The 876,559-nt window shown below is 39.2% G+C and overlaps 11 protein-coding genes, 3 long non-coding RNA genes, 3 other non-coding genes and 1 pseudogene across 29 annotated transcripts in view; 7 read left to right on the top strand and 11 right to left on the bottom strand.

Annotated features, from left to right (window-relative positions):
* Positions 1 to 68,858, bottom strand: part of GDPD4 (glycerophosphodiester phosphodiesterase domain containing 4) — a 145,371-nt gene extending 76,513 nt beyond the window's left edge. The window contains exons 1-10 of the mRNA XM_036861288.1: positions 68,673 to 68,858; positions 66,830 to 66,933; positions 56,925 to 57,018; positions 54,070 to 54,129; positions 47,077 to 47,175; positions 46,909 to 47,002; positions 45,985 to 46,062; positions 45,036 to 45,181; positions 44,555 to 44,637; positions 23,039 to 23,195 (exon numbers count right to left, since the gene is read on the bottom strand). Coding sequence (XP_036717183.1) covers positions 23,039 to 23,195; positions 44,555 to 44,637; positions 45,036 to 45,181; positions 45,985 to 46,062; positions 46,909 to 47,002; positions 47,077 to 47,175; positions 54,070 to 54,129; positions 56,925 to 57,018; positions 66,830 to 66,933; positions 68,673 to 68,858 — 1,101 coding nt within the window. The remainder of the gene's footprint in view (positions 1 to 23,038; positions 23,196 to 44,554; positions 44,638 to 45,035; positions 45,182 to 45,984; positions 46,063 to 46,908; positions 47,003 to 47,076; positions 47,176 to 54,069; positions 54,130 to 56,924; positions 57,019 to 66,829; positions 66,934 to 68,672) is intronic.
* Positions 68,859 to 84,751: 15,893 nt separating this feature from the next.
* Positions 84,752 to 236,866, bottom strand: LOC118898862 (serine/threonine-protein kinase PAK 1). Of its 6 annotated transcripts, none has more exons than XM_036859570.1 (17): positions 236,228 to 236,866; positions 154,715 to 154,925; positions 143,020 to 143,120; positions 142,366 to 142,513; positions 138,536 to 138,573; positions 123,651 to 123,698; positions 122,681 to 122,731; positions 121,560 to 121,676; positions 118,577 to 118,751; positions 116,421 to 116,484; positions 113,783 to 113,831; positions 108,555 to 108,667; positions 98,416 to 98,533; positions 94,709 to 94,808; positions 93,471 to 93,667; positions 90,540 to 90,677; positions 85,927 to 86,080 (listed from the first exon to the last, which is right to left on the bottom strand). In XM_036859570.1, the coding sequence occupies exons 2-17, from the start codon at positions 154,902 to 154,904 to the stop codon at positions 85,994 to 85,996; spliced, it is 1,734 nt and encodes a 577-aa protein (XP_036715465.1). In that variant the 5' UTR covers positions 154,905 to 154,925; positions 236,228 to 236,866; the 3' UTR covers positions 85,927 to 85,993. The 6 variants fall into 6 exon arrangements, with proteins under 6 accessions (XP_036715470.1, XP_036715465.1, XP_036715467.1 ...); XM_036859572.1 differs by having other exon boundaries at positions 154,715 to 154,922; XM_036859571.1 differs by lacking the exon at positions 236,228 to 236,866 and adding an exon at positions 217,503 to 217,524.
* Positions 176,633 to 177,555, top strand: LOC118898865. Its single transcript, XR_005020843.1, has 2 exons — positions 176,633 to 176,735; positions 176,856 to 177,555. It is a non-coding gene; the product is annotated as an uncharacterized LOC118898865 (long non-coding RNA).
* An 18,899-nt stretch (positions 236,867 to 255,765) lies between the features above and the next one.
* LOC118898866 lies at positions 255,766 to 331,927 on the bottom strand. The gene is made up of 7 exons (XR_005020844.1): positions 331,841 to 331,927; positions 323,430 to 323,696; positions 318,401 to 318,526; positions 295,792 to 295,895; positions 294,845 to 294,918; positions 290,663 to 290,925; positions 255,766 to 255,939 (listed from the first exon to the last, which is right to left on the bottom strand). It is a non-coding gene; the product is annotated as an uncharacterized LOC118898866 (long non-coding RNA).
* Positions 331,928 to 332,163: 236 nt separating this feature from the next.
* AQP11 (aquaporin 11) lies at positions 332,164 to 344,265 on the top strand. 2 transcript variants are annotated; one of them, XM_036859578.1, is made up of 4 exons: positions 332,451 to 332,872; positions 333,014 to 333,096; positions 340,491 to 340,607; positions 343,925 to 344,157. In XM_036859578.1, the coding sequence occupies exons 1-4, from the start codon at positions 332,478 to 332,480 to the stop codon at positions 344,002 to 344,004; spliced, it is 675 nt and encodes a 224-aa protein (XP_036715473.1). In that variant the 5' UTR covers positions 332,451 to 332,477; the 3' UTR covers positions 344,005 to 344,157. The 2 variants fall into 2 exon arrangements, with proteins under 2 accessions (XP_036715472.1, XP_036715473.1); XM_036859577.1 differs by having other exon boundaries at positions 332,164 to 333,096; positions 343,925 to 344,265.
* A 9,740-nt stretch (positions 344,266 to 354,005) lies between these two features.
* On the bottom strand, positions 354,006 to 373,075 carry CLNS1A (chloride nucleotide-sensitive channel 1A). 3 transcript variants are annotated; one of them, XR_005020842.1, is made up of 8 exons: positions 372,869 to 373,068; positions 367,579 to 367,715; positions 363,375 to 363,476; positions 362,609 to 362,716; positions 360,673 to 360,846; positions 357,190 to 357,279; positions 355,374 to 355,425; positions 354,008 to 354,761 (listed from the first exon to the last, which is right to left on the bottom strand). XR_005020842.1 is itself a non-coding variant. In XM_036859579.1 (7 exons), the coding sequence occupies exons 1-6, from the start codon at positions 372,991 to 372,993 to the stop codon at positions 357,212 to 357,214; spliced, it is 714 nt and encodes a 237-aa protein (XP_036715474.1). In that variant the 5' UTR covers positions 372,994 to 373,075; the 3' UTR covers positions 354,006 to 354,761; positions 357,190 to 357,211. The 3 variants fall into 3 exon arrangements, 2 of the variants coding, with proteins under 2 accessions (XP_036715474.1, XP_036715475.1); XM_036859579.1 differs by lacking the exon at positions 355,374 to 355,425 and having other exon boundaries at positions 354,006 to 354,761; positions 372,869 to 373,075; XM_036859580.1 differs by lacking the exons at positions 355,374 to 355,425; positions 360,673 to 360,846 and having other exon boundaries at positions 372,869 to 373,065.
* A 221-nt stretch (positions 373,076 to 373,296) lies between these two features.
* LOC118898933 lies at positions 373,297 to 467,508 on the top strand. The gene is made up of 3 exons (XR_005020859.1): positions 373,297 to 373,582; positions 373,826 to 374,127; positions 467,218 to 467,508. It is a non-coding gene; the product is annotated as an uncharacterized LOC118898933 (long non-coding RNA).
* On the bottom strand, positions 382,507 to 568,890 carry RSF1 (remodeling and spacing factor 1). Its single transcript, XM_036859776.1, has 16 exons — positions 568,499 to 568,890; positions 524,345 to 524,436; positions 457,252 to 457,344; positions 455,712 to 455,917; positions 435,032 to 435,186; positions 417,407 to 419,172; positions 415,447 to 415,653; positions 411,145 to 411,249; positions 409,828 to 409,907; positions 405,008 to 405,062; positions 403,940 to 404,049; positions 397,910 to 397,977; positions 396,583 to 396,790; positions 394,685 to 394,905; positions 392,232 to 392,420; positions 382,507 to 390,130 (listed from the first exon to the last, which is right to left on the bottom strand). The coding sequence occupies exons 1-16, from the start codon at positions 568,683 to 568,685 to the stop codon at positions 389,562 to 389,564; spliced, it is 4,311 nt and encodes a 1,436-aa protein (XP_036715671.1). The 5' UTR covers positions 568,686 to 568,890; the 3' UTR covers positions 382,507 to 389,561.
* TRNAG-UCC lies at positions 392,528 to 392,600 on the bottom strand. The gene has a single exon. It is a non-coding gene; the product is annotated as a tRNA-Gly (tRNA).
* Positions 568,891 to 569,072: 182 nt separating the features above from the next.
* On the top strand, positions 569,073 to 600,005 carry AAMDC (adipogenesis associated Mth938 domain containing). 2 transcript variants are annotated; one of them, XM_036859707.1, is made up of 4 exons: positions 569,073 to 569,219; positions 577,773 to 577,922; positions 597,964 to 598,059; positions 599,829 to 600,005. In XM_036859707.1, exons 2-4 carry the CDS (start codon positions 577,791 to 577,793, stop codon positions 599,967 to 599,969), a joined length of 369 nt encoding a protein of 122 aa, XP_036715602.1. In that variant the 5' UTR covers positions 569,073 to 569,219; positions 577,773 to 577,790; the 3' UTR covers positions 599,970 to 600,005. The 2 variants fall into 2 exon arrangements, with proteins under 2 accessions (XP_036715602.1, XP_036715603.1); XM_036859708.1 differs by having other exon boundaries at positions 569,085 to 569,161.
* On the top strand, positions 571,529 to 571,635 carry LOC118900318. The gene has a single exon (XR_005021098.1). It is a non-coding gene; the product is annotated as a U6 spliceosomal RNA (small nuclear RNA).
* A 5,465-nt stretch (positions 600,006 to 605,470) lies between the features above and the next one.
* On the bottom strand, positions 605,471 to 743,200 carry INTS4 (integrator complex subunit 4). Its single transcript, XM_036859703.1, has 25 exons — positions 743,083 to 743,200; positions 726,405 to 726,545; positions 725,644 to 725,886; positions 719,744 to 719,938; positions 704,677 to 704,794; positions 685,342 to 685,448; positions 671,264 to 671,449; positions 670,568 to 670,618; positions 666,851 to 666,939; positions 665,578 to 665,698; positions 659,815 to 659,886; positions 657,894 to 658,068; positions 653,178 to 653,383; positions 643,416 to 643,558; positions 640,683 to 640,798; positions 638,333 to 638,466; positions 636,181 to 636,338; positions 628,160 to 628,253; positions 625,256 to 625,336; positions 623,280 to 623,410; positions 617,830 to 617,889; positions 615,909 to 616,068; positions 615,540 to 615,683; positions 610,883 to 611,003; positions 605,471 to 606,770 (listed from the first exon to the last, which is right to left on the bottom strand). Exons 3-25 carry the CDS (start codon positions 725,695 to 725,697, stop codon positions 606,592 to 606,594), a joined length of 2,895 nt encoding a protein of 964 aa, XP_036715598.1. The 5' UTR covers positions 725,698 to 725,886; positions 726,405 to 726,545; positions 743,083 to 743,200; the 3' UTR covers positions 605,471 to 606,591.
* Positions 630,802 to 631,270, bottom strand: LOC118898912 (annotated as a pseudogene).
* LOC118900342 lies at positions 709,411 to 709,517 on the top strand. The gene has a single exon (XR_005021119.1). It is a non-coding gene; the product is annotated as a U6 spliceosomal RNA (small nuclear RNA).
* On the bottom strand, positions 736,506 to 743,215 carry KCTD14 (potassium channel tetramerization domain containing 14). Of its 2 annotated transcripts, XM_036859705.1 has the most exons (3): positions 743,083 to 743,215; positions 737,790 to 738,374; positions 736,506 to 736,992 (listed from the first exon to the last, which is right to left on the bottom strand). In XM_036859705.1, exons 1-3 carry the CDS (start codon positions 743,152 to 743,154, stop codon positions 736,987 to 736,989), a joined length of 663 nt encoding a protein of 220 aa, XP_036715600.1. In that variant the 5' UTR covers positions 743,155 to 743,215; the 3' UTR covers positions 736,506 to 736,986. The 2 variants fall into 2 exon arrangements, with proteins under 2 accessions (XP_036715600.1, XP_036715599.1); XM_036859704.1 differs by having other exon boundaries at positions 736,506 to 738,374.
* Positions 742,656 to 783,612, top strand: LOC118898909 (thyroid hormone responsive). The gene is given in 6 exon segments (XM_036859706.1): positions 742,656 to 742,903; positions 745,585 to 745,684; positions 757,544 to 757,632; positions 759,105 to 759,451; positions 778,362 to 779,256; positions 782,009 to 783,612. Coding segments are annotated over 2 exon segments (504 nt in total). The 5' UTR covers positions 742,656 to 742,903; positions 745,585 to 745,684; positions 757,544 to 757,632; positions 759,105 to 759,451; positions 778,362 to 778,766; the 3' UTR covers positions 782,023 to 783,612.
* A 319-nt stretch (positions 783,613 to 783,931) lies between these two features.
* On the bottom strand, positions 783,932 to 791,406 carry NDUFC2 (NADH:ubiquinone oxidoreductase subunit C2). The gene is made up of 3 exons (XM_036862273.1): positions 791,079 to 791,406; positions 785,970 to 786,113; positions 783,932 to 784,114 (listed from the first exon to the last, which is right to left on the bottom strand). Exons 1-3 carry the CDS (start codon positions 791,245 to 791,247, stop codon positions 784,065 to 784,067), a joined length of 363 nt encoding a protein of 120 aa, XP_036718168.1. The 5' UTR covers positions 791,248 to 791,406; the 3' UTR covers positions 783,932 to 784,064.
* A 14,672-nt stretch (positions 791,407 to 806,078) lies between these two features.
* ALG8 (ALG8 alpha-1,3-glucosyltransferase) lies at positions 806,079 to 833,884 on the bottom strand. 3 transcript variants are annotated; one of them, XM_036861771.1, is made up of 13 exons: positions 833,747 to 833,884; positions 828,988 to 829,066; positions 822,744 to 822,937; positions 819,632 to 819,741; positions 818,350 to 818,417; positions 814,922 to 815,048; positions 814,557 to 814,660; positions 813,632 to 813,752; positions 811,255 to 811,394; positions 809,903 to 810,042; positions 808,459 to 808,556; positions 808,065 to 808,137; positions 806,079 to 806,709 (listed from the first exon to the last, which is right to left on the bottom strand). In XM_036861771.1, the coding sequence occupies exons 1-13, from the start codon at positions 833,839 to 833,841 to the stop codon at positions 806,478 to 806,480; spliced, it is 1,581 nt and encodes a 526-aa protein (XP_036717666.1). In that variant the 5' UTR covers positions 833,842 to 833,884; the 3' UTR covers positions 806,079 to 806,477. The 3 variants fall into 3 exon arrangements, with proteins under 3 accessions (XP_036717666.1, XP_036717667.1, XP_036717668.1); XM_036861772.1 differs by having other exon boundaries at positions 806,552 to 806,731; XM_036861773.1 differs by lacking the exons at positions 806,079 to 806,709; positions 808,065 to 808,137; positions 808,459 to 808,556 and having other exon boundaries at positions 809,922 to 810,008.
* Between the last annotated feature and the right edge of the window lie 42,675 nt (positions 833,885 to 876,559).

Genomic DNA, 876,559 nt, shown 5'->3' with positions numbered 1-876,559 from the left:
AAGAAAAAAAGAAATAACAGAGACAAAAGAATAGGGACGGCACCTGCACCAGTGGGAGGGAGCTGTGAAGGAGGAAAGATTTCCACGCACTAGGAAGGACCTTCGTGGGCAGAGACTGCGGGTGGCAGAGGGGGGAAGCTTTGGAGCCACGGAAGAGAGCGCAGCAACAGGGGTGCGGAGGGCAAAGCGGAGAGATTCACGGAGGCTCGGCGCCGAGCAGCACTCACCAGCCCGAGAGGCTCGTCTGCTCACCCGCTGGGGCAGGCTCGGGCTTCGGTCGGATCCCAGGGAGAGGGCTGGGGTTGGCGGCGTGAACACAGCCTGAAGGGGTTAGTGCACCACAGCTAGCCGGGAGGGAGTCTGGGAAAAAGTCTGCAGCTGCCGAAGAGGCAAGAGACTTTTTCTTCCCTCTTTGTTTCCTGGTGCGTGAGGAGAGGGGATTCAGAGCGCCGCCTAAACGAACTCCAGAGACGGGCGCGAGCTGCAGCGATCAGCGCGGACCCCACAGCAACAGGGGCGCAGAGGAAAAAGCGGAGAGACTCCCACACAGAGGATTGGCGCCGAGCAGCACTCACCAGCCCGAGAGGCTTGTCTGCTCACCCGCCAGGGCGGGCGGGGCTGGGAGCTGAGGCTCGGGCTTCGGTCGGATCGCAGGGAGAGGACTGGGGTTGGCGGGTGAACACAGCCTGAAGGGGTTAGCGCACCACAGCTGGCTGGGAGGGAGACCGGGAAAAAGTCTGCAGCTGCCGAAGAGGCAAGAGACTTTTTCTTGCTTCTTTGTTTCGCGGCGCGCAAGGAGAGGGGATTCAGAGCGCCGCCTAAACAAACTCCAGAGACTGGCGCGAGCCGCGGCTATCAGCCCAGACCCCAGAGGCGGGCGCGAGCCGCGGCTAACAGCGCAGAATCCAGAGACAGGCGCGAGCCGCGGTTATCAGCGCGGACCCCAGAGACGGGCGTGAGACGCTGGGGCTACTGCTGCCGCCTCCAAAAATCCTGTGTGCGAGCACAGGTCGCTCTCCACACCGCCCCTCCCAGGAGCCTGTGCAGCCTGCCACTGCCAGGGTCCCGTGATCCGGGGACAACTTCCCCAGGAGAACGCACTGCGCGCCCCAGGCTGCTGCAACGTCACGCTGGCCTCTGCCGCCGCAGGCTCGCCCCGCCTCCTCTATACCCCTCCCTCCCCGCGGCCTGGGTGAGCCAGAGCCCCCGAAGCAGCTGCTCCTTTAACCCAGTCCTCTCTGGGCGGGGAACAGACACCCTCAGGCGACCTACATGCAGAGGCGGGTCCAAATCCAAAGCTGAACCCCGGGAGCTGTGCGAACAGAGAAGAGAAGGGGAAATCTCTCCCAGTAGCATCAGAAGCAGTGGATTAAAACTCCACAAACAACTTGATGTGCCTGCATCTGTTGAATACCTGAATAGACAACAAATCATCCCAAATTCAGGAGGTGGACTTTGGGAGCAGGATATATTAATTTTTCCCCTTTTCCTTTTTTTGTGAGTGTATATGTATATGCTTCTGGGTGAGATTTTGTCTGTATAGCTGTGCTTTATAATAGCTTTATTTTACTTCACTATATCATAGCCTCTTTCTTTCTTTCTTTCTATTTTTTCTCCCTTTTACTCTGAGCCGTGTGGACGAAAGGCTCTTGGTGCTCCAGCCAGGCATCAGGGCCGTACCTCCGAGGTGGGAGAGCCAACTTCAGGACACTGGTCCACAAGAGACCTCCCAGCTCCACGTAATACCAAACGGCAAAAATCTCTCAGAGATCTCCATCTCAACATCAAGACCCAGCATCACTCAATGACCAACAAGCTACAGTGCTGAACACCCTATGCCAAACAAATAGCAAGACAGGAACACAGCCCCATCCATTAGCAGAGAGGCTGCCTAAAATCATAATAAGGCCACAGACACCCCAAAATACACCACCAGACGTGGACGTGCCCATCAGAAAGACAAGATCCAGCCTCATCCACCAGAACTCAGGCACTAGTTCCCTCCACCAGGAAGCCTACACAACACACTGAACCAACCTTAGCCACTGGGGACAGATACCAAAAACAACGGGAACTACGAACCTGCAGCCTGTGAAAAGGAGACCCCAAACACAGTAAGATAAGCAAAATGAGACGACAGAAAAACACACAGCAGATGAAGGAGCAGGGTCAAAACACACCAGACTTAACAAATGAAGAGGAAATAGGTAGTCTACCTGAAAAAGAATTCAGAATAATGATAGTAAGGATGATCCAAAATCTGGGAAAAAGAATAGACAAAATGCAAGACATTTAACAAGGACGTAGAAGAACTAAAGAGGAATCAAGCAACGATGAAAAACACAATAAATGAAATTAAAAATACTCTAGATGGGATCAATAGCAGAATAACTGAGGCAGAAGAAAGGATAAGTGACCTGGAAGATAAAATGGTGGAAATAACTACTGCAGAGCAGGATAAAGAAAAAAGAATGAAAAGAACTGAGGACAGTCTCAGAGACCTCTGGGACAACATTAAACGCACCAACATTCGAATTATAGGGGTCCCAGAAGAAGAAGAGAAAAAGAAAGGGACTGAGAAAATATTTGAAGAGATTATAGTTGAAAACTTCCTTAATATGGGAAAGGAAATAGTTAACCAAGTCCTAGAAGCACAGAGAGTCCCATACAGGATAAACCCAAGGAGAAACACGCCAAGACACATATTAATCAAACTGTCAAAAATTAAATATAAGGAAAACATATTAAAAGCAGCAAGGGAAAAACAACAAATAACACACAAGGGAATCCCCATAAGGTTAACATCTGATCTTTCAGCAGAAACTCTGCAAGCCAGAAGGGAGTGGCAGGATATACTTAAAGTGATGAAGGAGAAAAACCTACAACCAAGATTACTCTACCCAGCAAGGATCTCATTCAGATTTGATGGAGAAATTAAAACCTTTACAGACAAGCAAAAGCTGAGAGAGTTCAGCACCACCAAACCAGCTTTACAACAAATGCTAAAGGAACTTCTCTAGGCAAGAAACACAAGAGAAGGAAAACACCTACAATAACAAACCCAAAACATTTAAGAAAATGGGAATAGGAACATACATATCGATAATTACCTTGAATGTAAATGGATTAAATGCTCCCACCAAAAGACACAGGCTGGCTGAATGGATACAAAAACAAGACCCATATATATGCTGTCTACAAGAGACCCACTTCAGACCTAGAGACACATACAGACTGAAAGTGAGGGGATGGAAAAAGATATTCCATGCAAATGGAAATCAAAAGAAAGTTGGAGTAGCAATGCTCATATCAGACAAAATAAACTTTAAAATAAAGACTATTACAAGAGACAAAGAAGGACACTATATAATGATCAAGGGATCGATCCAAGAGGAAGGTATAACAATTGTAAATATTTATGCACCCAACATAGGAGCACCTCAATACATAAGGCAAATACTAACAGCCATAAAAGGGGAAATCGACAGTAACACAATGATAGTAGGGGGCTTTAACACCCCACTTTCACCAATGGACAGATCATCCAAAATGAAAATAAATAAGGAAACACAAGCTTTAAATGATACATTAAACAAGATGGACTTAATTGATATTTATAGGACATTCCACCCAAAAACAACACAATACACATTTTTCTCAAGTGCTCATGGAACATTCTCCAGGATAGATCATATCTTGGGTCACAAATCAAGCCTTGGTAAATTTAAGAAAATTGAAATCGTATCAAGTATCTTTTCCGACCACAACGCTATGAGACTAGATATCAATTACAGGAAAAGATCTGTAAAAAATACAAACACATGGAGGCTACACAATACACTACTTCATAACGAAGTGATCACTGAAGAAATCAAAGGGGAAATCAAAAAATACCTAGTAACAAATGACAATGGAGATACAACGACCCAAAACCTATGGGACACAGCAAAAGCAGTGCTAAGAGGGAAGTTTATAGCAATACAAGCCTACCTCAAGAAACAGGAAACATCTCGAATAAACAACCTAACCTTGCACCTAAAGCAATTAGAGAAAGAAGAACAAAAAACCCCCAAAGCCAGCAGAAGGAAAGAAATCATAAAGATTAGGTCAGAAATAAATGGAAAAAAATGAAGGAAACAATAGCAAAAATCAATGAAACTAAAAGCTGGTTCTTTGAGAAGATAAACAAAATTGATAAACCATTAGCCAGACTCATCAAGAGAAAAAGGGAGAAGACTCAAATCAATAGAATTAGAAATGAAAAAGGAGAAGTAACCACTGACACTGCAGAAATACAAATGATCATGAGAGATTACTACAAGCAACTCTATGCCAATAAAATGGACAACCTGGAAGAAATGGACAGATTCTTAGAAATGCACAAACTGCCGAGACTGAACCAGGAAGAAATAGAAAATATGAACAGACCAATCACAAGCACTGAAATTGAAACTGTGATTAAAAACCTTCCAACAAACAAAAGCCCAGGACCAGATGGCTTCACAGGCGAATTCTATCAAACATTTAGAGAAGAGCTAACACCTATCCTTCTCAAACTCTTCCAAAATATTGCAGAGGGAGGAACACTCCCAAACTCATTCTACGAGGCCACCATCACCCTGATACCAAAACCAGACAAAGATGTCACAAAGAAAGAAAACTACAGGCCAATATCACTGATGAACATAGATGCAAAAATCCTCAACAAAATACTAGCAAACAGAATCCAACAGCACATTAAAAGGATCATACACCATGATCAAGTGGGGTTTATCCCAGGAATGCAAGGATTCTTCAACATACGCAAATCAATCAATGTGATACACCATATTAACAAACTGAAGGAGAAAAACCATATGATCATCTCAATAGATGCAGAGAAAGCTTTCGACAAAATTCAACACCCATTTATGATAAAAGCCCTGCAGAAAGTAGGCATAGAGGGAACTTTCCTCAACATAATAAAGGCCATATATGACAAACCCACAGCCAACATTGTCCTCAATGGTGAAAAACTGAAAACATTTCCACTAAGATCAGGAACAAGACAAGGTTGCCCACTCTCACCACTATTATTCAACATAGTTTTGGAAGTGTTAGCCACAGCAATCAGAGAAGACAAAGAAATAAAAGGAATCCAAATCGGAAAAGAAGAAGTAAAGCTGTCACTGTTTGCAGATGACATGATACTATACATAGAGAATCCTAAAGATGCTACCAGAAAACTCCTAGAGCTAATCAATGAATTTGGTAAAGTAGCAGGATACAAAATTAATGCACAGAAATCTCTTGCATTTCTATACACTAATGACGAAAAATCTGAAAGTGAAATTAAGAAAACACTCCCGTTTACCATTGCAACAAAAAGAATAAAATATCTAGGAATAAACCTACCTAAGGAGACAAAAGACCTGTATACAGAAAATTATAAGACACTGATGAAAGAAATTAAAGATGATACAAATAGATGGAGAGATATACCATGTTCTTGGATTGGAAGAATCAGCATTGTGAAAATGACTCTACTACCCAAAGCAATCTACAGATTCAATGCAATCCCTATCAAACTACCAATGCCATTTTTCACAGAACTAGAACAAAAACTTTCACAATTTGTATGGAAACACAAAAGACCCCGAATAGCCAAAGCAATCTTGAGAACGAAAAATGGAGCTGGGGGAATCAGGCTCCCTGACTTCAGACTATATTACAAAGCTTCAGTAATCAAGACAGTTTGGTACTGGCACAAAAACAGAAATATAGATCAATGGAACAGGATAGAAAGCCCAGAGATAAACCCACACACATATGGTCACCTTATCTTTGATAAAGGAGGCAAGCATATACAGTGGAGAAAAGACAGCCTCTTCAATAAGTGGTGCTGGGAAAATTGGACAGGTACATATAAAAGTATGAAATTAGAACACTCCCTGACACCATGCACAAAAATAAACTCAAAATGGATTAAAGACCTAAGTGTAAGGGCAAACACTATCAAACTCTTAGAGGAAAACATAGGCAGAACACTCTATGACATACATCACAGCAAGATTCTTTTTGACCCAGCTCCCAGAGAAACGGAAATAAGAACACAAATAAACAAATGGGACCTAATGAAACTTAAAAGCTTTTGCACAGCAAAGGAAACCATAAACAAGACCAAAAGACAACCATCAGAATGGGAGAAAATATTTGCAAATGAAGCAACTGACAAAGGATTAATCTCCAAGATTTACAAGCAGCTCATGCAGCTCAATAACAAAAAAACGAACAACCCAATCCAAAAATGGGCAGAAGACCTAAATAGACATTTCTCCAGAGAAGATATACAGATGGCCTACAGACACATGAAAGAATGCTCAACATCATTAATCATTAGAGAAATGCAAATCAAAACTACAATAAGATATCATCTCACACCGGTCAGAATGGCCATCATCAAAAAATCTAGAAACAATAAATGCTGGAGAGGGTGTGGAGAAAAGGGAACACTCTTGCACTGTTGGTGGGAATGTAAATTGATACAGCCACTATGGAGAACAGTATGGAGGTTCCTTAAAAAACTACAAATAGAACTACCATACGACCCAGCAATCCCACTACTGGGCATATACCCTGAGAAAACCATAGGTCAAAAAGAGTCATGTACCAAAATGTTCATTGTAGCTCTATTTACAATAGCCAGGACATGGAAGCAACCTAAATGTCCATCGACAGATGAATGGATAAAGAAGATGTGGCACATATATACAATGGAATATTACTCAGCCATAAAAAGAAATGAAATGGAGGTATTTGTAATGAGGTGGATGGAGTTAGAGTCTGTCATACAGAGTGAAGTAAGTCAGAAAGAGAAAAACAAATACAGTATGCTAACACATATATATGGAATCTAAGAAAAAAAAAAAAAAAAGGCCATGAAGAACCTAGTGGCAAGACGGGAATAAAGACACAGACCTACCAGAGAATGGACTTGAGGATATGAGGAGGGGGTGGGGTGAGATGTGACAGGGTAAGAGAGTGTCATGGACATATATACACTACCAAATGTAAAATAGATAGCTAGTGGGAAGCAGCCGCATAGCACAGGGAGATCAGCTCGGTGCTTTGTGACCACCTAGAGGGGTGGGATGGGGAGGGTGGGAGGGAGGGAGATGCAAGAGGGAAGAGAAATGGGAACATATTGTATATGTATAACTGATTCACTTTGTTATAAACCAGAAGCTAACACACCATTGTAAGGCAATTATACTTCAATAAAGATGTTTAAAAAAAAAAAAAAAAGAATAGAGAGCCCAGAAATAAACCCACGCATATATATCGAAAGAAAAGGAAAATGCTCTTTTGAAGAGATACATGCACCCCAATGTTCATAGCAGCATTATTTATAGTATCCAAGATATGGAAGCAACCTAAATGTCCATCAACAGATGAATGGATAAAGAAGATTTGGTATATATATATATATATATATATATATATATATATATATACACACACACAATGGTATACTCTTCAATGTGGTATATTGGTATATATAATGGTACGCTCTTCAGCCATATAAAAAGAATTAAATCTTGCCATGTGCAACAACAAGAATGGACTTGGAGGGTATTACACTAAGTGAAATAAGTCATACAGATAAAGACATCTAGTGTATATTTTCACTTATATGTGGAATCTAAAAAGTGAAACAAACAAATGAACATAACAGAAACATTCTCACCCTAAATGCAAATGAATTGAACTCACCAATCAAAAGGCACTGAGTGGTTGGACAGATTAAAAAACAAGACCCAACAATATGCTGCCTTTAGGACACTCATTTCAGCTATAAAGTCACACATAGGCTCCAAGAGAAGGGGTACAAGATGATACTCTAGGCAAATGATAACCAAAAAAAAATGGGTGTAGCCATACTTATGACAGATAGATAGACTTCAATCCAAAAATGATAACAAGAGATAGAAGTAAATATATATAATGATATATTTATATAATGATAAAGGCGTCAATACCTCAAGAAGATATAGCAATCATAAATATATATGTTCCCAACACCCAAGGACCCAGAGGAGAAATAAAGAATAATACAATAAGAGTAGGGGACTTCAGTACCCCGCTAAGAGCAATAGATACATCATCCACATAGAAAATCAAGAAAATGTTGGAACTGAACCACACTTTAGAACAAATGAATTTAACAAACATATACAGAACATTTCATTCAACACCAGTAGAATACAAAAAAAAAAAAAATATATCATTCTTGAAGACACTTGAATAAATGAAGAATTCTTACAAAAAAAAAAAAATTAGTAGAATACACATTGTTCTCAAGTATACATAGAACATTCTCCAGGATAGGTCATATCATGGGCCACAAAACAAATCTTAGCAAATTTAAGAATACTGAAGTAATACCAACACTCTTCTCTGACCACAGTGGTATGATATTAGAAATAAGCAAAAAGAGGAAAGTGAGTAGAGCTACAAATATGTGGAAACTAAACAACACACTTCTAAACAATCACTTGATCAAAGAAATCAAAAAGTTAATAAACAATTATCTCAATACAAATGAAATTGAAAATACAACATATCATATTTTGTAAGATGAAGCAAAAGCAGCTTCAGGAGGAAAGTTTATATCAATAAATGTATATATTAAATTAGAAAGAGCTCAAATAAACAACCTAAGTTTACACCTCAAGTAACTAGGAAAAGAGAAACAAATTAAGCCCAAAGTTAGCAAAAGGAAGGAAATAATAAAAAATCAGAGCAGAAATAAATGCAATAGAGACCAGAAAAACAATGGGAAGAAAATCGATGAAACTAAACGCTGGTTCTTTGAAAAGATAAACAAAATTAACAAACCTTTTGCTAGACTAAGAAGAAAAGAGAGATGACTCAAATAAATAAAATTAGAAATGAAAGAGGAGACATTACAACTGATACTACAGAAATACATAGAATTATAAGAAACTACTGTGAAAAATTACATGCCAACAAATTATATAACCTAAAAGAAATAAATACATTTCTAGAAACATACAATCTGTCAAGAGTAAATCAGGAAGAAATAGAAAATCTGAACAGACCAATAATGAGTTAAGAGATTGAGCCACTCATCAAAAATCTCCCAATGCAGAAAACTCCAATACCAGATGACTTTAAAGGTGAATTCTATCAACTATTTAAAGAAGAATTAAGACCAATCCTCTTCAAACTGTTCCAGAATATCGAGGAAGAGGGAACACTTCCAAACTCATTCTATGAAGCCAGCCTATACCAAAACCACAAGAAAAGAAAACTATTGACCAACAGCCCTGATAAGTATAGGTATAAAAATTCTCAACAAAATAATAGCAAACCAAATTCAAGATACATTAAAAGGATTATACACCATGACCAAGAGGGATTTATCCCTGGGATGCAAGGATGATTCAAAACATGCAAGTCAATAAATGTAATACATCACATCAACAAAATGAAAGATAAAAATCACATGATCATCTCAAAAGACACAGAAAAAGCATTTAACAAAATACAACAGCCTTTCATGATTAAAAAGGCCCTTAACAGATTAGGTATAAAAGGAACATACATCAACATAGCAAAGGTCATATCTGACAAACCCACAGCTAACATTATACTCAATGGAGAAAAACTGACAGTGTTCCTCTAAGAGCAGGAATAAGACAAGGATGTTCACTCTCACCACTCCTATTCAATATAGTAGTGGAGGTCCTAGCTAGAGAATTAGGCAAGACAAAGAAATAAAAGGCGTCCAAATCAAAAATGGAGAAGTAAAATTGTTGCTATTTGCTGATCACATGATCTTATATAAAGAAAATCCCAAAGAGCCCATCAAAAAATTGTTAGAATCAATCAATGGTTCAATAGAGTGGCAGGATGTAAAATCAATATACAGAATTTGGTAGCATTCCTTTACACTACTGATGAAGCATCAGAAAAAGAAATAAAGAAAACTATCCCATTCACAATAGTGTTACTAAAAACAACAGAATACATAGGAACAAAATTTAACCAAGGAAGTGAAAGACATACACAGTGAAAACTATGAGGCTTTGCTGAAAGAAATTGAAGAAGACACAAACAAATGGAAAGACACCCTGTGTTCACAGATCAGAAGAATTAATACTGTTAAAAAGGCCTTATTACCCAATGAGATTCAATGGAATCCTCATCAAAATACTAAAGGTATCCTTCACAGAGACAGAAGAAACAATCCTGAAATGTGCATGTAACCACAGAAGACCTTGAATATCCAAAACAATCCTGAGAAAAAAAGAACAAAGCTGGAGATATCACACTTTCTGATTTCAAACTATACCTCAAGGCCACAGTAATACAAATAATATGGTACCAGCACAAAAATAGATAAATAGACCAATGGAACAGAATAAAATGTCCAGTATTAAATTCTGAAATATATGGTCAACCAATATTCAAAGAACACTCAATGGGGAAAAGATAGTCTCTTCAACAAATGGTACTGGGAAAACTGGAGAAAAACATGCAGAACAATGATACTGAACCCCTATCTCACAGCACTCACCAAAACTTACTCAAAATGGATCAAGACTTAAACATAAGACTGATACCATAAAACTCCCAGAGGAAAATGCAGAGAAGAAGCTCACCAATATTGGTTTTGGCAATGACTTTTTGGACATGATGCCAAAAGCATAAACATCAAAAGCAAAAATCAACAAATGGGACTACATCAAACTCAAAAGCTCCTTTACAGAAAGGGAACAACACAATGAAAAGACAGCCTAGAGAATGGGAGAAAACTTTTGCAAACCTTATATTGGATAAGGGGTTAATTTCTAAAATATATAAAGAAAGTATACAACAACAACAACAACATAATAATGAATGTGATTAGAAAAATGGGCAGAACTAAATAGACATTTTCCAAAGAGGATAGAAAAATGGCCAATAGGCACATGAGAAGATGCTCAACATCACTAATCATCAGGGACATGCAAATAAAAACTACAATGAGGTATTACCTCACACCTGCTAGAATGGCTATCATCAAGAAGACAAGAGACAACAGATGCCATCAAGGATGCAGTGAAAAGGGAACACTTTTACACTCATTGGTAAATTAGCCCAACCACTACAGAAAACAATATGGAGTTTCCTCAAAAAAATTAGAAAAAGATCTATCAAACGATCCAGCAATCCACTTCTGGGTATATACCCAAAGGAAATGAAAACAGGAGTTCAATGAGATATATGCACTCCCATATTTATTGCAGCATTATTCACAATAGCCAAGATATGGAAACAACTCAAATGCCCATCAATGGATGAATGGATAAAAATTATGTGGTATATATACACAATAGAATATTACTCAGCCATGAGAAAGAAGGATATCCTGCCATTTTTGACAATATGGATGGACCTTGAGCACATAGGCTAAGCAAGATAAGTTAGACAGAGAATGACAAGTACTGTATGATATCACTTATATGTAGAATCTAAAACTATCAAACCTGCAAAAAGAAAAAAACACAGAGTAAATCAGTGGTTACCAGGGGATGGGGATTTGAGGATAAGATTGGTGGTGTTGAAGGGTACAAACTTATACTGAGCACTAAATAAGCCATAGAGATCTAATGTATAGTATATTGAATATAGGTAATATTTTACTATATGCATGTAATATGATAAACATTGTTACAATGGCAACCATATTCAATATACAAATGTATCAAAGTAACACTGTACACCTTAAATTCACACAATGTTATATATCAAACTAAGCCAACTAAAATAAATTAATTAATTAAATATTTGGGAAGTTTTCAGATATCCTTCTACTAATGATTTCTAGTTTAATTCCACTTTTGTCAGAGAACACCCCTGGTAAAATTTATATTCTTTTAAATTTGTCAAGATTTGTTTCATGGCCCAGAACATAGTCTATCTTCTATATATTTGTTGGTTTTCCTGTCTATTTGTTCTGTCAACTACTGAAAAAACGTGTTAAAATGTCTACGTATAATTTTGGATTTTTCTATTTCTCCTTTAAGTTCATCAAAGGTGCTTCATGTAATTTGAAGTTTTATTATTCAGTGCATACACAATTAGGCTACTATGTGCTTTTGATGAATTGACTCATTTATTATTATATAATGTTCCTCTTTATCGCTAATAATTTTCCTTGTTTTTGAAGGTTATTTTGCCTGATATTGAAACCAAGCAGGATCCTCTCAGGCCCTCCTGGGTACAAAACCCTTTCCGTGTCCCCCATTTCTTGTTTGTACGAAAAACGTTTCAGTCTCCTAGACCTTCCCTGAGTTCCAAGTGTCAGATTCAGTTACTAATTAGCAGGGTGAGAGAATGTAAAAAGAAAAAATAGTGCAGCATGGGGCAGGGCCCTGGATCCTCCTGGGGTGGGATTGGGGGGGGGGGGATGTGCATAACAATTTGATACATATCTCTGAGTTCTTCTACAGGAACTAGGGCCCCCACACAGGTGGAGGATGGTAACTTCAGGCTGAGCACAAGCACATGGACCCAGACTGGTTAGAACCAGAAGGCTGATGATTGAGATTCCTGGAACATCACCCTGTTACCTCACTAGCAACCAATCAGAGGAAGGCTATAGACCCTGCAGCCCTCCCTCCAAATTTTGCCTATAAAAAGTCTTCCCTGAAAACCATCAGGGAGTTTAGACTTTTGGAGCACAATCTGCCCTTTCTCCTTGCTCAGCCCTTCAATAAACCTTTCTCTGCTCCAAACTCCGACATTTTGGTTTGTTTGGCCTCACTGTGCATTGGGCACATGAACTTGTGTGCGGCAACAGTATCAATACAGCCACTCCAGATTTAACTTGATTAGTGTTTGTATAGTATATATTTCTGCATTATTTTACCTTTAACCACTAAAACGTATTAAAATAACATTGTGGTTATAGTTGAAATGGGGTTCTTATAGACAGCATGAAGTTGAGTTTTTTATAATCCAACCTGATCATCTCTGTTTTTAATTGGTATGATTCAACTATTTACCTTGGTGTAGGTCTATTTCTGGGATCTCAGTTCTGTTCCATTGATCTTCGTCTATTCTTTCATCAATATCATAAATTTTTGATGACTTTACCTTTATAACAATTCTTAAACTCAAGTAGTGTGAGTTCTACAACCTTGTTCTTTTTCAAAACTATTTTGGCTCTTCTAGTTCCTTTGCCATTTCATAAAATTTTTATAACCCTTGTTAATACCTTAATAAAATAGCTTGCTAGGTTTCTTTCATCTGGGTTCTGTAGTTTTCAGCATACAGATCAGGCACACATATTTTCTTTTAGATTGATGCTCAAGTACCTGATTTATTTTTGGATGCTATTATAATGGTGCTATTTTAATTTCAAATTCCAATTCTTCATTACTGAAATATAGGAATACATTACTGGAATATAGGAATACAACTGATTTTGTATATAGACCTTGTATCCTGTGACCTTGTGAAACTGAGTTATTAGTTCTAGGAGCTTTTTTGTAGATTATTTTATAACTTCTACATAGACCACCAAGTTGTATGTGAATAGAAATAGTTTGCTTTCTTCCTTTCAAGTCTATTTGTCTGCATGCCCTTTATTTATCTTTCTTTCCACAATACATTGCCTTGGACTTCCAGTATGATGTTCAGTAGGAGTGGTAAGGGAGGTCATTCTTTTTTAAAAAATTTTTATTTTATTGAAGTATAGCTGATTCACAATGTTGTATTAATTTCTGCTGTACAGCAAAGTTATAATATATATACATTCTTTTTTATATTCTTTTTCATTATGGTTTATCACAGGATATTGATACAGCACAGGTCCCTGTGCTATACAGTAGGACCTTGCTGTTTATCCATTCTGTATATAATAGTTTGCATCTGCTAATCCCAAACTCCTAATCCATCTCTCCACCACCCCTCCTCCCTCTTGGCAACCACAAGTCTGTTCTCTATGTCTGTGAGTCTGTTTCTGTTTGGTAGTTAAGTTCATTTGTGTCATACTTTAGATTCCACATATAAGTGATATCATATGGTATTCATCTTTCTCTTTCTGACTTCACTTAGTATGATCATCTCTAGGTCCATTCATGTTGCTCCAAATAGCATTATTTCATTATTTTTTATGGCTGAGTAGTATTCCATTGTATGTATGTTCCACAGCTTCTTTATCCATTCATCTGAAGGTAGACATTTAGGTTGTTTCCATGTCTTGGCTGTTGTGAATAGTGCTGCTATGAACATACAGGTGCATGTATCATTTTGAATTATAGTTTTGTCTGAATATATGTCCAGGAGTGGGATTGCTGCATCATATGACAACTCTATTTTTAGTTTTTTAAGGAACCTCCATGATGTTTTCCATAGTGGCTGTACCAATTTACATTAGGGAGGGCATTCTTGCCTTGTTCCCAATCTCAGGAGAAAAACATTCATTTTTTCACCATTAAGAACAATGTTAGCTACAGGCTTTTAAAAGTTCTCCTTTGTTAGTTTAAGGAAGCTCTCTTCTATTCCAACTTTGCTGAGAGCTTTTAGTCACAAATGGAATTTTTGTTGAATGTTGTCAAATGCTTTTGCTGCATCAATTTAAGCGATTGTGTAGTTTTCTTTAGACTGTTGATACAGTAAATTACATTGACTGAATTTTTTAATGCTGAACCAGTCTTACACTCCCAAGATGGACCCCCACTTGGTCACGATATATTCTCTTTTTTATGTACTCATGGATTTGAGATGCTAATGTTTTGTCAAAGTGTTTTCTGTCTATGTTCATAAGTTACAATTATCATTGATACAGAGGGACATTATATTATGATTTTCTATTGTTACTGTAACAACACAAATTTAGTGGCTTGAAACAACACAAATATATTATTTTATAGTTTTGTAGGTTGGAAGACTTGTCTGGGTCTCACTTGGCTAAAATCGAGGTGCCAGCAGGTCTGTGTTCCTCTCTAGAGTTCCTTAGGGAAGGAAAATCCATTTGCTGTTCATTCAGGTTGTTGGCAGAATTTAGTTCCCTGTAGTTGTAGGACTGAGGTCCCCCATTTCCTTGTTGTCTATCAGCTAAAGGCCATCCTCATCTTCTAGATGTCACCAACATTCCTTGGCTCACAGCCTGGTTTCTTCATCTTCAAAGGGAGCAACGGTGGGTTGAGTCTTTCTCATGCTTTGAATATTTCCTGCCTTTTCTCCATTGCTGCAATTCTCTGACTGCAGCTAGGAAAGGTTCTCTGCTTTTAAGGACTCATGTGATTAGATTGAGCCCACCCAGATAATCCAGGATAATCTCATCATCTGAGGATCCATAACCTCAATTAAATCTGCAAAGACCTTTTTACCATGTTTGGTAATATATTTACTGGTTCCAGGAATTACGGCATGGCCATCTTTGGGAGGCCATTATTCTGTCATGAAAAAGGCAAATTCTCCAAGGACACATACTAATACTAAATATGTATGCTCTTAACAATGGAGCTTCAAAATACATGAAGCAGAACTGATAGATCCAAAAGAAAAATCGAAATCAACCATTATGGTTGAAGACTTCATTACTCCTCTCTCAGTAATGGATAGAATAGGCAGAAAATCCTTAAGAACAGAGGCAATCTGAACATTATTAGCCAATTTGACCTAACAACATTTACAAAACAATCTCCTAAACAAATGTAGAGTACACATTCCTCTCACATGCTCTTGGAATATTAAGACAGACCATATTCTGGACAATAAGATGAATCTTAGTAAATATGAAAGAACAGCAATCACACAAAGTATGCACTCAGATGAGAACAGAATTAAACTAGAAATCAATAATAAGAAAATAACTGGGACATCTGCAAATATTTAGAAATTTGAAAAAATATTTCTAAAAAACCCATGGTCAAGGGAGAAGGCTCAGGGGGAAATTTTTCTATATTTAGAACTAAATTAAAATGCAAAATATCAAAATCTGCACAATGCAGCTGAAGCAGTGCTTATAGGTAAACATACAGTATTAAATGCTTATGATAGAAAGAAAAAAGACTTAAAATCAGTAACCTAAGTTTCTACTTTACCAAACCAGAAACAAAAGATAAAAATCAAACCGAAGGCAAACAAAAGAAATACAATATAAAGATCTGAACAAAAATCTATGAAATTAATAACAAAAAACAATAGAGAAATCAATGAAACCTTACTGTTCCTTTGCCAAGATCAATGCAATTGATATATCTCTAGCCAGCTGAACAAAAACGGGAAAGAAATACAAATTATGAAAAGCAGGGATAATAAAGGAAATACAATGACTAATCCCACAGTCATTAAAAGGATAATTTAAAATATTATGAACAACTCTGTCCATAAATTCAACAACTTAATGATACAGACCAATTCCTCAAAAGACACAAACTATCAACAACAGCTGAAGAAGAAAGATAACCTGAAGGCCATGTATCTATTAATGAAATTGACTTTATAAGTAACAACCTTCCAACAAAGAAAACTTAGGCTCAGGTGTGATTACTGTTGAATTCTACCAAATACACAGGAAGAAACAATACAAATTCTACACAGCTTCTTCCAGGAAATAGGAGAGGACAGAACGTTTTCAACTCATTTTATGAGGTCAGCATTATCATAACACCAAAACCAGATAATGACATTACCAGAAAAGAAAAATGTAGACTAATATCCCATGTGAAAATACTCAGAATTTTAAATTTCAAACATTATAGTTTCTTAGTTATAAAAACTCTATTTGGTTCTTTTTATATCTTACGTATCTCATTATGTTCTTGTTTTCCTTTAAATCCTTGATACATTTGTAATAGCTTTTTAAAAAAATTTTACACAAGCTCTTTTAAAAATTTTTATTGGAGTATAGATGATTTATAATGTGTTAGTTTGCAGTATAAAGTGAATCAGTTATCCATATACATATATCCACTCCTTTTTAGATCTTTTCCCATATAGGCCATTACAGAGTATTGAGTAGAGTTCCCTGTGCTATACAGTAGGTCCTTAGTAATTATTTACTTTATATATAGTGCTGTGTATATGTCAATCCCAATCTCCCAATTTATCCCTCCCCCACTTACCCCCTGGTAAGCATGTTTGTTTTCTACATCTGTAACTCTATTTCTGTTCTGTAGACAAGTTCATTTGTACCCTTTTTTTTTAAGATTCCACATATAAGCACTATCATATGGTATTTGCCTTTCTCTGTCTGACTTACTTCACTCAGTATGACAATCTCTAGATCCCTAAATGTCCATCACCAGAGGAATGGATAAAGGAGATGTGGTACATATATACAATGGAATATTACTCAGCCATAAAAAAGAACAATATAATGCCATTTGGAGCAACGTGGATGGACCTAGAGATTGTAATAGCTTTTTAAAAGTCCCTTTCTGTTTAAAACATCCTTTCTATCAGTCTGTCTTTTCTGGATCTTTTTTTTTAATGAGTAGTTTTGTTCCTGGTTTTAAGCCACATGTTCCTGCTTCTTTGTATACCTAGTAATTTTATTATTGGCTGTTGGACAGTGTGACTGCTGCACTGTTAGAAGCTTGACATTGTTGTCTCCTTTAAAGTGCAGTAAAAATAATTTTGGCAGGCATTTAGATTACTAGCAAATCAACTGGATATTTTTTAGAGCAGGTCTAAAATACCCTTTAATCTAGGGCTTATTTAGCCTTATTACTGAGGTGTGACCTTTCTGGGGTTTTTACTGAAGGCCCCATAAGTCCAACAAAGTCTAGCTTCCAATATGGCTAGTTAGAACTTGAATATCTTCCAGACCTATGTGAGCTCTTAGAATGGTTCAGCTAAAAGCTCCCTAGTAGTACTTTGCCCAGGCTTGTGGCGCTTCACCCTATTTGTGTACCTCTTAGATAGCAACAACATGCTCAAGCAGACCCCAAGAAGATTTCTGGAGGTCCTTCTCTGGAGAGCTCTCTCCCTTTTGGTATTCTTCCCTCAAAATTACTGCCACCTTGATCTCTCAAAAATCCAATCTCTCTCTCCTCAATTTCACAAGATTGCCATGCTTTGCTTAGGTTCTTCCTGCTGTGTGATAGTTAGAACATGCCTCCAGGCAGAACATGAGGGCAATCATAACACTCTCCTATTATTCCCTTCTTTCACAGATCACAGTTCTGCATTGACTGCTGTCCAGCATCTGAGAATGGATATTTCATATATTTTTTCTGATTTTCTAGTTATTTATGTCAGGAGGACACATCTAGCACCTATAAATTGTCATGGCCAGAAGTAGAAACATCAATGTTTCATATACAGTTCAACACTGTTATAAAAACTGCCCGTGTATTAAGCCTGTAATATGGTAGGAGCTGTAAAATATAAAAAGGGAACCTTTACTTTCCCAGTCAATATTTCGCAGGTAAAATAATAATGTAAATATGTTTCACAGTTTGACAATTTTTTAAGTTTTAAAGAATGGATTGGAAGAACGAGGAGAGCCGTTAATATTCTCAATGCCCATAATATGTCTTACTCTTAAGGGAAACAAACCAAATCTTCTGAAAATAGTTATGTATTATACCATATTAAAAGCATTTTTATTCTCCTTTCTGACATTGTTATTTACTATAATAAATTAATCAAACAAATTCAGTTTAATTATCATGTGGTTTCTGCTTTATTCCCATGTTTGTCTGAAGGTTTTTTCTGCAAGATATAGATCAGAAATTGGAAAGGCTAGACTCAAAATCTTGTTTGAAAGGACTGTACAGATTCTCTCTTATCTACTGATATGCAAAGAATAAACTCATGGAAACAGGCTTCCCAGTGTAAGCTGACACCATCATGTCAATCAGACACCAATCCATCTGTATCAGGGGACTGAGTCAGAATTTCCAAGATTAAATTTTAGTGCAGGAGCAGGTAACTTTGTGGAAGCACACTGATAACCTTAGACATAGCAGGGCATTACCTATGCCAGATTTAATGAACTGATGAGAGCAATATAATCATGCTTATTCAGTTTGGAATTTTGTTGGTACTCTTTTTAACATTCTATTTTCTGATGGGCATATGAGAAAACCCATTCTCTTTTGACTTTTCTCTAACTCTTATGCTTATGAAAAACATACTTTGTATTGAGCATCTTGTTCTCACCACCCCTCAGAATTCAGGTACAAATACTTTTTACCGAGTCTCTATGTTTCATGGCAATACAGTCATTTGCATGTGTTGAATAAAAATCTGTCCTCCTTTCACTGGGATATTATTGGACAAATTGATTGTGTAATCAGGCCATTCCTAAAGGATCATATTTGAGGATACATTTCATTCAATCTGATATGACAAGCCTCCAGTCCCCACTAAGGACACAGATCTAATTGGCATTTGGAAGCAATGTCTACAAGCCTTCCTAGGCAAACTGTCTGGTGTCCGTTGTTGTACATTGTCCCAGCATTACAAGTAGTAAGAATGGCCACTGACTTGCAAGAAAAGGAGAGAGGAATTTGCCCACATCTGGAAGTATACAGGTGAAACCTGGCGCAAATGAATTTATTTTGTAAATAATAGTGATAAAAAGAGTTCTGGAAAGATTTTATTAAAAATGAAATTCTAGATTCCATACATACTCTCGGGACAAAACCTAATTTAATGGCCTTAGCAGTTGTCTAACGTGATTGGATTCTAGATTTGCTGATTATAAACAAGGAACCTAATGTGTGTTAATTGACCATTCTTACTGCAGTGATGTAAATTAATAAAGCCAAATAATACAAATCACAATGAGACCAGTCTCTAAATAATCCACAGAAGTTATTTATGATCACAAGAGGAGACTTAAATTATTCAAAACTTAGCAATAAGGCAAAAGGTGATTTCTGGACCCTGTAATCTCATGGTAGCACATTGTTTAAGGGTTGACCTAAGGGTCATCTGACTCTTATGGGAATGTAACTTTCCTTGAACTATCAATATTATTTACTATCGATTAGGGCCAGACTATGTAAAGTTAGATGTTGAGTTGTAGAAAACTAATAAAAGTGGAAATGATTTTTGTACAGTAGAGATGCAAATGATTTTTGATAGAGAAGATAACTCCAAAGGTATGTTTTCATTGCCATAGAGTATATTAACCAAGTTAACATGATAGGTTTATATCCAACTTAGCAATATAGTTTCAGCATTTCTTTGTTGCTCTGATTATACGCATGTTGGTTTCTCACTTCTCTTTTGAGTGGGTTTTGTCATCTTGCTTGTTCCTACATTAATGTGCTAAACAAAACTTATACTCTGCTCACTATCTATATGCATGAGAATTATACTTTTTGAGATTTATACTTTCACAAAAGGATATAAAAATGCTCCACAGAAATGTTGGTTTTACTGGAAAAAGAGGAACTCAGCTGATCTTCTAGGGGCAATTCCCAGAACTTATATATCTATTTTTATTTCATTATTGATCAGATTAACTACTAAATTTTCACAAGTAATCTAAAGAGTAATAACTATACTGACAAATAATAATCAGCTCACCACTACCATCAATCCATAACTACACCCAACCAATAAAGAGCAACCCAGAATAACCTTCACAAACAAAACCAATTTCTTTGCTATGAAAAATTACCCAAACATCCAAATCTTTTAAATAATGTGCCACCACTTCAACCACTTCTGACTGCGCAGCATGCAAGCAAAGAAAGCTCCACAATCAAACCTAAAATAAAGCCCCCTAGATAACCATATTTGAAGTTGAGGTTTCAGGATACTATTCAGTAACCAGAGTAATAGTATAACTAAACACTGCAAACATACCACCTAAATATGCTAAAATAAAACTATTAATCCTAAAAAATACACAAAAATTATTAAAATAACAAAGCCAACCCTACCACTTACAATAAGTAGGACTTTTACAAACCATACATTACACATCAGATACAATAACAGCCTTTTCATTTGGAATACACATTTGCCAGAACATTACCTATGACTAACTAATCTGATGTATATATATACTAACGAAGCATCTCTAGTTTGTACGTGTCTATTTATTCATGTATGGTGAGACTTATATACAGAGCCTACATACACACAGAAACCTGGAATATCAGATTGATCCCATCATTTTCACATACGGAAACAGTGTTTATAGGCTATATACTCATATGAGGATAAGTATTCTGAGGTGATACAGTCATTACAAATCAACTTTCAGCTATCCCTTATATTAACACTAGTTAATAGAATGAATTTAAGTGGATAAGTCTATCCGTACACAGTTCTTTACTTTTTACTTTTTTAACATGAAAAAGGATCAAATCAGTCTTCAGGATTAACATCAAATATAAATAAAATCCCATTCCACCTCAATACATAATCAAAATACCTGAAGATTTATTTCCCTAATTACACAATTACCTGATTAGAGAGCTATTACCACAGCTGACCCCCAACCATGCTAGCTCTGCTGCCATAGGTGCTGGCAATATGAATGCCTGCTGTCTGTCCTGCTCAGATGTTTATTGTCAAAATCGAAGACTCAGGGCTTCCCTGGTGGCGCAGTGGTTGAGAGTCTGCCTGCCAGTGCAGGGGACACGGGTTCAGGCCCTGGTCTGGGAGGATCCCACGTGCCGCGGAGCGGCTGGGCCCGTGAGCCACAGCTGCTGAGCCTGCGCGTCTGGAGCCTGTGCTCCGCAACAGGAGAGGCCGCGACAGTGAGAGTGAGGGGCCCGCGCACCGCGATGAGGAGTGGCCCCCGCTCGCCGCAACTAGAGAAAGCCCTCGCAAAGAAGCGAGGACCCAACACAGCCATAAATAAATAAATAAATAAATAAATAATTAAAAAAAAAAAAATCGAAGACTCAGAATGAGTATATCTGATTGGTAAAACCTAGGTTACATGATTCCCTCTAGATATATGATAACCTGGAAAATGTAAGTTGTTTTGTTTTCTTTAATCTATCTTGAGAAGACAGGCTTGAATTTTATCAAATGTAAAAATGACCTTTTGTTTTACCCACTTTAAAATATTCAGGATAATTCCAAACTCTCTAACTTGTTATTTACGCATTGTATAGTCTTCTCATAACATGTTTTCCCAGATTCTTCTCCCAATCTATCTCCCATCTCCTCCCTACCCCTTTTTTCTCTCTATCCTTCTCTTCATCCTTCATCCTCTCTTTCTTTCTTACACACACACACACCACATCCCCTCTTGCTCCAGTATACTGTAATCTCTGAAACAAGCGACTATCACTGCCCATGGTTCCCTTGAGTAATGACCTTCCCTCAGCTCAAATGATACCTTTGCATGAAGTAATCTCCAACTCTCTCAAGTAGAATCATTCACTCTTGTCTCAAAATTACATTGTACACAGCTTTCTATTTTTACCATACCTCTACTGGCCTATACATCTCCTTCTTCCAGAATCCCCCATCCCTATCCCTCAAACTGAGTTAGAAATTGTTCTTGTGTATTCCTGAGCAATGTCAAATTAACTTTAGTTTAGCACTTATTGCAAAGTATTACAATTGCCTCTTTCTTATACTGTGAACTCCAATAGGACTGGATGTGTGTATATTCACCATGTATTCCATATGCCTAGTGCCCAGTAGGTACTCAATAAATATTTGTTGAATGGTAAGAAAGAATCAAGAATAGATGTTTCCTAGTCTGCCTCACTGATGATTGAGCTACTCAAAACACTGAGGAAAATGCTATTTACATGATGGGTACACTTAAAAGCTTATGAAATTCTTAGATAAAAAGAAATTAAATGACAAGAGTAAGTTTACAAGTTTGTCTTCAGAATTTCCAGTGAATGTAAAAAGCAGCAATTAGACTGACTGCATTACTGGAACAGCGTTCCTGCAAATGCTATCAACAGTCCTGCTACCAAACGGATGAAATTGTGTGTACACTTGCTTATCTTCATCTAAAGCTTTTATCTCCAGGAGCAGCACATGACCTCATACAGAAGAGGGTCAGTGCAGGTTTCTTGAGCTGGGGAATGTGTCTTACCCGTGGATGTGAAAACCATTTGCCTGCATTCAGAGTCGACAGGAAATCCCAATCAAATAAGGAAGGGTGGGTCAAAGAGGCATTTGGCAGGACCTCATTGATATTGGTTGTTCTTCTCAGGTCAGAGTCATGCATGAGAAAAGGCACATGATCATAACTGCAGGCAGAGAGGGAAAAGAGGGGAAGAGGTGGATAGGCTGAATTCAGCCTCCCTGGCAGACAGGGTTCTCAGTCCATCAAGGTCACAAGTCTTACTAGGGCTCCTTACTCCCTCCCAAATCTTAGCAAAGGAATAAGTACCAGTAATTTATACTTTGATGTCAATATTTTTCTGCCCAAGAAAGCAATCTTTTGTGGTGTATAATAACCATGTTAGCTATGGTGAAAGAGTAGCTTTCCTATCCAGGGAATTTATGGATCAAGAAAACAACAGGTAGAGTGAGAGTGATCTGAGAGTAAAGTGAGTGAGAAGTGGATGGGGCAAGGCCCTGAGGTCCCCAGAACCATACTAAGCAGGCATCTACACAATCTCCCTGTGTTTTTCTGACTCATTTCCCAGCTGACAACTGCCCTGAGTATTTCTAGTCCTAGATCCTTCACATCAGATGGCATCATTATTATCTGAAGTTTATTATCTGAAAACTTCTGTTATCAGCTATTTGCCTTGAAGAATCTCCGCTTTTATGAAAATCTCTCTTCCTTTATCATTAAAATATATATGAAGAGAACTCTGTAATGACCATGAAGGAGTAACAGGATTGAGACTTAGCCTCCTGTCCATAAACAAATCTAACTGGATAAAATAAGAGAATTAACTTTTTTAGGAAATGGACAATGGGAAGCACAGTATAATTATCTGAGAAAAGGCAAACAAATGAAATAGGCTCTACCATTACCCTGGCTTCATTCTTGCAGGTAAATACTGGAACGTGGCATGGGGCAAGGAGGGGGGCATCTAAAAAGTACCCAGCTATCGTACTGAAATTAGGAGAAGGAGATAAGATTAAGGAGAGGTCAAGACAGCTAGAATTTGTTGGCTAGAGTCCCAGAGACAATGGGAGCTATGCAAAAAGAAAGCATTCCAGGGAAATATGTACAGAGGTCCCTTGAAGTATGGTTAATATCAATTTGTAAAAAAAAAAAAACAAAACAAAAAAATATAAATTTGTACATGTGCAGAGTAAAACTCTAAGAAGTTTGCCAAGAACAACTTCCAAGAAAAGAAAATTACCAGAAAGTTGTAAGACAATTTGCAGAGCTCACACAGGGGTGTAACTCCTTCAAGTTCTATCAGTGGAGTGACCTCAATAATTACATGGGCACACCTTTGAAATGGGAATAATTTAGAACTAGAATTACTTTAGAGCCTCCATAAAAGAACTTAAAAACAAGCCTCCAAAGGATCAAACTAGTCTGCAAGTAACTTAACTGCCTGCTAGAAAAAGACCAAAATTATTTAAAGGAATACAAAAAATATAGCACCCAGAATGGCAAAATCACAATGTCTGGCATGTAACCAAAATTCACCAGACGTGTAAAGAAGTATGAAAATGTAACCATAACCAGGAGAAATTACTCAATAAAGACAAACTTGGAAATGACATAGGTGACAGAATTAGTAAACAAGGATATTAAGTCATGTAAAACAAAAACATAGATGATGCATAAAATAGATGCAAAGGAACACATGAACATAACGAAGACATAACTCTGAGATATGAAAAAGAAATAAATGGAAATTCTAGAGATGAAACAATATAATAACTGAAATGAAAATTTCACTAGATGAATTTAACAGCATATTTGATACTACAGATCATGTAAAGAATAGTGAATTTGAAGATGTAGCAACAGAATCTATCCAAATGAACTGTGAGACAATATCAAGCAGTATTATATATGTGTGGTTGGAGTACTAAAAAGAGGGAAGGAACAGAAAAAAAAAATCTGAGGAAGTGAAAGTAAAAATTCCAAAAATTAAAAAAAATTGTGCATCAACAGACCTAATATTAATGAATACCAAGAGAAATAAATACACATACACATGCACATACACCACAGTAAGAATTATAATAACCAAATTGGTGAAAAATTGATGAGGAAAAGAAAATTATAAAAGTAGACACAGGAAAAGAAAATACATATTTAGAGAGAAATAAAGATAAGTATCCAGTGGACTTCTCAACAGAAAATACGAGACACAGAAAACAATGAAACAACATATTTTAAATGGTGAAGGAAAACAACTGTCAACTTAAAATTCATCAAAAATGAAAGGAAGAAGAGATGATGCTGGGAAGATAATAGAGTAGGAAGCACTAGGAATCTGTCTCCCCACCTAGACAACAACTGCACTGGCAGACTCTGTCTGATGTAACTCTCTTGGAAGGCTGAAGTATATTAAAGGCTTGCAACTTCCAGAGGAAAGCTTACATTTAAATTCGGGTTAATTTCAGTCAATTTCAGCTCTTAGCACAGTAGCAGGTACCCATCACACACCCCCAGCCACATGGCAAACAACTGCCGACAGGTTCCTGGAGTAACTTGCACAGCAGTTGGTGAGAGCCAGGGTGGCGAAAAAGATCCTGTATTCCAAATACAGGAGTTCTCTACTCTGGTCACTAATTGCTGCTTCTTTTCACAAAAGAGCAAAGAGGTGGGCGACCACTGTTGTTGCACCTTCTTCCACTGTTGCAAAGCCCTCGCCCTCTAACTGAAGTGACTTACACAAGATTTAAAGGACCAGCACCATTTTTAACCGTCTATTTTTCTCCTTTTCTCTTTTGGAAGCCAGACATTAAAGACCAGCATACTAAAAACACCTGCACATACAAGGGAAAATTAGAAAGTGCCTATATATGCCCAAGGATAGGATCAGAAAAACCTGAGAAAACCTTAAGTTTACACCTCAGGCTGATGTATGGCACAGAGACATCTTTCAAAATTTTTTAATTAAAAAGAAAAAAACAATAACAAAACCCATCAAACCCCAGAGAAGGGGGAGAATCTGATTTCCAGTGTTACCACATTATTAGATTCAAATGCCCAGTTTTCAACCAAAAAAAACCCCAAAAACCCACAAGACGTACCAAAAAAAAAAACAAACAAAAACCAACCAAACAAACAAAAACTAAGAAAGTATGGCCCATTCAAAGGAAAAAAATAAATCAACAGGAACTGTCCCTGAAAAAGAGCTGATGGTGGATATACTAGTCAAAGACTTTAAAACAATCATCTTAAAGATACTTAAAGAACTAAAGGAAGATGTGAATAAAGTCAATAAAACAATGTATGAGCAAAATGGAAATATTTAATAGAGACTTTTGAAACCCTAAAAGGAAACCAAAAGGAAATTCTGGAGCTAAAAAGTACAATAACTGAAATGAAAAACTGACTACAGGGATTCAAAGGCAGATTTAAACAGGCAGAAGAAAGAATCAGTGAACTGAAAGATAGGACAGTACAACTTATTGAGTCTGAGAATTAAAAAAGATTGTAGAAAAGTTAACAATCTAAGGGATACCCCAACACCAAAGCCAGACAAACACACTACAAGAAAAGAAAATTATAGACTAATATCCCTTATGAACATTGATGCAAAAAATCCTCAACAAAATACTAGCAAACAGAATTCAGGAGTGTATTAAAAGGATCATACACAATGACCAAGTGGGATTTTTTCCCAAAATGCAAGAATGTTTCAACATAATGAAATCCATCAATGTAATACATCACATTAAGAGAATGAAAGAGAAAAATAAAAACATGATCATTTCAATTGATGCAGAAAAGGCATTTGACAATTCAACACCTTTTAATGATAAAAATTCTCATCAAACTAGAAATAGAAGCAAACCACCCCAAAATAATAAAAGACAAATATGAAAAACCCACAGTAAACACCATATTCAATGGTGAAAGACTAAAAGCTTTTCCTCTAAAATTAGGAACAAGGCAAGGATGTCTGCTTTTGGCACTTCTATTCACAGTGACACTAACAGTTCTAGCCAGAGCAATTAAGCAACATGGAGAAATAAAATGCATCCAAATTGGAATGGAGGAAAATAAAATTACTTCCGTTTTCAAGTGGTATAATCTTATATGTAGAAAAGCCTAAAGTTTCCACAACACCAACAACAAACAGAATAAATGAATTCCACAAAACAGCAGAATACAAAGGAAACATTCAAAAATCAGTTGCATTTCTATACACGAACAATGAAGAATCTGTGTACAGGTTCATGAAGTAACTTGCAAGGCATCTGGTAAGACTCGGGATGGCAGAAAAAGATCCTATACTCCAAATATAGGAAATATATATAGGAACTAATATATAGTTAACTATCTTTATCATGTTGCACATTACATCCCTAGTATTTATTTGTCTTATAACTGGAAGATTGTATATTTGACTACCTTCGTCTGATTCCACCTCTCTCACCCACACCTGTTCTCTGTTAGTCACAAATCTGACCTTCTATGAGTCTGTTTGTTTGCCTGCTTGCTTTTCAAGTATAATTGACCTACAACTACGTTAATTCTTGGTACACAACACAGTGATTCAATATTTCTATACATTTAATAATAATCACCATTAACTCTAGTTGTCATCTGTCACCATACAAAGATATTACATAATTATTGACTATATCCCACACTGTACATTTCATATCTGTGATTCATTTTTGTAACTGAAAGTTTGTACCTCTTAAACTCCCTCACCTATTTCTCTCCTTCCCTCCAACCCTCTCCCCTTCTGGCAACCACCTGTTTGTTCTCTGCCTCTATAACTCTGTGCTGGTTTGGTTGTTTGTTCACTTGTTTTGTTTTTTAGATTTCACATATAAATGAAATGATACAGTATTTGTCATTCTGTCTGACTTATTTCACTTGGCATAATATCTCTAGGTACATACGTGTTGTCACAAATGGCAAGATTTCATTCTTTTTATGGCTGAGTAATACTCCATGGTGTGTGTGTGTGTGTACACACACACACACACACACACACATACATACATACCATTTCTTCTTTCCCCATTCATATATTGATGGGCACTTAGGTTGTTTCCATATCTTGACTATTGTATATAATGCTGCAGTGAACATAGGGGGGCATATATCTTTTCTTTTTTTTTTTAATTTTTTTTTTTTTAGATTTATTGATTGATTGCTATGTTGGATCTTCGTTTCCATGTGAGGGCTTTCTCTAGTTGCGGCAAGCGGGGGCCGCTCTTCATTGCACTGCATGGGCCTCTCACTCTCGTGGCCTCTCTTGTTGCGGAGCACAGGCTCCAGACGCGCAGGCTCAGTAGTTGTGGCTCACGGGCCTAGTTGCTCTGCAGCATGTGGGATCTTCCCAGACCAGGGCTCGAACCCGTGTCCCCTGCATTAGCAGGCAGATTCTCAACCACTGCGCCACCAGGGAAGCCCACATATATCTTTTCAAATTGGTGTTTTCATTTTCTTCAGATATACACCCAGAAGTGGAATTGATAGATCATATGGTACTGCTTTTTTAAATTTTTTGAGGAACCTCCATACTGTTTTCCATAGTGCCTGCACCAATTTACATTCCCACCAACAGTGTACCAGGGTTCCTTTTTCTCCACATCCTTGCCAACATTTATAATTTGTTGTCTTTTGGTTAACAGCCATTCTGACAATGTGTGAGGGAGTATCTCATTGTGGTTTTGATTTGTATTTCCCTGGTGATTAGTGATATAGAGCATCTGTTCACATGTCTGTTGGCCATCTAAATGTCTTCTTTAAAAAATGTCTATTCAGTTCCTCTGCCCATTTTTTAATTGGGTTGTTGTTTCTTTGATATTGATTTGAATGAGTTCTCTACATACTTTAGATATTAACCTCTTGTCAGATGTATCATTTGCAAATATCTTCTCCCATTCCGTACACAGCCTCTTCAATTTGTTGACAGTTTCCTTCACTGTGCAAAAGCTTTTCGCTTTTATGTAGTCTTTTATTTTTGCTTTTGTTTCCCTTGCCTAAGACCCCATAAAATATTGGTAAAACTTATGTCAAAGAGCATACTTTCTATGTTTTCTTCTAGAAGCTTTATGTTTTAAGAACTTACACTTAAGTCTTTAATCCATTTTGAGTTTATTTTCGTATACAGTATGAGAAAGTAGTACAGTTTTCCCAACACCATTTTTTGAAGAGGCTGTCCTTTCCCCATCATATATTTTTGCCTCCTTGATCATAGATTAACTGGTCATATAACTATGGGCTCATTTCTTGGCTCTTTTTTCTGTTTCACTGATCTGTGTGTCTGTTTTTGTGCCTGCACCATCCTGTTTTGATTACTGTTGCTTTGTAATATAGTTTGAAATCAGAGCATGTGATGCCTACTGTTTCATTCTTCTATCTTAAGACTGTTTTGGGTACTTAGGGGTCTTCTTTGTTCCCATACAAGTTTTAGAATTATTTGTTCTAGTTCTGTGAAAAATGCCATTGGTATTTTGACAGGGATTGCACTGAATCTGTGGATTGCATTGGGTTGGTATGGTCATTTTAACAATATTAATTCTTCCAATCCATGAGCACGGTATATCTTTCCATATTTCTGTGTCATCTTCAGTTTCCCTTATTATGTCTTACAGTTTTCCAAGTATAGGTCTTTTAGCTCCTTAGTCAGATTTATTCCCATGTATTCTATTTTTTTGATATGATTGTAAATGGGATTTTTTTCTTAATTTCTCTTTCTGATAGTTCTTTTAGTGTACAGAAATGCAACATACTTCTGTATATTAATTTCATATCCTGTGACTTTACCAAATTCATTGATGAGTCATTGACAGGTTTTTGGTGGTTTCCTTAGGATTTTCTATGTATAGTATCTTGTCACCTGCAAATACAGTTTTACTTCTTCCTTTCCAGTTTGTATTTCTTTTACTTCTTTTCTTGTCTGATTGCCATGGCTAGGACTTCCAATATTATGTTGAATAAAGGCGGTGAGAGGGGGCACCCTTGTCTTGTTGCTGATCTTAGGAAAATGCTTTCAGCTTTTCACCATTGAGTATGAAGTTAATTCTGGGCTTGGCATATGTGGCCTTTTTTATGTTGAGTTATGTTCCCTCTATACCCACATTTTCAAGAGGTCTTATCATAAAACTATGTTCAATTTTTTCAAAAGCTTTTTCTGCATCTACTGAGATGATCAGGATTTTTATTCTTCAGCTGTTAAAGTGGTGTATCACACTGAATAATTTGTGGATACTGAATCATCTTTGCATCCCTGGAATAAATCCCACTTGATCGTGGTGTATGATCCTTTTCATGTATTGTTGAATTCAGTTTGCTAATATTTTGTTGAGGATTTTTGCATCTATGTTCATTAGTGATATTGGCCTATAGTTTTCTATTTGTGTATGACATCTTTGTCTGATTTTGGTATCAGGGTGACACTGGCCAGAACTGTTCTGAGTCAGAATTTTTCCTTCCTCAGCAATTTTTGGAATAGTTTTAAAAGGACAGGTGTTAACTCTTCTCTAAATGTTTGGTTGAATTAACCTGTGAAGCCATCCGGTCCTGAGCTTTTGTTGGTTGGGAGTTTTTCAATTAATGATTCAATTTCAGTACTGGTAATTGGTCTGTTCCTATTTTCTATTTCTTTCTGGTTCAGTCTTGGGAGCTTGTATATTTCTAGGAAATGTATCTATTTCTTCTAGGTTGTTCATTATATTAGTGTGTAATTGTCCATAGTAATCTCTTATGATCCTTCATGTTTCTGTGCTATTTGTTGTAACTTCTCCTTATTCATTTCTTTTTTTTGTTTGTTTCTTCCTTTATTTATTTATTTATGGCTGTGTTGGGTCTTCGTTTCTGTGTGAGGGCTTTCTCTAGTTGTGGCAAGCGGGGGCCACTCTTCATTGCGGTGCGCGGGCCTCTCACTATCGCGGCTTCTCTTATTGCAGAGCACAGGCTCCAGACGCGCAGGCTCAGTAATTGTGGCTCACGGGCCCAGCTGCTCCGCGGGATCTTCCCAGACCAGGGCTTGAACCCGTGTCCCCTGCATTGGCAGGCGGATTCTCAACCACTGCGCCACCAGGGAAGCCCTCCTTATTCATTTCTGACTGTATTTATTTGGGCCTTTTTTTTTTTTTTTGGAAGAGTTTGGCTAAAGACTTATCAATTTTGTTTCTCTTTTCAAAGAAGGTCATAGTTTCACTGATCTTTTCTGTTGTTTTTTAGTCTCTATTTTATTTATTTCTGCTCTCATCTTTATGATTTCTTTCCTTCTACTAACTTTGGGTTTTGTTTGATCTTCTTTTTCTAATTCTTTTAGGTGTAAGGTTATGTTGTTTACTTTTTTCTTGTTTCCTGAGCTTGGCTTGTATTGCTATAAACTTCCATCTTAAAATTGCTTTTGCTGCATCCTATAGTTTTTGGATCATTGTGTTTTCATTTTGCCTCCAGGTATTTTTTTTATTTCCTCTTTGATTTCTTCAGTGACCCATTGGTTGTTTAGTAGCATATTCTTTAGCCTCCACATGTTTGTGTTTTTTCCAGTTTTTTTTTCTTCTAATTGATTTCTAGTCTTACAGCATTGTGATGCTTAATATGATTCAGTCTTCTCAAATTCACTGAGACTTGTTTTGTGGCCTAGCATGTGATCTGTCCTGCAGAATGCTCCATGTGCGCTTGAAAAGAATGTGTATGCTGCTGCTTTTTGATGGAATGTGATACTGCTGCATATATGTATATATACACACTCTAGAAATAGTTAAAGCACGAGACCACTGTGATCTTAGAATATCAAGACAAATGCTGCCATTATTGTTAGTATTTGGATAATAAATTCTTGCTGTAAATCCAATCTTAGGTGGTTTGAAGGGGTAGTTTGTAGGAAAATGAATTGTACACCACCTTGATATGAGCTGTCATTAGGTCCCATAATTGTGGTTCGCCAGTGAAACATATCATCCTCAACTGGGCCTGCAAAACACTGTGCTGGAGGGTCATGGGCTAAGTCACTAAGTTCCTTATTAATCTGTTTCAGCACCACAGTCTGTGCTTTTCATCTGGCTCCCCACTATCTTCGTATGTGCTCAAAGGTCTGGCAAAACTCTTGGTTATCCCAGTGGCTGGGAAGGACTGTCTCTTCATCTCACACTGGCTCTGCCAGACACAGGTAGAGAGGAGCTAGGGCCTCCCCCAAGCTGCAGCCTCGGCCTCCTCTCCATGCAGCAACTGGTGCCTCCCCAGCCCTATGGGGCTCACATGCATGACACAGCCACAAGATGCCTGCTCTTAATATATTTTACATCTTTTTGTTTTGTGTATCCCTTAACTAGTTATAGTGGATATAGATGATTTTATTACTTTTGCCTTGTAACCTTCCTACTAGCTTTATAAGTGAATATCTTCTATCTTTACTGTATATTTGCCTTTACCAATGGGTTTTTCCTTTCAAAATTTTCATATTTCTAGTTGTGGCTTTTTCCACTTAGAGAAGTCCCTTTAACATTTCTTGTAAAGCTGGTTTCACGGTGCTGAATTCTTTTACCTTTGCTTGTCTGTAAAACTTTTGATCTCTCCTTCAAATCTGAATGGAAGCCTTGCTAGGTAGAGTATTCCTGGTTATAGATTTTTCTCATTCATCATTTTAAATATATTGTACCACTCCCTAATGGCCTGCATAGTTTCTGCTGAAAACTCAGCTCAGAGTCTTACAGAAATTCCTTTGTACATAACTTGTTGCTTTTCCCTTGCTGCTTTTAAGGTTCCTCTTTATCTTTAATTTTTGCCATTTCAATTACAATTTGTCTTAGTGTGAACATCTGTGGGTTTATCTGTTTGGTACTCTGTCCTTCTTGGACTTGGATGTCTGTTTCCTTTCCAAGATTAGGGAAGTTTTCAGCTATTATGTCTTCAAATATGTTCTCTGCCCCCCTTTTTCTCTCTCTGGGACCCCTAAATGTGAACATTAGCATGCCTGATGTTGTCTCAGAGTTGTCTAAGAGTTGTCTCTTAAACTGTCCTCATTTTTTTTGTTCAGCTTCAGTAATTTCCACTACTCTGTCTTCCAGTTAGCTGATCTGTTCCTCTGTATTGTCTAGTCTACTGTTAACTCCTTCTATTTTATTTTTTATATCAGCTATTGTATTCTTCAGCTCTGTTTGCTTCTTCTTTATATTTTCTAACTCTTTGTTAAAAACTCCTAATGTCTCCCTTTGTTCACCCCTTCTCCTCCTGAATTCTTCGAGCATCTTATTGGTCATCACTTTAAACTCTTATCAGGTAGATTACTTACCTCCACTTCATTTAGTTCTTCTAGGGTTTTATCTTATTCCTTCATCTGGAACTTATTTCTCTAGTGCCTCATTTTGCCTATTTCACTGTTTTTATTTCTATGAATTTCATAAGGTGGTACATTTCCAATTTTGTATAAGTGGCCTGATGTAGGAAATGTCCTATAGGGCCCAGCAGCACATTCTAGTCTGGTCACCATAGCTATGTGCTTTAACAGTGCCCTCTATATGGGTTGTGTGCATCCTTCTGTTGTGGTGGGCTGACTACTGTGGGCACACTGGTAGGCATGGCTGGCCTCCAGTCTGCTTAGGTGCCAGGCCTTGCCTTGTGCAGACTGCTGGCCACTGGTGGGTGGGACCATGCCATGGCAAAACTGCCTGCTTAGCTAAGGGAGGCCCAGCCCTGGTGCTGGCCCACAGGTGGGTGGGGCCCAGTCACAAGACAACTAGCTAAATACCCCATTTAGCTCTGGCCCACTATTGGCCGGATCCTGGAGTGGCTGGTTGTAGGGCCAGGGCTCCCAGAACTAATGTCACCCTGCTGATGGATGAGGTTGTGGCCTGGGGGTGTCCCAGGGCTGGTGTCAGCCTGCTGGGGGGGGGGGGGCAGGGCCAATATTTGACATGGCTAGCTGTAGGGTCTGTGGCAATCTGGAGCTGATGATGGCCCACTGGCAGGTGATACTGAATCCTGATACAGGAGGTTGAGGCATCCAAGGTGTGCCATAGCTGGTACTGTCCTGCTGTTGGGTGGGGCCAGGACCCAGGTCAACCCAGGGGTGGTTCTGTTCTGCTACTGAGTGGGTCTTGTCTTGACAGAGCTGGCTGAAATGCTGGTGTTGGCCCACTGGTGGGAAGGGCCAGGACCCAAGGTGACTGGGGCCTCAGGATGCCCTATGGCACCTGGCCTACTGGTGGGTGGGGCTGTGTCCCCAACCAGCTAGCTTCCTGGTCTGGGGAATCCCAGAATTGATGTTAACCAACTGGTGGGCATGGCCAGGTCCCAGAATTAATAAGCTAGAAGGAGGATTTCAAAATGGTGCTTACCAGGACCAATGTCCTTATCCTTTAGGGGTTGGGCTCCCCAAAATGCCTGCTGCCAGTGTCTATGTCTCCATAATGAGTTTCAAGTGTCTCCTGCCTCTCCAGAAGGTTCTCCAAGTCATCAAGTGGGTCTGACCCAGGCTCCTTTCAAATTACTGCTTTTGCCCTGAGTCTCAAGAGTGTGTGAGATTTTGTGTTTGCCCTTTAAGTGTGGAGTCTCTATTCCCCACAGCTCTCCAGCTCTCCCCAGAGTAAGCCCTACTGACTTTCAAAGTAAAATGTTCTGGGGGGCTCATCTCCCCAGTGCAAGACCTCTGAGCTGGGAAGCCCAATGTAGGGTTTGGACTCCTCACTCCTTGGGAAGAACCTCTGCAATAATAATTATCCTCCCGTTTGTGGCTCACCTACCTGGGGGTATGGGTCTTAACTATACCAAATCTTTACCCCTCCTACCTGTCTCATTGTGGTTCCTTTCCTATATCTTTAGTTGTAGATCTTTACTGCTAGTCTTCAGGTAACTCTCAGGATAGTTGCTCTGTAAGTAGTTGCAATTTTGGTGTGCCCATGGGAGGAGATTAGCTCATGGTCATCCTACTCCATTATCTTGGCCTCCAATAACATTTTTTGAAGAAAGAAAAACTCATCCTAAAATTCATATGGAATCACAAGGGATCCCCAATAGCCAAAACAATCCTGAAAAAGTAGAAAAAAACTAGAAGACTAACACTTCCTGATTAAAAGCTTAATACAAAGCTACAGTAATCAAAACACTATGGTACTGGCATAAAGACAGACAAAAAGACCAAGGAACAGAACAGAGAGCCCAGAAATAAACCCTTGTATATATGGTCAAGTGATTTTTGACAAGGGTGGCAAGACCACTCAACAGAGAAAAAACAATCTTTTCAACAAATTGTGCTGGGAACACTGAATATTCACATGTAAAGAGTAAAACTGTACCTTTGCCTAACATGATATACAAAAACTCAAAAAGGATCAAAAACCTAAATTTAAAAACTAAAACAATAAATCTCTTAGTAGAAAACATAAGGGAAAATCTTCATGACATTGGATTTGGCAATGATTTCTTGGATATGAAAACAAAGATGCAGGCAACAACAACAAAAATAAATAAATTGGCCTTCATGAATATTTAAAATTTTGTGCATCAAAAGACATGATCAATAGAGTAAAAGGCAACCTACAGAATGGGGAAAATATTTGCAAGTTAAATATCTGATAAGGGATTAATATCCAGAATATATAGGGAGCTCCTAAATCTCAACAGAAAAAAGCAAACAAAAAAACACCCTGGAAAAGAATCTGAAAAAGGATAGCCATATAGATAGATAGATCTGAATCACTCTGCTGTACACCTGAAACTAACACAATATTGTAAATCAACTATACTTCAATTTCTAAAAAATGAAGTTCAGAAAATTAAGAAACAAAAAACAAAAGAAAAAAAATATTTGCCCATCAAAAATGGGCAAATACCTTGAGTAGACATTTCTCCAAAGAAGATTACGAATGGATAGTGAGCACAAAAAAAGATGTTCAACATCACTTATCAATAGGGAAATGCAAATCAAGATTATAATGAGATACCACCTCACAGCCATTAGGATGGCTCCCACCAAAAAAAACAGAAAACAAGTGTTGGCAAATATGTGGAGCAATTAGAACTTTTCTGTACTGTTAGTGGGAACATACGATGGTACAACTACTGTGGAAAACTGTATGACAGTTCCTCAAAAAATTAAAAAGAGAAATATAGTATAACCCAGGAATCCCCCTTCTGGGTATATACCCAAAAGAACTGAAAGCAGGGTCTCAAAGAGATATTTATACACCCATGTCCAGAACAGCATTATTAACTATAGCTAAAATGTAAAAGCAACACAAGTGTCTATTAACTGATGAAAACAAAATGTGGATATATGCATACAGTGGAATATTATTCATCCTTTTTAGGATGGAAATTTTGAAATATGCTGTAATATGAATGAACCTTGAAGACTATAGGCTAAGTGACATATGCGAGTCACAAAAAAACCCAAATACTCTATGAATCATACACTTATATGAGGTACCTAGAACAGCCAAAATCAAATACACAGAAAAGTAGAATGGCATTTCCAGGGGCTGGTGGGGAGGAGGGAATGGGGAGTCATTGTTTAAGAGGTATAGAGCTTTACTTTTACGAGATGAAAAGAATCACAGATATAGTTGGCTGAAAGTTTCACTACATTAAAAACATATATAATACCACTGACCCATACATTTTAAAATGGTAAAGATGGTAAATTTAATGTTTTATATTTTACTACAAAAAAATTTTTAATTGTAAAAAAAAAGGCCACCTCAAAATATTTACTTGGCAAAGCAACCCCAATGACATAATTGTTTTCTTGGTAAATAAGTACATTTCAAAGTAGACAGCCAAAGAATTAAATATATGTATGTTTAGGAGATTGGTTCAAGATGGCAGAGTAGAAGGACGTGCTCTCACTCCCTCTTGTGAGAACACCAGAATCACAACTAACTGCTGAACAATCATCGACAGGAAGACACTGGAACTCACCAAAAAAGATACCCCACATCCAAAGACAAAAGAGAAGCCACAATGAGATGGTAGGTGCGCAATCACAATAAAATCAAATGCCATAACTGCTGGGTGGGTGACTCACAAACTGGAGAACACTTATACCACAGAAGTCCACCCACGGGAGTGAAGGTTCTGAGCCCCACGTCAGGCTTCCCAACCTGGGGGTCCGGCAACGGGAGGAGGAATTCCTAGGGAATCAGACTTTGAATGCTAGTGGGATTTGATTGCAGGACTTCGACAGGACTGGGGGAAACAGAGACTCCACTCTAGGAGGGCACACACAAAGTAGTGAGCACATCGGGACCCAGGGGAAGGAGCAGTGACCCCATAGGAGACTGAACCAGACCTACCTGCTAGTGCTGGAGGATCTCCTGCACAGGTGGGGGGTGGCTCTGTCTCACCGTGAGGTGAGAATGGCAGCAGAAGTTCTGGGAAGTACTCCTTGGCGTGAGCTGTCCCAGAGTCTGCCATTAGCCCCACAAAAGAGCCCAGGTCAGCTCCAGTGTTGGGTCGCCTCAGGCCAAACAACCAACAGGGAGGGAACCCAGCTCTACCCATCACCAGTCAAGCGTAAAGTTTTACTGAGCTCTGCCCACCAGAGCAACAAACAGCTCTACCCACCACCAGTCCCTCCCATCAGGAAACTTGCACAAGCCTCTTAGATAGCCTCATCCACCAGAGGGCAGACAGCAGAAGCAAGAAGAACTACAATCCTGCAGCCTGTGAAACAAAAAAACACATTCACAGAAAGACAGACAAGATGAAAATGCAGAGGGCTATGTATCAGATGAAAGAACAAGATAAAACCCCAGAAAAACAATTAAATGGAGATAGGCAACCTTCCAGAAAAAGAATTCAGAATAATGACAGTGAAGATGATCCAGGACCTCGGAAAAAGAATGGAGGCAAAGATCGAGAAGATGCAAGAAATGTTTAACAAAGACCTAGAAGAATTAAAGAACAAACAAACAGAGATGAACAATACAATAACTGAAATGAAAAATACACTAGAAGGAATCAATAGCAGAATAACTGAGGCAGAAGAACAGATAAGTGACCTGGAAGACAGAATGGTGGAATTCACTGCTGTGGAACAGAATAAAGAAAAAAGGATGAAAAGAAATGAAGACAGCCTAAGAGATCTCTGGGACAACATTAAACGCAACAACATTCGCATTATAGGGGTCCCAGAAGGAGAAGAGAGAGAGACAGGACCAGAGAAAATATATGAAGAGATTAGAGTCAAAAACTTCCCTAACATGGGAAAGAAATAGCCACCCAAGTCCAGGAAGTGCAGAGAGTCCCATACGGGATAAACCCAAGGAGAAACACGCCGAGACACATAGTAATCAAACTGGCAAAAATTAAAGACAAAGAAAAATTATTGAAAGAAGCAAGGGAAAAACGACAAATAACATACAAGGGAACTCCCATAAGGTTAACAGCTGATTTCTCAGCAGAAACTCTCCAAGCCAGAAGGGAGTGGCATGATATACTTAAAGTGATGAAAGGGAAGAACCTACAACCAGGATTACCCTACCCGGCAAGGATCTCATTCAGATTCGATGGAGAAATGAAAAGCTTTACAGACAAGCAAAAGCTAAGAGAATTCAGCGCCACCAAACCAGCCCTACAACAAATGCTAAACGAACTTCTCTAAGTGGGAAACACAAGAGAAGAAAAGGACCTACAAAAACAAACCCAAAACAATTAAGAAAATGGTTATAGGAACATACATATCAATAATTACCTTAAACGTGAATGGATTAAATGCTCCAACCAAAAGACACAGGCTTGCTGAATGGATACAAAAACAAGACCCATATATATGCTGTCTACAAGAGACCCACTTCAGACCTAGGGACACATACAGACTGAAAGTGAGGGATGGAAAAAGATATTCCATGCAAATGGAAATCAAAAAAAAGCTGGAGTAGCAATACTCATATCAGATAAAAGAGACTTTAACATAAAAAATGTTACAAGAGACAAGGAAGGACACTACATAATGATCAAGGGATCAATCCAAGAAGAAGATATAACAATTATAAATATATATGCACCCAACATAGGAGCACCTCTATACATACGGCAACTGCTAACATCTAAAAAAGAGGAAATTGACAGTAACACAATAATAGTGGGGGACTTTAAAACCTCACTTACACCAATGGACAGATCATCCAAAATAAAAATAAATAAGGAAACAGAAGCTTTAAATGACACAATAGACCAGATAGCTTTAATTGATATTTATAGGACATTCCATACAAAAACAGCAGATTACACCTTCTTCTCAAGTGCCCATGGAACATTCTCCAGGATAGATCACGTCTTGGGTCACAAATCAAGCCTCAGTAAATTTAAGAAAATTGAAATCATATCAAGCATCTTTTCTGACCACAACGCTACAAGATTAGAAATGAATTACAGGGAAAAAACCGTAAAAAACACAAACACATGGAGGCTAAACAATATGTTACTAAATAACCAAGAGATCACTGAAGAAATCAAAGAGGAAATCAAAAAATACCTAGAGACAAACGACAATGAAAACACGACGATCCAAAACCTATGGGATGCAACGAAAGCAGTTCTAAGAGGGAAGTTTACAGCTATACAAGCCTACCTCAAGAAACAAGAAAAATCTCAAGTAAACAATCTAACCTTACACCTAAAGAAACTAGAGAAAGAAGAACAAACAAAACCCAAAGTTAGCAGAAGGAAAGAAATCATAAAGATCAGAGCAGAAATAAATGAAATAGAAACAAAGAAAACAATAGCAAAGATCAATAAAACTAAAAGCTGGTTCTTTGAGAAGATAAACAAATCGATAAACCATTAGCCAGACTCATCAGGAAAAAGAGGGAGAGGACTCAAATCAATAAAATTAGAAATGAAAAAGGAGAAGTTACAACAGACACCACAGAAATACAAAGCATCCGAAGAGACTGCTACAAGCAACTCTATGCCAATAAAATGGACAACCTGGAAGAAATGGACAAATTCTTAGAAAGGTATAACTTTCCAAGACTGAACCAGGAAGAAATAGAAAATATGAACAGACCAATCACAAGTAATGAAATTGAAACTGTGATTAAAACTCTTCCAACAAACAAAAGCCCAGGACCAGATGGCTTCACAGTTGAATTCTATCAAACATTTAGAGAAGAGCTAACACCCATCCTTCTCAAACTCTTCCAAAAAATTGCAGAGGAAGGAACACTCCCAAACTCATTCTATGAGGCCACCATCACCCTGATACCAAAACCAGAAAAAGATACTTCAAAAAAAGAAAATTACAGACCAATATCACTGATGAATATAGATGCAAAATTCCTCAACAAAATACTAGCAAACAGAATCCAACAACACATTACAAGGATCACACACCATGATCAAGTGGGATTTACCCCAGGGATGCAAGGATTCTTCAATATATGCAAATCAAACAATGTGACACACCATATTAACAAATTGAAGAATAAAAACCATATGATCATCTCAATAGATGCAGAAAAGGCTTTTGACAAAATTCAACACCAGTTTACAATAAAAACTCTCCAGAAAGTGGGCATAGAGGGAACCTACCTCAACATAATAAAGGCCATATATGACAAACCCACAGCAAACATCATTCTCAATTGTGAAAAACTGAAAGCATTTCCTCTAAGATCAGGAACAAGACAAGGATGTCCACTCTCACCACTATTATTGAACATCATTTTGGAAGTCCTAGCCACGGCAATCAGAGAAGAAAAAGAAATAAAAGGAATACAAATTGGAAAAGAAGACATAACTGTCACTGTTTGCAGATGACATGATACTATACATAGAGAATCCTAAAGATGTCACCAGAAAACTACTAGAGCTAATCAATGAATTTGGTAAAGTTGCAGGATACAAAATTAATGCACAGAAATCTCTTGCATTCCTATACACTAATGATGAACAATCTGAACAAGAAATTAAGGAAACACTCCCATTTACCATTTCAACAAAAAGAATAAAATACCTAGGAATAAACCTACCTAGGGGAGACAAAAGACCTGTATGTAGAAAACTATAAGACACTGATGAAAGAAATTAAAGAAATACAAACAGATGGAGAGATATACCATGTTCTTGGATTGGAAGAATCAATATTGTGAAAATGACTATACTACCCAAAGCAATCTACAGATTCAATGTAATCCCTATCAAATTACCAATGGCATTTTTTACGGAACTAGAACAAAAAATCTTAAAATTTGTATGGAGACACAAAAGACCCCGAATAGCCAAAGCAGTCTTGAGGGAAAAACACGGAGCTGGAGGAATCAAACTCCCTGACTTCAGCCTATACTACAAAGCTACAGTAATCAAGACAATATGGTACTGGCACAAAAACAGAAATACAGATCAGTGGAACAAGATAGAAAGCCCAGAGATAAACCGACGCACCTACGGTCAACTAATCTATGACAAAGGAGGCAAGGATATACAGTGGAGAAAAGACAGTCTCTTCAATAAGTGGTGCTGGGAAAACTGGACAGCTACATATAGAAGAATGAAATTAGAACACTCCCTAACACCATACACAAAAATAAACTAAAAATGGGTTCGAGACCTAACTGTAACACTGGACACTATAAAACTCTTAGAGGAAAACATAGGAAGAACACTCTTTGACATAAATCATGGCCAGATCTTTCTTGATCCACCTCCTAGAGTAATGGAAATAAAAACAAAAATAAACAAATGGGACCTAATGAAACTTCAAGGCTGTTGCACAGCAAAGGAAACCATAAACAAGACGAAAAGACAACCCTCAGAATGGGAGAAAATATTTGCAAACAAATCAACGGACAAAGGATTAATCTCCAAAATATATAAACAGCTCATGCAGCTCAATATTAAAAAAACAAACCCAATCCAAAAATGGGCAGAAGATCTAAACAGACCTTTCTCCAAAGAAGACATACAGATGGCCAAGAAGCACATGAAAAGCTGCTCAACATCACTAATTATTCAAGAAATGCAAATGAAAACTACAATGAGGTATCACCTCACACCAGTTAGAATGGGCATCATCAGAAATTCTACCAACAACAAATGCTGGAGAGGGTGTGGAGAAAAGGGAACCCTCTTGCACTGTTGGTGGGAATGTAAATTGATACAGCCACTATGGAGAACAGTATGGAGGTTCCTTAAAAAACTAAAAATAGAACTACCATATGACCCAGCAATCCCACTACTGGGCATATACCCAGAGAAAACCATAATTCAAAAAGACACATGCACCCCAATGTTCATTGCAGCACTGTTTACAACAGCCAGGTCACGGAAGCAACCTAAATGCCCATCGACAGATGAATGGATAAAGAAGATGTGGTACATATATACAATGGAATATTACTCAGCCATAAAAAGGAACGAAATTGAGTCATTTGTTGAGACGTGGATGGATCTAGAGACTGTCATACAGAGTGAAGTAAGTCAGCAACGGAAAAACAAATATCGTATATTAACGCATATATGTGGAACCTAGAAAAATGGTACAGATGAAGCGGTTTGCAGGGCAGAAATTGAGACACAGATGTAGAGAACAAACGTATGGACACCAAGGGGGGAAAGTGGTGTGGGGATGGGGTGGTGGTGTGATGAACTGGGCGATTGGGATTGACATGTATACACTGATGTGTATAAAATTGATGACTAATAAGAACCTGCTGTATAAAAAAATAAATTAAATAAAATTCAAAAATTAAAAAAAAAAAAGAACCACTGATAGTCTTGGATTCTCATCAAGGTTCACGAGTGAGACTCCTATGTGGTTCCTGCCTCTTGGGCATGAAGCTAAAACAGTGATGTCCCAAAGTAGCTATTCAATGGACGGGGTATTAACAGCAGCCAGCAGGAGAATTCATGACTCTGCTTTTCCTCCTTTAAAAATGAGGTGATCTGGGACTTCCCTGGTGGCCCAGTGGTGAAGAATTCGCCTGCCAATGCAGGGGACACGGGTTCAAGCCCTGGTCCGGGAAGATCCCACATGCTGCGGAGCAACTAAGCCCGTGTGCCACAACTACTGAGCCTGCATGCCACAACTACTGAGTCCGTGTGAGTCTGTGTGCCACAACTGCTGAGGCCCGCACGCCTAGAGCCCATGCTCTGCAATGAGAGAAGTCACTGCAATGAGAGGCCCGTGCACCGCAACGAGGAGTGGCCCCCACTTGTCGCAACTGAAGAAAGCCCTCACGCGGCAACGAAGACCCAACGCAGCCAAAAATAAATGAATAAAAAAAATAAATTTTTCAAAAAGGTTTAAAAAAATTTTTTTTAATTTAAAAAATTAAAAAAAATTAAAATGAGGTGATCTGATATTACCTCTCAAAGTATAGACCAGTCATCCTGGGGAAATTCCTTCCTAATTAAGCATGTTTTGCTCCACAAATTTGCAGGATCTGGTTTCTCTCCGTCACTTTATTATACATAACTTTTGTTAAATTAATTAGACAAGGAGGCCATTGGACTGCGGGGACTCGAATGCCGGGCAGCCTACGTAAGCAAACCAAAATCTGAGCCTCAAGGTTACAAAAAACCAAAACGTAAGGACATCCAATCACAGACAGTTACCTAGGGTTTAAGCTACAGTCAATCAAATAATGTCCTTTCTTGGTTTCTGTACCTTCTCTCTGTAAGTCTCTCCCCTGGTCCTTAGCTGAGGAGTGTTCCTAATAACTTCTGATTTGGTTCTGCCTGATTCAAATCAATTTTTGTTCAAATAAACTCTTAAAATTTAAAATTAATTAATTAATTAATTAAATAATAACGATAATTTGGCAAGGTTACCTTTGTAAATCCAATTTAAAATATGGAATTGAGTAACTGATCTAGATTTGATTATAAGTTCAAATCTCATTTATAAAAGGACTTGAAATATATCGAAGCATTTAAGGTTTACACAGTTATACATTTAATGTGTTAGATTTATAAGAATTACCCAAGTATTCTGAAAAGATTTAAACAACTGCAGTACCTAAAAAAGAAAACACATTAAATGCATAATTTCAGTTTAAAATATCTAAAGTATTTAACTAAATGCATTAAATATTATTCAATGGCCCTGAAAAACGCTATTTAAAATGTTAAACTTATAAATGGAGTAAGGTTATTTGTAAACATGCCATGCCTCCTTCACTGTCCAGGAACAGCTCTTAGGCAGGGCTCTGTCTGACTCATCTGCCTCTCCCCAGAACTCAGAAGAAGGATATAGTAGGAATATAGTAGGTTCCCAGGGAATGTTAGTTAAACAGATTGCTAACGTAGGGCGTGGGGATAAGTTGTATGCATGTTGGCAGGGGGGACAAATTTGAATTAAGTGTAGAGACTACATAGCACGTGTATGATTTATGAGCCTGTGATTGAGAATGTAGGGGTGCAAATATACGGTTTGTAAAGGAGAAGTGGTTCGTGTATGTATGTCATGTGCAGATGTGCCATCTGAACACAGGAGAAACTCCCCAGGGCTTGCCCTCTCTACAACTTGGGCCAGGTTGGAGTCTTCCATGGCATTGGTCTTTTCTCCTCCCACCCTGGCCCCTCCTTTCCTACCTCATTTGTACATCACTTTCCAGCCCAAAGGCCCCATGTTCAACAGCTTTCTCAAAGGCCATCATGGTATTCTCAGGCCCCAGCTGTGGAAGAAAAGGACACCAGGCCCTTAATCTCAGAGTGTTTTCTGCCAACATCCCTTTTAGGGTAGGGAAGGGGCCCAGTAACAAAAGGACTTCAGGAAACAGAGTTTGGCTCCCTTGGCTCTTTTTTCAAAGAAGCTGCCTACATTTTGCTCTACCCAATCTGATGTGGGGACTCTGCTCATCTGACACAATGTCACTGGGCACAATAAAGAGAAATGGACAGAGAATTAGGTGACCTGGGTTCGAGCCCAACCTCTACAATTAATTCCTTATTCTTGTCATCTCAAGCCAACCCCTTTACTTCTCCAGGAGTTCCTAGGATCTGATGTGCCCTTGTCTCATCCACAAATCCTTGAATACCTGTACTCACCCACATCCATCATGCTCAGACCTACCATGGGTGCACCTCTATGTCCAAAGAAGTTCGGCTTGGGTCCCAATTTATCCTTCTCCTGAATACAGGGAGAATAAATCCCCAATGGAAGCAAATAGAGACACAAGAGGATGAGAAAAAAAGGAACTCCAATAGCCACTTGTAGAGCTGAAAAAGTTGGAGGGAAGGGGAAGTAAGAAAAAAAAAGGCAAACAGGAATGGAGAACCATCCCAAGCAACTAACTATCCCAAAGCAACAGTCAATAAATACCCAGTCCATGGGTTCACTGACTCTGTGGACTCACTGATTTACTCTATATTTCTGTCACATCCTTATGTTCTCTCAATGATTTGAAAGCAAAAGAGTATCCAAATATAAGCATTATTATTAAGTCAATATTATTACAAATGCAAATTTACAAGGGAATGAATTGTACAAAAAGTGGGAAGCAAAGGAAAGAGAGGAAATGTTAAGGAATACCTTCTCAGAAGGAGTAGTTTAGTTGCCTCTGAGAAAGCCCTGAAGCCCTTTAAAGATCAGCCTAAAATGCTGCTATATTGAAGGCAGTGAGGTATAGCAGAAGGGATACTAGTTGACAGAAATCTGACTTCAAAGCCAGACTCTACCACTTTCTAATTGTGTGACTCAGACATGTTGCTTAACCTCTCCATTCTGAAAAATGGAGCTATCCTGCTACTAACATCTATCTCATAGAGTTGATATAATAGTTGACATCACAGGTACTCAATAAATATTGAGTATTTCTCTCTCTCTCTCTCTCTCTCTCTCCCACACACACACACATGCACACACACACACACACACACACACACACACAGCCTGACCACAAAACCTGTTATCACTTGCCATTGCCCAACACTTACTATTTTAGACCTCTGAAGATGTTACCCATTTGTACATTTTAAATTACTACCGATATCACTTTCAAATCTAGATCTCCAGCTCTAACCTCTCAACTTTATAAGCACATTACACCTCTTGTTCCTTTTTCTCTCATAACACGTCATCTGGTATCTTCTGATTCTACCTTAAAATTTAGGAAATGAAAAAGAAAATAGTGCATTATTGTCCGCTTTAAGATCCTGCCCCCAGGAACATTTCCTAAAATTCACCCTCCACCTACACACACACACGTGTACAAACACACAATGGCAATACTGCCAACCAAGTCTTTCTCTTGCCTGCATCCTCGCACAAGTCAGGAAGCAAGCACTCCTTGTTTAACCAGTAGTAAAAAAGAGACATAGAAAAATGTCCTACTGGTTTATCAATAAGGTGCTGAGAGATAACTCCACTCTCAAAACAGTTTCATGTATAGCTCTGATTCTTGTTTGTTTCCATGATATTAGGGCAAAGAATGAAGAGGAAACGAGTGGCAGAGGTAGACATTTCTGCTGCTGGTGGAAGTCCCCCGGCGTGACAGGGACTAACCAGGGCCTGCTTTGAAGTACTAAGATGTATCCAGGGATATCTGCACCTGGTTCTTGAGTTTAAAATAGTAATATTTGAATACAAACTAAAAGAACTGTGACTTGTACCATCACTGGTCAAATAAAATTAAAATTGCCTCTACCCTCCCGCCAGTTACTCCAATCCATTCCCAGACAGTCAATGTGTAACAACAGAGAGAAAATTCTTATTTTTCTAGAAGGAGAATCCCTCTTCGGAAGAAGGACTATTTGGCCAGGGAAATGCTATGACAGGCCATGTAGGGTTGTGAGTTTGACCACAAGGATCTTGCTTGAGTAACCAGCTAAATGAATTTCAAAGAGGTATAGTGCTGGCTATCTACCAAGCTTGTTTTACTGAGTGGAGTATGGAAGTTAAAGCCAGAGCTGAAAGAATCAGGCAAGGTTTCACCCACAGGACATACCTTCTCCTTCCAAATAGATCAAGTAGAAGGCCACAGGCCAGGAAAGCATAACCATCACAGATATGCTGCTCAGGTGTATGTAGGGAGCAAAGACCTGGGGGAAAGCCAAAAGTCAAGCTGAACACATCTGAATAGACAGGGCTACAGCTAAGGATGGACTGTGCTTACCTGTAGTGACAGCCCAACGGTGAGCCACCTGTCTTTCCAATAAGTGAATAAAATCCAGAAAAAGAACGAGCATGTCAGAATCACCAGCAGAATCAGGATCTGGGGACACAAAAAGAATCTCCTAACTTCCAAGCACTAATCTTGGATGAGAACCGTCCTTAGGAAATGTGTGTGTCCCTATAGTGTCAGGGTCCTTGTTTCCTCATCCTTTTAATTTAACCATCCTGCAAATGCCCAATATTAGATGGATCCGATAACTTACCCTCTTTGTTCCCAAGTCTTTGCTGTGTATCATGGCTGGAAAAAAATTACACAGCTGTGTGGTCTGACGGCTTTACTAATTTATCATCTCCACCTCAGCTGGGCCCTCAATATTGCTTGGCATGTCTTACTCAGTTTCAACAATGGCCTTTATAAATATTCACTACTTTTTTTATATGACTCAATACAGTCAGAAGTAAATAATATTTTGTAATTACCCTTCCAGTGCATGTTTTCCCCAACAGACTGTAAGCTTCATGAGGTCAAGGACAATATTTGTTTATAATTATATCTTCACTGCCTTGCAGAATATGTCTGATACATAGTAAACATCCAATAAATATTTGTTGAACAGATGAAAAAACTCTGCTAGCCAGAACACTATTTACTTTATAGAGAAAGAACATTGAGACCAAGAAGACACAACTTTCACTTCTTCCCCTTCAAGTGCAGATTTTCTACATTTGTTGCCCTCTAGAGAGTTCTTGGTTCCCGCCCTTTCATAATCTCTGTATCTATGAAAGCAATTGAATCCATAATTAAACCTTCTCACGAAATAATTCCAGGCCTTACTGCCTTCAATAGTTAATCTTCCAAATATTTAAGGAAGTAATATTTCCACTTTAACAAACTCTTCTAGAGAATAAGAAAGAGGGAATGCTCTCTAACTTGTCTTATGAAGCCAACAAAACATTGATACCCAAACTCAACAAGTACATTACAAGAAAGCAAAAGTATAGGTCAATTCCTCTTATACATAGATTTTATATAGATGCAAAAATCTTAAATAACCTATTAGCAAACAAAATGCATTACAACACAAGGGTTTAATTGTCAAATTAGATTCACATGAATCTTATGTGATTCTGTGATCTTACCCAACACCAAACTTCACTAACGATTTAAAGGATAGAGTCAATTATAAAGTACAAGTAAAATATTATTCTCATGGATAAATCTCATTCTGTCAAATGCAGCTACTCATAAAAAGGTCTTTCCTCTCCTGTATTAGGATACATGCTGACCTTGGACTTAAAATGTGAGGTGTGTTTTTTGCAGCAATTTTTTGGATCTGTCTCCTCAAGTAATGGAAATAAAAGCAAAAATAAACAAACAGGACCTAACTGAACTTAAAAACTTTTGCACAACAAAGGAAACTATAAACAAAATGAAAAGACAACCTACAGGAGGGGACAAAATATTTGCCAATGAAGTTACAGACAGGGCTTAATTTCCAAAATATACAAACAGCTCATACAGCTCAATATCAAAAAAAACAAACAACACAATCAAAAATGGGCAGAAGACCTAAATAGGCCTTTCTCCAAAGAAGACATACAGATGGCCAACAGGTACATGAAAAGATGCTCAACATCACCAATTATTAAAGAAATGCAAATTAAAACTATAATGATGTATCACCTCACACCAGTTAGAATGGCCATCATCAAAAAGTCTACAAATAATAAATGCTGGAGAGGTATGGAGAAAGGGGAACCCTTCTACACTGTTGGTGGGAATGTAAATTGGTGCAGCCACTGTGGATGAAGGTTCCTAAAAAAACTAAAAAATAGAGCTACCATATGATCCAGCAATCCCACTCCTGGGCATATACCTGGAGAAAACCATAATTCGAAAAGATACATGTACCACAATGTTCACTGCAGCACTATTTACAACAGCCAGGACAGGGAAGCAACCTAAATGTCCATTGACAGATGAATGGATAAAGAAGATATGGTACATATATACAATAGAATATTACTCAGCCATAAAAAAGAATGAAACAATGCCATTTGCAACAACATGGATGGACCTCGAGATTGTCATACTATGTAAAGTAAGTCAGAGAAAAATATCATATGATATCACTTATATGTGGAATCTTTAAAAAATGGCATGAATGAACTCATTTACAAAACAGAAATAGACTCACAGACATAGAAAACAAGATTATGGTTACCAAAGGGGAAAGGGGGATGGGGAGGGATAAATTAGGAGGCTGGGATTAACATATACACACTACTATATATAAAATAAACAACAAGCATCTACTATATAGCACAGGGAACTATACTTAATATCTTATAATAACCTATAATGGTAAAGAATCTGAAAAATAAAATATATATATATTCAGTTTTATATATATATATATATATATATGTGAATCACTTTGCTGTACCCCTGAAACTGACACAACATTGGAAATCAACTATACTTCAATTAAAAAACTTTCTTTAATGTGAGGTGTGTTTTGAGCAAAGTGTGTAGAAACTCTGTTTCACAGAAGGAGCCTTTTGGGTTATAGAGCATCCTTATCTTATATCCCATTAATTATACAACTCGAGCCAGCCATGTCTCCCACCCTACAAATCTATAAATTCCAAGCTTATTTACAATAAGCAACCCAGATATATCAGGTTATATCCTGCTAGAAATCTTCATAAATAAGGATTCTCCATTATCGTTTGCCTAATAAATACCTTTAGTATGTTTATAAAGAGTTTCGATTGAGGTCATTCATTCCTCTCTGAATATCCTTAAGTAGAAGGAAAATAGGTTATAGGCCAGGTGCTAACCCTTTCCTTCTGGGTTTATTCTTTGTACACTAACACTGAAACTCGAAGCCCTACAGAATCTCTGTTGTCAACTGAAGCAGTCTCTCTTCCCAAGTCCGATAAGCCTAATCCTTCATGGTTTGAAGCCCCAACTAAGGTGGTCACCTTCCAAGGGGATGCCCACTCTTCTCATACCTCATCTGCATTACTTCCCCTTGCCCACAGACTCATAACCAGAACCAGATCCCAGAATGCCTCTAGAGATGGTTTTGTTAAATTTACTTACCAAACTCTGTAGAATATATGTGTGGGAATGAATCCTAAGGTTGTTAGACAAGGAGAAAAGAATTTTAGATTGGGCTACATTTAATGATATGTGTGCACTTACCAGAGATTATGAAATTCAATATACCAGAATCCAGGTATTATACGTCTTAGAGTGATTCTAATTGCTTGTTTCATTTTCTGAAACTGTAGCTCAATAGTGGCCTATGCTTGCAAAAATATACACTGGGGAAAAGACAGTCTCTTCAATAAGTAGTGCGAGGCACTATATACAATAGCCAGGACATGGAAGCAACCTAAGTGTCCATCGACAGATGAATGGATAAAGAAGATGTGGCACATATATACAATGGAATATTACTCAGCCATAAAAAGAAACGAAATTGAGTTATTTGTAGTGAGGTGGATGGACCCAGAGTCTGTCATACAGAGTGAAGTAAGTCAGAAAGAGAAAAACAAATACCGTATGCTAACACAAATATATGGAATCTAAAAAAAAGTGGTTCTGAAGAACCTAGGGGCAGGACAGGAATAAAGACACAGATGTAGAGAATGGACTTAAGGACACGGGGAGCGGGAAGGGTAAGATGGGACGAAGTGAGAGAGTGGCATGGACATATATACACTAACAAATGTAAAATAGATAGCTAGTGGGAAGCAGTAGCATAGCACAGGGAGATCAGCTCAGTGCTTTGTGACCACCTAGAGGGGTGGGGTAGGGAGGGTGGGAGGGAGACGCAAGAGGGAGGGGATATGGGGATATAAGTATACGTATAGCTGATTCACTTTGTTATACAGTGGAAACTAACACAACAATGTAAAGCAATTATACTCCAATAAAGATATTAAAAAAAAAATTAAGATACCTTGAAAATGTTCTTTACTTAAGTGTCTGAGAATATTGCTAAATAAAATACCATCTTGCCTTCTGTCAATTAAAAAAAAAATAAGTGGTGCTGGGAAAACTGGAGAGGTACATGTAAAAGAATGAAATTAGAACATTTTCTCACACCATATATAAAAATAAACTCAAAATGGATTAAAGACCTAAATGTAAGACCAGAAATCATAAAACTCCTAGAAGAAAACATAGGCAATAACATTCTTTGACATGTCTTAGCAATATTTTTTTGGATATGTCTCCTCAGGCAAGGAAAACAAAAGCAAAACTAAATGAGACCTAATCAAACTTAAAAGCTTGTGTCCAGCAAAGGAAGCCATCAACAAAATGAAAAGACAACCTGTTGAATAAGAGAAGATATTTGGAAATCATATGCCTGATAAGCGGTTAATATCCAAAATATATAAAGAGTTCATACAATGCAACCCAATTTAAAAATGGGCAGAAGACCTGAACAGACATTTTTCCAAAGAAGATATACAGATGGCCAACAGGCACATGAAAAGATGCTCAACATCACTAATCATCAGAAAAATACAAATCAAAACCACAATGAGATATCACCTCACAGCTGTCAGAATGGCTATTGTCAAAAACACAACAAATAATAAATGTCAGCAAGGATGTGGAGAAAAGGGAACCCTAGAACACGTTGGTGGGAATGTAAATTAGTACAACCACTATGGAAAACAGTATGGAGGTTCCTCAAAAAATTAAAAATAGAACTACCATATGATCCAGCAATTCCATTCCTGGGGATATGCTGAAGAAAATACAAACATTAATTCAAAAAGATATATGCACCCCAATGTTCATAGCAGCTTTATTTACAATAGCCAAGATATGGAAACAACCTAAGTGTTCATCAACAGATGAACTGATAAGATGTGGGGCTTGTGTGTGTGTATGTACATACACACAATGGAATATTAGTTAGCCATAAAAAAGAATGAAACTTTGCCATTTGCAACAACATGGAGGACCTGGAAGATACTATGCTTAGTAAAGTTAGTCAGACTGAGAATGACAAATACTGTATGTTTTCACTTATATGTAGAATCTAAAAAATAAAACAAATGAATGAATATAACAGAACAGAAACAGACTCACAGACACAGAAAACAAACTAGTGGTTACCAACGGCAAAAGGAGTAGGGAAGGGGCTAGGCAGTGAAAGGGGACTAGGCACTAACTACTAGGTATAAAATAAATAAGACACAAGGATGGAATGTATAGCACACAGAATACAGCCAATATTTTATAATAACTTTAAATGAAATATAATCTATAAACATATTGAATCACTATGTTATATACCTAAAACTAATATAATACTGTAAACCAACCATACTTCAATACAAAAAAATAGTGGCCTATGCTTTATAAAATTTGGATGCCAGCAATTTCTTGGTGTAATATGGAAGAAAGAATCCAGTGATTTACTGAGAAAGGTTGCTGGAATGCTATCACCTATGATGAGCTAACCCACTCCAGGTCACGTTCTATGGGAGGAATCAGAGGACACTGAAAAATACGTTGCTGAGGAAAAGTGTCAGCATCCTTGAAAAGCACTGTAGTGGCTATCCTTTACGCCTGGATAAAGGTGAGAGGTGCTGCCACTGAAACTGGCTTCCTGATTTCAAAGGCAATGATGAGATTCTGCTGTGGCAGAGGCCAAGTAGCAGCACCCACTGCCAGAGGCAAGGTAAGCATGGTTTCTATAAAAGGCACAAGCCTGAAATGATAATCAGAATGGTATAACCCATAGAGTTATAACTTGGTAGTAACTAAGTGATCATGGTGTCCCAGTTCCAAAACGGAAGGTGATCTCAATAAGGCCCGTTTGTTCACTTCTCAATCTACATTCTTTCTCTATAAGATCTTACAAGTTCAATTTCCATCTATTCTAACTTTTAAATTTATATTTTCAGTTCATACTTCCCTTCTGAGTAAGAGGAAATTTAAGGGGATCATTCAGAGAGTTTGACATGTTCCTGTATTTGAGGAAATACAAGGAATAGTAACAAAACCATGCTTGCTATAAATACCAAGAGGCTATGGCTGGAGATGCTCAAGCCCATGGCAGAACAAAACGAGGAAGGCTATCTTGGAAATGAGCTGTATGTCTTCAGATGTTGGGTCAGTGATGCCTGCTTCCTTGGACCAGATACGGATCCTTTGTAATTGCCAGTATAACTTTAAAGGGCTCCAAACTAAGGGAGAGTCAAAAGGACCTCAACATAGAAATTTCATGGGGTATATAGGAAGACAGGCAATGACATCACCAAGAGAACTGCAGTCAAGGTTCTCAGCAGAAAGATCTCTGAAAATACACATTGAAAAACCTGTGCGGTAAAGAGCCAACAATTGTGCATTTACCTGGTCTTGATGGGCCCTCTTGCCCCTCCTTGGGGGACTTTGTTCTTTTATCCTATCTCCCCATCTCCTGGGCCCTACTCTGGTGGAAGAAAGGTGGACAATCATGCTCTCTCCACCACTGCATGTTTGCAGGCCTGGGTCATGTGAAAACAGGGGAAGGGAAAAGTCTCATAAAGTTGGAGTTTGGTTTATTACAATGAACTGAAATTTTTAATGATTGAATGAGAATGTCCTTTTGACTATAAAGGACTGGGCAAATAATGGAACCCACCTAAGGTTTTATGGGGATGGGAAGAACAGAGTCACAGAGTGAGTTTAACAAGGAGTAGTGAGAAAAAATAAAGTTTGGATTCAGCTCCTTCAGTAAATCAAATTTACAAATTACAAATTTACAAATCAAATTTACAAATTTACAAATCAAATTTACAAATTAAATTTGTAAATTACTGTTACAAATTTAATGACTTCAGTTAAAACAGTGTAAGTAGATCTTTTTCATAAGGGGAACAATGAAAGAAAGGGCAACTCTGTATTCAACACAATGCTAAAGAGGCACATTCAGTCCTGGTATAAGGTCTCCTATGAAGGAAGATTCAGATGTCCTACCTTATGACACCAGTGCAGGTACAATTCTATCCCCTCCCAAAGCAACAAAGATCCAAGTACCTGAAAAAAACAAAGAAGAAAAATGAGATTATTTTGAAATCACCAAGATGTTACCCAAAACACTGTTCTGAACTCAAAATTCCTTTCACAGTCTGGCATTACATTTACTTCTTGCTACACCTGCAGTTTTCATACTCTGGGAATTTGCCATTCTGTTTCTCTGCCTAAAAAGCTCTCCCTCCCCATGCCACTGACCCTTCAAGGACAGTTCAAATGTCACCTGCTTGTACCTTTCACCAGCAACCCCAGGAAGAATTTATTATTATCTTCTCTGGGATTTTGTAACAGTCAATACACTGATATCTTTCCTGAGTTTCTACCAATTTCTTGGTAGGTATTACTTAGAGCCACTTGTTGAGAACAGAGGTCAGGGGCCAGCCCTTCCAAGGGTCACTTAAAAGCTCTTTCTTGAGGAACCAGTGCCATTGTTATAACTGCTAACCACTGTTGTTAACATTGGTATTTAGTCAATAAATCTTAGATAGAATTTGAATCTAAATCTAGCCAGTCACCAAGTCAGTGTGGAGATAGGAACTGAAAATCAGAGTCCTCAGATGCTTAGGATATTAATGAGAGTTTGAATGTATAAGTCACTTAGATTTTTATCAAAACAATTTTATGTATATAATTCATCTGTTCTTTACCCAGCCCTATAAAATACCATTTTATTAAATATTATTATCATTCTCATTTGAAAGAAAAGAAACTGAGGCTCAGAAGAATTATATGACTTGGTAAAGGTTACAAGGTAACCTCAAGATAGAGCTAGGAATAGGACCCAGGTCTCCCTCTCTGTTCACTGTTGTTACCACTATATGTATCCAAAAATAGGTAGGGTAGAGTAGAAAGTTTGTGAAAATACATTGCCTTATTGGACACTAGAACTCATTCACACCTTAGAAGCTAACTATACCATTTCATGTTTATTGTGTATGAAAACAGTACAATTCAGTGGCCAGAGTCTGGTCCAGAGAACACCATTCATCTGTTTTTTTCCCCATTAAAAAGAAAAGCTTCTAACTGGTCTCTCTGCCTATAGCCACCCTCCACACCACAACTTCCAGGATGATTTTCCTAAATAGAAATCTGATTTATGCTAAATGTATTAGCCTACTTTTCAGGCCTTCCAAAGTCTGTCACAAGCCTATCTAAAAAGAGGTTACCGATTTTTCTTCAATATCCCCTATGTGCTAACAGTACTGATTCTTCCCTGTTACCTAGTCACACCCCATACATAGCTCTCTTTTTTTTTTTTTTATGGGAGTAAAATTGCTTTACAATGTTGTGTTAGTTTCTGCTGTACAATGAAGTGAATCAGCTATATGTATACCTATATCCCCTCCCTCTTGGATCTCCCTGCCTCCCTTCCCCCGCCCATCTAGGTCATCACAGAGCACTGAGCTGAGCTCCCTGTGCCATACAGCAGGTTCCCACTAGCTATCTATTTTACACACGGTAGTGTATTTATGTCAAACCTAATCCCCCAATTCATTCCACCCTCCCCTTCCCCCCGTGTCCACATGTCCATTCTCTACATCTACGTCTCTATTCCTGCCCTACAAATAGGTTCATCTGTACCATTTTTCAAGATTCCACACATATGCGTTAATATACGATATTTGTTTTTCTCTTTCTGGCTTACTTCACTCTGTATGACAGACTCTAGGTCCATCCACATCTCTACAAATGACCCTGACTTTGTCATGATGTTCCCACAGTCTGGAACTTTCTTCCCCATCAGCATAAACACATGTCTAAATCCAACATCCCTCCAAGACCCCACTCCTATTCCACCTCTTCCAAGAAGCCTCACTTAATCCTCTTGGCTGTAAGTCACCTCTTCCTTCTCAGAACCCATGCAGAACGTTATTTAGGCCACTCTAATGACAATTATAATGCTCTCCCTGTGTTGGTTATTTTTATCTATGACTTAGTTCCCTATTAGATTCTAAACTCTCAATGAGTTAGAATTAAGAATGACTGTAACTTTATATCTCATAACTATCACTTTGAAGTGCCCTGCATGAAAACAGAAACTGCACATGTCTTGTTGATTTCTGTATCTTCAGTACTTATCACTCATATAATGATCAATATATTTTGTTGAAAGAAAAATTAATGCAAATGTCAACTGATTTGGGGGTTGGATTCTTCTATATCAGACAGGAAATCAGTGGGGACAAGGAATCATGAAATCAGAGAAAGATATATATGCCCTATGTATAACTGGACACTGAAAAACTCCAGTTCCTTAAAAGTTAGTCTCTCACAAGCTTTCCACTTCTTCAAACTCCTCTATTTCCTGGCCTGAATTTCTCACACTACCTGACACTACTATATGTCAGACAACAGAGGCAGGGTCACTAGTGCCTAAAGACTTTCGCTAAAATGTACTTCACACCTGGACTAAGGACTAGCATTTGCACATTAGAACAGGTTTAACACACTAGCTAATTTGTAAGGCCCAGAAAGACTGATTCTTAGGAGATGGGCTATAAAATTCAATATGCAGAAGTACTGCCATTTGAAGGTGTAGGTGTCTAAAATGACAATACTGAGTGAACCAGAAAATAGGCTATGAAACAGGGGAAGGATGTTCTGCCACCCCTCCAAAGGGTCAAAGTGGTAAGACACACCCTCTAACAGCACAAGCCTTTTTTCCTCCATCTATCCCTCGTGCCTAATATTCTTGGCTGATGTAAACCCCAACTCTACCTCTGGGAACCATACCACAGACAGAGCACCTCATGAGCCTACTCAGGAAAGGAATGGGAGAAATGGAAAACATTACTCACCAAGAGCAATGATGTGTAGGCAGCCAGGATCCCAAAAAAACTCAGCAAGACAATGGACCAGAAGAACCAGAATCCTGTACCTAGAAAAATGACCCTGCAAAAATGTGTTTCAATCCTTAAAATACAGTAAAAAATTAGTAGCATCTGTGTCAAGGATGGGGGGAGATAAGACTGGACTAGATGAGGTAAAAGATAAACAGAGGGAGATAAGAAGAGAAGGCAATTTGGGAACAGATGTGTGAAGAGCTTTGGGGATATTCAGTTGAGAAGTTCTAACTTTGTCCTACAGGCAATTGGGTACTTTAATGGGGCTCTGTATGAGTGGTATGATTCTTTAAAGTTACTCAGAATATATCAATATATGCAAAAATTATGTTCTCTTTAAAAAACAATATAAGACAGAAATTCTGGAATTCCAAAAGAGAAAAAGTCCACTGCCTTAATAAAACTAACACTTTCCATTTGGGCAGGTTCCTGGTCCACATGAATATATGTTTTCTTACATAACTGCAAGCCACCATATTAATTTATCTATTCTGTGTAAGAGATTTGGCCCCTTCAAAAATAGTCCTGATGTGTTCTGTTCCTAAAGTAGTTTATGAGGGAAAACTGCTAATAATTCGCTAAGAGAAACAGTGTTACACTTGGTCTACATATTGTATGTCAAAATTGTTCTAGACCGTTCATTTCAAGATAACAGAAATTACCTTCTCACCATATAAAATCTGGAGAAATTATATTTTAACAATACAGACATACGCTTCAAAGATACTGCATTTTTTACAAATTGAAGGTTTGTGGCAACCCTACATCAAACAGGTCTATTGGCACCATTTTTCCAACAGCATTTGCTCACTTCATGTCTCTGTGTCACATTTTGGTAATTCTTGCAATATTTCAAGCTTTTTCATTTTTATTATAGTTGTTATGGTGATCTGTGATCAGTGATCTTTGATGTTACTACCACTACTCACTGAATGTTCTGAGGATGGTTAGCTATTCAGCAATAAAATATTTTTTAACTAAGGCATGTATATTTTTTATAAACGATGTTATTATACACTTACAGACTACGGTATAGTGTAAACATAACTTTTATGTGCACTGGGAAACCAAAAAAATTGTGTGACTTGCTTTATTGCTATATTATTCACTTTATTTCTGTGGTCTGGAACTGAACTCCCAGTATCTCCAAGGTATGCCTGTATAAAATATAGATTGGTGAACACATAACCACATTACAAATAGGAAAGGAAATTCTCTTTGGTCAGGGCTATAACATACATCAAGAAGAATGAAACAAGCAAGCAGCCATCCTAGCGAGAGCTATCCCAGATCAAGATACTAAGAGTACTTTCTAACAGATGAGCTCACAGCCAGGAATCAGAAAACATGTAAGGAATGTCAACAAATTCACCCAATAAAGCCAACTAATACAACAACTTGCACACAAAAAAATATAATTAATAGAACGATCAGAAAAGAACCACAAAAATAAATATATTCAAAAGCTTCAGAAAAATAAAGGACTCACATCCAGGTAACAAGAATAGATGTTTTAAAACAAGCACATTAATTATCAAAACAATGAAACAGAGATCTTAAAAAACATGCAAGATGACCTATAACGGAAAAGAATCTGAAAAAATAATATGTGTGTGTGTGTGTGTATAGCTGAATCACCTTGCTGTACAATTGAAACTAACACAGCATTGTAAATTAGCTAGACTTCAATTTTTAAAAAATGCAAGATGGACTTAATAGTAGCCTAGATACAGTCAAAGAATTTATCAAACAGCTTAACCAAATAGTGATTTTGACTTTGCTTTCCAAGTGAGTAAGTTAAGGTTTACCATTTAATGGTGCCTTTATTTTTCTAATCATTTTTCTGGCCACATTTGATTTTTTTTTCACTCCCTTTTAACCTAAAAGGTCTTCTTTTGTACATTCAACCACACATAAATATTATTATTAGCTTAGTTCAGCTCAAAACCCTCTCACCAAACTCAGGTGAAGTTCCCACCCACCCACCATGAACTGCAGGAAGAATTTTGAATTTTTTTCTCTTTTTCTCTTTCCCTCTTCTACTTCTTCTTGTCCTATTCATCTGTACTCACTCTAGGTGGTGGTAGTGAAAGCCCTCGCACAGACCCAACACACCCCTAAATAAATAAATAAATTTATTAAAAAAAAAAAAAAAAAGAATTCTAGAAGGGAAAATACAGCAGTAAAAATTAAGAACTCAGTGAATGGATTAAATAGCAGGTAAAACAGAGCCAAAAGGAATTTGCTAAACAAAAGACAGACCAGAAAAAAATATCAAGCATGAAACAGAGACACATGAAAAAAATACATGAGAAATACAGAAGAAAGAGTAGGACACTTAAGAGGATAAAGAGAAAATACCTAATATAAAATTGAAGTAGAGGCAATAGAAAATGGGGTAAAAGCAATATTTGTAAAGGTAATGGCTGAGAACTTTTCCAAAATGATTAAAAATACTGTATTGGTCTGGGACCACTCAGAAAAGGAATTATTGTAGGGATTAGACCGTGGGCTATTACAGAAGCTGTGAGAGAAGGCTATGTAAGACTGTTACATCTGCTCCAACACTTGGCCTAAAGTTGTAGAAGTCAGACAGGCCAGAAGTTGGAAAGTAAAACTGAACACAATATATAGGGAAACTGAAACCCATGAGGAGGAACTAGAACCCTCAAGGACAAACTGAAACACGTAAGGATAGACTGGAACACATGAGGACACACACAAACCATGCAACCTGTGTCTATCACTGTGTCAAGGATTTAGCTAAGTTAACTCCTATTAGCTAAGCTGTAACTCCATGGTATTGCCGCCGTGGCACCCATTTTGTTTGTCCAAGTGGACCACAGTGACCTTAAATTGACACTAGCACCCTCAGGGAAGCACATGACCTAGGAGCCCTCAGTCATAAGCAAATATAAGGTCCTGATATGACTTCCACAATAGCCCTTGTGATCTACAGTCTCGCATGCTTCCCATCACCTGTATGGCTCATGTGACCCTTAGACAAAACTTCCATGGGGCTTACAAAAACCCTACTCTTATAGTTTGACTTAATCAATCTGGCCCTAGCCCAGGAAACCCAAAGCACTTCAGCCATGGACTGTAATAAAGGCATGTGCCCAGGTCCTGCCTCACTTTCTGTCTACACTCTGCCTTGACCTCCCTATGTGGGCCCTAGAGGCATCTGTGTACTTCCCCCAGTACCTCCAAGTAATAAACTTCTATTTTAATTTCTCTTGCAGTCTGTTGGTGAACCACCACTCACCATTGCTGTTGCCTCAATTGACCATCCAGCACCCTGTGCTCCACATAACAAATGTTAATTCAACAAAGTCATAACACACTTCCTCCAACCTTGGGTAATAACAGTGACCTGCAGGAAAAGTTCACGCCTTTCATCATTTAGCTGCATACTTATCTGACCTAGGACATGAAGAAGCTGAAGAAGACCTGGCAGGAGCAAGAAGAATGTGGGCCCAGGTGCTTCCCCATGGCAACTAAGTGAACTACCAGATATTGACATTGCATGAAGGCTGTCATAATGCCTGGGTCCATCACTGATCTTCAGAGTATAAAGAAATAGCTAACGATTCACTTCCTACTTCTAAACTGTATACCAATTTTTCTTGTAATTAATCCTAACCCAATCCTATACTGGGAATGGAATTGTGAGAAATGTAGTTTCAGTTTAACTAAGTGGACCCAATTAGTACACTACCACAATCCACTCATGAGCAACTTGGTATTCATACACACCTCTATTAACCATCCTTACTTTCTATCTAACATGATGCGATTACCTCTCATACAACCAAAAACACACCAATCCTCTCCCCAAAAAAGGATACAAAGTTCCTTTATCGCCTCTATGTGATGTTTATACCTCTAATTTAAGTACTGATATATATGGTCAACTACTATTAATACATCTTATTTTCAATGGTAGAAGAATGGGAGAAGAGAAAAACATGTAGACACACACACACAGAATTCTGGCTCCCATGATCTCTGTCATTTGGTATCACATGAGTGATGACGTTAACCGTTTCAACGGTTATGTTGAAACACCACTGCTAGCTTTGAAGATAGAGAAGGCCACAAGCTAGAAGCTGAGACCAACTCCCCTCTGACAACCACTAAAGAATGAGCACATCATTCCTACAACCAGAAGGAACTGGATTCTGCCAACAACTTGAATGAACCTGGAAGTGAATTCTCACTCAGAGCCCCAGGTATAAGCTCAGGCCATCTGGCACCTTGATTTCATTATGAAATCCTAAGCAGAGTACCCAGCCAAGCATGTCTGACGTCTGACCTACGGAACTGAGAAAAAAATGGGTATTGCTTTAGGCCATTGAATTTGTGATAATTTGCTATGGGAGCAATGGAAAACTGCCCACTAACTTTACTTGTGGCTTTAGGACCAATGGGAACTCACTCTTATGTTTACAACTTTTATTTGATGATGGAGTATTGCTGTGAGGATTCTGCCTGCTTCTGAGTATGTTTATTCCAATTATGCATTCCAAAACTAGAGAAATAACTGCAGGGTGGGTTTGGGGACCCACTAGACCCACTGTAGAGATAGGTCTGAACCAAAACTCCATTGATTACCTATCTCCATTGATTACTCTGACTGGTGAATCATAGTGCTGCTTTATATCTCCAGGAATTTGTATCAGTTCAGAGTCAGTGTCCAGTAATTGCCCCAGAAGTATTTCTTCTGCCCAAGTGCACAACCACCCTGGTAAATAGCCAGATGTTCTTTGGGGGGAAAAGAGGAGGAAGACTGACAGTATACAGTTTTGTACAGGCAGGTTCTTTTGTATAGCAAGGTCCTTCCTCAAGGATTTCTCTTCATTCAAGAGCTAATTTGTTTGGTAAATAAGTAAAACAGATAATAGGAAAACAATAGAAAAAATTAACCAAACTAAGAGTTCGTTCTTTGAAAAAATACATAAAATTGACAAAACTTTTAGCAAGACTAACCAAGAAAAAAAGAGGATCCAAATAAATAAAATTTTAAATGAAAAAGGAGTCTTTACAACTGACACCACAGAAAGGAACATTAAGAGATGACTATGAACAACTATATGCCAACAAACTGGACAACCTAGGAAAAAAGGATAAATTTCTAGAAACATACAACCTACCAAGACTGAATCATGAAGAAACAGAAAATCTGATCAGAGTAAGATGTGAGTAATGAGTAAGGAGACTGAATCAGTAAACAAAAACCTCCCAAAGAAGAAAAGCACAGGACCAAATGTTTCACTGGCCAATTTTAAATATTTAAAGAAGAATTAACATCAATCCTTCTCAAACTCTTACAAAAAATTGAAGAGGAGAGAACACTCCCAAATTAATTTTACAAAGCCAGCATTTCCCTGATATAAAAGCTTGATAAGGACACTATAAGAAAAGAAATTACAGGCCAATATCCGTGATGAATATAGATGCAAGAATCACAACAAAATACTACAAGCCAAATACAACAGCACATTAAAAGAATCATATACCATGATCAAGTGGGATTCGTCCCTCTAATGCAAGGATGGGTCTACATACACAAATCAATAAATGTGATACATCACATTAAGAGAATGAAAGATAAAAATCATATGATCATTTCAAGATAGCAAAAATAGCATCTGACAAATTCAAACTCCATTCATGATTAAAAAAAAAAAAAACAAACTCTCAACAAACTGGGTATAGGAGGAATATACCTCAACAAAATAAAGGTCACATATCACAAGCCCACATCTAACATCTTACTCAATGGTGAAAGGTTAAAAGATTTTCCTCTAAGATCAGGAATAACAGGGTGCACACTCACCACTCCTATTCAACATAGTACTAGAAATCCTAGTTAGAGCAATCAGGGAAAGAAAGAAAAGAAAGAAAGAAAGAGAGAAAGAGAGAAAGAAAGAAGGAAAGAGGGGGGGGAAGGAAGGAAGGAAGGAAGGGAGGGAGGGAGGGAGGAAGGAAGGGCACCAGAATTGGAAAGAAAGAAGTAAAACTTTCTCTATTTAAAGATGACATGATTTTATATACAGAAAATATTAAAGACTCCATCAAAAAACTGTGAGATCTAATTAATGAATTCTAAAGTTGCAGGATACGAAATCAATATACAAAAATCTGTTGGATTTCTACACACTGATAAAAATATATACAAAAAAGAAATTAAGAAAACAACCCCAGTTACAATATCAGTAACAAAAATAAAATACCTAAGAATAAATTTAATCAAGGAGGTGAAAGAGCTCTCCACTGAAAACTATAAGACATGAAATGGAAAGATACCTCATGTTCATGGATTGGAAGAATTAATATTGTTAAATTTTCCATGCTACTGAAAGCCATCTACAGATTAGATGCAATCCCTAACAAAATTCCAATGGCATTTTTATAGAAACAGAACAATCCTAAAATTTGTATGGAACCACAGAAGATCCCAAATAGCCAAAGTAATATTGAGAAAGAACAACAAATCTGGAGGCATCACACTCCCTAATTTCAAACAATACTACAAAGCTACAGTAATCAAAACAGCAGAGTATCTGCACAAAAACAAACACCGTATCAATGGAATGCCATAAAGAGCCCAGAAATAAACCCATGTATATACGGTCTATTATTTTATGACAAAGGAGACAAGAACCAGGATATACAATGAGGAAAGGACAGTGTCTCCAATAAACAGTGTTGAAAAAACTGGACAGCCACATGCAAAACAGTGAAACTGAACCAATATCTTATACCATACACAGAAATCAACTCAAAATGGATTAAATATTTGAACATAAAACCTCAAACCATAGGACTCCTAGAAGAAAACATAACCAGTAAGTTCCTTAACATCAGCCTTGGCAATGAGTTTTTTGGATTTGACAGCAAAAGGAACAAAAGCAAAAACAAACAAGTGGGACTACATCAAACAAAGCAAAGGAAACCATCAACAAAACAAAAAGGCAACCTACCAAATGGGAGAAAATATTTGCAAATCATATATCTGATTAAGAGGTTAACATCCAGGGACTTCCCTAGTGGTCCAGTGGTTAAGATTTTGCCTTCCAATGCAGGGGGTGTGGGTTCAATCCCTGGTCGGGGAGCTAAGATCCCACATGCTTCGTGGCCAAGAAAACAAAACATAAAACAGAAGTAATATTGTAACAAATTCAATAAAGACTTTTGAAATGGTCCACATCAAAAAAATCTTTAAAAAGAGGTTAATATCCAAAAAATATACAAAGAATTCGTACAACTGAATACCAATTAAACAAACAAACCAGTTTAAAAATAGAGTATCTGAATAGACATTTTTCCTAAGAAGATATACAGGCCACAGGTATATAAAAAGGTATTCAACATCATTTTTCTGATGATTCACTAATAATCAGAAAAATGCAAATCAAAACCCCAACTAGATATCACCTCATACCTGTTAGAATGGTTATCAAAAAGACAAGCAATAACAAGTGTTTGTGAGGATATGGAGAAAATGGAACCCTTGTGCACTACTGGTGGGAATGTAAACTGGTGCAGGTACTATGGAAACTAGTATGGAGGTTCCGCAAAAAAATTAAAACAGAGCTACCATATGATCCAGCAATTCCACATCTGGGTATTCATCCAAAGAAAATGAAAACACTAACCTGAAAAGATATATGTACCCCTATGTTCACTGCATGATATAGAAACCATGCCATGATATAGAAACAACCTAAGTATCCATTGACAGATAAATGGACAAAGAATATGCGGTATGTACATACAATGGAATATTATTCAGCCATAAAAAAGAAGGAAATCTTGCCATTTATGACAACCTTGATGAACCCTTGAGGGCATTATGCTAAGTGAAATAAGTCAGACAGAAAAAGACAAATACCATGTGATCTCCCTTATATGTGGAATCTAAAAAACAAAAACAAAAACAATAAATAAGCTCGTAGATAGAACAGACTGGTGGTTGCCAGAGGTGGGGGTGGATGAAATGGGTTAAGGGGTTGAAAGGTACAAACTTCCAGTTACTAAGCCATGGGAATGTAACATACGGCATGGTAACTAGAGTTGATAATACTGCATTATATATTTGAAAATTGCTAAGAGAGTAGATCTTAAAAATTCTCATCACAAGAAAACAATTGTAATCATGTGTAGTGATTGATGTTAAAAAGATTTACTGTTGTGATCATTTTACAATATATATAAAAATATCAAATTATTACTTTGTATCCACCTGAAACTAACACAATGTTATAAGTCAATTACATCTCAATAAAGTTTTTAAAAACTGAGGGAAATTTTACTTTAAAATGAAACAGCTTTGTATCTCAAGTCCTGTGGAATAATTTAGAATGGGTCCATAAATAAAGACTGAATATAAACTGATCAAAAATTAGTAAAAATCCCACAAAATAAACAAAGCAAGAAAACTAAAAAGTAAATAAATAAACCAGTTTTGACACTTAATCAATGATTAAATTAAAACAAAATAAATTCCATCTATAAAATTAATAAAAATTATCAAAATTAGAATAGTTACTGCTGTCAATGGCAGGTTAAAATAGAAACTCATATACCTCTGTTGTTTATGGAAATTGCTAGACTCTTTTGAGAAAGTACTTTGGCAATAAGCATAATGTATTTTATTAGTGTTTATTCTTCTTAAATCAATAACACCATTCGTGGGAGTCTATTGTAAGAACATAAGTCAGAGCACAGAGATTTCTCTGTGCTTTCATGTTATCAAAACTGGAAAATTTAGAAACATTCATAATGCCTAACAATAAAAAGTGGTTAAGTAAGTGTATTAGAGTACCTTCATGTCAGGAAATATTTTTAAACCATTTTAAATGATGTTCATTAAGAGTTTTAACAATTTTTCAAAATGTGTGCAACCATTTTAAGTGAAAATGAAAAGCAAAATTATATATATGGTATGAGCATAACCATGTAAAAATAAGCATAGAAAAAAAGACTGGGAAGTATACCAAGAGATTGTTACTCAAGAATAAGACTAAGCAGATTTTTATATTTTCTATTTTCTGCATTTTTTACATTTAAAATAACAAACCATATTTTACTTCTATAAAAGGAAAAATAGGGACTTCCTTGGCGGTCCAGTCGTTAAGACTCCTTGCTTCCACTGCAGGGGGCACGGGTTCAATCCCTGGTCAGGGAACTAAGATCCCGCATGCTGCACAGTGCAGCCAAAAACAAAGGAAAAATAAACTGTATTCCATTTTTTAAAAAGACTCATACTCAAACATATCCCTTTCTCCCCCAAATACCAAATAATGGGTAAGATTTGCAATAATCAGGCCAGAAAAACTGGAAGAGCTAGGAGTAGTCCAGAGTAGGAATCTGGGTAGAAAAGGGGCTGAGATGGGACACCGTTTCTGTCTTTAGAGTCTTAGCCCAGTAAAGACAGAAGGAAGAAGCAGAGGCTGGAGGTGAGGCAGAGACATCAGGGTTCATGGACAGAGATCATGAAGACCAACTAGTGTAGGCATCAGTAACCCAGACAAAGAGACTGAGTAACAAGGTGTCAGGGAGTCATCTGAATAGAAGGACTGGGGACATTGGAAGCACAGAGAAAGCTTCCCACTGAGCCAGATTTGGTCTAAGTGTGAGAGTGAGCACAGGTGGAAGGGAAGTATAATAGCTGAGGGTGCTGAGCATCTTTACCCCTCCCCAGAGTCAGGCCTCCCATCCACCAGCTGTAGAACACCCGATTTTATCCACCCTCCCCCTTATGCCACTAGATCTTTTCAGCCTGATGTAGGATCCATGTGGCTATTAGACCAAAGAGCTCTTACACAAGTGAAAATACAAAAAGTGAAACTCACCAGTCAAAGCCAAAGTATTCGTTTGAGGATTCTATCCACACAAACAGCAAAAGCACAGACATGCAAAATGAAATAACCAGACATGGGTAAAATAATCGTTCTCTCTGGGAAGAGAAAGAAGCAGGTCTAATTTAGTTCCATTTATCCATGGTACCTCAGCAACATTTGTATATACTCGCCAAAGGTCTGCATGGTTGCAGTGCAGCATTACCCTGTAGAGAGGCTTGGAGATATCACGTATCCAGCCCAAAGGCTGAGTTGGGACAAGAACCAAAACATACTCCCAGGCTCTCTTCCAGGGATTTTTCCATTATACCACACTGCCTCCAACGTCAACTTTACCAGGAAGCCTCCCTTTATCTTTCGCTCCATGTCCTTCTCTATAGCTCTCGTGTGACTTACGACATCATCCCTAAGTAATAAATATCTGTTGAATCAATTTGCTCTTCTCCATTTTTACCATCACTACTCTAATCCAGGACACCAACATCTCTTACCTTGAATACTGCTGTTGCTTTCTCTTCGAAGGCAAAGACATCTCCCTGCATTACTCTTATACCGTCTAATGCATCTTCCACATGATCAAATAATCATTCCAAAACATAGCTCAGACATCAGTAGCTTAAAATCTTTAGGGAGTCTTTATCCCCTACATGGCAGAGGTCAAATTCTTAAAACCACAAAATATCTTTTCCCACTCCCTCTCTAGCTTCATAATTCCCCATCACTTCTCCATTCAGATCCTCTACTCCACTTAAAATAAACCTTATTCCAAGCCCTTTGACTCCTCCTCCAATACCTTTCCTTCTGCCATTCCCTGTTCTTTACCTATCCAACTCTTAATTGCTTTTCACATTCTAAGTAATTATTTTTGGCCCCCTCCCTTGTACATGAACGCATGCGTGTGTGCATAAGCGTACACACACACACATTTATAACACTTCTCTCACTATGTTGAGAGTAAGTGTGTACTTGTCTTTTCCTCCAGTAGACTGTGAATTCCTTGAGAGCAGGAACCATGCCTGAAGAACCTGTGTTATCCCCAGTCACTGGTATAGAAGCCAAATATCTGGGCAGGAAAGATACACGAACAGGAGAACACTCCTGCCTAATCCAGGGAAGCCTCCCATTCCCGCCCCTTTCCTTGTGCTCCCCATCTCAGACATGAAAAATTAGTAATCCAATTGGTCAGAATCTCGGACCCAGCTAGACCAAGTTTATGATTAAGTGAAGGTACATGATATGGCTCTCCTCTTCTCACTTCAGTGTGCTCATCATTTGGTCTCATATTATATTGCCCACCAGAGAGGCCCAACATATGGCTTAAAGAAAGAAAGAGGCGCTCAGTGAGGCTAGACCACATGCCACCACTCAGCCTTACCAGCAATCTTCATTAGAGAAAGTCAGATACTGGCCAGACCAATAATAAAGGAGCACCTTGTTTCCCACTTGCTGTTTTTCCTCATATGTGTAGCTCCTTTGGGAAAGTCATACTGAAGAGAGATTTAAAGATTCAGGTATTCCTGTAATCCCTAGCCAAAAACAGCTAATTGTACCTAAACCTCAATTTTTCTTCAAGGTTCACTTATTAACAAAAGCAGAGGTGAATAAATGAATAATAGAATGACAAGAAAGAAGAGAAATGAAGAATAAAAGTGAAAGAAAATGAGCACATGTTCCCGTAAAGTTAACTTTGGCTCCAGAATTATGGCAGAACTTTCATGAAGAGCTAGAGCCCAAGCCCAGTCCTGAAGACTCTAGTGAGCCCTCATGAGGGCAGGGACCAGCCCATGTTTCCCATATCTAAGAAAGTGTGGTCCAGCTTCTTCCCATCTCTCCGTACCCAAGAGCAGTAGGGTCCACGTTTAGATTTTTTCTCCTGTTTGATTTTCCACTGGCAGCTGTAGCAGCCAGTAATGGAAGTAACACAGCATTTGTGGTTGAAGATGTGTAAAATCCATGGACTATCCTTTTTCCATCTTTTGGTCTTCTGGCTCCTAGGTTCAATCCTGTTGGCCTTCATAGGCATGGTTCGCCTTTTTGCTGTAATGACAAAACAATCAGGATCTAGTAGTTCCTTCAAATGTTTCCTACCCCACCATTCTACAGAAAGTTCCATCAAAATAGATGGATTTTAACATTTTTTATAATCTAGGATAATGCACTGGATTTGGTGTAGAAGATTAGAGATTCATCCTATCTTTCCCACTAACTAGTTCAGTGTTTACTGCAGTCATTGCACCATTCAAGGTTTAGTTTTCTCACCTCTAAAAACGGTACCATATTCTCTGTCCTAGCCAACTAATATATACTGAAGGCATCAAATTAGATAATATACACAAATGTGTTTTTTAACTGTATTATGCTCTTAAAATAACTTGAAAACTTGGAGACACAAAGGAGGTATATGAAAAATATAATCTTTGACTAATATAAGTGACTCAGACACACAGCTGCCTGCCCCTTTATAATCCAGATGCTTAAAAACACTGGTAAACAGAAAATCTCAAAACCAGCCAGAGAAGAAGACATATTACATGTAGAGGAATAAAGATAAGAATGTCTTCTTGATGTTCTTTGAACAACAATGATTTTTTGTTGAAAACAATACAAGCCAGAAGACAGTGGAGCAACATCTGTAAAGAACTAAAGAAGACAAAACAAAGCGTGTTAACCTAGAATTCAGCACTCAGCAAAAACAGTTAGAAAAAATGAAGTGAAATAAAGACCATTTCAGATATTTGAAACTGGAAGAATTAATCAGGTGATTTACACTATGAGAAATGTTAAAGTCATTCGGTATGAAGAAAAAGGTACCAGGTAGGAATGCACATCTACATAAAGGAATGAGGGGCACTGGAAATATTTAACATATCAGTGGACATAAAATAATGTTTTTCTTACTTAAAAAATTACTTCAGAAGTTTATAACAACTGTAGAAGTAAAATGGGGACTTCCCTGCAGTGGTTAAGATTCCACGCTCCCAAAGCAGGGGGCCCGGGTTCAATCCCTGGTCAGGGAACTAGATCCCACATGCATACCGCAACTAAGACTTCATATGCCACAACTAAGGAGCCCGCCTGCTGCAACTAAGACCCGGCGCAACCAAATAAATAAATAATTTTTTTTTTTAAAGAAGTAAAATATATGATAATAGTTCCAAGTCCAGGGGCAGGAAAATGAAACTATATTGTTATACAGTTCTCATACTGTATGTAAAGTGGTATAATAATACTTGAAGGTAGACTCTGATAAGTGAAAAAAGTATGCTATAAACTTCAAAGTTACCTCTGGAAAAAGGTGTACATATATAATAAGTCAACAAAGGAGATAAAATGAAATCATAAATATTACTCAATTAATCCAAAAGAAAGCAAGAAAAAAGTGAAAAAGATACATAGAACAGGAGAACAAATAGAAAGCAAACAGTAAATGCAAGATTTAAGCCTAAATATATCAGTAATTTCTTTCAATGCAAATGGACTAAATGCCCCAATTTTAAAAAGACAGCAAAATTGTCTAACTGGATTAAAAGAACAAACCCAACAACACGCTCCTTACAAGAGTTTGGTTTGTTTAGATAGAAGGTAAAAAGAAATGGAAAAAGATGGGGAATTCCCTGGCGGTCCAATGGTTAGGACTCCGTGCTCTCACTGCCGAGGGCCCAGGTTCAATCCCTGGTCGGGCAGCTAAGATCCCACAGGTCATGCCATGCAGAGAAAAAAAAAAAAAAAAAAAAAAAGGAAAAAGATATACCTTGTACACGTATCAGTATTCCATTACCAGGATAATGCCATGTACCAAGCATGGACAATGGACAAAACCTCAGTCACATATAACAAAAAGCATCTACTACTCACACATCTGAGTTGACTGGCTCTCAATTCTGCTTATCTAGACTGGCCTCAGCTAGAATGACCAGACAACTCTGCTCCATGTGTCACTCAACCAGGTTGGCCTGAGTATATTCTCATGGTGATGGAAGTTGTCCAAGAGAACAAGTCTCAATGTCAAGCCCATTTCAAGCTTCTGCTTCAAGGGATGTCTTGAAGTCAAAGTCAACTCATGGTAGAGGGCACTGTAAAGTTGCATGGCAAAGGGTGTGAACACAAAGAGTGTAATTAAAGGAAGGGTGAGAATTGAGGCCAAATGATATAATCTACCTCACTATATTATCAACAAATCAAAAAACCTTGAGGCAAAAAGCATTAGCAGAGACAAAGAGGGACATTTCATAATGATGAGAAATTATTTTTAAACAATTTTCCATTCATAGGCACCTAATCACACAGCCTCTGAAGAAGAAACAGACAAATCCACAATCATTGTGGGAAATTAAGCACACTTCTCTCAATAAAAGATATAATAAGCAGATAAAAATGTCTATAAGGATATAGAAGATTTTAACAACTTGATTAATAAATTAGTCTTAATTAACATTTATAAAACACTGTACTCAATGACTGCAGAATTTATATTCTTTTCAAATGGAAATGAAACACTTACCAAAAGTATAATTAAACCAGAAATCAGTAAGAAAAAGAGAACTAGAAAATCCCACATTTGGGAATTAAACACCATATTTATAAAAACCCATGGGTCAAAGGAGAAAGACCACAATTGAAATAAGAAAAGAGTTTGAATCGGTTGATGATGAAACTACATGAACTTGGTATGACTAGCTGCAAATATTGGAGCGTCTAAGAAATATGTTGTGAACAGAAGTTCTGTGACTGGGAGGAAGGTAAGCTGCTTGAATACTGAATAAAAGGGAGCATTTAAACCAGAATCATTACCATAACCATTTTCCACATATCTACAGATCTCTCATTTTGTGTTCATCAGCCAGAGTAGCCAAGTTCACATGAAAATCAACAATATTCAGGGAAAGATCAATAAATATTGTTTCCCTGGAAGCTCCTTCTCTGATTTCCAAACCCATGTATCCAACAGCCTACTGAATCTCCACCTGGATTTTTCAGAGGAATTTCAAAATTAATACGTCCAAAACTGAACCCTTGACTTTCCCTCCAAAACCTATTCCTCTTGAAGTCTGTCCCATCTCAGTAAAGGGCACCACTCTTCACACAGTTGCCTGAGGCAAAAGCCCGGGCTTGCCTGTCAGGATTAAGATACCAGAAAAAGACTCACTCTCCCCCCATAAAAACCAGAAAACTGGACAAAATGCATGAAACAACTTTCAGACATTGAAACGGCAGCCATGAGCAGTGACCCTCAAGAAGAGAAACAGACGAGCGCGCCCTTCACACCTGCAGGGACTTCCAGATAAGCCGAGCCACCGGGCCTGCCCAGGGGGTGCGGGGCTTCGTACCGCCGTGCCGGATGGGGACTGGGGGCCGGCTCAGGTGGAGCCCTTTGTTCTCAGCGTCGTCCCTCGAGCAGGGGTGAGCTGACTGGGTAGAGGGCCTCAGGTGTGCCTGCCAACTTGAGAGTATTAATGTATTAGAGTATTTTCTAGAGATGCTTACGGGGGAAGCACGGTACTTACGGTGACTTTACAGCCCCAGACCTAAACCTGGAATTCAGGCGGGAGAAGCCTGCGTCTCTCAAGATGGAGGCCAGGCGGAAGGAAGCGCCCAAGGCTGCAGGAGCGGGTGGGCGTGGCCAGGGGCCTGGCCCCAGATGCCCAGTCCGACACTAAGACTGAATTTAAAGGCGACACTCGACCTTAGCTCCGAGCAGCACGCTTTAAATGTCTTTTAAGGTTTACCCCGTTCGTTTTGTTTTCGTTCTTCTAAAAATAACATAAATATAAACTTAGTTCTTGTTAATCATTTAGTTCAGGCATTATTTTCCAGCTCACTTATTCATAGATCGTCTTTTTTTTTTTTTTTTTACTATTTTTTCTTCCTTTTTTTCCCTAAGCTGCTTCAAAAATAGACCTGTTTTAGTCTTGTTCCTTTGTTTAATCTTTGATTCATACAGCTATTTCTCTAGCTCTGACCTCATTTCTGAGCTCTAGATTCTTGTCTCCAACTGCCTGCTGGTCATCTTCGTCTGAATGTCCTGCTGTAGACACACCTCAAACTCAGTAAACCCTAACCTGAATTATCTTTCCCTTCAAATCCGTTCCATCTCCTGTGGCTCCAAATTGCTAAATAACAAGATCTGAAACCTATTCCTCATTCTTAACTCCTCCTTTTCCTCTGCAAACCCCCCTCCCACCTTATACCAACCAAATTCTGCTTATTATATTTCCTATTCATTTCTCCTAGTCATTCTCTTGTTGATTTCAATGCCCACTAGGCCCCTAATCATCTCCCTGGGTATCAACTGCTTAGTACTGCTATGATAAGCATTCAGGTAGTTACTACAGTAGACTCCCAAAGAATCTCACTGCTTCCAGTTTATCTTTCCCAAAATCTACCTTTCAAAGATCAGGTAGTGATCTTGTTAAAATGCAAACCTGAACATAGTTAAAATTCATTCCTAAGGTTAAAGTTTAAGCTCCTTAAATTGGATCCTGCCTTTCTCTCCAGCTTCATCTTCCGCCTACTCTCCTTCATGCCCACTCATATTGAAACTCCAGCAAAACCAAACCACTTGTACTGCTCCCCTACACCATTATGTATCTTTCTTCATGTTGTCCCTACTGCCAGGCTGACCCACTTCCCACCCCCCAGCTTTCACCTGTTAACTCCTCTTGTTGATGGAAGACTCAGCTCAGGAAGCCTTCTTTGATCATCGCCACCCATTCCTCACCACCAGACTCGGTTAAATACTTCCTCCTCTTGTCCCATATGTGCCTCCAAATGATTGCACCCACTGAAATTAGGTAGCAATCAAGGGATTAAGCAATCTTTTGTGATATGAAGATTTTCTGAAACTTCATTCTGACTTTTTCTTTAGACACCTTTTCCTCTTATCAACAGAGAATGAAACAAGTTGTAAAGGTTGGTCCCATGTTAGGGCAAATACAGACCTGATCCTATCACTCTTGGTTTTAAAGCAGAAGCAAGAAAAAACTAAAGCATGCAATACAGAATATAGAAAAGGTTACCAAAGAGCTTATCAAATAAGTCTAATTATCACATTATTATTTCAAAGAACATAAGTATTCAATTAATCTCTGTGGGAGGCTTTAACTTTTAACTTGCCTGTTAAAAATCAGTAATGAAAGTTGACTTGGGGACATGAAAGTAAGAAACCACAGGTTTCCCATTGATATCTGGGAAGGTTATTTTCCCAGCTTTATTGTCCCAACAAAACGGACTCAATTTTGTAAACTCATTAATCTAATTAATTTGTAATGAATATTGTTTTAAGTGTGGTGGGCCCTATCTGATCCTAGACAAAAAGTATGATGAACTCAAACAAGACTGTGTTGGAAGAACTTAGGTTTTTTTGAAGACTCTTTCAAAACTACAAACTGAAAGTTTGTTAGTCATTTCTTCAAAACTCTATTTTCCTTCTGTAGAATATAGATTCTTAGTCCAATAGCTTCCATAAGGAGCAAGATGAACTGAGATGGTTTTTTCTAGTGATCATTGTTACACTATCATCTAAGGGAAAATTCTGCTTAAAATGACATAAGAGAAATTGTAGTTTGCTATGGACCATAAAGTCTAATTCAAATACTTTGCAAATGTATACTCTCTCTCTCTCTCTCTCACACACACACACACACACACACACACACACACACAAAGCTGTATGCTATTTAAACATCTAGGATGGCACATGGTCTCCTAGGCCTTTGCATATAGGAGAGGTTTCTCAGCAAAATATAAGAAGCTAGTAGTAGTATAAAAACACTAGCAAATTCCTAACTTTGCTGGCATCCTGAAGTCTAGTCAATATCTATGTCAACTTTTTGTTTTCTAATTACTGTAAAAGCAATTTTATTGCTCACTGCTTGGACTGAAGGACGAGTCAGGGGTTGTTTTAAGTACCAGTTACCTAAATCTGAAAAATGATAAAATTGACAGAAAGAAAGAGATAAATTTGAGACCTATAGATAAATGTCACCTCATCAGCTGAGTGCCAGCCTCTGATTCCTCTTTCTTGGCAGCATGCTGGGGCTTGATGCAGATTCTAGTCAACTGTGCAGCAGTGTATCAACCCCAAAGTTTGGGCCTTATCGCTGCTAAATATATATGGCATTCCTGTTGTAACAAATGTCCTTATTAAAAGGAATGAATCTCCTTTTAAGTGGAAGGTCACTGAAATTAATATTTTGCTTTTAATACACCCATAATAAAGAAATATTGAACTACAAGTCTGAAAGAGATACTAAATACTAACATTAGGGCTTAATCCCTTAGCAGCTTGGCAAGAAAGAAAAAGAGGTCCCTGCTTTTGAACAGAGTATCCTCAAGCAGCCTCAAGTGGATACAGATTTTTATCAATGTTGACTGGCCTTTGATTCTGTGGACCGAAACCAGTTACTGGCTAACATGCTCAAGCACAACTTAGACTCCTAGTTGTTGGCTCTTCTATAAAACCTTCAATTTAGTGCCAATAAAAGAGTAAGAGGCATAAAGTCTCCTGACAGACCAGGTAATTCCAAGCATTATAAACTAGGACTGCGTTTGCTATGTGACAGGGATCGTGTTAAATGCTTTGCACACGTTTTATTTCCTCAGGGTCTTAGAGTTAAATACTATAATTGTACTCATTTCACAGATCTAGAAACTGAGGCTCAGAAAGATTAAGTAGCTTCTCCACAGTCACACATACCTCTGACAGAGCCAAAAATTAACCCAGCCCATTTGACTCCAATTACACTGTGCTATTTTATTTCCTTAGACCTATGTGGTTCAGTTAAGTGGCTACTAGCCACCTATGGCTATTTACGTTTTAATTAATACAAATTAAATAAAATGTAAAAGTCAGTTCCTTAGTCACTAACCAAATTTCAAGTGTTTAATAGCTGCATGTGGCTAGTGGCTACCATACTAGACAATGCAGTTATAGAATTCATTATTGCAGAAAGTTTATTGGACAGTGCTGGTCTAGAGTCTCTGGTAACTGGGAAGCCCTCTCTCTTTTCTGATAATGAGAGTTACATAAATTACCTCGTTACTTGACTTCCAGGAAGTCAAGTATCAAGTATTGCTATACTTGAGCTTCAGTTTAAGCTCAAGTATAGCAATACTTTAGCCCCTGTGGTCAACATATTTGTGTTCACCTTTTCCTTGGTCCTGATTTTCTGCCTGTATTTATTTCTTATTGTTTCACTGAAAATGTTCTGTTTGCAGGTTTTCTTAAATTATTTGTGGAAAAGGCAGGATATAAATATAAATAAATAAAAATCAGGACACGTGACCTGATATTTGTATGACCTTTCTGGTATAAGGTGCAGAATAGGACTCATGAGCCAACTATATGCTGTCTTCAAGAAGCTCACTTCAAATATAACATTATAGGCTGGATTAAAGTAAATGCATGGAAAAAGTTTTATCATGTAAGTTTTATCATGAATCAAAGGAAAGCAGGAGAGGCTACATTCATACCAGATAAATTATATTTCAGAGCAAAGATAATTACTAGAAACAGAGAAGGACATTATATAATGATAAAAAGGTCAATCCACAAAGAAGATATAGCAATTCTAAATATGTATTTACAGCAGACAACAGAATTGCAAAATATGTGAATGAAAAATTGATAGAACTGAAAGAGAAATGGACAGATCCACAATAAAAGTTGAAGTCTTCAACACCCAACTCACAACAATTGATAGGACAATTAGACTGAGAATCAGCGAATATGTAGAAGAATTCAACAACAACATCAACCAGCAGGATCTAATTGATATTTATAGAATATTCCACCCAAGAGCATCAGCATATGCATCCTTTTCAAGTGTGTATAGAACATATAATAACATAGACCATATTCTGTGCTTGAAAACAAACCTCAACAAATTTAAAAGGGTTTAAATCATAAACAGTGTATTGTCTGATCCACTGGAATCAAACTGGAAATAATAACAGAAGGATAACATAAAAATCTACAAATATTTGCAAACTAAACCACATACTTCTAAATAATCTATGGGTCAAAGAACAAATCTCAAGGTAAATTTTTAAAACACACTGAACTGAATGAAAGTGAAAATACAACACAAAAAATTGTGGGACACACCTAAGGTTGCGCTAAGAGGGAAATTTATGGCACTAAATGCATAAATTAGAAAAGAGGAAGTCTCAAATCAATAATCTAAACTCCCATCTCAAGAACCTAGAAAAAGAAGAGCAAAATAAACCATAACATAGAGCAAACAAAGCCAGCAGAAAGAAGGAAATTATAATAAAGAGGTATGAGGCAGGAGGGAAGTAGATGTGGCTATAAAAGTAATATGTGGTAATAGAAATGTTTGCATTTTCATTATATCGATGTCAACATTTTGGTTGTGATATCATTCTATAGTTTTGCAAGGCATTACCAGTGGAGGACACTGGATAAAGAGTATGTGGAATACCTCTGTATTATTTCTTACATTTCATGTGACTACAATTATCTCAAAATAAAGAGTTTAATTTTAAATACAAGCAACAAAATAAGAGTATTTTATAACACAAATATAAAAAGAATAATTATCCAGAATATACAAAAAATTTCAACAAATAAAATATTTAAAAGATGACAAAGTAGAAAAAAATGAGGAAAAGATTTGAAAAGGCACTTCACAAACGAGTAAAAGCTATATGAAATACTACAGTACACATACCAGATTGGTTATGATGAAATAGTCTGACAATATCAAATGTTAGCAAGGACTGACTCAGCAATGTGAGCAAGGTTGAGCAATGTGTATGAACTCCAACACTGATGGGAGATTAAATTGGTACAACTTCTCTGTAAAACTCTTAGGCATTATCTTAAAATATTGAAGAGATACATGCCCTAATAATTCCACACCTAGGGTATCTTCTAGATAAATGTGTGCTTGTGGGCACCAGGATAAATATACAACATTGTTCATAGCAGCATTACTTGTCATAGCCCCAAATAGCAGCTAACTTAAATGCTCAACAGAAGAATGAATAAATAATATCTGCACATTCATACAACTGAATAACATAGGGCAAACAAAATCAGATGACCAGACAGCACACACACCAGGCCTTTAGAATAGGATTTATAGGAGGAAACCAACAGCAGGTTTGGAAGTCCCCTGTTGCTCACTGCAACTTGGAGTCAGCACACAGGGATGAAAGGGATCCTGGTCCTGGCATGAATATGGCTGTACAGTGTCTCCTAATCAACTCCCTCCTCTCTCACTGACAATAAGGAAGGTTGTTTCTTCACAAAGGAAGAGATTTAAAACCATAGAGTGGCTGCCTGACAAGGGCTGTGATCCAATAGATGCATGACATGGTAGAACCATGGCTTCTAGCCCCACTCACCACTTTATCATACATCAGGTAGGAGTGCACAGGCTGTTTCCTGACAGGACAAGGGGCAAAAGGCCATGTCTTGATATGGTAGACAAGCATTCCAGTAGAACTGATTTCCTTAAGCATTCAAATGTAGCTAGTTCCCATGGAGCTCAAAAGCCATGTCTTTTCTAGGATGCCAGCCTGCAGAGAATCTTGGGAAAGTTAGCCCTTATTTCTCAACCACTGAAGTTCTCCACCTCCAATCTCGGTGTGGCCTCTATGCATTATACCCCATTCCATCTGTAATATATACCATTTCAATCTATAGGCAACCCTGGAGAATGGTTAGTACAGTGACTAGGGCAGTGGTTCTCAAAGTTGAGCTGTTGGAATCACCTTGAGGGCTCATCTGCAGAATGCAGATCCACGGAGGTCTCTGAGAATTTGCAAGAGTTCTCAGATAATGCTAATGTTGCTGGGGCAGGTGCCACACTTTGAAAATCTCTGGAAAAAGGAAAGCCATGAATAGTCCTTTCCTAAATCAGGGGCTAAGGGAGCTTAGACAAGAAATGAGGTACCAGAGTTCTGACTGGGGTACATTGGATAACTATAGTGCCTTTCCCCATATGCAGAATACAGATTATTCTACTTGCCACTAATCATGATCCATAAAAACAGGATGTGTTGATTAGGGCACAGACAGCCCTTTGGCTATAAGATTATGAAGATCAGTTCTGTGATCTAAATCCACCTGGTTAAAATAACAATAATAAATAAAAATAAAATCATCCTGGCTAAGGAATCCAGGCTAATCCACTCAGTGACTAGAGTGGTCTCTTAAGCTATAGCATAACTGGCAGATTTCCTACTGTCTTCAGCCTCAATTACCCCCAACCAGGAGTAAGACTATGTAATGTCTCCTAGCCCTCCCCACCACTGCCAACTGGGAAGTTTTCTCCTTTACATCTCAGCCAGGTGGTGGCTATGGGCCTGAGAATCACAGAAAACATGAAACAGCTGGGTTATCACCTCAGGTTCTAGGTCATGGTCAATGGAGGGAAACAGGTGACAGCCATTTGACCACACAGGAAAATAGCCTAGGAAGGGCATATTATGCAGTCCATTGTTGTGTGTGTGTGTTTGGGTGTATGTGTGTACATTGTGTGTAGTTAAAGTTAACATTCATAGTTACAGGGCTTGAATAAAAACTAAGCAAGACCTGTAGGATTGCTCCCAAGGTTTTCCCAATCACCAAGAATCTTGTCATCCCAGGAGGTAGGGAAAGAACTAAACATGGAACTTAAGTGTCCATTGTTCACAGTCAATTTCATAGGCAGGAAGTGGGTAGTATAATTCAATGGAGTAACATAGGAAACTGGGAGTAGATAAGTGTTAGGAAACACTGAAGTGCTTCAAGCTCCCTTTGCTGCATCCAGTAACTGATGACTGATTCATCATTGTGACAGATTAGCAAAGGAGCCACTGTCAATAAGGGATGCATGGAAGAATGGGGTGGCCTGGGTGACAATCGTCCCGAAGGGATCCAAGTATAAGATAGTATGTACTTCCTCCAAATGCCTCCCATGGTTTCAGGTATTCCCTTATTTCTGGTGAGAGGCTTCTTCTGAAAACATCTATAACTGGCCCAGCATAATCACCTTAACAGGAACCCAGGAGTAGCCCCATCACCACCAATCTCCTTGCTCCATGGTCCCATAGTAGTTGGACTGCATTTACTTACACCCAGAGGTGAGGACACCTAGCACAATGCTAGGTGGCAAGGTTTACAATAATATCAAATGCAGGATAAAGATATTACTGTGACCTCAGTTGGACGGGCCACCACTACCCAGCCTCATGGCGTAGCAGTGCCTTCAGGTTGGATCTGCCCACTCTTAGTACAGGGTATTGTGCAGACTTCCCAACTACCAAGAGAATCAGGGTTTAGGAAAAAGCGCAGAGGTGTAGAAAGGAACATCTAGGTTCAGGTCCATGTACTACTCCAGTTATTTCCCCATCCCCTAACTCCTGGGTCCCTAACAGATGGCTGAGAGCATATAGACCCTTGCAGGGTTTGCTGGGCAGAATTCTAAGATGGCCCTTCTATGGTCTGAATGTGTCCCTCTCCCCCAAATTCATATGTTGGAATCCTAATGCCCAATGTGACGGTATTAGGAGGTGAGCCCTTTGGAGGTGCTTAGGTCATGAAGGTGGAGCCCTGATGAATGTGATTAGTGCTCTTATAAAAGAGACCCCATAGAGCTCCCTAGCCCCTTCCACTATGTGAGGACACAGAGAGAAATTGGCAGTCTGCAACCTAGAAGAGGGCCTTCACCAGGACCTGACCATACTGACACCATGATCTTAGACTTCCTAGCCTCCAGAACTGTGAGAAATAAATTTCTGTTGTTTATAAGCTACCCAGTCTGCGGTATTTTGTTATAGCAGCCCAAACAGACTAAGACAGCCCCCTAATATTCCCTGCCTTTGGTATATGTGTACCTTTTCCCAGTTGTTCAAACAGTAATATACGTACTATAGTGAAGGGATTTTGCAGGTGTAATTAAGTTCCCAAATCAGTTGACTTTAAGATAGGGTGATTATCTAAATAAGGCTGACCTAATCATGTAAGCCCTTTAAAAGCAGTTTTCTCTGGCTAGTTGCCAAAGTGGATGTCAAAGAGCTATGTTCTAGCTGGTATAGAAGAAAGCAAACATTCATTTTATGAATTGCCTATGGGGGCCATGTGGCAAGAAACTTCAGGCAGCCTCTAGGAGCTGGGTCCTCCGCTGACAGCTAGCAAGAAAATGAGCACCTCAGGAACTTCCCTGGTGGCGCAGTGGTAAAGAATCCGCCTGCCAATGCAGGGGACATGGGTTCGAGCCCTGGTCCGGGAAGATCCTACATGCCACGGAGCAACTAAGCCCATGCGCCACAACTACTGAGCCTGTGAACCACAACTACTGAGGCTGTGTGCCACAACTACTGAAGCCCACACGCCTAGAGCCCATGCTCCACAATGAGAAGCCACAGCAGTGAGCCCATGCACCGCAACAAAGAGTAGCCCCTGCTCGCTACAACTAGAGAAAGCCTGCACGCAGCAACGATGACCCAATGCAGCCAAAATAAATAAATTTAAAAAAGAAAAAAGAAAAGAAAAGAAAATGAGGACCTCAGTCCTACAAGAAAATGAATTCTACCAACAACCAGTGAGCCTGGAAGATGACTCCAAGCCCTACGTGAACTACAGCCCTGGCTAACACCTGGACTTTCAACCTGATGAGACCTTGAACAGAAAAACCAGGTGGAACAGAGCAGAACCCCGCGCCCCCCTCCCAAGTACAAATCCCCTCTATGTCTCCTGCCTCTTCTTTATAGAAAAGCTGAAGTCTCCAGGCCTTCCTGAGTCACAAAAGAGTAGGCTCAAGCAGCTAATGATTAGGACAATAGAATCACAGACTCAGTGTCTGATGCACATTCCTGAGTTGTTTTACAGACACTGTAACTGCCACCAGAGGGAAAAAGCTAACTGCATGATGATCAGACTGCAGCCATGACATAAACTGCTCCATCTTGAGCAATATTGAATCTATGGCTAGCACAATTCCAAGAACTGGCCTTAAGAGAATGGGATTAACACTATTGCTCATAATAATCTATATCTTTGTGGGCATCAAAATAATTTAGTTTGTTCTGCCTTTATATGTAAATGAGCAACTACAATGGTCAGCAAAGAGATGGTACAGACCCACGTCAACATCTTCCACTCTAAGAACATGATGCCCTATGTCAGCGTGAAGAAGTTACAGAAGCCCGACCTTCACTCATAATCCCATAGAAATGGAACGATGTTCTGACAAGCGGGGATTTGTAAGCAGCTTTTGGCAGGAAAGAGCTCTTTGCAGGAAAAAGCTCTCTGCAGGAGGCACCCTTTTGTCTTGTCACTAACCTTAAACCAGGCACCCCCATGCTCTACTCATCTCTGGCCCTAGCACACCTTTCAAATCTTTTGATCACACAATACCTTGTCTAATCTGTTGGTTCTTTCTGTAGATCAAAGTAGTAGAAATGAAGTAATTAACAGATGACCAGATCTCTTCCCTAGGTTCCCCTTCAGTAATATTGTGAACAAACTCTGTGAACAAGATAGCATCTTAAGAAAAATCACAAGAAGTCAACAAGCCAGCACACAAGCCTGCACAGTGTGGGATGGCAACGACTCTGACCTCCATCTCAACGATTAACTGAGATTACGTCCCTTTTTCCCTTTAAAAACTTTCATGGCTGAGCAGAATCTTTGGAGATGGTTTTGGGGGGGGACAATGAATCCACCAGCTCTCCGGATTGCTGGCATTCTGATTAAAAGCAACTTTCCTTTCTACCAACATCTGTCTCTCTCTCTCCAGTATTGATTTTTGAGCGGCAACCAGACGGACCTGATTCAGTAACACAGCCACATCATGCTCCAACTTCTGACCTATAGAAACTGTGAGATAATTTGTGTTGTTTTAAGCCACGATGTTTGTGGTAATTTGTTATGCAGTAATAGAAAACTAACACATAGGGGACAGATGTGTTCAGTACTCATATAGAATTAGACAAGCAGCGATTGTCTATGAGTAGAGTTTCAGAGTTCTGTTTCCACACTCTGCAGGCAAGGAAAGGCATGGAAATATGCGGTTAAGCTGCATGGACATGAAGAATATTCCATTATCTGAGTGGATGGCTAGATATAGCAGTAGTAAATGTTACCAAATAAAAGCCTGAGTGCCAGACACACAGTAAGGCCAAACAAACCGAAACATCAGAGTCTGGAGCAGAGAAAGGCTTATTGCAGAGCCAAGCAAGGAGAACGGGTGGCTTGTGCTCAAAAACCCCGAACCCCCCAATGGTTTTTGGAGAAAAGTTTTTACAGGCAAAATTTGGGGTGAGGGCTGCAGGGTTGTGTGACTTCTTCTGATTGGTTGGTGGTGAGGTAACAGGTTGATGTTCCAGGAATCTTGCGCTCAGCCTGAACCATCCTCCACCTGCATGGGGGCCTTAGTTCCTGCAGAAGAACTCAAAGATGTTGTTATGTATATCCCTTGAGGAGGAACCAGGATCCTGCTTTAATGGCTACATTACAGTTTCTTTGTTTTTGGCTGCACTGCACAGCATGTGGGATCTTAGTTCCCCAGCCAGGGATCGAACCCACACCCCCTGCATTAGAAGTGTGGAGTCTTAACCACTGGACCGCCAAGGAAGTCCTTCACTACAGTTTCTTGATTGTTCCTCCTTTGTTTCTGCATTTCCTTACTTCACTGATTAAAACTGTTTAATCCGCTCTTTGGAACTCAGTAAGGTCTAGAAGGCTGAAGCCTTGATCCTGCAAATAAGAAAGGAGAGGACATGGAACTGCTTTTGTGCCCAGGTGGGCCCCATAAACAGTCATTCCCTCTAATGCTTAAATTGAGTGTTGGAAATTTCACAGGACAGCCAATGCTGGGGTTTTAAAACCCAACCAATCAGATAACTCTAAGATTCCAGAGGGGTAATTAACTAACAATTCCTCAGCCCTCATCAGACTAATCAGTTTACTTCTGCAATCTCAAAGTAAGGAGGTACAATCTTTGGGTCTTCATCATTCCTGTCTTCTGATGGGCCATACCATCATCTAACATTCCTTCTACCTTATACATAAGCAATCCAATTGTACTTGTCCTTTCAGTAACTGCATGGAGGATCTCCTGTGCCTGTGTATTTTTTTTCGTAAGACAATATCGGGGGTCACCAATCATCACTTTTGACCCCTTAATCTAAAAGCCATAACCACATAGCAATTTAATAGTTGTTGGCTCACTCAGTCCTTGCTGGAGTTACCTCCTTCACTTGGAGGTGGGGATGGGGAGTGTGATGGTTAATTCTGTCAACTTGTCTGGGCCATGGGAAGCCCATTATCTGGTTAAATGTTATTTCTGGGTGTGTCTTTGAGGGTGTATCCAGAAGAGTTTAGCATTTGAATTGATGGACTGAATAAAGCAGATGGCCCTCCCCAATGTGGGCATCATCCAATTAGCTGATGGCCTGAATAGAACAAAAAGGGAGAGGAAGGCTGCTCTCTGCCTGACTATACAGCTGGGACATTGATCTCTGTCTGACTATACAACTGGGACATTGATCTTCTCCTACCCTCAGTGCTCCTGGTTTTCAGGTATCAGACTTGGACTAGAATCTACACCATGGCTCTCTGGCTGTCTGGCCTTCAAACTACACCACTGGCTTTCATGGGTCTCCAACTTGCAGATGCAGATCATGGGACTTCTCACCCTCCACAACTGCCTAAGCCAATACCTTATAATATACGAACATTTTTGGCCCATTTCTCTTAATTAAATTATATTTTAAAGTATTAAGAATAAAGAATACACATTGAAGTATATAGTGGTAAAGGGGCAGCTTATCTGCAACTTAATCTCAAATGATTCCAGAAGAAAAAAAAAAATTTTTTTCTTAACTTTCAAAATATCAAAATAAAAAATTAGAAAAGGAAGGGGAAAAGGAAGGAAAGAAACAAAGAAAGGCATACTCCAAGTAGAATATTTTCATCTCCTTTTATTGAAGGAAGTAAAACTTGTGCTGCAGAGGCAGTAGTACCTCAGAGCATGACAAGGTAGCCATTGGGGATGACATGACAAGCCATAATGCTGGCCAGGGGTCCTACCATAATGGGAGGACCAAAACCACAAAGATAGCAGGAGGTAGCAAACATCCCCAACACCCAGTGCAGGCATTTCCATTTGCAGAGAGCTTGGCCATGCATTGTAAAAACAGGGTCCCCTCACAGCTGGCAGACTATCATCTCAGGCAAACAAATCCATCCAAAACTAACACGTAGTCTCAGGTTTGGAGATCGTTCCCTTTGACCCAAAGATTCAGGCCATCAGAAGATCTGAGTTAATCTTTTAGCTCCTTATTGCTGATGGAAAAAGAGGCTGAATTCTTGAAACATCACATTGGTATAGCTGGACAGGTGCTAATGCCCAGCCTTGTTCTAAAAGCAGCTAAATTTTTTTTTCCTGACTTTTCACACTGCTCTCACCCAGCATGTGCCCTAGGAAACCTCTCAATGTTCTAAACAAGGACAGAATGAGGGCAGCAGCCTAGGGGGATTTAGGGAGTCAAAAGCTGCTACATAGCCAAGACTATCTCACAAGAAATAGCGTGGGGAACACTATTGGGTCAAGATCCTCCCAAACAGCTGCTAGAAGCATACACAAAGAAAAATGTGGTAGCTCTCCCTCCCATATCAGGATCAGCTGTGCCAAAGTCATGGTCCAGAAAAAAGAGCCATTCCATGTCCCTGGAAGAATATCAACCCCCATGGCATTCCTCAAACTGTTCCAATTTTCAAGTACAACAGTGTGTTTGGGCAGTTTTGAAATAGAAAAGCAAGCACTAAAGAAAAATCTCAACCGACTGCAAATTGATGTTATAAAGCCAAAGATTTATACAGTCAAGAACTGATTGGTGGGGGGAAGGATTTTGCTATGTAGAAATAGGAGTCCAAGGGTTTATTCATATAAGCCCTTGATCATAAACTACCCTCACATCCATAGATTGGGAGCAAATTCCTTATTTTAAAATGGCCATCATCCGATTAGTCAATTGCAGTTCTCTTCAATGCTGGACACATGGTTTTCAAGGATCAAAGTCTTGAGAGCACTAGATCAGGAAAGGGGAGTAGCAAGACAAGGAAGAGCATCAGGGGCTGGAATTTCCGAAATGAGCATTTATTTCACAGAAGCCTTGGCACAATGAGGCTGGGGTGACGTGGTTTTAGTGATTGTTCTTGGTTGCCTCCTTTGCTGCAGCGATCAGTGGAGTGAGGCTGGAGAGGGGCTTGGCAATCTTCAGGAACTGATGCTAAAGAGGAGAAAAAGAACAAAAGACACATGACAATTTACCATTCTTCCTCAGCAACCATTACAAGATGTTAAGGGCATCCATGTTTGCACAAGGTGCTGCCTGGAGAGCTTCAGATCATCATCCCCAAATTGAAGGACATCTTTAAAAGATAACATATCATTTTGGAGAACTGTTTGGCAGTATGTACCTACAGCTAAATACACGTCTATCCCAGCAATTCCACTTCTAGATATATTTCCAAGAGAAATGAGCTTGTGAATCCACCAGAAGACACACACAAAAATGCTCATAGAAGCTTTACTTATGACAGTCATAAATGAAAAGAACCCAAATGTCCAAGATAATGGAAGAATGAATAATATTATATTTATATAATACCACACAAAAATTAGAGCAATAAAAAAGAATAAATAATTGATACACTAACAACAGGATCAATCCCACAGACATTATGTTGCATGAAAGAAGCCAGACACAAGAGAGTTCATATTGTATGATTCCATTTTATATTAGGTAAGACCAAACTATGGTGATAATCAGAATAATAATCAGCTCAGAGGGAAGGTCATTAATTGATCATGACCCCATGGTACCTTGCAATACTGCATTTCAGGAGCACTGATCTAGGAATTTGTTGTTCTAGCCTTGAATCTAGTAAGGCTAATTGACCCAGGAAGGACTTCAATGGCTTGGTTCTTTCCCGAACCACTTTCACTGGGCTGTCCTTTGGGCCACACCCACAACTATTAAAGAAGACCATTTTGGAGAAAACACCATATGAAACCTATTTTTATGTTTTCAGTAAAAAACATTATGGAAAACAATTCTTTATATAACTCAGAGCCTCTTAACTAAAAATGACTTCTCTTACATTTACTAATGAAAAAGCTTTGTGTCTTGAGGATGCAGGATGTTTCTTCCATTTGATAAGAAACATAGGAACTAACATATTTCCTTTTCTGTCCTCGCTACCAGGAAACTAAGAACCAAATCTGATGTTTAAACAAAACTATTTAACTGAAATGATTAGCAGATTTGATTCTTCTGCCATCCTAAGTCTCTTTTATTAATCATATTGTATATGTATACACACACACACACATATAGACATATTTACACATATTCTTTGCTGGAAGTGCTTCAACTTCTTTTTGGACAGGGATAGGATATAAAGAGGTACTGAGAACAAGAAGTTACTATTACTACAAAAGGAATAAAAGATCTTGGCTAAATCATGAAGATATGAATTCAAACATAAAACCCTATGTATTTCTGTCCACATATGTGTTTTCACAGGAGACAAAGATGTGAAGCTTTCGTGATTTGAGACTCTGAAAGTCATGGTTTTGAATATTTACAATGTACAATAACAAATTAAAGAGTCAGTGTTCTCAGATCACATGTTTATACAACTCCCCTCTCAGTTGAGAAAGCAGCATGATCCAACACCCAACTGGGAGGCCTCAGTTTCCTTCTCCGTGTAATGAACAAAGCAGACGAGATAAGCCCTAAGGTCTTTCAAGTTTTAACACTCTCTGAGCCAAGCAGTGGCCAAGAGCATACACACTTGAGAGCCAAACAGACATAGGTTGAAATCCTGGATCCACTGCTTATCAGCTACATAATCATGGAAAAGTTACTAAACACTTGAAACCTCAGTTTCCTCAACTGTAGAAATGGGAAAACAAGAATCTATTAACTCACAAGGTTATTAAAAAGAATAGATGAAAAAATATATAAAGTGCTTAGTGCCTAGAATATGGTAAAAATTCAACATAATGTATTTATTAGTAGTTATATTATTATATCAGGAAGGAAACTCTAGAAGGCATTCATCTTTCAATAACTATATTTTAATACCTAATTAACAATATCATCTTGAGGCTTAGAATAGTATTTGCACATTTCCCAAAGCTTAGGGTTTCCAGAACAAACCTCATATAAAAGGCAAAGGATCCTATATTATACTGCCTGTTATAAGGGGGTTTTATTCCCAAAGGATGCTAGAAACTAATGGGTTACACTTGGCAGAACTCAGATCTCATATCTAATAGACCAGTGCTCTGTAGTCAGTTACTCTGATTACAAAGAGGTGCTAAATATATTCCAGAGGGTAACATTTCAATGAAGGTTTAAGCAATCCCATTTAATTCAACAAGTATTTTCTGAATACCTATATTTTATTGAAGTATAGCTGATGTACAATGTTATATAAGTTACAGGTGTACAATATAGTGATTCACAATTTTTAAAATATCTTTATTGGAGTATAATTGCTTTACAATGGTGTGTTAGTTTCCGCTGTATAACAAAATGAATCAGCTATACGTATACATATATCCCCATATCTCCTCCCTCTTGCGTCTCCCTCCCACCCTCCCTATGCCACCCCTCTAGGTGGTCACAAAGCACTGAGCTGATCTCTCTGTGCGATGCAGCTGCTTCCCACTAGCTATCTATTTTACATTTGGTAGTGTATATATGTCCATGCTACTCTCTCACTTCGTCCCAGCTTACCCTTCCCCCTCCCCGTGTCCTCAAGTCCATTCTCTATGTCTGCGTCTTTATTCCTGTCCTGCCCCTAGGTTCTTCAGAACCATTTTTTTTTTAGATTCCGCATATATGTGTTAGCATACGGTATTTGTTTTTCTCTGACTTACTTCACTTGGCATAGTATCCTCCAAGTCCATCCATGTTGTTATAAATGGCAAGATTTCATTCTTTTTATGGTTGAGTAGTATTCCACTATATGGACTATTCTTTATCCATTCATCTGTTGATGGACACTTAGGTTGCTTCCATATCTTGGCAATTGTAAATAATGCTGCTATGAATATTGGGCTGCATGTATCTTTTCAAATTAGTGCTTTTGTTTCTTTCATATGTATACCCAGGAGTGGAACCACTAGGTCATATGGTAGTTCTATTTTGAGTTTTTTGAGAAACCTCCATACTGTTTTCCATATTGGCTGCACCAATTTACATTCCCACCAAGAATGTAGGAGGGTTCCCTTTTCTCCATACCCTCTCCAGCATTTATTATTTGTGTTCTTTTTGATGATAGCTATTCTGGCAGATATGAGGTGATATCTCATTGTGGTTTTGATTTGCATTTCCCTGATGCTTAGCGATGTTGAGCATCTTTTCATGTGCCTGTTGACCATCTGCATTTCCTCTTTGGAAAAATGTCTATTCAGGTCTTCTGCCCATTTTTTAACTGGGTTGTTTGGGTTTTTTTTTTGCTGAGTTGTATGAGCTGTTTATATAGTTTGGATATTAACCCTTTATCAGTCATATCACTTGCAAATGTTTTCTCCCACTGAATACCTATTTTGAGTCAGGTCTCAGGTATAAGAGGAGATAAGAGATTAATAAGATAGAAGTTATAATCTAGTAAGAAAGACAGAATTGTTCATAGCTAACTTTAATGTGGTGCAGTATGGTAGGTCCTGCCCTGCCCTGACCAGTTGCTCTTAGTCCTCATAATACAAAAGTAACTGACTATGAAAGCCTACAAATTAATCACTGTCATTAAGTTGCATGTGATACTTATTACATCACCAGTTGGCACTGTAGTAAAATAACACTAGTAATGAGAAATTGTACCCAAGACATAAATGTTAAATACAAATAATGTGGTCAGCTAAAAGCAGTTTTTACAACCATATGAAATAATTATGCTGTAATTTCAGGATTAAGCTGGTGGAGTATAAAAGGCTTGGTAAACCCCCAGCTCCAGGTTCCCCAGAGCCTGGCAGGATCTTACTCCAAACAAGCAGACTATATGGGACTTCCCTGGCAGTCCAGTGGTTAGGACTCTGTGCTTCCACTGCAGGGGGCGTGGGTTTGATCCCTGGTCAGGGAACTAAGATCCCACATGCTGCGTGGTGCAGCCAAAAAATTTATAAACAAACAAACAAACAAAGAAGCAGACTATCATCCCTACCATCTGAGAGGGTTTCCAATGAAGAAACTGGGAAGACTTGAAAAGCTGCACTAACTATCCTCTAAACTAATGCCCTCTGATATCCTTTACTGAAAATCTATCTTTTGAGCTTATCCCAGTAAAATATAACTTGTATAAGATTTGAACATCAAAGAGTTTCTTCTCATTAAGACTCACTCAAACTCTGCCAGACTAATTCAGGCAGAACAAAACAGGCACCAAAGGAAGATACAAGCAAAGCTCAACAGGAGCTCAGAAAGTAACTCTATAAGATACAGCCTAGGAGAATGTACAGAGTTTTAATAGGCTGAAGAAGAGCCTGAGGGAATAACATGAGCAAAGGCCCAGGGATAAAGATGAGGGAACTAGGAATACAAATTGAGCATGGGATGTGCTAGGAGAGAAGCTTAGTTCTATAACAGCCAGTACCTCACAGACAAAAATGAAGCAAAAAAAGCCTTGGTTTAGTGATTTCTCGAATTAGGTGCTTCCCTGCATAGGGACAGTTACCTGCAATAGCTCTTTAGCTGAACCTCTCTTCTCCACATCCATTTCAAGACAGCGGTTCAGAAAGTCTCGGAAGATAGCTGACAGCTTCTCTGGGTTCTGAAGCTCCGGGGTCCCATTGGTGGCGATGAGGTACAAGGCCTGGCAATACAAACAGAGAATTGCCTTGGGATCCAACTGAGGTTCTCTCTTGGTCCCCAGACAGGCCCTCTAGAAATATGGTCAGCTGCTTTCTGCCTTCAGAACACAAAGAGGCAGCTTTGGTATACTGGAAAGAATATGAGTTAAGGGTCAGGTTTAACATTTAAAGGCCATGTAACCAGGTGCAAGCCAGTGAACTTCCAACTTCCTCATCTGTAAAACAGGGATGATAATAGTGCCTATCTCACATGTCTGAAAAATAAAACAAGATAGTATATTAAAAGCACTTTGTAAGCTTATGAAGTGTGTTACTGACCCAAGGGTTTATTATTATCCTTGATTATAGATCTAAATGGTTTATTATTCATTTAGCCTGATGAGTTAAACACCTGCCCATTTGCTGAAGGAAATTATTCCTGGTGCCATCACTTCAGTCATCTAAAAACTGATCTCTTCTAGCAGGACAGAAATATATATAAAGGAAGTGTTCTGTAAAGGAGCAACCTGTTTCACTGTTGCCATCCTGGTCCCCTAACATGAAGCATCTCCTGGGAAAGGTAAAGAAAAACACAGTGAAACTAAACCTTTTAAAGCACTCAGCACTTTAATTCATAAAGTGTTTACACAAATACTGTCTCATTTAATGACCACAATAACTCTGGGTAATAGGCAGGGCAAGAATTATCATCCCCATTTCACAGATAAAGTCCAGAAACATAAAGAGATATGCCTGGAATCATGCTGTTTACACAAGTTCATGTCCTCTGACTCTACTCCCAGTCTTATTTTTGTCACGCCCTACTGATACCATTTTCAAGGCCATTCTAAGGTGAAAGAAGATGAGTGGCATGTGGATCCACAGGGCAAAACTGGGGGCCGAGGGTAGAAACTACGAAGGTAGTTTTAGTTTGGTACACTAAAGCACTTTTCAATAATCAGAGCTATCGAAGAGGTATCCAACTAAGATTAGATGACCGCCTATCAATGACAATGCACAGGGAATTCCTGCACTGAATGGGAGGTTGGAATAAACAACAAAATGAAAGCAATAAAAATAACTCTCACATTTGCCCATGATCAAAATTACCAACCTACTTGCATCTGTATTCACATACCCTGCTTTCCCTCTCCTATTACAATGGATAAATTGTGCATATTCTAATCTAATGCTCTTTACTTCAGTACTTGATCCAACCCCCCTCATCTACTTAAGGACATCACTCTTACAGATGTCACTTCTCTCTTGTACATGACCATTTTCCTCTCCACTAGATCAGTCCCATCTGCACAAAAACATGCTATAATAATATCATCTTAAAAAAAAAAAAGTGATTTTGCTGGCGGCACAGTGGTTAAGAATCCACCTGCCAATGCAGGGTAGACGGGTTTGAGCCCTGGTCCGGGAAGATCCCACATGCTGCAGAGCAACTAAGCCCGTGCGCCACAACTACTGAGCCTGCACTCTAGAGCCCGCGAGCCACAACTACTGCGCCTGCGTGCCACAACTACTGAAGCCTGTGCACCTAGAGCCTGTGCTCCGCAACAAGTGAAGCCACCCCAATGAGAAGCCCACACACCACAACAAAGAGTAGCCCCCGCTCTTTGCAACTAGAGAAAGCCCACGTGCAGCAACGAAGACACAACACAGCCATAAATAAACAAACAAACAAACAAACCCTCCCCCAACTCCACTTTAAGATATTGCTCCACTGTTACCTTAACAAAACTCCTTACCTTAAAGCAAAACTCCTTTAAAAGAAAACAAAAATGAAAAGTAAAAACTAACTGCTTACACATGCCATCTCAACTTTGCCCACTCTGGTGAATTTACTCTAATTAGGCTTTCATTCCTATCACTCCAGTGAAACTGATTGTCAAAGTCATCAATAACCTTCACACTGGCTAATCTAATGATCTTTTCTTAGCATTATCTTAAATGCAACCTATCAGTCAGGTTTGACACAGTGATCCATCCTCCTTCTCGAAACACTTTGTCCTCTTGGCCTCCAGGACACTTCTCTCAGTTCTCCTACCTGGAAGGCTACTCATTGGCCACTTTGTTAGCTCCTCTAACCTGTAAACATGACAGTATCCCAGGTCTCAGTACTCTCCCCTCACTCCCTAGGTGAGTGATCTCATTATCAACTAGCTCTGATTTTTAAATAAACCAACTATATAATACCTACTAATAAATTTATATCTAGAGTCCTGACCTCTCACCCTTGAACTCTGAACTCTTATGCCCAATTCTACTCAGCATCTCCACCTGGATGTTTAATAAACATTTCAAATTAACACAGAACCTTGTCCACTCTGTTCACTCACTTCACGGACACTGGCCTCCTTGGTTTTCCCTAGGATGTATCAAGCACGTTCTCAAAACAAGTTCTTTATATACTTGACACCTGGAAAACTCTTACGTCAGATTAATCTCATGGCTCACTACTTTATTTTCTTCAGATTTCTCCTCAAATAACTTATAAGAGAAGACTTCATTCTCTACCTAGACTAAAATAGCACACTTCTCCCTCCTTCCCCCCTTACTCTCTTAAGCCACTTACTCTGCTTTTTTTCACAGCTCTTATCTTCTGTTACTATATATTAATTTATTATCAGTAGAACAGTTTCTTGCCCATGATAAGAACTCAAATAATCATTGAATAAATGAATGAATGACTGCTAATATACCTTTTCTTTAAGCATTTATACTTTAAATTCAACAGTGCCTAGTTTTATCCAGAAAAGAGAAATCCAACAGCCCAAACATCTTGATATGGGCCTAGTAACACTCACTCTCAGAGGATTTTCATTAAGGTATGGGGGCTCCCCTTCAATCATTTCGATGGCCATGATGCCCAGGGACCAAATGTCAACCTTAGGCCCATAGGCCTTCCGTGTCACAACCTCTGGTGCCATCCAGTACGGTGTTCCCACCATAGTGCTCCGTTTGCTCTGCTCTGGGGTGATCTGGGCACAGAATCCAAAATCAGCTAGAAAAAGAAAAGACAAGACAGAAAGGATATATATGTAGGGTATTCCTTCTGTAAGTATTGACTATGTGCCTACCCCTAGGTATCAAGCTCTGCCTGCATCCTAGCCACTGCATCCCTTGTCTCTCCAAAGCTAGAATCACTTAACTGCCACCTTCAGCCCTTAGCCTGTCTCCTGTTCAACCCTGAAGGAGGAACATAACATATATCATCTCTGGCTCCCTTACCCCTCCTCAAACCAGAAGCACTAGGCATTAAAGTCCAAGCCGCCCCCATTGACCTTGATTACTTGCCCCAGTACTGCTTTCTTCTTGAAAATCATTCCCATACATCAGTATCTGGTAACTAGGTCCTTGCTTTATTTCCTGGGCATGAGTCCTGGACTTAAACCCTAATCACCTACAACTAGGCATGGCCCTGCTTTTAATAAGTTCCTCACCCTGTGCCCCAAGACAGAGACTGCTAACAGTCTTCCCATAAGCAGCCCATCCACCTGTGACACAACCTGTTTGTCTGGACTATTGGTCCTTACACATTTGAACAAAATGTTCTGCCTGCAGTTCATTCCCATTATATTGCAATTATATGTTTATTTAATTATGAGGCCTTCAATAAGAAGGACTATGTCTTCTTACTCATTTTTTTCATTCCCAGAGGGCCCAGCATACAACAGACATTTAATAAAAGTTTGCTGAATGAATGACTGAATGAAAGAAGTTACACTAAACTCTTTCTTCTAATTATGTATTTTGTGTTCCCCATACTAGATTGAGAACTACTTAAATACAGGCAAAAGTATCCTCAGTGCCCATCACGGGTCCTAGCACATAGTGGGCATTCAGTAAATTTTTTTGGCTGAATGTATAAATGAGTGGAAAAAAAAAAGAAATGTCATCCTATACAGTACCGAGTAATATAAAGTGCTCGCATATCCAAGGAAATACAGATTCTCTGGTGAGTCTTGTAGCTACTCTTATATGATTATCATCCCAGAGGAGACAGGGTCCCACAGGGAAGAGAAGTATTAGCACTCCTACTCACTTAGCTTGACAGAGCCATCCATTCCCAACAGGATGTTGTCACTCTTGATGTCTCTATGAATAACTTGGCTCGAATGCAGAAACTCCAAAGCCTGCAGGCACTATTGAAGTGGTGTGGGCAGAGGGAGAAAGAAAGGACATATAATATGAAGACTTACAGAAAATCACTAATCCAACCTGCTCATTTGATGATAACAAAAGTGAGGCCCCAGTGAGTAAAAGGACTTACTCCAAATAAGTGGAAGAGGCAGGTCTGGAACCTAGTCTCCTGTCTCCTAGTTAATCATTCTTTTAACACTCCGTGCTGCCTTATATCTTTCTTATAATATACTTGACCATATCGTATTACAACATAGCTTATAATAGTTTTCTTTAACTACAGGAGTTCCTCCAAAGTATTTTAGAGTTGTTTACAGAACATCAGCACCTTGACAAAGAACCCGAGGCAATAAAAAATAAATAAATACTGAGGAAGAATGGAAAGGATTTCGTAATGAAAAAACTGGAAGAAAGTGACAAATAAGAGTCACATTTGGGAAACTAGACAAACGGAAATGATATTAGAAGTAGTGAACTTAGGAGGATAATCTTATTTTGGTGAGGAGATAAATTTGTACTGTTTGGGGTATGCTGGTTTTTATATTCCTATAAACATTTGCAGACTAATGTCTGGTAGGCCACTGCAGATGTGAATCTTGAGTTCTGTAGAGAGGCTGGACTTGAAATAAATGTTTACAAGTCATTCATGAAGAGGTGATTTTTTTTTTTTTTTTAAGTTATGGTAATGGTTGGAACTGGCAAATGCTATAGGAGATAGAGGAGAAAGAAAAGAACCTTGGAAAACACCCAGACTTAGCAAGCAGAATGAGTAACATAGAGACTGAATGGAACAATGAAAATGCATGGTTCTGACCAACAATATTATTCCAGACAAATCTCTTACTCCCTCTGGGCTACTGGCTATCCCCCATCTGTAAAATGTGGGGATCAGAAAAGATACTCTCAGAGTTACTACTAAATCTACTAGTTTAAGTTCATAACCGAAAGCTAAAATTTTAGGGGCTTCCAGTGATTAAAAAACACTAAAAATGCAAACCAATTAGAAAATACTATTTAAATATTCTCAACTTAATACTTCACTTTCTAAGAACATATCAATGGCTAAATTAAAAACAAACCAATATCCAGAAGCGGCCTTTCCCTGGAAATGTATGACTTGCTTTCCTAAGGAGGCTAGACACTTTGGCCTCTGGATGTAAAAAATTATGAACAGGGACTTCCCTGGTGGCGCAGTGGTTAAGAATCCGCCTGCCAATGCAGGGGACATGGGTTCGATCCCTCCTCCAGGAAGATCCCAGATGCCACGGAGCAACAAAGCCTGTGCACCACAACTACTGAGCCTGTGCTCTAGAGCCCGCGAGCCACAACTACTGAAGCCCACGCACCGAGAGCCCATGCTCCACAACAAGAGAAGCCACCGCAACGAGAAGTCCGTGCACCACAATGAAGAGTAGCCCCCACTCGCCGCAACTAGAGAAAGCCCACGCGCAGCAATGAAGACCCAACGCAGCCAAAACTTAATTAATTTTTTAAAAATTATAAACAAAAAGGATGATTTCAAGAAATTGGAACCCTCATGCATTGCTGGTGGGAATATAAAATGGTACAGCCCCTGTGGAAAACATTTTGGCCAGTCCTTAAAATATTAAACATAGAGTTGCTGTATGACCAGAAGTTCCACTCCTAGGCATATACCCAAGAGAAATGAAAACATACATCCAACCAACAACTTGTACGTGAATGTTCACAGCATCATCCACAACAGCCAAACAGTGGAAATTACCCAAATGTCCATCAATTGATGTAAAGATAAGTAAACAGAATCTTATTTGCTACTAAAAGGACATATGCTATAACACAGATGAACCTTCAAAATATTATGCTAAGCAAAAGAAGCCAGTCAGATGCACATATTATATGATTCCATTTACATGAAATGCCTGGGACAAGCAAATATATAGAGACAGAAAATAGATTAGTGGTTGCATAGGGCTGGGAGGGCTGGGAAAGAGGGTGGGGGGGGGGTGACTCCTAATAGATATGGAGTTTCTTTTTAGGGTGTCAAAAATGTTCTAAAATTGATTATGGTGATGGCTGTATAACTCCATATACTAAAACCCATTAAATTATACACTTTAAATGGGTGAATAATATGGTATGTGAATTATATCTCAATAAAGGTAATTTTAGAAAGGGGAACTATCTCTATGAGAACTTAAGGATAATAGTAATGCCACCTATTTAGTTAACATTTAAATGTTTCTCCAAATGCTTTTTGATCCATATGGTACCCCTAAGGCATATACAGTGTGAATGTTGCAATTTCTAAGATAAATCACTTGAGGCTTATTGATTTCCCCAAGCATACATCTGCATGTATCTCAACCAGTGAAAGTCAGTCCCTGGGGAGACTGAAAAACATCTTAGATATTACAATGGTTGTGGTTTTCCAAAGGTCCCCAGTATATAAACAGATATACAGTTTATCCATGGTATCAAATTTCATGAAGGGAATGTGATTAGGCAAACATGTCTTAAAAGGCTTCTGGGTGGGGGAGGGAAGATAATGAAACAAAAGTTGAGAAACACTGCCTTAGTGGTACAGCAAAGAAAAGAAATCAGATCTCCTAAGACTCCCAGGCCTGTGTTAATTCCATTAACCTATGTGTGTATGTGTTCTAAATCCCAGGGTTTTTAATGAAAAGGTGATCATATTTTCTAGGACAGTATTGATTTCACATGACTTTATCTTTCCTAATATTAATATAAAACTACATCGCTATGCCTCCAAATCTTGCATCATCAAAACCCAAGCATACTGATCCCCATAAAACTCTGAACCTAATCTTCTAATCACTTAAATCTTCTACTCTCCCTCATTCCCAAACTTTTCTATTATTAGGCTATCAGAAAGTTCCAGTCTCTTATCAGCAAAGCACCCAATATGCTCAACTTCTTCTAATACTCCCCTCATCTTCTTGCTCTAACGAAAATGTGGCTATCCCCTGAGGACACGCTTTTCATGGAGGCCTTGCAGAGGTATTTATTTTCCTTTCTTACACAAGCATTTTACAGACTTGAGACATATAGTAGCAATGAGGAGAGAGGAGAATACCTATTTAAGCTTTGTTTCCTATTTCTTTTGCCTGGAAGTATTTTACCCTAGATTTTTGCTTGACTTACTCTTTCATACCATTCAGATCTTTATTCAAATATATGGCAAAACCTTCCCTGACTACTCTGTCTGAAATAGTACCTCCTCTGTCACCATCTTTTTACTCTACTTTATTTCCTTCATAGCACATGAATAAAGTAGGAAAGCAGAATAAAAATATGATTAAAATATATACCCATATAAAAGAGGTAAAGGAAAATAAGTGTTCATGCAGTTATTTTTAAGAGGTTGAAATTATGCGTGATTATGCATATACACACATATGTGTGTATATATATATATTTTGGAACTTTCTAACTTTCAGATATAGTAATCTTTAAAAACAGGTATAAAAAGAGGATGATGGGAGAGAGTACAACTAATTTCTCCCACCTCTACAGTGCCCAGGCTGAGATTCCATCAGATGCAGAACTTGGAGATATATGGATATGGAAGCCATGTCCTGCTCAAGTCTGGTTGGCCACTTGCCTTACCTCACGGCACACAGCTGCAATCTGGCCTTCATCCATGCAGGTTTCTGTTACCACGTCTGTCAAAGAACCTCCAGCCAAATATTCCATGACAACCCATAGCTCATCTCCCACGAGGTAACTGTAGGAGTAAAGATAAAGGGTGAGAAGGAATAGAGTACCCTGGACCATAGCAGTGGCTTTCAAAGGACAAGCATATACCAGAGTGACTGTGCATTTCCCTCAGTTCTGGAAGAGTCTAGGGTTCTTTTTTCTAAGGAAAAGCAGAATCTGTGGGACAGAATAACTAACTTGACATCTCTTAAGGATTCGCCTGGGGAAAACAAAGCACACTGTTCTGTGAAGCCCCAAAAGACAGAACTACAATCACTAGGCTGAAGATATAAAATTATTTTATCACAACACAAAGTAGTACTTCCTAAAATTAGGCATGATTCCCACACCTCTCTGCATGAAAGCAGAGAGCATCCAAACATTTGACAAAGATGGGATTTGGAGTCCATCTTACCAATATTAGGGAAAGTCACTAAACCTCCTTTAGAATTCTATTAGATTTGAGATCCATGAGACCCATACTGGGTCTTGTTCAAGATTCCATTCCCAGAAAGTGTGGCACAGTAGATGTCAATATTTACTGAATAATTCAATGAGGAAAATAAAAGATAATTGTAAATGCAAAATGAAGTATTGACTATAAGAGCCATTGAAAAGCTGTAGAGTTTTATACACATAGCCATTATGCTGACAATGATCTCCATTTTGAATGTCTCTGATTCTAAGAATGGAATAAATTCAGTAAAGGCTGTAGAACCAAAGCTGCTTCTGGAAGCCAAGGGTTCCCAATTAGTACTGTATCCCTAGAGAGATTATGGGGCTGACATGAGTTAAAACTGATAGTCTCACTCAGGGACTGGATCACTCAGCTCTATTATGTGATAAACAAAAACGTCACCTAGGAGAGACCTTCAAGATGGTGGAGGAGTAAGACATGGAGATCACCTTCCTCCCCACAAATACATTAGAAATACATCTACATGTGGAACAACGCCTACAGAACACCTACAGAATGCTGGCAGAAGACCTCAGACTTCCCAAAAGGCAAGAAACTCCCCACGTACCTGGGTAGGCGAAAGAAAAAAGAAAAAACAGAGACAAAAGAATAGGGATGGGACCTGCACCTCTGGGAGGGAGCTGTGAAGGAGGAAAAGTTTCCACAAACTAGGAAGCCCCTTCACTGGCGGAGATGTGGGGCAGGGAGGGGGGCGGCGGGGAGAAGCTCCGGAGCCATGGAGGAGAGCGCAGCAACAGGGGTGCAGAGGGAAAAGCGGAGAGATTCCTGCACAGAGGATCAGTGCCAACCAGCACTCACCAGCCCGAGAGGCTTGTCTGCTCACCTGCCAGGACGGGTCGGGGCTGGGAGCTGAGGCTCGGGCTTCAGAGGTCAGACCCCAAGGAGGGGACTGGGGTTGGCTGCGTGAACACAGCCTGAAGGTGTTAGTGCACCACAGCTGGCCAGGAGGGAGTCCAGGAAAAAGTCTGGACCTGCCTAACAGGCAAGAGACCACTGTTTCGGGTTGCTCAAGGAGAAGGGATTCAGAGCACTGCATAAATGAGCTCCAGAGACGGGTGCGAGCCACGGTTATCAGTGCAGACACCAGACACGGGCATGAAATGCTAAGGCTGCTGCTGCAGCCACCAAGAAGCCTGTGTGCAAGCACAGGTCACTATCCACACCTCCCCTCCCGGGAGCCTATACAGCCCGCCACTGCCAGGGTGGCGTGATCCAGGGACAACTTCCCTGGGAGAACATATGGCGTGCCTCAGGCTGTGGCAACGTTCACACTGGCCTCTGCCACCGCAGGCTCGCCCCGCATTCCATACCACTCCCTCCCAACGCCCCAGCCTGAGTGAGCCAGAGCCCCCTAATCAGCTGCTACTTTATCCCTGTCCTGTCTGGGTGGGAACAGATGCCCTCAGGTGACCTACATGCAGAGGCGGGGCCAAATCCAAAGCTGAACCCGTGAGCTGTGCAAACAAAGAAGAGAAAGCAAAATTTCTCCCAGCAGCCTCAAGAGCAGCAGATTAAATCTCCACAATCAGCTTGATGTACCCTGCGTCTCTGGAATACCTGAATAGACAACGAATCATCCCAAAATTGAGGCAGTGGACTTTGGGAGCAACTGTAGACTTGGGGTTTGCTTTCTACATCTAATTTGTGTCTGGTCTCATGTTTATCTTAGTTTGTATTTAGAGTTCATTATCATTGGTAGATTTGTTTATTGATTTGGTTGCTCCCTTCCTCTTCTTGTTTTTTTATATATATATACATTTTTTTTTCCTTTTTCTCTTTTTGTGAGTGTGTATGTGTATGCTTCTTTGTGTGATTTTGTCTGTATAGCTTTGCTTTTACCATTTGTCCTAGGGTTCTGTCTGTCCGTATTTTTGTTTTGTTTTGTTTTAGTACAGTTTTTAGCGCTTGTAATCATTGGTGGATTTGTTTTTTGGTTTGGTTGCTCTCTTCTTTCTTTCTTTCTTTTATTACTTTTTAATTTTTAAATTTTTAATACTTTTTTAAAATGTTTTATTTTAATAACTTTATTTTATTTTTTTCTTTCTTTCTTTCTGTCTTTTTTTCCTCCCTTTTCTTCTGAGCTGTGTGGCTGACAGGGTCTTGGTGCTCCAGCTGGGTGCCAGGCCTGTGCCTCCGAGGTGGAAGAGCCGAGTTCAGGACACTCGTCCACCAGAGACTTCCCAGCTCCACGTAAAAACAAACAGCGAAAGCTCTCCCAGAGATCTCCATCTCAAAGCTAACAGCTCCACTCAACGACCAGCAAGCTACAGTGCTGGACACCCTATGCCAAACAACTAGCAAGACAGGTACACAACCCTACCCATTAGCAGAGAGGCTGCCTAAAATCATAATAAGGTCACAGACACCCCAAAACACACCACCAGACACGGTCCTGCCCACCACAAAGACAAGATCCAGTCTCATCCACCAGAACACAGGCACCAGTCTCTTCCACCAGGAAGCCTACACAACCCACTGAACCAACCATACCCACTGGGGGCAGACACCAAAAACAACGGGAACTACCAACCTGCAGCCTGTGAAAAGAAGATCCCCAAACACAGTAAGTTAAGCAAAATGAGAAGACAGAGAAACACACAGCAGATGAAGGAGCAAGGTAAAAGCCCACGAGACCAAACAAATGAAGAGGAAATAGGCAGTCTACCTGAAAAAGAATTCAGAGTAATGATAGTAAAGATGATCCAAAATCTTGGAAACAGAATGGAGAAAATACAAGAAACGTTTAACAAGGACTAGAAGAACTAAAGAGCAAACAAACAGTGATGAACAACACAATAAATGAAATTAAAAATTCTCTAGAAGGAATCAATAGCAGAATAACTGAGGCAGAAGAACGGATAACTGACCTGGAAGATAAAATAGTGAAAATAACTATCACAGAGCAGAATAAAGAAAAAAGAATGAAAAGAATTGAGGACAGTCTCAGAGAGCTCTGGGACAACATTAAACGCACCAACATTCGAATTATAGGGGTCCCAGAAGAAGAAGAGAAAAAGAAAGGAACTGAGAAAATATTTGAAGAGATTATAGTTGAAAACTTCCCTAATATGGGAAAGCAAATAGTTAATCAAGTCCAGGAAGCACAGAGAGTCCCATACAGGATAAATCCAAGGAGAAACATGCCAAGACACATATTAATCAAACTATCAAAAATAAAATACAAAAAGAAAAATAGTAAAAGCAGCAAGGGAAAAACAACAAATAATATACAAGGGAATCCCCATAAGGTTAACAGCTGATCTTTCAGCAGAAACTCTGCAAGCCAGAAGGGAGTGGCAGGACATATTTAAAGTGATGAAAGGGAAAAAGGTACAACCAAGATTACTCTAACCAGCAAGGATCTCATTCAGATTCGACGGAGAAATTAAAACCTTTGCAGACAAGTAAAATCTAAGAGAATTCAGCACCACCAAACCAGCTTTACAACAAATGCTAAAGGAACTTCTCTAGGCAGGAAACACAAGAGAAGGAAAAGACCTACAATAACAAACCCAAAACAATTAAAATGGTAATAGGAACATACATATCGATAATTACCTTAAATGTAAATGGATTAATGCTCCAACCAAAAGACATAGGCTGGCTGAACGGATACAATAACAAGACCCATACATATGCTGTTTACAAGAGACCCACTTCAGACCTAGGGACACATACAGACTCAAAGTGAGGGGATGGGAAAAGATATTCCATGCAAATGGAAATCAAAAGAAAGCTGGAGTAGCAATTCTCATAGCAGACAAAATGACTTTTTTTAAAAAATTTTTTTAAATTAATTAATTAATTAATTTATTTATTTATTTATTTATTTTTGGCTGTGTTGGGTCTTCGTTTCTGTGCGAGGGCTTTCTCTAGTTGCGGCAAGCGGGGGCCACTCTACATCGCAGTACACGGGCCTCTCACTATCGTGGCCTCTCTTGTTGCGGAGCACAGGCTTCAGACGCGCAGGCTCAGTAGTTGTGGCTCATGGGCCTAGTTGCTCTGCGGCATGTGGGATCTTCCCAGACCAGGGCTCGAACCCGTGTCCCCTGCATTAGCAGGCAGACTCTCAACCACTGCACCACCAGGGAAGCCCCAAAATGACTTTAAAATGAAGACTATTACAAGAGACAAAGAAGGACACTACATAATGATCAAGGGATCAATCCAAGAAGAAGACACAGCAATTGTAAATATTTATGCACCCAACATAGGGGCACCTCAATATATAAGGCAAATGCTAACAGCCATAAAAGGGGAAATTGACAGTCATAGTAGGGGACTTTAACACCCCACTTTCACCAATGGACAGATCATCCAAAATGAAAATAAATAAGGAAACACAAGTTTTAATGATACATTAAACAAGATGTACTTAATTGATATTTATAGGACATTCCATCCAAAAGAACAGAATACACGCTTTTCTCAAGTGCTCATGGAACATTCTCCAGGATAGATCATATCTTGGATCACAAATCAAGCCGTGGTAAATTTAAGAAAATTGAAATCATATCAAGTATCTTTTCTGACCACAACACTATGAGACTAGGTATCAATTACAGAAAAAAATCTAAAAAATACAAGCACATGGAGGCTAAACAATACACTACTAAATAACCAAGAGATCACTGAAGAAATCAAAGAGGAAATCAAAAAATACCTAGAAACAAATGACAATGAAAACATGATGACCCAAAACCTAGGGGATGCAGCAAAAGCAGTTCTAAAAGGGAAGTTTTTTGTTTTTTTTTTTTTAAACTTTGCGTTTATTTATTTATTTATTTATTTATTCATGGCTGTGTTGGGTCTTCATTTCTGTGCGAGGGCTTTCTCTAGTTGCGGCAAGTGGGGGCCACTCTTCATCGCGGTGCGCGGGCTTCTCATTATCGCGGCCTCTCTTGTTGCGGAGCACAGGCTCCAGACGCGCAGGCTCAGTAATTGCGGCTCACAGGCCTAGTTGCTCCGCGGCATGTGGGATTTTCCCACACCAGGACTCGAACCCGTGTCCCCTGCACTGGCAGGCAGATTCTCAACCACTGCGCCACCAGGGAAGCCCCTAAGAGGGAAGTTTATAGCAGTACAATCCTACCTCAAGAAACAAGAAACATCTCAAATAAACAACCTAACCTTACACCTAAAGCCGTTAGAGAAAGAAGAACAAAAAAACCCCAAACCTAGCAGAAGGAAAGAAATCATAAAGATCAGATCATAAATAAATGAAAAAGAAATGAAGGAAACAATAGCAAAGATCAATAAAACTAAAAGCTGCTTCTTTGAGAAGATAAACAACATTGATAAACCATTAGCCAGACTCATCAAGAGAAAAAGGGAGAAGACTCAAATCAATAGAATTAGAAATGAAAAAGGAAAAGTAACAACTGACAGTGCAGAAATACAAAGGATCATGAGAGATTACTACAAGCAACTATATGCCAATAAAATGGACAACCTGGAAGAAATGGACAAATTCTTAGAAAAACACAACCTTCCAAGACTGAACCAGGAAGAAATAGAAAATATAAACAGACCAATTACAAGCACTGAAATTGAAAATGTGATTAAAAACCTTCCAACAAACAAAAGTCCAGATGGCTTCACAGGTGAATTCTATCAAACATTTAGAGAAGAGCTAACACCCATCCTTCTCAAACCCTTCCAAAAAATTGCAGAGGAAGGAACACTCTTAAACTCATTCTATGAGGCCACCATCACCCTGATACCAAAACCAGACAAAGATACTACAAAAAAAGAAAATTACAGACATATCGCTGATGAATATAGATGCAAAAATCCTCAACAAAATACTAGCAAACAGAATCCAACAACACATTAAAAGGATCATACACCATGATCAAGTGGGATTTATCCCAGGGATGCAAGGATTCTTCAATATACGCAATCAATGTGATACATCATATTAACAAATTGAAGAAGGAAAACCATATGATCATCTCAATAGATGCAGAAAAGGCTTTTGACAAAATTCAACACCAGTTTACGATAAAAACTCTCCAGAAAGTGGGCATAGAGGGAACCTACCTCAACATTATAAAGGCCATATACGACAAACCCACAGCAAACATCATTCTCAATGGTGAAAAACTGAAAGCATTTCCTCTAAGATCAGGAACGAGACAAGGATGTCCACTCTCACCACTATTATTCAACATAGTTTTGGAAGTCCTAGCCATGGCAATCAGAGAAGAAAAAGAAATAAAAGGAATCCAAATTGGAAAAGAAGAAGTAAAACTGTCACTGTTTGCAGATGACATGATACTATACATAGAGAATCCTAAAAATGCCACCAGAAAACTACTAGAGCTAATCAATGAATATGGTAAAGTTGCAGGATACAAAATTAATGCACAGAAATCTCTTGCATTCCTATACACTAATGATGAAAAATCTGAAAGGGAAATTATGGAAACACTCCCATTTACCATTGCAACAAAAGGAATAAAATACCTAGGAATAAACCTACCTAGGGAGACAAAAGACCCGTATGCAGAAAACTATAAGACACTGATGAAAGAAATTAAAGATGATACAAACAGATGGAGAGATATACCATGTTCTTGGATTGGAAGAATCAACATTGTGAAAATGAGTATACTACCCAAAGCAATCTACAGATTCAATGCAATCCCTATCAAATTACCAATGGCATTTTTTATAGAACTAGAACAAAAAATCTTAAAATTTGTATGGAGACACAAAAGACTCCGAATAGCCAAAGCAGTCTTGAGGGAAAAAAACGGAGCTGGAGGAATCAGATTCCCTGACTTCAGACTATACTACAAAGCTACAGTAATCAAGACAATATGGTACTGGCACAAAAACAGAAACATAGATCAATGGAACAAGATAGAAAGCCCAGAGATAAACCCATGCACCTATGGTCAACTAATCTATGAAAAAGGAGGCAAAGATATACAATGGAGAAAAGACAGTCTCTTCAATAAGTGGTGCTGGGAAAACTGGACAGCTACATGTAAAACAATGAAATTAGAATACTCCCTAACACCATACACAAAAATAAACTCAAAATGGATTCGAGACCTAAATGTAAGACCGGACACTATAAAACTCTTAGAGGAAAACATAGGAAGAACACTCTTTGACATAAATCACAGCAAGATCTTTTTTGATCCACCTCCTAGAGTAATGGAAATAAAAACAAAAATAAACAAATGGGACCTAATGAAACTTAAAAGCTTTTGCACAGCAAAGGAAACCATAAACAAGACGAAAAGACAACCCTCAGAATGGGAGAAAATATTTGCAAATGAATCAACAGACAAAGGATTAATCTCCAAAATATATAAACAGCTCATTCAGCTCAATATTAAAGAAACAAACAACCCAATCCAAAAATGGGCAGAAGACCTAAATAGACATTTCTCCAAAGAAGACATACAGATGGCCAAGAAGTACATGAAAAGATGCTCAACATCACTAATTATTAGAGAAATGCAAATCAAAACTACAATGAGGCATCACCTCACACCAGTTAGAATGGGCATCATCAGAAAATCTACAAACAACAAATGCTGGAGAGGGTGTGGAGAAAAGGGAACCCTCTTGCACTGTTGGTGGGAATGTAAATTGATACAGCCACTATGGAGAACAATATGGAGGTTCCTTAAAAAACTAAAAATAGAATTACCATATGACCCAGCAATCCCACTACTGGGCATAAACCCAGCGAAAACCGTAATTCAAAAAGACACATGCACCCCAATGTTCACTGCAGCACTATTTATAATAGCCAGGTCATGGAAGCAACCTAAATGCCCATCGACAGATGAATGGATAAATAAGTTGTGGTACGTATATACAATGGAATATTACTCAGCCATAAAAAGGAACGAAATTGAGTCATTTGTTGAGACGTGGATGGATCTAGAGTCTGTCATACAGAGTGAAGTAAGTCAGAAAGAGAAAAACAAATATCGTATATTAACGCATGTACGTGGAACCTAGAAAAATGGTACAGACGAACCGGTTTGCGGGCCAAAAGTTGAGACACAGATGTAGAGAACAAACGTATGGATGCCAAGGGGGGAAAACCGCGGTGGGGTGGGGATGGTGGTGTGCTGTATTGGGCGATTGGGATTGACATGTATAGACTGATGTGTATAAAATTGATGACTGATTAAAAAAAAAAAAAGAAAAAGAAAAATCATGAGCAAGTGAATAGGAAAAGAATCTCAAGGCCAGGAATTCAGTGGATATTTTCAGTCAGCTTAAAGACAAAACTTGGGTTTTCCCTTAAGTGGCAAGTGACTTAGTCAGTGGCCATCATAGGCAGAAAGTTAAATTAGTCCCTCTAAGTGTCTTTATCTTAATGAAGCTGTTTCACTATGTTGGCAAATAATGAAATGAGGCAAAAAGGCAAGAAAGGAGAAATCGAGAAGAGGGTGAAGGGATTCCAAACATGGATTAATGAGCAATAGTAGCAGTACAAGAGAATTCTTAGCAAATCACAATAGACCAGAGGGCTAAGAATAATCCAGCGGCAGAAGAGGAAGCAAAAAGAGAACATTATTTAGCCTTAAAGCAGCTTCCCTTGTCCGATTATGTTTAATGGAAGCCTAAAATCTACAGGCATGTTTATTACTGACTCATGTTATTCTACTCTTTATGTCACACATTTTAAAGTCTCCATCTGATACAATAAAATCAGTGACCAATTTTATGATCTTTCATGACATGATGGATACTTTACTTTTCTTCCACAGGAGTTGTGAGGGTCGTTTCATTTTTAAACTACATGCAGAATTCTTAGTTTGATCTGCAGAATTCAGCACTCAATTATGTACCATCTTGTATAGTTCAGTAGATTTCAAAGTACTGGAGAATGTGTACCATATGCTTCCTTCTATCTCATTGCATTTTTCTTGGTGCTAAGCATGTATTAAAAGCTTAATAACTAAAAAAACAAAAACGAAACAAACAAACAAAAAAAAACAGACCAATCACAAGCACTGAACACGAGACTGTGATTAAAAATCTTCCAACAAACAAGGATCAGAGATTTGAATTGACTACAAACTTACCAGGGGTCAACAATGAAACAGAACTCTTAAAAAAAAAAAAAATCAAATCAAGTTCTGTAGAGTTTAGAACAAAGGAGGGGTCCCAATGTCTCCGTACCAGTGATATCTCAAACGAAACTACTGAATGCCACATTTTAAGAGAATGCAGACAAACTAGAAGTTATTCAGCAGGGTAAGCAGGATAAGGAAAGATTTGAGATGCAGAATGATTTAAAGACCTACATGTTTGACTCAGGCAGATGGGCTGAAGGCGTTCCCTGGGGTAGAACAAACAGTATCAGGACCAGCTGTGAGAAGCTACAGGGTGGTAGGGTTCAGCCTAACCCAGAAGACTGTACAGCAATCAGAGGTGTCCACCAACATGCAGGGTCATTGGCAGAGAGCCAAGCATCATAGACGAATCTTAAATGGAGGCAGTTCTGAGTGCTAGTGTTGCCTTCTCCCCTAAGAGCTCTACCATCCATCCATCCCAAAGACCCTATCTCTCTGACAGGACTACCACTCCATACCTGTCCAAGTAGTTCACAATATTTGGGTTCTTGTTTTCCCTCATGACCAGGATCTCATTAATAATCAGCTCTTTCTTCGGCTGCTGCTGAAGGTTCATCTGCTTAATGGCCACCTGAAATTAGAGTACATTCAATGTACAACCAGAGTCACTAAGCATTTACTGAGCACCTACTAAGTACCAGACATAAACACTAAGGAGATAGAAATGAATAAGATATGGTCTTAGCCCTTGAGGAAATCACAGTTCATCTCTGGAGACCAGTGGTACTCAGTGTGAGGTCCCCAGACCAGCAACATCAACATTATCTAGGAATGTGCTAGAAATAAAAACTTTCAGTCCCCACATAAACCTACTGAATCAGAAATTCTGTGGGTTGTTTTTTTGCACAAACTTTCTATTTAATGGAAAAGTTCACTTGCTAAGTATAAGGATCATTTATTACTTGGCATTGGTACTGGTGTCACTGGAGGTGAGGATAAGACATAGTTATGAAGAATTTAAATGAGGAAGTGAAAGAATTTAAAAACTGATCTTTCCATTCATCTCTCTACCTTCTTAGATCTCTACTTAATCCAAGCCCAAGTAAATAGGGACTTCCTTTTCCTCAGAAACTCTGTACTTTAATAAGCCCTCCAGGCAATTCTCATGTGCACCAAAGTGTGAAGATCAAACTTGCTACTAAATAAAATACTTATATTAGAAAAATACTTTTAAAATTCACAATATAAAAGAGGTATGCTATAAGAAAAGTCCCTACAAAGTGTTACAGGAACATAAAACTGGGCCAAGAACTCTTTCACACTATCAATGCAGAGGTTTCATAAAGGGGAGATGAGTTTTTGAACTTGTTGTGGAAAAATAAATCAGAGTTGACCAGGTTAAGAAAGAATAGAAAAAGGGGATCCTTAATGTTTATGTATGAAAAAGATATTGATAGGCTTTTTGTCTACAGAAATAAACAAATTTTCACATAATACAAATTTAAGGAACACATCAGTTTCCAAGGCACTTTTGAGACCTTTTTTATCTGTCGGGTACTATGTAGGGTATTCTCAAATGTATTTCATTTAATCCTCTGAGACACGTTATGAGTTAAATATTACTATTGACCCCCTTTGACAGATAAGGAAATTGTGATTAGAGAGGATATGTAACTTGCCTACACAGCTATTCAGTAGCAAAGTCAGGATTAGAATCTCAAAAGTGACGCCCATTTATCCTGCACACACAACCAGATTAATCTTCCCCACAGTACACATTTGGTGACTCTCTCCCCTGTTCAAAGCAGAAATGGCTCCTGTTTGCCTAGAGATGCTCCTTGGCCCAACATTCGAAGTCCTTATGATCTGACCCCTATCTTACTTCTTTCTCACTGTATTCCTTCATATACTACAATCTGAGCTTCTCTCCATTTAGAACATCTTGCTCCACTGTTTTTACATGTTCCAAACCTTCTTATACTTTGTATCAGACCAAAAGAAACCTCATTCTCCAAACCAGATAGGCTTTTTGCCTTCTTTAAAGCCCCATAAGATTATACTTATACCTCTCTTGTGGAACTCAGCACATACTGAATTGTATGATGATTAGTTAGGGTGTGTCTCTCGAGAAGCTTGAGAGCTCATTTGAAAGCTCAGAATCCCTGGTGCCAAGCACAGGGCCTGACACACAGTGGGTGCTCAACAAATCTTTTCAGAAATGAAGAGGAAAAGACAGAATTCAGTGGGTTGATAAATACTTTGTTTTTAAACCACAAAGAGCATTAGCAATAGGCTGCTCTATCCCATAGGAGTAGACCTTAAATTATTTCCTAAATGTTTATTCCCTAGAAATAACAGCCAAGAACATGAACACCTAACAGAACAACTAAAATTAGTCTTTCCAGAATCAGCAAGAAGTGTAGAGGATGAATAATTCAACTTGTATGGGAAAACTCCAAATTCTATTATTTCTTCAATCAAGTATGGACAATCTTCTCCCATGAGCCAGTTCATCAGTAAGAATAGAAATGATTTTTTAAAACATTTTGATCACCTCCATTCCCTGCCCCAAGTGAGAAAAAATTGCTTTGGAGTGGAGTCTCCTATCAGGTTAGGCTTCTGGTCTGGCTGCAGCTTGCTATAACAGCTGATGTTTACCTTTTTCTAATGTCTAAAGAGGAACACATTGATCTAAAGACACATTACATTAAGATTGCAAGCCCTTACAAACATACTAAGATCTGGAGCCTTTGCAGTTCCTCAGGCCATCCTGGAAGATGGGACAGTGCTTATGAACCTCACAGAGGTCACTGCTGGCAGCAGCAAGGGAAAAAAGAGGCAGGCCACGGATGACAGAGGGGGTGGCAGGACACCAGGAATTCTTTACAGTAGTCCTTAACTATGGGCTAGGCTAAATGCCCTTCACCTAATCAGATCCCTCCTATTCAGGCCAGCAGATGGCACTTCTATAACAGAAAAATAACTGGACTTGAACCCTGAGGGCCTAAGCTCTGGGGCTGAGTCTGTCACTTACTAACCTTGACCAGTCACAAGCTCTCTGAGCCTCGGTCCCTTTATCAGTACTGAGGATAATAATCCCAACCCTGAATCCCTTCCTCACAGGATTGTTTTGAGAACTAAATGAAACAGTGGTCAATGTGTTACTCATACATAAGAAATGTAAATAATACAGTAAGACAACAATGAAAATGCTAATCATTGTCATAACTGCATTTGACGAGTAATTGGCACAGAGCAGCAAGAGTGACAACGTTATCAGCAGGAATGACAGCAAAAACAAACCACCCTCCCACCACTACTGTTTACTGAATGCCTACTCTGTGCCAGTGCTGTGTTAGGTGCTCTACTGACATTATCTCTGTAAAACCTAACAACAACCCTGTCAAGCAAGAATCATTATCTTCATTTTCAGGGAAGAAAATGAAGACTAAGACTTACAAGAAAGTTGCCCAAGGTCATAATCAATGCCTTCAGGTTCATACGACTTCAAAGCCTCTTCCAGTCTACTCTTTCTATTACACACATTCCCTCTAAAAAATGGGTTTGAAAATTAATTGCTGGATCTGTAACTGGAAGATTTCCAGCACTAATATGCTAATCTTCTTACATATGACAGACAATAGCTCTCCTCTTCTCAGCTGGATAACCCCCAATAAGCACTCGCTCACAAACAAAGAGTATCTCGCTAGCTCCACTAAAGATTTACACTCCCTGGGGGAGGAAATGAGGCCTTCCTGGCTACACTGCATTAGCCACCCTAATGGACTCCCTTCCATTCATAGTTTTGTAACCACAAGGCAGGCACATAGTGAAGTCAAGTTTGTTTCCCGTGGCCAGCTGCTCACACATGGAGCCTCCAGGCCTTCCAGGAACCGGCCAGCACCAGCCTGCCTCCCATCAAGGGCTGTGAGGCCCCAGAGGCCAAAAACACGACAAGCGGCCACGGTGCCTAACCTTGGCTCTGCTGCGGCCTTGCAGCCCAGAAAGCACAAGTTAAAATTTTAGAATCAAAAGATTCTAACCCAGCCCTTGCTAACTGCTATTAGCACAACCCTGCACAAGTTACTTAAACTCCTGAGTCTCAAATTCCTCACCAGTAAAAAGGAAATAATATTACCTACCTCATAGGGTTCTTTTTAATATTAATATTAATATTTAATAGAACCTCCTTTTTTCTATCTCTACCTCCAATACAGCATATTTAAAATCAGCAGAATGATACCATCCTTCCTTCTTTACCATTATTTTATCACAGGTTCCTGTCAGCATTATAAGAGTTTTATATGTACACAATAGAAAGTATGGTTTCTTACATTTATATATACGATTTTAATGCCTGAATCTTTCACATAGTTCTTAGCACAAAGTGTAGCATAGAGCAAATGTTCAGTAAACATTCTGTAGAATAAATAAATACATACAAATAAAAATTAATATATATGTAATTCTTGGTTTATGGTATATTTTCACACACATTATTTCACTCAACTCATTCACATTTTGTGAGGTATATGTTATCATGCACATTTTATAAATAAATAAAATTCAGGCTCAGGAGGTCAAATGACTTGCCCAAGGTTTTATAAGTAAGTAAAGGTAAACATCTAGGTTATTGGATTCTCACATCAAATAACAATTAATAAATCTTCAAACATAATAATGTTTGGGTTTTTTTTAAGTTGACTTACCCTTGATGGAGCCTCACTATTTGGCTCAGACACTTGTAAAAGCCTCACAAGAGCACAGCGAGGTACGTGCTTTCCCTATTAACCATGACTTCTCCAGTACACCATGGGGTTTCAACCACCAAACATATACAAGCAGGTCCTAGTAGCCTCCCTCAGGAGAGCCCAACTCTGTTTTCACTGGAACAGGAGGTGCCTCTCTTAAGCTCTGAGCCCCATTAGTCTTTTGAACTAAGATCTTCCCCAGGCAACTCCCATATATAACCCACCTTCCAACATTCCTGCTCTGCAACCAAAGAGTACAATGCAAAGAAACTTCAAGCATTCTAGATTCCCTTCATGGCTTCCTTCTGCTGAAAATAAGATCTTAGGTATCAGGCCTTAGCAATAAGATCAGAGCTTTCCCAGCTTATGAAATGTGAGAGACAAAGAGGTGCCTCCAAATGAGGACTTCAATGTCTACTGGAATCCTGGGCACAGAGTAATGGAAGGACCACTAGATTGGGAGGCAAGAGACATATGTTTAAATCTCTTCTATATCAGATTTCTCTCCCAAGCACCAGACTTATAAAAATAATTGTCCACCAGGCAGTTTCATAAGAAAGTCTCTCAGGCGACATCTAACTTCCTCAAATCTGTACCTCCTCCTTTGTTCTTTCTCCTTGACTAGTACCACTCACTTGTGAGCCATCCTCACATTCACCAAATTCTGTCATATCTACTTAAGTACCTCTCAAATTCATCCACTTCTCCCCATTCATACTATGCTACCACCTTGGTCCAGACCATCATCTCTCACATGGAATTACACAGTAACCTCCTGACTCATTGCTCCACTCTTATCTCCCCGAATCTCTTCTCTACACTGTAGCCACAGTGACTTTTTCCAGAATCTGTAAATCTCATCATGTTAAGGAGTTCTAGTCTGCAATACTGAGAAACCAGAAGTGTCCCTATTGAGCTAAGAAGGGCAAAAACTTAACAAAAAGGAAAAAGAAACAGTGGAACTGAAGGAGTAGTAGTTGGTGGTGGATACTTACCTCCTGTCCTGTGGCCACATCCATTGCAGTGTACACAGTGCCTGAAGCACTGAACAACAGGTGGGGGAAAGAAAAAAACAGGTGTTAGATGAAGTGACATTTGTCAAGTGAAGCTCTACACACATCTGGCAATGCAAGTGTTAATAAAAATAGAAGCAAAAATAATCCTCCCCATTGCCTCTCCCACTCCACTCTCATGAGAGGCAGTATGTAGTAGTAAAGAGAATATACGCTCTAGTGGCCATCAGGAAGTGAGGGAAGAAAGGAGGGACGGAGGAAGAAAGGCAGAGAAATACTAGGAATAATGCTAGGAAAGTAATCATGTCCATTCTAAATGACTAAAAACCACACTTTATGCCTATAACCATGAACCCTGTGTGTTTGTAGATGAGTGATATGCAACAATATTTGTAACCTTATATGTCAGTATGTCAGATTTATATGATGCGATTGAAAGAAACTTAAAATTCTATGTACTGCAAAAATGTATTCTAGGCAAGCTCTGTGTTTATGCTTCCCAGGGAAGTCAGGTCAATTCGGGGGAAAAGTCACTTGTAAGTTTGCCTGGAAGACAGAAATTATGGTCACCAGCTTCCCAACTACAACTCTTTAGTTAGGATCCTAGCTACATGTCAGGAAGTTGACATCATAAGATATGGACAATCAAATAAGGATGGGATTCTTTGCATTGGCAGTTATTTCCCCATTGCCTGATCATCCTACTTCTAGACATCTTCTGTCATAAAGCTGATGTCTATATTCCTGTCCCCATTCTCCCCTATCCCACCAGATATACCATTCTTAAAGGGCCAATATGCCCAGTCCTCGGGGAACTGGACATTTTGAGACTGTGTCTCCATGATTACAGAGGCTCAGAAGCTACTGAGGCCCACTGGTTAGTTCCTGATTGTTTCTGCCTCAAATAGACATATGATTAGACTATGAATTCCAGGTCAAAAAAACCTTCAGGTCTTAAAGGGAAAAAAAAAACCAAGCAAAATTATAATAGTACTAATTTATCTTATTTGTGTGCCATGTACAGTTTTAAAATCATGGAATGTGGAAACATCAACACAGGTGCTTAATACATATTGCATTCCTCCCTTAGCACTAACACACCTGTCAAGTAAGCAAGGAAAAAAACTTTTGCAGATCATGCCTATTTATGGGCCTCATACATCTGAACACACACATCAGCAGTTTGGGAGGTGAAAGACCCTGAATCCACAACCCCTCTCACTTAAATGAAGAAACTGAAGTCCAGAGATAGGACCTGACTTGCCCACACTTGTCTGTGTACCTTGCTGCTACATTCTTAATATCTCAATGTAATTATCTAAAGGAAATACCAACCCAGATTACTCTGAGGCAAGCAAAACAATTTCTTCTCAAGGTGTTAACTACCTTATACCAGTTCAGACTCACAAAAGCACCAGACCAGGAAAAATTGAGATCCACTCAAGTCCAGGGTTGTTTTGAGGATTGAATTAAACAACAGATGCAAATAACAGATGTAAGCTGTACAATACTGTACAAATACAACATCAGGATATTATGCATTACTTTATCTTATTTCAGAAGTTCTTGGATGCATAAAAAAGAAAACTAAAACAGAAAGCTTCAATGACTTCATTAACAACAATGCTTTCACTCAAGTAACACTGAGAGCTTTCTACAAGCCAGACACTTCAGTTTCTTTTTAATTTTAGCTAATTGGGTATATCTGTAGAAATCTTATTATTTTTCTTTTTTATACGAAGGTATAACTTACCTAAAGTAATCTGCGCAAATCTCAAGTATACAACTTGATGATTTTTCAATATGTACACACCTACATGTTCACCATCACGATCACCCCTGAAGGTTCTCTCTTGCCACATCCCAATCAACACTCCCCTCCCAGACGCAATGAGTATTCTGACTTATATTAGCATTAGTTTTGCCTGTTCTTTAACTCCATATAAATAAAATCATACAGCATGTGCTCTTTTGTATCTGGCTTCTCTTACTCAAAATAATGGCCACTTTTAAGACTTATCACAGTATATTATAATTTTTTGTTTGACTCTCTCCTTCTGTAGACATGGGGTCTCTGAAGGGAGAGACTGATTCATAGCTGTATTCACAGTGCCTAGCACCTAACAGGAATTCAGTTAAGATTTGCTGAGTTCAGTACATTGAGGGCAGTATACAAGATGCAGAGAAGGAATCAGAGAGCAAGAGACATGAATTCTGGCATCCACTAGAAAAACAGATCCCATTATACTAGCAGAAGAGTCTGCAGTTCTGAGTCTTCCATTTCATATTAGTGCTGGTAGGTCTCAGCATCAGGTAAACGGGGTTAATCTGGAAAAGCAGAGCTATAATTTGGGAAGGTTTTGTGCTAAGAAAATAAATGGGTTTTTCACCCTCACCACAGGTATATTTTTAGCAACCATGTCAGCTAATGGCACATCTCACATATTAAACATAATTCTGTAAACCTGAGGTCAGCCTAACAAAACACCTTCAGATGGGTGAGGGGTGAGGTGGAGAAAGAAGAACAAGATTTATGAGAGGCAAAACAAAAGCAAAATCATATATAACAGCACACACAATTTTAAGTCATTTTTCTAGGGAAGAAAATGCCCCTACTAACCCTTGTCCAATCTTCTCAAACCGTGTGTATTTCTTCTTAGGATCGCCCACACTCACTATGCTCCCTTTGAAAGAAACAGAGAACATGAATCAGTTTTTCCCAGATCAACATACAAAATAGGCCCCATATTTCCCCAAATGCTGAGCTGGAAAGGATTAAAGAACTATCTCCAATACCTAAAAACCACACTAAGCAGGTCCTTAGTTTTCCCTCTTTAAGTATCAACCAGAAATTTCATCTCCTTACCGCTTTTATTCATAGTACTCTAATCCAATTCTAAACTCCTAAAAGTTATTCATTCATTTAAAATCCATTCATTCAATAGACATTTACTCATTTTAACATGCTCACTTACTATGTACTAAGCTCTATGTTGAATGCAACAAATAAAGAGATAGATGAGACACAGTTAAGACAGTCTCTGCTCTCAAGAAGCTCTAATCTCAGAGGAGACAAACAATAAGTATAAAGTTCCATGAAAATATAATAATTGTGGTGATACAGAAAGAGGCAAAAATATAGACTGGAAAGGCTTCAGAAGGGAAGTGATATCTGGACTAATTTTTACAGGGTTAGTAGGAATTAGCCAGGGAGAGAAAGTCAAGAAAGGGTTACAACAGAAAGTACTTCAAGTGCAAAGACACAGAGGTATGAGAGAGTTGACAGTTTCAAAAAAAGTATTCTGGAGATGGTAAAACTAAGGCCCACAGAAAGGAAGATACTTCCCCTCAAGGTCACACAGCAAATTGGTGTCAGAGCTAAGATTAGGAGCTTGGTTTTGGTCTCCCAGTCCAAAGCACTTTCCACTAATACCAATTACTAGGATTTGGTACTTTTCACATACATTATTTCATCTGACTTACAAATGAGACAGGTATTAACATCCCTATTTAAAAGATGAGAAAAAGGAGGCCCAGAGAACAGTAGGAAATCGCCCAACATGCAAGTTAGTGGCTGTGCTTCAACCCACGGGTCCTTAACTCCCAGGCCAGTCTGCTTCCCATAATTCTATGTTCTAAGTATTACTGTTTAAAAAAAAAAATCTGGTTCAGAGAAATAGAATACATACAAGAGTAAACAGATGGCTAGGTAAGTGGCTTTTCTTATTTCATCATTTCATAAGGGCTCTGGGCAAGGGCAACTTTTAAAAGAGTGAAATTTTTTTAAAAAGTCAAGTAAGAATTATCAGGACAAAATCGAGAGCTGCTAAGCTGAGGAACCAGAAACGTCAGCTTTAAAAAGCAATGCAGACTTGACCAAATCAGTCACATCAAATCCTCTTTAGAAGTAGATAAGTTCAAAGAATAAATCAAAGGCCTTGTCAGATGATTCTTCCAAGCCTACAGACCAACCCAGTCCTTTCTTCTCATATGAATTCTCCTGCAGATTACTGAAAAAGAGAAACAAGCTACCCTAATATTTCTGGTCACAAAAAAAAAGTAAAATGGAAGTTTCCACCTGACTGCAAGAAACAGCATGTTCTGATTACAGGAGCACAAGTTGCGCTCTAACCCCAGCTCTGTCACTTCTTGGTTGTGTGAATTTTCGCAGAGTATTTAGCATCCGTAGCCTCAAATACCTTAACTGCAAAAAATGAGGATTATAATGTCTGTCTTCAAGGGTTAAAATGAGGAGTAAATGAAAAAAAAATCAAGAAAATGCCTTGCTTATCATTTGGTACATAGCACAGGCTCACAAAACGTTAGTTTCCCTTACTTCTTTTCCTTCAGCCAAGATGGCAGATCCGTCTTCTGTCAACAGAAACATCAATAATCAACATAGCAATCTTTCCCACCAGGTTTAGACAAGGCCTCAGTCTTTCTCAACACAACATTCCAGACTATTCACTAGGTAAAAGCTATTTGTCATCTCCATAACCCATGCCTAGTGGTAAGTGATTTCTAGCCCTTCAAGTGGGCTATCCACGCTATCATCACATTCCCATCCCAATGTTGCATCTAATCAGGGCTGGTGAGACAGAGGAGGTGGGTGCAAGGACAGGTGAAGAGAAGCACAGTCTGGCTAAGATATAAAGCACAGCCAGCCAGCCACATACACCTAGCGCAGAACCGAGATCTTTATAGCAATAGAATTCCAGCTTTGTGCTTGACCAGTCACATACCAGAGGGAAATTCAAAAACCTGGAAAGTGCTTACGTAATTTCTCCAAGATCTCCTCATCAGACATTTTAGGTTTCTTCTTCTGCTTCTCAGTATTCCGGGTCAGAGCATCTGGCGGAGTGGCATTATTCTCAGTAGGTGAAATGGGAGATGTAGCCACATCCCGAGTTGGAGTAATAGGAAGTGGTTCAATCACGGACCGTGTGTATACCTGTATTGTTGGTGCAAAAATTTGGCAAGGCCAGTCTCTCTTAGATGTGTGTGTTAGAACATCCACAGAAGAACAAATCCCAGTAAACTCATCCCTTCTCCTAGGTCAAAATCTATGTTACTCTTCCTCTATACTAAGGCTGTGAGGATGGAATGGCCTTCCTTGCTCTCACTATACACAACAAGGGTTAGTGAGAGTCTGAGCACTTAAGATATTCAGTACAAGTTAGACAACTCTCATTATAAATAGTTTAAAGGACATTCTATCATTAGATGGGAATCCCCTTCATCGGTAAAATTCTATTCTTTCCCAAGCTGAAATGAATATCCTGTATTCCCATAGTACTTCCCACGGCTAATACAACACATTATCTTCATTTGAGTTACTGCCCCTTTAAATCCTGAACCCTCACAGAGAAGGAACTGCAATTGTTCTTCTTTAAGAGGCAGTAACAGTGTAGTCATTTAGATCACAGACTCTGGAACCTGACTGCCTGGACTTAAATCCCAACTCTTATTCTTACCTTGTATGACTTTGGGCAGATTATTTAACTTCTCTATGCTTTAGTTTCCTCAATTGTAAAATGGTGATGTTAGTGATACCTATCTTATAGAGCTGCTGTGGTAATAAATTAATTAATGTGTGAAATGAGTAACATCACACCCAAAAGACACTAAGCCTTCAAATTTTGGCAAATATTATTATATTTCCTATTCATTCATTTACTAAACATTTACTGAGAATCTATTCTTTGCCTTGCTGTACAAAATGCTGCCCCATCCACTATTCCTGTGAAGGAAGTCTTGGAGAAAGTCCTAACTGAAAGGCAAAAGGGATAAATGTCAGAAGATACGAGCAAACTGTATACTATTAAGGTACAGAAGAAGTGATCATACATTATACTGCCTTTCCCCAGGAGATGCATCAAGGCATTTATCACCTTTTTTCATAAAAATATCACAACAAATTTTTGGTTAGTCTATAAGCTCTATGAAGACAGGGAATCTGTGTCATTCATCCCTGAGCTCCTATATCTAACCAGTTGCCCAACAGAAAGCAAGCATTCAGGAAAATGTTTGATGAATCGATGAATAAATAAATAGGATTCTTCAGCTGGATCTTGAAGGATGGACATGATTGTAATAGGTAGAAAAGGGAGAGAACTTTCCACATAGTGGAAATAGCAGTAAGTCAAGACACTGAGATCAGAGACTACAGCTTCTTTCCTGACAATTCCAGCGTAATGATTTCTTAATTTTCTATTCTTGTACATGTAGACAAACTATATCCCTGGCACCTAAACCTGTACTTTCATGCCTTCTCCTCCTCCTTTAGTTCTCTTGACATGCCTCCTTAAGGGCACGAACCCTGCCTTTTCCTTCTCTAAAATTCTCTTTTTCTGGCTCCCAGCACAGGTCTGCTCACATAAAAAGGCCACTGTGCTATGTTGGAATACAACCTGGACCTGGGGTCAATTACCTGCTTTCAGTTCTAGCTCTTTTGCTTACTTAGAGACTTTGGGTAGATCAATTTACCTCTCCAAATCTCAGCTTCTTCTTCTATAAATTAGGAATTAACAATGTCTTTTTAGAAAGGAATGCTATCAAGATCAAATTTATCAATTCATTCAGTACTAACTGCCTTTCTAAAACCTTCCAAGAGCTATGTTAAGCACTGCAAATACACACATATATATATGTATTTGCATATATATGTATTTGTATAAATATATGTGTGTGTATATGTATATGTGTGTGTGTGTATACACACACACACACATAGGAGTTCGTGGTTTAGTGGGAAAAATTTTTAAATGAACATACTTGTAAAACAAAAAAAAATACCAATATGAGATATCCTGAGAACTCTCCAATTTTGAAGCTCATTTTCCTTAAAGTGACTTTGTAGCCTACAGAAAGGCTGATTCCACAGATTCTGCTTATAAATTCTAATCCTAAAAGGTCATCTAATCCCCTTGAATTTCCTCCACAGCATCTCCATAGTCAGTCAACCAACCAACATCTGCTTGAACACTTCCATGAATTCTCTAATCCAGGGACAATCTTTTTTTTGTATTATCACAGAGTTTAAGCCCTAGATCATTCTTTCATTATGAAGCTCGTGTCATAATAAAAAGTCCAAACAAAGAAACACTAGTAGAGTATCATCTGATGAGAGATCAGTGCACAATGATGCTAAATCATGTAAAAGGCAGATTGTGCCAAGTGAGGGCAGAGGGACCTGGCTATTCAGAGATGCAAAAACCTCAAAAGAAGTTAAATAAAAATCACTGCCAACATCCAGCATCAAAATGCACTCCTGATGTCCAGCGTATTAATAGCACTAATGTTTTTATAAATTCTCTTGAGTCTTACAGTATCATCAATGATGTACTAAGAGGCTGAACACTGCACATTTAACAGAGAAGAGAAGATCTATAGCAGGCTAATATGCTGCTTCCCAGGAGACTGGAATAACTTATGTTAGTCTTGCACTAAGTAACATTAATTCTGTATATCTTTCTGTATGTGAAGAACAGGCTAAGTAAACTAGGCCTAAGTTGGTACAAAGACCAATTATCTAGGACACTTTGGGACTATCTGCAAACTAATGATAAATAAATACACCACTTCTTGTCTTTAATCATACAGAAAATACCTTTCAATCAAGGTAATTTGGTGATTTCACCACCTGCAAAATCTAAGGACTGCTACCAGATTATTAAACCTCTAGGCCTCAGCACCCACCCCTCACTCCCCCTCCAAACTCTAATAAATCACAAAGCTGCCCACGTCCCCAAAGACTCACAGATTTTGTGTGCTCTGGGCGTGGAGCAATCACTGGAGGTGGGGTAGCATCATCATCATCATCTTCATCTTCTGAAACTGGTAGCACTGCAGGGGTCTCAGACACCGTCTTCACGTTCTGCACAGTGGAGAAAAGCCAGATTCATCATGTCCAGCTGATATGCAACTTAAGCTACCAGAGTCACCAATCTCCCAGAAGAAACCTTCTCCTGACACCCCTTCTGAAACACACATCAGCCTCAAGATCTCCACCTTTGTGTAGCCAGTCTCAGGAACTCAGCCACCTTCCCTCTCTTCTTTTAGATACCACTCCCCACTCAGGCCCTTGGGGGCTTCCTTCTCCCACTCAAAGCCTAACTGTGGATGGGGAAACCAGCTTACAGCTTCTCTACGTGCCTAGCCCAATCTAAACTCTGAACACAAGATCATAGTTCCTTCTTCTTCTGTGAATTTTACTCTCTATGCTAAAGATAGGATAAAGTACAAAATGTAGGAGAGGGATCAAAAGTTTGGGACTTTACAAAGTTTATCATTGTAATTCCTTAGTCCTTTTTGATACGGTAAGTGGAAGTCCTAAGAGGCCTTTGCCTCTCCTTTTCCTTTCTTTACGAAAACCTACTGCAACCATTATGCCATCAGGTGCCCTCGCCTCAACCTGAAGATACAGAACATCAGGAGACCCTTGTCTCAAGAAGACAATGAGTTTTTCCCCAGACTGGATGCTATCTATTTCACTAAGCTTTTGCCCTGTCCTGGAATGCAGCACCACTAATTGAATATGCTATAATCTCAGCAACTTGATTTTCCCATGTAAACTGTACCAAAGCTGGGCTAAGACTGGCAGGTTTTAGGGCAGGTCCAGGCAAAAAGATCATACCATTACTGTTTATAACACATATTCAAGAGACAAAATAGCTCCAAAACATGAGATTTTTGATAGAGATTAAATGATTACAGTGTAGGGCCAGAGAAGCAAGGGATTTTCTGTATATATTGATATAATTCAACAGTTTCAGATATTTTCAGAGCATCTGCTTTGTGCTCAGTAAGATACTATGATGGATGCTTTTGATATAAATGTACAAAAATGAAAAAGATGGCCCATGTCCTAAAGCAGCTCACCATATGATGCAGGAGACAGAGGGACAATTCCCTTCTGCTGCCATTTGGGGCCTATGGAGAGCAGAATGTCAGGAGTCAGAATGACAGGGGATAAGTGAAGGAACTGTCTAGTCAAATGCTAGTCTAGAGCTACTGTGTGGGAGCCTGGTCTTTACTACATTTGACATACTAAGATAAGGAAAACTGAAAGCTCATAGATTCTAACAGGACCTCCAGTGCAGGGCATAACTAGAAAACTGCCAGTGACAGGCATATGTAAGCAACTAGCTTTGGTGATCACAGGCAATGAATCCATCCTCTGGGTCTCAAGTTTCATCATTCGAGGAACGTGGAAGAATAGGACAGGTATAATTTGAGGGGTGACCCTAAGTCACTTTCAGTTCTAAAATCCAATAGAGGTTCTTCCCTTGTCAAAGCACATATTTTGATATTTTTCTGCTCTAATTTCTTTTCTCCCCAATATTCCACTCAGCAAAATTTAACTAGGAACCCAAAATGGGAATGAGGTTAACTCAGCAGCCTCTTCATCATCAGGTGAAGAGGCCCTAGGGCTGACTAATGTAGACTATAAACACTTGTTTGTTGCCTCCTAAAACTCTATAAAGAAGGGGATTTCATCACCTTTCTTAGCAACACATTCTGTTTTCCACAAAGTGATGGCTTTGTGTGGTAGTATTAACAACTACCAGAATCAAGAGATTTAGGTTTTTGTCCCAGATTTTTATTTCTTATCCCTGTGTTCTTTGGCAAGGCTGTCCCACTCTAAGCTACAGTTCTCATCCATAAAATGGAGGTGATGACAGAAGCTCTCTGCCTACCTCAGAGGGCCACTGGGAGGAAGAAATAAAGTGATGTGAGTATACAAGCACTTTGTAAATGGCAAGGGGCTAGAAAGATGTAAGGAATCAATTAAATTATCATTATGTTTAATAACCACAAACCTCTTTTTTAAGAAGTGACTTCAACTCACCCATTCATTCACTGTGTACCAGGCTCGATTCAAAGCTCTGGGGCTATACTGAAGAACAAATTAGATAAAGTGCCTGGTTTTATGGATTACATTTTAGAAGAAGATACAGTCAAAATTAATCACCAAACTGCCAGGCAGTAATAAGATAAACATAGGAGAATAGAGATTGGTTGAGGGTAGGGAATTATTACTTTACATAGAGTAGTCATGGAAAGGCCTCTCTAATGGCCTGAATGAAATGAGAAAATGAGCCATCAGACCCTCTGGGAAAAGAATATTCCTGGCAGATGGAAGAAATACAGAGACTCTGAGAGAAGGGGACATGCTTGGTGTATTCCCAAAACCTCCAAGTGCCTACCTATACTACAGAGAACTGCTTATGATTTTAAAACTGCTGAACTTTGGGTAAAAACATAGGAATCTCTGACGTTCTGGCCCAGGATTGCTCCCATCCATCCCACCCTAGCTCCATCAGAGGAGGGGTTCTTCCAGGATGAGGCAGGCTGTAACTACGGGACCCAAGAGGGATTATATTCATTTGAAGCAGTGGGCAATGCCAGGCCCAGTGGTGCCATCAGTGGAAGTGACCTCCCAGAGGTAGTAGCAGGAGAGTGTCAACCACTACTAGCCTGGGGTTGCAATCCTGAATAAGGCAAACAAATTCTGGCCAAAGGTACAGCAGACACTAGAGAGAGGCCCCATACTAGTCATACATGCCTGGCTCTATGCATGTACATAAAAACTTCAAGGGCTTCCCTGGTGGTGCAGTGGTTAAGAATCCCCCTGCCAACGCAGGGGACACGGGTTCGAGCCCTGGTCCGGGAAGATCCCACATGCCGCAGAGCAACTAAGCCCGTGCGCCACAACTCCTAAGCCCGCGCACCTGGAGCCCCCGTGCTTCCACAACAAGAAAAGCCACCGCAAGGAGAAGCCCACGCAGCTCAACGAAGAGTAGCGCCCACTCGCTGCAAGTAGAGAAAACCAGCGTGCAGCAACGAAGACCCAATGCAGGCAAAAATAAATAAATAAATTTATTAAAAAAAAAAAAAAAAAAAAAAAACTTCAAAAGAGCCAAGCAGAAAGTAAAAGTTTCTGGACAGCCCTGAAAGAGGTCTCAATAATTAGCAAGGATATAGATTTTAACAACACTATCAATCAACTCAACCTAACTGACATGTACAAAACTTTCCACCCAAGTTCTACAGAACACACATTACTTTTAACCACTTACGGATAATTATTCAGATAGAACATATGCTGGGCCATAAAACACATCTCAATAAATTTTGAATGACTGAAAACACACAAAATGTATTCTTTAACCACAGTAGAATTAAATTAGAGATAAACAACAAAAAGGAAATTTCTCCAAAGAAGATAAACAAATGCCAAAAAGCACATGAAAAGATGCTCAACATCATTATTAGGAAACGCAAATCAAAACCACAATGAGATACCACTTCATATCCACTGAGATGGCTATAATCAAAAGACAGACAATAGGGACTTCCCTGGTGGTCCAGTGGCTAAGACTCCACGCTCCCAATGCAAGGGGCCCGGGTTCAATCCCTGGTCAGGGAACTAGGTCCCACATGCCACAACTAAAGATTCCACATGCCACAACTAAAAGATCCCGCATGCTGCAACTAAAAAGATCCCGCACGTGGCAATGAAGATCCCCCATGCCACAACTAAGACCCGATGCAGTCAAATAAATAAATAAATATTAAAAAAAAAAGGACAGACAATAACAAATGTGAGGGAAGATATGGAGAAATTAGAAGCCTCCTAACGTTGGTGGGACTGTAAAAAGGTGCAGCCACTGTGGAACACAGCCTAGCAGTTCCTCAAAAGGTTAAACATAGAGTCACCATATGACTCAGAAATTCTACTCCTAGGTATATACCAAATAGAAATGAAAACATAGATCCACACCAAAACTTGTACATGAATGTTAGTATGAGCATTATTTAGAATAGCCAAAAAGAAGAAACAAGCCAAATGCCCATCAACTGATGAATGTAAAAAATGTAGTATATCAATACAATAGAATATTATTCAGACATAAAAAGGAATCGTGCTGATACATGCTACAACATGGATGAACCTCGCAAGCTTTTAAGTGAAAGAAGCTAGACACAAAAGACTACATGTTATACAAGTCCATTTATATAAAATGTCTAGAAAAGGTAAATTTATACAGACAGAAAGAAGATCAGTGGTTTCCTAGGGTTGGGCATGGGAGTTTGAATGAAGTGTAAACGAGTACAAGGGAACTTTTGTGGTGGTGGCAATATTCTAAAACTAGACTAGTGATAGTTGCACAAGTCTATAAATTTAATAAAATCATTGAATTGTACAATCAGTATGGGTGAATATTATGGTATGTAAATAACACCTCAATAATGCTGCCTTTTAAAAGTTAAATTTTTAAATTATATGTAAAACCAGTAGGTTCTCATTATACATTTCATATAATATAGATATATAAGGAGTTAAAAGTGAAAATTCCTCAGGAATGCCTGACAAAGATGGCAGATTGAACACAGGCATCTATTTCTTAAAACCTCACTAGAACTATAATAAACGAATGGCCTTTTAAAGGCATTAAACCTGAAGGTTGGAGAGAACAGGATAGGAGGCAAGATTAGCAAAGGAGGCAATGACTGATGGATGAGCAGTAACTGTCAAGGAGACTGAATCCAAAGCTGATGGTAGGCAAACCTGAAAACCAATCTACATATCTATGCTGCAAAATCAAGGCAAGGAAAAGCAGAGTAAATATTTTTAAAAACAGAGAATCAGTCTAGGAAGTCTAAAAAAACAGGAGTTCCAGAAAGAGAAAACAAAGAAAAGAGGGGAAGACATCATCAACTAAATAATTCAGGAAAATTTCCTAAAACTGAAGCCTTGAGTTTCCAGGTTGAAAGAGTCCACAAAGCTCCTCACAAATTAAGTAGGTGAATATAGGGATGTAATTATGAAATTTCAAAGCAGTGGTGACACAAAGATGCTACAAACTTCCCAAATGAAAAATAAAAAATAGGTCAGAAGCAAAGATGCAGGAATAAATAGCTTTGAACTTGAATAGCCAATGCTGAAAGCTAGATGACAAAAGGGCAATGTTTTCCAAATACTGGTGGAAAATTATTTTCAACCCAGAATTCCATATTCAGCCAAATATCAATCAAATGGTAGAGTAGAATGGAGGCGCTCCATTTTGAGACCTCAAAGATATTAAATATTTACTTTCTCAAAGCTACTGGAAGATGGACTCCACCAAACTGGGAAGCCAACTAAAAATGAAGAAGCATTGCACAGAGAAACTCCAATACAGAAATTTCAAAGACAATAGTCTTAACCTTCTAATCCTCTAATTCTTCCTGAATCTCCTTGAATAATCTTCTGTGTCCCTTACTCTCATATTTTCCATGTGTTTTTATATTTGATATCAATAATCTACTCTTACATGCATTTTTTAATCCTTGGGAATTTGTTTAACTATATTTTTAATTTCTAAGAATTCTTTTTTTATCCTCTGATTGATCTACCTGCAGTGTGTTTTTGTGAATGCAACATCTATAGAACCTCTCAATATATTAGATTTTTTAAAACTTTCTTTCCTGAATTATCAATTTTCTCTGGGGTCAGTTTTATTTCTTTTTCTTGGTCCTTCTCTTTAATGCTTTGTTTCTCTCAAATGTCTAGAGATCCTTGGGTCTCCCCTCATATTTATCAGTGAAAAACCATATTAATTAGTGTATGCGACTAGCATGAGTTTCCTCTGTAGTTGTGTAAGTCTATTTCTCTGCTGTCCCCTCCTCTGAATGGGAGGTCTGATGCAGTCTGTACGTGAGTTATACAGATGTGGTAACTGGCAAGCACCACTTTAGGGTGAGCTGCCATGGAAGAGTATGTATGGTATGTATGGTATGTATACCTCTACTCCCAGTTATCAAAAGCATCAGAAATTTATCCTTGGGATGCAGAAATTCAATGTATTTTCTTCCACTGCAGAGCTACTTCTTTTTCCTCTACTTTATGCCTGTTTTAGAGATCTCCAGTTAACTCCAGCTCTGCTCTGCTTCTCTCTCTTCTCTCCCTGTACCCACACCAGGCATTTTTCTCAAGTAGGCTGTTTACTTTCTTTAGAAAAGTATCTGGCTTAAGCTTAGGATCAACCTTCTGGTACCTTTTGCTCACTGTAACATGGACACTGCCCCTGCTGTTTCACTTACAGAATTTAATTTACTCTTGAAGATGACCCAAGACTCCTTCCTGTTTTTTATATATATTCTCTCAGACCATTTTCTCGAGCTACTCTTATCTTCCTAGGATATTTGTCTTCCACATACATACAGCAGCTGTGCTTTCTGCTGCTCCAATCAATCTGATCTTATCTGCTTTCTACCTTCCATGAATTGCCGACAATGGTTTACTAATGTCCTGTTTTTGTTTTGGAGCACTGTTTTGAATTCATTTTTTATGTATCTTTTCTGAAATTAAGAAATTTAGTATAGCAGGAGAGGTAAACATTTGAATTCACCCCACTACACTGACCCAATTTCCAGAGGAATCTTTCTAAGATGGTAGTTTAGACTAAAATGCACATCTAACTATCTCACTTAAAATACTTCCGATTTAAAATACTTTCTTAGGAGACCTTCAAGATGGCGGAGGAGTAAGACATGGAGATCACCTTCCTCCCCACAAATACATTAGAAATACATCTACATGCGGAACAACTCCTACAGAACACCTATTGAACGCTGGCAGAAGACCTCAGACTTCCCAAAAGGCAAGAAATTCCCCACCTACCTGGGTAGGGCAAAAGAAAAAGGAAAAATCAGAGACAAAATAATAGGGATGGGACCTGCACCTCTGGGAGGGAGCTGTGAAGGAGGAAAAGTTTCCACACACTAGGAAGCCCCTTCACTGGCGGAGACGCGGGTGGGGGCGGGGGGGAAGCTTCAGAGCCACGGAGGAGAGCGCAGCAACAGGGGTGCGTAGGGCAAAGCAGAGAGATTTCCCCACAGAGGATCAGTGCTGACCAGCACTCAACAGAGAGGCTTGTCTGCTCACCTGCTGGGACGGGTCGGGGCTGGGAGCTGAGGCTCGGGCTTTGGAGGTCAGGTCCCAGGGAGAGGACTGGGGGTGGCTGCGTGAACACAGCCTGAAGGGGCTAGTGCGCCACAGCTAGCCGGGAGGGAGTCCGGGAAAAAGTCTGCAGCTGCCGAAGAGGCAAGAGACCATTGCTTCGGGGAGCGCGAGGTGAGGGGAGTCAGAGCACCGCCTAAACGAGCTCCAGAGACAGGTGCAAGCCACGGCTATCAGCACGGACACCAGAGACGGACATGAAATGCTAAGGCTGCTGCTGCAGCCACCAACAAGCCTGTGTGCAAGCACAGGTCACTATCCACACCGTCCCTCCATGGAGCCTGTGCAGCCCGTCACTGCCAGGGTCCCGTGATCCAGCGACAATTTCCCCAGGAGAAAACACGGCACGCCTCAGGCTGTTGCAACGTCATGTTGGCCTGTGATGCCGCAGGCTTGCCCCACATTCCGTACCCCTCCCTCCCCCCGGCCTGAGTGAGCCAGAGCCCCTGAATCAGCTGCTCCTTTAACCCCGTTCTGTCTGAGCGAAGAACAGACACCCTCAGGTGACCTACATGCAGAGGCAAGGCCAAATCCAAAGCTGAACCCCAGGAACTGGGAGAACAAAGAAGACAAAGGGAAATTTCTCCCCGCAGCCTCAGGAACAGCGGATTAAATCTCCACAATCAGCTTGATGTACCCTGCATCTGTGGAATACCTCAATAGACAAAAAATCATCCCAAAATTGAGGCGGTGAACTTTGGGAGCAATGATAAATATATTTTTTTCTTTTTTCTCTTTTTCCCGTGTGCCTGACAGGGTCTTGATGCTCACACCGGGTGTCAGGCCTGTGCCTCTGAGGTGGGAGAGCCGAGTTCAGGACACTGGTCCACCAGAGACCTCCCGGCTCCATATAATATCAAACGGCAAAAGCTCTGCCAGAGATCTCCATCTCAATGCTAAGACCCAGCTCCACTCAACGACCAGCAAGCTACAGTGCTGGACACCCTATGCCAAACAACTAGCAAGACAGAAACACAACCCTACCCATTAGCAGAGAGGCTGCCTAAAATCATAATAAAGTCACAGACACCCCAAAACACACCACCGGACGCGATCCTACCAACCAGAAAAACAAGATCCAGCCTCATCCACCAGAACACAGGCACCAGTCCCCTCCACCAGGAAGCCTACACAACCCACTGAACCAACCACACCCACTGGGGGCAGACACCAAAAACAACGGGAACTACCAACCTGCAGCCTGCGAAAAGAAGACCCCCAAACACAGTAAGTTAAGCAAAATGAGAAGACAGAGAAACACACAGCAGATGAAGGAGCAAGGTAAAAGCCCACGACACCAAACAAATGAAGAGGAAATAGGCAGTCTACCTGAAAAAGAATTCAGAGTAATGATAGTAAAGATGATCCAAAATCTTGGAAATACAATGGAGAAAATACAAGAAACGTTTAACAAGGACTAGAAGAACTAAAGAGCAAACAAACAGTGATGAACAACACAATAAATGAAATTAAAAATTCTCTAGAAGGAATCAATAGCAGAATAACTGAGGCAGAAGAACGGATAACTGACCTGGAAGATAAAATAGTGAAAATAACTATCACAGAGCAGAATAAAGAAAAAAGAATGAAAAGAATTGAGGACAGTCTCAGAGACCTCTGGGACAACATTAAACGCACCAACATTCGAATTATAGGGGTCCCAGAAGAAGAAGAGAAAAAGAAAGGAACTGAGAAAATATTTGAAGAGATTATAGTTGAAAACTTCCCTAATATGGGAAAGCAAATAGTCAATCAAGTCCAGGAAGCACAGAGAGTCCCATACAGGATAAATCCAAGGAGAAACATGCCAAGACACATATTAATCAAACTATCAAAAATAAAATACAAAAAGAAAAATGGTAAAAGCAGCAAGGGAAAAACAACAAATAATATACAAGGGAATCCCCATAAGGTTAACAGCTGATCTTTCAGCAGAAACTCTGCAAGCCAGAAGGGAGTGGCAGGACATATTTAAAGTGATGAAAGGGAAAAAGGTACAACCAAGATTACTCTAACCAGCAAGGATCTCATTCAGATTCAACGGAGAAATTAAAACCTTTGCAGACAAGTAAAATCTAAGAGAATTCAGCACCACCAAACCAGCTTTACAACAAATGCTAAAGGAACTTCTCTAGGCAGGAAACACAAGAGAAGGAAAAGACCTACAATAACAAACCCAAGACAATTAAAATGGTAATAGGAACATACATATCGATAATTACCTTAAAGGTAAATGGATTAATGCTCCAAGCAAAAGACATAGGCTGGCTGAATGGATACAAAAACAAGACCCATATATATGCTGTCTACAAGAGACCCACTTCAGACCTAGGGACACATACAGACTGCAAGTGATGGGATAGAAAAAGATATTCCATGCAAATGGAAATCAAGAGAAAGCTGGAGTAGCAATTCTCGTATCAGACAAAATAGACTTTGAAATAAAGACTATTACAAAAGACAAGGAAGGACACTACATAATGATGAAGGGATCAATCCAAGAAGAAGATATAACAACTGTAAATATTTATGTAACCAACATAGGAGCACCTCAATATATAAGGCAAATACTAACAGCCATAAAAGGGGAAATTGACAGTAACACAATCATAGTAGGGGACCTTAACACCCCACTTTCACCAATGGACAGATCATCCAAAACAAAAATAAATAAGGAAACAGAAGCTTTAAATGACACATTAAACAAGATGGACTTAATTGATATTTATAGGACATTCCATCCAAAAACAACAGAATACACTTTCTTCACAAGTGCTCATGGAACATATCCAGGATAGATCATATCTTGGGTCACAAATCAAGCCTTGGTAAATTCAAGAAGACTGAAATCATATCAAGTATCTTTTCCGACCACAATGCTATGAGACTAGATATCAATTACAGGAAAAAATCTATAAAAAATACAAACACATGGAGGCTAAACAATACACTACTAAATAACCAAGAGGTCACTGAAGAAAACATAGAGGAAATCAAAAAATACCTAGAAACAAATGACAATGAAAACACAATGACCCAAAACCTATGGGATGCAGCAAAAGCAGTTCTAAGAGGGAACTTTATAGCAATACAATCCTACCTCAAGAAACAAGAAACATCTCAAATAAACAACCTAACTTTACACCTAAAGCAATTAGAGAAAGAAGAACAAAAAACCCCAGTGTTAGCAGAAAGAAAGAAATCATAAATATCAGATCAGAAATAAATGAAATAGAAATGAAGGAAACAATAGCAAAGATCAATAAAACTAAAAGCTGGTTCTTTCAGAAGATACACAAAATTGATAAACCATTAGCCAGACTCAGCAAGAAAAAAAGGGAGAAGACTCAAATCAATAGAACTAGAAATGAAAAAGGAAAAGTAACAACTGACACTGCAGAAATACAAAGGATCATGAGAGATTACTACAAGCAACTATATGCCAATAAAATGGACAATCTGGAAGAAATGGACAAATTGTTAGAAAAGCACAACCTTCTGAGACTGAACCAGGAAGAAACAGAAAATATAAACAGACCAATCACAAGCACTGAAAGTGAGACTCTGATTAAAAATCTTCCAACAAACAAAAGCCCAAGACCAGATGGCTTCACAGGTGAATTCTCTCAAAAATTTAGAGAAGAGCTAACACCTATCCTTCTCAAACTCTTCCAAAATATAGCAGAGGGAGGGACACTCCCAAACTCCTTCTACGAGATCACCATCACCCTGATACCAAAACCAGACAAAGATGTCACAAAGAAAGAAAACTACAGGCCAATATCACTGATGAACATAGATTAAAAAATCCTCAACAAAATACTAGCAAACAGAACCTAACAGCATATTAAAAAGGATCATACACCATGATCGAGTGGGGTTTATCACAGGAATGAAAGGATTCTTCTATATACGCAAATCAATCAATGTGATACACCACATTAACAAATTGAAGGATAAAAACCATATGATCGGGCTTCCCTGGTGGCGCAGTGGTTGAGAATCTGCCTGCCAATGCAGGGGACACGGGTTCGAGCCCTGGTCTGGGAAGATCCCACATGCTGCGGAGCGACTAGGCCCGTGTACCACAGTTACTGAGCCTGCGCGTCTGGAGCCTGTGCTCCGCAACAAGAGAGGCCGCGATAGTGAGAGGCCCGTGCACCGCGATGAAGAGTGGCCCCCACTTGCCGCAACTAGAGAAAGCTCGCACAGCAACGAAGACCCAACACAGCCATAAATAAATAAGTAAATAAATTAAAAAAAAAAAAATTAAAAAAACAAAACAAAACAAAAAAAACCATATGATCATCTCAATAGATGCAGAAAAAGCTTTCGACAAAATTCAACACCCATTTATAATAAGAACCGTCCAAAAGTAGGCATAGAGGGAACTTACCTCAACATAATAAAGGCCATATATGACAAACCCACAGTCAACATCGTTCTCAATGCTGAAAAACTGAAACCATCTCCACTAAGATCAAGAACTAGACAAGGTTGTCCACTCTCACCACTATTATTCAATATAGTTTTGAAAGTTTTAGCCACAGCAATCAGAGAAGAAAAGGAATCCAAATCAGAAAAGAAGAAGTAAAGCCATCACTGTTTGCACATGACATGATACTATACATAGAGAATCCTAAAGATGCTACCAGAAAACTACTAGAGCTAATCAATGAATTTGGTAAAGTAGCAGGAAAATAAATTAATGCACAGAAATCTCTTGCATTCCTATACACTAATGATGAAACATCTGAAAGAGAAATTAAGGAAACACTCCCATTTACCATTTCAACAAAAAGAATAAAATGCCTAGGAATAAACCTACCTAAGGTGACAAAAGACCTGTATGCAGAAAACTATAAGACACTGATGAAAGAAATTAAAGATGATACAAACAGATGGAGAGATATACCGTGTTTTTGGATTGGAAGAATCAACATCGTGAAAATGACTATACTATCCAAAGCAATCTACAGATTCAATGTAATCCCTATCAAACTACCAATGCCATTTTTCACAGAACTAGAACAAAAAATTGCACAATTTGTATGGAAACACAAAAGACCCCGAATAGCCAAAGCTATCTTGAGAAAGAAAAACGGAGCTGGAGGAATCAGGTTCCCGGACTTCAGACTATACTACAAAGGCTACAGTAATCAAGACAGTTTGGTACTGGCACAAAAACAGAAATATAGATCAATGGAACAGGATAGAAAGCCCAGAGATAAACCCATGCACATATGGTCACCTTATTTTCGATAAAGGAGGCAAGAATATACAATGGAGAAAAGTCAGCCTCTTTAGTAAGTGGTGCTGGGAAAACTGGACAGCTACATGTAAAAGAATGAAATTAGAACACTCCCTAACACCTTACACAAAAATAAACTCCAAATGGATTAAAGACCTAAATGTAAGGCCAGACACTATAAAACTCTGAGAGGAAAACAGGCAGAACACTCTGTGACATAAATCACAGCAAGATCCTTTTTGACTCACCTCCTAGAGAAATGGAAATAAAAACAAAAATAAACAAATGGGACCTAATGAAACTTAAAAGCTTTTGCACAGCAAAGGAAACCATAAACAAGACAAAAAGACAACCCTCAGAACGGGAGAAAATATTTGCAAAGGAAGCAACTGACAGAGGATTAATCTCCAAAATTTACAAGCAGCTCATGCAGCTCAATATCAAAGAAACAAACAACCCAATCCAAAAATGGGCAGAAGAACTAAATAGACATTTCTCCAAAGAAGATATACAGATTGCCAACACATGAAAGAATGCTCAACATCACTAATCATTAGAGAAATGCAAATCAAAACTACAGTGAGGTATCACCTCACACCAATCAGAATGGCAATCATCAAATAATCTAGAAACAAAAAATGCTGGAGAGGGTGTGGAGAAAAGGGAACACTCTTGCACTGTTGGTGGGAATGTAAATTGATACAGTCACTATGGAGAACAGTATGGAGGCTCCTTAAAAAAAACTTAAAAATAGAACTACCATACAACCCAGCAATCCCACTACTGGGCATATACCCTGAGAAAACCATAATTCAAAAACAGTCATGTACCACAATGTTCATTGCAGCACTATTTACAATAGCCAGGACATGGAAGCTACCTACATGTCCATCAACAGATGAATGGATAAAGAAGATGTGGCACATATATACAATGGAATATTACTCAGCCATAAAAAGAAACGAATTGAGTTATTTATAGTGAGGTGAACGGACCTAGAGTCTGTCATACAGAGTGAAGTAAGTCAGAAAGAGAAAAACGAATACCATATGGTAATACATATATATGGAATCTAAAAAAAAAAAAATGGTTCTGAAGAACCTAGGGGCAGGCCAGGAATAAAGTCACAGACGTAGAGAATGGACTTGAGGACACAGGGAGGGGGAAGGGTAAGCTGGGACGAAGTGAGAGAGTGGCATGGACATATATACACTACCAAATGTAACATAGATCGCTAGTGGGAAGCAACCACATAGCACAGGGAGATCAGCTCAGTGCTTTGTGACCACCTGGGGGGGGGATAGGGAGGGTGGGAGTGAGATGCAAGAGGGAGGAGATATGGGGATATATGTATATGTATAGCTGATTCACTTATAAAGCAGAAACTAACACACCATAGTAAAGCAATTATACTCCAATAAAGATGTTAAAAAAAAAATAAAATAAAATAAAATAAAATACTTCCTTAGCTCCAGCACAGAGTCCAAGTTCTTTCACCTGACATGATGGATCCTTAACAACTTGGCTTTTGTTCATGTTACCTCACACAAGAAAGCATTGATTGCCCTTTTCTCTGGCTGGTATCATTGCCTATGTTTACCTGAAACTGTATTATCAATCCTTGTTTACGTGTTCTGATTCCTCACTAACTGTGAGATCAAGAGCAATGACCTTACCTGCCCTTGATCTTGGGCACTCAAAGAGCCTATCACATAATAGGTGATCATTTTATAAATGAGAATTCAGGTACTTAAGTGCTATGTAATCTGAGAGATGGATCTCAGACCAATGAACCACAAATAAAAGAATTTTAGAGCTAGAAGAAACCTTAAAGGTTATGTTTATTAAATGAACAAATTGTTAGGGCCCAAGAACCTTGTGCAAACTATTCTGTACTACCAAGGAGAATAAATCACTCCATCAAATATGACCCCCATTGTACATTATTCATGTACCCCTCTTGCAGCCCTTATCCTTCTATTCTGTTGTTAATTTTTTCTCAAGGACTAAGATAGTGTAAAATTTATCTGTGTATCACTAACACCTGGGCACAAAGAAGGTGCTAAGTAAATATTTATGGTATGAATGCATAAATGAATGCTGAGGAGAACTGAATTTTGTATTTGTTTCTACTACTAACTCATTCAAGGATACGGAGCAAGTCACATAATCTCTCTGAGTTCCAATTTCTTAACTTGTGTCATGGAGCTTACAATCTCATCCAATTATTTCCCAAATCAATTGGAAAGATCTGTGTGAAACCAATATGGAAAACAATGCCATGCTACCACAGTACAAACCATATCCCCCATGTGAAACTAGTAAGAAAATAAAGAGGACTGAGCCACAGGGAAAACTCTGAATTGGGGGAGAAAAATGTCCTTTACAGCCTGGTAAACCAGTACAGGTTTTTACCAAGCAGGTGTTATCCTCTCTGCCATATGGCATGAGCCCCAGGGCCCCTCCTCCTCACTAAGGAACAACAGACCTAAGGCTTTACTGCAGTCTCCTTTATAAGACCTCTCTGACATCTTCTTTCTCAGTTCCCTGCCACAGTGAAAAAAATCCAGGACAGGGACTCAGAAGACCCTAGTTCTAATCTGGTTGTGCCACAATAGCAATTATGAGCCTTCAGGAAAGTCTGTTTTCCTACCTGTGAAGTGGGGATGCTAATCTCTTCACAAAGTAATTGTGAGGACTAATTATGCTAACATACATAAAGTTATTAGCACAGTGCCTGGTACATATTAGCTACACAATAAATAATAGCTGTTACTCCTCCTATAAAGGCATAAAGACATTTGTGCCACAAGGCACAGCTCAGCCCTTGTTAAGGCCCCTTCTTCAATAATTTACAGTTCAATAATGGGGAGAAACTCCCAAGGATCTTAACATTAGCAAATTCTTCCCCACCTTTTAATTGTATCTATTCCATTTGATGAAAGAATGAATCAGGGGAAAGCAATGCAGACTGGGAATCAGATACCTACTGCCATTAACCCTTCTCAATTTCAGTTTTATCATCGATTATACAAGGATAATAACCCACCTCATTAAACTCCTATGAAGATTAAAAGAGGCAGTGAATAAGAAAGGACTCAGTATGCTACAAGGCAATGGACATGTGAACATTTTTTATCATTGATTACAGTATAAATGACTCAGAATAAACCAATCCCCATTGCTGGAAGCATGATTCAAAGTATTTGGATGGTCAGTATTGTGTTAGAATGTATGACTCCCCCACTTAAAATTCTTCAATAGCTTCTCATTACCTTTAAGATAAAGTTAAAATTCCTACATGATCTGACCTGCCTACCCTCCCCTCCTCACCACCCACCTCTAGTCCCTTCACACTTCACATTCCAATCATAACAAACCACTTGCAGTTCTCTGTACAAGCCTACCTCACGAACCTCCTTGTCTTGGCACATGCTAATTATTCTCTGTCGGGAATACCCTTGTCTCTTCATAATTCTTCCCCAAGATAACTAATTCAGCTCAGACGGCACCATCAAGAAGCTTTCTTTATACACCCAACCTTTTATTCAGTAAATTGTTACTTGCCAGATGCCAGGGATCCAGTAATTGACAAGTCAGACATAGCTCCTGGCCTCATGAAGTTTTAGCATGCTGCACTATAACTGTTTGTGCCTTCATGTCACTTACAGGATTGGGAGATTCTTAGGAGTTGGGACAATGTCTGATTCATCCCTATATTGCCACTTCTCCACACAGGACCTGGCATAGGGTAGGGGCTTTGCAAATGTTCAGTAAATCAACATGAAATAACCAACTTTGCACAAGAGACAACACTGGATATAAAGAATAGCAGTATTCTAGTATATAAGTCACAGCTTACTAGTCATAAGACCCTTTCGGATACATCAACATCTCATCTCATAATCTGCCTTGGAAAACAGAATTTGTAAGTTATGAAGGGCAGAGGGACCTTTGAGGTCACCAATGACTCCTATCACATTCCTTCAAGTGATAGGGCATTCACTACAACTTCAGAGGACAGAATGAATGATCTTAAATTAATAGAATCTGCTCCCTTCAACAATTAGCCCTAATCCTGGTTTTGTAGACCCAACCAACCCAAAAGAAAGAATTCTCCTCTAAATGCAGCTATTTGAAGACATCTCCAAGTAAAGTGTATCATTCTCATTTATTGATGAAAAAACTGAGGCTCAGAAAGGCAAACTGGTTTTCCTAAGGGTCAAAGTGAAAACTGAAAATTGAGCCTAGCAGCCAGTTCTTCTGGTTCCAGGGTTAGGATTTCTAGAGCATTCATAAATTAAAGTTGGAAGGTATGCCTATTGTTTATTAAGTCCAATTCCTTTACTCTGAGGCCCAGGGTGGGAAAGTGACCAAGATGAGTACCCCCCAGCCCAGGCTCTGCATCTACCACACTTGACTTGATCCCTAAAAAATCATACCTGCCCATATCAGAATAGAGGAAATAAAGGCTTACCAAAGTGTTAGAAGAATTATAATCCTCAGCTGATTTATCTGCAAAAGGAAAAAGACAAGGGACTCAGTCAGAAAACAATTACAGTTAATCCTTTCTTGAGACCTAAGGAAGCCTATTCAGTAAAGCATTTGCCAAGCTCAGAATAATAACAGTGTTACTGGTACTACAGGCCCAACACCATTTTAAACACATTATATACATTACGTCCTCTAATCCTCACTATAGCTCTCAGTACTATTAGTATGTCCACTTTCACAGATTTGGAGACTGATGTTCAGAGAAGAGAAGTAATTTGTCCACAAATTACTTAACACAAAGGTTATTAGGAGTCAAGATTTGAATCCTGGTCTAATTCTAAATACTAGGCTAGAACTATATCCACATCATCAGGCCTCAGTGATCAAGGAAATTTCCTGCATTCTAAGAGAAAGGGAAAGAATTCATGGCTGGCATCACCCTGAGCCATCTATAACAAATCATGACCAGCATGTGGCTTTAGCTTTTAGAAAGGATCCTTCTACATCCATGTCTATTCCCCACAAGGAGAGAAAGACTAAGCCTTAGGAAAAGAGATGCATTAGTCATGTCAAGTATAATTAAAGGCAGGGTCTTATTTCTAAGAATAGGTCCAAGCTCCTTCAATCAGAAAATCACCATATTTTATGAATTCTGAGACATGTATTTTTTCACATTAACATCTCAGAAAGAGATGTGTCCTACAATCAAAAGTATTTCATGATTTAATTGGCAGCTTCTTTTTTCTTTAGGGGCATGTAAAATAACGATGCATCTTACAATCAATGATATCTTAGACTTGATAAACTATGAAACAGACTCAATGGAAATCTTAGCAAGAAAATAAGTTTAAAGACCAAGTATTGTGTTTGGATTTATTCTTTAATTCCTAAAAGTCCAAGAAGAAATTGATTTCACCAGTTCACCACCAATGGGAATTAAGGAGAAGAAATATTATATCAAATCCTACATCCTCCTCACCAAGAAACAAGCCCAGAGAATGTCCAAGATCTCAATTCCATCATACATGAAAGTATCAGGTATAGTTTCTTTGGTCCTATGACAAATTCTGAACCCATAAACTGTGACAATATGTTCTAAAACAAACCCTGAATAGCCAGCTGTACTCTGGATAAATCAATTCAGGATATAGCTTAAACATAATTCACTTGTTTTTCTTGTCCAAAAGCACATTCTATACCAAGTGCAATACTATGCCTTCCTTACAACACCCCCAACCTTATGTACTGCTAGTGTTTTTGAGGACTGGGTATTCTGGTAATAAATATATCTCCACCATATAAAAAATAAGTATGTTTGCTCCTTTTAAATGTGATGTACAATTTCTGTATATAAAAATCAAATTCCATAGCACAGAATGACAGAGCAGAAAGTACTTCCAATCCCTTCATTTTACAAATAAATAAACTAAGGTTCAGAGGAAAAGAAACTGGTTCAAGGTTACATAAATCAGTCGCAAAGTAGGGCGAAAACCCAGAACCTGGCATTGTCAATCTAGTCTAGGCTTTGCTTATCACATTAGCTACTAGTTGGTACAGAAAATAAAGTGATGAAAAGACAGGAAACTTAACAAAAAATTGGCACAGAGGATTGTGCTTGGGCTTTTAGACAGCAAAGGATTTAAAGGCCCAAGCTGAAAACACACTTCCAACACTGGTATATCACTCAACTGATATGTTGAGGCTCTGTGAATAAGTCACTTAATTTCCCTGAGCCTAATTAATTTCCCTGAGTCTGCAAAATGGGGATAATGCCCTTGCGTTTCCAATCTCCCAAGGCCGTCATGAGAATCAAATGAGATGGTTTATGTGCAAGCATATACAAATTGAAGTAGTGTTATCATAATTAATAGTATGAGAAGAAAGGAAATAGGAAAATGAGAGATAGGACATTAAAAATAACTGTGCCATAAACAACAAGGTCCTACGTATAATACAGAGAACTATAATCAGTATCCTATGAAAAACTATAATAGAAAAGAATATTTTAAAAAAGAATGTATTTATAACTGAATCACTTTGCTGTACAGCAGTAATTAACACAACATTGTAAATCAACTATACTTCAATTTAAAAAAAATTTTTTTTTAAAGTGCCGAATATACAGTTTTGCTTGGAGTTGCCTTGGTCTTCAACTTACAGAAAACAAAAAATCCCTCACATGTGGGTGCATGTGCACACACACACACACATACACATATTTGCACAAATTTATACACACAGAAGTAGCTGTATGGACACATATCTATACATTCTATACATATACACTCAATGTTATTCATTTATGCATGCATGGAGGAACATATACACAATTACCTGAATGAGTATATCTATACCCATATTCACTCATAAATACTTAAGTGGACTTTAATTCCAAACATATGCAAACCCACATAGCTATGTTTCCATATACATTAATAGTATTTGTACACATCTACACACATACACATAAAAACAGATTCTTCGAAAGACTTTGTTGCTGAGGCTTTCAAAGCCAGCTTCTAATCTGAAGTCTCCACAACAAACTCTTGAAAACACAAGCCGTAATCTAGAAAACTTTCCTACCCATCATCCCTCAACCCCAATACTGCCTTGGAATGACCCAGTCCCTCGATGGAAGAAGTGAGACAGACCCAGCGGGGCCAGATATCAGGATGGAAACATGCTAGGAACATGTATGACACTCTACTGGGTACCACTATGCAGCATGAGCAAAGCTGCAGTCTGTCATCCTCACCATCTGTGCCTACTGCTACAAGCCAAATACTTGCTGGGGAAAGCATCCTTCAAAATTAGCTAGTTCATCCTGGTTCTCACCTTCGCCAGCAATACTGCCCTTTGAAAGAGACAACATGAACACCAGAAAAAGCACTGGACTCAGAGTTAAGACCAGTGGTTAAGAGATCACTAATTTAGCCACATTAGAAAGGCATTTTGGGCTCTAATGTTTGCAAAGAAAGGGGAAACTGTAAGTGGTATATACTAAAGATACTTCTTGCCCTAACATTCTAAGATGCTCTATAAAAGGCAAGTTTCCAGAAATGTAGGCCTTCTTATGACTTGCCTAAGAAAAGAAAAATCTCTCTGCTGTGGAAGGAGGTGCTCCAAATAGAGTTACTAGAAGCAAGCGGTAAACTGAAAAGGTACTGGTCCAGGAATTAGGAGACCTGGATTCTAATCCCAATTCTGCAATTAAAAACATTCTGAAAAACACAGTCCCTTATACATATAGAGAGAGTACATCTAAAGAACATTTATTATTACTGGCCAGTTTTTCATTGGACTGATTGGACTGATAAAAATTAGTTCCTTGAGGAAGAAATTGGGCTTGCCTACTTAAATAGGTTATCACATAACCTACTGATATTGAAAACGATGATAATGATGGCTACATTTCCATGGTGCCGTTTTGCAACCTATAAAGAACTTTCATATCAATGAGCTCATTTATCCTCATTACAACCTCTTGAGATAGGAATTATTATTCTCATTTTGAAGCTCAAAGAAATGAACTGACTACTAGAACATAGTATCAGAATCTAGATCTTCTAGCACAAAGTCTATGTTCTTAACATGTAATATCACAGTACTTTTTCAAAACATGCAGTTTCAGAGTAAAGACTCAAGTTTGATGCAAAAACCCATCATCTTGGCTCTCAAATTCCAAAATTCCATCTCAGTGAAAGTGCCATCTCCACTCTTTAGAAAACGTTCTTCCTTCACCCCACACCAATAGGTATCTACTAAGATGAAAACCTCTTTTTTCCTAGACTGCCCTGGACACAATCCCCATACCTGTAAAGCTCATGTACTTCTGGCTATTGGAGGTCTTCTTCGAGTTATAAAATTCTAATACATCCAGAACAGCCTGCGGGTTTTTCTTCTGCTCTGACTTAGTGATATTTGACGTCTGAAGCAAGCGGGCCCACTGCTCTGGCATCCCCTACAAGAGAGACATACAAGGCTGTCAGCAAGGCATAATCACAGGGGATCCTGAATGAAATTCAGAACTAACTCTGATAACTGATGGCAGCTAAAGATGGGTTTAGTCATTCCTTTCTCTCTCTGCCCTCAGAGTTCCACACAGGCCTCTCTTATAACACATATCTTACTATATCTGTCATTTCTTGAGATGTTTGCCCCTTCACCAGGCTATTCCTCCTTTAGAGCAGGAATCATGTCTGATTTGTCTCTGGATCATCAGTGTCCAGCACAGAGCCTGATGCCAAGGGGCCACTTAACTGAGGTCTATTTAAGGAATAGAGATTCAAAGGCTTCTCTAGTACAATTCTGGAGGGGAGGAACGTGTCCCTCTCATTACTATAAGAAGATAGTAATGAGGGTCTCGGGCAAATATAGAGGCATCAGGAAGTCTGGAAAGGATTAAATCTAACAGTGCATAGCCAGAACTCTGAAAGACCAAATGTCTTTCTGTGACCCAGGACTTACTGTAAACTCGCCTGTGACAGCGTCAAAACCAACGTGAATCGTGTGCTCAAAATCTGAAGGAAGAGAAATCTCTGGCCGTTCCTTCTCCTTCTTTTTATTTGCTGTAAGAGAAACAGGAAAAAGGAGATAAAAACAAGGACATTAATACATTTTTAGGCTTATTTATCTCTTTGTTGAGCTCTAAGCTCCATTTAGAGGCCAAGGACTGTGACACAAATTCACATGTGTATTTACAGAGCCCAATGCCAGACCTAGATTGGAGTAGATGCTCAATGCATGATTAAAGGCTTAATTTTTCATTGAACTAAAGTAAAGCAGGAGCAGAAAGAACATTCATTAGAATGTCCTGGTTCTACCACTAATGAGTCAGTTGACCCAGAGCAAGTCACTTCCTTTTTCCTGAACCCTGGTTTCCCCATCTGCAAAATGAGAAGACTCAAGTAGATGGTCTCTAAAGAGCCTTCCAACCCAGACATCCTACATTCTATGAGCTTATATAACCTGCTTCTGCCTGTTTGATCCTTGATTATGGACTACTTTAAGGTTCTCTACATTACAGAATTTTAGATTTGGAAGTTGTTTTAATTAAATGAATAGCTAATATTTTATCATGTGCAAATGATTCAAGTTCCTTCTTTTTTCTATTATAGTTGATTTACAATATTATATTAGTTTCAGGTGAACAACACTGTAATTCAATATTTCTATAGATTATACCATTTAAAGTTGTTATAAAATATTGGCTATATGCCCTGTGCTGTAAAGTATATCCTTGTATCTTATGTATTAATTCAAGTTCTTTATTAATATTCACTGTAGCCTCACAACAACCCTATCAGTTAGGTACTGTCATCCTTATTCTGCAGATAAAGAAACTGAAGCACAGAGATTAAGTTATTTGCCCAAGATCTAATGGTTAGTAACTGGCAGCAGTCAGACTCAAATCCAGGCAGTCTGGCCCAGGCCCTGAGCACTAAACCACTATACTATGCTGCTTCCCTAGGCTACAACCTTAAAGAATCACTAAGTCTGAATATTTGTAATCATCAAGGGTGTTGCATACAGTAGGTGTTCACTAAGGTTCTGCTGATCTGGCACAAAAAGCTTCAATATTTAAAGAGTTGTCGTGCCCTTGTCATACCCTTGTATTCTGCCAAGATTCATATGTTCTAACTCCCAGTACCTCAGAATGTGACTTTATTTGGAAACAGAGCCATTGCAGATATAATTATTTAAAATATGATTAGTTCGAATTGGAGTAGGTTCAGCCCCCTAATCCAGTCAATGTCCTTATAAAAAGGGGATGTTTGAAGACAAACGTACACAAGAACACCTTATGAAGATAAAGACAGAGATCAGAGCAATGCTTCTTCAAGCCCAACAAATCACCAGAAGCTAGGGGAGAGGAATGGAACAGATTTTTCCTCACAGCTCTCGGAAGGAACCAACCCTACAAACACCTTGATCTTGGGCTTCTAGCCTCCAAAACTGAAACAATAAATTTCTGTTGTTTAAGACCCCTAGTTTGTGGTAATTTATTGCAGCAGCTCTAGCAAACTAATATAATCCTTTTCCAACTAAAAAGAGTTTCTGGCCTTGGTATTAGCTAGACTTAGTCCACTGGAGCCTCAAAACAACTGTGTGACAACTAGGGTAGTGATTTTGGTGCCCATTTGACAGAAGAAGCCAGAGGTTCCAAGAAGTTAAGTAGCCTGCCCAAGGTTACAGAGCAAGTTAGAAGCAGATCTGGGGCCAGGACTGAGGTCTTCGGACTCCCAACCCCAAGGCCTTTGTATTGTTACACTACTATATATAAAACAGATAACTAATAAGGACCTACTGTATGGCAGAGGGAACTCTACTCAGTACTCTGTAATGGCATATATTACATTATATAATAGTAATATATATTATTACTATGCTTTTAGAAAAGAATCTAAAAAAGAATGGATATATGTATATATTAGATTCACTTTGCTGTACACCTGAAACTAACAAAACATTGTAAGTCAACTATACCCCAATAAAAATTTTAAAAATAAAAGAAAAGCTATAATTTCATACACACAAAAAAACTCAACAATAAGAAAACGCAATTAATGAAAACGCAAAAGACCTGAAGAGACACGTCACCCAAGAAGATATACAGATAGAAAAGATACTCAATATCGTATTTCATTAGGGAATTGAAATTAAAACAACAATGAAAAACCACTACACACCTATTAGAATGGCCAAAATCCAAAACTGACAACACCAAATACTAACAAGAATATGGGGCAACAAGAATTTTCATTCATTAGTAGTGGGAATGCAAAATGGTACAGTCACTATGGAAGACACGTTGGCAGTTTCTCACAAAATTAAACATACTCTTACCATACAATCTAGCATTCGCGCTCCTTTGTTATTTACCCAAAGGAGCTGATAACTTGTTCACACAAAAACTTGCAAGTGGATGTTTGCAGCAGCTCTATTCATAATTACCAAAACTTGGAAGCAACCAAGGTGTCCTTCCATAGGTGAATGGATAAGTAAACTGTGATACATCCAGAAAATGGAATATTATTCAGCACTAAGAAGAAATGAGCTATCAAGCCATGAAAAGGTAATGAGGAACCTTAAATACATATTACTAGGTGAAAGAAACCAATCTGAAAAGACTACATACCATATGCTTCCAACTATCTGACATTCTGGAAAAGGTAAAACTATGGAGACAGTATTAAGGATCAGTGGTTGCCACAGATTTGAGGGGAAGGAGGGATGAATTACCAGAGCATAGAGGAATTTTAGGGTGGTGAAACTATTCTATATGATACTATAATGGTGGATATTCGCCTTTATATACATACACTTGTTCAACTCATAGATGTACAACACCAAGAGTGAACTCTAATGTAAAATACAGACTTAAGGTGAATATGATGTGTTGATGTAGGTTCATCTATTGTCATGTACCACCCCAGTATAGGATATTGGTAGTGGGGTAAGTTGTACATATGTGTGGGCAGGAGGTTAATAGGAAATCTGTGTACTTTCCACTCAATATTGCTGTGAACCTAAAACTGCTCTAAAAAATAAACTCTTTTTTTTAAAGACTTTGAGAACTCTGCTCTACAGACTTACATCTTCTCCTTTATCTCCCACTACAGGCATACCTCATTTTACTGTGCTTGGAGTTACTGCACTTCACAGATATTATACTTTTTACAAATTGACGATTTGTGGCAACCTTGCATTGTCAGATGATGGTTAGCATATTTTAGCAATAAAGTATTTTTAATTAAGGTATGTATATTGTTTATTTAAACATAAATGTACACTTAATAGACTACAGTATAGTATAAACATAAGTTTTATATGCATTTGGAAACCAAAAAAAATTCATGTGACTCTTTTTATTGTGATGCTTACTTTATTGTGGTAGTGAGCAACACAATAAAGCTGGAACTAAACCCACAGTATCTCCAAGGCATGCCTGTACTTATGCTTCATACATTCTACACCAAATACACTGAACCAGTGATGGTTCACCAAACGTAATGGGCTCTTTCACACCTCTTCCTATTGTCTCAAGTTACTCCCTTTGCCTGTGAATCCTGCCTTTCCCTTTCCCTTCCCTTGCCACCTCACCACACAAACCCTTTTATTTATCCTTGTCAGGTCTCAGCTTAAAGGTTATCTCTTCTGTGAAGTCTTCCCTGATCTCTAGGTTGGGGAGTTCTTCACCCTCCCCTCTATTCCCACAGCACCATTATAGTAATTGCCTATTTTAAGGGTCTATTTTTTCCAACCAGACTGAATTCTAAGTTCAGGGGCCATGTCCAATTTATCACGAATCCCCAACAGCTAGCAAAAGCCAGGCATAAAACAGGTGCTCAGACACTGAGTGAAGAAAGGAACAAATGATCAGACACCTAACTCAACCTGACAAGGAGTCTAAGGAATCTGCCTAAGACATGCAAATTCTCTCCAGGGCAGGAATAAATGTTCCATTTTTATCAGCTCTGACATGATTTTCACAATCCCGTTTTAAAATCCTGCTCTGTGGTAGCTCAGCACACTGGCCAAAAGATATTCTGAGGTCCTAATGCCTCCACAGACCCAACATAACCCTGATGAAAGGCAGCAAAATGCAGGGGGGGGCGGGGGGGGGACACACAAGAAGGTCTAGAATCCAGGCCAGTTTTGCATCTACCACACCATATAGTCCAGGTGCTCAGCTTTCTCATCTGAACAATGGGGAGAATGAACTAGATGATCTTAAGTGCCCCTTCAGCTCCTACACTCCAAATGTCTTTGAAAACAGAAAGATCAGCACTCTCAAAGCCCTGTATCTACATTTCTTCCTGACACAGCATCCCACAGTTTTAATAGGTACTTCATATACATCATCTCATATAATCACCACAATCCTGAGAGTCAACTTTACTTGGCGATTAGGAAATTGAAGCATGGACCTGCCTACAGTTCTCGAAGTAATTCAAATTCAAAAAGTGTGGCGTCAAGAGCCAAGGCCCTTTACATTCTACTACTTTACCTCCCCTAAAGAATTTCAAGTTGAATCAAGAAAACATACTTTGTTATAATGAGAAGAAATAACATTAAATAAGAACTTACCACGTATAAGATACTATAACCATAAAATATTTTCCTTAATTCTTATAATCCTATGGGATACATTATTACTACTGTCATTTTACAGATGAGGAAACTAAAAAGCAGTTAAATAATTTGCTCAAGCTCATACAGCTAGTAAGAGCTGGGATTTGAACCCAGGTCTGATTCCAAAGGTTCTTTCCTTAGTATCTTAGTGAGAACCATTTGCCTACATGCCAATTGCTAGGGTTTAAGCTATTTTTACACTTGGCAATTTCCCTTCCAGAAGCAGCTGCTTTGAGAAAGGGAATGGTTTATTACGGTTCATAAATGGTTCATTTATGACATAAGTCCATCTGTCTTACTCATAGCTAGAATGCATGGGACATGTCGCAGGGCTTTGGAATTGCTTTCTGTTCCTAAATTTCCTCTGATCTAGTCAATTAAAAGATTGTAGAGAAGAACACTTATGTTATTTTTATGCTTTACTTAGATTATTTTTATGTTTTATTTAGATTTTTGTTTTATAGTTATATATCTTATATTTTATATATTATTTCTATGGTATGTTATTAATATGCCATATAATATACCATCACAGGCACGGAATGTCAAATACAAAACAAACTTCAGTAATGGAAACACAGAAAGAGAGTGGCTCAGAGGATGAATAGCCTATAGAAAAGAGCCCCAGGGAAATGAAATCACTTAACACATGAACATATAAAGAGTATCTGAGAGTTGTAGTTTTAAGAGGCTTACCTTTTTGGCCTCAGTTTCAAATAGAGTATTTGTTCCAGAGGTCCAGGCCCACGTCCAGAGCTTAGAATCCTGCTTCTGACATTACAGAGAACTCTTGAGAACTCCTTGGGAAACCTCTCCCTGGGTCTGTTTAGTCTCAGTGCACAAATTCTTTAATCTGGCCTTTCTAATAGCCCTATCTAAACCAACAGGAAATACAGGCTATATGTAGGAAGAGAAAGGTATTTTACCCCAGGACCATTCTTTAATTCTATCTTGGAGGAATCCCATTAAGAGTTGTTCTTTTGTAAATCTCATAACAACTCTTAAGTGTTAATCACAGATTCCAAAAGAAAACCATGACTGCAAGCAATAATAGCCACAAAATTACTACCAACTCTTAACAAAGCTGCAGTTTGCATAACCTTTTTCACATCTTTAGTCTTATAAATCCATTCAGCAACTCTATGAGATAAATATTATTATGTACCCATACTACGGGTAAGATAAGTGAGGTGAAGAAAGGTAGAACAACTTACCAAAGGTCACAAAATTAGGGATGGTCAATGGTGATAACCTCCAGTGCTTGAACTCCAATATAGCTGCTTCTACATGCACTATGCCTTCTGCAGACTAAGTGAATATGAATGGAGGTCATTAAATGCAAATTTGTTTTAAAATAAGTTAAAAGAACTAACCAAATCAGTTCTACTAAAGACATTAGTCTGAACATCTCTAGGATGGGAGCCTTCAAACAGTACATGGTGTCTGAAGACTTAGAAGAATTAAAGAGCACAGTCCAGAAGTCAAGAGACAATTGTTCAAAGGCAGACTCCATGCACTGCAACTATGTAGCATATGACCTTGGGCAAGTCCTTGACTCTCTGAGCACAAGAGTATCAGGGTTGTACAGTGGAAAGGTCCCTGGAATCACAGAAAAAAGCTATAATCGCAGATCAGCCACTCCTAACCAGATGACCTTGGGCAAGTTACTCAAACTGAACTACCTCAGTTTACCATCTACAAAGTGAAATATTTATCTCCCTGAAAAATTGGGACATTTCACAAACATCAAAGTTCCTAATATAATATGTGGTAACTAACAGGCATTCAATAAATAGTAGCTCGGTTACTGCTGTTACTGTTTTATGGTTATTACTATTGTGTTAGTACTATTTGTTATTACTATTTTTATTACTATTGTTCTTATTATTTTAAGGATTAACTAAGATAAAGAAAATGTACGTGCTGTGTAGAAGCTAAAGAGCTTTACAAACATGAGTTATCATTAATAAAAGAAAGTGTCAGAGTAAGATTTACCAACCCACTCATTAAGACAGTTTAGAAACTGTGGCTAAGGAAAAAGAAGAACAAATCATCTGATTTCATGAAACTAGAGATCACAGACTTGAGGAAATAAAGTGAAAAAAGAAGCCTGCAAACCCATCCATCCTAATATTAACCCTATATTTGGCCAAGTCCATTTGGCTTTCTGCTAACATGGGAAATGAGGCTGACACTGCAAAATCCCAGGTTGCAGTACAGCCATCCAAGTTTCAGCACAAATCATTGACCTTATTTTTTTTTTTCAAAGATTTATTTTTAAGAAGCCCTTCTCATTGGTTCAACTGAGCTAATCTAAGCTCAAGGCAGTAAAACACTCCAAACTTGGAGAGATAAACACTGACGTAGTCCAGTTTTAAAATTAACTTTGCTAAACTCTTCCCAAGCTTGGAGAATTCCACTTCGGTTGTGAAAATGCAGCCAGGAAAAGATTCCAAACTAAATGCTACAGGACTTCTTAGAATAAACCAAAGGCTCCAGATCCTAACCACAGGAACCAGGCTTTCCCACATGGAATTCTGCAACTCAGCGCCACCTATCACAGGCCCTTAATTACAGCTTCTTGCAATCATTTACGCATCCCCCCAGGCACACACTGAAGCCATGCTGGAGGTCAGCATTAGGTAATGCCCATAGACATTCTACCCATTGCCAGCTCAAATCTCAACCACTAACGCAGCCCACAGAGAGCTCTTCTTCCTCATCTCCCAAATCCCTTTAGACCCCAAAACTACCCCTCTGGAAATTCTGGCTCCAAAAGTCTGGGTAGGATCTGGGCAACTGTATTTCAGAAAAGCACCATGAGTGAGTCGGATGTGTAATCTGGGTTGGGAACAACTAACAGAGATAGTATGTTGTGATGTAATAGATACTTTAGGAAGACTTAGTTCCATACTCATCCCTGCCACTTTCCAACTGTAAGACCTTGATCAATTTACTTTTCTCTAAGCCTCAGCCTCCCCAACTGAAAATGAGTTGTTACAGATATCGGATCAAACAAGAAATGAGGTTTCCCTTAAAAAAAACAAAAAACAAAAAACAAAAAAACTTCATATTTGTATAGTGTTTTAGAGTTTAGAAAACGCTTTTACATCCACTACGTCAAATGACAAAAGCCTACTCATGATATGGGATGGATGGGAATTATAATCATTCCCCCACTTTACAGTTAAGGATACAGGGATTAAAATAAATAGGTAAAAGGGCAAAAAATCACAGAGTTAATAAATGTTAGAGGTATGACTCAATCCAGGCTAAGTCCAGTTCTAGCCCATTTCTCTGTATAGCTGGTATAAATTCTCAAATACTTCATGAAGGGCATACCACTTCAAAGACTGCCAACACTGCGGTGCATCCTTCTAGGACTAAGTTAAGCACAAAGCGGCAGGTCAACAAATGCTTATTGGTTGAATGATAAAATCAACAAGCACAAAATCAAGCTGAATAAAGTTTCCAAACAAAAGGAAAAAATTCATTTACTTCATTTTGATGTATGCATTAATTATAGCCATCTAAGGTCTTAAAGCAAAGGGGTGAAACCTATGTGCTCAGGGTATGTATAGGAAATACAAAACTAGGTGGTGAAAGAGAGGCCACTACATCGTTTCACAAGAACTTCTTAGAACTCTATGCTTTCTACATCTATGCTTTGAATTTATAGAGCTACAGCTTTGATCTTGAGCTATGAGACTTATTTTCAGACCAGATTTGGCCTAGGGTTACTCAGCGAGGATTTCCAGAAGAACCTCTTCATCTACAGCTTTATTGCTGAACAAAGTACTTCACAATGGCCTAGTTTTGTTTCACATACATATACAACCTGATCCAACCTCATCTTTATATCTCATTTATGTAATTATAGCATTTCAAAACTATAAAAGACTGTATATGTCTACTGGTTTGACTAATTTTTTTAAATTGTTTTTTATTGAATGAAAGATTCTTCAAATTCTAGAGTGCTTTACAATTTTCAAAGGTTTCACACACGATTTCTTTTTTTTTTTTAACTTTATTTTATATTGGAGTATAGCCAATTAACAGGGTTGTGATAGTTTCAGGTGCACAGCAAAGCAACTCAGCCATACATATACATGTATCCATTCTCACATGATTTCTTATAACCCCATAATAACCCTCTTTTTCCCATACCCCTATATTATCTCTTCCCCTTCCCTCTCCACACTGGTAACCACTAGTTTGTTCCCTATATCTGTGTGACTCTAATATTTTAGATGAAGGCACTGAAGTCCAAAGACAAGTAACTGACCCAAACCAGGCAGCCAATTTATGAGAGAACCAAGACTACAACACCGATATCCCAATTCCCATCTCCCCATTCAATACATAAGGTCATCCCTTCGGTTCCCAATGATGTCTAAACACTTCCATCAGCTGTTTTTTTTTTTTAACAGAGTTTTATTGAGATATAATTCACATACTATACAATTCACCCATAGAGTCCAAAATTCAGTGACTCAATACATTCACGGAGCTGGGGAATCATCTCCACAATCAACTTTAGAACATTTTCATTACCCCAAAAAGAAACCCCATACCTCTTAGCCATTGTCCCCTAATCCCATTCACATCCCCCTACAACCCTAGGCAACCACTCTTCACTTTTTGTCTATGAATTTGCCTGGATAATATGAATTTGCCTGGATAATTCATATAAGCAGAATCATACAGTATGTGGTCCTTTGTGACTGGCTTCTTTCACTAATAATAATGTTTTCAAGGTTCCCCCTTTTGTAGTATGGATCTGGACTTCATTTCTTTTTGTTACCAGCTAATATTTCTTTGTATGGATATACCACATTTTATTTATCCATTCATCAGTTGATGAACATTTGAGTTGTTCCCACTTTTTAGCTATTATCAATAATGCTGCTATAAACATTCATGTACAAGTTTTTGTGTGGACATATGTTTTCATTTTTGGTAATATAGTAACTCTTTATATTTTTGATATAAGATCCCTATCAGATATATGATTTGGGAAAATTTTCTCCCATTCTGTGGGTTATCTTTTCTCTTTCTTTCTGAAGCACAAAAGTTTTAATTTTGATGATGCCTATTGGTCAGGAATCTCATCTTCCTGGTTTGTCAGTAAGAACAATTCCAACTTTTTATTTTTTATTTTTAAAAGTCCTCTTTACTGCATGTAGAAACTTGGGCTGAAAGCCTACTTATTTATAGAGATCAAGAATTATGGTTGATAAAGCACAATATTAAAAATAAGCACACATCTAAACTGAGGGATAAACAAAGTGGCTATATATGTGGGAGAAGATTCTATGGTAGAGTAACATCACCTAGATCATAGCCCCTCACCTAGGAAGTTGGCAGCTACTACATAAATGAATTAGCCAGAAAACAAAAGTTAAGCAACTTATGTGTGCCTCTTCTATCTAGACCCCAAAAGAGCTCACAATGAAGGTGGGGTAGAGGAAAGGGTAAACACAAAGATGCACGCCCAATGTACTCAATAAAAGTCCTCAATAGTTCTCATTTCAGTTTTTCAACAATCATTTCCTATATGTAAGATCACTGCCTATTAGACATCTCTATATCAAGACGTCTCAAATGCAAAGTGTCTAATATTATCTTTTCACTTCAAACACAATGTGTTTAAGTCATCATCTTTCCTGCTCTCCAACCATCAACCTTCCTCACTTGTTCCTCTTCCTGTGCTTCCTATTTGGTTAATGATACTATTATCTACCATCTCCCCTGATCTGTAGTTATGCAGGTATATTTTTCTGCAACATATTTTCTGCAATTCACCACTGTACTTGGCATATTTGGCCTACTGTTTCAGAATCCCAATTCTGACTTTACCATGTAGCCTACTAGCTATGCCTCCCAGCTTCAATGAAAGAGTAAGAGAAAGGGTACTGGGACTTCCCTGGTGGCACAGTGGTTAAGAATCCGCCTGCCAATGCAGGGGACACAGGTTCAAGCCCTGGTCTGGGAAGATCCCACATGCTGCAGAGCAACTAAACCCGTGTGCCACAGCTACTGAGCCTGCGCTCTAGAGATCACAAACAACAACTACTGAAGCCTGCGTGCCACAACTACTGAAGCCCGTGCACCTAGAGCCCGTGCTCCACAACAAGAGAAGCCACTGCAATGAGAAGGCTGTGCACCACAATGAAGAGTAGGCCCTGCTAAACGCAACTAAAGAAAGCCTGGGTTCAGCAGCGAAGACCCAATGCAGCCAAAAATAAAGAAATTAATTAATTAATTAATTAAAAAAAAAAAAAAAGAATCTGGACACAAGGGACTTCCCTGCTGGTGCAGTGGTTAAGAATCCGCCTGCCAATGCAGGGAACACAGGTTCGATGCCTGGTCCGGGAAGATCCCACAGGCCACGGAGCAACTAAGCCCACAAGCAACAACTACTGAGCCCGCGTGCCACTACTACTGAAGCCTGCGCACCTACAGCCAGGGCTCTGCCACAAGAGAAGCCACTGCAATGAGAGGTCTGCGAAGCGCAACAAAGAGTAGCCCCCGCTCGACACAACTAGAGAAAGCCCGTGCGCAGCAACGAAGACCCAATGCAGCCAAAAATAAATAAATAAAATTTTTCAAAAAACAAAAAAAGAATCTGGAAAGAAGACATTCCAAATGAAACTAGTTTGGGGGAAAAACCATATCCAAATGAAGACATTTCAATATTTCTTATATTTTGTGAGGTCATAAACAGTTTAAGAACTTAAAAAGTAAGTAAATATATGGCTTCAGATTGCCCAAAATCTGGCAAGAGCCTAATTATTTTCCTAGAATTTTGGTCAGATATAGTTAATAGAGTGTAATAATGGGTCTATTTTCCATTTGACTTCACAGTCATTTCAGGAAAAGAAGATAAGGAATAAGGAAAATATTTAATGAGAGAAAAAGGGATTAAAGGAAAATTAAATCCAGGAAGGGACAAATATTTTATTCAGGTTACAAAAAAAATTTTTTTTAAGTATACAAATGATGAGAAAGAAATGAAATACTGTACTTTTATCACCAGGTAAGATGGCTCGGTAAAATCGGTCCTTCTTTTTCTTCTCCTCTGGGTTTGGAGGCAGAGGTTTGGAACCGTGGTTTAGGGTTCCAGCATCTTTGCTGCCAGCTCCAATCATAGTGCTGGTATTTCTCATCGGAGGGGCTGGGGGTTTGTCTTGAATGTCTAGGCCGTTATTTGACATTGTCACCACCAGCAGCAGCTACTGGAATCAGAAAGAAGAACATAACTCTTTTATTATTTTTTGAGCAAAAGGAAATATGTATTGAAAATTTTAAAGAAATCCAAATTTTACAACCCTTCCTCCAGGACCCACCTCAAGCCCTTCCACTGCATACTATGACTACTGCTATCTTATTCAGTCCACCATACTCAAAGATGTAATACCTACTCTGTGCCAAGCACTGCTGAAAATTCACAAGGTTCTTGCTTTTCTCTTCATTCTCCTACCTAAGGCATTGGAGAGCACAAAAAACCACCATGATGTGATTTAAAAGGCAGAAATTTGGCCCAGCTAAACTGAGTATGAATCCCTGTGCTACTTAACAAGCTTTAGAGAAATTCCTTAACCACTTGGGTTCCATTTAGTCGTTCACATGAAGATTAAATAAAACTGCCAACAGCATTCCACACAGTGAGTTCTCTGCCAAGCTCTAATTTTGTTACCTTAGGAAAATCATTCCTTCTCTGGTAGGAATTGTATCACTATACCAATGGTCAGTAAAGCTGCTGGTTTTGTAAACAGTTTTACTGGAACACAGCCACATCCATTCACTTACATATTGTCTATGGCTTCTTTCACGTTCCAATGGCCATGCTAAGTAGTTGCAACAGGCCTAAAATACTTAGGTTGTTCACAAACCTACAATATTCACTATCTGGTCCTTTACAAGAAAAGTTTGCTGACCCCTGGCCTTTATCATCTCTCCAGTATCTCCTTCCTCTAAAATTTGACCTTGTTCTAAATATATGATGATCAATGCATTAACCATCTTGTCCTATATGGTGCTGAATTTACAGGCAATTTCCAGTGTTTCTGGGAAACAGAAGGAATAAAATCTAAAAGAAAAGGAAAAAAAATCCCTATCACATGGAACCAGTAGTTTTAGTGAAGATAAATGTTCTTACCTTAAATAAGTGTGCTTGACAATAGATAAATAGGAATATATCCAGAGTTAATAAAGTTTCTCATTATTCTTCATGCTACCCTGGAAACTATATCTTTAACCATGACTATTTAGAATGTAAGCTCCTTAGAGTCAAACACAACAGTGCTTTTTAGACTGAAGTTTCTAATCATTAAAAAAAAAAACTGTAATAATCACCAAAACTTTTCAGAAATATAGATGTCCTTGTATGATCCTCATAAATTCTGATTTAGCATGGCTGGGTTAAGCCCAAAATTTATAATTTTAAAACTTAGTGATCCCAGTGCCTGCCAGAATTGAATACCACTGCTTTAGAAGTTAATTACTTAAATGCTATGGACAAAATCTTAGGAGTCTTAACATTTTCTAATAAATGCAGAGCTAAATGATCCCTTGCATCCATTTTTTCCCTCAATCCTTTCTCCACATGCCATCAGTGATCTTAAAACACTCATACCTCTACTTAAAACCCTTCAGTGACATCCCAGAATAAAAACTAAAGTTCCTTAGCTTGCTTTTGAAGGCCCTCCCATTGTTTAACCCATTCCACCATCAGCTTCATTTCCCACCACTACCACTCCCTCTAATTCCCCTTATACTCTAGCCACACCCAACTTCTCCAACTTCTTCAAGTATACTGTAGTTTTCACACTTTCATTCCTTTACACATGCTGTTCCCTCTGCTTAGAATGCCAATTTCCCTATCCTCAAATTCACTCATCCTTCAACTGCTATTTCTTCTATGAAGCCCTTTTGAAATGTTCTCACCTTTAAGAAGTTAAGGTCTCCTCCTCCACACTCCAAAGGCAATGGGTATATTTCCAGGTTATCACATTTATTTTTACTATGTTATAATTATCTTCACCAGGAAGAATGTAACCCAAAGATCAGGCACGATTTTGTCACCTTTGTAATCCAAAAGAGCCTAGTATAGTATCTAACTCAACAGTGGATTCAATCAATATTTCTATTAATCAAAAGTTTGACAGAGTTATATACCTTGCCTTTAAGGAATTCAGTACAGACGAAATTTTAAGGTCCTTTGCAATCTGATATTGAACTGCCTCACAAACTAAGCCACTGTACCTGGACACAGCTTGCATTCAAACCACACTTCAGAAATCTCTGTTCTCCTGAATTTGCCAAGTAGTCTCTTACCCTCCTCTTGCCCTACTCCCCCCAACCCCCAATGCTTCTTGTCAGTAATTTCTCCCTCCTCTGACTGATGAAAATCTTACTCATCTTTTAAGATCAAATTTAAACTTCATCTGTTTATATAATTCATCCTGACCTACCTCTGACAAACCAACTGCTCCTTCTCTTTTTGAACAAAAGAAATCCAGTAAGCAAGGATAATCTTGTTAATCTAGAGTAACTCTCTGGGTGGTGTGTTTTTTACCCATTTCTTCCAGTTTCATTTTGCAGATTTGTCTTTGCTTTCCCTCCCAGCCCCAACTCAAGTCCCTCAGCTCCCCCAAAGAGAATTTCTACTGGCCCAGCTCTCAAGAGTACCTTCCCACTCCAGACTGCCAGTTCCAAAATTATACCCCCTGCAGCCACCTGATACCCTAAGCAGGCCCTTCCTTGCCTCTTAGGTCCTTCAGCCAAAAGCTTCATTGAATATTACTCCTTTTCAGGATGACAGCCCAGGATTGCACCAAGAAAGGCTTCATCAACCTTTCTGATAAGGCTTTTCTTCATTTCTCAGTTCTTCCACTGTGTTTGAAGAACTCTAGGTGGTAGATTGCCACTTTCAAAAACAATTCTAAATTATTAAAACCTAAAATCTGTTGTTGGAATACAATGTTTGAATACTCTGTACCACATTCCAGCCCAGGTCATCTAGCCTGTGCTTGAAAACCTCCAGTGATAGGAAATCCACAGTTTCACAAGTCAGCCTATTCTATCTTTGGTGACCTCATTTAGAGAGTTCTCACTTATATTGTTTTATCTTCTCCCAATGAATTGCAATTATTTGTTTACACATTTGCCTCTCCCTGCACTTCCCTTCCCTGCCAGACTTAAGACTATGAACTCCTCAACAACAAAGTTCAGTCATCGCAATCCCCAACACCAGGCCTGGCACGGAACAGGTAATCAGTAAAGATTTGTTGAACAAATGAACAAGCAAATGAATAAATAAAAGAACAACAAATGAACAAACAAACACTGCTTCCCTCTATTATTTCTAAATCCTATATGAGGGCTACTCAGCGAAAGTCTATTGCCTCTTCCCAGACAGAACTTTATGTACCTGAAATCATCTCTCAAGACTCCCCCCACCGCCCAAAATCTATTTTCTCAGTGCTAAACATTGCCAGTATTTTCAACTATACTCACAGAACACAAGTTTGTGCCTTCTTGAACCTTTCCTTTGAACCTACTTGGACTTAATGTTTCTACACTACTTTCCAGTTTCTCTGCAGCCCTCCATCCAGTCCTCTCCTATGGCTTCTCCACAAGTCTTTACTCTCTTTACACTTTATAGATCCACTCAGAGGTCATTTTGTCCATCTATACCTAGCACAATAATTAGCACATTTTAAAACCTACACTATTCTAAACTTTGTTTATAGGAAAACAAGTCCAAAATTTCAATCCTGATAGGAAAAAGAAGAAATTCTTTTTTTTTTTTTTTTAATTTTTACTGGAGTATAGTTGATTTACAATGTTGTGTTAGTTTCAGGTATATAGCAAAGTGAATCAGTTATACATATACATATATCCACTCTTTTTTTTTAGATTCTTTTCGCATATAAGCCATTACAGAGTATTGAGTAGAGTTCCCCGTGCTATACAGCAGGTTCTTATTAGTTATCTATTTTACATATGGTAGTGTGTATGTGTCAGTCCCAATCTCCCAGTTTATCTGTCCCCACCCTTATCCCCTGGTAACCATAAGTTTGTTGTCTACATCTGTGACTCTACTTCTGTTTTGTAAATAAGGTTCATTTGTACCCTTTTTTTTTAGATTCCACATATAAGCGATATAATATTTGTCTTTCTGTGTCTGACTTACTTCACTCAGTATGACAATCTCTAGGTCCATCCATGTTGCTGCAGATGGCATTATTTTGTTCTTTTTTATGGCTGAGTAATATTCCATTGTATGTATGTACCACATCTTCTTTATCCATTCCTCTGTTGATGGACATTTAGGTTGAGTCCATGTCCAGGTTATTGTAAATAGTGCTGCAACAAACATTGGGCTGCATGTATCTTTTTTTGAATTACAGTGTTCTCCGGATGCCCAGGAGTAGGATTCCTGGGTCATATGGTAGTTCTATTTTTAGTTTTTTTAAGGAACCTCCATACTGTTCTCCATAGTGGCTGTACCAATTTACATTCCCACCAACAGTGTAGGAAGGTTCCCTTTTCTCCACACCCTCTCCGGCATTTATTGTTTGTAGATTTTTTGATGATGGCCATTCTGACCGGTGTGATGTTACCTCATTGTAGTTTTGATTTGCAAGAAATACACTCAGCTCTTGAATAACATGACCAAATATATAGTCAATCTTCTAGCAATCTCTGCAGGTCAAAGATTTGGAAGGATGAGAAACCAACGCCTTCTGACAAGCTGCAGAATAAAGCTAAGCCCGAGGCCAACATTTAGAATGATAGTTCAGATGGCACCCCTTTATCTATCCTAGATGACAAACTGATATAACATACAGAGAGAAAGACAGATTGACCATGTGTTACCAATGCCCCAGAGGCTCAGGGAGCCTAATAATTTATAAGCAACTAATTATACTGAAGTACTAATTATTAATCAACTGAATGACTCTATAATAAATGTAGGATCACTGTGAGGTTTCAAAAGGGCCATTGGCAGGGCGATATAGTAAAAAGATGAATGGAGTTAAAATCAGACAAGTTTAAGTCCTGGCTCTGTTATTTACTAGCTATAGTCCTAATAGAACTCTCTTCACCTGTGAGCTGCAAACTGTTGTTTCCTCCTGAGCAGTCAGTCTCTAGACAGACACTGGTCAAGAGGCAACCAAGGAGGGGAAGTGATTTATGTTTCTTTTTCTATAAAAAGCATAAAGATACAGTGCTAGAAGAGAAAAAAGGTAAAGAAAACACTTTTCAAGTAGCCACTATGTACAAGGTACTTTACATACTGAACAAAACCGGTCAGGGATTCAAGGGAGTATGTTCACCAACAACTACTTCTTTCTGCTTTACCACATCTGGATTCCACAGCCACGAGTATAAATCACAGCCAAGATAATCAAAGATTTTAAGATACACATAACATCAAAGCCAGAAGCAACCTCAGGGGTCATCTAATCTGACCCCCTCAGGTAACAGGAATACGGAGGTCCAAAAAGCAGAAAGAAATTGCCAAAGATCACACAGAAATTTAAAGGTGGGGATTGGAACTCAAGTCTTCCAATTCTCTGCCAAAGGATTTTCCAACTATACTTGAGGTAATCCTCACCTGGCTGTACCTATTCTGACCTAAACTATGCTACTTCTGATTTACATTTAGATCCATCAAATCTAGCCAATGGCAAATATAGAAATATATAAACATGTTTGGGCTGGACTTAAGATTGATATTTACTAAATGTCTGCCACGAGCTAAGCAACAGAGAAGATAAATAATTTCTTGGTCCTCAAATCAGCCATGTGAAAGTTATGTACACCTTTTACTGACGTTGCAGGTCCTTCATTCAAGTACAATTCAAATAAGTAATTTTTAATGAGTACTTACTTGTAAGGTGCTATGCCAGAAACCAGGGATATAGAGATAAATAAATGAATATGTTCCCAACTCTAGAGGTTCTCATGGTCTAGTAAGCAAGATAGACAGGACCTAGAAAACCACAATGTCAGGCCAATTGTGAACAGTGCTGTAGAACAGTACAAGCAGTAAAATGTCAGAAGAAACAGAAAGGAAAGACTATATTAAACTGAGGTCATCAGTGAGGCTTCACAGAAGTGGTGCTAAGAGTAGGGGCTTAGGAGAATTCCCTGGTGATCCAGTGGTTAGGACTCCACACTTCCACTGCAGGGGGCATGGGTTCCATCCCTGGCGGGAAACTAAGATCCCACATGCTGCGCAGTGCAGTCAAAAAAAAAAAAGAGTAGGGACTTAAAGAATAAATAGGTCAGACTAGTGGTCTTTGACTCTGGACTATTAGAATTCCCTAGAAGCTTTTTAAAACACCAGATGAAGTACTTAAGAGAGGAAGTATACTAATATCTGCAATTTACTTTGAAATGCATTTTTAAAAAGATACATTAATGGATGAACATAGGGATGTGATATAATATACATGTCAATATATAATATATAATGGATGTGATAAAGCAAGTTAACATGAAAATGTTAATGGGAGAAGAATCTACATGGCGATTACACAGGTATTCACTATAAAATTCTTTCAACTTTGCTGTATGTTTCAGATTTTCCTAATTAAAAAGCGGGGGCGACGGGGGGGAGGGGGGGGGAATACCACTGCTTTAACTCTGATTTTAATTGGTCTGGGATAGGCCCAGGCATTGGTATATTACCTTGACCAAGGAAAACAGACAATAAAATGAATGATTTTGACAGAGAATGATGACGGCAAATATATCCCAGACCATAGGAATAACATGTGTGGAGAGTACAGTGTGGTAGAACGCAACATGAAGGTGAAAAAGTAGGACACAGCAATCACAGAGGACCTTTCATTTTCTGCAACACATACAGCGCTAGTCAGAAAAATGGTCCTTTCTAAGCAGTTCTAGATCTGTACAATGAATGTCCCACGTTAAAAATAAAAGATGACGCTGTTGATTAAAAAAGGCTGAGGGATGACAATGAGAAAAGAAGTGTTGCCTGGAGGAGGGGACCAGCTGCTATCCATCTGCACTGACGACTCTGTGGTGCCCTGAGCTCACACAATGGGACTTGGAGTTTAGGAGAGTTCTCTAAATTGCCTAACAAAGTTGCTAAAATTCTTTTAAAAGTAACCCCATTGAACCTCCTGGACTAACCGTCTTTACAAATAGGGTTTCAGCCATCACCTGAGGCTGATGTTTTAATAACCACTAACATTAATGGAGTTTACAAGAAAACTTGGAAATCTATTTGGTTGGCATTATTTTTCTCATTCATTCATGTAAATATTTATTCATCACCTACTGTTTGCCAGACTGTGTTAGGTGCTGGGGATAAAAGAGTGAACAAATCAGAAGAAGCAAAATCTCAGAGATGCTGCCAGCCACCCAGGGTCACACAGCTAGTGGAGAGCATGCGGCAGGAACCTGAAATGAAGTCTGTGTGACTGCAGAATCACCTCTCTTTCCACTACACCATACCTCACTGTTCACTCTAGAGGCAAAGGAATTGGACTAGATGACCTTTAATATTACCTCAGGCCATTATTTAAATGAAGATGGGGAAGGAAAAAAGAAATAAAACCTATCTCATGTATTAATCACATTTCTCAGTTCCAACAACTCAGAGCTGCTAAGACTGGCATGATCAACACTCCACCCAAGACTGGGGAGTACTGCATGCCCTTGACACCTGGTTATGAGAATCTGATCTTTAATTAAATTGTGCCAGGAGGTTTTCTTTGGCAGAAGCCTGGAATGCTACAGTCTTGAATTTGCTGAGGGATGTCCTTCTGACAAGTCAAAGACATTCCCGCTATGCAGCCTCCAGCCACTCGCACTGGTTTAGCAACAAGAAAGCAACTGCTGAGGTAGCAGGGAGGAAAACTGGAAGCTCTTTCTGAGCTGTTAGGAAAGCTACTTTAATTATTGACCCTCAGTTTCCTCTTTTTTAAAATACAAATAGGATTGTCTATTTTACAGAGCTATCATGAGAATTGAAAAGCATATATAAAAGCCCCTAGCATGCTGCCTGACACAAAATAGATGTTCAAAAAACACCTGTTCTCATCCCCCACTCATCTATCCAGTTTCATCTCTTCTATCTCTAAACTTGTCATTCCAACCCAATCTGCTTTCAGGCTACTGCCTTTGCCCACACTGTTCTCTCTGCCTAAAATGTCCCAACTTGTCTGCCAAAGAAAACTCCTACTCATTCTTCAAGACCCGGCTTGATTCACTTCCTCTACAAAACCTTCACACAGCCCTCCTATTTCTACCTTGCCCCAAATTTAATAGCATTTTATACATAATTCTATGCAGCAGGTTCCATATTTCATGATATCAACCTCACCAGACCATGAACAAGTCAAAGGACAAAACTAAGTCTGATTAATGTCTATGTCCCTGAGTCCCACCCAGCACAGACCTGGCACAACTAGGTAATTAGTAACGGTTCACTGACTAAAAGGCAGCCTGGTTTAGAGAAGAAAAACACAGGAGTTGGAAGGATCTTGAAAATCAGCTAGTTCCAAATCTTTCATAGTTCTAACATGAAACCCATAGGGGTATGCAACTTAGCTAAGATCACTACAATTGGAGAAGTATGAGAGGCAGCAAAGTGAAATGGAAAAGGCAGAGAGATTTGGAGTCAGAGACTTAAATTAACTTATGCTGACCCTATACCTTCACCCTCTCCTCCCCCTACCAATAATACTACACATCTTCCTCACCCCATCACCCCTGCAGATAGTCACTAGAGTGACTCACAGAAACCAGCACCAAATGTCTTATAATCCTCCTCCTACCATCTTGGGAAATTCCTGACCTGTATTCCCCGTTGAGCTATTCCCAATAGTTAAGGGAAAAATTCAAATTTAAGCTTCAAACCTCCAGCCCTCCCCACGGATGGCCTGAACTGAGAAAATAATCACTAAAACCTGAGGCTCATACAATCTAAGAGCTGAAGGAACCAATAAGGTGATCTAGTTTAACCTCCCAAGAAACACTGGAATCTATTCTGCTGTCTCCTAGATGGATGATCTTCCAGTCAATCTGCCTGACCATATCCTATGATTTCCCACACTGCCACATGCTGCCTCAAAGGAACATATTCTCTTGGAAGTATTAGGAACAACAGAATGAAAATAGACTGCCCTCTCTCCTTTAAAAGAGAATCACGACTAATTTAATCAAGCTTCCAGTGTCCATTTACTTCAGACAGCCTTGACCACCCAAACTCTCATACCCAACCTTTTCTGTATGTCCTCTAATCTGACCAAATTCCTCAACCCTTTCCTGACTCTGGATCCCTCCCACTATTTCCTCTGGAACTTCCCATTTGTCATGGGCTCATTCCCCTTGCCTCTTTGCCTTAAAAGAAATTTGGTTATCTCCTGAGAAAGAGACTTCTCTAGCAGCCCTCTCAACTGAAGGCTGTTTTCTCTCTTACACCCAACCTATCAGTGTGGTCCTTAATTTTCAGTGCCATTTCCAAACCACTCCTTTTTCTTCCTCTTGTAAAACCTCTATTCCTTTGAGTAGCCTCCACTGGCTGCTATCACACTCCCTTGCTGCCTAATACCTACTTCCTGGACACTCCACTCAAAGGTCCCTAGATCAGTGTTCTTCTGTACTCTTCCAGTTATCATTCTAGGTGATTCAACAGCCACAATGATGCCCTTCCAACACTCTGGCTATTTCATTTGCTGAGCTATAGTCCAAGTTAACCAATACTCCCATGATCACACCCTGGACCTTATCCTCAAAATGTTCATTGACTCCAATATCTAAAGAGAATCATATATACTCCAAACACAACCTCCTATTCATGTAGCTCACTTGTTCAAGAACTTCCACTACAATTCCCAGACTTTATTTTGAGCTCCAATCCACTATCGGTTAGTCCCCACTACCGTCACTTCCTTTTTTCCCTAAACATAGTCCAACAAAATCACTTAAACATCAAAAACCATCAACCCTCTAAAATTCAACAACAAAAAAACCAAACAACCCAATTCAAATATGGGCTAAGGATTTGGATAGACATTTCTCCAAAGAAGATACATGAATGGCCAATAAGCACATACAAAGATGCTCAACATCACTAATATTTAGGGAAATGCAAGCCAAAACTACGAGACACCACCTTATACCCTTAGGATGGTTACTACCAAAAAAACCCAGAAAACAACAAGTGTTGGTGAGGATGTGGAGAAACTGGAACCCTTATGAATTACTGGTAGAAATATAAGATGGTACAGCCACTATGGAAAACAGTAGAGCGAACAGTTCCTCAAAAAATTAAAAATATTACAGAATTACCATATGATCCAGCAGTTCTACTTCTGGGGTATATACCCCAAAATATTGAAAGCAGGGTCTGTAAGAGCTATCTGTATACCCATGCTCATAACAGTATGAACAATAGTTAAACTATTGGCTCATTGGCTAAGGGAGGGGGTGAATGAGAGGCCCAGTTGATGCTCATTTGAGGCAAGGTAAATCTGATAAAAAACAAAAACAAGAACAATCAACCCCCTTGCCTTCTCTCCCTTTCCAAAATTCAATTGGCAAAATCCCAGCTTTGGGATGGTTGAGCTCAACTCTCTCCAAACTGTCTCTATACTGAAAGAGCTGAGTATCCTACAGAACATTACCTGGTTGACCGCTTTAGCTTGAAAATTATGAGGCTCTCCCTATTTATGATTACCTTGCCTCAAATGAGCATCAACTGGGCTTCTCATTCACCCCTTCCCTTAGCCAATGAGCCAACTTTCAATGAGAAAACAGAAATCTTTGCAGAAGAACTCTATCTTCCCACTCCTAAATCTGTATGCTTCCCTGCACTGTACCACCCAGTTACAATGAAGGAGGTGACCCTTCTCCCATCAAAAGCCATCCTCTCATTCTCTCTTCTCTCTCTACTCCTTTGCTTGTACTCCCTCCTCTCACCTGGAATGATCTCCTCCTTCAGCAGCTACATTAATCAATCAATCAATCAATCAATCTCTCTCTCTCTCTCTCTCTCTCACACACACACACACACACACATATTCAGTCATTCCACAAACACTTATTTAGCATCTACAGTGTACCAATACTAATCTAGCTGAACAGGACAAAGTCCCTGTGTTCATGGACTTTATGGATTAGTAAGAGAAGCAAAGAAATAAGCAAATAAATATACAATGTCAAGTCCATAATAAAAATTAAAGAGTAGTTCGTGTGAATATGAAGGAACAGGGATGGGGATGGTACATAAGATAGTGATCAGGAAAAATTTGCTATGGAGGGGAAAGGATTAGAAAGGCGAAGCATGAGAGGAAAGGGATTAGAAAGGGGAGCAGTAAGAAGGGAGAAAGTGGGGATGGGAGAAAAGGTGGGTAGGGGGCAGGACAGGAAAAATGATCAGGAGTAGGAAGTAGAAAGAAAAGTGGGGAGAAGATGATAAGGAGGTAGAGTCACAGAAAAACGGGGGAGGAAGGCAGTCCAAAATAATCAAGGTAGGTTAGTATCAGGCCTGACATCTGTTTCTTGGTTTCACATGATCAAAAAGGAAAGAATTATAGTGATTAAGACATTACACAGCCTCAAGGTCTGTCATTAGCTTGACAGAGTAAGGAGGAAGCTCCAGAGCAGACAGCCGAGTTTAAAGCAGCTTTATGCCCAAGTATCGAACAATTGGCCAGTTTGGAGAAAAACCACTAATATACCTTGATCTGCTTCTTCCCAACCCCATCTCCCTACACCCAATATACCTACACTAAACACTAAAATAATCAGCATTCTCAACCTCTGTCTTGTCCGTGAAGTCACTGGGTCCTGAGCAGCCCAGTAAGATGCCATTCAAAAGACTGGCTAGAAGACAGGGTACCAAGGTCTGTTTCCCAAGTTTGCCTCCAAGGTCTGTTTCCCAAGTTTGCCTATCTCCTACAGTGTTGAGGGGGACATTTCTGCAGTCCATTCTAGGGCTTTTACCAACTCACCTGTCCAAAAGGCAGTTTGACAGCCTGAAAATGCCAGAGTCACAAACAAAATGTCAAGCCCTTCATTGCACAGATAAGGAAACTGAGGCCCCACAGAGGCTGCCTGAACAGGACCAGCCCCCCCCACCCCACCCCAGGTCTCCTATCTCTCAGTTTACTCCACCTCTTAACAAGTCACTTATAATACAATGCCCCTCCCCAGCACCCAAGAGAAAAGCCCCCATGGTCCCAGCAGGCCAGCCGCTAATCCAAGGCTGAGGAAAGCATCACCCTAGCCGCCAAGCAGAAGGGTGCTTGCAAAGGGGCAAGGCTCCTGAGGCAGAGCAAGTTCCCCAAAAGCCAGCTTCCCCTTCACACCCTTCCCTAGCCAGAGCTCTGATTCCAGTGCTGGCCTAGGCCTGGGTGGGCTCATCTGGGGTTTCCACCCTAAACCCCTTCTCTCACTTAGGGTCTCTTAAAGGAAGAGACCCTAAATCTACCGGACCCGCGTCACCACTCCCCGGAAGCCAGCAGAGACGTCCCCCCGCCCCCCGCCCCAGCACCGCGCAGCTGAGCGCGCCCCAGGGTGGGCACGCATTACCTGGTGGCGGGAGATGGCCCCGGCATCTCTGCCTACGGTTTTTGTAGCAGAGCTGCACCTCCCTCACGCCTGGCCGGCCGGGCAGCACCCTGGGCTCCCAGGTGGCTCTACTTGGCTGGGGCCGGGCTCCCCGCAGCTCGGCCGCCCCAGCTCTGGCTCCGGGGCGCAGCACGCTCCCGCCCTCGCAGGGCGCAGCAAAAGCTCTGCTCCAGGGTTGGCGAAGCAGAAGGGGCGGGGAAATAAGGGAGGGAAGGAGGCGGGAGAAAACCGCGCTTCTCCTTTCTGCAAAGAGGCTCTGAGGGAAGGCGGGGAGACTACTACCTTGCCACCCTCTCAGCTATTCTCCCCAACCTAGTCTTCAGCAGGGGGTAATTTCTCAGTGAATCCAGGCTTTCCAGGGACTGTCAGAGCTTCCTGGGTGGGCCCCAGAGTCAAGGAAGAGAACCAGAGCTCCCCTGTGCCTTAGTTTCTCCAGCTGGGTCTGGACTCCAGGACAACTCAAAAATCAAACCTAGCATTCTATCAGATTAGGCTTCAAGGAATGAAATGCACCCACCCACCGCCTCCAACAAAGGTGTCAGGTTCTAATTCTAATGCCCTAGGGAAAACACTGGGTGGATGCTTATAGCTGCTTCTAAGCAAAGAAAGCTCAAGAGCAGCTACCATTTGTAGCTACACAGCAGGTACCTGTGTACCAAGTACTTTACAAAATCATATGTCTATCTCACCACAACCTTATGAAGTAGACACACTACCAATTCACATGTGTCAAAACTGAGTTCCAGGAAGAATATGGTTTTGTACAATAAGTATTTCTTAAACACATATTGTGAATCAGGCATTGTAAAGGGCCCTGAGCAGAACAATACAGAATATTTACCAACACTGGCCCAGACCCCCTAAATGCTAGTAGTGCCCCCCGATAATTGAAACAATAAAAAAACACCTTCACACATTTCCAAATGCTCTGTAGGACGTAAAATTACCTCGTCAACTACCCCTCTATGTCTTGCTCTTGAGAGAGATGTCAGGAGTCAGATTATGCAGGGTCTCTTGTGGGTCATAACTAGGAGTCTGGGTTTTGTTCTAGGTTTCAGCAATGGGAAAGCTTTGGAAGGTTTTAAGCAGAATGACAAGGTCTAATCTATATTTTTTAAAAATCACTGACTGCTGAATGGAGAACAGAGGGGAGAGTTATGGAAATAAGAAGACAAGTCAGTAGATTCTTTCAGAACTCCAGGCAAAAGAAGACAGTAATGATTTAGAATAACATACTGGAAGAAGAGATGAGAAGAAACAAGAATATTCTAAACATACAGCTTGGAAGAAGCAGCAGCCGAACTCGGTAAAAGACAGGATGTGATGAGTGAGAGAGGGCAGTGACTTCCCCAAGACCACACAGCTGGTAAATGGCTGAGTCATTCCAACTTTGGTCTGACTCCTAAGCCTATGCTTTATTTCTCTCTGCCCCGTCAGTCATCTTTGTATTGACTACCATATCCCTCTCCCTACAGCCTGGCAAAGAGCAGGTAACCAGCATTATGTCTGATCAATAATTTAAGTGTGCTAGAGAGAAATTTTCCCTGACAGATGTCTACACCTCCATTTGATATGCCCAAAGTAATCTAATTGCAGAAGGATGTAGAGGAAGAACTCCAGTAGGACAGAAAGAGCTCTTCTGTCACCTTTCCCAGACCCTGAGTACTTGTGCTATTCCAACTATCAAAGTCTCAAATTTGGTAGAGGAGACAAGAAATTTCTTGAAGATCCCCTTGCCCACACAGAGAATCGGCCAGTAATACAAACTGGAGGGATCTGCTGCACTACGAGAACTCAGCTTCAAAGTAGTTTTAGGATGTTCTTTTGGGCCCACACCCTTGTCCTTCAACTTATGAATGAGAGGAGAACCAAAAAGAGTCCGCAGTCTTGGACATAGTTTTTCAAAGTAATCATCAATAATCATAACATCTGACCTTACCCAACTTCCCATCCCATGCAGCATTTGCTCTTACAGATAGGCTCTGCTGGAATATGCAGGAACAGAAAGCTCATCTGCAACGAGCACTATGAGACAGTGCTTCCTAATATTCAGCCAGGTGCCTCTCTGTGAACTTCCAATTCTGGCTACTAGAGCACTCAAAAAACATCCTTCAACGCCAAATCATATTAAAGACTTTCAGATATGTGTATATGGTGATCTATCAAGGCCATGCACATTTTCTCTTCTCCAGAATAAATACACTCAGTTCTTTTAATCATTTGTTCATTCAATAACTATTTAAGCATCTTGTACAAGCCACGAGAGACATACACACCATCGAACAGGACCACACCTTCAAGAAGTTTATGGTTTGAGTATGGTGGTTTTTAACTCGCCCAGTGTATCAATATTACCAGGGAAGCTTTAAAAATATATACTGAAGTCCTAGCAGAGATTCTGACTCAACTGGTCTGGGATGTAGCCTAGGCAACGTATCTGATCAATATAACTATAGCTACATATAGATATCTATCAGAGGACTAACACTACCTGATTTCAAGACTTACTATAAAGCTACAGTGATAAAGGTGGTGTGTTATTGGCGAAAGGACAGACAAATATATCAGTGGAACAGAATAGAGACCCTAAATAGACATACACAAATACAGTCAACTGATACTTGACAAATGAGCAAAGGAAATTCAATGGAGAAAGAACAGTCTTTTCAATGAATGGTGCGAGAACAACTTGACCTCCATCTGCAAAAAAATTTAGACACGGACTTCACACTTTTCACAAAAATTAGCTCAAAATGTATCCACAGACCTTAATGTAAAATGCAAAACTATAAAATGACTAGAAGATAACAAAAGAGAAAACCTAGATGACCTTAGATTGGGTGATGGCTTTTTAGATACAACAAAACCACAATCCATAAAAGAAAAGGTTGATAACTTGGACTATTTAAAACTTAAAACTTCTGTTCTGCCAAAGACAGTATTAAGAGAATGAAAAGACAAGTCATAGACTTGGGAAAATATTACCAAAACACACATCTGATAAAGGACTTATATTCCAAATATACAAAGAACTCTTAAAACTCAACAATAAGAAAACAAACAACCCAATCAAAAAATGGACAAAAAAATCTGGACAGACACCACACCAAAGAAGATATAGAGATGACAAATAAGCACATGAAAAGATAATCAACATCATATGTCATTAGGGACTTGCAAATTAAAACACAACAAAATACCACTACTTACCTATTAGAAGGGCTAAAACCCAAAAGAGTGATAACACCAAATGTTGGTGAGGATGTGCAGCAACCAGAATTCTCATTCACTACTGAGGGAATGCAAAATCGTACAGCCACTTTGAGAGACAGTTTGGCAGTTTCTTATAAAGCTAAATACAGGCTTACCATAAAATCTAGCAATTGCACTCCTAGGTATTTATCCAAATGAGTTGAAAAACCTGTCCACAAATATTTATTGCAGCCATACTCATAATTGCCAAAATTCAGAAGTAACCAGGATATTCTTCAATAGATGAATGGATAGACAAGCATCCATACAATGCGTATTATTCAGCAATAAAAGAAATGAACTATCAAGCCATGAACACCTAGAAAAACCCCAAATGTATACTGCTAAGTGAAAAAAGCTAGTCTGAAAAGGCTGACTCCAATTATATAATAGTCAGGAAAAGGAAAAACTATAGAAGCAGCAAAAAGATCAGTGGTTGCCAGGGGCTAAGAAAGTGGGGGCAGGGATGAACAGGTGAAACATAGGGCTTTTTTTTTTTTTTTTTTTTGACTGTGCAGTGCAGCATGCGGGATCTTATTTCCCCAACCAGGGATGGAACCCATGTCCCCTGCAGTGGAAGCTCGGAGTCGTAACCACTGGACTGCCAGGGAAGTCCCCACAGGGCATTTTTAAGGTGGTAAAACTATTCTGTATGATACTATAATGGTGGATACCTGATATGATGCATTTGTTAAAACCCATAGAAATATACAACACAAAGAGCTTTAGTTAATAATAATGTATCAATACTGATTCATCAATTGTACCCACTGATACAAGATGTTAATAGAGGAAGTGCTGGGAGGAGTGGGAGAGATGGAGTACACGGGAGGTCTTTGTACTTCCTGGTCAATTTTTCTATAAGCCTAAAACTGCTCAAAAAATAAAGTCTATTAAAATAAAATAAAAAATAAAGGGCAAGTATCAAACAAACAAAAAAAGACATATAAGATAAACTTTATTTTCTTTTTCATTAGATTCATTAGACCTAAAATTACTCTGTCAAATTATTGTAAAAGTTTCTAAACTCTCTCAATTTCTATGCTTACCTCATTGCAGACTGGGAACAGTTCAAACTCTACTTTGAGTGATCTGGGCACATTTTACTAAACACAGTCCTGTTTGCAATGACCCATGCAACTAGGGCACCTTCCACTAAACACAGTACTGTTTGCAATGACCCTCTTACTGCCTGGTACCCTATGGGAAAGGTGATAGTCTAAGGGCAGTCTATCCCCTATAGAACGTAGTTGGACTATCACCTCCATTAACTATACTTTGTACTTCCAATAATTCAGTCTGAAGCTGCACTAGCTTTTTAGTCACTGCAGTGCCTTTGGCTGACACTGGCCTTAGGCAGCCAAAACCACAATTTTCATAAGAATAGCATCAGGCTAGGTCTCCTTTAGGCTCCCCATATTTTGCCATTTCTTTGAGACTTAAACTATTGAACTTCACTGCCATCCACTTTAAATTTCGTCTTTTTTGGCTTCAACCCACCTCTTCAAGCTCACTCGCTCTCTCGCTCGCTCATTCTGTCTCTCTCTCTCTGTGCCATCTAGCATAGTAGTTTTTCCTTCCAGTTTTCATCACCTGCAAATCTAGTAAGTATTCTATCTCTTCAAACATTTATTAAACATCTACCATGTGCCCTTGCCTGTACTTGGTTACAGGGATTAAAGATGACCTAGAAATGGCCTATGACTCCAGGAATCACCACTAATAAGGGAGAGTGGCATACATAAAACTGTAAAAGGTACTGCACTAGAAAACTGAATAAACAAAATAAACAGGATAAGATGGAAGACACTACAAAACATGTATCATATAGTATAAGGCAGGACCACTAATGTCTTCAGCAAGGAAGATCAAATTCAGGCATCTTCTATTCTAGTTTTCAGTTCTCAAAAACCAGATGCTGGTTTGGTTATAGAATGCAGACCAGTCAGCTCACATGCTATCTCTTTCAATGGTGGGTACTGCTATAGGAAGCTTTGCTAACCATGGCTTCCTCTGATGAAATACAAGACTCATGAAATTGAGGTATATTAATAAGAAGCCAGCATTTTATTTATTACTGAGGGCTAGTAAATTATAATCAAGGAAGAAACTATTAGCTAAAGAAATGAAAACGCAGAATCAAATGAGGTAGAAGGGACTTTAAAAGACTAAACTACATAGTCAAAGAAAGAAATAAAATCCTACATATATCAAATAACTGGCCCAAGTTTACACAACAAGTTAGCAGTTAACTTGTTTTAAGTGCAATTACTCCTTGCATTTATATAGTCCTTTGGTTTTCCAAAGTAAATAATTCACAAACTATTCATTCAACCCATGGATCTTGACCAGTGATGTTTTGTCTATGTAGTCATCTTAGCCTAATCAGGCCCTTTCAGGTCATTCAGCTGACTTCTACAAGCATATGAGCTTGCAACCACTGTTAACACTATATAAAGGCTAATGATCAGTAATAATTAGCAAATTTTGTTTAGACATTACAGGTTTCAACTGATAGTGGCTATAGGATTTGAAAATGATTGTTTTTATTTGATTCTCGTGTAACCACAAATAATTTAAGACCAATACATTTACTGATTGAGAATTACAACTTCTGATATTACCAGTTAAATGTAGGAAGAAGTGGGGACTTCCCTGGTGGTGCAGTGGTTACAAATCTGTCTACCAATGCAAGGGACACAGTTTCGAGCCCTGGTCCGGGAAGATCCCACATGCCGCAGAGCAACTAAGCCCGTGCACCACAGCTACTGAGCGTGAGCTCTAGAGCCTGCAAGCCACAACTACTGAGTCCGTGCACCACAACTACTGAAGCCCGCATGCCTAGAGCTCGTGCTCCGCAACAAGAGAAGCCACTGCAATGAGAAGCCCACACACCCCAACAAAGAGTTAGCCCCTGCTCACCGCAACTAGAGAAAGCCTGCACGCAGCAACGAAGACCCAACATAGCCAAAATAAAAAATAATAATTTTTAAAAATAAAGTCTAAAATAAATGTAGGAGGAAGTCAGTCAACAATGATGATTTTGGTTCTATTAAAATAGTCATCCAATATAGCATTCTTTCTTGTAATTACATGGCAGAGCCAGTTGTCTATTAAGGACTATGGAATGAGGTGGAGAATAAAATAAATAAATAACAATAATGGCTTACCAAAATACTTCAAGAAAAGAAATAAGCAATGGAAGGATGGAAAAGGGGGAAAAAAGGCAAAAATCTATTCAGTGCCAGTCAGATACAAAGCAACTAACTAAATCAAAATGTACACGAAGTTCAAACAAGGCAAAAAGTACAGAGAAGAGAGACACCAACTACATCTGTAGAGCTGGGGGAAGTTTTGTGAAGGAGACAGTATTTGGGTTGGGTATTAAAAAGGAGTAGAATTTTCATAAATAGAGGTACTGAGAATGGGGGTGAGGGTTGAGAATCCCCTTGAGGGAACCACAAAAGCAAAGGCCCAAAGGAGGAAAAAGCATGAGCTCTGTTTAGGAAATAATAAATAATCTAGACATTCAAGGAAATAGTAAATAATCTCATCATTCATTCACCATTTACTGAATTTGTTCTACATGCCAGATACAGTGCAGTCACAAAGGATGAAAATATGAGGAGACCTACTTCTTACTTTCAAGAAACAGAGCATTTTTAAAGACAACAGAAGACAAACCTGTGTCACTGACAGTCAGACTTAACAGCTCCAAAAATCTGTTCCTTCTTCACCTGTCCCCCTGTCAATGCAATTCTACTCTTCCAATTACCCAAGCCAAAAATCTGATTCATCTTTTTTTTTTTTTTTTTTTTTTATATTTATTTTTGGCTGTGTTGGGTCTTCGTTTATGCGCGAGGGCTTTCTCTAGTTGCGGCAAGTGGGGGCCACTCTTCATCGCGGTGCGCGGGCCTCTCACTGTCGCGGCCTCTCTCGTTGTGGAGCACAGGCTCCAGACGCGCAGGCTCAGTAGTTGTGGCTCACGGGCCTAGCTGCTCCGCGGCATGTGGGATCTTCCCAGACCAGGGCTCGAACCCGTGTCCCCTGCATTGGCAGGCAGACTCCCAACCACTGCGCCACCAGGGAAGCCCCATCTTTTTTTAATATATATAAATTTATTTATTTATTTTTGGCCATGTTGGGTCCTCGTTGCTACGCACGGGCTTTCTCTAGTTGCAGCAAGCAGGGGCTACTCTTTGTTGCAGTGTGTGGGCTTCTCATTGCAGTGGTTTCTCTTGTTGTGGAGCACAGGCTCTAGGTGCGTGGGCTTCAGTAGTTGTGGCACGTGGGCTCAGTAGTTGTGGCTCGCGGGCTTAGTTGCTCCACAGCATGTGGGATCTTCCTAGACCAGGGCTCGAACCCGTGCCCCCTGCATTGGTAGGCAGATTCTTAACCACTGCGCCACCAGGGAAATCCCAATCTGATTCATCTTTGACTCCATTTTTTCTATCACCTTTACCTCAAAGTCACCAGCAAATCCTAACAACTCTATCTTCAATATATATCTACGATCCAATCACTTTTCATCACCTTTACTGCTACTGCCTTGGCCCAAACCATCAGCAACTTTTACCTAGAATAGTGGTTCTCAATATTTGGAGGCTAGGGGGGAGAGATTTTTCTCCAAAGGAGAAATTTGGCAATGTCTAGAGAAATTTTTGTTGAAACAACTGTGGAGGTACTACTGGCATCTAATGCGTAGAGGTCAGGAATGCAACTAATAATACTATGATACACAGGACAGCCCCTCCCAACAAAGAATTATCTGGCCCAAAGTGTTAATAGTGGAGAAACTCTGACTTAGAGTATTGCAATAGACTCTTAACAGATCCACTCCTGCCTCCCAGAATGATCCTTTTATAATGTAAGTCTCAGATCACATCACTCTCTTCTGCTCAAAATCTTCCAGTGGCTTCCCAAATCCCTCAATGTAAAAGCTAAAGTTCTTATGAAGACCTACAAGGCCATACATGATCTTACCTCTATCCTCCTCCTCCACCCCCCATCTTACCCTGCTACATCTCTGACCTGGTCTCCTACTTCTCTCTCCTTCACTCACGCTGCTCCAGGCACAATGGCTTCCACCAACAGGCTATGTACAGTCCCACCTCTGGGCTTTGGTACCTATGGTCACTCTGCCTAAAAACACATTTTGCCCCAGATATCCATATGACTCCTTTCCTCACTTCCTTCAGGTCTCTACTCAAATATCACTTCATCAGAGGTCTTCCCTGACCACTCTTCATAAAACGACAGGAACCTGTCTTCACTCCATCTCAGCACTCTTTATTCCCTCCTACTCTGCTTTATTTGTATCCATAGCACTTACCATCAACTGACATATTTGTTTGCTTTTTGGTTGACTCCCACCAATAGAACATATGCCCCACAAGCAAAAACTTTTCCTTTATCCCCTGACCTAAGAACTATTCCTTGCACACAGTAGGAGATTGGTAAGTAATGGCTGAATGAAGGAATAAGTGAATGAATAAATGGAGCTGGAAAGACCAGTCAGGAAGAAACTAGAAAGACCAATGAAGGCCAGAAATGTGGATATAATCTTAGAATTGGTCTAAAGAAGAGATTGCCCAAGAGTGATTATCTTGTCATATGCCATACAAATCACCTTATCTTCTCCATCAAATAGAGACAGAGAGAGTAACGGGGAATTCTATTTTATATCAATATAAGAACATTATAATAATCAGAAGTATACAATAATGAAATGGATAATCTTTAAAGTATTAACACCCCCAATCAACCTCTCAGCACGTAGGATGCAGTAACAAACTACTCTTCCATAATTTTCCCCTCTGCTTATTCTTTTGGATTCAGTTCAAATGTCACCACCTCTACCAAGGTTTTTCCAAACTCCCTCAAACAGACTTAGCCACTCCTACTTATGGTCCTCAGAGCAATCTGCCCACTTATCCCAATTTACTAAAAGTGTTTGTTAATATATTATTATGACTGAATTGTGCCCCTCTTACCTCCAAAATACATATGTTGAAGCCCTAACCCCACCTGTGACTGTATTGGAGACAGAGCCTGTAAGGAGGTGATTAAAGTTAAATGAGGTCAAGGAAGTAACTTCAGAGGAGGATCTGATGGATATGGAAGTGGTCGTGGATTTGGGGATGGCTATAATGGGTATGGAGGAGGACCTGGAGGTGGTAATTTTGGAGGTAGCCCTGGTTATGGAGAAGGAAGAGAAGGATATGGTGGTGGAGGACCTGGATATGGCAACCAGGGTGGGGGCTACGGAGATGGTTATGACAACTATGGAGGAGGAAATTATGGAAGTGGAAATTTTAATAATTTTGGAAATTATAATCAGCAACCTACTAACTATGGTCCAATGAAGAGTGGAAACTTTGGTGGTAGCAGGAACAAGGGGGGACCATATGGTGGAGGAAACTATGGTCCAGGAGGCAGTGGAGGAAGTGGGGGTTATGGAGGGAGAAGCCGATATTGAGCTTCTTTCTATTGACCATGGGCTTCACTGTATAAGTAGGAGAGGATGAGAGCCCAGAGGTAACAGAACAACTTCAGGTTATCGAAATAACAATGTTAAGGAAACTCTCATCTCAGTCATGCATAAATATGCAGACTACACCAGAGTAGATGCAGAGAGCCATTTTGTGAATGGATTGGATTATTTAATAACATTACCTACCAGGGAGGAAAGATTGTAAAAACAAAAAATAATGCCTTTGAGACAGTTTCTTAGCTTTTTAATTGTTGTTTCTTTCTAGTGGTCTTTGTAAGAGTACAGAAGCAGTCCTTCTTTGATAATGTTAAATTTGTAAGTTTCAGGTGACATGTGAAACCTTTTTTAAGATTTTTCTCAAAGTTTTGAAAAGCTATTAGCCAGGATCATGGTGTAATAAGACATAACATTTTTCCTTTAAAAAAAATTTAAGTGCGTGGGTAGAGTTAAAAAGCTGTTATACATTTATGATTTAATAAAATAATTCTAAAGGAAAAAAACGTTAAATGAGGTCATAAGGGAGGAACCTTGATCAAATAGAACTGCTGTCCTTATAAAAGAGGAAGAGACACCAGAATCTCTCTCTCTCTCTCTGCCTCGAGGACAGAGTGAGAAGGCAGCAGTCTGTAAGCCACGAAGAGAGCTCTTACAAGAAGCCAAATCCCGCCAGAACCTTGATCTTGGACTTCTCAGTCTCCAGAGCTGTGAGAAAATAAATTTCTTTTGTTTAAGCCACCCAGCCTAGCAGATTAAAACATATACCTTTTCACCTCTAGACTGAAAAATTACTTTATGTCCCCATTTACTATTCTATCCCCAGACCAGAATATGGCAACTTTAATAAAATGTAGGCACCACTACATATTTTTATGGAATGATATAGAGTACAAATACATTTTTAAAAACCATATTAAAAAGTCATTAAAGTCAAATGACTTTCAAATGCTCAACCAATAACTATTCTTCCCTTCATTCTCACGAAATAAACCCTAATTTTGTTCAGGAAGGCAATGAGATAACTAAATATTCGTTTTCCCAGACTTCCTCAAACTTTGGTGTGCCCATGTGACACAGTTTTAGCCAGTAAAGTCATGAAAAGCTTCTAAGAATTCTGGGGAAATGGTTGCTTTAAATACAAAATAGGACATAGAAGAAGTGCTAGTTCTGCCTTTCCCCCTTTCTTCTTCCTCAAACATTCCTGCTGGAGCTACAGTAGCCGTTTTGTAACTATGAGATCATAAGCACAAAGGCTGAAAGCAAACACTCTAAGGATGCAGACTGGAAAAACAGAAATAGCCTGGAATCCAAATGGTATTGTGAGTATCTGAACCCATGCCAGCAACCATCCTTTTTCCTCCAGACTTCTTGTCAAGAAAGCTGATCCCTACATTTGAAGTCATTGTTAGGTTTTTCTCCTACTTACAGCTGAAGACATTCCTAATTAACACAAACAAGAAGCATACTAGAGAATCAAGAGGAAGAGGATTCTTACTAGTCTGAATCCTCTATTCCTTATCAGCCACTGGCCCCTAATCATACATGAATTTCTCTTATTAGCATGAGATTGGAGTTGATCTAGCTTAAAAATACAGAGTAGATAAAAGGAGGACTGCACAGTAACAGACACCAGACAATCACTCTTCCTAATAAGTTCTTATTTTTATAAGAATAACGGTATAACTCTGTCTTCAAAAATGGCTTTCAAGTTGCTTGCACATATAAAAGATAGATAAGATAGATAGACAGACAGACAGACATCCTAGGACAATAGTAATCATCAATGGGGTATAGGTCATAAAGTAGAAGAAAATCACAGCAAGTACCAAAAAACCCATACTGAAGGTAGCTATTGCAATTCATGACCAAATTTTGCTCTGTGCATCCTGGAAGACAAATCAAAATCAAAAGGAAGGGAGTGAAATTCAAACTATTAACTCTCATTGTCTAATGGAAGAGGTATATCAGTTTTGTTACAAAACAACCATTATCAGTTGAAGCAAGGATTGGAAAACTTTTTTCTGCAAAAGGCCAGACTAAATATTTTAGGCTTTGCAGGTCGTATCATTGCTGTCTCAACTACTCAACTCTGCCTGTGTAGCACAAAAAGAGCCATAAACAATATGTAAACAAATGAGTATGGCTGTATTCCAATAGAACTTTATTTACAAAGACAGTCAACTGGCCAGCTATGTCCTACAGGCTATAGTTTGCTGACCCCTAAGTCAGAAGACTCTTGGATGTAAGCACCAGACCTCTTCTGGCAGTGCAGGAATTTGGCCTGAGTGCAACAGCCACTAGCATCAATGCTACTTCAGTGACAGAAACTCAACCTTGCAGGTGATGCTACCTGCCTCTACAGCCAAAGAGAGAAAGTTAGCTCCCCATTACCTTCTCTCTCATGTCATTAAGTCCTAAATCCAAGTGTGGTGTGGGCATACGGTATTGGTGAAAGCTAGGTCACTGCCTGTGCCCTAGAAGCAAGGAAGTTTGAGAAGCCAGTATCTAAATTTTTATCTCCTTTAGGGGATAGCATCTTTGCCACCAAGAAGACTCATAAAACGGGGGACATGCGGCTTCCCTGGTGACACAGCGGTTAAGAATCCGCCTGCCAATGCAGGGGACACAGGTTCGAGCCCTGGTCTGGGAAGATTCCACATGAGCACGTGTGCCACAACTACTGAAGCCCACACGCCTAGAGCCCGTGTTCCGCAACAAGAGAAGCCACCGCTATGAGCCCGCGCACTGCAACAAAGAGTAGCCCCCACTCGCCGCAACTAGAGAAAGCCCGCGTGCAGCAACGGAGACCCAACTCAGCCATAAACAAACAAACAAATAAATAAATAAATAAACAAACTTTTTTTAAAAACGGGGGACACAAAATGCTGTGCAGTAAAAATAAATGACAACTATCCATTTCAGTTAACTCTTACTTATACCTTCCTTCCATATATAAATTGTTTTTTTTTAAATACTCCAGCCTATCATCATCACTAATCAGCAGGGAAATGCACATCAAAACCACAATGAGATATCACTTCACATCTGTCAGAATGGCCATCACCAAAAAGACCAGAAATAACAAGTGGTAGAGAGGATGTGGAGAAAACCATACTCATGCGTGCAGTATTGGTAGGAATGTAAATTGGTGCAGCCTGTGGAAAACAGTATGGAGGTTTCTCCAAAACCTAAAAATAGAACTACCATATGATCCAACAATTCCACTCCTAGGTATATATCTGAAGAAAATGAAAATGCACCCCAATGTTCATAGCAGCATTATTTACAATAGCCAAGATATGGAAACAACCTAAGTGTCCATCAACAGATGAATGGATAAAAATGTGATACACACACACATACGCACACACACACAATGGAATACTACTCATCCATAAAAAAGAATGAAATTTTTGCTATTTGCAGCAACACAGATGGAGGGTATTATGCTAAGTGAAATAAATCAGACAGAGAAAAACAAATACTCATACGTAGAATCTAAAAATACAACAAACTAGTGAATATAACAACAACAAAAAAAGCAGACTCACAGATATTGAGGACAAACTAGTGTTTACCAGTGGGGAGAGGGGAATGGGGAGGGGAAAGATGGGGCAGGGGATTAAGAGGTACAAATTGCTATGTATAAAATACATAAGCTATATGGATATATTGTACAACACAGGGAATATAGCCAATGTTTTATAATAACTATAAATGGAATATAACCTTTAAAATTTGTGAATCACTATGTTGTACACCTGAAACATAGACTATATACCTCAACTATACCTCAATAAAAAAAAGAACAGTAGAGAAAAAAATACACTCCAGCCTAACATATTGTCACTAACCCTAACAAACTAAAAATGCTCTCACTTTCTCCCCAAAAAAGGGACAACACACAGTCTCATTAGTTGCAACATCCCAGCATTAAATTCTAAGGAACTTATCTCTATTTGTTGAGTGCTTTAAGTACCAGGTACTACTCTAAGCCTTCATGCCTTTGTTCATGCTGCTATCTCTGACTGGAATAGCCTTATCTCTCCTTATCTCCCTTTGTTTCCAGGAAAACTCTTAATCTTCAGGTGTCCTCTCCTCTAACTGGCCATCTCTGATGCAGTCCTGCCCAAAAGTTTGAATAGGTCCTCCTCCCTTAGGATATTAGAGCACCTCATGAAAACTCTTCTCACCTTATTTACCACAGGTGTCTTACATTTCCAGCCAGACTATAAGTCCCTTTGGTGAGGGAATGTTTCATTCATTCATTTCCATTCCCTCAGTACCTAATCAAAGCCTCATACATAGAAGGTTCTCAACAATTATATCTACTGAATCCAAACAAATCTAAAAAATAAGAACATCACATATCTTTTGGTCCAGGCACCTAAGTTCCTTTTGTCTTGCTCTGATTCCTCTTATATCCCAGGATATATTCTTGTTTTCAAGGCTGCCTTAAATATCTCTCCTAAATATTTAAAATGCTGCAGCGACACAAGTGCTTCTTTAAAAAGATGATTATAAATAAGTTCTTTATAAACCCAAAAGCAGTTTGAAGGTCCACTGTGTCGTCAAAGCATAAGACCATTTTAAAAGGTATTTCCCATTTTAAGGACTCCTAGACTCAAAACACTTTTAGACACAGATTTTTCTTTAATGAGCTCCTATCTTTCTTGCCACTGAAACCTTTCTTCTCAATTAAGCTTAGACTCCAACTATAGTGTTCCACTGTGTCAGCCAAGGCTTCAGAAAAGAAGTACCTTCTATAAGATATGACAATCCCTAACATTTATGCAGTTCTTTACAATCAACAAAGCACAGTCGTATCCATCATCCAATTTAATTCTTGCATACAATCCTGTGAGATTTCTCCTCACAAGCAAAGCCCAGTCCCAAAGCCGTCTCTCGTGGACTACTACCACCACCAGGGCCACCCCCTAACCCCACCAAACACACACACACACACACACACACAATTTCCTATAGCTCTTCTCACTCATACAGATAATCTATTATCCATAGTGAAGTGTGAGCAGCCTAAGGGAAGGAACCAGGCCTACCACAGTGTATAGCACAGTAAATGTTTGATAATTGTCTGCTGAATAAACAAACCAAAGTGAGTTAGGCAAAACAGTCAGCATTTTTGTATCAATAAAGTAGAAACTGAGATGACTTTCCCAAATTTTCCTAGCTAAGACTATAATCAGGGTATTCTTGATTTTCAATTCAGGACTCTTTTTACCATGCTGCCCTCTCCACGGATTGGTCAGTGTACAAAAGAAGGAGTCCTGAACTGGGACTCATAAGTCCTGGTCCTCAGACAAGCCACTTAACTTCTCTGAGCATCAGCTTCCTCATTTTTTACAAGTGGGAACAATCATACAGTCTTTTCCTCTCAGAACACACTGTGAAGACTAATATAAGATAATGTGAGTAGAAGTGACTTGAGAAGAGTGAAATGATATACTAGGCTACAGACAATGCTTAGGTTGATGACTCCCACTGTCACTGACAAAGTCAAAATCAGTCTGCCCTAGAAGAAACATATTTATCCTAATAGCTAAAAAATCAGCTTTATTATCCTCATTTTACAGATGAGAAAACTGAGGCACAGAGAGCATAACACTTGCCAAAGACTGCAAACCTAGTAAATATTAGACCTGGAATTAGATAGAATTCTAGTCCATCACATCCTAAAGATCTTCCCATACTGCTTCGCCAACATTACAGAATAAAAGCTTTCAATTGCCTCTAGACTGATGGAACAGTGCTAATCTTGAGTTGAGAACATTTCATTGTCTCTCAGGCCAAATCAAACTAAGTTAGCCTTGTAGGTAAGCACAGCTTGATTGCAATCCCTGTGGTGCCACACCTCAGTAGGATGAGCTAAAAATTGAATATGTATATTAGAAAATGTTCTGACATGAATTTTGAAATTATTTTAACTAGACTGAAAATCTGACAGGAAAAGCAAAAGTGAACAATCTATTTTTTTTTACCATTCATTACTGTGATTATGAAACATGGAAAGAGCCCAGGCTTTGAAATCAGACAGTTCAAACTTAACAGTAGAAAAGAAAAACCTAGACAAAGGCCAGGAGGAGGGAATTAGCAGAGAGGATCAAGATATGACAACGGCTGGAGCAAGTAGGATTGGTAGTGAGATCTAAGAAAATACAGTCCCCTATTCTCTTCTTCCTCCCCAAACACCCCCACAACCTGCAAGAAACCTAACCTGTGATGCTTCTTTTCTCCCTACAGCACCTGAACAATGCAGATTAGTAAGTCATTGAGAAAGTCTAAAACCCTCCTTTGCTAACACTTCCTCCTAAATGCCTCTCCAGAGACAGACTGAATGGCAGACAGGCTGTCAGAAGACACATGTTGTCATCATACTGTCCTTCATACAGTTTGGGATAAGGTTTTTTTTTGGTAGTGATGTAGCTGCTATTACTTGCAGCTTTAAATAACCACATACGTGTAGCCAGCAATTCTTTTATTTGGGACGAGAGTGTAAAGAAATTTGTTTTAAAGAACATATTTGGAATTTACAAAAGAGGAAAGCCATGTGAATACATAATTTTCTCAGAAAGAGCTCTGGCATAAGGCAGGTATCTGACCCAGCAGTGCCATGGTCCAAACCCCTTCCTGTAGTTAGAGCCTCTTAGACCTCACCAAGGCCTATAAACAGATTTTAAATAAAAACAACAGACTCACAGTTGCTGTATGATCCAGCAATCCCACTCCTGGGCATATACCCAGACAAAACAATAATTTGAAAAGATACATGTACCCCTATGTTCAGAGCAGCACTATTTACAATAGCCAAGACATGGAAACAACCTAAATGTCCATTGACAGATGAATGGATAAAGAAGATATGGTATATATTCATCGGAATATTACACAGCCATTAAAAAGAATGAAATAATGTCATTTGCAGCAACGTGGATGGACCTAGAGATTATCATACTAAGCAAAGGAAGCCAGAAAGATAAATAACACAGGATATCACTTATATGTGGAATCTAAAATACCACAGGATATCACTTATATGTGGAATCTAAAATACAACACAAATGAGCAAATCTACAATACAAAAATGGACTCACAAATATAGAGAACAGACTCGTGGTTGCAGGGGGTGGGGGGGAAGGATTAGGAGTTTGGAATTAGCAGATGCAAACTATTCAATATTATATATGGGATGGATAAACAACAAGGTCCTACTGTATAGCACAGGGAACTATATTCAATACCCTGTGATAAACCATAATGGAAAAGAATATGAAAAATATATATATATATATGTATAACTGAATCACTCTGCTGTACAGCAGAAAATAAACACAACATTGTAAATCAACTATACTTCAATAAAAGTTAAAAAAAAAAAAAAAAAAAGACTCACAACCCAGAATTCATTCCCTCGACAACTTCCATCAGGTGCTTTCAAGGACCAGCCAATGAATCAGAGACAACAGATAAAAATTAATCATGAAAACAGGAAGAATGAGGTAAGTACTCCATCAGAAGAAAAAAAGGGATTAATTGTTACTGTGAAGGTCAGAGAGGCTTCACCAGGTAACCCCCTCTCCTTAAAAGTCCCCTCCACACTGTTCTCAGATTCTGACATCCCACACCAGACATCTGAAATAGGACCCCAAGGGATTCTGTCAAATTGTGAAGAAAGGAGTTGGCTAAGCCAGGTAGAGGAGAAGGCAAAGGCAAAATGGAAGAGTATATGTACTGGGCTATGTCTAAGGAATGGCCAGTGACCATGACTGGAGTGCAGGGTACACAGAAGAATAAATAAGAAATGAGGCAGGAAAGGCACATTTGGGTCAGATCTTAGAAGGCCTTGAATGCCAGCCTAAGGAACTTGAAATTTATTGTACAAACAAGGGAAACTATTATTAAGCAGAGCTATGGTGTTTGACATATTTTAGAAAGATCACTCTAGAAGTATGTAAGGTAAAGGAAGATTAGAAGTGGTAAGACTGTTAGGAATCTACTGTGTTATGACAGTCTAGTTAAGAGATGATAAGAGCAGCCCAACATTGTGACCAGAGCCTTAGCAGGGTGAGGAAGGTTTACACTGGGGAGGGGAGAAGGGAGAGGAAGCCTGGTAAGAAGAATCAGAGCCCAAGGTGGTGAGAAGGGCATCCACACATGGGGCAGGGAGGGGGACTGAGTACAGTGAGGAGGTCATCCATATTGGGTGTGGGGAGGGTTGCCTAATACAGTATGTCAGAGCCCAAGGTGAAGAAGTGAAGGAGTCCCAATGGTAGAGCAGCCTGGTTTAGGGTGTTGGAACCCACGCAGAATGAGGAGGGCATCCACACAGTGGGAAGAGCCTATAATAGGGAGCTGGAGCTTCTTTTCCTCACTATGTCTACTGAGAGAGCCTGGGAGCAGCACCAACCCAATAGCAATAAGCACACCCAGCAGCCAGACCTTGGCTTCTAAATACTACTAAACAATAAAAGAAACTATGGCTCCTCGGTGAAATGGATTATTCCAGGCCTGGGGCACAGAAAGCACAAATGAGTCTAGAATATCTTGTTTGGTCAGAAAGAAAGGGAGTGGTCAAAGAGTAATAGGGACATAAAAGTAGACAGAAGCCAACCTGAATGGGGCTCCTAGTAGCCAAATCAGGGAGAATTTGAACATCAATAAAAAATGATATAGCAACAGATTGCTACCCACTGAATAAAGTAGGAAGCCAAGAGTCCAAACAGATACAAATAACTAACTATATTGAAAGTTTGGCAAAGAGAAAGATATTTACATAGTTTCATAGTACCTTCCTATAAAATACTTATTAATTATAGCTTCACAGCGGAGAAGCCTGGCAGACACTGTCCTGAGCAAGTTAGCAAACTGAACATCAACAGTAATGAGACAATGGCAGCAAAATATAATAGAAAGAATATGGACTCTAGAGTTAGGTCTAGTTTTGATTCCATACTCTGCCACCTTGGGCTGGTTATTTAACCTTTCTGAACTGGAATTTCCTCACCTACCAAATGAGATAAAGTTGTTCTTGTGAAGCGTTGGAGAAATAATGCTTAAAGCACCTATCAAAAGTGCCGAGAACACTAGTGGCTTAAAATGTATCTATTACTTAGCTATTTTTTGCTACATTTTATAACATTTTGCTATTATTTACAACATTGACAATCATTTGCATTATTGTTTATATTTACATTATTTACATTATTTGCAACTCTAACTTCTGCAAATAACTCATGTTTATACCCAGTTCTATATGCATCTAGGATATCATTTACAACTAATATCAAGCCTATGAGATTATGCAATAGAAGTGGTATTCTCTTTTCAATTTGACAGATGAGGCAACTGAAACATGAAGAGAATGCATTGATGTGCCCAATGTTTAACAGTTAGCTAAATGTACATCTCAGTCCTGAAAGATACCCCCATCTCCCTCTCCAGTGGCCTTTCCTCCTCATAAAATTTATGTGTTACTTAGGGACATGGCCTTTTTCAAGGGAATTTGGAATAATATGAAAGAAAATAATATGAATTCACCAGAATTTGGAATAATATGAAAGAAAATAATCTCTCCGAGATGGGAGTGTGATTAAGGCGAACTAAGGAGGAGTAAAGAATCTTTTTACCACTCAGAACTAGAACATGAATAGGCACCTACCTAGCCACTTGAAACTTACCACAAAAAAAAAACCAAACTCTTCAGAAGGACTTAAGTGAAAGAAGCCCCACAAAAGGCAAGTAATTTCACAATATGTTAAAACTAGAAGGGATCTTAAATACCACGAAGTCCAACCTTCCCATGTACAGATGGTGAAGCTGAGACTTGGAGAAGGGAAAGGACATACCTCACAAAGAGTTACAATATGCCAACCCTAGGGAATTCCCTGGCAGTCCAGTGGTTAGGACTCCGTGCTTCCACCTCTGGGGCCCCAGGTTCAATCCCTGGTAGGGGAACTAAGATCCTGCAAGCCTTGTGGCACAGCCAAAAAAAAATGCCAACCCTATAATCACTGAATGGCCTGAAAATAAGGTCATTGTAGAGTTCATTTGGTAACTATTTATCACACATCAACACAAGATACTGTCTTTCTCACACTCTTGTGTTCTCAACTTTAAGCCTGTGTTTTTTTCTGTCTCCTCAATTACAGTGAATGGCCCCAACATCTTAGTAATCCATGTACTCCTACAGGCTTGGTAAGTAGTTGGTGCCCAATAAGTACCTGTCATAAAATACAGTATGATCCCAGGTAGCAAGGTTGGTTTAACATCCAAAAACATCAATCAATACACCATATTAATAGAATAAATGAAAAAAAGCTGTAAGATCATCTTATTGATAAAGAAAAGGCATTTGACAAAATCCAACACCCTTTCATGTTAAAAGCACTCAAGAAAACAAGAATAGATGGAAACTTCCTTATACCTGATAAAGGGCATATATGAAAAACCCACAGCTAACATCATATTTAATTGGTAAATAATTGAATGCTTTCTCCCTAAAATCAGGAACAAAACAAGGATACCTGCTCTTGCCACTTTTATTTAGCATTGTATTGAAGGTTCTAGCCAGAGCAATTAGTAAAGAAAAAGAAATAAAAGCATCCAGATTGGAAAGGAAGAAGTAAAACTTTTTCTATTTGAGATGACATGATCTTGTATACAGAAAATCCTGAGGAACCCACACAGGTGCACACATATACACATACACACAAACACACACACACAAAAAAACTATTAGAATTATAAAGTTCAACCAGGTTGCAGGATACAAGATCAATACAAAAATCAATTGTATATCTATACACGAGCAATGAATGATCCAAAAATTGAAATTTTAAAAAATTCCATTTATAATAGCATCAAAAAGAATAAAAGAAGTACAAGACCTGTACACCTTGAAAAATAAGAACAAAGGTGGAGGAGTCACACCTCCCAATTTTGAAACTTACTACAAAGCAGCAGTGCGGTACTGGCATAAAGATGAACATACATAGATCAACAAAACAGAATTGAGAGTCCAGGAATTAATGCTTATATTAACAGTAAAATGATTTTGACAAAAGTGCCAAGATAATTCAGTGGGAGAAGAATAGTCTTCAACAAGTGGTGCCAGGACAACTGGCTATGATGTTGGACCTCTACTTCATACCATATGCAAAAAGTAACTCAAAATGGATCCGACTTCTAAATGTAAGAGCTAAAGTTACAAAATTCTTAGAAGAAAACATAGGTATAAATATTCATGACCTTGGACTAGATAATGGTTTCTTTAGATATGGCACCAAAAGCACAAACAAAAGAAAAACTAAATAAATTGGCCTATATTGAAATTAAAAATTTTTATGCTGCAAGCAATAGCATCAAGAAAGTGAAAAGACAATCCACAGACTAGGAGAAAATATTTGTAAATCATATATCTGATGAAGGACTTGTAACCAGAATATATAAAGAACTCTTAACAAAAATAGTAAAAAGACAACCCAATTTAAAACTGGACAAAAGGGCTTCCCTGGTGGCACAGTGGTTGAGAATCTGCCTGCCAATGCAGGGGACATGAGTTCAAGCCCTGGTCTGGGAAGATCCCACATGCCGCGGAGCAACTAGGCCCGTGAGCCACAATTACTGAGCCTGCGCGTCTGGAGCCTGTGCTCCGCAACAAGAGAGGCCGCGATAGTGAGAGGCCCGCGCACCGCGATGAAGAGTGGCCCCCACTTGCCACAACTAGAGAAAGCCCTCACACAGAAACGAAGACCCAACACAGACATAAATAAATTAATTAATTAAAAAAAAAAAACTGGACAAAAGATCTAAATAGACATTTGTCCAAAGACATACAAATGGTCAATAGGCACATAAAAAGTTGCTCCACATCATTAGTAATTAAGGAAATTCAAATCAAAATCACAATGAGGTAGATGCCATTTCATATCCACCAGAATGGCTGTAACAAAAAAAGAGAATAATAAGCGTTTATGAACATGTGGAGAAATTAGAACCCTCATACAATGCTGCGGGAATGTAAAATGCTGCAGAGTTCCTTTGGGAAAAAGTCTGGCTGTTCCTCAAAGGGTTAAACATAGGGCTACCGTATGAGCCAGCAATTCCATTGCTAAGTATATACCTAAGATCAATAAAAATATACATCCACACACAAAAAATGTTCATAGTAGCATTACTACTACTAAAAAAGTGGAAACAATCCAAATGTCCATCAACTGATAAACTGATAAATAAAATGTGGTATATCCATACAATGAAATATTATTCAGCAAAAAATATCACCAAATATTACTCAGCAATAAAAAGAAATGATACAAGTTACAACATGGATGAACCTTGAAAACACACTAAATGAAAGAAACAGGATACAAAAGGCCACATACTGTATGATTCCATTTATATGAAATGTCCAAAATAGGCAAATCAAATTAAAGAGACAAAAAGTAGATTAGTAGGTGTCTAGGGCCAGGGTGATGAGAATGGGGGAGAATGGTGAGTGCCTACTAATGGGCACAGGGTTTCTTTTAGGAGGCCAAATGTTCTAAAACTATTCAACAGAACATGTGATGATGGTTGTACAACCCTGTGAATATCCTAAAAAACACTGGATTGTACACTTTAAGTAAGTGAATTTTATGGTATGTGAATTATGTCTCAATAAAGCTGTTAAATACACACACACTATGGTAGAGTGACAAGAGCATCCCCTGGTCTTAAGAGTCAGACCTAGGTTCAAATCCTGGTTCTTACTACTCACTACCTGCATCACGATGACTTCTCCCTGAACCTTATTTGCTTTATTTGTAAAATTAGGATAATAATAGTAATCACTACCTTTGCAAAATGGCTGGAAAATAAGGTAAGAAAACAGACATGAAAAGTGCCTTGCATACAGCTAATTTCCTAAGACAGTTACTTTCTCTTGATAGACATTTCTTGTCACTAGTTTAACTGACAAAAATATTTGAAACAAAGAGAGAAGGACATTTTTCTCACCTGATTTAAGTAGCTTTGTGGTATTTTCCTACAAGCTATTGATAAAAAGAAAATGAGCAGACCCCAAAATTTACAATGAAGAGTAAGAAAGTTCTAAAGTTATGAACATCGGCACTCAGCATGCAGTACTGAAGAAAGAAGGGGTATAAGTAGATACCCGATTGCCTTCTTTCCCTAGAACCTAAAACTACTTTGTTTCAATTCCTATACCCTGACCACTACATCACCACTGAAATATGAAGTCATTGTTCAGGAAAGAGAACATGATTCCTAGTTCTGGGTTGGCAAGGAGAATGAGGCTTTCCTGGTTCACAGTAGACACTTATCCTGTGGTTGGAGGCCACACCAGGACACCACTGGTGGGCACCCAAAGATGGAAAGGAGAAACGGGCAGCTGTTTAATACTTTTGTTTATAGAAGGGAACACCGAGGGATTTGCCACACAGCAAAATCATATAATCTCAACTGTATGATAGGTATACGGCAAGCAAAACAATGTTTTACAAAGAATTCTGGGCCTGAAGATAGGGAAAATCAGATCTAGTCCCAAAATTGCTACCAAATTGCTGCTTAATCTTGAATAAATCATTCTCTCTGACTCTGTTCCCTTCCCATGTGCCTATTAATTCAGAAATTTCACAAATAAAAGTAACTACTGCACACACGGCACTGTGTTGAGATAGTGTGTTGAACAGAGTCTGTTTACACGTAAGTCTGTATTTATGGAGTTTACAGAATAGAACGCTACAGAAGTCAGATATTAAAAAATAAATAAGCAAGCCCATTTTAACATAATTACAACTTGTGATACACAGCCAGTGTCAATCAGGAAGTAAGAAGTGGGTAGGAGAGCACATATGCAGAAGAAAATTTCATCAACAAACTTTAGATTACAAATCAGAAGGAGTTCCTCTCACCTCTCCCTCCATCACAAATAGGGGCTCAGTATTTCTTTGCCATACATGTTGTCACCTGACTGCCTGCTGCTTTGTGTGGCTAGAGTATCATGGTCAACCACAAAAAAAACATAAAACATATACACAATAAATGCCAGCTCCACCAGTTTCTTCTCCTTTCTCTGAGTCTCAGTGTCTTCAACTATAAAATGGCAATAATTCTATCTACTTCACAACACTATTCTGAAGATAAAATAGGAAAAAGTACTTTGGAAACTAATCTACTCCAGAGTGCCCCCAGTGCTCAGTACAGGGTTAGACACAGTACAGTTTCCCCATCTGTAAAACTGCAATAACATCTGTACCCACCTCACAGAGTAACTGTGAGGATTAAATGAGACAACATATACATAAGGTACTTAGCAGAGTCCCTGACACATAGCAATTCATAAAAACATTAGCTGCTATCAATTCACTTAACCTTATTCCCTCAGTTTAACCGTCTGTAAAACAGGGACAAGAAGAGTACCTAACTCATAGGATTATTATGGAGATTAAATGGGCTAATATATTTAAAGCCTTAGAACAGTGTCTGGCACACAGTAGGTGCTATTTGAGATTTTATTATTATTATTATTATCATCATCATCATTAAATTTATCTTTTAACTGTCCCTACAATTTGCATGTATGTAGACCACCGGTTCTCAATCAGGGCTGATTTTATTCCCTAGGCGACATTTGGCAATGTCTAGAGACATTTTTGATTGTCACAACTGGAGTGGGGGTAGATGCCACCGGGTAGAGGATAGGATGCTGCTAAACATCCTAGAATACACAGGACAGCCCCTAGCCCCCAACATAAAATTATATGATCTAAAATATCAATAGTCTCAAGATTGAGAAACTCCAATACTGACTAAACAAATCAAACAGAAGTTCTCTCTTCCTCCTCCTCTAAACTCCTAGAGTATTTTATTTGGATCTTTCTTCTGGACTTTATTAAACAGGTATAAAAGTTTTAGACCTAAAACAGATTTTAGAGAGCTCCTTACTTTACCAAGAGCTAAAATGGGCAAGTAGTTTATGAAAGAACAGAGATTCAGTGGGAAAGCCAGAACTGGAACCCAGACTGGTGCTCCTTCCACGAGCTAATTCACATACCTAGCAAGCACTTCCTCTTTCTCTTCCCCACTCCCTCCAACCCTCTCCCTCTTCATCTCTCCCTCCCTCATACCCAGGTTTGGAAACAAAATCTGTTTTTTTCTAGCATCATCAGAAGTCAGAGAAGGGCTGACCTTTCTCCCCACCCTTCCATTGCCTGCCTTCTCAAGGACATGCCCTTTAGAGCTCCAGCCTAGGCTTTGGACAAGAAGCCAAGATTTCTTCCTATTTACCTGCCCTGGGTCCTTTCTTGCAGGAGCCAAGCTGAAACTGCTTTGGTCACTTGCTCTCTCCCGAGGTTAGGCAGGCGTTCTGCCTGAAAGTATAACTTGGGTCAGACAACTTGGATTAATCTCCTTTTCCTTGTCTATGGGAATGAACTGGTCTCCGGAAGGGGCCAAAGGCAAGTTGTAAGAACTTACATTGGACTTTCTCCCCAGGAAGTGGTTTTGAAGAGAGAAACGACTGTGGTATCTTGGTGGGGAAAACATGGAGAAAGGATACATAAGAGAAAAACACTGAGAGCTTTAACAGAGTACTCTGCCACACACAAGACTTCTCGAACATTTCCCACATCTAATTCTTACCAGTACTTCAAGGACAAATGCCTGCCTCCTCAAAAAAGCCTCTGATGACCACTTCGGTCCATGAAAATATTAAGCAAGAGTTCATTATGAGCCAGCCACTATAGTAACTTTATCTCATTTAATCTTCACAACTTGAGGTAATTATTTATCCCCATTTTATTTTTTTTTAATAAATTTATTTATTTTATTTTTATTTATGTTTGGCTGCATTGGGTCTTCCTTGCTGCGTGCGGGTTTTCTCTAGTTGCAGTGAGCGGGTTTTCTCTAGTTGCAGCAAGCAGGGGCTACTCTTTGTTGCGGTTCGCGGGCTTCTCATTGTGGTGTTTTGTTGTGGAGCACGGGCTCTAAGCGTGCAGGCTTCAGTAGTTGTGGCACGCGGGCTCAGTAGCTGTGGCTCGCGAGCTCTAGAGCGCAAGCTCAGTAGTTGTGGCGCATAGGCTTAGTTGCTCTGCAGCAGCACGTGGGATCTTCCCAGACCAGGACTCGAACCCGTGTCCCCTGCATTGGCAGGCAGATTCTTAACCACTGCGCCACCAGGGAAGCGCTATCCCCATTTCAGAGATGAAGAAAATGAAGATAGCAGAGGTTAGTAACTTACTTGCCTATTGCCTTAGCCGATAAGTAGCACAGCTGCAATTTACCCCTACATCTTTCAGATACCAAAAACCTAAGCTCTCAACTACTTTACTAAGTTGTTTCTCAAGACAGTTTCCCCTTGCTTTGAACCTGTAACGCATTTACTGTCTGTATCATATATTAAGCAACTAATTTCAGGGTGCCTTTTCTTAGTTACATGTGAATCAGATTTGTTCCAGACCCTGTGCTAGATCCTGTGAATAAAAGATATAAATAGCAGTCTCTTCCCTAAAGCAGGGTTTATCAAACTGTTTTGACTACAATCTACAATAAGAATACAATTCAGATGGAATCCCAGTACATACACACACATGCGTATGTCCACACACACACCTGTAAATATAAAACTGAGACAAAAGTTTCAAAAGACAATCCTTGGGCTTCCCTGGTGGTGCAGTGGTTGAGAATCTGCCTGCCAATGCAGGGGACACGGGTTCGAGCCCTGGCCTGGGAAGATCCCACATGCCGCGGAGCAACTAGGCCTGTGAGCCACAACTGCTGAGCTTGCGCGTCTGGAGCCTGTGCTCTGCAATAAGAGAGGCCGCGATAGTGAGAGGCCCGCGCACTGCGATGAAGAGTGGACCCCGCTTGCCACAACTAGAGAAAGCCCTTGCACAGAAACGAAGACCCAACACAGCCAAAAATTAATTAATTAATTAATTTTTTAAAAATCAGCTATACTTCAATTAAAAAAAAAAAAAAAAAAGACAATCCTTGCTCTTTGTATATACAGTATATTCTGATATTTTCTCTGGTATATTATATTTGACTTTTTTTTTTTTTTTTTAACTTTTTAAAAATGCTGGTCCAGCGTACTATGTTAAATCTGCAACCCATGGGTTATGAGGTACAGCTTCAAAACAAAAACAAACACTTCCCTTGAGAGCTCCCAGGTTAAAGGGAGAAATAAGACATGCGTAACAATAAAAATAATTACAATAGCAGTAGGAAACATTTCAGGAACTCTTATTACGTGTCTAGCACTTTGATAAGCACTCTACATGAATTACTGGAGCCAAGATCCAACCCAGGTCTGCCTGTTTGAATCCAATATTCATATTCTTTTCACCATACTATATTGCCCACACAGCATGAAAAGTTCTATAATAAGGAACATTTCCATGAGGCATGGGGGTCAGGGGGAGGGAATGGTTTGGAAACCTCACAAACTAAAGATTTCTGAATTGTGACCTGAAATGGACATTTTCAAGAATGTGGCAAATGAGCTCCTATAGGTGCCCTATAAATATTTGTTGATGGAATCCTTCTACATTGTCTTGTGATGGGGAAAAACAGCATGATATTTTTAGATGGAAATCTATATAATTTTTAACTGATTCTGTCTCTCCTAATAAAAATCTCAAGGTACCCAGCCACATGGCACTAAAAAAAAAAAAAAGTTTTAGAGTTTGGTATAGCTTCTCTGTAAGAGCTGTCTATGAAAAGGCATCCAGGACTGGCTGCCAGGAAACCAGGGTCCTAATCCCAGTTCTATCACAGAATTTCTGTGTATAACTTTGGGCAGATGTCTCTACCCTCTGGAACACAGTTACTAATCCATAAAATGGTAATGAAAACAGGACGTCTGATCAGCAAGTTTCTTTCTAGTATTAATAAATTCTAATAATAATAAATTCTAATGATTCTAGTACTAATAAACTCAGCAAGCCCACAAAAAAGAATAAATAGTTTTAATAAAAATCACTCACCCACAAAGACACAAGGTTGAATCTGAGGCTCCAGAACTGAGCTCATGGGTCTCTGTCTTGCTTGATCCCCTTAGCTGGCAGCAGAATGGAAGATGCACACACAATAGCCTGATATACACCATTTCATCTGCTTGAGCCTAAACGCCCTTATGTGAGAGGCCAGTGATTAGAAGCCACAGAGCAGCAGATTTTAGTTTTAAGAGCCAAAATGTCAAGCCATGAAAATGACTGCCTCTAGCAATAGAGAGCTCTCCATCATGAAAGTATGCAAGCAGATACTGGAGAAATACTTGACAGGAACTTTGCAGAAGAAAGTTAAACATGGGGTAAAGGCTGTGTTAGATGCCCTTAAAGGGAACTTTCAGTCCTAAAATTCTACAATTCTCTCCTCACACAACAGAAAGATTAGCAGATTCTGGAGGGAAAAAAACACCCAAGGAGTTTTCTTTTCCATTCCCCTTCCCTTCTTCTTTCTGTGTTTCCATCACAGCACACTAGGTCATTCACTTCCAGAGACATCATGGCCATACTACCCACCCCTTTTCAGGATTTGTCTTCAACTTATGAAGAGGAAATGAGGGGTTAAGTTGTCAAGGAAAAAACCACGAGGTATATCTGCAGGGGCCCAGGTCCACACCAGGGAATACTTCTCTCCTAGGACAGTACGAAATTATGAGATTGGCTCCACCCAGCCATATGCAAACTCAAGGGAGCCACCGGTTTCTCAAGGCACACAGATTGCTGGTCCTCAAAGCATAAAGTTAGGGACCTAGTGTGAATATCTAACCTAGCCCCAGGCACCCAGATTGGCCTAAGATACTCCTGTCATTGGAGAATCACTTGTTGTAAACTGAGTCCCTGATGCCATCACTGGGTGACCTTGGGCCATTTACTGCTTCACTCTGAGCCCGAACAATTCCAACTATAAAATGTACTAACTGTAAAACAAATATATAAGATGATCTGTACAACTTCTTCTAGTATTAGTTTTGTTATTCTAACAAATTATAAGAAACTGGTATTCTTATAATTAGCATCTATTCTAAATTCTCAAACAGGTAGTACAAAAATAACAATAATTAAAAACTTACATACTAAGTTCACAGACACCCCAAAACACACCAATAGATGTGGTGCTGCCCACCAGAAAGACAACATCCAGCCTCATCCACCAGAACACAGGCACCACTCCCCTCCACCAATAAGCCTACACAACCCACTGAACCAACCTTACCCACTGGGGGCAGACACCAAAAACAATGGGAACTACGAACCTGCAGCCTACAAAAAGGAGACCCCAAACACAATAAGTTAAGCAAAATGAGAAGACAGAGAAACACACAGCAGATGAAGGAGCAAGGTAAAAACCCACCAGACCAAACAAATGAAGAGGAAATAGGCAGTCTACCTGAAAAAGAATTCAGAGTAATAATAGTAAAGATGATCCAAATTCTTGGAAAGAGAATGAAGAAAATACAAGAAACGTTTAACAAGGACCTAGAAGAACTAAAGAGCAAACAAACAATGATGAACAACACAATAAATGAAATTAAAAATTCTATAGGAGGAATCAATAGCACAATAACTGAGGCAGAAAAACGGATAAGTGACCTGGGAGATAAAATAGTAGAAATAACTACCGTAGAGCAGCATACAGAAAAAAGAATGAAAAGAATTGACAACAGTCTCAGAGACCTCTGGGACAACATTAAACACACCAACATTTGAATTATAGGGCTCCCAGAAGAAGAAGAGAAAAAGAAAGGGACTGAAAAAATATTTGAAGAGATTATAGTTGAAAACTTCCCTAATATGGGAAAGCAAATAGTCAATCAAGTCCAGGAAGCGCAGAGAGTCCCATACAGGATAAATCCAAGGAGAAACACACCAAGCCACGTATTAATCAAACTATCAAAAATTAAATACAAAGAAAAAATAGTAAAAGCAGCAAGGGAAAAACAACAAATAACATACAAGGGATTTCCCATAAGGCTAACAGCTGATCTTTCAGCAGAAACTCTGCAAGCCAGAATGGAGTGGCAGGACATATTTAAAGTTATGAAAGGGAAAAACCTACAACCAAGATTACTCTACCCAGCAAGGATCTCATTCAGATTCGACAGAGAAATTAAAACCTTTACAGACAAGCAAAAGCTAAGAGAATTCAGCACCACCAAACCAGCTTTACAACAAATGCTAAAGGAACTTCTCTAGGCAGGAAACACAAGAGAAGGAAAAGACCTACAATAACAAACCCAAAACAATTAAGAAAATGGTAACAGAACATAAATATCGATAATTACCTTAAACATAAATGGATTAAATGCTCCAACCAAAAGACATAGACTGGCTGATTGGCTACAGAAACAAGACCCGTATATATGCTGACCTAGGGACACATACAGACTGAAAGTGAGGGGATGGAAAAAGATATTCCATGCAAATGGAAATCAAAAGAAAGCTGGAGTAGCAGTTCTCATATCAGACAAAACAGACTTTAAAATAAAGACTCTTATAAGAGATAATGAAGGACACTACATAATGATCAAGGGATCAATCCAAGAAGAAGCTATAACAATTGTAAATATTTATGCACCCAACATAGGAGCACCTCAATACATAAGGCAAATGGTAACAGTCATAAAGGGGAAATCAACAGTAACACAATAATAGTAGGGGATTTTAACACCCCACTTTCATCAATGGACAGATCATCAAAATGAAAATAAATAAGGAAACACAGCTTTAAATGATACATTAAACAAGATGGACTTAATTGATATTTATAGGACATTCCATCCAAAAACAACAGAATACACTTTCTCCTCAAGTGCCCATGGAACATTCTCCAGGATAGGTCATATCTTGCGTCACAAATCAACCCTTGGTAAATTTAAGAAAATTGAAATCATATCAAGTATCTTTTCCGACTGCAACGCTATGAAACTACATATCAATTACAGGAAAAAAACTGAAAAAATACGAACACATGGAGGCTAAACAATACACTGCTAAATAACCAAGAGATCACTAAAAAATCAAAGAGGAAATCAAAAACTACCTAGAAACAAATGACAATGAAAACACGATGACCCTAAACCTATGGGATGCAGCAAAAGCAGTTCTAAGAGGGAACTTTATAGCAATACAATCCTACCTCAAGAAACAAGAAACATCTCAAATAAACAACCTAAACTTACACTTAAAGCAATTAGAGAAAGAAGAACAAAAAAACCCCAAAGTTAGCAGAAGGAAAGACATCATAAAGATGAGATCAGAAATAAATGAAAAAGAAATGAAGGAAACAATAGCAAAGATCAATAAAGCTAAAAGCTGGTTCTTTCAGAAGATAAACAAAATTGATGAACCATTAGCCAGGCTCAACAAGAAAAAAAGGGAAAAGACTCAAATCAATAGAATTTCAAATGAAAAAGAAGTGACACTGCAGAAATACAAAGGATCATGAGAAATTACTACAAGCAACTATATACCAATAAAATGGACAATCTGGAAGAAATGGACAAATTCTTAGAAACGCACAACCTTCCGAGACTGAACCAGGAAGAAACAGAAAGTATAAACAAACTAATCACAAGCACTGAAATTGAAACTGTGATTAAAAATCTTCCAACAAACAAAAGCCCAGGACCAGATGGCTTCACAGGCGAATTCTAACAAATATTTAGAGAAGAGCTAACACCTATCCTTCTCAAACTCTTCCAAAATATAGCAGAGGGAGGAACACTCCCAAACTCATTCTACGAGGCCACCATCACCCTGATACCAAAACCAGACAAAGATGTCACAAAGAAAGAAAACTACAGGCCAGTATCACTGATGAACATAGATGCAAAAATCCGCAACAAAATACGAGCAAACAGAATCCAACAGCACATCAAAAGGATCATAAACCATGATCAAGTAGGGTTTACCCCAGGAATGCAAGGATTCTTCAATATATGCAAATCAATCAATGTGATAAACCATATTAACAAATTAAAGGAGAAAAACCATATGATCATCTCAGTAGATGCAGAGAAAGCTTTCGACAAAATTCAACACCAATTTATAATAAAAACCCTCAAGAGTGTAGGCATAGAGGAAACTTACCTCAATATAATAAAGGCCATATATGACAAACCCACGTCAACATCGTTCTGAATGGTAAAAAGCTGAAACCATTTCCTCTAAGATCAGGAACAAGACAACGTTGTCCACTCTCGCCACTATTATTCAACATAGTTTTGGAAGTTTTAGCCAGAGCAAACAGAGAAGAACAAGAAATAAAAGGAATCCAAATCGGAAAAGAAGAAGTAAAGCTGTCACTGTTTGCAGATGACATGATACTATACATAGAGAATCCTAAAGATGCTACCAGAAAACTACTACAGCTAATCAATGAATTTAGTAAAGTTGCAGGATACAAAATTAATGCACAGAAATCCCTTGCATTCCTATACACTAATGATGAAAAATATGAAAGAGAAATTAAGGAAACACTCCCATTTACCACTGCAACAAAAAGAACAAAATACCTAGGAATAAACCTACCTAAGGAGACAAAAGACCTGTATGCAGAAAACTATAAGACACTGATGAAAGAAATTAAAGATGATACAAACAGATGGAGACATATACCATGTTCTTGGATGGGAAGAATCAACATTGTGAAAATGACTATACTGCCCAAAGCAATCTACAGATTCAATGCAATCCCTATCAAACTACCAATGGCATTTTTCACAGAACTAGAACAAAAAATTGCACAATTTGTATGGAAACACAAAAGACCCCGAATAGCCAAAGCTATCTTGAGAAGGAAAAACAGAGCTGGAGGAATCAGACTCCCTGACTTCAGACTATACTACAAAGCTACAGTAATCAAGACAGTATGGTACTGGCACAAAAACAGAAACATAGATCAATGCAACAGGATAGAAAGCCCAGAGATAAACCCACACACATATGGTTACCTTATTTTTGATAAAGGAGGCAAGAATATACAATGGAGAAAAGACAGCCTCTTCAATAAGTGGTGCTGGGAAAACTGGACAGCTACACGTAAAAGAATGAAATTAGAACACTCCCTAACACCATACACAAAAATAAACTCAAAATGGATTAAAGACCTAAATGTAAGGCCAGACACTATAAAACTCTGAGAGGAAAACATAGGCAGAACACTCTATGACGTAAATCATAGCAAGATCCTTTTTGACCCACCTCCTAGAGAAAGGGAAATAAAAACAAATATAAACAAATGGGACCTAATGAAACTTAAAAGCTTTTGCACAGCAAAGGAAACCATAAACAAGTTGAAAAGACAACCTCAGAATGGGAGAAAATATTTGCAAATGAAGCAACTGACAAAGGATTAATCTCCAAAATATAAAAGCAGCTCATGCAGCTTAATATCAAAAAACAAACAACCCAATCCAAAAAATGGGCAGAAGACCTAAATAGACATTTCTCCAAAGAAGATATACACATTGCCAACAAACACATGAAAGGATGCTCAACATCACTAATCATTAGAGAAATGCAAATCAAAACTATCTTTTTTAAAGATAGAACTCTGTATACTACAGTAAGAATGGATTGTTTACTTGGTAAGGCATCTATATGGAAAACTGTAGACTGTAGAGTATAAGCATTATATTACCTCTAAAAGAAGAAAGTAAGGTGATAGGAAAAAGACACACTAGCATATTTAAATGATTTTACTATATATCTTCTTAAAGCTAAATCCTGTGATTAAGCTATACTTTAACAGCCTATCATCAATGTCTTGTATAAACAATGAAAGCTAAAAGAAATAAATGTTTATGATTCTAATAAATTAGTGCATTAAATATTTAAAAAAAAAAAAACTACAATGAGGTATCACCTCACACTGGTCAGAATAGTCATCATCAAAAAGTCTACAAACAATAAATGCTGGAGAGGGTGTGGAGAAAAGGGAACCCTCTTGCACTGTTGGTGGGAATGTAAATTGATACAGCCACTATGGAGAACAGTATGGAGGGTCCTTAAAAAACTAAAAATAGAACTACCATATGACCCAGCAATCCCACTGCTGGGCATATATCCTGAGAAAACCATAATTCAAAAAGAATCATGTACCCCAATGTTCACTGCAGCACTATTTACAATAGCCAGGACATGGAAGCAACCTAAGTGCCCACTGACAGATGAATGGATAAAGAAGATGTGGCACATATATACAATGGAATATTACTCATCCAAAGAAAGAAACAAAATTGAGTTATTTGTAGTGAGGTGGATGGACCTAGAGCCTGTCATACAGAGTCAAGTAAGTCAGAAAGAGAAAAACAAATACCGTACGCTAACACATATATATGGAATCTAAAAAAAAAAATGGTTTTGAAGAACCTAGGGCAGGACAGGAATAAAGACACAGACATAGAGAATGGACTTGAGGACACGAGGAGGGGAAAGGGTAAACTGGGTCAAAGTAAGAGAGTGGCATGGACATATATACACTACCAAATGTAAAATAGATAGCTAGTGGGAAGCAGCCCCATAGCACAGGGAGATCAGCTGGGTGCTTTGTGACCACCTAGAGGGGTGGGATAGGGAGGGTGGGAGGCAGATGCAAGAGGGAGGAGATATGGGGATATATGTATATGTAGAGCTGATTCACTTTGTTATGAAGCAGAAACTAACACACCATTGTAAAGAAATTATACTCCAATGAAGATGTTAAAAAAAAAAAACTTAGCAACTAGTAAGCACGTATTATGGGGCAGGTACAGTACTTTACCTGCTTATCTCCTTTAATCTTCACAGCAATGCTAGTTTACATATGAGGAGACAAACTGAGAAAGGTTAAGAAACTTGCCCAAGGTCACACGGGTAAGTGGGAGAGCTGGAGTTTCACCCAAAGCTACTGATTCTTAAATCTAGGCCTCGTTCCACTAAACCATTCATTTCCAGGTTTCTTTTCCAAAAAGAATATTTATCTGGAAAGTAAGAGACCAAAGAATAGGGGAAAGATTGCTAGAGATTAGCTTCAATCAGCTGGAAAGATCTGCTTTCTACAGCAAACAGGAAAATAACAAAAAGTGCTGGAGTCTCCGAAAGACAAGAGCCCTTCTCAATGTTGGAAGCAAAATTCATCTCAATACCTCCCACCCCTACCCACTCCATTAGTTTAGTCTACAAAAGATAGATGGGCTTGGGGACAAATTATAGGCCAGGGAAAGTATGTTTACATCTAAATAATTCAAAGGAGGCAGAGGTCAACTTAGAAAACCAGCCCTCCCACTTGCTGCTGACTCATCTAGCCCCTCCTCTTCCAGGAAGTCTGTTCCATGACCTCTACCTCTCCAAAGAAGGCCTTCACTCTCCTAGATCTGGATCCTGATTCCTGAAGAAGCTACACCACCTTAGAAGTGGAAGATGCAGCCATCAGCAAGGAATGTCCACCTCTCCCAACACTGGCCCAAAACAAAAAACTAAAGAGGAAAGGGTGAGAAAAAAATCTAAGTTTCTTAGGAACTGCACTGCTAAGGACCAGTGTCTTAGGGAACAAATGTCTTAGGAGACATCCAGGCCCACTGTTCTGTTGTAGAAATGCAGAAGGGAGGGTACTCCAGCACCCCTGAGGCAACTGCTTACCCAGTGGCAGCAGATAAACCAACCCCTTTCTTTACACAGAGAAGTCTTTTGAGATCACTCAACCCAGGGATTTCCAAGCTTTTTTTTAAAGCCTCTCAACCTCTTCTTCCAATCAAATCTTATGGAAACACCAATACTTAAACAGATAAAAAGTAGAACTGCTCTGGCTGAAAAGGAGATGGGGAAGTTCTACTTCCTCAGCCTCTTTCCTCTTCCTAATCTCACCCCCATATTCTGTGAGGTTGCACTTCAAAACCCTGAGACTCTAGTTTAACACTACCATGCTACACTTAAGGAAACTAGGGTCCAGAGAAAACATGTCTTTGTCAAGATCACACAGTCAGTTAGTGCGAAAGCTGGAACTCAAATTTAGATGTGCTGACTTACAGGGCGGTCGATTGCCCATACCATCACACTACTCCTTTGGGATAATCACATGAAAATGAATATGAAAGCATTTTGAAAGGCACTAAGTGCACAGGCCTGTACAGTTCCCTCAGCGAAATTTCTCTAAGGGTAAAATAATTGTAATGCTCAGACTTCTAAGGACAATTTCACCACATACAACAGCATCCAACAGCAAAGAAATCCTCTCGTGTTCCCAACCCCTCAGTAAAGTGTCTGAATAGCTATAAAAACAGGCATGATTATGTCACCAACTTAGACTGACAGTAGATAATTGAGACTCAGGAGGCTTCTGAAGGATTCCCTGCTCCCTGTGTCCTGAGAAACTATTCCTTAAAGACATATGGGAATTCTCCTGGCATCCACCATGCATGAAACATGGAACAGAATCTGTACCTGTATATTACGGTTAACTCCTTAATAAATGATGTGTATAGGCTAGGCCTCAAAGATTTTCTACAACTGTGGTAGCTAGCCTCCAGGAAAAATACCCTGCCTCCTGGTATTTGCACCCTGTGTAACCTTTCCTACTTGGTAGAAGGGTCAGTATGTATGATCAAAAGAATACAGTAGAAGTGACGGCATGTCACTTCTGAAATCAGATTATAAAAGACATTGCACCTTCTGTTTTGGTTGTTCTCTCCTCTCTCTGATCACTTGCTGTGGGGAAGCCAGGTGACATGCTGTAAGCTGCCCTATGGAGAGGCCACGTGGCAAGGAACTGAAGATGTCAGCCTGTTAACAGCCAGCAAGAAACTGAGGCTGGCCAACAACCAGATGAGTGAGCGTGGAAGGGGATCCACTAGGCCCAGTTGAGCCTCCAGTTACCTGCAACCCTGGGTAACAGCTTGACTGTAACCTCATTAGAGACACTGAGCCAGAACCACTCAGCCTAGCCACTCTCAGATTCCTCACGCTTAGAGACTGTGTGAGATGATAAATGTTTATTTTTTAAGCTGCTAAGTTTCAGAGGCAATTTATTTACACAGCAATAGATAACTAATACAACCACAAAACTAAGGTTTCCTGGGTTTACATCAGAAAGCCCGTTATGAAACCAAAAGTCCCTCTGAAACAAAACCCAAGGCCTCAAGGGTTGGGGCATCTCCTTAAATAATAACTGTCTCCATTGCTTATTCATAAGGTGACCAGCTGCAAGTCACTTCATCTCTCTTACCTGTGATTTCCTTGTTGAATATACAGTGACATTTTCCTTGCAGAGTATTGTGAGGATTAAATGGGAATAGTTTGCAAAAGTATCTTTAAAATAGTTGGAACTATACAAATTAAAGTTGTTACAAAGACCCTGGAATGTAACCCACCAAGCCCACACCCAACAGCAACTAAAAGGACATGACTCTGCTCCATGAAGTCAAATGGAAAGGCCTCTTCTAGGCCACTTATCCAACTGTATTAAAAGTATCCCCTCTATCACTGCCTCTCATAATAACAATAGGAAAAAATTATCAGTGCTTGATACTACATATCAAGCATAGTGCTAAATGTTATCACATTATTTTCTCATTTAATGCTACATTTAACCCATAGAGAAACTGAAAGAGGTTAAAATGATTTGGTTAGTAATGGAGCCAGGATTGAACTTCATATCCATGCAACTCCAAAGACCATGTTCTTTCCACTAAACCAATATGCTGTTCACGACACCAAGGAGCCTGAAAGTATCCAATACAGAAGGCATACAGGCACAACTTAACAAAAGAGCTGAAAAAGTGAAAGAGACAGGAAGAAAAATCACCTTTCAAGTTAATGGGGAAATTAAAAGATTCAGGAGATGTAGAGTCTGGTCCTGTCTAGGGCACCAAGCAATTGTAACACCTTGGACAAGTTATCTGTCATTGAAAATTTTTAAAACCCTCAGATTTACATAGTACTTTGGAATCTACAAAGCATTCTGAAGTACCCATAAATATTTGATTGTCACAGCAACCCTGGAAGGTAGTTTTAATAATCTCCATTCTATAAATGAAAAAACTGAGACTAAGAAAGAATTCCAGTAATTTGCCCATGGTTATTAGACAGCTGGTACATGCCAGAGATAATATACCTAGATTTCTTTATTCTCAGAAGTACCTGAGACTCAAAAGGTTTAGGGAATGCTCAAAGGTCACAACAAAGACAAGAATCCAATTTACTTCTTATTCCCCTAATGCAGTGAGCTACAACCTGGATATACAAACCAGATATGCAAACCTGGAGAACTTTTAAAAAACTCTAATGCCTGGGCCCCATAACTACCCCTGCCCCCTCCTCCCCCCACAAAAAAATTTAATTTATTTGGTCCTGGGGGGAGGGGGGGGCAGGGATCTGAGTATCAATGTATTTTTAAGCCTTCTAGGACTAGCCACACTTGAGAACTACTTCCCTAACCCCAAGAGCCACAGGTTGAGAAATGTCATGATCCACCCTCATTTCCTAATGTGAAATTCTCTGAGTGAAGTCATCTACTTTTCTGTAAATTCATTGCATTTACAAAGCAAAACAACTTCTATTATTATAAACAACTATCTAAGTTAAAATAATTTAATTTCTGTTACCTAGAATAAATTTTTATGCACCACGCAATCAATATCTTAATGGTCAAGACTGGTTATGTGATATGCAGCAATAAAATTGCTTATAGAAAGAGAAAAGCTGCCCACAAGAGTATACTGTGAACAAAACAACTAAGAAAAAAATTGAAGTATGTTTTATCTCTAAATGTCCCTTCTTGGGGATCTCAGAACTCCTTGGTTCCACTAAGATGAATTTCCTGGAGCATCCTCTAATGAGGGTTTGGATACTGCAAAGAGTTGTCTCATAATATCTCCACTTCTCTCTGCTAATTCAAGTCTTACCTGACCAAGTTCTTTCCTTAACCATCAAGCCCATTGTTTCGGGTTTAAATCGTGTCTCCCAAAAAAAGATTTGTCGAAGTCCTAACCACTAGTACATCAGAATGCGACTTTATTTGGAAATAGGGTCTTTACAGAGGTAATCAAATTAAAATGAGGTCATGAGGGTCAGCCCTAACCCAATACAGCTGGTGTCCTTATAAGAGGGGGGAAATTTGACACAAGAGACATACACACAGAGAGAAGACTGTGAAGAGACACAGGGAGAAGATGTTCATCTACAAGCCAAGGAATGCCTGAGACCTCCAGAAGCTAAGGAGAGGACTGGAACAGATCCTTCCCTTGTACCTTCATGGGGAGCATGGCCCTGCCAACACCTTGATTTCAGACTTTTGGTTTCCAAAATTGTAAGGTTATAACTTTCTGTTGTTCTAAGCCAACCAGTTTGTGGTACTTTGTTACAGCAGCCCTAGGAAACTAATCATCTACCTTTCACTAAATTCTCAAAGTTTGTACCCAGTTTATTTGGTGGAACTGTTTAATTTTTTTTTTTATTATATGCATCCTACCTTCCTAATGAAAGCAAAGCCTCTCAAGGAGAGGAACACCATTTTATACATCTTTTGTATCATCTACCACTCTTAGGGAAAGACTGACCTCGGAAAAAGTATTCAGGAAACATTTGTTCACTTGATTACTTTCTGGAAAATGTTCAACAACCACTGCTGGTTGTTTCAGAATTTGATAACCAGAAAATCACTTTTCCTACTTCTATAATTCTGTCACATTGGAATTAGCTATTTTAAAATCAACATTCTTTTTCATGAGCTTTTTATATATCTATTATATAGATAATACCGCATACTCTCTAGTACCCATAAATAAAAATTTCACAAAATCGTAGAATCATGTACTGTTTGGGACTGGAAGAGAGCTTACAGATCATCTAGTGCAGTCCTGAACTAATATCTTCTTCAATGTATACAATATCATTTCTCTCTCTTTTATGGTAAATGCCACATTCTCCCTTGCCCATTGTATTAGTTATTGGTTTACAGGGCTCCTTCTCACTACCCACCCACCCACCCACCACTAGGCTATAAGTACATCGAAGGTTGAGAAAAAAAAAGTAGCAATATCAAAACAGTACCAATTTTTAGTCCAAAAAGAAAAATATACTGGTCAGATACTTTAACAGAATTAAACATTGAGGTACCTTAAATAGGTTAGGTCCTGAAGACCCCACAGCTGCCTGGGATGATAGGAAGTAGAGATTCCAAACAGTTCTCAGAAATTCACTCCAGTAGCTCTCAAAAGGGCAGACACTGCTTTCTGCTTAACTGACATAAATGTATTAATAGTACCCAAACCTCAGACTAAGAACAACAGTCTGGCCAAGTATCTTGTTGTTCCACGTCGCCACTAGTATAAAGAGAAGTCCAAGCCAGCATCAGAAAAACACTAACTCAGACTTCCAAAGAACTTCTCAGTTCCCAGTAGGCTCCAATGACTTCCTAAAGGAGTCCTCTAGGTTTGTGCTGAAGTCCAGAGAAAGGGCAGAGCAACACTAAAAGACATCAACACATTTTCAAACTGGTGAACTCCTGTTCATTTCACACTCAAGTGTCACCTCCTCTATGGAGTCTTTACTGCCTCTCCTCCTCCCTTCCCCCTTCTTGCTTAGATAATACTTCGTACATCCCTCTATTATATATTCAACACTGAATGTTACAGTAATTCTAGTGTCTCTCTCTGTCTTGCTAGAGCAGACACACAATAATCATGGCTGCAAAAAGCTGCTTCTTCTCATGCTAAGACCTCAGTTACCCTGGCTTATCTTAATACCAGGAGGAAAAGGAAAAAAAAGGTGAAATATTTTCAAATAGCTGCCTGTTTACTGTGTATTGTCTAAGAGCCATGGATTTCCACACTGTGATTCCTCATTTTTTTCAAGTATCATGTGGTGGTCGATATGGTAGGCCGGTTCAGACAGACTTTAAAACACCCAGTCCTGTTTGTCTGAGTCCTAAGGCCTTAATCATCCTGAACAAGGGGCTGGAAGTTAGGATTAAAGGATCCGTGCTCTTCAGGAATCAGGAAAATCTCAGACTCCTTAACTCAGAGGGCACCCAGCCAACTTCCTCATTTTACAGAGAGGGAAACTGAGGTCCAAAAAGGGGAAAGGATTTGGTCAAGGTCCCATAATCTGCTACAAGCAAACTCATGTTTTGATTCCCTGTTCAGTGCAACTTCTGATATAACTTTTCTCTTTTTAAAAAAATTTTCAATCTCAAAAATGAGTCACAGGAAGGTAACTTATCCAAGGCCATATACCTAGTAGATGTTGAAGCCAAGATTTGAACCCAGGACATCTCCTGGGAAGATCTATCCTCTCATTTACTCTCATGGTGAAGTTTTTGCAACTCCATATGTAAATGCAACTTTACGTTCTGTTCCTTTAACTTCCTTTGAAGTTTGCTTCTAGTTAAATTTGGCAAATTAAAAACACATTTACCTATGTTCTCCCCAAAAATCACACTAAAATGACGCTAAAGATATATATTTTTTAAAAAAGGTACAAACCTAAACAAGGAAGAGAATGGGTGAGGGGACATCAGAAGACGAGACATTTCAACAAAATTTTAGAGTATCCATAATGAATGGGGTATTTGTAACAAAAAAAGAATGGCAAAAAAAAAGCTTTAACCCAGAGCCTTGCATGGTCCCTAGGCAGCAGAGATGTGTGGTACCTGGACAGCAGGATCACATCCCCCGGAAAGAATCACTGGATTAGAACGCATAAAGGAACAGGCCTAGGAAGTATAAATCACTTGCTCAAACTCACATAGGGCTAACAAGAGCTTGAACCTTGGTCTTCATATTTTTGTTACCCTTCTGTAACTCACTTGCTATTAGTCAGACTTCAGAGAATAAAAGGATGACTCAATAGCCCATGTCACAAAACAAGGAGACAGAGGTGTTTCCCAAGGTCTACCTTTTGTCCTCCTTTACCAACTCCAAAAAGTACTTTGTGTTTAGGCTCTCCCTGATGAGAGCTTAGGCTGTTCAAACAGTTGGGGTAAGAACCCCATATTCCAATTCATGTTCCAATTGTCTGATTCTACAGCTCTGAAAATGTAGGTTACCAGCACCTGACAAAAATATGACAAAGCTTGGAAACGAAAGATTTCAAAAGCACTAACAGTGCTTCAGGTCAAATCTGAGCTCATCCCCCTTGCCTATGATAGTGTGAGAGAGGCAGCTTTTCATCCCTTTTTAGAACAGAACATGCCCAAAGGTAGGTGTTGTTACATCTGCCAACCAGCTAAAACAGTTTAATTTTAAATGCCAAATTACAGGATTGCCTACAGAACCAATTAAGGCATTAATGACTCTAAGGCCATTTCTTAATACAGCAATAATGTGAGTGCCACAGCTATTTGAACCCTACTACCATTTGAACTCGTGTCCATCACTGCATTAAACACATCTACATACTCAATTTGTGTTTTTCTGATGTGCACAGAAAGAATACTGAATTAGGAGTCAGAAGAATAGTTCTAAACACAGCTCAAGCTTTGGAGTCAGCAAACAAGTTTGAATCCCAGTCCTCTGAGTCCTAATCTCTCTGGGCCTCAATTACTTCATATGTAAAATGGACATAATACCTACATGAGAGAACTAGTGTAAGGATTGAGAGTATCTATATAAGGCAACTTGCACAGCAATAAGGCACTCAATAAACGTTAGTTTCTTCTTTTATTGATCAACTGGTAAATACCAGGTACTTCCAACCTTCGAAGGGCTGATTGTTTTCAGTAAATGTTTAGGGTGAGACAGGATAGATGAACAAATAATTCCAATATAATTAGTACAAATAAGTATAATACAACACAATAAATGCTGTTATAGCCATTGGAACATAGTATCACATAAACACTGGGGAAAAAAAAGGATACTAATTCTGTCCGAAACAGGAGGAGAGTATCAGGGAAGGTATGAGAGACAGAGACATCTGAACTGGGCCTTGAAGGTTGTTGAGTAGAAGCACAGCAAGCAAAGGAAAACATCTTAAACGAAAGAAACCATGAAAAACAAGTTAGGGAGATATGAAAGAGAATATATGGCTTATTTAAGCAACAGTGACAAAACTTAAGAGAGTAGAAGTGGATGGGTTACACAGGAGCAGAAGATTAGCATAAAGAAAGGCCTACCCATAGGAGTATTTTACTGAGAGAAAAGTGGTATGAGGGGCAAGGAGAGGTAGTCATCTGAGAAGCTCTTGAAGAAAATATTTACCAGAGAAGAACAGAAATAAAATCACCATTATGATTATAAAGGATTGTAATATGGAGGAGAGCTTGAATTTATTTTGTATGACCCAAAGGTCAGACCTAGGAAGGTGGATGAAAATTAAAGAGTGACACAAAATGGCCTAGGAATATTAATCACGTACAAAGTGAGCCATTTGGAATTGAAAAGGAAATGTCCATTCTTTAAGTGGTGAAATTAGCCCAGGGAGCTCAAGGAAGAAACTCTTATCTACTGGCTAAGGAACCCAGGCTTTCTCTTCCTCTTTGAGGACAGGACTAGACTTGATGGGCATTTGGTGCAACCAGGTTTGAGGAAGGTGCTTCCACCACTTCCTGAAGCCTTACACAATTCAGTTCAACCTCAAAAGGGAATGCTAGCCCACAGAGAAACAGCCTAAAAAGAAAACTAAAGCAGGCAATAGACTTTAAGGGAAACTAGGCAGTGGGCTTAAAGAAGAGGGGCAATGAGAATGCAGAACATCAGAGGCATCAATTCTCTGTTACCACGTTAATGGAGGAAGTAAGCAATGGAACAGCTGCAAGACCATTATCTACATGTCTGAGTTGTGGGAGCCATAGAGGTCATCCAGTCCAACACCTCATTGTACAGAGTTAACTGAAGCCCAGAGAAGGGCAGGGAGAGCTACGCCTAAAAACAATTTAACATACACTTTACACTTCACGCAGGCTCTTTTACTTGTATTATCTCAATTTTCCTCAAGGCAAAACAGTGAAGGAGGTGTTATTTTCCCAATGAGACACTAAGTTCTTTAGAGCATTATAAAGTTTGCGTCAGTTACTCTTATGGATTTCTGCAGTATATAATGCTTTCCTTTTTGATCCCATGGGTTATAAAAAAAATTCACCTTGAGGACTGGGGTTCTCCCCAGGCAAATAATGCAGACTAGGAAACAGTTTCTTAATACCTCATCCCTACTGCCCTACTCTCTGAGTCTACGACTTTCCAGTGTATAAACTGTTCAATAAAAATTATTCTTTTTCAGTTCCTGTACTGAGAATAGGAAACAGATTTGAATCAGATAAGACCCCTGCCTTCAAGAAGCTCCCATTTGGTAAGGAAGACAGACACGGCAATCAGTGATTATCTTTGAGTCATAAAGACATGGGTTCAAATCCTGGATCTACCCTTTGCTAGCTAAGGCAAGTCATTTCCTTTATCTAAACTCCATATTCTTTTTTTTTTTTTTTTTTTAATTTATTTATTTATTTATTTATGGCTGTGTTGGGTCTTCGTTTCTGTGCTAGGGCCTTCTCTAGTTGTGGCAAGCAGGGGCCACTCTTCATCGCGGTGTGCGGGCCTCTCACTATCGCAGCCTCTCTTGTTGCGGAGCACAGGCTCCAGACGCGCAGGCTCAGTAATTGTGGCTCACTGGCCCAGTTGCTCTGCGGCATGTGGGATCTTCCCGGACCAGGGCTTGAACCCGTGTCCCCTGCATTGGCAGGCAGATTCTCAACCACTGCACCACCAGGGAAGCCCCATATTCTTTATCTGTGTAACTGAGGGCAATATCATCAGCTTAACTCAAAAAGCTACTTGTTAGCATTTGGTAAGATAATGTATTTAAAGCACACAGAAGAATGTCTGATGGTGGAGCTGGTGAGAGATTAGGGGCCACCAAGGATTTATGGACCCCTATGGGTCACAGCAGTTCTCCACTTCAGATATTCATTCTTTCAATAAAAAATACATTGTATATCTACTGTAAGTCGGGTGTTCAGAGCAACAGAGGACTTAGATATGGTCCCATGACTTTGAGGCACTTATAGTGTCAGAGCCTGAGATCATAATGAAAAAAGTTTTCACCATTAAGGTCCTGACATACTGATATTCTGTGGGCTGCAGGCAGTGGTGACCAAAAATAGCACCACTTATCCCATTTCCATTTTTCCTCCCAAGTTTCCCAGCCACCAAGTTTCCTCCACCTCTTCTTCAATCAATTCACCATATTCAATGCCTGCCATCTCCAGAGGCCCTTCCCTGGACTGAAGAGCCTGACCATAGGCCACTACAGTTCAGAATAGAAACCTGACTAACAGCAAACCCCACACCCTACCCCACCTACAGCCTCTGAATCAGACTCTACAAAATAGTTTTAAAGCCACAGAATAAGTGCTGCTATATCTATATTAAGCCTTTAGAGGAACAGTTCTGAGAAGACAGAACTAAGTCATCTGAGAAGATCTCAAACACTCACTGAACACCTCTTATGTGCCAGGCACCATTTTGAATGCTTTACATATACTAATGCCCTCAAAACAACTCTGCAAGGGAGCTACTATTGTCCCAATTTTACAAAGGAAAAGCTGTGTTCACAGAAATTAAGTGACTTGCCCAAAAATCACAGTTTATAGGTGATGGAGCTGAAATTCATAAGCAAATTGGCCTTCCTTTTATCCACTGCATCTCACATGTTATTCTGATAATAACCCTGTGAGGCAGGTAAGAAAGTATCAGCATTATCCTATTTTACAAAGGAAGAAACTGGTGCTTAAGGAAGTGATATTACTTTCTCAGAAACAAGTCAGTAAGTGGCAGAGCCATGGCTTTTACTCAGATCTTTTGCCCTCAAATCTGTGCTCTTCTCACTACCCCACATTTCCTCTTTCACTGCCTTGCAGAAGCGTATAGTAGAAATATACTTAACAGAGTCAGAAGGGCTGAGATGTGGTCCTGACTCTGGAACTAACTTATTGTATAATTTTTTTTTAATTGTATAATATTAAGTGAATAATTTTTCTTCTCTTGGCCTCAGTTTTCTCATTCATAAAATAAGGGTATTAGATTGGATAACCCTTAGGTTCCCCTTCAGCTGGAAATCTAGGTTTTAATTAGTACCAACAAGACTAGAAGCAGTTTCTCTGGTATCCTTGCCACCCAACAGTAACTCTCTAAAAGGAAAAAAAAAAAAATTAACTGTTATTTGTAGTGATAAGGTGAGAAGTGCTCAGCACCACAGAGTAGAAATTACCCATTCAATTCCATTCCTTCCTTCTTCGAACACCCTACATGTAAACATAGAAAAGGCCACAAGCTACCTAATAACACAACACTGGCACCTCCTCTAAGTGGCACATTTAATAACATGCCAAAGTATGTCTAGGAGTGAAGAGTGTGTTCATGGCAGGGCCCTTCTTCCCACTGTTGGAGTCACAACACTTCTGTTCACTAGGTAATCTTCCTAGGTTGGGACATCAGCTCTGCTTCACTTACAGCAGACCAGGCTTATGACTTTAAATCCCATCAGATATAAACGATTTACAGTGACTCTTGACTATTTAATATTATAGACCAAAAAATGAAATTTAACCCCAGATGTAATTCTTCCATGCCAAGAAAACAGAAGAGGGCAAGAAGCAGGACCCAAGACTGGATAAGTCACTTCCCTGTCTTAGTTTCTTTATATATAAAGTAAGGGAGAGAGTCCAAACCAATCCTAAACACCTTTCCCATTGTAACCTAATATGAATTTATAAATATTCTATATTTAGAAAATGTGAAATGTGTAAAAAACAAAAAGTAGGAGGAAGAGGGCATAGTGTTACACATTAAAATGACCTCCCATAAGAAAATTCTAAAAAATGCCAAGGCAGAACATAAAATATGTATGGTCACATCACCCCCCAATACATAGTAGTTATAAAAGCAAAGAGAAAAATCTATAGCCCTGTGACAGCTGAAGTAAATAATTCACATAATTCCCTCAGGAAAAGACTGCTGAGGCAGAAAACCATTGCTCATGCAGTTAAACCAGAGCTGATCTGAATATGAATATGATCTGAATATGATCAGATCTGAAACAATTGGAAACTGTTTCCTGAAACCAGGAAATTGTCTTAAGAGGAAAGACAATCCTAAGGGAGCAAGCCTCCCTTTGACCTCGGAATAAAGTTCGTACTGCTTTAGCTAAGCATCATCATTTTCAGTAAATATTTACTTATTAATATGCTAAACAATGAACTAAGTGCTTCCACATACTTTTGTTCATTTAATTCTCCCAACACTCCAGTAGTTATAGTCCCTGTTTTACAGAAGAGGAGTTTGAAGCTCAAAGAGGTAAAAAGATGAGATGAGATGAGAACCCAATCTCTGACTCCAAGTTCAATGTACTTTCTACTTCATCACTATTATAATCTACCTCCTTCACTGTACAGGTCCCTCACACATCCCTTGTCTAGTCTGAAACCTCACAACAAGCTTGTGAGGCAGACATTCAAGATTCCTCATGAACTGATCCCTACTCACCTTTATAGTTTTGAAATGGATGCTACTGGCTAGCCAACATCCATTCCCCTCTTCTTCCCTCCCAATAGAGCCCTGATTTTTATCCAGTATTCATTCCTCAGTAGCCAATGTAACTAAGGCAGTTCTCAAATTTTAGCATATTGTCAGAGTCAAAAATCACCTGAAGAGCTTGTTAAAACACAGATTCCTGGGCCCCACACCCAGAGTTTTCGATTCAGTAGGTCTGATACCTGCCCCGAGAATTTGCATTTTTAACAAGTTCCCAAGTGACCACTTTTTGAAAACCACTGTCCTAAGGGAAAGCTGACCCCAAACCTAGCTCCAAGGGTAGGTCTTCATTCTACATCCAAACCAAATATAGTAATCCCATTCTCCTTGCAGTGATTAGCCCAAGAACTCAGGCTTAACCAATTGGCATCTGGCACATCCCTTGAAACTCTTGTAGTTCAGGGATGGGTAAGTGGCCTAAGGTGGTCCAATTGCACTAAAGAGGAAATTTTGTCCATTTTGGGAGATGAAGTCAGTGTCTGTCTCTGTCTCTCTCTCTCTGCCTCTTTCTGCCTCTCTCCCTGTCTCCCTCCCTTTCCCCCTACCCCTCTGTCTATGTATCTATATCCCTCTCATCCACTGGTTAACAAAGAAACTTAGCCCCTCCAACTGTTTCTATCAATTTACCACCATGACGGAAGGCAGCTTGGGGATATAAGTAACACAATCTTTTACTTTTGTGTTGTTATAATTTTCAATTTATATAAATTTCAATATGATATAAGCCAAATTTGAGTCAGAATTGCTGCTTACAGAATTCCAAATGATATAGAATTTGGTAATAGAAGATGGTACAAGCCACCTGAATACTCTCTACAGTGGAATCTGTAAATTGGTTTGCTCAACACTTATTCTAACCCCTTTCTAGCTTTGAGTACTGCAGAGATTGGAAAGCAAAAAAAACCTGTATTTCCCAGACTCCCTTCTAAAAGTCATTTAGGTTCTGCTAATCAGATGCTCTCACACTAGATACTGATTTGTAACTATGTATTAGATGAGTGGAGAGACTGGGCACAGGACACCCCTTTTGCTGGAACAAACTGCAAGAGAGGCAGCATAGTTCTAGATCTAGCAGTTGTAGCAACAGCTGCCTGATTCTGCAGCTTCTAGATCATGGCAAAGACAGCAGCATCCTTGAGAACTTTATTCTTTGGTGCAGTTTGGAAAGTTTATTCCTGGAAGCTCAGCCCGGGTCCATTTCTTCTATTCTCCCAAAGACTCTTTCATCTCTCTGGTATCCTTTAATAAATCAATTTTCCTTGAACTTGCTAGAGTGGATTCTGTTACTTGCCCCACTAATAAGTACCCTGACCAGTAAACTGCCCTACACTAAAGATAACATATAATATTTGCCATCATGTTCACATAACAACTGACCCTTTCCTTCCTTGTCTTTGCATCAACTCTTCCCTCAGCGTGGAATGTCCTCCTTCACAATCATCCCATTTGCAAAAGTTGCCCACTTCCTCCATGAAGAGATTTACATAATGAGGAATTAATCACAGAAGAAAGGAAGAAAACCAACTTGACAGAGGAAGACTGAGCCCTGAAGAATGAGCAGTATGACGTCTGGCAGAGAAGGGGCAAGGAGGAAGGAGGGAGTGTTTCAAGTATAAAGAATAACATTCACAAAGGCAATAAAGTACCTCTTGCCACCAAGGACTGACCTTACAAATTCACAACTTCTTAGAGCTGGGAATGATGCTATAGCATATACTGAGTTTTGCTAAAAAATTAATGTTGAATACAAGTGATTTTTATAGTCAGTTGTCAGTAATTAATAAGCACTAATAACTGTGTACAAAAAACTATTACATTAGGAGCTATAGGGAAATTCCCAAAGCAGAGATCACAGTCTTCCACTCTTAAAGATTTCCAGTATAGAGAGAAACAAAGACATCTGAAAAGATCAAGGATACAACACAAATACTACAAAGACAAGTGCAAATTCATATAAACAACTGTAAAGAAAAAAGTTTCAAGTCAGTAGAGTATCTAATAATAGGTGTTATTCAGAGAAAATTTTTCTAGAAGAATTCATTAATACACCAAATACTTACTAAGCATCTACTATATGCTAAAAATTATTTTATTTGCTGAGGAAACAGAGAAGCAAGCAGACAAGGTCCTTGCTTTTACAAGGCTTAAATTCTAACTGAAGAAGAATTAGGAACAAAGGTTTCAAGGACAGGGCTGTAAATTAAAGCACTGGTCATTAGGCTCATTTTCACTTCCCTATTCTGTAATATGGATAATTATGATAGCCAACATTTATTGAGCACTTGTTTTGTGCCAGAATCTGCTAAGTGCTTTACAATTATTACCTCATGTAATCCTGGTAACAAACCTATGAAGTAGGTGCTACTGTTAACACCACTTTAAGGATAAGGACACTAAAACTACAGAGGTTAAGTAACTGCCCCCAGATCAGAGAGGCAGGAATTGGCAGGGCCATAGGATTCCAAGTTAGGTCAGTAGCAGAGGTTTTTAACTGCTACACAATATAGAGGACAAAATTATATTTATATGAGATAGAGCTTTGTTAAAATAGGAGGCATGGAACTGTTAATGTGGCATGAGGTTGACCATCTCTGAGGGTTTTTGTTTCCTTATGCCATAAAATGAGGGGTTAGATTCCCTAAGCAATGGTCACTTTCAGCTTCTGTTTCTACGGTTTCAAAAACAATGTCAAAAAGTTTTCAGGTGCCTAGTCCAGTTGTTGTTAGTGAAAAGGTACTTTGAAAGCTGACACTATACTGTTCTTATCCACCGGCTAAGACCCTGTGTTTCCATGCTTTCATTAAGGGGCATATTAGCATTATATTAATTGGCATAAACAGCTGTAGCATAAACCTCCTGCAGAAAAGAAGGCTGGCAGCACAGAGAACAAAGGGAGAGGCAAGAAAGCAATGATTGGCTGACCTGGATTCATCTAGGTCAGGCATGGCATTTGGTCCCTCTGCATTTCTAAATTCTCCTGAATGTGGATGCCCAGGCAGCAGCCCAAAGCCTTCCTCATTTCCATCTCAATCTCTAGGAATAATTACAATGAGAACAGAGCTATTGAGGCAGAGACCAGACTCTGAATATTAAAGTACACACTAGGCAGGAGCTAGCAAAAGGAAGAATAAGAGATGTTCTCTATTTGGACATAACAAAGTATACCAGTCAAACCCTACTCACTCACCTGCCATACAAACTCTGTACCAAACAGTACCTTTTTTTTTTTAGCCACACAGCGCGGTTTGTGGGATCTTAGCTCCCCTCCCCAAACAGTACCTTTTCAAGACACTTTTCCAAATCTCTTCAATTACTGTTCACTTCTTCCTAACCCTTTGCTTTATTAGGTATCTCCTATGTGCCAGACTCTGAGCTAGGCCCCATAGGAATATAATGAATAATGCACAATCCCCAATGTCAGGGAAATAAATCTAATGGGGGACAAGTGCATACAAAGGGATTCTTATTATCTGGGTATAACTAATATCCAAAAATGCCACTTAAGTTAACTGATGAAGGACAAAACTACAATAAAATAAAATAAATAAAAAGTAGATGGGGCCTTTAATTTATCAAAATAAGTATAAAACAAAATTTTGTAATTTAACAAAATTTAAGCTATAATTGCCACTAAGGTAATTCTTAAACCAAAGAACATCGGTCATTTCACATTTGGCTTTCAGAACACGTTGACAAGAGGATCAGTTTTGTAAAAATATTCGTGAGCTTCACCAATTTTTGCCAAGGGTCTCTCTTAATCCTTTGTTACTCAAATCATTGTCCTCTGAATCTCCTATTATGACATTACTCACGTTAATTTTTCCTTCAATTTTAAACTGGTCTAATTTTACCTAATCCTCATTTGTCAATGACTTTTGTGTGTGTGGTTCAAGCCATTCTCCAATATCACTTTATTTAAAATTCATAGAATTCTTTATGTTTTGCAGAAATTTCAGTTTTCATTTTAGAATCTACTTGCATCATATTGTTAGATGTTAATTATCCTACCATTTGAAATGCACTTACTGCCAAGAAGAGTGAGGAGGACAGAGCCCAGTGGTGAGCAGGGAGGGATGTCTGAGTGGGGAGTAATTTTATAAGTGATCAGTTCCTATGGATAACAAATGAACATCTATATATCTAATTATAGTGCACAGGACCAAAAGAGTGCTATGGAAATTCAAAAAAGCTTAATAAATATTTGTTGAGTGAGTGGATAAATTATTTTATTCAATAATTCAACAAGCATTTATCAAGAGCCTAGTACATGCCAGACACTGTTCAAGATACTGAGTATACAGCAAGGAACAAAACAAAGTACTACCTGTCTTAGTCCATTTGGGCTGCTATAACAGAATACCATAGACTAGGTGGCTTACAAACAAAAGAAATTTACTTCTCACAGTTCTGGAGGCTAAGAAGTTCAAAATCAAAGCACCAGAAGATTCAGTGTCTGGTGAGAACCCTTTTCCTGGTTCATAGATAGCCATTTTCTCTCTCACATAGCAGAAGGGGAGAGGGAGCTCTCTAGGTCTATTTTATAAGGACACTATCCTTTTCATGACCACTATCCTTTTCATGACTTTCCACCCTCATGACCTAATCACCTCTCAAAGGCCCCACCACCAAATATTACCACTTTGGCCATTTGGATTTAATATATGAATTTGGGGGAGACATAAACATTTGGTCTATAGCATACCATCAAGGAATTTATAGTCATGAACGGGTGGATGAGGGCTGCAAGCCTACATGGAAGAAATGGCAGCCCAGTTGGATCTTGAAGAATGAAGAGCTTTAATAGCACAGAGGAAAAAGGAATTCCATGCTGAGGGAACAAAGTGATATAACATATGAAAGTGTAGTAAACTCAGTCTTTTTAGGGATGGACTTAGGGTCAAGAGAGATGAGGCTGAAGAAGTAGGTGGGGTCAAAGTGTAATGTTCCCTGAATAACAAACCAATTTACATGTTATCCTACCAGCAATGGGGATACACTGATAGCTTTTGAGAAAAACAGTAACAGGATCAGAAAAATTACTCCAGGCAGAATAATGGATGAATAAGAGGGCAGAAAGACTGGTGGCCAGCACTATGGAGAACAGTATGGAGGTTCCTCAAAAAACTAAAAATAGAGTTGCCATATGATCCAGCAATCCCACACCTAGGCATATATCCAGACAAAACTATAATCGAAAAGATACATGTACCCCTATGTTCACAGCAGCACTATTTCCAAGAGCCAAGACATGGAAACAACCTAAATGGCCATCGACAGATGAATGGGTAAAGAAGATGTGGAATATATATACACAATGAAATATTACTCAGCCGTAAAAAGAATGAAATAATGCCATTTGCAGCAACATGGATGGACCTAGAGATTATCATACTAATTGAAGTAAGTCAGAAAGAGAAAGACACATACCATACGATATCACTTATATGTGGAATCTAAAATATAACACAAATGAACTTATCTATGAAACAGAAACAGACTCACAGATATAGAGAACAGACTTGTGGTTGCCAAGGGAGAGAAGGGGTTGGGGGACGGATGGATTGGGAGTTTGGGATTAGCAGAGGCAAACTGTGATATACAGGATGGATAAACAACAGTGTCCTACTATATAGCACAGGGAACTATATTCAGTATCCTGTGATAAACCATAATGGAAAAGAATATGAATATGAATATGTATATATATATGTGTATAACTGAGTCACTTTGCTGTACAGCAGAAATTAATACATTGTAAATCAACTATACTTCAATAAAATTTTTAAAACTGAAAAAAACAAAACAAAACAAAAAGACTGGTGGCCAGGACACTAGTTAAGAGGTAATTTAAAAACCTAGAGACAAGATAATTATGGTCTAAACCAGAGCACAGAGGATAGAAAGATAAAAACAAATCTGGAAATAACTTCAGAGATAAAACTGACAAGGCTTGATAATTCTTGATAATGTGAGCTCATTCATTCAGCAAATATTTACAACACTTACTGTGGTCCTGGCACTGTACTAGGTGATGGGGTACAAAGGTGAACAAAAGAGATGATCTTTGACTCCATGGAGCTGAAAGGCTAGACATATAACAAACAGACAGGTACAAAATTACAGGTCATTATAAAAGCCATTACAGAAAATAACAAATACTGTAAGATGAAAATAGAGGGGATCTTCTTTAGATCAGATGGGTCCTGGCTCCCAGTAGATACCCAATATTTAGAAAGAAGAATATACTCAATTTTCTTAAAGAAGAAAAAGAGGGAGGCAGAGAAAAGCTAGACTTGTGAAGAAGCCAGAAATGGAGAAAAGCATACCAGGGGAGAAGAACAGGTGTGAAGGCCCTGAGGCAAGAAAGACTTTCTCAAACTCTGTAGAAGGGGGTTGGGGGGGGGGGGGGGGGCGGGGAAAAACAGTGCCAATCACTCTGAAGCACAGCCACTGAGGTGGAGAGTGGCACAAGATGAAGTTAGAGAAGCAAAAAACAAGGTCAGGTCACTCAAAAACTTAAAATCACGTTTAAGATTTTATATTGGGGGGGCTTCCCTGGTGGCGCAGTGGTTGAGAATCTGCCTGCCAATGCAGGGGACACGGGTTCGAGCCCTGGTCTGGGAAGATCCCACATGCCACGGAGCAACTGGGCCCGTGAGCCACAATTACTGAGCCTGCGCGTCTGGAGCCTGTGCTCCGCAACAAGAGAGGCCGCGATGGTGAGAGGCCCGCGCACCGCGATGAAGAGTGGTCCCCACTTGCCGCAACTAGAGAAAGCCCTCGCACAGAAACGAAGACTCAACACAGTCATAAATAAATAAATAAATAAATAAATAAATAAAAGAACGTGAATTTCTAAAAAAAAAAAAAAAAGATTTTATATTGGGGAATTCCCTGGCAGTCCAGTGGTTAAGACTCGTCACTTTCACTGCCGTGGGCCCGGGTTCGATCTCTGGTTGTGGAACTAAGATGATACAAGCCACGTAGCACAGCCAAAAAAAAAAGGAAGATTTTATATTTTCTCCTAAATAAAACAAAAAGCTTTTACAGGTTTCAAGCAAAGAACTCAGTTAAAAGATAGTCCAAGGTAGGAACTTCCCTGTTCCCTCGTGGTACAGTGGTTAAGAATCCACCTGTCGATGCAGGGGACACAGGTTCAATCCCTGGTCCGGGAAGATACCACATGCCTCGGAGCAACTAAGCCCGTGCGCCACAGCTACTGAGCCTGCGCTCTAGAGTCCGCGAGCCATAACTACTGAGCCCGCCTGCTGCAACTACTGAAGCCCGCACGCCTAGAGCCCGTGCTCCGCAACAAGAGAAGCCACCGCAATGAGAAGTCTGTGCACCGCAACCAAGAGCAGCCCCCGCCCGCCGCAACTAGAGAAAGCCCGCACACAGCAACAAAGACCCAGTGCAGCCAAAAATAAGTTAATTTTTTTTTTTTAATTTTTTTTAAAAAGATAGTCCAAGGTAGAGATGATGGTAGTTTGGATTAGAGAAGTGACAACAGAAATGGAGAGAGGTAGATAGATTCAAGCAATACATAGGAAGTAAAATTAACAAGATAGGGAGTGGAGTTATCCATATGAAGGACAGGAGAGAAGGGTGTCAGGAGAGAAGGAGGTGTCAGGGATGAACCTTAAATTTCTGGTTTGAGCAACTAGAGAAACAAAGATGCCACTTACTAAGACAGTGATAACTGGGAGAGGACCAGGTTTGTGGAAAAAGACCAAGAACGCAGTTTAGAGTATATAAAGAAGATGTTGTAAGACCTCAAAGTGGAAATATCAAGTGGGCAATTGAATATATGAGTCTAGAGTTAAGGAGAGAGGTTTAGACTAGAGATATCTGGGGAAATACAGAAGTTGAGAGCATATATATAGTATTCAAAGGTAGGACAATGAATGAAATCAAGTAGAAAGAGAGTACAGTGTAAGAGAAGAGGATCTCTCCCTTGAGGAATTCCAACATTTGAAATCAACATTGTAGAAAAAGGCAACAAATTAAACTGAGGAATGGTCAGAGGTAGGAGGCAAACAAGGAAAGTGATATCACAGAAGGCAAAGCATATTTTAAAGAGGGAGTAATCAATAAAGGCAAATATACTGAGAGGTCCAGAAAGATAAGAATGAAAAGGAAATTCTGTGGCTGCTAACAACACAAAAAGAGAGCCATCCAAGCACTGTGAGCCTCTCAGTGAAAGAACAACACACCAACACCTATAAAGTGGCCATGCAAAAAAAAAAAAAAAAAAAAAACCTGGATTTGATCAAGCCCCTAGATACTAACTTACAAATAATGTATAGAACCAAGGAACTTGTTAAATTATAACAGGGAGATGCAAAATCCAGACAGTGAGAAACTTTATAGGACAACTGGTTTCTTCAACAAATAATCTGAAAGGGGGAAAAAAGAGATTGAGAGGGAATTTAGAGATTAAAGGAGACATAAAAGACATGTCAACCAATCTCTCTGTGTAGCCCTTATCTGTTTCAAACTGTTAAAGAAAAAAAAAAAAACAAAGAAAGAAAGAAAAGTATGACATTTGCACCACAACTGAACATTTTGATGATATTAAGGGATTATAGGAAGGGGAGTGGTGTATGTGTGGCTACGGTTTTGGGGTTGTTTGCTTTTTTTCTTTTTTTTTTTTTTTTAAGTAGATTTGGCACCATAGGGGTCATTATGGGCCTTAGCACAAGCAGTTGTGATAAGGTGGGGGGATGGGGGTAGAAGCAGAGCGGAGTAGGCTGCCAAGTAAATGGGAGGTAAGGAATTAGAAGCAGAAGTTGTAAACAGCTATTTAAAGAAGACTAGTTTTGAAGGAAAGCAAAAATAGCGCTTAGCTGAAGGCTGACATGGGATCTCAGGAGCGCTTTTGTTTGGTGGAGAAGGGGAAAACTGTTTTCCTTTAAATAAAACATTTCAATGCTGCTTATGATAACTCAGTAAAAAGTAAAATGTAATGAGGTAGTGAAGTGAGGTTTCTAAGACAGGACCACAGGAAGGAATCTAAAAGCATATGAAGGATCAGGCCTTTCCTTAAAGAGAATCATTTCCTTCATTGTGAAAAAAGGAGCGAAGGCAAAAATGGGTACAATCCAAGTAGATTCTCAGATTCAGAAGGAGGAATATAAAGTTTCTATTTTATTTGTGATAAATGAGACAAAGTGAGGGGTAGAAGAGAAGTGAAAGCACAAAAGAGAAAGTGACAGGTGGAGACTGAGGGGAGAATTGAAGATAACCCTGAAGAAAAGCAGCTATTTCCAGAGCTAGAAAATACAGGGGGGAAAAAATAGGCTTTTGGAAATGGGAAATAAGTCAGTTGAACAGACCAACTCCTGAAGAAATCATTAAAAGAAAGGCTGTGGTGGTATTCTCAGTTTGCAAATATTAAATCCTGTCAAGAGCCTATTAGGTCTTCATATCACTTGATTCAGTAATTCCACCTATGGGAATTTACTCTAAAGAAATAAACTCTGAAAGTAAAAAGCTGTATGTAGTGTTACGATAAAATTACAGTGTAATTTATTACAGGGAAAAAAACCTAAATGATTGTGATGGCTAGTTTTATGTCAATTTGGCTAGGCTATAGTACCCAGTAGTTCAATTAAACACTAAACTAGGTGCTGCTGTGAAGGTATTTTATAGATACAGTAAACATCTACATTCAGTTGACTTTAAACAAGGGAGATTATCCTTCATAATCTGCGTAGGCTTCACCCAATCAGTTGAAAGACCTCAAGAGCAAAACTGAGGTTTCCCTGCTAAAGAATTCTACTGGTTCTGTTTCTCTGGTAGAACACTGACTGATACAATGGTATTAGGCAAATTATGGAATAGCATTCTTAAATTTTATAATGAACACTACACAGTAACATGGGGGAAATGTTTATAAGTCAAGAAAAAAAAAGGCAAACAACAAATGTAGGTCTACATTGTGATTATAATTATGTAAATAGGTATGTTTACATACAAGAAAAAAGGAAACAAGAGTTTATTCATTTGACTGATGGAATTGTGCCTGAATTTTAAATTTATTAACAGTATTACAAAATAGTTTGTTAAATAGAACTCTGTTATTTTTAATGGAATAAAGTTAGTAACATTGTATGTGTTAAGCCTTATTAGAATTGTGGCCCTATAAAGAAATTGATACTAACCTAAAAGAACTCTGCCAATTTTGAAATGTTGCCTGGGAGAGTACTAAAAAAAATTTTAAAAAGGAAACTTCTGGAAAGCAAATATGCCTAAAAGGGCCTTAATCCAATGCCATTTTTCAGTAACATTTAATTCTTCAACTCAAATAAAATGCAGAAAGACCCAGAATGGCAAAATAGCTGGTGATCAGCTTAAGAATTTTCCACATCCTTAGCTAGCACCAGGGCATGCATTCAACTTTGACTCAGGTCAGAGATATTTGTACTGGGCACCTAAATATTTAACACAGGGAGGTTTCTTCTCTCCTTGCCTCTCCCAACACCAGACAATTGAAAGGATTCTTGTATGTTAGCTAAACTTGAGTAAAGAAGTCATATGGACCTCAGTTTGAATGCTGGCTCTACTTTCATTCATTCAATCAAAAAACATTTATGGGATTTCCCTGGTGGCGCAGTGGTTGAGAATCCACCTGCCAATGCAGGGGACACAGGTTCGAGCCCTGGTCCGGGAGGATCCCACGTGCCGTGGAGCGGCTGGCCTGTGCGCCACAACTACTGAGCCTGCGCTCTAGAGCCCGTGAGCCACGACTTCTGAGCCTGCGCGCCTAGAGCCCGTGCTTCTAAACAAGAGAAGCCACCGCAATGAGAAGCCCACACAGCACCACGAGAGTGGCCCCCACTCGCCGCAGCTAGATAAAGCCCGCACGCAGCAACGAAGACCCAACGCAGCCAAAAATAAAAATAAATAAATTTATTTTAAAAAATGTAAAAAAAAAATTTATGGAGTAGCTACTATATGTTAGGAACTGTGACTACAACGCAGAGCAAAAAAAAAGATACTTTTATTTTAAGGAAAGGGGTACTATGTTAAAATTCTTTCTCTTTAAGGTGTCATGCCTTAAAGAAAAATGATTCTCTGGAGCATAGGGTCTAGTAGGGCAGACAGACATTAATCAAATAATGCCATAGAGTAGTGGGTAAGAGTATGAATGCTAAAGTGTTTAAGGGTGAAGTGTACTGACGTCTGCAACTTTTTTTGAAATGCTTCAAAATAAGATGGATTGATGAATAGATTAAGGGATGGATATTCAATAAAGCAAATATAGCAAAATATTATAGAACCTAAATGAGTATATTAGTGCTCACTAAACATACTCCCATCGCAATATTTTATTATAAAGAATTTTTAAACATACAAAATAGTTGAAAGAAGTGTACTGCTTCAAGAGGAGTCAGCCTAAAGAAGAGATTTTTCTTTTTTAATTAAAAATTCAGACTTCCCTGGTGGTCCAGTGGTTAAGGCTCTGCACTTGCAATGCAGGGGGCATGGGTTTGATCCCTGGTTGGGGAACTAAGATCCCACGTGCCAAAAAAATTAAAAAAAAAAAAAAAAGTTGAATAAAAAATTCAATCTTTGACAAAGAGTTCTACTTAGATACTATAGATATCCAGAGGCAATCTCAAAACCACTTAAAAACTTTGATTAGTCAATTTAATCAATTTACTCCTCAACATTTATTTGTTTGTTTGTTTTAGCTGACAATGATAGAGAACATTCTTCACTCAAGACACTATGCTAAAAGTGCTGGTTCATCTCCTCATTCTAGCACCAAGGGGTGGGGAGTGGTTTGGGCAGTCACTGTTTGCCTCTGTCTATAAAATCTGATTTATTCATCCCTTCTCAGTCTCTCAGGATTAACTAGGATACTGCACAGGGTAGCATCTTGAAAGGTCTCTTCCTACGACACCAGCTTCATCTCATACCATTCACTCTTGCTCCCTATGGCACATCAACCATAATGTCCTGTGTTTAGTTCCTCCATGTTGAGCTCAACCAGTGTTATCCAATAGAAATATAATGCAAGCCACTAACACAAGCTACATATGTAATCTTAAATTTTCCGGTAGCTATATTTTAAAAGTTAAAAAAGAAAAGCAAGTTACATTAATTTGAAAATATATTTAACCCAATTTATCCAAATATTAACATTTCAACATATAATCAATATAAAAAGTTAATTACTTTAAATTCTTTTTTCAGTACTAAGCCTGAAATCTGGTGTGTATTTTACACTTATAGCACATCTGTATATGAACCAGCAACATTTCAAATGCTCAGTAACCCCACTGGCTAGTAGCTACCATACTGAACATCATAGCTCTAAACTTTTACCTACTTTCAGGGCCTTTGTGCATTTAAAATGTTCCCTCTGCCTGCAATGCTCTACACTCCATTCTCTGCATGACTAGTATCTACTTATCTCACATATCTTATTTTAAAAGTATCATCTCCTCTATGAGGCCTTCCTCTTAGCACTCCAAAATTCTCTACACTACTCCTTTATCTTCTGTAGGACTTATCAAAACCTGCAACTACTTATTTGCACATTTAATGCTTTTCTCTTTATTCCCCTCTGGAGTGTAAGCTTTATAAGAGCAAGGACAAGGACCATTTCTCTATTGCTTATGATTGTACCCCTAGTACTAAGCACATGCCTGGCACATAGGAAGCGATCAACAAATATCTGTAGACTAATTAAGGGATAGATAAATAGAAGCACTATAGAGATGCATTTGGTTTGTATGCATGTGGAAGTGTATATGTTTTGTCCCTACTCTACCAACCCACACATAAGAATATTCTCAGCAGCCATTCCCAAGTGGCCTGGGGCCTTAACAAAGTAGTCAACTTCAGACAACTTTCTGGCAACTGGCAATGGATAGAAACAACATGATTTTTGGAAAAAGAATGAACTGCAAAGAGCTTTTAACATTCTCCAAGGAACCAGGATTTTTTTTAAAGTCAAGAGAAAATGAAGGAAGTGCCACTGGTCAAGGCAGCACCCAAATGATCAGGAGCCAACACCAGATTTGGAGACAGATGATATGGATTAAAGATTCCAATTTGCAAACTCCCAGCTATGTTATCATGGACAAGCCACTTAACTTCTTTCCATCTGTAAAAATATGAGGACAGAATTAAATGAGATTGTATATGAAAGTGTTTTGAAAACAGTAAAGCCTAAATATATATTAATTGTCTCTAGGCTACTTAGGAAACGTGGACCTACAAAAGTGTATCATAATGAATTTTTCCCCTTTGCTCATCTAGTTTCTTGTTTTAAGTTACTTTGCAGATTACATATAGATAACTTCTTGAACTGACCAAGCAAAATGTACCCAGACACCAAACAAAAATATCAGACTCTGGACCGGCCAGGTAATTCCAGACGGGAAAATAATCTTAAATAGAAGAAAATGTTATAAAATAGTAATTCTTCAACAGGTGACTGGGGAACTAAGAGTCCCTCCAACTATACCAAGTCCCTCTCTGCCCACGCCCCAACCTGGAAATTTAAATTTTACTCCTCTAGCCCACTGAGAATTGTTTCCATAGTGAAATACTGTTACTGATGGACTATGTGGATAATGGCCTATTTTACTATGGAGTAAGGGTGAGGGCAGGGGAGAGAAGAAGAGAGAAAAAAATTTTAAATAAATAAAAAAATTTAAAAACACTGTCATAAAATATTTGAACTAAGAAGCTGGCATCAAATTTAATACACCTAACAGGAGAAGCCACCGCAACGAGAGGCCCGCGCACCACAACGAAGACTGACCCCCGCTCGCCGCAACTAGAGAAAGCCCATGCACAGCAACAAAGACCCAACGCAGCCAAAAATAAATAAATACATTTATTTTTAAAAATAAATAAATACATTTATTTTTAAAAATAAATAAATACATTTATTTTTAAAAATAAATAAATACATTTATTTTTAAAAATAAATAAATACATTTATTTTTAAAAATAAATAAATTTATTTTTAAAAATAAATTTTAAAAAATTTAAAACATCTATGTGACAGCTAAGGAAAACGGAGGCTCAGGGTGGTTAAGCAACTTGCCGTAGTTACACAGTAATAATCATAAAAATGTCTTCAAATCCCAACTTGACCTCTCTGCTTCTAAATTTTCTAATCTGTAAAATGAGTATAAAACAGTATCTCTCTTATAGGATTATTCTGAGGAATAAATGAAAAACCAAATGTAAAGTACTTGGCACTGTGAAAGTCCCCAGTAAAAGGTCAGTTGTAATGAGGCTGAGGATGCTGATTTGTTCCTGATGTCATTTATCCCCAACATACAATGAGGCTAGGGGGAGAAGGTGGCTGGAAAACAGGGAGATCACTATCTCAAACTCATTTTTAAAAAAGATTAGAAGGGTATAGATGAAATGCTATAATACTTACTATTGGTTATCTTTCTACAATAAAACTCTGATAGATTTGTTGTTGTCCTTGTTTTACCTTTTATTCTTCTGTATTCTCCATATTTTCTACAAGAATCACATATTACTTTCATAATAAAAGAAACATAAATGTATTTTAAAAACAAACAAGGGGGTTTGAGTAAAGACATTCAAATTGGAAGAGTGACTATCTGACGCTATTTTAGCTTGCTGGACCCTGGTTACCAACTCCTGGGGAAAAAAATCTATTTAAATGATTAAGGAAAATCCGAGAAAATGCCCACAGAATCTTAGAGCTAAAAGCACTTTTATAGGTCACTTAGTCCAAACTCCCAACTAATAGCCAACATGAGTCAAGCACTTTACAGCTTATGAATTGCTATGCTTTTATCTATGGAGCTCACCTGATCCTCACGACACCATAAAAGTATAAGAGAGTTACAGTGTATTGGAAGAAGCACGAGCTCAAGAGTCAGAAGGACTGGTCCTCAAACCATAGCTGTGCTGTACAGCCTCAAGCAATTCAATTAACTTCTGTTTTCACTTCTATAAAATGACATAAAATAACTCCTGTCTTAGCTAACCCAGGGAGTTGTTGAAAGAATAAAGTGAGATAACATTAGTGAAAGTACTTTGTACACTATCCAAAAGGCCATTCATCATCATCTGAGCTTTGCTCTCCTGTCTGCTCTTACCACTCACCACCTTGCACCCCATCTTCTAAGTGTACTAAACTACTCAGTGTTCCCCAAACATGCTCTCAAGCCTTCTAGCCCTCATACCTCTCTCTTTCAGGAAGGTCTTCCTTCTCCTTCTCTTTCTACCTCTCTCCCACTGTCTTGGTTAACCCCTGCTTATCTCTCAAAATCCAATTTAGGTGTCACTTCCATTGAGAAGGCTTGCCAGACCACCCCTATCTCAGGTGAAGTAGATGCCTTTCCTCTGTCTTCACATAGCACCAGTATATATATCCATGTGTCATTTTTTTCTCAATATAGTACAGTTGTCTACAGACATGTTTGTTTCTCAAATATAAACTTAAAGGTAGGGACAAGGTATCATCTATCTGTTTCTTCACAGCACATGACAATGCCTGAGGCTTAATATGTGTTTAGCAAATAAAGGGACTTTAGATGACAAACAGTTTTCATATAATAAGTACCAAAGACATTTATGCAAAATATTATAAGGCAGTACTTTTCAAACTTGGCTGCATATCAGAATCATCTATAACTTTTCAATAGAGATTCCAAAAAAAAAAAAAAGAATAGAGATTCCAAGAGATTTTGATTAAGTAGACCTGAGATAGAGCCCAGGCAACTGTATTTTTTTTCACATCTTCACAAGTAGTTCAAATGCATAGCCAAAATTAAAAACCACTGCTATACATAATTGCAGTCATAAAATTATAACAATTGTACCTAACATCTATATAACTTAACATCTTACAATTCATTTTCACATATGTTATTCATTTAATCTTCACAACAACCCTGTGAGTTAGGTATTATTTTTATTTTCCAAATGAAGAAACAGAGATTTAAATAAGTTAAGTGTCCAAGTAGGTCTTTGGCTAACTTCAAATTTAGTGCTCTTCTTTCTACATCTATCTCCTTTCCTAGAAAAATGATAAATAATATTGCCATAATATACAAAGTCCTATGAGGCAAGGATTCAAATGAGAAAGCCATCAATCCCTTTGTGCAAATCAGGGAGAGAGAGAATAAGGAAAGCTAGGCCTTGAAGATATAGGCAGGCAGATGAGGGTGGAGGCCACATATATACTGTCACTGTCATTTATCATCCCAAGAGATTCAAAAGACAGAGTCTATAAAGGAGAAAAATGTCCTTGCAGCCTCAGTTAGTACTTACACAGTCTGAAAGGGAAAGGGACATTGGAGAGAACTGGAAGTAGAAAAGTGGAAGAAGAAAGCCCCATAAACAAGAATGAATTTCCCAATGCTGCCTGCAAATTACTACACCCTGACTCCATGAATAAGAGCCAAAACATAATGCACTTTTTATAATTAAGACTTAGATAAATTTTAGAGAATTAATCAATACCAAACAAAATCATATTTATGAGGGATCAATAAACCTCTGGTTCTTTCTTGACTTGTTACTACACTATTCCTAAAGAGGGGATAATCTGGAGGATCCTGGCACATAGAAGATTTCTCCCATCTCAAAGACTAGATGGGAGAGCGGAGGAAGTTATTTATGAGAGATAAAGCTTAACACTAAAGCAGAAAAATGTATTACATTATGTTAATAAATCTACATTGGCAAAGGAAAAATGAATATTCAGGCACAGGTGACTCAGAACACGGATAAAGTCTCATCTCTCAACTTCAGTAAAGAAGTGTTATCCTATAAGTCTGCAATAGCATGACCATCTGGCAGAGTTTTATCAGCAATTATTTTTTGGGGGTTCAAACTGTGGACTTCAGTTGGGATTTCTTAGTGAGAAGAGGTTAGAGAGATTAGAAAGCAATCTAAAAGGACATTTCTAGTGCCCCAAAGTTTAGCCTGATAGAGTTTAAAAGGCAATATGACATAGTGGCAAAAATAAAGTACATTTAGATTCAAAAAAATGTAGTTTTAAATCAATATTTAGTCATTTGCTAATGATGCGCCTTTGAGCAAGCCAATGGAAATATCTATTTCACATGGCTGTTGTGAAGACTGAACAAAACCAGGGAAAGATGCTATTCTTTTTCCTAATGAATGATAAATATAAATCCATGTAAGTCTTTCTTCACCAGTCTTTCTATGCACAAAAAAAGAGAGCAGGCTAAATGAAGAAAGATTTTAACTCTCACAGCAATATACTTAACAAAACATTCCTACACCTGCCATACAGAAAAATTAAAGCATCTGGGGTAATGAACATGCCACATAACTGCTGGTATCAGATGGATATAGAATGGAACTGAGGTTTGCCACTTACTTTCAACAAAAGCTTGAACAAGTTCCCTTTGCCAGTCTGAGTTTCAACCTCCTTATCCATGAAATAGAGATACCAACAATCTTCTTACATGCTTACTTTGAAGATTGGAAAAAATATCTCGCATAGTATCTGGTACATAACATTTGTTCAATAATGTAAGCTGCTGTTAATAAGTTTACCACCGCCTAACAACCAGCTAACAAATTATACTTTTCAAAAGTTTCTTTGCATTCAATGTTTTTTCAGTTGCTTCATAGCTGTAAGCTAGTCATAGCAACTGTTACTAACCCTATTTTACAGTTAGGACAAAAGGCACAAAGATAAAATTACTTCCATAAGGTCATGCAGTAATATAGAGACTAAATTAAGGTCTCCTGACTTTCTCTGGGTTTCATTACCCCCCCACCCCAAATTATAACATTAGTCCTTAGGAATTAAAATGAAACAGCATATTCTTTTTGATAAACTTAAACTTCCCTCTTTACTATTTAAAAAAAAAAAGTTTTTTCCCTACTTTCTAGTCATGATTTAGAAAGATAAAAAGGGGGGAAAGGAAAATTCATTAACAACAGAATTGAGAATTATCTCAAATTAGCAACTGCTGAGTCTACCTTGATTTTTGTTTTAGTTTTCCCCAGTAAAGCCACCGACCTCTTAATTAAAAGATTTTAAAGTCTGCTTATCAAAATGATGCTTGTTTGATAAACTATTCCAAAACTGAGAAAAAAAATTAGCAAGACAGCTTTGTCCCATCTTTATGAGTATGCATCACTTTATCCCTCTATTTAATTTCTTCATTTCCACACTTATCACATCATGTTGTAGTATCTTTAACTCCTTAAGGACTTGAACCACAGCCTATGTATATCTGAACATCCTGTCCAAGCATGGGACCTGGCATATGGTAGAGAAGGACTCAACAAGTGTTTACAAATAAATGAATCAACAAATGAAGCCAATCTCCCAGAGGGAAGTTAGGAAAGAAGAAAACTGGATATGGTATCTTAGGGCTAATAAGAAACTGAAAGAAACAAAACATTTTAAGAGCTTCACAAGGAAGAGAAACCTTTGTGTGGAGTCAAACAGGCCCTTGTATGGCTTTAAGTATCACTAGAGAAAGACAAAAACCACAGGAGATCAGGAAGAGATAGTTTCAAGTTAAAAGGGTCAAAAATTAGGGTGCTTATTTAAACTTGCAAAACCACATGCAAGTTCCCAAGAAACAATCCTGGCCTAGGATATTTTAAGTGCAATTTTAATGTCCTGGCTGAAAGAAAAAAAAAAAAAAAAAATCCTCCAGGCTTTGGTGGAGAAAGACAGATGTGAAAGGGAAGAAAAGCTCAATCTAAAATAAATCCCCCAAAATGTTAGAATCCACTTGGCTTTGCATATTGGAGTGTGGTTCCTCTTCCTACTGAGAACTATTCTTGAATAAACCCCCAACGTAGCAGCTGGCAGTAAATGGGGTTAAATCATTTTTATATTATTCATTCAACAAATATTTGAGTGCCTGCTATATACAGTCACGATTCTAGGCCCTGGGATTAAAGCAGTAAATAAAACAAAATTCTCTGCTTTCAGGAAGCTTTCAATCAAGTGGCAAAAATAGATGATATGGAATGGAATGGAGTATAATAGAATAGGATAGGATGGAATGGAATGGAACAGAATGGAATAGATGGAATGGAATGTCAGGCAGTTTGTGCCATGGAAGAAAAAGGAGGGAGGGGGGTGGGGGGGGAGGTGGCAAGGAGCTGGTCTTACCAAAAGCAGATCTTTTAACCCAGTGATTCTCAAACTTTAGCAAGTATCAGAATCACCTTGAGGACTTAAAGCAAATACCTGGAGTCCCCAACCCTAGAGTTTTTCATTTGTAGGTCTGGAATGGGACAAACAACTTGCAATTCTAACAAATTTCCAGACTGTATTGATGCTGCTGGTGCAGAGACCACACTTGGAGCTAATTATTCTAACCCACAGAATTAGGTAACCTCTAACTCATGGGTCTTGACTTGCTTCTTTATTCATACATTCATTTCAAACACTTATTCACTGCCAGAAATTTTGCTAGGCACTAGGACTAAACAGATCCTGCCCTCAAGAAATTCACAGGTTCATGGAAAAGATAGGCACAAACTCAAATATTTGCAATAGAGAGCTATAGAGACCTCTAAGAGTGGTCTGTGCATGAGCCAGAGGGTGGACGAGCAACTCATTCTATGGAGGTAATAGGAGGAGAAACTAAGGGACTGCTTCCCAGAGGTCCAGCAAGCACTTCTCCACAGGCAGGTACAGGGTGGCATTCCAGGCAGAAAGAACAGTACATGCAAAAGCAGAGATGAGAAGAGGGCGGCAGGGGAGTTATAGAAAGTGAGGCTGCAAAGGCTGGCAGTATTCTAATCTCTGAGAGCTTCTTACGTCAAAGTGTATAAAATTTTATCTTTAGGCAATGACTAGTCGGGGTGGGGATAAATCACTGGGTTTTGTTTTACAAAGATCTCTCTGGATACACAGGGCAGTCCTTTTAGAAAGAAAGCATTCCTTCCTCCAAACCTAGCACAGGGCCTCATAACATGTGCTTAGTAAATGTATACTGAATTGAACTGAACAAGCTCTTTGTCAAGGGCTATTTTATAGATGAGAAGCAGGTCACCATCTTCCCTGAAGGACTCACTTTGGCCAGGACAAGACCTGAAAAACAGGTCCAGCAGCCTCAATTATTGCACACTACTCTCTGTACAACTGGAGTAGAGACTAGGGAAAGCCTTCATTGTTTACATGTCTACCTCACCCACTAGACTTTGAGCTCTTTGAAGACAGGGAGTGTCTTAATAGATTCTAAATCTGCATAGCCCTAGCAGGAGACCTGAAACACAGTAGCTCTCCAGACTCCAGTAATGTTGGGTAAATGAATGACTGAATAAGCAAATTTACCAGATAGACCCATGAGCTAACGTAGGTAAGCTTCAGCGAATGTTTCAGGGTCCATCATTCCAAAACCCTTTTTGAGAAGTACAGTTTCTAGTTGAGGTGAGGTGGATTTCATATGCACCTGATTTAGGATTTCCCAAATAGGAACAAAAAAATGTTACAAGTGCTGTGGTAGAAATCCTACCAGGCCTCTGAGGGACCCAATGAGAAAGTTTTGCCTGAGAGGGGTATGGGGGTGGATGCCAGCAAAGACTTCACACTGGGGGTGGGGGGATGCTTCAGTAGAGTCTTGAAAACTAAGTCGGTGGTAGACATCTGCCTGTTCTAGGGCACAAAAGCAAACTCCTGCAACTTTAAGACTGGAAGTCACCTGCTCAAGGTCACACAGGAAGTAGATGAAGTCATAAGGTAAGACCAATGAGGAGGCATCTGTGTACTGCTGACTCCTGTTTTCTCCTGATAAAGTTGAGAGAGAGAACCCAAAGACACAGTAGGCAAAATTAAAGATTTTCCTCAGGAACAACTCTTACAATAAAGGCTAGACTAGTGAATTCGAATTTTTATTGGTAACCATAGTACTAACACTTCCCTTCACCTTTCACACTTCGGGGGGGGCGGGGGGGGGGGGAAGCATAAGACAGTTACCCAAAGGGCTTAACAAACAACAAGCACTTTGCTCCCAACACCCACAAACACTCAAAACTTCTCAAGTATTCTTCCAAAACACTCCCGGTAATGTTTGCTGTGAAAATATTCAATACAGTAAAGGCTATAATAATCACGTCTTTTGAAATGGAATAATGAACATAAAGTAACTCCAATTCTCCTTTCCCCGTTTGTTTTTAACTCCACGTTACAGAGTATTCCCGGGGTGGGGGAGGGGCAGCACAAGTCAAGCACTATCCACTCGTATTTTTCAAGGAGTTCAACTCTGTAGGTGATTCCCGCCCCGGCCTGGACAGGGGTGATTTTTTCGTGCACAATGAATCTGACGCCTCCTTGCTAGGCTTCCCCGTCGCGGGCCAGGGTTAGGATCGGAGGACCACAAAGTTCGGGAGGGAGTCGCTCCCGGGGCCGGACCTGTCGGATCTCCCGTCCCCTCCCCTGCCCCTGTCCTCCCCCGGGCCCCTAGGGGCCCCAGGCGTCCGAGACCGGCGGCTGCGCCGGTCAGTACACAGGGGGCCTTTGTTGGTCCGACAGAAGCGGCCAGCCTCGCAGGGGCCGCCCCCGCCTCGCCTCACCTGGCGCCCCCGTCCAACCGGCCCCGCCGCGGAGAATGAATGGGCCCCGGCGCCCCACCCCACGCCGCCCCAGCCCCACAGCCAGGGGTACCGGGCGGGAGGCCGGCTCTCACCTTCCACGCACGTTCGGCTCGACTCGGCTGCTCCTCCTTCTCCTGCTCGGTGGCGGCGGCCGAGCCCGGGAGTGAGCGCGCGAGTGCACGAGGGGACGCTTCACTTTCTCCCTCCCGCCGCCACCGCCGCTCTCTCGGCGCCTCCCCACCCCGCTCGCGCCGGGGAGTCCCTCAGGACCGGGCGGGGGTGGGGGGGTGGTCAGCGACCGTAGGGGGAGTCGGATGGGGGGGAGGCGGAGGGAGCTAGGCGACTCGGCTGAGGGGGGTGCGTGCTCCCAGGGTCGGGGAGATGTGAGGAGCTCGGGTGGCCTCTGGGGGAGGAGGTGGGGAGACAGAGTTCTTTGAGGGGCTCTCGCGAGCGCGGGGCTCCTAGAAAGAGGGGATAAGAGTCTGAGGGAAAGCGTCTGTGGAGTAGGACAGCAGAGCCGGGGAGGGAGGCGGCGGGTAGGCGCGACAGACGAGCAGAGGGGGAGGGGGAACCGTGAAGGGGCGTCTACGGTGCTGCCGACACCTTGGACTCCAGCTGCAGCTGCAGCCGCTGCCGGGCCGCCTCCCCAACCTAAGCCGAGCTATTGTACGCCGGCCCCCGGGCCGACCGCCTCGCCCACCGGCCCCCGCCCTCTCCCCCGCGAGGCTTAGGCGCCGACGGAGCCCGGCTCGGCCCGCCTCCCGCAGGTGGGAGGGGGCGGGGAGGGCTGGACAGACCCACGTGAGCGAGGCCATCCGGGGTGGGGGGCGGGGGAGCAAGCTCTTCGAATGACGTCATCGGTGCATGACGCAAGAGGCTGGGGAATCACCCGGCCTCCGCGTGACGTCATTGCGCCCGCGTCTCACCTCGAGCCCCGCACACTATACAGGGGCAGGCTCCTTCGACGCAGGAAGGCTTTGGTACGGTTTCGGGGGGCGTTAGGGGTGTGTCGAAAAAGATGGCTCATCCCCTAGTCTTATGGTCCTCTTCAGGTTATAAAGCACCACGGCATCTGCTAGCTCTTTGCCAAGTGCTGAATTTGGAAACTACCCCATCTCCTGGGACCTCAGAGCCAGACATTTATTATACTGTTTCTTTTTTTTTGGAGGGGGGAAGGGGGCAAAGAAATGATAATGGAGGTTTCAACTGCTGTTACAGACAGAAAAGAATGGGCTTCTTTTCCCGCTTTTCTCCTACCTGAAGGCTACATTCAACGCAAACCTTTCTCCTGAGCTCGGGTTCTGTATCTCCCAGTGCCTCTTCTATTTTCCAATGCAGTGCTTCCATACCCCACTGTACCTCAAATTCCACATGACCCAAACTGAAACAACATTAGTGACGAAGGGTTTGGAATCAGATTGCTTTGCTTCAAATTCCAGCTATACAAATGTTAGTGACAGGACCTTAACATTTCGAAGCCACAATTTCTCTATACGTGTGTATCCTTAACTTGATCTCTTTCAGCCTCAGTTTTACCATAATAATAGCAAGTGCAATTTAGCACGTATTTAGCACGTAAAGCCCTTTGAAATGTTGGCTATTCCTACTACGTTTTCCCCCCAAGCTTGCAACTCACGTTACTTTCTGGTCTTAGAGAAGGGACCGCCATCCAGCAGTCCACTGACCCAGAAACCTGAACATAGGCCCCATTCTTCCTCTCTCAACGCTCTTATCAAATTGGTCACCAAGTCCTTGTAGAGTATCCTAAATATTTCTCAAGTCCTTGCCCTTCTCTTCACTCACTACCATCACCTAGACAAATGGAGCAGCTTTCAGTCTCTCCGGATTCAACCCATTCTTACTGGTGACCAGAATGTCCTTTTAAAACCACAGATCTGATGTCTTCCCCTGTTTAAATACTCTGAAAGTGTTTTGTTGCTTTCAGGATAAAATCTAAACTCCTTAACTTGGCACTGTACAACCTTGGTGCTTACACCAGCCTTTCTAGCTTCATCTCACATGGTATATCTTTTGTTCCAGCCACACTGAAATGATACTTAATGTTCTTTGAACACACATTTCTTCATGTCTCTAGCCCTTCTCTCTTTATCTCACTGGCCAACACCTATTCATTCTACAAAGCCCAGCTCAAACGTCCTTTTCATTTGTTCATTAAACTAATATTTCTTAGGTTTCCCTGAGCCTTCACAGTGCTGTAATCTTATAATACTTCCATGCCTTTAATGGCATGTAGCAGACAGCATAGTAACTTTCTTTGTGTATCTGATGCCCTGAGCTCCTTGAGAGCAAGTCATATTCCTACCCGTGCTATCCATATCCCCAGTATCTAGAATAGTGCCTGACACATAGTAAGAATCAGTGTTATGAAAATGTATTTAATAAATGCTCACATAGTATTTACCTTGTGCCAGATACTGTTCTAAGCACCCTTTCTTTTAAACCTCTAACAACCCTTTGAGATAGACTACTGTTATCCCCCCATTTTATTGGTGAGGAAACTGAGGTATAGAGGGGTTAAGTAACTTAACCCAAGAGCATAACCCAGTAAATTAATCCTAATCTAAACTGTTTTTGCATGGTCTCAGTGGTGGGCAGAATAATGGCTCCCTAAAAATGTTCACATCCTAATCCCCAGAACCTATGAATATATTACCTTCAATGACAAAAGGGATTTTGCAGTTGTGATTAAATTAAAGATCTTGAGATGAGGAGGTTATTCTGGATTGTCCAGGTGGATTCAGTGTAATCACAAGGATCCTTAAACGTGGGAAAAGTAGGGAGAAGAGTGAGGAAGAGGTAGATTAGACTACATAAGAGGTCAGATGTGAGATGTGATTCAGTGTGAGGAGCACTCCATCCACCTTTTGAAGACAGAGGAAGAGAGCTACCAACTAAGGAATAAAAACAACTCCAAAAGCTGGAAAAGGCAAGAAAACAGATTGTTCCTTGGAACCTCCAGAAAGGAACAGAGCACTGCCAACATCTTGATTTTAGCTCAGTGACACTAATTTCAGACTTCTGGACCACAGAACTGTAAAATAATGAATGTTTGCTGTATTAAGCCACTACAGTTGTGATAGTTTGTTACAGCAGCAATAGGAAACTAACACAGTCTCAAGTCAAGGGTGACTGCTCTATGCTAACAAGTGGGAAGGGCTCCTTGTTAGAGGTGCCAGGTTCTCAGTTGCATCCACCCAAATGTCTCCATCCCAGGCCTCATCCCACTCCCTACCCACAGGAACGCTGACTTTAGCATAAGAGAACAGTCAAGGGGTATCTGACACCCCAACTATTACATTCTGGGCCTGATTTTCAGCAAAATCTGCTCTCTAGCTGCAGGAAACAAGGGTTTTTAAAAAATCTTCCACGTAGATCTTCTGGATCTCATACATGTCCTGAATTGATAGGTGGATGACCTGAGCCTGAAATTCTCTTTCTTCAGGGCTTTTAAGATAGTTCCAGCCAATTCAATGAATTATAATTAACATTACTCCCATACCATTCAAGTGCTAGAGCATGCATTCTCAATAATGACAATATCAACCCCCAAGGAAGTGAAAACTTGTTCTTAGGTGGGTAAAACCCATCTTAGATTTTATAATGGTTTGTGTCCTCCAAAGCTCAACCCTATTTGACAAAATCTTATTCCTTAGTATCTCATTTCCCTGGCTAGGGATAATTTATTGAGTTATAATTGATATACAACATATTATTCATTTTAGGTATACATAATGATTTGATACATGTATATATTATGAAATGATTGCCACCATAAGTTCAGTTAACATCCATCACCATATACAGTTACAATTTTTGTTTCTTGTGATGAGAACTTTTAAGATATACTCTCTTAGCAACTTTCAAATATGCAAAACAGTATGCTTAACTATAGTCACCATACTGTACATTACATTCCCCAGACTTATTTATCTTATAACTGGAAGGCTGTACCTTTTGATCACCTTCACCTCTTTTGCCCACCTTCCCCCCAGAATACTTTAATTTAATTTTTCTCCCTAGGGGGACAATATTTTTTTAAATGGCTGAGAACCCCTGTGCTAGAGCTACTACATAATCTGGTGTAGTCCTTCCATTTGTACTTCCAGTCTCCCACAGGTGAAGAGTTTAGTCGTTGTGACAGCACAGCATATCAGGGGCTATCACTGCTCAACTTATCATCAACAACAGAGTCCTTGTTGCCATCTGATCAGTGAGTGATTCAGTTCCAGAATCCATCCTGAGGGTGTTCACTCTGAGGTCACTCCTGGTATCAACTACCTAAGTTTAGATTTCCCAAAAAGCGGAGCCTAAGATAAATACTTGGGTTCAGGTAGTTTATTTGGGAGGTGATCCTAGAAAACAGAAATGAGACAAGGGGAAGGGAAAACCAATGTAGAGTGTGTTATTGAGGGTCTCACTTCTGCCATAACCTCAGAGAAACATATAGAATGTCTCCCAGATTAGAACCATCTGAGACGACTTCCCTGGTGGCTCAGCGGTTAGGAAACTGCCTGCCAATGCAGGCGACACGGGTTTGAGCCCTGGTCCAGGAAGATCCCACATGCCGCAGAGCAACTAAGCCTGTGCGCCACAACTACTGAGCCTGTGCTCTAGAGCCCACGAGCCACAACTACTGAGCCCACGTGCCACAACTACTGAAGCCCACGCGCCTAGAGCCCGTGCGCTGCAACAAGAGAAGCCACGGCAATGAGAAGCCCACGCACCGCAACCAAGAGTAGCCCCTGCTTGCCGCAACTAGAGAAAGCCCATGCGCGGCAACAGAGACCCAACGCAGCCAAAAATTAATTAATTAATTAATTTAAAAAAAAAAAAGAACCATCTGAGAGATGAGAGCTTTTATCCACAGGCTTCCATCCCTATTTGAATGATGATTGCCCCCAGGGCTGTTGATTCCCAAGGACCTTGTGACTTTGCTTGCAGGACTACAGGTATCAGAGAGGTCCTAAGGCAGAATAAGGAAAGATGTAAATTGTATACTTGAGGTGACACACTAGCACCATGAGGAGAGTTGGAACTGTTTTCCACAATTTCAGCTGAAATTAGATGTGGGTTAAAGGAATGTGACAAGTACCAGAGATATCTGCCACAGACTAAGTGGGTTTCTTTTATAGTTTCACATTATAAAACCAACTTTAGTAGATAACGCCAAACCTATGTTCCAAAATAATTGAACCAATTTACACTTCCACCAGCAATGAGAGTTCCAGCTGTTCCACATCCCCACCAGTACTTGGTATTATCAATCTTTATTATTTTAATCATTTGGTGGGTATGTAGTGATATCATATTTTGTTTATCTGCATTCCTTTGATTACTAGTGAGGTTGAAAACCTGTTCATAAGTTTGTTGGTCATTTGGATATCCTATTTTGTGAAGTGTCTGTTCAGATCTTTTGCTTAAGTTTTTTTTATCAACTTTATTGGAGTATAAATTACATGTGATAAAAATACACCTATTTTAAGTGTTTAGCTTGATGATTTATGACAAATGTTTATTCCTTGTAACCACTACCATACCCATTCTGACCCAGAAAGTTCCCTTGTGCCCCTTTACTGTCAATCCCCTACCCCCTGCCCCACCCTGGCAACAAATGATCTGCTATCACTGTAACTTAATTTTGCCTATTCTAGAATTTCATGTAAACGGAACCATATGTACTTCTTTGTGTCTAGTTTCTTTCATTCAGTATAATGTTTTTGAGATCATCCATTTGTTCATGTGTCAGTTGGTACTTCCTTTTTATTGCTGAGTAGTATTCCATTGTATGGCTATACTACCACTAGTTTATCCATTTAACTGTTGATGGGCATTTCAAGTTTTTGGCTGTTATGAATAAAGCTACTATGATCATTCATGTACAAGTCTTTATGTGGATATATATTTTCATTTCTTTTGGATATGAAATGGATGGGTTGTAGAATAAATGCATATTTAACTCTATAAGAATTGCTAAATTGTCTTCCAAAATAGTTATACCACTCAGTGTCCTTTTCACATGTCCCCATCATTCTTTGAGCACTTCCTTGCTTTTTGGCCCAAGATGTTCCAGGCTCTTCTTGCACTTTCTTTGACCCAGTCCTCAAATAAGTCATGTCTCCAAAGAGTTCTTATTCCTTTCATTGAAGAACAGTATTTAGAAGCCAAGATCTATGCACTAGCTGAGTTCATTACTGGGGAGAGTCACTGTTCCCAGGTGCTCTCGGTATATATAAGACTCCAAGCAGACTCACTCTCACTCTCCTTCTGGCCTTCAAAAAGCAGGGCACCAGGAATTCTATAGCCACAAGGAAATGAATTCTGCCAACAACTTGAGGGAGCTTGGAAGCCTCTGATGATAATGCGAACTGCCAACACCATGACTGTAGCCTTCTGAGACCCTGAGGAAAGGACCTGCCTAAGTCATCCACAGACTTCTGACCCACAGAAACTAAGATGATAAATATGCATTGTTTTAAGCCACAAAGTTTGTGGTAATTTACCAAGCAATAGAAAACTAATACAGGAGGAGTAGGAAAGAAAGCTCCACCAGTTAAAGGCACTCATGAAAGTTTGGGAAGGCAGAAGTGAGACAGAGGTCATCTTCTTGCTGCTTTGGCTACTGCTGCTGGAAAGAACAGTTACGGAGACTTCGGGTTTTTCTGTAACAGTATCTCAGTGGCTACTCACTAACTTTGTGCTTATCTAGAGGTAGTTGTTGTCGCAGCAGCAGCAGCATCCTGACCCCTCAGTTGCAGCTATGTTATATATTCTTGAAAATCAGTAGGTCCATTGGTGGGCTTCTGATCCCCTTGCTCCCTAATTGTACAAAAGGTGGCAGTTCCACTGGCAAGTCAGTTTGGCAGTGTTGTTCTGAGAGTTATTCCTGAAGGTCCAGCCTACAACTTACTCTTCCTAAATTTGCAACAACTTTAAAAGTACCTCATTTTTCTTTATATATATATATATATATATATTTTTTTTTTTTTTTTTTTTTTTTTTTTGGCTGTGTTGGGTCTTCGTTTCTGTGTGAGGGCTTTCTCTAGTTGCGGCAAGCGGGGACCACTCTTCATCACGTTGCGCGGGCCTCTCACTGTCGCGGCTCTCTTGTTGCGGAGCACAGGCTCCAGACGCGCAGGCTCAGTAACTGTGGCTCACGGGCCCAGTTGCTCCGTGGCATGTGGGATCTTCCCAGACCAGGGCTCGAACCCGTGTCCCCTGCATTGGCAGGCAGATTCTCAACCACTGCGCCACCAGGGAAGCCCCCTCATTTTTCTTTAAACCGTTTTCTACTAACAATAGCTTGGGCGCTTTTTGTTTCCTGCATCTAAAGCTTACTGATATACCCATCTTTGCTTGAACTAGTTTAAAAGGCTTCCTGTTCCCTGTAGCCAAGTGATCCCAATCTAAGATACCAATGGGGCCATTAAGAGTTGATGGTTGGCAATCTGTATACCTTCTTTGGAGAAATGTCTATTTAGATCTTCTGCCCATTTTTGGATTGGGTTGTTTGTTTTTTTGTTATTGAGCTGCATAAGCTGCTTGTAAATCTTGGAGATTAATCCTTTGTCAGTTGCTTCATTTGCAAATATTTTCTCCCATTCTGAGGGTTGTCTTTTGGTTTTGTTTATGGTTTTCTTTGCTGTGCAAAAGCTTTTAAGTTTCATTAGGTCCCATTTGTTTATTTTTGTTTTTATTTCCATTTCTCTAGGAGCTGGGTCAAAAAGGATCTTGCTGTGATTTATGTCATAGAGTGTTCTGCCTATGTTTTCCTCTAAGAGTTTGATAGTGTCTGGCCTTACATTTAGGTCTTTAATCCATTTTGAGTTTGATATACAGATTGCCAACAAACACATGAAAGAATGCTCAACATCATTAATCATTAGAGAAATGCAAATCAAAACTACAATGAGATATCATCTCACACCGGTCAGAATGGCCATCATCAAAAAATCTAGAAACAATAAATGCTGGAGAGGGTGTGGAGAAAAGGGAACACTCTTGCACTGTTGGTGGGAATGTAAATTGATACAGCCACTATGGAGAACAGTATGGAGGCTCCTTAAAAAACTAAAAATAGAACTACCATACGACCCAGCAATCCCACTACTCGGCATATATCCTGAGAAAACCATAATTCAAAAAGAGTCATGTACCAAAATGTTTATTGCAGCTCTATTTACAATAGCCAGGACATGGAAGCAACCTAAGTGTCCATCATCGGATGAATGGATAAAGATGTGGCACATATATACAATGGAATATTACTCAGCCATAAAAAGAAATGAAATGGAGTTATTTGTAGTGAGGTGGATGGAGTTAGAGTCTGTCATACAGAGTGAAGTAAGTCAGAAAGAGAAAAACAAATACAGTATGCTAACACATATATATGGAATCTAAGGAAAAAAAAAAAAAAAAGGGCATGAAGAACCTAGTGGCAAGACGGGAATAAAGACACAGACCTACTAGAGAACGGACTTGAGGATATGGGGAGGGGGAAGGGTAAGATGTGACAAAGAGAGAGAGTGGCATGGATATATATACACTACCAAACGTAAAATAGATAGCTAGTGGGAAGCAACTGCATAGCACAGGGAGATCAGCTCTGTGCTTTGTGACCACCTAGAGGTGTGGGATAGGGAGGGTGGGAGGGAGGGAGATGCAAGAGGGAAGAGATATGGGAACATATGTATATGTATAACTGATTCACTTTGTTATAAAGCAGAAACTAACACACCATTGTAAAGCAATTATACTCCAATAAAGATGTTAAAAAAAAAAAGAGTTGATGGTTGCAACAAGCGGGGGAGGGGAACTCAGGAGTTCAGTGAGGCAGGGCTAGGGCTAATTCATTCAACCAACACATCTCACCCCCTGCTCTGTGTTGGGGCCTGGAAATAAAGAGATGGATCATGAATACCCTTGCCCTCAAAGAGCACAAAATCTATTTGGGGAAACAAACACATATATGAATAAGTCATAGTACAACATGTTATGACTCGTAAAGGAATTAGTTAAATGTAGTGAGAGCCCAGAGAAGACAACAATAATTCTGCCTCCCCAGGGGTATTAAGAGATGGCCTTTGAGCTGGGTTTCATAGGATGAGTGAGTCTAAAAAGAAGGAAGAGGGGCTTCCCTGGTGGCGCAGTGGTTGAGAATCTGCCTGCCAATGCAGGGGACACGGGTTCGAGCCCTGGTCTGGGAAGATCCCACATGCCACGGAGCAACTAGGCCCGTGAGCCACAATTACTGAGCCTGCGCATCTGGAGCCTGTGCTCCACAACAAGAGAGGCCGCGACAGTGAGAGGCCCGCGCACCGCGATTAAGAGTGGCCCCCGCTTGCCACAACTAGAGAAAGCCCTCGCACAGAAACGAAGACCCAACACAGCCATTAAAAAAATTAATTAATTAATTTAAAAAAAAAAAAGAAGGAAGAGAAAAAAGACCCACTACCCACAAGCCTTGCTGAACCCAGAGTAAGTCAGTCACTTTGCATTCATCATTCCATTTAACCTTCACAACATCCCCATAGATAGGTATTATTATCTCTTTTTTATAAATAAGCTGGGCCCCAAAGAGGTTAATAATTTGACAGTGTCACACAACTGAATATAATAGGAAACAGTCCATAGGATCTACTGTAGATAATGGATAAAAATAAAGCATAAAATATTTATTTCAGTGTATGAAATCATTTGAAGAATCATTGGGAATGCTAAAGATAAGGACTTCAGGCTGAGCTTTCAGGAGTGACTCCCAAGTCCTACTGGTGGGAGCCACCAACGGAGCTGTTGCCCTCCCACAGAAGCCTATCTTAAGGCTGCTGGCTCCAGAACCGTGCCCTCTCCTGCAGTTCACACCAGCACAAATGGTTACCTTGTGCCCTGCCTCTCTTCTTACTTAACTCAGTTCCAAACTCAGGTCTTGCCAGGATACATCTTATTTGTGGATCCTAGTTGGAAACAAGTCTAGGAAATGTGATTTGGTTTTCCAGCCTCCAGTACAGGAAGACATACCAGAAGGCAGTTGCATGGGATGTTGAATAAATCAATCCATAATTTCTGCCACATTTAGTTTGATAGGCTTAAGAATATTGATTCAAAAAAACACTAAAATGGGGACTTCCCTGGTGGTCCAGTGGTTAAGACTTTGTACTCCCAGTGCAGGGGGCCCGGGTTCGATCCCCGGTCAGAGAACTAGATCCCACATGCCGCAACTAAGAGCCCGCATGTCGTAACTAAAGATCCCGCGTGCCACAACTAAGACCCGGTGCAACCAAATAAATAAATTAATTAATATTTTTTTTAAAAAACACTAAAATGATTAATAATGCCAATCATGTGGACACTCTTATGTACTATTGGTGGAAGTATAAACTGATACAAACTTATTGGAAGGTACTTTGAAAGCATCTAATAATATTAAAAGCATGTGTCTACTACGGCCCAGCAACAGCACTTTTAGGAGTCTATCCTACCAAGGAAAAAAAATAATAGCACAAATACATGAAGTTTAAGAATGCTTATTGCAGTACTGTGACTACATAAATCTGGAAACAACCTAATATCCATCAATAGGTGACTAATTAATCAAATGATACATCCATACAGCAGAATACTATACAGGCATTAAACAGAATTAAATGGATCTGTACGTACTGCCCTAAAAAGATGTCCTTTATTGTTGTTGAGTGCAAAAAAACAAGTTGTAAGAACTTTGTGTAATATAATCTCATTTTTTGTTTTTTAAAATGGAGGTAAATGATATATCAGTATAAGTATAGGAAAAATTGCTAGTAGTGCTTACTCTTGGGAATTGGAAAGGGGAAGGTAGGGGGACTGGACTTTTACACACCTTATATAATTTTTTAAAGCTGAGGATTAGAGGTAAGATTTGCTTTTCTTGGTTTGATTTTCAGTATTTTTCTTATATATATATGTGGGGTGTGTGTTGTGTGTCTTTGAAACTTTTTTCAAAGGATAATCTAATACATTTTTAAATTTTTTAATTGAAGTATAGTTGACATAATATTATGTTAGTTTCAGGTATACTACATAGTGATCTAACAATCAAATACATTACAAAATGATCACCATGACAAGGCCACTAACCACCTGTCACCATACAAATTATTACAGTATTATTGACTATATTCCCGATGCGGTATATTATATCCCAATGAGCTATTTATTTAATAACTGGAAGTTTGTATCTCTTAATCCCCTTCACTTATTTCGCCCCACTTCCCCACCTCTGACAACCACCAGTTTGCTCTCTATATCTGTAAGTCTGTTCCTGTTTTGTTTTTTTGTTTGTTTTGTGTTTTGAGATTCCACATATAAGTGCAATTATACAGTATTTGTCTTCCTCTGTCTGACTTACTTCACTTGATTTAATACCCTCTAGGTCCATTCATGTTGTTGCAAATGGCAAGATTTCATTCTTTTTTATGGTTGAGTAATATTTCATTCTGTATATATACCACATCTTCTTTATCCATTCAGCTATCAATGGACATTTAGGTTACTTCCTAGAAATAAAAATAAAATCTGAAAGGTGTGGTTCTCCAGATGGTTCTCCTGATCCTCTAGGTAGGTAGAAAGATCCATGCTGAGACCCAAATCTGCAGGGTCAGTAAGAGTTAATCTAGCTTGACTCTGCCCTGCTGGGTAGAGGACCAAGTTGGGGGTGATATGCATTTGGGAATTGAGTGAACATCTGCCAGTCCATGGAGGGGAAGGTGTGCCCAGGTCCTTATGTCTCCATAGAGATGAGTCTGCCATGAGGGCCTAGGCATGGTAATAGGCCCTACGGTTATTAAGATAAGTAATATAATCCTTGTTCTCAAAATGTTTACTGTCCAAAGAACAATAATACCAATGAAAATTTATATCTGAAATCATAATTTTTACATAGATCTGTATAGCCCTTAGCAATTTACAAAACACTTTTCTTCTCCCTTGATTCTCTCAACAGCCCTGTGAAGGAGCCATGGCAAGAGTCATGTCCCCATTTTACAGATGAGGAAACTGAGGCCCAGAAAAAAAAAAATTGCTCTGTCCTCTGACTGTTAGTCCTACAGTCCTACAGTCCTGTGTTATTTTGCATTTTCTGACTTTGCACTAGTGTTCACATTATTGTATTCAAGTGTTCTGTTTTGCGTCTCACTAGAATATTAATCTCCATAATGGCAAGCATGCTTAATTATTTGGTGTCTTCTAAGACTGTGTCTTTCTCTTTTATTACTTTTTTCAGCTGCCACCTTCAGTAAAACTACAATTTATACATGTAATGGAAACAAGTTTTATAAAACAGTACTTATCCTTAATCTGAGCAATGTACCCTGATATTTTGTATTGCATTCTATAGAATTTCACTTTTTACTAGTCTACTAAATATAATCCAGGATTGGATTCCGGAACAGAAAACACATTAGTGAAAAACAGGTGCAAGCCAAGTAAAATCTATAGTTTAGTTAATAATATTGTACCAATGTTAATCTCTCAGTTTTGGTGAATGTGCCATGGTTATGTAAGATGTTAACATTTTAGGGGAAGCTGGGTGAAAATATGTAGAAACTTTCTGAAGTATCTTTGCAATTTATCTGTAGATGTGAAGTTATTCCAAAAGAAAAAGTTTATTAAAAAAAAAAAAAACCAAATGTGTGGGGTAGGAGGTGGTGAAATGGGTGAAGGGGGTCAAAAGGTACAAACTTCCAGTTTTAAAATAAATTAAGTCGTGAGGTATAATATACAGCCTGGTGACTATGGTTAATAACACTGTATTGTATATTTGAAAGTTGCTGAGAGAATAAATCTTAGAAGTCCTCAATACAAGAAAAAAAAATGTATAACTACATATGGGGATGGATGTTAACTAGACTTATTGTGGTGATCATTTCACAACATATACAAATACTACAACATATACAAACACATTTCACACCATATACAAATACATATATCATTATACATGTATCATTTCACAACATATACAAATACATTGTGTGGTATACCTGAAACTAATATAATGTTATATGTCAATTATACCATAATAATAAATGAATAAATAACCTACATAACATGAAAAAAAAAAGTTCTAGCTTGACAATTTAAACTGATTTCATGACCCACTAATGGGCTGCAATTCACACTTTGAATGTTGTTGGTGTTTGCTATCATTTTATTTATTTATTTACTCCTTTTTTTTTTAAAGATAGATTTTATTCATTTTATTTTATTTATTTATTTTTGGCTGCGTTGGGTCTTCGTTGCTGCATGTGGGCTTTCTCTAGTTGCAGCAAGTGGGGGCTACTCTTCATTGTGGTGCGCGGGCTTATTGCAGTGGCTTCTCTTGCTGTGGAGCATGGGTTCCAGGTGGGCAGGCTCAGTAGTTGTGGCACATGGCCTTAGTTGCTCCGTGGCATGTGGGATCTTCCCAGACCAGGGCTCGAACTCATGTCCCCTGCATTGGCAGGCGGATTCTTAACCACTGCACCACCAGGGAGGCCCTTGCTATCATTTTAAATAATGCTGGTGGGAATAGTTGTGGTGATCTATGAAAGCCCATGATCGTGCTCTCTCTGACTCTCATCACTCCCACGGCTGACCTCTCTCCCAGCCCTTGGCCTTGTCTATCTTGTCTTATGCTCATTTTTGTCTATATGGCCTATCTTTGAAGGGATCTCCTTGCCTGAATCATCTGTGGACCTTCAAAGGGATACATGGTATATATTTGTTAAATAAATGTCTGAAGGAATAACTGTGTTTCAACACCCTTGCTTGGGAATTTTTCTGCCTCTTCAAATTGTAGGAAATTTTTGTGTATACATAGAAATCTAGTATAAAATCTTTTCTGAAAGCTTTATGTGAAACAAAAATTTCCAAACTTGGCAGAAAGCCTTTTCTGACAAATGCCTTCATGATCATCTTTGGGACTTTCTTTTCTTTTTTTTTTTTTTAATTGGGGCATAGTTGTTTTGCAGTGTTGTTACTTTCTGCTGTACAGTGAAGTGAATCAGTTATATGTATACATATATCCACTCTTTTTTGGATTTCCTTCCCATTTAGGTCACCACAGAGCATTGGTTTGAGTTCCCTGTGTTATACAGCAGGTTCTCATTAGTTATCTATTTTATACATAGTAGTGTATGTACATCAATCCTAATCTCTCAATTCATCTCACCCCCTCTTTCCTCCCTTGGTGTCCATATGTTTGTTCTCTTCTCTACGCCTGTGTCTCTATTTCTGCCTTGCAAACAGGTTCATCTGTACCATTTTTCTAGGTTCCACGTATGGGACTTTCAATAACAAAGGAAGAACAGCTCCTCTGAAAAAGGTTTTAAAGTTTTTTAAACTTTTATTATTATTTTATTTCACAAGTGACACGCATTTACTACTGAAAAAAAAAAGATAATAAAAATGGATGAAGGGCTTCCCTGGTGGCGCAGTGGTTGAGAGCCCGCCTGCCAATGCAGGGGACATGGGTTCGAGCCCTGGTCCGGGAAGATCCCACATGCCGCGGAGCAACTAAGCCCATGTGCCACAACTACTGAGCCCATGTGCCACAACTATGGAAGCCCACGTGCCTAGAGCCCGTGCTCTGCAGCAAAGAGAAGCCACTGCAATGAGAAGCCCGTGCACCACAACGAAGAGTAGCCCCCACTTGCTGCAACTAGAGAAAGCCCACGAGCAGCAATGAAGACCCAGTGCAGCCAAAAATAAATAAATAAAATAAATAAATTTATTTTTTTTAAAATGAATGAAAGTTTAAAATGAAATTCTGTAAGGTCACCTATAATCCCACCATAAATAACTATTATTAACATTTTAGTGTATAACCCCTTTCATATCATATACATGTAAACACATATACTTTTAAAATAAATGGTGATATTACTCATACAATTTTAGAGGTATCTTTGCTCAGGCTGTTCCCTCATCCCGGAATGCATTTCCTCCTTTCTGTTCTTCATCTGAATATTTCCTGCTCATCTTTCTAGACTCAACACATGATAACACCTCTGGGAAGCCTTTTCTTGCCCTCTCTGCTTTCCTCTACCCTAGATGGATTAGGTACTACCTCTTAGGTTTTCCAGTGAATCTTTAGTTCTTTCTTTTTTTTTTGCTTTTTAATTAATTTATTTATTTTTGGCTGTGTTGGGTCTTCATTGCACGCAGGCCTTCTCTAGTTGCGGTGAGCGGGGGCTACTCTTGGTTGCCATGCATGGGCTTCTCATTGCGGTGGCTTCTCTTGTTGCAGAGCACGGGCTCTAGTCTCGTGAGCTTCAGTAATTGTGGCACACAGGCTCAGTAGTTGTGGCTTGCAGGCTCTAGAGCACAGGCTCAGTAGTTGTGGCGCACGGGCTCAATTGCTCTGTGGCATGTGGGATCTTCCCGGACCAGGGCTCGAACCCACATCCCCTGCATTGGTAGGCAGATTCTTAACCACTGTGCCACCAGGGAAGTCCCTTTAGTTATTTCTTTATTACATTTTGTATCTTAATTCATTGTTTACATGTCTGCCTGTCCCAAGAGTCAGGGAGCTCCTCAATGGCAAGGATAATGGCCAGAGTAGGTTTTGTTGAATGGTGTGTGGATGGATGAAGGGATGGAGAAATAGGCGGCCAAGTGAATGATGCACAGAAAGAGACACGTGGTTTTTCATCTGCTATGGAGAGCATCCTTAGCTTTTTGGCCCTTTAGCCTCAGTGTCAGCTACGTTGCCATGGAAGAGTCATTGGTAGAGGGAATATGGATGATGCCATCACCTTATTACTGGGGCTACAAAGACAACTCGAGTGCTTGTCACCTCCACAAGGAAATCTTCCAAATCCCATCAAAGTTTTGTGCGAAGTCCCAGACTCTGGACCCTCATTCACTGGAGAGGCAGCAGACCTGCTCAGCCATCCTGAAAACTAAGCATCAGGAGACCCAACTTTCAGTCTCAGTTATGTGATAAACTTGCTATGCATGGCCTTGGACATGCTGTTCCCCTGCCACAGGCCTCAGTTTTCTCACTTTACAATAAGAGGAGTAGACTGGGTGGTCTCTAATTCTCCTTTCAGCACTCACTTTCTATGGTCTTATAATTTACTCACTGTTGATCTCACTCAGAGAAGAGACAGGGTAGAGAGCATTGCCCACCTTACCTAAACTGTGCTCACTGCCACTATCTCACCAGGTTCCCTTGGGCAAATCTCTACTTCCCAGGGCCCCAGTTTCCTCATCTGGAATGGGAAGATTGAGCCAGATTTTACACACTGAATTTATGCCCAGGGTGGCTATAAATGCAACTTATGGAAGTCCCCTAATACAAAGAGAATATTCCATTTAAAGATGAACATTCAGAGTCTCTGAAAATATAGTAAGATTGCATTAGTTGATGTTCTCTGCTAAATGTATCCTCTGAGGCCACCATGTTGAGCTGAAATAAATGTTTTAGCTTTTACAAAAATCACTCTGATTTTGGGCAAAGCAGTTCCCAAACTCATTGCAGAGTCAGATCACACTGATTTTCAGAGCTGCCAAAAAATAAGAAAATGGCTAACATCAATACTGCAACTGCTGCTAAGTTCTCAGTTGCTTCAGAACTTTTCACCTTTTATTCATAAAATGACACAATTTAGAGTTACCTAAAGGTTGGAGTTCACTATCAATATTATTATAATATCAAGCTTAGACCTACTTTTCCATTAGAAAAACACCATAGTTATTGCATTAATTATAACAGAAATTATTAGCCATCAATATGAAATTTCAGTAATGAGCAAAAATTTGGGGAAGCATTTTTTTCCCATATAGTAAAGGGTTAATATATACATATAAAGAACAGGAAAAAGACAAGAAGAAAATGCATAAAAATCTTAACAACATATGAAAAGTTCCTCAATATCATTAGCCATTATGGAAATGCAAGTTAAAACCATGATAAAATACCACTATATACTTTTTAGAATGTAAAATATTAAAAAGACTTACCAAACCATGTGTTGGCGAGAATTTAGAAGAGTGGTGATGTATACTAGATTAGAAAACAGTTTCTTAAAAAACAGTTTGGAAGTGTCTTAAAAAGTTAAATGTATACCTACCAAATGATCTAATAATTTTAATCTTAGATACTTACTAAAGAGAAAACATATGAAAGCTATATCCATAGAAGTTCTCTTACATGAATATTCATAGTAGTTTTATTTGTAATAGCCAAACACTGGAGATAAACTTTTGGTGGTGATGGGTATTTTGGTTGGAGCAATGGCTCCACGTGTGTATATGTACATCAAAACTTATCAAATTGTACCAATGTTCATCAACAAGTGAATGGATAAACAAATTGAGGTATATCCATACAATGGAATACTACTCAGCAATAAAAAAGAATGAACAATTTACGAATCTCAACAAATTATGCTGAGTGAAAGAAGACACATTAAAAAAAGAATATATAGCATATGGTTCCATTGATAAAATATGCTAGAAAATGTGAACAAATCTATAGTGACAGAAAGGAGATCAGTTGTTGTCTGGGTTTGGGAGAAAGAGTGGGAGGGAGATCACAAAGGGCACCAAAAACTTTGGGGGTGACGGATATGTTTATGATCCTGATTGTGACGATGGCTTATTAAAACTAAACTCAAGTTTATTTTATTATTAACCCTGGTTTAAAAACAAAAGACAAAGGGAATAAGACTCAACCATTCTCAGTGATTATTTGTGAGGAAAATACAATTAGGTTTTTGTGGAGGGCCTGCTCTATGGGAAAACTCACACATTGACTTATGAACCAGAAGTATTCATCAAACCAGCCAGAAGTGGGAATGTTAATTTATGTGAGCTGATATGGTCCTGAGTTCATCCTGCTCCCTAAAACATTGAGTTGATATGTGCTGCCACCACATACACACACACACCACTGAACTTTCTGGCATTTGGGGCTTTTACAGACAGAACAGACACATCCTCGTTGATGTATTTTGCCCTCTTGACTTTTTCTTGCACTCGCCTTGCAAATCCACTATCCTGCATCAGCCAGCACTTCCATTCTCTGCTTCTACACCTGGCTCTGAGAGTGACTGGAAGGCCTTTGAATGCACATGTATAAGATAAGTGAGTCTGACCGTAAGTGAGTGAAAGAAGTTTGTTCACTTGGAAAAAGTAGCTGTAATCACTGCATAAAAGTGAAAACCTGTGAACACAGATTCTTATAGCAAAGATGAATGTATGTAACTCAGTTCAGCTGGGGACCCTCCTCTTCTGAAAGGTTGAGATAAAATTGGCTTAAACTCCTCTTCTCTCCAACTCCCTATCTTGTGAAAATCCAAAGCCCTCTTCAAGATTTCAGTTTCTTCCCAGTGATCTTCTGTTATCATAACCACCTGGCCTCTAGGCTCCTGGCTCCACACCTCTTCCACTGTTCTGCAGTGCATGGATCCAGACTCAGTCCTATTCTGTTTCAACCCCAACTATTCTGACATCATCTATTGTGCTGCAATTTCAATTCTGACACTAAGCAACCAGAGTTATTGTCAGACTCCACAGCTGTAAGGGCACAGTCCCCAACAAGACTGCCCCCACTCCAGACACCAGGAGCAAGTGCGGGCCCAGGCCACCCATACTTCCAACCAACTGGCTACAAATCCAGAGGGTTCCTCCAACCCCCCTCAGGTTCTATAATTCAGCAGAATGACACAAAACTGAGGATAGCACTATACTTACAATTAGAGTTTTAAAGGATACAAATCAGACCAGCCAAATGAAGAGACACATAGGGCAAGGTCTGGAAGGGTCCTGAACACAGAGCTTCTGTGCCCTCTCCCCATGGGATGAGGGCACCTCATCTTCCCAACATGAGTTCACCAACAAGGAACCTCCACTGAGCTTTACTGTCCAAAGGTTTATTGGAGTTTCATTGATTAAATCATGGACCATGCGCTTGAACTCAATCTCCAATCCTTCTTCCCTCCCTGGAGGTTGGGCTGGCTCAAAGTCCCAACCTTCTAATCAGTGGTTGGTCTTTCTGGTGACCAGTCTCCATCTTGAAGTTATGCAGGGTCCCACCATGAGTCCCCTCATTAGCATAAACTCAGGAGTGATCCAAGGGACTCATGAATAATAAAGACACTTTAGTCACTCAGGAAATTCCAAGAGTTCTCGAAGCTCCATGCCAGGAACTCTGCAAATTATTTTTGGAACTTCTAAATGACTTGAGCAGGGCTGACCCCATCCTATTCCAGTGATCCAAACAAGTGACGAAACCCAGATAATCGGTACATTCCATCTCCCCGGCCAGACTGCTATTCAGGGATAGGCTTGAGGGAACTCTTGGTGAGTGAAGGACTCTTACCCCTGGGGTCACTGAGCTGGTAGAAAGGTCAGCCTAGCATTGTTAGCGCCCATCTTTGCCAGCACAAGTGAAGAGCCTGCTTGAGAGTGAATCAAGACAAAGGAAAACAGAATCAAGAGATGGAGAGAAAACGCAAATATGGATGACAAAGTTTGACTTCCTGAATCCAACCATGTCTAACTAGATATCTGGGTTTTCCCTTAAGCCACATTGAGTTAAATTTCTGTCATTTGCAATTGCAAGAGTGTTGACCAATACCTTCTTTCTTCCCCCTCTTTTTCACAAGCAATAAACCATATTCCTCTCTTTGTTTCATGCAAAACAGCTTCCCCTTGTCTGAGCTGGGCATCTGCTGACATCTGTGTCTGCAGGGCATTTCAAAGAGTTTTCACAAAGACAGTTCCCTCCATGTGAGATACATTGGTGTCATCCATTTTTTTCACTCTGTAACAAAAATATTTATACAATCAAGACTGTACTGTATGTATAGTTTCTTATCTGCTTTTTTCAATTTTCAGTCAACAAATATTTATATAAAAACTGTATGCTAGTCATATACTAAGCAACTAACACTCTATGTTGAGAATTTTCCCACATCATTAAAAAGATTTTGTAAATGTAATTTATTATTAAACAGCACAGAATATACAAGCACATAGACAGGTTTCTTTTTTAAGATTTTCATTTTTTAGAGCAGTTTTAGGTTCACAACAAAATTGAGGGAAAAGTACAGAGATTTCCCATATACCCCCTATTCCCTTATAGATAGTTTTTAAACTGAACGCTTATTGTAGAATATTTAGCTTGTTTCCAAGTTTTATGAATAATGATAGACACATAACACCATCTAAATCTCTCATCATTTCCTTAGAATAGATTCCCAGAAGTAGAATTTCCATAAGAACTTCATCTTTTACCTCCAAAAAATGCAGAAAAAATTCACCAATCTCTGTTGTAGTAAAGCGTCTATCCCCTCTGACCCCACCTTGCCTGGAGAGATCTGGCCTAAAATGCCTTCAGATAGCACAAGAATCATGTTCCTTGAGAGCTTCCTGTTTCCTCTGAGTGCCCCTCCTCAGCTGTCCTTAAAGGGCTGGGGACTGACCAGGCAGCAGGCAGCCTGTCAACCTGGCAGACCTCTGGAGGCATAGTACACATAACTGCTTTAGGAATTGCTTGAAAAAAATGGCATTCAGGGCAAGCCTGAAAGGGAGCTAGATGCCAAGACAAGAAAGTCAGCATTAATCATGACCCCATTTTCATTTTTAAGTCTCTTTTTCCCTACTTTATTTTCCTTAAGAAGCATATGTGATTTATAATGGAAAATTTTAATTTATTGGTAAAAACAACAACAAAATGAGTTTCTCAAATTCAGTGTGGGACTGGAGATAATCTTCTGGTTCCTGGAAAAGCAGTTGTGAGCTATCTAGCTTGGCAATGCTTCCTACAAATCACTGGCTGACTCAGAAAAATACATATGCACTTTAGTCACACGAAGGACAGGGTGACTCCCTCTGGGGCCACCACAAAGGGGAATTGATGACTGTCTTCCAGACCTGGAAGAGGGTTCCAAATTGCAATGTGTGAAAATAAGGGGTGGGTCTAAGAACTGTCAGTGGGAGCCTCCAAAACAAAGATTTTTGACTCATTGCAAGAACTTTCTAAGAGGCAGAGTAGCTCAAAGATAAAACCAGCTGCTCCAGGAGGTGATGACCTCCCCATCCTGTGAAGTGTTGAAGCACAGACTGGAGGCCAGTTGTCCTGGGTGGTGTGGCAGGGATCCAACTGCAAGGCAGGACAGTGGTTCTCAATCTTGTTGGTCTCAGGACTCCTTTACACTCTTAAGAATTACTGAGGATCCAAAGAACATTGTTTATATAGGTTCTATCTATCAACATTTACCATATTAGAAATTAAAACTGAGAAAATTTTAAATACTTACTAATTTATTTTTAAATAACATTAGTAATTCCTTTGTACATTAATATAAAGAAAAAGTTTTACAGAAAATAACTATATTTACTCAAACAAAAAAAATCTAGCAAGAAGAGTAGCATTTTTTAAAAAATCTTTTTACTATCTAGACCAATGGAACACAACTGGATTATTATATCTGCTTCTACATTTAATCTGTTGCAATATGTTCTTCAAGGTTGGTTGCAATGTGGAATCTGAAACCATATCAATGAACTGTGACAGAGATCATAGAGCCTGTGCCCAAAGAGATCACAACTGAACAATAATAAGGGAAAACACTTATTGGCTGCTTACCATTATCCAGGTTATATGTCAAGTATTCTACACACATTACTTCAAACAACTTTATAAAGGAAATTTACCTAATTTTACAGATGAAGAAACTAAAACATAGAGAAGCTGTATACCTTACACCAGGTCACACAGCCTGGTGAAGCCAAGATTTAGAGCAATTTAGCCTAACTGTTCTAATCTTGGCTCTAAATCCTGGCTTATTTTACCTAGCACAATGTTTTCTAGGTTCATCCATGATGTACTTCATTCCTTCTTAAGGCGGAATAATATCCCATTGTATGTATATACCACATTTCGCTTATCCATTCATCTGTTGATGGATGCTTCTTAGTATGTTTTAAATAAACAATGACTACATTCTGTAATAGAGGCAAGCACAGGTTCTAAAAGGGAGAGACAGAGGAGGAGCCACGAATCCAACTTGGGCTGAGGCAGCCAGGGGCTGGTGCCTGAGCAGAGACTTGAAGGATCGGTGGGAGACATCCAGGAAAAAGACAGGAAAGGGAGGAACCAAGGGACGTGTAAGAAAGAGAACCATAGCCAGCCCCATAGGGCTGAGTCAGGTTTGTGTGGAAGAGGGGCAAGAAGTAAGGCTAGAGAGGCAACAACATTGACATTACAGAGTATTTAAGACAGGCTGGGTGCTGTGCAAAGCCTCTTAGATGTTTTAACTTATTTAAACATTACAGCACCGTCTAAAAGAAAACCAGCCTTCTTGAGTATATACTGAGGACCAGGCACTGTTCTTAGTGCCTTGTGTGCAATAATAAATTTAATCCCCATAACAACTCGAGGTCAGTACTATTATCATTCCCATTTTATAGATGGGGAAGTAAGGCATGGAAAGGATAATACAATTTTGCCCAAGGTTATGCTGGTAAGCAGGGATGTGAACCCAGGTTTCAGCAGCTATGCTTATATCCTGACAGCCGAGAATATGAGAACAAGGTAAGGAATTTAGACTTTCACTGGACAGGTTTAGGCAGAAAGCAACTTGTCCTGATTTGCATTTTATAATCATTCTAGCGGCTGTATGGAGAGTGATAGGCAGGAAGAAGACTGGAGGCAGAGAGACCAGTTAGTAAGCCAAATGGGAAAGAATGAGAATGAGGCAGGGCAGTGCAAATACAGACAAGTGGAGGGTTCTGAGAGATATTCAGGACATGGAATAGTCAGCCGATGGTGATTTGTTGAAGCGGGGTCAGGGATGATTCCGAGTTTCTGAGAGGATGACAGTGTAATCACAGAGATGGAGGATGCGTGGGAAAAACAAGTTTGAGGTTAGGGAGAATCAAGAGATGAAGATAATGAGATCATTTGGGACATCCTGAGTCTTGGTAGGCCCAGGGAGAGCGATCTGGGCTCATAAGCTCCATGAAGGCAAAGATCTCTGTCTGTTTCATTGACTGACATGGCCTAGTGCCAAGAACAGTACTTGACATAAGACACCCAGTAAAGGCAACCCAGTATGTAGTTGTTCAATGAATGAGTATGGGTACAGAGGAGAAAAGGGTGTGACCTGGAGGTTAGGAAATTGTGCTGGGAGTTGGAGCTACAGAGATTGTCAATAGTACGTAAAGTGAGGAGAGTTATAAGGACAGAACTCTGGGGACACAATGCTTACAAGACAGGCAGAGAAAAGCCAACTGAACCTTAGAGAGACTGAGGAGTGGCCACAGAGAGGGAGAAACTAGGAGAAGGGAGGCTGTCAAAGGCATCTCAGATTTTTAAGGTAAAAGAGACTTTGAAGTGCTTTCCAGTTTATAAAACATACTTTCTCAGATTCTTCTTTTTCTCTTAATTTTAGTATAACGTACCTTTTACTAAATTTTTTATTGAAGTAAAAATTACTTTTATGATAAAGTGCAATCATCTTAAGTGTATATTGTGATGAATCTTTGCATCTTTATGCATCTGTGTAACCCCCATCTGGATCACAATAGAGAAACGCTCCAGCACTCAAATGTTTCCTTCACACCCCTTCTCAGTCACCACTCTCCTCTCCGCTGGAGATAAGCATTCTTCTGGCTTCTATAATCTTCCATCAGTTCTTGAACTTCTATCAGTTCTTAAATTTCATATAGATGAAATAATACAGTATGTATTATTTTGTGTCTGGCTTCTTCCACTCAATATAATAGCTGTGAAGTTCATCTGTAATGTTTTGAGCATCAGTAGTTTGTTCTCAGGTATTTTCAAAAATGTAATTCTCCTTGAGGATGATAACATCTACCTCTAAAGGAATTAAATGGGATCATGCCTAGTAGCCACCCTACAAAATGAATATTTATTGATTACCTAGCTTTGGTTCAATATCAAAACAATTTAATCCTCATAGAGGAATCATTATTCCTTTTTTGCAGAATTCGGTGATATTTTAGAGGGAAGGGAAGAATGAAACAATGGTATGCTGGTAAGCCAGTTTTCTGGGGGGTTGGGGGGAGTCCTTGACTTAGAGAATCTATAATAAATAGGCATTCTTCCAAAGAAAACAGACAGATGGCCAACAGGCAAATGAAAAGATGTACAACATCACTAATTATCAGGGAAATGCAAATCAAAACCACAACTGTTATAATGGCTATTATCAAAAAGACAAGAAATAACAAGTGGTAGAAAGGATATGGAGAAAAGAGAACATTTGTGCACTGTTGGCGGGAATGTAAACTGGTGCAGCCACTATGAAGGTTCCTCAAAAAATTAAAAATAGAACTACCAGGACTTCCCGGGTGGTGCAGTGGTTAAGAATCTGCCTGCCAATGCAGGAGACATGGGTTCGATCCCTGGTCCAGGAAGATCCCACATGCCACAGAGCAACTAAGCCCGTGTGCCACAGCTACTGAAGCCTGTGTGCCCTAGAGCATGCGCGCTGCAACTACTGAGCCCACATCCCACAACTACTGAAGCCCACCTGCTGCAACTACTGAAGCCTCCGCACCTAGAGCCCATGCTCTGCAACAAGAGAAGCCACCACAATGAGAAGCCTGCGGACTGCAGCAAAGAGCAGCCCCCGCTCACCACAACTAGAGAAAGCCCGCGCACAGCAACGAAGACCCAGAGCATCCAAAAAAAAAAAAAAAATAGAACTACCATATTATCCAGCAATTCCAGTTTTCCCAAGAAAACGAAATCACTAATTTGAAAAGATATATGTGCCCCCATGTTCACTGCGGCTTTATTTACAATAGCCAAGATATGGAAACAACTATGTCCAATGATGAATGAAGTGATAAAGAAATTGTTTTATATATATGGAATATATATAAAATATATATTTTTATATATATTCCATATATATGGAATACTACTCAGCCATAAAAAAGAATTAAAAAGAATGAAATCTTGCCATTTTTGACAAATGGATGGATCTTGAGGGTATTATGCTAAGTGAAATAAGTCAGACAGAGAAAGACAAATACTGTATGATTCCACTTATATGCGGAATCTAAAGACCAAAATGCATGAACAAATAAAACAAAACTCATTGATACAGAGAACAGATTGATGGTTAACAGAGGTGTTGGGAGTTGAGGAATGGGAAAAATGGGTGAAAGGGATAAGCAATATGGTGACAGGTGGTAACTAGACTTATTGTGGGATCACTTTGTAGTGTATATAAATATTAAATTATAATGTGCACCTCAAACTTATATAGTGTTATATACCAATTATACCACAATAAAAATATTTTTAAACCATCTAAAAAAAATCCCTGATTTGTAGTGTTTGCTGATTTTTGTAGTGTAATACTCCCATTGTTGCTGATATCAAGCTACCAATGGCTTAACAACTGGCCTGCAGAATTCTTGGAAATTTAACAATCAGCTCTCCAACACCGATATGAGCCAGTTCCAGCACACCACTGAGTGATTCGCAGACTCTCAAGCTCAGTCCAGCTGAGATTCTTGCTCAAGGTCTCAGACCTGGAAAGACCAGCCTTTTAAGACCAGCCTTTTCTGACCCTAATCCTCTCTGCTTTTTCCCCCTATGTAAAGGATTCTTTAAAAATGAGCTGGCATCTACTGATGGATGTGAGTCTTACTGCTGGGCATCAAAATGACTCCAAAATTCAAAATTTTATAAACTTTCATTTTCATTAGGCACCTACTAAGTGAATTATCCATTAATAAAATGTGATATTCATAAACTAAAATTGGGTGGCTACTAGAATTTATTAAAGAGTCTAAATTCAGTATTCCACTAAGAAGTCTGTCTGCCAGGCCAATCTTCACAGCCCTGATTTGCCTCCTGCCGCTCATTACCTCACCCAGATAGCTGGAACGCTCTTAATTTGGGGAACGGACTCTGTTATCAGAGTACTAAATCCTTGTTGTAGTATTGTCTTCAGTTTGTTGTGATTTTCAATTGCTGATATTCTTCCTCTTTAATTTAAAATTACTGTTAGTTTAGCTTCCCCTTTTTTGTTTGTTAAGGTTGTTAAGTGTTAGAGAACACGCAGTGACACATATTTGCACCAGCAGCATTTTTGTCCTATAATTTTCTAATAAGTAGACTTTAAGATATGTATACATCATGGTTCAATCATGACTCATCCATACCCTCATTGCTGAAGCTGATGTAAGTATTATCTCTCTAAATTTCATTTCTGCACTCACAGTTCTGTGGTGATGTGTGCGGCTGCCTCTGAAGTGGTGCTGTTTAAACAACTTGCAACACACTCTCAATATAAATGCAATTAAATTACTGGGTTATTATTAATTTACAAGGTGTTGTTTATAATACAAAATTATGTGAAAGTACATGTTCCCCCATATGGAAATAATAAATGTAAATCCAATTATACCTATGCCTATATTCTTATATGTGGGAACAAGAGAAACAGGGAAGTTTACTGAGGTTTAGGAACAATTTCCACATGCCATACCAGGCAGTAAGGTGATATAGTTGAAGACACAGGCTTTGGAATCAAAATGACTTGAATACATTTTAGCCATGTGACCTAGGGCAAAACATTTCTCTCTGGCTCAGTTTCCTTGAGTTTAAATGAAGCAAATGCCAACTACCACAGAAAGATATCTTAAAGATTAAATGCATAAAAACAGGCACATAGACCAATGGAACAGAATCAAGAGCACAGAAATAAACCCATGCACGTTTGGTCAACTAATATTTGACGAGGGAGCCAAGAATACTCAACAGGGAAAGGACAGTCTTTTCAAATAAACGGTGCTAGGAAAACTGGATATTCCCATGTAAAAGAATGAAATTGGACCCCTATGTTTACACCATTCACAAAAATTAACTAGAAATGAATTAAAAACTTAAATGTAAGACCTTAAACCATAAAACTCCTAGAAAAAGAAAAACACATGTGGACAAAGCTAGTTGGCATTGGTCTTGGCAACAATTTTTTGCATATGACACCAAAACACACAACCAACAAAAGCAAAAACAAAGTGGGACATCAGACTAAAAAGCTTCTTCAGCAAAAGAAATGGTCAACAAAATGCAAAGGCAAACAGTGGAATGGGAGAAAATATTTGCAAACCATATATCAGATAAGGGGTTAAAATCCAAAATATATAAGGAACTCATACAGCTCAACAGCAAAAACACTAATAATTTGATTTTAAAATGGGCAGAGATCCGAACATATTTCCAAAGAAGACACACAGATGGCCAACAGGTATATGAAATGATGCTCAACACTCTAATCATCAGGGAAATGCAAATCAAAGCCACAATGAGATATCACCTCACATGTGTTAGAACGGCTATTATCAAAAAGACAGGAAATAACAAGTGATAGAGAGGATGTAGAGAAAAGGGAACCTTTGTGCACTGATGGTGGAAATGTAAATTGTACAGCCACTTTGGAAAACAGTATGAAGGCTCTTCAAGAAACTGAAAATAAAACTATTACATGATTCAGCACTTCTACTTATGGTGATATGTCTGAAGGAAATGAAATCACTATCTTGAAGAGAGATCTGCACCCTAATTGTTCATCACAGCATTGTTTACAATAGCCAAGACATGGAAACAACCTAAGTGTCTGTCAATGGATGAATGGATAAAGAAAATGTCACACACACACACACACACACATTTTTTTAAAAATTCAACCATAAACAGATGAAATCCTGCCATTTGCAACATGGAGGGACTTGAAGGTATTACACTAAATGAAATAAGTCAGACAGAAAGACAAATACTGCAATATCTCACCTATATGTGGAATCTTAAAAATAATAAAGCCAAATTCATAGAAACAGAGAGTAGAATGGTGGTTGCCAGGGGCTAGTTGGGAAGAATGAGGAGATGTTGGTCAAAGGGTTAAAAAAAAATAATTTTTTTTAAAAAATTAAATGAGATAATCATAGGCCCCAAAAAAGTAAATGATGTTTATTATTGTTTTTCTCTGTGTGGCCTCCTATCAGGTAAAATCATAGACTTCCCTGCCCTATTGCTTCTCCAAGATTTCACCAGATACACAAATGTTATATTGGCAGTTTGACAATACAATCGGTCATGCAGCCAAGATATATCTTTTCTAGAAAATCTGAGTAGAATTCATTCTATTTTTAATAACTGGTCACTCTTGTGGACTTGTTTTCTTATCCCAAATTCAGAACTTAAAGGTCCTACTCTTTTCAGCTGGAAGATGCACTATATGCTAGATATAATTGGCAGAGAGTTAACTCTCTGAAGGAGCATTTTTTAAAGAGAAAGCTGTAGCTTCAGGAAAGAAAAAAAGATGGGTGGGTACTGGTTGTAAGGAGTGATGGTGCATAAGAAGAGAGTAACTCTGCTGAGCACAATAATATGGCAATTCAGAGTGAGGGTCATGGAGAGGAGAGTGGTGGTTACCAGGACTTGGGGGATGGAAGTTAGGGGGAGATATTGCTCAAAGGGTATAAACTTCCAGTGACAAGATTAACAAGTTTGGGGATCTAATGCACAGCATGGTGATTATAGGTAATAATACTCTATCATATACTTGATACAGAGTGTATCTCAAGTGTTCTCACCACAAAAAGAAAATGGTAACTATGTTACCGGATGAAGGTGGTAACTAATACTATGGTGGTAATCATTTTGCAATTTATAAACGTTTCAAATCAACATATTTTAAACCTTAAAATTATACAATGTTATGTGCCAATTATATCTCAATAAAGCTGGGGGGAAAGTTGTTTTTTTTTTTAAAGAGTGAGGGTCAAGCGAGGCTTGCACTTTTCACACGTTGCCTCAGGGAACACTAGCCCAGTGAAGAAGCTCAGGGTAAAGGCACCACCGCCAAAGCAGGAATGAGAGCGACCTGACACCAGGAGGGAGACCCCAAAGAGGCCGCAGCCACAGGAGGCCGGAGTCCTGGCCGCTGTTGCCTTCCCCGAGGGCTTCGACCAGGCCCCTCAGGTAATGCACCAGATGAGTGCCACCCACCTCATGGACCCTGTCCTGCCTTGTGTCGTCGACCCAGTTGCCCTGTTGCCAGAATGAGCTGAAGTCTGAAAATTGCTCAGCAGGACCAGGCATAGCACGGCCTCTTCTCTTGTGGTTTCACTTGCCAATGACCACTATCTTGATAATTCCGTGTGACTGACAGGGTCTTGGTGCTCTGGCCTGGTGTCAGGCCTGAGCCTCTGAGGTGGGAGAGCCAAGTTCAGGACATTGGTCCACCAGAGACCTTCCGGCCCCTCGTAATATCAATCAGTGACAGATCTCCCAGAGAATTCCGTCTCAACACTAAGACCCAGCTCCACTCAACGACCAGCTAGCTCCAATGCTGGACACCCCATGCCAAACAACTAGCAAGACAGGAACACAACCCCACCCATTAGCAGAGAGGCTGCCTAAAATCATAATAATTTCACAGACACCCAAAAACACACCACTGGATGCAGTCCTGCCCATCAGAAAGACAAGATCCAACCTCATCCACCAGAACACAGGCACCAGTCCCCTCCACCAGGAAGCCTACACAACCCACTGAACCAACCATACCCACTGAAGGCAGACACCAAAAACAACAGGAACTGTGAACCTGCAGCCTGTGAAAAGGAGACCCCAAACACAGTAAGTTAAGCAAAATGAGAAGACAGAGAAATACACAGCAGATGAAGGAGCAAGGTGAAAACCCACCAGACCAAACAAATGAAGAGGAAATAGGCAGTCTACCTGAAAAAGAATTCAGATAATTGAATAATTATAATGATAATAATGACAGTAATGATAGTAAAGATGATCCAAAATCTTGGAAATAGAATGGAGAAAATACAAGAAACTTTTAACAAGGACCTAGAAGAACTAAAGAGCAAACAAACAATGATGAACAACACAATAAATGAAATTAAAAATTCTCTAGAAGGAGTCAACAGCACAATAACTGAGGCAGAAGAACGGATGAGTGACCTGGAAGATAAAATAGTGGAAATAACTACTGCAGAGCAGAATAAAGAAAAAAGAATGAAAAGAATTGAGGACAGTCTCAGAGACCTCGGGAAAACATTAAATGCACCAAAGTTCAAATTATAGGGGTTCCAGAAGAAGAAGAGAAAATGAAAGGGACTGAGAAAATATTTGAAGAGATTATAGCTGAAAACTTCCCTAATATGGGAAAGGAAATGGTTAATCAAGTCCAGGAAGCACAAAGAACCTATACAGGATAAATCCAAGGAGAAACACGACAAGACACATATTAATCAAACTATCAAACATTAAATACAAAGAAAAAATATTAAAAGCAGCAAGGGAAAAGCAACAAATAACATACAAGAGAATCCCCATAAGGTTAACAGGTGAATTTTCAGCAGAAAATCTGCAAGCCAGAAGGGTGTGGCAGGACATATATGAAGTGATGAAAGAGAAAAACCTACAACCAAGATTACTCTACCCAGCAAGGCTCTCATTCAGATTCGACAGAGAAATTAAAACCTTTACAGACAAGCAAAAGCTAAGGGAATTCAGCACCACCAAACCAGCTTTACAACAAATGCTAAAGGAACTTCTCTAGGCAGGAAACACAAATGGAAAAGACCTACAATAACAAACCCAAAACAATTAAGAAAATGGTAATAGGAACATACATATCGATAATTACCTTAAGTGTAAATGGATTAAATGCTCCAACCAAAAGACATAGACTGGCTGAATGCATACAAAAACAAGACCCGTATATATGCTGTCTATAAGAGACCCACTTCAGACCTAGGGACACATACAGACTGAAAGTGAGAGGATGGAAAAAGATATTCCATGCAAATGGATATCAAAAGAAAGCTGAAGTAGGAATTCTCATATCAGACAAAATAGACTGTAAAATAAAGACTATTGGACTTCCCTGCTGGTGCAGTGGTTACGAATCCACCTGCCAATGCAGGGGACATGGGTACAAGCCCTGGTCCGGGAAGATCCCACATGCCACAGAGCAACTAAGTCCGTGCACCACAACTACTGAGCCTGCACTCCAGAGCCTGCGAGCCACAGTTACTGAGCCCTCGTGCCTAGAGCCTGTGCTCCGCAACAAGACAAGCAACTGCAATGAGAAGCCCATGCACTGCAATGAAGAGTAGCCCCAGCTCATGGAAACTAGAGAAAGCCCGCGCACAGCAACGAACACCTAGCACAGCCAAAAATAATAAATAAATAAAATAAATAAACTTATAAATAAATAAAAACAAAATAAAGACTATTACAAGAGACAAAGAGGGACACTACATAATGATCAAGGGATCAATCCAAGAAGATATAACAATTGTAAATATTTATGCACCCAACATAGGAGCACCTCAATACCTAAGGCAAACGTTAACAGCCATAAAAGGGGAAATCGACAGTAACACAATAATAGTAGGGTAATTTAACACCCCACTTTCACCAATGGACAGATCATCCAAAATGAAAATAAATAAGGAAACACAAGCTTTAAATGACACATTAAACAACATGGATTTAATTCATATTTATAAGACATTGTATCCAAAAACAACAGAATACACTTTCTTCTTAAGTGCTCATGGAACATTCTCCAGGATAGATCTTATCTTGGGTCACAAATCAAGCCTTGGTAAATTTAAGAAAATTGAACTCGTATCAAGTATCTTTTCTACCAACACGCTATGAGACTATTATCAATTATAGGAAAAAAAACTGCAAAAAATACAAACACATGGAGGCTAAAGAATACACTACTAAATAACCAAGAGATCACTGAAGAAATCACAGAGGAAATCAAAAAATACTTAGAAACAAATGACAATGAAAACACAATGACCCAAAACCTATGGGACGCAGCAAAAGCAGTTCTAAGAGGGAAGTTTATAGCAATACAATCCTACTTCAAGAAACAAGAAAAATCTCACATAAACAACCTAACCTTACACTCAAAGCAATTAGAGAAAGAAGAACAAAATAAAACCTAAAATTAGCAGAAGGAAAGAAATCATAAAGATGAGATCAGAAAGAAATGAAAAAGAAATGAAGGAAACAATAGCAAAGATCAATAAAACTAAAAGCTGGTTCTTTCAGAAAATAAACAAAATTGATGAACCATTAGCCAGGCTCAACAAGAAAAAAAGGGAAAAGACTCAAATCAACAGAATTTCAAATGAAAAAGGAGAAGTTACAACTGATACTGCAGAAATACAAAGGATCATGAGAGATTACTACAAGCAACTGTATGCCAATAAAATGGACGACCTGGAAGAAATGGAAAAATTCTTAGAAAAGCACAACCTTCTGACTGAACCAGGATAAATAGAAAATATAAACAGACCAATCACAAGCGCTGAAATTGAAACTGTCATTCAAAATCTTCCAACAAACAAAAGCCCAGGACAGATGGCTTCACAGGTGAATTCTAGCAAACATTTAGAGAAGAGCTAACACCTATCCTTCTCAAATTCTTCCAAAATATAGCAGGGGGAGGAACACCCCCAAATTCATTCTATGAGGCCACCATCAGGCGGATACCAAAACCAAAGATGTCACAAAAAAAGAAAACTACAGGTCAATATCACTGATGAATATAGATGCAAAAATCCTCAACAAAATAGTAGCAAACAGAATCCAACAGCACATCAAAAGGATCATACACCATGATCAAGTGGGGTTTATCCCAGGAATGCAAGGATTCTTCAATATACACAAATCAATCAATGTGATAAACCATATTAACAAATTGAAGAAAAACCATATGATCATCTCAAAAGATACAGAAAAAGCTTTCGACAAAATTCAACACCGATTTATGATAAAAACCTTCCAGAGACTAGGCATTGAGTGAACTTACCTCAACATAATAAAGGCCATATATGACAAACCCACAGCCAACATCGTTCTCAATGCTGAAAAACTGAAACCATTTCCACTAAGATCAGGAACAAGACAAGGTTGCTCACTCTCACCACTATTATTCAACATAGTTTTGGAAGTTTTAGCCACAGCAATCAGAGAAGAAAAAGAAATAAAAGAATCCAAATCGGAAAAGAAGAAGTAAAACTGTCACTGTTTGCACATGACATGATACTATACACAGGGAATCCTAAAGATGCTACCAGAAAACTACTAGAGCTAATCAATGAATTTGGTAAAGTAGCAGGATACAAAATTAATGCACAGAAATCTCTTGCATTCCTATACACTAATGATGAAAAATCTGAAAGAGAAATTATGGAAACACTCCCATTTACCATTGCAACAAAAAGAATAAAATACCTAGGAATAAACCTACCTAGGGAGACAAAAGACCTGTATGCAGAAAACTATAAGACACTGATGAAAGAAATTAAAGATGATACCAACAGATGGAGAGATATACCATGTTCTTGGGTTGGAAGAATCAATATTGTAAAAATGACTCTACTACCCAAAGCAATCTACAGATTCAATGCAATCCCTAACAAGTTACCAATCACATTTTTTACAGAACTAGAACAAATCATCTTAAAATTTGTATGGAGACACAAAAGACTCCTATACACTAATGATGAAAAATCTGAAAGAGAAATTAATGAAACACTCCCATTTACCATTGCAACAAGAAGAATAAAATACCTAGGAATAAACCTACCTAAGGAGACAAAAGACCTGTATGCAGAAAACTATAAGATACTGATGAAAGAAATTAAAGATGGTACAAACAGATGGAGAGATATATCATGTTTTTGGATGGGAAGAATCAAGATTGTGAAAATGACTATACTACCCAGAACAAACTACAGATTCAATGTAATCCCTATCAAACTACCAATGGCATTTTTCACAGAACTAGAACAAAAAATTTCATAATTTGTATGGAAACACAAAAGACCCCGAATAGCCAAAGCAATCTTGAGAAAGAAAAATGGAGCTGGAGGAATCAGGATCCCTGACTTCAGACTATCCTACAAAGCTACAGTAATCAAGACAGTATGGTACTGGCACAAAAATAGATATATAGATCAATGGAACAGGATAGAAAGCCCAGAGATAAACCCACGCACATATGGTCACCTTACCTTTGATAAAGGAGGCAAGAATATACAATGGAGAAAAGTCAGCCTCTTCAATAAGTGGTGCTGGGAAAACTGGACAGCTACCTGTAAAAGAATGAAATTAGAACACTCCCTAACACCATACACAAAAATAAACTCAAAATGGATTATAGAACTAAATGTAAGGCCAGACACTATAAAACTCTTAGAGGAAAACATAGGCAGAACACTCTATGAAATAAATCACAGCAAGATCCCTTTTGACCCACCTCCTAGAGAAAGGGAAATAAAAACAAAAATAAACTAATGGGGCCTAATGTAGTGAGGTGGATGGACCTAGAGCCTGTCATACAGAGTGAAGTAAGTCAGAAAGAGAAAACAAATACCATATGCTAACACATATATATGGAATCTAAAAAAAAAAGAAAATTCGTTCTGAAGAACCTAGGGGCAGGACAGGAATAAAGATGCAGACATAGAGAATGGACTTGAGGACACAGGGAGGGGGAAGGGTAAGCTGGGACAAAGTGAGAAGGTGGCGTGGACATATATACACTACCAAATGTAAAATAGCTAGTGGGAAGCAGCCGCATAGCACAGGGAGAATAACTCGGTGCTTCGTGACCACCTAGAGGGGTGGGATAGGGAGGGTGGGAGGGAGACCCAATACGGAGGGGATATGGGGATATATGTATACGTATAGCTGATTCACTTTGTTATACAGCGGAAACTAACACACCATTGTAAAGCAATTATACTCCAATAAAGATGTTAAAGAAAAAAAGGAAAAAAGAAAAAACAAAAACAAAAAAAGCACATTAATGCCTTTTATTTTATTACACGTTAAAGTGAAAATATTTAGGTTATATTGGGTTAAATCAAATATATTATTAAATTAAAAAAAAAAAAGACTGATGGTCACAGAGTCAAGTGACCTGGGTTGGAGTCCAAATATGTAAAATCTAGCCTTCTCTGTGCCTCAGTTTTATCACCTAGAAAATGGTGATAATAATACCTAATAGTAATAACTAATACAGTTGACATGAAGACTAAATAATTTAATATAGGGGTTCCCTCATGGCGCAGTGGTTAAGAATCCGCCTGCTAATGCAGGGGACACAGGTTTGAGCTCTGGTCCGGGAAGATACCACATGCCACAGAGCAATTAAGCCCGTGTGCCACAACTACTGAGCCTATGTTCTAGAGCCCGCGAGCCATAGTAACTGAAGCCCACATGCCTAGAGCCCATGCTCCGCAACAAGAGAAGCCACCACAATGAGAAGCCCAAGCACCGCAATGAAGAGTAGTCCCTGCTCGCCACAACTAAATAAAGTGCACAAGTGGCAATGAAGACCCAACGCAGCCAAAAATAAAATAAATAAATAAATTTATAAAAGAAAAAAATTTATAAAAGAAAAAAAAATCATCCCTTACTTGTGATTTGGTAGGTTTTGTTTTAAAAATAATAATAATAATTTAATACATGTAAAGCCCAATAGAAGTACCCAGGATATAGTAAACACCCTGTTAGCTGTCATTGTTATGCATCAGGTCTGTTCTAGGCATTAGGGCATAATGAAGTATAAGATAGACGAGGTTACTGCATTAATGAGCATAACTTCTAGGCAAGGGATGTGCCAGATTTCTTGTTTGTTCTCCAGATCCACTTTCCACACTTCTCCACTCCGCTCAGTGCCTCCAGAGCTGACTGTAAGACCACATGAATGAGTTCCCCTGTCTTCTGGCTTCTAATTGTGTGCCCATGCTACCCACATCTTTTCCCAGCAGATTACAAATTCAGGGGTTCCCACGATCCCCTGCTCAGGTTTGATAATTCACTAGAATGATTCATAGAACTCAGAAAAGTGCTATACTTTCTTTTACAGTTTATTATAAAGGATACAAATGAATAGTCAGATGAGGATACAAATGAATAGTACATAGATCAAGGTCTGGTACATAGGAACCTCTGTGCCCAGGGAGTCAGGCTTTTGCCATCCTCCAGAAACATGGATGTGCTCACCAACTCAGAAGCTCTCTCAATCTTGTAGTTCAAGAGTTTTTATAACCCAATCTACAGTCCCCATCACCATCCAGAAAGTCAGAGAGTGGGGATGAAAGTGGACATGAAATTGGTTGCTCTTTCAGCTGACCAGCCTCTATTCTAAAGCCATTTAGGGACCTCATTCTGAGTCATCCATTAGTATAAACTCAAGTGTGGTTGAAAGGGGCTCCTAATGAACAACAAAAGATAATCCTATCACTCAGGAAGCTCCCATGGTTTTAGGAGCTCTGTGCCAGGAACTAGTGACAAAGACCAAGTATATATTATACCATAGTCTATACGAAGTTGTATACACATCCAAATCAGGACTCATTTCTCGTTTATTTTATTGAAACCTTTAAAAACATCTTTCCAAATTTCAGTTAAAAATGATATATTAGGAAAAAATGATACATTAGAGTTTCATCAACTTTTTGAATAAACTTTCTTCATTTTGTTTGTGTCAGGTTTCTCGTCCAAGTTTTGAAAATATATTTTAGAATCCTTAAATGTTTCTGTATCTATATTGCAAGATTTGAACAATTTTATAACGGGTAAGCTCTCACTACCCTTTGACTCTTTAAAGAAAAATCCACATTAGTATGTGTGTTTAAACTACCCCAACTGCAAAACAACACAAAAAAGAAACTGTTATAATTCAAACCATTTAATTAGTATCCTCATAGAAAACAGAGCATCTACAAAATAAAAACAGGATGTTATGAAACGGAAAAAATATTGGAAATTAAAAATATAAATGCCAAAATTTTTAACAAAAGAGTTGTAAGATGGAAAAGAAATCTCCCATAAAGATGGGGGGAAAAACCTGTATAAAATGTGAGACAAAAATATGAAGTCTAACATTTGACTAACAAGAGATCCAGAAAGAGAACAGAAATGGCAAGGACAAAACTGACAGAGAACTAATAGAAAAGAAATACTTGGAGCTGAAGGACATGAGTCCTCAAGTTGGAAAGTTCACAAAAGTCTAGCACGATGAGGGACTCAAAGTCCATACTTAGACAGATTGTTGTGAAATAGGACCACAAGGAAAAAGCAGGGAAAATCAGGTCACCTGCAAAGGATGACCTGGATACCAGAAGACTACTGACAATGCCTTCCAAACTCTGAGGGAATCTGAATACAGTTATACAATTTAAATTGAAAACAGAAAATCACCGGGAATAAAATAACATCCACTTGTCCACCATTCAAAATAAATACATGTTAACATTTTTTCATTTTTGCTTCAGAAAAGTGAAAACAGAGCACCCCATACTCCAAAGCAACCATTCTCGTAAACTAGATGTGTACCTCCTAGTCTATGTTTTCACACTTTTACTACCTGCATGTGTAGCTATAATCAATAGATAGTGAGAGTTGTGTATTTGAAAGGTATTTGAATTGAAATCTTATGGTATATCTTCTTCTGCAGTTTGTTTGCCATCTTCTCTGTTCTATCTGCAAGCAATGCACTGCCAGGGGCAAATCCAGGCTTCGTGGGGCCTGAAAGTTAGAAAATTGGTGGCGGTGTGTGGAGTCAGGAAGAGGGAGGTCTCTTTAAGAAAAGAATATTAAATTATGAATACAAAAGTATATCTGACAATAAATTTTTATTTAGAGTGAGAAAAGAAATTACAAAAAATTACAAGTTTTAAAAAGCTGACACACCTCCATACACTTTTTCCCCTACAACTTTTAACTGTTTACTTTTTGATAACCTCTTCATAGGACAATGATCTTATAATTTTCAATAGAGAGAATAGAAAGATAACTCAGTCTTGTCTCTATGGTTGTATCAAAATTCATTCCCTGTAGCTGATAGTTTAGAAAAGTTTCTTTCTGCCTCACACATCATTATCGGTTAGGTCATATAAATTATTAGGATTATTGTCAACTTTGGGAAAGCCCTGATTTTGCACTCTGACATTTTCCTTTTTAATACCAAACTGTTCTTATTTTGTGGCTGCACCATCTTCTATGAGGATACTAATTAGATGATTCTTTTAAATGTTTATTTCATGTTTTGGTCTGTTCCCCTGAGTCATCTCTGCTTCCTGCAGTATTATTATTTTATGTTAGTTTATCTTGTCCTTTATGCCTAGTCATCATTGATTGTTTATACATGCTTGAGAATGAGGAGAGAGGAGAGCTTCCTGTGACTTCTGCGTGGGAGGGTGGTTAGGAGGCTGAAAGCTTTGTTTTATAATGAGCAGGCAGAGAACCAGCCATTTTAGACTTGGAAAGTCTAAAATCCAGACACAGGGACTTTCCTGGTGGTCCAGTGGTAAAGAATCCACCTTACAATGCAGGGCACGCGGGTTCGATCCCTGGTCAGGGAACAAAGATCCCACATGCCATGGGGCAACTAAGCCCGTGTGCCACAACTACTGAGCTCATGCGCCTCAACTAGAGAGCCCACATGCTGCAAACTACAGAGCCCACGTGCCCTGGAGCCTGTGCGCCACAACTAGAGAAGAGAAAACCCACACGCCACAACTAGAGAGAAGCCCGCATGCTGCAACAAATGACCCCACATGCCCCAACGAATATCCCGCAAGCCACAACTAAGATCCAATGCAGCCAAAAATAAAAATAAAATAAATAAATAAAACCCAGACACAGAGGATAGTCCTAATTCATTCTGTTTCTTTAGAATAAACCACCAACTTTCCTGCAAGCTTTGGGGAGTATCCTGGCAACCAGACCTTCTGTACCCAGGGATGGGATGGGAGGATTGATGATTAAGGTTTCAGCTCTATAGCTCACTTCTATCATTAGGCTAGTGGTGGCAAAAACATTGAGAACGCAGCATAAACAACATCCTCTCTTATTTACCTCTAAAACTCATCTATTTGTAGAGGTCTATTTTGCCATCTTCCTTTCAATATGTGAAGGTAAATCTCAGGAAGAGCTATGCCTCTGGAATTTTGCTTGAGAGCTGGTCAATGCCCTTAGCCACAATGCCCTTCCTCCTCCATATGCTCACAGCTCAGAAAACATTTCTCAGTGCTCATCCTACAAGAGTGTGAGCAAGGCGCAAAGATGTGACAAATACCAATGCCACATTTTTAATTTTTAAAAACTAGGTCAGTCACAGATGTGAATAGCACCAAAACACAGCTGCTTTCAAGTTTCTTTTTTTTTTTTTTTTTTTTCTGACAAGGTCTAATTATAAGCTGCAAGAACAACTAAATCAGAAGTGTGCGTTTGATTATAATATGAGCATCACCTATGGCAGGTGGATTTTGCCTTGACTATATGGCTCCCAGTTCAGAGTGGGAGTAGCCTCCAATTTGACTTAGAAACACAGAGCCCTAAATCTATAGAGTTTGCGATTTGCAATATGCATAAAAAGGTGGGGTGTTCCACCATCATCCCAACACAGAGGTCAGCTCAAACTGGTTCTGTCTATTCCCACTTTGACAGCAGGGTCAGGACTTCCTTTCAGGACATCATAACCCCTCCAGGAGGCCATATCCCCTCTCCCTATGTTCTGAGGCTGACAAGAGTCAACGTTGCTAACATGTGAAAGGTCAGATAGGGAAGGAAAGCTTGCCAAGTCCTCCAGGGCAAAAGAACTCATTCCAAATCAGATGCTCAGGGGCAGCCCAATTCTGTAGGCTGTGCATGGTCCCCTCTAGACAGCAGCATGAGGGACAGCTGGTCACAGAAGCAGTTCCCACTTCATGGTTCCTCCTCCCTTCAAACCTCCCTAACTACCTACCCCCATTTCAGATCTCTCCACATCTTCCTCTTCTGTGGTCCATAGTGAATGCCACCCCCACCCTTTTCTCATCCTACTCTGGCCTGTGGTCATTTATCTGGTCTCTGAGCAGGAAAATCTGCAAGGTTGCAAACCAAACTTTATGCCTGGAGCAGAATTTCTAGCCTTTGTAGGTAGGTGACTCATGCCTGTCATACGGGCCAGGAATGGGGATGGGAGCCACCATTACGGATGAAGTCAACAGGTTTGATTACCTCAGTGGTACTGGGAGGACATGGTGAGGGAAGGAAAGATTGTATCCTTTTTTTTTACGATTCCCTGCTTTTTTTAAAAAATTAATTAATTTATTTATTGGCTGTGTTGGGTCTTTGTTGCTGCACTCAGGCTTTCTCTAGTTGCGGCAAGCAGGAGCTACACTTCGTTGTGGTGCACAGGCTTCTCACTGCAGTGACTTCTCTTGTTGTGCAGCACGGGCTCTAGGTGCACGGGCTTCAGTAGTTGTGGCACGCAGGCTCAGTAGTTGTGGCTCGTGGGCTCTAGCGCACAGGCTCAGTAGTTGTGGCACACAGGCTTAGTTGCTCCTCAGCATGTAGGATCTTCCCGGACCAGGGCTCAAACCTGTGTCCCCTGCATTGGCAGGTGGATTCTTAACCACTGCGCCACCAGGGAAGTCCTAAGATTCCCTGCTTTAATCAACTTTTTTGATCAATTGACCAACTTCTAGTTAGATAAAGGCCTCCTACTATAATATAACTAGCCACAGTTCATTGAGTACCTGTGTCAGCACTCTTACATGCTTTTCATTATTTCTATTCCTTTCATAATTCTTGCAAGGTAGGCACTTATATCTGCATGTTATAAACAAACTGAGGCTCCCAGAGGCTGATTGTCTCACTCAAGACAACTCTGCAAGTTAAATAATGGAATAAGAATTTGAGTATTAGTCATTTCCACTGGAAGACTAAGAGGAGACCGTGTGCAGGGTCAGACCAATGGGCTATCCAGACTAGAGTCTTTGTGATGATAGCACAAAGGAAGTGTTGAACAAAGGCCTACTTGCAATTCCTTAGCTCATAGGTTAGCTGTGTGCCCACCACATTCCTACCTACTCATATTCACTTATTAGAAACTAACATTTATTAGGTATTGACTATGTGCCAAGTACTGTGCTAAACACTTGACACTTCATCTCTGTTTCTTGTTACTGCCTATGAAATGAGAATCATTACCCCCATTTTTCTGATGAAGAAATTGATACTCAGAGTTATTGTGTAAGTTTCCTGAGGTCAAAGAGCCATGATTTGAACCCAACTTGAAGAAATTCCAGAGCCTCCTCCATGTGGCCTCCGTGATTTGGAAACTGTTCCTCTTGAAGGCATTCCAACGGCCCCTTTATGCTTCAGGACAAATCACTTAGTGACTAAATATAAGACGATCTCTGTGCTGATGCATTCCAGGCCTTCAGGATGAGTTACTCAAATGCTAACTGAGAACTTGGATGACATAATGGTGTCAGTGTCTAAAAACATCTAGAAGAGTTTCCATTTACATTTGTGAAAATCTGCTTCAGCTCACTAAAGGGCAAGTGGAGCCAAAAGCAGGCAGAGAGTCCTGTGCTAGTCTTCAGCTTCTGGAGCCAGGGACTATTTCATTTATCTGTTTCCATAGCCCCCAGCAAAAGAACAAGCACACCATAATTTTTGCCATTTGTTGAGTACTTACTATGGCCCAGATAACCCCACGTAATTTCTACAACAATCCTGCAAGGTAGATATTATTATCTCTGTCTCACAGATACAGACTCTAAGGTTCAGAGAGATTAAGCAACTTGCTGCTGAGTCACAGAACTGGTAAAACTCAGGCTACCTGAGAAGGCTTCTCAGAGGAGATCGATCTGGAGGAAGCATTTGAAGGAGGAAAACATAGAAAAGAACTTCTAATTAGCAGCAGCAGGCCCAGTCATAGAGACAGAAAAGAGCAGTGGTCTTGCTCATACCTAATTCAACAGCTACCTTTTTTTGTTAATACATCTTTACTGGAGTATAATTGCTTCACAATGCTGTGTTAGTTTCTGTTGTACAACAAAGTGAATCAGACATTATCAAGCCTTTCCAAAACGTTCAATTTAGTTTTCATAGAAATAATAGCTCAATCTCCCTTTATACTCATATTTCACAGATTTGCACTTGATTTAATTAAATTATACCATGTGTGCCTGGCAAAAATTGGTTTGTTAGCAAACATCACTGACTCCTGGTAAGCATCTAACTAATTGGTGCTGAGTTATTTAACTTCCTCATGCTATATTTTTCTCACCTGTAAAATGGTGGTATTGTAAGGATTTAATGACTTAATCTATATAAAAAGCTTGGTAAGCACTCAGTAAATGTTTGGGTGCAGAAGCACACAGGTATGCCTTTGTTGATAAGTTTTCCAGAAGGAATGGAGAGCATCAGTTAATCCTATGAGTTGGTTACATGGAGGTACCTTAAGAGCTTCTCCTGTATTGGGTGTGATTTTATTAGATAAAAATGCCTGTTAGGGATCATAGAAATCTCCCCCACTCCAAATACTGCCTTTTATTTCCTGGTTTTCTAATTAAATGTGCACTTTGTCCTCAGTATACCTGACACATACCTTAACCAAGAGCCTTCTTATCCACAGATCTGGTCCGAAGGCAAAAACCAGAACAAAAGCAAGTTACTCCTTCTTCAACACTTGAATGGCTGCCACAAAAATAAACAAATAACATCCTTTTTATTCTCCCAAAGAGACGATGAATTTCTTAATCTCCCTCCACTCCAGCAGATATATTCTCAGGACTATCAGGTTGCAAGGTATACACAAATTCCAAGAGCACTGCTGTGAACAAAATATGCCACACTCTCTGGCATTAAAGGACTCCCACTGTTGGCTCCATTTCCCAGTCCCTGGCAGCCAGTCATAAGCATCCTAGACATGCCACAGCTCTAGGGGAAAAGCTAGAAGGTATGGTCCTTAGAGAAACATGACAGAAAGAGGAAAGCCTTTGGAAGCAGACATGTCTGGATCCAAATTTATGCCTTGCCATTTGTTAGCTGTGTGATCTGGGCAAGTCATTTAACCTCTCTGAGCCTCAGTTCCCTCAACTATACAATAAATAATCTTTGCATTAAATTCTTGAAAATATTTAATGTGTTAAGGCAGGAATGCACCTAGCACAGGGCTGGGCACATAAGAAGCATTCAGTGAATGGTGGCCATTATTATTGATTATTCTCCAGGATAACTCCAACATTGACCTTTAGGTATAATGAAGCTCTAGAATGTTGTGGTTAAATGCCAAGCTAGTTGGGTTTGAATCGCAGATCTTCTGTTTCTGAAGTAGGTAAACTTTGGCAATTTCCTTAACCTCTCTGTGCCTGATTTTCCCTATCTCTAAAATGGAAAAAGTAACAGAACCTTATATCAAAGGGTTGTTGTAAGAATTAAGTAAGTTAATATATATAAAATGTTTAGAATAGTGCTCGGAACATATTAAGCACTATGTGTCATCTATTATATTAGTACTGTATCATAACTGTCTCTTTAACTGTAGACACCTTGAAATAATGATTGTCTTTTTTTTTTCCCGTATCTCCAGGGTGTCAAAGTGACTGCAACACCTTAATAAATGTTAATGGAATGAATGAAGCATCTCACATGCCATGCTAATTAAGACTTTCCCTGGAAATGACAATAACCCAATTCAAACTAACTAAGGGAGGAAAAAAAGACAATTTGCTCATATTTAAATTATCCAGGAGTTAATCTTGCTTCTAGCACAGTTAGAACCAAAGGGTCAAATGGTTTAAGGACGACTTTCTTTTCAACTGTTTCCAGCGTTTCGGTTTTGTTGGCTCTCTCCATGTGAAGGGCACTGTAACCATCAGCAATCCAAGCTTCATAGCCAGCCACTTTATCAACTCAATGCTTTTTCTCCAACAGATCTGGCTGAAAAATGATGGCTAGAATTTAATGTGCCCAGCTAGAGTTATGTGCCCATCCATGTATTAACTTCTGTGTTCAAGGAAATGGGGTAATCCGACTGGCTAAGCCTGCTCACCCCATGTAGAAGAGAAGGGGCAGACCTACGCAAACAGACAGATTTCCTCAAAGTAAAGAGTATTCTTTTATAAGGAGGAGGGAAAAGGGATGCTGGGAAGGCAAAAATGCCAGATGCCCTGACATAGGCCAAAAGATGGTGCTCAACCTCATTAGTCCTGGACCACTCCAGACAATAAGAATCTGCCCAGAATTTAAAAAAAAAAAAAAGGAATTCCCTGGTGGTCCAGTGGTTAGGACTCTGCACTTTCACTGCCGAGGGTACACGTTCTATCCCTGGTCAGGGATCCCACAAGCAATGTCATGTGGCCAAATTTAAAAAAAAAAGAAGAAAAAAAAGAATCTGCCCAGTTTTAATAGGTCTTTTAAGAAAAATATCTTAATATTTCTAAGTAATTATACAGATATTTCAACCTCCTCACATGAGGCTCTTCCTCAAATCCAATCTAATCTAAATTCCTTGAGTTTCTAGTCAAAGTATTTTTCTTCTTGTTTGTAAAAGTTAAAAAATACAGCTAAGCAAATGCTTTACTCTGTAATCTAGTCTGAAGATGTTTTTGAGTAGGAGTTATTTTGTAGCCGAGCAGGACCCCATGCGGCCTTCCCAGAACAGGACCACCCCATCCCCCCAACATCCTCTCCCTGCCTCTTGTCCATAGAAAAACTTTAGCCTCCTTCCCTAAGTTTCAAAGAATAAATTTAATCAGAGAAGTGAGAAAATGCAGAAAGAAAGGAAAACAGTCAAGTAAGACAAAATAATAATAGTTTAGCCATTAAACAAAGTCAAGAACTTTTAGTTCCTCCTAAAGGGCTATAGATAATATTCTAAGCCATGTCCTTTGAGCTGTTTTGCAGATACTGATACCCCCACCAGGTGGAAGAAGTTAACTGGATGCTGCCCACAAGCATGTAGACCCCAGACCAGTTGGAACCAAAACGTTGATGATGTTGATTCCCAATTACCTTACCACCAACCAATCAGAAGAATGTCCATGAGCTGATCATACACCCCACAGCTCTCTTCCCTCCCCCATCTTTAAAAATCTTTCCCTGAACACAAGAGGGAGGGGATATGGGGATATATGTATACATATAGCTGATTCACTTTGTTATACAGCAGAAACTAACACAACATTGTAAAGCAACTATACTCCAATAAAGATGTTAAAAAAAAAAATCTTTCCCTGAAAGCCATTGGGGAGTTTGGGTCTTTTAAGCACTAGTTGCCTGGACTCCTTGCTTGGCCCCTGCAATAAATGCTGCCCTTTCCTTCACCACAACCTGGTGTCAGTAGATTGGCTTTACTGCATGCAGACGAGTGGACCCAAGTTTGGTTTGGTAACAATTTCATCAATATGGTGCTACCTGGAGTAGTATGGCAAGCAGAGTCCAGAGAAAAAGAAATCTGTGATCAATTTGTGATGTCTGCCTGCCCCAGGTTCTGGAAGGGAGAGGGGCCACACACTTGGCTGAATTTGCATCCCTGATTTTTGTAATCCTTCATCTAAAACAAAAAAAAATTTCTTCTTCCTTCACCCAGCACCCTTACTCAAACAGGGCAGGCATGTCAGGAAAAGTGGGATGTGGGCAACATGCTTGTTAAAATCTTCCAAGTTCCGATTTCAATCTTGAGATCTACTTACAGGACTAAAAATTATTCCTCAGTGAATCAGCAAAGGAATTGAGTGTGATTAGAAGTTTTTGGATGCAAAAGAACATTGCAAACTGCTCTATACTCTGCTTGGCTGTGCTGAGGTGCCACTTCAGGTGTTAGCAAAAAAAGAGAGGTGAGAGAGAAAGAACTGTCACACCCACCAACAGCCCTTCCTTTGGCCATGATCACATCATCCAAGGTGTGATCACTGACATCAGGTTGTTTTACCACATAGTGTGAGCTGACAACTAAAGAACAGCAAGTTAGTCTGTATTACAAAAACTTTTCCCATTTATTTGCTCCATTGACTTTCAAGGGTTAGGCTGAATTATCATCCAGAAGATTTCTATTTTGCCTGTTCCCACTACCTTTTTTTAATACAAAAAATTTCAAATAAATAAAATTGGAAAGAATATTATAAAAAATACCCATCATTCAGATTCAACAATTATTAGGATTTTGCCACACTTGCTTTATCTATCCTTCTCCTTTTTCTGTGGAAGTATTTTAAAGCAAACCCCAGCCCTCAGGACTTCCCTGGTGGTCCAGTGGTTAAGAATCTGTCTTCCAATGCAGGGGGTGTGGGTTCGATCCCTGGTTGGGGAACTAAGATCCCACATAACGTGGGGCAAATAAGCCTGTGCACTCTAGAGCCTATGCGTGACAACTAGAGAGCCCACGTGCTGCAACAACTGAGCCCACATGCTCTGGAGCCCATGCACCACAACTAGAGAGCCTGCATGCCACAACTAGAGAGCCCGCATGCCACAACTAGAGAGCCCGCATGTCACAACTAGAGAGCTCACGCACCGCAACGAAGAGCCGGCGTGCCACAACTAAGACCCGACACAGCTAAATAAATAAATTAATTAATTTTTTAAAAAATCCCAGTCCTCACTTTATTTCTTCTCTAGATACATCACTTCACGTCTCTCAAATATATGAAAGGATTGGTTCAAGATGGCAGGGTAGAAGGATATGCGCTCACTTCCTCTTGTGAGAGCACCAGAATCACAACTAACTGCTGAACAATCATTGATAGGAAGACACTGGAACTCACTAAAATAGACACCCCACATTCAAAGACAAAGGAGAAGCCACAGGGAGAAGGTAGGAGGGGCACAATCACAATAAAATCAAATCCCATAACCACTGGGTGGGTGACTCACAGACTGGAGAACAATTATGCCACAGAAGTCCACCCACTGGAGTGAAGGTTCTGAGCCCCACATCAGGCTTCCCAACCTGGGAGTCCGGCAATGGGAGGAGGAATTCCCAGAGAATTAGACTTTGAAGGTTAGCGGGATTTGATTGCAGGACTTCGACAGGACAGGGGCAAACAGAGACTCCACTCCTGGAGGGCACACACAAAGTAACGTGCACATGAAGACCCAGGGGGAAGGAGCAGTGACCCCATAGGAGACTGAACCAGACCTACCTGCTAGTGTTGGAGGGACTCCTGCAGAGGCGGGGGGTGGCTGTGGCTCACTGGGGGGACAAGGACACTGGCAGCAGAAGTTCTGGGAAGTACTCCTTGGTGTGAGTCCTCCCGGAGTCTGCCATTAGCGCCACCAAAGAGCCTGTAGGCTTCAGTGCTGGGTCGCCTCAGGCCAAACAACCAACAGGGAGGGAACTTAGCCCCACCCATCAGCAGACAAGCAGATTAAAGTTTTACTGAGCTCTGCCCACCAGAGCAACACACAGTTCTACCCACCACAAGTCCCTCCCATCAGGAAGCTTGCACAAGCCTCTTAGATAGCCTCATCCACCAGAGGGCAGACAGCAGAAGAAAAAAGAACTACAATCCTGTAGCCTGTGAAACGAAAACCACATTCACAGAAAGACAGACAAAATGAAAAGGCAGAGGACTATGTACCAGATGAAGGACAAGATAAAACCCCAGAAAAACAACTAAATGAAGTGGAGATAGGCAACCTTCCAGAAAAAGAATTCAGAATAATGAGAGTGAAGATGATCCAGGACCTTGGAAAAAGAATGGAGGCAAAGATTGAGAAGATGAAAGAAATGTTTAACAAAGACCTAGAAGAATTAAAGAAAAAACACGTAGAAGAATTAAAGAACAAACAAACAGAGATGAACAATACAATAACTGAAAAGAAAAGTACACTAAAAGGAATCAATAGCAGAATAACTGAGGCATAGAATGGATAAGTGACCTGGAAGATAGAATGGTGGAATTCACTGCCGCAGAACAGAATAAAGAAAAAAGAATGAAAAGAAATGAAGACAGCCTAAGAGAGAGCTGGGACAACATTAAACGCATCAACATTCACATTATAGGGGTCCCAGAAGGAGAAGAGAGAGAGAAAGGACCAGAGAAAATATTTGAAGAGATTATAGTCAAAAACTTCCCTAACATGGGAAAGGAAATAGCCACTGAAGTCCAGGAAGCGTAGAGAGTCCCAGGCAGGATAAACCCAAGGAGAAACATGCTGAGACACATAGTAATCAAATTGACAAAAATTAAAGACAAAGAAAAATTATTAAAAGCAACAAGGGAGGATTTCCCTGGTGGCCCAGTGGTTAAGAGTCCGCCTGCCAATGCAGGGGACATGGGTTCAAGCCCTGGTCTGGGAAGATCCCACATGCCATGGAGCAACTAAGCCTGTGCACCACAACTACTGAGCCTGTGCTCTAGAGCCTGTGAGCCACAACTACCGAGCCTGTGTGCTGCAGCTACTGAAGCCTGCATGCCTAGAGCCTGTGCTCTGCAACAAGAGAAGCCACCACAAGGAGAAGCCCATGCACCACAACGAAGAGTAGCCCCCACTCACCACAACTAGAGAAAGCCCGCACATAGCAATGAAGACCCAATGCAGCCAAAATTGAATTAAAAAAAAAAAAAGCAACAAGGGAAAAACAACAAATAACATACAAGGGAACTCCCATAAGGTTAATGCTGACTTCTCAGCAGAAACTCCACAAGCCAGAAGGGAGTGGCATGATATATTTAAAGTGATGAAAGGGAAGAACCTACAACCAAGATTACTCTACCCAGCAAGGATCTCATTCAGATTCGACAGAGAAATCAAAAGCTTTACAGACAAGCAAAAGCTAAGAGAATTCAGCACCACCAAACCAGCTCTACAACAAATGCTAAACGAACTTCTCTAAGTGGGAAACACAGGAGAAGAAAAGGACCTACAAAAACAAACCCAAAACAATTAAGAAAATGGTAATAGGAACATATATATCAATAATTACCTTAAATGTGAATGGATTAAATGCTCCAACCAAAAGACACAGGCTTGCTGAATGGATACAAAAACAAGACCCATATATATGCTGTCTACAAGAGACCCACTTCAGACCTAAGGATACATACAGACTGAAAGTGAGGGGATGGAAAAAGATATTCCATGCAAATGGAAATCAAAAGAAAGCTGAAGTAGCAATACTCATATCAGATAAAATAGACTTTAAAATAAAGAATGTTACAAGAGACAAGGAAGGACACTACATAATGATCAAGGGATCAATCCAAGAAGAAGATATAACAATTATAAATATATATGCACCCTCGATACAAAAGGCAAATGCTAACAGCCATAAAAGAGGAAATTGACAGTAACACAATAATAGTGGCGGACTTTAACACCTCACTAACACCAATGAACAGATCATTCAGACAGAAAATTAATAAGGAAACACAAGCTTTAAATGACACAATAGACCAGATAGACTTAATTGATATTTATAGGACATTCCATCCGAAAACAGCAGATTACACGTTCTTCTCATGTGCACACAGAACATTCTCCACGATAGATCACATATTGGGTCACAAATCAAGCCTCAGTAAATTTAAGAAAACTGAAATCATATCAAGCATCTTTTCTGACCACAATGTTATAAGATTAGAAATCAATTACAGGGGAACAAAACGTAAAAAACACAAGCACGTGGAGGCTAAACAATATGTTACTAAATAACCAAGAGATCACTGAAGAAATCAAACAGGAAATCAAAAAATACCTAGAGACAAATGACAATGAAAACACGATGATCCAAAACCTATGGAATGCAGCAAAAGCAGTTCTAAGAGGGAAGTTTATAGCAATACAATCCTACCTCAAGACACAAGAAAAATCTCAACTAAACAATCTAACCTTATACCTAATGGAATTAGAGAAAGAAGAACAAACAAAACCCAAACTTAGTAGAAGGAAAGAAATCATAAAGATCAGAGCAGAAATAAATGAAATAGAAACAAAGAAAACAATATCAAAAATGAATAAAACTAAAAGCTGGTTCTTTGAGAAGATAAACAAAATTGATAGACCTTTAGCCAGACTCATCAAGAAAAAGAGGGAGAGGACTCAAATCAATAAAATTAAAAATGAAAAAGGAGAAGTTAAAATGGACACCACAGAAATACAAAGCATCATAAGAGACAACTACAAGCAACTCTATGCCAAAAAAATGGACAACCTGGAAGAAATGGACAAATCCTTAGAAAGTTATAACCTTCCAAGACTGAACCAGGAAGAAATAGAAATATGAACAGACCAATCACAAGTAATGAAATTGTAACTGATTAAAAATCTTCCAACAAACAAAAGTCCAGGACCTGATGGCTTCACAGGTGAATTCTATCAAACATTTACAGAAGAGCTAACAACCATCCTTCTCAAACTCTTCCAAAAAATTGCAGAGGAAGAAACACTCCCAAACTCAGTCTACAAGGCCAGCATCACTCTTATACCCAAACCAGACAAAGATACTACAAAAAAAGAAAATTACAGACCAATATCACTGATGAATATAGATGTAAAAATCCTCAACAAAATACCAGCAAACAGAATCCAACAACACATTAAAAGGATCATACACCATGATCAAGTGGAATATGTCCCAGGGATGCAAGGATTCTTCAGTATATGCAAATCAATCAATGTGATACACCATATTAACAAATTGAAGAATAAAAACCATATGATCATCTCAATAGATGCAGAAAAAGCTTTTGACAAAATTCAACACCCACTTATGCTAAAAACTCTCTAGAAAGTGGGCATAGAGGGAACATACCTCAACATAACAAAGGCCATCTATGACAAACCCACAGCAAACATCATTCTCAATAGTGAAAAACTGAAAGCATTTCCTCTAAGATCAGCAACCAGACAAGGATGTTCACTCTCGCCACTATTATTCAACAAAGTTTTGGAAGTTCTAGCCATGGCAATCAGAGAAGAAAAAGAAATAAAAGGAATCCAGATTGGAAAAGAAGAAATAAAACTGTCACTGTTTGCAGATGACATGATACTATACATAGAGAATCCTAAAGATGCCACCAGAAAACTACTAAAGCTAATCAATGAATTTGGTAAAGTTGCAGAGTACAAAATTAATGCACAGAAATCTCTTGCATTCCTATCCACTAACAATGAAAGATCAGAAAGAGAAATTAAGGAAACAATCCCATTCACCATTGCAACAAAAAGAATAAAATACCTAGGAATAAACCTACCTAAGGAGGTAAAAGACCTGTACTCAGAAGACTGTAAGACACTGATGAAAGAAATCAAAGATGACACAAACAGATGGAGAGATATACCATGTTCTTGGATTAGAAGAATCAATATTGTGAAAATGACTCTACTACACAAAGCAATCTATAGATTCAAGCAATCCCTATCAAATTACCATGGCATTTTTTATAGAACTAGAACAAAAAATCTTAAAATTTGTATGGAAACACAAAAGACCCTGAATAGCCAAAGCAATCCTGAGGGAAAAAAAGAGGAGCTGGCAGAATCAGACTCCCTGACTTCAGACTATACTACAAAGTTACAGTGATCAAGACAATATGGTACTGGCACAAAAATAGAAATATAGATCAATGGAACAGGATAGAAAGCCCAGAGATAAACCCACGCACATATGTTCAACTAATCTATGACAAGGGAGGCGAGGCTATACAATAGAGAAAAGACAGTCTCTTCAATAAGTGGTGCTGGGAAAACTGGACAGCTACATGTAAGAGAATGAAATTAGAACACTCCTTAACACCATACACAAAAATAAACTCAAAATGGATTAAAGACCTAAATGTAAGACTGGACACTATAAAACTCTTAGAGGAAAACATAGGAAGAACACTCTGACATAAATCACAGCAAGATCTTTCTTAATCCACCTCCTAGAGTAATGGAAATAAAAACAAAAATAAACAAATGGGACCTAATGAAACTTCAAAGCTTTTGCACAGCAAAGGAAACTATAAACAAGACGAAAAGAAAACCCTCAGAATGGGAGAAAATATTTGCAAACAAATCAATGGATAAAGGATTAATCTCCAAAATATATAAACAGTTCATGCAGCTCAATATTAAAAAAACAAACAACCCAATTAAAAAATGGACAGAAGACCTAAATAGACATTTCTCCAAAGAAGACATACAGATTGCCAACAAACACATGAAAGGATGCTCAACATCACTAATCATTAGAGAAATGCAAATCAAAACTACCATGAGGTATCACCTCACACTGGTTAGAATGGGCATCATCAGAAAATCTACAAACAACAAATGCTGGAGAGAGTGTGGAGAAAAGGGAACTCTCTTGCACTGCTGGTGGGAATGTAAATTGATATAGCCACTATGGAGAACAGTATGGAGATTACTTAAAAAACTAAAAATAGAATTACCATATGACCCAGCAATCACACTACCGGGCATATACCCAGAGAAAACCATAATTCAAAAAGACACATGCACCCCAATGTTCATTGCAGCACTATTTACAATAGGCAGGTCATGGAAGCAACCTAAATGCCCATCGACAGATGAATGGATAAAGAAGATGTGGTACATATATACAATGGAATATTACTCAACCATAAAAAGGAAAGAAATTGGGTCATTTGTAGAGACATGGATGGACCTATAGTCTGTCATACAGAGTGAAGTAAGTCAGAGAGAGAAAAACAAATATCGTATATTAACGCATATATGTGAATCTAGAAAAATGGTAGAGATGAATCAGTTTGCAAGGCAGAAATAGAGACACAGATGTAGAGAACAAACGTATGGACACCAAGGGGGGAAAGCGGGTGGGGGTGGTGGTCGTGGGATGAATTGGGAGATTGGATTGACATGTATACACTAATATGTATAAAGAAGATAACTAATAAGAACCTGCTGTATAAAATAAATAAATAAATAAATAAAATAAAAAAAAAAGAACCTGAAGGTTTTGGGTTTTTATTTTTAAATAAAATAAAATAAAATATATGAATATTTTCTTATATAGCCATAGTGCCAGTAATACACCTAACAATAGTAGTAATTCCTTGATATCATCTGATTCTTAGACCATTTTCAAAGTTCCCTAATATCTAAAGAAATATATTTCTTATAGTTGGCTCCTTAGAATCAGGATCCAGGTGAGGTCCACACACTGCACTTGATGGTTATGTCTTTTGAGTCTTTTATAATCTAGAACAGTTTCTCCCCACCTTGCCCCAAGTTTTTATTTTTCTTTATGCCATTGACTTCTTGATTAAACTAGTTCAATTGTTCTATAGACTATCCTATATTCTGAATTTATCCATTTATGTCCTTGTGGCATCACTTAAACCTGAGCCTCTACCTCCTGTATTTCATGTAAACTGGAGGTTAGTTCTAAAAGGCTTGTTAGATTCAGGTTCTGTTTTCCATAAGGGGGCATCTCAAGAAGCACATATTTTCTGGTAGTCCCACTCTTAGGGAAGTTAAGATTGATCAGCAGATTCAGGTGGTGTCAGCTAGATCTCTCCACTGTAAAGTTCTCCATAAGCTGTTTTTCTAGGGAAGTGCCAAGATGTCAGAGTAGGAAGATCCTGAGGTCACTTCCTCCCCAAGGCACACCAAATTGCCACTATTTACAGAGCAACTATTGATGAGAACTACTTGAAGACTAGCAGAAAAGATCTTCTACAACTAAAGATATAAAGAAGGAACCACAATTAGACAGGTAGGAGGGGTGGAGTCGCATTATACTCAAGACACATACCCCCAGGTGGGAAACCCACAAATGGGAGGTTAATTACAATTGCAGAGGTTCTCCCCAAGGAGGAAGTGGTCTGAGCCCCTGCCCAGGGGTCTTGCAACAAGAAGATGGGGCCACCTGAACGTTTGGCTTTGAAGGCCAGTGGGGCTTACTTTCAAGAGAGCCAGAGGGCTCTAGGCAATGGAGACTCCGCTCTTAAAGGGCACACACAAAATCTCACATGCTCCGAAATGCAGGGACACAGCTCTACCCACCAGCAGGCCAGCTGTGCAGTTAGCTACTTAGCCTGTGAAATCCCAGGACTGGTGCCCACCAGCTGGTGGGCCCCTCCAGGCCCTGGGACTAATAAGCTATAGGCAGGACTCCAAAATGGTGCCTGCCAGCACCAGTGGCCTCTTGATAGAATGAGCTCCCAAAAAAGTGATGTGAGGAGAAAACCTACAACCAAAAATACCCAGCAAGGCTATCATTCAGAGTTGAAGGAGAGATAAAGAGTTTTACAGACCAGCAAAAGCTAAAAGAGTTCAGCATCATGAAACGGGCTTGAAGCCTCTCATCTAATGCTTTCATCCTTTATTGATCTTTGCCTTAAATTATATCATTAGGATTATAAAATGGTGATTTTTCTAATTCTGTCATTCCTTTCACATTTATTAGCTGGGAATTGTGTGTAAGGAAGAACATTTCCTCATTAATTAGGGCTACTTGGTCATCCTGAAATGCAGATTGAATTGGAAAAGCAGGATAATGCTTACTTATTTCTCTTAAATTGCCAGTTTTCAGAGTAAGGTCTGTGACCTACTTACCACCAATATTACCCAAGAGTTTGTTAATTTGTTAAGACACTCCTCCACCCCACCCACCCATGAACTCATTAGGTCTTTGCATATTCTATGTATTTCAATCAAATTCAATCACTACTTTTTTACATACTTGAATTATCCCATCTTTGACCATTTGGAGCCCCTTCATGTTGGCTCTTGAGTCCTTTTGATAAAACCCACCGATCTTTGGTAACTTCATAGTTTTGGGCTCCTCAAGATGTGTAAACCTTATCTTGTACATATACTGCCCCAAACTTGGAATCAGCCATGGAAGATCCTGGTTCTTTTAAATGCCGAATGTCATTCAGGGACCACAATCTGGGCACTAGAGGTTGCCCATTGTCCATGGGGTTTTAATGCTTCTAGGCCTTTCTGAAAAGTATAGAAATAGAAGAAAAAAATCATAAGCATATACTGATATTTCTAATTCAAATTTAATATTAAAATCTATTTAGGGACTTCCCTGGTGGCGCAGTGGTTAAGATCCTCCTGCCAATACATGGGACACAGGTTTGAGCCTTCGTCCAGGAAGATCCCACATGCTGCAGAGCAACTAAGCCCGTGCGCCACTACTGAAGCCCGTGCGCCTAGAGCCCCTGCTCCACAACAAGAGAAGCCACTGCAATGAGAAGCCCACGCACCGCAACGAAGAGTAGCCCCTGCTCGCCACAACTAGAGAAAACCCTGCGCACAGCAACGAAGACCCAACGCAGTCAAAAATAAATAAATAAATTTATTTAAAAAAAAAAAAAGATCTGAACTCCTCAGTCTGGCATTTAAAGCCCTCCCAATCCTGTTCAAAATAAATAAATAAATAAAATCTATTTATATTAATGCCTTTGATTTTATATTTCTCTTCTCTTACACTAAAAATCTTGGTTCCTAATAACATTAACATAATTACTTATTACTTTGTGCTACACTACATAAAAAATAGTTTCAAAATACTAATGTAAAGACCTACTAGTGACATAACTATTGAGTGAAGTGTTAGATTTCTTTGCAGCTCTATTCTCCCTTAAAATATATTCCACTATGTATGTACAGCAAATATACCATATTGTAGTCACTTGAAATAATTGTCTTCTCTGTGCAGCTACATAATTAACTTCATATACAGTTAAGTTCATTGTTTTTGGTTTGTTTTAAAATCTTAGGAATTGTCCTTTTAAATTAAATTTAATTTTGAATGCATAAAACACATTTTTATGATTCCAAAGTCAAAAACGCATAATAAATATATTCAGAAAAGTCTCTTTTCCATCCTTGTCTCCTCTGCCCTGTATTATGTTGAATTGTATGAAATTGCCAAAGATTAACCATTTTATTAGCAAAAATGGCAATTTCTGTGGTTGAACCATAAATATATCCCCACCTTTCTTACAGAAAAGACAGGTGCTATACATATTATTCTCTACTTTGCTTTTTTCACTTATATATTCTAGAGATCATTCCTTCCCCTTCATTCAGGTGCATTGTCTTCCATGTGTGTATTGAAGTTCCACGATTTTTATTCAACCAAACCTCTATTACTGAACATTTGGATAGTTTCCAATCTTTTGCTATTAAAAATAATGCCTCCACAAATAACCTTGTATGTCATTCCATATTATAACTCAGTCCATATTTTAATTAGAAGATATAAGGCCACCCTATCTATAAGTGACCACCCCATGCCATGCCCAGCCTAAGTCATTCATTCTGGTAAACATTTGTCCTGGTCTTGTGGTACCCACTGCCTTTTGAACACCCTTCTGATGTTAGGAGAATTTTCCCTTTCTGAGTCCCACTAAGTTAGAAGGCAAAATACTCATTCCCGTTCCCCTCCTTTGCAGTTAGGACACAGGCATGTGACTTGTGCTCCTCTAATCAGATGCATTTGTGTGAGATTCTGGTGAAGAAAGTGGCAGTGAGAGGGGAAAGGCTGCACGGTGCACTCCTTTTGCTGGTGAGGCGGGTAGCAGAGCTATGTGGTTTGGGGAAACTGGAATGGTCTGTAAGGTTGAGTTCCTGGTACAGAAGTAGCACTGATGCCTTTGGCAGCAGTGGCTGCGGTCAAATTGAGTTCCTGGCAGCATATAGTTACTGAGTGGTGACAGGGCATTGGCCTCAGTGTGCTTATTAGGCCAGCTGTGCTACTAATTTGGGGGGATTTTCTTGGAAACTTAGCCTCAAAATTGTTTCCTCCAGTCTTCCCAACAATTCTATGAGTTACCCAATATCCTTTAAATAAATCCCTTTTCTGCCTAATCTGCCAGCATCAGCTTCTGTCACTTGTGGCCAGGAAATAATTTATGCAGCAGATCCTGGGAGTCAGAGAGGGTAAAGTTTTAGCTACCACAGGGGCCTGATCATCCTCTGACTTGCACTTTCACCCTTCTTCCTTCCTCCTAAGAGTGCTTGTGAGTTCAGGGACAGAAGGTCTGTGGTCTAACAAAATTAACTGGGTCATGAGGGGCCCAGAAGCTCTCCTGCAGGAAGCTCCTTTGAAAGTAGTCAGTCATAAGAAGTAGAAAGTGTTTTCCTGATTGCTAGAAGAGAAGAAGAAAGACAGATGTCAGTGGTGGGAAGGAGGTCAGCAGTGGCCCAGCAGAGCTCCTGGGGTCAACAGAGCAGAAGGATGGTGAAACCAACAGACAGAACAGAGGGACTAAATGTGAGGAATCTTACCCTCACTCTTAAAGTTTCTCAAGTGAATAATTGGGGCAGGAGATCTAGAGAAAAAAATACAACTTCCAGATCATATGATATTGCTTATAGGTGGAATCTAAAAAAATGGTACAAATGAACTTATTTACAAAACAGAAATGGAGTCACAGATGTAGAAAACAAACTTATGGTTACCAAAGAGGAGGGTGAGGGAGGGATAAATTGGGAGTTTGGGATTAGCAGATACAAACTACTATATATAAAATAGATAACAAATAAGGACCTACTGTATAGCACAGGGAACTCTGCTCAATACTCTGTAATGACCTATATGGGAAAAGAATCTAAAAAAGAGTGGACATATGTATATGTATAACTGATTCACTTTGCTGTATACCTGAAACTAACACAGCATTGTAAATCAGCTATACTCCAATAAAAATTTTTTAAAAAAGAAGATAGAGTCTAAAGAATCTCGACTTGGTGTCATCTTGTGAGTGGACCCATCCAGACCCAGTGACAATCTAGACAAGACCATGTGTATTAAAGCTACTAAACTATTGTCTCTCATAGATGGTAACTATTTCCCCCACCCAGTTTATCATCTGTCCTTTCATTTTGTGTTTGTTGACCAAAAAGTTTTAACAGCATATATTTGATTTTATTGATAACTTTTCTTTGTGATATTTTCCATTGCTTTTATGTTTAGGTAACATATTCCCTTTCCAAAAATATGTTCAATATTATATTTTATTTCAGTTTTTTATGGTTTTATTTATTCATATGTAACGCTTTATTCCATCTAGAACTCATCTTGGTATATGGTGTGATCACCATGTGTCTCAGTGGTTGGATAAAGCTGACAGGATTAAAAAAGGCAACATTAGACATGATTTGCAAATTAAAAGAATGTTGTGTAATAATGAGATACAGTTTTGTACCTTAAAAATTATCAGGTGTTAAAAAAAACCTAGTGAAGGTGAGCATGAAGGAAAATGGCACACTTAAAGCGCTGTTTTCAACTTATCCATTCTGTTAAGAGCCTTTAGTTAAATAAATAACAAGCAAGGTAAGAAAAAAAAAGAAAAAGAGGGAACCTATTAATTAAAGAAAACTTATACAACCCAATACAAATGTGGACTTTAACTCATGATTCAAATAAGCCAACTTTAAAAAAAAGAGACAGTTGGAATTTGAGCACTGACTGTATATTTAATGACTGTAAAGAATAAAACTCCTTATTTTGTTAGTTGTAATAATTATGGATATGTTTTTAAACAAGTTCTTATCTTTTAGAGATACATACAAAAAGATCTGAAGTCTTGGATTTACTTCAAAATAATGCAGTGGTCGAGAAGAGGAAAGGATATAAATGAGACAAGATTGGCTGTAAGTTGTTAATTGTTGACGTTGGGTGGTAGGTATATGAGGGTTTCTTATACTACCCTTTCTATTTTTACATACATTAATATTTGGATTTTTCCATAATAAAAAGTGAAAAAAATGGAGATAAAAAAACATAGTGGCAATGACGCAGCAGGGGGAATTGTTAAATATTCCCAGTTAGGTAATGAAGCTCCAGTTTCTCGGAGTGGCACAATTGGGCCAGATCATGGCCTCACCTAAGCTGACTGCAACTTACCAGTGTCCATGGAATTTCAAAAACAGCAAATCTTTACTGAGAGACTTCTGTATGTCAGGTCCAATGTCCTTCCACTGTGAAGCAGAAAGAGATGTGCAAAGTACCATTTACAAAAATAGTATAATGAAATCATTGCTCCCACAAAAAGTCCATAAGAGTCATCTAAAATAAACATATGTCATTTGTGGAATTTTTAAAATACATTTTTATTAAGAAAAGAATAAAACAATCAGACCATGTCATATTGCCATTTAAAATGGTCCACAAATTTTCTAATTGTCATCAGGACAAAGCTCCTTAGCCAGACCTACCTCAAGCCCCGACCCTGTCTCCTTCCCCAGCCCCATCTCCTGCTTGTCATCCCCACACAATTTAAACTTCAGCCACAGGAAGGAACTTGCAGTTCCCAGAACATATCTCATGGAGTTTATGCTCTCCTGGGGAAGTTTCATTCATTCATTCAACAGCATTCATTGGTCTCCTCATCTGGCCTGGGCCCTATGCCATGCTCCGTCTCATCACCACCAGGTCTGCCTTTATCCCCCATCAGTTCATTCTTCCAGCCTCAACTTACTTGTTTGTTTACATGTTTCTCTGAGAAACATTCTTTGAACCACTCAACCTGAACGAGATGCCCCTCTTCTGTACTTTCTATATATGAGGGTATATGGCGGGCAGCAGGGGAGGAAAGGGGGCATGTCTTACTTCTCCCACTAGACTTTGAGTGCAGGGATAAAATCCTATTTAGGCACAGTATGTAGTTTAAGGCCTGAGTTGTATTAGAAGATCAATAAATGCTTGTGGAATGAGTGAATGAATGAATGAAGCTTCCCAACTAGCATGTAAACCTACAAAGGCAAGAATTTTTGTTGTTTTGTTCTGCTTTATCCTTAGCACCTAGGACAATACCTGGCACATTAAATATTTGTCAAAATAATTAAAGTTACCTGTCAAAGAAAAACAAACAAGGAGTTGTACATTAAGTCTCATGTGCAAACTGTCCATTTGTTGTGGTCGACCCATCTGTCGTTGGCAAAAGACTGATTCAGGACTGAAAAAGGAATTAGAGACAAAAAGTGTTCTGGAGGTCAGATGCAATGAATTGAGTTAGTACCTTGTATTTAAAACCTAACTCTAAGTCCAAGAAAGACTGGGACATTTTTTTTTTTTACATGCATTGTTTTAGAAGTCACTAAGCAAAATGTTGATTGTACTTCACCTAAAAAAAAAAGTCAGCATTTTTGGGGCTTAAGTAGATTCTCATCTGACACAGGTCATTTTCTATGTGCCCATATCGCCTATGGAGCTGGAGAAATATATCCAGCAATGGGGTAGCACATGATCTCCTACATCTGGAACAGCTGGGACCCAAGGAAAGCCATACGTCATGAATGATATCACCCTTATTGATCTAACTTTTAAAAGACAATGGAATAATTTCTTCTTGCCCAAACCTTACTACAGTGGTTTGGACCAGCAACTCCAAAGCGGGATGATGGGAGGGCTGCATGGACAAAGGACAATTGTTGAACTCCCACAGCAGAAGGATGGTTTACAAAGTGATCTTTCTTAGGAGTTCTGCCTGGGACTATTGTACACCACATGGCAGGTGCTCTGACATAAGTAAGGCCAAATTGGATTCCATTTGGATTTCTTTTCTTTTTGAAAGCATCCTTCTCTAGAATTGTCCTCTCTAAAAGTCACTAGAACAACAGGGGGGGGAAAGTGAGATCTTGAACTCCCCAGGGAATCAAGGCAGACATTCCTTCCCCTTTCTTTACTCATCACTTTTCCATGGCTGCCATTCACTGGGACCTCATTTGAGAGGAGGTTTTATTTCCCTGCTTTCTCTCAGGATTCTGCCTCAAATAATGTTCACTGGCTTTTCACAAAGAAAACTAGGACTCCCATTTATTTAATCCAATACACCACTACATTCCACCTTGAAAACAGTATGCAGTGCATTATCCTCTAACAGGAACAAATAGCAGAATGGAGCTTGACTATTTTCCATGAGGCTGATTTTTGCTAATCAAACACATTTATTCTCTGAACACTTTCAGTGCCTGTTGAGAAATAAGTGGTACCAGAAAGGACATATCTTCCAGAATGCAACTTAGAAATATATAGAAAATAGATAATATTGAGGTCTTCATGTGAAAATAACTCAGTAACTTGTAGAAGGGCAGTTGGACCATTTTGTAATACCATCAAGATATGCACTACACACACTCTTCCACCTAACAATTCTGTAGGATTCTATCTCACAGAAACGCTCATACCTGGGAGTAAAGGCATATGAATGGCACACTGATTGAATCACATGTAAGCACCACATGAACTGACAAAAAGAGACACACTATATATTGTAACATGATAAAAGTAAATTGCCAAATAATATGTAATATAAGATTCCATTTTTGTTTTAAAAAAACCCACACTGTATGTATGTAGATGCATATTCCTATATATATTTATAGATGTAAAGAAAAGTCCAGAAAGATACCAACACCAAACTGCTAACAGTGATTCCTTCCTCTGTAGAGTAAAATTGGGGGAGTATTACTTAAATTTATTTTTAAAAAACAATAAAGGAAATAACTGGATTAGTATAAGGTAGTTAACATTCACAGAGTATTTATTCTGTGAGGGGCACGTGATGGACACTCTGTATATCATCTAACTCATTCTGCAAATCTTCTGAAGTAGGTATTATTATCCCTGTTTGCGGATGAGAAAACAGATTCTGAGAAGTGAGTAACTTGCCCAACCTAACAGGGTTAGTAAGTAGCAGAGCTGGAATTCAAACCCAGGACTTTCTGACTCCAAGGCCCAAGATCTTCTCATTGGTCCAACAATGCCATCTCCTGTGACATAGTCTTGGCTCAGTAGATGGGCTTATAAACATTGCCACATGGCTGTTGAATGTTAGGTTTATTCTTTACAACTTTTTCTTATGGAAATTTTCAAACATACACGAGAGGGGAAGTAATAGTATAATGAATCCATGTGCCCATTATCATCCAGAGTCAACAATTATTAATATTCTGCATTATTGTTTCATCTACCCCAATACACACTTTTTAGGAAGCATTTAAATGCAAATTCAAGACATCATATCATTTCACCATTAACATTTCAATCTCTGAATATAAGAACTTAAATAAGAACATAATGGTGTGTTGTAAATCAACTATACCTCAATAAAATAAAAAATAAACTTTAGAAAAAAGAACAATGGTGTGATAATCACTGTTATCAAACATAATAGTTCACAATAATTCCTTAATAATATCAACACCCAATCCATGTAAATTTTCCTAGGTTGTCTCAAAAATATCTTTTTGCTTATTCAAAATTTATGTCTCAAATCTGTCTCCTTGAATTCTGATTTTCCCCTCCCTTTTTCTTCATACAACTTATTCATTGAAGAAATTGTCATTTGTCTTATAGAATTTCTCATCTTTTTTTTTTTTGGCCACACCATTGCATCATGCAGGGTCTTAGTTCCCTGACCAGGATTCGAACCTGTGTCCCCTGCATTGGAAGCACACAGTCTTAACCACTGGACCGCCAGGGAAGTCCCAAATTTCTCATCTTCTTGACTTGATTTCTCATACCTCAATGGGGTCATTTAACATGCTCCTCTTTCCTTTATATTTCTCACAACATGATGATTAGAGACGTTAAATTCAGCTTCAATTCTTTCAGCAAGACTGTTTCTTAAGCAGTGTACTTCCTACTGCATCTTATCAGGAGGCAATTAATGTCTGACTGTCCCACTTTTAGTAAATGGTAAGATTGAACAGTGGATTCAGGGGCTGCCAGCCTGATACATATGTTCCTCGTCAACATTTTACCTAATAGTTTTAGCAGCCATTGATCATTTTTTTGCCTAGATCCATGATTTCATTAGGAGCTTAGGTTCATTTAAAATCCTATAAGACTTAGGTATTTTTAAAAACCATCCTGAGATAGCAATACTATACTTAGTTTTGAGTCAAGGTATCAAAAAAAAAAATCTCTTTTTATCTATTACCTATCATGTTTTTTTTGTTTTTGTTTTTGGATTTTTTTTTTTATAAATTTATTTATTTATTTATATTTATTTTTGGCTGTGTTGGGTCTTCGTTTCTGTTCAAGGGCTTTCTCCAGTTGCGGCAAGCGGGGGCCACTCTTCATCGCGGTGCGCGGGCCCCTCACCATCGCGGCCTCTCCTGTTGGGAGCACAGGCTCCAGACGTGCAGGCTCAGCAGTTGCGGCTCACGGGCCCAGTTGCTCCGTGGCACGTGGGATCCTCCCGGACCAGGGCCCGAACCCGTGTCCCCTGCATTGGCAGGCGGACCCCCAACCACTGCGCCACCAGGGAAGCCCATGTTTTTGGATTTTTTTTTTTGCAAGAGTAATTGAGTTTTTAGGCATTTTCCTAAAACCATCAGTATTCTGCAACCCTCTATCCCCCATGTGGGACCATTTTGCTAATTAGATTGACATTTTTATTAACCTATCATTCAGAATTTTTATCATACTTCAATTCCTAAATAATTCATAAAAAGTAAGAAGAAAAAGAAAAGATATCCTCTTCCTCTATGATAAATACCATAGTAGGCCAGTTAAACATCTCTGAATCATTTTCAATTCCATGCCCAGGGTAACTACCTGTTTACATTAGAAAAGGTTGTTATTTTCAGTGATTTTAAGTCTGTTCTTATTCATTCTACCTTCATTGTGGCTTCTGTCCTGGGCCAACTTTTGAAGCTAAAGAGAGGAAAGGCCCAGGCCTGGTCCTCCAAAGATTCACAATCACCTACACTGATAAAATAAAGAAATGTCCAGAAGGTTCTTGGGGTATAAGGGAAGAGGTACCCAAGACTATGAAATCAGGGAAAGCTTCTCAAAGGAGGAGATGTTTAGCTGAGTTTTGAAGGTTGAGTGGAAACTAACTAGGGGAAGGGCATTCCAAGAAAAGCAAAGCCATACAAAGGCAGGAAAGAATAGGCCCTTTCAGAGCACTGCACATGGTTTTGTATGGCTGGAGAATAAGGTTTATAGGAAGGGGTGGCTGTGGCGGAGCAGCAGCAGGGCCAGGACGTGAAGAGCCTTGTTTGCCATGCTACAGAGTTAGGAAGTCCCTGAAGGATTTTAAGCAGAAGAGTGACGGAGTCTGATCTATGTTGTATGTTTTTCTCCTCAGTAGATTTTTTTCTCTTTTTTTTTGTTGAGGTGAAATTCATATAACATAAAATTAATCATTTAAAGTGAACAACTCAGTGGCCTTTAGTACATTCACAATGTTGTACAACCACTACCTCTATCTAGTTCTAAAACATTTTCATCTCCCCAAAAGGAAACCCACACCCATTAAGCAGTCACTTCCCATTCCTCCCTTCCTGCAGCCCCTGGCAACCACCAGTCAGCTTTCTGGTAGATTTACGTATTCCCTCAGTACACTCTTATTTCTAAAAATTATATAAGTAATATGGATGCATTATAGAAGAATCAAAATACAGGTGAGCAAAAGAGGAAAATAAATAATGCTCATAATTTTAGCATCTTAAGTAACTTTTGCATACTGTGTATCCTTCTAAAGAATTTTCTCTTGAGTTTCTTCATCGCATGTACTTTATGGGTCTCCCCAAACTTTGAGATATAAAAGAATTCTGCTCAAACCTCTGTCCTATGAAAGGGTGTGAAGCCCAAGTCCCTACCAATATCTCTGAGGGTTCTTGGGGGGTTTTGTGGAGGTGACAGTGGGGATATGTTTCTTTTGATTACCTCTAGCTCTGATTTTCTGCCTTGATCTCCACCGCTCATTTCACTTTCTGGGCATGAAATGTCCCTTCTACATTTCCCCAACCCCTTCTCTCCCCAAAATATGGCCTAAACAAGGTGGTGTTGGCAAACTTTTAGGGAAAATTTGGGAGCAAGAAAGGATGGCTCATATTGAAGCTCAGCTTAGAGAAAAACTTGAAACTGCATGTTAAGAGAGCAGTTCTTTTAAGAGTCCATTAGTCATTCATATCACTGGAAAATTCTCATTGACCATCCCTCCAGAGGCAGTACAGCAGCAACAGCTGTCCAGCTTCTCTCCCTGAGAAGGTAATGAATATCTTTTTCATTTTCCAAATTCAACCCCCTCTAGCTATAAACTCCAAAGCAATCATTTCCAGTTTCCATCCTCTTTTGCACAAGGCAATTCAATGCTTCTTCTGCTTTATTCTAAACTACAAAGAGATACGTCATTCTGCTAAATCAAAATAGTCCCTCCCTATCAGAACTCTAGTGTCAGGTTGTCAAAGTTACAACTTCTTTCCCCCTACTGGCTGCATTTTCATTATTGCTTTGTTATTTTAAATATCTTTCCTGAAATATTTTTTGTTCCTAAATATTCTTCTACATCTTTTGAAACGGCTGCACACAGCCCTTGTTTTTGGACACTTAGGTTGTTTCCAATTCTTTATTATTATAGAGAGTGCCATGTTATATATTAAGGAGACATATATATATACATATATATATATATATATATATATATATATATGTATATATATATACCCTTAATTATTTTTTCACTGTACATTCCTAGTAGTAGCATTCCTAAACTAAAGAATAAATCCTGTCTTATGGCTTTTATACCCTCTAGAAGAACTGTATAAGTTTATATATCCAGTAATGTTTGAAAGGGCCTGAATCTCCAAACTCCTCTTAATTATGGATATATTTATCCTTATTTTTTTCTTTATGGTTTAAATTTGTACTTCTTGACTGATAGTGAAGTTGAACTTTTTATGTTTATTGGGCATTTGAGGATTTTTCTTGTGTCAAATACCTTTCCTGGTCAGTTGTGTATCTTCACTTTTCTTTTATTGATTTGAAGAAGGTCTTTGAACATTAAGGATACAAACCTTTGGTTAAGGATACTTTCCTCCAATGTCATTTGTCTTTTAATTTGGTTTGTGGTAAATCTTCCTATATAAAAGTTTTATACTTTATATAATCACATCTATCATCCTTTATACTTTCTGCTTTTAGTTTCATGTGTAGAAAATCATTCCTTACTCCAAAGTTTTGTAAATATTCCTGTGTATTTTCTTCTACTAACGTTAAATTTTTTAATCCTTCTGGAATTTATCTTAGTGTAGTGTGTGAATTTGGGTTTATTTTAACAGTTAGACAGCTTTTTTTTTTTTTTTTTTTAACTTTTGGCTGCACCGTGGCATGTGGGATCATAGCTCCCTGACCAGGGATCGAACCCCTGCCCCCTGCACTGGAAGATGGAGTCTTAATCACTGGACTGCCAGGGAAGTCCCCTAGACTGTCATCTTAACACTCCCCCCACTGAATGAGGCACTAGCTTTATTATATACTAAATTCTTATATGTACTTGGATATATTTCTGAGCTGTCTATTTTTTTATGTAGAACAGTAATATTTTAATTACTCTATCTTGCTGACTTATTTTAATATCTGATAGGAAAAGGCCTTTTCACTACTATTCTTCCTAAAGATGTGCTTGCTTTCTTCATTTGTTGATTTTTCTAAATAAACTAAAAAATAGATTTATTTCACATTCTAAAAAACTTCCAGGTGTTTTTGTTGGGGTTTTGTTAAATTTATACGCTTAGTTTGAGGAAAATTAATATCTTTATAATATTAAATCTTCCAGTACAGTAATATAGAATGTCTATCCCTTTATTCAAATCTCCTTTTAGATTCCATGGCAAAGTTTTGAGATTAGCACATTTATCTTTAAGTTTATTACTGGGTACTTTGATTTTATTTTTGATTGCCATGATCTGGACTCTTTTTTTTCATTATCTTAACTAATTGTTGTTGATACATAAGGAAACTATTAATTTTTAAATATTGCTGTCATAATTGCCAATCGTTCTGAACTCTCCCACTAGTTCTAATAGTTTTTTAAGCAACCTTATAATCTTTAAATAATGATAATTTTGTCTCTTCCTGTCAGATATTTATACCTCCTTCACTTCTTTTTCTCATTACTGCATTGATTAGCACTTCTAGGAAAATTTTAAATAATGGTAATGACACTCAAATTATTAACTTTAATGAAAATGATTCTAATGTTTAACTGCTAAATAGAATACTGGCCGTTGGTTTGAGATCAATATTCATTAACATATTAATTAAGATTTGCTTAAATCAAAAATATATGGTGATTGTTATCAAAATATTTTGGCATTCTGTTAAAATGATCATATGATTTTTTCTCCCACATGCTACAGAACAACTAAGCCCATGTGCCACAACTACTGAGCCTGCACTCTAGAGCGTACGAGCCACAACTACTGAGCCCATGTGCCACAACTACTGAAGCCCGCATGCCTAGAGCCCTTGCTCCGCAACATGAGAAGCCACCGCAATGAGAAGCCCGCACACCGCAATGAAGAAAAGCCCACACTCAACACAACTAGAGAAAGCCTGTGCACAGCAACAAAGACCCAACGCAGCCAAAAATAAATAAACATTTTTAAAAAAAAGATTAAAGTGCTGATTATTTCTGGGTGGAGGGGTAGATACAAATTTAGGAAGGTAAAAGTGAAGAAGAAGGTAGTCAACCAATGCAGCCAAAAATAAATAAATAAATAAATTTATTTTTTAAAAAAAGATTATAAAGTACTGATTATTTCTGGGTCGGGGGGTAGATACAAATTTAGGAAGGTAAAAGTGAAGAAGAAGCTAGTCAACCAATGCATGTCCTAAGTGTCCATTGACAGATGAATGGATAAAGAACATGTGGCTCATATATACAATGGAATATTACTCAGCCATAAAAAGAAACGAAATTGAGTTATTTGTAGTGAGGTGGATGGACCTAGAGTCTGTCATACAGAGTGAAGTAAGTCAGAAAGACAAAAACAAGTACTGTATGCTAACACATATATATAGAATCTAAAAAAAAAAAAAAATGGTTCTGACTAACCTAGGGGCAGGACAAGAATAAGAATGCAGATGGACACACATATCCTGGCTATTGTAAATAGTGCTGCAATGAACATTGTGGTACATGACTCTTTTTGAATTATGGTTTTCTCAGGGTATATGTCCAGTAGTGGGATTGCTGGGTCCTATGGTAGTTCTATTTTCAGTTTTTTAAGGAATCTCCATACTGTTCTCCATAGTGGCTGTATCAATTTACATTCCCACCAGCAGTGCAAGAGGGTTCCCTTTTCTCCACACCCTCTCCAGCATTTATTGTTTGTAGATTTTTTGATGATGGCCATTCTGACCAGTGTAAGGTGATACCTCATTGTAGTTTTGATTCGCATTTCTCTAATGATTAGTGATGTTGAGCATCCTTTCATGTGTTTGTTGGCAATCTGTACATCTTCTTTGGAGAAATGTCTATTTAGGTCTTCTGCCCATTTTTGGATTGGGTTGTGTTTCCTTAATTTCTCTTTCAGATTTTTCATCATTAGTATAGGAATGCAAGAGATTTCTGTGCATTAATTTTGTACCCTGCTACTTTACCAAATTCATTGATTAGCTCTAGTAGTTTTCTGGTAGCATCTTTAGGATTCTCTATGTATAGTATCATGTCATCTGCAAACAGTGACAGCTTTACTTCTTTTCTGATTTGGATTCCTTTTATTTCTTTTTCTTCTCTGATTGCTGTGGCTAAAACTTCCAAAACTATGTTGAATAACAGTGGTGAGAGTGGGCACCCCGTCTTGTTCCTGACCTTAGAGGAAATGGTTTCAGTTTTTCACCATTGAGAACGTTGTTGGCTGTGGGTTTGTCATATATGGCCTTTATTATGTTGAGGTAGGTTCCCTCTGTGCCTACTTTCAGGAGAGTTTTTATCATAAATGGGTGTTGAATTTTGTCAAAAGCTTTTTCTGAATCTATTGAGATGATCATATAGTTTTTATTCTTCAATTTGTTAATATGGTTTATCACATTGATTGATTTGTGTATATTGAAGAATCCTTGCATTCCTGGGATAAACCCCACTTGATCATGGTGTATGATCCTTTTGATGTGCTGTTGGATTCTGTTTGCTCATATTTTGTTGAGGATTTTTGCATCTGTGTTCATCAGTGATATTGGCCTGTAGTTTTCTTTCTTTGTGACATCTTTGTCTGGTTTTGGTATCAGCGTGATGGTGGCCTCGTAGAATGAGTTTGGGAGTGTTCATCCCTCTGCTATATTTTGGAAGAGTTTGAGAGGATGGGTGTTAGCTCTTCTCTAAATGTTTGATGGAATTCTCCTGTGAAGCCATCTGGTCCTGGGCTTTTGTTTGCTGGAAGATTTTTAATCACATTTTCAATTTCAGTGCTTGTAATTGGTCTGTTTATATTTTCTATTTCTTCCTGGTTCAATCTTGGAAGGTTGTGTTTTTCTAAGAATTTGTCCATTTCTTCCAGGTTATCCATTTTATTGGCATATGTTGCTTGTAGTAATCTCTCATGATCCTTTGTATTTCTGCAGTGTCAGCTGTTACTTCTCCTTTTTCATTTCTAATTCTGTTGATTTGAGTCTTCTCCCTGTTTTTTTGGATGAGTCTGGCTAATAATGGCTTATCAATTTTGTTTACCTTCTCAAAGAACCAGCTTTTAATTTTATTGATCTTTGTTATTGTTTCCTTCATTTCTTTTTCATTTATTTCTGATCTCATCCTTATGATTTCTTTCCTTCTGCTAACATTGGGGTTTTCTTGTTCTTCTTTCTCTAACTGCTTTAGGTGTAAGGTTAGGTTGTTTATTTGAGATGTTTCTTGTTTCTTGAGGTAGGACTGCATTGCTATAAACTTCCCTCTTAGAACTACTTTTGCTGCATCCCATAGGTTTTGGGTCACCTGTTTTCATTGTCATTTGTTTCTAGCTATTTTTTGAATTCCTCTTTGATTTCTTCAGTGATCACTTGGTTATTTAGTAGTGCATTCTTTAGCCTCCATGTGTTTCTATTTTTTACAGGCTTTTTTCCTGGAATTGATATCTAGTCTCATAGCGTTGTGGCTGGAAAAGATATTTGATATGATTTCAATTTTCTTAAATTTACCAAGGCTTGATTTGTGACCCAAGGTATGATCTATCCTGGAGAATGTTCCATGAGCACTTGAGAAGAAAGTGTATTCTGTTCTTTTTGGATGGAACGGCCATTAATATCAATTAAGTCCACCTTGTTTAATGTGTCATTTAAAGCTTGTGTTTCCTTATTTATTTTCATTTTGGTTGATCTGCCCATTGGTGAAAGTGGGGTGTTAAAGTCCCCTAGTATGATTGTGTTATTGTCGATTTCCCCTTTTATGGCTGTTAGCATTTGCCTTATATATTGAGGTTCTCCTATGTTGGATGCATAAATATTTACAACTGTTATGTCTTCTTCTTGGAGTGCTCCCTTGATCATTATGTAGTGTCCTTCTTTGTCTCTTGTAATAGTCTTGATTTTAAAGTCTATTTTGTCTGATATGAGTATTGCTACTCCAGCTTTCTTTTGATTTCCATTTACATGGAATATCTTTTTCCATCCTCTCACTTTCAGTCTGTATGTGTCCCTAGGTCTGAAGTGGGTCTCTTGTAGACAGCATATATACGGGTCTTGTTTTTGTATCCATTCAGCCAGTCTATGTCTTTTGGTGGGAGCATTTAATCCATTTACATTTAAGGTAATTATCGATATGTATGTTCCTATTACCATTTTCTTAATTGTTTTGGGTTTGTTATTGTAGGTCCTTTCCTTCTCTTGTGTTTCCTGCCTAGAGAAGTTCCTTTAGCATTTGTTGTAAAGCTGGTTTGGTGGTGCTGATTTCTCTTAGCTTTTGCTTGTCTGTAAAGGTTTTAATTTCTGTGTCGAATCTGAATGAGATCCTTGCTGGGTAGAGTAATCTTGGTTGTAGGTTTTTCCCTTCCATCACTTTAAATATATCATGCCACTCCCTTCTGGCTTGCAGATTTTCTGCTGAAAGATCAGCTGTTAACCTTATGGGGATTCCCTTGTGTGTTATTTGTTGGTTTTCCCTTGCTGATTTTTTTTTTCTTTTTTTAAATTAATTAATTTATTTATTTATTTTTGGCTGTGTTGGGTCTTTGTTTCTGTGCGAGGGCTTTCTCTAGTTTCGGCAAGCGGGGGCCACTCTTCATTGTGGTGCACGGGCTTCTCACTATCGTGGCCACTCTTGTTGAGGAGCACAGGCTCCAGACGCACAGGCTCAATAGTTGTGGCTCACGGGCCTAGTTGCTCCACAGCATGTGGGATCTTCCCAGACCAGGGCTCGAACCCGTGTCCCCTGCATTAGCAGGCAGATTCTCAACCACTGCGCCACCGGGGAAGCCCCCCCTTGCTGCTTTTAATATTTTTTCTTTGTATTTAATTTTTGATATCTTGATTACTATGTGTCTTGGCGTGTTTCTCCTTGGATTTATCCTGTATGGGACTCTCTGTGCTTCCTGGACTTGATTGACTATTTGCTTTCCCATATTAGGGAAGTTTTCAACTATAATCTCTTCAAATATTTTCTCAGACCCTTTCTTTTTCTCTTCTTCTTCTGGGACCCCTATAATTCAAACGTTGGTGTGTTTAATGTTGCCCCAGAAGTCTCTGAGACTGTCCTCAATTCTTTTCATTCTTTTTTCTTTATTCTGCTCTGCGGTAGTTATTTCCACTATCTTATCTTCCAGGTCACTTATCCGTTCTTCTGCCTCAGTTATTCTGCTATTGATTCCTTCCAGAGAATTTTTAATTTCATTTATTGTGTTGTTCATCATTGTTTGTTTGCTCTTTAGTTCATCTAGGTCCTTGTTAAACGTTTCTTGTATTTTCTCCATTCTGTTTCCAAGATTTTGGATCATCTTTACTATCGTTACTCTGAGTTCTTTTTCAGGTAGACTGCCTATTTCCTCTTCATTTGTTTGGTTTGGTGGGTTTTTGCCTTGCTCCTTCATCTGCTGTGTGTTTCTCTGTCTTCTCATTTTGCTAAACTTACTGTGTTTGGGTCTCCTTTTCACAGGCTGCAAGTTCATAGTTCCCATTGTTTTTGGTGTCTGCCCCCAGTGGGTGAGTTTTGTTCAGTGGCTTGTGTAGGCTTCTGGTGGAGGGGACTGGTGCCTGTGTTCTGGTGGGTGGGGCTGGATATTGTCTTTCTGGTGGGCAGGGGTGTGTCCGGTGGTGTGTTTTGGGGTGTTTGTGAACTTATTATGATTTTAGGCAGCCTGCTAATGGGTGGGGTTGTGTTCCTGTCTTGCTAGTTGTTTGGCATGGGGCATCCAGCACTGGAGCTTGCTGACCATTGGGTGGAGCTGGGTCTTAGCGTTGAGATGGAGATCTCTGGGAGAGCTCTCGTCAATTGATATTACATGGGGCTGGGAGGTCTCTGGTGGACCAGCGTCCTGAACTTGGCTCTCCCACCTCAGATGCTCAGGCCTGACACCAGGCCGTAACACCAAGACTCTTTCAGCCATACAGCTCAGAAGAAAATTGAGAAAAAAGAAAGAAAAAAAATGTTTTTTAATAATAAGCAAAATAATATATTAAAATAAAAATAAAAATAATAATAATAAAAAGAAGAGCGCAACAAAACCAATAAACAAATCCACCAATGATAACAAGCACTAAAAACTTTACTAAGTAAAACACAAAATCAGAAACAAATCAGTTGCAGACAGCAAACCCCAAGTCTACAGTTGCTCCCAAAGTCCACTGCCTCAGTTTTGGGATGATTCGCTGTCTATTGAGGTATTCCACAGATGCAGGGTACATCAAGTTGATTGCGGAGATTTAATCCGCTACTCCTGAGGCTGCTGGGAGAGATTTCCCTTTCTCTTCTCTGTTTGCACAGCTTCTGGGCTTCAGCTTTAGATTTGGCCCCGCCTCTGCAGGTAGGTTGCCTTCAGGCATCTGTTCTCACCCAGACAGGATGGGGTTAAAGCAGTGGCTGATTAGGGGGCTCTTGATTATTCAGGCCTGGGGGGGAGGGGGGGTACGGAAGTTATAATTGGAATGCAGGGCGAGCCTGCAGCAGCAGGGGCCAGCGTGATATTGCAACAGCCTGAGGCACACCATGCGTTCTCCCAAGGAACTTGTCTCTGGATCATGGGACCCTGGCAGTGTTGGGCTGCACAGGCTCCCAGGGGGGTGTGGATAGTGACCTGTGCTTGCACACAGGATTCTTGGTGGCTGCAGCAGCAGCGTTAGCATTTCATGCCCATCTCTGGGGTCTGAGCTGATAGCCGTGCTCGCGCCCGTCTCTGGAGCTCGTTTAGGCAGTGCTCTGCCTTCTTTTTCAAAGTCTGAGGTCTTCTGCCAGCGTTCTGTTGGAGTTGTTCCACATGTTGATGTATTTTTGACGTATTTGTGGGGAGGAAGGTGATCTCCACGTCTTACTCCTCCGCCATGTTGTAGGTCCCCCCTACTTTATTTTCTTGAAAATTTTCTTTGATATTATCACAGCAATTTATCAATTAAAGTAAATATAGTACAGAACTAATTCTAGAGGAAAAACAAACTGATGAATACCCAAATTACTGCTATTGATTTTCATATGCTTTGTCATGTGTCCAAATTTATGATGGAAAAGCATTGACAGGAAATTTGACTTCTATAGAAAATAACAACAAAGAAATCACCCTATAAACTTAAAATTTAGAATACAACAGAGGGAATTCCCTAGCAGTCCAGCGTTTAGGACTCCGTGTTTTCACTGCCAAGGGTGTGGGTTCAATCCCTGGCTGGGGAACTAAGATCCTGCAAGCCATGCAACGCGGCCAAAAATAAAATAAAATGAAAGTAAAAATACAATAGAGAAAATGAGGGGTTTTGGTTAGAAAGCTTGAAGAAAGGCTTGATTTAAAGCAGTATTCATTCCAGACACACTACATGAAGGGACCATGATGTGCCTTCAGCTGTCCTACGGATTTTCATGTGATGCCCACAGCATGATGGGGAGGTCTGTAACCAGAGTCCAGCTCCACTGCTTACTAGTTATGTGTCCTTGGTCAACTTATTTAGGCTCTCTAAGCCTCAGCTTCTTTCTTTTTAAAATGGAGATGTAGATAACACACATCATGAGATGGTGGTAAGACTTAAACAATATATGGCAAGTGAAGCAAGCACCTAACACCTTGCCTGGTAGGCAGTCCATATTCAGTATGTGCTAGTTCCCTTATCTCTCCATTCCCTTCTCAGAAATCCACCATATAAAAGTGGATCTACCTTTGACTAAGTTAATCATCAGGTCATTAATACAGTAATACCATTTGCCACTTATTGTCTGTTTACTAGGAAACTCAGTGCCTGGCACATGGTAGGCTCCCAGTAAAGATATGCTTAATGGTTGGACAGTTGGATAAATGGATGGATGGAGGGATTGATGGCTTAATTTCCATCTTCAGATTCCTAGAGGAAGAGATACTGTGTTTGTTCTATATATTACTAAAGAATACAATTGGGACCAGAAAACACAGTGGCAGTCCCTATTTATTTTTTGAGCAGAAAAATTGGGTTTCGCTAAGCAACAATCTAGCTATTGGACAGGAGCCCTTGGGAAGAACAGAAGTGAAAAGGAGGCTTCTTTGAGCAAGACACATATTCTCCAGGTCTTTGGACTCTGCTGTAAAGAGTCACCCTCTTCATCCCTGGGTCTGAGAGGACAGCAGTCTGCCAGAGGTGTGTTGCTTCCTTCCTTCCTTCCCCGATGTTCTGAGGGTCAACAATGCTTAGGTCATAAGGGAGGGGCTGATGGGCAGGATAGCCCAGAGCAGTGGGGCTCCCACTGATGCCACCAACATCCTTGAGTAATCAATCTTGGGTAGAAGGCCTGACTCAGCCACAGCAGGCTTCTCACATGCCCAGGCCCAGATGCAGTGCATGTGTTGTTTTCACTTAGTTGCCTTGTAGTGAAAGCTAGAGGAGGCAGAGTTTCACAAAATCAAGAAGAGCATTCTAATAAAGCTGTCCAAACATTGAAGAGGCTACCTCAGAAACAGTGGGTTCCTCATCACCAGACCCTAGGCTGGAAGGAATGTTGCTATGGTTGTTGTTATGCTGGAGAGGGAATTCTAGCTTTAGGTTGATGATTGACATGAGAAAAAGTCCTTCTAGCCTGGGATTTTGATTTCATTTGAGACTCAATCAAAACTAGGCTTTCTACTGACACCTAGAGGCTTACTTATACATATTATTACAAATCTGAGCCCGAGGAAAGCTCTATTCCTTCTTAGTTCAAATTTTCAACTCCATTTGGGCCTATAGGCTCTCCCTGTCTCCAGATATTCCCAGGGGAGGAGTCTCAGAAAAAACTAAGTATTATGATCTTGCAATAGCACCATATCTTGACACAGCTACAGGACCAGGACAGAAACATAGTCAGAGGAAGATCCTTGTTCTTCCCAGCCTCAAGGAGAAGGAAACAGGTCATATACATGACAAAATAAGTTACCATGTGAGATGGACTCACCCAAACAGCTAATGTGGGTGATCAGTGCCATGAAAATTGAGTAAATAAAAAGATGGGGTGGAAGGGCTTTCAGGGAGGGTTTGAAACTAGAGCTGGTTCTAATGGAGAAATAACTCAGGAAGGTAAGGCAGGGTAGGAACAGATGGCAGTGAGTGTAGCTCAAGAGCCTGGGCTTTGGAGTCCAACAGAACTTTGTTAAATTCTTGCTTCTCCAGGACTTCCCTGGTGGTCCAGTGGTTACGACTTCTCCTTCTAATGTAGGGTGTGCAGGTTTGACCCCTGGTCGGGGAGCTAAGATCCCACATACCTCACAGCCAAAAAAGTAAAACATAAAACAGAAGCAATATTGTAACAAATTCCATAAAGACTTTAAAAATGGTCAACATCAAAAAATCTTAAAAAAAAAAAATTCTGGCTTCTCCTCACTAGCCAGTACTGCAACTAGTCTCTTAGAGTCTCTGACATCAGGTTCCTCCTCTAACAATGGGGATACTCATGCTTTCCCTGAAAGCTTGATGTATGGATTAGAGGTAACACATGTAATTTGGTTTGCTCAGTTTGGGCACATAATAAGCACTCCAATGGCAGCTTGTACTGCTGTGGATTTGACACAGGGATGGACCTGGTATGTTCAGGGAATATAACATGAGACAATTTGACTGGGACAGAGTGTTTATGTGGAAGCATAAGAAGTGAACCTGAGGCACGTTATGTGCTAGACAGAACCCAGGACTAGGAGTCAGGAGACCTCAGTTTGAGTTCTTGATCTCATTTCACCAGACAAGTCACTCTCACTTTCTCTGAGCCTCTCTTTCCCATCTGTGAAGTGAGATATTAGTCTAGAGAAGTATTTCTCTCCCTAGCTACATATTAGAATCATCTAGAATGCTTATAAAAATTCTAATGACCATGCTGTACCCCAGACCAGCTAAGTCAGAACTTGTGGGGCTGGGACTCCAGACAGCAGACTTGAAAAAAAAAACAAACAAACAGCTTTATTGAAGTATAACTGATATACCAAAAAAGGTACATATTTAATGTATTCAATTTGATGAGTTTGGACATATGCATACACCATGATATCACCACCACAATAAAGGTAATAAACATGTCCATCATCTCCAGAAGTTTCCTTGCGTCCCATTATTTTGTGTGTGTGTATGGTAAGAATGCTTAACATGAGATCTACCCCTTAACATTCTAAAATGCACAACACTGTGCTGTTAACTGTGGGTACTATGTTGTACAACAGGTTGCTAGAATTTATTCATCTAGCATAACTGAAACTTTTACTCATTGAACAACTCCTCATTTTCCCCTTCCCCCAGCCCCTGGCAACCACCATTCTATTCTCTGCTTCTGTGAGTTTGACTATTCTAGATACCTCATATAAGGGGACTCATACAGTATTTGTCCTTATAATACTGGTTTATTTCACTTAGAATAATGTCCTCCAGGGTCATCCATGTTGTCACAAATGGTAGGCTTTCCATCTTTTTTAAGGCTGAATAATACTCCATTCTATGTATACACCACATTTTCATTGTCCATTCACCTGTTGATGAACATCTGGGTTGTTTTCATATCTTGGCTACTGTGAATAATGCTGCAATGAGTATGAGAGTGCTAACATCTCCTCGACATCTTGATTTTAATTCTTCTGGATATATACCCAGAAGTGGAATTGCTGGATAATATGGTAGTTTTATTTTTAATTTTTTGAGGACTCTCCAAACTATTTTCCATAGTAGCTGAATCATTTAAATTCCCAGCAACAGTGTACAAGGGTTTCGGTTTCTGCACATCCTCACGAACACTAATCTTTTGGGTTTTTTGTGTGTTTTTTTTAAAGTTTTTGGCCATACCATGTGGCATGTGGAATCTTAGTTCCCCAACCAGGGATCAAACCCGCATCCCCTGCATTGGGAGTGCAGAGTCTCAACCACTGGACGGCCAGGGAAGTCCCGTAATCTTTTGTTTGTTTGTTTTTCAATAGCCATCTTAACAGATGTGAGGTGATTATCTCATTGTGGTTTTGATTTGCATTTCCCTGATGGTTAGTGATGTTGAGCACCTTTTCATATACCTGGTGGCCATATATATGTCTTCTTTGGAGAAATATATATATATATATATATATATATATATATTTGTTTTGTTTTAAATTTTATTTATTTATTTATTTATTTTTGGCTGTGTTGGGTCTTCGTTTCTGTGCGAGGGCTTTCTCTAGTTGCAGCAAGCGGGGGCCACTCTTCATCGCGGTGCATGGGCCTCTCACTGTCACGGCCTCTCTTGTTGCGGAGCACAGGCTCCAGACGCGCAGGCTCAGTAGTTGTGGCTCACGGGCCTTGTTGCTCCGTGGCATGTGGGATCTTCCCAGACCAGGGCTCGAACCCATGTCCCCTGCATTGGCAGGCAGATTCTCAACCACTGCGCCACCAGGGAAGCCTGAGAAATATATTTTTTAGGTCTTGTCCCATTTTTCAATCGGGTTATTTGTTTTTCTGCTACCAAGTTGTAGGAGTTTCTTGTGAGTTTGGGATATTAACTCCTTATCAGATAAATGGTTTGCAAATATTTTCACATTCCATAGATTGCCTTTTCATTCTTGTGATTGCTCCCTTTACCTTAAAGAAGTTTTAAAATTTGATGCAGTCCCTACTTTCTCACCCCATGCACAAAAATAATTCAAAATGGATTAAAGACATAAATGTAAGACCTGAAACCATAAAACTTCTAGAAGAAAACATAGGAGGTATGCTCTGTGACATCAGTCTTAGTAATATCTTTTTGGATATGTCTCTTCAGGTAAGGGAAACAACAAATAAACAAATGTGAATACATCAAACTGAAAAGCTTTTGCGCAACAAAGGCAACTATAAACAAAACAAAAAGCAGCCTACTGAATGGGAGAAGATATTTGCAAATGATTTATCTGATAAGGGGTTAATATCCAAAATATGCAAACAACTCATACAACTCAATATCTAAAAAACAAACAACCTGCTTAAAAAATGGGCAGAGAACTTGAATAGGAATTTTTCCAAAGAAGACATAAAGATGGCCAACAGGCACATTAAAACATCACAAATCATCAGGGAATTGCAAATCAAAACCACAGTAAAATATCACCTCACACCTGTCAGAATGGCAATATCTGTTATCAAAAAGACAACAAATCACAAGTGTTGGTGAGGATGTGGAGAAAAGGGAACCCTTGTGCACTGTTGATGGGAATGTAAATTGGTACAGCCTCTATGGGAAACATTATGGAGGTTCCTCAAAAAATTAAAAATAGAAGTACCATATAATACAGCAATCCCACTTCTGGGTGTATATCTGAAGAAAATGAAAACACTAATTTGAAAAGATATATGCTCCCATATGTTCACTGCAGCATTATTTACAATAGCCAAGATATGGAAGCAAACCTAAGTGCCCATCTGTAGATGAATGGATAAAGATACAGTGGAATATTACTCAGCCATAAAAAAGAATGAAATCTTACCATCTGTGACAATATGGATGGACCTAGAGGCTAAGTGAAATAAGTCACAGAAAGACAAATACTGGACTTCCTTCGTGGTGCAGTGGTTAAGAATCCACCTGCCAATGCAGTGGACATAGGTTCAATCCCTGGTCCAGGAAAAGCTGACATGCCGCAGAGCAACTAAGCCCGTGCACCACAACTACTGAACCTGTACTCTAGAGCCCGTGAGCCACAGCTACTGAGCCTGCGTGCTGCAACTACTGAAGCCCGCACACCTAGAGCCCATGTTCCGCAACGAGAAGCCACCACAGTGAGAAGCCCATGCACTGCAACAAAGAGTAGCCCCCGCTTGCTGCAACTAGAGAAAGCCCATGTGCAGCAACGAAAACCCAATGCAGCCAAAAATAATTTTTTTAAAACTTAACAAAAAAAGAAAGACAAATACTGTATGATTTCATTTATATGTGGAATCTAAAAAACAAAACAAATAAACAAACAGAACAAAACAGAAACATACTAATAGATACAGAGGACAAACAGGTGGTTGCCAGAGGGGAGAGGGGAGGGAGAGGAGAGAAATAGGTGAGGGAGATTAAGAGGTACAGATTCCAGTTACAAAATAAAATTAGTCAGAGGTATGAAATGTAAAGCCTGGGGAATATAGTCAATAATTATGTAATATCTTTGAATGGTGACAGATCATAACTAGACTTCTTGGTGATTGTTTTAAAATGGAGAGAGGGAGTTCCCTGGTGGTGCAGTGGTTAAGAATCTGCCTGCCAATGCAGGGGACACGGGTTCAATCCCTGGTCTGGGAAGATCCCACATGTCACAGGGTAACTAAGCCTGTGCACCTCAACTACTGAGCCTGTGCTCTAGAGCCCGCGAGCCACAACTACTGAAGCCTGTGTGCCCTAGAGCCCATGTGCTGCAACTACTGAAGCCCACATGCCTAGAACCCCTGCTCCACAACAAGAGAAGCCACCGCAATAAGAAGGTCGCACACTGCAACGAAGAGTAGCCCCCGCTCGCTGCAACTAAAGAAAGCCTGCATGCAGCAATGAAGACCCAACGCAGGCAATAAGTAAATAAATTAATTAATTAATTACACGGATAGAAATATTGAATCACTATATTATATGCCAGGAACTAACATAGTGTTGTAGTTCAATTATACTTCAAAAACAAACAAATAAACTTATAGAAAAAGAGATCAGATTTGTGGTAACCAGAAGTGGGGGTTGGGGAGAGGGGACTTGGATGAAGGTAGTCAAAAGGACCAAACTTCCAGTTATAAGATAAATATGTACTAGGGATGTAATGTACAACATGATAAATATAATTAACACTGCTGTATGTTATGTATGAAAGTTGTTAAGAGAGTAAATCCTAAGAGTTCTCATCACAAAGAAAAAATATTTTTCTCTTTTTCTTTTATTTTGTATCTATATGAGATGATGGATGTTCACTAAACTCACTGTGGTAATCATTTCATGATGTATGTAAATCAAATCATTATGCTGTACACCTTAAATTTATACAGTGCTGTAAGTCCATTATATCTCAATAAAACAGGAAGAAAATAAAAAGAAATTGAAGATGACAAACAAATGGAAAGATATACTGTGCTCACAGATTGGAAGAATTAATATTGTTAAAATTGCCATATTGTATTGGCACCTTTACAATAAAGTTGCACTTTCCTTCACCACAACCCGGTGTCAATAGATTGGAGGTTGGCTTTACTGCACATGGGTGAGCAGACCCGAGTTTGGCTCGGTAACATTCTCATCACAAGGGAAAAAAACCTTTTTTTCTTTTATTTTGTATTCCTATGAGATGATGGATGCTCACTAAATTTATTGTGGTCATCATTTCATGATGTATGGAAGTCAAATCATTATGCTGTACACCTTAAACTTATACAGTGCTATATGTCAATTACATCCCCATAAAACTAGAAGAAAAAATATTTTAAAAAATTATGTGCAATCATAGATAAATGTATTATAGCCATTAGCTATGATTGTATTAGGGTAATGCTAGTTCTGCCATAGGTAGGTAGATAGATAGATAGATAGATAGATAGATAGATAGATAGATAGATATTATATAATGGCTACTATTTATTGAGTGGTAAGTGTCAGGCACTTTACCAAGAACTCTTTATGTGCTATTTAATATTCACAATGAACTTAAGAGGTAGGGAATTTACCGATGAAGAAATTGCACAATACCATGTAGCTAAAGGTGAGAGATAGCATTTTAACACAGATCTCTCTGACGTCCCAGTGGAAACTTGACCACTACATTCTACCATGTCGCATAACCCCACACATCATTGGAAATGGTTTCTTTTATCCTGCTCACTTGGAGGCAAATGTCAAGATCCCAATGCCTATCAGTGGATGTATTTCTGGGAACTTAGGGACTTTTACACTATTTCTCGACAAGTATTTCTGGTTAAGATAGGTCAGTTTCTAAATATAATCTATAAGTGATATATTACTTTTTAGTCAATATTTTTGTAATGAAACAGTTGGCCACAGGAGCAGGAGAGGCCCCCAAACCAACGAGTAAGACGCTGACACCTTGTGGCCTTTTTTATAAGGCCAGGTGTGTAGTCCAACACTGAGGATTGACTGCCCAGGACAAAATTCTAACCATGCCGGCCACTTTGCCATCCTTCTATTGTCTTCCTACCTGTAACATCATTTTGTTTCTCCAAATATACTATTAGGAATGAATCAACACAGCAACATAAGAAAATAGTAAGAACTGAAGACAAAATAATAAAGTTATCCTCTCCTACTATTTACTAGTAGCATTATCACCTTTATCGAGTTACTCAACTTTTCTGGGCTTGAAATTTTCTTATCTGCAAGATGGGGACAATAACATTCATCTTGTAGTACTGCTTTAAAACAAAATTAAAATATAAATGTAAGGATCCTGGCAAATTGTGGCCATGTGACAAATATTAGTTCCTTACTCCCTCCCCCTCTTTCCTAATCCTTCTCCCTTTCCTTGATTTCTAAGCTCTTCCCATTTAAGATATCCTAGTCTTCTGTTTTCTATTCACTTTCCTAAGTATTTTCTCCATTGTTCTCTCTGTTTCTGACTCCACCCTATCCCCACCCCCTCACACACACAGAACAGTGTCCATTAGTTAACCCTTACTTGGGTAAGGTCTGGCTCGGTAAGCCTCTCTATATTATCCAGCTAATCATCACAAAACATCCCCCACTGGGTTTCACGGAGCAGTTTTCCCATTACTAACAGCATTTTATGACCCTGAGTCTGGTACCCTCAGATTCTGCTTGTCCCTTACCTCTGACTCTTTCAATCCAACCCTGGGAGACCTGACACACACACCTCAACTCCCTCCTGACCTCACTTCCCACCACGCTCCCTCTCTCATTATTCACTCCGCTCTGCTCACTGGCCTCCTTCCATTTGCTGCTCCATTTGGCTGAAAGGCTGTCCTGGATATTCACATGGTTTAATCCCCCACTTCTATAAATTCCTGCTCAAATATCACCTTATCAGAGACAACTTCCTTGACATTCTGTATAACTATATAAAATAGCACAAACACACAAAACCCCAGTTTCCATCCCCTTTACCCTACTTAGTTTTATAGTACCTCTTACCACCCATAATACGGGTACTGCACTAGAGCAAAGGTGAGTTGGTAGCTCCTTAAAGTGTTCTTCTGTGGGAGGCCAAGGTTCACTTTGTGGGGCATTGGGTCCTCAGTAGTGGATTATTCCTGGAAACATTAATTATTACATATGTTAGCTGATGATAACACATGTCAGATAAAGCTACAGAAACTCACTTTTCATTCTTGCTGCTGCCACTCCTAAGCACTTAGTCTACCTTCCCCTCCATATATCTTAGAATGCCTGCTTCTTGTGGTTTCATCCGATTTTGGCGTTTATCATTTAGGGTAGGAATTCTAAACCCAGAATTCATGAAAGGGCTTCAAAGGATCCATGAACAACTTAAAATTATTGGTAAGTTTTGAGGATATATTTGTTTTCTGGGGCAAGTGTTCATGACATTGACAAGATTCAAGGGGTCTATGACTCCCTCAAAAAAAAAAAGATTAAAAACCATAGTCTTAGGAATGACAGCACAATATTCTCCTAACTTAATATGCATAATATTTAATCATTATGTAGTATTATCCTCTCTTTCTCAATAGCCAAACACCAAGAGTAATGGGATAGTATCTACTCATTGCTAGCAGACTGGCTGGCACCTAACTGATTCTCAATAAATACTTATTGAATGAATGAAGACTCCATGGTGGTAAGAGCCTATTAATTAGCCATTCTGTCCATAATCTTCATTGAGCAAGACTTGTTCTGGGGTAGGGGTGTCTTGATAGATCCAGTTAGATTGTTCACCATCTACAGATAAGGGAAGAATTAATCCTACTGAAAAACACAAATCTCACTTTTAACAGGGAAGAGCCAGTCACAATACACACTGTAAGAGAAGTTGATTAAAGATGAAATAGCTAGTTGAACCTCAGAAAGGGAACAGTGAATGGGAAGTTAGGTGGAGTGAAATTCAGAAAGAGGTAGCTCTCATAACCAGAATTCAAAGAGTTTATAATCCTGGCAAGAATCAGGCTTGTCCAGTTAAATCCAATACTAGAAATTTAGGCATATGTTCAAACCACCAGTCCCATCATTAGAGACAAAAGGGAGTTGAAAAACCAGTTGGTTGAGGTTTATATTTCTAATAGATTAAGTATAATAAAAGGGATTTCTGGTATCTGTGTATTATGTTAGTTTTTAAGCTTTATATAAAAAAATACACTCTTTGACTCAGGTCATTAAGTTGCATTTACTGTGTGTGTGTGTATTTTATAGATTTTTATATTTTGCATTTTATATTGTACTTTTATAGCAATAAGTACCCTTATTTTGTAGACCCCAGTTTTTCAGGCAACAGCATCCTTCACAGTAAATAAAGGGCTGCAACAACAGCTACAAAACAGTGGTTCTTTGGCTCTGCTTCCATTCATTCTGCAGGAAAGCCAAACTTCCTTATTTTCTCTCAACTTGTTCTGTGAAGCCCCAAGTTCACCTGCAGAGCTCCTGTCTTCACCATTTTTTTCCAACTTGCTCTAGCTCTTGCTCTCTGCAGAAACCCCACTGTTTCTATTGAGGCTTAAAGGGCCGATGGACCTCTGGTACCTGCCCACATGTGCCTGCCCCAAGGCTATTAAGGTCCTACTTGAGGCCTTTCCTTTCTAAACCCGTTGCTGAGGACTTCACCTTCTCTTAACATTGCCAAAACCACCAGTGCCAACTCCAAGCTCTGCTGAAACTTCCTGGTGTTCCAATTTCATTTAAAAAAATTAAGAGCAACTTCTATTTTGTGTGTATGATATATTATTTATTATTATTATTTTTTTTTTAATTATAAATTTATTTATTTATTGGCTGCATTGGGTCTCTGTTGCTGCGCGCGGGCTTTTCTCTGGTTGCAGTGAGCGGGGGCTACTCTTTGTTGCGGTGCGTGGACTTCTCATTGCAGTGGCTTCTCTTGTTGTGGAGCACAGGCTCTAGGCGTGCGGGCTTCAGCAGTTGTGGCTCGCGGGCTCTAGAGCGCAGGCTCAGTAGTTGTGGCGCACGGGCTTAGTTGCTCCGCGGCATGTGGGATCTTCCCGGACCAGGGCTTGAATCCATGTCCCCTGCATTGGCAGGCGGATTCTTAATCACTGCGCCACCAGGGAAGTCCCTATTTATTATTTTTAATAAACTTTTTACTTAAAACATAGATTTTAAAAAACAAAAAAAGTTACAGATTTACAGAAAAATTACAAATAACAGTACAGAGAGTTCCTGTATACCCTATACCCAATTTTCTCTATTATTAACATCTTACATTAATATGGAACATTTGTCATAATTAATGAACCAATATTAATGTTATTAGCTAAATCCATATTTTACTCGTATTTCCTTAATTTTTACCTGATGTCCTTTAGCTGTCCCAGGGTCCCTTCCAAGATACACTACATTTAGTCATCATACCTCCTTAGGCTCCTCTTGGCTATGACAGTTTCTCAGACTCCCCTTATTTTTTACGACCTTGACAGTTTTGAGGAATACTGGTCAAGTATTTTGCAGAATGTCCCTCAATTGGAATTTGTCTTATGTTTTTCTCATGATTAGATTGGGGTTATATGTTTTGGGAAGGAAACCACAGAAGTAAAGTGCCATTCTCATTACCTCATATCAAGGGTACATACTATCAACATGACATCACTGTTGAGGTTAACCTTGATCATCTGGCTGAGGAAGTGTTTGTCAGGTTTCTCCACTGCAAAGTTACTCTTTTCAGTCTTCCTCTCTCCCCCTCTTCCAGACTAGTCTTTTGAAAGGAAGTCAATGTGCAAAACCCACACTTAACCAGTGAGGAGCTATGCCCAGCCTCCTTGAAGGCAGAGTATCTACATAAATTATTTGGAATTCTTCTACACTGGAGATTTTTATATTCCCTCCCATTTATTTATTTATTCAATTATTTATGTATATCAGTGTGGCTTTATGGATAATTAATGTATACTTTGGGTATAATCCAATACTACTTTATTTATTGTATTTCTTAAATGGTCACTTTGGTCAGCTCTTTCAGTTGGCTACCATGTCCCTTTGACATAGCGCCATCTTTTTTCTTTTATTTTTAGAACTTTTACTTTCTGGCACTAAAAGATGTTCTGGCATTACAGATGCTCCTGTATATTCCCTGCCCCAGTCCTTGAATCAGCCATTTCTCCAAGGAGTCCTGGTTCCTTTTATTGGAGAATGGTATTAGAAACCAAGATCTGGGCAGTAGGTACACCATTGCTATTGGGGTATTCTTCCTTCTAGGCCCTCCCAGCTGACAACGTAAGGAAATGTATGTGTGTATACTAACCCATATATATACACACATAACTATAAATATCTCTGTATGTAACATCTGTATCTATATTAAGCTACACATGAGTTCATACTGATATCTCCAACTGTAATTCATTACCATATGGAGCTTTCTAGCCTCCTCCCCTTGATTATCTGTAAACTCCCACTCCAACAGTGAGAAACCTGGCTCCCACAATCTGCCATCCATTTACTTAATTATTCAGTTCCAGTATATATATATATATATATATTGAATTCAGAATTGTTAACTTATACCACATGGGTACACAACTTTTTCAACTAGAGTACAGTGCTGATGTACAGTTCCTTTGGCATTTAATTTTACAGACTCCACTCATTTCCAAAGTTACTTGGGTCAGTACGTTTTCTCCCACCCCCGTCAGTAAGGCTGTTTCATAGATTGATTGAATGATTTATTTATTTTAAATAAATTTATTTATTTATTTTTGGCTGCATTGGGTCTTTGTTGCTGCACGCGGGCTTTCTCTAGTTGTGGCGAGCGGGGGCTACTCTTCGTTGTGGTGCGCGAGCTTCTTATTGCAGTGGCTTCTCTTGTTGCGGAGCACGGGCTCTAGGCGCATGGGCTTCAGTAGTTGTGGTGCATGGGCTCAGTAGTTGTGGCTCATGAGCTCTAGAGCTCAGGCTCAGTAGTTGTGGCGCATGGGCTTAGCTGCTCCGCAGCTTGTGGGATCTCTCCGGACCAGGGCTCAAACCCATGTCGCCTGCACTGGCAGGCGGATTCTTAACCACTACGCTACCAGGGAAGTCTCATGTTTCATAGATTTATAATATAGTTAGATTATTTTGTCCCATCCTTTATTCCATCTTGGGACCCTCCAATCTCCTAAATTATTTAAAAATTTTGCATATATTAAGGTTCTATGGGTATATGCATGGTATCATATATCCATCATTACGGTATTATACAAAATGGTTTCACCACTGTAAAATATCTTCTGTGCTTTATCTATTCAATCCTCCTCACCATTGAATCCCTACTGATCTCTGCTAATGTATTTTATGGCTCTATAGTTTTGCCTTATCTAGAATGTCCTATTAACAGAACCATATAGTTCATAGCCTTTCAGACCTGATTCTTTCATTTAGCAATATACATTCAAGATTCATCCATGTTTTTGCTTAGCTTGATAACTTATTTCTTTAAAAAAATTTTTTTTGTTTTAATTGTAGTAAAATACACATAACAAAATTTACCATCTTAACCATTTTTAAGTACACTTAGTGGTATTAAATATATTCATATCATTGTGCAATTCACCATCCATCTCCAGAACTCTTATTATCTTGCAAAACTAAAACTCTATGCCCATTAAATAATAACTCCCCATTTCTCCTTCCCCTAGTCCCTGGCAACCACCGTTCTGCTTTCTGTCTCTATGAATTTGACTACTCTAGGTCCCTCATGTAAGTAGAATCTTACAGTATTTGTCTTTTGTGACTAACATATTCCACTTAACATAATGTCCTCAAGGTTCATCCAACTTGTAGCATACGTCAGAAGTCCCTTCCTTTTAAGGCTGAATAATATTCCATTGTATGTTTTACCACATTTTGCTTATCCATTCATCTGTCAATGGACATTTGGGTGCTTCCACCTTTTGGCTATTGTGACTAGCTTATCCCTTTTTCTCAGTGAATAGTATTCCACTGAATGGGTGTTTCCCTTTAGTTTGAATTTTTCTTTTTCAATTGCAGCCCTTTTACCTTATGACAGAGGCATGAATCCATGAAGGCTGAGCTGGAGGCTGATCTAAATGACAGAGACCATGATGCTTTCACCATTTCTTCTCCTTTCTGACAGTGGCTCACATCCTTGAACCAGGCTTGGGGACTCAGCTCTCTCTTAGGATGGCTTCTTTCCTAAGATACTCCAGGAGCTACATATAAATAGAGTCCTGAAGTCCTGCTCTACCAGTCCTCCAGCAATGCTTGAATCCTAAGGACATACAGCATAGGCTCCAGCTGGGACCCCTGATAGAGAAAATGGAAGCACAAAGCAGTAGTCATTCCTTAGTGGCTGTTATAGACCAAATTGTGTTCCCTCCCCCCAAATTCATATGTTGAAGCCCTAACCCACAGTGTGACTATATTTGAGATAGGACCTTTAGGGAGGTAGTGAAGGTTAAATGAGGTCAAAAGACTGGACCTCTAATCTGATAGGACTGCTGTCCTTTTAAGAAGAGCAGAAGACACCAAAGATCTCTCTCTTTCTCAGTGAGAACACAGAGGAAAGCCATGTGAGGACAGAGTGAGAAGGCCACCGTCTACAAGCCAGGAAGACAGATCTCACCAGAAACTAACTCTGGCACCACAGTCTTGGACTTTCAGTCTCCAGAATTGTAAGAAAATAGGAACCTCAGTTGTTAAGCCACCCTGTCTATGGTATTTTGTAATGTCAGTCTTAGCAGACTTATACAGTGGCAGAACTGCACCTAGTACTCAACCTGATTCCAATTTCAGAGTTCTTTCCATCTTTCCATTCAGAAACTTTTTTTTTTCTTTTCTTTTCTTTTTTGATTTCTATCAGTTTACTAATCATTTATATATTTTTTAAAAAAGGCATATATGCAGGACCAGTGTTTCTCAGACAGATTGCAGTGACTGTGCTTGTGCTATCTCCTAATCCCTTTCATATCCTCTAGGATGATCAGAGAATCACTCCATAGGTGTCCTCAGACTATAGATGTCAGTTCCCAACATTGACGACAGGTTGTACAACATCGACATTAGCAAGCCCTGATTTTCTGCTGTCATGATGGACTGAGATGAAAAGATTTCCCTGCTCCCAGTCTCTATTTTACTGAAAATAGGGAAGCTAATTTTATTTTTTAAATCTGAGGTTGTCTCATTTTTTCCTCAGATATCTGTTTTATTTTCACTGAAATTCACAAAAACAAAGTTCTAAAATAATTCCACATCAACAACAAAATTCGTATTTATTAATTATTGGAGATTGTCATATTGAATTCTAAGAAGTTACAGAAACATTGCTTTTCTTTTCTTCTATTAGAAAAATATGAAAATAGAGATACTCACCTCTCCCACCCCCATGATACTAGATCACAGGGCCTGAGCACTTCAGCTGTTTGTAAGTTATCAATACTTTTTTTGTTCAAATAAATGTAAAGTTTGATGAACCTTCCCTCCACACAATGGGAAAAGAGCAACTTTACAGTATAGAAACCTGGCAGACACTACCTTCATCAGGAGCTCAAAAGTAATTAACATCAGTAATAGGACAAACTGAAATCATGTCATCTGATAGGATACAATGAGAAGAGCATCCCATCACTTCTGTGGTATTCCTGTCAAAGATACATAACCTGAAACTAACATCTAGGCAACATCAGACTAACCCAAATTCAGAGAGGTGCTACAAAATAACTGACCTGTAATCCTCAAAACTGTCAAGGTCTGAAAGTCAAGGAGGGACTGAGGAACTTTTCCAGACTGAAGGAGATTAATGAGACATAATGAGTAAATGCAATGCATGATTCTGAACTGAATCTTTTTACTATAAAGGACAGTGCTGGGACTATTGGCCAAACTTGAATCGAGTCTGAGGGATAGATGGTAGAAATGTAAACAATGTTAATTTTCTGATTTAGTTGATCTTACTGTGGTTACATAGGAGTATGTTGTTGTTTGAGGAAATAAACATTAAAATATTTGGGTTAATGGGACATCATAATAATATCAGCAACTTGCTTTCAAATGGTTCAGGAAAAAACAGTTCTTTGTATATACTTGCAACTTTTCTGTAAGCTTGAGATTGTTACAAAATAGTTTTTTTAATGTAATGACTCAAATCTCTTCCTTAACGTTCAGAGTTTTAAAGTTTCTGTCCCTGATAACATCAAGCCGAAGTACTTGCCTTTACAAGCTCTTAAACATCCTATCTCCCTCTCTGTTTACAGATGCCACTGTAACGTAATTCTAAATTTTGGTGAGGTTTTCTTTCGCCTTCATTTCTCTTTATCTTATGTGAGGCCTCAGTGCAAAATTCATCATTATATAACTTTCATCTGCTTGAACTCCATTTTTATATATTAGACTTTATTAAGCACTAACTATGTGCTGGCCATGTACTAAGTACTTTTTAGTACTTAACCAGTACAGCATTATCTCATTTAACCTTGATGTCTTGCTACTTCCCTCTTCACACCCCAGCCTAGAGTACCCTGACCACCCTGGGCTTTCTCTCCGGGATTTTACAAACTGCAGTGGCTCTGTCTCTCTTTCCTTTCTCTTGACCTTTTAGCTCCTACTTATCCTAAAGGGATCAGCTAGAATGACTCTTTTTCCAAGGAGCCTTTCCTTAAGTTTGAGTAGGAGGCCCTTCCCTGTGCTCCTACAGAGTAATGTCCTCCTTTAACCACAGTAGTTTTACACTATATTTTAGTTTTTCTTCTCCCTTTTGTTCCCTCTTGTAAGCTAGGTAAAATCAAGGACTACATCTTCACTGTTATTTCACCAAAGCTAACAGGGTATGCTACACTGAGTAGGTCCTCAAAAAAAACATTTATTGAGTGAATAACTGAATGTATAAGCAAGGGAGGCTAGATGACTGGTCTCTATTGAGGGTCACCTTGATGAATCCACCACAGTCTAGGGTTATTTCTCAGTGTTGCAGGTCTGAAAACACAAGTGGATCAGTATCCAGAGTTGAGCTCTCTCTTCTCCTAAAGTTAAACTTTATCACACTAATAAAATCCAATAAAGGCCTAAAGAAATCAATGAAAAGGGGCCCTCACTGACCTAACATAGAAATAATAAATAGCATATCAAAAATAATAATGATTAAATGTATTGAAACATATCAAATATATAAAAATCCATGCGTTCATCATGGTAACAAGGTAATTAGTCATAATTAAAGGCTGCTGGGGCACTAACTCATTATTCTGAATATTAATAAAGGATATTGATTAAATCCTGGATTTCCTTTACAAACTGAATTTTAGAGTGACCAAATTGTTACTAAGGGAAAATTCTTCTTTATAGAAGAAATTCAGCTGATAAAGGAAAAGGAATGAGGGATTCAGAAAATCACTAATTTTCAACCCCTAATAAGTTAATAGAGCTATGAAAATAATGGATACTAAAAAGTGGAAGACTGATGGTATATTTATAAACCACTTGATCAATCTTAGTATTACCAAAAGTAGGCATACATTATATGCCTTAAGTACACAGTGACACTTATGAAGTATTTTGCCTTAAAAAAATAGAAAAGAAAGAAACTAAACTTAATTAAACATTTAAATGTAGCCACCAGTTTGAAGGAAATGCAAGGGATAGAGGAAAAAGTTAAATGACACCATGTAGAAGCAGTCAGCCAAATCCAGAATGTGGGACATTTTACAGAACAAATGACTTGGTTTCTCCAATAAATCAACAACATAGACTAAAGAAAACTAAGAGGCACAATAATTTTTAAAGAATGGGTTTTGTTTGGATCTTAAACCAAAAGACATGTTTTTAGTCAATTGGAGAAATGTGAATTTGGACTGGGTATTAAATGATATTTAGAAAGTATCGTTAATTTGTTACATGTGATAGTAACATAGTGTTTACTTTTTTAAAAATAAATCTTTATCAATTAGGGATGCACCCTCAAGTATTTATGTGTAAAATGACGTTTCAGTCAGGTTTCTAGTAGAAAACAGTAGTAATCAAATCAGGTAATTTAAAGAGAATTTAATAAAAAGGATCCTTTTCAAAGATGCAGGAAGACTGCAGGGAAACTAGAAGGGATAACACAGTACCCCTGGACTAGTAACAACAACTGTTAACACCCCTAGGCCTAGGGGTGAGGAAAGGGTGTGGTTATCAGAACCCAGAGACAGAGAAGTCTTGTGACAAGAAGTTGTGACATTTGGTCCAAGGATACACCTGGCTGCCACAAACCCTCAGAAAGGGAGCCAGAAGAATAGTACCTCAAGGTATTAAGCTCCTGGTGATACTATCCATTAGCAGAACCCAACTAGATGCTATTGGGTAAGGAAGTCCTTATGCTATTGGGTAATGCAGTACTTATCTGCATTCTGTACAGATAAGCCTCAAGGGAATCAGAGCAGGGATGAGAGGCAGAGAAAGAGTGGACTGGGAGGGGGACACAAGAGATATCCAGGAAAAATGACAAGATGTATAGAATTTGCTTTAAAATACTCCAACCTCCTCCCCACCAAAACTTTGAATAAATGAAACAAAATTGGCAAAGTATTGATAATCATTGAATAGTATATATAGTGAAAACTATATAGGAATTTACTATATATTCCCTCTGCTTTTGTATATGTTAGAAAATTCTCATAATTAAAAGTTAAAAAAATGATTTAGTCCCTTAAGCATGAACTGAAATATCATTTAATTATTTAATGTAAATCATATTCTTTCCTGATAGTTGAAATTCTTGTATCCTCTCTCCAAGGCTCCTTTTTCCTGGTATTAAGAAGCATGGGCCAATGTTCATTGCAGCACTATTTACAATAGCCAGGTCATGGAAGCAACCTAAATGCCCATTGACAGACGAATGGATAAAGAAGATGTGGTACATATATACAATGGAATATTACTCAGCCATAAAAAAAACGAAATTGGGTCATTTGTAGAGACATGGATGGACCTAGAAACTGTCATACAGAGTGATGTAAGTCAGAAAGAGAAAAACAAATACCATATAGTAACGTATATATGTGGAATCTAGAAAAAATGGTACTGATGAACCAGTTTGCAAGGCAGAAATAGAGACACAGATGTAGAGAACAAAAGAAGCATGGGAAGTCAAATTAGTACATAAAATGAAATCAGAGCAAAAGGAAAAAGACAATCTAGAGGGCTTTTTCAAACAAGCCAACTTCTGTAAAAATCTGATCTTATCCATTATATGCTGATTCAATTAGTCCAAATTTAAAGCATTGGTGATGCCTTAAAATAATTTTAATTTACCTGCACTCTTCTTCTTCCACCATATTAAATGATATCTGCTCTATTTTTTTTTAATCCTCTCTCGACCTATGTAAAGCAAGGCTAATAATAATATCCAATGTTTGGCACAAAGTAGTGCTCAATAAATATCACATATTATTATAAGATTGTGTTATTGAGGCAGACTGTCTTTTTAATGTCTGTGGCTCAACAAATATTTTTTTTAACTGAAATTAGAATTAACAGGAAGATAGGGAATTCCTTGGCAGTCCAGTGATTAGGACACGGTGCTTTCACTGATGGGCCCAGATTCGATCCTTGGTTGGGGAACTAAGATCCCAAGCAAGCAGCATAGCACAGCCAAAAAGATAAGGAAGGAAGGGAGGGAGGAAGGGAGGGAGGAGTGAGGTAGGAAGGGATTGCGGGGAGGGAGGAAAGAATAAAGGAAGCAGGAAGGAAGGAAGGAAGGAAGGAAGGAAGGAAGTAAACATACTTACTGAGATAGAAGCAAAAAGTTCTCACAAAAATTTAACTGATATTGTGATAGAGCACTAGATAAGTAATCTTCCATTTTAGGATCCACTGATTGCTATGGACCTCTTTAAAGTTATAGTTTTGGGTTTCCTCTCCACATAGGAAGCAGTGTATATAATAATAAGACATAACTGTTTTCATATTATATTTAAATAATTCATGGCAAAGATTATATAGACAGTCGCATTATAAATTTAGGACTTCATTTCTAAGAATCCCACTCAAATAACTATTGATAATTTGTGGTTACACAACTTTGTGAATATAATAAACCACTAAAGTGTACACTTAAAAGGGTGAATTTTATGTATGTGATTACATCTCAATAAACATTTGTAATAACTCTTTACAAAGCACTTCATCTGTATTGTCTCATTCAATCTTTACAACAAAACCCTAGTTATTTACCATAATATTATGATGAGGAAACTGAAGCTCAGAGAAGTTTAATGATTTAACAATTTCCTCAAGATCTCACAGTAAGCATAGCGTAAGATGCAAACCCTCATTTTCAAATGCTAAATCCAGTGCTTTCACCAAACCTAGTATTATGTACTTCCTGCCTCACAGAAACATGATATCTCTGAAATGCACAGAAGCAAAGTGGTTAAAATGGGGCCAACATTGCTGAGGAAGCCAGACTCTTCTAATCTTCCAACCTATGGAAGAGTCGTTCTTCCTCATGAAGACACTGGTCTTAGAACTGGAATTTTGAGATCTGGGTTTGCAAGATGCAGCTCTGTCACCCATACCAACAAACATTTATGTTGAAGGAAATGGGGTGGATTAATTAGTGATTTTTTGTTTCTGAAAACAGAGATTCATGTGATGTGAAATAATCACAAGTAATTAATTGGGTTTATTTTCGCCTTGTTCTTTAATTGAAAGAATTACCAAAATCCTTTTAATAACAATGTATATTATAATGTTATTAAAATTTCTAATCAAAGTCCAAAAGGCTAGTTTTCTACATGGCTTGTGCTAGTAAAAGTGAATTATCAGCAGAGCAGTAAACAAAATATATTCACATTAACTAAAACTCAAGTGACTTCTAGTAAAGGGGAGCGATAAAAGCGTTACACTCACAGTATTGATTTAAAAGCAACCTCTTTCAACAGCAGTGAGCAGACAATAGTTTTAATTTACTCTAAATTCTTTCCTGTCAGGCACCAACACAGGAAAGAGGAAAGACTTCATCTTCTACACAGTTTGTGTGTTTTCTGAAAGAATTTATCTTTTTAATTCAAAGAATGCCTATTGGCACCACAGAAAACTTGGGAGTTATGAAGAGAACTTTCATTAGTTATTAGAGGACAAATTGAGATTGGGAAGGAAAGCTGAGGAGAATCAGCAAGAATGATAGGGACGGAGTAAAGGGACTAAGTAGGTAATTAAATAGTTAATCCCACTAGGGGATTGTAAGTAAAGAAAAAATATGGGAGACCCCTGTAAGTTAATGATCACTCAAGAAAGCAGGTTTGCTTAACCACGAAACCAAGCAGGCTTGCGTAGCAACAAAACCATGCAGCAGAAGCAGGAGACATGACCCAAAACAATAAAACAATGGTGGCATGAGACTCACATCCTGCCCAGTGAACTCAGTAAGTTAATGACCCCTAGGACATACTCTCTGCACACATAAAAAACAATACTTTATGGAAAAGTGACATTTCAAAGTGAAAGACCCTCACTGTACTGAGACCTGAAATAATTTTTCCATAGTGCCATGACAGTCCTGGCTTGACCATGTAGGGACAAGAAAACTCCCCTGCCCAACCTGCAGGAGGAGCTGATGATGGAAGCTTGGCGTCTACTGAAGAATGAGGAAGAAGGTGGGGTTTTCCCCCCTCCCCACTTTTCCTTTGATTATAAAATTGTAGCCCACTAAGTTCTCAGGGCACAGCATCCTCTCGCCTGCCCACTTGTAAGCCTCACAAGCATCCTATTCTAATAAATCACTTCTTATCTATCACTTTGCCTCTGGCTGAATTCTTTCCGTGACGAGACAGAAAGGACCCGGGCTCCTTGGAGCCCCCCAGAGATGCCACCTAGTGGTTTCAAGAACACCTTCCAAGCGCTCTATCACTTGAAGCTCGGGCTAATTATTCCTCTCATTTTAGCTCTTCTCTCACTTCTCTCCAGCCCTCAGAAATGTGGACTTGTGTCTCAGCAGAGCCCAGGGGAGGCAGAACTGAGGCTGGAGGGTGCTGAGAAATTTGCACCCCTCTCCCCCAACTAAACCATGACACCCATTCCATTAGCAGAAAACCACGACAGGTGCAAGGTCTGAGGAATCCCAGACATTCCCTCCCAGCTGCACCCACAAAGGGCCGCCCAAGGTGGGCGAGCTGTTGTGAGTGAGGGGTGGTGGCAAGATGTCCTCTTTCAACTTCAGCCTAGCACTTCTTGAACACTTCCTGTCTGCCAGGCTCTGTGCTACTTGCCTTCCATACTTTTTTAAAAACAAATCGATGAGGTGGGTCGTCTGACCCACAACTCTACGAGGTAAACGTCACAGGCAGGTGAAAAAAACTAAGGCTCAAGAAGACCCAGTTGCCTGCCCTTCTTCACACAGGTCAAGCCCTGGTTCGCTCTGAAATCTACTCCCCCCAAACCACCACCCAGCCCCACCCCCGACCTCCGCGCTGCACCTCCGTCACTTCCCGTCTTCTCAGTCGCCCCACAAATTAAAAACGAGGTGGTTGGTCGAGAAGAGCTTTAGCGGTCTTTCCAGGCTGCCGGCTTTACAGTTTTAAGAGCGGGTAAGGAAAACACCTCAAGGTTCCCACGTCAAAGCCCCTGTCAAAGCGCAAGGGGCGCGCTCCCTCCCGCTCAGCGCTGGGAGAAGCGCGCCCGGCGTCGCCGGGGGTCCGGCGGTCCCAAGCCTAGCCCCTCGCAAAGGCGCACGGGCCGCCGCGCGCATGCGCAATGGCCTCCGGACGCGCACCGTCCCTCCACTCCCCGCCCCACCCGCGCCTGCTTCCAGTCCCTGAGGGAAGCGGCGAGGGCGTGTCCGTGTCCGGCTCCTGCTGACCGTTGGCCCCTCAGCCGGTGCTCTCGCAGAGGTGTCCTCGTCGCCCCTCCTCCCCGGCTCTGGTAACAACACCCTAGCTCAGAGCCGGGGAGGGGGGGAGTCCTTCCGCATAGCGCCCCCGGTGCCTCCAGCAAGCCTAGAGTCGGCCCGCCCCGAGGGGCGTGAGGGGGCGGGGCTGAGGATTTAGGACTCCGGCCCATACACCGCCTCCTGCCGAGCCAGAGCAGGGATCCCAGCCTGGTGTTGAGAGAGCCATGACGGCGCTGCGGGGGCTCTGGCCCGAGATGCAGGACACCTGTACCTCGCTGGGGCTGATGCTGTCGATCGTGCTGTTCATGGGGCTGGCCCGCGTGGTCACCCGGCAGCAGCTGAACAGGCCCACTGCCCACGCCTTCGTCTTGGAGTTTCTGGCCACGTTCCAGCTCTGCTTCTGCACCCATGAGCTGCAAGTGCTGAGCGAGCAGGAACCCCTGCACCCCACCTGGCCGCTGACGCTAACCTACTTCTTCTCGTTGGTGCATGGCCTGACTCTGGTGGGCACCTCCAGCAACCCGTGCGGCGTGATGATGCAGATGATGCTGGGGGGAATGTCCGCTGAGACGGGTGCGATGAGGCTGTTAGCTCAGCTGATTGGTGCCCTGTGCAGCAGGTACTGCATGGGCGCCCTGTGGAGCCTGGGACTGACCAAGTATCACGTCAGCGAGAGGAGCTTCGCTTGCAGGAATCCCATCCAAGTGGACTTGCCCAAAGCGGTCATCATAGAGGCCGTCTCCTCCTTTATCTTCCACAGCGCTTTGCTGCACTTCCAGGAGGTCCGAACCAAGCTTCGTATCCACCTGCTGTCAGCACTCATCACCTTTTTGGTCTATGCAGGTTTGTTATTCCCACAAAACACCTGGCATGTCCGGAGCTTCTATGACTTGAGGCTCTAAGTTCTTTGCCAAGATACATTTTAAACCATTATGCCTCTGTGATGTCAAAATTGGTATCTCCGTAATTCTAATCATTTTGCAGCTCATTCTTTACCGATAGGGTCGAAATATTGATCCTCCATTCAGTGCTTTTTTTTTTTTTAACACCCAGAGAAAGCCACTTATGTGCTGAAAGTGAGATCATGTGAGATATTGCCAAGGGTTCAAATATCCTACAAAGGGATTGTTGTAATGGTAGAAAGGAAAGATAACGTCAGCTACCTCTTGCCAACTTGGTATAGATCCTTTCTGAGACTCTCACTGAAACATGATCCTGGGTGTCAAAAGTTCCTTCCAATTTAAAGCACAAGCTACCTGATTGGTTAGTAATAAGAGTGGGAAGTAGAAATTCTGTAGTTCTATTTCTTAGTTCTTTTTCTACAAAATTACTTAAAATCATTTCTTATCTCCTTAATAATTCATCTTGAGTTATAAGTGAATTTTTAATGGCCTATCAAGAAAGATGTGTTTTAAAATCAAAACGTGCTTGAAATCAAAGATGCTTTTTAAAAACTAATAATTCTTGAGAATCTGTTGATTTCTTGTAAACCATTTGTTTACCTTGACAGATCTCAGATTTAGTGGATAATCTGAATATTCTAAATGGGACAAGAAAATCCAAAAAACAAAAGTTTGATGATGAAGTGTGTTATTTTAAATGATCACAACAAAATATTTCATTAGGACTATATCTGAATTCTAAAATGTTTTGGAGGCAGGAATCTAATAAAAGGAATTAGTAGTAAGAGTCAGTCTTCTGCCCATTGAAAGGGAAACTATGAGTAGACGCAAACCTCAAGATAAGGACTTTGAAACATACGCTCGACTTCCTAGGTAGAAATGAAAGAATCTGCAATCCACTTCAACTTCTTTAGATCTAGTACCATTTTTTTTGGAGAGACAGATGGAAATAAATGGTATAGGAGAGAAGGAAGGATTTATGCGTATTTGAGGGGTTGGTGAGTAGTTTCTTATTAAAGTTTTAGGTTTGGGCCAAAGCAAAAACATCCCTTGAAAAAAGTTATGCCACAATTTAGCTCTGTACTTATATAATTAGAAGTGGTAAACATTTAAAAGATGTTTTAAGTTAATAAAATGTTATACACAGTTCCTCCTCCCTCTCTTGATTATCCTTAAATTAGTATTCTTCCTTTTGTACTTTTAATACATATTTATGATTTCATAATAATACTGTATATAATATTAGCCAATACCTATTTTATAAGTGACAAAGATTTTGAGAGAAGAGAAACAAGATAATAATTGAAGTTATACATAAATATAAGGAGAGTTATTAGAAAGAACCCATAAAATAACAATTTAAGGTGTCAAAAAACACTGCTCTCTTTCTTCCCCTCACATTATTGACATAGACATTGCTGAAATGAGGATACTAATTGGTAGGGGAGGAGGAGAGAGTGAAGGGATCACTACAGCAGTGGTTCTCAACATTCTCTCTGCGTTACAATCACCTAGGGAGTGTTTTAAACATACCCATATCTGGGTGCCAAGATTAAGATTTAATTGCTGTGGGAAGGGGCCTAGGCAATAGTAGATTTTAAATTTTCCCAGGTGATCCCAATATGAAACCAGGGCTGAGAACCACTGCTCCAGTCTAGACTTTGCTGGCCATTTCAGTAGCCACTAGTCACATATGGTTATTTAGGTATAAATCAACTAAAATTAAATATTTACTACTTCAGTTGCTATAGCCACATTTCAAGTACTCAATAGCCATATGTGGCTAGTGGGTACAATATTGGACAGTGCTGGAGACTGTTTGCAGGGACAGAACCTAACAATTATTTACTACTGTTACAGAAATTGATACCCTATTATGATCTTCCTTTTCTGCCAATATAAGGGAGATAAGAATATTCATTGGGCAACATGCCAAGCATGTAGGAAATTTATATGAGTTATCCTAGTTAATCCTTACAGCAACCCACTGATGAATACATTATTCCCATTTTTATGTAAGTGAGGCTCAGAAAAGTGAAATGACCTGTCCAAGGTCACACAGCTAGAATGTTCTGGAACCATGATTTAAACTGACACTAAAGCTTATACTCATTATCAGCATTTCTACAGCATATTCCTCAAAAGTAACAAAAATATATACATACAATTGAATGTTGTTCAGCCATGAAAAGGAATGAAGTTCTGATACATACAATAGGAATGAACCTTGAAAACATTATGCTAAGCAAAATAAGCCAGACACAAAGGGACAAATGTTATATGACTCCACTTACATGAAATATTCAGAATAGGCAAATTCATAGAGTCAGAAAGTAGAATAGAGGTTACCATGGGCTGGGTAGCAGGGAGGAATAGGGACTTTTTGTTTAATGGGTACAGAGTTTCTGTTTGGGGTGATGGAAAAGTTTTGGAAATAGTGGTGATGATTGAACATTGTGACTGTAACTAATGCCATGAATATACACTTTTAAATGGTTAAAATGGCATATTTTATGTTATGTATATTTTAGCATAACTTAAAAAAATTTGTTACAAAAGGATTCTGTTGCCAAATAAATTTGGCAAACACTGGATTAAACAGATTTTCTAATTTAAGACTTCACAGAGCCTTTACTATGCTACTGTTTATTGTGAAACTCCAACAAGAGGAGCATGTGGAACACAGTTTTTCAAACTTACGGAATCCATTTGTCTAGGAGTGTGTAGCAGAAGAGAACATACTTTGGGAAGTGCTGCACTAAGCCATGTCACTCCCCATTTTTTCTATGGATATAAGTCATAACTTTAGATCAGTTATTCTAAATAGAGTGAACTGTTTGGGGACTAGCTGAGTGTGTGTCTTACCCGGCAGAGGTGAGGCTTTTGTAGGAAGGAGTTAAGAATGGATAGGGAAGGAAAGTCAGGGGAAGCATCTGCTAAATCAGGCATCGTTACAAGTTACTTTGATATGTCTTTCTCTCTCTTTTTTTTCTTTAAATTTCTAAGATACTATTAGTACTGGTTTGGCTAAGTTGCATGCTGGGATATTTCTTTAATCACTTGCATTTTGAGGACACCCAGAAGTCACTAATACAGGTCACATCAAAAGAACTGATAATTTAAGATTACAGAACATAACTGTCCAGCAGCGTAGCCACAGGCCCCTTGGATAGCCAATGATCAAGCGTCTGATTGTGTATTTATTGATTTAGCATCCTGCACTTTGATGTGCAGATGGAGGCCACTGATGTCATTACCACTTATCATGTATTTATTGACTTCCCAAATAAACTGAAAAAAACTGTGTGATTTATTAACATATTAAAGCTGTTAAAACTATTAATGCAAATTTCAAGCAAATCTTCCTTAATTTAGGTTTTGGGAGAATTTGGTTCAATGACCAGGGTAAGAGAGAACTGCATTCATTTTTAAATTAATTACATATTGGGAAAAAAATCTGTTATTTTACATATCCAGATAGGTTGTCTTTATTACTGTACCCTGTTCATTTCCTTTGTAGAATTTTAAATTATATACTTGTTTTCTGATGTAATGCCTGTCTTCCTCCACCAGACAGTAAGCTTTATGAGTACAGAGACTAAAATTGTTTTATTCATTATAAGTTATAATCAGGACTTAGCATGGTGTCGCCTGTTACAAATAAATACTCATTATTTTTAGAATGAGTGAATGAATGAATTAGCAAATACTCTATTCATTTAAAAATAGAAAGAAGTAATACATATCTGGGTATTCCATATTTTATGTCTAAGAGCTTTCAAAATAAGCCTAATATATTGTTTGAAGTAACTGTATTTTTACTTCATTTCATTACTCCATTCAGGAGGTTTTTGTATCCTTCTAAGTCACAAAGAATTTGGGTAAGATTATTTGTCAAAGGAGAAGGGAACTAAGTCCTTTACATACGTTCATTTTTAATACAATAACCATATGAAATAGGTGCCAATTTACAAATGAAAACCAGCTTCAAACGAAGGTCCAAAACTTTTTTTTTTATCATGCCAGTATAATATAGTGGTTAAGCACACAGCCTTGGAGTTGGACTGTGTCCGTAGGAGAGATAACTTAATTTAGGTCTGTTTCCTCATCTTTAAAATGGAGAATAATACTATCTATCTCTTCAGACTATGATGAAGAATAATGTATTCCAAGTTCTTCCCACAATAACTGGCACAAATGTTCTGGTCACTGGAAAGGCCTAGCTTCCATTATAAATTAGTTAATTGACATTCTAGCTTTTACACGAGTCTTACATGATTTTAACTAGTGTCATTCTGTCACAGAGAATTTGATTCCCTTTAGGAGTACTGAGAAACATTAGTGCCTATAATTACCAGATTTGGGACTCAGTCTTTGTGGTAATTTCACCAAGGTCATACTGTCTTCTAAGACTCTTGGCAGTCAGCCAGCTGGATCTCCCTGTTGATACCTCTTCTTCAACATATGTTATGGCTTCTCCCCTCCAGACATCAATATATAGTAACTTATGTTTCAAAGCCATTTTCTGTAAGTTCTGTGCCTGATGGATGATTCTTACTTTTTAAATAATTCACATTTAATTACACAATACATGAATGTGTTATTTTTGTAAAAAATGGAAATATTACCAATGAGACTTTTGATTGCTAGCCTTCATGCCTGTCCCCTCTCCTTCCCTGCCTACTCTTCTCACCAGTGTAGTCCTGTGTGTGCATATGTGTGTGTCCTTCCAAATTCTTATGTGCATTTATTATACATATTGATAGGACCCTATAGAAACTATTATATGTGTTCATGTTAACATGAAAGGTATCATACTTTACTTTCTGCAATTTGCTTTTTTTAGTGGTGTGGTTCAATGATATTATCTTGGAGATCTATATTAGTAAAGAGATTTCGCTTGTTATTTCAGTACTGAATGGTATTCCAAATTAATAACAAAGTTGTATATGTAGCTACCTTCTTCTGAATAGACATTTAGGTTTTTCCCAGTTCATTGCTACTATAAACAACCTTATGTGTGTCTACTAGTATACAAGTACCAGTAGTTCTCTAGGACAGTGGTTTTCAATGGGACAATTTTGCCCCCCGCCCCCCCAGGGGACTTTTAGCAATGTCTGGAGACATTTTTGGTTGTTACAAGGTGGGAGATGGATGTGCAACTGGCATCTAGTGGGTAAAGGCTAGGAATGCTGCTAAAAATCCTACAATGCAAAGGACAACTCCCAACAAAGAATTACCCAGTCTAAAACATCAAAGCCAATGCCACATTTTGGGCCTTTTGCTGACACAATGGATTTCTGAATCAGTTAACTTATCCTTAAAATAACAGTAATTTATTATTTTTCATGACTTTGTGGATTAGATAGGAAATTCCTGAGATCATATAGCTGGACAGTTGGTATGTCTGGAAGAGCCAAGGTGCTTCACTCGTGTCCAGCAGTTGGTACCAACAGCCATCTAAGATGCCTGTTTTCTTCCCTGTGGCCTGTCATCCTCCAGCAGCCTAGACCAACTCACTTACATGGTCAGGGCATTGTTCCAAGAGAGTAAAAAGTGGAAACCGACGATGGCTTTATTGAGACCTGAACCTAGAATTCACTCAGTGTTGCTTCTCACACTCAGAATTCACATAGCATCACTTCTGCTGCATTCTATTTGTCAGTGCAAGTTGTAAAGCCAATCCATATCCAAGACAGGGGAATAGACTGTACCTCTGGGTAGGAGGAGCAGCTTCTACCAAGTCACACTGAGCAGAATTGGTGATGTAAGGGTTAGAAGATAAGTGTGAAGTAGTTGGAGTTTTAGAATGGTATAAAACTGACTGACAGTGTTCTTAGACCTAATGGAAATACCAAAGACCTAACGGGAAAACTGAAGCAAACTAATTATGAGGGCAATGATTCAGTCTATTTTTATTGATAAATGCCAAAAAAGAAAATCACAGGTCACTTATATTATCACAGCACATATTACATTATATTTTATTATAAAGATCTGTGTGAATCCTTATCTTTTTGTCCATGGTGTCTAGAACATAAGAACTCAATAATTTTTTGTGGAATTAAGCTGAAATGACCACATGCCAACCAAACAATTCTGTTGGCCCTTGGCAGTTGCAGGTTTAACATTCCAGGATTTGACTATTCAAGAGTGGTCCATGATGTGATGTCATTTATAATTGCTGAGGCATGAATATGAATCATGCTGTGAGGCTGGTATGCTCGGTATGCTAAAAAGGACTCTTAGCCATGGAGTGAACTCAGTTCAGTGTCAACATCTTTACCTCAACACAGCTTCAATGTTTTCAGCCTATCAGGAGTGAAATCTCATTAGTGAAATCTTATGAAAGGGTCTCTTAATTTTCAATTTTACTTCACTGCATTTTATAAAGACAATTAACATGCTATAGTGGCATATGTCCATGTAAAATTTGTGAAGATCTCCGGATCTGTAGCTGTGGCTGAGTCAGAGGCAGACAAGTGTGCCCAAGCTTCCACATGGAACAACCACCAGAAATGTCTCTATCTCAGGGATACAATTAGAGTATGTTTTGAAAAGCGGAGCCACAGTTCTGGTGAGTACCACTGGACAGGCAGTCCAACCTCTTTTGCCTTTCCTTACTTGCTGTGTAGCCAGAACTATAAACTCCTGGGCCCCATCTCAGAGAGAGACCCTGTGTGCAGAGCTGGATCATGAATCCTGAAAAGTAGTCAACAGTTAGAATTTGTGCTTATCTTTCACGACTACTCAGTGACTTCTTTTTTTATTTTTAAAAATTTTGTAACCACGTTGAGATATAATTCACACACCATTCAGTCACTTCTTCAGGGCTCTGCTGCCAAGTAAAAATGGAGTCAATGATAATGCTTTGGTCCATTTTATTTTTTGTTTTCAAAGCAAAGGTACTTCTGCTCAAGAGGATCCTGGGGTATTGTACCCATTTTAAATGTACTTTCGTTTTATTTTTATTATTATTCATTTAAGTTTATGAATGTTAAGGGCAGCCAAATCTCCTGTTTTATAAAACTGTAGGAACAATAACAGAGCAGGTTAACTTTCAATGTGCATTTTATAATATACTATAGGAAAAGCATTGGATTAAAATTCTTAATGTCCTTTGTCCCCCCACCCCCGCTTTTTTGCACCTGGCATATTATAATCTATAATCTATTTTTATTCTCTATGCCAGGTGATTCTGCAAAGGAAGATTACAGAATAAGAATACTTAAATACCTAAAATGAAATAGTTACATTTAGTAATCCCTGTATTTCTAGTTGCAAGAAAATGTAAGATATATGGTTTGGTATCATTCTGTTTAAAATGTATTACAGGAGGAAGTCTAACAGGAGCTGTATTTAATCCAGCTTTGGCACTTTCACTACATTTCAAGTGTTTTGATGAAGCATTCCTTCAATTTTTTATAGTATATTGGCTGGCTCCTTCTTTAGGTAAGCATATTTTTATTTAATATGATTAAAAGATTAGAATCTTTTAAATATGATATGGAATGTCACTGTAACATGTCAATTTCCAAAGCCAGAGTAGGAACAGACAGAAAAGAAAAAAGGTAGGAAATGTTATGCCTGAAATAACATTTTATTTTGTGCAGTATCCTTTAAAACTTCTTTTATCTTCAAAGAAACAAATTACCTAGTTAAGGATAGTCAGTTTGAGGTCTGATACCACTTTAAGAAGCCCTCAGATATGAGGGCAAAAAAGTGAGGAGTAATTATTTCCATTAAAAAATAATCTTTTTTTTTTGCTAAAGGAATTTGTTTTTTTCAAGTGTGTGAGCTCCAAATAAAATACTATTTAGTTCATTTGACTCATTTTACAGAAGGGCATCTCATGAAACAATGCAGAACTATAATAAATGTAGTTTTAAAATTTTCCACAAGTTGCATTCCTATTATCTCTATCTGGATCAGATATGTAAAATTCCTCTTTTCAGGTAGGTCAAATAACATAAAAAAGTTATAACTGTAATCATGATATGCATTTCCTTATGTAAGTTATCAGCATTTCTTGATTTTGTTTAGTCATCTGTTTTAAGCCTGACTATAATTCATAACTATAAATGAATATGAGGATAGCTGGCCTTCTGTTAGTTCATCCTTCTTTTTATCCAGTTTGCATTTTGTTTCTTGTTGCTCATTTCTTTAAAAAAAAAAAGGGGGTGGGGAGGAGGGTACTTATAGGAGAGAACATAGGCATAACAGGTTTGAATAGCCATCATACTTCACTCCTTCCATTCACCTTCCATTCCTTTCATTTAGGAATTTTCCTCACATTTAGTATCTGTTACGCTCAGCAATATCTATAGGCCTAAACATGAAGAATATCAGAGAAAACCTGTATTTTAAAATGCTAATAATGGTAGCTTTTTTTCATCTATTGATTACTAGTATTTTCCAATAAGTTCTTTAAATTTTCTCTGCTCTTAACTTTTAAGAAGTAAAAAAGGTCACTGAAGTTCATGAAGAAGTTAAAAAGGTCACTAATTGGACCGGTCTACTTAAGTTTTTATGTGGAAAAATTCTCTTAATATGTCTTATTTGAAATGAACATATATTATTAACATTATATATTTGTTAATGTGCTCCAACTACAATTTTAACAGTAGGCCCATGATACTAAGGAATTATGTCATTCACTACTTGAAAAAAACCTAAAAAGTAGGCCTTTCCAAAATAATTTTAAAAGAAAAAAGAAACAGAAGTCATTGCCATTCTCTGTAAAAAGACCATGACTTTTTTTTCATTAAACACATTTTCTAGCCTAAATCACTTGATAACTTCTTCCTGGAAGAACATACTGGAAAAAAGTCTCATGACAGATTAAAAAAAAAGGAGCAATCACTTCTACCCCTTTGGCAAATATACAGACCAGAGAGTAGTAGGGTAGGAAAACAGACTATATTCTCTTCATGATAGTGTGGTGCAAACAGGAAGATAACATTACTTGTTGCTGTTACCAAAACATTTTAAAGAACCCCTTATCCAAAAAACAATCCAAATACGCAAACGAAAAACAAATATACTTTTATTTCTTTGCATCCTATTCAAGGGATCTTTTAAAAATGGAATTGGGATCAAACTTTTTTGCAATTATGTATGGCCCTAATTAGCTTGTTGAAAATATACATTCAAAGATTCTTCCTTTGTTGACCTAAGGATCTCCTAGCTTTTTCTAAACAGACCCAAACAAAATTTCTGTTCTAGTTCTTCATTTAAAGAGCCACATTCCTATACTGCTTTAAGAGGTTTGTGAATGAGAAACAATATAGAAATAATTCGATAGATGTGGATAAAAGACATGTGACTAAATGGCAGTTTTTAGAATACTAAATTCTGGCTTGCCACTGACTTTTGTCATACACTGAAATTACATTCCCACTGGGGAAAAAAATGGCCTCAAATGAACTAAGGTCACTATTTAACTCTAAGAAGGATAAGAAAAATAAATTTTATTTTTACAAGAGTCATTCAAAGAGCTAAGAGATGAGGAGTCGAAGCAAACAAACACTAGGCAGTGCCACAGAGTGCGACAGAGGAGAGTAATCGCAAGATACCTATCTTCTTTCCCTTCTTGACCAAGCAGGGAGCCAACTATTCTTGGAAGACACGGTCCTTGTTCTTTCTTGTTTCTCTTCATAGCGGAGATAATTATAATTCCTTTAATGGGCCCTGCCATCTTCCCCAATTAATAAAATGTTAGAAATGTGACTATAAGAATGTATATAAATTCTCTAGCTTACACATTTCATATAATAAAAATTAGCAAATTCTATTTGCTTCTATGAAACTGCAACTCCATTTTTAGAAAGTTTTAAATGTAATGTCTTATTTTCTAGCTCTGACTTTATAAAGAAAATGTCAAATTTTGTGGATTTATTAACAGATTGTTTCTGACTTTTAAAAAAATCTAAAGCCTTTGGTTGCAAATCAGATTAATCTTTCAGAAATATGTTAAGCTATCCAAATGCTAGTCAAACCTTAAGGTTTCCTCTTGTTAGCAAACAGGAGTAAACTATCAAATCTGCATGTGACAAAAACACATTCTTAATCTAAGTTTAAACTGATTTAGAGCTTTAAGCCTACATACCTTCAGATAAAAACATTAACCATTGCAGACTTCTCTGTTAAACAGTGATTTGAGTCCTGTGCCTAAATCTCCTCTGTCCCTATTTCCCACTGAAAAATTTTAAATCTTAAAAAATGTTTTTAAAAAAAATCACATTTTTTACATATATATATATATGCTAGTTTAGATTTATCTGGCATGACCTCAAAAATGAAGATTTGCTAATATGTGATTTTTTAAAAAACATTTATATTTAAGATTTAAAATGTCAACTGAAGTTTTCTTTCAGATACTTTGCTTATTAATACAGCTCTAAAAGCTATTAATGGTTGAGACTAAAATGGAGACCCAAGTCCAGAGTTTCTTACTCAGCAAGTCAGTAATGGAGCCAGAACTAGAACTCCAGATCTATTTTATTTATCCTTTGAATTCATTGTTTAGATCCTACTGGTTTTTCCAAGTACATACTGTTTTTAAGGATTCATGGTTGAAGAAAAATAATACGAGAATATTATATTTTAAAATACCTACATGTTTCATGTAGAATTGATGTAGCTAATTCTTTTAAACGTAGCTCTACAAATCTCTAGGTATGTAATTGTATATAATCTTAAATTATAACCACTGAATGATTATGAACTTCCTTAGGGATTGTTTTGTTTTTACTGTATTTTTCTTTCAGGTATATTGCTGATGATTTTGATGTTCAGTTTTTTCCTTCCATGGCTGTATAACAACCATACAATTAATAAAAAGGAGTAACTATTCTAAAAGACTAAGTTTCAGGACAGTCAAGATGGATGTGATAAAGATTTTATCACCTAATACTCACACACTGGCTGCACTGGATTCGTCAATGTTATCTTCCTTTGAAGAAACTGCCTTAGAGTTTTCATCACTGGGACTTAAAAAAAATTACTGTGAAAATAAGGTATCCTGTGTTTTTCAGTTAAGACTTGTTCTTTTAAGCGTGTATTAAATGCTGCTAGAAAAGACTCTTTAAATATAAATCTCAAGTGATAATTGTTAATTTTGATGAAAAAGAAATTGAGTACAGGGTGAGAAGGGAAGGGAAGGTGATGACAGGACCAAGAAAGAGTATGTGTATCATGTGTCACTTGAATGAACAAGATTTTTAACCAAAGTACAAACAGTCATGCTTACAAAACTGGAGAGAGGATACTTTTCAGCCACTACCTCACACAGTGATACCATCAGCAGTGTCATCTTTCAATAGGAAAGTTGCTTTTGGAAGTAGATTATATACCTACTCATACTCAAGGGGGTTCCTGAATTTTAAATATATTCTAATCTAAAATATTTTCTCTAAATAGACAATCTCACTAGCTTTAGGCAAACTGTCATTCTTTAATAGAATAAAGCACTCATACAAAGTATAAGCTTTTCACATTCTCATCTGACTGAACAGCTACCTTATGAAGTAGGTAGGGCATGTATTTTTAATCTCCATTTAACAGATAAGGAAATGAAGTCTAGAAGGGGGTTTACTGCTTTGCCCAAGGTCAAATACAGCCAAATACCATCTTTAAACTTCTACTTCAATACAAAAAAATATTCTCCATCATCAAGACTAAAGGAAAATTGAAGATTATAAAGAAACATTAAATACTTTATAATGTTACAATCTGTTTAGGAATTAACAGCTTTTTTTTTTAGGCTTAAAGAACCTTCAAGTTTTCCTCTATTAGAAGCTTTCTTTTATTGTATGTCTACCTTTTTTTTTTTTTATTCCCCCCCTGTATGTCTACTTTTTATTAAAAGTTCAGATGATAAAAGGTTAAGTATGTTTCTCTTCAAAGGAATTCCATTATCAGAGTTAAAACTGAAAGCAAAAAAAAAGGGGGGAGGGGCGAAATAAGATCTGTTTGAGTAATAATCAATTAAGCAACTGATAAACTGCCAGGTGATCTAAGTGCTGCTTGGTGATCAGCCTGTTATAGTCACTCTCTTTACACCTGCAGACTGAACCAGACTGCTGCAGGCTACCCAACAAGGCAGCCAGTTTGACGGTCATGGACTTTGACTCTTGAACTTATGAATACATACCGTAGTATTTTCTATTTTAAAAAGCAGAGTTCATAAAATTGCAACAATGGCTAAATGCAGTCTCTGACTTGTTTTATTTGGCCTGCACAGTATTTAAAACAAAATAACAAGCTAGTTATTGTAAGTTTTTAAACCACACAAAAATCCATAGTTCTAGCTTCTCTTGAAAAAAATCAAAAGATCAGTCAAGGGCTTCCCTGCTGGCGCAGTGGTTGAGAGTCTGCCTGCCGATGCAGGGGACACGGGTTCGAGCCCTGGTCTGGGAAGATCCCACATGCCGCGGAGCAACTGGGCCCGTGAGCCACAGCTACTGAGCCTGCGTGTCTGGAGCCTGTGCTCCGCAACGAGAGAGGCTGCGATAGTGAGAGGCCCGCGCACCGTGATGAAGAGTGGGCCCGCTCTCCGCAACTGGAGAAAGCCCTCGCGCAGAAACGAAGACCCAACACAGCCAAAAAAAAAAAAAAAAAAAAAAAAAGAGCAGTCAATATTAGGCCTGACTTCTGCTATTACAAGCACACAAAATGACTGGTCCCTTCAAAATAGTCCCTTTGCCACTCCCTATGTCTTCCAAACATGAAGCTGAATTTCACTTATTATTTCATGGCTGTTTTTCTTATAGGAATTTTTTTTATTCATGTCTCTTTATCATGAGACTGTGGTTTAAGAAAATTGAGCATTAATTTGTGAAAGTACCCAGCCCTCTAAACTTCACTTGTCAGAATTAGAGGTTGCGACTTCTGATGACACGGCTTCCCCTGCAGCCCTCTCAAATGGTAGCTTAGCTGTTTTCTCTATCACACCTCTTGATACCACTGGGCCTGGAGATGGAACAGGTCCCTTTCTCCTCATCTATTCTCTGCTCCTCCCTTTAAAAACATGTCATCAGACCATGCCACCTTCTACCTGGGTACTTCTTATTGCAGTTATCTACCGTACAGTCCCCTCAATTCCCTCTTGATCCTTTAGGAATTTAGTTCCTGTCTCACTCTCTCTCCACAACACTACTCCAGTTATATTTGTTGGTGATTTCAATACTTACAAAGATGATCCTTCAATATCTTGGCCTCCCAGTTCATTGGCTGAACTTGAAAGACTCTTCAATAATTTTTCCCTTCTCTTCTGCCTCAACTACAACTTTGGTCATAACCTTGAGCCTGTCATTACCAATAACTCAAACTCTTCTCTGATCTCAAATACCTCATTCCCCAACCACTAACCCCTCTCTCCAGCTCACTCGCCCTACTATCTCATCTCCAATGATCCTTTGAACCCCCATGGGGAACTTCTGTCCACTGATACCACCATGTTTTCACATCTTTCTCCCCTCTCAATTACTCTCGTCTCCTTCAGCAGCTTAAATTACACTCTTGCATAGAATCTTAACTCCCTTGTTCCTTTATCTCATCATACTCACATGGCTTAACCACAATTTGATTAAATCCAACTGTCTGCTTATTCCATGCCTGCACCCAAACATGAAATAGAAGAAAAATTGGAGATAGCAGTAGGACAGTTCTTTCAAAGACTTTTGCTGTAAGCAAAGAAAATGTGGGGGAAATTGGGTCAAGAAAGAATTTCCTTTTTTAAGGTGGGAAAGACATCAGCATGTTTACATGCTGAGGGGAATGATGCAGTAGAGAAAATAATGATGTAGGAAAGGGAGGGGAGATTTCCCAGATCCATAGTTTTTAATTGGCTAGCAAAGATAGAAGCAAGTGCACAACTGAAGGGGCTGGCCTTGGCTAGAATCACAAACAAATCATTCATAGTAACAGGAGAAAAGGTTAAGAATATATGGGCACAAGAAGAGTTGGTTGAACAGATGTGATGGTGGGAGTCTGAAGAAGTTCTTCAGTTTTCCTCTTCCCATTTTTTCTTGAAGCATTCTAGTCAGCCCTTCAACTCTACCATTCCACTGAAATTCCTGCCAAGGCCATCAATGACTTCCATGCTGTTAAATCAAGTTCTCATACTCCTTACCTATCAGCAGCATTTGATACAATTTATTGCTTTCTCCTCCTGATTCACTTCACTTCCAGAAAATTATTGCTTTCTCAGTTTATTCTTCCTCCTTTCCCCAAACTAAATGATAGTTTCCCAGGGCTCAGTCCTCTGAGCTCTTTTCTGTTTATACTTACTCCCTTGGTAATTTTATCCAGTCTTGTGGCTTTATGGCAACTATATCCTAATAACTGCCAAATTTCTATCTCCAGCTTGTACAACTGTCCTGAACTCCAGACTCATATCCATCTGTAAATGTAACTCTATACTTGGTTGTCTAACATATAACTCAAGTTAATACATGCAGCTCTAGTTAATTCAAACTGCATAGTTTATCCATTCTATTGATGGTATTTGTACTTACTCACTATTAAATCAATGCATGTGATAAACATTCTTGTGCAGGTCTTCTTGTGTACATGTGTTTTTCTAGGGTAGTAGGCTTTCATACTTTTCATTATGGCCTACTAGCATAGTTTGGTCAAGCCTCCATTTACTTACTCCTGTCCAGATTATTGCAATAACTTCCTGTTTCTATTACCAGAGTGATCCTATTAAAACAATCAAATCATGCAACAGCTCTCTATTTCAGACTTAAAGGCATATATTCTTCGATTTAACTATTACAAAACTGTACGCAACTGTTGGTGCAAAATATTAATGTGCTGGGAAAAACTGCACATGAACCAATGTGATTTCTGGGTTATACGGACATCACTGCCCTACTTAGCAATCATTTGTGAGCTAGTTCACATTATTTAAAAACACACTGTAGCAAAACTGTATTAGAATGCTAGGGCTAGAATAACCACATTTGAAAGCATCCTACATAAGGAATAATTCCTAGCTTCTAAAAGCACACAGGATTCCACAACTTCTTGCTTTTAAAAGACACTGGAAACAAAATGAAAAGACAAGACACAGACTAGGAGACTGGAATCTAGAATATATAAAGGACAGATCAGTAAGAAAAAAATAAAACTGGGCAAAAAATATGTATAAGTCAAATGTACAAAGCAGGAAGGTGTTCAATTTCACTAATAATCAGGAACATGGAAATTACAATCTTGATGAAATTCTACTTTCATATTCATCAGGTTGGCAGAAATTCAGGAGGCTGGAAATATCAAAAATTGATAAGGGTATAGAGAAGCATTATTCCCTAATGGTGGAACTGTAAATAGCTACAATCGTTTTGGAGAACAGTTTAGCAAAATCTAGCGAACTTTAAGGTTTACATAAGTGGGGCTTCCCTGGTGGCACAGTGGTTAAGAATCCGCCTGCCAATGCAGGGTACATGGGTTAGAGCCCTGGTCCGGGAGGATCCCACATGCCGCGGAGCAACTAAGCCCGTGTGCCACAACTACTGAGCCTGTGCTCTAGAGCCTGCGAGCCACAACTACTGAGCCCACGTGCCACAACTACTGAAGCCCGTGCGCCTAGAGCCTGTGCTCTGCAAAAAGAGAAGCCACCACAAGGAGAAGTCTGTGCACCGCAACAAAGAATAGCCTCTGCTTGCTACAACTAGAGAAAGCCCGCACGCAGCAACAAAGTACCCAACGTGGCCAAAATAAATAATTAAAATTTAAAATCTTTGAAAAAAAATAAAGTGCTTAAGTAGGAAAAGCAGCAGAAAGATTCAATTAATAAAAGTTAAAAAAAAAACATGCAACCCAATACTATATAGTGTTTATAGCATACATACACATTTAGCAAAAATACAAACATATACATAGTTATGATCAATACCAAATCTGGGATAGCGGTTACCTCTGAAGAGGAGGAAGGGGACTGGGATCTGGGGAATACAAAGGGAGCTTCAACTGTATTTGTACAATTTTATTTCTTAGCTGCATGTGAGTATATGGGTATGTGTTAACATTAGTCTTTTTTTTTTTTTAACTGAAGTATAGTTGAGTTACAATATTACATTATTTTCAGGTGTATAGCATAGTGACTCAGTATTTTTGCAGATTTTACTCCATTATAAGTTATTACAAGATAATGACTATAATTTCCTGTGCTACAAAATATATCCTTGTTGCCTGTCTACTTTTCACATGGTAGTTTGTATCTGTTAATCTCATACCCCTAATTTGTCCCTCCCTTACTTCTCTCTCCCCTTTGGTAACCACAAGTTTGTTTTCTATATCTGTGAGTCTGTTTCTGTTTGGCATATACATTCATTTGTATTATTTTTAGATTCCACATATAAGCGATATCATATCGTATTTGTCTTTTTCTGACTTATTCCACTAAGCATAATATTCTCTAGGTTACATTAATCTTTTTAATATGCCAAAAAAATTTCAGAACACAAATTATTTATAAAGTTAGGTAATGATAACCAACTTTTCCTTTACCTGCAGAGTTTTGCATTTAAACAATGAATGATAATTGTAAATTTTTTAATTCTTTGAAACTCTAAACTACGATATATAGCCCAGATCCCTATTCCTCAGATAAAAATTATGACCATGCAGGAGATGTGTTAGTTTTCTAGTACCACCGTAACAAAGTACCATAAACCAGGTGGTTTAGAATAACAGAAATTTATTCTCTCACAGTTCTGGAGGTCAGAAGTCCAAGCAAGGTGTCAGCAGAGCCATGATCCCTCTTAAAGGCACTAGGGAAGCATCTGTTCCAGACCTCTCTCCTAGCTTCTGGTAGCCTCAGGCATTCCTCTGCTTGTACATGCATCACTACAATCCCCCACCTTCACGTGGCTTTCCCTCTGCCATGTCTGTCTCTGTGTCCAAATTCTCCCTTCTGATAAGGACACCAGTAAATATTACATTAGGGCCCATCCTAGTGACTTCATTTTAACTTGATCACCTCTGTAAAGATCCTATTTCCAAATAAAGTCACATTCTGAGATGCTGGAGGTCACGATTTCAACATATCGCTCTGAGGGGACACAATTCAACCCACGAACAGGGAAAAAAAAAACTCGTCTCCCTCCTACCCCAGTCCCCTACTTCTCCCAAAAACAACTTTCTTATGCATCATGTATATGCACATGATACGTAAAATCCCCATTGTAACCTCCAGCCCCTTTTCTTCGATACAAAATATCTCTGTGTCTTGTTTTTCAATCTAATGTATCTTGGAGCCTATTCATTATTGGTACATAGTATCTAACCAATTCTTCTTAAGGGATAGTTTTCCATTGTACAGAGGTACTGTAAATAACTGACCCAGGCTTAACTATAGACATTGAGGTTGTTTTCAGTCTTTTACAAATAAAGTTGCAATTACTATCCTTGTGCTTATGACTTTCCTAATGTGCAAATTTATCTTTTCGATAAATTCCTTTAAGTGAAGTCTCTGGGTCTCTCATGTGCATTTTAAGCTTTGACAAATATCAATAGTATGTTCCTCAGTTTCTATAAAAACCTTTCTTAACTTTAATTATATACAACCCCAATTTATAGTTTTTGTTGTTGTTGTTTCTGTTTGTTTGTTTTTTAAGGTTTCAGGTTGCAGTAGACAGCTGTAAATTTTTGAGAGCCAGCATCCAAGCATCCTTTCTATTTGGGATAATCCACCACTGTGAGAATCTGAGCAGGGGCAGTGCCCTCCCACTACAGAAGCTGAAAGGGCCAGATAGTCCTGTCTTCTGGCAACACACACAGTGCCAACCAGGACCCTGTGGGGACTCAAAGACACAGAAGCAATTCAATCAGTCTAACACCCAGAGGAATCACAACATCTTATGTAAACCAATCCTAGTTCCTAACCTTTTTCTGAGCCTGGTTTATTTCAGCTTTCATGTCCATTTTGTGAGCTACCAGATAGCCTTTTTTTTTGTTTTTCTGCTTAAATTAGCCAGATTTGGATATTTACAACCAGAATTTAGGCTGATAATTTTGGTCATACTTTTATGAACATAAATTGCTACACTATTCTCATATTTGCATTACACGCTATGAAGGCTTAGACTGCTATATTTTGGGGTAATACATATTTGCTTTTCTTCATAATTCTGTCAGCTGTTTACTGATGCTGTTGATATGCCTGATGCAACCACCCCTTTTCTCCTTTTCTAACCTGTTACATGACTAGAAACTAGATAAGCAAGTACATTGGACCTGTTTGTAGAGCAAGGGTAGAGACCTGCAGTGAAGGCGTGAAGGTCCTTCGAGAAAAATGCATAATTTTATCACATCTGTTTTAATTGCTCAGTGGAATTTTAAATCAGGAATCTCAGATGTATTCTAAGAGCTGAGTTAATATTACATTTGTAGCTGCTTCTTTCTGTTATAGAAAGAATTAACTACTTTTGGTAATAATTAACATTTATTGCATCATCTTCTACACACTGTTGTTAGTGATTCATACAATTTTCAAAATAATCCAAAAATAAAATCCTAAGAAGAACTAGCCTGTATACACTTTTATTTATTAGCCTTCTCATCCCCAAGTTATGTATTTCTACTTTATCTTCTTAAAATTGTGCTAAAAACAATTCTAAGTTCACTGCTCTCCCCAAAGTTGTCCTGATTTCTCATCTGAAGTTATTAAGTCCCCGACATTAGATATTGATTTTATTTACGTAGATATGAGCAGACAGAGTGAGATGCTAGTGAAAGTATTTTTCAATTTCAGCTTCTTTGTCAAGGGATGGCAATAATTCTATTAGAATCCTCATAAGGGATTTTCTCAGATTTTAATTACGATCTATTAGCCACAGAAGATGGGTACCAGATGCAGATTCACCCATTCTAGAAATACTTTAAAAATATGACTTGTATGACAATTAACTATATAGTGATTCTATCTGAAATCCTGCAGATAAATAAAATTTTATCTAAATATCTAAAATTTCTCTGAACAATGAGTAATCACACTTGTCTTCTAAAAATAAAGGGCTATATACTATGATCATCTGTGCATAATCCCTCATCTTTAACAATACTGGCAAGATCCCAACAAGATCTCAAAATACATAATCAACAAACATTTAAACAAGCCTATCTGAAAAGTATCAATATCTGACAAAGTGACCTGAGGGAGGCAGAAATCCACTGGGATATTTTAATGAATACAATTTTAAACAATAGAACCTAGATCAGACAACCACTAACCCTAGCTCTGGGGGCAGAATGTCTATGTCTTTTCTTAAAATTTCCTCTACACCAAGAAACAGTAAACAATTCCAGCAACCTTAAAACTAAGTTCAAATAGAATCAAGAAATGTTGGCTTGCTGATCATTATGAATTTCATTTTTAAAAAGTGTGACCTCATCTTTTCTTCTTTCTCTTATTTTCTCAAAGCTATGGGTACACCTGCCTACTATTACTTTTGAAGTCATTCAGACTTTGAAAGTCTAGTCCTCTCATTTTACAAAGATGAGGAAGTAGGTCCAGAGAGGTTAAATATCTTGTCTGCCAAGTCAGAACTAGATGCTTGGTCTTCTGCATCTTAGCTGACTGCATTATCCACAATACCAGGCCGACCGCAGCAGTGCCTACAGGAAGCAGTGCACAGAACCTCAACATTTTGTTGATATGTTATCAAAGAGCACTTTATGTTTCACTAAAAGTCATGATTACAAGTATGTAAGCATGACTTTAAAAAGGAATTCAAATAGAATTGCTAAGATTAGCCCGTAAGAATACCCGGACTGCTTACTGAAGAATGGATAAACGTCTAGCATAGAATTATGAATGCTGCTGAGATTGGTAGCAGAGAAATTTGGGAACTTCCTGTTCTGTCTATTGAAATTTTAACACTGAAAACCCTGCAGTAAAGAGAAAATGTGCTTCCTTTCAGCTGTTGGTAGATGGTAAGGCTGAATGGTATTTGGGAGCATAGGCTTAAAAATCACAGCTCCCTATCTGTGTGACCTCAAGCGTTACTTTACCTCTCTCTGTAACTCAGTTTCCTCATCTCTAAAGTGGGATCATAAAAGCACCTATACCTCATAAAGTGGTTAAGAATATTATATGCATAATGCATGTAAAGAACCCAGGACAGTACAGAGAAGGTCTCAGTAAATTTCAGTTCCCATTTCCAAGCGGTCTTTATATTTGCTTGTTGTAACAAATTCAGTATTTATGAGAGTCTGGTCAGGAAAAGGAATATTCGTTTTTTTCAGTCTACCATGCAAGAATGAGGGAAACCAAGTAAAAGTGCTGAAAAGAACACTGGGCTTAGTGGTGACACACTAGTCACTAATTAGCCAAGTAATTGTGAATAGCTTTCTTAACCTCTTTTTAAGGTCATAAAGTCCAAGTATAAACCTGTAATTACAAATCAGCCTGATAACTAGCCAGGTGTCTGTGAAAACAGAAAACTGAGAGTTGAAAAGTATGCTATGAGAAAGTACTCCTGATTCAAGTGGAAGCAGAAATCCCTTTGAAATGTGTTATGACCTTGCCCTACTAAACATTTGCCTGAAGCTCTAACTATACCATTTTCTTACTTATTTCATGTTCATGTTTCAACAAAAGTCAAACAAAAATAAGACCAACAAGATGCTCAGTTTTTGCCAACACTAATTTTTTAAGAAACGTTTCTCATTAATGGTTTTAGTCAAGAATGAAAATGGGAGGGAAGTCCAAAAGGGAGGGGATACCTGTATGCGTATGGCCGATTCATTCTGTTGTGCGGTGGAGGCTAACACGACATTGTTAAGCAACCATACTCCAATAAAAATTAATTAAAAGAAAAAAGAATGAGAGCACAATAATATAGAAAACCTAGATTTATTTGTTAAGCTATTACAAAGACAAAACAATTATCTGAAGTACTTTGAGAACTTCATCCCAATTTCACTTGTTCTTTTACAGAAACTGACCTAAGAGGTTGGAAATGAAAGGATATAACCTAAGAGGTTATAAGAGAACAGACTGGTGAAACATGGTGAAAGGAGCAAAGGCTAGGCAAAAGCACTTGTGTTAGTGGTAGTAGGTGTGGCTGGGCTGTTTCTGAAAAGGCTCCCTAGAGTTAATTAATCTGGGTTCCCAATTAGTAAAAAGACCTTTACCCCTGTGGAGACTGTGCATAGGCCAGGATTTATCTGTTTTTCTTTTTTTAAGGAGTAAGGGTATTCTTAGGCCCTAAGGTGTATATCTTGTATTCAGCCCCTCTCTTTCCCATGCAGTCTACCTACACCTTCAAGTGCCAGTGCATTTCCACCATGTAGTCCTGCTAGGTTATGAGGATGCATATAGTGAAGGCAGCAATTATAAGCCTACAGAGGGTACACCTAGACACAAAGTGTTGGAGTAAATGATAAACTACAAATACCCTCTTGGTTAAGTTAATTCACCTTTGTTAATAAAGGTCATAGTTTCTTGTGCTGGTGACAACTTGTTGTCTCAGTATAATGTGTCTCAAGAAAGAACTGGTTCAGGTAAGTTTTGGAGAAGGAAAAAGACTTTCATCAATACCCACTCCACAGTGGAAGAGGCACCAAGTTCTCTCCTACAGTTATGAGCAGAATCTGAAAAACAAAAGGTTTACAGTGTTTATAATAATAATAGCTAATTTATTAAATGCCTAGTCAAGAGTGCCAGGGATTTAGATATATTATATCTCAGTCTTTGCAACAATCCTGCCAGGTATTTACTGTCATCCTCATTTTTCGGAAGAGGTAACTGAGAATTAGAGAAGTTATACGCCTGTCCAAAGACACACAGCTGGTATGTGGTAGAGTTGTGATTCCACTATTCATGTGCCTTCCCCTCCACCCTATCTCATGCATTGAGAGGTCCTAGTTCCATTATCTTGACATTTTTAATAGTTGCATATACACTCTAATTATTCCTTGTTCACTCCTCAAAAGCAAATGTAATTTTAAATGATTAAAAATTTACAGACATTGTTTGGAATTGAGGTCAATTATCCAGATGAAGAACTTATATAAACTTCATGAATAAAGTATCTCTCTGCTCCAGCTGTAGCACAAAATGAACAGAAAACAAATCATCAGCTCATTAGAAAGTCTGGGCTATTTTACAGTTATTTCACCATAAAATTGCATTACAAAGAATCCTAAGAATTCTCGGCAGGAAAATACCGTAACATCCCATTTGTGTAACCATTAGTGACATACCAAATAAGTTTCTCAATCTTATTAGTAGAGTAGTTGGTGTTCTCTGAATAGTCTGTTTTCAAGAAGAAATATGTTAAAGCCAGATCAAAAACTCTGTTTTCCAGTTTCAATAAAAGTTACTGAAAAAATCCATATGCTATAAAGAATGTAATAAATAAGAATCTGAGAAATAAGGGAAGAAGACTTATATTGGTACTGAAAGATTTCCCATGAAGTAGAATAGTGAAATACTGACATCTGGAACTGTGAGATCTGAAAATTAATGTTAACAGAGCTCCAGCAACGTGAACACATAATTTTAGCTAACTGCAGAGGAGACACTGCTGATTTTAAACTATATGGCTACCAATGACAGAAGTAAATGTTGTGGAAATAAATATTTAAAGAAAAAGATATTAAATCACAGAACTCTTAAGATTATTTTCTAATAGTTTCACTGGCATCTAAGAGGAAGGCAGAGATCCACTATCACAATTCATGGGTACTATAAGAAGCGATGTTATATTCACAATGGCAATAATCTGGAAGGTAAATGGAACTTGAAAAACAAGGGATCTTACAACCTAATTGGATGACTGACAATGGTATAAAACTCAAGCCAAAATACATAAATCTTGCCATGTTATTACTATATGCTTTAATAAAACAAAGGACCTGGGTATGAGTACTCAAAGAATGGAAAACAGCTAGTATTCAAGAAAATGCTATAAGGTCAGCAGTAGAAGGACGTTGTAAAGGGGACAGTGGAACAACAATTTAACAATGTAAAAATCTTAAGAGTTTTTTTTTTTTTTTTTTTTTGGCCACGCTGTACAGCTTGTGGGATCTTAGTTCCTGGACCAGGGATCAAACCCAGGCCCTCGGTGGTGAAAACACGGAGTCCCAACTGCTGGACTGCCAGGGTATTCCCGATCTTAGAGTTTTTAAAGGAAGGGCTGCTAATTACTAATCCTAGCTCTGTATGATATAAACTAGCTACATGACCTTCAGCTAGTATAACATACAGTTGAGATACTCAAACTGACAAAGGACAATTTATTTCTCAGAGTAGCATGTAACAAACAGTCAGGAACAAACTTCAGGCAAAGCTCATGAGAATGTGTCAGAGGAGAGAAAACTGGCAGTGAGCTCATGTCTGTCAAGAAAAGCAGGAATGAAGCAACTTGGGAAATGATAGCTTTTGGGCAACTGTACATGGACTTGATATGGTTTGGCAAATCAGCCTTTAACGCTGAAGTGCCCGGGACCTTGGTCCTCCATTATATTCAAAAAGAGGGAAACTGATACAAGATTATGATTCAAGGCTTAAACTCAGATTGGAATGACTTCTACTTCCTCCCTCAACTGAAAAGTAGTGAGCTGCAGCAAATCTCTGCGTTGTGTTTTTTGATGAGTATGGTAATGTTTCAAACATCACAAGTGGGAAAAGGTGACTGAGCAGAACAGGACATGACCTCAGGCTCTGCTGTTCTCACCTGAGCCAACCAGGGAAATCTCTGTTTCTGAACAAAGGGTAATGTCCTTCTCCTGATTCACTGAAGATGGGTGTGTCTTATTCTTCCATGTACTCTCAATGCCTAGCATAGTGCTTGGCATGTAATAAGTGCTCAATAAATGTTAACCTGAACATTACCATGTTGGCAGATCTTGATTTCTTAGGGAAAAAACCTACACAATTTAAAATAATTTCATAAATGGATAACTAACATTTTTCCACAACTGCTAATTTTAGAGTTCTCCTCAATTACGAAAATAAAAATCAATTATTTCACATGATTTTCATGTTCAGTGACAAGGGAGACAATAAACTACTCACCCTAAAGCAGCATCAGTCATTTTCAATGATCAACATCTGCATCCTCAAACTGTCCAGCAACTGTTGGTGTAGTATCTACCTCCATCCCATCTGAAGAAAAAATTAACCACTGAGCAACAGTCTACTAAGCACTTCACATAGGTAAAGATTCAGCTCATAGTTAGACCAGAAGGAAGCTAGTGCCCCCTGCTTGTAGGAGTTGCAGTTTCTTTCTCTTTTGAAAATTAAAAGTACCAACGAACAAACTGAGAAAGAAAAATGCCACCTGTGGATTTAGGCCAAGTTAAAATTAGTCTATATATTTAACATTTACTTCGCAATTCTCAACCTGAACACTGAAAGAACACTAGGTAGGGACTTTCAAATGCAGTAAGCATCCATTGTTCTCTCTTCACAGAACAGTGCTAGGTGTTTACTGTGTGACTTTTTTTTAAGGTATGAAGTCCTATCTTCATAAGCTTACAACATAATTCAGGAGAGAAGACTAAGTAGAGCAAGGTTCTTACTTATCTCTTTTTCTTATCTCATTGAAAAAAAAGGAGGGGGGAGGACAAGAAAAAAAAAAAAAAAGCCCTCTGGAAAGAGTTGCCTAAAGCCGCTTTCCCCACTTCTTCACTTCCCACTCACCCCTCAACTCTTTAGTCCACCACAAACTGGCTTCTGCCCGCAGCCCACTGGCACACCACCACCTTGGTATCCAGCAGGGCATGCAAAAACAACACTTATCTAAAATTAACTCATCATCTTTCCACATAGAAAATGCTTCTCTTTCCAAAGAGTCTTGCAAAAGGATACCTTTTACCCGCCCAACGCAGAAACCCCTACCATGTCTCTAACTTCTGTTGCTTCTCTTAAATATCTCTCAAATCTGTTGTCTTTTGACATTCACTGCCGCTCCGTAATTTAGGCCACTATCTCTTATCTAATTTAAATCATAAAGTACTTAACAGGGTTTGTCTTCTTTCCTCTAGTATTTCCCTCTGCAATTAATTTTTTGTATCATAGCCAGAGTCATCTTCTGAAACACTAATCAAACTAAAATTCTTCAATAGTTTCCAAATGACCTACGCATAAGTTGAAATTCTTTAACATAGCTTTCAAGTTCCTTTAATATACAGCCCAGTTCACTACTCCGCCTTTATCTGTTGCTATAATAACTACCCTTCACACTCAGAGTTCCAGACATATGAACTTTCAGTTCCCCAAAGCTAAATGGTCTCTTGAACCTTTGCACATGACTGATCCCTTTACCTGCCTCTCTCCCCAAACTGTATGCAATCCCTCTTCACTTGGTTCATTTTTATTCATCTTTAGATTCTGGCTTAAACGTCACTTACTCCATGAAGTTTGAATCTCTCCCTGACTATCCAAGCTGAGTGACAGGCCCAGTCTCTGATTCCACACTTCCTCAAGTCTCCCCTATATCTCAATGCTGTATCACAATGTACTATAACTACCTAATTAGTTAATTTATTTTTCTCTCCACTAGATTGCCATTGATAGATATAACCGCATCTCTCTTGAGCACTCCTGTATTCTCTGTACCTGACACTGTAGCTCAACAAACACCTCTTACATAAATAAACACACAAAGCACTGAAATGCCAGCAGTAGAAATTTCACCATGTATATATCTAAACATCATGTTGTACACCTTGAATATATACAATTTTTATTTTAAAAATAAATTAAAAAAAAGAAAATGCACAGGTCAAATAAATAAATAAATGGCAAGAGAGTGATATGGGTACCCAGGACTTTAGAAGATAGAGAATGGTACAGGCTGAAGAAGTTTTATATATAGGCAAGTCTCCATATGCTAATGAGGCTTAGGAATACAAGCCCAAAAATCTCACTTTAGCAACAAGTGTTTGTGACCTTAAAATCACTTGCTACAAAGCATTAAATAAGGAATTTTACAATTAAAAACAACAAAAAACCTTCAGTGATGAAAGATTTTTCAATGTCCAAGGGTACTCTTCAGTAATCATTATAATAAAAAAAGTAATATCTTGAATTCTTTCAGCTAAGAGTTTGGCAGAGAACTAGAAATCACCTGAGCCATCTCACCCTAAAGCCTGCGTTAGAGGCTCACGATCTAAGGCTTAAAATGGAGAGGAGACATAAGGAAAAACAGTGTGACCCAAAGCCTAAGTTTTTCCAAATTAAATATCCCAGAACTTCAGGACCCCCAGGTCCGAATTCTACGTGCATGGAGATACTGATCACAACATTATGAGAGAAACATAAATGTACCAATAGAAGAAAAACCATGGTAACCCTCTTTAAGAACATTCTGCATCACTAAAAATTAGAAGTATTAAGACTCTGCAGCAACATAAAATACTGAAATGAATACGTATAAGATGCAAGAAATGCTCACAACAGTGCCTGGCGTATTGTTTTTGCATATTAGTTCATTTAATCCTCTTACCGCTTACTAGCTATGTGACCTTTCTGTGCCTCAGTTTCTTCATCTGTAAAATGGGGATCATAACAGCATCTACCAGAGGGTTCTTGGAAGGATTCAATGAGCAAATACATATAACGTGCTTAAATCAGGACCTGGCACATAAGAGCACTATCTAAATGTTTTATTGAGGGTAGTAGGAACAAGACTGGAGGCAAGTGGGGCGGAGACAGAGCTGTCTCTTCAGAGTCAGAGAGAAGAGTTTGAACTTCATATGGTGAGTATCAGACAATCACTGAGGGGACATCCTTATACAGGGATGACACAGAGTGTTCTCAGAAGATTAATATGGCACAGTGAGCTGGAGGAAGGAATGACTGAGGCAAAAAATTTACTATTGTAAATCCAGTGTGAGAAGAAAAGGGCCTAGGTTTGAAGGATAGCAGTAGTTATAGCAAAGAGATCTGAAAAGTCATTTAAAGGAAAAATCCATAGAACTCAGTACTGGACTGGATAACGGAAAAAATGGTAAAGGCTGAGTCAACAGAAATACATTAAGATTCTAATTGAAATAGGACACTTAGAAAAGGGAACCAGTCTAATAGGTAAAATATTTACAAAGCGGCTTACAAATATGAGACAAATGAAACAAACAGTTAAAGCCACTTGTGTAAGGTTCAAATGTCTGTCACTAAAAGAAAACCCAAGTTTCTTGAATGCTGTCTAGCCCTCTTAATCAACTGACTAGTTTTGCACATAATCAAGCAGGAATTCATTTAAAAAATTAAAATGGCAGCATCAATGTGTGCCTGCACATACACTTACATAAGCAAGCCAACAAAAAGACTGGAAAGATATGCAGCAGGAAAGTAACAGATGTCTCTCAATTAGAATTCTACTTGATTTTTCATTTCTTCTTTGCCTGTGCCCATTAAAAATTTTTTTGACTATGAACATAGACTATCTTTGTAGTTAGGGAAAAAAGTTAAAAAAAAAATTTTACATAGAATTCCCATTCTATGTAATTCTACTTTTGCTTCCTACGCTATAAAGAGTTAATTCTGTGTACTCACCTTCATAATCTCTTATTGAATCTTCTGTCCGGACTCCAGCCATGTTATACTGGCTGCTTACAGACTGAGAAAGCATTCCTTCTAATCTCTCCAGTGTGGCTTGGCCTTCTGCTGTTAAATGGGATAATCCTTCTTCATAGGTATAAAATGTAGGGATGTCCCCCTGCCCTTGTTCTAAATAAATAAAAAGCTTTTAAGCTACTATAAAACAATTAGAAAAAAAAAAGATAATCAATAATGCACTTACTGAAGATAAGCTAAAATGAAAAAAGGCTTCCAGGAAAACACTCAACATTCATTTAACATACATATATCAGCCATCTGTTGAAGACAGAGATACAAAGAAAATGTCTCTACTCTCTAGGATGAGAAGAGATTCCAAGACATAACAAGCCAGTAAACAGCAATTCCCAAAGAATCAAATGTCCAGAGACTAGAAGGAAAAGAGGGTGTTCCTAAGGTTAGGAAGTCATATATTAACCCAAGGTGGGAATTTTACATGTAAGTGTTTTTTACTGATTAAAATACATGCTCCTTTTAAAAAATCAGAAATTCTGGGGACTTCCCTGGTGGTCCAGGGGTTAAGAATCCATCTGGCAATGCAGAGGACGCTGGTTCGATCCCTGGTCAGGGAACTAAGATCCCATATACCGTGGGGTAACTAAGTCCATGCACCACAACTACTGAGCCTGCACCCCACAACTAGAGAGCCTGCATGCCTCAACTAGAGAGCTTGTGCACTGCAACTAACGAGCCAGTGCACTCTGGAGCCCGTGTGCCACAACAAGAGAGAAGCCCACATGCCACAACTAGAGAAAAGCCCATACACCACAATGAAGAGCCCGCACACCACAACTAAGACCCAACACAGCCAAAAATTAATTAATTAATTTTTAAAAATCAGAAATTCTGGAAAATACAGGATTAAAAAAATTAAATTGGGACTTTCCTGGTGGCACAGTGGTTAAGAATCCGCCTGCTAATGCAGGGGACACGGGTTTGAGCCCTGGTCCGGGAAGATCCCACATGCCACGGAGCAACTAAGCCTGTGTGCCACAACTACTGAGCCTGCGCTCTAGAGCCTGCGAGCCACAACTACCGAGCCCGCACGCCTAGAGCCGGTGCTCCGCAACAGGAGAAGCCACTGCAATGAGAAGCCCACGCACCCCAACGAAGAGTAGCCCCCACTCACCGCAACTAGAGAAAGCCTACGCGCAGCAACGAAGACACAATGCAGCCAAAATAAATAAATTTATTTAAAAAAAACAAATTAAATTACCCCAAAATCTCAGCAAAGATGAGAATGTATTTAGATATATAAAGGGGAATCCCAGAAATGAGTGTTCTCAGGCCAGGAAGTGGTACATATGGAGGAAAAGGCTTTAGAGAGCCAAACTTGTATACATGAGACCAGAGGGAAAAAGAAAAGAGAACAGCAGGCACCTCAAGTAACAAGACTCTACACCAAGCTAGTGCCTGCATTATGCTCTGGGGAGGTAAAGGGAGATATTCTTAGATAAATCAAGTATGGTTCTGGGAAAAAGAAATTACTTTGGCAATGAGGTGTTTGATGGACTATGTTAAAGATGTAGATGACACAGGTTCCAAGCAATGGAGAGAGAAGGTTTGTTTTCTGAGAGCAACTGCATCAACTTAAAAGACTCTCCCGACTACCCACTATCCTATCATTTTCTTTCCTTCCATTTATCTCTATCTACTTTCTCCCCTGAGTAATCTCTATTTTTTGCTCTCAAGCCTCGGAAGCCCATGAAATTTTCTAATTTGGCTTAGACATGAATTGTGCCATTCGCTTTTATTAAAAACCAAGCTATATGGATACTTAGAGATATAAAGAACTATAATTCTATATCCTATACAAATAGATGCTTAAAATGAAACACATACACAAACACTTTAAAAAATCCACTTCACTAACCATGTGCTTCCACATCATATTCTTCTCCATCGTAATCATCTGAATCTTCATCCTCAGGATCTGGATGCAAAGCCTGGCATTCACACATTGCAGTGAACATGGCCTCCACTGAACAAGTAAATTAAAAATTTCTAATTAATTTTTTTCTGACCAATGTACAATAAAAATTTAATAAAATAACCATCAGGGCAAATAAATTTAATGAGTAGACATGAGGTATACTAGGGTCACAACATTTACAAAACCTGCCAAATTCCAAGGAGAATCAATCTTGAAAAGTGCTTGATAGCAATGAACACGCCACAAAATAATTAAGAGTTCATTTCGAAACATTATTGACATCCCTTCATGCCTGGCTGGATTTTCTAAAAAAAAAGTGTCAGTGTCCTGGTCAGACCACTGGCCTCAGGGTGAAGCCCCTCAGCTGGCAGGGCTCTTTCCAGCTATCCTGGCATCTTCCACTTTGGAATTGCCATGAGTCCTCTGTCCTCTATCCAGTGAGATTCAGTCAACAGCATCAAGTCCATAAAAATAACATATTCCTCCACTCACAAAACATACCAGGCAACATGGCATCTACTGTACTATCACTTCATTCACAATCTTTATATTAATAGTTATCTGGTCCTCAATGATATTACAGATGCTAAAATGAAGAAAAAGCAACAGAACAGAGGTAATGAGGGTGAAGGTAAGTGTGTGGGGGGAGGGATGAGGGAATGCTTTGTACTTAAAGGGAAAAGAATCAACTCTACAGAATACTCACAGGCTGATCTATCACTAGGCACAAATCTAAATTCAGCAATAGGTTCAATATCATCATCACTGTCTTCCTCTTCTTCATCAGCAACAGATTCTTTTGATTCTTCTAGAAAGGGAATAAAAAAATAGCTTTTTAATGATGTTGCTTATTTGTTTTCAAAAATAGAAGCCTAAAAGAATTTCTTAAAGGATGCTTACTGATATATCTAAATACTGCAATTTTTTACTTCAAATTATAAGAACATTGTTATTTTAGAGCTAAAAAAGACTCTGGATAGTCTCTCTGGTCTAGTCACACTGTACTTTGAGTCCTAGGGATTCCAAGCCCCAACATCATGGTGGGGGTGAGGAAACCGATACAGTCAGGCCTCTATCAAGTAGAGTTCCATTGTCATGTCTGCTTCCTTCACCTTGAAACAAGGGGTTCAGCAGCAGTTTGTAAACCATTGATGTGATTCATCACCAACAATTTACAGATGAGAAAACTAAGGCCCATGAAAGTTAACTGACCCAAAAGATAAATTAACAAAGTCTGTTGGCAAGAAAAAAATACAAATGTTCAATAAAGAGAACTAGCACATGCTGCTGGTGGAAGCAGAAATTGCTAAAACCATTCCAGACATGTTTATCCTACTACCCAGAAATTCCTCATTTAACTACATATTATGTACACAAGGAGTTTGTACGTGAATGTTTACTGAACTACCATATGTACTACAGAAAAAATAAAAAATAAATGTTAATTAAAAAAAGGAAATAGATGTATTGTAACCTGGTCATACTGTGTTTGAGAGATAGCAGCTGAAAATGAATAAATGTGATTTATATGTACCAAAATGAAGAGATTTTAAAATATAAGTGAGTGAAAGAGCTCGTTGCAGAATATATATAATACCACTTACATTAAAATTTTAAACACAAAAGAGAACCATTAGAGTGCTTACGGGTATATACATATTCAGTAAAAATCTAAAAGCATAGACAAGAAGGACACACACCATCTTTAAGATGAACTCTGGAGACAGAGTTAGGAACGAAATGGGGAGGGGTACAAAAAAGATTTCCATAGTATTAATACAGTTTTATTTCTTTTAGACTAGAGTAATTATGAAAAATGTTAGAATTTACACTGGATATTAAATAATGGAAATTTTTTTATTATTCTGTACTTTTCAATGTTTGAATTACTTCATAATAATAATTTTTTTAAAAAAGGTCAATAAAACACTTAAAAAGACCCCAAAACCACCAAAATATGTTCAACCAATCATCTTAAAAATATAACTTTTGTTTAGCATATTACAGTTACCATTTTGAAAAAATGTTAATTCTCCATACAGATGAAGATAAGGTAGAGAGGTACTGAAAGTATAAACTTTCTGGAAAGCAACTTGACAATATATGTTAAGAGCTTTAAAAATGTTTACCTTTAATGCAGTTCTACTCATAGGAATCAATAATAAGGGGGTATCCACTAAATTTTTTTTACCTTTTATAAGTCATACAAGTTCACTGCAGAATAATGAAAAAATACAGATAAGCAAAAAAGGAAAAAAATTTAAATGGCCACTGTTAGCAGTTTTAAAGAGCAGATTTAACAGGACGTTTTCTGTCCTGTTTCTAATGTTATTAAATTGTCAAATATAATAGAGGTGTCTTCTGTAAAAACTAAAATACAAAAATATTGGAGAGTTCCAAATAATTCTAAGTAGTTGAATACATTATGGTACTACCAAACTTTTTCAATGCATTTAAAAAAACAGTAGTATCATACTGTAATTATTATTCTATAACTGAATGGATATCACTTTTCAAATTATAAAAGTAACTCAGACCCAGCAATCCCACTCCTGGGCATATACCCAGAGAAAGCCGTAATGCAAAGAGATACATGCACCCCAATGTTCACTGCAGCACTATTTACAATAGCCAGGACACAGAAGCAATCTAAATGTCTATCAACAGAGGAATGGATAAAGAAGATGTGGTACGTATATACAATGGAATATTACTCAGCCATAAAAAGGAACAAAATAGTGCCATTTGCAGAGACGTGGATAGACCTAGAGACTGTCATACAGAGTGAAATAAGTCAAAAAGAGAAAAACAAATATTGTATAATATCACTTGTATGTCGAATCTAGAAAAATGGTACAGATGAACTTATTTGCAAAGCAGAAACAGAGACAGATGTAAAGAACAAACTTACAGATACCAAGGGCAGAGCGGGAATGGGATGAATTGGGAGATTGGGATTGACATATATACACTACTATATATAAAATAGGTAACTAATGAGAACCTACTGTATAGCACAGGGAACTGTACCCAGTGCTCTGTGGTGACCTAAATGGGAAGGAAATCTAAAAAGGAGGGGATATATGTATACATATAACTGATTCACTTTGCTGTACAGCAGAAACTAACACAACATTGTAAAGCAACTATACTCCAATAAAAATTTAAAAAAAAAAAGTAATTCATGCTGGTATAAAAATAAGTAAAAGAGTCAAGACGGATTCAAAGGAAAAAGTCCCTACCCTCTAGTCCTCTCCCTAGAAATAACTACTATTAATTAACACCTTCTTTTATATCTGCAGGAATCTATCTTAAGGCAGTAAACAGAAATGTAATATAGCATTTTTACAATTAGGAAAAGAAAATACTACCATGACAAACACTCATCATCTCATGCTGGATCATAGTAGTGGCTGCCACACTCTGTCTCCTTAAAACTTTCTAAATTTTCAAAAATGGGAATGTATTTTTAGTCATTTTAAAAATAATCTCATGTTCTCAACAATAAGCTGATGGTCCACTTTAGAGGTTAATGGAAGTAAGCCAAAGAGAAAAAAAAAGTCTGAATCAGGACCAGAGGAACGAAGGCTGGGAAAATAGGATCCACACCTGTGTAACAATATAAATGTTCATCTTATATCTGAAACCATATTAAAATCTCAAATTGAAGGAGCAATAGCTCAATAGGAAAACTCATGGGATTGTCTCTTATGTGCTATTTCAAAGAAAAGCAATCCACTATTTTAAAAGCAAAAGTTTACTAAAGATGTGACAATTGTCTTTTCAACCCCTAAGTTCTTCATTTCTACAAAAGATGAACATATTAAACTAACACAATATACTATATAAACTTCTTATTTAGTTATACTTACAAAAATCAAGCACAAGATTCTATTTCGTGCCTAACTTGTTTCTCATTCAGAATTTTTACAACTTACTGTGGACAGCCTAAAAAAATGGATTTTTAAAATCTTTCTTGCTTCTTTCATCAACTACACTAGATTTTTATGAATCTTTGTATTTTATGCAAGACTTGGGAATCCTGTACCCTAGGGTTTCTCAACCTTGGCACTATTGACATTAGGACTGGTTAATTCTTTGTTGTGGGAGCCTGTCCTATGCATTGTAGGAATGTTTAGTACCATCCCTGGCCTCTAACTAGATGCCAGTAGCACTCCTCTCCACCTCTAGTCATGACAATCAAAATGTCATTGCCAAATATGGGGGGAGGGCAACATGTCCACCACTGAGAACCATTTCTGTAACAAAACATGTTCTATCCTAAACTCTTAGAAGCAAAGTACACTGATCCAAGCCTCTAAGGGTGCCAAATGTAAATGTCTTTACAAAGAGAAAGAATAAACAGTTAAACTCAAGAGGAAAAACTAGAAATACAAACACACAATAGCTAAATAATTCTAAGTCCAAGTATATAGAAAATACAAGGCAGTGTCCATGAGCTTCCCTGGTGGCACAGTGGATAAGAATCTGCCTGCCAATGCAGGGGACATGGGTACGATCCCTGGTCCAGGAAGGTCCCACATGCCGCGGAGCAACTAAGCCCATGCACCACAACTACTGAGCCTGCACACCTAGAGCCCGTGCTCCGCAACAAGAGAAGCCGCTGCAATGTGAAGCCCGCGCACCACAGCCAAGATTAGGTCCTGCTAGCCGCAACTAGAGGAAGCCCGTGTGCAGCAACAAAGACCCAACACAGCCAAAAATAATAAATAAAAAATAAAATAAATTTTTAAAGAAGGCCAAATTATTTTACTGTGCTGAAATTTTGCTTAAGAAAGTATTATCCGAAATAAGTCAATGGCTTATTACATTGATTATGATCAGAGACTGCTTTTTGAAATATAATATACTACCAAAGGAAGCTCAAGGTTAAATAATACTGTACATACCTCCAAATTTGGCGTTCACCATAACATACAAATGCTCTCGTGGATAGGCATTTAGGTCCCTGGACACCGCATGCAAACTAATGGTGGGGTATTCCAGTGAGAATCCTAATCCAGAGCCATCTAACCAAGACAGGCGGCTGAAAAACATGTTTTAAGTAGATTATTTTAAGAACTTAAATCCTAATTTAATGTCCTAACGTTTATAAAAGTTCAGCTTGGACATTTTTATACATGTGAATACATTTAAGCATACTGTTTAGAAATATTCCTAAAATAAGAAAATTCAACAGCAGGAATTGAATTTCTTTAAGACCAATTCTGTTATAGTTAATTTTCCTCTATTCAAACAGATTTGAAATGCAATTTTTCTTAAGTCACAGAAAAGTGACTGTGTGTTTCTATGCCTTTTTATGCTTGTTCGTATTTGGAATGTCTTCAGGCACCTTTTTTGCTTTTGCAAATCCTCTTCATCTGAATAAGTCTCAGCCTCTCCAAGAGCCCTCCCTACAATTATTCCAGTCCATAATGATCTCTTCTTTTTCTAAACTGTAATTATGCTCAGTAATATACTATTGAGCACCTAACTCTGTGGTAAAGAATCTTATCTGTACCCTGACAGAACAGACCTACTCGACAAAACTTGTCATATTCCTTTATTTAACATTCTTCAAAACCACTACCATAGTGCTTAGCATGTAAGTATGCAATAAATACCTAGGAATCACTAATTTCTCCACTAATCCTACATTAAATGATATATACATGAAATGGCTGTAATCATACCACAAGCTGGAAAATAATAATCACATTGAAAGGCAGACTTTATGAAGCCTTTCATTTATTCTGCAGCTTTAACAGAAAGCCACAAATAAGCAACATCTAGTTTTCCCTCAAAAGTGGTCTAATGTAAATATTTTATTGGTATAACAAAGGAAATATATCAAGAAAATCTGTACGTTGAGTTTTGAGCAAAGACTGGCTAATTTTTTGGTAATACTTCACCACTTAGCAGGAAAAAAAGTAGGAAAAAGATGCTTAAGAAACCACACAAAAAATGTTAATGAAATAAAAGTTAATGCAATATAGTGGTTGCACAGGGCTGGAGGAAAATAGAAAGTGATGGGTGTCAGTTTTTGCGGGGGGAATGAAAATATTCTAAAATTGATTGTGTTGGGAATTCCCTGGTGGTCCAGTGGTTAGGACTCGGCACTTTCACTGCCAGGGCCCGGTTCAATCCCTGGTCAGGGAACTAAGATCCCACAAGCTGCGTGGCGTTGCCAAAAAAAATAAATTAATTAAAAATTAAAAATAAATAAAATTGTGTTGATGGCTGCACAACTCTGTAAATAGATTAAAAACCATTTAATTGTATACTTCAAATACATGGATTGCATGCTATGTAAATTATCTCAGTGAAGCTTTTCTTTTAAAAAGAGGTTAACGCAATAAAACGCCCATATCGTTCTATTTTCTATACAACTCTAACAAGCCTGGTGGTCTTATTTCTAATGAAGCAAAAACAAATACAAAAGTAGAACCCAGGACTCCCTTGTGCAGGAACAATGACAGTACAGCAGTCTGAGAGCATTCATATCTGATGTAAGGCGAGGCTGAACTTTATACCTTAGTCCCTAAAGGAAATCAACGTCTAATAGCACAAGTGTGCAACACTTGACTCTCACTTATCAAAAGCAAAGGCAGAATTAGATTGTGGTAAAATTGTACAACTCTGTAAATACACTAAAACAACATAAGGAACTGTACACTAAAAAAAGGAAAGCAAAAATTATGCACTGTCATTTAGAAAGATTTCCATTCAACATGCTTATTAAAAAAAGAGAAAAAGAAAATCTGGGAAGCTTAAAGTGATAAATCTTAAGATGCTTAAAGTGGTAAAAGCTCTACAAATGATTTTCCAGAATGACTCATCCCATTGGGTCCAAAGAAATAGATTTTATTATTGTAATTGGATTGTGTGTGTTCTATGGGCCTTTCCTCCACTGCTTTCCTCTTAATGTGTAGAAGAAATAGTGCTCATGTATCACAGAAATATTGCCAGTCCCTTACTAAAACTATATTACTTTAAGCAAATAAACTCCTTTTTCTCAGCTCAATAACCCCCTGGCATTATCACAAGTCAGAAAGGAGTATTCCAAATTTCGGTGTCCAAAATGATTTGAAATACCAAAGCCACAAAACTTTCTTTAATGACTCAATTAGGAGCTGGAAAAACTGAAATATAAGCATAGATTCAGTGCCTATAAATTATGGCTTTCACTTTAAAAAGCACATAATTACTCTGTAGTTCCTTACTGCTGGCAGAACACAAATGCTACCTCACCACAGCATTTCCTATGGAGCTCTCATAATCTTATGCAGGAACATGGATTGTGTACTCTACAGAAGAAAGTTTCAGCTAAAAGCAACGTTTACTCTGATTACTAAGTTTTCATTTTTATTTATTCTCTTCTCATATATTCTAGAAGAAAAGCCCTCAAAACCAAAATATCTAATTAACTATACCCAGTCCCAAAGAAACCATGAGTCACATACGGGAAAATCAAGAATTAGGAAGCCAGTAAAGATGCAGAGAAATGTTTTGCTAACCTCCAATGCTTTTGCAGAAGAATATCACTGTACTTTATTCCTGGCATGGGGAGAAAAACAGGACAGAAAGGTAAGAGAGGTTTTGAATTTGGGCTGGCTTAATTATTTGGTTTTAAATTAATGTTGGAATAAGATATAAAAAGAGCATAACTTGTAAGTTTAAGATACCTAGTTTTAAATTAATTAAATATTTTATTTCACTTGTTTCAAAATGATCTATTTTGAATGATTCATGCCTCTGTTCCCTTCCTTATTTGGACAAAAAGTCAACTTTCTATGAAAACTAAGCTTTGAAAATAAGCCCAAGAGTTCTAAATCTCTCAATACACATCTGAAAAACTACCTAAAACCAAATCAGACCCTGTTCCTCTTTGCCTAAAATCCTAAAATAGTTTCTGCAAAACCTTTGGGCTATAAGCTAAGCTCATAAACATGACTCCCTCCTTCTCCAGCTTTATTATGTTTCCACTCTTTCTCCCTCGGTCCCTCAGATGAAGAACTGCTGAACTGTGTGTGTGCATGTGTGCACACAGATATATACCCTGGCACACACAATACTGTTTCTCACCATTGCCTCTGAACATCCTGTTTCTTCTAATTATAATGTTTCCTCTTAGCCCCACCTCATTCACCTGACTGTTAATCCTCATTTGTCACATCCTCTAGGAAGCCTTCCCAGTTTATTGCAATCTTGAGTCTATCAAGATTTGGAAATGCTAGGTGGGAAAGAACAAAAAGGGAAAGAGACCAAGGAGGTAACGCTAACAATCAGTAGAGGGACGAACAACGGTGTCCAAGGTGCTGGTAATATTCTATTCTTAACCTGGAGGTGTTATGCAGGTGTCAGTTTAATTATAATTCCTTAAACCATATATTTATAATTTATATTCTTTTCGTATGTATATTTTATAAAAATAGTTTCTTAAAAAGATTTGTTAGTGAAAAGTTGAAATAAGTAAATTTTTTAAACAGATAAGAGCTAAAAAGGAGTCTGCACTTCCTCAGTGTGATAACTGTATTGTTATTGTGGTTATACAAGAGAATGTCCTCATTCTTAGATTTTTGCTCAAGTATTTACATGTGAAGTGATGACATGTCTGCAACTCTCAAGAAGCTCAGAAAAAAAAGAGAAAGAGGTAAATGTGGCAAAATGTTAACAACTGATGGATCTTTGCAAAGGAGCCATGGGTATTAATTAACAACGCTTGCAACTTTTCTTTAGGTTTGAAATTTTTCCAAATGGAAAGACAAGTATAGGACCTTCCCAAAACAGGATTTATATTATAGAAGAGTGAATACACAGAGAAGCCATGGAGAAAAAGGGTATTGAGTAGGGGCTAGGAACATATCTGTGTTCCACTTTCCACCCCTTAAAAGAAATTGCTCTTCCAAGATCACTGAAGGTCTCCTTGTCAATACCCAATAGGTGCTTTTCAGATATTTTATTTGACTGCTCCTCTCTTCTCAAGTCTATTCTTCTATAACCTACCTCTTAGTGTAGATGTGTCCCCAAGGTTCTACCCTTGGTCCTCTTCTCTTCTTGGGTATCTAATCTATCCATCTTTAACACCACTGTCCCAAGAAACATGCTCATATGTGCAATTAATCCACACATATACAGACCAAACTCATTCCCCAAACTTGCTTTTCCTCCCATCCATATTTCCTATCTCAGTGACTGGCCAAAAGCCTAAGCTTTGCTCAGTGACTAGATTTCCTTCTAAACCAAGGGTTCTTTACATTTTTTTGTGCCCTCTGTGGTAGGCAGAATTTTGGCCCCCATGACTCCAATATCCCCTGGTGTCAAACCTGTGAATGTGTTATGTTACAAGGCAAAAGGGACTTTGTGTACGTAATTCAGGTTACTAATCAGTTGACAATAAAATAGAGAGATTATCCTGGATTATCTGTGTGGGTCCAATATAATCATGTGACCTCTTAGAAGCAGAGAATCTTCTCTGGACATAGACAAAACTGATGCAGAAGTCAGAGACATTTGAAGGACAGAAGGATTCAATGTGTCACTGTTGGCCTGAAGATGAATGGAACCGTGTATCATGGAAATGGGAACCTCTATTCTACAATCTCAACATTTAACACAAGTCTATCTGACTGTGAAAGTACAAAGTGCCCCAGGTACCCAAATAAAAGGGCAATTCCTTCTAGGAATGAAAATGAGAGTCAGGTCCCTCTGGATATAACCCCAACCTGCGTGGCGTTGAAGGTGTTCCTCTCCCCACCCATACCCACAGAAGAAAACCTATACTCCTTAACCAAACTTTAAAAATGCTGCACAATCTGCTCTAAACCTACATATCCTGCCCAGGGCAACACCTCCCGCTCCTGTTCATCGAGAAGGCAAGCACACTGATGACTCTAACTCAGGGCCTGGAAACTCAAAACCTTAAAATGAGACCTTGAATAAAGAGCAACACCCCACCAGACCTCGGGTAAACAGGCGGGTAAAAAGCATAATGAATGAGGAAAAAGGAAGGCTCCGAGGAGACGACACTGGAACAGTCGAATCTTACCCCCAGCAGAGGCACCCCCAAGGGAACGCGGAGCACGCGCTCCCCCGCCCCGCAGCCCCAGAGGTCGTGGTGTCGCCCCGCTCCTCCGCACCGCCCGCGCCCGTGGAGAAGGAGGCGCGCAGGAAGCCAGAACTCGGGACCAGAGACCCTACCTCTCAGCGATATAAAGGGTGCCGGTGCCAAGGCTTTTCCCGTTCAGCACGGCCTCAGTATCTGGCTGCTGCTGCCGGAGCCCCTCAGCCGACCCAGGCGGCGGGAAACTTTTGAGAAAGCTCATTGCAACAAGGAGCGCGGAAACACGAGTCAACAGCAAACTAAAGCACAGCAAACTCCGCTCGCCGCGTCCCGACCCGGAAGCGGTAACAATTACCCCGGAAGAGCAAAATCTTTGCCCCGGAAATTCCAGCGCCATCTACCATAGAAATGAGACGTTCTAGGGCAAACTCTTGGAGGCCTGAGAGGACCGAGTTTGTCACGTGACTCCCTTTTCTCTCTCCCTCCCATTTCTGAGGCTCCAGGCTTGCAATAACGGAGTGTTCTCTCTCCGAAATCCTACCTCAGGGTCTTCACAGCAACCCTGTGAGAGAGGAAGCACCACAAATAATAAATTACTTTTCCTGCGGAAGGGGAAACGGAACCGTGAGACAGGGAGTCCTTGCCTGAGGTTGCGTAGGAAGTAGAGACCACACTGATTTACAGGTCGGAGGTCTCCTAACTGGGTTCTACTCTTCTCACCTGCGCCCTCCTCATCTAGGCCTGTTCATGTCTCAACAGCCACGCCCCAGACCTCAGTCTAGGTCCTAAGGCCGTCCTAGTGCACGAGTCACATATCCCCTGGTCTCAGACGGGCAAACGAGCGCAAAGAGGTAATTAATTCTAGGTGAAGAGCTAGTTAATGTCAGTAAGCAGATGGGGCGCTGAAGGGAAAAGAATTAATCCACTAGATTTGGATTTTTTGCTTTATTTCTTCGTTAGGCACCGAAGAGCAAAGTAATAAGAGGAAGAAAAACTTCTAAAATAATCTTAATAGTAGCTAATGGTAACTGGGTGTTATGTGTCAGGCACTGTTCTAAGCACTTTACCCTTATTATTTCTTCATTTCCTCTTAGTGACAACGATGTGGCAGAGATGGAGTTGAAAGAAGGAGAGCTAGTGGAAAGTATGTACCAGGAATAGATAGATCCTGAGATCCTGAGGCTTCCTTACTGACATGCGGACACATGGTGGCTGTCAGCTAGGACCTCTGTGGGAACTATCAGCTGGAACACATTTACATAGCCTCTCCCTGTGGCCTGAGCTTCCTCACAGCACAGCAGCTGGGTTTCGAAGTTGAGTATCCCAAGAAATAGACTGATAGAAGCTGCATGGCCTCTTCTCACTTAGCCTTGGAAGTTACAGAGTGTAACCACAGGTAGGATATGCTGGATTTTTCATCTTTTTTTTTTTTTTAATGAACTTTGTAGTACTATATATGCCTTGAAATGCTTGCATCCCTGGCTAAACATCTTGACTGCAGGTTTGGGACAGACTTTGAGGCAGAGGCACCCAACTAAACTGTGCCCAGATTAATGACCAACAGAAACTGTGAGATAGTAGCTGCTGGGTTTTTGTTTTCTTTTCTTATTTTTTGGCCGCACCACGCGGCATTCGGGATCTTAGTTCCCTGGCCAGGGATCTAACATGAGCCACCTGCAGTGGAAGTGCAGATTCTTAACAACTGGGCCATCAGGGAAGTCCCAAATAGCTGTTGTTTTAAGTCACTGAGTTTTGGGGTAAACACAGCAACAGATAATTAATACACTAACTAAAGAGAGGAGAAAGAGAAAGAACCTTGAACAGTATTAGCCACTGTGCTGCTCCTTAAACACTTGACTTGGCAAGCTTATCCATGCCCATTATTTGAATTACCCTGTGTGGATGATTCCCAAATCTGTATCTCCATCCCAGAATTGTCTCATGAACTACAGACATTTACACCCTACAGCCTGCTAGACATCTCCACTTGGAAGTTCCACAGGCACCTGTCATTCAACTTATCAAAAATTGAACTTATAAAGTATGGACTTTGGGTGATGATGTGTCAACGTAGGTTCATCAGTTGTAACAAATGTACCACTCTGGTGGAGGATGTAGATAATGGGGGAGGCTATCATGAGTGGGAGGGGGAGTATATGAGAATCTCTGTACCATCCCCTCAAACTTGTCGTGAACCTACAACTGCTCTAAAAGAATAAAGTCTTAATGAAAAATGTTGAATTTACAGGAGTTCCCTGGTAGCCTAGTGGTTAGGATTCTGAGCTTTCACTGCCGTGGCCCGGGTTCAATCCCTGGTTGGGTAACTAAGATTCTGCAAGCAAAAAAAGCAAAAAAAAAAAAAAAAAAGTTGAATTTACAATCTTCTCACTCAATTCTGTTGTTTCTTCAATGTCCTGTTTTATGAAAAAATACCACCTTCCATTTAGTTGCTCAGGTTAGAAACCTTGGACTTAGCCTTATTTCCTTCCTCTCTTTCACTCTTCATATCCAGTAATAATAACAATATTTATCATTATTATTATTATTTTAACAAGAAAATAGCAACTAACACTTATGGAGGGCTTATGTGCTAGGTACTAACTGTTTTAGGCACTTTATATGTATCAACTCATTTAATCTTCACAGCAACCCTAGGAAATAAATGCTGTCATTATTCCTATTTTACAAATAAGAAAACAAGTAAGAAGGCTGAGGTAACTTGTCCAAGGTCCATAGCCACCAAGTGGCTGAGTATGATTTAGAACCTAAGCTGCTGGGCAGCACAGCCTACACCCTTCAACCACTACATTCTAATGCCTCCGATCAACCAAGTCCTGTCATTTCTTAACTCCTATCTCATGACCTGACCCCTCACTCTTCCTCCAGCCCACTTCAAGCCATGTCACCTCTTAATTAAACTGTTGTAAGAGCCTCCAAATTGGTCTTCATTCAGTGAACCCAGAGGCCCCATAGTCTTTGGGATAAGAGATACAGGAAGGATTATAATCTTGTGTGGTAAGTGTGGTATTGAAGTCTGCACAGACCCAAGTGCCATGGGATTGCTCTGCATGAGAATCCAGAGAGCACTTCATGGAGAACTGGGACTTGAGAGTGAGGAGTTCAAAGACAGAGAAGGAAAAGAAGGAGTGGAGGTGATTCCATTCAATGGCACAAAAGAGGCATGAGATGCTTGAGAACTGCAAGAATTTGTGTGTGGCACATGATGGCATGGTGGGGCTAGAAAGTAGGCAGGGACAATCTGGGAAGGGCTATGTACAGCAGGCCCTTGGCATTCATAGATAGCCTGCCACAAATTATCCCTCAAATCTGTAACAATTTCTAAGACAGATGGTGAGGTGATAAATGAGCCCAGGTGACTGCCCTGCAATGACACTCAACTTAGCTTTCTTGCCTCTTTCCATGACTTAACCTACCTTACCACTCTCACAAAACCATACTTCATTGTGTGGGTTTCTTTCTTTTGGGGAGGGGGTGGGAGGAGAGGATATTATATACGCTATCATATTCTTGAATTTAAGGTTTTGAGAAGGTCTCTATTAACATACTGGGACAATGTCAGGAGTCTGATGTGAGCTAAAGTTAACTTTTATAATGTAGTGGATGAATAAACAGATAGACAAGTAAAATTAAAAAGCTGAAGAAAAAAACATGAAGGGGGGGAAACTCAGGAAAAAAACTATTAAAAAATTAAAATCATAAAGTGAGAAAATAAATTAGATAAAAGAAAATAGTGGTTTTGTATTCTATGCTAACCCAGGTTAGTCTTTCACTCTTCATATCCAGTAATAATAACAATCTTTATTATTATTATAATTTTAACAAGAAAATAGCAACTAACACTTATGGAGGGCTTGTGTGCTAGGTACTGTCAGTCTTTTTCATTTTAACCATTCTAGTGGGTGTGTAGTATACCTCATTGTGGTTTTAATTAGCATTTCTCTGATAACTAATGGTGTTAAGGCACTTTTTCATGTGTTTATTGGCCATTTGTGTATATATATATACACACACACATATATATATATTTGGTTTGGTTAAGTATATTTTCTAATCTTTTGCCAATTTAAAAAAATTGGATTGTCTTTTTATTGTTGAGTTGTAGGAATTATTTATTCTGGATACAAATACTTTGTCAGATGCCTGTGTTATGAATGTTTTCTCCCAGTCCGTGGTTTGCCTTTGGATATTCTTAATGGTGTCTTCTGTTGAGCAGTTTTTAATTTTGATGAAGCCTAATTTACTCATATTTTCTTTCATGGTTATTGCTTTTAATATCCTGTCTAAGAAATGTTTGGTTACTCCAAGGTTGTGAAAATATTATCCTATTTTTTTCTAGAAACTTTATAGTTTTGGCTTTTCTGTTAAGGTATGTAGAGTGACTTGGAAGCCATATGGGCAGACAACCCTCTTTAGAAGTTTGGCTTGAAGGAGTGCAGGTGAATGGGGTTGGTAGCTAGAAAGGAAGGTAAAGAATCAGGGTAGTAAATGGATGAACTATGTGAAATGTTAATTATATGTCAATAAAGATGTTAAAGGATTAGGGTAGAGTTTTGTTTGTTTTTGCTTTTTGTGTGTGTGTTTGTTTTAGGGATAACAAGGAATATTACAGCATGTGTGTAGGCTGATGGCAATGATTTAGGTGAGAGAGAAAGAAGGAAGATAAAGAACTTAGCAGGGATGACTGCCTGAAATGTCCTTAACAAGGTGCAAAGGAATAGGATACTTCTGAGCTTATGTAAAGTGGTTGATATTTGTCCAGGGGAGACCCATCTGGGTGAGGTGATATCTTGTGATTTTGATTTGTATTTCCCTAATGATTAGTGAGGTTGAGCATCTTTTATTTGCTTTGTTGGCCATTTGTATGTCTTCTTTGGAGAAATGTATGTTCAAGTTTTTTGCCTATTTAAAAATCAGATTTTTTTGTTGTTGTTGAGTTGTAGTAGTTCTTTATCTATTCTGGGTATTAACCCCTTATGAGATATATGATTTGCAAATATCTTCTCTATTCCATGGATTGCCTTTTCATTCTGTTGTTTGTGTCCTTTGATGTTCAGAAGTTTTTCATTTTGATGTAGTCAAATTTATCTGTTTTAGTTTTCTTTTGTTGCCTGTGTTTTTGGTGTTATATCCAATGAATCACTGCCAAATCCGATGTTGTGAAGCTTTTCCTGTATGATTTCTTCTAAGATTTTTATAGTTTCAAGTCTTTCATTTAGGTCTTTGATCCATTTGAGTTGATTTTTGCATATGGTGTTAGGTAAGGGCCTAACTTCATTCTTTTGCATGTGGATATCTAATTTTTTCAGCACTATTTGTTGAAAAAACTGTATTTTCCCCTATCAAATGGTGTTGGCACTCTTGTCAAAAATTATTTGACCATGTATGTGAGGGTTTTTCTGGGCTCTATATTTTGTTCCATTGGTCTATATGGCTGACTTTGTGCCATGTGTCTTTTTACTATGCTGTTTGATTATTGTAGCTTTGTAGTAAGTTTTGAAAGCAGGAAGGGTGAGTCCTCCAACTTTTTTCCTTCTTTTTCAAGATTCTTTAGGCTATTCAGGGTCCCTTGAGATTCCATATGAACTTTAGGATTAATTTTTCTATTTCTGCTGAAAACATATCTTAGTGTATAGTATTAACATTTTAACTGTATTAAGTCTTCCAATCCATGACATGGGATGTCTTACCATTTATCTGTGTCTTCTTTAATTACTTTCAGCAACATTTTGTAGTTTTCAGTGTACAAGTCTTTCACTTCTTTGGTTAAGTTTATTCCTGAGTAAAAAATCAGTTGTATTTCTATACATTAGCAATGAACGACCTAAAAATAAAATTAAGAAAAACAATTCTATTTATAATACCATCAAAATGAATAAAATACATAGGAATATATTTAACAAAAGAAAACTATAAAACGTTCTTGAAAAAAATTAAGGAAGACCTAAAATAAAAGGAAAGACATCTCATGTTCATTTATTAAAAGACTTACTATTGTTAAGAAACCAATATTCCTTCAAATGATCTGCAGATTACATGTAAGCCCTATCAAAATTCCAATTGCCTTTTTGACAGAAATTGATATACTGAACCTAAAATTCATATGAAAATTCAAGGTACCTAGAATAGTCAAAATAATCTTAAAAAAAAAAAAAAGCCAAGTTGGAGGACTCACTTCCTGATGTCAAAACTTATTGTGAAGCTACAATAATCAAAACTGTATAGTACTGGCATAAGGATGAACATATGCATAAGTGGAATCAAATTGAGAGTCCAGAAGTAAACTCATACATTTTTGGTCAATTAAGTTTTGACAAGGATTCCAAGATAATTCAGTGGGGGAAAGGACAGTCTTTTCAATAAACGGTGCTGGTACAACTGGATAGCCACATGCAAATAAATGAATTTTGATCTTTACCTCACATCATATACAAAAATAACTCAGAATGAATCAAAGATCTAAACATAAACTTATAAAACTCTTACAAATATAAAACATAAATCTTTGTAACATTGCATTAGGCAATGGTTTCTTAGGTAAAACATCTAAAGCACAAGCAAAGAAAAAACCCAGAAAAAAATTGGATGTCATCAAAATGAAAAACCTTTGTGCGTCAAAGGACAGCATCAAGAAAGTAAAAGACTAACCTGCAGAATTGGAGAAAATATTTGCAAATCATATATTTGGTAGGGGTGTGGTATCCAGAATATATAAAGGACACTCAACAATTTAAAAGACAGATAACCCAATTTAAAAATGGACAAAGGATTTAAGTAGATGTTTCTGAAAAGAAGATTTACAACTGGCCAGTAGGCACACGAAAAGATGTTCAACATCATTAATCATCAGGGAAATGCAAATCGAAAACACACTGAGAAACCATTTGATATCCACTAGGATAGCTATAACAAAAAAAGACTGACAATAAGTGTTACTGATGTGGAGAAATAGGAACCTTCGTGCATTGCTAAAATGTAAAAAGATGCAGATGCTGTGTAAAAGAGTTTAGCAGTTCCTTAAAACTTGAAACAAAGAGTTACCATATAATCTAGTAATTCCATTCCTAGCTATGTACTTAACAGAATTGAAAACATATGTCCACACAAAAACTTGTACACAAATGTTTATTATTCTTAATAGCCCAAGAGTAGAAACAATCCAGTATCTCTCCACTGATGAATGGATATACAAGATTTGGTATATCCATAGAATAGAATATTATTCATCCATGAAAAGGAATGAAGTGCTGATTCATGCTAAAATATAGGTGAAATCATGAAAACATGCTAAATAAAAGAAGTTAGACACAAAAGGCTACATATTGTATAATTCCATTTATATCAAATGTCCAGAATAGGCAAATCCTTACAGACAGAAAGTAGATTAGTGGTTGCCAGGGACTCGGGGGGCAGGGATGGCGAGTGACTGCTAATAATATGGGGTTATTTTGGGGGGTGACAACAACCTTGTGAATATACTAAAGACCATTGAATTGTACACTTTAAAATGGTGAACTTTATGGCATGTGAATTATATCTCAGCTTTAAAAACCAAGAAGAAAGATTTTAAAATAAAATTGACAAGAACTTTTATTTTGGAAACCATTGCATAAGCACATCCAGACTATTAAAAGTGGCTGTGTCATGGAGAGGACAGTCATCCTGAAGGCTGCTTCCTAGCCTTCTCTCCCCTTCCAATGTGCCTTTTCTGGTTGTGGGTCCCTGCCTTTCATCCTTGCCTCTTTGGCACTGTCCTGATTCTGCGTATAGTATCTCCCAGTAAAATTTCAGCCTTGCCTTCTCAATCAGTCTGAATCTGAAGCCAACTTTCTGATTTTCTAGAATTGAGTCAGCTTGCTTCTCTTTGATGTTGGTAAGCCCTAGTTAACCTCAAAATTCATCCTTAAAAAAAAAAAAGATGCAATTACTGGCATCCCACTAGCAAGCAATAATGCCGAAGAGAAAAGAAAATGGACATTTCAAAAGAAAAACATGAAACAATTGCAGGGAAAAGGGAGGACCATCTCCCATATTGTAAATTTCAGCTTTCTGTAACAATTGTTCCTCATGATGGAGTTCAGGTATGTTCTTGAGAAGCCTGCTAGGGTCCTAGAGTTTCTCTTCGGAATTTCTGACATTTCAGTGAGAGTTTTCAAATATAGTTTAATATTTCTATAACCTATTTATTTTAAAGACTGGTAGTCAAGTAGGAAACAGATTGGCTGGGAGACAGGATGACACTTGTTTTCCATGATAAGGGAGAGCTTTGTATTGAGAAAGTGAATATAGAGGGATGGAGGTCAGAGAGAAATCAATGAGATGGGAAGACCCAGAGCAGGCAAGAGGGAAGGGGCCAGATCAAGGACACAGGCAGAGGGGATGTGGCAAAAACAGAGGTGACATCTGTTCCTTGGAGACTGGAGAGAAGGACGGGTGCTCGAGTGTGGATAAAGTGGCTCTGAAATGGGCAAAGAGGAACAATAAGGAAGCTATATGTGACCTATACCATGAACTAGTAAGTTCCTAGTTGACTTTGCTTTGCGGATGACTTTATGTGTAAAACTAATGTTGCAAATATGAATTCACATTTCCTTAGAGTGTTTTTTCTTTTTTTTTCATTTTAGACTTTTAGGACCTTAAAGAGCTTATGCAAAGTGATTGAAGAATCAGAATGACACACAAGCATTCATCTCACCCAACATTTAATTTAGTTTCACTAGAAAGTTTTCATTACTTTTTATAATTCTACCGCTACTAAATGATCACAGTATAGTAGACCAATTCTCAGATTTTAAAAGAAAAGAACTCTTTTACATTCTCTGGTCTCATAACCTGAAAGGGATGTGGGTCGACAAGTCATGTTCTGGACCCCACTGTCAGCTCCAGAAAAGAGCTTTGAACTCTCTCAAGGCTGCCACAGCGCTGTCACCCTTAGCCTCCAACACAGCATCTCACTCGTATTTGACCAATTCAGTTTAAGTGAACATTTCAAATAAATCACTAAGCAGCACTGTAGCTGGTCATTTCTTGCCAGCATAGATCAGCTTTCACTCCACTAAGTGAAATTCTGATCCAAAAAGTTCTTTACCTAAATAGTTTATCAATATTTTAAATGAGAACTGCAAGTAATGAACTCCACTAGTTTGTTGGGGAAAAAATGAGTTCGTTGTGCATCCTACTGTATTCCAAGAGTAAGGAAAATCTATCAAATCAACATTTGTAGATGAGAATTATACTCAGGATTGGAAGGGCCCCTTAAATGTCTAACCCCTTTTTAAATGTGTTGATCTATCATAGTCCTGCCAAATGGCAGTTCAGCCTAAACCCAAACATCCCCCTATTGGTGACAGTTCACATCCAAGTTATTAGAGAACTCTGTAAAAAAGAGTTTCCATAGAATAAACGGAAAGCTTTTGCCTACGGCTTCTGCCCTCTGGCCTAGTTCTGTGCTCCCACAGGGCCACACAGAACAAGTCCAAGGCCTCTTTAATGTGTCCGTTCTCCAGAGGCTAAAGATAGAAATCAAGAATAGCTTTCTAACATCTATAATTCACATCCTTGGCAAATAGCCTTAAACATTATTTTGGGGAAATTGATGCACTTGCAAATTTACTTTCTAGATAGTAAGAGAACAATTCATCTATTCCTGGGGTGATAAAAATTTTCAACCTTCATCAACTTAATGAAAACTCTTAACTTTCTATGTGCTACAAAGTTTAAAATAAACTAAGTTTGCAAACACATCATGCTAAATACATCAGATTATTTAATTTTTTTATTATGACAATTGACATATATTAAGTGAAAGAAATGACAGAAGTATTATAATAAAACATTTTGAAAGAAAATTTACACAGTTAGGCCAATAGCCATCAAATAGCTTTGGGCCTGTCTTGTAACACCAAGAGTTTTGATCAGACTAGAGTGAGACACTGAACATTTCATTAACAAAAATACTGGCATGAGCCACAATGTATTCTGGTTGTCACTAACAAGGAATATTGTACTTAAACAACTATGCACTGCAATTCTAACACACTAGGTGTTCATACACTGCAGTTAACCCCTGAAGCTTTAAGCTACCAGGAATTCCTATATTTTCTATGCACAAAATTTACTTTGTGCATTATTGGAATCACATTTCCAGTTTTCAAATCTCTTCCCCCCACCCCCCGATACATGCAGTATGTCATACGTGGCAGAGAGCATGCCAGCTTCTCCTGTTTAACTAATAGCACGTTCCTTATTACTTCAAGAGTTTTATGCTCATCTTGGAGTTTCTGCTTTAGCTCTCATCTCCTAGAAACAAAATAAAGCATTCTGAGAACCTATTCCAGGAATAATTTTTTATGCATAGGAAAATAAAGCATTTCATATAAGCATGTCTGAAAATCCAAGAGGCATTCTGATTAAACACTCCCTGGATCCTAGCTACTACTTTAAAATTAAAATGCAAATCTAACATAAGCCATCTACAAATTCTTATCTGAAATTTGTATTATTTGCCTGGAAATAAATGATTCCCAGGCTTCATTTCTGAACGGATGAGGAGAGCAAAGAAACTGACATCCTACACTAACTGACAATAGATACAGGTAACTTAGGTAGAAGTTATGGATTTAATTCTTTACAAGAATACAGTTGCGCTACAAAGGTGAGAAATTAGAATGGTAAATTATCAGATGGCAAAAAGTAATGGCACTTAAACAAAGGTGTCAATATAACTTATGGTAAAATGTGCCATATAAGGCTTCTAGAATCAGCAGATTTACAAGATTTCAAAATACTTTTTATCAAGTAAGAAGGGAATTGGAATTTGAATCTGATATCCCTTCCTGCCATGCCTCCAGCAGACAGATATTCCTGTGGAATTAAGTCTACTGAATTGAGTCTACAAGAACCAAATCAAACAATTCTAGTTTCTCCTTCTTTTACAGATTGCAAAGAAACCAAGCTCTGTTCCACTCCCAAACCCCATCCCAGCACAGGACACATCCTTTCAAGGTGTATACAAAACCTCCTGGCAGGTTTGGGCAAGCTATAATTCAGATACCATTATCAAGACTCTACTTTGATAAGAGAACAAAACATCAGACCAACACTGAGAATACCCTAGTTAGGCATCACGAAAATCACGCACTTTAAGAATATGCTGCTAAATGCCAAATTTGGGCCATTATAGCTGTTCTTAAATTGAAAATCCATTTACACTAATATAAACTAGATCTGTGTATATATGTCTACATGTGTGTATATGTGCGTATGTGTGTGTGTGTGTAATTTTCATGCAATGATCTTAAAGCTTTGGAGACAGGGTTATTAGCCTAATTTCAAGGCTTGTCCATATAGCAGTATTGATGTGCACCAACTCTGCTAAAGGGCAGGATAATGAAAAAGACCATGGCACAAATTTTTAAACAATTTTAGGTTTAATTACATAATGCACCTGTAGATGTTCTAGCATAAACACAATTGTAAAAATCTACATCCTATTTTAGGGTATTTTTCCACCTCCCCTCCCTTAAAAGCTGTACAGTTATAAAAAAATGTGACTCTCAAGCAAAATAAACTTTTTTTTTTTGCAACATACAAAATAAGTTAAATGATTCAGAAGGTCTTGAGCCATTAAGTTTCCCAATGATTGTGTTCTTGGCCATTCATAAGCACAACATGCAGCTAGCTCCTGGTCTAAGAACAGAACTCAATAAATACATGTCAAACAAAACCCCAAACACTTGAATTAGATTTTAGAAACTGATGAAAGTCAAGAAAATATATAGTTAGGGTTAACAATTCCATTCTTAACTTACATCATCCAGTGGCAAAATGAACAAGGCAGGTCACTCAGTCCCTAGTGCATTTTCTAGCTTGTACCGGTTTGGCAAAAAACACAAATGTAGTTCCTTTAAAAATGTTTTTTCTCATTCAAAATGTCTAAGGAGCTTAATTAATAAATTTCTACTTGTCCAATAATTTGTTATGCCCTCTCATATAACTTATGCATAGGATAGACATCTTAGTTATTAAAATAAAAATCTTTATTAACTGAAATCACTACAATGTGTCAGAATAGGGTTTGCAGCAGCATTTCCCAGAGCGAAATGGTATAAACATGAAAGGAAAAAAAATTGAGCTTACATGACAAAAATGAAAAAATTCACTAATGGAATCATATCCTAATCAATTTCTGAGAGGGTTTATATGAATTTTTAGAAAGTGTCGAGTGTACCACCTAGAGTAGCTATATACCAAGAGCACTACATTTTTGCTTATTAATGACTGCTTGCTTGCTGGAGAATGACAATCTTCAATATATGTTACATAGTTACTTAGCAATTCTTGGCACTCAAAATGTTAATGATAATTTACGAGTGAAATATTTTGAAAACAAATTATTAAGTATACATATAACAAAATAACTCAGTTTAAATACACTGATAGCAAAGGGTCTTGTCTTTCAGGATTGGTATAAAAACAATGAAGTAAATCAGCAGTTAGCTTGCCACTTCCAAGGTAGGTTTACAGGTACAAACTGGGAATGGTGGATAAAATAGGAGTGGAATTTATTCTAAGAAAGTTTAATAACAGATATCAAGCAGAGGACTAGGTAGATACAGAAGGTATGCAGTCTTGGCATTCTTGCTTCTTGGGAGAACCAGGATGTTAAACCAAGAAGAGGAACTTCCCTATTTTTCTCTAGGCTTTGTGTAATTAAATGATGTTCATAATTTCACATCAGTTACAATTATGTCTTATTTTTTATAGTGTCAAATAATTTCAAAGGGTTCATTTTTATTTCTTCTAACATCTAAGATATGTATATACATATTAATTTATATATATATATATACACATACATATATATGTTTATTCCATTTAAAAAAAGATCTGGGTCTTTGAATACTTGTCCTATAGCTGTGAGGCAATGCCATGAATCAGGGACCTGTTTGTTCCACTGTGTTGGTGAAGGGCAGTTCACAACTTTTTCTGAATATTAAACTTGTAAATTCATTAGGTTCCTTTCAATTGTATGGTAGAACTAGCGAACAGTTAACATCTCTTATCCCCACAAACATAAGCTAAAAAGGCATTCCTTGTGACAGAGGAAATTCCATCAGTCCCACTTAAAAATAGCTAACATCTCCCCACCTTTTAAACTCTAAATAACAGTAAACACCTACATTTTTCTTAATATATGTTCTTTGCCCAAATGCATATTATGGGATGGGTTCTATCAATCAAAAAGTAAAAACTGGAGTTTGTAATGTCCTGTTAAAGTTAATTTGTTTAAAAATCTTTTTTTCAACAACTTCTTTAGCATTTGAAGTCCTTCTTTGGTAGATCATTTTTAAAAAATTATCAGTAGACATCAATTTATTCTAAATGAAACTCCTTTTAATTCTTGGAATCTGCAACCTTGACCAACTGGAAAAAGACGTGCCAAGGAAACCCGACCTCAATAAATCAGATATATTCTTGAGAATGTCGCTGCCGTCATTCTCTAGTAATGTGCCAACAACAGAAAACGTTTACACGAAACACTATTTCATCAGCACAAGTCTACAAAACCAAAACATGTTATTTTCAGTCTGAGTTCTTTTCACGTATTTTAATTCAAAGTTTCTGCTTTGTGAAAATTTGTCTAGTTTTCAAACCTTTACAGAAACTGCAAACTAAATATTCTGAGTACTAAACTACATCTCCCCTTAATATATTTGCTATAGACTGTGGAGTTTGATAATGGGAGTCCAATTTGTATTTCCAAAAAGGGGGTTTAAAGTATTAAAGGGCTCTATTACATAGCAGCTATTGGGAGCCTAAATCCATGGTTAGTACTCTAATTACAAGGATCCAAGATGTTCTAAACTCTAGATGAATTGCTGCTTTCCTATACTCTGTCCAGTTCCTAATGACTGAATTATGTCTTTGGAAATAGAAAATGCACTTTTTCCTACATTTTGTTCTTTTTTAACTTCTTCAAAGCATGTTCAGAGTTAGTATTTCAGCAAACACAGACTCTCTGAGGGACTGAATCTAAACACCAAGCAGCAGAATTGTTTTTGAACTGTTCAACATTTAATCAGCCATAATTAACCTACCTGCATGATAACAATTTGTAACTATCAGGTGCTTAGATTGCACTCTTTGTAGATGAAGCATAGTTAACTGGTTTAATCAGAATGTGAAGGGAATTTTCAAAGGGAAACACTATCAAGTTCACAAACACTGAATTCAAGTTTGGTAAATAACAGGCAGCAAAAATGGTATCAATGTCAGTGGGACATTTGCTAAATAGAATACTCAGTCCTTACTAAGATAAAAATTACCTTTTGCTCTCTATAGCAGAAGAGTAAAAAGAACTCCTTATTTCACATTAGGCATCCTGTAAAATAAATAATCTACCCATTTAATACTTCTTCTTGTCATTTGCTTAACTGAAGAAAACTAATAGGCTGAAGCAGAAGCTGGTGTGTCCAGAGGTAGAGAGAGGGTACATGGGAGTTTCTGCACCTTAGTGGCTTTACCCAGCTGTGGGACTAAAATGGTAGCAGGAGCCGGGGCAGGATAGGCCACCTGCACATTCTAACCACTTACCTTGCATTAATAGGAATCCTTCTATTGCCTGCCTGTTTTAGATAGTTAAAAAGGCCAACATTCTTAACTGACTTTCAAATAAATGAAACAAACCTAGCCAGAAAGCAGGCTTGGTAAGTGAATGTGGCTCCTTACATAGCCTTACTTACTGTCTGTGAATGTAAGCCCTTCCCTCCCTTCTGGTGGAACACTGTCTCAAAATAAAAATCACAACTTGCTTGGAACCACATGCTGTTGGTGCATCCTATTTTTAGGCTGCTTTCATTCTTTTATTTTTTATACAGATACATGTACACTGCTAGAATCAAAGCAAAAATATTAATGGGTAGGTACTACAGAACTAAAGTGAAACAAAACAAAAAAAACCAAGAACCAACAAGTGAAAAACAACAGCTATAAACTTTCAAGGCCAAAAGATAAGATTTAAGGGCAACACCTGTGGAGGGAGGAAAAGGAGTATAAAGTTTCTAGAGAGGTATTTATAATGCAAGTCTAATGCCAGCTTTTTAATAATAAAAAAGAGAAGTGCTTTACTACACACTGACTAGCACATATAATGCTTAATGGAAAGAAAAATTAATGAAGTTCCTTGGGCCAGCAGCAGATATGGTGTGTCCATTGCCGGCAACAGACACAACACTGGAACAGAAAACCCAATCCCAGGGCAAAAGTATTCACAGAAGTAATGGCTGAAGGTTTCAGAATTTGACAGGCAAGGTTTAATCACAAGTGCTACACTCTGTACAATGTTATTTATGGCTCTGCCTGAAATTTTACAGCTGTAACAGAAACTAAGACAAGTTCATATTTTAGTGTCAATTACATGTTAGATATTTAGTTAGTTACAAACCCCTTTTTCTTGAAACAAAGGGCTTATCTTCTTTAAAGTGTTGAGATGTTTGAAAAGGATGTCATACCTATTAAGTACATTGGCGGTTTTCAATCAATTCTATATTGGTCGTGTGACTATTAATGAATTTTAATAGAAGTCTAATGGCCAAAGGCCAAAACTACATTCAAACCCTGCTAATATATCCAGGCAGATAGGAAATTCCAACACACACATACACACACACACACACACACACACACACACACACACTAAAACTCAAACTAAAAACCTCCCAAAGGAACTGCTTTGTTTGTAGACTTCAATTTGAAGTAGATACTAAGGGCAAGAATAGACCAGTTAAAATTCACCTGAAAATCCTTTCCCCTTCTACAAATGTGCTAAAATACTGCGTCAGCTTAGCATCCATCTCTTCATGTATGTTATGTATAGATGTACTTCTTTTAAAATGGTATTTCAGATATTTAAATATTAAGTGGCCAGAAGACAAGAGTTACACTATCTGCAAAGTTTACAGTCCACCTGGGCCTTATGAAAGACCACACTCATTTCACTAGTAATTCTCCATGATAGCATATTAAAGGCCACCTCATCACCACTGCATAAAGCTGTTTTAAAAAATTTTTTACTAGCACAATCTGGTTGTCAAAGCTTCATTATACATTTTACTGTACAAATGCTTTTCAGATGATTTTTTTTTTTTTAAACAACAAACTCCGCTATAAGAGAAACTTAGGTTAGAGTTTTTTACGATGGTACTTTTTCGGTCTCTTCTTTATTAAGTGTGGTTATCTCCAATAGTAAACAAGCTGATTTCATGAATGCTGTTACTAAATGACTTATGTATGATGTTATCTACAATTCTCAAACTGCAACAATACAGACTTGAACTTTTAAGCAGTCTGTTAATCATCATCTATGCCATGAATGTTTAAATATAATATATATTTAATATGAAAAAGCTAAAGCACAAGTGCTTTCTCCCACCCCTAATTCTGTTTTTGGGCCCTCACAGATTCGGAATGCATTCTTATCCACCCTTTTCACAAAGTCAGGAGAGCTCAGGAAATATAAAGTCAAAAATATACAAATCTTTGTTGTTACAATAAGATTCTTTTCCCATGACTGAAATTACCAAGGACCATGAACTTGGAAAAAGAAAATCAAAAGGAATTTACAGCAATTATTTATCTTCAAAGTTCAAAACTGGTCACTTCACAGAAAGACTTCAAGGTCTGTTGAAATTTTTCTTCTAAAAAGTCATTCTGTAGTGGAGTTTTCTAGGAAAAATAAAACAGCTTTTAATAACTGGCCCGCTGGTGTGAGAGCTACCGTGGAATAAATTAGCACAAAAATGGAAAAAAGTCTTATAACTGTTCACTGTTACAGACATAATCAACAAGGTCAGTCACTCTCAAAAGCTCATCTTCCTCCTCTTCTGGTGCCCCTGCCTCCTGCCCACCACTTGTCCCATTGGGGGCCAGGCTTGCACTGGCTGTGCTGTTGTCCTTGGGGGTCTGAGGCTTCTCAGTTGGCTTGCCAATCAAGTTCTCAATGGCTTTGCCAGGACTCTGTCCATTGGTGGAAGGTAAGTCCACTAAGCTATAGTCCAAAGGGCTCCCCACCTTGCCTACATTTTCAAAGTCCTCTTCCTCATCACTGTCTATCCGATAGGGCTTTTTGGTGCTCTCTTGTTCTGAGGGCAGGACCCTGGGCTGGCTGTCATGGGCAGGCTGGTCTGCATCTCCATGAGCATTGTCACAACTCTCCTCTTCGTCTGTCTCAATCCGGTGTAGCCGTTTTCGGGATGGTTTACCTTCCTCTTCCTCCTCATCTGCTTCTGAATACTCATCTGTGCTTCGACCCCGCTTTCGAACTGACCGCTTTGATTCTTTAGCTAGCTCATCATCTTCAGAGTTCTTGGATATATAGCTCTCTAGAATAAACAGCACATTTAAGCCATTGGCACAGTTAACCATTAACAGAGTTAAGTAATTCTCCTTTAACAGATTTAAGTAATTCTCCTTTTCCTCCCCATATTCATCCCATGTCCTGCTTTCAGACTTGCATGTACGTAACTATTTCCCTTCAATAACTGGCCTTATTTCTCTCTCCTCTCAGTCCCACAACAATGCCCAATGTGATTCACAGTATACTTTGCCCAAGATTTTAGGAAAGAGCAGAATCCTTAAATTAAATGAAGATAGGCTGGTCACAAACTAAGCAACTCCTTCCCACTAGCCCTCAAATTACGGAGTCATGTAAACATACCGATACGGAAAGAAACTAAGCACCCAATTCAGGACATCTGAAATACTGCGCTAACTCTCATTCCATGTTATTCAGTGTCCTTGGTGGTCCTGAAACGTCTTCTCTTGTTTATACTTGACTCATCTGGTCTCATGGCTTTGCATACCATCCATATGCCAGTGACTCTCACATTTGTTTTAGGCAACCAATCCATAGGTTCCAGACTCATGTATCAAACTGCCTGCTCAACATCTATGCCTGGATTTCTAAACAGGCAGAACCAAGCTCCTAAACTTCTTCCTCAAACCTGAGCCATTCTGGTCTCCACCATCTTGGTTATTGGCAACTCTATTCTTCCAATCCCTCAGTCATCCGTGATTCCTTTCTTTCTCCCATCTAACCCAGTAGTAAATCCTATGGGTCTACTTTCAAAGTATATCCATAATTTGACTGCTTTTCACCCCTTTACTGCTACTGCTCTAGTCTCACCCACCATCATCATCACCTGGCCTATTTCAATGGCCTCCCAACTAGATTCCTAGATTTCCTCCCTGTCCCCTTCAATGTACTCATAACACAGATACCATAGCAAATTAAAATGTAAGTCAGATCATATCACTCCTCTGCTCAAAATCCTCCAATTATTTCTCATCTCACACAGAATAAATTCCAAAGTCTATACAATGGTCTACTGCACTATCTAATATGGTACCCACTAATCACATGTGGGTATCAACATTTCTTTCAGGTCTTTACTCAAATGTTATCTTCTGCGTGAGGCATTCCTTTGGTACCCTATCTGAAATTTCACCTATGCTCCTTTTCTCCTTTACTTTTCTCCGTAGCATTTATCTCCACCTAATATATATTCTACTTATTTATCATGTTTATTGTCTCTCTTCCCCCAACTAAAATAAGAGTTACATGACAGAGTTATATGTTTTTGGTTATTCTTTTCACTCTTCTATTCCCAGTGCCGAGGACAGTGACTAGTTCAGTAAGTATTTATTTTTAATAGTTGAATTAATTAATTTATATCTGTCTTTAATGACACATGAAGATAAATACACATTCACCCAGATGTTTACCTCCCTTCTTTAGTCTCCCATATCCAAACATTTTTTTCCCTTGCTCTCCTGGCTTGGGCTCAAACTTAAATGACAAGGATCTATGAAAGCAAATAATCTTCAAAACAGACCATAAACAATGGAGAATTAAATATATAAAAAAGAAATGGGGGAAGGTAAGGGTTAGACTCATTTAAAATGAACTTGGGAAGAACTCTGGAATAACTACAAAGACTAAATGGATATCACAAGTTCATATTTTAGATCTTTTCCTGTACTTCTGGTATGGGGCACAGCTAAAGCTATTAAGAAATAAAAGTTTACCAAGTAAAGCTCACTGTTACGGTGGAGAGAGACAGTAGGCACCCTTGGTTTGGAACTGTTCAGGTATTCAGGACATAGGAGGTTATTTCAAAATGAGGGCCATAAATAATAAGGGAGCAGAAGAAATCTTGTTCAGATCACAATTTTCTGATACTCTTCCAGTTTCAATGGAGAATTTAATTATTACAATGAAGACCTTAAAAGTTAGTATCTTATCAAGTATCAGTTATTTAAACTATAAGTTGACCAGGAATAAAATAATGGGTTTTGTCTCAAAGATATTACGGGTTATATTAAATTTCTAAGAAATGGTACAGAATCATCATCCTGAGTCCACTTTATAATTTGTACTGCTGTCTTGTCCAAACTTCTGTAAACTGGAGAGCTATTCCTTACCTTCACTCTCTGAGCTGGAAAGCCTACGCTTGTGAACTCGTCTGATTTCTTTACCACGTCGTAAACTCTTCTGGGAACCATCACTTTCTGAATCTTCTTTATAGTTAATTTGTCTTTTCTGGTTCCTCCTTGACCGCCTTCGCCGAGTTTCTACAAAATCATCACTAAAACCATCACTAAAATCACTTTCTGTTAAAAAAAAAAAAAAAAGAGGAGAAAGGAAAAAGAAATCAAGCACAATTTTTTTTTTTTTTAAATTTATTTCTGGCTGTGCCGTGCAGCATGTGGGATCTTAATTCCCCGCCCAGGGATTGAACCTGGGACTCCTGCATTGGAAGTGCAGAGTCTTAACCACTGGACCAGCAGGGAAGTCCCATCAAGTACAAATTTTAATTCCACTAAATAGAAAAGTAGTTAGCTTAGGTTATAAAAATATAAAGCTATTAGGCAGAGTTCAGTCATAACTTTTAAATGAACAGTAATCATGTCTGTCATTTTCTTCTTAATAATATGAGTACATCTGGGGGGGCTTTAATGCCAAACCTCACAAATGTATCCTATTAGCAGTCAACCCTCAAGATTAAAAAATGTTTTACAGGGAATTCCCTGGCAGTCCAGTGGTTAGGACTCCGCACTCTCACTGCCAAGGGCCTGGGTTCAATCCCTGGTGGGGGAACTGAGATCCTGCGGTGCAGCCAAAAAAAAAACAAAAAAACTTTTTACATAATCCTTATCTCATACAACCTAGAGCTACCCAGTGAGCTGCATGGCTGCCACAACTGCTCCTCTTGGTGGATAGTTACTACGTTGCCTCATGATAATCTGCTTTTCCTATGTATGTAGCTATATGGCTACAGTCATAGCTTCACAATGTACTGCAGAGGTTAAACTTTCTAACCACAAAAAACTGATGCGCCTGTTTCAAATAAGTACAGAACTGGAGTTATATTTTTGCCTTTTTTCCATGCGGAATTAAAATCTGCTAAATACAGCTCATGGGGCTACTTTAACTTTCAAAGCACTGCTAAATAGCACTATTCTTGTCATGTCACCTCTGATCAATAAACCAAAGTCAGACTATGGCATTGTGTCAGAGCAGTTTTTCAGGAATGCTAACAAATTCCACTGAATCATCATATCTAGCTTTGTTTTCTAATGGATTTCAAATATTTCAAAACAGCTAGCCAACAGTTTAAAGGGGTCCCCACTGGCCAAATCTAGGGCAAAGTGTGTCAAAATAGTGATGGTAACATATATCCACCGACTGAAATAAGAATCTGTTAAGTCCACACTGATACAAAGAAATAAATATATAGGGGAGAAGAGAAAGCTCTTCCTTACAGAACACCAAGTATTAAATATAAAAGGAAGGAAGGAGTTAGAAAACTCATGAATAAATGCTAAAGCTAGTGGGTGAAACATCTGATATGGAACAGGATATTTACAGTCTCAAAATATCTTCCTATGAATTATTTATTAATTACAAAGGGAAAATAATAGAGAGACCTGGAGGACATACATTAACTCTGTGATATTCTTGCCGAAAATGTATAACTAGAATCTAATCACAAGGCTACAAAAACCCAAATGAGGTATGTTTTACAAAATAACTAGTGTGTATTTTTCAAAAATGCTACATTCAACAAAGTTTGAGGAATATTACAGATTAAAGGAGACTAAAGAGACGTGAATAAATGCAATATGTAATTCTGAACTATATCCTTGACCAGGAAAAGATGTTTATATAAAGGACAATATTGGGACACCTGATAAAATTTGAATGTATACTGTTGATTAGATAATAGTATTTTATCAATAAAATTCCTGATTCTGATATTGTACTGTGGTTATGTAAAACTCCACAAGCCTGGCCTAAGTTGGGGATATAATACTCCTGTCTGTGGCACTTCCTCAGTAAGACGACAGCTACCTATCTGCCAATCCCATAAAGCACTCCTATCTGTTCTTTTACCTGCTGTGCCTCTCATTATTTATTTAGTTAACAGAGATAAGCATAAGCTATAATAACATCAACGACTGATAATTCATAAAAACTAACAATCATAATCACCGATCATGATCTAAATGTTAGAGATAATTGGTAATCTTTCTCTAATAGCTAGACATCTGAGAAAAATGTTCTCAGATTATTAAGAATGATTCCCAAGAAACACTATGAAGGTAAAGTCTAGGCATGGAAACACTTGGCACCAAAAGGATTCATCACAATCCTAAATGAATCTGGCATGAAGTTAACATATCCATCTGTATCTATCTTCTCAGATGTGCTTTATGTGAAAGATTTAATTAGTGGTGAATCATAAGAACAGAACTCAAAGTTTCATCAGAAAGCTTATATTACAATTGAATGGAATTTTATTTTAAGAAATCTTAATTCCAGAAGTCATAAGAATTTACTGACTTCGTGAGATGTGGATACAAATTATTTTTACCAGAGTCTCTACTATTCTCCTCAGATTCCTCCTCTTCATCATCATCGGAGTACTTTTTCTTTGGAGTCTTTCTCCGCAAACGCCTGCTTTGCCTCATAGGCCGGGAGGGATGTCGCCTTAGTCTTCGGCTACAGAAATCAGTGTCGCTGTCATCATTAGATGGTGGGTCTTCTTCACTTTCATCTGGGTTCTCATCAGATACAACAAACTCATCTTGAGATCTGTCCAAGAGAAACCAAATGAATTATGATGGTACACTCAAAACCGTGAACCCGTTTTTGAGTTCTGAGTTCAAATTCTAACAAGTCCAGTGAATTATTAAGTAACGTTTAATGTAAAATATCCAGTTAACTGTATCAGTTTCCCTGTTTATAAAATGAAGAGATGTTTTGCCCCCTCTCCTTTTTTTAGAAGGAGTTATGAACATGAACTGATGCTGATTTTTGTACATAAATTGCTTTGGCCTCTTGGGAAGTCCCCCACATACCTCAAATTCAACATGCCCAAAAGTGAACTCATTATTTCCTAACCTACTCCTCTCTTCTGTTCCCTAGCCTGGTATTTGGTACTGTCACCCATCCAGTAATTCAAAGCAGAAACCTGGTATTTATCCTAATTTCTTTCTCCCTTTTCATTTCTCACATCTAATCAATGACTCATTCCTCCGGAGTCTACCTCATAAAGGTAATATCTCAAACGTGATACCTCTTCTCAGTTCAGGCTCTCATATCCCATCTAAACTACTACAGCAATTCCCCAAAGTCTCTTTAATCTCTACACTCATTTTCCCTCAGTAAATCCTCCGAATGAATGCCAGGATGAATCTTTCTGAAACATAAACCTCATATTAGTCTGGTATTTAAAACCATTCAGTGGGTTTTCATCATCTTCAGGAAAGAGTCCAAATTCTTATGCATGACAAACAAAATACTCCATCATCTGGTTCCTTTTTATGTCTTGGCCACATTTCCAGCAGGGCACTTTCTGCTGCTTCCTCAATTCTTCTTATCCTGACACCAGGAGTTTCCTAAATATTCTATGACGTTTTATGCCTGGCTGCCCTGGACAGGATTTCTCTGCTTAGAATACTTTCTTTCCTTCACTGCTTCTAATCTCAAATTCATCAATCTGCCCAATTCATTCTTCACATTTCAGATAAAACTTTATTTCTACTCTGAGGCTTTCCTTGACCTCCCTGGATTGATCTGGCCCTTCTCTGTACCCTGACTTATGTTTTAGTAGCTATCATATCATGCAGAATGACTTTTTTGTGGTTTATATGTTTGTTTCCTCCACTAAACAATATGAGAGGAGAAACTTTGTGGTATTCTTTCCATACCTGCTCTGCAGGGAAGCCTTTCCTGATCTTCCATACTGAATTACTTGCCCCAACCCAAACCCCTATGGGTCACCAGAGAACAGTTTCTAAATACTCATACCTGTCCATTTCTCACATTTGACTGGGAACCTCTCATGGTCATGGTGGCAGAAGGTGGCACAGAGGTACACCACAAATGAATGCTAACTGCTGTTCATGAAACTTAAATACAATGTTGAATATTAAACCAACAAGCATAGGGACTTCCCTTCCCTGGTCCAGTGGTTAAGACTCTGCACACCCAATGCAGGGGACACAGGTTCGATCCCTAGTTGGGGAACTAAGATCCCACATGCCGCATCGTGTGGGCCCCCCCAAAAAAACAAACAATAACCCATAAAACTTCGTTTTAATCTAGAAAGAACCAAAATCAGCATCGCTGAATTTGTTTAAAGTATCCTGAAAACAGATTGTCTATGTGCATGAAGAACAAAAGCTCCATCAGAGCAGGGCCAAGCTTATCTGGTAGGCCTGTTCAAGCCTGGACCTAGAGAATGGGATCTACTGACAGACCACGCACCCATCACTGATCTTGAATTCATCCTCGCTCTCTTCTTCATCCAGGTTGCTGTCGCTGTCCAGATCATTTAGTCGCCGGCGTTTCTTCCGGCGAGCAGCAGCTGCCCTCTGGGGTCGTTTATTTTCTTTTCTTTCTTCATCCAAAATAGTAGAGATATCTTTTCCACGGTGGCCTGTGATAGTGGAGATATCTTTTCCTCGGCCAACTCCTGAGTCCAGGGGGAAGGGTGTAGGGCAGGTGAGGGGAAGAGAGGGAGGGAGAGAGAGAGAAAACTATATGTTTATTAAAAGCTTCCCTTTAATATCTACAGATTGTCCTTAGCAGATTTTCATTTCTTTATTTTCTTCCTACAGATATGCAATTTTCTCACAACTTTAGCTGACAGAGCTCTCTTTTGTTTATCCTACTAAATAGAAGTTTACTATGTAGAGAACTTGCTTCTTCAAAAATTTTGATATGATTCATGTACCATAATATTCACCCTTTTAAAGTGTATAATTCATAGGTTTTTAGTATAGTCACAAAGTTGTGCAACCATCACCACTAATTCCAGAGCATTTTTATCACCCCAAAAAGAAACCTCATACCTATCAGCAGTCACTCAAGAATCTCTTCTTGAAAGCTGTCTTTTGGACATGGCTTTATAGAAAGAGGCCAATCCATTTTTAAATTTTTTTTTTAAACTGTGTTTGCAGGGCAGAGAAAGTGAGAATTCAGCAGCAAAGATGTAAATAAGGCACACATGTCTGGAAAAGCTAGTGACTTCTTCAGTTTCACTACAAACAGCCTACTTATTATTAACCCTTTCTAGAGCTTTCATAATAACACTGTAGCACTGGTGATTTCCTACATAGCTCTTTAATTAAATTATCTTCAAATTCTTCTATTTTAATGTCACCCATTAAAGACTATGAAATTAATAAATTGATTTTTAATTGAAAGCAATCATTTAGATTCTGATTATCCATAATTTTTGTGACTTTGTAGCAGTAGTGATCTAAAAATGGAAAGACAACAGCAAAGTTTTCTGTTTGGAAGCAGAAGAAAATTTTTTAATCTAGGGAGGAACATTTAACCTAGGGAGGAACATTTATGTTTCATATCAGATTATAAAATAATACTATTTTTAAAATAATTAGAAGCTCTGAGTCTATACATTGACACCGTGTCCAGAGATTATTTTGAATCTCAGACAGTTAACATCAGTAGTGATCGTGATACATACTGAGGAGAGTAAGAAAATATGCTTGCTCACTGCTCTAATCAGGGCATCTTAGTTAATGTATTGGCTGAGTTAGATGAAAAAGAGAGAATGATAGACACATACCTCCTCCATCAGCCTCTTTGATATCATCTTCTATAGCTTCATCAATTGCTTCGTCAAACTCATCAAATCTAAAATACATACAACAATCACATTACAGCCTGTCCTGGCATATGGGTTAGGAAAATTGCCTCTGAAGTGAAAAAGGGCTGAATGTGAAACTGCTCTCTGCTACTCTGGGGCTGTGGGACTTGGATTAGACCACCTCAGTCCTGTTAACCTCAATTTCTTTGGTAAAACAGAGATTTATAAATCAGTATCTAATTCTAAGTTGTTTTTTCATTTTCAAAGATCATCTATACCAGGCAGCAACAAATATTTTTGTAATGGGCTTTGTAGACTGTACAATCTCTGTTGTAACTACTCAACTCTGCCATTGTAGTGCAAAATCAGCCACAGACAATTTAAGTGAATGAAAGTAGCTGTGTTCCAATATAACTCTATTTATAGACACTGTGATTTGAATTTCATGTAATTTTCAAATAATTTTATCCTTCTGGTTCTTTTTTCAACCATTTATCAATGTAAAAACCACTCCTAGGTCACGTGCTATACACAAACTGGCAGTGAGCTGGATTGGCCCACAGGCCAGTTTGCCAACCCGATTATACAAATCATATGACAAGGTAAACTGAACAAAATTCGTGTTCCAGAAATAATACTAAGTGTGAGGAGTATACTATTGTTGTTATTAAAGATTATATTATTATTATTACTGAAATTCATATACAGATGGTCAGAATTTTAAAACTAGCTAAACATACTTTTTCTCACAAGGGCTATTTCCTCCAACTTAAAGCAAAAAACCAAGACTAGATGATTCCTAAGATTTATTCACATACAAAACTCCTTTCACTTTAGAACTGAGGTGACCAAAAGATAAAGTGACTTGAAGATCATGCTAAATATGGTAATTACTAGCCACATGTGGCTATTTATATTTAAAATAATTAAAATAAAAAATGCTGTTCCTCACTAGCCATATTTCAAGTGCTCAACAGTGACATATGGCTACTGATTTCCATACTGGACAGCAAAGAAACAGAACATTTCCATAACCACAGTAAATTGGACAGCATTGGATTAAAGTTACACAGTGATTAACAACAGAGTTAAGACCAATAGCCAGGACTTCCCTGGTGGCGCAGTGGTTAAGAATCCGCCTGCCAATGCAGGGGACACGGGTTTGATCCCTGGTCCAGGAAGACCCCACATGCCACGGAGCAACTAAGCCCGTGTGCCACAACTACTGAGCCTGTGCTCTAGAGCCCACAAGCTACAACTACTGAACCCGTGCGCCGCAACTACTGAAGCCCACCAGCCTAGAGCCCGTGCTCCACAACAAGAGAAGCCACCGCAATGAGAAGCCCGCACACGGCAACGAAGACCCAACGCAGGCAAAAAGAAAAAAAGAATAAAATCAAAAATCAAAAGTCCTTTAAAAAAAAACAATGACTAATAGCCAAATATTTTGCCTTTTGAGTTGAGAAACTCATTACAGCTATAGATTTCCTCTCTAGGAAGATATATATACCTACACAAACATAACATTTTACATATAATTTCAGAGAATTCACAAGTTTCAGGTTAAGAACTTTTCCTCTACAACATATTTTTAAATGCAACAGTTTACTTCCAATTTTTTCATGATTATAAACAATGCTATGAAAAACATCCTTATAGATATAGCTTAGCTTTTCCTTAAGATAAATTCTGAGAAAGTAAAAATCTGTGCATCTATTCATCAGGCTAGAATAACAGATTCAGATAAAGCCAGATACAAAGTTAATGGAAAACAGGATTTCTCCCAAGGACAAGATGCAGCTGTAAAGTGCCATAACAATCTATTTCTTTGAGCCACTACTACTTTCTTACTGAGACACTCTGTTTTCTAAATTCAGAGACCATCAGAACCCTTGGACAAAGGAAATTATAGCAGTAAGAATGAAACACCCACCCCTGCCTAGAGGATCTAAGTCACTTTTAACACAAATAAGCAGCCTTGATTTACATCCCAGATTCAGAGTTTGGATAAGGGGTTGGACACAACACTCCACACTCTTATCTTCATTGTTTTCAAGTAAATAGGACCCTGTGTCTACCATGCTGTCCACATATGATACTGACCCTTTCACAGTCCTGTTTTGCTTTGAGCCTTACTCTTCATTTAAATTTCATCTAAACTCTACCCTTCCTCAGTATCTTTTCATAACTTTATCTTTTCTTTTGTTTGGTGAGATGCCCCTTGGTTCCACTATGAGATTTTGTTGGATTATAGGTTTGTTCCTGGTATTCTTGCTACAAATAAAATTGTTGGCTTAAAGGGCATACAAATTGTTCTTCAAGGGTTGTAGCAATTTAAAATACAACCATGAAGTGAATTTTACCATTAAGATTTTTTTGCTAATATGGAAAAACAAAATTATTTTGTTCCTTAATTTTAATTTGAATACCCAGTAAAGCCAATATTATTTTCATGTTTACTGGTCATTTTTACTTTTTCATTTGCAAGTACTGGTTTGTGTCCTTTCCCCATTTTATTAGCCAGTACATTCATCTTTCCTTACAGATCTGTAAGAGCTTTTTATGTATTAAAGATTTTAACATCTTTGTCATATGTTGCAATTATTTCTATCCAAAGTGTATTCCCCACCCCCCTTTTTTTTGGGCCACGCCATGGCATGCGGGATCTTAGTTCCCCAACCAGGGATCAAACCAATGCCCCCTGCAGTGGAAGTGCTGAGTCTAAACCACTGGACCACCAGGGAAGTCCCCAAAGTGTATTTCCCCTTTAACCTTTGCTTATTTTTTCAAGTTTTGAGACAGGAAAACTGACATTTTGTCCTGCTATCATTACAAATATGTGCCCATCACATCTCCAGTCAGCCTCCCTCCCAAATAAACAAAACAAATCATGCTGTCTACTTCTAGTCTTCAAAATACATGGAAACTTAATTTTTCTTAAGGAACTGATTTCCTAACAAAAATGGCTTTTTATCCTTGACTTCAGCAATGTTAATGTCTGAAGTATGCAACAGTCTTTGCAGACACCATGTGGAAAAACTATTTCCACTATGGAAAAAACTATATACTCACTGTTATTTTAAAAACTCATAAGCCATTCCTTTTGAATTTTAACTCCTTTACAAAATTTCTTTGCAAGCAAACATTTTCTTTTGTAAATGCTTTTTGTCTGAGTCTTTCTTAATTTTATATAATCAAATATCCTTTTCACTATTGTTTCTGTGTTTGGTGTTATGCTTAAAAAGTTGCTCCTTACATAAGAATATATATCTTCCTTACCTCCTTTTGGGAACTAGGCAGGGTATAAATAAATGAATCACACAATACATATTATGCTAAAAAACATAGTTTATATTACTGTTATATAATTTTAAGCTGAGGGGATCATCTGGGTTAGTTCACCATCATAGGTATGTCAACCAAGACCCAGGGAAATGGACTAACCACTCAAAGATACATGGCTAATTAGTGGCGTGGTGAGGGCTATAATCTGAAGTCTTCTGGCCCCCAATCCAATGCTCCTTCTAGTCAACTTTGACATCATCCTCTGTTAGGAGCTATAAGAATCCAACAAACAATTATTAAATGATAGTAGTGATGACATTTTTTTTGGGGGGGAGGGTTTTTTTTCTGTGTTGATATATTAAGTGCTTTAGATTTTATCCTCACAACAGTCCCATTGCACCCCATGTACAAAGTAAATTCTAGGTGTATTTAGAGCTTAAATATGATGAATAAAACTTTAAAAAATTAGAGCATATGGAGGACTCTATTAAATCTCTTTAAAAAGTACTAAGAAGCAGAAGGAAAAAAGAAAAATTGAGAAGAGACATACAAATGCCCAACAAGCACATGAAAAGATGCTCAACATCACCAACCATCAAGGAAATGCAAATCAAAATCATGAGACATCACCTCACATCTGCTAGGATGGCCGCCATGAAAAAAACAAAAGCCGACAAGTGTTGGTAAGGACGTGGAGAACCCAGAAACCCTGTACACTGTTGGTGGGAATGGAAAATGGTGCAGCTGCCATGGAAAACAGCATGGCGGTTCCTCAAAAAAACAAAAACAGAACTACCATATGATCCAGCAATCCCACTTCTGGGTATATACCCAAGATGAAATGCTAATAAAACAAATTTCTTCTCCCATTAAAATCCACAATTACATCAGGATTGAAAGACAATACAGTTCCCCTATGATGCTTGTTCTGATAATGTAAATTTGTTCCAACATAACTGATATATTAGGAAATAATTCAAGCATAACATGTATTTCATACTTGATTATATGTAATTTTCCTTGTGAGAAACACTAGGTAAATGTAGAAAACTGCACCAGCCGCGTAGGAATACACAAAACAAACACGTGCACACACCTTACAAACATTTACCAGCTACCCAAGCTCATCATGTGTGTTACAAGCTATAGCCATCTGCATCTGGTATTACAACTTTCTGGCTGATTTCAAATAACCCTCCTTCTACCACTACACAATAATTTACAAATTGCAACTCTCCTCACAATCACTTCCACAGACAAGCTTCAGGTCTTTTTTCAACATAAAATGTCGTATTTATTGTAGTATTTATGTTATTTCTTAACCACTTAAGATGTGTCAAATGGTACTACCGTTGTTATCTTTTTTTTTAATGTGTCACTAATGAAGTTTTTGAGTGTGTGGCCCTAACTCCATATTTCCCATAATCCCTATAGTTTTTGTGCAATTTTGCACACAATGGCAATTTTTAGGAATGCATTTGTTGTGTTTTAGTAGAATTGACTTTAACACTTGCACTTTCCATTAGTAGGTTTTGACTTCACTAGTTTTAATGATTTTATAAAAAAACGGTACTTTTTCAAAGTTTTTTTTTTTTCTTAAGCAATAAGATGGACACCATTCCCATAAATATTAAGGATTTTACTCTTACTGATCCTACTGCATTTTATTTTATTTATAACATTTTATGGAAAAACCCAAACAAACTTTTCGGCCAACCCAAAATAAAGTTTTAACAATAACAACAGAAACTACACAAGGGGAACTCTTTCATGATCATTGACAAAAGTTTATAATCAGGAAACAAGCTTAAAGTTCTATAAAATCAACTCTGTTTTTCATCTCCAGTTATTCAAGTTAAAAGACTGTTTTGGTGTTGTCTAACAATGGTCTAAAATAATTAAAATATCATTTATTTATTATTTGAGTGAGACAGGGTGGTTTCGTGGAAAGAACACTAGATAAGCAAACAATTAGAAGATAAGGTTTTAGTCTAGGTTTAGCTACTAACAGAGTGACTATGGAAAAATCTCTCTCTGATATTTCTGGTGGCAGATGGTAAACCAGACTATATTTATTGAGTCTCTCAATAGGCACTGATGGAGCACTATGCTAGCTGTAAAGAACAGAGGGATGCATAACACGGACATGGTACTTACCTTCATGTTAATAGTATAGTGCGGGAGAGCAATATTAATCAAAAAATTAAAATCACGATTGTTACAACTATAGAAGTACTTTCAAGAAGACAAACTGGTTGCTATGAGGGCATATAATAGAGGGGTCTGATTAAGAGAAGACTGTTAACAAGGTAAAAAACAGGAGAGAAATTCTAGGCAGAGTAAACAGTCTACACAAAGGGACCAAAAGAAGACAGTGTGGCTAACCTGAGAGAGTAAGGAAAAACGTGGATGAGGTGGAGCTGAAAAGCTAAGTGCAGGGCAGGCTATGCAGTGCCTGTGGGCCTTGGTAAAGGCATCGGTTCTTATCCCCAGAGCTACAGAAATTGGACAAAGTATGTTAAACAGAAGAGGATAACATGAGCAAATTACATTTGGAAAAGATGATGTTGGCTGCTCTAAAATTCTATGATTCTAAAGACGGTAAGTAAGAAATATATATACAACTTCTAATCATCACTGTCATTGTAATGGGAAAAGCATATACTTTGGGGTCAGGTTGTTTCAAAAACATTTTCCACTCCTTCATTCTCACAGATTTCATACCTATAACTTATACATTTCCGTGTTCTTGTTGACCTCCTTTCAAGCAAGTTTGCTTTGGATTTTTTAGAATCTTTTTTCTTTTCTTCATGATCTTCAGAAAAATCTGGCTCCTGGTTTAAAAATATGATAATAAGTATATAAGTATACTCACAACAGAACAAAGTTCCTTGGAATTAATAGCTTTCTAATGTCCATCTAGGCAGCACATGTGAAAGGTTTAAAAAAAGTGAAATGATTCCCTCAAAACTGAAGAAACATGGCAACACTAAGTACAGAGATTAAAAAGAATATTGGTGATCAAAGGATGAAAACACTTCTGTATTAAACTTACGCTTTTGTGAGTTTATAATTACCTTTTTTAAAACAATCATGATGAAGTCTATCCACCGATAATGAAACTTAACACACATAAATCAAAAGATATGCTGAATAAATCTAATGGATTTAGAAGAAGAAAGGGGCATGGTGCTCCAGAAAAATAACTAACCAAGACAGGTTATTTCAGTGTGTGATTTAATTAAGCCTGAATGAAACTGCATATGAAACTAAGAAAATTTCTTCATTTCAAATGAATATCATGTTACATATACTTTCATTCATGAGATAGCTTTCTCAATTATAAATTAGATTAATAAATGCAAAACAATGGTATCCCTTCAAAGAAACTGAACTGTAAGAACACAAATTGAAGTTTCTGATAACCCCCAAAGCAGGGAATTAAAAACCAAATCTCCCTGAACTATTTTTTAGTCACTTTACATAAATAGCACATAAAGAAGCTAAAAACGAATTACCCAATTTAGGTTAAAAAAAAAAAAAATAGAACATAAACTCCGTGGGGTGAGCTTTAAGCTTGGTTTGGATGTGATATTACATTTTGGGGCTATCTGCATACACATAATTTCAATCATGAGGGAAATGGGTGATTTCTTTAAGGTGCTAAATTTTCATTTTTAATAAAATAGGTATACTATATATTTAAAAACACTCATATTACATAAAGTGAGTTAAGTTTTAGAACAATTTTGGCAGTCTCCTCTTTAAAAATACTATAAACCAGAAACTTACTTGTGGAGGAATGATGTTTTCAATACTGATACCCACATACACCAAGCGTTCTTTCCTTTAAGTAAAAAACAAAAAAGCACACAGTGAGATTTGCTAAAAATGAAATTGTAATAAAAACATTACTAACACAGATAATACTAAAATTATGATTCATGGTAACAGCAGAGCTAGGTCACAGACATGTTAGTTATTATCCATGAAACTTATAATATTGGTATCTGTGGCAGGCACAAAACTTCCTAAAGGTATGAAAACTTAGCTTTAGAAGTGACTTATGCCAGGTAAAATAAAACCTGTAAGTGAAACAGACAAGGAAATCTGATGAAAAGAGTCATGCTTGTGACTCACTGATGAAGTGATTAGATGGAACACCAACTCTGGACAAACTGGATCTTTGTTATGCTGGAAGTTCTCAGTAGTATTTTATGTGAATGATTCTAAGACCATCCACTTCTTGTTTGCAGAGAAGAAAAGCAGCAATACAGCCATATGTCTCTGCACTCTAGGATGCTTACAACAAAGATATCTTCAGAGCCAGTTAAGACTTCTCCAGAAAATGTGGATTTATGGACACTAATGACATAGAGTTTCATTTCAAAGAAATCTTTGTTGATTTTAATTCAACAGATTTTACACAACGAATTGCTATATAGAACAGAAGCTTTCTCTGGTTCTCCCAAAGTTAATTCAATTCACCAAGAACAGCTGAGCTTTTACATACATGCCAGTGTATGTTCAACTAAACAGAAATAGTAACCACTCTTCCTCGCTTTATTTGTGATGTCCCATATAGGACATTAATGATCCAGTTGTGTGGGTCCTTTAGAACACAGCCTTTACTGCCCCATAAACCCTGGGCTAACAAGAATTTTATACTCTTTTTAAGAGATGGGTTATTAAGCTAATTAAATAAAAACTGGCATGTAAGAAAATAATAAAGTTATTTTAATCAAAACTTGTTTAAAAAAATTAGTACAGTTAATGAACTAAAAACTAGGAAAGGAAGAACAGTACTAGCTGAAATTAATAGGGAAGGCTACGTGGATAATTCAAAACTTCAGCTCTCTGTTATTAAATATGTTTGACATGTCTCTTTACATTAACCAAGTTTATTGTGGTATCAGTTTCCTCTTTCATACCTCAAAACCTCTATTTTCACTTGACCATTATTTCTCTTCTCAACTCAATTGAAAAAACACTTAGTCATGTTCTATGTTAGGTCTTGACTTGTGTCAGGCTTGGAAATCGAAAGGTAAATGAGACATGGTTCTTGCCCTCACAATTATTTAACAACTAACTGTAGTCCATTATGAACAGGTATAATGGAAATGAGAAAAAGGAATGGATTTTCTCTGAAGAGCTGAGAAACTCGGGAAGGCTTTAAATAGGTGGTAATATCTGAGTAAGACCTTGAAGGTAGGTATGATTTCTCATCAAGGCATTCTCTTGCTCAGTAATCTTATGAAAGTTACATCTTCCATTCTATCTCACCACCTAGCTCAATGATCATATTGGGCCCAGACCTTATTATTACCAATAACCACACCCTTTTTAAAATTTCAATTTCAAGGAACCTGTTCTCTGACTTCTACTGACTCACTTTCCAGCTCACTCCCTCTGTTACACTGATCTCAACCATTCCCTGACTCCAGTGGGACCTCTATCCACTGACCCTACCCTTTTTTCACTGTCCAGCACTCCCTTTGTGTCCTTACTTTCCCCCTTACCTGGCTTAGACTCCATGGTCCATCATTACAAATACTCCTTTGCATACACTCTCAAATTCCTTGTCTCTTTCTCTCCTTCCCTCTGTTATATTACCTGGAAAATTCCAACCCTGATTAAATCCAACTCTCTGCTAGCAAAGCACTAGTAATAGTACTTTGGAAGTACACAGCTATTTGAATTCCCAATAATTTCTGGCACCAAGTCCAGGAAGGGACATTTACGTATCAGCTGGATGGACTCCTGAAACATCAGATTTCACAGCGCATCACAGCTCCGGCTCTCTAGACAGTTGCTGGCTAGTTACTGATTACTCACTGACACATCCTTCTTTTCCACCATACCGTAGAGCCACATATCATACACCTCATGCTGATTACACTGCCTGGCATGAAGCAGGTGCTCAATAAATGTTCATTAAATGTTGACTAAAAGAACAAACAAGGGGAAAGATACTCTAGCACTATGACATAGACAGTAAGCAAGGCTCTAGGTTGTTAGGATGAACGCTAGAGAAATTATTTCACAGATTTGAAACAGGATGAATAAAAATGCTCACTTTTAAAAAGAGATGAAGTCACCTGAATTTACAGGTAATATATTATTTGCTTTAGAAACATACATATTTTGCTATTTAGAGCTCCTAATATATACATATATTAGGAGTTATAAATAATGAAAGCTTTGTTAACCAGATTTTTGGGGGAATTAACAAACAACAGTAACAGTTAACTTGCCTTGTTAGAATGGTCTCGTATAGGATTTAGTGTGTGATGTAAAGGCACAATTACAGATGTCCTCTTAAAGGATGACATTTAAGTAAAGAGGATTACCAAGGATAGAAGAGAAAGTAGATGAACTAGTAAATGGGAGACCAATAATATAAACAAATGTTGTGGCACATTTTAACATAAATTTCTAAAACTGAAAGTATTTCTTAACTGCAGCAGCATATTCTAAAGTGTGTGAGGCAAGAGTAAAATAAATGTTCACCAATCTTTCCACATATAAAACGTACAAGCATCACAGGCCTCCAAAGAATAAACGGATATAATGTAAGTATGAGACAAATTCTTAGTGGTTTACATTCTTGGCTTTTAGAGAGAATCTACTTTCTTCCAAGTCCTTAAAGGGTGAGCCTATTAGCTATCTACACTGCTAAGTCAGATCAGCTTCAGAACATGAACTCATTTCTCAGAAGGGTAGGCAGATTGCAGGAAGACCGAGTCTAATTTTTAATTATGATTTAATTTGAAGCATCTTTAGTTAGATCTTTTCCAGTGTCAAAAATTAAGACAGGAGCAGTTTGCACATCAAAATAGTCCTAATAACTGTATACAGGACTGTTAGTTCCTACATATAAAGGTATTTAGACAACCGATTAAAAAAAAAGTACTACTTTTATCTCCTAGTGAACTTCAGAGATAAACTTTGCCTTTAAACTAAGCAGCATACATTATGAGCCAGAGAGAGCTCAAGGTGAGCAGTAAAGAGGAAAAAGGATCTAGAAGCTGAACCCATTTTTAAGGTTCAACTTGGCACAGAGTAAAGTGTGTGGACTACGGAATGAGCAGACTGTCTCAACGCAAACTGAAGTTTTGAGGGGAACACTATGTGACGGAGGTAAAAGTTAAAGTAGCAGCAAATGAAGGGGCAATCAGGAGACACTGCTTAGATTTTTCTCATACCATGTACAGATGGGCATCAAGTCCTACTGATTAATCCTCTGAAAATTCTCTTCAACCTCTCTACTTTATTATCATGATGACTGCTCTAGTTCGGCCTCACTGGCTCTCACAGACTTTATTCCAACAGCCTAAACTCTAATTCCTTCTTCTTACTGTTACCAGGGCATTTTTTCTGAAATAAAAGTCTGATTATGCACATCCCTCCTTTGATGGCTCCCCCATGCCTCTAGAGAATAATTCAAATTTCCTAGCCAGTTATGCAAAGCTGTTCACAATTTGGCCTCGGTTTCCTTTATAGCTTCATCCCCCGCCACTCTTTTACTCTCACATTTACACTCTCTTTGCTTGTACTGTGCTCTTTGCCTGAAATATCCTTTCTCTGCATGTCCACCTATATAACCCCTAGTTATCTTCCAAGGACTTCCCTGATAACCCCAACTCCTAGGAGAACTAAAGTGCTCCTCCACAATGTTCTAGTATTGCTCCAAATATACCTCGATTTGTCTACTTTACTGAATCACTGGTTCATACATCTGCGTCCTCTGGTAGAAGGTGAACTCCAGGTAAGCAAGAGCTTTGTCTTACTCATCTTTTCTCTTCAGTTTGGAACACAGTAGGAATGAATGAATGTTTAGCAATAGACTAATCAACAAAGGTACATATAAACATAAATAAATACAAACTTACTGTCTTGATTTTGAGCCCCCTTTAAAGATTAAGCTCAACTCCAATCTTACCTCCTCCAAGAAGCCTTCTTCAACTGCTTTAGACCACACTGCAGTGGCATATTGAAAAGGGAGGCATTGCTTACAGTCAGTAGGACACAGTTCAGTTCAGCATTTAAATGCTCTTTATTTCACCAGTGTTAATTCTGCCCACCCAAAGAGACGACATGGGTAACTAAACTGTAGACCAGTTCTTACAGTTTTCTTGTACTCCCTACATACTTAGCTACATATCCTCCACAATACTTGGGCCAATACTTATTCAGAGTAGGTTCTGATAAATATTTTAGATCAGGGATTGGCAAACTTTTCCTGTAAAAGGACAGATAATAAATTAGGTTTGGGTAATAAGGTCCCTGTTGCAACTACTCAACTCCGCTGCTGTAGTGCAAAAGCAGTCACAGGCAACATATAAACCAATGAGCATGGCTATGTTCCAATAAAACTTTATTTATGGACAATGAAATCAGAATAAACAATTTTCATGTGCCATGACATATGATTTTTGTTTTGATTTTTTTCTAATCATTTAAAAAAGAAAAAACCATTCTTAGCCGGGCCATATTTGGCCCACAGGTCAGAGTTTGCCAAACCCTGCTTTAGACAGACACATTAGTCTATACTGGAAGACAATTCTGAGGTCAAATTCCCAAGTAAAACATTAACACATGTATCACAATACCTGCGTTCAGCACGCTCCTTCTTCTTTAAGGCAACATCCAAATCCTGCAATTGTTCCTCTAATTTTTCACACAGTAGTTTCTGAAAAAACAGATGAGTGTCATTTTACACACCTTTCCACAATCATTTATATCTTGCCTATTAGCTATAGATACCATGCTATGAGAGCTAATAAGGGGCCACGCAGTGAACACTGAAATGTTCCTTGTATTTAATTAAAGACATGCCGCTTCAGTTCATCCACTGAACTGAAGATGAGCAGGGTATCTTTAAACTAACACACATGTTAAAGAAACTTATAGCTTTGCCAAGAAACATGTTCAATGCTTATCTTGCTGGCAGTAATCAATGTTTAAAATAGCATTTGGTTCACTGTATATACATGACAGTGATTAAAAAAATTTTTTAAATCCTAAGACATTTTTAAGGAAGAAGTTTTATGTACAATAAAATACAATGGTGCCAATCACTATCTTTAAAAAGAGAATGGAAAAAAATTTACAAAACCATGCCACATGGTTACTGGGTCAAAACAGAGCTGAAGAATGTAATTGCTAAAATGACGCTAAGCCAAAAAAATTCCACTTTACTAAGAAATGCAATAAAGGCCATCTTTTTTTTTTTTTTGGCTGTGCTGTGCGGCTTGCGGCATCTTAGTTCCCCAACCAGGGATCGAACCCATGCTCCCTGCAGTGGAAGTGCGGAGTCCTAACCACTGGACCGCCAGGGAAGTCCCAAGGCCATCATTTTTAAAGTAAAATGAGACTGGGCTTGTGAGAGAAAGGACCTCTTGGATGCAAAAAAATATCCTGCTCTTCAGTTTTAAAAGAAATCCACCTGAATCGAGATACGAGAGAAACAGAATCCATGTTTCTATTCAAAGTACCATTATAATGGTGCATAATTCATAATATCCTCTATAAAACTGACAAAAAGAAGGTAGGCAGAAATGAAAAAGAGAATGAAACAAAGGGATAAACAAAAGGAAGAAACTTATTTCTTCCCTTGTATATTATCTTAATTTGGGGGGGTTTTGTGCCTTTAACGAATGTGAGAAAAAATAAACCAGAGATTATAATTTTACAAAACCCAGAGGTCTTCTAAGAATTGCTTTGGAAAAAAAATAAAGGGAAGACCTAAAAGATACTAATAAAAAGTAGTTTTTATCAATAGTCTCTTAATTTCACAGAAATTTAAACAAGAGATGAACAATATCTACAAATTGAAGATTAAAATGTTTAGTGGCTGTCAAGAAATATTATTAATTTAAATATAAAATCAAAGACTGGAAAAACAGAACTGTGCTGGGTCATCATACATGTTGGCAAGGGGGGCAGAACCATTCTCCATCTGGGATGATCATGAGAGGAGGGCGAAGGCAGGCAGTGTGGTATCCACTGTCACAAGAGTCGCACAGCAGAATCTGAAAAAAACCACAGATTAATTGTCAACCTAACTCTATGACTAATATTCAATGACTCAAGTTAAAATAAGGACATTTCTATATTTCTTAGCATAAAACTAAGTAATATACTATACTATACTCTTTATCTGCATAAAGCATAATAATAAAAAAGCTCTGATAATTAGGAACCTAACATGTCTTTTTTTTTTTTTGGGCCTCACTGCACAGCTTGTGGGATCTTAGTTCCCTGACCAGGGATTGAACCCGAGCCCTTGGCAGTGACAGTGCGGAGTCCTAACCACTGGACCGCCAGGAAACTCCCCTCTAAGATATAATTTAAAAAAAAAAATTTAAGAACCAAAAAAATTAAAATGTTAAGCTAACAAATTAAGTGAAAAATAACAAGTCTTTTCTGAACTAGAGTTACAATCCTTTTTTTGTATGCCATGAGGAATATGACAACACATTCTTTATAACAGAGTTTTATAGCTGAAGTACCATAAACTCCCCTACCACACAAAGGACTTTTAAAATACAAATAATTTCCACTGTAAATAGCAGTTCAATTACCTATCTGTAAGAAACACTCATGGCTCCTTTTATCATGTAAATTCAAACATGAGAGGACTCGAACTACACTAAGGACAATCATGTTCAAATAAAAAAGCTACGAATAATTAATCTTAAGTTGATTATTTTTTGCTATTCGAGTTTCAGATGACCAGTTCTCTAAAACTTAAAATGGTACACACTCATGAATTAAACTTAAAAAAATCCTTTATTTTAAAATAATTTTCGATTTATGGAAGAGTTGCCAAGATAGGACACTAACGTTAATATCTTACATAACCATGGTACATTTACCAAAACTTAAGAAATTAACATCAGTATAAAACTATTAACTAAACAACAGACATTATTCAGACTTCACCAGTTTTTCCACTATTGTCCTTTTTTTGATTCTAGGATCCAATCCAGGATATTATACTGCATTTCATCATCTCTTCTTAATTTCCTCTGATCTGTAACAGTTTCTTGGTCTTTCTTTGTTTTCCATGACTTTGACAGTTTTGCAGAGTACTAGTCAGATATTGTGCAGACTGCCCTCAGTTTGGGTTTGTCTGATGTCTTCTCATGATTAGACTGAAGTTATGGGTTTTTGAGAATACCATAGAGGTGAAATGCCCTGCTCACTACATCATATCTGGGGGTACATGATAGCAATATGACTTATTACTGGTGACATTAACTTTGATCACTTGGTTATAGTAGTGTCTGTTGTTTTTCATTACTGTAAAGTTACTTTTCACTTTCTATACTCTGTTCTCATTAAAATTGATAACTCCAGCCCATACTCAAGGGGAAGGGAATTAAGCTCCACTTTCTGAAGAGAGGAGTATCAAAGAATTTGTAGAGATAAGTTAAAATCACCACAGTAATTAATAAATATTTGGGGGGAAGATATGTTGAAGTTATGCTATACCCTTTATAACTATTATTACTACAGTGTTCTAATGGTGATTACTACAGTGTTCTAATGGTGATTTTCTGTTTTCCTCATGCCCTCAACATTTGCTATTTGGAATTCTTCTATAAAAAAAAAAAAAAAGTCCCTCCCCCATTACCCCATTTTTTTGTTTATTCAATTATTTATTTGTATCAGAATGAACTAATGAATATTATTTTATTCTTTGGGTTGTAATCTAAAACAATTATTTAATTTATTGTTCAAATTGTTCTAGCCATTGATATACTAGGAGTTTTCAGGTTGGCCCCTGTGTCCTTAGGACTCATTTGCATGCTTTTATTTTTTTTTAAAGCACTTCCTTACTTTCTGGTAATACAGGATACTCTAGGCACATCTTATATTTTCCTTGCCCAAGCCTTAGAATCAGCCATTTTCCACAGAAACACTGGTTCTTTTATTGGAGAATGGTATTTAGAAATCGAGATCTGGGTGCTGAGTGCTCACTGCTCCTGGGTATCCCTGATTCTAAGTTCTCACAGAGGACAGAGCTAGGAAATACATATATGTATAGCACCCCATGTATATACATATATCTATATTAAAATAAGCATGAGTTCATACTAATAACTCACCATCTAATCCAGCACCACAGGGTTCATTCTAGCCTTCAGCCTTATTTCTAACTTCTTTAACAGTGAGAAAGCTGGCTCCCATTATCTACACTTCATTTATTTGTATATAGTTTTATTTGTATATAGTTATATATAGTTTCTGAATTGCTAACATGTACCATGGGGAGGGTTTAGAGTGGGGAACAGAATGTGCACACATTTTAAAAGTGAAAAACTCCCTTCTCCATTTGCTACCAATAGCCAGAATTCAATTTAAGTTATATTAACATTATACTTCAGTTATGTGATTGATTGCTTACATAGGCATATGTGGACTAACCTGGGCACCTGATTCGATTTATCACATCATTTCTATCTTAAAACATAATCTAAATTTCAAATAACAAAATTAAAAATAAACTTTTAGAATTCAGTTTATTTCTAAAATGATGATTGTCTCTATTCTTCAAGAAAGGTAAAAACCCATTAAAATAAATACTACTACGTGAGATTTCCAAGCTTCAGGCAATGATCCCACTTATTTTCACTAAAGCATCTGAAAAACCCGATAGAGTTCTATACTCATCTATGAATTTATTGCTTTTCTGCTGTAAGCTCAAAGAGAACAAGGACCACATCTAATTCAGCATCATTTCCCTACCACTTAACACACAACAGCTGCCTAACATTTTTATTTGAGGATTATGCTTAAATATCTAGCATAAGAAATCCACCATATTTGGGATCTTCAGTTTCCAATGTCATTCTCTTTGCCACAATAACCAGCAATGGGATTTTCAGAGCAGTTATTAAGATAACCAAATAAAAATCCTATGTGTGTTCCAAGAAGGGTGCAACTTTCTCCATCTCCTGGATGTCATTTCTGCTCACCTCATTTTACTTTTCATTTCTTCACACCCCTTTATCATTGACGTCTATTGCTGCCTCAGTCAAAATGCATTCTCTCAGTATAAAAAAATATTAGGAAATGGTAGGGAAAGAACACAAATATTGACTTTTACTTGATTTAGGGGGCAGAAAAGACCACTATGTCAATCTTCTCTTTGCCTTTCTCCACACAAAAGTCTTGACCTAACTTTTATAGTTTGATGATCATAAAAACGCTTAGAAGGGTCTTCTCAGTGTAATTTTGACAACTGTTCTTCTCGGAGCTAAAGTTATTCTCTGGGTCTAAGTTATATCTTTTACTTGAACCCTCTGAAACTACTGGGATTTGATAAACTTCACTGATTTGGTTTCCAGATATAATTTTCACATTTAGGAAGAAAACTGCAAGTAAACCACAAACAGCTTTACCCCGGCACACAACAGATATCAGGAACTGTGCTTGGCAACTTTACATAACTTATTTCTGCTCCCATACAACTCAACCTATGTGGAAGTTTCTTTCTTTATGTCTCTTTCTACTTAATAGGTGGAGCTCGCTTTTAAAGTCAAATCTATTCCAAAGAACAGAACGGTTGCATAGAATTGAGCATAACAAGAGTGTTTCCTCAATAGGTTCTTTAGAAAGCACTTATGAACTGCAAAAATACATATATAGGTTAGGAACTGGTTTTCCTGATTTAGGCAATCTTTGAAGAACTTACTTCCTAAATAAGAAAGTCCCATGTAAATCTGTCACTATTTTTCTGAATATATCTGGTCTATAATTATCCTCTTAAATTTTTTTTTTTACAACTGTCCACTTTCTAAAGTTTAAAGCCCTACTAGGTTACTACTTGACTTACATGTTTTTACAGAAAGGCAACAGGCCCTTTAGGTCTTACTTATTTAAAGCTGCCACTTCAGAAATATCATTATAAAGTAACTTAAAGGAAAAGAAGGAAACTTTAAAGGAAAAAAACAGAATAGAAATATTTGAATAAACTAATTGATCTGTGAGAAGAGATTATAGGAGTGCATGCTTAAGTAGAGGAAATATCAATATAAAGCCAGGTAAGAATGAAAGCAAGATCCTAATCCTCCCTACAGTTGGGTTATTATCTGCGAAACAGAAATAAAGGCTATTTTGCACACATAAAACTGAAATCATGATCAAACCCAGAAGTTAGGCTGCTTCACACCACAGCATGCCAATAATTTGAATACTGTCCATTTAGATCAGGTACATACTAGTTCAGGATGGTTTGGAAGGCCACATTTTTTGCATGGTTCATCATCATCTGCTAGGATGGCGTCTTCACTTTCCTTTTCTTCCTCCTCTTCCGAAGCTGCAGATGATTTTTCACTGTCAGACCCTTCACTTTCATCATTGCTGGAATATTTCCACCTGCCACGTGTTCGAGAACCAGTCCATCGAACTTTGCCTTTGGGTTTTACCTTGTATAAAATAAAACATTAGGATAATCTGATGTAATAAGAATGTTAAAAAAACAGTTCTGATTACATATGCATTGTAGAATATTTAGTGAATATACAAAGAAGAAAAGAAAAATTATTGTAGCTTCATCCACAGATATACCTACTATTAAATTTTGGTATATATTTCCATTAATTTTTTCTACTTTTTGGAAGGGAGAATTATAATGAACATTCTGTCTTATAACTATTTTCCCTAGTTATAAAATAGTCTCCTAACATCATGTGTGTGTGTATATATATATGTATAAGCCATCACATAGCTGTATTTATCTAATCCACTACTAGACAGACATTTAGGTAGTTTTCCATTTTTCACTTTCATAAACAATGTATCCTTGCAAATACAAACTTTTACACACACTTCTGTGGTTAGGATAAATTCCTTGAAGAGGATTCTGGGTCAAAGGTCATGCGCTTTTCAAAGGCTCTATAATAGAGCGCTGACTATATTCTCACATATTGTTACATAAAAAATTTAATTCCCGTATTAGTGATGAATTTAAAAAATTTAAGGGGTCAAAAATACATACAAAAATCCTGACAAACTTAAAAAATATTATTCAGAGAATAACTTTATAATGTTGGGAACTGCTTTTTATTGGCTGGCTTCACAATATTTTAACTCATATTTCTGTTCACTCCTACAGTGTAAGTCCCCACCAGAGACCAAAATAATTCTAACAACAGAAGGGGAAATTTTTTTTAAGTAAAAATTCTAAAATTTAGTATTTCAGGGAACAAAGGATCACTTGCAATTAAGAACAATCTGACCACTTAAATATATCAAAAACAAAAGTAGCACTTTTAATTACAACAAACTCCCATAGGCTAGCCAAAGACTTGTACTAGATTTTGCTTAAAATAAGAGGGTCATAGAAAAAAAAAATTCTGGCTCTATGACTAATGATTAAAATGGGGACACAGAGGCACTCTCAAACACTGGCAATGAGAGGGTACATTAACTGGGCCTTTTCTGGAGGGCAATATAGAGAAAGCTATCAAAACTTAAAACACATATGCCCCTTGACCCAGCAATTCCAATTCTAGGGGTCTATTCTAAAGAAATACTCACTCAGGTCCAAAAGGATCTTCAGTGCAGCACTGCCTGTAATAGTGAAAAATTGGAAACGACCTAAATGTCAATCAAGCAGGGAGTGGTTAAATAAACTGAGGTACACCCACACTATGGAATACTACGTGGCCACCAATAACCAAAAAGTACACTATATCTACTGATATGTAAAGAGTTCAGACACACACTGTTAAGTGAAAAGCTCATAGAAAAATAATTTGATTCGATCTATTTTTTAAAAGAATGGGAAGTATTTACGAACATGGACATGAATATATGGAAAAAGGACTGCAAAGAGATGTAGCCCAAACTGTTAATAGTGTTTCTAAGGAATTTTCATTTTTCAATCATACAGGTTAGGTATTACTTGGATAGTTTACAATACAGAGAATATATTTCTATATTGCCTACAACAGAGAAAAAGTTTAAAAGATGACAGGATTATACAGTCTGAAATTTAATGTCTGGAGATAACTACTAAGAAAAAACATCTCAGATATAGGAAGAGAGGCTTTTTTGTGGTGGTTGTTGTTTTAGTTATCTTTGAATGAGCTGATTTAGCCAAAAGCAAACAGGTACAAACACTCAGAGCCAAGTATTTCTAAGAAAAATTAAAACTCAGAGTAGAAGAAATTTTACCTTGGTTACTTTAGAATTTGTATCCTTCTCTGTTTTTTTCAAACTTTCTTTTTTCTCAGTTTTTTGCAAAGCTGCTGACTCTTCTTCTACTTCATCTTCTCCTTCCCCTCTTTTTTTATCAGCTTTCTGATCTCTGATTTCAGCTACTTTTGCTGTGGGTCTAGATATTCTTGGAGACCTCCTTAAAGTACGACCCACATTTGTTTTCTCTTCTTCCTTTTCTGTCTTCTCTTGCTTGGTTTCTGGCTCTAGAATTTTGGGAGGAGAATCTGGCTTCTTCTTCCTACTGGATATCCTAATTGTTAATTTGATGCCCTCTTTCTGCCTTTCAGAGGTTATTTCTGTGTTTTCTGAGGCAGTGGTTTCTTCTTCAGGAATCAACTTATATTTAAATTTGCTTTTTTGCATAGAACCCTTTGTCTCAGAAGGATCACCTGTGCCAGAGGTCTGGGCATTGTCCAGATCATCCACTTCTACCTTTGTGGATTCAGAATCCACTTTTAAAATTTCTGGGTCTATTTTCTCCAAGGACTGACCTTCAGTGGAACTGGTATTCTGACACTCTACCACTTCTTTTTCTGAGGCTAGTTTCTCACAGTGGACAGTCACGTTAGATGATGGAGAAGTTTCAGCTGTCTCGGGAGACCCTGCGTTTACTGATTCTACAGTACTCTTTGGAACCTCCTCTGGTATTGGACTCAATCTTTGTGTGTCTTTATCAAGAAAAGTCTTTTTGGACTTCTCTAACTTTTCAAGACATTCTAGGACTGGTGTGCGCTTATCCTTCTTACTTTTGGGAGACCTCTCTTCAACTCTCATGCTACAGGATTCAGCAGTAGATAAAGCAGATTTTAAAGAGAGATCCTTTGCTATTTCAGAAGTCTCAAGAGAGGTTTCCATTTCTGAAGGACCAGTTTCCTCTATGTGCCCTTTGTGACTCTGTGTCTCTAAGGCTGATATTGAACTATCTGCATCTTTCCCTAAAGTGACCACTTCTTTCTCAAGATCACCTATTTTCATACTCGTTATGACAGAATTTAAAGACTCTGCTCCATTTCCCTCCATGATGACACTTCTGTCCTTAGAGGGGCTACAGCTATCTTCCTTTGTATCATAAAACTTCATCTCCATCTGTTCTGTCTTAAAATTTGGAGTTACCCTTTCATCACTAACTTCTCCATTTACCAGCTGTTTCCCTTCATGACCAAAAGTAGTGATTGTAGAGATCCTTTTACAAGTCTCTTCCTCTTGTTTTATTTCATCTTTCAAAAACTCTTTTGTTGGAGTAACTGATTTACACAAAGGTCCTTTGATTGGACTGTCAAAATCATCACTCAGTTTAATTTCTCGTTTTTTTAGTGGTATCTTGGCCTGCTGGTCATTTTTAAGTTTCTCGGTTTCTTCAGTAGACTTCTCAGTGATTTCTTGAGAAGGTTTAACATTGCCAGCAAAATCTAGCCTCTCAGGCTCTAGCTTCTCCATGCTACCTTTGATATCTCTAGGATCTGCTCTACATTCCTTCACTTCGACTTTTATGGGTTTGACATTTTCCTTGAAGGAATCACTTTCTTCTTTGATAATCTTTTTTTCTTCGCTTTCTGGCAAAGGTTTTTCTAGCTTCACTATGACTGGCAGTTTTACAAGTTCCTTTTCATCTTCTTTTTCTATTTTCACAGTAGTCTCTTCTAGAGCATTGGGTGTAGAACAGTTTTCTGAATCTATTGGCTGCTCTTCACTTTTCATCTTTTCACTTTCCTTCTGTTCCTCTAAAAATCAGAAAACGTTCACATGAATCTAAGCATTCAAGATTATAAAATATATAAGGCATAACATAAAATATATTTCCATTTGAAGTTTCTCTCTTAAAAGAGGTGGCTTCTGTCACTGGACATCTGACAATAAAAAATAAAATCGGACAGTAAAGAAAATTACCAAACTCTGAAGTACAACTTTTAGATATTAAAAAAACTATTGTTTAGAAAGACTCAGGTTTCTGCTTTATACTTTTAGCTTCAATGTTCTCAATGAAATATAAATATTTATACAGCTCAAATAATTTATTCAAGCTCCAGTGATGGCTCAAAAATATGAAACTAAGAATATATCATAAAACATTTCCAAAAGACCATATTTGTCTTAAAACCTGACAACTGTTCTTCTTTGCAAGTCACTGAGCACTTCATTTCACTGAGGTAACATGAGCAAGGCAGTGGGAAAATGTTTTATGTTTTATTCAGGTTATAAAAGTAACAATTCTGTACAGAAAATGAAAAACAGAGAAACAAAAAACATGCCCATAATCCAAATACCCAGAGGCAATCACTATTAATATTTTATTTTAGGTTACTTCCTTCTAGTCTTATATATTTTTGAGAATGTTGGGATCATGCTGCCCCATTTTTCTCACTGAAACATTAGCATTTTCTTATGATATTAAATGCCTTTACAGAAATTGGACTTAATTATGTAACATCCCTCAATATGGTTATATTACAATTTACTTTATCAAATGCCATTACTGAACATTTCAGAAGTTAGTATTTTATAAGGAAACTATTTGTGTTTATCTATCAACTCCTCTTTTTACCTTATCGGCTATATATTTCCAACTTTCATGGAGTACCTAATAGTGCAAATTTAAATATAACAAAAGTATGGGGCTTCCCTGGTGACGCAGTGGTTAAGAATCTGCCTGCCAACGCAGGGGACACGGGTTCGAGCCTTGGTCCGGGAAGATCCTACATGCCGTGGAGCAACTAAGCCCGTGCGCCACAACTACTGAGCCTGCGCTCTAGAGCCCGCGTGCCACAACTACTGAAGCCAGCACGCCTAGAGCCCAAGCTCCGCAACAAGAGAAGCCATTGCAATGAGAAGCCCACACACCACAACGAAGAGTAGCTCCCGTGCACCACAACTAAAAGAAAGCCCGCACTCAGCAACGAGGACCCAACGCAGCCAAAAATAAAATAAATAAATAAATTTATTAAAAATAAATAAATAAATATAACAAGAGTCATATTTAGTAAATATCATAATCTTTGAATGGAATTACAGAGAATGCATATATGCTTTAAACTTGTGCTCAGGGAATCTGAGCAGTGTTTTCAGAATTCTTTAACTACTAATTTTACCTAAATTTTCCTCACCCTATCCTTGCAACTGAAAAACCTCAATTCTAAACGAAGTTTTAGCAAGATAGGAATTAAAAACTTTTTTCTGAACAGATTCTTGCCAAGTTGATACACCAGACAGAGTTTCAAAGTTTTCGTGGGAATAAAATATAATAGACAGAAGTGAGATGAAGTAGGACACATTCTTTAAAGTGAGAATTCAACATTTCTTTTAAAAAGTTAAGTACTTTTATTACAAACCACCATTTCTTTTATGTTCAATCATACTGCAAATAAAAAATTCAAGAACCACTGATAACTACTGAGATTAGAGTATTGCGCCTCCCTCTTTAACTGTCATATACTTATTTAACATATGCATGTCACTAAGAAAATTAAAGACATGACAGAAATTATCTAGTTTGAATGTCTTCCCTTTCCCATTGATTAAGCAGGTTTAGTAAATTCCTATTCATTGAAATTGGTTAATGTATCAGGAAGTCTAATTAAATAAATATCTTGGTTAACAATTAAAATACAGATTACCATCTTTATAAATAACTTTAGCCTAATACAAAGAGTATACTAAACACAATATCATATTTTTTCTATATATTTTGGTTCAAAAAGCAACTCAGGATTCTCACTGTGACTCCCACCCAAGCTAAAATGACACTTTGCTTTTGGGGTGGTGAACGAATAAGTCCTTTAAACTGATTTTGATTTGAGTAATAACGTGGCAAAATAAAATGAAGAGTAACATTAGGTTCAAGACTCCTAGATTCAGTAATCCTAATTCAGCTAGTGGTGTATCTTTAGATATGTCACAAACTCTCTGATCCTCATTTCTTCATGTATAAATAAAGCAGCTGGACTAAGCGACCTCAACAATTATTCTTCACTGGCTTATATTTCTCTTAACCCCAAAATATTCAATATTTTTTTTTGGCTTAGTTCTTATAAGAGAAAAACATAACAATTATAACTCTAGCTCCTGTAGATCACATGGATGTATCCCTAAAACCGAAGACACAAAAACCATGACATGAAATGAAACTTTAAGCACAATCATAATTGGTAAAAAGGTCATTCAGTTATACAAGCATTTTCAACAAGTTCTGTCAAAAGGAAACTAACTATAAAGGAAGATCCAAATGAGTTTAAGAGACATGAAATTTGAAGTAGCAAAACTCAAGGAAAAATTCACCTCTAAAATCACAATGCAACAGCAAACTGCTTGACAACTTAAGGTGATTCAGACAAGTGTTACTTACTGTGGGTTTTAAAGCACATTCATATCATCTACTCAACAATTATCTATTAATCACCTAATTGTGGGCTTTCCACCCATCCAATCACTGTGTAATGAAACACTGAATGTTCTATGTAAGTTAACACTGAAGGACATTGCTAGTTACCTATCCAGTATCAATCTCCTCTTCTTTCTTACTACTACAACTCTGATTTTGTTCAAGAAAGTACTTGCCTCTTCAGATACCTTATAGCTAAGGGTCATGTGAACCAATTCTGGCCAATGAGATGCATGAGGAAATCTACTGGGTGAGACTTACAAGGTTCAGTTGACCTATGCCTTCTGCCCCTTCCCCTGCTTTTTGTCCAGAGTCTGCACACAATACCTGGAGAGGGAACAATCAAAGCCACGTGCTAAGGATGGCAGATTAGGAAGGGTACTTGACGGCTTCATGGAGCTGCTGAACCAGACCTGAACTGCTTACCACATGACTTTTTATTACAAGAAAAAAATTTAACTCACACTTGTCAGAATGGCCATCATCAAAAAGAAAACAAACAAATACTGGTGAGGATGTCAAGAAAAGGGAACCCTCATACACTGCTGGTGGGAAAGTAAACTGGTGCAACCACTGTGGAAAACAGAATGGAGGTTTCTCAGAAAACTAAAAGTAGAAATACCACATGACTCAGCAGTTCCACTCCCGGGTATATATATCTAAAAGAAACAACAATACTACTCTGAAAAGATACATGCACCCAATGTTCATAGCAGCATTATTTACAATTGCCAAGGTATGGAAGTAACCTAAGTGTCCATGAACAGATGAATGGATAAAGAAGATGTGGTAGATATATGCAATGGAATACTACTCAGCCATAAAAAAGAATGAAAGTTTGCCATTTGCAGCAACACAGATGGACTTGGAGGGCATTATGCTAAGTGAAATAAGTCAGAGAAAGACAAATACTGTCTGATATCACATATATGTGGAATCTAAAAAATACAACATATAGCATTATTGATATATATCAATAAATTTAAAAATCTTTTATTTTATATTGGAATATAGTTGATTTACAATGTTGTGTTAGATTCAGTGTACAGCAAAGTGATTCAGTAATACATACACATATATCTATTCTTTTCCAGATTTTTTTCCCATTTAGGTTATTACAGAATATTGAGTTCCCTGTGCTATACAGTAGATCCCTGTTGATTATCTATTTTATATATAGTAGTGTGTATATGTTAATCCCAAACTCCTAATTTATTCCCCCCCCCCACCTTTCCCCTCTGGTAACCAGAAGTTTGTTTTCAGAGTCTGTTTCTGTTTTTTAAATAAGTTCATTTATATCATTTTTTTTTAGATTCCACATATCAGTGATATCATATGATATTTGATCTTTCACTGTCCAACTTACTTCACTTAGTATGATAATCTTTAGGTCCATCCATGTTGCTGCAAATGGCATTATTTCATTCTTTTTCGTGGCTGAGTAATATTCGATTATATATATATATGTGTACCACATCTTCTTTATCCATTCATCTGTTGACGGACATTTAGGTTGCTTCCATGTCTTGGCTATTGTAAATAGTGCTGCTATGAACATTGGGGGGCATGTATCTTTTTGAATTACAGTTTTCTCCGAATTTATGCCCAGGAGTGGGACTGCTGGATCATATGGTAGCCCTATTTTTACTTTTTTAAAGGAAACTCCATACTGTTCTCCCTAGTGGCTGTACCAATTTACATTCCCACCAACAGTGCAGGAGGGTTCCCTTTTCTCCACACCCTCTCCAGTATTTATTGTTTGTAGACTTTTTGATGATGGCCATTCTGACTGTGTGAGGTGATACCTCATTGTAGTTTTGATTTGTGTTTCTCTAATACTTAGCGATGTTAAGCATCTTTTCATGTGCTTTTTGTCCATCTGTATGTCTTCTTTAGAGAAATGTCCCTTTAGATCTTCTGCCCATTTTCTGATTGGGTTGTTTTTTTTTTTTATATTGAGCTGCATGAGCTACTTGTATATTTGGAGATTAATCCCTTGTTGGTTGCATCATTTGCAAATATTTTTTCCCATTCTGTGGGTCGTCTTTTCGTATTGTTTATGGTTTCCTTTGCTGTGCAAAATCTTTTAAGTTTAATTAGGTCCCATTTGTTTATTTTTGTTTTTGTTTTGGCCACACCCGCGCGGCATGTGGGACCTTAATTCCCCGACTAGGGATCGAACCCATGCCCCCTGCAGTGGAAGCAGAGTCTTAACCACTGGACTGCCAGGGAAGTCCCTGTTTTTATTTTTGTTACTCTAGGAGGTGGATCCAAAAATATATTGCTGGATTTATGTCAAAGAGTGCTCTGCCTATGTTTTCCTCTAACAGTTATATAGTTTCCGGTCTTACGTTTAGGTCTTCAATCCATTTTGAGTTTATTTTTGTGTATGGTGTTAGAGAATGTTCTAATTTCATTCTTTTACATGTAGCTGCCCAGCTTTCCCAGCACCACTTGTTGAAGAGGCTGTCTCTTCTCCATTGGATATTCTTACCTTCTTTGTGGTAGATTAATTGGCCATAGGTGCGTGGGCTTATTTCTGGGCTTTCTAGCCTGTTCCATTGATCTGTATTTCTGTTTTTGTGCCAGTACCATACTGTTTTACTGACTGCAGCTTTATAGTATAGTCTGAGTCAGGGAGCCTGATTCCTCCAGCTCCATTTTTCTTTCTCAAGATTGCTTTGGCTATTCGGGTCTTTTGTGTTTCCATACAAATTTAAAAACTTTTTTGTTCTAGTTCTGTTAAAAATGCCATTGGCAATTTGATAGGGATTGCACTGAATCTGTAGATTGCCTTGGGTAGTATAGTCATTTTGAGAATAGTGATTCTTTCAATCCTAGAATATGGTGTATCTTTCCATCTGTTTTGCATCATCTTCGATGTCTTTCATCAGTGTCTTACCATTTTCAGAGTACAGGTCTTTTGCTTCCTTAGGTAGGTTTATTCCTAGGTATTTTATTCTTTTTGATGCGATGGTAAATGGGATTGTTTCCTTAAATTCTCTTTCTGATCTTTCATTGTTAGTGTACAGAAATGCAACAGTTTTGTGTGTATTCACTAATGAGCTCTAATAGTTTTCTGGACTCAAAATATTGAAATTATCATTTGATATTACCAACATGTATCTAATGGACAAATAATAGGAGCTGCCTTCACTAAAACATCAGTACTATCATTTTATTGCATGTTAAAGGGATATGAACTGGTGCCAATCCTTTTGTAACTTATTTAAAAATTACATGGTAGATATCTGCCAAAAAGGTATCAAGAAGTTTTTTATAATTAAGTATAACAAAATAAAGCCACAGGGGACTTCCCTGGTAGTCCAGTGGTTAAGACTCACGTTCCCAATGCAGGGGGCCCGGGTTCAATCCCTGGTCAGGGAATTAGATCCTACATGCCACAACTAAAGATCCCACATGCCACAACAAAGATCCCACGTGACTCAACTAAAAGATGCCGCATGCCCCAACTAAAAAAAAAGATCCCGCATGCTGCAACGAAGACCCTACATGCCACAACTAAGACCTGGCGCAGCCAAATAAATAAATAAATAAAAATTTAAAAAGTAAAGCCACCCACAGAAAACAAATGAACCACTTAATAAATTATTAGAAGGCAAACAGGAAATAGAACCCTGTCAGCACCCGAAAAGCCACACACAAGCCTTTTCCCGATAGTAATTCCTTCTTTAACAAGTATAACTATTATCTTGACTTTTATATAAATCACTTCCTTATTTTGCTTTATAGTTTAGTTTTACCTTTTATTTTCTTTTTTAGGTCTCTTTAACCTACTTCCTCCATCCTTTATTTTTTTTGCAATTTATTTGAGTCACCAAATCAAGTAATTTGATGGTGACTCAATTCTATAATTTCTGGATTTTGCTGACTGCGTTCCCATATTCCTCTGTCCTTTTTTCCCTGTAAATCATCACTTTAATCTATAGCCTGCATCAGATTCAGGTTCAATTTCTGTGGCAAAACTACTTCAGTGGTGGTATGTTCTTTATCAAGAGGCATTAATGTCTGATCATCTCTTCATGTGATGTTAAGAGATGTTAATGCTGAGTATCTAAAACGTTTTCTCATTAGGGATTACAAAATGATATTCCCATTCTGTCAATCTTCCATCAGTGATTATAAACCCTATAAAAATAAACTTTACTAATTTATTGTTTTGCTATACAGTGGTACAGTTAATACTGAAAAGTCAGGATTAAAGTTCAATTCTTTTTTTTTTTTAATTTTTATTTATTTATTTATTTATTTAAATATGGCTGTGTTGGGTCTTCGTTTCTGTGCGAGGGCTTTCTCTAGTTGCGGCAAGTGGGGGCCACTCTTCATCGCGGCGCGCGGGCCTCTCACTATCACGGCCTCTCCTGTTGCGGAGCACGGGCTCCAGACGCGCAGGCTCAGTAGTTGTGGCACACGGGCCTAGTTGCTCCGCGGCATGTGGGATCTTCCCAGACCAGGGCTCGAACCCGTGTCCCCTGCATTAGCAGGCAGATTCTCAACCACTGCGCCACCAGGGAAGCCCCAATTCTTTTTGTTTATTTAACAATTTTCAAAATAATAATTTGGTCTCCACTGGCATCCTCCAAAGGTAACCAGTTTTTCTATTAGTATTATGATGAAGTCATGGATTTAAGACATATTCAATGTGTTTTAATCCACTACAGTTATTTTCCTTGTGATGCTTAAATTGTCCCATCTTAGACAATGGAAACCTTTTTAAGTTGGCTCTTGAGTCTTTCTGAAATGACTTTGATACAGTCCATACTACTTGGAATGACAGGATGTTTCTTGGCTCATTATGCCCCAGAACTGGAATCAGCCACTTTTCCAAGACACCTTGGTTTACTTTAATGGGAAACTGTATTTCAAGACCACGATCTGGGTGCTAAAGGATGCTCACTGCTACTGGGTTGGCCATTATTTTTAAGTCTTTTCAGTGGACAGCGCTAGAAAATAATAAAATTAACCCATGAGTTCATAATGATATTTGTTTTTCCTTAACTTTTCTGTCTTACATCTTATTTCTTTTTCCCACACTGAGAATCTTGGTTTTCAAGGACACCACAGATGATATAATTAGAACATCAGTTATTTTTTCCTCATATTATGCACGTTTTCAGAATAACAATGACACCACCATCACCAAAGTGATTTAATGAAAGGTTCACAAGTTTTTTGCATGTACTCTTCCCATTCTTTCTCCATTTGTTTTGTCTTACTATAGCTCCACTGTGAAAACACATAGCCATTAAAGACTACATGTTCTCTGTATCTGTCAGTTAGGTTTAGTTACATGTAACTACCAAGTTAATGCTCACCCAACATTCTTTTTTAAATCTTTATTTTGAAATAATTTTAGACGTATAGATGTGTTACAAAAATAGTTAAAGTACATCATCACCCTGTTTCCCCTAAGTTAACAACTTACATACTCACAGCACAATTATCAAAACCAGGAAATTAACATTAGTAAAATACTATTAAACATAAACAGATTTTATTTAAATTTTGCCTTTCCTCCCAACCAACCCCCCACCAGATCCTTTCCGTTTGAGGATCCATGTCTCATTTTGTTCTTGTGTTTCCTTAGTCTCCTCCAATCTGTGACCATTCCCTCATTCTTTCCTTGTCTTTTCTGATCTTGACAGTTATTTTGTAGAATACCTCTCACTTTGGTCTTGTTTGATGTTTTCTCTAGATTAAGATATACATTTTTGATGAAAAATTTCACAGAAGAAATGTTGTGCATTATATCAGAGGCTACATGATGATGTAAATACCTTGATCATTCGGTTACAGTGGTGTTGGCTGCTCATTCCACTGTAAAGTTAACCATTTCCCCCTTTGTAACAGGTAAATGTCTTGGGGAGATACTTTGAGATTATGCTAATATCCTGTTTCTCCACAAATTTGCACCCACTAATTTTATTGTCTGTCAGAGATCTTCCCTGCAACAATTACTACTGCAGTATTTCCCTAATGGTAAATTTGTTATTATTCTCATTCCTTCTACACTGCAGGGAAATGTAGTCCCTGCAGTGCAAAAGGAATTAATTGATATTCACCTGCAGGGAAGACCTGTCCCTTCACCTCCATTTATTTATTTATTCAATTAGGTACTTATATAAGTAGGAACTCATAGGTATTTCTTTTATTCTAAGATTTAAAGTCTATCATCATATAAATTTGTTGCTAAAACAGTTCTGCTTTCACCACTGAGAGCTCCTTCCAGTTGGCACTGTGTACTACTGAGATGCCTAAATTATTTTTTGAATATGTCCTTCATTTCTGTCATTCTAAGATATTCTAGGTTTATCCTGTATTTTCCCTGCCCATCTCCTGAATCAATCTTGTCTTTAAGGGGCACTAGTTCCTTTTAATGGAAAACAGTATTTTGAAATAAAAATCTAGAAGCTAACAGTGCTCATTGCTACTGGGGTATCATTGTTCTTAGATTCCTCTCATGAACAGAGGTAAGAAATACATGTATGTATATTAAAATGTACAAATGAATACATTTATATTTATTTCTATATCACCCACTATTGAGGTTTTGTTAGTCTTTCTGGCTATCTGAAGCTCATTCACTAGAAGATCCCTATAAAAAGACTCATGGGGAATTAGGTCTTCGATAGCAGTTTACCTGTAGTCTCTATCTAAAAGTCAGTTTGGCTAGACATAAAATCTCTGGTTCACATTTTTCCCCCTTACATATGTTATGGCATTTTCTTCTGGCATAAGTCATTGCTTTCAAATATAGTGATGGCAGTTTTATATTCTTTCCCCTATAAGTTACCTGGTCTTTTTGTCAGGATTGCCAAAGTACTTTCTTCAAAGCCCAATAATTTTACTAGAATATGTCTTGATGTTGGTTGTTCTGGGTTGATTTTCCAAGGTACGCAGTGTCTTTTAAATACGTAGTCTCATATCCTTTTTTTATTTCAAGAAGTTTTGTTAAGCATAGTCTTTAGCATTTTTGTCTGTTCCCTTGCTTTGGTTTTCTTTTTTATGGACCTCTGTTGGATTTTCACTGCGTATCTTCAAATCCTTATCTCTTTCTCTCAAATCTTTATCTCTTTGTTCATTTGCTTTTGTTTTTAACTTTTTAAAAAAACACACACCTTTCCATCTGCTATTTATTAAGGTCAATAATTCTTGTGTTTGTTGACTCAGATGTTATTCATAGATTTTTGAAAAATCATAACTCTACCACCTATTAAGTTTTCATATGTTTAGTAAGAATGTCTTTTGGGTAAGCTTTCATTCTCTGCAGTGATGTTATTCTACCTCTTATTCTCTTTTGTTATTATAATTCTGTGGGATTTGACCTGGATCTTTTTTAGTTGCTCATTTTCATGGCAAGCAGACAGTTTTTCTAATTCCACAGCTATAGAGCTCTGCATTTTTTTTTTAATGCAATTCTTTTTTTTATTTTTTTATTTTTTTTAATTTTTTTTTGTTTATGACTGTGTTGAGTCTTCGTTTCTGTGCGAGGGCTTTCTCTAGCTGCGGCAAGTGGGGACCACTCTTCATCGCGGTGCACGGGCCTCTCACCATCGCGGCCTCTCTTGCTGCGGAGCACAGGCTCCAGACGCGCAGGCTCAGCAATTGTGGCTCACGGGCCCAGCCGCTCCGCGGCATGTGGGATCCTCCCAGACCAGGGCTCGAACCCGCGTCCCCTGCACTGGCAGGCAGACTCCCAACCACTGCGCCACCAGGGAAGCCCTCTGCATTTTTTATATTAAAAATTAAAGTGGGGCTTCCCTGGTGGCGCAGTGGTTGAGAGTCTGCCTGCTAATGCAGGGGACATGGGTTCGAGCCCTGGTCTGGGAAGATCCCACATGCCATGGAGCAACTAGGCCCGTGAGCCACAACTACTGAGCCTGCGCGTCTGGAGCCTGTGCTTCGCAACGGGGGAGGCCACAATAGTGAGAGGCCCGCGCACCGCGATGAAGAGTGGACCCCGCTTGCCGCAACTAGAGAAAGCCCTAGCACAGAAACGAAGACCCAACATAGCAACCAATCAATCAATCAATAAAAATAAATAAATAAATCTTAAAAGCAGAAACCTACCATAAAAAAAAAAAAAAAAAAAGAACTACCAGATTTTATTAAAAAAAAAAAAATTAAAGTTATTTACTTTATGAGGTCACCTAACTCTAGCCTTCTCCCATACTTTTATTTGCACCTTCTTTTCTGCTTGTCTCCATTGTCCCTATTGTACTTAATTTAGATCCTATTCCCAGCAGATTGCACAAAGCTCTGTGTGGAGTTTAGTCCTGGAAGGGAGCTTTGGCTGGAGAAATTTGAGAAGTCATAAGGCCCAGAGTACCGAGTCCCTTTAAGATCTTAATTTCACATACTGTTAACAGTTTTTTATTTTTGCCATCAAAATGTTCCTTTTATAGGGGAATCTGTAGAGAGTCAAAAACCATGCCACTGATATTTTCCAAAAATTATGAACGATAACTTAAATTATCACCTTCTGATTCTAGTCACAACAAACTCAATCAGAAAAGAAAACTTCAACAGTTTCTCTAATCGTGAAACATTTTTCTCTTCTTCTTCCTCCCTTCTCTCCCTTCCTTCCTTCCTAGAGTGGAATGAAGAGCTAGTATAATACTAAAAACTAAATAATGATGGTATTCAATTACAAAAATTGTATGAATATCCTGAGCATAGATGCCCTGTATACAAAACTATTCTTTAAAATTCTATCAGGCATTTTCAAATTGATAGAATTTTAAAGAATGGTTTTGTATAAATAGGGCATCTACACTCAGGATATTCACATAATTTTTGTAACTGAAGGTCATCATTAAGTTTTCAGTACTGTACTAGTAAACTTTGGTTTAGTAATTTATCCTGTAGCTATTCTCTCCACTCTGTCAGTATTACTTCAGGAAGGCAAAGTAAACAATATTAATTATTCTCAAGACTGAATTCAGGGCTTCCCTGGTGGCGCAGTGGTTAAGGATCTGCCTGCCAATGCAGGGGACATGGTTTTGAGCCCTGGTCCAGGAAGATCCCACACGCTGCGGAGCAACTGAGCCCATGCACCTAGAGCCCGTGCTCCGCAACAAGACAAGACACCGCAATGAGAAGCCCGTGCACTGCAACGAAGAGTAGCCCCTGCTTGCCGCAACTAAAGCAAGCTCACGCGCAACAAGGAAGACCCAATGTAGCCCTAAATAAATAAATAAATAAATTAAAAAAAAAAAAAAAAAAGACTGAATTCAGAAAACCTATTTCGGAATGCAGGCCATAACATCCATTTCTAGATACCAAATGCAGTTAGGAAAGTGTGCCAGATTATCCCTTAACTGCTACATTTCCTATTGAACCAATTTCACAAAAAATGAATAAATCAACTCATAAATTGCAATATCAAAAATGTTTCCATTGTATCACCAACCCAATAAATTGGAGTCTTTGGGAAAATATTAATTGATAAGGTAAAGATCCTTCCCTGAATGATATTAAAAGTTTTAATCCCTCCCCCCACCAAAGCTTCTTAGCAGCACACCATGACTAGGCCATCTATGTGCCATGGGCTAAGAAAAGCTTTTTTCCTTCTCCTGAGAACCTGACTGTTGGTTAAGTTCTGCTCCTCTTGTAAACCAAAAATTGGAATGTCAACTCAATCACTAGGCCACAGAGCTCATGTTATCAATAACTTCTAACGGACGAACTACATCTGGATTGAGAAAAAAAAAAAAAATATGTAAAGCACTGAGAACAGTGTTGGCACATTGTGATGATATACGTGTCAGCTATTTTATCCACTACAACGTAAGCTTCACGAAAGCAAGGATTTTACTCTGCTTTGTTTACTAAATTCCCATGCCTAAAATCATGTTTGGCACATAGTAGGTGCACAATAAGTATCTGTCGAATGAATGAATAAGAATCATTTTGCTGTTAGAATAAGAGAAACAGAAGAGACACTATTTAAGAGAAAGAAAAAAACCAGAGAACTAAATGTCTTGCTCCTCCCCTCCTTTGCTTTTTCAAGAGATGTCCTCCCTTACAGACTTTCTTTTAATTGTACTGAGAGTCAGAACATCAGCATTCACTGAGGAATATTTTCAGAAACAGCTGTATGAAAGCCATTATTGTCCAGTTGGCCCTCTGCATCCTCAGATTGAAAATATTCAGAAAAAAAATTCCAGAAAGTCCCAAAATGAGAAACTTGAATTTGCCACACACAGGCAACTATTCACATAGCATTTAGATTGTATTAGGTATTATAAGTAATCTATGGATGATTTAAATGAAGTATACGGGAGGATTTGCATAGGTGATATGCAAATACTATTCTATTTTATATAAGGGACTTGAGCCTTCTTGGATTTTGGTATCAGCAGAGGTTCTGGGACCAATCCCCAGAGAGACCAAGGGATGACCATATTTGTTTTCAAGGTTAGGAGAAGACTGCCTTTATAACCTTGATACTCAAACTGTGGTCCTCTGACCAGCAGCATCAACATCAACTTGGCCTCTGTAAAAATGGTGAATCAGGTAAATCACTAGGTAAACATCATGCATATTAAAATTTGAGAAGTACAGTTCTAGATCACTCTAGTTAAAGGCATAGGCTTTACAAGAATCAGAGTTCAAATCTAGACTCTGACACATTATTATCTATATGACTTGGGCAAGCTTATAAACTTCCAAATTCCTTCATCTGTAAAACTGAAATAATAGTACCTCAAAGAGCTGCTAATCCTTTTATAAAGAGGATTAAATAAAAATGCACATGAAGCATTTGGTAGGCTCCAAAGAAGCAGGACATGCCCAATAAATGTTAGTTGGTGTTATTGTTGAAATTCCACCCCCCGCCTATAAGGCCCCCAACAGTGAAATTTTAGAATTAAATACAAGAAAGAGCTTTACTTTATTGAGGAAATAGTTTGTTTTTCTTTCTAATTTAAACTATACAATGACTCCCCCTTCAAAATCAGTGTAAAATTTAAGTTCACTTAATAGGAATATTGCCTCTTAAATTTCTATTGCCTTGACCTCTTTGGTCTTGATTTAAATACATTGGAGAAGAAGCAAACAGGAATGAATGACCAAACTGAATGACCAAATGAATATTAAGTCTAAACTCAGAACTAATCCTTAGGGATGCTACTAAAAAAATCTGGAAAATTCAATAACATTATATAGTAAACTTGAAAATTGCTAAGAAAGTAAATCTTAATGGTTCTCATCACAAGAAAAAGTTTTTTGTAACTTTGTATGGAGACAGATAATTACTAAATTTATTGTGGTGATCATTTCACAAAGCATACAAACGTCAAATCATTATGTTGTACCCCTGAAACGAATAATAATGGTATATGTCAATTATACTTCAATTTAAAAACATCTTAAAATTCAATAGTGGGTTTAGACTACTTCACAATTATTAAGTTTTACTGATGTAGGCTACAAACTGAATTTTAAGATATAGAAAAGAATTTTTCAAATCGGAAATATGGCTTATGAGTAAGACCACCAAAGATATTTGAAATCATATAAACACTGGTCAAAGGAGGACAATAAGCAGGATTTTTGCTAAAAGCAATGCTTAATATGTACGAACATTATACCCTACATTAAAAGGCATAATTACTTGTTTTTATGCAATGCTTGCAGCTAGGGGATGACTTTATGGTTAATTCCCTCAAAGCAGCAAATAAGGTAAAAACATATTGCTTTCAGGTTCTAATCGAAACAGTAAAGGAAAACTAACAGTAGAGGAAGAAAGCATAATAAGGAGAGCAAATTCTCTCCCCTGTCATTAAAAGGTATGTTATCAACAAAAAGTATTAACTAAAATGATGTTAGACAAAATTTCAGTTGGTTTCTCTGCTTCTAGAAAAGTTAGGACTTGGTTCTGTCCTTCTAAAAAGATTACGATTTGATCTGCTCAGTTAAGCATACTAGGAAACTCAATCAGGAAATCAAGTTTAATAATTATAATTCTTGTAGACTTAAGGATTTGCTAAGGGCAACCCAGAACAAAACAAATAAAGAAAACCAATCCACACCACACACACACACACAATTAAAGAACTGGCAAAGGACTTGAATAGATATTTTTCCCGAGAAGATACACAAATGGCTAAGAAAAGGTGTTCAACATCATTATAGCCAATATGAAAAGGCAAATCAAAACCACAGATACCACTTCACATCCATTAGAATGGCTATTATTTTAAAACAAAGAAAAGAAAGTGACAAGTGATGTGCAGCATGTGAAAAAACTGGAACCCTTATGCATTATTGGTAGGAATGTAAAATGGTGCAGTGGCTGTAGAAAACGGTACGGCAGATCCTCAAAAAATTAAAAACAGAACTATCATCGGATCCAGTAATTCTACTTCAGGTATATACCCAAAAGAAGTGAAAGCAGATATCTATACACCCACTTTCATAGCAGCATTATTCTCAACAGACAAAAGGTAGAAGAAACCCAAGTATCCAGTGACAGATGAATACATAAAATGTGGTAGATACACACAATGGATTAGCCTTAAAAAGGAAAAATTCTGATACTTGCTACAATATGGATGAACACTGAAGACATTAAGCTCAATGAAAATGAGACAGTCACAAATGGACAAATACTGCCATGATTTCTCTGAAATAAGGTTCCTAGAGTTAGTCAAATTCATAGAGAAAGAAAGTAGAATGATGGATGCCTGGGGCTGAGGGGAGGAGGAAAGGGGAATTAGTGTTTAATGAGTACAGAGTTTCAGTTGGGGGAGCTAAGTCTGGAGATGAATGGTGGTGACAGTTGCACAACAACACAAATGAACTTAATGCCATAGAACTGTACACTTAAAACTGGTTAAAATGATAAAATTTTATGTTATGCATATTTTACCACAATAATTTTTTAAAAGTTCACTAATATCTTGTACTCTTAAATTAGTAACAGATATTATGTTTTGATGATATGAACATTTTTTATTTAAATTTTTTAAATGTTCAATATAAAAGACCAAAGTCCTCAATGGTTTTTTTGCTGCTGCTGCTTTTTTTTTTTTTTTTTTAATAAAAGGAAAATGTACCTCCTTTTACAGGAAGGGTTAAAAATTTTCAAATTGAGGGAATTTCAATTTATATAGCTGGGAAGAGGAGTAGAAAAGAGAAGAAATTACAAAACAAAGCAAAACAAAACACACAAAAAAAACCTTGTTTAGGTGTTTCTTCCTCCTTTTTAGTCTCCTCATCCTCTAAGCTGGGACTTTCCCGGGAAGAGTTGTCCTGTTGGCTAGAGTTTTTCAATAGTACAGGATCAATTTGTGCTTTCAGGAGCGCAAGAGTCTCAGCCAACTCGTTTCGATTTCTAAAAAAGTGGAAAAAAAAAAGACAGCATAAAAATCTTTCTTGTTTTCTAAGACCTGTGTTGCCAGGGGTTGGGGGGGGGAGGGTCGGAGAATTGGGAGCCTGGGGTTAGCAGATGCAAACTAGTATATATAAGATGGATAAACAACAAGGTCCTACTGTATAGCACACGGGACTATATTTAATATCCTGTGATAAACCATAATGGAAAAGAATATGAAAAAGAATATGTATAACTGAGTCACCTTGCTGTACAGTAGAAATTAACACAACACTGCAAATCAACTATACTTCAATAAAATTTAAAAAATCTTTCTTCTGTTCTAAAGAGATTTCAGAATATATCTATTAGAAATTAAAATTTTAAAAAGAAAAACATATTAAGAACATCCAGGGCTTCCCTGGTGGCGCAGTGGTTGAGAATCTGCCTGCTAATGCAGGGGACACGAGTTCGAGCCCTGGTCTGGGAAGATCCCACATGCCGCGGAGCAGCTGGGCCCGTGAGCCACAATTACTGAGCCTGCGTGTCTGGAGCCTGTGCTCCGCAACAAGAGAGGCCGCGATAGTGAGAGGCCCGCGCACAGCGATGAAGAGTGGCTCCCACTTGCCACAACTAGAGAAAGCCCTCGCACAGAAACGAAGACCCAACATAGCCATAAATTAAAAATAAATAAATAAATAAATAAATAAATAAAAATAATAAAAAAAAAAAGAACATCCAAAACACTAGTACAGCTAACCCTAATTAACCTTAAATTTTAAAATTACTTACTTAGGATTGAATACATATTAAAATAAACTCTTCCCCAAAGAGGAATCTTAAGACTATTCTATTGATTTGAATGGCAATGCAAATGTCTTTGGTTAAAAAAGAACAGTAGGAACAAAAATTAAACAAAAAGCAAATTTTGATAATTTTTTTAAATACTATGCAATGTCTAGGGAGTACAAAATCAACGGAAACCTTGCTTGAAGAAGAATTTTTTTTAAACTAAATGATTCAAGTTTTTGATTCATTTGGGAATAAGAACTCTTTTCCACCTACATAGAGAATAATATTTGAAACTGCTATGGAAGTCTACTAACACAGTTCAAAAACCCCAAAATTTAGGTTATGGATGCTGCTTTGTCAATTAGAGTTTACAACTACAGGAAGGGAATTCATTTTGAATAAAAAATACAAGAAAATTCCAAATAAATAAGATACCAATCTACAAATCATCTGTTTTTACTACCAAATCCGCAGGTGTAGTATGGTCAATTTTAATGCCACTTACAAACAAGAAAACTAATTTAAATATTTTCCTGCTCAGATAAACAGGGTGTAACAGTGAAAATAAAAAGGAAACCCTGGACTAAGAGTTGAGAAACTTAGTTCTAGATCTGCCACTAAGTTAATTAAACAGCACCATGATCTTCCCATCTGTGTCATCAAAGCACTGTGCATGCACCTCTAATTCTACGTAGTTAGTATTAAGATGAAACTACTTGTTTTCTTATCTGTCATGCCACGTATGTCCTCTATCCTCTGTTTCCACCTCTGTGTCCGATTCCACCTCCATCCCACCTAGCTGCCTTATGAAGTAGGCTCTAAAAAGATGTTTAATGAATGAATAGAATCCCTGTTCCTAAACTAAATGGCAATGTACCCCTGGACAGGTCATATATCTTCATTAGCCCTGAGTTTCCTTATCTATAAAAGACTGGATTCTCTCAAGTATTATTAAATTGTCTTCCAAAGAAAGTAATAAAATTGCCAGTGACTGACATCTTTCAGAAATTAAAATGACAACCATTTTGTCATTGTGTATGACAATGAACACAGGTTTATACATATTATAAATATTGTGCATGGGAATGAATACATGTTTATATATATTATAACTATCACATTAGCATATACGATAAAATGAATAGTTTTAGAATTTTAATTATCTAATAGTAGAAGGTCAGATTAGATGCACTTTCAAGATCATGTCTGGTACTACATCCACTTTACAAAAAAGGAAAATTAAAACCTAGATATGTTAAATAAATTAATTTTTGGCTAAGTTTCTATCTCTGAACTTCATTAGACCAACCTGATTCTAACCTAAGCCTCTATCCACTTAATGTTATTACTATGATGTTTCACTGAGAATTCCATTTGTTATTTTTTGAGGTCATGCTGGGAACTGCATGACCTCAACCCATTTGTTACTTTTTGAGGTCATGCTGGGAACTGAAAAAAATATTGAAGTATTTCACTATACCTATTTTTAAAAGCTGCTGAACATTAGAAGAGTGCCAATATTGCTAGAAAATCCATGTCAATTACTTCCACTACTCTAAGCAACAAAAAAATTTAGCAGAAAAATTAATTAAAAACTCCCCTAAAGGCTTTTAACCTGACTACTGTATTAAAATGCAAACCTAAAATAGCCATTATTATATGAAAACAGAAAACTACCCATCTGGATTTCTCCTGTTTCGATCTTACAATTAGATTTAGTATGCTAAATAATTTTTTAAAAACCCTAAATTAGAACTAGAGGATATTTTAATAAATATACATATATTAAAATTATATCCAAATTTCTTCTTACAGGACCTTTTATTTTTAGTACAATTTTTAAAGGTTACTTTCCATTTACAGTTATTACGAAATACTGGCTATACTCCCCATGTTGTACAATACATTCTTGAGTCTATCTTACACCCAACAGTCTGTACCTCCCCCTCCCACTGGTAACCACTAGTTTGTTCCCTATATCTGTGAGTCTGCCTATATTTTGTTTTATTCACTAGTCTGTTGTATTTTTTAGATTCCACGTTAGTGATATCGTAAAGTATTTGTATTTCTCTGTCTGACTTATTTCACTTAGCATAATGCCCTCCAAGTCCATCCATGTTACGGCAAATGGCAAAATTTCTTTCTTTTAAGACTGAGTAGCATTCCATTGTGCATATATATGTGTATGTGTGTGTGTGTGTATAAATATATGTAAACCACAACAGATCCATGTATGTTAATTTTGTTTCCTGCAACTTTTCCAAATTCACTGCTGAACTCTAGTAGTTTTCTGGTAGCGTCTTTAGGATTTTCTATGTACAGCACCATGTCATCTGCAAACAGTGGCAGTTTAAGGCAGTTTCCTCCTTTCCAATTTGGATTTTTAAATTTCCTTTTCTTCTCTGATTGCTGTGGCTAGGACTTCCAAAACTATGTTGAATAAAAGTGGTGAGAGTGGGGATCTTTGTCTTGTTCCTGATCTTAGAGGAAATACTTATAGCTTTTCACCATAGAGTATGATGTTAGCTGTGCGTTTGTCATATACAGCCTTTATGATGTTGAGGTACGTTCCTTCTATGCCCACTTTCTGGAGTGTTTTTATCATAAATGGACGTTGAATTTTATCAAAAGCTTTCTGCATCTATTGAGATGATTATATGGTTTTTATTCTTCAATTTGTTAATGTGGTATATCACACTGATTTGCAGATATTGAGAAATCCTTGCATCCCTGAGATCAATGCCATTTGATCACAGTGTATGATCCTTTTAACGTTTTGAGTTTTTCTTTTTGGCTGCGCCACATGGCATGTGACATTTTATTAGTTCCCTGACCAGGGATCGAACCCGCACCCCCAGCAGTATAAATGTGGAGTCTTAACCACTGGGCCAGAGAAGTCCCCTTTTAATGTATTACTGGATTCGGTTTGCTAGTATTTGCTTGAGGATTTTTGCATCTATGTTCATCAGTGATATTGGCCTGTAATTTTCTTTTTTTATGATATCTTTGTCCAGTTTTCATATCAGGGTGATGTTGGCCTCATAGAATGAGTGTGGAAGTGTTCCTTCCTCTGCAATGTTTTGGAATAGTTTCAGAAGGATGTGTTAACACTTCTCTAAAGGTTTGGTAGAATTCATAACTGACTCACTTTGCTGTACAGCAGAAAGTAACACAACACTGTAAATCAACTATACTACAATAAAAAAAATAATTAAAACAAACAAACAAAAGGTTTGGTAGAATTCTCCTGTGAAGCCATCTGGTCCTCTACAGGACCAAGATATTTATTTATTTGGTTGCGTCAGGTCTTAGTTGCGGCAGGCAGGCTCCTTAGTTGTGGCATGTGAACTCTTAGTTGCGACATGCATGTGGGATCTAATTCCCAGACCAGGGATTGAACCCGGGCCCCCTGCATTGGGAGCATGGAGTCTTAACCACTGTGCCACCAGGGAGTTCCCTACAGGACCTTTTAAAGTAGACTGTGGATTCTAACAACAGTTTAGTCGTTTTGCCCTCCCTCTCTCCATTGTTTTCTTTTCTTTAAAACATTTCTTCACTGAGGCATATTAAATCAGAAATATTCCTCCAAAATGCCATGTTCTCTTATGATCTCAGGTGTTTACATTTCTGTTCTCTTCAGCCCAAAGTGCGTTTCAGACTAACTCCAATCATTATTTCAAAGACAAACATAGAATGGATAAACGTGGTATATCCATACAAGGGGGAATATTATTTAGCCATAAAAAGGAATGTAGTACTGATTCTTACTACATAGATGAACCTTGAAAATATTATGCTATCTGAAAGAAGCCAGACACGAAGGCCACATATTGTATGATTCTATGTATATACAGTGTCTGGAAAGGCAACTTAGGGAAACAGAAAGTAGACTGGCAGCTGCCGTGGGCTGGGGAAAGGGAAAATGGTGAGTAAATGCTAACGTACAGGGTATGGGGTTTCTTTGTGGGGTGAGGAAAATGCCCTGGAGTTAGATAGTGGCGATAGCTACACAACCTTGAGAATATACTAAAAATCACTAAATTATATTTTTAAAAAGTGATGGTGACTTGGACAAGAATGTAGTTATGAAAGGAATGAGGAACGTTTAAACACTGGATACATTTTGCATAGAGAGCTGACTGGATTTGCTGCAAGAATGGTTGGGAAGTGAGAGAAAAAGAAAAGTTAATGATGTGCCTCTCAAGTTTTGGATCCAAGCAAACATGGATGCTATTAACTGATGGGAGAAACATGGAAGTGGAAAGGCTGGAAGCTCAAGTTATGGGCAGATTGACTGACTTTGACTTAATGGATTCTTAACTATCTGTACCTAAAGTTAATCTAGACTTGAGTGAAGTAGAACATATCATTCTAATTATTATAATGTGGAATATGATTTTTCTTAGTCTAAGGGATGTTCAGAGTTAGAATTAGTGGTAGGGATAAACCGTTCAGAAGCAATTGACCTGATAGCCCAATTCAATTAAAAAAAAAAAAAGACAAAACAAAAACACAGCCAAGCATAGGTATCATCTTCTGCCAAGTATGGGTTAGGTATCTGGTTCCTCCATAGCACACTGGAGTGATCTCCATCACAGATCACATTTATGACATTATATTACCATTTACTACTTCCCTGTATCTTTCTCCCACGATATGGAGAGCTTAGGAATGGAATCATGTCTTTGTACCTCCACAGCACAGGACAGTTAGTTATACAGCAAGTCTTTAGCAAACACCTGTAATATATGATTCCAAGGTTTACCAATAATCTTTTTCATGTAAGTCCAAATTACTGAGTAGACAAAAAGGAAGATAATTGAGTATGACAGTATTCCTTAAGGGGGCCAAGAAACTGAAGGAAGGTATTAATGAGTGATATCAACAGCAGTATATTAATAACAGAGGTTAACATTAGTGAGTGATCACTATGCTCCAGGAATTACTCCAGAAGCATTACATGAATTAATTCATATAATTCCAATATAATCTGATTAAATAGGTACTATTTTATAAGTACCTATTAAATAGGTACCATTTTATAAGACTAGGAAAGTGAGAACATGCAGAAAGGTACAGTAATTTGCTTATGGTCACAGTTAGTACATATTGAAGGCAAAACTAAATTATAGACAGTCTGACTTCAGAGACCATCTTTTCAATCACTGTGCTATATTAGCAGCAGAAATGTCTTGACAGATTTTCTAATTATGGGTTCATGAAAACTCTGTATACTATTTAGAAATCAGCTCTTTGAAAATGATTGTCAAACCACTATCAATACTTAAAATATTTTTATTGAGGTATAATTGACATCCATTGAAATGAACAGATCTTAGGTGTTCAGTTAATCAGTTTTGACAAATGCATACATCTGTATAATCCACACCTCCATCAAGATAAGGAATATTACACATCACCCCAGAAAATTCCCCCCTGCCCTGTTTCCTACTCAATCCCTCTCCTCCACCAAAAGCGAAAATGAATTACGGTTTTGAACACTGTAACCATAGATCAGTTTGGTTAATTCCAGAACTTAAATGGAATAAAACAGTATGTACTTTTTGGCTTCTCACACACGATAATGCCTTTGAGACAAATCCATAGAGTTGCATGCATTATAGGTCATTTCTTTTTATTGCCTAGTAATAATCCATATATGGGGACTATTATGAACAAAGATGCTATGAACATTATTACACAAGGTGTTTTGTAAACATTTGGTTTCATTTCTCTAAGATAAATACCTAGGAGTGAAATCACTGGGTTATGGGGTAACAGTTTGTTTAACATTCGAACAAATGGCTTAAGTGTAAGTGGTTATACCATTTTACATTCCCACCAGCAAGGTGTTTAAGAGTTCCAGTTGGTCCACATTCTTGCTAACATTTGGTACTGTAAGTCATTTTCATTTTAGTCATTCTAGTGGAGGTAACGTAGTATCGCATTATGGTTTAAATTGGGAATTCTCTGATGAATAGTGGTATCAAACACTTTTTCATGTGAATATGGGCCGTATATTCTTTACAAAGAAACTGTTCAACAGTCTGCATAAAACTTTATCTTTCTTAGCAGACCTAGTATAAAAGCACTTTCAGCAGTCCCTTTCTGATTTTGAAGAATCGCCTAATGAAGTCTGGTCTAAGATGTGCTAAAATTCTCTGATCATTAATAACCAATAACTACCACTTCATGGTATTCATATTTTTTGCTCGTCTTTTACATTCCTAAAGAAAATTGCTTGACATATCCCCTAGCATAAATTAATATCACTTATAGCATGTTATTTCATCAGACATAGAAAATATTTTTCTGTACTTTATCCTCTTTCATTGAGGACTAAAGTAGTGATGAAATAACTATAACAAATACTATTCTTTCACATCAATTATGTTTTGAACATTAGTTGAAATGAGTGGGACACTAGCTAGAGCTCAAACATTTTTGTTTTTGAAATATAATACTTGGTTAAGCCATACACAACTGCCAGTTTTCTAGGTTAAAATGTTCAAATGTTGGCAATTTCATTGCCAATGTTGGCAATGTTGGTTCAATGAAACTTGAACGATTTTTACTATTTTGTAAGTAACTTACTAAATCTAATTGTTCAAACTTAAAATACAATTATATTTCAGTTAACCACTTCCTATCTATCCATCTCATATATACTTATATAATAAATTTTACACAAACAGAAATGGAAATGGCAGAAGTTTTAAAACTATGATGTTATAGCATTAAATTTTAAAAAAACTTAAGAACTTAATTTTTTAAGAGCAGTTTTAGGGTCTAAGCAAAATTGAGAAGGTACAGAGATTTCACATGTATTCCATGCCAATGCACAGCTTCCTCCATTCTTAAAAGTATGTTTGTTAGAATTGATGAACCTATCCTGACACATAACTACCACCCAGAGTCCGTAGTTCACATTACGGTTACCCTTAGTGTGGTACATTCTACGAGTCTGGACATATATATACCAACACTCACCCATCATTACAATAGTATCAGACAGAGTAGTTTTACTGCTCTAAAAATTCTCTGTGCTTCACCGATTCATCCCTCATTCCTCTCTAAACCCTGACAACCACTGTTCTTTTTACTTTCTCCATAGTTTTATGTCTTCCAGAATGTCATATAGTTGAAATCATACAGTTAATTTCAGACTGCCTTCTTTCTTTTTTTTTTTAATTAGTTAATTAATTAATTTATTTATTTTTAGCTGTGTTGGGTCTTCGCTTCTGTGCGAGGGCTCTCTCTAGTTGTGGCGAGCGGGGGCCACTCTTCATCGCGGTGCGCGGGCCTCTCACTATCGCGGCCTCTCGTTGTGGAGCACAGGCTCCAGACGTGCAGGCTCAGTAGTTGTGGCTCACGGGCCTAGTTGCTCCGTGGCATGTGGGATTTTCCCAGACCAGGGCTCGAACCCGTGTCCCCTGCATTGGCAGGCAGACTCAACCGCTGCGCCACCAGGGAAGGCCCTCTTTCTTTTATTAATATGATTTAACCTCCGTGTCTGTTCGTGGCTTGACAGCTCATTTGTTTTGTTTTAGACAATATACCATTGTCTGGATACACCTCAGTTTATCCATTCACCTACTGAAGGACATTCTTAGTTGCTCTCAAGTTTTGCCAAGTTTTGAGTAAAGGTGCTATAAACATTCATGTGCAGGTTTTTGTATAGATGTAAGTCTTCAACTTCTTTGGGCAAATACCGAGGAAGACGATTGCTGGATCATATGGTAATGTTTAGTTTTGTAAGAAGCCAGCAAACTGTCTTCCAAAGTGGCTGTGCCATTTTGCATTCCCATCAGCGATGAATCAAAGTTCCTATTGCTCCACATTCTCACCAGCATTTGGTGTTATCAGTGTTCTTGATTCTGGCCACTGTAATAGGTGTCTAGTAATACCTCACTGCTGTCTTAATTTACATTTCCCTGATGAAATAGGACATGGTACATCTTTTCCTGTAATGATTTGCCATCTGTCTGATAAGGTCTTTGGCCCATTATAAATCAGGTTGTTTGTTTTCTTACTGTTGGACTTGAAGAGTTTTTTGTATATTTTGAATAACAGTCCTCTATCAGATATGTCTTTTATAAATTATTTTCTGCCATTCTGTGGCTTATAGTTGCATTATGTTGACACTGTCTTTCACAGAGCAGAAAATTTTAAAATTTTAACAAAGTCCAGAATATCAATTCTTTCTTTCATGGATTGCACCTTTGGTATTGCATCAAAAAAGTTATCATCAAACCTGAGGTAATCTAGATTTTCTTCTATGTTATCTTCTTGGAGTTTTATAGTTTTGCATTTTACATGTAGGTCTGTGATTCATTTTGAGTTAATTTTTGTAAAGGTTGTAAAGGTCTGTGTCTAGATTCAATTTTTTGCATGTGAATGTCCAGTTGTGCCAGCAGCATTTGTAAAGACTATCTTTTCTCCACTGTATTGCCTTTGCTCCTTTGTCATACACAAGTTAACTATATTTATGTGTGTCTATTTCAGTGCTCTTTATTCTGTCCCACTGATCTACTTGTCTATTCTCTTGCCAATACCACACTCTCTTCATTATGATAGTTTTATAGTAAGTCATGGACTCAGGTACTGTCAGTACTTCAACTTTGTTCTTTTACAACACTGTGTATTCTAGGTCTTTTGCTTATAAATTTTAGAGTCAGTTTGTTGATATCCACAAATAAGTTGCTGGGATTTTGATTGGGATTGCAGTGAAATCTACAGATTAAGTTGGGAAGAAGTGACATCTTGACAATAGTTAAGTGTTCTTGTCCATGAACATGGAATAGCTCTCCATTTATTGATTCTTCCTTCTTTCTTTCATTAGTTTTGTTTTCCTCATATACATTTTTTCATATTTCGTTAGATTTATACCTAGGTATTTCAGTTTTAGGGGAGCTAATGTAAAGGTACTACTATGTTTTTAAATTCAGATTCTACACATTCACTGATGGCATATAAGAAAGTGATTGACATTTGTGTATTAACATTTTATCCTGCAACACTGCTATAATCACGAGTTAGTTCCAGGAGATTTTTTGGTTGATTCTTTCAGATTTTCTACATAGAAAATGATGTCATTGGCAAAAAACGACAGTTTTATTTCTCCCTTCTCAATCTGTGTATCTCTTATTTCCTTTTCTTATCTTACTGCATTACTTAGAACTTCCAGTATGATGTTGAAAAGGAATGAAGAGAGCAGATACCCTTGCATTGTTCCTGATCTTAGTGGGAAAAACTTCAAGTTTCTCCTCATTAAATAGATGTTACGTGTAAGTTTTTGTAGATTTTTAAAAATAATTTTAATTAAATATTCAGCTAACAAATCTATTAGATGCTCCTTCACTTTTGTTGAAAGCCAAGTACTGGAAATCCTCCAATTTTGTATAGGATTTATTCTCTGCCTCCATAGCCAATCAGTTTGTTTTTTGGGTTTTTTTTGGCCGCGTTGCATGGCTCGTGGGATCTTAGTTCCCCATCCAGGGATGGAACCCGGGGCCCCAGCAGTGGAACTGCAGAGTCCTAACCACTGGACGCCAGGAATTCCCATATATATATATTTTTTAATCAAGGAAGTTTCCATCTCTTCCTACTTTACTGAGAGTTTTAATCATGTAAGGGTGTTGAATTTTATCAAATGATTTTTCTGTATGTATTGACATGATCATGTGATATTTTCTTCTTTAACCTGGTGATGTGTGAAAACTCATTTTCAAATATTGAACCAGCCTTTTATACCCGGGATAAATCCCACTTGGTCATGGTGTATTATACTTTTTATGCATTGTTGGATTTAATTTGCTAATATTTTTCGAAAATTTGTCTTTATGTTCATGAGAGATATTGGCCTATAATTTTCTTTTTTTATAATATCTTTGTCTGGTTTGCGTATTAAGGTAATGCTGGCCTCATATAATTAGTTAGGAATTATTCTCTCTCCTTCTATCTTCTGAAAAAGACTGAAGAAAATTGGTATAATTTCCTCCGTAAATGTTTGTTAGAATTCACTACTGAACCCATCTGAGCCTGGTGTTCCGTTTTAGAAGGTTAATTATCAATCCAATTTCTTTCATAGAGACTTGTGCATATTATCTATTCTTCTGTTGTGAGACTTAGCAGATTGTCCCTTTCAAGTAATTGGTCCATTTCATCTAGGTTATCAAATCTGTGGGAATCGAGTTATTCACAGCATTCCTTTATTATCCTTTTAATGTCCATGGGATATACAGTGATGTCCTCTTTTTCATTTCTGATATTAGTAATCTGTGTCACCTTTCTTTGTTTTCTTAGCCTGGCTAGAGGCTCATAAATTTTATTGATCTTTTCAAAGAACTAGCCTTTGCTTTATACATATATATTCAGTACTATAAATTTCCCTCTAACCACTGTTTTCGCTGCAAACTTTCAACTGCAAATTTTGGTAATTTGCGTGCTTATTTTCATTTAATTCAAAATATTTTAAAATATCCTCTTGAGATTTTTTTTGACCCATGTGTTATTTAGAAGTGTACTGTTTAATGTCCAACTATCCGGGGATTTTACAGTTATCTTTCTGTTATTGATTTCTAGTTTAACTTCATCGTGGTCTGAGAGCAGACACCGTATGTTTCTAGGTATTCGATTTTCAGACGATCAAATATATAAAATCCTCTCTTTTTTGATGGATTCCTATTTTTTTGAAGAAATATTCCATTTGATTTTTACATTGCAAAGTTCAGTTAATTTATACATTTATCAATCATTAAGAAGAGTTACAGCTTAAAAAAACAGAATTCTAAATACTAGATAATTTTTGTTACATTGTTTTCTTTTAGTGATTAGGCAGAAACGTGTTTCCAACACCAAAATTTCTGAGAAACTAAGTTTTACTTTAAACAAACAGCTTTAAACAAGAGAAGTAGGCTTTTTATTTCACTAGTAAAAAATAATATTCACTAGTAAAGAAAAACACCCAAGTGCAATCTATTAAATTAAAAAGTCAAAATTCTATTTGCTTTACTTCTCTTAACTTACTACCTCAATTTCTAAAGGTATTTCTTGCTAAAAAGATGACTGCCTCCTCATAAACTCTACTTAACATAAACCTGCAAGTTTAGAAAATATTTTTAACAGTATCTGTCAGCCTTAAGATAATTATTTCTCTGCAATATAGGAAGAGCAAATGTTCTCACTTCTATAAGCTCAGTTCTACTACCCCATAATTTGTATCCACTGCTGCTGGCTCAGCCCATGAAAGAAATACTCTTACACAAGTCAATTCTTTAAATGTATACAGACAGTTATATCTCCCCTAAATTTCTGCTAGATAAAGTATTTTCATTTCATTAAATCATCTTCTTTGTGGTTCTCCTCATAAATAACTCATTATACTATATTAAAATTCTTCTTAGAGTTTGGCATCCCAATCTAAATACTATACTCCAGGAAGAATCTCATCAGTGCAAAATGAAATGATACCCTACATTATTTTGGGTACCTAATGTATTTTAATGACAACTAAGATCTCAACTTTCAGGAAAGGAAAGAATAACAACATAATGCTTTTGCATTCAACCTTCAAAAAATGAGAGACCTATATGGATAAAACGGTTCACTACATTTGTCCAAAACAGTACTAGTATGTCAAGTTAAAGCTAACTGAAATACCCTCGTGTCACAGGACACATTGAGAATCTATCGAAACTATGGTACTTACCCAGAAAATACACACATTAATTACAACTAAGAGCTACTACTTAAAATATAAAGGATTCCACAGGTGCATGAAGCTCATCTAGAGATGTCAGAGCTGTTCTATTCACTACCATATCCCCCATTGCTCAGCACAGTGCCAATTACACAAGTAGGCATGTGATAGAAATCTATTAGTTTAATGAAATAAAGGAACATTAGTGTGACAATCAGGTGTTTAGAATTTGGCTTTAATTACCTGAAATCAGAGTCAAAAACCCAATTTTTTTTTTCCCAATGTTTTATTAATGATCCCAAATATTACTGCATATTTGGGAAAAGTTGCCTGGCAAATTTGCCCTTTTCTCTTCCTGCTGATAAATATTTCTTTTATGAAGAAACTAAGTTTCAATCTTTGGGGATAGAAGTTGTTAAAGTAAATTAATTAAATTAAATTAATTAATTGTTGTTAGTTGTTACTTGTTAAATTAATTAAGAAAAGACAATAGTTTAACTGGGAGAAAAGGAACAAATTTTTATCAAGCATGTACTATGGCCCTAGTATGATTTCTCTTATAGTTCTCAGAACAACTTAACACAGAAGTATTATCATCTTCATTTTAGGAAAGAGTATCAGAGAAATTAAGTAACCTGCCTACAGATGATAAGCAGAGGAACCCAGATTCAAACAGTTATTAACTATAAAATCTATGCTCTTTCTCTCACATCATGCATTGGGGTATAATCTACTTAAAACAGTGTAAACTAGAAGTTGTTTTAAGCGTGTATGACTGATTAATAATAACCATAATAATTTTTCTCTGTCATATGTTCTTCATCTACAAAGCAGAAGACAATATGTCTTAAACAACTATGCAAGCTTGATATAGGAATTAGAAGTGGTGGTAAAACAGAATGAACAGAACCTCATTTAATGTATGTATTCATAGGGAAAGATGGTGAGTATATTTTATTTCAGGAACATTTTGTTGATCTTAATTTAGTAAATTAACTACATGGAAAACCATATCATAATATGAGGAAAGGATGATTATAAAACAATCCCCCAACAGCTCATTTAATGTTTATCCTTAGGGCATGAAAGTTGAGCTTCCCTGACCCAAACAATTATTATGAATTTCTATGAATTATCTCTTCGAAACATTAATAAATGACCACTAACAAAAATCTGCTAAATCTGAGCAAAAACAAAGATGAGTTACAGTTAAAAGTTTTTCGTAAGCCAGTGGATATATATCTATTAGTTATCCCTACTGTAGCTATAAATCCCCTGATATTTTCAAACTTAATGTAAATTGTGAGAATTAAAAGAATAAATTCTAAGTAATTAATTTCCAAAAACAGAAAATTTGAGACACAAAGATTCTGAATAACAGTCCCAGTCACTTATCAATTTAAAAGAAAGTTTTATTTTAAGGTTTTACATTAAATGTTTCCATTCAAATATATTTGTCAATACAAATATAAGAAATCAAGGTTTTTTGAAAAAGATTTAGGGCAAAGAGTCCATGATGTTGGACCACCAGAGACCTCCTGGCCCCATGTAATATTAATCAGCGAGAGCTCTCCTAGATGTCTCCATCTCAACACTAAGACCAAGCTCCACACAACGGCCAGCAGGCTCCAGTGCTGGATGCCCCATGCCGAACAACTAGCAAGACAGGAACACAACACCACACATTAGCGGAGAGGCTGCCTAAAGTCATACTAAGTTCACAGACACCCCAAAATACACCACCAGATAAGGCCCTGCCCACCAGAAGGACAAGATCCAGCCTCATCCACCAGAACACAGGCACCAGTCCCCCTGCAAGAAAGCCTACACAAGCCACTGAACCAATCTAACCCACTGGGGGTAGACACCAGAAATAAGAGGAACCATGAACCTGCAGCCTGCGAAAAGTAGACCCCAAACACAGTAAGTTAAAAAAAATGAGAGGACAGAGAAATATGCAGCAGATGAAGGAGCAAGGTAAAAACCCACCAGACCAAAGAAATGAAGAGAAAATAGGAAGTCTACCTGAAAATGGATTCAGAGTAATGATAGTAAAGATGATCCAAAATCTCAGGAATAGAATGGAGAAAACACAAGAAACATTTAACAAGGATCTAGAAGAACTAAAGAGAAAACAAACAATGATAAACAACACAATAAATGAAATTACAAATACTCTAGAAGAAATCAACAGCAGAATAACTGAGGCAGAAGAACAGGTAAGTGACCTGGAAGATAGAATAGTGGAAATAACTGCCGCAGAGCAGAATAAACAAAAAAGAATGAAAAGAATTGAGGACAGTCTCAGAGACCTCTGGGACAATATTAAATGCACCTACATTCAAATGATAGGGGTCCCAGAAGAAGAAGAGAAAAAGAAAGGTTCTGAGAAAATATTTGAAGAGATTATAGTCGAAAACTAGTCAATCAAGCCCAGGAAGGTCCAGGAAGTGCAGAGATTCCCATTCAGGATAAACCCTAGGATAAACACGCCAAGACACACATTAATCAAACTATCAAAAATTAAAAACAAAGAAAACATATTTAAAGTAGCAAGGGAAAAGCAACAAAAACCTACAAGGGAATTCCCATAAGGTTAACAGCTGATCTTTCAGCAGAAACTCTGCAAGCCAGAAGGGAGTGGCAGGACATATTTAAAGTGAGGAAAGGGAAAAAAGTACAACCAAGATTACTCAACCCAGCAAGGATCTCATGCAGATTCAACAGAGAAATTAAAACCTTTACACACAAGCAAAACTTAAGAGAATTCAGCACCACCAAACCCACTTTACAACAAATGCTAAAGGAACTTTCCTAGACAGGAAATACAAGAGAAGGAAAAGACCTACAAAAACAAACCCAAAACAATTAAAATGGTAATAGGAACATACGTATCGATAATTACCTTAAATGTAAATGTATTAAATGCTCCAACCAAAAGACATACACTGTCTGGATGGATACAAAAACAAGACCCGTATAGATGCTATCTACAAGAGACCCACTTCAGACCTAGGGACACATACAGACTGAAAGTGAGGGGATAGAAAAAGATATTCCATGCAAACGGAAATCAAAAGAAAGCTGGAGTAGCTATTCTTATATCAGACAAAATAGACTTTAAAATAAAAGACTATTACAAGAGACAAAGAAGGACACTACATAATGATCAAGGGATCAATCCAAGAAGATAAAACAATTGTAAATATTTATGCACCCAACATAGGACCACCTCAAAACATAAGGTAAATGCTAACTGCCATAAAAGGGGAATCGACAGTAATACAATCATAGTATGGGACTTTAACACCCCACTTTCACCAACGAACAGATCATCCAAAATGAAAATAAATAAGGAAACACAAGCTTTAATATCAGTTAAGTCCATCTTTATCAGTTAAAGATGGACTTAACTGATATTTATAGGACATTCCATCCAAATACAACAGAATACAGTACATTCTCAAGTGCACACGGAACATTCCCCAGGATAGATCATACCTGGGGTCACAAATCAAGCCTCAGTAAATTTAAGAAAATTGAAATCGTATCAAGCATCTTTTCCGACCACAACACTATGAGACTAGATATCAATTACAGAGAAAAAAAACTGTAAAAAATACAAACACATGGAGGCTAAAGAATACATGATGAAATAACCAAGAGATCACAGAAGAAATACAAGAGGAAATAAAAAACTACCTAGAAGTAAATGACAATGAAAATACGACAACCCAAAACCTATGGGATGCAGCAAAAGCAGTTCTAAGAGGGAAGTTTATAGCAATACAATGCTACCTCAAGAAACAAGAAACATCTCAAATAAACAACCTAACCTTAAACCTAAAGCAATTAGAGAAAGAAGAACAAAAAAAACCCCAAAGTTAGCAGAAGGAAAGAAATCATAAAGATCAGATCAGAAATAAATAAAAAAGAAATGAAGGAGACAATAGCAAAGAGCAATAAAAGTAAAAGCTGGTTCTTTGAGGAGATAAACAAAATTGATAAACCATTAGCCAGACTCATCAAGAAAAAAAGAGAGAAGACTCAAATCAACAGAATTAGAAATGAAAATGGAGCAGTAACAACTGACACTGCAGAAATACAAAGGATCATGAGAGACTACTACAAGCAACACTATGCCAATAAAATGGACAACCTCAAAGAAATGGACAAATGCTTAGAAAAGTACAACGTACCAAGAGTGAACCAGGAAGAAACAGAAAATATGAACAGACCAATCACAAGCACTGAAGTTCAAAGTGTGACAAAAAATCTTCCAACAAACAAAAGTCCAGAACCAGATGGCTTCACAGGCGAATACTATCACACATTTAGAGAAGAGCTAACACCTATCCTTCTCAAAGTCTTCTAAAATACAGCAGAGGGAGGAACACTCCCAAACTCATTCTACGAGGCCACCATCACCCTGATACCCAAACCAGACAAAGATGTCACACAAAAAGAAAACTACAGGACAATATCACTGATGAACACAGATGCAGAAATCCTCAACAAAATATTAGCAAACAGAATCCAACAGCACATTAAAAGGATGGTACATGAAGATCAAGTGGGGTTTATCCCAGGAATGCAAGGATTCTTCAATATATGCAAATCAATCAATGGGATACACCTTATTAACAAATTGAAGGAGATAAACCATATGATCATCTCAATAGATGCAGAAAGGCTTTTGACAAAATTCAACACCCATTTATGATAAAAACTCTCCAGAAAGTAGGCATAGAGGGAACCTACCTCAACATAATAAAGGCCATATATGACAAACCCACAGCCAACAATCGTTCTCAACGGTGAAAAACTGAAACCATTTCCTCTAAGATCAGGAACAAGACAAGGTTGTCCACTCTCACCACTACTATTCAACATAGTTTTGGAAGTTTTAGCCACGGCAATCAGAGAAGAAAAAGAAATAAAAGGAATCCAAATTGGAAAAGACGAAGTAAAGCTGTCACTGTTTGCAAATGACATGATATTAAACACAGAGAATCCTAAAGATGCTACCAGAAAACTACTAAAGCTAATCAATGAATTTGGTAAAGTAGCAGGGTACAAAATTAATGCACAGAAATCTCTTGCATTCCTATACACTAACAATGAAAAATCTGAAAGAGATATTAAGGCAACGCTCCCATTTACTGCAACAAAAAGAATAAAATACCTAGGAATAAATCTACCCAAGAAGACAAAAGACCTGTATGCAGAAAACTTAAGACACTGATGAAAGAAATTAAAGATGATACAAACAGATGGAGAGATATACCATGTTCTTGGACTGGAAGAATCAACATTGTGAAAATGACTATACTACCCAAATAATCTACAGATTCAATGCAATCCCTATCAAACTACCAATGGCATTTTTCACAGAAGTAGAACAAAAAATCTTAAAATTTGTATGGAGACACAAAAGATCCTGAATAGCCAAAGCAATCTTGAGAAAGAAAAATGGAGCTGGAGGAATCAGACTCCCTGACTTCAGACTATACTACAAAGCTACAGTAATCAAGACAGTATGGTATTGGAACAAAAACAGAAATATAGATCAATGGAACAGGATAGAAAGCCCAGAGATAAACCCACACATACATGGGCACCTTATCGTTGACAAAGGAGGCAAGAATAGCCAATGGAGAAGAGACAGCCTCTTCAATAAGTGGTGCTGGGAAAACTGGACAGCTACATGTAAAAGAATGAAATTAGAATTCTTCCTAACACCATACACAAAAATAAACTCAAAATGGATTAAAGACCTAAATGTAATGCCAGATAGTATAAAACTCTTAGACGAAAACATAGGCAGAACACTCTATGACATAAATCACAGCAAGATCCTTTTTGACCCACGTCCTAAAGTAACGGAAATAAAAACAAAAATAAACAAATGGGACCTAATGAACCTTAAAAGCTTTTGCACAGCAAAGGAAAACATAAAGAAGATGAAAAGACATCCCTCAGAATGGGAGAAAATATTTGCAAACGAAGCAAGTGACAAAGGATTAATCCCCAAAATACACAAGCAGCTCATGCAGCTCAATATCAAAATCAAAAAACCCAATCCAAAAACGGGCGGAAGACCTAAATAGACATTTCTCCAAAGAAGATATACAGACTGCCCACAAACAAATGAAAGTATCCTCAACATCAGGAATCATTAGAGAAATGGAAATCAAAACCACAATGAGGTATCACCTCACACTGGTCAGAATGGCCATCATCAAAAAATCTACAAATAATAAATGCTGGAGAGGGTGTGGAGAAAAGAGAACCCTCCTGTGTTGTTGGTGGGAATGTAAACTGATAGAGCCACTGGAGAACTGTATGGAGATTCCTTAAAAAACTAAAAGTAGAACTACCATATGACCCAGCAATCCCACTACTGGGCGTATACCCTGAGAAAACCATAATTCAAAAAGAGTCATGTACCCCAATGTTCACTGCAGCACTATTTACAATAGCCAGGACATGGAAGCAACCTAAGTGCCCACTGACAGATGAATGGATAAAGAAGATGATGTGGCATATATATACGCTGCAATATTACTCAGCCATAAAAAGACACAAAACTGAGTTATTTTTAGTGAGGTGGATGGACCTAGAATCTGTCATACAGAGTCAAGTCAGAAAGAGAAAAACAGATACTGTATGCTAACACATATATATGGAATCTTAAAAAAAAAAGGCTTCTGAAGAACCTAGGGGCAGGACAGGAATAAAGACGCAGACGTAGAGAATGGACTTGAGGACATGGGGCAGGGAGGGGAAGCTGGGACGAGGTGAGAGAGTAGCACTGACATATATATACTACCAAATGTAAAACAGATAGCTAGTGGGAAGCAGCTGTATAGCACAGGGAGATCAGCTCGGTGCTTTGTGACTACCTAGAGGGGTGGGATAGGGAGGATGGGAGGAAGACGCAAGAGGGAGGGGATATGGGGATATATGTATACATATAGCTGGTTCACTTTGTTATACAGCAGAAACTAACACAACATTGTAAAGCAATTATACTTCAACAAAGATGTAAAAGAAAAAAATAAATAAATTAAGAATAGAAGGACTTCCCTGGTGGCACAGTGCCAATGCAGGGGACATGGGTTCGATCCCTGGTCTGGGAAGATCCCACATGCCGCACAGCAACTAAGCCTTTGCGCCACAACTACTGAGCCTGTGCTCTAGAGCCCGCGAGCCACAACTACAGAAGCCTGCGCGCCTAGAGCCTGTGCTCTGCAGCAAGAGAAGCCACCGCAATGAGAAGCCCACGCACCACAACAAGGAGTAGCCCCTGCTAGCCACAACTAGAGAAAGCCTGCATGCAGCAGTTAACACCCAATGCAGCCAAAAATAAATAAGTAAAATAAATAAATAAATAAATGAAAGAAATTAAGAATAGAAAAAAAAAAAGATTAGGGCAAAAAAAGTAGAACGTTCCTCAGATTTCTTCAGACCTCAGTAAAGAAATGTATGCACAGGAAAAACTGAAAATATAGTAAAGTGTCAGATGAATTAGCCACATTCATGAGTAATAAACAAATAATGCCTAATAGAAAACTATATAGCTAAATAAAAATCAAATAATGTTTTTCTGGGAATTTCTTGGCAGTCCAATGGTTAGGACGCTGGGCTTTCACTGCCGAGGGCATGGGTCTGATCCCTGGTCCGGGAACTAAGATCCCGAAGCTGTGCAGCACAGCCAAAAAATATATATATAATGTTTTTCTTACATTTCTTTCTAACGGTGAGTTTCTGTGTGCATATTACCTATGCATCATTATTTTTCAGATTCCAGCTTTCCAAAGTACAAGGTATTTGTCCTGATATGGACCACACTGCTAAACATATTTATTTATTTGACAAATAATTGAGTGCCTGCTATGGGTATTAGGCTGGGCACTAGGTGAGGTCCTGGAAATTCCCAACCCCATAAAAAGAAAAGGATCACCCAGCTTTAGAGATTATATTCCAGTAGAGGAGAGATATAAGTAAGAGACATGCAAATAAACATTAAAAAAATTCCAATAAAAGATACCTGACGATGCATTTCCATGAAGAGCCATCTTGATCATCTTGTTCTTCTATATACATTCTGACATTGTGATCTTGATCCAACTGGTACCAGTACATGAGGCCATCTTTGTCACGGCCAATTGGCTGGAGACGCATGGTATCGGCATCCTCCTCATTGATAATATTCTTGAATTTGAGATTGTCATCAAACTGACACTCACAGAGGTACTGGAAAATAGTCATAACATGGTTTAAAATACCCCATAAATGTTTCTCCATCAAAATAAATGTGATATGTTCAACCAAGGAACAGATTTGGGGACAGGAGAAAGAATACGTGTAGTTTTATCCATCTTTCACTTTCCTCTCTCCCCTTCTGTAAACTTATTTTTCAGTAACCAACTTTAAAACATAAATTTCTAAGTTAACATTTAATTTTTGTATTACAGAAATTTATAGGTTTAACCCAACCAATGACACAAAAGTGATGTTATATTTTAAAGCGATGAGTCTGTTTGTATTAAAGTTTCCCAAATTTGTTCATGGTATAAAATTTTCAATCACTCCTTCTCTCTTAAAGCTTTTAGATGAACTTTATTCTTGAAATGGCTATCTATTTTTGAAAGCTTGAGGCATATACAGTTTTTAAGGAAGGCAGTCTTACTGATAACTGCCTCTGCGGAATTCTCTTTTAAAAAAAATACTGACATCACCAAATTGGAAGAACTTTAATTTTTTATTAAAATTTTTGTGTATGATTAGTGTATAAAGTCAGATTTCTTCCCTGAACCTATCTGCCCAGGCAGAAAATACATGACATTCCTATCATAGCCTCTTTGCCTTTGCCTGTGGTGTCTATACCCGTAGACTCTCTTCTATAAAGGTAGTTTTCCCCTTCATTATGCTGACCACATTGCTAATAATTAGGGCCAACACTCTGAAGCAAGCAAGGAGAAAATGGGGAACTCAAACTTGAAAATAAATCTATACTTTGAGAAGACCTATTTTAATTAAGTAGGTTTGGTTATGTGAGACTTTTATTAAGTACACACTGGCATGCCCCTAGTCATCTGGAAAACTAATGATCAAATTACTAATTTAGTAAATCAGTAAAAGATTAACCACAGTTTACCATATTTGTTAACAATGATTGTGAAGACTGCAAATAATGCATAAAATGAACGTGGGGTTTTCCCATTCTACTATTGTCCCTACAAGCAGAGATCATTAAACCTAGATATACTTGTATATTGAAAAACAACCAAAATCAGTAATTTAAAGAACAGTTTTATCACCAAAAAATAAACAAGAAAAAGAAAAATCTATTGTCTTTTTCCACTAACAGTAAAAATGTCTACTTGGGGACTTCCCTGGTGGTCCAGTGGTTAAAACTCGGTGCTTCCACTGCAGGGGGTGCAGGTTCGATCCCTGGTCGGGGAACTAAGATCCCACATGCCGCAGGCGTGAGCCCCCCACTTTCTAGTTATTTCCCAATTCAACCAGAAGGAGTCAAAAGTGAATTTTTTAATTAAAATAACTGTAACAAATAATAAATTTATTACCTTTAAGAGTGCTAACTTGCATTCAACACTCATTTCAAGATAGCCTTTCTTCTCCATCTCCCATGCCCAGGTGCTGTTAAACTCTTGACATATCTGTCAGAGAAAGTTAAAGTCTTAATACATAAAAGCAATTTAAATTTACATTGGTAGTTTTGTTGTATAATTATGTTAACTGTTTTGTTAATATATAAAGGAAAAAGTTTATACCAAACACAACTGAATCCAATCCCACCCTGAAATGCCTACTACTTAAATACACCAGAAATGTTTACTACTGTCTGATGATTCAATTTAAGGTAAGCAGTGATCCCTGCAGCTTTCTCCTCTGCTCTCAAGAATTTTATATACATTTTTGTGGCACATTTTCCCAAATGCAAGTAATTATCTGATTCCATCTCTCCAAATAGCCTAGAAGTTCCTCAAGGGCAAGGACAATAGTTTATTCATCTCTATGCCTACAATAGAAGCAAGCTAAAAAAAACATGCCAAATTGTAGGCACATTTTTATTCAAGTAACTCTCCAACTCAAAGTCCTCCTAATTATGGGTAAAGATTCCACTGCTTGGCATTTGAGACCTTCTATAATGTGGCATTGACTTAAATTTCTAGGCTTCTCTTCTCATACAAACATTGCAAGCAAACCAGAGACACTATAACAGGATGAGAAAAGAAGATTTGGATAACCATTCCACTTATCAGGAGATGCACGATGGGCTTTATGACCTCTGTGAGCCAGTTTCTTCAGCAACAAAAGGGGAGCAGTAATAATACTGACCTTAAAGGTTGTGAAATAGGCATAAAAAATGATATAAAGTGCCTAGAAACTTCATGCTCTTTTTCCAATCCAAGTAACAAAGAGTACAATGAAGGCCAAGGGAGAAGAACCAATACAAGGCACAAAATTATCTGGGAGCTTGGGCAATTAGCTAGAAACGCTGGCAGGAGAAAAACAAACAGGCAAGTGAAACTGCTTATATAACCACCTCAACCTAGGAATAAGACCAGGCTGGCCCTCCTGGGAGGGCTACCCTTTTCCTCTCCTGTACTGGTGTCATCTTTTTTTTTTTTACCAAGTCAGGATAGAATGCAGTATGGCCAGGAACTATATCATGGGGGATCTTCAAAGGCAAAAAGGAAGAATGAGCTCTCCATTCTCTGGAATACCATACTTCCTCTGACTGATAGCACTACATTTTGTAGAGAAAAAAACAATGAGATATACAGAATAAGGGAAATTTCTGGAATATTATACAAGGAAGACCTCAAATGATTATATCAAAACCTAAAGGTCAAAATGTGAATAGACACTTTGCCAAAGAATATATATAAATGGCCAATAAGCACAGGAAAAGATAGTCAATGTCCTTAGTCATTAGGGAAATGCAAATCAAAACCAGAATGAAATACTACTTCATACCTGTTAGGATAGCTGTAATCAAAAGAAGGATAGGGGCTTCCCTGGTGGCGCAGTGGTTGAGAAACCGCCTGCCAATGCAGGGGACATGGGTCCGAGCCCTGGTCTGGGAAGATCCCACATGTTGTGGAGCAACTAAGCCCGTGCGCCACAACTACTGAGCCTGCGCTCTAGAGCCCACGCGCCACAACTACTGAGCCCACGCGCCACAACTACTGAGCCCACGCGCCACAACTACTGAGCCCACGCGCCACAACTACTGAAGCCCACGTGCCTAGAGCCCATGCTCTGCAACAAGAGAAGCCACTGCAATGAGACGCCTGCGCACTGCAACGAAGAGTAGCCCCTGCTCGCCGCCAACTAGAGAAAGCCCGCGCAGCAACGGAGACCCAACACAGCCAAAAATAAATAAATTAATTTTTTTTTAAAAAAGGGTAATAGCAAATGATGGGAATGTAAAATGGTGCAGCCGCTTTGCAAAAAAAAGTTTAGCAATTCCTCAAAATGTTAATACCGAGTTACCACATGACTTAGCAATTCCACTCTTCGGTATGTACATCCAAAAAATGAAAACATATACTGTACAAACGTTCATCACAGTACAATAGCCAAAAGGTGGGAACAACCCAAATTTCCATCAACTGATGAATGAATAAAATAATACGTGGAATATAAATACAATGGGATTTTATGCATCCATGAAAAGGAATGAAGTAGTGATATATTGTACAGCACGGATGAACATCAAAACCCGATGCTATGTGAAAGAAACCAGACATAAAAGGTCACAAATTTATGAAAGTTTGTATAAGGAATTTCCACAGGAGTCAAATCCATATAGACAAAATTCATTAGCAGTTGCTAGTGGGTAAGCAGAGGGAGGAACAGACAGTGGTGGCTATGAGCAGACTTCGTTTCAGAGTAACAAAAATGCTCTACAATTATGATAGTGTTCTACAGTTAAGATAGCGCACATCCTTGTGAATATGCTTAAAAACACTGAATTGCATATTTTTAAAGACTGAATTTCATGGTATGTGAATAATATCTCAATTTAAGAATATCAGACAGAGGGACAGCCAACAACACAGAGCCAAGCTTATGACTTGGATGAAGCATTTCTTGAGTGCTCTACTGTATACCACACCCCTAGAAGAAGATGTAGGCTAAAGCTGAGTGTGGGGAAGTTCAGTTTCACCAAAGGGGCTGAGAATGACACAGCTCCAAAGCATGGCCAACAGCTCACGGCGTCAGACACCAAATACAGCTGAACAACTGCTGATTATCATTTACTGCGTGAAAGGGGAGGAAAGAGAAAGAGAGGTAGATACAAAGATAATTAAGATATAAGCCTCTGCTTCCTCACTAAGCTTAGCTTCAATTTACTGACCTTCATTTACAATGCTTAGGGTGTAAAACCTCTGTTGTGCTGATATTCAGAGATAAACATGCTATTCATTTTCTGTTTCTTTACGGGCAATGTAGACATACTACTGTGCCATTTGAGGTACTCCCCCCCCACCAAAGGCACATTAATTAGATTTGTCCAAATAGCCCTAACCTATTGTTACCACAAAGTAAATACTGCAAATAAAACCTGCAAATAAAAAAAGTACTCTAAATGACACTTAAATAATTCTTATGCAGGACTATATAATCTCACCAAGAGTCAGCAAACTTTTTCTAAGTGACAAACAGGAAATAATTTAGGCTTTGTGACCATATGGCCTCTTTTTCAACTATTCAACTCTGCTGTTATAGTGCAAAAGCAGTCACAGAAAATACATAAACAAGTGAGCTTCACTGTATTACAATACCACTTTACAAGGAAATTTGAATTTCATATAATTTTCATGTCAACCATTCTCCCAACCATTTAAATACATAAAACCATTCTTAGTTTTCAAGCCATACATAAACAAGCAGCAGGCCAGATTTGACCCAGGAGCCACAGTTTGCCTAGAGAACCAGAAATTAGCTTTGTTTATCAGAGACTGTCTAGACAGTTATTCTTTGGACCTTAAAGCAAGGGGATCCCTAGCAGATTGATAATTCACATTAACTCCCCATGTTCCAACTTGATTCTAACCAAGCAGCCTTGTATCAATATATAATTATAATTTGGTTTTGCATGCAATTCCTCTTTAGAGAATGTTCCAATATCCAGAACATTCATATTTATCACCATAAGTTATAATTCCGTAATACTGGTTTTAAGTTTGACTCTCTCTAAATGTAGTTAATGAGCGGTCACATTTGTTGCGTCCCCTGTATGGTGCCTAAGGAACAGTTTTTCTAATATACACACAAAATCAAATGTCCCGTGCCTGCAAGGCTGAATGCCATTCAGCCTGGGAGACCTCTTGGCTGGCTGCCTGCTGTCGCTCCAAAACTCCCTGTGTCTATTCTTCCTAACTTCTACACAGAGAAAAACAAGGTTGAGGATGGAAAATAAAGGGGAGGGGGCGTGGGGGGGCATTTAAAAGTTCACATCAGCTCAATATTTATAAGAAAGGTAGTTTCACATGCCTACACAGCAAATACACAGAATTTCTCAGTGAGATCATTAACATATTAATCTTAGATTCATATACACAATGGAAGTACCAGTAATTCTTCTCTTTTTGGCAGTTCGAAAGATAAGGCATTAAAAAGGAGGAGGGGTATAGAAAAACTGCAAAAACTCTCAGCATGAATATCCAAACACCTGCACTGAGAGACCAGACCAAACTCCAGCGTGGCTTCTATCAGCCTAAGGACACGTCCCTAGCACAACCCTGCTCCTCCCTCACTGCTGTCTAGAAAACTCAAGGTTGCCAAAAGAATTTATTGTTTGTTCCAGCCAATACCTGATCTAGGTCCCTCACCTCCTTTTTTTCTTTTTGGCCATGCTGCGCAGCTTGCGGGATCTTAATTCCCGACCAGGAATCGAACCTGGGCCACCGCAGTGAAAGCGCCAAGTACTAACAATGAGACTGCCAGGGAATTCCCCCATTAATTTTAAAAACAAACATAAACTTAAAATTGTAACTCTTTCTTCTGTCCCTCTGAGATGTGTATGTATCTCCTACAAGACAGGGTGTCCTTCTCAAGGACCTGAAAGCCATTCCTTTTATATGTAATCATCAGACTCTGTGGGAGGGTAGAAGTCTTGTAACTTGCATAGTTAGCAGGCACAAAAGCCCTAATCAAGCTAACTTTGACCAACTCTCATACCAGGTGTTTGTGATTTTTGAATTTCCCTAACCCTGCTCGACCCCTTTACTCCCTCATTATCATCTCCCCAACTCCCTCATTCTCCCTTTAAAACACCAGCCACCTCTGGGCAAACTGAAATCAAGCTCAAGCTCCATCTACTACTGTAACCGAGCAGGACCCCATGGGGGCCTTCCCGGGACAGGCCTTCCGCCATATCCTCTGCTTTAGCTCCTCTCTGAAGTACCTAGGTAAGAGTATTTGATGCACATTTCCTGAGTTGTTTTACAGATGTGAAAACCCCCCACCAAATGGAAGATGTTAACTACTTGATGACCATGAGCACATAGGCCCAGGCCTCCTGGAGCCTAAGGGCTGATAATGTTAACTCCTGTGACTCCACCGTTCCCTCACCACCAGCCAGTCAGAGAATTGTGCATGAGCTGATCACATACCCTGAGAACCCTACCCCCAACCTGGCTTTTAAAAATGCTTTGCTGAAACCCTTCTGGGAGCTCGGGGCTTTTTAGGGCTTGAGCCACCTGTCTACTTGCGTGGCCCTGCAATAAACCTTTCTCTGCTCCAAACTCCGATGTCTCGGTGTGTTTGGCCTCACTGTGTGTCGGGCACACGAACTTGCGCTAACACTACCACCGTAGTTATTGAATAAAATCAGTCATTACAGCCTTTAACTGGTGTCTGCCATTGTTTACCTTTGATGGGGGAGTCCCTGAATATCATTCAGATGAAAACCTTTATTTTATCACTGAGAGACATGAAATTTAAAGAGATTCATTTATCCAGCGATTCCACAAATATTTATTGAGTACTTGTTCTATGGCAGGAACTAGTCTAGGACCTGGAATACCAAGGTAAAGAAAACAACCAACCTGCCACCATGGAGCTTATATTCTAGGAGGCAGTCAAATAGGTGAACATAAGAAAATATCAAGTAGAGACAAAGGCTATGTTGAAAATAAAATAGAATACTGTGAAAGAGAAAAGTCTGAGTGCTACTCTGGATTGGGTGCTCAGGGGAGGCCTCATTAAAAAAAGCTGACATTTGACACAAAAAGTTGAGACATGACTGATAAAATAGAAATCAGCCACATGAAGACCTGGCATAGGAATGTTCCAGGTAGAAGAAACAGCAAGCACAAAGCCTTAAGGTTTGGCATATTATAAAACCACAAAAAAACATCAGTGTAAGTGAAGTAGAATTAAGAGGGAGAGCAGCAAAGGATAAAGTTGAAGAGGTAACCAAAGGCCAAATTTATGTAGGCCAGGGTAAGAAATTAAAATCCAATTTCAAATGTGATGGATTTTTTACAATCTTTTTTTTTTTTTTTTTTTTTTTGCGTGGGGAGAGCATAGCTCATACAGAATATTGTGTTAAATGGTGGAGCAGTTGTGTTGAAAAGGGAACACTCCTACACTGCTGGTGGGAATGTAAATTGGTGCAGCCACTATGGAAAACAGTATGGAGGTTCCTAAAAAACTAAAAATAGAGTTGCCATATGATCCAGCAATCCCACTCCTGGGCATATATATATCCAGAGGAAATTCTAATTCGAAAAGATACATGCACTCCTAATGTTCATAGGAGCACTATTTACAACAGCCAAGACATGGAAGCAACCTAAACGTCCATCGACAGATGAACAGATAAAGAAGATGTGGCATATATATACAATTAAATACCACTCAGTCATCAAAAAGAATAAAATAATGCCATTTTGCAGCAACATGGATGGACCCAGAGATTATCCTACTAACTGAAATTAGAAAGAGAAAGACAAATACCATATGATATATCACTTATATGTGGAATCTAAAATATGACACAAATGAACTTATCTATGAAACAGAAAGAGACTCACAGACATAGAAAACAAACTTAGGGTTACCAAAGGGGATAGCGGGAGGGATAAATTAGGAGTCTGGTATTAGCAGATACAAACTACTATATATAAAATAGATAAACAACAAGGTCCTACTGTATAGCATAGGGAACTGTATTCAATACCCTGTAATAAACCATATGGAAAAGAAGATGAAGACCATATATATATATATATATATATGAATCACTTTGCTGTACACCAGAAGCTAATACAACACTGTAAATCAACTATACTTCAATTAAAAAATTAAAAAATATTTTGTTAGTTTCAGGCATATGCCCAGGAATGGGATTGCTGGATCATATGGTAGCTCTATTTTTATTTTTTTAAGGAAATTCCATACTGTTTTCCATAGTGGCTGCACCAACTTACATTCCCCCCAACAGGGTAGGAGGGTTTCAATATGACGGGAGGATTTTACATGGGGGAATAATTAGATCGGATTTATGTTTCAAAAATGGCTGCTGTGTGTAAAACAGACTGCAGAGGGAAAAGAATGGAAACTAAGAAACCAATTTTAAGGCAAGAGATGATGATGACATGGACTATGGTGGTAGTAGTGGGAACAGAAAGAAGTAGACAGCTGTATTTTGAAGGTAGAATCATCAGGACTTCTGAAAGAACAGATATGGAAGGTGAATGGAAAGAAAAACCAAAGGTGACATCTAAATTCCTTGCCTTGAACAAATGGAAGGATGAAAGTGCTTTTAATGAAGATATAAAGGAATACCTGAGAGAAAAGAGATCTCTTTCGTACCTCATACATTTGAGGTATGTATTAGACATCTAAGAAATGTCCTTCTCAAAGTTAGTGACTGAGCTGAATCTTGAAGCTTATGACTCCTGGCTCAGAGATCTTTCCACTGGATCATATACAGTCTTTACTTAAACCTTTTCAAATCTGAGTCAAGAAGAATTTTTTGGCTGAGCTCTGAGAAGTCATCTTTGTATCCCTAGCTTGTGACAAAGTATGAGACACACAGCAGGTACAAAACACAAATATCTGATGAATAAACGAAAGACATAGAAAAACAATGTTTTTACCTTAATTTAAAGTATTATTATTTTAAGATAACCACCAGTAACTTCTATAGGCAACACAACACATCTTAGAGAACATTATAAATTCTTACCAGGATAATAATAGCTAACATTTATTGTGTTTACCATGTGCCAATACTATTCCAATTGCTTTAAAATATTAACTCAGTCAATTCTCACAAGCCTGAGAGGGGTGTACTGTTATCCTTAGGAGGTTCTGTGATTTAGCCAAGAAATGAGAGAAATAGGAATTAGTATCTCTAGGAATTTATGGTGAAATCAGTAATATATTTAAGACACCAATGAGGCCAGTTATCACCAACCAAGCTATGGAAAAAAGCTAGACTGAGAATTAGAAATCATTCAGCTCCTTTATTATACTCAAATTACACCTCACCAAGTCCCCCTGACCTAATACTTAAATATGTCCGACTATTTTGTATATAATATTCTTTCCAGAGGACTAAACGAAACATTTACTGAGCACATTTAGTATTTGGAGGGCAAAGATGAATTAACAGACAGTCTCTGCTCTAAGAAGTTCAGAATTCAGAGAGCGAGATGGTCATGAAAACAAATAATTATAGAGGTGGAAAGCAGTCAGAGTCATCTACAAACTGAGTAACTGATGTATCTATGAACTACTATGAAAACACAGAGGAGAGAAACCCTTATTCAGCCAATGGATGAAGGGAGATCAAAGAAGGTTTTATTCAAGTGGTGACATTTATGCTAGGACCTAAAGGATGAATGAGGTTTTACCAGAAAAAGAGGTAAATAAAGAGTATTTCAAGAAAAACAGAACAATATGAAAACCATTGGGGATGTGAATATTTTGGTATGTTCTGTCAATGTGAAGGCGATTAGAGGAGCTCTTTATGCTGAGCCCTTAGAATCCTAGATCATGAGTGTTGGGGGGTGGGTGTGGGTAGAGACAAGGCCATGAAAGTAGGTCGTGGCTCATAAACATGAGGACTCAACAAGCATTTGGAAGTACTGATGAAAAACAGTTCTGTTGCACCACGCAAGACAGACAGGAGGATAGATTCTGAGGTCAAGGAGACCCACTAAAGCCTGTTTTGCAATAATTCATGGGAAAGGTGATGAAGCTGGAGCTAAGCTTGGAAGAGGATACTCAAGAGAAGGCAGATTCAGATTGTTAGTACACATATCTTACAAAGCAACAACAAGCTTTATGCCTAGTATATGACATAGTAAATGTTTTACTATTTACAGTAGAACTTTCACAAACATTATTTCATTTGGAGTGGATGTTCTGTAAAACTACAAGATTTTTGAAAGCAAAAACAAAGTCTGATTCATCTTTCTATTTCCTACAGTATCTCCCAAGTTCAGGGCCTTGCTAATAGTGGACACTCAATATTTACTGTATCAATGTTCTCTGATATAACTACAGAGTCAACTTACTATTATGATGGGCTATCTGGGAACACTGCCTATAAGAATGTATATTAAGAGTTATATACAATGGATGTTTCTTTAATTCCTTAAAAAATATACAGGAAATAAAAGACTGTCACTTATTTCAAGTTGGAAGGTGTTGAACCACCATGGAGAAGACAACTGTTTTGGCCTGTTTGGGGGCTGGGATGGGTGGGTGGGTTACTGTATACTTATTTCGGTGCTGACTGTATACGGGTAAATGGACAAGGTCTGTCGTCCGTTTAGGGACCTGTTTTGTATTCTCCCAACCCTACACCCATTTTTCTTTTCTTTTTTGAATGCATTTTTTTTTTAAACAAAGGTTGTAGAATTCCAAATTTTTTTTCAACCTTGGAACCTTAAGTAGAATGCCCTCAAATGGACGGATTTTAGTCCTTAGAGATTCAGTGTGTGTGTTGCTGCTTATTTAAATACAGTTCAGGTGGAGCCCCAAGAGTGCCAAGGTCCTCCCTGTGCTTTCCAGATGTGCTTCTTCTTCCTAAAACCTGGAGAGGTGAGCACCTGAGCAGAGAATCTCAGGTGACTTAATTTAGTTCACTGGTGCCTACTCTGAAGCGCTGGGTGTCCGTTCTTGAAGAAACAAACTCACCGGAAGGGCGTGTTTCCTTATTATATACTAATAACTTCTTATACTGATTTGTACCAGAAGTTCCTTGACTGTGACTTATGCCAAGTAATCATGAGATTTTTTTTTTTTTCCTGAGTATTGCATGAAGGCTACCAAGTTGGAACAGGCAAGTCCTGGATGTGAAAGCTTTAATTTATCTACGTCATTCATGTGTTATTTTTGTAGCTATAGTCTCTATTTTCTTATTTGATGACCGCTGAAGTGTTCCTAGGCCCTGTCGTAAACCTAAGAGTTGATGTATTGGTGCGAGCAGTTGGAAGTTCAAGATGTTGTGATTCTTTTTTTCTTAATCCCCCTTTTGTATATGTGATATTAAGCAGACGATGAAGCGTTACTCTTGAGGATTTAACAAGGAAGGAGAAAGAAAGACCCACATTTCTGGGTGAAGTCTTTGCCCCTCTATGTGGAAAAGTGGATTGCGACTGTTCTCAAGTCTCAGGTAATTGCACCTGACTTTAGGGTCCAAAAAAAATTTTTTTTTGTTTTGCCAAGTTGTGCCTTTCCTTCTGGAATTGTAAGTGAACACAATAATAGTACCTGTTTACACGGTGAAGTGGATATTGTTACGGAAAACACACCAGAGGCTTTCTCACTTGTTAAGCTAATAATGCCTTGTGAACGTATGATCTACGGAGAAATCCCTGTAGTTTTTACCTGCTGATGCTGTCTGTCGGAGAATAAATTTTGGATGGTTCTTTTTTTCACCAAAAAAAAAAAAAATATATATATATATATATATATATATATATATACACACACACACACACACACACACAGGAAATATTTCTATTTCGATGGCAAGATTTCTCTAACAACATGGTTTTGAAAATCAAAAGAACACAAAAACCCCAACAACTGACCAGAGCACAGGTATGTATCAGTTAATTAGCTCATTCCACAAACAGGATAAACAGTCCTTTATCAGGACTTTATTGTATGCCAGACACTGTGCTTGACATCAGGATAAGTAAGACACTACAACTCCTGCTAAAGGAACTCTTAGTGGGACAGGCAGCTGGAATCTGTTAACCTATAAATTTGGCACATTTACACATGTCAAAAATTTCAGAAGCTACCTCAAAAGTAGTCTATTCTGAAGTCTTAGTTAAGGAAAAGGTACCTTGCAAGTATCTGACAAAAATCCAGCAAGAAAAATAAGATCTCTACCATAGCTATTTTGTATCATAGGTAAGAGTAACCATATACCTAAACTAGGCCTAAATGGAAAGTGTGTGATAGGTAAGTACCTCTTTCCAAGAGATCTACTTTATATCAATAATCTAAATAGAAAGGGAAATAAGGCTTTAGTATAAAATAGATTGAGATTCAAATCCAGGCTCTATCAGCAGTGTGATCTTGTCAAGGTCAATCACCTCTCTGAATTTCAGGATCTTCATCTGTAAAATGGAGGTTTTGTTGCTAATAAAAGAGATGAGATTAGGAAGATCAGATACTCACAGTGCCACAGCTACTTATATAAATGCAAACCTGAAAATGGATCCAGAAAAACATCACAAGAACCAACTGGAACACAGCAGAAAATACACAGAGAATTAAGAGCTGGTAGGAAGTATATTGGTATTCTTCAAACTGTACATAAACATTGTTTCATGACACTTTTGTTTCAGATATATTAATAAAAATGTCATATTTAAACAAAATTATTGGTGACTGATTTAGTTCCCTACTTTTATTTTCTGAGTAATTAACCCTATATTATACTGAATGGCTTGCCTTGTTATACTCTGTATCCAACATGATAGTATGTTGAAGCTAAGATTACTGCCAGATCTAGAGAAAATTCCCTAACTGCTGCCTTTTTAAATATTGTGAAATATATACGAATTTAGTATAGAGATATAATGTTTACATATAAACATAAAATTTGCAATTTTAACCATTAAGAGTATAATTCAGTGGCATTTATCAATCACATTCACAATGTTGTATAACCATTAACACTTTTTATTTCCAAAAGTTTTTTTTATTATCCAGACAGAAACTTTTTTTTTTTTGGACATGCCATGTGGCTTGTGGGATGCTAGTTCCCCGAACAGGGATTGAACCCTAGCCCTCAGGAAGGGAAGCACAGGGTCCTAACCACTGGACCTCCAGGGAATTCCCTCCAAACAGAAACTCTTTAAACTTTAAGCAATAACTCCCTATTCTCCTCCCACCCTGCAGCATGTGGTAATCTCTAATCTACTTTGTCTCTATGAATTTGCCTATTCTAGATAGTCCTTTTTTTTTTTTTTTAAGGTGGCATGGGACTTTGGTTCTTTTTTTTTTTTTTTTTTTTTAATTTATTTATGGCTGTGTTGGGTCTTCATTTCTGTGCGAGGGCTTTCTCTAGTTGCAGCGAGCGGGGGCCACTCTTCACTGCGGTGCGTGGGCCTCTCACTGTCGTGGCCTTTCTTGTTGCGGAGCACAGGCTCCAGACGCGCAGGCTCAGTAATTGTGGCTCACGGGCCCAGTTGCTCCAAGGCATGTGGGATCTTCCCAGACCAGGGCTCGAACTCGTGTCCCCTGCATTGGCAGGCGGACTCTCAACCACTGCGCCACCAGGGAAGCCCTAGATAGTTCTTATAAGTGGAATCATCCAATATTTGTCCTTTTGTGCCTGGCTTCTTTTACTTAGTGTAATGTTTTCGAGGATTGCCCATGTGGTAGCACATATAAGAACTTCATTCCTTTTCAGGGATGAAAAATACTGCATTGTATGAATACACCACATTTTGTTTATCCATTCATCTGTTGATGGACACTTGGGTAGTTTCAACCTTTTGGCTATTATGAATTACGCTACAATAAACACTGGCATACAAGTATCTGTTTGAGTCTCTGTTTTCAATTCTTTTGCGTATATAGCTAGGAGTAGAACTGATAGGCCCCACGGCAATTCTATGTTTAGCTTTTTGAGGACGCGCCAAACTGTTTTCCACAACAGCTGCACCATTTTGCATTCCCATCAGAGTTTCAATATCTCCACAATCTCACCAATACTTATTATTTTCTTTTTAAAAAACAGTCATCCTATTAGGTATAAAGTAATATCTCATTGTGTTTTTGATTTTCACTTCCCCAGTGACTAAAGATGTTGAGCATCTTTTCATGTGCTAATTATTAATCTTTGTATATCTTTAGAGAAATGTCTACTTAAAAATTTTGCTCATTTTTAAACTGGGTTGGTCTTTTTGTTGTTGAGTTTTAGGAGTTCCTTATATAGTCTAGATATTAAGTTCTTATCAGTCATACGATTTACAAATATTTTCTCCCATTTTGTAGGTTGTCTTTTCGCTTTCTTCATAATGTTATTTGATGCACAAAAGTTTTTAATTTTGATAAAGTCCAATTTATCTATTGTTTTTCTGGTTGCTCACATGCTTTTGGTGTCAGATCTAAGACTCTACTGCCAAGGCCAAGGTCGTGAAGGTTTATCCCTATATTTTATTCTAAGAGGTTTATGGTTCTAGCTCTTTTCATTAGGCTGTTAATCCATTTTGAGTTAATTTTTGCATATGGTATGAGGTAGGGTATCTACTGCATTTTGCAAGTTGTTAAATCTCAAGAAATACATATTTCATACTACAGGCAACAATCAAAAGAAGTTCTAAAAACACTACAATAAATTCTCAATACATCTTATATACTCCATCCTCTCATTTTCAGCTCAGACAAGAATCAAGACATATACACATCGGGCTTCCCTGGTGGCACAGTGTTTGAGAATCTGTCTGCCAATGCAGAGGACATGGGTTCGAGCCCTGGTCTGGGAAAAATCCCACATGCTGTGGAGCAGCTAAGCCCGTGCGCCACAACTACTGAGCCTGCACTCTAGAGCCCACAAGCCACAACTACTGAGCCCATGTGCCACAACTACTGAAGCCCACGCACCCAGAGTCCATGCTCTGCAACAAGAGAAGCCACCGCAATGAGAAGCCCATGCACCGCAACGAAGAGTAGCCCCTGCTCACCGCAATTAGAGAAAGCCCGCGCGCAGCATGAAGACCCAACGCAGCCAAAAATAAACAAACAAACAAATAAATAAATAAATAAAAAGAGACATACACATCATTATCATATTCTTCAATGGGTTCCTAAAGCTTCTTATACATAGGAAATTTTAGGAGATTTTATTTTTACTTCCCAGGTTTATCTGCTTAGTAGCTGAAGTAATGAGATATAACTTTAAATTGGTATTTTTATGTAACTTCTTTCAAAACACACTAATACTAGAGTTACAGGTATGTTTACTAAATAAACAAATGTGGTTATGAAGGAGCAGTACTCCTGAGTATATAATTGAGAGGTTATGACCAATACAAGTGTGCACACTTGAAAAAAAATCTCTGGAGGGGAAAAGCGCGTTTCTTAAGTCACCTACAAGGGCACTCTTGCCACAGGAGACTTCCCAGCCATAATTAAGGCACTGATCCCTTCTGACTGGAAAAGCCTGCAGGTATATTATCAACATAAAACATTCACTGGACCACCTGAAGTTCACTAGAAAACTAAAGAAAATGCAACCCAACATTTCCATATCCACAAGTATAAATAATTTGGCCCAAGTTGCTATCAACTTCCAAAAGAATGCCAGACACAGGAAAAAAAAAAGTAAAACTGCCACTGTTTCTCTGATAATTTACTATTAATATTTAAACAACATTTGCTGAGTTCCAACTATTTGACAAGACTATGCTGAAAAGTATTCACATATACTTGCATGAGAAAACAGAGGATCAAAGAAGTAACTAAACTTACGCACCTAGTAACTAGCAGAGTTCAGGTTTTTCCCCATTAGAAATCCAGTGCTCTTTCTACACCACCGCATGCAATTCATTTATGAGGGTAAATTATGGCTACTTACACATTACCACAGAGTAAATGGTACTCTTTAAGGAACATTTTCCAAAGTTAAAAGTAGGTGAAAATGCTTTCCAATAAATAAAGCATTAAGTATTCATTCTGTGGCATCAAACTTATGTTCAACCCTTGCTTCATCATCTACTATCCATGTGACCTCGGGAGTTATTTATTCTCCATGATCTGGGTTGTACTATGAATTAAATGATAATGTATGTAAAATAGCATAGGATCTAGTATATAGTAAGTTCTCAAATGTTAGCTCTTATCATTATTATTAAAATATAAGCTTTGGAGAATTGAAACCCTCATAAATTGCTGATGGGAATGTAAAATAGTATAGCGACTATGGAAAACAGTTTGGCAGTTCCTCAGAAAAATACCATATGACCCAGTAATTATACTCCTAGGTACATACAGAAGAGAAATGAAAATACATGGCCACACAAACACTTGTATACCAACATTCATAGCAACATTACTCCTAACAGCCAAAAAGTGAAAAAATCCAAATGATCATCAATTGATGATGAATAAATAAAATGTGGTATAAACCAAACAATGGAACAGTGTTTGGCAATAAAAAGGAATGGAATACTGATATATACTATAATATGAATAAACCTTGAAATCATTATGCTAAGTGAAAGAAGACACAAAAGGCCACTTATTTTATGATTCCATCTATAAGAAATGTCCATAATAGGCAAATCCATAAAGACAGAAAGTAGATTGGGGGCTGCCAGGGGATTTGAGCAGGAAGGGGTTTGAACGGAATGGATTGCTAATGGGTACAGTTTCTTCTTGGGGTGACGGAAATGTTCTCGAATTAGATAGTGGTTATGGTTGTACAACACAGTGACTATACTAAAACTCAATGAATATACTAAAAATCAATGAATATATTTTAATATGGCAAATTTTATGTTGTATTATTATTTTATGTTGTATGAATTATATCTCAAATAAAGTAAAACAAATTAATATTAACAAGGCAAATAAAAATGAAAGATAACAACCTTAGTTTACTTTTGAAAACAGTATTTATGGCAGTAGAGAAATATCTAACCCTTGTCAAAATATATCCAAATTAGCAAATGATAAAAGATGACCCTTATGACTTGCTAACACATGACCAGCTTCCTAAGGAGTAAAAGGAGTAAAGGCAATGGGCAATGGGCTTTACTGAAATTGTCATTTAGGTTAAACGCATCTATTGCCAAATTTATTCACTTTCCAAAGAGTTCTAAACCTGTTACTAGAAACCAAAGGACAGAGATTATCTCTTATCTTCCCTTTACTTTTGAGGGATAAATGAGGTCATTTTCTGTTAAGTGGTGGATAGACATCCCAGAAGAGACACATTAGGTTATTTTCTACTGAAGGTCATTATCTCTCAAGTATTGAGCACCAGCAAATACTCTTTGCTTATTCTAATAAGCATATATTTTTTAATATGTTAACATTTCTTAAAATCAAGAGCCTTTTAAAATCCATGGTAACATTCAATGTGACAGTATTTCTTTTTTCATTGAAAACCTGTCTCTAAATCACTGGTTGTGGCATGCACTGAAGAAATCACAAAATTGAAGAAAAATAGCTATAATAAATTACCATCTGTCTCTTAGAAATAATTCTGAGGCTAAAGGAAATCAACTCCTTTAAAGGATAATTTATTAAAAATTAGCTTTCCCATTAGTTTTTAGGGCCTCTTTATTGTTGTTTTTGGGCAGGAGGCAGAGCAGTAGGAAAGCAGAGGCACAGATAATGAATTTGTTGAAGGTACATATCTGTTTATTGACATGGTGGTATTCATTATCCATGGCTAAGGTGTCTGAAATTGCTCACGTGGTATCTAAAGTCATTAACCACCACAGGAAATAGAGGAGTTTCATGGAGGCATAAGAGTTCACTGGCAGAGAAATTTCTTTGTGACTCACCAAAAGGAATCTGAAGCTCAATAAGGCCAAGGCCTATCCAATGAAGCAAGACGTTAACAGGTCGTCGCAGAACTGCTATTTTAAATTTCTACTCACTGGGTTTCTTTTAGGAGGGTAACTCCACCTTAAAAGTAAAAAGTCACCAGCTAGATTTTCAGGTTCCTTTACATTCTGGATGAAATTGGGAAATATATGTTAGCAAGTGCAGGATATAGCACAACAATGATGCCCTTCTTGAGGTGAGCTGCCAGACACCTCTCTCTTTCCCTCGCTATCAGTTACAAAGACTTATTGACTCTACCTTCCAAATAGCTCTCACATAAACCCTTTTCTTTCCATACTTACTGCCAAAACCTTAATTCAGGCCTCTTCATTGCTCGGTTGGATTACTACAGTAACTTTCTTTCACGTGAACCCTAGGCCTCCACTCGCTGCCATTCTCTCTAGGTACCTTATATTATAGTGAAGCCAAGCTATTAGTAATTTCCTAACAAGTTTCTGCTCATTCTACAGGTCTCAGTTCAACTGTTTTAGGGAGACACAAACAAGACAAGACAAACAGATGCCAATGCTGACGATTTGTGGTGGCAGTGTAGTCTGCTAAATCTAGACTTGGCAGGAAAAGCTTAGACTGGTAACATCTGCTATGAGCCAAGGAACAAGGCATAGCAGATGTCAGATATTTGCTCTGGATTTAAACATAATTTTATATTAATTATGTTCCACTGACTTCAAAAGGAAAAGAAAAAGCTCTCCATAATACATATGCACAATGGTACCACTAGGAAAAAGATAAAAGGTCAAGAGGCATGTTAACAGGGAAGGTAAAAATTCCACTAGAAAACTAATGTAACCAACTAACACAACTAAGAAGTAAATACAGAGTTAATAAGCTTATTAGCAGCCAAATGAAAGAAAACTGAAATCGTTTAAGTGATTAATTCATCTAATACTGATGCATAAAAGATGCAAAAAGCAATCAAGATGCTTAGAATTTACAACAAAGACAAATATGAGGGGCAATACTAGCGGTGTTTTAAAGCACTAGATTCACAAAGTCCTGGGCTTCAATGCTGGCTCTGCCATTTCTAGCAATGAGAGACTGGTCCAGTTATTGTTTCTTAAAATCAATTTCCTTGTGCATAAAATGAGGATAATACCTACTTCAAGAGTGAACTATATAAGGAAAATATTAAACACAGTGCCTGGTACATAGTGAACATGCAATATAAAAAACATACAGTAGTTTCTAAAATGGAATTACACATAAATCCATGGAGGAACATCTTCCTGAGAGAAGAAAGGTCTCAAGAAGAAAGTAATTCTTGAGGTGAAAGCTAAAGGATAAATGTTTGCCAGGAAAACAAGTTGGTGGGAAGGCATTCTAGGCACAAGATACAGTATATGCAAAAACTCTGAAGAATGAAAAAGATAGTATTTTCTGTGAATGACTCAGAATGTGAGTCAAGTAGCAGGGTACACAGGAGTGAATGTCATTAGATGTGGCTAAAGAAAGTGGCTAAATCATTAAGAGCTTTGAATGCTAAGACATAGTTTAGATTTTTAAAAGAAAGAGAATCACTAAGTAACTCTGTAAGTGATATAACAGTTACTTTTAAACCTTTGTGTTTAATGACAGAATCATGGCTTGGGCTCACCATGCTGGTGGTGATGTGAAATACATCATGGATTCAGTATGTATAAGAGGATTGAGGAATAACAGAATTTAGCTTTTGATATATGTTGAGTTTGATTTGCTTACATGAAACCAGTTCACTAAGCAGTCAGTTGGATATAAATATAGATGTTTGTAATCTGGTATAAGGGATATATGTATACATATAGCTGATTCACTTTGTTATACAGCAGACACTAACACAACATTGTAAAGCAATTATACTCCAATAAAGATGTTAAAAAAAAAAAGCGCCTGAGCTAGAGCTAGAGCTTTGGGAGTCAGTGTTTGCAAAACTTTTTCTAGTAATCAACTCTCAAGGAAACTTATTGCTTAGACTCCATACAAATACGTTTGTTCAATCATTCAACATGCTTAGAGCTGGGTAAATTGTGGTCCAAAAGGTAGACATAGTTCCAATCTGCTTATGAACCAGCAGACAACTAATATGAGAGATAATAAAAACAGGCAAAAGCAGTTCTGCAGCAGGTACAGATGTGTTCTTTGGTCATCCTTATCCTTTTTATCTATCCAACACCAAGTGGCTTTCTGGTATATTAATTTCATAAACGACAGAACTAAGAGAAATAGAGAAATAGGTGGTTAATGTGCTTTCTAGACCAGGTGTCCAACTTTTTCTATCAATGGCCAATACTAAGAATTTTAGGCTTCGTTGGCCATACAGTCCATTAAACAGACCACTGAACTTTTGCACTTCAGCATGAAAGCAGCTGTAGATCATCTGTAAACAAACAGATGCAGCTGTGTTCAAATACTACTTTTTCACAAAACCAGACAGCTAACTGGCTTTGGCTATAGTGCGCCAACTCCTCCTCTAGACTATCAATAGCTCTCTTAACAATGCAGAAAGAATGGCTAAAGAAAAAAATTCCTGATATAGCTTTTGGCCACAATAAAACTTGTACTTTGATTTTTAAATTATATTTTTAGAAAAACTATAATGTAACTTATAACTTTACATAAATAAAGTTTATTGTCAAGTACTTATCAATTATACCCAGTATCCATACTATTATCAGGTTTCACATAAAATGTTCACTCCTGGTGATTTAGAGAAGAAAATAATATACGCAAATAATTATAATGCTCCTTTTTAAAAACAACTTAAGGGACTTCCCTGGTGGTCCAGTGGGTAAGAATCCACGCTCCCAATGCAGGGGGCCAGGGTTCAATCCCTGGTCAGGGAACTAGATCCTGTATGCATGCTGCAACTAAGAAGTCCGCATGTTGCAAGTAAAAAAAAAAGTCCCGCATGCCGCAACGAAGATCCTGCATGCCGCAACTAAGACCCAGCACAGCCTAAATAAATACATAAATATTTTTTAAAAAAACAAAACAAAAACAACAACCTAAGGATTTCTTTCCTTTTGCCCATAAAGAGAACTTTATTGGGGGTCTGGGCAAGATGGCGGAAGAGTAAGACGCGGAGATCACCTTCCTTCCCACAGATACATTAGAAATACATCTACACGTGGAACTGCTCCTACAGAACACCCACTGAACGCTGGCAGAAGACGTCAGACCTCCCAAAAGGCAAGAAACTCCCCACGTACCTGGTTAGGGCAAAATAAAAAAGAAATAACAGAGACAAACGAATAGGAACGGGACCTGCACCAGTGGGAGGGAGCTGTGAAGGAGGAAAGGTTTCCACATACTAGGAAGCCCCTTCGGGGGCGGAGACTGCGGGTGGCAGAGGCGGGAAGCTTCGGAGCCACGGAGGAGAACGCAGCCACAAGGGTGCGGAGGGCAAAGCGGAGAGATTCCTGCACAGAGGCTCGGCGCCCAGCAGAACTCACCAGCCCGAGAGGCTTGTCTGCTCACCCGCCGGGGCGGGCAGGGGCTGGGAGCTGAGGCTCGGGCTTCGGTCGGATCGCAGGGAGAGGACTGGGGTTGGCTGAGTGAACACAGCCTGAAGGGGTTAGCGCACCACAGCTAGCCGGGAGGGAGTCCGGGAAAAAGTCTGCAGCTGCCAAAGAGGCAAGATACTTTTTCTTGCCTCTTTGTTTCGTGGTGCGCAACGAGAGGGGATTCAGAGCGCCGCCGCCTAAACGAGCTCCAGAGACGGGAGCGAGCCGCGGCTATCAGCGCGGACCCCAGAGACGGGCATGAGACGCTAAGGCTGCTGCTGCTGCCACCAAGAAGCCTGTGTGCGAGCACAGGTCACGCTCCACACCGCCCCTCCCGGGAGCCTGTGCAGCCCGCCACTGCCAGGGTCCCGTGATCCAGGGACAACTTCCCCGGGAGAATGCACGGCGTGCCCCAGGCTACTGCAACAACACGCTGGCCTCTGCCGCTGCAGGCTCGCCCACATCCGTACCCTTCCCTCCCCGCCCCCGCCTGAGTGAGCCAGAGCCCCCGAAGCAGCTGCTCCTTTAACCCCGTCCTGTGTGAGCAAAGAACAAATGCCCTCAGGCGACCTACACGCAGAGGCGGGTCCAAATCCAAAGCTGAACCCCTGGAGCTGTACGAACAAAGAAGAGAAAGGGAAATTTCTCCCAGCAGCCTCAGAAGCAGCGGATTAAAGCTCCACAAACAACTTGATGTATCTGCATCTGTTGAATAACTGAATAGACAACGAATCATCCAAATATTCAGGAGGTGGACTTTGGGAGCAGGATATATTAATTTTTCCCCTTTTCCTTTTTTTGTGAGTGCATATGTGTATGCTTCTGGGTGAGATTTTGTCTGTATAGCTTTGCTTTCACCATTTGTGCTAAGTTCGGTCCGTCCTTTTTTTTTTTTTTTTTACTTAAAGAATTTTTTTTCTTAATAAATTTTTTCTTAATAATTTTTCCTTATTTTTTATTTTAAAAATTTTTTAAAATTCTTGTTAAATTTTTTTCTTAATAATTTTTTATTATTTATTTATTTATTTATTTATTTATTTATTTATTTATTTTTGGCTGTGCTGGGTCTTCGGTTCGCGCGAGGGCTTTCTCTAGTTGCGGCAAGTGGGGGCCCCTCTTCGTCGCGGTGCGGGGACCGCTCTTCATCGCCGTGCGCGGGCCTTTCACTATCGCGGCCCCTCCCGTTGCGGGGCACAGGCTCCAGACGCGCAGGCTCAGCAGTTGTGGCTCACGGGCCCAGCCGCTCCGTGGCATGTGGGATCTTCCCAAACCAGGGCTCGAACCCGTGTCCCCTGCATTAGCAGGCAGACTCTCAACCACTGCGCCACCAGGGAAGCCCTAATTTTTTATTTTTTATTATAAAAAATTAATAAATTTATTTTAAAAAATTTCTTAATAAATTTTTTTCCTACTTTTTATTATAATAGCTTTATTTTATTTTATTTTATTTTATCCTCTTTCTTTCTTTCTATTTTTTCTCTCTTTTATTCTGAGCCGTGTGGATGAAAGGCTCTTGGTGCTCTTAGCCAGGCATCAAGGCTGTGCCTCTGAGGTGGGAGAGCCAACTTCAGGACACGGGTCCACAAGAGACCTCCCAGCTCCACATAATACCAAACGGCGAAAATCTCTCAGAGATCTCCATCTCAACATCAAGACCCAGCTTCACTCAACGACCAGCAAGCTACAGTGCTGGACACCCTATGCCAAACAACTAGCAAGACAGGAACACAGCCCCATCCATTAGCAGAGAGGCTGCCTAAAATCATAATAAGGCCACAGGCACCCCAAAACACACCACCAGATGTGGACGTGCCCACCAGAAAGACAAGATCCAGCCTCATCCACCAGAACACAGGCACTAGTCCCCTCCACCAGGAAGCCTACACAACCCACTGAACCAACCATAGCCACTGGGGACAGATACCAAAAACAACGGGAACTACGAACCTGCAGCCTGTGAAAAGGAGACCCCAAACACAGTAAGATAAGCAAAATGAGAAGACAGAAAAACACACAGCAGATGAAGGAGCAAGGCATAAACACACCAGACCTAACAAATGAACAGGAAATAGGTAGTCTACCTGAAAAAGAATTCAGAATAATGATAGTAAGGATGATCCAAAATCTTGGAAATAGAATAGAAAAAATGCAAGAAACATTTAACAAGGACGTAGAAGAACTAAAGAGGAACCAAGCAACGATGAAAAACACAATAAATGAAATTAAAAATACTCTAGAAGGGATCAATAGCAGAATAACTGAGGCAGAAGAACGGGTAAGTGACCTGGAAGATAAAATAGTGGAAATAACTACTGCAGAGCAGAATAAAGAAAAAAGAATGAAAAGAACTGAGGACAGGCTCAGAGACCTCTGGGACAACATTAAATGCACCAACATTCGAATTATAGGGGTCCCAGAAGAAGAAGAGAAAAAGAAAGGGACTGAGAAAATATTTGAAGAGATTATGGTTGCAAACTTCCCTAATATGGGAAAGGAAATAGTTAATCAAGTCCTGGAAGCACGGAGAGTCCCATACAGGATAAATCCAAGGAGAAACACACCAAGACACATACTAATCAAACTATCAAAAATTAAATATAAAGAAAACATATTAAAAGCAGCAAGGGAAAAACAACAAATAACACACAAGGGAATCCCCATAAGGTTAACAGCTGAACTTTCAGCAGAAACTCTGCAAGCCAGAAGGGAGTGACAGGACATATTTAAAGTGATGAAGGAGAAAAACCTACAACCAAGATTACTCTACCCAGCAAGGATCTCATTCAGATTTGATGGAGAAATTAAAACCTTTCCAGACAAGCAAAAGCTGACTCAGTTCAGCACCACCAAACCAACTTTACAACAAATGCTAAAGGAACTTCTCTAGGCAAGAAACACAAGAGAAGGAAAACAACTACAATAACAAACCCAAAACATTTAAGAAAATGGGAATAGGAACATACATATCGATAATTACCTTAAATGTAAATGGATTAAATGCTCAAACCAAAAGACACAGACTGGCTGAATGGATACAAAAACAAGACCCATATATATGCTGTCTACAAGAGACCCACTTAAGACCTAGGGACACATACAGACTGAAACTGAGGGGATGGAAAAAGATATTCCATGCAAATGGAAATCAAAAGAAAGCTGGAGTAGCAATGCTCATATCAGACAAAATAGACTTTAAAATAAAGACTATTACAAGAGACAAAGAAGGACACTATAAAATGATCAAGGGATCGATCCAAGAAGAAGGTATAACAATTGTAAATATTTATGCACCCAACATGGAGCACCTCAATACATAAGGCAAATACTAACAGCCATAAAAGGGGAAATCGACAGTAACACAATCATAGTAGGGGACTTTAACACCCCACTTTCACCAATGGACAGATCATCCAAAATGAAAATAAATAAGGAAACACAAGGTTTAAATGATATATTAAACAAGATGGACTTAATTGATATTTATAGGACATTCCACCCAAAAACAACAGAATACACATTTTTCTCAAGTGCTCATGGAACATTCTCCAGGATAGATCATATCTTGGGTCACAAATCAATCCTTGGTAAAATTTAAGAAAATTGGAATCATATCAAGTATCTTTTCCGACCACAACGCTATGAGACTAGATATCAATTACAGGAAAAGATCTGTAAAAATACAAACACATGGAGGCTACACAATACACTACTTAATAACGAAGTGATCACTGAAGAAATCAAAGAGGAAATCAAAAAATACCTAGAAACAAATGACAGTGGAGACACGATGACCCAAAACCTATGGGATGCAGCAAAAGCAGTTGTAAGAGGGAAGTTTATAGCAATACAAGCCTACATCAAAAAACAGGAAACATCTCGAATAAACAACCTAACCTTGCACCTAAAGCAGTTAGAAAAAGAAGAACAAAAAAACCCCAAAGCTAGCAGAAGGAAAGAAATCATAAAGATCAGATCAGAAATAAATGAAAAAGAAATGAAGGAAACAATAGCAAAGATCAATGAAACTAAAAGCTGGTTCTTTGAGAAGATAAACAAAATTGATAAACCATTAGCCAGACTCATCAAGAGAAAAAGGGAGAAGACTCAAATCAATAGAATTAGAAATGAAAAAGGAGAAGTAACCACTGACACTGCAGAAATACAAACGATCATAAGAGATTACTACAAGCAACTCTATGCCAATAAAATGGACAACCTGGAAGAAATAGACAAATTCATAGAAAAGCACAACCTGCCGAGACTGAACCAGGAAGAAATAGAAAATATAAACAGACCAATCACAAGCACTGAAATTGAAACTGTGATTAAAAACCTTCCAACAAACAAAAGCCCAGGACCACACGGCTTCACAGGCGAATTCTATCAAACGTTTAGAGAACAGCTAACACCTATCCTTCTCAAACTCTTCCAAAATATTGCAGAGGGAGGAACACTCCCCAACTCATTCTACGAGGCCACCATCACCCTGATACCAAAACCAGACAAAGATGTCACAAAGAAAGAAAACTACAGGCCAATATCACTGATGAACACAGATGCAAAAATCCTCAACAAAATACTAGCAAACAGAATCCAACAGCACATTAAAAGGATCATACACCATGATCAAGTGGGGTTTATTCCAGGAATGTAAGGATTCTTCAATATATGCAAATCAATCAACGTGATACATCATATTAACAAATTGAAGGAGAAAAACCATATGATCATCTCAATAGATGCAGAGAAAGCTTTCGACAAAATTCAACACCCATTTATGATAAAAGCCCTGCAGAAAGTAGGCATAGAGGGAACTTTCCTCAACATAATAAAGGCCATATATGACAAACCCACAGCCAACATCATCCTCAATGGTGAAAAGCTGAAACCATTTCCACTAAGATCAGGAACAAGACAAGGTTGCCCACTCTCACCACTATTATTCAACATAGTTTTGGAAGTGTTAGCCACAGCAATCAGAGAAGAAAAAGAAATAAAAGGAATCCAAATCGGAAAAGAAGAAGTAAAGCTGTCACTGTTTGCAGATGACATGATACTATACATAGAGATTCCTAAAACTGCTACCAGAAAACTACTAGAGCTAATCAATGAATTTGGTAAAGTAGCAGGATACAAAATTAATGCACAGAAATCTCTTGCATTCCTATATACTAATGATGAAAAATCTGAAAGGGAAATTAAGGAAACACTCCCGTTTACCACTGCAACAAAAAGAATAAAATATCTAGGAATAAACCTACCTAGGGAGACAAAAGACCTGTATGCAGAAAATTATAGGACACTGATGAAAGAAATAAGAAATTAAAGATGACACAAATAGATGGAGAGATATACCATGTTCTTGGATTGGAAGAATCAACACTGTGAAAATGACTCTACTACCCAAAGCAATCTACAGATTCAATGCAATCCCTATCAAACTACCACTGGCATTTTTCACAAAACTAGAACAAAAAATTGCACAATTTGTATGGAAACACAAAAGACCCCGAACAGCCAAAGCAATCTTGAGAACGAAAAATGGAGCAGGAGGAATCAGGCTCCCAGACTTCAGACTATATTACAAAGCTACAGTAATCAAGACAGTTTGGTACTGGCACAAAAACAGAAATATAGATCAATGGAACAGGATAGAAAGCCCAGAGATAAACCCACGCACATATGGTCACCTTATCTTTGATAAAGGAGGCAAGCATATACAGTGGAGAAAAGACAGCCTCTACAATAAGTGGTGCTGGGAAAATTGGACAGGTACATGTAAAAGTATGAAGTTAGAACACTCCCTGACACCATACACAAAAAAAAACTCAAAATGGATTAAAGACCTAAGTGTAAGGCCAGACACTATCAAACTCTTAGAGGAAAACATAGGCAGAACACTCTATGACATAAATCACAGCAAGATCCTTTTGACCCAGCTCCTAGAGAAATGGAAATAAAAGCAGAAATAAACAAATGGGACCTAATGAAAATTAAAAGCTTTTGCACAGCAAAGGAAACCATAAACAAGACCAAAAGACAACCCTCAGAATGGGAGAAAATATTTGCAAATGAAGCAACTGACAAAGGATTAATCTCCAAGATTTACAAGCAGCTCATGCAGCTCAATAACAAAAAAACAAACAACCCAATGCAAAAATGGGCAGAAGACCTAAATAGACATTTCTCCAAAGAAGATATACAGATTGCCAACAGACACATGAAAGAATGCTCAACAGCATTAATCATTAGAGAAATGCAAATCAAAACCACAAGGAGATATTATCTCACACCAGTCAGAATGGCCATCATCAAAAAATCTATAAACAATAAACGCTGGAGAGGGTGTGGAGAAAAGGGAACACTCTTGCACTGTTGGTGGGAATGTAAACTGATACAGCCACTATGGAGAACAGTACGGAGGTTCCTTCAAAAACTAAAAATAGAACTACCATACGACCCAGCAATCCCACTACTGGGCATATACCCTGAGAAAACCATAATTCAAAAAGAGTCATGTACCACATGTTCATTGCAGCTCTATTTACAATAGCCAGGACATGGAAACAACCTAAGTGTCCATCATCGGATGAATGGATAAAGAAGATGTGGCACATATATACAATGGAATATTACTCAGCCATAAAAAGAAATGAAATGGAAGTATTTGTAGTGAGGTGGATGGAGTTAGAGTCTGTCATACAGCGTGAAGTAAGTCAGAAAGAGAAAAACAAATACAGTATGCTAACACATATATATGGAATCTAAGGGAAAAAAAAAAAAAGGTCATGGAGAACCTAGTGGCAAGACGGGAATAAAGACACAGACCTACTGGAGAATGGACTTGAGGATATGTGGAGGGGGAGGGGTAAGATGTGACAGGGTGAGAGAGTGGCATGGACATATATACACTACCAAATGTAAAATAGATAGCTAGTGGGAAGCAGCCGCATAGCACAGGGAGATCAGCTCGGTGCTTTGTGACCACCTAGAGGGGTGGGATGGGGAGGGTGGGAGGGAGGGAGATGCAAGAGGGAAGAGAAATGGGAACATATTGTATATGTATAACTGATTCACTTTGTTATAAACCAGAAGCTAACACACCATTGTAAAGCAATTATACTCCAATAAAGATGTTAAAAAAAAAAGAGAGAGAACTTTATTGTTTTTAAGGCTATAAAGTCAGAAAGACCTGGGTTGGTAACTTGGCTTTGTGTCCTTTGCAAAGTTATTTATAATCATAATTCATTCATTCATTCAACAAATAATTATTAAGCACCTATGTGTCAAGCACTGTGCTAGGCATGATGTGTATCAAGGGTCAGCAAACTTTTTCTGTAAAGGGCCTGATAGTAAATATTGATATTTAGGCTTTGCTGGCCAAGAGGCTAAATCAAGGATCTTATACAGGCACCTATGTAACAAGAGAGAAAACATTTCCACAATATGTTTTTTTAAATTGTATTTTATTTATTTATTTATACAGCAGGTTCTTATTAGTTATCCATTTATATATATTACACAATATATATATTTTTTAATCTCCAACTTTTTATTGGTCTTGCTCCATACCACTGATGCAGGTATATACTGGTGATTTTTGAATGTCCAGATTAAGGGGGAAAAATGTGTTTGATTCAACCCTACAGGCAGGAGGCCACGAGGAGAAGCAGCTATTCAATGGAAGCAGATTCACTTCCTGACAGTCAGTGAGGACTCACAGTGTCCTTGGCCATGCCTCATGCCAGCTCCTGAACTGTTTCTTCTCTGCCTTGATTGAAGTTCCAGCTTATATTACAGCCTGGCTGCTACTTCGAACCCTACCCAGGCGTTATGTCATAGCTGGAGTACTGTTCTTGGGAGGAGGTGTGCTTCTCTTAATTCAATTGGTACCTTAGCTGGGTGGTTCTGGCTCATGGTTTCTCATGAGGTTGCAGTCAAGCTATTGGCTAGGGCTGCAGTCATCTAAAGACTCAACTGATGTGGAAGTTGCCGCTCACAAGCTCACTCACATCAGGTCAGAGCGCCTCAGTTCCTCATTGGCTGTTGGCAAGCATCTTCATTCTTTGCCATCACCTGGGACATTCAAAGGGCTGCTTACAACATGGCAGGCAGCTTGCTGAGCCTAGCTTCCGGCTTGCCCAGGTTCCGCGCTGGGCCAGCAAGCTTGGCCTCAGACGCTGCCAAGGTCACAAGTCTTGTGGCCTTCCTCAGCCCAGCCAGGGCTCCTTCGGATGTAAACTCAAGGATGGGCCCACGGAGGCCCGCCGAGGCAGACTCTGCCAAGGAGCTGCCTCCACAATATTTTTGATGAAATTTAAAATATAATAACTACATGTGAAATGTGATATACTATGTAGTATATCATATAGGTTATATGTAATATATAATAATTAAGTATAATTTTTTTGTAATACAGGTGTACTAATGAGAAGAAGAGGACTATTTGGGGGATAGATAATAGTTCACTTAAATGGAATTAAAGCAAGCACTCCCTCTTTCAATGAACTGATTTCAAATGTTCTTTGCAAGAAAGTATTCTTGGCTCACAAGCCTTATAAAAATAGGCAGGGGGCCATAATTTGAGGACTTTTGATGTACATAAAAGTGAATAAGGCACACAGGGTCTAGCTCTTGTGAATTCTGGTGAGGGACAGAGATTTTTAGAAAGGCAATTACAGTTTCCTAATCTGTAAAATGCGGATATCAATATATGGATCTACTCTGCAGGGTCTGGGTAGGAATTTGCATATGCATATAGAAGGTACTTTCTCCTCCCTTTTTAATAAAGGACTGTATTTAAGGGCATTAAAACGTGAAGACTAAAGTGGCCTAGACAGCCAACCAACAGATACAACTTTGATTCCCTAGTCATTAGGGAAAGGACACTTCCATGCTGAACGTATCTTGATTTGTCCTCCTGTTTCATATAAAGCCATCTATTTTCACCTTCAGAATTTAGTAACAACCTACCATTCCAGTAAATACTTTAAGAGTTTTTGTGGTGTGGTACCTTCTGTTAACTAAATTACCTTAATATTAGCTTTTATATATCTTAAAAATTAGGTAATAATGTAAGCTTCAATAGTACCTTCAATATTATATTATCTTCAATAATAGTTTTCTTCTTGAAGCCAATATGTGAAGATAATAGTTTTGAGTGCATTTCATACATTACTTCATTAAATTCTCACAATTCTGCAAGATAAATTGTTAGTTTCTCCATTTAATAAGATTGTATTTTCCCAGCTTTACAGATCAGTCAGCTTGGGTTCAGACAAGTGACAAAGTTTCCTGACATCAACAGTGCTGAGGAGCCAAGAATGGAGCCCAGATTTTCTACCATCAAAACTCTATAACTGGGCTTCCCTGGTGGTGCAGTGGTTGAGAGTCTGCCTGCCAATGCAGGGGACACGGGTTCGGGCCCTGGTCTGGGAGGATCCCACATGCCGCGGAGCGGCTGGGCCCGTGAGCCACAATTGCTGAGCCTGCGCGTCTGGAGCTTGTGCTCCGGAACAGGAGAGGCCGCGATAATGAGAGGCCCGCGCACCGCGATGAAGAGTGGCCCACACTTGCCGCAACTAGAGAAAGCCCTCGCGCGGAAACGAAGACCCAACACAGACAAAAAAAAAAAAAAAAAAAAAAAAAAAAAAAAAAATCCTAGCTTTAAAAAAAAAAAAAAAACAAAAAGCTAAATGACACATTAAGATAGATCTTTAAAAAAGAAAAAAAAAACTCTGTAACTCTTTCCAGCTAACCTATCGGGTTGGCCAAAAAGTTCAGTCGGGTTTTTCCGTAAGAGGCTATGGAAAAACCCGAACGAACTTTCTGTCCAACCCAATAATACCTCATTTAGTACCAAAAAGTAAATCTGTTTAATGTTTAGCATCAGGTTAGGTTTGCAGTAAATAATTAAATGCACTAATCTGAGAATTTCATGTTCTATTTCTGGCTTTTACAGGAAAAGAGCACATTTTTGATGAAAATGAAAGATGTAAAAATACTTTTGCAAGGAATTTTTTTAAACTTCCAATCATACGTGAGTTTTCTCATCAAATTATAAATCCTTCATTCATACAATAAATCTGTATTAGGTTCCTACTGCTGCATAATAAAATGCCACAAATTTAACATTTTAAAACAACACCTATTTATTATCTCACAATTTCTATGGGTTAGAAGTCCTGTGTAGTCCGGCTTGACTGGGTTCTCTGCTTCGTCTCATGAAGGTGATATCAAGGTGTTAGCAGGGCTGCGCTCCTTCTGGGGGCTCTGGGCAAAGAAAACCACTCAAGCTCATTCAGATTGTTGGCAGAATTCATTTCCTTCTCATGCTTTCCACATAACCCTCCACCTTCAAGCTGGCAGAAGTATGCTGAGTCCTCACACTGCATTTATCTTTGACTTCTGTCTACCTCTTCTGCTTGTAACAGCTCATGTAATTTACATTGGGCCCATTTGGATAATTCAGGAAAATCACCCTATCTTAAGGTCAACTGATTAATAAATATAATTATATCCATGAAGCCCCCTTTGGCAAATAACATATTAAAGAATGTAACACCAAGGAACAAAGGCCATAAGGGTCAAACTTTTGTCCACCATACAACCCATATCAGCTGTTCTAAATGCCTTCCATAAAAAAACCACTGAGTGACCACTTCTCGAAGTATGCTTTCATGTCGGACACCTCCTATCTCACAACTTTGGTCTACTTATATCTTTCACATTATTTTCATAAGCATTGCTCTTTAGAAAGAAGGAAAGCAATCAATGATTATCTATTTTTTATGAGTCAATCTTTACTACAAACACTGAAAAGATGAGAAAATTTTAAGTATTCTGCATACCCTCAGATGACTTTATTCCTGATACCACACTGCACTTCTGCTTGGCACTTGATGCATTTGTATATCTGTTATTTTCTTCCTTCACTGAACTCCAGACTCAAGAACATCAGTGTCTTACACATCCCCTGTAATACCCTACTGAGTCCCTAACAGAGTAGGCCATCAAAAACTATTTACTGATTAGGTGGGTGAAAATCTGCTAGCTTTAGTAGCTGTGGATTCTTAGCTAACCACATTTATGGTTAGAAGCCGCATTTAAATGACTTATTTTAAGGAATCTTCCAGCTTTTCTATTAGATGATTCTGTTTTGTGTACTACTCATGAAATGTTCAGGGGTCAAAAGAGCCAGCAAAAGAAAATAAGAAACCACACAACCAGAGGAAGAAATCAAGAAAAGCTGACAGAGATTAAAAAAGGTTCAAATGTGGAAGACTGATAAAATATTTACTGAAGAAGAACTAAATAATGTCCACTGGATTTGATAACACAAGGCTCATTTTGACAAGACTTGGTCTTGGTGGCATGGTGGGGTCAGAACCAGATGGGGAAGATTCAGTAGAACTGAAATACTGAATACAGCACATGTGGGCAATTCTTTTTTCTTTTTAAAATCTTTTTTAGATTCTATACATTTTTTAAGTGATAGAAGGGCCTTTATTTCGTTTTTATTTATTTACTTTTGGCTGTGTTGGGTCCTCATTGCTGTGCACGGGCTTCCTCTAGTTGCAGCAAGCCAGGGCTACTCTTTGTTGAGGTGCGCGGGCTTCTCACTGTGGTGGATTCTCTTGTTGCGGAGCACAGTCTCTATCTAGGTGCACAGGCTTCAGTAGTTGTGGTGCACAGGCTTCAGTAGTTGTGGCACGCAGGCTTAGTTGCTCCGTGGCATGTGGGATCTTCCTGGACCAAGGCTCGAACCCATGTCCCCTGCATTGGCAGGCGGATTCTTAATCACTGCGCCCCCAGGGAAGTCCCTGTGGGCAATTCTTAAGAAGCTTGACTATAATAATACAATGAAGTTATAAATTCAGGATTACTATTTTTAAACAAAATGTTACTCAAAAGTTTCCAAATGGACATTGTATAAATTTTAACAGAATAGCATTTTATTTCAAATAATAGCATGGAAGTAGCTGTTATTATTACCACAACAATCATGATGGAGTGGAATTTCACATTATGTTAGAAGTCATCCCATCAATAGGGACAAGAGAAAAATTACCGCATGGTTTCTCCTTCTAACATTTTTATTTTGGAGGTAACCACTTACCAAAAACTATGCAATAATGTGAGTAAATGGGATAATTTTTCTTGCCAACAGAGTTTTAACATACATCGAAAATAAAATAAATCTCTTGTTTAGCTGAGAAATTCAAGCAAATTACTGGTGAAGCTCTCAATTTGCATTTCCATGAAGTTTACTTTTCAAAGTACTTTCACACCTATGATTACTACATGATGATTCCCAAAATTGAGATTTGGGGCATTCTTTTTTCTCCGTATTCTTTTATGTTCTACTTGGAAGTGCCAAGTCACAGAAATGTGAAACTTATTTATCCAGCAGAGCTGGAACTCTTTGATTTCTTTTTTTTAATTGAAGTACAGTTGATTTACAATGTTATGTTTTAGTTTCTGGTGTAGAGCAAAGGGGTTACACACACACATGCACACACACACACATTTTTTTTAAATTATTTATTTTTGGCTGCACTGAGTCTTCATTGTTGCGCACAGGTTTTCTCTAGTTGCATCGAGTGGGGGCTGCTCTTCTTTGCAGCGTGTGGGCCTCTCACTGCAGTGGCTTCTTTTGTTGCAGAGCACGGGCTCTAGGCGTGTGGGCTTCAGTAGTTGAGGCATGTGGGCTCAGCAGTTGTGGCTCACGGGCTCTAGAATGCAGGCTCAGTAGTTGTGGTGCACGGGCTTAGTTGCTCCACGGCATGTGGGATCTTCTCGGACCAGGGCTCAAACCTATGTTCCCTGCATTGGCAGGCGGGTTCTTAACCACTGTGCCACCAGGGAAGTCCCACATATTCTTTTCTATTATGATTTATTATAGGATATTGAATATAGTTCCCTGTGCTATACAATAGGACCTTGTTGTATATACAGTAGTATCTGCTAATCCCAAACTCCTAATTTATCACTCCTCCCCCCATCCCCGGCTATCCCCTCTGGTAACCATAAGTCTGTTTCCTATGTCTGTGAGTTTCTTTCTGTTTTGTAGATAAGTTCATTTGTGTCATATTTTACCTTCCACATATAAGTGATACCATACAGTATTTGCCTTTCTCTTTCTGACTTACTTCACTTATCTCTGGGTCCACCCATGTTGCTTCAAATGGCATTATTTCATTCTTCTTTATGGCTGAGTGGTATTCCATTGTATATATATGCCACATGTTCTTTATCCATTCCTCTGTCGATGGATATTTAGGCTGCTTCCATGTCTTGGCTATTGTAAATAATGCTGCTATGAACACTGAGGTGCATATATCTTTTAGAATTAGAATTTTCTCTGGATATATGCCCAGGAGTGGGATTGATGGATCATAAGGCAACTCTATTTTTAGTTTTTTTAGAAACCTCAATACTCTTTTCCATAGTGGATGCATCAATTTACATTCCCACCAATGGTGAAGGAGGGTTCCCTTTTCTTCACACCCGCTCCAGCATTTGTTATTTGTAGACTTTTAAATTATGGCTATTCTGGCCAGTGTGAGGTGGTACCTCACTACAGTTTTGACTTGAATTTTTCTAATAATTAGCAATGTTGAGTACCTTCTCATGTGCCTGTTGGCCATCTGTTATGTCTAGTTTTTTTGGTTTTAAAAAATATTTATTTATTATTTATTTGGCTGCATCTGGGCTTAGTTGTGGCACACGGGCTCTTCATTGCGGCATGTGGGCTTCTCTCTAGTTGTGGCGCACAAGCTCTAGAGCACACAGGCTCAGCAGTTGGGGCACGCAGGCTTAGTTGCCCCACAGCATGTGGGATCTTAGTTCCCCGACCAGGGATCAAACCCACATCCCCTGCATTGGAAGGCGCATTCTTAACCACTGGACCACCAGGGAAGTCTCTGTATGTCTTCTTTGGAGAAATGTCTATTTAGGTTTTCTGCCCAATTTTTCACTGGGTTGCTTGTTTGTTTGTTATTGAGTCGTATGAGCTGTTTGATTATTTTGGAAATTAAGCCCATGTTGGTCACGTCGTTTGCAAGCATTTTCTCCTAGGCCATAGGTTGCTTTTGGTTTTGTTCATAGTTTCCTTTGCTGCACAAAAGCTTATAGGTTTGATTAGGTCCCATTTGTGTATTTTTCTTTTATTTCTATTGCCTTGGGAGACTGACCTTAGAAAACATGGGTACTACTTATGTCAGAGAATGTTTTGTGTGTGTTCTCTTCTAGTAGTTTTATGATGTCATGTCTTATATTTAAGTCTTTAAGCCATGTTGAGTTTATTTTTGTTTATGGTGTAAGGGTGCGTTCTAACTTCATTGATTTAAGTGTGGCTGTCCAGCCTTCCCAACACCACTCACTGAAGAGACTGTCTTTTCTCCATTGTATATTCTTGCTTACTTTGTCGAAGATTAATTTACCACAGGTGTGTTGGTTTATTTCTGGGCTCTCTATTATGTCCAATGATCCATATGTCTGTTCTTGTATCAATACCATGCTGTTTTTTTTAAAAATTATTATTTATTTATTTATTTTGGCTGTGTTGGGTCTTCGTTTCTGTGCGAGGGCTTCCTCCAGTTGCGGCAAGTGGGGACCACTCTTCATCGCGGTGCGCAGGCCTCTCACTATCGTGGCCTCTCCTGTTGCGGAGCACAGGCTCCAGACGCGCAGGCTCAGTAGTTGTGGCTCACGGGCCCAGTTGCTCCGCGGCATGTGGGATCTTCCCAGACCAGGGCTCGAACCCGCGTCCCCTGCATTAGCAGGCAGATTCTTAACCACTGCGCCACCAGGGAAGCCCTACCATGCTGTTTTGATTATTGTAGCTTTCTAGTATTGTCTGAAGTCTGGGAGGGTTATGCCTCCAGCTTTGTTCTTTTTCCTCAGGATTGCTTTGGCAATTCTGGGTTTTTTATGGTTCCATGTAAACTTTAGGATTATTTGTTCTAGTTCTGTGAAAAATGTCATGGGTAATTTGATAGGGATCGCATTAAATCTGTAGACTGCTTAGGGCAGTATGGCCATTTAAAAAATAATAATTTGTCCAATCTAATAGCATTGGAAATCTTTCCATGTCTTTGAATCATCTTCAATTTCCTTTATCAATGTTTTATACTTCTCAGCATATAAGTCTTTCACATCCTTGCTAAGGTTTATTCCTAAGGTGTTATTTTGATGCAATTTTAAAAGGGATTTTTTTTTAACTTTCTCTTTCTGATATTTCATTGTTAGTGTAAAGAAATGCAACAGATTTCTGTATGTCAATCCTGTAACCTGCTACCTTGCTGAATTCGTTAATCAATTCTAGTAATTTTTGTGTGGAGTCTTTAGGGTTTTCTATATATACTATCAGGTCATCTGCATATAATTACAATTTTACGTCTTCTCTTATAATTTGGATACCTTTTATTTCTTTTTCTTGTCTGACTGCTGTGGTTAGGCCTTCCTATACTATGTTGAATAGAAGTGGTGAGAGTGAGCATCCGTGTCTTATTCCAGATTTTAGTGGGAAGGCTTTCAGCTTTTCACCACTGAGCATTATGTTGGCCATGGGTTTGTCATAAACAGCTTTTTTTTTTAAATTAAAAAAAAATTTTTTTTAAAATCTATTTTTGGCCGCGTTGGGTCTTTGTTGATGAGTGCGGGCTTTCTCTAGTTGCAGTGAGCAGGGGCTACTCTTCATTTTAGTGCACGGGCTTCTCATTGCAGTGGCTTCTCTTGTTGTGGAGCACGGGCCCTAGGGTGTGCAGGCTTCAGTAGTTGTGGTGCACGGGCTCTAGAGCACAGGCTCAGTAGTTAGGGCACACGGGCTTAGTTGCTCCGAGGCATGTGGGATCCTCCCAGACCAGGGATTGAATCCATCTCCCCTGCACTGGCAGGCAGATTCTTAACCAGAGTGCCACCAGGGAAGTCCTAAACAGCTTTTAGTACGTTGAGATATGTTCTCTCTCTACTGCTTTGGTAAGAGTTTTTATCATGAATAGATGTTGAATTTTATAAAATGCTTTTTCTGCATCTATTGAGATGATCATGTGGTTTTTGTGTTTTCTTTTTTTTTAAAAAAAAGTTTTTACGTATGTATGTATGTATTTCTTTCCTGCAACAGGTCTTAGTTGCAGCACGCAGGATCTTTCGTTGTGGTGAGCAGGCTTGTCTCTAGTTGTGGCTCACGGGATCCAGAGCAAGCAGGCTCATTAGTTGCAGTGCACAGACTTTCTAGTTGTGACACATGGGCTCCAGAGCATGTGGGCTCAGTAGTTGCAGCACACAGGCTCTCTAGTTGTGGCGTGTGGGCTCCAGAGTACATGTGTTCTGTAGTTGTGGCACATGGGCTCTCTAGTTGTGGCATGCAGGCTCAGTAGTTGTGGTGCACGGACTTAGTTGCCCCATTGGCATGTGGGATCTTACTTCCATGACAAGGTATCAAACTGGAGTCCCCTGCATTGCAAGATGGATTCTCAACCACTGGACTACAGGAAGTTGTGGTATTTGTCTTTTCATTTGATGATGTGGTGTATCACATTAATTTGCATATATTGAACCAAACTTGTGACCCTTGGATGAATCCAACTTGATCGTGGTGTATGATCTTTTTTTTAAGTGTTGTTGGATTTGGTTTACTAATATTTTGTTGAGAATTTCTGCATCTACATTCTTCAAAGATACTGGCCTGTTTCTTTTTTGGTATTGTCTGTCTGGTTTTGGTATCACAGTGATGGTGGCTTCACAGAATGATTTTAGGTGTGTTCCCTTCTCTTCAATCTTTTGGAAGAGTTTGGGAAGGATCAGTACAAGTTCTTTGTATGTTTGGTAGAATTCCCCAGTGAAGCCATCTGGTCCTGAACTTTTGTTTGCAGGGCTTTTTTTTTTTTTTTTTAACAGATTCTATTTCACTTCTAGTGATTGGTCTATTCAAATTGTCTGTTTCATGTTGATTCAGTTTTGGTGGGCCATATGTTTCTAGAAACTTGTCTGTTTCTTCTAGGTTGTCTAATTTGCTGGTATATAATTATTCATAGTATTCTCTTATGGTTTTTTGTATTTCTGCTGTATCGGTTGTTAATTCTCCTCTTTCACTTATTTTGTTTATTTGCTTCCTCTCTCTTTTCGTCTTGGTGAGCCTGGCCAAAGGGCTGTCAATTTTGTTTACCTTTTCAAAGAACCAGCTTTTGGTTTTACTGATTTTTCTACTGTTTTTTAAATCTCTATTTTATTTATTTCCTACCTGATCTGTATTAGTTCCTTCTTTCTGCTGACTTTAGGTTTTGTTTGTTCTTCTTTTTCTAATTCTTTTACGTGGTAGGTGAGGTTGTATATTTAAGATTTTTCTTGTTTTCTGAGGAAGGCCTGTATTGCTATTAACTTCCCTCTAAGAACTGCTTTTGCTACATCCCATAGATTTTGTATGGTTGTGTTTTCATTGTCATTTGTTTCGAGGTATTTTTTAATTTCCTCTTTGATTTCATCATTGACCCACTGGATTTTAGTAACATGTTGTTTAGTCTCCATGTAATCATTTTTTTCTCGTTTCTCTTTCTGTGATTGATTTCTAGTTTCATGCCATTATGGTCAGAAAAGATGCTCAAAATAACTTCTATCCTCTTAACCCATTATTGGCTGGGGGATTTCTGCAGAAACTAACGCTTGTGGCCAGCAATTTGTTATGTAAGTGAATACTGAAATACCACATCTGAGTAAATATCAACAACTTTTTTTGTACTTAATGTATTTATTTGAAACTTTGTATATGTTGTAGTAAAGCATTCTAATATTTTGTTAGAGTGTGATAGGCAGTATAGCAGGCAGTATAGCAGGCACCTCTGTGCAGGGGAACAGAACATCTATTATAAATATACCATGTATCACCATGCTTTCCCCTGGAAGAGCAGGCTCTACACTTCCTGGCGGCAGTTTTTTTTTAATCCTGTAGGTATTATTTTCTCTAGAATATGTCCTTTTAATTTACCTGATAGTCCACAAGATGGATCTTTGTGGGGGGCTCTTTTAGAAACGCCACAAGAAGGACCAGGTGTGGGACTAACACTACATTCACCAGAAAAGTCAGTTACCCATTCTCTAGCAATTGCTAACAAAAATTGCTTGTAAGTCATTTTATTCTGTGCATTAAGGCTGCAATAAATTTTAAATGCACTGAATAAACCGCAACTACTCAAAGAGAAACCCACTTTCTTATACCACTTTTGAGTTTTCCAGAGGATACTGCAGTTTGCCAGATATTGATTGGATCAATTAACTCCTTTCATATATTTATTATACTCTAATATACAAGTGAGCTTAGTTATCTGATGGCCAGTCCTCCTGTCTTCCTTTCCTGTAGATGCTATGGAGGCATCGTGAATAGTTGTCACCATGCGGACTAGCCTCTTGTCTTTCCATATGAGAAGAATCACTTCTCCTTCCATAAGAATGTCATTTCTCCCCTCTGTAGATTTTTATATTTCTCCTTTAATTGGTTTGGTAGCCCACGATTCTCTCTTACAGTCCCACAAACTGGTTTTATTTTTCAACAATGTTTCAGATGTGGACACACTGTTGTAATAATTGTCTTGGTAAGTATGGTGCCATGAACCAAGATAAGGTTGTAGGACCAATAATACTGTTTCTTGCAGTTTCTTTCCTTCACCTGTGTAAATCGCAAGGTTGCATATATATATATCCAGTTTCACTTTCACTAACCATCATGACCAAAATTCCATATTTTGTAAGTTTTCTAGGATTATATGTTTTGAATCTGAGTTGTCCTCTTCACTTACATGTTTTGAATCTGAGTCGTCCTCTGAGTTCATGAGGCAATGAACTCAGATTCACTGCCTCATCAAATGATAGCTCTTGTTTGGGTATACAGATTGATTCCAATTTTGGGAGAAAATATTCCAAAAGAGGTTTAACTTTTGAAATTCTGTCTGCAGGAAGTGGAGTTAACCTTCATCTCGTCAAAATCTTTGGGAACATAGGTGTTTCAAGTAAGGGATCAGTCAACCAATATTCTTTCCAGTGTGACTTTCTTGTTTGTCCCATCAAAATTATTAATCCAAGAAACTTCTTCATGCCACTATTGGTTACATCAGTCCATTTTAAAGCCTTATCATACTTTTTATATGATTTTTCATTCTGTTGGTGATACAAGTTTGTCTGAGAAGCGACCAACTTGAAAAAGTCATTACCAAAAATTATTTCTGTTATATCACAATCACTTTGCAGGTTATTACATTCAATAGTTACACCTGACACACCTGTAAAGCCTTCTAATTTTCGTGAAATGCTGTCTTCAATCTACTCTTCTGTAGCAGCAATGGAGAGTTCTCTAGCACCATGAGTTTCATTTTCACTTTCCTTATCAGAATCTATCACTAAGGCTTTGTCTTTCTGTTGGTCTAATAGTTAGATTGACTATTGAATTGAAGTCGACTATTGATCGACTGAATCAGAACTATATTGTAAAGAACTACCATCTCCTGAGACACTAGTATACATGTCGCTCAGACAATCACAGAAAGTATCTGCATAAAATTCACCGAAAAATTCTTCTTCACTTAAATTTCACGATGCATCGTTTTTGAAAATTTTATGGTAATAAACTTGCGTTTATAATATACACAAGGTTGGACCAAAAACCTAACGGAACAAAATGTTTATGATAATGACAATTATAAGTTGTATAATGAACGCTTGATCAATTTTAAGCTCCAACAACTTCACATGGTGATGTTAATTGTACCACTCTGTAAAACGATATTGATACATCTCTGGTCAATAACGTTCAGGTAACAGAAGATGTCTTAATACATCTCCAGTCAATCCTGTGTTAAAATGCTGAGGCTTGTTTTGTGTCCTAGCTTGTGGTCAATCCTAGGGAATGTTCCATGTGCACTTGAAAAGATTTTTTGGATGTAATGTCCTAAAATCAACAACTAAGTCGCACTACTCTATTGTATCATTTAGGATTTCTGTTGCCTTACTGATTTTCTGTCTGGAAGATCTGTCCATTGATGTAAGTGGGGTGTTAAACTCTCCTACTATTATTGTATTTCCACCAATTTCTCCCTGTATGTCTGTATTGATTCACAGGTGCTTGTGTGCCCCCAGAGGTTGCAGAGGCAGAGTCGTGCCTGCTGTGAGCACATCGAGGATGAGGCAGGCCCTGCCCTCCCTTAGAGGGCTCACATTACCAATGGGGCTTCAATGGCAGACCTTGGCTCCTTCCTGTGCAAACCCCCGGTTGTGGCTTAGACCACACTCCATTCCCTTCAGGCTGTTTCTGCACAGCCAACCCCAAGCCTCTCCCCATGTCTGTCCTCTGAAGCCCAAATTTCAGCACCCAGCCCCCATGCACACTAGCAGACATGTGTCTCAAGCTGGGGAGTGCAGCAAGATGTCCAGGATCTGTTCTGTGCAGGTCTCTCTCTGTTCTGCCTGCCCCAAGCTAGCTGCTGCACTCTCCTCTGAGCCTCTGAAGCTCCCTTTCTGTCATGGCTAATCTCCACGCTGGTGAACGGGCTTCTTAGGGTGAGGAAACCTTTTCTTTTTCACAGCACCCTCCAAGGGGTGCACGTCCTGTGCCAATTCCCTTTTTTTTCCTTTGGTCCTACCCATTACATGGTGATCTTTCTTGCCACTTTGGTTTTATGAGATCTTCTGCCAGCCTTCAGTAGGTATTCTGTGAGAATTTTTCCACATAATGATTATTTCTGATGTATTTGTGGGAAGAGGTGGGCTCCACATCCTTCTCTTCCGCCAGCTTGATCCAGTCCTGAACTCTCTGATTCTTAATTCAACACTTTTTAACTTTAGTCTAGAAATCACTACAACCAGACTCTACAATAATTTACTGAAGCATACCGTACTGTAATCAAAATTTTAATGACTCTCAAGTCAATGGGAATTCCTGACTGTTTGCATCATTTAAGATTCTATAAATCTAAATTACTAAGAAATTAAGAGAGATCTAGAATCCCAGGAAAGACAGTTTATAGGGATGAATCTCCATTTCACTAAATAAATAGGCTCCTGAAAAGTTGTACATGAATGCAATAAATTCTTATGTTGAAGGAACTACATAATGTATGAGTAGTTTTCAACCCCCCTTCCCTTTTTATTAATCACCATAATCACTTTCTTCCAACAAAATATTTCATTAGTTTTTATGAACTGAATTGTGTCCCCTCAAAATTAATATGTTGAAGCCCTAACCCACAAGGTGTCTGTATATGGAGGTAAGGTCTTTAAGGACATAATTAAAGTTAAAGGAGATCTTAAGAGCAGGGCCACCCTAATCCTACAGGACTGGTGTCGCTGAGACCAGAGATTCCACCTCCCTGAGCACACCCACAGGAAAGGCCATTTGAGGAAACAGCAAGAAGGCCTAATACAAGGTAGGAAGAGAGTGCTTACTAGGAACCAAATTTGCCAGCACTTTGCTCTTGGACTTCCAGCCGCCAAAACTGTGAATAAATTTTAAGCTACCCACTCTGTGGTATTTTGTTATAGTAGCCCTAGTGGACCAACACTTGGGCCCAGAAGCAATTCTGGGGAAACCCTATGGCTTTATGAAAAACAAGTTGAAAACTGCTGTGCTAAAAGGAAGTTCTCAATCTAATTAATGTTTTATGTGCACAGACCACAAAATTCTCAAAGAAAACGAAGATTAAAAGCATGTCTATACTTGTTCTGTAATCTCAAAACATGGCCTATTTATACATTAAAACTAATTTTTAAAAGTCAAATCACTGCAACTACAATAAAACTCCAAGTCGACAAATGTATCAATGGCTAAGTAGATGAGGGTACCTGATTATCAGTAACAGAGATGTTTGTCATTTTGTCTGTAAAAGCTAATTGCTTAGTGTTGCAAAGTAAAACTAACAGACTTTTAGGCAAAATGTACAAAAGTGCTCTACGAGTTAACAGACTATATATATGTTCACTAACATAATTAAAAGTTGGAATATTTGCCAAAAAATAATGATAAAGTGGGGACAGATTTCACATTTCATAAGAAGTACTATCTAATTCAAGTTAGTAAAAATGTGAAAGGACTAGTAAAACAGAAAAGCATTAATTCTGAGTGGCAGAAATATGGGCATTATATTATCCTTAGTTTTAATCTATGCACTCTACATTTTTTTTTTTTCCTGGAGCATCAAGTTTATTAACTAGAATTGGAAGAACCAAGGAGTTCTTGGAACAAGAACTATCCCCCTCCCCCACCAACACGGAAGACAGAAGAGTAGGGGAGGGGAGACGTGCCCCAGGAATGACAGTCCAGTCTCTCAAGTTTCACCCAGGTGGGGGTTGAGGGGCAGACCTGCAGCCACGGTGGCCTCGCTTTCGGTCGCCCGGGCTGCTCCGGACCATCCTCTGAGCTGGCCAGGGTCTTGGATACGATGCTTCTGAAGGCCGTGCAGAGAACACACTCCTCTTCCTCTGCACCGGGCCCCAGGGAGCGCGGCGGCCTGACCTTCCTGCCTCGGTCATCCATGGGGTTCACATGGGCTCACTTTATTATGACGCCTCATGCTGGGCAGCTTGCAACAAAGATGTTTCAAAATAAAGTTCCAGATTCTCCCAGCCACCCCTTGCTTTTTCTGGCTCTGGCCAGAGACAGTGGATGAGGACACACTCTCAGGCTGCCCAGCGTGGGAGGACCTTCCAGTGTTGGACACACCCAGGGGGCAGCTGCTTCCCTCTGGGGCTCCAATCCTGCTGCTGCTGCTGGAGGTGGATGTCCCAGTGCCACACTGTGGGGCTGGGCTGGGGGTGGCAGTCCTCGCCTCCAGGCTGGGTGGGGGACAGGCAGACTCACCGGTCTTCTGCCCTGCCTGCTGGTCTTCCTGCAGCTGCACATTTTTTCTGTGGTAGAGCCACCTGGTTTGCAGGGAGGACACCACAGGGCTTGGAGAAGGCTCAAGTTCACTGCCACAGAGGTCCCCGCAAGAGAAGGGCTTCAGAGTTATGATGGAGACCTCCACCTTGGGTTTCTTGGAGCTCACACTGCCTGTCCCAGTGTCCTGGATCTGGTCGCAAGTCAAGCCTGGAGTCCTCACCATTGTCACCTCCAGGTCCTCTTCACAGGGTGGCTGGAGTGGCTCCTTCTGGCCCATGTTGACCCATGGATGCCTCATGAGGTCAGGTAAGGTGCCTCTGTCACTGGGGTTGAGGGCAATCATTTTTTGTAACAGATCCCTTATCTTCAAAGACAGATAAGGTGGGATGGGGTATTGCCCTTGTAGGATTTGCTTCCGCAGCTCCTGGAAGTCTTTTCCCACAAAGGGCTGGGACCCAGTTACCATGGTGTACAGCACTACTCCCAAGCTCCACACGTCCACCGCAGGGCCGCTGTAGCTCTGCCCCAGGAGGAGTTCCGGGGCAGCATAAGGGTGTGTGCCACAGATCGTGTCCAGTTGGACAATGTCATCACACTCGTTGCTGAGGCCAAAGTCTGTAAGTTTGATATTCATGTTGGAATCAAAGAGGAGGCTCAGTGGCTTCAGGTCTCGGTGCACGATGCCCCTCCGGTGGCAGTGCTGCAGGGCGGAGACCAGCTGCTGGAACGGGCCTCGGGCCTCCGCCTCTGTCATACGGCCATGGGTCTTCAAATAGCGGTACATGTCCCCCCCACTGAGGTACTCCATCACCACGAAAAATGTCTCCTCTGTGTCAATCACCCCCAGCAGTTTTACAATATTGGGGTGATTCAGAGCCTTCAGACTGCACACTTCCCGGAAAAGTGCCTGGACACTTGAGAAGCTCTGACACCTTTTCTTTATGACCTTCACAGCCACCTGTGTCCCGGTCAGAATGTGCCGGGCCAACTTCACTTTACCGAAGGTGCCTTCACCAATGGTGTGGAGGATCTCGAAGTCATCAATATGAGCCTTCTTGCCAGCAGATTTGGCTGTGAGGCCCTGCATCCTGGTGATCTGCTAACTACACTGACTGACAGCACTACCTAGCAACGCTAACTACGCTAACTAACAATGCTAACTGTACTAACAGGGCTAAGTATGCTGTCTCTACTAACAACGCTAACTACGCTAACTGTACCAACAGCGCTAACTAGTACTAACTACACTAACTATGCTAATCAAGTATTAACTATACCAACAATACTCACTATGCTAACTGTAGAAAGAACAATGACACAATTAAAAAAGAGTAGAGAAAGGAGAAACGAAAATCAACAAAATGGCAGAAACAAGGAAAACACTAGCTAACTGTAGGTCCAAGGCCGTCAGGTCACCAAAAGCAGCTTCCTGGGCTCTAAGGACCAAAAACCTGGGCCCACCTTTCTCTTTCATAGCGCTTTGTGAAGTACATCACAATGGTGCACTCTGAGGTCAGAGCAAGAAATGGACCCATCACCGCTGGGGATACACCACAGTGGTTTTCTCACTTTTTGAGTTCAAGGCCCCTTTACACTTAGGAAAAAGGATCCCAAAGAAATTTTTCTTTACGTGTGTTACTAGATATTGGTATTCACTTTGTTATAAATAAAAATCTGCAGGATACTTCAGTGGCCTTTTTATTTCTAGTTTGAAAATGTGTAATAATTTTAGAGACCTCATAATGTCTACACTTGAAATGTTCAATTCCTTTTCCTTAAATTCTGGTCTCAAAATAACGTTACAACTTAACTGACTTCACGATACTACACAAAATGTTCTGTTGCATAAGACATGATACGGTACATTATGAAAGTCTATGAAGCTGAGAGAAGGTTTGCCAGGAAGGTCATTGAGCAGATTTCTCATCAGGAGCCTCGGAGGCCAGATGGCATGACTCAATGTACTTGAAGTGTTGAAGGAAAGAAACCGTCAACCAAGAATCCTATATCTAGCAAAACTTTCCTTCGAAAATGAGGGAGAAATCAAGACATTCCCAGTTAATCAAGAGTTGAGAGAGTTCTTAACCACCAGACCCGCCTGCCACAGGGAGTTCTTCAGGTTGCAGTCAAGGACCCTGGACAGTAGCTCAAAGCCTTATGAAGAAATAAAGACCTCTGGTAAAAGTAGACAGACGGGCGACGAGAAAAGCTAGTACTGTTGTAACTTTGGTTTGTAGCTCCACTTTTGTCTTCTATTTGATTAAGAGACTAATATATAATAAAACACACACATACAAATCAAAAAAAAAAAAAAGATCACCTCTTCACCTAGAAAAGTTACTTCACCCCCACTTTAGCCTAACTTTGGGAATTCCCATCAACAACATTCTTCTTTCCACTGTAGGAAGCAACGCTGCCAGAAGCTATGGCAAGCAGAGCCTCTTCTAAAATGCCTTTGATGACTGCAGCAACATGGATGCAACTAGAGATTATTAAGTGAAGTAAGTCAGAAAGAGAAAGACAAATACCATGTGATACCACTTACATGTGGAATCTAAAGTATGGCACAAATGAACCTATCTATGAAACAGCAACAGACTCACAGACATAGAGAACAGACTTGTGGTTGCCAAGGAGGAGGGGGGTGGGAGAGGGAAGGGCTGGGAGTGTGGCATTAGCAGATGTAAACTATTATATATAGGAGGGATAAACAACAAGGTCCTACTCTACAGCACAGGGAACTAGAGTCAATATCCTGTGATAAACTGTAATGGAAAAGAATATAAAAAAAGAATGTCTATATGTGTATAACTGAGTCACTTTGCCATACAGCAGATTGGCACAAGATTGTAAATCAACTATACGTCAATAAAAACAATAAAATAAAATTAAAAATGCCTCTGATGACGTACACAGCCCCTGCTCCTGCTGACTACCTCTCTGCAGCACCCAACACTGTGAAACCCCGCCGCCAGCTGAGGTCACTCCAGTCCAGTGTCTCCTTCCTTTGTCCTCTGTCTCCCACCAGTGTTTCTCTAACAGAAACACAAAAAACTGCTGTGTTTTCACTCAGTCTCACTGTTCACGTTCCCACACTTGATTTGGGCATCAGACCTGCAAGAGTTCAAAACTTACTGGGTGGTAGAACTGCCATTTCTCTGCCTGTCTCTCATTATAAAGAACTTCTCTGAAATTCTGAATTCACTGGTCTGGTCATCCATTCACCAGCAAGTATCTAGGTACTGGGGTTAAGAGCTAAGAATGAGATACAGTTGTTAGTAAAGAAACAACAAACCCCAAATGGAGTCACTTGTGCTAAGTCCCACGTCAGCAAACCAAGACTTAATAGCTAACCTAATTGCAGTTTCAGCCTCTCTCAGGAATGGGACCTTTCACCAATAGATCTGGAATTACCTGGTCAGCACTAGAGGGGTGACCCCCCACCTTCCCCCAAAAGGAAGGTGACCCTGCCTGAAACAATGCACTCTTAGCTAGAAACTTCCCTTTTCTGCCCCCTCCTGCCTGTAAAGTTCTTGCATTTTTTACAGCTCCGCAGAGCTCCTTTCTACTTGCTCAATGGGATGCTGCCTGATTCATAAATCATTGAATAAAGCCAATTCGATCTTCAAATTTACTCAGTTAGAATTTTATGTTTTTAATACAGTGATGAGCAAAACAAATAAAAAGAGAGGCATCAAACTCTTCGGAGAGTATATCCCATTATCCCTCACACTCTTGGAAGCCTGGGTCAGCAGAAATGGAGGAGAGCCAGTGACAAGAAAAAGCCTCTTGAAAACCAAATCAGAGGTCCTGAAATACTACAGACTTACTTGTACAAGTGGGTGGGAACAAGCAGAGAGTAGCAGTTGTTTATTACTGTACACTGTAATCGAGGGAAACATTTGGAGTTCAAGAATAGAGATTTAAAGATGAGATGCTAAAATTCATAACAACTTGTCCAAAACAGGCCAGAAAACCTTAAGTTTTCGCCTTGTTTAAAAGAAGTCCTAAGTAAAGGGAAAACCAAATATTATGAAAAATTTTGGAGACATCTCACACACCAACCTTCCCTTTATTTGAATTACTTCATTATCATTACTTTAGAGTTATGTACACTCATAAAAGTTCATTTATTCTGAGTTGCGAAGTCCATTTTATCATCATGTGAATTGTGCTTACATTTTAAAATCAGAAACAACTTCCCCAAGATAAAACTGATTCTTCATCTCTTTTGGTTTTACTATTCCAAAATAGATTAGGTGACTTGGGGTATTATTTTTACCCTATGTTGATTTGCCTACCTTGTAAAGGAGCAAGGAACTTTTCCTTCAACCCTTATTTTCCTAGTGATCTGTTTAAAATGAAAGGTAAATATGTGTTTGTGGGCATATAAGTGTGTGTGTGTACAATCATTTTTATATAGAGATTTATTATCTCTCAATTTATTTTGTACAAGAGGTTTGTCTCAGAAAATCAGTGTCTTCTTTTTTTTTTTTTTTTCACGATTCATATCTTTAATACTCTCTGAGAGGCAAGTGAAAAGCAACAATGGATTTTTAAAAGGACCATGTCTGACACATGTCTGACAACACTGAGAGTGGGGGAGTAGGGAAGTTAACCAGCTAGCACAGTGCCTTGCATGTAGTAAGCACTGCAACATTTGTTAAATTGCAATGACTTGAAGTTGAAGATCATGATATATATATATATATTTTTTATCCCAGGGATTTATCCCAGGGATGCAAGGATTCTTCAATATACGCAAATCAATCAATGTGATACACCATATTAACAAATTGAAGAATAAAAACCATATGATCATCTCAATAGATGCAGAAAAAGCTTTTGATAAAATTCAACACCCATTTATGATAAAAACTCTCCAGAAAGTGGGCATAGAGGGAACCTACCTCAACATAATAAAGGCCATATATGACAAACCCACAGCAAACATCATTCTCAATGGTGAAAAACTGAAAGCATTTCCTCTAAGATCAGGAACGAGACAAGGATGTCCACTCTCACCATTATTATTCAACATAGTTCTGGAAGTCCTAGCCACGGCAATCAGAGAAGAAAAAGAAATAAAAGGAATCCCAATTGGAAAAGAAGAAGTAAAACTGTCACTGTTTGCGGATGACATGATACTATACATAGAGAATCCTAAAACTGCCACCAGAAAACTGCTAGAGCTAATTAATGAATATGGTAACGTTGCAGGATACAAAATTAATGCACAGAAATCTCTTGCATTCCTATACACTAATGATGAAAATCTGAAAGAGAAATTATGGAAACACTCCCATTTACCATTGCAACAAAAAGAATAAAATACCTAGGAATAAACCTACCTAGGGAGACAAAAGACCTGTATGCAGAAAACTATAAGACACTGATGAAAGAAATTAAAGATGATACCAACAGATGGAGAGATATACCATGTTCTTGGATTGGAAGAATCAACATTGTGAAAATGAGTATACTACCCAAAGCAATCTACAGATTCAATGCAATCCCTATCAAATTACCAATGGCATTTTTTACAGAACTAGAACAAATCATCTTAAAATTTGTATGGAGACACAAAAGACCCCGAATAGCCAAAGCAGTCTTGAGGCAAAAAAATGGAGCTGGAGGAATCAGACTCCCTGACTTCAGACTATACTACAAAGCTACAGTAATCAAGACAATATGGTACTGGCACCAAAACAGAAACATAGATCAATGGAACAAGATAGAAAGCCCAGAGATTAACCCACGCACCTATGGTCAACTAATCTATGACAAAGGAGGCAAAGATATACAATGGAGAAAAGACAGTCTCTTCAATAAGTGGTGCTGGGAAAACTGGACAGCTACATGTAAAAGAATGAAATTAGAATACTCCCTAACACCATACACAAAAATAAACTCAAAATGGATTAGAGACCTAAATGTAAGCCTGGACACTATAAAACTCTTAGAGGAAAACATAGGAAGAACACTCTTTGACATAAATCACAGCAAGATCTTTTTTGATCCACCTCCTAGAGTAATGGAAATAAAAACAAAAATAAACAAATGGGACCTAATGAAACTTCAAAGCTTTTGCACAGCAAAGGAAACCATAAACAAGACGAAAAGACAACCCTCAGAATGGGAGAAAATATTTGCAAACGAATCAACGGACAAAGGATTAATCTCCAAAATATATAAACAGCTCATTCAGCTCAATATTAAAGAAACAAACACCCCAATCCAAAAATGGGAAGAAGACCTAAATAGACATTTCTCCAAAGAAGACATACAGACGGCCACGAAGCACATGAAAAGATGCTCAACATCACTAATTATTAGAGAAATGCAAATCAAAACTACAATGAGGTATCACTCACTCCTGTTAGAATGGGCATCATCAGAAAATCTACAAAACAACAAATGCTGGAGAGGGGTCTGGAGAAAAAGGGAACCCTCTTGCACTGTTGGTGGGAATGTAAATTGATACAGCCACTATGGAGAACAATATGGAGGTTCCTTAAGAAACTAAAAATAGAATTACCATATGACCCTGCAATCCCACTACTGGGCATATATCCAGAGAAAACCGTAATTCAAAAAGACACATGCACCCAAATGTTCATTGCAGCACTATTTACAATAGCCAGGTCATGGAAGCAACCTAAATGCCCATCAACAGACGAATGGATAAAGAAGATGTGGTACATATATACAATGGAATATTACTCAGCCATAAAAAGGAACGAAACTGAGTCATTTGTTGAGAAGTGGATGGATCTAGAGACTGTCATACAGAGTGAAGTAAGTCAGAAAGAGAAAAACAAATATCGTATATTAATGCATGTATGTGGAACCTAGAAAAATGGTACATATGAGCCGGTTTGCAGGGCAGAAGTTGAGACACAGATGTAGAGAATGGACATATGGACACCAAGGGGGGAAAACTGCGGTGGGGTGGGGATGGTGGTGTGCTGAATTGGGCGATTGGGATTGACATGTATACACTGATGTGTATAAAATTGATGCCTAATAAGAACCTGCAGTATAAAAAAACAAACAAACAAAACAACTAATACTAAACTTTCATTGGGTTATTTGTATGGAAATATGTTACATTTTTTAATATTAAAAATAAAAAGAGGCTGTGGGAAACCTTTTTCTAACCTCATTTCATGGGAATACCACAAAGTCCTCCAAACTGAGGAAATCCAAGAGCAATTTCTGACTCGCAAATGAATACAAGTTAGTAGAAGGACACATGTGAGACATAATTATATGCAGTGTAATGTCTCTCAACCTTAGCTTTTCTAACCTAGACCTTAGGGCCACCTGAATTAGGAACAGTGGGATTCTTTAAGACAAATGTGTTAAAGTTTTGCTGTCATCAAAGAAAGCTAAAAGTATAAAAGTACCCTCAAGGGGGCGGAGTCAAGATGGTGTACTACAAGGACATGGAATTCGAATCTCCACACAACCAGGGCACCTACCAGGCACCGGTGGGGAACCATGGACACCTAAGGGGACGGGAGGAACCCCCAGTGACCGGGTAGGACATGGGGCGTGGGGGGAGTGAAGGGGGAGAAGTGGAGATGGGACAGGACTGTTGCCCCGAAGGGTCGCTGGGGGAGGGGAAGGGATCCCACGCATGAAGGGGGAAATTGGGGGACCACTGGGAGGGCAGAGGATAAAAAGGGAGCGTGGCCAGGTTTCCCCTGTCCACTTGGACCCCCAGGAACCTGTTGAGATCCCGGGCCTGATCCTCTGCCCACCTAGGCCCCCTCCAGCAGAGCGGGTCCTGAGAGAGTGGGAGGGAGGGAAGGGGGAGCAAAAGTAAAGGACGGACTTTGGGACCAGCATCCCTGAAGGGTGGCTGGGGGAGGGAAGGAGTTCCTACACCCAGCGGGACCCACCCACGGTTAGGGATCCAGTGGCCACAGGGGAGACCCTGGGGGAGACGGTGGGGAAAGGGCAAGAAGAAAGGGTACAGAATGGGGCCAGTGCTTTCCCAATCCACTTAGGCACCGGGGAGCCTGTTGGGCTCCTGGGCCTCATCCTCTGCCGTCGGAACCTCCCTCCTGAAACACAGAGCCCAAGCCTCGCCCTAAACCCCCACCCAGGGCCCTACCTCTACACTCGGAGACCGCCTCCAATGCGCTGGGACTAAACCCCACCCACACACGCTCACTCAGGGCCCTACCTCCAAACTCTGGAACCCCACACTCGAGAGGCCCTCCTTTCAACCTGCTACCTCTCCCCTTCTGCACAGGTCCTAGACAGAGGCCCTGCCCCACGCTCAAATGTCACGCCACCAACTGCCTAGGTCTTGCCCCAGCCTAAACCACACCTCTGCCTAAGTTCCACCCCCTGCCTAAACTCCGCCCCCATAGCCAAGGCTCTTTTCTTTTTTCCTTTTAGATTGGGGTTCTGTTTTACCTTGTTGATTCACTGTTGTTGATTCATTTATATTTTTATTTTTCCTAGTAAGTCTCTTATTTTTGTAATTTTATTTTATTCTTTATACTTTGTTAGTGATCTCTCCTTTCAGCTTATTTCCCCACCGAACCCCCACTTTTTTTTCTTTTTTCTGTCGTAGTCTTATTTTACCTTGCTGAGATTGCTTCAATTACAGTTTTATTTTTCCTAATATATTTTTTTATCTTTCTAGTTTTATTTTGTTTTTTATTCTTTGATATTGTGCTGCTTTTTTTCTTACTTTTTTTTTTTTTTTCTTTTTACCACGCCACGAAGCTTGAAGGATCTTGGTACCCAGTCCGGAGGTCGGGCCCAAACTCCTGTGGTGAGAGTTCCAAATCCAAACCGCTGGACTAACAGAGAACCTCAGACCCCAGGGACTATTAATTGGAGCGAGGCCTCCGGGAGGTCCTCATCTCAGCACCAAGAACCAGCTCTATCCAACTGCCTGCAAACTCCAGTGCTGCATGTCTCAGGCCAAACAACCAGTAAGACAGAAATACAGCACCACCCAACAAAAAAATAAAATAAAATAAAATAAAAAGACAAAAAAATATGTTGCAGACGAAGCAGCAAGGTAAAAACCTACAAGACTAAATAAATGAAGACAAAACAGGCAACCGACCCCAAAAAGAATTCAGAGTAATGATAGTAAAGAGGATCCAAAATCTCAGAAACAAAATGCAGAAAATACAAGAAACATTTAACACGGATCTAGAGGAACTAAAGAGCAGACAAACAGTGATGAACCACACAATTACTGAAATTAAAAATACTCTAGAAGGAATCAACAACAGAATAACTGAAGCAGAAGAACGGATAAGTGAGTTGGAAGATAAAATGGTAGAAATAACTACCAGGGAGCAGAATAAAGAAAAAAGAATGAGGATTTGGCTCAAGATGGCGGAGTAGAAGGATGTGCTCTCACTCCCTCTTGTAAGAGCACCAGAAACACAACTAACTGCTGAACAGTCATCGACAGGAAGACACTGGAACTCACCAAAAAAGATACCCCACATCCAAAGACAAAGGAGAAGCCACAATGAGGCGGTAGGAGGGGCACAATCACAATAAAATCAAATCCCATAACTGCTGGGTGGGTGACTCACAAACTGGAGAACACTTCTACCACAGAAGTCCACCCACTGGACAGAAGGTTCTGAGTCGCACAGCGGGCTTCCCAACCCGGCGGTCCAGCAACGGGAGGAGGAATTCCTAGAGAATCAGACTTTGAAGGCTAGTGGGATTTGATTGCAGGACTTCGACAGGAACTCCACTCTTCGAGGGCACACACAAACTAGTGTGCACATCAGGACCCAGGGGAAGGAGCAGTGACCCCACAGGAGAATGAAGCAGACATACCTGCTAGTTGTGGAGGGTCTCCTGCAGAGGCGGGGGGTGGCTGTGTCTCACTGAGAGGACAAGGACACTGGCAGCAGAAGTTCTGGGAAGTACTCCTTGGCATAAGCCCTCCCAGAGTCCGCCATTAGCCCCACCAAAGAGCCCAGGTAGGCTCCAGTGTTGGACTGCCTAAGGCCAAACAAGCAACAGGGAGGGAACCCAGCCCCACCCATCAGCAGACAAGCGGATTAAAGTTTTACACAGTTCTGCCCACCAGACCAAAAAACAGCTCTAGCCACCACCAGTCCCTCCCATCAGGAAACTTGCACAAGCCTCTTAGATAGCCTCATCCAACACAGGGCGGACGGCAGAAGCAAGAAGAACTACAATCCTGCAGCCTGTGGAACAAAAACCACATTCACAGAAAGACAGACAAGATGAAAAGACAAAGGGCTATATACCAGGTGAAGGAACAAGATAAAACCCCAGAAAAACAATTAAATGAAGTGGAGATAGGCAACCTTCCAGAAAAAGAATTCAGAATAATGATAGTAAAGATGATTCAGGACCTCGGAAAAAGAATGGAGGCAAAGATCGAAAAGATGCAAGAAATGTTTAACAAAGACCTAGAAGAATTAAAGAACAAACAAGCAGAGACGAACAATACAATAACTGAAATGAAAACTACACTAGAAGGAATCAATAGCAGAATAACTGAAGCAGAAGAACGGATAAGTGACCTGGAAGACAGAATGGTGGAATTCACTGCTGCGGAACAGAATAAAGATAAAAGGATGAAAAGAAATGAAGACAGCCTAAGAGACCTCTGGGACAACATTAAACGCAACAACATTCGCATTATAGGGGTCCCAGAAGAAGAAGAGACAGAGAAAGGACCAGAGAAAATATATGAAGAGACGAGAGTCGAAAACTTCCCTAACATTGGGAAAGGAAATAGCCACCCAAGTCCAGGAAGCACAGAGAGTCCCACACAGGATAAACCCAAGGAGAAATACGCCAAGACACATAATAATCAAATTGGCAAAAATTAAAGACAAAGAAAAATTATTGAAAGCAGCAAAGGAAAAAAGACAAATAACATACACGAGAACTCCCATAAGGTTAACAGCTGACTTCTCAGCAGAAACTCTACAAGCCAGAAAGAAGTGGCAGGACATACTTAAAGTGATGAAAGGGAAGAACCTACAGCCAAGACTACTCTACCTGGCACGGATCTCATTCAGTTTCGGTGGAGAAATCAAAAGCTTTACAGGCAAGGAAAAGCTAAGAGAATTCAGCACCACCAAACCAGCTCTGCAAAAAAGGCTAAACGAACTTCTCTAAGTGGGAAACACAAGAAAAGAAAAGGACCTACAAAAACAAACCCAAAACAATTAAGAAAATGGTAATAGGAACATACATGTCGATAATTACCTTAAACGTGAATGGATTAAATGTTCCAACCAAAAGACACAGGCTCACTGAATGGATACAAAAACAAGACCCATATATATGCTGTCTACAAGACACCCACTTCAGACCTAGGGACACATACAGACTGAAAGTGGGGCAATGGAAAAAGATACTCGATGCAAATGGAAATCAAAAGAAAGCTGGAGTAGCAATACTCATATCAGATAAAATAGACTTTAAAATAAAGAATGTTACAAGAGACAAGGAAGGACACTACCTAATGATCAAGGGATCAACCCAAGAAGAAGATATAACAATTATAAATATATATGCACCCAACATAGGAGCACCTCAATACATAAGGCAACTGCTAACAGCTATAAAAGAGGAAATTGAAAGTAACACAATAATAGTCGGGGACTTCAACACCCCACTTTCACCAGTGGACAGATCATCCAAACAGAAAATTAATAAGGAAACACAAGCTTTAAATGACACAACAGACCAGATAGATTTAGATGATATTTATAGGACATTCCATCCAAAAACAGCAGATTACACTTTGTTCTCAAGTGCTCACGGAACATTCTCCAGGACAGATCACATCTTGGGTCACAAATCAAGCCTCAGTAAATTTACGAAAATTACAATCATATCAAGCATCTTTTCTGACCACAACACTATAAGATTAGAAATAAATTACAGGGAAAAAAACGTAAAAAACAAAAAACACATAGAGGCTAAATAATATGTTAGTAAATAACCAAAAGATCACTGAAAAAATCAAAGAGGAAATCAAAAAACACCTAGAGCCAAATGACAATGAAAAACACAACGATCCAAAACCTATGGGATGCAGCAAAAGCAGTTCTATCTAAGAGGGAAGTTTATAGCTATACAGTCCTATGTCAAGTAACAAGAAATACCTCAAATAAACAATCTAACCTTACACCTAAAGGAACTAGAGAAAGAAGAACAAACAAAACCCAAAGTTAGTATAAGGAAAGAAATCATAAACATCAGATAAGAAATAAATAAAAAAGAAATGAAGGAAACGATAGCAAAGAGCAATAAAACTAAAAGCTGGTTCTTTGAGAAGATAAACAACATTGATAAACCATTAGCCAGATTCATCAAGAAAAAAAGGGAGAAGACTGAAATCAATAGAATTAGAAATGAAAAAGGAGAAGTAACAACTGACACTGCGGAAGTACAAAGGATCATGAGAGACTATTACAAGCAATTATATGCCAATAAAATGGACAACCTGGAAGAAATGTACAAATTCTTAGAAAAGCACAACCTTCTGAGACGGAACCAGGAAGAAATAGAAAATATAAACAGACCAATCACAAGCACTGAAATTGAAACTGTGATTAAAAATCTTCCAAGAAACAAAAGCCCAGGACCAGATGGCTTCACAGGCGAATTCTATCAAACGTTTAGAGAAGAGCTAACACCCATCCTTCTCAAACTCTTCCAAAATATTGCAGAGGGAGGAACACTCCCAAACTCATTCGATGAGGCCACCATCACCCTGATAACAAAACCAGAAAAAGATACTCAAAAAAAAGAAAATTACAGACCAATATCACTGATGAATATAGATGCAAAAATCCTCAACAAAATACTAGCAAACAGAATCCAGCAACACATTAAAAGGATCATAAACCATGATCAAGTGGGGTTTTTCCCAGGAATGCAAGGATTCTTCAGTGTACGCAAATCAATCAATGTGATACACCATATTAACAAACTGAAGTAGAAAAACCATATGATCATCTCAATAGATGCAGAAAAAGCTTCTGACAAAATTCAACACCCATTTATGATAAAAACTCTCCAGAAAGTGGGCATAGAGGGAACCTACCTCAACATAATAAAGGCAATATATGACACACCAACAGCAAACATCATTCTCAAAGGTGAAAAACTGAAATCGTTTCCTCTAAGATCAGGAACAAAACAAGGATGTCCACTCTCACCACTATTATTCAACATAGTTATGGAAGTCCTAGCCACAGCAATCAGAGAAGAAAAAAAGATAAAAGGTATACAACTTGGAAAAGAAGTAAAACTGTCACTGTTTGCACATGACATGATAGTATACATAGAGAATCCGAAAGATGCCACCAGAAAACTACTAGAGCTAACCAATGAATTTGGTAAAGTAGCAGTATACAAAATTAATGCACAGAAATCTCTTGCATTCCTATACACTAATGATGAAAAATCTGAAAGAGAAATTAAGGAAACACTCCCATTTACCACTGCAACAAAAAGAATAAAATACCTAGGAATAAACCTACCTAGGGAAACAAAAGACCTGTATGTAGAAAACTATAAGACACTGATGAAAGAAATTAAAGATGATACCAACAGATGGAGAGATATACCATGTTCTTGGATTGGAAGAATCAACATTGTGAAAATGACTCTACTACCCAAAGCAATCTACAGATTCAATGCAATCCTTATCAAATTACCAATGGCATTTTTTACAAAACTACAACAAAAAAATCTTAAAATTTGTATGGAGACCCAAAAAACCCTGAATAGCCAAAGCAGTCTTGAGGGGAAAAAACGGAGCTGGAGCAATCAGACTCCCTGACTTCAGACTATACTACAAACCTACAGTAGTCAAGACAACATGGTACTGGCACAAAACAGAAATATAGATCAATGGAACGGGATAGAAAGCCCAGAGATAAACCCACGCACATACGGTCACCTTATCTTTGATAAAGTAGGCAAGAGTACACAATGGAGGAAGGACAGCCTCTTCAATAAGTGCTGCTGGGAAACTGGACAGTTACATGTAGAAGAATGAAATTAGAACATTCCTTAGCACCATACACAAAAATAAACTCCAGATGGATTAAGGACCTAAATGTAAGGCCAGACACTATAAAACTCTTAGAGGAAAACATAGGCAGACCACTCTATGACATAAAACACAGCAAGATCCTTTTTGACCCACCTCCTAGAGAAATGGAAATTAAAACAAAAATAAACAAATGGGACCTAATGAAATTTAAAAGCTTTTGTACAGCATAGGAAACCATAAACAAGACAAAAAGACAAACCTCAGAATGGGAGAAAATATTTGCAAACAAAGCAAGTGACAAAAGATTAATCTCCAAAATATACAAGCAGCTCATGCAGCTCAATATGAAAAAAGCAAATAACCCAATCCAAAAATGGGCAGAAGAGCTAAACAGACATTTTTCCAAAGAAGATATACAGATTGCCAACAAACACATGAAAAGATGCTCAACGTCACCAATCATTAGAGAAATGCAAATCAAAACTACAATGAGGTATCATCTCACACTGGTCGGAATGGCCATCATCAAAAAATCTACAAACAAATGCTGGAGAGGGTGTGGAGAAAAGGGAACCCTGCTACACTGTTGGTGGGGATGTAAATTGATACAGCCACTATGCAGAACAGTATGGAGGTTCCTTACAAAACTAAAAATAGAACTACCATATGACCCAGCAATCCTACTACTGGGCATATACCCTGAGAAAACCGTAATTCAAAAAGAGTCATGTACCACAATGTTCACTGCAGCACTATTTACAGTAACAGGACACGGAAGCAGCCTAAGTGTGCATCGACAGATTAATGGATAAAGATGTGGCACATATATACAATGGAATATTACTCAGCCATAAAAAGACACGAAACTGAGTTATTTGTAGTGAAGTGGATGGACCTAGAGTCTGTCATAACAGAGTGAAGTTCAGTCAGAAAGAGAAAAACAAATACCGTATGGTAACACATATATATGGAATCTAAAAAAAAATGGTTCTGATGAAACTAGGGGCAGGGCAGGAATAAAGACACAGACGTAGAGAATGGACCTGAGGACACGCGGAGGGGGAAGGGTGAGCTGGGATGAAGTGAGAGAGTGGCATGGACATATATACACTACCAAATGTAAAATAGATAGCTAGTGGGAAGCACCTGCATAGCACAGGGAGATCAGCTCGGTGCTTTGCGACCACCTAGAGGAGTGGGATAGGGAGGGTCGGAGGGAGACGCAAGAGGGAGGGGATATGGGGATATACGTACGCATATAGCTGATTCACTTTGTCATACATCAGAAACTAACGCAACACTGTAAAGCAATTATACTCCAATAAAGATGCTTAAAAAAAAAAAGTACTCTCAGAAGAACTAAAATAATAGGCGCTAAAAATTGGTATCTCATAATAGTATCCTTTTAACATGCTTGAGTACCTACAATTAGCAAGGCATAATATTAGATGAAAACACTGAAAAATATGCACACTTCCCTGATTTCAAAGAACTTGCATTTTAATGTGTGTGGGGGGGTGTGGAGCAGGAGCAGGGGAACAGCGAGCAGACAGAGACACACACACAGACATACATACATACACGAACACACTCATGTGGCTGGCTTCTGCTAGGAGAGTGTTCATTCATTTATCCAATTATTGATTCAACAAATATTGACTGAGCAATCGCTATGTGTTAGGCACTGGTTCAGGTGCTAAGAATATAGTAGAGATTGATAAAAATCCTTGCCCTCACTGAGATTTGGTTTTTGTGGAGGAGACAGACTTAAATAATAAACTTGGGATTTTTCGTTCTATGAATGAAATAAAACGAGGTGATAAGATGAGATTGAAGGGCAAGGCCTACTTTAGTTATACACAAAAAAGCAAGGAGCAAGAAACAGCATGACCATTCTGGAAACCAAAAGTATTTCCTCATGGTAGAACTACTGTACTGTATATACTACCACACAGTACATACTGATGTGGTAAAGAGAATAGCAAGAAAAGAATCCAGAGAAAAAATACCAAGGACCATCACATAAAAAACTTCGTTCCCATGTTAAAAAATGTATTTTCCATTCAAAAGACAACAAGGAGTCATAGTTAAGGGCTTAAAACAGAAGAGAAAGATCATTCAGATTTTCGCTTTACCATTTTCACTGTGGTAACTGAAATAGACATGGAAACCAATCTGCAGTTCCCACATTAATCCAGGTGAGAGACAATGACTGCAAGCAGGGTAGAAACAAAGAGGGTTGAGTATACTGAGTTGAGAGAGATTTAGAAGGCTAAATCAAACAGGGCTTGGTTGATGTGAAGTCCAGAATGACCAGCAGCTCTGAATATATAATAGTACCATTTACCAAGTCAAGGAACAATAAACTCTAGACTATTAAAAAAAAAATACTATAAAAGTAGCAGATCTATCCAAGTTCTGGTTCTCTTTTACTAACTTGGATACATGGCCAAGAATAAGTTATCTCTCTTTGGTTCTTAATATCTTCATCTGTTAAAATGAACAGTTCAGAGAGAGAGACCAAGATTTAGTTTGGGAAATGAAAAAGGAATCAAGGATGATACTTAGATTTCTGGTTTGAGAAAGCACGTGGTATTGATTCTATTTAACCAAGTGTATCAGTCAGGATACTAGGGTTATGCTGCAGTAACAAAGGACCCCCAAATCTCAATGATTTACAACAATGGGTGGCAAACTCTGGCCCACAGACTGAGTGCTTGTTTTTGTAGATAAAGTTTTACTGCAACACAGCCATATCCATTTATTTAGAAATTGTAGTTGTGAAAGAGAATATAAGGACCACAAGCCTAAAATATTTACAATCTTACCCTTTAAGAAATAGTTTGCTGAACACCTAGGTTTACAGCAACAAAGTTTATTCCTGGGCTACACTGTATCTTGATAACAGGTTGGTAGTGGCTCTGCTGCACATTATCTTCACCCCCAAATGAGCAGCATTATCTAGAAAATTATCAGTCATCATAGCAAAGGGATAAAGCACATGGAGAATATACATTACTCTTAAAGCTTTTTCCCGAAAGTGTAACTAACATACCACTTTTCCTTCATTTCACTGACCAAAGCCAAATCACATGACCATGCCTGAATTTACCAGCAGGGGGATGTATAGTCCTCCCAAAGGGAAGGGAACCAAATATTTTGCAGTTGTTGCACACAAATCTGGCCACCCTGTTCCATTTTCCTGAGTTTGTGGCCACTAAAGAAGACCTGACATTTTCTAACCTCTTTTACGAATAGGTATAACCATGTGACTGTGTTGTTTCTAATGGAATAACAGAAGTAACATATGCAACTTCTGCTTCACTTATTAAAAGAAAACTGCATGCCCTGAACTTACTTTCTTTCTCCTTTCTGAGGATGAAGTACGTTGTACAACACAGAAAAGCAAAATGTCCTAGGGTACAACAGTGAAATAAAAGAAACCTGGGTCTCTGAATAACCTCATGGAACACAACTGTCTCAAGAGTCTAGACCAGTCATTGTTATGATAGAGAGAAATAAACTTATTGCTTTTTTTTTTTTCCTTTTTGGCCGCACTATATGGCATGCAGGATCTTAGTTCCCCGACCACGGATCAAACCTGTGGCCCCTGCATTGGGAGCTCAGAGTCTTAACCACTGGACCACCTGGGAAGTCCCAAGTTATTGCTTATTTAAGCAATTATATTTTGGAATAATTTTGTTACAGAAGTTTAGTCTCTACACTGACACAGATTCACTTTATTTTTTGAGTAAAGATGTTCACTATGTAATTGAGTATACTGGCCTTGGAACTAAGAAGACTCAGGATGAAAATATGACTCATTGGCATATGGGGTTTAAAGCCATGGGAATAAATACGATCATCCACAGAGAGTATATAAAATGAGACTAGAGGAGGGTCTAAAACAAAACTCTGTAGTACAAAAACCTTCAGGAGCTTAGATAAAAAGAAAGATCTGGCAAAGGAGACTACTAGGGATAGAAAGAAAACCAGGGAAGTACTGTAGGAAAGAAGGCAAAAGAAGAATGTCTGAAGGAAAGAACATGTAGAGAAACTGGGAAGATATGTAATAAATAGTGTCACTTGAATTTAGTAATAAGGGACACTGTTCAAACGCTTGAACTGAAAAAGAAATTTTACTGGAATGGAATTATGCAGAGGAGGAAATTTTCAATGGACTAAGGAGTGAATGGGAGGTAAAGAAACAGACTAGCAAATAAAGAAAATTATTTCAAGAGGTTTGTAAGATAGATAGCTTCTTCGTGGCCCATAATGATCTTCACCTCCTGGTATTCATTCCCCTTATGTCGCTCCCTCCCTTGTTCCTTCACCCCACCCCCTTTTGTTATGAGCCAAATCTAGTGATTTCATTCTAACAAACAAAATATGGCAAAGGTGATAGTACGTCATTTCCAAGATCTGGCTACAAAAAGACCATGAGTTCCACCTCAGGCACTCTGTCTCACTCACTGGCTCTGTTGCAATATTTTAAGCTGCCTTATGAAGAAGCCATGACAAGGAACCCAATCTTGTCAACAGCTATGTGACTGAGCTTGGAAGTGGATCCTCTTCCAGTTGAGCCTTCAGAGAAAACTGCAAGGCAAGCTGACAGCTTGACTACATACAGCCTAATGACAGACACTGAGCCAGATTCCTAACACACAAAAATTATGAGATAATAAATGTTTGAAGTTCATTGTTTTAAGCTGCTTAGTTTGGGGGTAAGTTGCCATGAAAGCAATAGATAACTAATATAAAGGGGAAGAAGAGCAGATGTGGCAGCTGAAGGGAAATAAAGAGTTAATGGAGAGTTTATAGTTCTTTACTAAAATAGTAGAGACTTTAGCATATCAAAAAAGATAAGGGAAAAATACATATTTATACATAAGAGTGTATTTACAGGGCAGTGAACGTCTTAAAAAACAGGAAAAAAAGGACTGTAAATATACATATGAAGTTAGCAAATCTCTATAAATATCTAAGTAGAAAAATTATTTTTTAATATTGAAGAAGGATATAATATATGTTAAATAAGGGCAAAAAAAGTCTCAACAAAACTAGAGGGATCAAAATCAAAGTATGTTCTCCTACACAATGGAATGAAATTAGAAATCAAAAACAGGAAAAAAATTGGTGAAATTCACAAACATGTGGAAACAACACACTGCTAAATAACCAATGGGTCAAAAAAGAAATCACAAGGGGAAAGAGAAAATACTTAGAAATGAATGAAAACAAAAGAGAACATACTAATTTATGAAATGTAACTTAGCAGGGATTAGATGGAATAGCTGAAAATGCCATTATTGAAAAAGAGGAATACCTCAAATTAATAAACTAAACTTCCACGTTAAAAAAGAAGAGCAGGGACTTCCCTGGTGGCGCAGTGGTTAAGAGTCCACCTGCCAATGCTGGGGACACAGGTTAGAGCCCTGGTCCGGGAAGATCCCACATGTCACAGAGCAACTAAGCCGGTGCACCACAACTACTGAGCCCACACTCTAGAGCCCGCAAGCCACAACTACTGAAGCCTACGCGCCTAGAGCCCCATGCTCTGCAACAAGAAAAGCCACCGTGATGAGAAGCCTGCACACCACAACGAAGAGTAGCCCCCACTCACTGCACTAGAGAAAGCCAGTGCAGAGCAACAAAGACCCAACGTGGCCAAAAAACATTAATTAATTAATTTTAAAAAAGAAAAACAGAAATTCAATTAAACCACAAGTTGGTCCTTAAAAAGATAAAATTTTACAATCCTCTAACTAGACTGACCAGGAAAAAAGAGAACACTAAATCAGTAAAATGAGGAAAGAAAGAAGGAACATTACTACTGACTTTGCAGAAGTAAAAAGAATTGTAAGTGAATACTATGAACAACTGTATGCCAATAAATTAGATAAGCTAATAAAATGGACAATTTCCTAGAAAGGCACAAACTACTGAACTTCACACAAGAAGAAACACAAATCTGAATAAACCAATGACAATTAAAGAGACTGAATAAACAAACAAACAAAAAATTTTCAACAAAGAAAAGCCCAAGTGCACCTGGCTTCCCTGCTAAATTCTAATAAATATCTCACAAACACTTGCAAAAAAATAAAAGCAGAGGAAACACTTCTCAATTCAACATATGAGGCCAGCATTACCGAGATACCAAAACCAGACAAAGACACCTCAAGAAAAAAAAAAAAAAAATACAGCTATCCCTTATGAACGTAGGCACAAAAATCCTCAAAAATAAATTAACAAACCAAATCTAGCAACAGATAAAAATGATTACGGACCATGACCAAGTGGGATTGGTTACAGGCTTGCAAGGTTTCAACATATGAAAATTAATCAATGTAATACACCACATTAATAGAATAAAGGAGAAAATTCACGTGGTTAACTCAATAGATGCAGAAAAAACATCTGACAAAATCCAACAGCTTTCATGATAAAAATACTAAACAAACTAGGAAAAGAAGAGAATTTCCTCAACCTGATAAAGGACATCAATGAAAAACCCTCAAATAACACCATACTAAAAGTTGAAAGGCTGAAAACTTTCCCCCTAGGATCAGGAACATGACAAGGATGTCTGCTCTCACCATTTCTATTCAACAGTGTACCAGAGGTTCCAGTAGAGCAATTATGCAAGAAAAAGAAATAAAGGGTATCCAAATTGAAAAGGGGGAAGTAAACCTATCTATGTTTGCAGATGACATAATCTTGTACATAGAAAATCTTAAGAATTCACAAAAAAAGCTATTTGAGCTAATAATGAGTTTGGCAAAGTTGCAACATACAAGATCAACATACAATCATTAGTCATATTACTACACAATAGCAATGAATGATATGAAAATGAAATTAAGAAAATTCCATTTACAATACCATCAAAAACAGCAACATACTAAGGAATAAACTGAAGAAAAGTATAAGACCAGAGTCAGAAAACTACAAAACATTTTTGAAAGGAATTAAAGACCTACATATTTTGAAAGACATCCTGTTTTCATGGATCAGAAAACTTACTACTGTTAAGAAGCCAATACTCCCCAAATTTATCTATAGATTATATACAATCCCTATGCAAATCCTAACTGGCATTTTTGCAGATACTAATAAGCTGATTCTCAAACTTGTAAGGAAATGAAAGTGATGCAGAACAGCCAAAACAATTTTGGAAAAGATGAACTATTTCAAAATTTACCACAAAGCTGCAGTAATCAAGACTATATGGTACTAGCATAAATAACAACATGTAAGTCAACAGAATGAAAACTTCAGAAATAAACTCTCACATTTATGGTCAATTGACTTTCTACAAGGATGTCAAGGCAATCCAGTGGGGGAAAGAATAATTTTTTTTTACAAATGGTAATAGAACAAATGGATATCTATGTGCAAAGAATATAGTTGGACTCCTATCTGAGAGTATATTCAAAAATTAAATGGGTTATAGATCTAAATTTAAGAACTAAAACTACAAACTCTTAAAACAAAATACAGGATTAAATCTTCATGACCTGGCTTGGGCAATGGTTTCTTATATATGACACCAAAGCACTAGCCACATTAGAAAAATATTGGACTTAATCAAAATGAAAACTTCTATGCATCAAAAGATATTACAGAGAAACTGAAAAGACAACACACATAATGGGAGAAAATATTTGCAAACCATATATCTGGTAAGGGTCTAGTATGCAGAATATATAAAAAACTTTAAAAACTCAAAAACAAGAAGACAACCAATTAAAAAATGGACAAGGATGTGAACAGACATTTTTCCAAAGAAGATACAAAGTCCAACAAGCCCATGAGAAGAAGGTTCAACATCCTTTAATCATAAGGAAAATGCAAATCAAAACCATAATGAGATAGTACTTCATCCCCATTGGGAGGGCTAAAATCAATCAGTCAATAATAAGTGTTGGTAAGGTGGGATGTGGAAAAGTTGGAACCCTCATAGGTTCCTAGGGGAAATATAAAACGTTGGAGCTGTTTTGGAAACAGTCTGGCAGTTCCTCAAAAAGTTAAACAAAGAATTACCATATAACCCAGCAATTCTACCCTAAATATATACTCAAAAAATTGAATCACCTGTCTACCCAAAAATCTGTACACAAATGTTCATAGCAATACTATTTGTAATAGCCAAAAGGTGGAAACAAGGCAAATATCATAAACTGATAAGCAGATAAATAAAATGTAATATTATCCACACAAGGGAATATTATTCAAGCATAAAAACGAACAAAGTTCTGATACATGCTACAACACAGATGAACCTTGAAAATATTATGCTAAGTGAAAGAAGCCAGACACAAAGGCTACAAATTGTGATTCCATTTATATGAAACCTCCATAATAGGCAAATCCATAGAGTCAGAAAACAGATCAGTGGTTGCTAAGGACTGGGGGACTGGGGGAAAGGGAAGTAATTGCTAATGGGTATGAGGTTTCTTCTGGGGGCGATGAAGATGTTCTGGTTTGGATACTGGTGATGGTTGCACAACCTTGTGAATATACTAAAAACACTAAATTGTACACTTTCAAAGGGCAAATGTTATGTTATGTGAATGTATCTCAATTCAAAAATACTGAGCTAGAACCTGTAGTATGACCATAAAACTGAAGGGGTTTATAAAATCATCTTGTCTCAATTCTCACATTTTATAAAGAAACTGAGATACAAGGGGGCAAAAGCAGATTATCCATGGACCCAAATTTTGTTAACAGTAGAGTTGAGATTAGTATACAAGATATTTCTACCTCAGTTCTCAGAACATATAAAAAACAAACAAACCCACTTTAATAAACAGATTTACAAACAACTACACCCTTTAAAATGTTATGTTAAAAACTACTGTCTTGAAATTCCAGCATCTCTTTTTAAGGTCCAGACCTAGATTGTTAATAAATACTTTGTTAAAGGCAAAGCAGCAACTTCACTGGTATCCACCCCCCGCCCCACTGGTATTTTTAAAAGGACTTTAAACAGTTAAAAATTTGCTCATTTATTATCCACAGTTTAATATAGTTCAGAGATTTAATTAAATATTAGTTAATCAAGGCTTTTAGAAAATCACACAGCATCAGATTTTTGAAATGGTGAGCCAACTTTCCAGGGCTTCAATTGTGCAAAAATATTGAAATATATCTCATATTGGGCTTTTCAAAAGTTAAGACACTCCTACCACTTGCTGAGCATTCAGGTCTATGCCTCCTCTCCCTGAATCTGGGGAGAACTGTGGTTGCTTCAACCAACAGAGTACAGTGAAAGTGACCTTTCCAAATTCCCAACCCAGAGAGTCACTGAGCTGATTAAAATGATTATTGTTTTATGTCACTTAATTTAGAGTGGTGTGTTACACAGCAAAGATAACTGGAACAGCACATGTGATTTTTTATGATAAGAACAAGCAACTCTTGTTCCCTGATGGTTCCTCTTTTCATAGCACTCTACAATCATATACACACCCTTGCAAAAGCAGATATGAAAATATATGTATACATAAACATACATTTTTAAAAAGATGATAAGAAAATTACACAGTTTTTCAATCGCCTAAAAATATAACCTAATATTCTAGTATGTTAGAGTTCAAAATATCACCCCCGATCTCAAAAGTTCGTATGCAATTCCATCCAGACAATTTTTTCTGAATGGTCGTGCCCTTAATAGGGTTTATCCTAAAGCAATCATTTTCTGATTACCCAGGTCGTTCTCATTAAGGATAGGTTTGGCCTACTGTTAACTTAGAAGCCTTCCATACTGACCTAAAGGTCTCTGGACATTTTACTTTTTAAGTAAAAGACAAATTTTGGCTCTGTCTACACATACTATGTGATCTCAAAGAAAAATGACAGCTTTGTTGGGTCTTATCTGTATCTTAATTGAGTTGATCAGGACGATTTTAAGAAATCATGAAAGAAACTGAGAGAAAACATGAAAAGTCCTGAGCACAGTGTTTGGTACAAAAGATAACACCTCTGAAATCTACCTTTGGGACTCTAGACTATTGCTTAGTAGCTGCAAAAAAGAATCACATACCAGTAGTAATCATATAGATTTCTGAGTCATATTTTGCAACTTTTAGGAGACCATTTTAAAAATCAGAGCATATTATGAAACATAACATCGATTTATGCTAGATAGAATATAGAGAAGGTGATTTACAAATATTTACCTTGATCAAATATTTTTCCCATCTATCTGCTGTAACAGATTTGCCAATCTTCCTCATCAACTTCAAATGGAGCTCCACCAATTCTTTAGGTACTTAAAAGGAAGAAAAAATACTGTTAGCCAGCAAAATAAAACATTTGTAAACATTTAGGATCATAAAAAAAGAACTTTCTCCAATGCTGAATACTTTTTCAAAATAGATGTTGATTTAGTTATCTTTTAGAACTCTGAATCAGAAAAGACTAAACTAGGGCAAGAAATAACTGAAAACTACTTTTTTAAACATGAACAAGAATATTCATGTTTTCTTTCAAAACATCAACAATTAAGAGTGAACTCAAATGTAAACTGTAGACTTTTGGGTGATAATAATGTGTCAATGTAGGTTCATCAATTTCAACAAATGTACCATAGTAGTGTGGGATGTGGACAGTGAGAGAGGTTGTACAAGTGTGGAGAAAGAGGGTATATGTGAACTCTCTATACTTCGTGCTCAATTTTTTTTGTGAATCTAAAACTGCTCTAAAAAATAAAGTCTATAAAAAATACCATAAAGTAAAAGCACTTAACTATACAACTAAAATTTCTACTGTGTTTCTCATACCACATATTTGGTTTCTTGACTGAGATTGCAGACCAAGACACAGATTCACAGAATTAGAAAGGAATCAACGAATATAAATTCCAAATTGACAGATATCTCAGAAACAGAGTCTAAGTGGTTTTCAAGCTGCTGAAGAAAACTACTCTTCTGATCTATCCGTTCTCTAGTGTGCTGAACTCCTCTACAGCATCCCTGTAAGTCTCTGCTTGACAACCTACAGGGACAGAAAATTTACTTAACCTTCCAAAATTCTAATTATTAGAAAGTTACCCTTATACAAAGTAAAAAATCTGCCTCCCTACACCTTCCTCCCCTGTTTCTTGCTCTTATTCTCTAGTTTCAAAGAAAATACTTTCAATCCCTCTTTTATTGGAACCTTCAAATATTTGAAGACAGCTGTATCTTCCCTCAAGTTTTCTCTTCCAACTGTAAACAACCAGAGTTCCTCCAAATATCCCTTGGGCATCATCTGATTATATGGTATAACTGTATTAATTAGACCAGAGGGAAATAAAGGACACACACATTTAGCATTTCCCAAATACTAAATACTGCTAGTAACCTAAGAGAAATTACATTTATACTATCTAAAAAGTTTCCATAATCAAATACATTAGGAAAATATATATTTATTTTTACCACAGAGTTTCCTGAAGCCTTAATTGATTAGTCTTATATAAATAGTCTTATATCCCTATCTTGGATATAATCTGCAGCATTCCCTAATATATTTGATCATGGAATCTTTTTCTGTGAAACACACAATACCTTGTAGTATACAAGTGCTCTGAAGTACAGGTTGGGAAGTGATGGACTAATTTTTTTTATTCATTCTTTCAGATTCTTTACTCTCCACTAAAGCCACTTCTAACTTGAAATGACCCTGAAGCATAAAAACATTTCACTATTCAACAAATTTCTGTGGGCCCACTATTAGTAAGCAAGAAATAGCCTCTACCTTTAATGAGCCTACTTAAGGGAGTCTTCTCTGGGGCGGGGAGGGGGACGGTAAATGGTGGGTGAGTTGGAGGTAAAGGAAAGAAGCACGGGAGGGATGATTACAGACGAGTAAACAGACAATTAAACTAAGCCAAGACCAGAATACATGGGATTGAGGGTGGAGTGGAGAAAAGGGGGAAAGGACACTGCTTATGAAAGTAACAGCAGGGCTTCCCTGGTGGCGCAGTGGTTGAGAGTCTGCCTGCCAATGCAGGGGACACGGGTTCGAGCCCTGGTCTGGGAAGATCCCACATGCCGCAGAGCAGCTGGGCCCGTAAGCCACAGTTACTGAGCCTGCACGTCTGGAGCCTGTGCTCCGCAACAAGTGAGGCTGCGGTGGTGAGAGGCCCGTGCACCGCGATGAAGAGTGGCCCCCACTTGCCACAACTAGAGAAAGCCCTCACACAGAAACGAGGACCCAACACAGCCATAAATAAATAAATAAAATTTAAAAAAAAAAAAAAAAAAAAAGAAAGTAACAGCAGATACAAAAGGCTGAAAAACAAAGTGAGCATGGAACTGGGAGCACTCAGAAAAGGGGTATGATCATGAAAAATCTTGTAAGAACAGGCTACAAAGTTTACATTTTATTAAAAAGTTTAAGCAAGAGAGTGCTCTATAATTTAGAAAGATCTCAAAAACTGAACTGTAGGAAAACAGCTTTTATTTGCTTATTTGTTTTAGGAGGTAGTGTGCAGGGTAGAGACTAGATATAAATTCAGGAAAATATCAATCCAGAAAGATGGGAGTAACATGAACTAAGGCAGAGGTGGTACCAAGAGAAGTGGGGAGATTTCAGTTATGTTTAGGAAACAAATAATAAAACTTAGGGACTGACTGACTGAGCAAAGTGAAAGCATCAAGAAAAACTGAGGCACTGACGTAGGCAACTGAGTAGATGCCAATGACAATACATCAGGAAGAAAAAGACCTGGGCTCAGTTCTCAGCTCTACTACTTAAGACAAGGAGACCATGATTCTGGTCAAGTTCTTTAAACAATGACTCTCAAATTCCTCGTCTGTAATAAAGGGCTGAACTGGCTATCTTACAGTTTTAAAAACAGAAAACATTATACAGGGCTTCCCTGGTGGCGCAGTGGTTAAGAATCCACCTGTCAATGCAGGGGACACGGGTTCGAGCCCTGGTCCAGGAAGATCCCACATGCTGCAGAGCAACTAAGCCCATGCGCCACAACTACTGAGCCTGCGCTCTAGAGCCCACAAGCCACAACTACTGAGCCGGCGTGCCTAGAGCCCCTGCTCCACAACAAGAAAAGCCACCGCAATGAGAACCCTGCACACCACAACAAAGAGTAGCCCCTGTTCGCCGCAACTAGAGAAAGCCCACGCGCAGCAACAAAGACCCAATGCAGCCAAAAATATATAAATTAATAATAATAAAAAAAGAAAACATTATACAAAACTAAAATACCTTTATTTTTTCACTTCTGTCACAACATTTGGGGAACCAAGGTCACTTTCAATTTCTCCTTTTTCCTTTTCCCCAAACACAGTAGTCTTAATGATTCTACCTTCCTACATCTCAAACCTGCTCCCTATCTCCCCCAATTTCTCTATGATATCATTGCACCTTCTCACTTCTCTCAAAACAGGTATGTATACTCTCCTGTAACCAAACCAATCTTTAAAAAAAAAAATACTGCTTTCATGTCACTTCCCAGTTCATAAATATCTTTGATGGCTCCTAAATACTTATATAAACTCATCTAGATTCCTTACCCTAGCCAAAGAGTCCCAATATTCAGTTTCAACCTAACTCTGCAATCCTTCCCTCTTACTCCTGCACTGAAATGCTTGATTCAAGCCATTCTGGCCTGTTCACTATCCCCTAAGCATACCCAGTATACAACCTTTCTGGGCTTTTATTCAAGCGCTCCAGTTTACTGTTTTCTGCCACTTGAATCATATTCATCTCTTAATGACTGGTCAATAAAAGCCCTAAAAGTCTCTGAGATGGCTTTCCAATGATTCCAGCAACATCTTTGTCCTTGGAATGGCCAAAGGATTCATATTATCTGCATCACTCATTTATCAGTTAGATAAAACCTCTGCACCTGTGTTTTATGCATATCCTCCACATCACAGACAAATGAAATCACAAAAAGTATTGATGCAATTGGTACTATTTTTAAAAATCCAAGAGGACAAAAGTAAATATCTGCAATAAATATGTTTTTCAGCCCACTTTGTAAATATAGTCATTCTTGATTTAGGCATGTAGAAGTAGATTTCCTTATTAGAGTATTGGCTCTTACACAGTACTATCCAATAAAAATATAAAATGAGCCACATAATTTCAAATTTTCTAGTAGTTCATTCATAAAAGTAAAAAAAAAAAGGTCAAAATTAATTTTAACAATTTATGTTGTTTAGCACTATATATCTCAATGTTATTTCAAACATACTATCAGCATTTAAAATTTCAGACTTTTATATTTTTTAGACATTTTACTTATTTTTTAAATTTATACCTCAATTAAAATTATACATCATTGACCTATGACAGTATTACTTTCAGGTGTACAACATAACGATTTAATATTTGTATACACTGCAAAATGATCACCACAATAAGTCTAGTTAACACCCACCACCATACATAGTTAAAAATTTTTTTTCTTATGAGAACTTTTAAGATCTCCTTGATTAGCAACTTTCAAATATGCCGTACACTATTATTAACTGCAGTCACCATTCTGTATATTACCTCCCTTTATAACTGAAAGTTTGTACCTTTTGACCGTCTTCATCCACTGTACACTTTTTGGGTGATACTTAGTATTCAAAATATATCATTTTACCCTTACAGCATATCTCAATTCACCCTAGCCATATTTCAAGTGCTCAAGAGCCACATATGGCTACTGGCTACTGGCTACTGTACTGGATCACACACAGCTAGCACATTTAAAACTAAAATTTAGAACCCACAATTTACTAACAATTTACTTAATTTTTTTTTTTTTGGTGATACAACTGACATATAACACTATATTTAGTTTCAGGTGTAAAACATAATGACTTGATATTTGTAAATACTGCAAAATGATCACCACAATATGCCTAGTTAACATCCAATTTCCTTATTTTTTTTGTTACAAATAGAACTGACAGGCTAATAACCTTATGGACACTTGTAGCTCTTAATATCTTGCCAGTCAATAAGAAACAGATAAAAACTTCAATAGAAAAGTTAAATTGAAAATATTACAATTCCCATACTTTACATTCTCTAAAACAGTGCTGTCTATATCTGCACTTTTCAAAACAGTAGCCATTAGCTACATGTGACTATTTAGCACTTGATATGTGGCCAATAAAACTAAGGAACTAGACTTTTAATTTTACTAATCTTTAATTAACTTAAACAGCCACATGTGGCAAGTGGCTAGGGTTTGGGGCAGTGCAGCTATAAAACATCAATCATATTTTTAAAACACATGATCATTTTCTATGACACGCACTGACGATCTATAAATTCACTTATTTATCACCTGGAACATTTCCTAAATAATTTCATTTTGAGAACATTAGGTAATTATTAACTTCCTTCTAAGAATTATCTATTAACCAACTTCATGTCATTCTGAAAATTACAGGTTTTGTCCCAATTGAACCAAGATCTCTACCTTTTCACATGACAGATTTGATATATAACCTTTAACAGACCCGTTTCTTTCAAAAGGCCTCAAGAAGGTGAAAGATTCTGAAGCAGAAGAAAAGGTCAGGTGCTCTGTGAATTCATGAAGGGCCTGCCAAAATGATGCAGGTATGAAACAGCAGTAAGTGGTAGGATCCCAGAATGTATTACTGATCCAATCACCCAAAGATGTTCTATAGTTTTACATTTTTCTAAGCATCTTTCCAGCACCAAGCCTTAAGAATGCTGCTGCCTCCGCAATTCTAGTTTTATTACGTACAATTCTGCTTTTTTAATGGTAGAAATTTACAGCTGCTCATAATAACTAAATGACATAATTCCTCTCATTTCTCAATGAAGTCTTTTACTTAAACTTCCTCTATGGTTGTAAGCAGAGATACACTTAGAATCACAAAACAGTTGATTTTATGTAGGCCATTGATAAAAGAACACTGATTTCAGATACAGGGATTTAAGTATAAGCTTACAAAAAGCTTTTACTTACTGTCAGTTTTTACAAACTCTGTTGGGGGAGCACAGTTTTAACCATAATGACACTGGTCCCACAGTCCACTTGATCCTTGAAATAACTATTATGTTTTTATAAACCTTATTGGCAAAAAGTTCATTTAATCAATCATCTTAAGTTTTCAGAAAAGCAAAAAAAAAAAAAAAAAAAAAAAGGCTCAAGACTATGAACTATAACTTAGGTCCTTATCTGAAAAGGTATAGTTTACAGATGCGAGATGCCAGGTAAGTGTAATATAAATCACTAAGCTCAACTTTCCATTATTACCATAATGGAAAAAAAAAATCCAAGAATAGGTGTTATGTAAGCAGGCAAACCAAGAGGTTTCTAATGCTCCATTTAGGTTTTGGGTTTCATTTAGAATCATACTGCTATTCCCATATAGGTAAAGAAACACACCAAACATGGCTCAGATTATTTCAGAACCAAAGCCGTGAAAACAACTCTGCTACAAAGAAAGTAATCAGTGTACTACTATAAACATCAGTATGGCTGGAGGCTCTAATAACCAGCATTCAGCACCTCTTCCTGAAGGAGAAGGTAGATGTTTATGGGGAGGAAAGACCTCTAGGTAAGATGATGTGAGCCACCCTCACATCAGTCAGTCTTTAAAGGGTTACTCTTTCCTTATATGTACTTGACAAACAGCATCCTGGCAGAGGGAATCTGAGGTACTTGAGGCAATGGCTTCCAATAACATACGCCTCCAACTCTAATCAGATAATTCTATTTCCCTTCTCTCTTTTCTCTCCACTCAATTTAATAATCATGGGGGGTGGGGGGATGGGTAGGGAAGGAAGGAAAGAGAGACCCAAAACAAATTTTAAAAGAAAGAAATAATGATATCATAGTATTTAAGGAAGAGGAGGGATCTTTTCCTCCAATAATTTTAAATCTAGTGAAAGGTTGAAAGACTAGTACACCCTTCACCTAAATGCACCAACTGCTAACATTTTAGGTAAACGTTTTTATACAGGATAAAACCATCAGCGAAAGGCTCTCTAATAAAAAAAAGAATGAAAAGCAGCAGCCAACCAAGCCAAGGAAGGGAAGAACATGCCAGGCACAAGGAAATGCCTGTAGAGAAGACCTGAAGCAGCTAAAAGCTTCCAGTGTGTCAGGAAAGAGAAAATGGTAAAAGATGCCACTGAAGAAGTAAGCAAAGGTCATATCTTATAAAGCCTTGAGGTCCGTGTGAAGAGTTCTGATTATATTTTGAGTGTAATGAGAAATCAAGGGAGGAATTTAGGAAAGTTTCCTGATCTAAGTTTTTAAAAGATCATTCTGTGTCTAGGATCTGCTTCATAACAACCTAAGCAGCAGAGGACAGATGAAGTTACAGATGAAACAAAATTACAAAATTTCACTGAACCTAGGTGATGAGCATGTGAAACTTCATTATACAACTTTCTAATTTTGTATAAGTGGGGAATACGACTAGACTAACTAGGAGGCTAGTGCCATACTTCAGGCAAGAGATAATGATGGCTTGGACTAAGGTGGGAGCAGTGGCGATTTAGAGAAGTACCCTCAAGGAAAACTGCAAAATCTAGAAAATTTCAAAATTTTAAAAATATTTTCTAACAAGCACCTTCACCAATCTTAATCTGAGAAAGTAACTACTATATATATCTGTCTTCTATGTGATTCCTATTGATTTGTTCATTTTTAAAAGCAGAAACCACGACTTTTTGCTTGATTTGTCATGATTTAGAAAGGCAACATATACACAGACATTTAACAATAAAGTTAAATAAATTTATGTGTACCATGTCTTATTTCTCATACTCTTCATCATTTCAAATGTTCATATTGCACTTAAAAGCCTGCACTTAATATTTCAACTAGGTATTCTTTAAAACTGCGTTACATGTATATTATGGAAAGCACTAGAAAGAGTCAAGAGAAAGAGGTGCAAACCTCAATTTTCTCATCCATAAATGGAGTTGTACCAGATGATCTAAAGTCTTCCAGCTCTAATATTCAATTCCAAGTCTAAGTATTGAGGCAGGTATTTATTTGCCTTAGAATAACACAGCAGTCGTCATAGGATTTAGCATTTTTGAACTGAAAGCACACTCTCTGATAAACTAGAAAACTTAGCAACTAAGATGTGATGTCAATTGCTCAAGGTCGAAGAGAGCCCAAGCAAGATCTCAGACCTCTGGCCTTCCAATCCAAGGCTCTTTCTAATGTTTCTTAAAGTATCAAATGGATGGAGGAATAGTTCAGAAGACCTAACTTATGAATCAAGCCACCCTTTCTGCATAGCTCAGTATCTGGGTTTTTATCTTTTACCTTGGGTTGCTCCTGCCTATGCACTGAGGCATTAACCATTTCTAAAATGTAATCCAGCTTTCTGTAACAACAGAAAGACTACTACTACTCCTCCCAATCCATTCTTTCTTTTTTCAACAGCTTTATTGAAAAGTAATTTACATACCATACACTTCATCCTTTTAAAGTATACAAATCAACGGGTTTTGGTATGTTATATGATTAATGTTTAAATTGTGGTAAAATACAAATAATATAAAATTTGTCATCTTAACCATTTTAAGTGTACAATTCAGTGGCATTAATTACATTCACAAAGTTGTGCAACCATGACTGCTGTTGCTGTTTTCCTATCCGTTTTTATAGTTAAAAGTTTTGAAACAGTCACTTCACTTCCAAATTGCTTTCTGGAAAATTTACAATTATAAAAGTAAAGTCCACTACAGTATATATTCTCCGTGGGAGCAATACCGCACCCAAGGGGGCAAAAACTGATCCTTGAGGAGGGCAAAAAATCTCAGATATGGTTTACGGTTCTCAGCAACTTAACCCTATCTGACAAAATCTTACTCCTTAGTATTTAAATTCTCTTGCTAGGGAGAAATTAATTTTAAATTAAAGTTTTCTCTTTAGGAGTGTGATCATGGGAAAAAGAAAAAAAAAAAAGGTTGAGAAACACTGTGCTTTAGAATTCAAAAGCAAGCATTGTTACTCAAAATGTAAAGCACTATCTTTAGACAATGCTCAACCTGCGAAAGAGGCTGTATCCACTGAAACCAAAGCCAAGATGCAAAATGCCTTGCTACCCCACAAGAATTGATTTTATCCATAATGTTAAACACAATAATGGGAAAAATTATGTTACAATTTTAATATTTAAATAAAGCAGAAAATCAAGCATGGTAGCTAAAAAATTGTTTTAAATTTATCCCCAATGCTGACAATTAAGAGAGAGTAAGAACTAAGTATAAAACAGGAAAAGAGAAAGAAAATAAAGGTAGGCTCTTTGACATCATATAGTCTTAACTACCTTTACAGTCTCACTTTGTAATTACCTATCATCTATCTCCTCTTCTTCCTCTTTGCCACCCTTAGATGTAAGCTCCAAGAAGGTAAGGGTCAGATCTATCTGCCTTTTTCATCATTGTAGTCCCTCCACCAAGCACAGTTCCTGGCTCATTCAACTATTTGATGAACTAGAATAGGGACAAGAAAATAAAGGAGAAGGAAAGCAACAGGGAGAGATGGAGTGAGGAAATTTTAAAAGTTCTCAGACAGCTAGAAAAAAAGAAAGTTCCTTTAGGTGTGAAAGAAAAATTATCTGAATAGTATGTAGGAAAGTGATGAGGGAGATGAGATGAAAAAGATGGCAAAAGTGGCTTTAGAATTTCAGTTCACTAACCCAAGTTCACTTGGGTTAGTGACATCACTAACCCAAGACAACTTATTGGCAGGGTTTTATTTCCCCTTTTCTCTCCCTTTTGAGGGAAGGGATGGAAGATGTGAATGCTCCCATGGACATTTGTATACAGGAGTCAATAATGAAGTCCACAAGTTTAATTAAATAAATACCTATATAGTGATTTCCTAACACCAGACCTCTATAAAGTGCCAGATTTCTATCCCCATCATGTATGTTCCGTAGTATTTAAAAACTTAAAAGCACACTAAAAGATGCCTTTATGACTCAATACCATGATTTTAGGTGTTAGGAAATCAGTTTGCTGTTTCTTTTAAAGACCATTCTGCAGATCTATGAACTTAAATTAAAAGAACTCTATTTCTTGGGACTTCCCTGGTGGCGTAGTGGTTAAGAATCCGCCTGCCAATGCAGGCGACGCAGGTTCGAGCCCTGGTCCGGGAAGATCCCACATACCGCAGAGCAAGTAAGCCCGTGTGCCACAACTACTGAGCCTGCGTGCCCTGGAGCCCATGCTCCACAACAAGAGAAGCCACCACAATGAGAAGCCCACACACCACAACGAAGAGTAGCCCCTGCTCACTGCAACTAGAGAAGGCCCGTGTGCTGCAAGGAAGACCCAATGCAGCCAAAAATAAAATAAATAAGATAAATAAATTTTAAAAAAATAACTCTATTTCTTTATGAAATTTATGTCATCTTTATTCCTTGCTAACAAGTGATCATGCTTTTCTTTCAACCAACATTCATTTGACAAGCGGAGATAACTATATAAGAAACATACTATGTCATCTTACAGTTTCCTAAGATCTTGGCAGAAAGCATAACAAATGAATTCACTGTAACTTCTACAGTTATTTCAATAAATGAGAAAATGTACATGAAAACACTTTATAAACCATAAAGCAATATACAAACCAAAGTTACTGTTATTCACCACCAGATGGTGATCATGTCTTATTTAAAGCAAATGCTGACACCTTATTCAGGGGCCAGCCAACTGACTATTAAAAATTATTAATAAGCAAACCAGGTTGTCTGAATAAAATACTGGTGATTTAAGTATGTTCAACTGAAACATCAGCAAAACACAATCAATAAAAAACAGGTTCTGCCTGAAGATTTCTAAAGGAGCTGATCTGTCCTTATTAACATTTGATAACTACTGATACAATTTAAAGAAAAAGACAACAGGGCATGTTTTCTGGCAGTCTTATATGGGTTATTTAACCATTCATACCACCTTGATCCACCCTAACGTGTTATTTTAAAGCAAATTCCAGATACCATGATTTCATCCACAAATATTTCACTGTGTATCTCTAAGGGATGAGGACTCTTTAAAAATAAGCATAATAATATTATTACCACCTAAAAACTAATAATTGTTTAATGTCACAGAATTTCCAGTCAATTAAACAATTTTAAAACATTTTCAATTAACCAAGAAATAAAATTGTATTTTTTTGTTACCTCTGTAGCAGATGCTGGCAGCACCTCACCTTTATCCCCTCAGCACTTACGATTCCAGTACAACCCAACCTGCAAGCATGTGCAAGTCTTCACATGAGGGTTTTTTCTGACTACAGGGCAGTGGAGTTAAGCATTCCTGAGGGCATCCCTAAACCAATAACTGACAGAGCTCCTTAACCTCTTTGCTGGGATGAATCTGAAGTATAATCCACACTGTCTTTCAGCTCAACAGAGGATTTAGTCCCAGTAGCCTATAAAGTAACATACTTGAAAACACATCCCATATTGGCTTTTTTTCCCCTTTCCAGTATCACTTCCCCTGCCCTTGTCAGTGTTTCCTGGCATCAGTTTCCAAATAAACTATTTGCACTCACATTTCTGTCTCAGGGTCTACTGCCTGGGGAATCCAACATAAGATTATCAATCTCTTAATTTTGAATGAAAGCTATGGCCATCCTAAGAAAATGTAAACACAAACATTTCTGTAAATATGTTCAAAGAGTTTAGAGACAACCCAAAAGACATACAAATATCCCAGTTTAAAGAACCCTTTCTCCTACAGGTTCAGGATAGTCGAGATCTTAATGTGTTCCATTGAGATTGTTCAGTTATGCTGAAAACTAACATCCCCACCCCTTACTCTTCATTGTTGGCAAAGAAGCATCATTATCTCAATCCTCAGTTCTCATGTGCATAAGAATCTAACTGAAAGTACACCAACTGTTGGCTTAAGCTCTACACTTTAAAGAAAAAAAAATGTTCCTAGAAGGAATGGTTTACTAAGACTGGGTCCCTTGAAAAGCCACAAAATGTGATATTTATGAGTATTTTCATTTATATATGACTTTCAACGGATTTTGCTGCTGGCCTCAAACAATTCAAGTAAGAGTAAAGGACTTGCGAAGATTTCTTTTGAAAAATCAACTTGGGAGGGGGGGGTACTTCCCTGGTGGTCCAGTGGGTAAGAATCGGTGCTCCCAATGTAGGGGGCCGGGGTTCGATCCCTGGTCAGGGAACTAGATCCCACATGTATGTCACAACTAAGAGTCTGCATGCTGCAGCTAAGAAGTCCACAGGCTGCAACTAAGAAGCCCGCATACTACAACTAAGAGCCCACATGCCGCAACTAAACATGCTGCAAGGAAGGTCCCACGTGCCACAACTAAGACCTGGTACAGCCTAAATAAATAAATAAATATTTAAAAAAAAAAAAGGAATCAAAAAGAAAAATCAACTTGGGGCGGTCATACTAATAGTATGATAAAGTCGCCTCTAGCTAACACACACTCCTCCTCTACCCTTCTGAAAAAAGTTCTATGCACTCAGTTTCCATTTTCTCACCTGTCCCATTTGCTCCAAACCCACCACAATCTGACTTCCATTAGTTAAATTAAATGGATGCTTTAGTCTTTGTCTTAATTTGGCAGCATATGACAGCAGTGACCACAACTTGGTTTTTGAAACCTGGCCATCCTGTGACACCACTTTTCTGATTTCTCCTCTTATTTCTTTGCCCTGTTTTGGATTCATTTGCAGGCCCACTTCTGCCCTTTCCTTGAAAGCTGGTTCTATTTTAGGATTTCATTTCTTTTGTTCCTAAGACATCTCATCCATCCTTTCATTTCAACTTAAATATGTTGTCTCACTCTACTGGTTATGAATATGTTCAAGTAATAGAAAACCTTACCAGAGTGGCTTCACAAATATAATGGGTTACTTTTTCTCATATAGACTTCTCTAGAAGTCCAGACTAATGAGTTGCTAGTTTTGGTTTAATGGCTCAAGAAATCCACCATATTCAACGTCATGGAATACCCAAACATTCCCTGCTGCTTCTAGCCTTTGTACCTTAGCATGTGCAGCTCCCTCTATCATCAACCCACCTCTATTCATCCTCAGAGTTGTTTCATTGTCACTCCTTAGGAAATCATTCTTTTATCCATTCTTTGATTACTCTTTTATCTTATCAGGATTAAGTGCCCCTGCTGGATATTCCAAAATGATTCTGCTTATACATCACACTGTATCATAAATGCCTGTCTGATCACCTCTATCCCACATTAAAAAGGCCTTTATCTTCAGCACCTAGGACAGTGCCTAGCGCATACCATACATTCAATAAGCACTTATTGAATGAATAGATGATGTGGCCTTTAAAAAAATCAATTTTATTAGAGAAATGCTAATCAAAAACTACAATGAGGTACCACCTCACACCAGTCAGAATGGTCATCATTAAAAAGTCTACAGGGCTTCCCTGGTGGCGCAGTGGTTGGGAGTCTGCCTGCTAATGTGGGGGACGTGTATTCGAGCCCTGGCCTGGGAGGATCCCACATGCTGTGGAGCAACTAGGCCCGTGAGCCACAACTACTGAGCCTGCGCGTCTGGAGCCTGTGCTCCGCAACAAGAGAGGCCGCGATAGTGAGAGGCCCGTGCACCGCGATGAAGAGTGGCCCCCGCTTGCCACAACTGGAGAAAGCCCTCGCACAGAAACGAAGACCCAACACAGCCAAAAATAAATAAATTAATTAATTTTTTTAAAAAAAGTCTACAAATAATAAATGCTGGAGAGGGTGTGGAGAAAAGGGAACCCTCCTACACTGTTGGTGGGATTGTTAATTGGTACAGCCACTGTGGAAAACAGTATGGAGGTTCTTCAAAAAACTAAAAATAGAGTTAGTATATAATCCAGCAATCCCACTCCTGGGCATATACCCAGGCAAAACTATAATTCAAAAAGGTATATGCACCCCAATGTTCACAGTAGCACTATTTACTGATACAATAACCAAGACGTAGAAACAGCCTAAATGTCCACTGACAGATGAATAAAGAAGATGTACTACATATATACAATGGAATACTACTCAGCCATAAAAAAGAATGAAATAATGCCATTTACAGCAACATGAGTAGACCTAGAGATTATCATACTAAGTGAAGTAAGTCAGAAAGAGAAAGACAAATACCATATTATATCACTTATATGTGGAATCTAAAATATGACACAAATGAACTTACCTACGAAAGAGAAACAGACTCACTGACATAGAGAACAGACTTGTGGTTGCCAAGCAGAGGGTGGGGGAGGGATGGATTGGGAGTTTGGGATTAGCAGATGCAAACTATTACATATAGAATGGATAAACAACAAGGTCATACTGAACAGCACAGGGAACTACATTCAATATCCTCTGATAAACCATAAAGGAAAATAACATGGAAAAGAATGTGTATATATATATATATATATGTATGTATAACTGAATTACTGCTGTACAGCAGAAATTAACACAACATTGTAAGTCAACTATACTTCAATAAAATAAAATTTTAAAGTAATTTGTTCATAAACATGAATTCATAACCCAAGCAACTGACTGATTAGCAAATGAATAAACAATAATATACGTTTCTTGCGCATACTTAAAGAAGCAGACAGAAAAACAGATAAGTTTCTAAAACCCTTAAAGGAAACATGTAAAATAGACTATCCATTTTGGCAATGTGCCTTTATACCAAGCAATCAACTATACCCATGCTTATCAATTTACAAATTGCCAACCATAAACTTGCCTTTATGAATGATTAAGTTTCCTAATGTGACAAGAGAAAAAACTAAGATAAGCAAAAAACAAACAAACAAACAAAAGAAGAAACCAGAAGAGACTATGACTAAACAAATGGTTGCCTTGTGACCCTCTTCCTAGACAGTGACCACACTTTTAACCTGAGGCAACCACTGATCTGCTTTCCGTCACTAAGAACTGTCTTTTCTAGCATTTCACATAAATGGTATCATATAGTATGTACTCATTTTGTCTGGCTTTTTTAGCTCAGCATAATGTTTTTGACATTCACTCACGTTCTGCATATATTAGCAGTCCACTCCTTTTTTACTATAAGTAGTATCCCATTATATGAATATATTGTTCATCCAATCATCTGATGAACATTCGGGTTATTTCCAGTTTGGGGCTATTACAAGTAAAGCTGCTATGAACATTTGTGTACAAGTCTCTGTGTGGACATATATTTTTATTTCTCTTGGGTAGACAGTAGTGGAAACTGATAGGCTGTAGAGTATATGTAGGTTTAACTTAATAAGAAACTCCCAAATATTTTGCCAAAGTGGTTGCACTATTTAATCTTCCCACCCTTATTGTATAAGAGTTCCAGTTGATACACATCCTCACTAACATCTGAGGTATAGTGGGTCATTTCAAAAGAATGTATCTTCTGCCATGCTGGGTAGTGTTCTAGAAATGTCAGTAACATCCAGTTTGTTGATAACATTGTTCATGTCCTATACTCTATCTAGTTGCACTATCAATTACTGGGAGGAGTGCTGAAATTTCCAATTATAACTTTAGATTGTGTATGTATCTTTCAGTTCTGTCAATTTTTGCTTCACATATTTTAAAGCTGTTACTGGGGGAAAAGACACTGTCAGAATCATCACATCTCCCTGATAAATTAACTCCTGTAGCATTAAACTCCTTGCTCTGAAGTTTCCGTTTTCTGATATTAGTACAGCTATTCCAGCTTTCTTAAGATTAGTTTTGCACAGTAGAGCATTTTCTATCCTTTTATTTTTCATCTATAACTTTCTAATTAAAGTGGATTTTTGTAGCATATAGTTGGGTCTTGCTTTTTTTTATCCACTCTGACAATCTCTTTTATTTAACTTTAATTTTAACTAAAATACCACAGGTGGCTAGTGTACAGCTCGTGAACTAAGAATGGTTTTACATTTTCTAAGGGTTGGGGGTTAAAAAAATAAATAAATAAAAGGAAAAACAGTATTTTGCACACATGACAATTACATGAAATTCAAATTTTAGTGTCTATATAAAGAAAGTTTTAGTGGAGCACAGCCATACTTATAAATTTATGTAATATCTATGGTTACTTTCATTCATGCTACACTGGCAGAACTGAACAGTTTCAAGAGACACTGTACTGATCACAAAGCCTAAAATATTCTTAACATCTGGCTTTTTAAAGAAACTTGCCAAACCCTGGTTAAAACCATTTATAGTTAATGCAATTATTGATATAATTGGATTTAAATCTACAATCTTACCATTTATATTCTGTATATTCCACCATTTCTTTGTTCCTCTCTTCTATCTTTTCCTGTGTTCTTTTGGATTAACTGGGCACACTCTAGCATCTCATTTTATATCTACTATTGGCTAACTAGGCATACTTCTTTACTTTAATATTTAGTGGTTGCTCTAGGTTTTACAATATACATCTTTAACTCTATACAGTGTACCATCAATGATATTCTCTCACTTCACAACAATGTGAACACTTGTTACCCTTACAACACCGTAGTACTTCTATTTCCCTGCTCTCATCCTTAATACTATGGATGTGATACATTTTACTTCTACATATGTTGTAAAACTTACCATAAATTATGATTTTTGCTTTAAACAGCCAATTATCTTTTAAGATGTTTAAAATTAGGGAAAATGTATTTTATATTCAAACATATTTATCATTTCTTGCACTCATCATCTGTCTAGATCCAAGCTTTCATCTGATCCATTTTCCTTCCATCTTAAGATGTTTCTTATTGTATATTTCAACTAGCTAGTAGTAAATTCTCTGGTTTTATTTCTCTGAAACGGTTTCTATTTCACCCTTGTTTTCAAAGGATATTTTCCTGAATATGTAACTATACGTTGACAATTTTTTTTTTTATTCAGTACTTTAAAAATGTTCCATCATCTCCTAGTTTGCATACTTTCTGACAAGAAATCCTCATTGTTTCTCTGTGCATAATGTCTTTTTCTTTGGCTGCCTTCAAAATACTCTTTTTTATCACTGGTTTTTAGGAACTGATTATATCATGGTATTTTTGTGTGCATCTGCCCTGCTTTGGGTTTGTTGAGATTATTGGACCTTGTGAATTCAGAATTTTCATCAAATTTGGAAAATTTTGACCCATTACTTCTTACAATATTTTTGGTTCCATCCTTCTTCTAGGATGTCAAATACACTTTGTTGAGCCAACTTCGTATTGTCCCACAGACCAATGAGCCATTGACTAGTTTCAGTTCTATTTCTCTACTTTAAGTTTAAATCTACTGCTGTTTCTTCAAGTTTACTGGTCTGTTCTTCTGCACTGTCCAATCTGCTGTTAAATCTGTTCAGTTAACTTTTTATTTCAGATACCCCTTTTGTTCAGCAATAGAAGTTCCATTTGGTTCTTGTTTATATCTTCCATTTCTCTAGCCATTATGTTCATATTTTTCTTTAAATACACTTATTAATTATAATAGCTATTTTTAAAATAAATTTATTTATTTATTTTTGGCTGTGTTGGGTCTTTGTTGCTGTGCACGGGCCTCTCATTGCAGTGTCTTCTCTTGTTGCGGAGCATGGGCTCTAGGCACGTAGGCTTCAGTAGTCGTGGCTCCTGGGCTCAGTAGTCATGGCTCGCGAGCTCTAGAGCACAGGCTCAGTAGTTGTGGCGCATGGGCTTAGTTGCTCCACGGCATGTGGGATCTTCCCAGACCGGGGCTCGAGCCTGTGTCCCCTGCATTGGCAGGCGGATTCTTAACCACTGTGCCACCAGGGAAGTCCCTATAATAGCTATTTTTAACATCCCTGTCTGCTAGCTCCATCACCTCCATCATTTCTAATCTGTTTCTTTGGGTTGATTTTTCTACTGGTTATAGGTTACCCTGGACGTGTTTCTTGCAATGTCTAGTGATTTCTGCTTAGATGCTGGAAAATATCAGTCACACTACTGTTTTTGAGTATTTGCAATCACTCCAGAGAGAGTTGGGATTTATTTTGGCAGGCATTTATTTACAGATCCATTTGATCCCTCTGAGGACTTTCCTGTCTTTACTACATGACAAATCCAGTGGGTTCTCCACTGAATGCCTTGGGTGCTCCAAAAGACCTTTCACTCTGGTCAGAATTAAATGTCTCCTGCATAAATTTGGTAAATGTTCTGCTAGTAGTTCCCTGGATGTTCACTGCCTAGCCTTATAGCATTTTACTTTATGCATTCATGACCTAGTATTCAGCAAAGATTCAACGTGGCCCCTATAAACATTTCTGGAGTTCTTTTGTTTGCATAGTTCCTATCTTTTCAGAAACTGGCCATGCAACTTCTAGCTGCCTAAGTCTCTCCAAAATCCAATCTGTGCCTCCTCAACTGAGTGAGGCTTGCAGCCTCATTAGGCTCCCTCTCCCTGCTTCTTCAATCCCAAATTTGCTTCCAGACAGGAAGCCATGGTAGTTGTAGAGCTCATATTCCTTATTTCCCCTCTCTCAGGGACCACAGTCCTACTCTGCCCTATCTAATAAGAGACAGTTCATATATTTTGGTCCAGTTTACTATTTGCGACAAGGGGATAAAGACTCCTTATTGCTCCTTCATGGCCGGAGATGAAATTCCTCATTTTTTAAAACAAAATGGAAGACATATGTATCTGAGCAGATCATACAAATTTAAAGAAGAATGAATTATAAATGAATCTATTTTTCACATGTTAAGTACCTAAAAAGAAACAATAGGGATATCAGATACTGGTTTGTAACATTTCCAAAAAAAGAAAAAGGGAATATTGGATCCTTAAAACAACTTTAGACATGAATATTATTGTCTCCATTATGAAGAGGTTCACAAATTAATAACCTGCCCAGGTCACACAAACATCAAGTGGCAAGGCTAAGATTCTAACCCAGCTAACACTAAATACCATGTTTTCACTCTACACCACATTGCGTCCCATTATCTCTCAACACAGATACTACATTTTAAGAAATCTGGTTTGCCAAACTGAATTTATTAAAATCTCCTGTGTTTTACTTAGCAAAAGTTACTATTAACTATCAGTAATAATATCTGATCAATGTGGGGAAAAGATATTACCACAGGAAGTTGAGAATATTTCATATAAAAGCAATGACAGGACTTCCCTGGTGGCACAGTGGTTAAGAATCCGGCTGCCAACACAGGGGACACAGGTTCGGGTCCTGGTCCGGGAAGATTCCACATGCTGCAGAGCAACTAAGCCCGTGCTCCACAACCACTGAGCCTGCGCTCTAGAGCCCACGAACCACAACTACTGAGTCCGCATGCCACAACTACTGAAGCCCGTGCACCACAATTACTGAAGCCTGTGCGCCTAGAGCCCATGCTCCACAACAAAGAGAAGGCACCGCAATGAGAAGCCCATGCACCGTAACAAAGAGTAGACCCCACTCACTAGAGAAAATCCTGCACACAGCAATGAAGACCCAACGCAGCCAAAAATAAATAAATAAGCAATGATACAAACGACTGAATTTAAAAAACATTAAAAAATAATGAAACACTGTATAGCATAGGGAACTCTACTCGATACCCTGTAATGGCCTATATGGGAAAAGAATGTCAAAACAGAAAAAAAATAAGAGTGGATATATACATAACTGATTCACTTTGCTGTATTCTTGAAACTAACACAACACTGTAAACCAACTATACTCCAATAAAATTTTTTTTTTTAAAAAAAGAAACAAATAGGGCTTCCCTGGTGGCGCAGTGGTTGAGAGTCTGCCTGCCAATGCAGGGGACACGGGTTCGAGCCCTGGTCTGGGAAGATCCCACATGCTGCAGAGCAGCTGGGCCTGTGAGCCACAATTACTGAGCCTGCGCTTCTGGAGCCTGTGCTCCACAACAAGAGAGGCCGCGATAGTGAGAGGCCCGCGCACCGCGATGAAGAGTGACCCCCGCTTGCCACAACTAGAGAAAGCCCTCGCAGAGAAACGAAGACCCAACACAGCCATAAATAGAAATAAATAAATTTTTTAAAAAAATCATTAAAAAAAAAAAGAAACAAATAAAAATAAAACAAAAAATAAAAAAGAAAGAAAGAAAGAAAAACAAGCAATGATACAATGTCATTTTTAGCCTATGTGGCATTTGGACAAATAGATATGTATTTATTTAAATCTAAAATTGGCATTTAAAAATACCTTAAATGATTTCTGGACGTTTGGTTATGATTCACCCAAGCTAGTAAATCCCTAAGGAACACATATATTTCCTATTTCATAGGTGGACATTATGATCATTATCCAACGTTGGAGACCCCCTAAAATGTAAATTCTTTTAAAATTTTATTCATAAGACCCAGAAAAGGGGTTAACATACAGTAGACACTCAATGCACACTTGGGGAATAAAAGGTCCCCATATTTCCATTCTCAAAATGATGGAGGTACATTACACCAAGAAGATGGGCTGTCCCTCTTCCACAAATCCCTTAAAATGACAGTAAAAAACAAGCAAACAATAAAAAACAAAGAGATAGAAAAAAAGTAATAGGCTTGTGTTTCCAATAAATATGAAGTAACAGAAACTGTATTTACCTTATGCCTAAAACAACTAAACAACAGAACAAAATATATGAAACGATGGTACTCAAGACATTACATAAGAGGTGACAAAAGACAATAAACAATGATACATGAAAGATTAGAAACAAAGACGATAAACACCACAATTGCTCCAGTGTATTACTTGGGTAAGGAGGCAAAGAGGGAGGACCCAGTCAAAACCTCGCAATTTCCCTCTGTCAAAGAGGTGAAGCTGGGAGTTAAAAAGGCAAATTAGAGATATGAACTAGCGTTCATGGAGTAGAGTGACAAAGAGGTGAGAGGTGCAGAGACCACTCTGGAAATCCACAAACAGTCCCTTCTGAGTCTGCAGCAAAATACTAATCAGTGTATGTAGGTGAGGAAACTACCCAAGGTCAAGGAAAGAAGCATTAAAAGGAACAGAGGGAACAATGCCCAACATCCATACAAGTCTTATGAGCAAGTTCTATTCCCCAACAGCCAAAATGGAAAAAGGTCATATTTCAAATAGCATTGGCTGGAACAGAGGTCAGCAAATTACATCTCACAGATCAATCTGCTCCTCCTCCTCTTTTTGTACAGCCCAAGAACTAAGGATGGTTTTTACATTATTAAACAACTGAAAAATAGTCAAATGGTAACATTTCATGACAAATGAAACTACATGAAATTCAAATTACAGTGTCCCAGAATAAAGTTCACAATATGCTCATTCATTTAAATACTCTCTATGGCTGCTTCCACACTATAACAGAAGGGATAGGTAGCTGAGAAAGAGACTGAGTAGCCCACAAAGCCTAAAATATTTACTGACTCTTTACAGAAAAATGAGTCTTGTGTCAGTCGGAAGAAAACTAATCCAAGAATAAACACATATCCCAACGCACCTAACAAAGCTTAGAGGGAAGATATTAAATAATCAGTTCCCAAGTAACTGAATCACATCCCAGAGTTTAAGAATACTATAGGTGTACAAAAATACCTGGTATCTAGCCTAGTTAAAATTAACAATGCCTAGTATCAAATCAAAAATTACCAGACACAAAAAAGAAAGCAGAAAAATTAAACACATAATGAGAAGGAAAAACCAACTGAATCTGACTCAGAAGTGACCAAATAATAGAATAAAAAGGGACCTGAGAATTTATTCTATGATTATAAATTACTATAATACATGTGATTAAGAAGCCAGAGGAAAAACTGAACATGTTAAGTGAAGACATGGATAATATTAAAAAAGACATAAATGAAAATTCCAGAGAGGAAAACTACAGTGTCTGATGTTAAAAATACACTAAATAGCATAGAGGCTAGACTGGTTATCCTTACTACCCACCCCCCCATCAGTGAACTTTAAAACACAGCAATAAAAAACAAACAAAATCATGGTGAAAAAGGACTGAAAAAAGATGCAAAGAGAATCAATAAACTGTGAGGCAACTTCAAGTGGTCAAACACACACATAATTGGGAGTCCCAAAAAACAGAAATAAAATTATTTGAAGAAATGATAGTGAAAAAGAAAAATTATGAAAATACATGTAAGTGTTGTGGCATGCAGCTGAGCAAGTACTTATACAGAACTTTATAGAACTAAAAATCATTAGTGTGTGTGTAAAACCAAACAAACAAACAAAACAGAAACAAATTCACAGATACAGAGAACAAACTGGTGGTTGCCAGAGGAGGGGAATAGTGGGATGAGCAAACAGGCGAATAGGTGAAGAGAATTAAGAGGCACAAACTTCTAGTTATAAAATACGTAAGTCATGGGGATGTAAGATTCAAAATACAGAACATAGGCAATATTGTAATAACTTTAAACGGTGACAAGTGGTAACTAGACTTATCGTAGTGATCATCTCATAATGATATAAATGTCTAATCACTATGTTGCACACCTGAAACTAATATAACATTGTATGTCAATTATACTTCAACTAAAATTTAAAAAAAAGAGCAAACGGAAGAGGCCAGGTTCAAGATGATGATGTAAAAAGATCCTCAACTCACCTTCTCCCACGGAAACAAAAAATCCACAACCACATATGGAATAATTCCCTCTGAAAGGGACCTGAAAACTGGATGAAAAGAGTCTCCACAACAAAGGCTAAAAGGACAGCACCGAGATTGGTAGAAGAAACAGAGAAACGGTGACACCAAAGGAAAAAACACACCCCAGCCACAATCCACAACTGGGAAGGATCACAAAGGTAAGGTTATTTTCCCTGAAGAGTGAGGGATTTGAGTTCCACATTGGGCATCCCAACCCTTAAATCCTGAATAGAAGAGCTCCCAGAACACCTAGCTTTAAAAACCAACAAGGAAGAGGTCGAGGAAAACTACAGAACTACAGGGAACAAAAAACTTGCTCTTAAGGGGATTGAACACAGACTCAGACAACTGAAAAACCAGTGCATAAACACAAGCTTGAAAAGTACCTGGACCAGAGGGGAAGGGGACCCACTTACTAATTTTAAAGCATCTACCTGAGAGGGAGGAACCACTTGGGATGCTTCCTAGGGACTGAGACAGTGGCAGGAGCCATTTTGGAAATCTCCACCTAACCTGTTAGTGCCAGTGGGCATGGCCCACCAAGAGCCTCACCCACCTCTTGTGCCTTCTTCAGGCCTGAAACCCAGCTAGATGAAAACCCCTCCTATCAGCACCCAGCAGCCAGTCCCCACAGCCATTCTCAGGACCAGTGCACCAAAGCAGCAGCTGCAACTCTGACACAATGGGAGGGTGCAAGCAGCCCACACAGGGGTACCCACTGAGTGCTGGGGTCTGAAGGCCAGGCAGGACTGCGCTTCTGAGCCCCATAAAATATCTCCTACGTAAGGCCACTCCTTCAAGACTAGGAGAAGTAGCTGATTCACCTAATATATAGAAACAAACAAAGAGAATCAGAGAAGACAGAGGAATTTGTTCCAATCACAAGACCAAGACAAATCTCAGAAAAAGAACTAAACAAAATAAAGATAAGCAATCCACCCAATAAAGAGTTTAAAGTAATATTCACAAAGGTACTCACTGAACTTGGGAGAAGAATGTATGAACAAGTGAGAACTTCAACAAAGAGAAAGAAAATATAAGAAAGTACCAAACAAACTTTTTGAAAAAACTTATAACTGAACCAAATAAATAAATAAATAAATACCCTACAGAGGTTCCACAGCAGACTGGATAGGTAGAAGAACGAATCAGCAAGCAAGAAGAAAAATGATGGAATTCACCCAGACAGAGCAGAAAATGAAAAGAAAAAAAAAAATTTAATGTAAATTGGTGCAGCCACTATGGAAAACAGTATGGATTTCCTCAAAAAATTAAGAATAGAATGCCACATGACCCAGCTATTCTACTCCTAGGTATTTTTCTGAAGAACATGAAAACACGGATAAAGAAAGATATATGCACCCCTATGTCCACTGCAGCATTATTTACAACAGCCAAGATATGGAAACAACCTAAGTGTCCATCAATGGATGAATGGATAAAGAAGATATGGTATGTGTACACACACACACACACACACACACACACACACACACACACACGGAATACTACTAAGCCATAAAAAAGGAAATCTTGCCATTTGTGATAACATGCATGGAACTTGAGAGTATTTTCCTAAGTGAAATAAGTCAGACAGAGAAAGACAAATACTATATGATTTTACTCATATGTGGAATCTAAAATAAAACAAAATAAAATCCAACAAACAAACAAAACAAAAACAAATGCATAGATACAAAGAACAGAACAGTGGCTACCAGAGGGAAAGGTGATGGGGGGGGGCAAAATGGGTGAAAAGAGTTAACTGTATGGTGATAGATGGTAAATAGACTTGAGGTGGTGATACTCTGTATTGTACACAAATGTTAAAACTATAATGCTGTACACTTGAAAGTTATATAATAAAAAAATGAGAGAAAAAAAATAAAAGCCCTATTTTAAAAAAGAGAGAAAGGGTTTACCTGGTGGCACAGTGGTTGGGAATCTGCCTGCCAATGCAGGGGACCTGGGTTCGAGCCCCGGTCCGGGAATATCCCACATGCCACGGAGCAACTAAGTCCGTATGCCACAACTACTGAGCCTGCGAGCCACAACTACTGAAGCCCACGTGCCTAGAGCCCGTGCTCCTCAACAAGAGAAGCCACTGCAACAAGAAGCCCGTGCACCGCAACGAAGAGTAGCCCCCATTCGCCACAACTAGAGAAAGCCCGCACACAGCAACGAAGACCCAATGCAGCCAAAAATAAATAAAATAAATAAATTTAAAAAAAAAAAGAATAAGCAGAAGAAAGGAAATAATAAGCAGCAGAAATCAATGAAACCAAAAGCTGGTTCTTTGAGAAAAATGAAAATAATTGATAAACCTCTTGGGACTTCCCTGGTGGTCCAGTGGTTAATACTCGGAGGTCCCAACGCAGGGGGCCCGGGTTCAATCCCTAGTCAGGGAACTAGATCCCACATGCCGCAACTAAGATCCTGCATGCCGCAACTAAAGATCCCACATGCCGCAATAAAGATCCCACATGCCACAATTAAGACCCTGCGTAGCCAAATAAATAAATATTTAAAAATTTAAAACTAAAAAAATAAAATAATTGATAAATCTCTATCCAGACTGAGCCAAGAGGGAAAAGGAAACACAAATGGGAAAAGGAAACACAAATTAACAGTATCAGGAATGAGATGCATTACAGACAGGAAAAACATAAGAATACTATGAGCAAATGTATGCTGATAAATTTTGTAACTTCAGGAAAACGGAAAAATTCTTTTGAAGAAACAAATTACCAAAGCTCATCCAAACAGAAACAGATAACATGAATAATCCCACATCTATTAAAGAAACTGAATCTGTAGTTTAAAGCCTTACCATAAAGAAAACTCCAGATCTAGATGGTTTCATTGGCAAATTAAGCCACAGATTTAAAGAATACCAATTCTATACAAATAGTTCCAGAAAACGGAAAAGGAGGAAATACTTTCCAATTTCTTCCATGAGGCCAGTATTACCCTGATATCAAAATCAGAAAAACACATCAAAAGAAAGAAAACTACAGACTAATATCACTCATGAACATAGACGTAAAATTTCTTAACACAATTTTAGCAAACATATAAAAAGGGTAATTGATAATGACTATCTTAGTCTGCTCAGACTGCCAAAACACAATACCATACAGACTGTGTAGTTTAAACAACAGAAATATATTTTCTCACTGGTCTTGAACCTGGAAGTCCAAAGCAAGGGAGATAGCATGGTCAGGTTCTGGTGAGAGTTCTCTTTCTGAAGACAACCACCTTCTCACTGAATCCTCACATGGCAGAGAGAAAGAGAGGAATCTCTCTTCCTCTTCTTGTAAGAGGTCACAGTCCTATTAGGGCCCTACCCTTGTGACTTCGCTTAACCTTAGTTATCTCCTAAGACCCTACCCCAGACACAGTCTCATTGGGGGTTATGGCTTCAACATATAAACTTGGGGGAGACACAATTCAGTCCACACCAATGACTTAAATGGGGTTTATCCCCAAAAATGCAAGATTAGTTTTAAAAAGTCCATCAGTGTAATTCACCACATGAACAAATTTAAATGAAAAAATATAATCATCTCAGTATATGCAAAAAAAAAAAATTGACAAAATCCAACAACCACTCTTGATAAAGCAATCTAGAAATAAAAGGGAACTTTCTCAACCTGAGGAAGGGCATAGTGAAAAATCTGCTATCAACATACTTAATGGGGAAAGACTAAGTCCTTTCCCCCTAAGATCAGGATGAAAGCAAGAATGTCCATATATAACCACCACTTATACTCACAACTCTACATGTAGTTCTGGGAAGAAGAAGTAATCAAAGCCATGTGGGGTGGGATAGGGAGGGTAGGAGGGAGACACAAGAGGGAGGAGATATGGGGATATATGTATACATAGAGCTGATTAACTTTGTTATAAAGCAGAAACTAACACACCATTGTAAAGTAATTATACTCCAATAAAGATATTAAAATAAATAAATAAAACAAAAACAAACAAAAAATCAAAGGCATGCAGATGGGAAACAAAGAAGTAAGACTTTCTTTACAGATGACAGGATCATGTATAAAGAATTTTTAATCTTTAAAAGCTATTAAAAATGAGTTTAGTAAGGTTGAAGAATACAAGATCAACATACAAAAAACAACTGAATTTTTATATATCAGCAATGAAAAACTAGTAAATAAAAATTTTAAACAATACCATATAGATTATCATAAAAAAACATAAAACATTTAGGGATAAAAGTGATGCAAGATGTGGAAGACATGTATATTGAAAACGAAAAACACAGCTAAGAAAAACTAAATAAAAACCTAAATAAATGGAGCAATGTACCATATTCATCTATCAGAAGACTCAGTATCTTTTTATTGAAATATAGTTGATATACAAAATTATATAAATTATAGGTATATAATATTATACAGTGATTCACAAATTTTTAAATGTTATAGTCCATTTATAGTTATTATAAAATATTTGCTATATTCACTGGGTTATACAATATATCCTTATAGCTTATTTTATACTAATAGTTCGTAGCTCTTAATCCCCTACCCCCCTTCCTCTGGTAGTCTGTTCTCTATATCTGTGAGAGAAAACAATATCTTAAGGTATCAATTTTTCCCAAATTCGTCTGTAGATTCAAGATAATCCCAATAAAAATTCCAGGGAAATTTTTTGTAGGAATTGATAAGCTTATGTTAAAATTCATATAGAAATTCAAAGGACCTAGAATAGTTAAAACGTCTTTGAAAAGAATAATAAAGGGAGTTCCCTGGTAGTCCGGTGGTTAAGAATCTGCCTTCCAATGCAGGGGATGCGGGTTTGATCCCTGGTGCCACGGGGCAACTAAGCCCGCACGCCACAACTGGAGAGCCCACGCACCACACTAGAGAGAACCCTGCACGTCACAACAAAGAGCCTGTGCCACAACTAAGACCCGACACAGCCAAAACTAAATAAATAAATATTTTTAAAAAAAAGAATAATAATAAAGGTGAAGGGCTTAAACTACCTGACTTCAAGACTCATTACAAAGCTAGCGTTGAGTCAAGGACGAGTGACATTGGCCTGTAAACAAATATATTACAGAAACAGAATATGGGGTCCAGAAATAAACCCATACACATGTAGTCATATAACTAAAAAAAATGGGGGGACTTCCCTGGCGGTCCAGTGGTTAAGACTCCACGCTTCCACTGCAGGCGGCGCGGGTTCGATCCCTGGTGGGGGAACTGAGATCCTACATGCCGTGTGGTGCGGCCAAAAAAAAAAAAACTTTATTGAAATAAAGTTTATATAACATAAAATCCATCATTTAAACCATTTTAATGTGTACTATTCAGTTGTTTTAGTATAGTCACAATATTGGGCACCCATCGCTACTATCTAATTACAGATCATCTCCATCAATCCAGAAAGAACCTACATCCCCCTTCCAAATCTCCCCCCACCTCAACCCAGGCCAATCATAGATCTATTTTCTGTCTCTATGGATTTGCCTAATCTGGAAATTTAATGTAAGTGGAATCAAAATCAATGAAATCAGAAGTTGACTGTTTGAAAGGATGAAGAAAATTGATAAACCTTTAGCTTGACTGATGAAGAAAAAGAGAAACGACTCAAACTACGAAAACAGGAATGAAAGCAGAGATATTACTAATGACTTTACAGAAATAAAAGGATTGTTAAGAGAATACTATGAACAATTGAACATCAACATATCACATAACCTAGATGAAAAAGACAAATTTCTAGAAACAAACTACCAAAACTTACTCAAGAAGAAACAGAAAGTCTCAATACCCACAGGGGATTCAAGTAAAGAGATTCAAGTAACGTAAAAAAAGTTAGTAATCAAACAACTTCCCACACAAAGAAAAGTCCAGAACTCAATAGCTTCACTGGTGAATTTACCAAACATCTACAGAATTAACACCAATCCTTCTCAAACTCCTCCAAAACATAGAAAAGGAGGGAATACTCCCCAACTCATTCTATGACTCCAGTATCATCCTGACACCAAACCAGAGAAAAATCACAGGAACTGCAAAGATGAGTATCCTTTATGAATATGGACACAAAAAAATTCAACAAAATACAAGCAAACTGAATCCAGCAGCATATTAAAGAAATAACATATCATAACCAACTGGGATTTATCCCAGAAATGCAAGGGTTTAGGATAGGGGCTAGTCATGCCAGAAAGACCAATCACGTGATTAGACAGTTGGGGCTTTGAGTCATGTGATATCGGCCCCACTTCCATGGGGGGATAAGGGACTGGAAATTGAGTTCAATCACATGGTCAAATCTCCAATTAAAACTCTGCTACACTGAAGCTCAGTGGCACTTGCTGACTGGTGAATACACTGATGTGCCAGTAGGATGATGCACCCTGATTCCACAGGGAGAGGGCATGAATGCTCTACGCTGGGACCCTCCCAGACCTTGCCCTATGTATCTCTTCATTTGGCTGGTTCTTAATTGTATCCTTTAAAATAAAACCATAATCACAGGTATAGCAGTTTTATGGGTTCTGTGAGTCAGCCTAGCAAATTTTCAAACCTGAAGCAGGTCATGGGAACCCGCAGCTGGCATCTGAAATGGGGGCAATCTTGCTGTTGACCATGCCCTTCAACCTGTGGTATCTGACCTAGTTCCAGGTGGTTGGTGTCAGAATTGAATTGTATTGCAGTACAGGCATACCTCGTTTTACTATTTCACTTTATTGCACTTTGCAAATATTGCATTTTTTTAAACAACTTTATTGGAGTATAATTGCTTTACAACAGTGTGTTAGTTTCTGCTTTATAACAAAGTGAATCAGTTATACATATACATACGTCCCCATATCTCTTCCCTCTTGCATCTCCCTCCCTCCCACCCTCCCTATCCCACCCCTATAGGTGGTCACAAAGCACCAAGCTGATCTCCCTGTGCTACGCGGCTGCTTCCCACTAGCTATCTATTTTACGTTTGGTAGTGTATATATGTCCATGACACTGTCTCACTCTGAATACTGCATTTTTTACAAATTGAAAGTTTGTGGCAACCCTGCATGGAGCAAATCTGTTGGTGCCATTATTCCAACAGCATTTACTCATTTACTGCCTCTGTGCCACATTTTGGTAATTCTCACAATATTTCAAACTTTTCATTATTATTATATTTGTTATAGTGATCTTTAACCAGTGATCTTTGACGTTACTATTGTAATTGTTTTGAGGCAACATGAAAAGCACCCACATAAGAAGGCAAACATAATCGATAATTGAAATGACAAATAGGGATGCAGAATATTACATAAACTCAGTTGATAAAGCAGCAGCAAGGTTTGAGAAGATTGATGCCAATTTTGAAAGAAGTTCTACTGTGGGTAAAATGCTATCAAACAGCTTTGCATGCTACAGAGAAATCATTTGTGAAAGAAAGAATCAATCGATGTGGTAAACTTCATTGCCTTATTTTAAGAAATTGCACAGCCACCCCAACCTTCAGCAACCACCACCCTAATCAGTCAGCAGCCATCAAAACTGAGGCAAAACCCTCCACCAGCAAAAAGATTACAACAGGGACTTCCCTGGCGGTCCAGCGGTAAACACACTGCGCTTCCAAAGCAGGGGACGTGGGTTCAATCCCTGGTTGGGGAACTAAGATCCCACATGCTGTGCAGTGCGGCCAAAAACAAAAACAAAAACAAAAAGATTACAACTTGCTGAAGGCTCAGATGACGGTCAGCATTTTTTAGCAATAAAGTATTTTTTAATTAAGGTATGTACATTGGTTTTTTAAAGATATAATGTTACTGCACACTTAAGAGACTACAATATGGTATAAACATAATTTTATATGCACTGGGGAACCAAAAAATTCATGTGACTCACTTTATTGCAGTGGTCTGGAACCCAATCTGTATCTCCAAGGTAAGCCTGTATACCAGCTGGTATCAGAATAAAATCCAACCAAAGATTTTTGTGAAGTTTGACATGCCAATTCTAAAATTCAGATGAGAACATAAAGGGCTAAAAATAACCAACAGCATTTCCAAAAGAATATGGTGGGAGAACTTGCCTTAGCAGATAAAAGGACTTACTTTAAAGCTATAGCAAGTAAAACCACGTGAAGGATACACCAATGTAACAAATAAAGAGCCTAGAAATACACCCACGTATATGTGGAAACCGGTATACAAGATGTGGCATTACCAATTAGTGAGGGGAGGAAAAAAAAATTACATTATACAAAAATAAATTCCAGGAGGTTTAAGACTACAGTTTGAGAAACAAAACTTTTAGAAGAAAATACAGATGAACACCTTATGCCTCAAAATCATAAAGAGAAGGGTTTCTTAAATGAGATATAAAAGTATAAATGTATAAATAATTAACAATTATACTATGCTAAAGTTTTAAAGCCTGGATCAACAAGATACCATAAAAACAGTAAAAAAGATAAGCAGTATTAAGATAAAAATAAATAAATAAATAAAAATGACCAAAGATTGACATCTGAAATACATTAAAAAAATTGCTACAAATCAATGAAAACAACAAAGAAAATGGAGAAATGATATAAAAAGGTCATTCACGCAAGAGAAAAGTGAATGGCCAAAAAAACATGAAAAAATGTTCAACCTTATCAGAGCAATAATAAGAATCTAATTCACAACCACATTATCAAATACTTAAAAAGTCTGACAATGCTATGATTTGATAACCTGGATAAATGGGAATCTTTATACACTACTGGCAATGTATACATTGATAAAGCTAATTTGGAAATCAATCCAGCTATACCAAGGCTAAAAGGAAGACAATGGACCTTCTGTATCCCTGGATGCAGAACCTGCAGATATGGACGGCAGACTGCACTAAGCCATTTAAATAAAGGACTTGAGCATCCTCGGATTTTGGTATACAAGGGGGTCCTGGAAACAATCCCCCATTGATACCAAGGGATGACTGTATACCCTTTAGCCCAGCAATTCTACCTCTAGGCAAAGCTGCTAGAATATTCATTACAACATTACTCTTAATAGCACAAAAACAAACCTAAATATCCACCAATTAAAAATAAATAAATTACAGTATTTTCATGTAATAGAATACCATACAGCAGTTAAAAGTAAATAACTAAAACAGCAATGCATTAACATGGATATGTTTCAAAAATAGTGTTAAGAGGGAATAAAGGAAGCTGTAGAGGAATGCATATAGTGTTATATTGATTATATATAAAGTTTTAAAGCATATAAATCCAGGGCTTCCCTGGTGGCGCAGTGGTTAAGAATCCACCTGCCAGTGCAGGGGACACGGGTTCAAGCCCTGATCTGGGAAGATCCCACGTGCCGCGGAGCAACTAAGCCCGTGCACCACAACTACTGAGCCTGCGCTCTAGAGCCCACGAGCCACAACTACTGAAGCCCAGGTGCCACAGCTACTGAAGCCTGTGCGCCTAGAGCCAGTGCTCCGCAACAAGAGAAGCCACCACAAGGCCACAAATAGTAGCCCTCACTTACCACAACTAGAGAAAGCCCGCGTGCAACAACGAAGACCCAATGCAGCCAAAAACAAATAAACTTAATTAAAAAAAAGTATAAAAAAAAATATAAATCCATACCACGTATTGTTTATGGATACATAAATATATACTCTTAGTATAAAAGTGTTCATGGGAACAATAAACTCCAAAATTCAGAACAGTGGTTGCCTATGGGAACAGACGGAAGAGAATTAGAACAGGAGTAATATACAGAGAACTTCAAATAAATTTGTAATTTTATCGTCTTAAAAAGTAAAAGTAAGGGAATTCCCTGGCGTTCCAGTGGTTAGGACTCCGCGCTTTCACACACACACACACACACACACACACACACACACACAAAGTAAAAGCAAAAGCAAGGAAATTGAAAGAAAAAAGCACATCCTAAAAGATCTCAGAACTCTGGGGATTAAGAAAAAAAAATCATAAAAATCAGGAAGAAAAAGAAACTCATAGAGGAAAAGAATCAGACTGACAGATTTCTCATCAGCAACAGTGGATCCTAGAAGACAGAAAAGCAGTATCATCAAAGCTCTGGGGGAAATTATTTGTGAATACTAGAATACTGTGTTCAATCTAAACGGGCAGTCAGAACAGAGAACAAAATAAATATATTTTCAGACACGCAAGAACTCAAAATTCACCTCTTAGAAATCCTGTTTGAAAAAGAATGTACTACAGCAAAAGAATGAATCTAAAAGGAAAAATGTGGGAATCAAAAACAGTGGTGAGTGAAAAAAACTAGTAAAACATACAGTTAATTTAAATAATTGTTGAGAAACATAAATATAAATGAATTACAAAGACTTCCCTGGTGGCGGAGTGGTTAAGAAACCACATGCCAATGCAGGGGACATAGGTTCAAGCCCTGGTTCGGGAAGATCCCACATGCCGCGGAGCAACTAAGCCCATGCACCACAGGTACTGAGCCCCAAAGCTACTGAGCCCCAGAGCTACTGAGCCCACGCACCTAGAGCCCATGCTCCGCAACAAGAGAAGCCGCTGCAATGAGAAGCCTGCGCGCCATAACTAGAGAAAGCCCACACGCAACAATGAAGACCCAATGCAGCCCAAAAATTAATTAATTATTTTTTTAAAAAAGAATGACAATATGGAACTAAAACCCCAGCTAATTAAAACATGGCAGGTTGGGTGTGGGACAGGATCAGGGAGGAAGCCCGTTAAGATTCTTACATTGCTTGAGTTATTAAAGCAACTTACTGAGGACACAGGGAGGGGGAAGGGTAAGCTGGTATGAAGTGACAGAGTAGCACTGACATCTACACTACCAAATGTAAAATAGCTAGTGGGAAGCAGCTGCATAGCACAGGGAGATCAGCTCAGTGCTTTGTGACCACCTAAGAGGGGTGGGATAGGGAGTGTGGCAGGGAGACGCAAGAGGGAGGGGATATGGGGATATATGCATACATATAGCTGACTCACTTTGTTATACAGCAGAAACTAACACAACATTGTAAAGCAATTATACTCCAATACAGATGTTAAAAAATTAATTAATTAATTAAATAAAATATAAAAAAGGCAACTTACTGTGCTCTAGTATCAACCTCAGAAAAAAATGGAAAAAATCTCCCAATATTAATTTCCTTGTAGATACAATTATTTACATTATTGATAATTCTAGCTTAAGAAGTATATATAGTAACATTTTGTCTTTCAAGATGATGGAGCTATCCTTCACTAACTAAATGGCATGAGACAAGACAAACTATAACTCAGGTAACAATACAGGTTTGAGTTACCACATGGTGTCTAATAGCATGTGTAATAGTTGGAGAGTCACTCCTAAAAAGGAATTCAACTCAAAATTTCTGTTAAAGAATCTTTCAAGATTAATCAAGAATTACTCATCAACTATCAACACACACAAAGGACATACATTTACTTAAGTATTCTCATCTATATAATGGACTCAATCCACACTACATATTTAACATATTTATTTATTTAGAGTGGCATTTCAATTTACTTGAAGTTCCATCTCTTTATTTGTGGGGAGGGGGGAACAGAATGTCTAACAACAAACCTTTACCCAGCAGAACGTAGCAATCTCTAAAATTACAACAAATTTTTTTTGCAAATGAAAATGACAGAATATCTCAGTTAAAAAAAGCTTTACTTATAAGAGAATACAATTGGGCACCAATGCCAAGATATTTTAATAAAGCTAATTTTAGTTACCTTAAGTACATAAATAAGGCTCTCTATAAAACTGTCCTTAACAAAATGTTAAACGTATATTTAATATATGTATAGCACATACATGTAGAGCAACTTCAATAAATCACAAAAAACAAAACAGCTGTAAAATAAGATATACCGCCATAATCTGTTTATTCAGAGTAAGTTTTTAGTAAGCTATAAAATTAACATGGCTAGTTCCTCAAATAGTGCTCATATATGTTATTAGAATTCTGAATTTTTTAAAATAGGGAATCACACCATTCGCACATATACCCTGGGTCTTTTTAACCATTTCTTTCCTCAATAATGAAACTATTAATTACCCACTCTCTAAGCCAGAAACCTGGGAATCATACTAAATTCTTTTTACTCAAAGACCCTTCACATTAATCCGTCCACTAAGTCCTTATCAATTCTAACTGCAAAACCTTTCTCAGATCTAGCCTTTCTTACTCCCCACAGCCACTGCCTCAATTCATATCTCACCAATAATATTATATTCTCTAGCTGATTTCCCTACTCTCAAGCCTGCCCACTGCCTTTCAACAACTCAAAAAATTTTAGTTTTAAAAATAAGAATTTCAAGTTACCCCGGTGGAGATGATATAAAACAATTCAGAGAAACTGGGCTGAGAATTTTTTTTATTTAAAAAGTAACTAGCAGAGAAGTAATAATGACTTTTCCCTGAGATGACTTCAGAAAGGTAAAAGAAAAAGTGGATTTTAAAACTATACTCTGAGGATTCCTATAAAAAGTAATAAGCTTAGAAGACAGAGGTTAACACATATGCTTTGGCATGCACTTCAGACCTGGTACAACCAGGGCTTCCCTGGTGGCGCAGTGGTTAGGAATCCGTTTGCCAATGCAGGGGACACAGGTTCATGCCGTGGTCCGGGAAGATCCCACATGCCGTGGAGCAACTAAGCCCACGTGCCACAACTACTGAGCCTGCAAGCCACAACTACTGAAGCCCGCACGCCTAGAGCCCATGCTCCACAAGAGAAGCCACTGCAATGAGAAGCCCGCGCGCCACAACGAAGAGTAGCCCCCACTCGCCACAACTAGAGAAAGTCCGTGTGCAGCAATGAAGACCCAACACAGCCAAAATAAATAAATATTAAAAATAATAATAATAATAAAAGTATACTTCCAGTTTAAAAATAATAATAACAGTAATAATAAAACCCAAGATGGAGAGGACCTGGGAGGAAAGTCGGAAGGAAGGAAGGAAGGAAGGAAGGAGGGAGGGAGGGAGGGAGGGAGGAAAGGAAGAAGGAAAAGGAAGAAAGAAAAAGAAAAAAAAAAACAAGTGGACAGAGGGGGATTTAGTAGTACAGTGGACCCTTGAACAACAAGGGTTTGAACTGCATAGGTCCACTTACAGACAGATTTTATTCACTACAATACCACACCACCTACAGTTGGTTTAACTATGTGATATGCAATTGGTTGAATCTGCCAATGCGAAACTCCATACAGAGACAGCCGGATGGCTGACTGTGAAGTTATATGTGGATTTTCCACCACACTGAGGGTGGGCATTCCTAAATCCCCTGTTGTTCAAGGGTCAACTGTACATATCTGTATAACCAATACCCAAAATGAAAAGGAGAGTTACACCATGACAAATCTCTAGCAAGCAAAGGATAAAAAGAAAAACTAAAAGTACATCAAAATAGCCATCATTATTAATCTGAAATATGTGACATTTATTCTTTCAACCAACATTTGAGCATCTACTATATGCTAAGTACTATGCTAGAAACAAAGTGAATAAAGCAAAATGAATCCTTTATGGAGCTAAGTCATTGACATGTTGCCTTTATTTCATGTGCTTTTTTTTTTTTTTTTGCTTTAAAGAAAAAGGATATATTTCTAAGGAGCTTATAACTCATGTGTCCCAATTGATTTTCTCACATGGTCTGAAGTTCCTCAACCACAAATCTTTTGGAAAGCTAATGCCTAAAGTTAGGTTGCAATTTCCTAGACACACCATATTATTTCACACTTCTATGCCTTTTCCCATGCTGTTCATTACCTGGAATGCTCTTCCATCTCCTCTTCAATCACCAAAATTTCCATAATGACTACAGTGATGTTATGCTATCCCCTGGGAAAAGTTAGGTATTTGCTCTTTTATATTCCCAATGCACCTCCTCTCTCAAAGCAATGAGAAGCCCACGCACCGCAATGAAAAGTAGCTCCTGCTCGCCACAACTAGAGAAAGCCCGCATGCAGCAACAAAGACCCAATGCAGCCAAAAATAAATAAAATAAATTTTTAAAAAGTTTTTTAAAAAGTTAACTTTAACTAAGATTTAATTCTAAAAAGAAGTTTTAGAACAGAACATGGCATTATAATAAATTGGGAAAAAACTATTCGTCTCATTAACGTTACCCCTGCCCTCAAGGAGATTAAAGTCTCATAGGCTAGACTGTAAGTGCAAAAAGTGTTATGAGTATTCATTTATTTATTTATTTTTGGCTGCGTTGCGTCTTCGTTGCTGCAGGCAGGCTTTCTCTAGTTGCAGCGAGCAGGGGCTACTCTTCATTGCTGTGAGCAGGCTTCTCACTGAGGAGGCTTGTCTTTGTTGCAGAGCAAGGGCTCCAGGCGCGCGGGCTTCAGTAGTTGTGGCTCGGGGGCTTAGTTGCTCCACAGCATGTGGGATCTTCCCAGACCAGGGCTTGAACCCGTGTCCCCTGCATTGGCAGGCAGATTCTTAACCACTGCGCCACCAGGGAAGTCCCTGTTATGAGTATTGTGATATAAAATCTACACAGGACACTGTGGGGTAAAATGGCAGAAATGGTTAATTTAACTTGAGAGACAGAGAAAGCAGGAAAAATTTCACATGAGCAGTTGGTGCTTAAAGAGCAGATTAATGATGGGCAGGAGTACAGTGAGCAGGCAAGGGAAGGAAGGTGGAAAGAGAATATTCAACTCAGGGAGAAGGATGAAGAAAACGCATAAAGATGTGAAACAACCTTTCATACCTTCAGAGACCTGCAAGCAGTTCAGCTTGACTAAAGCAGAGTAGTAATGACGATAGAAAAGTGAGGTTGAATATAAAATGGGATAAAGAAATAGACTCAAGACATGGAACAAAGAATGTGAGAGACTGAGGTCTAAGTTGGCTCCTTGGTTTCTGATCTGGTGACTTGGGTGGATGATGGTAATATTCATGGTGAGAGGTAATTCAAGATTAAAAGTAAATAAGGCAGCAACTCAATTTTTCTTTTTAAAGCCTCTTAGAAAACTAGTTTTCTTTTTTTTTTCTTAATTGAATTTTTCTTACCTTTTTTTAAAATTTTTATTTATTTATTTATTTATTTTTATTTTTGGCTGCGTTGGATCTTTGTTGCTGCGCACAGGCTTTCCCTAGTTGTGGAGAGCGGGGGCCACTCCTCGTTGCGGTGCGCGGACCTCTCATTGCGGTGGCTTGTCTTGTTGCAGAGCACTCAGCTCTAGGCGCGTGGGCCTCAGCAGTTGTGGCACATGGGCTCAGTAGTTGTGGCTCGCGGGCTCTAGAGTGGAGGCTCAGTAGCTGTGGCGCACGGGCCTAGCCGCTCCGCAGCAGGTGGGATCCTCCCAGACCAGGGCTCGAACCCGTGTCTCCCCCATTGCCAGGCGGATTCTTAACCACTGCGCCACCAGGGAAGCCCGAAAACTAGTTTTCTTAATTCTTTTTTTTGAGATATAATTGGCATATTATATTAGTTTCAGGTGTATGAAATGATTCAATATTTGTATACATTGTGAAATGATCACCACAATAAGTTAACATCCATCACCACATAGCTATAATTTTTTTCTTGTGATGAGAACTTTTGAGATTTATTCTCTCAGCAACTTTCAAATACACAATGCAGTATTATTAACTATAGTCACCATGCTGTACATTATATCCCTATGACTTATAACTGGAAGTCTGTACCTTTTAACCACTTTCACCCAGTTCACTTCTTGGTATACGACTACTTTTAAATAATTTGTTTTTGTGATTACCAAAGAGATACATAATTAGTATTGAAAAGGAAATGTGAAAAAATATGATACAAAGAAAAAATAAAAACTTATAACCCTACCATCCAGAAAATTATTAAGATAAACTTGTACAAATATAGGAAAAAAAGCATACAGATAGGATAAATACAAAGCTAAACAAATTATAAAACAAAGTTCACTAAAAATATGTATCACTACAGTGTACAGTATACTTGCCCATATAATAACATTTTTTTAAAAAATCACTGCTTCATTGTCTATCTTTGCTGCTAAACTATGAGCTCCATAAGGAGAAGTATCTTATCTATCTTGCTCACCTATGTATCCCCAGTGTATAGTGTACCTGGCACACATTAGGTAATCAATTAACATTTGTTGAAAGAATCAATCTTTTTTTTTTAAATGAAGCCCCACATTACTCTCTCAAGAAGTATTTGATACTTCAAAAATTCTAACATGAAAAGAAAACAGAAAACACGTTGATACCCTTTGTAACGGGATCTGCCACACAGTAAAAACAGAAAAACAAAACAAAAACACCCAGGCTCACTATATTAAGACTATATCCATCAGGTAGAGAGCCAAAGAAATTTTCTCAAATCCAGGAACACACATAAATACCTTCCTTGAATACATGATTCAGGCTAAAGTGTACTTTGGGTCTGAATTGTTCTTACTTTCCCACACTGTATGAAGTTGTACATCCCACCATAAAGTTGTCATAGAAATAATTTTAGTCTATTAACTTATAGACTAGAATTCATAGACTACTAACTCCAGTTGACAAAAATCCCAGAGAGGAGACTTCCCCGCTGGTGCAGGGGTTAAGAATCCACCTGCCAATGCAGGGGACACGGGTTCGAGCCCTGGTCCGGGAGGATCCCACATGCCGTGGAGCAACTAAGCCCGTGCGCCACAACTACTGAGCCTGCGCTCTAGAGCCTGTGAGCCACAACGACTGAGCCCACGTGCCACAACTACTGAAGCCTGCGTGCCTAGAGCCCGTGCTTCGCAACAAGAGAAGCCACCACAATGAGAAGCCCGCTCACTGCAACAAAGAGTAGCCCCTGCTCTCCAAAACTAGAGAAAGCCTGCATGCAGTAATGAAGACCCAACGCACCATAAATAAATTTATATATTAAAAAAAATCCCAGAGAAAAAAATAAGCATTTGAATGGTGATAGTAACTCAAGCTCAGCCTTGCTACTTCTTACTAGATTAGGAAATCCTTAAAAGAAGGGCCCATGTTTAATGTCTTTTTAAAATAATCACCGTAGGGAATTCCCCGGTGGTCCAGTGGTTAGGACTCTGTGCTCTCAATGCCAAGGGCCTGGCTTCAATCCCTGGTCCGGGAACTAAAATCCCACAAGCCGCATGGCCAAAAAAAAAAAAAAAAAGGGTATTTTAAAAAATACATAATCACCATAATGTTTACTGTACTTAGAATATAGCAAATATTCAATATACAAATTAAGTAAATGAAGTAGCTAATAAATGCTTACCTTCCTTACTAGCTGAGAATTTAACAACACAGGTAAATTTCAAGGCAAACTTCTTAGTAATTTAAAAAAGAAGAAACTCATTTTTCATTAACAGGCCCAATTTAGCCAGAAAACTCCTGTCCCTATTACCTCCAGTTCTGGGACAATGTCAACAACCTCCCTCCAAGCGTCCATAACTTTTGGTTACCTCAACTCTGTGATATACCAAAAATGATGGAAAAGAAATACCTTTCTCTCCTTCCCTCTAATAAATGTCTAAAGAATATTTCTTCTTTCAAAGGTGGAAGAGCCAAAACTAGACATTTTCGACCAAACGAGGTTCTGGTTCCAGCAATGCTACCACCAACAGTCTACCACTGTAGATCCATGCAACTCCTGGCACATGTACCTGGTAAGATCTTTTGCTCAAAGCAACAGATGGTGACTCTAGTTATGGTAAAGTCACCTTTCTACTTTATGAATGAACCTAAAAACTGCTGTCACACAATTCGATTATCACCAACAGAAGAGAACATATTAAGTTACAGTCACAAGTCCAGTTAAAAAAATAAGGTATATCCTTTTATACTTGACATTTTGACTGCAAGAGGTAAACTTCAATTCATTTAAAAATGCAAAACACAAATCAAACCTAAAATTACTCTAAAAATTAAAATTAAAAAACCAAACCAAAAAACTAATGATTCAACTTGTTTAATACTATACAATAACTCACTCAACCTTATCCATACACACCTTAATAGACTGTTATTAGATACATATAACTTCTCAATCAGTACCCATACAAAGACTATGTTTAAAGAATGAAAAAGTGTATTTTCCTCTTGAAGAAGAATGCCCTCTGGAGGAGAGGGAATATACTTGGGAGCCTTGGATGTTGGTAATTCCACAAAGTCAATGTCCACTTTTGTTTACAGCCATACCTCCTGATCAACCACCTCCCATCAAGAGGAAGCTGGGGAAGTCCATACAGAGCACAGAATTGGGAGGGCTACAGTAGACTGAGGGAGAGGGAATAAAACATACCTTCAGTTGGCACATTCTTTTCCTATTCTAACTAATATCAATAACAAATCTAAGATTCTACCAAAAACTGTATAATCTTGGGCACTGGACAGCTGAATCAATCTCTTGAACCTAGTTTCTATTCCTGCCAAATAGGAATAATAGTACCAACCTCAGGGAATAGTTGTAAGAAATAAGGAGATGATGTTTGCACATAGTAAATGCTCAATAAATGGTAGCTTATATCCTTAAGACTAAACAAGTAGTTTATAAAACCAAATTTAAAAATTGAGACTGTAGGGGATGAAGGAAGCTGAAGCCATAATGTCAAATTAAGACTTATAAACAAAAATTTAAGGGAAAGATCATAAAGGGCCCAAACAAGGATAATATAGAGAAATACAGTCTTCTCCAAAGATGTCATAGTGTCGATATAGCTACAACAATAAATGTCTAGGTAAAAAAGAATTTAACTGGCAACTCAGAAGAATATACTTTACAAACCTTTTAAGGACTAATCACACTAGGAAAAACCAAAAGTTTTATAAAATAGGATTATTTAAATGGCACTAAGAACTGCCTTTTAAAAATACTAAAATGTATATAGAGCAAAACTCCTTTGATTATAACAAAGACTTTTCCCCAAGAGCACAATAGCTCAACATTATACTGTGCTTAAACTCCTTTCTCACTACATGCTAAGAATTTAACATTTTCATTCCAAATGTACTTTTGTGTTTTCTACCTCACAAATATCTTTAATAAAATTTGTAATACAAGAATATTTAAGGAATTCCCTGGCGGTCCAGTGGTTAGGACTTGGCACTTTCACTGCCAGGGTCAGGGTTCAATCCCTGGTCGGGGAACTAAGATCCAGCAGGCAGTGCGGCATGGCCAAAAAAATAATAATAATAATATTTGTAAGTACTTGGTTTATGAAACGATTTTTGAAACATTTCATTTGATCCCCAGATATTACCTCTATTTACTCAAGAAACTGAGGTCCATAGAAATTAAGTAATTTGCCCCCACAAACTACATATTATTACACTATTCAAGAGGTTGATTCAGCTGTCCAGAGATTATCAGCAAAATATTTAGTTCAACTAAAACCAATGTCTTTTAACTCTTTCTAGTACACCACAACTCCTTCCCCAAGACTCAGTCCAAATCTTCTTAGTTGGAGCAGTATTATCAACTACTACAAGTAGGTTAACCATCACCAAAGGCCTAAAAATCTTTTCCCTGCACAGTAGCAGAATTTCACCTGCAGCGACTTTTCACTTGCCAAGGGTCTTGAGCTGTGTAACATTAATTATTATTCTTGGATCACCTTATGACAAGATCTATTATTATAGTTGAAACTATACCAACAGTAATGCATGGCTGAACCCACTGTATAAGCTCTCAACTCGTATTACTTCTCATTTTTTACTCAGCTAGTCGCCCATCGTTCAATCCTAGATAGAAAAGTAACATGAAGTATTAGACTGACCCTGATATTTTTTCTTGTTACTAACAGAAGTCAAATGCAGTGGCCAAAATACTTAAAAGGAATGGAGAAGCAAGCAATCTTATATACCACCCAAAATATAATGCCATGACAGAAAATTTATGCCTGCATTCCAACTTGGTCCAAATACATTCTAAAAACAATTTACCAGCAATCCCTTTCCTCAAATTCCCACACTTCTCTCTTATAGATACATTACCATCATTTTCCAAGGTATCCTAAAAGTAACTTATAAGGCACTCTCCTTCATAATGACCATTTCCGTAAAAGAAATATAAATACAATTTGATAGTCATCAAATTGTAATTGAAATTACTATATTGGGGAGTTTAACTTTCCAAGAAATTCTGCAGGAAGTCTTTATATAAACTTTTATTTGCCAGAGTTTATGAATGGTAGACGAGATTTGGGCAGGTAAGAAGAGATATATGCCTGTACCATAACTGCTGTATTAATTTGAGTCTTTGGTAGCCAGAATATAATTTTCTCTATAGGTAATATTTTGAACAACTTCACACTTGGGCTCTTCCTAGCTATGTAAATATATTCTGTTAACAGAAACTTCTTCATTTCCATGGAGAATTGAAGAGCGGCCCTGATTTCTTGTAAAGGAAATAGCTATCTGTTTTGCACAATACCCAGTCCACTGTGGCCACCTAATACGGACAAAAAGGGGGAAAAAAAAAAAGACCTATTTGGAAACGTTTCTTCTCCAGCCAAGGGCTGTTCCCAGATAAAGGCAATGCTCAGAGTACAACAAAAATCCCTTCTCTGAAAAAAGAAATGTGCCAGAAAGCAGAGGCATGGATCGGGAATAAATAGGGAGTGAGTGATGCGCTCAATGAGGGTTGGAGGCAGCAGGCGCAGCGCGGAGATGCTCCAGCGAAAAGAACCACCAGCCGCCGCCGCCGCCGCCGCCGCCGCCGCCGCAGCACCAGCAGGAAGTTTCAATGGGGCCGGGCAGAGCATGCGCCCTGAAGCCGCGCGGTGGCCTTATGTGGAAGGAGCACCACTTGCGAACACCAATAATAGACCGGCGGCACCAGAGAGAGAAACATGAGCAACAAGCACCTTCTTCAACTGTTTCCCTCCGTCTGAGCCCCTCCTCCACCCTACATACTAACCACCCCACCCTACCCTGCAAATGGGAGGGCGACTTCTTCCCCTAAGCCTTATGCCAGGATGAAGGGGGAAGGGACTGGAAAAGTGGGGAGATGCTCTTCTATTATTTGGGGGGAGGTGGGGAGGAGGAGGAAAACTATGGGGGAGGAGAAATTAACCCTCTACCCTCCAAAGTGGAGAAGCTGAACCGACTTCGCCCCCCAAAGCGAGAATGGAGGAGGACCCCCTCCTAAGGAGGAGGAGCAAACCTCCCGACTCAGAGGAAGGAGTTTGGGGGGTTAAACCAGCCCTGGAGGGGAAAGGAAAAGAGACCAGAGCCGACTCTCTCGGGGGAGTTCCCACTAGAGGGAGGGAGAGATGAAGTGTCCGCTGGCCCCCGCCCACCCAGGTGGAGGGAGAGAAAGGGGCGCCCCGAGAAGATGAGCCCAGCCTCCCCGGAGATGGTAGCGAGGATGGTGGGAGGAGGGGAGGGAGTGAGGGAGGAGTAGAGGAGAAAAGCGCAAAGCTGGCCGGAACCTGCGCTCCCCTTCCCCCGCCACCGAGAGGGAGAAGGATTGGGGGGCCCGGCCCCCGCCGCGGGATAGCAGTCCCAGGGGCGGCCGACCAGCACAATGACCCCTCCCCGCCCCCAGCCCAGACCTAGCCCGCGACGCCCCCACCTCTAATGGGCGTCGGGCGGAGTGGCCCTACGGGGCCTCCGCCCCGCCTCCCCACTGCCCAAGACCCCGGGGGCTGGGAGGAGAAGGCCGGCCGGGCAGAACTGCGCCCCGGCGGGAGGACAGAGCCTCGGAGGTCCCGGGTGTCTGTGAAGAGCGGAGAGAAGGAGCGTGCCAGGGCCGCTTCCCGCCGGGCGTTCGGGCCCCTAGCTTACCTTCTCCGTTGCCGACGTCGGGCGGCGGAGCTTGCAGCACCCGCTCCAGCTCGGGGAACGGCAACTCAGGCAGGTCGAGCAGCGGCCCGTAGCGCTCCAAGAAGGAGCAGACTACGGCGAAGTTGGGGCAAGAACCCGGGCAGCCCGGAGGAGCCATAGCCACCGCCGCTGCCGCCGCCGCCGCCATTTTGAACTGGAGGATGGAGGAGGAGGCGATAGGGGGGTGGGGGGAGTTGGGGTGCCGAGGAATGGCAGGGCAACCTTACAGACGACAGGAGGCGCTAGCAAGTGGGCGCCCCTGCGGATCCGAGCGTCTCAGGCACGGCGCAGCGATCCCACAATACAACGGCGGCCCGGAGCAGTCGAGAACCGAGTCAGACGTAGGAAAGAGAGGCGCCCCGTGCCTTTCGCTTTCCGCTCTCTTTCCGCCCCCCTCCCTCGCTCCTCCCACTTCGGGTTCGCCACTGCCTCGTGTGACAAGGGGAATGAAAACAAGGGCTGCGGGGCAGGGAGGCGGGCTGGAAGCTGGAGAGGCGGGAGTTTTAGGAGCGGTGACCAATAGGCTTGAAGGGGGCGGAGCTTCACTCGATAACAGGCCAAAAGACTTTTCCAGGGCCGGGCGAGTCGCGGGGGGATCGCCTAAACGGGTCCGCGGGAGCAAAGGTGAGAGGTAAAGCAGGGAGCCGTTCGAGATCGCTGCTCCTCGGAGAGAGGGCGTTGGGTAAGTTTGGGGGGGCACTCCCGGGACAGAAACTGGGGCACCAGATGGTGGGGGAAGTTGAGGAGAGTGAATAAGAAGCAACAATAGAGCAGAATAGGGGGGAAAAAAACGACTCTGAGAAAAAATTGGAGAGGGGAAAGGTGGAGAGGTGCCCTGAATTAGTGGTTGGGATGGAACCTTTGTATGGAGATGTCTCAGTGAAAGTTTGCTGAGGGATACTGCTAAGGTACAAGAACCGCACCTGTGCTGGAAAGCGTGTCTGAAAACTCTGGGGGACGAGGGCCTGATGGAACGAGGTTCTGCCAGGATCACTGTCTGAGGAGTTGGGGCCCTGCTAGGAAATCAGGGTCTAAAAGGACCAGGCTCTTCACAGGGACCAAGGTGTGAGAGGACAGGGCCCTGCTGTGGTTGCCAGCGTGTGAGGGGGAGGGGCTTTGTTGAGTCTCGAAGATCTGGGGACCAGGCTCTGTAGCGGCCCAAGATCAGAGGGTGCACTAGGACTACACTGAGGGTGGACATGGTAGGAAACTTTGTGCAAGGGCAAAAAGTTTCTTACAAGACAGGGTTCCGCTTCGTTGGGAGAAGCAGTGAGCATTCTCCCACAAAGAATCTCAGAAAAACCATCAGTAATGCAGAGTAGAATGTGCAGCTTGGGATACAATGTGCATTTTGGTTAAGAGCCTGAGCTTTGGAGTTCGGCAAGACTTGATTCCTAACGGAACCGCCTCAGGACATTGCGGAAGATTTTTTATTTCTCTGAACCTCTGTAAAGTCGGGGTGATAATAGTACCTACAACATAGGATTTTACTAGATAATTCACAGTAAATTGATTAGCACAATGCCCTGGCACACTGTAAATACTTTAAAAATATTAGTTGCTACTATTGAAGAAAATTCCTAAAATTTAGATTGAATTCAGCTATTTGTAATTGATAGTTTACTACTCTGAGCCAAAAATTTCAGTGCGCATTTAAAATTTATATAGTATCTACTTACTAAAAAGAATTTCAAAGTATAATATAAACCATTTAAAATAGGACCATTTATAATTAAAGGAAAATAAATATATAGTCAAGTAATTATATTGGGAACAGAGAAAATGATTACCACAATTAAAAATTGAATTTTGTTCTGCATTTCTAGGTAAAAAAGGGGAAAACTGTAATGTTCTATATCAGACTTATTATCTAAAGAAAGAAAGAATACTCGTTTATCAAGAGAAAAAAATTCTATATTATAAGAGGAGTTTATTACCTAGAACACTGATTCTTAATCTCAAATAATATACAAACCCTTTTTGGGACTTCCCCAGCAGTCCAATGGTTAAGACTCTGCCTTCCAATGCAGGAGGTGAGGGTTCGATCCCTGGTCGGGGAACTAAGATCCCACATACCAGTGGGGTGCAGCCAAAAACTTTAAAAAAAAAAAATGCAAACCCTTTTTATTAATTTATTTATTTTAAAATTTTATTTGTTTATTTTTGGCTGTGTTGGGTCTTTGTTGCTGCGCGCGGGCTTTCTCTAGTTGTGGCGAGCAGCGGAGCAGCGGCTACTCTTCGTTGCAGTGTGATTGTGGTGGCTTCTCTTTGCTGCGGATAATGGGCTCTAGGCACATGGGCTTCAGTAGTTATGGCACGCAGGCTCAGTAGTTGTGGCTCGCGGGCTCTGGAGCGCAGGCTCAGTAGTTGTGGTGCTGGGGCTTAGTTGCTCCGCGGCATGTGGGATCTTCCCAGACCAGGGCTCGAACCTGTGTCCCCTGCTTTGGCAGGCGGATTCTTAACCACTGCACCACCAGGGAAGTCCCTGCAACCACTGCACCACCAGGGGATTCCCTACAAACCCTTTTTAAAGGAAAAAAATGTTGTTTTAAAATTTACAAATACTGGGAGGGGGAGGAATTGGGAGATTGGGATTGACACATATACACTATAGATACTATGTATAAAATAGATTACTAATGAGAACATACTGTATAGCACAGGAATTGTACTTAATGCACTGTGGTGACCTAAATGGAAAGGAAATCCAAAAAAGAGGGGATATATGTATATGTATAGGTGATTATTTTGCTGTACAGCAGAAACTAACACAACATTGTAAAGCAACTATATGCCAATAAAAATTAATTTTAGTAAAAAAAATAAAATTTACAAATACTCTTGAAAATTTCAGTTTAAGAAATACTGATCTAATTAAAGTCTATACAACAATGTGAATGTACTTGATGCCATTGAACTATACACTTAAAAATGGTTAAAATGGTAAGATTTATGTTATGTATATTGTGCCACAATAGAAAAGTTAAAAAAGTGCTCTCTTCGGCAGCACGTATACTAAAATTGGAACGATACAGAGAAGATTAGCATGGCCCCTGCGCAAGGATGACACGCAAATTCGTGAAGCGTTCCATATTTTTATGGGGATATATGTGTATGTATAGCTGATTCACTTTGTTATAAAGCAGAAACTAACACACTATTGTAAAGCAATTATACTCCAATAAAGATGTTTTAAAAAAAAAGTTAAAAAAAACAAGAAAAGTCTCACTTTAGGAAAATGTGATGAATTATCATAGCAAAAGAGAAGTCTTAATTTAATGTGTAGTAAAATATTTTAAACAGCACTGAAATGAAACAGAACTAAACTAAAACATATATTGTACAACACAGGGAATATAGCCAATATTTTACAATATAATGGATATAAATATAGTATAACCTTTAAAAATTGTGTTTTAAAAGTGTGAATCACTGTGTTGTTGTACACCTGAAGCTTATATAATATTGTTCATCAACTATCCCTCAATTAAAAAAAAAAAAAAAGTAAACTGAAATATGTTGGTAGAACTCTCAAACTCCCAAGTATATATCTCTATACCTGGGGCCCTGAAGACCCCAGTTTAAGAAAAATTTGACCCAGAACTTACCAGTTTTGCAAAGATACAAAAATCTTCATAAGATCATAACTTAATTGACCTTAAATGAAAAGCAGGTACACAATATTAAATAAAATCATATCTTTGTGAATGAATTTTGATGGAAAAAAAACCTTCAGGGCTTCCCTGGTGGCGCAGTGGTTGAGAATCTGCCTGCTAATGCAGGGGACACGGGTTCGAGCCCTGGTCTGGGAAGATCCCACATGCCACGGAGTGGCTGGGCCCGTGAGCCACAACTACTGAGCCTGCGCGTCTGGAGCCTGTGCCCCGCAACGGGAGGGGCCGCGATAGTGAAAGGCCCGCGCACCGCGATGAAGAGCGGTCCCCGCACCGCGATGAAGAGTGGCCCCCGCTTGCCGTAACTGGAGAAAGCCCTCGCACGAACCGAAGACCCAACACAGCCAAAATAAATAAATAAATAAATAAATAAATAAATAAATAAAGTAGCTATAAACGTGTGACTCTGTTAAAAAAAAAAAAAATTAAAAAAAAAAAAACCTTCAAACCAAAAGAAAGATTTACTTATATCATTTTCTGAACACTACCCCCCTGCCTCTTTCCTTTCTCTCTCTTCGCTTTCAGCTTTTCCAGCACCTCACCTGCTCTCCCATGGGACTGTAAATATAACTTTCTAAGAAAAAAAGCTTTATATAATTTTTTTCTTTTCTCAGTGCTGACATTGTTACTCAAAGCGGGGACTGATAAATAAGGTTAGAATTTCTGCTTTTCTGATCAAGATTGGCATTAGAACAAAGTCCATGGGCATCAAAAGTTATATCCACCCAAAAGATGAGAGATGTTGTACTACAAAACAAGGTTTAGGTCATACCTTCACTAAGTCTGTTCTTGGAAAAAAAATAAATGATAAGCACTGTCTCTTCTTGCCTTGGGCTAAGAGAATTTGTGGGTTACAAGAATTTAATCCCAATTTATGTAGTTAAATAATTGCGTTATATATATCAGACTAAAAGGTAAAGATAGAAAAAAAAAGTAGCTTTAAAAAAAAACTGTAATTTATTTCTACTGCCATAAAGAAGCCTTTAAATAAGAATTAAATTACCTACACTCAGTCTTTATTTATGAATAAGAAATTTCTTAAGATAGTTCAAATTTCACATTCTCTTAGGGGAAAAGACAAAATAGTTTTGTATTCAGAATTAATGACTAGTTTATTCAAAATACCAAAAAGAAACAAACAAAATGCTCGTCAGAAGAAGAATGGGTAAATAAATTGTGATACACTCTTTCAACAGACTACTACTCAGACTGATACACACTTGATATATATTACAACATGGGTGAATCTCAAAAGCATTTTGAGTGAAAGAAGAAAGACACAAAAGAGTAGGTACTGTAAAATTCCATCAATATGAAGGTCTAGCTAATATATGGGAATAGAAATCAAAAGCTTCTTTTGAGCTTGGAAGGGGATTGACTAGAAAGGTGCACAAGGGAAATTTCAAGATACATTCTGTTTCATGACTGGCAAGTTTATACATTTGTGAAAACTCTTGAACTCTAAAAGATATTTCTGCATTTAATTGAATAATTATGCTCTGATTTTAAAATTTAATGGCTTAGCCTTCAATTTTGTCAAATTACATTGATAACAGTCTGCCTTATATTGGAATAATTTATACATATTTCTGTCTCCCCAACATATTATCTTTGCATTTGTCACACAATCTTTTTTACACATATTGTAAGCCTGGCAAATGTATATTGAAGTGAATTCGATTCAATTGTGGAGCCAGTTTGGGAATTCCTAATTAGTGATGAGCAAATTTACTTAGGTTTGTTTAAAACTCACTTTTACAAGAAATACTTCTAGAAGTATGTGGATATGTTACATGTAGTGAAAAAGCTGTTGTGTCAACAGAAGTAGGAATCTATAGTCTTCAAAATAGTTTCATAGGAAAATATATGAAAATAAAAAGAAGTAATAAAAACAAGATTTAATCCAGCCATTTTCTGGTTCTTTCTCTTAATGATAACTGAATTCTCTGTTGCAATAGAATTCTATTCATTGAAGAAACACTTTTAGAAGTGTCTTACCATCTTTTTTCTTAAGAGTTATGCATCAGTCTATTCTTATTTCTTAAGAACATGACTGAAACCAATTTCTCTGATGAAATAATTATTTTTACTGAAAGAAAAATTATGTTGGCTTTTTTGTAGAAATGTGTAAGTTGGTCCTCCTAATATTAATATGGAAGTGCAAGGAACCCAGAATATCCTCAACGGTTTTTTAAGTGATGAACAAAGTTGAAGGTCTCACACTTCCTGGTTTCAAAAGTGACTACAAAGCTACAGTAATCAAGACTGTGTAGTACTGCCATAGGATAGCTACTATGGACCGAACTGTGCCTCCCCAAAATTCATATGTTGAAGCCCTAATCCTCAATGGGACTATATTTGGAAATAGAGCCTTTAAGGAGGTAACTAAAGCTAAATGAGGCCATGAGGACTGGGGCTCTAATCCCATGGGACTGGTATCCTTATAAGAAAAGGAAAAGACATCAAGAGTGCTCATGAACAGAGAAAAGGCCATGTGGGGACAAAGCAAGAAAGAATCCATCTGCATGCCAGGAGAAGAGGTCTCACCAGAAACCAGCCCTGCTGGCACTTTGATCTTGGACTTCCAGTCTCCAGACTATGAGAAAATAAATTTCTGTTGTTTAAGCTACCCAGTCTGTGTTATTTTACTATGGAAACTCTAGCAGACTAGTACAGAAGTCTTTCTCAACCCTCATAACAATTCATTACAATTTCCTTATACCACTTTTCAAGTTACCTTGTAATTTTTAAAAGTCACCTTTAAAAAATTGTTACAGTTATTTGCATATGTCTTCTCTCCTCTAGTGTAATATTAACTTCTCAACAAGAATCATGTTTTATAAATTTGTGTCTTCCTCCCATAGCACCAAAGATAGTGTGTTTATGTCCTTTGTTATATTCCACATTTTAAAAATGGGTTAGTAGTTATTAATATTAGGGAGAAATATCACTTTGTTATTGTCTTTATTTGGAGATTAAATACAGTTTAAGGACATGTATATAGGTACCATATTAACAAGGGGTGGACTGTGAAGGTTAATTTTATGTGTCAGTTTGGCTGGGCTATAGCACTCAGTTATCCAATCAAACACTAATCTAGGTGCTGCTGTGAAGGTGTTTTGTGGACCTAGTTTACATCTACAATTAGTTGACTTTTAAATAAAGAAGATTATCCTCAATACTCTTGGAAGGCCTCATTCAATTAGTTGAAAGGCCTCAAAAGGAAAAGTGAGGTTTCCTTGAGGAAGAAGAAATAACACGTCAATACTGAAATGACAACTCTTGCCTGAAAGTTAGCAGCCTGCCAGCCTGCCCTGCACATTTTGCACTAGGCAATCCCCACAATTGCATGAGCCACTTCTGTGAAATAAATCTGTTAATATATATAGTCTATTGGTGCTGTTTCTCTGGAGAAACCTGAATCAAGCACCTTTTAGTTAATTGTACTTATCAATGCTAGAATTCCCATTTGATTCTTTTTTGAAATGTCTAGCTCTTTATTGAGATTCTATATTCATTGAGTCATTGTCATCATAATTTTTACATTGAAGTATAGTTTTCTTTAAATATTTATTTATTTTTGGCTGTGTCGGGTCTTAGTTGTGGCACACGGGCTCTGTAGTTGTGGCATGCAGGCTCTGTAGTTGCAGCACATGGGCTTCATTGCCCTGCGGCATGCGGGATCTTAGTTCCCTGACCAGGGATGGAACCCACGTCCCCTCCACTGGAAGGTGGATTCTTAACCACTGGACCACCAGGGAAGTCCCTGAGGTATAGCTGATTTACAACATTACATTAGTTTTAGGTATACAGCATAGTGATTCACTATTTTTACAAATTATACTCCACTAAAAGTTACAAGAACACTGATGGCTATAATTCCCTGTGCTATACAATATAACCTTGTTGCATATCTATTTTATACAGAGCATTTTGTATCTCTTAATCCCATCCCCCTAACTTGCCCTTCCCCTGTTTCATCATAATTTTGATTCTTCATGAATAGTTTTCTTTAGTTCTTTGAACATATTTAGAGTAGCTTCTTTGAAGTCTTTGCTAAGTCAAATATATGGGAGTGCTCAGATACTGTTTCAATTGATGAGTGTGAGTCACATTTTTTTGTTTCTTTGCATGTCTTGTCATTTTTTATTGAAAACTGGGTATTTTAGATAGTGTATTATAGAGTCTGGATTTGGATTTTCCCCCTACATTGTTGTTCTTAGTTTATTTGTTTCTGTTTAGTCACTTGCCTAAACTAAATCTGTGGATTCTGTCTCCCATGCAATGTGTGGCCACTGAAATCTGTATTAAGGGCTTTTTTTTTCTTTCTTTTTTCGTCCGTGCCACGTGGCTTGCGGGAACTCCCCAACCAGGGATTGAACCCTGGTCCCAGAAGTGAAAGTGCCAAGTCCTAATCACTGGACCGCCAGGGAGTTCCCCTTGTTTTCACTTTTAAGCTTGGCTTCCTAGGGGGTCTCCTCTGTGCCTATATATCTTAGCGTACAGCCAAAGATTGTGTTCAAACACCTCAAGCCAGTAAGACTTACCCTCTCTACTGATGGGTCAGTGTGTGTGCTGGGGAGTACGTTCAATGTTCAGATGTTTTCATCTCTTCCCCGGCTCTTACATTCTTCTGAGTCCTCCTGAGCCCCCTCACCTCTTCACCTTGCATGTTCTGTAGGCTCCATTGGCCCAGAACATTTCCATGACTTAGGCCTATTCCTGTCTTTGATGCATATGCTCACAGCCTTTGCTCCACTCTGGATAGAGAGCTTATCAAGCACCTCTTGGGAATTCCTTTTAAATCCCTGTCTACTCTGACGATCCATTGCTTGTTCCAAACAGGCTTAACAATATTAAGGAAGCAGAGCCACCTGCCATCCATATTTACTTGCCACTGAAATCACCAGGTTAACTGAAAATGCTCTAAATCAAGTGAGCCTCCTCTGCCTTAGCAGCAAGACTGTTGGTTTTCATGCCCTGCCCCAATCAAGTTGAACCTCTGTGCCAACAGAACTGTTGTAGGGGCATGGGAGTAATCCCAGGCAAGAACAAAAAGACATCTTACTGTTCTTACCTGAAATTCAGTGGTTTTCATGAATAAGCATTTTTCAGTTTGCAGTATGTCTTTAATATTATTTCCAGAGTGCCAAATTGTTATTTTGACAGTTTTTCCAGCTCTATACCTGCTTTTTGGGAAAGGATTTGTCAACTTCCTCACTCCATCGTGCTGAACTAAATCTCCACCTTTAATTTTATCTCTCAAAAATATCCTGAGAATTCCCTCCAGAGTCTGAGAAGTAATTGTAGTATCTAGTTTCCATGGTTGGATGATTCAGGATCCCAAGAAAAACATTTCACTTTTTAGACCTCCGGAGAAGAAGTGACAACCACATAAATGAGAAAGATGCTTCTTAACTCATAGAGGACCAGGGCTTACTATATTTTGTCTACAGCATTATATTTTGAAATACATTCTGTTTATAGTATAGCTCCTGTATTTTGGAGCTGTTTCAACCTTACTTTAAAACTGACTTAGTATATTTTTCTTTTAATTTCAGAGTTCAATTAAGTTCCTTATGTCTTCCCCTGAAATTGCTTCCCTCTCATGGGGGCAAATGAAAGTACAAGGCTCTACTAAAATCTATAAGGACTGCAAAGTGTGGCCAGGGGGAAGTCGGGCTTGGGATTGGCGAGAAACAGGAACTGAGGTAAGCTATTAGTGTATGGTTGACACTGCATAAGGTTGACCAAGTGATTTTCAAACTCCTAAGCCATAATGACAAAGTTCCAAGTAAAAAGTAACTATTTCTTCCATTTTTTTTCTCTCTCTCTCTCTCTCTCTCGATATAATACACATACCATTAAACTCACCATTAGAGTTTTAAAGTATGCAATTCAATGGACTTTTTGGCATAACCTTGTACAATAACTACCACTACTAACTCCAGAATATGTTTATCACCCCAGAGGAAACCCTATAACTGTTAGCAGTCACTACCCATTCTTCCTTCCCTCCAGCTCCTGGCAACTACTACGTTCTGTTGCTATAGATGTGCCTATTCTAGATGTTTCATATAAACAAAATCATTCAGTTCTCTTAAGCACATACCTAGGACTGGAAACTCTGGGTAATATGGTAACTCTATGTTTCACCTTTTGAGGAACTGCCAGACTGTTTTCCAAAGTAACTGCACCATTTTACATTATAAATGTTAGAAATGTATGATGGATCCAGTTTTTCTAAATCCTTCCTCATCAACTCTTACTCTTATTTGTTTTGCTTTGTTTTTATTATACCATCCTAGTTGATGTGAAATGTTATCTCATTGTGATTTGAAATTTCACTTCCCTTATATTGAAGCTCCTCAAGTATTCTCAGTGTGCCATGCCCAAAATAGAGTCTCCATTCCATGAGTGGAGGTTGGATAAAAGAAGGGAACCCCCTACCTCTCCACCACACTCACTTGAGACTTAGCTTCAGCAATAGATAGCTGCAGGCAGTATGAGAAACATTGATGTCCTGATTCTCCCAGGAAGAAAGCCTTACAGCTGGTAGCTGAAAGAAGAAATAGCCCTATGTTCTTGGCTGCAGCAGTCTGGAGTGGAGTCTCCACCTCACTGAACTAGGAGGAGGGAGGCAGGCAGCAGTCTTTCTTGAAATATCACAGATTTTCACCTTTCCTACCAAATATTTATATTTTTTCTTGAATACGTATTTCTTAATTTGCTGTTTCCTCTTTGGACCTTTTCCAAAGTCTTTGAATGATTGGGGTTAAAAAAAATTTTTTTTAGGTTATGTTTGTTGGTTTGTTTGTTTTAATAATTTACACTTAGGTGCAAGTAATGGAGCTCTTCGTCCTGTAGTGATGGAAGTTGATCCTTCCATTCTGAAGGATAGTTTTGCTGGATATACAATTTGTGATAGACAGTCTTTCTTTCAATGCTTTGAAAATGTCATCCCACTTTTTTTGGCATTACTGGTTACTAATGAGAAATCAAATGTTATTAAGATTTCTTTGGATTTGACAAGTCACTTCTCTCTTGCTGCTTTCAAAATTCTCTCTTTATATTTAACTTTTGACAGTTTGACTATGATACATCTACATGTGGATCTCTTTGAGTTTATCCTACTTGGAATGTATTGAGCTTCATAGATGTGTAGATTGTTGTTCATCATCAAATTTGGGACGTTTTCACCCATTATTTCTTCAAATATTCTTTCTGCCCCTTCTATCTCTTCTCCTCTGTGAAAACTGTTAGGGAGTATGTTGTGTGTTTTTTTTTGTTTTTTTGTTTTTTTGTAGGGGTTTCAGGTGTCCCACAGGTCTCTTGAGGCTCTGTTCATTGTTTTCATTCATTTTTCTATCCTTTTTCTCAGATTGGATCATCTCAATTTACCTATCTTTCAGTTTTGCTGATTCTTACCTGCCATTGTACCCCTTTAGTGAACTTTTCAATATTGTACTTTTCAGCTCCAGAATTTCCTTTAAAAAATAACTTCTATCTTTTTATTGTTATTCTCTATTTGGTTAGATACTGTTCTCATACTTTCCTTTAGTTCTTTAGATATGGTTTCCTGAAACAATGACAGAAGTTTCCCTATATGTCTGAAACCAATAGGTGTTCCACTTTATGGTAAGGGGCTCTGTATGCAATTTGGGGTATGCAGTCAGCACTTAGCCAGACAGTTTAAAACTCTGCTTGCTCCTTGCTTATGCAGACTCTCAAGGGTACCCAGAATTGTGATCTTAGGGCCTTTTCATGTCATTCCTGAGCATGTGCACAATCCTGGACATGTGTATGGCCTTTTCAATACCAAGGTTCATACCTGAGCTTTTCAAAGTCCCCATAAACATCTCATTTCTTATTTTTTTCATTTTAGTTTACTGGAACCTCTCATTTGCCCTGTTGTCTACTGCCTCAGGCAGCTGCACTGTTAAACAATTGTCTTTGACTGTTTTTGACAAGCTCCTCTGGGAGAAAAGATGGTTTGCACTGGCAAGCTCCAAGTCAGATCAAATAAAGACAGCCTATGAGTGGGGCCTTCCAAGGAACCACCAAACAGGTCAAATAATGACAGTTCTCTGGGAATGGGCATTTGAAGGAGCTTTAATCCATTAGGTGATTGCACAGCTGGTGGTTTGCACTGTGATTCCAGGTTGTTGCTTTCCAAGGCGACCACAGAAGTGGGGATGGGATAGTGGGGTGTGTTGAAGTCCCCCACTATTATTGTGTTACTGTCAATTTCTCCTTTTATGTTTGTTAACATTTGCTTTATATATTGAGGTGTTCCTAAGTATTTACAATTGTTATATCTTCTTCTTGGATTGATCCTTTGATCATTATGTATATGTCCTTCTTTATCTCTTGTAACAATCTTCATTTCAAAGTCTGCTTTCTCTGATAAAAATATTGCTACTCTGGCTTTGTTTTGATTTCCATTTGCATGGAATATCATCTACCGTCCCCCCGCTCTCAGTCTGTATGTGTCTCTAGACCTGAAATGAGTGTCTTGTAGGCAGCATATATACAAGTCCTGTTTTGTATCTATCCAGCCAGTGTATATCTTTTGGTTTGAGCATTTAGTTCGTTTACATTTAAGGTAATTATCAATAGGTGTGTTACTATTGCCATTTTGTTAATTGTTTTGGATTTGTTTGTGAGGTCTTTTTTCCCCTTTCTTCTTTTGTTCTCTTCTCTTGTGATTTGATGACTATCTTTTTAAAAAAATGTTATTTATTTATTTATTTATTTTTGGCTATGTTGGGTCTTTGTTGCTGCACACAGGCTTTCTCTAGTTGCGGTGAGTGGGGGCTGCTCTTTGTTACAGTGCACGGGCTTCTCATTGTGGTGGCTTCTCTTGTTGTGGAGCACAGGCTCTAGGCACACAGGCTTCAGTAGTTGTGGCACGCAGGCTCAGTAGTTGTGGCGCATGGGCTTAGTTGCTCTGTGGCATGAGAGAAGGTTATTCTCTCAGTAGTTGTGGCTCGCAGGCTCTAGAGCGCAGGCTTGGTAGTTGTGGCGCATGGGCTTTGTTGCTCTGTGGCATGTGGGATCCTCCCGGACCAGGGCTTGAACCCGTGTCCCCTGCATTGGCAGGTGGATTCTTAACCACTGCAGCACCAGGGAAGTCCTTGATGAGTATCTTTAGTGTTATGTTTGGATTCCTTTTTCTTTTTTGTGTATATATCTATTAGAGATTTTTGTTTACAGTGAGGCTTTTGTGTAGCAGTCTGTATATATATATGTTTAAGTTGCTGATCTCTTAATGTCCAATGCATTTTAGATAACCTGCATTTGTACTCTCTTCCCCTCACAATTACTTTTTTTTTTTTTTGGCCATGCCACACAACATGTGGGATCTTAGTTCCCTGACTAGGGATCAAACCCACACCCCAGCAGTTGAAGCACAGAGTCTTAACCACTGGACCACCAGGGAAGCCCCACAATTACTTTTTTTGATATTATATTTTACATCTAATTGTTTTGTGTATCCCTTAACCACTTATTGTGGATACAAATAATTTCACTACTTTTGTCATTTAACCTCCCTACTAGCTAGGTGTGTGGATGATTTCCTACCTTTTTTGTATGTTTGCCTTTACCAGTGAGCTTTTCCATTTCGTAATTTTCTTGTTCCTAGTTGTGGCCTTTTCTTTTCTGCCTAGAGAAGTTCCTTTAGCATTTGTCATAAAGCTGGTTTGGTGGTGCTGAATTCTTTTAGCTTTTGCTTGTCTGTAAAGCTTTTGATTTCTCCGTCAAATCTGAACAAGAGCCTTGTTGGTTAGAGTATTATTTGATTGTGGATTTTTCCTCTTTCATCACTTTAAGTGTATTGTGCCACTCCCTTCTGGCCTGCAGAGTTTCTGCTGAAAAATCAGCTGATAGCCTTATGGGAGTTCCTTTGTATGTTATTTGTTGCTTTTCCCTTGTTGTTTTTAATATTCTCTCTATCTTTAATTTATATCATTTTGATTACAACATGTCTTAGTGTGTTCTTCTGTGGGTTAATCCTGTATGGGACTCTGCGCTTCCTAGACTTTGGTGACTATTTCCTTTCTCAGGTTAGGGAGGGTTTCAGCTACTATCTCTTCAAATGTTTTTTCAGGCCCTTTCTCTCTTCTTATGGGATCCCTATAATGCGAATATTAGTGCATTTGATGTTGTCCCAGAGGTCTCTCAAACTGTCCTCATTTCTTTTCATTTTTTTTTCCTTCTTTCTGTTTGGTGGTGGTGATTTCCATTACTCTGTATTCCAGCTCACTGATCCATTCATCTGCTTCATTTGGTCTACTATTGATTCCTTCTAGTGCGTTTTTCATTTTAGTTATTGTATTTGTCAGTTCTGTTTTGTTGTTCTTTATATTTTCTAATTCCTTGTTAAAAACTTCTAATTTCTCACTCTGTGCATCCATTCTCCTCCTGAGTTCTTTGATCATCTTTACGATCATTACTCTCAACACTTTCGTGGGTAGATTGCCTACCTCCATGTCACTTAGTTCTTCCTCTGGGGTTTTATCTTGTTCCTTCATCTGAAACATATTCCTCTGTCTCCTCATCTTTTCTAAATTGCTATTTGTATTTTTATGTATGTGGTAGGTTAGTTATGTTTCTCCACCTTGGAAAAGTGGTCCTCTGTAGGAGACATCCTATGTGTCCCAGGATTACACTCCCCTCTCATCACCCAAGGGCCAGGGGCCAGCTGGCCCCAGGGTGGTGTCTAGCCTGCGGCAGGCTGCAGAACTGTAGTTTTCTTAGTTCTGATGTCTGCGCCCTGGTGGGTTGAGCTGGGTCTTGGCCCTCTGGTGGGCAGGGCTGTGTCTAGAAGCTGTCTACAGGTGGCTGTGGGCTCAGGAAGTCTTTAGGCAGCCTGTCTGCTGATGGGTGGGGCTATGTTCCCACCCAGTTTGTTATTTGGCCTCAGGCGTCCCAGCACTAAAGCCTACAGCCTGTTCCGTGGGGCCAGGTCTAGATGTGCCAAGGTGTGCCAGCCTCCAGGAGAGCTCATGCAGATGAATGCTTCCTGATGTTTCTGCTACCATTGTCTATGTCCCCAGGGTCTCCCCCACCCCAGGAGACCCTCCAAGACCAGCAGGTAAGTCTGGGCCAGTCTTCTATCAAATTACTGCTTTTACCCTTGGTCCCAGGGTGTATGAGATTTTGTGTATGCCCTTTAAGAGTGAAGTCTCTATTTCCATCAATCCTGAGGAGCTTCTGCGTTCAAGTCCTGCAGGCCTTCAAAGCCAAGTCCTCTTCATGGTGCCAGACCCCTGGGCTGGAAGGCCTTACGTGGGGCTCAGAACTCTCACTCCTGTGTGAGAACCTCTGTAATATAATTAATCTCCAGTTTGTGGGTTGCCCACCCCTGGGGTACAGGATTTGATTATATCGTGAGTCCACCCCTCCTACCGGTCTCATTGTGGTGCCTTTGTTTTGAACTGCATACACTCATTGTTTTGATCCAGACACCTAGTTGCTTGTTAGCTACCAACCTAGATCTTAAAGAAAGGAATATACCTTTCTTTACAAAAAGAAAGGATTGGTAAAAGAAATGAGAGGGCTTTGAGATATAGAAGGGACAGAATGAGAGAAGGCTGAGGAATAAGAAGCTGTAATGCTTGTGAACCAAATGACTCCATTGGATTGTTTCATAGAGTAAAGCTAGTGTGGTGTAAGAATAGGCAGTGGTATGGTTGAGGGTGTCGGGTGTCTGCAGAGCTCAGTTTACATTTTATTCAGTAGACAAGACATAGCCACTTCAGATACTTAAGCAGGAGATTGATTTGACTGACAAAGATTATCCAGACTATGGGTTTAAGATATATTGGAGTACCAACTTATGAGTGTGCCACAATGGATTTTTTTTCTTCAGAAATGGATTTAACACTATATATTTTTCCCATATAAGACCACATGAGTTAATATTACCCTTAACCTCATTCTGTATTTAAGGAAACTTAATAAGCACAGAGTTTAGAGCTAGAAAGCTAGAAAAATGTGAAATCAAATAGTAAATTCAGGTCAGATTCTAACTTTCTTTCCTGTTCCTTTCTACAACATCATGATTCCTCTTATAAACTTCAACACTAAAGACTACAAAACTGTGAAGTTGCCAGTGATGATAATAGGAAAATAGGAAAAGTTTGCTGTAGGTTTAGTTTTCATCTTGTTAAGTTTCATTTGTCAGTAGAATAAACAAGAGGAGGTGTTCTAGAACTAGCTGGAGAGAGAAGAACTAGGAAAGATGAGAGGGAAAGCTGAGCTGTTGACTAGAACTCATCTGTATAGAAGCAAAAGGACATCAAATCAAAGCTATTAAGCCTCAGAGTCCTCATCTATAAAATGGAGATAGTAATATTACCCACCTCACAGAGTTGATCTAAGGGTTACTGTACTGTGCTAGATATGGTGTAGGCACTCAATAAATGAAGCTGTTATTGTTAAGTTAGTAGTAGTGTGGGTGGATATGAAACAGCAAATATGAAAACTATTAAGAAGGTGAGAGGGTTGGATTGGGAGTTTGGGATTAGCAGATGCAAACTGGTATATACAGAATAAATAAACAACAAGGTCCTACTGTGTAGCACAGGAAACTATATTCAATATCCTGTGATAAACCATAATGGAAAATAATATGAAAAAGTATGTATATATATATGTATAATTGAGTCACTTTGCTGTACAGCAGCAATTAACACAACATTGTAATTCAACTGTACTTCAGTAAAAAAAAATAATTTCAGAAAAGAAGGTGAAATTGGCAGGATAAGGCAGTTTATTAGATTTAGCAGGCAAAGGAGAATTCTAGAATAGATAAATGGGTACATGGTGGTGTCATTTATTGAGATTGGGTATATGACGAGGAGGAACAGATGTGTTTGTGTTTGGGGCAGAGGCTGGGTAGAGAAAATGATTAATTCTTTTGGAATATGTTGAGCTTGAACTTACATTAGGGCATCAAGAGATATCTAGTAGATATTTAGATTTATAGGTCCAGGCACTGTCACATTTTAACTAGATACCTTAACCAAGTTATATAGCCTGACTGTGCCTCAGTTTAACCATTTATAAAAGGAGAATAATAATGTCTGTTTGTCATGGCTTGATGTAAGAGTAATAAATGGGTTGGGAAGAATAAATTTGAAAAATGCATGCCACTTGCCATCATGCAAATTCATTCTTTCTCTCACTCAGTATTTCTCAGTGCGATTCATGGATCTCTTGCATCACAATCACCTAGAGGCTTGTTTAAAATGCATGTTCTGTATCTCCTGCACTCCTCCCAACTACTGAATCATAATCTCTTGGGGGTGGGACCTGGAAAATAATATATTTCACGTGGTTGCTTTGAATACTAAATATGTTCATCTTTGTAAAGCATCTACCACAGTGCCTGTCACATAGTAGATACTTGATCTTTTTTTTTCTTTTCTTCCTTAGTTACCTAGCACAACACCTAGCATATAATACTGCTCTACAGTATGTTTCTCAACTATAGAAATGACTGAATTAATTCTTTTAAAAGTCTTGGACATGAAACACTCTGATTTGTACATCAAATGCTGCTTAATAGGGAATCCTTGAGGGAATTAAGTGCCTGAGAGTGGTTAGGGGATTTCTTTTTACTTTAGACTACTACAATTGTTTATGCCATGAACTGATGGAGGTATTATCTCTAGTTATTTTTTATGCTCTAAATATATAGTAGTATTGTTCAGCTATTCTTTTTTTTTTTTTTTTTTTTTTGGCTGCATCATGCAGCTTATAGGATTTTAGGTCCCCAACCAGGGATTGAACCTGGGTCCTATTGTTTTCCCATTCACCTTCTAAACCTGGTTGACCTGGAAAGTCTATGTTGAACTTCTCCCACCCCTTTTTCTATTTTGAAATATTTTGAACCTATATAACAAATTGGAAAAAAATAATAAACACTTGTATACCATCAGCCTAGATTTACCAGTTTTTAATATTCTGGCACATTTGCTTTATTTATCTCTCAGTGGCTTTCTCTCTCTCTCTGAATAACTGTATTTGCTGAATCATTTGGAAGTAAGTACTGACATCATGAGACTTAACTCTAAATACTTCAGCCTGTATCTAATAAAACAAAGGCATTCTGCCTTACATAATCATAATGTTACACTCAAGAAATCCAACATTTATATAATATTAAATAGCATCAACTCCATAGTCAAATTATAACAATTGTTCCAATAAAATAATATCTTTTATAGCTGGCTTTCCTTTCCAACCCAAGATCCAGTGAGGGGTCATGCATTGCATTTTGTTGTCGTGTTTCTTTACTCTATCAATAGACAGATTTATTGATTGAAGTATAATTGACCTACAATACTATGCAAGTTTCAGGTGCACAACATAATGATTTGATATTTCTATACATTACAAAATGATTGCCACAGTAAGTCCAGTTACCATCTGTTATCATACAAAATATTTACACTATTATTGACTATATTCCCCATGCTGCACATTTCATCCCTGTGACTCATTTCTTTTGTAACCGTTAAGTTTGTACCTCTTAATCTCCCTCACCTATTTCACTCATCTCCCCCACCACCTCCCCTCTGGCAACCACCTGTTTATTCTCTATGAGTCTAATTTCTGTTTTGTTTTACTTGTTTATTTGTTTTTTTAGATTTCACATATAAGTGAAATCATACAGTATTTGTCTTCCTCTGTCTGACTTATATCACTTAGCTTAATACCCTCTAAGTACATCCTTGTTGCAAATGGCAAGATTTCATTCTTTTAGTGTTTTCATTTTCTTTGCAAAAATACACAAGTGGAATTGCTGGATTGTCTGGTACTTCTATTTTAATATTTTGAGGGACCTCCGTACTGTTTTCCATAGTGGCTGCAGCAATTTACATTCCCACCAACAGTGCACAAGGGTTCCGTTTTCTCCACATCCTCGCCAACACTTGTTATTTGCTATCTTTTTGATAATAGCCATTCTGACAGATCTGAGATGATATTGCATTGTGGTTTTTATTTCTATTTCCCTGATGTAGCGACATCAAACTAAAAAGCTTTTGCACAATGAAGGAAACTAACAACAAAACCAAAAGGCTTTGGAAGAAAATATTTGCAAACAATGTATCTAATAAGGGGTTAATATCTAAAATATAAAAAGAACTCATACAACTCAACACCAACAAACAAATAACCCAATTAATAATTGGGCAGAGGTCCTGAATATACATCTTTCCAAAGAAGACATACATATATCCAACAGACACATGAAAAGATGCTAATAGCTTTCCTCCAAGAAAAAACAATAAGATTTCCGTAACATTGACATGTTATGGAAAGCCTCTTAAAGAGGAACAGAATCAGACACTCACTAAGGGCAGAGAGCCTTAGTGGTTTGCCGGGAGGGATTGGAAGAAGCAGAGAGGGAGCTGGTGGCAGGGTGAGGATGCCTCAATAACAGGCTGATGCTCCAAACACAGACCTATGCACAAGGCTGTAAGTAATCACCCACCAGGGCCTGGATCCACAGGCTGTTGCAGTTATCTTTCATGGCTCTGTACGTGACACCCTGGGCCTGCAGTAAAGCACACAACAGCCAAATTGAGTTCCACTGCTCCAGCAATTCTGATGGGCTCCTGCTGTCTGCAGTCTCTGAATCTTGAGAGGATTATTCTTTTGCACTCTTTTATGACCATTCACTTCATTGAGCAGTGGCCTTGTTTCCTTATACTAGAATGTGAGCTCTTACAGCCTGGGGATCATGGTGCTCCTCAAAGTAGATGCTATTCTTTGGGGTTTCTTAAAATAAATTTATTTATTTATTTTTGGCTGTGTTGGGTCTTCGCTGCTGCGCGCGGGCTTTCTCTAGTTGCAGCGAGCGGGAGCTACTCTTCATTGCAGTGCATGGGCTTCTCATTGCGGTGGCTTCTCATTGCAGAGCACGGGCTCTAGGCGCGTGGGCTTCAGTAGTTGAGGCACGAGGGCTCAGTAGTTGTGGCTCGTGGGCCCTAGAGCGCAGGCTCAGTAGTTGTAGCACACGGGCTTAGTTGCTACGCAGCATGTGGGATCTTCCCAGACCAGGGATCGAACCCGTGTCCCCTGCATTGGCAGGTGGATTCTCAACCACTGCACCAGCAGGAAAGCCCCTATTCTTTGTTAAATGAAGGAATCATTCAGTATTTCAGATAAATGCATTTACTTAAGACAGGTGAAGCTCTCCAGCCCTGATTTGTAATTCTGTTAAATATTTACCTTGGTTGTTGTACCAGAAAAAAAAAAAAGTTAAGTTCATACCATAGCTGTTCAGCTCAGGGTGGTTCTAGGATTGATCACAGAGCTGTGGAACTAAAAAGCATCTAATCCAATCGTTTTATCAATACATTCTTTAAGAACCAATTATTGTATAATCAAATGAAAAAATATCCCCATTTTTGTTTTGCCTTTTAAAAATGTATAAACCTAGGGACTTCCCTGGTGGTCCAGTGGTTAAGAATCTGCCTTCCAATGCAGGGGATGCAGGTTCAATCCCTCGTTGGGGAACTAAGATCCCACATGCCACCGGGCAACTAAGCCCGCACGTGCCACGACTACTGACCCCGCACACCACAACTAGAGAGCCCGCACACCGCAACCACTGAGCCCACACACTCTGGAGCCTGCGCGCCACAATGAAAGATCCCGCATGCCACAACGAGGATCCTGCATGCCGCAACTAAGACCTGATGCAGCCAAATAAATAAGTAAATAATTTTTAAAAATGTATAAACCTAAATGACTTTAGAGATAAAGAATCTAATCTCCCCCCAATCTCTTCTGATCTTTGTGGAGAATAGGGAAAGCTGGAGGCAGAGATACTGTTCAGAGCCACCTGGGCACTAGCTCTGCATCCCCTCCCACGATGAGGAAGTACCGTTGCTGCTGATCAGTTTGGTTCACTCTTTGACGTGCAGGTGTTCTAATTTAGAACACTCTGATATTCCCTTAAGTGTAAGCTCATATAGTCTTAGTGTAAATTCCTTAAGAAGATGCTGATGAAGTAAGTCAGAATATAAAAAGGTGTTAGTGTGAGAGACTGGCTATGTTATCAGCTCTGGAACACTCACTGACTGAGTGAAGAGTGTCAGCAGTAGCTGTACCCCCCACAGGAAATCAAGAGACACGGAGAAAGCCAGCAAAGATGTGCTGCATCTGCTCCTGCTTTGTGTAGCCACCTGGCTTCTGCTAAACTTTGTTTCCTTGGCTAAATAAATCAGGAAGTAGTGAGTAGGTATGTGTGCCTATATGTGGTCTCTTCCTGCTAATCTATAACCTGCCAATACTATAGGGTTATTTTTTAAGCTGTTTATTTTGAAATAATTTCAGACTTACAGAAAAGTTACAGGAATATAAGAATTCTCATTTTTACCCAGACCCAAATGTTAAGTTTATCATATTTTCTTTATCATCCTCTTCTCCAATAGACTTTTTTCTGAACTGCTGTAGATACCCTGCTGTAGATGTACCCCTTTGCTCCTAAATACCTGTGTGTATTTCCCCAAAAAACAAGGACATTCTCTTACAACACAGTGATGAAAATCAGGAAATTAACATTGATACAATACTATTATTTAATAAACAGACCTTATTAATATTTTGCCAATTGACCTAATACACGTTACATTTATTTGTCATACTAATGGAATCATACAGTATATAGTCTTTTGAGACTTGCTTTTTTCACTCAGCATAATACATTTTAGATTCATCCATATTGTCATAGGTATCAATAATTTGTTCCTTTTTTATTACTGAGTAGTATTCCATTGTTGGATTATAACACAATCTGTTGATGAACATTTGGGTTGTTTCCAGTTTGGTTTACTACAAGTAAAGCTGCTACAGATGACTGTAGTTAGCAATGCTATATGATATATATGAAAGTTGTTAAGAGACTAAATCCTGAGTTCTCATCACAAGAGAAAAATGATTTTTTCTTTTTTTCTTTTTTTGTATCTGTGTGAGATGATGCATGTTAACTAAACTTATTGTGGGAATCATTTCATGATATACATAAGTCATATGCTGTACAGCTTGAACTTATACAGTGCTGTATGTCAACTATATCTCAATAAAACTAGAAAAAAAATCTAGAGTAGGATATGCTGCTTCTAAGTTTAGGAAATAAGAGTTAACAACGCCTCCCCCCACCCCCAATAGAAAGCTGCTATGAACGTTCATGTACAGGTTTTTGTGTGAATGTGAGTTTTCATTTCTCTAGGATAAATACCCAGGTATGTGATTGCTGAATTGCGTAAGTACATATTTAAGAAAATGCCAAACTGTTTTCCTGCTAGAACATGAAGAAAGTGATATGCAGTAAGACTGGTGAGGCAGCTGGGAACTTATAGACCATGTTAAGGAGTTTGGCAGTTATTTTAAGGGCAATGAGAAGCCATTGAGTGCTGTTAAGCAGAGGAGTGACTTGAATGGATTTGTGTTTTGCAAAGATTCCTCTAGCTACGATTTGAAGAATGGTTCATTGGAAAGGGCTAAAGTGGTTTTATGGAGACCAGTTAGAAAGTTACTGCAACAGGCTAAATAAGAAGTAATGGCAGCTTAGACCAGGGTAGTGGCAGTGGAGATGGAGAGGAATGGACAGGTCCAAGAGATAATAAGGAAGTAAATTATTATGTCCAATCTTTTGGGGAAAATGTTTAACATTTCAACATTATACTTAATCTTTAGCTGTAGGTTTTTCTTAGATGTCCTCTACCTAAGGAAGGTTCCCTTCTAGTTTATTTTTAAAACATTAATAATAATAATTTATTTATTTTTATTGAAGTATAATTGACCTACAACGCCATGTTAGTTCCAGGTGCACAACATAATGATTTCATGTTTCTATACATTACAAAATGATCACCACGATAAGTCTAGTTACCATCTGTTACCATACACTATTATTGACTATATCCCCCATGCTGTATATTTCATCCGTGTGACTCATTTGTTTTTTGTTTTTGTTTCTTAATTAATTAATTAATTTATTTTTGGCTGCATTGGGTCTTTGTTGCTGTGCGCGGGCTTTCTCTAGTTGCTGTGAGCAGGGGCTAGTCTTCGTTGCAGTGCGTGGGCTTCTCATTTTGGTGGCTTCTCTTGTTGCGGAGCTTGGGCTCTAGGCACACAGGCTTCAGTAGTTGTGGCACACGGGCTCAGTAGTTGTGGCTCGTGGGCTTTAGAGTGCAGGCTCAGTAGTTGCGGTGCACTGGCTTAGTTGCCCTGCGGCATGTGGGATCTTCCCGGACCAGGGCTCGAACCCATGTCCCCTGAATTGGCAGGCGGATTCTTAACCACTGTGCCACCAGGGAAGCCCAACTCATTTATTTTGTAACTGTAAGTTTGTACCTCTTAACGTCCCTCACCTATTTCACTCATCTCCCCCACCACCTCCCCTCTGGCAACTACGTGTTTATTCTTCGTATCTATGAGTCTATTTCTGTTTTGTTTTGTTTTTTAGATTCCACATATAAATGAAATCATACAGTATTTATCTTTCTCTGACTTATTTCACTTAGGATAATACCCTCTAGGTCCATCCATATTGTCACAAATGGCATCATTTAATTCTTTCTTATGGCTGAGCAATATTCCATTGTATATGTGTACCACATTTTTAAAAAAATTTTATTTATTATTTATTTTTTATTTCTGGCTGCATTGGGTCTTCGTCACTGCACATGGGCTTTCTCTAGTTGCGGTGAGCGGGGGCTACTCTTCGTTGCGGTGTGTGGACTTCTCATTGCGGTGGCTTCTCTTGTTGCGGAGCACAGGCTCTAGGCACACAGGCTTCAGTAGCTGTGGCACGTGGACTCAGTAGTTGTGGCTCACGGGCTCTAGAGTGCAGGCTCAGTAGTTGTGGCACATGGGCTTAGTTGCTCCGAGCATGTGGGATCTTCCTGGGCCAGACCTTGAACCCGTGTCCCCTACATTGGCAGGTGGATTCTTAACCACTGCGCCACCAGGGAAGTCCTGAACTTTTTCAATTAAATTTTATTGGAATATAGTTGCTTTACAATGCTGTGTTAGTTTCTTGCTGTACAACAAAGTGAATCAGTCGTACATATACATATATCCACTCTTTTTTGGATTTCCTTCCCATTTAGGTCACCATAGAGCACTGAGTAGAGTTCCCTGTGCTATACAGTAGGTTCTCATTAGTTATCTATTTTATACATAGTGGTGTATATACATCAGTCCCAATCTCCCAATTCAGCCCACCCTTCTTCCCCCCTTGGCAACCATAAGTTTGTTCTCTACATCTGTGACTGTATTTCTGCTTTGCAAATAAGTTCATCTCCACCTTTTTTCTAGATTCCACATATAAGCGATATTAAACTATATTTGTTTTTCTCTTTTTGACTTACTTCACTCTGTATGACAGTCTCTAGGTCCATCCACGTCTCTGCAAATGGCACTATTTTGTTACTTTTTATGGCTGAGTAATATTCCATTGTATATATGTACCACATCTTCTTTATCCATTCCTCTGTTGATGGACATTTAGGTTGCTTCCATGCCCTGGCTATGGTAAATAGTGCTGCATTGAACATCGGGGTGCATGCATCCTTTTGAATTATGGTTTTCTCCGGATATATGCCTAGGAGTGGGATTGCTGGGTCATATGGTAGCTCTATTTTTAGTTTTTTAAGGAACCTCCATACTGTTCTCCACAGTGGCAGTACCAATTTACATTCCCACCAACAGTGTACAAGGGTCCCCTTTTCTCCACACCCTCTTCAGCATTTATTGTTTGTAGAATTTTTGATGATGGCCATTCTGACCAGTGTGAGGTGACACCTCATTGTGGTTTTGATTTGCATTTCTCTAATAATTAGTGATGTTGAGCATCTTTTCATATGCCTGTTGGCCATCTGTATGTCTTCTTTGGAGAAATGTCTATTTAGGTCTTCACCCATTTTTTGATTGGATTGTTTTTTTTCTGTATTGAGCTGCATGAGCTGTTTTTATATTTTGGAGATTAATCCCTTGTCAGCTGCTTCATTTGCAAATATTTTCTTCCATTCTGAGGACTGTCTTTTCATTTTGTTTATGGTTTCCTTTGCTGCGCAAAAGCTTTTAAGTTTAATTAGATCCCATTTGTTTATTTTTGTTTTTATTTTCATTAGTCTAGGAGGTGAATCAAAAAAGATCTTGCTGTGATTTATGTCAAAGAGTGGTCTGCCTATGTTTTCCTCCAAGGGTTTTATAGTGTCCGGTTCTTAATCCATTTTGAGTTTATTTTTGTGTATGGTGTTAGGGAGTGTTCTACTTTCATTTTTTTACATGTAGCTGTCCAGTTTTCCCAGCACCACTTATTGAAGAGACTGTCTTTTTTCCATTGTATATTCTTGCCTCCTTTGTCATAGATTAGGTGGCCGTAAGTGCGTGTACCACATCTTCTTTATCCATTTATCTCTCGATGGACATTTAGGTTGCTTCCATATCTTGGCTATTCTAGTTTAGTTTTCTGAGAGTTTTATTTTTATTTTTATTATTATTTTTATTTTATTTTATTTTTTTTTAATTAATTTTTATTTATTTAGTTTTGGCTGTGTTGGGTCTTCGTTTCTGTTCGAGGGCTTTCTCTAGTTGCGGCAAGCGGGGGCCACTCTTCATCGCGGTGCGCGGGCCTCTCACTATCGTGGCCTCTCTTGTTGTGGAGCACAGGCTCCAGATGCGCAGGCTCAGTAGTTGTGGCTCACGGGCCTAGTTGCTCCGCGGCATGTGGGATCTTCCCAGACCAGGGCCCGAACCCACGTCCCCCGCATTAGCAGGCAGACTCTCAACCACTGCGCCACCAGGGAAGCCCGAGTTTTATTTTTTTTTAATCATAAATACATGGTGAACTTCGTTAAATGCTTTTTCTGCATCATTTGACACGACTGTATAATTTTTCTTCTTTACTTTGTGGTGAACTGCGTTGATTTTAAAAATATTGAACCAACCTTGCATTTGCTAATGTTTTGTTGAGGATTTTCATTAAATGTTTAAAATAGAATTCACCACTGAAATCATATGTGTCTATAATTTTTTCTGTGGGTTTTAAATTATAAATTCAATTTCTAACATCTATAGGACTATTCAGATTTTCTTCTTGTATTTTAATAAGCTGTGTCTTTCAAAAAAATCTGTCCATTTCTTCTAAGTTATCACATTTATTAGTGTAAATTTATTCCCAAATTTTAAAATTCTTCTTCTTCTATCTGTATGATCTATAGTGATGTCCCCTTCATTCCTGGTATTTATGATTTGTATCTTCTCTTTTTTTCCTGATCAGTCTTACAATGGTTTCAATTTTATTAATCTTTTCAAAGAACCAACTTTTGGCCTTGCCGACTTTTCTCTATCATTTCTTTCCCATTTCATTGATTTACACACATATATTCATTATTATCTGTCTTCTGCTTACTTTGGATATGATTTGCTTCTCTTCCCCTAGCTTTTTAAGGTGGGGGCTTACACCATTGATTTTAGACAATTATTTTTCTATTATAAGTATTTAAAGTGATAAATTTGCCTATAAGCATTATATAGCTGTATTCCACAAATCTTGATGTCTTTTTCCTTTACCCTTTAGTTCAAAATACTTTGTTGCTCAATTTCCAATTATTTGTCTTTTCTAAATATCTTATTGTTATCAACAAATCTATTTTGTCATATATCATATTCTCTGTTATTTCCTTTCTTTGAAATTTACTGAGACTTATGTCAGCATAACGTCTTAGTGACTGTTCCATGTACACTTGAAAAAACAATGTGTATTCTGCAGTTGTTGGGTGTAGTAACCTATAAATGTCTATTAGGTCAAATTAACTGATAGTGTTGCTAAAAGCTCCCATTTCCTCAATTAGACTCTTTGTCTATGTGTTCTATCAAATACTGAGAGAAGGTTGTTAAAATGTCCAACTATAGAGCTGGATGGACCTAGAGTATGTCATGCAGAGTGAAGTAAGTCAGAAAGAGGAAAACAAACACTGTATGCTAACACATATATATGGAATCTAAAAAAAAAAAAAAAAAAGGTTCTGAAGAACTTAGGGGCAGGACAGGAATAAAGACGCAGACGTAGAGAATGGACTTGAGGACATGCGGAGTGGGAAGGGTAAGCTGGGATGAAGTGAGATAGTGGCATGGACATATACGCACTACCAAATGTAAAATAGATAGCTAGTGGGAAGCAGCCGCATAGCACAGGGAGATCAGCTCAGTGCTTTGTGACCACCTAGAGGGGTGGGCTAGGGAGGGTGGGAGGCAGATGCAAGAGGGAGGAGATATGGGGATATATGTATATGTAGAGCTGATTCACTTTGTTATGAAGCAGAAACTAACACACCATTGTAAAGCAATTATACTCCAATAAAGATATTAAAAAAAAAATCCAACTATAGTGGTTTCATCTCTTTCCTGAGTTCTGTTATTTTTGTTTGTTGTTTTTTAAAAAAATATTTATTTATTTATTTATTTATTTATTTATGGCTGTGTCGGGTCTTAGTTGCGGCATGCAGGATCTTTCCTTGCAGTGTGCGGGCTTCTCTCTAGTTGTGGCATGTGGGTTCCTCTCTAGTTGTGGCTCCAGAGTGTATGGGCTCTGTAGTTGTGGCACAGGGGCTCTTTAGTTGTGGTGCACAGGCTCAGTAGTTGTGGCACATGGGCTTATTTGCCCCGCCGCATGTGGGATCTTAGTTCCCAGACCAGGGATCGAACCTGCATCCTCTGCATTGGAAGGCGGATTCTTAGCTGCTGGACCACTAGTGATGTCCCAGATCTGTTATTTTTGTTTTCATACATTTTGTAGCTCTTTCACTAAGAGTGTACAGATTTGGGTTGTTATGTTTTTCTTAATGAATTGGTCCTTTAAGTATCATGAGATGAAACTCTTTATCTCTAGTAATACTTCCTATCTTGATATTAATATAACCACACCAGCTTTCTTAGTGTTTGCATTTTATATCTTTATCCTTTTACTTTCAACTTATGCCTTTATATTTCAAGTATATACCTTGTAAGTAGTGTTTAGTTGGGTCTTGCTTTTTAACTCAATCTTTGCCTTTCATTAAACTATTTAGGCCACTTAAAGTTAATTACTGCTACAGTTATGTTTAAGTGTTAACATATTGCTATTTGTTTTCTGTTTGTCCTCATGTTTTTTATTCCTGCCTTTTTAGGGGGGTTAATCAAGTATTTTTTAATACTTCAGTCTGTCTCCTTTATTGGTTTTTTAGCTCATGTGTGTGTGTGGGTGGCAGGCAATTGCCTTAGGGAAGATTCAGGTTACACTTAAAGTAACAATTATTGTGTGCCTACAATGGGCCAGGCACTGGGCTTAAGCACAACTCTTGTGGTCATTAGGGCTAGTTCTTTCAAGTTTCAAGGTTGCTCCCTAGGTTACAGTATTCTAATAAAGTGCATTAAACCAAAGGTGAACATGTTTCTGTTCAAATCCCAACTCTGCTACTTAGTAATTGTATCATCTTGGCTAATGTGTATATATTTTGTGAGCTTCAGTTTCTTTATCTATAAAACAAGGAGAATGGATGCTTTTGTGCTACTATTAATGCAGATCACATGGAATAATTTCTATAGCTGTATTATGAAAATTGCAACTATAAACATGTAAGATATTATTCCAGGAGTTAATAAAAATACTCATATTTGTTCTTCTTATACCTTTTATAATAAATTTCAACCCTATCTTCTCTAAACCATCAGCTTTTTAGACTGAAAAACCCTTCTTTCTTTGGTACATTTGTTGTTGTCTTGGTATATTCAGCAGCTCTTTCCCTAAACCATGTCTAACTATGATTAGAATGTACCCCTTCTACAACCACTGCATCAAGGCATACTCCTAGTCATACTTCAAGACGCAGTTAGAACAGCATGTCTTCCATGACAATTTTCCACTCTTATTCACTCCCCAATAGTTGGGCTGGTATTTACCAAACTCTAACTCCTGTATCCCCTTTGCTGATGTGGAAGCAGTTCAGAAGCCACCATCCTTTAACGTTGGATTAATGTTCATTAAACACCTTACCTTAAATATCCCTGGGAGAATCTGGGAAGACTTTACAGAGTGATAGATAGGTTTTAAAGCATCAAAGTGTTCCTGGAGTTAAGTGGGAAAGGGGCTCACAAAAAGGAAACAGTATGGAGGTTTCCAAGTTTTGGCATGGTGTGCAGGTGCTTTCTTCTCCCACTTTATCTCTTTCCACTCACTTGTCACTTACACTTCAGTCATATGGAACTAATTGTAGTTCACTAGGTTGCTCTTTCCTCTGAGCCTTAGTTCATGCTATTCCCTGTATTTGGTATGCCTTGTTCCCCTGATTTCCTTTAACCTGGCTAATTCCTGTTTGTCCTTTAGGTCTCAGCTTAAATGTCACGTCCTCTGGGGTGTCTTCCCTGACCCCCTGCCCTGACTCCCCAGGTCTGAATTAGGTGCCCTTTCTGTATTTTCTCACTACACCCTGAATGTACTTCTTTGTAGCACTTGTAAAACTACTGAAATTTCTTTGTAATCTTCTATATTTTTCACTAGACTTAGAGCTCCATAAGGGCAGTACTGTATCTTCTGCTATTCCCAGGGCCCTAGTGAGGCTTGGCATAGAGTAAACCTCAGTAAACATTTGTTCGGTGAATGAATGACTCTAACAGGAATGCTGACCGCAAAGAAAGGTGAAAAGAGCAGGTAGCTGGTATACTTTCTCTTTCCATGTCCAGCATTCTCCTGGTGTGCAGCCTGCAGATGTGGAGGAAGTTGTCGAGAAGGGTGTGCAGATCCTTGTCATTGGCCGAGGGATGAGTGAGGCCTTGAAGGTAGGTATTGGTGAGCACAGCATTCCTGAGGACTTCTGGTAATCTCTTGGATCTTTACCTTAGAGATATGTCCTTCTTGGAAGTTCATCTCTATATATCATGCACCCTCATTTTGCTGAGCCAGTGGACGGCCCCGGATAAAATAGTGGCTGTGCACTATTCTTCCTCATCAGGGTTGGACTCTCCAGTCTCTAATCATAGGCCTGTGCTGTTTCAACTGTTTTTCATAAATTCCTCAATCCTGGAATTTCTTTTAAGCTCTACAGTTATCAATATTTGGCTCTTTAGATTTTTACAGTACTTTCCATTTTTACAGTACTTTTTTTTCTTTTTTTGGGCACATTCAAGTTAAGCCGTACCCCTTTCAGAAAAAGAAAGTTTATTTTTATTGTACTTATAGAAATAGTATATGCTTGTAAAAGAGTCAATGCAGAAATGTAGAATTAAAAAGGTGAAAGATTTCCCCTTCCCAATCATAACTGCTCCAATGCTCTCTCTATGCATCTGCAAATATATACACACTTACACATACTGATATACATGTTTTTACATAAATAGGATCACTCTACACATATTGTTCTGTAACTTTTTATTCACGTACATTATTGCATTATGGACAGCCTTTCACATAAGTTAATAGAGATCTACCTCATTCTGTCCTTTATACAGATGTCCTAAAATCCAGTTCCCCACTGATGGAGGTGCCCTTTATTTATATTTTTTAGTTTAACCTAGTTTTTTCCTCCATTAAAATGATCCCTATCTGTAAGACTACTGTTATTATAAAATTGTTCAAACATATAAAAAAGTAATGTAGGGCATTTTAAAAAACATTTCACTCAGAGCTCCTTCTGACAAGGCAGAGTCTAATTAAAATCTATTTAAAATAATATTGAAGACAAGCCAGAGTTGAGAAAATATCCAATAATAGCTGCCACTCCTGAGAATCTTTTATATAAATTCATTTACAAATATTTATTCAGCACCTTCTATGGGACAGACACTATTCTAGGTACCAGGGACAAGCTAAACAAGGCAAACAAGGTTCATGGCCCTCATGGATAATAAAAATGTAGACAATTTCAGGTCATAGTAAGTGCTGTGAAGAAAATGGTGACTTATGAGGGGCTGCTCTAAATGGCGTGTTCAAGAAAGGCCTTTCTGAGAAGACATTTGCATTTGAGCTGCAGTGTACGTACATTCATAAAACTTCATCCTCACACCAACCGTTTGATTGTAAGTAGTATCATCCCCGTTTTATAGGGGAGGAAATTGCAGTTGAAAGACTTTCAAAAGGTCTCTTGGTTAGTACACAGCAAAGTTAGAATTTAGACTCAGGTTGGACTGACTCAAACATTTAACATTTTACATACCTTAGCTGAATTCATTCTCATACCAACCGTGTAAGCAGGTTTTGTTATCCCTATTTACATACATGGAAACAAAGGCTCAGAGAATTTAATTCACTTACCCAAAGTCACACTGCTAGTAAGGACTTAAATTCAAGACTGACTCCAAAATCCATGCTCTTTGCAGTTTCCATTTCACCTGAGCTGTTTGCACATGTTTCATGGTACTTCTGTTAACTTCTTAGAAGCCTTTTTGACTCCTTGGGACTCACTGCCAAATTCTGGACTGGTGACACGCTGGGTGATTGAGGAGTGATAGTTGTCACTGTCCAGTTCTGTAGAATATACTTGCCTCATAGCAGGAAAGGGAATCCTGGGGGCCTTTCCCCCTGATTTACTCATCTTTTTCCTTCTTCCCAGGTACCCCTATCAACCGTGGAATACCTCAAGAAAAAAGGCATTGATGTGCGGGTCCTCCAGACAGAGCAGGCAGTGAAGGAGTATAATGCCTTGGTTACCCAAGGCATCAGGGTGGGAGGGGTCTTCCATTCCACCTGCTGATGGAGCCTTAAGAGAATAAATCACTAAGCAATGATGCCTGTGACTGTCACTCTTACCTCTGTCCACTCCAGCCTCCCCAAGCATTTTTGAACAGCTGCTTGTGCCAGGTCCTGTGCTAGGCTTTGGGATGCATGGATGACTTAGGCAAGGTCCCTGTCCTGGGGGGTGGGGGGGGTGGTGGCTGAAAATCAGGGGAGGAGACAGAAGTTTACCAAAGTTTAATATTGTGGCAAATGTTAGGCCAGAAGTAAGCGAAAATAAAGGCAAAAATAAAGAAAGCCTTCTGACTTGAAGTTTGAAAGCCAAAGAAAAGTTTCAGTGCATTAAAATCACATTGCAATTGATGCTTTGAAATGTTTAGTCATCAATTCAACCAATTTTTATTAAGTACCTTATATGCCAGGCACTGCTATAGGCTCCAGAGAAACAGCAATAAGTCTTGTGCTCATGCAGCTTATATTCTAGTGGGCAAAATAAACAAGTAAACAAATACATAATATAAGTAGAATGTTATGAAGAAAAATAAAGCAAGATAAGAAAAAGAGTGATGGGGCTATTTCAGATGTGTGGTCAGGGAAAGTGTCTTTGTGCAATGACATATGAGTAGAGCCCTGAATGAACTGAGGCAACACTTCAATAACAGTAAAAGGAGCTATGCCTTGATACTAGGGTTCTAGGCAGGCTGTTCTACTAACTAAACCTGAGCCTTGCCAGACAGTTCTCTCTGCCTCAGATTCCCTCACTATAAAATGATGGGGCTGGACTAAATACCTTTTAATGGTCCCTACTGGCATGGATAGCCTTTGCTCTATTAAATACCAGGTGGCCTTTGTGAAGCCTTAGAATAGACTGACAGAATTATAATAGTAATCAGCATTACCTTATTTTTCAATTTCCCCCTCTTTAAAGAGTTATGAGTATCAGCTTTGGTGTCAGATAGCCTTGACTTTGAACTGTGGCTTTCACGGCCACTCACTGGTTGGGCATTTATTTAATCTCTCAGAGTTTCACTGTTCTCATTTGTCAGATAGGGATCATATTAGTACCTGGAGTTATCACAGGTGTTAAGTTGGGTAATTCATAGAAAGTCTTGGCACATTGCCTGGCATGTAGTAAGGACTCAATAAATTGAAACCATCGTCAGTATCTTTCTCCTAATGGGGCTGCTGTGTAAAGCTAACTGGTTTCATTTTATGGTTCTTAATATATCAGCTTATAACTTCATAGATTCACAGAATGTTGGAGCCCAAAGGAATTATCTACTCTATTCTCTCATTTATTCAGTAATTCTCTTTTATATTCATTTACGAGAGTCTCTTATTAATATTCTTATGACCAATTATTGCTGGATCCTAGGGGTACAGGAATGATACAGTTCTTGCCCTCAGGAGTTATGTGAGAGAGAAACAAATAAACAAGACAGTAATGATACAGTGTGTTAACATTATACTAGTTACAAGGTCCAGTGGTGGCACAAAGGGTGGACTAACTTATCCTACCAGAATGGGAGGAAAATTAGGGAAGACATCACTAAGGATGTAACACAAGTCTTAAAGAACAAGAAGAGGTTCATTTATTCACCAAACATTTGGGAACTATTTATTAGGGATGGTATCTATCATGGTCATAACTAAATAAAATTGCTCCACCCCAGCCCTTGTTGAAGCCACAGCCCAGAAAGCTGATCTTTGCTCCACATGATCCTGTTGCCTGACTGGCCCCACTGGGCATCTGACCTCAGGACAGCCAATCCGTAGACTGAACAGCAACTTAAGATGTGGCCTGGCCAGAAAAGATGAGCTAAGCCCATTGGAATGGAAAGTGATCTAATTTCTAAGCTTACCCAGCAAGAAAGTGGCAAAGGGAGGATTAGAACCCAATGCTGTGTCTTGATCTCTTTCTACCACCTTAGGAGGCCCGTGGGAGAGAGATCCTCACAGACCTGAGACTCAGCCTAGAGGTCCGAGAAGGTCTTGCTCAGTGCCCTTTCTACAACCAGCCATTTGTCAGATGACAGGATGTTTCTAGATCTCAGTTCCCTCAGCTCATAAAGCCAGACACATATATAGCTAGGAAGGATGTTTGATAAAATTTAGACTGTTTCTCTGGTTGATGCAATAAAAAATTTTTTTTGTCAAATGTAAGATGAGACAGCTCCAGTGGGTGTTGAATTAGGTGTGGGTGTAATCAATGTTCCTAAGTGAGTTGTCTCTACATTAAACAGAACTTAGTACAAACTTCTTGAGACAGAAGTACCTGACAGTGAGGTTATTAAACTTTGTACAGAACCTGCTGATAGCCCCTACTTCTGAATCTGTTCTGCATGGTCAATGCTCGCAATTTGCAGAGCCTGGAGAGAAGCTCTTTTTCCATGACACTATACTTAGTCCCATGTCTTAATCATTAAACCCTTTGATTCAATTTGTAAGTTGCTTGCACAGCCCTCACTCTGCCCACATTTAATTTCTTCTAGCTTGAGCAGTTCCTAAGACGAGCAGTCTGTCAAGTGCTAGGTGTGTACCTTCTCCATAATTCTGTTTGCTGAGGTCAATCATGTCAAAGCCAAATATAAAGTCCTTTCAGAAACCCGACTCTCAGGGCTGGGTTTTGCAGGCATGTCATGGTACTGCTAAACTTGCTCTGGATTCATGGACTCATTCCTTCTTTCCTTGCCTGGTATGTGCCAGGGGCTATGCTGGGGATACAACACAGACATTCTTACAGTCTAGCTATTCACAGGCTGGTTGGAAGAAACAGACATGTAAATATGCAGTGACGATGCAGAAGTTTCAAACTGGCACAAATCTACCTGGAGACAGGTTTTGTTTGTCTCAGAGTAATTTTAACATTTACTTTATTTAGTTACCAAAATTTTTAACGTGGTTATTTTTCACATGAAAATGCAGGTTTCTGGCTTTTCTGGAAGAATCAGAAAATCTGACATCACCAGGCCCATACCTATGAACTGAGTGGAGCTGAATAGCAACTGCCTTCTTCTGACAGAGAATGTGCTGATTCCTCAAGTCTCTGTTATCTTCTTCCAGGTCACTTGACAACCCCCCCTTTTTTAATTTGTACAAGGATTATTATTTTTCATAATTTTGAAAAATACATTCATGAAAATTACCTAGGATGCATTTATTAGATTGACAAAGCCACTTGACCCCTTTTTTTTCCCTGCCTACCTGCTTCAGAGGTTGGCATTTGTGAACCTGCAATAAATACCATGCTTGAAGAATGTATAGGAGGCTGTGCAACGCACCAAGCCCACAGGAGACACAGATAGGTTCCAGAATGAGGCTCAGTCCTGAAGAATGAAAAGAAAAGAACCATAGGAGACAATCTGAAGAGCACATTCCAGGGCTCAGCAAGTGCAAAGGTGTGAAGCAAGAGAGAGCATGGTTAAGTGTTGGGAATAGCTACAGATAATCCTCTACAGCTGGAGAAGTAGAGAATGTTTGGGACACAGAGTATGAGGCTGGAGAGGACACAAGGGGCATAAAGAGCCTTCAAGGAGAGGAGTTTAGACTTTATCCTGGGGCCAGAAGTGACCCACTTAAAGGGGTTTAAAGCAGGAGAATGGTGTGATCAGATCCGGGTTTTAGAAAGATTACTCTGGCAGCTGTGTGAAGAGTAGACTGAAGGGGGCAAGATTTGAAGCAAGTAGCTCATTAAGAAGCTAATCCCACACCTTAGGAGTGATGATGAGGCTGCATCAAGACGGAACCACCAAGTCAAGAAGAGGATTGAAACATTTAAGGAAGCAGAATCTAAAGGACCTGATGGCTGGTTTTATATGAGGCGTAAGGATAGAGTCCAATGTGACACAGTTTCTGGCTTTGACAAGGTACATAGTTGGCCACTGAAAAGGCAGAACAACAGATCCCTGTCATGAAAACCGTATTAGACTGAGAGGCCTGGGTTCCAGACTTGCTTCTACTAACTCAGTCTTTCTGGGCTTGCACATTCACTTATAAATGAGGGTGCCACACCGGACCCATCTTTATGCTCCCTTCCAGGTTTCTGTCAGAAAAATCAAGATTCTCATAATTCACAGAGAATTCAGAGTAAAAGGAATTTAAAAGGTTAAGCCCAACCGCTCATAGACTTGAATTCCTTTACAACAAACTTGTCAGGAGCTTGTTCAACCTCTGCTTGAACACATCCAGCATGGAAAACTCCTTATCTCCTAATGCAGCCCATTCAATTCTTACGCTCATTAGTGTAAGAATAAGGCTGCTCCTAATGCAGCCCATTCAATTCTTGAAAACTCATCCTGATACTAAGGTAAATTTTGCCCCTTCGTGTTTCTCCACCTTTGGTGGGAAAAGTACTATTTTGGGTTTTAAGACCTAGGATCAAATCCCACCCTTGCCCCTTAGGAGAAAGACATTACCTCTAAGTCTCCGTTTCCCCACCTGTAAAATGGGGAATGACCCAGAAGGATTTTTATAAAAGGAGTAGTGTATCTGAAAAGGATTCAGCATATTCTTCCCTTGGAAGGCTTTCTATAGCTATGGCATCAAAGGCTCAGTTAGCAGCGATGGGTCTTGATGTTTTCATCTGTGCTTCAACTCAGTAATCATCATTAGGTGCTTTGTGTCAGGGCCATGGTATGATTCAGCCTAGCTTTAAGCTTCATTTTATCTCCAAGGCAGGCTATTTTCTTTAGAGCATCTGTTGACACATGAGAGCCCACTGATGGCACATCACTGAGATGTACTAAACAGGCGAGCACACTAGAAAAGTAAATCCCATGGAGGTGATCTTCTTCCCTTAGTCCCTCTACAGCAGTTATAACCTCCCAGAGCCAGACTGCCTGGGTTCAAATCCCAGCTCTGTCATTTACTAGTTGTGTGTCCTAGGCCAACTAGGCAGCTCCAACACTGCAGTCATCAGAGATGTAGTTCACAATATTATTTCTTTTTTTTTTTTTTTTTTTTTTTTTTTTTTTTTTTTTATTTATTTTCTATGGCTGTATTGGGTCTTCGTTTTATGTGTGAGGGCTTTCTCTAGTTGTGGCAAGCGGGGGCCACTCTTCATCGCGGTGCGCGGGCCTCTCACTATCGCGGCGCGCGGGCCTCTCACTATCGCGGCCTCTCTCGTTGCGAAGCACAGGCTCCAGACGCGCAGGCTCAGTTGTTGTGGCTCATGGGCCCAGTTGCTCCACGGCATGTGGGATCCTCCCAGACCAGGGCTCGAACCCGTGTCCCCTGCATTGGCAGGCAGATTCTCAACCACTGCGCCACCAGGGAAGCCCACAATATTATTTCTTATAGTGGATCCCTCTTTCTCATAATCCTGGTTTCTTTAAATTCTCTGAACTTCAACTGCCTTGTTTATAGAATAAATGTAACAGTACCTACTTCATAGGGTAGTTTTGAGGATTAAATGAGTTAATTCATGTAAAGGGCTTACAACACTGCTGGGCACACATTAGGTATATTAAACCAAAAGTCAAACATGCTTGAATTCAAATTCCAGCTCTGCCTCTGAGTAACTGTATGCTCTTGTTATTTTTATTAAGCTTTCCAAGTACCAAATATGATCAAGACTGGCCAAAGATTCAGATTTGCCAAGCATTATTTAATTAAACCCATTCAACAACCCTTAAGGTATAATTACCTCTGTTTTACAGATGAAAAAACTGAGGCACAGAGAGAAAATCTGAAGGTTCTTTTCCATATGGTATAGCTCAGGCCTTTGGAATCATCTTGGATTTGAATGAGTAAAGGCATTATTACAGTTTTCCTACCAGTGACTTAACCTCTTAGTCTCACTTGGCTGTTGCAAGGATAAAATGACAGGTAAAGAACATAGCACAGGCCCTCACGTGGTTCACATCTCTGGAGGCTTTACTGTTCTTAGACCCCCGCTGCACCTTCAGCTCACATGCAGCTCCAGCACTGGAGTCATCAGAGAAGTAGTGGGAAATGACTTTGTTTCTTACACTGAGTTCCTCTTTCCCATAATCCTGGTTTCTTTTGTAAAATATGGCCCTTCTCTCAGATTTTTGTTCTAAGGATAATGGCAGGCAAGATCAAGAATTTCCCTGAGGGATGAAAGTGATTCATTCTTCAGCTGTTCATTCAGTCCTTGGCCAGCTATTGCCTGAGTTAAGGAAGGAGACTCTCAGCAAGATAACGAAAGTCTAGGGCCCTTCAGGAACTGCCGGTGGTGAAAAAGTACAGCTGTGAAAGCTGCTTTGGAGTTGGCCCTGGCAAACAGACTATTGCTTTAAGAAATAAGATTATGGCTCCAATAACTGGTTCTTTGGAAGGGGCTAGAAAATTGGATCTTTTTGTTTCACACCTGAAGAATGTAGGCCTGCCGTATAAATGTTGAACCTATAGCTACACAGATTTCTAGAACAGCTTGGTGTCTCAATTTTACTGGGGGCAAGGCTAGGGAGGTAGGGGGTGGGGGATGGGATAGACTTGAAGGTTTTTGTTTTCTTAATGCAAAATAATTTATCCAATGTTCGATACCAGATGAGACTATAAGGGTCACATGTTCTTCCTTATGCCTATATACCATGTCCAGGTGAAATGCTCCAGGCTTCTGGCTCACTCTTATCCCAAGAAGGGCCTTTTAGGCCACGGCTGTAAGGACTACTTGTGACTCAGCGCCTTGCGGGTTTGGGCATTATGTAAACTTTTACAGACTTGCTGAAGGGGATGGTGCCCTCGATGCTGGTTTCCACCTGGGATGACATCTCACCACCCTCAATCCAGGGGGATTTTGGAATGCGTGAACTGGAGTTGTAGGCCAGCAGCAGTCTCACTTCCACCTGGCACGGTTCTAGAAAAAAAGACAAAAATCCTCTTTGATGGGGCAACACCTAGGAATTGGGATGAAATGTCAAGTAAAAGCAACATCAAAGATAGAAGCAGTAGAGTTTCAAGAACATTTCTTCATCTGTCTGCATCCCCCCCTTCCCCCATCAGCATACAAAAACACTTCTCCAGCCTGAATATTGTGAGGCTGTTCCTAAGACTGCAGATTTACTGCTGCTTCTCTGCCACTGCCACCTCCTCCTCCAGTCTCTTGGGCTCCCTGCAGCTCAGAGCCATGCTGCTGAGATGTTCAGAGAGCAAGCTAAAAAGGCCTCTTCCACAGAGGCCTTCCAGCCTCAAGACAGAGGGTCACAAAGTACAGGCATGTGGCCAATTCTTGTACCCAGATAATCATGCTCTTTCTGCACAGCTGATCTCAGGCCTGAGGGCTACATGCACAGTGGACTCTACCGCATTAGCAGAGAGGAAGCCTTTCATTAGGAAATAGTTTGGACAGAAAACTCTCACTACTGAACAGGAATATATTTCAGGGACCTAAAATCATGTCACTGAACCTTCCATTCTTTCATGACATGACATTACAATACTGATCTGGTGTCTTCATGTGGCAGGCCCCAGCAAAAATAAGTAAGACCTCCCTCAAGTTGCTGTTTGGCTGAGGAGGCAGAGACAGTTGCACTGGAGCACAGTGCACACTCTAGTCCGTAAGAGGTACTGAGGAGGGAGCTCAGGAAGGCTTTGGAATGGAACACCTGCTCTGTGCCAAGCACATAACCCCAAGAGTTCTTACCCTGCCACACCATGAAAGAAAGACTGTCACAATCCCAAAAAAAGTCCCAAGACTCTGAGAGGTTCTAAGTGACTACCCAAATCCACACCAGTGACAGAATTTGAGCTCAGTTCATAAACTGAAGCAACTAATCTTTCTATTCACCATGTGGCTTCCATAAAGAAGGGGGAGAGGATTTCAGAAAAACATAAGGGCAAGTGCAGAGGCCAAGAACACCGCTAGCTTGGGTGTCCTCCTTGATTTTGTGTGACTGGGCAATCTCATGAAAGGTGCAAGTATTAAAGATGAGCCCAAGGCTAAGAGGTTTACAGGGCAGGAATGAGGGCTGGATGGATCTAAATGAACAAGGGCAGAGGTCCCAGGACTTCTCAATGCCTCCCCAGATGTGTTCCTGGTTACTTCCAGACTTCTCCCTAGGGATCAGAATACAGACTAGATTGCTGTCCTCCAGGAAGGGAAAGGCTGGCAGGCAACCAGAGCAACCTAGCCAACCCCAGAGAGCAACCTCAGCATCACCTTTTCACATGGGGCCTTTTACCAGCCTGGAGTGTATCTGTAATGAAACTAGCACTGCCTTCTGGTACTAGGCTCCAGTATCAGCTCTCCCACTACGCTCTCCTTTCTTGTCCTAGATGGCTATTGCCAACCCCTGAACCACAATCTAGCCCTGGCTCTCACAGAACTTTCAGGAGCCAAATACTGGTAAGGTCAGAGGACTAAACCCCATCTGGTCATTATGCCTTCTCTCACCAGCACGTGGGAAGACTGGCAATTCAAGCCACTGCCAGCAGCTGAAAGGAGCAGGGAGAAGAAACAAGAGGGAAAGAGACAGTGGGAAAAAGAGACAAAAGATCATCTGGGAAAAATCATGCTACCTATTTATCATGCTTGGAAGAATATGTCTTTATGAGGTATATATTATTACTCCAATCTTAAAGGAAAATGAGATAGAGGGGTTAAATAACTTTCTCAGGATCACACAGCAAGTAAGGCAGAATTTGGAAACTCATCTATGTGACTCAAACCTTGTGACCTGGCAGCATTCTGCCTCCCAAAGGAGCGGCCCTTGGTAGGGAGCTGAGGGACTAGATGGAGAAGCCCCTAACCAATACCAGGCACCACCTCCTGGATTAGGAGAAAGAGGTGCTGGCACCTTCAGAATGAGAACACGTTTCACTTTAGTGTCCCAGGTCAGATGGGAGGATGGTACAGTGAAAAAAACAAGGGATTTAGGAGTTAGGAAATCTGCGTGCCAGCCTCAGTGCCATTACTGTTCAGCGACATGGGCCTCCACTTATGCATCTACAAAATTAAGAGCAGAATACTAATCCCCACCACAAAGTTGTCTAAGAATTAAATGAATTTTAATTGCAAATTTAAAATCCTATATTCAGTTTTCATTATTTGTTGAGCACCTACTCCATGTCAGGCACTAGGGACACAGAGGTTAAAGATGACGAGCAAGTTCCCTGTTCTCAAGGAGCCTACATTCTAATTGGAGAGAAAGTCAATAAACAAATGAGAAAACATCTGACACTAATAAGTGCTGAGCAGAGAATTAAAATAGAGATTTGTAATTGTGACTAAGTAGCAACCTCTCAGAGGAGGTGATCCTGGATGAATTACAATTCTTCAGGCTCAGGACAGCCCGAATTGTAGGCCTGGTTCAGGCAATGACCTGCTGTGTGGCCAGGGGCAAGTCAATATGCCCCTCAAAACCTTTCAAGCTCTTCTGAGCTCTAACATGCTGTTTTGCTTCCCTCAGTCTTAACCCTGCAAAACAACGCTGTCCTACAGCATTTCTTTCCCCGTATCTAGGATCCCTTCACCACAAGAGATTAAAATAAGGAACTCTACGTTTCTGTGGACTTGCACTGTGGCAAGCAGCAAGGATATGGATTGAGGGACACTCAGAGAGGCAGATTCTGGGTAAGGGCATTGCTGGATCTGCTCCCTCAATTTTGCCAGGCCTGCTGGACCCCCGAAGGGGCTGCCCTGACACTCAACAGCACCACCTCCTCTTTGTGAAAACTTTATAAAGTCATCTATACCTGCCTAACACCCTTGACAGAGGAAAACCATTAATAATGGCAATAAACAGTTACTCATGTAGGGCTTCCCTGGTGGCGCAGTGGTTTAGAATCTGCCTGCCAATGCAGGGGACACGGGTTCAAGCCCTGGTCTGGGAAGATCCCACATGCCACGGAGCAACTAGGCCCATGAGCCACAATTACTGAGCCTGCGCGTCTGGAGCCTGTGCTCCGCAACAAGAGAGGCCACGATAGTGAGAGGCCCGTGCACCGCGATGAAGAGTGGCCCCCGCTTGCCACAACTAGAGAAAGCCCTTGCACAGAAACGAAGACCCAACACAGCCATAAATAAATAAATAAATAATTAAAAACAAAACAAAACAAAAAACAGTTACTCATGTATTCAAAAATACAGTGAAAGAAAATTCCAGAAGGCATCCACCTATTTCTAAAATAAACCAAATTTGGTGGTATTGAACACCTTCTCCAGTAACAACCATGCTTCTGAATCACCTTCAGTGATTTACGCAACACCACCGAGGCGAATTCTCTCCCACATTTTAGGTTCTGCAGACTGAGTCTTTTTCAAAGTTTCCAAAGCAGCCTTACAGGCTTTGGAAGTGTAATGTCATTGCACTTGTATTCTCTCGTTTTATTCTTTACAAATGAAAGAAAAATACTTATGTAACCTCCATGTCTCTTCTCAAATTATCAAGGTCCTACTCAGTTGCTGTATGGCAGGGTAAAATAGGAATAGATCACCTTACTTTGCATTACCGCACAAACCAGCCCATGTGGGAAGGGAAGGCAGGAACAGTTGTCATTTTACTTGTTCTGGGGGAATGAACTGAATTGTTCATACACAAAAAAGAGTGATTGTAAATTTCTGGTAAGAAATATAAAACTGTTTAATTTCCAGACAGAGTAGTCCTCAGAATTAAGTAGTAAAGAATTGTTATCTTAATTTGGAAGGTGAGGAAACAGATTCAGAAGGGAGAGTAGCTTGTCCAAGTGTACACAGCAAGTCAGTGGCAGTGTTAGGATAAGAAAATAGTCTCCTGGTGTCCAGCCCATGGTTCTTTCAATGAGACTCCATTCTACTGTAATCTCCTTTTCATCTTTTGAAAAAATCTTGTGCTGTGTATAATCAAAGCAATGCAGCAAATTAGTCTAAATGTACCCAGTTTGAGCTTTCAAGCTCCTTAAGAAATCAAGTTCAACCCTCAGCAGGCCTGGTTCAATCACGTATTTTTCAAACTACAAAAAAACCAATGCCTTGGCCCACTGACTCCTTACCTGTCCAGGCAGTGTGGGAGAGGTACACCTGAGTGATAAGCCGGTGCCGCCCTGGGCCGGGATTCCGAAAGTCTGCCGGCTTAGGGTGGATCATCTGAGCTTGGCCATCTGGATATGAGACCTAAGAGGTGACAGAAGTGAGAAAAAGAGGCAGAAGAGCTGTGAGCTTTTAACAGAATTGCTGGTGACATCTGCTGTGAACCCCAAAACAGGAGGAAAAGAAGACACTATCCTTCATACGAAACTGCTCCTGGAGGGGAGGACAACACTGTCGAAATCTCTCTACATCCCTCCCCAGTACAAAGCAGTATGTGATAAATGTTTCCTGAATTCATGGTGAATGAGTGACAGGAATAAAGTGCCTCTATTAAGTACATGGATAGGTTAAAATATTAATCCTGATGTGAAAAGCCTTCTCAGACACCCCCATCAGGATGACTCTCCTTCCTCTGGCTCCAAATCATATCATGGCCCAGGATCCATCACCAACTACCAAGGATTAAGAATAATTCTGTAACTCTCCACTAGATCATAAGCAGCTAGGAAGCTGTTTATCTATCTCCTTCTACAGAGACAGTGCTCAGTGCTCAAATCACTGGCCAGTTCTTCAAATCTTACAAGCTGCCAAAGAACTCTCCTCAACACCCAGGGGGACCTCACAGCTATCTGTGTAGAGGGCCTATTATTATATACTGCACAGTGTACAAATGAGCTAAAAGAACAAATGAAGCATATCCTAGAAACACACAGGTCCTGGGCTACGGGACTACACTGACAGGGGTAAAGTAGGGACCACACAGGTCTTTCAGCTTTGAAACTCTGGGGAGTCATGTCTCAGCCCACCTGCCCCATAATCTCATCTGTCCGGAAGTGTTGGGGCATGGTAGCTGAACTGGACAATGCTTTCCTACTGTCAGGGCTGTCCCATGACTGAGCAGCGAGTTCCCCATCTCCCAGTCTGCAGAGGTATCCAAACAGTCCAGCCATGCATGTAGTAGAGCTACTCTGAAGGTGATCTTTCAGTAAAGTCTAGCAGATGATCCTTAAATAATCTATACCTGCAATCTCATTTATGCTCAATTGGTCAGCGAACTTTTTCCAAGGACAATGTGAAACAGGGGTTCTCAACCCTGGCTGCACATTAGAATCACCTATGAGCTCTTAAATAAAAAATACTGGTAGTCATGGGCCCTACTCTCAGGATTCTGATTTAACTGGTGTAGGCTGAGGCCCCGTGCATCAGTACTTTTTAACACTTTCTGTATAATTCTAAAGTGCAGCTAGGGTGGAGAACCACTAACGTTGGGGCTTAGAAATAAAACATTGCCCACCACATCAGTAAACAAAGGATTTCGGGCCATCAGCAACCGCAGCCGCCCTCCAGCGGTGAGCCCTGAGGGAACTCAGGGAGGAAACAAGGAATGACCGCAGTCATCAGACTGCAGCCACCCCAATGGTACAGCTTGAGGAAACTCAGGAAGAGGAAACAGGATACTGGTCCCAGAGAGCTGAGGTGCATATCAAAGGAAGGATTTCAGTGAGTCCAGACTCTTGCATCTTCCCTTATGTAGAAAAGTGCTAAATTCCTTAACTTGAGATATCTAGTTTTCTTTTATTAACAGTAGTCTTTTGTTCCGACTACCTGGTGTTGTTGCAAAAACTCCTATATATCCTGGTTTCCCCCTTCCTCTTCCGAACAGTTTTCTCAGCATTTATCTGAGATGCTGTCTCCCAGGCTTGTGACAATCTATACCTGCAATCTAAGAATGTCTGCCAAAAAAAACATAACTCTCAAATTCTAGGTTGTGCATTTATTTTCGGTAGACAGGGGAAAACAAACCAACAAACACTGCCACCCAACAAAACTGCAGCTCAGAGTTAGTTCTCTGTAGGTCTCATGATTTATAATAATTCCTGCTGGGAAGCCAGAAGATTTTTTTCCTCTACTGTCACCATAGGCAAATATTAACCGACTTCAGGGCCTGATTCATCCTTACTCTCTTCCAGGAAGCCGACCCTGCCTGCTCCAGGCTATTTTTCTGTACTTACTGCAGGTGATTGCATCCCTAACTTTTATTCATATTCCTTCTGTTTGGAATACCTCTTATCGCTTGCTCTTAATCATCCTTTATCTCATCCATGTAACAGTATCTCCACAAAGTCTTTCTTTTCCTTAGTCACACTCTACAAATTAAGGGCTTCTCCATAGTATTCTTTATAATTTATACACACACACACACACACACACACACACACACATATGTATATATACACACATATGTATATATTTGTGTGTATATATATAAATAAATATATATATATATATTTAAAAGTATATTGCAGAATGGTTTTATAGTAGCCAAAATTGGAAATAACCCTGTAGGGGAGAAAAATTAATTTCCCCTCTACCCTTCTAGGTTCTTGGCTGAGACCCTGCTATAATAAAAGGCAGATTAACAGGAGAAAAACAAATAGAAGTTAATAACAAATATGTCTCCTCTATATAAGGAAGAGACTTAGGAAAACTGAGTAACTCCCTGAAACTAACCAAGCCATCACCTTAAATACCATATTCAGCTAAAAACAAAAGAAAGATGTTGAAGAGGAAGGGAGCCTGTTATGGGAGGTTATCAGGTAAAACACAATAATCAAGGGTACGAGTGTTATGCAAATTTAAGTTGGCATAGTCTTCACTGATGAGTTTCTAGACATTTAGTCTTGCTTCCCTTTTTGGAACTGAGAGGGAGATACCTTACAAATGGAGATTTCCCTTATAAATGTAAATTTCCCTCACAAAAGGGCAATTCTACTCTGTTTCCAGTCTACAGCCTCTCAAAAATAATCATCCTAAAATAATCCTTAGGCCAAAAAGGCTTATTTTGGGGTGGTGTATTATGTTCCCCTTCATTCCTGCCTTTGAAACTTCTAAGAAGCTTCACAATCCAGAAGCTAAGTCGGTAGATCGGTCCATTATCTCACTGAACCAGTCTCTTAGTCTTTTTTTTTTTTTTTAATCTTTATTTTCTTTATTTATTTCGTTCATTGGTTGGTTGGTTGTGCCGGGTCTTAGTTGCGGCAGGTGGATTCCTTAGTTGCAGTACGTGGGCTCCTTAGGTAACAGGGAAGAGCCAAATCTGGCTACATGTTGGACCTGTTTCTTTTACTTTAACCTTTGCTTTCCTGCTCTTGTTCACTAAAAGGATACTGTCTGTACATAATGGCCTGCCTCGGGGAACCCTGTCTCTGCCTGAATGTTAAACCAAAGTGCCTTTGTTGGGGGAAGCAACCTGACCCTGTCCACCTGTGGATGGCTGCAAGAAAGAAGAAATTAACACATCCCCTCCCTGAGGCTAGCCATTCCAGGGGACATTTGCAAAACTTATGGCCTTTTTACTATACTTCCTCATCTCCTCCCCCTCTCTGTTCTATAAAGGAAACTGGCATCCAAACCCAGAAAAGATGGTTTTTCAGAGACACTAGTCTGCCATCTTCTTGGTCTGCCGGCTTTCCGAATAAAGTTGTATGTATTCCTTGCCTCAACACCTCCTCTCCTGATTCACTGGCCTGTCATGCAGTGAGCAGAGCGAGCTTGAACTCAGTGACACTTAGTTGCGGCAGGTGGGCTCCTTGGTTGCGGCATGTGGGCTCCCTAGCTGAGGCACATGAAATCTTAGTTGCAGCATGCATGTGGGATCTAGTTCCCTGACCAGGGATCAAACCCCGGGCCCCCTGCATTGGGAGCGCGGAGTCTTATCCACTGCACCACCAGGGAAGTCCCAGTCTCTCAGTCTTGAGAAGAGGTCAGGTTATTTAAAACGTTACGTCTCATTTCAGGAGGCAGTGTTGCAAGTGGCTCCCAAAGTTGGATCTATGCTGTGTGAGCAATCAGGATTTAATAAGAGGCCATAACATTCTTAATTCATCCTGTGCCTGTCTGAACTGATGACTGAACTTCTGTTTTACAACTGCCTGTCCATTTGTCTGTCTCTCACTGAAACTAAGCATCCTGAGGGCACGAATTCTGACATGTCTGCCTAGCACTTAGCATGTGCAGTAGAGTAAGCATGGACGGATGGAAGGGAAGGAGGGAGGGAGCAGGGGTGGGGGTGTAAATGGGTAGGACTCTTAGTGGGGCTTAACTACAGACTGTTAAATTGATTAGTGTCTATACTGCATCTCTCCTGTCTCTCTAGTATATCTATCTAACTTGGAAAGAATACTCCCTAGTGACTGATTTTCCCACCCATAAACTGTATTCGCCAAGCTGACCCACCCACAACCGGAAAAGGACTTATTACATTTTGCTTATAGCCCTGAAAATACCAAGTCTTAACTTTACATTATAAGAATAGAAGCGGCCCTGTCATTTAGTGAACACTTACTGGGGATCAGGAACTTTATACACATCACTTCATTTCAATGTCAACTATTCCTATTTGTCAGTTGCAGAATCTAAGGTTCAGAGTTTAAAGTAACTTCCTCCAGACCATAACCAGCAGTAGAGCTGGGATTCACGCCCAGGCTCTTGTCCATAAAAACTTATCTCTTCTCTCTCCCCAGTTTCTGTCCCTCAGGTAGAGATTACAGGGGTGCTAAAGTTAAAAGTTCCAACACAAAGTCAGTTTAGAAGCTCCATGGGGACCAAAACCTGACAGACCTGGACCTTCACAGTGCTCTGAGGATCCTGCACATGTTCCAGGGTTGCATCGACATCCAGGGCCACCACCAACCCAGATGTAAACCGCAAAGGGTTGTCTGACTCGCCCGCTGGCTCAATAATGGTGGCTGAGGCTTTGTGGATCTGTAAGCAAGAAGAAAATACGATTCTAAAGCCAGGTCATCTCTAGGTAACAAAACATGATCCTTGCCTTTCTGTCTCCTTATCTAATGGGTGGACATATGTTAGTCAATCAGAGGAAAGGCCCTAACCCAGCTCCTCCACTGGTCAAAGAAGATCACCAAGATGAGCAGTTTTGGATGCTCTCTGGATGGATTTCGCCTGAAGGGGTATGACACAGACGCTGACCTGCTCTGGAAGGGGGAGGTGTAGGAAGGTACTCTGCCGCAGCATGGTATGTAGAATTTTGACCACTTCTGCAGGTTTGGATGTCATGAGTCGGGGCATGAGGTCAAGAAGTTTGTCCACAAAGCTGTCCTGCAGGTGGGGCAAATCAGCGATGAAACACCTGAAGGAACAAACAGAAGCAACTATGCATTCATTCACCACAGGCTGAGCCCCAAACTTCTGCCAAGCCCTGAGGTAGGAAAAGTGATGAACTGGAGGAGTTCATGGTTACCGAGGAAAGCCATGCACCTATGTAATTATGCTGTAGTGACATGACCATCATAATAGCCTTGCTTATTAAATACCTATATATGCCAGACATCCTCTTGTTTTACACTATCTTATTTAATCCTCCCAGCAATCCTGTGCATTGTTAGAATTATTATTGTCATATTACAGATTCATTAATTAATATAACAAATATGTCTTTAGGCCTTACCAAGTAGTATTCTAGACACTGGGGACATGACACTGAGCAAAAGAGAAGAAAAAGCCTATCTTAATGGAGCATCACTGATAGGAACATTGAGACTCAGAGAGGATAATGTTGTACTGAGGCTTAAAAAAAGTTAAGTAACTTACTCCCAGCTCTGAATGATTCCACAGTACTCTGCTTTGTAGAAGGAGATAGTCAAAAAATATTTCACTGAGGGGTGATATCAGTACAGGGACTCAGAGGCTGAATTAAGAAAGAATGTGCAGCTCTTAACAACAGATCCTCATCTGTGGCAAATCAGAGCTGTCATCTTTCCAAAAATCTCTCCAACCCAGCTGTGCAAAAACAGACTCTCCACCTTAAAGAATCTAAAACCATGTCTAACTAAATCAGTTTGCTGTACACCAGAAACATATACAACATTGTAAACCAACTATACTTCAATTAAAAAAAAAATCTAAAACCAAAAGTAAGGCATGGACTTCGTAGAGATTTGAAGTCAGGATCTAAAGAGTCAAGCTAGATTGTACCATTTACTACAGAGCAGCTCCTATTGGTGAAGAGTAGTATTGCAACTCAGCCCTATAGGAAGCTATCATCACCCAAATGAAAAAAGCCTGAAAAGTGTAGAGTCATACAAACCTGTAGAGTCAGGTTTGGTAAAGTTCATGGGGGTAGAAGCAAGGAGTGAAAAAATGAAATATCAGACTTAATAAATACTAGATTTTAAAATCCTATAAATGCCTTCTTCCCAGTATTGTATCGCCAGCATACCACAGGTCACAGACGAGGTCACTACCTCGACCCCCACTGTTTCACCAAGCCTTCCACTCATCAACTGCATCTGTTTTAGCTGATTTACTTCATAATGAATCCTGAGAAAACATATCTATGCTACAAAATAAAAGCTACCTATAGAATGATGGAACAATTTTTGTAGATTAGAGAGAAATACGCAAATTTAAGAACCATGGTGCAAAAAAATAGAAACGTGATTTTTCAACAAGAGTTTGAGTTTTCCCACATAATATTTGTCTTTTTCTGGCCCAGCTGAGTGCTGAATCAAAAAAATTCCTGGTGTTTTTATTATTATGTTGTATGTTTAGCTAACTTAAGAAGTTTATATACCAGTAAAGAAAATACAGTTATCTCTCAGTATCTGTGGTGGATTGGTTCCAGGACCCCTTGCAAATACCAAAATCCATGGATGCTCAAGTCCTTTATATAAAATGGAATAATACAGTCGAACCCTCCATATCCATGAATGCAGAACCCATGGATACTGAGAGCCACCTGTATACAAATTAGGGCACACTGCATGTATAATAATACCTTGGCTGCATGGGCTAAACCAAAGATTCTGGCTTGTGATTGCTCTTGTTTCCCTGTAAGTGCGATCTCTACATAACCAAGATTTAATAAGCTAGAAGGTGATGAAATACTTACCTCTGAAAAAAGTCCACTTCCTGTAAAAATTTTTCACACATCCCAAATAAGGGGTCAACTCTGTAGAAAAGAAAAAACAACAAAACAAACAAAAACCCATGTAATTTGCTTGTGAAATCTGAGAACTGATGAGTAAAGACCAAAGTTCCAGAAACCTGAGCCCACAAGAAAAGACGATGAGCATATTATACTATAAAGATTATCTGTGAGAGAAACAGAGGACTCCTAATGGACCTAGGGGGAAATATTTGCCAGGATCCCAAGACCTAATTAAAACACTGCAGTGCCCATTAGGCTCAATGTACATTCAAAATCAAAGACTATCACAGGCCACACTTGGCACCAGATTCAGTAAGGATACAGGACAGGAGCACAGCTTACAGCCAGTGCAATGTCATATTCCTCCTCTGCAGGAGTCCTTGCAGCAGCCCATTCAGCCATCTACATAGCTGTCTGGGAGCTCTGACCTTGCCACTGATAGCTCAGGCTCAAGGAGATGAGATCTACATCAGGCGAATGTGGAGACCATCTTCACTTAGAAGCCTCATGCTCCATAGGTGCTAATATCTCTTGAAGTAATCCAAAGGCATACCTTCCAGGGTCCCCACAGGGATATGCTCAGTTACAAGAATCACTGCATTCAATGAAGCCCAAAGCTATGGAGTCTGCATTAGGTAATTATAGTTCACTGATAGTTCCTTCTAGTCTACATGTAATTTTCTCAGAGATCATTTTTACCATAGCAGTGTCACCTAGTAATAGAGTTGTTGCGATCAGCTTTCCAGGGAATAGACCTGGAAACCAAAGGTCAAATTCTCATGCAGAAGGGGAAAAGGTTTTGTTACTACTTTGCACACAGACACAGACTATATGCTTTCTTCTCTATCTTGGCTTCTTTGGTCCCGCAGTACTTAGAGTATTTCATTTCTGTAAAAACTTAAATGTATACCTAAATAAGCCAGGCAACATGCCAGGACAAATAACTTACTAATCACACAACAGATTTTTCCTTTGATCTTTGTGCATTTTATTTCTTATAATTTCTGCAGGGAATGTTCCACTTATTTTCATTAATATATTATTAATTGAAGGAGTAAAAGTTCCAGTGAAGAAAAAACAAATACTCTTTCCTTATATAAAAACATGTGAGAGAATGATATCAAGGTTCTTAATAACCGAGTCAAGTTTTTCCACTAAGCTGTAAGCTCCATGAAGAGTAGGGACTTTGTATCATTCATCATGTATTTCCTGACACAAGCAGCTATTCAATAAATATTTGTTGAATGGATAAATAAATGATAAATGGCAGATGGAAATGTACTCTACAATCAACATTAATTTGAATTATTTTCCTAAAAAGCAGGTAGCACTTGAAACTTTCTTAACTCTGACAAACTATTGGAAGTGGAGCTGAAATTTACTGGTGAGGTTAACCAACCAAAGACCACCTAGGATGAGAGGGCTGGAAGGGAGAACTCCAGCTAAGCAGAGATTGAAATGAAAGCAATTTGGCCAAGTAGCACCTTTTTTGGCTTGCTCACATACAACCAACTTGGAGAATTTCCAAGCAGTAAAATACAAAAAGATTTGGGAACTCTTCCCCAACCCCCAAACAGAGTAGGTAGCCTCACCTACATGGTACGTACATGAAGTAGGCCTCTAGCACTCTAAGAACCCCCACTTTCAATGTAAGAGTGAGGCCCACTAGGGGAAACCAAACACTGACCTATAACTGTTGGGGAAGCCTATACCAGTTACCAATTTAAACTAGTCTAAACTTTCACTTGTAAGTATTCAAAGACAATGAAAAATTATTAGATGTTATAAGGATGATAAGGAGCTGTAAAGGAGACCAAGCAGACCTCAATGAGGTAATGTCAAGGGAAGAAAGCACAGAAAGCTTTTTTAAAAATTCTAATAAACAACCTGATTAAGATTTAAGAGGAGATTTGAAAGGATATTGCATTGATAAAGCGAGAAAAACGGCTACAAAAAAGGTACACAGAAGAAAGCACACTTGGAAACAATAATAATGAAATCAACTCAACAACTGAAGAACACTAGAATGAAAAATGATGAAAACTGAAATGGTAAATTAAAAGAGTATGTTGAGGAATTTACTCAGAATATAAAGTAGAAAAAAGAAACTGAAATTATGAGAGAAAAGATAAGATATAGGGAAAATAGATCCAGAAGATACAATATCCAGTATGGTAGACTGGAGTGGATGGAAGAAGTAGTAATTAAAGAAATAACAGAGGGAAAAAATCCCTGAGATAAAACAGAGCTGAGACTTTGAAATCCCATTAAAGGTCAGTAAGAATAATGAAAGGAAACACATAACTAGACATATCCTGATGAAATTTCTGAATTCTAAAAAGAAAAAGAAAAAGTTTACAGCTTTGAGCCATGAAAAATAAGCTAACTACAAAGGAAAGAGAATCAGACAGACATCAGACATCCTAACTGTAACATTAAACACTAAAAGGCAACATAGCAATACTAAAAGAGTTCTGAAAGAATTCCAATTATGTATGAGAGCAAAAGAAAGGCAGTTTTAGATATGCGAAGTCTCAATGAGTATACTACTTATATACTTACTCCGAAAAACAATACTAGCGAATGAGTTCCAGTCAGATAAATAGTGAATTAGAACAAGGAATTTTAAAAGGCAATTGTGATACATAAAGAACAGTGGTGGGTAAGCGGGAGCTAAATTATTCTGATAATGTACTTATAAAGAGTAATGCATATTTTAAGAAAGAATTCTTAAAATAAGAGATCCGTTAAAAACCATAACCAATATATTGTACAGCACAGGGAATTATAGCCATTATCTTATAATAACTTTTAATGGAGTATAATCTGTAAAAATGCTGAATCACTATGCTGTACACCTGAAACTAATATTGTATACCAACTATACTTCAATTTAAAAAAAGACAATCTGAAACTAAATTCTAAATTATTAAACAGCATGAAACAATCAAATAAAAGTACACTAAAACTTTCATTTTGATTAGATGTGGTCTTGATAGAGATGATCATAAATTCTATTTTTTAATGCTGAAAAATATAAGGTCAATCTGTTTATTAAAAATATAAGGGTAGGGATTCCCTGGTGGCGCAGTGGTTAAGAATCCGCCAGCCAGTGTAGGGGACATGGGTTTGAGCCCTGGTCCGGGAAGATCCCACATGCCGTGGAGCAACTACACCTGTGTGCCACAACTACTGAGCCTGTGCTCTAGAGCCCGTGCTCCGCAACAAAGAGAAGCCACTGCAATGAGAAGCCCGCGCACCGCAACGAAGAGTAGCCCCCGCTCGTTGCAAAAAGAAAGCCCGCGCACAGCAACGAGGACCCAACACAGCCAAAAATAAAAAAAATTTTTTATATATATATATATATATATATATATATAACTAAAATGAGCTAACATTTGTCAAGTGTTTACTCTTAATGTGTCAGGCAGTATTTTAAGGGCTTCACATATAATAATTCAATAATCCTTACAATAACCCTATGACAGAGAGGCAAGTACTATTATTATCCCAGTTTAACTTATGGGAAACAAACTGAGACAGAAGTTCTTAAGTAACTTTTCCAAGGTCACTAAGTTTGCAAATGGTGGAGTCAAGATCGGAATCAAAGCAATGAGGCACCCCAGCCCTCTTAATCATTATGTTCTACTGCCTCTCACTTAAATAGGTTAAAATTAGGGTACAGAACTTTCAAACCCCTGGAAGACGAAAGAAACAAAAAGAAACAAAACAATCAAAAATTTCCAGCAAAAATCAAGGAAAAAGAAAAAGAAGCAGGAATGCATACAAATGGAAAATATAAAATAATATAGCATGAGTAAAGACCAAATATATTGGAATCTTTATATAATGACATGGAAATACGAAATATTATATTGTTGGATGAAATGAAAATATGGCATAACAGCCAAGTATATTATGATTCGATTTACGCTAATAAATACACACATTTATAATCTACACTTTTGTCATTTGTTTTACAAGGGGTAGATTACCAGAGAACAGAATGTTCACTTAATCTGCAATACTTAAATTTTTACAATAATCATATATAAACTGAAAAAGATATTTATTTTCTTTAAATAAAAATGTGTAGATGCCATCACAAGCACCAATCTTTTCTCAGCTGTGACTGGCACATGGCAGGGATTAAACATTTGTTAAATGAATGTATGGCTATCTCTAAGATTAAATCACTACCTGAGTTTATCAGGTCGCTATCAAGATAAGCAAAGAAATAAAATAATACAATGTTCGTTTTAATGTATTTTTCAGTGCTTACTTAAACACTCATATTTATTTCTCTACACTATTTTTAGGCTGCCACAACTGGTGGACTGAGCATCAAATGTGTCTCCTGTCTGATAACGAGTTTCCTAAGTACTATATTATATTAAATCCGTGGTGCCATTATTCTTAAGATGCACCTTTATTTTATGAAACACCAAGAAACAAAAACACTTTCAGAATATACAAATCAATTTTCACTGCAAAGTAAAGGAGCTGTTACAGTGGAGGATTACTGGACTGAATGTCAATATTATGACATAGTATGAGTGTGTTTCATGTTTGGTAGTTGCAATCATTGTTGCTTTTGTTGTGGTCATTCATGTACAATGCTTGGTGTCAGTCTATTTATGTCTTGTAAAAATAAAATACAGTGTGTGTGTGTGTGAATAAAAAAAAAAAAAAAAAAAACACTTTCACTCAAACTATGGCACACCATCAAAATATCTGATTTCAGAGAAGTAAAATTTTTAAACGTGCATTTTAGAATCAATGAAATATAGCAATTCTCATTATCAGAAAGTCTAACAGCTACCATTATAATGAGCTCTTACTATGTACTAAGTACCATGCTAAGTGCTTTTACACGTATTATCCCATTCATTTTTCACGGAAACCCCATGAGATAGATGCTGTCATGGTTCTCATTTTACAGACAGGAAAACAAGGCACAGAGAGGCTAAAAAAACCTGTCTGTAATCAAACAACAAGTAAGTAGAGAGGTCAGGATTTGAACAAAGTAGTCTCACAGCACCATACATTCTCATAATTTGTCTTTACTGCCTAAGATAGAGCACTAGTCTCATCAGAAGAGAAAAAAAGTGATTCTGGCACTATATTCTTAAAGAAATCTGTCAAGGACTATACAGAATGCCTTGTTGCCAGATGAAGCCCTATGCTGTGTTGTAGGCAAAGGAGAGCCACCAAAGGGTTTTTCCAGGGATCTAATCTGATCCAAGAATGTAACTTGGAATATCTGAAAAAATGAAGAGCTTGTATACCCCTTTGGAAGTCTTTCCTAAATATTATTTCATGCATCATTAACCTTGGTGAGATCTCTGAATGCAGTTGTAAGTGCCTTTAAAAGGACTCAGCCACCCTTTTTCACCAACCACACATCTTACCCTCGAGCAGTCCGTGCTGTTACTATAAGTTGCAAGGCTTTGGCCTGCAGCCTCATGTGATGGATAATCACCACCTGCTTGTTCTCCACGCCACTATACATGAACTCCATTTTGTAGGTTTCTTCCATGATCTATAAGGAAAAGGTAAGTAATAAGCAGCGAAAATATCATTATAGTCTTACATAAGAGCAAAGAACAGCACAGGATTCTAAGTGAAACCAGATCTGAACAGAGTGCTTTTTTTAATGCCTATGCTTTAATTCTGAACTGAGATTTTTAAGTGCCTATGTTGAGAGAAATTAGTGTAATTTGAGAGAAATTAATATACATGTTGAGAGAATAAATTATTCTGTCAATTAAAAAAACAAACTTTCATCTGGTAATATCATCTCAGTTGATGATATAAAGATATGAAAATTTAAACACTGATAAAACTGTAAAGCACTGCTTGTAACTAAAGCAAATTCACTGTGATGTGGTGGCAAATGAATACGTATGGAAACGTAATCCTCAGGAAAAGTCCTCAAGAACTTAGTATTAGGAACCATTGACTGCCTGTTAGCCATCCAGACTGTTCTATGGGCCTGGTCTGTCAGAGAGACTTTAGGGAGGCAATCAGTGCAGAAAACAATGTCAGTGACCTCAGCTCAAGCCCAGTGCATCTTAAGCTCTCGCTCTATTCTATCCAAGTCAGCGACTCCCCCCTGAATGATGCTTCTCTTATCCTTCCCTTTCTTCAATGGGAGGCAAGCAATGATGGCAGGCAATGATGCTTGCCTCCCATTGAAGGCTTTGGAGTCAGAGCCCTGTCAGTTGTCTTCTACAACTGACAGTAAGATAAGTTTCCTAATTACATGGTGCCTCAGTTTCCCTATCTGTAAATGCAGAAGAAACAGCACCAACATCATAGAATTTAAAGGATTAAATGGGGTATGGAAGGTGCTTGGCACAGTAACTGTCACATGGCAATGGTAATTCCTTTCTCTTTCTTCCAGACTACTGCTCCCTGTCCCATCCCTCCCAACATGGCCCATTGGTGGTCTCTTGTCATTAAGTTCTACTCCCCTACAATAAGCCACATGGCAGGTATGAGAGGGAGTCTAGATTAGATGAGAGATGAAGCAGAGTAGTGGAAAGAAAACAGACTGGGTATCAGAGTACCTGAGCTCAAGTCCCTGACTTACTACCTATAGCTCTATGAATATAACCTTGCTGAGCGTTGTTTCATCTGTAAAATGGACTTAATACTTATTCCAACCTAACAGGATTATCATGAGGGCTAATTAAAATAGACTTGAAATCATTTAGTGAACTGTAATGTAACAATCATAGTCACCATCATTATCTTCCTACTGGGTCGTAATTAGTCATATACAGACTTACTATTGGGAAGACATGACCCAGAAGAGTTCACCAAATCCCAGTACCCAAGAATGAAGGGAAATTGCTCAAAACTAGAAAGAAATAAACTTAAGGCAAGTAAAATTAAAGGCTACTTAATGAACTGAGGAGGAACAAAAAGACCTTTAAATATTCAAGAGATGGTTAAAGAAAAGAGAGAGAAAGAGAGATGGTACAGGCTAAAAATATAAACCACCTCAAAATGAGTTCAGCTACATTTTCAGATGAAAGATTCATGATAGTATTTATTGGATTTTAGTATATCTGAAATACAAACTAATAATATTTTAGAACACAAAAGAAATCTTAGAAATCAGGGAAGTTAAGTAACCTGCTCAACACCACCCAACAAATTAGAGGCAGACATGGGGACAGAACCCAAGTCCCCTGACTCTAAAGCCAGTGCTGTGTCCCCTAATTATGCTGCTTCTCATATCACTAACTTCTGACACAGGCTGAAAATGGGGAGGCCACAGCAGAGCCTTGTGAAGGCCTCTGACTCTAACTTAGACAATGCAATTTCTGGACGGAGATCTGGACAGAGATCCACCTGGAGAAGGTCTCAATAAGCTTACCTGTTTTGCTGCTGCTGAGGCCAAATCACTCTGCTTCACATACAAAGGGGCAGCGACATTCCACAGCTTTTCCTGCAAGGCCTAACAAATCAGGAGAGGACAGAACACAGAGGTCAGAAAGACTGCCATATAATTTGAGACTTAAGTGTCTGTTTTGCTTTGAAAATTTACCGTGATCAAGACTTCCTCTCATTCTTATTCTTTTAGGCCAATAAGCCCTACCTATTATGGACAGAGAGGAGACCAATGATTTGGGCCAAATGAACTCCTCCCCATTCAATTCTTGGCCCAAAGACCCTATGTTCCAGACCAGAGCTTGCAAGCAGAGTGCAGGAGCCATGAAGGCCTCACCAAGAATGTCCAGGCAAGCCAGGCTTCTGAGGCTCTGGGACCTCCTTGATCCCAGAGTCACTGGACTAACCAGACTGCCTAGACCCTTCTTCCCTGACTTAGTTCCTTTTTCTTTGCTCCATGCTCACTATCCTTTGAACAGCCCCATCACCTTACCAACATACTCAAACAAGAAATCAAGACGCTTTCCTAGATTCCTCCCTCTCTCAATCTCTCCACATTCAAAACTATCACTTAGAGCCACGGATTTTACCTTCCATCTCCCTCCTCGCCTATCCATCCATACGGCCATCTCATCTAAACCTCTGCTACAGTCTCTTATTTTCACAGCCCTTCTTAATTACAGACATAATGACACTACAGAAAACCTAGACTAACACTGTACAACAGAAATATAACATAAGCCATGTATGTAATTTTACATTTTAGAGTAGCCACATCTTTAAAAGTAAAAAGAAACAGGTGAAATTAATTTTAACAATATAGTTTATTTAACCCAGTATAAATATTATTTCACTATGCAATCAATATTTTTAAAATTATTAATGATAGTTTACATTTTTTCATACTAAGTCTAAGAAATCCAGTGTGTATTTTACACTTACAGTACATCTCAACGTGAACATTTATTTATTTATTTATTTTTATAAATTTATTTATTTTTTATTTATTTATCTTTGGCTGCATTGGGTCTTCGTCGATGGGAGCGGGCTTTCTCTAGTTGCGGCGAGCAGGGCTACTCTTCTTTGCGGTGCACGGGCTTCTCACTGCGGTGGCTTCTCTTGTTGCGAAGCACGGGCTCTAGGTGCACGGGCTTCAGTAGCTGTGGCTCATGGGCTCTAGAGCGCAGGCTCAGTAGTTGTGGCGCACGGGCTTAGTTGCTCCACGGCACGTGGGATCTTCCCAGATCAGGGATCAAACCCGTGTCCCCTGCATTGGCAGGCGGATTCTTAACCACTACACCACCAGGGAAGTCCTCAACATGAACATTTACAGTGCTCAATGGTCACATGTACCTAGCGACTACTGTATTTGACAGTGGCAGGTCTAGACTATAGATATAGAAATTGTTTAATAACCTAAATCATACTACCACTAAGAGTTATTATTTTTGAATATTTGCTTCCAATCATTTCCTATATGCATTTTTTTTATATAGTTGTAGTCAGAAAGCAGAAGTAATTTTGTATGCTTCTTTGGGTACATAACATTATGTCATATTTGGTCATGTTCTTATATAATTCTTCATAAAGATCATTACTGCTACAGAATATACTGTTGAGTAGATGTGCCACGATTTATTTAGCTCCTCCCCTGTTATCAAACACTTGCCTGACTTGGGTTCTAAGTCTGGGTCCCTTTCCTACACTTCTGCTCCATGACGCTGAATAAAAAACATAGTTCTGTGTTCTTTTTAGGAGTAATCTCTTCTCTTTTCCTACTAAAGAAAAGTGGATTCTTTTCAAAGGCCTTCTTGTATTCCTATCTAGAAGACAACAAGCCAAGGAAGAAGGAAGAAGACCAACACTGACATGGCACTCACTATGTACCAGACACTAGACCAAGGGTTTTCACATGCACTGCTTGCTACCAATCCTTACCTGGGTAGAGTTATTAGCCTTGTTTCATAGAAGCTTGGAAAAGCCAAATAACTGTGCAAAGGGACATGAACTTTTGGGGGTAATGGAAATCTTCTATATCTTAACTGTGGTGGTGGTTACACAGGCATATATATTTGAAAGTATCTAGCCAAATAAGGACTGTTTAAATTCCAACCTACTTCAGTGTACACACTCATCTTCACATGCATACACACACCTACACAACCCTAAGCTCACATATCTTACAGTGGCAAATAATTTCTGACGCCTCCATTTATTCTGACTTTGGTCAAATATCATTAATAACTTTGAATACTAACCACATTTAGAACTAAAGCCAAGTAAGTCTTATCAAGTTAGAAGGGCTCTTCTAAATTCTAAGCCTACATTTATAGCAGAACTCTGCTGCAGAAGCTGACAGCTATTGAGCTAGTTTAATTGGTTTTCAACTCAGTGAACTGAAACAGCTTTTGGGTACCAATTTTGTGTGTGTATATATATGTACTCTAACTACCTAGTATGAAATGACAGCAAGTCATTAATACTCTTAAGAGCAATGAAATCAACCTTTGACTAATCTGACTTTGACCAAATGAAATTAGCATTTAGAAATATATAAATATATAAAATACAAATGTTTATATAAGATCTTTGCTAATCAAATTATTAAAAAACAATTAAAATCCTTGGGATTCTAATGCAAATGGTTATCCAATCTGCTCTAATTATATGATAAAAGAATTCTCCCAAATTAAAAAATTCAAATTCCTATATGAGTTAACAATTCTTTAATTAGAGGCAAATATAATTATACTGCAGAGTACATAATTTCCCCATTGCTAAGCGGTTGCATAAAACCATTTATTTTTCTACTTATGGCCTCAAACACTGCTGGATCCATTAAACTTCATTCTTAGCAACACACTCATGAACAAAATGGATTCAAACCAACCTTGATGAGAAGAAGTTGACACCTAAGATAGGTAGCAGAGAAGTCAGCTACTCCTGCCAATTCAGACTGAAGTTCTCCAAGTCTTTGCAGATCCCTGTAGTAAATAAAAACCCAAGCCAAACATAGAATAAGGATAATAACACCAATTAAAGATCATGTCAAAAGCTTTTTACCATTTTATACCTAGTAAATTGGTAAAAAATTTTTAAATGACAGCACTCAATGCTGAAGTGGTTATAATGAAGCTGGTTCACTTACACTTTGATAGCAGTTTGAGCTGCTATAATTCTTCTGGAAAACAAAACTGTACTACATTATAAAAGTCACACATACAGTCAAAAGTTTTGATCAGTAGCTTTATGCTAAGAAGTAATTCTAAGGGAAACATTCAACAGAAATGAAATGCTTTATGCCCCACAATATTCATTGTTATGTGGACTATTATAGTAAAACCCAGTAACTACTTAAATATTCAATGGTAGAGGAATTATTAAATAAATTACTGTATATACAGTCAATGGAATATTCTACTACCATTAAAATATAATATGGTAATAAGGTATATGATCTCAACTATGTAAAAACCATATATATATATACACACATATATGAAATATGAGAAAAACACAGCAACCTGTTTTCTAGATAGAGGTATTAGGGTATTTTTTAGTGCCTTCTCCTAACTATGCTTTATTTTCCAAGTGTTTTATACAATGGGTATGTTTTATATCATCAGAAAAAAAAATGTTAAGGTATCATAGTGGGCTCCATTGGCTGCCTACCTAGTTAGTAATTTTCCACTTTTTCCTTACTAAGTGAACCCTGATTTTGTTCAAGAGAAGGTGCCCCAAACCTAGTTCCAGGTAGAGTCCGACTGGACTAAGCTAATTAGTACACATCATCTCCCTGGTTAGGTCACCTAAGTTGGCCTTATGAGTCCTAATGGAAGGACTTATATTCAATGCTTGAATCAGGTCTGATGGTGGTCTATGAATCACTCATACTCTCTTTTCTTTCTCTCTCTCTGTCTCTATCTCTCACTAGACTGAACAAGAATATTTTATAGCCCTGATTACCACTGGCAGTCATACTGTAACTCTAAAAGAAAAAACGCCTTGGGATAAAGCAAATGTTGAGGACAAGAAAAATCCAAAGAGACAGAGAGAAACTGGGTCCTTAATGATATAAATGAACTACTAAACCATACCATACTAAGAAATGCCTCTGATTTCTGTTCATATGAAGAAATAAATAGCCATTATAGGCTAATTTGAGATAAGGTTTTCTGATACTCACAATTAAAAGCATGCTAACTGGATATAGGTATAGACAAAGTGATTGCAACCATATTAAATACATCTGCCTGTGGACAAGAAAACAGAAAGTGGTACACACACATAAAATAGTTGTGTTCAGGGCTGGGACTACTGATTTGAAACATTTAATTTTTTTAATAGGTTATACATACCTAGCTATAGAATTACACCGATAAGGAATAGAATTCAAAAGATACTAAAGGATAGACAATTAAATTAGTCCACTTTCCTACACCTGTGTGCTGCTAACCAGTAATCTTTTCCAGAGGCAACTACCATACCAGTTTCTTTTAAATTCTTCTGGAAATATGCTATACATCTACAAAAAGTAATGTTTTTCTTTTCTTTCTTCTTTTTTGGGGAGGAGAGAGGGAGAATGAGAGAGAGAGCGTGAGCAAGCAAGCTAACAATCTCAGAAAAAATTCGTAGAAAGCTGCTTGGTTTTTTAATGTCAGTATCAAAATTTCACATAGAAATGATAACTGTGGGAAACCTAAAGATCTGGCTCATGAGGGAAGTTAACTGTTTCAGGTCTGGGATACTATATCAGGTTTCATAGCAGCCTGTGCAAAATTGTCCATTGGACTAAGCCCCTCCCTCTTATTTCAGGCAACTTTCTGATAGCTAATGCTGCCTCCTGAGAACCTTGATACAAGAAAGGAGATGCCCTGGAAAGGGGCAAAAATGAATTATTTCCAAAGTGACTGAAGAAATTAGGGTCTGTGGCTTATATACCGTCTCTTTTGAGTTTTGGTGATTTGAGCTAATCCTGGAGAGCCTGCTCATGTGTGGGTATCAAGCACAATAAAAGGCAAGACCCTGTGCTAGCTAACCATACCTGTAAAATTCTATTTTGGCGGCCAGCTGGTCTCTCCCTTTCGCATCTCTGATGTCTCTCTTGCAAAAGATGGCCCTGAATCATTCTACGTCTGAACCATTTCATCTCCAGAAAGATTCTGCCTTCTGCTACATTATAGAGAACACTGACCAGCTGACTCTACATTAGCTGACTGCCCCCAAGCGTTAAGTCATTCTACCACCCTTGCCCTGTAGCATTTGTTCTGAATTGCACAAAACAAGATGCAACCCAACTAGCCATGGGAAATCTGAACTATTATACAAACAAAAATAGAAACTTGCCAGCCCTGCTCAAAACGCTCTGTGTCCCAGTGTTTCCTCTCTGTATTTCTTTTTTTCGCTGACCACTGCACTTTAATAAGATGGAATCACTGATAATTACACAGAAGCTACCTGCCTAAGCCAAAATCCTTGAGGTTCACATGAACCTAGTAATACAAATTAAGAAACAAATGGCATCTTCAAAACCATAAGGAAATATCCCGAAGCTCAGGTGATGAAGGCTGGGGTGAATGAATCGGCACACTTATTTCACGCTGTTAGAGTTTGTGGGCCACGCGGTGGTCCCTTGCATGCAAGAAGTCAAAGAGCTCCTCTGTGCATCCTCCTCTGTCAGTGACCTGGAAGATACATGCTCATCACAGAGCTCTAGCCACTCCCGAGCCTTTACACATTTCTCCAGCTGCTCGCATTGCTCTCTCACTGTTGTTAGGGGATCCACTCATTCCTCCTCCTCCTCTTCCTTCTCCTTGGGAACTCCGGACCCAGTCAGCATCCTTTGCTCGTCCTCCAGCCCCATGTCCGGCTGCTGTTGTGGACACAACATGAGCAGCAACAGCGGCACCTATTCTCTGTATTTCTTTATGCCCACAATCCTCAGGAAGCCTCAGTTTAGATATCCATCAGGAGACTATGGACTCTTTAATGAAAAAGGTACAAAAAAGCATCTCCTATGTGCACTGTACTAGGTGTGCTAGGTGTTTCCTTATTTGAGCTCACTTAATCCTTACAATGTGAACTGCAATTATAGGCATACTTTGGAAAATTGCGGGTTCAGTTCCAGACCGCCACAAATAAAGCAAATATCACAATAAAGCTAGCTAGGCACGCAAGTTTTTTGGTTTCCCAGTACATACAAAAGTCATGTTTACATTACACTAGAGGTTATACTGTTCTCCACAGTGGCTGTACCAATTTACGTTCCCACAAACTGTAGGAGGGTTCCTTTTCTCTATACACTCTCCATCATTTAGTATTTGTAGACTTTTTGATGATGGTCATTCTGACCAGTGTGAGATGATAGTATCTCACTATAGTTTTGATTTGCAGTCTCTAATAATCGGTAATGTTGAGTACCTTTTCATGTGCCTGTTAGCCATCCGTACGTCAAACTCTGTTGAATAAAAGTGGTGAGAGTGGGCATCCTTCTCTTTTTCCTGATCTTAGAGGGAATGCTTTCAGCTTTTCACCACTGAGTATGATGTTGGCTGTAGGTTTGTCATCTATGGCCTTTATGATATTGAGGTATGTTCCCTCTATGCCTGCTTTCTGTAGTGTTTTTACCAGAGGTGGATGTTCCATTCTACCAAAAGCTCTCTGTTATCTATTGAGATGGTCATATGGTTTTTATTCAGTTTGTTAATATGGTGTATCACATTGATTGATTTGCAGATATTGAAAAAGCCTTGCATCCCTGGAATCAATCCCACTTGATCATGGAGGATGATCCTTTTAATGTGTTGTTAGATTTAGTTTGCTAGTATTTTGTTGAGGATTTTTGCATCTATATTCATCAGTGATATTGGCCTGTAATTTTATTTTTTTGTGATACCTTTTCTAGTTTGGGTATCAGGGTGATGGTGGCCTCATAGAATGAGTTTGGGAGTGTTCCTTCCTCTGCAATGTTTTGGAATAGTTTCAGAAGGACAGGTGCTAACTCTTCTCCAAATGTTTGATGGAATTCACCTGTGAAGCCATCTGGCCCTGGACTTTCGTTTGTTGGGAATATTTAAATTACTGGTTCAACTTCAGTACTGGTAATTGGTCTGTTCATATTTTCTATTTCTTCCTGGTTCAGTCTTGGGAGATTGTACCTTTCTAAGAATTTGTCCATTTCTTCTATGTTGTCTATATTGTTGGTGTACAGTGGTTCATAGTAGTCTCTCAGGAACTTTTGTATTTCTGTCGTGTTGGTTGTTAACTTCTCCTTTTCATTTCTGATTTTATTGGTTTGGGCCCTCTCCCATTTTTTCCTGATAAGTCTGGCTAAAGGTTTATCAATTTTGTTTATTATTTTTAAAGAATCAGCTTTTGGTTTCATCAATCTTTTCTATTGTTCTTTTAGTCTCTTTTTCATTTATTTCTGCTTTGATCTTTATGATTTCTTTCCTTCTACTAACTCTGGGTTTTGTTTGTTCTTCTTTCTATAGTTGCTTTAGGTGTAAAGTTAGGTTGTTTGAGATTTTTCTTGATTCCTGAGGTAAGTTTGTATCGCTATAAACTTCCCTCTAAGAACTGCTTTTGCTGCATCCCATAGGTTTTTTTTAAAAATAAATAAATTTATTTATTTATTTATTTTTGGCTGTATTGGGTCTTCGTTTCTGTGCAAGGGCTTCCCCTAGTTGGGGCTAGCGGGGGCCACTCTTCATCGCGGTGCACGGGCCTCTCACCATCGCGGCCTCTCCCGTTGCGGAGCACAGGCTCCACACGTGCAGGCTCAGTAGTTGTGGCTCACGGGCCCAGCCGCTCCGTGGCATGTGGGATCTTCCCAGATCAGGGCTCAAACCCGTGTCCCCTGCATTGGCAGGCGGATTCTCAACCACTGCACCACCAGGGAAGCCCCATCCCATAGGTTTTGGATTTTCGTACTTTTGTTTTCATTTTTCTCCAGGTATTTTTCTGATTTCCTCTTTGATATGAAACAAGTCTTTGGATTTTAAATCTCACTATACCAGATCCTTCATGTCACACAGACTGTTTATGCAGAAACAGAGCAGTGTGACAAGATGGAAGGGCTAGAAAAACCTATGTTCTAGTCCAGGGCTTTGCTGTTCCTTGTCTTTGACAGTCTTTTCCCTTCTTCACTTGACTAATTTCTATTCATTCTACTGGTCATTGCTTAAACCATGAAAGGAAGGGTTAGGTGCCCCCTTCCGTCTTCTAGAAAACCCTGTACTTAATGTATTGTGTGGAAATCACAATACTGCATTGCCTGTTTACCTAGCTATTTCCCCAACCAGGCTGTAAGATCCCTTGCAGCAGAGACTATGCCTTGTTTACTATTGCGTCCCTTCTGCCTAGCACAATGCTTGGCGCTAAAAAACCATATAACAAATTAATGAACTCCAGCTCCCTCACTCATTGTAAAAATTGGATAATTCTCATGGAATTGTTTTCAAATTCAATGAAATAATGTACATAAAACAGAAGAGTGGGCACTTAATAGACAGCAGCTCTTGCTATGATCAAGGATAGTGGAGCCTTACAAAAGATTAAATCCATGCAACTGAAGGTGAGGTATGACCAGAAGAAAATGCCATCTATAAAAATATTAAAAGTCTTCATTCCTGGTTAAGCCATCATAACCAGAGTTTTCAACAAATATTTACTAAGCTCCTAAATAAGGCACCCAAAATACAGTGGTGAAGACAAAGTAGTTATGTCAAGTTCTAAAAACAAACCAAAAAAATCATCCCCCAGGGTCCTCACTGAACTACAGCAGTGAGATGAAATCTTATTTGGGTGACATGGCTGCTTAGATTACAACAAAGGACAATGTGTTTGACGGTGAAGTTTGTTTGATACTAGTACTAACAAGTAAACGGCCAGAGTCCTAATCAGAGAAACTTCTGTATGAAATTCTGACTAACATTTCACTTTTCAGCAACTACGGAAAAATGTAAATTCTGAAGAACCCCAGGGATCATCTGACGTATCGCCACTGATAAAAGAATCCCCTTCACTGCCGCATATCAGAGAGCAACAATTTTAGAGTCAAACAAAGCTAGATTTAAATTCCATTTGTGCTACTTCCTAGCAAATTGCTTCATTTCCCCAAATTTCTATTTCTTCATTGTAAAATGGTTAACAACATCTAACTGCAATAATATTTGTAAAACACAGTAGGTCATCAGTAACTGCTGCACCATCTGCTTTCCTTTTCGGATCTTTCACCATCCTGGCCACCTTTCTCAGAATGCACTTAACTAGAAACATAGTGCCCAGGACTGACCACAGCACTAGAACCGCGGTCTGACCAGCCCAAAGCCCAACAGGACTATCACCTCATAAAATCCAGATCATCAGAGTGACTCAAACCTGGGTGTTTACTGAGTACCTACTAATAGCCAGCACTGCAGCTGATGACCAAATTGGCTTGCTTTTGTGCATTTTGTACCTTCTCAGTGCCAACTGGATAGAAAACTGTCAAGGACAAAACTTAAATGTTTATTTAGGTGTGGCTGAGTGGGGAAGTAGAGCTTATTTTCCTGGGCTCAGGGCCAAAAACTTCAGTAGCAGCTTCTAAATTTAATCACCTTGGTGAGGGAGCAGATGAGAAAGAAAATGTGATCCAGGCATCACTTCAGGGTCAGCAAACTTTTTCTGTAAAGGGTCACATAGTAAACATTTTAGGCTTTGTAGTCCATATAGTCTCTGTGGTAACTACTCAATCTACCACTGCAGCAATGAAAGCAGCCATAGACAGTACCTAAACGAATGAGTGTGGCTGTGTTTCAATCAAACCCTATTTACAAAAGCAGACAGATATTGTCTTTGCTAAAGGCAAATGGGGGGCTTCCCTGGTGGCGCAGTAGTCAAGAATCCTCCTGCCAATGCAGGGGACACGGGTTCGAGCCCTGGTCCGGAAAGATCCCACATGCCGCGGAGCAACTAAGTCCATGCGCCACAACTACTGAAGCCCACGTGCCTAGGGTCTGTGCTCCGCAACAAGAGAAGCCACTGCAATGAGAAGCCCGTGCATCGCAACGAAGAGTAGCCCCCACTCCCTGCAACTAGAGAAAACCTGCGCGCAGCAATGAAGACCCAACACAGCCAAAAATAAATAAATAAATTTATTTTAAAAATTACAAAAAATAAAGGCAAATGGGTTTCATTTCTTTTCAAATCATTCAGGACATACTAATAGGGCCTGGCAGAGTCTGCTGATTGTTCTCGATATCCTTCCCTTCTTCCTTAGTAACAGAGTCACCAAGTGTTAACTAAGCACTGGTCACCCAGAACAAAGACTACCTTTCCTAGCTCCTTACAGCTAGATATAGCCATGTGACTTAAGTTCTAGTCAATGGGACACAAGTAAAATTAGAACATGCAACTTTGGGGAACTGTCTTTAAAAGGGAGTGGTTGTAGAAAAGATGCCCTTCTGCTCTTTCCTTTTTCCTAGAGGCTGGATTACAAAGGGGATAGTTAAAGTTTGGATCTTCAGGCAAAGGCCACTTGATGCAAAAGATGGAGAAATAAGAAAGAATGAGTCTAGGTCATCAGCCATCTCAGCTCTGTCCGCCTATGAGAAAGAATTAACCTTTTATCCTGTTTAAGCCACTGTTAGTTGCATTTTCTGTTACTCTAACTAATATAAGGTAAGAAAAATTGAAAACAGCTTCTTTGTAACTCTTTCTAGTTTTGTACTAATCATCAATCTTGTCATGAACACAAAGCTTTTCTTTGTAATATGCTTAAATTACAATCTAATCCAAATAAAAACATCATAAAATCATGTCAACACAGTCAGAAAAACTAGCCTGTAACCAACATTAGAAATCAAAAGGATCAAGCCAAGCATAACAACGTTAACTTTATCAAAGGAAAGGGATGATCAATCACCTCACCTGATGGTGAACTCTAACAGCTCCTGAGTTCCTTGAGGGTCCAGGTGTTGAAGACTGTATACCCTTTCAAGGCTCTGCTGCAGGAACTGATGGGAAGGATCCTCATGAGGCATGATATTGGGAGAAAGAGCTGATGACACTAGTTTTCTACCTGGTAACTAAGCAAACACAGTGGGGTTACAGCGCCATCAAATTCTGTGGCTTAAGAAAAACAAAAACAAAAACTTCTGTGGCTCAGTTTTTAGTAACACGAAGAAACCAGGAAAAAAATGTGAACAAAACAAAGAAATGGAAAAAAAAAGCTAGATAATTCTGTAAACAACCTTTTTCTCCTTCCTCAGCTTAAGTGGGAGAAAGGGAAAGAGAGAGAGAAAACGAACGTGGTCTACCGAATATAGCCACAGCTGCAAGGAGAAAAAGAAGAGAATGGTATAACATTATTTTCTATTGTTAACTGAAATAAATGGGCTAACCACAGAAACAGGACTAAAAATTAATCTGTAATCACATTTATTTTTAACCTCTATTTGATCATTCACTTCATAGAAGAGTGATGATTTATTCCCAAATAAGTTTATATAGCATGTTGTAAAAATGTTTTTTATGATGATAATTATAATCCTTGTTCTTACTGTTAAAAGTGGCTACCTTTCAAGAAAGGGATGAGGAAGGGAGAGCAAAAAGGATTTTACTTTTAACTTTGTATCTTCTATATAGTTTAAATTTTCTAACCATGTACATACATTATTCTAAATAAAGTCATTTAGAGTTACTTAAGCAGGGATGAGTAAATACAAATAAAGAGCTTAGAAAAGTGCCTGCACACAGCATTCAGTAAGTGTTTGCCATTATTATCGTTATGGTTCATTAAAATTTTTTTCTTTCTATATCTCTCAGTTTAAAAATAATAAAGAGTTTATTATTAAAAAATAAACTTGGGAGTTCCCTGGTGGCGCAGTGGATGACACTCTGCGCTCCCAATGCAGGGGCCCCGGGTTCGATCCCTGGTCAGGGAACTAGATCCCACACGCATGCTGCAACTAAGGAGCCTGCCTGTTGCAACTAAGACCCACAACCAAAAAAAAAAAAACTTGTTGAGAATCATAGCTTTATGTAATTATTAAGATATAACACAATCTTATCCTTGATTTAAAATATGTTGTTCCAGATTTCTTCTTCTTGCCTAATATAATCAATAACCCAGGGACATTTTTTTTTACACATCTTTATTGGAGTATAATTGCTTTACAATGGTGTGTTAGTTTCTGCTTTAAAACAAAGTGAATCAGCTATACATATACATATATCCCCAAATCTCCTCCCTCTTGCGTCTCCCTCCCACCCTCCCTATCCCACCCCTCTAGGTGGTCCCAAAGCACCGAGCTGATCTCCCCGTGCTATGTGGCTGCTTCCCACTAGCTATTTATTTTACATTTGGTAGTGTATATATGTCCATGACACTGTCTCACTTCGTCCCAGCTTACCCTTCCCCCTCCCCGTGTCCTCAAGTCCATTCTCTATGTCTGCGTCTTTATTCCTGTCCTGCCCCTAGACCCAGGGACATTTAAAAAATGAATCTTCTTAAAAGATTCAGAGCAGGGACTTCCCTGGGGGCACAGTGGTTAAGAATCCACCTGCCAATGCAGGGGACACGGGTTCGAGCCCTGGTCCAGGAGGATCCCACATGCCGCAGAGGAACTAAGCCCATGCGCCATGACTACTGAGCCTGCACTCTAGAGCCCGTGAGCCACGACTACTGAGCCTTTGCTCTAGAGCCTGCGAGCCACAACTACTGAGCCCGTGTGCCACAACTACTGAAGCCCACGTGCCTAGAGCCTGTGCTCTGCAACAAAAGAAGCCACCGCAATAAGAAGCCCGCACACTGCAATGAAGAGTAGCCCCCGCTCTCTGCAACTAGAGAAAGCCCACGCACAGCAACAAAGACCCAAAGCAGCCAAAAATAAATAAATTTATTAAAAAACAAAAAAAGATTCAGAGAAAAGTACAAAACAATAGAAGAAAGCCCAAGAGAGAAAGAGAATTAATGAATGTGTTTTCAGAGAATATATAGTCTGCTTTCTGCTACTTAACAACCACACGGGACTAAAAATCAAAAAACCAAAAACAAGGACGAAAGATGTTTTCAACATACCCTCAAGGCAGGAACAAGATGAGAAAGACTGTCTCGGAGGTAGGCATAGTGTCTGAAGGTATGATCTGAGAACAATGCAGGCATTGTTGGACAGGTTTTAGCAGCATTGAAAATAAGAACCAAAACTGCAATGTCTGATAAATAAGCGCGTTAAGTAAAGTCGGAGGTATAAAAGGTTGAGCTTGGCCAGAATTTGGTGCCTCTACTTCTAACCCCCCAAATTCCTGTTAAATGACTACAATTTTCTAACAAAGAAATGCAAATTCAAAGAGATACATTACCTCACTCCAAATTACCCCAATTACCCCTCCAATTACCAAAGAAAGGTTTTTTAAAATAATGCCTGCTGCCGAGAATACTAACAAATAAGAACTTCTGGTACAATGCCTACTAAAGTATATACTGGCACAATCCCTTTTAATAATAATTTGGTACTAGATATGAGTCTTATGAATGTTGAGTAATTCCACATCTCAAAATCAAATAGCAGAGAATCATTTACAATAGCAAATAATCAGTAACAACCTAAATGTCCAAAAACAGGAGAATGATTAAATAACCTGTGTTTCATCTACTTGATGGAGTATTACACAATCGTTAAAAATTATCTTTATAAAAGATTTTTAATATTGTATCATAAGCATTTTGTCATAAGTGAAAAAAGCAGACTCTAAAATGTATAGACAATATGACAGCAGCTATCTATCATCAAATGTTTGTTGATGAAATAAAATGTTAAAAAATAAAATGACAGCAAAATCCCAAACCCAAGCTTTTAAAAAGGGAGGAGGAAACACACCAAAATATTAAGTCAATTACATTGGCTAGTAAGACTCTGGGTGTTACATATGAAATTTCCTCTTTCTACTTTTAAAAGTTTTCTTTCTATGTATATTAATTTTGCAACAGAGGGAAAATCAGAAATTAAAAATACAAGTTAAACATACCTTCCAATCTTCTGTATGTATCTCTATGGCAGAGCGTGCTATTTGCCTACCCAGTATCCATTGTTCCCTTTTTCCTTACTCATAGAATATTGATTTTATTCCAAATATCCTCTAACTTCCTGCCTACAACCTGGACCTGATGACTGGAGCTCTAGCAATAATTTTGGACGACCGAAAATGGCAGAACAGAAAAATGGAAGGAGCCTAGATCACCAAGAATAATGTGGAACTACTATACCAGACTGCTCACCTCCGGACTTCTTTTACATTGAGGGAAAAAAAAAAATCTAATTAACATTTAAGATACATTTGGGGTAATCTCTGTTATTCACAGCCAAACATATTTCTTAAATAACACAATTCTCGAACTACCCAGAAAAATATCTTAACGTTAGGCTTCCAAAAATGTTTAGTATTTTTTTTTAACATGAAAGGGGCTTCAGATTTCAGGGCACTTTAATATGTCCTGTGTGATTTGTAATAACACCTAGCCCACAAGTCTCTCTCTGATGAGCTGAATTTCAAATAGTCATAGTATTGCACCTTTAGAGGTAAGGTCAGGGATGTGCCTTTTTTAGACGTAAACACAGAGTCAGGCACTGGTTAGCACATCAATTACACAGATCTTTTAAAAAATTCTCCAAATGCCCTGTGAAAATAAAAAAAAAGAATTAAGAGAGAATACAATGGTCATCACAAAAGCCAGTTATTTGGCTGATCCCTGTATCTCAATAAATACCCCCCTAAACCTCACCAAGGATGTGCTATAGAGTGAAAAGAACCACGGGAGAGTATGGATGTACTGATGTAAATGTATTCCCATTACTGGAAAACAACCCGACGGCATGGCATGCTGCCCAAAGCTATCACAACCCCCCTGAACTTGTAACAGAGCTAGAGTAATCATGCAGCCTAGCTCAGCCCATCCCCTCCTTCAGGCTGCAGATCAAATTAAGCATGGAATAAGACATAGGGAAAAGTCCACAGGCTTTAAAACCAAAGATGTCTGTCTGGCTTTGAATCCCAGATTTGCTGCTTAGAGAGTTACTTAGACTCTCTGAGCCTCAGTTCCTCATCTGTAAGCAGTGAATAATACCTCCTTCCAGTGTTGTTTGCAGATCAGTAATAAAAATGTATGAAGTATTTAAACAGTATGTGGAATATAGCAGATGCTCAATAAATGGTTAAAAAAATTAGTATTAGTATTAAATGGCAAAGTTGAATTACTGTGAATATAAGAATAAAAGCTGAGGAAAATAACCATTAGGCTCCCTCAGGATATACTTTTAACTAAAAGAAATGAGAAAGAAAAATAACAGTAAAACAAAACAAAACCCTCAGACCATCCAAGCTACACTGCAGAAAAAGATGCCAAAATTCCCTGCTAAATCAGCAGAGGATACAGGCTGGATCATCCATGTCTGGTTCAGCTGTGTCAAAAAACGGGTGGGTGCTCAGGAGCTCAGGCACCAAGGGAAGCACCAGGGTTGGATGCCGACTTCCCAGAAACTTCAAGCATCTGAAACAAGCAAAATGAGAAACAAGCAAACCTGTTTTTAAAAAAGTACTGGGAATTGGAATCAGAAAACCTGACTCAGAATTACAAATTCTCAACCATCTACTTTTGTTAACTCTATGACTTCAGATAAGTCATTCAATTATTCCGGAACTCAAGTTAATTCATCTAAAAACTTGGTTATTATGAAGATAGAAGAGCTGATATGACAGATATTACTACAGGTTATTTAACTAACAACCATTTCCCCCAGCTTCCTTGCCAAGAGAACCCTGATTTTACTCAGGTATCAGGTAAGTAGCAAAGTGCTCAATGAAGGTAGGCCTAGCCCAAGGGCTCAACCACAACTGGTCTAAACTCATCATGGCAATCCCAAGCCCATTTTACAGAGACTGCTTTGCAGGTAGTCAGGTAACCCAGTTCTGGTCAATGGAACAAGAGAGGAAGTCTGCTGGGGAGCTTCTCAGGAATGTTTTCCTAATCAAATGAAGTGCATACACATGAACATATCTATGAAACGGAAACAGACTCACAAATACAGAGAACAGATTTGTGGTTGCCAAGGGGGAAGGGGGGTGGGGGAGGGAAGTATTGGGAGTTTGGGATTAGCAAATGCAAACTATTATATATAGGATGGATAAACAAGGTCCTACTGTATAGCACAGGGAACTATACTCAATATCCTGTGATAAACCATAATGGGAAAGAAAATGAAAAATAATATACATATATGTATAACTGAATCACTTTGCTGTACAGCAGAAATTAACACAACATTGTAAATCAACTATACTTCAATAAAATTTTAAAAAAAGAGAAGTGCATGGAGGGAATGTCCTTTCTTTCTGTCTTAAGATACTGTCTTATGAGGTAGCCATCTTGCAACTATGAGGAGAAAGCCAAGAGAACTGCAAAGAAATCAACCAGAGTACTAGCCCTGTTAAGCTGTTGAATGACCAATCCTGAAATCAACTTTCTGACTTCTTGTTATACAAAAAAATTAGACCTTACTGTTTAAGCCACTTTTAATCAGATTTTCTGTTACTTGTAGACAAAAGCATTCTAACTGATATCCTGGGTGAAGTTCTAGAATCAGAAGAGATCTGATCTGAAACAGGAAACTTAATAACTCTGTGGCCTTGAGCAGATATATTTTTACCTACAAATGAGATTAAATATAATTACCTCATACAGTTGCTATAAGGGTTAAATGAGATAATGAATGAAAAGTACTTAGCAAGGTGTCTGCCATTATATAATAAGAACTTAATTAACTATTAGTTAGCTATTATTAATTGGCTATTAGTTAACTACTATGACTACATGAAGGCCCTTTATAAGTTATAAAGAACTACATGTGTGCTGGTATTTATGCTTTTTTGTTATTTTTAATTAAGTTCTGGTGTAGAAGGTGTGGTGAACTGAAAATAAATATAAACCTTAATTTAATGTTTTCACTGAGTTTATAATCTAACTGAGGCAAAGATGACTAACACTATAAGGTAATGAACTATCAAATGAATGATACCCTACTTTCTACCTGTCAAAGGTAGAAGGGATCACTATGATCGGAGAAAGCTGCACAAAGAAGATGGGACTTCACCAAGGACTGGAGAACAAGAAGATCAGCAAAAGAGAGAAAACAAACCCCATGAACAAACTGAAGGCTATATGGGGTATGAAAAGCATCACATTTAAAACACTTGATACTGTTAGGAAAGTACACTTTTCTCCAGTTCTGTCTTAAAGAACTTAATTCACTAGTTTTCTGACCTCTCTCAGCCCATTTACTCACTGTGCCTCAGGGGACATTGTATCCCCACATCCCAAATGACTGAGTGCTCCTTGAAGACAATCAATAAATGTACAATGAATTGAGCTGATTTGGACTGAACAAACATGAAGAAATGGCAAAACAGAAAACCAGGTATCAAAAATGTTACCTAGAGCAAGATTCCCTGGCATTTTTAGTTCTTAGTATGTCTTCCAAGCACCTGATTTGACCCACAGTTTTTCAACTTTTAATAACAATTTTTTTTGAAAATAAATAAATCATATATTTGCAGTGATCTCATCACATAAGCTCATTGAAATATGTGGAGTACAACAACGGACATTTTATATTAAATGTATGCAAGTAGCTCCTCAAACAGCAATTCATGAACAGTGTTAAGCTTGACTCTAGCCAGTAAAGCTAGAGGTAATCAGGGGAAAATATGATTGTGATTTTCCATCTGAAGACCAAATACTTACCCTCCCTCTAATCTCTACAATGATGGAAACAGACAAAGAGTGACTAACACTATATAAGAGGAAAAGGAAATCTAATCGACTCATCTCTGTACCTCCAAAACTTACCACAGGGCTTGGCACATAGTAAGCACATAGCAGGCACATAGTATTTGCTAGGTGGACGGATGGACAAATGAATAACCTAAAATGTGATATTCAATTTAGGAACCAGACTCTTGAGAGTATAGTTATGTTGAATCAGGTTTCTAAATTGAAGACAAAATTGAAGGCCATACCCCAATCTATGATGATCCACTAAATAATGTCAACATTGTACATTTACCATATTATCAGACTCAGCGAACAAATGAGCAAAAAAAATCCTTACTTCCATATGGAGTCCCTATCAGTAGGGTACTTGGTTAAATTTTTCAGCAGCTCCACCAGTGCAAGATGAATCCCTTCTTTGGTTGAAACATTAGTGCAGCATAAGAGTTCATGAAGAGCCTCTCTAATATCTCTGGATGAATCCTTAAAAAAAAAAAAAGGTAATAATAATAATAGCAGTCACTATGGATTAGCTATTATGGAGGAGTATACAAGTTAAAGTGGGAGTACAGGGTAAAGAACTTCTCAATTTTCAGAAAGGGGAGGGGCTAGTATTCACAGAGGAGGAAAAATATGAAATGATTATTTGAAGAATTCATTCATTTGTTCATTCATTAATCTGTACACTCAACATTTACTGAACACTTATTAAACAGTCAACATTTATCAGCACCTACTATGTACCAAGTGCTAGGGGTACAGCAGTAATTAAAATTGAATCCCTGCTCTCAGGAGTTTCCTTCTAGTGAAAAGACAAAAATGAATAACTAAATATATAGGTCAGATATGAGAAACTATAAAGCAGGTTAAGGTTAAGAGTGCTAGGATAGGTGGGGTATTTTACATGGCATAATCAAAGGGAACAGCAAACATAAAGGCCATGAGGTGAAAGCATGTTGAAAAATAGCAGCGTGGCTACAGCAGAGTAAACAAAAAGAGAGTAGGTACCAGATGATGTCAGAGTGGCCTCTTCCCTCCCCAACACTTTCTGCTCAACCTCACTAAAATGATTAGAAAAGCTCACCAACAACTTCTTAATGCTTATGTAAATGAAAACATATCAGTTTTACTCTTATGTGATATCTCCATAGCACTTTTTGCCAGTTCTTTAAAACTTTTTAATATAGACAATTTGAAACATATGTAAAAGTAGAGATAATTCCCCAGTTTCAACAATTAACTCATAGCCAATCTTGCTTCATCTATACCTTTACCCACTCCTCCCAGATTATTTTGAAGCCAATCAGAGAAATCATAGCATTTTGTTGGTAAATATTTCCATACCTCTTTTTAAAAATGATTATTTTTTTTAAAAACACACAAAACCAATATCATGCCTAAAATTTTAATAATTCTTTAATATCAAATATCCACTCCATAATAAAATTTCCCTGACTCAAAAAGTTTTTATTTGTTCTAATCAGGCTCCAAGAACGTCCGCACATTGCAATTGGGTAATATGTCCCTTAAGTATCTTTTAATACGTAAAATCTCTTTACATCTCACTTTTTTTTCCCCTTGCAATTTCTCCCCTGTATATCCTGAGATGGTAGTTTGATTTAGAGGCTTAATCACATTTAGGTTCAATTTTTTTATAAGACCACTTCATAGGTAGTACTGTGTGCCTCCCTCAGGAACTATATTTTTCTTTTTGTGATATTAGTAACCACTGAAGATCACTGCCTAGATCTAGTAATTCATTAAAGTTGTAAAACAATGATATATAAATTCTATCATTCTTCTTCATTCATCAACTGGAATACTTCTACAAAGAGAAACTTCCCCTTATCAACTAGCTGGTTGTCTTGAAGTTCTATCTGCATGGGAAAAGGAAGGATAAATGCTTGATTCCTTAACTTACCAGTTTTCAAAATAATGAGTTGATTACTAAGCATCTTCTAAAGGTGACTAATGCAGTGTTTTGTTTTTGAATTATTATAAAATCATGGGTTTCAACATATTTGCAGTTGTAATCCTTAATGATATGTTTCACCTTTAGCCAGTGTGAGTCTATTTAAGTTATCTCCTGGGTCTTTTTGATATAAGCCTAGAGGTCTTTGATAGCTAATGTTTGCTTTCTGTATGACAAGACAGTACAAGGTCATCTTGTTACGTTTCCTACACCACACTTGGAATCAGCCATTTCTCTTTGGAATTTTGGTTCCTTTTAGTGGGAAATGGGATCTCCAAAGCATTTTTTAAAAAGTCAGGTTTGAGAATTCCCTGGCGGTCCGGTGGTTAGGACTCCACGCTCTCACTGCCGAGGGCCTGCGTTCAATCCCTGGTCAGAGAATTAAGATCCCACAAGCCACATGGCTTGGCCAAAAAAAAAAAAAAAGTCAGGTTTACTGACATATAGTTTACATTCTGTAAAATTCATCCTTTTTAGTGTACACTTCCATGAGTTTAACAAATGCATATAGTTATGTAACCACCATGACAATCAAGATATAAAACACTTGCATCACCCAAACACTTCCCTCGTGTCCCTTTGTAGTCTACCCCTCACCCCCAGCCTCTGGCAACCACTGATACATTTCCTGCTACAGTTTTGTCTTTTCCAAAATGTCATATAAATGAAATCACAGAGTATGCTGCTTCTTGTGTCTGGCTACTTTCACTTAGCATAATGCATTTGAGATTCATCCATGTTGTTATGTGTATCAGCAGCTATTCTTTTTTATTACTGAGTAGTAATCCATTGTATAGATGTACCATAGTTAATTTATCCATTCACCAACTGAAGGATTTTGTGTTGTTTCCAGTTTGGGACTATTATAAATAAAGCTGCAATAAACATTTGCATACAGGTCTTTGTGTGAACATGAGTTTTCAGTTTTCCTTAGTAAATACTTCAGAGTGGGACTGTGGGGTCATATGTTAAGTGTATATTTAATTTTATAAGAAGCTGTCACAGTAGTTTCCAAAGTGGCTCTACCATTTTGCATTTCCATCAGCAGTATATGAAAAGTGCCAGTTGTTCCCCATCTTCACAGCACTTGATATTGTCAGGGTTTCTTTTGTTTGTTTGTTTTTACCCATTCTAACAGATGTGTTGTTGTAATTTCTCACTACTGTTTTGTTTTTTTGGTTTTTTTGGCCACGCGGTACAGCTCGCAGGATCTTAGTTCCCTGAACAGGGACTGAACCCGGGCCCTCAGTAGTGAAAGCCCAGAGACCTAACCACTGGACTGCCGGGGAATCCCCTCACTATTGTTTTAATCTGCATTTCTCTAATGACTAATGATGTTAAGCATGTTTTCACATGCTTATTTATTATTTGCCACTGCTATCTTCTTTGCTTAAGTGTCTGTTCAAATCTTTTGTTCATTTTTTAATTGGGTGGTGTGCTTTCTTATTATTGAATATATAGTCTTTTTATTTTTCTATTTTTTTTGGCCGTGCCGCATGGCTTGTGGGATCTTAGTTCCCCCACCAAGAATTAAACTCAGGCCCTTGGCAGTGAAATTGAGGAGTCCCAACCATTGGACTGCCAGGGAATTCCCTGAGAATTTTTAGTATATTCTTTATCAGATGTGTGTTTTGAAAATATTTCCTCCCAGTCTGCGGTATGTCTTTTCAAAAAAAATTTTTTTTTGGCTTAGAAAAACAGAAATTTATTGTCTGAGCTCTAGAGGCTTGACGTCCAAAATCAAGATATAAGCAGAGTTGGTTCCTTCTGAGGGCTGCAATACAGAATCTATTCCACAATCCCCCTCCTAGCTTGTGGTAACCTTACATTCCTTGTATGGCCTTGTAGATGGCATTCTCTCTGTGTCTTCACATTGTTCTTCCCACTATGTGCGTTTCTGTATCCAAATCTACCCCCTCCCTTTTTTTGGTACAGTTTACATATCAAAGCCATTATATGTGTTTGATTTGGTCCCATTATCTCTTTACTGTGGTCAAATATATATAACATAAAATTTACCACTTTAAGTAAATGTACATTTTAAGTGTACAGTTCTATGGCACTAAGTATATTCACACTGTTGTGCTATCTTTAAAATTTCTGAAAAGTGTCTCTTTGAAGAATTTTTTTTATTTGATAAGTCCAGTTTATCTAGTTATTTCTTTCATAGATTAAGTTTTTGGTGTCATATCTAAGAAATCTTTGTCTAAGACAAGGTCACAAATATTTCTCCTAAAAGTTTTATACTTTTAAGTTTTACTTAATACATGAAAGAAATCAAACTAAAAAATTTAAAAGACACATCCATAACTACATAACAAAATCTAAGAATCAGAGGACTCTTCCTTGAAGCTCAGTTGGAGACATGCCTTCTTTATTCTCCAGGCACCCTCTTTTATCCTGCAATTCTCTCATTTCTTTACCCTATACAATTAGGGGGGCCCATTTCTCAATAAACACATCTGACCATGTCATCCCCCCATTTAGTAACCTCATTTGGCTTCCCGCCACCCCTAGGATAACACTGAGGCTCCTCAGCACAGCACACAGGCCCTTTACAATTTGTTCTCTACTGACCTCTCCTGTTTCACCTCCCACCCCTTCTCCCTCACAGCCACATGTGAACTTCTCAATGTTCCCTGTCCAGGTCATGCCATTTCACACCCCCCCCCCCAGCCTTTACCTGCGGTCATATGCTATCCTTCTGGTGAGAATGTCATCCTTTACCTTACTTTTGATACGATCTTGTAATTATGGTTTATATTGCTGTCTTCTCTATAAAACTGAGCAACTCAGAGGCAAGAGGACTGTCCATCTCAACATCCTCAGAACCTAATACAGAACCTGGCTCAGGAAAAATCAGTAAATGTTTCTTGAATGACTTTCTGAGGCATACCTGAAAGACACTGCAAGTTTGGTTCCAGACTACCACAACAAAGCGAATATCACAGTAAAGCAGGTCATAAATTTTCTGGTTTCCCAGTACATATAGAAGTTATGCTTATACTCTACTATAGTCTAGTAAGCATGCAATAGCATTATATCTAAACAAACAATATACATACCTTAATTTAAAAATACTTTATTGTTAAAAATGCTAACCATCAACTGAGCCTCAGCAAGTCATAATCTTTTTGCAATAGGAACATCAAAGATCACTGATCACAGATCACCATCACAAATACAATGATAATGAAAAAGTTTGAAATACTGAAAGAATTACCAAAATGTGACACAGAGACATGAAGTGAGCTGTGGGAAAAATGGCACTGATAGGTTGGGGGTGCAGGGGGAAAGAAAAAAAAAAACAGGACCGATAGACTTGCTCCATGCAGGGTTTCCACAAACCTTCAATTTGTAAAAAATGCAACATCTTCAAAGTGCAATAAAATGAGGTATGTCTATATTATGAACTACTACCATATGAAGCACTTTATATGAATTCTCTCATTTAATTTTTAAAAGAAACATAAGAATATGTGAAATTATCCTCACTTTAGAGATGAGAAAACCAAGAACCAGAAGGATTAAATAATTTGTCCAAAATTGCAAGGCTGCTAAAATCCTTTAATAGCTTTTAGTTGTTCTAAAGGCTCTGCATGAGCTGGTCCCACCCACCCCCTCCAGCCTAATCTCATACCACACACTAGCTCTGTTACTGCCAGGCCCTCTTTTGGTCCCTCAACTGTGTCATGTTTCCACCCACCACAGTTTCTACACTTCCTGCTCCTCTGCCTGAAATGTCCTTACACCTCACACTCCCAACTCTTCCTGCCAAGTTAGTGCCTTATTCCTCCTTTAGAGCTCAGGTTCAGAAGCTTTTCTTGATTGCTGTACCCCCTCAACTCCTAAAGACCAAGTACCTCTATGATATACCCCCATGGGACCTCACTCCTTTCTGTCGTGAGCTCCTTATTTCAACTTATATTACACCTTCATTTGTGTCTTATTTGTCTGTCTACCTCATACCTAAATTCTAAGGTCCATGAGAGCAGGGCCATGGCTTTTGCTCACTATTGTGTCCCCCTTCGCACAGTGCCTGGCACATAACAGATGGTCAATAAATAATAAAAACAAACAAACAAAGGGAAAAAGGGACCAAAGAGAAGAAATGACAGGTTGATTTGGATCTGTCTGGCTCTGTATGTAGCAGACTTAAATAAGATATAATGCTTCCCATATGAACAAATCTCCACCACTGATAGGAGGCAGCTATATGGATGTACTGGAGAAACAACTGTCAAGTAATAAGAAAACAATTTTGACTTGTGTGTTTCTTAAGAACTTCCCAGTTATACAATTAACCTGTGTAGATTTGTTTTAGGAAATGTTTACTAAGCATCCTCTATGGGTAAGTCACCACATTAAACCCTGAAAGGATACAGTAAAGGGTACAACATGGTCACTCTCCTTAAGGACTTCACAATCTCATCAGGGAGATAAGACAAACATACTAAACCTGACATAAATGGATAAAGTGTGAAAACTACAGTAAGAGACACACGGGCTTGGTACTCAATAATTATGGCTTAAATGAAGGAATGAGGGAAAAAGTCAATTTATTTGATATGAACTTCAAGAAAACTTCAAGAATGAGATATGTTGAAAGCGGTAAATTATTATGTTATCCTTCTGCATAAAATTTTCCAATGGTATCCCATAATACTTAGAATAAAATCCAAACATCTTACAACAGCCTCCAAGGTACTCTACCTGCCCCACCCACCTCTCAGACCTCATCTCATATCACTTTTCTACTATCTATGTTCCACCTATACCAGCCTTCTTACTCCTGTTCTGGAAGCACATCAAAGCTCACCTATGCCTTAGAGCCTTTCTACCAGCTATTGCCTCTTCCTGAAGGTCCTTCCTCCAACTTTCACATGGCTGGCTTCCTTCTGTCATTTAAGACTCAGCACAGGCCCCAGCCGCCGGGTCTACCAGCTGTCCCGGTGGACTTGCGTTCCATGGCCCCAGCTGCCTGCTCCTTGTTTGTGTCCTGAAGATTAGTGTGCCGAGTTCGTCTGTTTATTAAGATTAAACATGTAAACAAGAACCAAAAAAAAAGACTCAGCACAGGGACTTCCCTGGTGGCACAGTGGTTAAGAATCCGCCTGCCAATGCAGGGAACACAGGTTCGAGCCCTGTGTTCCCTGCATTGGAAGATTCCACACGCCGCGGAGCAACTAAGCCCATGTGCCACAACTACTGAGCCTGTGCTCTAGAGCCCGTGAGCCACAACTACTGAAGCCCGCGCACCTAGAGCCCGTGCTCCGTTACAAGAGAAGCCACCTCAACGAGAAGCCCGTGCACCTCAACGAAGACCCAACACAGCCAAAAATTAATCAAAAAAAAAAAAAGACTCAGCACAAACACTGTCTCCATAGAAAGGCTTTTACTAGTCCTTAACTTTACAGTGAAACTTCCCATTCCTCCATCACTATTTACCTTCTGTATAAGACTTATCACTCTCTGAAATCATTTTGTTTACTCTACCTCTCTTTAGAATATATGTCGCATGAGAGCAGGGAATCTGTTTTTGACCACTACACCTCCAGTACATAGACAGCACTTGTTGAATTCAGGTAGTAGCTCAATGTAAAAGAAAGGAAGAAAAGAAAGAAAGAAAAGTAAAGTAAGGAAAGGAAGGAAGGAGCAAAGAGACAAATTGAGGCTGGAAGGGTCAGGTAGCTAAATCTCAACACAGTGAAGTACAGTGGCACAATAACTATATAGAGCAGTGAGCAGTAGGGTAGAAGAACAGACAATGAGTTTATGTAAGTCTAAAATTCATGGACAGAACTCCAAGTCAAGGAGTTTAGACCTAAACAAATTCTTTGTGAGTTTTATACAAAAGTGCTCACAATAAGCCTATCATGGCCCTATGAACAATTAAGTATGTCAAATTATAGCTTGTGATATAGCTCAGCTACTTAACGTTTACTGAGCATCTACTTGTGCCCGACACTACAAAGCACTGTGAATTAAAGAACGAAAAAATCAAGACTGGCGCCTTGAGAAGCTCACAGTCTTGTGGAATAAAGAATTAAACAAACAGAACACCTACTGATAAATGCTACAGTAGCATAAACAGGGTGTTACAAAAATACAGATGAGTGCTATTTAGCCCACTCAGCAGTACAGTTAGTTAAGGAAGGCTTCCTAGATATATTACCTAACGTAGATCCTGGGAATAAGCAGAAGTGTGCTACGTGAAAAGTGGCAGTTTTGCAGGCAGAGGAGAATAAGTTACAATGAAGGCAAAATGGTGAAGAAAAGCAGGATGATTAGCAGAGTGACTACAGCATAAAGTTCAAGGTGAGGAATGATGGGAACGAAAGCTAAAAAGGAAAGAAGGGGCTAGGCTATAGAGACCAACCATAGAGAACAATACACAAAATGCAAACTTATCTTCTTAGGAAAAAATACGAGGGACTTAGTTGGTGGTGCAGTGGTTAAGAATCCGCTTGCCAATGCAGGGGACACAGGTTCAATCCCTGGTCTGGGAAGATCCCACATGCCGCGGAGCGACTAAGCCCATGCACCACAACTATTTAGTCTGTGCCCTAGAGCCCGTGAGCCACAACTACTGAGCCCATGCTCCTAGAGCCCGTGCTCTGCAATAAAAGAAGCCACTGCAATGAAAAGCCCATGCACCACATCGAAGAGTAGCCCCTGCTCACTGCAACTAGAGAAAGCCTGCGCGCAGCAACGAAGACCCAATGCAGCCAAAAAATATAAATAAATAAATAAATTTATTTTTAAAAATACATGAAAAAAATTATAAAGATTTATAATTCAGGAAAAATCTTAAGAGAAGTGCTAAGCAACTGAGAGAATGATAAAGACCTTCAAAATCAGAGCACCTAACCTGTTTTCCAAAGTATGTAGCAGAAATCTGTAACAAGTGCTAATATGTAAACATCAAATTGTTATCCCTTTCACAATATCTAAAAAAGGGGGGTGGGGAACCAAAGCCCAACTCTCATTTATTAATATTTTGAAAAACTTCAGGAACTTCCCTGGTGGTCCAGTGGTTAAGAATCTGCCTTCCAATGCAGGGGACGGGGGTTCGATCCCTGGTCGGGGAACTAAGATCCCACGTGCCATAGGGCAACTAAGCCCACGCACTGCAACTACTGAGCCCGTGCACTCTGGAGCCTGCATGCCACAACTAGAGAAAAGCCTACGTGCTGCAACGAAAGATCCCGCATGCTGCAACGAAGATCCCATGAGCTGCAACTAAGACCCAATGCAGCCAAATAAACAAATAAATAAATGAAAAACTTCAGAGCTCGCAAATAAAATCCAGACACTTTAGAAAAACAACTGAAGAACCACAAAGAATTGTACAGCCTGGGAGGCAAATCTGTGTTCGTATCCTGGCACAGACACTTCTTACCTGTACAACCTCAAACAAATTACCTTTTTTCTGAAAACTCCAAGGTTGAATGAATTGATCCCTAAGAGCCCTTCCTGCTGTCTATGATTCACTAGAAGAATTAAATCAAATCAAGGCTGAAAAGAATTCTTCATTATTTAGCCCCTGCCTTATCTATAGGCACTTCCCTTCCCTCCTCTATCTCTCAACTCTATGTTATATTACAATGAATTCCTCCCAATTCCTTGAATATATCATATCCACTCTTACTTCTGGATCCTTAGACACTGCTCCCTCTGTTTGGTATCCTTCCACCCTACTACTATCAGTGCCACTCCTTCCCAAGAAAATGTTTCATACACCTAAATCTAATATAATATAGTAAGTCAGTTATACTTCATTAAAAAAAAAAATGAAAGAAAGAAAATGCCTCATTAAGTCCTACTCCTTCAAGTATCCACTACAGCATTCCTTCTTTCTTCCCTATCTCCCCAACCTTACCCCAGGCAATTCAGGTTAGATACTCTGCATTCCCAGAGCATCCTATCCTTCCCTGATCATAGCAATACTAAGCTTTATTCAAATTTCCTGTTTAATAGTCAGTCTCCTCCACCACGAAGGAGTTGTATGATGAGAAGGCAGAACTGTGCTGCCTCTACACTATTTTATCATCAATGCCTGGTTTAAAAAAAAAAAAAAAAAAAGTGGTGCTCAGTAGGTATTGATGAAGAAATGCATAACAAACTCACCTCTAACACAGCAAGGACAGTGTCAAGCTGATCCTCTCGAAGGGTGATATTGTTAGAGATTTTTCTCATGGTATGTATGGACTGTAGACGTACCTCCTCAATTTCATCATTAAACATGTCAACCAGGAAATCAAGGCACTTCTCAGCAAAAGAAGGTGAAGACTGGGCCAGCATGCAGAGCGCCTCTACAGCAGCAATGCGGACCTCTGGAGAAAAAGGGACAAACAAAACTGCACGTCAAGTTAAGATTCATGGGAAAAATGTAAGAAGGATTCCTTCTTATTCAGGTTTGTGTTTCCCTCTCTACTCCTGTTACTTTACAAACTCTCTCTGGGAGATCTCCTCCATGCCTGCAGATTCTGCTACCACCTTCACATAGACCTATGAACAAGGATGTTGGTACCACAGGGACTGAGGTTTAGATCCTGACTCCTTGAAAACTCAGTTGTCTTACTATCTCAGTAGTCCAACCACAGTAAAGTACTTTATAAAAAAAGCACTTTTTAAAATAACATTATTAAGATTAAAACAGGCTCGATATCATTATTCTCATTCTACAGATAAGAATCAGCAAAGTGGATAAACTTGCCTCAAAGTGAATGAGAGCAGAGATAAGACTAGTACCCAGGTCTGCTAATTCTAGACTAGCATCATATAGTATGGATACATGCTTGTTTTGTTCCAGCGGTTCCCACAATAAAACGTACAGTTTCAAAAAAGAAAAGAAAAACACTCAAATTGTGGTTTGGTTTTTGTATACTTTGGTTTTTGTATACGAAAGGTTTTATAGACAACTTAAAAGCAGAGTTACTACATTAAAGGGAGATGACTCAGATTTTTCTTGGTACTTATAAATTCCTCTTTTTCATCAGAAGGGAAGGATTTGCTCTACATCACAACAATGTAATTTAAACAGGAAATTGCTAATAATTACAAAGCAAGCCAGAGATGGACCCAAATGTTTTAACTGCTAACCCTGCTTCTTAGGGCTTTATCCATTACGTTGCATTGACTCATGTGTAACTCTTGCAAGTGTATCAAGGGAATCACAGAGAAACTTCAGATCAACATGAGATAATCAGTATGACCTGACCTGATGCAATTCCAAGCAGAAGCAAAGAAGCATGGTTTTTTACTTTGCATGCACAGCCTGGCTACAGGTAGCTAAGTTAACAATTTCTACTGGACTTTTTGGAATGTTGAAAATATATAACAGTCTCCTTAAGGGTCCAGGGCAGAGAAAAGGAATTAGCTTGCTCGAGAATAAAAAAAAAAAGACCGATCCTCTGGCGTCTTAACATATGTAATCAGATCCTACTTTTGCTACTTTATGCTTAGTACTGAAGATACAAAGATGGACAAGAACAAGACTATGTCCCAGCCACTACAGACTAGAATAGTTAATTGCATTACAGAGTGATGAATGATACAATGGAAGAGCACACGTAGTATTAAGAAAATGCGGAAGAGGCACATAGCCTACTCAACAGGATCAGAGGCAGCTTTTCAGAAAGTGACCCCTAAAATAATACTTGAAGGAGTTGTTAGGCCAGAGGAAAGGAAAAAGGCCTTCCTACGCAGAGGAACCACATGTAAAGGCCCAGAAAGGAGGGAGAACATGGAACAACTAGAGGACTAGAAGTATGTGTGATACTACACTACAGTCTATAGCCAATGAAATAAGGCTCCATTTCACTCCCAGCAAATGTGTCCCTAAAATCCTGATTAACCCAGAATTTTATAGGTATGATTAAATTAGACAGCTGCCATACTTGATGCTGGTTATGATCTACTCACTTTCCAAAGTTAAGTTCCTTTAAGTAAACCTTAGTAACAAACTAAAAACTGTAGAAATCAACCACATAAACATTAACAGTGATTAAATTCAATTGTAGAAACTAAACAAAGCAAAAATCCTAGGAGAAACAAAAGAAAATAGGTCCTAGTTACCTGTCTTAGGATAAAATGGGTTTTAATAACTGGAATTCCTTATTATCTAACACTATTTAAATTTTTAATTCATATATCAAAGTTCATGGAGGACATAAGCAGAGGTAGCTTTAATTAATTTCCATATATACAGAAAATTTTACAGCAAATTGAATAGGGTAACCCAATTTTTATATCTAATAGAAAAACTGTCTTTCAAGAGTAATTTTCTTGCCCTTCTAAGAAGTTCTATTCTGAGGTATCATTTTTATAGGCATTTTGAAGACCTGAGTTCTAATCCTCTGACACAAATTTACTATAAAATTTGGACAATCAATATTATCTCCCCACGTCTGTTAGCCTCACTGAAAATAGGAGGTTGGAGTCAATCATCTCAAGGCACTGACAGTCTGTGATCTACGTGAGATGGAGAGCATCATACTGTGGAAATCGTTAAGAGCTTTGCAAGGACTTCTATTACTGGCTAAAATGGAGTAACAAGGGCTAGATTTATCTTTCTATCTGAAACAACTAAAAACAGAGACAAAATATATGAAACAAAAGTATTCAACACACTATACAACAGGCAATGAAAGGTAGTGATCCCTGAGAGACAGGAAGTAAATGAGGTGAGCTTTACGATGATACCAGTTTACTGTCTGTAGAGTTTCCAGGTTGTAGGTCTCCCTGAGTTGAGAAGACAGAGCTGGGAGTCTGGAAAGGCCAATGTGGCTAGAGTTCATAGGGCAAAGTACCAGAAAGGAAAGACGTGCACAGAGAAAGCAAGCCTAGGAGATCTGCAGAGGGTCCTCCTCAAATCTTCAGCCAAGTTCTGATCTGTGAAGAAACTATCAAAGGCCTGAGAAAGAACCACTCAAGAGGATTTGAGGGAACAATCTCCAAAGCTCACACATGGTCAACAAGAGTTTGTTTCACTAGTGAAGAAAAATAACCCCTAGACTAAATGTTACTTGGGTCCACCTAACAAAGCTTAAAAATAAGACCTGAAATAACTGCATTCTAGAACAAAGCTCAAGAATACTTATAGGAATATAACAATGTTCAGCACCCAATAAATTAAAATTCAGAGTGTCTGGCATCCAATCCCAAGTTACCAGGTATGCATAGAAGCAGGAAAATATAATCCATAATGAGGAGAAAAATCAATCAATCAAAACCAACCCAGATGGGCTTCCCTGGTGGCGCAGTGGTTAAGAATCTGCCTGCCAATGCAGGCGACACGGGTTCGAGCCCTGGTCTGGGAAGATCCCACATGCCGCGGAGCGACTAGGCCCGTGAGCCACAACTACTGAGCCTGCGCGTCTGGAGCCTGTGCTCCACAAGGGGAGAGGCCGCGACAGTGAGAGGCCCGCGCACCGCGATGAAGAGTGGCCCCCGCTCGCCGCAACTGGAGAAAGCCCTTGCACAGAAACGAAGACCCAACACAGCCAAAAATAAATATAAAATAAATACAGAAATTAAAGAAACGTTTAAAAAAAAAAAACCTAAATATTAACGTTTAAAAAAAAAATTAAACACTGATTTAAAAAAAAAAAAAAACCAACCCAGAAATCACACAAATAACAGAGCTAGGAGACAAGGACATTAGGATAGTTACTGTAAATACATTCTCTGTTGACAAAGCTAGAGAAAAGATTAAGCATATTAAGTAGCAATACAGAAGATACTAAACAAACGCAAATTCTAATCAAACTTCTAGGGATGAAAACTACAATGTCTGAGATGAAAAATATACTGGATGGAATTAACAGCACATTAGACACTGCAGAAGAAAAGATTAGTGAACTCCAAGACAAAGCAATAAACATTATCCAAAATGAAACAAACAGGAAAAAAAGATTACATGGAAAAAAAAGAATAGAGCATCTGTGAGCTACAGGACAACCTCAGTAGCCTAATATATATGTAATTGGGAGTCCCCAAAGGAGCATGGGGCCAGAAAAATATTTAAAGAAATAACAGTCAAAGATTTTCCAAATAAAAACCACAAACCCATAGATCCAAGAAGCTCAACAAACTCCAAGCATAAGAAACATGAAGAAAATTATACCAAGGCACATTATAATTAGATCGTTTAAAACCAGTGATAAAGAGAAAAGCTTAAAAGCAGCTAGAGAGAAAAAGATACATTATGTATGGAAGAACAAAGATTTAAAATGACAGCAGAGTTCTCAACAGAAAAATGCAAACTGAAAAACTGTGGAACAAGATGTTTAAAGGACAAAAAAAATAAACAAATAAACCACTATTAATCTAGAATTTCATTCCCAGTGAATCTTTCAAAAATGAAGGCAAAATAAAGGCTTGATTAGTCATTAGTTAGTCAGACTAACCTGGGTTTAAATCTTGCTTCTGTCTCTTACTAGTTGAGTGACTAATAAGAAAGTACAATTGTTATCAGTATAAATATCAATTTTTACTACCATTTATTAAGTGCTTACTATAACTGGGTCATGTATCATGTCATGTATATATAATCTCATTTAATTATCATAATTCAGAAACACTTGCTATTAACCTTGTTTTACAAAAATGCTAGAATTTGAACCTAAATTGACTGAACCCAAAGTCCATGCTCTTAACCACTGAGCCATACCACCTGAGCCTCAACCTCTTCTGTTTATAAAATTAAAATAATAGTAGATACTTCACTGAGTGACTATGAAGATTAAGTGAGACAACCTGTGTATATCGCTCAGTACAATGCCAGATACATAGCAGTCACTCAGTAAATGGGCACTGTTATTGTTATGAAGTCATTCTTACCATACATCTCATCTTCCAATCCATGAACAAAGGCTCCACAAGCTCCTGACTCAATCAGGTTCACAGCCCCCGTATCTACTTCTTCCTTGGGAGCATCATCTCCCCACTTCCTGCCGCTGGAAAACTCTCCCGAAGTGTAAAGTTCCTTGGCACGTTCATGTGCAGTGCGTTTCCTCTATAGAAGACAACAATTACCACTTGCTAGAGATTCATGAGAGAACAGTAAGTTGCACCCTGAGAACATGAGAAAGTAGAAAATAAGACTGCTCTCTGAGAGTTACATTTTTAAAAAAAATACTCAGTAGATCAGAGCAGAGAAATGCAAATTCAACTTGAAGTTAAGACCAAGGTTCTCAGGTCATCAATAGCTGATAGTAACCTTATTAAAGATAGTAACTTCATTAAAGATAGCACAAGAATGTGGACTGGACAGGTGGTTATGTTTGCCATGGCAACACAGGAAAGGGAAAACCAGAGAGGTAAATAATGGCAGTGTCCTTCCAAGCACCATCCTGGGTAGACAATACACTGGCCCTAGAAAATAATTTTTTTCATCCCATAGAAGTAAGCGTCTATTTGACAACACTATGCTCACCAAGCAAGTGTCTAGTTAATTACTTTCTTCACAGATTGCCTAAGGGGGAATATACTAGTCAGCTAAAGTAAATATTGAGTCTACTTGACAGTTACAGTTACCTTCATAAATGAATAAACTGGCATAGATATCAGCCTCTATGAACCTTCCTGGTGTGAGCCCACATCCTCATGGCTGATCATCTCAAAGGCACTGATGAAATATAGCACCTGAGCCTACAAGGATGTGGGTCAGACACAGAAGTAAAGTTTGTACCTTGCGAAGTGTCTTAGAAACCCTTGCATTACCCATCCCTCACAATTCACCATGAGTGTGTCCTTCTTTGCACTTCCACCCCAGTATACACAAAGAACACTTAAGCAATCACTGACCTCAAATGAAGGGAATGCCCTTCAAGAAAGCCATATGGCAATGTTTCATGAAGCACAGATATTAACTCCCCAACCATTCCTAAGAATTCATCTTATGGAATAAATCAAAACAAGAAAAGATCTAATACCCATGAAGGTGATACTCTATATGTGATTTATAATGGTGGAAAAATTAAGGAGAAACTGTAAATGTATAATAAAGGGCTAAAAAATGATGGCACATCTACTTAACAGAATATTATGCTATCAGTAAAAATCGTAAGTATGAAGTTAACAATATGAAAAAAAGCATATGAGGTAGTGGTAAATATAAAAAGTAGACTACAAAATTATCTGTATATAATGATTCAATGTTTAAAACATGCATAAGAAAAAGAGCTGGAGAGAAATATACCAAAATGACGAAAGTCACTGTGTTAGAGTAGTGGGAATATGGGTAAACTGTTTCTCTTTTTCTTCTACTTATCAAAGATTCTGATTCCTTATTAACACTTTTATAATTTAAAAATTAAGATACTGACAATGAATGTTCCTATCATATTCTCAGACTCATATTTGTTCCTGACAACTATGTCAGAGAACTATCACAGTCAAAGCTTAAGGGCATTCTGTTACTGTTCAGAGAAAGGATTTACTCACTCTTCCATGAGAACTGCTGTTGAAAGGAGTCACAAAATAAGACCAGACCTTTGTAGTTTTTAACAAATAGAAAGTTAATCTTGCCTCTTATTTGTAAAACACAATCTGTGCAAAGTATTTCATTATAATAATTTAAAATTTAATGAAGTAACTTGTAATTTGGTTCAATTTACTAAGATTTTAAATTAAAATGTAATCTAGTCATCCTACATTAACAAATTCATGGGCTGTAAAATTAAATCAACACAACTCGGCATATAGCTACACTGATTTTGGTTTCAGAAACCCAGTTTAAACAACAAAGAATTCAAGTTACCCTCAGATCTGACATCAGCTTCTTGTCAAGCGTCTGTTCCAAGAAATGAGAACTGACTTGCTCCATAGAGCCCTATAAAAAGGAAGAATCCAGAGCAATTAAACAACTTTTAAGACCTGAACAATATCTTCAAATTCAAAGTTTGCCACCAACTTAAATGCATAAAGATAACATTATTCTTTTTTTTAAATTTTATTTTATTTATTTTTTATACAGCAGGTTCTTGTTATCTATTTTATACACGTCAGTGTAGACATGTCAATCCCAATCGCCCAATTCATCCCACCCCCACCCCCACCCCCCACCGCTTTCCCCCCTTGGTGTCCATACGTTTGTTCTCTACATCTGTGTCTCTATTTCTGCCCTGCAAACCGGTTTATCTGTACCATTTTTCTATGTTCCACATATATGCGTTAATATACGACATTTGGATAACATTATTCTTGATAGTAAAGATCCCTATGGGTTTTGAATCATCAGGAAAATAATAAAACCATTAGCAGCAGCAGCTAGCACCTGTATAGAGCTATTAGGTGTCATGCACTGTTCTAAGTGCTTTATACATATATTAATTCATTTAATCCTCACTACAACCCTATGAAGTAAATACTATTATTAGTCACGTTTTATATAAGGGGAAAAGAAGGCACAAAAAGATGAAGTAATTCATTCAAGGTCACAAACAGTGTAAATTACAGAGCTGGGCTATAAACCCAGGCTCCAGAATCCTTTGCCTTAACTACTACTCTCCACTGCCTCTCCATTCCTTTTCATTCCATCCTTTCCATTCATTTGTCCATTCATTCATTAAACAAATATATACTTAGCAACCATTCCATTATATGCCTAGAGTTACCAGGAACAGGTACACAAAAATAAAAAGACATCAATTCTACACTCAACAATCACACACTAGTGAGGGAAATTGACAAGTAAAGAGATTACTGCATTATGGTATGAAATTTTATAATATACATTTATAAAGGGTGCTATGGGAACTTAAAGAAAAGCAGTATGGGGTGCAGGCAGGGAGAGGTATATCTGGGGAACTGGAAATCACAATTAAATGCACAGAGAGAATGTCCTGTGGGAAACATCAAGTGGTTCTATGAATAGAACATAGGATGGGGGTACCGAAAATGAGGCAAGACAGGTAGGTAGAAAGCAGATCATAAAGGTCTTTGTTTGCTATGGTAAGTAGTTTGCCTTATGAATAATAACTCTATAGATAATTTCTATTAAATATTAAATGAGCTCAGTAATGTTCAAAGACTTGCATTTTAAAAATTTATTCCTCCCAATAATCCCATGAAGAACACGCATTATCCTCACTTTTTTTTTCCCCCTCACTTTTTATTTATTTATTTTTTACGAGAAATTGAGGCTGAGAGACTCAGTAACTTGCTCATTTCAAATAAGAGAGAAACATAATCAGATTTATACTCATAAACATCATCTTGGCAGCAATGTGGCTAATGGACCAGAAGGAACCCAAAACGAAGCAGAGACACAAGTTAGGAGGCTATTTAAAGCAGGTCCTAGACATTCTTAAGGAATATATTGGAAATCTTCTCTAATTCCCAAGTTAATAAATATGGAAATGTTTATACAGGCTCAGACTTTTTCTCCAATCACATTTTCCATAGTAAGTTACATGTTCTTTGGGAGTACTCTTACCCAAGTTAACACCTTTCCTACAATTCTAGAAGGGCAATTGTACTGTTCACCTTAAGTAGTTTCAAAACCACTTTTTCTTATCTCTACATGGTATATAGTTTGTTACATAGGTCTGAGCCAATACCAAATCTAACATTCATTTTTTTAATGCAAAACATCAATTTTATGAATAAAAACTATACATTTTTAAGAACTCCTCACTTTCTCTTTAGTCTTACCACCAACATTAACAGTTGTCTTTTTTTTGGCCGCACCGTGAGCCATGTGGGTCTTAGTTCCCCGACCACGGATTGAACCCGTGTCCCCTGTATTAGAAGCGCGAAGTCTTAACCACTGGACTGCCAGGGAAGTCCCCAACAGTTGGCTTTTTAACAAGCACTTTGTTTTTCTACAAAGAATGAAAGTTTTAATGACTTCACAGTAAGTTACTGGAACCCACAGTCTCAACGTCCTCCTCCAAAGCCTTCAACTGAGCTCTCTCCCAACACAGTAGCAAAGAGGGGGTACTATTCAAATTCTAGCCTCAAAAAATTGCATATCATTGTTTGTAACAAGTTTCCAGTGTTATGTAAGACTAGCTGAAGCTTTCCATTTTAAATCCACAAATAGCAAGAACCTTACAGCATAATCCACTTGAAAAATAGTGAAACTTGAACTGTTACAAGCACAGTGGAAATAGAGAAGGGATAGATTCAAGGTATGTCAAGAAGGTAGTACTGATAAGAGCTGATGACTCAGTGGATACGGGACACAGAGAAAGAATTCTCAAATGCCTCTGGGTAAATGATGGCATCATTTATGAAAGCACAGAAGGAGGAAATCTGGAGCAAAAAGATAATGAGTTCATCATAAAGTGCATCTCACCAATCAGGAAAACATCTACATTCCTGTATACTTTGACCAAGACACATATATTCAGGTAAAAGCTCTCCAACTGTACTACTACCCCTACTTAACAATCTATAACACTAAGAAAACTGATATTTAACGAACAAGTGCGTCAAACCTGCTCTCAGAACAAAACCTGCTCAACTAGTATATAACATAAGTCTATGCATTGTTTGTCTATTTCAATTTTAAGCTCCTAGCCTCTATTCATTAGGTGATGAAAAAGAGAAGCAGACCAAAAAAAAAAAAAAAAAGATGGATTACTATGTGAGACATAAAACTGCCACTGACTAGGACAGCTACATTTGCCCTGGGAAAGACTAGCCCTGGGCAGAGTTACAAACATAAAAACCTACAATCTACAATCTAACTGTCTGAAAATGTTATAATTTTTAAGGTCAAAGACTTCTGGAACCTTACAAATAAGGTTTAAATTATTTAACATCTTAAAAAGAAATCATTAAACTAAGAACCGTATTCTAGATAGGATGCCAATTACCATAATTAATTTCAAAGTAGTGATTGTATTCTAAATAGTCCCATGGAGCTATATTCTTGAAAATCAAGTTTCTTTGCTCCATCAGGTAAGTTACACATAACTGAAAACCAACCCTTTACATGGTTTTGAATTTTCTGATACATCCCATATCTGAAATTTTTCATCCTGCTATAAGCCAAGGAGAATGGACTCTATTCATTTTCTGTACAAGATGGACTTAAGTCTAAAGCCTTATCATTTCATCTAAGTTCTTGAAAACCTGGCTTCTGCATTCCTCCCGAGCTTAATCTTGTCACACATCACCAAATCGAACATTATCCCCCATACCAAGAAGTACCAAACTGCTTGTAGTTTAACATGATATTGTAGTTTAGTATGATATTAGCATGCATGATAGTGTACTCATGTATCTCTGCTCATATTTTCTCCTTCTCTACTTCTTTACCTAGCTAACCCATACTCATCTTTCAAAGTCAACTGAGAAATCACCTCGTCCAAGAAGCCTTCTGTGCATGTGTTAGGTGCTCTTTCCTAGGAGTACCGGTATTGTAATTGACTGATTGCCTATGTCAACCTACCTGACTATCCACTCTTTTGAAGACACAGATTATGCTCAGAGTTTGCTGAATTGATGAATATGTAGTCTAAAGACCATATATGGTTTACCTGATCACGGATTTGTCTACTCAAGAATTGGAGCAGGGGAGTTTACCTCTTAGCTTGCACAGAGGAACTAGTAAACCAGCAGGACCTTAGCTGCACAACCGCAGCTCCCAGTATATAACTGGACCCGCACTAGGAAGGAATTCTACATGGGCTTTAGAGCATGAAGTATCATTTACAATCTATGTGGCCTTGGACAAATTATACTTTTCTAAACCTTAGTTTTATTATTCATAAAATAAATAATATAATATCTACCTCAAGGAGTTTAAAAGAATTAAAAATAAAAAACAAAAAGTGAGTATGTATATAAGTGTATGTATAGGCATATATTTACGTGTGCCTGTATATGAGGAAATGGGTGTATGTGCATGTGTATGCATGTATGACTAAAAGTGCCTAGCTTAGTGGGCTAGGAACTCTATAAATAGTAACAATTATTATAATTAGCAAGATTAGATTATTAATTACTTTTGAAGTATAATCATACTTATGTAATTTAGAGTTGTTTGGATTTGAAATCACTTAAATAACATAAAGCACTTGAGTCAAATTATAGTCATCTAAGTGAAAATCTTTTCAACTCACCACTGTAATTCATTATTCATACAGCTTTACATAAATGAATTTTAGATTCTATGGGGTACAAAACTAAAAAATTTGAATGACTCTGCTTTAAGGATTACTTTTCTAACTGCTTACTCAGATGACAATATATCATTGAATTATTCCTCTAAAACATCCCCTCACACACACACAACACACTGTAGATGCTCAGTACACGCTGAATGAAGGAATCTCATGAATGATTAGATTGTTCTGAATTTTAAAATATCCACAAATCAAAACAAGGCTTTAAAATGTGAATTCAAAAATAAAATCACTAACAGCTGGCTTGTTTAACTCTATATTTTATTATGGACAAGTAATATAATCTGTAAGCAGGAAATATTGAAATCATCCAAATTCCTTATTTTTCCATGAAAGTGCTTCACATAGGTTTCAGCAGTTACCCCCAAAATACTGGTCAAAGGACTAGGGGTATCACAGGATCTGTGTCCAGTACAATCAGGTCCAAACTTTTTAGCCAACAATCTTACTAAGACTGGCATAGTTGGGGGCCCTCAAAAGAGAAGTTATCAAAAAGAATTTCAGATATTCTTGCTGTGACATTAATACAAATTTTTATAGATAGTTATATATATATTTATATATTATAACAACCCCACCACCTTGCATAGTGTAGTACTTCACAGTTTATACACATATTCACAGACAGGATCTCATTTGAGTGTCATGACAACCCTGTGAGGTAAACATGAGAGATATTATAAGCCACTTAACAGATGAGGAAATGGGACTAAGATTAAGTGACATGTCCAAGACAACACAGGTATAAAATAAGGCTGAGTATTACGCCAACACTCCTTCTTCTATAAGACGGTTCTATTTCTGAAAAGTTAAAATTTTTCTTACAAATATACTAGCGTCCCCAAAGGCAAAACAGTAGGAAAGAATAAGGCTAAAAGTCAGATTAGCATCTGAATCTCATTCTACAACTTCCTATCTGTATAAATTGAATAATTTACTTAAATCCTCAAAGCCTCAGTTTTCTCACCTGGAAAGTGGGAATAATAGCACCTACCTTGCTGGGTTACTGTAAGAATAAATGGGATAATAAAGCAATTATACTCCAATAAAAAAATAAAAAAGAATAAATGAGATAATTAAGTGGCCTCATAGCAAAGTATCTAGGCCATACCAGGTGCTTAGTAATGGTAACAATTATTTTTATTATTATGTTCCTTTTTCTCTAGACTTTGGTTGTCTAATATGCTAATGAGATTAAATAGGATTATCTTTAAAATTCTTTCTAGTTCTAAAAGACTACTTCTCTATGGGAAAGTGAACAATTTCTTTCTATTTTAAGAAACACTAAGGTTTATAAAAGCGCATTACACCTATCCCTATCTAGTTTCTCAAAATGTTTTACAAGTGTAACAGGTAATATGTTCATTAAAGAAGATGTAACTTACCAATAGCTTTGCAGCTTGAACTCGAACCACCCAGGAGCCATCACTGACCATGTGACAAATTTTTCCAAACGCATCATCAACTAAGCGAATTTCTTCATTAGAAGAAGGGATTGGGACAATGCTAAATTAAAAGAAAAGAAACCACAAGTGACAAAACATGAGCCTAAAATTGCAGGTTCAATAAACTGAGAATGACCAATGAAAATTAGCACAAATAGAAATGATAATTGAATAATTCAAATCCTATAATGATGAAATACATTTCAGAGTAACCAAATCACTCTGGGATTTGTCTATTTTTAGTTGCAATGCAAATTTGTGTCTTCAGTAAAAAGTATTTAACACTGAAGATTCAAAGATTTATGAGATACCAAAAACAGCTACCACAGAGTATATCTTTAAGTTTATTCTCCCTTATAATTGCATTGCTGTCAATATAGCAAGTCTCAGAATAAACCAATATAAAACATACTTGCAAATCTGGTCCTAAATGAAAAAACAATTTCCAGCTAGTCTTTTTTCTGGGGGGGGTGGGGGGTGGTGTCTATAGCTTTATTAACTCATTCTGGTTTTTCAATTTCAGTAGGTAGCTTAATGAAGAGGAAAAAACACTTCTTTTTCCTATAAAAGGAGTTCTTCTATAAAACAGAATAAATAATATCTGTCTCTCCACCTCAAAGGATCACTGTGAGATAAATTATTTAATTACTGTGAAAAAAAAATTTTTTTTTTTGGCCGCACCACACAGCTTGCGCAATCGTAGTTCCCCGACCAGGGACTGAACCCAGGCTCTCAGCAGAGAAAGCACCAAGTCCTAACCACTGGACCACCAGGGAATTCCCTATGAAAATATTTTTAACCAGGAAAACACTACATAAGGGATCATTATTTTCAAATTCACCTGGTATCTTTAACTGGCATTTGTATTTACTAAAATGTGCCCCAAACCATTTTAAAGACTTTTTTTTAAGGGGTGGGCAGAGGTGGAGTGGATAGCATTTGAGAAAGACCATCCAATCTTTTCATCTATAGTTGAGGAGGTTGGGACCCAGAGAGGCGAAGTGTCTTTCCCAGCATACACAGAAAGTTCAAGGCAGAGCTGAAAAACAAGGACCAAGCATCCTGATTTTCAGGGTCCATGCTTTTCCCCTATTCCATACTGCCTTCCAAAAATCTAGCCAACATTCCTTTTCTGGAGGTGGGCTTTCTGCATGGTGGGAGGAGAGAAAAATGGCTTAGCAATGAACAAAAGCTGGCTTACACCCACACTGACCTTTCAGGATAGAGCTGACTGACAACCCAGATAAGCTGGACTGCAGCACTGCGCACTTGTTCATAGTCATCAGAGAGCAATTTACAAGCCTGCAAACAAGGATTCCAAAAGTCTGTTAGTTCTGTGTCCTCCCAGGTGATGTTCAAACTATTTTCAAAATGAAGATAAGGTGGCTGGATAAGGATACCAATCAAAACATATGGGTGATTTTAACTTCCTGAACCTTTGCCCAACAAAGAATTCTTGGCCTCTGCCAGCTGCTCTGGCTGTGTTCTGACTGTGTACCCTCCCACCCCATGTCTGAAAGGAGAACCACAGATTGATAGATAGCACAAAAGCCATCTAGAATAGCATCAATCATAGCAAAGCTTGCTGGGAGCCCGCAGTGCTACCCTCACAGGCTCAAACACCAAAGATGAGTTTTTTCCCTATCTGTAAAACTAGAGCACAAATTTCTGACTGACAGTCCATCTGAAAATTCAAGCACTCTAAATAAATGTACAATTTTAACGCTAAGCTGCCAAAAAGAGGCCAAATTTTCCTTTTTTACTTTAGTCTGAAATGGAATATCCCTACTCCACCCCCAGTCATAGCTACACCCTAGACTTCAACAACACCCAGAAAACGGTTTTTGAAATTTTAAAATCTTATATTCCATGCTTTGACCATATATGCTACTCTACCAGCTCTTCCATCGTCATGACTGAACCCATCACACCTGCTCTTCATCCCACTTAAGTTACCTATCCGTTTAAGCAGGGTCTCTCAACCTCGCTATTACTGACGTTTTGGACTAGATAATTCTTTGTTGTGAGGGGCTGTCCTGTGCAATATAAGATATTTAGCAGCATCCCTGGCCTCTACCCACTAGGTAGTTGTAGCACCGCACCCTCTTCCTCTCCCCAGCAAATGCAATAGTCAAAAATACCTCCAGACATTGCCAAATGTGCCCTGGAGGGCAAAATCACCTTGGTTGAGAACCACTGCTTTAATTCTATCCTTTCTTTCCAAATAAACCACCTTTTCCTTGCTCTATACCCGTCCTTACTTCAGTCTCTTGACAGCATTGTCTGCATCATCATACACAACCCCCTCAGGATTTCTGCTACAGCTGCTCCAAAAACCTAAGACTTTCTCAGTCTTCACAAGGGCAGCAGAGCACTGGCAAAGAAGACCACACTCTCTAGGGGATTGGTGATTCATGATCTCAAACCTTATTAGTCCTACTCTGAAATCCTTTACACTCCTGCTTTCCACTTCCATTTCCCAAGGCAGCTTTTCTTTTTTTCAGAAAGGTGGCTAATGAGCCCTTTTTTTTTTTTTGGCTGTGTTGGGTCTTCGTTGATTTACGCAGGCTTTCTCTAGTTGCGGCGAGCGGTGGCTACTCTTCGTTGCAGTGTGCGGGCTTCTCATTGCAGTGGCTTCTCTTGTTGCGGATCACAACAGTAGTTGTGGCTCAAGGGCTCTAGAGTGCAGGCTCAGTAGCTGTGGCACACAGCCTTAGTCGCTCCACGGCATGTGGGATCTTCCTGGACCAGGGCTCGAATCCGTGCCCCCTGCACTGGCAGGCAGATTCTTATCCACTGCGCCACCAGGGAAGCCCCAAGGCAGCTTTTCTTAACCTTTTCCTCAGGACTTCTATCCCACTACCAGCTATAAGGCGACCTGTTTATCTGAGAAAAATCAAGGTTCTCAGGCACAAACCCACTCAACTACTCCACACCAGTTATAAATTCATTTATTCCTGTATTCTCCCACCCCTCGTTTTCTCAATATCTGAGGGAAAAGGGTCCTTTCTAGTTCCTCATCCTTCTAGTTTTGCTATGGATCCCATCACTTCCTCACATGACCATCCCTTACCATCCTCCAAAATAGATCCTCTTTGTGATTCTCTATGGTAGCATCCTATTGATTTACCTCAGAGCAATACTCATATGCTATAACTGTATTTGCTTATTTGTTAATTGCCTGTCTTACCTATGACAATGTGAAGGGCATGGGTCCTATCTATTATAACATGCTTGGGATTATAAAGCCAGCATTAGGTACTCACTAACATTTGTTGGATGAATCAGCTCATGAATCTGATCTTCTGCCTCAAGGAACTTACTCCAGCATTTATTCTCCTTTGTCTCTTCTATCATAACACTAGCTCTCCCAAAACAGTAGCTCTCTCTTCAACATATAAACATACTTAGCAACTGTCTTTAAAATACAGGAAAAAAAACCCCAACAACCCTTAATCCTATGCCCCCTTCTACCAACTTCTACCCCACTTTCCTATCATAGTCAAGTTTCTTTAAAATACAGTCATAGTCAATAGACTTTAAATGCCTCAACTCAAAAGACCCTGATCTGGCTTCCCCCAGTCCCAGCACTCTACTGAAATTGCTCTCTTTAAACTCACTAATGACCACTTTGTTGCTAAGTCCCATGACCAGATTTCAGTGCTATCCTAAATGACCTTTCACCAGCATTTGACACTGCTGACTATGAGAATGCCCTCCTGCCTTTTTTGGAATATATTTTTCCTCCTCCTCCATCAAGCTGCTCCTCAGTTCCATTCTAGGGCTCCTTTCTTAAACGTTGGACCTCACCCCTGGCTCCATCCTCATCACTTCCAATCTTACTCTCCCTGGGTATCCCCATGACCCCTAGATATTGATGGCTCCAAATATCCACCTCCAGCTCTGATCTTTCCTGAGTTCCAGACCTGGAATTCTCCTCATGAGTATCCCATCAATCCTTCAAACTCAAGATAATCAAAATGAACTCATTATAGTAACTAATTCTACCTCATATCTCAAATCCTCCCCCATCATTCCATCCTCACTCCCTCGAGGTCCACAGCATTGCTTGCCTAACCAACTGACACAGTCTTATGTCACTAAACATCTGAATCATCGGACTAACTCTTTTTCCTTTGAGTCCTTACTCTAAAAGCTTCCTTTAATTATTTGGTTTCCCACACAGTTTTCCTATAGGTCACACCAACATAACCATTCTGAACTCATTCTACTTCATTTGTAAAAGAACGTACTTGGTTTACACATCAGTCATAGCGGCTAATAGTTTGGCTAATTATCCTCTTCCTCTAAAAGCTAAAACCACTCACAGTAGGCTAATAAAAACTGGTCTCTGAGCGTGGATTTAGATTTCTTGTCTCTAGATACATCCAATTATTCTACAAGAATAACTGTAAGGGCTTTCGGTTAGACACTCAGTCAGCTTCTCCTAATGATACTATAACTTCATTGTGCTTTTCCTTACCAATGCTATAACAATCATGTGATATCTTTTCATATGATCCCATGGTCTTGGTCATCCTCCTCCAGAAATACTCCAGTTTCTCAAGTGTGGTGCCCTGAATTGACTTCAGGTTTGAAGTCAATCTCAGTCAACCAAGCAGAGATCAGCAAGACTACCACTTTCCTTACTCTGAACACTACACTTCTCTTTGTATACTCTGGTATTCATACTGAGCTACCTAAATCCTCCCAAATGCCCTCCTCACATGCACTAGTGCTATTCATTACATATTCCCCATTCTCTTCTTAGAATGTATGTTTTGGATACAACTGCACATTCATCACAACACTGCCACTGTTAGCCAGCTGAAGCTCTATGTTTTCAAATTCTGACAACCAGCATGCCACCCTCCCAGTTTCATGATTTCTCCACCTCCCTCCTCTTCTAGACAGCAATCATATAAGGTACCTGAGAATAAATTGTTTGGTATAATTTCAGTCCTCTTTCATGGAGCTGCAACTAGATAATAAAGATACAGTTTAAGTATTCCGAAAAAAAAAATCAATATTTCCAATGTCTCCCCACAATCTCATATATTTTTCCCCATTATATCACATTAACATGGTTCCCTTTGGCCAAAATCAGTGCTATATAAATAAGAAACCTGGACTTTTCAGTAGAAACACTCAAACACTTAATGAATCTAACCCAGGGACTGTCCCAAGGGGATATCAGAAAAAATATGAAATAATGATAAGGAGGCTGAGGAAGAAATGGTTAACACCATCTCCCCCTAAAGAGCAACCCTCCCCCATAACTTTCACCTATACTTCTGAAATACAAAGGTATAACCTGTACCTACTGTACTATAATACCAAGTAACATCTCTCCCATGGACCTGGGATACAAGTTTTACCTTCCATGTTTCAGAAATGCAGGTGAAAGCTACCAAAGAAGCCCAAAGATAAGCAACTGTTGTAAAGGAATGTGTGCCTTTGAGTTCTGTGATGCCACCAACACCTTCCTGAAAGTGTGCATAAAGTATACCCTGGGGGGATTCAGAATGTATCCAAGGTCGCATTAGCCATTAACTTAAAAAAAAAAGAAAAGAATAAAACAAACAAAAAAAACCTATCTCCATTTAGTTTCCATGATCACGTTTACCATGGCTTTTATAGCTGCTGTTCTGACACGTGGGTCCTGGTCACTGAAGTAATCCCCTATAATCTTCTGGACGTCTCTGACAGCTAGGCCTTCTGCATCTTTTGTGACACTTTTCTCCAAAGAACCCAGATTGCCAAGTAATTGCAGGCACTTATTTCTTACACCATGCGAGGTATCTGTCAGGTGCTACGAAAAGAAAAGAGAGAACAAAAGGACATGATTAAGATACCTTAAAAATAAACAAAAACACAGAAACAAAAGCACTGTATCAACTTAAGGAATGACTTCAAACACTACATTCTCACTAGTCTGTCTAGTCTCATGGGTTTTTTGTTGTTGTTGTTTTTTGTTTTTTTGGCCATGCTGTGTGGCTTGTGGGATCTTATTTCCCCAACCAGGGATTGAACCCAGGCGCTGGCAGTGAGAGTGCCTAATCCTAACCACTGGACAGCCAAGGAATTCCCTTCATGTTTTTTGAGTATGTGTCTTCCAAAAAGAATCATGAGTCCTTAGAAAATAAGACTCCCATTTATTCAACATTATACTCCCAACAGCAAGCACCTGGCCTTGTAAAGACTAGGTACTTTAAAAGTGACCCCTTAAATTGCATTTTATTCACTATCAAATCTAAAAACAGAACAAAAATTCATAAATTTAAAAAATTTTAATATTCATACAGAAATATGTAAAAATATTAAATGTACAACTCAATGAATTTTCACAAAACACACACAAATAAGAAGCAACCAGATAAGGAAGTAAAACATGACCACCTCTCACAGTAACTACTCTACCACCATCATCAAAAATAGCCACCATCAGGCTTCATCCTCCCCAGCAGGAAGCTAAGCCCTTCCTCTTGGGAGCTGCTGTGGTATCCTCTCAGGCATCAAATTGTACTGCAATGTCTTGTTTTCACAAGTCCATCTCCTTTAAGACTGTGCTCCTGGGCTTCCATGGTGGTGCAGTGGTTAAGAATCCACCTGCCAGTGCAGGGGACACAGGTTCAATCCCTGGTCCAGGAAGATACCACATGTTGCAGAGCAACTAAGCCCATGCGCCACAACTACTGAGCCCATACACCACAACTACTGAAGCCCACGCGCCTAGAGCCTGTGCTCCACAACAAGGGAAGCCACCTCAATGAGAAGCCCGCGTTTCTCAACACGGGCTTGAACTGAGCTTGCCGCAACTAGAGAAAGCCCATGTGCAGCAACGAAGACCCAATGCAGCCAAAAAAAGAAAAAAAAAGACTGTGCTCCTTTTAGAATCTTTTATACATTGAGCACAGAGTACAGAAACTAAATATGGATTATAAAGGGCCTTCTTTTGGGGGTTCTTAGGAGAACTGAAAGTAAATTAATTTAAATTAAGTGCATGCAAAGCATCTGCAGTGTTGTGAGAATTCCATAAACATTATCAGCTACTGTTACTATTACGATTATTATTAATAATAAAATTTGCTTCCTTCCACCTAAAAAATAAAATAAAATAAAAAGCCAGCATCACCAAAGCAATCTTGAGAAAAAAGAACAAACCTGGAGGAATCATGCTCCCTGCCTTTAGACTATACTACAAGGCTACCATGATCAAAACAGTATGTTAATGGAACAAAAACAGACACACAGGACTTCCCTGCTGGCGCAGTGGTTAAGAATCCACCTGCCAATGCAGGGGACATGGGTTCGAGCCCTGGTCCGGTAATATCCCACATGCCGTGGAGCAACAAAGCCCATGCGCCACAACTACTGAGCCTGTGCTCCAGAGCCCGCAAGCCACAACTACTGAGCCCGTGTGCCACAACTACTGAAGCCCACGTGCCTAGAGCCCGTGCTCCGCAACAAGAGAAGCCACTGCAATGAGAAGCCCACGCACCGCAACAAAGAGCAGCCCCAACTCACCGCAACTAGAGAAAGCCTGTGCACAGCAACAAAGACCCAACACAGCCAAAAATAAATAAATAAACAAATATTTAAAAAAACAGACACACGGATCAATGGAACAGAAGAGAGAGCCAAGACATGAACCCACACACTTATGGTCAGTTAATCTACAACAAAGAAGGAAAGAATATACAATGGGGAAAAGATAGTCCCTTTGATAAGTGGTGCTGGAGAAACTCTACAGCTACATGTAAAAGTATGAATTAGAACATTTTCTCATACCATATACAAAAGTAAACTCAAAATGGATTAAAGACCTAACTGTGGGGCTTCCCTGGTGGTCCAGTGGTAAAGAATCCACTTTCCAATGCAGGGGACGCAGGTTCAATCCCTGGTCGAGGAACTAAGATCCCACATGCTGCAGGGCAACTAAGCCCGCACGCCACAACTACTGAGCCCGTGTGCCTCAACTAGAGAGTCCTTGAGCTGCAAACTACAGAGCCCACACGCTCTGAAGAACAACTAGAGAGAGAAAAACCTGCACGCCACAACTAGGGAGAAGCGTGCACGCCACAATGAAGAGCCTGCATGCCACAATGAAGATCCTGTGTGCCTCAACTAAGACACAACACAGCCAAAAAAAAAAAAAAAAAACCTAAATGTAAGACTAGAAACCATAAAACTCCCAGAAGAAAACATAGGCAGAACACTCCTTGACATAAATCATAGAAATATTTTTTTGGATCTCTCTCCTAAGGCAAAGGAAACAAAAGCAAAAATAAACAAATGGGACCTAATTAAACTTAAAAGCTTTTGCACAGCAAAGGAAACCACTGACAAAAAAGACAACCTAGTGAATCGGAGAAAAATATTTGCAAATTACATGACCAATAACGGGTTAATATCCCAAACATATAGACAACTCATATACCTCAATATCAATAAAACCCAAACAACCTGCTAAACAATACACTAAACAATACACTACTAAATAACCAAGAGATCACTGAAGAAATCAAAGAGGAAATCAAAAAATACCTAGAAACAAATGACAATGAAAACACAACAACCCAAAACCTATGGGATGCAGCAAAAGCAATTCTAAGAGGGAAGTTTATAGCAATAAAATCCTACCTCAAGAAACAAGAAACATCTCAAATAAACAACCTAACCTTACACCTAAAGCAATTAGAGAAAGAAGAACAAAAAAACCCAAAAGTTAGCAGAAGGAAAGAAATCATAATGATCAGATCAGAAATAAATGAAAAAGAAATGAAGTAAACAATAATAAAGATCAATAAAACTAAAAGCTGGTTCTTTGAGAAGATAAACAAAATTGATAAGCCAGACTCATCAAGAAAAAAAGGGAGAAGACTCAAATCAATACAATTAGAAATGAAAAGGGAGAAGTTACAACGGACACTGCAGAATACAAAGGATCATGACAGATTACTACAAGCAACTATACGTCAATAAAATGGACAACCTGGAAGTAATGGACAGATCCTTAGAAAAGCACAACCTTCCGAGACTGAACCAGGAGGAAATAGAAAATATAAACAGACCAATCACAAGCACTGAAATTGAGACTGTGATTAAAAATCTTCCAACAAACAAAATCCCAGGACCAGATGGCTTCACAGGTGAATTCTCTCAAAAATTTAGAGAAGAGCTAACACCTATCCTTCTCAAACTCTTCCAAAATACAGCAGAGGGAGGGACACTCCCAAAGTCCTTCTAAGAGACCACCATCACCCTGATACCAAAACCAGACAAACATGTCATAAAGAAAGAAAACTACAGGCCAATATCACTGATCAACATAGATGTAAAAATCCTCAACAAAATACTAGCAAACAGAATCCAACAGCACATTAAGAGGATCATACACCATGATCAAGTGGGGTTTATCCCATGAATGCAAAGATTCTTTAGTATACACAAATCAATCAATGTGATTATTAACAAATTGAAGGAGAAAAATCATATGATCATCTCAATAGATGCAGAAAAAGCTTTCGACAAAATTCAACACTCATTTATGTTAAAAACCCTCCTGAAAGTAGGCATAGAGGGAACTTACCTCAACATAATAAAGGCCATATATGACAAACCCACAGCCAACATCATTCTCAATGGTGAAAAACTGAAACCATTTCCTCTAAGATCAGGAAGAAGAAAAGGTTATTCACTCTCACCATTATTATTCAACAGTCCATTCTCACCACTACTATTCAACATAGTTTTGGAAGTTTTAGCCACGGCAATCAGAGAAGAAAAAGAAGTAAAAGGAATCCAAATTGGAAAAGAAGAAGTAAAGCTGTCACTGTTTGCAGATGATATGATACTAAACATAAAGAATCCTAAAGACGCTACCAGAAAACTACTAGAGCTAATCAATGAATTTGGTAAAGCAGGATATAAAATTAATGCACAGAAATCTCTTGCATTCCTATACATTAATGATGAAAAATCTGAAAGAGAAATTAAGGAAACACTTCCATTTACCACTGCAACAAAAAGAATAAAATACCTAGAAATAAACCTACCTAAGGAGACAAAAGACCTGTATGCAGAAAACCATAAGACACTGATGAAAGAAATTAAAGATGATACAAACAGATGGAGAGATATACCATGTTTTTGGATTGGAAGAATCAACATTGTGAAAATGACTCTACTACCCAAAGCAATCTACAGATTCAATGCAATCCCTACCAAATTACCAATGGCATTTTTCAGAGAACTAGAACAAAAAAATTTCACAATTTGTATGGAAACACAAAAGACCCCGAAGAGCCAAAGCAATCTTGAGAAAGAAAAACGGAGCTGGAGGAATCAGGCTCCCGGACTTCAGACTATACTACAAAGCTACAGTAATCAAGACAGTATGGTATTGGCACAAAAACAGAAATATAGATCAATGGAACAGGATAGAAAGCCCAGAGATAAACCCATGCATATATGGTCACCTTATTTTTGATAAAGGAGGCCAGAATATACAATGGAGAAAAGACAGCCTCTTCAATAAGTGGTGCTGGGAAAACTGGACAAACTACATGTAAAAGAATGAAATTAGAACACTCCCTAACACCATACACAAAAATAAACTCAAAATGGATTAAAGAGCTAAATGTAAGACCAGACACTATAAAACTCTTAGAGGAAAACATAGGCAGAACACTCTATGACATAAATCACAGCAAAATCCTTTTTGACCCACCTCCTAGAGAAATGGAAATAAAAACAAAAATAAACAAATGGGACCTAATGAAACTTAAAAGCTTTTGCACAGCAAAGGAAACCATAAACAAGATGAAAAGACAACCCTCAGAATGGGAGAAAATATTTTCAAATAAAGCAACTGACAAAGGATTAACCTCCAAATTTTACAAGCAGCTCATGCAGCTCAATATCAAAAAAACAAACAACCCAATCCAAACATGGGCAGAAGACCTAAATAGACATTTCTCCAAAGAAGATGTACAGATTGCCAACAAACACATGAAAGGATGCTCAACATCACTAAACATTAGAGAAATGCAAATCAAAACTACAGTGAGGTATCACCTCACACCAGTCAGAATGGCCATCAAAAAATCTACAAACAATAAACGCTGGAGAGGGTGTGGAGAAAAGGGAACACTCTTGCACTGTTGGTGGGAATGTAAACTGATACAGCCACTATGGAGAACAGTATGGAGGTTCCTCAGAAAACTAAAAATAGAACTACCATACGACCCAGCAATCCCACTACTGGGCATATACCCTGAGAAAACCATAATTCAAAAAGAGTCATGTACCACAATGTTCACTGCAGCTCTATTTATAATAGCCAGGACATGGAACAACCTAAGTGTCCATCGACAGATGAATGCATAAAGAAGATGTGGCACATATATACAATGGAATATTACTCAGCCATAAAAAGAAGTGAAACTGAGTTATTTGTAGTGAGGTGGATGGACCTGGAGTCTGTCATGCAGAGTTAAGAAGTCAGAAAGAGAAAAACAAATACCATATGCTAACACATATATATGGAATCTAAAAAAAAAAAATGGTTCTGAAGAACCTAGGGGCAGGACAGGAATAAAGCCTCAGAAGTACCGAATGGACTTGAGGACATGAGGAGGAGGATGGGTAACCTGGGACGAAGTGAGAGAGTGGCATGGACATATACACACTACCAAATGTAACATAGATCGCTAGTGGGAAGCAGCCACATAGCACAGGGAGATCAGTTCGGTGCTTTGTGACCACCTAGAGGGTTGGGATAGGGAGGGTGGGAGGGAGACGCAAGAGGGAGGAAGATATGGGGATGTATGTATATGTACAGCTGATTCACTTTGTTATAAAGCAGAAACTAACACACCATTGTGAAGCAATTATACTCCAATAAAGATTTAAGAAAAAAAAAGACCCAATGCAACCAAAAATAAATAAAATAAAATTTTAAAATAAATAAATATATACAATTTATGGATAAATAAATATACATATACAGTATTGGGGAATAAAAGACCCAACGCTGCCAAAAATAATTAATTAATTAATTAATTAATTATTTAAAAAAGAAAAAGACTGATGAGATATGTTGACAATCAATGCAAGATGTGATTCTGAACTGGATTCTTTTCCTATAAAGGACATTGGAATAAATACTGACATTTGAATGAGGTTTGAGGATTAAATGGTAATATGTTGATGTTAGTGTCCTGATTTTGATGGTCATATTGAGGTTATGAAAGAGAGTATCTTTGTTTATAGGAAACACAAACTGAAGTATTGAAGAGTAATGGGGCACCATGTTAGCAACTTACTCTAAAATGGTTCACAAGAAAAGAAAGTTCTTTATTACTGTGCTTGCAATTTTTCTTCAAGTTTGAGATTTTTTTTTTTTTTTTTTTAAAGGCCACACCACATGGCTTGGGGGATCTTAGTTCCCAGACCAGGGATTGAATCCAGGCCCTCAGCACCGAAAGCACCAAGTCCTAACCACTGGACCACCAGAGAATTCCCAAGTTAGAGATTTTTTTAAAAATGAAAGTTTAAATATACACAAAAAAGAATAAACTAACCATACTGTTTCATAAACATTAGAAAAATATTATATTATCCATAAGAATAAGTGTACTTTAAGACCATAAAAAGGGGGTAGCTATAGCATACTCATACCCACACAGGTGCAGAGAATACCTGGAGGAGTTGTAGGCGGCTTTGCAAAGAAAGTGGATTTCATAACTTGTTTCCCCTCTTGTTTGAGAGGCAAAGAAGCATAGTGGAATGAACACAGACTGGAACCAGACCTAGGTCTGATTGCTGGAGCTGCCACTTAGTATCTATGTGGTCTTCACCAAGCCCCTTTTTAGAAATCCTTACTTTGTAATAATAGGAGTAATATCCCCTACCATGAAGTTTTATGGTGAGTGGATTAAAATGAATTCATTTAGTAATTATTGTATGTAAAATCAGCTAATACTGTCCCAGATATAATAGACATTCAGTAAGTACAAATGCCTAGCATAGTGCCTGGCACTTGGCATGTACTTTTAAGAAAACAACCTGCTTAAGAAGAGAAGGGAAACAGGTGGGGAAAAGAAGGACAGGTGGTGGCAAAAAATAGAAAACAGAGAAGGGTCAGAGGTAAAAGTGGGCCAGCTGGATGAAACAGCCCTGCTGATCTGGAACACACAAGCATAAACTTTCTAGTGATAGCTGTCTAATAAGAGGGCAGTCTGTCAGGAAAGGTACTGAGCACCTGTTAATGGTTCACATCAGAATGTTCCAAGGGGAAATTCCTGAACTAAATGGACCTGAACTTTCTGTGTGAAGCTATGTTCTATGTGAAGTTAGACTAGGCAGGTAGGCTTACTTAGAGGAGGGAACAAAGGAAACCTGGAGAGAAAGCTCAGGTGTGGAGGGTGGGGCTCTCAGAGAGGGACTGTCTCCTTATAAAAATGTCTCAATCAAGCATTTTAGATCAGAGTTAGTTCATGCCTCCAAGTTATTTAAGCTACAGAAATGTGAAACACATACTTTTTTTTTTCCCTAAGTATTTGTTTATTTATTTATTTATGGCTGTGCTGGGTCTTCGTTTCTGTGCGAGGGCTTTCTCTAGTTGCGGCAAGCGGGGGCCACTCTTCATCGCGGTGCGTGGGCCTCTCACTATCGCGGCCTCTCTTGTTGCGAAGCACAGGCTCCAGAGGCGCAGGCTCAGTAATTGTGGCTCACAGGCCCAGCTGCTCCGCGGCACGTGGGATCTTCCTAGACCAGGGCTCGAACCCGTGTCCCCTGCATTGGCAGGCAGATTCTCAACCACTGCGCCACCAGGGAAGCCCTGAAACATATACTTTTTTTTTTTTAATTTATTTATTTATTTATTTATGGCTGTGTTGGGTCTTCGTTTCTGTGCGAGGGCTTTCTCCAGTTGCGGCAAGCGGGGACCTCTCTTCATCGCAGTGCGCGGGCCTCTCACTCTCGTGCGTGGCCTCTCTTGTTGCGGAGCACAGGCTTCAGACACGCAGGCTCAGTAATTGTGGCTCACGGGCCTAGTTGCTCCGCGGCATGTGGGATCTTCCCAGACCAGGACTCGAACCCGTGTCCCCTGCATTGGCAGGCAGATTCTCAACCACTGCGCCACCAGGGAAGCCCCCTGAAACATATACTTTTAAGTGATCACAATGTCATGTAGAGTAAGGGCTCAAAATTATCCAACAAAATAACACTAAAACTGAGAAGTTAAGAGAAATTTCCAGATACGAAGCTGACAATGACTCTGTCACAGTTAATACAGCAAAGTTGTTCTTTTTTTTTAAACTATTTTTATTTAGTATGGAAGCATCATTTGTCATAACTAAACTGGTAACTGAACCACCAGCCCCTGGAAGATTGCTGCAATTGTTACAAATACTTCATTTGATTTTCAAACAAACTAAAACATTCTAGTTCCTATTAAGGTAACCAAGGCAACACTGACGCATAACCAGCCTATTACTGCACACTGAATGTTAGCCCAAAAGAGATCATAAGTCTAAATCACACCCTCAGGGCAGCAATTACAGTTTTATGATGTCCTTCCCCCACAGGTCACTACTTACATCACGGCTATCATCACTAATAGCTGCCTAGTCTCTGCTCTGCAGATGATGCTATTTTGGTGTTATACCCAGGCCATTAAAGTGCCATCATTTCTCTATTAATGGAGTGAGTAAGCAAACCACATCCCTGATAATAAGAGCAATCCACGTCAAAAATAAAATAAGCTAAACCAATCGGTTTAAAACTATTGCTACAGGAAAAAAAATCAATGATTAAGTATATCAAGAAAATCTGAGACTGAGGTTAAATAAGACAAAAATACCTTACTGACTCATTCAGTTTCAATATGGATATTTTTTTCTTTTTTGGGAGGGGGAGGGAGGCAGCACACTGCACGGCTTGTGGGATCTTAGGGCCCCGACCAGGGATTGAACCCCGGCCATGGCACTGACAGCGCTGAGTCCTAACCACTGGACCGCTGAAGAATTTCCATCAATATGGATTGTTTTTAAGCACAGATAAAAATTCAGTGTACTTAGCAATGGAAATGATTCTAACAGACAACCTCTCCTAACAAACAACACATAATATCTGTTTGGGTAGCATTTAATAAATCTTAAAATGCTGTCTGTTTCTATCTTTTGCCTTAAGAGCTTAATGTTTTGATACTTTTGCCACAGAATTAAAGGAACAGAAAAGAAACAGAGAGAATGGAAGAGAAGGTGAGATGGAAACAGAAAAACAAAGAATTAAACTAGGCTCTAAGGAAGCCATATAAGCAAAAATGACAAGATATTTATTCTTCTAGAAAAATCTTCACAGATAGGAAGGAAAGCAGAAGACCTCTAATTTCAGTTGTGCGAATCCTACACAAGAAAAGACTTAGTAATTTCCTGGCCAAATCTAAATCTCTTCATCTCTCAAATGAGAACTAGCTGTACAATGTACCTCAAAGGATTACTAACAGGATAAAATGAGATGAATTTTGAAACGTTAAGAGTACCCAAAAGCATGACTTTCTTCCTACTGTGAAACAAAAAATATGGCAGATTCACATCTTACATTTTAAAAATATATAAAGGAGCAACATGAACTTCAAAAAAATAATAAGGATAAGGGACTGCCCTGCTGGTCCAGTGGTTAAGAATCTGCCTTCCAATGCCAGGGGACATGGTTCAATCCCTGGTTGGGGAACTAAGATCCCACATGCTGTTGGGCAACTAAGCCCATGTGCCACAACTACTGAGCCCCCATGCTCCTTTTCTTTTCTGTCAGGTCAGCAGAAATAGCCTCTTTTCACTTCTGATTCTAGTAATTTGAGCCTTCTTTTCTTCCTTTCCAGAACTAAAGGTTTATCAATTTTGTTGTCAAATAACAAGCTTTTGGTTTTCTCTAATGTTCTTCTACTCTTGATTTCATTAATTTCTCCTCTAGTTTTTCGTATTTCCCTCTTTCTGCATGCTTTATATTTAGTGTGCTCTTCTTTATACAGCATCTTAAGGTGGAAGGTTAGGGTACTGGTATGAGATCTTTCTTCTTTTTTACTATAGACACTAATTGCTATAAATTTCCCTCTCAGCATGCATTAGATGCAGCCCAGTTTTGGTATGTTGTGTCTTCATTTTCACTCATCTCAAAGTATTTTCTAATTTCCCTACTGATTTCTTCTTTGACCCTTGGTTAAATAGGAGTATGTTGTTTAATTTCCACATATTTGTGCTTTTCCTAATTTTTTTCTGTTACTCATCTAATTTCATTCCATTGTAGTTGAAAAACATACTTTGCATTATTTCTATCAAAAGAGTGAATGTTATTGTATGTGAATCATATCTCAAGGCACACTGTAGGGCAAAAATCACAGACAAAATAGCATTAGGCAATAGAAACAGTAACTGTAGCTATGAATCATAGTCTTTATTTATGTGAATTTGCAAAACCTTGTGACAGATCTGCCATTTCCAGGTAGTTCAAATTTTCATCCTATTACAAATGGTGAAGAAATGCACAAAAACTCCATATGAGAAACTGGAAAAGAACATGAAAAGCTCATTCTTAAGAGAGGACATATAAATGAAGAACAAATATGAGGTCTCACTAGTAATCTTTTAAAAATGAAATTTTAAAAAAATGAAATGCCATTTTCCTCCCACCAAATTAACAGGTTTATCTCTTGTTTAATATCCAATGCTAGAAAAACAGGTGAAATTAGGCACTCTCATATACTGTTGATGGGCATATAAACTGGAATACTTTGGAAAACAATTTGGCAAAAGTATCAAAAGCCTTACAAAAAACTCTAAATGCTTTCATCTAGTAATTCTACTGTGACAATCTATGTTTAGGAAATAACCCTAAATACAGAAAATACTTTAGACTAATCACATTCACTGTATTATTATTATTTTTTTTTTTTTAATTTAATTTTATTTATTTATTTTCTATGGCTGTGTTGGGTCTTCGTTTCTGTGCGAGGGCTTTCTCTAGTTGCGGCAAGCAGGGGCCACTCTTCATCGCGGTGCGCGGGCCTCTCACTATCGCGGCCTCTCTTGTTGCGGAGCACAGGCTCCAGACGCGCAGGCTCAGTAGTTGTGGCACACGGGCTTAGTTGCTCCACGGCATGTGGGATCTTCCCAGACCAGGGCTCGAACCCGTGTCCCCTGCATCGGCAGGCAGATTCTCAACCACTGCGCCACCAGGGAAGCCCACTGTATTATTATTTACAATTTAAAAAAATGGCTACAATATAAATGTCCAATAATAGGAGAACAGTTAGGACAAACTATGGTTTAATTACTGGACAAAATATCATGCAACCATTAAAAATATTTCTAAAACATTTACAATATAAGGAAAATACTTTTGTTACGTTAGTGAAAAAGCAAGATTGAACATAGAATATGCTTACAGCTACGTGTGTAAAAAGAAAAGCAATCGGGCTTCCCTGGTGGTGCAGTGGTTGAGAATCCGCCTGCCAATGCAGGGGACACGGGTTCGAGCCCTGGTCTGGGAAGATCCCACATGCCGCGGAGCAACTGGGCCCGTGAGCCACAACTACTGAGCCTGCGCGCCTGGAGCCTATGCTCCACAACAAGAGAGGCCGCGATAGTGAGAGGCCCGCGTACCGCGATGAAGAGTGGCCCCCGCTTGCCGCAACTAGAGAAAGCCCTCGCACAGAAACGAAGACCCAACACACCCAAAAATAAATAAATTAATTAATTAATTTAAAAAAAAAAAGAAAAGCAATCAATCTGTACACAGAAAAAAAATCAGAAAGCATACATCAAAAGACCAATAATAATGGTTGCCTTTATAATGGTTGAGTGTAGTTCTTTCTTTATACTTTTTAGTATCTTTCCAAAGTTCCATGAGTATAAATTTTTATAATAAAAGGTTTATTTAAAACAAATTTAAGAAACTGTTACTTCAAGCAGAACAATCCACTGAGTACGACGCCTCTCTCACAAGCACAACCTCCCAGGTATATACTCTCACATGGGGGATACACTTACTTTCTCAAACACATAATCCCTAGTTTTTTCCACTTAAGCTTTTAATACTGTACTTCTCAAAGTGTTCTGGGTTTGTTTATTGTTGTCATTGTTTATTAAGATAAATGAAATACTCTTTCCTGGGGTTCAGAAATGGCTTTCTAATTCCATGAATATAACCCTTCCACAATTCAAACATATGTCTCCTTATATTCTCAAAATAAATTTATCAAAAAGATTAAAACTAAAGCCAATTGTCAGAACACTCTTTGACATAAATCACAGCAAGATCCTTTCTGACCCACCTCCTAGAGAAATGGAAATAAAAACAAAAATAAACAAATGGGACCTAATGAAACTTAAAAGCTTTTGGACAGCATAGGAAACCATAAACAAGACAAAAAGACAACCCTCAGAATGGGAGAAAATATTTGCAAACAAAGCAACTGACAAAGGATTACTCTCCAAAATATACAAGCAGCTCATGCAGCTCAATATCAAAAAAACAAACAACACAATCCAAAAATGGGCAGAAGATCTAAACAGACATTTCTCCAAAGAAGATATACAGATTGCCAACAAACACATGAAAGGATGCTCAACATCACTAATCATTAGAGAAGTGCAAATCAAAACTACAATGAGGTATCACCTCACACCAGTCAGAATGGCCATCATCAAAAAATCTACAAACAAGAATGGACTTGAGGACACGGGAAGGGGGAAGGGTAAGCTGGGATGAAGTGAGAGAGTGGCATGGACATATACACACTACCAAATGTAAAACAGATAGCTAGTGGGAAGCAGCCACACAGCACAAGGAGAGCAGTTCGGTGCTCTGTGACCACCTAGAGGGGTGGGATAGGGAGGGTGGGAGGGAGACGCAAGAGGGAGGGGATATGGGGATATATGTATGCGTATAGCTGATTCACTTTGTTATACAGCAGAAACTAACACAACAATGTAAAGCAATTATACTCCAATAAAGATGTTAAAAAAGTAAAGTCAATTCTACAAAGTTTAGGAACTGGTGTTATGCACAAAAGACAGCTAATAAAAAGCTCCAAATTAAGTCAAAAGGCACAACTAATGTACATACAATTTTTTATAATCAGATCAACAAAAAAAATTTCCGAAACACTTGTTTGTGTCTAGTTGGTCTGTTTATTGAGGCAACAAAGTATCATAAAAAGAATATGGGCTTTGGAATCAGAAAAAGGAGTTTATGCCCTGGTTCTGCAACTTCCTAACTGTGAAAACTTGGGGAAACTAAACGTCTCCAACCTCAATTCCCACCTTAGTAAAAGAGGTATAATAGCACTTCCCTAAAGGACTATGAGGAACAAATGAAAAACTGGGTACAAAGTACCATAATAAGCAGAGTGCATATATTAGGTGCAGGATACATGGTAGTTCCTATGATTATTTTCATTTCTTTTGGGAGGATGAGGAAGTTCATTTTATAACAAGTTACTCAACTTTATTCCTAATCCAACATCAAGAAACAAAAAAAATGAGGCAGCTCTTAAAACCATTAAGAGTCCTTGGCAATTCTCAGTTATAGATTTAGGATGGAGGTAAGCAGATCTTACAGCTCATATCACCTCTCCAGATAATGCAAAACTGTTCAAAAAAGATGCAACCCTGTGTCTAACGATTATATTCTTACCTTGCAGGCTACATCCACTAATCGCATCTGGATAGCTTGATTGTCTGGGAGTTTAGTGCCAATTGCAAGCAAAGTGTCCAACAGCTGAGCTAGGACTTGATGAGACTCTAGAAAGGAAGATGGAAAGTTGGGTTTTAGAATTTCAAAAGGAGATCACTATAGAAACTAAATTTACTTGGGTAAAGAATGTAGATTTTTGTCCGCTGGGTTCTACTATTTGATCCCTGATTCCCTTCAACTAAGTTCCTAAAGGGATCATGTCTAAAAAATTTGAGTCCTCCACAGCATGGTGCATAGTGCTCCAAAAATGTTTAGTGCTTGACTAATTCAAGGGCTTTTCATTGCCTTCAAGATAAAGTCTAAATTCCTTAGCAGGGCATGGATACATACATACATACATATATACATACATACATACATACCAGTCCCGCCATGATGTCTAGCCCTCCCTACTTTTCTAGCCTCATCTCTTTCAGGTCTCCTCTAGCACCCTTTTCCCCAATGACTTATAATTTCATGTCCCCCTACCTTTGCTCAGGCTAACTTCCCTACCTAGAATGCCTTCATCTACATCCAACTCCATTTTCAACCTTACTCCCCAGGGAGCACCTACTAATCCTGAAGTGTCACCTCCTGTATAGTGCTTTTCCTTCTTCCCCTAAAAAAATTGACCATTTCTTCCTCATGCTTCCACTGAATCAGCTCTAACACTTAACGATACTTATTTATTTGCATATCAGACAAAACCAGGAGACTGAAAGATCCTTAAGGGCAAGGACTGTGTTTTATTCACCTTTGTATTATCAGAATCTAGCACGACTCATTATATGCCCAACAGATGCTTAATAAATGGACAAACAGCCAATTCTAAGTGAATCACTATCAATCACCTTAGCCAGATTCTCTTCTTTGTCTAAATTCTCTTCTTTGTTCCAAAATACGGCTCTTATAATGCTAGTTGTATACAAGAGGATTTAGGTGGCATTAGGAAAATCATTTTTATATTAATAACCTTGTACAGGCATACCTTGTTTCACTGTGCTTCACTTTATTGCACTTTGCAGATACTGTACTACATTTTTTACAAATTGAAGGTCTGCCTCAACCCTGCATCAAGCAAGTCTATCAGTGCCATTTTCAACAGCATTGCTCACTTCATGTCTCTGTCACCTTTTGGTAGTTCTTGAAATATTTTAAACTTTCATTATTATATTTGTTATGGTGATTTGTGATCAATGATCTTTGATATTACTATTGCAAAAAGATAATGACTCACTAAAGGCTCAGATTATGGTTAACATTTTTTACCAATACAGTACTAAGGTAGTACATTCTTTTTAGACATAATGCTATTGCACACTTAATAGACTACAGTATAGTGGAGACATTACTTTTATCTGCACTGGGAAATCAAAACACTTGTGTGACTTGCTTTATTGTGATATTCACTTTACTGTGGTGGTCTGGAACAGAACCTGCAATATCTCAGAGGTATGCTTGTACATATTTTAATGAACAAAATAAAAATTGCAGTTATTATGTTGATGACATTAATTTCCTCTTACCTTTACTAATATAGTCTCTTTAATTTTATTTAACTAAAAAATAATTGTCCACTTAAGAAAAACATTAAGTAAACCATAATATAGATGTGAAACAAATATGTCAAAAATGGTATGATATATAAATGACTAAAGCTCAGAAAACACTGGTTAAATCACCTCTTACTAAGACTTCCAGTAAAACACAATAGATTGAACACATCTGTTTATCACTAATTCTTTCCTAAAACCTCATTAACATATAAGCGTAAAGAAATTTAAAAGGTATAAACTTACAAGGACAAAGAAAACAGGAGAAGAAAGGTAAGCAGATGAGAAAAGTCAACAAATTTTTCAGAGATGGAAAGCAGTTAAAAAGTCTATGGTAGCTCGGTGCTTTGTGACCATCTAGAGGGGTGGGATACGGAGGGTGGGAGGGAGGCACAAGAGGGAGGAGATATGGGGATATATATATATATGTGTGTAGCTGATTCACTTTGTTATAAAGCAGAGACTAACACACCATTGTAAAGCAATTATATTCCAATAAAGATGTTAAAAAAAATACTTAGTATGTCAAAAAATAAATAAATAAAATCAAAAAAAAAGTCTATGGCAGAACTGAGAAATCTAATACTAAATGCCTACTGAGGAGGGTGTCGTGACAGAGCAAATAAATTCTAGCCATACGCCCAGAAAGATTCAGGAATGGTAGATTTAAAAAAAACAACCAAAAAACACCCCAAAACAGGGATGAGGCAGGGATTTGTTTGAAAGGTCTATAAGAAGTAGTTGGACCCCTGCTTCCTTCCCTATCCTATATAACCAAGTGACCACTGAAATAGGAGGTTTGTTCTCTATGAAAATTAGAACAGAAAGGATCTAATTTGGGGAATACCAGGTGAGGACAGGGAGGAAATATAATGAAGAAGAGAAGATTAAGAGATAATCAACATATTGAAAATGAGACTCCCTCCCTCTCCCTAGCTCCCTTCAGTTGCTTTGGCTAAAAAAAAAACATGGCAGCCAGGCATTTCTGTCTTCCTAGCAGGAGAGTCAAAAGCTGATGGATCCCACAGAAAAACAGCAAAAGACACCAATATTTAACAGTCTTCCAAAGACATAAAGGATCATCTTAGAGTGAAGCCTACCAGCTGACAAGCCCCATCCATTCACACAGAACTACCAATCAGCTTTTTATTGCCTCATCTTAAATTTAAATGCAATGCCAAGGATCATCAAGAAAAGTCTCCATTAATACAATACTGTAAATCAACTATACTTCAATAAGAATTTTTTTAAGTTGAATCGATTAAAAAAGGAAAGAAAAGTCTCCAATATGAAAGAGGCCGCAAAGAGATAAGAAGGTGCTAAGAGAAAACGGAAGAGAGGTGAAGAAATCTCTAACACCACTACACTGCCCTGTAATTTATTTCTTCAAAAAGATGATTCTGCATGACAACCATGAAAAGCTAGTCAAACATTTTTGAACTTAACTCTTGCCTCCGATAAATCACAAATCTAATCTAAATCTTAAATCCTGGTCTCTCTCCCAAGTTCCAGACCTACATTGTAACTCCAGGTTAGATGAACATCACCACATGAATAACTGAATCCTCAACATCTCTTCTCTAAACTACCCAGTTCATCAAAGCAAATTCCACACAACCACCAAAATATCTTTCCAAGACTAGACTTGATCATTTCATGCCTTGTTCAAAAAGAACAAGGTTCCCACTGCCTGCAAAATAACATTTAAAATCCTCAGCACTCAACACTACCTACCCTTTGGCTTCAAAACATTTTACCAGTGTTTTTCTTCCAAAAGTCCCTTACTTCTTGCTGATCTCTCAAGAAACAATTCAGTTCTTCAAACATCTCTTATACTTTCCCAGTTCTCTACCATCTATCATATTGTTCCTTCTCCTTGGCACCACTTTTAACCAAATTTGAGGGATTTGGACTTTCCAAATCTACCTCTTCACTAAGCCTTTCTAGATCCCACCAGTCAGCACTGATCCCATTCTCTCCTCTGCTGCTACAGTATTTTAATTATACCTTCTCTAAAATGAGCTTTGTGTTATCATTAGTGGTATAATATGTACTGATACTAGAGAAGCAGTGCTTGCCAAGGAGTTACAAAACTCATACATCTGATGAACTGAAATGAAAGACATCTGGTCCAAAGTGTGGACCAGTCTTGGATTTGAAAGTGCATAGTAGACTGATAACTGGGAAACTCTTAATTTTAAGCTGCAAATACAGAGTGACTTTAGCAGTCACTTTACTTCCCTGGAATTCATGAGCTCTGAAATAAAGGGTTTGAACTAGATGATACTTATGGTCCCTTCCAGTTCTATCTTGTATGAATCTAGGTAGGCCAGGAACAGGAAAATAGGAAGAGTCCTAGATCAGCTCTCTTAGAGACAAGTAACAAACATTAGAATACTTAACAAAAAGTTAAAACAGCTATTTCCATGAATACTGCATAATTTGGCTAGGATGAGGTTTGAATCAAAATTAACTCTCTCTTGTAATGTTTCTATTTTAGAGGTAAGTGTTTTTGGTTAAACCATGGTCCATAAGAAAGAGCACTACACTAAGTTCTCAGTCCTGCTACTTCTTTTAGCTAGATCAACTCACTTCAACTCATTTCATCTCTCTGGGACCTAGAGTCTGTCATCTGCAAAATGAAGGAATTACACAAGATGGTCCCTATAAGGCCATTTATAGCTCAAAAAGTCTATGGCTTTATGAAATCCCCAATCATAAAGTATGAAATTCTTCCAAGTATAGCTTCTATAAGAATTTTGCACAGAAAAAAAGGATACTTCTATACTGACACAATGTAATTGTTTTGGTGCTTTTAAGACTTTTTTTAAAAAATAAATTTATTTATTTATTTATTTATTTTTTTTTTTTTGGCTGTGTTGGGTCTTAGTTTCTGTGTGAGGGCTTTCTTCTAGTTGCAGCGAGCGGGGGCCACTCTTCATCGCGGTGCACGGGCCTCTCACTACAGTGGCCTCTGTTGTTGCGGAGCACAGGCTCCAGACGCGCAGGCTCAGTAGTTGTGGCTCACAGGCCCAGCTGCTCCGCGGCATGTGGCATCTTCCCAGACCAGGGCTCGAACCCGTGTCCCCTGCATTGGCAGGCAGATTCTCAACCACTGCGCCACCAGGGAAGCCCAAGACTTCTGTTTTTTGATATGGACCATTTGTAAAGCCTTTGTTGAATTTTGTTACAATATTGCTTCTGTTTTATGTTTTGGTTTTTTGGCCCTGAGGAATGTGAGATCTTAGTTCCCCAACCAGGGATCCAACCCACACACCCTGCACTGGAAGAAGAAGTCTTAACCACTGGACCACCAGGGAAGTCCCTGTTTTGGTGCTTTTAAAAGAAATATTTTTTTTGCCATTTTGCCACTCTCTACAACAGCAAAAACATACCTGTTAGTATTTAATATATTATCAACAACCTAATTTTTATGAAGGTAATGTATAAAAATGGGAAAATTACATGTAATATTAAGTAAATATACTAAAACACAAAATAATACATTCCCTATAAGTACAACCATATAAAACTTATATAAGTAAAAGGTAATATGTAAAACAAATTATTTTTGATTGTCTTTGTTTATTGGAGTATAATTGCTTTACAATGTTGTGTTAGTTTCTGCTGTACAGGGAAGTGAATCAGCTGTATGTATACATATATTCCCTCCCTCTTGGACCTCCTTCAACCCCCCATCCCACCCATCTAGGTCATCACAGAGCACCAAGCTGAGCTCCCTGTGCTATACAGCAGGTTCCCACTAGCTATATATTTTACACATGGTAGTGTATTTATGTCAAACCTAATCTTCATCCCACCCTCCCCTTCCCCCTCTGTGTCCACCCGTCTGTTCCCTACATCTGCATTTCTATTCCTGCCCTGCAAATAGGTACATCTGTACCATTTTTCCAGATTCCACATATATGCGTTAATATACAATATTTGTTTTTCTCTTTCTGACCTACTTAACTCTGTAGGACAAACTCTAGGTCCATCCACAACTCTACAAATAACCCAATTTCATTTCTTTTTATGGCAGAGTAATATTCCATTAAATATACGTACCATATCTTCTTTATCCATTCATCTGTTGATGGACATTTAGGGGTTTCCATGTCCTGGCTATTGTAAGTAGTGCTGCAATGAATATTGGGGTACATGTGTCTTTTTTGAATTATGGTTTTCTCAGGTATATGCCCAGTAGTGGGACTGCTGGGTCATATGGTAATTCTATTTTTAGTTTTTTGAGGAACCTCCATACTGTTCTCCATAGTGGCTGTATCAATTTACATTCCCACCAACAGTGCAAGAGGGTTCCCTTTTCTCCACACCCTCTCCAGCATTTGTTGTTTGTAGATTTTCTGATGATGTCCATTCTAACTGGTGTGAGGTGATACCTCATTGTAGTTTTGATTTGCATTTCTCTAAAAATTAGTGATGTTGAGCATCTTTTCATGTGCCTCTTGGCCATCTGTATGTCTTCTTTGGAGAAATGTCTGTTTAGGTCTTCCACCCATTTCTTGATTGGGTTGGTTGTTTTTTTGATATTGAGCTGAATGAGCTGCGTGTATATTTTGGAGATTAATCCTCTGTCCGTTGTTTCATTTGCAAATATTTTTTCCCATTCTGCTATTTTCATTACTCTAGGAGGTGGGTCATAAAAGAACTTAATGTGATTTATGTTAAAGAGAGTTTTTCCTATGTTTTCCTCTAAGAGATTTATAGTGTCCGGTCTTAACATTTATGTCTTTAATCCGTTTTTCTTTTTTAACATCTTTATTGGAGTATAACTGCTTTACAATAGTGTGTTAGTTTCTGCTGTATAACAAAGTGAATCAGCTATACATATACATATAGCCCCATATCTCCTCCCTCTTGTGTCTCCCTCCCGCACTTCCTATCCCACCCCTCTAGGTGGTCACAAAGCACCGAGTTGATCTCCCTGTGCTATGTGGCTGCTTCCCACTAGCTATCTATTTTACATTTGGTAGTGTATATATGTCCATGCCACTCTCTCACTTTGTCCCAGCTTACTCTTCCCCCTTCCCGTGTCCTCAAGTCCATTCTCTACGTCTGCATCTTTATTCCTGTCCTGCCCCTAGGTTCTTCATAACCTTTTCCTTTTTTTTTTTAGACTCCATATATATGTGTTAGCCTACGGTATTTGTTTTTCTTTCTGACTTACTTCACTCTGTATGACAGACTCTAGGTGCATCCACCTCACGACAAATAACTCAATTCATTTCTTTTTATGGCTGAGTAATATTCTATTGTATATATGTGCCACATCTTCTTTATCCATTCATCTGCTGATGGACACTTAGGTTGCTTCCATGTCCTGGCTATTGTAAATAGAGCTGCAATGAACATTGGGGTGCATGTGTCTTTCTGAATTATGGTTTTCTCTGGGTATATGCCCAGTAGTGGGATTGCTGGGTCATATGGTAATTCTATTTTTAGTTTTTTAAGGAACCTCCATACTGTTCTCCAGAGTGCCTGTATCAATTTACATTCCCACCAACAGTGCAAGAGGGTTCCCTTTTCTCCACACCCTCTCCAGCATTTATTGTTGGTAGATTTTTTGATGATGGCCATTCTGACTGCTGTGAGGTGATACCTCATTGCAGTTTTGATTTGCATTTCTCTAATGATTAGTGATGTTGAGCATCCTTTCATGTGTTTGTTGGCAATCTGTATACCTTCTTTGGAGAAATGTCTATTTAGATCTTCTGCCCATTTTTGGATTGGGTTGTTTGTTTTTTTGATACTGAGCTGCATGAGCTGCTTGCAAAATTTGGAGATTAATCCTTTGTCAGTTGCTTTATTTGCAAATATTTTCTCCCATTCTGAGGTTTGTCTTTTCGTCTTGTTTATGGTTTCCTTTGCTGTCCAAAAGCTTTTAAGTTTCATTAGGTCCCATTTGTTTATTTTTGTTTTGATTTCCATTTCTCTAGGAGGTGGGTCAAGAAGGATCTTGCTGTGATTTATGTCATAGAGTATTCTGCCTATGTTTTCCTCTAAGAGTTTTAGAGTGTCTAGCCTTACATTTAGGTCTTTAAGCCATTTTGAGTTTATTTTCGTATATGGTGTTAGGTAATGATCTAATTTCATTCTTTTACATATAGTTGTTCAGTTTTCCCAACACCATTTACTGAAGAGGCTGTCTTTTCTCCATTGTATACCCTTGCCTCCTTTGTCATAGATTAGTTGACCATAAGCACGTGGGTTTATCTCTGGGCTTTCTATCCTGCTCCATTGATCTATATTTCTGTTTTTGTGTCAGTACCATATTGTCTTGATTACCGTAGCTTTGTAGTACAGTCTGAAGTCCGGGAGCCTGATTCCTCCAGCTCCGTTTTTTTCCCTCAAGATTGCTTTGGCTATTCAGGGTCTTTTGTGTCTCCATACAAATTTTAACATTTTTGTTCTAGTTATGTGAAAAATGCCACTGGTAGTTTGATAGGCACTGCATTGAATCTGTAGATTGCTCTGGGTAGTAGTCATATTCACAACATTGATTCTTCCAATCCAGGAGCATGGTATATCTCTCCATCTATTTGCGTCATCTTTGATTTTCTTCATGAGTGTTTTATAGTTTTCTGAGTACAGGTCTTTTACCTCCTTAGGTACGTTTATTCCTAGGTATTTTATTCTTTTTGTTGCAATGGTAAATGGGAGTGTTTCCTTAATTTCTCTTTCTGATCTTTTGTTATTACTATATAAGAATGAAAGAGATTTCTGTGCATTAATTTTGTACCCTGCAACCTTACAAAATTCATTGATTAGTTCTAGTAGTTTTCTGGTGGCATCTTTAGGATTTTCTATGTATAGTATCATGTCACCTGCAAACAGGGACAGTTCGACTTCTTCTTTTCCAATTTGTATTCCTTCTATTTCTTTTTCTTCTCTGACTGCTGTGGCTAGGACTTCCAATGTTATGTTGAATAACAGTAGTGAGAGTGGACATCCTTGTCTGGTTCCTGATCTTAGAGGAAATGCTTTCAGTGTTTCACCATAATGATGTTTGCTGAGGGTTTGTCATATATGGCCATTATTATATTGAGGTAGGTTCCCTCTTGGTCATTTTCTGGAGAGTTTTCATCATAAGTGGGTGTTGAATTTTGTCCAAAGCTTTTTCTGCATCTATTGAGATGATCATATGGTTTTCATTCTTTAATTTGTTAATATGGTTTATCACAATGATTGATTTGCATATATTAAAGAATCTTTGCATCCCTGGGATAAATCCCACTTGATCATGGTGTATGATCTTTTTAATGTGCTGTTGGATTCTATTTGCTAGTATTTTGTTGAAGAGTTTTGTGTCTATGTTCATCAGCGATACTGGTCTGTAATTTTCTTTTTTGTAGTATCTTTTTCTGGTTTTGGTATCAGGGCAATGGTGGCCTCATAGAACAAGTTTGGGAGTGTTCCTACCTCTGCAATTTTTTGGAACAGTTTGGAAGGATAGGTGTTAACTCTTCTCTAAGTGTTTGACAGAAATCCCCTGTGAAGCCATCTCGTCCTGGACTTTTGTTTGCTGTAACATTTTTACTATTTCAATTTCATTACTTGTGATTGGTCTGTTTATATTTTCTAATTCTTCCTGGTCCAGTCTTGGAAAGTTGCACCTTGACAAGAATTTGTCTATTTCTTCCAGGTTGTCTATTTTATTGGCATATAGCTGCTTGTAGTAGTCTCTTATGATCCTTTGTATTTCTGAGGTGTCAGTTGTAATCTCTCCTTTTACATTTCTAATTTTATTGATTTGAGTCCTCTCCCTTTTTTTGTTGATGAGTCTGGCTGAAGGTATCAATTTTGTTTATCTTCTCAAAGAACCAACTTTCAGTTTTATTAATCTTCGCTATTGCTTTCCTCATTTCTATTTCATTTATTTCTGCTCTGATCTTTAGGATTTCTTTCCTTCTACTGACTTCAGGTTTTCTTTGTTCTTCTTTCTCTAGTTGCTTTAGGTGTAAGGTTAGATTGTTTATTTGAGATTTTTCTTGTTTCTCGAGGTGAGCCTGAATTGCTATAAAATTCCCTCTTAAAACTGCTTTGGCTGCATCGCATAAGTTTTGGATCTTTGTGTTTTCGTTGCCATTTGTTTCTAGGTTCTTAAAAATTTCTTCTTTGATTTCTTCAGTGATCTCTTTGTTATTTAGCAGCGTATTGTTTAGCCTCCATGTGTTTGTATTTTTTACAGTTTTTTTCCTGTAATTGATATCTAGGCTCATAGCGCTGTGGTTGGAAAAGATACTTGATATGATTTCAATTTTCCTAAATTTACCAAGGCTTGATTTGTGAACCAAGATGTGATCTATCCTGGAGAATGTTCCGTGTGCAGTTGAGAAGATAGTGTATTCTGTTGTTTTTGGATGGAATGTCCTATAAATATCAGTTAAGTCCATCTGTTCTAACGTGTCATTTAAAGCTTCTGTTTCCTTATTTATTCTCATTTTGGATGATCTGTCCATTGGTGAAAGTGGGGTGTTAAAGTCCCTTACTATTATTGTGTTACTGTCGATTTCCCCTTTTATGGCTGTTAGCATTTGCCTTATGTATTGAGGTGCTCCTATGTTGGGTGCATAAATACAACTGTTATGTTTTCTTCCTGGATTGATCCCTTGATCATTATGTAGTGTCCTTCTTTATCTCTTGTAACAGTCTTTATTTTAAAGTCTACTTTATCTGATATGAGTGCTACTCCAGCTTTCTTGTAATTTCCATTTGCATGGAATATCTTTTTCCATCCCCTCACTTTCAGTCTGCATGTGTCCCTAGGTCTGAAGTGGGTCTCTTGTAGACGGCATATATACGGATCTTGTTTTTGTATCCATTCAGCCAGTCTGTGTCTTTTGGTTAGGGCATTTAATCTATTTACATGCAAGGTGATTATCAATATGTATGTTCCTATTACTATTTTTTTAATTGTTTTGGGTTTGCTTTTGTGGCTCTTTTTCTTCTCTTGTGTTTCCTAGAGAAGTTCCTTTAGCATTTGTTGTAAAGCTGGTTTGGTGGTGCTGAATTCTCTTAGCTTTTGCTTGTCTGTAAAGCTTTTGATTTCTCCGTCAAATCTGAATGAGATCCTTGCTGGGTAGACTAATCTTGATTGTAGGTTTTTCCCTTTTATCACTTTAAACATATCCTGCCACTCCTTTCTAGCCTGCAGAGTTTCTGCTGAAAAATCAGCTGATAACCTTATGGGGATTCCCTTGTATGTTATTTGTTGTTTTTCCTTTGCTGCTTTTAATATGTTTTCTTTGTATTTAATTTTTGATAGTTTGATTACTATGTGTCTTGGCGTGTTTCTCTTTGGATTTCTTCTGTATGGGACTCTCCGTGCTTCCTGGACTTGGGTGGCTATTTCCTTTCCCATGTTAGGGAAGTTTTCGACTGTAATCTCTTCAAATATTTTCTCAGACCCTTCCTCTTTCTCTTCTTCTGGGACCCCTATCATTTGAATGTTGGTGTGTTTAATGTTGTCCCAGAGGTCTCTGAGACTGTCCTCAATTCTTTCTTTATTCTTTATTCTGCTCCTCTGCAGTTATTCCCACCATTCAATCTTCCAGCTCACTTACTTAATGTTCTGCCTCAGTTATTCTACTATTGATTCCTTCTAGTGCATTTTTCATCTCAGTTATTGTGTTGTTCATCACTGTTTCTTTGTTCTTTAGTTCTTCTAGGTCTTTGTTAAACATTTCTTGTATTTTCTCAATCCGTGCCTCCATTCTATTTCTGAGATTTTGGACCTTTACTATCAATACTCTGAATTCTTTTTCAGGTAGGTTGCCTATTAACTCTTCATTTATTTGGTTTTGTAGGTTTTTACGTTACTCCTTCGTCTGTAACATATTTTTCTGTCGTCTCATTTTTTCTGATGGATGGGGCTGTATTCCTGCCTTACTGGTTGTTTGGCCTAAGACGTCCAGCACTGGAGTTTGCAGGCAGTTGGGTAGAGCCAGGTCTTGGTGCTGAGATGAGGACCTCCGGGAGACCTCACTCCAATTAATATTCCCTGATGTCTGAGGTTCTCTGTTAGTCTATCAGTTTGGACTCGGCACTCCCACCAAGGAACTCAGCCCCAACCCCCGGTCTGGGAACCAAGATCCTGCAAGCCATGCAGCATGGCAATAGAAAAGAAAACAAAACACACGCACAAAAAAAGGAGCAGTACAATAACAGAAATAAAAAATAAAATAAAATTAGAAAAACCAAAAAATATATTAGGAAAAATAAAAATATAAGTGAAACAACGACAACAAAGTAAAACAGAACCACAACAGAAAAAAGAAAAACAAAAAGGGAACATGCCAAAAGGAGCAGAATAACAAACTATAAAGAATAAAATAAAATTAGAAAAATAAAAATATAAATGAATCAACAACAACAAGGTAAAACAGAAAGACAACCTAAAAAAAAAAAAAAGACCCTTGGCTGAGGGGGGCAGAGTTTAGGCAGGGGCGGAACTTAGGCAGGTGTGGGGTTTAGTGTGGGGGAGCCTAAGCATAGCACCTGTGGGGAAAGGCAACACGGCCTGAGAGGGGCCTTGGTGTACAGACTTCGGAATTCACAGGTAAGGCCCTGGGTGGGGGTGTGTGGACAGAGCTTAGGCTCAGCACTGATGGACCTCTGAGGGTGGAGGATTAGGCCCGGGACCTCAGCAGGCTCCCCACGGGCCCAAGTGGGCAGGGAAATGCTGGCTGTGCTCCCTTCCATTCCTGCCCTGTCCCGAGGGTCTCCCCTGTCCCTGTTGATCCCCTAACCGTGGGTGGGCCCCACCTGGTCTGGGAACCCCTCCCCTCCCCCAGCAGCCCCTCAGGGGCGCTGGTCCCATCCCACCTCCACTTCTCCTTTCCCCTCACTCACCCACATGTCCTACCCAGTCACTCAGGGGTTCCTACCGTCCCCTTCGATGTCTGTGGTCCCCCACCAGTGCCTGGTAGGTGTCCTAGCTGTGCAGAGATGCGAACTCTGCGTCCTCCTAGTCTGCCATCTTGACTCCGCCCCCATTAAATTGTTTTATGGTAGTAGTAGAAATATTTTTTAAATTTCTCCCTAATGTCATTACATTGGCATTTCAATAAATGCCAAAAATTTTTTTTAAAGATATTTTGATTGTTTCCTGTAAATTAAAAGTCTTGGGTCAAAATTCAATACAGGTGAGCTCTACCCACCACCAGAGCCTCCCATCAAGCCTCTTAGATAGCCTCAACCACCAGAGGGCAGAAAGCAGAAGCAAGTAAAACTACAATCCTGCAGCCTGTGGAACAAAAACCACATTCACAGAAAGACAGACAAGATGAAAAGGCAGAGGGCTATATACCAGATGAAGGAACAAGAAAACACCCCAGAAAAACAACTAAATGAAGTGGAGATACGCAACCTTCCAGAAAAAGAATTCAGAATAATGATAGTGAAGATGAACCAGGACCTTGGAATAAGAATGGAGGCAAAGATCGAGAAGATGCAAGAAATGATTAACAAAGACCTAGAAGAATTAAAGAACAAACAAACAGAGATAACCAATACAATAATTGAAATGAAAATTACACTAGAAGGAATCAATAGCAGATAAATGAGGCAGAAGAACGGATAAGTGACCTTATCACCTTATCACAGAATGGTGGAATTCACTGATGCAGAACAGACTAAAGAAAAACGAATGAAAAGAAATGAAGACAGCCTAAGACACCTCTGGGACAGCATTAAACACAACAACATTCGCATTATATGGGTCCCAGAAGGAGAAGAGAGAGAGAAAGGACCAGAGAAAATATTTGAAGAGATTATAGTCAAAAATTTCTCTAACATGGGAAAGGAAATAGCCACCCAAGTCCAGGAAGCACGGAGAGTCCCATACAGGATAAACCCAAGGAGAAACACGCTGAGACACATAGTAATCAAATTGGCAAAAATTAAAGAGAAAGAAAAATTATTGAAAGCAGCAAGGGAAAAACGACAAATAACATACAAAGGAACTCCCATAAGGTTAACAGCTGATTTCTCAGCAGAAACTCTACAAGCCAGAAGGGAGTGGCATGATATACTTAAAGTGATGAAAGGGAAGTACCTACAACCAAGATTACTCTACCTGGCAAGGATCTCATTTAGATTTGATGGAGAAATCAAAAGCTTTACAGACAAGCAAAAGCTAAGAGAATTCAGCACCACCAAACCAGCTCTACAACAAATGCTAAAGGAACTTCTCTAAGTGGGAAACACAAGAGAAGAAAAGGACCTACAAAAACAAACCCAAAACAATTAAGAAAATGGTCATAGGAACATACATATCGATAATTACCTTAAACGTGAATGGATTAAATGCCCCAACCAAAAGACACAGGCTGGCTGAATGGATACAAAAACAAGACCCATATATATGCTGTCTACAAGAGACCCACTTCAGACCGAGGGACACATACAGACTGAAAGTGAGGGGATGGAAAAAGATATTCCATGCAAATGGAAATCAAAAGAAAGCTGGAGTAGCAATACTCATATCAGATAAAATAGACTTTAAAATAAAGAATGTTACAAGAGACAAGGAAGGACACTACATAATGATCAAGGGATCAATCCAAGAAGAAGATATAACAATTATAAATATATATGCACCCAACATAGGAGCACCTCAATACATAAGGCAACTGCTAACAGCTATAAAAGAGGAAGTCGACAGTAACACAATAATAGTGGGGGGCTTTAACACCTCACTTACACCAATGGACAGATCATCCAAAATGAAAATAAATAAGGAATCAGAAGCTTTAAATGACACAATAGATCAGATAGATTTAACTGATATTTATAGGACATTCCATCCAAAAACAGCAGATTACACTCTTCTCAAGTGCGCACGGAACATTCTCCAGGATAGATCACATCTTGGGTCACAAATCAAGCCTTGGTAAATTTAAGAAAATTGAAATCATATCAAGCGTCTTTTCTGATGACAACGCTGTGGGATTAGAAATGAATTACAGGGAAAAAAACGTAAAAAACACAAACACATGGAGGCTAAACAATACGTTACTAAATAACCAAGAGATCACTGAAGAAATCAAAGAGGAAATAAAAAAATACCTAGAGACAAATGACAATGAAAACACGACGATCCAAAACCTATGGGATGCAGCAAAAGCAGTTCTAAGAGGGAAGTTTATAGCTATACAAGCCTACCTAAAGAAACAAGAAATATCTCAAGTAAACAATCTAACCTTACACCTAAAGAAACTAGAGAAAGAAGAACAAACAAAACCCAAAGTTAGCAGAAGGAAAGAAATCATAAAGATCAGAGTGGAAATAAATGAAATAGAAACAAAGAAAACAATAGCAAAGATCTATAAAACTAAAAGCTGGTTCTTTGAGAAGATAAACAAAATTGATAAGCCATTAGCCAGACTCATCAAGAAAAAGAGGGAGAGGACTCAAATCAATAAAATCAGAAATGAAAAAGGAGAAGTTACAACAGACACCGCAGAAACACAAAGCATTCTAAGAGACTACTACAAGCAACTGTATGCCAATAAAATGGACAACCTGGAAGAAATGGACAAATTCTTAGAAAGGTATAACCTTCCAAGACTGAACCAGGAAGAAACAGAAAATATGAACAGAGCAATCACAAGTAATGAAATTGAAACTGTGGTTTAAAATCTTCCAACAAACTAAAGTCCAGGACCAGGTAGCTTCACAGGTGAATTCTATCAAACATTTAGAGAAGAGCTAACACCCATCCTTCTCAAACTCTTCCAAAAAATTGCAGAGGACGGAACACTCCCAAACTCATTCTATGAGGCCACCATCACCCTGATACCAAAACCAGACAAAGATACTACAAAAAAAAGAAAATTACAGACCAATATCACTGATGAATATAGATGCAAAAATCCTCAACAAAATACTAGCAAACAGAATCCAACAACAGATTAAAAGGATCATACACCATGATCAAGTAGGATTTATCCCAGGGATGTAAGGATACACACAAATCAATCAATGTGATACACCGTATTAACAAATCAAAGAATAAAAACCATGTGATCATCTCAATAGATGCAGAAAAAGCTTTTGACAAAATTCAACACCCATTTATGATAAAAACTCTCCAGAAAGTGGGCATAGAGAGAACCTACCTCAACATAATAAAGGCCATATATGACAAACCCACAGCAAACATCATTCTCAGTGGTGAAAAACAGAAAGCATTTCATCTAAGATCAGGAACAAGACAGGATGTCCACTCTCACCACTATTATTCAACATAGTTGTGGAAGTCCTAGCCACGGCAATCAGAGAAGAAAAAGAAATAAAAGGAATACAAATTGGAAAAGAAGAAGTAAAACTGTCACTGTTTGCAGATGACATGATACTATACATAGAGAATCCTAAAGATGCCACCAGAAAACTACTAGAGATAATCAATGAATTTGGTAAAGTTTCAGGATACAAAATTAATGCACAGAAATCTCTTGCCTTCCTATACACTAATGATGAAAAATCTGAAAGAGAAATTATGGAAACACTCCCATTTACCATTGCAACAAAAAGAATAAAATACCTAGGAATAAACCTACCTAGGGAGACAAAAGACCTGTATGCAGAAAACTATAGGACACTGATGAAAGAAATTAAAGATGATACCAACAGATGGAGAGATATACCATGTTCTTGGATTGGAAGAATCAACATTGTGAAAATGACTATACTACCCAAAGCAATCTACAGATTCAATGCAATCCCTATCAAATTACCAATGGCATTTTTTACGGAACTAGAACAAATCATCTTAAAATTTGTATGGAGACACAAAAGACCCCGAATAGCCAAAGCAGTCTTGAGGGAAAAACACGGAGCTGGAGGAATCAGACTCCCTGACTTCAGACTATACTACAAAGCTACAGTAATCAAGACAATATGGTACTGGCACAAAAACAGAAACATAGATCAATGGAACAAGATAGAAAGCCCAGAGAAACCCACGCACCTACGGTCATCTAATCTATGACAAAGGAGGCAAAGATATACAATGGAGAAAAGACAGTCTCTTCAATAAGTGGTGCTGGGAAAACTGGACAGCTACATGTAAAAGAATGAAATTAGAATACTCCCTAACATCATACACAAAAATAAACTCAAAATGGATTAGAGACCTAAATGTAAGACTGGACACTATAAAACTCTTAGAGCAAAACATAGGAAGAACACTCTTTGACATAAATCACAGCAAGATCTTTTTTGATCCACCTCCTAGAGAAATGGAAATAAAAACAAAAATAAACAAATGGGACCTAATGAAACTTCAAAGCTTTTGCACAGCAAAGGAAACCATAAACAAGACGAAAAGACAACCCTCAGAATGGGAGAAAACATTTGCAAACGAATCAACGGACAAAGGATTAATCTCCAAAATATATAAACAGCTCATTCAGCTCAATATTAAAGAAACAAACAACCCAATCAAAAAATGGGCAGAAGACCTAAACAGACATTTCTCCAAAGAAGACATACAGATGGCCACGAAGCACATGAAAAGATGCTCAACATCACTAATTATTAGAGAAATGCCAATCAAAACTACAATGAGGTATCACCTCACACCAGTTAGAATGGACATCCTCAGAAAATCTACAAACAACAAATGCTGAAGAGGGTGTGGAGAAAAGGGAACCCTCTTGCACTGTTGGTGGGAATGTAAATTGATACAGCCACTATGGAGAACAATATGCAGGTTCCTTAAAAAACTAAAAGTAGAATTACCATATGACCCAGCAATCCCACTACTGGGCATATACCCAGAGAAAACCGTAATTCAAAAAGACTCATGCACCCCAATGTTCATTGCAGCACTATTTACAATAGCCAGGTCATGGAAGCAACCTAAATGCCCATCGAGAGACAAATGGATAAAGAAGTTGTGGTACATATACACAATGGAATATTACTCAGCCATAAAAAGGAACGAAAGTGAGTCATTTGTTGAGACGTGGATGGATCTAGAGACTGTCATACAGAGTGAAGTAAATCAGAAAGAGAAAAACAAATATCGTATTTTAACGCATGTATGTGGAACCTAGAAAAATGGTACAGATGAATCAGGCTGCAGGGCAGAAGTTGAGACACAGATGTAGAGAACAAACGTATGGACACCAAGGGGGAAAACTGCAGTGGGGTGGGGATGGTGGTGTGCTGAACTGGGCGATTGGGATTGACATGTATACAGTGATGTGTATAAAATTGATGACTGATTAAAAAAAAAAAAAAGAATTACCAATCACAAAAAAAAAAAATTGAATACAGGTAAAATTTAAAGTTGCTTCTAACAAAATTAAAAATTCTCAACTTCGGGCTTCCCTGGTGGCGCAGTGGTTGACAATCTGCCTGCCAATGCAGGGGACACGGGTTCGAGCCCTGGTCTGGGAAGATACCACGTGCCGCGGAGCAGCTGGGCCCGTGAGCCACAATTACTGAGCCTGCGCATCTGGAGCCTGTGCTCCGCAACAAGAGAGGCCGTGATAGTGAGAGGCCCGCGCACCGCGATGAAGAGTGGCCCCCACTTGCCACAACTAGAGAAAGCCCTCGCACAGAAACGAAGACCCAACACAGCCATAAATAAATAAAAATAAATAAATAAATAAATAAATAAATAAACACTTCGGCGGGATGTCACTCCATTTCTGACCTCCTCCGATGTCATTTAAAAATAAAAATAAAAAATTCTCAACTTCAATCCATGGGCCACTTATATAAGATACTTGTTATCATTAAACAGTTGTATGATAAGTGAATTTAGATTGTCTCTTGAGTTCACTGGACCTTTATTACTCTCATAACCTCAAGTTGATAGACTAAATGTTGTCCAATATTTAAATAATCATATTTGTTTAAATATGTATACCCTAAAATGAAATAAAACTATTTTTTGAAACTACAAAAAATTCAAACAAAACTATAGTAGTTTCAGAAACAGCCACAAAGGATTTCATTTTATTTAATTTTAGAATAAATATCAAGGCAATGAGGCACTAACCCTATAAGAAAATCTTGTACATAAATAAAACTAGATAATCAAAAAAAAATTTTTTAAGGTAAAATAGTTTTCCTTTTCACCTAAACACTGAGAATAATTTTAGTGGGCATCAACAAGGAACAAACAGAAAAGGCAACAATATATGAGACTTGGGAGATGTTGCCTTTATAGGAAGTAAATTGGGGGTGACCCCATGACCAGGGCAGCACCTCCCACAGTTTCTGAGTTAGTAGGCACAGTCAACAAAACATCAACTCTGTCACATACTATGTAACCTTGAACAAGTTAGTTAACTTCTCTGAGCTTCAGTTTCCCAACCTATAAAATAGGGACAATAGTATCTATCTTATGTCATATGTAAACTACCTTAAGTATATGGCACTTAGTAGAGATCAATAAATGATAGCTATTAAGAGACAAACGTGTATTTTAACTCTAGTGTAAATATATGTACATAGTTTTATTGAATCATCCTCAAATTCCTTTTCAATAACCACCAACACAACAAAATTTTGTCCTACATTGTATACAAAAGGAACTAAAGATTTCTGGTCTAATTATACAGCTTTTTTTTTGGCCACGCCGTGCAGCATATAGGGTCTTAGTTCCCCAACCAGGGATCAATCCCGTGCCCCCTGCAGTGGCAGCTCAGTCCTAACCACGGGACAGCCAGGGAATTCCCTATACAGCTTTTAAATTGCAACTTACTTTCATTCTGCAGGATGTTAATGGCATCATCCATAATGCAGTCTGGTGAAAATCCTGCAGTCTTTGACAGTAAACCCAACAATGATGCAATTTTCAGTCTCACAGATGGATCATTCTCCTGAAACAAAAGAAGCTATTGTTACACTGATGCTCTACTCTCAGGAACATGGGAAACTAATATCTCAAAATAGAGTCAACAAGTATTCTTAAGCTTTATTTCTGAAAAATTAACTTTATATGCTTTGGGGGCAGAAAGTTTTTCTCAATCTGTATGTTACACCTAAATACTGCAAAGTGAATGGGAATATTTTATGCCTTCCTGATGTCATTAACGTCTAACGAGATGTGTGCTTTTGGGATTAAAAGTACCTTTCCTCCACTGTGCAGTCACATTAGACAAGAGTTGCAGCAACTTGCACCACCAACACTGCCAGCACTGGGCACTCAACATTGCTGTCAGCACCACTGTTTTTGGAGCCCCCAGAAATTGGGTGCTGCAGCTACCACTGCTATCACCAGAAAGAAGTTTTCGTTCTACCTGTGTTTTTTTGGATCACCATATCCTGATCAGAAGTCTGGGGCAGGTGATGGGACTTCCCAGGTGGTCCAGTGGTTAAGACTCTGTGCTCCCAATGCAGGGGGCCCGGGTTCAATCCCTGGTCAGGGAACTAGATCCTGCATGATGCAACTAAAAATCCTGCATGCAGCAACAAAGATCCCACGTGCCACAAGTAAGACCCAGCGAAGCCACATAAATAAATAAATAAATAAATAAATAAATAAATAAATAAATAAATAAATAAATATTTTAAAGAAAAGTCTGGGGCAGGTGAATCATTGTCTGGGTCTAGGTCTTGGGTCTGGGGCCCAGGGCAAGAGAGACTAAGAAATGAGTTAGTGTGGCCCTTTTAGCTTCAATATCGGGAGGTGGTCTCTAATTTGCACCAAGATTCCTATGGTGAGAAATTTCCCCCAAAGACAGAAAGGAACTTGTCTCTTTGTTCATCACCATATCTTAAGTATGTAGCACAATATCTGGCACTAAGTAGACAGATATTCAATAAACATAGGTAAAATGAAAAAAAAAAAAAGAAAAAGTACCTTGCCAATGCTAAGATTAAGTAAGCATTTCTGTCCCAAGGACAAAATTACTTAAATGTATGCTCAAAAGATGAAGTGCCTTCTAGATGTGACCCCAGTTTCTAAGGAGGTAACTGGGCACAACAAGAAGGCCTGAAGCAGGAGAAGGGACAAAAGATATGCAGTCAGAAGACCCTGAATCCTGGCACACCACTTACCATATGTTCAACCTTGGGAAAGTCATTTTCTTGGGAACTTAAGCTGTGGAGTGCAGCAGAAGGAGAAAGGGCTTTGAAATTGGCCAGATTGAGATGTGAAGCCTGGACTCACTATGTAATAGCTATATGTCTTGAACAGGCTAATTAACTTCTTAAGCCTCATCTGTGAAATGGGGCTGATAACCTCAAACGGCTACTAAGAGGAAAACAACTCACACAGAAATGGGCATACAGAAGGCAATCAAATATTAATGCCCTTCCTTCCTTCCTCTCTGATCATCAGTCCTTTCATGTGGAGGGTAATAAAACCTGAACTGAATCCCTATGGATATGGTACTCCGATAGGTACCATAAAGAGCAAATAAAAAACACGTGAAAAATAAGGATGCAATCACCAAGCCCAGAATATGGGAAATTGCACAGGGTAAAATGCCTGGTTTTTAAACAATAAATAGCATGGGAAAGAAAAGGTGGTGGTGGGCTTCCCTGGTGGCGCAGTGGTTGAGAATCTGCCTGCCAATGCAGGGGACAAGGGTTCGATCTCTGGTCTGGGAAGATCCCACATGCCACAGAGCAACTAGGCCTGTGAGCCACAACTACTGAGCCTGCGCATCTGGAGCTTGTGCTCCGCAACAAGAGAGGCTGCGACAGTGAGAGGCCCGCGCACCGCGATGAAGAGTGGCCCCCGCTCGCCGCAACTAGAGAAAGCCCTCGCACAGAAACGAAGACCCAACACAGCCAAACAATAATTAAATAAATAAATAATTTTTTAAAAAATTAAAGAAAAGGTGGTGGGGGGAGGGAATGCTATAGATTAAAAGAAACTGAAAAGGACAGCTAAACTAACCAAATGCAATGTGTGAATCCTGCTCAAACAAACCAACTGTAAAAAGACTTTAAGACAATCAGTGAAAACTGAACATGGACTAGGTATTATATACACTATTAAGGATTATTGTTAAATGTCATTTTTTTAAGTCCTAAAAAAACTCCTAATTTGTTAAACATAGATAATTGTTTATAGGTAAAATGATATGTTGCCTGGGATTTGCCCCACCCCAAAAAAAGTAGGGGAATGCACCAAACAAGAACAGCAAAATGTTGATAATTGTTGAAGCTGGATGAGGAACACTGGAAGGCTCATATTATTTTCTTTCCTTTTGTGTATGTTTGTAAATTTACAAAAAAAAAAAGTTAACTTTTTAGAAAAATCACTTGAAAGTACTTATTCTATCTAAAATGCAAATTAATTTACTCATTCAACAAACATTCAAGGAGTACCTACTATGTGCCGAGCATCATTCTAGCTGCTGGGGATACAACGGTGAATAAAACAGAAGCAATCGCTGCTCTCAGAGCGCTTATATTCAAGTGGATAAGACTGGCCAAAGAGGGAATCCTCTGGTGGTCCAGTGGTTAGGACTTGGTGTTTTCACTGCCATGGGCCCAGGTTCAATCCCTGGTCGGGGAACTATGATCATGCAAGCTGTGTGGCTTGGCCAAAAAGAATAAAAAATTAAAAAATAAAGACTGGCAAAAGAAAATATGTAATTTCAGATGGTAAGCATTCTGAAGAAAAACGACATGTGTAAGAGGTTAAAGAGTAATGTGGAGAGGCTATTATAGACAGGATAGTGAGGAAAGTCCACTCTAAGGATATGACTTTTGAGCGGACACTTAACTGAGTGAGTCAGAGAGCAATAGGAAGTTTTAGGGAAGCAGCATTCCAGGCAGAAGAATGTTGCAAACCCAGAATATGGAAGATTCTAAAATGCTGCATTTAAGAATGCATACATATCTGTTACAGTGATTCTCTTCAGAGTAATCTCTGGAGAGTGTATTTTGCTTTCTAACTTTTTTATTTGCAGAGGCAAGTCTCATTCTTTATTTTATACACTTCTATACTGCTTGAATTTGTTACAATAAATGCTACAGTTGGGGTTTTTAAAAGAATGTTAAATTTAAAACTCCACACAGGGCTTCCCTGGTGGCGCAGTGGTTGATAATCTGCCTGCCAATGCAGGGGACACGGGTTCGAGCCCTGGCTGGGAAGATCCCACATGCCGCGGAACAACTAAGCCCGTGAGCCACAACTACTGAGCCTGCGCGTCTGGAGCCTGTGCTCTGCAACAAGAGAGGCCATGATAGTGAGAGGCCCGTGCACCGCGATGAAGAGTGGCCCCCACTTGCCACAACTAGAGAAAGCCCTCGCACAGAAACGAAGACCCAACACAGCAAAAATAAATTAATTAATTAATTAAAAAAAAAAAAAAGAACAATTGGCTTTAAAAAAAAAAAAAAAAAAAACTCCACACAAACATTCATAACCATTCAAAAGCTTCCAGTTTCCTATGGAAAGAAGCCTGAGCTGCTGAGCACGCCACAACAGCCTGCCAAGACTGTCTGGTATGTCAGCTCCCACAATTCCCCAGCAGTGATGCCATGAGGCTTCAAGCTTCTGTACTTCTGCTCAGATTGCTCCTCTGCCTAAATTGCTCTCCCTGCCTCCCACAGCCACTCCCTCCTGCCCCTCAGGTGTCAGCAACCCCAGGAAGTTTGTCTCTGATGCCTGAACTGGACAAGAGTGCCCTTCCCCTTGGACCACCCAAGCAGCCTGGTGCAACCCTTTATCATGCCCCCTCACCAGTGCACTGTAATTATCACAGTGTATTATGTGATTGTGTCTGTTTCCCCAACCAACCTGTGAGCTGCTAAAGTGACAAGCAGAATGCCCAGAAAGCACTTTGTACATTCTGATAAAAATAAAGGGAAGAGTATAGGAAAAGGAAAAGCCAAGTGTCCTACTTAATTCACTCGGTGAATTAAATAATTCATCCATCATCTGTTCAACAGGATTTCCTGAGTACTTACAAGGAGCCACTGTGTTTGGCCATGGGGATACACTGCCCTCATGGAACTTTAGGTTTTAATGGGCAAGGCAGACAGTTGCCAAGTAATGTCCAAATACATAATTACAAAGTTGTACTGTAAAGGAAAAGTACAGAGTTCCATGAAAGCATATAATATAACAAACACAGACTTTAATTTGAGGCAGAGAGAAGAGAATAAATGAATGCCCTCAGTCATGAAAGAACACCACAGCTTCCAGAACTGAAAAAGGGGGCAATGTGGCTAAAATGTAGACTACCATGAAATGTGGCTACAGAGGCAAGCAGGTGCCACAACTTTTTGAGAATTATGGCAAGTGCCTCTGATAGTGCCCAGAATGTAGCAGGAATTCAATACATATTTGTTCACTGTTGAATAAACAAATGAATAGTATTTGTCCTAAGAACAATAAAAATCCTTTGAAAAACTATAACGAGGAGAGTGACATAAACAGATTCAAATTTTTGAAATACCAAACCAGTCTCAATATAATGATTGGATTGGAAGGGGCAAAAGTAGCCAGAGAGACAAATTAAGAGTAATTGCGGTGCTCACTTTGGCAGCACATATACTAAAACTGGGACAAAAGAGAGAAAATTTGCATGGCTCCCACGCAAGGATGGCACACAAATTCATGAAGCATTCCATATTTCTGAAAAAAAATTTAATCCTTTGAGCAGCAAAAAATAAAAAAAGGAGTATTTGATTAAAAAAATTATAGAACAGCAAAAGAATTTGAATGGTTCCAAAGAATTATTCATCCTTCCATTCCTTCTTTTAATAAATTAAATAAAAATTAATACGCGGAAAAAAATAGTCCAGCAAAAGACAATGGCAAGACTCCCACTTACATTAGGGGCAGGTAATACAGAACAACATTCCCGCTAAGGAAAACTAGAATAGTACTATGGATGCCAAAAAAGAAAAACATATGTGTGTACATGCATGTAATACACATGCACATATACAAGTGTGTACATGTATATACACATACGTATGTATATATGTATGTGTATATGTGCATATATACTTGTGTGTGTATTTGAAGATATTTGAAAGAAAAAAGATAAATAAGAATTAAAGAATCAGGATCATGCAAGGAAGGTCACAGACCCAAGAAGGTTCTCCAAAGCAGTTTGGGCTGCTTTTTCTGGAGACGTCTGTCAACTGTGGGAGGTGAGAGGATGGATATATAAGAGGCAAAGTAAGCAGTGCTTCCAACAGCCAGGTAAGGGTAAGGGCACAATGACTAGTGTATAAGGCTGAGAGTAGGAGGATGAGCAGGGGTAGCCTAATAAACCCGATCACTTTGGATTAGGATCCCCAAATGCTACAATAATATAAGTGAGAATAAAATAAAAATACATAGACTTTGGTAGAGACTGCAGCTCATCTTTGAATCACCTCAATTCCTAAAACAAGAATAAGGTCTTCCTGGATGAATAGACAGAAACAAATCCTCTCTGGACAAAAATCAAGTCATCCTAAGCCTCAAATTATTTTTACAAACAATTTTAGAAATACACTGCCTAATACAATAAGAAAAAAGGCATACTAGGGGATCAGATGACATGAATAAAAATGATAAGACATAGCCACAGGCACTCCATTTACTGAAGTAATCAGACACAGACTTTAACTCTGCTTAGTATGTTCAAAGAGATAAAAGTCAAAATTGGGAATTCACCAGAGAACTAAAACTTTTTTTAAAAAAGAAAATTATAGAAATGGTAAAAAGCAATAAATGAAATTAAGAAACAACAGATAGGTTTAAGAGCAGATTAGACAAGGTCAAGACAGAATTAGTGAACTGGAAGACAGGTCCAGAATTAAGCACCAAAAGACAAAAGAAAGAAAATTCAGAAAAGAAGGTAATAGGATAAAATGAGATGGTTATCATACATATAATTGGAGCCCCAAAAGGAGAGGAGGAAGAGAATAAGAGAAAAGCAAAATCTGAAGAAATAATGGCCAAGAACCTTTCTGATTAGAACTACAAAGCCACATATAATAAAACAAACACTATGAACCCTAAGTAGGATAAATGAAAAGAAATCCACATTTAGGCACATGACAGAAAAATTGCTGAAAACCGTAAGAAGCAAAAACTCCTAAAAGCAGACAAAGAAAAAGAAGACAGATTACTCCTCAAAGGGATAAATAATGACTGACATGTGACTTCTCAATGGAAACAATACAATGATATATTTAAAGTACTAAAAACAAACAAACAAATAAAGAAAAACAGCCAATCTAAAATTCTACACACAGCAAAAACATCCTTCAAGAAGGGAGGTAGGGGCTTCCTTGGTGGCACAGTGGTTAAGAATCCACCTACCAATGCAGGGGACACTGGTTCAAGCCCTGGTCCAGGAAGATCCCACATGCCATGGAGCAACTAAGCCCGTGCACCACAACTACTGAGCCTGTGCTCTAGAGCCTGCGAGCCACAACTACTGAAGCCCGAGCGCCTAGAGCCCGTGTTCCACAACAAGAGAAGCCACCGCAATAAGAGGCCCGTGCACCACAACGAAGAGTAGCCCCCACTCGCCGCAACTAGAGAAAAACCTATGCACAGCAACAAAGACCCAAAGCAGCGAAAAATAAATAAAATAAAATAATTTTTTTTAAAATAAAGAAGGGACATAAAGGGAATTCCCTGGCAGTCCAGTGGTTAGGACTCAGCACTTTCACTGCTGTGGCCCAGGTTCAGTGGCTGGTTGGGGAACTAAGATCCCACAAACCATGCAGCATGGCCAAAAAAAAAAAAGAATGGATGTAAAACTTAAAACTTTTCCATACAAACAAACACAAAGAATTTGTCACTGAGTGCCACCAGTAAACTCACAATAAATGGAAATATCAGAGGGTATTCTTCAGCCAAAAGGAAAATAATCCCAGGTGAATAAATAGTCACAGATACAAGAAGGAAAGAAAAGCAATGATAAATACATGTGGGTAAATGATAAATACATAGGTAAACCTAAATGAATATTGCCTGTAGAAAATAACAATGTCTTCCAGAGTGAAAAATGGAGAATTAAAACATAAAATTGCATTCACACATGTAAGTCAGGAAGGTGGATAAATGAAGTTAAAGTCCTTGCATTGTTCAAAATAGAAACTGTACCATTTAACAGTTGACTTTGATCAGTCGAGAATTCATGTAATATCTAGGTTAAACAGTAAAAGAAGTGTAAAAGAATGTATAACTCCCAAGCTAATAAAAAAGGGGTGGAGGAGAGAATTTTTTAAGAGTCAATGCAAAAGATGGCAAGAAATGAGAGAAAAGAAAAGAACACTGAGCAGGTAAGACAAATAGAAGGCATTTAATAAGAGGGTAGATTTAAACCAGCATATATCAATAAACACATTAAATGTAATGAACTAAATGCTCCAGTTGAAAAACAAACACTGTCAAGTGAAATTTTTAAAAAACTAACTACATGTTTTTTACATGGGTCATAAAGTAAAGTTATAAAAAAGATGAAAATAAAAAGTAGAAATAGGTATACCATGCAAACTTTAATCAAGAGATAGTTGGTATCATAATATTAATATCAGACAAAGCCATTATATGCTGATATGATTATTTGTAAAGAAACCAAAATCTACACATAATTTATTAAAATTGTTAAATGAGCCTAGCAAGGTTGTTAGACATAGGATTTAATAAACAAAAATCAATTGCATTTCTGAATATCCACTATGTATTGTTAGAAAATAAAATTTTTTAAACATATCATTTACAATAACACAATATTAACTATCTAGGAATAACTAACAAAAAGATGTACAAAAGGACTTCCCTGGTGGTGCAGTGGTTAAGAATCCGCCTGCCAATGCAGGGGACACGGGTTCGAGCCCTGGTCCGGCTCAAAATTTATATAGAAATTAAAAGACCAAGAACAGTTAATATATTCTTAAAGAAGAGCAAGGTGGGAGAAGTTGTCCTACCAGATGTCAAGATTTATTATAATGTTATGCTAAGACAGCATGGTATTGGCATAAGAATAGACAAATAGACCAGTAGAATAGACAGCCCTGAAACATACCCACCCATATACAGACACTTAATTTACCACAAAGGTGGTACTGCAAAACAATGGGGAAAGGACATTCTTTTCAATAAATGGTGCTGGGACATTTGGACTTCCATACACCAAAGCATCACACACACAAATCAATTCCATGTATGAAAAACAAATAATAAGCTTCTAGTAATAATGTAGCAAAATGTCTTAATGAACTAGGGTAGGCAAACCCTTCTTGTATCAATCAGACAAGAAAAGCACAAAATATAACTGAAAAGACTGTCAAATTGGGTTACATTAAGAACTTATTTTCATCAAAATACAACATTAAGGGACTAAAAAGGGAGAAGATATCTGTAACATGTATAACCAAAGAACTTGTACCCAGAATATAAAGGATTCCCACAAAGCAATAAGGGAAAAAAAAAAATTTGTAAAAATAGGCAAGAGACATAAATAGGTATTACCCAAAAGAATATCAAGTTAAACATATTAAAGTTGTTCCCCTTTATAGTAATCTAAGGAATGAAAATTAAAGCCACAGTGACTACACATCCACAGGAATTGTCAAAATGAAGAAAATCAATTCCAGCTATTGGAAAGTATGTGGAACAACTGGAACTCTCACACAGTGCTAATACGAGTGTAAATTGGTATTACCACTTTGGAAAACAGTTGGCTCAGTAATTCCACTCCAGGGTATATACTACACAGAAATGCAAGCCATGGACACCAAGAAACTTGTACAAAAATGTTTGTGGCAATATTTCTTATAATAGCTAAAAACTGGAAACAGTCTAAATGTCCATCAATAATAGAATGAATAAATAAATTATGGTATATTCATACAATGAAATCTTATACTGTAGTAAAAATGAACTACAGCTACAGTTAACAATATAGATAAATCTCACAGAATTTTGAGCAAAAGTCACACATAAAGATACATACAGAGAGGGAGGGAGGGAGGGAGGAAAGAAGGAAGGAAGGAAAGGAGTGTTTTTTTTACCAAATAAATCTGTATTTAGTACAAGTTTAAATGGTAAAAAATTTTTTAAAAGGCAGTTTTTACCCCGAAAGTCAGGAGAGTAGTGGTTATCTTTGGGAAAGGGGGGAGAAATAATTAGAAGGAGTTTTGAGGGGGCCTATGGGAGGCTGATTATATTCCATTTCTTGACCTGGATGGTAGTCACATACTGTGTTCATGTTGATCAATAGGCTATATGAGGTTTTTCTACGTATTCTTTACATGTTATATTTCATAATAAAGCTTAAAAATATGATAGTTGGGACTTCCCTGGTGGTCCAGTGGTTGAGACTCTGCACTTCCACTGCAGGGGGTGCAGGTTCGACCCCTGGTTGGGGAACTAAGATCCTGATGCTGTGTGGTGCAGCCAAAAAATTAAAAACTAATAATAATAAATTAAAAATATGACAGTTGTTTATATTACTGAAGTAATGGAAACAGAGAGGTAGATGGACTTAAGAGATATTTAGAAGGTAAAATCAACATGAGTTGGTGAGGAAGGGAATATGGAGAGAGGAAAGGGTGAGGGTTATATATAGGATCCTTCTTGGGTTTCTGATTTAAGGGTCTATATTGTTGGTGGTACATTTCTTGCTATAAGGTAGACTGGAGAATGAAGGGAGATACCAAATGCAGTTTTGAACACAAATAAAAGCCAATTCTTTACGGACTTCAAATCATTAAAATAACATCATCAAATCAAGTAATTGTCTTTCAGAGACAATAGATTAGTCAAATACACTAATTCTGCAGTGAAAGAGGACAGAAAAGATACATAGCCTTTCAATGGTCTGGAATGGAGTCACAGACCTCCAAACACAAGGGAGCAGCAGAGAAAACAGAAGTACTAAGTCTAGCAGATAAGAGGAAGGCAAGGAGGCAAGAGAGTATCTGACCTAGTAACATTCTTTCTTCATCTAGGTACTTCACTCAAGTTCTTCTACTTTCTGAAATTATCCCCTGGTACCCTTCATGCCTAAGCTTAAAACTGCCTCGGGGGAAGGCCTCTCTAATAACTGCTCTTCTCACTATTAAAATTGTCCTTGTTCAGGCTTTCCTCATCTTGCTGTAGACTTATCAGTCTCCTAGTTGGTCACACTAACTCCCGTCTTGCCCTCATTCAGTTCCTCCATCCTCCATACCGCCCCCCAGAGTGACATGTCTAAAACAAAAACCCCCAAGGTAGAATACAAGAACCTTCCATTAGACAAGATTTCTAGTCTAATCTCTTAAAGAGTTCTCAATCTAAAATCTACACCAGGGACTTCCCTGGTGGCGCAGTGGTTAAGAATCCGCCTGCCAATGCAGGAGACACAGGTTCGAGCCCTGGTCCGGGAAGATCCCACATGCCATGGAGCAACTAAGCCCGTGTGCCACAACTACTGAGCCTGAGCTCTAGAGCCCACAAGCCACAACTACTGAGCCCAAATGGCACAACTACTGAAGCCCGTGGGCCTAGAGCCCGTGCTCTGCAACAAGAGAAGCCACCGCAATGAAGAGTAGCCCCCACTCACTGCAACTAGGGAAAGCCCACACACAGCAACAAAGACCCAACGCAGCCAAAAATAATTAATTAATTAATTAATTTTAAAAATAATAAAATAAAATAAAATCTACACCAGCCAAACTACCTGTATTTCTTCTAACGTGACAAGTTATTTCACATCTCAATACCTTTGCTCACAATTGCTCCTTCTTTCTAAAACGTCTTTCCTCCTACTTTCCAACTGCCCAAAATCTGATTAAGATTCATCTCAAGCATCACTACTCTATAATGCTCTTCTAGGCCCATGCTCCCAAGTAAAATTGATTACCCTCTTCTTTAAAGTTATATCATAACCTGTCTCAGATTTCATAGCACCTATAACATTGTATTATTATCCATTTTTTGTTTAATCTACCCAACTAGACTCAGATCAGGGATCATATATTAATCTCTGTATCATCAACATGAAGCACAAGGCCTGGCACAGAATTAGTATTCAGAACACTTAGAGTGAATGAAAAAAATAAATAAATGAATAACTCAAGCCCTTACCATCTATATATCACATATATTATTTGATCTACCAACTATACTACTGGCCCTTAAAGGACAAAGAACATGTCTCACAGTTCTTCAACATCCTCCACAGCAACTAACACAGTAATATAAGTGAAGAACCCCTCATGTGAAATATTAACAAGTTCAACTACAGAAAACCTTGGATAAGAAAAGCAGAAGCCAAAGTAGTTATCTACTAAAATACAAGATACCACATTTCCGGATAAAATAGAAGAAAGAATAAAAAAACACTATGGTCATCAATCTAGAACTGGACCCATTTGCCATCCCTCCTCCTTTCCTTTGGGGCTAGAATCTGCTAGACTAATGCACGCAGCATGGCCTGGTTAAAGAGCTTGGGGTCTGACATCAGAATGCCTGAGTCCAATTTTTCTTTTAGACATGGTAACGGTATTGTGATTATGCTTTTAGAAAGAGTCTTTATTGTTTAGAGATATAAACTGAAATTTATGAATAAAATGATACGATGCCAGGAATTTGCTTCACAAGAATCCGGTAGAGGGTGAGAGTGGAGGAAATGGAAGTGGATGGTAGGAGTGAGGGTGGGAATAAAACAAATTTGGACATAAAATGATAATTGTTGAAACTGGGTAATGAGTACATGGGAATTAAACTATTCTCTCTAATTGTATATATATTTGAAATGTTCCATAACAAAAAGTTGAAAACAAAATTCCATACAGTCCAGCAATTCCACCCCTGGGTATTTATCAGAAGAAAACGAAAATACTAATTCCAAAAGATATACGCACCCCTATGTTCGTTGCAGCATTATCACAGCCAAGGTTCGGAAGCAACGTTAAGTGCCCATAAATAAATGTATGGATAAAGAAGACGTGATTCATATACACAATGGAATATTACTCAGCCATAAAAAAGAATGAAACCTTGCTATTTGCGACAACATGGATGGACCGAGAGGGTATTATGCTAAGTGAAATAAGTCAGAGAAAGACAAACACCGTATGATTTCACTTACATGTGGAATCAACAAAACAAAACAAATGAATAAACACAACAAAACAGAAAGAGAGTCATAGATATCGAGATACATAGGTGTTTGCCATAGGGGAAGGGGTTGGGGGGAGGAGAGAAATAGGTGAGGAAGATTAAGCGATACAAACTTCCAGTTGCAAAATAAATGAGTCATGGGTATGAAATGTACAGGGTGGGGAATATAGTCAATAACTATTTAATATTTTGTATGGTGACAGATCATAACTCAACTTATTATGGTGATCATTTTGAAATGTATAGAAATACTGAATCACTATACTGTGTAACAGGAACTAACATAGTGTTGTAGGTCAGTTATAGTTTAAAAACAAACCCATAGAAAAGGAGATCAGATCTGTGGTTACCAGAGGCAGAGGTGGGGGGAGGGGAACTGGATGAAGGCAGTCAAAAGGTACAAACTTCCAGTTATAAGATAAATAAGTACTAGGGATGTAACATACAACATGATAAATATAATTAACACTGCTGTATGTTATATATTAAAAGTTGTTAAGAGAGTAAATCCTAAGAGTTCTCAACACAAGGGAAAAAATTTTTTTTCTATTTCTTTAATTTTGGATCTGTATGAGATGATGGATGTTCACTAAACTTACTGTGGTCATCATTTCATGATGTATGTAAGTCAAATCATTATGTTGTGACTTTAAACTTATACAGTGCTGTATGTCTATTATATCTCAATAAAACTGGAAGGAAAAAAAAATCCCATATTGCTCAAGAGTAGCTTATATCCTAGTACAGGGAAATGGGCAGGAACAAAATAAATGAGAAAATTATATACAATATTAGAAAATGGTAAGTGCTACGGAGAAAACAAAATCAAGGAAGGGGCTAGAAAGTGCTGGAGTGGGATACAGAGTTTCAAACAGAGGGATAAAGGAAGGCCTTAATGAAAAAGTAACATTTGAGCAAAGACTTGAATGAAGTGTGGGAAATACACATATGAACATCTGAGGGAAGTGTTCCAGGCAGAAGGAAGCATAAGTGGAAAGACTCTGAGGAAAGAATATACTTGACAGAGAAAATGGCAGACCAGATCACAGGGCAGTGGCTGAGGTAACAACATGTGAAAAGACACTGATTTCTGAAAACATACAAGGTCTTTGGAAAACTGCAAGCATTCTGATTAAGCTAGAACATTATATATGTAAAGAAAGACTAAAGGGAAAAAGATAGGAAGCAAGGTGGACTTCAAGACATATGCATCCTGACCGATGCAAATATGAAGTACAAATCATCACCTATAAAGTATTCTTAAAATTCTCAAAAATATGCTTACCTGGGATCTAACAAAGTCTATAGATCTAACTTTCAGTTCACAGTAAATACAGGAGATAGAGGAGCAAGTTAACCAAGAAAGTAAATAAATTCAGAAAACAAGGCATTTTACAAAACAACTGACCAAATTTCTTTAACAGGTCAATGTCACCAAAATAATAAAAATTGTTCTAGATTTTCAAAAAAGCAAATGCCATGTGTGGAGACAGTTTGCATTTCGATTTGAACAAATCAACTATAACAAGATATTTTGGGAACAACTAGAGAAATTTGAATATGGACTATTTGTTAGATGACGTTAAGGAGCAATTTAATTTTACTTGAGGTGGTCAGATGGTTATATTTTTTAAGTGTCCCTTTTTAAGAGGTATTTACTGAACTATTTAGGGAAAAATATTACGATACTTTAAAAAAACTTCAGGAAAACAAATTGAGCAAATTTGACAAAATATTAATAACTATTTAATCCCAAAGATGGGTATTTGGCAGTTCATACAGTATTCTCTACTTTTCTATAAGCTCAGTAATTTTCATACTAAAGTTTAAAATTCGAAGTCATCTATGATTCAAATATTTGAAAATTATTTCTTCTTTTACTTCAGATCTTACTTACAAATAAAAACTGAAAAATAAACACGTTTTGCAAATTTCATTTTCTGCTTAAAATATTTCCTGTATTTAACTATGCATGAACTGATGTTTTTTTCTAACCCATGAAAATAGAGAAATAAAATGCCACTTAGCTAAAAAACAGTTAAAAATTAAAAAATGGCTATTGCAGTTAGACATGAGGGCCTTGAATTAAAGCAGTAACAGCAGGATGAGAGGACTGTATGCCAGAGACAAATCTGGTTACAGAAGGGTCATGGTTGAAGTTAACTCCTCCTTTGTGCGCCAATGCACTCTCTCAGTACTCTGAGCAATTTGATGCATTTTATCATTCACATCTGTTTCCATCTAGATACTGTAAGCTTCTTTTTTTTTTTTTTTTTTTTTTTTTTTTTAGGGGGACTGCACTGGGTTTTCGTTGCTGCCTGTGGGCTTTCTCTAGTTGCCGCAAGCGGGGGCTACTCTTCATTGCGGTGCGCGGGCTTCTCAATGCAGTGGCTTCCCTTGCTGTGGAGCACAGGCTCCAAGTGTGCGGGCTTCAGTAGCTGTGGTGCACGGGCTTAGTTGCTCCACAGCATGTGGGATCTTCCCGGACCAGGGCTGGAACCCGTGTCCCCACTCTGCCACCAGGGAAGCCCCTGTAAGCTTCTGATGATAGGATCTTTTTGGATCTTTTTTATCTCTGTATCCACAGTGCCTAGCACATGGAAGACACTCAGTAAAAGACTGCTGAATGAACATTATGAACATTATTATTTATTTTGCATATTAACCCATTCTGCAGACACATGATACAACTCTTATACACACTCCCATACACACTCCCATCAGGTCCTCAAGACATTCTTACCTTGTAATAATGTTCCAAGAGAATCCTGACTACTCCTTCCACACTTTCTGCCTCCACAGGCTTCCTGGCAAACTGAAGTAGGTACTGCAAAGCATCTGCTGGGGAGGTAGCCTTACACAGATCTATGTGGAGTGCTGCAGATTTACTTGGTTTTGTCAGTCGGAGTTTCTTAGTAGCAATTTCCTCCTGCTGTTGCTGCAAGAGGGTAGGAAAGATAAAACATGAAAACTTGACTGAAAACAGAAAGTTTGCAAATTTAACTTTACCTTGTTTGATGGAAATAATTTTTCCTATACCAAAATAATGTATTTACGTAACAGACCCAGCCTAAACAAAGAGCAGTGTTATGAACTGGGAAAGGAGCCAACTGGAGACAAAGCTATGAGTCCCAATTTTGCTTCTCACTAGCTCCTACAGCTTTGGGCAAGTTATTTAACTTCTCTAAGTCTCAGTTTCTTTCTCTGTAAAGCAGGTCCACGAATATTTTGTTCTGCCTATCTCTTAGGATTATTGTAGCTTTAGGGTTAAGAGGACAACAAAGGATCTGCTCCACTCCTTATTAGAAAAGAAATCTCAATTCGACAAATATATTCAGACTGTGCTGAGGCACTTACTAGGCTCATCTTGCCTCCTAAGAAAACTAGAACTGATGGGAATGGTCTGCAGCTTACACTGAGGAAAAAAATCTTCCTCTCATAACAGATGACTATTTTCACCCAAATCATTCTACCTTTATTAGAAGGATGGTCAGTGTAGGAAAAAAATACATTGCCATATGCCTAGCAAACTGCAGCTACTTAACAAATATTTACTGAATGATTGATTTGGAATTAGAAGTTGTCTCTGATTCCAACTCTGCTGCTCTATTCTAAGTACGTCATGATTCACGTTTTTATCATCTGTAAAACAGAAATGATGACCTACCACTAGTCTATCTCAATCAGGGATCCTCATCTGAACCACAGAACACACAAAATTAGCTGAGTAACTATTTTCTCAATTTTCCCAAGGATGGTGCATAACTAGAACTATTCTAGATGCATCTGTTACATACGATGAGTGCCAAAAAGTTCATGTAAAAGGGAACCTGTTACTCCAGGGCTTACGTAAGGCCCTGGTGTGTAGATATACAGAGGATCAAAACAGAAGATAAAAGTTGTAATCAATAGTAATCATCAGAAAACTACTAGAGCTAATCAATGAATTTGGTAAAGTTGTAGGTTACAAAATTAATGCACAGAAATCACTTGCATTCCTATACACTAAAAACGAAAGATCAGAAAGAGAAATTAAGGAAACAATCCCATTCACCATTGCAATAAAAAGAATAAAATACCTAGGAATAAACCTACATAAGGAGGTAAAAGACCTATACTCAGAAAACGGCAAGACACTGATGAAAGAAATCAAAGATGACACAAACAGATGGAGAGATATACCACGTTGTTGGACTGGAAGAATCAACATTGTGAAAATGACTATACTACCCAAAGCAATCTACAGATTCAATGCAATCCCTATCAAATTACCAATGGCATTTTTCACAGAACTAGAACAAAAAATCTTAAAACTTGTATGGAGACACAAAAGACCCCGAATAGCCAAAGCAGTCTTGAGAAAGAAAAATGGAGCTGGAGGAATCAGACGCCCTGACTTCAGACTATACTACAAAGCTACAGTAATCAAGACAATATGGTACTGGCACAAAAAACAGAAATATAGATCAATGGAACAGGATAGAAAGCCCATAGATAAACCCACGCACCTATGGTCAACTAATCTATAACAAAGGAGGCAAGGATATACAATGAAGAAAAGACAGTCTCTTCAATAACTGGTGCTGGGAAAACTGGACAGCTACAGGTAAAAGAATGAAATTAGAACACTCCCTAACACCATACACAAAAATAAACTCAAAATGGATTAAAGACCTAAATGTAAGACTGGACAGTATAAAACCCTTAGAGGAAAACATAGGAAGAACACTCTGACCTAAATCACAGCAAGCTCTTTTTTGACCAACTCCTAGAGTAATGGAAATAAAAACAAAAATAAACAAATGGGACCTAATGAAACTTCAAAGCTTTTGCACAGCAAAGGAAACTATAAACAAGATGAAAAGACAACCCTCAGAATGGGAGAAAATATTTGCAAACAAATCAATGGACAAAAGATTAATCTCCAAAATATATAAACAGCTCATGCAGCTCAATATTAAAAAAACAAACAACCCAATCAAAAAATGGGCAGAAGACCTAAACAGACATTTCTCCAAAGAAGACATACAGTTGGCCAAAAAGCACATGAAAAGCTACTCAACATCACTAATTATTAGAGAAATGCAAATCAAAACTACAATGAGGTATCACCTCACACCAGTCAGAATGGGCATCATCAGAAAATCTACAAACAACAAATGCTGGAGAGGGTGTGGAGAAAAGGGAATCCTCTTGCACTGTTGGTGGGAATGTAAATTAATACAGCCACTATGGAGAACAGTATGGCGTTTCCTTAAAAAACTAAAAATAGAATTACCATATGACCCAGCAATCCCACTACTGGGCATATACCTGGAGAAAACCACAATTCAAAGACACATGCACCCCAATGTTCAGTGAAGCACTATTTACAATAGCCAGGTCATGGAAGCAACCTAAATGCCCAGAGACAGACGAATGGATAAAGAAGATGTGGTACATACATACAATAGAATATTACTCAGACATAAAAAGGAACGAAATTGGGTCATTTGTAGAGACATGGATGGACTTAGAAACTGTCATACAGAGTGAAGTAAGTCAGAAAGAGAACAACAAATATCGTATATTAACGCATATATGTGGAACCTAGAAAAATGGTACAGATGAACCAGTTTGCATGCAGAAATGGAGACACAGATGTAGAGAACAAATGTATGGACACCAAAGGGGGAAAGGGGTGAGGGGTGGTGGTGGGATGAATTGGGAGATTGGGATTGACATATATACACTAATACATATAAAAAAGATAACTAATAACCTGCTGTATTAAAAATAAAATAAAATTCAAAAAAAAAAACTTTTCCTTAACGCTTGATGCATCATAATGATACCTTGAGCAATCACCTCTTTACAAATTTTCACTTCTACAGAGAAGAGACTAGGATTATTCTAGACAGGAACATGGCATGGCATGATAAAAAGACCAAGGGCTTTGAAGTCAGAGGAATTTGAGTTCAATTACCACTTACTAGCTAGAGGAGGCCTTCTCCTTCTTCTATGAAAAGGAATACAATACCTACAACATAGGGATATTTAAGAAGTCTAAAGTATAATGTCTTTATTGTGCAAACACATAATAAGCACTAGATACATATCAGTTCTCTCTCCCTCATCTTCATAGCAGAGCAAAAATAACAGAAGCAGTAAGATCTCATTTCATCACTCCATGGTAACCATGCATGAACAATGAAGTCAAGAAATGAGCTCTTCTCTTAAAATCTTTACCCATTTCCATCCTATTCCACACAAATTTGGTCTTCAGTGTTATCTGGGCTGCAGTTAGGTCAAAAGATTGGAAAGATTTTTTTCCCCTAGGGAGTATATAAGGAGAAGGACAGACCAATATCTGCTATCATTCAACCATCAATAACATTTTAGTGAGCCAGGCCTTATGGTCTATCGAGGGAACACAGATGAACCACGCATCATCTCTGCCCTCAAGGAGCCCAAACTGGTGGGGAGATATGTACACTAGTAATTATAGTAGCACTGAGTGATAAGTACAAACAGATGAGTGCTACAGAAGCAGGGGAGGAGAGACTAAAGCAAAAATATAAGTCCACTGGGTGGAGAACAAAGAGAGAGGGAAGCATGACATCCATTCTATGTAAAAGAGACAACAGATACAAAAGTTTGGAGAGGTGCAAACACGTGGCATGCTGGAGGAGGGGTGAGTAGTCTTGGTAAGGGGGAACAACAGAATACTGGAAAGAAAGGAAGTGACACTGCACAACAAAGTGAAAGTACTTAATGCCACTGAACCCTACACTTAAAAAATGGTTAAAATGATAAATTCTGTGTTATATATATTTTGCCACAATTTTTTAAAAAGGGGGGGGGCAAAGGAAACAGAGCCAGGAAATCCCAAAAAGCAAGCCACAGAAGAGGGAGCTCTGTGAAGCCAAAAAGCTTTCCTGAATGTTGACTCATTTTAAAAGTTGAGGAAAACTAATTTCACATAAAAAGGAGCAACAAAAGAGTGTCAAGGTAAATATCAAGGTTATTTTCAGAAAAAAACAAGAATAAGAAGCAAACTAACCTCCCTACACACAATGGGAATATGTCACAAAGTGTCCACAAAACAAAAAAGGCAGTGATACAGTTAGAAGGAATACTGTTAAATCACAAAGAGCTAGGGAGTTTGGCTAGGGAGTTTTTACAAAAAGAAGTAGCTGTTAAAAAAGGGGGCGGGCTTCCCTTGTGGCGCAGTGGCTAAGAATCCGCCTGCCAATGCTAGGAGACACGGGTTCGAGCCCTGGTCCAGGAGGATACCACATGCCACGGAGCAACTAAGCCCGTGCGCCACAACTACTGAGCCTGCTCTCTACAGCCTGCAAATCACAACTACTGAGCCCGTGTGCCACAACTACTTAAGCCCGCGCGCCTAGAGCCCGTGCTCCGCAACAAGAGAAGCCACCGCAATGAGAAGCCCGCGCACCGCAACGGAGTAGCCCCAACTCGCCGCCACTAGAAAAAGCCCGCGCGCAGCAACCAAGACCCAACGCAGCCAAAAATAAATAAATAAAGTTATTTTTAAAAAAACAAGTAGCTGTAAAAAGAGGAAGACTTGATTTGTCGATGCAATTACCTCTTTGTACTATAATCACAGATATGCCGTTCCGCATCTCCCACTCGCCTGTGAGTTCCTAAAGGACAGGGACCCTAATGTGTATTGGACTTTGTAGCTCAGCACCTTTTACCATACCTAATACGTAGTAACCACTCTTTTACTCAGTAAACTCTTGTTGAAGGAATAAATGAAATGTTTAAGGATCAGTGTCCTGCTGGATGGTCTAAAGCTTGTTACTCCACAAGTCTATGGACGGAAGGATGCTACTGACTGGCATCAATTGAGGGCTTCTCAGAAATGCAGATTATTGCCTCACCTCCCCGGCCCGATTTACTTACTGAGTAGAATCTATATTTTAAAAAGACCCCAGGTGAATTGGATACACAGTTTGAGAAGCACAACACAAGGTATGACGTGGGATCAACCACTACTTCAGCTATATCTATGAGGAAATGCAAGGAGAATCACTGACTGCTAACACGGGTTTGGCCCACCAGTCCTTAAACAACTCTAAAGGAGGAAGGTATTACTCTCCTTCCTAGGTGAACTGTTCTACCAACAGAAAGTTCCACCCCTATGAAGCCTGTGACCCTCGCCTGCTCTGACTGGGTCTTGAGGATTTCTATAGACTCCTCTTCCAATCCCTTAGAGCTCTGCATACAGCCAACTTGTCCTTGGGCGCTTTTTTTTGTAACGGGAGTTGGGAGGCAATTTGCCACTAACTGGCTCTGTGTCCTCATACTCCACCGGAAGCCTCAAAGTCCTCATCTGTAAAACGAGGATGCTAATGTAATACCAATAAAATGAAGTAACGAATAAGATATTTTCGTAGATTGTAAAGCGCTGTTTGTTTCTTCTAATAATTTTTTAGTGTCAGACTGCACGTATTAATGCTGACAACAGCAGCGGCAAACGACACGCCCACTAAAGTGTAGCCTCAGAGAGGCTGCCTACCAAAGCAGTAGGCACTCAACCCAGCTTTGTGGCGCCTGGTCTGGCAAAGTGCCTGGGGCGTGGAGAACCTTCCCCTACCCCAGACCGGTCCCGGGACCTTTCCTTCCAGAGCTTACCTGAACCACCTTAGTGAATTCCTCGTACACCCGCTTCTTGAGGTGCGCCGCCATGGCAGTCCTCACACCCTCTCAGCTTCCGTACCCGAGGAGAGAGGTGGAGCGGAAGAGTCCGGAAAACCTGCCCAGGCTGGAGGAACCAGCAACGGTCCCACAAGGCAGTGGGGTTCCGGGAAAGAGAGGCCGCTTCCGGCTGCTCGACTGCCCTGCAGCTGTGCCGCCGGATTTGGCCGCCTACGCCACCTGCGCCGGAGGAAGGTAAGCCAGAGCGAGAGCGTAGCGCAGGGGGCTGGGCTTCTGGTGGGAGGAGCCGGGTCGGAAAGGCTAGAGGAGCCAATGGGGGATTTGGGGAGCTTGCTGTTGGTCTGAGTGACGGAGAGACTGGCGGGGGAACTGAGCCCGGGGAGGGAGGAAGTACTCTCCGGTAAAGGGCAGAGGTGGAGCTTTCCAGAGCTAGAGACAAAACCTGGAGCTGTGTAAGGATTTTGACTCAGGAGATAAGGGAAGGTCAAACTGACGTTCGCCTCATCCATTGCTGTTCACAATATTTGCCATCTGTATGTTGCCTGCACTCTCCTCTTGGTCAAACCGTTACTGGAAAACTGGTTCACCTTAGTGAACCCAAAAGACACGACTAAGCCAAAGTTCGGAATAAGGAAGGATATATTACTTGGAGCAAGTAAGGAAAACAAAGAATCTTCCCCAATGCAGTATGTCTCCAAACAGGAAAATTGGGGAGGTGTTAAGCTAAGGGAGTGTACCTATTCATGAAGGGGCTTGAGCAGAGGAGAATTCATCGTAGAATTGGGGCAGAGGTCAACAGAGTCCAGGCTTTAGTTGATTGAAGTCAGGAGGGTCGACATCATCATTCCATCCTCCACCTGGGTGGGGAGTCTTAGTTCCTGTAGAACCCGAAGACATGTATCAGATTGTTATGTATATGCCTTGGGGAGAAACTTGTTTCTTTTTTTTTTTTTTTGCCATGGCTCATGGCATGCGGGATATTAGTCCCCCAACCAGGGATCGATCCTGCACCCCCTGCAGTGGAAGCTCTGAGTCTTAACCACTGGACCACTGGGGAAGTCCCAGAAACTTGTTTCTTGACTGCTTTTCCTTTGTTCCTGCATTCCCTCACTTAATTAATTACCGAGACCTATTCAAGGACAGACGTGGTCAGGCTTAGGTCACAAAATGGCTTAGGCTAAAAATTGCTTCCCTTATGTCAAGAAAGCCATGCCTGATTCTTTCTCTGGGGCCCCCCTACCCTACCTGCTTACAGGAAGCTGGATGCCACCACCCCCACCCCTGCCCCAGCCTAGGGTACTTCTCCTTGCTTTCTCACTCCAGTTGTTCAAAAGCTACCTATCCTTTAAGGACTCAAGCCATCCTCTGACAGCTAAGGGAGAGTGGAAAGAATTCTGAGGCCAAGGGTTAAGCAACAAAGCTTCAGACTGCACAACTCAGATGGGATTGAACCCAGCCGAAACTCACACTTGGATTTGAACCCATGGGCTGAGACTTTTACTCAGCCAAAACTCTGACTGGGACTCAAACCCACTGTCTTTTAATTAAAATTGCTCACCTGGTGTTAGGACTTACTGAAGCTCAGGTTCTTTATGTCTCAGCGCAGAAGGAATTCAGCGAGAGGCAATGCGATACGGAAGACATGGATTATTTAGAGAGATACAACATCCCATAGACAGAATGCAGTCCATCTCAAAAAGTGAGAGCGGTGGTGGGAGAAACACACTCCACAGAGTGTGAGCCATCTCAGAAGATGAGAGGCCCTGAAATATGGGGTAGATGGTTTTTGTGGGCTGAGTAATTTCATAGGCTAGTGAGTGGGAGGATTATTCAACTATTTTGGGGAAGGGATGGGGATTTCCAAGAACTGGGCCACTGCCCACTTTTTGGCCTTTTGTGGTCTGCCTTGGAACTGTAGGCGCCTGTAGGTGTGTCATTTGGCATATGCTAATGTATTACAATGAGCATATAATGGAGGCTCAAGGTCTACTGGACGGTGAATCTTCTGCTATCTTGGACCTAATTGATTGTAACCAGTTTATGTCATATCCTCAATGGCTATGTCATTCTTTTTGTTTGTTTGTTTTTTGGCTGCACCACACAGCTTGCAGGATCTCAGTTCTCTGACCAGGGATTGAACCCAGGCCACAGCAGTGGAAGCCCAGAATCCTAACCACTAGGCCACCAGGGAACTCCTGGCCATGTCATTCTTTTAAAGGTTGTGCCCTGCCCCCTTCCCTCCTATTTCACTACGACTAGCACTTAATGAACAAGTAGCCTCAACTACAATTGCAGTAACACCTAGCCTGACAAAGATGTAGTGACAGTGGAATGAAATAACGCAGAAACATTTTGCGCAGTAAAGTATGGTTCACGTGCTAGTGTTAATAAATCCAAGGTCAAGGTTTACATCCTGCACTAAACTTTAGCTGTTTGTTGTTTCATTCTTTGAAACAAGTTAATGTAGGATGCTTAGAAAAAGAAGCAGACTGTGGTAGGTACAGAAGACCCCAAAACACGGAAAAAATGGTCTTTACCCTCAAGGTTCTACAGTCTAACAGGGAAGGGAGACACCCAGACTGATCAAACCTAACTTCAGGATGCCTCAGGGAAGTTTTACAGAGGAAACAATTTTTAATCTGGCTTTGAAATAGTGAATTTTCCAGAAAGAAAGAAAGGCATCCCAGACCAAAGAGACTACCACATATACAAATGTGTCCAGCGCAATTAAAGGGACTTAGCAAACAGTGCCTTTAATAAATGTTAGCAGCTATTATTATTGTTACCATATTTTATCAAAAATAAGCTGCCAGCAATTGTAAAACAAGCCATTATTTTATGTACAACATTAAGAACAAATGCTGAAATTAAAAACAATGGTTTCTTATTGCTTAGATTTAGGTATACTTACTGAAAATAGATAATTTACACTTCTTTAGACAAAGATTTGTATCCTATGTCATACTGCTGTACTCCCTATACCTTTCTGTGCACTTAAAAACTTTCTGTTTCAATGCAAATTATAGGGAAATCTTTCTTTTTTTTTTTAAATTAACTAATTTATTTATTTTTGCTGTGTTGGGTCTTCGTTTCTGTGCGAGGGCTTTCTCTAGTTGCGGCGAGTGGGGGCCACTCTTCATCGCGGTGCATGGGCCTCTCACTGTCGTGGCCTCTCTTGTTGCGGAGCACAAGCTCCAGACGCGCAAGCTCAGTAGTTGTGGCGCACGGGCCTAGTTGCTCCGCGGCATGTGGGACCTTCCCAGACCAGGGCTTGAACCCATGTCCCCTGCATTGGCAGGCAGATTCTCAACCACTGCGCCACCAGGGAAGCCCGGGAAATCTTTTTAAGATACCTTGAATGCCAATTAAAGACAACACATTCCCAGAACTCGGTTGAAGTTATGACAATGTGAATTGCTATGGCCCAGTCTACACATGAACAACTGGCCAACAGCAATCTTAAGATGCGTCCTGATTTCAGAGATGGTACAAAGTATTATCATTGTTATTATTAGATACAAGGCTGTAGGAAGGAGTTTGGTGCATTCAGAAAAACAAAGGAAATTCAGTTCATATTGAGAGAAAAGTGCATACAGGAAACAGAGAAGAGTGATAGAAATAAAGTTGAGAAGCTAAGGCCAGATTGGTATAGAAACAAGAATATTCCACTTTCTTTAATTTTGAAATGAAAAACTGTCTTTATTAAATTGATGACATTTGGGCTTCCCTGGTGGCGCAGTGGTTAAGAATCCACCTGCCAATGCAGGGGACACGGGTTTGAGCCCTGGTCTGGGAAGATCCCACATGCCACGGAGCAACTAAGCCCATGCGCCACAACTACTGAGCCTGTGCTCTAGAACCCGCAAGCTACAACTACTGAAGCCCGCGCACCTAGAGCCCATGCTCCGCAACAAGAGAAGCCACCGCAATGAGAAGCCCATGCACCGCAATGAAGAGTAGCTCCCGCTCACCACAACTAAGGAAGGCCAGCGTGCAGCAACGAAGACCCAAAGCAGCCAAAAATTAATTAATTAATTAATTAAATTTAAAAAAAATAATAAAATAAATTGATGACATTTTCCCTTGACCTGCATTATTGTACATGGGAATACGAGGTGCCCCATTGAATCCTTTGGCTTCAAATAAAGTGTTCCCTGTCCCTATTGTATAACATCAACCCAGTGTCCCCTTGGAAATTGGGGTCAATTACTCAGACTGGTATATTAACCCCTTCTCTGCCTGTTGGCTCAGCAAGAAAAGCCCAAAATGACCAGGGGCAGTTTCATTACATGTTCCAATGTAATGAAACAGTGACTGTGTTCTTTAGTGGAACTACTCCTCCTTTGAGGACTAAATACTCCAAACCCACTGAACACAAGAATTCATAAATGAGTTATTACGTGTAAAAGTGACAAGAACCATTCCTATCTCTTGGTTCCCAGAATCGTGTATTCTAACTGTGGAAGAAACCAGTACATACTTTAGCTGTTGATATGAGGCATATACCACATATATACCGTAAGACAGCACCACAACTCATAATATGTTGTCTCTCAGCTCCCACCATAACTGAGTCTGCAAAAGCTCATTATACTGTTTATTATAGCTACATCTGAGTGAATGGGGTAACTGGCAAGACCAAGAAGTTTCTTTGCTATACTTTTTTCATCATAAAATAAGCTCCTTATTGATACAGCCACTATGGAGAACAGTATGGAGGTTCCTTAAAAAACTACAAATAGAACTACCATATGACCCAGCAATCCCACTACTGGGCATATACCCTGAGAAAACCATAATTCAAAAAGAGTCATGTACCAAAATGTTCATTGCAGCTCTATTTACAATAGCCAGGACATGGAAGCAACCTAAGTGTCCATTATCGGACGAATGGATAAAGAAGATGTGGCACATATATACAATGGAATATTACTCAGCCATAAAAAGAAACGAGATGGAGTTATTTGTAGTGAGGTGGATGGAGTTAGAGTCTGTCATACAGAGTGAAGTAAGTCAGAAAGAGAAAAACAAATATAGTATGCTAACACATATATATGGAATCTAAGGAAAAAAAAAAAAAGGTCATGAAGAACCTAGTGGCAAGATGGGAATAAAGACACAGACCTACTAGAGAATGGACTTGAGGATATGGGGAGGGGGAAGGTTAAGCTGTGACAAAGTGAGAGAGTGGCATGGACATATATACACTACCAAACGTAAAATAGCTAGTGGGAAGCAACCGCATAGCACAGGGAGATCAGCTTGGTGCTTTGTGACCACCTAGAGGAGTGGGATAGGGAGGGTGGGAGGGAGGGAGATGCAAGAGGGAATAGATATGGGAACATATGTATATGTATAACTGATTCACTTTGTTATAAAGCAGAAACTAACACACCATTGTAAAGCAATTATACTCCAATAAAGATGTTAAAATAAATAAATAAATAAAAATAAGCTCCTTAGTCAGAAGCAATGTGTGAGATACCATGAAAATGAATAAGGTATCCATGAATGCTAGAGCTGGCAGAAACATTGCAGTTAGGTATTATTAGGGTTCTTCAGGAAAACAGAACCAATAGGATATATAGAGATATTAGGATACTATAACAGAATACCATATACTGAGTGGCTTATAAACAACAGAAATTTATTTCTCACAGTTCTGGAGGCTGGGAAGTCCAAGATCAAGGTGCTGGCAGATTCAGTGTCTGGTGAGAGCTCACTTCCTGGTTCATAGATAGCTGTCTTCTCTCCGTGTCTCACATGGTTGAAGAGGCAAAGGAGCTCTCTGGGGTCTGTTTTATAAGGGCACTAACCCCATTCATGAGGGCTCCATCCTCAGGACCTAATCACCTCCCAAAGGCCTGACCTCCTAATACCATCACATTGAGGATTAGGATTTCAACATATGAATTTGGAAATGGAGTTGGGGGGGTGGGCAACACAAACAGTGTCTATAGCAGTAGAAAAGTCAAATCTGAATCTGGGATATGTATCTATTCCTATGTGGTTAAATCACCACTCCCTCCCTGATGGAAGGGATAAAGCATATGGTAGCATATGGCCCCAATTCTTCCTCTCTGTATGTAAATCCCTTGTAGTGTAGCTCTAGAGCTGCTTCCATTAAGAGATGGAATCTGTATCCCCACTCTTTGAATTGGGCTGGCCTTGTGCCTGGCCAGTAGAATACAGCAGAAGTAACAGTGTGCTAGTTTTGAACCTAGGCCTCAAGGTCCACCCACATACCAGTTCTTCAGGTCTTTTGTTTGATTTTGGAATGCTACCATTGCCATGAGAATAAGTCCAACCTACTCTGCTGGAGAGTGAATGACTACATGGAACAAAGCCAAGTTGACCCAGCTGAGGCTATTTCAGACCAGCCCCACCCCAGCTGATCCCCCATCTGACTACAGATGCATGAGTGAGACCAAATAAGACCAGAAGAACTGCCCAATTTATAGGCTATGAGAAATAATTAATGGTTATAGTATTAAGGTATTAAGTTTGGGGGTCAAGAGGTTGTCATGTGGTTAGACAATTCTTAAGCTGCTAACTTCCATAGAGTCAGCTGGTAAGGAGAAAACAAGCCCAAATAGATTTAGGCAGCTTATCATTCACAGCATAGCAGGCAGCATGAACTTCATGTTTGTATTAGTTCTCCTTGCCCCCTAAACACCATGGGGGCGATGCAGTTGAATGCCACGCACAGTAGATCTGTAACACAGATGAAGAACACTGAGCTTAGGAAACGCTCAATCTTAAAGGAGGAGTGCTAGCAAACCTGCCCTCTGGAGAGAGACAATATCGTTATTTTTTTTCCCCAACATTATCTTCATTATACTGGTCAGGAAACAAATTTTCCTGCCAACCCAGTGGGAAACATTTTTATCACCCTGAAATGTCTCCAAGATTGGAGGGTGAAACTAGCTTTATTACCCTGTAATGAAATAAATCTGCACCCTAACCCTAGGCAGCTTTGCAAACATCCTCAAAGCTGTCAATGCCATTTGCTTAGAAATGCCAGCATTTCTCCCAACAGTCTGTTACAGTGCAATACAGCTAACTGATTTGCAGGACTATCTACCTACCACCAAGAAGTATCTAGTCCCCCGGTGGGAATAATACCATATCAGGGAGTCAGTGTTGGTCTCTGCTGTTGGACATCCATCATTGACCAGATCAGCTTTGGTGAGAGGAACTATATCACAGAGCCCACGCACCAACTCCATCCCTACCATCATGGCCACCTTTCTCATGACTCCGTTGAGCTCTGGGGAAAGAGGCTGACTGGCATGCACAGTTTTTTGTTGTTTTTTTTTTTAATATTTATTTATTTAGGTTGCGCCAGGTCTTAGTTGTGGCATGCAGGATCTTTTTTTAGTTGCAGTATGTGGACTTCTTAGTTGCGGCATGCATGCGGGATCTAGTTCCTCGACCAGGGATCGATCTGGGGTACCCCCCACATTGGGAGCGCGGAGTCTTACCCACTGAACCACCAGGGAAGTCACAGGAATGCACAGTTTGGATCATTGTGTCCATTTATTTTTTGAAAGCCTCTTCTAGAATGGATGCCCTCTGGTGGGCATTCATAGGAAACACAAATATTTTCACCATTCCAAGACATTCATCCACATACCAACATCCCAGGCCTTCTTGTCCCCAATCTTCCACTCTCATACTTTCCAAGGCTTTGGCCAACCAGGAAGGGGCCTGGACATGCAGTACCTAGAGATCAGTCTTCCAGGACACTGAGCACAGCAGAAAAGGGAAAAGAATGAGTGGAAAGGGGGGCAGGGAAGACAGGGAAAATAAGTAGAAAAAAAAAAAGAGGTGCTCTAAGAAAACAGTGAGACCTGAAAACCTGGCACAGTGCTATGAAGTAGGGTGTCTCCATGAGGGCAACCTCAAAGGTTTTACTGTGTGTTTTTCCTTTGGATTATAATAATAGTTATATTTAGCATTCAGTTTTAAGTTTTTCTCCTCTGACTCTATAATTTTCTTTAGTTAATCCCAACAGATCTGAAAAGCCACATATACTCCTACAAATGAATAGAGGTGGTGGGTTTTTTTTTTTTTTTATTGAGGTATAGTTGATTTACAATTTTATATTAGTTTCAGGTGTATACCACATTAATTCAATACTTTTATAGATTATATTCCATTTAAAGTTATTACAAAATAATGGCTATATTTCCCTGTGTTGTATAATATATCCATGTTGTTTATTTATTTTATACATAGTAGATTTTACCTCTTAATCCCTTTCCCCTTTTTTTTTTTTTTTAACTCTTTGGCCACACTGCACAGCATGAGGGATCTTAGTTCCCCCAACCAGGGACCAAACCCACATCCCCTGCAGTGGAAGCAAGGAGTCTTAACCACTGGACCACCAGGGAAGTCCCTCCCATACCTCTATCTTGCCCCTCCCCCTTCTTCTCCCCACTCATAACCACTAGCTTGTTCTTTATATCTGTGAGTCTGTTTCTGCTTTGTTATATACATAGGTTTGTGCTAGTTTTTAGATTCCACATATAAGTGATAACAGAGTATTTGTGTTTCTCTGTCTGACTGATTTCACTAGGCATAACACGCTCTAAGTCCATCCACATTGTTGCAAATGGCAGAATTTCGGTTTTTTATGGCTAAGTAGTATTCCATTGTATATATACACACATATCTTCTGTATCTATTCATCTGTTGGATACATAGGTTGCTTCTATATCTTGGCTTTTGTAAATAATGATGCCCTGAATATTGGGGTGTATGTATCTTTTGTTTTCTTCAGATATATACCCAGGAGTAGAACTGCTGGGTCATATGATAGTTCTATTTTTAGTTTTTTAAGGAACCTCCATATCGTTTTCCATAGTGGCTATACCAATTTATATTCCCACCAACAGTGTACGAGGGTTTCCTTTTCTCCACATCCTTGCCAGCACTTGTTATTTGTGGCATTTTTGATGACAGCCATTCTGACAGGTGTGAGATGATATCTCATTGTAGTTTTGATTTGCATTTCTCTAATAATTAGTGATGTTGAGTATCTTTTCATGTGCCTGTTGGCCATCTGTTCATCTTCTTTGGAAAAATGTCTATTCAGGTCTTCTGCCCATTTTTTAATCAGCGTGTTCAGAGATGGTATTTTGAACATTACTAATGTGCCTTACTTATTTTGCTATTTCAGAGGAAGGGAGGAGATGGTATTATTGGGAAGGCAACCAAGCGTGTCAATTTAATTTATATATTTCTAATTTATATCTTTTTTGATATTTCTTTTTTTCATAGCCCTGTAAGCCCCACCACCTTAAATCCTTTTTAGAGCGAAGATTTAATTGTACTGAATTAAATTAAATTAATCTCCTCCCCAATAATTTTAAGCCATCTATAAATGCAATTTTGCTGTATAACATTGCATTATATAGATGTAACTAAGCTGGCTTATTTCCAATTGTTTTGCTATTGTAAATTAAGTGGGATAAAAATAGTATGTTATCTTAATTGTATTATGGATTGGGAGTGGGGGGCGGGGGTATTGGAATTGCTTTCGTTTAATAAAATAGTTTGGTAAATTGCTAAGGAAGAGAGTCAGATCCAAAGGGATGCAGGCTAGAGCCAGAGCAATAAAAGAGGTAGCTAAACTGGAACATGGCCCTTTGGCAAATGACAAGAACACAAGGGGGCTGGTGGAAATTTGGCATGCCTCGAAAGCCTCATTTTGGAACTGGCACACTGTCACTTCCACACGTATACCATTGGCCAGATTAAGTCATGAGGCCAAGCACGAACTCAGTGGGGTGGGGAAGATTACTCCCACCTACAGAGAAGCATGGCAGGAATAGAGAGGGAAGAAAGAATAGGACACAAATACAATCTACTAGTGAAAAGCCCCTAGTGATGGGGGTGACTAAGGCACTCTTAGGAAAAGATATGCCCAATATTCAATTTGAAGTTGTTGGCATTTCTGTGTGGTAAACTCCCCTTATTTGCCTGCATTTGCCACCGTCTGCTATGTGCACAAATAGCTGATGGGAGTGGCATTTGTAAAAATTAAGAAAAAGATCTGAGTGTTAACTCTGGGTAAGCATTGCGTAGAACAGCACAACAGGTTTAAGACATCTAGTTGATCCCTATGCTGAATGAATCTAGCAGAAACAGAGAACCAGAGCTGACCATAAGAAGACAAGCCCTCTGGGAATGTGCAGAAATCTTGGGGAGGACATTGATCTTTCCATAATTCATGAAACTGAGATTTTAAGCAATCCTATTTATTTATTTATTTATTTATTTAAATTTATTTATTTATTTATATTTATTTTTGGCTGTGTTGGGTCTTCGTTTCTGTGCAAGGGCTTTCTTTAGTTGCGACGAGCGGGGGCCACTCTTCATCTCGGTGCGCGGGCCTCTCACTGTCGCGGCCTCTCCCGTTGCAGAGCACAGGCTCCAGACGCGCAGGCTCAGTAGTCGTGGCTCACGGGCTCAGTTGCTCCGCGGCAAGTGGGACCTTCCCAGACCAGGGCTCGAACCCATGTCTCCTGCACTGGCAGGCAGACTCTCAACCACTGCGCCACCAGGGAAGCCCTAAGCAATCCTATTTAGATCTTATGCAGCAGGGTATCTCCTTGGAATCAAATCTCAGAAGTGTAATTACTGATCAAAGGCTATGAACTTTTTTCAGGCTCTTGAGGAGTAACGTTGAATTGATTCATGATGTTAAGTTCAAATAGATATTCAGGATTTTTCCACTTTAAATTGTGAGCCATATTAAATACCAAAAAAAGAAAAAGAAAATATAGAACAAGCTTTGAAAATAAGAAAAAAATATACAAGCAGATGCAGTTACTGAATTAAAACGCTCACTGAAAATAACTATGTTCTGAGCAATTTTATGTTTAAATTTGAAATTCTCTGATTCAGTGTTAATTCCTTAAAGCTTCACAGTTAAACCTGACCTTCAGTCCCAGGGAACCCAGGATGGCTGGTAATCCTACTAGGTGGGAAACGGGGGCCATCTATCCCAGACCTGAACTTGGAGAAGGATGAATGTGTCCTCCTTAGAGTCACTTAATGTCTTTGGTTGAGAAGCAGAACCTGAGAGAGTCTCTTGTTTAAGTCGTTTATTGAGGATGTGTTCTCAGGTGAAGGGGAGGGAGGGAAGCAGGTTAAAGCAGAGAAAGACCACTAAGCAAGAATGTGGTGTTCAGTGAAGACTGACTTCAGCCTGATCCCACGAGGAACTCTAGAACAGGAACTGCACCTCCGTGAGGTGAGGGATCAGTCTTCTGTACCTCCACACAAGCGAGACAGCAATTCTTTTCTTGATCAGATCTCAAAATTAAAGTGCATCAGAATTACCTGGAGAACTTCTTAAAACAGACTGCTGGGCCAACTCCCTGTTTCTGATTCAGTAGGTCTGAGGTAGGGACTAGAGAATTTGTATGTCTAACAAGTTCCCAGGTATTGGGGATGCTGCCGGTCTAGGGACCACACTTTGAGAACTACTGCTCTAGATAAGAGGACACCTGTGAGGCTTTAGCAGCCAATACCCACAGCATCCAGGAAAGGAGAGCTGAGCGCCATCTACTCCAGGTATACTAACTTGGCATCTTCCTCATGAAGGCACACACCAGGGCTAGAAGATTGGACCACAAGCTGAGGCTGGGTAGATTACATTTTTATGTCTGTCTAGATTCATGACATCCTATTATTTTCCTGTTGTCATCCCGCATCTCCAGCCAAAGCACTGTTGACACATTCCGATTCACCTCTGCCTTGCTATTGGACTTCAAGGGAAGGGTCTGGCAGGTACACGAGGCTTTAAAGAGGAAACAGCTGCACCTCTCTAGGCAAGTACAGTGGAGTCAGTTGCAATGAGTGGAAAGTCCTCAAAGGGGAAACACATATTTGGGGCAAGACTCAAGTAGACCACCTTGGAAGTTTTTGATGTCTGTTTGTTTTTAAAATTAAAGGAAGATGGCTTTGGAAGGCAACCTTTAATTTCTTAAGTCCCACCAGAGCCCATAACAAACAGTCCCCGCCCCTGGGGATCACCACCAGCTGAAGCTGAAGGTATAGAAGTAGTCGGAGACCTTGGCCGGTAACGGACTGTTGTGTGAATAGCGTACCTGGTACCCTTGGGCCTCAATGTCCATGTTCATGCAGTCCAGGAGGTCCCTGATATCCAGGGCTGCCTTCCAAGGCCCGAATTTGACCACTGACCTCTTGTCCGCCTCCAGGGAGCGCAGGGCGTCCGCGCAGTTTGCGTCATCCTTTTCGTTCTGTACCAGGCACACCAGAACACTAGAGCAGCGCGCCGCCACGGCCTCAGCACGCGCCAGGCGCACCATAAGCTCCAGGTTCTCACTGTAGCCTGGCACCTGCAGCAAAAACTGCTTCCGAGCTACCTGCTCACCAAAGATCTGTGGCATGTCCTCCAAGAGTTTGATTAAAGGCTTGATTTCGTAGAACTGAGCCTCACGGTACACCTCGGGGATGTGCTGTGTGGGCAGCTGCCCACTGCGCAGATATTCCAGGATGGGTCCAAAATAGGTGCCACAGCGATCAATGAAGAAGCGTCCCTCCGCGTCCAGGCAGGCCTTGGCGGAGCTGGAGAACATCTCTGCCAGCTTTGAGCCTGGGAGTTTTCTCAGGGTGCCCAAGGTGGTGGTATAGAACTCACCCCCAACGTTCAGCTCCACTACAGGAGATTCCTGGGGGCACAAGAGGCAGAGTGAACCCACAGCGCCATCTCCAGGGAGCTCATCATCCAAAGAACAATACCCTACAGAATTTAGGGGAGCCATAATGATTGGCTTCAGCTTATTGGAATGTCCATCTTACTGAAGGGGGTTATATTTATGCTGTATAGCTACAGAGAGTAGGCATTTAAAGGAAGAAAAATATTTTAGTTTGATATAAGAATACCCATTCAAGCATTTGAATTTTCTCATTTAGGTCACAGAATATTAGTGGAAGCAAGTCACAGCGACAATACCTCTAAAGTGTGTGGCCTGTGGCAAGGTTTTTTCCCTCCCTAGGCCTCAGTTTCCTTGTTTATAAAGTGAGGATAGGGGGACTTCCCTGGCGGTCCAGTGGTTAGGACTCTGCGCTTCCACTGCAGGGGACACAGGTTCAATCCCTGGTCGGGGAACTAAGATCCCGCATGCCATGTGGCATGGCCAAAAAAATAAATAAATAAAATAAAATGAGGATATGGAGCTATTGTGAAGTCAAGAGTTCCTGACAGGGATGCTTAGATATAAGATACAGTAAAAAAAAAAAAAAGGGGGGGGTGTTGTGGGGGGCAAAACATTTTCAACCTTTCAGAAAGGCTAAAGAAATCACACATGTATTCATTCAGGAATCATTTCTTTGGTACTTACTGTGTGTCCACATCCGTGCTGGGAGTGGGGATAAAAATTCTTATTTCATATAGAGCAGAAGTTCTGATTAGCAGTTGGCATGACTTTGATTAACAAATGTAATTTGTTTGATGGTTATTTTTTCAAAATATGGGCCCATGGGATTAAATAACAGGAATATACTTGGTGGTGACAAGGTTGGTAACACCAAATACAACAGGCGTAAAACTGCCTCATAAATGGTAAAGTATGGTGCAAATGTAAGTTAGATTTAGCTGTTCATCAGAATTTTTAGAGGCCTCTTCTCTAGATCAGACCTTGGGCTGAGCACTAAGGATGTGGGTGAGACCCATGTGATATCTGCCTGGAGATGCCCACAGGCGAGTGCAGAGAGGGACCTGGAAAGAGACTGAGAGTCGGGCTGCATCTGAGGAATGCTGCCACACAGACCTGACAAAAATACCAGAATACTCTATAGCGGTTATTACACATGAGGTGATACACCGGTTGTTATCCTTACAAACCCAGCTTCCTGAACAACTTTCATCTTTTAAAATTCACTCACTCGTTCAATAAAACATGTATGTGCCTATTTTGTGCCAGGTAGCTGGGACACAGTGAGGAACAAGCAGGACACAGAACCTCCCCTCACAGTCTAGTAACTGTGTAAAGTGCTTTACATACACTCTCTAACTCAACCCTCATAGTAATCCTATGATGAATGTATTAAATCCCCATTTTCCAGATGAAGAAACTAAGGCTTAAGGAGGTGAAGTTCAAGTTGCTTAAGACCAACCAGCTATTAAGCGATAATGTCGGGATTTGAACTCAGGTCTGATTTACCACTTAGTCATTACATAAATTAATTTTCAACCTTCAAACACCTCCACTCTTCAATCCCTATTCATCCAACAAAATGTAGGGAGGACCTATTCCACCCAAGCCTCCTCTGAAGCAGATGGACAGGACACGGTCCCTGCCCTTGAGGAGCTCATAGGGGAGAAAGGGAAACAGATGGCTTAAATGTGTAGGTGCTGAGGGGGAAGACTCAAAGGTAGAAGGGATTGGCTCTTTTTGTAGATGTGTGTTGGAGGTTGTCAGGGAAGGTTTCCTAAGGGATGTGATGGCTGCTGCTGTGGAAAAGATCTACAGTATTAGGGGGAAGGCTGGATTTCCAAACTGGAGACTCCACTACAGGTCATTACAGGGCCAGGGATAGGGACAGGACTCAGGAATGTCCTTCAGTCAGATTTAGGTGTGACTTCCTTTTCAACTTGTCTGTGGGCTCTACCTCTAAGATTAAAGTACTGGAATTAAGAGAACTCAAGGCAGCCAAATTGCTGGGGAGAACTGAGTTGCCATGGCAACAGCTCCTACCAAGGGACAGTTCTGCTAGCTGGAATGGAGAAGGGAGAAAAGAGGTTGGAGTCTGACGGCAGCCAAACAATACAGCCCTGAGAAAAATAAGCCCAGAACCTGTGACGCCCTCTTTCTCCCATAAACCTCAAGGCTCCTTGGCAAGGCTGTTTGATTAACCCTAAGGTGGCTCTGTAAAGCAGGCAGTTAAATGTGAATTTGCAGACTTTAACCCCTGAATGGATCGATGATGGACTCTCATCACTCCTGTACCACTGAGAGCTCTTAACGTCCCCACATTACAGGCGAGGAAAGCTCAGAAAGAGGGGTCACACAGCTAGGAGGTGAGGAAGTTGGAGCTGGGATCAAATCCGTATCAGTCTGACTTCAGGACAGTATGGATGACCTACCCCCACCCTCCCAACATCCAGTCGCACTGCTGCTAGTAATTAGCTATGTTTCTAGGGCGTCACACTTCCTTCTCTGGGCCTAAGCTTAGTCATCTATCAAATAGTGAGGCAAAATCGATGAAGAGAACTCTAAGACTCTCCAGCTTTGAAAGTTTAATGAATCCAATCACTTCAAATGTTGTTTCTGAAGCTCATTTCCAGATGCTACACAAAATAGTCCCCTGCCCTGATATTTGCAGTCCCATTTCTTTATCAACAAAGACCTGGGCCCTGTTCCCAAGCTTCCTAATTATGTCCCTTTTCCCTCCGTGTTTTCTAAAAACTCCAAATCTCTTTGGAAATCTCAGACCTCCTACCCATCCATAAATACTACTGTGTGTGTTTCTAGCAGATAAAGACTTCTTTTCCATCCCTCTTCTGGACCACCTGCCCTTCCTCATGGCCCCTCCTCCCCACCTGTTCTACCAGTCACCCTGCTGAAGCATTCCTGGGTGAGCAAGCATGACCCAGGCCCTGTGTGCACAGGCTGGGGAAATGTGGTCTTTAGGAGGCTCTGCTGGGTACCAGGCTAGTGCTGGCCACGAGGACACAGGGATGAATCAGGCCCAGCTCTCATCCCACCAAACATTCATACATTTCCTTAGGTCACACTTAGTCTAGTCAGTGGAGGGACACCCCCATTCATATGTCTCCCAAGCCCAAGATCTCTCCCCACACCACAACTTTGACCTTTTCCCACTGTACCCTATCTCAGTCGTCTGAGCCAGAAACCTAGACTCTAATCTTGCATTCTGCTCCTGTCCTCAACCTCCCCCCACACAGGTAATCAGTCACCAAGTCCTGGCCATTCTAAATGGCTGGTCAGTTCCATGGCTCCTGGCTCCCTCGAATATCCTCCCCCAATCCAATCTCTATTCTGAAACCAAAGCAGTTTCTCTGAAGCGAAAATCCGATCTGGTCACCACCTGCATTAAACACTTCAGTGATCCCACATTTCTTTACAGGTTAACTCGAGACTCCTTAACAAGGTTTACAAGGTCCTGTGCAACCCTGGCAATCAACTACCAGAGCCAACTACTGCTCCCCAACCCCAACCCATTCAGAGCAGGCTGGGCCCCACTGCCCCCAGGACTTCACTCATTTAACACCCCCAGTCCCTTCAGTCAGCCCACTCATCCTTCAAGTTAATTCCTCCGGGAATTTTCTGGATGGGTTGTCTCCTTGTGATTTCAGAGGGCCATGTACTTCCCTTGTCATGGTAATTCTGTTCCTTCATCTGTATCCCCCACCAGACTGGAGGGACGACTATCCCAGATTCATCTTTATGTTACCAGTACCTACTACAGTGCTCAGCACACCAGGGATACTCCATTAAGTGTCTGCTGAATTGAACTGCACTTACCCTCAGCACTGACTTACAGGAGCACCTGGTATTCTGATAAAGGCCAATCTTGCCCTACTTGGCATCATGCACAGTGCTGGCTTCCTCCTTTGCCCGGTAATTAATTCAGACATTTATTGGGTACCTTGAGCGGCCCCTGCCTCTGAGCAGGTGACATTGTCAATAGCCAGGAACAATGAGGTTATCATCATCCTACTGAAAAGAGCCACAGTCGCCCCACTGCTGGATCTGCTTTCCCTTCCTACAAGTCTTCAGGATGGCACGTAGCCGGGGAGAGGTTAAATGTTCTGATCCTTGAGTGCTCTGGGCTTTTTCTTGATCCTCCCCCCCACCCCCCCGGTCCCCCCACCCAAGCCCTGGGAGGGAACGGGCAAGCAGGAGGACTCAGGACCCAGCCAGAGGTCAGGGACAGGCTAGAGAGGGTGGGTGTCCGGGGGGGTGAGGGAATGAATGATACTCTGGCCAGCCCTCAGTTGGGTCTACTCCCACCTGCAGGAGGGGAGGGGCAGGGGAAGAGGAGGGGCAGAGGAAGAGCAGTAGACTGGGGCAAGCCAGGGGGCTGAGAGACGAGGCGCAAAGAGAAGAAGGAGGAGACAAAGGCAGCCAAGCAGGAAAGAGGGCATAGAGGAGAGGCTGGACTGAGCCGGAACCGGAACCGGAACCGAGGCTGTGGCGCGGAAGGAGAGATCAAAGCGGCAGGAACTGACCAGGTGAAAAGAGAGCGCCTAGCCGCAGGCCGAGACGGGCGCGCCGGAAGCAGGGGAATTCAGACCCGCGGGGAGGGAAGGACGGGGGACCCTGGAAGGAGTGAAAGAAGGGAGAGGCGCGGGGCCGGAGCCGGAGCCGGAGCCGGCCGGGTCTTCTCGCCCGCCCCGGGCTTCGCACTCACCGTCTGCCGGCCCACGGGGGTCACGGCCCGGCGCAACGGCCGGGAACCGGGCGCCGAGGTCAGGCTCATCATCCCGGCCCCGCAGGCGCTGGCACTGCGCAGCCAGGCTGCCGCTCGCCGGTCCCGCACAGCCCGCCACGTGCGCGGTACTTGTGGCTGGCGGAAGTGCTCCTCGCTCCCGCCCCGGGGTGGGGGGAATCCGTACCCAGGGTGTGGTTAGAACCCTGATTGGGCTGGAGTTGGCGGCCTTGCGGTGAAACCTTAGGCTAGTCACTGTCCCTCTGTTGCCTGGTGTTGCGGGACAGCCAAATGGAGGAGGCAGAGGGAACTGACATTGACGACCTTGAGACTGTCTCCACTCACTACAGTCCTAGGGATAAAGGATGAGCGACACCCACTTTACAGGTGAGAAGGGTGGGCCTCCAGGAGATAGGGCGGCCAGTTATTCACCTCAGATCAGCCGCTGAAAGTACAGAGCATGACCAGTGATGAGAAGAGCTAGGTACCTGTTCTGTGAGTTATTTTGCTTGTTAAAACATGATCCTTATGAAGGGGGGCATTACTCTTCTGTAGTATGGGCCTGCATAATGACCTTCCAGAGAGGACAGTATGGAAAGAGGAGGGGAAGAAGAGTAACCATACAGTGGAGAAAATGACAAACACAACTTCAGCCAGGTGATCAAGATCAACATCAGAAGTCATAAATCATGATGATAGTAAGCATCCTTAATATGATGTGATGAAAATGGCACTTTGCCTCTGTGATCTTCCTCCCCAAAACCCATAACCCCAGTCTAATCATGGCAGTTCCTCAAAAAAAAAAACACTAAAAGTAGAACTATTATATGATCCAGCAAATCTACTTCTGGTTATATATGCAGAAAATTAAAAGCAGGACCTCCAAGACATATTTGCACACCCATTTCATAGCAGCATTATTCACAGTAGCCGAGAGGTGGAATATCCATCAATGGATGAATGCATAAACAAAAGTGGGATATATGTACAATGGAATGCTATTCAGCCATAAAGAGGAAGGAAATCCTGTCACATGCTACAGCATGGATGACTCTTGAGGACATTAAGTGAAATAAGCCAGTAACAAAAAGACAAATACTGCATAATTCCACTTATATGAGATACCTAAAGTAGTCAAATTAATAGAAACAGGAAGTTGAATAGTGGTTACCAGGGGCTGGGGGGAGAGGGAAAAGGGGAATTGTTTAATGGGTAGAGAGTTTCAGTTTTACAAGATGAAAAAGTTCTGGAGATCTGTTTCACGGCAATGTAACACTACTAAACTATACCCTTAAAAATGCTTAAGATATAAATTTCATCTTATGTGTTTTTTAACACAATTTTTTAAAAATATGACTTTTGGTCATAAACTAATGGTACAGAAACTTGGAAAAAATAATAACAATAATAACCAGACAATCTGGTGAAAAAAAAATAGAGCTTTGGAGTGTGACAACTAGGAATGGAACCCTAGATCTGTCATTTACCAGCTGTGTGATCATCCATCACTTCCCCTCTCAAAAGAGCCCAAATTTCCTCTTTGTAAAATACATGCAAATACTTACTTTCTGGGTTGTTGTGAGAATTAAGAGGAAAAAAATCTATCATGTTTCCCAAACTTCCCTGTTGCTAAGACTCTCTCAGAATGCTTGTTGAACATCATTCCAGAGCCCCACCTCCAGAGTACTAAAACCAAGTTACCAAGGAAGGGCCTGGGAACCTGCATATTTAACAAGCATCGTGTCATCTTGGAAATTTGGGAAAAACTAGAATGATGCATTTACTGGCCTAGGAAGGATGGGACTCAGTGAATGTCAGTGCCCATTCCCCCTGACTCTATGACACCACCCTTCCAACATCATCCCATCCAGCCGTGGATAACTTTCCAATCTCTTCTTCCTCCCCATGTGGGTTGTCACCCCATTTAATGTTCACCCAAGAGTTACTGATACTGACCTTAGCTAGGGGTTGGGGGCTGCAGACACAGGTGCACAAGACATGTCTTTGTTCCAAAGATATGAACACAAATAACTTTAATGAAAGAGTAAATGAGCATATGAAAATATGCTGGAAGTCCATGTTACTGGAAATCCTCCTACTAAAAAGCATCTCAAAATATTGAAAATACTGAATATATGTATGTCTATATGTCTGAGCTCTCAAGAAAGTCAAGGAACTGCTCTGAGATGTTTGAACACCAACTCCATGGACTTCCCTAGGATTATCTCCAACCCTGAGTAACCTAGAACTTTTATTTTCAGGGGAGAGAGAGTAGGAGACAAAGTCTGGGCCACTCACAGGGTTGGATGTCAGATCAGAGACTATAAAAGGGTAAATTATTAAAAATCCACCACTCAAATGTGAATGCTGTGGAAACATCTGTCTCATTCCTCTGTTCTGGGTAGAGAAAAGTCTCCCCTGAAAAATTCTGGCAATAGGCTAGAGCTCAAATAGATCCAGGGTCCAAATATTCTTTTTTTTCAGGATCAACAAGAGCAACAACAACAAGGAACTTAATTTAAATCGGACCTGGATTGGTAATGCCCCAGATGTCTGACAAAGAAAATGAAAACCCTTCCTGGAGGTAAGTGCACAGTCAAACCAAGCCTCAAAGAATTCACACAGATAGCAGTCCAACAAATGCAAGCTCAGAATCAAAAGTCACACACCACAAAAGGACACAGGGTACAGTGAGCAAGAGTCAGTAGATCCACAAGCACCTCAAATACTGAGATTACTGGGTATAGAATATAAAATAAGTGTTTACTGTGCTTAAATAACTATAGAGAAGGGTGTATTTAAAACCTGAGTGAAGGGACTTCCCTGGTGGTCCAGTGGTTAAGACTTCGCCTTCCAATGCAGGGGGTGAGGGTTCGATCCCTGGTTGGGGAGCTAAGATCCCACATGCCTCGTGGCCAAAAAACCAAAACATAAAAAAAAAGCAATATTGTAACAAATTCAATAAAGATGTTAAAAATGGTCCACATCAAAAAAAAATCTTTTAAAAAAAAAAAAACAAAAACCTGAGTGAAGACCAAGAAGATCTGATCAAAAATGACCAGGCAGGGCTTCCGTGGTGGCTCAGTGGTTAAGAATCTGCCTGCCAACGTAGGGGACACGGGTTTGAGCCCTGGTCCGGGAAGATCCCACATGCCGCGGAGCAGCTAAGCCCATGCGCCACAACTACTGAGCCTGCGCTCTAGAGCCCACGAGCCACAACTACTGAGCCCACGTGCCTAGAGTCCGTGCTCTGCAACAAGGGAAGCCACCACAATGAGAAGCCCGCACACCGCAGTGAAGAGTAGCCCTTGCTTGCCGTAACTAGAGAAAGCCCATGCACAGCAACAAAGACCCAGTGCAGCCAAAAATAAATAAATAAAATAAATAAATTTATATTTAAAAAAATGACCAGGCAGATTTGAAAAAAGCCAAATAGAACTTCTAGAAATGAAAAATAAAATAATTGAAATGAAAAGTTACTGAAACTTACAAGGGGTTGAGAAAATGCAATCAAAGGAGCAATGTTGTACTATTTTTCATCCATCATTTTTGCAAATATTGAGAGGAATAACAATGTGCCAGAGGGGGTAAGGATGTAAGAAAAGAACTCCTCAAACTTCACTGATTGGAATGTGAACTGCTGTGATCTTTTTTGGAAAACAATACAGCCATAGCTACTAAAACTTTTTTAAAAATACAGATATCATTTGACCCAATATTTCCACTTTTGAGAATCTATCGAATAGAACTAAAAGCACTTCTCTGAAAGGATATATGAACAAATATGTGTATTACTGTTTTGTTTGTGGTGGCAAAAATTAGAAATATAGAGGTATGGTTGAATAAACCATGGTTTGTCCATGGCATGGAATTGTATGCAGCTATTTAAAAGAGTGAGGTAGATCTACATCTGTTCACTCATCCATGATTTATTAAGCAATTAAAAATAAATATCAGAGCAGTGTATACTACGGAAATTCAGTAAAGACATAAACCTCCTTATATAAATTTATATTTATGTGAGCGTATACTCAGAAAAGTGTAGAATGATACACAGTGGGTGTTACCATTGGTTATTCAGTAGGAACGGGATAGAAATGAAGAGGGGAAATTATTGATTAAGAAATGTTTTTCTTAACACATGTTTGTATTATGTCACTAGTTGCAGTGAACATGAAAAAGTATAAAAGAGCAAAAGAAAGAAAAAGAAAAGGCAATAACATAACACAAGCAGAAGGCATTACAAGAGGAAGTTAGCTTTTCAGTTTGGGGGTCCTGGAAAGGCTTCATGGAAGTGGTGGCACATAAGCTGGGTCTTGAAGTGGGGAGAGATTTGTTGAGAGAAGCCTGCGGGGGTTTCCTCCCAGCAGAGGGGTCAGCTGTGCCAAGAAAAGGAGGAAAATGAAAGGAAAATGATCATGTGTTGAACACCTGCACTGAACACAGACTCTTGTATCAATTCTTCCAAGCTGTTAGACTTACTGTACAGATGAGGGAACCGAGGCTCAGAGAAGTTCAGTGAATGGCAAAAAGCCACACAGCTGGTAATTGGCAGAACCAAGCTTAAACTGCATGTCTTTCTCACTCCAAAATTGTTTTTCTGTGACTGGAAAGAATTGCTTTGTATCTGGCTGCTATGATCTGAATGTGTCCCCCCAAAATTCATGTTGAAACCTAACCATCAATGTGATGATGTTAGGAGATGGGGCCTTTGGGAGGTGATTAAGTCATGAGGGTGAAGCCCTGAAGAATGGGATTAGTGCTCTTATAAAAAATGAGACCCCCAGAGAGCTCTCTAGCCCCTTCCTTCCACCGTATGAGGACACAGCAAGAAGATGGCCATCTATGAACCAGAAAGCAGGTTTCATCAGACACCGAATCTACCAGCACCATGATCTTGCACTTCCTAGCCTCCAGAACGGTGAGAAATAAATGTTTGTTGTTTATAAACCACCCGATTTACAGTATTTTTGTTACAGCAGCCTGAGTAGATTAAGACACTGGGCAAAGTGTGTACCTTGAACATTATGACTTGCAGATGGGATTGAGCCATGGGGAGGCAGCTGTGATCTCCTCAAAGCAGGCGTCCCTGCCCGCTGCATCCGGGTTAGGGCGCCTCCCGTGGGCCGGCTCCACACGGCACGTGTTCCCCCTTGCATTGTCTGGCTCCTCCCAGAGGGTTGATCAGCTGCATGGGCCAGGATGATTCCATGGGGAGGCTGAGTTCTGAAGGGTCATCACCCCAGAAAGGAGGGCTGGACAGCTGGAGGGACACTGGGCACTTCTGACAGCACCAAGAACCCTGGGCCCCATTTCCTGTTTCTCCCCCAGCTCCAGCTGCCCTGAAACAACCTGCACTCCTATGCTTTCTTGCTTTTGTTTATGCTGTTCCTTGTGCTCAAAATGCCTTTCCCCACCAGCTCCTTCTCTCTGGAAAACTCCTACACAGCTTTCAAGACCCAAGTCAAATGGCCCTCTTCTTCCTTTTATATCCATTAGCACATTTGACCCTCACCATTCAAAATAGGAATTAGCACCTCCATTTTATGTATGAGGACCCCAAGGGTCCCAGAGATGAAGTGCCTCTTTCAGAGTCCTTCAGCACCGGGAGACAAGAGACCGACTGGGGTTCCAGTTTTGGCTCTACCATTCGTGTGTAACTTTGGCCAAGTCCGTGTCCCTCTCTGGGCCTCAGTTCTTCACCTGTAACGTGGTGGGGGTTGGGATATTGTTTGAGATGGTCTCTGGGAAACTGTCTGGCTTGATGCTATGGCAACAAAAGAATTCAAACAGTCCCTTGGTGTTGCCTAAAACTGGATCTTGTTTCCCTTTGGCCTGAATCCAAGAGCAAGCACTGCTTCCCTCTGCCCTCCTCCCACGCACCCTACTCTTTGTTCTTCTTCCTGAGACAAAGCTGCCAGCCCCTCTCCTCTCCAGGCTGCTGGGCTTTGGGCCAGCCAGCCAAGTGGCAGCTGGGACTCAGATGAAAGGGCCCTCAGAGGGCTGCCTGTGGCGGAGTGCCCAGCCCAGCCCAGCCCAGCCCAGGCCTGGCAGCCCTGGGCCCAGCTGTCGCTTGAAGCATCCTGCTACCACTCCCACACAAGGCTCCCTTTGTGAGTTCCACAGTGGGGGAGACCCCTGCCAACCCACAAGGACCCTCTTCCCTTCCCTCTGCTCCATGTCTGTTTGAGAAATATCCAGGTCTTTATAGAATGGTCCAGGACCGAACCAGACTGGTCTGACTTTGGGCCAGGTGCTTTGGAGAGTTTTGTTCCATTTCACCTTCAGAACAAATAGCAGGTAGTGCTATTCCCCTTTAGAGATGGGGGACATAGATATCTGAGGGCCTACTATGTGTCAATCATGGCATCAGGTACCGGGATTTGGACAAGAGCATGTGTTTCTCCCTCCCTCCCTCCCTCTCTTTCTTCCTTCCTTTCTTTCTTTCCTTATTCCTTCCTGTCTTTCTTTTCCAAATACTCTCTAGGGGTGTTTCTTATTTCTTTTTTAAAAAAGAAGTCATGGGACTTCCCTGGTGGCGCAGTGGATAAGTCTCCGCACTCCTGATGCAGGGGGCCTGGGTTTGATCCCTGGTCAGGGAACTAGATCCCACATGCATGCCGCAACTAAGAGTTTGCATGCCACAACTAAGGAGCCCTTGAGCCGCAACTAAGGAGCCCGCCTGCTGCAACTAAGGCCCGGCACAACCAAATAAAAATAAATAAATAAATATAAAACTAAAACTTAAAAAAAATAAAAAAGAAGTCATGGGACTTCCCTGGCAGTCCAGTGGTTAGGACTCTGTGTTTCCACTGAATGGGGCATGGGTTTGATCCCTGGTCAGGGAACTAAGATCCCACAAGCCATGCGGCATGGCCAAAAAAATAAAATAAAATAAAAAATAAATTTAAAAAAATTAAAAAGAAGTCAGGTATGGAGGACAGATTGTGTGGCCTGGGTTTAAGTCCTGGCCTTGACATTAACTGCATGCTCTTGTGTAAAACCTTTTGCTACCTGTCAAGTGGGGTCACTAGGCTAGGTAATCTTCAGGTCCCTTTAGTGAGAGGTGGGAATGGGTGGCCCAGAGACACCTACATTTCCCCAACAGGCCACACTCAAACAGAGGAGACTGCTCACCCGGGCCCCAGTAGCAATCCCTGTCACCCGAGTTTATGAGCACCCTGACATAAACTATAGTGGGCATGTGTAGTGTTTCCACCCAGCTTCTATTCTCCTTCCTTCTTTATACAGAACTACAGTTTTCCTCTGGGGACCACCCCTCCTTTACTCTCTACTGCCACTCTCATCTTGCCACTACATACAGCTTGAGAATGAAGCTGACATATGAAGGCAAATAGAATTGAGAGACGAGATACCTGTTCCTGGCCATCATTTGAGCACTGATCAAGCTATGGCGAAGGCCCTACCCCTGGAGTTTCTAGTTAGGTGACCTGACGTTATTCCCTTTTGATGTAAGTCATTTTACTTTGGATATATCTGTCACTTACATTCTAAAGGGGCCCAACGGTGGCGGGTTCTGTACTGTGTCTCTGCCAGTTGTCCCTCCAGATCCTCTCCACCCTTCCCCCCACCGGCTCTCCACCCTGGGAGGCTGATCCTAATGGGCTATAGGCACAGGCTCCCATGCCCTCCAGCTTCTGTCTGAATTTGGCCAACGCGAGGCCTAGCAGGAGATCAGAGGGAAAGGGGAGGCTGAGATCAGACTCATAATTCCCTGGCCGTCTCCCTGCCCAGTCCCTGTAAGTCAGCTGCATCCCTCAGGCACCTGCTCCACACAGCTATTCTCTGTGGCTCTGGTAACCACTGTCTTCCTCACCCTTTTAAGTCCCCACAGTTAGCTGCCCTGAAGGACTGCACTATTTCTTGCTTCTCTCCCCAATCCCTGCCATATCTCTGTAGAGTCTTTTCATGAACCTCTCCTCGAACCCCCAGCTTGAGGAGGCACCTGTGTCCTGCCTCTGTGTGTTCTTGATGGTGTATGTACTGCGCATGCACGTGTGTGTGTGTTTGAATGTGTGCATGTGTCATCTCTGTGCCAGTCTCTCGACAATTAATCAAGAGCCAGTAGAGGAAGGGAACTGATTTTTACTGAGAGACTCCAGGCAGGACACTTGATATACATAGTTGGGTTTCATCGTCACAATTCTATAAAATAAGTGTTTTTAGCCACATTTTATAGAAGATAAAACTGAGGCCTTAACTGGTAAAGGAACTCACCTAAAGTCCCACAGCTGAGTAAGTAGTGGACCCAAGATTTGAAACCCATCCACATCTGGCTCCTAAACCTGTGCCTTTTTGCCACTCTGGGTCCTGCTTTCCAAAATGCCTGGTTCATTCTCATCCTTTAGGTCTCAGCTTATGTGTGTCACCTCTCCCAAGAGGCCTTCCCTGACCACTCAACTGGAAGGAAGTCACCACTGATATTCTTTTTCATAATACATTGTGCTTCTCCTTCACGATGTGTATTTGTTTGTTTATTTAATGTCTGTCCCACTGCTTGGATTCTAAGCTCCATGAGGGCAGCCAGTCTCCATGCTTGTTTTGTTCACCACTCTCTTCCTAGTGCCTAGCACAGCTGCCTGCTCTATACCAGGCCCCAGATAAATATTTGTTAAATGAAAAAAGGGCTAAGAAAAGGAGCAAGCATTTATTAAGGGCCTGCCCAATGTCAGGCATTTTATGTGTTTTTTTCTCGTTTCTTCTTCACAACTATCTTATGAGGCACAGGTTGTTGTCCCATTTTGCTGACCGAAGTTAGAGAGGGAATGTGACTTTTCCAAAGTCACACAGCCTAGAGCCGGGGTTCAAACGTAGGTCTCCCTGATGTCACAGCTGTGCTTGTCCCCCATGCCCCTCTGCCCTTGGCACAGGAGCTCACAGTGGGGCAAGGAGGAGGAGGCGCTGATCAGTGGAACTCACATGAATCATTATCGGACAAACAAACGGCAGAGAGCAAATAGTGGCTGCTGCAGCCACTCCCCTGGGACCAACCATTCCTAGACCCTCCCAGCCCAGCCCGGAAGCAATCGTCTTTCCTGTTTGCCCTCAGGCTCTCAGCCCAGTCCTACCTGGTCTGTGATCTTCTCCAAACACCCTGTTGCTTGCCTTTTTTTGCAGGGCTGCCCATGGCTCACCAAGTTCCCAAGGGACGACCCTGAACTTCCGGGTGTGTGTTGTGTCCCGGAGCCCTGCCTGCAGGCCAGTTCACTTGTCAGTCAGGTGGCACCTGGGAGGATCTTTTCCTTCCTTCCTCCTTTGCTCTCAGACCCTGTCCACTTTCCTCTCTAAAACCATTGCTACCCAAATGGGGGGCTTCTGAGACCCTGAGTAATATTTTTTGTCTTGGCCTGGGTAATGGTTACACAGGTGTGTTTACATCTTGTGACAATTACTTGGGTGCATTCCTCTATATTTAAGTTATACTTCAATTAAAAGTTTTTTTAAAAAAATCATTGCCACCCACTCTTGCCCCTGGCTCCCCCTACCAGACCAGCTGTGAAATAGGGATCATCTTTCCAGCTGTTCTCCCTGAATACTCCCCAACACACCCAGAGATCCTTTTCTTTTTTTTCTTTCTTTTTTTTTTTTAATTTATTTTTTATTTTTGGCTGCATCGGGTCTTCATTGTTGCACGCAGGCTTTCTCTAGTTGCCGTGAGCGGGGGCTACTCTTCATTGCGGCGCGTGGGCTTCTCATTGCAGTGGCTTCTCTTGTTGCAGAGCATGGGCTCTAGGCACACGGACTTCAGTAGTTGGGGCACATGGCCTCAGTAGTTGTGGCTTGCGGGCTCTAGAGCGCAGGCTCGGTAGTTGTGGCGCATGGGCTTAGTTGCTCCGCAGCATGTGGCATCTCCCCGGACCAGGGCTCGAACCTGTGTCCCCTGCATTGGCAGGCGGATTCTTAACCACTGCGCCACCAGGGAAGTCCCACCCAGAGACCCTTTTCATCTAAGGGTTTCTGACTGAATCCTGCCCAGCAAAGATAGTATAGGTCAACATAGCTGACATGGGCAGTGCCCCAAGTCCTGGGACCTCCAGAGTCCTTGGGTTCCTGCTCCTGGTGGGCAGCTCCTCCCTCTCTGAGCCATCACGTGGAGCCCCAAAGGCCTCTCTCCGGCCTAGCCTGAGTGAGAGCTTGGATGCCCTCCCAACTCCTCCCCAGACCCTCTTTTTCAGGTCATGCTGGCAGCTGTCGGCTTGCAGGGCCAGTTTTCAGGTGCCCAGGCACCACGTGGGGCTGGTTACTGTTTACCCCTTGTCACTGAGAAGAGCATGTCCCATGGCCTGTACTCAGGACCTCTGCCAGCTCATCCTCCTTGGGCTCCTGGAGAGGAATTAACTGCATCCCATCCACCTCCTCGTTCACTGGCTGTCCAGCCCCAGTGTGCAGACCCCAGTTGATGACCCCAGATGGACACCTTCTCACACAGCCCCAAGACACCCTAACCCAAGGAAGGGAGGGGCCCTGCCCACCAAGTGGGTGGTGGTAGCAGAACTTCCTGCAGCTGAACACAGTGAAAGTGTCAGACCAGGCTTCTGGTGGCCAGTAGCAGAGGCCAAGGCCAGCTCTTTAAACCAAAAGGAAATTTCCACGATTACCAGTGTTCCTAGGGGATGGGCACCAGGAGCTCAGGGGGCCCAGTGGCAGGAGCCTGACTGGGATTACACTGCAGGACTGAGTGGCTTCTGCTGCTGTGGTCACAGGCAGGCCCCTGGCTATACCAGGGGCAGGTAGAAGAAGCAGCCAATCATTTGGGCTTCTGCAGTGGGAGCAGGGACTAGGAGTTACCTACCCTGGCAAGACTTGAATGGGAATTTCCCCTAAAGGGAGAGCATGGGGCTAGTGGGGAAGGGGTAGAGTCTAGACATCACATTGCCAAAAACAGAAACAAAAACAAAACGACTATCTCTTAGCACAGGGTTGAACTGAACTTGGAGAAGACTTTGAGTTGGGCAGAGGCAATGCCACCCCCATTACACACATATCCACTAACAACATTTGAATCATACCTTTTCTCTTTTTTTTGGCCACACCCCACAGCATGTGGAACTTCCCCAACCAGGGATCAAACCTGCGTCCCCTGCAGTGGAGTCTTAACCACTGGACCACCAGGGAAATCCAAATCATACCATTTTAAAGATTAATTTGAACATGTATGTATTTATTTTTTCATCCAGTATTGTGAGGATTTCTCCCATTTTTTTAAGGGCTCTTCTATACACCATTTGTAACGGCTACATCACAGTGTGTTGTAAGAATGTATCATAAATCTATTAAGCCAGTGGTCCCCAACCTTTTTGGCACCAGGGACCGGTTTCGTGGAAGACAGTTTTTCCACGGACATGGGTTGGGGGTTGTGGTTCAGGCGGTAATGCGAGCGATGGGGAGCGATGGGGAGCGACAGATAAGCTTCGCCTGCTCACCTCCTGCTGTGCAGTCCGGTTCCTAACAGGCCACGGACTGGTATCAGTCTGCGGCCTGGGGGTTGGGGACCCCTGTATTAAGCCACACTTCACTTCTGCCTTCTTTCTTTCTTTTTTCTCCTTTACTGTAACTAGCACTGCAAGGAGCGTCCTTCATAGCTGAGACACTGAGCAAGGAGTACGCACCTGTTCCGAGGATCTGTCCCCTGTTGCCAAATGACTAGGAAGGCTGTGCCCGCCATCCAGGCACACAGGGTATGGCTGCTCCTTAGTGTGTTTTTGCCCCCGCTCAGAGTCTGACCCCCACCCACCAGCCCCCAGGGGGCTGCCGAGGCTGCAGGCGAGGCTGAAACCATGAGCTGGCTTATAGGCAGGGCCTGAGAACCAAGGCAGGCCACCTCCGCCATCGGAGTCTTCCTGAGATCTGATGAGCATCTTTTTCTGGGGTGATCCAAAATACCAGCTAAGGAACTCTCCCCACGTCCTGCTCCGTGTTGTCTTTTCTTTCTCCCGTCTTCTCTTCCTTCTTGCTTCCCCCTCCCTTTTCTCTCTCTCTTTCCTTTCTGTGTCTTCCCTCTAACTCTGGTCTTTTTGCTTTCCCTTCCTCTCTACTCTTTTTCCTTCACCTTTTAATTCCCCCCTGCCCCGGAATTCAGCCTTGTTTCTGTCTGTTTTCTCTTCTCCTCTCCTCTCTGTCCTCCACCCACCACTCCTGTGGTGTGAGTCATAATTTCCCCAGAGAGATAAGGCAGCCTTTTCCTTCATGGGCCTTGATTTAAATGAGGGGTGAGTTTGCCTCCCACAAAAGGCAAAGCTAACAGATCACAAAATTGGGAGCTGCATGGTACACCAGGGTGACTCAGGGCTTCCAGATTGGGAGACACACAATCCATCAAGGTTTCCTTAGAGGCTTTGTCACCCCAGGGGCCAGCACACTGTGCCCGATGACTCATCAGGGCAGCCTCGGTGTATTGGCAGCAGGCTGTGCGTAGGGACATCAGTTTATGATGTTGCTCCAGAGAGGAAACCTGCTCTCTGAGGGCGGATGCTGGGGACCCAGGAACACAGCAGATCCAGGCCCCATGGCCGTGTTTCTCATTGTGTGTTCTCCCATCACAATGATCAGGTAGGATTTTATAAAAATTCAGGTTGCTGGGCCCCTGTGCATTCTTATTAAACCAGAATATCTGGGAATGGGGGTCAGAAACCTTCATGCTAAATGTGATGCACAGGCTGATAAGTACCTGTTAGATTTTTGAATGCACACACCCTATGTCTCAGCAACCCCACTCCTCAACTTTCTGCATGAGGATATTTGTTGTAGCATTGTTTGTTATCCAAACTTGGGAACACCCTAAGTGTCTATTAGTAGAGAATGGTTAAATAGATGATAATGTTTCCTACTGTAGAGTAATATTCAGTCATTTTTTAAAAATGGGGCATTTGGGACTTCCCTGGTGCTCCAGTGGTTAAGACTCCACGCTCCCAATGCAGGGGGGCCCAGGTTCAATCCCTCTTCAGGGAACTAGATCCCGCATGCCACAACTAAAGATCCCACACACCACAACTAAAGATTCTGTATGCTGCAACTAAGACCCATGCAGCCAAATAGATAAATAATTTTTTTTTAAATGGGGAATTCATAGAGACAGAAAGTACATCAGAGGTTACCAGGGGTTATGAGGGGAGGGGCAGGGGAGCATGGAGAGTTATTGCTTAATGGGTACAGAGTTTCTGTTCGGGATGATGAAAAAATTTTGGAAATAGATAGTGGTGATGGTTGCACAATATTGTGAATGTAATTAATGCCACTAAATTGTACACTTAAAAATAGTTAAAATGGCAAATTTTTTGTTTTATATATATAAATAAATAAATAAAATACACACAATTTTTAAAAAATGAATGAGGTAGAATCATATGCAGTAATATGGAAAGATACCCAAGATAGACTGTTAAGTGAAAATGGAAATTGTAGATGAAGATGATAGTAAGAATTATAAAATTGTGTGTGTGTGCATTTGTGTGCCAGGAAAAGGCAGTAAAGAATCATATCACCCTCTTAAAAGTGTTTGTCCCTGGAGGTGAGATTGGTGGGACACACAGGAGAAGGAAGATTCTTTGTCCTTTCTGTGATATCAAAAATAAGTGCTGGGCACTGGTCAGAATGGCCATCACTAAAAACTCTACAAATAACAAATGCTGGAGAGGATGTGAATAAAAGGGAACCCTCCTGCACTGTTGGTGGGATTCTAAGTTGGTACAGCCACTATGGAAAACAGTATGGAGGTTCCTCAGAAAACTAAAAATAGAGCTACCATATGACCCAGCAGTCCCACTCCTGGGCATATATCCAGACAAAACTCTAATCCAAAAAGACACATGCACCCCTATGTTCATAGCAGCACTATTCACAATAACGAAGACATGGAAACAACCTAAATGTCCATCAAAGAGGAATGGATAAAGAAGATGTGGTACGTATATACAATGGAATATTACTCAGCCATAAAAAAGAATGAAATAATGCCATTTGCAACAACATGGATGCAACTAGAGATTATCATACTAAGTACGTCAGAAAGAGAAAGACACATACCATATGGTATCACTTATATGTGGAATCTAAAATATGACACAAATGAACCTATCTATGAAACAGAAACAGATTCATGGACATGGAGAACAGACTTGTGGTTGCCAAGAGGGAGGGGGTCAGAGGAGGGATGGAGTGGGAGGTTGGGGGTAGCAGATGTAAGCTGTTATATGGAATGGATAAACAACAAGGTCCTACTGTATAGCATAGAGAACTATATTCAGTATCCTATGATAAACCGTAATGGAAAAGAGTATTTAAAAAAAGAATGTATATATATGTATAACTTAATCACTTTGCTGTACAGCAGAAATTAACACAACATTGTAAATCAACTATACTTCAGTTTTTAAAAAGTGCTGGGATTATAGGTGATTTTTACTTTCTTTTTGGTGTTTTTCAGATAAAAAATTTAAACATACTCAGCAAAACAAATACCATCCGTGTTCTCAGAGAGCTCAGAATCGAGTGGGGAGACAGATACAGATCCAGGTAATCATAACAAAACACTATTTGTGGCAAGGGCTGTGGAAGCACAGTGGAGGTAGTGGAAGGCTTTCTGGAGGAGGTGACATTTTGACTCTGGTCTTCAAAGACCTCAAGGAATCAGCCAAGTGGAGAAGTGGAGCTAGAACTCCTCTGGTGGAAGGAAAGGCAAAGTTGCGAGAGAAAGCGTGAGGTTCGGGAAGCGTCTGTAAAGCTCAGGAGCTGAAATGCAGCTTGCCTGCTGGGAGTAGCTGGAGAATGAAGAGTTTTACCAGGGGAGTGACAGATTTGTATTTTGGGTGGATCCTCTGGCGAGGTCTTTTCTGGGTTGAGGTTAGAGACATTGCTCTCAGGCAAAGGCTGGAACCTAATAAGATGTAAACAAAGACTTTCCCATTCACCTCGGAATTTCAGCTGAGGCCCCAAAGGCCAGAGCTGCTGAACTTAAAGTGAGAGGCTGAACCACCCATGCAGAACTCCGGAGGAGGAGAGAGGGCAGGACTAAAAGCCATTGCTCAGCTAACCTGCCTGCCACGGAGAGGAAGTCAACATCCCCCAGGAACCGCAGAGAGAAGACTCTTCCGAGAGAGTTGTCAGTGCATTCACTCTGCCTGTCCCCCAACCACACCTTACCAGGGAGGGGAAGGAGCTCTCCCCCGTCACCTCGAACCAGGGGAGAGAGGCTTTGGGAGAACTATTTGGGGAGCCTTGGAGGGGGTCTGTGAGGTCTGGAATCTGGTGAGAGCTGGCGAGTGTGGGGGTGGGGGGGTGGCGCTCCTAGGCAGGGGGCTGTACTTCCAGCTGTGTGTTTCTCTTAGGGCACCTGTAGATCCCACTGTAAGGAGTAGAATGAGACCTTCTTGGAAAGCACCCCCGTGGAAGAGGGCTTCCGCTCAGGGGAGAGGGGACTCCCGCAGAATGAGGCTGGAAGTGTGAGGAGGGATGCAGAAGCCAAGGGGCTGTAAACAGCCCCAAAGAGGAAGCACCCCCTTTTTTTAGGGGTACTGCAGCTGAATGGTGTGGTAGGTCTCCCAGGAGCCTATCAGAAGTGCTCCTGAGAGAAAATGTCAGCATCTGGAACCTGCCAAGACCAGAGGGCTCTATCGTAGGTAGACCTTCCTGGCTGAGACTACCCCACCCCCTCCCCCCAGCTCTGGAGTGCCAGAGGCAGCCGGGGCAGGGGCAGGAGGAGCAGAAAAGCGAGGCGAGAGAGGCTGCCCAGTCCCCTCCCCAGCCAGCAGGTGTCCCAGCCAGAGGTGGCCAGAACAGGGGCAGTTTTGCTTTAACATTGGCCTGCACGTAGAGTGCCTAACAATAAACGGGAGGCTCTCGGAAAGCTAGGGGACCTGCCGAGATTTCATCCGGGAAAAGTAAAGCATGAGTCCGCAGAATCGGTTCGAAAGGGCAGTGGTAGGAAAGAAAGAAATCGGCTCCGTGCTTTCCAGCTGCTGAGTCAAACCCCTTTCTTTAATAAACAGCTACGAAACATTAATGACGCCTATCTGGTGAATGCGGTCTTAAACCGATGAGAGGATTTTCCTCCCACTGTCTCCCGCGTCGGCCAACCCTTTTCATCAAAGCGAGACGGACAATTACCGCTTGGAAACTCGTGTGTTTCCGCTGGCGACGTGTCTCGTCGCGCTGGCGGGGGCTCAGGGACGCAATAGCTGGCTCGGGCGGCAGCGGCGGCGCGGGCGGAGCACCGGTCCTGGCTTGCCCTGCAGCGCCCCCTGCTGGCCGAAGCTGCAGCGGCCGGCCCCCCGCCTTGCGACCCAGCTTTGGGGCTGGAACCCGCCCTGCCCTCCTGGAGTCTGCAGGCTTTGAGGTGAGACAGTCATTCGGGAGTTGAACGGTCAAACGAGAGGTGTACACTTGCCACTGGGATGAGAGCCTATCCGATAGGGGAGGGGGCTGATCTGGTCAGAAAGGTCAGCCGCGGAGGGTGAGGCTGGGCAAAAGGGCTGAGGTGGGAAGTGGGGGAGTGAAGATTTGGAAAAGCTAGTAGTGGCCTTTGGGAGAGTGCGGCATGCTGAGGAGTCACCGGTATTCCTGCTATTTCGTGTCTCTGGGCATTTGCTTAAGCTGGTACCTCTACCTGGAAAACGTTTCCCACTTTCCTTTTCCTTTTCCTTTTTTTTTGGTTCTAATTACTTAATGTATTCAAAAATATGAGAGAATGAATATATAAATATCCATGTACCCATCACTCAGCTCGAGAAATAAGACCTAACAAATAGAAAGTACCCATGTACTCCTCCCTTTCACCCTCCTTCTTCCCAGAGCTGGCTCCTTAAGTTGATGTTTTCATTCCCATGTAAGTTTTTATTTACTGTATATGTATCCATAAATAATATATAGATGCATGAAATCAGGAAAATTGTAACTTATTGTATTTAGAATATAGATATAGAATGTATGCTGTATGTGTATACTTTAATATAGTATATGTATGGGGCTTCCCTGGTGGTGCAGTGGTTAAGAATTCACCTGCTAATGCAGGGGACATGGGTTCAATCCTTGATCTGGGAAGATCCTACACCCCGCAGAGAAACTAAGTCCGGGCACCAAAACTACTGAGCCTGCGCTCTAGAGCCAGTGAGCCACAACTACTGAGCCCGCCAGCCTAGAGCGCATGCTCTGCAACAAGAGCAGCCACCACAACGAGAAGCCTGCGCACCGCAGTGAAGAGTAGCCCCCGCTCACCACAGCTAGAGAAAGCCTGCGAGCAGCAACGAAGACCCAAAGCAGCTGAAAATAAAATTAATTAATTAATTTTAAAAAGCGAAAAAATCTTTTAAAAAATATAGTATATGTGTTATAGTGTTGTATAGTATATTTACATATATAGTATATAGTGTATGTACTGTGTTATAGAGAATATATTGGGTTGGCCAAAAAGTTCGTTCGGGTTTTTGTACCATCTTACAGACAAACCCGAACGAACTTTTTGGCCAACCCAATATGTATGTAAAGAGAGGGAGAGACACATTTGTCTTCTCACCATCCTGCATTTAAGATTATTCCCACATCTTTCTGCCTTACTAACTTCACATAGTTGTTACTCCTTCCGGAAGCTTTGCCAAGCCCCTCTCCTCTCTGCTCCCTGTGCTCTTCTGATAGTTACCCAGCTAGGTTGAAGTGGCCTGCTTGGTTGTCTGTCCTCCCCCATCAGGCTCTCAAGCTTCCTGGGGGCCAGAACTGTGCGTCCAGGTCGGGTGTCTCTCCTGCTCAGCCCAGAGTCTGGCCCACAGGTGGGGCCTGAAGGCAGAGAATAAGGCCAGAAAGGCTTGAACACCAGGATAAGACATTGGACCTCATCTTGGATGGTGGTTTTTCAGCTGGGCTCTGTGGAGTCTCTTTTTTTTTTTTTTTTTTTTTTTTGTTTTTTTTTTGTTTTTTTTTTTTTTTTTTTTTTTTTTTTTAATTTTATAGCTACTTAATTTATTTATTTATTTATTTTTGGCTGTGTTGGGTCTTCGTTTCTGTGCGAGGGCTTTCTCCAGTTGCGGCAAGCGGGGGCCACTCTTCATCGCGGTGCGGGGACCGCTCTTCATCGCGGTGCGCGGGCCTTTCACCATCGCGGCCCCTCCCGTTGCGGGGCACAGGCTCCAGACGCGCAGGCTCAGTAGTTGTGGCTCACGGGCCCAGCTGCTCCGTGGCATGTGGGATCCTCCCAGACCAGGGCTCGAACCCGTGTCCCCTGCACTAGCAGGCAGACTCTCAACCACTGCGCCACCAGGGAAGCCCTCTGTGGAGTCTCTTGAGTTCTCTGGAGGTGACTTCAGGGCTAAAGAAAAGTGGTCAAAGGATGCAGCTATAGCCCACCGTCATCCTATTAGTCAAATCAATTTCTTCTCAATCTGTCTCATTCATTGGGCTTCAGTGCAAAATTTTACTTAAAGAAATACGGTACATGTTAAAGAATGAAATTAGAACACTCCTTAACACCATACACAAAAATAAACTCAAAATGGATTAAAACCTAAACGTAAGGCCAGATATAAAACTATAAAACTCTTAGATGAAAACATAGGCAAAACACTATCTGATATAAATCACAGCAAGACGTTTTTTGACCCACCTCCTAGAGTAATGAAAATAAAAACAAAAGTAAACAAATGGGACCTAATTAAACTTAAAAGTTTTTGCACAGTAAAGGAAACCATAAAACGAAAAGACAACCCATAGAATAGGAGAACATATTTGCAAACGAAGCAACCGACAAGGGATTAATCTCCAAAATATACAAACAGCTCATGCAGCTCAATATCAAAAAAACAACCAACCCAATCAAAAAATGGGCAGAAGACCTAAATAGACATATCTCCAAAGAAGACATACAGTTGGCCAAAAAGCACATGAAAATATGCTCAACATCACTAATTATTAGAGAAATGCAAATCAAAACTGCAATGAGGTACCACCTCTCCATGGTCAGAATGACCATCATCAAAAAAATCTACAAACAATAAATGCTAGAGAGGGTGTGGAGAAAAGGGAACCCTCTTGCACTGTTGGTGGGAATGTAAATTGGTACAGCCACTAGGGAGAACAGTATGGAGGTTCCTTAAAAAACTAAAAATAGAGCTACTATATGACCCAGAAATCCCACTACTGGGCATATACCTGGAGAAAACCATAATTTGAAAATATACATGCACCCCAATGTTCATTGCAGCACTATTTACAATAGCCAGGACATGGAAGCAACCAAAATGTCCATCGACAGAGGAATGGATAAAGAAGATGTAGCACATATATACAATGGAATATAACTCAGCCTTAAAAAACAATGAAATAATGCCATTTGCAGCAACATGGATGGACCTAGAGATTGTCATACTGAGTGAAGTAAGTCAGACAGAGATGGACAAATATCGTATGATATCGCTTATATGTGGAATCTTTAAAAATGGTACAAATGAACTTAGTAACAAAACAGAAATAGAGTTACAGATGTAGAAAACAATCTTATGGTTACCGGGGGGAAAGGGAGAGTGGGATAAATTGGGAGATTGGGATTGGCATATACACACTACTATATATAAAATAGATAACTAATAAGGACCTACTGTATAGCACAGGGAACCCTACTCAATACTCTGTAATGACCTATATGGGAAAAGAATCTAAAAAAGAGTGGATATATGTATATGTATAACTTATTCACTTTGCTGTACAGCAGAAAGTAACACAACCTTGTAAATCAACTATACTCCAATAAACATTTTTAAAAATATATCATGGCATGTAAAAACAAAATTGAAAGGGATGAGAAGTGTGATGGGCTCAATAATGGCTCCCAAAGATGTCAATGTCCTAATCCCTGGCACCTGTGAATATGTTAGGTTATGTGGCAAAGGAGGATTAAGGATGGAATTAAGATTGCTAATCAGATGACCTTGAGATGGGAAGATTATCCTGGATTATAATCCAGGAGGGGGCCTAACATGATGACAAAATCCTTGTAACTGGAAGAAGGAGAACCAGAGAGATGGCTGGATGAAAAGGCCTTGCTAGCTTTGAAGATGAAGGAAGGGCCCATGAACCAAGAAATGCAGGCAGCCTCTAGAATCTGGAAAAGGCAAGGGAATGGATTCTCCCCCAGAGCCTGCAGAAAGGAACACAGCGCTGATGACACCTTGATTTTAGGTCCATGAGATCTATTTTGGATTTCTGACCTCTGGGATTGTGAGATAGTAAATTTGTGTTGCTTTAAGCCACTGGATTTATGGTACAGGCACACCTTGGAGACGTTGTGTGTTTTGTTCCAGACCGCTGCAATAAAGCGAATATTGCAATAAAGTGAATATCACAAAAAAGCAAGTCACACAAATTTTTTGCTTTCCCAGTGCCTATAAAAGGTATGTTTACACTATACTGTATTCTAAGTGTGCAATAGCATTATGTACAAAAAAATGTACATACCTTAATTTTAAAATACTTTATTGCTAAAAAATGCTAACCATCACCTGAGCCTTCAGCAAGTTGTAATCTTTTTGCTGGTGGAGGGGGTCTTGCCTTGATGTTGATGGCTGCTGACTGATCAGGTTGGTGGTTGCTGAAGGTTGGGGTGGCCGTGAACAATTTCTTAAAATAAGACAATGAAACTTGCTGCATCGATTGACCCTTCCTCTCACAAACGATTTCTCTGCAGCGTGCAATGCTGTTTGATAGCATTTTACCCACAGTCGAACTTCTTTCAATCCTCTCAAACCCTGCTGCTGTCTTATCAACTGAGTTTATCCTTTGTTGTTATTTCAACAATCTTTACAGCATCTTCACCAGGAGTAGATTCCATCTCAAGAAATCACTTTCTTTGCTCATCCATAACAAGCAACTCCTCATTCATTAAAGTTTTGTCATGAGATTGCAGCAATTCAGTCGCTCCCATCAGGCCCCACTTCTAATTCTAGTTCTCTTGCTGTTTCCACATCTGCAGTTACTTCCTCCACTGAAGTCTTGAACCCCTCAAAGTCATCCATGAGAGTTGGAGTCAACTTCTTCCAAACGCCTGTTAATGTTGATATTTTGACCTCTTCCCATGAATCAAGAATGTTCGTTCTTTTTTTAATAAATTTATTTATTTATCTATTTATTTATTTATGGCTGCATTGGGCCTTTGTTGCTGCGCGTGGGCTTTCTCTAGTTGCGGTGAGTGGGGGCTACTCTTTGTTGTGGTGCACGGGCTTCTCATTGTGGTGGCTTCTCTTTCTGCGGATCACAGGCTCTAGGCACATGGGCTTCAGTAGTTGTGGCTCATGGGCTCTAGAGCACAGGCTCAGTAGTTGTGGCGCACGGGCTTAGTTGCTCCGCGGCATGTGAGATCTTCCCGGACCAGGGATCGAACCCGTGTCCCCTGCATTGGCAGGTGGATTCTCAACCACTGTGCCACCAGGGAAGTCCAAGAATGTTCTTAATGGCCCAGATCCATCAGAGGCATCACTACTTGTGGCAGCTATAACCTTAGGAACTGTGTTTCTTAAATAATAAGACTTTAAAGTCAAAATTATTCCCCAAATCATGGGCTATGGAATGGATGTCACGTTAGCAAGCATGAAAACAATCTTGTTGTAGATCTCCATCAGAGCTCACAGGTGACCAGGTGCGTTGTCAATGAGCAGTCATATTTTGAAAGGAAACACTTTTTCTGAGCAGTAGGTCTCAACAGTGTGTTTAAAATAGTCAGTAAACCATGTTGTCAACAGATGTGCTGTCATCCACATTAGAGCACAGGCAGAGTAGATTTAGCATACTTCTTAAGGGCCCTAGGATTTTTGGAATGGTAAATGAGCACTGACTTCAACTTAAAGTAACCAGCTGCATTAGCCCCTAGCAAGAGAGTCAGCCTGTCCTTTAAAGTTTTGAAGCCAGGCATTGACTTCTGTCTAACTATGAAAGTCCTAGATGGCATTTCTTTCCAATATTAGGCTGCTTCATCTATATTGAAAATCTGTTGTTTAATATAGCCATCTTCCTTAAATGTCTTAGCAAGATCTTCTGGATAACTTGCTGCAGCTTCTATATCAGAACTTGCTGTTTCACCTTCTATGTTATGGAGATGACTTCTTTCCTTAAACCTCATGAACCAACCTCTGCTACCTTCAAACTATTCTTCTGCAGCTTCCTCACCTCTTTCAGCCTTCATAGAGTTGAAGAGAGTTAGGGCCTTTGACTTAAAGGAATGTTGTGACTGGTTTAATCTTCTATCTAGACCACTAAAACTTTCTCCATATCAGCAATAAAGCTGTTTTGCTTTCTTATCATTCATGTGTTCACTGGAGTAGTACCTCTAATTTCTTTCAAGAACTTTTCCTTTGCAGTCACAGCGTGGCTAACTGGTACAAGATGCTTAACTTTTGGTCTATCCCAGCTTTTGACATGCCTTCCTCAGTAAGCTTAATCATTTCTAGCCTTTGACTTAAAGTGAGAAATGTGTAACTCCTCCTTTCACTTGAACACATAGAGGCCACTGTAGGGTTATTAATTGGACTAATTTCGATATTGCTGCATGGCCTGAGGAGAGGGAGAGAGATGGGGCAATGGCTGCTTGGTAGAGCAGTCAGAACACATGCAACATTTATCTATTAAGTTTGCCATCCTATATGGGCAGTTTGTTGTACCCCAAACACATTGCAATAGTAACATGAAAGATCACTGACCACAGATAGCCACAACAAATATAGTAATAATGAGTGACTTCCCTGGTGGTCCAGTGGTTAAGACTCCACACTTCCACTGTAGGGGGCGTAGGTTTGATCCCTCGTCGGGGAAGTAAGATCCCGCATGCCGCGCTGTGCGGCCAAAATAAAAGAACAAGAAAAAATTGAAATACTGCAAGAATTACCAAAACTTGACACAGAGACATAAAGTAAGCAACTGATGCTGGAAAAACGATCCTGAAACAGATTCTGAATAGCCAAAGCAATATTGAGAAAGAAGAACAGTCCTGAAGTTATCATGCTCCCTGACTTGAGACTATACCCTAAAGCTACAATAATCAAAACAGTATGGTGCTGGCACAAAAACAGACACATAGATCAATGGAACAAAATAGAGAGCCCAGAAATAAAACCACACAATATGGTCAATTAATCTATGACAAAGGAGGCAAGAATATGCAATGGAGAAAAGACAGTCTCTTCAATAAGTGGTGCTGGGGAAACTGGACAGCTACATGTAAAAGAATGAACTTAGAACATTCTATAACACCATATACAAAAATAAACTCAAAATGGATTAAAGACCTAAATGTAAGACCTAAAACCATAAAACTCCCAGAAGAAAACATAGGCAAACACTCTTTGCTATATATCATAGCAATATTTTTTTTGGATCTCTCTCCTAAGGCTCCCTGGGGGGAGCCCAATAAAAGTGTACTGAATGAAAACAACAGAGGAAGGAGTGAAGAAATATTTGGGAAGCACACCAAGGATAGACAGGTCCCCACAATTTTCATTCATTCATCCTTTCAGTCAACAAACTGAGGAAAATTTCCTGAGCTCCTGGGGTCATAGGGAAGAGGTAGACCTGTCTCTTGCCCTCAAGGACTCCTAGGTAGAGGAGAGACAGACATGTTTTCCGTATGAGTGACTAGTTTTGTCTGGTCACAGAATTTTAAAATATAACTTTATAGTAAGTGATATATATGGCAGGTGAAGTCCTTCCAGGGGAGTGAACAAAACATGGTTGAAAATATAATTTGGAGTCCCAGGTTTCTCATCAATAAGGTAGAGGTTGAGTTGCAGGAGTGCTAGAGTATATTCAGCTCTGATAATCCAGACCTTTGTGACTGACTGACTAGGGAGCACTTTGTTGTCCTGTCAACCCCTCTCTTTACTACTCAGCAAGCTCAGAAACCTGTAAGCTGCCCCGGGAGCCAGTTGCATCAGCTGGAGGAAGGGCTGGGTCTTCCTAGAACTGGGGGAGGGGTATGATAGGGAGGAAGACCAGAGTGGAGGCCGGTCAGGAAGACCTGCCAGCTTCCTGGGTTGACAGGGTTCAGCCATTCACAAGGAGCCTTTGTAACAGTGGAGTTTGCGGTGGATTCCCCAAGCAGAGATACTTCTATTCCCAAGGGACAGAAAAGGCCTGGGCCTCTTAGGGTAACCTGAGGACTCCAGGGCCCTGCTACTCCCTCAAATAGCTCTTTCTTAGCTGGTCATTTGACTCTTTTATTTATTTATTTATTTTTTTATTTTTGGCTGTATTGGGTCTTCGTTGCTGGGCGTGGGCTTTCTCTAGTTGTGGTGAGTGGGAGCTACTCTTTGTTGCAGTGCATGGCCTTCTCATTGCGGTGGCTTCTCTTGTTGCGGAGCACGGGCTCTAGGCGCGAGGGCTTCAGTAGTTGTGGTGCACGGGCTTAGTTGCTCTGCGGCATGTGAGATCTTCCCAGACCAGGGCTTGAACCCGTGTTCCCTGCATTGGCAGATGGATTCTTAACCACTGCGCCACTAGGGAAGCCCCAGGTCATTTGACTCTTGATGACTCAAAATCCTCCATTCAGAGGATTGTAGTTTTTTAGTTTGAAAGAGCCTGTATTGAGTTCAACTCCTCGATTTACCCGGTTGGAAACTGAGGCCTAAAGAGGTAAGATGACTTGCTTAAGGTTCCCTAGCGAGTTAGTTGTGCCTTTAAGGAGAATATTTTATGATTGGTAGCACTGGCTGTTCCCTCCGCCTGCAAGACAGAGCTTCCAGAAGCTGAGAACATTTACGTCTCAAATGTTTCTTTTTTCCCTGGGGTAATTACCATGCTTGGAGTGAATTCCTGACCCCCTAGTCATAGGCATCCCCTGAGGATCTTGTTGAAATAGAGATTCAGGAGGTCCTGGGCAGGGCCTGAGAATCTGCATTTCTGATGAGCTCTCTGGTTATTGGATGCTTCTGGTCTGCAGATGACACTTGTAGTAGCAAGGCTCTAGCTTATTAATTTACTTTATTTTCTTCCTAGTACATGTCACGATGTGATATTATCATATTTATCTGTGCATGTGTTCATCATAGCTTTCTTCTCACTAGATATAAACTGTCTGAGTGGGGCACCTTGACCCCCTCGTGCCCTGTTACATCCCCAGGCCCAGCACAGCACAGACACACTGCAGGCTCTCAGTACATGAAGTCCCCCCAGTGACAGAGGGAGTCTGGTTCTGGAGGGCAGGGACTTTGTCCAGTTTTCTCTTGACTCCTCATGGCACAGCAGGGGGTCAAAGTACACAGCAGGGGATCAGTGACTCTTGACCCCCTATGTTCTCCAGTAGGTCAGGACTGGAGTGACAAACAGCCTGAGGTCCATGGGCATCAGGTGACATGAGTGTGCGTATATAGATCATTTTTAAAACTAGAAAACTTGTCACAACCTAGGTCTGAGTCCATTCTGTAGCTGCCTGGGCTCAAGCTCAGCCAGGGTTACTTGAAGTCTGGCTTCCCCAGGGCCCGACTTGATCAGCTTACCCCTGGTACCACGTTCACATGGTGTTCCTGGCCTGGCCCTTGGGGGCCTTGACCCCAGTCCATCTGGGACCAGTTCAGTTTTTCCAACTTGGGGCATTCAGATACCTTGAGGGTGAGGTCACAGGCAGCTCCTCAGAGGCCATTCCAGTAAAGTGCCTCACTCAGTGCCAGTTTCCCCACCTGACGGTGGGAGGGAAGTCTGGGGAAACTGAATGATGCTTGAAGTCTAGGCCAGCTTCTGCTACTTCCCTCTTCTCCATTGCTACTTCCCTCTTCTCCATTGCTACTTCCACCTGCAGTGGCCCAGCTGGACAAGATAACCTCCCAACCCTGAGACGTGGCAACTTGAGAGCAGGGACACCTGAATTCAGTGGGCCCTTCTGAACCAAGGGCCACCTCTCCTGCCTCATCGCACCCCCTGAGAAGACCTCACGTCCTTGTCCTGTCTTTCCTGCCTTCCTCCTCTCCCCACTCCTAGAACTTGTCTGAGCGCAGCCTGTGCCCTTAGATCCCTGATAATTGGAGCCAGCTGGCAGCTGCTGATTCAGCAACATTTTATCTTTCATCTGCCAGGTGGGCCTGGAGGCAGTCTCAGTCTGTAGCCTGCTGGCTGGATGACCCTGGCCATGCAGACCTTCCTGTCCCTCTTTCGCAGGACTACTCCATCTGTTCTGCACTTGTTTACTCACATCGCTCATTTATTCCCCCAATTACCAATTGGCGCACTCACTCACTCACACGTGCAGCGCCCCCTCAATCCCCGGGGCCGGGGTCAGGGCCAGGAGCATTTCTGGGAAAGGACTGGCCTGAGATGGGATTATGATGCACACACAGAGGCAGAATGACACAGCAGGACACAGGGGCCCTGTGCTCAGCTGGAGTCCCCCAAAGTCTGAGCTGGAGAGGACCTAACAAAGATCAGCCCCCTTGTTGAGTAAATTCTATTTATTCAAAGGTGAAGGTAGGCCCAGGAGGCTGCTGATGGGGCACTCCGGACCTGCCCACCACGCCGGGTCAGCTCTCCCGGCCCTGTCTGCAAGCAGGACATCATGTTTTCCAGTTCTGAGTCAGTGACTCTGGAGCTGGGTTAAAAATGAGAGAAGTAGAGCAGGGTAATAATATCCTTAGTGACCCAAACATGGATTCAGAAGGAGTTATACAACCAGGGCTGGAAAGGCCTTCCCTCAGAGATTTCCAAACCCTTCACTTCATACTCGTGGATGCTGGAGCCCTGGAAGCCTGGTCACAGGTGGACCTGGAAGCAGCCCCAGAACCTAAACCACAATGTCCAGCCTACTGGTCTCTGGCTAAACCCACTGCCCAGCCATCCTGGATGTTTAAATACAAAGGAAGCCCCATTTTCCTGAGGAGAAAACATTTTAAGAACGTTTTCCCTTCCCTGGCAGTCCAGTGGTTGGGACTCCATGCTTTCACTGCCAAGCACGCAGGTTCAATCCCTGGATGGGGAGCTAAGATCCTGCAAGGTGCATGGCGTGGTGTTTTCCCTAGTAAAAGTCAAAAACAAACAAACAAAAAATGTTTTAGGGCTGGAAATGAATTAATCAAATGTTTACTTAAGTAATCTATTAAAATTAAATTTTTTCACTTAATCTATTAATTTAGAAAACCTGCTCTTTTCCACTCACGGTTTAGGATACAATTTTATGAAAATTCGTCTCCCAACTGACTGGTGGGGAGGTAATATTGGGCTAATGCACCTTGCTAACAGTTTGTCTGCAGTAACATATTGAGGAAAGCACCGTGCATGATGAAGACTGTCAGGACAGAGTATGGCACACCTCTCCTTCTGGAATTCTGGAAAAGAGCTTCACCTTAGAGTCAGGCCCATGAGCTGGTTTTGAGCCCCTGCTGTGCCTTGGCCATGTGTGGCTGCAGCCACTTGGGGTCCCTTGCCAAAGTGTCAAAGTCCTCACTACTTCCTCCTGCCAAGTCAGGGACCCTATTTTTCAGGGTGACTGGACATTACAACCAAAGACCCTAGAGTGTATCAAAAAATGAATCTAATGGTCATCATTCAGCCAGCACCTACTGAGCATTTGCAGTCCTGGGAGCCAGGACAGGTACAAAAGGAACTGAACTGTGTAGCAAGTCCTAGAATGGAAGAATAAAGGAGGAATTGGGAGCATAGCATAGGAAAGGGGAGTGGCCAGGAGGCAGTGCGTGTTTATTGAGGTCTTGCAATATACCAGATATTTCACAAACACCATCTCTAATCCTCATAACTACTGGTGGGTAGGATTTAGCACTTGTTCCAACTCCTCCTTGCCTAAGAACTAACAGTGTGTGTTTTAAGGTTAATTTCTTGACCTTCCTAGGCTTCAGTTTCCTCCTCTGTGAACGAGGACTATCTACCTCATAGGATTGTTGGAAGGATTGAGTTCTGCTCTAAGCACTTTGCATATATTAACTTAGTTTAGAATAGCAAGCCCTCAGTCGATGTTTGCTCTTATCATTATTACAACATAGGAGGAAGTTGAAGCTCAGAAAGGAGCAGTGACTAGCCCATGGCCACACAGCCAGAGGGAAGAGCTGGCCATGTTCTCTGTTCCACTCTGCGACCTGCAGTACAGAAAGGGTTAAAAGGGGAAGTTTTGCCCTCACAGCAGGTCCATGGCTGGACTTGGCTGCCCTCTGTACCTTGGAGAGGCAAGGCCAGCTGTCTAATGCAGGATGACCCCAGGTCACCTGCGGCTGTGTGCCTGGCCAGTCCATGAAGGGGACTTGGAGAGAGGGACAACTGTCACTTTCTTCTGAGGTCTGGGGAGCTGGGCTGAGTCTCTTCCTGTCATGTCTGAGACCTTGGGCAAGTACCTCCCCTTTCCTGCGTCTCAGTGTCCTCATCTGAAAAGGGGGATACTAATGTTCTTCTGCCTCATAGGGCTGTTGTGGGACTGAGCAAGTTAAAGGCTGGGAGATGGGTTTTCACACTACCCTGCTGTGCTAATATAAGCAGAGTTAAGGCCCGTGACTTTAGGGTGGGGTGAGTATTTTCATTTAATGGGGAGGGGCCATAAGGAGTTAGAATCCAGTTCAACATAAAGATGAACTTTCTCATAGCTCTGGCCATAGGAGTGGAACGAAGTGGTCCAGCGGATGATTATCAGTCAGGAGGGTGCAGAGGGGGCTCCTGCTCTGGAGTGGGAGTGAGGGTGGCCTAGGTGAGAGAAGATCCCCTCTGATGCTCTCCTCCTCTCTCCGCCAGGTACCTAGTAAATCTTTTCCCTCAAGGTGGTGTTACAAGCAGGTAACTGAACTAGAACTTGGAAGGTCTTGTTCACTTGACTCTGCTACTAACTTGTGCAACTATGAGCCTCTCATTGGGCCTCATTTTCCTAGTTATTAATAAATATAGTAAATGCAGTTTGTCAACTGTGATAATGTGGCAATGCAAGGGATTATTATCTTCCAAGAGTGTTGGCCAGAAGACTAGGTCAATGGTAAAGAGGAAGCATTATAACTCATGGAATTACGGACTAGAGTTGAGAGGGACCTCAGCATTAATCTAGCATCTGCACAGATGATATATCTGGGGACTATGCTTTGTCTCCTAACACCTCAAATTTACAGATAAGGATATGGATCCTGTTACCTTGTATAACTTCTCTTTTAAAAAAAAAATTTAATTTATTTTTCTATACAGCAGGTTCTTATTAGTTATCTATTTTATACATATTAGTGTATATATGTCAATCCCAATCTCCCAATTCATCCCACCCCCACCCCCCTGCCACTTTCCCCCCTTGGTGTCCATATGTTTGTTCTCTACATCTGTGTCTCTATTTCTGCCCTGCAAACCGGTTCATCTGTACCATTTTTCTAGGTTCCACATAGACACGTTAATATACGATATTTGTTTTTCTCTTTCTGACTTACTTCACTCTGTATGACAGTCTCTAGATCCATCCACGTCTCAACAAATGACCCAATTTCATTCCCTTTTATGGCTAAGTAATATTCCATTGTATATATGTACCACACCTTCTTTATCCATTTGTCTGTTGATGGGCATTTAGGTTGCTTCCATGGCCTGGCTATTATAAATAGTGCTGCAAAGAACATTGGGGTGCATGTGTCCTTTTGAATTATGGTTTTCTCTAGGTATATGCCCAGTAGTGGGATTGCTGGGTCAAATGGTAATTCTATTTTTAGTTTTTCTTTTTTTAACATCTTTATTGGAGTATAATTGCTTTACAATGGTGTGTTAGTTTCTGCTGTATAACAAAGTGAATCAGCTATACATATGCATATATCCCCGTATCTCCTCCCTCTTGCATCTCCCTCCCACCCTCCCTATCCCACCCTTCTAGGTGGACACAAAGCACGGAGCTGATCTCCCTGTGCTATGTGTTTGCTTCCCACTAGCTATCTATTTTACATTTGGTAGTGTATATATGTCCATGCCACTCTCTCACTTCATCCCAGCTTACCCTTCCCCCTCCCTGTGTCCTCAAGTCCATTCTCTAGTAAGTCTGCATCTTTATTCCCATCTTGCCCCTAGGTTCTTTATTTCTTTTTTTTTTTTTTTTTTTTTTAGATTTCATATATATGTGTTAGCATACGGTATTTGTTTTTCTCTTTCTGACTTACTTCACTCTGTATGACAGTCTCTAGGTCCATCCACCTCACTACGAATAACTCAATTTCATTTCTTTTTATGGCTGAGTAATATTCTATTGTATATATGTGCCACATCTTCTTTATTCATTCATCTGTCGACGGACACTTAGGTTGCTTCCATGTCCTGGCTATTGTAAATAGAGCTGCAATGAATATTGTGGTACATGACTCTTTTTGAATTATGGTTTTCTCAGGGTATATGCCCAGTAGTGGGATTGCTGGGTCGTATGGTAGTTCTATTTTTAGTTTTTTAAGGAACCTCCATACTGTTCTCCATAGTGGCTGTATCAGTTTACATTCCCACCAACAGTGCAAGAGGGTTCCCTTTTCTCCACACCCTCTCCAGCATTTGTTGTTTGTAGATTTTCTGATGATTCCCATTCTAACTGGTGTGAGATGATATCTCATTGTAGTTTTGATTTGCATTTCTCTAATAATTAGTGATGTTGAGCATCTTTTCATGTGCTTCTTGGCCATCTGTATGTCTCCTTTGGAGGAATGTCTATTTAGGTCTTCTGCCCATTTTTTGATTGGGTTGTTTGTTTTTTTAATATTGAGCTGCATGAGCTGTTTATATATTTTGGAGATTAATCCTTTGTCCGTTGATTCGTTTGCAAATATTTTCTCCCATTCTGAGGGTTGTCTTTTCATCTTGTTTGTAGTTTCCTTTGCTTTGCAAAAGCTTTTTAATTTCATTAGGTCCCATTTGTTTATTTTTGTTTTTATTTCCATTACTCTAGGAGGTGGGTCAAAAAAGATCTGGCCGTGATTTATGTCAAAGAGTGTTCTTCCTATGTTTTCCTCTAAGAGTTTTATACTGTCCAGTCTTACATTTAGGCCTTTAATCAATTTTGAGTTTTTTGTGTGTATATGCTGTTAGGGAGTATTCTAATTTCATTCTTTTACATGTAGCTGTTCAGTTTTCCCAGCATCACTTATTGAAGAGACTGTCTTTTCTCCATTGTATATCCTTGCCTCCTTTCTCATAGATTAGTTGACCATAGGTGCATGGGTTTATCTCTGGTGCATGGGCTCTATCCTGTTGAATTGATCTATATTTCTGTTTTTGTGCCAGTACCATATTGTCTTGATTAGTGTAGCTTTGTAGTATAGTTTGAAGTCAAGGAGTCTGATTCCTCCAGCTCCGTTTTTTCCCCTCAAGACTGCTTTGGCTATTCGGGGTCTTTTGTGTCTCCATTACAAATTTAAAGATTTTTTTGTTCTAGCTCTGTAAAAAAATGCCACTGGTAATTTGATAGGGATTGCATTGAATCTGTAGATTGCTTTGGGTAGTATAGTCATTTTCACAATATTGATTCTTTCAATCCAAGAACATGGTATATCTCTCCATCTGTTTGTGCCATCTTTGATTTCTTTCATCAGTGTCTTATAGTTTTCTGAGTACAGGTCTGTTACCTCCTTATGTAGATTTATTCCTAGGCATTTTATTCTTTTTGTTGCAATGGTGAATGGCATTGTTTCCTTAATTTCTCTTTCTGAGCTTTTGTTGTTAGTGTATAGGAATGCAAGAGATTTCTGTGCATTAATTTTGTATCCTGAAACTTTACCAAATTCATTGATTATCTCTAGTAGTTTTCTGGTGGCATCTTTAGGATTCTCTATGTATAGTATCATGTCATCTGCAAACAGTGACAGTTTTACTTCTTCTTTTCCAATTTGTATTCCTTTTATTTCTTTTTCTTCTCTGATTGCCGTGGCTAGGACTTCCACAACTATGTTGAATAATAGTGGCAAGAGTGGACATCCTGTCTTGTTCCTGATCTTAGAGGAAATGCTTTCTGTTTTTCACCATTGAGAATGATGTTTGCTGTGGGTTTGTCATATATGGCCTTTATTATGTTGAGGTAGGTTCCCTCTATACCCACTTTCTGGAGAGTTTTTATCATAAATGGGTGTTGAATTTTGTCAAAAGCTTTTTCTGCATCTATTGAGATGATCACATGGTTTTTATCCTTCGATTTGTTAATATGGTGTATCACATTGATTGATTTGTGTATATCCTTACATCCCTGGGATAAATCCTACTTGATCATGGTGTATGATCCTTTTAATGTGTTGTTGGATTCTGTTTGCTAGTATTTTGTTGAGGATTTTTGCATCTATATTCATCAGTGATATTGGTCTGTAATTTTCTTCTTTTGCAGTATCTTTGTCTGGTTTTGGTATCAGGGTGATGATGGCCTCATAGAATGAGTTTGGGAATATTTCTTCCTCTGCAATTTTTTGGAAGAGTTTGAGAAGGATGGGTGTTAGCTGTTCGCTAAATGTTAGATAGAATTCACCTGTGAAGCCATCTGGTCCTGGACTTTTGTTTGTTGGAAGATTTTTAATCACAGTTTCAATTTCATTACTTGTGATTGGTCTGTTCATATTTTCTATTTCTTCCTGGTTCAGTCTTGGAAGGTTATACCTTTCTAAGAGTTTGTCCATTTCTTCCAGGTTGTCCATTTTATTGGCATACAGTTGCTTGTAGTAATCTCTTAGGATGCTTTGTATTTCTGTGGTGTCTGTTGTAACTTCTCCTTTTTCATTTCTAATTTTATTAATTTGAGTCCTCTCCCTCTTTTTCTTGATGAGTCTGGCTAATGGTTTATCAATTTTGTTTATCTTCTCAAAGAACCAGCATTTAGTTTTATTGATCTTTGCTATTGTTTTCTTTGTTTCTATTTCATTTATTTCTGCTCTGATCTTTATGATTTCTTTCCTTCTGCTAACTTTGGGTTTTGTTTGTTCTTCTCTCTCTAGTTCCTTTAGGTGTAAGGTTAGATTGTTTATTTGAGGTTTTTCTTGTTTCTTGAGGTAGGCTTGTATAGCTATAAACTTCCCTCTTAGAACTGCTTTTGTTGCATTCCATAGGTTTTGGATCGTCGTGTTTTCGTTGTAATTTGTCTCTAGGTATTTCTGATTTCCTCTTTGATTTCTTCAGTGATCTCTTGGTTATTTAGTAACGTATTGTTTAACCTCCATGTGTTTGTGTTTTTTACATTTTTTTCCCCTGTAATTGATTTCTAAACTCATAGCGTTGTGGTCGGAAAAGACGCTTGATATGATTTCAATTTTCTTAAGTTTACCGAGGCTTGATTTGTGACCCAAGATGTGATCTATCCTGGAGAATGTCCGTGTGCACTTGAGAAGAAGGTGTGATCTGCTGTTTTTGGATGGAATGTCCTATAAATATCAATTAAATCTATCTGGTCTATTGCATCATTTAAAGCTTGTGTTTCCTTATTAATTTTCTGTCTGAATGATCTGTCCATTGGTGTAAGTGAGGTGTTAAAGTCGGCCACTATTATTGTGTTACTGTCGATTTCCTCTTTTATAGCAGTTAGCAGTTACCTTATGTATTGAGGTGCTCCTATGTTGGGTGCATATATATTTATAATTGTTATATCTTCTTCTTGGATTGATCCCTTGATCATTATGTAGTGTCCTTCCTTGTGTCTTGTAACATTCTGTATTTTAAAGTCTATTTTATCTGATACGAGTATTGCTACTCCAGCTTTCTTTTGACTTCTGTTTGCATGGAAGATCTTTTTCCATCCCCTCACTTTCAGTCTGTATGTGTCCCTAGGTCTGAAGTGGGTCACTTGTAGACAGCATATATACAGGTCTTGTTTTTGTATCCATTCAGCAAGCCTGTGTCTTTTGGTTGGAGCATTTAATCCATTCACGTTTAAGGTAATTATCGATATGTATGTTCCTATGACCATTTTCTTAATTATTATGGCTTTGTTTTTGTAGGTCCTTTTCTTCTCTTGTGTTTCCTACTTAGAGAAGTTCCTTTAGCATTTGTTGTAGAGCTGGTTTGGTGGTGCTGAATTCTCTTAGCTTTTGCTTGTCTGTAAAGGTTTTAATTTCTCTGTCGAATCTGAATGAGATCCTTGCTGGGTATTTTTCCCGTTCATCAATTTAAATATGTCCTGCCACTCCCTTCTGGCTTGTAGAGTTTCTGCTGAGAAATCGCTGTTAACTTTATGGGAGTTCCCTTGTATGTTATTTGTCGTTTTTCCCTTGCTGCTTTCAATAACTTTTCTTTGTCTTTAATTTTTGTCAATTTGATTACTATGTGTCTCAGTATGTTACTCCTTGGGTTTATCCTGCCTGGGAATCTCTGCACTTCCTGGACTTGGGTGGCTATTTCCTTTCCCACGTTAGGGAAATTTTCGACTATAATCTCTTCAAATATTTTCTTGAGTCCTTTCTCTCTCTCTTCTCCTTCTGGGACCCCTATAATGCAAATGATGTTGCATTTAATGTTGTCTCAGAGGTCTCTTAGGCTGTCTTCATTTCTTTTCATTCTTTTTTTTAAATTCTGTTCCACGGCAGTGAATTCCACCATTCTGTCTTCCAGGTCACTTATCCATTCTTCTGCCTCAGTTATTCTGCTATTGATTCCTTCTAGTGTAGTTTTCATTTCAGTTATTGTATTGTTAATCTCTGTTTGTTTGTTCTTTAATTCTTCTAGGTGTTTGTTCTTAATTCTTCTAGGTCTTTGTTAAACATTTCTTGCATCTTCTCGATCTTTGCCTCCATTCTTTTTCCAAGGTCCTGGATCATCTTCACTATCATTATTCTGAATTCTTTTTCTGGAAGGTTGCCTATCTCCACTTCATTTAGTTGTTTTTCTGGGGTTTTATCTTGTTCCTTCATCTGGTACAAATTCCTTTGCCTTTTCATCTTGTCTGTCTTTCTGTGAATGTGGTTTTCCTTCCACAGGCTGAAGAATTGTAGTTCTTCTTGCTTCTCCTGTCTTCCCTCTCTACCTTGTATAACTTATGCAACCTCACACATCAGTCTAGAGCCCTGACTGGAGGTGAGAGAGAGGTGGTCCCAGGCTGGAATCCCAGCCCTAAGGGCACCATGGGCAAGTTACTTTAGCTGTTTGCACCTCAGTTTCCTCACTGGTAAAATGGGAATACTAAAGCATTCATCGTAGGGTTGTGGTGAAAGAGCTTAGTATAGAACTTGATGTAAGTGGGTGCTCATAATTGTTAGTCAGCAAACAATGACAACTCATGGCTAGGAAATTGCAGCAGAAGTGGGCTTCTGGCTCCCACTTGAATGCTCTTTGCCCCACACTAAGCCATTTCATTACATGACCCTCTTCCCTTGTTCATTTCACAGCTGAGACACCCAGGTTGAAGAAGTGAGCTGTGCATTAGGACACAGACAGCCAAGAGGCAGCTTGGTCTCAGGTGACCTGAAAGAATTAATTACTGCCCTGGTTTCAAGTGCACCAGTTGCCAAAGGGAAAGGCTGCCCTCTAACTGACCTGGTGAGCTGATGAAGGAGGAGCCAGGCTCTTGCTGAGGCAGTCACGGAGTACTGAAATGACTGACAGAAGTCTGGCAGTTCTATCCCTGGGCAGATGGATCGCCTGATACAGATGTTGGGACCCAAGCCCTGGGATTGGCGTAAAAGAGGGCTGTGTTGACCCACCAGCTGGGCCTTGCATTCTGTCAAACTGCTGTGCATCCAGACAAAAATAACAGCCTGGAAATAGTGCTGAGGCAGTCTGCCAGCCTCTGTATGGAAGCTAAAGCCACCATGCAGATGCTGACCAAGTGCTACCGCAGGAACTGCCTGCTGACTGTCATGGACCAGTACTCGGCCATGGTGTGCAACATGAAACAGCTGGTGATGATCCCCAGCCTTCTGTGGGATGTGCAGCTGAGTGTTCATGGACGCCAGGCCTAGGCAGGGGCTCCCTATCTCTACAACTACTTCACCATGCTCAAGGCCATCTGCGTGGATGTGGAACATGGGCTGCTGCCCTGGGAGGAGTGGAAGGCCAAGGTGGCAGGTGGCAAAGCCGACGAGGCTGAGAACGAAGCTGCAGAGCCAGAGGAGGCCGAGGAGGAGAGGGTCTTGGGGCAGCTGGACCTGGAAGCCTAGTTCCACCTGCACTTCTCCAGCCTTCCTCATATCCTCACCCACCTTACCCTGAAAGCTGAGGAGGTGACGAGGAAATACCAGGAGATAATGGGACAGCCCATAGAGGCCTCGGACTCTAGGAAAGGTAACGGTGGCCATGCTAGTGGGTGTCAGAGTCCACTGAGGGACATCCCAGGGGAGGAAATAGAGCAGTGGTGAACCCAGTGTGAGAGGGAGAGCCTGGCTCTCAGACAAAGCCACCCTCACTTTGGGATATTGGGACCATGACTTGGGAAGGTCCAAGGCCAGGCCTGCCTTACTCTCCTTCTGACCCAGAATTGGTGAGTAATGGTGGTGAACTGTCATGGAAACATAAGGAAAAGTGATTGGTGAGTGCATACCTTACGTGCACTTATATGTATTTGTGCAATTATTAGTAAGTATGTGAATATTTGGAGCTGTACGAACTGAACAGGTGTGCTCTCACCATTGACTTCTTTAAGAATCTGATTAAAGCCAAGGACTCTCTCTCTCTCCAGAGTCTAGGCATAAAGACACATAACTGTACATGCAATTTCAGGGGATATGCCATCTACTAGGGCCTATCCATGAATTCTAAAATAAGAACCCCTGATGTCACATATAAATGATAGCTTCTATTTGAGCACATAATGAATGCCAGCGTAGTCCCTAAATGCTTGAGATAGGATTAACTCATTTAATCTTCATAACAATTCTAGGAAGATAGTTTTTTTTTTAATTAATTAATTAATTTTTGGCTGCTTTGGGTCTTCATTGCTGTGCGTGGGCTTTCTCTAGTTGCAGTGAGCAGGAGCTACTCTTCATTGTGGTGCACGGGCTTCTCACTGTGGTGGCTTCTCTTGTTGCAGAGCACAGGCTCTAGGCACACAGGCTTCAGTAGTTGTGGCACACGGGCTTCAGTAGTTGTGGCTTGCGGCCTCTAGAGCGCAGGCTCAGTAGTTGTGGCACACAGGCTTAGTTGCTCCGCGGCATGTGGGATCTTCCTGGACTAGGGCTCGAACCTGTGTCCCTTGCATTGATAGGCGGATTCTTAAACACTGTGCCATCAGGGAAGTCCGGAAGATAGGTTTTATTTTTTCTATTTTATAAGTGAAGAAACTTACCCAAGGCATGTGTTTACTTAGGTGTAGAATGTGAATTCTATGTGTGTGTGGCACTGCTTCCAACATTTTTTCAAGTTATGAAATATGGAAAATTATATTTATATGGCACATGGGGTACATAGGTGAGGCTGCTCACAGTAGTCCTGCAACTAGCAGGGGTACTCTGGCCATCCCAAGTGGCAGCCAGCCAAATGGAAAGCTAAAGGACCACTATGTGGGCACTCAAATCTGTTCCGGGGACACCAGTGTGGAGGCATGCCCGTTGGGAAGCCCAGTTGTGAGGACGTATACATACGTGTTGGAATCTGAGCACAGAAGGGCTGGGGTTGTGAGGTGTAGATGAGCAGGAAGCTAGACTAGCAGGTGGTGGCACAGGGTAGGAGGTGGGAAGGGGATCTGGGACAGTCATGGATGGGTCACTCCTGGGTAATGATTGGGAGAAATTTGGCCACGGCACATGCCAGTTTTGATCCTGTGCCACCTGTCAGCCCTGCTGCCACAAACTGGCTTCATCGGTAATAAACCATGTCCAAGTCCACGTCCATGGGAATCTCAAAACCACCCGATGCAGGTATTTGGGCAGAATCTTTATCCTCATTTTACCTGTAAGGAAATTAAATCCAGAGAGATGAACTGACTCACCCAAAGTCACATAATTAGTAGGGGGATAAAAAAAGCAAGAATGGCCCCAACTTTGAGCTGGGTGTTCTTTCCATCAGATTTACTCTCTGCTATATTGTGTTATCTTCATGATTTTCCTGAGGCCACTCTATAATGATGGGAAATACACATGGATTCTGAACACATAGCCTATAAAGAGCTCTGCTCCTGGTATTTTCTCAGCCATTTTCCCTTCCCCTACCTCAAACCCAAACCCAAACTGCCAACTTCAACCCGCTTCCCTCTCCCCTTGAGGCTCCCTGGGTGGCCTTTCAGAGGTTCTTCTTGAATGTAATGGGGCTGGGTCAAGAGCTCTGGGTTCAAGTCCTGATTCCATCACTAATGAGCTGTGAGGCCTTGTTTTCACTCACTTCTCTGGGTTTCAGTTTATTCACTGAATAATAAAAAAATTAATAAAAACAATTAGCACTTGAATAGTCTTGTAGTTTAAAATCACTTGCATATCAATGATCTAATGGAATTATAATCCCTTCTTACAAATGGAAAAACTGGAGGTCTGAGAGATAAAATGAGTCCGAGGTTACTCAGGAAATGGCAGAGCCAAGATGTGAATGGGCCCTGGCCTAGCTCACATCTAATTCCTTTCCTCTACACTACTGGATTTCCTTAGCACCTTAGAATTCTGCAGCTTGGGCTGGAGGTGGGAATTAGGGATGGCAAAGCGGTGAGAAACCCCACTCCTTGGTCAGCCAAACCACTTCAAAGACAAGAGCAGCCAATTCTACATTGCAACGCTTCAACGCTCCCTAGCTTGTTTTTTGTGGCAGCTGTACAGAAGTTAAAAAATATCTGGCCTCTTGTCCTGGCTCTTCACTGATCTCTCTATGCCCTGGACAACTTAGTTCACCTTTCTGTAGTTTTCCTGTTAGTAAAATGTAGAGATGAAACTAGGTGAGATATTGCAGCACTGACAACCGGATTCTTCTTGTAGCGCTGTAATGCCACCAGGGTTTTCCTACGGCAGCACCGCTGTGCTTTTTCAGTATTTTTCCTACTTTAATAGGCATGTGACAGTACCTTAATGGTGTGAATTTATACTGGCTGCTTTCTTAAAATTTCTGCACTCCACAGCTTACTCCACATGACAGAAGGCAGACTGTGATGAGGACATGGAGCAGTTCGCTAGCCTGATGATGATAAGACCAGAAAGACCTGGACCCGCAGCTAGAAGTGAAGGTGACTTGGATGTCTGGGATGCTTCCCTACCTGCCTCTGAGAACCAATTCGTGGACTCATCACTGGGTCACCTTTAGGTTGCTTGTTGCTATTCACAACTCTCCTTGCTCCTCTTACCAGCTTGGGGTGGTAGCCAGTGGTTCACGAGGGACCACATGTCACCTGGCCAGTGTGTTACAGGAGAAAGAGAAGTTTTAGCATCCGACTAATTGAAGTTCACATCCTTCCCTCTTGGCAGTCATTCACTGTGATCTTGGGCAAGTTATTTAACCCACTGTAGCCTAAATTTCCTCATCTATAAAATGGGGAAAGTGTTACCTACCTCATAAAGTTGTTATGAAAATTAAACACGACAATAAGTCAAAAGCAGCTGGCATCTGAGAGCTATTATTATAGGTGGATTTTTTTCTCCCACCCTCACCTTGTCTTTGTTCTAGCCCTCCCTTACTTTTTAGCCTCCAGAACTAAGAAGTAGCAGAGTCCTAAACTCTGAGTGAGTGGTTCACACTCTTACACCTGCTGAGCACAGGTGAACTATAAACTTATTTATTGCAGTAGCAATAAAAAATAATACCTTGTATTTGTACATATCTTTATTAACCTCTACTTTCTCAGACGCGATTTCATTTTTAACAAGTAGGACTCAAGAGAAGAGAGATGGAACCATCTGATTTGCCCATCTGCTTATATTCAGACTGCCACCTAATTTGAAATCACATATAAATAAACAATTTTATTAATCTCCAAAACCTAATCTGATTATAAAATCTGACCTTGGAAACAAAAACTTTTTGGACAAGCATTTGGACTTGATAAGCCATAAAGAGTAACCTCATTGTAGTTAGGTGGGATCTTTTACTTCTAATTGCACCAAGCTCCACTGTAGACAGCATTAGCTACTGAGCCCACTTTCTCCAGGATGATCCATCTAAGAGCTGAGACCCCTTTGCCGTATCAGCTGTTCTCCTGGTCTTGAGTTTCCTCCTTCTCAACCACCCTCTACGTTGTTGCAGAGAGCTCAGTAATACAAACATGATCATGTTATTCCTATTTAAAATCCTTTAGTGACTTTCCACTACCTACAGAATCAAGTCAAAATTATTCTGCACGACTCACAAAACCTACCATAATCTGGCTTGCTTGGATTCACTTTGCATTAGAACTGGAGCAGGCAAAACTCTTCTGTAAAGGGCCATATATTAAATATTTTAGGCTTTGCAGACCATAAGGTCTCTGTCACCACCATTCAACTCTGCTGCAGTAGCATGGAAGCAGCCATACACAGGTAAACAAATGAGCTTGGCTGTGTCCAATAAAATTGTATTGGCAGTGAGCCAGATTTGGCCCACAGGCTATAGTTTGCCAACTCTGAATTAGAACTAAACCCCATTTTTAAATCTGCCAGATGTCTTCTTAAAACTAGGTAAATGGAGGGCTTCCCTGGTGGCGCAGTGGTTGAGAATCTGCCTGACAATGCAGGGGACACGGGTTCGAGCCCTGGTCTGGGAAGATCCCACATGCCACGGAGCAACTGGGCCCGTAAGCCACAGCTACTGAGCCTGCGCGTCTGGAGCCTGTGCTCCGCAACAAGAGCGGCCGCGATAGTGAGAGGCCCGCGCACCGCGATGAACAGTGGCCCCCACTTGCCGCAACTAGAGAAAGCCCTTGCACAGAAACGAAGACCCAACACAGCCATAAATAAATAAATAAATTTAAAAACAGGAAGGATGAAGATTTAAAAAAAAAAAAAAAAAACTAGGTAAATGGAAACTGACCATTCTCCGATGAACTATTTTTCTTATGACAAAAAGGAGTCAGTGCTTATGATTACCATTTTAATCACAAGGTGTTAACGTATAGATTACCATACACTTCAGATGTCATAGAAACAGTTCCACAAAATTCAGAAAAAACCGGTATCAGTGAAACCAGAGCAAGCATTTTGGAGACTTCAACGCACTGGATGGAATTCTTCAAGAATTTCACCATAAGTTTTCTTATCTATAAAAAGAAAGATCACAAAAGATTTTTAAATTGTGTTTAAAAAATCATATTTCCTAAAGAAAAATTAACACTTAATATTCTTTTAAGAACTGCCTTATTTTCTAGTCCTCAACCATGGCTTGGCAATCACTGAGGCATTTTGTTCCACTGAATGAAGAATAACTTTGGAAGAATCTGTGGTGACATCCAGATGGTTATCTGGAGGGGCAAAGTGCTGCCAGGGGAATCCTAGCTGAAGGGGTAAAAGAAGGAATGAATAGGGAGGGGCCAGGAGCCGAGGCAGTCAAGCTCTCCATGCCTGCACTGTCCATGCAGGAGGCTCTGGGCACACCTGCCAGTAATCTGCTGCTCAGAGAGAATGAGCCCATGAGGCTACACTCACTGCCAGAGGGCTAGTGGAAATGCGGAGGCAAAGAGCCAGAGGTCTGGGACTGAGGACTAACTGCCACTGGGTCTCCCTCTTAGAAATCAATATTCCCAAGATTCCTTTCAGCTCTAACATCCAGCAGTCCTGAGTATTCCCCATCCCTGATACATCTACTATTCAGGGCTTTGTACTAGTCTTTGAGCTCTTCATTGGCAAAAAAAAGCTGCCTTTCTGATCCACCATAAATATCACATATGTGACTGAAGGCTAGGGAAATGTTAGAGTAATACAATTTCAGAGCTAAATAGGACCCTACACATCATCATTCAGTCTGATGAAATTTAAATGCTTAATACTACACTTTTACATAAATAGGAAAATCTAAAAATATATTTACAAAATTTTCAAAATTTCAAATATTTCCTACACTCATTCACTCATGTACACACACATCTATATTGTGTATCTGTATAAAATGTGAACAAGAAAACAGCAATATTACAGTTATATTCACAGCTGCACAAAGATAAGTAGAGTGTGCTAAGGAAATTCCTGTCTATAGCTGGATGAAGGCTTCATTGAGATGATGAATCTTGAGCAGGAATTTTGTTAGGTGCACAGAGTGGAAATGGGGCAAGAGGAGGACTAAGGAGGTATAGCATGTGCAAAGTGATATAGGGCAGGTTCAGGACAGCATTTCATGAGGCAGGAGATGAGGCAGGGCCCTATGTAGTTCAGGCCAGCCATTATTTATTTAAGTGCCTACTACGTGTAGGCTCTGTGCTGGAGGCTGGAGAAACAAAGATGAAGCTACAGTCCAGTGAGGGACACAACACAGCCTGTGTGTGTTAAGGAGTGGATAAGAGGTATGAGTTAAGTGTTTCTACCAGGCAATTAGCTCAGCCTGGGAAAACAAGCCATCCTAGGGAGTCTTGATTTTATCCAAAAGGCAATGGATAGCTATTTTAAGCACATCCATATTTATCCACAGAGATGTGATTTTCGGTAAGACTAAAGGCAGAGGCAAGCTAGAGGCAAGTGCAAGCGTCCACACAAGAGGTTACCAGGGCCTGAACCAGGGTAGTGGCAAGGGTAGAGAGGAGAGTTCAGGGTTGAGAATTATTTAGGGATTAGAACGGTAAGACTTGATGACTAATGGGAAGTCAAAGACACAGACTTGAAGATGATTCCCAGGCTTCTGGCTGGAGAGCCTAGGTGGACAGTAGTGCCATTCACTGAAGCAGGACACAGAAGAACAGGAGGTCTGGGCAAGCAGAGGGGACATGAGTTCTGTCTGCTGTCTGAGGGACACAGAGGTACTCAGCCAGAAACTGGATATATGAATTCAAGAGAATTCTGGTCTACAGACAAAGATGTGGAAGTCAACAAAATACAGAAGGCACTGAAGCCATAGGCATGAATAAGATTAACCAGGGAAAATGATACAGAGTAAGAAAGAAGTTTTCTGCAATTAACTTGAAATACCTTTTCCAGGAAAATCCTCTGGATGTGACTTTACATATGCAAACATATCATGGTCCCTCAGAGCATACATACAGTCTTGACGTTTTAAAAGATAATATCCGACAAAAATAAAGGAAGTAACATATAGAAGCTGGCGATGCAAACCTGAAATTGAAACAACAAATCCCAAAGAAAGCAAAATCAGTCATTGTATTAAAAATCACATTTTTAATGTTTCAGATATATAATTTATTTCTTTCGACATTCTTTAAAAAAAAAAAGGCTTCTGTATATGGGTATTCTTTGGGACATCTTCCTAAGGATATCTGGCAACTATGAAAAGCAACATTAAGTCTACAAATATAACTATCAACAGAACCCAAGATTTTTAAAATTCAGGTTTTATAAGTTTCTTCAAGGAAAAAGGTGGGTAAGTACAAAAACTTGAATGGCAGACTGAAACAGAAAAAAAAGTTTTCCTTTTTCAATAAGTTAACTTTAGACCTACACTAGCTTGTATTCCAGGACATGTTCAGGAGATGACGAGTAGAGGTAAAGTCCTCTACAGATGGTCTAAAAGCAATTTGGTTTGTCTCCATATACCGATTTATTTTTGCATATCTAGTGGTTACTAAAACAGTACACTGTACGACAAATATATCTCAATTCTCTTTTGTACCTTCTAAATTTTGTAATTTTGCATGTATTTCTTATTCAAAAACTATTTTTAAAAAATCACCCTACTGGGATTTCCCTGGCGGTCCAGTGGTTAAGACTCTGCGCTTCCACTGCAGGGGGTATGGGTTCGATCCCTGGCTGGGGAACTAAGATCCCACATGCCACGTGGAGCAGAAAAAATAAAAATAAATAATAAATAAATAAAATCATCCTACTAAAAAAATCATCCTATTATAATAAGACTGGAGAGGATCAAATCACATGATCTAGGAAAGCCAAAATTTAAAATGTGAAGGGGAGATGCAAAGGTATAAACTTTATATACAAAAATATTTTTTTGCAAAAGGCTAAGGGCAGGTTTTCTAGCTATGCCTCAGAATTCTATTCCCAGCCCTCTTCTTATCCCGTACATGTTCCTTTGGAGAACTTTTTATTCCTATAGTTTTATCTATTATCATCTATAAGTAACATCCAACTCAGGCACCCATGCTGAACAGCAAATATATCTGAATATTTGACAGATACGTTTACCTGAATACCCCCAAACAAACTCAGTTCCTTCCTATTCATACCTCTTTTTCTTAATTCAGAGAATAAGACCATTTACCCAGGAATCCATGTCCTGGGTAATAAACACAGTAATTATCTTTTTTTCTACCCTCTTCCCCTACATCCAGTCACTGTCAATTCTACCTTAAAAATATTTCCTTTCCTCACTTCAGGGAACTTATGCTTATTTACACTAACTGGTCTCCCTTTCACCTCATTTTCTACTCCACACTGATCCCAGCTTTTACCCTGTCATTAGAGGAATTTCTACAAAAACACAAACTAGTCTGTCAGTCCCTTCTTCAATTATGGTCAACAGGACCCTAAACTCGTGCATATGATCTCCCAGGCCTTTCACGAGCTGCCTCTTCCACCTTCATCTTCTGACACTCCCTGATATGCACATTGTGCCCAGCAATACTGAACTACTTTTAATTCCTCACATGAACTAGGCTCCTTCATGCTTCTATATACCGTGCACTGATTACTTCTCTGTCCAGCAACTTCCTGATCCTTCAAGATTCAACTCAGACATCACTTCTGCTAAGAAGCCTTCCTATAACTTTCCTGGAGTTAAAAGGATGAACTCATATCTATTAATATGTAAATTGCTATAATAATTATTTCTCTCTCTACTACCAGGCAAAGTCAATGTTTGATTCATCTTTGTATACCAGCACACAGACAGCACTTAATAAATATATAATAAATGGATGAATGGCCTTGGGAAAATCAATTTACTACCTCTAAAAGATAATACCTAACCTGTCTTTTTCACAGTAGTTATTATAGTGTTTTGGAAAAATTGTAAAACAATAAAAATACAAAGTATCACTATGACCTGGGACTGGACAAGGCCCAGACTCTTCTGCATTCTCCCTTACCCCGAACAGCCACTGCTTCCCCTAATGGGCCACCTGTAATACAGCAAACCAAAATGTGCTGGGTTCTCCCGTGTGCCACTGGACTACACAGATACAAAGACTCAGACTCTCTGTGCTTACTCATATCCTTCACAGAAGATTTAGATGATATCAGTGTACTAGCCCTAAAGGCATGCCTTGGCCTCTTCCCAAGTCCTCATTTCCCTAGCCTCTTCTCTTTCAGCAGTGGTCTCCCTTTCACCATATACACAACCCTCCCACAATTATCTTCCCCTTCTTTCCTTTACTCAGTGAACCTAAACTTGAAAGCCATGGTGCTCTTTGCAGAATGCCATAAACTACTGATATATTAAACTAGAAATCAATAAACATTTAATTTTGTGGATTACACTTAGATACCAACTAACTCTAAATTTAGGGCAGGTAAGTGGTAACCAGAAACAAGGGTTTAAAAACAGGTGATGGGAGAAAAGCTTAAGAAAAAATTGTATTTAATATTTTCTGCTAACTTGAAAAAGATCTGCACAACTTGATTTCATTGATAGAATATTCCAACTACCTACAGAATGCCAGGTACTCTCCATGGCCACAGTTGGAAAATCCACCATATATTTCTCCTTCCCCACTCCTCCTATGTGCATAAAGTTGTACCACAATTCATCTTTTTAATAGATATGCCCACCTAGTTTGTAAATCTTTGGATGGTTGGGACAATGTTTTATATTTCCTTGTAATCTACACATTCATTCAATAAATACTCATTGAACATTACTATATGCCAGACATTGAACTAGATAAACACAGTATGCATTCATTCAATAAATGCTGCTGAGGAAAACTATTTCAATAAAGTCTTCAAGACCTGAATTTTCCAAAGCAACTAAGGGGAAACCCAGGGAACTCAGGAACTCTGACCCCTAGGCCTGGGCTAAGTGCTTTACATCCATTATCTCACCTAGTTCTCACAGCCACACAAAGAGGTAGACACCATCCCTATTTCATAGATGAGGAAACTAAAGCTCACAGAGATAAGTAACTTCTTCAGAATCAAATGGCTAGTAGGGAGGAGGTGGTGTCAAATGCAAAAGCTTGTGCTCTTAACTACTATGCTCTTCTGTCTCCCAGAAAAGGCACAAAACATTCTTTGACAACCATGAGGTGAGATTAAGTGATACATACTTCAAATCTCAGCCAACCGTTTCTTCCTCTGGAACAGGATCCCTCTGATCTGAACCTCCTTTATGCTCCCAAAGCACTCTCTGCTCACCCACCTCTATCAAAATACCTGTCTGTCACACCTAGACCCAGATCTGTTTGTCTCCCTGACACAATTAGGAGTTCCTCAAGGGCAGGTCAGTATTCCTCCCCCTATACAGCCAATGTGTAACACTGCCTGGCACAGGGAAAGAGCTCAGTTAAGGTTGAACAAATATATGGTAAGCTGCATAACAAGAGCTAAGGAAAGGGAAACCTGTTAGGCACCTTCCGTGTGCCAGGCATTTGCCTATAGAATCTCACTTAATTCTCACAAAAAAATATACAAAGATGAATTATTTCTCACTTTATAGATGAGGAAACTTGAGCTCTGACCAAGTAACTTGCGCAAGGTGACATGGCTGGGAAGCAGCGGAGCAAAGCCATTTAATTCCAAAATGGAGCTCTTTCCATTACACCAAGTGACAGGCGTGGGCAAGTGTGGAGTGGTGATAAGAAGGGAGAACACTCCATAGTTCCTAGTGGCAGAAATGGACAAAGATCACTCCTTTCTGTGGAGTGGGGTCATGTCCAAAGCAGATAGGATCTCAAGTCTATTTGAGCACTAGAAATGCCGAAATTTGGTGGGTTGGGAGTCGACCTCCAGGCATAGATACAGCTGGAAGAAGGCAAAAGAGGCACAAGTGAGGTGATTCCTGCTTGCCTGAACCACTGTATTAGCCTTCGTCCTAGCTGGGCTCCTTGGCTCCAATCAGTTTCTAACAAAGTTGACCTTTTAAAACACAGGTCCAATCACTGAACTTCCTCTGATAGCTTTGATAGCTTTCAAAAGCATGTAAGGATCCCATCTGCCTAGAGAATAAACTGCCACCATCCACCTAAATCTTTGTTGCCTTACCGCCCTACTCTGCACTCACTCATCACCAACTGCCCCCCATTCAGGTGCTCTTGCCCCCATTCACTCCCACTAGCCTCCCATGGGCCTGGAAGGCTCTCTCCAAGTATCTGTCTGACATATCAAAGCTAAATTGAAAGACACCTTTTACAAAGTTTCCCTCTCTTCCCTTTGGAAATCCATAGACTTTAGCACAGCTGCGTCACTTACTATCACTGTTGGTCTCAGACAGGTGAACACTGATCTACTAGGAAATACAGCCCAGTGGTTTAGAGCCTCCTACTCAATGTGAAGTCCCCAGACCAGCAGCGTCTGGGAGATTGGGACCATCAGGCCTCTCTCCAGATCTAATGAACCAGCATCTGCATTTTAACAAGATCCCCAAGTTATTAGTATGCACATTAAATCTGAGAAGTACTGGTTCTGAACATAGACTCTGAAGTTTAAAAACAGACTGTGCTACTTACGACCTTGGGCAAGCTGCTTTAATCTAAGGCTCTGTTTCCCCATTATGGATAATACCTCTCCCCCACCTCACCACCCAAGGTGTCTGAAGACTAAATGCTATAATGCACGCAGTGTTAGTAGTGCATTGCATCGATTGATCGCTCATTTTTGCACACTCCACAGCGCGAACTGAGAGGGGAGCAGGCAGTTCAGTCCGGGGTCCTTCACAGACTCACTGCGAGGTCGTGGGTTGCACTGCATCTCAGTTTCCTGAAATGACACTCTGGCCGGCCCGATTCTGAGAAGCTCACGGGGCGCGGATACCTGAGGGAGGCGAGGCGGGGCCTGTTAACGCGAAAAGGCCCGGAAAAGCGGAGGCACCTCAGGCAGCCTAAGGCAGAGCCGGCCCTCAGCCCTACAGCCCCCTCTCCTCCCAGCCCATCCCGCCCGCGCAGCCCTCACCGGCCGACACCATCGGCCGCCGCCGGATCGCGTTATCAATCAGGCCGGAGCAGTAACCCAAGAAGCCGACGTAGACGAGCCGCGGGTCGGTTAGCTTGGGCGGCGGCAGGCTCCGGGCCTCATTCGGCAGGAACTGTAAGGGCACTCGGCCCGGCCGGCCGTTCATCATGGTGAGGCCGTTCGCACTTGAGGCCTGGCCTCTGACCTCCAACTACAAAGAAAATCACCAAGACCACGGCCGGGGCCCAAGCCACGAGCTTTCACCTCCGAGCGCGGGGCTGAAGGGCATGGCGCGAGGCGGTGCGGCGCTCAAACACTTCCCCGTGCACGCTGCTGCCGGAAACGCGCACGCGAGGTTCCGGGCTACTAAGTGTCCGGCCTTGCTCGCTTGCTGGCCGGCGCTAACTCCACGGAATGGGTGTCGGGGCTTGGTAGCGGGGGTCGAGGGGTACGGGAAACGAGCCATCCTGCTAGAAGACTAGGAGACATTGATTTTTTTCGCCCAACCTCCCCCACCCACAATTGCCTCTCCTTTTCCCGCCCCAGAATGTTCTTTCAGCAAGAAATTATCTTTGTATCCAAAACCCAGAAGTGGGCTTGATGGATAGTTTTAAGAAACGTAATTAATTGAAATAAAATAAAATCTAGTTTGCATTTCCTGCGTTTCCTGTCGTTCGTTCGCACAGGCACACCCTCCACAAAGCCTAAAATTAAGGTCCAGCCAGCCATAAAGAATTCGGAGAATCCCAGGACTGGATCATTTAGCTAAACTCTAGAAATTCAGCCTGGGTCTTCAGGTCCTTGCACGTCGCTGAGGGACGAGGTGTTTCCTAAAGATTTGAGGAATGAAAAAAAAGAAGGAATCTATAACATTCTGCCAAGTAATTGTCCAGTCTCTGCTCACCTGCCTCCAGGACTGAGGAGCTCCGATCTTCGAACAGCTCTCTCTTTAGACAGCCCTTCCTGATAAGGAGCTAAAATGTCTTCAACATTTTATCTAGAGGAATGCTGATTAAACTAGAGGTTAATGCGAAGCTATATGCATCAGGTATTGATCTACAAAGTGGAAGAATTAAATTTTAGTTAATAAAGGATGAGGCTTTTATGCCTACAAAAAGCACTCCCAGATCCGTAATATTTCAAGTGAGGATTATCCAAAGGAACGTATACTGGAACAGTTTCCTGAAAGGCAGCAAATGTTTCAGAGGTTCACACTCTTTGACCCAGTAATTACATGTCTGAGAATCTGTCTTATGTAAATACTAGTATGACATATTCACAGTCTTTTTTTTTTTTTTAACCACAGTGTTCCTTTTAAAATTATAGCAGAAGAATGAAAACCATCAAAAACCTACCTTAGGATTATGTTAATTTTGAATACTAGATGAACTGTTAGGCAAACACAAATATTTCAATGATGCTTACACATTCTCCTCACGTTCTTCTGGGTCCAGTCTCTCTCTCTCTTAAGGAACTTAAAACATACAAAAAAAAAAAAATACAAAGAACAGTATAACAAATATGCTTATTCTGTCACCCAGAGTTAACAATTGTTAATATTTTGTCATTTATTTTAAAAGGAAATAAAACACTATAAAGACCCCTTTCCCATCTTCCTCAGAGACAAACACGATCACGAGTTTACTGTGCACACTTCCAGACCACTTTTTATATTTTTACATATATTTAGTATTATGTTTTGTGTGCTTAAAATTTTTTTTTTTACCTAAATAGTATGATTCATTGTTCCTGTTTTCTCTCACTTTCATCATTCTATATAACGTTTTTGAGATCCATCCATGATGATACAGAAAGATGAGGTTCATTCCTTTTGATTACTGTATGATATTCCATTATATAAATGTCACATTTTATTCATCCATTACCCTTTTGAGAGATGCTTAGGTTGTGTTCAATTTCTTTTTCATTTACTTAAATCTATACTCCAGAATCTAGGGTCAAGAGAAGCTTTTGGACATGTGTACCAGGACTAAGACGTACAAGAGGATTCACAGCAGTAATACCCATTTGTAAGAGCCCCAAACTAGTAACATCTTAAATGTCCATTAAGAACAGAATAGAAGATAAATTGTGGTGTTTTCATTCAAAGGAATATCCAGTATGATGAATCTCAAAAAAGAGGTTCATGTTAAAAAAAGAATAAGAGATCAGAGAAAAAGAGATAAGTTACAAGAGGATAAATGATTCCATATATAAAGTTCAATATTAGGCAAATATATGTTATTTAGAGATATCTCATATTAGTGGTAAAACTATAAAGAAAAGTACGAGAAGGATTAACACAAATACTCAGGATAGTTACCTCTGGGGAAGGAGGGCCTCAGAGAAGACCTCTAAGGTATTAATAATATTCTATTTTTAGGCTGTGTGGAGGGTACATGGATATACATTTTATATTTCTAATCTTACATATGCATTTTACATACCTTTAGATTTATGATATACTTTATGCAATAATAATTTTTTTTGATAAATTAAAATTTTAACTTTCTAAATTATGGTAAAAAACATAACACCAAATTTATTATCTTAATCATTTTTAAGTGTATAGTTCAGTAGTGTTAAGTATTGTATACTCATATTGTTGTACAACAGATCTCTAGAAATTTTTCATCTTGCAAAACTGAAATTCTCTACCCATTGAACACTAATTCCCTTTCCCTCCTACCCTCAGCCCTTGGTAACGACTCTTCTACTTTCTGTTTCTATGATTTTGACTACTTCAGATTCGTATGAGTGGAATTATGCAATCTCTGTTCTTTTGTGACTGGCTTATTTCACTTAGCATAATGTCCTTGAAGTTTATCCATGTTGTTGCATGTGACAGGATTTCCCTTTTATTTTTTTTTTTGGCTGCACCACATGGGTTGCAGGATCTTAGTTCCCCAACCAGGGATTGAACCTGAGCCCCAGCAGTGAAAGCGTGGAGTCCTAACCACTGGACCACCAGGGAATTCCTAGGATTTCCTTCCTTTTTAAGGTTGCATAATATTCCATTGCAAAATGTATACACTACATTTTATCTATCCATCCATCTGTTGATGTTCACTTGGGTTGCTTCCACCTCTTAGCTATTGTGAAATAATGCTACAATGAACACAGGTGTGCAAATATCTCTTCAAGATCCTGCTTTGAATTCTTTTGGATATATACCCAGAAGTGGGATTGATGGTTCATATGGTAATTATATTTTTGATTTTTGGGGGAACCTCTATACTGTTTTCCATAATGGCTGCACCATTTTACATTTCCAGAGTGCTTACAGGGTCTACTTTCTCCACATCCTTGCCAACACTTCTTATTTTCCGTTCTTTTGATAGTGGTCATTCTACAAATGTGAGTGTGGTCTTGATTTGCATTTATCTTGTGATTAGTGATGTTTAGCAACTTTTCATATGCTTATAGGTCATCTGTGTGTCTTTGGAGAATTGTCTATTCAAGTCCTTTGCCCATTTTTAAATTGGGTTATTTGGTTCTTTTTGTTGTAGAATTTCCTTATATATTCCAGATATTAATCCCTTATCAAATATATGATTTGCAAATATTTTCTTTCATTCCATAGGTTGCCTTTTCATTTTGTTGATTGTTTCCTTTGTGGTGTAGTCCCAATTGCCTATTTTTGCTTTTGTTGCCTATGCTTTTGGTGTCATATCCAAGAAAATCACTACCAAATCTAATGTCCTAAAGCTTTCCACCTATGTTTTCTTCTAGGAGCCATCTTCCTGGCTCTTACAAATCTCTAGCCACTAGAAAATAAATTCTTGAGTGCAGGAATATGTCTTTCTTGTTCACCTTTGATCTCCATCACCTAGCACAGTGCATGACACTCAATAGAAATTCAGTGAATTTTTTTTTGAAGCAATAGTGAATTTGTTTCTCAAAGTTTTAGGAAGGATTAAAAGAGATAATGCCTAGCATAGTACCTGACATATAGTAGGCTCTCAGCAAAAAGGACCACAATGTGGGACTTCCCCTTTGTGTATCACTTGAAGGGCTGTCACAAATGGGAATAGAACCTCATTATGTGTAGTTCCAGAGACCAACTGGTAAAAGTAAGAGGAAGAAAAATATTAATTCAGCATTAAATGCCCTAAGAAACAGCTGCACATGGGGGAGAGGCTGCTTTATGAGATGGTGAACACCTCGACACTGCCTAATCAGCTACCTATTCATTCAGGAAAACTGTAAAAATTAAATCCTCCTTGAATGCTCTTCTGAGAGTCTCTAGGATTCTAGGATTCCATGATGTTGTACATAGGTATATTATGGGTCCTGTCCTTTTCACAGTTGTTTCTGTATATACTATACTGTTTTTATTTCTGACTCCTTTAAACAAAGAAGAATAGGGAGTGTTGCTCATTGACCAGTTCTGCAAGGACTAACCTGCTGTAGTCACTGATGGACAGTACACTCTCTGCTTCAGGCAGAGGAAATTAAGACAACAGGATGCTCTGGGCTTTGGACAACCCGGTCCCTTATAGTTAGATGTATATCTTACGAAGAATTATTATTTTTTGGATGACTTGAATAATATATATATATATATATATATATATATATATATATGTATATATATATTTCTATACAGCAGGCTCTTATTAGTCATCAATTTCATACACATCACTGTACACATGTCAATCCCAATCACCCAATTCATCACACCCCCACCCCCACCCCCCCGCCACTTTCCCCCCTTGGCGTCCATACATTTGTTCTCTACATCTGTGTCTCAATTTCTGCTCTGCAAATTGGTTCATCTGTACCATTTTTCTAGGTTCCACATATATGCGTTAATATACGATATTTGTTTTTCTCTTTCTGACTTAGTTCACTCTGTATGACAGTCTCTAGATCCATCCACGTCTCAACAAATGACCCAATTTCATTCCTTTTTATGGCTGAGTAATATTCCATTGTATATATGTACCACTACTTCTTTATCCATTCATCTGTCGATGGGCATTTAGGTTGCTTCTATGACCTGGCTATTGTAAATAGAGCTGCAATGAACGTTGGGGTGCATGTGTCTTTTTGAATTATGGTTTTCTCTGGGTATATGCCCAGTAGTGGGATTGCTGGGTCATGTGGTAATTCTATTTTTAGTTCTTTAAGGAACCTCCATACTTTTCTCCATAGTGGCTGTATCAATTTACATTCCCACCAACAGTGCAAGAGGGTTCCCTTTTCTCCACACCCTCTCCAGCATTTGTTTTTTGTGGATTTTCTGATGATGCCCATTCTTTTTTTTTTTTTTTTTTTTTTTTTTAAAAAGTGGTATGTATTTTAATGCATTAAAAATTTTAATTTGAGTTGATCCAGTAAAATATAAAATCTTGGAGAAATAATGAATTCTGTAATTGATTCTACAACACTATCCACTTCCTTCTAATATTCTAATCAGAATCACTCTGGTTTTTTTTTTTTTTTTTTTTTTTTGAACTTTTTTTTTTTTTTTATTCACACACACACACACTGTATTTTATCGATGATGCCCATTCTAACTGGTGTGAGGTGATACCTCATTGTAGTTTTGATTTGCATTTCTCTAATAATTAGTGATGTTGAACATCTTTTCATGTGCTTCTTGGCCATCTGTATATCTTCTCTGGAGAAATGTCTATTTAGGTCTTCTGCCCATTTTTGGATTGGGTTGTTTGTTTCTTTAATATTGAGCTGAATGAGCTGGTTATATATTTTGGAGATTAATCCTTTGTCTGATTCGTTTGCAAATATTTTCTCCCATACTGAGGGTTGTCTTTTCATCTTGTTTATGGTTTCCTTTGCTGTGCAAAAGCTTTGAAGTTTCGTTAGGTCCCATTTGTTTATTTTTGTTTTTATTTCCATTAATCTAGGAGGTGGATCAAAAAAGATCTTGCTGTGATTTATGTCAGAGTGTTCTTCCTATGTTTTCCTCTAAGACTTTTATAGTGTCCGGTCTTACATTTAGGTCTCTAATCCATTTTGAGTTTATTTTTGTGTATGGTGTTGGGGGGTGTTCTAATTTCATTCTTTTACATGTAGCTGTCCAGTTTTCCCAGCACCACTTATTGAAGAGATTGTCTTTTCTCCATTGTATATCCTTGCCTCCTTTCTCATAGATTAGTTGACCGTAGGTGCGTGGGTTTATCGCTAGGCTTTCTATCTTGTTCCATTGATCTATGTTTCTGTTTTTGTGCCAGTACCATATTGTCTTGATTACTGTCACTTTATAGTATAGTCTGAAGTCAGGGAATCTGATTCCTCCAGCTCCGTTTTTTTCGCTCAAGACTGCTTTGGCTATTCGGGGTCTTTTCTGTCTCCATACAAATTTTAAGATTTTTTGTTCTAGTTCTGTTAAAAATGCCATTGGTAATTTGATAGGGATTGCATTGAATCTGTAGATTGCTTTGGGTAGTATAGTCATTTTCACAATATTGATTCTTCCAATTCAAGAACATGGTATATCTCTCCATCTGTTGGTATCATCTTTAATTTCTTTCATCAGTGTCTTATAGTTTTCTGCATACAGGTCTTTTGTCCACCTAGGTAGGTTTATTCGTAGGTATTTTTTTTGTTGTTGTTGCAATGGTAAATGGGAGTGTTTCCTTAATTTCTCTTTCAGATTTTTCATCATTAGTGTATAGGAATGCAAGAGATTTCTGTGCATTAATTTTATATCCTACAACTTTACCAAATTCATTGATTATCTCTAGTAGTTTTCTGGTGGCATCTTTAGGATTCTCTATGTATAGTATCATGTCATCTGCAAACAGTGACAGTTTTACTTCTTCTTTTCCAATTTGTATTCCTTTTATTTCTTTTTCTTCTCTGATTGCTGTGGCTAGGACTTCCAAAACTATGTTGAATAATAGTGGCGAGACTGGACATCCTTGTCTAGTTCCTGATCTTCGATGAAATGCTTTCAGTTTTTCACCATTGAGAATGATGTTTGCTGTGGGTTTGTCGTATATGGCCTTTATTATGTTGAGGTAGGTTCCCTCTATGCCCACTTTCTGGAGAGTTTTTATCATAAATGGGTGTTGAATTTTGTCAAAAGCTTTTTCTGCATCTATTGAGATGATCATATGGTTTTTATTCTTCAGTTTGTTAATATGGTGTATCACATTGATTGATTTGCGTATATTGAAGAATCCTTGCATCCCTGGGATAAATCCCACTTCGTCATGGTGTATGATCCTTTTAATGTGTTGTTGGATTCTGTTTGCTAGTATTTTATTGAGGATTTTTGCATCTATATTCATCAGTGATATTGGTCTGTAATTTTCTTCTTTTCTAGTATCTTTGTCTGGTTTTGGTATCAGGGTGATGGTGGCCTCATAAAATGAGTTTGGGAGTGTTCCTTCCTCCACAATTTTTTGGAAGAGTTTGAGAAGGATGGGTGTTAGCTCTTCTCTAAATGTTTGATAGAATTCACCTGTGAAGCCATCTGGTCCTGGACTTTTGTTTGTTGGAAGATTTTTAATCACAGTTTCAATTTCATTACTTGTGATTGGTCTGTTCATATTTTCTATTTCTTCCTGGTTCAGTCTTGGAAGGTTATACCTTTCTAAGAGTTTGTCCATTTCTTCCAGGTTGTCCATTTTATTGGCATACAGTTGCTTGTAGTAATCTCTTAGGATGCTTTGTATTTCTGCGGTGTCTGTTGTAACTTCTCCTTTTTCATTTCTAATTTTATTGATTTAAGTCCTCTCCCTCTTTTTCTTGATGAGTCTGGCTAATGGTTTATCAATTTTGTTTATCTTCTCAAAGAACCATCTTTTAGTTTTATAGATCTTTGCTATTGTTTTCTTTGTTTCTATTTCGTTTATTTCCGCTCTGATCTTTATGATTTCTTTCCTTCTGCTAACTTTGGGTTTTGTTTGTTCTTCTTTCTCTAGTTCCTTTAGGTGTGAGGTTAGATTGTTTCTTTGAGATTTTTCTTGTTTCTTGAGGTAGGCTTGTATAGCTATAAACTTCCCTCTTAGAACTGCTTTTGTTGCATTCCATAGGTTTTAGTTCGTCGTGTTTTCATTGTCATTTGTCTCTAGGTATTTTTTTATTTCCTCTTGGATTTCTTCAGTGATCTCTTGGTTATTTAGTAACGTATTGTTTAGCCTCCATGTGTTTGTGTTTTTTACGTTTTCTTCCCTGTAATTGATTTCTAATCTCATAGCGTTGTGGTCAGAAAAGATGCCTGATATGATTTCAATGTTCTTAAATTTACTGAGGCTTGATTTGTGACCCAAGATGTGATCTATCCTGGAGAATGTTCTGTGCGCACTTGTGAAGAAAGTGTAATCTGCTGTTTTTGGATGGAATGTCTTATAAATATCAACTAAATCTATCTGGTCTATTGTGTCATTTAAAGCTTCTGTTTCCTTATTTATTTTCATTTTGGATGATCTGTCCATTGGTGTAAGTGAGGTGTTAAAGTCCCCCACTATGATTGTGCTACTGTTGATTTCCTCCTTTATAGCTATTAGCAGTTGCCTTATGTATTGAGGTGCTCCTATGTTGGGTGCATATATATTTATAATTGTTATATCTTCTTCTTGGATTGATCCCTTGATCATTACATAGTGTCCTTCCTTGTCCCTTGTAACATTCTTTATTTTAAAGTCTATTTTATCTGATATGAGTATTGCTACTCCAGCTTTCTTTTGATTTCCATTTGCATGGAATATCTTTTTCCATCCCCCCCACTTTCAGTCTGTATGTGTCCCTAGGTCTGAAGTGGGTCTCTTGTAGACAGCATATATATGGGTCTTGTTTTTGTATCCATTCAGCCAGCCTGTGTCTTTTGGTTGGAGCATTTAATCCATTCACGTTTAAGGTAATTATCGATACGTGTGTTCCTATGACCATTTTCTTAATTGTTTTGGGTTTGTTTTTGTAGGTCCTTTTCTTCTGTTGTGTTTCCCACTTAGAGAAGTTCCTTTAGCATTTGTTGTAGAGCTGGTTTGGTGGTGCTGAATTCTCTTAGCTTCTGTTTGTCTGTAAACCTTTTGATTTCTCTGTCAAATCTGAATGAGATCCTTGCCTGCCGGGTAGAGTAATCTTGGTTGTAGGTTCTTCCCTTTCATCACTTTAAGTATATCATGCCACACCCTTCTGGCTTGTAGAGTTTCTGCTGAGAAATCAGCTGTTAACCTTATGGGAGTTCCCTTGTATGTTATTTGTCATTTTTCCCTTGCTGCTTTTGATAATTTTTCTTTGTCTTTAATTTTTGCCAATTTGATTACGAGGTGTCTCGGCATGTTTCTCCTTGGGTACATCCTGTATGGGACTCTCTGCACTTCCTGGACTTGGGTGGCTATTTCCTTTCTGATGTTAGGGAAGTTTTTGACTATAATCTCTTCAAATATTTTCTCTGGTCCTTTCTCTCTCTCTTCTCCTTCTGGGACCCCTATAATGCAAATGTTGTTGCATTTAATGTTGTCCCAGAGGTGTCTTAGGCTGTCTTCATTTCTTTTCATTGTTTTTTCTTTATTTTGTTCCACAGCAGTGAATTCCACCATTCTGTCTTCCAGGTCACTTATCCGTTCTTCTGCCTCAGTTATTCTGCTATTGATTCCTTCTAGTGTAGTTTTCATTTCAGCTATTTTATTGTTCATCTCTGTTTGTTTGTTCTTTAATTCTTCTAGGTCTTTGTTAAATATTTCTTGCATCTTCTCGATCTTTTTTTTCAAATTAATTAATTAATTAATTAATTTATATTTTTGGCTGTGTTGGGTCTTCGTTTCTGTGTGAGAGCTTTCTCTAGTTGCGGCAAGCAGGGGCCACTCTTTATCGCGGTGCGTGGGCCTCTCACTATCGCGGCGTCTCTTGCGGTGGAGCATAGGCTCCAGATGCGCAGGCTCAGTAGTTGTGGCTCACAGGCCCAGCTGTGGCACGTGGGATCTTCCCAGACCAGGGCTCGAACCCGTGTCCCCTGCATGGGCAGGCAGATTCTCAACCCCTGCACCACCAGGGAAGCCCCATCTTCTCGATCTTTGCCTCCATTCTTTTTCCGAGGCCCTGGATCATCTTCACTATTATTATTCTGAATTCTTTTTCTGGAAGGTTGCCTATCTCCACTTCATTTAGTTGTTTTTCTGGGGTTTTATCTTGTTCCTTCATCTGGTACATGGCCCTCTGCCTTTTCATCTTTCTATCTTTCTGTGAATGTGGTTTTTGTTCCACAGGCTGCAGGATTGTAGTTCTTCTTGCTTCTGCTGTCTGCCCTCTGGTGTATGAGGGTATCTAAGAGGCTTATGCAAGTTTCCTGATGGGAGGGACTGGTGGTGGGTAGAGCTGACTGTTGCTCTGGTGGGCGGAGCTCAGTAAAACTTTAATCTGCTTGACTGCTGATGGGTGGGGCTGGGTTTCCTCCCTGTTGGTTGTTTGGCCTGAGGCAACCCAATACTGGAGCCTACCTGGGCTCGTTGGTGGGGCTAAATGCGGACTCTGGGAGGGCTCACGCCAAGGAGTACTTCCCAGAACTTCTGCTGCCAGTGTCCTTGTCCTCACGGTGAGCCACAGCCACACCCTCGCCTCCCCAGGAGACCCTCCAACACTAGCAGGTAGGTCTGGTTCAGTCTCCCCTGGGGTCACTGCTCCTTCCCCTGGGTCCCGATGCACACACCACTTTGTGTGTGCCCTTCAAAAGTGGAGTCTCTGTTTCCCCCAGTTCTGTCAAAGTCCTGCAATCAAATCCCAGTAGCCTTCAAAGTCTGATTCTCTAGGAATTCCTCCTCCCGTTGCCGGACCCCCAGGTTGGGAAGCCTGACGTGGGGCTTAGAACCTTCACTCCAGTGGGTGGACTTCTGTGGTATAAGTGTTCTCCAGTCTGTGAGTCACCCACCCAGCAGTTATGGGACTTGATTTTACTGTGATTGCGCCCCTCCTACTGTCTCATTGTGGCTTCTCCTTTGTCTTTGGATGTGGGGTATATTTTTTGTTGAGTTCCAGTGTCCTCCTGTCGATGATTGTCCAGCAGCTAGTTGTGATTCTGGTGTTCTCGCAAGAGGGAGTGAGAGCACGTCCTTCTACTCCGCCATCTTGGTTCCAGTCGGAAGAATTTTAATGTACCCAGATTCTTGCATCTTCCTTTACATAGAAAAGCACTAAAATCATTAACCTGAGATATCTGTTCTCTGTGACTTGCAGTAATCTTTTACCAAGATGTATACTTGACTGTATGTATTCCCTATCCCAAAAGTCACATATATACTTGAATCTCCCCCATACCTCTTCAGAGCTGTTCTCTCAGAGTTACTGAGAGGCCGTTTCCTAGGCTAGAGTCCTTGGTAAGGTCCCTGAATAAAACTAAAACAACTCCTATGTTGTGTGTTTTTCTTGCAGTCAACACTCCTGAGACTGAAAAAAATTTTTTAGTACATTTATTGACATTTCTATAAAGTGGGGATGCTGAATATGGGGCTTTATTGTGAGAAACTAATGGCTATATTGATTCAGGTTTTTGAGGTTTATAAAATTGTTCCAAGTTCAGTTGCCATTAGCACAGTAGCCCATTTCTTCTTTTTTGGCTGCATCAGGTCTTAGTTGCAGTGCATGGGCTCTTCGTTACGGCACACGGCCTTCTCTCTAGTTGTGGTGTGTGGGTGTTCCCTCTAGTTGTGGTGCACCGGTTCCAGGGTGCGCGGGCTCTGTAGTTTGCGGCATGCTGTCTCTCTCATTGAGGCGCATGAGCTTGGTAGTTGAGGCGCACGAGCTCAGTAGTTGTGGCATGCAGGCTTAGTTGCCCCACAGCATGTGGGATCTTAGTTCCCCGACCAGGGATCGAACCTGCGTACCCTGCACTGGAAGGCGGATTCTTTACCACTGGACTACCAGGGAAGTCCCAGTAGCCCATTTCTTTGAAGCACAAAAAAGGGGGTGAAAGATGGGTGAAAGGAATTTTTTTTTACCATGATCATACTGGAAGAGTAATTTTATCAAACTACTTAAGAGTAAAACATCTTTTTCAAAGGTTATATTTTAATAGAATTTTTTTTCTCCATTAACTGCAAGCAAGCTGCATGGACTATACATAGGGGGCAATTCTCTCTGACACTGAAGTGCTTCCTCCACAAGGAATAGTTTCTAGGTGGAAATCATTAACAATGAAAACTATGACAGTGTTGGGCTGGAAAGAGTGCATCTTCCATAGTTCCCTCCCAGTTCTGGCTCTATCCCCTCAACCCAGGGAAAGATACGGTGACCAAGAATACCGAGTTCCTCCCACTTTTCTTTTCCTTCCTCTTGTTAAATTTGGGTACATTGCAAATAAATTAAAAGCAGGTAAAAAATGGGTTTCTTACACATCTTGTTTAAATTTTGATAGTAACCTTTGCTTGTTCTTGACTTAATTCTAGATTTCAAAACATTTTGAAATGGCACTTTCATTTATTTAGTTAACTGCTGAAACCTAGGAATTTACTGTTGAAAACCACTCATGTTTTTGCAAAGTTTAAATACATGAATACAAAGTATAGTGCTTGGGAGAGTCCTGGGCTGTAGGGAGGAAGTCTGTGTTGGCATCAACAAGCTTTTCCTCAGTCTCTGGAGCCATTGCCCTCTTGGTAATATAAGGGGTTGAATTGCTTTAAAGACTATATTTAGACTTTGAATCCTTAAGTCAAACAAAAACTTATATGATGCCTAATATATAATAGATCAAAGCATATTTGCTTTGGTTGAAGATGCTTCAGGGTCCAGAGCCTCTGAGGCAGCTCTCAAGAACCTCCAGGGCTCTGCAGAACATTTTGGAAACCTCTGCACCAGATGAGCTCTTCCAGTTCTGACATCACATCACTTTGACAGTTAACAACCTACAAAGCATAATTAAATTTGGCCTTGTTGAGAGGCATCCAAATTCATCTTTTTTTGTTTGTTTGCATACCAATTGGCAAAGATATGAGGAACTACGTTGGGTCCCTTGTGTTACTGCTGGTGCTACTAAACATTTAGATTTTAATCATGGCCTGTGTGGTGTGCTTCATTCATTCAACTGTGCCAAAAACTGGGACTATCAAGACAAGTGTGGTGTCTGCTGTCAAACTGTTAAAGTCTCCTGAGGAAAACAGATAAACAATTATTACAGCCGTTAATAGTACAAGTAGACCCCTGGCCTGGGAGCACATGGTGGGGTACTCAATTCTGGGGGAGGGGGAGAGAAGGTAGAGGGAAAGGACTCGTAAAAGTATCAGATATTTATTTATTGGCCGCACTGCGCAGCTTGTGGGATCTTAGTTCCCTGACCAGGGATTGAACCTGGGCCCTCAGCAGTGAAAGTGCAGTCATAACCACTGGACCGCCAGGGAATTCCCTTAAATGATATTTATTGAACACGTAATATGTGCTAAGCAGGGTTCTAAATTTTTTGTGATTTTAGAAATGAGGACATTGAGGCAATGGATGGTTAAATAACTTGACTACAGATAAAAAAAATTCATGGAGGCAAGATCTAAAATCAGGCTGTGTGATTTCAGGGACCCTACTCTTTTTGTGTGTGTGTGTCAGGGAATTCCCGCAGGGCCGCTACTCTTTTTTTTTTTTAATATTTATTTTATTTATTTATTTGGCTGCATTAGGTCTTAGTTGCGGCACATGGGCTCTTCCTTGTGGCATGAGGGATCTTTAGTTGCAGCATGTGGAATCTTAGTTGCAGCAGGCAAACTCTTAGTTGTGGCATATGGGATCTAGTTCCCTGACCAGGGATCAAACCCAGGTCCCATGCACTGGGAGCACAGAGTCTTAACCACTGAACCATCAGGGAAGTCCCAAGGCCCCTACTCTTAATCATTACACTGTATTACATTTATAGTTATAGATACGGTAGCAGTGAAGTTGAATCTTGAAGAAGTTCAGACAATCAGATGATAGGCTAGAAAAGTCAGTAGAGAGAGTAAAGAAAGGAAGTGGCAAGAATGAAAGGAAGCAGAAGTACGAAACAGCATGGCACACTGGGACTTCTAAGTTGTTGGGACAGCGGGAGCATAGCGTGCAAGGGGGACTGTGGTGAGGAAAACAGGCTAGAGGGGCCGTACTTCCCTCCCCCTTTGGCAAAAATCCCCATCTTTATCTCTGAATGAGACTCAAAAGAAGTCTGGGAAAACAGAGTGAATTTAAGAGATGGGATAGCTGGATTAGCATCCCAGGATTCTATTGACCTTGGTCTCTCTCTGATCTTCTTAGGGGACAATGGGTAAATAAAATGTGTGAAAGTTCCTAGTGTCAGCTAGATAAATGTTGGTTGAATTTGAATGTGCAGCAGATATTAGGCAAACGGGGGTCTTGGATAAAGTGTATGAAGTACCCTCAAGGTGGGGGGAGGACAAGACTGGGCTGCAAAAAACCCTTAAGTCTTTTCACATGAGGAAAGTTTGAGAAGGAGTAGCCTTATCAAAATTGCAGTACTTGCAGGCTTCCCTGGTGGCGCAGTGGTTGAGAATCTGCCTGCCAATGCAGGGGACACGGGTTCAAGCCCTGGTCTGGGAGGATCCCCATGCCGTGGAGCAACTAGGCCCGTGAGCCACAGCTGCTGAGCCTGCGCGTCTGGAGCCTGTGCTCCGCATCAAGAGAGGCCACGATAGTGAGAGGCCCGCGCACCGCGATGAAGAGTGGCCCCCGCTTGCCGCGACTAGAGAAAGCCCTCGCACAGAAACGAAGACCCGACACAGCCAAAAATAAATAGATAAATAAATAAATAAACTTGAAAAAAGGCCACAAGCAAAAATTAAAAAAAAAAAAAATTGCAGTACTTGCTTTTAGAATAAATGAACTGTACAAGATGTCCTTAACTAATGTAAGAGTAGATGTGGTTTATAGTCTCTGCTGACAGGCCAAACGGTTCATTAAATATTCTCCCTGGCTTTGTGAGCATTGTCAATGTATAATTTCAATGAAAAAAAAAATCTCCTGGAACAAGGTGTACAGAACGGGAACAGTGCACACCACTTGCTTGTGTGCATGCCAACAGGAAAATGTAGGAGCTGAAAATGATCCAAAAATATTTTATGCAGAAATACAAAATGGTATTTTATTTATATTTTCCTTAGCACATAATTCTAATTATGCTTTATACCCTGACAATGGTTATCATAGGCTACAGATAATCATGCTGTTGATCAGACTCCCTCCTTGCCTAGAGCAAGCACAGCAGTCTCAATGATCTCAGACAATTTTAATAGGGGAAGGCGAGATTTGTTTCAGATGTGTTTCACTGCTTACGGAGGACAAGTGGCTTCTCACCATGGTGACAATCAGGTTGCTAAGCTGGGCAAGGCCAAGTTTAGAAGAAAGGTCCTCAAACAGATTTACTGAAATGAATGGTTCATGCCACCAGCAACTTTCTTCAAGTTCTGATTAATTTCCCATGAAATAATTGCTTGGAATACATCCAAGCAGTTCCTTTATTCATTGCTTCTTTGTCTTGCCAACAGGAGGGTCAGTCAATACTGAAACATACAGTTTGAACCAAGCATGTGTGATGCCCAATGCACAATACACTGAGGTCAGTAACAAAGGGATAAAGGGGTACTTCAGCTTCCAAGAGGTGAAAGGGAATACAAATTCACAGAAGACTTCCAGAGGCCCCAGGCCAAGGAGGTAGAAAGTTTCCATCCAATTAAAAAGAGGTTTTTCTTTTCTGAAGAAAAAACGAGAGGAGTCTGATTTTAGATGAGTCATTCTGCTTTTGCAAACATTTCTCAGCTAAAGCTTCTCACCTGCACTGTCTTGATGTGAAGTACAGATAAAGCTAGAGTCAAAAGAATGCATAGAATTTCACATTTTAAAAAAAATGATAAAGATATATCATTACATTAACTCAGCAATCCAAATTCACCCAAACATCATCTATGTTGTCACTTAGCTGAAGTTGCTGAGAGAGAATTAGCTATGCATTCGGAAGAGGAAAGGGGGTTGGATAGTGTGATATTGGAATAAGAATATGGTAAACAATACATATTTTTTTGTTTTGGTAAAATAATATAAAACTTGGTATTTTAACCATTTTTAAGTATATAATTAAGTAGTATTAAGTATATAGACAATGTTGTGTCAGCATCCACTTTCAAAACATTTCAACACCCCAAAAAGAATCTCTGGAAACATTAAGCAATAATAACTCCCTATCCAGCACCACCAATGCTCTCACTGGTCCCCATACCTACTAATTTACCTTCTGTCTCTATGAATTTGCCTAGTCTAGATATTTCATATAAATGAAATCATACAGTATTTGTCCTTTTTGTGTCTGGCTTATTGCACTTAGCCTAAGTTTTCCAGGTTCATCCATGTTGTAGTACATATCAGATCTTCCTCTTTCTGGATGACTAATATTCCATTATATGTATATATACTATTTTGTTTATCCATTCATTTGTTGATGGACATTTGGGCTATTTCTACCTTTTGGCTACTGTGAATAAAACTGCAATGAACATTGATGTACAAGTATCTGTTTGAGTCCCTATTTTCAGTTCTTTTGGGTATATACCTAAGAGTGGAATTGCTGAGTCATATGGTTATAATTGAGTTTTCATATAATTAAGCATTTGAGGTTTCATGAACACAATCGGATATAATCCATAAGCAAGCTTTAAAAAATTATATAGGTAACATTAAGTTTAGAAAAGAAAAAAATTCCACCCATAATTCTAAGATATGTAAGAATTTTTTACATATCTTTTGGTTTTAAGCATCTGTATTTATGTGGTTTTACTCATAATGCATATTTTACATTCCATTTTTTAGTTTTCATATAAAGTTTTAGTTTAAGCTGGGTAGTCCTTCCTCAAATATTCCCCCAAACTAAAGCCATGACCTGTATTGCCATGTGAGAGTGATGGAATATGGGTAATTTCTCCTGCTATCTGCTGATATTTTGTAATGTTGTGATGTTAAAACTTAAAAAATAAAATTTAAAAGGCTTATCAATCATTTAGGAGTAAACATTTCACAAGAGTAAATATAATTTTAAATGCACTTTTTTTAGATTACCTGAATAGAGTCTTCAGTGAGGAAATACTATAGATGGTAAACAGTAACATGAGTAAGATTTTAATGGGAAGTTCTGTTAAAAGAATAAAAAAGTACATATGATAATTAAGTTGGTAAGAGAAAGGTTTATGGTACTTAAGGGAATATAATCACAATGACACAGCTATATAGTGCTAGGAATGCTTTCTGAGCTTAACTGTGCATTTTTGTGACATGTAAAGATACTGAGAATTAGGGACATGTTGGAGGTTTTATTTAAAAGAATGGATGAGCTCTCTCTAAGAGATTTTAAGGTTGTTTAAATCAGATAGTATTGATCAGACAGTATTGATCAGTAGGCTCTGATGAAAAGGCAAGGCAATTAAATAGATCTCTCTTAAAAGAAGCTACTTACCTGGTGCAGTGAAGAGCAGAGGGAAGAGGGAATAATGTCCTGTCGTGGTCAGAATCAGAAAAATTGAAGCATCTCCTGCTTTTCCCACAGATAAGAGGCTAAAAATAAAAGTTCTTATAATAATTCCTTAAAACATCATATGAAGCTTATACTTGCAAATAGCTGGAATAACCTGCATCGAATATTATTTCCAGAACTGGCTTATGCATAAAATAACATACTGATCTTTGCTACAAGTCCAATTCAATTGAGAATATTACTTTTTTAGTGGGAAACTTTAAGTAATACAAAGAAGAATGCACCACACTGAGTCATGGATCATTCAAAAAAGAATCTTGCCTCTCTGAGTAACTGCCTCCTCAAAGAAAGGAATATTGTGGGATTGGGAGCTGCCTAGTGGTGGCAGCTAGAGAAACAGGACTTGGAGTTTTATTTCCAACCCTATAGCCCTTCTCTTGGACAATGCCCCATACCTGCTGGTGTTTAATAAGAATTCTAACTAAAGACATTAGAAGTTTTTCTCTATTTTTTAATTTGGAAACTCCAAGTTGCTAAATGAACCCAGACAAGCCATATACTGATCTGACAAATTTGCTTAATGTTCTTTCAGAGCTTAAATGATTTCTCTCAGGATTTAAGAAAAATCTTAAGAAAAAGGCTAATTCTATTACCATCTATCTAATTGGGTTTCAGTTGTATATAAAATGGACACAACTGCAGTTAAAATGCTTTTTTTTTTTTTTAGCATGGCACAGTGAAAAGATCTTAAGATTCAGCATGATAAGATTCAGGTTTAAGTCCTAACCCTGCTACTTGCTAGCTGTGTGACTTTGGATAAGTCACTTAAACTCTGAGCCCCAGTTTCTGCAGATGTGAAGACAGGGGATGATATCCATTTATCCTAATTATCTTAAAGGTTGTTGTGAGGCTCAAAAGAAAGAATGCAAAACAAAACAAAACAACAACCCCTGCCCCAAAAAAACCAACTAGCAACAAAAACAGTTCTGAAAAATCTGAAGTGCTGTATGTGTTAGGTATTATTCCATAATGGACTCAATCCTTACTTTGACTAACAACACTTAACAAGGAACTGTGGGACCTTATTTTCACAGGTGTGATGACACCAAAGTCCATGCTTTTTCCATACTATGCTGCCATTCAATATCCAGAAGTAACAGCCTGGTATCATGGCGCTTAATCACTACAGTACCCCTTACCAAAAAATGCAGGAACAATACAGGCAGTTTTGCATACCTTAGAACCTACACAGGTACAAGGATCCCAAGTTAAACATCCCCATTCTGTCCCGGTATAAATCTGTTCCCATATGTCTTTGCCTTTGCTTATCCCACTGAACATGTCAAGAAGCGACAGATCAAATGGAAAACAATAGGATCACTGTGAAATATGCCAGAAATGTTGACTGACTGAGCTATCTGCTTACCTCATTGGGAGAACTGCAAGGAGTATGGCTTTTTCATGGACGTGCCACCCAAACATGAAGGAGCTCAAGGCACAAAGAATTAGACATCGGAGAAAGCCTCTGGGCCCTTGAGGTTTAAACCAAAGACAGAAAATAGAGGGCTAGAAACAATAGGCAAAGATAAAACTTCAGTATCATTTAAAATAGGCTTTACTGAAACATTGTTCAGGTGAATATAATTTACATCATCTCTGAAAAACAGTAGCTCTTAAGACTATTCTCCATCAAACTGGGATAATTCGCTTTGTGAACGGTCCACCAAAAGTTAACATAAAAACAACTACTCAGGAAAAAAAAAAGGCATTTGGAAATATATATTTAACATATTAAAATTAATTCTATTCATCAAAATTAATATGAAATGATAATTAAGTTCTAGGATATCCTGTATAACTCATATTACACCTTCATAATTAGTTAATTAATAGTCACTGAACCTATCAGGTCAAACTACAAAAGTTCATTGATATTGTGGAGCTAATAATAAATTAGATCTTAGCATATTAATAAACAAACACCTAACTTTGTGGGCTGGAGTGTAATTTACAACAAAACCATGGCCTTCCATGTGTAGCTTACAAGGCTGAAGTTTTAGGAAAAAAGTTTTAAACTCAGAACATGTGGATAAGTAGGCCAACAGAGCTTAACTACCTACCAGTACTGCCACGTAATTAAGTGGGGTCAGGTGTCTTGTGAGTAGACTTGATTGTTTAGAAACCAAAATTAAAACTGAGTATAATTAGATATGATTAAGTTATTTATGTTGAATTTTACTAAAATTGTATCATGAAATTGAGGGCATCATGATCACTAACAAATAAAAACAGCTATGAATGATGCCTATAACAGCATCTGATTCATATAAGATTCTTATCTCATGCTCAGACAGCCATTGTTGACTCTCTCAATTCATTATCATCATCACAAAATATCCATGCAGTACAGACAAATTTAGAGTTTTTATCAGTTAGCCATGGATGAAAACAAAAACCTGATGTCCCTACTACATTGTCCTCTTTCTCCACGGTGTGGTCCAAGTTCCCTCCCCTGGGCTTTTCTTTCTTCCTCATCTGACGGTGAACAGATGGTCTATTAGCCTCTGGTGAGAACCTCTCTCAAGGAGGCTTTACTAGTAATCCTTCCTTACAGTGTTCAAAGTTACCCTAAGAATAGGAAATGCCTCAATCTGCAGCAGGATTACAGCCATGGAATTTATCCTACAGTTGGGAAAACTTGAAAGTTAAAATTCAACCAGCCACACAAAAGAAAAGCAGAGAAAACACAAGAAATGAGGACCACGTGTGAATTCTTACCAATATGGCAATCAGAGTGCAGATAAGGGTGGCCAAGGGTGTCACTGAGGGAAGGACTGTGTGTTGGAACTGCTGAACTAAACCACTTGTCATTGAGGCCCTGGGAATCTTGCTGGGGTCAAGAAGTTTCAGTTCTAAACCTACAGAGTAAAAAGACATTTTATTTTGTTCTGTTTTGATTAATGGCACACCATATTTTACCAATCAATTCCTTGAGGAAAAAGAATAAGCTACTAAATCTTAAGACTGTTTCAAGGTCAAGATTTCATTAACTCAGTCCTGCACCATTCTACCTAAAATGCCTCTAGTTTAGACTGCAGCTGTCTGTATTGGAACAGGAAACCTTGCTGGCAGGCAGCATGAACAGCAATATGCTCTCACCTCTAAAATGAAGCAAGCTTTCTAAAATACAGGTCTACCATGTCACAGGCCAGCTTTGAATCCTTCCTTGCCTATGGGATAAAGTCCACATTCCTAAGCATAGCACATAGTGTCTTCCATGATCTAGCCCCCTCCCACCTCTCCAGCCTCATCTACTCCACCTTGTTAAATACAGCTTGGCCACAGTGAGCCGACATACCACTCTGACACCTGTGTCCCTCTGCATAGACTACTCCCTTTGCTTAGAATGGCCTACTCACTTTGCAAAGTTAACTCCTAATTCACTTACTCATCTGAGAAAGCTCCTAACTCAGGTAGTAGAGCTGATTTTCTTGTGGGCTAAGGTCTGTTATACATGTCTCTGTGCGCACCACACTGCACTGTATCTGTATATATGTTCATTTCCTCTACTATACTCGGTTCCTTAAAGGCAGGAATGACAATTAATTTATTTCTATCCCCAGCACATAGGAGTTCAAGAAATACTTACTAAATGAACCAAGTCTGACGATAATGATGTAAGTCCCAGCCCAAAAAAAGCTAACAGAACAGTCAGGGACAGTCTGAGCACCTGAATGGCCCTGTCTAATGCCATTGAAAATTAGTGAAATGTGGGAAAGGTGTAGACTACCAGAATATTTTCTATTCATTCACCTTGTCCCTTTTTCCTTCAGCCTGCTGATTCTCTCTTAAAGCTAATAACTATCTGCCTGAAACAGAGTTGCCTAACCTGCCACTGACTTTCCATTCACCACATCCTTGAGGAGACAGATATACAAGGTGAGGTACAACAGTTTCCTGACTCAGATAAGGCAAGCGACCCTTGTACCTCATATCATGCTGGTTGTTTAAAGCTTTTAGAAATGTTAAGAACTTACTTTATAAGATGCCATGTACATCAAGGCTGGGCTCAGTGGGTGAGCAATAATAACAAATTACGATTTCCTGTAAGTACGTAGCCAAAACAGTAATAGCCGCCACCACGCGTTAAGCATCTACCATGTGCCAAGGGCTTTGTAGCCATTACTTTTTGCCCCCCCCGAGGCACAGAGAGATGAGTAATGTGCCTAAGTCATGCAACTAATAGGTGGAAGAATCGAACCCAGTTCTGTCTGGTTCCAAAGCCCCTGCTACTGACAGCCTAGCACTTCTTTATTGTTGCATTTGTTTCTCACAACAGGTTTTTACGTTTTTAAAGGTTGTAAACAAAACCTTATGTGGCCTGCAAAGCCTAAAATGTTTACTGTCTGTCCCACTACAGAAAAGTTTACCTGTCCTTCTCTTGATCCTGCCATTTTCCATCAAGCTGGGCTGTATTCACAAATGAGAGACTGTGAGTTGTTCCACAGCGTTATTTTCAGAACCATCTAAAGGTTATAAATTCTTTTTCATCACACCTCAAACTCAAAAGCATAGCCTAAGGTTTCCCTTTCTTCTCATCTCATGTTAAAATGCATGGCTATCATTCCCTTATTGGTTCAATACCCAGAGTCACAACTTACACATTCTTCTTTCCTACTTCTTCACATTTTTTAAGTTTAAAACTAAGGTTATAACTACTGAATAACGTTTTGCTTAAGGTAAAATTACGTTCTAAAAATGTCTAAAAAGTTTATTTTTTTCCCAAGGAAAGGAGCAACAACCTCACTGCCACAAAGAGCTTTTATAAGGAACACAGTCTGCTTCCTGCACTGAAGTCTCAGTCCCTAGAACCACTCCCCTGCTCATTCTGAAAGCTGAAACGCAGGGCTGGAGAACAACCAGCTCAGCCACATTCAAAACACAAGGCAGGTTTTTCCATTTGTCAATGTGACTAGTCCTTTCAATATTCATAGTCTAAGTAAGAAGGCTTAGGGAATTCCATGGAGGTCCAGTGGTTAGGACTCGGTGCTTTCACTGCCGGGGCCGGGTTCGATCCCTGGTCGGGGAACTAAGATCCCACAAGCCGCGCAGCACGGCCAAAGAAAAAAAAAAGTAAGAAGGCTTGCTACCATACCGATGATGGACAGCACTTTGTCCAAAGCGCTGTACAAAGCCCAGAAGTTTGGGGCCCAATACGCATGGCAGAGGCCTCTCTTGAAAGGGAAGAGTCGGGAAAAGACTTGAGGCAGTTGGTTCTGTTGAAAAGAGATTAAACAGTGATCAATCTTTTCTAAATTCAAAAAGAGAACTAGGGTACTGTCTATGGCATAGTGTGTAGCAAGTTATGAGGTCTGAGTTCCAGTTTTTGTTCAAGGAAGTAGTTGTGTGATCCTGAGCAGTTCACAGAACCTCTTTTTTGTCCAACCTTCTCATCTGTTAAGTGGGACAAGATACATCAGAGTACTTTGAATACCAGTCCAATACTATTATAATAATGGAAGAATTTATAAGGGGCAAAGGAGAACACAGACTGCAGCTTTACCAAGTTTACTGAAGAGAAGGGGACGGCAGGGAAGGCTTGATGAGAGATGTAATGTTTCCCAGTTTTAGCAGAAATTAAAACTAATTAGTTGAATTCAGCATGAGGGAAGAAGTGAAAAAAGAAAAACATCTGTTGAACATCTGTAACATTCTAGGCACTTTAGAATGTTTGCTGTCAATGAATGACTGTGAAAGCACTGTGAGTATTGATTTTGAGGTTACAACTGAAGTATAGCAAACAAGCAAATTAGCAAATATGGAAATCTGTGACTAATTATTAGCAACTCTGTGTGAGTGTGTGTGTCTGTGTGAGACATATAGTTAAACATACAAATATATGCACATACATATTTGCATAAGCACAAAAATGTCTGAAAGAATAACATCCTATCTTTGGGGAGTCATAGTGGGAAGGAGTTAAAAAGGAGTAGTTTTCCTTATTTTATATATTCCTGGCTTTATTATTTTTTTCTAAATAACAACAAACATGTACTCTTTATAACAAATAGAAGACTTACCAAGGCTAGAAAAGGACCCAACGAAAGAGCAGAAACTAGGAAAACAATTAGTCCCAGGGAAATAAGACGGAGAAAACTGAAGCTGTTCCATCGGATGGACCCATCTACAGAAAAGGAACATTATCATTAACCAGTAGCATGGAAAGCCATAACTTACACAATATGCCAAAACTAGAAGTATCCCATGATAGTACACCAATATTTATGATGTGGCAAGAGCAGAGAAAAATCAGAATGGGTAAAGGGTTTATAGGATCAATAGCTGAGAGATACCTGTTGTGCCTCATAAAACCCTCTCACAAAGCAAGCCACCAAGTCAAGATAAAATAAAATAAAGAAAAAATAAAATGATCACTAAAACTTGCCTGGTTTATTTGCAGTGAAACAGTAAGATCGTAGTAAATATACACCGTAAGCTGGTGCTACATAGAGGTAGATGTGCTTGAAATGTAGGAGAACAGCAAAGAGAAATGCTCCTTCCATATGCCTTTTCTAGGAGATTTAAAAGGTAAATAATTCAAAATTCAGGGTAGACTAAACACAATAATGTAGTATCCTGGATTGGATTCTGGAACAGAAAAAGGATGTTAGTGGAAAAACTGGTGAAATCTGAGTGTACCAATGTTGGTTTCTTACTCTTGATGAATGTACCATAAGATGGTAACATTAGGGGAAAATGAGTGAGGGGGTACAGGAACTCTATTATCTTTGTAACTTTCCTGTAAAGCTAAAATTATTTTAAAAAATAAAGTTTATTAAAAAATAAAAACACTGGAGATTGGTTGCACAACAGTGTGAATATACTTACCATTACTGAACTGTACATTTTAAAATGCTTAAGATAAATGGGAGAGGGGAGGAAAGAAATAGGTGAGGGAGATTAAGAGATTAAGTACAAACTTCCAGTTGCAAAATAAATGAGTCATGGGTATGAAATGTACAGTGTGGGAAATTCAATAACTATATTGTCATATCTTAGTATGGTGACAGATTGTAACTAGACTTATGTGCTGATCATTTTGAAATGGATAGAAATATTGAATCACTAAGTTGTGTAACTAACAACTAGCAAAAACAAACAAACTCTAAGAAAAAGAGATCAGATTTGTAGTTACCAAAGGTGGGGAATGGGGGAGGGAGAACTGAATGAAGGCAGTCAAAAGGTACAAACTTCCAGCTATAAGATAAATAAGTACTAGGGATGTAATATATAACATGATAAATATAAATAACACTACTGTATGTTACATATGAAAGTTGTTAATAGAGCAAATCCTAAGAGTTTTCATCAAAATTTTTTTCTATTTCTTTAATTTTATATCTTTATGAGATGATAGATGTTCACTAAACTTATCGTGATAATCATTTCATGATGTATGTAAGTAAATCATTACGCTGTACACCTTAAACTGTATGTCAATTATATCTTGATAAAACTGGAAGAAAAAAATGGTTTAAGATGGTAAGTTTTATCTTATATGTATTTTACCATATTGAAAAAAAAACATGGTTTTGAAGATATACAGGCATATGTCGTTTTATTGTGATTTGCTTTATTGCGCTTCACAGATACTGTGTTTTTTACAAATTGAAGGTTTGTGGCAGCCCTGCATTGAGCAAGTCTATTGGCGCCACTTTTCCAACAGCATTTGCTCACTTCCTGTCTCCGTGCTACATTTTGGTAATTCTTGCAATAGCTCAAACTTTTTCATTATCACTATGCTTGTTATGGTGATCTGGAATCAGTTATCTTTGAGGTTACTACTACAACTCACTGAAGGCTCAGATGATGGTTAGCATTTTTTAGTAATAAAGTATTTTAAAATTAAGGTATGTACATTTTTTTAGACAATGCTATTGCACACTTAACAGACTACAGTATAGTGTAAACATAACTTTTATATACACTGGGAAACCAAAAAATTCACATGACTAGTTTTATTGCAACATTTGCTTTATCGTGGTGGTCTGGAACTGAACCCACAATATTTCTGAGGTCTGCCTGTATTTGGAAATACTTAACAAATGAAATATGATGTCTGCGATGTGTTTCAAAATAATCCTCTGTGTGTGCGTGTTTAGATCACTGTACTATTTTCTCCATTTTTGTATATAATTTAAATTTTCTATAATAAAAAGGTTTAAATGTAATATAAGGAGAACAGAGGCAAGTGATTCCAGCCAGCTTTTATACTGAGCCTAGTCGGTTCATAAATTCATTATTTCAACAAATATTTATTAAGTACTAAGTTTGATGCTGAAGTACAAGATACATCATCATAACAACACACTATAAATTCTGCTTAAGGAACCTAGGGAAGTTAATTACCTTCACCCTCTTATAGTTATACAATAGCTGGAGCTGATTTCCAGAGAGGATCTGGGAATGAGAGTACCAATGATTACACATAAAGCTATGCTAACAAAGAATCACTTAAATCTTATATTACATATTAGGTAACATAAACTACAATCAGGCTGAAGGCACCAAGTATTGTGCCAATAGTACTAGATCTAACAAACTACCTAGGAGAATTAAAGGCATTCTGATTTAGGAAGAAAAAAAAAAACCTCCAAACTGAGTTGACTATAACTAAAGAAGTCTGCATTCTACCTACCTCACAGGAATTTTGGAAGGATAAAATGAGATAATGGTCCTGGGGTCCTGGGGTGTGGAAGGATCAAATGAGAAACTGCCAAAGGGAACATGAAAAGCCAAGTTCCTCCTTTCACTGTCTCATCAGGTGTGGTCTAGAATAGATGCGTTAGGAACGATAAGGCAAAAACAATGGGATGCTTCCAAATCTCTCCACCGGTTTTATTATTTATTTAAGATTCAGAGAAAGTCTAGCTGGTTCTATAGCTAAACTTTAGTTCATTTGTTCAACAACCATCCACATTCATTCACTGAACACCAATTATGATCCATGTATAATGTGGCTTTTTATGGTTAAAAGAAAAAAACTTATCCAGACATTTATAGTTGACAAAGAACTTTAAGATAGATTATTGAATTTGATCTTTCCAAAGTCCCTGTGAGGTAGGTGGCCCCATCTTATAAACAGAATGTATCAAGGGTAAATTTTATTTTATGGATGAGAAAACTGAGGCTGAGAGGGTTGAAAGACTTGCCTTGGGTTAATGGTTCCCAAACCTGATGGTGTATCAAAATTCCCTGGAGATTCCTAAAACCCAATCCCAGAGATTCTGATTCAGTGTACAGAGGAGTGTCCCAGAAATCTGAATTATCCGCTTTCCTCCTCTATGAAAGGAGGAAACTTTTAACAACTTCACAGAATAGTTACAAGGTTTACTCAATAATATATTATATATAACGTATCCAATCTGAAGCAGCGAATGCTTTTGAATAACCCCTGTCTGAGTCACACAGCTTATTAGGGTTATTCAGGATTTCAACCCAGGTCTTCTGGTTCCAAATTCCATACTTTCCATTACACTATGCTACATGCTGCTGATGGTTAAGGCCCCACCATCACAGTTACTATATAGTATAAACTGTTGAAGATTTCATTCCTGGATAAATGATCCCAACCAAATATAGAAACTCAAGTTTATTTCAGGCCTGCCATACTCTAGCAAGTTTTTAGAGTATAATTTTCTCATCTGTAAAATGGAGAAAAGTATTATTAAAAGAGAAGATGGAATTTGTGAGAAATACTCAATAAAAGTGTCTATAGCACTTGGCAACTCAAAACAGTTGGTCAAATAAACTTACCTATCACCTTTACAAGCTAAAAACCAAACTAATATAATTAGCCTATTTTGTGTTTACCTGAAATAATCGTGCAATAGAGAGTAGCATTAATCCAGATAAAAAACCATTGTACTGGAAATGAATATCTGGACTCAGGTCAAGGAAAGAAAACAGAGGATACCAATTTCACAATGAACTGTGCCAGCAGACTAAGTATAAAAATTGCAAATGCTTCCTTTATAGGTAAATTAAAGACAAAAATATTACTACCAGTTTGGACTTTTCATAAAAGTGTTTTCTATAAGCAGCCAAATCCTGGACAAACTTTTAAATTAAAATTTATGTTTAAGAAGAAAACCAGGAAACTTTCCCATATTTTCTGTACCTTAAAGAGCCAGCAACTAAAGGAGTTTTTTGTTTTGTTTTGCTTTTTAGAATCAGGGATGAGAAAGGGACCTAATAGCTACTGAAGGCCACTGCATGTAGCATTCCATTGTTTATAGTACACATACAGTGAACCTGTGAGGTAGTTAGAGCTCAGAGCATTAATCCACTCATGGCCTAACACTACGTGAATTTCATAACTGAGATTCAAGACCAGGTCAGACTTAAACCAAAGTCTAGGTGTTTTCTTCCACACCTGGCTACCTGTATGAAAACTGTAGAAATTTGGCTTCTATCATTCGGATTTTACTTACATTCAGGAACCGCCCCCCCCCCCACCCGTTTTTTAAGATTTTTTTGATGTGGACTATTTTTAAAGTCTCTGTTGAATTTGTTACAATATTGCTTCTGTTTTATGTTTTGGTTTTATGGCCACAAGGCATGTGGGATCTTAGCTCCGCGATCAGAGATCAAACCCGCACCCCCTGCATTGGAAGGCGAAGTCTTAACCACTGAACTGCCAGGGAAGTCCCCCATTCAGACCCTTTGGATTTAAGAACTTTGCCTATTAATATGTCATAAGCCAAGATGGCAGAAAACCATGAAGGCCTGTTTCCATATGGACACTGTGATACGCCGTTTCCTATAAAAGGTATTTAGAATAATGTGTTATAAACTATTAAAGATATGTGTATTAGATTAATCTAAAGACAGTTAACAAGTCCCAGTATACTGCTTTACTGGCAGTTTAACTGGTTCTTGCACGTCACCACTAACTTTTCAGGGACAAAGTGCTCTAACAACCAGAGTCTGATGAAGTTGGGCAGAGACCACAGTTTGGGGAACTGACTAACCCACCCCACATCCACTTTCAAAAGCAGCTCACATTTCAGAATCACCATTACAGAAAGAATTAATCTTATACTTAGTATATATCAAATAAGTAAGGGAACAGTACATAAAACGTCAAGGATACGGTCTACAATTAACAACCCGAAGTTCCACAGCAGTAATACTGATAGAATAAACTTTGGCTTCTCTGTAAGTTCTTTGCCTGCTTTTTTCCCATCAATGCATTTACAGCACCTATATTGGAACATGAGGAAAGAATCAGAAACAAATTTAATCTTCATTAGAACACCATAATACTTCTACAGAGTATACTCTGAAATACTCTGATGCATTTGATTAGCCATTCCTGATAAAGTGTCCATGCCATTCTTTTTTTTTTAATGTGGAACTATTTTATTTTGAAAATGATGATGAAAAAGTGACACTGAGGCTGAATAGCAGTCAGAAAACCCAGGTTTATATCAACCCAAATATGAAGAAAAAAAAAAGGAAGAAAGAGATGGAGAAATGAAGGAGAGAAAGGATGAAGGAAATGAAGCTAGTATTTATGGAGTACTCAGTGCATGCTAGATGCTTTCATTCAGAGTATTAAATTTACTTCTCAAGGACCATGGGAGGTTTTCTTTTTAAAAAGGAGGAAAGGGACTCCAAGAGAATTTCTTGTAGTTCTTCAATATGACTGCACCCAAATCACAGCTCTAATGTTGCCAGTTATTAATAGGGAAGAAAAAGAAAGGTGATGGAGTCCAGTTCTGGTGATGTTGACAATTTTCCAATTAAGGTGTCCTTAGGTGTCACCTCTCCCAAGAAATTCCAATGGGTTGGAAAAATTTTAGTTGCTTCTCTGTCAGTTTATTAGATTAGACACAGGGATTGGGGTGTCCATGCCATTCTTGACTGTTTAAAAAGGTGGTAGCAGAAAGAAAGGCCTCAAGGCCAGTTCCATGTCTCTTTCTCAGCTATGCTGATTTGAAACAAAAGTCTTCATTTTTTTTTTTTTTTGGAAAACAAAGTCTTCATTTAATAAAGCAAACAAACAATAAAACCATCCACCAAAAACCCAAATGTAAGGATTTTGAAAATTGAGAGGGCACACACTATTTTAGTCCTTAAAACTAAAAAATGCAGACCAGAATGATATAGCACTCCAAATTATATATTACGATACCAGCCAAGTTAAGAATAGACCTGTGAGGACTTCCCTGGTGGCACAGTGGTTAAGAATCTGCCTGCCAATGCAGGGGACACAGGTTTGATCCCTGGTCCAGGAAGATCCCACATGCTGCGGAGCAACTAAGCCCGTGCACCACAACCACTGAGCCCATGTGCCACAACTACTGAAGCCCGTGCACCCTAGAGCCCGAGCGCTGCAACTACTGAAGCCCACGTGCCACAACTACAGAACCCACGTGCTGCAACTACTGAAGCCTGCGCGCCTAGAGCCCATGCACTGCGACAAGGGGAGTCACTGCAATGAGAAGCCCGCGCACCGCAACGAAGAGTAGCCCCCTCTCGCAGCAACTAGAGAAAGCCTGTGTGCAGCAATGAAGACCCAACACAGTCAAAAATAAATAAAATTTTTTAAAAAATATATTAAAAAAAAAAAATAGACCTGTGATAGTTTGGAAAAAAAAAAAAAAAAAAGAATAGAGCCACAAACCTGCAGCCCTTAATTGCCCAAATAATTTTAAAAACTCCTATGAAAAAAATGTATGTTATTTAAAGGTAGAGATATAGTAATTAAGTGACAATACCAGGTGACAAAACAGTACGATCCCATTTTTATTTTATAAAAATTAAATTCAGATACAGAAAAGAGGCTGAAATAATATGCATCAAAATGTTGATAGTGACAGCTGTAAGTGCAGGAGTATGGGTCATTTTTACTTTGTGTGTATGTATAATTGCTTTCTGTTTTCCAAAATTTTGACAATGAAAAGGATGTATTATTCTATAAAAAGATTTAAAAAAAATGTGTTTCGTTTGAATATCAGCAAATTCTAAAAACAAAGAAATCTAAAACCAAAAGAAGACATAATAAAGATGCAATTAAATAGGGGTTAGCAAAAGGTGTCCTGCTTTTCCTCTATGGAGCCTCAGTTTCCTCATAAATAGAGATAGTAACCTTACAGGGTAATTGAGAAAATTAAGTAAGTTACTAATCTATACAAAGTGCCTTGTTCTAGATTTTTATCTTACTTAACTGTTCCCTCTACATTGTAGATGGAAATGAATTCTACTCCCTCTCTCTGCCTGTATACACTTTCCCTGAGAGTGTGAATTTAAACATTTTGAGTTAAAAGGAGTACATTTACATATCACCTTCCCTTTCAACTCTTGCTAGGTCATAAAGAGAATGAAGGTCAGGGTGCCAAACAGCAGTTATTCCATGAAAATGAGCAGGGGGTTAAAACATCCCCAAGGGACTCTTTACTGAATGGGGCAAGAGTTCAGTCTAGAAGACCTCACAAACAGAAATGATCTATTTATGACAAAGGTCACTGAATGGACACCAGTTACTGCTCTGTCACAATCATACCAGCAGGCTTAAGTATTAGGACAGAATAGAAACCAACATTAACTGGGAAATCACTACTTGGAAGTCACTGTGCACAATAGCCTACGTACGTGTATTCACCTACTTAAAAGTAACTTATAAGTAAAATATGCGAAACATAAAAATATAAAATATAAACATAACCTAAAATTAGTGAAGAGTCTTCGTGAAGGAAAGAATCCAGAGACTACAACTGAAAGCACTCAGTAAGATTTCTTGAGTTTACTAGAATGGAAACTCCATTGGTGGTTAGCATTATGCATATGTATACATGACTGTGCTGTGCTGTACATAGGTATGCATATCCCAAAGAACAGGGTAGGTCATGGCAGCCTCTGGTAGTCTGCTACAAGGAAGGAGAGAGGAGCATGTAGAGCCACTTTGGGCAGGAGAAACGGTCCTGGAACTCTACTTGGGACTACTTTTCACAACATTCACAATCTCTTGTTCTACCTCTAACTTGTAACCCCACCTTAGCCCCCATTTTCTTCCACAAGATTCAGCTAGACTGCTTGCTGTAATTACTCATTGTGAAGTTTGAAACACAACCATTTTGGACTGTTCTAGCATTTGCTATTATATGAACTTTGTTTGCCCCAAATGAGGAACAAGTTAATACTATTTAATACTATAATATTTCCTCAACACCCTCCACAGGAAATGACATTCTCAGACTTACTCATGGACAGCATACACAAAGAGTGTATCTGTAAAGATGACGGAAAATCTCTGGAAGAGTAAGGTCCTTGAGCTGGAGTAATTCAGATTACGGACATTCAGCATCTCTTGATCAAAATATCTGGCAACATGTGACAGGGCATACTCAAACCACGCAAAAAAGGGGGGGTAATCCAAGGTCCACTCTGAAGTTGCCTGTGGTAAAAATTGAAGATAGAATATATCCTAAGTAACTGAATAAAGAAGGTGCAAAGGTTGGAAATTTTCATTCTCTCATCTTTAAAAAAAACACATGATGAAATTATACTTAAAATATGCCATAAATAGAAAATTTTCTGTTAAGACTTAGTAGAACACCAAAACGTGTTTCCTAAGTTATTTAATACAGTCTTCAATTTCCTTAGAGTCAACTATACTTCACAAGAAATTAATTTGAAAACTTTTAATAATAAACTTGGTTATGACATGGTTCTACTCATCTAAATATAAAAAGGGAGCTAAGGCATAACGAATGATTTACTAGCTTGAGTTCAAGTTCTGTCCCAGAGATTCAATTTCCCTATCTGTAAAATGAGATATTGTGAGGACTAAATGAGTTAACACATATGAAATGTTTATAAATGACAAAATGCTACACTGATGCTACTTATCTTTTGTTCCACTAGGTCATGAGATCCTTGAGAGCAGAAACCACTGTCATTTCTGCATCCTGAGCATTTAGTAAGTTCCTGATATATTATATAATCATTAGTTACATGAATGAACGGTCACTAATAATTAAATGAAAATATAGATCATATGAAAAACATATAAACTTTATATAAAAATATAAACTATATATAAACTCTATACTATATTTTGTTGTTTTGTTTCAGTTTCTGCATTCATACAAGGATGACAGTACCTACTTCATGGGTTATTAAATTTTATATATATATATATATATATACACACACACACACACACACACACACACACACAGTATTGAACCAGATATAAACTAAGTATCAGTAAATATTATTGTTATCATTTAAAACATTTACTATCCTCATAGCATGTCCCTAAAACTAAACCTGACCTTGCACCTAGAAGAGCTGAGACAGTAATAATCTCCCTACTCTGCATTTGTTGCTCTTTTCAATGGAAAACTCCTCTCCTTCTGGAAGTGCCTAAGGGTTCACTGGGTACTAACTGAGTGCCCACAGGGACTACTATTTAGGGTCTCTCTATAGTATAAAATGAGGCAAGAGAGACTCAAACCACTTATTGGCTCTTTGTTCATGATAAGGATGAATGAAAACTTTAGGTCCCAATAAGAAGTAGGCTATTTACTCCCCCTGCAGGTATAAAATGCAAAGGCCAACCCAGAGGCTCTCTGTCTAGGGCACTCAGGCTATGAAACCACCCATTAAATTTTCCTTTATGAAAAGTTCCTTCTCTAATCCCAAATCTCCAATGTGGGGTGATGAGCCACTGAACTATGGAAAGAAAAATGAGAAATTCTATTTTTTACTCTTATCCTTCTTTTTTTTTTTTTTTTTAAAACACACACTTTTTTTTTTTTAACATATGTGAAATTTTTTTTTTTAAATTTTATTTTATTTATTTATTTATTATTTTTGGCTGTGCTGGGTCTTCGTTTCTGTGCATGGGCTTTCTCCAGCTGTGGCAAGTGGGGGCCACTCTTCATCGCGGTGCACGGGCCTCTCACTGTTGCGGCCTCTCGTTGTGGAGCACAGGCTCCAGACGCTCAGTAGTTGTGGCTCACGGGCCCAGTTGCTCCGCGGCATGTGGGATCTTCCCAGACCAGGGCTCGAACCCGTGTCCCCTGCATTGGCAGGCAGATTCTCAACCACTGCGCCACCAGGGAAGCCCACTCTTATCCTTCTTAATTTCTATTTTTAAAAGTATATTAATAGGGCTTTGCCTTTATAATTTATAAAGACCTCTTGGGTAGTGAATGCTCAAAAATGATTTCTGGCTAGGGTATATATTTTTTAAAAAGTTTAGAAATTACTGGTCCATACAATTTCAAGAAATTCAACATGAATCTAGACTTTATTAACATCTGTGGTTTCCAGCCACAGTTTCTATGTCAGAGCTCACTCTACCCTTAAAGAGGCATTTATTTTACTGGAAGTCTAAAAGATTTTCCTACTTTATTTTATCGACATATTTATTACTTTAAATAAAATGGGGAACAGAAAGCATGACAAGAGTGGGGAGAAGGAACAGGTGCTGCCTGAGATGGTCATTTATCCAAACCAAAATGTCCCTGTCCTTCCCTTGCCGTTCCCAATCCCACACCCCTCAGGCACCCTCTGTATGTTGCTCCTTCTCCCCATAGAGACTTCCCAAACCTAGCCCAGGAGGCCCTCCTGACCTCAGGGATTTCCAGCTGGGGCCATCATCTTACCTAAACAGCTTCTGGGAAGCCAGGAAAGCGATTAGCTAACATTTCCTCCCAAGTGAAGAGTTCTGTCACTTATATGTGGTAGAGCTGGGGCTCAAATCTGGGTCTCCGACTCCAAATCCATTAGCTCGGGAAGCTACCACAACAGAGCTGTCTCCTCAAGTACAAAAACATCCAACCTCATTTTTACATATGAAGATGTAAAAATTAATAAACAGAAACCTCAATTAAGATAGAATCAGGAGGCCAGAAGGGGGAGGTCTCAGGCCCTAGGAGGACAGCAGAGCCCAACAGCAAGAAGAAAGTCTCTTCTTTCCTGCAAAGAGCTCAGACTGTCACAACTCAGCCAATGAAAAGCCATGGACTCTGTTTACTCTAGCCCTCCCAACTTCCCTTTTCCCTCTTTGAAAGAATTCTCCTTCCCTCGCTATGCGCTGCTACTGCTACGCGGGGACTTGCACATGACTCGCTATGGTTGCAGACCCTGAATTGCTATTTTCTGCTGATCCTGAATAAACCCATTTTTGCTGGAGAAGTAACTGGCAGTCTACTTGTTTTAAGTCAACAAAGATTCAAAACAATTGTGTTCATTCCACAAATATTTATTATGGGTCTTTTTAATGTCTTTCCCAACCAATCGACAAATCAATTTAATTTGAGTCCAGAACAGAATGGTAGGCTAGAAGTCAAAGCTAAGAAGGGCTCTACAAAACAATCCACTGCTCACATGTCCACTCTCCTTAGTATGGCAGAAAGACCTTCCAGACCTGAGGCATGTGCCTCTCCAGTCTTATATCCTACTGTGAACCTCGCACTTGAGTTTTGTTTCTTGTTGATTTCTTTTGTTGTTATTGCTGAGGAGGTCAGGAAGAACAAAGAAGTATACCATTACTAGAATCTCTTTTACATAAACCTCTTCTATCTAAAACAAGCCAATAACAGGAGGCAGCTCTGGCCTAAATACAGTTTTAGGAGTACTAAGATAACAGGTAGTAGTGAAAGTTATAGGAGTAAATGAGAGAACAGCCAGAAAGAATTATAGAATTAAAAGAAAAAGGGCAGCAACTAACACAACAATGTAAAGCAATTATACTCCAATAAAGATGTTAAAAAAAAAAAAAAGAAAAAAGAAAAAGGGACCACAAAGAGAGGCAGAGGGAACCAGTTTTTGAAAGAGTGTGTAGATGAAGAAGAGTGAGCAAAGGAGACTAAGAAGGGATAGTCAGAGAGCAGGGAGGAAATGGTGAGACAGGGGACTGCCTTTTCATTTACAGGTTGAAGGTCATTATATTAATAATGCTAAGTATTAATAAACTTTAATATTTAATGAGCACATTTGTTCTAAGTACTATGCTAAGCACATCATATACATTATATTCATTTCATCCTAATAATTATTTATTATCATTTAATAGTTGGGGATACAGAGGCTTTGAGAGGTCAAGTAGTTTGCCCACAGTTGCCCAGCATAGGTATTAAGTGGCAGAGCTGAAAGTCAAACCTAGGCAGTCTGAAATCACAGCCCAACCTTTGGACCACTAGGCCACACAAAAAGTTTCCTCACTGGTATGCATACATGCAAATGGAGATACTTCACACTAAAGAAACTACTTAAAGTTCCTTAGCATTCTTATGAAATACTTGTAGTATTATTATGTGAGAAGGAACTTGGTCAATTAGGTCAATTGTTCTCAAGCTTTTTCAGTGCAAAGGACTATTCTGACCTGACCAAAAAACCCAAAAAGCAACAACAAACTCACAGAAGACTTTACAGCTTGTCTTAAAAAAATCTTCCTGACAGCAGAGTGCTGCTTTTGATCAAGTCATTTTTGAGCTGATGTCTGTTTTCCATGAAGTATCATATGCAAGTTAGTAACTCATACCAGAAATAAAAATACAGACATGGTTTTTGTAATAATAGAATAGAATGGTTTGTATATTACCAGACACCTACACATCACATTTGATTATTCCTGTCCTCATAAATCACAAAATGTTAGGGAGAGACAGGATCTTAGAAATAATTCATTCCAAATCCTCATATGCCAGATGAGAAACCAAGGCTCAGAGAGATGAAATGTATTTTCTATGCTGATGCAGAGCCAGGTCTTGAATCCAATTTTCCCTCTTTCCCAATCCAATGTTCTTTCAAAAAGCATGTGGCAAATATTATAATTCCCCATGTATAATTTGGGAAACTCATTTTGAAGTAAAGGGGTTCCCTAATAGTTCCAGAGGGCAGAACTGAATGAAACTGACTCCTCCTAAAACCAAGTTCCCTTGCAGAGTTTATGATTAACCTCTCTATCCAAAACTTTATTCCCTTTCTTGTCCCACCATGTTCTCCTCAGGAATTGAGGAGTATCACAGAAAAGGGGGGATTGAAACCGAGTAAGACCCTGCGGGGCCTACCCAGGTATAAGACCCTCCCTGTCCCCCACTTCTTGTTTGGCCTTCCAAAGAGCAAACTCAAGTAGTTAATGATTAGAACAATAGAGTCACAGGACTCCTAGTTCCTCCTGAATGAATATAGACAACAATTGGACTCATATCTTTGAGTTGTTCTGCAGAAACTAAGACCCCCGCACTCAGTGGAGGATGGTGACTATATGCTGACCCCAAGCACATAGACCCCAGACTGGAATCAGAAGGTTGATGATTAAGATTCCCAAAACAAGGATTTCCCTGGTGGCACAGTGGTTAAGAATCCGCCTGCCAATGCAGGGGACACAGGTTTGATCCCTGGTCCGGGAACATCTCTGTGCGCCTGTGCACCACAACTACTGAGCCTGTGCTCTAGAGCCCGCGAGCCACAACTACTGAGCCAGCATGCCACAACTACTGAAGCCCACGCGCCTACAGCCCGTGCTCCGTGACAAGAGAAACCACCGCAACGAGAAAGCCCGCGCACAGCAACGAAGACCCAAAGCAGCCAAAAAAAAAAAAAAAAAAAGATTCTCAAAACATCACCCTATGACCATACCACCAACCAATTAGAAAAATGTCCGTGAGCTGATCATGCACCCTGTGACCCTCACCCCTACTGTGGCCTTTAAAAACCCTTGCCTGAAAGCCACTGGCAAGTTCACAGTCATCAGCGATGGCAGCTACCACCTGATGGTGAGCTGGTGAGCCCTGAGGGAACTCAGAAAGGAACGAATACCTGCCACCTAGCAGTCATCAGACTGCAGCCACTCCCTGCTGTGAGCCCTGAGGAAACTCAGGATGTGAAAATACAGGATACGGCCCCAGATAGCTGAGGTGCATAGCAAAGGAATGATTTCTGTGAGCCCAGACTCTTGCATCTTCCCATATATAAAAAAGCGCTAAACTCCTTAACTTGACATATCTGGTTTCTTTAATTAGCAGTAATCTTTTGATGTTCCCGACTGCCTGCCCTTTGTTGCAAAACTATATGTCCTAGCTCCCCCCTTGCCTCCTCAGAGCAGTTTCTCAGAGCTATCTGAAATGCTGTCTCCCAGGCTGCAGTCCTCATTTTGCCCCAAATAAAACTTAACTCACAACTCTGACGTTGTGCATTTTTTTAAGCCAGCAAGGTCTTTTGGGCACTAGCTGCCTGTTCTCTTTGCCTGGCGCCCTGCAATAAACGCTGTATTTTCCTTCACAATAACCCAGGATCAGTAGATCTGCTTTGTGCGTGCCAGGCAACGGGACCGAAGTTCAGTTCGGTAACGTGAGGAAAGACTACAATTTTTATAAAGATTTATTCAACCTATGATCACAGGGAAAACTGTTTTAATATCAATAATACTTACACGATTTCACACATCATCTTAAAAAAAAAACCAAAAAGGTGAAAATTAAAACTTACCTCATAATACCACTGTGATATTGGCAAACTGTGGGTGATAGCAAGCCAGTTTCGGTGCACTTCAAAATCTGTGGAACGGCTACTCAAAACAATCAGATGAATAAAATGAGATTTCATAACATTTATCAATCTCACATTTCTAAAATTATGCTTTTAAATGGACCAACACCCCCTACATAGTCACAGCTCACTATCCTATAAAGACACAAATAGGTATTTTACATAATCCTGAAACACCTCACTTACCTGGAGACCAGACCTCCTTCTGGAAAAGGTGGGGAACCTATTCAGTAAGATGTTATGGAAAAACCCAAATGAACTTTTTGGCCAACCCAATACTAAGTGAAAAGAGTCTCTGAGTCATCTAAAGCAGTGGTCCCCAACCTTTTTGGCCCTAGGGACTGGTTTTGTGGAAAAGAATTTTTCTACAGAGCAGGCAGGGTGGGGGGATGGTTTTGGGATGACTCAAGCACATTACATTTATTGTGCACTTTCCTTCTATTATTATTACATTGTAATATATAATGAAATAATTATTCAAATCACCATAATGCAGAATCAGTGGGAGTCCTGAGCTTGTTTTCCTGCAACTAGATGGTCCCATCTGGGGGTGATGGGAGACAGTGACACCCAAAGTGTGTTGCTTATGTCTGGTCTACTCCGTAAGATGCAGCTTAATTATCACTTGCCACTCACTGATAGGGTTTTGATATGAGTCTGCAAGCAATTGATTTATTATGGTCTCTGTGCAGTCAAACCTCTCTGCTAATGATAATCTGTATTTGCAGACACTCCCCAGCGCTAGCATCACCGCCTCAGCTCCACGTCACATCATCAGGCATTAGATTCTCATAAGGAGCATACAACTTGGATCCCTCGCATGTGCAGCTCACAGTAGGGTGCTCCTATGAGAATATAGTGCTGCCGCTGATCTGACAGGAGGCAGAGCTCAGGCAGTAATGCGAGCAATGGGGAGCATCCGGTAATGGTCCGTGGCCTGGAGGTTGGGGACCCCTGATCTAAAGGGCTGACCAAAAGCCCATACTTTTCCTTAAGGGAGGCCCTCAGGCTATTGCTCAGAGGTGACTTATTCTTGTTCACAAACAATTCTAGTAAGATTCATTATCTGGCAAAGGCCTCACACAGAAGCTGGATCTTCAAGGATGAGCAGGAGTTCATCAGACAGAAAAGGTGGGAAAAGGCCCCTGCCCTGCCTTTCTCATGTCTCCAAATTCTGTTTACTGGTCCCCCTCTCACTATATATAAATATATCCAAGTATGTCCCCTATATATAGGGGAGGAAAATTGTTTTCCCTTCAACCCTTCCAGGTTCTGCGGCTGGTCTAAGAATTAAATTGACCTAAGACAGAATAACAGGAGGAAAAAAAAGACAATTTAAATTACATACATATGTACAGGAGCCCCAAAAGATACAAGATGAGACTCAAAAGGTGGCCAGGTGATTGAGGCTTATCTACCATCATGAGAGCTAAGGAGAGGGGTAGGGGGCTGGGGCTTCAAAGAGGGGGGAAGGCAACTCTTGGGAAGGTGAGAAGAGAATGTTTGGCAAACAAACGTTGCTCTGCCTTGCAGCTAAGTCTCTCAGATGAAAAAGTGATCTCTGGTAATAGTTACTTTCCAGGTACAGGCCTCCTTTCTAACGTAAATTTTCCTTGAAAGTAACTTTTACTGTTTTCAGAGCTTCTCCTATGTCTGCAGTTCCCCAAGATAATAAGTCCCCGAACTTTTTGGCCAACCCAATACTAAGTGAAAAGAGTCTCTGAGTCATCTAAAGCAGTGGTCCCCAACACATCAGTATGGATTTACATTCTATACATACAGCTCTTCCATACCCAACGAGAGGTCACCAAGAACTTGAACCAAAGGATACCAATATAAAAATCCTTACACCAAAGAGGCATATTTTGGGGTGGCATATTCTGGTGCCCTTCACTCCTCTTTAGTGGGAGTTTATTTTTCTGTTTATTACTCTGCTTTACTTCCCCTCCACATCTTACACAGCACCTGATATGTGGATGGGCTCAATACATTCTTGTTGAATTAACCACTCACCAAAGTCAACAATGAGTTCCACAGCAAAACCTGATTTACCTTTTCTAATGTTTTATACAACATTTCCACTGTGACAACTCTCTCGTGAGTTTCTTAGCCAACCCCTTCCATGTCTCTTTCATGGCTTCCCATTCCAATACTCAACAAGCAAATGTTGATGTTCTTTCAGGTTCAGTTCTTGGTCTTCTTCTTATGCAGCTTACTCTGCTCTGCACAATCTTATTCACATTTATTGCTTCCACTAAGAACTGTGTAATGATGACTCCCGAATCACAATATACAACCTTGGTCTCTTTCCTGAGTTCTAGAAGAGAGACATCTCCAACTTCCTGCTGACAACGTCACCTGAATTTCCTACAGATTTCTCAAAATCACAACTCACAACTGATCTTATGACCTAGCAATTACATTTCTAGGTATACACTTGTAGGGGAGCAAAATTTGGCAACCTAAAATGTGTCTTTTTGGCATGAGGATTGATTTAAGCTGATTATTTTTAAGAAACAGAAGACTCAGGAAGTCTTTCTTTTTACCTCCCTCTTAGCTGCCTAAAGAATTTATATAAAGGGCTTGTTCCCGGAAGAGAGCTATCACCCCTGATATCTGCAAAGAATATGGGCTACATGTGGTGAGGGAAACTCACCAGAACCTAGCGATCAGAGTCCACTCTTGTCTCTTAATGGCCCAGCAAACATTTATATGTGAATTGCCTTTCTCCCCTTTGAAGTCCCAAACTACTACCCCCAACATCCTCTTTTGTCTTTAGCTGAAGATGGTATTTAAGGTGACGGGCTTCAGCCATTTTGGTGAGTTACTCCATTTTCCCGAGTCTCTCCCATGTACATGTTATTAAACTTTTGTTTGATGATTTTCTCCTGTTAATCTGTCTGATGTCAATTGAATTCTTAGACCAGCCAGAACCTGGCTAGAAAGGTAGAGAAAAATGTCTTCCTCCTCAACATACTCAATAGAAACACATACATATGTTCAAGAAAAGACATGTACTGGGTCTATCTTCAGGCCTACAATTATATGTCAGAGACCTTTCCCGACACCCAATCTAAAGTAAGTCCCCCTTGTTAGTTGCCTTATAGGATCCCATTCTTTCCTTTCATAACACTTAAGACAGCATTATTATGTAATTACATATTTGTATTGATTTATTTCTGGGACTGTAATCTTCACTAAACTACACCCTTTATAGGGTTAGGGATCATATCCATTTTGTCTTCCCCTCTAGTACCTTGCCACAGTACCTGGTTCATAATAAAGCAGTTAGTAAACATTTTGGTGAATACTTTTGCATTTATCCTGTAGCTTCCCTCTCACATCCCAGGGGTTTCCTGTTTGAGAAGCAGAGCATTAACTACAACTACATACATTCTTAATCTTGGATCAACAGCAGTATTCAAAATAACAAACCTGGAGACATTTCTATTCTGAAGTAACTAAAGCAAGGAACATCACCTTATATCCACGGTTTAAAAAAAAAAATTCCCTTTCATTCTGATTTGAAAGGAATTTCCTACATTTTAGAAGGATTTTTTCCAATTTGCTTTTAAAAGAGAAAGATGTTTCTTATTTGTTTCCAGTTCTGCAGAAAGTTCAACTGACCAACGCCTTCTTTTCCCAAGTCCCTGTAAGTCATTTTGCTGAACCTACATATACACTTCATTGCTTATATACACATCAGTATGGATTTACATTCTATACATACAGCTCTTCCATACCCAACGAGAGGTCACCAAGAACTGGAACCAAAGGATACCAATAAACCAAACACTAAACTGGGAAGGGAGCAAAGGAATGAGGGGGAAAGTCAAGGGAGAAGAAATAGGAAGGATGAACAGATGTGGAAGCCGATATTAATAATATTAATAAATACTGAGTACCCATTGTATACACATTACCACTGCGTGGTAGTTTCCTAATGGGATCCCATGCTTTCAGTCTTGGGTCTGCATTCATTTGTCGCACAGCAGTCTAACCCTGTGTGACCTGACTACTGCCTACCTCATCCTGTGTCACTCTCCTCCTCCCGTACTGCTCTTCAGCCACAATGCTCACTTTCTGTTCCTGGAATGCTCTGAGTTCTTTCCTACCACAGGGCCTTTACACTTACTCTTTCCTATGCCTGAACTACTTTTGACATTGCTTATTCTTTTTCATCCTTCAGCTTTCAACTCAAACATCACCTCCTAAAAGAGGAGAGTAAAGCCTTGCCCGGTAGCCACTCTCTACCTCTTTTACAGACCTCATCGCAATCTGAAACTTTCCTGTTTGTCTATCTGGCCTCACCAACTTCCCCAGAAATGTCTTTCTCAAATGCCTCTCCAGGACTTAGAACAGTGCCTAGCACAGGAGGCAGCTGATAAATACTGTACTGGCTGAATGAATGTTGGAGGTGGGTGTTGTTTATCTGCATGTTAAGGAAGAGGACCTTAAGGTCAGAAACGTTAAAGTCAGACAGTGCCAGCGCTGACCCCAGCCATCAGGGCTATGATCTAGTGCACAGGTGAAATAACACTCAAAGGGCGGAGTGGGAAGCATAGCAAAGGGGTAGCAGCGACCACATGACTTCAAGTTCCCTTTCCTCCTCTCACCCACGGGCATCCACGCTTCTCTCTCCCGCCCTGACCGACCGCGGGGCCTCCCCACCCAGCCCCGGGCCGTGCGGGTCCCTTACTAGGTGGGGATGAGAAGGCATTTGAGAAGAGTCACCCCGAGCGCCAAAGCCGAAAACCAACTGCCACCACCTGTCGCAGCTCCGAGCGCCGCCATTGCTACGGCGCCACCCGCTCTCAATCAACTTGACCCGCCTCCGCGCTCCCGCGCATGCGGGGAAGGCCCTGTGAGGCGGCGCCCGTGAGCTGCGCGCAGGCGCTCAGCCGCTCAGCTGCTCAGCCGGCGGAAGGCCAGGGATGGAGCGTTTAAACCTCCCGCTCCGCGTCCTTTCTCCGCTCCGCCTCAGTCTCTGCCAGGGAGGGCCACCCTGAGTCTGCGCGGTTTGTACGGCGACAAGTTTCACGTGCTACTTAATGCTTTGGTTCAAATAGTTGCTGGGCGTCTGCTCTGGGTGTTTTGCCTATTGTTGGGGTACCTGGTGAGAGAAAACTTTTTTTTCCGGGAGACGTTCACATATTAATGGAGGAGACAGAATTATAACAGTAATTCTGTTACAGTAGAGTAACAGTAGATAAAAGTACCTGAGGATACTGGAGGCGCCTAATCCAGACACCTGGAGTATTAGCTCCAGGCAGAGAATGGCCTGGGTAAAGGTACAGACGGGAAAACATTCTGTGCTTCTAGAACTCTGAGCTGGGCTCTGGGAAAGTACCTGCCTGAGGGGAACCCACTGTGGAGGCAGGCTAGAGCCCAGTGCTTCTTCTGTCTGTACACTTGGGGGATCTTGTTAAAGTTCAGATTATCATGCAGTAGGTCTAACAAAGTCCTACATGGTGTGGATACTGCTGATACCTGGGCCGTAAGAGCCGAGGCACAAGGAATGGAGTTAGTCTTGTCACCCTCATGTACTGTCTGATTTTGCACAAATGACTAATCTTTCATTTCTTTTTTAAAAAATATTCACCGGGGTACAGTTTATTTACACTGTTGTGTTGGTTTCTGCTGTACAGCAAAGTGAATCAGTTATACATATATCCCTCTTTTTTAGATTCTTTTCCCATATAGATCATTACGGAGTATTGAGTAGAGTTCCCTGTGCTATACAGTAGATCCTTATTAGTTATCTATTTTATACATAGTAGTGTGTATATATCAGTCCCAACCTCCCAATATATCCCTCCCCCCAATGACTAATCTTTCTAACCCTATTTTCCTTTTTTGTAAATAGGAGGTTAAAAATGGTGTCTGCCTCATAAAGTGGTTGTGAGGATTAAATGAGGACACTTGTAAATTGCTTGATATGGTGCCAGGATAGAATAAATGTTCAATAAAAAATGTTTCAGAGAAGTTAAGTACCTTGCTGAAAGATAAACAGCAGGTAGGTGACAGTGTCACTCTCCTCAGATGAGTTTATGCCCTCCCGCAATTTCAGATGCCACCCACATGAATATGACATTCAAATTTATATCTCAGGGGCTTCCCTTCTGGTACAGTGGTTGAGAATCCACCTGCCAATGCAGGGGACACAGGTTCGAGCCCTGGTCCAGGAAGATCCCACATGCTGTGGAGCAACTAAGCCCCTGCGCCACAACTACTGAGTCTATGCGCTAGAGCCTGAAAGCCACAACTACTGAGCCCAAGTGCCACAACTACTGAAGCCCGTGCACCTAGAGCCCGTGCTCCGCAACAAGAGAAGCCACCGCAATGAGAAGCCCACACACCACAACTAAGAGTAGCCCCTGCTCGCAGCAACTAGAAAAAGCCCGCACGCAGCAACGAAGACCCAACACAGCCAAAAATAAATTAATTAATTAAAAAAAAACAAATCTATATCTCAAGCCCAGCCCTTTTCTTTCACCTCCAGACCATTATATCCAACTACCTACCTGCCATCTCAGATATTTTAAAGGCACCTTGCATTAGTTTCCTAGGCTGCTGTAACAAATTATCACAAACTTAAAACAACACAAACTTATTCTCTTACAGTTCTGGATATCAGAAGTCTCAAATCAGTCTCACTAGGCTAAAGTCAAGATGTCATAAGGGTTGGTGCCTTCTGGAGGTTCTGAGGGGAGAATCTATTTTCTTTTTCAGCCTTTAGAAGTTGCCTGCATTCCTTGGCCCCTTCCTTGCATCACTCTAACCTCTTGCTTCTACTGCCACATCTATTACTTTTCTAGAATCAAATCTCCCTTGCTTCCCTCATATAAGGACAGCTGTGAATGCATCTAGGACCCTCCCATCTCAAAGTATTTAACTTAATCACATCTGCAGTGTCCCTTTTTGCCATATAAGGTAATATTCACAGGTTCCAGTGTTTAGGACACAAATATCTTTGGAGGCCATTATTCAGTTTACCACACACCTCAAACTCAACATATCTAAAACTGAGCTCATGATTTTCCAGTATTATCCACTCAGAGAATGACACCAACCAACCATTCAGTTGTTCACCTACCCTGCCCCGCACCTGCAAACTCACTGTGAACTTACTAACTCAATACCCATTCCCAATCCCCTTTTTCACTTCTTCTAAAGAGTCTAGAAAAGTTAAACAGTTGATCTTCCAGCTTCCCTGGCAGCTAGGTGTGGCCTGATGACAGCTCTGTCTAGTAGGACTTAGAAGTCTGCTGGGGGGTTTCCGGGAAAGGGTTTCCTTTCCTGATAAAAGAGGCAGTTATTATGGATTTTGCCCCTTTTTTCATTCTTCCTGCCTTGGACTTGGTCATGAGGCATGGAAGGCACATCATGCTGGCCCTGACATCACTGCACTGCTAAACAAATCCCTCCTACCTCCAGAATTCTTATCTTCTTATTATCTGAGGAAACACATACACACATCATCATCATCCTTATGTACTTGAGCCACTGTTGGTCATTGTCTGCTCCTTGCAGCTAAAGTATTTCTAACTGCTATTGCCAAGTCCTGTCTATTTGACTTCCTTAATCCTCTCACATTCATCCACTCTTCTCCACCCCCTATTCTCTTCTCTAGCCTAACTGATTTGCTTTCAGCTTCTGGTACATGCCACGTTCCCTCCTGTCACTGCACCTTTATACATTCTTTCCCTCTATTTGGAATGTTCTTCCTTCTCCTTGTTAAAAAACAAAATTCAACTGAATAAGTCTTAAGGATCTTCTTGGTTTTATTCAATGATTTATGAATCAAGCAGCATCCAATCTAGCAGACAGAGAGGAACTCTGAAGAGCTGTATGGAAAAGACGACTTTTATAGGCAGAGGGGAGCAAGAACAAAGGAGTTACGCTAGGCAAAAAAGCAGATTGGTTATTGCAAGTTTACTTTCCCTATAGGGGATGCCAGGGGTTTATCGGGCAGATTACTTAGCTAATGCTGATAAGGTGATTCCTGATTTTCTGGTTTAAGATTCCATTTCTGGGAGGACAAAACTGTAATTGAGTCAAGTCTCAGTTAGGTGGTGTGGAGCTTAGCATAAGTGATTCTATTTTGGGCCTGTTGTCTTGTTTTTAACATCTCCCTAGGCTAGTTACCTCTCCATTCTTTAGCTCTCAGATCAAGCACCACTTTCCCAGGAAACCTTCCCTGACCTCCCTTTGTGCACCTGTCAGCTGAGTGCAATCACACATTTATTTGTGTGATTATCTAATTCCCCATTAGGTATTCATACCATGAGTGCTGGGACCTTGTCTGTTTTTACTCACTATTGTAGCAGCAGAACTGGCACAGCAGCTGGTACAACATATGCACTCAATATTTGTTGAATGGCATGAATGTCTGGAACATGATTCCAACCCATGTTTTTCCTACCCCTGAGTCCCTGCTTTTTTCCCTCACAGTACACCACCCAGAATGAGTAGATTTCAAACCTGGGGAGATATTGTGCCACTTTTCCAACTGCATTTGCTCACTTTGTGTCTCTGTGTTGCATTTTGGTATTCTTGCAATATCTCAGACTTTTTCATTATATTTCTTATGGTGATCTGTGATCAATGGTTTTTGATGTTACTGTTGGGGAGAGGGAAATTTCCCCCTCTACCCTTCTTGAGTTCTTGTGGCTGGACTAATAATAAAATTGACACAAGACAGATTAACAGAAGAAAAATAAATTTTGACTCATGCACATGGAAGTCCCATAGAAATGGGACCTAAGAAGTGGCCATACAGGAAGCTTTCATGTTTTTTAGACAAAGAATAAATTTGTGAGGAATTGACAGGACTAGGAAACTTAGGTTTTGGGTGCCCAATTAATGAAGAATCTAAACAGAGCTTGGGCTTGGGTTAGTAAATGAAAGAAGTAACAGGGTTTATTTATATAGGCTTCTGGGTCCCGAATTTCCTATCTTTGGCAGTAAGGGTGTCCTTCTACCTCCAGATGCAGGGGTGCACCTTTCACATGAGAGATTTCTTTCCTGCTTTCAGGGAGACAGCAGGGAGAATCAGTGTCCCTCTTGCGTTGGCTATTTCTTTTTTTTCTTTTTTTTTTTTTTTAAACATCTTTATTGAAGTATAATTGCTTTACAATGGTGTGTTAGTTTCTGCTTTATAACAAAGTGAATCAGTTATACATATACATATGTTCCCATATCTCTTCCCTCTTGCATCTCCCTCCCTCCCACCCTCCCCATCCCACCCCTCCAGGTGGTCACAAAGCACCGAGCTGATCTCTCTGTGCTATGCGGCTGCTTCCCACTAGCTATCTATTTTACATTTGGTAGTGTATATATGTCCATGACACTCTCTCACCCTGTCACATCTCACCCCTCCCCCTCCCCATATCCTCAAGTCCATTCTCTAGTAGGTCTGTGTCTTTATTCCCGTCTTGCCACTAGGTTCTTCATGGCCTTTTTTTTTTTTTTTCTCCTTAGATTCCATATATATGTGTTAGCATACTGTATTTGTTTTTCTCTTTCTGACTTACTTCACTCTGTATGACAGACTCTAACTCCATCCACCTCACTACAAATACCTCCATTTCATTTCTTTTTATGGCTGAGTAATATTCCATTGTATATATGTGCCACATCTTCTTTATCCATTCATCTGATGATGGACACTTAGGTTGCTTCCATGTCCTGGCTATTGTAAATAGAGCTGCAATGAACAGTTTGGTACATGACTCTTTTTGAATTATGGTTTTCTCAGGGTATATGCCCAGTAGTGGGATTGCTGGGTCGTATGGTAGTTCTATTTTTAGTTTTTGAAGGAACCTCCATACTGTTCTCCATAGTGGCTGTATCAATTTACATTCCCACCAACAGTGCAAGAGGGTTCCCTTTCCTCCACACCCTCTCCAGCATTTATTTTTTCTAGATTTTTTGATGATGGCCATTCTGACCGGTGTGAGATGATATCTCATTGTAGTTTTGATTTGCATTTCTCTAATGATTAATGATGTTGAGCGTTCTTTCATGTGTCTGTTGGCAATCTGTATATCTTCTTTGGAGAAATGTCTATTTAGGTCTTCTGCCCATTTTTGGATTGGGTTGTTCGTTTTTTTTGTTATTGAGCTGCATGAGCTGCTTGTAAATCTTGGAGATTAATCCTTTGTCAGTTGCTTCATTTGCAAATATTTTCTCCCATTCTGATGGTTGTCTTTTGGTCTTGTTTTTGTTTTCCTTTGCTGTGCAAAAGCTTTTAACTTTCATTAGGTCCCATTTGTTTATTTGTGTTTGTATTTCCATTTCTCTAGGAGCTGGATCAAAAAGAATCTTGCTGTGATGTATGTCATAGAGTGTTCTGCCTGTGTTTTCCTCTAAGAGTTTGATAGTGTCTGGCCTTACACTTAGGTCTTTAATCCATTTTGAGTTTATTTTTGTGCATGGTGTCAGGGAGTGTTCTAATTGCATACTTTTACATGTATTTGTCCAATTTTCCCAGCACCACTTATTGAAGAGGCTGTCTTTTCTCCACTGTATATACTTGCCTCCTTTATCAAAGATAAGGTGACCATATGTGCGTGGGTTTATCTGTGGGCTTTCTATCCTGTTCCATTGATCTATATTTCTGTTTTTGTGCCAGTACCAAACTGTCTTGATTACTGTAGCTTTGTAATATAGTCTGAAGTCAGGGAGCCTGATTCCTCCAGCTCCATTTTTCGTTCTCAAGATTGCTTTGGCTGTTCGGGGTCTTTTGTGTTTCCATACAAATTGTGAAATTTTTTGTTCTGTGAAAAATGCCAGTGGTAGTTTGATAGGGATTGCATTGAATCTGTAGATTGCTTTGGGTAGTAGAGTCATTTTCACAATGTTGATTCTTCCAATCCAAGAACATGGTATATCTCTCCATCTATTTGTATCATCTTTAATTTCTTTCATCAGTGTCTTATAATTTTCTGCATACAGGTCTTTTGTCTCCTTAGGTAGGTTTATTCCTAGATATTTTATTCTTTTTGTTGCAATGGTAAACGGGAGTGTTTTCTTAATTTCACTTTCAGATTTTTTTGTCATTAGTGTATAGAAATGCAAGATTTCTGTGCATTAATTTTGTATCCTGCTACTTTACCAAATTCATTGATTAGCTCTAGTAGTTTTCTGGTAGCATCTTTAGGATTCTCTATGTATAGTATCATGTCATCTGCAAACAGTGACAGCTTTACTTCTTCTTTTCCGATTTGGATTCCTTTTATTTCTTTTTCTTCTCTGATTGCTGTGGCTAACACTTCCAAAACTATGTTGAATAATAGTGGTGAGAGTGGGCAACCTTGTTGGCTATTTCTTAAGTAACTTTAATTCAAAATAATCAATATGCCATCGAGGCACATTTTGGGGTGGCCTACCTTGGGCTCCAACATTACTATTGTAATTGTTTTGGGGTGCCACGAGCCACACCCATAGAAGATGGCGAACTTAATGGATTAATGTTGTGTGTGTTCTGACTGCATCACCAACTGGCCATTGCCCTGTCTCTCTCCTATTCCCTGAGACACAACAATATTGAAATTAGGCCAATTAATAACACTACAATGGCCTCTGAGTGTGCAAGTGAAAGGACGAGTCACACAACTCTTGCTTTAAATCAAAAGTTAGAAATGATGAAACTTAGTGAGGTGGGCATGTCAAGGTAGGCCCCTTGCACCAAACAGTTAGCCACATTGTGAATGCAAAGGAAAAGTTCTTGAAGGAAATTAAAAGTGCTACTCCAGTGAACACATGAATGATAAGAAAGCAAAACAGCCTTATTGCTGATATGGAGAAAGTTTTAGTGGTCTGGATAGAAGATTAAACCAGCCACAACATTCCCTTAAGCCAAAGCATAATCCAGAGCAAGGTCCTAACTCTCTTCAATTCCATGAAGACTGAGAGAGGCAAGGAAGCTTCAGAAGAGGCGTTTGAAGTTAGCAGAGGTTGGTCCATGAGGTTTAAGGAAAGAAGCCATCCCCATAACATAAAAGAGCAAGGTGAAACAGCATGTGCTGATGTAGGAGCTGCAGCAAGTTATCCAGAAGATCTAGCTGAGATAATTAATAAAGGTGGCTATACTAAACAACAGATTTTCAAAGTAGACAAAACAGCCTTATATTGGAAGAAGGTGCCATTTAGGACTTCCATAGCTAAAGAGGAGAAGTCAATGCCTGGCTTGAAAACTTCAAAGGACAAGCTGACTCTCTTGCTAAGGGTTAATGCAGCTGGTTACTTTAAGTTGAAGTCAGTGCTCATCTACCATTCCAAAAATCCTAGGGCCCTTAAGAATTATGCTAAATCTACTCTGCCCATGCTCTATAAATGGAAAAATAAAGCCTGGATGACAGCACATCTGTTTACAACATGGTTTACTGACTATTTTAAGCACACTGTGGGGTCATACTGCTCAGAAAAAAAGATTCCTTTCAAAATATGACTGCTCATTGACAACACACCTGGTCACCTGTGAGGTCTGGTGGAGATCTACAACGAGATTAATATTTTTCATGCCTGCTAACACAACATCTATTCTGTAGCCCATGGATCAGGGAGTAACTTTGACTTTCAAATCTTATTATTTAAGAAATATGTTTCATAAGGCTATAACTGCCACAGATAGTGATTCCTCTGATGGATCTGGGCCAATTCAATTGAAAACCTTCTGGAAACTATTCACCACTGTAGATGCCATTAAGAACATTCTTTTTTAAAGATTATTTTATTATTTATTTATTTGTTTGGCTGCGCTGGGTCTTAATTGCGGCACGCAGGATCTTCATTGCAGCACGCGGGATCTTTTTTTAGTTATGGCATGCGAGATCTTTAATTGTGGCATGCAGGATCTTTTAGTTGTGGCATGTGGGATCCAGTTCCCTGACCAGGGATGGAACCTGGGCCCCCCACATTGGGAGTGTGGAGTCTTAACCACTGGACCACCAAGGAAGTCCCAAGAACATTCTTAATTCATGGGAAGAAGTCAAAATATCAACATTAACAGGAGTTTGGAAGAAGTTGGTTCCAACCCTTATGGATGACTTTGAGGGGTTCAAGACTTCAGGGGAGAAAGTAACTGCAGATATGGTGGAAATAGCAAGAGAACTAGAATTAAAAGTGGAGCCTGAAGATGTGACTGAATTGCTGCAATCTCATCATAAGACTTTATTGGATGAGGAGTTGCTTCTTATGGATGAGCAAAGAAAGTGGTTTCTTGAGCTGGAATCTACTGGTGATGATGCTGTGAAGATTGTTGAAGTGACAACAAAGGATTTAGAATACAGTAGTACATAAACTTAGTTGATAAAGCAGCAGCAGGGTTTGAGAGGATTCACTTCCATTTTGAAAGAAGTTCTACTGTGGGTCAAATGCTATCAGTGTTGCACGCCTCAGAGAAATTGTTTGTGAAAGGAAGAGTCAATCGATGCAGCAAATTTTATTGTTTTATTTTAAGAAATTGCCATGGCTACCCCAACCTTCAGCAACTACCACCCTGACCAGTCAGCAGCCATCAACATCAAGGCAAAACCCTCCATCAGCAAGAAGATTATGACCTGCTAAAGGCTCAGGTGATGGTTAGCATTTTTTAGCAATAAGGTATTTTAAAATTAAGGCATGTACATCATTCATTTTTTTAGACATATTACTGTTGCACAATTAGTAGACTACAGTATAGGGTAAAGATAACTGTTTTTTTTTTTTGGCTGCATCAGGTCTTAGTTGGGGCACGCAGGCTCTTCAGTGTGTCACGCAGGCTTCTCTCTAGTTGTGGTGTGGGCTTCTCTCTAGTTGTGGCGTGCAGGATTTTTTTCTGTCTCTAGTTGTGGTGCGTGGGTTCCAGAGTGCATGGGCTCTGTAGTTTGTGGCATGTGGGCTTTCTCGTTGAGGCACATGAGCTCAGTAGTTGTGGCGCATGGGCTTAGTTGCCCCGTGGCATGTGGGATCTTAGTTCCCCAATCAGGGATCGAACCCACGTCCCCTGCATTGGAATGAGGATTCTTTACTACTGGACCACTAGGGAGGTCCCAAGATAACTTTTATATGCACTGGGAAACCAATAATTCATGGGATTGCTTTATTCCAATATTCACTTTATTGTGGTGGTCTGGAACTGAACCTGAATATTTTCGAAGTATGCCTATACTTCCTCAGTTGTGACTTATATTCTTACCTTGTAATCCAGATGGGAAATTCTGCTTATTCCTTGGTTTCCAGGCAAATCTGCTCATACACAGTATTTATGAATACAGAAGACTTTCTTGAAAAGCTGCAGGTCACACAGCAAATCCTTTAAAGTCCTTAGGAGTCAGTCTGGCCCTCTTCAGTCCTCTTTGGCTCCTTGGCCACGTGGTGTCCCTCCTTTTTCCTTTCCTTGTGTAGTACCAGTCTTCCCATTTCTCTGGTCTTCCCTTACTCTCTGAAGCAAGAAACCTCTTCCACATGCAGAGCAATTTCAGGGCACTTTCTGCTCTTGGCCTCTTCTTCTACCCAAGAGCTTATCAAGGTTTTTTCCCAAACGAAGTCAACTCCTTTTCAAAGAGGGATTCTGGGGCCAGCAGTTGAGATAATCATTTCCCATTCTTGTGCCTAATTATATGTTTATGAGTGTTTCACCCATGGGTCTGAATCACGTCTTACATAGTTTGTTTTGTTTACCCCAGCTTCCTGCACTGAGCCCTCAATAACATTTGTAGAATAAGTGAATTGATGATTGAGAGAATGATTGATTGAAAAAACTGAATCAAAGAATGAATAGGTTGATGTTAATTTGATCTGATGGTTCCGAGGGATCTTTGCTATGCAAAAGAAAGGGGCTGACTAAGGGTCTAGCCCTAATTCTAGTCCCAGTTCTGCCTCTAACTTGCTGTGTATCCACAGGCTCTCACATTTCCTTTCTGTTCTTTGGCTGTAAAATGAGAGGTGGCTCCTAGTTATTCCTTTCTGTTCTATCAACCACACCTCATTCTTATCCCCACGTGATAACTGAAGCTTCACCATGGGGACCTAGTTGGCCTGCTGGGTAGCTTATTATTAAAACCCACCTGCCTGGCTAAGAAGTGCTTTCAAAGCAGAGGGCCCACCTGGAATTGTTTTAGCCCATGCTTCATATTCAGCAATACCTGATTTTACCACCTACACTTTCCTCATCCTCCTCTAATGCCTTAGTTAAGCTGGATGTTGAATGAACTCCCTTTCATCCCTCCCCAACTTTATGTATTAAATCCCATCAGCCTTTTCCTAAGCCCAGCCCTCAAGCACAAGGGCTATGTGTATGCACTTCCTTAACCAGGTTTATTGTCTCTGGAATTTCCTGAAACTTTCTATAGGATTTCTGAAGGAAGTAGAGACCCCATGTGGTATTTTTGGCAAGGTTGTGGTTTTAGTTGCTTTTTCACTGGGGCCTTACACCTTGAGCAACTCAAGATGAGTCCTCAGAGGCAAGTGTTTGTGAGAACTGACCAGTTTTCATTCATTCCTAGCTCATTTATATCACTAAGCCACTGTGCCAGCAACTAATATTTTAATTTTAGTGTCAAAGAATATCCAATATTACCTTTCATATGGTATATTTTGTTAGTGGTGCTGTAATAGGGAAGAACAAAATCTGACTCCATGTTGGATCTGTTTCTTTTACTTTAACCTTTGCTTTCTGCTGGTTTTTTTTTTTTTACTATAATCACTAAAAGGATGTTGTCTATAGCTATTAGGCAACATACTTAATGGTCTCCCTTGGGGAACCCTGCCCCTCTGCCTGAATGTTAAACTAACGTGCTTTTGTTCTGCTCACAGGGAAACATTCTGACCCTGCCCACCTGTGAACAGCTGCAAGAAAGAAGAAAATACATCCCCTCCCTGAGGCTGGCCAAACCAGGAGATGTTTTGCAAGACTTATGGCCTTTTTATTTTACTTCCTCACCTCTTCCCCCTCTCTGTTCTATAAAAGAAACTAGCATCCAGACCCTGATAAATGGTATTCTAGGACATTAGTCCGCGATCTTCTTGGATGCTTGGCTTTCTGAATAAAGTCCCTATTCCTTGCCTCGACATCTCATCTCCCCATTTATTGGCCTGTCATGTGGCGAGCAGAGCGAGCTTGGACTCAGTAACAAATTTGGCTTAGCCAGCCAGGAGTCTTGCTGTTCATGGCTAACTGGCCCCGATCAGGCAATTTTGGGGCAAGGCCCTAGCAGCTGCTGGGACAATTTGTTTTAAGGATCTTCCCTTCAAAAAATTCCTTGAAGTGACACTGGCTACCCCAGAGCTCGGCATTTGGAGCAAGGAATCGACAAACTTCTGCAAGTCGACAGACTCAATCTTTGTAGGGTAAGTCACTCCGGTGTGTACAACCAGGAACAAATTCCCCCCTCAATTTGTTTTGCATTTGGTTGGGGTACCCTGTTGGAGAGGGGAATTGTTGTTGGACTCTGCCTGATTTGGAAACCAGTTCGTTGGCTTCTGTTTTGTGTGCATCGATGTTGGAATTTGTTTGCGCTTTTTGTGTTGGAATTTGTTTGCATCTATTGTGTTTTGGTGTTATCAAACTTATAAAAATGGGAAATATTTCATCTATCGCGAAGGAAAGCTCTTTGGGGTGTATATTAGATAAATGGGCAAAACATAGCCCTGAGCCTATGACTAAGAAAGAGATGAGATTCCATACGTAGAAGCATTTATGCTATTGCATCAGGAGGAAAAGAAGTCAGAGGGCTGCCATCTTATGGTGCAGCAGTCTGAAAGAAAACCCAAGGGGGAACCTGTTCTACAAGGGGAAGAGGGAGAAAATGAGAGTGGGGACATGTTACTTCAAAACTTAAACCCTGCTCCGGCCTATCCAGCTCCCCCACTGGCCGAACACTCTGCACCAACAGTTGTTCCAACTACCCCCCCATGTCGCCAACATATTCACTCCTTTTACTGCCTCCTGTTTCCCCTACCCGTGGAGTCGAATAGAAGTTTCTATGTTAACCCCCAGGGCACAGGGACCTGGTTTAGTATCACCATCTAAGACCTGACAGGGCACCCAGTTTGGACTGGGAGCCACTTCCACAGCAGAGCAATTTCCCATGTGCCAATATCTTGTAGGAGGCCTTAATGCAAATGGCCAACCAGCTGGATTTATATGGATACACAATTCATTCTTGACTTTGGATTTGCTTAACTGGAAAAACCATAACCCTGCTTACTGAGAGGACCCATTCCGTTTAACTGAACTTTTCACCTCTATATTTGCCACTCACCATCCCACTTGGGCAGACATTCACACTCTTATGAATATAATGCTTACTGGGGTTGAAAGGAGGAAGGGCTTTGGGAAGAAGATTGCCCTAGACTAAAGAATAAGAAGGAGAATAATAGAAGGAAGACAGGAGCCTCTCATATAAGAAAGAGAGGAACACTCTGCTAATGAATGAAGAGGCCAGGAGACTCCCTTTGGGCTTGAGGCGTCCGATTCTAATTTCCCCACAGGAGCCCCAGGTAACTATGACAGTGGGGAACAAATTGATTGACTTTCTAATAGATATGGGTGCCACATATTCTGTGGTAAATACCAAGGTGGCACAGAAAACGCCTCAGTCTATCCTGGTCATGGGAGTTTCTGGAGAAGTACAACCTCTAGAATGCTAATTAGGGGACCCCACCCTGAAACATAGCTTCTTATATATGCCAGAGTGTCCAATCCCCCTTTTGGGACAAGATATCCTTTGTAAATTAAATGCTCAAGTAACTTTTTTGCCAGAACAGCTTGACATCAGGGTCCCACTGGAGCATGCTTTAAGCCTACAAATGGCACTAATGGAAACCCAAGAAAAGGAGAAAGAGCTCTTTCCCCCTGAGGTCATCCTAGGAGAAGCTTGCCTGTATCTTTGAGATGCAAATATCCTACCTGGTCTTCTCAGGAACCCTTATCTCTGCCATCTTTTTAAAATGCAAATTTTGAAAAGAGAGTAAAGTAATTTAGAAATTGACTTGTCAAGGATAAATAGAAATCCTAAATGTCTTTTCTATAAGTATTAGCAAAAAGATTCAGCCATCTAGACAAGTGAGCTTGATTTGTTCCATCTGCCAGAAACCCAATTTTAATCCAACCTCTTTTGTAAACTGATGAGTTTTACATTGCTGTACCTGACTCAGGGCTGAAATTTTGAAATGAGAACTATGAGGTTTCTCTGTGTGTGTGTTTGTATGTGTCTATGTGTGTTGTAGATGTATGGTATTACCAAAATTAATTCGTAAAAGAGCTCTACTTAAATGACTTTAAAAAAAATTAAGCACTTATATAAATACTCAGGAATATAAAACTGGCCAGAATGAATTTTGGGTTCACATGATCTGGAAAATAGTCAACATTAAATTGATATCTGGTATTGAAGGTGGCTTAAACTCGTTGATCTAATTAATATAGATATGTCTTTAGAGTCATTAATTTAAGCATAATACCTTATTGTACCTAGGAATCAAAAAAGACCTTATTACATCTGTTGCAAGGAAAATAACTTGATAGGATGAAACTTTAAAGTAAATGTAGGGACTTTCCTGGTGGTACAGTGGGTAAGACTCCGCCCTCCCAATGCAGGGGGCCTGGGTTTGATCCCTGGCCAGGGAACTAGATCCTGCATGCATGCCGCAACTAAGAGTTTGCATGCTGCAACTAAGAAGTCCGCATGCCACAATTAAGAAGTCCACATGCTGCAACTAAGAAGCCTGCATGCCACAACTAAAAGATCCCATGTGCTGCAACTAAAGATCCTGCGTGCCGCAATAAAAATCCTGCATGCTGCAACTAAGACCCGGTGCAGCCAAAATAAATAGATAAATAAATAAATAAATACTAAAAAATTAAAGTAAATGTAAATGAGATAAGAGCTTTTAGGTAAACTCTATAAGAATAATTATGTTCTGAAAATTACCTAAGACAGTCTTTCCAGATTTTGATAACTATTACTTGCTTCTTGGTTTTCACTAGAAATTAAAGTTTTTAAGAGTTGGGGATTCTAATTTAAATATGTAATTAAAGCTACTAAAAATAATAAAACATTTCACTGTATAATAGGAAAGTGGGATATAGGTTTTGAGTAAAAAGGAGTTTTATGCATTGTCAGGCTGAGGTTAGATTAAACTTAATTGGTAAATGGATTTTATTCTTAAATATTCTATCTGACCAAATGTTTAAAAAAATTTTTTTTGGATTTTTTGATGAATTTCCTATCAAATTCTAATTAAAGATCTTTTGACTTCAGCTAGCTTTGGGATGCTTCAGAGAGCCCCTGAGAGCCTTCCTTATTGCGTTGGTTTGGCCTGCGGCAGAGCGTTCTTTGGGATTTTCCCTTTTGAGCCATCCTTGGTCATTCATTCAGCTTCATCTCTGATGGGACATTGGTTGGGGTTCTCCCCTTTTGGACTGATGGGGCATTGGTTGGGAATCTTCCTTTTGTGGGGCTAGGGAACTGTGACCCTGAGAGACCAGTTTGATAATGGGACTCATGTGTGACGATACCAGGGTATCCTTCCCTATTGCGTTGGTTTCGCCTGTGGTGGAGCGTTGGTTGAGATTTTCTTCCTTTTTGGGGGCTAGGGAACTGTGACCCTGAGGCCCCTCAGAGAAAAAAAAATTATATATTAAACTGACTAGAATTGGTCAGTATGCTAAATTACACAGAAAGCATTGTCAAATGAGTGATAAGCCTCCTCAGATTATATGGTATGAATAAATGTTATTAATATAAAATTGTAAAAATCATATAAAGCTCTGAAATTTACATATGTCCTGGCATAATGTTATAGTTTTAGTTGTTATTGTAAAATGTTGTATGTCACAACAACTTGGATAAGCTTCTTTGCCAAGAAGAATTGTAATGAGATCTTTAACCTTGCCTTTTTAAGACCTTTATCATTCATTGGCAGCTAAGGGTGATGCTTTGCAAAACTGCCACATCTTCAAGAAGGCATAAAAGGGAACTTTTTTAAAACAAATATAAGTTTCTGATAGCCTTTAGATAATGCCACTGGACTGGGTAACAAATGAAAAAACTAATGGAAAACCTGATTACTTCATCTAGATCAACAGGAATTAATTAATTACATGGGACTGAATGAACTGATGAACATGATTTATAACTTTTTGACTTTGGGAAATATACTAGCCTTAATCTTTGTTTTCCAGAAAAACCTTTTCTCTTATGCTATGGGCTACAACAAGTTGATAAAGTATACCCTTGTAAACAACGATGAAACATTTATCTTTTTCTCTCTACCTGGTCCTGCCAGAATTTGGCTTTCTCCAGCTGGCTCTCTTGTGGACTTGATGGTTTATTGTAACTGGATTACAAACAGTTATACTAAGCATTGTTTTTTTTTGTTTGTTTTTTTTGTTGTTTTTTTTTAAACTTTGGGTTTATTTATTTATTTATTTTTATGGCTGTGTTGGGTCTTCGTTTCTGTGCGAGGGCTTTCTCTAGTTGCGGCAAGCGGGGGCCATTCTTCATCGCGGTGCGCGGGCCTCTCATTATCGTGGCCTCTCTTGTTGCGGAGCACAGGCTCCAGACGCGCAGGCTCAGTAATTGTGGCTCACGGGCCCAGTTGCTCCGCGGCATGTGGGATCTTCCCAGACCAGGGCTCGAACCCGTATCCTCTGCATTGGCAGGCAGATTCTCAACCACTGCGCCACCAGGGAAGCCCTAAGCATTGTTTTAATTTGTTCTTTGTTTCCTAATTGTTCGTGATTTGCGTCTCCCTGCTGCACTATGACTTGGTCAGTGTTACTAGCTGCGTTGCTTATATCCTGTCTATTATATAAGATTGTTGTCTCTTACAGTACCCAGTGTGTAACCAAGCCTCCAACAAAATTGATGATGGCTAAACATCTTGAGGAAATAGATCACATTTATGACTCTTATAGAATAATTGTAATAGTGTGATTCTAAGTATGGGAAGAAGCAACAAGGGAAAAGATTTCCTGGATCATAATAGACTAGAAAGACAGAGGATCCAGAGAGTCTTTAATTATCAACAAGGCCTAATCCAGAAATTAGCACCTGGAGTGGCATATCAACAAGAATTTTTGCCTGATCTGGGATGAGCCTCCCAGTGCTGTGGGACAAAATTTGGTCATGAAATGTCTCCCAAATATTTGTCGAATTCCTGACCAAGAGGAGGATCTGAGAAATGGAATATTTTCTGCCATATCAGTAAACAAAGGATGTCACAGTCATCAGCAATTGCAGCCACCACTGATGGTGAGCTGATGAGCCCTGGGGGAACTCAGGAAGGAAAGAATACCTGCCATCTAGCAGCCAGCAGACTGCAGCCACTCCCTACGGTGAGCCTTGAGGAAACTCAGGATGTGAAAACACAGGATACTGACCCCAGATAGGTGAGGTGTATATCAAAGAAATGATTTCAGTGAGCCCAGACTCTTGCATCTTCCCATATGTAGAAAAGCACCAAATTCCTTAACTTGAGATTGCAATTTCCTTATGGCTGGAGAAGGGCAGGTCAATCTACTTGTTTAATCCTGTTCTACTGAACAGCACAGCATTAGGTTCAAATAATTGAGAACTATTTACTAAAAATTCTGAGAATTATTCCCTGCCCAAGGCTGATCAATTCCATTCCATGATCACCTCTTGTCACCGCTACACAGCAGGAAGCAGTTAGAGTGGTCATTGCCCCTTATCCCACAAGACTGTGGAATGGACATTGACAGTGGGGAATTATAACAGGGGAGAACAAAACCTGACTCCATGTTAGATCTGTTTCTTTTACTTTGACCTTTGCTTTCGTTGCTTTTGTTCGGTCTATAGCTATAGACATACATAATGGCCTCCCTTGGGGAACCCTGCCCCTCTGCCTGAATGTTAAACTAGAGTGTCTTTGTTCAGCTCACAGGGAAACACCCTGACCCTGCCCACCTGTGACTGGCTGCAGAAAAGAAGAAATTAACACATCTCCTCCCTGAGGCTGGCCAAAACCAGGAGATATTTTGCAAGACTTATGGCCTTTTTATTTGATTTCCTCACCTCCTCCCCCTGTCTGTTCTATAAAAGAAAGTAGCAACCAGACCCCGATAAGATGGTACTCTAGGACGCTAGTCCGCCATCTTCTCGGATGCCCGGCTTTCCGAATAAAGTTGCTATTCATTGCCTCAACACCTTTTCTCCTGATTTATTGGCCTGTCGTGTGGCGAGCAGAGCGAGCTTGGACTTGGTAACAAAGGGGTTCAATGTAATCAACCTGTTACCAAGAGGCTAATTGGTTTCCTTAAAGATTAGAGCTCAGCATTGATCTCTGCTACTGGCCTTTTAGGTATTTAGCAAAGGCAATAACTAGATCAGTTTTAATAAGAGGGAACCCATCCTGCTAAGCCCATGCATAGCCTCCCTCTTTGTCATCATAGCACTCAACTCCTGGCCCCATTGTGCTAGCGCTGAAGTAGCTGAGAAGAGAGGCTGACTGACATCCACAGGACAAATCATCCTCTCTCCTGGTTGTTGAGCACTTTCTCTATGGTGGATGTTCTCTTATGGCATTAACTTGGGATACAAAGACTTATATACTAACTCCCACATGTCCATCCACGTGTTTCTTGCCCAGATTTCTTTAATTCAATCTTCCAATGGTGTTTCTTTCAAGTCTCTGACCACTCACTTCAAGCCATTCACCATTGGTCAGGAGACCATGTAGAACTGTACCTCAGGCCACTTTTCTTTCCTCACAAAGTAATCAACTAAGAGTACTGATTGTATCTCTGTCCAGGATTTTCCTTAACTACTATCCTTTACAACTACCCTTTGAGTCATGAAGCAGCTGTCCATTTTTGACTAGTACCAACAAATTGTACCAACCCATCTCTGAAGTAGGTTTGAGTTTTTCCCTTCTCTGTCAGTTGGTTATGTGGGCCCATCCCCTCTCCCCACAAAGGCCATAGGTGTGAATTGAAGACGAGGTCTCACTGCAACAGAAATAGGTGACATGGGGATCTAGGCATACTGTAATTGTGCTTTCTGGACCTGCTTGGGTCTGATACCAAATGCAACATTTCCACCCTACAATGGATTGCTTTTCCAACCCTTATGGCTTGCTGGATCTGATAATACTCACTCATGATGGGCAGCTCCTGTCATATAGTAACTTGGTGTATTGATTTCCTATGGCTGCTGTAACAAATTACCACAAACTTAAAGCTGTGGCGTAAAACAATGGAAATTTATTGTCTCACAGTTCTGGAGGCCAGAAGTTCAGAATCTGTATCACTGGGCTGAAATCAAGGTATCAGCAGGGCTACACTCCCTCTGGAGGCTTGAGGGGAGAATTTGTTCCTTGCCTCTTCCAGTATTTCTGGTGCCTGCCAGCATTCCTTGGTTTGTGGATGTATTACTTCAGTCTCTGCTTTCACGGCCACATTGCCTTCTCCTCTTCTTATCTGTGTGCCACTCCTGCTTCTCTCTCATATGGATACATGTGATTGCTTTTAGGGCCTACTCGAATAATCCAGAATAATTTCCCCATCACAAGATTCATGACTTAATCACACATGCAGACTCCATTTTGCCATGTAAGGCAGCATTCACAGGTTCCAGAGATTAAGACATGGATATCTTTTTGGAGACTACTATCAGCCTACCACATGTGGTATCCCAGTGTCAAGCAATTATTCTCAACTAGGACCCTGTAACATGTAGGATCTGGTTTTCAAATGATGAGTGGTTCTGTGCCATAGAAGACATGGTCTTGCTACAGAACTCTAGGGCTGCAACTCTCCTTGTAGGGTTTTTCAGAGATTCTATATAACATCCTTATGCCCCACAGATCTTCTAGGTCATATGCCTGAGTGTTAAGGTAACTTGAACTGCAGACTGAACCTGCTGCAGAACCCTCTCTTGTCTTGAGCAAAAAACAGAACTGGCAGCCTTCCAAGTCATCAGGGAAATGGACCAGAGCAGCATCTGTAGTCTAGTATATGCTACCTTCAAAATCCCCCAAGCATGTGGTTCTTCCTCAATGATAGGAATGCTAGTGCAAAAACTTGTCCTTTACCTTAGATGGAATGTTTTTCATACTCTAGGTGATTGAACCGCTAAAAGCTTCTCTAACATGGTGAGCCTTGAATCTTCATGGAGTTTATCTCTCTGTAACAATTATGTCTTATTTGAGCATCTAAAGTACTTTCTTTTCCTGCTCACCAGCACCACTGGCATGATGCCATCATTCTAGAGGACCACTGTTAATGTTCTCTGCAATGAGAAGATGACTAAGGGGTCTAGAGACCACTCTGTGACAGAGCAAGAGAGTTGACATAAACTTCAGTCACGGTAGCAAGTGTAGACTAGTATCCTTTCCAGATAAAGGTGAACTGCTTTTGATCTTATTTACCAATGGGAATTGAGAAGAACATGTTTGTCAGATCAGTAGTCGTATTTCAAGTGCCAGAGGCTGTGTTACAGTAAAGGTATCCCATTAAGTGTGGCAGCTACAATTAAAGTTACAAGTTGGTTAAGTTTATGATAGTCCACCATCATCTGCCAGGGTCTATCTGCTTTTTGCAGAGGCCAGAAAGGTGACTTGAATAAGGGTATAATGGGGATGAACACTCTTACATCTTTTAAGGCTGTCTGTGTTAATCTCTGTAATTCCTTCCAGATGCAGTGTTGCTTATAATTTTCTCCCTTGGCTTGATGGGGCAGTGGGCTGTCTGGGTAATATCAAGGGCTTCCACTTTGGCCCCTTTTGCTTTAATTTTTTTTTTTTGGCTGCGTTGGGTCTTAGTTGCAGCACATGGGATCTTCGTTGAGGCTTGAGGGATCTTTTTGTTGCAGTGCACAGGCTCTTCGTTGCGGCACGCGGGTTTTCTCTCTCTAGTTGTGGTGCGCAGGCTCCAGGGCATGTGGGCTCTGTAGTTTGCGGCACGCAGGCTCTCTCACTGAGCTGCGTGAGCTCAGTAGTTGTGGCACACGGGCTTAGTTGCCCCGCGGCATGTGGGATCTTAGTTCCCCGACCAGGGATCGAACCTGCGTCCCCTGCATTGGAAGGTGGATTCTTTACCACTGGACCACCAGGGAAGTCCCACCCTTTCCGCTTTAAAGGTTTTATTCCTCAAATCAGGAAATCAAGGCAAAGATTCTGATATCTGCTAAATATATCTCTACCAATCTCCACTCTCAGAAACTGGGTAATTAACTATAGGGTAGATCTATGAATGCATTTCACCTTGTGCAATGGACTTGGGCTAGAAGCCCTTTTATCACTTGGCTTCCTTAATTCCCCACTCTAACCAGAGGCCTATAGTGGTGTTTTGGTTCTCCTAGTATAATCAGCATCAGCTCACACTCCATATCCAACAATCCTGAAAACTGTTCTCACCTATCCAGCCTTGTACTTCATCCCCCTAAGTCTAATGCCTTCAAGATCCATTCCCACATATGTTCCCCTGGTTTCTTCCAGTATGTATCAACGAGGGTCTGCAATACCTTCAGTGTAGAAGCTGTCTCCCCCCAGAGATGGTTATTAGCCTGGCAACAGATGGGGCAATAGGGTCAGATATTGAGGAAGAAGACAAGTACCTGCCTCAGTTAGGGCTTTTATAGCATCTCCAGACAAGGAGAGACTACTTTCTTCTGGCAAGAGAGAAGGGGCTGTTTCTGCTGGAACAGAGAATTCTGGAGAATCTGGAAGTTTAAGATTCTAAGGTTACTCTGCCAAAAGTTCCCCATCTCTGTTAGGATTCCATCCTTTGTCAATTAGGACCTTGACATTGACACAGGAAACTCTTGAGGTTGTGTATTCAGTCTCTTTTGTAGCTCTGCCACTAGTGCCATACTGAGAAGGGCTCTCAAAAAATGAAACATGGAGCCTAGTTTTTAAAGAATCTCCTTTACTATTTTCTGATTATAAAAATACTATGACTTCATTGTAGAAAATTTGTAAAGTATAGAAAAGTATAAAGACATGGAAAAAATTATCATCTGTAATTCTACCACTCAGAGGCAACTGGTGTATTTCCTTCTCATCTTTTTTCTGTGCAAATTTTAACCTAGTTGAGCTCATTACATATATGCTGTTTTACCCGTTCACGTAAAACAGTCACTTAACACAAGAAAATTTCCCATGCTATTAAAATCCTAATTTTTAGTAGCTGAATTTGAATATATTGAATTTGAATATGAAAAGTGAATATAGCAAAATTTACTGAACTGTTCTTCTATTATTGGGTGTTTAAGTTGTTGCCAATTTTTTGCCATAAGGACAAGAACACAGCTTTCGGAGACAGATGTATTTGAATTCCAGTCTTTTTTTTTTTTTTAATTCCAGTCCTGATTCTGCTTACTAGCTTTACCAGCTATGTAGCCCTGGGTAAATTACTTAATTTCAAATTCATCATCTGAAAATGGGGATGACAGTTCCTATCTCATAAGTTTTCTGTGCGGATTAAATAATATGTGTAAACACCAAAAGCAGCTCCTGGCACATAGCAGATGTTCAATAAATAATACTGTGATGATAGGACATATTTCTGCAGAAATCTGGGTCCCTATTTTGGATGACTTTCTTATCCTAAATTTTTTGACTCCCCCAAATTGACCTCCATGGTATAGCATACTGATGAAGAGCAAACACTTGGGAATCAGACTGTGGGGCTTCAAATCTTGGTTTTACCAGTCACAAGCTGTTGAACTTTGGGCAAGTGGTTTAACCTGTGACTCAAGTTCTTTATCTATAAAATGAGGAAAATTATAGTATGTATCTCACAGTGTTATATTGAGAATTGAGTTATTATATGGAAAACTCTTAGAATTGGCGTGGCACGTGGTAAGCACTAGTTGTTGTTATTATTATTTGGTCAACTCCATCATTCAGAATTTCTCACTGGCTGACTTTTTTCCTCAGAATCCTCATCTATTGCTCTGTGACTTTTTAATTTTTTTATATTTATTTATTTGGCTACATTGGGTCTAAGTTGCGGCATGTGGGCTCTTCGTTGCAGCGCCCAGGCTTCTCTCTAGTTGTGGCATGTGGGCTCAGTAGTTGTGGTGTGTGGGCTCAGTAGTTGTGGCACACGGGCTCTAGAGCACACGGGCTTAGTCACCACACGGAATGTGGGATCTTAGTTCCCTGACCAGGGATTGAACCCGCGTCCCCTGCATTGGAAGGCGGATTCTTAACCACTGGACCACCAGGGAAGTCCCTGCTCTGTGACTTAATTCCCCACTCCCTTTTCTCTCTTCTCCCCCCACCAGTATCAAATTCTTATTTTATACTGTCTCTGTTTAGCGTTTTCCTTCCAAATTATACCTGAGGGGCTCAACTTTTCTGGAAAATGTAATAATAAAAGCATTTACCTAGCACTGGCTCTGTGCCAGGCACTGTGTTAAATGCTTTATATGGATTAACTCATTTAATTCTCACAGCAGTCTCATGAGGTAGATGTAAATATTATGCCTACTTCATAGATGGGGGACATTGTAGTTTTAGAAGGATGTGACAGCTTACCCAAGGTCTTACTCTAGGAATTGGTAGAGTCTGGAATTGAATCCAGGCCTGTGGGATTCCATATCCTGTGCCCTAACCATTGGAGGATGGCATTGCACAGTGGTTAAGATTGTACACTCCAGTGTCAGACTATGTTCAAATTCTGGATTTGTTGCCTAGCTAAGTGGCTCCTGAAGGAATTTGGCCATTCCATTTGAGACAGAAGCATATGTGGTCTAGTTGTGTTTTTAAATAGTGCTTCTTCCAATAACCAACATAGAACCTGCCACAGAACAGATGCCTCATAAACATTTGCTCAAACAAATAAATATATGCAAGACACTATTACAGGCACCATGTGGTTATGAAGGTGATTGATTTATTGTCTTTGCCCTCAAGGAACCCACAGACTAGGAGAAACTAGTCAGGTGCTTAAATCACCATAATATCAGGAAGAATGTGCTAAATGCTTCTGTATAGAAACAAAAATATCTCTATAAAAACAAAAAAGAGTTATTTGGTTATTACAGCCAGCAAACTGTCATGGCATACTAACTGTAGAAATAACAGCTAAACGAAGTCTCTTGATATGATCAGTGTATTTTCTAAAGTCTGAAAGAATCAGTCCCTTGATAATTTTGGCCAGTTTTAGCCTCATATTTCTGTTGTCATGTTTGCACTTTCTTTTGGTGATTTACCAAGGTAATTGACCATTTTAGAATTAACAGTTTAGTTATGCTGCCAACTCAAAACAACAACAACAGCAAAAACAACAAAGAAGAGGGAGAGGAGGGTGGGAGGGAGACGCAAGAGGGAGGAGATATGGGGATATATGTATATGTATAGCTGATTCACTTTGTTATAAAGCAGAAACTAACACACCATTGTAAAGCAACTATACTCCAATAAAGATGTTAAAAAAAAAAAAGAGGGAGAGAGTAATTCAGTCAGAGGCATCCACTAATGTTTTCTGGAGAAGTTATTATTTCAAATGGTCTTAAAGAAAAGGTTACCTTTTTCAGGATGGAGGATAACAAGGAATGGCATTCTAAGCAGAGAGAATAGTAGGCAAAAAGCACAGAGAAAAGAGAGTTTGGGGTACATTGAAGGAATGGCAAGTGTCTGGGTAAAACTGGAGTGTAGGTTGTATAGGGTAGGAGGAGGAGTGGGGTAGGGGCCAGGTGAGTCTGACCGTGGACGTCACTGAAATGGACATTCTGGACTGCTTAGCATTCATTCACCTACTTCTAGTAACAACCCCTGATTTCCATTCAGGAATCTACTCCACCTTATTCTCAGTCCATGTTGGTTGGGTAGGCAGGCCCCATCCCCATACACAGTTCAGACCCAGAGCAACTGATGCTTGGCACATCACTGATAGTAGTGACACATCTCCACATCAGACCAATCAGAGCCCCCAAAGCTCAGTTTTTCCTACAACTTATACTTGAGATATGGGAGAAATGAGTTCTCTTCTTCCCTAGGACTGGACCTAGGAGTGTGCAGGCTGGAGCTACAGCAGCCATCTTGCCACCATGAAGGGACAGCATGACCAAGAAAGGGATTACAAATTAAAAAAACAAAAAAGGAAAGCAAAGCTGAGAGTTGGAGGGAGAGAAACTATTCCTGGTGAAACCAGAACTTCTCTTAACTTCTCCAGTACATGAGGCATAAATCCACACACTGCCGCTGCCCCCTTAATTTTTCTTAAGCCATTTTGAGTTGCATCTTCTGTTGCTTGCAACCAAAACAGATTTGACAAACATAGTCCTGCTAGGAATTTTTATTCTGGTATATGATAGATTCAATGAAAGGATTCACGTAAGCTGTGACATGAACCCACTTAGGCTTTGTCATGCTCACTCTGACTTCAAATGTTCTGAAGTCAGATGGACCTAGATTCGAACTCCATTTGTATCAGTTATTAGCCCTGTGATCTCAGGAAGTGTATCAGTCAGGATTCTACCAAAGAAACAAAAACAAAGCCTTTAGGAGGAAAAAAAATTATATATATATAGATATAGATATAGATAGAGAGAGAGAGAGAATAAGAGAAAAGAGAGAGAAGGGTCAGGGGATTGGTTGCAAGTAATTGGCTTTTGGGATTGTAGGGGCTGGCCAGGCAAGTCTGGAATCTGTAGGGCAGACCAAGAGGCTGGAAACTGTCAGGTAGGAGCTGAAGCAGCAGTCCATAGGTGAAGTTCTTCCTCTTCTAGGAAACCTCATTTTTGCACACAAGACCTTTTTAACTTATTGGATCAGGCCTATGCAGATTATCAAGGATAATCTCCTTTATCTAAAAGTCAACTAGGAATTCCTTGGTGGCACAGTGGTTAAGAATCTGCCTGCCAATTCAGGGGACACGGGTTTGATCCGGTCCAGGAAGATCCCACATGCTGCAGAGCAACTGAGCCCATGCACCACAACTATTGAGACTGTGCTCTAGAGCCCACGAGCCACAACTACTGAGCCCATGCACCACAACTACTGAAGCCCACGTGCTCTAGGGTCCGCTTGCCGTAACTACTGTGCTTGCGTGTTGCAACTACTGAAGCCTGCACGCCTAGAGCCTGTGCTCTGCAATAAGAGAAGCCACTGCAATGAGAAGACCGCACACCGCAATGAAGAGTAGACCCCTGCTCGCCACAACTAGAGAAAGCCCGCGCGCAGTAACGAAGACCCATCGCAGCCAAAAATAGATTAAAAAAATTAAAAATAAGTAAATAAATAAACATATTATAAAAGCTAATTGATTGTCCAAAATACCTTGACAGCAACACTTAGATTTGATTAATGTTTAATTAAAAAACTGGATACTGTAGTCTAGCCAAGTTGGCACATAAAATTAACCATCACAGGAAGTTACTTAATTTCCTTAAATCTTTTGTTTCCTCAGCTATAAAATTGAGATACTGATCCTTACTTACCTCATACACAAAAATATACGTAAAGCAGAACTTTAAATAAAGCATAGAGCATAGTGCTTGACACAGTAGCAGCTCAGTTTATGGGAAAAATTGAGGACGACTTTGAAACAGTTTAGAAGAGCAGGGTTTGGTTTAGATAAAAATATTTTTTTTCTAACGTGAATACTTTTAAAATAAAAGTAATATAAGTACATGGGTAAAAAAAGTCAAACCAGTTCAAACTGGTAGTCACTGAAAAGTTAGTCTCCCTCCTACTCCAGAATCTCAGGCCCTTTACTCAAGTAATCATTGTTGATGGTTTCCTACCATCTTTCCAGAATTTTGTTTTATATGTGTACATATACACACACCTTTTAAAAAAATATTTCTGTGTATCTTTAAAAAGTTTTTTAATTTTAAGTTTTTAAATTTTTAAATTGTAGTATAGTTGATTTACAATGTTTCAAGTGTACAGCAAAGTGATTCACTTCTCTCTCTCTCATATATATATATATATATATATATATTCTTTTTCAGATTCTTTACCATTATAGTTTATTACAAGATATTGAATATAGTTCCCTGTGCTATACAGTAGGTCCTTGTTGGTTATCTATTTTATATATAGTAGTGTGTATCTCTTAATCCCAAACTCCTAATTTATCCCTCCCACACCTCCCTTTCCACTTTGGTAACCATAAGTTTGTTTTCTATGTCTATGAGTCTATTTCTGTTTTGTAAATAAGTTATTCATATCATTTTTTTAGATTCCACATATAAGTGATATCATATGGTATTTGTCTTTCCCTTTCTGACTTACTTCACTTAGTGTGATAATCTCTAGGTGTATCCATGTTGCTGCAAATGGCATTATTTCATGGCTGAGTAGTATTCTATTGTATACATGTACCACATCTTCTTCATCCATTCATCTGTTGATGGACATTTAGGTTGCTTCCATGTCTTGGCTATTGTAAATTGTGCTGCTATGAACAGTGGGGTGTGTGTATCTTTTCGAATTAGAGTTTTTGTCTTTTCTGGATATATGCCCGGGAGTAGGATTGCTGGATCATATAGTAGCTCTATTTTTAGTTTTTTAAGGAACTTCCATACTGTTTTCCATAGTGGCGGCACTAATTTACTTTCCCACCAACAGTGTTGGAGGGTTCCGACACACACACCTTTTTTCACATCCACCTTCCCCCACTGCACCCCCGGAATCTTGCTGTTTTAATTTAACAGTACATCTCAGAGAATGTTTCATTTAGGCCCATACATATCTACTTTTTTTTAAAAATGGCAGCAAAATGTTCTATTGTGTGGTTTAACGATAATTTATTTATTTAGTAAGTCCCCAAATGATGGTCATTTAGATTACTAACATTTTTTGCTCTAATATATACAAGAGTAAACATCTTGTACATATATCTTTGCATAATGTACAAGAATATCTGAAAGATAAATTTCTAGAACTTGAAGTGCTGCATTAAAGTGTTTTTACGTTTGAAATGTCAATAAATAGTACCAACTTGTCCTTCAAAGAGATCACATTAGTTTATACCCCACCGATAGTATATAAGCGTACTTGTTTCCCTACCCTCTTATCAACACTGCCACCCTGGATTTAAACCTACTTTTCCCCTTTAAAGTACCAAAAGGCACATTTAAAAGAACAGGTATCATGACGATCCCTTCTCTGGGCAGGAAGTCCAGTTTTGTTTGGGTTTTATCTTTGTGATAATAGAGCTGGGCCTTCTGCCCTGTCCTGTGTTCTCCACTCTGAAGGGTTGGGGCAGATGACCTGACCACAGAATAGCTCTGGGTCACCAGGCAAAAGGGTAGGACAGACCCGGGCCTGTGCCCTGTCCGATGATGGAAATGCAAACAAGCCCAGTTCTATAACAGAACACAGAGCCATTGTGTGGAAACCACAAATTGCTGACTTGCTCCTGCAAACAACAATACTCAGAAGCTGAGTCCAGGAATTCTAAAGCTGCACCCTGCATCAAGGGCTGAGTGGGGGAGGACACTTTTAGAAAAGAACCCAGCAACAGAGGCCCTGGCGGTTCTTCCTAGAGAGTCACCAAGAAGTCTCTGTGTCCCCTTTGCCGTGCCTTCTAATGATCCCAGAACCCTAGGCTGCCAGATCTGGAGTGGATCAGGAAATTATCCCACCCTAGGAGAGTCCAGGTAAAGAGCCAGGGCAGTTCCAAGAAATATGTGCTCACTTTCAGTGGGACAGTACAGTGCAGTGATTAGTGACCACACCTGAGCTCGAATCCCGACTCAGTCACTTACCAGCTCTCAGACCATGTGCATAGCACTTCACCCCTCTCAGCCTCAGTTTTTTGATCTATAGAATGGAGATAACACTTATCTCAGAAAGACGTTGTGAGGATTCAACTGATTGATTATGTTTGTAAATAACAGCATGGTGCCTGGCTCTTTGTAAGGGCTTAATGAAATATTATTATTGTTGTTATTAATAATAACAATACGAGTTTGGCATAGAGGGGACTAAGGAAAGCTTCCTGGAGAAGGGGCCATTTGAGCCAGATCCTAAAGATTTGGGAAGATTTGGTACATTGTAATAAATAAAGAGAAAGAATGAAGTTCATATGTAAAGGCTCTCTTACAGCTTCCTGGGTCTGACTCAGAGACATGCAGAGGCCTCAGTGGTAGGTCAACATGGAGAGGAGGGCGAGGTACAGACAGGGGACCTGCTTTGGAACATTGCCCAGAACTTCTACAATTGGATAGATGGGTCCAGGGGCCAAAGTGTAGATTGAATCGGCCCTCAGTGGCACTAGCTTCTGGAGTCCAAACTGGAGCATGGGGCTGGGCACAGTTGTAGGAGTCTCTGCAGAGGGTAGTGACATCATAGGAATAAGCTCTGGACATCCCCCACTGAGGTCAGTGGGGGTATATTTTGATCACACTATCTATGTCTCAAACATCTCATCTTTCATAGCATCATGATACAATCTTCTCCCATTGTCCAACTCCCAGCCCTTCATTGCTATGACAACGCACATCTCATTATAGGTACCGTGTAAGGAGAATGAAGATCAGAGCTTGCTAATGCTTCCTCCGCCCCAGCCCCTTTGGAGATGATTGTTATTGCATCTTCTCGCATGAGCCTTTGGCATCTTAGGCCCCTTCCTGTGAAGTTCACGAACACAGAGAGTTCACAGGTGGATCCAAGCTGCACCAGACATCATGGGAAGAGTGAGGGTCTTCCTCTATCAGAGGAACATGATGATTACATAAATCTGAATGTAAGCTAGGGGATAGATGGGGACCAATATGAGATTTAATATTTGGGAAAATGAAGGCAACTGAGGCTGTAACTGCCAAATGCCAGATTTGCCAAAAGAACTTGAACTCTTTAGGCACCACTTCAGTGACGTATGTCAAAGAGCCTCCCCAATTCCTCCTGAAAATACCTCACCCACAAGGCCTATAACATAGCAGGTGGCAAGGGAAATTCCAGGGAAGTTGTCCCTATGAACAACTTCATAGGGACCTCAACTTGCAACTAGGTAGCTGGGTCCAGGGGCCAGAATGTAGACAGAGAGACTGACAGAGCTGGGTAGTTTTCTGGACCCAGGCAAGGAAGCTGGGGTTTAGGACAAAGCTTTGGCCCCTGGCAGGAGAACTGAGCCAACCCAGGGGCAAGAGTAAAGCTGGAGCATCAGAGCTCCTTATGGGCTCACTCGGCCCCAGGCTTGGGTCAGCAAGACCAATCTCAGAAAGGGGATCTTGACACATAGCTTGGCTTGGTGTAATGAAACAATTCCTTGTTCTTATATGTGTTTCTCTTTTATGGATGAGGTGGAAATATTTGTTTTGATTAGGTTTGGCTACAAGTGAAAATAAACAAACAGTGGTTTCAATAAAGTTGACATTCTCTCTCTCATAGAATTGTAGAGGTTGTCAGTCTGGGCTGATACAGTACCCCATGGTGTCAGTGACCCAAGCTCCTTCCATATTGTGGCTCCACCATCTTCAGCATGTGGCCATCACATCATGGTTCATGGTGGCCGCTCCTGCCGTGTGTCTGCCGTTCCAGCCAGCATAAAGAAGGAAGGGACAAAGAGGGGCACACTCCCTCACTTTAGAGACTCGTCCCAGAAGTTACCCACACCACTTCTCCTCACATCCTGTTGGTCAGATTTTAGTCATATGGCCATAGCTAGCTGCAAGGGAGGCTGGAAAATATGGTCTTTCTTCTGAGTGGACAAATTCATGAGCTCCTATTACAGAAAAGAGTGGGGCAAAATGGATACTAAGGGACAACCAGCAGCTTCTGCTACAATCATTTTATCATCTGTTTTCCTAAGGGCCTGGATACCTTGAACCCAGAGGGTAAGTCTCTCCTTTAAGGAGAGTTATGATTCTTTGTGAAAATTGTAGAGGACAGTTAAGTACAAGAGAGAAAATCAATGTGAAAGATACGCTTGAAATAGGCAAGGTAAAGACCAGCTGTCTGTCTGGGTCTCTTGCTGGGGGCCGGCACTCAGAGCAGGCTACACAGGCTGAATAGGACCTCTGGGTGGGGTGGAAAATGGCCTCTGATATACAGAGAGAGGTCTCCCATAGGCTGTTCCTAGCTGAAGAGGAGTGGACCTGACTTTCTAGCTGTGATCTAGCTCATGTTGTTCTTAATGTTTATTTCCATTTTATTGTCCCCTGAACCCTAGGGAAAGTCTTGTTCACTGCCTGTGCCTGGTCACAATTGTGCCATGTGGAATTATCAGATGGGGTATCTTTCCATGTTTGAATGCGGGTTCCATCAGGGCAGGGCCCTTTTCTTGTTATGTAATGGCTGCATGATGATGAAAGGCACATACCAGTATGGATTGCTTCTACTACATTCAACATCTGCTGATTCCCTCCCTCAACACTGCCTGGCAGCCCTTCCCTGTGGCAATGACTTAGAGGCAGGGTATGTCTCTGGTTTAGCACTGAATCCCCAGTGCCAGATACATAGGAAACACTCAGTGATTAAATTGAATGACCCTAACACACAAAACCCTTCATATTCTGGTCCCAGTGTATATTTTAGTCTATCCCCTTAGCCTAGACTCTAGTCTCTAGCCTCGACTAATAAAAATAGCAATATTGATAATTATCATCCATTGAGTGTGTAAAAGGTGCCAATCATTGTTCTAAGCGTTTTATGTGCATTGACTTATCTAACACTTACAGAACCCTATCTGGTGAGTGTGGTCATTATCCCCAGTTGTCTGATGAGGAAATTAGGCTCAGGGGGGTGAAATACTTTGCCAAAGGTCACATAGTCAGCAAGTGGTAGAGCCAGGACTTGAAGCCAGGCGGTCTGCCCAGACCCTTAACCATTCCCAGCCACCTCTTTTTTTAGTGCCTCTGTTTTAAAGGCAGTCTTGCTCTTTCCAGTCTCAGAGCCTGGGCTCTGCTGGAGTGCCTTTCCCTAATTTCTGACTCTAGCAAACTCTACTTGCCATTTATTTATTTATTTAATAAGTTTATTTATTTATTTTTGGCTGTATTGTGTCTTTTTTAAAAAAATTAATTTATTTATTTACTTTTGGCTGTGTTGGGTCTTCGTTTCTGTGTGAGGGCTTTCTCTAGTTGCGGCAAGTGGGGGCCACTCTTCATCGTGGTGCGTGGGCCTCTCACTATCGCGGCCTCTCTTGTTGCAGAGCACAGGCTCCAGACGCGCAGGCTCAGTAGTTGTGGCTCACGGGCCTAGTTGCTCCACGGCATGTGGGATCTTCCCAGACCACGGCTCGAACCCGTGTCCCCTGCATTAGCAGGCAGATTCTCAACCACGGCACCACCAGGGAAGCCCTATTGTGTCTTTCTTGCTGAGCGCAGTCTTTCTCTAGTTGCAGTGAGTGGGGGCTACTCTTAGTTGTGGTGTGCGGGCTTCTCATTGCGGTGGCTTCTCTTGTTGCGGAGCAGGGGCTCTAGGCACGTGGGCATCAGTAGTTGTGGCACGCAGGCTCAGTAGTTGTGGCTCGTGGGCTTTAGAGTACAGGCTCGGTAGTTGTGGTGCACAGGCTTAGTTGCTCCGTGGCATGTGGGATCTTCCCGGACCAGGGCTTGAACCCGTGTCCCCTGCATTGACAGGTGGATTCTTAACCACTGCGCCACCAGGGAAGTCCCCTACTTGCCGTTTGAAGTACTTCCTAGATTTTGTCCCTGACCCCACCTGCCTCTCCAACCAGGGAGGGAAGCTTCCCCTCTCTCCTCTTTGCCCCCTTTACTAGTTGCTCCCAATAGCGGCCTGCAAGCTGTCCTGAAACAGGGACCACATCTCATGCCTCGGTATCCCCAACCCTCAGCATGGTACCTGTATGTGGAAGGTCCTTTGTTCAAGTGTGTTGAATGAGTAACTGACCCGACTCTTTCACACACAAGGAAACAAGTCCAGAGAGGCGGAGGGACCTACTCACATCACAAAGCAAGTGAGAGAAACACCCAAGGCCAGATCCCAGGACTTGTGATTCCCAGCCCTGCTCTCATACACCAGCCGCGCTGCCTGTGCATGGAACATTTGAAAAAGCCTGGGGCTTCCCTGGTGGAGCAGTGGTTGAGAATCTGCCTGCCAATGCAGGGGACACGGGTTCGAGCCCTGGTCTGGGAATATCCCACATGCCGCGGAGCAACTAGGCCCGTGAGCCACAACTACTGAGCTTGCGCGTCTGGAGCCTGTGCTCCGCAACAAGAGAGGCCGCGACAGTGAGAGGCCTGCGCATCGCGATGAAGAGTGGCCCCCGCTTGCCGCAACTAGAGAAAGCCCTCGCACAGAAACGAAGACCCAACACAGCCATAAATAAATAAATAAATAAATAAATAAATAAATAAATAAAAAGATAGGCTCATTTTAAAAAAAAAAAAAAAAAAAAAAAAAAAAAAAAAAAAAAAAAAAAAAAAAGAAAAAGCCTTCATGCACTTTGAGCCTTTCTTAAGTCTGTCTTAAATCTCACCCCAAAGAGGCCTTCTTTGAGAATGCTGGTGGGAGAGTGAGTTTTGGCAAGTTTTGTCTGGGAGTCATGAGGCAACAGGGAAAAACAGACAAACAATCTTGGGATGTATTTTGCTAACCCAGTCCTCAAAAACAGCAGAACAAAACACTCTAAACTCAAGCTGGGGCCTCTGGCCAGCAGGGCACCAAGTCAACTTGGACAGAATTCACTAAATGGATCTTCCTTCCTTTTATTAAAATGGTGGGGCCATTGGAGAGGAAATGCTTTCCAGTTTGTCTGGATTTTCTTTAAGGCAAAGCAAAAAAATATTGAAAATTTCACAAGGTCCTAGAAACTTCCAAATGTAAACAAGCTCTGGGCACATCTTCTCTTGCCCCATCTCATTGCCACATGAGTCCACTGTGTCCTAAGACATGAAACTCCCCCTACTCTCTGGTTAGAAAAGGCTGGAGAAAGAACTGATAACCATTAATCACAGTTGGAAAAATCAGAGAAATTATTAAGGAAACATTAAACTTCTTTTATTAACTCTCAACTCCAGGTTTCTGTACAGATGGTAACGTGGTAGTGGTGAGAACACAGGCTTTTGAGGTCCTACTATTTAACAGCTGTGTGACTTTGAGCAAGTTAATCACCTTCTCTGAGCCTCAGTTTCATCATCTGTAAAACTGGTTATAGTATCTATCGCATAGTGTTGTTGTGAGGACTGAATGAAATAATGCAAGTACAGTGCCCAGCATCATGCCTGACACATAATGAGTACTTAATTGATATTAGCTATTATTATTACTTGTACATGATGTCCTTTATGGCTAAAATGCCCTTCCTTGCCTTGTCTGCCTAGGAAACTTCTACTCATCCTTCAATACCCATCATAAGGGTGTCTTCCTAGGTGAGGTATCTTTTTTTTAAAACTGACATTTAATTAATTAATTAATTAATTAATTAATTAATTTATTTTTGGCTGTGTTGGGTCTTCGTTTCTGTGCGAGGGCTTTCTCCAGTTGCGGCGAGTGGGGGCCACTCTTCATCGCGGTGCGCGGGCCTCTCACCACCATGGCCTCTCTTGTTGCGGAGCACAGGCTCCAGACGCGCAGGCTCAGTAGTTGTGGCTCACGGGCCTAGTTGCTCCGCAGCATGTGGGACCCTCCCAGACCAGGGCTCGAACCCGTTTCCCCTGCATTGGCAGGCAGACTCTCAACCACTGCGCCACCAGGGAAGCCCCTAGGTGAGGTATCTTTGACTGTTCCCTGTTTCCTCTCCAACATGGCCCCTAATTCTCTCAACTCTCCCTCACCCCTCTCACCTTTGTTCTTCTAATATTGCAATGATCTCACTATTAGAAATTCTTTGCTTCCTTGCCTGTCTTCCCCAATGGGCAGTGACAGCCAGGAGGACAGGCTGAGGTCTATGCCCACAGTCCTAACAGTGCATAACCCACGGGGGCTTAGGAAATGGCATCTACATCCTTAGATTAGAAACACTACAAGGTTGGGAGGCAGAGAGTGGCCAAGATGGCAGAGGAGGAAGACACTGAGCTCACCTCCTCTCACAGGGACACCAAAACTACAATTACAGAGCAACTACTGATGAGAGAGACTGAAAGACTGGCAGAAAAGATCTTCTGCAACTAAAGATATAAAGAAAGAACCACAGTGAGATGGGTAGGAGGGTGGAGATGTGGGATAGTTAAGACCCATACCCCTGGGTGGGTGACCCACAAATGGAAGGGTAATTACAATTGCAGAGGTTCTTTCCAAGGACTGAGGGGTCCAAGCCCCACATGGGGCTCCCCAGCCCAGGGTTCCTGCACCAGGAAGGTGAGTCCCCAGAACATTTGGCTTTGAAGGCCTGCAGGCCTTGCTTTTGGGAGAGCCAGAGGGCTGTGGGAAGTAGAGACTACACTCTTAAAGGATGCATACAAAATCTCGCACACTCTGGGACCCAGAGCAGAAGGAGAAATTTGAAAGGAGCCTGGGTTAAACCCACCTCCTGATCTCTCTCCCAGAGAGTCAAGAGGCAACTAGAGCTCACCCTTGGGGACGTAGACACTGGTGGCAGCTATTTTTGGGAGCTCATTCTACCATGAGAACACTGATACTGGCAAGTGCCATTTTGGGATTCTCCCTCTAGCTTATTAGCACTTGGACCTGCCCAACACACCATCAGGCCAACACCAGCTCTGAGACAACTTGGGCCCCTCAGCCAGCTGCCCTGGGATCTGGCACCACCCACAAGTGGGCTGACACAAGCTACAGGACACCGTAGACCCTGTAGCCAACGGTGTCAGGAACCAGTCTTGCCCACCAATGGGCTAACACCAGCTCTGGGACCCCCAGGGCCCTGCAGCCAGAGACCTTGAGGACTTCACTCTGCCTACCAGTGGGCAGGCACTAGCTCTGGGATTCCCCTGGGCACTGTCCCTGCCAATCATCAGGCCAACACCAGCACTGAGACATTTTGGACCCCTAAGCCAGCTGCCCTGGGATATAGTCCCACTCACCAGTGGGCCAACATTAGCTCTGGGGTACCCCAGACCCAGCAGCCAGCCATGTCAGGAACTGGCCCCATCCACCAGCAGGCCAACACTAGATCTGGGAACCCCACTCCTGTAACCACCCACCCAGCACATGGCTCTGCCCACCAATGGGCCAGTACTAGCCCTGGGACCCCTGAGGCTCTGTAGGCAGCTGCTTCATGACCTGGCTTTGCCCATCAGCAGCTGGCAGCCTCCACATAAGGCAGGGCATGGCAACTGACCAGAACAAGGGCCAGCAACTTAAAACAATCATGTATATATATATAGACTGCTATATAAAAACCTCACGGTAACCACAAAACAAAAATCTATAATAGATATACACACAAAAAAGAAAAAGGAATCCAAGCATAACACTAAAGATAGTCATCAAATCGCAAGGGAAGAGAACAAAAGAAGAAAGGGGAAAAAAGACCTACAAAACAAATCTAAAACAATTAACAAAATGGCAATAAGAACATACATATTGATAATTACCTTAAATGTAAATGGACCAAATGCTCCAACCAAAAGACACAGACAGGCTGAATGGATACAAAAACAAGATCCATATAATTGCTGCCTACAAGAAACTCATCACAGATCTAGAGACACATACAGACTGAAAAAGGTATTCCACACAAATGGAAATAAAAAGAAAGTCAAAGTAGGACTTCCCTGGTGGCACAGTGGTTAAGAATCCACCTGCTAATGCAGGGGACACGGGTTCGAGCCCTGTTCTGGGAAGATCCTACATGCCACTGAGCAACTAAGCCTGTGCACCACAACTACTGAGCCTGCGGTCTAGAGCCCATGACCCACAACTACTGAGCCTGTGTGCCACAACTACTGAAGCCTGCGCACCTAGAGCCCATGCTCCACAACAAGAGAAGCCGCCACAGTGAGAAGCCCGTGCACTGCAACGAAGAGTAGCCCCCGCTCACTGCAACTAGAGAAAGCCCACATGCAGCAGCAAAGAGCCAATGCAGTCATAAATAAATAAATAAATTTATATATATATAAAAAAAGAAAGTCAAAGTAGCAATACTTATATGAGACAAAATAGACTTCAAAATAAGACCGTTACAAGAGACAAAGAAGAATACTACATAAGGATCAAGGGATCAAACCAAGAAGAAGATATAACAATTGTAAATATATATGCATCCAACATAGGACCACCTCAATATGTAAGGCAAATGCTAACATCCATAAAAGGAGAGTAATCAACAGTAACACAATAATAGTAGGGGACTTTAACACCCACTTACACCAATGGACAGATCATCCAGACAGAAAATAAGGAAACACAGGCCTTAAATAATATATTAGACCAAATGGATTTAAAGCAGCAGAATACATTCTTTTCAAGTGCTCATGGAACATTCTCCAGGATAGAGCACATCCTAGGCCACAAAACAAGCCTCAGTAAATTTAAGAAGATTGAAATCATACCAAGCATCTTTTCTGACCATAACACTATGAGACTAGAGATCAACTATAAGAAAAAAAAATCTCAAAAAACATAAACACATGGAGGCTAAACAATATGCTACTAAACAACCAATGGATCACTGAAGAAATCAAAGAAGAAATAAAAAAATACCTGTAGACAAATGAAAACAAAAACACAGTGATCCAAAATCTCTGGGCCACAGCAAAAACAGTTCTTACAGTGACACAAGCCTACCTCAGGAAACAAGACAAATTTCAAATAAACAACCTAACCTTGCAGCTAAAGTAAGTAGAAAAATAAGAACAAACAAATTCTGAAGTTAGTAGAAAGAAATCATAAAGATCAGAGCAGAAATAAATGAAAAAAAGACTAAAAAACAGTAGAAAAGATAAATAAAACCAAGAGCTAGTTCTTTGAAAAGGCAAACAAAATTGATAAACTTTTAGGCAGACTCATCAAGGAAAAAAGAGGGCCCAAATCAATAAAATCAGAAATGAAAAAGGAGAATTTACAACCAACACCACAGAAATGCAAAGGGTCATAAGAGATTACTATGAAGAATTATACTCCCCCAAAATGGACAACCTAGAAGAAATGGACAAATTCTTAGAAAGGTACACTCTCCCAAGACTGAACCAGGAAGAAGTAGAAAATATGAACAGATCAATTACCAGTAATGAAACTGAATCAGTAATTTTAAAACTCCCAACAAACCAAAGTCCAGGACCAGATGGCTTCACAGGTGAATTCTACCAAATATTCAGAGAAGAGTTAACACTGCTCCTTCTGAAAGTATTCCAAAAAATTGTAGAGGAAAGAACAATTCTGAATTCATTCTAAAAGCCAGCATCACCCAGATACCAAAGCCAGACAAAGATATCAGACAAAAGGAAAATTATGGGCCAATATCACTGATGAAGATAGATGTAAAAATCCTCAACAAAATACTAGCAAACCAAATTCAACAATACAGTGAAGAATCATACACCATTATCAAGTGGGATTTATCCCAGGGATGCAAGGATGGTTCAATATTTGCAAATCAATCAATGTAATATACTACATTAACAAATTGAAGAAAAAAATCATATGATCATCTCAATAGATGCAGAAAAACTTTGACAAAATTCAACATCCATTTATGATAAAAACTCTCAATAAAGTGGGTATAGAGGGAGCCTACCTCAACATAATAAAGGCCATATATGACAAGCCCACAGCTAATATCATACTCAACAGTAAAAAGCTGAAAGCATTTTCTCTAAGATCAGGAACAAGACAAGGATGCCCACTCTCACCACTTTTATTCAATATAGTATTGTAAGTCCTAGCCACAGAAATCAGCCAAGAAAGAGACACAAAAAGAATCCAAATTGGAAAGGAAGAAGTAAAATGGTCACTGCTTGAAGACGACATGATACTATACACAGAAAATCCTAAAGACATCACCAAAAAAACTACTAGAACTCATCAATGAAATCGGTAAAGTTGCAGGATACAGAATTAATATACAGAAATCTGTTGCATGTCTATACTATACACTAACAACAAACAATCAGAAAGGGAAATTAAAAAAACAATCACATTTACTATCATATCAAAAAGGATAAAATACATAGGAATAAATCTAACTTAGGATGTAAAAGATCTGTACTCTGAAAACTATAAGACACTGATGAAAGAAATTGAAGACAACATAAACAGCTGGAAAGAGCTACTGTTTTCATGGATTGGAAGAATTAATATTATTAAAATGACCATACTACCCAAGGCAATCTACAGATTCAATGAAATCCCTATCAAAATACCAATGACATTTTTCACAGAACTAGAAAAAAAAATTCTAAAATTTGTATGGAAACACAAAAGACCCTGAATAGCCAAAGCGGTCTTGAGAAAGAACAAGGCTGGAGGTACTGTGTGCTCAGGTTTCAAATTATGCTACAAAGCTACAATAATCAAAATGGTATGGTACTGGCATAAGATCAATGGAACAAAATAAAGAGCCCAGAAATGAACTCACACTTACCTGGACATTTAATGGATGACAAAAGAGGGAAGAATATACAATGGGAAATGACAATCTCTTCAATAAATGGCATTGGAAAAACTGGACAGGTACATGCAAAAGAATCAAACTTGATTACTCTCTCACACCACGCACAAAAATAAATTCAAAATGGATTAAAGACTTAAATGTAAGACCTGAAACCATAGAACTTCTAGAAGAAAACAGGCAGTAAGCTCTTTGACATCGGTCTTAGTAATTTTTTTTTTGGATATGTCCCCTCAGGCAAGGGAGTAAAAACAAAAAATAAACAAATGAAAACTACATCAAGCTAAAAAGCTTTTGCAAAGTGAAGGAAGCTACTATCAACAAAATGAAACGCCACCTACTGAATAGGAGAAGATATTTGCAAATGAGACATCCAATAAGGGGTTAATATCCAAACTATACCAAGAGGGACTTTCCTAGTTGTCCAGTGGTTAAGAATCTGACTTCCAATGCAGGGGATGCGGGTTTGATCCCTGGTCGGGAACTAAGATCCCACATGCCACGGGGCAACTAAGCCCGCGCACTGCAACTAGAGCCCGTGCGACACAACTAGAGAGCCTGCATGCCACAACTACTGAGCCCAAGCACTCTGGAGCCTGTGCGCCACAACTAGAGAGCCCATGTGCCACAACTACTGAGCCTTCATGCTACAACTAGAGAGAAGCCCACACGCCACAACTAGAGAAGCTTGCGCACCGCAACGAAAGATCCCACATGCCTCAATGAAGATCCCGCGTGCCGCAACTAAGACCCGACGCAGCCAAATAAATAAATAAATTAAAAAAAATAAATATCAAAATATACCAAGAAATCATACAACACAACATCAAAAATATAAACAGCCCAATTGGAAAATGGGCAGAGGATCTGAACAGACATATTTCCAAAGAACACATACAGATGGCCAACAGGCACATGAAAAGATGCTCAACATCACTGATCATCAGGGAAATGCAAATCAAAACCACAATGAGATATCACCTCACACCTGTTAGAATGGCTATTATCAAAAAGACAATAAATAACAAGTGTCGACCAAGATATGGAGAAAAGGGAACCCTTGTGCACTGTTGGTGGGAATGTAAATTGGTGCAACCACTATGTAAAGCAGTATGGAGGGGCTTCCCTTGTGGCGCAGTGGTTAGGAATCTGCCTGCCAATGCTGGGGACATGGGTTCAAGCCCTGGTCCGGGAAGATCCCACAGGCTGCGGAGCAACTAAGCCCGTGCGCCACAACTACCGAGCCTGTGTGCCATAACTACTGAAGCCCGTGAGCCTAGAGCCCGTGCTCTGCAACAAGAGAAGCCACCGTAATGAGAAGCCCACGCACCACAACGAAGAGTAGCCCCCGCTTGCTGCAACTAGAGAAAGCGTGTGCAGCAACAAAGACTCAAAGCAGCCAAAAATAAAATAAATTAATTAAAAAAAAAACAGTATGGAGATTGCTCCAAAAATTAAAAATAGAACTACAGTATGATCCAGAAATTCCACTCCTGGGTATTTATCCAAAGCAAATGAAAACACTAATTAGAAAATATGTATGCACCCCTATGTTCATTGCAGCATTATTTATAATAGTTAAGATAAGGAAGCAACCTCAGTGCCCATCAACAGATGAATGGATAAAGGAATAATGATCTATCTAACCATCTATATCTATATGCATATAGAACAGAATATTACTCAGCCATAAAAAAGAATAAAATCTTGCCATTTGTGACAACATGGATGGAGCTACAGGTTATGCTAAGTGAAATAAATCAGACAGAAAAAGATAAATATTGTATGATTTCACATATATGTGGAATCTAAAAAACAAAACAAATGAACAAACATAACAAAACAGAAACAGAGTTATGGATACTGAGAATGAACAGGTGGGTGCCTGAGGGGAAGTAGGGGGTGGGTGAAGGAAAGAAATATGTGAGGTAGATTAAGAAATACACTTTCAAAAAAAAAAAAAAAAAAAAAAAAGAAATACACTTTCAGTTGCAAAATAAATGAGTCAGGGTTATGAAATGTACAGAGTGGGGAATATAGTCAATAACTACGTAATATCTTTGTATGGTGACATATTATAACTATGCTTATTATGGTGATCATTTTGAAATGTATAGAAATATTGAATCATTATGTTGTGCACTAGGAAATAACACTGTAGTTCAATTATGCTTTGAAAACAAACATATTTGTAGAAAAAGAGATCAGTTTTTTGGTTACCACAGGCAGGGGCTGGGGGCAGGGGGAATTGGATGAAGGCAGTCAAAAGGTACAAACTTTCAGTTATAAGATAAATAATAAGTTATACGGAATATAATGTACAACATGATAAATATAATTAATGTTGCTGATTGATATATTTGAATGTTAAGAGAGTAAATCCTGAGTTCTCGTCCCAAGGAAAACATTTTTTTCTTTCCTTTAATTTTGTATCTATTCGAGATGATGGATGTTTACTAAACTTACTATGACAATCACTTCATGATATACGTAAGTCAAGTCATTATGCTGTACACCTTAAATTTATACAGTGCTGTATGTCAACTATATCTCAGTATAATTATATTACATCTCAATAAAACTAGAAGGAAAATAAAAGAAACACTAGGAGTTTGGGGAAAGGGGAGCCTCACAGTTCTGGGGTGCTGCACAACTCCAAGGAGCAGCTGTCATATTGAATTCTATTATTTTGTGCAAACAGAGCCTCTGGGTATTGTGCAACTTGAGGGCTCTGGGCTTCTGCATCAGAAAGACTTGATCTGCAGTTAGCTCTGCCACTTTCTGGCTTCATTCCCTTGGGCTGTTTAATCTACATGGGCCTCAGTGTCTTCACTTATAAATGAATGTTATGATAGTGACTTCCCAGATTTTTGTTAAGATTAGATGAGATCATATAACACTCCTCATGGTGCTTGGCCAGTGGTAGTTGTTACTTGGAACCGGGTTTTTAATGACAGGATCCACACCAGCGTTGAGCATTAGACTGTGTTTGCCTTATGGTGTAATTCCAAGGCAGCGTGAAGAGGAGGAAGAACAGTGCTCTAGGAGACAAGGGGTGTGTGTGGGAACAAGGGGTGTGTGTGTTTGGGTGTGTGTGTGTCTGGATGTGTGTGTGTATTTTCTGTTCTCAACCCCACCACTGTGGTCCATCTTTTCCACTCTGCCCCAAGCCTATCACAGCTTGACATACCACACTCAGCTGGAGGAATCTGAGACAGAGGAGCCGCCATGAGCTCATCTAGGCTGACCAGGCTGCCTGGGGGCCAAGAAGCACAAGCCCGCTCCGGTAGTGGCACTGTTTGGGGCTGAAGCCATGAGGCCTTCTCCATGGTGGAGGTGGTGGTTCGGAGCATCAGTTATAGAGCCGACTGCCTGAGTGCAAAACCCTCCCTCAGCCTCTTCCTAGCTGCTTTACTTCTCTGTGCCTCAGCTTCTTCACTGTACTAGTCAGCTAGGGCTACCATAACAAAGTACCACAGACTGGGCGCCTTAAATAACAGAAATTTATTTTCTCAAAGTGTTAGAGGTTAGAAATCTAAAATCAAAGCATCAACAGGATTGGATTCTTCGGAGGCCTCCCTCCTAGGCTTGCAGATGGCCAACTTCTCCCTGTGTCTTCATATGGTCTTCCCTCGTATGTCTGTCTCTGTCCAAGTTCCCTCTCCTTAAAAGAACACCAGTCATATAGGATTAGGGTCCATCCTAATGACCTCTTTTAACTTAATTACCTCTTTAAATACCCTCCAAATACAGTTGTATTCTTTTTTTTTTTTTTTTGGCTGCACCATGCGGGCTTTTAGTTCCCTGACCAGGGATAGAACCTGCGCCCACTGCAGTGGAAGCGCAGAGTCTTAACCACTGGACTGCCAGGGAAGTCCCCCAAATACAGTTGTATTCTGAGGTACTGGAGGATATAACTTCTACATATGAATTTTGGGGGAACAAAATTCATTCCATAGCATTCACTTGGAAAATAGGGGGAGTAAATTGTTCCTATCTCACAGGGCTCTGGTGAGGATTAGAAGTGTTAATAACAATAAAGGAGGTGGGGAGGAGCAGGTCCAGCTCACAGGATGTTGACCCAGCCCTACCACTGATTGGCTTTGTGGCCCTGGCCATTTTCCCTAT

This window comes from Balaenoptera musculus, chromosome 8, assembly GCF_009873245.2.
Source record: "Balaenoptera musculus isolate JJ_BM4_2016_0621 chromosome 8, mBalMus1.pri.v3, whole genome shotgun sequence".
Taxonomy (NCBI): Eukaryota; Metazoa; Chordata; class Mammalia; order Artiodactyla; family Balaenopteridae; genus Balaenoptera; species Balaenoptera musculus.
Note: the sequence above shows the minus strand (reverse complement) of the source record. Positions and strands in the feature narration are given on the sequence as shown.

Coding starts and splice junctions, on each gene's coding strand:
- LOC118898862 (XM_036859570.1), bottom strand. CDS start 154,904: ATGTCAAATAACGGCCTAGACATTCAAGACAAACCCCCAGCCCCTCCG. Junction 113,832..116,420: donor TTTGAGAAGATTGGACAAGG/GTTAGTAGGGGC, acceptor CCTGTTGTTCAG/TGCTTCAGGCACTGTGTACA. Junction 108,668..113,782: donor ATGTGGCCACAGGACAGGAG/GTAAGTATCCAC, acceptor CTCTAATTTCAG/GTGGCCATTAAGCAGATGAA.
- AQP11 (XM_036859577.1), top strand. CDS start 332,478: ATGACGGCGCTGCGGGGGCTCTGGCCCGAGATGCAGGACACCTGTACC. Junction 333,097..340,490: donor CACCTTTTTGGTCTATGCAG/GTTTGTTATTCC, acceptor AATGTATTACAG/GAGGAAGTCTAACAGGAGCT. Junction 340,608..343,924: donor TTGGCTGGCTCCTTCTTTAG/GTAAGCATATTT, acceptor TTTTTCTTTCAG/GTATATTGCTGATGATTTTG.
- CLNS1A (XM_036859579.1), bottom strand. CDS start 372,993: ATGAGCTTTCTCAAAAGTTTCCCGCCGCCTGGGTCGGCTGAGGGGCTC. Junction 363,477..367,578: donor GGTGAACGCCAAATTTGGAG/GTATGTACAGTA, acceptor TTCCCTTTCTAG/AAGAATCAAAAGAATCTGTT. Junction 362,717..363,374: donor GCCTAGTGATAGATCAGCCT/GTGAGTATTCTG, acceptor TTACTTGTTCAG/TGGAGGCCATGTTCACTGCA.
- RSF1 (XM_036859776.1), bottom strand. CDS start 568,685: ATGGCGGCGGCGGCGGCAGCGGCGGTGGCTATGGCTCCTCCGGGCTGC. Junction 397,978..403,939: donor CGGAAATGTATAAGTTATAG/GTATGAAATCTG, acceptor TATGTATTTTAG/ATTTGATGAGTTTGACGAAG. Junction 394,906..396,582: donor GAATTCAAGATCAGTGATGG/GTGCGTGGTCTG, acceptor TCTCTTGGACAG/ATCTCAAGATGAGTTTGTTG.
- AAMDC (XM_036859707.1), top strand. CDS start 577,791: ATGTCTTCCCCTGAAATTGCTTCCCTCTCATGGGGGCAAATGAAAGTA. Junction 577,923..597,963: donor GGCGAGAAACAGGAACTGAG/GTAAGCTATTAG, acceptor TTCCATGTCCAG/CATTCTCCTGGTGTGCAGCC. Junction 598,060..599,828: donor GGATGAGTGAGGCCTTGAAG/GTAGGTATTGGT, acceptor CCTTCTTCCCAG/GTACCCCTATCAACCGTGGA.
- INTS4 (XM_036859703.1), bottom strand. CDS start 725,697: ATGGCGGCGCACCTCAAGAAGCGGGTGTACGAGGAATTCACTAAGGTG. Junction 670,619..671,263: donor CAGCAGCTATAAAAGCCATG/GTAAACGTGATC, acceptor TTTATTATCTAG/TTGCAGCTCCATGAAAGAGG. Junction 616,069..617,829: donor GAAGTGGACTTTTTTCAGAG/GTAAGTATTTCA, acceptor TTGTTCCTTCAG/GTGTTTCATCGCTGATTTGC.
- KCTD14 (XM_036859704.1), bottom strand. CDS start 743,154: ATGATGAGCCTGACCTCGGCGCCCGGTTCCCGGCCGTTGCGCCGGGCC. Junction 738,375..743,082: donor CCCCCGTGGGCCGGCAGACG/GTGAGTGCGAAG, acceptor TTGTGCCCCCAG/GAATCTCCTGTAGTGGAGCT.
- NDUFC2 (XM_036862273.1), bottom strand. CDS start 791,247: ATGATGAACGGCCGGCCGGGCCGAGTGCCCTTACAGTTCCTGCCGAAT. Junction 786,114..791,078: donor GCGGCCGATGGTGTCGGCCG/GTGAGGGCTGCG, acceptor TTTCAATTTCAG/GTTTGCATCGCCAGCTTCTA. Junction 784,115..785,969: donor AGAGGATTTTCCTGGAAAAG/GTATTTCAAGTT, acceptor TTCTTTTTATAG/ATAAGAAAACTTATGGTGAA.
- ALG8 (XM_036861771.1), bottom strand. CDS start 833,841: ATGGCGGCGCTCGGAGCTGCGACAGGTGGTGGCAGTTGGTTTTCGGCT. Junction 818,418..819,631: donor CGGGTTGTTAATTGTAGACC/GTATCCTTGACG, acceptor ACCTGAGTCCAG/ATATTCATTTCCAGTACAAT. Junction 811,395..813,631: donor CAAAGTGCTGTCCATCATCG/GTATGGTAGCAA, acceptor TTTACTCTGTAG/GTTTAGAACTGAAACTTCTT.